The sequence below is a fragment of the Mesoplodon densirostris genome, chromosome 14, assembly GCF_025265405.1.
Source record: "Mesoplodon densirostris isolate mMesDen1 chromosome 14, mMesDen1 primary haplotype, whole genome shotgun sequence".
Taxonomy (NCBI): Eukaryota; Metazoa; Chordata; class Mammalia; order Artiodactyla; family Ziphiidae; genus Mesoplodon; species Mesoplodon densirostris.
In genome coordinates this window covers 21,896,473-22,981,802 of record NC_082674.1, presented here as the reverse complement: position 1 = coordinate 22,981,802, position 1,085,330 = coordinate 21,896,473, and the positions used below count along the sequence as shown (strand labels likewise).

General features: G+C 43.6%; 11 protein-coding genes and 2 pseudogenes across 23 annotated transcripts; 4 read left to right on the top strand and 9 right to left on the bottom strand.

Moving 5' to 3' along the window:
• Nucleotides 1-73,223: 73,223 nt before the first annotated feature.
• On the bottom strand, nt 73,224-74,522 carry LOC132501714 (transcription factor E2F4-like; annotated as a pseudogene).
• Nucleotides 74,523-88,533: 14,011 nt separating this feature from the next.
• On the bottom strand, nt 88,534-213,852 carry PLB1 (phospholipase B1). The gene is made up of 58 exons (XM_060116931.1): nt 213,786-213,852; nt 192,141-192,202; nt 190,824-190,896; nt 189,566-189,624; nt 186,035-186,075; nt 185,409-185,452; nt 183,554-183,644; nt 182,941-182,992; nt 181,148-181,234; nt 174,098-174,160; nt 173,247-173,320; nt 172,312-172,387; nt 171,266-171,370; nt 170,143-170,199; nt 165,446-165,517; nt 164,572-164,646; nt 162,475-162,538; nt 153,123-153,181; nt 151,177-151,250; nt 149,609-149,652; nt 146,461-146,569; nt 143,196-143,247; nt 142,547-142,627; nt 141,271-141,336; nt 140,818-140,918; nt 138,736-138,817; nt 136,034-136,138; nt 135,827-135,922; nt 135,522-135,593; nt 134,394-134,432; nt 133,760-133,820; nt 132,860-132,918; nt 131,835-131,908; nt 127,626-127,669; nt 127,028-127,136; nt 125,612-125,663; nt 124,810-124,890; nt 124,188-124,253; nt 122,984-123,084; nt 121,908-121,989; nt 121,120-121,224; nt 119,973-120,068; nt 119,349-119,420; nt 113,170-113,235; nt 110,073-110,133; nt 109,215-109,273; nt 107,181-107,248; nt 106,956-106,999; nt 106,639-106,738; nt 102,939-102,990; nt 101,916-101,996; nt 100,443-100,508; nt 99,800-99,894; nt 98,532-98,613; nt 97,610-97,708; nt 97,011-97,106; nt 90,248-90,322; nt 88,534-88,737 (listed from the first exon to the last, which is right to left on the bottom strand). The coding sequence occupies exons 1-58, from the start codon at nt 213,850-213,852 to the stop codon at nt 88,534-88,536; spliced, it is 4,392 nt and encodes a 1,463-aa protein (XP_059972914.1).
• An 81,821-nt stretch (nt 213,853-295,673) lies between these two features.
• Nucleotides 295,674-318,642, bottom strand: FOSL2 (FOS like 2, AP-1 transcription factor subunit). Of its 3 annotated transcripts, none has more exons than XM_060117474.1 (4): nt 317,726-318,640; nt 307,420-307,671; nt 302,851-302,958; nt 295,674-300,396 (listed from the first exon to the last, which is right to left on the bottom strand). In XM_060117474.1, exons 1-4 carry the CDS (start codon nt 317,825-317,827, stop codon nt 299,875-299,877), a joined length of 984 nt encoding a protein of 327 aa, XP_059973457.1. In that variant the 5' UTR covers nt 317,828-318,640; the 3' UTR covers nt 295,674-299,874. The 3 variants fall into 3 exon arrangements, with proteins under 3 accessions (XP_059973457.1, XP_059973458.1, XP_059973459.1); XM_060117475.1 differs by lacking the exon at nt 317,726-318,640 and adding an exon at nt 315,774-315,968; XM_060117476.1 differs by lacking the exon at nt 307,420-307,671 and having other exon boundaries at nt 317,726-318,642.
• Nucleotides 318,643-370,221: 51,579 nt separating this feature from the next.
• On the bottom strand, nt 370,222-824,681 carry BABAM2 (BRISC and BRCA1 A complex member 2). Its single transcript, XM_060117521.1, has 12 exons — nt 824,575-824,681; nt 820,398-820,549; nt 782,034-782,110; nt 743,198-743,292; nt 689,211-689,405; nt 670,444-670,518; nt 579,727-579,836; nt 478,128-478,227; nt 474,814-474,884; nt 471,955-472,037; nt 409,599-409,752; nt 370,222-370,543 (listed from the first exon to the last, which is right to left on the bottom strand). Exons 2-12 carry the CDS (start codon nt 820,523-820,525, stop codon nt 370,480-370,482), a joined length of 1,152 nt encoding a protein of 383 aa, XP_059973504.1. The 5' UTR covers nt 820,526-820,549; nt 824,575-824,681; the 3' UTR covers nt 370,222-370,479.
• Nucleotides 809,914-810,138, bottom strand: LOC132502127 (mitochondrial import receptor subunit TOM6 homolog). Its single transcript, XM_060117932.1, has one exon. The coding sequence runs from the start codon at nt 810,136-810,138 to the stop codon at nt 809,914-809,916; it is 225 nt and encodes a 74-aa protein (XP_059973915.1).
• A 272-nt stretch (nt 824,682-824,953) lies between the features above and the next one.
• On the top strand, nt 824,954-905,029 carry RBKS (ribokinase). 2 transcript variants are annotated; one of them, XM_060117523.1, is made up of 8 exons: nt 824,954-825,174; nt 847,261-847,393; nt 853,670-853,733; nt 854,882-854,944; nt 858,507-858,671; nt 866,612-866,703; nt 871,869-872,057; nt 904,799-905,029. In XM_060117523.1, the coding sequence occupies exons 1-8, from the start codon at nt 825,077-825,079 to the stop codon at nt 904,970-904,972; spliced, it is 978 nt and encodes a 325-aa protein (XP_059973506.1). In that variant the 5' UTR covers nt 824,954-825,076; the 3' UTR covers nt 904,973-905,029. The 2 variants fall into 2 exon arrangements, with proteins under 2 accessions (XP_059973506.1, XP_059973507.1); XM_060117524.1 differs by lacking the exon at nt 904,799-905,029 and adding an exon at nt 897,184-897,457.
• A 1,852-nt stretch (nt 905,030-906,881) lies between these two features.
• MRPL33 (mitochondrial ribosomal protein L33) lies at nt 906,882-916,245 on the bottom strand. Its single transcript, XM_060117525.1, has 4 exons — nt 916,138-916,245; nt 915,242-915,260; nt 913,092-913,198; nt 906,882-907,188 (listed from the first exon to the last, which is right to left on the bottom strand). Exons 1-4 carry the CDS (start codon nt 916,157-916,159, stop codon nt 907,139-907,141), a joined length of 198 nt encoding a protein of 65 aa, XP_059973508.1. The 5' UTR covers nt 916,160-916,245; the 3' UTR covers nt 906,882-907,138.
• Nucleotides 916,246-918,109: 1,864 nt separating this feature from the next.
• Nucleotides 918,110-918,536, top strand: LOC132501799 (cAMP-regulated phosphoprotein 19-like; annotated as a pseudogene).
• Nucleotides 918,537-935,802: 17,266 nt separating this feature from the next.
• Nucleotides 935,803-1,010,820, bottom strand: SLC4A1AP (solute carrier family 4 member 1 adaptor protein). Of its 5 annotated transcripts, XR_009534320.1 has the most exons (15): nt 1,009,950-1,010,820; nt 1,009,543-1,009,738; nt 1,007,708-1,007,830; nt 1,006,851-1,006,911; nt 1,006,375-1,006,514; nt 1,001,337-1,001,497; nt 999,552-999,621; nt 998,985-999,171; nt 995,544-995,655; nt 993,082-993,334; nt 991,207-991,293; nt 990,464-990,531; nt 988,555-988,624; nt 937,422-937,529; nt 935,803-935,857 (listed from the first exon to the last, which is right to left on the bottom strand). XR_009534320.1 is itself a non-coding variant. In XM_060117519.1 (14 exons), exons 1-14 carry the CDS (start codon nt 1,010,613-1,010,615, stop codon nt 937,510-937,512), a joined length of 2,214 nt encoding a protein of 737 aa, XP_059973502.1. In that variant the 5' UTR covers nt 1,010,616-1,010,820; the 3' UTR covers nt 937,393-937,509. The 5 variants fall into 5 exon arrangements, 4 of the variants coding, with proteins under 4 accessions (XP_059973502.1, XP_059973501.1, XP_059973500.1 ...); XM_060117519.1 differs by lacking the exon at nt 935,803-935,857 and having other exon boundaries at nt 937,393-937,529; XM_060117518.1 differs by lacking the exons at nt 935,803-935,857; nt 937,422-937,529 and adding an exon at nt 982,481-982,801.
• Nucleotides 1,010,821-1,010,894: 74 nt separating this feature from the next.
• Nucleotides 1,010,895-1,024,408, top strand: SUPT7L (SPT7 like, STAGA complex subunit gamma). The gene is made up of 6 exons (XM_060117927.1): nt 1,010,895-1,011,126; nt 1,011,918-1,012,018; nt 1,012,771-1,013,389; nt 1,016,843-1,017,167; nt 1,018,080-1,018,317; nt 1,020,112-1,024,408. The coding sequence occupies exons 3-6, from the start codon at nt 1,012,977-1,012,979 to the stop codon at nt 1,020,372-1,020,374; spliced, it is 1,239 nt and encodes a 412-aa protein (XP_059973910.1). The 5' UTR covers nt 1,010,895-1,011,126; nt 1,011,918-1,012,018; nt 1,012,771-1,012,976; the 3' UTR covers nt 1,020,375-1,024,408.
• On the bottom strand, nt 1,021,782-1,042,528 carry GPN1 (GPN-loop GTPase 1). Of its 3 annotated transcripts, none has more exons than XM_060117931.1 (14): nt 1,042,388-1,042,528; nt 1,041,588-1,041,681; nt 1,039,454-1,039,493; nt 1,038,620-1,038,686; nt 1,037,856-1,037,893; nt 1,033,472-1,033,550; nt 1,033,171-1,033,265; nt 1,032,070-1,032,115; nt 1,031,274-1,031,420; nt 1,030,466-1,030,548; nt 1,029,117-1,029,156; nt 1,028,380-1,028,470; nt 1,025,205-1,025,312; nt 1,021,782-1,023,457 (listed from the first exon to the last, which is right to left on the bottom strand). In XM_060117931.1, exons 1-14 carry the CDS (start codon nt 1,042,496-1,042,498, stop codon nt 1,023,372-1,023,374), a joined length of 1,125 nt encoding a protein of 374 aa, XP_059973914.1. In that variant the 5' UTR covers nt 1,042,499-1,042,528; the 3' UTR covers nt 1,021,782-1,023,371. The 3 variants fall into 3 exon arrangements, with proteins under 3 accessions (XP_059973914.1, XP_059973912.1, XP_059973913.1); XM_060117929.1 differs by having other exon boundaries at nt 1,042,442-1,042,513; XM_060117930.1 differs by lacking the exon at nt 1,042,388-1,042,528 and adding an exon at nt 1,041,770-1,042,342.
• Nucleotides 1,042,529-1,042,535: 7 nt separating this feature from the next.
• CCDC121 (coiled-coil domain containing 121) lies at nt 1,042,536-1,046,742 on the top strand. The gene is made up of 2 exons (XM_060117926.1): nt 1,042,536-1,043,176; nt 1,043,647-1,046,742. The coding sequence occupies exons 1-2, from the start codon at nt 1,042,680-1,042,682 to the stop codon at nt 1,044,599-1,044,601; spliced, it is 1,452 nt and encodes a 483-aa protein (XP_059973909.1). The 5' UTR covers nt 1,042,536-1,042,679; the 3' UTR covers nt 1,044,602-1,046,742.
• A 3,635-nt stretch (nt 1,046,743-1,050,377) lies between these two features.
• ZNF512 (zinc finger protein 512) lies at nt 1,050,378-1,084,788 on the bottom strand. Of its 4 annotated transcripts, none has more exons than XM_060117575.1 (14): nt 1,084,685-1,084,788; nt 1,084,105-1,084,163; nt 1,074,341-1,074,528; nt 1,073,461-1,073,556; nt 1,072,773-1,072,856; nt 1,071,989-1,072,113; nt 1,071,363-1,071,449; nt 1,070,849-1,070,947; nt 1,070,096-1,070,263; nt 1,066,984-1,067,178; nt 1,056,987-1,057,088; nt 1,055,998-1,056,060; nt 1,054,726-1,054,824; nt 1,050,378-1,052,394 (listed from the first exon to the last, which is right to left on the bottom strand). In XM_060117575.1, exons 1-14 carry the CDS (start codon nt 1,084,712-1,084,714, stop codon nt 1,052,086-1,052,088), a joined length of 1,704 nt encoding a protein of 567 aa, XP_059973558.1. In that variant the 5' UTR covers nt 1,084,715-1,084,788; the 3' UTR covers nt 1,050,378-1,052,085. The 4 variants fall into 4 exon arrangements, with proteins under 4 accessions (XP_059973558.1, XP_059973559.1, XP_059973560.1 ...); XM_060117576.1 differs by having other exon boundaries at nt 1,074,341-1,074,525; XM_060117577.1 differs by lacking the exon at nt 1,072,773-1,072,856.
• Between the last annotated feature and the right edge of the window lie 542 nt (nt 1,084,789-1,085,330).

The window sequence follows — 1,085,330 nt, the reverse complement described above, 5'->3', positions numbered from 1 at the left end:
TAGAGAAAGCTAAGGAGAAAATGCCTTTAGCCAGGAATGAGATGAGCTCAGGTAACCGGTGGGAAGTACCAAATCCAAGGGCTCTCTGAGACATCTCATATAGGTCTCCAAGCTACATACTTACCCCCGGTGGGTCTGTAACTGCCTGGCTCTGCTGGGTCCTGTCAGCGCTCTATCATTCATCTAGATAAAGGGATCTGCCCCTGGAGTTTGGATTATACACCTCAATTGCATCCCAGGGAATGAACGGGCATCATTTTGAAACTGGATCCTTTAGCTACAATTGAATATCTGTTTCATTGAGGGGTAAACAAGACTTACTGAAAGAACCCAGTTCAACCAACTTTGCTGTTTTGGGGGTAAGTATAGTAGGCAGTCTAAATATATTTTTTTCTATGATAGCTTTTTCATTATATATTTCATTCTTTGGGATTTAAATCACTTTACATTTTTATGTATTTAAATTCAAAGTATACAGATGAACAGATTAGTGTATTGACTAGAAGGTGAACCAGGATCACAGAACAGCTGGGGAGCTGGTGACAGAAATGTAAATGAAGCTTGGTCTCCAGGTTCTAATCTCCTATTGAGACTCCCTACAGCAGTGATTCTCAAATGCTGCGATGGATAGGGATGGGCAGAGGGGTACTGTGTAGTTTGAAAAAGCTCTTATCCCTCCCGCTTGAAATTCACTGATCTACAATTCATCCCATTTTGCCTTGGGTCTTCTTGAAACCTCTTCAAAAAAGCAAAACAAAACATGAGTTTTACAACTCAAGCTGGAAGATGGTTCTCCTTATTTAGAAGTGGCCAGCAGAAGAGCTATAAAGAACAGAATGATTCCTGAATCAGCAAACCCTGTGAGCTTGGATGATACAAACCAAGAGCCTGTGCCTGGAATCAGCCTTGTACACTGGCAATAAATCACAAGATACAACCATTTTAAGGCCTCTCTTTTCCAAAACAGAAGAGAGGAGTATGTCTCAGACTTGTATTTGCTTCAAAAGGATCAAAGACAAATTCTTTTAGAATTTAAATCTGTGGAAAGTAACTTGAGTAAGATGACAAAACCATTCTCCACCAAATGAGGGTGAATTGAAGGGGTACTGCCCTTTCAAAACACACCCATACCAACCCCCCAGCCCCCATGGATAAAATGTAACTGTGGGACTTTAGGTAGGTTAATAGCATAAGGAAAACATTAAGAGAAGCCTGGAAGAGACAGACTGATCCTGGCATCAGCATTGGAGAAAGTCTATAGCTGCATCAGTGTAGCTGTTAAACACTTCATCTGAAATAATGTGAAACCTAGAGTCATCAGACAGATGTAGAAAACAAATGTATGGTTATCGGGCAGGGGGTGGGTAGTAAAGGGGCAGCGGAGGAGGGATAATTTGAGAGATTGGGATTGACATGTACACACTACTATATATAAAATAGATAACTAATAAGGACCTACTGTGTAGCACAGGGAACTCTACTCAATACTCTGTCATGGGCTATATGGGAAAGAAAATCTAAAAAAGAGTGGACATATGTATACGTATAACTGATTCACTTTGCTGTATACCTGAAACTAACACAACATTGTAAGTCAACTATACTCCAACAACAACAAAAAAAACTAGAATCATGTACATTTTACAGTTTGAATGGACCATAGAGAAGTTATCCAGATGAAGAAACTGAATCCCTCCTCTGGACTCAAAATCTGTGGGCTGGGCTGGAACAGGAACCTCATGCATGCCTCTAGCAGAGAGCATATATCACACGGTATTCCCATTGTCTGAATTCTCTAGACTGGGCTTCTTGACCCCAAAGACTGTATTCTTCATCTTTGAATTCCTAACATCAAGCACAGTGTCTGACAGTAAGTGTCCACTGATACTTGCTAAACCAATCAGAATAAACAAGAGTATAAGTCCTAGGGCAACAGAGGGAAGAAAAAAAATTGAAAGGAAAAATCTTTCTCTGATCTCCCAGGGCATGGCAGGGCAAAATTACCCAAAAAAACAAAAGTGAGCTTGACCTCAGTGTGTCTTTTTTTAGGTGAACACCCAAAGTCACAGGTAAGCATTTGCTAGACTGCCCAGAGCTATCACTTCCGTCATTGCCATTAACAACATGGCTTGCTTATTTTGTCTTATTAGAGTATTAGAATGAGTTCACTGACAATTAAGTTCCCTGCTTTAATTATGGCAGAAATAAAAATTAGGCAGACAATTGCCTTTGATTCAAGTATCTCAGAAATGTTTTAGTTTTGAAGTCTGAAGTATTAAGGGTAGAAAAAAACAGCCTCTTGTTTGAAGTTAAAAGTACAGGTTATCTCCTCATGGAAAAAGATTAAATGTAATTCTATGTACCTTATGATTATAATGGTTCATCAGATTTAGTAACTGTTGGGAAACAATCATATCTTTTCTGTATCTTAATTATTTGGTTCTTTTCTCTGAAAAGACTAAAAATACATGAACCCTTAATTTCAATGGCACAAAGTATTGTGCACTGCATATTTGTAAGCTAGCCCCAGGACAAAGGGAAGCCATAAAGAATTAAACATTACATTCTCTTAAGAAAGATTTTCTTTCAGTATTACATAAATATCTTTGTGCTTTTCCATTTTCTTTTTGAAACCAAGTAACCCTTTGACATTTCAAAGTGAAATAATCATACACACAGTTTTTATATAGAGGCTAAGATGATTTTCTTTTTTTAAAGAACTAAGTGTAATTAACCACACATGGCATATTATTCATTGTCCTATGACCTTTGTAATTTAATTTCATATTCTGAAAATATCTGCTTCTAAATTTAGTCAGGAAAATGAGGGAATGTCATGGTTGCTTTGCTGGCTGTACATTACAAGGGATTATACCTAGAAGAATTTTCAAATGTGGGTGTTTAAAAAATGTATGTTGTTTGTCTGCTTTGGCATGTAAAAAGTTTAATAAAGCCTAGTAATTTGGATTTATAGAGAGACTACCCACCCAAAGTCCTGAAATATTCTAAGTAACTGTAAAGGCTAGTGCCTGGTAGGGTCAAGGAAAGGAAGTAGACTGGGCAAGGGCACCAGTGGAAACCCACGTACCCTATGTCCACATATTTAAAAGCTGTAAAAAAAAAAAAGGCTAAAAACTGTTAAATAAGATTATCCTATCCTTCTATCTTGACAAATCAATGACAAAATCCCAAAACACTGATAAAGCTATAGTCTCAATATGATGAAAGGTAGCAAAATATCCAAGCTGGCTGAATTTAATTGTTGCACGTGTTTGGATGAGCTAATGACATTTTGTATGAGTGACAAAAGACTTAAATAATTCACAAATCATTCATTCCACATTTTCTTCATTTCAGCAAAATCACTGATTATGTTCTTAAAGATTTTCATGTAATGTATTCAATTGACAGTAATAACAAAGTAAATATAAAGTGTAATTATATTCAAAATGTTTAAAATTTGAGTATATTTTTATCAAAATGTAAGTTAAGTGAATGTACATTTTAAATTATAATTACTTTGAATATTTTCAAAAAGTTATTGCTTTAAAATATTTGTATTATCTATTAAAATTAAAGGCAAAATAAAAACAAATACATGAATATATCAACATTTTAAATAAAGATTATTTAAATATAGCTGAACTTTAAATTTAACTCTGAATTTTTTTTTTTTTTTTTTTTTTTTTGCGGTATGCGGGCCTCTCACTGTTGTGGCCTCCCCCGTTGCGGAGCACAGGCTCCGGACGCGCAGGCTCCGGACGCGCAGGCCCAGCGGCCATGGCTCACGGGCCCAGCCGCTCCGCGGCATATGGGATCCTCCCAGACCGGGGCACGAACCCGTATCCCCTGCATCGGCAGGCGGACTCTCAACCACTTGCGCCACCAGGGAGGCCCTAACTCTGAATATTTGATTAAATCTTATTAAGTATATTTATAAAATTAAATTATTGCAATTCTCGTGTTTAATATCTATCTAGTCATCAATAGAGAATCAGTATTATGTTTCATGCATGCTACATACACATATTTACATTTTAAAAGTAATATGAATGGTTTGCTATTGTGAAATATCCTCAGTCACCTGTGCAATTATTGCAAATGCGTCTAATTCTCAAGTACCTCCAGGACTATGAGATGAACACAAAGAGAAGAAAAGGGATGCTCAGCACTCCTGGCTAATGATACTTCGTTAGGCAAGAACCTATTGCGTTCATACTCTTTGAAAAGAAAGATTTGACAACTTAATTCATTTGTCTTTTCTTATCTAAGAGCTTCTGTCACTCAAATCTTTCCAAAGTAGTTTTTATTTCTAATATGGGCAGCAACACAACCCACAAACCTTTTGTTTTGAAGACATAGGGCAAAAGAGGTACAGAACTGCTCCCATGAGTTCAGGATGGTGTTATCTCAGGAAGAAATATTTAGGGTAATGGGTCACGTTTGAACCAGCATGAAGTGCTGCACCTCTGGGGCCAGAGGCCTTTAATCAAGTTAGTGTGTGTGTGTGTGTGTGTGTGTGTGTGTGTGTGTGTGTGTTAAATACTGGGTGCAGGTCAGGGGGCTCTGCTGTCTGGGTATCGGGGAAATTCAGGAGCAATCATCCTAAAAAACACCTCTGGTGTCAGAATTCAGAAGCACATATTTACGTGATAGAGATCCTTCTTTAATTAGCAAATTACAAATAACATTTATGCCAAAAATCTACTTCCCGTTTTGCTGTGAGAATAGTTATTTTTTCTTTTTCTTTTTCTTTTCTTCCTCCCTGCTCCCCCTTCTTTCTTTCCTTCTCTCTTTCTTTCTCTCCCACTGCCCCCTATGTATTGACAGCACAAATCTAAACTGGTCTGGGATACATAAGTCAATTTGCATTCTGAACTTGGTGCCAGAGTTCTGGGTTTTTTAGCAGTCTTACTGAGATATAGTTCACATACCGTACATTTTTATCCGTTTTAAGGGTACATGTCAATCTTTAAAAATTTATCAATTTCTTTCTTTAATGGCATGTGATTTTTTAATTGAAGTATAGTTAATTTACAATGTTGTGTTAGATGTCAATGTTTTTTGTTTATTTGCAGAGTTGCTCAACCATCACCACAATCAACTTTAGTACATTTTCATTATCCCAGAAAGAAACTGTGTAGCCATTAGCAGTCACTTCCTATTTGCCCCCAGACTCCTCTCCCATCCTTCTCCCTTCCATCACCTCCCCAGCCCTAGATAACCACAAATCTACTTTCTGTCTCTATAGATGTGCCTATTCTGGACATTTCATATAGTTGGCATCCCACAATATGTGGTCTTTTGTGACTGACTTCTTTCACTTACAGGGTTTTCAAGGTTCACCCGTGTTGTAACATGTCTTAGGACTTCATTCCCTTTTGCTGCTGAATAACATCTCATTGTACGTATATATCACTTTTTTTTTTTTAGGCCACACCACGAGGCATGCAGGATCTTAGTTCCCTGACCAGGGATCGAACATGCACCCCCTGCAGTGGAAGCATGGAGTCTTAACCACTGGACCGCAAGGGAAGTCCCACTACATTTTATTTAGCCATTCATCAGTTGATGGACATTTGAATTGTTTCCAATGAACATTTGAGTTGTTGGTTATTATGAATAATGCTGCTATGAACATTCATGTACAAGTTTTTGTGTGGACATAGGTTTTCATTTCTCTTGGGTATATACCTAGGAGTGAAATTGCTGAGTCATATGGTAACTCTATGTTTAACATATTGAGGAATTGCCAGACTGCTTTCCAAAGAGGCTATACCATCTTAAATTCCCACCAGCAATATATGAAGGTTCTGATTTCTCCACATCCTTGTCAACACTCATTAGTGTCTATCTTTTTTTTTTTTTTTTTTTTGGCGGTACGCGGGCCTCTCACTGTTGCAGCCTGTCCCGTTGCGGAGCACAGGCTCCGGACGCGCAGGCTCAGCAGCCATGGCTCACGGGCCCAGCCGCTCTGCGGCATGTGGGATCTTCCCAGGCCGGGGCACGAACCCGTGTCCCCTGCATCGGCAGGCGGACGGACTCTCAACCACTGCGCCACCAGGGAACCCCGTGTCTATCTTTTTTGTTATAGCCATCCTAGTGAGTGGGAAGCGGTACCTCATTGTGATTTTGCTTTGTATTTCTCTAATGGCTAATGATGTTGATATTTCTTTTTAATTGGCTATTTCTGAAGAGAGAGAAAACAAAAATCTTTGTAAACAGCCTCCTCAGTGCCACGCTCATGGTGTTTAGATATAAACCAAATCATAGAATGAAAGTATTAGAAGGGACCTTAGACCCAGGGCAGGCTCCTGCTTTGCAACCCAGCTCACCTATGGTTCTTCCACTGTCAGAAAGTTCTGATCTTTAGCATCTTTAGTGAGATCTTTTTTTTAATCTGAAACTTTTTTTTTTTCTTAAAATTTTAGTTTCTGGGCCTAGCTTTGCTCTCTGAAGCAAGGTAAGCTCTGTCTTCACCCCAGGATCCATCTCCTTCCTTTGACTAAACCCATCTACATATTTTTAAAGACAGGCTTTGGCAGTCCACAAAGTTGTTGCCTTTTCCTTTTCCCTTTTGGGTTAATGAACGCAGCCTGAGGCTGGTGCTGCAGATGTGGCCACCCTTTCAGGCTTAGACAACTCATCAGGGATCCTCATGGAGAGCCCTTAGGTCAGAAGGGTACAGACCAAAGTCTGGGCAGGGGGGCATATGTAACTTGAAGAAACATTCTGAAATCACCTTGCTTTGTTTTTAGTTACTATTTTTATTTTGAAGTTTCAAATAACTTTAAGAGGGAGTATGTGATTTTTATGTTTACTGAGAGGGAACAAAGGTTAAAAGGTGTTGAGGATGCAGTCTATACAAACAGACTGGTCCTCCTGCCTTCTGTATAAAAGAAGATACTTTGAGCTCATTTCCCTCAACATGGTGCACAATGAAAATGCAGCTGTGATTGCTGCATGAGTGTGTGACTGTAAGTGTGTGTATCTGTCCGTGTGTCCGTGTGTTAGCTCTAGGTCTGCTGGGAACCTGGTCTTCCCTCTCTGATTCATCAAGTCTTTAATTCTCTCTCTTTAGACCTCTCAAGGATTCTCTCTCCTGCGTTTGCTCAGACTCTGGAACTCTGTGGGCAAAATGTCCTGAGCTAATTTCTCTTATTTCATATTCCTAATCCCCCATTCTTCCTCATCCAAACTGATGATTTTTCTCTGGAAGACACTGTGCCCCATTCTCCCTTTCTTAGAGAGACCTCATCTTTCTCTTGCTCTCTGCCACCACCTCTGGAGCCTGGACTGTTGCACTGGCCTGCCTCCTCTCTCTAGTCTTTCTACTCTGCCATTGCCAACAGCTGCCACACTGATTTCTGGAAGCACAGGATCCCCACCCTCCACTCCATAGCTTGGAATGGAATTAGAGGCCCTTCAAAATCTGAACTTCTCACCTTCAGCAGGGGGCACGTCTTCCTCTCTTGGCATGGCTCCAGCCCAGTGACCTAGCAGCTACAAGTGGCCTTCATGGGTGGGTGACTGGATCCCAGGAATAGTTCACTGAATTCCTTTCTTTTCCTGGGATGCACAGAGCTCATGCTCCTCCCAAAGGCTTTGCTTTGGGCTGGTCCCTCTGGTAGGAGCACTCTTCCAAGTGTTCTCCCCTGGGCTCACTCCTTTTCATGATTCTGATGTCAGCTCAGATAACACTTCCTCTGAGCCATCTTCTCTGGCAGGCCTCAAAGGGAACTCGGTGACAGAAAGGATTTCTTCTGATTTGTTCACTGCAGTATTCCCAGCACCCAGAACAGTGCTGGCAGACAGCAGGCACTTGATAAATATTTGCTGAGTTATTAGAATAAAGTAGCTTCTACATAAAGTACTAGGTTGCATAAATTCTGCCATTCTGTGTTGGGCAAGAAAGAAACTGAGGACTGAACAATGAAAGGAGGAACCAACAAGAGAAGAGGGGAAAATAGCTCCTTATAGGGCAGAGGACAAACCTGGATAGCTGGAGAGAAAATAGGGCACAGGGTTCAAGGCCTGTTCTTTACTTTCTCTGATGTGGAGAATGCTTTCTGCTATGATTAAAGCAAAAGCCAGGCTTAACTTGCAGAAAAGGACATTTTTGAAGAAACCAGGAAAGGAAACAATCCCTCCCCACATCCCTCTTGCCTCTCCTGATTTTCCAGTTTTCATCACCAAAATTAAAAATGGGTATATAAGTGTCAATTCTCACCACATATTAGATAATTCTTTAGTTAAAAATATCAGCAAAAAATGGGGTCCAAATTCAAAGGACACAAATCCTCTGAATCATATGAAATTTTAAAAAGCAGTTCCTGGGCTTCCCTGGTGGCGCAGTGGTTGAGAGTCCGCCTGCCGACGCAGGGGACATGGGTTTGTGCCCCGGTCTGGGAAGATCCCACATGCCACGGAGCGGCTGGGCCCGTGAGCCATGGCCGCTGAGCCTGCACGTCCGGAGCCTGTGCTCTGCAACGGGAGAGGCCACAACAGTGAGAGGCCCGCGTACCCCAAAAAATAATAATAATAATTAAAAAAAAAAAAGCAGCTCCTTCTAAAGTGCACATCATTTCCTGAAACTTTTTGGCTATTCTTTAAGGTGTTTTGCTCATGATTGGCTGACAATATATAAAGAAACTGACAATATATAAAGGACGTTCCTAACTCAGAACCCCATTGTGCAACGATTCTGGATTTTTTTGTCAAACTGGATCTTCTGCTTCCTTTGCCAACTGAGATCAAATGGATGCATTAGGTCATGACATTAATATGAAGTCGTTTCCACCCTTGTTTTTTTCTTTCTCCATTCTTGCTCTCTTTTTATTATGTGTAACAAGTCAGATTGTGATTTTGAAAGTGAGGAACTAAGGCAGCCTGCTAGCACTCTGAGGCTGAGCAATGCTGCTGATCTTGTTTAGACCATTCAGTCACAGCTGAAGGGTGTTATCCACATGATTGTTTAGGATGTGCCATCATCCAAGGCTAAAATGACATCACCAGAGTGAATTACTCTGGGACTTTGCAAATCTGCAGTGCAGGATTTGCCAGGGAAAATGAAACCATTAGTTCTTTTTACTCCTTCCATCCCCCATGTAAGTAAGTATTCTTTTTCTAGTGGCTTCGGTTTTATGCTGAAGAGGAACTTGGTCTAGTTCTTTCTGGTACATGAAAGTGTCAAAGAAACAAAGGCTTCATCAATGTAATTATGCAGTGCTTTAGACCTCTGTACATGCTATGTTTTCTCACCTCTGGATTTGGTGCATTATGTTTCCTCTGTCTGGCATGTTCTTCTCCCTGGCCCTCTCCCCTTGTCTTTCTGGTAAACTCCTATTTATCCTTTAAGACCATTTCAAATGACTCCTTCTAGGTAAATTTTAAGTACATACACATTTAGAGTTGTTACATCTACCTGATGAATTAACAGTTTTATCAAAATGTAGTGACTCACTTTATCCCTAATAATACTTTTTGTCTTAAACTCATTTGTATGATATAATAGCCATATTAGCTTTTATTTATTTATTTATTTTGGTGACTATTTGACAGCTTTATATTTTTTCATACTTTTTTCTGTCCTTCTGAATCCTTACAGTTTAACAAGTCTTTTATAAAAATATATTTGGATTCATAATATTTTTCAATCTAATATTTTCTCTATTTTTAATAGGTCAGTTTAATCCATTTACATTTATTGCAATTACTGATATATTTGGATTTATTTCTATAATCTGATTTTGTGCTTCCTACTTGTACTGCTTTTTCACTGCTTTCTTCTCTCCTACTTTTCCAAATGTTAAACTTTGTGATTCTTCCTTTTTCACAAACACATTTGATGGGCTACCCATACATGATTGAACCAGTAGGTTTCTGTCTTGTTTCTTCGAGTTTCTTTTTTTTTTTAACATCTTTATTGGAGTATAATTGCTTTACAATGGTGTGTTAGTTTCTGCTTTATAACAAAGTGAGTCAGCTATATGTATACATATATCCCCATATTTCCTCCCTCTTGCGTCTCCCTCCCACCCTCCCTATCCCACCCCTCTAGGTGGTCACAAAGCACCCAGCTGATCTCCCCATGTGATGCAGCTGCTTCCCACTAGCTATCTGAGTTTCTTCTAAGAAGGCAAATGAGAAGATTCTAGTGGATGTTTATAACTGCTCATTGCATCATCAGGAAAGAAGAATAGCTATGAGGAGACTTGGTGAAAATCTTTAGTCCTTAACAATTCGCAATGGGGACTAAAACAGTTTAGCAGCCAAGTAGCTAGTTTTCGAAACGATGAGTCAACAGTGTGCAATATTGGATAGAGAAAGGTGGAATCTGTGTAAAGTATTGTGAGGGTGGTACCTAAGGGGCAAATCCTTGTGTGTCTGGCATACCTATACTGCTGTGTGCTGAGACTGCGTGAGGAGGCGAGCCTCCTGTGATTTGTCTCTGTTCAATCACTTGTAAAACCCTCATTCACTTGGTGTGTCATTATCATACTTGGCCTCTCTTGGCTAGAAATAAATCACAAACAAAACATAGTGAGCGGGCTTCCCTGGTGGCGCAGCGGTTGAGAGTCCGCCTGCCGATGCAGGGGACATGGGTTCGTGCCCTGGTCTGGGAAGATCCCACATGCCGCGGAGCGGCTAGGCCCATGGGCCATGGCCGATGGGCCTGCGCTCCACAATGGGAGAGGCCACAACAGTGAGAGGCCCGCGTACTGCAAAAAAAAAAAAAAGAAAAGAAAACATAGTGAGCCATTAAATTGCAACAGGACTCAGTTATAATTGGACTGCCTGACAATCCAGAATATGCTTATATCTATTTTTAAGATTATCATTTAAATAAAAATACATATATTTTTTAACATACTTGAAGCAAGTTTTACTTTGTGGTGTCTTTTCTGGAAATTTTTTATTTGGAAGTATAGCAAAGCAGTTAATAGTCTGGAATTTGGGGTTTGATACAGACTGGGATTTGAATCCTGATTCTTCCATGTACTAGCCATGTGATCTAAGGCAAATTACTTAAGCAGGCTAAACCTCAGTCTCCTCATATTCTAAGTGAGGTTAATGATAAGTCTATACATAGAGTTGTGAGAACTTAATAAATTAAAACACAATAAATTATAAGGTCTTTGGCATAAAATGGTACTAAAAAAAGTAGTAGCTATTATAATGATTATTATTTTTTAAAAATAAGGAGCTTCTTGGAGGCATTTCTTCTTCAACTCTTTGTCCCTCAACTCGGAATAATAGGTGGAGGATAGGAGCTGAAACTAGATGGTCTCTTTGCCTCTCGGATTTAACAGGCTGACTATGGTGGAAATCCCTTTGAACTTTAAAATGCCCCGAAGGATGTCAGGAGTATGACTTATACCCTCATGTGTGCCATCCTGAGTTAACAGACATCAGGGGTGTTGATAAACTCTTTGTTTCAGCAAATGTGACCTCCTTAAATAAGGCTAGCCTGATTTCATACCCTCAAATCCTGATCTCCCCTCCAAATCCAGTTAGAAAGCTATTAGGCACCACACAGTTGCCAATTCTCTCATTTTCAGGAATCCTTACTCCAAGGGCTAGGGGGAATCCTGTCCTGAAATGCTGATATAGAATTGAGATTGCATTTTCCTATACAAACATGATTATTTGTAGCTGATATGTACCACTGAGCTCAGTACTATTAACAATGGATAAAATAAGACCTTTAGGACCTACCTGAGATCCTAACCTCTTTAAATAATATGTTTCCCTATGGGAAATGTGTTCTCAGTTCCAAATAATTGATTTGCAAATAAAATATTGAAATATAAACCATTAGGAAAATGGGGCTGCAATCCTTCACATCTTTCTTTTTCTTTTTCTTTTTTTTTTTTTTTTGACCATGCTGCACAGCTTGCAGGACGTTAGTTCCCCGACCAGGGAAGTGTGGAGTCCTAACAGCTGGACTGACAGGGAATTCCCCCTTCACATCTTTAGTGTAGGAAAAGGAACAAAAATTCTGCAGACCACCCAAAGTGTAGGAACAGTTGAGCACTGTACCTTTCTCTAAACTGGATGTCAGCCAGGACAACAGATGAGCAGTTTCTTGCAAAGAGCAACACTGGCTCCTTAGTGACCACCAATGATGGGGACAGTGAATTAGGTTTGGTCGAATAGCCACCCCAGTTCCCTTGCTGTATCTGGATGCCTTATTATTCCTTGGAGAGTCTTTCTCAGAGGAGAGAAGACCATCTTTTTTCTCAGGGCTTTCTGGAAGTTTCTGAGTATTGCCTAGAAGGGATCTCTGTGGCTACACTACCTTACCCTAAATTGGTCTGGCTTTAAGCAGCTCTCCAAACTCTCTGCAGGATCCCTCTCCATCCTTTTGTCACTCTTGTGTATGGCATTTGACCATCCTGGGCAAGGGTCTTCCATCAATCAGTCAGTTAACAGGCAGATGCCAAGAGTCTACTATTTATTGCTCAGAATTCTCTAGGCTCTGTGACAGTCCAGAAAAGAAAAAGATAGAATCTCTTCTCTTAAGGCATATAAAAACTTGTTCAAGAAGCAGTATAGGGCCTCCCTGGTGGCGCAAGTGGTTGAGAGTCCGCCTGCCGATGCAGGGGATACGGGTTCGTGCCCCGGTCTGGGAGGATCCCATATGCCGCGGAGCGGCTGGGCCCGTGAGCCATGGCCGCTGAGCCTGCGCGTCCGGAGCCTGCGCGTCCGGAGCCTGTGCTCCGCAACGGGGGAGGCCACAACAGTGAGAGGCCCGCATACCGCAAAAAAAAAAAAAAAAAAAAAAAAGAAGCAGTATATCTGAGATGTTAAAACACAGGATTCAAGTTAGCCAGCCCTGATCTATATCCCAGGTGTGTACCTTGGGTCTCAGTTTTTTCATCTGCAAAATGGGGATGATAAAGTAGCTATCTCATAAGGTTGTTATCAATTGTGTTGCAAAATAAAGCAGTTAGCACGTAGTAAGTACTCAGTAAATGTTAGCAGTTATTATTATTATTTTTAATCATTATTCAGAAAGTCCCAGATATGGTATAGACTAGTCTGGGCTGTGTAGGAACCTAATAACACTTTCCTCAATGCACTCCTTAGTCTTCTCAGACCTGGGGGAGGAAGTAGTACTTTGTGGGTCACAGAAATGGATGGGGATGAACTGGTGGGAGAAGGGCTTTTGGGCACATTAAAGAGCTGCTGTTGACTTCCTGGCGAAGGGAGTCTGCCTGTCTTGGCTCAGTTCTGCACTGGGCTCCTTGTTGGGCTTAGAAACCAAACAACTGGAACTTCCTTTGCCCTTGAACAATTTGCTACCTAGGTGGGGATTCAAAACATAACACAAGATGCAGCTTTAATGTAATGGAGCAGAATCTTAATTAACAAAAACAAAATGATGTGGTAAAAACTCAGTATAAAGAAATGCTTATTAATAAGTCTAAATTCTGGACTCTGGGTAAAATGTTCTGAGTGTGTTAATACCACCCATAGCTCTGTGGCATCACAGCAGAGAGGCCCTGTTCTTACCCCCAGCCCCAGAGCCCTGCCTCTCTGTCCCCTCTGTTGATTTCTCTTCCCTGACAAAGTGTGATCTGGACCAGCCACTGAAACATAATTCCGAGTCCTACCCACAGCCTTCAGTGATTTTGGATGAAAGGCAAGGGTGCTTTCCTAGGGTGCTTTCCATGTTTGTTTTCATGTTTTAAAGCAGGGACTGGTGGGTGATGAATGGTGAAAGCTCTCTTTTTAAAAGAGAGAGGTTGACTCTAGGTGACTCTGACTGGGCTTTTGCCGAGGATGGTGTTTACTTTGCAGGCTAATGACAAGGCTGGCTTTCTGGGAGTGTTTCAATGAAAGAGATTCAGAGGGCTCCATGGACCTCCTCTCTAGCAAGGCTGCTCCGTCTGGCATCTCGAGGGCAGTTCCACTGAGCTTGGGATTTGGATGTGAGGCACAGCTTTTGTCTGAAGATTTTTAATCAAACATCTGTGTGGTTTTGCCCTCTGGATAAATGTGTATGTTTGGCAGCAACAACATCTCATTCTTTTACTTGATTATACAACTCTGAGAAGAAAAGCAAAACAAAACAAAAAACATCGTTGTGATTCTATATTACTTAAAAATATTGTTACAGAATTTGAAGGCACCATAGAAATCATCTGCAGACGTGAAAAGCTGAAGCCCAGAGAAGGCAAGTGCTTTGTCTAAGGTCGCACAGCAAATGAGTGGCAGAGCTAAGAATGAAATTAGGTTTTCAGCTCTGATTCTGTTCTCTTTTCGTTATTCTACTTCTGTTGACAAACATGGACGGTTTTTTTCTCCCTTTCGTTCAACTCTTCTTTTTTTCCCAAACCCCCCAAAGAGCCAAAATGATCAAGGAAATCATAATTCACTTCCAAAGCCAGTTTGTTGTCTGTTGGCCACGTTGTGTGGCTTGCTGGTTCAATTAAGTTGTTCAACATTTCGTATAAGAGCGTACAAATTACCACTGATTGTAAATAAATCAATTTAGATATTCAGGGTTTATAAATATAAAGAATTTTGCTTTCTGTCTCATCCTATCCCTTCCCTGGCTTTCTTCCCTCTGCCTGCCTCTGTTAAGATACTTTTTTTTTGCAGTACGCGGGCCTCTCACTGTTGTGGCCTCTCCCGCTGCGGAGCACAGGCTCCAGACGCACAGGCTCAGCGGCCATGGCTCACGGGCCCAGCCGCTCTGTGGCATGCGGGATCCTCCCGGACCAGGGCACGAACCCATGTCCCCTGCATCGGCAGGCGGACTCTCAACCACTGCGCCACCAGGGAAGCCCAAGATACCTTTTTTTTTTAAAGACTTCTCTTGGGATACAAATTCTGGTGAAATCCTTCACATTTTCCTTCTTTCCTATTTTTTTATATGATCATTGTTATAATGACCAATGTTGTAACAATTTATATTTTGCAGATTTTTTAGTATATTAATTTTGCCCTGTAACTTTCTCAAGTTTTCTAATGAGAAGGGGGAGGAGGGTGCAGATAGGACTAAGTAGAGAGACTTTTGAAAATGTGGGCAGGGTGTTTCTGAATGTCTGGGCAGTGGAATATTTTGTGGCATGGTGGGTGTTTTGAACTCTCTGGAAACTAATAAGCAAGCTCCACACATACACTTGATGGAAGTCCTCCAGACTGTGGACAACACAGAAGCCTTTGAGAAGTCTGAACTGCATCCAAGTCAAATTACAGCCTAGTGTGCTAGTGCAAGTGAGAAGCAGAGAGAATCAGAGGAAATGACCCTGGTTCAGGACCCCTAGGAGACCCAGGGCTCAGTGCTGGCTCTACCGCTAGTGGTAGCTTTCTTGTCTGTGTAAAAGGTTCCTAATAGCTCCTACCTCATGGAGTTGCTTCAATGATAAAAATAAAATGATGTATGGAAAGTGCTGAGCACAATGCCTGGCACATAATAAGCTCTTGTTATTTGTATGAGATCCTGATAGGCTTCTGAAGAACTGACAGTCAACTAGACAAGGTCCCCACTCGGGCAGTGAGGCACCAGGGCTATGGCCACAAGATTTGAAGTCAGACACGGCTGGGTTTAGATCCCAGCTCCAGCATTTTCTAGCTGAGTGATCCTGGGTGAGTCACCTAACTTCTTTTGGCCTCAATACCCATCTCATAGGGTTATTGCATGGATTAGGGATGCAGCTCATGTGAAGGCCCTGGCTCACTGCATGCAGTAGTGCTCAATAAATGGTGGTTATTGTTCTAGGTTCTTAGAGAAAGTGGCCGCAAGAAACTGGAGTGAGGCAGCTAAGACAGCTGATAAACTCTGGGGGTTGAAAGAACCTAGAAAAGCAAAGTTAAACCCTTTGGGGCCCACGTTAGTTTCCTGTGGTTGCCATAACAATTACCATCAACTTGGCAGCTTAAAACAGCAGGAATGTATTCTCTCACAGTTCTGGAGGCCAGAGTCCAAAATCAGTATCAATGGGCTGAACCAAGGTGTCAGCAGGACCACACTCCCTCCAGAGGCTCTAAGGGAGAATCCGTGCCTTCCTTCTTCCAGCTTCTGGTGACTGTTGACAACGCTTGGTTCATGGCTGCATGACTGCAATCTTTGCCTCTGGTTTCACATGGCCTTCTCCTGTGTGTGTGTGTGTGTGTGTGTGTGTGTGTGTGTGTGTATGAGAGAGAGAGAGAGAGAGAGAGAAATCTCCCTCTTTCTCTCATATAGGGACACTTGCAGTGCCATTAGGGTCCACTTAGATAATCCAGGATAATCTCTCCATCTCAAGATCCTTCATTAAATCACATCTGAAAAGACCCTTTTTTCTTATAAGGTAACACTCATAGGTTCTAGGAATTAGGACCTGAGGTCTTTGGGGAGCCATGATTCTGCCTACACAGGGTTTAAGGCATCAGTGGTTGGGACAGGATTCCAGTCTGCCTTTCCCTGGAGTGATGTGGCAGGGCCAGGAGGGGAGGAGAGCTGTCACCAGGACAGAGGCAAGACAAAGCAGGGCAGAGCAGGGATGTGGGCGAGGCTGGTTGCAGACCACATGGCAACAGGCAGGGTGACATCAGTGAGGCCGTGGGGCAGAGTGGAGCTCAGCACCAGCGTCTGGGCAGGGACATGTTAAGGCGTCCAGGAAAAGGCGTGAGTCACTTGAACACCTGGTCGGGGGAAGGAAGAGACCAAGGTGTGGCTGATTGCACTGCTTGGGTTCAGAGCCTTGGTGGGCTGTATTGGGAGCCTCAGACCCGAGAGCCTGTGCCTGACCTCCCTAAACTGGGCCCAGCTGGGCCACAGTGAACAGGACCCAATCCCTGTCCTTGGCGAGATCACATCCTAGTTGGGGAGGCAGGCATATTCAAAGTGCTCTATTAGTAATGCACATATCTCTATGGGTCTGAGAATAGTTATTCTACCTGGAGCCAGAGGGTGGTGGATCTAGAAGCTTTCCAAGAGACATTTGAGGTGAGTCTTCAAGTTCAAGAAGTTTTCTAGGCAGAGGTAGGCAAAGTCTGCTTGAGAGATAAGGAGACACGTGGGGCTGGGGACACCAGCTGTGACTCTGCAGGTTTCCAGATTCCACCTTCCTGAGACACATGGATCCTTTTTCAAATCTAAACAGGCAACGGAGCATCACCAGGATTTATCTTCAACTCGGAGCTGCAATATAAAACAGAACTCCAAAACTGGAGTTAGAACATGTAAGCTCAAGTCATGGCTTTTTCTTGCTCAGCTGAGTGACCTTGGGCAAAACACAAAGGCCTTCTGAGCTCCGGTGCCCTATCTGTAAAGTGAGGGTAGTAACATCTTCCTCAGAGGATTGTTTTTAGGATTAAGTAAAATAATGCGAGAGAAATGGTCTAAAAATCTACATGCTGAAATAAATGTTAGTTTCCCTTCTTCCTGAGAGGTAAGGCAGCTTAGTCTGACAGACCATCACTGGGGCAAAGGCTCTTCCTGCTGGGGATGGGACAGTAGTGTTACCGAATACCTTTATGGGTGTTAAAGGCATCCCACCTTAGCAGAAATTAGACTTGTTTGTTTTCTCAATTGTATTTTCATCCTCATTCTTTCCTCCCCCTATGCTCACAGGTAAACACGCAGAAGGATTCTGTCTGGTCCTTTTGCACGTTTGTGTCTCTCAATATCGCCACTTTGAGACTCCATACTCCTAAAAAGAAGGGAGTCTCTCAGTCATGGTGAAACTGTGCAACTCAGATTGGGACTTGAACCCATGCACTGGGACTCGAACCTGGCCAAAACCCAGATTGGGGCTTGAATTCACGGTCTTTTAATTAGAATCACTCACCTGGTCTCAGGACTTAATAAAGCTCAGGTTCTTGATGTCTCATTGCAGAAAGAATTCAGCAAGAGACAAAGTGATATGTAAGAAGTGGATTTATTTAGAGAGAAGCACACTCCACAGAGTGTGGGCCATCTCAGAAGGTGAGAAGCCCCAAAATATGGAGTGATTAGTTTTTATGAGCTGGGTAATTTCATAGGCTAATGAGTGGGAGGATTATTCCAACTATCTTGGGGAAGGGGTGGAGATTTCCAGGAATTGAGCCACCACCCACTTTTTTGCACTTTGATGGTCAGCCTGGGAACTCTCATGGCACTGGTGGGTGTGTCACTTAGCTTATGCTTATGTTATTACAGTGAGCTTATAATGAGGCTCAAGGTCTACTGGAGGTCAAATCTTCTGCCATCTTGGACCTAGTTGGTTGTAACCAGTTTTTGTCATGTCCTATGGCTATGTCATTCTTTTAAAGGTTGTGCCCTGCCCCCTTCCCTCCTGTTTCAGTGGTGGCACTAATAAATACACATAGTATGAGATAGTTCCCATCTCATAGAAATGTTCCAAGGATGAAACAAGTACTTGTAAATTACTTAGCACAGTGCAGGGTTACTATTAATTGGTCTGAAAGGGAAGGATTAGGAATAAAAAGAAGCAAAAGTTATTTAGGGGGGCTTCCCTGGTGGCGCAGTGGTTGGGAGTCCGCCTGCCGATGCAGGGGACGCGGGTTCGTGCCCTGGTCCGGGAAGATCCTGCGTGCCGCGGAGCGGCTGGGCCCGTGGGCCATGGCCGCTGAGCCTGCGCTCTGCAGCGGGAGAGGCCACGGCAGTGAGAGGCCCGCATACCGCCAAAAAAAAAAAAAAGTTATTTAGAAAGCCAGGAGATGAAATGGTGAAATCAGCATTTTCAAACTCTCCCATGATTTCCAGTGGTTGGGTCACCGAGCAAATCCACAGCAAATTGTGATCTGATAGGAGGGCTGCTGATAAAAGAGCCTTTCCCCAAAGCTATCTTTTTTCAGAGAGCCTGAAATTCCTAGAGAGCCTTTGTCTCTTGACAAAGACATTAAGTCTCTAGGAGTTCTCTGATAAAACAGAGAGGTAACACATTAAATCATTAACAGTTTTGCTGAAAATATTTAACATCAGCATTGGGACCTGAAGGAATCAAGCACGGGACAGGTAAATTTTGACAGGGGAGGTGGAGTGGGTTGAATGGTGGCTTCCAAAAGACACGCCCACATCCTGGAACCTGTGGGTGTGACTTTATTTGGAAAAAGAGTCCGTACAAATGTAATCAAGTTAAGGATTTAGAGATGAGATCATCAGGATTATCCAGGTGGGTCCTCAATCCAAGGAGAAGTGTCCTTATAAGAGACACAGAGGAAGACAGCCCTGTGAAGAGGGAGCTATGCCTGCCTCTCCTACTAGGATGTGAACTCACCAAGGACAGGGACCGGGTCCTGTTCATTGTGGCCCAGCTGGGCTCACTTTAGGGAGGCCGGGCACAGGCTCTGAGGTCTGAGGCTCACCAAGGCTCTGAACCCAAGCAGTGCAATCAGCTAGGCCTTGGACTCTTGGTCTCTTCCTTCCCCTGACCAGGTGTTCAAGTGACTCACGCCTTTTCCTGGACGCCGTTAACATGTCCCTGCCCAGATGCTAGTGCTGAGCTCCACTCTGCCCCACGGCCTCACTGATGTCACCCTGCCTGTTGCCATGTGGTCTGCAACCAGCCTCGCCCACATCCCTGCTCTGCCCTGCTTTGTCTTGCCTCTGTCCTGGTGACAGCTCTCCTCCCCTCCTGGCCCTGCCACATCACTCCAGGGAAAGGCAGACTGGAATCCTGTCCCAACCACTGATGCCTTAAACCCTGTGTAGGCAGAATCATGGCTCCCCAGTGACCTCAGGTCTTAATTCCTAGAACCTGCAAGTGTTACCTTATAATTAAAAAAGACTCTTTTCAGATGTGATTTAATGAAGGATCTTGAGATGGAGAGATTATCCTGGATTATCTAAGTGGACCCTAATGGCACTGCAAGTGTACCTGTAAGAGAGAAACAGAGGGAGATTTCCCTCTCTCTATTTCTCCCTCTCTCCCTCTCTCTCTGTCTCTCTGTCTCTGTCTCTGTCTCTCTCTCTCTCACACACACACACACACACACACACACACACACACACGAGAAGGCCATGTGAAACCAGAGGCAAAGATTGGAGTCATGCAGCCATAAACCAAGGAATGTCAACAGCCACCAGAAGCTGGAAGGGGCAAGGAGCAGATTTTCCCCGAGAGCCTCTGGAGGGAGTGTGGTCCTGCTGATGCCTTGGTTCAGCCCGTTGATACTGATTTTGGACTCTGGCCTCCAGAACTGTGAGAGAATACATTCCTGCTGTTTTAAGCCACCAAATTTGTCATAATTCCTTATGGTAACCACAGGAAATTAAGGCAGAACTTAGGAAAGTGAGGGGAAGGTCTGAGGTGTGTACCACTGAAGGTGTTGGCTACCAGCGCTTTGAGGCAGGGAGAGGCACTCACTGAGAAAAGCCCACTTTCGGGTGTTGTGTCCTCCATTTGGTTGAACCCCTGGTTTCCGTCACCTTGCTCACTCATTGGCTTCTGCTGATTTTGACAATGGCCAGTATTTATGCTGTTCTTATTGTGGGTTTGGCCAAACTCTGCTCCAGGTTCTGAGCACAAGGCAGTGAATGAGGCTGGGGGATCCCTGCCACCACAGCGTTCCGGTCCTGCTCTGGTGGAAATGCACCGGCCCTCAGGCTGTGTCTTAGCCTCTGTTCTTGCTGTAACTCACACTTGGATTTAGCAGTGGGATTGCAGAGTTCTGACCTTAACCTGTTCTACTTGTTTTCAGCTTTGGCTATTTCCTGGTCCCCGCTCCTCTTCCATCTACTCCTTTCATTTTCCAGGGTTGGCACTCGGCTCCTGCTGTATGCCTGGCCCAGCCTGGCACTTTTGGATCAGCTGATGCCGACTGCTCCATTATCCAGCACCTCATCGTGGACCCATCCACAGTGTGTGATTCAATTTTCTGGCCTGGTCTCTTAATATCCTGCTTTGCCTCCTGAGTATAACTTCACATTCGTTCTTGGATTTTTACCACTGCTTTTGATCTCCTGGCTCTGATCCCAAATCAAAAAGGTGTTAGCAATTTGCAGTTATCGACCTGCCCCACCTACCTGGATCTAGCACAGTGAGGGCACCCAGACTAGGTTAAAGAAGGCCATGATGAACTGGACAAGATTTCTGTTATTGTGATCTTGAGATGAATGCCAGCCACACCAGCTGACAGTTTTAATTGTCACGGTGCTTCCAAAGGAGGGAACACTTGGCTGGCTTCTTTCTTATACATTGCAGCTTGGACCAGGTTCATAATTCTACTTTGTAGACTGTAAATAATCTCTTTGTTCAAAGCAATCTGTTTATTTTGGTGTGTCTAACCCAATGATCAGCATACACAGCTCTCCACAACTTTCTCTTCAGTTCCTCTTTTACTCTTTCTTCTCTTTCCTAGGATAGGGTAGAAAAGGTGAAAGAGAATATTTGAAGTCTTTAAAATTTTTTATCGAAATATAGTTGATTTACAATGTTTTAGTTTCAGGTGTACAGCAAAGGGATTCAGTTATACCTATATACATATATATATTCTTTTTTAGAGTCTCTTCAATTATAGGTTATTACAAGATATTGAGTATATCTTGTATGCTGTATACCTGTGCTGTACAGTAGGTCCTTGTTGGTTATCTATTTTATATATAGTAGTGTGTATATTTTAATCCCAAACTCCTAATTAATCCCTCCCTTAAAAGTCTTTAAACAAAAGCAATGTGTGTCTGAAGTTTTTAATAATCAAATATATATCCTTTTAGAACACATGGTTCTGGATGAACCTTGAATGTATCTTTCTGTTTATTTCTCTACAGTGTTGTGTAGCAAAGGAGTGAGAATGTGGGGGAAGAAGAGAGAAAGGAACTGACTTTCACCGAGTGCCTCTAAGTACCAGGCACTGGGGTGGGTACTTTGCAGATATTATCTCATTTAAGACTCACAACAATCTCCAGAGTTAGGTACTATTATCTCATTTTATAGATGAGGAAATTGAGATAGAAGGCTCAAAAGACTTGCCCAAGGTCACGAAGTTGGGATTCAGAGGTAGAACTTGAACCTGTACACTGATGTCCATACCTGATACAAATGGAATAATAATAATGAAATACTTTTTAGAAATCAGCTAGGAACGGAACTAAAATATGTCGAAAACACTGGAGGCATATATTACCTCTTTGCTAGAACAAGGGCTGACATGGGCTTTAGAAACCTTGAATTTCTTTCTTAATGGAGACTTATAAGTGTAAAAGGAACTGCAGTTGTAGCTGGAAGTTGCCGCCTGCAAGTCTGCTTTTTTAGACTCTGTCTTGCATTAATTAACATTCCCAGAGCTCTTTAAGATACAAAGATAAGAGCTGTCATAAGCGTGACATACTGCTCCCAAAGCAAGGAAACAGTCCAGAGACGTCTCCTGGGCCTGGCTGATGCATAGGTGTGTTCCAACAGCTTGCATGGTATAGGGAAGGCCCTATACTTTGGAGATGCACCAAAGTGAAATTCTCTGTAGGGAGATTTCAGTGCTTGGGCAGAAGGTTCTCACTCTCATGAAAAGAGAAATGCTCTTTGGAGGTATTAGTGATTATCTGTTACTTTCACCTGCGTGGGAGGGAATTTCCAATTCTGTCCAGAGATCAGTTTTGGTTAGAGGAAGAGAAAACCGAAGGACCTCAGGTGCCAGGGGCCGGGAAGGTGGGGGGGCATACAAAAGCAGTGACGTCCAAGACCAGCTCTACCCAATCCAATGTTTTGCTTGGGGTTGGTCCTTGGAATGAAACAGTATTTTAATTCTCCAGCTAGGCCCAGGTACAGGCACTCACTGCAAACAGGGACTGGAGACTTGGAAGTAGATGGAAACTTCTAGGGAAAGAAAAGATAAGCACCAAGAGTGAGCAAAGGGCAGAAAGGTATTTCAGAAATCGAGGTCAAGAGGATTTCCTAGGGCAGGGGGTAAAGATAGGGAGCCAGGAACAACAGTAAGAGATCCACGTGTGGTGGGAAGAAGATATAGAACCATCTCATGGTTTTTGATTGTTGGTGACAAGACACAGAAAATGCCATGTGTCGTCCTTTTCACCGTGATAGCCTTTACTTTCCTCACAACACCCCTGCAAAGTGGCGTTACTCATGTCACATGGGGAAGTTGAAGTCTGGAGAGTAGGAGTGCCATATCCGAGTTTGAATCCTGGCTCCAGCACTCATTTGCTGTGTGACCTCGGAAAGTGTTTGACCTCTCAGCCTTCTTTCCCCCTAGTTACAGAACGGGGGTGAGAGTTCCCCCCACTTCCGTGTTTTAGAAGCTATTCATTTCACACGTAAATGCAGATGATGACAATAATGATGCATATTATAACAGGTTACATTTATTGAGTAATCACTTTGTGCTGCACACTGTTCTAGGCACCTCCCATATATTAACATATGTAATCCTTACAACAACTCTGTTAGGTAGAGATGATTTGATTCCCGTTTCACAGATGAGGAAACCGATGCACTGTGAAGTTAAGTAAGTTGCCCAAGGCCCTCTAGGTCGTAAGTGGGAAAGAGAGGCACAGATAAACCCCTGGGGCCTGGGTAGTGTAGATTTGCAAGGATTGGGGGAAGAGCTGGCCTCGTGCCACCACTGGGCCCTGCACAGTCTTTGCTCAACAGGTGGGAGCTCAACAGGTAATGTTGACAATGATCAGTTTCTTCTTCTAGGTCCTCCCTGTCCTGGTCGTCTCCTCCAGAAGCTTCTCTCTCTGTCTCCAGCCTTGATTTCCTTCTTGCTGGTTTTCAGCTGCAGGCCTTGTGATCCAGTTCACCTCTTCTGCCAGGCTTTCTCTCCTCAGTCAGGTCTTGATTCCATCATCTGTCACCAGTCCCCACCGCCACATGTTGACAGACTCCCAGTTTCCTGTCTCTTGCTCCTCTGGTTTCTCTATTTCCAGTCACCCCATCACTGTGCTCACTTCTCGGGGTCTGATCCTGGGAGGCAGCTTACACTGGCTTCAGCTCCCTAAACAGTTACCTCCAGGAGCACTTGGTCCAGGGGGATGTGGTCCAGGGGGATGTTCTCTGATCTGAAGGAGGGAGGTGGGACATGATCGACCTTGAAGAGTATTATACTTTGTCTCCGAGCAACCATTATAAACGCAAAGCTGGTGTGTGCTGGGCCTGGATAGGGCAACAGAGTCCCAGGAATGTGCACCTGGAGCTCCTGGCCACAAACAGTGTGACCAGACCTGATGATGAGCCCCCTACAAGATCCCAGGCCTTGTTGCTTCAAGTTTGAGATCCAGGGGCAAATCCGTCAATTTAAGACGCTGGAAAGTAAATTGAGCCTCCACTGCGGTGCAACTCTCTCCACCCCCGTTCTCTGAATTTTGTTTAAGTAGCTACAGGTGATAGTAGTTAAGTCACTGGATGATGAAACTGACTTTAAAAAAAGAGCCTCTTTGGTTACACAGGGCAAACCTGGAAGAGTAGAGATGCAGAAAAACCCACACCTCCATGGCCTAAAAACAAATTAAAAGACTGATGGGAGCTTGTGACCCTACATAGTGGAACCACCCTGTGCTCACTGGCCTGGGAGCATTGTGCACAGCAGCCATGGTGAGTAGCTAATGAGATGCACACCCAGCTCGCATCTCAGACACAGCCAAGGCCCTGAAGCCTCCTCTCACTGCTGTGCTGCTGCCATTTGCACCCTGTGGGTCCTTCCTGGAGAACCCACCCTCCCCTCCTCTGGGCCTGGAGGAGAGAGCAACCTGACTGATTATACCCACCTCCCCCAAAGCTCCTTTTAGAGCGGGCTGTTCCATTTTCCCTGTAGCTTAGCAACCCGAGCCCCTGACAACTGATTTACTGGAAAAAAGCTTGACTTTGTCCCAGCAGGTTTTCTTTTTCTTTTCCTTCTCTTTTCTTTTCCTTCTTTTTAAATAATCAAACCTTGACTAAGACCAGGTCCTTGTGGATTTCTCCCAGAGATGCTGTTTTCACCTTGCCTGGCTTGCCTGGACTCCTGCACAGACACCAGTTTCCTCCCTGGTCTTCCAGTGTCAGGTCTCACCCCAGTCTGCCTCCATGCTGTAGCCAGATTGATCTTTCTAAAGTTCAGTTCTGATAAGCTTCCTCTCTTGTTTAAAACCCTGTGATAGCTCCCAGGAGAAATATTCCCACATGGCTCTCCAGCAATGAGCCCTGCCTGCCTATTAGATGTTACCATTGTCTGTCACACCTTCACACCCTCTGCCCCATTGGATTATAACTCTTTCTTGCCTCCAGATCTTTGAATATGCTGTTAGAGTCCTGCTTCTTCTTACTTAGCTGTGAAATGTTCTTCAAGATTCAACTTAAACATTGGCGCCTCTGTGAGCCTTCCCTGACCACTCCCCTGACCACTCCCCAGGCAGAAGTGACCACCCCTGCCTTTACTTCTGAGGGTTATATATGGAATTGTCACTAGACTGTGAGCTCCTGGAGGGCAGGGAGTATTTCTCATCCTCCAAAATGTGGCCAGTGCCCAACACAGTGCCTGATGCATAGAGGGTGATCCACACATAATCAGATGTGTGAATGAGGGATACTGGAAGGAAGGAAGAAAAGGAAGGGAAGAGGAAGGAAGGAAGGAAGGGAGGAGGAAGGAAGGAAGGTGTCATGGAAACAAGCGAGTTTGAACATCCAGAAGGCAAGATCCAAGGGGGTAGGGAAATGGAGCCCAGAGTGACACCTGGCCACCAGGATGAAAGTGGCTTCTCTTTGATTCCCAGGACTAAAACTTGTGGATCAAAGGCAAAGCAAGGTGGGCTTCTGGAGGCCTGGCACAGGTACATGGTAAGAGAAAAGGCAAAGCCACACCAGTTGAGCCCATTTGCTTCCGGATCTCTTGCTCTGCTCTGAATCACAGGGAGGATGACCACTAGAGGCTGTGTCAGTGGCTTCTGGCTGGGTTTGACCAATCGGAGGTGTTGGTGGGAAGCTAGGGCATTTTGGGCAGTGACTCTTTTTGGGTCTCTGGTACTGGCCAGATAGGCCTGCTACTATTCCAGCTTTAGGCAGGTGACCCTCGCCCCTGGGCTCAGGTAACGCTGCCTCTTCTCTCTCTCTCTCCTCGTCCCTCTAGTCCTTGGGAGTGATAGTTGCTTCCAGCCGCTCAGGATTGCCTCATCATCCCCTGATAGATATACCAGCTCCTCTGTCACGCAGGTAACTAATTCCATGCATTAAATCCCCCTCGTTGTGAGTATTCAGTGCTTTCTGTTTTTTGGTTGGACCCTAACTAATATACCAGCTGAGTTTAGTGACCCCACTAAACTGATAGTGAGTTCACTGATGCGTACCTTGGAGGGGGTGGTATATTTCTGTCTTTTTTCTGGTTTATGATGGGGTAAGGGTGTGCGGTGTGTATGTTTAAACTGGATGAGTGGGGGGGTTGGATGCATTTGTTTGGTCTCCGGAGCACATTGCTGCTCACTTTGAGCTCTGAGAGCTCCCTGTGCACGGTCTCCATCCAGTGGTTCCACCCAGCCCCCTGCCCCTGGGGAGGAGATGGGGGTTGGGCCTCTGCCCCTGAATTCCAGTTGGAAAAGTAGCGTAAAGGAGGATGTCGGGGAAGCAAGGAGCTGGTGAAAGGAAAGAGACTGTGAGGCGTGAAGAAGGAAGGAGAGGAAAGGGAAAAGATGGGGAAGAGAGAGAATGGAACAGGGGTATCCGTGTTTATCACAGTGTCTGCACATAGTAGGGCTCAGCTGATATTTGTTGAACAAATGAAAGATGAGAGGAAGTAGAAGGAACAGGTGGGGTGCACGGGTAGTACTAGCAAAGAACAAGGGGAGCTCAGTCCCCATGCCCACTGCGTCGTCACCCTACTTCAGGGCCTCTGAACAGTTCGCCTACGATAGCAGCTTCCTAACTGGTTTCCTCCACTCTCCCTGACCACTGCTTCAGGGATTTTTCCAAAATCACAATCTCAGTTGCTTGAGCCAATGCTTTAGTGGCTCCTAGAAGTGTAGATATTAAATTCTGTTGTGTACTTCCAAGCGTCATCTTCTACTACCTGCTTTCAGCCCGGACTCTTCACGTTGTTCCCCACTCCTGGAACGTCTGGGAGGACCATTTACTTATAAATGACCTGCTTCCTCTCTCTCTCTCTCTCTCTCTGTCCTTTTAAGGCCTGGGATTCTAAGGGATTTGAGACAGGCCTGGGGAACAGAAAGTGAGATAATGAAACTCAGATCTGGCCCTCAGCCCCACCTCCTGCTCTCCCTCCTCCCATAAATTCCCTTTGTCTCTTGAAGAGCCTGGGATGACGGTCCCACTCCAGCAGCCAGGAGGTCACCGCGATGGTTCTCACACCCTGGGCTCCTGAGAGAGAATGTGGAGGATGGGGTGCGGCAGGCTCTTGGTGCACAGAGGGGCCCAGCCCCACAAGGCAGGCTCTGCTCACGCTCACAGAGGTCTCATGGTGCCCGCTGCTGAGCTGTGTGCCCAGGCAGATGTGGGGACTAGCGCTGGGCAAGCGAGGAGGAGACAGATGAGCATGTCAGGTGGTGCTTCCCCACAGCCCGGTGGGGCAGCCCGTGACTGCGTGGGAAGCCAAGCTGGGCCGTAAAGAATCTTCTGCTGACTTTGCTAGGAAAACTAGAGGACACACCTAGTTTGACCACACCACTCAAATGCATTCCAGTTAACATTTGCAAACACACGTGGCATGGCACGGTGGGTTTGATTTGCACAGACCTGGGTGTGACTCTGCTACGTATCAGCTCTGCAGGCAAAGTCCTTAATCTCTCATTTTCCTCATCTGTAAAATGAAATAATAAATACCTTTGTTACAGAGTTCCAAGTATTTTGCACCTGATAAGGCTTCAGTAAAAGCACACTATTATTATTACTGCTATTTATTAATTTATAAATTATTTGAGACCTCTGGGGGCTAAACTCTGTGCTTGGCCTTGAGGCTACACGTGAAACCACAGAGAAGAATAAAAGCTTGTCAGTACTTTAGGGAACTGACAGTCTAGAGCAGGGTGAGCAAAATATGGCCCTTGGGTCAGTTCTGGTCTAGTGCCTGTTTTTGCGAAGAAAGCTTAATTAGAACACAGCCAAGTCCATTCAGTTACACAGTGTCTATGACTGCTTTCATGCTACAGTAGTGGAATCAGGTTGTTGCAACCATATAACCTACAAAGTCCAAAATATTTATCATCTCGACCTTCATAGAAAAAGTTTCCTGACCCTTGGTCTAGAGAGGAAGACGGATATATAATCAGGATGAAGCCAGTTGCAGGAGAGTGTAAATTATCTAAACTGGTGGCCCAGAAAATGAGAGAATCAATTCTGACTTGAGTGGGCATTAGGGTTTTAATCCAGGCCTTGAAGGCGGAGAAGGAAATTGATCGCCAGAGCCTGGGAGTGGGGAGGGGTGAGAATAGGCAGGTCAAGATGACCACAGGGATTTTAAAGGGAGATCGTGGATATGAGGATGGAAGAGACTAGAAATTAAATGGCTAGTCCAAATTAAATAGCTAGTTCACTTTGGAGTCAGAACTTAAACCTAGTTCAGTGCCTTGTAGGATTTATTGTACATTACTTCATATTTAGATAGCATTTCATAAAATGCATCAACATGCGTCAACACATACTGTCTGATTTAATCCTCACAGTCACATTAGGAAGTAGGTATGACTAGTCTGATTTTACAGATAAGGGACACTAAAAAGAATAAGGATCACTCAGCCAAGAAGTAGCAGTGCGGTGCCTTGAATGCAAGGAAGGGGCCTATGACAAGGGTACAACAGCAGCACAGGTGGGAACTCTGTCATAGGAGTATGTCCCGGTTACCTGGTGCACGACGTAAATGACGCCCTAAAAACACAGGCAAGGTAACCTCGGGCCTGCACAGCTGGGGGTTATTCAAAATTCAGGATATCTTTAAGATCTGTGGTGTTTGTGCACAGAGTCAGATGCTGAGAGAAAAGCCCAGGAAAGTATAAGATGACCTGTGCTGACCTCCAAGAGCTGTGGGTTCAGTTGAGGACAACCCTCAGAGGCCCCGAATGGTTTGAGGCTGTTCACGTCAAGTGGCCAATGTGTGGTGCTGACAAGGAGGGCCCGCGAGTCAGAGGCTGTATCAGGAAGGTTCCATAAAGAGTGTGGGGCTGGAGGTGAGGCCTGGCTGATTCTACGCCATGGATGAATTCATGCGGCCATGTCCTCATATCACAAAATCCTCAGAAAACCATAGAACCTCAGAGCCGGAAGGGACCCCAGTCCTTCCTATCAAGTTACAGATGGGAAAACTGAGTCCCCAAGCAAGGACCAAGGTGCCTAATAAGTAGTGATGTGCTCTCAAACCCAGAGCACCGTTTTGTCCCTTTCCTCTGAATCAACCCTGCAGACTTCAGGTTTTCCATTTCCGACCCACCCTAAAGAGTGCTCATAGATGAATATTCCCCAAGCCCCGGTGGTTTCATGACACTCTTCTCCCTCTCCTCTCCCTGACCCCCACCCCCCATTTTTAATATCTCCTTGCTTCCTTCAGGATAAAGACCAAGCCTTAGACTGAGAGGCTGCTGCGGAGAGTGGATAGGAGTGTGAGACCTGGCATCAAACTTTCTGGGTTTGAGCCCTGCTCTATCACTTGATCACTGTGTGGCCCTGGACAAGTAATATAACCATCCTGTGCCTTAGTTTCCTCATCTATAAAATGGCTGTAACCACAGTAATTACCTCAGAAGTTTGTAAGGAATAAGCAAGATGAGTCACAAATGAAACATAGATTAGTGTCTGGTATCTAGTAGGTGCTCAGTAAAAGTTAGCTAAATTATTGCCATTAGACTGGTATTTTTCTGACCCTGCAATTGGACTCCAACCCAGTTTTTCAGCCTGGCCTCCCCAAACAGGTCTACTTACTGCCTCTTATAAGCCAAGCGCCATCTTGACTCTTGAACCCTCCTCTCTGTTCCCCTTCTCTTCCCTGCATTAACCTCACACTCTTTCTACTTATCTAAGTCTGCCTGTTTTACTGGATGCCTTTGAAGCCCTAGCCTCTGGTCACCTCTTCTTTCTTAGAAGTCTTGCAGCACTCAGTCTGGACCTCTCCCTTGGTGTCCTGCTGCCGTTATCCATCTTGTATGTCCATATCCAACCATTCCCAAGGGGCAAATTCAGGGTCCACCTAGCACTTCACATCAGATTTTGCACTTGGCAGGCAGGCACTCATTCAGTTCTTCATTTATTGAGCACCTATGATATAAAGAGGACTTTGCTCAACACTAGGGGTACAGGCTTGATGGGCCCCAACTCCAGGCTCACAGTGTGGTAGGAGACAGACTCATGGCCAAATGCTCAGCACTGGAATGGAAGTGGGACCACAGCTCAGGGGAGCCCGTGGAGGGAGGGAGTAATTGGTATGTTTGAGGGTGATGACAAACAAGGGTAAAGGAACTAAAGAGAGAGATTCCAGAGTCATTATACCAGAAGAGTGAGTAGATCTGGGCACTGAAGGACAAGGAGTTAAAGCCGATTCTGGGCGTTCTAGCCTGGACAACTGATGGCATCTGTCCGAAAGGTACACAAGCCGGGTACCTGGGGGCTGCCATGAGCAGAGAACGTGTGGACACAGGACCTGGCTGGAGGGGGTGTCTGTTACTCCATCTTGGTAAAGGAGGGAACCCAAGTCTGAGGCTGGGAAATAGCAAGAAGCTTCCCAGCCAGGGAAGGTCCATCTGTGCCTGGTGCTGGAGGGGCAGCCTGAAAAAGAGGGACGGGCGGCAGCAGCAAGGCGGGGGGAAACAGGCATGGGTGGGGGAAAGGGCCGTTCAGGAATGAATTCTGAGAGTGCCCATTTCTGAGAGTGAGTCTGAGCGTTTCGGCGCCAGAGTGGGGTTTTGAAGGCCCCACTTGCACTGCATGGTGGTGTTGGCAGAAACAGCGAAGTCCAGGAGGAGGACAAAGTTTGCACTTGGGGATTTAAATTTGCAAACCCTAACTGCATGTACTGTACAAGCACCAGTGCCCAGAGGGCTGCTGGGAGATAGGAACCTGAGGACTGGAGTTTTCAGGTCAACAACTTTGAAGAGGTAGCAGGAGCTATAGCAGTGGGCCCATCCTCTGAGGGAGGGACCATAAGGAGGGAAGAGGGCTGGGGACCAACGGGACTGAGGGGCTGGAGAAAGAGAAGTCAGAATAATCAGAGAGGTAGGACGAGAACCGGAGGCAGTGCCTCGCAAGAAAAGCCAGGCAAGGCGAAGCTTCCTCAGTTCAGGAGTGGGCCTCTTTGCTGTGGAAAGTTCTGAGTAAAAAGTCAGGGTCGAAGGAATGTGCACGGAGGCTCTCTTGTCAATTCTGTTTTGGTACATAAATACAATGGAATATTAGCCATAAAAAGAACGAAATATTGCCATTTGCAGCAACGTGGATGGACCTAGAGATTATCATACTAAGTGAAGTTAAGTCAGACAAACAAATACCATATGATATCGCTTATATGCGGAATCTAAAAAAAAAAGATACAGATGAACGTATTTACAAAACAAATAGAGTCACAGATGTAGAAAACAAACTTATGGTTACTGGGGGGGCAGGGATAAATTGGGAGATTGAGATTGACATACCCACACTACTGTATATAAAATAGATAACTAATAAGGACCTACTGTATAGCACAGGGAACTCTACTCAATACTCTGCAATGACCTATCTGGGAAAAGAATCTTAAAAAGGGTGGATATATGTGTATGTATAACTGATTCACTTTGCTGTTCACCTGAAACTAACACAACATTGTAAATCAACTATATTCCAATACAATTTTTTTTTTAAATGTTGGAGCAAGTGTTTCAAGGAAAGGAGAGATGGGAGAGTTCCATTAGGACTTCATAGCAGTTTAATTCTATGTGAATGAATGCCGAAGCTGAACAACAAAGGATCTCCCCAGCGGGCTTCTAGTGGCCCTGACCATCCCCTCTTGAGAGGGAGCAGGTGTGACGCGTGCAGGGGAGTGGGGACAGTGGGCGACATGGAGGGGATAGAAGCACAGAGAGCTCCTTTACTGTGTGGGACTCTGGTGAAGGGGGACAGAGGGGACAGGACGGGGACTGATTTCAGGGAGCTGCCAAGTTAATGGAGTGAGAGAGGCCCGTCCTGGGTGGAGTGTGGCAAGTGACACCTGTCAGGTATGAAATGCAACGTTGTTTCAGGAGTCGGGGGTCGGGGGGCTGGCAGGAACAGGGGGTTGGGGGAACAGGGAAGCCTCGGTGAGGGAAAGGGCATTTGAGGCTGCCCTGAGAGAGAGGGGACAGGATTTCAACAGATGAAGCCAGGGGAGAGAGTTCTAGGTGGGTGACCAGCATGAGTACCGGGGTGACGCTGGAAGGGTACCTGCCGTCCGATGACGGGAGTTAGGGTACAGGATGCTGGGCTGAGGAGCTGACATAGGAGCTTGGCAGCAGAAAGCAGCCCCTGGAGGGAGGAACAGACGACAGAGATATGATTCAGACTGGCTTTCAGAGAGTTCGGAATGGAAGTCCCACCTGCCATGGGTTGATATAGGGAGTACCTGGTGCCAAGGGGACCTGCTAGAAGGCTGTTCTACAGCCTAGTGGAACTTCTGGCAGGAGCTTGAGCTTCATTTTCCGCATGGGGACCTGGAACCACCTTGCCGCCCTCCTTGCTCTGCTGACCCTCTGGCCGTTTGAGGCAGGGCTCCTGATAAGGCGACCGGGTTACATAGGCCAGCTCGGTGGGTGTGTCGCAGATAAGCGGGGATCCTCTCTCACAGCCTGACCTTATCCGGTCACTTGGGGTGGGGCTGGGGGAGGATCAAATGGCTGCTCTGGCTCTTCCCTTTCCCGTGAGACCTCTGCGTCGAAACTCAGGGTTTTGATCCTGAGTTTCGAGCCGCTGATGGTCTTGGGGGTCACCCTCCTTTCAGATTACTTGTTCCTGTTTTTCACCACAATTTATTTACTCTCTTGTATCAGGGACTATCCTGAAAACAAAGAGTTACTTCTTTTCTACCTTTGTAGATCTCCCACCATGCTTTGCAGGTAGTGGGCATGCCACGGTCTTGCCAACCTCAAACCCAACTAAACAAACACTTCCCACTCCCCCAAGAATTTTTCAGTCCAGTCCCTGAGGTGCTCAGACAGATCCCTGCCCTGGTTAACTGGCACTATAGGATCTCATCAAGAGGAGACAGGATAATAACCAAATAAAAACATTCCCTTGGCATCAGCATTTTCTGTGGAGAGAGGAGACATTGTTCTCCCTGCTGAGTTTTGCAAAGGCATGTAAAGAGTTAATTAAATCCCTGCCCACGGGACTTGGCCAAATAAAGGCAGTCCACCCAGAAGGAATGAGGGAGTCATGCTGGGAAGCAGGTTTCTCTCTAGGCTTGGGGGCCTGGCGGGCTTGTACCAAAGCTAATGTCTGGGGCTGTGTTTCCAACACTGGGAGACACAGGTCCCTGGGGCCATGGAACGTGATGTAGATTTCCTGGCTTCCTCTGCCTGCAGTGGAGATGCCCATGGGAGTCCAAACAGTGATGTGGCTCCTGGCTGGGGAAGACTCACACTGATAATCGGTACAGCAGCTGCCTTTGCTGGGTGACCACCGTGATCAAGCCCTCTGCCAAGAGCTGTCGTCTGTGACCTTGTGTCCACCCCTCACCCTGGGAGCCCGTGGCCCTTAAGGACGCGTGCCCGTGGCATCCACCTGGAATGCTGGACTTCGTGGCCTCTCAGTGGCCCTGGACCTGCTGCACATCTTCTGTGTCAGTTTTGTTCTCAGCTGAATCCCCAGTACCAGGTGCTGGTACCAGGTACCCGTACCAGGCACATAACAGGTGCTCAAGAATGAATGGAGTTAATTGTCTCACCTTTACTCTAATTCAAGCATGAAGGAAACAACTCGCAATCTTCTCCCCTCGGTTTCTCTGGCGTTGTGAAGGCTGGTGTAATTATCCCTGGGTTGGCTGGATAGGAATACTTGCCTTTTCTCTCCTCTTGGTTGATCAGTGTTTACTTGCTGTACGATCTCCCTCAAATACAGGTATTCTGTGAAGCCTTACTAACTCCGCTCTCAAATCCCCCTAAATATGTATGTAGATAGTTATCTATTATTGTCCTAATCAAAGTATCTTGTTTTCTTTCTCTCCAAGTATTTCGCTTCCCTGCCATAACCGACCTCTCCTCCACAAGCAGCCAGGCCTTTCTAAACCTGTCACCTCAGGGGAGGGATGTGACAGGGCAGAGGAAGAAACAAAGGCATCTTCCCATGTTTGGGGCCCCAGAAATTTATCTTTAGGAGGCCAGAGGGGACTATGGGCGTAGACAGAAAGTTTGGGGGAAACACAAGAGAACTGAAACTGGGGGGCAAGAGAGGGGCTGAGATGCTGTTGGCTTCCTGCAGTGGAGCCCTGGGGAGGTAGCCAGACCACAGAGGCGTTGGCCGCATGGTAAACCGTGGCCTATCAGGCCTTGGCCAGCCTCACAGAACTTCCTAGGGCCAGCATGGCACACAGGAGGGGAGTGAGTACCCTGCCCTGAGCATGGCACCCCACTGGAGGACAGGAACAGGGGACAGTGAGGGCCACCCACGTGGGACATGATTACTGAGGCCCAGATGGGTCAGTGAAGCCCGGACCACCTCTGGATGAGATGCCCCTTTGGCATTTTTCAAATCCCACCCTCACCCCACCCCCGCCACTGGAACTTGTACACACTTCAGAGAAAAGGGAAGAAGAATCACAAAATCACAGAACTTAGCTTCCTGCTTCCCCAGTGGATGGGGAACTCGGTGTAGAAATTAAGTTGCTACAGAGGAAGGTGTAATGGTTAAGTACCAGACTCTGGAGCCAGGCTGCTTAGGTTCAGATCCCGGCTAGCTGTGTGAGCTGAGGCAAACCATTCCACTTTACTTCTCTCTGTTTTGCCCCAGTTTTTGTTTGTTTTGTTTATTTATTTATCTGTTTGGCTGTGTCGGGTCTTAGCTGTGGCAGGCTGGCTCCTTAGTTGTGGCATGCAAACTCTTAGTTGCGGCATGCATGTGGGATCTAGTTCCCCGACCAGGGATCGAACCTGGGCCCTCTGCACTGGGAGCGTGGAGTCTTATCCACTGCACCACCATGGAAGTCCCTGTTTGTTTGTTTTTGTTTGTTTGTTTGTAATCTATAAAATGGCTCGCTCTACAATGGCAGTTCGTATCATTTATAAGACAGACCCGGGTTCCAGTCCTGGCTCAGCATTAACTAGCTCTGTGACTCTGGGACAGTCATTGAACACTTTGCAACCAAGTTTTCTCAAAATAGTCCCTACTGACCTCACCAGGTTGTCATGAAGATCCCAGGAGACATATGGTCTTCCTTTGGTGGTGCCCTAATATGGAGTTAATTTCTGAATTCTCATGCATTTTATAAATACCATTGATTATTAGGATGATCCTTATGACTTATAAGTAGATTACAAATAACTTGAGGGCAAATACTGATTTAAGCTATGCTAAGAAATGGATGTGCCACACCTTTGTCCCATCCTGCCCCGACGTAGTGCAGGGCCCAATCACAGGGACATCTCGATAAATATCTATATTATTGGGGATTCTGAAGGAATAGATGCAATTTTATTTACAAAGAATCTGAAAACAAGGTTTGGTTCAGAGGGTCAGGAGATGTGAGCTGGTCAGGATTTGCTTGGCAGTGGCCCATAGAACTTAGAATTGTTTGTTTATTTTTTTAACTGAAGTATAGTTGCTGCACAACATTACATAAGTTACAGGTGTGCAATATAGTGAGTCACAATTTTGTTTTTAAAGGAACGTACTTTTCCTTTTTTAAAATTTATTTATTTTTTAAATTTATTTTTGGCTGCTTTGGGTCTTCATTGCTGCACACGGGCTTTCTCTAGTTGTGGTGAAGGGGGGCTACTCTTTGTTGCGGTGCGTGGGCTTCTTGTTGCGGTGGCTTCTCTTGTTGCAGAGCACCGGCTCTAAGCGCGGTCTTCAGTAGTTGTGGCACATGGGCTCAGTAGTTGTGGTGCATGGGCTTAGTTGCTCCGCAGCATGTGGGATCTTCTGGGACCAGGGCTCGAACCCATGTCCCCTGCATTGGCAGGCGGATTCTTAACCACTGCGTCACCAGGAAAGTCCAGTGATTCACAATTTTTAAAGGTTATAGTTATCATAAGATATTGGCTATATTTCCTGTGTTGTACAATATATCCTTGTAGTTTATTTATTTATTTTTGGCCTCACCGCACAGCATGTGAGATCTAAGTTCCCCAACCAGGGATCGAACCCGTGCCCCCTGCAGTGGAAACACGGAGTCTTAACCACTGGACCACCAGGGAAGTCCTTGCAGTTTATTTTATACCTAATAGTTTGTACCTCTTACTCTTCCACCCCTGTGATGTGCCTCCCCACTTCCTTCTCCCCACTGGTAAGCACTAGGTTGTAGAACTACAGTTTTGACTTTGTTTCATTCTGTGATTAGCCTTTGAGAAAGGCAGCACAGGTAAATGTGCCTGAGCTCAGGCAGTGGTCCCAGGAATAGATCTATCTGGGTGGTGGGGTTTTTCCATCTTTCTCCGTTCTCATTTCCTATGTACTGTCAGCAGAAGCATGCTGATTTAGACATAGGTCTACATCTCAACTCCACCCTGGACGAATGTTGTGATCTTGTTTGAGTTACCTAATGAATTGCCTTGTGTCTCAGTGCCCTCATCCATAAACTCTAGCCAGTACCACCCATGTTATTGGGTTCCTGTTGGGGTTAAATCGGATCATGCATGCACAGCCCTCTGTCCAACGCTTGGCACAGAAGATGTGCTTCCAACATTTGTTTTCATCTCCATCCTTTCCCTTCTTGAGGAACTGGCTTAGAAGGTAAAACCTAAAAGCAGGCAGTGGGAGCTTTCATCCTGCCATGAAAAGGATGGCATGCCCTGTGATGTTTGCCCCTAGATGTGCAGCCACTTAAGGGATGTGGAAGCCCTCACCCTGCTCTGGGGTCAGAGAAGGTCAGGCTCATGTTTGAGAAGTGGTGTATTGTGTTCGGAAGACATTATACACTCTATCAATATTTGATGAGGCCCGGGGGTGCGGTGTGGTTGGCTGATCAACTCTGCAGTGTGACTACAAGCTGTCCTGTCTGACTGTGACAGGTCAAAGACCGATGTCCTCAGGGAAGAAGTGGCACATTGTTCTTTAGGGAGGACTGCAGGGCTGATCTGGCTCCAAACTGGCTTCTCCCTTTTTCTTGCTCTCCCACTGGAAAGCACAATGATACTCATATCTAGCGATTGCTGACTGCTTATCCTTCATATCTAGCAATTGCTGACTGCTTATCCTGTGCCAGGCACGTAACAGGTGTTATCTCTTGTAGTCCTCAGAAGGCTCATTTTACAGTTAAGAACACTGAGGCCTAGAGAATGAAGATACTCCCTCAAGGTCAAATAGTAAGTTGTGACCTGAGGAGGGCCAGCTAACCAAGGCAAAGAGGTACATGAGTCAACTTGACCTTAAGAACGGGGGCCTTTAGGAGAGATGTTTTCACCAACTGGGGGCTGTGAAGCTCTAGAGAATCTTAGGGAAACAGAAAAAGGATGGGAAGCCATGTTCCCAAACACCCGCAGACCCACTTCAAGTCTTAGCACAAGAATCGTGGAATTGACCTTAATGCCTCCTTCGATTTTAGCTTCCCTTCTCCCACTACTGTTCTCTTTGCCTGGCTCAGACCTGTCCCTTTAAGAGCAAAGAGAATGACCCAGGAGCTTTATTGCTTTTTGTGAGTAGGAAGTAGTGTCTGCACTGCAGCCCTAAACAGCTCCCTCCCCACCCATAGGCTAGGCAGGAGGCACCCATTCCCCCCGGGTCTGTTTCATAGTGCCCACCTCTCTGCCAGCCCCTCACGGTTGCTGCTGTAGGTGGACTGTGGGTTTGTTTGGATGCCGGATGTTCGCTCCTGGATGCTCTTAGCATTGTATCATCTTTAGTGTCCATCCCTGGATGTCTTTGGGATGTCTAGTCTGAGCACAGCTCCATAAACCTGTCTGGCTGGGAAGTGAGTGTGCAGTGAGGGAATCATGGATTAAATAAGACTGTGCATGCAAAAGCACTCATCCTGGTGCCTGGCCCATGGTAGGTACTCCATGTGTGTTATTGGAACTTAATTTGGAGTGGAAGCATTGGATTTCAGTTCTGTAAAGGCACTTAAAAATTCTTGGCTCAAACCCCACATTTTATAAATGAAGAAGTTTGCCCAGAGAGTTGAAGTGGATTGCCCAAAGTCATGGGGAATGATGTGGGTGAGCACTGAGTTTCTGGATTCAGATTTTACATAATAGTAATGCCCTTAGATGCCCTCTCTTACTCTGGACCCTGGGCTTTACAGGACCCCCACTATGAACCTCCTTCAGCTATGCCTCTCTCTATGGGTAAGGAGTCTGCAGGGCCAAGGAGATGTGACTACCTGGAGCCCACGTACCTCCTCTAGAACATTATCTGGGTACCTAGAGAATTCTAGAATATTCTCTGCATACCTAGAGACTCTCTATGGTACCTTGAATTCCCTGCCTGAATGATCCCAAGCCTGTTTCCAGCCTTCTTCAGGCCTCTTTTCCAGGTTCATCCTACGAAAGGCAGAGGTCACAGCCAGTAGGGCCAGTCTGTACAAAGGGTGGCAAACGGGAGGCTCTTAGTGGGGTGTATAGTGGGAGCTCGGGGATATGGGCTGGGATGTGGGCAGGCGGTGGCAGATGGGAAGAAAAGTCCATGAGCCCAGGCCCAAGCATTGGGGCAGGCTCTCCCTGTGCAGCAGAATTCTGAGGAGGGTGAGAGTTCTAAATTTGAAACTGGCCTAAGTCATTGAGAATATGTATTTATTAGGATAGGATGGTATAACATTTTATTTATTTGGTAGCTTGATCTATAACCTTTAAATATTAGACCCTACCTAAATGGGGCTCTATTTGTACTCTTGTGCTGGGCCCTGCAGATGTTAGGGGTGGCCTGCTTTATAGTGATCTGTTATGAGAGCCCCAAGGGGAATCCTGATGAAATAGAGAATCCATCACTCACTGAGATGACTGGGAGAGCATGGCTGAGTGCTTTTCCTAATGCTCTGTGGATGTTCAAACATATGAAAAACACGGACAACAGTATGAGAAATGTGAATGGGCTGTAAATGAGGGCAAGAAGAATCAGTTGCATTATTGTATTAACATAATATCCATTCTTGAAAAAAGGTGACTCTTTGGCCTTCAGATTAGTTTTGCATTAAAACTGAAGGAACCTTTGAAAATGCCTTGAAGGGTTTATGTCTAGGCCGTCATCCACACCAGCAAGGCCTTTGATAATAACTAGCCCTTTATTCCCCATTCCTCAAAACCAGAGGTTCAGGGTAGGATGTGCAATTTGCCCTAGATATGTCTTCTTCCTTTTCCTTCTCTCCACAGTTAAGTTTCTCAGACTCCAAAGTGAGGGGATGGACTCCACGGGGAAGGGTTAGGTTAGAGCCTTCATTCCACTGGAAGGAAAGCCCTTTTCTGTGGCCCTTCTGTTTTGCTAGAAAGCTGGTGGAGATGCCTGGCTCCAGACCCCCCTCTTGCTGTGAGGTGAGCATGCCCTTGGCTGCGAGGCTGCCCTGCCAAGGTTTATAGGGAGCTACGTCCTGGGCTATTATGCTGCCCTCCCTGAAGGAAGACCTCCTTCCCTTCCCATGATGGCACGATCCACAGTCTCTGTTTACTGTCTTGCGCAGAATCCAGTTCCCAGAACTCCCTGGAGGATTTGCAAGGCTCAGGCAATAAGGTGTCTCATCTGGAGAGAAGAGAGGGGCACGGGAGTCACCAGAGTCCATGTGGATGAGGTGACCTCGGAGTGGCCTTGACTGCTTGTTCTTGTTGACTTGAAGCCACCTAGCAGTGCTCAGGGTCTGACCGTGTTGCCAAATGAAGAGGGGTTAGAAGTGCTCTAGTGAGCACTTTGGTGGAAGGCTAAGGGCTCATCCGAGAGGTCAGAGGGGTGAGACCCCTCACGTAATATCACACACTGTAGGTATTCCCCTACAGCCTAAGCTGGAAGGACCGATCTTTCATGAGATTCTGAGGCCAGCCAAGTTGGTGTTGGTCAAAGTACCCTCCATTAACTCGTCCCCTGGAACCCAGGTGGGTGCCATGCTGCTCTGCTGTCGCTTCCAGCATTGGCCCACGTCTCGCAGCTCCCACGGCCTACACTGGGCTTCCTGGGTGGGTCCCATCATACTACCCTCTCCTGCCACACCCTTGAGGACTAAGGTTTACACACACACACACACACACACACACGGAATTTACTGGTTGGCATTTTATTTCTCTAGAGTTCTGTTTACTAATGGGAGGCAGTGGAAGAGTGACCCTCACATTTCAGGGAACATTTGTTCATTTAAACCCTGATCACTTGTTTCCTAACTTCCAGGTGAGGGATGTGCTGGTCCATATGGCAGGCCGCCCGTGAGAATTAGAGAAAAGCGCCCCTCCCTGTGGGCAGGCACAGGCCCTGCTAGGTGGAATTGAGGTTGGATTCTAGTCCCTACTTGCCCTTTGCCTGGATACCCTTGGGCTCTGAGCTCTCTCTCAACTGAACGTGCTCCATGGGAGTGATTCGAATGGGAAGGGTTCTAGGCTAGGGAGGAGGGGAAAGTTTTGGAGGCAGATGAAGACTTGTAGTTGCCCACAAATCGTCTCATTAGTGTCTGTCTCTTTCACCTACTCTGATGCTGGAGCTGGTGCTATAGGCTGCATGTGCCTCGCTGGCTCAGCCAGGTTAATTACTAGGAGTCCCTTCTAAGTGCCGGACACTCCCAGGAGTACTGATGCCCAGTGTGTGATGGGCTTTATAGTGGACCACATTTTTAGAAACAATGATCTTATTTGACCCAGTGATGACTTTGGGAAATAAGCAGGTCCAAAGATTATATCCATTTTATAGATAAGAAAACTGAGACTCAGGAAAGGTGAAGTGGGGACTTCCCTGGTGGTCTAGTGGCTAAGACTCTGCGCTCCCAATGCAGTGGGCCCGGATTCGATTCCCTGGTCAGGGAATTAGATCCCACATGCACGCTGCAACTAAGAGTTCTCATGCCACAACTAAAGATCCCATGTGCTGCAACTAAGACCTGGTGGAGCCTAAATAAATAAATAAATAAATACTAAAAAAAAAAAAGAAAGAAAGGAAGGTGAAGTGGTGCGCCCGCAGTCACCCAGCTAGTAAATGGCAACGTTGGAATCATGATCCTCCAGTTCTCCTGGATCGACAGCTATGCCACATCGCCTCTTACCAGACAGACTCACAAAGTCCAGCTTTCATCTTAATTTTCCAGAATGTACAAATCTTTAAGGAGTCCTTTGTGCCTCCAAACTATGGACTGTTTGCCCCACACATTCACTAATGTCCTACCAGCCATTTGACAGGATTCTGCTAACAATATGACACATCTGTTTAGCACTTAATGTTTTGGGGAGGCCTTTCCCAACAGTCTTGTACGGCAGGCAGGGTGGGCATTCTGTCCGTTAGAGATGAGCAAATGGAGACCCAAAGAGGATGAGTGAATTGCTGACTCACACGCCTGGTTCAGAACCAGCATCCAGGTCTCTTCATTTTTAAGGCTACAAGCTTTCAGCTTTGTCATGCTCCCTCTTCCCCAGAGAGCTTAGGAAGCATAAGAAACTGCCTACAGGAAATATGCTTCACCTTCCTAACAGACACGGCGTTCCAGAACCAAACCCCATGGAAACGGAACGCAGAGGGTATGTACATGCATCTCCTCTAGACCCACTCCAGTTCTCATTAGAAGCTGCTGAGCCACCCCATGTTTTCATGGCAGGTCAATCCTAATCCATATACTCTTCAAAGCCAGAAAAATTGAGTCACAGAATATCAGAAAAGAAAGGGAACCGGAGAGTCTTCCTTCTAGTCCAATGCCTTAATTTTACAGATGAGGAAATAGTTTTTTGTTTTGTTTTGTTTTTCAGATTTATTGAGGTATAATTTATAAAATGGTAAGACATGAATTACGAGATGATTTGAAACACTTATGCATTGTGAAAGGATTCCCCCATCAAGTTAAAGGATTCCCCCATCAACATCCATCACCTCACATATTCACCTTCTTTGGTGTGTGTTTGAGGACATTGAAGTTCTACTCTCTTAGCAAATTTCAATTATACAAATATAGTGTTATCAACTATAGTCACCATGTTATACAGTAGATCCTCAGGCTGTATTCATCTTGTAAGTAAAAGTTTGTAGAATTTTACCAACTTCTACCTATTTCTCCCACTCCCAGCTCCTAGCAACCACTTTCCTACTCTCCATTTCTATGAGTTTGACCTTTTTAAAGAGTGCGTTTTTTTTTTTTTTTTTTTAAGATTCTACAAATAAGTGATACCAAGCAGTATTTGTCTTTCTCTGTCTGGCTTATTTCACTTACCATAATTCCCTCTAGTTTCATCCATGTTGTTGCAAGTGATAGGATTTCCTTCTTTTTAAGACTGAATAATATTCCATTGTATTTTTATACCACATTTTCTTGATCCATTCATGCCTCAGTGGACATTTATGTTGTTTCAATACCTTGACTATTGTGAATATTGCTGGCATGAACATGGACGTACAGATATCTCTTGGAGGTAACAGTTTCATTTCCCTGGGGTATATACTCAGAAGTGGGATTGCTGGTTCATATGGTAGTTCTATTTTTAATTTCTTGAGGAATATTCATACTGTTTTCCGTAGTGGCTATACCAGTTCACATTCCCACCAACAGTGTACAAGCGTTTCCTTTTCTCCACATCCTAGCCAGCATTTATTGTCTTTTTGATAACAGCCATCCTAACAGGTGTGAAGTGATTGTGGTTTTTTGATTTGCATTTTCCTGATAATTAGTGATGTTGAGCACTCTTTCATATACCTGTTGACCATTTATATGTCTTCTTCAGGAAAATGTCTAATCAGATTCTTTGCCCATTTTTAATTGGGTTATTTGGTTTTTTGCTGAGTTATATGTGTTCCTTATGTATTTTGGATATTAATGCCTTCCCAGATATGTGGTTTGCAAATATTTTCTCCCATTCCATAGGTTGCCTTTTTATTTTTTGATGGTTTCCTTTAGATATTCTGTGCTCATGGATTGAAAGAATTAATAGTGTTAAAATGTCCATACTACCCAAAGCAATCTACAGATTCAATGCAATCTCTATAAAAATTCCAATGCACCTTTCACACAAACAGAAAAAATAATCCTAAAACCTATGGAAACACAAAAGACCCCAAATAGTCAAAGCAGTTTTGAGAAAAGCAAAGCAAAGCTGGAAGCATCACATTTCCTGATTTCAAGCTATATTACAAAGCAATAGTAATCGAAACAGTGTGGTACTGGCATAAAAACAGATACATAGACCAGTGGAACAGTATAGAGAGCCTAGAAGTAAAACCATGTATGTATGGTCAGTTAATTTTCAACAATGGAGCCAAGAATATACAATGGGGAAAGGATAGTCTCTTAAATAAATGGGGAAGCATGTACAGCCACATGCAAAAGAATGAAATTGGACCCCCATCTCACACCATACATAAAAGTCAACTCAAAATGGATGAAAGATTTGAATGTAATAACTGAAACTGTAAAACTCTTGGAAGAAAACTCAGAGAAATGAAGCTCCTTGACATTGGTCTTGGCAGTGATTTTTTTGAATTTGACACCAAAAGCAAAGGCAACAAAAGCAAAAATAAACAAGTGGGACTGCATCAGATTAAAAAGCTTCTTAGTACGGATAAGGAAAGAGTTTGTGGCTACAATAGAGACAGGTTAAATGACTTGCTCAAAGCCACCCACTTAGTTATGGGTATAGGGAATATTTCACAGTCTCATGTTGAAGTTGTTCGCTTGGCTTCCACCTACACAGATCCATCGTTTGGAGACCGGGCCCTGGGAAAGGTGAATGGCTGCTGTCCTTGGAGTCCTCTGCTCTGTTCTGAAGGAGACCCAGGAGGGTGACAGGGGGAGGAACATGAAATAGAAGGTTGGCATCTTACTGCTTGCTCTCAGCCCGAAATCTGGGCTCTGTTGGCTTCACCTGATTCCTTATAACTGGAAGAAAAACCCTTCTACCTCTGCACTGACCTGTGAGGACTCTCTGGGCCCTGGACCTGGGACCCACCCTCTGCAGATCCCCACTTTTCTCTGGGAGAGGTTGCTCCCTCCACACACTTACTGAGCATGTATTTCATGCCAGGCTCTGGGCCAGGCTGGCGATACCCAATAAAAGACAGACATGGCTTCAGTCCTCAGTCCAGCAGAAGCAGAAGGCTGCTTAAAATATTTAATCCTGGAATTAATTCTACAATTAATCCTGAGAATTCCCTGGAATCAGCATTCACACCTTGGTTGGGCTGTTACGTGACCCCACTCACCTATTCTGGATCCTGAGCCACCTTTCCTAGCCTCTGGGTCTGGATGCTTTTCCCTGATTGTTTTCTGATGCCCACCTTAGACCCCAAACCTTGACTTATGGGTATCTATAGAGATGACCACACCTCTGTGTTCTCCTGCCTGGCCTGAGCACCTGAATTGATCACTATGCCAGGTACTGAGGATAGGGTGCTGAACATGTCAGAAGCAAGCCCTATTTTCAGGAAAGGATGCTGGCTCCTGGCCTCTACTCTCTGGCCAGGGATATGTATGCTTTCCCTGTTCACTTGGAACTGCTGAGCATTAGCCTTGGCTCTCTTACGCAGATTCAGTATTATGTGTGTCTTGCCTTTGATCTCCTGTCAGTCTCTGCCCTTGACTTTGAAGTTTGGGTTCATGGTTACTGCACATCTCCTTGCCCAATGAACTGACCCTGAACTGTAACCTCTGACGCAACAACTTCCTGACACCATGCCCACCAGCTTGGCCCACCTCCTAGTGCCTGGCCCAGTTCATGTGTGGCAGCCGATGGCCTGGAGCTCACCCATCATTATAACAGGCCCTCAATAAATATTTATTAATTGAATCAACTCCAGAGTGGTTCAGAAATTACAGGCATATCTAAAAGAATCCAGAAGAGCTGGCTGTCATCTAATGGTATTGAAACCTCGCGCCTCAGACTGAGACTCAAACCCACATGGCCGGGACTCGAACCTGGTCAAAACTCAGATTGGGATTTGAATCCATGTGACGGGGACTCGAACCTGGCCAAAACCCACGGTCTTCCAACTGAGATCACACACCTGGTTTCAGGACTTAATGAAGCTCAGATTCTTGATGTCTTATCACAGAAAGAATTCAGTGAGAGACAAAGTGATAGGTAAGAAGTGGATTTATTTGGAGAGAAACACACTCCACAGACAAGGTGCAGACCATCTCAGAAGGTGAGAAAGGCACCAGGGTATGGGATTGTCAGTTTTTATAGGGGTGGGTAATTTCATAGGCTAATGAGTGGAAGGAGTATTCCAGCTAATTCAGGAAGGGGTGGGGATTTCCAGGAATTGGGCCACCACCCACTTTTTGATCCCCATGGTCAGCCTTGGAACTGTCATGGTGCCTGTGGGTGTGTCATTTAGCTTGCTGATGTGTTACAGGGAGCTCAAGGCTCAAGGTCTAGTGGAAGTCAACTTGTCCGCCATCTTGGACCCATTTGGTTCTAATCAGTTTATGTCATGTCCTCAGGCTATGTCATCCCTTTAAAGTTTCTGCCCTGCCCCCTTCCCTCCTGTTTCAGTATGTTCCAAGTTGAGAATATCTCTCTTTTATCCCTGTGCTTCTCTCTGTCTCCATAGAGTCCCATGGGGGGTGTAAGTCAGGATGAGACAAGAGGCTACTCTCCATACAGGACTTTATTTTTTTGGCTGCGTTGGGTCTTCGTTGCTTCGCGTGGGCTTTCTCTAGTTGTGGCAAGCAGGGGCCACTCTTTGTCGCGGTGCACGGGCTTCTCATTGCAGTGGCTTCTCTTGTTGCGGGGCACAGGATCTAGGTGCACGGGCTTCAGTAGTTGCAGCATGAAGGCTCAATAGTTGCAGCATGTGGGCCCTAGAGTGTGCGGGCTTCAGTAGTTGCGGTGCAGGCTCTGGGGCATGCGGGCTTCAGTAGTTGTGGCTCATGGGCTCTAGAACGCAGGCTCAGTAGCTGTGGCGCATGGGCTTAGCTGCTCCATGACATGTGGGATCTTCCTGGACCAGGGATTGAACCCGTGTCCCCTCCATTGGCAGGCGGATTCTTAACCACTGCGCCACCAGGGAAGTCCCTCCACACAGGACTTTTATTCTAGGGTATAGTTGGCAGTCTCAAGCCCAGCCTTCTAGGGGGCCTGACCAGCCCTGGATATTGGAGGTGCGGGAAACAGGTGCTGCCTGTTACTGGCTGATCTGGTGAGCCTTTTCTTCCCTCCATACTTCTCCATAACAGGTCTGCCTACTCAGAAAGCAGAATCAAAGCCGGCCTGTGAGGTGCTTTGTTTTCCTTGAATGCCTCTTTCGATTTTTGCTTGGGCTGTTCCTCCAAATTAAAAACCTTTGTTGGCATTCATGAACTTTCTTCATACCCACATGAGGTAGATGCAGGCAACTTGCTTGGGCACCAAAGCTTAAATCCCTGTAAAGCAAATGACCAGGTCCCTGCTGAGGGGCAGCCAGTGGCAATGATTTCTGCAGTCAGGCTCAACTCAGGCGCTGTGTCACTAACTGGGGCACACTCTGGTTTCTGCTGAAAGTGAGCTTAGAACTTTTCCCAAATTCTGTTGTCTCTTAAATGATCTCTCCCCCAGGATGAGAGAAAGATTTTGCTTTCCCTCTCCAGTAAAGATCTCACTGGAAGAGTGGTTGAAACTTGATACCCTGACAGGGATGGCTCCAATGATCCCCATCTCCCAGTATTCACAATCTAGGGTACTCCTCTCCCTTTGAATGAGGGCTGGACTTACTGACCTATTCTAAGAACAGAAGAGAGCAAAAAGGACGGGATGTCACTTGTGAGATTAGGTTATAAAATGACTGGTTTCTGTATTGGAAATGTATCCACATTTTTCTTTTCCGCTCCTCTCCCCCCTTCCCTCTCCTCCCCTCCCCTCCTCCCATCTTGTTTTCCCCTGGAAATGTAACCATGCTTCCCTCTCCTCTCCCTTTCTCCCATCTTCCTGTCCTCTCTCCTCCTCTCCCTCTCTCTCACCCCATCCCTTCTCTCCATCATCTCTCTCTTGCATCATTCACATTGGGGGAAGCAAACTGCCATGCTGTGGGCAACTCTATGGAAACGCCCGCGTGGTGTGGTGAGGAACTGAGACCCTCAGCCCAACGACGGGGAGGAACGGAAGTCTGCCAGCTTCCCCATGAGAAAGCTCCGAAGTGGATCCTTCGGCCCCAGTTGCGTTGAAATCACTGCAGCCCCAGCCGACAGCTTTACTGCAGGTTTATGAGATACCCTGAGCCAGAATCACTCAGCTGAACTGCTCCTGGATTCCTGACTTACAGAACTGTGAGATAATAAATGTTTGTTGTTTTAAGCTGTTGAATTTTGGAGTAATTTGTTATGCAGCTGTAGATAAATAGCATATATACCCGTGTCGGAGCTCCAAATGCATGGCTTTCATTTCTTCACTAGCGATTTGTTTATAACCTTCGTGCCGTCTGCCTTCTGTCTCCACCAAGGCTGCTGCTGGCCCATCACATTGTGCCAATTAAGAAAAGGGACCCATTCCTCAAGATAGTTTTCTCCCTTTGGCTGGAAAATTGTCATGCATATCCACTCTGTGATGACCGGGGAGGGAGGATGCCTTGCAGATGGGCTGCCTTTGTGCAGTGCACAATCCACACCGTTGCATGTAGCACCCCTGACCTTACTCCTGCTGAAAAATTCCTTTCCACTGTCATCAAATCGGATGACCTTTCCTTAGTTCTCCTCCTCTTTGATCTCTCAGTTTCATGTGACATTATGAGCCGCCCCCTCCTCTTTGCAACTTGTTATGTTGGATTGAAGGAGACAGGACGGAGCCAGATTAAGGATACAAGTGGTATATTGCTAAAAAGATTGATTGGCTATTCCAACAGCCGCAAGCCCCAGCACGGCTCTTCAAGAAGCCAGACCTTCACGGTAATCTACCCAAGACGTTCGTTGCCTGGGGGCTTCCTGCTCTCATTCTCAAGGTCACCTCTGGTTCCAGCTTCCTGTCTCCGACGAGTTCTTGTTCTCTGCTCTGGCCTTGGGCCTTTCCCTTTATTGCTACCCTGGTGTTTGTGCCAACAGGGAATTCATCCTCTGTTCTTTACTTTTTACCCAAACCTCCGTCCTCCAATAAAGGTTGAGGAGACAGGAGGAGTGCGTTTTCATTACAGAGTTGCAAACAGTGGACCGTGAGAGCCCTCTACTTTTAGTTTTTATTTATTTATTTATTTTAAAATTTATTTTTGGCTGTGTTGGGTCTTCGTTTCTGTGCGAGGGCTTTCTCTAGTTGCGGAGAGCGGGGGCCACTCTTCATCGCAGTGCGCGGGCCTCTCACTGTCGCGGCCTCTCTTGTTGCGGAGCACAGGCTACAGACGCGCAGGCTCAGTAGTTGTGGCTCACGGGCCTAGTTGCTCTGCGGCATGTGGGATCTTCCCGGACCAGGGCTCGAACCCGTGTCTCCTGCATTGGCAGGTGGATTCTCAACCACTGAGCCACCAGGGAAGCCCGAGCCCTCTACTTTTAGAATTCCTTTAGGGACTCTGTACTCCTACTGGTCCCCCACTCTGTTCTCCCATCCCTTCGCCGATGCAGCCCTATTTAACCTTGTCCTTCATAAGCTTGTCTCCTGCTAGCCTTATGCCTCCAGTCACACCCGCCATCTGAAGGCTGGTAAAGGTACTATCCTGTGGGAAGACAGTTTCCTCTCTAAGAGGAATTCTGTTACCAGACATTGAGCCAAGGTTTTTTTCCACAGGCCTCAGTTCTTAAAGTGATCCCAGATGGATCAAGTGTTAAAGGTCACCTCTCCAGACCGACTCAAAGTGGAGGGAGCAGTTTTAAGACAGTGAAGATTCTTTTCTAGAATTCTCTTCTCTCTGGGACCATTTTTTTTCCCTCTTCCTGGGCATTTCTCCCAAATGTGCTGCTGACACATTTTACTCTGCATTTATGGGTTCCTACCATAGCTCAGAAACTGACTTCTGATTGCATCGATTCTCCATTGCACTTCATGCAGGCAGCCCTTTTACCTTGAAAATAATTACAATGGGATGGGTGCCTGGGTTGCTCTTCACGCAGGCGCAGTCTTGCTGTACATGACATTTTCTTTGACCAGCTTTGAAAAATCCAATTTAGATGATCACCACCTGCAGTTTCAGTGTTGCATGCAATGCTAACTCACAGACTCTTTTCTTACCAAAACAATTTGGTTAGACTTTGCTGAACAATCTCTCTCTCTCTCTCTCTGGCATTGCTACTTTCCAAAAGTTTCTGAATCATGTCACAAATTCTCTCCCTCTTTGCCTTTAGTGACATAAAGCCTTTCCTCCCTCTCCTTCCATCTCTCAGACCAACTGTCGCTCTTTCTTTAGACCAGCTTCCTTCTTCTGTTTCCTAAAGGTGAGCCCTTCTGGGTCACTTTTCCCTCTTTCCAGGAAACCTTATCTACTGTTGAGGTTGGGCTATTACTTTTAAAAGTTAATAGATATTTCCTTTATTTATTTATTCAAACACACACACACACACACATACACATATGTATATGTTTTTACAATCCTAGCCATTTTGTGTGTGTGTGTGTGGTACGCGGGCCTCTCACTGTTGTGGCCTCTCCCATTGCGGAGCACAGGCTCCGGACGCACAGGCTCAGCGGCCATGGCTCACGGGCCCAGCCGCTCCACAGCATGTAGGATCCTCCCGGACGGGGGCACGAACCCGCGTCCCCTGCATCGGCAGGTGGACTCTCAACCACTGTGCCACCAGGGAAGCCCCCGAGCCATTTTTAAGTGTACAGTTCAGTGGTATTAAGTATATTCTAAGTATATTCATACTGTACAGACTTCACCACCATCCATCTCCAGAGATCCTTTCACCTCGTAAAACTGAAGCTCTGTCTCCATTAAACATTGACTCCCCATTCTCACCTTCCCAACCCCTGGCAACCATCATGCTACTTTCTGTCTCTTTGAATTTGACTACTCTAGGTACCGCATAGAAGTGGAATCATACAGTATTTGTCGTTTTGTGACTGGCTTATCTCAGCATAATGTCCTCAAAATTCATCCATGTTGTAGTATGTCAGCTGTTGCTTTTTTTTTTTTTTTTTTGCGGTATGCGGGCCTCTCACTGTTGTGGCCTCCCCCGTTGCGGAGCACAGGCTCCGGACGCGCAGGCTCCGGACGCGCAGGCTCAGCGGCCATGGCTCACGGGCCCAGCCGCTCTGCGGCATATGGGATCCTCCCAGACCGGGGCACGAACCCGTATCCCCTGCATCGGCAGGCGGACTCTCAACCACTTGCGCCACCAGGGAGGCCCAGCTGTTGCTTTTATACAAGTAATTCCTATAGATCCAGTCCTTACCCCTCTTTTATGATTCACTTCTAACCCCCCAGTTACCTTTTGGATTCTTTAACATTGAATCACTGCAGTCACCTCAAAGACCACAAGTCTAAAATCATGTTCACCTACCTTCCCTTCAAATCAGAGGTTCCTCATTTCTATCAACAGAAGTAAATTTCCACAGTCTCTTTACATCTTGGGTCTTTTTTTTTCCTTCTCCCTTTATCTTTCCACCTCAAGTTACTCCACAGTTTATAAGCTGTCTGTAGCTCCTTATTGCCTCTATAATGAAGTCCAAAGTCGTCAAGCCACTCACAACCTGGCTTTGAATTAGTTGGGATTAGGCTCAGTTGCACGTGTCAGAAAACCCAAAATAATAGTGGCTTAAAAATGAGATAAAAGTTTATTTACTTTCTCTCATGCAAATGAATTCTGGATATAGGCAACCCAGGTGTGGTACACAAAGCTGTTAGGGACCCAGACTCCTTTCTAGTTCACTGCTCTATCATTTCAAGAACATCTCTATCCTCATGGTTTAAGATGCAGCTGGAGCTCCAGCCATCACATCTGCATTCCAGGCAACAGGATGGAGGAAGGGGTAAGGAGAAAGGGCACATGCTAATTGTTGTCTGAGGACATTTCTTAGAAATATCCCCATACCATTTGCAATTATATCTCATTGGCCAGAACTTAGTCACATAATCACATCTAGCTACCTGGGAGGATGGAAACTATAATCTTTATTTGGGTGGCCCCATATCAAACTAAAAACTGGGAGTTCTGTTACTAAGGAAGATGGAAGACTGAATATTAGGTAGGAATATGGGGCCTCTCTTCTGCTTCAGAGTGCCCTCTGCACACCCTGGTATCAACACATCCCATTGGAACGGGATTATTTGACACTTGCTATCACTCCTACTAGGCTGAGAGCTCTTTGAGGCTGAGAATCTTGTCTGCTTCATTTTTGTGCTCTGGTATTTGGTGCAGTGCTTGGCAAGGAGCAGGGGCTCAACAAGTGTTTGATGAAACACTGGCAAAAATTATACAGGAGGGAGGGGCCAGGAAAGTGTCCCAGAACAAGGAAGAAGCTTCTTTGGGGTAAATAATCCTCTCCTAGAAAAAATAACAATAATACTAATGAAATTAAATAATGTCCTAGAACATCATTATGCATTTGTGATCAGGACAGATATTTTTTTCCCCCTAACAGAAGAAATAAGGTATTCAGTAATGTTGAGACGATGCTTGAAGTCACATATCCATTTAGTGCTGAGGAGGCCTGGAGCCTGCATTCCTTCACTGCAAGCCCAGTGATCTCTTCCCTAGAATGGGGAGGCCAGAGCAGACTGCTGAATCACCTACCTCCAGTGCACCAGCTCCAAATTCCTTTTGCTTTGTAAATAAATGAAGTCCTGGAGGCCTGCTTCAGAGCGAAGCAGCAACTCCAGGGAAGGCCCAGAGAGGAGCTTCAGAATGTGCCTTCTCCAGATGGGGACACCCCACCAGGCTGTCTGGCCTCTGTCAATCACCAGCCTTGTAAATTCATGGGAGGCCCAGGACCTGTAATCTGTAGCTGCCTGCACTTCAGTAAAAGTCTATCTTGGGGTCCATCCCACACAGTGTGTTCTTAAAGTGCCATAAAGGTCTCATTTAATTGTTGATTGCCCCCAACCAGGAACTCAAGAACAATATCAGAGCCAGGCCGCGCTCGGGGAACCATGTCTTATACTGGACACGAGAGTAGGGCTGTTGACGGGCTTTCCTGTCTAGTTCCATCTTGGGCTCAGGACAAGTTTTGCAAGAGAGTGAAGCACTAGCTGTGCCTTACACTGATTCAGAGCACTCTCAGGCTTTCATTAACACAGTGCTTGGCTCTCCAAAGGTGGTCCTGGGACCAGCAGCATCAGGATCACCTGGGAATTGTTAGAAAGGCAAATTCTTGGACTCCCTCCAGGGTAACTAAATTAGCAGCAATCTGAATTTTAAGCTCTCCAGGTGATTCTGAGAAACACTGCTCTAGTAGGCACCCAGGTGAAAGTTGTAAGTGTTGGAAGAAAGAGCTGGCGGGCTCCTTGGGCCGCAGTGAGCGTCTCGGCGGCTGGTCAGGTATATCCTGGCCTGTTTGGGGCGTTGGCTTTGAAGAGGCACTAAGGTGTCTGTCCAGTGCGTGCTGCTTCCTGAGAGGAGAAGGTGCATCCCAAAGGAGGAACCGTGGCCAGCCGGGGGCAACAAGTAAGGGAACTGGTGGGACCCTGCCGTGGAGGAGGGTGGGCAGCCAGCGGGGACAGGCAGGTCCGGTTAGGCACACCAGGGCCTAACGTGCAGGCCGCGCCAGAGTGGATGATGGTCTCTCGGACAGCTTTCTCTTGTGCTCTTGGGTACGGGCCAAAGATTCTAGGCTGCCTGGTTGTCAGTGAGTTATCGATTTCTACCCTATTGCTTGGTAATACCCTTCCTAGGTGCCTTGCATGAGCAAACACTGTCAATGAGCACCTTGCGTTCCCCACATTTCACAACACGCCCGGCACCTCCCGTACTTCTCATTACCCGTCTCCCTCCAGCTCCTGCCATGGTGACGGGTGGCCGCACCTCCCTTGGAAGGGGTGCACTTGGATGTTGTGCCATGAGTACTGTCGGCTTGATTGGGCTTTCAGGCTTTCGTTTCACATCTCTACCTGCCAGTGCTTTGTCATTCCAGGGACAGGAAGATGGATGAGATATCAGTATTCCATGCAGTCAGGAACTGGTGTGCCTGAGTTGGTTGTGTCATGTTAAAATCAGTAAATCATCTTATGAAAAGTTATTGGTGGGCTTCCCTGGTGGCACAGTGGTTGAGAGTCCGCCTGCCGATGCAGGGGACATGGGTTCGTGCCCCAGTCTGGGAGGATCCCACATGCCGCGGAGTGGCTAGGCCCATGAGCCATGGCCACTGGGCCTGCACGTCCGGAGCCTGTGCTCTGTAACGGGAGAGGCCACAGTAGTGGGAGGCCCACGTACTGTAAAAAAAAAAAAAAAAAGTTATTGGTAAAAATCAATTGTCCCAGTGCTGTAATTAAATCCTGTAACTCCATGTTTACTAGCAGGCAGTCAAAGTTCTAGCCTACGTGTTTTACACATTGTTGCTAAATAATGCACCAGTCCTCACAGTCACATCACCATCATTGTGTCTGCACCTGTGAAGGTGGTTGCTCAGGTGTGCGGGGTTGGAAGGAACGCCAGGATCTTAGCACTGGGGGTGAGGAAGAGGTAGGCACACATTTGTGGAGTTAGATTCTGAGGGAGGTGACCAAAAACTTACTGTGTCCACATCAGTAATTGGGCTTGACACATGATAAGGGTTTGCTGGTGTGCAAGTGTGGGGCACGGAAAGGGGAGTCTCTTGGTCTTGGGGAGAAGCAAGAGTAGACAGGTAGTCACTTGAAAGTCCATCGGGCTTAGAGCTGGGTGAGCCAAGGGCAAGGCTTCATAGCAGGGACCAGTCAAAAGGGCAGGGACGCCAGGCCCAGAAACAGGAGCTACCCAAGAACTCGGTGGTGACTGGACGGTTTAGAGAAGGTAAGTGGACATATGAGTGTCTGTTGCAACAGCTGTGTGCCTGGAAAGGTGACTCCAGTACACACGGCTGGTGGGTGAGAGGCTGTACACCTGCCAGGATTGGCTCCAGACCAGAAAAGGTGTCGGGGGCGCTGAGGGATGTGGGACTGTTGATGCCTGAGCCCCAATCCACTGCTGGGAAACACGTGGGGTGAATGATTAGTTAGTTTCCAAGGAGATCATGGATTTTCCCAGCTTTAATTACAAGTCTACCTTCCACATGTGCACCCCGCCCCTGCCCTCCCTGGGAGAGGTTTCTGGAGCGAATGCAGAGGGTTGTACAGGAAAGCACTTTGGAATCGGGCCAAGCAGGCTCTGAAGCCTCGTTTTCTGTGAATCTGGGTATTTTGAGGGAATTGCTCTTCATCCTGCTGAGTTTCAGTTTTCTCATCTCTGAAATGGAATCCCTCATGCCTACTTCACAAATAGTGCAGTTGTGAGGGTGAAGGAGGTTAAGCACCTACTTCATCACGAAGGCTCCTTCTCCCGCCTCCCAGCCCACATCCTGTACAGGGGACTCGAGCCCTCTGTATTTTGCAAACCCGAGTGACTGCCTCGAATAAACACACATTAGCCCTCTGCGTCAGCTTTGCTGTAAACAGGGGCTTGGGGAGAGGGAATCTATTTCTTTCACTTGGAAAGCCAGAGGCAATTTTCTTTCCTTTTCTTTCCTTTTCGTAAGAGAGAATCTATGCTGGATATTCTACCCGAATCATACAGTATTTGTCCTTTTGTGACTGGCTTATCTCAGCATAATGTCCTCAAAATTCATCCATGTTGTAGTATGTCAGCTATTACTTTTATACAAGTAATTCCTATAGATCCAGTCCTTACCCCTCTTTTATGATTCACTTCTAACCCCCCAGTTACCTTTTGGATTCTTTAACATTGAATCACTGCAGTCACCTCAAAGACCACAAGTCTAAAATCATGTTCACCTACCTTCCCTTCAAATCAGAGGTTCCTCATTTCTATCAACAGAAGTAAATTTCCACAGTCTCTTTACATCTTGGGTCTTTTTTTTTCCTTCTCCCTTTATCTTTCCACCTCAAGTTACTCCACAGTTTATAAGCTGTCTGTAGCTCCTTATTGCCTCTATAATGAAGTCCAAAGTCATCAAGCCACTCACAACCTGGCTTTGAATTAGTTGGGATTAGGCTCAGTTGCATGTGTCAGAAAACCCAAAATAATAGTGGCTTAAAAATGAGATAAAAGTTTATTTACTTTCTCTCATGCAAATGAATTCTGGATATAGGCAACCCAGGTGTGGTACACAAAGCTGTTAGGGACCCAGACTCCTTTCTAGTTCACTGCTCTATCATTTCAAGAACATCTCTATCCTCATGGTTTAAGATGCAGCTGGAGCTCCAGCCATCACATCTGCATTCCAGGCAACAGGATGGAGGAAGGGGTAAGGAGAAAGGGCACATGCTAATTGTTGTCTGAGGACATTTCTTAGAAATATCCCCATACCATTTGCAATTATATCTCATTGGCCAGAACTTAGTCACATAATCACATCTAGCTACCTGGGAGGATGGAAACTATAATCTTTATTTGGGTGGCCCCATATCAAACTAAAAACTGGGAGTTCTGTTACTAAGGAAGATGGAAGACTGAATATTAGGTAGGAATATGGGGCCTCTCTTCTGCTTCAGAGTGCCCTCTGCACACCCTGGTATCAACACATCCCATTGGAACGGGATTATTTGACACTTGCTATCACTCCTACTAGGCTGAGAGCTCTTTGAGGCTGAGAATCTTGTCTGCTTCATTTTTGTGCTCTGGTATTTGGTGCAGTGCTTGGCAAGGAGCAGGGGCTCAACAAGTGTTTGATGAAACACTGGCAAAAATTATACAGGAGGGAGGGGCCAGGAAAGTGTCCCAGAACAAGGAAGAAGCTTCTTTGGGGTAAATAATCCTCTCCTAGAAAAAATAACAATAATACTAATGAAATTAAATAATGTCCTAGAACATCATTATGCATTTGTGATCAGGACAGATATTTTTTTCCCCCTAACAGAAGAAATAAGGTATTCAGTAATGTTGAGACGATGCTTGAAGTCACATATCCATTTAGTGCTGAGGAGGCCTGGAGCCTGCATTCCTTCACTGCAAGCCCAGTGATCTCTTCCCTAGAATGGGGAGGCCAGAGCAGACTGCTGAATCACCTACCTCCAGTGCACCAGCTCCAAATTCCTTTTGCTTTGTAAATAAATGAAGTCCTGGAGGCCTGCTTCAGAGCGAAGCAGCAACTCCAGGGAAGGCCCAGAGAGGAGCTTCAGAATGTGCCTTCTCCAGATGGGGACACCCCACCAGGCTGTCTGGCCTCTGTCAATCACCAGCCTTGTAAATTCATGGGAGGCCCAGGACCTGTAATCTGTAGCTGCCTGCACTTCAGTAAAAGTCTATCTTGGGGTCCATCCCACACAGTGTGTTCTTAAAGTGCCATAAAGGTCTCATTTAATTGTTGATTGCCCCCAACCAGGAACTCAAGAACAATATCAGAGCCAGGCCGCGCTCGGGGAACCATGTCTTATACTGGACACGAGAGTAGGGCTGTTGACGGGCTTTCCTGTCTAGTTCCATCTTGGGCTCAGGACAAGTTTTGCAAGAGAGTGAAGCACTAGCTGTGCCTTACACTGATTCAGAGCACTCTCAGGCTTTCATTAACACAGTGCTTGGCTCTCCAAAGGTGGTCCTGGGACCAGCAGCATCAGGATCACCTGGGAATTGTTAGAAAGGCAAATTCTTGGACTCCCTCCAGGGTAACTAAATTAGCAGCAATCTGAATTTTAAGCTCTCCAGGTGATTCTGAGAAACACTGCTCTAGTAGGCACCCAGGTGAAAGTTGTAAGTGTTGGAAGAAAGAGCTGGCGGGCTCCTTGGGCCGCAGTGAGCGTCTCGGCGGCTGGTCAGGTATATCCTGGCCTGTTTGGGGGGTTGGGCTTTGAAGAGGCACTAAGGTGTCTGTCCAGTGCGTGCTGCTTCCTGAGAGGAGAAGGTGCATCCCAAAGGAGGAACCGTGGCCAGCCGGGGGCAACAAGTAAGGGAACTGGTGGGACCCTGCCGTGGAGGAGGGTGGGCAGCCAGCGGGGACAGGCAGGTCCGGTTAGGCACACCAGGGCCTAAAGTGCAGGCCGCGCCAGAGTGGATGATGGTCTCTCGGACAGCTTTCTCTTGTGCTCTTGGGTACGGGCCAAAGATTCTAGGCTGCCTGGTTGTCAGTGAGTTATCGATTTCTGCCCTATTGCTTGGTAATACCCTTCCTAGGTGCCTTGCATGAGCAAACACTGTCAATGAGCACCTTGCGTTCCCCACATTTCACAACACGCCCGGCACCTCCCGTACTTCTCATTACCCGTCTCCCTCCAGCTCCTGCCATGGTGACGGGTGGCCGCACCTCCCTTGGAAGGGGTGCACTTGGATGTTGTGCCATGAGTACTGTCGGCTTGATTGGGCTTTCAGGCTTTCGTTTCACATCTCTACCTGCCAGTGCTTTGTCATTCCAGGGACAGGAAGATGGATGAGATATCAGTATTCCATGCAGTCAGGAACTGGTGTGCCTGAGTTGGTTGTGTCATGTTAAAATCAGTAAATCATCTTATGAAAAGTTATTGGTGGGCTTCCCTGGTGGCACAGTGGTTGAGAGTCCGCCTGCCGATGCAGGGGACATGGGTTCGTGCCCCAGTCTGGGAGGATCCCACATGCCGCGGAGTGGCTAGGCCCATGAGCCATGGCCACTGGGCCTGCACGTCCGGAGCCTGTGCTCTGTAACGGGAGAGGCCACAGTAGTGGGAGACCCACGTACTGTAAAAAAAAAAAAAAAAAGTTATTGGTAAAAATCAATTGTCCCAGTGCTGTAATTAAATCCTGTAACTCCATGTTTACTAGCAGGCAGTCAAAGTTCTAGCCTACGTGTTTTACACATTGTTGCTAAATAATGCACCAGTCCTCACAGTCACATCACCATCATTGTGTCTGCACCTGTGAAGGTGGTTGCTCAGGTGTGCGGGGTTGGAAGGAACGCCAGGATCTTAGCACTGGGGGTGAGGAAGAGGTAGGCACACATTTGTGGAGTTAGATTCTGAGGGAGGTGACCAAAAACTTACTGTGTCCACATCAGTAATTGGGCTTGACACATGATAAGGGTTTGCTGGTGTGCAAGTGTGGGGCACGGAAAGGGGAGTCTCTTGGTCTTGGGGAGAAGCAAGAGTAGACAGGTAGTCACTTGAAAGTCCATCGGGCTTAGAGCTGGGTGAGCCAAGGGCAAGGCTTCATAGCAGGGACCAGTCAAAAGGGCAGGGACGCCAGGCCCAGAAACAGGAGCTACCCAAGAACTCGGTGGTGACTGGACGGTTTAGAGAAGGTAAGTGGACATATGAGTGTCTGTTGCAACAGCTGTGTGCCTGGAAAGGTGACTCCAGTACACACGGCTGGTGGGTGAGAGGCTGTACACCTGCCAGGATTGGCTCCAGACCAGAAAAGGTGTCGGGGGCGCTGAGGGATGTGGGACTGTTGATGCCTGAGCCCCAATCCACTGCTGGGAAACACGTGGGGTGAATGATTAGTTAGTTTCCAAGGAGATCATGGATTTTCCCAGCTTTAATTACAAGTCTACCTTCCACATGTGCACCCCGCCCCTGCCCTCCCTGGGAGAGGTTTCTGGAGCGAATGCAGAGGGTTGTACAGGAAAGCACTTTGGAATCGGGCCAAGCAGGCTCTGAAGCCTCGTTTTCTGTGAATCTGGGTATTTTGAGGGAATTGCTCTTCATCCTGCTGAGTTTCAGTTTTCTCATCTCTGAAATGGAATCCCTCATGCCTACTTCACAAATAGTGCAGTTGTGAGGGTGAAGGAGGTTAAGCACCTACTTCATCACGAAGGCTCCTTCTCCCGCCTCCCAGCCCACATCCTGTACAGGGGACTCGAGCCCTCTGTATTTTGCAAACCCGAGTGACTGCCTCGAATAAACACACATTAGCCCTCTGCGTCAGCTTTGCTGTAAACAGGGGCTTGGGGAGAGGGAATCTATTTCTTTCACTTGGAAAGCCAGAGGCAATTTTCTTTCCTTTTCTTTCCTTTTCGTAAGAGAGAATCTATGCTGGATATTCCATCCGAGAGATCAAGTTTAGTCCTCTGGGCAAGGAGTCACACAATATCCATCAAAATTACAGGGAAGGCTGAGGTCTGGGCCTCACTCACAATGCTGATTGTGGATGTGGAGTCTAGCTCTGGTTGCATGTTGGTGAGAACCAGGATGGGCTGTGGGCTCAGGCACTTAGGCCGTCTACTCTGTGCTACCACTTTGGAACAACCCAATACTTCATTCCCCTCTGGAGGAATGAATTTCTAAATTCCTGCCTCATAGTCAGGGTGTGAATTTGGATTATACTACTTCAAACAGCCCTGTTTGCTCTGTGCCCGCCCTGTGCCCCATTCCCCCTTGGGTTTGAGCTGTGTTTGCTGCTATTAGCCAAAAAGGGGAGGTCCCTTGGCCCTTCAAAATATCATCCAGTGGCAGGGCCGCCTGGCATATCAGAGCCTTACAGCTGCATCTAATCTTCCTGCAGTGGGCATCTGAGGCACCCCAGCGTCCAGGCACCTGTGGGCGGGTGATTGGCTTGCCCCAACTATGCATTTGAACTGAAGAACCTTCAAAAGGAAGAGTCACGTTACAAAGCTATAGATGTTCCTAAGTGCTGTGCGTCAGGGGTACGTGATATGTGTATGTCATCCTGGCTTAAAACAAACTCTTGAGAACCATTGGATCCCCAGCTGTTTTTGCTACACAGATTGGTAAAATGCACATGGCGATTTTTGGGAGATGTAGGGGGAAATGGTAGGAAAGAATAAAGGAGGGCTTTTGGGGGACAAATCTGGAGGAGGAGGAAGGAAGGGGACGGAGGGGATAAAGAGAAGGGGAGAAGAGAGAAGGCTGGGGGAGGAGAGGCAGTCAGCCGTAATTGAGTGTTACAGTTCTGTGTGCATACAGTATGTCCCTACTGTATGCCAGGTACGAATGCCAGCACCTGCAGCCATAAACACTCACTGTGCTCTGCTGTCAACAGCAAGGTGAGGTTTCCACAGGGGAATGTGTGACAGTAAATGTCCAGCACTCTGGCCATCTCCCTGAATGCAGCCAGGGAAGCATCTGCCCTGGAGGACTGGCTATGGCCATGGCCTTGGTTTCCATTCCTTTGGAAGACATCACCATAAGCTCTTCAGGCCCTAGACTGGCGTTGTTTCCTGCCCTGTCCCCAGGGTCTGGTGCAATGCTTGGCACAAGATAGATGCACAGTAAATATCTATTGAATGAACAGAAATGAATATTTGATAGAATACTGTGAAAAATGACACCAGAGACTGAGGAAGGACTTCAGTCCAGACATGGCTCACTATATGAGTGCTTCTTAAATTTTTTTTGAACATTGTATTGCTGTCTTTGAAGATGGAGTAAGGGGTCTTACAGCAAAGGAATACGGGTGGCCTCTACAAGCTGGAAAATGAAAAGAAATGGATTCTCCCCCTAGAGCCTCCAGGAGGAATACAGTCTTGCTCACACACACACACACACACACACACACACACACACACACACACACACACACACAATTACTCTCCCAAGAATCTTGTTTAAATGTTGATTAAGTAGGTCTGGAGCAGGGCCTGAGCCTCTGCATTTCTAACAAGCTCCCAAATGATGCCGATACTGCTGGTCTGTGGGCCACTCTTTGAGCAGAGATCTTCATCTTTCCTAAAAGCTGGCCAGTCATCTACTGATTGGATCTAGCATCCCCCTGACCTCAGAAGTGAGGCCCACATGGGCCTCACTGAGAAGTGGTTAGAAAGGCTGAAGTCTCCTTCACCAGAAAGTAGAAGATTATAGTTGGGAATCCAAACAGAACTTAGTTCCCAGCCTTGTCTGCAACTTGCTGAAATCTGTGGTCCAGTGACCCAGGACCAGACGGAAAGAGAAGGCAAGCCTTTCCCCTCTTCCCGCGGCTGGCCCCCTGGGACCTCCCTGCGGTGCAGAGGTGTGTGTCCTGCAGCCTCGCCATGCACCCCTTGTGACCAAAGCCTTCCTAACTCCAGGGGGGTGGTTGTTAGGGTCCCATGGGTATGTTAGGGGTCTTTTCTCTGTTCTGGGATTTTTTTTTAACATCTTTATTGGAGTATAATTACTTTACAATGGTGTGTTAGTTTCTGCTTTATAACAAAGTGACTCAGCTGTGCATATACATATATCCCCATATCTCCTCCCTCTTGCATCTCCCTCCCATCCTCCCTATCCCACCCCTCTAGGTGGTCACAAAGCACCGAGCTGATCTCCCTGTGCTATGGGGCTGCTTCCCACTAGCTATCTATTTTACATTTAGTAGTGTATATATGTCCATGCCACTCTCTCACTTTGTCTGTTCTGGGATCTCTGAGGCTCTCTTTCTAGGATGGACATTACTCCCGGGGATTTTGGACGGACCCATGTCTCCTCTGGAATCCGATCCAGCTATACACAACCACCATCACTTCTGTTTCCACCAACGTTTTCCTTCCGCCACTGCCTCTGCCGCTTCTGCTGCTGCCTCTCCATCACTGGCACCACGACACCAGCTCCATCATCTCCACCTCCACTGCCTCTAGCTTCCACTCAGAGAGATTTTAAAGTTTTTTAAATTTATTTTTGGCTGCATTGGGTCTTCGTTGCTGCACACAGGCTTTCTCTAGTTGAGGCGAGCGGGGGCTTCTCATTGTCGTGGCTTCTCTTGTTGCAGAGCACGGGCTCTAGGTGTGCGGGCTTCAGTAGCTGTGGCATATGGGCTCAGTAGTTGTGGCTTGCGGGCTCTAGAGTGCAGGCTCAGTAGTTGTAGAGCACGGGCTTAGTTGCTCCACGGCATGTGGGATGCTCCCGGACCAGGGCTCGAACCCGTGTCCCTTGCATTGGCAGGTGGATTCTCCACCACTGCGCTACCAGGGAAGCCCTCACATAGAGCTTTGGTAGTTTCCACAGTGTTGTCATATCGACCTGTGTGGTAGGCACTGTTACCTCCATTTGAAAGTATAAGGGCAAAAGAAACTGAATTCTGTGTCTGAGGTCTCAGAGCTAGTAAGTGGCAGGGTTGGAACACAAATCAGTGTCATCTGATTCCAGAGCAAGTGTCATCACCCACTGTTCCAGTGTCTCCTCGAAGGGGCCGTACAGTCTACTCCAGTCTCATCAGTGGTTTTACCCTGGCAGGGAGGGCCTGCTCCGTGGAGAGGGGCAGATTCATCCTCCCCTGGGCATGGTGCTTATCCAGCCAGAGAGGGAACTCAAATCTCCCTGAGTCCAGTGGCCAACCCCATTCATTTATGGCCATGTTTCTGTGCCAAAGCGGCAGGCTGAATGGCCACTTGATTGAAACTTTTAATTCAATGGGGGTGGATAGGGGGAAGTGGTCAGCAATGTCACTGTCACTTCATGACTGCTTGTAGAGCCAACCTTTGAAAGACATTTATTTGTATCTAAAAAAAAAAAAAAAAAAAAGCAACAACCCCCTTCCCCCTGCTCCCATCCTGAGCCTGTGATGTGGGCAGAAGATGCTAAATTGTAAAACACTGATAATAACGCCTTACGTTGTTACGGCAACGTACACCTTCTAATTAGCCCATAACACTTTGCTTCATCTTACTCCTCCTGATGCCTCCTTTTAAGCTAGGCAGGACAGGTATTACTAACCTCATTTTATAGATGGGAAAACTGAGGCTCAGAGAGGTTAACAGACTTGCTCAAGGTCACAGGTCTAGGTCCATAATGCAAATGGTCTGCCCCCAGTTCTGGTGCTCTTCGGTCACATGCACATGCTGTGGTGGTCACCTGCCTTGAATGCAGAGTGTCACCAACCAGCAGAGAACCTTCAGAGGGGGCATTCCATCCAAGCCCACGCAGATGTATTACCAGTAGCTGTCATGCCTTATTTTATTACCCCCAAGTGCAACTCTTTAGAAAAACACCTGAAAATTAACCAAAGTGCTCTGGGAGCTGAGTTGGCATCTGAATGAGAACAGGACATGGAACACCCAAGGGAGGGGCAGGAATGCTTCTAGAGGGAGGGGCATAGGTACTAGAAAAGAGCAGGTCCAAGGTCATGCCCAGAGACAGCTGATGTACGGAGCAGCAGGCAGGGGTGTGCCACCCAGCAGACCAGGCTCAGGTCTGGAAGATCCGGGGCAGGAGGCACGTCAGGCCCAGAGTCTGGGTTTTCAGAACCCAGGCCCAGAATTCTGAAGAATTGTCAAGGACTCATGTCTGGCAACAAACAGCCTGGGCAAAAAATATATATATATATGTGTCTAGGCAAGAGACCAAGAATACCAAGCATGGAGACCGACACTAACTAGGGTTGCATAAAGCAGAGGCCGTTTTTAGACTTCCTGTCCAAGACGAAACTAGGTTTAAGTGTTTAGGTTGGTCTAAATCCACGGCGGAAGGCAAGCAGGCCGGTAGACTGCAGTAAGAGAAGCAGGAGGTGGAGTGCAAAGAATATCTCTGACAATTTTTGTAGATCTGTGTTTCCCAAGCTGACAGTCTGCAGAGAACTGCTCCATAGGATGCTTCTGAGTGTGTCAAGACAGAAGGGTCTGTGCTCAATAAAGATGGGAAATACTGGATTAAATGAAGCTATACAGGTTCCTTTATTACAGGAGTCCTCAGCACCTTTAATATGCAAATATGCAATGTGAATTTCCAGATGAGAACTATTAAAAGCAGAATTTTCCGAACTTTTTCTTGACCCCTCCCCCTCTTATTTTTGCCTTGACACACTTGTTAACATCTCCTAGAACACTGTTTGGGAAACTCAGTCCCACCCTCGCTCATCTGGGCCAATGGCAACACCTGCAGTGATTCCTGCTTCCATACTGGGACCCTGGCCTTCTCCCTCCTCATGAGTGTGCTGGAGGAAGGGGTGGTTAGCTTTAGAAACCTGAACAAAACAGAATCGCGATTTTAAGATTAGTCCACCCTTTCATCTCTAATTTGGCACGTTTCCTTCCAGTCTTTTCTTAAATGCCCTTTTAAAGTTCGGTTATCACAGTCTAACACATTTTAAACTCGTGTTTGGGGTCTTGTATCTGGGGGTTGGCAGCCTGTCTCAATCAATGTGCCAAACTATACTGAAATTCAGAATAGAAGATCAACAAAGCCGGGGGACCCCAGCCTTTCTCTGCTTACCAGGACATAAGCTGCCCACCTTGTTCAACCAGCGAGCAGGACCCAGAGGGACAGAGTGGAGTAGGGGGCAGTCAGTCCTTATTGTCTTTTTGGATCAAGCATAGTCCTATGTGTGACCATAGCCATCTGGGCTGGAACTAGCAACACTCCCTGATTTTTCTTTACAGATCTGTTCCCTTGCTGTTCCTCCTACTCTGGCCTCAGCCCCTCTGTTGGGAAGTCCTTAATGGTCATTGACTACTACAGTGGTTCTCAAACTTGGATATTGATCAGAATTACCTGGAGGGCTTTTTAAAACACAGATTGCTGGGTCCCACCCCCAGAACTTCTGATGGGATAGATCTGGGGTGGAAACTGAGAGTTTGCATTTCTGTTATGTTCCCTTGTGATGCTGATGCTAGTGGTCAGAGGACCACATTTTTAGAACTATTAGTCTGTAGTTCCCAGGCTGAGTATTAGAATCAGCTCGGGAGATTGGTTACTTGGAGATTCCTGGAGCTCACCTCAGCCCTGTGGAACAGGAATCGCCAAGGGTCGATATTTTGTGTGCCTGGCCTGGCCTCTGGTGGCCTGTTTCCCTGTCTCCTGTGCCAAATAGGAATACTGGGATACTGGCCCCTCCTGTAGTGAACTTCCTCAATTGCCCATTGGCACAGAAACCCATCATCTCCAATGTGGCTAGGAAAGTTGACAAGGAGGATTTGTATTTGCCATTTGATTAGTTTTAAGAAGGTCCCTATCTGGATGTAATCTTTTTTATCTCTCTCTAGTGGCAGTAAAACTGTCATTTGTGTAGCACTTACAGTTTGTCAAATGTTGGTCTTTGACAGTAATACTATGTCATAAGAATCATAAACCCCATTTTACACATGAAAAGTCTGTGGCTCAGAAGGTTTAAGAAATTGGCTAATGACTCCAAGTCCCGTTATTTTTCTGTTATCCACTGCTGGAGAGAAAGCTCTAGGAGAGTGTGTTTACACCTGATTTGGAGGGTAAGCTCCTCCCCTGTCTACCTTGGGGCAGGTGTGAAGGCAGACCTAATAGCTCTGCCTGATCCCTGTGGTGAGCCCATCAGGCTGCACTTTATTTCAGGTAATTTTTTTTTTTTTTTTTTTTTTTTTTTTTTTTTTGCGGTTCGCGGGCCTCTCACTGTTGTGGCCTCTCCCGTTGTGGAGCACAAGGCTCCGGACGTGCAGGCTCAGCGGCCATGGCTCACGGGCCCAGCCACTCCGTGGCATGTGGGATCTTCCCGGACCGCAGCACGAACCCATGTCCCCTGCATCGGCAGGCGGACTCTCAATCACTGTGCCACCAGGGAAGCCCTATTTCAGGTAATTTTTATACAAAGACATCTTGATAGGGCTCTTAAATTTGAACCTCAGACAAACTAGTCTTCAGAATTGAGACTAACTGAATAACTACAATGTGGAAGTAATTAGATGTGCTAAACAATTGAACACGTAGTTTTCATGTTCACTTGCCACATAAAATTTCATTGTATGAATAATATTCTTATTTTAGAAATGAGGAAACTAGATTCAGTAAAACCAGATGACTTATCCAAAGTTATGGGGGTAGCAAGTGGCAGAACTAGAATTTGAAGTCTGTTTGACTTCAAAACCTGTGCTCTTGAAATTAAAATGATCAATAATAACACGTGTTGGTGAGGATGTGGAAAAAATGGAACACTTGTACAGTGCTGATGGGCATGCAAAATGGTACCACCACTTTGGAAAGAAGCTTGGCAGTTCCTTCTAGAGTTAAATGGACCCTTATCATATGACCCAGCAGTCTCACTGCTAGATATTTACCCAATAGAAATGAAACATACATGTACGCAAAGACTTGTATTTGATAGTTTTGTTCACAGTAATCCCAAATCGTAAACTACCAAAATATCCAACAAGAGGTAAATGGGATAAATAAATTGTGGTATATCCATATAGGGGAATACTACTCAGCAATGAAAGAATAACAACATGGATGAATTTTTAAAAATTGAAGAAGCCAGACAGCAAAGAGCATATTCTCTATAATTACATTTATACAAAATTCTGGAAAAGGTAAAACAAATCTATAGTGGTACATGTGCAAGAGTTAGGGTATAAAACCCTGTTTTTTAATCTCCATTTTACAGCTGAGAAAATGAGGCTCAGCAAGGTTAAGTAGCTTGTCCAGGATACACAGCCAGCAAGCTACCCTTCTCTTCTTGATCTCAGGCTGTCTTGCTTGACCACACTCTTTTTGCTGGCTCCCTCTTCCATTCGAAAGAGTGTTAGCTTATTTTGCTCAGAGCTGAAGCCTGGGCTTACTGCTTCCCTCTGCAAGTGACTCAATACCCTGTAAGGCTGGCATCACTTGGACTTTTCTGCCCCTGTTTTACATCTTTAATCTCACGTTATTATTTTCTTTCTTTTCCTGCCTCTTCTGTTCTCTCTCCAATCTCTTAATACTCCTGCTTGCTCCCTTCAAATCCTCTTTCCTTTGCTTCCTTCTATTTTCACTGTGTCTACACCCATATCTCACTGTTGGGGTGGGAGCTTTCTGCCAAGGTGTGATTCTGAAACAAACATTTTCTTTGGTGAGAAACTAATTATCTGCCCCTCCTAAGGTTAACAGGTTTAGGATGGCAGAATGCCCAGTTAAATTTGAATTTCAGCTAAGTGATGAATATTTTTTCAATATAAGTATGTCCCAAATATTGCATAGCACACACTTATACTAAAGCATTATTTGTTGCTTATCTGAAATTCAGATTTAACTGAGTGTCCTGTATGTTACCTGGCAATTCTAACCCCTCTTGATAGCCCATCATTTTGTTAAGAAAGGACAGGTTTTTGGCAGAACCTCTAAGAACACAGTCTCCCTGGGGAGCAAAATAAGACTGGCCCTTCAGGGTTTCTCCACCTGTGTATCTACCACCCAAGCTCATCTTGTTTAAGCCTCCATCCCCAAGAGGCTGCTGGGATTTCCCTCACTCCCTGCTCTGTCCTTCACCTCTTTAGCTCTGGATGCCTTGCCTGTCTCCAACTTACCCACTCACTGTTTTCCTTGCCCTGTTGTGGATCCACGTTCTCTAGCCTTGTCTCTCTCTCTCTCTCTCTCTCTCTCTCTCTCTCTCTCTCTCTCTCTCTCTCTCTCTCTTTCTTCGTCTTCGTCTTCGTCTTCTTCTTCGTCTTCTTCTTCTTCTTCTTCTTCTGCCATGCAGCATGCAGGATCTTAGTTCCCCGACCAGGAATTGAACCCATGCCTCTAGAGTGGAAACGTGGAGTCTTAACCACTGGACTGCCAGGGAAGTCCCCCTTGTCTCTTTTCATTACCAACTTGCCCTTGCCCTGCCCAATCTGGCCAGGCTCAGGACTCTATATGCCAAGGTCAAAGCCACAGTACATTGAAGATATCAGTGCATTCCAGACCCCAACTGGGGTCACAGCAAAAACCACTAACTAGGAGCTTTGGCTCTTCCATCCATCTCTACCCATTATGTGTAAGTTACACCAGCAGACTCATTCATTGCCAGGGTTGAAACTGGGCAGGGCTCTGATTCACTAGGCTGTTTTCAAGTGGTTGCTGGGTAAAAGGACTTAGAAATATATCCTCAGTTGACAAAGGGCAAAAAGGGCCTATATTTAGTTTATGTCAATAAAATTCAGGTGATTGTTCCCGGAAAGAAACAAGGAAATCTTATATTAAGCTACCTGTTGAGATTATTTTGCAATTCTTTCTATTCCCTTTGAGATTTTGCAGGCACAAAACACATGTAAACTCTTTGGTCTGTGGGAAACTAAATGAGAAGCTGTCTGTGGGAGCGGTTGGTTGGCTTATGGTTATAGTAGTTTTTTAAATTTATTTTTTCAGACTTATTGAGGTATAATTGACAGAAATTGCAAAATATTTAAAGTGTACAATGTGGTGATTTGATATACATGCTCATTTTTAAAGGATTCCCCTCATGGAATTAATTAACACATCCATCACCTCACATATCCACCTTTTTTAGTGTGAGAACATTTAAGTTCTACTCGCTTAGCAAATTTCAATTATGCAATAATGCAATACAGTCTTATCAACTATAGTCACCATCCTACACATTAGATCATCAGCCCTTTTTCATTTTGTAGCTGAAAGTTTGTAACCTTTTTCCAGCTTCTCCCGATTTCCCCCACCCTCAGCAGCTGGCAACCACTTTTCTACTCCCTATTGCTATAGTTTGACCTTAATTTTTAAAATTTTTTTCTAGGTTCTCTATATAAGTGATACCATGCAGTATTTGTCTTTCTCTGTCTGGCTTATTTTACTTAGCATAATGCCGTCCCGTTTCATCCATGTTGTTGCAAATGACAGGATACTCTTCTTTTTTTTAAGGCTGAATAATATTCAGTGTGTATATAAACCACATTTTCTTGACCCATTCATCCATCAGTGGGCACTTAAGTTGCTTCCATACCTTGGCTATTGTGAGTAATGTTGCAGTGAACCCAGGAGTATAGATAGATACCTCTTCGAGATAATGGTTTCATTTCCTTTGGATATATATCCAGAAGAGGGATTGTTGGATCATATGGTAGTTCTATTTCTAATTTCTTAAAGAACCTCCATACTTTTTTCCTTAGTGGCTGTACTTTAGTTTACATTTCCACCAGCAGTGTACAAGTGTTCCCTTTTCTCCATATTCTAGCCAGCTCCTGTTATCGGTTGTCTTTTTTTTTGCGGTACGCGGGCCTCTCACTGTTGTGGCCTCTCCCGTTGCGGAGCACAGGCTCCGGACGCGCAGGCTCAGCAGCCATGGCTTACGGGCCTCGCTGCTCCGGGCATGTGGGATCTTCCCGGACTGGGGCACGAACCCGTGTGCCCTGCATTGGCAGGCGGACTCTCAACCACTGCGCCACCAGGGAAGCCCCGGTTGTCTTTTTGATAACAGCTGTCCTAACAGATGTGAAGTGACATCTTACATTTTGTTAAAATTTATTTTAAATTTTTCTTGGAGTATAGTTGATTTACAATGTGTGAATTTCAGGTGTACAACAAAGTGATTCAGTTATACATATTCATATATTCATTCTTTTTCAGATTCTTTACCCATATAGGTTATTACAGAATATTGATTAGAGTTCCCTGTGCTATACAGTAGGTCCTTCTTGGTTATCTATTTTTTAAAAAAAAATATTTATTTATTTATCTTTGGCGCATTGGGTCTTTTTTTAAATTTATTTATTTATTTATTTATTTTTGGCTGCGTTGGGACTTCATTGCTGCACGTGGGTTTTCTCTGGTTTCCTCGAGCAGGGGATACTCTTTGTTGCGGTGCGCGGGCTTCTCATTGCAGTGGCTTCTCTTGTTGCAGAGCACAGGCTCTAGGTCCACGGGCTTCAGTAGTTGCAGCATGCGGGCTCAGTAGTTGTAGCTCGCAGGCTCTAGAGCATAGGCTCTGTAGTGGTGGCTCACGGGCTCTAGAGCACAGGCTCAGTAGTTGTAGTGCACGGGCTTAGTTGCTCCACGGCATGTGGGGTCTTCCTGGACCAGGGCTCAACCTGTGTCCCCTGCATTGGCAGGCGGATTCTTAACCACTGCGCCACCAGGGAAGCCCCCTTGATATGTATATTCTTAGTGCCATTTTGCTAATTGTTTTGGTTAAATTCTTTCCTAAGTATTTTTTGATGCTATTGTAAATAAAAATTTTTTTCTTAATTTCTCTTTCTGATAGTTCATTGCTGGCATATAGAAATGCAAATGATGGGGCTTCCATGGTGGCGCAGTGGTTGGGAGTCCGCCTGCCGATGCAGGGGACACGGGTTCGTGCCCCGATCCCGGAGGATCCCACATGCCGCGGAGCGGCTGGGCCCGCGAGCCATGGCCGCGGAGCCTGTGTGTCCGGAGCCTGTGCTCCGCGACGGGAGGGGCCACAGCAGTGAGAGGCCCGCGTACAGCAAAAAAAAAAAAAAAAAAAAAATGCAAATGATTTTTTAATATTGATTTTGTATCCTACAGCTGTACTAGATTCCAACAGGTTTTTGGTGGAGTCTTTAGGGTTTTGTACATATAATATCATATCATTTGCAAAAGAGGACAATCTTATTTCTTCCTTCTCCATTTGGAGGATTTTATTTCTTTTATTCTTGCCTGATTGTTCTGGCTAGGACTTCCAATATTATGTTGAATAAAAGTGGTGAGAGTGGGCATCCTTGTCTTGTTTCTTATCTTAGAGCAAAAGCCTTCAGCTTTTCACCATTGAGTCTGATGTTAGCTGTGGGCTTGTTGTATGTGGCATTTACTATTTTGATGTATGTTCCATCTAAACCCAGTTTGAGAGTTTTTAACATGAAATGATTAATTTTGTCAAATACTTTTTCCACATCTATTGAAATGATCATATGATCTATTTTTTAATTTTTTAAAAATATTAAGGTATGAGGTTTTTTGGTTTTTTTGGGGGGCTGCCTTGGGCTTTCGTTGCTGTGCACGGGTTTTCTCTAGTTGCTGTGAGCAGGGGCTACTCTTCGTGGTGGTGTGTGGGCTTCTCATTGTGGTGGCTTCTCTGGTTGCAGAGCATGGGCTCTAGGTACGCAGGCTTCAGTAGTTGCAGCATGCAGGCCCTAGGGTGCGTGGGCCTTCAGTAGTTGTGGTGCACGGGCTCGGTAGTTGTGGCTCACGGGCTCTAGAATGTAGGCTCAGTAGTTGTGGCGCATGGGCTTAGTTGTTCCACAGCATGTGGGATCTTCTGGATCAGGGATCAAACCCATGTCCCCAGCATTGGCAGATGGATTCTTAACCACTGTGCCACCAGGGAGTCCGATCATGTGATTTTTATCCTTCATTTTATTAATGTGGTTTGTCACATTGCTTTTGTGGTTGTTTGCATCCCTGGAATAAATTCCACTTGATCATGGTATATGATCATTTCAATTTATTCTTGGACTCAGCTTGCTAATATTTTGTTGAGGATTTTTGCATCTATGGTAATCAGGGATGTTGGCCTGTAATTTTTCCTATAGTGTCCTTGTCTGGCTTTGGTATTGTGATGCTGGCCTCATGAGTTTGGAAGTATCCCCTCTTCTTTTGTTTTTTTAGAAGAGTTTCAAAAGGATTGGTAGTAGTTTGTTTTTTTTTTTTTTTTTTTTTTTAATGTTTGTTGAATTCCCCAGTGAAGTCATCTGGTGTTGGACTTTTGTTCACTGGAAGATTTTTGATTACTGATTCAATCTCTTCTACACTAGTAATCGGTCTATTCAGATTTTCTATTTCTTTGTATTCAGCCTTGGTAAGTTTTATATTTCTAGAAATTTATCCCTTCTAGATTGTATAATTTGTTGGCAGGTAATTGTTCATAGTAGTCTCTTATGGTCCTTTATATTTCTGTGGTATAGCTACAGCATTTTAGAGGGGGCAAAGCATGGGATTTATTTTTGGCATCGATCGAGAAGTAAAGATGGAATCAATCAGTCCATCAATACATCACCACTGCCTTGTGAGAACAGTTGTAAAAAACTGTTTTCTCAGAGACATTAAGGAAGACACACAAAGCAATTAGCATACAGGACAGTATCATACACAGTATAATTAAGCTGTTCCTGAGGAGGCAAGGTAATAAGTGAACTCAGAGGCTAGAATGGGAGTAGTGGTCCTGGCAGGGAGAAGTTGGAGAAGGAGTCAAGGAGAAGGTGCTACATGCAGTTGCATCTAGATGGCTGAAAATGTTGAGTTCCAGGGAATGGAGGAGATGCCCTCCTTCTTCTTCCAGAAGCCCCTTCTCAGTGTGGGAGGCACTTGGAAGGAGGCCAGGGTAGGTGACAGCTTTGCCATTGTTCCTGGCTTGGGCTCCCACTAGGTTTCTTGGTGGTGCCTAGGGAGGGGCATGGAAGTACTTCTCTCCATGGTGGTGCCTTTCTAGCTCAGTGTGGAGAAGTTTCCAGGGGTCCCTGCCTTTTGGTTCCCTAGCACAGATAACAAGGAAAACAAAAGCTGCCCCCTACTGGATGGGGGCTCAGGCTAAACTACACTTAGAGCTCAGTAAAGGAATAAACTAGGGCATGATATTGCACCAAAATCACACTCAGTCACCAGGGGCAGCTGTGCAGCCTCCCAGGCCTCCATTGTAGACACCACAGCACATTACACCATTCACTTGGTCTGTGGGCAGAGTGTGTGATTTAGGGTAGAGCCAGGGAAAAAGGCAGTGTGGTTTAGTGGGAAGAGCGCAAGTTGTTTTGTTTTGTTTTGTTTTGAATATTGAGCCTTCTTTTAATTTATTTATTTTTATTTTTGGCTGTGTTGGGTCTTCATTTCTTTTCTTTTTTTTTTTTTTTTTGCCTTAGGCATGGTCTTTATTCATTTGGACACTGTACAAATATTACAATTTCCTTTTGTTGCAAAAAGTATAAAAATAATCTTTATATAGGAATCCATTTGTTACTGCAAATCTTTCTAAATCTCTGCAAATGGCTCTAAATGAGGATAAATGAATAAACAAAAGGGGGACTGTGGGGCAGGAGGAGGCCGGGCCAATCCTCAGGGACTCTCCCGACCAGATTCCTAGCTAGAGATCTCCATTCCTCCTGTTAGCAACCTGCCCGCCCCAACAGGTTCTCAGGGCCAAGGGTCCAGCAGAAAGGGGGCACACGAGCGCGGTACAGAAGGAGCTGTGTGATCCGCGTGGGGAGAAGTGAAGGAGACTAGGCTAGGTGCTGGCAAGTGCCCAGCCCCACCCCATGCTTCCTCCTGGAGGGGGAGGGGCTGGCAGGAACAGGGCAGTGGGGCTGGATGCACTGCCCTAGGAGGGTGATGGAGGGTCCTTGGATCTGTGCCACTGGGTGGCAGCTGAAACTGAACTCTGGGAGGGCCGGGGGAGGCTACCAGGTAGGGGAAGGCCCCCAAAAAGGAGTGGCAAACACTTTGGCTCCACAGTGGAGAGGGCTAAGCCCCTTTCCCGTGCTCTCCCAGCACAGAACAGGTGTTGGTGCAGGAGTGGGACTTGTGGCCAGAACTGTGCAGTGAGGGAAGGCTGAGGAAGCCAGGAGTCTACGGCTCTCAAGTTGTGTAGGGGTGGGGTGGGGGGAGGTCCCCAGGCAGCCCCCAGGTTAGACAGTCTGTGTCCCAGCCACAAAGGGCATGCCCCTGTCAGTCAGAGGTTGAGAACAGGCACATCAAAGAGGTCACAGACGCCTTCACTCTCATCCAGGTTGTAGATGTAATTGTGGTCTCCAGGGGGTGGAGAAAGGCGGAGGAGGGGTGCAAACACTGCAGAGAGCAACAGACTTCTGAGGACATCAGCTCCTCCAAGAGCTCTGAGCTCATGCACTCTCGAGTTGGATCAAAGATTTCTGACAGCTCTTTGGGGAGCTCCAGAACACCTGTGGGGTCTGCCTTGATGGGCTCAAAGGAGGTAGAAGGGTTGGGTCCGGATGAACTGCTATTGCTGCTGCTGCTGCTGCTGCTGCTGCTGTCCAACAGGGCAGAGGACTGCAGCGGCCGGGTGTCCAGTGCTGTCAGGCCTGTGAGCTCAGCGGCTGGACCGGCCACCCCCTGGGCTTCGGGGGTGCCGGGAACAGGGTTGGGGGTGGTCACCTGGGGACTGCTTGGGCGTGAGGCATCCTGGGGCGGGACCAGAGCAGGCTTGGGCAGAGGCGGAGGGGTAGAGACAGCAGGTGGGCTCTGGAGCAGATCTTCGGCTGGCGGCACAGGCACCGCCACAGGTGGTGAGCGCCATGCCTCCTTGTTCACCAGCAGCACCTCGATGGGGCCACTTACGCTCTTCAGGTGAATCTGGTACTTCTTCTGCCCATTGAGGCCCTCTGGGATGGGCACCTCCAGGCTGGTGCCCGACGGGCCCGGATGGCAAGGAGGGTGTCTCCAGCAAAGCATCTGCAGATGTCCTCATGAGTCACGTAGGCCAAGCAGCTGTTCTGCACGTCCTCTGTGACGTTCCGGATGCTCTGCTGCACCCACCCCTTGTGCTGGTCTAGTTCTTGCTCTCGCTGCTGCAGCTCCTCGATCTCTGCCTTGAGCTCAATCAGCTTGTCGGCGATCTCCCGGGTATTGCAGCCAGGCCCCACGCCCTTCTACTGGATGCTATTCTTGGATTTTTTTCTCGATCAGCCCGATACCTTCCAGCACATTAGTAATGTCATAAATCCGCCGCTTCTGGCGAACAGCTAGGGTGTCAGCTGCCAGCTTGAGGTCAAGCACGCCGTCCTTTGCCTCCTGCAGAAGCGACACGAACTTGGTAGTGAGAAGCCCCAAACTCTTCTCGTGCCGGCTTGGGGTGCCCGGGGGCGGCGGCGCCTGTGGCCCGGCCTCCGCCATAGCGCCCTCCCGCCACCTCCCCTCAGCCAGGCCAGGCCAGGCCGGCGCCGCCGCCACTTCCGCTTCCGTTCCTGGGGGTCTTCGTTTCTGTGCGAGGGCTTTCTCTAGTTGTGGCAACAGGGGGCCACTCTTCGTCGCGGTGCGCGGGCCTCTCACTGTGGCAGCCTCTCTTGTTGCGGAGCACAGGCTCCAGACGCGCAGGCTCAGTAGTTGTGGCTCACGGGCCTAGTTGCTCCGCAGCATGTGGGATCTGCCCAGACCAGGGCTTGAACTCGTGTCCCCTGCATTAGCAGGCAGATTCTCAATCACTGTGCCACCAGGGAAGCCTGCAAGTTGTTTTTTTAAAAATCTACTTTATTGAGCTATAACATATATGGTATAATCACCCATTTTCAGTGTACAGTTTAATGAGTTGTGACAAATGTAACCCTACCACAGTCAAGATATAAAGCAGTCGCATCACCAAGAATTCCCTCCCTCACCCCCTTTTGCACTCACTGCCCCTGCCCCAGCCTAGGGAGCCTACTTATCTGCTTTCTGTCATTATAGATCTGTTTTAACCTCTTCTAGAATTTCATATAAATGGAATCACAGAGTATGTACTCCTACATATTTGGCTTCTTTTTGTTTTTGAGGTCCATCCATGTTGTGAGGATTGGTAGTTCATTCTTTTTAATTGCTGAGTAGTATTCCATTGTATGGATATACGGAAATTTGTTTATCCCATTCTCCTGTTGCTGGGCAGTTTGACAGTTTCCAGTGTTGGACTATTATGAACAAAACTGCTATCAACATTTTTGTACAACTTTTTGTATAGATGTATGTTTCTTTTCTTTGGGGGCAAATATAGGAATATATTACTGGGTCATGTGATAAGGGTACATTTAACCTTAGGAGAAACTGTCAAACTGTTTTCCAAGGTGGTTGAACGATTTTCCATGCCCATCAGCACTGTATGGGGAATTCCAGTTCTTCCACATCCTCACCAACACTTGTTAGTGTTTAAAATTTCAACAGCACAGGTTTTGAAGTCAGACAGATTTCAGATTCTAGTTCTGTTACTTGCTAACCCTGTAACTGTGGATGAGTTATCTGTTCTTATAGAGTCCAGCTTCCAGTCTCATTTTAAAAAGGAGAATCCTAATACCTTCTTCATGAAGTTGTTGTAAGGATAAAATGTTTAAAGGTAAAGCACCTGGCCTTGGCTACATGATTTATGTAAAACTTGGGAACCAGGAAAAGGAGAGGGATACAAGTTTGGGAGGGGGGAAGAGTTAGACACTTTAATAACAACAGACTTAAAGTTGAAAAGGAATGAACATAGAATTTCAAGTTTGAACCTAAGAGTAGCTTAGGTAACTATCAGATAGAAGCATAATAACTTGCTGACATATTCTAGCTCAGAAACCAACCACACAGTTATCTCCTAAAACCAGTAATATATTTGTTCTCAATTTTTTTAATTCTTAAAAAAAATTTTTTTTCTATTAGTTTTTGGTCTCAATTGTTAATGTGCACCTGAACCGTTCTAGGTGGAGGTGAAGCAGTAGGGTGATAGATTAATGCAAGAAAAAAAATTTAGCTAGAGAGTTTTGAAATACAACTTGCTGTCTGTATGCCTCCCTGGAAATTCTGATTCTCGTGATTTGGGGCAGGGCCCAGTAATCTGCATTTTTTTTACAAGCTCTCCAGGTGATTCCGATATCAGTGGAACTTGTACTGTATTTAAGCATGTTCTCGAGTGCTGTGGAAGGTATCTAATCATGCCATGCCTCTACTTAAAACAAATCCTTCCCTTCTGCCTCTAACATACTGTCAAATGCATCCTGGACAAAGTCCAACTCCTTAGCATGGCTTCCAAGTTTCTTCACAATTTCCCAGGCTCAAGTACTAAGGAGGATAACACTAGGAGAAGCTGTTTCTCATCAGGGAAGAAAACAAATCTCCCATTCTCTTTTAAGAAAACACTGCACAGCGTTAATGTGAGGAGGGCACATCTTAGGTCCTTAACAGAAACCAGTTTCGCTACCTGTTTCTTCTGATCAGCTATGAATATTTCCACGTTCCCCAAACATTTTGCCACTCATCCCATAACTCAGATGCTTTTTCTTCCTCCCACTGAAATCCTACCCTTCTTTCATAACTTATTCAAAGGTTCCATTACTTCTAGTCTGAAATCTTCCTGAATTTCTCCTCATTCTGTCTCATGAGGGTCCTTATATTGTATGCAACTTTACTCAACATTCACTACATGTGTTTACTTGTCTGTTTCTCCATCTAGCACAGTAGTTCTTAATTGTTCACACCCACTACCCAGGACAGATAACACAACCCCCACCCCTCAGGGATCACTCCATGCTCAGGTCCTATTAGGCAGGAGTCCAGAGACCAGCTTTATCTTCAGACCATTCTCTCTCTCTCTCTTAGGAAAGCACGTTGGGTTGCAAGAGTGTTAGAATGATGGGTTGTAGTGATAACTGTGATTTCAGTTGAGGACTTGTCCCCAAAGAGAATTATATAGGTTGACCCATTAGGATGTGGAAGAAAATATTACATTTTCTACTTATTTGCCATTTTAATCTAAAAATAAAGAAGAAGCTGGCCTTCCTAATATTTTCTGTGTGGATTGACCCCGGCATTGTCATGCAAGTGTAACATGTATGGGTGGTTTCCTGGGTGTGGCAGTGTGAACCCAGCACAGAGGGGTTGAAAGTGGTCCTTTGCTCAATTGTCTACTTTTAACATGGTGTGATGACTGTCCTCCCAGGTCATAGAGTTAGAGAGTAATAGAACCAGAGTTGAAATCTGTCTGACAACAAGCTGTCAGACAAATTAAAGCAACAAGAAAACTGGCAGAGCTGACAGCCATGAGAGTAAGGGCTCATTCAAAGCCACACTGAGAAAGAAAAACAACGATGATCTAAGCCGACCTGACAAGGAGACCAAAAAAAAAAAAAAAAAAAAAAAAACCCAAAACAAACAAAAACCCTGCAACCAAAACCCCAAAACATTGACATTGATGTTATCAAGAAGTCAAAAAAGGGCCTCCCTGGTGGCGCAAGTGGTTGAGAGTCTGCCTGCCGATGCAGGGGATACGGGTTCGTGCCCCGGTTTGGGAGGATCCCATATGCCGCGGAGCGGCTGGGCCCGTGGGCCATGGCCGCTGAGCCTGCGCGTCCGGAGCCTGCGCGTCCGGAGCCTGTGCTCCGCAACGGGGGAGGCCACAACAGTGAGAGGCCCGCATACCGCAAAAAAAAAAAAAAAAAAAAAAAAAAGAAGTCAAAAAGTCTATATGAAATATGAATTTATAAGCACCTCTTCCTAGTACTAATAAACCCCTGCCTAAGTGCATTATTGTACATTCAGATTTAAGCTAATGAAATAAAACCACATGGATTCGCAAAACATTTAAAAACTAAGCATTTGGTAACATGTCAGCAAACCACTATATTTTTTAAAAGCAATGTTTGAAATCATAGGGTTTTGAATTCAACACCTCACAAAATTCACTAAACTTACTGATAAATGTTTAGAGGTAATTTTTTTCCTTTTTTTTTTTTTTTTTTAGTTTTCTTACTAGCAGAGGCAAAGAGCCACATGCCATAATGACTAAAATAAAACAAGGGAAACCACACAGTGAAAAAAGAATAGGTACGTGGTTGTCTGTGTCCATTGTTGGAAGATGCATAGAAAATATTGCCAAGTGTTAGAACAGATTATGAAGCTTTGGGCATCTGGATAAAATATAGATAAAAAAACCAATATAACTTAGCCTATGGTGTTTGTTGAAATGTTTCAGTTATGAAACATACATACAGTTGCTCTTTCTGTGTGTACCATTAAAAAAAGGAATATAGCTAGTGGGAAGCAGCCGCATAGCACAGGGAGATCAGCTCGGTGCTTTGTGACCGCCTGGAGGGGTGGGATAGGGAGGGTGGGAGGGAGACGCAAAAGGGAGGGGATATGGGAACATATGTATATGTATAACTGATTAAATTTGTTATAAAGCAGAAAAAAAAAGGAATATGTACCAGTGAAGACATATACTCAAGAGAAAATTACTTCTTAAAAAAAAAAAAAACCCTGGGGCTTCCCTGGTGGCGCAGTGGTTGAGAGTCCACCTGCCGATGCAGGGGACACGGGCTCGTGCCACGGTCTGGGAAGGTCCCACATGCCGCGGAGCAGGAGAGGCCTGCGTACCGGGGGGGGGGGGAAAAAAAAAAAACACAACCCTGGAAGCGTCTTCACTAATAGAGTTACTCCATTGACTAGAATAAAAAGATTCCCAGGTAAGAGTACAAACACAGCACCGTCAATGAAATTCTTTTACTGTATCATTTATTGGCAAGCTATTGCAGCAAAGCCAAAAGCGTACAGAATGAGATAGGATATCATCAATGTGGTTATTGTTACTGGAGCAAGAATTTTAAGTGTAATAGAATCTTTGTAACATTTTGTAATGAGATGGGGAGTCACCGTGAAAATATTTTGGCAATGTGCTTGTAAAAGCCATCAAGCCTGAAGATGAATTATGCATTTTTAAAATCAATAGACAACTGTTTCAAACTTGCTGACCTTTTCTCTGATGACAGCTGGTTGTTGGTAATATGTCACCTAGCAAATATTAAAAACAAACAAACAAAAAAACCCCACCTCACTTCATGGAAAAGGAGAGGAAGTAATTGTTTTCTGAAAGTAAGTTGTAGAGTGTGGTGTGTGAAAATACTCTTTAAAAACAGAGGTAGGGGAGTGGGAGAGGGATGAACTGGGAATTTGGGATTAGAAGATGCAAACTATTATATAGATAATGGATAAACAAGGTCCTACTGTATAGCACAGAGAACTATATTCAATATCCTGTGATAAATCATAATGGAAAAGAACATGAAAAAGAATGTATATATATGTATAACGGAATCACTGCTGTACAACAGCAATTAACACAACATTTTAAATCAACTATAATTCAGTAAAATAAATTAAAAAAATAAAATTCAACAAAATGACAACAACAAAACAAACAAAAAAACAAAGGTGGTGTTGGGAGCTGGCTTTGAAAACACATGTTTGGAAATGTTGCTACTATTATGTGATTCTGCTGCTGACAATGATGAGCTTCCGCCATAAACTCTCATATCTGTGTACATTAAAAATACCTGGAGGGCTTCCCTGGTGGCGCAGTGGTTGAGAGTCCACCTGCCGATGCAGGGGACATGGGTTCGTGCCCCGGTCCGGGAGGATCCCACATGCCGCGGAGCGGCTGGGCCCGTGAGCCGTGGCCGCTGAGCCTGCGCGTCTGGAGCCTGTGCTCCGCGACGGGAGAGGCCACAACAGTGAGAGGCCTGCATACTGCAAAAGAGAAAAAACAAAAAATCTGGGAAGTAAACTTTTTAAAACTGCTTTTAAAATTTCAAAATGACTTCATCAGTGGGGTGTGAACCCATTTGTGACAAATCGGATAACTTCCAGTTAGTTTGCTAAAAAATAAAGATTAACATCAGGAAGAAGGGTATTTCATGAGTGACATTCAACAAAAATCTGTATAATTGAATGAGAATCATGACTTAGCACAACCAACCACGTACATCTTCTGTTTGGAATTATCCATCTTTGTGAGGAATCTTTTTTCAGCCATGATTTTTTTTTTTTTTTTTTTTTTTGGCCGTGCCATGTGGCTTGTGGGAACCTAGTTCCCTGACCAGGGATTGAACCTGGGCCCCAGCAGTGAAAGCACTAAGTCCTAACCACTGGACCGCCAGGGAATTCCCAAGCCATGACTATCTTTGAAAGCAAGTTCAGAAAGAAAATTAACCTGAAACAAGGCCTTTTAATAGTCATATCACAAAGCTCTAAATCAAGAGTCTAAAAATAGTGAAACATATTCAATCAAAACGCTGTCCTCCCCCCCAAATATTACTATTTTAGCAAGAGCAAAACCTTTATTTCACCTTTATCTTGTTCTTTATAAATGTCTATTTTTGTGAGTTTTGTGATTGATATATTAGTATAGTTATATACCTATATAGTTTGTAAATAAACATCACTATATTGTGGTTCACGTGCTGACATTTTTTGCAGGTACATAATCGAAATAGTGTGGCAATCCCTAGAGCAGAATGTAAATCCTTTGGAGGTGACCCGGAGTCTTCCTCATTCAAGTTTACTTCTCGCCCACACAGAGCACGTGATAAGGAGCCTCAGTTCCATAGGATGCCTGGCGGACTGGCTGAATGAAGACATCAATCGGTAAAAATGTTTCCATCATAGGAACAACATAAGCATCAACTCGCAGAGCGGGGCTGGGGTACTGAATACATAAGTAAGCATTTGGCAGAGGAACAAAAAACATCAAATGTGAATCCTGAGGTGCGTCTATAAATAACACTAATAGGAGCTAAATTCATTGAGTGTTCACTCTGTGCCAGGTGTGTTCCATACTCAACCCTCGGACCCTCCCCGAACTTTCACAACAGCCTTGTGAGATATGCCAGCAGCAGGCTGGTGTCACAGGTACTTGTGCCGCCTTCTAGAAGGAGGGCTGCCCTGGGGACAATTCTGGAAACTGTTTCCTTGTCTCCTCAGGGGATTTCAGACCCAAAGAGATCCCGATCATGTGCCCTCCTGTGTAAAATGAGTTACAGAAAGAGAACTGGAAAAGAAAGGTCGATATGGAGCCTCCATATATAATGATGTCATCATCAATCTGCAGGGCACAGGAGATAAGTTCTGAGCTATTTTTCCAGCAAGTGGAAAACACCAAGCTGCCCTGTAGGCCTCGCTGTGGGTAGGGCATCCTCAGCTCTGCCGCAGGGCCCGGTCCTTCCTCTCTAGGGGGTTGATACCCCTTGGCCACCTCCTTCCTCTCCCCACAGACAGGGGACAGGGGTGCAGGGAGGTCCTGTCTCCCTCTGGCTTTTGAGAGCACAGAGCACTGAATGGTCTAAGGCAGGCCTAGCTTTTTTATTTCTAAGCCTAGACAGGTTTAGAAATCAACGAAAACCAGACTTTGTAACATTATAGAGTCCCCTGGCCCAGTGAGCAGAGGAAACGGCTGCCTCCCAGGTGATTTGGGGACTGGGAGGTGAGAGCCTGACCTCCTTTGTATCCTGGACCCTGAGATATTCCCCAAGTTAGAGGAACCAAGATGATAACACTTGGAAGGCTGTACTGTCAACTTCTTTCATAGTCCTTTTGGGATATCAGCAATTCAGACGATTCCGAATTGAATTCATTGATGCTCAGAAAGGAACCGTCAGAGGCACCTGAGGCCACCCTGTTCACCTCTGAGTGTGGGACCCAGGGCTGCTGCTTCAACTGTTCTATCCAAGGGAGAGACCTCTTCTTAGATTACCGGGGGGGAGGCTGAGCTTCTGCTGGAAGGCCAATCACTTTATTCTAGGCTTAGGTTGAAAGTGTTTGGAGAACCAGAGTGGACAACGCACTGCCGATGGGGGGAGAGCAGGATTCATGGACACGCTTTCAGCCCAGTTTGCACACAGGAGAGGAGAATAACTACAGCTGCCATTTTATCAAGCTCCTCCTCTACCAGCCCCTTTTCATACATTTTTTTCTCGTTTAATCTGCTGACAGCCTTTTAAGGTAGACATTATCCCTGCTTTATTACAGCTGAAGAAATAAGGTCACTCCTAATCATTCAGGACTGGAGTCCCTTTTTGCTCCCATCTGATGCCCAGCTCCCCTATTCCCGGAGCCTGCTTGTGCTTGAGACTTTATTTGATCATAAAGAATGAAGTTCAACTGACTGAAACGCCATCAGGGTGAATGTGTTTAGGAGAAGCCTCTGTTTCCTCCCCTCCTTCTCTCATCGTCCTCACTTCCTGCTCACCCAGCACTGTGTGACAGTGTCCTGATGGCAGCAGTCTTGTTACTGGATGGGGTAGCCAGGGCCCAGGAGGGATGGACTCTGGGCCTCCGGGAAGGCACATGTTCCCTTGGCCCTTGGTGTATCACAGTGCCAGCTGCCAGAACAGTGGGACAAGCTTATAGTGACAAGTCTTCTGGCCTTTGCCTGGAATACAGGGGGGACACACCTGAGTGGCCTCCTGTTGCTGAAAACTGGCGAGCCCTGGCTACCACCCAACATCGCCATGCTGCTCAGGAGCTGGGCCCAAACTGGCCTGTTGCAGGGAGGCTGATTCCTCACCAGCTGGATGTGGGATCTCTTTTTCTTTGCCCAGATCAACTTTGACTTATGTTTACTTCACTTTAGTGACTTTGAACACTCACCAAATTTCTGTAGGTGGCCCTTGGGTAAAGAAACTCCTCCAACTGGTCACTGAATGAATAAGCAGCTTAATTTAGCTTGGTTCTTTTATAAAACATCTTCCTCCTTCATTCTTTTAACTTAAAAAATATGAAATACACATACAGAAAAAGCCTGAAATATATATACATTCAATTATAAGAATAGTTATCAAGCAAGATCTTGTGAAACTACCACCCACGTTTAGAAATTGCCATTCCAGTATCTGAGAAGCTTTCTGTATATCCCTCCTCAATCACCAACCCCCTTCTCCTCTCAAAAGTAACATTATGGTTTTTCTGATAATGGTTACACTGATTTCCCTTTCTATGTTTACCGCCTGTCTCCATGTTTAAATGGAGTCGTCTTACATGTGTTCTTTGTAATACTTTCTTCTTTTCGCTCAACGTTATATGTCAGTCACCCAAGCTGATGAATGCAGCTGTAGTTATTTTCACTGATGCATAATTACTCCATTATATTAATACACCATGAGCTGTTTTCCCAGTCCATTATTGATGGACATTGACCTCATTGTTTCCGGCTTTATTGTTTTTATGAACAACACTGCCATAAATATTCTCGTACACATCTCCCAAGAGAGACACATTTTTAAATGTTTCTTTGAGAGCCATCACCTAGGGATGGAATTACTGGGTTGTCGGTTTCCACTTGTTCAAATTTACTAGGTTTTTATAATATATCCTGTGGTTTTATATACTTTCATATAATTTTTAAAAATTATTTTTCCCCTTAGGTATTTTTAAAAAGTCATTTCTTTCTAAAAAGTTTAAAATATGATTCTCATACGAATATAGGATGAACATATGTTAAGACTTTAACTCAGTGATTAATGAGGGAATTATTAAGATGGTCAAGTCTGATTCAAAGAATTTGAGGAATGGAGATTTATGTTGTTAGCTGGTCAAAGGAATACTGAAATGATGTTGCTAATAGAAAACTAGTTAATGTTCTATAGGGTGATAAAATCATAACCTTGATTTTATCTTTTCTACCAGTCAGAAATCCATTAGTCAACATAACTTCATAATATCTGGGCTCTAATCAAAAGTAAATAGCAAAGTCAAACACAAGTGTATTCTAGATAACTAAATATTTCTTAGATGAGCTTTGTTCAACAGTGACATTAATAGGACATGTGGTCACTCTCCTGCCTTCTTTCCAAGTTTGGGATATTTTTTCTTAATAATACTGCACTTTGCTTCCAAGTTTGTGGTGAGGATCAAATGAGAACATATAAAAGTGCTTTGTAAACTGTAAGGTACCAAATATATTTTCATTATTATGGTTGTTTCACAAAGCCCTCCTAAATAATCTATTGGATTTAATATGGGATATGGGAATTATTGAACACCTATTTTTTAAACTATTGTTTTTATCTAATTTAATTCTTACAAAAAGACTGAAAAGACACCGAATCTGCTTTAGTTTCTCTGTCTGTAAGATTGGGATAATAGTAGTACCTATCTCATTGGGCTGTTGTGAGAATTAATGAGTAATATAGACTTACTGTTAAAAACAGTGCCTGATACACAGTAAATACACAAGACATGTTGGTTCATTGAGTGTCAAATCTGTTATTTGAACAAATCTACTGAAGATTCTTTTTTTTTTTTTTTTTTTTGCGGTATGCGGGCCTCTCACTGTTGTGGCCTCCCCCGTTGCGGAGCACAGGCTCCGGACGCGCAGGCTCCGGACGCGCAGGCTCAGCGGCCATGGCTCACGGGCCCAGCCGCTCCGCGGCATATGGGATCCTCCCAGACCGGGGCACGAACCCGTATCCCCTGCATCGGCAGGCGGACTCTCAACCACTTGCGCCACCAGGGAGGCCCTGAAGATTCTTTTTAATAATATATTTTTAGAATTTCCATTTGGTTCTTAGTTCTTTTATAAATCTGCCTTCATTAAAAAATTACCTTAGTCTTATCTCTGTTTTTTGTTTTTTTTTTTTTTCGGTACCTGGGCCTCTCACTGTTGTGGCATTTCCCGTTGCGGAGCACAGGCTCCAGACGCGCAGGCCCAGCAGCCATGGCTCACGGGCCCAGGCGCTCCGTGGCACGTGGGATCCTCCCGGACCGGGGCACGAGCCCATGTCCCCTGCATCGGCAGGCGGACTCCCAACCACTTGCGCCACCAGGGAAGCCCTTATCTCATGTTTTAAGTTCCTTTTTTTTTTACTAATATACTTTATTTTTAGAGCAGTTTTAAGTTTACAGAAAAATTGTACAGAAAATAGAGTTCCCAAATACCCCCTCTCTACCCCTGTACAGTTTCTCCTATTATCAACATCTTGCATTAGTGGAGTACATTGTTACAATTGATGAACCAATATTGATGCACTATTAAAGTCCATGGTTTCCTTTAGGGTTCATTCTTTATGTTGTACAGTTTTTTTTGGTTTTGAAGGATGCATAGTGTCATGTATCCAGCACTACAGCATCATACAGAATAGTTCCTTTTGTCTTTAATCTTTGAAAATCTGCTTACATATAGTCTGTCTTCAATACTATTATGCAAAATGTGGGTCTAATCCTGTCATGTGTTGTGTCTACTAATTCTCACTGGGATTGTTTCTTCATTTTTTTTCCCTAATTAAAAGATTTGCTAGCTGCTATAACTCCACATATACTCTAGCAAAATAAATCTTAGTCCCTATAGTTAATTTTTAAAATCATAGCTTACTAACTAGAGATGGCTGAGTTCTTCAGACCAGTTGGAGGCACAGGAACTCGTGATGCCATCACAGCCTTGTGAGGATAATGTGTATCCCTCTTTTCTAGATTTTTATTTTATATCACATTTATTTGCAGTTCAGCCCAATTTACTGCTAGGATCATCTGATTTGTATTTTTGGGTTATTCCCCTACCCTGGAAACCAGTATTCATTTTGATGAATGTCCCATTATGTAATGAAAGTATAACTCTGGGCCAATTAACTCTTCTGAGTCTTGGTTTTCTCTTCTGTAAAAAGGGGATGATAACAGGGATGTGGAAGTTTAATTATTCTGCACCATGTTGCCTGTCATAGTGTAAGCACTCTAAGTCAACTCTTATTGATATTATTTTTCTTTGTACCAATCTTTTCCCAATAGCATTTTAGTCCCAAATCAAATGCAGCCTGGTATTACAACCACTGTAACAATATAATCACTATTAATTCCTGGTCCTTTCCATAGTGTCCCCATAATCTGACTGTATTTGGCTCATCCATCCTCATTGTTTCTGGACATCTTTCTTGTTGTCCCTATATACACACCATGCTCATTCACCTCTCCACTTAGATGGAGTTTTCCCAGTCTCCATGACCCCCTTCTTTTCAGCCTCTAAACAAATCACCTCTCCATTCTTCAGAGCTCAGTTAAAGTTCTATGTCCTCTGTGAAGTCTTTTGACCAAGTTTAATCCACACTAATCTTTCTTGAACTCGAAAGCCTCTATGGAGAGTATCTCAGAGTGTAGCTTTCTCAGGATTTGGTGGTTTTGTTCCTGGTGTGGCTGTGATTGTCTTCCTAACTAGACTGAACATTTTCCTATAGGAAGAGGATATGTTTTCATGTATATATAATACCACCAGGTTCAAGTAAGTGCTCTCATGTATTTTTAAATTTTGGCTTTTTAGTGTGTATTTGGTGGGAAATTGGGGCCTGGTTTGTGGTTGTGTCCCTCCAAAGAGGAGTTCTCTTTATTTCTGCAAAGTGTTCCTTGGTGACCAGTCTGGGAACCACACCTTTCATTAACTTTTCAGACTGGGGGCTCCTGGATTACTCAGGTAGTGTAAATTGCAACCCCCAACCCAAGTGAGGGGAGACTTGTGGTTATGAATTCCATGGTTCTTTGAAGTAGGAGCTACTGGAAGGGAAACTTAAGGAATTAAAAAAAAAAAAAAAAGAAGTCGAACTCTTCGACTTAATGAGTTATCTTGGTTGTCACACTGTGTTAAGCCAGGAACACAAGCTGGGATGGGTGGTTCTTTAGGGTATGTGATATTGTTTTTCATCCATGGGAAGAAGTGGGACAGGTATGCTGTTCCCTTTGTACAGAAGCAGAAATCGAAACCAGCAGAAAGCTGGGACTGGGTAGGTCCTCTGCAGACTCTATTTTTGCCAAAGAGAAACAATATGATGACCCTTCATGAGAGGAAGGCAGGCAGTCTTCACCCGTACATTACCTCCCAGTTCCCAAACCCATCTCTGGACCCCTCCACATCCCCAGAAGCCTAGACCCTAGCTCAACTCTTCATAGAGGAGAAGACAACCCACTTTCGTGGGTGCAGTATTTTAGAGTTACAGAGTACTTTTCTACAGCGTCTTGTTTTTTTCGCAGTGCTGGGAGACAGGCAAAATGGGTACTCTCATTCGAATTGTATAGATGAGGTGTCTGAGAAACTGAGACAGGCTGGTGATGGGGTTTGCTGTGAAAGCCACACATTCAAATGGTACATCTGGGATTCTAACTCATATTCTTTGTCATCTCAGGCTTTGGGGTCAGAGAGGTACTTAGATCCTGATGATAATGGATTTTTGTTTGTTTTTTATTGAGGTGAAATTCCCATGACATACAATTAGCCATTTGAAAGTGAACAAGTCAGTGGCATTTAGTACATTCACAGTGTTGTGCAACCACTATTTCTGTCTTCAAAAATATTCATCAACCCCTCCCTGGGTTTTTTTTTTGTGTGTGTGGTATGTGGGCCTCTAACTGTTGTGGCCTCTCCCATTGCGGAGCTCAGGCTCCGGACGCGCAGGCTCAACGGCCATGGCTCTTGGGCCTAGCTGCTCTGCGGCATATGGGATCTTCCCAGACTGGGGCACGAACCCATGTCCCCTGCATCGGCAAGCGGACTCTCAACCACTGCACCACCAGGGAAGCCCCCTCCCTGGGTTTTTGTGCTGAATAAAAGAGCTTATCTGTGTAAGACATCCAGCTCAGGGCCTTGCCCCTGCCAGGGGCTGAATGAAGGGAGCCTGTGTTATCAGACTCTCTCTAGCTCTCTCAAAACCCTGGTAATGTAGAAAGAGGAATTCTTTCCTAAATTTAGCACCTGGAGAAAATCAGGTTGAGGATATGTGAAGTATTCATGTCCCAATCCTTTTGTAAAATGACATTTCAAAATTGCTCTCTTCCAGGAAACCTTTCCCAAGGAACTCCTATTCTTGAAAGCAGACATATTTACCTGCCACTGCCCCAGGACTGAATCACACGCTGTCACAGAGCATCTTGTATTTCTGAAAGAGTTCGTCTCTTGGCCAGGCCGTGACATGCACAACCTTGGAGGTATTACAATGCTCTATCTACCTTGTCCTGGGTACAGAAGAGATGTGGGATGGTACTGAGTGATGACAGGCAAGCTCCCAAATTCCAGCCAAACCCTGGTGACCAGGGTTTTCCCCACATTTGAAATAGTGGTTTTGGTGACTGAGGATATGCTTGCTGGGTGCCGGTCTGGGCTCAGGTTGGCCATCCCTGGCTGAGACAAGGCATGAAAGGTCCCAGCTCCCACATCTGCGCCACACAACAGGTTGGAAGGCGAGAGCTTCAAGCAGGCAAACCCAAGAATAGAACGGCTTTGGCCTTTATTTAAATGAGTCAATTCCAGGATCATAGGTCCCAGGTCCCAAGAAGTTATGACTGTCCCTTTGGCTTCCTACGTTACCAGGTGTTGAAGCGAGTGGCCTCCGTAGTGGCCAGGGGTGGCCAAGGTAGAGACCTGGTGAGGAACGTGGCTGGGGAATTCAGGATGGGAGCCCGCACGGGGCTGGCGGGCCTAGAAGCTCATGGTGTTCAGACTTAGGGGAGGATTTTCCCTCTGGCGACCTCTTAGGGCTCTCCAGGCCATCACTGTGCCGACACCAACCACAAGGCCGCCTCCTGCTGCCACTGGCACGGCCCAGATGAGCACTGGGGGGTCTGCTTTAGCCTGGTCTTGGAGCAGCCGACTGTTCCTCAGGGTGCAGAGGTAGGGGCGCCCCTGTGGAGGAGGAGAGGGTCATGGCTCAGGGCCTGAAAACCACCCATCTGAGGCTTGCGTAGTCCCCGTCCCAGAGATGGTGCAATCACCTTGTTTCCACGGCTCATCCCTGTTTGTAGAGCTCCTTCATCCACACTGTGCCCCAACCCCCTGAATAAGGAGGGGTATCCAGAGTGGTCAACACCCAGCTATAAACTCCTTTCCTGTCAACTCAGTTTTGAAAGATCGGGAACTGAGAGGTGACCCCTGGAAGAGAGTCCTGGGGAGCTTGCAGAGTCCCCACCTCTGTTTCCTCTAGGCCGCCCTGGACAGCTATTCCCATTCTCCCATCCCAGGAGTGCCCGCGAGGGGGGAAGGTCAGTGTGGAAGGACAGCTGGTTCTGTAGTAGGTTAAGAACCCAAATGTGAAGGGCCTACCTCCCTGGATCCTTTCCTTCCCCCCGGTGAATGCTGGTAGCATGGTGGCTGTGGGGAGACCTGTGCTAGGAACTGGGAGAGGGTCTGAGGGCTCAGGTGTGACATCGCTTGCTCGAGGTCCAGTGGGAGATAAGACATGTTCAGAAACAATCACGTCACAAAGGAGCCTGGGTCAGTGCTTGTGAGAGGTGCGCACAGAAAAGAGAGACCAATGCTGATGTGTGTCTGGGGCGGGAGTGGTAGGGTGAGATAAGGTGGACAGTAGCCCAGAGAGGGCAACATCTGGGCCTTGCAGGATGTGAAAATTTCCCACAGGCGGAGATGGGGGATGAGCCTCCAGAAGGAGCAGACGGCAGAAGCAGATGCACAGACAGGGGCTGTCGTGGGGCTTCTCTGGGAAGCTGCTCTGTTTTCCAGGAGCGGAGTGTGTGCCTAAGGTGATAGAAGAAGGTGGGCCTCTTGTCTGGACTCTCCTCCGTGGGTGCGGGAACCAGGAAAGGGTTTTGACAGCCTTGACAAGACTGGAACCCCTTCCAGGCGGGCCACTCTGGGTCTGGCAGTGATTACAGGACGGACAGAGAAGGGAGAAAGGAGAGCTGGGGAGACAAGGTTGGGGCTTCGTCCCTGGTGTGGGCGAGGGTGCTGCGGGCCTGGACACTGGTGGTGCTGGAAAGCCAGGAAGACGATGCGGGCACCCAGAACTGACACGGCCTCTTATTTCTCTTTTCCTCCCAACCCCCAGCTCCCAGGAGCGTGGCTGGCATGGGAGGGCTCCTCGACGCACGTTTAAGACGGAGGATGCCACAGACCCTCCAGGGTCATGGGGGTAATGAGGTTCTGGCCAGTGCTCGCTCGTCTGCCTCCCCGGGCCTCTTCCTGCTTCGGTGAACCCATTCCTTTGTCCCTCCCCTCACTCCTTGAGGACCTGAGAAGTGTCGGGGCGGCCAGGAGAGGTGAGATTTGAGAATGGTGGTCATGAATGAACGTGCATGATGGTAAAGCCTCCCAGGGGACCTTTGTGCCTCCAGATGGCCAGGACCTCCCCCCTCCCCCAAGCACCTGTTCCACTCTAGACAGGCAGGACCTTACTCACAGGGGAGGGGCACTTGAGTTTGGTTCGGCTATAGGTGAAGTTGTTGGAGGTTGTCTTTTGACCCACGGGTTCCAGCTGAAAAGAGAAAAGGAAACCTTGGTTCCCTCCAAAGCTGGGAGAGACCTCCCTGTCCAAGGGAGGAGAATCTCACACCAGATTCCCTCCCTTTGCAAGGCTGAAACCAGCCAAAGGGGCAAGACCCATGGCAGACACTAGCGGCCCTGGGGCCAGAGCTGGACCTGACTTCTGACTCACAGACTGACAGGTCAGAGTCCGTCAGGGGAGGGGGCAACCCTGAGTCTGTGTCCTGGATTTACTGAGGAGGACACTGAGGCCCAGGAGAGACTGACCGGTCCAGAGGCTGCAGTGAGAGAGTGGAAGGGCCGGGCCCAGGACCTCCACCTCCTGCTTTCCTTGTGGGTGGTTGTGACTGCAGACACTCTGCATTTTCAACTTTATAAAATGGTGATAATCATATTTACCAACTTCTTGAAGTGTTTGGGGATAGCCAATTTCAGGAAAATTTTGAAAACGTACTGGTTACCATGACATCTTTACTATGCTGGGCTTGTCAACCTTAAGAAATTGGCATTTTCTCACTTGAGCTACTTTCATGTGTTTTCCGCATAGATGAAAAGATTTCCTTGAAATGTCCCGGGGAGCAGCTGTGGTTCAGGGAGGTTCTGCTTCATGCTTTTGATCCTGGGACCCTCTGAGAATGAGCTGGAAGCTGCTGTGACTCCCTCCCCAGCATCTCAAGCCAGTAGCCTGCCCCCTGGCAGCATGTGGCCAGCACCGAGGAGAATGGATCCCTGGCACTCACTTACCCAGACTCTGTCCTGAATGTCTGGTGTCCACCCATCCTATGATCTGCTTCCCTGCCTGTTCCTGACCTCATCAGCTCCTGACCCCCAGGTACTGCCCAGGAGGGAAGGGAAAGTCCACTATGCTGGCTAATGACCACACCTGGCCCGTGACCTTGCTTTCTGTTGTCTTAACGCCTTTTCCACCTGTCTGTTAGTAACAATTAGAGGAGGAAGGGCTGCTCTGGTCTGGGGAGAGTCACCACGGTGACTGGACAGAGCACGGTGGGCACATCCACTGGGGTCCTGGCTCTGCCGATAACGAGCTGTGTGGTGCTAGGTGGGCTCCTGAACTGCCCCAGGGCTAGGGGTGGGGCATTAAACCATGACCAGACCACTCCACATCTGGTGTTGTGAGCGTCAGATGAGAAGATGAAACTCGTGTGAGCGGGAGGACGCTTATGGAGGTGAGGTAGCGTTTTTCCTGCTGTAGCAGAACCACTAAGCGACAGAACAAATGCTACGGATCAGGTTGGCTGAGTCCCAGGGATACTCCAGGAACCCAGGAACTAACTGGCGTCGAGGAAGGTAATGATCATGTGGGTTTGATGACTGTGTCAGTTTCTCCCTTTCTACTGGTTCCTCGGCATCAGTGCACGGCCTAGTCTATTTCCCAGCCTCGAAGCCCCCTCCCCCTCCCCCCCTCCCCCCAGCTGCCTTCACCATTACTCCTCATAACTCTAGAAGAGTTGTGTGTAGCCCCTGGTTGCACTTCCCAACCTCCCGTTCTCTCTAACACCCATTCAGTAGGTCTTCAGTCTCTACCACTTGACTCAGCTCTGGTCAAGGTCACCAAGGACCTTGCCAGATTCAGTGGTCACTTATTTTGGCTTCATCTTGCTTGACTTTTCAGCAGAATTTGTCAAAGTTGATGCACCCCTTTCACAACACTTCTCGTTTCCCTCCCACCTCCCCCTTCTCTCCTCATCAGTCGTTGGGTCAAAAGTTGGAAGAAAGCCCTAGGCCTGGTGGTTGGTCCTTTGCTCTTTTCCACCTCTTCTTTCTCTAGGAGATCTCAGAAAACCCCATGGTCTTGAATACCACTTCTACGCTAATAACCCGCACATTTTTTCCCCTAAATCTCCACTTCTGACTCTCTCTGAGCTCCAGAATCATACATTTAACACCGTACCTGATACCTCTAGGTGGATTTCTGGAAGGCAGCTTACACTGACCATGTCCAAAATAAGAACTTTTGATTTTCCCCTCCCAACCCTATTTCTCTCTACACACCTCAGCTGTCCACCCAGTTTCCTTGACCTCAAACTGAAGAATCACCCCTGTTCCTCTTCTACCTCATCCCAAATCTGACCACTTCCCTCCTCCCCCACTGCCATCCCCTGGTCCCGGCCACCTTCACCTCTCACCTGGACTTCCAGCAGCTTCCTAATGGTCTTTCCAACTCCCCTCTTGCTTCCTTCTAGTCTGTCTCTACGCAGCAGCCGGAGGGCAAACCAGATCACATGGCTCCCCCGAAGAAAGCCATCCAAGGACCCGGCCCCTGCTCTTGCCCACCTCTGACCTTGCTCCCCTCCCTCCAGGCACACTGGCCTTTACGCTCCTCACACACTTCAAGCTCCTTCCTGACTCTGGCCCGCACAGGTCCAGTTTCCTCTTCCTGCAACACTGTGGCCCCAGACCTCTGAGTGCCCGGCAGCCTCTCGACATTCGGTTCTCAGTTCACACATCACTCTCCGGTGAGGCCTCCCTCTCTCCACTGTTACTCTCTGTCACATGACCCTGCCTTATTTTTTTTTTTAAGCCATGAATGTGGTCAGAAATTACCTCATTGGTTTATTTACTTTTTATCTCTTTTCCCCATTAGACTGGCAGCTCACCAAGAGCAGGGACGCTCTGTTCCCCAGCACCTGGGGCAGTCCCCACCACATAGTGGTGCTCAGGAAATAGTAGTTGAGGGGATGGATGGAAGAACTGGACTCATAAAGGCCTGAGGCTGGCCCCAAGAAAGGCAGTTGTTTTTCCTAGAACCTACCTTACCTAAGACAGACACTGTGGATACCAACGATGTGGCAAATGACGGGACTGAGACAAGGTAGGGTGCCATGGGGCCAGCTCTGGGGACTCGGAGAAGGCTTCTTGTAGAAGCTGGCACCTGAGTTGAGTGTTGAGGTGGGTCAGAGTTAGCCGGGGAAGGAGGCTGAAAGGGCAGCCTGAGATAAGGGGAGGAGCGAGGGCAAACGCACAGAGGCAGGAGACAGCATGGGTGGTGCAGGAAACTTCACTCCCTGCTGGACTGCTAAATGCAAATCAGGGAGATGGGAGCGGCCGCTGGGAGGTTAATTGGGGCCAAGTCCCGGAAGGCCTGGTGTGCTGCGCTAAGGGGCCTGGCCTTTCTTCCTCAGGGAGGGGCCAGCCTTGGAAGTTTGAGAGCAGGGGCATGACTTAGTCAGATTTCATTTATGCAGACTATGCGGTTGTCCTGGGGTGAGGAGATCTAAGGCAGTGGTTTGCAAGCCCTATGCAATAATATCACCTGGGGAGTGTCTAAAATGTATTGAACCCAGGTGCGACCTCAGACAAAGTCAGAACTTCTGGGGATGAGGCCCAGGCACTGGGTTTTTGTTTTGTTTTGGGGCTATTTTCTCTGTTTTTTCTTTTAAATAATTTTTTTATTGAAGCTAACATACATCTAGAAACAAGTACAAATCATAAGTGAGCTGCTGATACATTATGACAAAATGAGCATACCCACAGAGCATCCAGATAAGGAACAGAATATAATCAACACTCAGAAGCTCCCTCCTACCCTCTTCCAGTACTATCCACTCCCCAATAAGACCATGTATTTATTTGCTTGTTTTTGAAATCTATATGGCTGCATGTTGTTGAAGTGTTATTCTCATTGCTGTGAGGTATTCTGTTTTATGTGCTGTTTGTTTATCCCTTCTGCTTTTGGTAGACATTTGGGGAGTTTCCTGTTTGGGGGTTATGAATAGTGCCGCTATGAAAATTCTTGTTGTATCCACCTTTTGGAGAACCTTGTGTATACCTTTCTGTTGGGGAGATATACGTAGGAGTAGAATTTTGGGGCCATAGGGAATACATGTGTTCAGCTTTAGTAGATATACCAAGGTTTCCCAAAGTGGTTGTAGGTATTAATTGTTTTTAAGAGTCCCCAGATAAGTGTAATACACAGCCAGAGCTATTCTAATGGCTGTAAGCCTGGAGACAGGGAAACCAGTTAGGAGGCTAGCGTTGTTACTCAGCGCCCAGGGAGATGCTAATGTTAGCTGAGAGTAAGATTTCCACAGAAGGAGGAGTGGGCAGCGGTAGAGGAACAGGCATCAGGAAAGAGGAGAAAAAACTGTTCATAAGAAGACAAAAGAAAAAGGAAGAGTGGACTTCCCTGGTGCTCCAGTGGCTAAGACTCTGAGCTCCCAATGCAGGGGGCCCGGGTTCAATCCCTGGTCAGGGAACTAGATCCCGCGTGCCGCAACTAAGGCCCGGCACAGCCAGATAGATAGATAGGTAAATCCATATTTGAAAAAAAGAAAAGAAAAAAAGGAAGAGAAAAAATTCCCTAGTGCCGTTGGTATTTCTGGCTTTGCGGAAGTCTCTGGATAAGGATGCATAAACTGTCCAGAGAGGAGGGGCAGGAGATGCAACAGTTTCAAGTGTGTTTGTTGCCACAGGGGGGTACTCAGGGTGTCAGCCAAAGCCTGCAGACATTATATCATAGGACTCTAATTACGAGACATGAATTCACTGGTTACACATGTGCTTATCAGGCTGGGAGCAGGGAGGCAGGGTGGTGCTGTGGCCAGGATGCTTGGCAATTAGACCCGTGTTCTAATCCTTGTTCTGCCACTAGCTGGCTGTGTGATCTTGGGCAAATTGTTCCATGTCTCTGTATTTTAGTTACAGAGCATTCTGGCTAGATGACCTCTAAGAGCCTTTCCAGGTCTATCGGGTCATCATTTATTTTATGTCACTTTAGGGGTGAAATTCCAGGAAGAAGACAACCTGAAAAGTTGGCATGATGCTATAGCTTTATATCTGAGATGGTTTTGGAGGAAAACACTGGACCCTGTAATTATTTCCACAAATCATATAGCACAGGATAACATACTCATAGATGATTTTAGGTTTGTTTTGCTTTGCGTTGCTTTGTTTTTGTTTTTTAAATTTGGGTTATGGCTGGGACAGAGGTGGTTGGGGGGCCATGGACAGTCTTGTAGTATCAATAATATGGCTCCATGACAGTGTTCACCTTTTGTCTGTTTTCAGATCTAAATCCCTTCTACTTGCTTTTATGAAATATTAATAATATGGCTCCATGACAGTGTTCACCTTTTGTTTGTTTTCAGATCTAAATCCCTTCTACTTGCTTTTGTGAAACAGAAGCCTCTCACCTGTGTGAATGGGAAGACCTACCGAGCTGTTTTGGAAGAGAAAGGCCAGAACTACATTAAATCATGCAGAATGTGACAAATGGGCCCTGTAATGTTCAAGTCATCAATACGGCCATCGACCCCCCAGGAGACTTGTGGAGGGTCCTGGCACTGAGCAGGCTCAGAATGCCCTGAGGTAGGAAGACATGCCCTGATGGGGATGCTGGGAGGGAAAAGCTAGGGCTTAGCATTCCTGCCCCTCCTTGGAGTCTGTGGATTCCCCCGAGGTCACAGGGGGAGAAATGGACCAGGCAGAGGGATCCAGTCTTTGGGGGGGTGTGGGGAGGGGATTTTAAAAGGAATGAAATTGAGTGACACCTGGACTTCAAAGCAAAAAAGTCTTCAAAAGACACATAACTGCTCTCAGGAATTGTTTTAACTTTGATTTAAAAAACTACCGTGGCGGTAGGGTTGGGAGGGAACTCAAAGGTATTCTGATTGCAATTCTGAGTCCTGGACTGACAGGAGATGACGAAAGTTCCAGGAGGGGGCAGAATGTGGTGTCAACAGGAGGACAACAAAAGCAGAGGAAGGCTGAGTCTGCAATTAAGTACGCCAAGGAGAAAACCTCCTTACGTGCTGTTCTGAGAAGAGGAGGAGGTGGTGTAGCTAAGGAGAAAGACAGTATTGTGAGTCAGCCCCAGTAAGATACTGGCCACGCTGGCGGAGCTGACAGGTGTGGGAATATTTGCACAGTGGTGCCTGGCAGAGCCCCAGCAGGCCTGAAACTGCAATGAAAGGAGCAGGCGTGTGGATTGTTTAGTCACCATGGGAGAAATGAGGGAGCAGGCAGGTTGGGGTGGGGATTGGGTTACCCGCAGAGCCTAGATCAAAAGAAGCCAGTGGGTTGGAAAGGCATTCACTCGCTCCGTGCAAGAGGATACAGCGCTCAGGGTTACTGGTCGAGCTCTGTGCAAACATAGCTGACTGTCCAGTCATGAGTGGCCAGCCGTAAAGGGCAGAGCAAGGCACAAGGCCGGGTTGTCCCTGTGGCCTCTGGGCTATATGTTCATTTCGTAAGGTCCCCTTTTTCCCCATTAGGGCTAGAAGGGTGGCAGCCTGGGAAAACAGGCTGAGTGGCTCTGTTCTTTTTGATGTTTAAAGAAATAATAGTTGGGACTGTGTGGATTATTGTGCTGGGTGCGGTACACACATTATCTCAATCTTCTAAGACCTGTGCCATTTTTGTTGTTTTTGTAGGTGTTGATACAAATGGCCAGAGAGAGATCATTGGCCCAAGGTCACACAGTAAGGGGTTCATGCTGATATGTTCATCCAGTCTATCTGATGACAAAGTTATCCCCCCACAGCACTGGGGCATTACCGAAAGAATAGAATTTGTCTATTCTAGGACAAATACGTGAGCTGCTATTTGGAGCTTTGGGGGGAAGGGAGCCACATCAGCCAGTAGGTTTTTCATTGTGGGAAAGAGTCAGTATCCTCGGGTTGTCCCCTTGACCCAAGCCCACTCGACCCTCAGGCACTGACCATGTTATTCCAGAGAGCGGTGGCCATCTCAGCATGCCCGCGTTCTGAGAAGTGGAAACAGTCCTCGGAGAAGAAGGTGAGGTCAGCGCCCCCTCTCTGTGACCAAAGGCAAGGGGATTATCTTCCTGGGACAAGGGCACTGCTACCCCCCATCCCGTGGCATCCTGGGCATTTCAACTTTCATCCTTTCAACTCTGCGGCCAGTTGGCTCAGATGTTGATGGAGAAATTCCCTGGTTTTGGAATTTTTTTTAAAAAAAATTATAGCCACCTATAGCCCACATCCCTTTTCCTTCAGCATCCCTGCTCCAATGGTTGAAAAAGAATACATCAGGAAGCTTTCCATTTTATCCCAACCCAGCAAATAGCAGGGCCATGTCTGGGGAGCTTGGTCACTGTTAATTTTCACCTTTTCTTTCCAAGTACATCTAAGTTCAAGTTATACTCAGAAAAGGTGGGTGCAGAGGAAAAGCAGAAACAGCAACGCTTTGGGAGCGCTCTTGGAGAGAGATGGTCCAAAAAACCCATGTAGAAAAGGAAGTACATTGCCTAAGATACGGCCTCTGCACATTGCACCTCCCAGACACGCCCTCAACTTACGTCGTTCAGGGGGACAAGAGTGTTTTGGAAGAAAGGCTGCACAACCACGGCGAAGTCCTCACGCTGCACGTACTGGTAGGAGAGCCTGGAGAGGCCACTCTGGGGATGGGGAGAGAGGCTGCTTAACCGCCTGCAAGGCTGGGCAGACGGTCTGTTCCTGTGGCCTTGGGTGGGTCACGTCAGGGGCAAGGGACTCCAAGGAGCCGCTCTAGTGCCTGAGCATCCATTTAGTCTGCACCAGGTGGGGGCGCCACCCGGCTCTGCCTTGACGTCTGCTTGGACCCAAGGCCTCCCCTGCTCTCACTCCATGAAAAGGTGAATTAGAACACGGGGCCTCAGTTCAAACGGGGAGCGTTTCAACACTAGCTCCTCAAAATGCCTGTGACATTGGGGAATGAGCATCCATGGTCTTTGCATTTCTTAAGTGCCAAAAGGTGGACTGTAAAAGGGATAGACTAGCTGTGCTCATCCTCCAGAAGCTTATCATTCATCTGGGAGATGGAAAAATCAAAACCATGTAGGGCTTTAGGGGCAGTGAAGTGCTGACTGAAATTGCCCGGGGGGTGCTTCGTCGGGGGAAGCTTCTCAGAAGAGGTAAGAAGACAAGCCCTGTGCATGAGATGGATACACTGCGGCAAGGGCCAGGGCACGGGCAGGTCAAGGGAGGCACGGCAAGCACAGAGACAGACGTGAGAAGGCAAAGGAGGGAGGAGCCCGAGGGCAGTGAACACAGCCCCTCTCCCCTCCGGGAGCTGAGACGTGGGCGTTCTCCCCAGCTTCCCTTCTGAGCTTCTCACGCCCCACCCCTGCCTTGGTGTCTGATTCACCTGGACACATATTTCAGGGGCTGTGATCTCAGTAGAGCCCTCACTCCAGGAGTAAAGATGGGGGGGGTAGGGAGAAGACGGGGGGACAGGGTCACCTGGAAGTCCCAGTTCACTGTCTTCAGTTCTTGCATCTCCAGGGAGTTCTCCTGGGAGCCTCGGAGGCAGGTGCAGTTGCTCCTGTGAGACAAGGAGTCCTGAGGCTCGGTGCCCCCAGGAGGCTGCCCCCCCCATGGAGGTGTCCCCAAAACACAGCCTTGCTTCCTCTTGGGCCCGGATCACAGACCCATAACTCAGGGGCAGGAGGTCCAGAAGGTGCTTGTTGGGAGAGAAGGTGGAAGGGCTGGTACCAGTGCCCGGGTCTCCTGTGGACAGGCTGCCTGTTCCCCTGGCCGCCTGACTGCTCCTTCCCAGGCATGCAGCTCCTGGGGTTTCTCCAGGAGGGCTGGGGTTTGGGGAAGACTGCCAAGGTGGCCCAGCCTTTCTTCCTCATGTTCCTGAGGCCTCCCTTCTCTACCTTTGGCTGCTTAAGACTCTCCCACAGGGCTCCAGAGTGAGGGGTCTCTTGGGCAGCACTGGCCACTCCATTCGAGAATAGGAACCAGCTGGTCACCTTCCCAGCGAATCCATTTGACCCCAGATAGGACAGGACTCCTCAGCTCCCTGTAGAATCTGCTCCCCCGCTAACAATGGTCACAGGAACTCTGGGCGAACCTCTGGCCTCAGAAGATGGCAACTTCCTGCAGGGTCACAGCTGAGCTTTAATAAATCCCAGCCCCAGCAGAAACTCTTGCACATTGTACCTTAGCTCCAAGCCTGGCTCTCATGGACAGTCCTGTCAAGCACGTTCAAAAAGCTACTATTTCCTGAGCACCTGCCCCACAGCGACCATGTACTTTATTTGCACTTCCGCTAGACCTCACCTCTACCTCCCAAGTGAGGAGTAAGAGGCCCAGAGAGGTTGCGTAGTTCGTACAAGGTCCCACAGCTCCTAAAAGGGCAGAGCCAGGACTTGAGGCCTGATTTGAAAGCGCATTGCCTTGTGCTGCCTCTCAAACGGGAACAAACAACTTGCTGAAGTTGGGGATTGGCATCACAGACAATGTCAGGGGCCCTCACGGGTCATTTGTCTGCCTCACTTTCCAGACAAGCAAACTAGGGTCCAGGGAAATAAAGCGACTTGTGTACAGTAGGCATCCAATAAGGTAGCAGCATTTCTGAATGGTTTTCCAAGCCCCTGGCTAATTGCTGTCGTCTGCTCCCCAGACAAGAAGGTCTGGCTCCGCCTATATCAGTCTCAACCACTGACATCTAAGCCCTGCTCTCCCCAGGTGCCCTCCCCCTGGGGCCACGTACGTCTACTTACTGGGCTGCCAGTGGCATGACACATTTCCCACCTTGGCCCTGGTGCAGGCCAGCCAGCTCCATGACCTCCACCACGTTGACGAAAGCCCTTGGAAGCTGTGGGAAGAAAGGTGGGCTTCAGTAGTCCCCAGGCACTTGGGGGGGGGGCACTGGTTACTGCTGGAAAGAGCTTGGGGGATCATCTACAATCTACTTCCTCCTCCCCAACTCTACCAATAAACTGAGGCCCAGAGAGGGAACGTGCCTTAGATTATCCCGTGGAATCTCCTTTATTGGCCCCACTTCATAGATTGGGAAACCGAGACACAAGGCACTTGCCCAAAGCCACATCGCTAGTAAGCCACAGTACCTGGCTACAGATCAGGCCGATTGGCTCCAGAAGCAAGCTCTTTCTTTGCCACCAAACAGAGGCAGTCGGATCCAGTTAGAATCTTCCCCACAGAGGAAGCTGCTAGGCAGCTGCCTCCCCCACACCATCCCATCCAGGGACCTGCTCACGGGGTGGGGTGGGGGTGGGGTCTGCTTGGCGTGCATCTCACTGAACACAACTCATCTAGATGCACGCAGGGAACAGCCCCTGGGGAGCAGCCTGGTTGCCGCCAGGAAATAGGACCCAGGAGCGTGCTCCCCCTGTGCTGTCTTACCTCCTCATAGAGGACGTCCAGGGCCTGCTGGATGTGCCACACATACTCCCTGGCTGAGTGGGACTCCTGTGAAGAAGCAAGGGGCTCTCCTCAGCTCCTGGGAGGAGGAGAGTGGCCTGAGGCCAGTACAGGAGGGCACTGCATGGGCTGGGAAGCCCAGCCCTTACTGCTGGTGGACACAGTCTCTTGTAAGAAGTCACCCCTTGACCCCTACTAGGTACCATGAACAATCCCCACCCTGCTCCCAGCTCCTCTAACCCAGACCTGTCAGTGCTGGACCCCACTGCCGCTCCAGTCCCATCCGTTCCCCCGCCTCTCCTTCTCCAACCAGGACAGGGCCCCGGGTGGCCATGCTGTCTCTTTCCTCTGGGCTTTGGTCCCTCTGGGCTTTGGTCCGTGCTGGCCCCACTGCCTGGGACCCTTTGCACTGCCTCCCCCTCACTCCCATCCCTGTAACTCAGCTCAAGGGTCTCCTCCTCTGGCCCATCTCCCAACTGGAGGCTGACTTAGCCCCTTCCTAAAACGTAGCTGGAGTTCATCCTGATGGAGGCCCCAGGTCTTTCCACAAAAAGCTGCTCTCAGGATCATAAACCTGACTGCACGAGGACAGGTATTCTGGGGGTCACTTCTGGCTCCCTGGACCCCAATGAGTTCAGGACACAATGGCATTTAAAACCCCATGGGATTGGGTCGCTTCTGCCTCTGGAGTCTGGGCAGGGAGGGAGAAAGGCCCTGGGTGGGGAGAGGCCGGTTCTCAACCAGAATTTGGTCACTGTCTCTGAGCCAAAGGAATGATAAATGCCTTCTCCCCGCCGCCTGTGACTGTCAAATATTCTACCACAACCTCTGAATTATGGAAGCTGCTTTTTTTTTTCTTCTGGCCAAATAAAATATAGCACATCCTCAACTTAGAACAAGATGTATTCCAAAAGTTATTACTTCCCACAGTTTGTAAGTCTGGACATACTTCCCCTTAGAAACACCATTAGGAGCGGGTTGGGGTCCCGGGCCGGCAGAGGTTGGTTAACGCGTGTTGTCCTTGAAGGGGCAGTAAGCCATCGACCAGGACCAGTTCAACTGACTCAACCCTGTTTATGACATTGTTTGATCCTCCCCCTGCACCTCCCCACCACCAAGAGACGCCAAGAAAAGTGGGCAGGGACTCCAAGCAGGTGAGGGTGGGGTTCCCTAGTTATCCACTGGATACCAGAGAACAGTATTTGTGTGCCTAAGAGGGGCCGCCTTGGCAGTGCCTGAAGAGTGGGGACGTCCAGACACTTCTGGAATCAGGGAACCAATGCAGCGGCCACTCAGCAGTGGGAAAGGCAGGCCTCTCCTGGCATGTGTGAGCTGGGGCTTCCCGGGCAGACTCAGGTGCCCAGGAGAGCCGGCCCGTGTGCCTCCCATGAGGGAGGTCCCGGCCCTGGGCCTGGATGGTGACCTTGGCCAGCAGCTCCCCCTCAGGGCCCCTACCTTGTTCTCGCAGTAATGGCACAAATCGTTGGTCCCAATGAAGATGGTGATGAGCTTCCAGTCTTTCTGTAGGTTGATTTCCTGAGGGGACAGAAGATCCCATTAGGCCTTGGTGGGGGGCACGTGCATGTGCCAGACGGCCCCCCAAGTGCCTTTTCCTCTCTTTGTATCACAGTGGAGAGAAGATGCCGAGTGCAGGCTCTCCCGCCCTCACCTTGGTGCTGGGGCAAAGACTCTGCCAGAGAACTGTGTGTGTGTGTGTGTGTGTGTGTGCGTGCGTGCATGCATGCACATGTGTGTGCTCACTCAGTACAGAGGACCTTTTTCCCTTTGAGATCCTCTTAAGAAACTTGCAGTCCAGGAGGAGGTGGTGTGTATTAACCCACCCCTAAAATGGGATCAAAAGGCCTTCAAAGGAGCCGAGGGCACAAGACACATCTAGAAGCAAAAGCCCAGAGCTGGCCTCTCTTCAGGCCTGGGTCCAGGGAGGGGGGTGGAGGAGGAGCCCCGCGTGGACTGAGAGGTGGGAGGGGGACGGGGCGGCCCCCTGAGGAGCCTGCTTTCCACTCAGCGCCGCCATAATAGGAGTCCTCCCAGACGCTGAGTTCCAAGGCATAAACACAGAGTGTTTAAAAAAGTGCTGGTGGGGAGGTTTAGAGGGGCCGGGTTAGCGGGAAGGAGGAAGGATTGGAATGAGCAGCCTATTTTTAGAAGCCAAAGTTTACATAATAGGGCTCTGGAAGCCAGCTCCTGGGTAAAGTGGAAAGCTGCCAGAGGCCGAGGCCCCGCTCACCTCCTGCAGCCGGCCCTGGGGGGTGGGGGGAGGGCCTGGGGAGGGGGGCGGCAGAGACCGGCTGCGTCTTGGTGGCAAGGCCTGCTACTTGTGGCTCGTTTGGCCCCTCTTAAAGAGCAGCCAAGAGCCTGAGCTGCAGTGATACAGAGGGGACTCTTTTAGGGTGGCTGGCACCCACCCCAGCTACAGACAGAGCGCCTTCCAGGGCTGGCCCAGGGTCCTGTACTCACCGGGCTGTTCTTCATTCGCTCCATGAGGTCCTGGGCCTGGGCCGGCATGTCCCTGGAGGGGAGGGAAGAGAAGAGGACATTAGGGCTGGCTCCCGAGGGAGGGCCTGGCAAGTAGATGTTTCAGGAAGAAAAATGTTATATAAAGTTCACTCCTTCAGAATGCATTGAAAGGCTTTCAATTCTCAAGAAATCTCAACCTGTTTAAAAATCAAAGATCTGCCATGGACCTTGGAGCCATAATTGATCCTGACACCCTGCCAAGGGCTAATCTGCATCTCACCACCCCCTTCTGCAGGCCTGGTCCTCTGAAGCCACTTCAGGGGGGATCTGCTCGACCTTCCCACCAGGGACATTCCCTTATATTTCATCCAGCTCTTTCGTTGCAGGATGAAACCGAACTGAGCCTGTTCAGTTCTTATTTGGCTGCCTGTTTTAAAAATAACCTTTTGTATATTTGAAAAAATTCATCGTCCCCAATGATCCCTCCGCTTTCTCCTTTCCAGGCTTCACGACTCCTTTAACCTTTACCTCTAAGTCCCACTCTCTGTTCCTTTAATCCTTTTGTTATTCTTCTCTGTAGTTCCTTTGGATTTCCACACCATTCCCCATCTCCTCACTTCTCCCGCTTGCAACAAAGCAGGATGGGGGAGACGAATATGGACAGGGCTACTTCTTCCTTCACCTCCTGGATACCTGCCATGAACGAGGAAGTGAATGCTTCTGGATAAGAGACAGGTATGTCAATGGAACCTTGCCCAGCAATAAAGGGGAATGAACTAGTGATACACAAAGCAATGGGGATGTACCTCAAAATAATTTTGCTGGGTGGAAGAAGTTAGACAAGAAAAGAGTACATAGCCTGTGGTTCTGTTTCTGTAAAGTTCTAGAAAATTAGAACTAATCTATAGTGATAAGAAAGCAGGTCAGTGGTTACCTGGGGCCCAGGGAGTGGGGAAGAGACAGGAAGGGGCAAAAGGGAGAGATTGATTACAAAGAAATACAGGGAAACTTTTGGAGGTGATGGATATATTTATCATCTTGATTGTGGTAATGGTTTCACAGGTATATGCATATAACAAACTGATCAAATTGTACACTTTTAATATGTACAGTGTACTCACCAATTATGCCTCAATAAACTGTTACTTAAAAAAAGATATGTATGTGAGAAGGGATACAGCCAGTGGAGGCTTCCATGAAACAAATCATAAAAGCAGTAACTGGTACAGAATGGGCATTTTAAATCTTTGCATGTCCACAATGAGCTGGGCATGTGGCCAAGCGTACATGGTACCATCCCTGCCATGTTTCTCATTAATACATTCAGGACCGTATCTCATATGCTACTGCTATTGATGCGTGTGTCAGAAAGCTATAAAGAAAGCCTGTCCTGGTTAAAGGTGACCACAGAAATCCCTGTAACCTTTTAAGAGGTTCAAGATATGAATAGGGGAATCCATGGGCGATAAGCCCTCCAGAGCACTAGGGGAAGTCAGGAATGCCCTCTTCTCCCCTCTTCCCAGCCATGTTCTTCCCATGCTTCAGGCTCAGCGCAAGCCCTACCTCCCCCATGGGCCTTCTCTAGGGGCTTGTTTATCCACACCTCCTCTGTTTCCTTTTTCAGTCTTGATGTGAAGAGCCGTGCTCTGGGAGTTACAGGACCAGGAGTCCCCTTCCAGCTCTGCTACCAATGTGCTGTGGAGCTCACCCAAGTTACTGGATCCTACTAGCCTTGAATTTTTTCATCTTTTAAACAAAGAGCCAAGACTACATGACTTCTGGGGTCCCTTCTGGGTCTACAGCTGTTTGTATTTAGCCTGCCCGGTTCACATTTTATACCTTTCTATTCTCTTAGTTGTGCTCCAAAGAACAAAATCATTTCAGTCTGCAACATTGCCATTACACAACATTGTTTTGTTTTCAAAAAATTATATCCTGTTGGTTCAGGCTTCTTAACTAGAAAGCAAGCTCTTTATAGGAAGGCAGTTCACTTTTTGATTCTTTTGTATCTTTTAGTAACCATCTGGGGCTCAGTCCTTCCCAGCTGTTCAGTGAATTCTTGCTTATTGATGGATGGAAAGGAAGTTCGATCTTGAATAAAACTTTGAAACAAAATACTCTAATAATGACAAACTTTTTTTGCATACATATTATATACTGTACTAAGTGCCTTCCATGGGTGATTGGTCTCATTTAATCCTTGTGACAACTCTGAGAAATAGGTACTATTATTATTCTCATTTATAGATGGGAAAACTCAGAGATACTAAGTGACTTGCCCAAGGTCACACAGCCAGCAAGTCTGGGAGCTGGGATATGGACATAGATGGTCTGACCTCAGGTCTCATTATCCTGGCTGCTCTGCTGTGGTATTTATCTTTCTCTGTAGGTGAACTCATCCTTACCCACACCGTGCTAAATGGCACAGTGCAGATAAGGGAGATGCACAGAACAGTTCTCCAAACTTGCTTACTTCAGCTGACTAATGGCTCGCTCCCCTTTCCCCTAACACGGGACCGCAGAGATACGAACAAGAAGCTGCATATCTCGGCTACTTCCCCTGACACGCTTCCCCAGGCACTCTAGGTGCCTGATGGAGACACCAAGCAGCAGTGAAATAGAAAAAGCAGTTTAAGAGAAGTGAAGCAGGAAAGGGGAAAGGGGCTTGAATGTCAACAGACTAAGGAATCAATTCCTGGTTAATGAAGCCTGGGCTCTAAAAAAATAATAATAAAAAGATAATAATAATGGTAATACCAGCAACTAGAGGTTGATATTATGGCCCCATGAAGCCCAATTTTTTGCAGAAAATAATTCTTCCTGCTTATGATGTTGAGGACCTGACATCGCTTCCTGTGGCTCAGAGGCTCAAAGCGAGCGTGGGGCCCTCCTTACCACGTCTGAAAGGAACTTGCCCTGTAAACAGGGTGAGTCAAGCCGGTTCTGTTTCCCTGGTGATCTGAGTGCAGCAAACCTTCTACAAAGCAAAGATCCAGCACACTCTGTGCAGAAAATCAATGAACTCCGTCAGGCGTTTCAACTTTAATTATCTGGGTTGTTGTCAACCACAGAAATCCAAGTGAAAACAAACAACTGCCATGTTGTTTTGAGGGCCCTACCATCTAACTCCCTAGTGTCAAAATACGGCTTTTTCAGAGTCAAGGGCTGGAGGTTCAGAGGCAAGGGAGAAGGGAAGGGCGGCCGGCCGTGAGGTCCTGCTCTGTGTCCCCAAGGTGAGAGTCGTCACCTGCACATTCGACCCCAGCCTCCTCTGGGCTGGGAGGTCAGCTGGAATCAGCAGGAGGGCACCCTGCGCCCTGGCCGCATGCCTCCTGTCCAGCCACCCTCAAGGGCTTCTCCCCACTGCCCTGAGAGGTGCTAACAGCGCAGTGGGCAGAGCAAAGGCTCTGATTCAGCCTGGTCTGATCCTGGCTCCTCTGGTCACTCGCTCTGATAACCTTGGGCCACTCAGGAAACGGTCTAAGCCTCTGTGTCCTCACGCTAGTACCCATCTTGAAGGGTGTAAGGATTACAGGAGATAATCCACGTGAGGGGGCAGCTAAGGGCCGGGCAGCAGAGGTGCTCCGTGCACCACGGCTTACTGTCCGTCTGTGGGCCCCGGTCCCAGACACTACCCTTCTCTGTCCCCGATCTCTCAGCCTTGCCCTCCTCTGTCCCTCCAGTACCCACGTCCACTCACCGAGCTCTGGCCCCTTCCACTGCTGCATTCAGCCCGGCCGTCTCCTCCTGGGTGCCGGTGGAGAAGCCGAAGATTTTGGGGTTGAACTTCTTCAGAATGTCTTTGAAGAGGGAAGGAGCAGAGAGCACAGGTGAGAGGGAGATGGACGTGCAGTGTTGGGGCACAGGTGTGGGCAGGACGCTTCTGGGTCTTTTCAGGGCAGGCTGACTTCTCTCCTTACAGACAACCTTCTCTTCCCTCCCTCAGGGGAAGGGCCCTGGCCTCAGGGAGGGGTTGTTACGGCCACAGTGATGGTGCCTCTCTGTGTTGCTACTTACTGGGCAGTGTGGTGTGGGTCCCCAAGTCGCCGTCCCCTCCAATGCTGGGGAAGAGAAAGCACATTTGTTAAAATCACAGGTCATCATATTTCTGAGTCAGAACCAGACAGTCTGCCCTGGGGCAGGATTCTCGAGTACCCGGCCTCATCTCTCGAGGGGTGACAGGGAAACACACCACCCACACTTCTGTGGGGAGCGTCAGAGATGAGTGGAGAACACCCTCACCTCCAGGAGAGTCCCCTCCAGGATGTGGGGAGGTCACTGGAGTTGCTGGGTCGGGCTCCCACCGCTGTCTGAAAGGCAAAGAGAAGGCTCTAGAGCTGGGCTGGGTCGGGTGCCGGCTGGGGGCACAGGGGAGGGGCCCTCTTGCCCTGGTGTAGCAGCTGGGGCCTGGATTTACCTTTTCTGAAAATGGTACCAGCTTTTCCCCAGGCCACTTAATCTCGGAGTCGTCCTGACTTCCCGATCTTCCACACACGACCGGTAACCAAGTTGTGGAAGAAGCAAGATTCTTCCTCCCTACCCTCTCTAGCTTGCAGCCCTTTCTTCGTGTTCCCTTTGCCATATTTCCAGTTGAGACTCTCATCTCCTCACCGCGGACAGCTCTGGCCTCCACCTGACCCCACGGTCTCCAGCGTCTCTTCCCATCTCACGGGGCTGCCCACCTGCTCTGCCAAGCACACCTGTTCCTTCACGCCTCTCCCCGACTCTGACCTTTCAGTGGGTCTCTCTTACTCACAGGGTCAGAGCCAAACCCCTTCACCAACATTCGGAGCTCACCATGACCTGGTGTCCACTTTCCTTTCCTTGTTCACCGCCTCCTTCCCTGTCCACACAACCTTCAGGTCTAAATAAGTTGATCTGAAGCATGAGGGCCTTGGACCAGCCTACTACCAGCCACTCCATCCTTTCTGGGAATGCTCAAGTGCCTCCTTTCCAGCCATTAAGTCTCCAGTTCATTCTCTAACACCTTTGTCAATTTCTGCCTCCTCCATAACGCTTTTTCTAAAGGCCTTATTTTTTAAATAAATGTTTATTGGAGTATAGTTGCTTTCTAAAGGCCCTATCTTAAAAAAAGAGAGTATTCCTCTTTAAAAATTACAAAAGTAATATGCATTCACTATAACCAGTGAAATGATACAAAGATGTTTTAATTAATAATTTACCCCTACTTTAATCACCCTGCCTCCTGCTCCGGGTTCTACATCCCCTCCCTCCTCACCCCTTACCCTCACATACACACTACCAGAATCAACTAATGGTTAAGAGCCTGGTGTGTATCCTTCCTTCCACAGCTTTCCTCACGTTCATTCCAAAATTAAAACACACTCACACACATCTGGAGAAGTTGTTCTTTACTGAAATGTATACCTGATTTCACAAATCCTGTTTGTCCCCTATATGATTACATACCTCCTTCTGTGTAAGTTTTTTTTTATTTCCCCAGCTGGACAAGTTTCTAGAAGGTTAAGACTACATCTCATACTTATTTTCCCTCTGAATTGCTAGCAGAGTGTCTCATACACAGACAATAGCTAAATAGTTGGCCAATCCAATTCCTTTAGTGAAACTGTGCTATGTGCAGGTATTGGGCCCCCTCTGCCCCCATGAACACATCTTTAAATGGGGTGAGCGGGTGCTGGGCAGTGTGTGGGTAAGACCCACCACCCTAGGAGTCTGGGTGAAGGAAGGAAGGAAGGAGCCTGCCCTGGTAAAGGCAGGCAGACTTGGATAAGTACCTTAACACAGGGGTCCCCAACCCCTGGGCCTCGGACCAGTACTGGTCCGAAGCCTGTTAGGAGCTGGGCCGCACTGCAGGAGTTGAGGGGCGGGCAAGCGAGCGAAGCTTCATCTGCGATTCTCCACCACTACTCATCGCACACGTTACCCCCGAACCCATCCCCTGCCCCCCTCCCCCACCCGTGGAAAAACTGTCTTCCACGACACCTGTCCCTGGTGCCAGAAAGGTTGGGGACCGCTGCCTTAACACACGCAGATGAAATGCTTGGGAACAGTGGGGAAGGGGGGTGGACGGCTTCTATCAGGGGATGGAGGGGATGCCCCGTGGAAGAGGTGGTATTGAGCCAGGCTGTGGAAGGGCGGAGGGGAGGGCATTCTCGATTGCCTGGTGGTGTTTTGTGGCTGCCTGGCTATGTTTCATTGCCGGACACAGGTATGTTCTCAGCTAAATGCTGAACACAGAGCTGATGTGGAGGAAGAGTTGATTCCGCACAGGGCCTGGCCCAGCTCAGTACTCACAGTCAGCGAGTCACCCAGGGCAGCCACCACTTTGATATCCGCTGGTCGGAGCTCATGGACTAGGGAGACAGGAAGAAAGACGGATGGTCAGTGGAGGTCTTCCTTTGAAACTATTAACTTGGCGGAGTCTGAGATTCTGTTCTTATCCCACAGGTTCCCATTAAACTTATTTCCAGGGCTTCCCTGGTGGCGCAGTGGTTGAGAGTCCGCCTGCCGATGCAGGGGACACGGGTTCGTGCCCCGGTCTGGGAAGATCCCACATGCCGCGGAGCGGCTAGGACCGTGAGCCATGGCCGCTGAGCCTGCGTGTCCGGAGCCTGTGCTCCGCAACGGGAGAGGCCACAACAGTGAGAGGCCCGCGTACCACAAAAAAAACCAAAACCAAAACCAAAACAAAAAACTTATTTCCAGCCTAAGGCTTTAGAAAATTTGTATTTTCCATCTATTCAGAGCAACTAAGGCACTGAAGGTAATGGGCTTGACGGCTCTTATCCATCCTGAGAGGAGCCCAATTCTCACTGGAGTGGTCCAGGAAAGTTCCAGCTGGGTGGGGGGTGGGTGGGTCATGAGCACAGGTAGAGAGGACCCCAATCCCTGACTATACCTACCTCACTGGGCAGGGAGGTCTGAAAGGCTGCCATTGGGACTAAGCTGAGAGGAGAAGTGTGGTTTGTGGAGAGCCTGGGAGCCCAGCAGTGCTGCAGCCTAGCTTGTCATGGGCTACCCGGGATCAAGGTCTGCACTGCATGGGAATCAGCAAGACCTGCTCAAGGCTCCCAGGTGTGTTTGTAGGTTCTCCCAACAACCTGACACTTAGCCAGGCCCTTGACTGAAGGGGGTGATGATGTGTATACTCACCTGACGTGGGGACACTGTTGGAAGGATTCCACTCCTCACACAGGAAGTCACTGCCCCAGTTCTAAATCAATAGGCGGAAAGACACAACGCCCGACACTCACTGTGCAGGAAGGTTAGCTTCAGCCCAGGAAGAACTAGCTAAGGAATTCTTGGTGGAGGCTGGAATTATGTTACTGTAGGGGATCGTGTGAGGCTAGAGCTGTGAGTTGTGGATGGAGTGAGAGGGGAATCAGAGGGGAGAAAATAGGTCTCTCCCCACCCACCATGCACAAAACACATGATGTGTGGACACACTCATGCACACCCAGTCTTTCCCACCTCAACTTATCTACACCCTTAAATGGAGCCCACAGTCATCCAAAGCAGGGGAGAAAACAGTGAAGGTGTGCAACAGGTGGTCTCCCAAAGGAACACAGACTTGGATGCCTAATAAGAGGCTCCATGTGGGTTTTGGTGGTGTCGTTTAACATGAAACTAATGGACACTAATTACAATGCTAGGACCAAAACAATAACTACAATATATTTAGGACAGTAATGTGAAATTTTTACCACTGCAAAGTTTCTGCTTTCTGCATATCATTTCTGAATACGTGCATATCATTTCTTTTGGCGTATTTAACTTAATAGCCAACCAATTCCTTGAATGTATATAAATTAATGTCTATAACCTGGATACCTTCAGTCCAATTCTCTTGTCTCTGGAATATAGGGCACACTTGCCAGGCGCTGGAGGAGGGGATGGGGAGGGAAGCAGAGGGCGCAGAAGTTGGGGGAAAGATAGAGTCCCTTCCCTAGTGCAGACACTTGCACGTGCCCAGAGGGGCCTGAGGGACAAGCCCAGGAGGACTGAGTGCACAGTAGGGCTCCACACACAGGTGTTGTCCAGTTGACTGATTCTCTAGGCGTGTGGTTGCCAAAGGCTTTGGAAGCTTGTCTCTTTCATTTGGTCAGATGATGAGGAAGACATGCCTTGTTAAAACACTCCTCTCACAGGGAGCAAGAATGAAACTTCCTTTAAATATTAGTTGCTTAATCTGATGTAATTTAGTTTATTCCAAGGAACTGCTCAGTTCACACGGATGGAGTCCTTCTGTGTGGGAGTTCTACTGAAATCAAGAACACATTTGTGCGCAGATGACAAATATCCGGGGAAGATGCAATTTAAAAAAATTCTATAGCCGTGAGCACTTTAGAAACATCTCAGAGAACTGGTGAGCCAGAGACAAGCCCACCCCATGCAGATGGACAGACCCAGGTTGGAAATGGAGCACTCTCATCTGTCCCAAGGGAAGAACTGTACTTGGCACCCTACGCCAGGGCACCCGGATCCCCTGCGGGTCTTGTTCAATGCAGATCCTGAGACAGCAGGGCTGGGGTGCTGCCTAAGACTCTGCATTTCTAACAAGTTCTCAAGTAATGTTGCTGTTGCCTGTCTGTGGCTAATTTAAATAGCAAGGTATTTAAAAAAAAAGAAACAAATCCCACCCCTTTCTAGGCCTGGGTTTTTAACTCTTCCAGGAACAGAAGCAAAGACACATGAGACTAAGATCCAAGAGGACAAAACCAGAACCACTGTATTCACCAGTGTATACCCAGCACTTTGCACAGTGCCTATGCCATCTAGGCATCCAATAAATATACGCATGTTAGATAAATCAATCAATGCCCAACTGACAAGATGTAGCTGACATTTAAACTCTAATGGATTTTGTCAGTGGTTGGCCTGGGACACGCCTCTGTTGGGCTAACGTGAGCCTGAGCTTCAGCTGGCTTATAAAAGGTCTTTCCTCAATCACTCCTGCTGCTCCAGAATCCATTTTCCACACTAGTCAGGGAGTCTTTAAAAAGGTGAAATAGATTACATCACCTTCTCCTAGAACCTCCGACAGTTTCCCACAGCGCTCCACCTGAAGTCCAACCTTCTTTCTTAGGGATTCAAATTCTGTGTGATCGGTCCCTCAATAAACCCTCTGGTCTCATGACCTACTCTCTACCTCATTCACACGCCCACAGCCACACTGACTTCTTTCTCTCATCAAATACACCCAACTCAGCCCCACTTCTGAGCCTTTGCACTTCCTGGTCCTGCCTGGGACTCTGGCTCTGGCTCTCCAGATAGCCGGTGTCTTTTCATCATACACATCCCAGCTCAAATCTCTCCTCCTCAGAGAGGCCTGATGTGGTCTGCACAGCTCATCAGAACATGCCACCCTCCCTGCCCCATCTCACTTTCCTGCATCAACTTCCTCAGAGCTGTCTTCACTATCTGAAATGATTGTGCTTAGCTGTCTACTGGATGCCTCCTCCGGTAGACTGTAAGCTCCATGAGGGGTGGGACCCATCTGTCTGGTCCACTGCTCTTCCTGAATCAGTGTCTGATACATAGTAGGTGCCCAGTCTGGAATGACCTCTAACTCCTGAGGGCAGGACCACGTGGACACTTCTCTGAACGCCCTCCGGCCCCTCACACAAGACTGGACAAACCATAGGTGCTCATCCAACACTGGTGGTTGACCCCTCGATCTGGTGGCCAACACAAGTAAGTGGCCTGGACCAGGCCGGTCCTGCAAGGCCTGGTGTGGTTCAGGATCCTTCAGGCCATCTTTGCAGTAGCTGTCCCTAAAGCCATGGGCCCTGAATCCTCAGAGCTAGAATGATCGACTTGAACCAAACAAGCCCTGGAGACCCACCTGCATATGTGTCAGCTTCCTGTTGGGCCCAGCCCCCAGAACTGAGGTTCTTCCCACTCAACTACAGGAAATTGACAGTGCATCATACCCACCACCTCCCCCTCATCTCTTCTTGAAAGGCTGAGCTGCCTGATCAGAAATGATGTTTGTGCAAAGGTCAAAGAAAACTGATCCATAGGCGCTTCCTCTAGTTGGTTGCTGACATCACGTAAACACTTGAGAACATGTTAGGACAATCCTGGGACTTTGTGGTTCAGGAGCCTTTTCTTCACATTCCAATTTCCAGTATGTAAGAGGGGTACGTTTCTGATTAAGCTAACTTTCCGAAACCCACACCATGCCCTGAGTCGCCGGGAGGTGGAAATGGTTTGTCCCTGAGAGAGACAGACGTGCGTCAGGGGTTACCTCAATGGATGGCTTGGTGGGGTATGTGTAGTTACTGTTCCGGGGGGTTCTCAGGAAGGGTTCATTCTAAGAGAGAAAGAAACCACAGGGAGAGGTTATATGACAGCCTGGAATATTGCTTAGGAAACATTAAGTACTAACAGTCCTGTCCTGTAGATTTGTTTAACATGATCTTCTGCATTTAAATAGAAAGAACCGTACAAACATAATTTCATTCATTCCCTAGAGGGTTTTACATAACAGCTTTGACAAAGGATGCATAATAAACGGCCTAAAAAGGGTTCCATACATGTTCTATTCAGGGTTCTGCGCTTTTGTTTTCACCCTGACAATTGAACATCTCCCTAATCCTCAGAATGATTTTCTTTCCTTTGTCATTTCTCTGGCAAGAGATTCACATTATAGCACTTTTTTCTTCACCAAAAAGTGTTATGATCATCAATGTATTTTAATATCTGTTGCTATTGTTATTATTTTGCCTCCTTTGAATTATGTATCTTACCCCCTTCGGGTTGGCTTCACATACTCTGGTTGTGTTTTTTTCTCGTGAAACAGCCTCTTCATTCCCTGCTCGCCTATTTATTTTACAGTCAGTTTCAAACAAGCCCAGTCAAGAATCCAGGTCTATTCAGTTGTGGGTGATAAGTTAGTCGAAGAAGGAAGTAGACAAAGGAGAAACGGGGGAAAGCAGGTAATGAGAAAATGTGAAAATGACAGTGAAGCAAGAAGAAGTTCATAAGCCAGAGATCAGGCCAAACAGCCCAGGGCTGTCAGCACCTTCACAAGACGTGCTGAGTGGCGTAGAAGGGCCATGGTCTGAAAATTGGGGAATAACATGGGATTAAGTAGGAAGGACCGGAATGCTGGAGACGAGGTCCTTGCAGATCCGAACCAGGGGTTGAAAGCTGAGGCCCATCTGCTCTATTTTGGCCTGAAAGCTGCTTAAAAAGGAAGAGGAGGAAAGGAAGGGAGAGGAGAGAAGACCACGACTCTGAATGCTTCCAGAAGAGGTGCGTGCCCTTCACTACCGGCCCTACCACCTCCTCTTGTCCCAGACCTGATCCCGTCCACACAATTGTGTTCCTGCCTGGCACTGCCTCTGAGTTTGCAACGCCTGGATGCCCCCACCTTACAGATGAGGAACGACTGAGGGGCAGAGTGGAGGCGGGACCTGCTCCACGTGGAGAGCAGGCAGTGAGTGCAGAGCCGGGCCCGACCCGTCAAGCCTCCTGACCAGCAGCGGCCTCCTTCCATTCCTCACGGGGAATTCCTCCTGATCACGGGGATCAGGTCCGAGAAAGACCCTGCTGGTCAGACAGAAGGATGAGGAAGAGAAGGTCTCAGCAGTCACCTTGGAGGATGAAATCTATGTACATAAAAGCCCTCAGCACAGACCTTGGCTCCCTGGGCAGTGCACGTCTCTCCTAACCTCTGAGTCTCGGCATTCCTAGCTGAAACACGATTCAGAGGGGCACTCAGGGCCAAGGGCAAGAAGTGTGCCCTGGACCATCTGCAACACTGCAAGGAGAGAGAGCTGACAATGGCACGTCGCCCCGGCTAACAAGGCTTGTCTCTGACCAATGCTATTCAGTGTCCCCCGAGCTTCACCATCACACGAGGGCACTCTGGGAGCATCCTATAAATAAATGACCCACCTTTGTAGAGCCCCATGTGTTCAGAGCTCTGTTCTAGGTGCCAGAATGAGGGGAGGATACAGAGGCTTACAACCCAGTCAGGCAGAGAACATGAGAAGCATCAGGCAGCAAAGCGTCAGAGGATAGTGTGTCAAGTGCAGTAGCTGCTGAGGAACGGTTGCAAGATCTGGGAATGTGTGGTCCTCAAAGACGAGACTCACTGGGAGGGGGGTCACTCATTATCGTTCTCTCCCCACTTCACGGGAGCCCCGATTGGGCACAGGGCCTGGGGGCTGAAGCTAGTCTCAGAGGGCAAAGACGCCCCCTGCCCTTCCAGACATGCTTCAAATCAAAGTGGAGCGTCTATTTCATCACATGATCCAACGGTAGAGGGAGGGGTCAGAGAGGGGAGACTGAACTAAGGCATCAGGGAGACACTGGAATGCAGTGGGGGGTGAGGCCAGAACAGGAACAATGAGAACAGGTCCAGGACAGGGGCGGACAGGCGGCCTGGGTGCCTTGGGCCTGTTTTACTGCCCGTTGACCGCACTGTGTCTGCATGAGTCAGACTGGGTTAAAGGCCTGGCGCTGAGCAGAGGGAAGAGGGAGCCCATTAGTCCACTGGCTCTCCTAGGCTAGGTTGATACCACCAGTAAGTAGAAAGCTAAGCCTGTTGAAGGCCAGCACAAGGAAATGTTCTCCTAGTCAGAGCTGTGCAAAGATGGTGTGGCCTGCCGGTGGGCACAGCCCGGACAGCCACCTGATGTGAGTCAGCCACGTGAGTCAGTGGCTTCGGGAAAAGGTCATGTTTATCTTGGCAGCGTTACTAGGTGTAAAGTTCCGTGAAGGAGAGCTGGTTTTCTTCTGTTCTGTGCTGCTCGGACCAAACCAGGTGTGTACTGTCAGGGACGGGCACCAACTTCAGGGGGGGGCCACGTTCCAAGGAGACATACCTACTACGTGAGGCAGGGTTTGGGACACTCGCCTGCGATAAATAATTGAGGAAACTGAGGAGAAGACCAAGGGGAGGGTGGTAGTGGTAGAAGAGAGGAGGACTTAACAGCAGCACATGGAACACCCTCTGACACTTCTGGCCCACCCCATCCCATCCTCCCATATTATTATCCCATCCCCCCATATTATTATCCCATCCCCCCACCCCATCCCGTCCTCCCATATTATTATCCCATCCCCCCACCCCATCCCATCCTCCCATCCTATCCCAGACCATCATCCCATCCCAACGCGACCTACTAGGCTGATTTTACAACCTGTCAACAGGTAGCCACTTGGCTCTTAGAAAGCACTGCCTTGAGAGTGTAGAAGTTTAAGTGGAGGCCATAGCCTCTAGTTGCCTTGGGAGGGATGCGGGAGAATAATTCAATTATTATATGAGAGATTGGAGTCCACAGGACTCCAAGGCCCTCTGCACTGAGATCCTAAGGTTATAAAATTCTCTGTTGCTCTATGATGGGAAGCATCAGGTGACCTTTAACCCACAAAGTGATGAGGACCTGAACTGGGGTGGTGGCAGTGGGAACGGAAAGGGTGCCAGCGGGAAAAGCACTAGGCAGAATCCTATCAGAGAGCGTGCCTGACGTTTCACACCTGCAGAACTGTGACAGCCACAACAATATGGACAGAAATAGGAAGTCCTATGGATCAGAGAGTTTGGGAAGACAACTATTTCGTTCCTATTTGTACGTTGTTACTCAAACATTATTTTTTGAACGAATATGTTGAGTTTGAGATGATGAGGAGGTCAGGGCAGGAATGGGAGATTTAGAAGTCCAAAGCCTTCAAAAGATCATAGACCCCATATGTAATTCAAACTAGAAACACTGCTAAACAATAAAGTAAGTATAAGGGAATCCAACAAACCTCAGCTTTTTCTCAAGATGAAAGACTAGATGAAATATCACTGGAAATTATTTCAGTTTGTCTCTCCGTGTTTCCCCCTGGTTCCCCCATTTTGTGGGTACCCTGATCATATGTTTAATCTGCCTTCTGGGTAAGTTTACACCATAGAGGGCAACCAAGGGGAAAGATCTCTTAAGGGTTAGAAATAGAGCTCAAGTTTGGGGAAAAAAGTAAGAAATGACGACGCAGGTTGGGGGATCCTAGGCAAAGAAATTTAATGGGAAACCCTGGAAATGGACAGATCTCAGAGTGCGGGGACCTAAAGAAAGAGAAAAGAGAATAGGGCTGAGACATGGAAGTTGGAGAATGTCCACATTTTCCATGCCGGGAGAAAGGAAGGAGGGTCATTAAAAGAGATGGCGGGGGCGGGGGGGGGGGGGTAGACACTAGAAAAACAGAACAATCCAGGTGGTTTTACATCTACAAATGCAAGGAGGAATAAATTCACGGAGGAGGTGGCTAACTCTGACAAACGCTTCTAGAGAGGGCAAGAAAAATAAGACCTGAAAAAGGACCCTGCTCATCTTTGGCTGATTTCTTCAAAGCTTGAGGAGGAGCCACAGCCAGCTGCCCTGGGTTAGGGAAGGAGCGGGCAGAGGCCATGAAGGCAGGACGGGGACAACACAGTCCACAGAGCAACTGGTCAAAAGTTGGCCGTAAAATCCTGTGCGCAACCTTCAAGTCTAACAGAAATCCATGGAACACTGTTAAGTGCCTGGCCTGGCTGGGCAGAATGCACTTGCAGTTGATTGGGGCTGGGGGAGGAGCAGGCAGGAAGCTGAGAGAGCTCCCCATGCTTGCGTCCATCCCTGCCCCCTCCTCCCTGCTGGGTCCTGCCTGTTGCCTCTATGTTTAGACTCAGCTGGGATTAAAATATGTGCTGCCTGGCCCCTGTCAGCTCACACTGAGTTGCTGGTGGACTTTTATATAGCTCCAAGGCACATGGGAGGGAGCAGATGGGACCTGAGGAATGCAGAATTCTACGTTGCCTGGTGTGGTGAAGTTGGGCTGGCCAACAGATGGATCCTTTTTGGAATGTGCTCTGGGGTTGCCTGGCAACCGCTTCCCCCAGGCTGGGCTTCTACGGTTCCAGGAGGCTGGATTTGCTCTCCTCTGCTCACCAGTGGCTCAGTCAGGTTCTGTCCAGGAGGAGAAGTGGAGCCCAATGTGGCTTGAGATTCTGGGTGAAGCAGCAGCCTTTTGGGGCTCCTTGCCTGGTCTGGGACTTTGAAGCCTATGGTGACAGGGCTCTACCTGCCCCAGTGCCTAGGCTCCAACCTGGTACTTAACAGATATTTGTGAGGAGGAGAGCAAATGACGGCTCCCTGGAATGGGTTGTTATTACTTTTACTGTTTAATGGAAGGGGAATTGGCAGATTGGAGAGGGTTTTCCATGGCTGATGTTCAGTATGGCCATATGGGTTGTTAAAATATTGAAATACTTACCCCCGTATGGCTTACAGCCACTGCTCTGAGTCCCTGAATGCCCCCACTACCCAGGTTGCCTGGCCCCTCCCCCAGAACCCACTGTACATGGATCTAGCAATTACACGGTTTACACCTGGCACAGAAGGGCCCTCTCGGACCTTGCCCACTTTGCACTGATTATTACACCTTTTGACCATCTCCTTTGCTCCAAGCCCTGGACCCAGCATCTGAGCCCTCTGCTACCACTGCCTTCACTCCTGAATCCCTTCTCCTCACCCTCCCGATGAAGCTGATGGTACACAAGGCTGAGCCTGGGCCTGAGACTGGGGTGGGGAAGGCAGCAGACAGGGAGGGGTATACCAGGCAGGGCTGCCCACTGTCTCTGGAGCCCTGGCAGACACACGGGGGAGCTGCAGGTCCTCTCCCTGCTCAGCTGGGAGGGTGGGAGAGGGCGAAGCAGCCCGACCCAGGTGGGAAACCCAGCCTCCCAGACTGGGCCAGGCTCTCCTGCTTTTGTTGCCTCTGAGGGCTCTCTGGCCTCAGCCTTATTTGGTTAAAGAGCCATAAGACAGGGGCTCGAAGAGGGGGTTGAAGGCAATGGGCACATGTACCTGCCCCACCCCTGGGCCTGAAATCAGGTTTAACAACCACTTATATCTTCCTCCTTAAAAGGAGCCCAGCCAGCCTCACCCCAGTCACGGCAAGGCCGGGCCTGCTTGCCCCTCCCCCACCCAGCTCCAGGGCTCTCCTCTCTGACCCTCTCCCTGCCGGACATTCCCGATCCAGGGTCGAGGACCACTAACCACAGCTTCTGAGCCCAGCTGGCTTCTTGCTAGGCCTCCAACCTGCAGCCAGACCTTCCCAATTGCCCCACGTACCGCTGCTGAAATGAGTGGTCTTGCCACCTTCTGGCTTATTAATGCCACTTCTCAAGAATCCACATCCGTCACCCTGCTCGTCTCCCTCTGCTGGGCCCAGGCCTCCTCTCCCACCTGCCTCTCCCACAGACACAGGTGCTTCTGTACCCTCTTCTACCCTCTGTGTTCCCCTCCACTTCCCTCCATCCTCCGAAGTCCATCCTCTCCCAGTCAGGGGGCAAGATGGGCAAAGGGGAAGCTGCGGTGCGGGGTGAAGGGGATAGGTGGGGTCTGAGCTCTGGGTTTCTGGCGAGCAGCACAGCAGGCCCTCCCTCATTACCTGAGCAGGGCAGGGGAGGGGTATATCTGTCGTCAGGTCCAGGGTATCCGTTTTCTTTCCTAGTGGTTCAAGCTGATTGAGGAAGAAAAGAGAGACATGCGTGTACTAATTTGTTTCCACTGAAGTGAACATTCCCTGGCAGGGCATCCTGCAGTGGGGGAAGCTCAGAATTTGATTTCAGGGGGTCTGGCTTCTACTCCTGGCACTGCCAGTTGCCAGCTGTGGGACATTGGGCAAGTTTCTTAGCTTCTGTAGGATTCAGCTTCCTCATAAACTCCTAAGACTTTTCTTGCAGGGCTGTTGAGAAGCTTAAATGAGATAACATGGCTTAAACTGCCTAGAACAGCTGCTGACACATAGAAAATATTGAATAAACGTGAGGGTTCTGCCTTGCATTCATGTAAAGAGTCCCGCACCGCAGTTCAAAGCCCATAAGAGGGGAGGCAGTTGATCCTGGAACCGTAAGGACTCCGTATTTTCAGTTCTATACAGACTTCCACAGATGCGCTGGCCACGGCTCCTCTGTATCTTGCTTGCAAAGGGAGGCCAGGAACAAGCTCCATTCTAGGGGGCTTTGCTCTAGACTAGAACCCCAGAGAACCAGGGACATCCCACTTATTTTACCATGTTGACCCAAAGGGCTCTGGAGAGCTGGGAGTGGAATTTCTGATTTGGATGGAGGCAGTCTGGGGCGAAGAAGGACACATCTGGGCGCCCATCCTGAAGGAGAGAAACAGACGTCCTTAAGATCCCGTTGGTGCAGAGGGTGGATAGTGGGCCACAGCTGGTGGGCCTGACCCCTGGGGTTGACCTCTCAAGGCCCTCCTCCCCTGAGGGTGCTCCCAGCCTGTGGCTTCCTAAGGCCTTGCTCACCTCGAGAGGGAGATCAGAGCAGTCCCACAGATCAACAGCCTTGAGTGACCCCAAACTCCTAATCTGCTTTCTGGTCCCACAATTCCCCTTATTTAATTAAAAAAGTGCTGTATGTATTTTTAGGCACATGTATGTAACCCATGCCATGGTTGAGGGAATGAGATCCTAGCCCCTGAGGAAGTCTTGGTCAGCCAGCTGGGAAAAGCTACTTCTCAGCCCTTGGCCAGCTGGTCCCAGTGACCTTGGTGGGGAGAAGAGGCCAAGCCTTGGGGCAGGCCTGGGCAAAGCCTAGGTGCTCAGAGCTTCATCCGGCTTCCCTCCAGGTAGGCCAGGCCCTTGGAATGGAGGCCCAGGTAGAGAGAACTGAGTCCCCACCCTGGTCCATTCACAGAGCTCTTCTGCTCAGAGTGGAGGTGTCAAGTGGAGAGCAGAGCCAGGGGCGGAAACGGTACCCTCCGTCATAACTGCAGTGTTGGCTGTGGGGCAGAAAGTAACTAGTCTGGAATTGGACATGTTCAAGTCTCACCTCTGTCCCTTATTTTCCTGTATGATTTTAGGGAAGATACTTCAAGTCTCTGAGCCTCTGTTATGTGGGGATGATAAAACTCACCTCAAAAGGCAGTTGTGAAGATTTGATGCATGGTGCGCACAGTGCCTGGCACATAGTAGGTGCTCAGTAAAATGGAGGCTGTGGTGAGTAGTAATGAGAACATCTCACGTGGGGCTGCCTCTGGGGATGCAGCTCTGATGTTCGGGGAAGCTGTACCCACCAGACCAGCAGCTGGAGAGCTGCCCGGGTCCGCCCCGTTTATTCTCACTCTCACGGCAGCACTTGGCATTTCTGCCTTGAATTTTCTCCTCCCTTTGGCAGCCCTGTCAGGGAGGGCAGGGAGCCTACCGCCAGGATGGGGAGCTGGATGTTGTAGAAGAAGGGCTGCAGCACCACGGAGAAGTCCTCCCGCGTGTCGTAGCGACCTGACTCCACCAGCTCACGCATGCTGCTCTGGGGACACACACATGGGTGCCTTCCGCACGGGCCCTGGGGCTCCAGGTGCCCATTAGGGCAGGGGTGGGGGTGGGTGGGTAGTGTCTCTGTCCCCGTCTCCCTCAACAGGTGGGCTGACTCAGTTCTTCCCTTGAGAACACAGACACACCTGATGGTAAATCTCTTTCCAGAGTATTGGATATGGGTTGTGCCACCTTGTGGTTTTGGTTTTAAGTGGACCGCAAGTTCTGAAGGGCCAGGCAGGAAGTCCCACAAGGAACAGAAAAACCTAGGGAGAGTCTCCAGAGGGCCCCCAGGCTTGGGACTTGCAACCTCCCATTCGTGCGTGGCCTGCCTGTTGGGGAGGTGGGAGGTTGGGGGGACAGTTGGGCCGACAGTTGGGCCTCCATGGTGCAGTGGAGGGAAAGGTAGTCCGATGGGGCACCTAGGGCTGCCACCCTCTTCAGGCCAAGTGTCAGGGCTGAGCCACCAAGGACAGCTCAGCCATGAGGACTCTGCCACCTGGGTTCCTTTGGGATGACTCCAACTGGGTTGCCTGAGACACCTCAGCCAGGAAGTGGCCTGGAGGGCGATGTTACCCCTCAAAGCCTGAACAGCTCTTCCCTTCCCCGTGTGCCTCCCCCAGGGGGCTCTGGACTGGCGTGTTCATCGGGGGGGAGGAGAGACTTTCTTGGTCTTACCTGGTAGGCTCGGGTGACGGCCTCCAGCCTGGCCAGCTCTTGGGAGCTCTCCCGTGGGGTCAGAACGCAGTTACACAAAATGCTGCACAGAGAGGGGGAGGCAGGGGGACCCAGAGCAGAAGCTTAGGTCAGAGACTGACTCTGCTGCGTGGGGTGGGGTGAGGCGCTCACTGGAGCCCTGGCTTAGGAGGCTCTGCCGCGCGTGCCCAGGGCAGGTTTCAGGCCTGACAGGGGAATGGACAAAGTCCCAAGGGTGTATGGATGGGCACCCTCTCACGTTAATAGAGTACAAGTGTTGGACCACAGGCCCTGGGCCTGCAGCAAATTACGCTGAACACGTGAATTTAGACAATGAAAAGCCAATGTTCAGCGTTTAGAAATAAAGTACAAGTGCATATGCTCTGGCACTGGAGCTGGTATTTCGGGGCCTCTGATGCTCATGCCTCAGACACCTCCTGAGTTCACACTAGTGCCCCACTGTGTCCCTTTTTGTTTTGTTATGGATTATTTCACACCCATAAAATACACTTAATGTTAAAAAAGATATCTCTAGAGCACTCAGAGTAGTGCCTGGTGCACAGCAAAATTTTAAAAAGTATTTGTTAAATGACTATATGGATATATAACGTAGGAAGAATAATAAAACATACACCTTGCACCTCTCACGCAGCTTAAGAAACAAAACACTCCCAGCTGGAAGTTCCCGGTGTCCTTCCCCCATTTGCTTCTTCCCCACAAAGGTAAGTGAATCTTGGGGACCATTCCCTTGCTTTCCGTTACACTTCCACCACCTGTGGACACATCCCTATATCTTGCTCCTTCTCACAGGCTGGGCTGCACCGTCTCTGAGAACTAGTGTTTGCCCCAGCCCTAACCTCTTCCCTGTGGCTTCCCCGTATCACAGAGGTTCTCGCTGGCACCCTGAGGCTGGTAAGCGGGGGCCCTGGCTCCAGCTTCCCAGAAGGAGGTGGTCCTAGCACAGACCCCTTTACAGACTTGCACACATGGACGGACCAAGTCACAGAGACCCCGAGGAGTCCCCACCACATGAGCCAGACCAGCAAGCACCCGCCTACCTGGCCTGCTGCACCGGGCACTTGTCGGGGTTCCCCAGGAACACGTGCCGCATGATGCGGGGGCTCATGAAGTCCACGAGGTTGACCAGCGCCCGGGGTACCTACGGGAGAGGCTTCAGATGAGAAAGGGGCTGAGGGGCTTCTTTCACAAGCTGCCTTAGGGCCCCAAGAAGTGGGACCTGGCTCCGGAGTCCCTGAGTTGGGTTCTGGGAGGTGTCGACACTAGGTGACCACCTAGGGCCCTGCAGGCTGTGCCACCCACGTTGGCAGCAGCGTGAATGGGCCTCCTGGAGTGGGTCTAAATGCTGAGGGCTCAGCTCATTCAGCCATCGGTTAGTGAACCCAAATCCGTTAGCTTTCTTTTTTAAAATTTGTTATTATTATTTTTTAATCTTTTAAAAAATTATTTATTTTTGGCTGAGTTGGGTCTTCATTGCTGCGTGTGGGCTTTCTCTAGTTGCGGCAAGCGGGGGTTACTCTTTGTTGCGGTGCGCAGGCTTCTCATTGTGGTGGCTTCTCTTGTTGCGGAGCACGGGCTCTAGGTGCGCGGGCTTCAGTAGTTGTGGCACGTGGGCTCAGTAGTTGTGGCGCATGGGCTTAGCTGCTCCGCGGCATGTGGGATCTTCCCAGCCCAGGGCTTGAACCTGTGTCTCCCACACTGGCAGGTGGATTCTTAACCATTGCACCACCAGGAAAGCCCCAAATCCGTTAGCTTTCAATTTGGTGAGGTAGGTGCCCGTTTGCCAGGACATTAGCCCTTGACTGTCTCCTTCCAGCCCGACCTGGGCTAACTCTGCTGAATAGGCCCAGAGTCTTGGCAACCCATAGAAGCATCTGGTAGTCAGAGCGCCCCCTCCTGGGCAGCTGGAAAGGCTTGTCCATGCCAGGGGGTGGGGAGACCAGAGAGGGGCCTACTGTAGACACCGCCTGCCACTCAGAGAGCCGTGCCCAGCCTGGGAGCCGCCCAGCTGCCTCCACCAGGGAATGTCCCAGGTAGAGGTGGGGGGACTGCCTTCCCTTCTTCAAGCCTGAGACCCTCGGGGCTGATTCCAAATAGAATGAGGCTTCCTTGGGGGGAAGCCCCAAACTCTGGAAAGGGCAGGAGCCCACGTCCTTGTCTGTCTCCTTCAGGGGAGGGGGCATTTCACCCTCTTCCCCCCAACACGCTTGAGCTGTGTCCAGCTTGTGGGAGCCCGCCACTCACCTCTCTGTGCAGGATGTCCAGGGCATTTCGGAGATGGTCAAAAAAGTTGGCTGCAGAATACAGATTCTGGGAAGAGACAGGATGGAGAGAGGAGCTGGTTAGGGGGAGAGGGCAGTCTCCCCACCCGGCGCCAGCCCCAAGGCTTCGTTCTCCCTTGGCATCCAACTGTGACCAGTTCGTCATGTCAGAATCTGAGATGAACAGTTGGCTACTCGCTGTTGCCAAAGATGGGCCAGACAGAAGACTGGAACCTTCAGCCAGAGCTTCAGGTCAGGAGCAGAATGTGTCTAGTACCTCTTTCATGGGCTTGGGCTTTACTGCTTCTTCTTTTTCTGAATTCTCAGGAGTTGTAAGCAACGGGAATAGAAGCACTGTATATCTGTCACTTGCTGCCTCACGCCAGCTGGGACATGGGGGTGGAGCCAGAAACGCGAGGGTTTGGGGGGCAAGAAGTGTGTGTGTGCACGTGTGTGAATTGCATGGTGTGCGCACACACACACACACACACACAGGTGTAGGTGGACAATCCTAGGGTTGATTCTAGGGACTGTTCTCAGATAGGATCTCCAAGGCTTACAGGTCAAATCAAGGGCAATGAGTAGGCCTGGCCCGCCCCCATTACCGAATCCGTGCAGTAGTCACATAAGTCACTGCCTCCAATCAACACCGTGATGACCTTCCAGTCCTCATAGAAATTTACTCTCTATACAGAGGGAGGAAAATGCCTGATGATTTCCAACAAACAAAAACACCACAGCCCTAGGCAATCCATTCAACCCTCTAAAACTTCCTTGCCCTCTTGAAAGAACAGCATCAGAATCTCAGAGCTTACAGAACTTCAGAGGTTTGTTTAGAGACCACAGATTCTCAGCATCAGGAGAGATTTTCAAGGTCATTGTGATCAGCAACAAACCTCCCCCCAGCTGACGTAATCTCCAGAGGGCCTTCTACAGGGGCTGCCCTACTGCTGCTTGAATGCCTCTAGTGACAGGGGGCTCACTGGTTTCGTGGCAGACAATTCCATTTGGGGACTTTAGTGGGTCAGAAAGTTAGTGTTTAAAAATAACCATAGGGCTTCGTTGGTGACACAGTGGTTAAGAATCCGCCTGCCAGTGCAGGGGACACAGGTTCGAGCCCTGGTCCAGGAAGATCCCACATGCTGCGGAGCAATGAAGCCCTCGCGCCACAACTACTGAGCCTGCACTCTATAGAGCCCGCGAGCCACAACTACTGAAGCCCACATGCCTAGAGCCTGTGCTCTGCAACAAGAGAAGCCACCGCCATGAGAATCCCATGCACCGCGGAAAGAGTAGCCCCCGCTCACCCCAACTAGAGAAAGTAGGCGCGCAGCAACGAAGACCCGAAGCAGCCAAAAAGAAAAAAGAAGAAAAAGCAATGGAAAAGTAACCATAAATCTGACTCACATGGTCATCTTTCATCTTCTGTATCAGAGTCTGGACTTGGCTTGCAAGTTCCCTGAGGAGGAGAGGAAATCAGTCCTGTTGAGGAACAGCGCCCAGACCTTTCATCCTAAAGGGCCTGAACTGGAGGTTTCTATGGCATTAACCCCTCCTCGCCCCACCATGAGCTGGCAGAGACCCTGAGGCTCAGGACAAGAAGCTACTGGCCTCTCTGGAGAGTTCTTACAACAAATAAGCATTCGCAAAGCCAGTCGTGTGTTTGTCCTAAAGCAAAAGTCAAGGGTACTGACAATTATATTTGTTACACATGGTCTCCTTTCTAGGACTCCACATGCAAAGGGTCTTTAAGGATTCCATGCTAGGAAACCGTTCATCTCCTTTGAAGGACTGGTGTAGATTCTGAAATGAGATCTAGGAAAGTTTTGGCATGCTTCCTCTTTTTACCCTGGCTGCCAGGAAGCTGAGAGTTTGATGCTTAGGCACAAGAATCGTAAAAAGGCTCATATACTGACACAGTCGCTTCTTCCCCTCCTCCCCCCACCAGAGGCTGTGATTTTTCTCTCTTATGTATATGCTGTGTCATTTTTGGTAAACTTAGCTAAATGTTTCTTTTAGAAGAGGTGGGGGAATAAATATACACCATACAAACACCTGGGTTTAGAATTCATGGAAAGACTAGACCTCAGGCATCCCCAGCTCCTCACTAGTTTAGGTCCCTGTTACAGTGTGAGATGGATCCACAGAATGGCGATCTCCTGGCACCTGGTGGTGGGTCCATCTGTCCCCAGCCATTTCTACTACTAAGAAGGGTCTTCCCAGGCTGGGCCAGGAGCAAGGAGACCCAGGTGGCTGAGGCTTCTGGGAGCAGGGTGAGGGGCCTCCTTGGACGATCAGCCTGGGAGGCTGAGCAGTTGGCTCCAGCTGCCTCTGGCTTCTCAGCTGCACTTCCTGTAGCTCCATAGCAGGAGCAGGGACAGGACATGACTTATTGCCCCGCTAAGTAGCCTCTAAGGCTGGAGATTCTGGCTTGCCCATCCATTTGGTTGGTACTCCCTGATCTTTTGGGGGAACTGCCACTTGTGAGGTGCTGTAGAGAGTACCATTATGCCATGGTAAGTTTTAAAAATTGGCTAAGGTGGGTCAGTTAGTTGAATGATTAGAACGTGCTGCACAGGAAAGCAAGGCCAGGAGTTCAGGCTGTAGGAGCATGGCCTCTGTCCAAGATCCAGCCCTCCAGCCTCCCTGCGGCCTTGGTCACGGGGCAGCCACAGAAGAGAGTGGCCAAGAGCTTCTCAAATCATTGTTGCAAATGGATAAATGTCCCCTTGGCACTCAGAGGTCAGAATTACAACCTTAAAGGGGACTACATGCCTCCCACTCCCTACCCGACAGGCCCCCTCCCCTCCCCAAATGCCATACTTAGCCTTTGTTCCAGGAACAGCCTGATTGAGGAAGGCATTTGTGTCACTGGCGTTGCCTGTGCCTACAGCATAGCCTGTGAGATTTCCGTTAAACTTCCGAAGGATATCTGGAAGGGGAAGGGTGCACAGGACACAGAGGGATTAGGATGGAAGGCAGAGTGTGCTCCTGAGAGGAGTTGGGGCCTCAGACGACTTGATGACAGGCTGGGCCAAGACAACAAGAGCCTCTCAGCTTTTCTTTTCTTTCTTTCTTTTTTTATAGTTTACAGTGCAGCAAATACTCACTGTCCCATTTGACTATCTCCACACCCTCTGGGCCAGTTGAGGAGATCTGAGGCTCAGAATGTTTAGTAACTTGGCCCAGGTCACCTGGCCAGCACACAGAAGGGTCAGGGCTCGAACCCAGGTCTCCAGAATCCAAACACAGAGTTTATTCCATCCCCTTCAGCCACCTGTCCACAGGCCTCTCCTCTCATTTCAATGACAGTCCATAAGGAAGATGTTATTCCCTCCTTTCTTAGCTGAGAGGCACTTTCAGGAAGCCTGGGGGTCAGATGGACCCAGAGGACAACCTCAAGCCACTGGTGGTTACTTACTCGGTAAGGTGGTCACCTTCTCCAGGTAGCTGTCCCCTCCTGAGCTGTAGAGAGTGAACAAAGCCAATGAGAGAGATTGAATCAATACACAGGCTTTACAAAAAAGTGCCCCCAGCTTCTAACACTGCCCATGCCATCAGTACCTGTCAGATGTGCCAGAGACATCTCTTTGTGTTTGAGGGATTCTGAGAATATTTGAATTCCCCGAAGAGTTGGTTCCCCCAAATTCAGGATTTGAAGTTGAAAGAGGGCTGCTTCTTTTCTTCAGCAAATCAGGAGGGAGCGCACTTAGCTGAGTATATACTATGAGCTCAGCCATGAACCAGATGCACTACGTTATCTCACATCTCCAAACAAGCTTGTGATGAAGATGAACTATCTCCATTTTACAGAGTAGGAAGCTGAGGCACACAGGGGTTAATCAACTTTCTAAAGGAAACTAAAAACCATAAAGGTAACTAAAAACCAGCTTGTGCTGGAAACCTTTAGAAAATGGATAAGCTCTTCTTTGCCCAGTGGTCAGGTAAATTCCACTGGAAGGTTTGGGGGATGGCCTCTCACTGCCTTCCAATGCCGGATCTAATTTCATCTCATCTCATCTAGTTTTATGGCCCTCAATCTAACTTCAAGAGACACAACGTTTCATTGCTTTTCATGCATTTAAATTGAATACATGGGGGAGGCAAGGAGAAAAGTATTTCTATTTGAAAAAAGTCCAATGTTCAGATGTATTGTATTTACTGTTATTTTTCTTCTGTGCCTCCTTCTTTCTTCCCTCCTCAGTCCCAGCATATTATCCCAGGCCAAGGGATTTTGAGAACACAGTGTTAGCATTCAGCCCACCAGTATAACCTTCCAAAGGACAGGCCATGAATCAAAGTCTTGGTTGTTCTTCATTCAAGGGAAGGCTTGGAATGAAGTTGACTGTTTCACACTATGGTGGTCAGGGGCTTAAGTCAAAGGTTCAAGAACCTCAAGTGGTGGAGAGAAAAAGAAGCCAGGTAGGCCCTACCTTTCTATCTCACTCAGGAATCTCCCTCCTACCTCCATCCAATGTCTGAACTTAACTTGGCCTTTGGTTGGGCATTTTTTTTTAAGCTTCTGATCCTTTCCCAACTCTGTATGAAGCTACTACTTTAGCTGCTTCCTGATCCTTCCTTCCTTTGGACTAAAAGCACTTAATCAGAACACGTTTCACTTGGCAGGAAACTACAAAGCCATATACCTCCTCCAATCACTGTGTTCTAACTCTGCCCCCTTTTCTCCTTCAGTCAACATATAAACACAGAGATATATGTAAACGCACACACATCAAGTACATTCTATTGTAATTTCTTGTCTAAAACTATCTTTGTTCTAAAACAAGTGAGGTAGCTGATCAAGACCCATAGGCCACAGAAATCTCTCTGAGCCCGTTTCCAGGAGAAAAGAGAGAATTATACAAATAAATATGGAGGAACAAAAATATGAAAGCCCTCGTTCTGATCAGAACTGTGTGAAACATGAAAGAAAACAGACCCATATGAAACAGCTAGTTTACACGAGACCCTTCAGATTAATGTAATTTGTATGACACCATGAGCTCAAAGGCTGGGCTTTGTTCCCTAGTCACCCATAGTGTGCAGAGAGATGCAGAGAAGATGCTTGATAACATCTATTGGAGGAGTTTCAATAACATGAGACTGATCTCCTAATTAATAAGACAAAGAAATGCATTTTTTGATCAATATTATTTTGGTCCTTTGAATGAGTCCAATCGAGCAAACATTTCAGTTGGAAAGGCAATTTTCTAAAGACCTCTGGGCCTACCACACTGTTAAGCTACCCAGAGCTGGGGCCTTTCACTGCTGTGTGATTCTTACAGGTCAAGGGGCCTTGGAAATATTCACAGCCAAACCTCTTCTTGCAGGCCCTGCTCACAGCCGCCCACCTACCAAAAATTCTTCTCCCCCGTCTGACTCCGTGAGGTCCACTCTCTCCACTTTGTTTCCTTGCAGGAAGAGGATCGATTTGCATTCTTAATTTACCTATAATCAATTAATTGCCTTATATTTCCTATCCAGAAATTTTAATGGCTTCAGAAAATTGCTTTTTCTCAGATCAGTCTACTACATGGACATTTCCCAGGGGACGCTAATAGGTATTTACAAAGAAAGAGTTATGAACAAAGAAAGAGTTCTGGGGTTAAGGGAAACACTGGATTCAACAGACACAATTTAAACAGAGTTCTTCAACGTAGGGCGGCTTCTCAGAGCCTTTAGTATGCTAACATGCATGTGAATTCCCCCGAGGAAGGATATAGTAGGAAATATTTTCCCCAAAATAAAAGACTGGGGCTAGTGTTCTGTGGAACACACTTTGAGAAACCCTAGTCTACACACTTTATCAAGCGTCAAACTGTCTCTCAGACTCTGACCAAGCGCTCCTATCTTTAACGCACATGGGTCTTGGGGCAGGTCTTTGAAACATTTAGAATAAAGGGTTTAAAGGGACAGCAGCCATTGAGCACACAAGGCCTTGGAACTGGAACCAGAAGATTGAAACATCAGGGCTTACTGGACCTCACTCATAGGAAGAAAAAAGAGCAATGGCTGGATTTTTCCACAGCTGCAGAGAGAACCTTTAGCAGAAGATTGTCTCTGTCTGAATCCCAGGAATCCGTGCAGTTGAACCGTTTGTGAAGTTGGGCAGATCACCCCACTCCCCTGACTACACCAGGTGTAGCTTGCCTGTCATCTGCGGGCTGGCTTGTCTGCTTTATTTTCTGTTTTCCCACACTAGGATGTGAGGCCACTGCCTTCTCTAGCTCAGACTAAGTAAAGCTGCCACCACCTCATGCTTTTTCGACTGTAATAAGCTCTGCTTTCCTGCTCTCCCTCTGGCTTTTCTTTCTGCTGCGGCCTCAGTAAAGCCTGGGGCCCAGTGGTCAGGAGGCAACCTCCACTCTGTCCCTCGGCAGCCCGGTAGAGAACCCCCACCTGGCAGGGGGTGTGTGGGACCTCGGGAGCTGCGAGGTCTTTAGCGCAGCTCTAGGCGGGGTGATGTCCTCATGCTACGACGCCCTGGATCCTGTCTGTGGGTAGCTCCTGGCTGAGTGAGGGTGCCTTTCTCTCACCCGGGAAAAACTCTCTCTGGCGCTGTCCTCAGGGCTGGCCAGAGAACTGTCACGGTCCTCGTCGTCCCCACTCCGTTCCCTCTCGCTTTCTCAGAAGAAACCCTTCATCTGAACCTCTCGGAAGGAAAGGGAGGGGGCCCGGCGCTGGGCTGTCCTGCCTCTCATCAGCGCTCTGCCCTCTTGTGGCAGGCCGTGTTCTAGTGGTTTTGAATCCTGAGCTAATCGCCAATGACTGTGAAGGGTTCATAAACAAGAACTTTATTAGGAAAGAAAGAAACTCTCGAATACCTACATCCAACCACTTTTCTGACTCGTCTTAAGCTTTCTTACTTGCTGCCTGGAATGCCCTTTCTCGCCTACCAAATTGCTAATCTGTCAAGGCATAACTGGCTACCACCTTCTCTGGGAAGCCCTCCTATCCCAACTGGCAGGGTTGGGTATTCCCTCTTCTATAGTCCTGTGGCACTCAGGCATCTTTTATTTTTAAATAACACTTGTCAACTGAGCATAAGCATTTGCTTGTGCTTCCCATATATTCCTCCCACCCACCCGCCTCCATCATACAGGCACACGGGAGGGGCTCAGCAACGCCTATTGGTTGTGATTTTTGTCTCGTTGTTTCTGCCTGAAGTGGGTGCTGCGTTTTGGAGTTTTCTGTACAGATGTGTGCATATACATAAAGGCAGAGGTGTGGCTACAGAAGATGAATAAGCAACATGAATTGATACATACGGACAGTAAACAAGAGACATGGGAGAATCTATGTGTGCACATATACATGCAAATGGGCAGGTGAAGACTCAGAGATTTGGTGGTTTCTGGTGCATTTCATGTTGGATTTGTTGACCCAGAAGTCTGATACGTACCCTGATTTCCTCTTTCTGCACAATTAAAAGAAAAGGGTTATTAGCAGTAAAATATCCTCTCTACTCACCAAATTGTTACATTTGGCAGAAATATATAGGTTTTCCTTCTGAAAGCCCCCTCCAGACCTGGTCCTTGCTCTTTGGTATTTATGCATTTACAGGAGACAAATCCCCGGCCGATCTCTGCGGGTGAGCATGGGGTGGGAGGGGGTCATGGGTTAACATTACCTGTATGACAGCCCCCGGTACTGAGTAGTGACATCAGATAGGTCATTCGGTTTGGAGCCAATCCCATTGCCAGCCTTTGAAAACATATCGAAATCCACAGGAAAATCAGCAACTCAGAGAAAAGGGAGGCTGTGTATATGCAGGGCTTCCCAAGGTGTTCTCCGCGCACGCAACATAGCGTGAGCAGAACGCTGCCCTGGGAGCCAGAACGCCCGGGCTTGCTGCTTCCCCGGCTGCGTGCCTTCCTCGAATCTCAGCTGCCTCCTTACGGAGCTGAGGCCATGCCCTGCTTGTCTCACAGGATTGTTTTGATGACCAAATTGGATCATAGCTGCAAAAACAGTTCTGAAGCCTCTAAAGTGCTTTACAAATGTGAGACAGTTATAATATTATTAGCAGCATTCTGCTCCTAAGTTCTTTACATATGTGAAGAAAGAGCCCATGGATTGAGTGGGCCCCAGTGGACAGATTTCTCATACACTTCACATTTCTCCTCTTTTCCTCTGGGACATTCTGTAAGACAATCTCATGGCCTTAGCTGTGCTGCCAGAAAGTGCTGTTTGGGGATGGTACAATGGCCCTATTTCTTGGAACTTAAGAGCAGAGCTTTTGCCACAGCTATGGAGCCTTTTCTGCTTTGGGGCAGAGGCAAAGAGGAAACGGATGTGAAGGTTGGAGCTGCTCATAAAGTATAATCCAAAGGGAAAAGAGCACCCACATTAGGTTTAGGAGATTTTTTGAGTCAAAATGACATATTTTTGCAGTGGTTCAAAAGGTGACGTTAGTTGTTCAAAACCTCTACTGCCTGAGACAATTCAGTTCGCTCCTGAAAAAGAGTCCCCCTCGCACACCTGATTGAGAAAGTGGCTGCAAAATCAAACCACTGTCCTGCGCTCAGACTGACAGAGTCAGGAAGGAGGGGTGGGATAATGCAGAGGCCAGGAGCACAGGCCCTGGGGTCAGGAGGACAGGGACCTGGAGCTGACACAGCCACCCCCAGCCACGTGGGGCCCACGTGTCCTTACGGTCAGAGAATCCCCCAGAGCGGCCACAACTTGGATGTCTGCAGGTCTCAGGGTGTGCACTGGAAAGACAAACAGACACACCTGAGTCTGTGCGAAGGAAGCTGCAGTCAGAGTCCAGTGCTTCCTGCTTTAAGCAAGACCAGAAACATGACCGCGCATGTGTGTTCGGCTGTGCAGGACTGAGCGTCCATGGCGCCATAGAGGCGGAGCTTAGATGAAAACAGTTTCCCCATCAGAGGCACAATAAACGATTCTGGGCCTATGGGAAGGGAGAGGTGCCGAGAGACAGGGGGAGGAGGAAAGGGGATGCTAGGGCAGTGGGATCCCAGCGCTTTGGTGCCAGCAGTCACGTGGGACACCAGCTGTGACCTGAGTGCACGACCAAATGGGCGCTGGCCCATCCGAGATGCGGTGCAGAGCCCGACGCACGGCCCATTTAGAGCTGGGTTCTGGATTTCCACCAAGAATCTGAGGAATAATCATGTTGGGTCTTTCCCTGCCCCCAAGTCTCTTCCGAAGACTCCAGAGAACTTTCCAGCCCTATGGCAGGCAGCAGCAGTGACGGCAGAGCCTGGGGCCGCAGGGCAACCCACAGAGCTGGCTCCCTCTGGGGCCTTCCTGGGCACCACACGCCCCGCCTCCGGGCCCGGGCGAGGTCACGCCCCAGGCTGGGCCACTGAGGGCAGCGCTCCTGTGGCTACTCCACACGTGCTTCTGATGGCGGGCTGAATCAGGAGGACCCTGGCCGCCTTGGGTCCTGCTGGGTCAGACTTCACTACAGAAGAGAGGGACAAAGCAGGGACTCATCCCAGGTGACCGGCCAGACAGGAAGCAAGCCCCGGCCATAAGTGAGTTCTCGTGGAGGGGCCCTGGGTTCTGCCGTGCCACAGGGGGCCTTACCTGAGGTGGGCGGCGAGGCAGAAGGGGCTCTGTCACTGCACAGCAGCTGGCTCCCGTGATCCTAGGGGTGTAGAATGAATCCCAGAATCTCAGGGTTGCCAGGGGCCAGAGAGGCTGGCTTGGCATCAGATTCACCAGAGAGCTTTAACAAACACAGATCCCTGGGCCCTACCCTGGGGACCGCCTAGCAGGACATCTGAAGAAGGCTCCCTGGGTGATTCTGAGAATCTGGCTGGGCTCCATCTGCTAACCTAGTTCAGAACCCCCCCACACACACACGGCCCCCACCATCCAGTGCAAAAATCAGGGCATCAACGAAACGAGCCAGCCCACCGCATGCCAGCCCTGCTTCTGCAGCAGCTTTATGAGGGGGATGGTTCTCTTGACTTATGTCTGGAGAGGCTGAGAGTTGACTGGCCGGCCCCCTATCTGTGCTGTTATCAACGGCTCCTGCTCTGCCCTCCCCGCTGTCTGAAGGTGTAGGTGGATGGACTTCACAGAAGAATGTGAATCCCCCCCGATGGCCCATCGGGAACCCCTACCCACATTCCCACCCCGCCTTGCAGGGCTGGTCCCAGCTCAGGGGCCACCCACCGCATTGGCGGCTGAGCTGAAAGGAAGCAACAGCGGATACCTGCACAGCGTTCTTGTAGGTGCTCAGAAATGGCCAAACCTGTGAGGGGAAGGGGGTTGGTGAGCCACCGCAGCAAGCTGACTTGCTTCTTGCTCTGCTCTGGTGTGCAGAAGCCCTTTCCACATTCCCAAGCCCCCTGCCACCAGGCTGACCGCTGGGCTCCCTCCCAGGATGTACCCGGCCGTCTCTGCAAACCTCTTGAACAACCGGAATAAACCCTGCACGGCTCCCAGGAATGAGCACCTCTGCTCTTTGCCTCCCGCCCAGCTGGCTGAGGTGGCTGGGTCACCTCTCTTTCCCCACGCTGCCCCTTCCCAGCAGAGCCCCACTTTCTGCTAATACAAGCACAAGTCCCCTACTCGCAGGCCCCCTTCCCACCCCGTGCCACTTCCGCCCTGCAGCAGCCTAGGCACCTCCCGCCCAGACAAGAAAAGCCAGGCGCTTTGAGGTCCTGCCCCCTGCAAGCCCCAGCACAGTGGGTTCCCGTCCCGGGCCTGGGACCCCTCTGGGAACCTAGGGGAACTGACAGAGGTGAGGGAGCAGCCGCAAAGGTCCAAGAATCTTTCTGATCATTTGTGAATGAACGCGGAGATCTGCTTTGCCTTTCTGGTGAATGTCTGCTTTCTTAGCTCTGGCTTCCAATGGACCTCCCACCCCCGAACCCCACCTCCATCCTAGAAGATACTCTTCTAGGTCTCAGCCCCTCACCCTTTCCATCCCACCATGGGGACAGGGGCTCTGTGGAGATGCGGTATCCTCTATCCCTTTCTGCCCTTGAGGTCCTCCCCACCCCTGGCCTTCAGAATGAGATCTGGATGGTGCTGCCATGTCCCTCTGCCCAGCTGGAAAGAGCCGTGTGCAGACTTAGGCCAGGGCTCGCTGGGACATGGAGAGACAGAGGCGAGCTCCAGGGTCTCCCGGCCACTGGCTGTCACCCTTCACGGTCCAATCAGATGGGGCACTGTGGATGGCTAACTGGAGTCTGGAATGGGTGGGTGGGTGAACAGAGCTGGGGGTGGGGGTGAGAACCTGGGATGGAAGGAACTGAGAAACGTTAATGAGAGACTTTGCAAGGCTGGGAAACAGGCTTTGGGTAGACCCCTGGCAAGGCTGCGCTCTTCACTGTACCTGGTCTGGACATGGGATATTGATCTTGTCTTCAAACTTATGCCTTCTTGTCTTCTGGCCGACAGGTTCCAGCTAAACCAAGAAGCAGGAGGATGCAGAGTGAGAAAGAGGTGGCGAGAATGGAAAAGTCAGGATGCAGGTGAGGCCGGAGAAGGGCGGGAGGGACGGAGGACATGGGGTTTATCGTCGTCGCCGTGCAGGGGATCACACAGCCTGAGTGATGGGCCTCTGAAGTCCTCCGACAGTTTCCTGGAATCTTTTTCCTATCAGAAGGAGAATAATTTTTCCTACCTCGGTCATCTTACCATGTTGTTCCACAGGGCCCGGGCTGCGCAGGCATGAGCCTTGCTGCTGAAGTGGAAACAGTCAGGAGCGAAGAAAGAGCTGTCAGGCAACCCCTCCTGGTCACAGGACAGAATAGAGGGGCTGGGTTACAGGGACGTCGGATAACACAAATGATGCTCAGAAACAGCTGGCACACCTGTGGCTCCCACTCATCCATGAGGCTTTACCGGGGTCTTTGGCATCTCCACTTCTTCAAAGAACGGCTGCACGACCACTGTAAAATCTTCCCTTGTGTCATATTGCCCACTCTCGACCAGCTGGTGAGTCCCCTCCTGCAGGTGGAAGGGGGGCAGGGGTCAGGAGACGCTCTCTGCGTCTGCCCGGTCTTTTGTGTGAACTCTTTCTCCACTACAGAAGTAAACAGAGTCTGACTTTTGAGTGAAATCAATCTGCAGCAAAATCCCAACTGATCGGGCAGGAGCCAGTTAGTTACTTTTCAGATCAGGCTTTATCTCAACCCCTGCCCCTAACCTCTGCTGCCTTTGCATCTATGTGACCCAGGCTGGGAGAAAAGAAAAATCCAAGTCCATCAGTTTGATCCTCTTTTAAAGCTTCTGATTAAAGACTAGGGTGGAAGTGGGGTGAGTACAAATTTGATTAAATGACTTTTTTGGATAACCCTGACACTTATCTCTGCCCTACCTGTGTTCAGAAAATCAAAGGTGAATCAACAATGACGTTTAATGCCTATTTATATCACTCATGCATGAAGTGAGTGTGAGCACGTGTGCTCCTGTGTGTGCACACTTGAGATTCTCAGATCTGTCTAGGAGGTAACAGAGCTGTTACTTTCATAGCTTCCACCTGGGCTCACTTCCAGAAGGACGAGTCACCCCAGTTCTGGCTCCCACTTCTCCCAGACTCTGCCCTTTCACTGTTTGCCGGGTTTCCATCATTTGGACCAGGACCTTAGCTGGAGGGGGAAGTCAGGCTTCCACACAAAGAACATTACAGCAGTCGCTTCAGAAGACATCATGATATCAAGAACACCTTCTTTTTCCAGGGTCAGCCAGAAAAAGAGTCCCCATGCTGGGGATACCTCACCTCTGACCTCCTGGGGGGAGTCTCTTCCAGTTACAATCAGAGCCTTGAGGAAGGCAGAAGGTGCAATACCGCTAACTGGTTGTGTGACTTTCAGCAAGATGCTTTCCCTCTCCGGACCTCTATTTCCTCATCTGTAAGTAGAGAATGTTCACCGAGGCCTGGACCATCCCTAAGTCCCTTTCAGGGCTGCTAGTGCCCCCGTGGATCAGCCATAATGGCTCACAGTGGAGCCTTGCACCTCTTGAGAAGTAAAGGAAATAGTGTGGAGAATGCCTAGCACATGGTGGTTATTGACAGCAATGATCATCTCCAAGGAGAAGGATGGAGTGAGAGCTTTAGCCGGAAGTAGAGAGTCAGAGGATTCAGAGAGAGGGCATGATGGCCTCATGTGGCTGAGCTGTAAGCTTGTCCAGGATGCTAGATCAGGGTCTCCGTGGTAACCAAGATCAGACCTGGGAACAACAGCTGGCCAATCTAGAGAGGTCAGTGAAGGCCATTTTTGTGAATAGTTCTCCTTCTCTTTAGCTGCCCAGCATCTGGACCCACTTCCTATATTTAAAAAAAAAAAAAAAAAAAAACTCCACTGTATGAAGACCATCCTGCAGAAGGTGAGACACCCAGATGCTGGTTTTCCCAATGCCCCTCACACATGCCCACGGGTCACCCAGTAGATGCTCCCGCTTCAGGCTTTGGTTTGGAAGCTAGTTGTAGAAAGATGGAGGGACAGCACAGAATCCATTCTGCTGGGAGTGGCAGCTGCATCCAGTCCCTAAAGAGCAGTGACAGGGGTGTCCATGGTGTCTCCACTGGACTAGTTCCTTGGCCTGATTTTTATTCTTATGGCTTGGCTCCTAGAATTCCAAGACTCGCAATTTCTCATGGCTTGGCCTCTGACCTTAGCTCTTCCAGGTATTCTGCTTAAGTCATACATCTGGATTAATCATAAATAATACATTAACCGGAATTGCATAAGCGCTTGTTGCTTGCACCCAAACCCCACCTGGAAAAGGTTTGCTTTCATGGCCATAACCTCGGCTGCCTTCCCTCTCCTGGTGAGGCATGGACTTCCTCACCTGAGACAGAGGCACCTGCTCACGGCAGAAGGAGGTGCAGCTGGGGAGTCACCCAGAGGGCTGGGGGATGGCCTTGAAAGAGGCTGCAGGGAAGGGTTCTGCTCCAAGGAGTCCGTGGACTCGAAGGATGGATCCACCCTGGAAGCCGCCTGCAGCCCACTCCAGAAGAGCTGGAAGACTACCATTGTTCTCTCGAGTGACTGCATGATTATTGGGGGAAAAACTCAAGAGACTCAAGGGAGTCAGCTGCTCTGGTCAAAGATTTGATGGAGAAAGGCCTAAAAGGAACAACCCACAGGATATTGGGAGAGCATCTGCTGACTTTCTTTCTCCCTGTGCACCCCAATAACACCTGTTCCCCCCGGAGGGGAGGGCAGAGGGAAGGCATGTTCTCTCACTGAATCCTCCAGACTCTCTCGGGCGGCAAGAGTTCCCCCAACCCCGTCCCCAGGAGTCAGAATCTCACACTCATTCTCCATGGACAATTGGAAATACTCATTTTCGTGTAAGGCCGGGAACTGAGATTTGGTGACGTGTGTTCAGTGACTCAGCTCCATAACTTGATTCAAATACATTGAACCTGCTGCCTTGTGGCGTGGGGCAGGGGGGAGTATTAAAATCTGCAAACTGGTCAGTGGTAACATCACACACAGTCGGGGTCAACATAATCTAAGTGTCTGTTCGTTTTCTAAGCAGAGTGATGAAACCACACAGCAGTTGCTGTGCAGTCTTGGAACCCTTTCCCGGCTTACCTGATACTTCTTATTCACTTCGATGAGGGAGGCAAGTTCTGCTGAGTTATCATCAAACTTCAAGACACAGGGACACAGATTCCTGCAGGCCAAACCAAAGAGATGCCCCATCCACCAGGACCCCTGGCTGAGTGCATGATGCAGAAGCGTTGGCTTGAGATTCAGAATATATTTAACTCGGAGGTACCAGAAACCTGTGCTAACAGGGCCCTAGATGGCTAACCTGTCAACTGTACCAGATGGAAGTGAAGAAAACTTCCCAGACCTGGATTTGCCCATGAAAATGAAGTAGTTACGTCTTCTGACATCTGCAGGAGTGACTTTTACGGAGCTGCGTTACCTTATGAATGTCTGAGAACCGTGTGGTACAGGTGAGGCATGCCTTCTTTTAAATAATAGTGACAACAATAATAATAATGCTAACACACATTGAATGTTTACTGTGCCAAGAGCTTTATGGGTATTAACTTGGTTAATCCTCTTAGCAATTCCAGAAGATGTATTTTCATTATCCCCATTTTATAGATGAGAAAACTGAGGTTCAGCATGGTTAAGTAGTTTCTCAAGATCACATGGATGCTGAGTGTGGGAGCCAGGACCTGAACTCAAGTCTGCCTGGTCTGAACCTGAGCTCTTAATCCCTAGTTAAGCTGCTTCTGCCCAGTCCGTACCTCTGCCCTGACTAGCCAACTTGCAAATCTGGGCTTTTGGTCCAGGGGGAGGAGGTGATAACAGTGAGGATGGCTTAGTGTAGACTCAGTGCCACCAAGGAAAGCACAGCCACTGAGACAGGACAGCTGAGAGACAGGGAGTGCAGGGCACTGGAGAGGTGGCAGGACAAGGTGACCCTGAGTCTTCCTAACCCCACAGCCAGTGACTTGGCCATTCCAGGTCGGACTCTGAACCTTTAGCTTTAATTGTCTAAAGACCTTGCAGTGATGGGCAGCTAGAGACTTTTGGGTGAGCTGCTCTGAAATGGAATGAACAAGCTGAACCCCCCGTGGGGCCCAGTGACTGGAGAGAGTGGGAGCAGGGGATGAGTCAGCAGCCGAAAATAGCATGCCTGACACCAGCTGTGCTAACAGGCATGTGTCACCCTGCAGCCATCCTCCCGCTGTCCACAGCATCCTCAGGCCTTCCGCAGGGGACCTGTGCAGTCAAGGCCCCCAGGGGCGGTTTGGCATGGATCTCCAGGGAACAGCCAAGATACCATTTCACTTCCCAGAGCAAATCTAGCCCTTGTGAATTATTCATTCAGTCATTCAGCAAACAGCCACAGAGCCCCTACACCGTGCTGGCAGTGACTCGGACACAGAGTTCAGGGCTTGCGGGGAGAGGCACACGGGCCATTATCACGTGATGCGCTCAGGGCAGTGGTGGAGGCCTCTACAGAGCTGGGGAGGGGAGAAGGGGGTGGGGGGCACAGCCACTGTGATCTGGGCTAATGGTCCGGAGGAGACCTTGCAGGAAGGAATGGTTCACGCTTGGGGTAGGAGGACATCTTGTTCCTGAGGGTCACGTGTAACACGAGCAGGGGAGCCATCTTTGGCTCTGGAGGCTGGGGATGAAGCGGCCTCTCAGGGCCAGGGCTCTTGCTCTTGCTGGCGGGGGATGAGACTGTCCTCTAGACCATGCTGATTCTGACTTGACCACCCTCTCTTTTAGAAAGTGACAATAGCCCCACCTTTGTGAATGCCCAGCCTGGAGCACCCACGCTGAACAGAGGCCCCTTCTGTCCTGGAGCTGGGCCTCTGGGAGGGGGCGGGGCACACTTAGAAGGAGCCCTAGCAGTGGCCAGTGAGACTGGCCCACAGAGGCTTGTTCCATCTGTCATGTTTTATTCTTCCCTCCCTGGGGGACCGAAGGGTGTCCCGAGCTGTCTGGCAATAGAAGCACGTTGGGTTGCAAACGCATGAACTCCAAGGGTACAGGAAGCCTGTCCTGGGGTGTCTCCTCCAGGCTAGACCACGGGGGCTTAGCACTCCTCACACTCCTGCCCTTGGTTTTTCTAACTAACCAGAGTCACTCTCTGCTGAGGGTCCCATGGCTTTTTCAGGAATAGGTGGAGAACTTCCAACTCACCGGAGGATCAGCTTCGGGCAGCTGACATTCTTCTCTTGGTACAGCTCCCTCAGGCTGATGATCTCCAGGATCTTTACCAGGTTCACAAACGCCCGAGGCACCTGAGCAAAGGCAAGGTCCGTCCCCAAGAGGATCGAGGCCAGGCTGCTCCAGCCTCTAACCGGGGGCTGGGGCCGGTGTCTCCTGCTGGGTGTCAGGTCTGTGGCCTTTCATCTGGCCCCAGCCACAGCCTTCACCCCTGCCCCCTCTCTCCCCTCTGCTCCCTGTTGACGCACATGTGTTCAGGCTGCTGGGGCCAGGACTGACAGCATGGTCTGTGCTGGTCTCCAGGGGAAGGGGACCGGGCAGGGAGGTCTCAGCAGGAAGCCAGAGCTGCCTTCAGGCTAAGACCGAGGCCCAAGGAGGAGGCCTGCGGCTGAGCTGCCCAGAGGCCGTGTGGCCTGGCCTTTGTACCTCGGCATGGAGGATATCCAGAGCCTTCCCGATGTTGTCCGTGAAGTTCTGCGGAGAATAGCGGACCTGCAGGAAGAGGAAATGTCTCTAACCCCATTCATCACCCCACCCCTCGGTAGACCAGGACCACTTCCTCTCCTGGGTCCCCTCCTCCTGCATTTCAGCCAGAATGGGCAACACTGAAACACAGGCTATCTTTTGGGGCCTAGCCTCCACCCTCACCCCACGGTCCTCAGGCTTGAGGTGAAGGCTGTGACCCTCAGGGAAACACTTTTTCTTCTGCATGGAGCTATGGAAATCTCTGGATCCACTTCACGTCAACAAGATGTAGGGCCTTCGCCAAAGCACATCACACCTCTGGGCCCCCCTAAACTGGGGTGTTGGAGCAGGGGACCTCTAAGATCTCCTACAGCTTGAACATTGTTTGGTCCTAGGGGCTGATCACTTCTGATGGAACCTCAAATGCCTGGGAAGCCAAAGCTCAATCAAATCACTTAAGATTATGAGAGGGGAAGAGGGTCCTGCAAACCCCCTCCCCAACCATAAATACATTTTAATGGTGATTTCCCCTGATCTCGATACTTGTGGTTTTCAAACTTTTTAAAAAAGCAGTGGAACCCTGTCTCTGAATGAAATTTAGCCAAGAGCCCTGCTCTACCAAATGAATCAAAGCCTCAAGGGAAGTGGGGGAGGGACCCATGGTCCCACCTCCCGCCCCGCCCCACCCTGGCAGCCAGCAGCCCCCAGGCCCCACTGTGGGCCCTTCGCATTGCAGCTTGAAACCCCCAGACCCTGGTGACACTGATGCCAGGAAAACAGGTCTTGAGGGGTCTGGCGGGCAGGGTCACCCCTTGGGACAGGGGATCCCAGGCCACAGCTAGACCCACCACTTTGCTCTGCTGGTCTCCTTTCTTCCTGACAAAGCTTCTCATGTTTCTGGCCCAGTTGGAAAGTCTCCTGCTCTCTGTAAACCTCTGACACCACCCCTCCCTCCCCCCCCCCCCAAATCCCATGGCAGTCCTGACCCCAGACCTCTCTTCTATGTGCAGCTCTAGAAACACATCAGGATGGTGAGTTGTCTGTATCTCCCGGCCCTGGCTGTGTGAGTTCATCACAAACAGAGCCTGTGTTTCGGTGTCTGCGTGGCCCCGGATACATTGCCCAGGCTGGATCCATGCCCGACTACCAGCCAAGTCCCAACCCAACTGCACTGCTCCAGCGACCTGGGGTGGAAATCCTTCCCAGGGGAGTCTTGGGTGAGGGCCTGGAGACCTACCGGGTCATTGCAGACATTACAGAGGTCATTGCCTCCTATAAACAGGGTTATTAGCTTCCAATCTTCCTGAAAATTTATATTCTGAAATGAATAGGAAACAAACAAGTAAAAGCCTTGCCCCAGAGTCAAGTCCAGGAAAATACAAAGTGCTGAATGCTGTAGGGATGGGTCCTCACACACAGGAGGGTTTAGTGGGGACATGAATAATTTCTGTTCTTTGGTTTGTGGGTCCTAAGGTCAGAGGTCACAGGTGTTAAATCATTTGTTGTTTTTTTAAAGGTGGCCTCTCTGGATTCCCATGTGGCCTTGTCCCTCCCACCCCCACCTCAGAGCTGACCCTCTCTGTCTCTATGATCCTCCCACCCACTTCCTCCTCTGGGCATCCTACCTCAAGTGGTCCCAGGTGCCACCTCCCCTAGACTTACCGTGTAATTCTTTTTTTTTTTTTTTTTTGCGGTACGCGGGCCTCTCACTGTTGTGGCCTCCCCCGTTGCGGAGCACAGGCTCCGGACGCGCAGCCTCCGCGGCCATGGCTCACGGGCCCAGCCGCTCTGCGGCATATGGGATCTTCCCAGACCGGGTTACGAACCCATGTCCCCTGCATCAGCAGGCGGACTCTCAACCACTGCGCCACCAGGGAAGCCCTTACCGTGTAATTCTTCATCAGATCCACCAGCCTCCTGGCCTGAACAGGTAAATCCCTGCAGGCACACACAGGAAGAAGTCATGTGACCAGCGGGGGCTGTGAAGCCGGGGTTGGGAGGGGACTTAGCAGAGAAATCGGGAATAAGATATGGAGCAGGAAAACTGGACTGAAGGCCATGCCCTGTCACACAGCTCCTTCCCCACTCGGTCTCTGCTGGGGGTGGGAGTCAGGAGTGCGCCTTGGGAAGGGCAAAGCACTCTACATATGAGGGGGTGACTGTTAGCGGCGTTGTCTTCTGATTGGCGTATTTGATTTCATAGTTTTCTTTCTCTTCCAAGCCAGGCTCATTCAAGACAAACAGAGAGCTGCATATGAGTGTTTCATGTCACACGTGGCTATTTCTGCAGGTGCCAAGATCTCAGCTGCAAGGGTGCCCTCACTTTCAATGTGACATGGTTGAGTCAGACACACCTGGGTGTGCCATTTAGTTGCCTCTTGCTAACTGTGGGAATGTGACTTAAATTCTCATCCAAAAGATAGGCGATAACCCCCCCTATCTTAATGGGTCTTAGTAGAGATGAGCAAAGCAGCCCCATGGGGTAAGAGCCACTCTCGGTGCCAGGAAGCATATGGGTTTGAATCCTGCTTCCACCCCTGACCCACTGTGAGACCTCGGCAAAGTACTTAACCTTGCAAACCCTCAGCTTCTTCCTTTGGAAGATGGGGATGGCAAGCATACCTTCTTCACAGAGATGTTGGGTGAATTAAATAAGGTGCCCGTAAAGAACTTAAAAGAGCACATGGTAAACATCCATATTAGGAACAATCCATTGAATTATTTCTACCATCATCACCACCACCAGCATCACCATCACCATCAATAAAGTCCCTGGCACAGGACTTAGCAGGAAACATTAGTTGTCACCCTCTTCCTCTCTTAATCATTAGCCCAGCTGGCCTGCTCTTCATCATAATAGGCTAGGTATCAGATCACCTGGGTGGAGACTTTGGGTAAACCACTTCACCTCTTTGAGCCTCAGTTTCCTCATCTATTGCTCTGAAGTTAGCAGGGCTGCTGTTCTTCCTATGGACCAGAGTTTTGGATGATTATTTGGCCACTCTGAGCCTCAAGATCATCATTAAGAAAACATGGGCATCTGACCCTCTGCTCTGTCCATCTCACAGTTACAGTTCAGAGCACAAGAGATAACAAACGTGAGGGTACTATGTAATTGCACACTGCTCTATACACATAAAGGGTCATTATTGGACCTGTGGTAAAGCCTGGGGGCACAAAGATGACAGACCACGTGGTCGATATAATGCATTTGTTCAGGCCACTGCATCTCTCTGGGCTACAGTTTCTTCATCTGTAATGGTAATAGTAATAATAATCTGGAATAATAATCCCCAACTCTTCCCTACAACACAGGACATGGTTGGACAAATAAATGACTCACACAAACGAGCCCCAAGGCCTTGGGGAAATCAGGGGAGAAACCCAGGGCCATATGAATCACACTCCAATTTTCATTACATTTATGCTTTCAGCTAAGCTTTCATTCTTGGATGCCTTCCTGACCTAATCATGCTTAGAACTGCCTCTCCTCTTACACCACCAGCTGAAATATGCTTGGAAAAAAGCAAGATTAAGGTAATATTAACGTAAGCCTAAAATTTTAAGCAGTAAATCGGTAGCCTTTCACCCCCTCCCCACCAAAAGGAAAATGAAGCCACCGAATTCGTTATAAAACCTAATAGGTTTTGTATGATCTCTGCTTCAGATAATCTGTCACCTTTCCTGTCCTGAATAAATAAGAGTTACTCTAGTTGGGAACTCGTAGATTCAGGATGGTGTTGAGAGCTGGGAGAATGATGTCAGGGGATCTAGGAACCTAAACATAGGAATCCCTAGGAACTACATAGTAAAGTTCATGATTATTCTGGAAGAAATAGAGGACTAAGAAACAAAAAGGATCTTCCCATTTCTTTTTCCTACATTGGATGTGGCCCTCACTGGTTCTCTGACTGGCAGCAAACCCAAAGAAATACTCAGGGTTCTGGGATGGTGGGGAGAAATGGAGCTGTAGGACCCAGGAAAGCTGGCCCCGCTCTCTGGAACCCTCCATCCAGTGCCCCTGGACCACGACTCAGTGGTCCTGTTGCTCGCTAACAGTTTACCCCAGGTGGGTCCTGCAGCCCTGCTGCACTGTTGCTGGGACCACCATCCTGTCTGTGCTATTTACAGCTCACCAGAACTTTCACTTTCAACATGGCACCGAGGGCTTCCCTGGTGGCGCAGTGGTTAAGAATCCGCCTGCCAATGCAGGGGACACAGGTTCGAGCCCTGGTCCGGGAGGATCCCACATGCCGCGGAGCAACTAAGCCCATGCGCCACCACTACGCCACCACTACTGAGCCTGCGCGCTAGAGCCTGTGTGCCACAACTACTGAGCCCTTGTGCCACAACTACTGAAGCCTGCGGGCCTACAGCCCGTGCTCCACGACAAGAGAAGCCATCGCAATGAGAAGCCCGCACAGCGCCAACCAAGAGTAGCTCCCGCTCGCCGCAACTAGAGAAAGCCTGCGCACAGCAACGAAGACCCAACGCAGCCAATAAATAAATAGATGGATACAACATTAAAGAAATAAAAGATGTTTAAAAAAACACACCAAAAAACATGGCATTGAGCCTCCCAGCCAGCCCATGGGAGAGGTTCAGCCCCATCTCTTAGAGGCTAAGGCTTAGAGAGGCCAGGGGAGAAACCAGGGCTCAGACTCAGACACCCCCCACTCCCGCCGGCCCCAAGACTGGTGCTCTTCCCGTGAACCAGGAAGGATGCAAAGCATGGAGCCTGAAAAAGCCTCCTGAAAAGCAAGTCTGAGGAAGAGAAGGAGAAGGTGGCAAGAAAGACGGAGCATTAACAGAGTGGTGAGACTTGGGGGTCAGTGAGTCCTCCTATGGCTGCTGTCTTACGTGAACATAAGGTTTATAGACGAGGCAAAGTAATTTGCTCAAAGCATGTACCTGGCATCAGAATCAACTGTGACTAGCTCCTGGGGGCGCAGTTGGTGGGTGAGCCAGCAGGCTTCCGCGTCCCACAGCACAGGACACCCCCAAGAGAGCCCGCCCAGTCCAGCCTTTGACCCTCAGATCCTCCCCCTGGACCAAACCCCGAGCCTTTAGCCATACACCCTGGTCTAGGCTAAGCCCCCGACCAGGTTCCCGGGGACCCGTGTGGTTCACCCGCAAGGCTCCACTGCTCACTCAGCTCGGGCTCCTGCCACGGCCTGGTTTAGGAAGGCCCCAGGACTGTTTTCTCTTCCGGTGCCAACAGAGAAGCCCTTCAGGGAAGGGTTGAATTCCCGGAGGATGTCTGAAAATACAAGGAAAAGATGTTCGTCGTCACTGCCCCAAGGCAATCTTCAGATTCCTTTGGTAAGTGCCAGGGGGTGCTGGCAACAAAGCAGAACGCCCACCCCACAGCCCTCACCCTTACTGTTCGCTTGGCCCCCAAAATAAAATGTCCAGCAGGCTGATGCCAAACCACATGTGCAGCACACAAGGGTGCTCAATGAATTAGTGTTGAATAAATGCCAGTCTGGTTCAGGGGCTGCTGTCAGGCACTTTGCTTTTTTCTCTAAATATGTAATCACTTTATTGAGATATAATTCACATAACATAGAATTCACCAATTTAAAGTACAATTCAATAGCTTTTAGTACATTCATACAGCTGTGCCACCATCACCCCTATAAACTTTAGAACATTTTCATCACCCCCAGAAGAAACTCCGTAGCCACTAGCAGTCCCTCCCCATTTCTTCCAGCCCCACGGCAACCACTAAACTACCTTCTATCTCTATAGGTTTGCTTATTCTGGACATTCATATAAATGGAACCATACAATACAACATGTCCTTTGTGACTGGCTTCCTTCACTTAGCAAGTTATCGATGTTCATCCATGTTTAGCATGTATCAATACTTCATTCTTTTTTACTGGCAAATAATATTCTATTGTATGGATACAACTGTTCAAAGTATTCTCTCATAATCCTTTTTATTTCTATACTTATGTCTCCTCTTTCATTTCTGATTTTTAGGCTCTCTTCCCACCATCTACCTTGGTCAGTCTAATTCCTTGCTGATTTTGTTCATCTTTTCAATCTCCTACATTCTAATGCCTTTACCATGCTGGATCTATTCTTTTCACTCTGCATCCCCCCCAGCTTGGCTGAGAACTCATGAGAGCAGGGTCTGTATACACCCCTGAGCCTCGCATGGGCTCAATAAATGTTTATGGACTGAATTAAGAATAACTCAAAGTTCAGAAAGGTTAGGAGAACTGTTAAAAGTCATACGTTATTAAGAATAGAATCCTAGGCTAGAGCCTGATCTGTCAGCTCGTGTTAGCGGGTACTTTCCCCAGACCTACAATCTACTAGGATGGGGGAAAGGAACGGGCTAGGTATCAGTCAGGACTTTCAGGCATCATGCTGTCCAGCAGAGGACTCTCTCCAACCAAGCACTGCTACAGGGCCTACACAACACAGATGCACTGAACTCATTCCTTGTGGCTCTGGGGACATTGTACCGATGGATGGCAATTACTCTGATCTACTCAATAGAAGGAAGAGCTGCGAGATCACTAGAGCTATCTGAAAACGGAAGGGATTGTCCTAGACTCCCCATTACTGGAAGCATCCAGCATTGGCTAGCTAGGTACTTATCAGGAATGTCACAGAAGGCACTACTCATTGGACAGGACAAGAACTTGCTGGTGCATACAATTACCTCTGCCAGGAACATTCAATCCCCTTTTCTTATCTGATGAATTCCAGTTCTTAAAGCCCTCTTTCAAAAGGCAGGGTAACAGCCTTCTTATTTATTTTCCCCTAAACTTTGTACATGGCTATAATTATTGGTACACATGTCTGTCTTTAGGGAGACATGTCCCTAAAGAGACTTCAGTGATGTCATCAGGGCAGGGACCTCACCTCATTCTCCTGTTTCCGAAGCACCCAGCACAGGTGTATTTGCTGGATTACATTGAATAGGGAGTTGAACTGAGGTTCTGTTCTGACCCTATGTTCTCATAAGTTTTCCAACACATTACCACGTGATTATTTCTCCATGGATTATCCCGTCCCTACAGTCAATCTGTCTTCACAACTCTAGTAAGGAAGTCTGAACAGGCAATGTTCCACTGCTGGGCTAAGCGTGTCGGGCGTCCACCCAGATGATGCTGTCTTAATATTTTATAAATCATTTTAGTGAAAGATCTTGAGTCAGATGATTTCCAATCATGTTATCAACCACAATAGTGTGGGAATCAGAGAGCCTAGCAAGTTGTTATGTGTGCTGGCCCAGCTCATAGCCCAATTACATTCACAAAAGCAACCCAAATCATCTCCTAGAGATGGTGGAGCTTATTTATAGCTCTTGTGTGTGGACCTAGAAATAAGGAAGATGGGAAGTACTTGTGCCACAGAACTGTACTTACTTAAAATCAACAGGATTTGCAAATAGCAAGAACAGATAACACACATGAAGTCCAACCAGTTCTGCCCATGTGGTGATCAAACCCCCTTTATCATCAAAGTCTTGGTGACTTAAAGCTCAAATAATTTTTTAGCTGCTAAAGATATATTACAGAGGGATAATTATGAGAAAAGTAAATGAGAATGGGACCGATTAAATTCCTCTCAGGCAAAATCGTTAGCCAGAAGATTTTAAGGGAAAATAATTCAATTGTAACATTTTTTGTACCCGTACTTTAAGAACAAGCACTGTGCCTGCACTAAGGAGAATAAGAAGATGAATAAGACCATTCAAAGAATGTAGTCAGGCTTAAAAAAAAATCATTCCGAACAGGTTGTTGAAGTAATTTAAAGAAAAGGTTGCACCCCAAATATGGCTGTGTTTGCACAGCCCGAACAAGGTAATTTCATCATCACTGCTGCAATAGCAGCGTTTCCTAAACCAACACCAGGAACTCAACGTCTTTGTATGCAGTGGTGCCTAATACAGCCCAAGCCTAGATCAACGCCTCCCAGAAAGGTGCTCTGCTCTGGATGACAGGCAAAGCAAACATGGGTTTCCTTTATTTCCTTCTTCAATCATTTCTTAATAATAACTTGCACTAAGAGTTGGCCTGAGCATTCTTTCCCTCTTACTCTCTTCCTTCCTCGGACAAATGCAATTTCTCTTAAAAAAAAAAAAAAAAAAAGGCTTTAATCTCTCTCGAGCAACAGAGCAGGGCGACCGCCTCGGGGAAGCAGCGCCCCCTGCCGAATGCGGCTGTCTCCTGCCGCCCGGTTCCCTGCCAAGCCCGCGGCCGCCGCCAGGGGGAGCTGCAGAAACGCGCAGGGCTGCGGCGAGCCCGCCCCGGACCCCCGGGGATTGCGTACTCACTGGGCAAGGTGGTGACGCTGCTGAGGTTCTGATCGCCGCCCGCACTGCGATGTCGTGGGGACAAAAAAGAAAATGAAGGTTAAAACTGCCAGCGACGCTGAAACACCTCAGACACCACCAAGACAGAACTTGCTCCTTCTGAGAAACACCCTGGGGGCTTGGGGCTTGCCCTTTCCTCATTATTTTTGTATAAAAACTGAAAAACCAGAATACAGCAACTTCTCTCTCCTTTGCCCCACAAACCAGAACGTCCAAACAAAAAACTGGCTTAAACCATCATGGCTGACTTTTGTTTTTTAACTTTGAGCTTTGACCTTGAGGCAGGGGAATTAAGTGGGCCTCTTCAGCCCCATCTTCCAAAGGGGAAATGGCCCTTCCTTGGATGCAGAGCCCAGACCAGCGCCGACTAGCCACTGCAGCTGTGCATTATTATTATTATTAAAAAAAAATAGTTTGCCTTCATGTTTCTCGTCCTGTTTGGCGTGGGGAAAACCTGGTTTTTAAAGGGTATCTTCTAGAGAGCAACCCATCTTTTGAGCCGCTTCTAAAATTCCAAGGAAATCAAAGTTGGATGGGTTTCTAGGCATGAAAATAAGCAGCATTCCAGAGTTGATTGGATTCCCTACTTTTCCATATCCCCTCATTCTCTGCCAAGTACGTCTGGGAACATTTCAAAGGTTCTCAAAATGTCTGGGGTTTAACTCTGTGTATCATCGACAGGGAGGATGCCAGGGATTCAACGCTCAGGTTCAAGCTGGTGCCAGAGATGCTGGATTCCAGGTTGAGGGAACAGCGAACCTGCCCTCTCCCACTTGGCATGAGCTGGGCTTTCATAGCAGAGGTGAAGCAGGAGCTCACCACAGCCTGTGGCGGCCTGGGTTTGATTACAGGCAGAGCAGGAACAAGCCTGCACGAAATATACATGATGGGGGATGTGCTGGATTAGGGGTCAGGGGTCATCTACTCTACTTTTTGCTCTCTTACCATCTGACTGTGTGATCTTGGACAGGTTACTTGCCCTCTCTGAGCCGTGCTTCATCATCTGTAAAATGAAGGCCCTTTAATAATGATCCCAGCTACCATTTATACCTACCTTTGTGTCAGGCACTGTGCTGGGCATTTAAATTCTCTGTAAGCCTTGCAACAATGCTAAGGCAGTATTATCGTCTCTGCGTCAAAGATGAGACCAGCTCAGAGAGGTTGAATAACTTACCCAAGGTCACACAGAGCGGGCAGCTGGGGCTCCTACACAACCCGGGTTCTGAAGGCTGCTGCCTCCTGCTGAGGTGACTGCCCAGAGGGAGAAATGCAAGCCCAAACTTTTCCAACCCAAACGTCTGAGTAGTTTTTCCCCTAAACTCCTCCTGCTCAAGTCCTGGCTTGTTTTGGGGGAATGCCTGGTTTGGGGAAGCTGATAAATACCTTCCTTAAATTAAACCTAGAAATTTCTCATGGAAAAGCACTAGGTTGACTCATCCTTCTGCTAGAGAACTTGTTTTCTACATGCTCAGGGGTCCTCCCCTTCCCTGCGACGGGGCGTCTCTGGGCGTTGCCACGCCTGCACTCACCTCCAGGACAGACCTCGATACTGAGTTAAGACATCCAGGACGTCCCCAGGCTTGGACCCGGCTCCATTACCTGCCTGAAAGGGAACCACAAGGGGGTGATTTCCTTGCCTGCTCGCCAGAGGGTCTGTGTTCTTGTCGTGGCCGGGCTGGAATGTCCGGCACTTTAGAATCTAGCGTCTTGATAGCACCATGTCTTGACCTGCATCCTGCCTCATCAGAAACGAGTGCTAGTTCCCACTGGGAATTCTGGGGCCCTCCAAGGGCGGCCTCACTCTAAGAAACCCTGCCCGGACCCTAGGCTGGCAGAAGCGCTCTGAAAATTATACTGCAGTGTACAGTTTTCCAGAGGACACATTTCAGGGCCCCATTTTCCTCATTTTTGAAAAGCTGTGAACTGTATCAGAAAGGGAAGTATCCTGTAATCCTTTGATATGAATAGGTCTCACATATGTACAATTGGAAAAATTAAAATGAAACGCCATGTACCTCCTCCTCAGCTAAAGAAAGAGCAGGGTCTTTTAAAACCACACCCTGACACACTCTGCAGGTGCACATCCCTTGTCTAAAGCATGTTATTTCCCAGCAGAGCCATTCCAAAGGTCATGCCAAGGGCTAGCCTCCCAGGCAGCCTGTGAGGAAGGCTGGCCTCGGGGGGAGGAGCCTTGCTGCCCGCCCAGGTAGTCCTGAACAGCTGGGATGATTCTGGGTTTTTTTTGTTCGTTTGTTTGGCCACGCCGCAGCTCCTGGGATCTTAGTTCCCGGACCAGGGATAGAACCTGGGCCACAGTGGTGAAAGCGCTGAGTCCTAACCACTGGATGGCCAGGGCATTTCCAGCTGTGTGGATTCTTGATGACTCCGTATCCCCCAAGAGCATCTTCAAAGAGACCGGGGGTGGGGGTGGGGTGGGGGAGGCCATATCAGGCCACACCCAGCAGGAAGTGGTTGGGATGAGCCGTGCTGAGGATCAGCCTGCCTGTCCTTCCCAGAAGGTTAGGAGCCACAGGGCCTTCGGGGTGAAGAGTACCTGAGGGGTCATGGAGGAGATGGCTACAGGGCAGGCACAGAATTCTGGCCTCAGAGTCAGGACCTGGGAGTCCTGTCCTCACCCAGCAGTTACAAGCTATTGGCTGCGGTACTCACCTCGCTTCAACCAGCTTCACCTCCTTTGTTGGTTTCAGTTTGAGGACAGTCATATGGCCCAGGATTTCGTTGAGGATATTGAGTGAGATCATATCAATGTGAAGAGGCCACAGACATGAAAGGTGTCAGCTGGTATTTGGGGGAAAATTCAGCTGGAGGCCCTCGATTCTACTGATCCAGAGAACAGCAGCCGGACTCCTCTGTAATGAGTCGCTGTGGACCTGAAGTTCGTGAGCTTCAGAGCCCCCCTACCCTGGCTCTCTAAGGACCTGATTCTGCTTTTTCTGGATAGCTTTTTGCTGGGCCTGGGAGGTCACCACAGGCCACCTGCAGACACGGGCTGGGTCATCGTTAGTACCTCCGTCTCTTCCACTGACCCCGGTTTTCTCACCCCTCCCCCATTAGCACTCGTTCCTGTCCCATCATCCCATTGCCCTTGGGACCTTCCCTTCGCTTTCCTACACGGACAAAACAAAGCACCGGGTCTTTGAAGGGGCCCTACACCCCACCACCGACAGGCTGTGCGGTTTGGGCTGGGTTACTTTCATTTCAGGGGCTCCTTCTGGGGTCCCCCCACTTCCTGCTCTCTCCTTCATTCCCATGTTAGGAGAGGAAGGATGAGGTTAGAAAGGAGGTGGGGAAACACGATGGGCAGGGAATGCTGGATTCCAGGGTGGGCATGGAGGTGGGGAGGGACTGAGGTTGGGACCAGAGATGGCAATGCTTCAGGTCCAGGAGTGAAATTCTCCTATTAACCAAGGTCTTCTCCTCTCCTGCCCCTTCCTTCCCCCCGTCAGTAACTCACCGTGAGCGAGTCACCCAGGGCTCCGATGACCTTGATGTCAGCCAGCTTCAGCCTATGAACTGAAAGCAAAGATAAACAGAAGGTGAGCTTCTTGTCTCCTCTGAAAACAAAGGAGCATCTTCCAGGAAAACTGAGACAAAATAGAACAGTTCAGCTTGGACAAAGATATTAAAAGGCCATCCTTGTCCTAAAGCTCTGCAGTAGCAGCCGTGGAGCCTGACTGCCAGTCTCCTCCTTGGGGCGCCTGGACACAGGGCTCGGGAGCTGGAAGGTGGCCCCACTTTCGGAGAGGTGTCTGCTGATGTTGGGTGAACCTGATGCCGCAGGTGGGCAGTTACTCTCAGGGCGTGAAACAGCCCCTGGCAACATGATCTGGGAGTAAGGAGGGGACTGTGGTGGAGGTGAAATGCATACTTCATCCATTCTAGGATCTGTTGATAGTTGGGATAAAATATTATACCATCTTATTAGAAAAAAATCAGCTCGGTTTTTATGAAGTGAAAAGGGAAATGCCTTTATACTACTGTTTTTTAAAAACACTCTGACAACCACTATCAAGGTGACATTCACATAACATAAAATTAACCATTTTAAAGTCAACAATTCAGTGCCACTTCATACATTCTCAATGTTGTGCAACCATGACCTCTATCTAGTTCCAAAACATTTTCATCACCCCCAGAAGAGACCTGTACCCACTAAGCAATCATTCCTCACTCCTGCCAGCCCATGACAATCACTATCTGCTTTCTCTCTATGGATTTACCTATTCTGGATATTTCATGTAAATGGAATCATAAAATGTGACCTGTGTGTCTGGCTTCCCCCACTTTGCCTAATATTTTCAAGGTTCACCCACGTTGTAGCAGGTGCCAGTACTTCACTTTTTCTTATGACTAATATTCCATTGTGTGGATATGCCACATTTTTCTATTCCTTCATCTGTTGATGGACATTTGGGTTGGTCCCATCTTTTGGGTATTGTATATAGTGCTGCTATGAACATTCATATACAAGTCTTTATTTGAATGCCTGTTTTGAATTATTTTGGGTATATACCAAGGAGTGGAACTTGGTGGGCCATAGGGTAATCCTATGTTTAGCTTTTTGATGAAACCCCAAACTGTTTTCCATAGCCTGCTACTATTTTATCTCTTGAGTTTAGGCATGTGCTATGATGTGGCTAAGCAGCTACTTACTTGTATGACAAACATATTGGCCACTGAGCAGTGGCTGGGAGCCCTGGAGACAAAACAGTGGTCAGAAATGGAGAATGTGCTCAGGAAGCTCGCAGGATAAGCAGGGAATGAGAAACATCCATAGCTATAATAATTTATAGGCTGATGAATACTATGAGAGGCAATAAAGTGATAAGAGGTTCAGGAGCTGGAGGGATGATTTACCCTCAGAGGTGTGTGTGTGGTGGGGGAGGAGAGTTTAGAGCAGGCTACATGGAGAAGGTCATGTCTGAACTCAGGATATGATGAGATAAGGATGCGGTGTGGTAAATCATGTGACGTCCATAAAGAACAGATGGTGGTACAGTTTGACTTAAGTGAAGGGCATGGGAAGGAGACTAACAAGAAATAACACTGGAAGCATAAACAAAATGAAAAAACAACCTACAGAATGGGAGAAAATATTTGCAAACGACGCATCCAACAAGGACTTAATTTCCAAAATATACAATATACAAACAGTTCATACAACTCAACAACAAAAAACAAACAACCCAGTCAAAAAAATGGGCATAAGACCTAAATACACATTTCTCCAAAGAAGAAATACAAATGGCCAATAGGCACATGAAAAGATGCTCAATATCGCTAATTATTAGAGAAATACAAAATCAAATGGTACAATGAGGTACCAACCCACACCAGTCAGAACGGCCACCATTAAAAAGTCTACAAATAACAAATGCTGGAGAGGATGTGGAGAAAAGGGAACCCTCCTATACATATGGTGGGAATGTAAGTTGGTGCATCCACTGTGGAAAACAGTATGGAGGTTCCTCAGAAAACAAAAAATACAATTACCATATGATCCAGCAATCCCACTTCTGGGCAAATATCCAGACAAAACTCTAATTTGAAAAGATACATGCACCCCCATGTTCATAGCAGCACTATTCACAATAGCCAAGACATGGAAACAAACTAAATGTCCATCGATAGATGAATGGATAAAGAAGATGTGGTACATATATACAATGGAATACTACTCAGCCATAAAAAAGAATGAACTAATGCCATTTGCAGCAACATGGATACAACCAGAGATTATCATACTAAGTGAAGTAAGTCAGAAAGAGAAAGACAAATACCATATGACATCACTTATATGTGGAATCTAGAACATGACACAAATGAACCTATCTACGAAACAGAAACAGACTCAGGGACATAGAGGACAGACTTGTGGTTGCGAAGAGGGCAGGCGTTGGTGGAGGGATGGAGTGGGAGGTTGGGGGTTAGCAGATGTAAGCTATTATACAATATATGGAATGGATAAACAACAAGGTCCTACTGTATAGCACAGAGGACCATTCAATAACTTATGATAAACCATAATGGAAAAGAATATTAAAAAAGAATGTATCGATCTATATCTATATATATATATATATATATATATATGTATAACTGAATCACTTTGCTGTATAGCAGAAATTAACACAACACTGTAAATCAACTATACTTCAATTTAAAAAATATAAATTGGAAATGTATGTTAGGGCCAAAGACCTTTTATGCCTGGCTAACAAGTTAGGAGCTTAACATGAATATTACACATATATACACACACGTACACACATACATATACATATATATATTTACTTGCATATATATGCCTGTCCTATGTCTATCTACCCCTTTACCTTATATACATACGGACATGAATCCAAGTGCATTTTGGGAATCACACTTAAATTCCTTCTGCCATATGTGGCTCTGTCCCCTCAAATCACAAGTTCACCTCCCACTCCCCCGGGGCACCTCCTCCCATAGTCACTCCGACTTTGACACAGCTCCATCTTTCCTCAGACGTGCCTTTCATGGTCTCTAGAGGCACGATGTTGCAGTACCTTGTCAATTAGCTTTCAGCCTTGGAAGAAGTCTAATATAGCATTTGTACCACGGGGTGACCCACTACTTCAGTGGGGAAAGAAACCCATCATTTCAGTGGGCCACTGCTTAAGATGGATAAACTGAAATCTGTCTGCCAGGAGGCTCTCTCGACAGCCCTTCTTTACCAAGTCACTCTATAACGAGGGCAGTAAAACACAGAGAACAAGATGCTTTCGACACCAGCGGGCTACATATAGCCTGCTTCATTCATCAACATCCAAATCATGGTGTATGATCACCCCTGCATGGGAAGCTGTGTTAACAGTCAGTGGGAACAATGTTCAAAGAGATCTCTAGGTCTTGTCTCCTTCCATGGAGACATCTTGTCTACCTGACTTCCATGCAGTCTGCAGATGTGGGACTGCTGCTCCCACTGAGGATTTCCTCTCATTGGAAAAGTAAAAGTCCCTGCCTCTTCCCCATGACAGCATGCAAACTAACACATGCATAGCTGTGAATGTGTGCATGCAAAATATAGAGATTAGTGGTCTTCAAATTCGAGCATGCATCAGAATCATCTGGAGAGCTTGTTAAAACACAGATGGTTGGTTGCCACCCTCAGAGTTCCTGATTTAGTAGGTCTGGGGTGGGCCCAAGGCTATGTGGTTAGAAGAATATTATCAAATTACAAAGCCAGCTGCACACATTAGCACACATCGGTGGGGCCAAGCCTGAGAACTTTCAAATGACCTCTTCTCAAAGAAATGAGGCTCTGGGTAAAAAAGGCAACAAAATGGAAAATAAGACCTCCTCCCCTCAACTCTAGACGGTTTATTTTAGCTCTTGATGGCAACAGTCAATCACCGTATTCTTGTTGCCATAATGTGTAATACAGTGAATTCCGTGAACACTAACTGGTGTGTCAAGGTTAGGGGAAATCTTTAGGGCTGGTAAAATGTGGAAGAGATGGATAGATTTGCTTTGAAAGCACATTGCAGTTTGCTAAAGGGGAAGCTGAAACTGGCCATTCCTGTCTCCTAAATTTGTAGCAGGCAGAAAGGAAACACACATATATGCGTGCGCTCATGTATGTCCACATCTACGTGTGTGTGTGTGTGTGTGTGTGTATACGTGTAGATAGATGGGTAGGTATGTTGGGAGGGGTGGTTTCCTGTTGGTCATTCTGTAAGGAATGACCTGTTAAGAGATAATAAACCAAATGAACCAAGTCTAGAGGGGAGGAGTTTGACTCATCTGGGATCTTATTCAAATAGAACCCAACACACATTTCATTGGTTTGACATTCTGGAGACCTTGATTTGAGCTTTGTTAATATTATCATATATGATAAAGACACAGCCTGGAACCACAGCAAAGCACTTTAGCAATTGCTCTCCTTGGGGAAAGAACTCTTTAGAGATAAGATTAAATTTGTGTGGGCTGATTAGCTAAACATTTTCTGGTACAAACTGTCCACCACCTTGAAAGCAGTTGATAAACACATCATTCACTCATCAAGATTTTTACAGAAGGGGCCTCTTATCAGAAGGCCATCCAAACTATGATAAAAGATCATGGATAGACAGAAAATGGTTGACTAGAGTATAGAATGGGGAAACTGCCCACTGGACATGAAAAGGAACAGCAGGAAAAAGACTTGACACTTGGGAGTTTTGTCTTGTGTAACCCAACAACTTAAACCTGGGGCCATAATCTGAAAAACCAACTTTCTCTCTACTGTCAGCTAGGGCTGCCCAACCCTTTTGCTCTCAGATTTTAGGGACTTATATAAGGACTTCTGCAATGGTGGTAAACTGCTGGCACAGGTTGGGCCTTGTTTCTGTCTTTGAAGTGCTTTGGCATAAGTTTATGTGAAGAAATATGTGCCTGGCACACAGTAGGAGCTCAGTTGAATTAAAGGCTAAGGAAGTGGCTCTGTGTCGGAGACTACAGCTCTCAAAGCTTTAAATGGTGGAAACTGCAGGGAAGAGAAATACATTCATCTGAGTGTCTTGAGGGTGAGTTTGAACTTGTTCAGTAGGCTGGTCACGCTGAGGGGACAGACAGGCTGTTATTCCCTGTGGGGCGTGACTACTTCCTAGTCACAGGCTAGGTTAGGCCACAAGACTCATGAGCAGGTGGTGACTATAGAAACGGCTTCAGGACGTACACTGGACAGTACACAGCTGATTCACAATGAAGTGAAACCCCTAGTGGTCACCCAGTGCCTGTAACCTGGGCATTTTTCATATCAGCGCTTGAATAGCTCATTTTAGCCAAATGGGTAAAATAAATGACATCAGGGACTTAGAAAGGAATCAATAGCTTAAAATAAATGAACTGTTCTAATTGATACTACTGGTGACAGTGGCATAGCATTAGCTTTGTGGACTCCTATTTTCAAATACTATGAATTTTCCCCTCTGCAAGGAATTAGCAGCTTGACTTCAAGACAGCCAGCTTCAATGGATAGCCAGTGAGCCATGTGCCCTCTGGCTCTTTATTGCCACTCTTCTGTTTACAAAATGCTACTCCTTTTCTCACTGGGAGAACCTTAAGTCATCTACCAGGCCCAGCATATTTTTCTTAGTTATCCCAACTATGTTAGGGACAGGGCCATGAAATAATATAAAATGATGTAAGTACTTATGAAGTTATAAAGTCCACAGGAGGTAGCACTCAGTAAATTGCATGTATGCACTGATCAGAAGGGAAAAATTGGAAGCACGCATGTGTGCATTCATTTATTCATGCTACCAAATAGCGATTGGTAATAAAAATTACTTACATCAGCTCTGTATATCTCATCCCAAGCCCCATGGATCAGTAGAAGAGGTTCATCACCTGTGGGCTCTGAATGGAGTGAGCGTGAGGCACCCGGGCTGCCAGGGGCCATGACCTGTTGATGAAGGCAGTATCTTATTTTGAAATTATCACTTTTCATTAGCTAGGTGTATCTGTGGGTTGGTTTGAGAGAGACACTAGAAAAGGGGACTACAAGGAAGATTTTTGAAAATAACTCTGAAGATAAAACAGTTATTTTATAAGAGAGTCTTAGTGAAAAGTTGTCTTAACAGAAGGCACTTTGGTCCAGTTGGTTTTTAAGATCGTTATCAACTCTGGGAATTTTTGATTTGCTGAAGTAGAAATACTCCATAATTAAGATGCACCGTTCATCAGGCTCCTACCATGTGCTGAGTCACTGCGGTTGTAAAGATAAGATGATGTGCCCTTACAAGTATGGGTCAGATGCCTTCATCTCAATTAGAAATTGCCAACATGATCTCCAGAAGAGTGAACGACCTCACCAGTATGACGATCATCAAGGGTAATAATAACGTGACCCTGTGCTAAGTCTTTTTCCCACCCTGACAGCCACAAGTATGATTAAAATGTCCAATCATAGATCAAGCGCAGTAATGAAATGTGTTTTTTGTTTTTGTCCCGTTAGTTGTTGCCATTTTTCTGAAGACACTTTTCAGGGGACTCAGAGGTGCAGGCCCAACATTAGCCCAGCTGCCACCCAGTTGGCCAGTGCTCCCAGGCCCACTTGGTTAGATCAAGGAGGCATAAATCTATCCATCTGCTTATCCAAACAGCTTCTATCAGCAGAGTATCTAAGATCTCAAGGTCTCGAGATTTCTTGTGCTTACATCTTCAAGTGCCAATAAACAAGATAATCTTCAGGGTCAAGGAATAAAGAAGAGATTCACATTTTATTGGCTTTCAGATGTTCAGATATGCTCTAATGGATTGGTTGGTTATCACTGTCATGAAGGGAACATAATCTAGACAGATTGCAAAATCTTTACACACCATCCTTTCAGAATGATAAGATTAAAGGAGGATGGTATCATTTCACTGTAAAGAGTATGTGGCTGTTAAACCATTCAAATTCCCCCCTCCCTCTCTCTATACATACATACTTCTTTGAGGTTTTGCTGTTGGAGGGCCTACATATGAAGCTAACAATTTGTTTCTGCTACTGAAGTTCTGCTAGTAAACTAACCAATAGGAAGGGGCTGTCACTAAGTACGGGGGGGAAAGTCTCAAGACTCTGTGTGTCTGTGTGTGTGTGTGTGTAAGACTTTTTAAAAAAAGACTTTTGGCCTCTTGCCTTCCAAGATGGCCCACACTCCGTCTATGGAGTGTGTATCTCCCTGAATAAACCTTCTTTCACTTTACTATGTCTTGCTCTTGAATTCTTGCCTGCACAAAGCCAAGATCCCACACTTGGCGGCCATCCCAGGGACTCAGACATGACTTGGGATGTGACCATCCTCTCACACCCCACTCTCTTTCCTGCAACATCTTTTCTGGCACCCAATGCGGGGCCTCAAAGGCCATAATCTCAATCCGCCTATTGGGCTATGGCTCCCCTCTGAAGGGTGGCTGGGACTTATCCTGAGCCATGTAGATTCAAGTAGCCTGTTAAGTGCCAGCTGACATCGCCTGCAGGATCTGGCAGAGACCAGTTCTCTGGCCATGAAGAAGCGCACTGAGGCCAAAGCTTTTCCCCCTCAGTCTTTCTCATTCTCCTATTGCTCTATCTCTTTGGACTTGAAAAGATCCACCCAGACGACCACCAAACATCCAAATTAAGACTGCGTGGCAAGTAATTGACAACTTGGTTGGGTCTAAAGAACTCCTGCCAGGGGCTTACCTGGTGGCGCAGTGGTTGAGAATCTGCCTGCTAATGCAGGGGACACGGGTTCGAGCCCTGGTCTGGGAGGATCCCACATGCCGTGGAGCAACTAGGCCCGTGAGCCACAACTACTGAGCCTGCGCGTCTGGAGCCTGTGCTCCGCAACAGGAAAGGCCGTGATAGTGAGAGGCCCACGCACCGCGATGAAGAGTGGCCCCCGCTTGCCGCAACTAGAGATAGCCCTCGCAGAGAAATGAAGAACCAGTACAGCCAAAAAAAAAAAAGACTTTTATTTATTTATTTTTTGGCTGCGTTGGGTCTTTGTTGCTACGTGCGGGCCTTCTCTAGTTGAGGTGTGCGGGCTTCTCATTGCAGTGGCTTCTCTTGTTGCGGAGCACAGGCTCTAGGCACGCGGGCTTCAGTAGCTGTGGCACACAGGCTCAGTAGTTGTGGTTCACGGGCTCTTGAGCACAGGCTCAGTAGTTGTGGCACATGGGCTTAGTTGCTCTGTGGCATGTGGGATCTTCCCGGACCAGGACTCGAACCCATGTCCCCTGCATTGGCAGGGGGATTCTTAACCACTGCGCCACTGGGGAAGCACTGTAAGACTTTTTCATCACCTATTCCATTATTCTGCAACTTAGTCAAGAACCAGTTACACACCGAAGTTTTGGTGAGAAGATTTTTAACTTACTTGCACATCATTTGGCTAGATTTGAGCGTGTAGAGCTAAGACAGGGATGAAGGGCGGGCTGACACTTAAACTTGTTCTACTAATACTCAGCAAAAGGAGACAATGTGACTACAAAGATTTGCACACTGCAACATCTTCAAACTTCACTTTCCATCCTGGCAGGCACATAAGAGGCATTCAACAATCATCTAATAGATGCGTGAACAAGTGAACGAATCAATGAACAAATGAGTCACCCTCCAGGACCAAGCATGAGAACCTATCGCACTGTTGCAGAAATGCTCCTGGGCTGAGGTTGTGAGTCACGTGGGCCACCACACGGCTCTCCCGTGACCTCCCATGATCATGTGCACAGAGCCATTACTCAGAGGTTGGCTCACCTGGAGGAAAAGTTTCAGCCCTTAGGCAGCCCCTCTTTGGGAAGGTCTCTGCCTAGAATGTTCCATGAGCCTCATTTTCATGGCCCAGCACCAGTCATCTTGGAAACACAGAGAAGCAGTGAAAATGGCACGTCTGTAAGATGGCACGCTTTCCAGCGTTTGAGTGCACTCTGCATATGGCTCTAACCCGGAGTTTGGACTGGTTACTTTTGCTTCCTGCTTAAAGGTAGTTTTATTTTTCAGAGGATAAGTTCACCTCATCAAGGCTTCCCAGCGGGGACAATGACATCAGCTCACTTACCTGACACTGGGCCCTTTGCAGAGCATGGCCTGGCACAGAGTCAATGCTCAATAAATGCTTTCTGATAATGTTATCATATTTTAAAGAATAATCAAACACAGGCATGAACTTACAAGTATACATACAGAGCTGTATGGCCTTGAAAACTTCTCAGGTGTATCTCAGATTGTGTGGAAAGCCCCTGTCATCTTAAGGCTGCTCGTACATTGATGGTTTTAGACCTCAAATGAGTTTAAAAATCACTTGACTCGAGCCGCGTACCTGATGTGGGGATCGTGTCAGAGGGATCCTTGTCAGGACACCTGATTTCCGTTCCTTCTCTCACCTAAAATGAGACACACGGAGAAATAAGAAGAAATGGATCTTGCAACCTAAGAAACTGGGTGAGAAGTGGGCCTCTATTTTGGAAGATATCACTTAGTACAGAAACCTAAGCATCATGTAGGATTTCTCCCTCTCCTTCAACACTCACATCTGAGTGTCCACAACACCCTTTCCCAGATGTTCCCAAGCCAGCCCCCCTTCCCCAGTCCCTCAGCCTCAGGCTAAGTTCAGGCCTCGTCCCTTCTTCCTGGAACATGGCCCTGTTCACCATCGTCACTGCTGCCGGCCTGTGGGCTTCCTCCCCAGCCTTCTGAATCCATTCAGAGGACTCTTTCTCTCTCAATATAAAAATCACTCCCTTGCCCAAATTCTCAGTGAAAGCAGGAATTTTCATCCATTTTGCTTCTTGTATGTCCAGAGCCTAGAACGCTTCACAGTAGATGCTCAATAAACACTTGTTGGTTGAATAAGCATATTTCTACTCTGTACTACCATCAGCATAAAGTCCATCCTCCTCAGCACGGTTAGGAAGCCCCCGACATTCCAAACCATCCACCTGACTCTCTGTCCCTCCACACCTACCTCTGCTCTTTCTTTCCCTTTCCCTCCCTCCGTTTCCCTCATTCCCACCCACCTGGCTTGACTTTTGTCACCCTCAGGCTGAGGTCATGGGTACTCTTGGGGAAGCCTTCTCAACTCTCTCCTGCCTGTCATTTGTTCTTCCGCTGTGTTCCCAGAATACCCCGTGGAAATCTTACAGCACTTTTTACATTGTGCTGTCACTGCTGGGTGACTCCACTAGACTGAGTTCTTTGGGACAAGCAACATATTTGTGTTTTTATCTCCTATGCCTGGTCCCCATCCACCCACCCACCTGCCCACCCATTTAGTTATGCGGCTAATAGTGACTAGGTCCCTGCTCTGAGTCCCCGCCCTCATGGAGCTTGCATCCTAATGGTACACAGCTGGTATTCAGTAAATATATCCTGAAGATATGCATTGCTCCCTCTACTATAAAACTCATGGCATGCCAGATACTGTTATATGTGCCTTATACTTAATAACTTATTACAACTTAATAACTCTACTAGGTAGTACTATGACTATCACCATTTCCCAGATTTGAAAAACTAAGGCACAGAGAGGTGTTAAGTCCCCCTGACACAGAGCCAGTAAGTGCAAGAGTCTGGATTTGAACCCCGAGCCAGCTCTCTCAAATCACGGCACCATGTTGCCTCTCAGATGTATCCTTACTGCTGTGATATTAGTTAGAAAGCACGGGACAAGCTGATAAATCAAGCCTTTTACGCTGTATCTCTTGGGCTTTGTGGTGCAGGCCCAGGCCATCAGCTTTGCCTATACCCCTGGGAGTAAATCGCACCCTCTTTTATCCAATAGGGAGGCAGGGGTGATGCTGGAACCACCACCAAATTCGTCTCAACCCATATTGGTCCCCAGTCCTCTGAGAAGGAGGACAACCTTCAAGTGTTTCCTGCATCCTCAGAGGAGTGCGGAGTGCCCTATCTAAACTTGACAGGAAGTATCAGAAAAAGACTCATACGTCATAAGCAAGACGTGTGTGAGGCAGCCCCTAAGGTGTGGCCGACAGCTGAGGCTTTCCGGTCTCCATGCTGACAGCTTTCAGACTTCACCCCATTTCCCTGCCTTTTCTGGACTTTCTCTTCAGATTAAGGGCTCAGATGAGTTTTAAAGGACTTGTCAAGAGATTTGGGGAGGGCCTGAAATTCTTGTCTCGCATCAAAATAGACGGGGAACAGGCAGTGCTGAGCCCCCCAACACACCCCGTGAAGCCATGGGATGCTGGTTGCTGAGGCCATTTTAAAGACAGAGCTGGAGGGCAGCCCTGCTTCAAGCACCAAGAGGACAGCCACACATGTGCTCCTTCACTCTTCTCCAACCTACCCATGGGGGTCCAGAACACAAAGAACTGCCCTGGAAGCTTCAAAAGACTGAGCAAGGTATGGCCCCGGGTTCATTTGCATGTTTGTCAATCACAGAAAAACCTCTCCATACCTCAAACTTCGCATGGGATTTTAGCAAACTGGGCAGATAGTTGCTGTTCCTGTAGGTGAACAGATAGGGATTCTCCTGCAGAGAAAGGTAATGCGTTGTAACCATGATCCAGAAATCTGTATCCTATAATCACCAACTTTTATCACCCAGCAATGCCTTTGGCCAATCTGAAACATTCATACCATCCTTTAAAGGATGAGAGAAACATTCTCTGGCTTTTCTTCTCTGTACTGCCCATTAGTTCCCTGAAGGAGCTCATTAACAATTTGAAATTTCCCATTTGCAGCAGTCAGCATCTTTTGCTCTCTACCCGAGGTTCATGCCAACAGGTAAAGTAGGTATATTTCCATGAAAAGAGAACCTAATCTTAAGTTTCCTGAGAGCCAAGGCAAAGAGGAAAAGAGGGTGAATTATACAGTTCTTACCGCCTGGTAACAAAAACTTACCAATTCATCAATAAAGCCAAAAATTTGACTAGCATTAAGTGATAAAAAAGAATTCTATTCATTTACATTCAGTTATTTTTTCATTAATTTATTCAGCAACATTAACTCTATACCTACTATATATTACGCACATATTTAAGATACGCATCTTAGCATTTGGGGCCAAGCGAGCTGTGGCTTTGTTCCTATGGCCTCTGCAAGCACGGAAGGGGCCTCAGTTCTGTTAAAACAGCTCTCCTGGCCCACAGGTATAAACCTTAGGGGTGCCCAGGCCCAGAAGAACAGACCCGAGACTCTAACGGGCTAATGTCTCAACCAGGTAAGACCCACTTCACAGCAAAGCCCCCTGCTTTGTGACCCCACCTTTCTCCCCAACTCAGCAGGAGATGCCGCCCCCCGCCCCCCCGCCCCTTCCAGTCCGTGCTTACCTGAGAGGGACATTTCACTGGCCTTCTCTCTTTTGCACTGAATGGCTCATCTTTCTGTCCTGCTGGCTCCATCTAGAAAAGAAGGTGATGTTTAGAACCGAAAAGTCTTACACGGGTGGCAGCATCCTAGGGTACCACTGAGAAAGGCTCATTAGCTCAGTGTTTCTCAGAGTGTGACCCTGGGCGGGCAGCATCAGCATCACCTGGGAACACGTTAGAAATGGCAAATTCCCAGCCCGCAACTCTGGGGTGGGGTCCAGCTCCCTGTGCTTTATCAAGCCCTCCAGGGATTCTGATGCATGCTCAAGTTGAGGCCCACTGCGGGAGAGGAACCACTGATTCCCAGCCCACCCCTCCTGTTACAGGGGAAACTGAACACCAGGGAGGCTGAGCAGACACAAGGACATGGATGTCCAGATTCCACCAAATCGCTCTCATAGGGTCACCGGCTACCTGATCACCCAGGAGCCAGTTATTCAGCTTGATGTCACATCCCCCTCCTTGCTGCCCTGCCACTGGTCGGCTCCCTGATTAAATTTCCCAGAGAGGAGAGTAGGAATGCGAAGGAACGGCAAATAAATGTCTCTCATGTAAACCAGCAGGGAATGAATGAAACCCTCTGTCACCTGGCAAGCCTCATGTCTTTACCTGGGACACAGAGGTACAGTGACATGGGACATAGCACGGCGCCACGCTGACAACTAGAGTGTCTAGCAATTCAGGAACAGTGATAGTGGTACCAGCGGTTGATAGAGGCAGCTACTTAAATGATAACTGAAGCCTATCTAACAACATGGACAAAAAGTGTATGGGGTACCCGCCAGAGAAAGCGGCAGAGGATCGGCTCAGGTAAAAGCATTGGAGGGAAGATCGAAAAATGAAGGCACTTGGAGAATTCAACGGAGCAAGGATTTTAAGTTCCTTCTGTTATTTTTAAATGTTCATTATACATTTGTAAACACTTAACAGAAAAATACAGTGGCTTTGAGAGATCACAGGTTTTCTCTTGCACGCGCCGTCTTCTACTGTTTGGGGACCTCATGTTTGCTGCCAGCCCTGCTGCCCAGAGGACCTGGGCTCCTAGGTCACCGAGTCCCTCCTCTCCCCTCTGCTCCCCTCCCACAGACCTTGATGGGGGACAAAAGAGGCAGGAGGCTACAGGATGGAGCCCCCCATCTGGCTCCGTCACGGGTCTGCCATCTTCCACGAGCCGTTTAGATTCCTCAGCAATGTCTCATCCCGGCATCCGTGCCCAGCAAACAAGAAGCAGGGAAAGAACTTTACCTTCTCAGGTAAACTTCCTTCACCCAAAGGGACAGGGTCAGATAAGAGGGTGTAATTAACCTTCTGTAAAAGGAGTGGCAACCTTCTGCTCAGGGGGTGGAGGAGGAACTGCACTCCCCATCTCCTTTCAGTTTTATTCTGATGGTGGACACTCCTAAGTATGGGATTCCAACCCAGAACTTTCAGGGCCGCTCTGAAAGGGAGTGTTCAGTGGGCCTGAGTTGGTGGCCCAGTGTTGAAGTGGCCTGACTTCTCTTCTCCAATCTTTCAAGAACTTAATCAATAATAGAATCTGGAAAGAAATGTTGAGAAAGCCACGTTGTGATCATTTTAGTCGAATGGATATAACAGAACCTAATTTTTTAAGGACTCCAAAGGAAAATTCATAGGTTTTCCCAATAAACACATTTGCACTAAGAACCTTGTCCTAAATGTCTCTTTATCCGTCACCTCCATCCTTCCTGCTGTCATTCATCCCCTTTACACACGCTCTGATCCTCCATCCTCAGGATGGAAAATGACTCGGCTATATCAAATGACCCTTTGCATGTCCCCCCATCCACCATCTTGCACCGCACACGCCCGCACACACCCTGGGGACGCTGGTCTTGTCCTCTTGCTCCACTCTTCAGCCCTTTAATTGCTCGCATCTCTTCTGCACAGCCTCCCTGCCCCCGAGATGAACTGGAGTGCGGCAGGGGTCGGGGGATGACCTTAGACATGCTCGCAAGAGTCCCGCTTGACTGTGAACCCTCCTCACCTCGCCCTGCGGCTCTGGCACTAGCACAGGTCTAGGAATAAGGTGGGGGGCCGTGACCGCTGGACCTGGCAATTGAGTCCCCACAGGTGGGTCTCATCAACACTACGGTTACATAAGAATTATCAGAAGTCACTGAGGAGGCAGGAAGGGGCCAGGGAATGAATTACGTCCCAAACACAAAATCCTCCTCTGCTTCGTGCCAGGAGCTCAGCTTCCGTCTGGGTGGCTCGTGCAGCCAGGTGTGTTTCCGAAGCAGGGCTGCTCACGATGTCTGCGTGCGTGTGTGTGTGGTTTTCCTTCACTGGCCCTCAGAGCTTACGCGCACCTCGGGACTTGGCCCGGGGAGCAGACACTGTGTGGCCCTGCACGGTCGCCACCATCGCTGTGTCCTAGGTCGAGGCCAAGCAGAGAAGCGGTAGAAGCTGGGCCCCTCTGGTCACAGCGATTCTGCTGGCCCCTCTCTGCTCCCCATGTAAGAGGGTGGCCCTCACTCGGGGCTCTTGTGTGTCTGCAAATGTGGGCATGACGGACATAGCTGGCTTTTACCTCTGTAGTCGCAGTTAAGCCCAACAACACAGAGGCACACAGAGGTGGAGGCAGGGGGGCTCCTGGCCTCCCCATGTCCCTGGGAGGACACAGGAGGGAACCCAAGGGTGAACGGCTCCTATATTTTCCAAGGTCCTCTGAGGCCGGCAAATAGAGAAAATGGGGCCCAGAAAGACCACAGAACTCACCTCAAGAGACAACCAAAAGCACAGCTGGACTCAGAACCCAGGTTTTCTGGCTCCTTACCCAGTGCCCTTTCCCCTAACCTGTTACCTTCGCAATTTCTTATAAATTAACCTGCAGGAGCTGTCCATGTGTTCTGGCAGCTGTGCTCACTCGGGAGCCGTGGGATGGTCTGGCATTTTGCCCGAGAGGAAGCCAGGGGACACGCTTCCCTCCTCACTGGCTCGGCTACAGGGACCTCGAGGCCTCTCCCTGGGAAATGACTGCTGGTTCGTTGGGCAGGTAACTGCCCACCTAGGAAAGCCGCCTCCTCCCCAAAGCCCCTGGGACACCTACTGGGTCCCAGTCCTTTGGCCTTGAGTGTGAGACTTTCTGTTGCCCTCTGGGCACCTGCCCATCCTCACCCTCGAGTGGGTTTCAGGACGCTGTGCGTGCCGTGTGCCTGTCTGATTGCACAGGGCACTTCATTCATTCGTGGGGCCTCCTTATCCCGTTCCTCTCCCACCACCCCTTGCTAGTGCATTTTATTCTGTTCACACAGCTCCTCTTGCCTGGGAATGCCAGCCCCACATCCTCTGCCATATTTCCCCCCAGCCCAGGCCGACAAAGCCAATTCCAGTCCCACCCTCGTGGGGCTGTCCTGGCCTCTTGCCCAGATCCCTTCTGGGTGCTTTGTCCAGGGCATGACCTTGTTCCTGCCGTGCCCTTCCGGCTATTCGCTAGGCCATCTGGTGTGTCTCCTGTATCTTCCTCGGACCCAGCGTAGGGTAGGCACCCTCTAGGCTTTCTTTTGTTGCTTGGGAGAAAGGTAACACAGGAGGAGAGAGGTTTGGCTGAGCTGGAAGAATCAGCCCTCCTCCCCCAGAGAGAGGGTGGAGGGAGATGAACAGCAAAGTGGTTTTCTGGTCAGGCCCACCAACAAGGGTCTGCTCAGGGGTCAGGCCCACCAACAAGGGTCCTTGTTCAAAGAAATCAAATGCCTTCTCCGAAGGCTAGTGTGACTCCATCAATCCGGGCTGCCTGGGCTGGCCCCTGCCCTCCCTGCTGTCTTACTGGCCACCGCACACCCAACTACAGCTGCTCATAGGACTCAGCACAGCACCTCAGTTTGAGGAGATGGAGAGAAATTTTTCTAATGCAAGGAAGAAGAAAACCAAGTTGCTGTCACTGGAATTCTAGGACAGTTTGGATGGGAAAAAAATAAATGGCAAAATCAGGTCTCTGTCTGGTGCTCTGAAGAGGTTCAAAGTTTTGACGGAACATTCCATCCACGGACTAATCCCAGACAGCCCTGGGGGACCTTCAGAGTCTGGGGGAAGCCCGTCACAGTCAGAGTAAGAAGGGCCACCCAGGGTGAATACTCGCTGTGGGCCGGGAGGGAGCTCTACACTCTCCACGTGTTGGCTCGGGGGTTTCACAGGAAGGGAGCTGAGACCCTAAGTTCACACAGCTTGTGAGAGCTTTGAACCCAGGTCTTCATCACTCCACACTCACCCCAGGCACCACCCTGGGCATTGGAAACTTAAGTGTAAAATGAGGGAGAGCTGGACCAGGTTGCTACGCAAGCCTTCTCCCTAGTGCCCCGCTCCAAGTGAGGTCTCCCAGACAGATGCCAAGGAAACGTTCCTGCGTCCGGAAAGAGCAGGACTGAGGCTGCCCACGGAGCCGTGCTCACTGTCAGGGCTGCAGCCCAGCTTCCGGGAAGAGGAGGTGAAACTCCCAGGTGGTCCCAGATGGGCTGTCACTGGATGTGGGAGGGACCCCTAATAGCCCAGAATCATCATCCTGGGGTCCTGCTGGGGTCCTTCAACCCCTCCATCAGAGCCGTGAGCAGACGGGGCACGACGGCCGAGGCCCTGCTTCTCCTCCCATAGACTAAACCCCAGGCTGGCAGGGCAGCGCCCCGGGACCCCCAGCCACTCACCATGCTGTTCCAGAGAGTCAAGGCGAGGACGGTGGGATCCAGGAGTGGTCGCTCCCCCTGAAAGAGAACCAGATGAGAAGTCCCATGTGCCCCCAGGGATGGGACAGACCTGCCGCACACTCTGAAGCTCTCCCGGCAGAGATGGGGGTCCTGATGCACCCAGATTCCATCTCTCAGTCCCTCCCCATCAATAATGGCAGGGACTTATAGGCTAGGAGGTGAGGGCCTATAGGGGCACATCACACTTCTGGCCGCCCCTCATCATTGTGGCGTTGTACATACCGAACTAAACAGCAGAAGGAGGTGACAGGGAAGTGATTCAGGTATGGTCTGAGTAGGAGAGGGGGACGGCAACTAATATTCCTCCTCCTATTAAACATCACTGAAGTCCTGGAGGGACACAATGACTCCAATAGCAGGAGCCAGGAGCCTGGAGGGAGGGGCTGTCCCAGATGTACAGTGCTGAAGCCCCAGAGGCGTCAGAGACCTTGCTGAGCTGAGCACGTGTGCACCCACCACAGCGCTTGTGGTCTGCACGGCCCCCCAGGGGTAAGGGGCGTTTGCCCAGTGACCTGGGTGAGGAAACAACTCAAAGTACCCTCCCTTGCAGGGATAGATGTGGAGGTGCCTGCAGGGGGAGGAGTGCAGTGTGGTGCCTGGAAATTCCACCCTGAAGAGTCACCATAGCTGAGAGATACTGCAGGCTGCCAAGAACCAGGCGCCGCTCTAAGGTCCTCACATGTATTTAATCATCCTGACAACCACTCTAGCAGGCGGAATGTTAATAACGGCCCTGATTTCACAGATGAGGAACCAAAGCACAGAGAGTTCAAACAACTTGCCCAAGGTCACACAGCCGGCCCATCCCAAAGCCAAAGCCAGAAGCCGTCTGGCTGGAGTCCATGCTCTTTACCTCTGGGCGGCTCTGCGTCTCGGAACCTTCCTCACGGGGCTATCCAACCCCACGGGGAAGTTGTCCAAAAAGTATAAGAGAACACTGCAGCATTTCCCCCTGAGACTACACATCCTGGGCTCGGTGAAGCTCAACTGAGTTGGGAGGAGAGGGCAGGGGAGGGGGAGGGGGGAGGGGGAGGGAGAGGGTGTGGGCCAGGCCCTCACTCACCGAGGGTGGCGGCAGGGCTGTCTCGTAGAAGAAAGGCTGGAAAACCACTGCGAAGGACTTCTGCTCGTTGTACTTGCTGGAGGCCAGGAGCTGTTCCCAGGTTTCCTGAAGAAAGGAGCACCAGCGAGGCTCAGCCTGCCCCATCCTCACACCAGGGAGTTCCCAGCAGCCCCCCGGTCAGAATCACCCACCCATGCTCTTCTGAATCACATGCTACTGGGAAGCTCCCTCTCATCTCACACTTCAGGGCCCTTTGATGAACTAAATCAGGTTTTCATTTTCCTCTGAAGTCCAGCATCAGGTAAGACCTGAGAACTATTCTCTGGGAGCTCAAGAAGTATACGCCAGCCCAGTATGTAGCTAGGGTCCCCACTCTCTCTTCAAGGGCTGAGTTCTGTAGAGGGATGTGCTATTAACCACTCAAAAAATGTCATGTCCAAAGCAACAGAAATGACATACAGCTTCATATAGAAAACTTCTCATACAAAACTGCTTCTTAAATAAAAATCATCATGTAAACACATGTCCATGGGAACCGTGCTTTGCACTGTTTGCTGGCGGGGGGATGGAGGCTTCCGCTGAGCCACCCACACTGTCTTGGGGTCTCTCCTGTAAACTAGACGCACATCTTCAGCAGCCAGACCGTAGTCCGGGCTGCAGTCTGGGCATAAGCCTAGTCCAGGCAAACCCGTCCACCAGCCACAGATGCAGCGGCAGAAGGGGTGATGACGACCGAAAGCATCTCGGAACGATCTGCAGAATTCTTCAGAATCTTTTACCGTAGGTACCACCACCACCCTCCACTTCCACCCACTCCCCCCGCATTCCACCAGTACGGCAGTTCCCACTTTACATGCAGGAAAATCAAGTCAGCACCTGGAAGTGACGCAAGAGTAGCTGCTGTCTTTCGCTCCTGACTTTCAGTTCTGACTTCAGCTGGTGGGGTCCTACATCAGCAAACATGCACCCTAACTGCTCCCACCACCCCTGTTCTCATGACCACCTGCCCCCGTGAGCCAACAGGCAGTGTCCCAGAGTGCGCTCACCTGATAGGCCCACTGGGTCACAACCTTGGACAGCCACGAGGTCTCCCCTGAGCACCTGCAGGGTTCGGCCGTGGGACTGCAGGTTAAAACAAGCGGGAGGTGAGCGTGGATGCCGCGTGGGGCCGTTTAGACTCCCTCTTGGAGGAAGGTGGGGCTGGGGGCACTGGGAGTTGCTCTGGGAGCCGGGGAAGGGGAAGTCGGAAGTCTTAGACGGCCCAGGAGAAGGAAGGAAGGAAGCACACGTTGGGGAGGAAAAAGGGTGCGTTATGGAGACGCTCCCTCTCACTTCATCTCCTGATGCACTGCCTCCCTCACTGCTCCTTCCCCAGAAACCCACCTCCTGTTCTCCCCTCCCCTGCTCTGAGCCCTTCCTTCGCCTTCCTTCCTCTTCAACCCCCCCATCCTCTCCGCACTGTCCTCTCCTTTCCGTTGCCACCACCTACGACGCCCCTGCCCTGACTTTATCCACGTGAACTCCTTTTCCACATTCCAAGTCAGAAATCTCAGGATCTGGGTTCAGAAAGTTTAAATTCTCTGAAAAATCTCAGAAATACGTGGGAATCAAGTTGTGTGAAAATAAAATACAATTAGACCAAATTGTCTTTCCAATTTCTGGAAATAATACTTCTTGGCTTACAGCTGTTTTGCCCAAGCTGGTTTTTAAACTCTCAAGTCACTCTGGTGGGGGTAGGGCACCTGTCACTACGTCAACCAGGCTGCATATTTCATCCTTTAACTCAGTCCCCAAAACAGTGCGGCAGAGGGCCCCTTCCGCAGCCTGACTGGCCCCGCTGGCTGTGTGATCTCACACACGGCGCTTTGTCTCTCTCCGACTCCACGCCTTGGATCAGTTGATGCACGTGAGGTGCCCCACGCAGTGCCTGGTGTGTGGCACCAGTTGACAAATGCTGGTCCCTTTCCACTTCCCTTCTTACCTGAGCGGAGTCCCCTGGTGCGAGCCCCTCAGAGCCTCGGAGAGATCCACCAGGTTCACAAATGCTTTGGGGACCTGGGGGGATACGAGGGGCAAGATGAGCATCTGCAAAATCCCTGCCCTGCGGCCTCTCTGGAACCCCTGGTTTGAGCCTAGTTTGGGGTCTGGTTGAACATGACAGGACTCTCCTTGGTTAAACAGGCAGGCCCTTTGGGACATGGTTGGTTGGGGTCAGTTCGAAGCTGTCAGCTCTGTTGGCTGCGCCATCCAGAAATGTGTCATTCACCGCCCCTCATGGTGGGCAGGGCACCTCCCCAACACAGGGCAGCAAGACCCAGTGGTAATGGGACTGTGGGCCCTCTTCCTCCCTAGGGCAAGACGGGGAAGGTGAGAACCCTGAGCTTCCCCGGGATTTCCAGGACCTGCAGTGCTCACACTAGTCACTTAGGGAAGCCTTGAGAGTTCTCAAGGTCCCTGCAGGCTCCAGGCCATCACTGCCCCAGACACAGAGCCGGGCCTCAGGAAAGAGAGGGTCACAGAGACCCCAGGGAGGAACAGGGCTGTTTCCTCCCTCCTCCCCAGGGGCCTCTCTTAGTAATATCCTTTGCACGAGTGAAGAGCTCTATCTGTGACCCGTGTTTTCATCAAAAGCACTCCAGAGCCTTCCCTTTCCCTGGGGTCTTGGTCTCCCTCCTGGGAGTCCATTTCCCCGTCCTGGTGGCAGCCATTCGGAAGAAACCAGAACCGGTCCCACCAACCCACGGAAGCGCAGCTTCTCCCGGGTGCTGCAGGTGCCCGTGAGGGAGCTCCGGGTGCCTGGTCCCACCAAGCTGAGGGGGCTGCCAACCTCACCTCCTGATGCAGGTAGTCCAGCATTCTCGTCAGCTGGTCCATGCTGCTCGTCACGTGTCTTTGCTGTGGAAGGAGAAATGTTCTGAGTGTGGGTGGGGACGGGGGACACGGGACAAAGATGCCCAGGCTCACACTGGCCTGTGCCTTCCCCTCTCCAACCCCCATGCCCCCTCGACAGAGATGATCGTAACAAAAGCCCCATCTAGACCCTAGTTTCCCACACACAAGTGTAGAGTTTCCAGAGCTTCCTGGGAATTTTTTTGTCCATTCTCTGACTTCCCCAACACATCACCCACCAGGAAAAAAGTAAACTCTCCCAAATGAGAAGTTCTGTGTCAGGGAAGGGCAAACCCAAGGTCAAGGCAATTCTAAAGCTCACACGAGGGATATGAGACCAGATTTATTCCCAAAGATTGATGGAATCACTTTGATCTGAAGAAAATCAGGTCCAAAGGGGGAACGCTTGGATTTAAGGACCCAGATGAACCTCAAAACTTCCACATGGCACTCTTACCAGACCTTTCCCTGCCACATCTGCCCTAAGAAAAGGGCTCCTGTCACTGAGCATTTAAAGACACCTCCTTTCCACCCAATTCCTTGCAGGTAATGAAAATAAACAAATGAGAGCCCTTCAAAAAACGACCCTGGTTTACCTTTTCAGTGTAAAAACAAAACAAAACAAAAATAAACTTTGCAACAAGACATATACCTAAGCTGCCTGCAAACCTGCTGTCCCCTGAGGCGACTTGGCTCAGACAGGAAGACAAAGCAGGCCTAGTAGCCGTTCTGTTTCCTGCGGGGGGGACACAGGCGGTGACTTTGGAGACAGCTGCCCATCAGTCGGGCTGGGACTGCGTGGAGGGCAGCCTCCCGCCCCTGTGTCCCCTCTTTGGTGCGAGGCTGTCCTCTGGAAGCCAGTCCAGCCCAACCTGCTGCCATAGCCAGCAACAAAGCCTTCTGTCTCATTGTTTCTCTCCCTAAGCGTGACATTAAGCATGACTTTCCCTTCTTAGGAGTCATAGGAACTTTGGTCTAGAAAGGTCCTCACTGCCTGTATCATATTCAGGGCATCCCTCTTCCCTCAGGGAATCCCTGAAGGGGCCCCCCCAGACTGCAAACCCTGATTTAGAAACCTCTTAGTCAAGGTGCTGATTCACTGCTACAGAGTGAATCAGGGCCCACCTAGGCTTTCCAGGTATTGAATGGTTGTCCTTGGGGCACCAACTGTTCCTGTTCCTTAGTGGGAGACATGATGCTCCTATAAAATGTCCCTTGCCTATAAGGTCACACATGATAAACTCCTCCATAACTCGAAGTCAGGAAAAAGCTTATTTCTTCAAAAGAACTTACACATTTCCATATTTTGCCCCCAGAATCAGAAGAATGCTCTGTTATCAAACATGTGCCTGCAACCATGCTTAACTTTTTCTACCAAGTTATTTATCTGGGATTTATTCCACGAAGTAAGATTATTCAGTCAAAAGACACAAACACTTTTAGGTTTCTTGAGTCATACTGCCAGCGTGTCCTCCAAAATGTTGACACCTGTTTCTAAAGGCATCTGCAACGAATAAATGGGTATATTTTTGAAACCAAGTGTTGTCATCCATTAGATACCTTAAACTACAACTTGCTTAACAAATAATGAACTGTAACCTGCCTTCACTGATCAAGCTCCCTTTAATTGTTTTTAAAAAAACTTGCATGTCCTCCAAGCATTCCATGGCCTAAACAATAAGATGTTTGCCCAAGTTGTGTTTCAGGAACTTGGAGTCAGCTGTTCACTGGCTCGAGCTCCAACTGGACAAGACTGGTTGAGACCTCCAACTGGGCGTGTGTTGAGTGTCCCATCAGTGACCTTCTGACGTCAGAGGGCCCAGAACATGTTAACACTACCATTTTCTGAACATGCATCCCATGAAGAAGCATGTGTCCCCTGAAGAAGCATGGAGGTTAGTTGCACCTGCTCAGAGTGATTACCTCACCTGTTTTTTCTCTCCAGTCATCTATCCCCCACATCCCCCACATTCCCCATGCCTCGGACTGCCCTGAGTCTTTATCCCATAAATATCCCGAGGTGGATTTGAGATTTGTTCTCACATCTCCTCACTTGGCTGCCTGTTGAATAAATCTTTTCTTTCTGCAAACCTCGGTGTCCCAGCATTTGGCCTGTCATGCATGGGGCAAACAAACTTGATTCAGTAACAGAGTTTTGCAGTGTCAGGCTTTGTTTTTCTTTTCCTTTATTTTTTCTCTTCTTGCAATTTTGTTCTTACTCCATATAACTAGACTTTAACTGGAGAACAGTAAGCAAGAGTCCAGACCCTAGGGGCTTCCCTGGTGGCGCAGTGGTTGAGAGTCTGCCTGCCGATGCGGGGGACACGGGTTCGTGCCCCAGTCCAGGATGATCCCGCATGCCGCGGAGCGGCTGGGCCCGTGAGCCATGGCCGCTGAGCCTGCGCGTCCGGAGCCTGTGCTCTGCGGCGGGAGAGGCCGCAGCAGTGAGAGGCCTGCGTACCGCAAAAAAAAAACAAAACAAAAAGAGTCCAGACCCTAAAAGCATCCCTGTGTCACTGCTATGAGCCAGGTTACTAGTCACCTCTGAAGCACCTGCCTTTGAATTGCTGCATCCACCATAGCAGCCCTGAGGAAGCACCATCACTGCCTAATGAATGGTTCCTGGTCTCACTCTCTTATGACTTTGGTCTTAAGAAATCCCTAAAGAACACATGTGGACACAAGCCCTTGTCTATTCCCCATGAAAGGAGCCCAAAGGTCTCTTAGGGGAGGAAAATTCCAGGTGCTAAGTAGGGCAGGACAGGAGTTTAACATTTCTTCTTGACAATAAAATACCTTTTTCTCACATGAACTCTTTCAGGAAACCTGCCACATGTATGCCACAGTTAAAGGCAGAGCTGCTCTGTGAGGTCGGGTGGAAGCCTGCAGCCCCTGGGACTCTGCAGGACAACCCCTGAGGGAGAGGCCATGCCTGGGATGTGCTTTGGGGATGCAGAAGTGCTGTGTAAGAGCTTCTCAGATGGGGGATCCTGGTTAGCTGTGTCCAGAAGCGCCACCAGGAAGACTAGGAGGTGAGGGCTGGGTCTGGGCTGCAGAAGCAAGAGTGCAGGAGTGAAGGGAGGAACCAGCCCACCCGGGCCAAGGAGGCTGAGAGCCAGAACCATGAGCCACAGTGTCCTTCGGGGGAAATGGAAGTGCAGGTGGGATTTATTCTAGGCTCCAAAGCCTTGGTGGTCTTTGTGCAAAAGGAAAATCAAGACGGGAAGAAAAATGCAATACAGTGGGAATTTGAGTGGATGATAGTAAACATCGCTTCAGTGAGTTCAGTTTACAGAGATTAAGTCACTGGTAGGTAGCCATTTAGAAATCAGGAGTGGAGCATAACTACTTTTGTCAGATGTTTACAACCAATTAAAAGTGTGAGGTTCTAAGTGTGAATAAACCTAATCCATATGTATCAACATGACTAGATCCTGAGGGAATTTCACATACTGATAAAAAATCACTGGCTTTGATAACAACAAGTGTTGGAAAGGTTGTAGGGAACGGTTGCGCTCAGACACTGGTGAGAATATGTGATATTGTCATTTGTAATACGAGGTATATATTTGGTCTTTGTCCCCTTTTACGGCACAGAGCTCATAAACCTTTGGAATTTCGTAAGTGATGAGAGTATAAAAGTGTATTTTGCTATGTTAATGAGGTGACTTTGGGACTATGCCTAAGGATGGGGGCTGGTTGCCAGGAGAACCAACCCTGGGATCAGAGAGTTGGAATTTTCAGTCCCCCAGCCCACGACCACCACCCAACCTGGGGCTGGAAGTTGAATCAGTTGCCGTTGGCCAATTTTAGTCAATCCTGACTATGTAACGAAGCTCCATAAAAGCACAAAAGGATGGGTTCAGAGAGCTTCCCTGTTGGTGACCACCTGCAGGTGCTGGAGAGTAGCCCACCTGGAGAGAGCATGGAAGCTTCTCGCTCTTTCCCCATACGTTGCACTATGCATTTCTTCCATCTGGCTGTTCCTGAATTATATCCTTTTATAATAAACCAAGAACCTAGTAAGTAAAATGTCTCCCTGGGTTCTATGAGCCACTCTAGAAAATTAATTGAACTCAAGGAGGGGCTTGTTGGAACCTCCAATCTATAGCCAGTTGGGCAGAAGCTCAGGTGACAACCCGGAATTGGGATTGGCATCTGAAATGGGGGGTGGGGACAGTCTTGCAGGACTGAGCCCCTAACCTGTGGGCTCTGATGCTGTCTCCAGGTAGATCGTGTCAGAAGTGAGCTGAATTGTAGGACACCCAGCTGGTGTCTGAGAATTGCTTGGTGGTGTGGAAAAGCCCCTTATATGTAGGGATTGGTCCCAGGATATTAGAATATAAAGGTGTTTAGCTCCTTTGGAGGGCAATTAGGCAGTCCTTTAAGACTTAAAGTGTATGTATCTGATGACCAGCAATTCTATGTTTACGAATCTACTCAAGGCACTTTCTTCAAACTGCTTTGATCATGACCCACAGTGTGAGATATGTTTCACATCACAACCTGGTACAAACATATCTATATATAAATGAAGCAAAAATAATCACGAACCAACACTTATCTTACTACATGCAATGAACTCTAATATTTTATAGTTGATTCTAGTCTATTTCTTTTTTTATAATTTTTGGTTGTAATCTTTTAAACTGATTTTTGACCCACTAATATACTTCCATCTATAATCTGAAATATAATAAATTACATTGTAATTGAATACAATGAAACATAATCACTGTATTTTGAAAACCACCATGTTAAGTAAATGAACAAGATTGTTTATATTAGTGGAAAACTAGAAACACCTAAATGGCCATCAATACAGAAATAGTGAAATAAAATGTAGTAAATGTACACAGTGGGATACTATTTAGGAAGTAACAGGAATAAACTCAATCCATATGTGTCAACATGACGATCTCAAAAACACTTGATTAGTGAAAAAATATTGTTCAGTAGTACATATGATATAATACGATTTATGTTAAATCCCTCTCTTATATACACACACATAAAGGAATACTAGGATTTACAGATATGCAAAAAGTTTGGAAATAAAAAGAGAGAGGATTGGAGGTGGTGGCTAAAGGGGATTTTAGCTTTAACTATAATGTTTCATTTTTTAAAAGAAGAAAGCATCTGTGCATTGTGTAACTAAAATTTAATAAAAATAAATAATGCATAAACGGACACATGCACACAGGAATACATCGTGTACGTATTCAAGAATGCATGTAATGTATTGAAGGAACAAACACACGAAAGAATGCAAGAATTCACATAGGAATGCTTGAACACAAGATAAAATATATGGAAGAAATCATGAATGAGTGTAAGTATCAATGAATACATTCAAATATTAAAAAATCAAACAAATGCCAGCATGAACAAACTCATCATAAATACAATAATGTGTGCCTGCATGTAAGAAGAGAGAATGAATTGATGCATGAATAGATAATTTATGGATGGATGAATGGATGCATGGATGGATGGATGCGTGGATATATACAGGAATGCAGCAATGCCTAAATGCTTGTTTGAGCATTTCAGTGCATGAATGTGTAAATTCATGAGTAAATGTTGGTGTGCGTAATGGCCAAAGTGCAGGGGGTGGTGCAGAGAATAAACAGGGCATGGAAATTTCGCTTGGTATGGGAGAAAACAGAGGTGAAGTAGAATAAGCTTCAAGATCTATATGCCACAAACCCAGGAGACCTGCAGGACTATTGTTTAACAAGAGCTGATGAGGGAAGGTGGGCTTCTGTCAGCGTTCTCCCAGGGCCTAACATCACCAAAGGGAGGGGATTTGGGTGGTGGAGCAGGGGTCATGGGGCGTTTGGAGGAAGGCAAGAGTACGTATTTGGGAGAGGGGCACAGAAAGGAAGAGGACAGCATCTCAAGAAACTTCACCCTTGTCTGTGCCATGGCCTGGTGGAGGCCCTGGAAGGCTGCTGAAAGGACAGTGGGCAGGTAATTGAGCTGCCGTTAAGTGGCAGGGCCAGCTTGGTGGCAGTCAGGCTTCAGGCTCCAGAAGAGTCATCTGTGTGCCATTTATGTCCCCATAGCCTAGGCCTCTAAGCCACCCTCTCACTTTCAATTGATCCTAACCTGGACACTTGTCAATAAAGACTTAAGTCATAGTCAGTCACCCACATAAACATTTTAAAAGTCACATGTTTCATATCTCATTCCTGGCAACGCCAAAGAGCCTGGAAGATATAGTCTACCTAATAAACAACTAGACAACTTCCCACTAAAACTAGAGATCACGGTGAACTAGAGTTCAAGAGGTGTTATTGAAAGTACTGCTTTGGGGCTTCCCTGGTGGCGCAGTGGTTGAGAGTCCGCCTGCCCATGCAGGGGACACGGGTTCGTGCCCCGGTCCGGGAAGATCCCACATGCCGCGGAGCAGCTGGGCCCGTGAGCCATGGCCGCTGAGCCTGCGCGTCTGGAGCCTGTGCTCCGCAACGGGAGAGGCCACAACAGTGAGAGGCCCGCGTACCGCAAAAAAAAAAGTACTGCTTTATTTCCTAAGTTCAGCATTCAAATGAAATCAGAGTTAAAAGAGGCAAAATGATTTTTTAACTAGGAAGCGGATTTTCCTCAGTTGCAGAATGATCATTGACTCAGCTTATCTATACCATGGTTTCCTTTTTTCCTCAGTTGCAGAATGATCATTGACTCAGCTTATCTATACCATGGTTTCCTTTTTTCCTCAGTTGCAGAATGATCATTGACTCAGCTTATCTATACCATGGTTTCCTTTTCCTGAATGGTAGGGATGGTAAGTTAAAAACACCTCTCCCTCAATATGTTTCCTTGAGCCCTTAGATATCTGTCTGTCTCTCTACCTGCCTGCCTGCCTGCCTGCCCTAACTCTGAAACAGGTGCTATCAGGCCCAGCCTGCCAGTTGTAGATCAGGCAGGTTTAGTTCCTTCTGCACCCACCCCAGCATCTGCAATCCCTCTGCCTCCCAGCCTGTGGTTTACCTGTTGGGCGGAGGGACACAGGTGACACTGGCTAGTGTTACTGAAGAACACACTGATGAGCTTCCAGTCATTCTGAAAGTCAAGTTGCTGGAAGAAAGGACAAGAGCATCAAAAAGAGATGGTGGTGAAACCTGAAGCCAAAACAACTGCTTGCTTTGCCTGTCTTTCCATTTCATACACCCACCCCCATAAAACCATATGTATGGGTTTTTTTTCTCCAAAAGGAGATGTATATGGTGGGAATTTAAAGTGGTATAAACTGCTCTACAAGGCAGTTTGGCAAAACTTATCAAAACCTTTTTTTTTTTTAAAGGGCTTACCATTCGATCCAAGCCTTGTTCATAAGAGTCAAAAATTGGAAACAATATAAATGTCTAAAACAGAGGACTGCTGTGTAAGTTGTGGAATGCTCATAAGACAAAACACCATGTAGTTGTTAAAATGATGCTGGAAAACATAAGTATTGTCATGGGAAATATGATACCGAGAAAAGCAGATTATAAAAAGCTTCTACATCTAGTAACGTCCCTATTTTATAAAATATATACAGATAAACATGCTTGGAAAAACTGTGGAAGGGAATGTACACCAAGTTGGGAACAGTAATTCTCTCTGGGTATCATGTTTAAGGATGATTTTAATATTCTTCTGTTTGTGTTTTCTGATCTTTCTCTAATGAACATGTGTTATGTGGAACAAAAAATAAACTTCTGTTTTGTAAGAGGCAGCATGGTGTACTTGAGGAGCATTGGATATGAATGAGGCACTTTTAGATTTTAGCTCTTAACTTGCTGAGTGAACTCGGACGGGTCACAGGACTTTTGGGGACTTCAGTTTCCTCATCTGTAAAATTACAGGATTGGATTCAAGTCCTCCCAGCCATTTTCCAGAATGTTACGACCATTCCAGAAATTCAGGAAGTCTCTTGTGAGGAGGAAACCAACGTTTTATGGCATCACTCCTGTAATTGTCCCTGTCCTTGTATAACCTGGAATGACCTGGCTTGAACACCTGAACTCTTTAATGAATGCGTGACTGGCCTTAACAGTGGTTTCCCTTGGTTCCAGTGGTCCAGGCTGAGACCCTGGTTAGAGCCAGCTTGGTAGCAAGGCTTGCCTTGACTTGATACTTGTTCATAAGGAGAGCACAAAGGATTAGAGGTGGCTAATTACAAGCCCATATGTGAGTTTCTGAGTAAAGAGTGTCTGAAGTGCTAGAAGAGTGGAGACCAGGGCCCCAGCATGTATGTTACGGAAGCCTCCACCCAAGAACTAAAATGGGTATCGTAATTAATAACGACAGCAGTGGCCACTTCAGTGACCATGACAGCTGCAGCCTTGCACTGAGCACTGCCTCTGTGCCCGGCACATCCAACACCTCATTGAATCCACCCTAAGCCCTGTGCTGCAGGTCCTTTTATTACTCGCATTTCATAAGTGGGAGAACTGAGGCTCAGAGAGGTTAAGCGCCTTACCCAACATCACACAGCTAATAGGTGGAAATTCAGGATTCACACTCAGACTGGTCTCCCTCTGGAACCCAAGCTGTCAACCACCTTGCTGAGCAAGAAGTTATTTAGCCCCCCTGCTGACTTTCGGCAGGACCATATTGTGAACATGAGAAGTGGCCCTGGATTTTACTGGCCTCCAGAGAATCACCAGGGGAAAGGCAGTCTTAGAGGGCCCAGGCCACACTGGTTGCCTAGTTCAGGGCATGATGGCCCCGGGGGTCAGCTGCCTGATTGCCTCTCGGCAAACACAGATGGCCCCCAACAGAGTCGGATGGATTCTTACCTGGTTCTCTTTCATGTTCCTCACCAGCTCTTTTGCCTGAATCCACAAGTCTCTGCACGGAGGGAGGGAAGCAGAGAGAAAAACCAGTTAAATACAACTTCGCTGAGGGCCGGAAGCTTGCCCCTCGCCTCGGCCCACGTGCCAGTCTCTGAGCGGAGGCTGCACTACACCAGTCCTGGGTTCTGGAGGGCAGACGGTGACCTGATTTTTTTTTTTTTTTTTTTTTTTTTTTTGTGGTACGCGGGCCTCTCACCGTTGTGGCCTCTCCTGTTGCGGAGCACAGGCTCCGGACGCGCAGGCTCAGCGGCCATGGCTCACGGGCCCAGCCGCTCCGCGGCATGTGGGATCTTCCCAGACCGGGGCACGAACCCGTGTCCCCTGCATCGGCAGGCGGACTCTCAACCACTGCGCCACCAGGGAAGCCCAACCTGATTTTTAAAGTTAGGCCCATCAAGCAGACTAAAATCAGTGCAGGAGAAAAGCTTCGGCTTTAACACAGATCTCTAGTTTTAAGCCTCTGACTCTTCCAGCCCACCACCCCAAATCCTCCCATCTAGAAACCCAGGACTAACAGGAGTGCACAACCCTGCAAAGTGCCAGAAAAAGAGCTTACTCAGCACCATTACGGGGTACCACTCCCTTCCCAGGGCTGCAGACAGGCCTCAGGACAGATGGATTGAAGTGTCTGATGACATCTGAAAGAACTAAAGAGAGAGCTGGTTTGAGGCTGTGGTCTCGGCATGCGGAGGTCACCTGTAAAGACGGACCCCCTTGGGGGTGAGGTACCAGGGTCGTTGTCCCTGTTCCGAAGCATGAGCTGCCTCGGGCTGTGAGGTCAACCTCGTAGCAGGCCCCTAGAAGTAAACGGAGCTGAAAAACATGAGCATTCGTCAGGTGCTAGGCCAGGCCGAGTGCTAAGCACTTAGGTGTGTGTGAAGGAAACCTGAGGCTGGGGGAAGCCAAGCTAGCTCCCCGAGGTCTCAGGGCTGCCTGAGGCGGCTGGGATCGGAGCCTGAGCTCTCGGACACTGAAGCTCTTCACTGCCCTGTGCTACGGACTCGTTCGGGAAAGTGTGCTGGGACAGGGACCCGGGCAGGCTGCCTTCCCGCCACCCTCCCTCCTCCCGAGAGCGACAGCAGGGCGGGAGATCTCCGGGGAACGCGCAGAAAACTCATCCCAGAGCTGACAGCCAGAGGACCGCTAAAAATAGTGCTGTCAGGAGCAGCTAGGCTGCGTCTTCTCCCCAGAGAGGAGAGGGCAGACTGGGGAGAGTGTCACGGCAGGGAGGTTTGCACTGCCCCACCCCAGTCCCCCTTGCTCTGTGTCCCCGTCCGCGAGTGCCTGGGGCTTCGTGGGAGCGGAATCCAGGAGGCGGCTTTAGAGGGGCCGCCTTTGAAGGGAGCTGACAGTGTGCAGGCAGCAGATGGGGACCCTCCCACCACTTGGGCCATCAGTATCCTCTCACCTGTCAATCAGATCCTGGAGGGCTGCATACCGGGCCTCAGCCTCTCCTGCTGGATGGTGAGGGCTGAAGGCAGGACCAGTTCCTTATTTATCCTTAGCCTTGCAGGGAGCCTCATAATTCCAGGCCCTTGGTGCAATTCACCGGCTGAACTGACAGGATACCAGCTACCTCACTCGTCCTCACGCTCTGCCCGGTGTCAGCTCAGTAGAGCGTCTGCATTGTCGCCCGAGTCTCCTCACTCTAATTATGGAGTGAAAAGTGGTGTCCCTGCTCTCGACTTGTGAGCACCAAGCATAGGTGACTCTATCCACCAGGCTAATTCAGCCGGCATTAAGGGACTCAGGGGTGCCGGGATGACTTAATCTACTTGCAAGGGACCTCTGATATGAAGTGAAAAATAACCAGGTTAGAGATAGCATATTCCTAAGCACATTCCTATATAACAAGGCCAAAATGTTAACAATGATTACGTCTAGATAACAGGATTACAGTTGGTTTTCATTCTTCTCATTTCATTTTCCTGAATCCAACTGAGATATTTATTTTGTAAGTAAGGGAGTTACTACAAAATGAAATAAACTGAAAATTAGAGCTGGGTCTTCTCCTTGGTGTGATGGGGGGTTAGGGGGTGGAGGCAGTGAATGGTGGACAGGTTCCCAGATGAAGTGCTGTAAGTCCAGCCCTGGGGTCCCGGGGGAGAAGGAGCCTCAGGACTCTGGTCCAGCCACCCCCTGACCCCTTTCCCATGTCTCCGAAGCTTAACCCAATGTCTCCTTGAGTCTCTTTGCTCAGGGACTCTCAGATATGTTTCTCATGTCCTCCTTTCAGGGAATGTGTCTTTTCATACCCTGGCTCCCTATCTGTCCTCTCAGAATGCCTGCCCCTTTCCTCAGGCTCTGCCCCGAGGTGGCAATAGGGTACATCCTCTTCACTAACCGAAATGCTGCTGTGTCGGGAGGGACAGGGACAATCTGGATTCTGGCCATGAAAACACAGAACTCACCAGTCACAACGCCCATGCACGCCTGTGGTTCCTCGCCTTCAGTCCTGCAAGTAGAAGCCAGCATATAAGCCTCAGACTGCATTTGTCGCCTTCCAACCCTTGCCCCCAACTGCTGTGGTCTCTTTCATAACAAGCATTGGCTTAGCGCTGCTCAGGTTCTGGTTTATCCTTCCTGGAGACAGAGACACACCTCAGATGGCAATGGAGTCACCAAAAGGGGGTGAGCAGGTCTGGACCCTTCTCCCTGCCCCCGTTAGTCTGGTCCAAAGTTGGAAGAGGATGCAGACCCCGTGTTGAACGAGCCTGACCCTGGTCCAACCCTGCTAGCTTCCTCCAGAGCAGAGCAAGGAGACTGGAGGAAGGAAGCAAGAATCCCACATTCGGCCTTTCCCACTTTTCCTCCCTTATTCCCCTTATTCGGGGGATTCTTGGGCACGGGGAGTGTTGGCCACAGAGGCAGGAGGCTGCATTCTGGTCCCCACTCTGCCGCCTGATCCTAAGCGAGCCTGGAGCAGGTGTCTCCTCCCTGGCCCTCAGGTTTCCCTGCCAATGAAGCAGGGAGATGAGAGCGGATCAGCTCTGAGGCTCCTCTCAACTCTGTTGCTCTGTGGTTCCAGGACAATTACCATTCTTGCTTCTCCAGGTCATCCGTCCCTGAGTCTGGAGGCTGGAAAAGATGCAAGGTGTGAGCAGCCCAGCCAGGGATGGCTGCAGATCCTGTCCTGGGGAGACCTCAGCTGCCTGCCAGACACCCCCTCCCACCAACAAAAGGGAACCCGTGGATCCAGAAAAAGGCCAAACCCACCCATGTTCGTTTTTCAGGGAGGGAAGAAAGAAGGTTAGGTTTTCTCCAAAGCTTGTTGGTTCAAACTCAGAGCAATAACAGGTATAAACATTTTCTTCAGAATAGAAAACTGGGTGGGAGAGCCTAGACTTAAATGCATCTCTGTAGAATATTAACATCCCACATAGAAACAAGATAGATTGTTTTATTGTGATTTTCCATAATCTAGAACGTACTTGTGTATTGTTTGTCTCCCTTGCCTAGAACGTAAGTGCCATGAGGGCAGGAATTTGTGTCTGTTTTGTCCTTGATTATATTCCTTGGACCTAGAACGGTGTCTGACACATCATAAGTACTCAATATATACTTGCTCGATACTAATTTTTGATGCTTGGGATGTGCCCAGTACCTAGGGATGCTTGGAATTGTGCCCAGTACATAGGGATGCTTGGAATTGCTTGGAATTGTGCCCAGGACATAGCAAGTGCCCAGGACATATTAGCTGTTGTCAGTAGCATTATTTTCACAGGTTCTGACACCAATTTTCTCCCTCAGAACTCCTGGAAGACAGCGTCTGTGGTGCTGACAGGTGATGCTGTACCCACACTACCTACACCCAGCCTGCTGTTGCTTCCCTTCAAAGGACCTGCCTGCCCTTAACAACCCAGCTCCAATGACAGCCATTCAGTCTGTAGAACTGGGCCACACTTCTGGAGCCCTCTTGGGAGGGCAGGCTGACCATGACCTTCCTCTAACTGGGATGGAGTCCTCTCTACTTCTCAATAAGAGGGAGCTTATTGGAAAGGGAGGGAAAGGAAAATTTCCAGGGAAAGGTAACACATTAAACAGAAAATCACACACAGATGCAAGTCAGGGAGCATAAGGATGCCAGACAGGAGAAGTCCTGAGGGAGGCCAGCCTCCGGGGCCGAGGCAAGGGGGATAGGCTGTGCCCAAGCAAACGGGACCTGATTGACAGCAGAGGTTTCCCTCGGGAAAGCTGGATGGGGGTGGTGAGGGGAAGGAAAGGAGAGAACAAGAGGAACAAGGTGGAGAGAGTGGGGGAGAGCTCAGGGAGAGGTCACAGAGGGAAGGCTCGGACAAACCCAGCAAACTTCCATGCCACCATTTTGCCTGCTGCCGCCATTTTCTCCCCACACTCTTCATTGGCTGCCTGTACTGGAGACACACAAGTAAGTGAGACACAAGCCCTGGCTTCATGGAATTTGATAGAGTGGATTATAACCTCTCTGACGTGGAAAATGTCTGTGACTCTTAGTTAAGGGAAAAAAAAAGTCACAGCTAGTATATTGCAGTATAACCCTATTTAGGTTATACACACACACACACACTTGCTCGCTCTCTCTCTCTCTCACCCTATATGTTGGAGAGTATGTGTGTGTGTGTGTTGAGGCAAGAGAAAAGGAGATGTGAATGAGATCTTCCATATTTTATACTATCTACATGTGCCTTGATTTTTTTCTTATACTGAACATGTATCACAAGTGTTAGCTTGAAAATAATTTTGATGAATCTGATCTTTAACGTTCTGTGAGGAAAAGGAAGTCCAGAGCAATGAGACAAACAAGTGCTAGTAATGGACACAAGTAAGCGATCGGCCTTGGCGACAGAAAGCCTCAGGAACTCAAAGCAAAAGCATCAGCCTTACAGACTTCCGTCTTTTTCATTTCACTGTCTTCCATTATTTTTCCCGGGTCTGATGTCTTTTATAAGCCAGGCTAAGCTCATTACAGCTGACTTTCAGGGCAGACAGAGGAAGGTAGCCTCCTAAGAACTGTGTATTCAGGGCTTACCCTGAAGGTTGAGGTGCCCATCAGTGTGATGATAATGATTCTGGGGCTAGGAGACCGTCATGGACTGAAACCGTCTCCCAGCGCCCTGGGCCTCGGGCTCCCAGGAGGAGAAAGGGTGAGATGAGTGACAGCAGGAGATGTGGGGCTGAATAATTCATGAGCGAAAGAACTCTCTCAGAGCTGGGACCAGAGAGTGGAAACTGTTGATTGGTTTAACTTTAGAAACCTGACTTGGGGTGGAGATTTCCCCGCAGTGAATTTCCCTGCCCAAGGAAGGAGAATTTGAGTCCTCCAGCTGGTGTCACACATTCCTGGCTCTACGATGTAGCAATCAGCATGCAGGGACACACAGGCTCGGCGGAGTCAGTGTGCTCTGCGTGACATGAAACCTCTCTTCTCATTATTCCAATCCCCCCCTTCACATCCCTCCTACTGGGAAACCTCTGCCTTCACCCTCATACACACACACACACACACACACACGCACGCACACGCAGTCACGTGTGCAGTTTTAACACCACCATCACAGGTAGACACCCTCATACACACACACACACACACACACACACACACGCACACGCACGCACACGCAGTCACGTGTGCAGTTTTAACACCACCATCACAGGTAGAACAGCACAAGGGCGGGAGCCCTGGCTGCAGATTTCACTGGGCCCTGGTCAGTTTTCTAATGTGAAGTCCCATCCTTTACACACGGCTGGCGCTGTGCGTGGGGTAGCAGGATGGGCCTTGCAGGGAGGAGGCCGGCTGGGCCCAGAGGCAGGGGCTGAGGCTGCAGGGGGTACAGAGTGCAGCAGGGACATGGGAGGACATGGGGAAGGACATGTGGTAGGTAGAGGCAGGAGGAAGGCACAGGAGGTGAGAGGCAGGGGCATCCTGGTTCTGGTGCAGGAGGTAGAGCCGGGCCCCAGGGCAGAGCTGAGAACACCTGATTAGTTGTCTGTTCGGCTGGGGGCTGCTAGGACTTGGGGGGCAGCAGTGCTGAGACCAGAGCAGGTGGGACTGTGGGAAGCCAGGACTGACTGGGGAATCACACTGGCAATTCCGCTCTGCTCTCCAACCCTCTTCTCTTTCTGCTCACCTCCTCTCTCCTCTCTCTTTCCATCCTTCCCTTCTTATTGCTTTCTTTCTCTGTTACCTGACCATATAGAACAATACCACTTACAACCTATTAGCAAAGAAGAGTGTATTTTTAAACATTTACCATGCAGGTAAGGACAGTTTTGTTCTTTATCTTATAAAGAGAAAGTTTAAGAGATTACTTTTAAAATTCTGTGTGACCTTTGACTTAATTTATCATTAGGTTTGATTTTTTAAATGAAACTCCAAAAGTTTCTTCATCCTAATGTAAAGGGAGGCATTCATTTCATTTAAGACAACAACAACATCAACTCAGAACCCTAGAGTTTAGGATGTTTTCCAACTCAGAGAATGCTCTTCTCTCCCCAAACGAAGCGTTCTGCCTGGTTACTAGGCGCTCATTCAGAAGGTCACCAGTCCCAAACCCTATACCTCCCACCTCCACCTCCTTGACAAACTCACAGTTTCCACATTGCCAATGGCTGCCACAAGTTTAATATCAGAAGGGCTCAGAGAGTGGACTGCAAAGACAAGAACGCATGTAAGAAGGTCAGATCTATATTCCCCACGATGCGGGCCAAGGGCGCCAAATGGGAGAAGCAGACCCACGTCCCCCACCCCAAGGACAGCTGCTGAGGCTGTGTCTGTTGGCTATGGGAGTCGGAAGCTGAAGATCAGGCAGTTGCTGGGAGCCCTGGAAACCTGCTCCAAAGAGGCTCACTCCTCTCTGGAGGCCACACTACTAACTGGACTCAGTATCTCCAAACAGGTGTCCCATGGAAGGTCACTCACAGCCCTCATTTCCCTCTCACCTGGCCCTCTTTCTGCCTCTTACTTCCCTCTATCCCTTGGCTCTGCATTTCTGGGCCACCATTAATGAGTGAGATAGCAACAAATTAAAATGAAAACCATCTGGGTTCAAAAGGGCTCATGTTAGCTTGAAGGACTCAAAGCCTGTGAACACACATAAACACCAGATGCAAGCTGTATGCAAATGGTACACCAGGAAGCCTCCATGACCTACCTGGGCCCCCAGCATCCTTAGAATTAAGTTTCTTTAGAAACCACTGATATATTCCTTGGTCATGTTATGGGGGCATTCAAGGTAAGCCTCCTAAAGAAGCCACTTCCTAAGAAGTACATCAATTTCTTTTTCTACCCACATTCCTTACATGACAGAATAGTAAGAAGAGCACGCTTAACTGGAAACCCTGGTAAGTCAGTACAATGCAAACATAAACAAATCCATTAAACGCAGTTTATAATGCAGCCACATAATAGGATAAAGCTGGAGAAGAGGACCAGCTCAAGAGCAACATTCACAGCATCCAGGTATTAGATCAATGTAGCCCATTATAGGGATAATATGTCTAGAGCTGCCACTGTGGCTACATTACAGGACTGGGGAAGGCACGTGAGTGACCAAGCTCCAAGCCACAGCTCCTGTGACACGGTCGGCCCACCTGGAGGTGAGCTCCCAGAGGGTGCCCTCACCCAGGCAAACCACTGTAGGGTCATGTCAGTTTTATCTCTGCGTGGTGTGTTGGGCTGTATCCCTCCACAGAAATGACTGAGGGGGCCAAAAGAGGAAGGACTAAGGATGGGGAAGAGGGAAGGCTTGAACAGCCAAAAAGTGCAAGAGGAGCAGTGTTGGAGCCTCTGCTGGCCACACCAGAGAGAAGACACTGGCCTTCCTGGCTCGTGGCTCAGCGGCACATACCTGAGTTAGAAGGCACATCAGATCCTGACTTCTTCGAGTTGCATGAGAATGGAAAACTCTTCAGGCTCTGCCACTGAAACCGAACGTCAGAAACATCAACTGCCTTGTATGGAAGTATTACAGGTCCTGAAAACTTGGTGTAGAAATGACCATGCACTTGTACTAGGCTCAAAATCCAGAAGCAACAATTTTCCAGTCATGTTCCTCTAACCCCTTACCCAGTTCACCTAGTAAAAGGGGACACGTGCCTATTGACAATGATTTTAGCAGATGGCAGTTAAGGATACCCCAGAACAGTGGGGTGGAGAGGGAGGGAGGAAAAAGAATAAGAATAATTCTTGGAATAGCGAGAAAGTTCTGGAGATGGATAGTGGCGACAGGTGCACAACAATGTGAATATACTTAATGCCACTGAACTGTATACTCAAAAATGGTAAATTTTATGTATATTTTACAATAAAAAGGAAATCCTTAAGAAGAGACCCAGTATATCTAGACTGAAAAATTTTTAAATCTATTCTATCCTATTTTTTTTGTATTACCTGCTTTCTTTCTTTAAATTTCATTATTTACACAAAAGTAGGTATATGAGGCATTACACTATTTGCTGCTGGTAACTGGATAAAGTGGAAACTGGGAGACTCTCACATTCCCACTGGAACGGAATGTGTCCTAAGCCCAGAGGGGCTGCTGAGAGCACCGGAGGGACTCGGTGACCAGTGCTGGGGTCCTCAAGACCACTTGGCCTCCTCAGATGCCCGTGAAAATCCAGAGCAGCCTCTGCTTCTGTGAATCACATGGAGGGCTTTGGGAAGGGAGATTATATGTTTTCTCCCCAGAATTGAGAGTGGAAGGAGAAATACTCCAATGGGGGAAAAATGTGCAAGAAATGAGTTGCTTGACCACATCTCTCTGTCACAAGGAGACACAAGTTAATTTCTCGTGAATTACCAATTTCAGTAAGAGATAAAGCATTTTCTCTCAACACTTATCTTGTAGATGTTCTGGGAAGATCTCACCCAGATGCCTTCAGATAACTCACAGCATCTGCTTCAAGGTTCACAGAGATAACCAGCCCATCTATAATCTTTCCAGACACTTCTGGGAACCACCTGCTCACTCTGCAGGGATGATGAGCCCCAAATTCCAGGGGATACAGTTATGCTCTGCCAGGCAGCCCGGCTATCCCTGGAGAAGCAACTCATCTAGCCCATTCCCTCAAGGCCTCGGGGAGGGAACCTGCCAACTTGCATCAAGACTTAGATTCACCCTCTAGAAGGGAACTCACTCCCCCTCCCGTGAGGACAAAGCACTGACCTCTGGCCATAGCTGCTCTTCCAGTGTGTTCTCTCCAGGGGAGGTACGGGCCTGGGTAGTTCCTAAAAGAAAGCAAAAACAGTTCAGGTTATTTAGCTGGAAATTAACTCCCACCCAGATTTGCAGCTTTCGTGCCCTTCCTCCCTGCCCAACCTACGTGCCATGCTCAGTAACGTCCTTTGTGTTAGGAAAGTCTAGGTTCCATTCCTCCAACTATCACCTCCATTGTTTGGGACACTGTGCTTCCATTAATGCAGCCTATTAATCAGAATCCCCAGGACGAAAAGCAAAAGTGCTACCTGGGAGGGGTCAGCAATAACCCAGTATCATTCATGGGCACATCACCACAGATGCCTTTACTGGTTCCTTAACAAAGGGCAGAACTCTCCGGGAGAGCAATGTTGGACAAATAGCTGCTGTTGTTTGGGGATCCAGGACCAATGAGGGAAGGCAGAGGACATCCGGGAACAGTCTGAAGGTGACGTGAGCTTAGGAGCTTAGCCATAACTATACACAGTAGCTGGACAGGAGCTGTCTCCAGTGGGCTTACTGATGGTGAGGCAAAGAGGAAGAAAAGGCAGGTGGAGAGCTGCTAAGACACTGTCCTTATCCCAGCTTACTTTGGGCCAGTCTTTTAAAACATTTTTTTTTTTTACTTTTTAAAAATATATGTACAATGAGACACTCATTTTATAAGCTAATGAGTTTTCCCATCAAACCTACCATCAAACTTTTAGCTACAGAAATAATAGTATAGTGTACAATAACAGCACTCATTTTTAAATAAAGGAAACAAGACAATCACCCACGGTGCCACTATCCCTCTAGCCCAAGAGTGGTTTCATGTGCTTACACCCTCCTGTCCACCATCAGGCTCCTGATCAGTCACACTTCTTATTCAGTTGTAATCAATGTGGATGCAATGTTGTATCCTACAAGCTCCCTCTAATGTTGTATCATGAGCTTTTTTTCACACTGCTACATAATCTTGATGCTTACTCCAACACCTTCAAGAAACATTTATGATACTGATATGTAATCAGAGGTCTGGCTCCCTCGCTCCCTCTGGCTTCTCCCCACCCAGTTCTCTGCCCAGAGCGCACGCTCCTTGTAAGAGCATATCATGCAAGAACCCCCAGACAGCATCAGACAAGGCTGAAGGGAGGCCTGACTTGGGGGAGAGAGCTTGATTTCTTTACCCCACCCTTCTTTTGCAGCTTTACTTTTTGACCCTGAAAAGAATTTATCTGGAGTTTCATGAGGAACAAGAGTATATTTCCATTTCACGCCCACGGTGAGATCAGGCACTGATTTCCACTTCGGAGCTCGTAACAGGAATGTTGGCTGTATCCTGCCCCCAGATCTCAGTGACCCTTTTGAAATGCCCAGAAGAAATGCTTCTGTGCAGAAAGAACCGCATGATGGGAAGGTGTTGAGGTGTGGACAAACATGGAGTGCTTGGAAGGGCTGGAGCAAAGGGTTCATGGCTGGAGGGGAGGGCAGAGCAGGGCAGGGCAGGGTAGATGAGGCTGCACAGACAGATGGCAGCTGGGCTGTGGAGCTGTGAATGCCAGGCTGCTCCACAGGCAACAGGAAGCCATGACCAGTCTTTGAAGAGATGACTGTTAGGGTGTGTTTTAAGATGGTCATCACTCTGGGAGTAGTGGGGTAGGTGAATTCACAGGGCAGAGATTTGAGACCATTTTGGTAACATTGTTTTTAAGCCAGGATAAAAATGTATATGGTAGTCAACACTTATATGCAGCTTCTAGGTGCCAGGCACTGTTCTAAGCACTTACGTGAAATAATTCATTTATTCCTCACAACAACTCTATGAGATAAATGCTATCATCCCCACTTTACAGTTAAGAAACAGGCCCAGAAAGGGTAAGTGACATTTTAAAGGTGACACAGTGAACACTTGGTGATGGAAGGACTTGAAAATGGGCAGTCCAGTCCCATGGGCCATGCTCAGAACCAGACTAAGTGTAAGTCACAGCCTAAGATTTAGACCAGGGCTCAGCAAACTTCTTCAACATAGTTAATATGTTAGATTTTTTCAGACTATACAGTCTCTGTCACAAATACTCAGCCCTGCTGTTGTACTGTGAAAGCCACCATAGATAACATGTAGACAAATTATAGAGACATTTGAATTTCATATAATTTTCATGTGCCGTTAAATACCTTTCTTTTTATTTTCCTCAACCATTTAAAAATGTAAAAACCTTTCTGGATATCAACAAATGGATTTTAAAGTGTATATGGAGAGGCAAAAGACCCAGAATAGCTAACAGAATATCAAAGGAGAAGAACAAAGTCGGAGGACTGACACTGCCCAAATTCAAAAGTTACTATAAAGCTACAGGATGATACTGGCAGAAGAATAGACAAACAGACCCATGGAACAAGAGCGAGGGCCCAGACACAGACCCACACAAATAGAGCCAACTGCTCTTTGACAAGAGTGCAAAGGCAGCACAATGGAGAAGAGACAGTCTTTTCAACAAATGATGCTGTAATAACTTGATGTCCACGTGAAAAAAAAATCGATCTAAAAATGTAAAAATCCTTCTTAGCTCACAGGTCATACAGAAAGCGGCAGAAGGCTGGATTTGGCCCATGGGCCGTTGTTTGTGAACCAATGTCTGATCTAGACACTATTTTTGTTTATAATTAATTTTTTTTTTTTTTTTTTGCATTACACGGCCGTCTCACTGTTGTGGCCTCTCCCGTTGCGGAGCACAGGCTCAGGACGCGCAGGCTCAGCGGCCATGGCTCACAGGCCCAGCCACTCCACGGCATGTGGGATCTTCCCGGACCGGGGCACGAACCCGTGTCTCCTGCATTGGCAGGCGGACTCTCAACCACTGCGCCACCACGGAAGCCCTATAATTAATTTTTATTGGAGTATAGTTGCTTTACAATGTTGTGTTAGTTTCTACTGTACAGCAAAGTGAATCAGCTATACGTATACATATATCCCCTCTTTTTTGGATTTCCTTCCCATTTAGGTCACCACAGAGCACTGAGTAGAGTTCCCTGAGCTACACAGTAGGTTCTCATTAGTTATCTATTTTATACATAGTATCAATAGTGTACATTTGTCATTCCCAATCTCCCAATTCATCCCACTCCCCTGATCTAGACACGATTGAAAAGAAGTCATCAAGGTGAAATGGGAAGATAACATCTCTGGTGATCAGCAATATCCCTTAGCCCTGGGCATCCCCGATGGGAGCCTGGGATCCATCTCTAGATTACCATGCTGGTTGCTGCTGCCACAGCTCCTCATTGGGCTTTGCCAGCACCTTCACAAGTAGAGGAACACAGGTGCTAGAGCGACTCTCCCCTGGTCTTTGAGAAATGTCCCACTCAGCACATCTCCTGGTCCTCCAGGCTTCATGCCTGAGAAATAAAAAATCGCTCCTCAAAGAAAGCCTTTGGTCTCTGCTGAAAATAGCAGTTTTCTTAAAAAAATTTTTTTAAAGATTTTTATGGTCATGGATATGCTTGTACTCTATAATTTATAAATTTTTAAAAATTGAATAATATAAGCAGAAGATCTAGCCCAGTGCCTGCACAAAGTATATATTGAAATCTGTTAATTTTGATGAAAGAAGTTGTTTCATTATCAATCCAGAGACACAATCTTACAAAATCTATGGGATACAGCAAAAGCAGCTCTTGGAAGTTCATAGCAGTACAGGCCTTCCTCAAAAAACAAGAAAAATCTCAAATAAACAACCTAAACTACAACTTAAAAGAACTACAGAAAGAAGAACGAAATAATGTCATTTGCAGCAACATGGATACAACTAGAGATTATCATACTAAGTGAAGTAAGTCAGAAAGAGAAAGACAAATACTATATGATATCACTTATATGTGGAATCTAGAATAGTCAGGGGAGGGATGGACTGGGAGGTTGGGGTTAGCAGATGCAAGCTATTATATATGGAATGGATAAACAACAAGGGCATTTAAAAAAGAAAAAAAAAAGAAAAAAAGAATCCAGAGACAGATGTCATTATTAGTATACTTTTATAGCAATGAAAGTTAAAATTTTTCTTTAGAGAGGTGGGGCTGGGTTGAGAGACCCTATCTGCTGACTCTAAATCTAAAAGGTTTTAAAGAGGCTCAGAAGAGCTTGTTTTCGAAGAGATGGATCCCTACATCTTTCCCTGAAAGCATCATGGAATCTTCTGGGCTGATTTTTTTCCTCTGCAGACATTAAATCATGCATTTCTCCATTTTGTGTGTGTGTGTGTGTGCACGCGCGCATGCATGCGTATGTGTGCCCATCTGTTGAGAGTCATAAAGGCAGCAAGAACTTGAGGAGTAAAGAGCCAGAGAAAAGGACAGTAGAGAGAGTGAGTCCAACATTTGATGCTGTTTTTACCCTTGAAACACTTGCCAAATCATGGGCAACAGAAATCAGCAGGTAAGTGGCTAATATGCTGGGCAGAGCTTCAGACTGTCCACGGAGCTGGGGGGAAACACTGGAGTCCAGTGCCCATCAAGGAGCAGGTGCCCTGGTGAATGTCCCAGTCTTTTATTTGGGACTTCAAAGAGCTAGACCCTTGGAAGATGGATAAAGTGGAAATAGACCAGCCTCCAAAAAGACTGAAGCGCAGCTCTGAGTCAGTTCGATTCCCAGTATTAGATTAGGGTGATCTGCCCCTACCTAACTGCTTGCCCAAAGTAAAGCCTTTATGGAAGAAGACAGCACCATCTGGAACATACAGTTATTTAATTTTTCATACACAATGCCTGGCTTTCAATTAAAAAAAATTCCCAGGAGATAATACCAAATAAACAGAAACCAAGAGAGAGAAAAAAATCCCAACAGACAATAGACAGTGAAAAGTGGTGGAATAATGTGGAAATAAAGGGATAATATCTGCAGCTTTGTTAGCCTGATGTTTTGTTCCCAGTTGGGGTGAGGAGTAAACCGATGGGATATGCAATGGGGCGATCCAGGAATGAGAAGGAGGAAAAGGGAAGGGCAGAGATACACCTCACACATTCCCGGTTGGCCGGGAGTCTGTGTGCTGGGAAGACCTGAAAGACCCCCACGTAAAATTTAAGTGAAGAAACACCTGAGAATTATCTGCAACTTTGTGTTCATTCCCCACCCTACCCACAGACCAATAAACAGAGCCTTACAAATTCTAGGTCTTTGGACACCACCTCGGTCCAAATCACTGATCACTAAACCATGCAGACTCAGGGGTGACTCCTAGGATGCCAGGTTAAAAAAAAAAAAGCAATAAAAAACTGAGCAAAGACATCAGTGGCTGTCCACTGTAGGGAAACAGATTCCACAGTTTAATTCCAGGCAGGTTACTAAAAAATGAACCAAAAACCCTCAGAAATGGAATGCAAAATTGTTAAGTTTTATTAGACATGTCCAGTTTTCAACCAAAAGTTACTAGATGTGCCATGAAATTGAAAAGTGAGACCCATACTCCAGAAAAAAAAGAAGCCAATGAAAACGTGGCCCAATTGTTGGGTTTTCCAGGCAAGGTCTTCAAAGTAGCTATTACATATATGTTCAAAGAATTAATGAAACTATGTTCAAGGAATTAAAGAAAAATGTGAAGGTTTAAAGACTCAACAAATAGAAGCTATAAAAAGAAAATTCCAGAGATGAAAAATAAAATAACTGAAAGATTTACTAGATGGGCTCAGTAACAGACTTGAGATGGCAGAAAAAAGAATCTGTAAACTTAAAGACAGATCAATAGAAAGTACATTTCTGAAAAATACAGAGGAAAAGAGATTAAAGAAAAACAAATAGAGCCTCAGAGGTCTGTGGGTACCGTCAAGCATAGAAAGCACACAGGTAATGAGTCCCAGAAGAAGCAGAGAGAGAAAGAGGCAGAAAAAGATTTGAAGAGATAATGACTGAAAATTTCCCACATTTAGTGAAAAATATTGAGTCACAGATCCAAGAAGCAGGGATAAAAACAAAAGCAAACAAACAAAACAACCACTTTAAGTAAGAAAAACACAATTTTACCTAGACACATCAACTGTAATAATTGATGTGTCCAGGTGTAGTTTAAAGCCAAGGTAAAGAAAAAAAAAAACAGCAGAAGAAAAACAGCTTTTCATGCATAGGAGACCAACATTACAATTAACAGTCAACTGATCGGAAACGGTGGAGGCCAGAAGGCAGTGGAGTGACATGTTCAAAATGCTACAAGGAAGATGACCCCACATGCAAGCATGGGAATGTAAGAAGAAATGAAGTACAGAAAGTAAACATGTAGGCAAATCCAAAATAAGATCGTCTGTATAAAACAGAAGCTAGCAAAGTATAGCTCATAGGTTAAATCTGCCCACAGCCTATTTTTGTATGGCTCATTAGATAGGAATGATATTTATATTTTTAAAGGGTTATAAAACAAAGAAGAATATGTGGTAGAGACCATACATGATCCACAAAACCAAATACTTACTGTTTGGTCCTTTACAGAAAAAATGTTTGCCCACCCCAATACAAAAAATAAAAAATGATAGTGTGGAGTTTAAAATATATGTAACGTATTGCTGTGGGCAGATGTGAATGGAGTAAATGGAGTTACACTGTTGTAAGGTTTTTCTTTATCTGGGGAGTGATTAATACTCATTTATATTAGACTTTAACATAACAAGGCTGCATGTTGTAATCAAATACCAAAATGACAAAAATGTATAATCAGCAAGCTAATATTGGGCAGGATACTGAGGGGGAACTGAAACAATAGAAATGTTTGATCCAAAGAAGACAAGAGAGGAGGAGAAAAGATCATAGAACAGGTACGACACATTGAAGCACAGAGAGTCAGATATCATTTTTAAACACACTTGGGAAGAACAGAAAAAAGAAGCTTAGGGGGCTGCATGAGAGCTTCCTTCAGTGTCTGAAAGGTTTGGATACCAAGGGGGATGGCCTTGTTCCACGTAGCCCCCAAACCAGGACTGGACCAGTGGAGACAGGTTGTCCCTTGGTAGAATAGCTAGAGCTACCTGAATAAGAATGGAGCTAGTGGGAAGCAGCCACATAGCACAGGGAGATCAGCTTGGTGCCCTGTGACCACCTAGAGGGGTGGGATAGGGAGGATGGGAGGCAGGGAGATACAAGAAGGAAGAGATATGGGGATATATGTATACGTATTGCTGATTCACTTTGTGATAAAGCAGAAACTAACACACCATCGTAAAGCAATTATACGCCAATAAAGATGTTAAAAAATAAAAAAGAGAGAGAAAAAGAATGGGGCCACCCAGGGCACTTGGTCCAGGCAGCAGCTGGGGACCATGGGGGGCATGTGGTACATACACCAGGCAGGTGTTAGGAGCTTGGACACCCTTGGTCTAGTCAATCTCTCCGTGCCTCCGTTTCCTCACCTATAAGGTGAGGTTGATAACACCTGCCTTGTGGAGTTGCTGTAAGGATTAATCACATGTAACACGAAGCATGGTATCTGACATGTGCTAAAGGTTCAGTAACTCGTAGTTATGATTATTATAATCAGTATAAGAGAGATGATTAAGCACAGACCATTTTTCAGATACTTCCAGTCTCAATATTCTGGGATTTCTTTACATAACTAGAGAGTTCGTGTTTACCCTGATGATCTAAATCATCCCTGATAACTGCCCTGGGGCGTCACAGAGAGGCTGTACCTGGAATCTAAGTGTCTAGACCTGAAGACCCAGATGGAAACTTAGGACCCCTGGGTCCTATCCCCACTGACTCCTGGGCCCTCACTCCAGTGCTTCCCACTCTGCTTCCCATTCTGCTTCCCACCAGTAAATGGAAGAAAAATTCTTGCCTTTCCCATAGCACCCCGAGGTATTGTGGGAGAAATTGTCAAAGCACTTGTGGCCTGACTGGACCCCAATCATGGAATCCCAAGGGAATTTTCCCATTTGGAAGGTTGTTTTAGCCTCAAGCTCATGGATCTATGAAGGGCTTAGAGCTCCCTGAAAAACTACCACCTCAGTATGGTCAGTAAGGGAAAAAGACAAGTACTTTTCCACCCTGCTAGGCAGGAAACAGAATGTGTGTGCACACTCTTAAGAACAGGCTTGGCTGAGATCAATCATCCAAGCTGGACAGACCTGTGACCACTGGGGTCCTGGAGCCGACAAAGGGCCATCATAATATTAGGCCTTGGCAAGGCAAAGTCACACATGGTTCTCCTCCGGGAGGCCCCTCTGAACGAGTGGTTCTCAACCCACTGCCTGCTGCCCAGCCCCCAACACTGAGATTCAGATTGGATTGGCCTGGGGGTGGGGGCCCTTGGTGTGCTAGACCCCAGCAGATTTTCAAAGCCCTTTGATTGATGTTCGTGTGCTTCTGAGGTTAACAGCCCTGACTCTTCATGGAAACCCAAAGCTTGTCAGCCCAACAGCTGGCCAGCGGTAGGGAGTGTGATTTCAAAAGCAAAACTAAAACAACTCATGTGCTCTTAATTAGTAGATTTCCTCTATGTTTTTGTTATTATTTTTTACTTATACTGTGTCTAGAGCACAATTTTCTACCACAGTCCCTGCCTCGAAGAAAGATGGTCATGTTGTAACCTTGGTCAAGCATCAATCTCTCTGGACCTTGACTTCCCCATCTATAAAATGGGGATGAGACTGGCTTCCCTGTGAGAACAGGAAAGCACTGTGTGAATAGGAGAGGCCACACACTTGCAAGGGAGGACTTGTCTCCCTGGATGAATGGGAGGCACATGTCCTGGGAAGTGGGAAGGATGGTCAAGGCCAACACATGTGGAATTAGGGCCACTCCTCAGTGTACATTAAATCTGGGGGCTCTTTGAAAAAGTATAATGTCCTCACAGCAACCCTAAAGGGTAAGTAGAGGCAGGATTGACAGGTTCTAGAGAGGTTAGGTAACTTTCACCAGCTCACACAAACCACACCAGCAAGGGCAGGGTCAGGCCTTGCAGCAGCACTGCCATCCACTAACCAGTGAGCTATCTGGGTAAGCTGGGAAGGGGAGGGTCCAAGTCAGCCAGGGTTTGTCTTCTGTGCTGTCCTGGGCTGTAAGCAGGTCTTCTGGGCTTTGTCGGTCACCCTGTGCAGCAACTTATCCCCATTCACACTTAGGGCCTGTGGGATGCTGTTGTCGACCTGCCAGCAGGCACCGCACAGGTCACGCACGGCTGCTGCTCCTATACCAACAGTGCTCTGAGGAGCACAGGATGTTATCAGGGTGCTTGGGCCGTCACGTGCCGCAGTCAGTGAGGGCGACCCAAGGGCCAGAGAACCTTTCTGGGGTAGCTAGACTGACCTCTGTCTTAGAATTCTAGAATGGCTGCGGTGGGCTGAACTTTGAGATCATCCCGTTTAATACCTCAGCAAACTGAGACCCAGAGAGGTTAGCAAACTTGCCAAAGACCACTCAGCAAGTTATCGAAGGCTGTGTATGGAGCTCAGTTCTCCTTAACCTAGTCTGGCCAGCTTTCCTTGGGACCAAAGTCTGTTAAACTTACGGTTACCAAAGGGGAAAGGTGGGGAATGGGGAGGCTGGGATTAACATATATACACGGCTACATATAAGACAGATAACCAACAAGGACCTACTGTATAGCACAGGGAACTCTGCTCAATATTCTGTAATAACCTAAATGGGAAAAGAATCTGAAAAAGAATAAATACATGTATATGTATAACTGCATCACTTTGCTGTACGCCTGAAACTAACAACATCATAAATTGACTATAGTCCAATATAAAATAAAAATGTTTTAAAAGGCAATTATACAAAGGTTTTTTTTGTGTGTTGTTCTATAGCCTGAGTTGCCAACATATGGAAATTTGTTCCTTTGCCGTGTCTACAAGAAAGGTATTTTCAGCTGCCCTTACCTTACCCAGCAGTCAATCTAAATAGATTTAACAGCAGGATGCCAAAAAATGATTTAGAATTAACACTGTTACAATTTTTGGGTAGACACAACCTTAAGTCTGATGAGATTATTAAAAAATTAGAGATAATTTGGGAAGTCCCAAACCACCGTTCTTTAAATACCCATGTCCTGTGCTGATGACCCCGAGGAGACACCCATTACAAATTCCATCCTGAACAGAGACCAACGCACCCTCCAGTCTCCACCTCTGATGCCCACCCAACACTCAACCTCAAACATCTTGTGCCCCAGGAGAGGGAACATGGCTCTAAGAGCAGTCCTAACAGGAGAGAGCACATTCAAAGCTGACTTGACGTTTGGCCCTTGGCTCATTATATGACCTCAGACAAGGACTGCTTCCCTTTTAGATTGTATTTTCCTTAATCTGCTCATGGGGACACTTGAGGCAGGGCCACAGCCAGGAAGGAACAACCCAAAGAAGAGAGTCCCATGGTACAGATGAACAAGTGGTCCTGGGCAGTGGCAGGTCAGAGCCCTGACCCCTCCACCATCACTCTGCTCCAGCTTTGCCTCAGCCCCAAGGGGCCAGAATTTAAAGGGACCAGGGACCCCCAAAGCCAGATGGAGGCAGAAGCAAGGATTAGTGAGCTCCAACAGGAGGGGGATCCCAGGAAACTGTGGGGGGGCCTCATGTCTCCCCCCAGAGACAACTGGGAGGTTCTGGTCTGAAGAAGGGAGCATTGCCCGAGGACCACTGCTTCTCCCTGAGATGCAAGAGTGCAAGAGGAAATGGCTGCCTAACTCAGGAGGAAAGCACTTGGTCTTCCCAGAGCCCAGCAAGCTCCCTGCTGGGCCTCTCTCTAAGAGCCAGGTGAGCCTCTGACTCACCAGTGTGTTGCCTCTTTCAATGCATGACCTTTTATGTCTGACCAGCAGACTCATCCTGCCCAAAATACAACTTCCATTAGGCCACTCCTCTGCTGAAGAACCTTTAACAGTTTCCCCTTCCCAATACAGCAAATCCAAATTCCAGACTTGCTGCATGACCTTGAACTGGTCACTTAACCTCTGTAAGGCTTAGTTTTTTGGGGTTAAAAAAATTTTTTTTTAATTGAAGTATAGTTGATTTACAATGTTATGTTAGTTTCTGGTGTACAGCAAAATGATTCAGTTATACATATATATTTTCTATTTCATATTCTTTCCCATTATGGTTTATTACAAAATGTTGAATATAGTTCCCTGTGCTATATAGTAGGAACTTGTTTATCTGTTTTATATATAGGATTTAGGTTTTTAAAATGTAAAAATAACAGACTTGGATTAAATCACTTTAGAAGTCTCTTTAAGCAAAAAGACACTGTAATAACCTCTACTGTTCTTATCTAAGGATTTCAGAACCTCACTTTACCTAACCCATCCTCTCCCCCAACACCAGCCCTGCCCTTCAGCCCAATAGGCCCACTCTCTGCTCCTCAAACCCATCACGTTGAGTCCTGACCTTGCCTTTGGGTATGTTGTTTCCCCCACTTGCATGCCCTCCCTGTTCCTCTGCCTTTATCTTAAGCCCACTCATCCTCCAGCGCTCAATCGAGTTTCACCTCCCACGTGAAAATTCTCCAGCCCACATTCATCTCTCAGTTCTCTGAATCCTGTTGCTTTTATTACAGCTACTTACACCTATTTTGGTACTTAATTCTTCTCCAGTGATTCTTATGCAGATCAGTTCTCTCTCCCCAGAGGGTTCCTTACATTTGGTTTATTATCTCCCAGGCAGGCTCAGCCCTACTTGGGTTCTTAGAAGGGTGCTCAGACAGTTAACTGACAGTAGCAAAAATGCAACTTGATGAAAATGATGATTGACAATAAAGTCCTCAAAATCTACAAGGTGCAGATGACATCCCAGGAAAGTAGGACTTCTGAGCCCCCAGAGAAAATCCCATACCTGTGCCTGCTACTCAGGGCAGGAATTTGGAGGCATGTGTGTGAGCTGAAGTGGGGGCTGGGAATGGGGATTCAGGCATCTGATGTAGAGGAGAGAGTCTGACACCAGAGTTCCACCGTCTGCCACCAACTAGATAGGTGACTTGAGCAAGTCCCCCCGACCCCTCATCAATAACTGGAAGGATGTGGGCCACCAGAAGTCCTCCAAGATTGCTTTCTACTCTTATTTGGAAAGAGTATTTCTAGAAGGCTGGGCTGACATCCTCCAGGAAGGACTCCAGGCCCTTGTGAAACAAACGTTGACTAACTTTACTTGTTCTCATAATGAAAGAGGCATTCCTTTCCTCACACCGTGAGTTCACCCAGTTCCCACCTTTGGCTTCCCAGCGACAGGCCTGGCATGGGTGTGTTACCAAGGCAAGAGTTTTCATTCACAAGCATGACAGTCTCCTGGGGAACTTCTGACCCATGCCAGGAAAATGAAATTCTAGTGAAAATGGTATTTTACTAGGCACAGGGATTTCCTTGCCAGCTTGTTTTGGCCAATTGTAGTTTTGAGATAATGATGTTTCAGTTTTCTAAACCAAAACTTTCAGAGCAGGAATCTGTTTTAATATGGGTTTTGGTGAGCCCATTTTAAAGCTTAAACAAAAGCCCTGGTTTGGTTTGGTTCTTTCCTCCCTTGGGCTCTATTGTAATACAGGGAGATGGTGAAAGGCCCTGTCTCTGGACTCAGTCTCAGGACTAAATTCAGGCTCCTGTGCTTATTAGCTGAACGAACTTGGGCAAGTATTTAACTTCTGAGTCTCAGTTTTCTCATCTATAAAGTGGGGAGGATAGTACATCCCACTTAAAGGGAATATGTTATATATGTACAGTGTTTAGCATGGGGCTTGGCTATTCTAGGCAACCTCATACCACAAATTTAGTTTGAAGTGATCCTTCATGGTAATGTCCCAAGTGCCTGACAGATGATGTTCATATAGTCTCTGAAGACAGCCATCTTCATCCTAGGCCTCAAAGAATCTCACAAATAACTTTTCAAGGAGTCAAAGCATCACACACTAAAAATAACCAAGCACATAAACAAACACAGTATCCAGGAGCAAGTATCAGCAGAAAAAAACAAAGCAGAAATAGATCAAAAACTTTGGAGACTGAAATGATCAGACAAAAATTATAAAAATACTATGTTTTAAAAAATAAAAGACAAACTAGGGCTTCCCTGGTGACACAGTGGTTAAGAATCTGCCTGCCACTGCAGGGGACATGGGCTTGAGCACTGGTCTGGGAAGATTCCACATGCCGCAGAGCAACTAAGTCCGTGCACCACAACTACGGAGCCTGCACTCTAGAGCCCATGAGCCACAACTACTGAAGCCCGCTCACCTAGAGCCCATGCTCTGCAACAAGAGAAGCCACCGCAATGAGAAGCCTGTGCACCACAACGAAAGAGTAGCCCCCACTCGCCGCAACTAGAGAAATCCTGCACACAGCAACAAAGACCAAACGCAGCCAAAAAAATAAATAAATTTTAAAAATAAATAAATAAAAGACAAACTTGAGGATATTTATAGGAACACAAAATTATTTTAAAAAGTAACATTGCAAATTTGGTAAAGAACTAAATGTAAATTAAATTTGAAAAATAAAACCAATTTTCCAAATCTTCTATGATCAGGTTTAACAGCAAATTAGACACAATAGAAAGAATGAATAAACTAGGATATATGTTATAATAAATTACTTAGAATGCAGTATAGAAAGACAACAAGATGGTAAAATTGGAAGACAGGCTAAGAGACATGGCACATAAAGTGAGAAAAGCAAACAAACATTTAATTAGCACTGCAGAAAGAAAAGATAGAAATAGTGGAGTAAAAGCAATATTTCAAGAGATACAAGCTGGGAAATTTTCAAAACTGATGAAAGATATTAAGCCACAGATTCAAGATACACTACAAATGTTGAGCAAGATTAACACAAAAATGAATGAACTAGGAAACACATATACAACATAGACTGTATATCTTTCCAAAGATGGCCATGGCATTTCCTTCCATCTTGCATGCCCTTTTGCAATATGACTTTTTTCACTCTTCCCCCCTTAAGAAATGAAGTCTATTTCCTTCGCCTTGAATCTACGCTGGCCTTGAAACTTGCATTTATCAACAGAAGCAGCCGAAATTATTCTTGAGTCTAGGCATTAAAAGGCCTTGTGGCTTCCAATTTTGCTCTTTTTGGACCCTGAGTCACAAGGTAAGGGATCCCAGGCTTTTCATGTAGAGATAAAGGCTGTGTGGAGGAGCACAAAGGCACTCCAGTACCAAGTCCCCTGATATGGCATTTTAGACTCTCCAAGTCAATCCCAGACAACACTATGTAGAACAGAGACAAGATCCCTGAACTCATCCCAAACTGCAGACCCACTGAATTGTGTGTATGTAAATGTGAAACATAAAACTTTCCAAAACTTACTTAAGAAGAAATAAATATGAATAATTCTATAACCATTAAAAAATTTGAGTCAGTAGTCAAAAGTCCACCAAAAAATAATATTTCAGGCCTAAATGGTCTTATGGGTGAGTTCTACTACCAATTAAAGGAAAACAAATAATTCCATTATTAAAAACTATTCTAGGGCCTCCCTGGTGGCGCAGTGGTTGGGAGTCCGCCTGCCGGTGCAGGGGATACGGGTTCGTGCCCCGGTCTGGGAGGATCCCATGTGCCGCGGAGCGGCTGGGCCCGTGAGCCATGGCCGCTGGGCCTGCACGTCCGGAGCCTGTGCTCCGCAACGGGGGAGGCCACAGCAGTGAGAGGCCCGCATGCCGCGGAGGGAAAAAAAAAAAAAAAAAAAACTATCTAGAAAAGAGAAAAATAGGAACACTCCCAAATTTATTTTATGAGAATGTATAACATTGGTATCAAAATCCAACAGTAGTGAGAGAAAGGAAAGTTATAGTTCAATCTCATTCATGAACATATAAGGGAAAAAAATCCTAAGCAAATGTTAGCAAACCAAATCCAGCAGTATATAAAAACAAAATACACTGTGACCAACTTGATTTTATTCCAGGCATGTATGGATGATTAAACATTAGCAAACCATTCAACATAATAATAAATCTAAAAGGAAAAAATAATACACTTATTTCCATAGATGCCAAAAAGACCTTCAACAAACTTTAACGTTCATTCCTGATAAAAATAAAAACACTCAAGAAAACACAAATTTGTGGATACTTCTTTAATGTGAACACACAAAACACACATATATGTGTATGTACGTATGTATGATTCCCAAAGTCCATCTTCTAACTGAACACGGAAAATTTGTTCCTACTAAGATCAGGAACAAGGTGAGAATCCCCACTATCACCCTTGCTATTTAACATTGTATTGGAGTATTAGACAATGCAATCAGAAAAGAAGTAAAGGCAGAAAAAGGAAAAATATCTCTATTCATTGATAATGTGGGACTAACCATGAAAACTCTAGAGAATCAATGGTAAAACTAATTCAAACAATGAAATAATTTAGCAAGATAGAAAGTATAAAATTAACATAGCAAAAAGTAAAAGCCTTCATATACATCAATATATGGCCTGGCTTGGTTAGAAGACACAGTGGCCTATTTCTCTCTATTTTGCAAATTTACAGCAATTCCAATAAAAATACCAATACCTTTTTTTTCCCTAAAGCTAGGAGAGTTGTTTCTAAAATTCATATAGAAAAATAAACATGCAAAAATAGCTATGAAATCCTGGAAAACAAGAGCAATGAAGGTAGGTGAAGTACATTGCAAAATGGCCACAAATCTCTCCTGTCCTTGAATGTATGTCACTTTGCAGTATAACATTGCTGTTCCTCCCAACAAGAGGAGAAGACTATTTCTCTACCCCTTAAACCTGCAGTTGGCCATATGAATTGCTTTGGTCAATGGGACATTATCAAAGATGATGCAAGCATGAGACTTGAAAAGTGTTGATGCTTTTGGAATTTACCCTTTTTCATTGCAGTTTGGAACCTGAGACCACATGGTCTTTAAAACAAACAAACAAACAAAAAGACAACTTCCTTTGCAATCAGAGAATTTAAAACTAAAATACTACTTCTCAGGGCCTCCCTGGTGGCGCAAGTGGTTGAGAGTCCGCCTGCCGATGCAGGGGATACGGGTTCGTGCCCCGGTCTGGGAGGATCCCATATGCCGCGGAGCGGCTGGGCCCGTGAGCCATGGCCGCTGAGCCTGCGCGTCCGGAGCCTGCGCGTCCGGAGCCTGTGCTCCGCAACGGGGGAGGCCACAACAGTGAGAGGCCCGCATACCGCAAAAAAAAAAAAATAATAAAAAAATAAAAATAAATAAAATACTACTTCTCATCTGTGACATTTGCAAAAATTCTAAGGCCTGACAATACACTCTATTGTCAAGCTGTGGAGAAGTAGGCATTTTCATATATATTGCCAATGGGAATGTAAAATGGTATAATCCCTATGGTTGGGGGGACATTTGGTAATATCTAACAAAACTATATGTGTATTCATCCTTTGACCCAGAAATCCCAGTTCTAGGAACTTATCCTAAGCTCTCCCTCCAACATGAATAAGACATATGTACACGATTGTTCATGACAGCATTACTTAAAGTAGCAAAATACTGGAAACAATCTAATGTGCATATTGGAAGACTGGTTGAATATATATGGTACATAATGGAATATCCTACAGCTGGGAAAAAATAAAAATGATTTCTGAACAGATATAATGTAATTTCAGGATATATTATTAAGTGAAAAAAATCAAGATGAAAAAGAAGTTTATAGCAGATTACCTTTGTGCAAGAAGGAAGAAAATATAAGAATATATATTTGCAAAAAGAAACATAGAAAGGATATGACAATAATGAAATTGGTTACGGACAGGGATAGGTGGAAATGGGATAGATGGGATAGGGATGGGAATGACACTTCTCCGGGTATATCTTTTCACACAGTTTTGACTTTTGAACCATGTTAATGCTTTATATATTCAAAAACTAAAGTAAAATCAAGAATGGGAGAAACTTTATAAGTGAATAGAAACAGAGACAAATTTAACTATATGTCAAATACATAACATAACCACACAGAGAGAACAAAAGAAAAAGAGTTAATACCAGTGATTTTGATCAAAGTATTTTGATTATATACCCTGCGTGGGACATATTCTAAGGAGAAAAGAACCACAGAGAGATTTCGAACTTTGTTTGTGGTGGTGTTATTGTTGCAGTAATTCCAATATTGTGTTGGATGTATTGTAGGATTCAGCAAATGAATAAATTTATCAACGTTTTTGTAACCTCAGCTTACACTGTGGGATAAGGACAATACAAATCAGGAATAGAGGAAGGAGATAAAAGCCTAATTCTAACTAAAATTAAGACAGGGGCTTCCCTGGTGGCGCAGTGGTTGAGAGTCAGCCTGCCGATGCAGGGGACATGGGTTTGTGCCCCGGTCCGGGAAGATCCCACATGCTGCGGAGCGGCTGGGCCCGTGAGCCATGGCCGCTGAGCCTGCGCGTCTGGAGCCTGTGCTCCGCAACGGCAGAGGCCACAACAGTGAGAGGCCCGCATACCGCAAAAAAAAAAAAAAAAAAAAAAAGATATCTGTATAAATTCATCTCATTAAAAAGAAAACAATATTTCTTGGCTCTGTCCACTGAGAGAACTTAGACATAATGACACTCCAGAAGCAATGAACACCCCTAGCATCTCCATCTTGGTTTCTAAATAAAGTCCCCTATCAATTGGCACCTTAAAGACATTGCTAATTGCATGGTGAGATAGGGGAAATAGAACATTCGCCTGGAATAACTTGTTCCATAAAGCTAAAAAGTGCTTAAAAATTGATGGGGAAACAGGAGTCAGCTTGAAGTGGCTCTCACTGGCCAATAACCTGATCATCAAAATGAGTAATGACAGGACTGGGTTATAATATACTGATTAATAAAAGAATCCATATGTCCATTTTATATTAGAAAGATAAAACCTAAAAAGAGTGGAGCAGAGAAGAGAATTTTATTTTATGGAGGAATGCCAACTAACAATAGTAGGAGGAATGATAGCCATTTTAAAATCACCATCTTACACTCACCATGGTAATAATTCAGCCAAGAATCATCAATGGATGCTAAAAACCACTGGGTATAAGAACAGTCACTCGGTATCACGGTATCTCCCTACAGATGACTTATAAATCACATGGGAGGAGGTACCTTTACAAGGGAGAAATCTGGCAGACACCACCTTAACCAAATTATCAAATTTAACATCACCAATGAAAATATTTGCTAACGTCACATGTATGGTTGAATGTTACACATCAAGGACACATGATCTACATTGTATTTCTACCTGAAGAGTTTAATCTGATTCTAGCAACAAAGAAACAGTTTGGACCAATCCAAATTGCAGTGGGCACAGAAAAAGCCAGCCTCAATTTTTCAAGGACACACACACACAAAAGAAAGAAAGGGAATAAAAAGGCTCAAGAACTACTCTAGTTTAAAAGGGTTTAAAGAGGCAGCACAAATAAATGCAATGTGCAGTCTCTGGTGAATTTAACAAGCAAGGACTGAAAAAAATGAACAAAATAATAAAAAGTCCATTAACTTAATTCACCACATTAGCAGATTAGAGTAAATCATACAATCATCTCAATAAGTGCAGAAAAATTTATTCAGCACCAACTTATGATTTTTTTTAAAACCGCTTAGCAAATTAGGAATAAAATAGAACTTTCTTAGTCTCATAAAGAGCATCTACAGAAAAGCCTGTAGCAAACACCACACTTACTGACGAAACATTAAACACTTTCCTTTTGAACTTGGGAATAAGACAAGAGTGCGTCCAACCGTCACTGCTATGAACAGCTGTAGTGAAGGCACCAGCCAGCACAGTAAGGCAAAAGAAAGAAAAGGCACACAGGCTGAAAGGAGAGCAACCAGACCGTCATCACTGGCAGGACGGTGTATACAGAAAATTCAAAAGAATATACAGATAACTTAATAAAATTTGTAAGAGTTTAATTGGGTACAAAATTAAAAATTTATTTCTATATACCAATAACATTTTCAAAATGACAATTTAACATTCCATTTATCATATACCAAAAGTATTCGATACCTAAGAATAAATTTAACAAAGCATATGCAAGACCTCAGAGAAGACTATAAAGCATTGAGAGGCATTAAAGGTCTAATTAGAAGCTCATGGTTTGGAAGACTCAGTATTGTAAAGATGTCTGTTTTCCCCCTCCTTGATTCACAGAATTAAAAACAATTTCTATCAAAAGCCCAACAGGTTTGTTTTTGGGGGGGTCGAAATTGACAAATAGTAAAATTTATGTGAAAGTTCAAAGCCAAGTCACTTCTAAAGAAGAAGTAAAAACAGAAAGACTTGTTTCTCACAAATAATAAAGCTTACTACAAAACTATAGAATTAAGATAATGTGCTACTGGCACAGGGATAGACAATGGGACAAATAAAGCAAAACAGAGTTTTAAAACAGATGCATGCACATATGAGTCCTTTATATATGAACAGAGGAGGCTCTTCAGAATGGTGAGGAAGCAACTGGCTTTTCAATAAATGGTGCTGAGACAACCAGGTCTCTTCATGAAAAATATATAAAACTGGGTTCTCCTCTTACAGTAGTCACCAAAATCAATCCCAGATGTCTTTAAAAAGACCCAGTGAGAAAAGCAATTTATAAAGTTGTTTTTTTTTTTTTTTTTTTCGGTACGCGGGCCTCTCACTGCTGTGGCCTCTCCCGCTGCGGAGCACAGGCTCCGGACGCGCAGGCCCAGCGGCCACGGCTCACGGGCCCAGCCGCTCCGCGGCATGTGGGATCCTCCCAGACCGGGGCACGAACCCGTGTCCCCTGCATCGGCAGGCGGACTCTCAACCACTGCGCCACCAGGGAAGCCCTATAAATTTTTTAGAAGGAAATATAGGATAATATCTTCATGACCCCGAGGCCAGAGAGAAGTTCTTAAAGACACAAAGAGCACAAACCAGAAAAGATTAAAAAAACTTTAGAAACGGACAGACAGTATACAAACAAACAATGGCCAGACCATAGATGACAATGCAACTGTGACCCACACATCTGCAGTAGACGGGCAAGGAATCAGCCTAGAACAGTCAGGACTTGGCCCATTGTCTGCAGCTCCCCAACTTTTGTCCCTGCTTCCAACTCAGGACCAACCAGAGAAAGCCACGTATGTTTCCCAAACGAATCATTTAAGATGCCTGGTTTCTAGTTAGCCGCCTGCAGCTAGCTTCCCCCTGGCAACAGCCGCTAGTCAGAGCACCCTTGAAGCCTTCCCCTTTTCTGTCATCAAGCTTTCCCACTCCGCTGCCTGCCTCGGAGTCTCTGCCAAACGCAAATGATAGCAGCTTTTACCATAGCAACCTTGGAACACGTGCCTCCGTTTGTTCTCATTTGGCTGGTCTCCCTTTACTTCCCCCCAGATTAAGAAGTTTGTTCACTTAAAGTCTCCATAAAGAGAATGAAAGACAAGCTTCAGAAGATACTTGTTGGTTATACCAACAAATAGCAAGTGCACAGCCCATATGAAAAACTAAAAAAAAAATCAGTGGGAAAAAGGACAACCCATTGAAAAAAACGGGAAACACACTAGAACAGTCACTGCATGAAAGAAGAATTCAAATGGTCCATAAACATAAAGATTCCTAAGCCTCAGGAGTAATCAGGAAAATGCAGTCACCCAGTGCAGGAAGCAGAGCAGGCACTCTCATTCTCTCTGGCCTCGCATCCCACCCAGAGACTCAGAGAGGGCGACCGACATGTCCCAGGTAGGTAGCCGAAGTAGCACTTGGGCCCCAGCCAGGCCCCGGCCTCTGTCCCCGTCTCCTCCTCTCCCTCGGGCTCCAGGGCAAGAGCTTTCTGACTCTGGGCCCAGGCCTCTCATTTGGAGACAGTTAAAAAATCATCTTTGGGCTTCCCTGGTGGCGCAGTGGTTGGGGGTCCGCCTGCCGATGCAGGGGACACAGGTTCGTGCCCTGGTCCGGAAGGATCCCACATGCCGTGGAGCGGCCGGGCCCGTGAGCCATGGCTGCTGAGCCTGCGCGTCCGGAGCCTGTGCTCCGCAGCGGGAGAGGCCACAGCAGTGAGAGGCCCGCGTACCGCAAAAACAACAACAACAAAATCATCTTTAAGGCCCTCTTCAGTTTAAAAGATCCCGCCTTTCTGAACAAAGGGAGGAAGGAAGAGCCAGGGGTTGGGAGGAGAGGGACGGAGGCACTGTCTTCTAACCATCAGCTCAGAAGAAATCCAAAGCCCTGGTTTGGAGCCCACTCGTTTCAGTCAGAGTCAGTAGTACTAAAGAACGCGGTGCAATCCTTTAGGATTCATTATCCTCAAATCTGCCTTCCTCTGCCCTTTCAGCAAAAACAAGCAAAGCCCATGTAATGATCAAAATGTGCTTACCGTTAGTGGTCATAGTGGTATTTTTCCATGTTAAGAATCAAGGTCCAGGGAGGTAGGACTTGCCCAAGGCCACAGAGCACTAGAATCCGGGTCTTCACGACTCCTACACCTACGGCTTCTTCCCCACCACGGGGCTGTTGCTCGCCCACACTTTTCACCTGTCCTAAGAACTGCCTGCCCCCCACAGCTGTGGGCACTTAAGCTCAGCACTGCAGCCTGCTTATTTTCACCTGTGCATTTCGTGCTCATGAAAATTCCTCTCCCAAGCTCTGTGCCGAAGCAACATGGGACACCAGCAGGGTTGACCCATTGGTTGCCCTCTGAGCAAAAGGCAGACTTACCTTGCCCCAGCAGCAGCAGCAGCAGCAGCAGCAGCCCCAGAAGGGAAGTGCGTGGCAGCAGCCCCATGCTGGAACCCTCCAGACGTCTGCAGACCGATGGGCTATCACTCTTCCTTCTGTTTTTATGCTCCTCTGTTGTCTGATAGAGCGTCTGTCATAAAGTTTACTGTCTTCACCTTTGAAAGGGGCAGTGGCCAGCTGTAAATGATAAACATTAACATTTAGGTAGATGACTTCTCAAGGTAGATGGGTCAAAGATGGGTGGCATGTTCTAGACAAAGGCATCAAAAGACCAGGACCACACAGCCCCCTTCGCGTGGCCTTCCAGGATGGTGAGTGCCCAGAAATTGCTAGTGTCGGGCGACTGGAAATTGCTAGCACTGGGCTGGAATCCCAGGTCAGCCACAGCCATCAGAGCTTGGGGGGCATCCCTTAGGTTAGCCCCAGCTTTCCCGCTGTAAGCTATGGAACTAAAAGCCATGAAAGGAGTGAAAGTACTTTGTAACAACTGTAAACCACCCATCTCCGAATGTGAGATCTCTAGTGGGCAATGTGTTCCCACAGTGTCTCAGGAGTGCCGCTGGGCTCCCTAGTCTCCATGGCACAGAGAGGTGTTTTCCGATTCCTGCCCCTAGAGCCAGGGGTGGCCGGGAGTGTTGGGCTGAAGTGTGTGCCACACATTTATTGTCTGCATGTTGAATGGACAGATATTAGCCAGAGAGGTGAGCCATGGAACTCATCTGATAGAACTAGAAGTTTCCTTTGGGCAAACGAAGTCCAAACTGGGCAGATGGCGCTGGAGTTTAAAGCCTGGGTGACAAAATAGCCTTGAGGGGGCAAAGTTGAATTTTTTTTCCACAAGTATCAAGGAACAATGGCCTTTGGTTAATAGAACAAATCTATTTAAACCATCCTTGCATTTTGGTGACCCTTATAGCAGCAAGGCTGAGAGCCTGACTTCTGAGTCTAGCTAGGAGTCTGGAGCTGGTTTCTATCACCCAACCTCAGGTCTTGATCTGCTGACACTTTTCTCAAATGTTTAAAATCATAGTCAGGTTCTCTGAAGTATAACGTGAAGACTAAGTGGGCGGCCCTTTGTTTCTGGCTTCCACATATTAAGATGTTGTTTTCCTTTTTCACCTGCTCAGAAAAGTGCGGCTTGTGGGTGACCACTGGTTTAGCTGTGACTAAGGCTCAGCCTCAGGGCTGCACGGAGGCCTCAGGTCACACCAAGAGTGTGGAGGCACTGATACAACTTGACCAGCTGACGATCGGCTGGTCCTGGAGCCTGGCAGAGGGCGGCACACAAGGCAGAGAAGGAAGAAGAAGTAAACCCAAGGCGTGTCTGCAGGAGCCATTGGGACATAGATGCTTCTGAGCATCTGACAGTTGTTATCTTCACCGAACTGCCCACGAGCTCAATGAGAGACCCAAAGCTGCTGTCCTGCTACAAGGCTGTCAGGAGTCCACTCAGCCCCAGGCCACCAGCAGCTTTGAGGAGCATCCCTGAAGCTACTTGGACTGAATGGGTGTTCATAGGTCCCCACTCATGCTTAAGCCAGTTGGAGGTGGGGTGGGAAGCGTGATGGGAAATGGGCAGAAACAGCCTAGCTCTGCAGTCTGTGTATTCCTTTCTGTCTCTTACTGCTTCTCTGCATGACCATTATGGCCCAGCTGGTCACTGGCACACATACCAACTTCTCACCTCTTTTCCATTTAGAAAAATTGAGAAATGACTTAAACACATATTTAACCTGTGTGAAGCATTTTTATATAGTACAGACTGAATTCTCTCTTAGATAAAAAAAATCTTTGAGTCCTGTCAGTGCATCAAGGAATTCTCATCAACTGTGAGGCAGTGGGGGAATAACATTTTTGGGGCATTCTTGTCATCCTCTGTGGTGTGCTCGTTACATGTGTTAGCTTAATTAGCACTGATGACCTATGTGATCTATTAGCAGCTGTGAAAACAATGGACAAAGGACTTGTCAAAAGCCAGAGGCAAACTCCAAAAGCTTATAAGCTTCTCTGATTTTTGCTACTAAAATGTCCTACGAGGACATGTCCTAGAGAAGGTAAGATGCTTCACTTCAGACTTTAGCAACAATCAGCAGGTGTTCCTTCTGGGAAAGGCACAGGCCCATGAATTCAAATCTTTTAGGGATGGCAGTCCATGCCTTGGTCAGAAGGCATCTTAGTGACTAAAAAAGCTGAGAGTGTGCTGTTGTCCAAGAATCCACAAGGCGGGGCTAGACCAAGCCTTGGCCACAGGGCCTCTGCGGATTAAAGGGGCACTGGCCTTAGAAGAGTATTCTTCAAACTGGGGGGTAACAACCCATTATTATCCTGTGAATTTAATTTGGTGGATGATTAGCCCATTAAAAAATTGAATGCGATATAATATAACCAAGGGCATTGCATATAGTAAGGGTAAGTAATGTTTTGAGAAACTTTCATTTCAGCTACATGTGGTGATACAATATGTATTTCTAAACATGGGTCACAGTAAAAAAAAAAAAAAAGAAAAGAAAAGAAAAGAAAACCACTACCTCAGAGTAGTAGATCAGATCCATAAAGAAATCCTTAGACTTTGAGAAAAAGAAAACAGATTTGCTCTTCCCTCTGGTGAAAGATGCAGCTACACCAAATTCCCGTGTACTGGGAGCTAGAAGTGATGCCTGTGATTCTTTCTAATGCTTGTGAGCAGGAGTAAATAAAATTGTTCTCTTCTTTCAACAAAGGAAAACCTAATCCCTGGCTCCTGGGTGAGCTCTGCCAATGTGGTAGAATGTGTGCCTGTCATTTAGGACAAGTACCCACTGGTGCCTATTTTACAAAAGACCCATGGCTTGAAGAGGAAGGGTACACACCAGGACTGTGGGAGGGGTGGAACCAGGGGTGTCAATTTCAGAATAGTCTGCACGGATGCCAGTCATGCCCTGAGAATTGTCTACCCCAAGTTTCAGCTTCTCTGAAGCACCTACTGGCCCTCACCACGACGGCCTTGTGTCACTCATTCCTGCATGGAACTAGTCGCAGGATCCTGGTGGGCCTCCTGAGGGAGAAGTTAGGCCTTTCTCTTCCTGTCGTCTTGGCACCCTTGGAACCCCTCCCCACCAGAGCACCTAGCTCGGCATCCTGCACATACGAGGCCCTCAACAAATCTTCATTCGTTGGTTAAATGTTCTCCAAAGGCAGAGACAACTGGTTTAACCAAGCCTGTGTTCTCCAAGCCCTTCCCAGCCACAGAAGGGAAAAGAGGCTTGGATTAGGCATCTCCAAACCTGAATGTTACCTAGATGCCAGTGTTCCTGTGGATACAAAACACAAGCCTGGATGTACACACACACACGGGCAAAACACTGTCCAGTGCAAGTAACTGAGCAGATTTAGCTTCCCTGGGGCAGCAGATTTTCTTATAATCAATATACTAAAGATAAGAAGAGTTTAATTAAGGAATGAAAAAGTAAGAGATAAAATGAAGGGACCAGCAATGCATGTCTAGAAAAAATACAATTTTCAAATATCACAGCATTAGTAATAAAAAAAAAAAAAGGACAGGGCAAATCCCAGTAGAACATACACTCCATGAGACCTGTCCTCCTTGTTCTTTGCTATGTCCCCCGCAGCTGGCACATTGCCCGTCATAGCAGGCATTCATTCAATGTTGGATGAATAAATAAATGAATGAAAGTCAGAATAAAAAGGAAAGAGACCAAGACTACTATAAAAAGATCAGCTCAACAGGACAGAACAGAAAAGATGAAAGGGATACACATCATGTTTTAGGACAAAACACTTAGGAGAAAGAGACAGGCACAGTGCTCTAATACCATGAAGCACGATGGGGAAAAATAATGGAGAAGCAACATTGAAGCTCATAGCCCATGGTCTTCCCCAAGGTCACACGATTATTCTCCCAGCTCGTTGGTTCTCAAGCCTGGCTTGCACATTGGAATCACCTGGAGAGCTTTCAAGACAAATACCTGTGCCTGGGCTTTACCCTCGGACCTTCTGAATTAATTGGCCTAGGCTGGGATTTGCGCATCAAGTTCAATGATGGATTCCAGTGGAGCCAGGCCTGCCCAGTGCCCAGCACTGAGGGATGAAGAGGGCTTCATCTCTGCTGTTCTGGACGAGCCAAAGGTCCCTGGGACGTGGCTTGATGCCAGAACAGGCCATGGATGCTGACAAAGTCAGACTGACCTGGCAGCCTCTCCAGAGAGGAAACCCACAGGAACACACTGAGTAAAACGCTGGAGCTTCCCTCTGAGGTCAGGGAGTAGGTGGGGAAAGGGCCAGATTCTGGGGCCTGGAGAGGCCCAGTCATTGAGCACTAGGATGTGTAGGCTACAGTTCCAGACCAACCATGGTGCCCGTTACCACCTGCAGGCATTTCCTCTTCCTTGCATCTTGGTTTCCTGGTCTGTGAGACTGATCGCATGAATTCCATGTTCTCACGTGCAGTGTGAAGAACTGGACAACAGCAGTTGGGGAAGGGGTGAGACGAGCTGCCTACTTCAAGCATATAGGGCACCTCCCTCCCGCACAAACCTTTGTGCAGAGAAGGGCACCGTCACCGACTGGCCACCATTTACAGACGGGGAGCACGAGGCCCCCACGGCACGAGCCCTGACATCCTCCAAATCGCACGCTATTCTGCTTGTTGGTCCCTCTCTCCCGTCTCTCATCCACCATCTCCAGACTCTGAGCCCCCCAGACCCCCCAGTGCTTCCCAACCTTTATGCCTCTCAGCACATGGAAGATGGTGGTATTTGCACAACACAGAGACTGAGCAGATGGGGCAATCTGCAGCCTGAGGTGATCAGCCAGACAGCCCCCAAGCCCCTTCCCACCCTCCCCCGCCCCGAGCAGGGCTTGGGCGGGGGAGTCGTCAATGTGTTTCCCCATCTGTACACCTTAGTGCACCTACACCCAGGTGAAGACTTGAACAGCATTTGCTAAGCGCCTACTAGGTGCCAGGCATCTTCTAATCAAACTCATAAATGAATTATCTCATTTAATACCAGCTACATTCGTGAGGCTTAAAAGCCTTAACTAAGGTCACCCAACCAGTAAGTTGTAAAGAGGAGGTTCTGACCCAAGTCTTCTACCTCCACAGCTGTGAGTTTCTCCCAGGCGTGACTGAGAGATGAGCCTGGTGAAATGGTCTTAAACACCCTTCCTGAGGGAAGCCCGGGAAGGAGCCTGATTGTGCGTTGGTGGAGGGCAGCCTCTGGCTTGTGCACCCAGCTGGGAAGGAGAGTCTGGCAGAACGACCGTTCCCTCCCGGGCGCTGAGTCTGAGTGGGCCACTCAGCCTGACCACCTCACGGCCCGGACTCCGGGTACCCACTAACCTGTGGAGGCCACCTCAGGAGGACCAGAGAACCAAACAGGGATGCTCTGTTCCATCCCAGCTGGTGGACGCCCAGCTGGGACCTCCTTTCCCCTCCTCGGGAGGATCCCACCCAGAGGCAGGAAAGCAGCAGGGATTAGGTCAGAACTGGTCAGAGGGCACCTGAACCTTAGCGGCCATCTAGTCAGTCCCCTCCACCCCCATTGTACAGAGGAGGAGACCGAGGCAGAGAAAGCAGGAGGGCCAGTCTGTGACTAAGGGCCTGAGCTAGGTCTTGGATTCGCTGATTCAAGTCCAGGGCTCTTTCCCCATTCATCATGTAGGGCTGAATCACCCCGACCGCTTGCAGCAATGGAATTTTTAGGCCAGTTTTACTGATAAGAAATGAAAACCCAGAGAGGATTAGTAACTTGCCCAATTGCTCAGCTACTCAGGGTAGAACCCAGAGTGCTTGCCCTCTCTACCACAGCCCAGGAGTGGTCAGGTTCAAGTCAGAGAGACTTGGCACAGACCCTGCACTAGCAGATACCAACATAAAGCCCAGGGCCCGCATCTCCATTCTGGAAAGAGGGTTCCCATGGAGACAGGTCGGCCAGCATGGCCAGTAGGCACTGGAACACAGGAGAAGCTCTTCCCTGGATCTTTCAGAGCTGAGATCCCCCGGGGCAGGGCCGGGGGAGTGCCCTGGGGAGAGAAGTGGTGTGAGAGTACTCTGCCCACTGAGGGGGGTGCTCCTGCGGGAACTGTGCCATGTGGCTAAGCTTTCCCTTATTCCATTTCTTTCTTTTTTTTTTTTTTTTTTTTGTGGTACACGGGCCTCTCACTGTTGTGGCCTCTCCCGTTGCGGAGCACAGGCTCCGGACGCGCAGGCTCAGCGGCCATGGCTCACGGGCCCAGCCGCTCCGCAGCATGTGGGATCTTCCCGCACCGGGGCACGAACCCGCATGCCCTGCATCGGCAGGGAGACTCTCAACCACTGCGCCACCAGGGAAGCCCCCTTATTCCATTTCTTTTGCATCTTTTGAGAGTTATGATCTGTTCTTCAAATCCAAAGGGAATAGCCACAGTCTCCTGGCCTTTCCTGGGAACCTCGCATGCTTAGGACCATGCTGGGAGGATCCTGGTTCCTGCAGCCCCTCGTGGCCTGACCCCAATGCTTCCCTGGCCTGTGTTCAGAGTGGACCACCTGCTCAGAGGGCTTCTCCCGGACCACGGATCCAGAGAAGGAAGAATGCCTCTCTACCACCAAATCGGGGCAGCTTACCGGCTGTCGACATCTCTCCATCTGCACTGCTGATCCAGACTGGGGCCTCTGGGCCTTTGGCTGTGGGGCGGGAGATGGCTGTGGCCCGGCGTCATCAGCTTGCTGTGGGGCTGGGCCGTCAGCCACGCTCACACACACTGCACGCGGTGTTAACAGCCTTAGTAATGATGACGATGCACAAGTGTGTCTGCTTGGCCGGCTCCCTGTTTACCTGTGATGGGCATCACCTGGGGAGAGGGCCGTGCACGTGGGCTGGGAGGGGGAGGGGGCCGGCCTTCTGTCCCAGGGCGCCGATGCCGATGGGCCTGCTGGGCCAGGCGGGGCTGGGCGGGCAGATCTGCGCTGGGCTCCAGTCATCAGCACAGCCAGGCCTGGATTGGGCACAGCCCTGCGGAGCTTTGTCACTTCAGTTTCTGTTTCCCGGGGAGCGCCTGTGTGCCTCTCTTCAGGGCACTGCTGGCTGAGGCAGGCCAGCCTGTAGTCCTTTCTTCTCTCCCTGATTCTGGAAGGACCTTCTTTATAACTGCAGGGTGATAACCTGTTAGAACCCAGAAGAGAAAACCTGAGGAAAAGGAATTTTCAAATTCCTAATTTTCTCCATTCTAATCCCCGTACATTTTCATACTGTAACATTTCTGAAGACAGTCTCTAATAAACCACAGAAATGTTTAGAAGCTTGCCCAAGATCACACGGAGAGCAGGTGGTGAGCCCAGATTTTTAATACTGTTTTTTCTGCCCCAAAGGCCAGTCCTCAACCCAAGACACAATACTTCCTTACTTTTGTTCATTTCCGTTTGTTCCTTGATTGACCCTTGTAGGCCTCTTAGGGGCCAAACACGTGTGACCAGGAACACCCAGGGCTGTAGGCCTTAATCGCAGGCTCTCTAGAGAGCCGCCGGAAGCTCAGTGTGGTCTCCATGGAAACCCTGGATGCCTCCTCCTACGCCCCACTCCCTTTCTTCTTTGCTCTGGGAGCCACCTGGAGCCAAGTTTTCAATTGTTCCTCTCTGCAGACATTGAGATCCAGGTTTCCTTAAGCAGAGTGAGGCTCCAAGCTCTTGACCTGTAGCATCTCTCGCCTGGATTCCTGTACCAGCCCCTGCAGGCTGGCCACCACACCCCCTCGCCCATCCCCGAGGGGGGTGACCTTTTAAAACCCTTTCCCCTCGCTCGTCTCCCCTGCCCTCCACCGTGGCTCCTGCTCCCATCACTACCAGACGTACTCTAAGAGCAACAATTTGCTCAATCCAGTGGACAGTGAGGCCCTCAGACCTCATCCTGCCTGACGTCTCAGCAGCGTTTGACGGCTGACTGCTACCCCTCTTCTCAGAAAATGCTGTCCTGGGCCTGCATGTCTGTAGTTTCCTGCGTTCTTCTCTCCAACTCTTCCTTTTCAGCCTCCTTTGCCAGCTCCCCCCCTGATTCTGGAGCTCCTCAGCACTCTGGCCTGGACCTTCCTCTTCCTCTCTCTGTCTCCCAAGGTGATCTCACCCCCCCAACCACACCCGCCCCCACCACGGCTTCATTTAAAATCTATGCCTCACTGACTCCTACCTTTCCATTTCCAGCCAGCCCTCTCTTTCAACCTTCAAACCCCATAAACTCATTGATTCATTGACTCAGCATCTCCACTTTGATGTTTCATAGGGCCTCAAACTCAAGGAGTTAAGAACGGGACGTATGATCTTCCTGCACTCATTTGCACTCCTACAGGAAATGGCAACAGTGGTTGTAGACAGACCCAAGAATGATTCTTGAAAGCTGCATCTCCTCAGCCCCAACAGATCATTCATTGCTGAGTCTCATCAGTTCTAGACCCTCAGTCACCTCATGAGCTTACTCATCGTTCTCTGTCTTCACCGCCCCACTCCGGGCCCATGTCACCATCTCTGCTCCCCTGAATGGCTGTAATAGCTGCTCCACGTCCTCTCTTGCTTGTTCCAATCTTGTTTTGTTTTTTTTTCACACAACAGCCTGAAGGATCTTTTCAAAGTGCAAATCTGATGTCACACCCTCGTATAAAAGCCTTTGACAGTTTCCCACTGCCCTTTGGACAAAGTCTAACCATCTTGGCATGCTTTCTAAGGCCCTGCATGTCCTCCTCCTCCCTCTAGCCTTAAGCCCTCCTCTACCCTTTTGCTCGGACCCCAGGCTTGCTGGGCTCCTTTCACTTCCTTGAACGTGTCATCTTTTTGGCCGCCTCAGAGCCTTAACACATGCTGTTCCCTCTGCCCGGAACTCTCAGGCCACACCAATCCCCTTCCCACCTCTTGGCCTCACGAACTCTCCTTCCAGACTCAGCATAAATATTTCTTCCTAAAACGCTTTCTCTGGCCCAGCGAGTGTCAGGCCCTGTCTCATGGTTCCCTGGCCTTGCTTCTCCTCCAATATTCAACACACTTGGAATTGCTTGTTCAAGTTCTATCCTGTCTCTCTGATTGCAAACTCCAGTAGGGCAAGGGCCAAATGGTTCTCTGCTGTGTCCTTAGTACTTAGCACAGGGCCTGATGTCAGCAGATGCTCAACAACTGCTACATTGATGAAAATACCCAGCCTGGCTCCAGTCATCCTCCGGAGCCCCTGGTGAACAGAATCCAGTGCTACCTCATGGCAGATTAACTGCTCCTGCCCTCTCTGTAGCTGTGTTACATCACTTACTTAATTTTGTCAGCCATCCAAACATGGGCCTGTTGGAACTGCCTTCACAGTCCCTGCAAAGTTCCATTGCAGCCTTGCACACAGGAGGAAACTGTGTCCCAAGAATTATACTCTTGGGACCAAGAACAGTACATCACCACACAAAGGAAGGGAGCCCTGCTTGGTCTCTGTCTGGCCCAGGTGTCCTCCTATGCTTGAGAAATCTCTCAAAATAATCCTCCTAAAAAAAACCCAGGAAAATCTGAAAATTTCCCAGTCTTATAACTGATGGATAGTGAACCAATCAAGGACTGGCAAATAGATTTGAAGGTCTATCAGAGTCTCCCCTCTTTCCAAAATCCCCCCCGAAGAAAATGCTTGCCAATCAGAGACTGCCAGTATTTCCTTTCTTCCCCTATGAAACTTATTCTCCTTTCAGACACCTTTGAACCCCTGCAGAAACGAAAGTGACTGCAGACGGTTCCCTGTGGCTGCAAGTTTATAAAGAAACAGGCTTGACTAATTTTCTCTTGGGTTTTGTTTGATTTTTCTGACTGGAATCTTGGTGCCATGACTCAGATCCAGCCTGACCTGCCTGTCACTGTGGACCGTGGCTCTTGTCCAGGTGTGGTACCCTTGAGCCTCACTGCCCATGGACCATCGTCCGTATCAACAAGTCAGTTTACGTGGTACCTCAACTCCACTCTCCTTTAGGTTCCTTGGCTGTTTCATTCACTTGTCGAATCCTGGGTGTTTATATTTGGCTAGGGCTCCCCTTCAGGGCTGCGTCCTTGGTGATTTGCTTCTACCCGTCCCTTGGTTCTGTCCTGTGTCCTTGAGTGTTATTTTGTCGTGTGGAGGAGGACCACACAGTGGAACACAGGCATCATTCCTGTAAGCTGGCTGTTTGAACCAGCCTCACAGAACAGGGAGTTGGCAGTTCTCTCCAGATCAGTACCCTCTGAGAGCAAACTTTGCTGTAAGTCACCAATAAAGCCAGAAAAGAATGTCCTCCCATCCTGGCTGTTTGTCCTGAGACCTTGATTTTGATTCGAAGAAAGCATTCTCTCTCTCTGATATACTCTACCTGCCAGGGACTCTGGTAGTTGGGTCTGTGTTCAGAGGCAGCTGACTATTAGGTCAGGGGCCCGAGACAGAAGATTGTAAGAGCAACTTCAGTTGACTGTAACTTTCAGCTGACGGTAGCCAGGAGTCTTCTCAATCCAACCTGTGTCCCCTCTAGCAGAACTTCACCAAGGATGACTTGGGCCTTCAATGGACACTTTGAGGAACACTTAATTTTTTTCTTTAATTGAAGTATAGTCACTGCGCAATATTATATGTTACGGGTATACAATACAGTGATTCACAATTTTTTAAGATTATATTCCATTTATAGTTATTATAAGATATTGGCTATCTTCCCCATGTTGTACAGTTCATCCTTATAGCTTATTTTATACCTAACAGTTTTGTACTTCTTATTCCCCTACCCCTATATTGACCCTCCCCCTTCCCTCTCCCCACTGGTAACCACTAATTTGTTCTCTATATCTGTGAGTCTGCTTCTTTTTTGTTATATTCACTGATTTATTGTATTTTTTAGATTCCACATATAAGTGACATCATACAGTACTTGTCTTTCTCTGTCTGACTTATTTCATTTAGCATAATGCCCTCCAAGTCCATTCATGTTGCTACAAATGGCAAAATTTCATTCTTTTTAATGGTTTAGTGATATTCCATTACGTACACACCACATATTTATTCATTCATCTGTTGGTGAACACTTAAGTCGCTTCCATACCTTGGCAATTGTAAATAATGCTGCTATGAACATTGGAGTGCATGTATCTTTAAAAAAATAAATTTATTTATTTATTTGTTTATTTTTGGCTGTGTTGGGCCTTCGTTGCTGCACACGGGCTTTCTCTGGTTGTGGTGAGCAGGGGCTACTCTTTGTTGTGGTGAGCAGGCTTCTCATTGCGGTGGCTTCTCTTGTTGCGGAGCATGGGCTCTAGGCGTGCGGGCTTCAGTGGTTGTGGCACATGGGCTCAGCAGTTGTGACTCGCGGCTCTAGAGCGCAGGCTCAGTAGTTGTGGTGCACAGGCTTAGTTGCTCCGCGGCATGTAGGATCTTCCTGGACCAAGGCTCGAACCCGTGTCCCCTGCATTGGCAGGCAGATTCTTAACCACTGAGCTGCCAGGGAAGCCCCTGGAGTGCATGTATCTTTCTGAATTAGGGGTTTGTTTTATTTTTCAGATATATATCCAGGAATGAAATTGCTGGGTCATATGGTAATTTTATTTTTAGTTTTTTGGGAAACCTCCATACTGTTTTCCACAGTGACTGCACCAATTTACATTTCTACCAACAATGTACGAGGGGGAAGCACTTGATTTAAGTAGAACTGCTCACTTGAGAGGTACCTTAGAACAAGACCAGAATAAAATTCCTCAGGCCCAATGAGCAGTGTTTATTGATTGGTACCCTGACGCGTCTAAGCAGAATTCCAGTTCTTCAAATTTTTTGGTCAAGGGTAAACAAGGAACTTGATGACTCAAAATGTAAAACCATCTGGGATAAAACCACCTCCCTCACTAAGCCCCACTTCTTACACCCACCTGCTCTTCATCACACACTCTCTACCACTCACACAGATCTGACCCCAGTCCCTCCACCTCTTCCTTCCCCTTGCCTGGATTTCTTGCCTTTTTCTTAACAAGCCCCTTGACACTCCAAAACATCAGTTTCCTTTAAAAATACATCCTGTTTGAGACTCACACATGTCATCTGCCATAGAGTTTAAACCCTGATCTCAGCACACCCAAAAACTATTGCCCAGGATTTCTCCAAGTCTTGACAAGACAGACACCTCCTTTCTGAAGAATTTGGAATCTCCCAGGAGCCTATAAGCCAGGCTTGCCAGATCTCTACCAACAAATTCGCATGTTGGTATGAAGATTAAAGGCTAAATTAGCAATGAAAAAAGCAAAATAGACCAATCCAGGGTAAGACTCAAAGAATCCCAGCATGCACGCTAAACTAGCAGGCATCGAGAGAGCCCAGAAAACAGGTCAGAATTTACTAAAAGTGATTTCTGGGACCTCCCCTGTCAAAATTGATTGGAATCAAGAGAACGAGAATACAAGCCACAGACAGGAGAAAATATGTGCAAAAGACATATCTGATGTAGGACTGTCATCTTAAATACATAAAGAAATTCTTAAAACTCAACCATAAGAATATGAACAATCTAATTAAAACATTGGACAAAAGACCTGAATGGATACCTCACCAGAAGACATACAAATGGAAAATGAGCATATGAAAAGAGGCTTCACATCATATTATTAGGGAAATGCAACCTAAAATCCACCACACACTTATTCTAGCCAAAATACAAACACTGACAACACCAAGAGCTGGTGAGAATGTGGAGCAACAGGAACTCTTATTCATTGCTGGTGGGAGTTCAAGATGGTACAGCTTCCTACAAAACTAAACATACTCTTGCCCTACAATCCAGCAATCACACTCCTTGATATTTACTCAAAAGAATTAAAGATTTCTGTCTACACAAAAAAACAGCACATGGATGTTTATAGCAGCTTTATTCACAATTGCCCAAACTTGGAAGCAAACAAGATGTCCTTCAGTAGGTGGACTGAGAAATAAACTGTGGTACATCCATACCATGGAATATTATTCAGTGCTAAACAGAACTGAATGGCCAAGCCACAAAATGACATGGAGAAACCTTAAATGCATATCACTAAGTGAAAGAAGCCAATATGAAAAGGCTACAAACTGTGTGATTCTAACAATGTGACATCCTGGAGAAGGCAAAACTATGGAGACGGTGAAAAGATCACTGGTTACCAGGGTTGTCGGGGGAGAGAGGAATGAACAGGCAGAGCACAGAGGATTTCTAGGGCAGGGAAACTATTCTGTGTGATATCATGACGGTGGATACATGTTATTCCACATTTGTCTAACCCCCAGATTGTACAACACCAAGGGTGAATCCTAATGTAAACTGTGGACTCTGGATGATCATGCTGTGTCCATGTTGGTTCATGGACTGTACTGGATGTACCACTCTGCGGGGGGTGGGGGGATGCTAATGGTGGCGGAAGCTGTGCATGTGGGGTCCAGGGGATGTATGAGGGAACTCTCTGTACTTACTTTTCAATTTTGCTGTGAACCTCAAACTGCTCTGAAAAATAAAATCTATTTAAAAAGTTAAAGAACATAAAAATTGATTACATCTTGATTCGGTGTAGTAAGCAGAGAAAAGATGAATCAAAAGGGAGATTTTCAGAGACAGACTAGAAATTACTTTCCAACAAGATTCAGGAGTCAGTCTCAATGCTGATATAACAGCAGTCCTCTCAAACCTGAAATCAGAGACCTGGTTTGCAAGCAAAAAGGAGAATGGGAGATAGCCCCACAGTCTAAACTATAACACCTATTGGAATACTTTGAAAGGACTTTGAAACAGAAATGATATAAAATGTAAAATAAATGCATAACTTTGCAGATAAAACAATTAGATGGTCTAATTCTAATTGGCCTCGGATTGATAAAGATGCCCAGAAATACTGTAAACAGAAGGGACACTGGGACGAAAAGACCAAGCTTATGTCTTGATAGGGGAACCCCCTTCCAGGTGTCTAATGCAGTTGCCTAGAGGCAGGCCTCCTAGGTGACACTCCCTGCTCTGAATCCCTTGCAGCTTGGCTCAGGCGGCCTGACTGGAAACAGCTGCCTTCTCTTGGAGGCCCCTAGGCCAACTGTTGCCTAAATTATGGCCAAGACGGAAGCACTGGATCTGGAGCTGGATCTCACAAGCCCTGCCAACCCTCTGCCCACTGTCTTCTGGGCTCAATACACCCACGGCTGGAGTCAAGCCCCTGGGCTTCCCCAGCTGCCATGCATGGTCCTGGGGAACCACTGTGTTTTGCATCCAAGTTTTCAGGCACACTCTCCATACCAGCCTCACTTAGCCCAGCAATAGTTGGCTGAAGGTCAGTGTGTAAATAGGATGGTCGAAAAGGACATTAGGATGGAAAGAGGGCTTAGAGGATCTAGTTTTCCACTCAAAAAAATACAGTCTAGGACCAGCAACCCTGGCAGCATCTGGGAGCCTGTTAGAAATCTGGGCCCTCAGGCTCACCCAGGACCTACTGAATCAGGAAACAGATTTTAAGGAGGTCCCCAGATACTTTGTGTGCACAGTAGAATTTAAGAAGCCCTGGTCTAGAACATGGTTCTCAAAACTTGCTGCATATTAGAGTTGCCTGGCGCACTTTAAAAAATGACTGAGAAAGAGCCCTGTCCTAGGCCAATAGAATCAGAATCTCTAGGAGTGGGGCCCAGGCACTGTTCTTATTGGTGTTATTTCATTGTTTTGTTGTTAGTCATGTTGTTTAGAGTTTCCCAGGTGATTTAGATGAGTAACCCCGAGACTGAGAACCTGGAGCATCCCAACCCTTTTATTTCAGAGGAGGGAAAACAGAGGCCCAGAGAAGGGGAGTGGGCTCAAGCCCAGGGCTCCCGACTGCTGGTGCAGAGCTCCCCTGCCACCCGACTTGTGCGCCTTCTCATTACCATGTGAGCCTTGTCGGAGCCCCTTTTGAGTACTGGGACTTGCCAGCATCGACCCCTGTAGCTTCCCAGCTCTTTTGAACAAAGTATCTGTTGTTTGAAATATTGGAAAGTCTGTAACTGTCCATCACTAGGGAAGTGATTGAATAAGTTGTGGTATGGCCACTCTATGGAATACTATACAGTAATGAAAAAGAATGGGGTGGCCCACACCAACCAACAAAGCTTTTCAGGGTATAACATTGAGTAAAGAAACTAAGAAGATAAAGGTATATATTGTGAGAGCTCTTTTTTTGTGAAAAGAATAAGAAAAAACAAACAAACAAAAAAACAACCAATAAAATACTATATTTTTCCTATAGGACTGGTAGAGCCAGAGGGACCCTGTGTGACCAGGCTGAGGAGGTGTGGCCTGTGGCAGAAAACCACAGGGAAAATAACCTCAGCGCTAGGAGAGGTTCCAAAGTGACCACAGACTCCTCCACCAGAGAATCTGGTACCTGAAGGCAGGGCACCACGGAGATATACAGTTGTAAAAAGTCCAGCAGACCCTTCCCTGCCCTCCCCCGCCTTCCCACCCGTGCCCTCCACCCAAGAGCACCGAGCTCTCCCAGAAGGGGGAAAGGAGATGGAGACAGAAGCGGACTACTTCCCCCACCCCACAACTTCCCCAGGCTGACTGGAAGGAAGCTGGGCATTTTGACATCTCTCCCACAGAGCTAGATATTTTATTACATGAGAGTGACCAGAAAATCAGTGGGAGCTGCCTGGGGTTTCCTGGCAGGGAAGAATGGATCCAAAGAAACATTTGCAGGGGCTGATAAGAGAATAAAGGTGCTTTCTTCATGTGCCATATGTCCAGCCCATGCAGTGCTGGGTCACCTGGGTTTTCATCTGCCCCATAGCTTGGTGACCAGAACTCAGGAGCATCATCCCTGAGAGAGGCCTAAGAGCCAACGCATGCTTCTTGAGCTACTTCTACATGCCCCGTGAGGCCCCTGACCTCACGGAGCTTATATTCTAGGCAGGTAGAGAGGGAAACATGAATTAGTTTTACAAATGCACATAAGATGATAATATGAACACATGCGGCCAGGGGACCTCTCCCAGGCTGATTTCAAGGCTTTGTGATTAGTGGGATCCTGGGAAGAGCCAGGGTGGCGACCATGCCGAGGGAAGGGAGGCTGAGGCAGGGGAGGTAGGAGGGGCTATTCAAACCTTGTAGGCCTTGGTCATATCTGGGTCTTTACCTTGTAGGCCTTGGTCACGTCTTGGCCTTTACCCTAAGAGAAACAAGGAGCTAATAAAGAGTTGCAAATGGGAAAGTGACAGGATCTGCCTAATATTTTAAAAAGGGGACTGATGGCTGTGTGGAGTAGGGATGATAGGGAGATAAGGAGGGGCCCAGACAGGAGGCTGTTACCCTCTGAGCAGGAGGTGGAGGAGGCTTGAAGCTGGCGGATGGTGGTGGGGATGGAGAGAAATGGGTAGAGAGATGTTCAGGAAGTAAAACCAATGGATTGTGCATAAGAGGGGAGAAAAAACAATGCCTCAATTTCTGCCCTGTGCACTGGCATGGACAGTGGTTCACGCACTGAGTAGGGACCACTGGGCAGGGAGGAGGTTTTTGGAGAATGCTGAGGGAGGTCATAAATTCAGGTATGGACACTCGGGAGATGCCAAAGAGGCAGCAGATAAAGGGATCGAAAACTCTGAAGAGAATTCTGGGCCAGAGTTATGCGGAAGTCAGATGGCCATTCCAGGTGTGGTGGGATGAGTCTGCCTAGGGAGAGAGGATGGAAGGGGTGGAAAGAGAAACATCTAATGACTGCATCCTAAGGAATGCTGGTATTTAGTGAGCAGCTAGAGATGGAAAAACCTACAAAGGAGACAAAGAAAAACTGGCCAGAGAAGTAGAAGGTCTATGTCATGGAGAGAAGAGTGTTTCTAACATGGGGACGCTGCTGAGAAGACACGGATCTAAGACCTGGGAAATTGGGTTCTAGCAGAGGGGGCTGTTGCTGGTCTTCATGCTGTACTTTGGAGTCTCGGCTCAGCGCTGTGCCCCTGGGGGCACCTATGCCCCACCTGAGACTTTTGTTTACCAGTCAGTGGAGGAAGAAGTTTGGATCATCACCAAGGTCCCTTCCAGCTAAGCATCATTTCAGAGAAACATCATGGTGGAGGCATGCTTCAGTTCCTGCCTGGTCCTGCTCCCCTCCTGCATCTCACCACATCCTCTGGGTATGTTTTGTGGTCACATTCCTAGAGCCACAGGGCCCATGTGTGGGTGGAAGGGAATTCCCATTCATTTGATATTCTGTGAATGCTGGGCCTTCTATGAGCCAATTTTAGGTATTATGTGGGAGACAGAAAAGATGTAAGATGTAATCCCTACCCTCAAAGATCTCATCATCTCTTTGGGGAGATAAGATGAACATACACAAAAAATGAAGCCTAGAGACTGTATAAGTAAAAGGAAAGAGCATGTAAGGGTACACAGAGACGCCAAGCAGAGAACGAAGGGTGGGACCCTGTGGGAAAGCTACCTAGAGTAGGCAAACCTTGAGCCAGGTCTGGAAGAAGTGATGTGCACTCATCAGAAGAGCTTGGGCAAAGGCATGGAGGTGAGCCATGAGCAGACTGATAATGGGTTGGCCGGCAGGTCTGATGGGATGGGGTGGGGATTCCCAGAGATGGGGAGGCATGGGCATGGCTGCTTGCATCTGGGTCCAGGGCACAGAGCCTGGCCCAGGGCAGAGCCAGCACCGCAGGTCCAATACGCCTCATGGGACCTGTGAAAGCAGATATCATCCCGTGGGGACCAGCTCCCCCAAGGGTGACTTCAGCCCTGAGCAAGATACACGGACTTACAGACTCACAGCACGTCACAGCCAGGGCTGGGACTGAGGAGAATATTTGAGAATTGACTGTGCTTCTCACCAGACCCTCTCCCTTCCTCATCCCCCCAACCCAGCTAACAGAGGGTCCTTTCTCACTTTGACCATTCACAAGCCCCCTCCTCCCTATTCTCATTGGCCTCGCATCCGGCCTCTCGCTCTCCGCCCCAGAGTGGTGGGTACTGCTGGGTTCCTCCCTGGCATCTGCCTGCTGCACCTTCAGCCCAAGACAGTGCTTCTCTGGGCAGCTCTTCTCCAAGAAACTCCACTGGCCACACGAGGAAGGCGACTCCTCCCCGCTTCCCCTCACCTCCAGCTCACGTGTCCCGCTGCCCTCCTTCCTCCTCGGTCTTGGTTTGCTTCTTCCCTTCTCTTCATCATTGGGCCTCCTCTCTCCATCAGGGATTCCCTCTGGGACACAAGCCCCTGGCCCAGGCCCTCAAGCCTTCCACAATGAACCTAAGCCTTCACCTAGGCCCTCAGGCCTTCCACAATGAAGCTAAGCCTTGGCCCAGGCCCTCAAGCCTTCCACAATGAACCTAAGCCTTGACCCAGGCCCTCAAGCCTTCCACAATGAACCTAAGCCTTGGCCCAGGCCCTCAAGCCTTCCACAATGAACCTAAGCCTTGGCCCAGGCCCTCAAGCCTTCCACAATGAACCTAAACCTTCCCTTCCTCCCTTACCCTGAAAGACTCCCTTTGAGCAAACCACACATTTCTGTCTTCTGAGCCTGTTTCCCAATCTATAAAAGGAAGGGCTGATCCATACTTCAGTGAAGTGAGGAAGAAATGAAGCCGGGAGTATGAGGTGCTCAATGCAGCATGTGGTTCCCGGCAGTGATGCAGGAATGCTTACTATTGGAGCTTGTTTCCAGTCACCTCCTACCAGCTGTGATCTCACCCTGCTTTGAAGCTCTAGAATATTTTGCATCTCTCTTTCAGCATCCAAATTGGCTGTCTATTATAGGTGGCAAACTTCCCTAAGGCAGGAACTGCTTTTGTGTCCCTTTGGGTCCTACACAAAAGGTATTTGTTGAATGGAAATGAGGATGGCCCAGTAATGACCCATCCTGGGAAGGACAAACACTTCCCTATGGCTGGAGATGCCCCCAAACCAACAAAGGCCAGCAGCTACCTTCTCACCTCAAAACTACCTCACCACCTGTCTCACACCTCATCCCCAGGCACTGGGCTACTTTTGCCACCTCCCGGTTCCTCCTGTCCCTCCAACACAGCAATCTTGGGCAGGAACAGGCCTGGCTGAGCAGAGAAGACCCCTGACAATGGCCAAAGAAGAAGGTGTGCCCCAGTGGTTCCTGCCTTATCAGCTTGGCCACTCCACATGGCCTCAGGTCTTTGCACTGTGCAAATGGAATGCCACACTCGGGGAGTTTCCTTCCCAAGGCCTCGGGTGTCCTCTCCTACCAGGTGACCTCAGATGGAGCCACTCTATCCAGTAGAGATGTTAGCATTGCTGGTCCCCAGTGATCAGGGAGCAGACCCTTGAGGCAGCTCACAACTGCCCACCTCTTCCCAACAACCTTCAAGCTCTGCCTACAGAGGAATATGTGCAGAGGATGGCCCATGCTGTCCTGTCACACCCTTCCTCACCCCAGGAAAATAGGTGTCAACTTACAGCTGTCCATATAACTCAAGGCAAACAGAATCTGTTCAGGGTGGCAAAGCAGAGTCTTTGCCTATTCAATCCCCTTCCTCTGGGATGAGACCAAAATGATAGGATGGACCACGGGTACCAACCACACAAAGAGACGGGGTGAGCTCTTGGTCACAGGGACTGGACCCTACTGAAAAGTTGAGTGGGGGATAGGTTCATCAGCAAGCCAGCAGCCACCCCAGCCTAGCAGATTCCCTAGAAGCCCAAGATAAATTGCCATTTGTGCCCCTGAAAACTGCCTTGCCATTCCCCCTGCTCTCCTTGGTGTCCCTCCTCTGGCCAGGCCTGGTGGCACCTGGTGTCTCTCCCTAGAACAGCACTTATCCCCTGCCTTTGGCTGTCTCAACACAGATACAGAGCTGCTGGAGGGATCTGCCTCTCTATAGCCCCAACTGCCAACCATGCTGGCACATAGTAGCTGCTCAACAAAAATTTATTGACATGAATGAAGCAAAGAATTAGAATGTAGATTAAGACCTAGAATTTAAGCTTCTCCCATTGGTGCAAGGAGGAAGGAAGATGAAGCGTCCTTCTTCTGACATCCCAAACTGAGAACCTCCGGTCTCCCTGTCTTCCAGTTACCAAACCTCCATATCAGACTCCTTCCTCTTCTTGCCCTTACCACCACGAAGCCTTTCCTGACTCCCCAGTCCCCAGAGACCTTTTCCCTCTCTGAACCCTCAAGCCTTGGTTGCCTCGGCCCTTCACCTGCTATTTGGTTTGTACTATCTTGGTTCTTAATAATTTGCAAGCATGATTTCTTTCCCTATCCAGGACTGCAAACTCCAAAAAGGCAGCAAGGCTGTGTTCTGCTTTTTTGCATCCCCCAAAGAAGCAACACAGGGTGTGGCCCAAAGTCAGCATTTTGTAAATTAGTAAAATGACTGAGTGAATTGATGAATGGCTTAATTTCCAAGGGAAGGAGAGTTTCCACATTATCCCACAACTCCATACATACCTATGGGGCACAGGGAAACTCTCGTGTCCTCTCCAGAGCACACATGCACACGGCACATGCAGGAATATCCCACACACTCCCCTAAGGGTGCACAGGACACTCTGGGTCCCCCGCAACCCCACACCTTCTGAGTGCCCTCTGCTCCCACTCCAAGAACATATGTTTCTTTCACATCTCTAGTGTAGGAGAAATAGCTCAGGGGCTAAGAGAGGCAGCCCAATGTAATCCTGACTTCGTCCTGTCTTGCTGGGAGGTTTGGCCCTATATGCCTCACATTTCTGTGTCTATTCCCTTTTCTTCTTTGTCCCTTTATTGTTACCATAAAACACATGTTTCAGCCTAGCATATAGGTATTGTCTATGATTCTCTTTGCTTTCCCTCGTGGTTACAAAATGGCTGCCACATCTCCAAGCATCCCATGTTTATATAACAATGTCCAAAGGCAGGAAGGACACACGGCTCTTTTGGTGTATGTCTATGTTTTGTCAAGAGAAATCATTCCCAGAGGTCTCTAGCTGACTCTTCCTTGAGTCTCAGCGGGCAGAACTGGGTCAATCACTGGCAAGGGAGATGGGATTACCGTGTCTAGCCTAGAGCAAGCATGACTCATCTCCTAGGGCTGGTACCACCTTCCTTGAGCATACTGTTTGTTGATCAATATCTAAGCAAAATTGGGATTCTACTCACAAGGTAGAAAGCAGGGATGGCTACTGGGAAGGCAGCCAGCAATGTCTCCCACATCACCAAGAACTCTCAGACCAGAGCAGGTTTCATCCAGCTGGGAAAACAATAAAATGTGTTCAGTGGAGTACCAGGCACTTCATTTCATGTGAAAAATGCATTTTGAAAACCTGCACATTTTAAAGCTCATGCAAATTAAAACCAATCCTGACAGTGTCTGGTAGTAGTTTCTGTTTACTAGCTAAATTTGTAGCACCATGTGGTAGTACCATAAACAGTTTATAATTCACTTGGCCTGCCAGGTTTCAAATTATGCAATTTGTGAAGAATTTTTAAAACTTTTGGGGACTTGCGTTGTATCATGTGTTACATATAAATGAAGGCTTCATTAATACTTTTATTAATCTTTTAAAATAAAATCGTATCTTAAAATTTATTAATATTTTATGCAAATTTTCTACTTTGCACAAAATATGATACTATCGCAAAGGTAAGTTGATCAGGCCAGCAGTGGTGTGTGTGAGTGGTAGGATGGGGCAAGGAGCAGCTGGGGTTCATTTTCCCAAAGCACAGGGAGGATGACGGGAAATAAAGGAATTAGTAAACCAGCAGCAAGACTTTAGGCAAATTACTCTCTGCCTCAGTTTACCTCATTTGGCTGGCTCGCTGGTTGAAAGGTCCCTTTTTGCTCTAAAAATCTATGGTTCTGTGGATCCCATAATGAGTGGAAAATTTTAGGATAAGCAACTACGGTTTTTTTTTTTGTTTTTTTTTTTTGTTTTTTTTTGCGGTACGTGGGCCTCTCACTGTTGTGGCCTCTCCCCTTGAGGAGCACAGGCTCCGGACGCGCAGGTTCAGCGGCCATGGCTCACGGGCCCAGCCGCTCCGCGGCATGCGGGATCTTCCCAGACCGGGGCACGAACCCGTGTTCCCTGCACCGGCAGGCGGACTCTCAACCACTGCGCCACCAGGGAAGCCCGCAACTACGTTTTAACACTGTCTTGCATGCTTTACATTTGAACCACACAAAAGTATTTTTATGTTCACTACTTTGCAAATAGTTAAGCAAATAGTCATTGGGAAGGACAGATGAGGTCACTCAGGAAGCCAGAGGCCAAGGAAAGCCTGATTCCCTCCCCCACAGAGCAGGTAATGATGACCAGGTGGTAATGTTCCCACCTCTTGAGGGGGATGGGGTTGGATTCCATTCAAAACCTTCTTCCACCGCATCGCAGCCTCTAAATGCTCTCTCCACCTGCCCAGAAAACACTAGTGTGAGACTCCAGCAAGCTCCCTCTGGCTGCTCAGATAGCAGAGCCCTTTTTCCAAGTTTGGCTCTGGCTGCAGTGTGACTTGAGAACTGTCTGGCGACACTGAAGTAAGAGGAAGTCACCAGACTCCACCCAGCCCCAGCACCCTCCTCCAAGGCCCCCTGCTCTGCAGGTAGAGAACAGAGGTCCAAAAGGAGAACTGAGGGTCACAGGGCTTTGGTCTAGCCTGGACACTGTTGCCTCATACAATATTTTGAATGAAAACGTTGAACTAGTTGACTTTTTAAAGTGGGATGTTTCTATATTTAAAACTTCATATTTCTGGCTTTTTGGAAAATGTGGATGATCTTGAAACATGAGGGCCCACATTCCTGCGTGGTAATAACCGGCCGGAGCAGGGTAAGTGCATCCTCCCTTAGGGGGAGCATGTGCCTCCCAAATGCATTACAGTCCCACCACTCGTTCACCTCCCTGAAGCTATTTGGGTCTGAGACTCCCTGGTGCAGCCACAGGATGTTTAGTTCTTCCTGGGTGGGCTCGCCACACTCCTGCAGGCCTCATTCTTTCCAGGAAGCCAGCTGGTGCATTTCCCCCAAGGGACCGTGCTCTGGAGGGAGGGATGCCACCCCTCCCACTCCTCCATTATTTGTGGGTGCAGGCCTCCCTCTGCTCTGATGTGGGTTATTAATAACCCTGGGCAGCACTATTAGCCACCAAGTGCTCAGGTCACAGGAGGTGAGAGTCTCTGTTCTCTGCCCTGGTACCCTACACGAGGAGTCCGGTGGCCAATTGTGAAGGCTGGTGTTTGCATAGAAGTATCAACGTGTCAGAGACCCGCCCGCATCAGGGGGACAGTAAGCTGGATGCGAAGGGGCAGGAAAGCACAGTACAGCAAGAAGGACTGAAGGAACTGCAGGTGTTTAGCAGAGAAGAGAGAAGACCCAGGCAACGTGATGCCTTCTTCTGAGCACATGAAGGGCCGTCATGTGAGAAGAGGGTTAGATGAGTTACTGCTGTTAATACACTAATACAACCACTGCTAGTCGCCAGTAACAAATATCTATCTAGTGCTTACTGTGTGCCAGGCACTGTTCCAAGAAGACACATTGACTAATTTTGACACAAAAAGTAATAAATGGAAGCATAGGGGCTTCCCTGGTGGTGCAGTGGTTGAGAGTCCGCCTGCCGATGCAGGGGACACGGGTTCATGCCCCGGTCCGGGAAGATCCCACATGCTGTGGAGCGGCTGGGCCCATGAGCCATGGCTGCTGAGCCTGTGCGTCCGGAGCCTGTGCTCCACAACGGGAGAGGCCACAACAGTGAGAGGCCTGCGTACCACAAAACAAACAAACAAACAAACAAAAAACAAATAAATGGAAGCATAAGAAGATAGATTTTGGTTTAGCCGATACTGTCCAAAGAGGGAAGGGGCTGCCCCAGTCAGTAGTGAGCTCACTGTCTCTGGAGGAATGCAAGTAGATACTGGAGACTACTGAGGTGCATCAAAAGGGTGGTTGTATTAAATGATTCTTAAGGTCTCTTTCATCCTCGACATTCTGTAATTCAAATATTTTAACCTCAGGGACCTCCCATGGGGACTGAGTGGGAAAGATGCAGTGCTGGGTTCAAATATCAGAGAAGCAAGGAATGAAGAGGTGCACTCAGCACTGTGGCTCTAATGTCAGGAAAGTGAGTCTGTCTGAGGTCAGGTCAAGGAGGACAGTGTGCATTCACACAAGTGCACTCTGAAGTTCATATATGCAAATCTCTGGGAATGGATAGATATGCCAAGATAATCAGTTGTGCAAGAGACTTCCTGGGATCTTTGTGTGGCTCACCACCCCTGAGAATCAGACAGACCAGAGCTGATTAGCTTATGTGGTTAGGGTGGTGTTTTCCAAACTACTGGTTCGAACCCATTGGTGGGTTATGACATCAATTTGGTGGGTTGTAACTAGCACTAAAAGAAAAAATCAGAGTGCATCACAACTAATTGGTACACACTGTTTCTTTAAAGTGTAGATTCAATAATGCATGAGTGTATGTACCATATGTGTGCACTGAATTATGATGTGAAATTGGTGAATAAAAGCCAACCTCCTAGACCACCCTCTCTGATGGACTCTGTTCTCAGTTGTTCAAGGACAGATGGAACAAAAGGGCCCACAAAACTGAGAAGGCATCTTGAGACCGAAAATTGAGGCCGGCAGCTCCATACAATCCAGGGGTCAGTTTATTGCAGGGTGACTTACTCACAGGGGGTATCTGGACCAGGCAGACAACAATCCAGCTGTACCTGCAGCTACACTCTGTGCCGCCAAGGGGCCATTGGGACAATTTTATAGTTAACCCGGGGTAGGCGGGTAGGTGCTTGGAAACAGGACACGCATTCCTAAGATTTATGATGGGTAACTAGTCTCGTGGGTGCCAGGAATATGTCAGCAAAGGTCTTCATCATTGTTTGGGGGCTAACAGAGCATAGAGGTTACCAGGTCCAAATGATTATTAAGCAATATCTATTAACTACAAGGCTCTTGATGACAGAGAAGTGATTCACTGCATAGTACTTTTCCTGAGTAGTGTCACCAAAAGGACAGGAGAAATTGTATAAGGCCCAAGATGGCATCAGTTATGCTAACAGCCATACACCGGTCAAGGAGCCAGTGGCAGAATGCCCAGGCTGATCCCAGACTTTCATCAGGAAGATGCTGTCAATCTTCTCTTATGAGATTGGTCCCCTGAGTGTCCTGCCACTTGTAGATATACCTCTTCATGACAGCCACCGTTTCAGTGCTTTCATTGATCACACTCCTTACCTCACCTCAGGATTAAGCCAGAGCTTCTGACCCACTGAGCCTCTAGAGTCTGCCCAATAATCAGGTCTGTTCCCTTGACCCTTCCATCTCAGCACTTTGATGCCTCTCACCCAGGATTGCCTAAGTGCCTGAATTATGGCAAGGAATTAGCTGCATAATCCGTATCCCCCCTTCCCAGTTTCCTGAGTTACTTAACCTGCTGAATAGATTTATTTACTATTATCTGCAGACTGAAGGAACTGATCAAAGGTGGGGTGGGGGGAAAGAACAGTGGTGTGGTCTATGGCAAAGCTGTGCTGAGCCGTTCTCCTCACAGTAGCTGCCTACCAGGAACAGCTGTTCCTCAAGGACCCTTCTGGAAGACAACTGGCCATCAGTATTTGTGGAGCAGAAGTACCCTGTTGGCGCTCACCTAAGGCCTGGAGCAGATTGTTTAGACACCATTTCACAAGAACTGGAGTTGGGGCAGAGTTATACAACGCCTTTTGCCTTACATTGGAACTTCTTCTGTCAACAACCCATTTCGACCCACTCTGATTTGTGATGAGTGCCCTGAATGGGCATTAAAAACCAGGATGCTATGACTCATGTAGCTTGAAACTAGGATGGGTTTGTTTTGAAGTTGAATGCCAATAATAAATCAGTGTATGCTTCAAAGACTTAAATTTTCTACAATTTTTGGAACAGGTAATATATGGACATATTACAAAATTCCAAGGAATGACAGAAGGTAGACCCTTCTCACTGCAAGTGAAATGCAAGTCTCCCTCCCTCCTCTTCCCCACTCAACCAATTCCCACCCCCACCCCCAGCCCTGCGCATACCATTGAAACCACTGTCATCAGCTTCTTAAGTATCCCTCCAGAGATAGAACATTCTACATATATTATCTCAAATCACTTAGTAGTTTTCTCAAAGAAGGGTAGCAATGGTCCACAGTAGACCAGACACCTGTGTCTAAAGCCTGAATGACATTGATTGAAATAGGGAGACTCAGACCTTCAGTCTGCTGTGGGAAAACCTGGGTCCATAATACATGCTATTTGTATAAACAGAGTAGATTCTATTCTGGTCCATTATGAATGAATAAACAAATATATTTCAAGCATTAGCTATGTGCTGAAAGTAACAATGGCTGGTGTCTGTTGAGCACTTACTAAGCCCTCATATACATCATTTCACTTCATCCTGGTGATAACTTGGGAGGTGTGTGTGGATTGGCTTCCTCAGCCCCTGTAGCATCCTCCTGTGTACCTTCCTACTGCAGGAGCTAGAAAGCAGCCTGCAGCTGATGCTCTGGTTCCACCAATTAAAAGGACTTGCTTGAATTTTGGAACATGGGAGGAAGGCAGACACTGTTTCTCTGCTGTTTTCTGCCCTAAACTCTGATTGATATAAACATCTATGAGGTGGATACTATTATTATGTCTGTTTAACATAGAAATTGAGGCACAGTATAGCTAAGTAACTTGCCTGGAGCCAGGACTTGAACCTGAGCAAGATGACTCCTTTATTACACATTGCTAGGTGCTTTCACAAACCTTTCCCCTTAATCTTGTTGGGTCAAATATGAATCACTGCTATTTACAGATAGAGAAATTGGGGCTCAAGTGAGTTTCTCATCCAAGGTTGCATGGCTAATAAATGAAAGAGCCAAAAAGCCAGTAGTTTCTGACCCCTATTCTAGTTCTCATTCCACACTTCCAAATACTGCCTGAGTAGTTTCTTTAGGAGGATTCAAAGTTTTCAGGAAAATTGGCAGTCCAAATGTCTGCTAGTGACTTTATCTTAGCTAAAGGTGCAGACTTGAGGGTGTGGTCAAGATGGCAGAATAGGAAGACCCTGAGCTCACCTTCTCCCGCTGGCACACCAAAATCACAACTCTGTACAGAGAAACAGCCGATGGGGATGAACTGAGGACCAGCAGAAAAGATTTTTCACAACTAAAGGTATAATGAAGGAACCACAACAAGACAGGTAGGAAGGGCGAGATGTGGTGTAGTCAAGACCCATACACATGGGTAGGTGACCCACAAATGAAAGATAATCACAGTTGCGGAGGTTCTCCCCAAAGAGTGAGGGGTCTGAGCCACACATTGGGCTCCCCAGCCCTAGGGGTCCTGCACTTGGGAGATGCACCCCCAGAACATCTGGCTTTGAAGGCTGGGGGCTTGCATACAGGAGAGCCAGCCATAGGAAACAGAGACTCTGCTGTTAAAGGGTACACAAAATCTCACCTGCTCTGAGACCCAGCACAGAGGCAGTAACTTGAAAGGAGCCTGGGTCAAACCCACTTGCTGATCTTAGAGGTCCTCCCAGAGAGGCAGGAGGCAAGTGGGACTCCTCCTGAAGACAAAGATGCTGGTGGCACCATTGTGGGGAACTCATTCTACCACAAACACACCAGTGCTGGCAAATGCCATTCTGGAGTCTTCTCTCTAGCCTATTAGCACCAGGGGATTACCACCCACCAGCCAGTCAGTACCAGTCCTGAGACACCCCCCACTCCGGCCACAGGCAGAGCAGCCAGGTTAGTGGTGACCTGGATCCACCCACCAGTGGACCAGCCCCAGCCCCAGGATCTCCTCGGCCCCACAGCCAGCTGTACTAAGATCTGGCCCTACCCACCAGCAAGCAGGCAGCCTCTGCACAAAGTAGGGCCTGGCAGCCGACAGGGCTGGTGGTGAGCCCCATCTACCAGTGTGCCCATGGTAGTCCACCTGCCACAACAGGAGGACACATGCAGCCCATATATGGGGCATCCCTAGAGCATATAGCTCTGGTGACCAAAGGGAAGTAAGTGTGCTGCTGTGTCCCATAGGATGTCTCCTACATAAGGCCACTTCTCCAAGATTGTGAAATGTAACCAACCTACCTAATACATAGAAATAAAAACAGAGAATTAGGCAACATGAGGTAACAGAGGAATATCTGCAAAATGAAGGAACAAGATAAAACCCCAGAAGAAGAACTAAGCTAAGTGGAGATAAGTAATCTACCTGATAAACATTCAAGGTAAGTATCATAAAGATGTTCAATGAACTTGGGAGAAGAATGGATGAACACAGTGGGAAGTTTAACAAAGAGTTAGAAAATATAAAGAAGAAACAAACAGAACTAAAGAATACAATAACTGAAATAAAAACACACTAGAAGGAAGCGACAGATTAGATGATACACAGGAACAGACCAGCAAACTGGAAGACAGAGTAGTGGAACTCACCCAAGCTCATCAGGAAAAAAAAAGAATTTTAAAAAATGAAGGTAGGGCTTCCCTGGTGGCGCAGTGGTTGGGAGTCCGCCTGCCGATGCAGGGGACGCGGGTTCGTGCCCCGATCCCGGAAGATCCCACATGCCGCGGAGCGGCTGGGCCCGCGAGCCATGGCCGCGGAGCCTGTGTGTCCGGAGCCTGTGCTCCGCAACAGGAGAGGCCACAGCAGTGAGAGGCCCGCGTACAGCAAAAAAAAAAAAAAAAATGAAGGTAGTTTAAGAGACATCTGGGACAACACCAAGCATACTAACATTTGCACTGTAGGGGTCCCAGAAGAAGAAGAGAGAGAGGAAGGGGCAGAGACTATATTTGAAGAGATAATAGCTAAAAACTTTCCTAATCTGGGGAAAGAAACATACATCCAGGTCCAGGAAGCACAGAGTCCCAAACAAGATCAACCCAAAGAGATTGAAACCAAGATACATTTGTAATTAAAATGACAAAAATTAAAGATAAAGAGAGAATCTTAAAAGTAGCAAGGGAAAAGCAACTAGTTACATACAAGGGAACTCCCACAAGACTACCAGCTGACTTTTTAGCAGAAGCTTTGCAGGCTAGAAGGAAGTGGCATGATATATTTAAAGTGATGAAAAGAAAAAAATCATATGACCAAGAATATTCTACCAGGCAAGGCTATCATTCAGATTTGAAGGAGAGATAAATAGTTTTATAAACAAGCAAAAGCTAAAATTGTTCAGCAGCACTAAACCAGCTTTACAAGAATTGTTAAAGGAACTTCTCTAAGCAGGAAAGAAAAGACCACAACTAGAAATATGAAAATAAAGAAAGGAAAACATATCACTGGTAAAGGTAAATATACAGTAAAAGTAGTAGATCAGCCACTTATAAAGCTGGTAGGAAGGTCAAAAGACAGAAGGAGTAAAATCATCTGTATCTACAATAAGTAGTTAAGGGATACACAAAACAGAAAGATGTAAAATATGACATCAGAAACATTAAATGTGGCAGGGGGAATAAAAATGCAGGGTTTGTTAGAATGTGTACAAATTTAAGAGATCAACTTAATCATATATGTTATATATTTTATACATTTATATAGTTATAGTTATTATAAACCGCATGGTAACCACAAACCAAAAATCTATAATAGATATACTCATAAAAAAGAGAAAGAAATTTAAAAAATAACACTAAAGATAGTCATCAAATCACAAGGGAAGAGAGCAAAAGAAGAAAGAAAAAAAAGAACTATAAAAACAACCAGAAAACAATTAACAAAATGGCAATAAGTACATAACTATCAATAATTATTTTAAATGTAAATGGACTAAATGTTCCAATCAAAACACATAGAGTGGCTGATCAGATTTAAAAAAACCAACAAGACCCATATATATATGCTGCCTCTAAGAGACTCACTTCAGATCTAAAGGTACACACAGAATGAAAGTAAGAGTATGGAAAAAGGTATTCCATGCAAATGGAAACAGAAAGCTGGGGTAGCAATACAATCAGACAAGATGGAACTTAAAACAAGAGACAAAGAAGGACATTACATAATGATCAAGTGATCAATCCAACAAAAAGATATAACAATTGTAAATATATATGCACCGAATATAGGAGCACCTAAATACATAAAGCAAATATTAACAAACATAAAGGTAGACACTAACAGTAAGACAATAATACTAGGGGACTTTAACACCCCACTGACATCGATAGACAAATCATTCAGGCAGAAAATCAGTAAGGAAACACTGACCTTAAATGATACAGATCAGACAGACTCCATATATATATAAACATTCCATCCAAAAGCAGCAGAATACGTATTCTTTTCAAGCGCACACTGAATATTCTCCAGGATAGATCACATGGTAGGCCACAAAACAAGTCTCAATAAATTAAAAAAAATTTTTTTAAATAAATCTATTTATTTATTTATTTTTGGCTGCATTGGATCTTTGTTACTGCACACAGGCTTTCTCTAGTTGTGGTGAGGGGGGACTACTCTTTGTTGCAGTGCACGGGTTTCTCCTTGCAGTGGCTTCTCTTGTTATGGAGCATGGGCTCCAGGCACACAGGCTTCAGTAGTTGTGGCACTCGGGCTCAGTCGTTGTGGCTCACAGGCTCTAGAGCACAGGCTCAGTAGTTGTGACACATGGGCTTAGTTGCTCCACGGTATGTGAGATCTTCCCGGACCAGGGCTCAAACCCATGTCCCCTGCATTGGCAGGATGATTCTTAACCACTGCACCACCAGGGAAGTCACAAGCCTCAATAAATTTAAGAAGACTGAAATAGTATCAAGCATCTTTTCTGACCACAATGATATGAGACTAGAAATCAACTACAAGAATAAAACTGCAAAAACACAAACACATGTAGGTCAAACAACATGCTACTAAACAACCAATGCATCACTGAAAATATCAAAAAGAAAATTAAAAAAAAATACCTGGAGACAAGTGAAAATGGAAGCACAATGATCCAAAATCTATGGAAAGCAGGAAAAACAATTCTAAGACAGAAGTTTATAGTGATACAGGCCTACCTCAGGAAATGAGAAAAATCTCAAATAAACCATCTCACCTTACACCTAAAGGTACTAGAAAAAGAAGAACAAACAAACCAAAAGTTACTAGAAGGGAAAAAAGCAGAAAGTTTAGAGCAGAAATAAATGAAATAGATACTAAAAAACAATTTAAAAAATCAATGAAACTAAGAGCTGGTTCTTGGAAAAGATTTTTAAAAATTGCTAAAGCTTTTGTCAGCCTCATCAAGAAAAAGAGAGAGGGTCCAAATAAATAAAATCAGAAAAGAAAGAGAAGTTACAACTGATATCACAGAAATACAAAGGATCATAAGAGATTACTACAAACAATTATACACCAGTAAAATGGACAACCTAGATGAAATGGATAATTTCCTAGAAATGTACAATGTCCCAAGACTGAATATAGAAAAAATAGAAACTGTGAACAGATCAATTACCAGTAATGAAGTTGAATCAGTAATAAAATTTTTTTAAAAGCCAACAAACAAAAATCCAGGACAAGATGGCTTCACAGGTGAATTCTACCAAACATTTAAAGAAGAGCTAACACCTATCCTTCTGAAATTCCTTCCAAAAATTGCAGAGGAAGGAATGCTTCCAAACTCATTCCACTAGGCCAGCATCACCCTGACACCAAAACTGGACAAAGACACTATAAAAAAAAAAAAGAGAGAGAGAAAAGTACAGGCCAAATCACTGATGAACATAGATACAAAAATCCTCAATAAAATATTAACAAACTGATTCAACAATACACTAAAAGGCTCATACACCATGATTAAGTGGGATTTATCTCTGGGATGCAAGGATGTTTCAATATCCACAAATCAATCAATGTGATACATCATATTAACAAATTGAAGAATAAAAACCATATGATCATCTTAGTAGATGCAGAAAAAGCTTTTGACAAAATTCAACATCCATCTATGATTTAAAAAAAAACTCTCCAAAAGTGGGCATAAAGGGAACATACCTCAACATAATAAAGGCCATATATGAGAAACCCACAGCTAACATTATACTCAATGGTGAAAAGCTGAAACAATTTCCTCTAAGATCAAGAACAAAACAAGTATGCCAACTCTCACTACTTTTATTCAGCATAGTATTGGTAGTCCAAGCCATAGTCCAGCCACATCAGACAAGAAAAAGATATAAAAAGAATCAAAATTGGAAAGGAAGAAGTAAAACTGTCACTGTTTGCAAATGTTGTGATACTATATATAGAAAATCCTAAAGACACCACCAAAAACTATTAGAATAAATGAATTCAGTAAAATTGTAGGATACAAAATTAATATACATAAATCTGTTGTGTTTCTATACACTAACAATGAACTATCAAAAAGAGAAATTAAGAAAACAATTCCATTTTACAATTCCATCAAAAAGAATAAAACACATAGGAATAAATCTAACCAAGGAGGTAAAAGACCTGTACTCAAAAAAAGCTCTAAGACATTGATGAAAGAAATTGAAGATGATGGAAACAAATGAAAAGATATACCATGCTCACAGATTGGAAGAATTAATATTGTTAAAATGGCCATACTATCCAAGGTAATATACACATTCAATACAATCCCTATCAAAAATCTAATGGCATTTTTCACAGAACTAGAACAAATAATTCTAAAATTTGTATGGAAACACAAAAGACCTTAAATAGCCATAACAGTCTTGAGAAAGAAGAACAAAGTTGGAGGTATCATGCTCTCTGATTTCAAACTATACTATGAAGCTACAGTAATCAAAACAGTATGGTACTGGCACAAAAATAGACACATAGATCAATGGAACAGAATAGAGAGCCCAGAAATAAACCCACACTTATATAGCCAATTAATCTAAGACAGAGGAGACAAGAGTATATAATAGAAAAAAGCTAGGGACTTCCCTGGTGGTCCAGCGGTTAAGAATCCACCTTCCAATGCAGGGGATGCATGTTTGATCCCTGGTCAGGGAATTAAGATCCCACATGCTGTGGGGCAACTAAGCCCATGTGCCACAACCACTGAGTCCGCGTGCTCTGGAGTCCACGCACCACAACTAGAGCCTGCGCACTGCAACTACTGAGCCCGCACGCCAAAACTAGAGAGAAGCCCACGCGCCACAACTACAGAAGATCCTGCATGTTGCAACTAGGACCCGACACAGCCAAATAAATAAATAAATTTTTAGAAAAGAGAGAAAAGATAGCCTCCTTAATAAATGATGTTGGGAAAACTGGATAGCTACATGCAAAAGAATCATACTGGACTACTTTCTCACACCATATACAAAAATAAATTCAAAATGGATTAAAGACTTAAATATACGACCTGAAACTATACAACTCCTAGAAGAAAACACAGGGAGTACACTCTTTGACATCAGTCACAGCAATATTTTTTTGGACCTGTCTCCTCAGGCAAGGCAAACAAAAGCAAAAATAAACAAATGGGACCACATCAAACTAAAAGCTTTTGTACAGCAAAGGAAATTATCAACAAAACAGAAAGGCAATCTACTGAGTGGGAGAAGATATTTGCAAATGATATATCTGATAAGGGGTTAATATCCAAAATATACAAAGAACTCATACAACTCAAAAAAATCCAAACAACCAGATTAAAAAATGGGCAGAGAACCTGAATATTTAGACATTTCTTCAAAGAAATACAGATGGCCAACAGACACATAAAAAGATGTGCAACATCACTAATCACCAGGGAAATGCACGTCAAAACCACAATATCACCTCACATCTGTCAGAATGGCTATCATCAAAAACAAAAATAATAAGTGTTGGCAAAGATGTGGAGAGAAAGGAGCACTTGTGCACTGTTGGTGGGAATGTAAATTGGTACAGCCACTACGGAAAACTGTATGGAGGTTCCTCAAAAAATTAAAAATAAAACTACCATAGGATCCAGCAATTCCACTTCTGGGTATTTTTCCAAAGAAAACACAGACCCTAATTTGAAAAGATATGTGCACCCTAATGTTCATAGCAACATTATTTACAATAGCCAAGATATGGAAGCAACCTAAGTGTCAATTGATAGATGAATGGATGTATATATATGTATATATGTGGTGTATATATATACAATGGAATACTACTCAGCCATAAAAAATAAAATTTTGCCATTTGTGACACCATGGATGGACCTGGAGTCAAATAAATCAGACATAGAAAGATACACACTGTATGAGTTCACTTATATGTAGAATCTAATAACCAAAACAAATGAAGAAACAAAACAGACTCATAGATACAGAAAACAAACAGAGGGTTGCCAGAGCAGGGGGGAAAGGGTGGATAGGTGAAATAGGTGAGGGTGATTAGAAGGTACAAACTCCCAGTTATAAAATAAATGAGTCATATGGATGCAATGAACAGCTCAGGGAATATAGTCAACAATATTGTAATATCTTTGTATGGTGACAAGTGGTAACTGGACTTATTGTGGTGATTATTTTGTAATGTATAGAAATAACAAATCACTATTTTGTGCACCTGGAACTAACATAGTGTTGTAGGCCAATTAGAGTTCAATAAAGAAGGGGAGAAGGGGCAGTGAGCATGAGAAAGGGGGTGAGGGAGAGAGGGAGAAAGAGAAAAAGAAAAAAAGATACAGACTCACTGTGAAAGGTAAGTGAGAAGAGGAGACCCTCCCGTAGCTCTCTTGCCTCACACACATCTGAGGATTATCCTGTCTCAAAGGAGAAAATTTAACTTCCTGCACATCAGAAATGAAGTTCACATTGGCTATTTTCCTTGACATCAGCATATGGTGTCTGTTGAAAATATTCCACAAGGTTGAATGGTCAGGCTAACCAAGAGGGATCCAAAAGATGACTTGTTACTCCAAAAGAACAAACTCTGGACAGTGACTCTTTTCTTTCCCATACTAAGGCTCCAGGTTGCACTGGACTTTCTGCGGAACAGGTTTTGGTCTAAAAAGGTATTTGCCAGGGATTTCCTTGGCAGCCCAGTGGTTAAGACTCTGCACTCCCAATGCAGGGGATGCGGGTTCGATCCCTGGTCAGGGAACTAAGATCCTGCATGTCAGGCAGTGTGGCCAAAAAAATAAAATAAAATAAAATAAAAGATATTTGCCAGACTCAACTCCAACTAGCTTATGTATATTTCCAACACCTAATCCACCAACAAAAGACCATGATTTGTCATCTTTGAGGGTATTCAAAACATGTAACACAGATTTTTAAAGTAATTCAAAACAGAATAGAGTCAAAAGATATTTTAAGGTGTGACAATATTCTTTGGAATTGGCTCCCAGAAGTAAGTGAAAGAATGGCAAATACCCATTTGGACTCAGAACTTCTGGTCTGTCTATTATATGAAAGTTCATTACTTTGTAGTCATTTCTTATAAATAATAATGTTCTGGTCTATGAAAATTCATTTTTGAAAGATTCATAACAACCATATTGATCAGTTAGGATGATTTTGGTCCTAAGCAACACAAAATCCAACACAAACTGGTTTAAGAAATAAAGGGGATTTCTTTTTGGCCCGCTGCCTCTTTTGACTTCCCCCTATTCTGGGTCCTCTCATAATAGTCTTTCCCACCCCCATCACATCCAATACCCAACAGCTTCTCTTCTTGCCTCAGTTGCTATGAATGAGCTGCTCATGACTTTATCTAAGACCATCTCTCCACATGTGCACAGGATCCTGTCCCCTCTCTCTCAACACACCAATGATCCCCTCTCAATTACTTCCTACTTTAGCAAACCAACATGGTATAATTTTTCCTGATGTCAAAAATCAAAACAAAACTTCTTGACTTCATAACCCCCTCCAGCTTCAATCACATTTTTCTTCCTTCTTTGATGGTAAAAGTCCCTGATAGATTTCTCCATTCTCCTGGACTTCAGTTCCTCACTTCATTTCAGTGAGTTCTGATTCCACTAGTTGAACAACACAGTTATTCTTAGGTTTACCAATGACTTTCTTGTTGCTAAATCCAGCAGTCAGTTTTTCATCTTCATGGTAATCTACCAGCAGCATTTGATACAGTTGACTACCCTGCCTTTTTTGGAAATCCTTTCTTTTCTTGGATTTCAGGATAACCCTTTCTTGGTTCTTCTCTTTGTTGTCCACTCTTTCCTGATCTGCTTTGCTAATTTCTTCCTCATCATGCTGATCTTTAAACCCTGGAGTACACCTGGGTTTGGTTCTGGGCCTGTTCCTCTTCTACAGGTATATTCACATCTTGGTTGATTTTACCCACACCCATAACTTCATACACCATCTATATCCTTTCAAATGTTGAATGATTTCTCTCCAGAACTCTAGGTGCATATCTAACTGGCTAGTGAACATTTCCACTTGCATATCTAATGGACATCTGCAACTTAATGTGTCCAAACCAAAACTACTGACAGTTCTGTTTCCAGGATAGCTCAGTAAGCTCCTATGAGACAGACTCCTGTAGATAATAACTGTGAACTCTTAAAAACTACCAGTTACCTGAAGGCCCTAGAGAGTGAACAGAAGCAAGCAGTTTCTGGAGAGGAATCAACACTTGGAAAAAGCAAATGCACAGGGTGTGTTTCCTGTTTTGTTTTTGTTTTTGTTTTTGTTTTGCCTGAAGCAGGCTACAGTAGAGTCACAACGGGCAGATAAAATGATAGAAAACCTGCAGTCCTTCTGCCTGAAGAATAAAAGGAGAGAGTTTAAGGCAGCCACAGCCTTTAGAACGTGAGGGGAGGAATCCAGGAAAAGAGAGACCCAGAGAAGAAGAACCACACATTTTATGTATAAACTCTGTCCAGTTCTCTGGCCAATTCCTGAAATGTAGTACATGAGGCAGGCTTAAGAGGCCCAGACAAGAATAAAAGAACTTAACTGATTTTTGAACTGTGGCCCAAGAGACAGTTTATAGTTTGATACAATCAAGTTGACTGCCTGCTAAAGCAAACAAACAGTCCAGCATTTTTGGGGAGCTGTAGAACAGAATCCAGAGTCTGCACAAATTAATCACAATGTCCAGCATATCCCAAAATTTCTCAACACATGAAACAAGTGGAAAATGTGACCTATACTCAAAAGACAATCAACAGAAACTGAGATGACCCAGATGTTAGAATTAGCAGATCATAATTTTAAAGTAAGCTGTTATAACTATGCTTCATGAGGTTAGCCGTCATATGTTTGTAAACAATGAAAAGATAGAAAACAGCAGAGAAATAAACTCTATTTTAAAAAAACTAAATGGAAATTCTAGAGCTGAAAAAGATAATATTTGAAATAAAAAATTTACTGACTAGGCTTAACAACAAAATGGGGATAACAGAGGAAAGAGTCAATGACCTTGATATTAGACCAGTAGAAAGCAACCAATCTGAAGAACAAAGAGGAAAAAAGATTGGAAAAAAAAATGAACAGAGCCTCAGAGGCTTAAGAAACACTATCAAAATGTTTAACATATGTAACTGGAATCCCAGAAGGAAAGAGGAGAGACTACTGGACAGAAAAAAAAATAAGAAATAGCCCAAATTTCCCCCAAATTTGGTGAAAAATATACATTTACAGATTCAAGAAGTCCAGTATACCCCAAGCAAGATAAATACAAAGAAAACTTCCTCAAGGCATGCTGTAGTTAAACTGCTAAAAACCAAAGATGAAGAGAAAATTTTGAAAGTAGCCAGAGAAAAAGAGGGGGAAAAAAACCCAACTCAAATGACCCTGACTTCTCACCAGAAATAATGGAGGCCAATATCCAATGAGGGGTTAACATCCAAAATATACACAAAATTTGTATAGATACCAAGGGGGGTGGGGGCATGGGATGAATTGGGTGATTGGGATTGACATATATACACTATTATGTATAAAATAGATAACTAATGAGAACCTACTCTATAGCACAGGGAACTCTACTCAGTGCTCTGTGGTGACCTGAATGGGAAGGAAATCCAAAAAAGGGGGGTATATGTATATGTATAGCTGATTCACTTTGCTATACAGCAGAAATTAACACAACATTGTAATGCAACTATACTCCAATAAAAAATATATATACACAAAATTTTATACAACTCAATAGCAAAAAAAACATATAACCCAATTTAAAATGAGCAAATGACCTGAATAGGCATGTTTCCAAAGAAGGTATACAGATGGTCAACAGGTACATGAAAAGGTGCTCAACACCACTAATCATCAGAGAAATTATCAAAAAAAAAAAAAAAAGAGAGAGAGAGAGAGAAATGCCAATGAGGATGTGGAGAAAAGGGAACCCTGTGCACTGCTGGTGGGAATGTAAAGTGGTACAGTCGCTACAGTATGGAGGTTCCTCAAGAAATTAAAAATAGAACTACCATATGATCCAGCAATCCCACTTCTGGATATATATCCAAAGGAAATGAGACCATTATCTCAAAGAAATATCTGTACCCCCATGTTCATTGCAGCATTATTTACAATAGCCAAGGTATAGAAACAACCTAAATGTCTGTCAAAAGATGAATGGATAAAGGAAGTGTGGTATATGTGTACAATAGTAAATTGCTCAGCCTTAAAAAAGAAGGAAATCCTGTCATTTGCAACAAAAGTGAAATAAGTCAGACAGAGAATGACAAATACTTGATGGTATCACTTATATGTGGAATCTTAAAGAAAGGCGGGGTGGGGGAGGGAATCAAAATCATAGAAACAGAGAGCAGAAGAGTGGGCTATAGGTCAGAGAAATAGTCAGAGGTTGGTAAAAGGGTACAAACTTTCAGGTATAAGATAAATAAAGTCTGAGGATCTAATGTGTAACATGGTGACTAAAGTTGATAACACTGTATTGTATAATTGGAATTTTCTAAGAGGAAAATTTAAATGTTCTCACCCCACCCCCAGAAAAGGTAAATATGGGAGGTGATGGATGTACTAATCAACTTAGATGGGGGCAATCCTTTCACCATGGATCCTATATCAAATCATTATGTTGTCTACTTTAGATATCTTACAGTTTTATCAGTTATACCTTAATAAAGCTGAAAAAGGTGGGGGGCCCGGGGAGAAAAGAAACAATGAAGAAACCAGTGGACCTACATCTCTAAAGTACTGAAAGTAAAAACTTTCAACCCAGAATTCTGCACTCGGCAAAACTATTCTTCAAAAATGAAGGTAAAATAAAGATATTTCCAGATAAAGAAAAACTAAAAAATGTCACCATTAGCAGATCTTCAGTACAGAAAATGCTAAAGTTCTCAGGCTGAAGGAAAGTAATATAAGAAGGAAATTTGGATTATTAGAAACAAATGAAGACCATGGTAAATAATAATAACCAGATAAATACAAAGCCAAATTTGTAATTCCCACTTCGTCCCACCCAAACCTGCTTTTCCTTGTAGGTTCCTTATCTTGGTGATGAAAACACATTTCCCCAGGCAAACACCTTGGCATTAGATCCTTCTCTTACTGTCCAGCAAGTAGTCTTGGCTCTACTTTCAAATCAATATATATTCAGAATCTGACCATTTTTTCTACTTCCATTTGCCTTCCTGGCCCAAGCCACTAGTATCTCTTGCTTGGATTACTGCAATAGCCGGCTAACCAATCTCCCTATTTCTACCCTTGCTACCGTGCAGTCAACGGCATAGACCACAGCAGACAAAGGGCTCCTTTTAAAGCCTATGTCAGTTCTTCCACTCTTCTGCTCAACAGGCTCCAACGGCTTCCCATCTCACCAGGGAACAAAAAGAGTCCTTGCCACAGTCTACAAAGGCCCCATGTGATGTGGTCCCTGCTACTTCTCTGTTCTTCCTCCCTCCCTCTCTTGCTCATTCTGATCTGGCCACCTTGGCTGTTCCTTCCTTGCTGCTCCTCAAACCCACCGGCATGTTCCTGCCTCAGGGACTCTGCTCTTGCCCCAAAGTCCTTCTCTGATATTTATAGGACTCACTCCTTCAAGTTTCTCCCTAAATAATGCCTTATCAGTGAAATCTTTCCTAACCATCCTCCTTCATCTTTAGTTTTAGTCATAACACTTCTTGCCTTCATATTCAGTTAAATGTTTGTTGAATGAATGAATGAATGACACAGATACCTGTAACACAAGGCTGAAAGCTCAGATAATGGGCTATGAAAGTTCAGAGGAAGGAAACTTATTTCTTGAGCATCCTTCATATTCTAGCACTGTTGTTTATACCAGTTAATCTTCATTACTGTCCTGTTAAGTAACTTATTGCCACTAATTTATAGAGAAATGTTGAGGCTCAGAGAGGTTGTTTGCCAAGGTCACGTGCATAGTAAGTCATGGCAGCAGAATTCAACCTAGGTCTTTATAATTTCATTTGTACATTCATTGCATCACACAGCTCCCAAAACCCCATCTGGCTCAGATGAGGGAGAGAGAGGAAGCATCTGGAAAGACTTTCTGGAGGAGGTGGCATCCTGAATCCTGTGAGATTAGAGAAAAAATATTTATATCTATTTCCCAGTTCCTGGCACAGAGTCTTAAAACCCTTATAATTCCCTAAGTGATGAGAGCACTAGGAGCATCTTTTGTTCTCATATTTGGTCTTTGACCCAGTTTTTGACACAGAATTCCTAAATCCCTTGCAATTTCCTGAGTGATAGCAGTGTCTTTTGATGTAATGAGGTGGCCCTTGGTGGGTTCTTGGATGGGGGCTGGTCACTGGAAAGACCAAGCCACCATTAGAAACTTGGAAATTTTCAGCCCCACCTCGGATTCTCCAGAGAAAGGAGAGGGAAAATGGAGTTAATGATCGATCATTATGTGATGAAGCCACCATAAATAGCCCAAAAGTATGGGGCTCAGAGAGCTTCCAGGTTGGTGGACACGTGGGGAGAACAGCGTGCGCAGAGAGGGCAGGAAGTTCCTCACCTCCCCCCAACCCCACACACCCTGCCCATGCATCTCTTCCATCTGGCTGTCCCTAATTATATCCTTTTATAATAAACCGGTAAACAGTAAATAAAGTGTTCCTGAGGTCTGTGAGCCACTGCAGCAAATTAGTCAAACCTCCGATTTACAGCCAGTCAGTCAACAGCACAGGTGGCAACCTGGACTTGCAATTGGCATCTGAAGTGTGCAGGGGGCACTCTTGTGGGACTAAGCCCTTAACCTGTGGCATCGGATGCTATCTCCAGGTAGACAGCATCAGAATTGGATTCAATTCCAAATTAAATTGTAGGACACTCAGCTGGCGTCACAGAATTGCTTGGTGTCGGGAGGTGGGGACAAATCCCACACATCTGGCGTCAGGAGGGTTGTGAGTGTGATAGAAGTGCAAGAACAAAGGAGACACACAGGAGAAGTGGGTTTTCCTAACACACGTTCCCAAGGGAAAAGATATAGGCAGGAGGTGAGCATCACTCACGATGTTAAGGGGTTGGGATGGAAGATGAAACTGCTACATGGAGAGGCACATCCTAAGACATATGTAAGAGGAGAGGTGATACCAAGAGCAACCTTTGCTACTTCACAATTCTGCCTGAACTTTCCAGCAATTAGAGTTGTCCCCAGATGGAGCCAATGACCTAGGGAAGCAATAAGGATGCTATTGTTTATGATTCCTTATCTGTACTGAGTGCTTCAGAATTGACAAGTACTTTCACATCCATAACCTCACTGATCCTGTGACAGTTCTGTGACATTGGAAAGGTCAAGTATTCTTTCCCGGTTTTATATCTGAGGAAGATGAGGCTCAGCGATTAGGCTCAACTCAAATCCTTTCATTTGAGGTTCAAAGCTCGTTTGAGGTAGTGAGAGCTCCGTTCTTGAGCCGTAGGGTTCCATGGGTGGGAGCCGTAGGGTTCCATGGGTGGGAGCCGTAGGGTTCCATGTTGGATTGTCATAGCGGGGGGTAGTGTGAACAATGGTGAAAGAACATGATGGGCTCTGTGGACTTTATGATCCTGGTTCAGTCTTTCTTTTTTTTTTTTTTTAAGGTTTCTTATGGTAGTAAAATATATCTAACATAAAATTTACCCTTTTAATCATTTTTAAGTGTACAGTTCAGTGGCATTAAGTACCTTCACAGAGTTGTGCAACCATCGCCACCATCCACCTCTGGAACTTTTTCTTCATCCCAAACTGAAGCTCTGACCCCATTAAACACTAACTCTCCTTCCCCCCACCCAGCCCCTGGCAACCACCATCCTACTTTCTGTCTCTATGAATTTAGCTATTCCAGATACATAATATAAGTGAAATGACACAATATTTGTCCTTTGGTGTCTGGCTTATTTCACTTGGCAAAATGTTTTCAAGGTTCATTTGTACTGTAGCATTTATCAGAATTTCATTCCTTTAGAAGGCTGAATAATATTTCATTGTATGGTATATATATATACATTTTCTGTATCCATTCCCAGGCGTTGTGGTTCAATCTTGCTAACAAAAGGAGCAGCCTCTTTCTCCAGAAATATTTCCCCCTTTACGCTACCAGCTCCAAGAGCAGAATATACCAGCACCCTTTCTCCTTACCCCAGGGAGGCTCTCCCCATGCAAATGGGGTCATTTGCCCAGAGAACTACCTACTTGGGGGATCAGATCCCATTGTGAACACAATGGAAGTTTCTAGTCTTCTAGAAGACAGTATCGTGTGAGGGCAAGGCACCAGACTTCTTTCCCTGAAGAACACGAATGGCAAAATGCTCCAGGTCTCCCCCTCCCCCAAATCAAGAAATATAGCTCGGCTGCCTGAGTTGCCTGGGAAGAGGGAGAGAGAAAGAGAGGTGGCCAATGGGGGACAGCCACCACTTCTACCTTGTTCCCTCACACAGTCTCCCAAGATGCCCCTGTCCCTCTCAGTCATTACCAACTAGAGGCGGGCCAGAGCTGGGTGGTGTGGCCACCTGTTGGGGACCAGGGGTGGTGCAGCCTTGGGGCCCAGAGAGGCCCCATCCTTTCCAGCTGGACCTGCTGCAAGCACCAAGCAGCAACATCCCTGCTCCACCTCCACCACTGGGGAATGAGAGGCTGGTGGGCTGAGACTGCTGCAGGAAAAGCTAGATAGAAGCCCAGCTGACAAACAAAAACTGAAACAAAAGTAGCCCCTATATGCAGACCGAACTTTACTCAGCATTAAGAAGAAATGAGGGGCTTCCCTAGTGGCACAGTGGTTAAGAATCTGCCTGCCAATGCAGGAGACACGGGTTCGAGCCCTGGTCCAGGAGGATCCCACATGCCGTGGAGCAACTACGCCCGTGTGCCACAACTACTGAGCCTGCACTCTAGAGCCCACGAGCCACAACTACTGAAGCCCGTGTGCCTAGAGCCCGTGCTCCGCAACAAGAGAAGCCACCGCAATGAGAAGCCCGCGCACTGCAACGAAGTGTAGCCCCTGCTCGCTGCAACTAGAGAAAGCCCGCGCGCAGCAACGAAGACCCAACGCAGCCAAAAATAAAATAAATAAATAAATCAAATTAAAACAAACAAAAAAAAGAAGAAATGAGCTATCAAGCCATGAAAAGACATGGAGGAAACCTAGGTGCAAATTACTAAGGGAAAGAAGCCAATCTCAAAAGGCTCCCTACCGTACAATTCCAACCCTATGACATCCTGGAAAAGGCAAAACGATGGAGACAGTAAAACGATCAGTGGTTGCCAGGGGTTCGGAGGGAGGGAGGAGTGAATAAGTGGAGCACAGGGCATTTTTAAGGCACTGAAACTATTCTGTGTGATGTTATTATGATGGATACAGGTGTCAAAACCCATTGAGTGTACAACACTGAGCGTAAAGCCTAAGGTAATCCGTGGACTCTGGGTGATAACCACATGTCAGTGTAGGTTCATGGATTGTAACAGATGTACCACGCTGGTGGCAAACGTGGATGGTGGGGAGGCTGTGCATGTGTGGGGCGGGGGTACATGGGGGACCATGGGTAAATGGGAACTCTCTGTACTTCCTGCTCAGCTTTGCTGTGAACCTCAAACTCCTCTAAAAACTAGTCTCTATTAAAAAAACCAAAGTAGCCCCAGGTACCCTGAGCTCTGGCTAACAGAGAGGGCCACCTCACTCTTCACGCCAGGAGTCACTCAGCGTTAGGCTCAGAGAGACTTGCTTGCCCCCAGGAGGGGGCAAGCCCCATTTTTCTCTTCTGATGCCATTTCTTTTTCCCAGGGGGCGGGGATGGAGAGGGATTCCTTTGCCTTTTAAGTATAGGGAGGGGATTGCTGGAGTCCTTCAAGGCCTCTGCTTGATTCCTCAGCTCAAATCTGACACCTCACGAGGCCTCCCCTGACCTCCGTAACCCCTAGTCACTCCCCCTCCCTATCTGGAGGCCTAGTTTCCTGTCCAGCACTCTTCACCACCTGAAATTCACCTACTTGCTTTCTTATGCCAAAACTAAGACAGAGCCTTGTCCCTGGTGTCCAGTGGGAGGCACAGAGGAGGAGCTCAATAAATGTTTGTTGACCAAATGAATAACTGTGTGACCAGCTGCATAACCGAGGGTAAGGCAGCTAAACCTTTCTGGACCCCAATTTCCTCATCTGTAAAATGGGCGATTAGACTTAATGACCGCGCTCTCTTCTTGCTACAATGCTCTGAGTGTTCCAGCAAGTATCAGAATGACCTTGTTTTCCCACCCAAGGGCTTCTGCCAGGCCATCAGGTGACTGCGAGGTACTTAGGAAGAGAACTCCTAGCAGTCTGATCGATGTTGTCTGACTTCTCAGGCAAGGTCTGCAGATGCAGGAGAAAGGCCAGAGGGTGAGCTGAGCAGATTGGGGTGTGGGGGAGCTCCCCGCCTAGAATGTAAGCTTTAGGTTGGCGGGGGCTCATATTTGTTTGTATAGCCCATGTCCCTAGAACAGTGCCTGGCACACAGTGAGCTCACCAGACAGTGACCATATGGGTAAAGCACCAGCCCTCAGCACGTTTCCAGTCTTGGGTGAGTGTTCTGTTTGGGTTGAGTGTGGTATGAAAACAACGATAATAATCCCTCCCATTGGTGGAGCCCTTTGCAAAGTGTTCGCACGTGCATGATGCATTTGATTCTCATGACAGCCCCATGAGATAAGGACCATCAAGTATTATTATCCCCAGTTTACAGATGAGATAACTGAGTTTCCAAGAGTTTAGCTTGCCCAAGGCCACATAGCTGGTAAATGGCAGAGCCTGATCTCAAACCCAGGGTTTTTGTTTTTTTGGGTTTTTTGAATTTTTGAATTTTATTTTAGTTATTTTTTTATACAGCGTGTTCTTATTAGTTATCCATTTTATACATATTAGTGTATATATGTCAATCCCAATCTCCCAAAAACCCAGGGTTTTTTGCTCCAGACCCAATGCTTGTGTGTTGCTGGCTGTGCAAAGCCCTGCAGGTGGGCTGGAGAAGAAAGCCTTATGTTAGAGCCAGGGCCCCGAGGACAGAAAAGGCGCAGAGAGAAGAGCTGCTGCGACTGAGCCTGTGCTGCTGCTAGCTGGGCCCTCTGGCTGGGGGATAGGGGTTGGGGGAGGGGGAGGAGTGAGTGAGGAGGGGATGGGGTGGGGGAGGGGGAGGACTGGGGGAGGAGTGAGTGGGGAGGGGATGGGTGGGGGAGGGGGAGGACTGGGGGGAGGATGAGTGAGGAGGGGATGGGTGGGGGGAGGGGGAGGACTGGGGGAGGAGTGAGTGAGGAGCAGGAGGACAGCGGGCAGAGCCAGACGCTCCTCCACTCCAGCAGTGGCTGGGACCGCTGGGCGAGAGGCTGGAGAGACCACTGGCCTCACACAGGCACTCTGCCCCTCAGGTCCAGACATGCCCAGCTGCAAACAGGTCCTTCATGGGGCACAGATGCCAAGGATGTGGGCAAACTGGTTTGAGGAATACAAAAACCAACTTAAAGCTTTCTTCCCTTTCCCACACAAGGCACCAGACCTGCCCCATCATCCCTATGCCAAGGAACTCTCCAGAATGGCGTTTGTCCAGCCCCCAAATCCGCCTGACTTCACCAAAGTCACTTATATGTCACTTCAAATCATACACACACACACAGAGTGCCACCCCAGAGCCCTCGCCCTGGAATTCTCCAAGCTGAGCCCGCTCGGGCCCTCCCCCCACCTCCACCTGTGAAAATCCTTTGCTCCCATCCTGCTTCCCTGCGCTGGGTCCCACCTGGTGCAGGGGTCGCAGATGCTGGCCACATTGCATCAGCCCACATCAGGGAGCCCCGGGGAGCCAGCAGTTATCACACGTCCCTGAGGCTTTCCCCAGAAACCACGAGGCAGTGATGAGGAAATGGAGGGGGAGGGGTGGGGCGAGGACACGTGGCGGCCCACCCGCTGGCCTGTGTTTGTCACGGAGGGCACGGAGCGAGCAGCAGAGTAGAGGTCATCGCGAACCCGTGCGCGAAAAGGGACAGGCGGGGAGACTGAGGACCCACCTGAAAACCAGCGGGAAGAGGTGCCGTGTCAAAATGTCGTTTTCTTGCTGGAGGGGTGCTTTTCTTTCCAGACGCCGCAGCAAGACCCAAAATGGCCGGAGGGGGACATCTCAGTTAATCACTGGCCGATGTTTGGGTCCGCTCTGTCAGCCCCAAGGCCCGCGCTCCTGCTGCATGCCAGGCTCCAGAGCCAGAGTCCTCCTTCCTGCTTCACAAGGAGATTTAGATGCAGCTTCCCCGCCGCCCGGCTGGAACAGGGCGCCCAGCGCTAGAGCAAACAGGTGATTACCACCACCACGTGTAGCTGGTAGTTGTTTATTGATTACACGTTTCTTTTTTTTTTTTTTTTTTCGGTACGCAGGCCTCTCACTGCTGTGGCCTCTCCCGTTGTGGAGCACAGGCTCCGGACGCGCAGGCTCAGCGGCCATGGCTCACGGGCCCAGTCGCTCCGCGGCATGTGGGATCTTGCCGGACTGGGGCACGAACCCGCGCCCCCTGCATCGGCAGGCGGACTCTCAACCACTGCGCCACTAGGGAAGCCCGATCACACGTTTCTTGATCACCTACTCTCCCAGGCCTTGTGCGAACGGGGTTCTCATTTCCTTAATGGGACGCCTCCCAGAGATGGTTCTGGGGGCCATGACGGGGAGGGTGTGCTTCTGACCTGGGTGGGGTGATCAGACGCCCCGACTTGCCTGGGACAGTCCCATTTTATGTCTGTTGTCCTAGCCTCATTGTCCACAGAGCCCCGTCTCACTCTCAGAGACGTCCTGGTTTGGAAGATACATGATAGGTTTGTGGGGGGCCTGGCCCGGGGACTGGCTCAGGGGAGTTGTGTGTGATGTGCCTTGTTCCCAAGAGGGGCAACTGGACTGAGAGAGGCAGACACTAGAGGGCGCCAGTTAGCTGTACTTGGCCGGCAAAGTCCCCAGGCTGGGGCCCGACTGGCTGCCAGGGGACAAGGCCTGTCTGAGGAGAATCGCAGGCAGAGGCCGGCAGGTGGGGACCAGTGCTCAGCAGAGCCCTAGCTGAGCCCTTTCTTGGCCTACACCCAGCCTGGCCTGCCTCCTCCCACCCCCCCCACCCCCCACCCGCATCCAGCCAGCAGGGTGCTGAGCAGTGCCTATGAGGGAAGACGGGTCCTGGCACTGCCTCCCCTCCTCCATTTCAGCCTGGACAGGCCCCTGCCAGCCTCTCCCCCCCACCCCCGGGCTCTTGGGTGTGCCATGGTCCACCCTTGCTGGAGACCTCAGGCCCCTGGGCCTGCTCTCCCAGTGGTTTGTGGCTGGGCCTCAGATGGCCATTCTGGAATAATAGCCAGGCTGGGTCCAAGGAAACCCCACAGCCCCGGAAGGGTGAAGGTGGGATGGGGTGGGGAGGGCAGGAGGTAGGATGTAGAAGGGACCCACTTTCTCTTCCTTAACCCACCCTCCCTGGCCATGTGGACTCAGATGCAACACTGGAGTCTGGGCATCCTCTCCTGTGGAGAGCCCGAAGGGCTTGCTGCCCATGAAGAACCCTCTGCCCACTGTCCTGACCTGGCCACTGCCCTGTCCACCCCACAACTGGACACAGGATTGGCCTCCAGGGAGGCATACTCTCTGTTCCCATTCTATTCCCCAGCCCCCAGCCCCCGTGACTCCTCTCCAGCAGATGAACCTGATATTACTGGACACCAAGCAGGAGAGAACAGGCCGCACAAAAGGTGGGTTGAGGACTTTTAGGACCACAGGCTTCGGCATCCAACAGACTTGGACCTGGGTTGTGGCTCTGATAACGCTAGCTGTGTGACTTTGGGCACATTGTTTAACTTCACTAAGCCTCGGTTGACTCACCTAGAAAAGGTTAGAAGAGCGTCTATTTAGCAAGGGTGGTGGGAGGAGTAAAGGCAGTAAGAACACAGAGCACCTAGCTCAGTGCCTGGCACCCAAGCAAGCAGTGCCCATGGTGGAGGAGTCTCTGAGCAGCGCCGGCAGGGCCTTTCAGTCCCAGCCCAGCTTTGCTCTCTGCAACAGGAGTCCTCGTCTGCAAGAGAAGAACAAAGATGGACCATAAAACGTGTTATGGTACACATGGTACATGAACTTTCTATTTGACAGTGACATCATGGCTGCCTTAGTGCCAACAGCCTCAACCTTTTAAAGAATCATTCACTCATTCGTTCATTTGTTCATTCATGCATTAGTCCCAGATTATAACTGTTGTCCTGACATCATGAGTAATAGCCTCCTTTCACTCTTGAAGTGTCCCAGTTTGGATGATAAATGATATGATCACCCTACCTACTGTGCCAGGTTCTGTGCCTGGCACTAGGGATTGAGAGAGAGATGCTATATAAAGACACTGGGCCTATAAAGCCTTGTATAGGGCTCACCAGCCAGTGAGGAAACAGACGAGATGACTGGAGAAGTGTGAGAAGTGTGGGGCTAGAGATGTGTGGCCAGCTGGTGTCCCTCTGCCCCGTAAAACCCTCCCAAGAAGTACCCTTTGATTTATCTCTTCTTGGGTTAATTTACTTTTACTTATTTACAAACCAACTTTTTGAGGTCAGTTCATGCCATACATTTCCCACCAGATACATGAAGTCGCAGTCCTCTTATTCATTATAATATTATTTTTCTCCAGCCTCAGAAGCTGCCTTCTATTCAGATATTTGTGGTATTCTGTTTTAAGAGTCACAAATATCCCAACTGCTCCTTCATGATCCTATAAACATCAGTTTTCCAGAAGCAGGTACTAATTTATTTTTTCATTCTCATGGAAAAGTACACAACTGGAAAATGGCAGTGATCTCGAGGCACACTCTGAAAGGCTAGTCCTCATAACTTAGGCCAGAAACACCTCCATGACATTTAATGAAGTTGAGGGGAGTCTTGGGGAAAAGGAGGGAAAATGAGAGAAAAGGAGCAGGGGTGTACCCTGGGGTTGGCTGGGGGTCAGGGCTGGAGCGGTCACCTCTGGGCTCCTGCCTAATCATCTGAGTTGGGTTGGGGAAGGACAACTGCCCTCCCCAAGGGACCACAGGCAGCCAGGCATGAGTGTATGCGTGAGGGTGGTGCCCCCTCGCCACCCACACCAGAATCAGTGTTGAATATGGAGGCTTTCAGGGTCCCAAACCTGCCAGGTTCCCACACACCGTGCCCATTCTCCTTGGCCCAGGTCCCATCAAACACTTTCCTCCTTCCCCCACCCACACCTTTCAGGTTCCTACTCAGTTATCTCAAGAACACCAGGGTCCCACATTTGCTGCAGGGTCTCTGTGTCCAACGCTAGGTGCACCACAGGAATCATATCTGTCCCTCTTTCTCACCTGGGGATGGATCTCAGGATTCTATCTCACCATTATCCAAGAGTGTAACTGGGTGAAAATCATGGCTGTACCCGGCCGGCCGCAGGGGAAGCATCACCTTATTTAGACGTGCTGCCCCCAGGGGCGGAAGGAAAGGAAGGAGGAGGAGGGAGATGAAAAGCAAATAGAACCAAAAGGAGAAGAAAGAAGAAGGCATGGGTGATACTGAGAATCAAGGGCAACTAGTGATGTCATCACAAGGAGTGTTTCACCTGGGTCAGTGGGAGGGGGCAAGGCACGGTGACTCATTTATGAGACTGGCCCCCATATCCAGGAGAAGCCATTCATTTAGCAAGTCATCAAGTCTTTCAGCACACGTTTATTGAACTGTTACCGTGTTTCAAACACTGGACTAGGCACAGGGGAGGGAGAGAGAACTGACAAGACACTGGGAGCTCGTGGCCTAGAAGGGAAAGACAGTTCCACTGCAGAGTGTAGGTGTGCCGGGGGCAGAAGGAGATGAGGCCAGAGGACAGGGGGCTCGGTGCCATTCAGAGGGAGTGGCAGGAAAGACTGCCCCCCAGGAAGGAAGGAGAGGGTGGGGAGGGGACTCTGTGATACGTGCTGCGGGAGGAGTAGGCAGACGCCAGATGGAGGGAGGGGAAGGGAGTTTCAGGCAGAGGAAGGAGAGTTGTGCTAGAAGGCACGGAGGTCGCAGGGTGGAGGGAGATTTGGGGAACTGTAAGAAGATCCTGAGAACCATATGACCCAGCAATCCCACTACTGGGCATATACCCTGAGAAAACCATAATTCAAAAAGAGTCATGTACCAAAATGTTCATTGCAGCTCTATTCACAATAGCCAGGACATGGAAACAACCTAAGTGTCCATCATCGGATGAATGGATAAAGAAGATGTGGCACATATATACAATGGTATATTACTCAGCCATAAAAAGAAACGAAATTGAGCTATTTTTAACGAGGTGGATGGACCTAGAGTCTGTCATACAGAGTGAAGAAAGTCAGAAAGAGAAAAACAAATACTGTATGCTAACACATATATGTGGAATTTAAGAAAAAAAATGTCATGAAGAACCTAGGGGTAAGACAGGAATAAAGACACAGACCTACTAGAGAATAGACTTGAGGATATGGGGAGGGGGAAGGGTAAGCTGTGACAAAGCAAAAGAGAGGCATGGACATATATACACTACCAAACGTAAGGTAGATAGCTAGTGGGAAGCAGCCGCATAGCACAGGGAGATCAGCTCGGTGCTTTGTGACCACCTAGAGGGGTGGGATAGGGAGGGTGGGAGGGAGACACAAGAGGGAGGAGATATGGGGATATATGTATATGTATATGTATAGCTGATTCACTTTGTTATAAAGCAGAAACTAACACCATTGTAAAGTAATTATACTCCAATAAAGATGTAAAAAAAAAAAAAAGATCCTGAGAGGGTGCAGGGGAAGGTGGCGAGAACTGAGGTTGAAGAGCGAAGGAGAACCGATCCCGAAGGAGCCGAGATGCTCTTTCCAGGCACTGAGGCCCCCTGACGGTATAAACCCAGGAGAGCGTGGTCAGATCCCCTCTTGGGAGAGGACACCCTTCGTCTAATGTGGGCAAGTGACTCTGATAGCTGGGTGACCAGCTCACTCAGAGAGAGACTGGCCCCAGTATGGAGCTCTTACGGGGGTCTGGCCTGCGCTGGAGGTTTCATCACACATCACCCCATGCCACCCTCCAGCGATCCTCGGAGGTAGATCGGATTTCCCCAGTGGACGGATATAAAGGCTGAGGTGCCGTAGGCATTGAAGCTTGCCCACATCACACAGCCAGTAAGTGGCAGAGCCAAAATCAGAAGCCAGGATGTCTGAGCTCTTAACTGCTTCCAAACCCTACCATCCCGAGGCCTCCCTAGGACCTCCTGCTTGAACTCACTTTCCATGATGTTTCACAGCTCCTCCTCAGCCACGGCCAGTTTCGTGGGATTCTCTTAAAAACAGCCAGGCTTCACCAAGATGTGTGGCCCACCCTGCCTCGACCTTCTCACCCATGCCCCATCTTGTCCCATCATAGGACCTGGAGCCCTGGTTCCCCGAGTCAGGGGCTGAGGGGTCCTAGCTGTGTGGACCCCATACTCTCTCCCTGTCCCAAACCTCTACATCTCTGGGGAAGCTACCAGGACTCCCTCCTGGGGGAGTTGGAGCCAGGTCATCCTGTAGACCACAGCCCACCAAGATGACTAGGGCTCCCAAGAAGGACCCTCACTGCAGAATTTCCTTTTTCAAATAGGAGACTTGGGTGAGAACCACGAGGACAGGCCCCGGCATGAGCAATAGCAACATCAGACCTCGCCTAAGCCCATGGTGGCTCCTGTTCTGCACAGAAGGAAGGAAAGACCTTTTCCACCTGGCCTAGGGTCCCAACACTGTCCATCTTTCCTGGCTGGTGATAAATTCCCAAACATATTTTTGCTTTTCCCTCTAAAATGTAATCTTGGGTATATTTCAAGGGAAACACTACTCTGTCTGTTTCTGATTCATACTCACTGAGCTCATCAAAACCAGAGTTATTTGGTAATCCCTGCTGGGTTTACTGGATGCCCTCTGGGATCTGTAAAAATCTCTGTTCCTCAGAAACAGGAAGTTTCAACAGAAGGACAGATGCTGGTTGCAAAAGTCAAAATTTGAATCCTCTCTGTCTACTGGAGAGGCATTTCCTTCTTTCTGCCCATCAACAAACGTGGATTCTGTGCCTACTGTGTGCGGAACACAGAGATGATTTTTAAAAGGGGCTCTGAATTAATTTGTTAGAGCTGCCATAACAAAGTACAGATGGGGTGGCTTAAACAGAAATTTATTTTCTCACAATTCTGGAGGCAGGAAGTCCAAGATCAAGGGGTCTTCAGGCTAGTTTCTTCTGAACCTTCTCGCCTTGGCTTGCAGACAGCCGCTTTCTCCCTGTGTCTTCACATGGTCTTCCCTCTGTGTGTGTCTGTGTCCCGATCTCCTCTTCTTAGAAGGACACTGGTCACATTGGACTACAGCCCACCCATATGACCTCATTTTAACTTAATTACCTATTTAAAGACCCTGTCTCCAAATTCAATCATGTTAGGAATTCAACGTATGAATTTGGGGGGACACAATTCCGCTGATAAGAGGCTCTGATCTCAAGAAGTCATTATCCTGTGACAACGGTTTTTTCTTTGATCTTGATCTGAGGTTAGCCCCTGAGATGAGGTGGTTTAGAATATATTTCCTGAGCTGTTGTAGACTTTCTAAGGCAGGATGATTCCATGGACTAGGCACTGAGCTATCAGATCTGGATTCAAATTTTGCCTCTTTCGCTTACTAGTTGGGTGATGTAGCCCAAGTTACATAAACTCTGAAACGTCAGTTTCTGAACCGTCAGTTTCTCACCTGTATAATGAGGATCATACTGCCTGCCTCACAGGGAGTTTTTGTGAAGATCCAAAAAGATAATACATGTAAAACATAGCACAATGTCTGGGAACATAGTAGGTGCTCACCTACTATGTGGGAGTTCCCCTTCCAAGTGTATTTCCTGCAGGGTTTCCTCTTCCAGGGAATTAAGGATGTATTCCATCCATTCTCTGGGGAGGAGCGTGCCAGGAAACATAAGAAACTCAGGTACAGTATTAAGATGTCAGCTTCCTCAGCCAATCCATAGCCAAAATGCCTGACCGCTATTTGGGCCAGAAGGATACTTCCTTGGTCACCTCTTATAGTCTGGGCTGACTGGCTCACCACCTCTCCATCCTACATGTGGTCTCCTGGCTTTTCCACCTGTTACTACCTCAGAAAATGTTCTACCCTGAAGGCAGCCAAGCCCCAGAGCAGGAAGAGGGAAAAATAATCTGGACTTGAACTTCACCAGGAACACCCACTGCCGGGACCTCTGTGAGAATGTGATGTAGGAAAAGGTGGGGATGGCTGTTGGGTCCAGGCTGAGCCCAGCTGTGGAGAGCTGGTCTGGCAGAGAAAACAAGTCCAGAGGCTGGCAAAGACCAGACCTCACAGTCCAGAGACGTAGGTGCTGGACTAGTCTAGGGACCTGGGTTCTAATACCAGCTCTGATAGTTCCCAGTGGTGGGCAATTCACATGACCTCTCTGAGCTTCAGTTCCCCTCAGAGAGACAAATGGGATAATGTGTTAGAAAAAAATCGAGTTCATATTTTATCAACAAGTCTAAAAGGTACCCTATTGGCATCTCTCCTCTGGGCTACCACACTTTCCCAGCTGCCTAGGAGTGAAGGGAGAAGTCCTTGTTGCTTTGGTTTCTAGTTTCCTTAAACTGCCAGCATTCTACACACACACACACACACACACACACACACACACACACACACACACACACCACACTTTGCAGCAGATTAAGGATGCATAACTTCTCAAAAAGAGTAGCATTTCCAGCTCTGGAATAAGAAAGATGAGGGCTCATTCTGGGCCACAATGCCTCTTCAACATCATCCCCCCACAACAAGTGTGAGTCCTCTCCCCTTCCCCCTCCCTCCCTGAATTACTCATACTCCTGGAAACATGACTGATGACTTCGGGATGAGTAAGAGGCCCATGAGCGTCAACTGCTGGGAGGGTGAATGAGTTCAACACTCCCTCGAGCAGGGCCACTTAGACATGTGGCAGGAGTCCTGCTGGGGAAAGGGGCCACAGGACCCTGGACAGGAGCTCACTTTACTCAGCAATGAGCTAGAAGTCCTTTTACCCTTTCTCCCTTCTGCCAACCCCTGGGTGTCGATGGCCTTCTCAGCAGGAGGTGACAGCCCACACCCCTTTCTGGGCAGTGGGTGCAGGGCCTCTCAGTGAGCTCCAGGACACTGCATTTCTCTGACCCAAGCACCCCTGTCCTCACCCCAGCACAGCCAGGCCCAGGGCAACCCTGAACTTGGCAGCCTAGCTTTGGCTGCTTTGAAAGGGCCCTAATCCAGGGCTCAACCTGCAGGGTGCATATGTGGAGTGGGTGTGTGTGTTTATACTCTCCTGTACACCCTAATCCACAGTGCCAGTCAAGCAAATATTTTTGGTCTGTTTTCCATTTTCCACGTGTCCCATTTCTGAACATTTGGTGGAAATGAGATCCCAGCAGAGGGAGGTATTAATTCAATGTGTTTTGAAGTGTTTATTTTACATGCTTGGAGTTAAGGCACAAGCTGAACATGCTACTATAAGCAAAACAACATGCAACCTAGATTGTCCTGCACTTAATACATAGAGCTGAAGCATCAGTTTCTCCATACCTAAAATGGGTGTAGTCAGGACACAGAAGGCATGGAAAATCACACCAGGGCTGGGAAGCATGAGGCAGCCCTACCTCAATGTTCTCTGCAACCAGGAGAAGACAGTGTCCTCACTCTGAGTCTCAGTTCCCCAGACAGTCCCTCCATGTAGGAAACGGGGCTCACCTCCAAGCTTCCCTCCATGAGGATCTTGAGGTGTCACTTGGGACCCAGCATGATGTCCTTTGAATTGCTAAAGACAAGAGCGATGCATTAAGCAGAAGGACTTTATTAAGGTGCTTCGGGACAGAGGCACTAGATCTCAGAGGAACATGTTAGGAGGATGAATTGTTTGATGGCATTTTGAGATCCAAAACACAGGGGCTGAAACAACTAGTGAGGCAGGCAAATGGCCTGGCCAGGGAGCCCCCTGATTCCTCCCCACCAGCCCTTCTCCCAGCAGAAAGGAGGGCTCCTCTCCCCCATCTTCACTGTTTATTATCATTAGCCTCAGTCATTTAAAGGTAGTTTGTTAGAAGTTCCATATAAAGCAGAATAAATCTTAGGCAATAAACTCAGGTGTTTTAGGATCTTTCTTTCCTTCCCTATAACTCAGCTGAAACCCCTTGCTACCAGAGTAGCAGGACATTAATCACAGTCCATTCATGATCCTTTCCCCCTTTTCTTAGGGTCAGGACAGATCTTCTGGGAGGTATACAGGGAACCCAGGCACCGGGGTAAATTTCCATCCCTCTGTCGGGATGGCTGCTCTTCTGATCCACAGCCTATTCAGGACACAGCTCTTCCCAGGGCCACAGTGAGGGTCCAGGATTCGTTCTGCTGCCCTGGACCAGCAGAGACAGGGGAGGTTCTGCAAGGGTTCCCCTGCCTTCCTGAGATCCTAACCCCGATGTAGGGGTGCACGGTTGCTCTAATTCCTTCCACCCATCCTAGGGTGGGTTATCTTGTCTTAAAAGTGTTGTTGACGAGAAGCTGAGGGGCAGGCTGCTCTCTATCACGCTGTGCTCCCCAAATGTTATGTCTCTATTCCTCTGACGACTTGGGCTTTCAAAACCAAAGCCAGGAAATCTCTCTTTTGTGTCTGCCCTGCATCTTGGGATTGTGCTTATGCTTACTTCCCCTTGGCAAACAGAACTGCCCGAGTGGTGAAAAGGGCAGAGAATAAATACTGGAGGGGATTGTTGGTATTTCAAAACTGTGCTACCCCATGGAGGATTCTCACTACCTGGTTTAGGACTTGCTATAAAGCTCTAGTAATCAAGACAGTGGGTATTCACATAAGAATAGACAATGGGATCAAGGGAACAGAGTCTAGAAGTATTGAGTTGGCCAAGAAGATCGTTCGGATTTTTGTAACATCTTACGGAAAAACCCGAACGAACATTTGGCCAACCCAATGTATCCACACACATGTGGCCAACTGATGATTAGCAAATCAGCAAAGACACCAAGGTAATTCAATGGGGAAGGAAAGTCTTTAATTTTACACGGTGCTAGAACAACCGGATATTCATATATTAAAAAATGAGCATTGACCCTTACCTCACATCATACTCAAAAATTATTTTGAGATGGATTATAGACCTAAACAGATAAGCTAAAACTATAAAGCTTCTAAAAGAAAACAGAGGAGAAAATTTTCATGATCTTGCAGAAGGCAGTTTTCTTAAACAGGTCACAAAAAGCACAAAACATTTTTTGAAAGAAAGATTTATAAATTGGACCTCATCAAAATTTTTTAAAAATCAAAAGACATTGTTACAAAAATTGGCAAGCCAGTCTACAAAGAAATATTCACCAAACATATATCTGACAAAGTTCTGGTATCAAGAATATATAGAGAATATCAACAGATCAATAATAAAAAGGACTCCCCCAAATAAAGAAATAGCTAAATAAATAAAAGAGAGCAAAAGACTTGACCAGACATGTCACAAAAGAAGATTGGCCAATAAACAAATAAAGATTGCTCAACATCACTGAGTTAATCAGGAGACGCAAATAAAACCTCTGTGCGACCACATTTTACACCTACTGAAAGAGCTAAACTTAAAAAGACCAGCAATACCAAATGCTGGCGAGGACAGGGAGCAGCTGGGACTCAGACATTGTTAGCTGGGGTGTAAAATGGTCTGACCATTTTGGAAAACTGTTTGACAGTTACTTATAAATTTAAACATACACCTGCCCTATGATTCACCAGTTCCATTCCCAAGCATTTACCAGAGAGAAATGAAAACATATAGTCACCAAAACACTTGTCCAAAAATGTTCACAGCAGTTTTACTCATAACAACAAGAAATGGAAACAAGCAAACATCCATCCATATGTGGATAAATGAACAAATTGTGATATTTTTGTACACTGGAATACTACTCAGCAATAGAAATGAACAAGCTACAGGCATGCCTTGTTTTACTGTGCTTCACTTTATTGTGCTTTGAAGATGTGTTTTTTACAAATTGAAGGTTTATGACAACCCTGTGTTGTCAGATGATAGGTAGCATTTTTTAGCAATAAAGTATTCTCTCATTAAGGTATGTACATTTTTTTAGACATAATGCTATTGCACACCTAATAAACTACAGTATAGTATAAACATAACTTTTATATGCACCGAGAAACCAAAAAATTTATGTGACTTGCTTTATTGCAATATTCGCTTTATTGCAGCGGTCTGCAACTGAAACTGCAAGATCTCTGAGGTGTGCCTGTATTGATAGATGCTACATGGATGAATCTCAACAATATTGTGTTAAAAGAAATAAGCCAGCACAAGAGAGTACGTATAGTATGATGTCATTTATATGAAGTTCTAGAACAAGCAAAAGTAATCTATAATGATAGGAATTAGAACATTGGTTTCCTCGGAGAAGGAGGTGGGGATTGACAGAAAAGTTCTGGGGATCTAATGTACAACATGGTGATTGTGATTATAGTTAATAAAACTTGTTTTAAAAAAAAGAAAAAGGAAAGGAGAATAAGGCCAGTCTGTGAGGTGATGGAAAGATGGAAAGATCTTGTTTGGAGACGTGGTTACACATATATGCATCTGTCAAAACTCATCAGAGAGCTTCCCTGGTGGTGCAGCGGTTGAGAATCTGCCTGCTAATGCAGGGTACACGGGTTCGCGCCCTGGTCTGGGAGGATCCCACATGCCGCGGAGCAACTAGGCCCATGAGCCACAACTACTGAGCCTGCGCGTCTGGAGCCTGTGCTCCGCAACAAGAGAGGCTGTGATAGTGAGAGGCCTGCGCACCACGATGAAGAGTGGCCCCCGCTTGCCACAACTAGAGAAAGCCCTCACACAAAAACGAAGACCCAACGCAGCAAAAATAAATAAATTAATTAATAAACTCCTACCCCCAACATCTTAAAAAATAAATAAATAAAATAATAAAATAAAAAGGAGTATTCAGAAACTAAAAAAAAAAAACCCATTGGGTTTTACACTTGAGATCTATGCATCTCACTCTATGCAGAGTATACCTCAATAAAAGACAAAAACAACAGTTTCCAGAGGCTCGGGAGATGGAGAAATGCGGAGCTGGGTTTAATGGGTCTAGAGTTTCAGTTTTGCAAGATGAAAAATTCTGGAGACTGGTTGCACAACAATGTGAATTTACTTAATGTTACTGAACTGTATACCTAAAACGGTTAAGACGGTAAATTTTATGTAATGTGTATTTTACCACAATTTAAAAACACAAACAAAATATGCTACCACATACAACCTAACAAACCTTACTCATGAGGAGTCAAACACAAACAAGTTAATTTCATAATATTTACGTAGTTCTTGAACTAAAAGAAGCAAGGTAAATCGGTGGGCATGGAAGGTGGTACGGGTGGCCGTGGACAAGTAAGTGGGCACCGCCGTAGGGCTGAGGAACACGGTGGACCCTTCAAACTTCCTAGGTCTCTGCCCTCTTCGGCTCCTCAGAGGACAGAGAGGGATGGAGCTGGAAGCTTCAGGAGACCTCTTCCATGAACCCATTTGCTGAGAACTTGGCGCAGCCAGTCCCCTAGAGGTCTGTACGGACAAGAAGGACAAGACCCTGCTTCAGTTGTGTGTGGCAGGGCCAAAGGAAGGGGGTAGGTGAGCGGAGCGTGTTGAGTCCCTGCACCAGAGGCCTCAGCGCACTAGCCCGAGCTCCACCCCTAACACACTATGTGGCCCTGGCCAAGTCCGTCATCTGTCACCCCTGTTGGGAGGCTAACTCAGGGCTTCCTACACAGAGCTCCTCAGCACCCGCTGGGACTTCCCTTGGGCTCAGCCGGTCCAAGAACCAGACAGGGGCAGGGCTGGGGGCCCAGGGGGTCAAGGAGGACCCCCTCCTCCTGCATGTGGCTGACATCTAGGCCTGCTGCGTGATGCGGACAGTGGGATGGGGGTGGCAACCGTCGGGCCAAGTGGGAGGAAGGCAAGCAGAAAGGGCATAGTTGAGAAGCAGCAAATCATGAGTCATGCTGTTCATCAACTCGGGCTAATTAAGAGACCAGCATGATGGCCATAGTGCCGGCAATTTCTTAAAGCCCGGTTGTCACAGTCCCTGCTGATTAGTCCCTCCACCTCCTCATTGTCCCAGAAGTGCCCTGGGGGATGTAAATGCTTTGGGGGTACCTCTAGACTCTCCTGGCCTTTGCAGTGGATTGATGCCTTAAGAGAAGGGGAAAAAGAGCTGGCATTTATTAAGCATCTCCTATGGGTCAGGTCTGTGCTAAAAACTCTCATAAGGGGTATATATCGTCTGGTCCTCATAACACCCTGAGAGGTGGGACTCATCATTCCCATTTTGTCGATGGGAACATGGAGGCTCAGAATGGGGAGTGGACTTGCCCAAGGTCTCCTGCTAAATTAGACATAGTCCCTGCCCCCCTTACCTCACTCCATCACAATGTAGAACTGTCTCATCTGTAAGACTGAACATACTTCTAGATGTTCTACTCTGACCACCCCCCCCCCACCCATGGCAGTCATCTGCTCTAACAATTAACCTCCAGGTCTTTCCAACGACCCTCTTCCCTTGCTTTCTGGTGATGGAAACTCCCTCCACCGAGACAGATTTTAAGGGCTTGACTGAAGAATGTTCCCCAGAAGAGGGAAGGTGAGATCTTAATTTTTCTGAAATAAATTGGAAAAATAGAGGGATGGATAGCAGTGTGCTACAGAGGTGGATGGAAGAATGAGCTTGGCTTGTCCCAGAGCCTGAAGGAGCTGTTGTGTCTGGAGTACAGGGACTGGGGGGATGGGAGTGGGCAGAGACGAGGTCTGCATTCTCTTTTATCCCTCCGGTGTTGCTAGCAGAGGCAGTGGTGTTCACCCTGCAGCCCTGTGAAGACTGGATGAGTGGTGTCAGATGGGCAGCTCGACAGGGTCTGGGGCTCAGCAGAGAGATCTGGGCTAGAGTGAGACCTGAAGCTGTGCTGACCAGAGGTGGCTAATCTCTGGGTATCCTCAGAGCCTGCCGCGGTGCACGGCGAAGCTGCTCGATGATGGAGATGGCCGACTGGCTGAATTTCAGCAGATGCCCTCGCTGTGGCCCCAGTGCTTACGATACTGGAAAGAGATTCTAGAGGAACAGCCTATATTCTGGGCCCCACCCCACTGGAAGTCTGGTGTCCCCAAGTTCCCCCTATGTTGCTAGACCCAGCAGCATCCATCCAGCTTCCGGAACACATTGCTACCATCGCAGTGTTCTTCTCAGGCTCACCTGCCCTTGCCTTCCCCATAGCTCACCCACTGAGCCCTCTGATTCCACAGTCCCATTTCTAAGCTGGAAGCCTTCCAGCTGACAGCAGGACCCGGGATGCAAGACTCCCGGTGTGCACACACACATACACACACTTACACACTCACACGTACTTCAGCATCCTTCTCGACAGGCCCCATGTGTCCATCAGACTAACTCCTGCTACCGGGCAGGAGACCTGCTTCTGGAAGACAGAGAAGACACACAGAAACACACAGCATCTTGAGTCCACTTGGTCGTTACTTGGAGGACTGATTTGGTCCCGAACTCCATGAGCTGCTGAAGATCTTAGGTGACAGCCCTATCGTGAAAACCAGCCAGGCGCAGGAATCCACCCTCCTGCCAGCATTTTTCAACCCAGGAAGGGACAACAGGCAGTTATGTTTGCCGGCAGAGAGCAGAGAGTAGGAAGCCCCTCCTGACCGAGGTGTGGAGGATGGCCGCGGTGTGAGGCCCACCTGCCCACAATCGCCCAGTGATTGCAGAAATCTTTTCCTTTTAAAATCATGGGGAAGGGGCTTCCCTGGTGGCTCAGTGGTTGAGAGTCCACCTGCCGATGCAAGGGACACGGGTTCGTGCCCCGGTCCGGGAAGATCCCACATGCCGCGGAGCGGCTGGGCCCGTGAGCCATGGCCACTGAGCCTGCGCGTCCGGAGCCTGTGCTCCGCAACGGGAGAGGCCACAACAGTGAGAGGCCCGCGTACCGCCAAAAAAAAAAAAAAAAAAAAAAAAAAAGACATAAAATCATGGGGAAGGGGCGAGCTGAGGGAGACAAGAACCTAGGTATGGGTGTGGCGTTCTACCCTGTTTGTAACTGGGAGCAATTTTACAAACTTGCATCATCTTTCCCAATACAATAGATTTGGGGGTTCAAAGTGCTGGCATGATGTCTTTTAAATATTTAGAAACCGTCTCCGCCCCTACCACCAAAGCTGAGTATTTGTTTTTTAAAAATAAACCCTTGGCAAGGATGCCACGTGGTGTCCGCAGCACAGGTGACTGTTGTGCAAGCCGGCCCGCCCGACGGCCAAGGGTGGGGACCTGCCCACAGCTGTCACCCTGTTCCTAACAACTCCTCAGGTCACACCCTGCTCATTAGGCCCTGGCCGCACCTGGCCGCCCAGACTCTTGGTGGAACCAGATTGCCAGGAGTGGGCAGCTCCTTGAACCCTGAACAATGGGCTGTGAGGAGTTAATCCAGACCAAGGGCCGGGGGGCCCAGAAAGCTAGGTGCTGGGAGCTCCCTCTCCCATGCCTAGGACGGGCCTGGGCAGCCTGCACACTGGCCCAGCTTCCGGGTCTCCAGGTGGCCAGGAAGCAGCAGGGGCCCCAGAGGGAGCCAAGCAGAGCTCTAGGCAGTAGAAGTAGACTTGTGTTTAGAGGCTGCCTCTCTCAGTGGAGAGCTGAGCCACGCCGACATTACCTCACTCCGGCTCAGTGTCCCCCCAGACAGGTAAGGGATGGGACTTGTTTCTGCGTTATAGCTGGGGAGCCCGAGCAGAGTGGATGGGCAGGCAGAGAGGGGAGGCCACCGTCACAGCCCGGCACCTGCCCCGTCTCTGCCACCAGCTGGGCGAACGGCCCTGCCGGAAGCGCCGCTGCCCCCTGGAATGGATGCTACCATCTTGGGGTGGGGATGTGCCTCCACTGAAACAAGCTGCCTGCTCCCCACCTCATCTCACCCCCCACCCAGGTAATCCAGACCTGTCTCCCCTTCCCCCAGCCCCCCGCCCGCATTTGCGGCCTGTGGCATGAGGAAGGACGGGGCTGCGCAGCCTGGCTCCGCCTGGGAAGTACGTCCCACTGGTGCATCTGCCAACTCAGGATAAACCGGATTGGGGTTAGGCAGGTGGCAACACGCTGCTCTTTGTGGAGGCTCCTGGCCTCTTGCTCCTGTGACACCAGGAGGGTGAGGGCGGCAGCCATCTCTGTCCAGTCACGGGGCTCAGGCCAGCCAGAAGACAGGCCGGAGTCACGGGCCACAGGCTGGAAGCACAGAGTCTGCAGAGACCCAAGGAAGCTGCCGGGAAAGAGCCCTGGCTTGGGACACAGGAGTCCCCAGCACAGCAAATCTAGCCCCCCACTACTGGGCTGGGACCGCCCTCCCCTCCAGGGGCCCATCTGTCCAATGATGGGTTGGTTTAGATGAGATGCCCTTACTCCACACTCCTCCACTGTCATCAGGCTGGGCCCCGACTCCCAAGCCTCCATTGCTTCTCTCAATAAACCCATTCTACTGGGGAATTAGAATTAGCCTCTGTCTAAATTGAAGGCCATGCATGTGCAGCTCTGGGCAGGCAGCCCTGGGGTCTCCTGAGAAGAGAGGAGAACCAACCGAAAGACAGGGGGCCCTACCTTGTACCTCCCACCTGGCCCCCATCCCAAACCCTGACCTCGTGAGGCTTACCTGCCCTCTCCAGGTCTCCAAAGCAGGGCTGAGGTACTTGGGCCAGAACCCACTCCTGGAGACACAGGCACAGAGGCCCTGCAGGTGTCATACAGGACGGGGGGCTGTGAGCCCTGCAGTGGGGAGCGCCCCAGGGTGCCAAGGACCAGCCACAGGGCTTGAGTAGGAGTCCTAAGCCCCCTTTAAACCAACTCTGCTTCAACACTCACCCCCTAGGAAGGCCCAGAACAAAGAAACTCCAAGCCCCACACCCCCTTTGCTAACCACTAGAATTGGTTACTCATTTGCAGAGCGTGTTTTGGTCGACAAAGCTTTTTCCCATATGTGATGTCATTTGATCCTCACAACAACATGACATTTCCCCATTTTACAGAGGAGGAAACTAAAGCCCAGAAACTAAAGCTTCCGAAGTGGTGAAACCAGAACAGGGAGCCGGGCGGTCAAATTCCAAGGTCAGTGCTCTCTGTGGGGCGTTGTGTCCCTATCTCCAGGCCCTAGGGACCCAGAAACACTCCACCAGGACTCAGACAGTGGGCTGAGGCCTTCCCAGCCAGCAAGGCTATGTGTCTGCAGTCCAAAGGGCCTAGAGACCCACCACACTGTTGCCCTGGGCCCACATGCAGGTTCACAGAGAAGATCGGTAAAGCAAAGCCATTCTGTAGTGGGCCTGAAACTCAGGGCAGACCTTCCCTGAGGACTGACAGGGCTGGATCTCTTTCCTCCTGCTAAAACCCCATAACTTTTCTCTTAAAGGAAGAGACCCATTTGCCACCTTCAAATCTCTGAAGAGCCAGGAGGAATGGGGAATGACCATCTTCTCTGGGGATGACGGGTGGAAGAAGCAGCAAGCAGATGGGTTACAGTGCAATGCAAGGAAGAACCCTCCAGCCGTGAGACCTGCCTGGGGATGTTACCAGCTGCTTTGTAAAGAGGTAAGCTCCCCACCACTGGAGGAGTTCAAGCAAAGGCGGGTAATCGTTCTGCCCTGGGAATGTTATATAGGAAGTTCAACTCCTGTAATGCTGAGTGGGAAGAGTGGGGCTACGTGATAGTTACACTTTTTCACACCAAGAGCCTATGATGAAATGGGAACTCTCTTAGCTTCTATTTGGCCCTTGAATTCCCCTCTATGAGTACCATAGTGGATCAAGATAAAGTTGTTGCTGAGTGTCTCTACCTCCTGCTGTTACAGACTGGGATGGAGTGGAGAGAAGAGGTCAAGAAACAGGCATGGTGGGCTGTGTGGTGGCCCCTGGACCACAGCCAGCTGAGAGTCTGATGTGGGAAGGGTCTGCTGGAGCTCCACGCTCTGAGGGCCGAGTGCTCTGAGGCCATCTTTATCTGCTGTCCCCGAGAGGTAACTGGGGCATTCCCATTGATTTGGGCGGCCAGCCAAAGACCTTCCTGGGCCTCATGGGCAACTGTCTCCTTTGCCACAGTGACCAGAATGAGTCGTTAGGCCAGGTCAAGGCAAGCCCGGCCTTGGCCATGGGTGTTGGTCAGCCACCTGTGTCCAAGAGACAGCTGGCCAGGTCACTGGCCATCCCTCCTCTGCAGCTGGCCTGGATTGCCCATATTGGAGAGGAGCTCTCTTAGGACCTCTGAGTGACTGAAATCTGGAATCTGGAGCTGCAGGTGGAGTGATTTGACACTAGCATCCCAACACTGTCCGTGGAACACCTCAAGCTACAAAATTGTCTGCAGCAGTTCCTTGAGGGTTAAGAGAAACCAGACCATCCCCCTTATCCAGAAAGCCTCCCAGGAGTGTGCTCAGTTGGTGAACAGAGGGTGGCACCATCCCTCTCCCACCACCCCTCCTGGCCACCCACCTCCTGCTTGGTTCTTGGTTTTCCCCTGGAGGCATTCCCTGCCATCCTGGGGAGGTGTGGGTACGAGCAGCCTTCAGGCTCAGCCCAGCCTCGCCCACGTTCTTCTAGGAGTCCTGGGAGCTATTCCGACTCATTCATTTGTTACTCAGTGCTTCTGGAGCACCCATGCACCTGCAAACCTAAAACAGCAGATAATTCCCTCATAGAAAAATGGGCAAAGGATAGGAACAGGTGATTCCCAGACCTGGCCTTGCTACTTATTTGCTGTGTAAATTTGGGGAAGTAACTTAACCACTCCGTGCCTGTTTTCTTATCTGTAAAATTGTGATCATAATGCTTCTAATTCACTGGGTTACTGTGGAAACTGAATGAGATAATCCACATGTTATGAGTAGAATTTTGTCCCCCACCAAATTCACGTGTTGAAGCCCTAACCTCCCGGTACCTCAGGATTTATTTGGAGACAGGGACTGTAACGGGTGATGACGTTAAAATGAGGCCATTGGCCCTAATCCAATATGACTGGTGTCCTTGTAAGAACAGGAAAAGACAAAGAAATGGGCACACAGAGGAAAGACCACGTGAAGAGGTAGCAAAAGGGTGGCCAAGGAAAGAGGCTGAAGGAGAAATGAACCCTGTGGGCACCTGATGTTGGCCGTCTAGCCTCCAGGACCCTGGGAAAATAAATGTCTGTGGTATTTTGTTATGGCAGCCCTAGCACACTAATATACCACCCAAAGCACTAGAACAGCATCTGGCATATGGTATCTACTCAATAAATACTAATTACTGCCGTAAGTACTATTGTTCATCTCAGCTGTATACCCACCATATTAGTTTCCTACTGCTGCTGTAGAAAATTACCCCCAAACGAACTGGCTTAAGATAACACATATTTATTTTCTTACAGTTCTGTAGGTCAGAAATCCCACTGGACTAAAATCAAGATGTCTGCCCGGCTGTATTCCTTCTGGAGGCTCTGGGGAAGAATCCATTTCCTTGTCTCTTCCAGTTTCTAAAGGCCACCTCATTTCTTGGCTGTGGCCCCTTCCTTCATCTTTAAAGCCAACAGTGTAAGATGTTCCAATCGATCTTTCTCTGACCCTCCTGCCTCCCTCTTATAAAGACCCTGTGATTACATGGGGACCACCCCGATGATTCAGGAGAACCTTCTCATCTCAAGATCCCTAACTTAATCGCACCTGCAAAGTCCCTTTTGCCATGGAAGGTCACATATTCACAGATGTGGGGGATTAGGACATGTGCATCTTTGGGAGAAGGGCCATTATTCTGCCTACCACACACATAATCTATGATTAAGTGAAAAAAGCGAGCCATAGAACAACACCTATAGGTTAATCTCATTTATGGAAAAAGATACTAAATCAATTTATAGAGAGAGAAAGAAACTCACACAACTATTAACCATGGGGAGGGAGTCGGGGCTTATGCTTTCTGTCTATTGTTCTAACTTTTTTTTTTTTTTACAGTATGCACATATTCACAGATTACTTGTGTAATTTGAATTTTTTTAAAGTAATCCAAAGGAAAAAAGAAGAGATGGGTACCCATCCTTGGGGAGCTCAGTCTAGGGACACCAAACAAATCAACAGCCCCAGGTCCTCTCGGTTCATGGTCTGAGAAGTGGCAGCTGGCGTGGAGGCTCCCCCCTGCCTGGGTGACACTACCTGAGGTGACAGTTCTGCTGGGCTCTGAAGGATAAGAAAAAGTTTCCCAGGTAGAGAGGAGGCAGAAGAGTGTTGCCAGTGGCAGCGGGCCTGAAGGGGCCGCCCCTTACCGGGCGGTGTAGGAGCCATGGAGCAGAGGCCAGAGGCAGGACTGGGCTGCTTGGCTGTGGGCAGGCCCTGTGCTGAGTGGTGGTGGAGGCATTTCCTCATTAGATGTGAGTGAACTGAGGCTGAGTGACGAGACGAGAGAAGGTCTGACTGGATGAGAAAGGGCGTGAAAGCAGGTGGCAGGGGCTTGGGGCAGCTGGTGCAGACAGGGAGAGCTGGGGAAGGGGGCAGGTAGGGCAGAGCCAGAGGCAGTGCCTTCCCTCAGTCCCCACCCACCTCCCACGGCCCCATCTGCAAGCTCAGCCCCAAGGCAAGCAGCAGGCCCAGGACAAGGTCTCGGGCAGCCCCTCCCAGGGTTGCGGGAGCTTCTAGGCCTCACCTAGGACCTGCTGCCATGGGGCTGACTGCCAGGTCTTCATGGGGTGTGCAAGGCAGCTGGCCACAGACCCGGCCAGGTCATCCTGGCTGTGAGGTGACGGCACAAAACCACTTCTCTTAGTCCACTGGGGCTGCTATAACAAAATACCACCGACTGGGTGGCTTATAAACATCAGGAATGGGCTTCCCTGGTGGCACAGTGGTTAAGAATCAGCCTGCCAATGCAGGGGACACAGGTTCGAGCCCTGGTCCCGGAAGATCCCACATGCCGCGGAACAACTAAGCCCGTGCGCCACAACTACTGAGCCTGCGCTCTAGAGCCCGCGAGCCACAACTACTGAGCCCACGTGCCACAACCACTAAAGCCTGTACGCCTAGAGCACATGCTCCGCAACAAGAGAAGCCACCGCAATGAGAAGCCCACGCACCTCAACGAAGAGTAGCTCCCGCTCGCTGCAAGTAGAGAAAGCCCGCTCGCAGCAATGAAAATCAAACGCGGCCAAAAAATAAATAATTAAATAAACACATTTATAAACAAACAAACAGGAATTATTTCTCACAGTTCTGCAGGCTGGAAGTCCAAGATCAGGGTGCCAGCATGGTTAGGTGAGGGCCCTCCCAGGGTCTCAGGCAGCTGACTTCTTGCTGTGTCTTCACCTGGTGGAAAGGAAGCAAGGGGTGTCTATGGGGCTGGTTTTACAAGGGTGCTCATTCCACTCATGACCTAATCACCTCCCAAAGGTCCCACTTCCTAATACCATCACCTTGGGGGTTAGGCATCAACATTTGAATTTGGGGGGACACAAACATTCAGATCATAGGAACCCTCGGAGGGTTCCCAAGCTGGAGTGAGGCTGGGTCTGTGGGTGGGGAAAGCAGGCAGAGGGCCTTCAGCCTGTGGCCAGCCACCCTGTGTGCTTGTCCTGACTTGCAGAGAGAACCCAGCCGTGTCTCGAAGCTGTAACTGCAGATAACACAGAAGGCACCTGTCAGTGGCAGAGGGGAGAGGTGATTGGGTGGGTGGGATTAGCTTAGGAGGTAGCCAGTTCCCGTGTTCCAATGGCACCCTGGCCCAAATGATGGGCCCACATCTCTGCTCTGCCAGTTTCAAGCTGTGTGGCATTGGACAAGTTACTTAGCCTCTCTGGGCCTCAATTTACCCATCTCTAAAGTAGGGGTAATAATAGTATCTGCTTCATAGGTTACTGTCTGGTAAGTGTTTGGAATAGCTGGAGGCCAGCTGAAGTGCTAGTGGTCATTCCTGGGGACCTCCATGGATCTCCCAGCTCAGCCTGGCAGGCGAGGACCCCTTCAGGGTCTCCACAGAGCCGTATCCCTACCCTCAACCAGTCACCTGCTCACACCTGCTCCTTGGGCCCATGGGGTGGCCCCGTCAGCAGGGCCTGTGGCTCAGGGAAGGGGGAGGAGGGGTGGCTTGGGTGCGAGGGCGCTGAAATGGTGGGCGGTGGGGACGGGAGGAAGCAGGGGGTTCAGGGTAGCAGAGACTCCCTTGGGGAGATCTGTCCAGGGCAGAGACTGCTGGTCACCGAATGCCTGGCTTTGGGGTATCAGAGCCAGCTTTGACGGGAGCCAGAGCTCCCGGCTCCGCTTCACAATGCCGAGGTGTCTGTCGTTATCTGCAGGGCTGTTGTGAAATGTTCCAAACAGAATTACATACTTTTAATTCACTTTAATTGTATAAAAGACCTGTATGTCAGACAGCACTTTTGAGAAGGGGATAAGGTGTCACCAAGTCAGAGAAATACTGATGATCTGGGTCCACTCAGGAGAATTGGGGGTGTGGGTGTCTGGATACTGATTCCGGCTGCAGGATGAGCAGGCCAGGGGCCCTGGAGAGGGAGAGGTGTGCTGATCTGTTGGAGCCCCCAGGGAGGCCCGTCTCAGATGAAGGGGGCGGAGCTCAGCACTGAGGAACTCAAGGAAATCATCCCCGTTTGCAAACTAGTGGCATAGCCGGGAAAAAGTAACAGCCTGTGGTTTTCTAATTCCATGGCCAAATGGGGGCAGGGGGCTACTGACCGGGGTGTGAGATGCAGGCTATCGATTTGTTTGATCTGTGAGGGATTCTCAGAAAAGGCCCGACCAAGGCAGGGGTGGAAATGATTGCAGAGGAAGCCCAGGCCTGCCGCAAACCGGCTGTGTAGCCTGGAACGAGCTGCTTGCACTCTCTGGGTCCCACCTCAGTCGTGTCGTAATAAGGAAGGGTGGCTGCATAACCACGACATAATTATCAGGCAGGGCTTACTAGGTCTGAGTCACCTTCAGTACATTATCTCACATAATCCTTCCCATAACCCTATGGACTTATCCTCATTTTGCAGATGAGAAAATGGAAGATCAGGGAGGTTGAGTAACTCATCCAAGTTCACTCAGCTAATGAGTGACCCAACAGGGACTTAAAGGCTTGACTGGCTTTAAATGGTTGCTAGCGCCGTGCTCGATCCCTCGGGGTCAGCTCTGTGCTCCATCCTGAGCGTGAAAAATAGGGAGGGGTCGCCCCAGTTCCTTTGCGCTCTACCTCACTGCTGCTGGAGGGCCGGGTCCTGGGCTCCATGTGCAGGCAGTGGGTTGGGATGGCCCCGGCCGCCACCAGGACCCCCGAGCACGTGGAGAGGAGGTGGGAACCCTGGCACCTCCACAACCTATACACCTCCTGTCCCCACAGGTCTGAGAAAGGCCACACCCTTGCTTTAAACTGAACTCTTCTCTCCAAGAGCTTATTACACATACCCTTTACACAGCAACTTAATCAAATAATAACTTCTGTGCCAACCTCTACAAAGGACCTTTTCACCCAGGGTTCATTTAATGCTCACAACCTCCCAGGCGGGGATGTCATCATCATTACCATCTGGACTGAGTCAACTGAGGCAGAAAGGCAGCCAAGGATAGGTGCTACAGCTGGGTGCTCTTGGACAAGTCACCCATCCTTCAGAGCCTGAGCGTCCTGGTCTGTAACCTGGGGATGGTTGTGAGGACTAAACGCAGAGTGGGTGTGCAGTGTTCAGTACTCTGTTGGTGCAGAGTAAGCACTCAACAGTGATAGCCTGTATTTTTTTTAGGTCCCTTTTTAAAAATGGACTTCATTTTTTAGAGCAGTTTTAGGTTCACAGCAAAACTGAAAGTACAGAGACTTCCCATACACCCTCTGCCCCCCGCCAACACACACACACACAGCCTCCCCACCACCAGCATCCCCCACCAGCGTGGTTACAGTCCCTGAACCCACACTGACACATCATGACCACGCAGAGTGCCCAGTTCACGTTAGGCTTCTTTCTCAGTGTTGTACGCTCTATGGACAAATGTATAATGCCGTTCACCCACCATCATAATATCCTGAGGACTTTCACTGCCTGAGAAGTCCTCTGTGCTCTGCCTTTTCATCCCTCCCTCCCCCTGAACGCTCGGCAACCACTGATCTTTTTACTATCTTCATAGTTTTGCCTTTTCCAGAATGTCATATAGTTGGGATCGCACAGTATGTAGCCTTTTTAGACTGACTTCTTTCACTTAGCAGTATGCTTTCAAGTTTCCTCCGTGTCTTTTTGTGGTTTGATCGCTCATTTCTTTTTATCGCTGAAGAATATTCCATTGTCTGGATGTGCCACAGTTTCTTTCTTCATCCACCCACTGAAGGACATCTTGGTTGCTTCCAAGTTTTGGCAATTATAAATAAAGCTGCTGTAAACATCCATGCACAGGGTTTTGTGTGGACATAACTTTTCAACTTGCTTGGATAAATACCTAGGAGCACCATTGTGGGTTCATAAAGAGTATGTTTAATGTAGGCTCTTGTGTTTTTATCCAGTCTGACACTATGTCTTTTGATTGGAGTATTTAGTCCATCAACGTTTAAGGTAGTTATTGGTAGATACATATGTATTGGAAACAACCTAAATGTCCATGGACATATGAATGGATAAAGAAGATGTGGTGTGTGTGTGTGTGTGTGTGAGTATGTGTGTGTGTATGTATGTATATATATATATATATATATATATATAACTCAGCCATAAAAAGAATGAAGTAATGCCATTTGCAGCAACATGGATGGACCTCTAGATTATCATACTAAGTGAAGTAAGTCAGAAAAAGACAAATACCATATGATATCACTTAACATGTGGAATCTAAAATATGACACAAATGAACTTATCTACAAAACAGAAACAGACTCACAGACATAGAGAACAGACTGGTAGTTGCCAAGGGGGAAAGGGGAGGGGGGAGGGAAGGAGTGTGAGTTTGGTATTAGCAAATGCAAGCTATATTTTTTTAATTTTTTTGGGCTGCATTGGGTCATCATGGCTGCACACAGGTTTACTCTAGTTGCAGCGAGCAGGGGCTACTCTTTGTTGTGGTGCGCGGGCTTATTGCAGTGGCTTCTCTTGTTGCGGAGCGTGGGCTCTAGGTGTGCGGGCTTCAGTAGTTGCAGCACGCAGGCTCAGTAGTTGTAGTACATGGGCTTAGTTGCCCCATGGCATGTGGGATCTTCCTGGACCAGGACTCGAACCCATGTCCCCTGCATTGGCAGGCGGATTCTTAACCTCTGTGCCACCAGGGAAGTCCACAAACTATTATATACATGTATAACTGAGTCACTTTGCTGTATACCAGAAACTAACACAACATTGTAAATCAACTATACTTCAATAAAACAAAATTTTTTTTAAAAAAGAGTATATTTAGTTTTGTAAGAAACGGCCAAACTGTCTTCCAGAGTGGCTGTACCATTTCTCTTTCCCACCAGCAATGGCTGTAGCTTTTATTTTTATTGAGAAACAAGAAGTGACTAGCTTAAGATTATACAGCCATTTGTTGGCAGAAGAAGGACCTGAGGACAGTACCACTTCGGGTGGTTTCCCTTCGACCACATTGCCCCTCAGCTAGACACACCAATCTCAGGCCCTGACAAACACTCACACTTATTCACTATGGCTTTCAAGACCCACTTCTCGGTGCAGATGTGTGTGGAGCACTCCTCGTCTGCCCCATCCAGGAAAGCCTGCCATCCAGTCCCTGCATCTGAGAAGATTGTGATGCTCTTGTCCCACGCCCGTGTGCATAGGGGCCAGTGTCCAGGTGTTCCAAGCTTACCTGTACCTGGAGAAGAACCAGATGTCCTGGAAGACTCTTTCTTCTGTCAAAGTAGACCCAGCCAGCCCCACAGTCCCAGGAGTCACTGTGACTTCACCAGGGACTGGCAGAGGGAAAGAAACGGCCCCTACGCTCCCCCCTTACTCCAGCTGAGTCCTTCCTTCCTCCCTCCCTTCTTTAGGTGAAATTCACATAATAAAATTAACCATTTGGGGGCTTCCCTGGTGGTGCAGTGGTTGAGAGTCTGCCTGCCGATGCAGGGAACACGGGTTCATGCCCCAGTCCGGGAAGATCCCACATGCCGCGGAGCGGCTGGGCCCGTGAGCCATGGCCGCTGAGCCTGCACGTCCGGAGCCTGTGCTCCGCAACGGGAGAGGTTGCAACAGTGAGAGGCCTGCGTACCGCAAAAAAAAAAAAAAAAAAAAAAAGTAACCATTTTTAAAGTGTACAATTCAGCGGCCTTTATTACATTTCACAATGTTGTGCAACCACCACCTCTACCTGTTTCTAAAACATTTTTATCACCTCAAAAGAAAAACCCTGTACCCGTTGATCTATCACTCCCCATCCTCTCTCTCCCCAGCCCCTGGCAACCACCAACCCACATTCTACCTCTTTGGGTGTACCTATTCTGGTAACAGAATAAACGGAATCATAGAGCCAGACCTTTTGTGTCTGGCTCCAAACACGTTTCTCGGACCACACTTTCTGTAACTTCCTGAGGAAGGAGGAGAAGCAGGGGCTTCTGCTGTTTCCTTTGCTTCCGTCCCTGCCCCCGGTCTACACTGCCCTGCACCCCCTGCCCACAGCGCCTGTGGCCCACGTCGTCCGTTCCATGCCATTTCCTAGTTGTTGTAACTACCCCCCAGCTGAGGACCTTGATGCTTCCTAGATTCAGTCAACAAATAGCTTCTGGGCTAGCCGGGGAGACAGACAGGTAAACAATCATTGCAGCGGTATGATGAGGCACTGCTAGGGGGGTTTCAGAGCGTCAGGGGAGCCCAGAGGAGAGACATGGAACCCAGCCTTGGGCTGAGGGTGGTCAGGGAAGATAGCATGGAGACTGGGGGCTCCGTCTGTCTTGTTCATGCTGTTTGTTTCCTCAGCACTTAGCACAGTTCCTGGCACCTAGAACAGGATGAATGACAAGTCCATCCATCAATCAAAGCAGCTCTTGGCTAAGAGCTGAAGGATGAAGTTGTTTATACCATAAATTGGGCATAAGTTATCCGAAGACTTGTAGGCAAAGGTTCAGCCCCTATAATACCCTGAAAGACGTTTCAATCTAGATCAGCATGGAAGGGGACGGGAGTCAAGTGGGAAGACATGGGGCCAGATCACACAAGGCCTTGGAAGCTGCACAAAGGAGACTGACTTTAACCTGCATGAAAAGAGGAAGGACTTCAAGAAGATTTGCATTTTAGCAACTCATCATTCTAATCTAGGTTAGAGGTGATGATGACCTACGGACGTGTCAGGAGGACAGAAGAGAGCTCATTCTTGCCCTCCTGCAGCTGATGTTCCAGTGGGAACAGAGATACTTAATATGCCGTTTAAAATAATTAAATAGTCCCAAAGGTGCAAGGTGATCTGAGGGATGCCATGGCAGGGAAATCTTTAAATTTCAGTGACCTTTAAATTGAGACCTGAGAAATGAACAGCAGATGGTCAGAAAGAGAGAGGCAAAGAGATTTCCAGGCTACACTAAAGCTGTTATGAAGGTCCTGAGCAAAATGTGTTGAAGGAACTGAGAAAAGTCCAGTGTGGTTTTTGAGAAAATGTGAGGCTGGGAGTTTGACCAGATGAGGCCGGGGAGGAAGAAGGAATCAAACCCCAAAGAACCCGCTTACACATTTTGAAATTACCCTCAGCAAAACAGGAAGTTTTTAATGATGTAAGCAGGATCCTATTTTTCAAAATAGGATCACTTGCATTTCTCTTTTGCATTTCTGTGCATGTGACCTGCTTCCTGATCAGTGCATTCGTCTGCTTGCCTTGAAAGTGGGGTCAGAATTATCAAAGAAAAAAAATTCAGAGAAGGAGATAAGTAGTATTTAGCTTCTGACATTGAAAATAAGATTTTTCAGCCAGGCAATAGTCTTGAAAGACAGTCTCTATCAAGAAAAAGGATGTTCTGGATGTCTTTAACTTTCTCTTTAAGATTTCAAGAAGCTAACCTGACAGAATTGATCTTAGGGCTTTATCTAAAGAAGAGAACAGGGACTTCCCTGGCGGCCCAGTGGTTAGGACTCCACACTTCCACTGCAGGGGGCACAGGTTCGATCTCTGGTCGGGGAACTAAGATACCGCGTGCCACATGATGCGGCCAAATAAATAAATAAGCGTGCAAGCTACAAAAAAGAAAAAAATGAAGAGGAGAACAGAGGAGAGAGCCTTGATCTCTAGTCTGGAAGATGTTGGGGAGGAGGTAAGAGAGGAAGCAAGTGCGGAAGGAAGTCAGGTGTGCACCCTAGTGGTCCATCCTCCAGCTGAAGTCCCAGATAGCACAGGTGTGTTAGATGAGGGAGGGAGGGGAGCCTGGGAGGAGATTTCCCTAAATATCTCTCTAGAGGTCTTCACATCAAAGTAAATTGCAGGGTGGTTAGGCACAGGGAAGGTTTGAATTTAACCTTCTGAAGCCACCCTGGGTTCCCATGCAGTGTTAAAATGATGGCTGCATTAGATCTGTAGCTGTGGGTTTTATATAAGAAACAGACAAGAAGCAGATGGATTGAAATCCTGCTAAGCATTTTTTTAATGCATTGAACAAACAACAACAAAAAGTATTGACTATGGCCTGTCATTTAATAGTTACTTCCTTATACAATCCCTGGGTCCCAGAACCTGCAGTAGCAGGAAGTAGACGGTGAACACTCTGAAGCTCCCAGGGGCCTGCTCACCAATGCCTGTTTCAGGCGTAGCCATGGGGGATAATGCACCAAGAAGGGCCTCCCAGAAGGAGAAGCCCAGAGACACAGACAGTTGACAAAGCTCCACTGCCGGGGAGGGGGGTTCCCTCCTCCAGTCTATCAGTATCTGATCATTGCCATGAACCAGTGTTGGATGTGTTCCCTTGACTCCCTTTTCTGAATGGGAGTCTTCACTGCAGTTATCCTATTCCTATTCCACCTGGCAAGTAAGTATGGGGTGGAGTGTTTTCACTTAGATGTGTTCAGACCATACAGAGCTTCATCTGAAGCCCATGGAGAGGGCTGCACATTGCCTGATGATCCTGGGCCCTTGATCTGCCTGAGGCTTTGGAGTTGTCTCCCCGGGGGAGGAAAGGAAATAATTCATTGTATGAGAAGAGGGAGGCATATAAATTTTGGGGTGGCCAAAGGGCAGACTATGGCAGAAACTGCCTGTTGGTTACTCCAGTACCCATTCTTCCCTTCTTCCTCAATAACACAACCCCCAATTTTATGACTAAGGCTGTATTTAAGATTACATTTCTCAGACTCCCTTGCAGCTAGCTCTGACCATGGGTGTAACTTCTAGCTAATAACATATAAATAGAAGTGTCATAAGGTTTTTCAGGAAACTCTCTGTAAGAGGGAAGGAGTTGAAATAAAAGAAGGGGAGGGGAAGCCTGTCTCCCATTCCACCATACTGCTTCTTGGAAAGCAAATATGATGGCTAGAGTTTGGTAGAACATGGATCATGGAAATTAGGGCCATATCTTGGGAATGGACAGGAAAGAAAAGCTAGAGGATTTTGGCCCCTGACAACTTCATGAAACCACCAGACTAGCCCTCAAGCTCTGGCTCCAGACTTTTATAGGAGAGACTAAAGCTCTGTGTGTTCAAGGTTCTGTTTATTTGGGTTTTCTGTCACTGGCAGCTGAATGTAATACTAATGGATATATCTCTACCACAGGCTTTGAGTGGGAGACTTACATAATCAATTTAGTGGTTGGGCCCCAGAACCTGCAGACTGTGAGCACACAAAATGTTGGCGCTATGGCTGCAGAATGAGGATTGGAGGTGACATCCCAGGTGCGGGATGACAGGGGTTTGTACGAGGATGGTGATGGTAGGGTTGGATAGCACATTCAGATCTGAAGCATATTTAGGAAGTGAGACAGGAGTTGGTGGTGGTGAGGGAGAGATGAGAAGTCAAGGGCAGGAAGAGGGAAGCCAAAGAAAATGGCATTGCAAGGAAGGAGCGGTGAGCAGAGCCAGCTGCTGTGCCGTGGTCAAGGAAGATGGCGGGCTGAGATATATCTGTAGGATTTGGTCACAAGGAAGTAGTCTCAGGGCAGTGGAGGTGGAAGCACACTTGAGTGGGTTGAGGAAAGAGTGGGAGGTGAGGAAGGGGGCCCAGAGAGTAAAGATAACTCCTCCGAGGCTGAAATAGGGATGGAGTCAAGGGAGGGCTCTTATCTCTTTTAAGATGGGCAAGACTGGACCTCATTTAATGGGAAGAGCCCTTAGAGAGGCAGGGGTCAACGACGGAATAAGAAGAGGTATAAGCTGCTTGATGAAGGTCCCTGAGAAGAAGGTGGGAGGAATGAGCCTTGGGGAGCAGGAGGGACCCTTCTCTGTTAAAGCAGGCAAAGGAGGGCAGGCAGGGGACACGTTGTCTCTCTCCCGGGCTGTGGGCAGAGCCCCTGGCCACCCTGCTCCCCGCTCCCACCTCCCCAGCCTGCACATCTGCTGCCTCAATATTCCTAGTGTGTGACGGAAGCCATGTCCATACCCGCCGCCCCCCTGCCTACAGCTCCCAATACCTCAAAACAAAATTCTCATTTCTGCTTACATTTGGGGTCTCAGCTTAAATGCCAGTAGTTCTGGGAAGCCCCACAGATTAGGGAAAGTCCCAGTGATAACTGCACCCATGACAGCTTATGTGTCTTCTTGGAGATGCCCGGTGAACTTGTAATTACTTGATCGTACTCCCATTAGACGATGGCAGGGGTGTGCGTGTATGTGTGTGTGTGTGTGTGTGCACGCACGCATGTGTGTGCTTCCTTATCACCTGTATCTCCCCAGCACGGAGGACAGGACCTGGCACAAAGAGGCTCTACATTGGGCTGAATGACTGACTGATGAGAAGATTCAAGCCTGTCACTGAGGCTCTCGAGATCTCAGGTTCAATTTCCAGCATCCCTTAAACCTGCCCATGCTCCAGACGTTGGGGACTACTTCCTGGTCCCCAAAGCTGTCCCACGCTTTCCTCCTGCACTGGGTCTTTGCTCAGACTGTTCCCTGTGCCAGGAATGCTTGCTCTCCACTCTGTCCTGTACAGACTCCACTTCTCCTCCCAGCCCAGGGCCTCTTCCACTGCAGAATCTTCTCTGAAACCCTCACCTGCCACAGGCTTAGCCACTTAACATCTTCCACTGTGAATGTCTGTTTTCCGCGCCCCTTCACTCCCATCAGATTGTAACCTCCTTGAGGGAAGCTTCTAGTTCATAATTAATTGTTATTTCAAATGAAAAATTTGACTGTGAGGCAAAGAGACACCTTATATAACACTTGGGTAAATAGTCTTATACAACTGTGTCCCCAGTGGTGGCTTTTTAGAGTGTCATGCATTTAGTAGGGACACAAAAATATATTTGAATGAATATTTTCTTCCTCATACCTGCAAGACTATGATGGTGATAGTCTCCATCTGCACATTAATGTTTTTAAAATTAATTTAAATGTGGTTCTCCTATGTTTACAACACAGAAAAGGTACCTGTTTTCATCCGTGAACAAAGTCTGTCTTTTCAGATTTATTCCGTCTTTACTTGAGAAACAAAGGCAGGTCTTATGTAGCAGATCACGGTGGTGACTGTCTTTGCCAGTGTACCAGATCTACCACTGCGTAAGGGAAAAGGAATTTCTCCTGGAGCTGATAATTTCCAACATGTACAGCAACATTTGTCTCTTGGGCTTCTGAACAAGACCACGAATGTAAAGGATATGAAATCTACAAAGCACTAAAATAAGGAGGAAACTACATCACTATTCATAGCTATTATTTTCCATGTTAATGTTTCATGATTGTTTTTTAGTTCAGAAAATAGTCATTGGGATTCTCAAAAATACTATGTAAATTTAAATCCATAGAGACAGAAAGCATACTGAGGCAGGGGGGATGGGGAGTGACTGCGTATCGGGTCAGGGTTTCCTTTAGGAGTGATGAAAACGTTTGGGAACTAGATAGAAATGATAGTTGCACAACATTGTAAAGGTACCAAATGCCACTGAATTGTTCACTTTAACATGGTTACTTTTTTTTTTTTTTTTTTGGCGGTACGCGGGCCTCTCACTGTTGTGGCCTCTCCCATTGCGGAGCACAGGCTCAGCGGCCATGGCTCACGGGCCCAGCCGCTCTGCGGCATGTGCGATCTTCCCGGATCGGGGCACAAATCCGTGTCCCCTGCATCGGCAGGCAGACTCTCAACCACTGCGCCACCAGGTGGAAGCCCCTAACATGGTTACTTTTATGTTATGTGAGTTTCACCTCAATTTAAAAAATTGCGTTTCACCTTTGGATCATGACTGGGGTCCTCCAAAGTGTCCTCAGAGACATTCAGCTGAGCACCGCTACAAACCAGTTGAACGTTTGTATTTTGGTTTGTTACTCCGTTGGCTGAGTCCTTAACAAGGACTTGTTAAGGTGTTTCGTTTGATTAAGGACTTTCTAGTTCCAGAGGTGGAGCCTGAAGCAGGTTTTATTTTTTCCTTTAAACCAGGGGAACCTCCCAGAGACAACAACTCGCAGACTGTGGATGGCGCCCCAGACGCTTCGCTGGGCCGTCTGTCCATCAGGGCCCAGTGGGGAGGAAGGAGGACGATCCTGCCCCAAAGAGCAGAGTCACAGGCTACAGTTTCTCTCCGCTCCAGGCAGGTCCCGCAAAGGTGAAGGCTGGCTGTAAAGAATGGTGGTGGACTTGTCCTAACAGCTCACAGCTTCTCAGGAAACCGTCCTTTTGTCGTCTTGTCACGTGGGGGGAACAGACTCCGTCAGAGAGAGCAAGGGCAGGTGCTAAAGCAGCATCCGGGATCAAGTGCCAGGCTGGTGGGGACGGGAGGCTGTCAGCCCTCCTCACTGAGGCCTGCTGTGTGCAGGCCTGGCAGGGCCCTGGACCAGCGGGGGGGCTGGGCTGACCACATACCAGTACCCGTCCATCTTTTAAAGACACAGGACCCAAAGGGAAATCACACCCTTTCATTTCAAACATGGCCCGGGAGCCCAGAGCCCAGTGGCTGTGCTCTAATCAAGTTGCATCAGTCAACTTTATAACCAAGTCTCCTCCTTTTTTTTTTTTCAGCATCTCATACCTTCTCCTATGCCTTCACATACGTGTCTCACTCAGTAACCCAAGAGACAAACACTGCCGACGGCCTTGGAAAATAGCAGCTCCAGGAGAAATTCCTTTTCCCTTATTCAGCGGCAGTCCAGTGAACAAAGAAAGCCCAGTGACAAAGTTGTGTTCACTCAGAAAACTCTAGGTCCAGCAAAAGGGGATAGTCCCAGGAGCCGCTCACCAAGTCGTCTTTCCCGAGGCAGAGAACCCCCGCTTAATCTTTAGAACTCCAACTTTGTTGGAAATGTAATCAATAGAGTTTACCATCAACCCAGGTCACTGAACCAGTTTGGTTCAAGACAGCCTAGACTCAGCAGGAATTGCAAATTCCCCAACAGACCCTGTTAGAGCCCAGTGGAGGTGGCCCCTTATTGTTTTTCTCAGTAAAAGACTAAAAAGCTGTCTGCATGCTCAGAAGGCATTGACAGCCACCCAGAGAAACAGGACTGCGTATGACTCCATCTAATAAGCGCCTGGCAACCATCAACCTCTCTAATTGCCACGTGAGTGAAGAGGTGGGAATTTTAACAAACGAAGTCGATTTCGAAGTGTTGCTGGAAGATGAAAAATGTCACAGAAGCACCTAGCCACGAGAGGCGAGCAGGGACGCCTGCTTCTCTCAGGACAGCATAATCCCGAAAGCCGACAGAAGCCGACGTGAACATTCCCAGCACCTGCCTCCTTAACACTCACAAAGAGACACATCAGCTGCTCAGGAAAATACAGGTACCACTGAGACACCCCAGACCCTTTCCTTGTTGTCTACTCAGGCAGAAGAGGTGGCTTGGAGGCCCGGTGCTGAGAGTTCTGAGTGCCCCGTTCCCTTATATTCCAGGCCGTCTCGAAAGGGAAAGGAGTTATGGGAATCCTTCCCATGCGGGTGCTCTCATAGTATTATTGTTACCCTCCCCCTCTACAGAGAGGAAACTAAGGCTCAGAAAGGAAACTAAGGCTCAGAGAGGTTACGAGTAGTGGGGGCAGGCCTAGGATTCAGGGCCCCTGTGACTCACAGTTCAGTGCTCTTGGGTCCTCCAGGAAACGAGGCCTACACTCTGGGCTCATCTTATGCAGATTAGGAGCAAGCGGCGTCTTCTCAGGGCCTGACTCTCAGCAGCTGCCAACCATCGCGAGAGCTAACTAATGACAGGTGTGCCTCCTTACCGTTTATACTGCAGGGAAAGAGCACCCAGAACAGATGCTCCCGCATTTACCCTGGGGTTTCCTGGTCTACAGGGCAAGGGGATCTGGCTGACACTTCTCAGTGTTCCACACCCAACAAACTGGGTCTATTCAAAAAGGAAGCCCAGAGATGTGATCACCCCACTTATTTGCACACCTTGGTTGTTTCCAGAGGCCTTTCCTGCGCGTGAACTCACGTGACCACCTGGACCATCCGAGCGATACCTTAAATTGGCTTTTTGAAGATTCTTGAGTTTCCAGAGTCAACCTTGTTGAAATACAATCCAAAGTACCCCCAGGAAGGGACAGCACTGTGAACCATTAGTGGCTTGCACTTGGCAGCCAGCTGAGAATCAGGCCCTGAGAAGTGGGAAACAGGACTGGGAGGGTTTGGAGAGGGTCAAGAAGAGAAAGAAGCAAGAGTGAGGAGGCGGGGAAGGTCTAAGCCCCTCCCAGCAGCTCACCTCCCAGTTTTGCAGAAAGAGGCTCCCGGGGAGCCATTCCTTGCTTCCCCACTCCCACCAGAGAGACCAACTCTGCCCACAGGGCCAAAGGTAGAAAAGTCTAGAAGAAAAAAGGAGATGTGACAGGAGAGATGGGAAGAAAACACAGAATAAACCAACCATCAGAGGCTCTTCAATCTTAATTCATTTTATTCTACAAAATGCTACTCAATTGAAAGTGGAGAAGCTAACCAAAAAAAAAAAGGAAAAAAAGTTGTAATATGTTCTCTCTTCCATAGCAGCAAGCTTTTTCTAACAAGCTTTCTTTAGTGCAAATACTGTAGGCTTGTATTACAGTAAAATAACAAAACAGAACAACAACAACAAAACACCACCAGAGATGCTTTAGAGCAGAGCTACTCCTCAATTTTCAAAAGTTTACAAAGATTTTTGAGCTCACAGCCCTGCCTGGAGAGGCCTATTTAGAAGCCTTTCCAATGGGACCATTTCACCAATACTTAAAAAAAGAAAGAAAACAAGGTGCTCAGAAAGATAATTAAATTCCCCATCAAGCTGTAGGAATCTTGTACAACTTTTTTTTTGCCTCCAGGATCTTATAGCAGTCTTTACTCCACATCATTGACATACCTCAAATACAGATGCACAAAGCTTATGATTGTCCACTATATCCAAAATACTATATATACATCTCTCACTGCAGAAAAGACACCCTGATACCTATTCTTTATACAAAAGTGAAGATTTTCTTCCTCAATATCAAGTAACCACAAACTAAAATAAATGGAATAAACTTTTAATCATACAGAGAAAATAATTTTTTGAGGAACAGGGCAGGGATCTTTCCTTGTGTTCTCTTACAACGTAGACTTCTTGGTGACCACTGTCCCTAGAGGAATGACAGTCCATCTTTAAAAACAGACCTTTTTTTATACAGTTTATACAGCACAAGTCACAAATCATTTTAGAAACAAAAAAAGTATCATTAGCCTAAATTTTTAAAAAAATTATAAAGAAGAAAGAGAGGGAGAGAGGAACTGAGCATTTTAATGCTATCTGTTTCTATTCAGGCTTGGTACAACACAAAGATGTAAACATTTAAAATAAATAATAAAATAAATGTCAATTTCTTCTCCCCCTCCCCTTCCCATGCCCCGCTCAAAATCTGACCCAGCTCCTCCTGAACATGTCAGCATTAAAAGATTAAAACCCTTTTTGATGTATGACCAAAATACTAGAAGCATGAAAAGATGTCAAGTAGGTAGTGGGGTGACTGGGTTTCCTTTTTAAAAGGTGCAGGAGGACATGGGCACACTTAGAAATGTACACACGAACACACACACACACACACACACACACACACACACACACGACCTGTCAATAAATAGTGAGATGCTGGCTTTTAAGATGAATGCCAAGAAGACTCAACAAGCAGAAAATAGCAAGACCCCTTTACTTAAGTTTTTAAAAGAAAGTTACACACACCACGTATCCTATTGGTCCACAAATTCTATAAAACTCAGGTCAACCATCTGAAGAGTGCAAAGGAGCACATCACAGGGAAAACAAGTTTAGAGGTGGAAGGATATTGTACGGGGTGGGTCTTTGAGAACAAACCTCGGACTGAAGGCAATCTTGCCTTGGATCTTTGGAGAAAGACCTTCTCACCTCCAAGTGTTTTTGTTTGTTCATTACTTGTGGGCTTTTAATAAGGGAAGTCCTCATGGCTCAGTCTCATCCTAAAGAAGGTATATATATATAAAAGTGCCTAACACAGTGTCTGGCACATAGTAGGTGTTATTCTTTTCCTTCTTAAAGAGGCCATGTGGATGTCTCATCAGAGGAGGAAATCAACCTGAAAGTTACAAGAAGCACTGGTGGTCCATCAAGGAAATGGGAGAAAAGTCCCAATGCCTATAAGTTGAGCTCATCCTTAAAATGGAGCCATGGGGGAGCGGAGAGGAGACTCCTTTCCCCAAAGCCCGAGCAAGGGAACCAGTAGCCTCTGATGGTTCTTGGCATGGAGATGCTTGTGTTACTGGGTGCCTGTCTCACAGGCAGAACAATGATTTCTTTCTGAAAACTTCCTCAGTGAACTCTCTGCTTTGAGTTGGCTCTGGCAATTGCCTAAACTTCGCCTGGGATCTCCTCTCTTTCCTGTGTCAGCAGCTGTCCCCATCCACCCAGCCAGGAAGAGGACTATTCCCAGAGAGGCCAGCCAGGTGGCCAAGGGGACGGTGTGCTTCACACCAGCCTGTCAAGGGGTGCCTGCCCTATGCCAACCCAGAGCTGCCTGCAGCCCAACTGGAGTCCACACCAGCTGCCTCACGGCTGGGGACACAGGGGGAGCACAGGGTTCCCTGCCTGAGCACAAAGGCCTCCCCCCTGCGGCTGCTCCCTGAGGAGGAGGAGGGGGGAGGGAGGAAGGGAGGAGGAAGAGGAGGAGGCAGGCCTGGGTCTGGTGTGAACTTGGAGAACAGCCAGGAGGAAGTGACTGAGGATACACTAGTGCGTTACGTGTGAATATTCAGCTTTCTCCGAATAACCTCTGGCTTTGGGGAAGCCAGACTACCTCCCAGAACAAAGCCAGAGGGTCCTGAATAGAAACACAGCTCGGAGGCCTCAAGACCCTGAGGGGCAGCTGGGGTTTTGCTTTGTGCTGGTCCCAAAGCCAACGCAGCTTGAAATCGGAACGAAAGCCAGACGCTGTCTCAGGCATGTCCAGCCCGGCCCCAAGTCACATACCGGGACCTGCCTTGGGATCAGGGCTGTGCAAAGTGGGGCACAAAGGGACTTTTAGAAATAAAACACCAGAAAGCAGCTTCATTTAAGAAATATATATATATATATATATATATATATATATATATATATATATATATATATATATGCAAAAAGAAGCAAATAGCTCCCAATCGGCCACAAACACCACTTGAGATGATTAAGCCTTTCAGAGCTGAGCGCACCCCAGCTCTCTTTGCCCGTCTCCTGCTACTCCTTGCTGACTGCCGCGTCCTTGATTAATCTGAAGCCAGAGAAACCCAGTGGCCCAATCTTATTAGGAGCGCCCCTCCCAGAACCTCTGGGGAACTGGGAGGGCAGCGTCACAGCCAAGGAATGTGGGAAATAACATTTTTAAAGCATTTGGGGACAAAATACTTTTTCTCTTAATCTCCTCTCTCTTCATGCCCTATCTCGCTACACGTCACTCCCAGTCATAGCGGTCTGTGTATTTTAGGCATTCGGCTGTTCCATTCTGTGTGTCTAGTGCATGGCAAGTGGATAATGGACATTAAATACCAGCCAGCGTGCCAGGCCTGGGTACGTGAAGGGAATAGGGAACAGGGAACCATGTCACTGCTCTCTTTCTCTCCCCGGAGTCCAACTTTGAGTTCTAACCCCCACTGGGTTGATTTAAATAATATCTATGTAGTTTTAAATTATCATCCAATGATCTCTAGAGCTGAATCACAATAGCGGGGTCTCCCTCAGAGCACTAGCCCAGCAGAAGCTCATTCTGGAAGATCAACCCTGGGGAGGAAAAGGCTTTGAGGGGTGGGAGGTGGGGACCACGCTGAGCTCTGCTGAGTTGTGCTCTTGGCGAGGCTGGAGGACCCCTCCCCTGCCCCCCACCCCATGGGAAGGGAGCAGCTAGCTTGCAGCGGGAAGCAACACATCTCATCTCTGATTTCAGCAGCCCCCAAGCATGGCATGTACGCTGCAAGCCACAGTGACAGCTCTGGGCCGGCTGCTCACAACTGGCTGATGGATCTGAGGAGCACGCTGGGGTGAGGGGCAGGGGAGTGTAAAAGCAAAAGCGCTATAGCTCCATTAGGTAGCACATGACCACAGGGGGTTGAACAGGCACCTGGGTGAGAGGTGAGAAGCGGGTGCTGGGGCTGCTGCGAGGCGAACCCCACTCCGACTGCCTCCCTCCTTCCTCCCCCTGCATTTCTGTCCACAGCAGAGGTGCTTTTGAGGCTTGGGGAGGGGCCAGGCCCACGCTCATTAAACCTCCGTGGGTGGCGTCACCCTGAGAGGCAGGGTGGGAGAGGGCAGAGCCGGCAGGGACTTGGAGTGACCTGTGGCTCCTAGGGAGGGATGCCTCCCTGGTCTGGAGAGAAGGGTCCGGAGCAGAACGGCGAGGCAGTAATTACAGGAGACGTCCTGCTCAGGACACCCGTGTGGCTTGCTGGCACTACTCCTGGCCCGGTAATTAGGCATCCCGGCTGTCTCACTCACACCCTGTCTTTTGGCCAAGCCGCTCCTCCAAAAGCCGTCTCCGAGCATGGGGAGGAAGGGTCCTCCAAGCCTCCCAGCGACGGCGGCATCTCCGTGAGAGCTCAGGGAGCCCTGCTGGTGGTTCTGGAGATGGTGGTGGACCGGGAGTGTCAGGGGAGGAAAGGTTCTGTATTGCACATTGACTGTCCCCTTCTGGACAAGTCAGCCCCAGCAGAAGAGTCACCTGCTGCCCCATCTCCAGAAATGAAGAGCTTTAATATTCAGACCACGCAGATGAAATGTCATGGCAAATTGGATAAAAACCAAGAGGAAGTGAAATTGACACTGGGGGAAGGAAGGGGCAAATAGTGGGAAGGTGAAACCAAAAGGCACTGAGCATGCGTGGTGGGGCAGAGAAAGACACCATCACTCCAGAGACATATCATGACAAAGGGACGGGGACGGTCCACACCAGCTTCAGGCTCTTCAGAAGCCAGAGAGATGCCCGGGTCCACCAAACCAAGTTCTCCAACGTTTTTCAAGAAACAGGATTTGCTTTGCAAGATGAACGAGGGAGGTCCCGTGACTTCCAAGAGATCATCCAAGTCCTCCAACGCCTCACTGCCAAATCCCACCTGGGTCTCCCCAGAACCAGGAAGCTCTCTGGCAGGGTCCCCTTCTTACCCTCAAGGCCCTGGAGTGCTGAAAGGTGCTGGTCCCTGGGAAGGAGGCAGTGCCGAGGACGCCCCTGGGAGCTGGGTTACAGAGCCAGCAGAGTCGGGGAGTTCAAGGAGTCTGACGACTGGTCCCCACTGCTACTGCTTCTGCGGTGAGCCTTGGAGCAGGACTCAGAGGGCGACGCAGGCGACTCCTGCTCCAGGACGCTGGGGTAGGTGAAGACGAGGTTCGAGGTGCCTGGGGTGATGGCAGGAGTGGAGGTCACCACGATGGGGGTGTGCAGGGGCTCCTCCCCATAGAAGCCCCCAGCAATGCTGATGGGCTTGATCACGGAGCGCTGGGCCTTGTCCAGCCCCGCCGACGAGGACGAGGGGCTGTCCTCTTCCAGGGGCTCCTGCTTCACCACCACGGCGCCTACCCCTCCACTGCCCCCACTGCGCAGGGCCTGCAGCCCGGAGGCCGGGGGTGACCGGCGCTCCTCGGGGCTGATCTTGCACACAGGCCCGTGGGCCACCAGCATGAACTCCAGCTTCTCCTTCTCCTTCTGCAGCTCGGCGATCTCCTTCTGCAGGCCCGACTTCTCCTCCTCCAGCTCCTCCGTCTCCTGCGGGGGAAGAGGGGTACGTGAGGGACGGCAGGGGCTGCGCCGGGGGGTTGTCAAATCCGGGTGAGAAAGGGAAAGCGAGCCATGTGCTCAGAGGACCATGAAGGCAGCAAGCTCACAGCCCACTGCTCCTGAGCCACCTGCACAGTTAAGGTTTCCTTTTGTTTCCAAAGCTCCAGACTGAGAAGAGGAAAGTCAGCTTGGAGGAAGGGTGAGTTAACAACGGTAGCTGTCATGATCGAGCATTCACTTAGTGCCAGGCACTGTGTTAAGCATGTCACAGGCATTATCTCATTCAACCTAGCAGTTTCTTGAAGCAGGTATCAGCAACCCATTTTGCAGATGAAACTGAGTTTCCAAGAGGTTTAATCATTTGCCCAATGCCACAGCGCAAGCAGGTAGGGTAGCCCAGATTTGACCCTAATGTAGCTGACTCCAGAGTCCATATGCTACTATGCTCTTCTGCCTTGGTGCCAGGACCGGCCCCCGGTACCCCTGAGGGGTGAGTAATAGTGAGACCCGGTGGGGGAAGGGAGCACAGCATGCAGCTCCACCCCTCTCTCCTCGTGCCTCCTCAACCCCATCCAGCTCGCCGTGGACACCTCGACACTAAATTCTAAGCTGCGTGACGGTGCAGATTTCTGTCTGCACACACAAGCCTAGGACAGTGCCTGGCTTATAGGAAGCGCTCAATCCATCCCGTCTGGATCTTCACCGTCCCTTTTCCCTTTCTTGCTCTAAGTAGAAAGCATATGTTTCAGGACTCACAGAACCCTGGGAGAACATTCAGTTCAGCCCCCGTGCTTTAACAGATGAGACCCCTGCCAGCCTGAGCGGGCATGTGAGGCTGGCATGGACCTCAGCCCTTCCTTTCACACAAAGCCAGAGAAGCAACAGATGCACGTGCAGGGGGTCGTTATGGAATACGGAAAGGCACGTGTCACCAGCCTCTTCCCCACTTTTCCCGAACACAGATTCCTGCTTGAGAACGAGATGACATGGGCCAGAGCTTTGCTAAGCAGCCGAGTACAGCACATTCCGAAGTGAAAAAAGTTTCCATCTGTCTCAAGGGTCTGATGAACGTCATGAGCTTAAGAGAGGCTTCCTGTGGAGGATGTGGCTCAGGGCCTGGGTGGCTGGGTCGTAGGTGGGGAGGCACGGGGGAGTAGGGTGTGAGGCTTCTAGGGATGTGGGGGGAAAGCTGAGGGGCCTCAGGGGGCAGGCTCTTCTGGGGCTGGTGGCAGAAGCACCTGGGGTAGACCCAGGGGGCATGGCTCCTTGAAAGGTCAGTGGTGGGGAGGGCTCTGCTGGGGGAGTCTCCCCGGGGAGAGCTGGTCACTAATGGATCCGCCTCGCGTGACATCAGAGCACTCCCACTCCCCCTCCCCGACTCTAACACCTCCACAGGGCACCACTACAGGCATCACGGGGCTCATGCCGTGCACATTCAAGACCCGCGAGCGAGGGCTCCAGGATGGACAAAGGGGAGCAGAAGCAGGTGAATGGTAACTGGGAGGATTCAATAAAGTAACAGGATGTACGAGGCAATGATTTCCAAAGCACCACCCTGGCTGGCCGGTGCAAGGACTGCTAACAGAGTCACGCTCATCTCCTCACTCTGAACACATTCCACCCAGGAGAGTTAGTCCTGGCTTTGGGTTTCCTCCACGTGGCATACGGCCCACCCTGGAGGGCGGGGCTCTGGAGGGAGTTATGTGACGTCGGTCAGGTCAAGCTTCTGAGAGGGAGGGGTAGGGCCACGGGCCCCCAGGTGTGGGCAATTAGGCAGCAGGGGAGAATGACTCACAAGGGCAGAAGGAGGTACCAAGGTGACAGCTTCAGGCTCAGGGCAGAGGCAGGGAACCCTCCCAGCCACGAAGGATATGAGAAAACCCCAAGACAGTACAACTCAGCTGCACGTGACCCATCTCCATGAGACCTAGAGAGCGTCACGACCCCTGCCGAGGTGAAGGAGCCCAGAGAGCAGTTCCCCACAATGCTTGCCCGCCCAGACTAGACGGCTGAAGCTAGGCCGGGCCACTCCTGCTGGTGGCAGGCGCCCTGGGATAGAGGAGCCCCAGAGGAGGCAGGTCTGGGCTTGCCTTGGCTCCCAGGCCCGGCAATGCCAACGCCCTCTGCCATCCCTCACCCAGGAGCCCCAGCAGGTCTCAGTGCAGGGATTGCTCAGGTGCTGAAAGAGAAAGGGTACCAGGCCCAAGAAGCCTGTCCAATTCTCTCTGGGCCCAGGCTGGTGCTAAAGGCCAGCTCCCTCTCCCCAGCCCCCTCCTTTAATCAGGGCAGTGCTGACCCATGTGCTAAAAGGAAGGAATGTTTCTGTCTGCACTGACTCACACATCAGCCACTAGGGGCAAGGGGGAGGCAGAGGGCCGGGAGCCCTGGGGTCGCTGCTCCAGCCTGCCCAGAAGTGATTCCGCCTCACGCAGAGCTCCTTACCGCCTGCAGCTTCTCTGTCAGCTCCCGGCGGCGGTTCCGGCACTTGGCCGCGGCCAGCTTGTTCCTCTCCCTCCGGATTCGACGCTTTTCCTCCTCTTCGGGGGACAGCTAGAGCCAAGGTCAAGGATCACGGTTAGGCTCGGATAAATGGCTCAGCATCTTTTTGGCTTTTAACTGCCTTTGAAGTAGGGCAAGAAGCCCTTCTGGAACTGGGGAGGGGAGGGCCGAAGGCAAGAGGAGCGCGGCTCAGAGGCCCAGAACATGCGGCTCGCTGCTGTGTGGACGCCTGGGAGGGCGCTTAGAGCTGAACCCGCCCTGGAAGGTGATGTCGCGTGTTTGAAGGGAGAACAGGGTAGCCATGGGTCAGGGACTCACCAGCCCAAGCCTGATGGCAGCACGTGTCAGGCCAGCCCCGATTCAGTGCCAAGGCCCGAGAGAACGGGCTGGGCCTGCTTCCCGCAGAGGCCCCTCGTGCCAGGCCTTCCCCAGCCACTTACGCAGCTTCCTCCACTCTGCCTAATTACTCCTCCCCATCACCCTGCCTGCTCTGCGAGCCTCATTACCTCCACGTGATTAAGTAGCTGGGCCCAGAGTAAGAAGCACCCGGGGTGGGGGGGGGGGGCACGTTCTGTTGCCAGAGGGAGGGCCACCCCACTCCCAAGCCCCTCTGCCAGCCCTCGAGTGCTGGCTGCTCACACTTCAACCCCGAGGGCCTACCCGTGTGCCTGGCACAGTGCCGGGCTGGACAGGACCAGCAAAAGGAGGAGGGGCCCTTAGGCAGGTTAAACCCTGCTGCCCACCACAGCCACTCATTCAACCAACGAGCCCTTCTGCATGCCAGGCACAGTTTGAGGGGTTAGAGGTTTGTCAACAGACCAAATGAACACAAATCTCCCTGCAGCTCCTTACACTGAGGTTGGTTAGAGGCCTGTGGCTCAGGCCAGAGGACAAGAACACTGCTTCCCGCCCCCATCAGGGCTGACACTCTGTTTACATAGAGCCCCCCTTCCAGAGAAGGGCCACTAGCCCCTTGCAGAGGTGATGTGAGGAGATGGCTGGGGGCCAAGGCAGAAAGCAGTTTGAAAGGACAGACCACCCCTTCAGTCATCAGACTGACGGCACACCTACAAGATGCCAAGTACAGTACTTGGGGCTTAGAAGATTCTGGGGGAATAAGACCTGAGTCCTACCCTCAAGGGACACATGGGGAAAGGGCCAAAGCCACTTTTGGAGGGGCTAAGAGAGAAGCCGCCCCACTGACGGATGCTGCCTGGACCACCAGCCATCCTGTGAGGGAGGGAGCCACTGCCCGGGCTGGGCCCAGGCCAGAGTCCCCAGGACGCTCCCTGCAGCCTTGAAGGTGTGTGGCTGTGATGTCCTGAACAGGGCACAGCATCACTGTGTCCCTCACCCCCTGCAGCAGCCTCCAGGTGATGCACACTGACCTGAGCCCATCCAGCCGGTAGCATCTCTGTTAGTCTTCAGGCCCCTTCCAGACACCCGGTCTTGGAGTCTACACTGGAGTCCTGGCTCCACTTCCCTCCTTAAGCCCCTTCCTCTGCCTAGGAACCAAGAGCCGTTGGCTCCACGGTCTCTCTTCTGAGAGGCATCAGGCAGCTGGGAGCCAAACACAGATGTGGCACTTCTGGGTGGACTTGGACAGATTACTGACCCTTCTGAGCCTCAGAGCCCCATTTGTAAAATGGGGTTAATAGGACCTGCCCTGCCTTCCACAAAGTTTCTGCAATGATCAGATGAGATGCAGTGTGAGAGTCCTCTCTAAGCTAGAAAGTGCTAGAAAGAAGAAGATGCAATTCAGAGGTCTCCTCTCTGATGCCTTTTCTGCGCTCACTGAGCAGCAAATCAACTGGAGACCCAGAGTCCACAGATTCAGGCACCCTGTTCTCTGTGGGGATCGGCTGAGGTCACAAGGCCACTCGGCCAAGGCCCTGAATACTTGCTACTCCTAACCCTGTCTCAACCTGAGTCCAAGAGGGTAACCCTGCTGCAGTCGTGGGTTCAGGGCTCAGCAATGAAAGGCTGCCAGGGCTCCCCTTGAGGCCCAGCTAGCCCCCCTCCTCCTTCACTGATGAGGGGCAGAAAAGATGGAGAGCTGGTCCTGGTCCACTTTGGCCTCCGTTCCCCCTTGGCTGCTTCTGGACAAATTTTGGCCTCCCAATTGCCCTAGAAGTCTCGCCCCTATCTGGTGAGGTGTGGGGCGACTTGTCTTGGCTTAGGAAGTGTTCAGGGGTGGTGACAACATGGGTACAACTTGAGTGTGGCAGCACCACCACGTACCCATCCACAAGCCACACACACCCGCCCCTCCCCGCCACTGCTGGCCTCAGAGGGAGCCTCTGGGGCAGGTTACGGAGGGCAGTGAGGCACCAGGCCAGCCCCTGGTAACAGGTTCCTCCCCCTGGGGGAGGCTGGGAAGGCGGAAGTGAGCCTCTGAGAAGAGACCCTAGGGCTAGGAACCCAAAGAGCCAAGGTTCTAGGATGCCACCACCTAGGCTTCCTCCAAGCTGCCAGATGATTATCTGAACTCCTAACTGACATGCGATAAAACACTTCTGGCTCTCTCCTTCCCTCTCAAAAAAGGAAGGAAATTCTCCAAATCGTCTTAGGGCACGCCTAGGTGGTGTGGTAGGAAAACCACAGGGCTGAAGGTCAAAAGAGGTGGATTCCAGTCCTGGCTCTGCCACTAACTCACTGTGTGAGCCTGGACAAGGCCCTTCTTTCTGGGCCTCAGTTTCCTCATCTGTAAAATAGGTACAGAGGGAAAATTATTGAATTTTCTATAATTATTGAAAATTATAGAAAAGCTGGTCTCCAAAGTCTCTTCCAGATATAAACTTCTAAATTTGGTGTGAGCTAGGTCCAGGAAAGGATGAAGAGCATTCAGCACATCTTGCTTTGTTGTCCTGCTAACCCAAGAGTCCCTCACAAGCCTGGCTCTCACTCAGGGGTCCCTTACATACAGGGAGAATCCAAATCATCAGTGACTATAAACCTTAGCACCCTGGGCTCCCTGAAGGAAGCACATTTATAGAGGACCTTAGGATCACTGCTACTGCAATATTTATAACTACAGGTATGGAAAGCAGCAGTGAGGGGGGATATTGGCCACTTGCCCCAGCAGCAGAAGCCCGACAGCACCTGGGAGCTGTGTCTGTTACTGTCTGTTACACATACCCCTCCATGTTGCCCCTGCACAGAGCCCTGCCACTAATAGAACAAACCAACATGTAATGGATACAAGGCCCAGCTTTGTCCTCAGAGGAACGGGGCTCCTGTGAAAGCTTCTGGTTCCTCAGAGCAGTGACCCTTGTGATTCTAAGTGTCCTGGGGACTCGTGGCACTGGATCTGCAATTATCCACTGGGCACCACGTTTGAAAGGTCCTTGTACTGGAACAAGTAGTGGAGGCGGATAGTGGTTGAAATGGGGAGGGGTTCCAAAGCTGTAACTGAAGTAATTCTTCAAGCTAATGTTTCATTTGAAAACGGGATGCTACTGCCAAAGTATCTCCCTTCCCTGGACTTGTGGTGGCATGGTGTTGTAGAAAGAGCACCGCACGCGGGTCCAGGGGCCTGGTTCTAGGCCACGCTTCCCCACTCACTTGCCAAGTAGCCCCAGGTAGCTGTGTCCAGGCCTTGGCCGTGTCATCTGTGAAGGGGGACAGCTGGGGCTCTTGGAAGGCTCACTCCCTCCTTTCTGGAATTATGCATGACTCTGATTTCTCTTTTGGGAAGCAGGGGGCCATCGCTGCCCTGGTAATCTGTTAATACAGACAATGGGCCTTTTGAGAGTTGGGTAGATGCTACCTAGAGAGCAGAGGCCCCACCCTTTTCTGGCGTCTCTCTCAGCCAGGTTGACTCCTGCTCAAAGCTGAGCCCCTTGAGGAAAAAAAAGGCTGATGATATCTGACCACCTCCACCCCCAGCCCCGGGAGCTCAAGCAGCTGAGCAGACTCCAAAGACCCCAGGGTCCCTCCACTTCCGGAATGCACATCCCAGGCACTTGAAATGGTCTCCTGCCTTGAGTTGCAGGCCTGAGACATGGAGGGAGAATGGAAGTAGTGTGGGCAGTACTGGTCTAGAAGCGGGGGGGCCTTTAGGACTGCTGGGTATCTACCAGATACTGGGAGACAGTTAAGGACTCCCCCAAAAGCTCCCAGCCAGGGTTCACTGGCTGCTTGTCCTGTGGCCCCTGTACCAAGTATCAGAGAATGATACTGCTATAGGCAGGGCCTAAGTCCTGCCCATGTGCTGACGCCTCACCACTCACTATGTGCTTTCCCACCATGATCTCACTCGGGTGGCAGCAAGTCCTGGCCAGCAAGACCCTATCTCCATTTTGCAGCTGAGGAAACTAAGACCCAGAGATTCTAAGGGACACAGGCGAAATGCCTGACTCTCAGGTCTCTAGCTCCGCCTCCACTGGTCCTGAGCTCCTTCATCTCCCCAGGGCTCCCAGGACATCGACCCTGCTCCCTGCCAGTCTTCAGAAAAACACTGTGTTATACGGCCTGGAAAGCCACCGATGCGGCTCCTGATCGGAACGGTACCTGCTCATCTCTCCTTCTGCGGCCCACAGTGGTGCCAATGGTCTTGATCACGCCGGGTCTTGGGAGGGCCATGTGCCCGGGGACAGAGGCCAGGCCCGGCAGGGGGCTATAGGGGTGCGAACGGGGGTACGGGTTGGACATGGAGGTGATCACCGTGGGCTGCACCATCCACTGCAGGTCCTGGCTGGTCGTGATGGCGTTGATGGTGGGGATGAAGGCGCTGCCTGAACCAGGCATATCTACCCGGAATTTCTGAAATGAGGAGAAAAGTAGGATTGAGCCAATAAATACTGTAGAACAGGACAAGCAGAGCCAGGAGGCCAAAACTGGCAGAAAGTAGAGTCAGAGCCTGGGAAGCCAAGGTCAAAACACTGGGTGAACTTCCTGCACATCCAAGAATCAAGGGGATCTTAACTATTCCTGGCACCCCCATGTCAGATCTGCTCCCTGACTGAGGTCCTGGAAACTCCATCCCCAACTGGCTCAGCGAGGATGTGGTCATATCTCCAATGGCTTCTAGGATAGATGTGGTCCCTTGCAGCTCACACTCAGCAGGTCCTCTCTGAAGCCCTCCAGGCCAGCTAGGCCCCCATCTGCAGGAGAGCAGGCCTTCCACCCGGGCCTCCTGAGCTTCTGGGTCACTTGCCATTATTCCCCAGGGTACCAGCTTAGGATCCCTAGAGGAGATTTGCCGACCAACTGCTTTGCAGCAACGAAGATCACCAGGAAGGTTATTATGTCTGCTTTTGTTACTTTCCAGACAGGTTCATGATGGGGTTGTGACCCCATCAGGGTGAGACCAGGTCCATGAAAAGATGTCCTCTGACCCATGAGACTGAAAGTGGTAGCGTCTGCTGCCAGATTTCCCCTTGCTGTCCTTGTCCTCCTTGCCCTTCACCCCCATCTTGCTTGGGGCAGACACACTGTGTCTCTCTGTATCTATCTACATATCTATCTATCTGTGCTCACAGGTGTGTCTGTGCGAAACTTGGCTGCTAGCTCTGAGTTTTCTCCCTGTCACTTAATTTATGCCCAGACCACGTTGCAGAGCTCTGTGGAACATGCTGCAGGAAGCATTCTATTTAAAATATAAGAGGATGACAGAGTACAAAAGCTAAAATGGGCCACGCTCCTCAGCAGCTGGGCTTGACCTTCCTTCAGGGCAGCTACTAGAAAGCGAGAAGGAGGGAGAAAGGGAAGATTCCCTACTTCCAGATTTTCGGGAGAAAGCTCCCCTCCTGAAACGCTCAGCCTCGGATGATTCCTGTTTCCACAAAAGGGTTCTGCACATCCTTTCTCCCCTAACTTGGTGGATGAAATGATGACAATAACAGCTAACACTTACTGAGCACTCATTAAATGACAGGCACCATGGTAGTGTTTAACTTAGATTATCCCATTAATTTTCCCTCTGAGGTAAGAACTACCATTATCTCCATTTGAGAGGCAGAAATTCAGGCTTAGAGAGATTAAGTAACTTATCCAAGGCCACGTTCTAATAAGCAGTGGGGTCAGGATTCAAACCCAGTTCAGCCTGACGAAGAGGCTAGGTCTCTCAAATACAGTGCAACACAAGCTTCTGTAGCATTGTTTTTTCCTGCCTCAAAATCCAGCCCCAAGTGCTGGTATCCATCCTCACTGCCCTCGGACAGAGCATCAGGGTCATCCCCACCAAGGGTCCCTACAGACCTTCCCTCACCCAGGACTCCCCACAGGTCTGGTTGATCCCAGATGAAATCCCATGGCCATTAGCATGGATGCTATAGCATCTCCCCTATATTGGCCCAATCAGACCAACCAGGATTAGAAGCACCAACGGCAGCTGCCACCACCATGGTCTTTGCCCCTGGTGACGACGGCCGGGTTCCTTTGTGTAAATAAAGTGAAGCTTAGAGTACTTCACTGCAGCTGAGGGAGCTGTGGACCCTTCGCTGTGGATCCTTCCTTGCTCACTCCCCTGCCAGCTGCCTGACCCCAGTCTGGGTGGTGGAATGTGGCTGTCTCACCTCCCAGACCGCCCTGGGGCTCCAGGTCAGGGGCATTCAGTGAAGAGAGTGACCCAGTGCAATGAATTCTGGGTTTCTGTATAGTTACCAGTGCAATGGATTCTGGGAGTCCGTGAGTAGAGCTGCCCAGTGCAGTGGATTCTGGGATTCTGTGAAGTTACCAGCACAATGGATTCTGGGAGTCCGTGAGGAGAGCTGCCCAGTGCAGTGGATTCTGGGATTCTGTGAAGTTACCAGCGCAGTGGATTCTGGGAGTCCGTGAGGAGGGCTGCCCAGTGCAGTGGATTCTGGGATTCTGTGAAGTTACCAGCGCAATGGATTCTGGGAGTCCGTGAGGAGGGCTGCCCAGTGCAATGAATGGATTCTGAGTCACCTCCCAAGGCAAAGACAACTGGACTTTTTATCCGGAGCTCACTGAAAAGTAACAGGTGTATCTGGGTATGTGTGTGTGAAGGAGGGCAGGGTGCAGTGAACACGGAAGGATACAAGTGGGAAATGGTCTTCAAGGAGGAAAAACAGACAACCAGGGCTGGCTGTGAGGAGGCAGGGCTGTGAGAACACGTGAGCGGCTGAGTATGTGCAGAAGCACTAAAGCCCAGGCAGCTATGTTTCTCTTGGGCTGCTGGATTGGGAGGGAGAATGGGGAGTCGTCTGAGTCAGGAGGCCTGGATTTGAGGCCTTGGTGGATCACTGAGGACCCAGTTTCCCTGTCCCCTGGAAAGGGGAGTAGTAACACCAAACTTACTGCACTATCATGAGGATTAAATAAGTAGCTACTTGTAGTCACAGGCTATGAAAGCACACCAGCGGCTCTCAGCCCTGGCTGCACATTAGAACATTCTGAGGAGCTTTTTAAAAACACCAATGCCGGAGCCAGCCTCACCATTACAGTTCTAAATTCATTGCTTCGGGGTGGGGTTCTGATAAGGTGTTTTAAAAAAAATGCCTGAGGAGGTTCTAATGTGCAGCCAGGGTTGAGAAATGCTGCTCCAAATAAGTGGAAGGTGGCATCATCATCATCACGACCACCATCACCATCATCACCATCATCATCATGCATCATCATTGTAAGTGTCTGTGCACTTACAGTGCAAAAGGGGTGGCTCCAGGGAGAATTGCCAGCTTCTCATTCCTGGGAAGCACCCAACATTTTTATTGTTTCTCTCCCCAAGTCCGGTTCTGGGTTTGAAAGACACCCGAGGCATCCAGCAGGATGGTTTAATGTGACCTTCCACTTCTGTGGGGGAACTGTCAGCTTTCCTTTCAGGAAAGCACCCAAGAAATTCATTCCTCATTCCAAAAAAACAAACAAAAGAGCTCCCATTTCAGGCTGGGAGAGGGAAGCCAAAAACCTGAAGCAAAGCTGAGAGACTAAGATCCCTTAGGACTAAGTGGCTGACTCTCAGCCCCTCTCGGGGCCCTCCAGTCCACTCACTCTGTGATGGCAGGTCTACAGAAGGCCGTGCCCAGCCATCAGCCAGATTCCTTGCAGCAATAGCTTGGTCTAGACAAAACAAGACAGCAATAAAAACAAGGCAGTAGGTAATGACTGCCTCTAAATGCATGTACAACTTGTTTCAGAGGGAGGTAAAGCCATCTGGATAACACACTGGCTCTAAGCTGCAAGGAAAACACGTCCTAGCCCCTGAGGGGACTGGGGCTCTCATAAAGAAGGCTTTTGTCTGCAGGTGGAGGCTCTCTGAGACACACACAAAAGTTTAAGTGAGATCTGGCAGATGTGTCTTGTCTCAACTCCAAAGGTATTTTTCAGAAAGCGACACTGGGGTCTGAGAGGAGAGGTGGGCCTAGGAGTCTGTGATCCCAGAAGTTAGCCTGGCGTTCTTCTCTGACAACAGACCCAAGAATCAGTCAAATGTCCTGCTGGGGAGAAATCATGGTTTTCTACGAACGGGTTAACACTGAACAGAAGCCAAGATGGGGTTTCCCAGCCGCAGGCATTAGGGTGGTTTGATCCCTGATGCAGCACCAGGTGTGTGCTGGGGGTGGGGGGCTACAGGAGGTAACCCAGGACCCTCACTTGACTCCCCTGGGGCTCTCCAGCCCCCCTGGAAGCTCCTCCTATAGGGACAGAATCGAAGATGCTGGATGGCTGTGTGGTATTCCAGCCTGGCAGAGCCTCCAAATGCTTTCTTTCACTGTGTCATTCTGTTGACTTCTGGGTGGGCAAGAATGCCTATAAAAGGACAAACTGCCCGCCACCCCCACCGACCTCCTAGAGCATTTTGGCAAACTTTCGCTGTAAAAGGCCAGATAGTAAATATTTTAGACTTTGAGGGCCATAAGGTCTCTGTTGCAACTACTCAGCTCAGCCATACTAGCGTGAGTGCAGCCACAGACAAGATGTAAACAAATAGGCGTGCCTGTGCTCTCTTAAGCCCTATTTACAAAAATACTTGGGCCATAGTTTGGCAACCTCTGTCTTAGAGGGTCATTCTCATCTCTCATGCTCAGGTTGGTGGAAAAAGAATAAAGAGAGGAAGTGAGAAAGCAAAAAATCACAACTATTCTTCTAACCCAGGGAGTCAAGGGATGGACTCTCACTAGACAGCTTGAATCTCCAGAACCTGAAGCCAAAGTTCGAGCCCTTACAAGCCTTGCTGCAGGTCTTTGGGCAGCAGAACCTCCTTATCCTGAAGCATCCTGAATTTAAGGTAGCTGTGGGGCCGCTCAGTAAGTACGTGTGTCCTCCCACTGACTATGAGAAAGACAGCTCAGAACACAGGGTCCCTAGGGCCACCCAACTTCAGGTCAGAGAGGTCCCTGTAGCCCAGCAGTTGCTAATTTGGGAAAATGACCTTTCTGAACTCTGCAGGGCCTTGGATTCAGAAATAAGGGTCGCAACCACGGCCTTCTGCAGAAAGGTCCAGGAAGTAGGGTTTGGGTTCCTATTTCCTGCAGACGTGGATGGGGCAGGGCTTATCCAAGAAACTCCTGGGCTGGGCAGAAATGACATTTGAGACGGAAGTCAGAGTTGGTGTTTTGGGTCCATCCCCTCAGCCAGGCATTTCTCCATCAGATTGATTCTTGACTGGGCCACAAAGCACTCGAGCCATGAACCCCATGAATACCTGTGACCTGCCTCGGCAGGCAGAAATGATTATGCAAATCTGGGAAGAGACTGGGTTCTTTCTCTTAAGAACCCCTTTTTTTAGTTTCCCAGCACAGGAAAAGGAAAATTCCAACATCCCAGGAGACTGGCTTGGGGAAGAGGAGAGGGCAGGGCAAATGCCGCCTCAAATGCCCCAGAATAACCCTGTTGAGGTCCAGTTTGACTCAAATGCTCTGTATTTTTACCAAACGTGGGGTGTTCTCCAAAGCCTTCTATATGGAATTCAACCAATTTTCACAGATTCTGAAGTGGACATCACTTTGACCTTTGACCTTTTGTTCCTTTCTGAGGAAAGCCACTTAGCTCACCATGGAAATGGTCCTAGTAACTCGTGATTTCCCCAAATTTTACAGTATACAAACACTATCTCAGGTGATTTGCCTCCTGTCAGGTTCACTTGAAAGAATCATGCTATCTTTCTTCACCTAACTGCCAGGGTGAAGAACAGCAAAGAAGAAAAGAAAAAAGCAAGGAAAATAAGGTGACCAACACAGGGTTTCCACCAGGTTCCCCAGTGTCTTTCCTCCCAGGGCCCTTCTGGACAGAAATTCCACTCCAAAGCACGAGAGGATTCTCTCCACCATTCTGTGGATCCCTTTCGTACCTCCACCAATCCTGGGACAGCTCTGCACTCCACGGGAAGGGGACGCCATCTCATCTTCTCTACAACCACAGCAGGTGAGCATGGCCAAGTCACTGCCACGTGACAGGGTGCAAGACAGCAGTGGGCAAGAGGAGCCTTACATCTTCCCTCTCCAGCCCAGTGAGTCCAAGAGGGACAGAGTTACCGAATGGGGTTTGGAACAGATATATTTGCCTCAATCAGGGCAGCTGCCGTCATTTTGAAATGCTGTGGCCATCAAAAGATACCACATACAACACAGAGGAGACATATCCTTAAAACACTAATTCTTTTTCTTTCTTTCAACAAATAGACCAGAAAGTTAGCCTCCCAAATTCTCAAAATCAGTACCTTTATTCCTGTACAACAGAGTGGGGAAATCTAAGGTAGAGGTGGCAAAGGTGCCTGCTTTGGGTGTGCCTTGTCTTGGTGCCTGCTGTCCCAGGAAGACTCCTGAGATGGAGACCAACAGGATTCGCGGTCACACCCTGCTTTGGACCCAGACAGATCACCCAGACCTCATACATCACACTTGGTTCTTTATATGTCAGATCTTTTGATAACTTCCAAATATCAAATTCACCCTCAAAAGACAAAGATATGTTAGGAGGGAGGGTTTTCAAAAGAATTTGCTGAAGGCAATCCCAAAGAGGGATGTTGTAAAACCTTTCTGAATCTAATAGCCACAGCATTCAAATAAGTATTTAGTCTTCTCAAGGAACAACAGTGAAGGGGACAACAGTGATTTGGATGCATAAGTTCAGGTGTGTTTGTAATAAGACAGAAAAGAAAAAAACAGCCTCCTAACTTTACACTCACCTTGCATAATGAGGCAGGCAGAAATAAAGTAATGGAAATGCACTCAGGAGTTTGGATAGGAAAATACAACTGCCACTCAGACAATACATGACTGCTGTTTCACCCCATTCACTTTGATGAAACAGTGACACTGACTTCCACCATCAAGAATCAGCGGAACAGACAAATTCCTGGGATAACACTTCGTTTGATCCTAATCTACAACATCTGTGAGATCAAGGCAAAAAAAAAAAAAAGAAGCACCAGAGCCTTAATATACACCTCCCACCTTCCCACCAATTCTGAAGACCACCTCCCCAAATAAAATTCCCGATGTCCTAATGCAAACAATATCAAGAAAACAAGCCTTGGGAATTTGAAGACATTGTGCTCACAGATATCAAAATAGGGAAAGAAAAAAAGCACTCCCTTTTCAACTACGTTTTATTCAGAACAAAACAAAATCAGAAAAGAAACTGCATTTCGAAGTCAAGCAGCTCCTAGTTAACCACTGTTAAATATATGGCATTTATTTGTCCTGGATTAAAAAGAAAAAAATCCTAAGAATTCCGAAAACTCACCAAGTTAACACTCTCTGGGGCTGGAAAAATACATTCCCCAGATAGTTCTTCTAAGAATGTCCCGTAGGGGGCACTAGAGAGGTATGATTGGGGCTGACTTGGGAATCACAGTCATTTCTGGTAAAAGTTCTTTGATGTGAGGAATGTCCCAGCCTGGGTACAGTTGGCAAAAGTTCACTCTGGGGAATTTTGTGTGTGTGTGTCTGTGTGTATGTGTGTGTCTTGGAAAAGGATGGTTGCCAAAGAAGAGAGCTAGTCTGGTATTCCTTGAACTGTCCCCCTTGATTTATTTTCACAAGTTATCTGAGGAACAGACAAATGGCAGCCTTGGAAAAGTTCTGGGTCTTGTTTTTGTTTTGTTTTTCATTAAAAGGGGGCCCAGCTGATGAAAACAAGTTATGAAATGACCTATGTTTGTGTAACTGGCTGAATTGCGTAATGCTCAGGGCCTGAAACCGTTTAAGAGTCGCGCAGCCAGGCAGGGCATATATCTGGGAGGTGTTTTCCTAGGAAAGTTAGGAGAGAGAGAGAAAACAACAACAACAACAATAAAAAGAAAAAGCCAGGAGGGGTAGGTGTGCGCAACCATTAGTGACAAATCAAATCACCAATGACCAACCTCTGAGATTAAAACTATAACTGGAACAGGAAATATTTTTCATGCTTCCAGTTCCTGCCATATACAAGAACAGAGGTTTCAACGGAGTTATCTGCCCCCCACCACCTTCCCCAAGTCACTGAAACTCATGGCCATGTGTTAAGATCAAGCTTTATGAAGTGAGAGAGGAGAGGAATGTTCTAGGTTGAGTAAACAGCAACAAACTTCTCAGGAATATCAGACCCCACAAACAAAGACAGCAGAAAAAAATGATATTCCCTCGCCCAGGGTGAAACCAGAGAATGCTCTTACACTGATTGGTCCGCTGAGATGCCACAAAAGGAAGAAGGCCCATCACTAACTGCCAGGAAAGTCTCCCCGTAAAGGAAGCTAAGAGAAATAAAGTGATTACAGGTTTTATCTGGTATGCAATAAAGTTACCTTGCACCAGAGTGGGGTCACAGACTTGAGAAGTAACAAAAGCTTCTCACGTCAGTCCTTAGGACCACAGAACAGCTCTGCTCAAAGTCACAGAGATGATAGAAAAAAACCCTGCCTCCCTCCCCCCGCCGCCCCCAAGGAGTGGATAGGCTGAGAAACTTGTCCAAAGCTACGTTACCTTGCCAATCCCTCTGGTTTGAAAGGCGCCTCACTCAAGCTGCTGGGCCGAATGGGCAGGCGTATAAGCAAGAACTCTGTGCACCAGTTATTACTAATTGCAAAATCCTCATGTGTTACAGCATGCTAGGAATTAGCCAACAGCTGCTTTTTGCTTCGGTAATGAGGCCCCATTACACTCTGCTGGACTGAGTTCTCTTCCTTCTTCCTAGCACTGGTTTCCTGTCTGATTTTCTTCCAAAACGGGGAATTGCCTCCGCTCACATCCTGGGCTCAAAGCCCTAGTGACACAGATTATTCAGTTGGGGCACTGATGTCCGGTCTGACTTCCCATCTAGGCCCCAGGGTCTGAGAAAAGCCAGGCGGCGAGGTTGTAACATTTCAATGATGAGTGCCACAGAAACGGCAGCCAAAGGGGCAGGTGAGAAATCAAAAGCTCCCTTCCTGGTTCGGAGAGGCAGAGAGGGACTTTTTGGGGGCTGTTGAATCAGAGAATGAGGGAATGGGTTATAAATGACCCTAACCCATTGCCTGACGATAGCTGGATTCAATACAAACCACCAATGGGGCTGGAAAGCAAACAAAATCAAACACTTTGGAACAAGATTTGAAACTCATCACCTTGGTATTCGTCATTAGGGGTGCACTGACTGCACCCTCAGTGCACAGACTAGGCTCTCTACAGTGGTGCTTATGGGGACACCAGGGCAGGTAGCGGGAAGACACAGAAAAGCCGTTTTGAGGACTCACCAGGTACGGGGAGCCACTCTGGAATAACATACCTCTCTTCAGTTACCAAAGAGAACTGTGTTCCCAGTTTATTCTCCATCAGGGTCCCTCCTCCCTGGAAGCCCACCCCAAGCCCTTCTGGTTGGCTGGCGTATAGAGGCCAAGGCCACCGCCTTACCAGAGCAACTCTTGCTGCAGCCAATTTGGCTACAGACTCTGCAGATCCTGACTGAGGCGGGTTTCAGGTTCTAGCGGCCTTGTTTATTAAGCCAGCTCCCTCACAAGCATCGGGGTGGGGGGGTGGCTGCTGCCGAGGACAGGCATCCCACCAGCACCACCAACCCGGCAGCACCCTTCTGGTATTTATTTATTCTGGAATTTATAGACAGACCGCACGCACAATCCCTCCAGTGCAAACCAGTCCGCCTGCTTTAGAAACAAGTTGTTTTTCGGCTTCCAGAACCACTCAGGAGCCCAAGCGAGGTCTCTCCTCCCTCCCCCCACCCCTTCTCTCTGCAGGGTACTCCCAGACCCACAAGGCGCCCCTTCTGGTGGCAGTGCAGACTCCTTCTCCGACCCTAACAGGAGATGGATGGGCGCCGGGCACCTGGGCGCAGCCGAGCCAATCAAGGCTGACCTCCTCCTTCCTGACCTTCGCACCTGATTCCCAGAGCGCCAACCCGCGCCCACTCCGGATTACTTGAAGGAGCCCAACCATGTTTCCGTGTCCCCAACATTTTTCAGAAATTAAGACCGATGGGGGCCGGGGAAGAGAAGGAGAGGGTTTTTCGCAAGAATAGGGTCCCGAGATGTAGGGAGGGGCCCGTGGGTGCAAAGATTTTTTTTTTTTTTTGGTCCACCACGGAAAGAGAGGAGAACGGAGGTGGATTCCTGGGAGAGGAGGTACAGGCTCCTGGGAAGGGGACCTGCAATTCCAGGAGCTGGTCTGGATAAGATGTAGTGTGAAGGATAGGGTTTGCTGGCTGTTCCAGCTCGCTCGCCGCTCCAGTTTAAAAAAAAAAAAAAAAAAAGTGTTGGCGTTGGGTAGAGGGGATGAAAGGAGGTGTGGGCAGGACAAGACGAAAATCCAGAACTTACAATGGTGGCCCATAGGAATTTTCTCGCCAAACCAAGAAATGGAAAAGAAAGCAAGAGAGGCAGCGGCGGCGAGAGGAAGGCGGGGATCCGCCCGCGCCGCCAGGTGCACCCGGGCCCCGCACCTACCTGCTGGCCGCCGCCGCCACTGGAGTAGGACTCGGCGTGCGCAGGAGAGCCGCTGCTGCCCCGGGATGAGGTATCAAAGTTCCCGGGATAATCTTGGTACATGATCCGCGGTGGGGGCCCGAGAGGAAACAGGGTGTTTTTCTTCCCCCGCCCTCGCCGAGGCCGCGCACCGGCTGCTGAGCGCTGGCTCCCTGAGGGCCGCGCCTCGGGCTCTAGTCTTCGCTCCCGGGCTTCTGCCCCTCGGCGGCGACACCCCGGGAACAGTGCCCCCCGAGCGCCGAGCGCTGCACTTCTTTCCTGCTCTACGAGCGCTGCGGGTCCGGCTGTCCACCCGGTCCCTCCCACTAAAAAGTCCGCGCGTCCCTCTGTCCCTCCCCTGCGCGCGCCCTCCCGCCCCCGCGCGCAACCAGAGCTCAGCCCGGACCGCCGGCTCAATCAAAAATTGGAAAGTAAAAAAGAATAGGAGCCCGGCGAGTCAAGCCTGCCAGGTCTGGGGACCCCCGATTTCAGGCAGGGCAAAAAAAAAGGCGAAAAGAAAGGCTGCCCGCTTGGAGAAACTTCTATTTCCTCCTTTTAGAAAAGGAGCTGAGAATAAACTTCCTGTGGCCGACTCGCCGCCGGAGTTTAGAGCGGTTCGGACACTTGACTAGAAGAAGGAAGCCTGCGCCCGGCCCGCGGCCGGTGGGGTTCCAGTTGAGCCGGCGCGGAGAGGGACGCGGCCCCGCTCCCCGTGCCACAGCTGCGGCGCCCGGACCTGCACCCCTTCCCCGGCGCCCGCTCCCGGACGGGCCCGCGTCGCCCGTCCGCGCCTCTCTCACTCCCTCTCTCTGTCCCCGCCGAACGCCGTTCGCTTGCTCGCTGGTTTGCTCGGAGCCCCAGCGCTCTGCCCGAGATGAGTCACTACAATGGCACGAGTTCAACTCCACACTCTTTATTCTCCAGCCCCTGTACCTCACGTCAACCCCAGACTCCACCTTGCAGGGAGGAGCGCGCGGGGAGGCGGAGGGAGAAGGCCGAGGAGGAGGAGGAGGAGGAAGAGGAGCGGGAGGAGGCGGGCGCAGCGCCACCCTCCCTGCCCCGGCTCCCGGCCGCGCTGACGCCAGCCGCACACCCAGCGCGAGGAAGGAAGGGGGTGGCGGGTGTGGGAGCGGACCGCTGGCGCGGTTTGGGGGAGCCGAGGCTCCTGGCCCTTCCCCCCCCCGCCCACCCCCGGCCCCGCGCCCTTGGTCTGCTCCACTGGCGCATGTTGCCAAAGATGGTCATTTGCGTTAGAGGACGCTAGTGCGGGTTCCCTCGCTTTCGCGTGACGTGGAGGGAGAGGGATTCCCTCGCCGGCTCCCTAGCACGCCACGGCCTCCCCCCCTTCCACCACCCTGGGAAGGGGCGCGGGGCGGGGCCCCCGAGAGCGGCCGCAGGGGCCTCGGCGCCGGGTTTTAGAAAATAATCACAGTCCCGAAGAGCGAGACGGGCGGCTCAGTGCGGCGCCACCGCGAGGCTGGGAGCCGGGCGCGCAGAGCCGCTCGCAGGGAGGGCGCGGCCGCGCATGGTCGTCGGCGTCCTCCGCGGCGCCGCCTGAAGCAGCGAGCGCCCTGGGCGCGCTGGGTATCCGCACCTCCCTGAGGCCGGGCTTTGCCGGGGCGAGGCGCCGCCGGGCGGGGCAGGCCTGCCTATTTTCCCCTCCGTGGCTGGCTGCCCACTGCTTCCCGCCCCTTCCCCCCCCCCCCGCCCCGTTTTTTCGGCCCTGAAATTAATTTGTTAGGAGTAGCCTTGAAGACGAAATTAAACAGTCAAGACATTCCGGCCGCCCTCTTCGCTGGGCAATTAGGACGCATCTAATAGGAGTAATCGGGCATTATAAGCAACCTTGACTGTTACGAATTTGGAAGAAAAAGAAAAATAGGGAAGAGGGAGGCCCGGGAGAGGGTGTGCCCCCAACGTTGTCTTCAGCTGTTTTGGAGCGAAGTTCAGGCAGTAGGTAGTGCGGATTCCTAGGTTCTCCCGCCTCGCTGGGCGGGGTGCGGGGTAAAGAGCACAGGCCCTGGAGTATGAACGCCAGGCTGTGCTGTTTAAGAGCTGTGAGACTTTGGGCGACTCCCTTAACCTCTCTGGGCTTCAGTTTCTTCCTATCAAACGAAGGGGTTGAGACATGACCTTCTAAGGCCCTTGTCAGCTCTGGAACTGATGATCCTGAGGAGCACTGTACTAGGAGTCAAGGAAATTGGGTTCTGGTCCAGGCTCTGCCTTAGTCTCGGTTTGCCCAACTCTTACGTGTACCACCTGTACCCCCACAGGGTCCTTGTGAGGACCCAACGGGAAGATGTGTGAAGCGTTATGCATTGTAACACATCACGGTTTCGGTCCTCAGTTTCCTTATCTGTAAAGTGGGGGTGTTGCTAGGAAAGAAAAATAGAGCCGGGAACTCAAAGCTTTCCCGGGGCTCTATATAAAGCGCTGGCGTTTCCGGGACGGCTGGCGGCATCTGGCCGCCCCAATGGCCCCAAGATACGGTAATCCCAAACAATACTCGGGGTCATTGTTTACAACTATAAAACACATTCTGTCCTGAGCTCCATCCCCAAGGACGCGCGCGAAGAGACGAGGCTGGCCGGGCTCCTCGCACCTCCGCCGCCGCCTGCTTGGCAGAGTCCCCAACTCCCCCGGTCAGGGAGAGAAGTGTCGGGCAGACGGATGCGCGCACCCAGCGCGGGGGCTTGGCGTTTTTGTTTTTGACTTTTAAATCCTGCGTCCTGCCTGCCTGGGTGTGTTTACGCTCCTCTCTCAGCAGGACTGTGTAAATGCAGTCCTTTGACGCAAAACCGTTCAGCCCTTTCCCCAGCGGCAGCGGCAAAACCCAGAAAACTGGGGGTGGGGACGGTGGGGGGGGGGTGGAGCGCAGGAGAAGAAATCGTGACACTTTCTTCCTCGCCTCTCCGTCCCCCCGCCCCGCGCCACACGGCCCCCGGCCGCCTTGGCGAGCTCTTGGGGGGCTACAAAGGGAATCGCGGTCTGGGCGTCCAGGGCCCTCCCGGGAGCAGCCGCGTGTCGAAGCGGCGCGAACAGACACACTTTTAGTTTTCCTTTGAGCAGCAACGGCTGCCCGGGCCTCCCCCACCCCGCGCTTGAAAATCCGGATGCTTCTGGGTCTCTCCCACACAGTACTTCCAGTAATTCGGGGGGAAAGAAGGAGGGGGAAAGGGAGCGGGTTCTTCCTCGGTGGCCTCCGCCGTCCCGGGCGCGTCCAGGCCCGGGCAGGCGCCGCCGGGAGCGCGCGGGCAGGCGAGCGCACCCTCGCGCCCTCACCCGCCCCCGCCCTGCCTGCTCCCCAGCCCTTTCCTTTCTTGTGGGTTCCCGTAAAGCCCAGCAGCCCCGAGACGTCTGCAGAGCATCACGGAATCTGTGCTGATGCAAGTCGCTAGCCTCCCTTTGGTGCGCCCCGGCCTGCCTCGGAGCTCTTTGATCCCGGCCTTCCCCGACTCCAGAACTTGTGTCGGCTCCCTCTGCCCGCCGGGAGGCCTGCGTTCTGCAGCCTGCCTTCGAGCCTCAGTCCTGGAGCACCAGACACAGAGCTGCGCCCTGGTGCTATGGGCACCGACCGGCTGGTGCAGCTGGTGCCTCGGACTAACCGTGAATGCCAAACCGAGAATTTAGCTTCCAAGCCCAGTTCATTGCCCACTCCGGGGGGAATCATTCCAGGATCACCCAGTTAGAAGGGATACTCTGACTCCCAGGAATAGGAGACTAAGAAGAATAGGGGCCAATCTTTACTGAGCACTTACCAATAGTCAGGCACCAGGCTGAATGCTTTACGGGGATTGTCTCATGCAAGCCTCCGAACAAACGTTTGAGGTGGGTATTCTTCCCTGGTTGCAGATCAAGAAAGAGAGATTAAGTAACTTGACCAGGAGAATTAGTTAGAGGGTTAGTGACCCAGTTGGAAGTGCAGCTGGGCCTCTATGACTCCAGGCTCTTCCTCTTACCTAGGACATGTGTGACCTGCCTCCTACTGGAATGTCTTTGTTTCTCTCTTACTGGTCTCCAGAAAGCGTGGACTTCCTCTGGTGCATGACTTTTCCTCACTTAGAGGTTCTCTTTAATTCTCTGCCCAGCACTATCACTCAGGGTAAGGAAAGGTCATGTCATGTGAGGGAAGAGGAGGCGGTAAGCTGGGATGGGAGAAAAAGGTAGCTTGTGCCGCCTTCTCATTGCCTCTCTGGGTCTTGGGACCTCCCTGCACTGAAGTTAGGTGTTTCCTCTGCTGTCCCTCCTGTCCAATGTTTGGCCCTGAAATGGTTGCCTGCTCTGGGCTGCACTGGCCCGCACATCTGAGTGCTGGACAGTTCATGAAGCCCTTCGACATACATGGCCTCGTTTTCCCTCACATTAACATCTGCGCCAGGGATGTAACAACAGTCAGGGTGACTCTGGAGTGCCGAAGTGGAGGCTGAGGAGCAGAGTGGCAAGGCAGCCTCCTCAGGATTTCCCAACCCGTGGCTGCCAGAGCCTGAGCTCAAACCCATCTCACCTGCCTTTACCCCCAGTGCTCTGCCTGTTATCCATGCTCCCAGGCTTGACGGGTCAGAAGCAGAGTCCGTAGCTTAATAATACATGGTCCTTTATCCACCATGCCTGAGAGAATGCCATCATTTCTCTACTGTAAACCATACATGTTGATGCTGTTTGAACATTTCTGAAAGCCAGGTACATGTTATCATCAGTGACTACTTAATACGGAAGCGTTTCTGTTTGTCCCAAGATCTCTGGATCACTCAGGAGTCCATCAGGAAACAGACCTCAACCCGGATGGTTCAAAGGAAGAGGCTTTAAAAATGAAGCATCTCCATAGCGAAGTGTGAGCAGGGCTAAGTGAGCAACAAGGGATCTTGCTGCACCCAGGGCCTAGTAACAGCTGGAAACTGTGACCATGCCCAGGGTTCAAAAGGGAAGAAAATAGTGTTATTAGAACCTCCTGCACACTGGGACCATGGAAGAAAGGCCATCCATCAGGATAAAGAGAAGCAACCCATGTCAGAAAGACACTGAAGAGGATGGAGGAAAGGATCCCAGACCATCCCTCCCATCCCCTGTCAGCCTCCCAGGCACAGCAGAGGGCAAGGAAGGGTGAGCAGTGGATCTGGTGGGGGTGGGAAAGGCACACTCAGCAAATGAGGAATAACCAGCAAAGATGCTGTGAAACCCAGATGTATCTTCTCATGGGTGACATTTCAGGATGGGGGAAATACAGTCAATCAGTAAGTCTCACATCTCACCCCGAGTCGGGGTAAACATGAGAATAACGCGCACAGCTTTTCAAGCTGCACCTCCCCTCCCTTTAAACGTCACTGATACATTCAGCCACTAATCCAGAGGGAATGTGTTGTATCGTTCAGGTGTGGGGCAGAAAGAAAGGCTGGGAACCACGGATCAGAAGAGATCAGCATCTGCAGGAAAGAGCTGGATGAATAAGCAATGCTGACGCCTCCCTGTGGCCTTACACAACCTCCGTTACATTCCAAGAGGGGCCCACCGGCTTCAGTGTTCTGAAGCATGACATGGGCCCTCACCCACCATGATTCCCATCTCATGTATGGGATTCACACCAAGGAGGAGATGTGAAAGCAAGGAAGTCCAGAAACTAGTGCTCTAGAGGCCGACCTAATAATAATATTAAAACTGAATGTTCTGCATCTGGGTGGTGGTTACATCTGTACATATGTGAAAAACTCATCAAGTTCTACCCTCGGATTAGGGCATCTATTTACTTTACTGTATGTTACCTTCAATTTAAAGAATACAAGCAGACAACAACAAGCCCTTTTGATTGCCTTAGACCACATTTAGCATTATATTGAAGTCTGTGCAAGACTTCTCAGAAAGCATATGCAAATGAGGCCTTTCTGGTCCCCACTTATGGCCCCTAGGAGACTCTGAGTAGTGACTGCCCTAGAAAGACTCAGGCAGAAAGAAGGTACTTCCCCAGTTGCCCACATGTGTGCGCGTGTGTGTATGCATGTGTGTGTGTGTGTGTTTAAGCCGGATACGTTTCAGAGATAAGTTGACCAGTGCTATTATTCAGAAATATCTTTATGAGTCAGAACAGAAGTTACCTCTGGTAGGAATGTTAGTTGGGTCTGGAAAGGAGGAACAGGACAGCTTTGCTCGCTTCCTCTTCTGGGTCTAAGATCTGCATGAGGAGAGGCAGCTCAGATTGGGCTTTGAGTTGAGAAACAGAGGTCCAAGGATGGCCCTGCTATGGCCAGCTCTGTGACCTGGGCCAAGTCCCTTGATATCTCCTGGCCCCTGCTTTCTTATCTGCCACCAAGAGGCTGGACTGAACATAGGCCCTGTCATAGGGCAAGGGATGCACAGAACTCTCTCCCCACCACTCCTCTATCCGGCATGAGTCTCCTGCCAGGCATCTTCAAGTCCCACATGAAAACACATCTCTCCCACCCTCCTATCCTGAGGACCCAGAAACCCAGCATGAGCTTCCCCACTCCTGCCCCACCCCAGGCCAGAGGCTCTAGGCAGGCTTCCTCCACTTCTAATCTGGTCAGAACGTGGGACCCATCAGCCTGGCCCCAGGATTTGCCCAGCATGTAGAGGAAGGGGGAGGAAAAGCCTGAAGCCTGGATGGACCCTGCCTTCAGGCAGTTCACAGTCTAGCTGAGAAAAATAAAGAGAACACACACAATAGTGGGGGCATGAAGCAACAACAATGGTGACACCTATAAAAACCTTGAATAGGGCTTCCCCTGTACCAGACAGTGTTTTTTTTTTTTTTTTTTTTTTTCTTTCTTTTTGCGGTATGTGGGCCTCTCACTGTTGTGGCCTCTCCCGTTGCGGAGCACAGGCTCCGGATGCGCAGGCCCAGCGGCCATGGCTCACGGGCCCAGCTGCTCCGCGGCATATGGGATCCTCCCAGACCGGGGCACGAACCCGTATCCCCTGCATCGGCAGGCGGACTCTTAACCACTTGCGCCACCAGGGAGGCCCCAGACAGTGTTTTAATTGTCGTATATATTAACTCGGTTAATATAAGTCTATGAGGTAGTTACAATCATCCCCATTCAACAGATGAGGAAAACTGAAGTCAAGAGAGGTGAATTCACCCAAGATTCCAGAGCAAAAGAGAAACAAAGTTGGAATTTGAACATGTGAATTCAGGCCCCAGACTCTTGGTATAGAAGGCGCTAATGAATCTTCCCCCAGCTCTGCATGGAATCATGACAAACCATCTCTACACACTTAGACACCCCACCCACCAGGGTGTCATCTGATCCTCTCAACAGCCTATGCAGTAGCCAGGACCCACATTATTGGCCCTATTTTCCAGATAAAGAAACTGAGGTTCAGGAAAGGTAAGCCATGGGCTGAAGGTCACACCCACCTTGCATGCAGAGCAGGGTGTACCCAAGTCTTCAGACTCCCATGTGCCAGGCCTTTGCTTTTCTCCTTCACACGCTGGGTCTGTAGTGGATACAAGAGGAGCTCAGAGAATGACCAAGAGCAGGAGGCCTCGTTGCTTGATCCAGGTCTCCTTCCAGCACTGTTGAATCTCTGTCATTTGGCAGGCCTAGCACCCACTCCCCGTTCTGGTAGGAGCACCCTGGTTTTCCTTTGGGGGAACCTCCACTTCCCCATTGATCCTAACCTTTGAGCTCTAGGGATAGACTCAGGATACATGATCCAGTCCTGGCCAAACCAAACACCCACTTCCCTGGCCACAGTTACTGACTGTTTCAGGGTGTGCTGATGACCCAAGACTGGCCTTTGAGAGTCAGACCTGAGGCTTTGGCTGAAACCCTTGGGAAAGACATCCTCTCTTTCCAACTGGGAGACCATGCTCCTCACAGGGGAGAGACTGTGGGGCATAAAGCCAACCCAGAGGGCAGCAGGGCCAAGCGACAGAGAACAACAGGTTTCTGATGACTTTGTTGGGTCTCCTGGACCCCAGCTTGCCTAAAGTGGTTGTGTTCCTGGACTTCCCATCCTATGGCAAGAGATTCCCTTTTCTATTGGAGCCAATTTGAGTTGGGTATCTGTCAATTGCAAATAAAAGAGTCCACCAGTGAGCCCGTAAAGAGCACCTACTGTTAGCACTTACCATTTGCTAGACATTTCAAAACTAAACGATGCCGAGTAAGAAAGTGGCTGGCCTCAAAGAATTTGGAATCTGGTGAGGGATGAGAAAGATTCTCAAACAACTTTAAAACAAGTCAGAGCACAAGGCACCCCTAAACGCCACACGGCAGCCACCAGGGTTCTCTGGCTAATGCGGAGCGTGAGCACATATCAGGTGGAACACCTGAGAAAAGGCCTCACGAAGGTGGTGGCAGTGACATTGGCCTCAGGAGTCTGAGGAGATGCTGACACGTGAAGGCGGGGGAGGTTGCAGAGCAGACAGCATTAGGAAGAGCCCAGGTTCAGGGAAGTCGGCGTATGTAGGGGCAAGAATCAAGCGATGGGGTTGACTGAGTCCAGGGGGATGGCCTAGATTTTACAGTCTGGGTGGGTGGGGGTGAGGAGAGAACGGTCCTGAGCTATTTCAAATGCCTGAAGGCATTCCCTGTGGAAAAAGAGCTAAGCCTACTTGGTAGGGCCCCAAAGGACGAGGCTAGGGCTAAAGGGGGGATACTGGCCCTGGGGGCAGGCAGAGTTGACCTCAGCCTAGGGAAGGCAATGTCATGTCAATTTCATGGGACGTTTGGGGAAAATGTTCAAAAAGAGGCCAGAACCTGGTAGGTGTTATAAAGGGGATTCAGAAACCAGAGGGGAGTCTGAATCAGCTGACACTGACCATTCTGTGAGTGCTGAGCCAGACTTGGAAATCTGTGCCTAACATTGGAGGGGTTTCGATTTCATTCCAAAGGCAACCCTAATACACACCAACTTGAGGAGTGAGAAAAGGATACAGGTGCGTTGATGGGGTCAGAGCTACACCTGTATCTATGAATTTCTTTTATAAACATACAATTTGGGAAATGTTAGTATGGATGGGATTGTAGGTGATGCCCAGGATTTTTTATTTTTTTTTTTGGTTAGGTAAGATACTGGCATTCACTCATGTAAGATAATAGTCATATTTTTTTAGATGCATACTGAAAAACATGGGGATTAAATGACATAACATTTGCATTTTGATTTAGAATATTTAAGCAAGAAAAGGGGGGAAGCATATGTATTTTTTCACACACATATATGTATATGTGTGTCTCTCTATATCAGACACATATACAAAGTTAGCAAATATAATGAACAAAAGATGCCAGACACAAAGCAATACTGATTGTGTTGTTCCATTATATAATTTTTAGAAGGCAAAACGAGTCTATGATGTTAGAAGTCATTGCAGGTCAGGCAGAGTGGAGGGCGTGAGGGCTGAGTTCTGTTTCTTGGCTGGGTCAGGCTTACAGGTGTGTTCACGTTGTGAAAACTCAGTGAGTTGTGCACACAAATTTGTATACTTGACTGTATGTATGTTTTAAATGTCAGTAAATTTACCCTAAAAGGCCACCCCTACACACATGCGCACGCACACGCACGTGTGCCTGAGCAGGAGAGAGATCTGAATTGTGATATATATGTGAGAGGGAGAATGATCTGAAGCACATATGATCCTCCACCGATAATTTCTTAGAAGAAGACGCAATGTGAGCTACAGCCTCAAGCCTGAGTTTTCCAAACAAGTTTGAATGCTACCCTCAGGGGGAAGTTGTTTTGTTTGTATTTGCCTTACTCAGGAGACACAAATCATGGGCTACAGCCAGAGAATAGAAATCTAGCTTTAAGCTGATCGCCCTGGTAGAGGACGGAAGGGAGAGGGAAGAGCCCAGCGTGGAGACTGAGAGGAGAGAGGTGGGGGGAGCGCAGTGGGCGAGGGCCTGGGAGGGCAGCGGCCACGTTCAATGCTCCCACCCCCGCCCCCGCCGGGCAGTCCCCAGCACACCAACCGTCTGGGGCGTGCTCATGTGGAGAGGGCAGATGTGCACAGACTCACAGACACCCCAAGTACGACACACACAAAGGGGGCAGGGGCTGCCAGCACCCCTACTGAGCACCCCCTGGGTGTCAGCACACCCCACCACGGCACCCCTGTGGATCAGCTACTGTGGGTCACTGAGCGCATGGGCTGCCGCGGGGACCCGCACCCCTAAAGACACACAGAGCCCAAGGAGTGGTGGCCCTGTTATCTGCACAATGGGCACATCATGCGATTGCCTGCCTCGGACAAGGAAGCACTTGAGAGGTAGGGGATGTTCCTGGAAGGGAGGGAGGGAGGGAGGGAAAGAGGGAGGAAAGAAGGAAGGAAGAAAGGAAGGAGGCAGGGAAGAAGGGACGCCACTGGCTTTTCTTTTGAGGCAACTGAGATGTTTCAACAGCCCTACGTGTGTAGGCGAAAGACAAGGTTTGAGTTCCGGCTCTGCTACTCAGAGCTGCAAACCCTTGACAAAATCATTTCATCTCTATACACCTCGTTCACTCATCTGCAAAGTGGGGCAGTGAATGCTGATTTGTGCACAGCTCAGTGCTCAGAAAGGGCCATGGGCTTAGATGAGAGAGGCCTGGGTTCCAATCCTGGCTCTGCTGCCTGAGAGCCAGGGGACCTTGGGCAGTTATTGAACCCCTCCAAGCCTCACTTTCCTCCCTTGTGATGTGGTGACGATAATAACACCAAGACCTCAGGGCCATGGTGAGGATTACGCATGTATGCATTCATCTAAATATCCGTCCACTGTCTATTTATTTATAGTCTGCTTATTCCCCAAAGGATTTCTGTAGCTATGAGGAAGATTCAGTGAAACAACACAGGAAGGGCCTGACACATGGCTGGCTGAGAGCACTGCATCCCTTTCTCTGCCTATCTCACAGGGTTGGGTTGAGGCTCCAGTGGGATAATGTTTCTGAAAATGACTTGCAAACTAGGGAATTCGATACACATGACAGCTAGAGAAAATGAAAAAGAAAGGAAGGATTTGGGGAAGCTGAGGCAGGAATGGACATCCAGCCACCTCACAGAGGAAGAGCTTGGGTTCTTGGAGCACTGAGGGTGACCACCCACCAGCTAGGGGCCCATGTGCTGAATACATAAAGCAACTCTAGGAGGAGCCGTGGCTACAGGGTCCTGTAATGTCAGAGCTAGAAGGAACATGAGAGATCATAGGGTACAACCCCACCTCCCTACCCCAGCGTACACATGTGGGAACCGAGGCTCCGAGAGGGGAACGGGCTTGCCTCAGGTCATCCAGAGCGGCAGAGGCAGAGCTGGGACCAGACTCATGTCCTGATGCACAGTGCAGAGCACCGTTCCCACTGCCCCGTGAACCTGGTACGTTTCTCCTCACTCTGGTCTGGGGCACTCGGAAGCAGGTCTGCAGGAGCCTCACTTCCTGGGGTGAATTCTGGTAGCTTAAGGCAGGAAGGTTTGCTCCCTCCCCTCGTTAAGTGTGCCTGGGGCCCAACCCGGATGACACACCCAGGGGCTCCTGAGCAGTGACTATAGCCAATGAATATAACCCACAGCCAAGAGCAAACATAGAGCCTTATTGTTAGGGAAATCGATTGCTGCACTGGGTTGGGCATTTATTTACTATCACATCTATTTCTTTTCATCAACAGAAGGCAAACATTCCCCACCCCAGTAACTGGAAGGCTACTACGTGTACCAGAGGATGGCTGATGTCTCTTGAGGCTGGGTTGGGAGCAGAACGAACCTACTTACATGGTCCTTCCATCCGATCCAATTCAGGCAGGGGTAGGAGGGACTCAGGCCCGACCTGCGGGAGAACTGCCCACACCATCAGGATCCAGAGGCTGCATCACTAAATACCGTCAAAAGCTGTGGGGTGGGATTGGGAGCCGGAGCTTGTTCTATTCCTCACTTTGCCTCTCAACTTTGGCAAGATACCAAACCTCCGCCTTGGTGTGCTCACCTGTAAAATATTAGGGGCTGTAAGGATTAAACAGAATACATGTGAAAGCAGCTAGCATAGTGCCCGCTACATGGGTGCTCAATAAACAGTCCTGGATCTGTGTCTGAGAGCATGGTGAACCCGTGTCCGCAGACGAAACTGTCAGGCCACAGCGGCTCCATACATTACAAGGTGGATCTGAGCTGGGTTGCCCCTGCTGGGGGAGGATAGTAGCCTGGCCGTAATCTCGCTTGGCGCCAGGGAAATAAACCTGGTGGCCTTCTCAGTCTATGCCAGTCTCCTTATTTAGCTTTCGTGTCAATGTTCCCATCTTTCTTTTGGGCCCAGAGTTGGAGCCCTGCACCTCCACCCATCCCGTCCTCAGGCGCTCTCTCTCCTCTCCCCTTGGGACACACCTTCAGGCCCTTCTCTTCCCCCACCAGCCCTGTCTTTCCCTTGGGAGGCCCAGGTTTCTTCTTGCTCCCATTTCAGAAGATCCAACTTCTCTGGGATTTTTTTCCCCCAGCAAAGGTAGGAGGGATTTCGTTGGGACCTTCAGCAGAAAGCTTCGGGAGAGGCAAGTTCCGAGGTAGCTTTATCTAAGGAGGGAGGGCCAAGCAGCTGGAGTCTGCGGTGGAGGTGAAGTTTGGATCCGAGGAGTGTGGTGAGCAGGTCCCGTGGGGCAGAGCAGCGGAAATGCTCTTTCCTCCCGTGGCTTCCTCCCAAGGGCCCCCAGCAGGCCCGGGGCCCTTGGGAGGAGACCTTCACCCGCAGCCTCGCCCAGGCTGTCTGCGGCTCGGGGGAAGGGCTTCTCATTTTCCAGATTCTTGACTCTCATCTTGTAATGGATCATTTGTTACTTCCAGCAAAATGCCTGGCAACAACTCTGGGGATGGGAACCAAAGACTCGAACTCAACTGTTTGGTTTGACCTCAACAGACTGTGAAAGCTGGAAAGGATGCCCAGGCATCACAGAGACCGGTCCCTCCTTCCAAAACAGCACAGAAGTTCTGCGGGGTGATAAAAGAAAATGGTTGTCGATAAAACGACTCTATTTTCTAGTAAGTTTGGAAAAGACTGACTTCAGTGGGTTTCTCTACTCAGGATTTCTCACAGGCTTTTGTAGGCTAGTGCAAATTATGAATATCCAGGATGCATTTTCCAAAAGCGTCCCTTGGAAATAGTGATTCAGCCAGCCCTTTGGCATTATGGTAAGGAAACCGAGGCACAAGGTTCTAGGGACAGAGCCACCAGTGAGTCAAGGTCTCCTGACCTCAGGGTCTAGGCACTGTCTCTGACACCAGGATTAAGCTGGCTCATCCTTTTCTGATTTTGGTTTTGCACTGTAATCGGGGGCAGGAGGTAGTGGGAATAGAGTTTATTTATTTAGGTGTATTTTATGTGCTCTGAAGGACAGAACCAAGGCCAGTGGGTAGAGGTTCCTGTTGAGTGGAATTTCAACTCCACCCAAGTTAAGAACTTTAAAATAATTAGACCTGTCTGGACGCGAACTGAGCCAACCCATGAGGTAACGCGTTTCCCATCACTGGAGGGGTCCAACCCACGGCTGACTGACCACTGGGTGGGGTAACAGATGGCTCCCAAAAGATATGTCCAGGTCCACATCCCCGGATCCTAGGAATGTGGTCTTATTTGGAAAAAGGGTCTCTGCAGATGTGATGAAATTAAGGATTTCCACACGAGGAGGTCATCCTAGATTATCTGGATGGACCCTAAATCCAGTGACAAGTGTCCTTATAAGAGTGAGGCAGAGGGAGATCACACACACACAGGAGAAGCTGATGTGAAGACAGAGCGGAGACGGATGCGCTAAGGCTACAGAACACCGCAGCCACCAGGGCCTGGAAGAGGCCCTGCCCACACCTTGATTTTGGACTTCAGGGCTCCAGAACTGTGAGAGAATAAATTTCTGTCATTTAGGCCAGCAAGTTTGCGGTAATTTGTTACAGTAGCCACAGGATAAGGGTTAGGGATGCTGGCAAGGGCAGATAAGCACAGATGGGCGAAGGAGGCTTCCCCAAATGACCCTCGGGCCTCTCCTGACCCTCTGCCCAGCGGTCATCATGCCTCCAGGACATCTGTGATTCGGGGACTGGAAAGCTGTGCCAGGATTTCCCATCTGTCCTGGGAAGGGGAAGCCATCAGGGTCTAAGGCCTGAGTTAGGAAAAGCCAGCGGGGACAGCTTAGTGGCCGAACCCTGGCTGGTGCTCCCCACGGCCCCCAGCAAAGGCCCCCACTTTGGTGTCTTTAGCAGAGTGTCCCTTAAATTCAAAGAACCTACAACATCTCTACTAAGTGATGAGATGGCCTGTCAGATGGGGGCCCACGGGAGCTTCTGTGTCAACCAAGCAGGGTCTGCCCTTGGGTCCCCTGCCTCAGTGACAGAAATCAGTTCCCCCCAACACACACACACACACACACACACACACACACACACGCACGCACGGAAGGAGGGCCAGGCACGCACCCCGAGGACAGCCTGTTCCCTCACTGCTCCACGCATGCATGTCTACACGCACGCAGGGGCCCTGTGGCAACCGCCTCTCTGCTCCCGAGACAAGTGATAACACGCTTGCCGGCCCATCTCTTCTTGCTTCAGTCCCTGGCAGAGTAAGACCCAACCCAAGTTGCAGGGCACAGCAGGATTAGTTGCCAGGTAAAGGAGGAGGCTGCGGTTTGACTGTCTCAGCAACAATCTGGGGAGACCTGGGGACAGGAGAGAGGGGGACTGAGGCCAGTGCCCCCCCTCAAAGCACATGACTGTCCCCAAGACCTGCAGCCATCTGCAAAGCCAGTGTCAGCTGCTTTGTCTCTACAGCCGGGATCCCAGCCCGCCGGGCACCTCCTGGCTGGCTGCTGCCTGCCTCCTTGGGGGGCAGGATGAGCTCTGCCCACCTGGGCGAGCCAGGCTGGGTGCTGGGCAGGAGCCCCAAGCCTGGCACACCTGTGCGTGTGGCGGCCTGGCTCACGCAGAGCCCAGCTGGCCTTGGGGGTGAGGAGGGTTCCCCCCTGCCCAGCTGCAGTCACAACAGGATGCCCAGCCCCCGCCCCTAGCTCCCACCCCACACACCCAGGGACCCGGGGGATCTGGTCTCGGAGGCGGCCTCGCTTTACTTCCGGGTTCCCTCTTTCCACTTTCCAAGTCCTCTACAGACTTACCCCAAACACGAGAGGGAACATGGCATTCTCCCCTCTCTAGGTCAGAGCCGTTTTGGCAACTGCGCCCGCGGGCTCTGTAAATGTTTGCTTGCAGGCTTGTTTTGCTCAGCTGGGCCAGGGATGGGCTGAAGCCACCCCCCAGCACCCCACCCCGCCCCCGCCCTTCTAGCCCTCCTGTCACCACCCTAATTTCAGGCTCAACTGTGCGCGTTTAGGGCTTAATTAAACTCTTGTCTTGCTTTCAGAAGAGACATTTTCTGCCCCAGGGAGTTGCTACCGAGCTTTGTGAGGAAGGCAGGTCTGAGCAGGCTCTCAGGTGAAGATCTGCCTGGTGGGAGAAAGAACATCGCCTCCTAGAAGCTGCGGAGCTGTGGCCAAAGGGGAACCAGCAGGGCAGGAGGTGGGAGGCAGGGAGGCCCCAGCCTCGGCAGTGAGGCCACCCCCAGGCACGGGGGGCCTCGCTGCCTCTGCAGCAGCCATTGCGTGCAGCACTCAATTATCGCAGGTCACGCTGTCCAGGTCACACTGTTCCCGTGCCCGCCCTGCCCTGCCCAGCCAGCAGCAGCCTCCAGCGCCACCCGCCCACTGCTGGCCACACCCTGGACTCACCATCCGAGATTCCTCCCTCGGGGCCAACACCCCACCCCCAATCCAAGGGGCCTCGGGAAGAGGAAAAGGGCCCAGCGAGTGGGCTCTGTGATCCAGGCCCTCAACCCAGGTCGGGCCTGCCCAACACTGGTTCCAGGAGGGACTCTGTGGTATGGAACTTTCTAGAGAAGTGTGTCTCAGGGAGAGGCCTGGGTCTGCCCATTACTACTTAGGTGTCCTTGAGATTACTTCCTCTTTCTGAGCCTCAGTTTCCTCATCTGTAGATTGGGAGTGCTCATATACCTCTCCCACAGGTGGGGAGGGGGATTGAAAGAGACAACACAGGAGAGAAAGCATTTTGTTAACTTGGGTAAAAGGCTGGGGCTTCCCTAGTGGCGCAGTGGTTGAGAGTCCACCTGCCGATGCAGGGGACACAGGTTCGGGCTCCGGTCCGGGAAGATCCCACATGCCGCGGAGCGGCTGGGCCCGTGAGCCATGGCCGCTGAGCCTGCGCGTCCGGAGCCTGTGCTCCGCAACGGGAGAGGCCACAACATTGAGAGGCCCGCGTACCACAAAAAAAAAAAGGCTGTACAAATATTAGGTAGTATTTCTATCAACATTAAGCAGGCAGTGAGCAAAACCACTGCTGGAGCTGCATGCCCGCCTCCACCCCCAGCCCCACTGAATATCACTCCACGGTCCTCTCCCCACCCCGCGCCCTGCCCCCGACCCGTTCTACCCTGTGTCCCCTGCATGGCCCCCCACCCCTGCCCCCATCTCCTCCATTTCTTTCCTCCAGCCTTCAAAGCCCCCTCAGGCGTTCCCCACAGACGTTACCAACAGGGAAACTGAGGCACGGAGCAGGAAGGCCCTTGTCCAGACCACACAGCTTGTTTGTGGGGGCCAGGGGTCGGAGCCTGGTCTCCAGACACCCTGCTCGGGCCCAAAGCTCCCACCGCTGTCACTGGGATGAATCTGCTTTCTAACAAATTCTTTGAGTTCCTGTGAGGCAATCATTAAAAACAGACAAGATTCTGGGGAGTGTGGCTCTGAGACAGGGTCTCGGGGACTGTCAGAGGTGGAAGGGACCTCAGAGGTCTCCTAGGTCAACCTGCTTGGAGAACTGGGCCCCAGAGAGGGGCCCTAGCTGCCCAGTCACATGCCCTGGCCTCAAACTCTCCCTGGCCTGTTCCCGTGGGAAGGGATACCCTCAGCCCTCTGTCCCAGGAAGCCTGGTCCTCCCCAGAGGGTCCCCCAGGCAGGACATGGGAGGCCACCCTAGAGGCCTGGAGGGAAGCCCGTGGGCCACCGTCCCCAGGTGATCCCAGGTGACCATGCTATTTCCGTCTTCTGAGAGCTTCCCTGTGGCATGACTGAGCCCAGGCCAGGCGGCTTTTCCTCGTCCCCTGGGAGGACCTGGGTGCTGCCTCAGAGCACTTCAAAGCCCTTCCCGCCACGGTCTCATTCAGCCTCGCCTGAGCACTGGGGTTGGGAGGGAGTCAGGGCTGGGGGACTCTGAGGACTTAAGGGTGGTGGGGGAAGGGAGAGGTTGTCGAAGAACATGACTTGTCCAAGGTCACACCATTGAGCGAGTCACTTTTCCTCTGCGTACCTCAGCTTCCCCATCTCTAAAATGATGCCTAATAATGCCTCATGCTCCCCAGATGACTTGTGGCCCATATTGTTGACAATGAAGGCACAAGCATATTGCTTGGTCCATGGTAGGTGAGCATAAATGGTGGCTTCTTCAACAAGCCAGTTTTCTCACTTGTGAAATGGGAGCAATATGCCTACCTCACAGGTGGGGTGTGATCAAATAACACAAGTGCCTTGTACAGGGCCTTGGCACACACCAGGCGCCCTGTCAATGTTACTTCTCTTCCCAAATTGCTGGACCAAGCTACCAAAACCCATGCCTATGGGCCTCCTCCTATGTTCCCAAGTGTCCCCAGAACTCAGTGGTCCAGACTGCCCTGGCAGCCACTCCAGGGCCCTGGCAGGTGAGAGGCTCTGCCGCTGTCCCATCAGCCTCGTTGCAGGGCTGGGCTGGAGCCCACGTTTTCTGAGCCTTTCCCAGGGGCCGGGGGCTGTGAGTTCTAGCCCTCATGGTGCTGCCGACTTACTGTGTGGCCTCAAGCCAACCTCCTGGATTCTCTCAGTTTCCCCATCAGTAAAATCAGGCTAATGACCATCAGCCTCCTGCACTGGGGTGTAGTGAGAATTAATTAAGGTTTGTAAGAGGCTTTGAGATCCATGGATGAAAGGCCCTGGAGAAGGGCAGAGTGTTATTATCCATTATGAGTACTGTTATATTCCATCCAAAGATCTCACAGTCTCTTACAGATGGTAATTAGTACCTTGCAGGGGTGTTTTGAGGGTGATTAGTCCCATTTCACATTTGGGAAAACCAAGGCACAGAGAGAAGTTAAGTCAGAGCAGGATGGAAAAGGGAAGAGCTGGCCCAGCATTCCTAGAATCTATTGCCACCCTGGCTCTTGTAACCTCAGCCCCCAGGGTACACTTGAGCATCTTCCTTAGGACCAATCAGCCAGGGTCCACGAGAGGCTGGTGAGGTGCCTCCTCACCTGTTCCCCTGATTCTTCCCTCGGGGAAGCCCATCCCCAGTCTGGCTGGGCGGCAGAAGCTGGCGCTGAGGGGCCTGGAAGAAAAGCCGTAGCAGGATATGAAAGCAGAGGGCACGACAGGACGGGGAGAGTGGAGACCCAGGGCCGCCCACTGCTTTGGGGTGCTGGGCACAGATGCTCCCTTTCACGCTTAGCTCCCCAAACTCCTCTTGTCGCCTTGAGGGTGGGATCATATCAAGTTCCGGCGAACCAACGCCAGTCCAGCCTTCCAAGCTCTCTCTCCAAGGGCATTCAAGAAGGTGAAGCATGAGGCTCTAAGACTGACGAGGTGGGTGCTTCTGGGCTGTCAGTCCACTGAGGACTCGTTGGACTAGAGAGCCCCCGCCTGCCTTTTCTGGGGGAGGCCCGTTTGTTTCCTGGAGACAATCAGGAGGCCCCAGTGCTTGGGGTTGGCTCCCTCGTGCCCTGCTATGTGGATATGGTAAAATTTTTTTTTAAGTGTTAGTTTGCAGAATAAGCCATGATTTTAAGTACATAAAGTAAACTCAGTGCTTTAATGTAGCGAGCTACAGAGGTATTCCACAGCAAACCCACACTGAGAGCATGAATCCCCATCAGGGCTGCCATATTGCACAACTGCAGGCACTTGTCCTGTTCTTCAACCCCACTCCCTAGGAACCAGAGCACCGAATAAGGGACACTGATATTCAGGGACGTGCTGTAAATGTTTAATAACAAGCTCTCAGAAAACAAAACAAAACCAAAAAACTTGACATGTAGTGTTTGCCAATTTCAGCGGTATAAATACTACGGCTGGCTTCAAGCTACTGATGTGACATCGACCAGCTTACCCAATTCTCGAAACTCTTGACAGTCGGCTCTCTTAAGCTGGTTCACACCAGCTTAAGATGCACACTGCCATCCCTTGAGACCATTTCCCCAAGGAGAGAGGGAGCTAATGGGTACCATAGGGAAGGAACTGGGAGGTCCCTCTCACCCAGAGTAGTTCCTTCATTGATTGTTTTGTCACCAGAAATTCCTATGAAACCTTCAGTTCCAGTAGAGCCCTGACATAGATGGAGAGGAGGAGGACTGAGGTGCTTGCTCCGGGGATTGTATCTGTAGGACTCGTTCCCTGGGTGTTCCCTTGAGAAGTGGCAGCAAGCCGCTAAGGAAATGGGCATAAGATGGGCAGGTTTTGTGAAGGGATGGACTTATAAGGGGTTCAGGTAATTGTCAAAGTGAGAGGCCTCAGGATAGAGGCTCTGGCTGGGAACCTGAAGCACAGCAATTTTGAGACTCCCCTGCCTCCAACTAAACAATAAGGGGCACAAGAAGCCGTTTGAAATGACCTATACTATTCAAAGAAATGAGAGAAGCTACTGCATCCATGAAATAAGAACAAGATGATATTTTAAAAGGTGACATTGGAAAATAAAAGAGCTCTTTGAAATTAATCTGATAGAAAACCTTAAAAAAATCTAACAGAAAAGTCAGAAGATAAAGTCGAGAAACTCTCCCAGAAAACTGAGTAAAAAGGCAGAAAATTAGGAAAGAGGCAAAGTAAAAGATAAAGAGAATTAGAGAGTGGATCCAAGAGTTCCAACATTTGCTTGTAAATAATCTCAGAAAAAGATAATGGAGAAATTTAAGAGGAGAAATAATCAAAGAAATAACAATACAAAAAAATTTCCCAGCACTGATAAAATGTGTGACCAATATGAAAGGACCTACCAAATGCCTAACATGATAGTTGAGAAAAGACCTACACCAAGCAAGGACCATCGTTGTCAAATTTCAGAATGGAGAGAAATAAAAGAACCTAAAAACTTCCAGGGTGGAAAAAAAAGCAGGTCACATGCAGAGGATCAGGAACTCAAATGAAACCAGACTTCTCAACAAAGCAAAACGACAAGGGAGCTATGTTTTTCAAATTATGAAGGAAAACAATCTTTAACCAATACATGGTTAAACTAAAAACTAAGTGTGAGGATAGAAAAATATATACAAAAACTAGAGATGCAAAATCTTCAGACGTGCAAAATCTCAAAAAAAGTTTACCTCCTATGAATCCTTTCACTGGAAGCTGTTATTTGAGGTACATTCCCCCAAAACAAGGTGAAAAGGGGAAGAGCTAGGAAACCAGGAATGGAAACAGGTGAGTGGTGAAGAGACACCTCAGATGATAGCTGTGTCACAGGCGTGGAGAACAATCTATCCAGACCAGAGCCTAAGGCCTCTAGGAGGGGTGTCCGTCCCATGGGTGATAAATCACAGACCTGACCTGTTACCCACTGCACTGTAGTGAGGGGGGTTTTACTCTCTGTCTCAAGGTTAGATGAACCATATTGCAGTGTGTTAAGAATAAACGCTAAGGATGGATGAAAAGATGTTAGGGGAATTAAGAGAGACCCTTCACGATGTCCTATAGTTTCTCTGAAAAACCGGAGTTAGGTCATCTGACAAAAGGGGAGGGAGAGAGAGACAGATGGGGGCCTGAGCCAATGGCGAAAGTTTAGAGACTGTGTGTCAGGAATGCAGGGGGCAGTTAACCAGGGGCAAAAGTGCTCCTGAGCATCGGGAACCGCACGTTTGCACCTGTCAGTAGAGCCGTGTGGGAGCTGTCTGCACCAGGACTGGGTGTGAGGTTTATTCACTGATCATTTATTTTGAAAAAACTTCAAACCTGTAGAAACTTTCCAAGAACAATACAAAAAACATCTATACCTCCTTCATCCAGATTCTCTGATAAACATTTTACCACATTTGTGCTCTCTCTATTTGTGCCTCTGTCTCTCTCTCCCTCTCTCTCTCTCTTTTTTTTTTTCCTTGCGGTACGCGGGCCTCTCACTGTTGTGGCCTCTCCCGTCGCGGAGCACAGGCTCCGGACGCGCAGGCTCAGCGGCCATGGCTCACGGGCCCAGCCGCTCCGTGGCATGTGGGATCCTCCCGGACCGGGGCACGAACCCGTGTCCCCTGCATCGGCAGGCAGACTCTCAACCACTGCACCACCAGGGAAGCCCTCTCCCTCTCTCTTCATACATATATATATAGATCTGCCTTTTTCCCCCTGAACCACTTGATAAGAACTTGTAGAGAGGGTGCCCCATGACCCCAAAATACTCCAGTTTGTACTTCCCCCAGACAACACCCTCTCCTCATTACTATCATTCAACCCTCCAAATTAGGAAATCAAAATTAGTTTAAAGCTATCCTTTAATGCATGGACCCCATCCAAGTTTCTCCCACTGTCCCAACAATGCCTCATTTGCCTTTCTGGTCCAGGATCCAAGTCAGGATTCTGAGCGGCATTTCGTTGTCGTGCCTCATTAGTTTCCTTCAATCTGGAACAGGTCCATCCTTCCCTGTCTTTCACGACCTTGACAGTCTTAAAGAGTACAGGCCATTCAGTCTGAGGATGTCCCCCCATGTGAATCTTTCCAGTGTTTCCTTGTGTTCGCTCTCAGGATGTGCACTCTTGGCAAGAATGCCACAGAAATGATGCTGTGCTCATGTCAGGACATCACATCTGGGCATGTGTTACTGACCTGTCCCACCAACAGTGACGTTAACCTGGATCACCAGGTCAGGTTGGTGGCTGCCAGGTCTCTCCACCATCAACTCACCAACTTTTTCTTTGTCTTTGGTAAGTATGTGGTGGGGGGATACTCCAAGACTACACCAATATCTTGTTCCTCATCAAATCTCCGCCCACCAGCCTTAGCATCCTTTGATGACTCCAGCCTTATTCAACAACTAGGAAGGTTGCCAAATGGTGAATATCTATTTCCATCACTTGTTCTATACATATAGTTGGCATTCCACTGTAAGGAAGAGTTTTCTGTTCTCCATCATTTATTCATTTATTCCCTTATATCAGTACAGACTCACGGATTCTTATTTTAATCAAAAGGTTGTAATCTGTTACCATCACTATTTCTTTTGGTGCTCAAATTGTCCCAGATTTAGCCTTCAGGCAGATTCCTGGGTCATTTTGACATGTCCCCATTATTCTTTGACTGTCTCCTTAGTTTCTGGCACAAAAAGATGTTTTAAACTCATCTTGTATTTTTCCTGTTCTAGCCCTGGGATCAGCTATTAACTCTGGTTCCTTTTAGTGGAGAATGATATTTGTTTAAAACTAAGAAGTGGGCTCTTCGTGGCTTATTGCTACTGGGTTATCACTGCCTCTAGGCAATTGCCTCTAACCAATAGCATTGATTGTCTGTTCCAGAATAATGTTAAAGAACAGTGGCAAATCCTGGCACCCTCTTCTTATGCCTGACTTTAATAGCAATATCCCTGATGTTTCAGCATCACGCATGGCACTGTCTTTTGGTTTGACACAGATATTTTAAAACCACATTAAAGAAGGATCCTTCTATTTCAATTTTACTAGGAGTTTATTTTTTTTTAAGCAGGTATGGATATTGAATTTTATAAAATATATTTTTTGGCATCCATCTAAATGGCCAAGTTGTTTTTCCTCTTTTGATATATTAATATGAGTTATTGTATAAAATTTAGCAGTATTAAACCACACCTCTTTCTCTGAATAAAGTCTATTTGGTCAGGATGTACTTTTTAGAATATAATGCTTGATTCAATGTGTTAATATTTTATTTCAGAATTATGTATAAATATTCATTAGTGAGAAGAGCCTGGCATTCCCTTTTTTTCTTGTCTTGGTTGGATGTCTTGGTGGGGTGGAAACAGGATGCAGGTGAATGTGCAACAGAAATGAGGGCTCCTGGAGTTAGGGAAGAAAGGCAGGTGGGTAAGTGGGAGAAAAGAAGGTAGAGGGGGTCCCTGGAAGGCATACAGGAGACATAGATTCACAGCAAGTTGAAGTGCACTCTGAATGGGAATTTGAAAGAACGGAGCCCTTTCCAGTGAGGTCAAGTCTCAGATTTTGGCCAGGGGGTGGCTTGCTAAAGAAAAGCTATAAGTCATGGGGCTTGGAAAAGTCAAGAAACTGTGAGGCAAGGATCTGAATGGACGGCGCACCTGGCTGTCGAAATCTCCCCAAGTGGAAGCCAAGAAGCTGGCAGAGTCAGTGACAAGGCCAGTGGAGTCATGACCTGGAGGCTGATGGAGATTGCCACAGTGGGGAGGGCAGGTGGCCTGGCAGGCTGAGAAGACCCCAAGGGGGAGGTGACTTCTTTTTCTTTTTAATAAGAGTGAAATAGCTTGACACATGACCAGCAGTTCAGAGCTGGGGGAGTGCTGTCCTGTCCTCTCCTGGGCTCAGGTAAGGAGGTGAGAGAGGGGAGTTGACAGCCTGGGAGGCCAGGCGTCAGGGCAAGCAGAAGTCGGTTGGCCAGAACTGCTGTTGAGGGAGGGGCGGCTTTTCTAATCTCAACTTGAGGACCAATTCAATTGAATGAGTTAGTGGATGTGCCTAGCACAAAGGAAGCCCAACAGAATCACTATCATTATTATTATTTGTATTAAGTAATTCAATGTCTTTAAGTGATGCTAAAAGGCATTTGCAGACATTGCCCAAGAAATGTGATTGACACATTCTACTTACAGGCAGAACTGGTTATCTTCCCCACACCCCCGCCCCATCCTCCCTTTCCCCTTCTCATTTCCAGACAGCCTTTGGCATCAGCCAGTCCCCTGACTCAAATCCCAGTGGCCCAATGGCAAGTTGCATGGACCTGAGGAAACTCGGGCCTCATCTGGAAAATGGGTGATGACACTCCCTGAAGTTGAGACAGGGCACCAGTGCCACAGGGACCACTGAGCCTTGCAGCACCCTGAGCCCGGGACTGCCTAGCACTGCAGGTTTGGTGGCTGCTCAGAGGCTGAGCAGATCCCGGGGTAGAAGGGGGACGAGAGAGGGAGCCCCGGCCAGGGCCTGGGTTCCTGCAGCTCAGACTGAGGAGAGAAAGGTGGGGGGGGGGATGTCAAGAACAGGTTTTCCGGTCCAGACAGGCACTCATCTGTCAAGCCTGAGATCCAGGAACAGGATCCAGGAACTCTGGGAACTCTGCAGCAGGAGAGCATGGAAAGGCAAGGGAAGGGTGCCGGTCCTTGGCCTGTGGTTCGGTGGGTAGTCTCTGCAGTTCCGCATTTAAGCTGGGAACCAAGCAACCAGCCTCTACCACGCGCCTCCATCCCGCCCATTTCCAGCCACGCTCCTGGTCCCGAAGTCCCCTCCTGGAGCCTGTGTGGTCACAGGCCCTTCCCAGGGTCACTGTTAGGGCTGCCTCTTTCCTGGGTAGAACCCTCGCTCCTCAAGGGACAGGGCAGGCTGGAAAAGCCTGGGTGAACTTGGACGCTTGTCCTAAAAGCACCTTATCACAGAGCCAGCCAGGGAGAGGGAGGGAGGGCAGGAAGGACGCGACTCCCTCAGCAGGACGAGTCTCTCCCGGGGGAGGGCTTCCATCCAGGGCTCTGGTTGCTGAGTAATAATGAGGACATTAATACTCATTCAGCATGTAACACGTCCCTGAATCAGAACCCGCACTTTACAGATGAGGAAACTGAAACTCAGAAGAGAGTTTGACTTACCTAAGGTAACAGAGCTGGTCAGTGTCAGGGCAGAATTCGCACCACATCTCCGAGCGCCAGGGCCTGTGCTTCTCCACGTGCAGCGCATGAGTAATTAGAGAGGTGGGAGGGGCTCAGCAATCAGCCAGGAGTGGGGTCAGGTGTGAGTTATTTAACCTCTCTGGGCCCCAGGTGCCTCTTGTGGAAAATGGGCATAACAATAGCTCCCACAGAGAGGCCTGGGAAAGAGCAAATCAGAAGATGTAGTTGTAACCCAGTCGGCTGGGGTCTCACGGGATCAGTGTGAAACCCCACACCAGGCTCGGAGGAACCCAGGGCCCTCCCCAGGATTTTTGCAGATCACCCAGAGTGGGGGTGAGATGGGGGGGCTTAGGTTCAGGGTCCCTTAGCCTCTGGGCCCCGCCTCTGCGTTTCTCTCTCCATCAAAAGCCAGGTCTCCCACACCCAGAGGTAGAGGCCTTCACCGGCCAGCGGACAGGGAGGGCAGAGAAGCAAAGAGCTTCCGAATGAACACAGCGCGCTCGGGTCCTTCAAATGCCCTTCAGCCTCGAGACTTCCATCTGCCCTCTCCCTGCAGGGCCCCAAAGTCCCAGGCCTCAGCTTCTCATGGGCTCCGGCCCCCCCTGCTCTCTCCCCCCACCCTCCCCTCCCTGTGTGCCCTCTCCAGTTTTCTCCCTCTGTCAGGCAGTCCACTCAGCTTCCCCATTCCCTCCTGTCTGACTCCTTCTAGACCCTTCTCTGCACGTCCAAGCCAGCCAGGTGCTCACAGAGCAAAATGACCTTCATCTAATGGAGCCTCCTTCTTAGACAGCAGACTAGGTTACTTAAGCAGGGCAGGGGCACACAGGTGAAGTGGTTTGCCTTTCCCATCACCAGCATCCTTCCCTGCTGGCAACCCGCCCTTAAGAGGTGTATGGTCTAGTCGGTGTAAAAAAACAATTCTCGTGTTCTCCCATAAGACCGTTTGGAAATAAGATAGAGTTAAGTGTTCTAAGTAAACTCAGGGAGGGGAGTAACTGTAGGGCAAACAGGACGACTCACTGTGTGGCCTCAGGAAGGTCTCACCTCCAGACTTTCCATTCACCTGTGACAGGGGAAGGGGACAGGGCAGGACAAGGTGGCCCCGGAGGGCCTTCTGGCTGCTCCCTGCGTCCTGGAGAAGCTTTGGGAGGCGTGACACCCGCTTGACCCTCAGCCAAGGCACCGGGCTAACCCCTGTGGCAGGTGCAGCCTGGCAGCCCCTGTCCCTAAACACTGTGCCGAGGAGGCAGCCCTGTGCATGAAGCAGCTGCAGGCAGAGGGGCTGGACGCTCCACGGACAGAGGACTGTGGCTTGAGCTGCGGTTTGCGCCGCACACCAGGAAGGCTGAGCAGGGAGAAGTGGGTCCTGCTTCCTGTCTCAACCACTGACTGTTACTTTGAACAGCTAGTTTCCTCTCTCTGAGTCTTGGTTTCTCATCTGATAAGGAGGGCCTGGCCCTGCCAGCACAGATCACTAGGCCCTGGGCCTGTGGAGCCTGTGCAGGAGGCCACTCTTTGGGGCTGGGATTGGGGGACACCCCAGCTATAGGAAGAGCTGCCTGTGGAGGCAAGAGGGAGACACAAGAAAGGAAACTTTAAAGACTTAGCCAGCCTCCAGACTCTACCCTAACACACAGAAATCAACGCAAGAAAGGAAGAGGTATTGTATAGCCCCAGGAGCCTAAAGTGCTAAAGAGAAGTACTTGAAACGTTGCCTCAGCGCCCTGATCCTTCAGCACTCCCTTGACCTACTTTGTGCCAGGCAAGGCCGAACCACCAATCCTGGTCACATCCACCCTGACCACATCCTCGCCGGCCCCGTCATGGTGTTTCCTTCAGGTCCAACCACCACCGGGGTCCCTCTCCTGAAGGACTCCGTCTCAGACCACCAGGACACCTGATTTTGCCCCATCAACCTTGGGTTTGGATGAATGAAGGAATGTTTTCAACAACGACTAATCACTGGGTGCCAGGCTCTGAGTTGTGCCCCGAGTGCGCTGGGCATCATGATGGCCCAGCCCAGTCCCCTTTGGGGGGGACTTGTTGCCCCAGTTCCTGGGAGGAACAGCCAGTCATCTTCCCCTTCAGGCATGGCCTCAGCTATAGGCAGCTGCCTCTCCCAAGATCTCGCCTTTCCCAGGGCAGCACAGAGTGATGCCGGATGGATTCAAGGGTATAAAGGGCCCATCTGGAATGACCCTGGAGAGCAGGTCTAGTTCCAGAACTCCCGTGGGGCTGGCTGAGACTGTCACTGGGCATCTCTGCTCGGCTTCCCTCTGCCCAGCCCTGCTTCCTTGTCCCCTTGACCCCAGGGGTTGATCCCAAGTCCACTCCCTAAGAAACATCCTGCACACTGTCTGAGAGCCTGCTTCCAGGGAACTCAGCCAGCAACACAGACAAGAGATGTGGCCCTTGCTCTGGAGAGAGCTCAGTCTAGCTGGGAATAGAAGCAACAACCACAGCGGTAATAGTAACCACACAGAGCTTCCTAATGGCCGGTCACTGTGCTGTGCATTTTATATCCACTGTACATCAGCCAGGCCTCTCTCAGTTGAAAGAGATAGAAACTCAGCTGAAGCAACTTAAGTAAAATAGGGAATAAATTGACTCATGCAACTGAAAAGTCCCCTAAACTTCTTGATTCAGCTCCTGTCGGATCCGGTGTTGCCATGGTGCCAAGAGTGTGGGTCCGAGGCCCTGTTTCCAGGGTTGGCTTCAGTCTCAGGCACAGCCTCTCGTTTGGTGGCTGTATTAGTTTCCTATGGCTGCTGTTGCGAACTTGGGTGGCTTAACACACAGGTAGTTACTCTCTTCCAGTTGCGGAGGTCAGAAGTCTGAAATCACAGTGTTGGCGAGGTCTGTCTCTTCTGGAGGTGCTGAGCGGAAAACTGTCCCAGGCCTCTCTCCCAGCTGCGGGTGGTTACTGGCAGTCCTTGTGTTCCTTGGCTTGTAGCTGCATCACTCCCATCTCTGCCTCTGTTGCCATGTGGCCTTTTCCCTGTGTGTCTCCAGGTCTAAATTTCCCTCTTCTTATAAAGATACAGGTCATTGGATTAGGGTCCACCCTCATCCAGAATGGCTTTATCTCAACTTGCTTACATTTGCAAAGACCCTTTGTCCAAATAGGATCACCTCCGGAGGCAGTTAGGACTTGAACATATCTTTTTGGGAGACACCATTCAACCCTTAACAATGGCTAAAGGCTCCAGCTTTCCTTCTATAAGCCTAGTAACTTCAATGGAAATGAAGTCTCAGTAACTCCAGCTAAAGGCCCAAGTATGATTCCCACTGGCCTGGTGTGAGTCACATGTCCATCCCTGGGAACCCATCTCTGTGGCCAGGACAAAGGAATATTCTTATGGGCTGGGCCTGGATCATGTGCTCACGCTGGAACAAGGAAGTAAGATCAGCCCCACCTGGACCACATAGCCAAGTACAAGTCCCCGATATCACCCAAAGAAAGAGGAATGGACCCTGGAAAGGCCAAAATAACAGATGCTTCTCAGTCTCCGTATTCCCAAGTACCCTGCAGGGTGGGACTTATTCCAATTTACCGAGTGGGAGATGGAAGCTCGGAAAAGCCAAGTGACTTGCAACGAGTGAATGGGATTAGAACCGAGCCCAGGCTCTAACCAGGTCTATCTGGCTCCCAAACTGGGTTCTTTCCCCAAGCGGTGAATGCCAAGAGTTCCTAGGATGTTCTCCTCAGATGGGACAGTCAGGCATAAGCCCCTTGGAGGAGGTGGAGCTTGGGCTGTGCCTTGAGGGGAGGGAGAGGAGAAGCAGAGGCCTGGAGCCGGAGAGCGCAAGGCCTTTGCTTGGGGCAGAGGGTTCTCTTAGAGCCGTGGGGAAGGGGCTGGAGGTGTGGCTGAGGCCTGCTGCGAGGCCCTGACACTCTTCTGTTTCCCATGGGCAGTGGGGAGCCACTGAGGTTTTCGGAACCGGGAAGAGACGAGGCCCTTGACCAGCTCACAAGGTGAGGTCTCAGCGCAGCATCAGGTAGGGGGGCAAGGCTTGGGCCAGGACCATCAGCAGGCTGTCGCCACAGTCCAGGTGGCAGGCCATAAGCACCAAGTGGGGCTGGAGACGAGGCAACTCTACCCGCGGCCACCTCACTGGCCCCAAAAGCCGAAATGCAACCCTGTCCCAGCCCAGACCCCCACCCGCCTCTGTTGCTTTCTGCCTCTTGACACCAGCTGTAAATTATAGGAGACAACCAAGGACCGGCTGGGACTTCCCTCACACTCATGTCTAGTGTCGGCCCTCAAAAACCCCTCCGGACAAACCATGCTAGTGCAGACCTCGATGTGGGCGAATCATTTCGTCCTGGATGGTTATGTTCTGGCACCAAAGGCATTTCCCCAACCAAGAGGGAGGGCAGCGAGGCCAGCTGCTGGGCCAGCTCCCCAGCTTCCTCCCCGCCGGCTCAGGGGAACGGGGATGGGGGATGGGGGTCAGCTGCCCCCTGGAGCCCCAGGAGCCGGTGCCCTTTGTGATGGGCTCCCCTGCGGGCTCTCTGCAGGGAGGAATGCGAGCAGGGGGATTTCTCCTGCTGCAGAGAGGCCAGCAGCTGAGGATGGAAGCCCACGGGCTGCTGGCAAGCCACCCCCGGGGCCTGGCTTAGGCAGGGGAGTTGGGGGGCCGCTCAGGTGGACTCCTTGAGAGCTGAGGGCTCCGTGAATCTTTCACCTCACAGGACAGGAGAGAGGTTCCCCTTGTCCCCAGCGCCCTCTCTTGAAGAGTGTGTGTGTGTGTGTGTGTGTGTGTGTGTGTGTGTGTGTGTGTGTGTGTGTGTGTGTGTGTGTGTGTGTGTGTGTGTGTGTGTGTGTGTACAACATGCGTAGAGTGGGGGTGGCAGGGGAGAGGGAGGCTTCGCAGTCTCCATTCTTCCCTGGTGCTAAGTCTGTGGAGACGGTCTCAGGCCTCACCTATGACTGCACTTCTTCTCAGGAATCCTGGAGGAGATGGAATGAGACCCTTCCCCAGTGGGTCCCCCAGTCTTTCCAGTGACTCAGTATGGAGCGCCTTGCTCACCTTCCCCTCACCTCCTGGCATTTGAGAGAAGGGGAAGTGTGTGGGCAGCTCTGGGATTTCTCGGTGACCGTGCCCAGTCCCCCTGCCAGGGGCACTTACTGCTCCGGCTGCTGGGAAGCAGCCCACGGGAGGGGGCTCGCTCTGCATCAGAGGGAAGGCCCTGCATGTCTCACTGACTTGGCTTTTCCCAGAGCTCCCCCTGGCATCAGAAGCCGCCAGCCCCGCTCCCCGAGCATCTTGTCCTGGGGCGGTTGAGGCCTTTGCTTTAGGGCCGCGGTCCTGGGCTCCCAGTTCCCCAGCTTCTAGAGGCCGGAGCGGAATGGCATGAGAAGAAGCCCCGAGTTTCTCAAGGGTGGATTCAAAAAGGTGGGGTGGGGGAGACCCGGGGGAGGCTCTGCCTAACACATTGTCATTTATAACGATGAACCAGAAAAATCTATTCTCCTGAAAAGCTGGTACACTTCTTTTTATCAGAAAAGGAGAGCTCGGCACAACAGCACTACCTTTTGGACGAGTCTGCCTGGAAGCTGTGCTCAGATGCGACAGAAGCTCAGCCCACGGTTCTGGGACAGCTCTCTCCTCCTCTACCCCAGCCTTGTATTCTTTTAACCTGACTTTAAAGGCCTCTTATACCTGTGTTTTCCACTGCGAGTCATCTCTAACCTATTTGGAAACAGTCAGGACAAAATGAGTGAATGCATGCATGCATGAACGGATGGTAATCTTTACTGAGTAAATGTGCCAGGCTCTGTTCTAAGCACTTTATGGTATCGACTTATTTAAGCCTCCCAACAACCCTCTGAGAAGATACCTTTAGCATGCCCATTTCACAGCCAGGGGACTCAAGTACAGTGAGAATAAAAGCTTTCCTCAGGTCAAGGCTGCCTGGCTCTGCATCCTGCTTCCTACTGGCCCTATCCTGCCTCTGAGAATGAGTGAGTGAGAAGAGCCCATAAGTGCTGGTGAAGGACGGGGAAGGGGCAGGCGGAGGGCAAGTGCTGGGGCTGGTGCTGGAGGGTCAGAGCCGATGCTGGAAATGCTGGGGGTGGGAGCGACGGAGGTGGGGCTGCTGAGGAATCCTTCTCACCTGGCTGCTCCCAGCTCTCCCATGAGAGGGTTCCTTCAGCTGCAAACACCAGGCAGCTGACACTGTGGGAAGCTGGTCCCTGGCTTCCCTGTGGCCTTGGATAAGTTTCTTTACCCTCTCTTGGCCTCACTCTATCCATTTGGGAGACAGTGGGATTCAGGGATCTCGGAGGCCTTTTAGCCAAGACACACCACGGCTCTTCCCATGGATGGAGCCAGGGCAGGGGGTGAGCTCTGACGGTCAGGCAGCCTGGCCCCAGTGGGACCTGGAGGGCATGGGAACAGGGTGGGAGGGCTCCAAGCTCTGGCAGCTCTTGGGGGCCACAGTCCTCGAGCCCAAACCACCCTGTCCGCCCTGAAAACTGCTGGGTTTTCAGAGCTGGGAAGAAACCCAGAGACCATCTAATCTGACCTTTCATTTTACAGACAAGGAAACTGATCCTGGGGAAGGGAACTCCCTGGGCCCCCCACCACTAAGCCGAGGCAGATGCAGGGCTAGACCCCAGCTACCTGTCTCTCTGCCCACCTTCCACTGCCCACGGCTCTCTTTCCTTAAAGCTCCAGTCACCAGGCAAGAGGGCTGCAGGTAGGAGAGACCCCAGAGCATCTGGCTGGGCCAGTGGGATCTCCGGCGGTTCCTCCAGCCTTCGTGTCATCCTGGGCCATGAGTCAGGGAAGCATCATTGTGACACCAACCCAGTGAACTACGACTTTTGAGGTCAAGCAGTTGCTTATGACTAACCCTCACACCTAAGGTGCTGAGTTGGCCCTGGGAAAGTGGCAAGGGAGGCTCTCTCTCTTTCTGGCAGCCTCCCCTAGCCCCTGGATCCCCCGGACCCTTCCTCAGCTCCACATCTACATGCCAGGCCTCCTCAACTCCAAGCTTGCTGTCTGCTCGCAGCTGGCGGTGCCTTGGAAAGAATACGATGGATAATTTATAGTAGGATGATAACAGCTGTGACAGGGAGGGAAAGCCCCACAGCAAGAGAGAGGGAAAGAGAGGGAGAGAGAGAGCTGGGTTCTGGCTCCTGCGCCGCTGACAGCTAATCGTGTGCTTGTGGACAAGTCCTGTCCCCTCTCTGGTCTCAGTTTTCTCCTCTATAAAACGAGAGCTTGTGCTGGGTGTCGGTATATCTCTCTGCACGCTGACCTTGAGGATGATGGGGTGCTGTCCCTCTCACGAGGTATCTGCATTATAAGGAAAAGAACTGAAAAGGGTGAGCTTCAGCCCAAATAGCTGCGACCCCAGTGAAAAAATGTTCGCCACCTCCCCTCACTGAGCCCGCCCGTCCCCTGCCTGACACAGTGGCCCCTGAAGCCCTCAGAGCGGGTCTAAGCGGGCGCAGGGGCCCCTCCCCGGAGCAGAGGGACTGGGCCTGGGGCCTGGGGCAGGTCAGTGCACTTGGGCAGTCTTGGCCGTAGAAGTAGGGATCTCACCCACCCCTGTGGGCATCACACCTACCCTTACACTCCCACCCAGACCCACCCAGGGCTACAGAAAACTCCCTTAGGCACTGCCCACACCCAACTCATGCAGCCCTGGAGAGGGGGTGTGCAGGCCCCTCCTGGTCTCCCTGTACAGCTTTCTGTCCTCAGGCAAGCTGTCCACTGGACCCGCCTCCACCTCCGCTCACCAGCCCATCAGGACCAGGGCCGGGCCCACTCTTCAGAGACAGTTTCTGCAGAGAAACCTGCTCAAAGCACTGAGAAAGGAATGGAATGAGACTGAAGAGTAGCCTTTGTTTTAGGAAATCTCGTAGCTTATGAGGCAGGACGTGGAACAAATGAAGAAACTGAGGATCGCGGAGGGTAACTCAGTAAGTAGGTGGGGACTGTGGGGCTTGAACTCAGGAAGCCTCCACACCGGCCTCGGTGTCATTTTAAGGTTGAAAGCACAGAGCAGAGGCCCACCAGCCTCTTCTCCCTCATCTCTGCGTGGGGATCGCACCGACCTCATGGGGTGTGATCTCATGGGGTGCTGTTGAGGAGGTAACAGGGCGATGGACCCACATACGTGACATTTATTGCCAACATTATTATGATTATTGTTACTCATTAAGCCCACCACGGTGGGCACGACCCTCAGTGCCTCAGGTGCCAAGGAGCCACGCCGCCCACGGTGCCCCTCCCCGCAGCGCCCCAGGAAGCCGCCCTGCCTGGCCTCTGACGTCTGTCCTGTCTGGGAGCCCTCTCCTTTCTTGTGGTTCCATGATTGAAAATCTCCCTCTGTTTTCCCAGCTCCCCTCTAACCAGAATGGCCCAGGCTCTCTGTCCCTCTGTGCACATGAGTGACTTTTGCTGAAAAGCAAACATCATTGGGGCACCCAGCCTCGTGGTTTCAGGCTGTGCGGTTTACCTCATGACGTCATCTTCCTTCCTCCAGATAAACCAGAAGAGACTTAACAGCTCAAAGTCTCGGCTGCTCCTGGAAAATGGGGCCTGCACTGACTCGGCCTTTGAAGATTCAGAGAGGGTAGAGGAAGGCGTCCCCAGGCCTGGCCCAGGGTCAGGCTGACCTGGGATGGCCGAAGGGGGTTTTCTAGCACCGAGAACCTGGGTTCCTACTGGCTTGGACAGGGCTCTCTAAATGTAGGAATCAGGCTCAGGGCAGGAGCTGGGGCCCCTGAGGCTGGTAAGGAAGGGCTGGGACCTCCTGGGCCCCAGCTGACAGAGCTCCGGGCCCTGGGCCGCCATCCACAGAAGGCGGGAAGACAGTAGCAGCCTGAGCCCAGGGACCCCTCACCTTCCTCAGACCAGGGCACAACCCCCCTCCCTGCCCCCTGCCAACCACACAAAGGGTGGGGTATACCGGGGCCGGGGGACGGGGAAGGGACCGCTTACATCTGATGAATACCCAGCTTATCCCAGGCTCTGTGCTTTATTATCTCATTTAATGTTCTAACAGCCCTTTGAAGTAGGTAATATGTGGAGTGCTCAGTGACAGATGACAGACCCAAAGCTCAGAGGGGTTTGCCCAAGGCCCCAGTTAGCAATGGGCCTGGCACACAGTCAGTGTTCAGGAACGTTTGCTGCATAGAAAGGAGCCCAGATGCTACCTTCCCTCAGCGAAGCAGAGGTCTCCAGGGCTTCCAGGACAAGACCATTTCCCTTCTGAGGGCACTCGTACCCATGGCCAGAGGGGTCCTGGCTGAGTGGGGCCTCCTCAGAAGGAGCTTGGACCTCAGGCTGGGGCTGGGGGTGGCCAGAGCAACCCAGAGTCATCTCATTTCAGACCTGTCCACTGCTGGGGAGCATGATGGCCCCTCTGTCTTCCCAGTGGGGCCCCATCTCCTTCTACTCAATCCAAATTCTTACTGAGCCTCCACCCTGTGCCAGTCCCACTCACTCCACAGGGTGTGACAGGGGGAATGTAGGGAGGGGAGAGAATACAGAAACAAAAAGACGTGGTTCCGGTCCTCAGGGAACCTACACTCTTGGCAGGGATCGTGACAGGGACAAGGGCCAGCACCACCGCCGCACTGTTCATGGTCACCGCGTTACTATGTGCCTCGCCCCACACTTAGCAGGTCACACACTTGTCTCATTGAATCCCTGTTAAAAAACAACCTGTGAAGTGGCCATTTTTCCCATTATATAGATGAGGCAACTGAGCCTCGGTCTCTCACCCAAGGTCACCCAGGTAGGAAGTGGCAGAGTTGGGATTTGAATGTGGGACTGTCAGACCGTGGGGCTGTGGTCCTGATCACGACGCTCCAATAACTGACCCGAGGCAGGACCCATGTTCCAGAAGGACATACTGAGTGTGCAGAGGAAGGGACGCAGGGGAGCCAGGGCCCCGTGCAGGGAACAGAGGAGGCAAAGGGCACTCTCGAGAGCAGACCAGCATGAGTCAAGTTTCATGGTGCACATGGGAGCAGCAAAGAGTTCCATTAGGGCAGAGCCCCGGGCCTGGGAAGCGGGGTGCCTTTGGGAAGAGAGATCAAGGACATCTGCAGGGCAGAGTAGATGCTGGGTGATAGCCTCCACCCTGGTGCAGCCTGGGCTCCTCTCAGAAGGTTGTGTCCTTGGGGTCAATGGCCAATCCGGGAGGGAGCTTCTCCAGGGCTGGGCCACCCCCCTCTGCTCTACGTCAACCTGGTGCCTCACTCCCTGTGGCCCAGATGCCTTCCCGGGTCAGCTGTTGGGACTAAGCAGTCCCCAAGAGGAAAGCCTGAGCAGCTCCGAGATTGCTGGGTTTGTGGGCTGAGCTGGAGGTCTGGACAATAATGAGAGCTGATAGAGCCCACGTGGGTGGTCTCCGGGAGAGCCTGGGAGGAAAGCAGGCAGGGCGCCTCTGTCCTTGGCCTGGGCTCCCAGAGCTCATTTGGAACAGGCGTGGCCATGCTGCAGGCTGGGCTGGCTGCAGGGCCTCCGGACTCCTCGGATTCTATCCCCCACATCATGGCTGGTCATCACGAGTCACTGCTAGGTGGTCACAGCTGCCTGCCTGCCCACTCTGCCTGCAGGCCCTGATGGGGGTGGGGAGATCTTTCCTGCACTCGGGGGGTTCATTCCACAGCTGGAGCCCTGGCAGCTCCTCTCTGCCCTCTGCCCTTGGCCACCCCCTTCTCTCGTCAGCCCGTCCTCTGCTCATCAACAGGAGTCACTCTTTGGGGCCCCAGAGCAGGCAGGACCCTGGGGAGGTGGACTTGGGGGGTGGGGGAGGGGCAGGGCCAAGGGCAGCAAGCCCCGAGCGATCGAAGGCCCGGGACAGCGTCTGAGCTCAGCTCCCCGTGGCTCACGCTCCTGGAAGGAGGCCCAGGCTCAGAGCCAGCCTCACAGGCTGATTCGTGACTGAGAAGCTGCCTCCTGGGCCCTGCTCCGGGTGGGAGGAGCCTGGGAAAGTCAAGTTGTCGGGCTGCACAGCACCATGGCGCTGGCCCAGGCTGAGTGCGGCGGCTCGAGAAGCATGGAAAAACCGTTGTCTTCATTAAGCATCTGGGTGGAGATTGAAGGAATCAGCAGGAAGGCTTTTCAAATTATCCAGACTTGGGCTGGCAGCCGGGCCCCCGGGGGAAGCAGGTTTGCCTCTTTTGGGCCTTAGAAGGCTCCTTGCTCCCCTTCCTGCCATGGTAATTCATTGGGGCCTCCTGAGAGGTGAGCAGCATTTTCCCGTACTGCTCTGCCATCCAGCTGCCCAGCCGAGGCCTCTGGCTCTGGAACCCGGGAGGAGCAAGGTCCCCAGGATGTAGTTTCCATCCCCACAGTGGGCCTGGTGAGGCCCACTTAAAGGCCAAGCTTGGGTGAAACAGGGAGCAGAAATGTGGCCACCCCAGGCCCTCAGGCAACCTTGTGCACAGTGGCGTCTGGGGCCCGATGTCACTGAGCTGAGGTGATCCAAGGGCCATGATGTGACCTGTGTGCTGTATGACAATCTCTAGGTCATCCTCCTGTGACAGTCTCTAGGTCTAATTTCTATGACCTAGAAATCATGGCCCTTGGGTCACCTCGGCTCAGTAATCTCTCCCTAAAGAACCATGCCAGGAACTGGGTTACAGAGGTGACAGGGGCAGGCCCTGCCCCAAAGGAGACTGACGTGGAAACTGCTCCGGTCACTTCCACGTGGCCACTGCCAGGAGACGAGTCTTCCTAGACCAGCCTGGATCCAGGAAGATGTGGAATCCTCTCCTGCCTCCCCAGCATCCTCAGGATCAACTCAGTGGGGTTGGAAAGCCCCTTAATGGGGCCTACACCTACCTGCGGCCCCTTTCTCACCCTTTGTCCTCTCTATGCACCTGTGCTGGAGTGACCAGGCCTGTCTCCTGGCCCAGAACACCCCTTCCCCCTGCCTCCAGGCCGCTGCTCATCATCTCCTCTGAGAAGCCCTCCCTGACCAGCCTAGGGTTGCTCCTGTGCCCGCAGCCTAAGCCCCCAGCCCTGTTGTGATGACAGTTCAGCATGTCCGGGGCTTTCTGAGAGGCAGGACTGTGCCCTGAATGTCTCACACGCAGCCAGGCCTCCTCACCAGGGATGCTCTGTATGTTTGCTGCATGACTGTTGGTGTGCAAATAAAGGAGTGAATTTGCAGGAGAACAAGTCAGTGGAGTCGAGAAACGACTGGAAGCATGTGGCAATGGGGAAATGCTCTTCCAGATTCTCTGTCCATCTTCAGAAACTGGAAAACAGATGGAGCCAGTGAAAGTGTGGGGATGCTTCTCTGCCGGCTGGAAAGAGGGTCTCCTGCCCCTACCCGTCAGCCAAGGCCTGGCCGTCCTGTCCGGTGTCCTGTGTCACTGGATTCTCGGAAGCCCCCAGGCAGGTTCTCTCCCTGGGGCGGCCTGGGAACCGGCGTGGGGCTCAGCGCGCACCCAGACCCTGCGCCTGCTGGTGGGGTCTGTTTGCACAGGGTCATCTGGTTTCAATCCAGTGAAATCTTCAAACTTTCCATGGGAACATGTTCTATTTTAAACTCTCCCGGATGGGCTGGACAAACTCAGCCCAAGCAGGCTGTGAGCCCTTGGGCAACTGCTGGGGGACTTGCCACCGCCGGCTGCCCCCACCTCAGCAGGATCAGGCGTGGCTGGGGGGCTCTAGGATCGAGGCCCAGCTCCACTCTGGACTCCCTGGATGACCTCAAGCAAGTCCCTCTGCCTTCTGGACCGCAGTCTCCTCATCTTTACAGCATAGGGTTAATAGCAGGGAGCCCGACTGCCTGGGTTCAAATCCTGGCACCACCCTTAGTTAACTGTGTGAATGGCAAAGTTACAGAAGCTCCTGGGCTTCAGTTTCTTCATCCATAAAGTGGAAATAAGTTGAGCTGGTGGGATTACATGAGAGAAGTGCTCAGCCCCGTGTCTGGGATATGGCAAGGCCTATACTAAGTGCTGCTTATTACAGATCTGGAATTTCTTATCTGGAACCTTTGGTCACTTGTGTTTCAGAGTTCATATGTTTTTGCATTTTTAGGAAGGTAAAATAGTGCATAGTCCAATACCTCACATAATCCAGTGAGGTCTGGGCAGTACCCCACGATCAAACACATTCATATTTCCTCATTAACACCCATGAATAGTCACCCTAAGTGGGAAAACTATAGGTAGGCTCATGTTTGATCAGGCCAGGTTTTGCTGCCATATAGGTTATGCAAAAAACTTTGGGTTTTCAGAGATTTGCGGAGTTTGGAATTTCAAACAAGGGATTGGGGAAGGTGTATTGTTATTATACTGGTCTGTTTCGGAGGAAATGCTGAAATGCTTTCCACTGATCTGGGGTGGCTCCAGGGCCACGGACGGGGAGGGCAAGGTGAGCCCGCTGTCAAGCAGGGTGGCGGGCCACCCCCTCCTGCCCAACTGGGCTGCCCACCGTGGCCTGCCCACCGTGGCCTGCCCTGGACTGGGCCCAGTCATGCAGGGCCTCCACCAGAAACTGGGCACCTTTGTGTCAATTAGAATAAAGCACCCCTCCGTGCAGGCTCAGCACTCATGGGGGTGAGACTCAGTCAGCAGACAGCGACCTTGTATGCAGAGAACTCATCCCTTCCTCTGGGCAGGCCAGCACCACGTCAGCAAACCACACAGACCAACAGGGTGGCCCTGTACCGACGGGCGCTGGAGGGGCTGGTATCACCCTCACCTCATGTGGCCGCAGTGTGACGGCTCACCTTTTTCTGAGAGTCACGAATTACAGAAGCTTCCCATGGCATAGAGCAGTGGAAGGAGCCCCTTCAGGTCGGGACATCTATCTGGGGGCACCTGAGGCTGATTTCTGACCCACCTCCCTCCCCTGCCCTCTGCTGTGGCCACTTGGGCCCAGGAGCGCAGGCTCAGGGCTATGTGGGGAGAAGGGAACAAGCTCCTTTCATCCTAGAATCCAAGTGGGAACTAGGGCTGACATCCCCACGGGGGTCATGGCAACTGACGTATGTATGACGGTGGCGTGCACTGTCCTGGATGTTTGCCCAGAGTGGAAGCATTTACAGATCACTGTCACAGACTCTGATTTGATAGCCACAAGGGTCTCATTACCCCTGTCCTATATCTCAATAAAACCAGGTTCAGAGGCGAAGTGACTGGCCCAAGGTCATACAGCAGCGGTTGGCGGAACCTAGGCTTCCCGCCTCCCCTTCTAGCGCTCTCTTTCCCACAACTCGTGGCCTCTGGGGCCACCACCTCACAGCTCATCCGGCAGTGGCCTCACAGGGACACCTTCCCTGCTGCCTGGGCGGATGCTGCGGACAGATACCCAATCAAAGGCAGGTACCGGAGAAGGGGCTGGGCAGTAGCCGGGTGGGACCTGGCCCCCGGGCTCTAGTCATGCTGGCCAGGAGGCGTCCAGTGACGGCTCCACCTTGGGCTTGAGGAATTACGCCTTGCTGGGTGCCCAAGGGTTAAACGCAAAACCTCAGCTAACAATAAAATACAAAGAGCAAACAAAACAACAGCCGGGGTGGATAAAGGAGATAAATGCTTATAGAAGTGCTTTGAGCCTCTGGAAGAAAGGAGACACCAAACACAAAGCTCCCTTCCCCAGGCTTGGGTCGCTGTCGGGCAGCTCTGAGCCTCACGATGGAGAGGGAAGGCGTGGGTAACGGGTGGGAGTCCACGGCTCAGGGCATCCTGTGAGGAAGGGGGACAGACACCCGCACCCGGACTCAGCGGGACAGTCTTGCTGAGATCACGCAGCCCACAAGGCAGAGGGAGGTCAGCTCTGGCCCACGCGTGGGAGGCCTCGCGAGCCTCGGGGGCCCCGGACAGGATTGACAGTCAGCACAGGTGGGGAGGCTGCCAGGCCCCTAGGGGCTTGAAGCCGGGCCAGGGGCCCTGAGGACTGAGCGCTGGCCTACTGCAGCTGGACAGGTGTGGCAGCCCCCCACGCGGGGTAAGGGCAGCTCCAGTGGGGCTCTGCGGGGGCCAGGGGCTGAGGCCAGGGGCCGGGGTGGGAAGAGGCAGGAGCCCAAAGCAGTTGCCTGTGGGCCTGACAGGAATCGGCGCAATGCGAGCAAACAGTACCTGGAAACAGAGGCAGAATCCTGGCTCCCAGACAGGGCAGGAGAAAAGAGGCAACCAGCCCAGGGCCGGGCCAGCGCTCCACGCGCCACTGCCCCCTCCTGCCCTCCCTCAAGCCAAGGGGCTCTCCAACAGGGAGTTGCGGCCACCACCTCAGCTGGCCAGGGATCCTTTCCAGAATGGGCCAGGTGACACTAATCCGGGCTGTGGGCGGTCTCTACAGGGCCTGAGGGTAAATTGGAAAAAGCTGTGCCTGCTGGGCTGCTGCAGCCCCAGGCCCAGCTCCAGGGTTTGCTGAGTAGCTAGGAGGCGCTGGGGCTGCACTTTCACCTCCTACCCCACTCCCTGTACAAGGTGGGCCTGAGCTGGAAGGCTCCCTGCAAATCAGGACCTGCCTGCCTTCCACAGGGCCTCTGAAGTCTTCCTTCCCACCTTATCCCTGCACCGGCCCCGTGATGCTGGGGACCAGCCTGCTTGGTCCCTGACTCAGCTGAGTCAAAGAGGCAGGTGAAAAAGCACTGAACTGGGAGTCAGATTGGGTTTTAGCCTCATGCTGGGTCCCTGCCCCTCTCTGGGCCTCAGTTTGCCCATCTGTGTTAGTGTTGGCCCAGATGGTCTTGATGATCTTCAGAAGCCTGGACATTGGCGATGCATTGATAAGTGCCTGAGTAAAGGTCACCCATTGCCTGGGTAAGGCCCCCTGCCCCCTGCCTTTCCCACAGAGTGGCAGAGGTAGAGGCAGAGATGGGGGTTGACGGTGCGGGCAGCGTGGGAAGGGCTGGATTCCAGGTCTTTCCCCACTGCCTGGGTCTCCCGTGTTCCAGGGAGATGCCTCAGAGAGGGCTCATGCTGGGGGGACTCGTGGCTTTTCCTAGAGTGGATGACACCCTGGCTCGTGTGGGTGTGGTCACGTGCCTCCCTGCTCGGCTCCCCTCCGCCTCCACTCAGACCCCACGGCCTGCAGCCTGGGAGAGGGAGCCCGGAGACCTGCGTTCTCCTCCTAGCGATGCCTATTATGAGCCATGTGGTCACGCTATGGGGACTCCACCTTCTTGTCTGTAAAATGGGGATAAAAACTTTTACCTCTTAGGGTCGTTGTGAGGGTGAGAGATGATGTGGCGAAGGGTCTGACCCCGGGGCCGGCACGGGGTAGACAGATGGGAATTGTCATCCATCCCACCTTTGGCCCAGCCGACTCCCCTGCAGCTCCCTCCTTCTGGGCTGTTCTTTCCCAGCTCCCATCCATCAGAGCCCATGGGACAGACAAGTGCCACCTCTCCCAAGTTACATTTTATGATCCCCTAGCTGGAATCTATCTCGAGCCCTTTTTCGCCTCCACCATAGACTCTTCCTCTTTCTGATCTCCTTGGAATGTAGCTGCTTCTCTGTGGGAGGCCTTGGGGGCAGGCCAGATCTGATGTCTCTTGGAGCTGATCTCTCAGTGCCCAGCAGAGGCTGGCACACAGTAGGTGTCCTAGCAGAGTGTGTGCAGTGCCCCAACACTGAGGCTGCCGGCCGGGGCCTTCAGGGAAACCTCTGCGATGTGCTGGCCTGTGAATGGTGCCAGGCGGGTGCTGAGGGCTTAGGCCGTCCCCTCCGCAGCTGCTGCCCCCAGAGCCTCCTAGGCTGGCCAGGTGTGGCTGGGGTAGAGCTGGGCGTGGGCTGAGGGCTCCTCATAACGGTCATGGTAGCAGCAGCTCCCACCCACTGTGTGCTTGTTACATCCCAGGTGTGTCATGTCCATTATCTTGCCCAATCAGCACAACCAGCCTGTTAGGTAGGTGCTATTATCATCCCACTTGATCGGCAAAGAAGCTGAGGTTCAGAGACGTGAAGGTCAGGTGGCCAGTGAGTGGCTCAGTGAGGACTTTGGTCTCTTTGGTTCCAGGCTGTTTGCTGCCTTCCCTCCAGCCTGGGGGTTCTGGGCTGTGTTCAGGTCAAGCCCCTGGGCCTCCCATAGGCCCTGGCTGGCAGAGGAGGGCACAGGAGGGCATTCCCACTTTTCTCGGAGGCTCTGAGGCCGTCCCCTTGGTGTCAGAGCTCCTTCCGCATTGATGCCCACAGGTCTGCACAGGCCAGGTTTCAGGGACTCCCTGGGGCCTCCGTCTGGGCCTGCCCCCCAGGCGGGCTCCCCTGCTCCGGCTGCTTCCACGCCCAGGCCCTGAAGGCAGAGGACTCAGGCTCCCGCTGCCCCTGCCGGGTCCTCCAGCAGTGCGGCCTGGCCACCAGCAGGTTGCCTTGCTCGCGCTCTGTGCCCTCTGGTCTCAAAGCCCAGGCGCTGTCCTCGCATGCCGTCTCATTCCCATCTCTTCCTGTCCGCCCCTTCCCAGGACCTCCCCTGCTCCAGGGACCCCGCCCCGGCCTCACCTCAAGGTGAGATTCCTTCTGCAGCTGCTGGCCCTGGCCGCCTCTGCCCCTTGCTGGCTGACTTCCAGTCACCACACGGATGAACCTGCCTTAAGTATCACTTTGATTCTGTCCCTCCTCTGCTCACAAGCCTTCAGGGCTCTCTGTGTCCACCTGCAGCAGCTGGACACCTCAGCCTTCGTGGGAAGGCCTTCAGAAGCCAAGCATTTTAGTGACTGACTGCCTCCGTTCTCCTCACCGCCCCCCTCAGCTCAGCCTGGAGACACAACACCCTCCTCGGGATCTCACCCAAGGCACCACCTCAGTGCTTCCTCCTCTACCCTACCAGAATATTCCAGCACCTTCCCCCATCCCCCCTGCTCTGGAGTCTCTGAGGCATGAGCTGGTCCACCACCACACTCATTCCCCTACTGCTTGTTAATTGAATCGCCCCAGATTAGTGTTGCCCTAGTGCCTTACCTACAGTAGATTTTGTTTTTTCTTGTTTTTTTTTGCGGTACGCGGGCCTCTCACTGTTGTGGCCTCTCCCGTTGCGGAGCACAGGCTCTGGAAGTGCAGGCCCAGCGGCCATGGCTCACGGGCCCAGCCGCTCCGCGGCATGTGGGATCCTCCCGGACCGGGGCACAAACCCGTGTCCCCTGCATCGGCAGGCGGACTCCCAACCACTGCGCCACCAGGGAAGCCCCCTACAGTAGATTTAAGTAATTATTTATGGAATATATTTATAATAGGGAAAATCAAGCAATAATTTAAATGACCCCAAATAAAGGATGTGGTGTAGGAACTATGGAGAAATATGAGGTAGATCTTTCAAAGATGGTTGTGCTGACTGTAGCGAGATGGCAAACCCTTATGAAATCACGTTAAGTAGAAAGAAAAACAGGATACAAAATTGTTTTGTATTGTTTTTAAATGCGTTAAAAAAGAATAGAAAGAAAGACTGGAAGGAAATGCCTTTATTCCTCAGGCCTCAGCTGGGCTATCATTTCCCTCCATGGAATAGGTACAAGGAATTTGCTGCACACTGTTTAACACCCCCGCCCCCCACCAAACACGGTCATGTTAGGAGGACAGGTCACGAGTGGCTTCTGCCCTCTGCTCCTTTCATACTGAGAAAAAGACTAGGATACTGACAGCGTTGATGGGGATGACGGGGAGGGTTGGGAGCTGGTTGCTGGCTGTGACACCTGCCCAGGTGCCCACCTTCCAGGTCACACCCACCTCGGGCTGATCCAGGACCCAATAAGCAGAGCTTTCAGGCAGGACTCCTTGTGGTCCCTCCTCAGCACCCCAGGAGACCCTGTTCACCCACATCGGGTTCTCTAGAGCTGAGTGGGGGGAAAGGCGGGCCGCTGCCGGCACAGCTGTCCCCCGATCTCCCCTCCACCCTCCGCTGGGCCAGCAGGGGAGTGCAGGCGGGATGGGCATCAGCACATGTCTTGTGCAGTTGGTGGTACCTTCACCGTGTCCTCAGGCACCTCTACCAGGCCCCGGCTGGGCAGCGGGAGGGCCTCTATCTTAAGTGGTGGCAGAGGCAAACTGCTTACATAGCTGCTACATCTCGTGGTTCTCAAGGGTTCCCCAGGCCCGGTCAGCCTTATTTTCATAATCAGCCTGTGAAAAGGGCTCATTATTTTATAGATGAGGGACCTGAGGCTCAGAGAGCGCCAGCCAGGACTCATCCCAGGCTTCTTGCTTCGCTGCTCTTTGCCTGCCACCTCTGGATGTTCTGGGTCCCAGAACTGACTTTCTGGGTGGGTTCCTTGGGGACCCGAGTCAAGCCCATACTGGGCCCTGGGAATGGGGCAGGTCCCAGGAGAGGAAGGCGGAGGGCAGTGCCCTGCCCCTTCCACTTTCCTACTTTAGGTCTCGGCTCAAATGTCACCTCCTCAGTGAGGCCTTCCCTGACCACCCCGGTTAAAAGCGCACTCCCACTGTCCCTGCTTTATTTTTCTTCCCCTCTCTTATCTTCTACCATGTGCACAATTTCCTACTTATCTTGTTCATGCTCCCTCACCCCTGATGGGGCTGGAAGCTCCACGAGGGCAAGGATTGTTATGCTCTATTCACTGCTGTTATTGCCAGTGTCTAGAACAGTGCTGGGCACCAAGTAGATGCTCAAGAAATAATTGAATGCATCCGAACTAGGCATCACGTGCTCCTCAGACCAGTTGCGGAACTCGCCAGGAAGTTGAAACATCATGGTGAGGTAAAGGGATAAAATATTGGTGCGAGGGCCTCCCTGGTGGCGCAAGTGGTTGAGAGTCCGCCTGCCGATGCAGGGGATACGGGTTCGTGCCCCGGTCTGGGAGGATCCCATATGCCGCGGAGCGGCTGGGCCCGTGAGCCATGGCCGCTGAGCCTGCGCGTCTGGAGCCTGCGCGTCCGGAGCCTGTGCTCCGCAACGGGGGAGGCCACAACAGTGAGAGGCCCGCATACCACCAAAAAAAAAAAAAAAAAATTGGTGCGGCCAAGAGGCTGAATCTGTGCTTAGCTGGCCCCTCTTCCAGGAAGCCCTCCCTGATTTGCATGGCCTGGACGTAAGGAGTGTGCATCTGCTGCTCTCACCACACAGCTTATCACTGCCTCCATAGCTTATCAGCAGCAGGGGAGGGGGTACTTGCCTTATCTCCCTGGCTCTTTGTGGGCAGGGCTGGTCTTATCATCAGTACAGCCTCAGTGCCAGGATCAGTGGGGATGCTGACAGATGTCTGTCTAATGTATCAATGGGATTCAATTCTTACTTCTGCCCGGAAGCAACTCCTGCCTCTGGGCACATAGAAAGTGCTCAGCAAACAAGTGTGGAGCAGATGGAGGGCTGCCTGGCTGGGCACCGATTTCTGTTCTAATTTACATTTGTTCATCCTAAACTGTCAGCCTGGGCTCACCTGTGTCCTCCTTGAACTCCGCCCATCTTTGGGCTCCAGGATGGCCCTGGTGCCTCTTCCTACAGCCTCTGCAGGCCTGCCCACCCTTCCCTGGGTGTGGGACTCTCCTCAAGGTTTCTGGATGACGCTACCCTCTCCAGACCTGGAAACCTGCTTCTCACTCTCTGGGTGCCCTGTCGAGACCAGGGAGGCTCACATGTGAATGAGTGGGGGACGGGGTGCTGGAGAGGGAGCTGTGATATTTACACTGGGAGCTCCTCCTGTTTCTCCAGTTAGCCTGTGGGCCTGGCCCAGGCAGACCAGACTTTCTAACAGGGGCTCCGAAAGGCAGGAAAGGTGTTTGTCATCGACAGTCAAGATTTTAAGGAAGGCTAATGTTTATTGCATGTTTACCAGCAAGAAGGAACCCCAGCTAGTAGAGGGTTCTAGTTTTGACTGGAAACGTGCCCACTCAGTGAGGTAACTTCCAGTCTCCGGCGCTCACCGGAATGTAAGCAAGTATGTAAGTCCTTGGTTTTCAAAGGGGAAATAAATGATTACTTAAGAAATGCAGTTTAATAAGCAAACATTTTGAAACAAGGGGGTCTTAGAAGCTCGATGGAAGTGACGAGTTGGGGACCTCAGGTCAAGCTGCCCACTCAGCACAGGCTCCCTGAGGACCCCGGGAGCGGGGAGGGGCCGCGGGCCTGCTGGGGCTGGTGGAGGAGGGACAGCTGGCAGCAGGGGTGTCGCAGATGCTCTAGGAGGGGGTAGCATCTACAGGACTGGAAGCCAGGGGCAGAAAAGGGTTCTTTTTCTTTTTTGGTCAGGTGAAGCTTAAGGGTAGGGATATGAAAGGAAAGGAAGCAGTAAAAAGAAGGCAAGGAGCAGCCTGCATCAGCCCTAAAAGGCACTAGCATCAAAGACAGCCTTGCGGGGCTTCCCTGGTGGCGCAGTGGTTGAGAGTCCGCCTGCCGATGCAGGGGACGGTGGGTTTGTGCCCTGGTCTGGGAAGACCACACATGCCGCGGAGCGGCTGGGCCCGTGAGCCATGGCCGCTGAGCCTGCGCGTCCGGAGCCTGTGCTCCGCAACGGGAGAGGCCACAGCAGTGAGAGGCCCGCTCTCTGTGGTGTGGAGTTGCGGTGAGGCGTCCTCCCCCAACCTGTGCCTGTGCTGACTCCCGGGAGCAGGCACCGAGGCAGGCTAAGCAGCATCAGGTCATCTAAACCCCCCCTGTGTGCGTGTGTGGGTGCGCATGTGCTTCGAGGTGGAATGCGTCTCCCCTCCGGGCAAGCTGGCCGTGTCAGTGACCCCTGCCCCAGATCTTGTGTCCCCAGGCATGACACCAGCCTTCATTCAGCTGGGCTATAAAATGAACCCAAGGTAAAACCCCCTCCATGAACCTACTCCAACTTACGCACCCGAATGACTCGAAATCCCTTCAAAATTTCCCCTGGGGAGGTGGACGACATTGCCTTCCTCAAATGATTTTGTACTTCTCAGGAACTCCCATCAGAGCGCTGAGGCCTCCCTTTGGCTCTCTGCAGCGGTGGCCTGTCCTAGTTCTCTGAAGGGTCAGAGGACCAGGAAGGGAATGGATGCAAAGGACCCAGAACAGGGCCTGGAATATCACTCACGGTGCTCAAGAGGGCAGCCGTCACTATTAACACCCACCCACCACCTAATTTCTAGAGGCGCCTGGTACCCTCCTAGCTTCTACTCTTTCAGCACCTGCCCAAACAGCCACAGGTCTCCAGGAGCTGGGAGTCCCATTCTGTGGCAGAAATGTGATCATGGAGTCGAAAGGGATGAATTTTTATGAGTGGCTCCTAAACCAGCTCAAAGGGCAGATTCCAAAGAGGACCTGGAATGAGGAGACTTCTGTAGAGGGACTCTGCTCTCTGGGGGCTTCAAAGAAGGGGACGGTGGGCTCTGCTTTGGAGGAGCAAGTGTCTGTCCCATGCCATTTGGCTCATTCCAAAATGGTACCAAGGCAGCTGGCCCAGAGCAGGGAGGGCCATGCTGGTCATTCCTGGGTTGCTTGTGGGGCTACTTTTACTGCCATCATTAGTCATAATTTTTTTTGTGTGTGGTACTCGGGCCTCTCACTGTTGTGGCCTCTCCCACTGCGGAGCACAGGCTCCGGAAGTGCAGGCCCAGTGGCCATGGCTCACGGGCCCAGCCACTCCGTGGCATGTGGGATCCTCCCGGACCGGGGCACGAACCCGTGTCTCCTGCATCGGCAGGTGGACTCTCAACCACTGCGCCACCAGGGAAGCCCAGTCATAATTTATCATGACCCCAAGCATGACCTTGCAGGCTTGTAAAGTGTGGCTCTCTGAAGAGGATCAGAGAATGAAGGAGCCAACGTGGGAACTCTGGAGAAGGAAAACATGAGTTACGTTAGGAAATAACCTTTGGAGTTACTGCATATTTAACCTGGAGTCAGTCGTGGATCCCGCTGTCTTTGGTAATACCTTCCTTTGGTAATTTTCCCTCATGATCAGAACAACTATTTTTGTCTTGTTTTTCCCAGATGTTAGGCCATTATTTTAACCAAGCATGTGTTGGACTTTAACCTGAGAATATGGCACAAGCTTTGAAGTCAGATTTTTTTTAAAACTGTGGGCTGGCCCTGGCTCGACCATCTGAAAATCAACTGGTATTTATGTATATTTAAGACAGCCACATAGCTAGACCTATCCGCATCTACAAAGACTGCTTCAAAATATCTTAGCTGGGGACACAGACACACAGAACTGCTGTGTGAAGCCTGGCCTTGGAACCAGCATCTGACCTTGGCCAGTCCCAACCACCCCAAGCCCCTCTCCTCCTGGGGAAAATAGCAAAAACAAGTCTATGAATGTCTTATACAGGGCTCCGTATACAGTAGATGCTCAATAAATATCTCTTTATTTGGAGAAGCTGGGAAAAGGGAGTAGAAAGAAACAGAGAGACCTGAGTTCACTTCCTTTGTGTAATAAGGAAGGGGATGGAAAGGGAGAGATAGAGGGGAAGGGAGGGAAAGTAGATATGATGGATGAATAAGGAAATATACCCATTCCCTGTCTGTGGGTAAGTTATTTAACTTCTTTGAGGCTTAGTTTCTTTATCTATAAGATGCGGATAATGACACCTACCTCACTTAGTTGTTACAAGGATTAGCAAAGTAGCTAGTATGGAATGTCATTCATAGCTCACTGAGGGCAGGGATCACTGTTACCACCACTCAGTACCCTGCGTCTATTACATGTCTGGGCTACTCTCCTGACTTTTACTCTCCTAGCAGTGCCGTGAGCACCAAAGATGCATAAACGTAAAGGTGATGTTTCTTCTCTTGTTTTCATTTTAAAAAGCACCAATGAATTAATCACGATGCCATTAACAGAACTCGATGTCACGTTACCATTAGCCACTGTTCTTAACATTCACGTTAAGAACTGCGGCACAGGCCAGTCCCCATGAACTGGGGCAGGTTCTGGGCTTGTTCTATTTATAGGCCCAAGCAAGAGGCAGACCGAATGTGGTCATTTCTCTGGCTAGGCTGTGACTCCAAAACAAGGGTCTGTAGCTGTCAGGAACTGAAACTGAGTCAGAAGCAAAAGTGGCTTGTGCGGCTCTAGATTTTCCTGCCTATGGGGAGGCGGGAGGCCAAAGAAGCAGGTCACTGTGAGAGGCTGAGGACCTGCCGAGAGTTCAAGCAAGATGAGCGTGGGGCAGAGGTGGAGGGAACCCTCACGGATACACTTAACCCCTCATTCGTTAAAATCAAGATGACATCATTCTGTCTTCCTAGTCACACAGACAGCGTCACTCTTCCAAAGGGGGCATATTCTTTGGCAGGACTTTTTAACAGGGGCATTCGGAAAAGGCCAAAGTCAACATCAGAAAGTCCTTTTTCTGGTCTGCAATAATAACAGCCACTGTTTAGCAAACGTTTCTATGCGCCAAGCTCTGTGCTTTGTGCTTTATATACTTTTCTTATTTAATTCTCACAACCCTGGGAGGCAGATGGTATTTATTCCCATTTTACAGATGAGGAGAACAAAACTCAGTGAGATTAAGTAAAGATCCACACTGGAGCCCACTCACCCCAACAGAGGCTCCCACCACTCGACTCTCCCTACTCTTCCCAAGCCTGCGTCCAGTGACCTCATGTTGGGAGCTTGGAATCAGTCATGGTGGGAGCATTTACACCATGGAAATCGGCAAACAATACAAACCAGCCCCCTCCTTTTATTTCTCTTCTTTTTTAAACTGCTGAAGAACTGCTCATTAAATATTTACCAGCCACTAAGTGGGCAAAACCAGGATTCAAATACAAGTCTCTCTCCTCCTCAAGCCCACCCTCTTTCCAGTTCATCCCCAGGAGAAAACGAGCTCTCTCTCTCTCTCTCTCTCTCTCTAACAAAGCACCATCTCCCTATTGTCGGTGGGTCCTCAGGAAACTGAGAGGCTGGGAGAAGGCTGAACACTGGCTGCCCCGGTTTCTTATGCCTCCTCCCCGACCCCCCAGGATATGCCCTGATGCAGCCATTAGTAGTAAACACTCATAACATCTGAGTCCTTTTCCTTGTCTGTGCTGAGCTAAAGATTCAACTGAAATTACAAGGGCCGAGTAAGCTGGAGACAGCATTTACAAGGTAATAATAATGTGCTGTCGTATATGGCACTTTTGATCTTCAAAGCATTTTATAGCCATTTACTAATTAGTCCTGGGCTGCACTCTGTGCGCGGGTACAATGCTCAGCAATGGGCCGAACTAGCAAGAAGTGTTTAAAAAATACGCAGGTGACTGTCGCCCATTTACAAGTGCCGCTTGCTTCCGTTGCTGTTGTGGGTAGAGATAAAAATCTCACAAACACTGGTTCTGAGTCCCTGGCATTTGAAATATGAACTGGCTATTGTCACCTTCTGTTCTTTGGTTCCACATAAGAAAATCAGCCCAAATCTTCCCCTCATGCTAAAGGGGTTGAAAGTCTTTTTTTTTGCGGTACGCGGGCCTCTCACTGTTGTGGCCTCTCCCGCTGTGAAGCACAGGCTCCGGACGCGCAGGCTCAGTGGCCATGGCTCACAGGCCCAGCCGCTCCACGGCATGTGGGATCCTCCCGGACTGGAGCACGAACCCGTGTCCCCTGCATCGGCAGGCGGACTCTCAACCACTGTGCCACCAGGGAAGCTCTGAAAGTCTTTTTAAAAATCATATAATCTCCATGCTCACAAACCTACACAGAGTACATCATCCTTCGCTGGGGAAGAAAGAAGTCTCAGTTTGTTTACTAGAGTCATGGATGAACATGAGAAGCGGTACTGGATCTGGAGCTGGGAGCCCGGGCTGAGTCCTGACTCTGGCACTGACTGGCTGGTGATCATGGGTAACTCACTTAACCTCTCTGATCTTGCTTCCTCATCTGTGGAACAGGGGCGACCCTCCTCACTTGCTTACTTCACAGGTCTGCTGCAGACGTGCTGAGATAAAAGTGCAGGACAGCACTTCTGGTTGGATTGGGCCTGCTTCCCAGACGTGTGGGCTGCTGTCGACAATCTGGCCAGCCTGAGCCATCTGGACCCCAAGAGACTGGCAGGGGCAGGAGGGCCACTCCCAGGTCACACTGCCCAACACTGGCCGCTGTCACTACGGACTGGCGATTTGAAATGCCAGGGTTCCAGGCCACGTGACCTCACCCCACCCCACAGCTGCCAACCACCCCCAGCTAGAACTGGAGCTGGAAACCCTTACTGGGTCTGAAGCAAACCCTGAGTCTGTCTACTCTAGGCTCTGTGGGCAGCGAGGCCAATCCATGCCCCTCCATCCTAAGTGACCGTGTCACGGTGCAGGAGAGTGGAAACTGGCACACAGCTGCCCCGAGGCAGAGGAGGGAGGCAGCTGGCCAGGGTCAGAAGAGACTCCAGCGTGGTTGCGACCACGTGCTCAACAGAATCACCTTGGGAGTTTTATCAAAATCCGGACGCCCAAGCCCCAGCTAATGAGATATATGATTCAGCGGGCCTGCAGCGGGGCCCTGAGCAGCAGCTCTTTAGAAAGCTCGCCGGGTGGTTCTGACTACACGGAGAAGTGACTTACTCAGGGTCACACCGCCGGCTGACGGCAAAGCTACGGCGCCGACACACGACACTGGACTGCTCTCTGTCACGGGAATTCCCAAGGTTTCAAGGCAAAGTACTCAAGTGGTGAAAGATCCCAGAGTTGGGCAGCCCTTCGGCCGGAAGCCAAGCTGGGAGGTCTATTCTACCTGTTCTCCCACCTCCTGAGAACATTCCTGGGTGCTGGAGAATACAGGATGGAGGGGTACCCTCACTGGCCCCCAAAAGGGCCCCGAGCTGGCTCCCTTTCAGGCTGACGTGGTGAAACTGAGCTCCACCAACCACAAGAGGAGCTGAGGGAAGAGTGAGAGGCTGGCTTCCACCTGTGCGGGCCCTACAGTGGGAGAGAGGCAGGTGGGCTGAAGTAAGAGCACAGGCCACTCAGCCTGCTGGTTTCTCTCGCCTCCGCACCAAGGTCCCACTTCCTCGTGTTGAAAGCCCTCAGGGTGGAACGCCGCTAAACTAAACTAGACCTTGTCAAGCAGGCAAGTTGGCTGTGGCCAGCCTGGGTGTAAGTTGAGGGAAGTCGTGTGATGGCTCCCGACTCCCAGGTTTGCCCCAATTTGCTGGGAGAGTTTCTTTAGCTCGTGGGCCTTAGTTCTCGCCTCTTGACACTGAAGGGAGTAGCAGGGGAGAGGGGTTTGGGGTGGAAACAAGATGACTTCTGAAACCCTGCCTGGCTCTGATAATCCATAAATTTAGGGAAGATGGAGCTTGCTCAGGGTACCTTCCCCTGCTCCGTTCCCGGACGGCTGCAGAGCTGGCAGGTCTGAGCCCAGGGATCACCCACGGGACCCAACCTGTGTCTTACAGGTATAATTCGCACAGTGCTTCGTCAGCCCAAACAACTCTCCCATCAGCCTCGGGAGGAGGGATGGAGAGAGGGATGGATTCCTTGATGCATTCAGTAACCTTTAACGACTGCCTCCTGGGTCAGGACGGGCTTTGTACACGGCACACACACAGGGGCCTGGAGATGGATGGGGGAGCGGCGTTTGACGCTGGCACCCAATTGTTCCCGAGCGCTGGCCTTGGGCCCAGTTGGGTAGGTGGCTGAAACCTTGCCAGTTGGTCAGACTCATTCAGGCAGCACCTTTCCAGTGAGGGACTGTCCAAATGGGAAAGGTTGGGTGTGAAACACACACGCACAAGGTGCTAGTTCCAGGGGGAGAGAAAAGAGCAAAAGGGTATTTTATCTGAAAACTTAAAAGAGGTCTCAGAGACAAAGGCTTTGGAATCAGGGTGTGTGCATTTATGATGTCTTACATTCCCTGGAAAAACAACAGCATCCTGATTTGTGACTTTATTTCTTCCAACTAAGAAGTATACCGAAGGAAACAAAGAGGGAGCAACCAGAGGTGGGGGGCTCTGGGACCCAGGTTCCTGCCAGCCAGCTCAAGTTTGGGTTCCAGTCGGGGCGCAAAGCTGCTGTGTGAGCGAAATGCTGCCGTGAAGACATTCCAATGGCTTCCAGGAAGCGGCCATATGTGCTGACACGCATGTGGACAGAGCAGTCTGGCTGGCCACCTCTCAAGACTGGTGTTTCCTAGAGCTTTCCATTGGCAAATGCTGCCTCCTGGAACTGAGGGACAAAGGTTTTGAAATAAGCCCTGGTGGGAAAGGGGGAGAAAAAAAATTGTGGTTAGCGCAAACATCTTGAAAAAAAAAAAAAAAGTGCAACTCAGAGCTTTCAACCTAACTCGGAACAGTTGTTATTTATTGTTCATGCATCTTGGATTAGATTTTCCTTCCCTGCTGATGCAAAGCCCTCTGGATTTTTCCAAGGGAGATCCATACAGTTCACTGCTGTGCTATCTCTCATGGATATTTAAAGGGCCTGTACTCAGACCTTCCTGGCTGCCAATTCCTATTAGACAGCAGGACTCGGGTTCCATCTGCCCTTCCCCAGGTCAAAGCCAAGGGTCCAAGCTTCAAGCCAGAGAGTGATCAAGCCAACCATCCAGTCGTTTTCGTGATGTGAAATATCAACAACGTTGCACTTTTACTTAGGTGGATCTTTGACTTCATATAGACAGAGAGGGTCTCATAAGAGGGATTTCTAAGTGATCCACGGCCTCCATTCGTTGGCAGACGTATTTGTAGTTCGATCTACTGGAAAGAAAGCCAGGCTGGGTATCAGGAGAACGTTCCCTGGTCAGCCACAGACTAGTGACAGGGTCTGGGGCAGACCGTTTGGCTTTTCCGGCAACCGGGTTCGAATCTGGAGAAGCAGGCTCTCTGTCCAACAGCAGGAGAGGGGCACATGCCACACTGACTGTGCCAGGCACTGCCTGAGGTGCCAAGGGTTGTGAGATGACCCACATGTGGCACCTACCATGCAGGTGATCTCAGTTTAGAGAAGGAGCAGACACATAAGAAATACCAACTGCGGTGGTGAGGGCATTTATGGCAATGCCATGAGGCACCAGCCTCAGGCAACCAGTGAAGGAGGCGGTGAAGTAGCCATTTTACAGGTGTTCCAGGCAAAAGGCACAGCAGGAGCGGAGGCCTGGGGGCATGGGAGGGCTTGTCAGGAGCTGGGAACTAAACACCCTTCCGGAAGAGGAAGGGTGAGGTAGAAAGCAGAGTGAGAGGAAGCCGCAGAGGTTGCGGCGGGCACCGCGTGTGCCTGCCAGCCCTCCCGCCTGTGAGATCAGAGCAGTCACACCGGACTTATCCAGAAGTGGCTCACCTGGACCTGTGACTTGAGCTAGGAAGGGCCACCAAGACACCTGTCACCATCAGTACCACAAAGGCCTCTGTCTATGTTATTTAGGAGATGGTTCTAATAAGCTTGGCGCTCCAGGCTCCCAGGAGGTCAGAAGCCCCACATTAGGAGTCAGGGAGCTAACTTAAAGGCAGAGGGCACACCTGCTGAAGCTGAGAGAGGCAACGAGGCGAAACCCATCTGTGAGAAGAGAGCAGAGAACTGCTCAGCAGTCATGAAACGCAAACGGGTGGTTCAGTGTCGGCGGTGCAGCGTCAAACGGGTGGTTCAGCGTCGGGCGAAGAGCCCCGCACAACTCAGCAGCCCCGGGGTCGCCACTAAATCGCCTCTAAGAGCAGCCATTGATGACACCTGCCTGATCCCCTCCCCTAATGCCAAGTCACCGGAAACCCTCTTTCAAATTTCCGTGCTTTGCTGAATTTTTTCAGTCCCAGTCTCTGCAGCCTCTCTGTCACATTCATGCGTGGGCCCCTGTGTCTGGAAGCTCTCTTTCCCTGGGACATTTCACACCTAGACCCCCTCCGTCCCTCCTCCTCTCCCTCCCGCCGTCCCCTCTCCCGTACGAAGTCTCTCCTTGGCTACTCTTCCCGTCCTGCTCGCCACTCCCCTCGCTTCCTCTCAGGCTCGAAACACCCTCAGCAGAGAACCTGCCCCCCCCACCCCAAATCTGGGTCTCCAGCCCTTATTTCACTCCCAAACTTCCGGGCCCACATTTCCAACCACCTGCAGGACATTGTGGCCTGGACGTCTCTCTATAGCTCAAGTCCACACGCACTTTTTCATCAATATTACGCATGTGAAAGTGCTTCGGCCTCCTGGTACTTCTGTAACAGAACCCTCAGTTTCCACTTCTCCCTAAACCCCTGCGGTGAAGTCGTCCTGAAGTTTCTTCCTCTTCCTCCCCGGTGTCCCAACACCTGGGCTCCCTGTCCTGTTACCTTTCGCAAAACTGCTGTTTCTCCCCGGGACAAAAGGCTTACTTCGCTTTTCTGTTGCAACTAAATCAGTTCTCCTTGAATGTGGGTCTCCCTCACTACCCCGACCAAGACCCTTCATCTGCCCAAACTCGCAGCCTGGCATGCCACGATATTTACTATTTGCACTTTTCCTCGGTTACATTTTTGGGATCGTGCCTCCCCCCACCTTTGAGAAGCTAAGAAAGCTAAGGATCCTCTCCCAGAAAAACTGCAGGTAAGTCTCCTCACTGTGATGTCACATGCAGTCGGGGGACGCTGCAAGCCCCTTGAAGCCCACACACGGTCCAGGACGCTGGCCTGCACCCCCGCCCCCTCCGGCGTGGCCACCTGCTCTTCCTCACACATGCCATTTCCACCTCGGGGCTTTAGTCACGCTCAGGCCAAACGCCCTTGCCCCCATCAAGGCTTCCCTGGTCGCCAGAAGGTTCTCTCCCTGCTTGCAGATGCTCTCTGTGCTTCTGCTGGGGCACGTGTCATGTGTGCACACGGCTTGCTGGCCAGGCTGCACTGCCAGGCCTAGAAAGCAGGGGGCATGTCCCCTTCTCTGTGACCCCACAGGCCTGCCCGTACAGAGGGCCCAGTGTGGACTTCATGGCTGCAATTAAGGTAACTACCGATGGCCACCAGGTTTGCAAGAGCACGTCCCTTGCACGCTGTCGAGGAAAGTGAGAGACAGAAACCCCACAAAGCAGGCAAACGCAACGTTCAGGTTCTGAGGAAGAAAGCTATAAACCTGCCGTCCATTCTCAAACGTCTACCTATACGGACAGTTAGTGAGAAGGATAAACACCTTCCTCCATCCGCATCTTCATCCAGCCAGACCACCACCTCCTCTGAGACTCAGGACCTCAAATCCCTTTTCCACGATCATCCTTATGGGAAGGGGGACTGTGAGGAGGCAGAACAAGCCCCCGAGCTAGGGGGAGGCTGGCCGGGCGAGAGCAGCCCTGAGCTTTGTTTCCCCACAGTGAGGAGGGGCAACAAGCCCACCCTGATGCGACGCTCACACACAAGACGTGTGGGAAGGAACCTTGTCAACTGGCTGCCGCCACTCGGACGTGAGGGCCGTTCGTTCCTTCCCTGTGTTTCACCTGCTGCTATTTCCCCAGAGATATCTGCGTTTGCTGGAGGGGAGCCTGGTGGCCCTTCTTCAGAGGGTCCGATCTCGACAGGCTGCTGCCTGTCTCCGCTGCATCTGCTTTACTGCCTGAAGGACACCGTGGAGTGTGACGTACCCCAGCACCACTGGGCAGGGTGGCGTCCCTGTCCCAAGTCACAGGGGAGGACACCAGGGGCACAGGCTGTTGGTTCCAAGATAGGTACCCGATGAGGGAGTGGTGCTGGCTGCTGCTGGAACGGGCCCTGGGCACCGGGGCAGGGGCATCTCTCCCCGGCTCTCCGTCCTCAGGCCCGGCCTCACACCGGGCAAATCTCATCAGCTCAGATTTTCCTTGGAAACTTCTGGGGGAGGGGCCACACCAGTGCAAGCTCCTTAGACCGAAAGGTCTTGGCAAGAGGGAGCAAGCTTTACAGCAAGCTCTGTCCTTCTTCAGAAAGTTCTGAAGTTTCCTGTTGTGTCCTGGGCTTTCCCAGGGCAAACGGTGTGACGCCCAGGGGAAGCAGTGTGGAGAAGGGCTATTTAAAGGCATGATGCTACCAGCTGTTGTCAGTGAGTGCTGCTCAGCGCGGATCCTCACCAAGTCAGCTCAGGGAGGCGAGGAGGAAGGGGAGAATGACAACTGGCTCCCATCCATTTATAGGTTTTCTTTTGAAGTGCTGTTTTCATTTGTTTCAGTTTTTATCAGGGAAGATGGAGAGCTGCCCAGAGTATATTGCCTGCCAATGGCACTAGTTGTCTGTCACCTTTTAAAAAACGCTTTCACCCAAAGACAAAGTGTATGGTAAGCTTTAAAAGTGTAAGTGCGTTACAGGGGGGTGGGGGGAAGGTCTTCTCACGTCCCCGTTAACTGGCCAAAAGGGCCCTCGGGGAGGGAGGCCTTGAGTCAGTCAAGCTTCTCCTTCTACTCCCACTGGGAGAGACATTATCTTTAGACCAAATTAGAGCTAAATGTGCCTTAGGACAGCATAAGGCTCTGACCCTCTTCATTGATCTCAGTCCCTCTGCCCTGGGTTTTATTTATTTTTTTGGCTGCCCTGTGTGGCATGCAGGATCTTAGTTCCCCGACCAGGGACTGAACCCGTGCCCCCTGCTCTGGGAGCACAGAGTCTTAACCACTTGACCGCCAGGGAAGTCCCTTCACTCCGGGTTTTATAAGATCACAACTCCATCCAATCCCAGAGTCTCAGGCTAGCAGAATAAAACTTAAAGAACTGACCCCAGGCTGAGGCCAGGTAGGTTGTCCATGAATTGGAAGCAGGACTGGCTCCTGGCCTCAGCTCACAGGCACAGCAGGGGTGGAGTAGACAGACCGCTGAGGCCAGGAATCAGGGTGCTGGGCTGCTCAGCAGGTCTACTTTACTGGGCCTTGGGTCCAGGAGTAAGTCTCTTCCCTTCTCTGGGCACCAGATCCCTCATCTTCGAGGCAGGGAGCTGTGCCTGATGATCTCCAAGGCCCTGCAGGCTGGAGGCTGTGAAGGACAGGCAGTGTGGGCTCGAGGCCTGGCCCTGCTCTTTACTGGCTGTACCACCTGGGCAAGTGAGTCACCGGTTTAGCTTTACTTTCTTCAACTATAAGAGGTGAGCCATGACGCCTACCTTAAAGGATAGTCCTCATGAGGATTAAATGAGATGTTCCATGTAAGCACTTGGCCTGGCACCTGGCAAACTAGTTGATCAATAGGTGTCAACTGTTACCGTGGGGACCCAGCTGGGTCTGAGGGGGAGAGGCGGACAGCCAGGGCATGTGTGGCTGCAGAAGAGGAAACCCTTATGTGGATGGAGAGGTCCTATGGTCCTTGCTCCTGGTTCATCCTTTCCCCTGGGCCTTCTTGGATCGTTTTTCACGTATCGTATTGAGCTGGCAGCTGGAGGCACAGAGGTGGTCAGCCTCAGGATCGGACACCCAGCCAAAGTCATTGGGACACTGCGCACCTCTTGAAATGCAGCCCGGAGCTGCGGGAGACGTGCTTGTGGTACCAGCGGGAGACACCCGCGCCCCGGCCGGCTTCTGCTTGAGCTGCTGCGTGTGCTCCTGTGCGTGGCTCTGGTCAAAAGCTTGGTCGGTGGGAGGTCGCAGCCTTGGACTAGATGGATGTTTAAGAATCATGTGGCTCTGGCTACCCCAGATGGGGGTATTGAAGTGGGCCCAGTCCTCAGACAGACCTTCTTCTGTCCAGGTCAACAAGTATTATAAAGGGCAGGCAGTGGGGCAAGTGAAAGAGCACTGAGCCATGAGGCAGAAGACATGGGCTCTAGTGCAGGCCCTGGCTCGTTGGGTCATCGGGAGCTGGGCCTCAGTTTCCTCACCTCTAACAGGAAGATGGATACTGGGCAATCTCTAAGTGCCACCCAGTGATGGTTCTGAGATACCCACGTGACCTTGAGCAAGCCACTTAACCTCTTTGTGTCTTGACTCTTCACCTGTTCAATGAAGGCACCAGCCAAGCCCAGGCCCCAATGCACCGCAGGTGATGGTGGTGAGGGGAGACGGTGGTTGCCTTAGCTGGGATGCTTTTTCACAAACATGGCAGAGCTCCGAGCAGATGTTCAGGGAACCACAGGCAGTTGGTGAGAGGGAAGGAAGGCCTGTTCCTCTAAGCCATGTCTGCCCTCCAACTGAGAGGTCCAGACTCAGGGAGCTCAAACTAAGTTGTCAGGGGAAACAATGCCTGGAAAATCCAATCATCTATGTGTGTTCTGGGGAAGGGGCTCTGGGGGCACTAAAGAGAGTGGTGACAGGGAGCTGTCAGGAAGATCCTCAGAGGCCTTGAGATGAAGGCAGTTAGGAAACTTTCTTCAACAAGTCTCATCAAAAGGGATTTTCCCCACTGGAATTATAGGTCTTGATTTATTCAATGGACCTTTTCAAAAGAACAAAAATCCATGCAGTCAACATCTGAACAATTGAATCAGTAGGGTTTTAAGAAAATGAAAACAAAAACAGAATAAAAAGCCCTAAGAGGTTGGAGACTCCGGGGAAAGAGGAAGGAAGCCCATAAACCAGATTAAACATTGCACAGGTGGCACTTGCAACACTGTCGCCTGGGGCAGGAGTCAAGGTCCCATTTTGCAGGTGAGAAAACAGACGCTGAGCGAGTTTAGTTAAGATACACCCTGAGGGCTTCCCTGGTGGCGCAGTGGTTGAGAGTCCGCCTGCCGATGCAGGGGACACGGGTTCGTGCCCCGATCCCGGAAGATCCCACATGCCGCGGAGCGGCTGGGCCCGCGAGCCATGGCCGCGGAGCCTGTGTGTCCGGAGCCTGTGCTCCGCAACGGGAGAGGCCACAGCAGTGAGAGGCCCACGTACAGCAAAAAAAAAAAAAAAAAAAAAGATACACCCTGAGCCCAGTGCCAGCGGAGCCCATCTTGCTGCGGGAGCACCACCTCAAGGAAGAGACCCTGTGATCTTGCCGCCTTTAGCCTCACATACTTGGGGCCTTTTATTTGGCAGGAGCCTAAACAATTGCTCTCTTCCCAAACTGCACTCAGTAGGCTCTTTCTGGAATTCCCAAATGCTTTTCTCTGGGCAACGTAAGATGAGCCTTACGATGCTTGCGGAGTCAGGCGGGGGTGGCGGTGGATAGGGCAGGCTGGGAGGAGAGGTTCGGGGACACGGACCTCCTCGTCAGGAAATCAAGGACACACAAATCAAGTCAGAATTCATTTTTGCAAATAGAGGCAAGTTCCCAAACGTCTAAGGCTCCTTTCTTTTTCCAATTTTCTTCTGCAGCTGTGACTTCAACTGGCACATGTTTTTAATCAGTCATAAGCAAGCCGACTGTGGTCTGAAAATCAAAGCAGTCCTGTAAATAGTGTAAGACAAGTCCCACTAATCAGCCTTGTGGTCTTGCCTTGTCCTCATTGTCCCGAACGGCCACTGTAAATACTGACTCATGTGGGGTTACTGTCCCCGTGGCAAAGGGGTCATCCTTATAATAGAATCTCTATAGAGAGACCCAGTTCTGCCTCAATGCCTGTCACCCCAAACCCTCCAAAGGCCACTGTGAAGACGGCCCATCCAACTCTGGGCGCCTTGGTAAGCAAGTGCCTGGCACGATGGGAGCTTATTTTGTAGCTGTGCCCTGAGCGATGTCAGCCTGGCTGCTGGTATGGGCTTTAGGAACAAACAAGTGGTTGTAACTGGTTCATGTACACAGTCTTCCTAAATGTGCCAACCCTTGAGCAGGCCTGGTTCATTTTTAAGGGGTCCAAGATCGCAAAACAAGGAAATGAACATGCTTGAGATGCAAAGGCTTGATATCATACCGAGAACACAGTATCACACGCTCACAGCTTCGGGCAGAGGCCCTCGCCCTCGGCTGGAATCAATCTCCCCTCTGCTGGGTTCCATGGCACAGTGGCCTCCAACCTCAGGCCCAGCCATGGTCCGCCTTGAGTTTGAGATGTTAGACTGGTGTCTAGGCTCTGTCTTACACAGCTCGGGCTCCTTGCCCGTGAGAAGGCTGAGACCGTAGTCTCAGTATGTGTTGAATTAAATAAAATGCTGTTTTAGGAGGACTTCAACAAACAATCAACTGGGATCCATTTCTAGACATCAAAGTATTGGGATGAAATCTGGCTCCTTCTAAATCATAGGGTATTTGTCAATGCACACTGAAATGATCACAATTACCTAGTGGTTCTTTCTCCTTCTGAGACTCTCCGAGGAGGCCTCCTGGAGCCGGGCCAGTTCCTCTGGCGCTTGAGCAGCGTGCAGCCAGCTTCTGCAACTGCAGGGCCAGGCCTTGCTCAGGAGTTGGGGTGGGGGGTTGTAGTTGCCTCTGCTCCCCGGGCACCCCCTGCTGCAGTGTCTGAGGGGAGGAGGCCACGTGGGCCAACTGGCCAAATGAGAGGGAGAGGCAGGGTAGTCTTCGTGGGCTTCCCCAGCCGCAGGGCTGCCTTCCTCCCCTGGGCTCCCAGCTCTGTCTGCAAGCCTCTGTCACAGTCCAGCCATCCCCCGACATCCCACTAGAAGCTCCTTCATGGCAAGCCCCGCTGCTCATATTCAGGCATCTCTGCAGCCCAGCTTCAAGTCTAGAGCCCGACGCACAGCAATTCAACAAACATTTCTCAAACGACTGTGAAAGCTTGGCTTATTTAAAGATGTACTTTAGAATTATAAAATTTTATAACAGAAAGAAATCTTAGCGGCCATATAGTCCGATCATTACAGGGAAGGGAAAACTAAGGGCTGGAGAAGTTGATGGTCCCTCTCATATGGCCTAGCTTTTCTCTGGAAGCCCCTTGAGGGCAAAATTCGGTGGTGGTTCACCCTTAGTGCCCTATGGTGCTCACCTTCCTTAGGGCCTGACAGTAGGAATGAATGAATGAATGAATGAATGAATGCATGGCTGGCCCAAGGGGCTGCCTTAAGGCCCCAGAGCTGGTCGGCAGAATCTGAGCCCATCCTCCCTGTCTCCTTACTCTCAGGCTGATGCTCTTTCCGTCATGAACCTGCTTGATGCGAAGCTGGGAGGAGGGGGCAGCAGCGTGGCCACTAGGAAAGGCCGGCCCCCCTCTCCCCCCCGGCGGGGGGTGTCAGCTGAGATGATGCAGTGCACCTGGCTGGGCTAAGGCTAGGGCGGAGAGTGGGTAGGTGGGGCTAAGGAATATGGTGCTGCCTGAGGCCTGGGACCCCAGAGCACAGCCACCACCCTCTGTCCACCTTGTCTCACCATCTGCGCCTGCCTGGTGTGCCTCGGATGGCAGGTGCCTTGGCAACGGGCATCTCATGTTCTCTGCTGGCTCTGCCCAGGGCCGCACAGGTGGGAGCTCAGCCCCGGCTCTGCTGGTGGCCCTGCAGATGCCTGTGGAGGGTGCTGGGATCTCCTACTCACGCAGCTCACCTGCGCTGGACTGCTGGGGGGAAGCCGCCGCCTGTCTGAGGGCGGTGAGTCACTGTCAAAATCACAGATTACCCTCCCCCCCTTAATCAGCAACAGGGGAAAAACCAAAGCATGGCCCTCAAAGAGGAAGTGCTTGGGGTCCCAGGCGAGCTGACCGTGCATAGTGTGGGGCCTGGTCATGCCCCAGCGGGGATGGTGCCTCCAGGCTTCCGCTCAGCATCGCCAGGCATCGGCCTGCACACGACAGTGCCGGACCCCCAAAGGGCTTAGAGAACGCTTAGGAGATCAACTCTCTGGAGCATGAAACAATCTTCTCCCCCCCAGAGAGTTTCTCTGGGGCTTTTAAGTACTGCTTGCCTGGTTGTAAACTGGGTTTCTCCCAACAGACTCTCAGCATCTAGAGGCTGAAGCTCTGTCTCCCAGCGCAGCTCAGGCCCCTGCCTGCTGCCTTTTAAGTGCAGCCCCTGGTCACGCCCACACTCTGGGTGTTTGCCCTCCTAGCTGGGTGCTCACAGATACCCCTTGAAGATCTGGGGGAGGGGCAGCAAGGACGGCCATGGTCCCTCTTCAGTCTAATCCCCCCGCCCAGCAGCTGAAACGATACTCCCAGACGCCTGGCTCTCTGGGCTCACAGATGGAAAAGCAGCAATTCCAAAAGAAGAAACTACTGGATGGGAGAGGACATCTGAGGCCTACCCTCCCTGCTGCAGTGCAATGGCCTTAATGGGAACTTCAGGTGGGCTCCTGGGCTGGGAGTGTGGGCAAGTTCCACAGCAGGCTGGCAGGAGGCAGAACTTCTGCAGGTGGAGGGTCCTATGGGTCCTCTCAACCATGCTGAGGTTCACGGCAAAGATGGGGAGGGGCGCAGAAGCAGAGCTCACCTGCCCTGCAGGCCCGCAGGGCTCACTCCACCCTGCACGAGCACAGGGCCCGGCACGTGCTGGCGACAGCTAGCTGTGTGGCCATGTGCCAGTTACAGAGAGGGAGGGAGGGGGGAAAGGCCTGGAAGGAAAGGAAGGACATACATACAACGTGGATAAATGATATCCACACATGGTATGAAACAGGCTTGTTCAAACAATAGGTGGAATCCATTAGTGGGTTGTGAAATCAACCTAGTGGGTCCTGACCAGCATTAAAATAAAACGAAATCAAAATCAGAGTACATCACATGTGGCAAGTAGAATTTTTTTGTGTGAAACTTTTGTGGATGTAAAATAAATGTCTTCCTGTGGATTGTGGTAAAAAAAAGTCTGGAAGCCAGGAGTATAAAGGAAGGGAGGTGCCTACTACATGCTCGACTTCACGCTGTTTGTTTTCATCTATACTAGTTTACGTTTACTCCTCCTAATGGGACTACTACCACGCAGGTATTAGTACAGGTTCCCCCACCATCTGAAAGTAGAGCATTCCTATGAAACCTTTCGAAATGGCATAAAGCGAAGAAGCAATTAACTTAGGACACATATTGCTAACAGATGCAAAAATAAAATGAGACAAAGCAAGATGCTCACAGACACAGTTCAAAGCTATGGTGGCCTGATGCTGAGATGCCGAGTGTGGTTCCTGGGGAAGGAGCTTGGCGGCGCCACTCTGGCTGCTCGGGGTGCACTCTGCCTCAACAAGGGCTTGCCACAAAACAAACGCTGAATGCTATTTTTGCTTTTTGCCTTTTTTGATAAAAGTGAAAATCCTCTTTGGATGTCTTTTAGTTACTGAAAACAGGTACTAATGTAGGTCTTTAGTAAAAGCAAAGTGGGGCTTCCCTGGTGGCGCAGTGGTTCAGAGTCCGCCTGCCGATGCAGGGGACACGGGTTCGTGCCCCGGTCCGGGAAGATCCCACATGCCACGGAGCGGCTGGGCCCGTGAGCCATGGCCGCTGAGCCTGCGCGTCTGGAGCCTGTGCTCCGCAACGGGAGAGGCCACAATAGTGAGAGGCCCGCGTACCGCAAAAAAAAAAAAAAAAAAAAGCAAAGTGGCATAAAGCGAACTTTCAAAAAGTGGGGGACACCTATATCTTTATTTTTGCCAATGAGAAATCTACAATTCAGAGATGCAAAGTAACTTTTCTAAGATCACACAGCTAATAGGTGGCAATGCTATTTATGATTCCAGAGCTGCTTGACTCCAAAGAGCACATTCTTTCCACAATGCCATGATTTCCAGTGGAAAAGGTGCTGGCAGCTGAGTGCAGAGACTAGGCCTCCCCCTCGGGATCTGCTGTGTGACACTGAATCACTCCTCCATTTCCTCATCCACACAACGAAGGCACGGGAGAGGTGATTTCTAAATTTCTTTGATTTGGTGATCCTCCCCCTCCCAAACATCATTTTAGGCATATCTCATTCTCCTTCATTAAAACTCCGTAAAATTGGACTTCCCTGGTAGTGCACTGGTTAAGAATCTGCCTGCCAATGCAGGGGACACGGGTTCGATCCCTGGTCTGGGAGGATCCCACATGCCACAGAGCAACTAAGCCCATGTGCCACAACTACTGAGCCTGCGCTCTAGAGCCCGTGAGCCACAACTACTGAAGCCCGCTCACCTAGAGCCCGTGCTCTGCAACAAGCGAAGCCACTGCAATGAGAAGCCCGTGCACCGCAAAGAAGAGTAGCCCCTGCTCGCCGCAACTAGAGAAAGCCCGTGCATAGCATTGAAGACCCAATGTAGCCAAAAATAAAAATAAATTATTAATTAATTTTTAAAAGGAAGGTGCTTATGTTTTTAAAAAACAAAAACAAAAAAACTCCATAAAACTGGAATTGCCAATGGCCCAGTAATGAATGTTGAGGGCTCCTTACTGCCAACTCCCATTACACCTAAGTTTGTTCTTACAAACCCCCCTAAATGGCCCTCCCTCTTGTAGGTCTGTGTGTCCAGAGGTGGTGACTGGTATCTTTAGCTCTCATTTAGGGACCTGCATTGGGTGACTTTTCAGTAGAATTATGACTGTGATAACAAGGGATGAAAGGGATGAACTTGACCTCCCTCTCACTTGTCCACCTGGGTCCTGGAAGTATTAATGCACCCTACAGAAGAACAAGGCCTAGTCTGAATGTCTGGGAGAAGGAAAAGAAGGGCACGTGCAATTCACACAAGTGCACATGGGAGGCACCATAAATGTTCTCTAAATAACGAGCCCCAGAAGAGCAAAGCATACCCGGAAGGTTCCTTTAACAGTAAAGTCATCTGTCATCTTAAAACTCTCCAGGGTTGTTGAGAAGTACCATGTCTGTAAAGTACTATAAAATGGGAGGTATTATTACCCTGACATAATCAAGCTTGAGTTGTGATCCTGGCTGTGCTTCTCACTTGCTATGTGACCTTGGATGAGCCACTTCACCTCTCCGTACCCCAAATACCTCATCTGTAAAGTGAGGGGATGGCTTCTGAGCTTACTTCCAAGTCTAACATACAGTCATCCCCTGGTATTCGCAGGAGACTGGTTCCAGGACCCTTGCGGATACCAAAATTCAAGGATGCTCAAGTCGTTATATAAAATGGCATAGTAGGGCTTCCCTGGTGGCACAGTGGCTAAGAATCCACCTGCCAATGCAGGGGACACGGGTTCAAGCCCTGGTCCAGGAAGATCCCACATGCCATGGGGCAACTAAACCTGTGCTGAACCTGCGCTCTAGAGCCTGCGAGCCACAACTACTGCGCCTGCGCTCTACAGCCCACAAGCCACAACTACTGAGCCCGCGTGCCACAACTACTGAGGCCCGTGCGCCTAGAGCCCGTGCTCCACAACAAAGAGAAGCCACCGCAATGAGAAGCCCCCGCACCACAACAAAGAGTAGCCCCTCTTTGCTGCAACTAGAGAAAGTCCATGCATGGCAACGAAGACCCAACGCAGCCAAAAATAAATAAATAAAATAAATAAATTCATATTAAAAAGAAACGGCATAGTAGTTGACCCTCCATATCTTTGGATTCTGCAGCCTTGTATTCAAACAACTCTGGTTTTTGATTCTCCGCTGGTTGAATCCGCGGATATGGAACATGCAGATACGGAGATCCGACTGTATTTGCATATGACCTATGCACATCTCCCGTATACTTTAAATCATCTCTAGATTACTTAAATACCTAATACAATGTAAATACTATGTAAATAGTTGTAAATACAATGTAAATGCTCCGTACATAGCTGCTGTGTCTAGCAAATTCAAACTTTGCTTTTTGGAACTTTTTGGAATTTTTTCTTTGAATATTTTTTTTCTTTGAATATTTTTGAAATATTTTCCGGATGTGGAACTCACGAGACATGGAGAGCCAGAAACAGCTTCTTTAGCGGAAGCAGTAATTTAATAAATGACCTCTCCCTGTGCTTTGCTAAAGGAGTTCGCTCCTTAATAAGCACTATCAAAGGCATGGCAAGAGGTTTCTATCTATCTCCCTTTTGTCTCCGGATCTGACTTAGGACCCCAAGAACGGAGGCCAGCATCCATCCTTCAGACCAGCAGACAACCAGACATTCACTCACTCATGCCGACCCAGCTCCTGAGCTAGACAAGGGCTGGTTTCTGCAGGGCGCAAGGGATGAATCTGAGTAAGGCCTGGCCCTCAGGGGACACACAGGCCCTGGACTCCCAGACAGACTGCTGCCGGCTCACCCTGGGTGGGAGTTGGATGGCTTCACTTCACAGTCGGGGGCCGAGCCCTCCTCCGCTGGCTCCTTCTTCCTGCTATTGCTCTGGAACAACCAGAACAAACTTTCTGCCTGGAGTTGGCTTTCGTTTCTGCTCAGAGCTCTGCCAGGCCATTAGCCAGCAGGCCAGACGTCTAGCACTTTTAATGACAATAATAATAATTTGCATTTATACAAGGTCTTTCATCGGGGAATCTTAAAGTGTTTTACAAACAATAATTAATTTTCCTTGGCAATTCTGGGAGCCAGCTCTGTAGGAGCCCCTTTGCTTTGCAGGTAAAGGGTACTTTCCTGAACCATGCAACATTTGGGGGGCCTCCCTATCTACCCACAACCTACCCACACTCAAGGCCTGGCATAAGCCTCAGGCCCTCCGCAGAGCCTGCAGCACCTGTAAGAGTTATAATGTTTTTCCTTCTCCTGAACTGGAATTTGTCCCCTGGGAACCCCTACCCATGGGGCCTCCTTTTGCCTTCTGGAACAAAACAATCCTACCTAAACTGCCTGGGGTTGCTGTCCCTTGTATACACGTTGTTTACCTCTGCGGTCACCCTTGGGCGGAGCTTTGTGGCTCAGTCTCGCCGAGGTTCCGTGAGGCCTTGTGAACTGAATGGTGGGAGCAGCTGAGGCCTCCACCGTGTGCTCTGAGCTCCAGGGCCAGGCTGACTTCCTGGGCAGGAGCTCCCCGGGTGTTACTGGCTCTGGAGCCGTGGGTCTGTCCATCTTTAAATGCAGCTCTTTAGATGTTTCCCCCTCTGTGTAGACACAGGAGGCTTCCTGCATTCATTTCTGGGGGCTGCACCTCAGGGACCCAGAAATACCCTAAATTTCTGTTGAATGGCTGAATGACAATGAATGAATAGCCTTCTTTCCTAAATCGATCATCTTAAGTCTAGGCAATAACTGTCAATTGTTAAGGACGGGTTTTTGGAGACCAAGCCAGACAACAACCTCTTTAGTTCTTCTTTTTTCTTAAAAAAAATTTTTTTTATCCCTTATCAGAATAAATACTTGGTGCTACACTTGAGAAAAGGATTCATTGACTGCTGAGCTGGAAACCCACACAAGGACAGGAGCTCCATGCCCCTCCTCCTCTCCCAGGGGTTAGAGACACGGGAGGACTCGGCACTGGGGGGCAGGGGGGCGGGGGCAGAGGGGCGAATGGAATCCTTTGCTAAGGTGATTTCAAAAAGCTAGACCTTCTGGGGAAACCAACAACTCCCTTGAGTGACTTCTGGGTCCTTGCTGGTAGCTTTATGCCTGAAAAGACACCGGCCCTCCCTCAGCCAAGAGTACATTGTTTGGGTGAGATTTTTCTCACAGTGGCTTGCCATGGAAGGAATTCCGAGCATGCATCAAAGGCCGTTGTTCTCCTAAAACCCTTGTGAACATGAGGTTTGGCTTGTGGTGATAGAGCCTCATTTTGCTCTGATTTCACATGATTCCCACTTACTGGTCTAGAATCAGGGGTGATCATTTTTGGCTTGGATTTGGCCTGGCTTATGGACCTGGGGGAGGCTTGGGAGGAGAAAAGTGGGCTAGAGAGGAAATCTGCTAGTGTCATTCTGTGGCAAGGGAACATTTGGAATCAGAGGGAACTGAACTCAAACATGGGTCTGTCAGTTGGTGGCTGTGTGTCTCGGGGAAGTCACACTTACCCTCCCCGAGTCTCCATGTATTTCTCTCTGATGGGCCCAAAGGACCCGTGCTACGGTTGTCAGGCAACAGTGCCAGCACACAGTAGGAACTCAAACCAGAGTAGCTTCCTTTCCTCCCAACCTCCCCTCCTATCGCCTAGCTGTGGAACTCCTGTTTCACTTTAATTTAACACACATTTATAGAATAGCTCCTCTTTACAGGAGGGCCTGGAGCACCGGGGACACTGCCTGAAAGTACCTGCACCGAGTAGGCATTTAACAGTTGTTGGATAAGTAAATGAACTAACTTGATCCTTGGTATTTTACAGTTTATAATATGTTTTTAAAAATAACCTCATTTTGAAAAGGGAACCCTCCTGCACTTTGGTGGGAATGTAAATTGATACAGCCACTATGGAGAACAGTCTGGAGGTTCCTTAGAAAACTAAAAATAGAACTACCATACAACCCAGCAATACCACTACTGGGCATATACCCTGAGAAAACCATAATTCAAGAAGACACATGCACCCCAATGTTCATTGCAGCTCTATTTACAATAGCCAGGACATGGAAGCAACCTAAGTGTCCATCAACAGATGAATGGATAAAGAAGATGTGGCACATATATACAATGGAATATTACTCAGCCATAAAAAGAAATGAAATTGAGTTATTTGTACTGAGGTGGATGGACCTAGAGTCTGTCATACAGAGTGAAGTAAGTTAGAAAGAGAAAAACAAATACCGTATGCTAATGCATATATATGGAATCTAAAAAAAAAAAAAAGGTTCTGAAGAACCTAGGGGTAGGACAGGAATAAAGATACAGACATAGAGAATGGACTTGAGGACACAGGGAGGGGGAAGGGTAACCTGGGACGAAATGAGAGAGTGGCATGGACATATATACACTGCCAAATGTAAAATAGGTAGCTAGTGGGAAGCAGCCACATAGCACAGGGAGATCAGCTCAGTGCTTTGTGACCACCTAGAGGGGTGGGATAGGGAGGGTGGGAGGGAAACGCAAAAGGGAGGGGATATGAGGATATATACATATGTATAGCTGATTCACTTTGTTATAAAGCAGAAACTAACACACCATTGTAAAGCAATTATACTCCGATAAAGATGTTCAAAAAAAAACTTCATTTTAATGCAAGCAACAGTCATGTGTGAAATAGATAGCATTACTCTACTTCCACTGTACACATGAAGAAACAGGCTTGGAGAGAGTAGGTAACCTACCCAAGGTCAGGTGCATGGTAAAGGCAGAGTGGGGTTCAGATATGAGCCAGTGCCCTGCGACAGCACACTGCCAGCCCCGGAGGGCCTTCTGTGGCCACAGGCTTGGAGCAGGAAAGGCATGGCTCTGGTGCACCCACGTTCCACTAGAAGGGTCCTTCTGAGCGCTGCTCCCCACCCCATATCTGGCCATAACCTCTGCAGCTAAAGGTGTGGGGCATCATCATGCATCTGGTGACTTGGAACAGTAAAATTTTTAAATTGGGAACATTTGCTAACTGGGAGATTTCTTTCTCTTAGGCCCTGGGGCTCTGGTCCAAAACTAGTGTACAGGGCTATTCCCCAATGTCAACTTCATGGGCTCCCACCACCCTTCCCTACGGGGTGCCGCCACACTGATGCCCACACTCCACCCACTCTCCTCCTGGTCGCATCTTTCTAGGGCACAGAGAGAAGTGCTCTAGTCCACAGGACTCTAACTGCTTCTTAGCACAGCGCTCTGCACGGTTAAGGGGCTCAGAACAGTGACTAAGTACATTCCTTCTTATTCCCAGGAACCTTTTAAGATCCAAGAAAGGGAACAGGAAGTAGATACTGAATCCTAGGCTACTCCGGGCTCCCAACCTCTTTTTCTTCCCAATCCTCTGGCCTCTGGACTGCTGGGAACCGCTGATAGATGCAGAATGAAAAGGGTAGGTTAGGAATCTTTCAAAATTTGCCCACATGGCCGGCCGGCCCCAGTACAATTTCCAATGTGAGTTGAGAGGTGGAAACCAGATCTGACCACAAAGCTGTCTCACCCACAGAGAGTTCATAACAGCCTTCTGAAAACCATGCTGACAACACGCCCTGCAGAGGAGGGTGTCCTGGCGGAATGTCGTCACCGCGCACACTGGGCGACGTGTAACCCAGCGCCTGGGGAGTGAGGTCAGTCCCCACCGTCATGAGCTCGTCTGCTCTGGCCCTCTTAGCACATTTCTTTGTGCTGCTAGCATATTACCTCTGAGATCTAACTCTGTGGAAAATTATGTGCATTCCTTAAGCGGAGCCAGTTTTAGGTCAGAAGTTGGCAAAGAAGAGCCAGGACTTGGGCTCTCCAAAATAAGCACCTCAACTAGATCAGGGCCCTTGGTGCAGCTGGGGGAGGACCATGTTTTTGTGCTCCCAGCCCCAGGGCTCTGAGCCACCCCGCACTGTGGCACTGCTGAGGGGATGGGTATTACTGGGCGTGCGGGGGACCAGCCCAGGCTGCTGTAGTCTCAAAAACCAAGGCCAAGCAGAGTTAACCTGTTGTTGGTCAGCAAGGCCCTGTGAGAGGAGCCCCCCCACCCCAGACTTCTAAGATGCCAGGTAGCAGGAGTGGCTGCTCCACTGGGTAGGGCAGCATCTGCTCCGCACCAAGGAGTCTGGCCAAACGAGCAAGTGGGGGCTGAAATCCAGTCCCTGCCCATTTACTCAGCTGTGTGTTCGCCCAGGGCTAGATGCCTAGAGAAAGCGGGAAGTTTTTCTTACCCAAAGCTATTAGCCAAGTCTGCACCAACCCAAAGGGGCACCTTTTTCTAGTCTGCACAAAAGTTCTTTATAGGCCAGGGTGGCCTTGACTGGAGGACCATGCAGTTCTGTGCTTTGGATCCCCTATTATGCCCTGGGAACGTGGGTATGGGATGCATGTCACTGGGATGCAAATTTTATGTTAGAATCTTGTTTGGACTGGCACCAGGGGAAGAAGATTAAAACGATTAGTTCTTCCCTTGTCTCTGCATTTTTCAAGGCTTCTTCCTGTTTTTCTCACCATGGCCACCAACCTACCTTGCCACTTTGAGCTTTCCTGCCCCATCTCACTGCTCAGACTCAGAGACAGGCAAACACAAACAGCGGGTGGGATGGGTCCAGGCAGCCACACAGGTTCTCAAGGCAGCATTTGGCTCCCTTTCCTACCATAGTTATCAAGCAGATGAATCAGTGTTCTCCTCCACGTGGGTACAGACGGGTGTCCCACCTTGAACCATGCCACTGAATTCAGTCAGACCTATACAGCTGGGGTGTCTTTTTACCAAAATTGGTGGACACCAAGGACGCCAGAGCCCTCAGACCAATAAACGAATACAGACATACAGCAAACTAAACTATAAAAACACAGCAGAATAAGCCCCCTCCTTTTGTAGATTTCAGCAACCTCAAGGCGTGCTTTGCATTGTATCTACTGCAGGGAAGAGAGAGGCCCCCTTCTAGTTAGCCCCTTATTAGGTGCTTCAGGGGCTTGTGCTGTAAAAGAACTGCATGAGTTCAAAAGTCATAGAAAGTTGGATTTGAAAACCCTAAAGGTCATCTAATCCACAGGGGTTGGCAATGTTTTCCTGTAAAGGGCCAGACAGCAAGTATTTTCAGCTTTGCAGGCCATATACCCTGTCTCTGCAATTCAACTCTGCCCTTGGAGTGACAGCAGCCATGTGCGATATGTAAATGAATGGGTGGGGCTGTGTTCCAATAAAATTTTATTTATAAACACAAGCAGCTGGCTAAACTTGCCCTGGGGCTATAGTTTGTCAATTCTTTACCTGTCCAACCCCTCTATTTGCAGAAAAGAAGTGAAGTGGCTCCTTCCCAGTCACAGGACCCACCTGAGACCATCCAAGACCAAGACCCTGGGGGAGGAACAGAGATGCTGCTGCAGGCCTCAGAGCCACCAGTGCGGAAGGCCAAAGTAGCCACTGGGATAATTGGAGATTTTGACTCACACATTCAAGTTCTCCAGAGAGGACCAAACTACAAGTGGAAAATCACAGGTTGAAATCTAATGGGACTGGGAAAGACAACCCACGTATAGAGCTCGGCTTGCAGAGACGTAACCATCGGTTATATCCTCATAAGTATATGTTGCTAACGTTCATTCATCAGTTAAATTCAGGCACTGTCTTAAAATGTCTCTGGTGAAGGGCTGGAAAAAACGGGAAACAAGGACCTGGCAAGCCACTGGCACTTGCCTGTGAACAATATGAGGAGAAAACAGCAACTTCATTTTTTCCAGTCAGCAGCTAGTCAAACATCAAACAGTACAGAAATGGTCAGAAAGGACAGACCCTCTCGTCCAGAGCCGAGAACAGGTTGTTTCAGCTGTCAAGCATTTTCAAAACAAGTTTTCTTGGTCTCATGACGGCCTGTGGCAAGAACAAGCAAATAAAAAAAGTGCAAGACCCCCTGATGGCCGCTCCGGGCTTCCACGTGGGCCGGCTCTGCCCGCACGGCCAGGTTTGCTTTCCGAGAGTGGTCTTAGGGCTAATGCCACCTCGCCAGTGACACCACTGAGTAAAGGGCTCCTCTAAGAACTCTCTGGCATCCAGATAATCATTCTAGTCTGACGGGAATAGGTCAAAGGCACTCTTAAACCCAAGGGTGCTATACTGCTCCAACCTACGCCCTGCTTTGTTTTAATTTTCACCTCCTGTTACGTGGACAAATTAGTCCTCTGAAAGCGAGGTTAAAAGCCCTCTGCTTTGGGGCCTCCCTGGTGGCGCAGTGGTTGAGAGTCCGCCTGCCGATGCAGGGGATACGGGTTCGTGCCCCGGTCTGGGAGGATCCCATATGCCGCGGAGCGGCTGGGCCCGTGAGCCATGGCCGCTGGGCCTGCGCGTCCGGAGCCTGTGCTCCGCAACGGGAGAGGCCACAACAGGGAGAGGCCCGCATACCGCAAAAAGAAAAAAAAAGCCCTCTGCTTTGAGATGGATTTTTCCATCTCAACCGCGGAACACTTGGTCAGGGTGGGGCAAAGGGATCAGCAAGAAGGCACTGCTGGGGAGAAGGGCTGAGATCAAGCTGGTCTAGAAAGTGCCATGAACCCCGCACCAGTAGTGATCTTGCTCTTAGGGGCAGCAAGCATGAAGCTGAGAGTGGCAGCGCTGAAGGACGTGCAGCCGAGTGGAGATCTGGAGATGACAGTTGTCAAGTAGTCCAGAGAAAATGTTCACAAGTCAACCAAACAAGTGTGTTGGGAATTCTCAGACCCCCCGAATTATTACAGAAGAACTCAAGGTAGTAGACCCAGGCTGAAGTTCAGACTCAAATTCTGGATAGCTGTGTGACCTTGGGCAAAGCACTTATTTAAATTATTACAGAAGAACTCAAGGTAGTAGACCCAGGCTGAAGTTCAGACTCAAATTCTGGATAGCTGTGTGACCTTGGGCAAAGCACTGCCCTTCTCTGGGTCTTCTTTGTTTCACTTGCATAGTGAGGCAGCTGGACTGTCCTCCCAGCTCCAGTACTGAGGTCCCCAGACTCCCCAGAGCATGGAGCATGTGGTCAGTTACCATCACGCCTGCTCCGGTAGTCTCAAGTCATTCACGCCACAGGGACAGCTAAAGTCGCCACTTTTAGCAATGTTCCTGGAGGAAGCTCTGTGAAAGGGGGCTTGCACTTATTCCGTGAGACAAGTTATCAGACCACAAAGGCTGCCTTCATTCTGCCAATTGTCTGGGAGAATGTGCTGAAGAAAGATGGCTGGGGAGATGTGAAGGCTGGTACAAGACATCCTGCCCCACTTGACCTCTGCTCCCACCCCAGACACACACAGCGGGACCCATCGGCATTTACTGTCTCTACCCAGGAAGTGATTTGAAGGCACTGTCAAAGTCTGCTGAGCAGAGCCTTTATTACCTGAGGGACAAGACTAGAAGATGGGTGGGTCCCCCTCCTCAGGAAGGCAGACTGATTGTTCCGACCGATTCCTGAGCTGTCCCTCCACAAAGGATGCCCATATCAATTTAAATTTCAAATAAACTTCAAATAACATTTCAGTATAAGTATGTCCTAAATTTTGCATGGGATATACTTATACTAAAATTATTTGTTGTTTAAATGGAATTCAAATTTAACGGGGCAACTTGTATTTTTAATTGCTAAAACTGGAAACCCTAACTCTGGAGAATAAGAGTCGGTCTCTTGAGTATTGAGGTGGCAAAGAAAAGGTGAAAGGGCCCAAGACAAGCATTCCTTTACAGTGGTGCACAAGTGTGACCACAGATCTCAGTTTTTACTGCCTTCCTTAATATTTCCAAGGCAAGAAGGCTCTATTATGCTTTATATATCTATGCCAAGGCAGGTCACTGTATCAATATGTAATCTGCTAATTGAAGAAAAACCTTATTGCCTACAGAAAAGAAGATCAAGTTCTTAGCACAGCAGTTAATAACAAGTCACCATTAATTGAACACCAACAATAACCCAGACATTTTACAATCATTTCCCCACTTAACATTCACAGTCCACTGTGAGAGAGGACTGTTATCCTCATGTACAGATGAGAAAACCAACATCCACAGAGGTAACAAACTACTGCTAGAAAGTGGTAGAACCAGGATTTGAATTCTGGCTGGTCTGATCCCAGAGCATCATTCCTCCTACCGTGCAGAACTCTGTTACCTGCCTCTTTTCTTTCCTTCTCTCCTGCCTCATCTACTGCTGCCCTCTTCAAAGGAGACTGGCCTACCTGGAACCCCACGGTTCCTGGCCTCGGAGCCTCTGTTCCCTCTGGCAGGAGCGTCCTCCCTCCATCTCTGCACATCAGCTCCTACCCACCCTCTAGAGTCAGCCACCTCAAGCTCAGGAAACAGACATCATCTCTCCTCGGGACTCTGACTGCATTTCACCTGCATGTTGCACATGCTGCTGCCTGATAAGTTATTTATGTAGGATTTTCATCTCACCTCTGGTCCAGTGAAGGCAGACTGTGTCCCACGCATCACTTAACATGGTGCCTGATACCTACTTTGAATTCAATAAATATTTGCTGAATGAATGAATAAAAGAATGGGAAAAATGCTGGTGATCTGGGCAGGACCTAATCAAAATGACTGCCACTACAAATCCACACTGGGGCTCGCCAAACCTGAGTGCTGACCGAGGCAGAGAACCCAGAGACTCTGCAGTTACAGACAGACAGCTGAGCTCAGTTGCCTGGCAATTTTGGGATAACTCAGGCAATCAGTCTGAGGAAGAGTGGCAGGGCATTATAAGAGTAGAATGCCAGTCTAAAAGTTGGGAAACCCAAGGTATATCCTCAGTTTCTACACTAAGTTACGCTGTGACCTTGAACAAGTCACTTCACTTTGTGGGGCCTCAGCTTCATCATCTGTAAAATAGGTGTAATGGCAGTACCTGTCTCATAGGGTTGTTACAAGAATCACAGGAATTAAAATATATAAAGCATTTATAGCTGTGCTGGTGCAGTGAAAGCCCTCAATGCATATTTATTATTATTACTGTCTATAAGATGATCAGGAGAGACTGGTTGATCCATTATCACTTATTCTCAGAAAGAAGCAACATAGTCTTGCCTTTACATATACGTTCCCATAAATTTCACTTTTTTGGGCAACTGAAAGAATGACAATTTAAAGACTATCCAATCCCCAAAATGATCAATAATGGAAAATTTTGGTCTTCTAAATCTGATTTTTAGAAGAGCTACAGAGCTTCCCACTTTGCAATTTTGACTTGTACTCAGTGTACTGAGTGGTTAATGTCATGGATGCCCTATCATTGGAACAGAATCTCAACCAGTGATAGACGGTTCCAAAAATCAATCAGTGGGCTTTGTAGTTGGGACTCTTCACAACAGGTGGATGAGTTTTAGCACCTGGAGGGCAGCAACCCTGTGTGTGTGTGTGTGTGTGTGTGTGTGTGTGTGTGTGTGTTGTGGTCCCCAGTGCTTTGCACATACTCTGTATATACAGTTGACCCTTGAACTACATGGGTTTGAACTGCACGGGTTCACTTAACCACGGGTATTTTTCAATTGTAAATACTACAGTACTACACAGTCCATGATTGGTTGAATCCACAGATGTGGAGAAACTCTGGATACAGAGGGTCGACTGAATGTTATATGTGGATTAACTCTCGCATTGTTTGAGGGTCAACTATAGTGTATATAGCTCTTAAATGTTTGCTGAATGAATTACTAGCAATAACTCCACTGCAGAAGCCATTGTTACACTTGATTCTTATAATCACGGCTGCTCTAAAGCCTGTTCTCCCCCTGGCCATGGCACTTCTACCTGGCAACTCAGCCTGACCATCCAGGGCACTTTTTCTTCTCAGAAGTGACTCTGGTTAAGAACTACCCTAGATCACTCCAGCCTCACTTCTGCTTTCTTGGCTTCCATTTTCCATTAGGCATGACTAAGTGCCAGAAGTTCTGTCTGGGAAGATAGGAGTCACTGGAATTTTTTGTCCTCTTCTTGATGTGCAGCCTTCCTGCTGGTTTGGAGGCAGCTGTGAAGCAGTGTCTTTCCTTTGGCCTGCTCCATTATCACACCCCTTTTCTTCTTTTGCCCACTGATTATAGTAGTAAGTCCGGCCACAGGAATGTTCACCTTCCCTTAAAGGTACTCAGTGTCAGGTCTCCATACTCTTAGGAGAGCTATTTCTGCTCAAGAACACGGGGCCACAGTGTCCCTCAGCCTGCTGGGTGAGCCACTAGGAAGAAGGTTCGATGCCCGGCCACCCCAAGGGAAGGTGGTGGGTACATGGATGCAGGCATGCTGCCCTCCAGCCCTTGACTCCACTGTGCTCTCCTGTGAGCAAGGGAGCAGGAAATAGGCAGAGTGAAGGGGAGAGGCCAGAGGCGGCTCGGGCCGGCCCTGGACCAGTGATCAGGTAAAAGGGTTCTCATCTTTGTACTGTATGGCCTTGAACAAGTTCTTCCAGGAAATGAAAATGATGAAGTGAATGTCAAGTCTATGCCAATCACTGTGCTGAGGGTTTTAAGTATACCAATCACTCCATTTAATTTCCACCACAATGGTTAATGCTGACCATACTCAATTTTGGTGGCACTAGATGATGCCTAAGGTTCCTTCCATGTTCCACGTCCTGAGACTGGCCCCTACTGCCACACTTACCTTCCTAAATGCACCCCTGCTTGGTCACCCAACCTAGCTCTGCTATTGGCTGTGGATTTTGGAGGTCACTGGCATAGTGGTTACTACCCCAATATCTGCTCCCTGTTTTTGCTCACCTCTATAAAGCTGTGATTTTAACAAGTCATGAATCTATTTCATTTTCACAGGTGGTCCCTGTGCTGAAGGATCTGACCACAGACAAGACAGAATCCCATTTCTGCAGAAGCAAGGCTTCTGCTTGTCACTAATGATGTGCACAGATTGGATGGTCGTTCTTTGATGCTTCCCCTATTTCTAGAATGCATGCCTTAATGAGAAATGATAGAACCATGCGGCTTGGCCCTCCTGCCTTGGCTGGACTCCACATCATAAGCCCTGAGCAGCCCCGGCGGCACCTGTCAGAAACCAACACGCACATCTGAACAGTCAAGCCTAATTCCCGAGAAGCTGTTTTAACTTGACATCTGAAAAAGTATTACATCTAGAAGTATTTTACTGGGTGTGTGTGTTCAGGGCATATGTGTGCATGTCCCACAGCTGAAGTGTTCTATAAATATTAGATACGGGTTGTACAAAAAAAACATCACGTACGGAGTGTACTTAATTCCATTTAGCAATGTTTTCAATTTGTGTCTGACCTCTGGCAACAGAGATGGAATTTTGTCAACACGAACAAAAAAGTATGCTAAACTACCTTAAACACAATTTTCACTTAAAATCCCAGAAATATGTTAGAGCTTAGCGATCATCAGCTACTAGCCCAGTACTTTCAGATGAGGGTACTGAGGCCCCGAAAGGTGAAGTGTCTTTTCCAAGTTCACACAGGAAATTAATAATGGTCCAAATGAGACCCAGGTCTCCTAACTCCCAGGCTGGTATTCTTTGCATTTTCTTTACTTACTGTACGTTTTTCCTTCCAACTGTTCAAAGGCCACTCCGATTTCATGAATAAGCGTGTGTTTCTACTTTCGTATACTATACAAATCCAAAACCAACTCCTCCCCTATTTCTTTCTGACTTTATAGGACATCTGTCTATTTTTCCAAGAAAATGTAGGGTTGTCACTCACAAACAAGGAAGTAGGTGTACTTGGTTATCATGAACATTTTCCCACCCTGGGAGGGATGATCAGAACCCAAGCCTGAGCTGATCAGTAGCCTCTCACAACAGCACAACTAAGTGAATTCCCCCAACTAAGATGTGCTCATCGCCCAGTTACTCTTCTGTGTGCAGCTCCTTCCGGCTTGCATGACTGAGACCAGAGAGTAAAGCCTCACCCTGTTTCCCACTGAGAAAGCAGCATGGACAGGGGGTTCAGTCCTGAAAACAGCCCTCAGAGCGGCCAAAGAGTGGAATCAAAGGAAGCCAGGAACCCAGCTGGAGGGCCTGGGGGAGGTGGCCTGAGAGGTCCTGTGGAAGGAGCGGGGAGGCTGCACGGGGCTGCGAAGGCTCCGTGCCTGGTACAGCCTTGGCTACACAGGCTGGAAGTGTGGTGAGCAGCCCACTCCAGGATGAGGGCTGTATTAGAAGTAATTGATGGCCGGGCTTTTTAATGGAGCTTATCATTTCACAGCAACAGATGTGAGGTTCTAATAAATAACATGTTCTCTCTGACCTACGCAATTTGGAGAGGATGCCTGGATGCCAGGCAGATCTGGATTCCTCCCCGTCTCTGTTGCTCTCTCTTCTGAAAGAAAAAACAAACCAAGTCCCTTGAAGATACTTTTCAAAATGATTCTCTGTGAGAGTTCAAAGATCCAAGAATTTTATGGTATTTAATTGCTTTATTTTTCTCCTCACAACTTCTCTCTCTTTAAACCCTAGCTTGCGAACACAGGAACCCGGGGCACATGGGGGAGAGGAAGGCTTGGCGCCCTTAGCCCTCCCCAGTTCCTCGGGAGGCACCATCACTGGTTCCTCTCCTGTCTTCTACGGGTGCTCTCATCCCCCAAGCGAGGCTGGCCTGGGCCTGGAAAATTCCCTCTTCTCTCTTGAGGGGAGTTCAGCTGAGATGAGGTTGGGAGTTTTTAAAGGGAACTACTCCTAGGAAACTCAAGGCAAAAAAAAAAAAAAGAAAGAAAACCCATGAATCATAGCAGCAGCTGGGCTTGCAGGCTCTGCCACTGAGGTCTGAGCCCTGATGGGCCCCCTGTGGCCGAGCTTGCTGGGAGCCCCAGCCTGGTTGCTCTGCCTAGCTCGGGGCTCTCCCTTCCATTCCCAGGACGCTTCCTGCCCAGAATGGCTCAGTTCTGCAGCTGCTCCCCTCGCAGAAAGGCTGTGAGGGTGAGCAGTCACAGTGGCCACAAGTCTTACCTTCCTGGTCAACCCCTACCCCTGGGTGCCAGATGGGAGTTCCAAAAATACAGCTATAAAGGGGAGGGATGGGGGGGGCGGTTAGTGGTCCTGGGAGAGGGAGAGGGCTGCAAAGTCCCCGTCAGGGTTTTCCCTAACACAGAGCGATGACTGGACACCTGGGCCCCAAAGCTGGTTCAGTCAGGGTTCCCTCTGGCCAGCTTACCAAGCACAGGGACTGCAGAGAGAGGCCTGATGCCACAATTAAATCTTACCAGGAGATGCGAGTAGGCTCACATTATAACCACTTATGCTTCAAGATCACCCCTCCCCCCGCCAGCCCTACCCTGGTCTCTAAAGAATTCTCAGGCCTCAGGGCTCCTGCAACCTCCTGTGAAGTGCCCTCTTAGGACTGGGATTTCCACGCTGTGCTCCATGGCATCCCAGAGGGGCCCTGGAGGCCAGAGTAAGGGAAGAGATGAGGAGCACATCAGGTGGGGACATCTAACCCCCTTCTCTTGAGGACAGAAGATCTGTTTTTACCTGTTTTACTTAGAGGGCTAATGCGTAAGACTGGATTGAAGCGTTTAGCAGCTAATGAGAAGTCTGAAGGAAACAGTGTCTTTGGGAATACTAAGGTATTAACGACGAAAAATAACTGAAATAGCCCCAAATGTACAATTTTTAAAAATTATTGAAAGAGAAAGTTATTCTGCAAAGACAACAGAATGACAAATAATAGAAGTATGCATGGTGAAGACCCACATATGGGAAATTAGGGGTTGCTTTGGGAGTATCTCAATAAGTTTCTAAATAAGAAAATAACATCTCTTTCTGACATGGAGTCAAGAGGGGAAACAACAAAATGTTTTAGAAGGTTCATGATGAATTGCCCACATGTGTTGACCGAGAAGCTATTTTTTGAAATATTCCATTTATATAATGGATTTCATGTGTGACAAGCCATTGCAGTAGGTGGTTTTAGGGTTCAATGCTGTTCTGAGAACGTACTCAGGCCTCTAGGATCAACCTAATGCTTTATACAATGAAACTCAGGGAAAACTCACTCCACCTATTCATAGATTTGTCAAACTAGAAAGGATTATAAAAAATTATCTGATTCATTCATTTAGACAGAGCTAAAGCTATGTATAAGATACCAAGGTAGGTAACTAGCGGGTTCAGTTTTTTTTTTTTTAAGTGATAGTTGGTTTTATGTAGATTATACAGTTGAAGGATGGAGTTTTTCTGCTTTTCAAACTGGCTGTACTGGCACCAAGAAGACACACCCACAGGGGACAGCAGCCATGGATGGAGCAGCCTAGAACTTAAGAATCTCTGGCCAAGTCACTGAAGTTTGAGGGGCTGTTTACTTGGTTGCATGTGTAGCTAGCAATGCCGACTCCGCTATCTTTTACTTAAAAATCTCGGGCTTCCCTGGTGGCGCAGTGGTTGAGAGTCCGCCTGCCAATGCAGGGGACATGGGTTCGTGCCCTGGTCCGGGAAGATCCCACATGCCGTGGAGCGGCTAAGCCCGTGAGCCATGGCCAATGGGCCTGCGCGTCCGGAGCCTGTGCTCCGCAACAGGAGAGACCACAACAGTGAGAGGCCCGCGTACCACAAAAAAAAAAAAAAAAAAAAAAAAAAAAAATCTCTGTTTTTCCTCCAGGTATGATGATGCTGAATTCTAACATTTACTGAATGCTTATGACATGCCAGATCCTATGCTGGACAATTCACCTACATTGTGTAGTAGGCAGAATTCTAAGACAGCTCCTAAGATTCCTCACCCCCTGGTGTACACTCCCTGTATAATCCCCAGGACTGTGAAAATGATGAATTTCATTCCTGTAAGTGGGTTATGTTACATGGAACCAATGGATGACTTTAAGGAAGGGAGATTAACTGGTAGGCCTGACCTAATCAAATGAACCCTTTAAATCAGAGATGATCTAGATGTCAGTGACACAGAAGTCAGAAATTGGAAACATAAGTGTTTGATGTACTACTGCAAGCTTGATGATGGAGGGGCCCACGTGGCAGGGAATGGCCTCCACCTGACAGCCAGCAAGGAAGCAGAGACCTCAGTCTTATAACCACAAGGATCTGAACTCTGCCAACAACATGAATGAGCTTGGAAGAGGCCCTGGGCCTCAGATGTGGTAACGGCCCCAGCCAACACTTTGATTTTAGTCTTTTGGGACCCTAAACAAAGAAGCCAGGAAAGTTGTGTTGGATCCACAGAGAGTGTGAGATAATAATTTGTGCTGTTTTAAGAAATAAAATTTGCGGAATCAACAATAGAAAATCACACATCCCATTTGATATTCTAAACTAGCTTCACTATTTTATAGATAAGGAGACAGACTCAGACTATGAATTTGCCTAAAGTCACACAGCTAGTGATAGCAGAGACAGGTTTAAACCCAACTCTCTCTTGACTTTAGGGTCAGTGCTCTTAACTGCCACATGCATTTCCTCTCTGTATTTATGTTACTCAAATGCCAGGCCTCTGAGGAGGGAGGCTCAGACAAGTGGTAAAGAGAATGGGAAACTTTATCTATCTGCCTGGGTGTGGATGTGCAGAAAGCCAGAATAAAATGGAGATATAATTTTTCTTTCTTTTCTAAAATTCTTTAGAAGTCAACTGACTATTAAAAGCCAAAGTAATAACAATGTATTGTGGGATTCATAATATATGAAGAAGTGAAACATCTGAATATAATAGCAGAAGAGAATTACATTGTTTTAGGCTTCTACATTATACTTGAACTGTTGTAATATTAATTCATGGTAGACTGAGATAAATTAAGAATATATTTTAGTGTGTTAATAACTAAAATACGATACACAGAGCTATAACTAAAAGACCAATAGAAGAGAGAATGGTATACTAAAAAATACTCAAATAAATCAAATGGAAGATTTGGAAGGGAAGAACAAAGGGATAAAGAACAGGGGAGGGCTTCCCTGGTGGCGCAGTGGTTGAGAGTCCGCCTGCCGATGCAGGGGACACGGGTTCGTGCCCCGGTTTGGGAAGATCCCACATGCCGCGGAGCAGCTGGGTCCGTGCGCCGTGGCCGCTGAGCCTGCGCATCCGGAGCCTGTGCTCTGCAACGGGAGAGGCCACAACAGTGAGAAGCCCGCGTACCACAAAAAAAAAAAAAAAAAAAAGAACAGGGGAAATTAAACAACAAATAGTAAGAAGATAGACTTATACCCAACCAGCTCATTAATTATATGAAATGTAAATGAATGAAATACTCCAATTAAAAGGCAGAGATTATCAGACTAGATTTTAAAAACCAAGTTACAAAAGGCTTCCTTGACATATAAAGGCACACATAGGATGAAAGCAAAAGGATGAAAAAAGATATACCAAGCAAAAAATAGGCACAAGAAAGCAGGAATAAAGACGCAGATGTAGAGAATGGACTTGAGGACACGGGGAGGGGGAAGGGTAAGCTGGGACGAAGTGACAGAGTGGCATGGACTTCTATATACTACCAAAATAGATAGCTAGTGGGAAGCAGCTGCAGAGCACAGGGAGATCAGATCGGTGCTTTGTGACCACCCAGAGGGGTGGGATAGGGAGGGTGGGCGGGAGACGCAAGAGGGAGGAGCTATGGGGATATATGTATATGTATAGCTGATTCACTTTGTTATACAGCAGAAACTAACACACCACTGTAAAGCAATTATACTCCAATAAAGATGTTAAAAAATTAAAATTAAAAAAGAAAAAGAAAGCTGGTGTAACTATATTAATATCAGACAAAGCAGAATTCAAGTGAAGTAGTATTATCAGAAATAGTGAGAATCATTTCATAATGATAGAATGGCCAATTTATCAAGAAGATATAACAATTCCAAATATGTATGTACTTAAATAACAGAACTTCAAAATACAAAAAGCAAAAAATGACAGAACTAAAAGGAGAAATAGACAAATCCAAAATCATAGGTGGAAATTTTACCACCTCCTTTCAGTAACTGTTAAAATAATAAACACAAAAAATAATAGTAAGGATATAGAAGATTTGAATAACACTAACAAGTAATTTGACTTAATATGTATATAGAACACTATACCTCAGAACTGCAGGACACACATTCTTTTCAAGTTCACATGAACTATTTATTAAGATAGACTATACGTTGGGCCATAAAACAAGTCTCAACAAATTTCAAAGGATTAAAATCATACAGATTATGATCTCTGACCAAAACAGAAATTAAACATCAGTAACAATAAAACATCTAGAAAAATCCCCAAACACTTGAAATTCAAGCAGCACAATTATAAATAACTCATGGTTCAAAAAAGAAATCACAAAGGGAATTAAAATTTTTTTCTAACAAAATGATAATGGAAAAGACATACAGATGGCCAAGAAGCACATGAATAGCTGCTCAACATCACTAATTATTAGAGAAATGCAAATCAAAACTACAATGAGGTACCACCTCACACCAGTTAGAATGGGCATCATCAGAAAATCTACAAACAACAAATGCTGGAGAGGGTGTGGAGAAAAGGGAACCCTCTTGCACTGTTGGTGGGAATGTAAATTGATACAGCCACTATGGAGAACAGTATGGAGGTTCCTTAAAAATCTAAAAATAGAATTACCATACGATCCAGCAATCCCACTACTGGGCATATACCCAGAGAAAACCATAATTCAAAAAGACACATGCACCCCAATGTTCACTGTAGCACTATTTACAACAGCCAGGTCATGGAAGCAACCTAAATGCCCATCAACGGACGAATGGATAAAGAAGATGTGGTACATATATACAATGGAATATTACTCAGCCATAAAAAGGAACGAAATTGGGTCATTTGCTGAGACGTGGATAGATCTAGAGACTGTCATACAGAGTGAAGTAAGTCAGAAAGAGAAAAACAAATATCATATATTAACGCATATATGTGGAACCTAGAAAAATGGTACAGATGAACTGTTTTGCAGGGCAGAAATAGAGACACAGATGTAGAGAACAAATGTATGGACACCAAGGGGGGAAAGCGGCCGTGGGTGGTGGTGGTGGTGGGATGAATTGGGAGATTGGGATTGACATGTATACACTGATGTGTATAAAATGGATGGCTTATAAGAACCTGCTGTATAAAAACAAAAAACAAAAAACAACATATCAAATTTTGCAGGATACAACTAAAGCAAACTTTAGAGAGAAATTTATACCTTTAAAGGCTTATATTAAAAAAGAAGAAAGGATTAAAATCAATGATCTAAGCTTCTATTTTGAAAAAATTGAAGAAGAAGAGGAAATTAAACTGAAAATAAATTGAAGGAAATAATAAAGATAAAAGCATAGATTAATAAAATGGAAAACAAACCATGGATAAGATCAACAAAGTAAAAGCTTGTTTCTTTGAGAAGATTAGAAAAATTGATAAACACCTAGGTAGACTGTTTAAAAAAAAAAAGGGAGAGGAAAAAGATACAAATTTTCACTCTAAGGAATTAAAGAAGTTATATCACTATAGCTCCCCTAGATATTAAAAGGAAAATAAGACAATACTATAAACAATTCTATGCCAATCCATTCAACAACTTAAATATGATGGATAAATTTCTTAAAAAAACCCGCACAACTTGCTACAACTAACACAAGAAGAAATTTTAAAAAATCTGAATATCCCTATATTTAGTATAGACATTGAATTTTTCCCCCACAAATAAACTCTACCAAACATTTAGAAAAAAATAATGCCAAACCTACATAAACTCTTTCAGAAAACAGATAAGGAAGGATAACTTGCCAATTCATTTTATGAAGCCAGTGTGGTGCTATTATCAAAGTCTAACAAGGACAACACAAGAAAGGAAATTTCAGACTACTATCACCCATGAACACAGATGTAAGACTTTTAAGATAATTTTAGCAAATAAAATCTAATAATATAAAAAAGGATAAAATATCATGACTCAGAAGGGTTTATTTATCCCTGGAATGCAAGGTTGGTCTAACAGTCAAAACTTAATTAATGTAATCCACCACTTTAATAGAAAAAGAAAAGCCACAGGATCATGTCAATAGAGGCAGAAAAAGCATTCTACAGAATTCAACACTCACTCATGATAAAAACTCTTAGCAAAGTAGGAATATAAGGGAATTTCTTCAATCTGCTGAAGACATCTATGTAAAACCTACTGCTAACATCAATTTTAATGTGGAAATATAAGGCCAGATGTCTGCTCACAGCACTTGTGTACAACACTGGACTAGAGGTCCCAGTCAGTGCAAGTAGGTTAAAAAAAAAAAAAAAAGAAACTAAAAAAGGTAAAGATTTAAACACTAGAAAGAAAGAAGTAAAGCTGTTAACAGATGATATGACTATTTATGTAAAAAATTCTAAGAAATCTACAAAAAAGCTACTAGAACTTAGGATTGTAAAGTTAGCAGTGTCACAGTACACAAGGTCAATATAGAAAAATCATTTCTATTTCCATATACTAGCAACAACTGGAAAATAAAATCTGAAAAGCTATCATTCACAATAAAAGCAAAAACATTTAAAAATATCCAAGACTTCTACACTGAAATCTTAAGACATTTCTGAGGTAAATTACAGAAGATCTAAATAAAACCATGTTTACTGATAGGAAGAATTCAGTATTGTTAAAATGTCGATTCTTCCCTTGTTGACCTACAGATTCAATGCCATCCCAATCAAAATCTCAGCAGGCTTTTCTTTTGCAGGTTGGGGTTGGAAGTGGCAAACTGATTCTAAAATGTATACAGAAAAAAAAAGGACCTAGGACAGCCAAAACAATCTTTAAAAAGAATAAAGTTGGAGAATTTACATTTCCTGATTTTAAGAACCATTGGTATTGGTATATAAACAGAAAAATAGATAGATGAAATAGAATATCCAGAAATAGACCCACTCATATATGGTCTATTTATTTTGACAAAGGCATGAAGGTAATTCAACGGGGAAAGAAAGGTTTTTTCAACAAATGTTGCTTAAATACCTGGAGATATATAAACAAAAAAATTAACTTTAGCATCTACCTCATACCATACCCCCAAATTAATTTGAGATGGATCATAGACTTAAATGTCAAACCAAAACCAAAGCTTCTAGAGAAAGACATAGGAGAATCTCTTCATGACCCTGTGGAAGGTAAATAATTATGAGGATACAAAAATATTAACATAAAAATAAAACACTGATAGGGCTTCCCTGGTGGCCCAGTGGTTAAAAATCCACCTGCCAATGCAGGGGACACGGGTTCAAGCCCTGGTCCGGGACGATCCCACATGCAGCGGAGCAACTAAGCCCGTGCACCACAACTAGTGAGCCTGATCTCTAGAGCCAGCAAGCCACAACTCCTGAAGCCTGGGCGCCTAGAGCCTGTGCTCTGCAATAAGAGAAGCCACTGCAATGAGAAGCCCACGCACTGCAATGAAGAGTAGCCCCCGCTCACCACAACTACAGAAAGCCCACGCGCAGCAACAAAGACCCAATGCAGCCAAAAATAAATAAATTAAATAAATATATTTAAAAAAACCCCAAACACTGATAAAATAGATTTAATTAAAAATAAAAAATTTCTGCTCATCAAAAGATACTGTTAAGAATATGAAAAGGCAAGCCATAGATTAGGAGAAAATATCTCTAATACATATTTCTGACAAATATATAAAGAACTTTTAAAACTATTAAAACTTTTAATAAATAGACCAACAACCTGATTAAAAATAGGCAAAATTTGAACAGACCCTTCACAAAAGAAAACATACAAATAAGCACATGAAAATATGCTCATCATTAATCACCAGGAAATCAAAATTAAAAACACAATGCTATGTCACTTCATCCCCTATAGAATAGCTAAAATTAAAAAGACTGATAATACCAAGTATTGGAGAGGATACGGAACAACTGGAACCCAGCATATTGCCGGTGGGAGTATAAACTGGTACTACTTCAAAAAAGGTTGCCAGTTTCTTATAAAGTTAATCATACACATTCTCCCAGGTATCTACCCACAGAATTGAAAACATATGTCTATTACAAAGCTTATATAAGAAAGTTCATACCAGCTCTATTCATAAAAATCCCCAAATTGGAAACAACCTAAATATAATATGCAGATGAATGGATTAGTACATTATAGTATATTCATATAATGAAATATTGCTCAGCAGTAAAAAAAGGAATGCCATAACAGATAACTCTAAAATAATTATGTTGAATACAAAAGACATAAAAGAGTACAATCTGTATCATTCCATTTATTAGAAGTATCTAGAAGGGGAAAAACTGAGACATGGTGATAGAAATCAGACAGCATTGTCTTGGGGGTGAGAAGACTAATTGGAAAGGCGTAGAAGGTAACTTTGTCAAAACTCCATCAAAAGATACACTTAGGGACTTCCCTGGTGGTCCAGTGGGTAAGACTCTGCATTCCCAATGCAGGGGCCCGAGTTTGATTCCTGGTTGGGGAACTAAATCCCACATGCATGCTGCAACTAACAGTCCGCATACCGCAACTGTGAGCCCACCTGCTGCAACTAAAAAACAAAGATCCCGCATGCCGCAATGAAGATCCCGCATGCTGCAACTAAGACCCAGTGCAGCCAAAAATAAATAAATAAATAAATAATTTTTAAAAAAGATACACTTAAATCTGTCCACTTCATTGTATGTAAATTATAAGTGTATGTAAATTACACGACAATAAATATCTTTAAAAGATATATGCAAGGGCTTCCCTGGTGGCGCAGTGGTTGAGAGTCCACCTGCCGATGCAGGGGACACGGGTTCATGCCCCGGTCCGGGAAGATCCCACATGCCGCGGAGCGGCTGGGCCCGTGAGCCATGGCCACTGAGCCTGCACGTCCGGAGCCTGTGCTCCGCAACGGGAGAGGCCACAACAGTGAGGGGCCCGCATACCGCAAAAAAATAAATAAATAAATCAAAGAATAATACAAAAGAGATTTCGAAGCAGTATATGACCAACAGTCAACCAAAACTGGGAAGAGGGGAAAGAGCTGCCTGCAAGTTAGCATGGATGGGAAAACCATAAGGAAGAATGCAGAAGGAAGGGTACACCTGCAGGAGCAGAAAGACAGCAGGAGGAAAGTCGTGGGCACAGGCACCGTGGGACAAAGCAGAAGCTAAACCCAAGGGTCTTCCACATGTCCACCCACTGACTGACCCTGCATATCAAGCCCATCAGTAGGGAGGAGTACAGTCTTGTTTTACACGATGAAGTTCGGGAAGGTTAATAGCCCTGCCCAAGGCCACAGAGCTTATAGATTAGAACTTGTGATAGGAACTGGGGCACACATGACCCTGAAGCCTGTGCTCACCCAGCAGAGGGTAATTTACTTGTGAGGACAGAATCTGCTGAACAGCCACGAGCAAGAAGTACATGTCATAGGAAGAGGCCTGGCCAGAAAGTGTCCTTTCTGAATTCACATGCTTAGAATTTTGCTCTGCAGGAGGGAATAAACAGCTGACTCCACTCAAAGGGCTCTAGCGCTGTTCATAAACCGTGAGAGTGTTTATGTCCTGGGCAGAGCTCTCCAAGTGAATTATAGCCTTTTACGCACTGTGTACATACAATATTTTCAGCAGGGGGTGTAAGGAATGCTGCAGCTGACCTTTCTCTCTTTCTGTCCTGTCTCTCCACCTTCTCCACCAAACTCTGGTCTGTACCACAGGACAGTTCTCTGGTTGTGCTTATCCATTACCTGGCCTTCTGACACAGCTCAGGGAAGTTACTCAGGTCAATTTAAGAAGGAGCTTTTAAACTATTTCTTCTTCCTAGCATGAGCTGCTGGCTTTCTCTTTTATTACATTTAAAATGGATCCATCTTCACTACAGTAGAAAGCAGACTTTTTTAACATTACTTCGGATGTTTTCTTTAGGCTGGTAAAGTAAAGCAAATGTCTCTTGCAACTCTGAACCAATCTGTTAAGATAAACAGGCTTCACTTACGATATTCCTATACTGAAATCATAGGCTTGCAACTCCTTAAAGACTCAATTCATACATTCTAAAATATCTACTTAAGAAGCACACGTGTGCGTATATGGATGCACGGACACAGACACACACACCGAGATAGCTTTGCCATGGAAACCACAAAAACACATCTGGTTCAGACTCCACAGCACATACCACAAATAACAGCCCATCTTCTAAGGGCAGATCCTATGTATACACAGGGAAAGACCGGAGAATTAAACAACTGCAATCCCTCAAATGTAAAACTTACATCATAATCCCCCTTTTCAAGTTTATTTCAAGATAAGTCAGTCTTACTCATTGTTATTAGTTACATTTGCATATGTTTGTTATTTTCCTTAAATAGAACTTCAGACTTGGGCATCACAGACAAAAAGGAATACAGGGAGGAAGGGCACACTAAAGATTCAGGTAACAACAGCTCTGGATTCCACATGTGAATCTGGGGAGGTCTGGATTTCTAGAGAAAGCTACCCTGTCATTATTTAAAAGAGCCCCAACCCTGCTATGAGTGAAGGCCTTGTACTACAGAAAGTATAGATGCCAGTGGGTACCTGGGGATGAAAATAGAACCCAAGGAGGGGAAGGAAAGAGCAAGAAGTCTTACCAATCAAGAGCATTCTAGGTCTGGAAGGCCAGGTTTTACTAGTAGGTACTTTAAAACCGTCACATGTTTGATATGATAAAGGCTTTGATCTCTCCTGCTGGGCTATAAATTCCATGAAGACACGGACAATTTCTAATTTATTTATCATTGTATCCCCAGCAAGGGGCACACTGCCTGGATCATGGTAGATGCTCAGTAAATACTGGATGAGCAATAAAGAGGATGCTGAACTGATATTCTTCATTTCTGTGATTCTTTGGATCTGATCGTCCTTCAGCTGGGATCACAGGTGTGAGCATATGGCTGTACGGAGTGATAAAGTAATAACCACCTGCCACTCTTTTGATTTACTTTTGGAAACTATGGTGTTGATCCACTGTTGCTTCAATCTAGGAAGGCCATGGTTCGTGAAGACTGGTGCTCCAGATACTAAAGTCTTACCTATAAAATCTCTCTGAATTTACATTTACATATACATATTCCATATGACTGGTGAAAGCTTTCTACAGAGAGATTCATGTGCAACAGTTGTATCTCTAAATTCTAAGCTCCAGCTAACTTCAACCTTTATCAAATTCCCAACTTATTTCCATAAGGATTTTAACAGTCCTAAGCTATTTGTGTAGCAATTTATTCAATCAAAGAAGACACAGGCCGTACTTTAGGTAATGGCTGCAGAGATGCAATGGGATATATAATTCACTCTGTTCCTTCAAAGACTTTATAGTTCCATATGAAAAACTAGGTACTGGATCCATGTATTGACTACTAGGCAAAAATTCTATTTGTTTACTGTCAGCTGAAGTTTTCCATTAAAAAAAATGAAAGTAGCTGTCAATATTTACTTCATTGACACCAGTTATTCCTCAACTCCAATTTCTACCTAGTACTTATTCTCTAATCTAAATAGAAAGGTAGAGGGACTTCCCCGGTGGTCCACTGGTGAAGAATCTGCCTTACAATGCAGGGGACGTGGGTTGAATCCCTGGTCAGGGAGCTAAGATCCCACATGCCACGGGGCAGCTAAACCCGTGTGCCACAACTACTGAACTCGCGCTTCTCAACTAGAGAGACTGCGTGCCACAAACTACAGAGCCCAAGTGCTCTGGAACCTGCTTGCCACAGCTACAGAGGCCACATGCCCTGGAGCCTGCGTGCCACAACTAGAGAAGATAAAACCCTCGCGTCACAACTCTAGAGAAGCCCGCGTACCACAACGAAGAGCCTGTGCGCCACAACTAAGACCCAACTCAGCCAAAAATGAATAAATCTTAAAAAAAGAAATAAAATAAATAGAAAGGTAGATTTCAGAAAAATCATATAACCCATTTAAAAAGAAAAAAAGGCAATCTACCTGATGAGGCTAGATGAGGAGTTGGCTAACTTTTTCTGTAAAGGGCCAAATAGCAAGTATTTTTTGCTTTCCAGGCCATATGTGGTCTGTTTCAACTACTCATTCTGCTATGGTTGCATGAAAGCAGCCATAGAAAATAAGTTTAAAAATGGGTGTGGCTGTTTCAGTAAAACTTTATTTACAAAAACAGGCACAGGGCAGGATTTAGCCTCCAGGCTGTAGCTTGCCCAGCTCCTGGACTAGATAAACAAAATGTTTCTATTTGCAAGAAATAACAATTGATTCACTTACTTTGCTCTTTTGGCCATTTCATTTCCATCCCATCTGGGGCTGTATGGATAATTTTTCTGGGACTGGGAATAAAGCTGTCCACTGTTGGTAAAGTGATAGACGGACTGGAATGTGAGAGTCGGCTGGTCTCGAGGAAAAAAGAGGGGCAGGTCAACTGCAAAGACAGAAGAAAGGAAAAGAAAGTTAGGGCTTAAATGCCTTTTAATACACTTTTTTGGCTAAACCTGAATGTTGGGTACAAGACTATTTGAACTACAAATACTGGTTGAGGCTTAGGTAAAAGGTATGGAGAGAGAGACCAAGAAATACAAGGTGCCTTCCCTGTCTTCATGGAGTTTACAATCTAGGTAGAGAGGCAAATCACCCATAAATAAAAATTCAACCAATATGAGGCCTGATGTGCAGGTGCTGAAGGAATACTAGGAAATGGTTACAGAAGCTGGCCACGCCCAGCCACCTGACCTGCTGTGGCACTTACCTTGTCCACTATTCCATAAAGGAGTTAGTTATATATCTGCTTTAAGTCTCCATTATATCAGAAACTCCTCAAAGGTTAGGCACTGTCTTCCTCATCTAGAATTCGATGGAGGAGGTGGGATGGAGACCATCTTTAAAGAATGGATTTGGAAAGGGGATCAAGAGGGCAAGTGATAATCTTTCTTTTTTATAGGATATGGCAACTGGGTCACCAGAAAAAAAAAAATCACTTACTTCCAATCAAGCAGTGAATTTTGATACTCAGCAGTTTTACATTTTTCCATATGTGTTACCATATATATCTCCTAAACCAGTAGGAGCTCCTTAATGGAATGCAACAGGGACTACATATGTCTACTGTTGTAGTATAGACTGATTCTAATATTTGCTGTTAACAAGTATTATGTACTTTATTTGTTTATTCTGGGATCCTTTAACTCAATTTTTAAAAATAAAATGACTTCCTTTAGTTGTGGCATGCATGCGGGATCTAGTTCCCCAACCAGGGATCGAACCCGGGCACCCTGCATTGGGAGTGTGGAGTCTTAACCACTGGACCACCAGGGATCCTGCATGCTGCAACTAAAGATCCTACACGTAGCAATGAAGATCCCGTGTGCTGCAACTAAGACCTGGCGCAGCCAAATAAATAAATAAATAAATTTTAAAAAATGACTTCCTGCTTTCAGTTGAGGCAAACCATCATTAAAAATGCAGACTAGGGCCTCCCTGGTGGCGCAGTGGTTGAGAGTCCGCCTGCCGATGCAGGGGACACGGGTTCGTGCCCCGATCCCGGAGGATCCCACATGCCGCGGAGCGGCTGGGCCCGCGAGCCATGGCCGCGGGGCCTGTGTGTCCGGAGCCTGTGCTCCGCAACGGGAGAGGCCACAGCAGTGAGAGGCCCGCGTACAGCAAAAAAAAAAAAAAAAAAAAAAAAATGCAGACTGGGGGCCTCCCTGGTGGCGCAAGTGGTTGAGAGTCCGCCTGCCGATGCAGGGGATACGGGTTCGTGCCCCGGTCTGGGAGGATCCCATATGCCGCGGAGCGGCTGGGCCTGTGAGCCGTGGCCGCTGAGCCTGCGCGTCCGGAGCCTGCGCGTCCGGAGCCTGTGCTCCGCAGCGGGGGAGGCCACAACAGTGAGAGGCCCGCATACCGCAAAAAAAAAAAAAAAAAAAAATGCAGACTGTTTCAATGGCACATTCCTCAAAGCATATAATGTGTATTTCTGTAAATGTTACCTACTTGAAGGACACAGAACAGGCACATTAATTTATAAAAAATAATAAGAAAAATGTGTATAGACTTTTATAGCTTTGCAGAGTACCTTTATATACTTTATCTGATTCAATACTTATAGCTCCTTGAAGCAGACATTATTTTTACCAGCTGCATTTAACAGATGAACAGACTCCGAGAGGTTTATTAACTTGCTCAGGCCATAGCTACGCAGACACAGGACTCAAATCTAGTCCTATGATTTAAATCATAGGCTCCTTCTACTGGTCACATTGCCACCTGCTCTTGGGTTGACTGGTATCACCTGCTCACAACATACTCACTATGTTAAAATTACAATTTAGTAAGCTAAAGTCTCCGCTGTGAACGATGTATCGGGTTCAACTTTCCGGCTCCATGAGGCAAATACATGACAGAAAAATACATACTAGATAGTTATACATGTATCACCATGTCAGTTAGGGTGACATTTGACTTGGATTAGGCCCACTAAGTACCCAAAATGACTTCTTGAAGGAAGTTAGGCTTGCAGCAAACTTAAAAAACTGTCCAGTTGGTAAGGCCTCTTAGACGTCTAAGTATATCTGACTCTGACTCAGTGCTGCAGGGGGTTTCTGACAAATGAATCACACCACGACCAAAGAAAAGTGGCAAGATTTTGAATGTCCACTCTTTAATCACATTTTCCAAGTGCCTCAATGTAGTTTCAATACATGTCTGTTTGTGCCAAAGCAAAGATTTGGTAACATATAGGAATAATACAAAACATGAAAAACAGACCAATTCAAATGATAAGTAATTGGATTCAGAAAACCCTTTGGAATCCCTTTGTCTTACAGAGCTTCATCTGTAATGTCTTCAGTCTTTTGGGGGGTTTTTCTGTTTTTTCTTTTTTTTTTTTACATTGTCTTGGCTGCGTCACGTGGCATGTGGGATCTTAGTTCCCCGACCAGGGATCAAACCTGCACCCCTTGGATTGGAAGCGCGGAGTCTTAGCCACTGGACCACCAGGGAAGTCCCGTCTTCAGTCACTTTGAATAAATATCGTTTTCTAAAATTGTTTATCTCTTTTCTGATTACTCATTTCATTTCCTCTGATTAATTTTAGAAAAATGCCTATTCACATATTCTTTCCTTTGATTTCAACTACGTTTATAGTATATATAAGTTTCCACACATTAAAATGAGATTCAGATTAACCCCCAAAGCAACAGTAATAGCACTGGTGAAAAGTATTTAACATGCAAGCTTCCCTTCAAAACAGCAATAATTTCAAATAATAAAATTCAATGGCAATAATTTACAAATTCAAAGTTAAGTACAGTCACCATTCAGTATCCCAGTAATACAGATAATACCATAGGCTTCATGATTCTCAAGCTACCAGCTTTTTAGAGCTTTGAAATGCATTATATTTTTTGTTCCTGTTATTTTGTTTTCTAGAAAATGAGTTGCTGGAAGCTTTTTTAAAGCCAATATTAAAATTCAAACACAGTGGCTACATTATTAGGGGAGCAGTACTGGTCAGAGTCTTTCAAAGGTAAAATCAGTAATCCACATATTAATTCACATATGAGAAAATAAAATTAGAAAAATATAAATATCTTGCTCAGCTTAACTAGGGTGTATCCTGCCTGGATCAGTCAGCAGTCACTAAAAGGATGGCTTCTTTAAAAATGTTCTATGCATAAGAAGGAGTGAATAAACTACTTATGAGAAATACTCTGCATTTTCCTTAGAAGAATGATTTGAATGGTACAAATTAGTCAAAATTAAAAAAAAACTAAAACTTGTTCTCCTTATCCCCAAATGTTTCTGACACTTCACATTTTGCCTATAGGCTAAGTCATGATTTTCTGATGCATAGTAAAATAATGACTGGTGGGCCTTCAAACAGCTAACTTGCTTTATGGAACTCCCAAGGTTCTAAGCAGTTTGGGCTCATCATCTCAGCCATGTCAAATCTGAACATTTTAACATTTGCTTCCTTAGAATCCAACCTGTCTACTAGCTCGGGTTTGATTCCCAGAGTAGAATCATTCCATTTGGTTCAGTTACTCGCTGTCAGTATAATGTTCACAACTGCTTCCTATTTCCTTCTTTCTGTATACAGAGACTGAATTTTGGTCAGCTCTCGAGTCACAGAAGGCATGGTCCCCACTTGTTCAGTATAATTTCAATAACCATTTCTGAAGCATTACTTTCTTCAAGAACTTGTTGAAACAAGTCACATCCAAACACTGCTAATTCTGCTCAACCTGGGCATTTCACAGGAGTCACTCACAGGGCTCTGACGCCCTGGCAGAAGGCAGGAATAATTAAGTTCTGCACCAGCTTGCCTCATACTGGACAGTGGCCGCAGTAACAGGTTCCACTGGTCACGGTCCCAGAGCTGGTGGTGCTGTCCAAGCAAGCACCCTCCGTGCAGCTTTGAGAGGGAGCTGGATGCACTGATAAACTTTGCTGCCTCTCTCTAAACCATGCTGAGGTTCCGACAGTTTTACCGTCTCTAGTAAATAAGCGTAACTGCCCCTATGTGCTCATCCTTGCACCAGAAGAAGACGTCATTAGTCTTATCTAAGTTCATAAGACTCTCTAAAAACTGTTCACTTCCCCCAAAACCTCAACAATGGAAAAGTGACACTGAATAGCCAAAAGAAATGCCACACTATGTATCCAATCCACAGGACAGCTGCCAGATACTCACTCAACATTTCAGGCATAGTTCTAACAAGTTTGATCATATGGTTTTTCCAGAAAAAAAAATCTAATTATGGCAGGATTAGGGCAAGGGACATTAACAGCAAGTAGTGATAATTAGCAGTCTGGCATAACGCAAGGAGAAAGAATACTAAATAAAAGCAGATTTAGGAAATCAAAAAGCAGCTGAGTCTGGGGTGATTTCAGAGTAGGAGCCAAAAGGTCGACCATCCCTCAAGCTAAAACCATACATAGAGACGTTCACTCCCAATCTTGGTAATATGGCCAACACTCTTGGTTGCCTACCCAACAGCCATTCTCCATCCTTCTTTTTTACGGGCAGAGCCCTCCTCCCACCCCATAGTCGGAGAGTGCTGGGTATTCACTCCCTCAGACTTCCCATAAAACCAAGGTATAGAAATGTGACTCAGTCCTGCCAATGGGACCTGAGGGGAAGTTGGCCAGGGGTCTTCTGAGAAATAGTTTCCTCTCTAATTAAAGACACATGTACGGAGAAGCCCCCATTTCATTCTTGCCTAGATCTTATCATGTGAGATCTCGGGACTTGGAGCTGTGCACCCATCTCGTGACCATGAGCGGAAAGTCAGCCTGACATCACTGAGCTGAGAATTCATCATTCTCTGGTACTGCCCAGCTCTGGATTTCTTGTTATGTGAGGCGATTACAAGCCCTAACTATTTAAACCTATTTAATCAGGTTTTCTCAGACCTGCAGTCAAAGGCAACTAAAGGAAATGTTATTTCTTGCAGCTTCTGTTCAAGGAGGCAGGATAATTGTATAATCTCTTTCAGAAACATTTCCACCAAGCATGGTTAAAAACATTCAAGGCGCATAAATAGGAAAGTTTTAGTTGTCTGGAAAATTCAGTTATGTGGGACAGTTCAATCCTTGAAAATGCCAAACAAACGAGGGGTTAACCATAATTGCTTCCCTGGGAGTCACATCATCAAATATTTTCGTCATTATTCACAAGTCAGCCATTATTTCATTTCTCCAAACCTTCCAAACTCTATATTCTTGTGTTCTTGGGTTAGCAGGGAAGATGCTCATGGAGTCACTCTGTGGTGGTGATGGTCCCATTCCCACTTCCGGTCCTCTCAGGCCCCTCTGGTTCCTTGAAGCCTCATTAGGAGATAGTTTTAACCCCACGCTGAATGGCTGTAAACTTCCCTTCCAAACATGATTCCCACTGAGGTCAATTCTTCCTAAAGGCAGTTTGTACACGTCTCATTCCCAGGCTGCCCCCACAGTGGGCACACAACCAATTAGGGAAGCTGCCATTTATTTACTGACCACCCCGATCTTACTAACCACACGCTAAACCTCTGAGACACACAGATTCTAACCACTAGAAAGTTAAATACCATACATTACCTACAAGAAATATAAAAGTCAAGTTTTCCAATTCAGAAGTGTCCCTACTCAAGGCATTAAAAATCAAATGGTGTCTCCTTTTACTATCACTGCCTTACATTTAAGTGACCAAGGAGACTAAATATTAACCACATTTTATTAAACTGGTTTCAATTTTTCACTACCTTTTTGTGATTTGATCATGTAAACAGATTACCTTTGGGGTTTTACTAGTATTACCAAACTAAAGCCTGAAGTTTCTTGAATTTTGCTGTAAACGCTAAAAATCCTAATATGGGAGGTGACAGCATGGTATGATGGAAGAAGGTCCCTACAGTCTTTGGAGTCAGATAAAAATGGGTTCAATTCCTAGCCTCATTCATTTATTAGCGGTGAGACCATAGGCAAAATACTTCATCTCTTTGAATCTTTTTTTTTTTTTTTTTTTTTTTTTTTGCTGTACGCGGGCCTCTCACTGTTGTGGCCTCTCCCGTTGTGGAGCACAGGCTCCGGACGCGCAGGCTCCGCGGCCATGGCTCACGGGCCCAGCCGCTCCGCGGCATGTGGGATCCCCCCGGACCGGGGCACGAACCCGTATCCCCTGCATCGGCAGGCAGACTTTCAACCACTGCACCACCAGGGAAGCCCATCTCTTTGAATCTTGATTTTCTCATCTGCAAAATGAGGATAATAATTCTTATGGCACTGTTGAAAGAACTGAACAAAAAAAGAGCAGGTACTAAATAAACATTCCTTCTCTCCCCCATGCGTCCTTTTCCTTAGTTTGTATTTTTTTTTTAAATCCGGCTTTATACACTCTTCCATATATGTGAAATTTCTAACTACAGCATAAATTTTCACAGTGTTTAATTTTAACTATTTTGATGGATATCTTTCTAAACTTTGTACAGACTTTCACATCTCAGTAAATATAACATACTGAAAATAATTTAGCCTTTTCTTGATGACAGAGAACACATGAAAAGACCATTATACACAAGAGTCTCAAGTGTTAAGAAGACTTCACTTGCTCTTTCACAAATACTTCCTACCAGACCCCCCCAAACCATCCTCTGTTAAAGAGTCGATGTGCCTTTAGTGTGGTACTGAGGCCCCCAGGGCTACTGGGATGTGCATGCTGTTTGCCCCTGACCACGAACTTTCTCTATTTATTTCTGTTGCCTTTTCCTAGCCAGCTCTTTTTCCTTTGCCACTTCTCACCAAGGCCAACTCGGTCTCAATATGGTCTCTCTTTCTGTTGTTTTTTTTTTTAATCAATCAATTAATTAATTAATTAATTTTAGTTTAATTTTTTATTTATGGCTGTGTTGGGTCTTCGTTTCTGTGCGAGGGCTTTCTCTAGTTGCGGCAAGTGGGGGCCACTCTTCATCGCGGTGAGCGGGCCTCTCACTGCCGCGGCCTCTCTTGTTGCGGAGCATAAGCTCCAGGTGCGCAGGCTCAGTAGTCGTGGCTCACGGGCCTAGCTGCTCCGCAGCATGTGGGATCTTCCCAGACCAGGGCTCGAACCTGTGTCCCCTGCACTGGCAGGCAGATTCTCAACCACTGAGCCACCAGGGAAGCCCCTTGGTCTCTCTTTCTTGCCTCTTCTTTTTGCCTTTTGTCTACTTCATCCTGCATGTATCTCAGCTTCTGAAGAGTCAGGTATGGCTGACTATCCATCCCTAGGACCAGGACCCGGCGTGGATCAGGGGCTGCACGATATGAAGTGATGCTGTGTGAGCTCGGGGTCGCTTTCCTCAGGCACTGTTCTGAGTTCAGAGACTGTCTCCTCCTCTTCCTTCTCTTGCTGTTGTTTGTTTCCTTCCGAGTTTACAGCTGCCCCAGATAGGTGAAGTTATAGGAAATCCGGCCTCTGCTTACATTGTGTTTAGCATTTGCTTTTGAGGTACTTTCTATCAATGGATACAAATTAATCATTCCAACACCCAATGAACCAATCAAATAAAACTGTAAGAAGAATCTCAAGATGAAAGGGATGCCATAGCATTGGCCCAGGAAGAGCCAGGTTCTCCCACCTGCCCACACAAACAAACCCAGGCTGAATCAGCTAGGCTTCTCCCGCCACGAGCTCAGAGGTTCTCAACTGGAAGTGGGCATCGGCATCACCCTGGAATTAACGTTGCAGATGCCTGGGCCCCACCTCAGACCCCTGGTTCCTGAAAATGCACCTTACGTGGCTCTGATATGCCTCGCCAGGTAGGAATCACTGCGAAGAATGAGCACTCCGAAGGATCAGGGCCATGAATTAGCACTTAGCACACAGCATGACACATTGCTAAATGCTTGTTGAACTAAAGGAGAGGAGCATTTAAGGGAAATGTAAAATTAAAGCCTCAAGGAGATTCCACTTCATACCCATTAGACTGGCAAAGATTTTAAAACCCAACAATCCTCAAGTGTTGTCAAGGAAGTGGAACATTGGGATTTCTCATCACTGATGATGCAAATGTAAATTTCTATAACCTCTTGTACAGTAAAGGCGAAGATGTACATACTTCGTAACTCAGCATTTCCACTCCTAAAATACTGCCACATGTGCATAAGAAGGTAGTTAGGAGAAGGTTTGCTGTAGCAGTGTTTGTGATAACAAAAATTGGAAACACCTTAAAATGTCCATCAACTGGAGACTGTGGTACATTCCTCAATGGAACACCTTATAGCAGTTTAAACGAATGAGCTAGGGCTACATGTATCAACATAGATAAATCTCAAGAACATAATGTTCAGTGAAAAAAGCAAGTTATAGATGAACATTGTTAAGTATATGCTTACAAAGTCCAAAAACATGCATACATTATTACACACTGTTTATGAATGTCTATGTAGTAAAAAGCATAAAAACGTGCACAGGAATGGTAAACACCAAATTAAGGATAGTAGTTCCCTCTGGGGGTAATGGGGAAGGAGGGACAGGAATGCATCAGGGAGGGGTACTCAGGGGGCTGCAACCAATTTGATAATGTGCTCTTTCTTTAAAAACAAAACAAAACAAAACCAGAAGCACTTATAGCAAAATACTGAGATTTGGCTAAGGTGGATACATCGTATTTGTTTTTGTACTTTTTATATACTTGAGTAGGCTTTAAATATTTATAATTTTTAAAAGTTTTTCAAAAAGCAAAGACACATATTCATAGCAGCAGAAAACAGTCAACATGATTCCATTCATATAAAGTTCAAAAACAGGAAAAATTCATGATATATTGTTTATGGACATATGTAAGGTGACAGAACTATTAAGAAAATCAAGGGCACAGTTGACATAAAATTCAGGGTAGTGGTTACTTCTGAGAAGGACACGCTTAGGGCTTCTAGGATACTGGCGTTATGTTCCATTTCTGAAGTCAGTGGTGTTTTTTTTTTTAAGATTTAATTTTATTTATTTTTGGCTGCATTGGGTCTTTGTTGCTGCGCGCGGGCTTTCTCTAGTTGCGGCGAGCGGGGGCTACTCTTCGTTGCAGTGCACGGGCTTCTCATTGCGGTGGCTTCTCTTGTTGCAGAGCATGGGCTCTAGGCACTCGGGCTTCAGTAATTGTGGCACACAAGCTCTAGAGCGCAGGTGCAGTAGTTGTGGCGCACAGGCTTAGTTGCTGCGTGGCATGTGGGATCTTCCCGGACCAGGGATCGAACCCGTGTCCCCTGCATTGGCAGGCGGCTTCTTAACCACTGTGTCACTGGGGAAGTCCTGGTGGTGTTTTATTAGTCTCTAAAGTACATAGGTATGTTTTATATGTTCCATATATATATATATTCAAATAAATACTATTTTAAAAAATGAGAGCATTTATAAAACTAAGAGGGTCAGGAAAGCTGAATAGTCTTCATGGGAAAAAAAACACCACAGTTGTAAAGAAAAATAAAAAGCATAGAAGAAAACGGTGCCTAAAAACTGGACTACAGCTTATACAGGCACTAAGAAGATGTACATTCTCTCATGAGAACACTGTCAGGTTGGCAAAATCAGCTGGTCAGCTGGGTCCCTTCTTTTCTCCCAGATTTACTGAGTGGAAGGTAGGGTGCCAGGGAGAACGAAGGCGTCCATGCCCTGAGCATGGGCGGGAACAGGAGGCCCAAGAAAGGGGGAGAAGCTCCCACAGTGAAGCACATCGGACAACGGCTGAGGCGTGAACATGGTGTCCATGCAGAGGAAGGGGGACCCTGCTTGAGGTGGAAGCTCTGCAGGTGACATGCACTTTGAGTTGGTTCTAGAAGGTTAAAAGCTGAATCAGAATGGGAGTCTGGGGGATGCTCCGTAGAGAGGAAAGAAGTCGATAAAGCTTTGATACTGTGTAGACATAACAATTTTCCTTTTTTATTTGGCTCTTTTGGTATTGTATATATTCAATTTAGAAAAGCCATAACCTTCCCTCTTTTATCATCATGCTTTCTTTTCCACCACTGCCCTCACCTTGGTACATGCGGAGAGCAACGGGTGATGCAAAGATGAAGGGAGCTGATGCTGGCCTTGGAAGCTCGTGGCCAAGCTGCTCTCCCTTCCTGGAGGGCCCTCCTCCCTTTTCTGGGTTTATCTGGGTTTCTTCTCATCAAGACTCAACTTGTAGGAAATGCCTCTGTCCTAGAACTCTGCATGCGTCCAACTCGTACTCCTGAACAAGGCCCACTCGGGGCTGTCCTCACCAGGAGCAAAGGAGAAAACCAGTGGCTGAGGCCAGGACCGAGGGGTCCCCAGCATGAGAAACCTTCCCTACCCCAGTGCTTCTCTGTCTGCTTTCCCTGGTTCGTCCATTCCCTCACCCATCACACGTTTTGTGAGCACATCCCATGTTGCAGGCCCCATGCTACACCTGAGGACCCATGCTTCCTGGAAATGGATGGTGGGCTACACTTTGTGCTTCCTGCAATGCCACCTGGTCTCTGTGTCCCCTGCGGTTGCATCCCGTTTGGATCCTGTGCATCCTGGTATTTCCTCAGTCCTGGCTTCTTGTTCAGTCCCTTCAACCTGCTCTTGCTTCTGTGACCTTCTTCCAGGACAGCTCTCCTGCCTGCTCTGTCACTCACTGAGTTCTCCATCCTCCACATCCCCATAATCCAGCCTCGGCTGAACTGTTAACAGTGAAGTGTTCTTGTTATTTTATATCCTCCACATGTGAACACTGGGCTAGACACACAGCAAGTAGTTGCTACGTATCTAGGGACTGACTGGCAGAGATCATAAAAGTGAGGAGATGCTGACTGCACTAGACATGTAAAAAAGGAAACATGTTTCTATGAGATGCAGAAAAAAATCTAGCAAGAGAGAACACCATAAACAGCATTTAATACTGTTTAAACTTCTACCTTTAAAAGAATGCAGTCACAATAAATAAAGTCCTGGCCTGGGAGGATTAAAACAGAAATCTGGCTAAATTAAGGAAGAATTTGATTAAAATAATCCTTAAATAAATTAAAATATATTCAAATGCAAAATCCTTGGTATTTAAAAGCTGGGCAAAGTCTTTAAAGAGTCATCAGCTTTTAATTTCAAAACTTCATGGATGATGTACCAAATGCAAATGATTAGAACGAAAGGACAAAAGTTTTAAATGTAGCAGAAGCGACACTGGTCAGTTTAAATTCCAGTCTTTAAAAATTAGAACATCCTACCAGGCACAAATTTGCAAATACTGAGGCTACTCCAAAGTGAAGGCCGACTAACTTGGCTTTATGAAGGAAAAAAAAATTGAAATGAATCTAGCTATTTTAATTTTTGAAAGGGTTTGGTTATGAGCTTTATATCCTAGAGAAAACAGCAACAAGTACCTAATTTGACGAGCATTCGTGGAGCATCTACTTTGAGCCGGCTCTAGGGTGGCCAAGCTGACCAAAGCCCAGTCCTCCCCCTGACAGGACAACGCCAGCATGAACTTGACCGTCACTGTTCTCAGGCAGGGAAGCTATGGTGAGGGTTATAATAGAGGTAGTAACTGCCTAAGGGCTTCTAGAAGGCTTGTTAGATAAGCAGGGCCTTGAAAGACCAGGATTCGGACAGGCAGTTGCAGTGGGAGGGTTATGACGGGGAAGGGAGACAGAAAGGTGAGGGAATTCCAGGCAGAGGGGACAGTGTCGAGCAGTCAGAGCAAAGGAGAGTGAGGGAATGCAGGTGATCAGGGTAGAGGGAATACCGGCCCAGAGGACAGGATGCCGGCGCAGAGAGGCTCTGGATAAAGACGCCAAACTGTGGAAAGTCGTGAGCACAAAGCAAAGGAGTGTGGATTTTCTTCTGTGGGCACTGTTACCCTTGAACATTTCTAGGGGAGATATCTCATACCACCCACTCTGGTGGGTCAGAAATTTTCCTGTAATTTAAATACCCCCAACATGGTAGAAATCTTCTAAATGGAGAATGTTTTGGAAGGTATAACACATAAATCAAAAATGTTATTATTATTAGAGGAGCGCAGTCATTCACGTCTCAGTTTGGGAACCGATTCCTCTTTACAAAACATCCCCTAAGACTTACTAGTGAGTCCCTTACAGTCAAAGGGAGGCCCTGTGTGGCAAGCCTGAGGATGGCCTGTAACCAGTTTACAGGAGTCTTCCGTTTTCTCTCAAACAACTCTACCTTCCTAGGCGGACAATCCTTACCACAGGGCCTGAGACTTGGGATTGGGTGTAAGATTGGGGAGGGACATAGTTTAGGTTAAATACGTGGCAGTGCTTGGAAACCAGGCCCCTCAAGAGTGATTTTGTGTTTCCTCATAAGACAGGGTTAAAATCCTGGTCACCATGTCATTCCCCTATGCAGAAACCTGCATGAACTTATTTTTTATTTGTGTATTACACATGCCAAACATCCTCCACTCCAGATTTATACTGTGCTGGGGTATCAAAATTACAGGAAAATGTCTGACCCGCTAGATTAGGTGGTTATGGAAACATTCAAAGATAAGCCATTCCATTCTTTGGTTGCTTTAGGTTCAGTTCCATCTGGTGAGATGGACAGGAAAGAGCTTATCTCGGTGAGGCTGAATTGTCACGTGAAGAACATGTGCTCTGGAGGTGGCAACCTAGGTTCCACTTAGAGGTTGTATCACGTTGATAGATTAACTGAGCTTCTTTCCTCATCCATAAAACTGGAAAAACTCCAACCTCCAGGTTGAAAGTAAAGCAGGTGGTACAATATCTGGCACATAGAAAGTGTTCAATAAATAAAGGTTGGAGCCTAAAGGAATGTAAGAACAGGATGGTACAGTGGAAAGAATACGATCTTTGGAATTGGACAGATCTGGGCTTGATTCCTACTCTACTGGTTATGACCTGAGTGACCTCAGGCAATTTATTAAACTCTCTGAGTCTAGGTTTTCTCATCTTTAAAATGGGATAATATCTACCTTGCAAGACTGCTGGGTGGTTTACATAACATAATGAATATATGTAGAACACTTGGCACATAGAAGATATTCATAAATAGTATTTATTATTACTCACTTTTCTCTTAGAAGCAATTAAAACAAACAAACCTGAGTCTATATAATTTTTTTCTAACCTGACTTCCAGCTGAGAAAATACAACTCATAGATTAAAGGTAGCCAGGTTCTTTCAATTAAGCTTCCAAATTCAGGAGTCTTTAGGAATCCTTCATTTTTAATTCTATAATCTTCTTCCTTCAAATTAAAAAAAAATCATAGCTCTGGAGAATGTAAGGTCAAATGGGTTTTGCAGCAAAAGTTGACCAGAGACCAGAAAACATTTGAACAGAGGCGAAGCCTGATGAAAATTTGGTCAGTTTTCCTTTGTGCTTGGATAAAAAAGGCCAGAAATGTAATCAATCTTTGTATATTTCAAGATTCCTATTTGGTCCGTGAATTATCCAAGTTTTTGTTTAGTTATTTTCTGGCCATCTCCGTAGTCATTATTTCTTCTGTGAGAAGGGCTCAGGGATACAGTAGGAGAATGGAAATTAATTCATGTTCTTCCTTGATAGCAACTCCACTTAGAAATTTCACTTCAGATGAAAGTATGATCGCTGTCTAAAATGATGTTTTTAAACTGTCATATTCTCCTAACTTGAATTAAAGAGAATACATTGTGAAACACAAGGTGAGCGTGTTGAGGCAAACCCTTGACTTGAGTTGCTTGACTTGTACATCCAAATGTAAAGGAGTAAGGTCATTTTCAAGCAAAGGTATTGGATCACCATTCTCCTAAGAGAAGCATATTTGCACTCAATAACTGGAAGCTCCAAAACTTTTTTCTTCCTTTTTATTGTTTTTGCTTGAAATCTTTCTAAAGCAGCCTGCACATTTACTTCTTCCATATCCCCCTTTATTTTTTAAAAATAAATTTATTTATTTATTTACCTTTGGCTGAGTTGGGTCTTTGTTGCTGCGCATGGGCTTTTTCTAGTTGCGGTGAGCAGGCTTCTCATTGCGGTGGCTTCTCTTGTTGTGGAGCGCGGGCTCTAGGTGCGCAGGTTTAGTTGCTCCACGGCATGTGGGATCTTACCGGACCAGGGCTCAAACCCATGTCCCCTGCATTGGCAGGAGGGTTCTTAACCACTGTGCCTCCAGGGAAGCCCCATATCCCCCTTTAAATGACTCAAAGTCGCAATTATGAATATTAGCTCTCAGAGTGGGCCATACAGCCATGACATCAGGCTGAACGAGGCAAGTGTGTCTAAGTGTCTAGCGTCTGCTGTCTATAGTTTCTTGGTTCCCTCCACCCACATCTCCCGGCTCAGGCTATAGGTTAGGCTATACCTATATACCACAGACCTTCTCTGGACAGTTAAGATGCTAGGAACTACGGAACTAGTGCACCAAACTTATTAGCAGGTGTAGGAGTCAGGCCTGAGGTCCCTGTGAGTGAAACACACGGACTAAGTGACACCTCTCTTTGGTCTATTCCCTTCCTTTTGGCTGTGTTTTTTTTAAATATATATATATGTTTGTTTGTTTGTTCGTTTATTTATTTGTGGCTGCATTGGGTCTTCGTTGCTGTGTGTGGGCTTTCTCTAGTTGCAGCGAGCAGGGGCTAGGCTTCTCTTGTTGCTGAGCACGGGCTCTAGGTGTGTGGGCTTCGGTAGTTGTGGCACGTGGGCTCAGTAGCTATGCCTTGTGGGCTGTAGAGCGCAGGCTCAGTAGTTGTGGCGCACGGGCTTTGTTGCTCCACGTCATGTAGGATCTTCCCGGACCAGGGATTGAACCCGTGTCCCCTGCATTGGCAGGCGGATTCTTTACCACTGCGCCACCAGGGAAGTCCTTGGCTGTGTTTTTGACAGATATGCTTTCAGGGCAGAGCTGAGCTAGGCAGGTGAGATACTTAAAAATCTCCATGTCTTATCACAACAGAGGACATACTTGTTAAATCACAGTTCAGAAAGGGGCCTTGGAAATCATCTATCCATCTGGTAACTGAGGAGCCTGTGGTACAGAGTGGTGAGCTGCTTGGGAAGCTGACAGAGAACCCCAGGTCTTGACCCCGCATCCAGCGAGCCTCACTGTCTGATGCCCCTTGTGACTTGGCAAATCTCCCTGTAGGAGGAAAGTAACCGCAGCTACCAAAGCTGCTTTTACAGTATGACTTTGGGTTCTCTCTTAACCCAACTCTGAAAAATCTCTTGCTAAAAATTAGGCATGGTGGTTTTTATTTTTGTGTTCCATTCCTTGGTTTCTTTCTTTCTTTCTTTCTTTTTCTTTTTAAATGCTAAGAAAAAGGAAGGAAATCAACATTTACTGAATACCTGCAGTGTGCTGGGTGCTTCCTGCCACATGGTCCTCTCTTGCCCCTTTTTACTAGGGAGTAAGGCCATGCGCTTGGCAAGCCCAAGCGCTTTCTGGCAGCCATGAAGAAGAGATGGGGCCAGGCTTAGCCCTGGGCCGTCTGGGTCTGAAGCCCGTGTTCTTTCTACCACACGTGCCACAAATTAGATTTACTGCTTGTTTCTGACATTCTGGAAGGAGTTTCTACTCAGGGGCATTTTGGCTCATCTGCCATCTCAGCCAGGGGTTGCTACGGGCAAGCAACGTTCTCTGGCCATGAATCAGAAAGTGCACAGAGGTCTGAGACTGACCTGCACAGCCATGATAGACCAAGAGGAGGGATAGGATGTGTTGTTTGTCCAGAACGTACGAATTATTCCCCTGGGTACAATGAGCTCAGACTTTTAAGAATTTTTATTTTTGATGCTTTGATTTCCTTGTTTTCTTCCTTTTGATTGGGAAAATATTTTATGGTCATATCTATGGGGTTTTAATGGCATTTGACGCTGTTGCTCACTTCTGTTCTTCTCCCATGATTTCCAAGACACCGTATTGATCTGTACTTCCCTTCCTTTTAAAATGTTTACTGTCTTCTTTTCTCCATCTGAGTGACAGCCCCTCACAAAGCTCAGGTGAGGGACTATTAACCCTGGAGTCTTGGCCCTCAGCCTTCCTCCTTTAGAAAGTTCCAGAAAGCCCAGTCTCTCAATACCCTCTGATGCCTTCAAAATCTCCACATCCTTCTCTGACTGCTCACCTTTGCAGTCTGATAATTCCAGAGGCCTGGTGAATGTCATAATACAAGCTTTTTGGCTTAAATGTTTTCATATATATCGTCTCATCTGTGATGTTCAAGGGGGCGTATTACCCCATTCACAGGTAAGAACACTGAAACTCAGGAACAGAAAGAAGCTCATTTAGAATTACAGTTACGTGACAGAGCTGGACCTTGAATTCAAGCCTTTCTTTAGATTTTAAACCCCTGGTTCTGACAGCATCAGGATGTTCTGCTATCGGCAGGGGAAGAATCACGCCACATGTCTGAAATAAAAGCCATAAGCTTGTTCCTCGCTCACTCTCACAGACTGGGCCTAATATTCGACCAAGCTCAGGACCTTTGAGTCAACTCTGACTCTTCATCCTGCTGTTTCCATTTCTGGAAAGGCTCACTGTTGGCAGCTCATCCTGGAGAGGACTGCGCACAAGGCACTGTCCCACCGGGAGGGGACTGGTGGGGCTGGAGGCACATCTACTTCCATCGTGGACAAACAGAAGTGGGAATGTATATTTTTAAAAATATCAGTCCACTTTACACAGCTGAATATACTTTTGGTTAAGCCTAAGAACAACTGCATTAGGCCTCCCATGCCAACCCTTTTAGGTCAGCTCCAAATACTAATCAATTCACACCTGAACTAATTCAGTAAGCTTTCTCAGCATTGAGGAATTGCTTCTCTACCTGTCCTACATATTGGTGCCAGCTTAATTACCTTAATTCTACCCCCTGTTCTAGCCTATAGGGACTAACCAAGGTCTCCTGGATAAAAATACAATTCTTACGTGCTGGTGTGGGCAGCTCAGGGAAGGCCTACATAGCTTTTCCTTCTTAAGATGCTGGGTGTGGTACAGCCCATCAGGCTCCAGTTAAGACTAAGGTTATGAACACGGAAGCTGAAGTTCATATACACAGAGCATTGAAAGACAGATGAAAAGAATCAGATTAGGAATAAAAAAAAAAAAGGGAAGATCCAAAGGGCTTTAACACAAAGCACCTTAAATCTGGTCACACCTTAGCAGAGCCTGATGTGGACTCAACAGCTAATCCCTTCTCATTCAGCCTGCCTGCGGCTCTTACTGTTAAAGGGCCATTCTCACCCGCCCCACCTTATTCTTGACTCTTTACCAGTACTCTCTATGATGGAATTATCTTTGTTTCTATAAGCCAAAGGGTTCACTTTAGGTATATTATTAATTGGTTGAATGGAGAAATAGGTTTGATTCTTTAAATGTTCAACTTGCTAAGTCATCACTTACCCCTAGCTCATGGAAAAATTAAACTAGAATCTGCAAAGGGGTGCCCTGAGTAGGCACCGATATGGATCCAGAGGAAAGGTGTGGGAACCTCAGGTCTAGAGGAATGCTTTACCAAGAGGTGCCATTTTTTATGTGTACACACACACACCTCTATTTAAATATATGTATGTACATGTGTATGTATTTGGTTTAAAGTGCAGGGAAGTTTTAAGACTTGTACAAAAGAGAAGAGAGAGCTGTCTGTCTGAAACTCAGAGATGGTGGCCATGAGCATTCCCGACCATGGGACTCTTGACCGGTGAGAGTTAAGCCATATTTTAGCACAGCACAGAATGACCTATGGGGTTTTTAACTATTCAAAAATCAGTTATGATTTGGTATGAGTAGGACCACATGCATTATTACAAGTCAAATAAGAAGAGTATGCGAGTTTCTACATTTAGTTATAAAGGCTCCGAGTTGCCCTACCTGCACTAACCCTGTGCAAAGGGCAGGGGATTTCGAGATGAAGCAAAAATGTACTCTGCCCCGAAGAGCTCATCACTGGGGAAAGTCAGTAAACAAGATAATCACACTATAGAATGAGAAGTCCTGAAGTGGGAAGGTGCATTAAACGCACTGGGGTTCAGAGGAAGAGAGGCTGCCTAGCTACTACTCAGACTTTATTTTCTTCCTCTGTGTTTCATAATATGCCATTTTTCTTTGGATAATAAAAAGCAGATAGTGAGATCAATGGCCTTGCTTTGCTGATGTGCATCACTGCTGAACTGTCCCGAGGTTTCTGGCTAACTCTCATGTCCAGGGACACCTACTTTGCTGCCACATTCACCTGTGTGTGACAGAGAAAGCAGCGTGCAGACACCACGTGGTTCACGAGGGGCCGCTTGGGCAGGCCAGTTAGTGGCGCCAGCTGATGTTTCACCCTCTTCCATGTTTTGCTCACGAGAGGCTGAGCTCTACAGCCAAGAAATACTGTGGTTGGACAGGCCGTACTGGCCCCTGGAACTGCAGGACCAGAGCAGGGTGACAGGCCGCTGGGTGCCGTTGGAGGAGCGGGGTTCCTGTGTCAAGGCCTCAGGCAGAAGTGGACATACTGCAGAGGGGGTCGCAAATGCTCTGAGGTGAAGGGCTGCTTCTGTTGTGTTTTATTTTAACTTCCAATCTGTCACAGACTGATAAAATAAAACTGAGTGACCAGAAAAACAATCATGCTCGGATGCCAGAGCAATGTCAAATTGCTGTAAAAGTTTCTAAGTGTTTACTCTCAGTGCCTCCGTGCCTCTTCACGGTCAGGTAATCAGCTGCAGCCTGCACTTTGAGCCTCTGGTCAGGGGAGCCGCAAGATGTGCCTGATGCAGATTTTTTTTTCCCCTTTTTTTTAACATCTTTATTGGAGGATAATTGCTTTACAATGGTGTGTTAGTTTGTGCTTTATAACAAAGTGAATCAGTTATACATATACATATGTCCCCATATCCCCTCCCTCTTGCGTCTCGCTCCCACCCTCCCTATCCCACCCCTCTAGGTGGTCACGAAGCACCAAGTTGATCTCCCTGTGCTATGTGGCTGCTTCCCACTAGCTATCTATTTTACATTTGGTAGTGTATATATGTCCATGCCACTCCCTCACTTCGTCCCAGCTTACCCTTCCCCCTCCCTGTGTCCTCAAGTCCATTCTCTACGTCTGCATCTTTATTCCTGTCCTGCCCCTAGGTTCTTCAGAACCGTTTTTTTTTTTTTTTTTTTTTTTTTTTTAGATTCCATACATATGCGTTAGAATATGGTATTTGTTTTTCTCTTTCTGACTTACTTCACTCTGTATGACATTCTCTAGGTACATTCACCTCACAACAAATAACTCAATTTCGTTTCTTTTTTAGGCTAATATTCCACTGTATATATGTGCCATATCTTCTTTATCCATTCATCTGTCGATGGACACTTAGGTTGCTTCCATGTCCTGGCTATTGTAAATAGAGCTGCAATGGACATTGTGGTACATGACTCCTTTTGAATTATGGTTTTCTCAGGGTATATGCCCAGTAGTGGGATTGCTGGATCATATGGTAGTCCTATTTTTAGTTTTTTAAGGAACCTCCAGACTGTTCTCCATAGTGGCTGTATCAATTTACATTCCCACCAACAGTGCAAGAGGGTTCCCTCTTCTCCACACCCTCTCCAGCATTTATTGTGTATAGATTTTTTGATGATGGCCATTCTGACTGGTGTGAGGTGATACCTCATTGTAGTTTTGATTTACATTTCTCTAATGATTAGTGATGCTGAGCATCCATTCATGTGTTTGTTGACAATCCATATATCTTCCTTGGAGAAATGTCTATTTAGGTCTTCTGCCCATTTTTGGACTGGGTTGTTTGTTTTTTTGATATTGAGCTGCATGAGCTGCTTATATATTTTGGAGATTAATCCTTTGTCAGTTGCTTTGTTTGCAAATATTTTCTCCCATTCTGAGGGTTGTCTTTTCGTCTTGTTTATGGTTTCCTTTGCTGTGCAAAAGCTTTGAAGTTTCATTAGGTCCCATGTGTTTATTTTTGTTTTTATTTCCATTTCTCTAGGAGGTGGGTCAAAAAGGAGCTTGCTGTGATTTATGTCATAGAGTGTTCTGCCTATGTTTTCCTCTAGGAGTTTGATAGTGTCTGGCCTTACATTTAGGTCTTTAATCCATTTTGAGTTTATTTTTGTGTATGGTGTTAGGGAGTGTTCTGATTTCATTCTTTTAGATGTAGCTGTCCAGTTTTCCCAGCACCACTTATTGAAGAGGCTGTCTTTTCTCCATTGTATACTCTTGCCTCCTTTATCAAAGATAAGGTAACCATATGTGTGTGAGTTTATCTCTGGGCTTTCTATCCTGTTCCATTGATCTATATTTCTGTTTTTGTGCCAGTACCATACTGTCTTGATTACTGTAGCTTTGTAGTACAGTCTTAAGTCCGGGAGTCTGACTCCTCTGGCTCCGTTTTTTTTTTTTTTTTTCTTTCTCAAGATTGCTTTGGCTATTTGGGGTCTTTTGTGTTTCCATACAAATTGTGCAATTTTTTGTTCTAGTTCTCTGAAAAATGCCACTGGTAGTTTGATAGGGGTTGCACTGAATCTGTAGATTGCTTTGACTAGTACAGTCATTTTCACAATGCTGATTCTTCCAATCCAAGAACATGGTATATCTCTCCATCTGTGTGTATAATGTTTAATTTCTTTCATCAGTGTCTTATAGTTTTCTGCATACAGGTCTTTTGTCTCCTTAGGTAGGTTTTTTCCTAGGTATTTTATTCTTTTTGTTGTAACGGTAAATGGGAGTGTTTCCTTAATTTCTCTTTCAGATTTTTCATCATTAGTGTATAGGAATGCAAGAGATTTCTGTGCACTAATTTTGTATCCTGCTACTTTACCAAATTTATTGATTAGCTCTAGTAGTTTTCTGGTAGCATCTTTAGGGTTCTCTATGTAGAGTATCATGTCATCTGCAAAGAGTGACAGCTTTACTTCTTCTTTTCTGATTTAGATTCCTTTTATTTCTTTTTCTTCTCTGATTGCTGTGGCTAAAACTTCCAAAACTATATTGAATAATAGTGGTGAGAGTGGGCATCCTTGTCTTGTTCCTGACCGTACTGGAAATGGTTTCAGTTTTTCACCATTGAGAATGATGTTGGCTGTGGGTTTGTCATATATGGCCTTTATTATGTTGAGGTAAGTTCCCTTTATGCCTACTTTCTGGAGGGTTTTTATCATAAATGAGTGTTGAATTCTGTTGAAAGCTTTTTCTGCATCTACTGAAATGGTTTTTCTCCTTCAATATGTTATTGTGGTTTATCACATTGATTCATTTGTGTATACTGAAGAATCCTTGCATTCCCAGGATAAATCCCACTTGATCATAGTGCATCATCCTTTTAATGTGCTGTTGGATTCTGTTTGCTAGTATTTTGTTGAGGATTTTTGCATCTATGTTCATCAGTGATATTGGCCTGTAGTTTTCTTTCTTTGTGACATCCTTGTCTGGTTTTGGTATCAAGGTGATGGTGGCCTCGTAGAATGAGTTTGGGAGTGCTCCTCCCTCTGCTATATTTTGGAAGAGTTTGAGAAGGATAGGTGTTAGCTCTTCTCTAAATGTTTGATAGAATTCACCTGTGAAGCTATCTGGTCCTGGGCTTTTGCTTGTTGGAAGATTTTTTTTTTTTTTTTATTTTACAAATTTAATCAGTTATACATATACATATGTTCCCATATCCCCTCCCTTTTGCGTCTCCCTCCCACCCTCCCTATCCCACCCCTCCAGGCGGTCACAAAGCACCGAGCTGATCTCCCTGTGCTATGCAGCTGCTTCCCACTAGCTATCTACCTTACATTTGGTAGTGTATATATGTCCATGCCGCTCTTTCACTTTGTCACAGCTTACCCTTCCCCCTTCCCATATACTCAAGTCCATGCTCTAGTAGGTCTGTGTCTTTATTCCTGTCTTACCCCTATGTTCTTGATGACATTTTTTTCTTAAATTCCATATATATGTGTCAGCATACAGTATTTGTCTTTCTCTTTCTGACTTACTTCACTCTGTATGACAGACTCTAGGTCCATCCACCTCATTACAAATAGCTCAATTTCATTTCTTTTTATGGCTGAGTAATATTCCATTGTATATATGTGCCACATCTTCTTTATCCATTCATCCGATGATGGACACTTAGGTTGTTTCCATCTCCGGGCTATTGTAAATAGGGCTGCTATGAACATTTTGGTACATGTCTCTTTTTGAATTATGGTTTTCTCAGGGTATATGCCCAGTAGTGGGATTGCTGGGTCATATGGTAGTTCTATTTGTAGTTTTTTAAGGAACCTCCATACTGTTCTCCATAGTGGCTGTACCAATTCACATTCCCACCAGCAGTGCAAGAGTGTTCCCTTTTTTCCACACCCTCTCCAGCATTTATTGTTTGTAGATTTTTTGATGATGGCCATTCTGACTGGTGTGAGATGATATCTCATTGTAGTTTTGATTTGCATTTCTCTAATGAGTAAAGATGTTGAGCATCCTTTCATGTGTTTGTTGGCTGTCTGTATATCTTCTGTGGAGAAATGTCTATTTAGGTCTTCTGCCCATTTTTGGATTGGGTTGTTTGTTTTTTTGCTATTGAGCTGCATGAGCTGCTTATAAATTTTGGAGATTAATCCTTTGTCAGTTGCTTCATTTGCAAATATTTTCTCCCATTCTGAGGGTTGTCTTTTGGTCTTGTTTATGGTTTCCTTTGCTGTGCAAAAGCTTTGAAGTTTCATTAGGTCCCATGTGTTTATTTTTGTCTTTATTTCCATTTCTCTAGGAGGTGGGTCAAAAAGGATCTTGCTGTGATTTATGTCATAGAGTGTTCTGCCTATGTTTTCCTCTAGGAGTTTGATAGTGTCTGGCCTTACATTTAGGTCTTTAATCCATTTTGAGCTAATTTTTGTGTATGGTGTTAGGGAGTGATCTAATCTCATACTTTTACATGTCCCTGTCCAGTTTTCCCAGCACCACTTATTGAAGAGACTGTCCTTTCTCCACTGTACATTCCTGCCTCCTTTATCAAAGATAAGGTGACCATATGTCCGTGGGTTTATCTCTGGGCTTTCTATCCTGTTCCATTGATCTATCTTTCTGTTTTTGTGCCAGTACCATACTGTCTTGATTACTGTAGCTTTGTAGTATAGTCTGAAGTCAGGGAGCCTGATTCCTCCAGCTCCATTTTTCGTTCTCAAGATTGCTTTGGCTATTCGGGGTCTTTTGTGTTTCCATACAAATTGTGAAATTTTTTGTTCTAGTTCTGTGAAAAATGCCATTGGTAGTTTGATAGGTATTGCATTGAATCTGTAGATTGCTTTGGGTAGTAGAGTCATTTTCACAATGTTGATTCTTCCAATCCAAGAACATGGTACATCTCTCCATCTATTTGTATCATCTTTAATTTCTTTCATCAGTGTCTTATAATTTTCTGCATACAGGTCTTTTGTCTCCTTAGGTAGGTTTATTCCTAGATATTTTATTCTTTTTGTTGCAATGGTAAATGGGAGTGTTTCCTTGATTTCACTTTCAGATTTTTCATCATTAGTATATAGGAATGCCAGAGATTTCTGTGCATTAATTTTGTATCCTGCAACTTTACCAAATTCATTGATTAGCTCTAGTAGTTTTCTGGTAGCATCTTTAGGATTCTCTATGTATAGTATCATGTCATCTGCAAACAGTGACAGCTTTACTTCTTCTTTTCCCATTTGGATTCCTTTTATTTCCTTTTCTTCTCTGATTGCTGTGGCTAAAACTTCCAAAACTATGTTGAATAAGAGTGGTGAGAGTGGGCAACCTTGTCTTGTTCCTGATCTTAGTGGAAATGGTTTCAGTTTTTCACCATTGAGGACGATGCTGGCTGTGGGTTTGTCATATATGGCCTTTATTATGTTGAGGAAAGTTCCCTCTATGCCTACTTTCTGCAGGGTTTTTATCATAAATGGGTGTTGAATTTTGTCAAAAGCTTTCTCTGCATCTATTGAGATGATCATATGGTTTTTCTCCTTCAACTTGTTAATATGGTGTATCACATTGATTGATTTGCGTATATTGAAGAATCCTTGCATTCCTGGAATAAACCCCACTTGATCATGGTGTATGATCCTTTTAATGTGCTGTTGGATTCTGTTTGCTAGTATTTTGTTGAGGATTTTTGCATCTATGTTCATCAGTGATATTGGCCTGTAGTTTTCTTTCTTTGTGACATCCTTGTCTGGTTTTGGTATCAAGGTGATGGTGGCCTCGTAGAATGAGTTTGGGAGTGTTCCTCCCTCTGCTATATTTTGGAAGAGTTTGAGAAGGATAGGTGTTAGCTCTTCTCTAAATGCTTGATAGAATTCGCCTGTGAAGCCATCTGGTCCTGGGCTTTTGTTTGTTGGAAGATTTTTAATCACAGTTTCAATTTCAGTGCTTGTGATTGGTCTATTCATATTTTCTATTTCTTCCTGATTCAGTCTTGGCAGGTTGTGCATTTCTAAGAATTTGTCCATTTCTTCCAGGTTGTCCATTTTATTGGCATAGAGTTGCTTATAGTAATCTCTCATGATCTTTTGTATTTCTGCAGTGTCAGTTGTTACTTCTCCTTTTTCATTTCTAATTCTATTGATTTGAGTCTTCTCCCTTTTTTTCTTGATGAGTCTGGCTAATGGTTTATCAATTTTGTTTATCTTCTCAAAGAACCAGCTTTTAGTTTTATTGATCTTTGCTATCGTTTCCTTCATTTCTTTTTCATTTATTTCTGATCTGATTTTTATGATTTCTTTCCTTCTGCTAACTTTGGGATGTTTTTGTTCTTCTTTCTCTAATTGCTTTAGGTGCAAGGTTAGGTTGTTTATTCGAGATATTTCCTGTTTCTTAAGGTGGGATTGTATTGCCATAAACTTCCCTCTTAGAACTGCTTTTGCTGCATCCCATAGGTTTTGGGTCGTCGTGTCTCCATTGTCATTTGTTTCTAGGTATTTTTTAATTTCCTCTTTGATTTCTTCAGTGATCACTTCGTTATTAAGTAGTGTATTGTTTAGCCTCCATGTGTTTGTATGTTTTACAGCTCTTTTCCTGTAATTGATATCTAGTCTCATAGCATTGTGGTCGGAAAAGATACTTGATACAATTTCAATTTTCTTAAATTTACCAAGGCTTGATTTGTGACCCAAGATATGATCTATCCTGGAGAATGTTCCATGAGCACTTGAGAAAAATGTGTATTCTGTTGTTTTTGGATGGAATGTCCTATAAATATCAATTAAGTCCATCTTGTTTAATGTATCATTTAAAGCTTGTGTTTCCTTATTTATTTTCATTTTGGATGACCTGTCCATTGGTGAAAGTGGGGTGTTAAAGTCCCCTACTATGATTGTGTTACTGTCGATTTCTCCTTTTATGGCTGTTAATAATTCCCTTATGTATTGAGGTGCTCCTATGTTTGGTGCATAAATATTTACAATTGTTATATCTTCTTCTTGGATTGATCCCTTGATCATTATGTAGTGTCCTTTTTTGTCTCTTCTAGTAGTCTTTATTTTAAAGTCTATTTTGTCTGATATGAGAATTGCTACTCCAGCTTTCTTTTGGTTTCCATTTGCATGGAATATCTTTTTCCATCCCCTTACTTTCAGTCTGTATGTATCTCTAGGTCTGAAGTGGGTCTCTTGTAGACAGCATATATATGGGTCTTGTTTTTGTATCCATTCAGCCAGTCTGTGTCTTTTGGTGGGAGCATTTAGTCCATTTACATTTAAGGTAATTATTGATATGTATGTTCCTATTCCCATTTTCTTAATTGTTTTGGGTTCGTTATTGTAGTTCTTTTCCTTCTGTTGTGTTTCTTGCCTAGAGAAGTTCCTTTAGCATTTGTTGTAAAGCTGGTTTGGTGGTGCTGAACTCTCTCAGGTTTTGCTTGTCTGTAAAGGTTTTAATTTCTCCATCAAATCTGAATGAGATCCTTGCTGGGTAGAGTAATCTTGGTTGCAGGTTTTTCTCCTTCATCACTTTAAGTATGTCCTGCCACTCCCTTCTGGCTTGTAGAGTTTCTGCTGAGAGATCAGCTGTTAACCTGATTGGGATTCCCTTGTGTGTTATTTGTTGTTTTTGCCTTGCTGCTTTTAATATGATTTCTTTGTGTTTAATTTTTGACAGTTTGATTAATATGTGTCTTGGTGTATTTCTCCTTGGATTTATTCTGTATGGGACTCTCTGTGCCTCCTGGACTTGATTAACTATTTCCTTTCCCATATTAGGGAAGTTTTCAGCTATAATCTCTTCAAATATTTTCTCAGTCCCTTTCTTTTTCTCTTCTTCTTCTGGAACCCCTATAATTCGAATGTTGGTGCGTTTAATGTTGTCCCAGAGGTCTCTGAGACTGTCCTCTGTTCTTTTCATTCTTTTTTCTTTATTTTGCTGTACAGCAGTTATTTCCACTATTTTATCTTCCACCTCACTTATCCGTTCTTCTGCCTCAGTTATTCTGCTATTGATCCCATCTAGAGTATTTTTTATTTCATTTATTGTGTGTTTAATCGATGCTTGATTCGTCTTTAGTTCTTCTAGGTCCTTGTTAACTGTTTCTTGCATTTTGTCTATTCTATTTCCAAGATTTTGGATCATCTTTACCATCATTATTCTGAATTCTTTTTCAGATAGACTGCCTATTACCTCTTCATTTGTTAGGTCTGGTGGGTTTTTATCTTGCTCCTTCTCCTGCTGTGTGTTTTTCTGTCTTCTCATTTTGCTTATGTTACTGTGTTTGGGGTCTCCTCTTTGCAGGCTGCAGGTTCGTAGTTCCCTTTGTTTTTGGTGTCTGTCCCCAGTGGCTAAGGTTGGTTTAGTGGGTTGTGTAGGCTTCTTGGTGGAGGGGACTACTGCCTGTGTTCTGGTGGATGAGGCTGGATCTTGTCTTTCTGGTGGGCAGGTCCACGTCTGGTGGTGTGTTTTGGGGTGTTTGCGGACTTTTTATGATTTGAGGCAGCCTCTCTGTTAATGGGTGGTGTTGTGTTCCTGTCTTGCTAGTTGTTTGGCATAGGGTGTCCAGCACTGTAGCTTGCTGGTCGTTGAGTGAAGCTGGGTGCTGGTGTTGAGATGGAGATCTCTGGAAGATTTTCGCTGTTTGATATTATGTGGAGCTGGGAGGTCTCTTGTGGACCAGTGTCCTGAAGTTCGCTCTCCCACCTCAGAGGCACAGCACTGACTCCTGGCTCCTCAATTTGGGATGATTTGTTGTCTATTCATGTATTCCACAGATGCAGGGTACATGAAGTTGATTGTGGAGCTTTAATCCGCTGCTTCTGAGGCTGCTGGGAGAGGTTTCCCTTTCTCTTCTTTGTTCTCACAGCTCCTGGGTCTCAGCTTTGGATTTGGCCCCGCCTCTGCGTGTAGGTCGCCGGAGGGCGTCTGTTCTTCGCTCAGACAGGACAGGGTTAAAGGAGCAGCCTCTTCGGGGACTCTGGCTCACTCAGGCCGGGCGGGAGGGAGGGGCACGGAGTGCGGGGCGAGCCTTTTGGGAGGTCTGGGGTCTTCTGCCAGCGTTCAGTAGGTGTTCTGTAGGAGTTGTTGCACGTGTAGCTGTATTTCTGGTGTATCTGTGGGGAGGAAGGTGATCTCCGCGTCTTACTCTTCCGCCATCTTACCCGGAAGTCCCTTGTTGGAAGATTTTTAATCACAGTTTCAATTTCAGTGCTTGTGATTGGTCTGTTTATATTTTCTATTTCTTCTTGGTTCAGTCTCGGAAGATTGTGCTTTTCTAAGAATTTGTCCATTTCTTCCAGGTTGTCCATTTTATTGGCATCTAGTTGCTTGTAGTAATCTCTCATGATCCTTTGTATTTCTGCAGTGTCAGTTTTTACTTCTCCTCTTTCATTTCTAATTCTATTGATTTGAGTCTTCTCCCTCTTTTTCTTGATGAGTCTGGCTAATGGTTTATCAATTTTTTTATCTTCTCAAAGAACCAGCTTTCAGTTTTATTGATCTCTGCTATCGTTTCTTTCATTTCTTTTTCATTTATTTCTGTTCTGATCTTTATGATTTCTTTCCCTTTGCTAACTTTGGGGGTTTTTTGTTCTTCTTTCTCTAATTGCTTTAGGTGTAAGGTTAGATTGTTTATTTGAGGTGCTTCTTGTTTCTTGAGGTAGGATTGTATTGCTATAAACTTCCCTCTTAGAAGGGAAGCTTTTGCTGCATCCCATAGGTTTTGGGTAGTCGGGTTTTCATTGTCATTTGTTTCTAGGTATTTTTTGATTTCCTCTTTGATTTCTTCAGTGATCTCTTGGTTATTTAGTAGTGTATGTTTAGCCTCCATGTGTTTGTATTTTTTACAGACTTTTTCCTGTAATTGATATCTCATCTCACAGTGTTGTGGCCGGAAAAGATACTTGATAAAATTTCAATTTTCTTAAATTTACCAAGGCTTGATTTGTGACCCAAGATATGATCTATCCTGATTGGGTTTTGGAGCTGGAATGGTCCAGGCCTCCAGAGTAGCTCTCCTGGAATACATGTGGTAGTGGAGGTGGCGTCCTGGACAGTCCGACCACCACTTAACTGAGGCTCTCTGAGGGTTTGCAGAATTGAAGACAGTGTCAAGTTCTCACCATGGCTTTCTCTGCTGCTGGGGCTGCCTTCTTACTCACTGTCCCTGTGCAGACCCCTAGATATCTCTTTTCTCAGCCACCTTCTTCCTAGCTAGTTAGTCTCTCACTTTCAGTGAGGCTTATCTTTTATTTTATTTATTTATTTATTTATTTTTGGTTGCATTGGGTCTTTGTTGCTGCGCACGGGCTTTCTCTAGTTGCAGTGAGTGGGGGCTACTCTTGTTGAAGTGCACAGGCCTCTCATTGCGGGGGCTTCTCTTGTTGCGGAACACGGGCTCTAGGTGCACGGGCTTCAGTAGTTGTGGCTTGCAGGCTCTAGAGTGCAGGTTCAGTAGTTGTGGCACACGGGCTTAGTTGCTCCACGGCATGTGGGATCTTCCCGGACCAGGGCTCGAACCTGTGTCCCCTGCATTGGCAGGCAGATTCTTAATGACTGTGCCACCAGGGAAGCCCGAGGCTCATTTTTTTTTTTTTTTTCTTTTTGCGGTATGCGGGCCTCTCACTGTTGTGGCCTCTCCCGTTTCAGAGCACAGGCTCCGGATGCGCAGGCCCAGCGGCCATGGCTCACGGGCCCAGCCGCTCCGCAGCATATGGGATCCTCCCAGACCGGGGCACGAACCCGTATCCCCTGCATCGGCAGGCGGACTCTTAACCACTGCGCCACCAGGGAGGCCCCCGAGGCTCATTTTTGTAAAAAAAAAAAAAGAAAACAAAAACAGAAAAGAAAATTCGTCCTCCTGTCTCTTCCTGATGTCCTCTGTCACTCCGGATCTTCTCAGGATAAACACCCAGTCTGTAATGCACTGTGGTTACCTCTGCTCCTACTTCGAGAGATGCCTTCTTGTTTCTTCTCAGAATGTTCCTGCTACCTCCTTGTCTCACATGAAACCTGGCTTTCTCCCTTGGCCACTCCCTTGAGTAGAAGCCACCTGTTTTCCCAGACTCGCCTACACACTCAGCCTTGCCCCCAAGAAAAGCATCCCCATTTGAAGCCTCTACCATTTGGCTAGATCACTTGTGTTGATCCTCTTTGCTGTTATCTACTCTGTCTCCTGGTTACACACTAACTTCTTGAGAACGTCTACACTGGCCTCAAGTCCTCCTCTCCACTCTGGTTTCTGTAACCATCCAGGGTAACTTCAGCATCTACAAGGGCAACCTATCCAGCACCCACTTTCCCAGGGCCACACCCCAAACCTTATCATCTATTCATGATCAGCTACAAAGTAATAACTTCTAAAATACTACCCTGTGACCACAATTTAAAAATTCACTGATTCAGAGACATTTTTGAGTGCTGGCTATACTCCAGGCAATGTTAGGTGCTGGTAGTATAGAAATGAAGTAAACTGCTCTTAGTTTGCTGTGCCAGCTCTGATGACTATGCCAAAACTTTCTGTCTCTTTAAAAAGCCGAATCTTATCCCTGACATTTTCACTCAGGAGATAATCGAGCTTCCAAACTTCTCAGAGAAAATGGACACTTGAGGGCAAATTATCTTCCTTTCCTGGCACTTCCCCCCTCCCCACCTCTCATATATGCATCCTTTCCTTCTGTCTCAGAGGAGGTGGGGTTCCTTCTTGTCCAAAGCTCTTTCCCCGACCCATGTTCCAGGTTCCATACTCTTAAGCCATTTTCCATACTTCTAGGATTTTGCTCTTTCAATGATCTCTCTCTCTCTTTTCCCTCTAAATTGTAACTTCTCCTCCACTGGTTCCTTCTCATCCTGCTGAAGAATCTCTTCTCCCCATAAGGACCCCTCTTGACCACCACCCCTACTAGCTATTTCCCATTAGCTCTTCCTTTAATTCCCTAAACCCCATAAAGAGGTCTGGCTCACCTTCTTCATTGTCAATTAATTCCATAACCCACTCACACCTGGCTTCCCCCAACTCTAATGCATGGATGTTTCTTTCACTGCTTTTCCCACTCTAACATGGCGCATGTTAACTACCAAAGCAAATGCTTTTCACTGTCACCTCACTTGCCACTCCTGCCTTCCTGGTGTCCCTCTCTCCTGGTTCTCATCTTTCCTCGCTGCTGCTTCTTCATCTCCATCTGTCTCCTGACTGCCACCAGCTGCCGCCATCCCCAGAGTTGTTTTCAGTCCTCTCATGTTACAGGCTCGTCCTGTGGCCATTCCCCCAGTCCCATGCTACATGGATCACAGATCTGCATCAACTAGGATGGCTCTCCCTAAGCTTCAGCCTCACATTTTTGGCTATTTATTGACTATCTCCACCTACTTATCACCTAAACACCTCAGACTCAATATATTCAAACTCATTGTCTTTCCCCTCAACTCTGGTCCCCCCACTTTTTAAAAAAAAATTTTTTTATACAGCAGGCTCTCATTAGTTATCTATTTTATACATATTAGTGTATGTATGTCAATCCCAATCCCCCAATTCATTGTCCCCTGCCTCCCGCTTTCCCCCCAGGTCCCTTCTTAAGTTTCCACTCTCTACTCAACTATCCCAGCCATGAATTACACAGCAATCTGCAACTCTCCCTTACTTCCTAAATCTGAGTGTTCACAAAGGCCTGCTGGTGAAGTAGTTCCACCGCGTCTGAAGTAGTTCTAGAATGTGTCCTTTCCTCCCCCTCCCTAGTTCCACTGTTTCAGTGCCTTATATTATCTTGCCCGGACTAGTTATCCCAAGCGGTTTTCCTACCCCTGGCTTCTTCCCACTTGAATTCATCCTCCACTCTGCCATCAGACCTATGGCATAAGTGAGATAATGTCACCGCTCTGTTTAGCATCCTTCCAAGGCTCTCCATGAGTAATAGGACATACTCTGAACTCCTTACATGCAAGGCTCTTCATCCTCAGGTACATTTTTTTCCCGCCTCATCTCCCATTACTCCCTTAACTCACATACCCTAAACATGCAACTTTATGAATTATTCCCAATCTTCTGAATGCACCTCATCAGTCCACAAGCACTCTGCTCTCTCTGGGACATCCTCTCCTGGTTATCTCCAAGGCATAGTTCTGTTAGCACTTGAAGACACAGCTCTAGGGCGTTTCTGTAAAACCCCACAGAAGGGGTTTTATACCCCTGTATTTTATGCCTCTCCACACAGGCTTGTATTACTGTATCTGCATATCCGCCTCCCGCACCGGAAGGCAAACTCCTAGTGCACCTCCCCATTTCTGTGGCCACCGCTCCCAACAGAGGGCTGCGTCTGTAGAAGGTCTGCAAATGTCTGAGTTGAATGGACACAAGGTTTTTCTCTTTGACAACAGGACCAAGTTTTTAACCTCTGCATGCCCTGACAGTTCTTAATAATAGTGCTACAGAGGCACAGCAGGTGAGGAATGCAATGGTTTCACAGGTAACTGCCCGGTGACAGAGTGGTTACAAGTGATGGTCTGTGAGTGGTGTGGGGCAGAGTACTTTTGCTTTTCACTGAATTTCTTGGTGGAGTATTTGTTTTTGTAGCCATGTTCATGTTTCTTTGATAAAAGTAAAAAAAAAAAAATTCTTTGGGTACTTCCTTGGTGGTCCAGAGATAAAGAATTTGCCTTCCAATGCAGGGAATGAATGCAGGTTTGATCCCTGGTTGGGGAACTAAGATTCCACATGCCACGGGGCAACTAAGCCCACGCGTCACAACTACTGAGCCCGGACGTCTCCACGAAGATCCCGCCTGCTGCAACTAAGACCCGACGCAGCCAATAAATAAATAAATAAATAAATAAATAAAAAGAAACAAAGAAAGAAAGAAGTCAAACGCTAAAAAAAAAAAAAAAAAAAGAAAAAATTCTTTGTTTGTTATGAATAATCTATCGATATGTCTACAAACTGCAAAGGACCATTTTCTGTGTGTTTGAAAGGACGGTCAAGTTCTGAGGGCTTAACTCCAAAGGGGCTGCATAATGAGCGTGTGCCGACGACCAGGGAGCAATCCTAGCGGGAGGCTGTACCTCCGGGGTCACTTGGCCAGCAGAGCCCTGCGCCTGAGAACAAAGCAGCAGCCCCGCAGAGAGAATAATGCATTTGCTTCGACAAGTCTGCTTATATATACAGATCATTCTTACCAATGCGTGTTCACACACGTGAGTATGTAGGTTTGTGTATATGACTTTTAAAAAAACATACAAAAAGACTTTAAGAAAATATCCTTTGGTTTCTTCTTTTTTTTAATTTTTTAATTTAATTTTATTTATTTATTTATGGCTGTGTTGGGTCTTCGTTTCTGTGCGAGGGCTTTCCCTAGTTGCGGCAAGTGGGGGCTACTCCTCATCGCGGTGCGCGGACCTCTCACTATCGCAGCCTCTCTTGTTGCGGAGCACAGGCTCCAGACGCACAGGCTCAGTAATTGCGGCTCATGGGGCTAGCTGCTCCATGGCATGTGGGATCTTCCCAGACCAGGGCTCGAACCCGTGTCCCCTGCATTGGCAGGCAGATTCTCAACCACTGCGCCACCAGGGAAGCCCCCTTTGGTTTCTTCTACTCCCCGACCTGGGCACAGTGTGGGGGGAGCAAGCCTTTGAAAGCTATTTCTCCCAGCTTAAGAAAACTAGAATTTTAATGTTAGGTTGAAGATTTTCACACACACACGCACACACATTTGGTTAAAGGAAGTGGGCCTGAATGCTGGGCAGCTTAGTGCAGAAAGGGTGCATCTGAGATTTCCACTGAGGACAGCTGTACCCTAGGGTCAGGTGGCACTGCCATGGACAGCAGCAGACCAAATGGTCATATCAGCCAGCACGAATCACAAGTAGAGTCTTTCAAAGGCCAGAGATGAAGATAAATCAATCCTTGCTAAAAACATCCGATGGCTTTGGGGCAGAAAGGCATATTTTGCTTTGCTATGTAATTTCCTCAGTCCTTAACTACAAAAGTATCAGAATTGAATTCTAGTGCTCATCCTAAATGGGAGCTGAGTCACAGGTACCTCAGTGCTGTGTCTGCAATCTCAAGTGGGTGACTCACGTCTGTAAAATTCTGAGAGAAAGTACCAACCGACCCGTTGCTTAGTCATCTTTCGCATGGATGCTGGGTTCATGAGCTCTGTAAACTATAATGAGCGATCTAGCCTTTTACCATCTCTTTATTCTTTTCTAAACAGTACAAATTACATCTCTAAAAATAACTTCATCTATGCAAGTGAGTCACTGCGACCTGACAAGCTTCCACAAGCTACCCAGCTAAACTGTAATATTTACTTGTGAAGGTACAAATCTTACTGTCATATTAGCCCCAAGATTTTTTTTTTTTTTAAGATCAAAATTTGGTAGACTTGGGGAAGGGAGGAGGGTTTCATCAAATGTTTTAAGGAAAACATGGTTTACTCCTAACCTTTGATATGGGCAGGGCTTTGGGGTGGAGGTGGGGGAAGAAATCCTCTGAAAGCTGTTTCTAACAGCTTATGAAAACCAGAATTTTAATATTTCAAGTTGAAGATTAATCAAAGACTCTGAACTTTTAGTAAGGGGTGCTTATTGGCTGTTGAAGGAGAAATATCAGTAATCTTATTTACTCTAAAATCCTGAACTGTGAATTTATGACATTTTTGACAAAAGACCCAGCCACACTAATAAATGCATATGTATTAGACATTAATCTTTATTGTCCCAGTAGCCGATTCCCTCACCGCGCCCTGGATTCTCCAGCCACTCAACTAAGCTTTGGTACTCCACCTGTTTGCTGGGTAGCTGTCCAACCCTCAGGCCTGCCTGGTGGTCTTTAGCTTGCTTGCCTTTCTGGGCCTGGCATTGGCAGCTCTCAGCAGCCCCACCCCAGGCCTGTTCCAGTTAGTCAATAAGTACAATGAATGTAACCTGAGGCAGGAGCAGGTTACCTGCAAGGAGCTTATACCTTCATAAATTAGGTAGCAATACTGAAATATCAAAGCACTGTTAATCTACGCTCTGGCTGAAGCCAGAAGACTGGAAGGGTTTCTTTCTCATCAGTGTTCGGTCAGGAATGAAATTACTGATACCTCTAAACCTAGGAAGTTTCCACTGCTGTTTCAGCTTCTCCTTTAAGAGATCAGACCACTTGGCCATAATTGGATGGCCACATGATCAGCCTCCCCCAGGGCACAGGGGTGTTTTAGAATAGAAAGATGATATCACTGGTCCATCTGAAAATTCCCCAGGAAATGGCCTACAAAGCCCACTGCATGGTTTTGACCTGGGCAGGGGCTGAGTCACATTAAATCCTTCCCATCTCCCGCTCACTTGACTTGTCCCAAGGAGGAGGCCAGCTGGAGTCACCTGGCCTCTGCCCCTCACCCTGGGGAGCAGCTGCCCCCTAAAGGGGTACCAACTGCAGCCTGTTGGGTCTGGTCCTTTCTGCTCGGACTTCACTAATTCAGCCTCAGTCCCAGGCACCTGCCGTGGCCTGAGCACAACCTGCAGGAGCTGTCGCTCACGTCTACGCCCCACGGTGGGCTCTGCCGCGCTCTGGTTTCCCTCAGGACGCAGTGTCCCGTTGTCTCCCTGTCATTCTCGAAAGTTTGATGCTACTCAACCTCCCCAAGCCTCTTTCCTCACTTGCAAACTGGGGAGAATAACTATCTACCTCTCAGGGTTGAGATGACGAAAAGACACTTGTAAAGGAAAGTGCTTTATAGGCTGCAAGTGTGCTCTGAGCACCGCACCCTCCCAGCTCAGTGCGGGGCGGGGGGGGGTGTCCCTGGGCTCCTGCCAAGTGCCTAACGCCGTGGGGGGCACTGCACATAAGAATAACATAATTGAAAAGATCAATTAGCCCTAGCAATCCTGGACCTTGGCAAGCAAATTAACGGGAATACTGAAGCAAATACGCACGACAGTTAAAGAACCATTCAATATAATACACGTTAAAGTCTCACAATTACGTTAATCCGATTGAGATGGAGGTGATCAGGTTAGAAAACTGGAGATAGGTTTTAAGAAATGGTGCAAGAAGGGCCTCCCTGGTGGCGCAGTGGTTGAGAGTCCGCCTGCCGATGCAGGGGATACGGGTTCGTGCCCCGGTCTGGGAGGATCCCATATGCCGCGGAGCGGCTGGGCCCGTGAGCCATGGCCGCTGGGCCTGCGCGTCCGGAGCCTGTGCTCCGCAACGGGGGAGGCCACAACAGTGAGAGGCCCGCGTACCGAAAAAGAAAAAAAAAAAAAAAAAAAAAAAAGAAATGGTGCAAGAAATATGTGGAGGTCAAGGAGAGACAGCAAAGAGGCCAAAGTTGAGTGAGAGAGAAAGCCCGGTGGGCAAGAGGAGCCTTGTCCTGAGAGAGGCCGCCGGGCACTTCCGAGCAGAGGAGAAACACAATGGAAGTGGTGTTTCAAGACGACTAACTTGGTGGCAGGGCACAGGAGCAACAAGCCAACCAGCTGCCAAGAAACAATCCAGGAGTGAGGTGATTGGCTCTAAACTGGGGTGGAGGCAGGGGAGCGGCAAACAGGGATAAGTAGCACCTGCATTTCCAGAGCACGTGAGGGTTTCCAGTTGGCTTTCATGTTATTTAATCTCCACAAAACCCTGTGAAGTCGGCAGAATAAACAACCATACCATTTCACAGGTGAGGAGACAGTCTCAGGGCCAGTGTATGGTGAGGCTGGAAACTCAACCCAGGTTTTCTGACTGTGAGCGCGTGTTCCTTCTACTATGTGCGTGGTTCTCAAGACTAGCTACGCATCAGGCTTACCCAGGAAGCTGGTTTTAAAATATGCAAGTTCAGCAACGCCCGCCCCCTGTCCCACCCATTCTGGATTCTGATTCAGTAATAGAGGGGGGTGGGGAGAGGAGAGAGGCAGGGAGGTAGGTGTCCAGGTGTCGGGCTTTTTCAAGGCTTTGAGGAGTCCTGATGTAGGATCGGGGCTGGAACCTTGTGGGACCCAAGTGGACAAAGGGGGTACAAGAAGAGGAGCAATTACCCTCCATTCCAAGATCTGGAGCCTCAGTTCGTGGAGTCTGGTCCTACCATTAAATGCTGGGTGAAGCAGAAGCTGTTCAATCCAGGGAATATGGTAAAAACTGTCTCCTAGCCTGGGATGCTGTTTCAGCTCCATGTGTCTGTCTTAGCTCTTATCTTTTATCTCCACCAGCCAGAGTAAAAAGAGTTCTGTGGATTCCAGGAAACTGGCGGAGAGCAGTGGCTGTGAAGACCACCTCCTGTGTTGGAGGGCTCCGCACTCTCCTAGGTCTGAGTGAGCACGGGTGCTGCTGGGCCCCAGCCTCCCCATCTCCTATCGCTCTTCACTCCACCTGCTACTTCAGCCCTGTCAGTTCCCAGTTACATGGGGTCTTAGGGAAGCCTTCTCCAGCTTCCTCAGAACCTTCTCCAGTTCCACAGGACTCTGGAAATCCCTACCCTGCTGTGGGCTTTCTTGGTCTCACAGACTTCCCTGCTAGACACTGAGCAACTTGCTGGCAGGCACTGTCTGGCACCAGCTTGTTTTTCTGACACGGCAGAGGCTCAGTGACTATTGGTTTATCTTGTGTGGTAACCTCTGAATCTGAGACTAACTGAATAAACTTCTGTCCAGTTCTCAGCTTTCTGTTCCACCCCACCACGCTTTGGAGCAAATATGAACTTCTATGAAGGCACACGTTCACTAGACTGTTCTGACTTACACTGAGGTTAGAATCCCAGAGTTGGGCCATGTCGGCCTTCCCCTTATTTTGTGCCTTTGTCCAAGCAATAGGTTGCCCCTTTTATTATATGGGGTTCATCCTCCACTCTATTTCCCTCCCGGAAGCTACAGGCTTTAAGAGATTTTGCCTTAATAATCATTTCCCCATGAAATAGCCACATTACTAAACCAAATTGACACAATTTCAAACCAAAGCAAAAAACTTAGTATTTCATTTATCCATGATACAACTTTATCACGGATAAGTGTTTGACTTCTATTAGGCTTTTTGAATTACAGCTCTGAACATAGTTCGGTCATGGACCGCCATTGCTGCTTTTGTGAATAGTTAAACTGGAATAAATACTAGAAAGAACCTCTTATCTCCTGTTTATCATACCCCACCTTCAAAGTAGAATCTTAAAACCTTTTGGATGCTTTCCCAAAAGAATTCTCCCAATTCTCTACCAGCTAATATTAACTCTCCCTTCTCCTCTCCTCTTAAAAGGTATTTGTACCCACTGTATCTGTACTTTCTACAAACATGCCAACCAAAAGTTAATGCCCTTAACAGTAGAAACCACCTCTAAAATCTACCATGTGCCTAGAACTAAATGAGCAATCATTTGAAATTATTAAATGTTACTAATTAGCATAAATTTCATAAGCTGAGGGTAATTACCAAGCTTAAGCACACATCTATGAAACTTCAAAATCCATGTTAAACTTGCCAATTTCAAATTGATAGGCAGAGTCTTCCAATGTTACATTGTACAGTTAACCTTCCTGGTTGGCCCTTTCCCTTTTAACTAATGGCTCTATAAAGGATGAATGTGGGGGTGATACCTGCTTTCTGTATGTATCTAAAATCTTTCCCAGTATTATGGTATTGCTTGAGTTTCTATATGTTAATGGAACCCTTACTGTAAAGAGCATGGACATTTACCATACTGCCAAAAGCAATGTATGGATTCAATGTAATTCCTATCAAAATCCCAATGGCATCCTTTACAGAAATTTTAAAATCCTAAAATTCATATGACACCACAAAAGACCCCAAATAGCCAAAGCAATCTTGAGCCAGAAGGACAGACCTAGAGGCATCATACTTCTTGATTACAAAATATATCACACAGCTACAGTAATCAAAACAGTATGGTACTGGCATAAAAACAGACACATAGACCAATGGAGCAGAATAGAGAGCCCAGAAATAAATCTACACATTTACAGTCAACTGATCTTTGACAAGATTACCAAGAACACACAATGGAGAAAGGATAGTCTCGTCAATAAATGATGTTCAGAAAACTGGATATCCACATGCAGAGGAATGAAACTGGACACTTATCTCACAATAAAAAATCAACTCAAAATGGACTGAAGACTTGAACATAAGACCCCAAACTATAAAACTACTAGAGGAAAATATAGAGAAAAAGCTTCTTGACATTGGTCTGGGTAAAGATTTCTTGGATATAATACCGAAAGCACAGGTAACAAAAGCAAAAATTGACAAATGGGATTGTATCAAACTAAAAAGTTACTGCACAGCACAGGAAACAATCAACGGAGTGAAAAGACAACCTATGCGATGGAAGAAAATATTTGCAAACCATATATCCGATAAGGGGTTAATATCCAAAATATTTACGAAACTCATACTCAATAGCAAAAAACCAAGTAACCCAATTAAAAATCAGGCAAAGGACCTGAATAGACATTTCTCAAAAGTAGAAACACAAAGGGCCAACAGGTGCTCAACATCACTAATCATCAGAACCACAATGAGATATCACCTCACGCTGTTAGAATGGCTCTTAGCAGAAAGACAAAAGATAACAAATGTTACCAAGGATATGGAGAAAAGGAAACAACTGATGGGAATGTAAACTGGTTCACTAATTATGAAAAATAGTATAGACATTCCTCAATAAATTAAAAATAGAACTACCATATAATCCAGCAATCTCACTTCTGGGTATACATCCATGGAAATGAAATCAGTATCTTGAAGAGATATCTGCATTCCCATATTCACTGTAGCATTATTCACAAGAGCCAAGATACGAAAACAACCTACATGTCCATTGACGGATGAATGGATCAAGGTAATGTGGTTTACATAGACAATGGAGTATTAATCAGCCTTAAAAAAGAAGGAAATTGGGCTTCCCTGGTGGTGCAGTGGTTGATAATCTGCCTGCTAATGCAGGGGACACGGGTTCGAGCTCTGGTCTGGGAGGATCCCACATGCTGCGGAGCAACTAGGCCCATGAGCCACAACTACTGAGCCTGCGCGTCTGGAGCCTGTGCTCCGCAAAAAGAGAGGCCGCGATAGTGAGAGGCCCGTGCACCACGATGAAGAGTGGCCCCCTCCTGCCACAACTAGAGAAAGCCCTTGCACAGAAACGAAGACCCAACACAGCAAAAATAAATTAATAAACTCCTACCCCCAACATCTTCTTTAAAAAAAAGGAAATCTTACTATTTGTGACCAAAATGGATAAACCTGGAGGGTACTGTGCTGTGTGAAATAAGTCAGACACAGAAAGACAAATATTGCATGATCTCACTTTTATGTGGAATCTTATAGTCAAACTCTTGGAAACAGAGAGTAGGACGGTGGTTGCCAGAGTTGTGGGGGAGGAAGAAATGGGGAGATGTTGGTCCAAGGGTACCAAGTTTCAGTTATGCCAGATGGATAAGTTCTGGAAATCTAATGTACAGCATGGTGACTGCAGTTAACAACACTGCATTGTATACTTGAAATCTGCTAAGAGAGTAGATCTTAAATGTTGTTACCACACACAAAAATAAGAAAAGGAAAAAAACCAGGTGAATATGTGAAGTGATACATATGTGAATTTGCTTGATGGTGTTGACCATTTCACAGTATATAATATATCATAACATCTAGCTGTACACCTTAAATATATACCATTTTTATTTGTCAATTATACCTCAAAAAAGCTGAAAAAAAGAGTGGCGTGGATATTTAAGAGCCTTTTTTCCTTCACAATACGTTGACAGGTTGATCTCTCAGAATTTCTTTCTTTGAACAAGAACACCAGGAACTATTTGAAGACTGGCTGAGTCACGTCCCTGCAGCTGGAGGCACAGTGGTGCCCGTGAGGGCCCATGTTGTGAGGAGAGGAGGTTATGTTGGTTCACTCCCTGGGCGGGCGAGACCTTGAAGGAACAATGTCCCTGATGCAGCAGGAAGTAGCCCTAGTGGCAGGTGGTGGCTCTGGTCCAGCTTGAGGCCCAACCAAATCAAACACACCCAACCACGCTGCATTTACAAAAACCTCTTCTATTTGAATGAGAGGTGAAAACTCTAAGACTCTGGTCTGCGTTCTTCTGAAGAATTCCATACATGTGAAGCAGCTGCCTCCCTTTATCTCCGACACTGTCAAACAAGTAAAGCATTCCACAGAGCTTTAGCTGTGTGTTCATGGACGGCTATCATCTTCTAAATCGGGAAAACCAAATGAGACGCTCTACATCCTCTTTGTCTCCAAGGCTCTGGCACATAATCTGTATATGTCAACTTGGTGTTCACGTACCCCCTGCATAACTGACGCCCGCATCCCAGGCAAACAGGGCAAGATCATATCATTGTAAGAATCAAGAAATAATAGCATTACATCATTGTGTGAGTAAGATGAGGCAAGGCAGAGCTGAAAGGGCTCAGCGTTTGAATTTAAACATTTGGGACCTGATTTAATCATTCTGCATTTACCACCTGTGGGGTCTTAGGCACGTTACTAAACCTCTCTGCTTTCTACCTTTCCATTTGGAGAATGGCAATCGTGATTTTTATCTGGCAGGATCGTTGTAAGGATTATGACACAATGCACATAAAGTATCTAACACAGTGATAGTCTCACAGTGAGTGGTCTTTAAATGACAACTATTAGTGTGATGTGGATTGAGGGCCCAGATACTTTCTCTTCCAAAGAAACAGCAGAAGATATCAACAGACTGAAGGAAGAATCTTGCCATCGGGGTGAACAGGACTCCTGGTTCAGGAGTGAGAAGATGAAGGTGGTTTCCAGTTTAGGTTCAATCAAATCCATGACCAATAGCAGCAGTGGCCAAAACCCTCTCCAAAGCATAAAGCCCACGAAGTGGCAACACGGGTACCAGACATCAGCATTAAATGGGCTTGTTCTTAGATCTGGTCCTTTCTGAAGAGACAATTTTAATATAGTTTTCTGGAGCAGTGGGCTATACTGATGATTTTCTAATTTTAAGTTCCTTGAGGGAAGGACCATATCTTATCTGTGTACCTGATATACTGCCTGGCTCAAGATGGGGCTTCAAAAAATAATTTTTAATTGAATTAAAGTAGTGGCCTTAACCCTGTTTTCCAGGCCAGAGTAGAGAAAAATAGCGCATGTACTATAAACAATGCCAAGGCAATATTCCTTCCAGCATCTTCATAATATGTATGTTAGCCAAGTACTGCTAAGTACTATTAGTCAAGTACTGTTAGAGCCTCTGATGTGCTCTTCAGTGTAAAAAAAACAAGAACAAAATCCAAAATATCTTCAGATTACTTTTATTGAACAGTCTGGGTTTGTTTTTACTCTTTCTACAGCCCATGTTCATATCTGTAGCCTCCCTTTTATGGGCTCTGAAGCTATAAATCTTAAAGAAGACAGATAAGGTAGGCACCTTGTTAAACAAAATCCCCACCAATATGACAAACATTCAAACAGGAGTGGCCTGCCTTTATCTCGTCGCCACCCAGTTTTGACGGAGTCTGTTTCCCTTTTACAAAGGGTTTGCTGTCTGAGAAGTGAACATTTTACCCAGGAGACCAAAAGTCACTCCCCAGCAAGGTATTTCCCAAAGGAGTTGTACTGTCTGTTCCAGAGTGCGTGCTGCGGCTGCTGAACTAACTCTCCAGGCTGCCCTGAATGCCTTGATTTTTATCTATGGTTAGAGGGATTGCGTTTTCTGATAACCTCAGTCCACTCCCCTGAAAACGTGGGTATGTATCCATATGCTGACTCATTCTGGGTGCAGAGAGCACAGAATCCCCTACAGAGGGTGGAGACTGCAGAGGCTGAAACTTCGGAGGAGGAGGAGAAGGCGGAAGGGGGTGGGATGGAGAGAACAGCAACCCAGAGGGCTGGATTGATTATTTACAAGCTAGTTTGCCAGCAGCCAGATAAGGGATGGATCCTGGCTGGTGACTGTTACCGTGCTGCTTCTTTTAGGTCTTTCACTTAATGATAAAGAAGATTTGATGTGTTTATTAAGTCATTTGGTTGCCCTGGAAGTTGGACCTGTGCCTGTGGTGATAACTGTCTAGCAATGACTCCTGTTTGTTAACAAGCCTCAGCTTTTGTTTGCCGAAATGTGGGATTTAGTTGCATCTTTGTAGGTAGGAGATACTTTTAAAGGGACGGTTTTTAGGAAATTTAGATACATAGAGCTTGCCTTTCACTGGGAAGGATCACAGTATAGCTTTGCGGGATTTCTCTGCAAGGAATAATCCCCTCGGCACACATCAAGTCACACTACACACTGAGAGTATGAAGACCACTGATCTGTACAGGAGAACCAGACAGGATTCTGATCAGGGCACTGGGGCTGATCAAAACCATGGCGGCCAACAACGTTTGTGATCTCAGGGGGACTCAGCCCCAAAGTGAGTCACTTTCACAGCATGAGGAACACCAACTGATAGTCACCTTTTCAAGTGATGGGTCTGCTCCTTGTCACATTCTTAGAACTAATAAAGATTTACTTGTATTACTACTAATGACAGTGTTCCAGTTCTTTTTAAAAATTACTATGCAATGTTTGATACATGTCAAAGAATACGTGTAATGCACATTTAACAGTGAAAAAATAGAATGTGAATGAATCCACACTCCCCTCTCTGAACAAAGACACTACCCACAGGTCGAAGCCCCTTGTGTGCTCCCTCTTCCACTCGATCCCCCTGCCTCTCTCCCCAGAGATAACCACTATCCTCAAATATCTCTTTGCCATTCTTTTGTTTTTTAAAAACATGGTTTTAATGCCTATTTCTGTATCCCTAAATAATATTTTATCTGGTTCTGCTTGTTTTTGAGCTTTTTATATATAAATTCTATCACATACTATGTCTCCTGTGACTTGCTTCTTTCAGTCAACACTGGGTTTCTAAGATTTCATCTTTATTGTGTGCAGATATGGTTTTGTCATTTCCACAACGGTGTAATGTTCCATGGGGTGAGTTTAACACTTCATTTATCTACTCCCCCATTAGTTTGTACCACGACTAACAATGCCACCGTGACTATTCTTGTACACTTGCTCCTCAAACACTCTTCCTCCTGGGCAAAGTCAAACAAATTTCTCAGCCTTCCTGCAGTGAGGTAGAGTCACATGACTGAATTCTGACCCATGGACTGTGTACGGGAGGGATAAATGCCACTTCTAGACCTGGCCCCTACAACTCTGGACGTGCTGGTCTGAGGCAGAAGATGCAGTGGAGGATGCCAAGGCCCCAGGGAATGGTGCAGCCACTGAAGAGAAGCAGCCAGGTCCCAGGATGCCTGCATGAAGCAGAGCCCTTCCTCCCCAACTCCCTACCTAATGACCGTTGGTGAAGTGATAGCACAAAAAAAATAAACCTTTACTGTTGGCCACAGAGATGGGGGTTGCTTTGCTGTATGTTAGGCTTTCCTGACTACTACAACCTCCATTAAAATAGATTAGAGTGTGGGTATGTATGTAAGAAGGGGTCAGGTCAGGGCTCCGGGTGAGGAGAGAAGGAGGGAGGTGTGCCTATAAAATGGCACCTGGGATCCTTGGGGTGATGGAGACGTTGTGCGTCTTGGTTGTGTCACTTTCAATATCCTGGTTGTTGATAACGTACCACAGTTGTTCAAGATGTTACTGCCGCTGGAGGAAACTGGGTAAAGGGCACACGGGATTCCTCTGTGTTATCTGTTACGCTCCCATGTAAATGTACAATTATCTCAAAGGAAAAAGTTTTAAAAAAACTACGAAAGACGGTATGGTAAATACGGAGAAGTATTAACAAAAGGAGGAAGGCAATTTCTCCCTTGTTTTTGGAAAACAGATAAGTAAAGTGGCATTAGGTACAGAGGATGGCCCTGAGACCCAGGTGTGTGCCCCAATGCACCTGACTTTGCCCTTGGTTTCTTCACCTTAAAACAAGGACAATACCTGCCCTAAAACTTCATGGGGCTTGGGGAGATACAAATTACATGAGATGATAAATAGGAAAGTATTTGAAATATTGAAAAGTTTTATACAGGATGTTGAAGACACATTTCTAGTAACAACCTGGGAATGACAGAGCATAATGCAAATCCCACCTAAATTTTTAAGAGCTGGAAAGCTGAGGGCTCTGAGTCTTTGTGTTCACTCAGCAACCATGATTGAGGGGATGTTAGGGATTGCACATCCGTGGTAACAAGATAAAAGTACTTGTTCCAGGTGCAGACAGAGTGTGAAATATGCTACTTCTAATGTAAGAAAGAAAAGAATCAAGAATATGTATTTATATTTATTTTATACACATAAAGAAACTCTGCAAGCCGGAATTGAAAAACTAATAAAAGTGACAAGAAGAGGAACAGGGTGGTTTGAGCAGGGGTGAGGGTGAGACTTTTCATAGTGTGCATTTTTTTAAACTAGGTGAATATATTGCCTATTCAAACAATAAAATGCAAAATTTACGGGACATTCTTAGGGACGGTTCCTATATTGTGTGTGTGTGTGTGTGTGTGTGTGTGTGTGAGAGAGAGAGAGAGAGAGAGAGAGACAGACAGTTACTTTTGTTTTTCTCATGGCCTTACTTAGTCCCAGGAGGATGAAGTTTGCTGAGTGTTATCACTGCGGTGTGTATTTGTGTGTTCCCGTGTGTGTGTGTGTTAGTACAAGTCTGCATATGCCAGAGAATTTTGGACAAGGTCTTACCTCCTTCATGTCTCCCCACATGGGAAATACCCAGCAGTGATGGAGTGAGGACCACTAGTGCAGCAACCCCTGCTCTTCAATTTTCTGCCCCTTACCTTATTACTATGTTTAAGAACACCAACTGACTTAATTATATTATCACTTTACATGGGGAAACTGAGGCTGACCTAACTCACTTTACCAGACAAAATGAGATTAGAAATAGCAGCTGAGGTCTTTACTCCCACTTCTGCACTATAAGCACTAGTCAGTAACTCCTTGGCTCTTACATGGCTTAAAACGCAAATGCTCTCAGGGTACCGAAGTTAAACCCAGGTTGTTTCAAAGGACTTTCTAGTTGTTACAAGAATTAAATTTGAAAAGCTGAAATCAAGAAGCAGTTCTTTCTGATTGTGTTGGTTTTCTGCAGCCTCCACGATCTTGGCCATAATGGAAACAATGAACCATGTTGGAGTAAACCGTCTTTGAACCTTTGAGTGTAGAGTCTCTTTCTGTCTACTCTCTGCAGAGTCCACTAAGCCTGCAATCTTTGGCTGTTCACCTCCCAGAAGAATGGGTCTTTTGATGTATGCTGTCGTCTTGGTTGGAGGCCAACTGCGCATGCTTTCATCTTCTTGTAAACACAGTGTTCAAGCACTGTCCCATCGAAATGGGTTCTACCTTCTCATTGACTGACTGTGGTGGAATGATTTGAACTGAAGGTTTGGCCCACTCCATTCTTCCAACATAAAACAAAGGTTATGCCACTGGGAGATGCTTTGCTGAGACCACGATTCATTTCTGAGGTCTCAACCAAACACGAGCTGAAGGATTAACTTTGCAAATTCTTTTAATTTGCCTGACACAGGAGACAGTTTACAAAACATATGAGGTTTCCAGGCTACAGCCAAATGGAAAAATAAGAAATATTAGCATAGCCAAAGAGGTTTTAAAAGAAGACTGTTCATTGGGAGAAGCCTCGGGGAATCTGAGTACAGCAGACTGTGAGTTCCTTTAGAAAACGAACATGTCCCATTCAGCCCTATATCTTTAGTATTCAGTATGGTGCCTGTCACAAAGAATATGCTTAAACATTCATGGAGTTAGTTAAATGCAGCTGCCACCTGGGAGGACATAAAAAGACAAACCCCATTTCTACAAATGTTAGGGCCTAAAAAGCTAAATGAGACCCTATGTCTAACCTGACAGACTAACTGGAAAAATGCACAGAACTAAATTTGTATCTTTATTGGGAAACAAACTGAGGGGTGACAGTAGTTTAGGTCAGAGATTGCTGGGTGCCTGGCATTTAAAACGTGAATGTAGTCTGCTAATTCCCTCGCCTCATGGATAGATTGGTTTTGTAATTATCTTCACTAGACTCACCTGCATGCAAAGTTTGCTGATCACTGGCAGGTACTATGGTTTCCCTGGAGACAGGGAATCCTTAATCCACCTTTTCAACACTTGGGAGAGTTCAAAAGACTCACAGTACAGAGAGACAGATTCATAGTTCGGAGCATCAGAAGTAGCACTGGGAGAAGTAACTCATTTACAGAAAAGAACTAAGACTTAGGATTTGTACCCACCATGTACACTGGGGTAGGGACTCTCCTGATGATGTACATACCTAGAGTCTTTTAAGTGTTACACAAGTGGCAATACATATATACTATATTACGTATATAGTGTTATATAGTGTATGTACTGTGCTCCCCAGCCTCTTTCAAATCATAGCATGTACTCAGAAAGTGCTATGATTTTATGGCACTATGGGAAAAATTTATGAGGCTGGCAGAGGTCACTGACCATAGGGTCCAGCTTCTCCAAGGACTGAAAGGATCAGTAGCCTATCTGTAGCCTGTCCGCAACCCAGCAGTATGTCCTAGCACGTGGGCTGGGAAGCTTTAGTGAACTGAGGAGAACAAGAGTTCTGGAAAGGTCTTAGTTCAAATGCTGTTCCCTTCTACTACTAGCTGTGCAACTTCTGGCAAGTTACTTCATTTCTAGGTGCTTTAGTTTCCTCTACTGTAGAATGGGGATAAGTAGCCATCTTACAGGGCTGTTGAGAGAATTATATGGAATTAGGAATGTAAAGTACTTAGTATAGTACTTTGCACATAATCAGCATTCAGTAATAAGTGACACTATTTATACAAAACAATGGCATTATCATCTTCATCATCACCACCTATCATTAGAGGTCACTTCTTATCATTTTGGTAACCTCTGATTGAGAATGAATTAGATAAAGAAAAAATACCAGGTTGACTGAGACTGATGAAATGTGAATAAGATGCCTGCCTACTAATGAACTTTTTATTTGTTCATTTTTTAAATTGTGGTAAAACACACAGAACATAAACTTGCCATTTTTAAGTGTACAGTTCAGTAGCATTAAGTAGACTCACATTGTTGGGCAAACATCACCACCATCTATCTCCAGGACTTTTCTCATCTTCCCAAACTGAAACTCTACCTATGAAACAACAGCTCCCCACTCCCTGTCTTCCCGTTCTCCTGTAACCTCTATTCTGCTTTCCATCTCTGTGAAATTGACTACTCTAGGTACCTCATTTAAGTGCAATCACACAGTATTTGTCCTTTTGTGTTTTGACATTCCCTTCACCCTCACCTATCTGAATACAAGGGTTTAAATCTACCCAAGGGTCATTCTCAGTCCAGAAGTCACTCCCCAAAGCCTCTTTCAGTACATTCAGGCCAGGCCATGTCAAGAATTTGGACCACCTCTATGGGAGGAAAAGTTACCAACAAGGTTTCAAGTCCAAACCAGAACCCCATTCAGTGTGGAGTATGACTGAATCCTTTTGTTAAGGGTTCAGTCAGGCCAAATAGTTCTGAATCATCCAAACTGGGGATGACCAGGGGTTTCTAGCTTGGGATAGATCCCAGGTGAAGCTGGTGAGAGCCTCCACCATGCATTTGTTTCATGTAAATGTTCACTCGTTGACCCTTCACCTGGATATCCAGTGGCTCATAAAATTCAACATATCCCAAACTGGGCTCAACATTTCCAAATCTGCTCCTCCTAACATAATCCTTGCTTCAAATGATGGCATCATCGGCTGTCCAGATGCCTATGGAAGAAATCTGGGAATCATCCTACTTCTTCTTAGTCCTTGACTGGGATCAACTACTAAGTTTTGCCAGTTTTACTTCCATTCTTTTTTTTTTTTTTGCGGTACGCGGGCCTCTCACTGTTGTGGCCTCTCCTGTCGTGGAGCACAGGCTCCGGACACGCAGGCTCAGCGGCCACGGCTCACAGGCCCAGCTGCTCCGCGACGCGTGGGATCTTCCCGGTCCAGGGCACGAACCCACATCCCCTGCATCGGCAGGCAGACTCTCAACCACTGCGCCACCAGGGAAGCCCTACTTCCATTCTTGAAATATTTTCTTTCCCTTCATCTCTATCATGACTGCTCTAGTTCAGGTCTAATTATCTTTTCCCTAAACTACCTTTTTAGGTTTCCAGGTTCACATTTCAAATCACCTTCTACATAATATCAGAATAATCTCTTTTTATAAAAAGCAAATATATGCCCCTTCTCTACTGAGCATTCTTCAGTACCTTCTTGCTATCCTCAGGATAAAGTCCATATCCGTCAGACTGGTATACGATGCTCTCTGAGTTCTGGGCTCTTACCGACTCGCTAGCTCAATCTGACACTCTTCAGGCTCTATTATATTGATACATTAGAAGAATTCTAAGACACTTACAGTTCCTCACATATTCTCTGTGTCTTCCCACAGTGCTTTTGTTTATGCTAGCCTCTCTGTCTGAAATGTTCTTACAGCCCTCCTGTCCTACCGGGTTGGGTGCCCCTTCTCTGCATTCCCCAAACATCTGGTGTACGCCTAGCATTGCACTTTAAATGTTTCACTGTTGTTTTTATATGTTTATCTTCCTCACTAGACTGAGCCATTCCAGAACAGGCAGCATTCATCCGGTATCCCTAGAGTCTTGAAAGTGCCTGAACCAAAGCAAATGTTCAATATGTGGTGAATAAAGGACTAAATCAACAAACAAATGAGAATAACTATGGCATAGGTCAGGTCTGGATGCCACTGGAAGGAAGGAAGGAAGGAAGGAAGGAAGGAAGGAAGGAAGGAAGGGAGGGAGGGAGGGAGGGAGGGAGGTCAACATACAGAAGTCAATTGTATCACTATATATTAACAATGAACAATTAGACTATGAAAATTTAAAAAATACTCCATTCACATTAGCTTAAAAGACTTAAGAATTAATTTAACAAAAGATGTACAAGACCTGTATACTGAAAACTATAAAACACTGCTAATGGAAATTAAAGAAGATGTAAATAAATGAAAACATGCACCATGTTCATGAATCAGAAGATTCAGTATTTCTAAGATGGCAGTTCTCCCCAAATTGAGCTACATATTCAGTGCAATCCCAATCATTCTTTTTGTGAAGAAACTGACAAGCTAATTCTAAAATGTGTAGGAAAAGGTAAAAGATCTAAACAGCCTAAACAATTTGAAAAAAGAAACACAAGGTTAAAGACTTATCCTACCTGATTTCAAGGCTTACTATAAAATGAAAGTATAGATACATAGATCAATGGAACAGACTAGAGATTACAGAAATAGATATACACTTATTTGGTCAATTGATTTTTGGCAAAAGTGCCAAGGTAATTCAATGAGGAATGGATAGTTTTTTCAACAAATGGTGCTGGAACAAATGGTTATTAGTTTAGAAAAAAAAAAAAAAAAAAAAGAACCATGCCCCTTACCTCACACTATACACAAAAATTAACTTGAAATGGATCACAGACTTATATTTAAGAGCTAAAACTATAATCTTTTTAGAATAGACAAGGCAGAAATTCTTGCTGAACTAGATTAGGCAAGAATTTCTTAAGCAGAACACAAAAAGCATGGCCCTTAAAATCAAAAAGTAATAAAATGGACTTAATCAAAATTTATTTTTTTTGCTCTTTGAAAGACATAGTTAAGAAAATGAAAAGGCAAGCCAGAGATTGGGAAAAAAGATCTGCAGAAGATATAACTGAAAAGGGGCTTGTATCCAAAATATATAAAGAATTCATAACTCAAAAATAAGACAACAATCCAATTAAAAACTGAAAAAAGATTTGAACAGACACTTCACAAAATAACATACTTGGCAAATAAGCACATGAAAAGATGCTCAACTAGCCATTAGGGAATTGTAAGTTAAAACCACAACGAGACACTACTACACATCCTATAACAACTGAAATTAAAAGGACTGATAATAGTGAGTGTTGGAGAGGATGTGAAAGAACTGAAGACCCATACACTGTTAGTGAGAACGTAACAACTTACAGCCTTCTGGAAAACAGTATGGCAGTACGCTACTGAGTTAAACATATATTTACTATATGATCCAGCATCCCCACTCCTAGGTTTTTACTGAAGAGAAATAAAAACATATGTCCACACAAAGACTTGTGAAAGAAAGAAAATATAAAAGACTATACTCTTTATGATTCCATTTTTGTGAAATTCTACAACAGAATAAACTATAGTAATGGAAAATATGGTCAGTGGCTCCCTGGGGCTGGAGGTCAAGGGAGGGGATTAACTGCAAAGCCACAAGAGAAACTTTTTAGGGCGATGAAAATGTTCCATGTCTTGATTGCAGTGCTATTTCTATGACCGTATGTGGTTGCCAACATTCATTTAAGTGTTCACTTAAAATGGGTGAACTTTACTACATGGAAATTACACCTCAAAAAAGATGGGAAAAAATATGCTTCGTGGACTTATGAAAGTTGAGTTTGTACAATTAGGAAGCATACAATATGCAAATGGAAAAGTCATTAAACCTTAAATCTGAGCATTATTTTCCGGCTTTTTCCTTATGCTGAACATTACTCAGTTCTTCAAGCTAGCGTTAAGATGTCAGCAGTACAATACTGAACACATACTGTTGTAGAAGTACTCATCTGTCTTAGTATCTTAGAACTGAGCCATTCCAACATAGGAAAAGTAATTGGATTTAAGAAACCTGGTTTCTAGTCCTATTCTTCCCCTAACATCATGCATGGCCTTGGTCCAGGCATTCAGCCACATCCTATCCCTGTAATACAGAGAGTTTTCAGAGATTCTTAATCTGAGGTCCATGCATCCCCCTTCACCTCCTCCCCCTCCACAAGGGTCCTTGGATAAAATTCAGGGAACTTGCATGGGAAAAATGTATGTCTTTATATTCACTACTTTTAACTGAAATTTAGCATTTCCTCTAATTATGAATGCAGGCAACCAACTGTAGCAGTGTTAGCAGTACCTTGACTTTGTTATCAAGAGAAATCACAGATATTTTTATATCACATTGTGGTTGTTGCTCATATCTTCAAATATTCTTTATGCTCATCACTATTTCAAAATTGCAGTAGTTATTAGATTTGCCATGGATATTGTTATTTAAGGTATTTACAAAGAAGCTCTTATATATCTGTTATTACTTTTTAAAGATTTGATAATAGTATTTTAATATAATTGGCTTCCTTGTAGTACTATATAATTTATTTTATGCATTTTAAAACACTGAAGAAAGGATCCATAGGGTTCACCAAAGGGGTCTTTGGCACAAAAAAATGTTAAAAACCCCTGGGCAAGATGACCTCTAACCATTCAATTAACTGCTAAGAATTCTATTCAAAACTGGCATAGAGGGCTTCCCTGGTGGCGCAGTGGTTGAGAGTCTGCCTGCCGATTCAGGGGACACGGGTTCGTGCCCCGGTCCGGGAAGATCCCACATACTGAGGAGCAGCGGGGCCTGTGAGCCATGGCTGCTGAGCCTGCGCGTCCAGAGCCTGTGCTCCACAACGGGAGAGGCCACAACAGTGAGAGGCCCGCGTACCGCAAAAAAAAAAAAAAAAAACTGGCATAGAGATAGATAGCTCATATTGTAAATGAGATAATTAAAAGCACTTTATAACTGTAAGGTGGTATACTAACGTAAGAGGTTGTCTTCTATAGGCCCATGGGTGAAGCGATGTTTTCAACGATTTCACCCCTTACTTTTTTTTTTTTTTTGGCAAGTGGTGCAGCTTGCCACCACTCCCACTTGTCTTAGAACCTGGGCTACCCCACATCTATGTTGCCTCTTTGGCTGTAGGTTTGCATGGACTTTGTATAAGGAACCATTATAACTGATCACATTACTATGTCTAAACAGGTTAAATCTAGTTTTTGATAATCAGGAAGTGGTAATTCTATTGTTTGTTTCGTTATTTTTATTTTATTTTTTTTGTGGTACGCGGGCCTCTCACTGCTGTGACCTCTCCTGTTGCGGAGCACAGGCTCCGGACGTGCAGGCCCAGTGGCCATGGCTCATGGGCCCAGCCGCTCCACGGCATGTGGGATCCTCGCGGACTGGGGCATGAACCCGTGTCCCCTGCATTGGCAGGCGGACTCTCAACCACTGCGCCACCAGGGAAGCCCTCGTTATTGTTTTTTGTTTTTATCCCCAATCTTCATTTTAAAAAAATTGAACTATAGTTGATTTACAATATTGTGTTAGTTTCAGGTTTATAGCAAAGTGATTCAGATATATATATATTCTTTTTTACATTCTTTTCCATTATAGGTTATTACAAGATATTGAATATAGTTCCCTGTGCTATACAGTAAAAATCCTTGTTCATCTATTTTATATATAATGGTGTGTATCTGTTAATCCCATACTCCTAATTTCTCCCTCCCCCCCTTTCCCCTTTGGTAACCATAAGTTTGTATTCTATGTCTGTGAGTCTGTTTGTAAATATGTTCATTTATATTATTTTTTAGATTCCACATATAAGTGATATCATATAATATTTGTCTTTCTCTGTCTGACTTACTTCACTTAGTATGATAATCTCTAGGTCCATCCATGTTGCTGCAAATAGCAATATTTCATTCTTTTTTATGGCTGAGTAATATTCCATTGTATATGTATACCATATCTTCTTTATCCATGAATCTGCTGATGGCCACCTAGGTTCCTTCCCTGTCTTGGCTATTGTAAATAGCACTGTTGTGAACACTGGGGTGCATGTATCTTTTGGAAATAAGAGTTTCCGTCTTTTCTGGATATATGCCCAGTAATGGGATGGCTGGATCATATGGTAACTCTATTTTGAGTTTTTTAAGGAACTTCCATGCTGTCTTCTATAGTGGCTGCAGGAGCTGATAATTCCTTAATTAAGCCACTTATTTTTCTCTTTCTATGGCCACAGAGTGAAACCCTACTTGAGCCAATATATTTGTGCCACTGGACAGGGGATCACAGCTAGACAAACTGTCACCATCACTGAGGAGTGACGCTAGCTTCATGCCTCACTGCCTTCAGATCAGTAATGTCTTTGGTGAGATGTCCACTTGCATTCCTGGGAGATGAGAGAGTATATGCATATCTCCCAGTGCATGGATGGTCACTGACCCTCTACGTTTGTTCCTGGGACTTACAGTTCTCTGTGAAACTCCAAAGGCTTTTGACATTCATCACATACGTGGGGATACTGCCAACCAATGACCTGAAGCATTATAGTAATATCGTTTACTAGCTCATAGGCTCTGGAGTCAGTTCCTGGATTTAAATCCTTCCTCTGTCACAGTGAATACATTTACTCTTTCTGTGCCACAGTTTTGTCATTTGTAAAATGGGGCACTACTAGTAATTATCCTCAGAAGGATGTTGTGAGGAAGAATAACAATATATATACGCAAGGTACTGAGAACAACTTCTAGAGCATGGTATACACTTAATATCTGTTAACTATTGTTACTGTAACTATTATCTTCAACAACAGCAAAAGTTTTACAGCCAAAATAATGCACATGTTTCAATAATACTTTAAAATTGATTTTAAGAAAAGGTTATACTGAATGAGATTGATATTATAAAAGTTACTCTTTGTAAACAGCTTCCTTTCTTTTATTGAGTGAGGTGCCTTCTTGGGTTACAATCTGTTAATTTCAAAGCCACTGCATATGTTTTTAAGTCAAAATCACTGAGTATTCATGACCTTTCTTTAATCAGATAAACTCACTTTAGCAACTACTTTACTCCAACAATTACAGTTGAAAAGAATAATATAACATATATAAGAGGGCATCTGGTATTGTGTATCTGATTTACAACCTCTTTCCTTACAAGAACTCCTTTGAGGTCACTGAAAAGGTCTCACAAGGTATTAGAATGAAGAGAATATTCCCAATGAAAATTAATGAAATGAATTCTCAAACCAGGGTCAGAAATTACAAAAAAAAGACTTTCTGGAAGTAGACTCTAAACATGAAACAGAAGTCTCAATTTGAATCAAAATAGTGACAGTGGTTGCTAAAGGACTGGAGCTATTTGAGCTGTAAACCTTGAAGAGGGTGTGTTTGTGTGTGTAATCAAAAGACGAAAACCACTTTGCCCAGCAGAGCTAACCACTTTCAAGGAAGTCTAGGATAAAAATTAACCCAAATGTTTAAAGTATCTAAAATACCCATAGTTCTCTTAATCAAAGCAAAAAGGCATTTTGCATTAGAAAGTAGATTTTCTTTTATCTTTTTCTATATTTTTAAATCATTTTGAACAGTACAGAGAACCGACTGGTTTCACTTTTTGTTCATAATCAATTTTAGTTCCTGTTGCTTTGATAGTTATTATTACTACTAAAATGATAAAATTAAATCACAAAGATTTACATATTCCTGATCTGAGGTAAATATATTAATTCTAAAATAATATCACACTTTTTATAAATCTGGCTTGAAATGAATTCTAATGCATATCATTGTGGTTCCTAATTTTAATCACTTTGTTGATTCTGATTTACTCTTCAAATCTATTTATTTATATAAAAATGAGATCTGTATCCAAAAAGCAAGCAGGTTTGGGAAACCACACAGTTTTGGTTTTACTGAATTATCTAGTAGCCATCTTGTTTGTTGCTGCTAAATATTCTACAAGACATTGTTTCCGTGGCAAAGAGATGAGTTCACACCACTTTGCTCAGGAGCTGAGTGGCTGTCAATTTCACAGCTTTGCTTTGAGTGGTGAAACGACAGTGACACATCAATGCAAATAATTTCCTTGGTTATACTAGCAATCACACAGCCTGACACAATCAGAGCTTGGAAGGGGCATTTGCAACAATAAACAGAAGGCTCTGATTTTTACTTAAAATTTCAAAAGCTGTCCTGATTTCTAGCTTATTGGCCTTGATTACAGGCCTATGAGGAAAGAATTATTTAAATGACTAGCGGAATTAGTCTGCAGTTGTCAATTTCCTCTAGCTTTCAAAAAAAAAAAAAAAAAAAAAGTCTTACCAGAAACTGAGCTCTCTGTAAAGCAAAATTACTGTTTTCTGGACTAATGTAAGCTTAAAACTAATGAATGACCAAATGAGTGGAAAGAGAGACAGATAAGGACAAATACCAAAAGAAGTATATTAGGGAATCTGTGTGAACTTTAATTATTGAAAATAAAGAAAAAAAAATCAGAGTAAGAAACTCATCATCTGCTAGAACAAATAAACCCTGCCACCTCCTTCTGCCTCTACTATAACAACTGTGAAATGGAGTAACAGAGCATTCAAAGTCCTACTAAGACCTACCTGAAATAACGGACAGAGCAAAATACAATGAAAATTATTTTCTTCTTTAATTTCTTTTGAAAATATAAGATTGTCTATAACTAACAGAAAAAGCTGTGTTGTTGTATTTACATGATGACATATATAGATATAACATATATGAAAATAATAGCACAAACAAGGGGGAGAAGGAGGAGCAAAGCTGTTATATTTTACCAGAATTAAGTCACTATTAAACTGAAGTAGACTGTGTTAAGTTAAAGACAGATACTGCAATCTCTAGAACAAACTACTAAGAAAAAAAAAAGATAGCTAAAATATCAACAAAGAAAATAAGATGGTACACTAAAAACATTTGTTTGACACAAAATGAGGCAGTAAAAGAGAAACAAAAAAGGAATGAGACAAACAGCAAACAATATCAAAATGGCAGGCCCCAATCCAACTATACCAATAATTACATTAAATGTCAATGGATTAAACTCTCTAATAAAACAGCAGAGTTTGTTTAAATGTACACAAAAGCAAAACCCAACCATATGCTGTCTACAAGAGACACACTTTAGATTTAAAGGCATTAAAAAATAAAGGTTGAAAGCAGTGGGCTGGAAAAGGTATACCAAGCAGACAATAAACAAAATAGAGCTGGGATGGGTTATTAATATCAGATGAAATAGACTTTAAGACAAGAAATATCTAGAGACAAAAAGGAACATTCCATAACAATAAAGGGGTCAATACGTCAGAAGATATAACAATTATAAACGTACGTGTACCTAAGAACAAAACTGACAGAACTGGAAGGAGAAATAATCCTTCCTGCATTTGTTAGTAGTAGCTACCTTCCTCAACCAAAGGCTTTCCCCAGTTCCTGCCAGGAAACCCTTTCCTACAGCTACAGCTATAGCTCCTTCCAGCTTCTGGTAACCACACTCCCCTCTTGCCCATGCAGTCCTAGGAAAGGTAAAGACTCGCTGCGGCTGCTACCATCCTTTCTGGTTTTCTTTAACACAGTCCTTCCATTGAATTCTCCCTAGTTACCTGTATGATGTGCCATCTGTTTTCTGATGGAATCTTGACCTATATCTAAACTCCTCTCCTTGATTTGAAAGAGACTAGTAGTTTCTTACTAAATAGGATTCTCTCTTTCTCACTCAAGTTAAAAGAACTCTGATTTTTAGTTGGGCATTTGCTGCCCCAGAAAAAGAACTACATTTCCCAGTCTGCCCTAGCACACCTGCTGAGGCCTTATGAACTAAGTTCTAGAACGATGACATGTAATTGGAAGTGGTGCATGAGACTTCTTCAAAGTCTCATTAAATGAGAAGGTTTGTACCTTCCTTCCATCTTTTCTCTATTCTCTTACTTGGATTGTGACAGCTGGAGCTCCAACAGCTTTTTTGGCCTATACGCAAGAAAGTCACACCCAAGGGATGATGCAGTATAAAGCTTCAAGGAACCTGGGTCCCATGTGACCTTTGGATATGTCATTCCAGCCCTGGACTGCTTCCTTATACACAAGAAAGAAATACACTTCTATCTTGCTTAAACCATTGTTTTTCAAGTGTTTTATTACCACTCCATCCTGACATACATGGCCTGGGAGGCACTATCTTATCTGGTCCTGACTCTCTTTCTAACCTCTCTCATGTGACTCTCTTTGCTCACTGTGCTCCAGTCACACTGGCTCATGCAAAGCCCTTTGCTAACTTTTGTAGCTCTTTGTACAAGAGGACTTTCTTTCCCCTGAAATCTCTTCACTGAATCTGAATGGCTGCTCATTAAGGTCTCAGCTGAAATGTCAGCTCCTATGAGAAGGCTTCCCTGACCATCCTAACAACAGCTCCCCTCTTAGCCTCTTTCAAAGCCCTCTGTTTTGTTCCATTATGGTATTTGTCACCATCTGTAACATATATTTGTTAGTTTACTTCTTTATTGTCTGTCTCTCTCATTAGACTCCATTAGGGACAGTGTCTCTCTTTCTAATTCTCTCTTATATATATAACATATGAAGTTTTCTCTGTGTCACATATTACTTTATGCCTTGCATACATTAAGCAAGCTTCGAGAATATTTGTTTGTAAAAATGTGTATCAGTGTACCACACCTTTATCTGATCTCTTTTCTCATTAACTAGATCAGGGGTTGGCAAACTTCTTTGTAAAGAGTCAAAGGGGAAATATTTTAGGCTACACCATTTTTGTTGCATATTCTTTTCTTTCTCCTAACAATTTTTTTTTTTTTTTTTTTTTTTTTTGGCGGTACGCGGGCCTCTCACTGCTGTGGCCTCTCCCGTTGCGGAGCACAGGTTCTGGATGCGCAGGCTCAGCGGCCATGGCTCATGGGCCCAGCCGATGTGGGATCCTCCCAGACCGGGGCACGAACCTGTGTCCCCTGCAACGGCAGGCAGACGCTCAACCACTGCGCCACCAGGGAACCCCCCCCAACAACTCTTTAAAAACATAAAAACCATTCTTAGCTCAAGGGCCATATAAGAATAGACTCAGGGTGGAGTTTGGCCCATAGGCTGTGGCCAACCAACCCTTGCTCGAGACTCTAAGTGTCTTAAGGTCAAGCCTGAGTTATTTACTTATAACCCCTGGGACCTAGCACAACACTGAGCACACAGCAGGTTCTCAATCAACTCAGAACTCAGGTGAATTGGATTAAATTGATTGGGTTAGGGGTCAAGAAGAGAAGAAATGAGATGGAATATCTAAAATGGTCAGATTTGGTCTAATATGTATTTTGCCAGGGAGATAAGGCCTATGGTCCAGGCTGGATGACTCAAAGGGTCATTTACCAAGGAGTTACAGGTAACTGGAAAAGATCTCAATACCCTCTCCTTCCAAGCAGCAACCCTGTGACCTTAGGCAGCTGCATTCCTTATAGTGCAGCTGACAGGGGCCCATGAAAAACAGCCAATTTTCCCCAGTGGTTGCTTTTGTTCTGTGTTACTGCGCCTTGCTTTCTGGTTCTCTTGTCATCCAGTATTCTGAAAAGCTGCTGCCTTAAAGATAGCATCTACCTCCAGAGGTAAATACAGCTTGGCAAATACAGAATTACCTACATAACCACTACAGATAATTCTTAGATGATGGCCAGGAAACCTTTCTGAAAACAGTTTCTGAATGAAAGCAAGTCCCTGATCCTGCTGTGGTTCCAACTCTTGCGATACGTTGATATGGATGACGGAAAGAAAGAAGGAATAAATGGATGAAAATTCTCCATGGCCAGAGCTCCCACTCCTGCAACTGCCAGAATGCCAGGAAGTTGCAGTGTCTCCTGAGAGATCCCAGAATACGTACAATGTTCTTTCTCCCCTAGGGCATTCTTACTTCCGAACACTCTGGCAAGGTCTGAGGTCACAGCCATCAGCCTCAAGAGAGGAGTGCCTCTTTCCTCTAGCATCCAGAATGCTCAGAATTATTGCCAGCACCCGCCCTCTCGACAAACCTCTTCCCGGGCCTGGGCAGAAGAGAGGGTGGGGGAGAGCAGAGACGTTATCGGGTGTCCTGCCAGGTCTTCGATCTGCACGGAGCAGTGAACCAGCCACACAAGACTGGCTCCATCTCCAGGCGCTTCCTTCTTCCTTTTTCTTGTTCTTGAGATCTCAGAATAATTCAAGGCAATGTTCTATCATTAAGTCTCTGCCACCCCATGTTCAACTCCCATCTTCATGACAAGAAAAAAGGGAATAAGTGGTCCCATGGGGGTTGTAACCAAGCAAGCAGATGCTTCCAAAAGAAGGTAAGTTTCAGATGCTTAACTGTATGACTGAATAAAATGCATTACTTGACCAAGCTTCACTATGATGTTACAAGTCCTACATTTTAGATATAAGAAAGAAGCAAAAGGGTGGAAATAATTTATTTAAAGACAGGCTGTGAGTGAATGATGGAGCAGGAAACAGCATCAGAGTCCCTTGATTCACAGACAAGGTCTTATCTGCCAAAGAGCCGAGAACGTGGGTCATGTCGCTTAGAGCGGAGAGCAAACGGCCTGGGGAGGAAAGGAGTAAGAGCCTAAGGAAACACTTTGGAAAAAGTAAATTAAACAGATCTCGAGGTCCCCGTACCTGTTCTAATGAGTGTCTGGGGGTTCTATGTTTCTGAAGAAGGTAATCAAAACTAAGTGAAGATATGGCTTTAGGACTTAATTTTGCATGTGACAGAGGAAGGTAGAGAAGGGGCTGTAAGAAATAGTGGATACACGGTACTGTGGGGAAAACAGTCTTTGGGGAATAGACCTTCCAAAGGAACAAGAACTGCCGTGACACTGAACGCACTGAGAGGAGGCCCGGCAGGAGCTGAGAGGTGGACGCTCTTTTATCCCTGAACAGCTCTCCGGCCAGGCCCCGCCAGAACAGGCAGCCTTGAGATGCACGTGGAAAACACAGGTGAGAAAGATCAGTGCCAAGGATATCTTTTTTCCCCTTATATCTGATATGATCTGACATCATCTTTTTTGAAAATGGAATCATGGCTAGGAGACCAAAGTAAGTTTCGGGACAAACCGTTGAGATTTCATGCCACTGTGGGATGAAGAAATTAGTTGAAGCAGTCATCTAATTGAGTGTTTGTAACTGTCCTTCTGTGTGTCCTCCCTTCTGCGTCCTTCTCTCACAGCTACTCTGGGAGGCCTCAGACCATAGTCACCACCATTCGTGGCAGGGTACAGCTCCCTATTGCTGAGCTGGGCTAGAGGAAACACACCAGACTAATCCCCCAGGCAGCTGTCCAGGGTCATGAGACACAAACCAAGCATACAGTCAGGATCTGGGGTCAGGTTACCAGGCTAGAAACAGAATCACTGGGATCAAGATGGTGGGGCAAAGTGGACAGAGCAAATAGGAAGTGAGATCTCAGAAAGCAGTTAACACTCAGAACAGAAAACCAAAGCCGTGATAAGGTCAGAATTAAAAGTGAGAGCTGGAAGCAGCAGTAAGAAGTTCAGCTCAGTAGAGCCACAGAAGATGGTGAGCAAAGAGGAGAGTGCCAGGAGGCCTTGACTGTGGGACTTCCTCTTCCACCTGGCCCTGTATTGTAGGTTAAGCTCCATCTGCTGATATCTCCACAGGACTTACCAACCAAATCCCCAGTGACATAAGAGGGAACTAAAACAGAGGGAGGCTTGTCCTAGTGATTTGAACAAGGTCATATAATTAGTTGGAGGCACACCCAAGATGAAAATCTTCACCTCTCCACTCTCTGCTTATCTGTACACATAATTAATATAGAGCAACATGCTTGCATTTTTCAGATGCATTTGAAAAGATGGTCCCAGTGTAAGGCTAGTTATCGAGTAGGAGCTCCGTATGAAGCACTGCATGACAGGTGGTTATCATTGGGAAATACCTTAAACGAGAGGGATAACCAACTTCTTAGAAGTACGTATGGCCAACTCTCAATTACCTCTATGCAGATTATACCGTGGTAAGGTTTTCATTAGAGCTTTCTTCCCTCTACCACTATGGACATTTTTGGGTTTCTTCCCCTACTATCTGTAGATGTGACGTCAGGTAAGACAAATTAAGAACTATTTTAGCCTAAGCAAATCATAACCAAGAAAGTAAAACCGCTGGGAAAGAAAAATCCCCCCAAGTCATTATCTTTACACAGACAGCTTGGCTAAACAGGGCCAAAGCTGTGCATCCTGAAATAGTTTATTAAAGTCTAGGGTAGTTCCATATACTGAGTGAAGTCAACCCAAACCCACTGCTTTTCTGTAACTGGACTCAGGAGGGCTGAAACTTCTGTGCCTTTGGCTTGAAGTCTGGGCATGCTGCATATCAAATTACTAAAGACTAAAGCTCGTAGCTGACTTGCAACTCAAACCTGGCACCATGGGTCACTGGTTCTTATATAACAAAGAAATATACAAAAGAGACTCTAAATGATCCATTAAGCGAAAGCCGGAGCAATGTTTACTGACTGATTAATATAATACAGCAGGAATTTAAATATGCCTACTGTGTGGAAAACACTGAGAAGTCATGTCAGGAATTCATTAAAACACAGTCCCACCTTTAAGATATATATTATATATTACCAACGTTACAGATTTTTTTCACTTAATAAGAATGATAACCAAATGATCAAAGCAATATGTTTTGCGTAATCTTGAAAGTTTTGAGGCCTGAATCTGGAAAGATACTTCAAAAATAGAAATCTCTCTAGGGTAGGGTTTCTTAAATTCAGCGCTACTGACATTGTGGTCTCAATAACTTTTTGTTTTAGGGACCTGTCCTACGCATTGTAGGATGTTTAGCTGCATCTCTGACCTCTACCCACTAATGCCAGTAACAACAACCGCCAGCCCTGGTCCCCTACCCGTCGTGACAAACAAAAATGTTGCCAGACGTTACCAAATGTCCCCAGAGCAGCAAATGATACCTGGTTGAGAACCACTGATCTAGAGATATTTCCTCTTGAAGACCATGCAGTAAATACACTTATGCTAAAGTAAAAGGAACCAAGTCAGGACACTAAGGTTTGTCATATTCATTAGTACATGTGGTTTAGTACATTTTTAAATGTAGGCTGAAAGGCTAATAGCAAAAGTATACTCACTGTGTACAAGAAAACAAAAATCTTTCCACATCAGCAACAGAGTGAGTTTTGTAAAGCCTTCTGCATCATATTCCACGACACCCCTAAGTAATAAAAACATACACACAAACAAAAAACCCTCATAAAAACAAGGTATAAAGGAGATGGAAACAAGTAAAGAATATATTCATAAAGTCAGGGTTATTGAATCCGAGATGCATTTAAGACAAGTGAGTGTTGCCACAGGAAGGATGTGGGATTTGGAATGAAAGCAGCTAGGTTTAAGTTACAGCTTTGCCATTTTACCATCTGTTACAACCCCGGGCAAATCATTTAACCTTTGGAGCCTCAGTTCCCTCATCTGTAAAACAAATCTAATCATATTTGTAAACTTCATCATGGAGTTGTGAAAAACAAGTAAAGTAAACCATAAAATGTTATGCAAATGTTAGTTACTAGTGATGGGCAAAAGGACAAATGAAGAAATCAGGGCAACAATGACCCTATGTCTGTACAGTGATAGTGAAGTCTCACTTTCACTTAGGCACTGAACAGTAACAAGCAGTGACAATATTACTAACTATAGGATTATATACTACTTTCTTCCAAAGTATTTGGAATCCTTTCTCTTGTGGCCCCCTATCCTCCCCACCAGGCTCAAGACGAAGTAGCAATGTTAGCTGGGTGGACACTGGGTTCAGATGGGAGATGCACGCTTCATGTGTCAATGGAGAATAGCCTCTGAGCACGGAAGGGCCTGGAGAGAATTCTGATAGGCTCACCTCCCCCATTTCCCTCAAGAGCTAAGTGCTTAGGGGGTGTTACCATAACGTGCCAGTACTAACCACACAGCGAGGACAAGGATGATGTTCTCTCTTGTCCATACAAGGAGGCCTTTGTTGTCCTTAGAGATGCCTTCATCCTGGCTGAGTCAGGCCAATCAGACCATTAATACTGATGGCCTCCAGGTTTAAGTAGGAAGGAACAGTTGAACTCATTGGGAAGGTAAGGGAACTAAGGCACTGAAGGCTTAGTGATTTGCTCAAAGACTGTTGATACATCACTAAGATCTGCTGACTTAAGTCAACAACTCTGTTCACCAGTCTGTATTTCTTTTAAGGATATGTAATTTACTCAACATTATAACACTGATATCTAAACTTTTTAGATCCTGCATCCCGTAAGCAAAAACAAGCACAGAATCCTTTTGATTACGCATATAGTACAGTATATGGTAGTACTTGTATATCATTTTGTAATTGTATACAAGTACTACTATATTATATGTATAAAAAAACATCAAAATGTACATAAACCGAATGAGATTTAAAAACAAGTGTAAATTCGATTTTCACCCTTCTCGTGAATGCCAATGGAGTGAGGTGGGGCACACACCCCTGAGGTATGTGCACCCTGCTTTGGAGGTCATTGTATTAACGTCTGCATTTTCGATTATATATAAGAAAGATAATCTGACTCAAAAATGAGACTAACGGTGTCATTTATTAACCACTGTTTGTATCATAAGCACTTTCTCAAAATGCTCATAAATAAAGCTGAAAAAAATCTTAAGTATTAGAGACTCACGTGAGAGACAGTCATACTGTTTAGATATTGATACTTCTATTTTGAGGATATGCAAATTTCACTGTGGATAATGAGAAAATTTCTTGAAATTGTTTTGATGAGTCAGAAGTTTTGCTTATAATTATGCCACATTTGTAAAATTATACCCCAGCTTTATTTTTTTTAAGATTTTTTTTGATGCGGACCATTTTTAAAGTCTTTCTTAAAATTGTTTCTGTTTTGTTTTTTTTGGCCTCGAGGCATGTGGGATCCTAGCTCCCCGACAAGGGATCGAACCCACACCCTCTGCACTGGAAAGCAAAGTCCTAACCACTGGGCGGCCAGGGAAGTCCCCCCAACCTTATTCTTGACCTCATCTTCTCTTTCTTATTCCTTTTGCCCTAATTTCTTCATTTACTTATTTAAAATTTTAATACACACACACACACACACACACACACATCCCACTTCTCTGGAATAAGGTGGGAGATAACTAGACCACTAAAACCCTTAGGGCTTAGTCCCCCCAGGTAGGTAGAGTGATCCACCTTTTAAAGAAGACTGTGAGGAAAGTCCATTCCCCAACTAAGCCCTGAGGGGAAGGTTGATAAGGGCTCTCCCATCATTAAGGAAACAGCTGCAGAGCAGCCCACCACAGGCAAAGGAAAGGGCCAGAGCACAGGGAGGGCTGGGAGGAGACGGCCACCCTGGAACTGCAGCTACACACTTCCCTCCTCCCTTGTGGGGCCTTCTTCCAACTCCTAATCCCAAGTGTGAGTCATCGCGATGGTGCCAGACTTCCTTCCTGAATCTCTGTGGCCCTGGGGGGAGTGGCGGTCCTATCAGGAGACCTGAGTCCTGGGAACAGGATCCCAGCCTGGCTTTCTCTCTCTGAGGTGTGTGACTTCCGCTGGGTGCCTGAACTGGCCAAGGTTTCGGGGCTTTCTTCAGTAGAATGTGCCAGCCACTCCTGCCTGCTTCACCTCATGACAGCTCTGTGATGACAGAGGTGAAAGTGCTGTGCAGACGATAAAGAGCCCGAGAAGAAGCAGGCCTTACGCCCACTGTCACTGCAGTGTTTGGGGCTAGTCATGCTGCTGCTCCAGGGAAGATATTTGATTCTACTATTTGCTAAAGAATGCTAAAGAAAAAAGTCTTCCTGGGAGCTTCAGGGTAAGCAACACACCAAGAAGAATCAAAATGGCATTCAGAGGTATCATAGGGAGGAACTGCTATTTTCTTAATCAAGCCCTTATATTAGGGTCATCAGGACGGGAGTGCGTCATTGATTCGTGGTTTAAACAAAGAACTTACGTGCCAAAATGACTGAGAAAAGCAGCAATATACTCTCTTCTTTTGTGATATCCTTGAATCACATACTGCACCTGGAATAGGAACCCAAGCTGAGAAGTGGAGTAGGAAATCATTAAACATTTTATTATGTAGAATTTCAAAGATTCAGAGAGGTAGAAAGAATAGCAAACTGAACACCCATATTCCCACACCTATATTCAACAACTGTGAATATTTTGTCTAGTTGCTTTATCCAGCCATCTACCTACCTATCAACCTGTCAATCAATCTTGCTGAAATGTTTCAAAGGAAATTAGAGACATCATGACAGTTTGCCCCTAAACACGTCAGCATGCATCTCCAAAAAACAAGACATTTTCCTGCATAACCACACTACTGTCATCATACCAAATTTAGTAATCATTCTCTGAATTCATTTAGTATGCTGTCCATTTTCAAAACTTCCCAATTGTCCCCAAAACATTTTTGAAAAAAGCAGGGTGTAAACAGGGATCAGGCATTTAATTTAGAAAGTCTTTTACTATAGTAAAAGTAGTACTTCCTGGGGTGTGGATGTGTGTATATAATATTGACTTTCCAAAGAGACTGGGCTAGTTGTCTTTTTTTTTTTTTTTTTTTTTTTTCTTTTTGCAGTATGCGGGCCTCTCACTGTCGTGGCCTCTCCCGTTGCGGAGCACAGGCTCCGGATGCGCAGGCCCAGCGGCCATGGCTCACGGGCCCAGCCGCTCCGCGGCATATGGGATCCTCCCGGATTGGGGCACGAACCCGTATCCCCTGCATCGGCAGGCGGACTCTCAACCACTGCGCCACCAGGGAGGCCCTGGGCTAGTTGTCTTATTCTGTATTCTCGATTCTCTGATTGTTTCCTTCCGTTTTTCTCTACCTTCTGTATTTCCTAAAATTGGAAGTTAGAGCTAAAGGTGTGACTAGATTCAGGTTAAATATTTTGGGCAAGAAAACTTCCTAGGTGATACTGAGTTTGATCATTGGTTAAGGTGACACCAGCCAGACCACTCTACTGTAAGGGGATGTTTCCCCTCTGCCATAGTGAGTAATCCAGGGGTACACCCCTCAAAGCATGGGAAGATCTAGTTCCCATGAACCTTTTACTTAATGGTTTTAGTATCTGTTGGAGATCCTTGTCTGAATCAATTACTTCACTAGGGCCTGAAAAAAATGGTGATTTTTGTATTCTCTCATTCCGTCTGCATTTATCAGCTGGAATTCTCTATAAAGAAGAGCTTCCTCTCAGCAAATGGGTCTATTTGGTTATCTTGAACACAACGCCTATTGAAAAGGCACAGTAATGCTCCATCCTTTCTTTTTAAGCTCATAACATTCAGAATAAGGAGTGTTACAACAGGAGATTTTATTTTGCCTTTTTATATTTCCTTGCTATCACCAAATGACAGTTTCTATAAAAAATTTGTGAACTCATTAAGCTAGGCATCTGAAAGTTAGTCATTTACCCATCAGCTTCTAACACAAAAATACATTCCTTATGAAATGTCTTCATAATGGGTGAAAGAAACAGGGGGAGAAAAAGACCCCCCAAATTGTTTATACTGGCTGTAGTCACACTGAGTTTCCATGGATAACAAAAGCTCGAGATAAAGTGCTTGAAATAACCTTGACACAATTGGTACTGATAGCCATTTGTACCCTTTAAAAGTAAAACAATTCTATTTATATAACAGGGGTTTTATGTCAATTTATAAAAACAGTGCTTGCTTTGCAGGCTTAATGCAGGATCAGAAATGTTATTTTGGGAAAAGAAAAACAGATGATAAGTTTGCTTAAGTGGCTTTGTTTAAAAAGGGGATGAAAACAGTTCTGTATACTTGATTTTAAAAACAGAAAACCATTCTAACAGAAACCCACAACAAAACTGGCTATAAAGATAGATTCCAATGTAATTATGGAAATTCATTTGAAGAGATTGTTTCTAAAAGCAGCCCATACTGTCCTCGTTTGTGGCAAGGAGAAGAACATCAATTTTAAAAGACAAGCAAAATTAATGAAAGGGAACCAGATAAGAAAAACTGACTAAGTCTTGTATTTCTGGGAAAATGGTATTATAATTTTTTTGAGGAAAATGTATGACTAGAAATTAATCTCAATTGGAGAGCTTTAAAAAGGCTTTTCTTCTTGGTTCTGGAAGACCAAATTTGCATTTTTCTCTATAATACTGGGATATCTAGATTTGAAGGCAGTGCAAAGTCTCCCAGTGTAAATAAGAAATCTGTCCTCTGATCGGTTTTGTAGGAGGGCAGTGGCTGGGGGAATTTGGTCCAATGAGCAGCAACCACTCTGTGAGAGTTAAATACCCTGGAATCTGTGCCGAGCCCACAGACTGTGGAGTTGCCAGATTTTAGTTTCTCTGACATTTAAAAAATAATACTGAAGCCTTTGAAATATTATTATATTTCTAAAATATTTTCTATATAGAGATGAGCTATCTTTTGAATGAAAGAGACAAACAAAAGATTTATTTTCCAAGCCATTGTGAACAAGTCAACAGGAGCAAAGAAAATAGGATTTTGGGAATTAAGCAAACTGAGTCCACGTGGGAGAAGAAACAAAGTCAGTATTGCTGGCGGATTAATATCTCTGGTTTTTAGCTACATACACTGGCTGGACATTAACAAGCATATTCTATACTTGGTAGAAATAGCTGACAACAACCATTAGTGGAAACTCAGCTACTTGCCAATGTAAGGGCTCATTAACACAGCTAAGAGATGGCTTTAGATAATCTGATGTGCCTGACTGTAAGACAAGCTGACCTGGAAATCCTGCCCCTAGAAGCAGGACTCTGGCAAACTGCTCCTAGACATGACAGGGAGAATCAAGAACCAACTATTAAGAAGTGCAGTACAGAAAAGCAGGAAGAGATAAAAGCAGCTCTACAGAATTACTGTGATATTAACAAGTGGCAAACACACACACACACACACACACACACACACACACATGCATGCAACAGATAATTGGGAAATGAAAGAGTTCAAAAATTTTAAACTGTAAGAAGGTGTAAGATCTAGCAAAAACTTAGGGCATGAAGGAAATTCCAGAAAGAGGAGATGAAGATAAGACTGGAACAGGAGGTCAGAATCCTCAGAAAAGGAAGGAGGGCAAAGAAATCAGGAGAGAAACTGATGAGATGTAATTCAAAGTAGGAAAGGTCGATGTCAGACGGAGGTTGAAACTAAGAGGATGGGGTGGAGAGGACGGTGTGTGCACCATGATGCTGGGTAGATGACACTGGAGGAAGGAGCCTCACAAGGTGGGGGAGGCAGAGGACTTGCTTTTACCTTGTTGGTGAGCAGGTGGCACACTTGAGGAACATAATCAATGAGACATCCTCCTCCTGGAAAAGCTGGGATATGAAGAGCCGAGGAGCCGCCAAGTGCACTGAAAGGACAAGAGTACAATGGACACTTCTCTCAGGGCTCAGGCAGTTTAAGTGACACCCCAAACAGACCTGGCTTCTCGTGTCCACCTCTGCCCACCAACTGCCTGAGATAATGATGATGGTTAAAGGGGCTTCCCTTTATGACTACATTTCCACATATATTTTATCCATTTTGTTAAAACAACATGTTCATGTTACACATGACTAAAAACTAACGATTAACGACAACTCCTGATCCTATCACACAACAGTACAAATTAGCAAATTTTGATTGGCACGGGTAAATGTCTTACCAACATTAATGGATTGTACCTGTTACTGAAACACAGACTTTTATACTCTTGATTATGCCCAGTTCATAATTGCGCTGAGCAAAGGTAAGTCATTCATTAAACTGAACAAAACTGAACTGACACAACGGTGTAATAGTGTACCAAAGGGACTAGTTCTGCAGCTCACCGGCTTTGTTGCCTTGGGCAGCCTCCTTGGGCCTTAGTTTCCTCATTACTAGTGTGAGGCAGGTGGTCTAGGACAGGGGATGCAAAAGCCTGGGGTCTACCCAGCCCAGGCAGAGGTTTTGTAAATGAGTGGAGAGAACGAGGTGGGGACTCTCGAAGGAACTGGGGATTTTGTGCACAGTGGGAAGGGCTCTCACTGATCCGCACCAGCTATCTCTGACATGTAGGAATACAAGCCTGGTCTTACCAGATCCTAATTTTTCAAGTGAAGCCAGAAATCCAGATGATTTAATCTCTCAATTTTTAACTGGTGGCAATTAATTAAACATTTTCTGAAACACCGGGGTCCCGTGTCTGTGGGTCAATATGGGTAGGAAGTGTGTAACTAATCCCAGTAAACACTGATATTCAATTCATCTAAACAAGAAGGTACAGTCAAAAATCATCAATCCAAACACTAAGACACTGTTGATTCAAAAACATTTTCCAGAACTTTCCTGGAGATTCTCTTTTCAGTTTAATTAACCAGCGTAAGATTATTAAAAAAAATTGTTCAGAACCGTATAGCATGCATTTTGTATATCATCCTTAATCTTGATTTCATCTTCTTTCCTACTCTCACTTTCCTTCGGTCTTGATTTGTTTTTCTTATTTGAATTTTACTTTAACGTATATATTTCTGTAAGCCTCTTAAAGCCTCTCTGTAAGACAACGGGATATAAAAAGACCCCTAAAATCTCTTAATGTTGTGATTATTCATTATCCAAGTCCCCATAGTAACGAGGTTGTAAGTGGAAGCAAAACATTTCACAACAGTAACAGTCTAGAAAATCATTCTCAAATAGTGTAGAGCAGATTGACTCAGTCTAGAGTTTGTGGTACAAGGAACAATATATGTAACTACTCGAAGGACTCCAGATCCAGCCTGTCTCCCTACTGACTACAGATTTCTGAAATTAATTTTTCTGGTAAAAATGAATATTATGTTTATTTATTTACAGGAATGAGAAATCCCAAGAAACAAATAAAATTCCAGGTGGTGTGAGCAACTCAGTATGGAGTGGAAGTATTCGCTGTTGACTTATCCTACTCAGATGGTAATTAAAAAGCACAATAACTGACAACTGAGAAAATTCTGTGACAGCGTTTGACTAAGTATGACATTAATATGTCATGTACACCCTGCAACTGCACAGAATCAGCAAGAACATAATTTCCATTTGCTACTCTCAGAGTAGACACTGGATGAGATTTAGCCTCAACTCTGAAGAAGGCTAGGAAAATTCCTCCGACTTTCTGTGAATGAGGGGAAGGCTTTCTGTCCCCTCTTTTCATGCAAAAGTACACAGAGGGCACACTTCTCACTGGAAGTGTCTAATGGTTCCATTAGGATGGAGAACGGATTAAGAAGAAAATTCTATAGTACAAGAAAAATAAATCCAGTATTTACAGCCTGTGGTTCTTGGAATATCTGCATAACAGAGAATACCAAGATCCAGGCTTCTCATAGGTTGCTTAGAGGAACAATCCTTAACATAATAAAATTAAAAAAAAATTCGGACAGTTCTCTAGAATTGATAGTAATGGCCTTCGACCTGTAAATAGTATTACAGGATAAGTTCTTAATCATTCACTAAATTGAATACAAGGAGTGAAAACAGCAGTGTGGGTAATCCTCTCAACTTGAAACTCTCTCTCTGCCTCTGAAATACAGCCATTAAACAAGAATTACCTATAATAATAGAAAGAAGCAGAGGTATGGAGAAATCCAAAGACCAGCTGCTCTGCTGCCAGGCCCATCTCTCTGCACTCTGCTTCTGTGACTATCAAGAACTAACCCTTGTTGCTAGGTGCCTTCTCATTATCTAATTTAATCCTCTCCACAATTCAACGAGGTGGGAATTATCACTGAGATTTTACAAGTGAAGGAATTGAGGCTCAGAGGGCAGAAGAAATTTCCCTGGGTTCACACAACTAGGAAGTGGTAAAGCCAGGATCTGAACTCAGGGAAGCCTGTTGCCAGAGTCCAGGCTGTTGTTACTGCTGAATTATGTGCCTCCCTGAGAGCAGGGGGGATTTTAATCTTGAAAGGGCTACAAGGGGACTTCCTGGTGGCGCAGTGGATAAGAATCCACCTGCCAATGCAGGGGACATGGGTTTGATCCCTAGTTTGGGAAGACCCCACATGCCACAAAGCAACTAAGCCCGTGCGCCACAACTACCGAGCCTGCACTCTAGAGCCCACAAGCCACAACTACTGAGCCTGCGTGCCACAACTACTGAAGCTTGTGCACCTAGAGCCCATGCTCTGCAACAAGAGAAGCCACCGCAATGAGAAGCCCGTGCACTGCAACGAAGAGAGCAACCAAGCCCATGCGCCACAACTACTGAAGCCCGCGCACCTAGAGCCTGTGCTCCGCAACAAGAGAAGCCACCGCAGTGAGAAGCCCGCGCACCACAACGAAGAGTAGCCCCAGCTCACCACAACTAGAGAAAGCCTGCACACAGCAGTGAAGACCCAATGCAGCCAAAAATAAATAAAAAATTAAATCTTAGGGAAAAAAAAAGGGCTACAGGGATGGAAAGACGCAGTGGGTATGGCTGGTAAGTGAGCAGGGTCAGGATTCCAGTGAGGCTAAAGGGCTTCTAGAAGCACTCAGACCACCACCGAAGCAGGCACTGTGCTGTACAGCCCATCTCCCCTTACAACTTTCCACAAGGCAGCAGGACAAGCATTCCTCCAGATTTTGTTCACACCTCAGTACTCTCCCACCCCAACCATCAAACAACCGGATTCACTGCCTCTTGGATGTGAGGGACCGACCACTCTGTCATGTCCAGTTGTGAATGACTTAGCTGTGCAGGGGAAGCCTCAGTGTGTGAAGCACTTCGGATACCAACAAGGATAGTTTTAAATGAGAGTTGATTTTTTAAAGGACACTCGCTGCACGCTTTATTTAACTCAGCAGTTTCTCTGCCTGTGAGGGTTCTGAACCTGACTTCCAGCATCACACACTGATAAGTGCCGCTGATTCATGTATAAATATCCGCCTCATTGGTAAATATTTAACAGGCTTGCTATAGCCTGAATGCTGCCCTGATCGTGCTGAATAAACAAAGTCAAGTGCCTTGAAATAAAAGAGCTATTATGTTTTCAAAGTGTGCAAGATGGAGGAGGTAAGGCCTTGTGATCTCGAATCCTTTAATATTCATGAATCAAAAAATACTGGGCTGAGCATGTACAACAGAGAACTCACCCTGTGCAGGGATGCCCGGCCTCACTGAGCCATTCCCAGGAATGCAGGGCTGGCTGGTGAGAAGCAGGGCCTCACTAACTCACTAAGTGGCTGAGTTGGGGCTGGGGAAGGGGTGAGGAGGAGATGAAAGGGACCAATGGCTGTAGACTCTTCTGATCTCTGGAGCGGTGCAGGGAGAAAGCAGGGCTAAAAGGTGGGGAACCAAAATTGGTGTGGCAGGGTCTCAGGCTGAACTTGGGAGAAGAAACAGGTGAAAAGGGCTGCTTTGATGAGAAAGCACCGTCTATCTCTTTATGGACTGTAATGAAACATGAAACTGCCTGATAATTCTTAGAACTGAAACTGAATCTGTGGATAGAAATTAGAAGGACAAGGCCAGAGCTCGAGAAACCTTTCCAACAGTGGAGTTGAACAGACCGAAAGTTAGCCAGAAAAACATTTCCAGGTCTGTCGCCTTGGCTCTAAAAGTCAAATATAAGAACTGTCTATGTACTAACACTATTGTTTCCATGCAAATACAGCTAACTGAGCCCTTGTGGACCTTGCTCTGTCAGCAAATATTCAGAGCGTCTCTAATATTGAAGACTTGGATTGGCTACAGTCAACAGCGTAAAGGAAATATTTTTGAGCATTTTGACATGGAAAAATGCAGGCAGTCAGCCTGTCTGCAAGCTTGACTTGGGACAATAGGGTTTTAACTCATTATGGAATAATAACTCCCTTCTCCCCATGTTGGGCTTTACCTTACTGGCCAAATAAAATGAAGAAAACATGATCTGGCCCTGGAGAAATCGAGAAGGGCCAGTGATTTTCAACTGTAGTTCTTGCTGCTGCCAAGTTCGCTCTCTTTGGTCTTACTCAACTTTCCCATGAGTGCAGCGGGGATAACACTACTCTCAAAAGGACCCATCTTTCTCAAGGGTTAAAGTAACAATTAGAGTTACACTAATATTAAAATAGCACCACGCACTCCAAGAGAGACGTTATTCAAGAATGCCTCTTGTGTGGGTGTTCTATGTCCAGGGTTAGGTCAGAGATGCTTGAATCGGCCTTAGTGTCCCCTTCCACCTTTGAACCGGGTGCTGAGGGAGAGGAAGTTGCCCTGGTTGCCTCCTCCATAGTGTGATTCAGGGGAGTGTTGGAGGGTGAAGCATGGAAATGGGGAACTTCAAGGATGATAGATGGACACCAGCGGCCACTAGGCCCCAAGCTAAGAGACATCTAAAGAAAGGTGAGCCTTCAATTCAATCCAACAAACACGAACTGTATGCCTAAATCTGTTTAAGGACTTGAGTTTTCCATTCTGAATATGTGACTAGGGCACCACTGTTAATTCCTTTCAAGGTAGAGAAATGCCAGGGACCTCAAGAATCTAGGGCACTCTATAATGTTTCCTGGTGGCTTGCCAGGAACGCCATTACAATAAAACAAAAGTCACTGTTATTTATTGAGTATCCACTTTTGCCAGGCACTCTTATAGGCATTTCGTTATCTCTAAACCTCCCAAGGACTCTGCCAGATAGACCTAATTAGCCCAAGTTACAGATGAGGAAACTGAGGTTCTAAGAGTCTAAGTATCTTTTCCAAGATTACTCAGCAAGTAAGTTGCAGAGATAGGCTTGAATCCTAGTCTTTCTGGTTCCAAAGCCTGTGTCCTTCTTCTTTAGAAATTCTTTCATAAGAAGGATGGTGTGGAATTTCTAAAACTCTTACCCCTACTAATCTCTACCTACATACTGAAACAGTAGTATAAGTGGCTGAAATTATCCTCAAAAAGCCTTCATACATGAAATTCATCACCTTCTCATCTCACTTTTTCTTAAGATATCATCTGTCACAAGAAGTTAACTGGGTAGGATAAAAAAAAAATCATACGTAGGTTCTGAAAACCCAAAAGTACATAAACACTACACCATGGAAAGAGTCTGCTTTTTGTTTTTCTTTTTTCCTAACTGGATTTTCTTTTTCCTAGTAAAGCATTTTCTAGAGCTGCTGTTAGCCCTTGTCTCATTTTATAGATTCAACTTGGAGCCATCTTAAGAGTCTCTCCACCACTCAGTTAAACAAAATCAGGGTGTAATTCAAAATGGAAAAAAACTCAATGAATATAACAGGAGAAGAAAATAAAAGATCAGAATGACAAGTTAAGTTTACAAGTAGGAGAAAATTTGGGGAGTCACACTGGATGAGAGGTTCACTGAAGCATCAGTGTGGTCCTGGATGTATTACATTTATGTATCTGATCTAATATTTCCACTAAACATACTTCACAGCATAAAATCAGGTCTTCTTAGAGCACTGTATTCCATTTCTTGCTTCCCATTTTTAGAGGGACATATAAAAATGGAAATGTTCTAAGACAATGATAAGTATGATTAAACACTCAGAAAACGTTCCTATTTGGAGCAAAGTCTAAAGAAGTTGAAATTGTTAAGTTAAATTACTTAGAAGGGTATGGAATTATGAAATAGAGTAATTTAAAAATGTGAAGGCATACTGTATGGATAATTTGAATCAGGTATTCTTTGCTTAGTCACAGTATAAAGAGAGTTTAAAAGGCAATATGAGGGATTTAGTTGGTAAAATGAATTCTCCACAGAATGGAGTAGTGAATAATACCTCCATTTATGAAGTACTATGTATTAGGCACTATACCAAGTGCTTTTCCTATATGATATCCTCTCCTCTTCACATCAATCTCTGAGAGAGGTGCTATCCCATTGTACAGATGAGAAGGCTAGAGCTTACAGAAGCTACATAACCATCTCTGAAGTCATGTAGGTGGTAAAATGGCAGAAGGGCATCTAAATCCAGGTCTCTCTGACCTAAATCTACCCCATGCTCAGGTCTTCAATGATCACTTTTGTGACATCTGGTTCCACATGTGTCAGATCCACCAGGCTCCTCCTGGTTTGGGTGTTTCAGGCAGATACCTGGGCTGACTGAGCCCGTAAGGCTGTTTCCAGGAATATTAATTAAACTTACTTAGGTACCTGAACTGAAGTGGTTAGGGACGTTTTCATTCTAGGCAAATGAAACCCTGGAAGCTCTGAGGGCCAGAGGACTTGATGGACACTATCCAGGAGAGAGGAGGCGAAATGCAAGCAAGGAAACTTTATACTTAAATACAAAAGATGAGAATATTGTAATTACAAACAGAGTCTGTCTAATGACATGAACACTAAGCAAGTTTTTGTTCAGAAATGTGTTTAAGTTTGTTAACATCTCAGAAAAGCCTTTGAGGGACAATCTTAACAGATGTCTACCATCAGGATTCTGTTAGCATATGGAAAAGCTTTTAAAGCCCTGAAAAACAACAAATGAACTTAGCAGATGTTCTATTAGGATTTGGTATGAATCAGGCTCCTGGACTTCAGACTATACTACAAAGCTACAGTAATCAAGACAGTATGGTACTGGCACAAAAACAGAAATATAGATCAATGGAACAGGATAGAAAGCCCAGAGATAAACCCACGCACATGTGGTCACCTTATCTTTGATAAAGGAGGCAAGAGTACACAATGGAGAAAAGACAGCCTCTTCAATAAGTGGTGCTGGGAAAATTGGACAGCTACATGTAAAAGAATGAAATTAGAACACTCCCTAACACCATACACAAAAATAAACTCAAAATGGATTAAAGACCTAAATGTAAGGCCAGACACCATCAAACTCTTAGAGGAAAACATAGGCAGAACACTCTATGACATAAATCACAGAAAGATCCTTTTTGACCCACCTCCTAGAGAAATGGAAATACAAACAAAAGTAAACAAATGGGACCTAACGAAACTTCAAAGCTTTTGCACAGCAAAGGAAACCATAAACAAGACGAAAAGACAACCCTCAGAATGGGAGAAAATATTTGCAAATGAAGCAACTGACAAAGGATTAATCTCCAAGATATACAAGCAGCTCATGCAGCTCAATATCAAAAAAACAAACAACACAATCCAAAAATGGGCAGAAGACTTAAATAGACATTTCTCCAAAAAAGATATACAGATTGTCAACAAACACATGGAAAGATGCTCAATATCACTAATCATTAGAGAAATCCAAATCAGAACTACAATGAGGTATCACCTCACACCAGTCAGAAGGGCCATCATCAAAAAATCTACAAACAATAAGTGCTGGAGAGGGTGTGGAGAAGAGGGAACCCTCTTGCGCTGTTGGTGGGAATGTAGATTGACACAGCCACTATGGAGAACAGTACAGAGGTTCCTTAAAAAACTAAAAATAGAACTACCATATGACCCAGCAATCCCACTACTGGGCATATACCCTGAGAAAACCAAACTTCAAAATGAGTCATGTACCACAATGTTCACTGCAGCACTATTTACAATAGCCAGGACATGGAAGCAACCTAAGTGTCCATCGACAGATGAATGGATACAGAATGAATGGCACATATATATAGTGGAATATTTCTCAGCCACAAAAAGAAACGAAATTGAGTTATTTGTTGTGAGGTGAATGTACCTAGAGAATGTCATACAGAGTGAAGTAAGTCAGAAAGAGAAAAAAAAATACCGGGGCTTCCCTGGTGGCGCAGTGGTTGAGAGTCTGCCTGCCAATGCAGGGGACGCGGGTTCGTGCCCCGGTCCGGGAAGATCCCACATGCCACAGAGCGGCATGGCCATGGCCACTGAGCCTGTGCGTCCGGAGCCTGTGCTCAGCAACGGGAGAGGCCACAACAGTGAGAGGCCCTCGTATGGCAAAAAAAAAAAAAAAAAAAGTATGCTAACACATATATATGGAATCTAAAAAAAAAAAAAAGGTTCTGATGAACCCAGGGGCAGGACAGGGATAAAGACACAGATGTAGAGAATGTACTTGAGGACACGAGGAGGGGGAAGGGTAAGCTGGGAGGAAGTGAGAGAGTGGCATGGACATATATACACTACCAAATGTAAAATAGATAGCTAGTGGGAAGCAGCTGCATGGCACAGGGAGATCAGCTCAGTGCTTTGCAACCACCTAGAGGGGTGGGATAAGGAGGGCGGGAGGGAGACGCAAGAGGGAGGGAATATGGGGATATACATATGCATATAGCTGATTCACTTTGTTATACAGCAGAAACTAACACAATACTGTAAAGCTATTATATTCCAATAAAGATGTTTAAAAAAAAAAACAACATGTGGTATGAACTACTTATAATGATGCCCGGCCACGCAAGACATGAACAGGCAAAGGGAAAGAAAAGCTGTTTTCCTCTTGTTGTATCTTGATCCCTGGCCTGTTACCTGCAGTACGATTCCACCACAATTTCTTTAAGAAGAGAAACTATTTTCAAATACTAGTCTTTAGGAATGAGTGAATTTATTTTGAGTTTGTTACAACTCTGAGGCTCCAGTGAATGGCTTTACTGCTCTGCTACTGCACAGGTAGAGGTTATTTTTCCTATGAATTACTTTTGAAACATACTTACTGAAAAAAAACCCAATACATGCATATATCAAATCATTACATTGTACACTGTAAATATCTTACATTTTAATTTGTCGATTATACTTCAATAAAGCTGGGGGGGAAAATGAATGCATACAATAGTTACCCTAGACTAAACCCACAAGCATTTTTATAACTCCCTCCTCCTCATTGCACATAGGTTTTAATGATGGTCAAAAGAAGAGGCAGAGAAAAAACTCCCTCTGCCTGACCGGGTAGAGAAGTGTACCCACCTGATTCCTGTTTGCTGGCATTTACTAAAAGCTCAGGCCTATGAACAGCATGAGGCAACTTCACACACACATCACTGGTCTCTGTGCTCAAAGAACTAATCTATAGGTAGCTGGAGCCTGGCTTGCACACACAAAGAAATGAAAAGATACCAGATGCGGTTAGCCAGGCTACTGGTACACAGCGCTTTACAATTTGTTTCCAAAGTGCTCCTCATTTGGATTTTTACAACAGACTTACACAGTAGGTAACAAGTATTAAAATACTCACTATAGAGATGAGAAGACTGAGGCTTGAAATGGATGCCTTGTCCAAGGTTTAAGGCTGGCAACAGTCAAAGTGGGATTGGAATCTTTCCTCTGCGCTATTTTCATGACTGCGTAAGAATGATCTAGGGAGCCTGTTAAAAGCTCAGATACCCAGGCCCCACCCCAGAGAAGCTGATTAATGAAGTTCAGCGGGTCTGAGGTGGCCTGCTTCCCTAGCAGATGCAGGTGCAGGTGGTCCTCACACCCTGCTCTGTACCTCACCCTGAGGATGCACAACAGGGACTGAGGACCGGAAGGTGTGTGGTAAAAGCAAATTTGCCTCCCATCCCCGAGGCATTAGGTCACTGACTATTTGAAAGGCACTGTGGACAAAAATGGGAAGATGAAGAAAGCAGAGATATGCTCTTAAGGAGCTCAAGGCCTAGTACGGGAGATGAGACATTCATGGAAACAACTAGAAAAAAGATGATAACTGCTAAGTGTGTACATGGGCAAAATGAAGTCTAGTCACATGCAGGTAACCAGAAGGCAAGGCAAAGAGCAGTAAAACAAGACTGGGGCTGGAAGGGAGGACACAGAGACTACTCAACAAGGCAAGGCAAATAATCACAGGCTAGGAACTCTGCAGACAGCAGACCGTGGGTCCTGGACCACAGTGAGCAGCTTTTTGCCCCAGTATGAGAAAAGCCTACTTCATACTTCGGGCTGCCTGGGATACCTGCTGGTAAAAGGGCATCTGCCTGGAGAGGGAATAAGAAGCTATGATGGTCCATCCTGATGCATGCCAATGGTGAAGGGGGCAGGAAAGAAAACTCAAGGTTAAAAAAGAAGTTCTGTTTAGTCATAGAGTGAGAGATGTCCTGGAGAGAAGGAAAGGTCTGGAGTTTGAGCCTGAATCTCAGCCAGTTTCCTTGCTTAACATACCTCTTTTATACTGACAACTTCTAAATTTATATTCTCGCTCAGACCTTTCCTGAACTCAGGACTCATATGGCCAACTGCCTACTGAACGCCTCCACTTGGATGTCTAAAATGCACATCAAACTTAACCTGCTCACCAGCAAACTCTGCCTGCAAAACCTACTGCTCCTGCTCTCATCCTGTTTCAGCCCACAGCAGCTCCAACCGATTGGTTCCTTAGGCCCAGTCCAATCTAACATAACTTCTCCTCTGGATTCTTGCCTCCAAGGATAAGCTGGGGCTGCTCCATCTCAGCGCACTGGCTCAGTTCTTCTGCTGTTCCTCTGCCTGCAACTCTCTTCCCAGCCATCTACTGGGCTTCCTCCCCTGCTTCAGGTCTTACTCAAATACCACCTTCTCAATAAGGCTTCCTCAACAACCTATTTAAAATAACTCACCTTTTCCAGTAACCTCTCTTCCTTGTCTTTCTTTTTTTAATGGCATATAAATGGTGTATATCTCCATAAAACATTCTACATATTGTATTTGTTTATTGTCTCCCCCATCACCCTTCACTAGAATGTAAACTCCCCCAGAACGAGGATCTCTGTTCTGTTTACTGCTAAAACACCAGAAATAAGAATAAGGCCAAGTTCATTGTAGGCACTCAATAAATATTTGCAGTATTCAAGCTGAAAGAATAAGTAAGGAAATATATGAGAGTTAAATTTCCAAAATGGACATTAGAAGTCAGTAAATGTATATTATCTTTTCTGAAGCAGTCACTGTGAAAAAGAAGGTTTTAAGGGTCTAGGACAGGGGTTGGCAAACTTTTTCAGTAACGGGCCAGGTAGTAAGTATTGTTGGCTTTGCAGCCCTAAGGTTTCTGTAGGAACTACTAATCTCTGATGCTGTAACAGGAAGGCAGCCATACACAATATGTAAACGAGTGTGCACGGCCGTGTTCCCATAAAATTCTATGTATGAAAGCTGAAATGTGAATTTTACAAGATTTTTACAAGTCACAAAATATTATTCTTTAAATGTTTTTCTAACCATTTAAAAAATGTAAAAATCATTCTGAGCTCGCAGGCCATACAAAACAGGCTGCAGGACAGATCCAACCAGCGGGCTGTAGTTTTCTGACTCTTGATCTAGGATTAAAGGATCACTTGAAAGTTCTACAGATGCTGAAGGTAGGAAAAATATCCAGGAAGAAATATAGACCAAAAGACGTAGATTAGATTAGCCAAAATGAAAAGTGGGCCCGTGGGTCAAACCTCTTAGAAACTGTATTTGATCAGCAGGTAAACCACACGCATTAGCCTTTTACAGGCAAGGGTGAGGTGAACATTAGGCAACTCGTGGACTGTGGGAGTTCTCATAATGATACTGGATTAGAACCGTGCAAGAGAGAGCTATTTATATGATCTCAAATGACGTTTGAGGCATGTTCTGGTGCTTTTACTTCTATGCTAGGTGAAAAAGCTGCCTACAAAAGCCTTCCTCCCACCCGAAATACTAGCTGTTCGCTGGCGACTGATGCTCAGAAATATTAAGATGAATCATATATGCTCTTTTCACAGCGCAAAAAGAGATAATTTTAAAATTCAGAAAATGTCACTTTGGGTAGTCACAAACCACACAGTAGAAAAGCTGCCCAGCCTGAAAATTGTAAATAAATAAAATCCTGTTCCTGCACGGAAATCTTTTTTCCTCATTTAGGTTCCAGTGCTGCCCTGGGACTTGCCTCCAAGGTTGGCTGCTGTTAAAACGTGTTGGTTCCCATAAGCTGCTGATGGGAGGCGGCCTTTGTTCCCCAGCCCTCTTCCCCCGGGCCCTCCCAGGCTAACCCCCCACTGTTCTTGGTAATGCACAGCGCTCAGCCTTGACCTTCTCAAGCTGTTCTTTTCGCCTGCAGGCAGCTCTCGGGCCGCTCTGTCTACTGTGCTCGGCTGGGTTGGCCTGAAAGGTGCGGCTGACAGTGGCTCAGTCTTTACCTGGGCACGGGGAAAGGACTCCTATGTTTCTTTCTGCTTCCTGCTTGGAGAGACAGGTATTTTTGTCTTTGATCCCTAAGCTCTGTCTTCTTTCGCCTGTCACTAAACAGTTCACTCCCTATTTCCTCCTGTGCCCCTACCCCCCGCCTGCCCTTTTTTGCAACTTCATCATTTTCCCCACATTGCACCGTTTGGCACAGGAGGAGGGAACCACATCAAATAAAGGAATGCAACCACAAAAGCTGCCTTGAGAAGCAAGGCCCCAGATTCTTTTTTTTTTTTTTTTGCCAATTTACCGTTTTTGGATTTGTTCTCCCGTAATCAAATCCTCCCTATCGTGTTAACAATGTGGTGTTGTGTCAATACACTGGAATTCTGCTTCAATCAGCGACCCAGAGCTTAATAGGAAAATGAAGCAATAAAATGTTGGTCTTACTGTTAACCTTAAGCTAGGCCTGTACTTAGGATGGGGATGTTGGCTTCTTGATGGTATGTGGGCCAAACCTTCAAAGTTTTGTGAGAGCTCGGGGTTGTCAGCTGAGGCCTAACGCATTATTCAGGCGTACTTCTGCGGTCGAGAGGTGCAATCACTCCAAGTACCACTGACTGGAGCACGAAGCACCCCAAAGTTTAACAAGCCAGAGAAAGCAAGCCAAATTCAGACTGAATTTGCGTGCAGACGTTGAAAAGACATATTCAGCTTACAGGCGACAGCAACTCTCGGGTCTGGCTCTGATGATGTCTGTACTTATCACAAAAGGGTTTGTGTAAAGTTTAAGTGTTTTTTTTTTTTTTTAAATTAAAAACACGTGCCCAACATCCAAACCATTCAGAGACAACTATAAGGTGCCGCAACCCCCAAACGCTGGGAAGTCACTCTTCCCTGTCCTCAGGATATATGTGTTATCGTTACTGTTTAACAACAGCTGGCCAATAGTCATCGTAAATGAAAATACCAGTTAGAGGTTGAGCACTTTTGATGTAGTGATTTTATCTTTTGTGACTAACTTGGTCAACCCAGCTGTTCAGGGCATGAAGGGAAGTCCTTTTGTTGTCGTTTTGGTTTGGTTCACACGGCGGAGTCACATGCGATTCTGGTTAATGTTGGAAGTCAGTCTGCTCTTGAACATCATCTCTAGCAGATACAAGCAGACAGGAGCGGGCCACAGACAAGTCACTAGGCAGTGACTGGCCACCTTCAGCTGTCCCAGAACACCCAAGTGATGTGATATCCTCCAGAGATTCTCCTGGGGAGAGGAGAAGGAAGAGAAGAAGAAATCTCTCTCCTCCCATCCCTGTTTTAGGGTAAAATATTAGAATCTTACGATGGAAAAATGTGTGATTAAAAAAAAAAAAAATCCTGGGCCTCCCTGGTGGCGCAGTGGTTGGGAGTCCGCCTGCCGATGCAGGGGATACGGGTTCGTGCCCCGGTCTGGGGGGATCCCATATGCCGCGGAGCGGCTGGGCCCGTGAGCCATGGCCGGTGGGCCTGCGCGTCCGGAGCCTGTGCTCCGCAGCGGGAGAGGCCACGGCAGTGAGAGGCCCACATACCGCAAAAAGGAAAAAAAAAAAAAAAAAATCCTGTAGCCGGTCCTGATGTGAACTAACAGGGCAGGTTTTCAACTGCCCCGGCACCAGCAGAAGAATTACCATGTCAAACATACAGAAGGAGGAGTCTTTGATCCTTAGGAGTTAACGACCTTCTCGGCTAACAGGCAAGACTGCTGGTCTGCCGACTTTAGCAACATTCAGTCTGGCCCCAGCTCCATCTTTTTTTTTTTTTTTTTTGCGGTACGCGGGCCTCTCACTGTTGTGGCCTCTCCCGTTGCGGAGCACAGGCTCCGGATGCTCAGGGTCCAGACGCTCAGGCTCAGCGGCCATGGCTCACGGGCCCAGCCGCTCCGCGGCATGTGGGATCTTCCCGGACGGGGACACGAACCCGTGTCCCCTGCATCGGCAGGCAGACTCTCAACCACTGCACCACCAGGGAAGCCCCCAGCTCCACCTTTAAAAGCCAAGTCACCCATGTCATTCCAGCTGCCCATCTTTCTGCCCCTCCTCCCCACCACATCCCCATGCTGCCCAACCGGACAGAGAGTAGGGCCAAGGCAAGGCAGTGAAGGGAAGCGGGGACTGCAGGCTAGCGCCTGCGCAGAGGCCCCGCCTCTGCTCCACATTCTGCTGCCGCAGCTGAGGTGCCTGGTCCCTGTCCCAGCTACCGCTCCAGGAAAGGACCACAAATGTCAGTACAGAAGTTATCATTCTACCAAAACACCACACGTCTGCTGGATGGGGGCGCTGCTCCCCTCCACAGAAGCCCCAGCCCTCCACACGGCATGCTCCAAAACCCACCCGCAAAGCGGGAGGACCCATTTTCTGGAGACACTGGGGAGAAGGAATTGAGGAAAAAGGTGATGAAAAAGGACATCTGGGAATCTGCAGAGGTGAGGGACTGAAGAGGCTATCAGCGTAGTCAGAATTTTAACAAAAACAACATGTATTGAGTAGATTCCTGTCATTTAAAAAACATTTTATTTTACTAAGTAAATTGTTTACTTACTAATGAAGGAAGTAGGAGTTCAGTTCTGTTAATACCCATCTGTGCAAAACTGGAGACTGCTTCTGAATATCATAATTTATTTACCTGTATCTCTTACTTTAAAAATACCTCCATCGGTTTAAATGCTATTTCCATCCAGTTCTCTAAAATAGATGATTCAAAACAGCCACAGCAGTAAACACAGGTCTACATACTCCCAGACAAAGACTGCAGGGCAGGCCTGGTGAGATGCAGCAGGAGGCCCAGCAGAGCACATTGGTCCCGGCAGCTCAGGGAAATCTGGGTTTGCGGGGAACGTGACAACCCCAGAAGGTAGGTGTGTTTTCTTTCTTTAACCCAGTGACACAAGATGCAACAGAAGGAGAAAGTTTGAGTCAGGAAGGAAACGAGTTCTGGTAAATGTAGACAAGGATGATGCCGATTTAATTGGTCAGATATAAATGAAATTGGCTTAATTACTTCTTTGCAACTCACTTTCTTGGTTGCTTCAGAATTTTGACTACTATTATTTTCTTAAGCTTTTAAAACCAAAACACTCAAAATTTACTAACAGAGCAATACTAATAGCACAGAGGGAGCTGTCAACATGACTTATTTTAAAAGTATGACTGGGACTTCCCTGGTGGTCCAGTGGTTAAGAATCCGCCTTCCAATGCAAGGGACACGGGTTCGATCCCTGGTCGGGGAACTAAGATCCCACATGCCGCGGGGCAACTAAGACAGCATGCTGCAACTAAAGAGCCTGCACCTCAATGAAAGATCCCGCATGCTGCAATGAAGATCCTGCATGCTGCAACTAAGACCAGACACAGCCAAATAAATAAATAAATAAATAAATATTTTAAAAGTAAATAAATAAAAAGTATGACTGAACCATAGCTACTGAATCCTGACCCTGCAGTAGTGAGTGTGTCAATGTGGCCTCAGTGGCATCAATTTCACCCATTCACACAAAAGAACACACGGAATGGACCCCTTGACGTAAGGGTTCAGTTTAAGACACTCCATAACTCTCAGGGTCCTGAGTACTCTCCAAAAATAACAATCCCATAGAAGCCCCTGTGGATAATCTTCGAGGAGAAAGGCAGAGGAGGGATCCACAATTTCGGGGCCACCTGGCAAATTCTGAGCATCAAAGTATGCAGAGCTCAGTGGTCCAACTCAGAGCTTACAGTCCCCTCAGGAGGGGGCTGGGCTCACATCAACACCTCTCTTTCCCAGTCAGACCGAGACTGCTTCTCAATACAGGCGATGGCAAACTCAGGACAACTGTCTCTTCTGAGTACTTTCTCATTTTCCTGGCCACTAACATGGGATCAGGGTCTCTTCAGAGCCCGAGGAGCCCTCACACTCACTCACATTATATCCTCAAACTATAAAGCTGCAGCCATGCTCGTTGCCTGAGCAGCAAACACACCAACTGTCCTCCAGACTCAGCATATGCTATCGGGCATATTCTGAGAGACTGGAGCCTCCTCAGTAGGGTGAGGACTGAAAGCCAATTCCTAGAGAATAAATAACAGGTTCGTATGGGTAGGACCAAATCACAAACGTAAACAACAAATTTCAAACAACTGAAGTACCTGTCAATTGCAGAGTTGAATCCATTAGAGTAAAATCTTCTGATGCAGCCACAAGAAAGAATGACAGTGACTTACAGGTCCTGAGTTAGAAAACTGGCCGTGATGTATTGTTAAAGGAGAAAAAAGCAAGTTGCAGACCGGTATGCAATGTATCATACCATTTCTGTGACTAAACTAAAGCAACAACAGTAACTACAAAAACCCAAAAAGAGCTAGCAGGAACGACATTGTGAAAACACAAAGTCTACCTACTTTGCATTTCCCAGTAAATCATATTTCCCGTCTTTTCACTGAGGTGAAGACTTGAGGCTTACTGATGGTCCTAAGGAAGAGGGTGGTACCACCCAGGCCAGAGAAGCCCCGAGTATAGGGAAGAAGATAGCTATAGCGCAGCCCCCAGACGGGAATGGAAAGAAACAGAGGCAGAAAAGGGAGAGAATCAGAGAAAACAGGGTCTGCCTGGGTGTCTTAGAGACCTTCCTTGGGCCTCAGAGAGAGAGAGAGAGAGAGAGAGAGAGAGAGAGAGAGAGAGTGTGTGTGTGTGTGTGTGTGTGTGTGTGTGTGTAGAGACAGACAGACTGACAGGGTAAAAGAAATGTGGGCAGTGATGGTGAGAGGACAATAGTTCTAGATCACCTGAGGGAAATCCAAGTGCAGAGGGGTTTTTATTCCACTTTCCACTTAGGGCTGAGGAGATCATGCTGCAGAGTAACCTTCAGACTAAGGGGGAGCTACAGTCGCACACAACTATGACATTTTACCCTGTATACTCTGTTCTTTGGTACCACTGGAAAGTTACAGCTGCCATTTATTACCTGTGTGTGGAGGAGGGGGACCAGGGTATAAACAGAAGTGAATGTAAAGAATAGAAGGTCCTGGGCTTCCCTGGTGGCGCAGTGGTTGAGAGTCCGCCTGCTGATGAAGGGGACGTGGGTTTGTGCCCCGGTCCGGGAAGATCCCACGTGCTGTGGAGCAGCTGGGCCCGTGAGCCATGGCCGCTGAGCCTGCGTGTCCGGAGCCTGTGCTCCGCAACGGGAGGGGCCACGACAGTGAGAGGCCCGCGTACCACACACACAAAAAAAATAATAAATAAAAAGAATAGAAGGTCCTGAACTTGGCAGGCAAGGACCAAGAAAGGGAAGGGCAAGGACCCAATGAATGAAGCACCTGAGTGGTGAGCAGAGTAGTACAGTTTGCTTCTGGGGCTGGGAACCTAAAATTCCCGAGGACGTGGGGACTCCATATTATTGATCTGATTCCCACCCTTATTTGGAAGAACAGTCGTAACAGCTAACACATATTGAACACTTTCTGGGAGCCATGCATTGCACTGAGAACTCTCATTTATTATGTTTATTTAATCCGTACGAAAGCCCTGTAAGGTTGACATATTTCATAGATAAACAGTAAGGCTTGGCAGGTTAAGTAACTGACTCAATTAACTCATCTGGTAAATCATGGACACTGGATTGAGCCAGGACATTTAATTCTTAAAGCCACACATTTCACCACCACTCAACCCCTGGCCTCCCACCACAGACCATCTAGCAGTGGGGCCTTAGCAATCACTTAGCTTTTCTGTTGTCCAGTTTCCTTATATGCACAATGAGGATGGGGCCAACTAACTCTCAGATCTCTTCGGTTCCATCATTCCAGTCTGGTCTAATGCAGTGGTGTAGACAGATAGGTAGCTATTTGGATTCAGAAAGCTGGGAGTATCTCTTATTAAAGAAGCTTTACGAGAAATCCTATAACACCTGAAAGATCCAATCTTAATGTACAAACTTCTCTGGCACAAAATTAAGAAATAGTGACTAGTTGATGAAAGCACATTATTCAGAGGCAGAAGGTCTAGATGCTGTAAAGAGGGCAGGTACTACGTTCAGGAAACAGGAACACTGAGCCATTACTGTCCAACATGATTCTGCTCACCAGCCTGGGTCCAGTGAAGCCCCTGCAGACAGTAGCACCACCGTTTTATTTTGCAACAGGGACACTTGGACATGAAGCCCTACATGCTCGCTTGACTCCTCAATGGTTTGTCCAACCTTTCAAGCACAGTTGTAGAGGCCCTGTTACTACTACATATTTTTCTCAGCTCCCACTTGCGACTACAAGCCTATTCCTTTCAACTAAACATGAAATAATCTCTCACTGAACAGTTTCTTTGCTTGTAATCCTCTGCCTGACGTTTTGTCTGATTAAATAGAAGTAAGCTCCTAGCACAAGCCTTGAACAAGGATAAGCATTTGTGGTGGGCAGAATAATGGCTCCCCAAAGATGTCCAAGCTCTATCGCCAGAACCTGTGGACATGTTACCTTACATGGCAAAAGAGACCTTGCAATGCGAGAAAGGTTAAGGACCTTGACACAATTATCCTGGATTACCTGAGTGGGCCCAATCTGTTCATAGAGTCCTTAAAAGTGGAAGAGGCAACAGAAGAGTAGGTAAGAGAGATATGACAACAGAAGAACAGACAGAAAAGATTTGAAGTGTGAGAGGGACTGGATCTGCTGTTTTTGAAGATGGAGGAAGAGGGCCATGAGCCAATGAATGCAGGCAGCCCCTAAAAGCTAGGAAAGGCCCTCAGCTGACCTCCAGCAAGGACATGGATGTCACTTCTATGACTGCAAGGCACTGGATTCTTCCAGCATCCCAAGGGAGCAAGGGAACAGATTCTCCACTAGAGCCTCCAAAAAGGAATACAGCCTGCTAACACCTTGATTTTAGGCCAGTGAGAACTGCACTGTACTTGTGACCTATAGAACTGTAAGATAATAAATTTATGTTGTTTTAATCTGCTAAAGTTGTGGCAATTTGTTACAGCAGCCATAGAAATCTACACAGCACTCAAAATACAACTGTTTTTTTAAAGCAAATACAATGAGATGAATTTATCTTTCTTTATGCAACAGGATAAATAATGATAGTAGTGGCGTATATTCTATGGAATAAAACAGAATCATTAAGCCCTTTATTGACAGATGAATGGATAAATAAATAAATGAGGAAAGCTCTTTTTTACAGTAGAAAGCCAACTAATAAATGTAGAAGGAAAGATGAAGCTAGAAAATCATCAGTGGATGTTAAAGCTAGTGGGTTAAAGTCTGATGAGGATACATAGTCTCAACACTTGTCTCCATGAATTTCTTATTAATCACAGAGAGAAAAGTAGTAACATTACAGTGAAGAAACCCTGTGGACATCGCCTTAACCAAGTGATCAAAGCTGACATCACCAATCCCGGGACAACCTGACTTCACGTGCATCTCGGTGTGATGCACTCAGGACACAGGCCATGTCTGCAGCACTGCTGCCAAATTTCATAATCTGAATCTAATCATGAGGAAGTACCAAATGAACCCAAATTGAGGAACAAAATAACTGGCCTGTACTCTTCAAAACTGTCAAGGTCAAGAAAGATAAAGACAGACGGTGAAACCATTCCAGACGAAAGAAAAACAAAGAGACACGACAACTAAAGGCAACATGTGATCCTGGACTGGATCCTGGACCAGAGTAAAAAATAGCTAACAGGGATATTATGGGAAGAATTGACAAAATTAGAATATGGACTGTGGATTAGATAATAGCGCTGTCGGTGATACATTTCCTGACTTGATAACTGCACTGTGGCTGTGTAAGAGAAGGCCCATGTTCTTAGGAAATACAATTTGAAGCATTTAGGGTAACGTCCATGTCCCCAACTTACACTCAATTGGCTGAATTAAAAATAATCATAATATATAAACACAGATACACAGAATACTAAGGCAAATGGGGCAAAATATAAATGATTGGTGAAACTAGGTAAAAGATGTAAGGCAGTTCCTCATTCTACTAACTTTTTTCTCTTTTTAAATATCAACATAAAAAACCCTATTCCCAAACCATATAAACTATGCTTTCAATTCTTATGTTTATATTAGATCTACTGTTATATGACACACAAAGAGAATTTTAGGGAAAGGAAATATGAGTTCAATGAACTTAATTTTCTATAGTGTAATACGATATATAAGTGGCTAGGTGATTTTTCAATTAATATACTATTTAATACCTTGAATACAGTAGGCAAGCAATATGTACCTGTGGGCTAAAAAGAAGTAATTTATTTTTAGTAGGAAAGTCAGCATCCCAAATAAAAGCATGGAGATACATACATGATAGGAAATACAAACTTTTTAAAAATTAGCTTAAAGTGTGAATGAGCCAGAAATATGAGGAGGTTAAGAGCTCTTGCTCTGGAATTGATGGGCTCAAGGATTTGAAATCCAATACCCACTTAGTATACTGACCTCAGGGCAAGTTGTTTAAAACTTCCCTAAGCCTCAGTTTTGCTCATCTGTAAAATGGAGATAATAATAAAGCTCACAGGGTTACTGTGAAAAGTGAATTAAAGAATCCTGTGCCTCAGACATAGTTTAAAATGTTATTTATTATTACTATCTAATGAGTTCTAATGCTTCTGTACTTGATTGTTTCTTTCACAGGAAAGAGAATCAACATTCAAACCAAACTAAAAAATAAATTCGTTTAGTGGGTATCCATTGTCAAATGTTTGAAAAAAATCACACTTTCAATGAACTTCAAAACCCAACTTATCCTGGAGGAAAGCGTGGTTAAAGGTTCTTTTTAAACTTTCTAGGTCACTAGTCTCACTGGCCCCTCTTTCTCTCCTCTCCCCTGAGACTCTACAACTTTAGACATGTTTCTTCAAATAGAGAAATGCTTAAGCGTGTTAGGCCTTCTGCTTTTTCTACTGTAGGCCCACTGTTTATTTTCTTGAATCTGGAATGAGTCCCTGTATCTCTCAGGTCAAACCTGAACTACTTTCTTAACATTCTGAAATCCATTGATCCAGCTTCCTTCACGTTCACCTTCCAAGTGGTCCCTTCACTGCAGTTCATCTGGATACTCAAAAATGCTCTTACTGAACAAATGATTTTTGACCTCCACACAGCATTTATTAGTATAGATCATTCCTCACACATAAAATGCCTTCTGGCCATTATGTCTGTCCAATCATATCCATCACCTTTTCCAAAATAAATAAGCAGCAATCCATGGAGCCTTTCTTGACCATCATGAAATTCTTCTTCATTCACTCACTCAATGCATTCATTCAACAAATATTTATAGACTTGGCAAGGAACAGGACAATTGTTCTTTCTCTTACAGAGTTTACATTCTACTAAGGGACAAGCAATATAATAATAAATGATAATAAAATAATTGAGGAGAACAGAAAGCACAAAGGAGGAAATAAAATATAATGTTAAAGAGCATGACTGTTTATGTGGGAGGCAACTTCAGTGCAATCAAGGAAAGCCTTTCTGAGGAAATAAATTTAAACTGACACCCATATGGTAAAGTGGAGCCAAGCAAGTGAACATCTGGGGGAAAAGAGTCCTTCTGGCAGAGGGAAGAGCAAGTGCAAAAGCTCAAATGGCAGGTAAAGAACCTGGAGTGCTAGAAGCACAGAAAGAGGTCAACGAATGAGGCCAAAGTGCAGGGCACAGGGGAGGGTGGGCGAAGGTCAAATGTGCTGGCAGGGGCTGGATTATGAAGGTGATGGTAAGGTATTTGGATTTTATTCTATGCCCACGAGAGGGTTTTACATTGTTTCTTTCTTCTTACGGTAGATATTTCATGGGCTTATATAAGCTTTCCACACAATAGGTGCTTAATACATGCTTGTTAGGGGCATAAATTAGAAAAGCATCTAGGAGAGAAATGGAGCCAATACTCTAAGATCATGGATGATGGTTTCTGCCACCAACTTGTACCTGTGCTCCAACAGCCTAGACTTTAGGTCATAAGTCTGTTACATGGCATGAAAACAGAATTGTCATGGCAACTCTAATTAGATGGGTTTCTTTCCAAGGAGGATGAAGCAAGTACTACACTTACAGGCTGGTTTGGTTCCTCTAAAATACCTGAAAGAATTACAATGCTCTACAAGTTGGAACATATAGTACAGGGAGGGCCCAATTTACCAACAGAGTGGGTTCCTGAAGTTGGCTTGTTTGTGAGGCATTTGGGGAATGCATTTTCCTTTAGAAAGAATGTTATAAAGGAGGTTAGACTCAGGCCAATCCACTAAAGCTTTTTAAAATTCATAAAAGTGGCAGAAATACCGTATATTTGCATTGAGAAAATAATAGAAGTGAATTCTTTTGAAATGTAGCAATTAACCAAAAATTAAGTTGGAGCTTTTAATTTTTCTTCATACTGTCATTTGAGGAAAAGAAGTTTTAATTAAAGAAAATGAGACGAGAAGTAGAAATTTTAGTAGAGATTCTATTAAGGAATTCTAGGCACCATCAGGCTTTTAGACATTAATGTCACTAATTTATTATTATTATTACTTTGGATTCAGGTGTCTCTCAGATAGCTTAGTCATGATCATGGTCGTTTTTGGCTCAGAAATAGAAGAGAGCAAACCATGAGGAGTGGCTGTCCTGAGGTTGCTGGGCCGTCTTGAGGTTCTCCAAGGAAATGGAAGAGACTAAAGAGAAAGATAGCCTAAAATACAATTATAGGAACTATGAGAAACTGAAAAAGTAAAATGAAGGAAAAAGGGAAAGAGGAAATTCCCATGAGAGTAGGCAAGAGTGTAGGGGTAGAAATTGGCTCACCTAGGACAGCTTGATTGTTACCAAAAAAACAGGGAAATGAAGAGGAAGGAGAAAGGAAGAAAAAGAGGACAGGTGCAAAGGGAAGGAGTGGGAGGGTAAGGACCAAACACTGACTGGTCTTCGCTGGATGGAAGAGAAGAAAGTTTTTATTCTTTTATTCAAATATATGGGATATTTGAAAATTAAATGGTACATTCTTCTAAGATTGAATTTGCACTTAATATAACTCTGTTGCATATTAAAGAGAGTTTAATAAATTACTGTTAAATATACAAACACTTGTATTATTTTTGTATACAAAAAATATATTGTGTTTTGTTGTAACAACAAAATAACAACAACAGCAAGCACTTATTAAATGTCTATTACCTGTTAAGCATTTTATATATATATATATATATATATATATATATATATATATATATATAAAATCTCATTTAATCCTCACAACATGAAATAGTTATTAGCCCCACTTATTACAGATTAGGAAACTGAGGCTTAGACAAGTTAAGTAGTCTGCCTAAGGTCACACAAGCTAGTAAATGATGAAGTCCATATTAGAACAAAATCTGATTCCAAAGTGCATTTTCTTAACTTCTCTGCTCTACACCTGCCTCAGTAAGTATTACAACAATGCTAAGGAACAAACCTCAAAGGTCAGACCTTCAACAAGTATTTGACCAATTCTTCTTAACATTCATAGATGTAGAATTAACAGTAACATGAATTCATACGCCAAACTGCTTTCTCTAGAATCTTCCTCTTCTTTAGATTAACATATTTTACCACTGGCAATATGAGACCTGCAATGAGTACTTGGGGAAGGCAGCAGTTACAGGATAGATGGCATTTGCCAAATCATATAAGCATATCAATAGACGCAGAAAAAATATGATAAAATCCAACAGCCATTCATGACAAAAACTCTCAGCAAATTAGGAATAAAGGAGAGCGTTCTCATTTTGATCAAGAACCTCTATAAAAATCCTACAGCAAACATCATACTTAATAGTAAAAGACTGAAAGCTTCCCCACCTAGGATCAGGAACAAGGCATGAATGTCTGCTCTCACCACCCTGATTCAATAGTACTGGAGGTCCTAGCCAGTGCAAAAAGGTGAGAAAATAAAATAAAAGGCAAACGGATCAGAAAGGAAAGATAAAACTGTCCTTATTTGCAGATGACATGATTGCCTATGTAGAAAATCCCAAGGAATCTACTAAAAGCTCATAGAACTAATAAACAAAATCAGCAAGGTTGTAGAATATAAGATTATCATATAAAAAGTAATCATATTACTATATATACTAGTAATGAACATATGGAAACCAAAATTAAAAGCATAGTACCTTTTATAATTGTGCTCCAAAAATAGATAGATAGATAGATAAATCTCTAAGTATAATGCAAATGTAAAATAGCACAAAGGAGTTCTCCTGTGGTGATGTAACAGTTCTAGATCACGATTGTGGAGATGGTTACATGAAACTATACATCAGATAAAATTGCACAGAGCTACACACACATGTGCATACATACACACAAATGAATGCAGGTTTAAAAAGTGACGAAAAGGGCTTCCCTGGTGGCGCAGTGGTTGAGAGTTGCTGATGCAAGGGACGCGGGTTCGTGCCCCGGTCCAGGAAGACCCCACATGCCGCGGAGCGGCTGGGCCTGTGAGCCATGGCCGCTGGGCCTGTGAGCCATGGCCGCTGAGCCTGTGCTCTGCAACGGGAGAGGCCACAACAGTGAGAGGCCCACATACCGCAAAAAAAAAAAAAAAAGTGACGAAGAGAGGACAGATGAAGTATGACAAAATGTTAAACATGGAGGATGACTATCTGGAGTCCACTATACTATATTCTCTGGTTTTGTGGATGTTCGAAAACTTTCTTAAAAAAATATTTTTAAGTCCCAACCTAACTCAACGTAAAGACAACAGTTAATCAGTTTCCAAAACCAACCTGACTATTCTCTTTTGTGGTGACTAATAGGAAATTCAGACAACATTAGAATGAAATTCTGTGGCACCCTCTGAAGGTTTTGGCTACTATATGCTCAGGGAATGCAAACTCACTTTATTATTGAGCCAAGAAAAATATCATGATAAACCTGGAGAACCAAATCATATATAGATCTCATTCCGAAACCAGATTTAAAATATTTGAATTGTCTTTACCTCTGTCTTCATTTGCATAAGGAATTAAGAGTTAACCCTGATATGAAATCACTTTATATCTCTGTTCCAAAATCTCTGTTAAGTATTTTGCTTAAATGTTTTGTGTGAAAGAAATATAATCATTTCAAGGAATCTTCTCCAAGGAACTACTTTTTTTCTACCTTTTTGGAGATTCATTTCTAAGGGACTGGCCAAAAGTATTTAATGACTAAGCTTTAATGACTACTGTACTTCACTTTCAAGGAACACCTAATCCAGGAGTTTCTACTGGCACTGCTAGGAGGAGGAAGGCTTGATTGCCCTTGCTTTTCCTGTCTCTTGAATTTTATAGCTCTCTCTCAAGGGGAAAAACAGAAAATAATTCCTTTCTCATTGGGAAAAAAGTCGCTGGAGCACATGCTTTTGACATCTTTCTCTTTCCTTGAGATGTGAAGTTGAAATACTATCTCCTGCTACCACCTTTGCCACTGGGCACATTCCAAGGCCTTCTTTAATATCCAGCCTAACCATTATCAAACCTTGGTGAAACACTTACTCCTTAGTCTTTCAGGAAGTTACCAGCACTCTCTCCTATTCTAGTATACGTCATTCATAATGCAAACACAGCACTTTCTACTAGGGAAATGGGATAAAGACTGGATTTGATCAGTCAGTGCACCACAGTCATAGTTTGTGTGTGCCAGGCATCACAGATATTCAGCCTGTACACACCAGAGCAACAGCACCAGCTGGCTCCATTCTGATGATGGAGTTCCATAAATTCTGATTGATCATTGCCAGAGCTATACTGATTGTTAAATATTTTGAATAGCACCATAGTGCCAAGTGTTATGGTAATTCTTTACATGCGTTAAAAGTGCTATAAAATTAGGAGTTTGGCATTAAAATATATACACTGCTATATATAAAATAGATAACCAACAAGGACCTACTGTATAGCACAGGGAACTATACTCAGTATCTTGCAATAACCTATAATGGAAAAGAATCTAAAAAAGAACAGACATATACATATATGTATATAACTGAATCACTTTGCTGTGCACCTGAAACCAATACAACATTGTAAATCAGCTATATTTTAATAAAAATTTTTAAAAGACGACAAAAAGAACAATTTTAACAATACAAAATTTTAAAACTTTTAAATTTAAAAACAATTAAAAAATTTTTTTAAACCCAGTACTTTCTATATTGTAGCATAATTTACTATTTCCTGTGTTGTTCCTCCTCGTAGACTGTGAGCAGCTCAAGGGTGGAAACACATCTTTCTTCTTTATCTTTGTAGCTACAGGACCTGGCTCTATCCCAGACGTGTGAGAGGTACCAGATATCTTATAAATTAATACAAGGCAGGAAAGCAGGGGAGGAGAGCCACAGAAGAAAGCCTGGCCCCTACCCCTGCTCCCCCTGCAGGCTTTTCTTTTTCAAGAGGCTAACGTGTTGAAGAGATGGAACGACATTACTCAAAGCCATGGAGCCAATGAGCCCAGGGATTTCTACATTGAAGGAAGGAGGTGTAAGAAAAGAATGGAAAGTTCCTCTTTTAGACACTAGGAAATGGAACCACAGGGTTAACAATTAGAACAGTTAAAGGTATGTGAACAAGGTACATAATTGTACCTAGACTTCTGCTTTCTCTCTAAACCAATTACTTTAAATTATAGACATCTAGCTTTAGGGTTTAAGGTTACCTATTTTATGGAATAATTTTGTTTCTAAAAAGGAAAATCATACAAGAATCTCTATCTCAAGTAAACCATGCCTATATCTCAATCACTAAGATTGGATTTGCAGCATGATCAAAAAAATCACTGCCTCCTAATGGCAGGAAACGCTAACTGCAGGCCAAATGTCTAAGTAAAAACAGTCCTCAGTACTGGCCCTGAGGAATAAAGAACCCTCAGTGGCTGGACGAGTATCTGACACATGGCTGTTCAGTGAATGTATGCTGAATGAATGAATGAGTAATGTGACAACAATAACACCACGATTACAGCACATACATCATCTTCTACTAACCCGGCGGCAATGCTTATAAGTCAGTGTCTAGAAACTTAAAAAATTTTTTTCTGTTCCTTATCAAGGTAACCCTTTTCCCCCAGGCCACACCTTCTACAGGGAATCTGAAGATCAGGCTAAAGTCCAAAGTTTCTATTATTGGCCAAGTCTCCACCCCCAATTTGTGGGATGCCAATCCTAACAGATCTTGAATAGGTAATCAGAACCTTCTCCACCCAATGCAGCCATGACAGAAAACACTGCCTCAGAGATAAACAAAGCAATCATCACCCCAACTCCACCTCCACTGTGAGGAAGAATCAGGAGAGAGAGCTATTGACTTCTTGCTATGGACACACACAGCCCGGGGGCCCACATTTAGCCAGTAAAGGATCTCTGAGCTGTGGGAATGGGGTGTGACAGCAACTATGACTGACTCAGCTGGCCGTGAATATCCAAACTTATTACTGCAAATAACTTATGAGGGACCCTCAGACCTAATTTAGCCTCACTGTACATTTCAGGAAACTGAGACTCAGACATGTTAAAAGATCGCCTGAGAACACAGAGCTGGTAGACGCAGAGTTGTGACTAGAAGCACCTGCCCGTGCTTCTGGCCTCCCAGCGGAGAAAGGGGAGCAAGGATCAAAGAAGAAAGAGGGTGAAACCTATCATCAATCAGTTCATCTGACACTCTTAGAGGTTGCTTACCCCATCACCCCCTTTGTCAACTCCAGAGCCCTTGCTCACCTGGTAGGTTTATCAAATCCTATCTAAACAGGTAGAGGAGAAAATTGTTAGTAGGAACATAAGTTCCTTTATGTAAGGAACTTACATAAAGGTCTGAAGAGTAGGAGAAGAGGGTGGACACTCAAGCACGTATGCAAGAAAAAAAGAAAAGGAAACCGAAATTGTGGGAAAGGTACAATAAGAGAAGAATTTGTCTAGAAGGCAGTGCCTCAGGGGCCCGTTTTGGACATCGGAAAGACTGAGTAAGCAGAGTCCCACGAGGGTGCATCTTGATTCTAAGTTGTAAATATTGGGGTTGGAAAAGGGGGTATTTCTGCTAACTTAAAAAAACTGTTAAAGTTCTCAAAAACCACTGTCCTACAGTACTTATAAACCAAACTCAACAATTCAGCTTTTTTTTAAAAATAGCAATACCCAGTTAAGAAATGTTCCATAAACATGCATGGCCTGCTACAGACACAACATCTTGGGCTGGGCTCTCTCTGTCTCACCCTGAATCTGTTCTGATCGCAGCCGGGCTGTTCTGGACCAGCATGAACTCCGGAGAGCGGTACCCAGAGCTAACTACCTGCACAAGAATCTTCTAGCACAGCTCAGTGAAATCTGCTGCAGGTGGGCAATCCCATTCTCACAGGTGTGTACACACACACACACACACACTTTAACACCTCCCCCTCTCACTCACAATTCTTTATGAATTGCTCAGGAAAAATGTATTCTCTCTCTTTGTTCCTTTTATGAAGCAAAGAAACAAAACACAAATGAAAACAATAACAGCAGAAACCAGGGACCTAAATCACAAGAGGAGGAGCTACCAGGACTTAGCAGTGAACTAGACATATACTCATATTATGGAAAAGGAAATGAAATTAGACCTGATTAACAGTCAGCCTACACCACCAAATTTAAACTCTCTTTGAAATATCCCCAAATCACCATCATTGTTTTCACAACAATCTTTATCTATTTTTACAGTGTCCTCTAATTTAACCTTATATTTTTTCCTCAAGTGCCAGCATTCAAGATGGTTGTGTATACAGATCATGTGAAACATTTATTGACAGAATACTGAACTAATGCTATCCCCTGGTCAAGTTTGTTGCTTTAAAAATTTGTTATTGTTTTTTATTTGATTTCTAATAGTGCAGCAATTCTGTTTTCTGAGATACTTCATCCTTAAGTATTCAGGGGAGCTACTACTATAGTGGGTAAGCCCTCAGATTTGGAGTGAGAAAGATTGGCTTCAATCCCCATTCTGCCACTTAGACAGCTAGTATCAGTACTCACCTCACAAGGAGACCGTGAAGATCATATGAAATAATGCGTGTACATCACTGAATGCTGTGCTTGGCGTAGGGCAAGCACTCAAGAAATATCAGATGCTATCCTCTCCCTCTCCTCCCTCTTGTAGCAGTAGTAGTAATTGTAGTAGCAGTAGTAATAGGGGTAGTTGTCGTAATAGTGGTAAATAGTGGCAAAATCACACAGAGTTTGTAGTTAGGTAGGGCTGCAGTCGAATCCTAGCACTGCCACTTAATCAGGGCTGCTGTAGGCATATAAGGAATCTTTATAAAAAGATACACCCCTCCCCCAAAGATAAATGACAAAAAGATGCCCCTTCTTCTGGATTGAGGCACATGACAAAGGGCACTGGCTTGCTAACAAGAGCAGCTGTGCAAGTGGAACACAGGTGGGATTTCAGGCCCCAATCACCATCTCGTGGATCAGTATCATCATCATCATCATCATCATCATCATCATCAAGAACCCAGAAGAAAAATGAAGACTCAGAAAAGATGTCAACAGTTCTGGTTACTCTTCATTCCTGATCTTTCTAATATTCCTGAATTCCACTTGTCTAATGGAGTCTTGGTCTATAGCTCTGATCAGGTCAACCTGATGGGAGACTCTTGGCCCTCTCTCCGTCTGGCTGAATTACATACACATTCCTAAGGCTGGCATTCAAGGTTCCCTATCTACCTCTGAGCTAATTATAACCTGGAAGATTTGTGAATACCTGCCTTATACTTTCCTACCTTTTGCTAGAATATAAGCACCACGAGGACATAGATTTTTGCCTATATTGCTCAAATATGTAGCACCCAGAAGAGTGGGTGCTCAACAAATATTGGAAAATAAATACATTTGCTCATTTCAGACTCTTTCACCTGGAAACCCTTCCAGCCTTCAAAATTTTATCTTCCCCCCCATCTCTGTTCTACACGAAAGCTTCCCTGAGTCCTAATACATTTTCCATGGAATAATCAGAAAAAACTGCCCAATTTGAAAAGAAAGTCAGCAATGTAATTTTTATAATTTTAAAAGTTGAAGTAGGGCCTCCCTGGTGGCGCAGTGGTTAAGAGTCCGCCTGCCGATGCAGGGGATACGGGTTCGTGCCCCGGTCTGGGAGGATCCCATATGCCGCGGAGCGGCTGGGCCCGTGAGCCATGGCCGCTGGGCCTGCGCATCCGGAGCCTGTGCTCCGCAACGGGAGAGGCCACAACAGTGAGAGGCCCGCATACCGCAAAAAGAAAAAAAAAAAAAAAGTTGAAGTATTGGTAAAATTATATACTCCTCTAGAAGTAGCCAAACTAGTCTAGTGCCCTTTGGGAGGAATAAATTTATATTCATCCATTATAGCTATAAGTCAGGTACATATAAATGCCACAGATTGGTAATGTCTATTTAATTAAAACAAGCAAAGTAAGTTACTTAGCTTCAATCCACACTCAACAAAAGAGCTGGGACCTAAGCCAGCTGAAATTTTAGATCTCATTAATTTCACAGGAAAAACTGCATTGAAGCTCAAATGGTGGACTCTGGAGTCAGAAAGTCAGAAACCTGGGCAAGTTAATCTCTCCGTGCCTTCTTCATCTGTAAAGTGGGGGATGATAACAGTACCTCCTTTATTAGTTAGGATAGGTTAGGCAGTGCTGCAGTAACAAATAATTCCCCACACATCAGTGTCTTATCACAGCAAAAGCTCACGGAAAGTCGGCTGCATGCACAAGCGACTGTCCTGGGCAGCTGTCCTCAATTCAATGGTTCAGGGATCCAGGTTGGCTGACGAAGACAGTGACCAGAGAATCTAGTAAAAGAGGCTTTTTACCAACCCAGCATGGAAGTGGCACTGTCGCAGTGACCCTATTCCTTTAGAGACTGAGACAAGATATTCCAGAGAGCCAGTACAAGCCCCACAGGTGACTCAAGCACTGGTTCACACTGCAGGTAACTGTAGGGCCTCTGTGCTTATGCGTCCCTAAAAGTTCCTAGGTAACATTCTGCACGCTGCTTCTGTCTCAGAGACCAGGCTGCTTCTTAAATTCTCTAAGGTCATGGCCTAATAACAATCATAATTTTCATACCATCTACTGCCAATCTCTAGTTCAATGCAAATACAAAATTATACTTCTGGACTTCCCTGGTGGTGCAGTAATTACGAATCCGCCTGCCAGTGCAGGGGACATGGGTTCGATCCCTGGTCCAGGAAGATCCCACATGCCGAGAAGCAACTAAGCCCGTGTGCCACAACTACTGAGCCTGCACTCTAGAGCCTGCGAGCCACAACTACTGAGCCTGTGTGCCACAATTACTGAGCTTGCGTGCCACAATTACTGAAGCCCTCGCACCACAACTACTGAAGCCCACACGCCTAGAGCCTATGTCCCGCAACAAGAGAAGCCACCGCAAAGAGAAGCCCGCACAGCGCAATGAAGAATAGCCCCTGCTCACCGCAACTAGAGAAAGCCTGCGTGAGCAATGAAGACCCAATACAGCCAAAAATAAATAAATAAAATAAATTTATTTAAAAAGTTATATTTTTCCTGGAAAGCTACAAAAATTTAAATAGGATAAATAATGATATCTGTTCAAAGATGGACGTTAACAGACAAAATGAACAGATAGGTAACATACAAGAAGATAACAGCAAAGACTGAAACAAGGGATTAATAACTAAAATATGTAAGGAACTCCAGGGAATCAACATGAAATAATGTAAAAATGGGCAAAGAATATGAATAGGCAATTCACAGAAGGGGAAACTTAAATGGGTAAAAGCAAAGGGATGATCAGTCTCCTAGTAATCAGAGAAATAAAAATTAAAGCAAGATGCCATAAAGATCGGCAAAAATTATAAATCCACAGAATACAAAGTGTTGGCGAGGATGTGGGAGCACGAGCATGCTCCAGGATTGCTGATGAGACTGTAAATCGGCACAGCCCTTCTGGAAGGGCAATCTGGCCCTGCTGTAAGAATGTTCACTGCAGCACGCTGAGACAACTTAGCTGTTTGTCACTACGAGGATGAAAAGCAAAATGTGGTGGATGCCTGGTATGGAACCTGGCAATCAGGTTCAACAACCTACATATAAAAGGAAAGATCTTAAAAGCATAAAGCCTAGCGAATGTAAGAAACAGAATGAGAACTTTAGTATATCACCTATGTAAATGAAAAGCATCACTTACGTAAAGTCCACAAAACTACACTATACCTATTTTAAGGGCATATCAGAAACATTATTAATGGGAATGGGAATCGAATGCAGATGAGGGTTAAGAAGTAATAAAAGAAAATAAACAGCCCTTGAACAGACTGGTCGTCATGACTGTGCTATATTAACTAACCAGCAGGACAAATTCAACTCTCCACCCTGAGGTTCCATAGATACTCATACCCACACAAAAAAAGTAGAAAATCATGGGCAGGAATTAGTTGATACTCATCCATGAAGTTCTCCCTAAAATTACTGACTGAGGTATGCAGATAGTTTTTGAAGCACTAAAGGCACATATTTGTATTGTGTTTTACAGGCTTCATTTTGTACTACCTGTTGAAAATTTTTATTATATTTAAGTCTCTTCCTTTTTGCTTTTATTTTCTCTCTCTTTTTTTCAGTACATCTAAAGAAAAGATGAGAGTTCTGATTATTTGTACTCATAGGTTCAATTTTTTCTTTTGGATATTTAAAGATAATGTTATGGACAAGTTAAATAATGCCATGACCTACTCTTTCCCCAGCTGCATGTGTTAAATTAACAAAAGCCCCAGCTAACATGTTCCCAACACATAAACTACAGCAATAATACTAAGTTGACCTTTGTCAAGTGCAATTCACCCTGCTGTTTCTGAAACAACTAGATGCTGGAATTAAAGTAGAATTTTCTATCCTTTGAGGAACTGGTTTTTTTTTTTTTTTTGGCTGCGTTGGGTCTTCATAGCTGCACGTGGGCTTTCTCTCTAGTTGCGGCGAGCGGGGGCTACTCTTCATTGTGGTGCGCGGGCTTTTCATTGTGGTGGCTTCTCTTGTTGCGGAGCACGGGCTCTAGGCGGGCAGGCTCAGTAGTCGTGGCACACGGGCTTAGTTGCTCTGTGGCATGTGGGATCTTCCCGGACCAGGACTTGAACCCGTGTTCCCTGCACTGGCAAGCGGATTCCCAACCACTGTGCCACCGGGGAAGTCCTGAGGAGCTTCTTAACACGGTAAGAATATAAGCAGTCCTTGATAAAGCTACTGAGAGAAAAGTCACTTCTTAAACCTGAGGGGGAGAAGGGAAGGGGGATAAGGACGGAGAAAGAAAGGGAGGGAAAGGGCACCAAAGGAGAAGGGAAGGAAGGAGGGAGGGAGGGGAGGCAACAGGAAGCAGGGGACAGGTGGGGTGGGGGAGGAGCCAGGGAGGGGGAGAGGAAGGTCAAAGTTGAGGACAACTAACAGAGCAGGGCTAAAGTAATCCAATATTGGGAACCCAGTAAGCACCCCGGTCACGAGGTGTCCTCCATTAAGCAGTACTTAACCAAATCTTTCTGGTATCTTCCCTAGGGTTTATTTTCCTTCTCTGACCCAGCAGTGCTTTTCCAGCTGGTCGCACACTCCTTATCAGAGTGGAGGAGTGAACTGCATCCAGAGATCGTTCTGAGACCTTGGAGCACTCTCAGTTCTAAAGCTTTTAACTTCCTCTGGTAAAGGATGCCCCTGGCCTGCTGTTCCCAATTGCTCCCCTGGCCAACCATCCCAGTGGCTCACCCCACATGACTCCCCTGAGGGAGGAACATCCCGTCTTTGCATCTGTACTGTGACCATGGTGATCTTTCACCATCCGGAGCTTCAGCTCTGCTTTGTGGCCAGGCCTCTACCAGTCCTTGCCTCTTGCCAGAGGCTTTGTCTTCATTTTGCAACCTGTTCCTGCTGATGCACTGCAGTTTCTTGCCAGCATCTTTGTTAAGTCTCAAGACTTAAGAAATCCCTGGCAAGAAGCTGTGGAGGATTAGAGGAGGCTACAAAACGGAGATGAAACTCCTGATCGAGCCAAATCTTAAGAGTCTGGCCACGCTTGTTATTGGTTTTTTTCTTCCCTTCCCTTCATATTAAAAACCCACCTAAACACAACAGAAGAGCTTTTAAGCAAAATTAACAATGGTCTGTCTCTTGGTGTCAACTAAAGCCACAGCCAAAGGGTGCTCCTTATGCACAGAGAGATTTAGAGCACCACGTGGCACCTCGGCCAACATCACAGCCTGAGTGGGCACTGGCTTCCTCAAAAATATCATCTCTCTTGGCATCCTACTCGAAGCCCCATATATAAAAAATAAATATAAATGAAAATGTGTGCGTAAAGCAGCAAACAAATGTTGAGGAGATTGAGGGTCCACATTAGCCATATGGTATTTTTGGGTAAAAACAATCATTATGTGATATTAGGACCAAAGAATATGAAATTCAGATTCATCTCTAAAATCTGGCATCTTGTTTATTTCTGCTATCCTCGTTGTATAATACTAGGATTCCTTCTTTCCTTATAGTTAAATCCTTAAAAACAACAACAAAAAAGACATTTTAATATAGAATAGCATACTGGGTTTTTTAAATGAAACATAGGACATCACTTTTTTTTCTACATTTTTTTCCCTACTTAAAAAAAAACTGAACTGTAGTTGATTTACAATATTGTGTTAGTTTCAGGTGTACAGCAAAGTGATTCAGTTACATATATATATTCTTTTTCATATTCTTTTCCATTATGGTTTATTATAGGATATTGAATATAGTTCCCTGTGCTATACAGTAGGTCCTTGTTGTTTGTCTGTTTTATATACAGTGGTGTGTCTCTGTTAATCCCATGCTCCTAATTTATCCCTCTCTCCTCCGCCCTCACCCCCTTTCCCCTTTGGTAATCATAAGTTTGTTTTCTACACAGGTTATAACTCTTTGGTTATTAGTGAAATTTACCGCCCCCCACCCCATAAAAAAAAAACCAAAAAACTTGGTAAACTGGTAAATGGCCTAGAGTTTTTCATTACAAAAGCCAAACCTTGTAGTTCTAGTCTATTTTTGTAAAGGTCAATGATGCTACCTATTGTTTGAATTTGATTGGCTGTTTCAGTCAAGTAAGCAAGAGGAGGAAGTTACTTAAACTATTATTTCTAGATGACGAGGCCAATTAATTGCTTCGGCAAACTCCCAGCTGCCTACTAATATGCGCTTGACCCCTGTGGCTAATTGAGTGTGTGCACAGGATGGTTACAGATGGATGGTTCGTGGTCCTTTTTTCCATCTGAAATGATACACTCCTTTTATTAACAGGAAGTGAAGAAGAGGGTTAGCATCTATAGATAACATTATATTTCATTCACTTCTCTAACAAATTATCAGCCTTTGCAGCCTTCCATTAGTAGATGGTAATAATGTACAAAAATATTCAGCAGAGAGACACTTGGACCTAGTGAGAGGCAAATGGTGAATGATGATCCGTGAAAAATGCACACAGAAGACTCAACAGTGACTGATGAGGGAAAGGAATTTAGTGCAAAGGCTCAACCTTTCGTCCTGCCTTCTCCTTTTAGTGTTGGGCGCTGTCAATAGCCTAATAGATAGGAAGTGTTGTTCAGAAAGTAGGTTCTAAATCAACCGCGAAGAAGGTAAACAAGAGTAAAATGCGTTATTTCCCTAAAAGGCACATTTCATACATCGACTGGAGAAGACAGCAGTGCTAACTGTGATCAGCAGTTCACTTTTATTAACACGTACAGGATGAGGAGGGGTTTCCGAACATTTACTTCACAAAATAACAGGGTGTTGGGGACTGCCCAGCTCTACCCACGCCCTGCTTTACTGTCAGTTACAGAGCACTGACTTTGTCTTACTGTCCAGGCTATTGCGTTCTATACCTGACTGTGGTTCCCAGATTTTGGCCAGAAACTCAAGGGTTATAGGCTCTTGAAACTTCAGTTGCTGCATGCTGCTACCTTCCTAGAACCCAGTCTGCCAACCTTGACCCAGCACGCTAGCTGGTTCTCTACTCCTCACCTGCTTTACTGCCAGATTAAGGGAGAACACAACTCCTGAGCTCTTCTCCAGTCTTGCCTTAGGACACTAGTTCCTCATCTCCTTAGCTAATACCTACTCTAAGTTTTATCCACTGGACTTTAACTGCAGTCTATACAAAATAAGAATTCATTCAGAGAATTTATTGAGCACTCACTATTTGCCAAGCACAATTCTAGGAGCTGGGTGTATGGTAGGGAACAAAGTCACATGTGAAAATTTTACATTGAGAAACAAAGACTGTAATCTGCTAGAAAAACCCACAGCCGGGGCTTCCCTGGTGGCGCAGTGGTTGAGGATCTGCCTGCCAATGCAGGGGACACGGGTTCGAGCCCTGGTCTGGGAAGATCCCACATGCCGCGGAGCAACTAGGCCTGTGAGCCACAACTATTGAGCCTGCGCGTCTGGAGCCTGTGCTCCGCAACAAGAGAGGCCACGACAGTGAGAGGCCCGCGCACCGCGATGAAGAGTGGCCCCCGCTCGCCACAACTAGAGAAAGCCCTTGCACAGAAACAAAGACCCAACACAGTCCAAAAAAACCCAAAAAAACAAAAAACCCACAGCCGCCTGAGCAGCATATGCAGGCTAGGAACAGGAAGAGCTGGATGGCACTAACCTGTGCCAGCCTAGCCAAGAATATGCACGTAAAACATGCAACTTGCTACACTCAGGTAATGAAAGAGCAGACAGAGGCTGTGAGTCGGCCAAGAAGTCAATTCAGCATGCAACATAACAAATGCCACCTTGCTTCTGGGATTACACCAACTGGCACGATGCTTCCAAAACCAATTGTCAGTCCTCAGTGCTGACCCAGCAAAGGGATTAGCACTGCATTATAAAAACGAGTCCAAGAACTGCAAAGACAAGGAAGGCACTAAAGGTATGCTGGGACAGAACCATGGGAACAGGTACACAAATTCGAGCCAAGAAACCCCAAATTCTAGCTTTTAATAATCGCACCTAAACAGTGGGCACTCCTGATCCTGCCTTCCCAGGCTGCTTAGTGGGAGCGGCCCTATGGGCCCTATGGTCCCTAAGGCCCAGTCACCCACTTTCTCCTTCTTTGGCTGCCCTAGGGGGTCTTGCTCTGGTCAGAATGCTCCCCTCTCTGTCCTGCTGCCAAAATGACCACACTCTTAATCCACACTCCCCTGGCCTCCATCCCTAAAGTGCACAAAGAGCCTGCTTTAGGGTTGTTTATTTGGGGAGGGTTATTAAGATCAGAATTGACTTTTAATATAGTTAGGGCATAGTTAAAAAGCTCTCTTCTTTTCTCTCTTTTTTCTCCCTCCCACTTGCATCGTGCAGGTCAAGGCCCAAGATTATGGATATCACAGGGGGTCTCTGCTTACCTCAAGGCCTGAGATAAGACTGATATTAACGAAGAATACTGCAGCCAACTAAAAGCTCTAATATCTGAAGATTGGAAGAAGACCCAGTCTCCTGGTATTTAGTCACTGGAGCTAAAGACAAGGAAGGTAAGGAGGGGGCGGGTGCTTTGAATGTAAAGCAGGAAGGCAGCTTGGGTACCAACAACCCAAAACTATGTTAAAGGAAAGTCTTTGGTTAAAGACTTGACATAGGTTTTCAGGCCCTCTGACAGTATAAACGCAGGCTGCAAACTTGCTTGAAGGCCGCCTGTAGTTGTGAATCCCCAGGAAAGAGCTTTTGCTCCCTTCTATCTAATACCAAGGTCATGGCAGGCATGTTTCCTTGCTGTCCCCTTCTGTATTACAGATTCCTTTTCTCATTTATCTTTACATGGAGGGTATTGCACTTTGGGGCCCCAATTTTATATGGGTCCCTCTTATTGGACTCCTCACCTTGGGCAAAACCTTGGATTTGGCTCCTGTCCCCTACATCCAACAAGTTATCAGAACCCATGTCCAAGGGCATCATGGTTAGGTAGATGTCTCTGGGTGAAAGCTGACTTGAGTGCTAACGTACTCTGCTGGATTCCTGCTTAAACATTATTTCTGGCTTTTGAGGTTATGTTACTTTCTTTCAGTTTTTATTTTATGTTATTTCATTTCCAGAGCTTCTAGTCAGAGAGTTGTTCAGGTACTTAATCTTACTTACGGGGAGAAACAGAAGCTGGGACGTATATTTTGTCAGAAAGTTCCCCAGATGATTCCGATGATTCAGGTGTGGTTACTAGGGCTCAAAAGCATAGCTGTAGTAGATATAATTTCCTGATTCCTTCGAACAAAAATAGCCGTTATCTAGCTAATCTCTTTTACCGTCTTCATCTTCCATCTAGGTGTAAGGGTAGGACATGTAGATAATTGTAAAGAGGAAACGCTCTAAGCTAATACGCCATGCCCATTTTCCATAGTGAGTATTTGTGGTACTTGTAAACGGGAGAAAAGCACATTCTCAGCACTCACAAAGCATAGAAGTCCTCTGTTTTGTGATTTCGCATACACTATTTCTTTTTACTTCTTCTTTCAGCCTAGTAAGTTAAGTATTATGAGCTGCCTCTTTACAGAGAGAGGAGTAAGCTCAGAGAGGCTAAATAAATTGGTCAAGGACACATATGTGCTGAAGCTTTGAACCAAGAGTCAGTGTGACTCAAAAGAACGTATTTTTCCTCTACCCATAATGTTGTTCCTCAGTAGAAAATAAAGGCTCATGTTCTCCTGGAGCTGACATTTTCATTGGTAAACTGGTGTGTCAATTCAGAGATGAAGAAACTGAGGTTAAAAAAAAGATCAGTGACAAGCGCACAGACACAGGCCAAGTGAATGGCAGAGTGGACACTGCTTGCTGAGTCCCTGGTTCCAAACACCAAGCTTAGCTTAAAAAAACATTAAAAAAAATTCTGAAAAAAGTCTTTAACTTTGGATTAATTATGCACTATTGTGAGAGGCACGATGCTCACCATGGTGGAAGCTGGCACTTCTAAAGTATGGCGGCTCACAGTGCAATACCTTCTAACTTGTTGGCACTAGTCACAGCCCCAGTGCCTCTGGGATGGGATTCTGTCTTTGCTTGCTCAAATTAATACTTTATGTGTGTGTTAGACTTGCCCAAAGCTACTTCTGTATTAGACAGACTTTAATTTTTAACTATTTTGTGTGAAAAATGTGTTATGTTCAAACTGGCACACTCATTTCTGCTGGTAAGTTGACTAATGGCCTGTGTCAAATACCCTGACTGAGACCTTATGTCCGATGAGAGCCACTTTTTACATACACAGGTTGTTCACACACACATATGTAATGTGAACAGACAACACATTTTTTTTGTTCAATAATGATTCACTAGTGTACCTAGAGACTCTGGCCTTCTAAGACACACCCCACTTAAAAGGAAGGAAACTGTGTTCCCTCGGTTGCTGAAGTATGAATCCAGGAGTTTGCTCCATGGGGTCCATGCCCTCTGCCCTTTGGAATTTTCATGTCATAGGAATTTTTTTTCCCAGACAGAAATCTGGATATAAAAACAAATAAACAATAAACTATCCTGACACCTGGGGGAAATTCTGTAAAGGTTATATCGTATTACTATCTATAAGAGACTAAGAAATCTGAAAAGTATAGAAGAAACCCTGTCCAAACACATCTAAAGCTATAAAATAGAAAGAAAAAGGGGAGACCAACACAAGTACAAATAAGCAAAAATTGCAGATGTGCTCTTAACAGCATTCTTGCAACTTGCAGAAGTTAGCATACCTTCCCCAAGGTGTTTAAAAACACCAATGCGACATTTGGGAAAAGGGGAAACAGAAATTAATTAACCTGCTATTTAAAAAAAACTCATTTCATTTAACCTCAGAGAACTTCCCCTGTACTCAAATCTTTCTGGTCTTCCCTGCTAGAGCACAATTTTTCTCTCTGGTACAGGATTCCCATTTAAAATGCCTATGTTGCAATTATACAACAAGTTGTGAGGGAAACACTGAAAAGTATGGTTTTACTAACCAGCATAAGTGACAGTCAGTTTATTTGGAGAGGTTTCTGTTTTCTTGGCAGAAAAACAATGTAAACAAAGTCAGTTTGGTCACCATAAGCTTAGTTCCATCCAAGAAAATCTTGCCTAGCAACCTTCTTAATCTTGAGGACCACCAACAGGACTTCACAAAGAACTTTGGGAGCCGTGAGCAGAAAACCTGCTGCAGAGACAGGGAGCCGACAAACTGACCCATGGTTTCCTCTGCTCTTACCACGAGCCCCAACACGATCTGTCCCCAGAAAACATCCTCATCTGTCTCTCACCCACCTGCCTTCCACTGTAACCTCTGGTCATACTAAGCTCTCCTCTCTGCCTTTGCATAGGCTGTTTCTTTTGAGTGGAACGCTCACTCCCATGCTTTGCGCGGCTAACCCTTCCTTATCCTCAGATCTCAGTCTAAATGTCTCCTTCCCCCGACTCCCCACATCTGGGGTAGGGGGTCCAAGTGCTCCAGAGCACCTCCTCCTTTCTCCCTCATAACGCTTATCAAACTGTACCACACCCCACCTTACCCCCGCCCCCTTCCCCCACTTTAAGGGCAGCTTCTCAAAGGCAGTGACTCATCTGTTTTCTTCCTTGTTTTATTTCTATTGCCTACAGGACCTGACACCTGGCAGGTGCTCAGGGAATATCTGCTGACTAAGTGAATGAAGCAAAATGAGGAAGCAGAGAAGGGAAGAGAAAAAAGGGAAGAGAGAACTGCTTTTGAAGGAGCAGCAGGGGGTGTCCATGGCAATAATGTCATAAGTTTTAGTGACATCATCTGTTTCTACATAGAAGTTTCATGACATAGCCTTCTTTTCCTTCTTGTAAGCTGCGAAGATTACCTACCTTGGGTTTTCTTGAGCAACGAACAAGCAGGCAATGAAATCCCAGGCAAGATAACAATAGAAGTGTCAATAACCCCTTGCATTTTTATGACATTTTACAGTTTTTTTTTGTTTTTTGTTTTTTTTCGGTATGTGGGCCTCTCACTGTTGTGGCCTCTCCCGTTGCGGAGCACAGGCTCCGGATGCGCATGCCCAGCGGCCATGGCTCACGGGCCCAGCCGCTCCGCGGCATATGGGATCCTCCCAGACCGGGGCACGAACCCGTATCCCCTGCATCGGCAGGCGGACTCTTAACCACTGCGCCACCAGGGAGGCCCTACAGTTTTTAAAGAATGGTCATATGACTCTCATATCAATTCTGAGAGGCAGGCAGGACGGGTATTATTATTACTCTCATTTTACACATGAGGAAACTGGGACTGTGTGACATGACTTGCCGATGTCAAGTGTTTACCGAGTGGCACAGACACAGCCAGCGACCAGGCCTTCAGACTCCTCGCTGAGGGCTGACTTGGGTTCACTCAGTGCAGTGCAAAAATCTAGCGTCTTGCCTAATACCTGAGGAGGAAGGGCTCAGGAGTGCAGAATTATCAGCCTCTAACTCGAACAAATTAAAATCTAACCAAAATGTAATTTTATAATGTGCCTGATTTATTCTTCATAGGTACAGAACTACTGCTCAAGAACAGTTTCTTTGAAACAAATGCAAATACAAGCTAAGAACAGGTGCTAGAAACCCAGTCCAGTTGACAAAGACCCACAAATTGTGATTGCTTTAGCTTTTCTACCCGGCTTCACGTATAATCTCCTGCCAACATCAGTAGGACACTGAGTTCCTGTCGGAAACATCTCTCTGATTGATGTCATCAGTTAAATGAAAATGATCATATTAAGCAATCAATATTTTTTTCCTACAGTTTTAAGGAAAAACTGACATAAAATAAACTGCACATTTTTAAAGCATACATGTTAGTGACTTTTGACATATGCATATATACTACACCCGAGAAACTATCATCACTATCAAGATAATGAACAGATTCATCATCCCTCAGAGTTTCTTGCATTTTATAAACTCTCCCTCCTGCAACTACATCACTACTACCCCCAGGCAACCACTAATCAGCTTTCTGTCATTGTAGACTTGTTTGCATTCTCTAGAATTTTATATAAATGGAATCATACAGTATGTACTCTTCTTTGTCTAGTTTTTTTCCCCATTCAGAATGATTATTTTGAGATTTATCCGTTGTTGGATGTTCTGATAGTACATTCATTTTTACTGCTGAGTAATATTCCACTGTATAGGTATACCACAATGTATTTATCCAATCACCTGTTGATGGACATTTGAGTTGTTTCCACCTTTTAGCTATTATAAATAAAGCTGCTATGAAAATTCATATGCAAATATTTGTGTGGACAATGCTTTTATTTCTTCTGCTAAATACCTGGGGGTAGAATGAGTGGGTCATTTGGCAGGTGTATGTTTAACTTTGTAAGAAACTGCCAAACTGCTTTTCAAAGTAGATGTACTATTTTATATTCCCATGAAAGTTCCAGTTTCTCTATATCCTTGCCAACACTTGGTTTGGTCGCTGTTTTTAATTTTAGCCATTACAATGGGTGTATACTGTTGTGTTCTTTATTGTTTCTTGTATATGTCTTCTCTGCCCAACTAAATTGCAAGCCCCTTGGGAGTAAAACTATACTTTATACTTAATTATAAATCTACAATGCTTGGAATATTGATAGGCAACAGGAAATAAATATTTTTTTTTTAATGAAGGGACTCATAAATTCAGCAAACCTTGCCTAAAACTCTAGTCTACCTGTATTCAGTACTAACTTACAATTAAGCAGATAAAAAACCAAATATTAATTATGTGTTTGCTATATGCAACTGTAGCCTAGAGACTAAGGGGTTCAAGGAAGCGTGGATTTGCCTTCCTGTCCTTAGGGAGCTCACAAGGAAGGAAAGCATCCCACTGCACACCTAGACGGCAGAGACCATCCCACTACAGACCTAGACAGCAGTTCTAAAAGGGCCCCAAGGCCTGTTGTTGGGGGAAACCTAGTTTCATGATGGCTTCTTTCCACTTTTCCATTTCAGTCTCTGGTATATGCAGTTCTGACAAATACCTGTTACTATTTGATTGAGTCCATTTACAAGATACAGGCAGTTGTTTATAAGACACAGGCCAAATTCTACCCTTTGATATCCAAGAATTATTTTCAGTTGATTTCAGGCCCATTATTGGATTCTGGATTCTAGCCCTAACTATTTCTCAGCATAGTTCAAGACTGTAACCAACTTGTTTTCAAGCCCTTGAACTGTAGGGTCCCCCTGACCCACATAATAAATCAGTTTCAAGCTTATTCACCACAAAGTTTAAGGAAGTCATCAACAGAGTTTTTTAAGTGGCAAGCGAGTTAGATGGTTGGGATGTTATGCCATTGTCACATAGGTGAATGCGTAGGTAGGATGAAGAAAGTGATATATGCCCAGAAAGGAGAGCATGAGAGGCATCAGGAGCAAATATATGACGCTGGCACTGTGTTGCAGATCATATGGCGGCAATGTCTCAGGGTTTACCTAGTCTAGAGCTTAAACCATCAAACTTGCAAATAAGATACTTAGGATCTAGCCTATGTTTGCAATTTATCATCTTATGCAAGTCTCAACTTTTCTGAGTTCCTCCATGTCAACCATCTCAATCCACATTGCCGGCTATAGATAACAGAGACTGTGTAAGCGAATGGCTATAAGAGTCATGTGTAATGCTGTGTTTAACAGGTAGCTGCTCAGCCCAAACTCACTACAGAGAGTGCTAAGGGCACCCCACCCAGTATTCTCTTAAAAACAAAAACAGGAATAATTTGCAAGGGACAGGTGTATTTGGGGAAAATAAGCAGTGCCATCATAGCACAGTTAATTAAGAAACATTAGTTCAAAATCCACCATGCCGCATATAAAATTTGCTGATATTTATGGACCCAAAGACATGAACAATCAATGGTGGATTTGTGTTGTATTTCTGATGCCCAGCAACCCTCAGGTTCAATCCCAGAGAATTCCTTCATATCTAGTGCCTGGACTGGGGGTGGGATAAGGGGAAGCATGCCCTTGTAAATTACATAAGTGGTAAAGAAGCATCTTTAAAAAGTAATCCCAATGGTCCTCTTACAGAAGAACAGTAATAACAATATTATGTGTGTATATGTGTGTGTGTTTGTTTCAATTCTGTTAGTAAAAGCCAGAAGCCATTATCAAGATTTTTCTTTAGATTTCAAATATACAGATAAGTTGACAGAATAGATAAAATTTTACATTAAAAGACTCAAAGTACAAAGAATCCCCTGAACTGTTCCTATGACTCTGCTTTGTCTTTAAAGCACTGTAGAGCAGAACTGTAGGCAAAAAGGCCTCCGCAATTCCTCCTCCACTTACTCAAGTGAGAGCTTTAGAGATGGAAGAATACACTTATTCAACAAATATTTGCCAGCCACTGTGGAAGCCACAACAAGACAGACACAAAACAGACATGACTCCTGCCCTCAAGATGCTCAGTCTAGTGGCTTTTCTCTACAGGTCTCTAGGAGCTCAATATCTTGCTACTGTCACTTTCCTAGGCAAGACCTGGGCTGAGTTACAGAGGTGCTCAGGAGAGAGAGGCGACTGCATGCGACAGAAAAAAGTCAGCAACCAAGGTTCACGTACCACAGAGCCAGTAACGGGTTCAATCAAAAACCTATTTCTCCATTATTAAAAATGTTGAATTCCTTATGATCCACAGTGTTATAATAAATAGTACAGAATAATGAGCTAGGCTACAGCCCTTCCTCAGTATTGTCCAATTTGACTTGCCTCTCTTCTCCTCTGTTTTCTCCTTTAGACTACACTTCTCACCTCCCTTTTGACAGTAATGTCCTCTAAAATTTCCCCGTAAGGGTGAAAATTCTTACCACGCATTTTTGGATTTGTTTCAAAAACAATCCAGTGTATGTGTGTGTGTGGGGGGGGCAGCTGGGACTGGGAAGTGAGTGGGGTACAACACTGACCACAGATAAAGGAAGGACGGTGATGGCTACCTGAGGTTCATTATACTATTCTACTTTTGTATATTTTTGGAATGGCCCATAAAAAGTTAAAATTAAATAATTTTTTAAAAACTTACCAACATCAACATTTTGCCCTGAAAATATAGTGGTAGGTTAAGGTAGGACTTAACCATGGATTTGCAGACATAACAGAAATGCATTAATTTGCATTCATGAGTCATTCTCTTTTAAATAAGGAAGCCGTGTTTTCAGCTCTCTCTCTTTCACTCTTCTTTACCATTTCCCACACTAAATCCTAACTTTGGGTATTCACCAGCTTTTACAGAAAGAAATCAGTGATATTCCACATAAGACCAATTCTTTTAGGAAGTGCTTTGTCACATTTAAAAATAACTTTTAGCCCACACACCACAATGAAGAGGAGCCCCCGCTCGCCGCAACTAGAGAAAGCCGGCGTGCAGCAACAAAGACCCAACGCAGCCATAAATAAATAAATAAATAAATAATAACTTTTATGAAAAAGATGTATTTAAAAGGACAAAAAAATACCTTAAGTATTTAAGATAAATAATGAAAATAAAAGAAAGGTGGTGATCAAGGTAATCTGCTTTACTTTCTAGGTAGTTTGTCCCCACTCTTCTTTTTTTTTTTTTTTTTTTGTGGTACGCGGGCCTCTCACTGTTGTGGCCTCTCCCGTTGCGGAGCACAGGCTCCGGACGTGCAGGCTCAGCGGCCATGGCTCACAGGCCCAGCCGCTCCGCGGCATGTGGGATCTTCCTGGACCGGGGCACGAACCCGTGTCCCCTGTATCAGCAGGCGGACTCTCAACCACTGCGCCACCAGGGAAGCCCCCCACTCTTCTTTAATAGTAAACTGGAGAGCTTTCACGCACTGACCCCTGCCCTGGGGATCACCTGTGGACCAATATGTATTCAGACAAGAGTCTCAGGCTGAAGACTGGAACTTGAGACCTAATTTATTTTCAATATAACTGGAGTTTAACATTACAGGAGTCCAAGCCAGTTCCAAAACTGTGCCCAGTGATGTTTCTGGCAGGTGTGCATTCTGGATCATCCATGAAGGTTTTTTTAAATTGCTTGATATGTAACCACGATAGATTTTAAAGATCAAAACACAGGTGTGTGTCAGTGTTGCACAATTCTGCGGTAAGGGCAGAACATGAGATCATTCTACCTAGAAACACACCCAAACACAAACACCCACCAGGGGTTCAGGTGTATGGCTCTGTCTGCAGGCAGATGAATTTATCTCTGGAGTTTGTTCTAATATAATTGTGTTCTGATAAGAAATGAGGTTTTGATACATTAATACAACTCCAAACTGGGTGGGTCTTTTCAGCTGACGAGCATCTTCTACACCTGCCTTTATGTTCTTTTTAACCTATTCAAAGACCCAGTTTCTCAACATAAATGGGTTACAGTCACCCATGATTTAAATAGCCTTATTCTTTTCAGCCTCAGTAAACATGAGAGAGGAGCACAAAATCTCAGAACAGTGGAGGCAGAACTCTTTTCCATCTTATTATGAACCAAGAGAGAAAATTATCAAGATAAAGTCTTAAGAAAATAAGTGACTTAATTAAAGCCACCTCACAAAATAGTGGGTGCATGTCATCCAATGATGCATTTAATATGAAATATCTCCTATATGTAAGGCAGTATACAGTAACTGTTTCATGAGTTGTAAAACTACTTGGAGAGAGAGAGAGAGAGAATTGAATAGAAGACAGTGCAAATAATCTTCTCAAGTCACAGCCCTGGATCTTTGGTTAAGTTTCACAGAAAGCCCGAGATTTATTTCACTTACAAAAGAAAGCTAACAATAGTAAAGGAATTGCTGACACAACTGAGCAAGTATACACTTATCTCCTGTGCCCAAATGCAAACTTTATTGCTCAACAGACTAGGAGTTAAGTTTTGTGTGAATAAGAGCCCAAAGGAAAGAGTTATGTATGTATCTTTGTGAGCAAATAACTACCTTGTGACTCTCTGATATGAAGATTTCCCAAGAGAAATAAATCCTTTCTTTAAAAAAAAAAACTATACTAATAAAAAAAAACTATAAAAAAGAAAAACACACACAAACATAAACAGAAGATGCATTTTGTACACCATCGCCATTTGGTTACCAGATGTTGGTGTCTGCCCTCAGCTCTCACAAACAGCTCAACGCACTTTATTTTTGTGTAGCATCTTCTATCCAAAAGCAAAGTGCAAAGCTGTGTGGCTGGTTTGACAGTGTGTCTGCAGAATCTGCGTAAGAATGGTAACGGAGTGAACAGCTGCCAGGCTTGTTTAGATGTTGTCTGCACTGGTGACTGGCTCCACGGTAAGGTGGCTGCTGGGCTGGAGAAATGTTCCGCCTTTCCTCAAGTGAACCCAGGTACTATCACGTGTCACACTGTGTTGCTGTGGCTTGCTTACTTCATGCCTTATTATTATATGGCCTTCACTTATATTGAGGGAAGAAGTGTATTTTTGTGAATTTTCCTGATTCAAACGGATGCTGTGGACTAATGGGAACCATAAATGACATACCTAAAAAAAACCCTCACTTTTGGATCCAAAAGAACTAGGGTCTAGTCCCTACTTTATTACCTACAGTCTCCACCACCCCAAGGCTGTCAGGTAACTCCTCTGGATTTCAGTGTCCTGGCCTGTAAAGTAAGTTGGGCAGTTGGACTAGATACGCATTTCCCAAACTTTTCAGGGATGAGGGACATTTTAACACATCAAAACCCCTCTTGGGGGCTTCCCTGGTGGCGCGCGCAGTGGTTGAGAGTCTGCCTGACGATGCAGGGGACGCGGGTTCGTGCCCCGGTCCGGGAAGATCCCACATGCCGCGGAGCGGCTGGGCCCATGAGCCATGGCCGCTGGGCTTGCGCGTCCGGAGCCTGTGCTCCGCAACGGGAGAGGCCACAACAGTGAGAGGCCCGCGTACCGCAAAAAAAACCCCCAAAAAACAACAAAAAAAACCCTCCTGGCCTAATCGAATGGCAGCAGTTATACTTCAAGAATCTGTGCAATTAGAAAATAAATAATGATAAAAAGAGACTTTCAATGCAGTGACAGTTGAAAATACAATTCCAAGTTATTAATCACAGCAGAGTCTGTATTCATTTGTAAAGGAATGGTATACAGATGTTAGACATTATTTATTTAGTCTGCAAACAACAGTTGGTGTACATATGAATTTGCAGTCTTTGCAATAATTCCACAGCAGATTCCCCCCACCCCAACTTGGTCTTCTGTTTAAAGGCTGAGAACCCTGAACTACAGCACAAACACTCCAAATCCTTTCTGACGCTGACTCTTCATAGTCCTAGTTTCTTTAGATGGTTATAAGGACCGTTTACATGTCAGTGACAATTCTTTGGCAGTACACTTTTAATTCCGCCCCCTCAGCCAGCCAACCAATCAATAAGACCCATGAATGGATAATTACACAAACAGCTAAAATAAAAAATGGGCCCAAGACCTTAACAGACACCACACCAAAGAAGATATGCAGATGGAAAATAAGCATCTGAAAAGATGTTCCACGTCACATGTCATCAGGGAAAGAGATACCACTATACACCTATTAGAATGCCCCAAATCTAGAACACTGACAGCATCAAGTGCTGGTGAGGAATGTGGAGCAACAGGGACTCTCATTCATTGCTGGTAGGAATGCAAAATGGTACAGCCACTTTGGGAGAGAGTTTGGCAGTTTCTTACAAAACTAAACATACTATTACCATGTAATTCAGCCATTGTCCTCCTTAGTATTTACCCAAAAGAGTTGAAAACTTAGGTCTACACGAAAACCTGCACATGGATGTTTATAGTAGCTTTATTCATAATGTCCAAAACTTGGAAGCAACCCAGATGTCATTCAGTAGATGAGTGGATAAATAAACTGTGGTAAATCCAGACAGTGGAATATTATTCAGCACTAAAAAGAAATGATCTATCATGCCATAAAAAGACATGAAGGAACCCTAAACACACATTACTAACTGAACAGATAATTACTACCAATGGTCAAAAAGAAAACTCAATGCCATGCATTTACACCTTTGTCCTCAGGCTATGAAATGTACACAGATTACTCTAAATTGTAGAAATAACATTAAAAAACAAAATCAAAAGAAAACTAACACCTTTTAAGACAGTTATCCCATAAACTGTATTGGGTAAAATATTTAAAAACCTTTACCATCAAAAAGTTTTTACTTATATACAGCCTAAATCTTTCCTGCTGCAAATTTGCCTCCTTCTCTGTAACTGACCTCTATTGATTATCGCATCATCAGTTATTTTTATGTAATTCTCCTCATATAAGTGAATTAAAAAATAATAAGGCACAGAACTTAAAGTAAAATCTTGAATTTAGGACTTCTCTTGGCTCTATTACACACTATGGCTATCTAATCAAAAGGGACTCCTGGAATAAAAGAAAGTCCCAGAGTCTAAGAAAGAAAGAAGAAGGGAAACTTCTGGCATAGAGACAAGTGCGGGGATGTACAAATTATGGTACAAATTATGGTCCATGGGCCAAATCCAGGCTGCTGCCTGTTTTTGTAAAGTTTTATTGAACATAGCCTTGTTCCTTACTTTACATATTGTCTATGGTTGCTTTTGTAATACGTTGGCAGAGATGAATTGTTCGCCCACAAAGCATAAACTCTTTACTCTATGGCCCTTCCCAGGAAAAGTTTGCTGACATGGACTTAGACTTTCACCTTTGCCCTGGGCTGGTTTATGCTGGAGCTGCAGGGCTCAGATTCGGTCTTCTCTCCTCCATCTTACCCTTGCCTATTACATGAGTTCATCCAGTTTCAAGACTTTAAATACCACCTATCTATCAACAACTCTCAAATACGTATCTCCAGGCCAGACTTCTCCCCTGAGCTCCAGATTCACATACCCAGCTGTCTAACCGACACATCCACTTAGAGATCTAATAGACATCTCAAGCTTAATGCATCCAAACCTAACTCCTGATCTTCTCCCGAAAACCTGCTTTACCCACAGTGTTTCTGATTTCAGTAAAGGGCAATTCAATTCTTCAGGATAAACCAATAAAAACTAACCAACCAAACAAAAACCCTGGAATTACCCCTAATTCCACTCTCACTCCACATCCGGTCTATCAGCAAATCCTCGACTGTCTTAGTATATTCAGAAACCTGCCACTCATCATCGCTTCTGCTGCTATCATTCTACTCAAGGCTAGAGTCACCTCTCTCCTGGATTCTTGCAGAAGCCTCTTAATTGGTCTCCTGACTTCTACGCTTGTCCCTTTCATCCATTCACATGACAGCAGTCAGAGTGATCTTGATAAAACGACAGATCACATCATTCATCTTCCCCACTGCCACGCTGTGCTCCAGCCACACTGGGATCCTTGCTGATCCTTGATCACTGTCGGGTAACCTCCCATCTCAGGCCTTTGTGCTGATTCTCCTTCCCACAGTGCTCCTCCCCCCGGATCTACGCATGGCTCGCTCCTGTACTTCCTTCTGCTCAAATGTCGCTTTCCCAGGGAGGCTTTCCCCCCTAACAACTTCATCTCTCACCCCTACCCCTACCCCCACCCACACACCCTACCCCCTTTCCCTGCCTTATTTTTCTGCATATTTCTTGTTTATTTTATTGTCTGCCTCTACCAGCTACAGCATAATCTTCACGAGGGCAGGAATTTTTGTCCGTTCTGCTCACTGCTGTACCCCCAAGTGCCTGGAACACTGCCGGGTACATAGTAAGTACCCAATAAATACTGGTTTAATGAGTGAATGAATGGGCAAATAGGCCATCCCAAGGGTTTACAGCACAGTCCTACTAAAAACTACATTTCTGATTTTACTACGAAGATTAATGGGAAAATTAAAACTCCTCAGTGAAAGATGCTTCACAGGTAAAGTGGCTGGAAAGTACCATTCTACTCTAAAGCAAGGGATCTTGCCCCTTAATAATTTGGTTTTTTACTCAAATACCTGTACACTAAAGGAGTTTTCGGTTAATCTTTATTTTCTCTTCATCCTCCTAATTCTCTTAAACTTTGTAAATCCGATTTCTCAATCTCATCTTCATTTTTCATTTTCTCCTGGATTATATCCAAGGCTTGCAAACCCAAAGGTCATGTATCAACCTGTACCACAGAATGCTTTCAGTTGCCAGAAACGTTCATTGGCAATACAGAGCTGTCACTGATTTCTTGGCAGTACATCATTAAGTGATGCACTGATAAATCAAAAAGAAATGACAACATAACGTTAATCCAACAACTGGACTTGACTGAGTTAAAAATCTAAAAACAGCAAGGAAAAATCAGGGACACTGTGATCCTGGCATGAAGGCAGTAGGCACACATTAAAGCCACACTCAGTGTGATCCAAAGTCTCGCCCTTGCTGCACTCCGAAACCCGGGAGCCAGATCACTGGAGCTGGCTTGGGTCACTGTAGCTGCTTTTAATGACTTCAAGTACACCCTCCTGGTGCTCTGAACCCTAGGACATCCCAGATAGCTAATTAAAAAAGAAAACCCTCCTCACCCCTTCCTGGGCCTGTGTGGGTCTGAGGGATCTGGCAGCCTACTTGGTCCTTGCCTGAAGTCTTATGAGGCCTAGAGGCTTGGGCTGCACTGTGAACTGTACACACTAAAGGGGGAAAAAGTAAATAGAGTCACTTATTTATATATCATTAGCCAGTTTTTGCTCAATTAGGGTCTTTTCAAAAGTAGATGGTAACCTGTACCAGGGCACCCCCCACAAGACTAACTCAGGCAAGGACTGAATGTCTGTGCCCTCCTCAAATTCATATATTGAAGCTCTAACTCTCAATGTGATGGTATTTCAAGATGGGGCTTTTGGGAGGTAATTAGGTGAGATGAAGTCATGAGGGTAAGGCCCTGGTTCAATGGGATTAGTGCCCTTATAAGAGGAGACCTGGAGAGCTTGCTCTCTCTGCCATGTGAAGAAGACAGTGAGAAGGCAGCTCTCTGCAAGCCAGGAATAGAGCTCACACCAGAAACTGACCAGACTGGCAACTTGAACTTGGACTTCCCAGCCTCCAGAACTGTGAGAAATAAAATTCTGTTGTTTAAGTCACCCAGTCTATGGTGTTTTGTTATGGTAGCCTGAGCTGACTAATACACGAGGTTTTAGATTTTAAAAGTTGCTTTAAATTGCCAAGTCCCAGAAAGCATATTCGGAATGCTCTGTTGACCATACTCTAAATTTGATTTCTTTTTCTATTCAACAAGAGAATACAGGAATACTTTTGTCCTTACTTATCTCACACACACACTACTCTGAGATCAGTCACATCTTGCTGAGACAAGTCTTCTGTGCAGGGAGCTATAAGCTGATAGAAAGAACATTTCCAGAATGTCCAGGGGAAAAAAAGATATGTCAAGGCAGAGTCCCACAGCCCTGGACTTCTGGCCCCCTCCCCTTTCAGTGCTCTTCTTGTCCAAAGGAGCCAGAAGCAGAACAGGGAAGCAAATGCATGCAGGGTAGGTGTACTGGGGCTAAATGTGGGGGGGCATGAAACACAGGTGCATCTTCCCTGCTCTGTAACCATTCAGCGGAGGTTCTCCAAAGGCCTACAAGAACCCGTTCTTGCCTTTTTGATAGGAAAAATTAACACAATGAATGTCCAACAATTAGAAATAGGGAGACAAACCCATGCATATTATTGTAGATGTGGTTCTTCAAAGCCCTGAACAAATGCACTCATCTGATCATGCTATCAGACGCCAGAAAAAAAGGACAGGTCATTTCTATTAAGGATGGTATGTTGAATAATGTAAACACACACATGCACCCCTCAGAAGAAAACAAAACACAACAGAGGTAGGTAATCTTCAGCACAGTTACATTTCCTGAGTTCCTCTGACTTTTTTGGTCCCTTTCAATCATATCTCTGAACTAAACTCTGAAGAACATATACCCTGCTAAGCAAGTCCTTTGTTCTAAAATGTATACACAAAGAAATCAAGTAGCCATTGTTTCTAAGTTAGCTGAACAGAAGGAAATGACATTAATTTTCAAATCTGAAGAAAATAAGGTCCAAATCTATAACCTTCTTTGACATGTCTCTTACAAGTCACTAAACATTCCAGGTGTTACACATACCCTGGAAGAGCCGGCCCTGGTATCAATGACATAATTTATTAAGTAATACTGAATTAAGCGGTACCTCAAGCAAGGGGTAAATGAAATTCTCACCCACAGCAGTCCAATTAAAAATAAGCACAGGGCACTAAACATGAAAAACAATTAAAGCACAACGAGATCGCCCTCCTTCTTTCCCGTCTTCAGTTGGTATTAGTAAGAAAACACCAACTGCTAAAAAAAAAAAAAGCCTTTATTTTGGGAAGACCTATTGGACAGGAAAACAAGAATGGATTGCCTCATTTCTTGACTCCCTAACCAGAGGGCACCCCCCAACCATTAAATGAATGATCCGCTCTCCATAGCAACCTTGGAAATGCACCTGATGGTAGCCCACTTCCAGCAGTGGAGAGCTAACCATTTCAGAAGGCAAACAAATGAGGTAAATAAGGAGATATAGGGGAAAAGCCTTCAAAACTATCAAGTGCTATAGGGATATGAGAATATCACCACCATCTCTCATCATTTGATAGATGTGACTGTTATAACAGTACTCCACAGGGTATATATAAAGATATTCATTTTAGAGATAGTAGCAAAAGACTAAAAAATGAAAACAAAAACTCATATGCCCATCAACGAGGATTTGATTAAATGAATTATGTTAAAAACATCCAATGGACCCACCTGGCTTAATATAGAACAATCTCCGTGATATACTTTGAAGTTAAAAAAAAAAGAAGAAAAAAGGCTGCAGCATACTTTGTATAGTTCAATATCATACGAGTGACAGAAAAGGTACATTCATAAACACTTTTATACTCATGAAGAATGCACAGACTTGTAACTGGCTATCCTGGGGGAGAGGAACTGGAAGCCTAGGGGATCTGGGAATGGAGGAAATGTACTTTGCATTGTATATCCTTTTATATCGTTTCTTCACTTAAAATTTTTAAAAATTTGTATATCCTTTTATGGATATACTGTTTGATTTTTCTTTTAAAAATGTTTTAAAATGTGTGAGAGAAATTAATTTCTTGCAAAGTTATATTCTTTTCCTTTATTGCTTCTACCCATTTATCTTTGTCTAATCTCTTAGAACCATAAAATACAAAACAATAATAACCAAAACGCCCTCTAATCTCCCTCTTACAGTTGTATGATTCTGTTGTAGTTCACAAACATCCAAAAATAACTTTTAAAAATATGATACTTTCAAACATAAAGATATGTAACATAGCTTTTAGCTATTTTAGGGAGGAATCTTTCTTATACTTTATAATTGTTCTTTATTTTCACAGTTAATAGCTAAGTTAATTACTTTAATGGCAATTGGTGGATGGAGTTAATATTCCTAGCTTTTTACACACACTACTTGTGATCTTTGGGTTTCAGAGAAGTCAAAATATTAGTTCTATTCCTTAAAGTATTTAAATAACATTTTTCTGAATAAAAAAAGTAGTGTATGTTCATTGTAGAAAACTTCAAAAATAGAGAAAAGCACAGAGGAAAATTAAAACAATTCATTATCCTATTACCCCAGGGAAATAGCCTTCCCTTTTAATTTCCAATGCATGCAAGAATATATTTTTTACATAATTGGAATCAAGCTGCACATATTGTTTAAAAAGTCTACTTTAATACATGATCACCTCTACTTATCTTTTGTTTTATAGTTTTAGTGCTTAAGATTATAAAATATGCATTACTTGTAAAATTTCAAACAGATAAATTTTTGATTTTAATTTTTTGTTTTAGTCTCTCTGACAAATGTTACCTGAAACAAAAAACTTTAAATGACTCAAAATTCACAAAGTGAAATAAGTGGAAAATAAATTTAAATAATTAAACTTTCAAAGAATGCTTTTTGAGAATTTGAAGCATTTATACTTCTGAAGTTACTAAAACTTAAAACTGCACTTAAGGCTTTTGGAATGCCCTGTATTATAAATATAAGAGGTCACAGAGAACATAAAGATGTCAGCTAAAAAGGCCTCAGGTTAGGTTAGGTTAGGTTAGAGCCAGGTTAGAATTATATCAACATACTAAAATCCTGGAAAAATTGATATGAACCTTTTAAAAGTTTTTAACACATATTGTCAAATTATCATCCAGAATGGGTAATAAGCAACCATGTCATCAATATTGGACATACTTAGGGTAAAATAAAAATGTTTTTAAAATATAAGTGATTTTTTTCCCCCTTAACCAAAGACACCTACAACAATAATTAAAGTAATATGTTTCAAGCTTTGTTACCACAGCTTGAAATAAAATTCCAATACAGGGCTCAAAACGGCTGTTAAAAATTGACCCATAGTCCTTTACTGGGGTTTAAAAAGAAGTAAAGGTCTACATAAACCCGTAATAAAATTCAGTTATCGGGTCTTCAGTGTGAGCAGGAAGATAATCAGAAGCCCACATACTGGAGGTAAGCTACATCTTTCATCAGTTTGCTCAGAAGCCCTACCACACCATGAGGAAGAAAAAAGGGGTATTAGTGTCAAACCAATAATTGACTGAGTAATAAGACAGAACCCTTACCTATAGTGTCTCTGTCTTTCTGAAAGTTTGGTTGAATTAACTGATTTGGGGAGAAGTGAGACTAAACTATCTTGCACCACAGGGGAAGTTACCAGATCTGTGCCCAGATAGGACACAAAGGAAAAAAATGTGAAGATACTAATATCTTCTTATCTGCATTTCAAGTCTGACTTGAAGCCATTCAACTTTCAGGCAGGTCCTTCAAATTCATTTAAGAGACAAGTTTCAGAGATTAGAACCTTGCTCAGAACTAATCTTCCTGTCCTCCGAGAATTATAAACACACTGATAACTTTCAACAATGCATTGGACAGAAAAGGTTCAAAGGACCTTGGGTCATAAAACCAACCCATTTCATTTTTTGCATGCCCCCACCTTCCAAAACCTCCAAATGGGGGGAGAATTTGGAATAAAGGAAAGGAGAAGATTCATAGCCACTAGGAGTGATTACTGCCCATACAAAGCAGACTGGCGAACCCCCATGATACCACACCAGGCCACAAGGAGACTTCCAGAAGTAGCAGGCCATGGCTTACAAAAGTCACACACATACTCTGATTATAGTAGGCAAGGCTATATGAGTGACGACCTTCCGAGAAAATCAGATTCTGGCGAAATTTTAAAATTTGGTACAAAGGGGGGCTTCCCTGGTGGCACAGTGGTTGAGAATCTGCCTGCTAATGCAGGGGACACGGGTTTGAGCTCTGGTCTGGGAGGATCCCACATGCCACGGAGCAACTAGGCCCGTGAGCCACAACTACTGAGCCTGCGCATCTGGAGCTTGTGCTCCGCAGTAAGAGAGGCCGCGATAGTGAGAGGCCCGCGCACCGCGATGAAGAGTGGCCCCCGCTTGCCCCAACTAGAGAGAGCCCTTGCGCAGAAACGAAGACCCAACACAGCAAAAATAAATTAATTAATTTAAAAAAAATTTGGTACAAAGGATAAAACTTTTATAATAGCCAAATATAGAAAAGATTTTTTTTTTTTTTTTTTTTTTGCGGTACGCGGGCCTGTCACTGTTGTGGCCTCTCCCGTTGTGGAGCACAGGCTCCGGACGCGCAGGCTCAGTGGCCATGGCTCACGGGCCCAGCCGCTCCGCAGCATGTGGGATCTTCCCAGACCGGGGCACGAACCTGCGTCCCCTGCATCGGCAGGCGGACTCTCAACCACTGCGCCACCAGGGAAGCCCCAGAAAAGATGTATTTTTTAATCCATCCAACACAGGAAATTCTGGCCCTTTACAATAAAATGGTTCATCTCTGTGCTGGACCTTCTTTAAAAGTATTTTCCAAGTCTAGCCCACAGGAACACCTTTTATGTGAAAGTGCGTTACACTGGGTTCCTTGAGTTCTTCTGTAACAAAAAGCACTTGGATGGGGTCCAAGAAAGTCTTTCCAAGTATTACTGAAAACCCTCATTTAGTCAGATAAATAGAAGAATTTGGTTCTGACATTTACTAGTGGTGTGGTCTTGGGAAAATTACTAACTTCTCTACGACTTTGTTTCATCATCAGTAATAAGAAAGATATTAATGGTATCCACCTCATGGGGTAGAAATGCAGATGAAATAAGACAGCATGGGAAAAACAATAGGCATCTGAACATTATTATCTTCTCGATTTTATAGGTACCATAGATTAAGTACTTTGGAATATATAGAGTAACTAAATCTCAGCCAACAAAATGTTGTCTACTAAATGGACTTACACTGCTTTAACAAATAGATAAAAATGACCTGTCATTAAATACACGGATTATAGTTGTCCCTCAGTAATCATCAGAGATTGGTTCCAGGACCCCAGCAGATACCCAAATCCATGGATGCTCAAGTCCCTTATATAAAATGGTGTAGTATTTGCATATAACCTATGCACATCCTCCCAAATACTTTAAATCATCTCTAGATTACTTATAATACCTAATATAATGTAAATGCTATGTAAATAGTTTAAATACAATGTAAATAGTTGCCTGAGCACAGGAGATTCAAGTTTTGCTTTTCGGAACTTACTGGAATTTTTTCCCTGAATATTCCAATCCCTGGTTGGTTGAATCCACAGATGCAGAACCTGTGGATATGGAGGACCAACTGTACTTACAAATAAATATATTTCTGAAATCCTTAAGGATTTTCAAAAATGTTTTCCTTTGTTAAGCTACTTAAATATTCTCTTTGAAAGTGTTTCAAATAGTCATTGTCTTAAACGGCAGAACTTTATTTTCTCACAGTTCTAGAGACTAGAGGTCCAAGATTAAGATGTTGGCAGGGTTGGGTTTTTTTCTGAGGCTTCTTTCCCTGACTTGTAGAGGGTCTTCTCCCTGGGTCTTCACATGGTCTTCCCTCTGTATGTGTCTGTGCCCTACTCTCCTCTTTTTATAAAGACACCAGCCATATGGATTAGGGCCCACACTAATGACCTCGTTTTAACTTAATTACCTCTTTAAAAACCCTATTTCCAAATATAGTCACATTTTGACATACTCGGTGGTAGTGTTTAGGGCTTCGACATATGAATTTGGGGGGAACACAATTCGCCGCATAACACTGAGTCTGTATTTTCTCTGCTTAAGAGCCTTTACTGTCTCCCCCACCACCACCGCCGCATTTTCTATACAACATACCCTAGATTTTTTAACTTGGCATGTAAAATGACCTTACCAACCTGGCTGCCTATCTTACTTTTCCAGCTTCATCTCCTGTATCTCTTGGTTTTGTACCCTAGATATTGACCCCACTGAACCAATTATCATTTTCCAAATGTACTCTTTCATACCTCCTTGTCTCTGGATAGACTGTTCTCTCTGTCTAGAATACTCTCCCATGTTAGGTACTCTGTGAAGTTATTTTTGATGCTTGAGGCAGAGCCCATTACATTCTTCCCACTCCTCAAAGGATCTTGAACACCCTGCTATTATAGCATGTACCACCCTGAACTAATTAATTCTTTCCATGTCTTTTTCCACCACTATACTGGGAATTCCTTGAAGGCAAGGACCACGTCTGGTTTTGCTCATTACTAATCCTTCTGCACCCAGTGCAGACCTAGTGGACACTAGAAGCTAAAAGAGTGCTTCTTGAATGAAGGAAATGAGTAAGTAAATGAAAATATGAACAACCAATGATTGAGAAAAGGGCTGAATTTCTCTTTTGATACCTAGTATAGTGGTATGGTAGTCACCAGACTTAGTACGTGCTTAATACGTGATTGCTGACTAAAATACTGACTGAACCATAGAAGAAAGCCTGCAACAATGAAGGACTCTGGATTAATTCACTTTAAGAAAAGTTATGAAAGCTGATCGTCTTTGGGGTAAAAAGGAAATGGATTTTAAAAAGCTTATAAACTTCAGGGAAGAAGCGCCAAGATACATGCGACAAGGCAATCTGAGCTCCACTCCGATCCAAGAACAAAGGGTTCCTGGTTTAAGCTATGGGAAGGGTCTGTTCCAGAAAGCAGCTGGGCAGAATTTCCTCACACAATAGTTCTTAATGTATGGGAAAAGAAAAGAGCAAAACAAAACAAGCAAAGGCAGCAAAAGGGAATAATTAAACAGTTTCTTTTTGTTGTTGTTGTTGTTGTTTTAATGCATTGGACAAACCCCAAGAAGAATGCTGTGGGATAAACATCTGTCCATTGGGAACATGACAGAGCCCTTCACAGGCTCAGCCTGTGTGTGTCCTTATGTGCCCGAGGTTTATATTTGCGCTCCCTCTGCTCAGACAGCCTAGCAAGAGGCCTATTCCAGGCCGGGACACACTCCACTAACTCCAGCTAGGGCTGGGGGGTGGGGGGAGCTCCCACTCAGTTGTGTCTGACACGACAAAAACCACATAGAAGGGAAGAGCAAATACCAATCATATGTACGTGCAGAACTGCCTTGCTCTATTTGTACCAGTTTCCACCAACACTATATTTTTACTGCTTGCATTAAAGTGACCAGACATGTCACATTTAGAGGGATAAGCATTTGTTTTCCATCCCTATGGTCCCTGGTATCAAGATATTAAGTACAATAAGTTGAAAGAGTGTTTCCTTGTGCCCCTCGCAATCAGTCACCGAGGCTGGGAGTGTTTGTTAAGAAGAAAGGTCCACAGGAAAATTCTTCTCCAGTCTCCAGGATCACCTGTTAGTTTCTGCCTCCCCAACTGAGTAGAGGTGAGTAGCTGTGGGCCTAGAGGTGAACCCAGACGGGAACACTCTAGCAGTTTTCAGCGGGCGGCACCCTCAGGGAAACATCCCACCAAGGGTGGGTGGCCTTAATTCCCATTCTCATGATGCTAGATGACCTCACCTTAGAGTCTTGGGCCACGTGGGTCCACTTCTGTGCCCTCTGACCCAGTGCCATCAGCCCAGCCCATCTTACACAAGTTTCACTCTTAGGAGTACGCAGTGTCAAGACGGGGACAGGCTTTGCCTCACCCTTCATCTTTCTTTCTGGCTGTAGTCAAAACTTCTCTTGCTTTCTATTTATTTCCCTTTTCTCTTTCTAAGGCCTGGTAGGCACAGTTTTTTCATGATTCTCTTACATTATGGCATTCATGTCTAAATCTGGCATTTTATTAAGTACCAGGCAGTGGTGACTGCCTTATGCTTCTTTCCTAGACCTTTGTTCCTAGCTCTATGTTATTTACATAAGGAGTTTAAGTTGTGATAACCGTGGTGCCCTGATCATCTAAGTCATATGGGATTTTTTTTCAGATATCCATTTTTTGTGACCTGCCTCAAGTCCAGAAAAGAACGTTTTTTTTTCCCATAGGCATATAGCTCTCTACATCTCTAAAGCCTCCCAGTAGAGCCAGCTACTGACTTACCCCCATATAACGCAAGAGGCCACATTTAACGGAAATACTTTGAAAGTAGCCAGTTGGGGCTGTTAAGAAAACTAATTATAAAACTTACCAGAGTCCACCTACTGAGTTGGCTGGAACAAGTACCAGCACTCAGAGCTTCACATTCAGAAGAAGGTCATGGAGAAAGCAGAGTAGCTGCAGGCTGGAAAGGCGTGTGGGAAGAGCAAGGCTCTCACGGGGGGGAAATGCCAGAAGCCAGCCCCCAGACACAACTCCAGCATCTTTGCTTCGGGGTACCCCATTCTATCTGTCCATATACAATAAAAAATGCTTACACGTAAAGATGTTTGGTACCAGTGTTGATTTTCTATAGAATTATGATTGAAAAACCAATTTATTCTTATGGGTTGGATGGTTACTCCACAGTTTAATTTTATCTGAAGGGGAAAAAAAAAAAAAGCTGACATCTAGCAGTTCAACAAGTCTTTGTCACCAGAGGCCTGTGACACAAATCTCGATATTTTATGGGAACATGTATAGCTTTTCTTCATTTGTGGCTATAATTGCTGCTGGAGACGCCCCAACATGTAAAGGTTGATGCTTCTGAATGTGCTGAAAGATGTTGGAACTAAACCATGCAGTGACAACTATCAAAATGTCACCAATGCAGTGTCATATTCAGTCAAGATGCTTCAAAATGCAAATGTTCAACTAACACTGCTCTAGCTGTGGAAGGAAGAGGATTACCTGGGTGGCTGATGTGGAAAATGAAATGAGTTAATGAGCATAACAGCACTTAGTAAGGAGCCTGACACAAAGGAGGCCACACGGTAAGAGCTCTCCTGCGTGGTGCTTCCTGGGTGTGGCTGTGTGCGCCAGACGCCACTCTCAGTGCTTTACACGTTTTACTCAATCCCCACAACCGTCCTTATGCCCAGTTCACAGGCGACAAAACTGACTCATAAGAAACTAGTCCACTATTACCCAGCTAGTATAAGTACTGAAGGTGGGATTCAAACCCTGGTCTGACTCCGGAGTCCGTACTTTAACCATTAGGCAAGTTGTAGCTTCTCACAGTGTCCTTCTGCAGAAGGTGGTATACGTTTCAAGTGCCCTTTATCTTTACTGCCCAGGTGTGAGCCCTGCATGTAGAGTTCAAAGATGGTACCTTTTTCAGCTTGCCCTAAACACCTACTGGAAGCAGCATGTAAACGATAAAAGTACAACATTTCAAATTTCTAAATTTTCTGTCTAAACAACTGCCAACCCCTAGTCACCTGAGCATAAATTCAAAAGGCTTCATGTGAAACCACGGTATTCATTTTACGAATGAGTATTTGATGTGAAGAGATGGTTACCATAGTTAAACTTTAAACTTACACTAATTAAGGCATAGCAAACAGTATAGTCTAGTGAATGATGTCTGAAATTGAAAGCAACAAAAGGATGTCCAAATGTTTGGTCCTAGATCCACCAGAGATCTCTGGCTTTAAATTAAACAATTAACTATCTCATCCCTCAGTTTACCCCAACTACAAAATGGAAATAGCACCTAACCCAACAGATGAGTGGTTAAATTAGCTGCAGCTGTGCCAGCCTGGCATTGAGTAACTGCTGTGCAAGATTTTTTGACCGCAAAAGAACAAACTGGAGGGGGACAAGTGCCAGAAAGGACACACCCACTTGTGTTTCCTTTTACATTATGAATGCAGGGCTCAGCATTGCTCAAGGGGTTTCAGGATAATATCCGGGACAGGTCTGCCACAGAGCTCTGGCTGCCCCTTGTTTGAAAAGTGGAAGGAGAGTTTGGGTTCTGAGTAGTTCCAGAATAAAAGGAAGAAAGAGCTATAGCTCTGAGACATTAAGAGGTTGGACCAAAACAGACACTCTTTGAAAACGGGGTAAATAAATCAGCATACCCTCATCTGATCTGTATCTAATTTCCGCTTTCCACCTACTCCGGGCCCAACTCTTGTCCCCATGCCCACGACAAGCTCTGGGGTCATTTGCACTACTGAGACCTGCTCAAGCCCTGGGCGGATCGTCGGCTTCCTCCAACGCCAACCCCAAGCTCTGGAGCCACCCGCAAGAGCCCTAGGGGTCACAAAGTAGCCCTGGGGTTCAGGCAACTCAAGACGAGATCGCACCAACTAGTGTTCCTCTCCCAAAAAGGGCAATGGTTGGACATGTGCTGTTTGCCCCACAATGCCATTTTTCAAATGCTTTATAAGCCACTTGAAAAGAAAACTGCTTGCCCGTAATTCCCTGAAGATGTCTGACAGGTTCAAATAATTCCTCAGTTATGAGCCTTTCCTCTAATGGGAATCTGTTGGAAAGCTGACTCTTCACAATTGAAAAATGGGATCACCACGATTATAAACCACCACTAATAAATTCACAGAAAACCACACCTAATAGTTTTAACCTTGTAGTAATCTCCAGAAATTTGACTAAATAGCATTGAGTTAAAAGAAAAGAAAAACATGAATAGTAGAAATCTTTCGTGTACCAGATTCTGACAACGCTTAGACCACAAGTGTCTGTACTTTCCAAACTCTCCTATTCACTACTGTCACTAACACCCACCAAATCACACCCTTTGCTCATTTGCCCACACTCACTATTCATTATAAAGTCCCACCTACCACTGTTTGGTTTTTTTTAAACAATTTATTGTGTCCCTTTCCAGTTCACTTAATTCAGTTCTCCGGATAAATCTGTATGTGATATTTGCATGTGCAAGATGCTAGTGCTTGTGCACACACCCCCCCCCCAAAAAAAAGCCACGAAATATTTAGAAAGCACCTCCTGGGAACTCAGTTTTTTATTAGGAATAATGGGAGGGAATACAAAAGAGAATATTTGTGTGACTGTGTGTGTGGTGCTTATGCGTAGGGGCAGGCGTGTGGCCTCCTTTAAACTGTTGGTTCTCCAGCCCAGCACTGTGGCCGAGTGAATGAGGGAAATGCTGTCAACATGATGTGTGAAGAGAGACACTAACCCAGCAGGCTAGGTGGCTGAGGGACCTGAAGGGACATCGGCTCCAGCCTGAACACATCGGTAAGCTATGTGCAAAGGGCCCAGCCAAAAAGAACATTCTAAACAACAATAATTTGGTGTTTTTTTTTTTTTGAGGATGTGGAACCCTACTGGATCATTACCTCTTAGTTAGGTACCTGCATTACCTAACTAAATTCTGGCACATGACTGAGCTACAGCTAGGATGACACATGATTAAACACTTGTACTGGTCCCCTCACAGTGCCCCAAAATGCCAGGCACACTCTCAGCTCTGGGCCTAGTTCACAAGTCCCTTCTGTCTGGAATGCTCTTCCTCTCCTTCCCCTCCTGGAAAGATGTTATTCTTCCTCCAGTGTCCTAGTCAGGAGCCACCCCTTCTGGAGTCCTGGGGCCTCCGGCAGACCGAGCTCAATGCTCTCTTGGCTAGGCTCCTGCGGTTCTGTGTGTCCACCTCCAGTACAGGATTGCTACAGTGTACCAGCTGGTTACTGCTGTGCTCCCCTCCACCAGTAGGCTGCTACTCTTGAGGCTGTGACATCTTCATCTTTTTTCCACAACTCCCTACCCCCACCCAAACAGCGTTAGTAGAGTGCCTGGCATGTGACAGGCACTTCAAAAAATTGGTTGAATGAATAGAGGACTATACTTCTTGTTTCTACAAACAAACAAACTCCTGAAATGCTTTGACATAAATCAATTCACTCAGAACATAGGAATTTCAGATCCAATGTTTTCTCCCTCACCCACTCAAACGAAAAGAGAATTTTGTTGATGCTACTAAAGCTCCAAAATATGCTTTCCATACCAGTAAAATTTCCAGGCATGAACTAAAGCAGAATTGAGGCTGCCAGATAGCTTAAACCACAGGTGAGAACTTGAAACAGAGAAAGAAAGGACAAAGGCCTTAATGAGAATAAACAAAAATTTCCTACTCTGCCAACTTTAACTTCTTTTCTATTTAAAAAACCTCCCACAATCCCTATCTAAAAAGTCAAAGTGTCAGTCATGCAATAATAAATAAAAATAATGCAGGAAAAAGCTGCATTAGGCAAGTAGGATCAAGAAGTAAGGTAGAAGTCTCAAGCTGTGTTACACTGCCTTTTTATACTGTTGAAAGGTTAAGAATTTGGCTTCCAAATAACGAAGAAGACAGAGCAGGAAGGTCTAAGGAATGGAAAATGCAAATGTAAGTGTGAATATTGCCGGTCCTAAGAGATGAACCCTCTTAGTGGGGTCAAACAGTAATAGCACAGAGATCCAGAGTGGGGACAGGGAGTCCCTTACCAAAACTACCTTTGCTACTGATAGTTTTAGGGCCACATAGTGAGGCATAAAGTGGGAGCTACCTTATTAAGAGAACAGTGTGCATATCAGCATTTTTTAACTTGTCTGTTGTGAAGAACGTTATATAAGCAGACACTGCTGTTTTTCCTTTGAATATCTATCTTTTCTCCCTATGTTAGCTTCTTCATTTTGAGTTTATTTGTATAGTTTTACTGTCCTGCTGACTTAAACCTGCTGCAAGTATTGTGCTGTTTTTATTTTGAATTTTTGGATTACTAGGTGCCAGTGAATATGGTTCCATATTTGTTAGTTGTCTTATTCTTTTGTAAACTGAAGGACATTATTCTTTTACAAAGACATCTTAAGTGTTCTGATCAATTTATACAGAAATGATGTTAACTTTTGTTATATTTGTGATAGATAACTTTCTGGTTTGTTTTTAAATTGTTTTCATCATATTCCTGACATAGAAGAAAAGTTCAGCTTGAATCGTTCGGTAAATCACTCATGATTTTATCATTAGTAGGTAGTGTATGTGAGATTAGAACCCAGGCCTATCTGATCCCCCAGTTCACGTCCTTAAATAATTTGCTGAACAGAATTAATGAATTTTACTCTATTAAACTTTATCGATGATATGGAGCCAACACTGGAGATGTCAGTTAATATACTGTTGTTTGAGGTGGGTTTTTTTGCTGCTTTTTAAAGCTGTATTTTCTCCTGCTACCAAAAGTATACTCAGAGCAGCTGACCTACCTTCTTATATGTTGCTTCATATATGCTATGGGTGTAAAAATAGGCTAAGCAAGTTTGCCGTGTCAGTATAAAACAAAATCAGAGTGTGTCTTTAAAATAGTCTCTTCAGGGGCTTCCCTGGTGGCGCAGTGGTTGAGAGTCCACCTGCCGATGCAGGGGATATGGGTTCGTGCCCTGGTCCGGGAAGATCCCACATGCCGCAGAGCAGCTGGGCCCGTGAGCCATGGCCGCTGAGCCTGCGTGTCCGGAGCCTGTGCTCCGCAACGGGAGAGGCCATAACAGTGAGAGGCCCGCGTACCACAAAAAAAAAAAAAAAAAAGGCTCTTCAGTACTCAAACTCCCCTTCTCTGAGTCCAGGGATCAAGGCTCTTTTCCAGGGGGTTGCCAGGAGTCTCACCTTTGGATAAGTGGGTTTTTCCAAGGGACTGTAATATGACCTTCCCATAGCAATCACCTGATAAATATTCATTGAAGATGATGAAATACTTTTCTTTAGAGTCCTAATTGCCCAGGAGAAACTTTTCCAGTCAAGATTAGAGAAACAGAAATTTTCCATACACAGGGAAATAATTGGGATGTCATTTTTATAAGAAAAAAAAAGTCTTACAATTTTCTTTAAGTTAAAGAGCTTACTATTTTCATCCTCACAGAAGTCTAAAAATTATAGACAAATGCGTTTGTTTTCTCAACAGAAACACATAATTCACTTTAAAGAAAAGTTGGCTATAAAAAGATTTCTATCAATTGAATTGAATGGAGTGAATCACATTTTCTTTTCTTATTAAGTTCCACTTAAAAATTCATAATAGTGAATCAATTTTGGCCTACTACTCAAAGATGTCCCTAGACTACTTAAACTCATTTAAAGAAAATATTTATTTCTCTTCAATCAAAGTCATAAAAAATGCATTCCAAATAAGTCACAAAATGAAAATTCCAAATAAGTCTTAAGATCCCATAAGTCGGCTTCATGGGAGCAAACTATAGTAAGAAAAGTTAAGCCATATATATGGCATGGTCCTTGGAACTAATCCTATAACCCTTCTCCTTTTAAGATAAATGCTTCTTTCTAAAAGTCTTCTAAAATCAGTTATTTTGTAAGATGACTCCTGATAGCTTATTTATAATCCTGGGAAAGTCTCCATACCATAACTACTAATAACATAATATTCTTTAAATAGTCTATGAAGAACTATAATTCACAAATATTTAAAACTTACTTATTCTGTGATGGATACTCACCAGGTTTTGTATTTGGTTTTGTACTCAGCAGTGGGTATAGAAATATAAATACTATATGGTCTCTAGAATCTTCCAATTAGTGACAAAGATAGATAAATAGAAAAAAATTTAATTCAATGAGATAAAAGCTATTATACAGCATAAACAGTCATGTAGGAGTATGAAAGAGAGCACTCTTAACTCTGGTAGAATAGTGCCAAGAAAGGTTCTGGCGAGGAGGTGACATTTGATCTGAATCTTGAAGGAAGAGTAAAAACTAACTAGGAAAGTAAGACTACAGGCAGAAGAAGTAGGAAATAAGTTTTCTCATGCTGTCTCTTAAGTGTGGGTACATATATTTAGAAAAAGCTATCTGTACTTGCACCCAAAATAAATTTGTAAACATCAGAAAAGGAAGAGCTAATAATAGCTAGCATTATTTCATAAACAAATCAAATCAGATTACTCTAATTTTCTTCTTAGAGAGAGGAGGTTAAAACAGTAAACTGATCTAGAGAATTCAGGTAAATACTGTGCCTGATATACAGGTATCTCATGCTATGAATTATCCACATATACCACAACTAGTTCCACACTTCTTCCACCTCCTTGCTATCCAATTGGAAGCCTGATGGAACAGCAACTGAGCTGCCCATGGTTGACAGCCCCATCTGGTGGTCAGGATCGGGAACTATGTGGTTAGTATTTCTGTCCCTCTCTTTTTCTTCCCCAGAGGGAAGAATAAACACTATGTTCCCTCACTGTTCCTCCTTTTCTCCCTATAGCTCAGTATCTCCAGCACCTGGCCTTTAGTACACTAATATTTATTTTTTAGATTCCCAATAAATATTTACAGAGCTGAACAGTTTCAAATAAGAAGTCCCTAATTCAAGGCTTTTGTATGGCCCTTTCCATTTTTTCCCAAGTACTTTTACTGTGTATGTTTAGTTCAGTTATCCTGGTATGAAGATGAAGAACCCTGTTGCATAAATCACCAGGATTCTCATCGGCTTGCATTAAAATACAATGTACTCTATAAGGAGATGATCCCTATCAATCAATTATTTGATGAGCAAATGAATAAATTTCCTATCTTCTTCTCTTCAAGTTCTTAATCTGTTATCTTAGGAACTGTTCTTCATTTTATTTCTAAGGCAAAAGTCACAAGAAATCACCCATAAGATCAGTCCTAGTTGTGTATACACTTGCAGCTGAGCTAATGGAGGCTGAAGATTGAGATAATAAAGAATGATTTATTTCCACAGCTGTTGAAGTGCTTAAAAAAAAAACTCAAATATTCCAGAAGTCTCCAAGTACTTTTTATTTTTTCTTTAAGTCTTCTTTTTCTAAATCCTAAAGATCTTCAGAATTTTAAAAAACGTATTCAATCTTATTTTTCTGGGATATTTAATTACTTAGGGTGCAATAGTATTAGTTCATAAAAGCAGAAGAGAGAGAAGGGAGATGATAGGAAGAATACAGGAAAAGCAAATGGGAGAAAATTTAAAAGGTAGTAATAGCAAGTAAATACTGTAGGCTCAAAAGTTAAAGTTAAAAAAAGAATATTAAAGAAAGAAAAAGGGGAAGAAAATATGGTAATAACTACACAGGGTCTCTGAAGGACCTGAACTGATTCTCAGCATTAAACTGTATTCATTTAATATATATTCTAGCTCATTTGAGAAAAGATATATAATAAAACACTAGATGGGTGGGATAGGGAGGGTGAGAGGGAGGCTCAAGAGGGAGGGGATATGGGGACATGTGTATGCATATGGCTGATTCGCTTGGTTGTGCAACTGAAACTAACACAGCATTGTGAAGCAATTATACTCCAAAAAAGATCTATTAAAACAAAACAAACAAACAAAAAAAACAACTCTGGAAACAGAGCAGAAAAGCGGTTGCCAGGGTCTGGAGGTAGGGGGATTAGGGAGAGGCTGGTAAAAGGATACAAACTTTCAGCTGTAAGAGAATAAGCTCTAAGGGTCTAATGTAAAACATGGTGACTACAGCTGATAACACTGTAGTGTAGAATTGAAATTTGCTAAGACTACAATTTAAACGTTCAAATCTCTCATACCCAAACTTTGTGGGCCATTTTGGGTGAGTCTTTTACTTAATCTTTCTAGTCCCAAGTACCTTGTCCTGTAAAACAAAGGGGCCTGATGATATGATCTTTAAGGTTTTATTTTTATTTTTAATATTCTCTGACTCTATAAATGATTGAAAAATAAAGAAGGCCCAGTAAAGCAAAGGCAGATGAAGGAGCCTGAGGTAATATGAGATTTATAAAATGCACAGAAATTCTAATAAAATGATGGTGTTTCCCAGGTGAACACCTCTAGTTACTAAAGGCATTAATTAAAGTAACCAAAAATGGTTGTTTTCACTCAGGATATACTCTGGAATTCCAAATACCCTACCACTACCACTCTCCCAACTCCCCACAAATCACAAATGTTTCCTTTGAAATAATCCCGTTTCTCCAAGTTGAATGTGTCATTTATCCCAGAAAAGTGTTGAAGCTTAATTTTCTTATTCAGCTTCAGGTTCTAAATCTATAAAATGAGAAACTTAACACTGATCTCTCTTGCCAGGGCGTTGCATACCATGTTTAATGTGGCACTTGAAGGCCTTGGCTTAAAGACACTTGAGAAATACAAAGTATCATTATGTTAATTACTATTATTATAAGGCTCCAGAGCTTAGACTAGCTATATTCTGATGTCTAATGTACTATGTAGTCCTCTGTGACCCAGGAAGGTGATTTCCAAGCATCACGTGTAGGTCTGCTGCCCTTGTATATTTCTAAAGTGCCACACAAACAAGAGGCCCAAGAGGGTCCAGTGACGGGTTTAGATAAGACTGTTGGAGCTTAATTTTCTCTGTAACACTATTGAATACCAGGGAAAGTATGGCCCTACTCTTTCACATAATTCAAATCAAAGAGAGTCCACAGAAAGAAAGACCAAAACTCACTCATGCATGTCCTGGAGAAAATTAGGTAATAAATCCCAAATAAATAAATGCTCAAGGCAGAACTTCCCAAACTTTATGTGCATACTACCACTTATGAAGCTTTTAAAAATCCAGATTTCTGAGCCCTCAAAATTCTTATTTGGTAGGTCTGGGATGGATTCAAGTAATCTATACTATAAACAAGTGGTCTCCTGATCACACTTTTGAGAAGCACTGCTTTGGGGTTCCAGAAAGCCATCTAATAAAACAGCAAAATTCTGATTCAACACGTTCAGCAAAGACATAGAGATCTCAAAGACAGTAAAACCAAGTGAAATGAATTAATTACTTTTTTTTTTTTTTTTTTTTTTTTTTTGCGGTATGTGGGCCTCTCACTGTTGTGGCCTCTCCCGTTGCGGAGCACAGGCTCCGGACGCGCAGGCTCAGCGGCCATGGCTCACGGGCCCAGCCGCTCCGCGGCATATGGGATCCTCCCAGACCGGGGCACGAACCCGTATCCCCTGCATCGGCAGGCGGACTCTCAACCACTGCGCCACCAGGGAGGCCCGAATTAATTACTTTTTAACATAGTTTCAATTAAACAGCAACTTAAGTGGCTAAGATTTGCACTAGTATTTCCAAAGTCTTGACCAAAAAGAAGCTGAATTCCAAAAATGCAGTATCAAGAAATCCACATGTATACGAACAGAATAAAGAAGAAAAAAGCCTTTTAGATAGAAAAAGTGATTGTTACATGGTTTGCATTTTCAAATACATCAACTAGCAGCTCAGAGAACAGGTGTGACAAACAATGGTCCAATTTAATGCCCATTAAAGAAAAAGTATGTTCAAAAAAAAAAAAAAAAGCCATTTGTGAATAAGCCTCTGAAAAGAGGCGCATCCAAGAAACAGGATCCAAAATCCTAATGTGTCTTTACATTCTTAAATGCTAAAGTCATGGGGGAGAAAAAAAACAACTCTATGTGAAATGTTATGAGGTGTTAATGTATCAAAGTGTTACCCACTAAGAATAACACACAAAACTGCTCAAGTGATTACTGGAGGCTTTTATTACAAAGACGAGAAGAGGTAGAAGAGACGCGGCTGAATGAAGCAGAGGATGGCTTTGAACAACAGGAGAACTGTCTACACATGCCCCCACCCCCACCCAACTGAACTGCAGACTGAACTACTGGCAAGGAACGGCATTGTGTAACTCTACATGAAACTCTTGGTATAGTCACCAGCCAAATCAACTGATCTGTAATTAGGGCTCAATGCCTAGTAGCTGGAGACTGTCCTTTAAGACTCAGCTCAAATCACACCTCTTCTGTGAAGCCTTCCCTTCCTTACCCCAGCAAGAGAAATTTACTAGTGATTACCATGCTGTTTTTCCATATTCTGGTATCACACTATTTTTACAAACCAAAATACTGGTATTTCTGTTGGTGTTAGAGCATGAATTCATAATGGGTAGGCAGCTTCGTTTGTCCTGGGCTCTTTCCAGTTGCTGGTTCTCTCCAATTCTTCCCGTCCCCAGTCCTTCCCGGCCAACCACTCACCCCAGACACCTTCACAGTAAAGCCGGGAAACCTCCCAGCTTCTCCTTACCACTCAGCTCCTGCAAGGTCCCTTCTCCTCGCCAAAACAAAACAAACAAACAAACAAAAGGCCCACACTAGACTTGGGGAAGGGGAAAGATCTAGTGAAGTTGAGGCACCTCTTCCCTGGGGAAGGGCTGGCCTAGAGAGAAATCAAAGCTGTATTGAGGCCATTGGCCAGAGCTGAGAAGCTGCCCAATGTCCTGAAAGCCTGACCTGGGAAAGCATCTGAAACGTGGCAAGAAAGTTCCAAAGCCCTGTTGCAATTCTAGGATGCCAGGGCAGAGGGCTGAGGTCCAGCCCCTTAGGGGTCTGTGGATCTTCATTCTAAATTTTTTTAAAGCAAGAGTTTTAAACCTTTAAAAAGAGACGTGTTGCTAAACATAAGCGTGGCTTTTTGAGCATGCGGAAGAGTGATGCTGTGGGCCATTTACTGTAGCCAAAACGCCTCAGGAAAACATAACTACCCAGTAAGTTTTCTCTTACATATTCCATGATATATTCATTTGGATTACTCCTTGAAAAATCATTCCTTTAAAATAAAAACAGCGCCTGGAAGGATTAGGTTATCTCTCATGGTGCAGTGGCAGTCAGTAATCTGGTTGTCTTACCATGCAAACCCGCCCACCCTCTGGTGAGTATTCATGCTGTGAGAAGTGAGGAAGACCACTGACACCAAAAGGGGTCTGATGACCCAAGAAAGCTCTGGAAATTGTCCTCTCCAAGAAAGGATTTGAACTGAATTTCCTAATTAGGGAAAGCCAGAGGTAGTTTAAACAGCAAATGTTAAAATGTTTAGTTTATTAAGGAAGGGACCAAATTGTACGAAAGTATTTTTAACTATCTTGCTCTAAATTATAGTTTTCTTCATATTTATTATATAAGTATTAGTAATTAGCTATTAGTTTTAGCTCACTATTTAAGAATTATTGTAGAAAAATCTGACTGTCCAGTGAACAAGTATGCCATTATCCTCCTTTCTTAGTTATTCCACACCTCAAGAGCAGCCTATCTGCCTGGAGCATGTACGCATAAACAAGGCATCACAAGTCATCTGAAGTCAGGGAGAAGAGTTGCAAACACAGTGTCCAAGAGAAATTTTAAAACCTCAGATATGTTTTCTTTAAAACCTACAAAGCAAACCCCCAAATCACAGGTATCTTTAAAGACCCTAAACACTATTCTCCAGTCATTCACTAATCAATAACTATCTTACCCACAAGTTTGATAGGAGCACTACCTCCTGTGGCCCCCTATTTTCTTTAGAAAAGTCAGACCCCTGGGAGCTACTAACACTACAAAGCACTGTAATTGGCAAGGACTTGAGTAGCAAGAAAACTGCAGTTGCTGGGAGGGCCGTCCAGTTCAGTTCCCATGTTTTACAGGTAAGGGAACTGGAACCCAGCCAGGTGAGGTGACTTACTAACCTAGGGTCACACGGCTACAGCACGGTACTCCTGCCTTCCGGGCTGGTCGTCTTTCCCCAGGTCTCACTGCCTTTCTGAGAGAGAAAAAGCGCTCTTCCCAAGCAGCTTTCTAACTGCTCAGCATGGGTAGTGTCTTTGATTGGGCCTGCCTTGAACAGCTACTAAAACACTGACACATCGCTCTTGGTTAGTTTACCTTAGTTCAACTAAGCGACAAGCTCATACATGGGAGCATTTATCAATAGGTCTATGATCTTTAGAGGAAAGAGAAAGGAATGAGTTCGCTCCTTTCTGGGGGTTGTCAGGAAAAAGAAATAGCTGTCCTCCAGCTTCCCTCCTTCCCTGCTGTGTCACCCTGTGTCCAGGGCATTCTTTTGTTTGTTACTATAAGCCCTATAAATGGCGCCCTTTGCCCAAGACGAAGGTACATGGGAGAGTAGACAGAACATGAGCCTCAGAACAGAGAAGTCTAGGTTTCAATATTCCCTCTACTTTTTCCTTGCAGTGTAAGTTACTTAGCTTGTCTGACCTACAGTTTCTTCACCTGTAAAATATAAAACATCATAGGGCTTTTGCAAGGACGAAATGAGATCCCATACTTGAAGCTCCTAGTTAGGTGTCTGGTTCACATGAGCTCCTCAAAGAAATGAGTTCCCTTCTCCCCTCTTCTGCTCTTATTATTAAGATTTTAGACAAGTAATTTAACTAGTTAACCTCCCCTACATAATGGAAGATAATATATGCTTCTGATGAAAAGACTATATAAAACAAAATATGATTATTAACCATCAAGATGAATATCTGAAGGCATTAATTAACTTTATAAAATGCGCAAAGGTACCAATTCACTAATAAATATGCTATGGCAGGAGCTTGTCCTAGGGTGCCAATTTGCTGAAGTAAGAGGATGCCAGGGCCAAAGTGCCCAGAACACTGACTAGAGCAGCTAGAGAAAGAAGCTTGGTTTTCTAGGAGGAATGGTTAGTGCCAAAGGAAAGATCCAAAGAAGGAAAACAGCAAGGAATAAGCAGAGCTACAGGAAACAGCAACAGCACAGGCACACAGTGTCGTAGTGGGAAGAGCATGAGAAGCCTGGGCCCCAGAAGCCCTGAGTTCTGGCTCCAGACCTGCCGGGAGAGGGTGTGAGAGTTGGGCAAGTCCTTTAAGGTATCTGAGTATTGATTTTCACTTTGGAAAATGGAGATGGCCATACCTGTCCTATCTAGCCTGCAAAGATAACAATGGAGAATACACTTCTAAAGTCGGAAGTGCAATATACATGTAAAGTGAAAATACTGTTACTAAGCCAGCATACAAAGATAGGAAATAAAAGACTAAAATAAGGAAGCCCTGAAGGGTGATGACAAGACAGTAGGATGGTACCCATCGCCTTGACTAGAGGACACCAAGTGAAGATGCTAAGGAATTAACACAGAAGGGCTGAGCACTATGTGCCCAGTACTTGGCAGGTCGACTGTAACCCACCATGCCAGGGGACAGGGCAGGTGACAAATAGGCACTATAAACCTTTAAGCCCAAATTCAGCTTAATTTCGAAAAAGGCAATAAAAACACAACAACAATAATACTCTTACCATTCCTGTCTTTAGAACAGTACAATATGGGTCTAGAGGTTGTTCAATTCCTATCTTTACTGTAATAAGTGACAAATGACAGGGAAATGTGATTCATACTCAAGAACCTAGACTAGGGGTGATAAGCTTTTGTGGAGAGGCCCCCCTGTCTGATTTGAGCTGGTTGGCTTTCTCTGGGTGACACAGGGTCCACATGGACGACTTACAGAGACAGTCATTTATTGCAAGGACATAAGGAAGAAAAGAAAGTACTCCATCCGCTCTGCGTTCTTTCTGGCTCCAGTTCCCCTGGCTCTGGGATGTGGAGGGGTTTCACAAGCAATAAAGGAAAGTCACTTACTACTATTCCCGATAACAATCCAGAATGGAGTGACAGCTCAACTGCTGTTTGCCCTGCATTTATATTTTGTAGAGAGAAGATATGACTGAGCTTTGGAGGCCTCTTGGTGTATGGACTTCTATTGGCTGAACTGAGCCTGCACAATCTGCTGTGACTGGATCACTGCTGGCTCCCTGCCATCGCCCAGCAAGGCAAGCTGTACAAGTGATGGCCACGGAAGAGAAAGAAAAAGGATTGGGTTCTATCTCTCAAAACGTGGCACTATACATGGCAGGCACTATGGCTTGAGTACATCCAGTTTCCTTGGTAACCTAACTATGTATTGAATGGTTTCTATGGCAAAACATGTCCCAGAGTCCAAATAATCAACATATGCATACAATTTGAAATATAACTTATAACTGGGGGGCTTCCCACACTTGAAAAATTAGTAAGCTTAAAAACCAGTCATGATGACCTTACTGTGGCACCAAAGCAGACGTCTCTGTGCAGCTTGATTTGAAGGGCACCGTATCAGGGAAGAGGAAAGCCAAACTAGAATGTGCCAGCCTGAGCTATGTGACACTGTCTCTGTGGATGCTACGTCCCAAGAGATGAGATCCTGATCTGAAAGTAACAGGCTAGACAACCACAGAATGAGAGTAAAGTACTTCTGGGACTCCTGGAAATCTCTGCTAAGAACAGGAATGAGTCTCAAATAAGCAATCTAACAAAGTGTTCATTTTATAATCTGGAACTCAAAGGAAAAAGGTTCTTACTTTCCTTCTCAACTGGGATGATAGCACCCCCTTAGGGGGCATATGGAAATATATGGGGACAGATTAAGTGGTCTCAATATCTGAGGGGTTATTCATGCAGCAGGCAGGGCTAAGGATGCTAAATGTCTTGCCCTGCACAGGACAGGACCATAAAACAAAACGAGTATAACATCCACATTAGAAAATGTGTCCTGTTACCAAAAGAATTTCCTGATGGGAAAAACGATCAATTTCTTACCACTTGTCTTTTCTCCTTTAAAAACAAAAGATAAAAAGGGAGGGGGCAAATCTAAATAATATCTTTGAAGTTCTTAATCTGTTTGATGAGGGTGTTATATATCACAGAGATGTGAACTTAAGCAAATGATGTAAAAGAAAGGTAAAAATGACTCGTTAAAATGAAGAAGTAAGCAACTTCAATTTCTAAGAAAGGACAGGGCTCCAAAAAGCTGGTGGGAATAGAGGTTCCATGCCAGGCTTGGTAGGGTAAAGCTGCCCTGGGGCCTATTGTAATCTTTGAATTCAGAACCCTTCAGCCCAAGGTCAGGGTCTATATAGGCCTTCTCTTCACTCTGCAACTAACTGAAAATCTCTAGTTGTCTGGTATGCAAGCAATAGTGATTATGTAGAAGAACAGTGATTAAGTGCAAAATCCTCCTTTCAGATCTCCAGAAAGGCTTCAAATGATGGGCAGATCCTCCAGATCCTACTTCATTCTGCAACTAGTCCAGTTTCAGGGCCAAGACAATCTGCTGAAATCAGAAGACTCCCTTAGTTCCAGGACTCCCTTTGGGAATCCTGGACACTTTAAGTCTGGACTGAACTGAAAAGCCCGTATTGGCTTTTCTTAAAATTCCTAGAAGTTCTGGGAATCTGATCCATATAAGAGTTCTTAAGATTAAGACCCAAGCTAGGATCAGAATGAATTCACTAGAGGGCTGAAGACTTCCCAGCCTAGTTCCAATCAAAAAGCCCAGTTCAGCCTTAAGATCTCAGAGGCCGAGCAGCATCCAGAGTCACTCAATAGTTCTAGCCTGTCAAGAGTCTAAGGTGGTCCACTGATGGTAATGGCTGTCATAGTTATCATGACATTCTCATGTCTATTCTTATATTTCCCCCACTGGCTTACTCTAAATGAATTCAGGAGACTGATATTACCTATGGTTCTGGTGGACAGTATCTGGAGTGGAATTTTCAAAAACTGGGGTCTCCAAACATTTCAAGAGGAGGAGGCACATGATGATGCTGACTGGGATGACAGTAATAATAAAACAGGAATTTACTATGTATCTAGTGTGCACTATGCTAAACCCTTTATATACAATCCCTCATTCAACCCTGACAAAAATTCTATGAGGATTCAGATGAAGAAACCGAGTTACAGAGAAATAATTTACACTAGTTCACATAACCAGAGAGTCGCAGTCAGGCAGCAAATCCAAGTCTGTCTTATTGTGAAGCAGTGCTCTTAACCAGTGCCTGCCTTTATATTTCACTAGAGACTTAATCCCTATGGGAGAGGTAGGTGGGCCAGAAGAGAGGTAAAGTAGCTATGGAGAGCAGAGGGGAAGATTCTGTTTTTGACTCAACTACATTTATCTCCCGAGAATTGAGAGGTGGGGCAAAAGGCAGAATCAGACCTTGGGCCCTGTTGGTTTTTGAGCTATGTTAGTCCTTGGAACTAAACTGCTGGGGGACCCTTGCAAAAAAGGCTATAAAAATCAGCCCAGAAATGTAAACATGCAAACCTGCCCTGCTCAACAAAGTCTGTGAGGAGACTGAAGACTGACTAGGAACTATGTGTCTGTGGAATGGAAAGTAGGAAAAAGATCAAAGCTACAAATGGAGAAACACAATTTAAATACAGCACCAAATACGTGGCCTTTCTTCCTGAGAGTACGGGAGGATAGGAAGTAGACAGACAGTGAACTGGAGAGACTCTAAAAGCGAGCTGGCTATACAGCACCCATGGCATGTAAATACTAGAGGTGGTGAATAAGACATAAAAAGGGTAATAACTGGAGAGTACTATAGGGTCCAAGAGTTTATTTCAGTTTCTAACTGCTGTGCATGACCTAGGCGTCACAACCTTCATATCAATATATAATAAAGGAAAACAGTTCAGTACTGTGAATGAAAGATATTTCTAAGGCTTAGCACAGGTACAAATAGACTCTTGGAAGGTTCCTGAAGGATGATAATAGTAGACTGGTGGTTCTCAACTGGGAGTGATTTTGCATCTCCTGCCATCCCTCACCCAGGGGACACTATAGACATTATTGATGTCATGACTGGGGGATTGGTGGGAGCTAATGACATCGACTGTGTAGAGGTCAGGGATGCTGTTAAACATCTTCCATTGAACAGGAAAGTCCCTCACAGAAAAGAATTACCCAGCTCCAAATGTCAACAGTGCTAAGGTTGGTAAACTCTAGAAGATGAGAGGGATTAAGCAAAGTACTTCAGACAATTACCAGATGTTCAGAGCCCAGCAAAAATAGCACTTATTATATGCAGAACACAGGCTCCACCAAAAAGTACATAAATCATCAAATATATGGTAGATTTCTTCTAATATGATTCTTTTCCACTTTTTTAAAAATTAATTTTAATTTCATAATTGAAATGCTTAGATTCACCCTGAAGAAAATTAAAGCATTACCAACAGTCTGAAGTTCCCTTTGATCTGTACCCTCAGTCCTGTTAGAGTCAAACTGCCTAGTCTCAAACCACAGTCCCACCACTTGCTAGGCAGGTGACTCAGCAAGGTTCTGACCCTCTCTGAATTCCAGTTTCATCATCTAGAAGATGGGGACAACAGTAGTAGCCAACTTTATAGGGATGTTGTAAAGACCGAATGAGTTAATGGGTATAGCATACTAAAAACTTGTGACATAAGTACTCATTAAGCGTCAGCTATCATTAGTATTCAGGACACACACACATCCACATACACACACTTACTTGTAGAGAACATACACTATGATTTTCATGTTTAGCTTTTTTTTAACATAAAAATGTACGATTCTGCTCATCTTTCTGATATTTGCTCTTTTTTTTCAACTCAGATAACTTTCCATGTGAGTACATAGAAATCTACCTAGTTCTTTACTGCTTCATACTATGCCGAAGTATTTTAAGTCATTTCCCTACTGTTGACCATTTCAGCTGTTTCTATCGTTTGGACCCTTAATGTTAAATTCTCCACTGAGCGAGAACAACAGGGCCAAGTTTATCTGCACCCTTAAGAAAGAGTGTGCAAAAAGCAAATGAACAGTCACTAACAGAGTAGAAATAACAAAAGCCAATCACCATAACAAATGATACCTACCAACAAATATTTTGAAGGGTTTCCTTATTATATGAACAGAAAAATCTAAGATTAAAAAATAATAATATACTCTACCATTTGTTTTTTTCCCAAAGAATCCTACATGATAGTATAATAAATAAATCCTCAAAAGCTTTCAAAATAATTTTCTTTGGCTTTAGCACACATATCACACTGGTCATGTCAAACTCTGACAAAATCGAAGTTAGGAAAAAAGCACTAGGTGAGACGAGGAAATGGAAACGTGGAAGTATTATCACCATTTTGTTATAAACTTTTCTCAGAGAAACACGGCTATAAAAATGTGTTCCAGGATGAAAACTTGGCACAAAACAACCCAATCTTACATCATCCTTTTTAAAGATTGGGGTGGAGTAGGGAAAGGAAGGATTAAAAAGTGGGAGGGGAAAGCTCTTTTCATGTAGGAAAGAAAAGGATTGTTGGTAAAATAAACTTTCCACTGATGTACAACTTCTTTAAATGAATGGTTTGGTTTAGCTGAAATTTAGCAAGGGAACAGATTTTAGTCTTTTTCAGGAATAGGGAGGCGCCTTCAAGGTGGCGGAGGAAAAAAACATGGAGATCACCTTCCTCCCCACAAATACATCAAAACTACATCTACATGTGGAACAACTCCTACAGAACACCTACGGAACGCTGGCAGAAGACCTCAGACTTCCCAAAAGCCAAGTGGCTGACAGGGTCTTGGTGCTCTGGCCAGGTGTCAGGCTTGAGCCTCTGAGGTGGGAGAGCCGAGTTCAGGACATTGGACGAGCAGAGACCTCCCAGCCCCAAGTAATATGAAATGGGGAAAGCTGTCCCAGAGATCTCAATCTCAAAGCTAAGAACCAGCTCCACTCAATGACCAGCAAGCTACAGTGCTGGACACCCTATGCCAAACAACTAGCAAGACAGGAACACCATCCCACTGATTAGCAGACAGTCTGCCTAAAATCATAATAAGGTCACAGACACCCCAAAACATACCATCGGACGTGTTCCTGCCCACCAGAAAGACAAGATCTAGCTTCTTCAACCAGAACACAGGCACCAGTCCCCTCCACCAGGAAGCCTACACAACCCACTGAACCAACCTTATCCACTGGGAGCAGACACCAAAAACAATGGGAACTATGAACCTACAGCCTGTGAAAAGGAGACCCCAAACACAGTCACTTAAGCAAAATGAGAAGACAGAGAAATATGCAGCGGATGAAGGAGCAAGGTAAAAACCCACCAGACCAAAAAAGGAAGAGGAAATAGGCAGTCTACCTGAAAAAGAATTCAGAGTAATGATACTAAAGATGATCCATACAGTGGAGAAAAGACAGCCTCTTCAATAAGTGGTGCTGGGAAAACTGGACAGCTACATGTAAAAGAATGAAATTGGAACACTCCCTAAAACCATACACAAAAATAAACTCAAAATGGATTAGAAACCTAAATGTAAGGTCAGACACCATCAAACTCTTAGAGGAAAACACAGGCAGAACACTCCATGACATAAATCACAGCAAGATCCTTTTTGACCCACCTCCTAGAGAAATGGAAATAAAAACAAAAATAAACAAATGGGACCTAATGAAACTTAAAAGCTTTTGCACAGCAAAGGAAACCATAAACAAGGAGAAAAGACAACCCTCAGAATGGGAGAAAATATTTGCAAATGAAGCAACTGACAGAGGATTAATGTCCAAAACATACAAGCAACTCATGCAGCTCAATATCAAAAAAAACAAACAACCCAATCGAAAAATAGGCAGAAGACATAAACAGACATTTCTCCAAAGAAGATATTCAGATTGCCAACAAACACATGAAAGAATGCTCAACATCATTAATCATTAGAGAAATGTGAATCAAAACTACAATGAGATATCATCTCACACCAGTCAGAATGGCCATCATCAAGAAATCTAGAAACAATAAATGCTGGAGAGGGTGTGGAGAAAAGGGAACCTTCTTGCACTGTTGTTGGGAATGTAAATTGACACAGCTACTATGGAGAACAGTACGGAGGTTCCTTAAAAAACTAAAAATAGAACTACCATATGACCCAGCAATCCCACTACTGGGCATATACCCTGAGCAAACCATAATTCAAAGAGTCATGTACCACAATGTCCATTGCAGCTCTCTTTACAATAGCCAGGACATGGAAGCAACCTAAGTGTCCATTGACAGATGTATGGATAAAGAAGATGTGGCACATACATACAATGGAATATTACTCAGCCATAAAAAGAAACGAAATTGAGTTATTTGTAGTGAGGTGGATGGACCTACAGTCTGTCCTACAGATTGAAGTAAGTCAGAAAGAGAAGAACAAATACTGTATGCTAACACATATATATGGAATCTAGAAAAAAAATGGTTCTGAAGAACCTAGGGGCAGGACAGGAATAAAAACACAGAAGTAGTGAATGGACTTGAGGACACGGGGAAGAGGAAGGGTAAGCTGGGATGAAGTGAGAGAGTGGCATGGACATATATACACTACCCAATGTAAAACAGATACCTAGTGGGAAGCAGCCACATAACATAGGGAGATCAGCTCGGTGCTTTGTGACCACCTAGAGGTGTGGGATAGGGAGGATGGGAGGGAGACGCAAGAGGGAGGAGGTATGGGGATATATGTATATGTATAGCTGATTCACTTTGTTATAAAGCAGAAAGTAACTCACCACTGTAAAGCAATTATACTCCAATAAAACTGTTAAAAAAAAAAAGAATGACCTCTATTTTGTTGAAGCCCTCTCTAAAAGATAATGTTCACAGAGAAGATGTCCATTCCCTGTTACAGTCCTATTTACAATATTATGTTAACTCATCATTTGTTTTGTTTAAAACTAAAGGCTTCTCCCTTCATTAAAGTCATTAGTGCTGCTAGTGAAAGACAGCATGTCTGAATTTTAATAAGTCCAGAAAAAATCCAATAAAATTATTAGCCCTGTATTATGAGATTCAAAATCAGACATACCAGGATCAAATCACATGCTCTTTAATAAAAGGTCACAAAGTAAAACCTGAAACATGGTGTTAGACCTTTCTTCCAACAACAGTATAAGGGGTTCCACTTTATATATAAATTTTATACACTAAGAACCTTAGTCATTACCTACTCACGCCAAACACTTGTAATCAAGAACCATGCCATTACTTTTTGGTACTAAATAATTACCCTTTGAAATCATGTTGTGGATATAACAAACCATACACATTTTCAGGGAGAAGACGAGATAGAATGACTTTATTTTTAAAACCCAACTGACTTATCCCCCTATCGACATCCACACTCTGCTCTGTAAACTAAGTAAAAGATATATTAATGTAATAGACCAATTCACAGATCATGGAGATAGAAACATATTGAGAAACATGAGAACCAGTGGAACGTCTGAGAGCGAGAAGCACTGGGACAGAAGTGCTATGAACCACATGAGCTTCATGGAAGTCAAGGCCCAAACACAAGAGGAAAGCTCCCAAGTGTCAGGGCTCAGTACTCTGGATCCTTGCTCCTGGAGTACCTCTGTCCCTACCGTGAGCTAAATTAAGAAACCTAGATGTTTGTGTTGGGCAGAGAGGAGTGCAAGTGGCAGGGTCTTCATGAATCAGTCATTCCACTGTGAGCCAAAATAATAAGGTTAAAAGGTGTGTCCTAACATAGTGATTATGTTAGCTATTTTGAGAGCAAGACAGCAGTTAAAGTGTGCTCTTACTGAAGCAAATATCAATCAACAAGAACAACAGAATTCTTAGAAAAATGGTCATTCATTATATACCCCTTATAGCAAACGTTCCCAATCTGTTGTCCTCATGACACTATAGGGCCTTAGACTTACAGGTTTACTAATTTATTGGACACCAAGCATCTGAGGACCAAATAAATGCTGTGTGTGTGTGTGTGTGTGTGTGTGTGTGTATGAGAGAGAGATATCACATACATAAAAATATGTATGTGTATATACATATATGTATACACACACCTACATGCATATATATACATATATATCCACAAATATACAGCATATACAAGTGTATATATGTATCCATTGTTCAAATATATATACAACCTGTTGTGATTTAAAAAATATAAGTTCATTTAAAAGGCATTTAATTCATCACTTATTAACATGAAATGCTAAAAGTATTACTTCTATCTGCTTAGGTCTGTGAAATGTTTTTTTAGTTTATCTTCTACTCACAGTAAAGTTCAGTCTTTGTGATGCACAGTTCTATGAGTTTTGACAAATGCATAGAGTTGTATATCCACCACCACAATCATGACACAGAACAATTCCATCATCCTAAAAAATTCTCCTGTGCTGACTCCTTGTAGTCAAGCCTTCCTTCCACCCTCATGTAAAAGGTTTTGACATTAAAGATCATTCTTCATACTTGGAAGGAATGGGGATAAGTGCCTCATAGCACTGGTGACCGTCTTTTTCATAACTTCATTTTTTACACACTAGTTTCTACTTCCACCCAGTTATTGACAAAAAGGATTAAAAAGGAAGTTAACTGAAACAACAAGTTAGGAAGAAATAGACTTGGAGGAGTTCAGACTTCAAGACGGTATGAAGAAAAAAATGCTAGAACTTGAGGATATACTAGATTAGGTAGTTTAAAAAAAAAAGGAATACGCCTGGGAGATATGGGGAAAAGCAACAAGTTGGATAAAGCTGGTGAGTGATCATTTATGAGGGAAGGGGATGAACTTGGCTTTTAAGCAAGAGAATGATGAGAGCAGATTTGTTCTCGGAAGTCCACTCCGCCTGCAGCGTGGCAACTAGATGGAAACGGGGAAGGAGTGGGTGCAGGAGACCACTTAGAACAGTATTCCAATAGTCTGATGGAGAGATGACAATGGCTCAGCTAAGTTATCTGAAAGGATAGAGGTTTACTAAAAAACACAAGAAGTAAAGAAAAACAGGAAAGAGTTTCCACAGCTGCACAGCAGAATATCAGTGGAATATCATTCAGAGCACATCTACAATCATAGTCGACCCTGTGGAAACTAGAACAATCAAGACACAAGGCAGAAGAACATCTTGGCAATATGGCCACCTAGATAACCTAAAGAGTCCCCTTGCTACAACACACCTAAAAATGTTGGATAAAAAGTTTTAAACAGGTCTCCCCTGGTGGCGCAGTGGTTGAGAGTCCGCCTGCCAATGCAGGGAACACGGGTTCGTGCCCCGGTCCGGGAAGATCCCACATGCCACGGAGCGGCTGGGCCCGTGAGTCATGGCCGCTGAGCCTGCGCGTCCGGAGCCTGTGCTCCGCAACGGGAGAGGCCACAACAGTGAGAGAACTGCGTACCGCAAAAAAAAAAAAAAAAAAAAAAAAAAAAAGTTGTAAACAAATACAGCTACACTTATAAAACAAATTAAGGAGAATCCCCAGAAGTACCTGTCCCTGGTTACATCGCCTGTGGTTCACGTGTCTGGGACATGTGGTCCACAGGGGCTGGGAGCATGGGGGCTGCTGAGCTCCTCACACAGGACAATGTAGCAGGCAGTTTTCTCGCCTGTTCAGTAAAGAGATACTAAGAGTGTTTAAGCAAGGCAGTGACATGGATGGAGTTCTGCTTTTGAAAGATTAATCTGCAAAGAGTTAGGAACATAGAGGCTTGAAACAGGGCTGGGGGGAAGGGTGAGGAGATAAATGTGAGAGACATCATCGAGGCAACATCAAGTGGCAGTTGTTTAGATACAGGAAACAATGGCGGGAGGAAGGTCAAAAATAGGATGCCTAGGTTTCATGGCTGTGGTCAGTAGAAGGACAGTTAAGTCATTAATGAAAATAAGAACATAGGAGAAGAGTAGATTTTGAGGAAGGGGAGATGGGCAATGTTAGATGATAATTTGCACTTTAGATGTTAAATTTGAAGCTTCCATGATTGTTTCAGCATGAGATAGTATAGAAGGCAATTAACAATGAAGAAATGAAATCTAGAACAAGGATCCTTAAATGAAGTTTATGAATTGGCTTCAGGGGCAGGTGTGTTACTTTCAGACCTTTATTTGAACTTTCTGTGTCTGTATATTTTTGGGGGGTAAAGTCCACGACTCTCCAAGATTGTCAACGAGGTTGGTGTCAATCTGCTATTCCTTTACACATAATGTGTCAATTTCAGATATTTTCCTCTTTGCTGTTCAGATGATGTATCTAGGTGTCAATTTCTTTTTATTTAGCCTGTTTGAGATTCCTTGTACTTCTTCTATTTGGTGCCTTCCATCAGTTCTGGAACATTCTAGACTATTTTCTCTTCCGCTTTCTTATTTCTCTGTTCCCGCCTATAACACAGCTTAATGTTTTCATGAACTACCCACTCTTTATCTCAGACCTTTCACTGAGGAATATTTTCCTACTTGTGAATAAATATAAATGAACACTGACTGCATGTAATGATCAGTGCTCAGAGCTTCGCTGTTGAGATGTACTGTTAAATTGAAAATCATAAGGTTCTCGTCTTCATTACAGAAAAAAACTCTGCACAAAATCCTTGAGATGTTTAGTAGAAAGGTGCTAGGCCTCAGCTTTTAAATGAGGACACATTATATCTTACAGCTTTAAGCTAATCATTATGCTGTAGAGAGAACAGCATTTGAAAGAAACAAGACACAGAACTTCCCAAAGACACAAAATAAATCTAAGACAGAGCTTAAGGGTCCAACAAGTTTAAGAAACATGTACCAGTGAGATTTAAGGTATCACAGACTTATATACGTCTTCTTTCTAAATGTCTACTGTCTGCCTAAAAAGAAAGCTAGATAAAAACATTAATCTATCACTAACTTAGGCGGCTGGGGGGACAGGAGTTCTGAACCAGAATGTTTCCAAAAATATGGTATTTGGGGACTGATCGATTTTTTTCCCTGAACTAAATTCCATTCTGGTCTTTTTTATAATGTTTCCAAGTGCAGGCTGAGCTCTTGATCTTTTGGGAGGCACAGGCAAGACAAAAGGCCAAACTCACTAATGAAAACTTGCTGAGCTTACTCTTCAGAATTCCATTCTAAGTCACGAAGAACCCTTCTGGCCCTGCTCCCGGACTAGTAAAATGAACATCTCAAGTCCCTAGAGACTAAGATAGCTCACTCCAATAAAACCAAATACACATCTCTCCTGACAGCTGGTTGTCTTAGCATACTCTGGACTATATATTTATCAAAGAGAAAAAAAAAAAAACCACTCCAGGAGCACAATATTTATTATAGGATTATCCCAGTGACTCAAGCAAACATAAGTAAGGCTAAATTAAACCATGTTTACTATGATGTTCTATTACTTAAATCCTGACACAAAATCATCCCAAGAGATCTGGGGTCACATTTCTTGAGACAGTTGATACAGCTTTAAAAATAAAAGGCAAGTTTACTTTTATTTTAAATCTACCTGTGTTTAGTTGCACAGTTTCTTTATTATTCTAAAAAATCTTCTGAGCATCTAAAATGAAAATTCCCCATCCTGTTAAGATGTTGCATTCAGTATCAGATTTAAATAAAATCACAAAATATTGAATTTGCTCATTGCTTTTAAAAAACTTATTTTATCTGATTTATCTGAATTTAATATCCATAATCTCATGAAATCTCACCCATAATTCTAAGTATTACTTTAACATTCAGTTCTCCCCACCCCCTTTCTCTAGGCCCTTTAGTCAAATTTCCACTTATCCCAGTCTTTGTGGATTACAGGCTATCCAAATGTTCCAAGTGACCATGTCTGTGGCCAGGCACACTGTGGGGGTAAAGGCAGGGAAAGAGAAGCTGGAAAGGCCACAGTAGGAGTAGATGACAGGTCACATGAGATCAGAAGCATATGTACCACTTCCAGGATTCAGCTGATAAGCCACTCCTACAAAATAAAGCTCCACCTCTCAGAAACAAGGCCAGGGTTCACAGGGAAACAAGCCTGCTGGCTAGCCACAAAGCACAGCAACAAGAAACAACAATGGAAACCACTTGCCTTTGCAGGCACAGCGATCCAACAGGTCCAAAGCTTTCTGCCCCACCAGGGAGTCCAATATGTGGCGACTGCGACTGAGATCACGTGGGACCCAAGGGCAGGGCCAGCTTGGCAGGAGGTGGGCTGTGGCTCACCAACCCTCAACTGTTGGAAAAAGAAGCCCGCCCTTATAGAGTTTATAGTCCAGGGAAACAGTATGATAATAGAGGCACAAACACAGGAGGGGAGACTGCAGTCATGCTGGAGAGGCAGGTGGTGGTGGGCAGAAAAGTTCCACAGAGAAGGTGGTGATGGAGAAGAATAAAGAGGACAGACCCTATAGGAGAGGAAAATAAATTCAATGTTCTAGTATAAGAAGCCGTCCAAGCAAAGATACAACAATGAAAAAAGTACAAAGGGTGTTCACAGGAAATCACACACAAAAAAACAGTTTGGCTGAACAACAGGAAATATATAGAAGCCAGATCAGGGTGGAAAGGCAAGCTGGGATTAAAACAGAGAATACTTTGGATGATGAGAGAGCTGTGCTTAATTCAGTTGGTGACAGGGAGGCACTGGTGGTGTGGAGCAAGGAAAGGACACTACCTGACCGGAACTTACTTCAAGAAGACAGTGAGAGTGTTGTGCAAAATAAACTGAAATAGGAGGAAAAGTTACAAGGCCATCAGGAGACATGGCAATTGAAGGACTGAAGAGAAATGACAGGAGGAATGACAAAAATAGAGATATTGTGGAGACAGGGTTTCTAGTATAAAACAGTGGGCTGGCTATTGCCCTTGAGACGCAGCACCTGGGCACCAAAGACCATGAGAGTGCTGTGAACAGAAAGAAGACCGTGAAGCAGAAAACACTCATCTACTGGAGGAATGATGAGTTTGGTTTCAGACACTTTGAATTTGAGGTGTCAACTGAACACACAAAAGGATGTATCTATCAAGTGGCTAGAAAAGCAGATCTGTAAACAGGGAGAAAAGCTGGGATTAGAAATAGGGATTTGAGGGTCATCCACAAAGAGGTGAGGCCATGAAAGAGGCATAAGGGTGGAATCACGGGAAACATAATTTATCATAAGTTAATGGGTTGGAAAAGGAAGTAAAGGCAGTGAAGGATGCTAGGAAGGGTCTCAGAATTCCAGGTTTTAGAGGGAAAAAGATGTATTATAAAACTCATGCTAGACTATTCACAACAGCCAAGACATGGAAACAACCTAAATGTTTATCGACAGATGAATGGATAAAGAAATTGTCGCACATATATACAATGGAATACTACTCAGCAATTAAAAGGAATGAAATAAGGCCATTTGTGGCAACATGGATGGACTTAGAGATTATCCTACTAAGTGAAGTAAGTCAGAAGGAGAAAGACAAATACCATATGACATCACTTATATGTGGAATCTAGAGTATGACACAAATGAACCTATCTACAAAACAGAAACAGACTCACGGACATAGAGGACAGACTTGTGGTTGCCAAGGGGGAGGGGGCTGGGGGAGGGATGGAGTGGGAGGTTGGGGGTTAGCAGATGTGAGCTTTTATATACAGAATGGATAAACAACAAGGACCTACTGTATAACACAGGAAACTATATTCAATATCCTATGATAAACCATAATGGAAAATAATATAAAAAAAGAATGTATATATATGTATAACTCAGTCACTTTGCTGTACAGCAGAAATTAACAAAACATTGTAAATCAACTATACTTCAATTTAAAAAAAACTCATGCTAGGAATATTATCATGAAGATCAGATGGGATGCTAAATCTTAAAGCAATTTGAACATTTCAAAGCACAAAACAAATACATTTTTATTGTTACAGTATTACACATTTAATCTCTAGAAAAGCCACACTGCATTGGAAGTGCCACACTTCCAAAGTTTTCCAAAGTCCCCTCCTCACAAATTGATTGGAAATGTGATCTCCTCCTCTTCCCTTGAAGTCTTTCAGTAGTTAATGTCTTTTCTTAGGTGTTTATACAACTCAAGAAGCACTAACTGAACATCAACCATGAGTCAAACACTACAGTAGGCACTTTCATATATATCCCATCTTGGAGTGGATGAAACTGAAGCCTAAGATTTATCCCCCTTTACAGAAGATGAAATGAGGCTCAAAAAGGTTAAGTATCTTGAGCAAGACTGCCAGCTCGCAAGTGGAGGAACAGAGGGCTTCTAATGCCAAATCTAATCGTGCTTTTTCTACATACAAGTTGGAACGTGTCATATTTGTTCTTACCTCCCTTACTGATTATAAGCAAACTAAGGGCATAAGCCAAATCTCATTTTGAAGCATCTAGCAAAGGGCCTTACACTTGGTCACTTTTCACTGCCTTTTTTTGCCTGAAAGAATGAATGCATGGATATTTGCAGGCACACAGGCCTCACTAATGGTGTCTGTGGGCTGGTAAGCTTTGAGTATTTATTTCCAAGGCGGGGCTGGAACTCAACAACACAAAGTTCTAAAAACAAATTCTGTACTTGTGAAAGATGCCACCTGGTCCGCCTCAGGGGCTGAAGTCCTCTTTTTATGCACAGAGTGGGAACAGCACAGGGAGTGACGAGTTGGTTTTCTTCAAACTACTCCCACAAACCAGCTCAAGCCAAGGAAAGGGCCCACACCTTTTGGGGAAGAGAACTGTGCATTCTGTGCTGCCCATTTAACCTCTGGTGTCACCACCAGAACTGCCAGCAGTCTGGGGAGGAGGGGAAGGTAGATCAGGTTTAGTGCCAGCTCTGATGACGTTATCCTATGATTCCAGCTTTTTTTTTTTTTTTTTTTTCTTTTCTTTTTGCGGTATGCGGGCCTCTCACTGTTGTGGCCTCTCCCGTTGCGGAGCACAGGCTCCGGATGCGCAGGCCCAGCGGCCATGGCTCACGGGCCCAGCCGCTCCGCGGCATATGGGATCCTCCCAGACCAGGGCACGAACCCGTATCCCCTGCATCGGCAGGTGGACTCTCAACCACTGCGCCACCAGGGAGGCCGATTCCAGCTTTTATGCCAGGAAAAAAAGGCAACTGGTTTGGAATCTAGTCCCCCCCCCCACTCCTATTATTCAACCAAAATTTAATTTTCATAACTTACCACTAGCTTTTTTTGCATACTTTACCACTAACTTTTTAAAATTTAATGAACAGTCCTTTGTGTCTAATTCAACTGACTGGTTTTGGTTCCTTGGAAAACAAATGTATGGACCTTGAAATATGTGCATTTCATAAATGTCCCTTGTTGGAGAAGAACACAAAGTTCTCAGAAGCGTTTACTTTGCAAGCCATATACGCACACAGTGGGAGACCAGGAAACAACATGCATCTAAACACTATAAAGGCGGCCAGTCAGTCATGCTTTCCAGAGCTGCCAGAAACACCAGACAACAATTCCAGGACAGACTTCTGAAGTGAGACTGCATTGCAGAGCTTCATAAATTATAATACACTTGGGAGTTTTCTACCCAATGTCTCTGACAGATGTTCCCTTTTGTGGCAGTCTCTAATTTGGGGGCAGCTGGTATCCATGTCCCTAGAAATCTTTAGGGTACAGTAAATGATCCCTTTCCTTACATCTGATGACAAGACCCCAAAGTAGCCTTCTCCTATTTCTCAGACTAGTTAACGTGAGCACAGTACCCTTGCCTACTGCACAGACAAGCTGGGGCAGAGGTACATCAGCCAGACTAAAATGGGGTATCTCCCAAGCTCAAGATATCCTACCATGCCCATGGAGAGTCTTTTCTTGACCATTTTTACCTAATGTGGATCAGGTTATTGGTCTCCTGGGCCTCTGCCTGTCAAATACACTGCATGGGACTTGGAACTTCCTAGAAAGAGCCACAGCAGAAGCCAAAAAGAGTACAAGCTTCGGCTAGGGCAAGCTTCTGGCATCAGCTTCGGGCGGGCCCACATGGGATGCTTTTCCCATGACTCCTGAAAGAACTCTCCAAGTCTGACTCTATAATCAATGCCTCGATAGTTAAAAGTTGACAGGATAGCATGAAACGCAGAAAACAAATGAGAGCTTAACACAATATCAAAGATCATACCAACTTCTCTTCACTCAGTTCCTATAATCTATCCTATGACCTTGGCCTTGATGAAATGACATTACTTCTTTTCTGTGCTCTGAACTCTGCAAGAGTTAACCAAAGATATTAATAACTTTAGCAACTATGTAAGTCCTTAGAAGGTCATACCACAATTTGGCCACTTTCCATTTTAACCTTTCTCTAAAACCTCATTTTTACAACCTCTACTGAAGGGCATACGAACTTTTGTTCGTTTTTCTTTGGTATTACAAACGCAGTTCTACTAAGTGAACTTGTATCAACCAGGAAAACTGTAAAGCTTCTCAGTGCAGCATCTTCACATTTTCTTGTGAGAATTACTTACTGACCTAGAATACTGACAATTATTTACTATTACTTGCTATTATTTACTGTGTACTGCATTCGTAAAAGCATTAAAGGAATGAAAAGACGTGTTCCTTGCCCTTGAATTGCTTCATAGTTAAAAGATGAAAAACAAAACACACAAAAGAAACGCACACCACTAACTAAATCTAGGGTGGGCAAGAGTATAAGAGTGATATAAATTCAGTGTTACAAGAACTCAGGGGAAGGCTAGATTAATTGTGCTCAGGGAAAATGGGTGGTAGATGGCATTTGATTAAGGCCTTAGAAAATGTGTAATATTTCAATGCAAAGAGGGCATTAGAGAAGGGATTTTACATGGAGGCAACAGCTTTAGCAAAGGCATGGAGGCAAGAGAGTACATGTGAATTAAGAAAACTTCAAGTGAAGGACAGGCTACAGAAGGGGAAATGACTGGAAACTGATCTGGAAAAGTAAGCTGTGGCCAGTTCGTAACATAAAAAGAGGGGGGTAAATGTAGAAAGTTAGATTTTAGAAATAGGAAATCGCTTTTAAAATATTCCCTTCACCAATAATTCTTCCCTTCATATCTTTGACTTTTAGAGTGAGAAATATTTTATTAGCAAGTTTACTTGCAAAGTAGGTGCAATCACTTCAAAGAAAATTAATGTGGATGCTGGCAACATCGCTTTTCTGAGCTGGCAAATTCTTGGCTGCAGCTTAACTGATACATTCTTATTACCCACATCTTGTGATGTTTTATTGATAACTCTTTTTTGTCATCACCAAAATACCTTCTTAATTTCACTCATTACGTATGTACTGAGTGGCTACTCCAGAACTAGTATTCACTCACTTGTTTACTCATCCTCTTCTTTTCTGCCCCAACTTGTCCTACTAACCACTAACCCACTCACTCAGTCTTCTCCTGTAAACTGTATCAGTGATAATAACATTAATAGCTACTACTTGCTATAGTGCCAGGCACTGCAGTTAATGCTTTATGAACAGTATTTAATAGAATGCTCAAAACAACACTAAGAAATAGGTATTATTACCCCTGTTTTACAGATGAGGAAACAAGTTCAAAGATGTTACCTATTTTGCCAGCTGCTAAGTGACAGAACCCAGGTTTAAACCAGATATGCTTAAGCCTGGAACCCTTGCCTGTTACCACTTCACTGTACTGCCTTCAACACCCTTTGGCCTCTTACTGCTATGGGTCAGTATTTTCAGTTATAAATGAAAACATTCATTGAGTGCCTGTTACTGTTAAGGTCCTGTTCTAGGTGCTGTCATGTATATAAATAGATGAGAGAACGCCTGTGGGTTATTAATGCTCATAATCTTCCATATTTGAGGATAAACAGCCATGTCTTTTATCAGTGTGTAAGACGGTATGTCCATGATTCATAAATTAAAGCAACTAAGGACAGAGGGGGTGAAAATAGCTTAGTACGTGAATGTGGATGGTGACCACAACTCAGACAGAAATCAGCCAACCCTGACTAAATGACTTACAGAGAATTTTAATAATAACATTTCAATTGGTCTGTAAAAACTCTCTCTGCTGATGAAAAATCTGTCCTGTCAGAAGTTCCCAACCAAACCTGCTTACAATCCATTTTCGATGAACCTCAACTTCCTTTGAAGTAGAATAAGCTAGTAAAGCATTTTAGCCAACAATAAGCACGTTGCGAGGCTAGTCCTTATAAGATTCATTACTGATGAATAAAGTTATTGAGCTAAAACACAAACGTGATATTAAACTACTTGTACCACAGGGCCTTCAAGATGGCAGAGGAGTAAGACATGGAGATCACCTTCCTCCCCACAAATAGATCAAAAATACATGTACATGTGGAACAGCTCCTACAGAACACCTACTGAACGCTGGCAGAAGACCTCAGTCCTCCCAAAAGGCAAGAAACTCCCCCACGTACCTGGGTAGGGCAAAAGAAAAACGAAAAATCAGAGACAAAAGCATAGGGACGGGACCTGCCCCTCTGGGAGGGAGCTGTGAAGGGGAAAAGGTTTCCACACACTAGGAAGGTCCTCCGTGGGAGGAGACTGCGGGTGGCAGAGGGGGGAGCATCGGAGCCACGGAGGAGAGCACAGCAACAGGGGTGCGGAGGGCAAAGCGGAGAGATTCCCGCACATAGGAGCGGTGCCAACCAGCACTCACCAGCCCGAGAGGCTTGTCTGCTCACCCGCTGGGGTGGGTGGGGACTGAGAGCTGAGGCTCGGGCTTCAGAGGTCAGATCCCAGGGAGAAGACTGGGGTTGGCGGCGTGAACATAGCCTGAAGGGGGCTGGTGCACCACAGCCAGCGGGAGGGAGTCCAGGAAAAAGTTTGGTACTACCTAACAGGCAAGAGACCATTGTTTCGGGGTGCGCGAGGAGAGAAGATTCCGAGCACAGCCTAAACGAGCTGCAGCGACGGGTGTGAGCCGTGACTATCAGCGTGGACACCAGAGACGGGCATGAAACACTAAGGCTGCTGCTGCAGCCACCAAGAATCCTGTGTGCAAACACGGGTCACTATCCACACCTCCCTTCCTGGGATCCTGTGCAGCCTGCCACTGCCAGGGTCCTGTGATCTAGGGACAACTTCCCCAGGAGAACACACGGCGTGCCTCAGGCTGGTGCAACGTCACACTGGCCTCTGCCGCCACATTCCCTACCCCTCCCTCCCCCCGGCCTGAGTGAGCCAGAGCCCCCTATTCAGCCGCCCCTTTAACCTCCTACTGTCTGGGTGAAGAACAGATGCCAGAGGGTGACCTACATGCAGAGGCGGGGCCATATCCAAGGGTGAACCCCAGGAGCTGTGCAAACAAAGAAGAGAAAGGGAAATTTCTCCCAGCAGCCTCAGAAGCAGGGGATTAAATCTCCACAATCAGCTCGACGTACCCTGCAACTGTAGAATACCTGAATAGACAACAAATGATCCCAAAACTGAGGCGGTGAACTTTGGGAACAACTGTAGACTTGGGGTTTGCTGTGTGCAACTGACTAGTTTCTGATTTTTATGTTTATCTCAGTATAGTTCTTAGCACTTGTTATCATTGGTGGATTTGTTTATTGGTTTGGTTGCTCTCTTCCTTTTTTTCTTCCTTACTTAAAAAGTTTTTTTTAATTAAAAAAATTTTATAATATTTCTTTTTTTTCTAAGATTTTTCTTTTTAATTAATTTATTTATTTTTGGCTGTGTTGGGGCTTCGTTTCTGTGCGAGGGCTTTCTCCAGTTGCGGCAAGCGGGGACCACTCTTCATTGCGGTGCACGGGCCTCTCACTGTGGCGGCCTCTCTTGTTGCGGAGCACAGGCTCCAGACGCGCAGGCTCAGTAGCTGTGGTGCATGGGCTTAGTTGCTCCCAGCATGTGGGATCTTCCCAGACCAGGGCTCGAACCCGTGTCCCCTGCATTGGCAGGCAGATTCTCAACCACTGCGCCACCAGGGAAGCCCCTATTTCTTTATTTTAATTATTTTATTTTATTTTATTTTATTTATTTACTTCTCTTTCTCTCTTTTTTTTCTCCCTTTTCTTCTCAGCCGTGTGGCTGACAGGGTCTCGGCACTCCGGCTGGGTGTCAGGCCTGAGACCCTGAGGTGGGAAAGCCGAGTTAAGGACATTGGACCACCAGAGACCTCCCGGCCCCATGTAATATCAGTCAGCGAGAACTCTCTCAGAGACCTCCGTCTCAACACTAAGAACCAGCTCCACTCAACGACCAGCAAGCTCCAGTGCTGGTCACCCCATGCCAAACAACTAGCAAGACAGGAATACAACCCCACCCATTAGAAGAGAGGTTGCCTAAAATCATAATAAGGTCACAGACACCCCAAAACACACTGCCAGGCTCAGTCCTGCCTACCAGAAAGACAAGATCCAGCCTCATCCACCAGAACACAGGCACCAGTCCCCTCCACCAGGAAGCCTACACAACCCACTGAACCAACCTCACCCACTGGGGGCCGACACAAAAACAACGGGAACTTCGAACCTGCAGCCTGTGAAAAGAAGACCCTAAACACAGTAAGTTAAGCAAAATGAGAGACAGAGAAACACGCAGCAGATGAAGAAGCAAAGTAAACACCCACCAGACCAAACAAATGAAGAGGAAATAGGCAGTCTACCTGAAAAAATATTCAGAGTAATGATAGTAAAGATGATACAGAATCTTGGAAATAGAATGGAGAAATTACAAAAAACATTTAACAAGGACCTAGAAGAACTAAAGAGCAAACAAACAATGATGAACAACAAAATAAATGAAATTAAAAATTCTCTAGAAGGAATCAACAGCAGAATAACTGAGGCAAAGAACGGATAAGTGACCAGGAGGATAAACTAGTGGAAATAACTACCACATAGCAGAATAAAGAAAATAGAATGAAAAGAATTCAGGACAGTCTCACAGACCTCTGGGACAACATTAAACGCACCAAGAGTCGAATTATAGGGGTCCCAGAAGAAGAAGAAGAGAAAAAGAGAGGGACTGAGAAAGTATTTGAAGAGATTATAGTTGAAGACTTCCCTAATATGGGAAAGGAAATAGTCAATCAAGTACGGAAGCGCAGAGAGTCCCATACAGGATAAATCCAAGGAGAAACACGCCAAGATTCATATTAATCAAAATATCAAAAATTAAATGCAAAGAAAAAATATTAAAAGCAGCAAGGGAAAAGCAACAATTAACATACAAGGGAATCCCCATAAGGTTAAAAGCTGATCTTTCAGCAGGAACTCTGCAAGCCAGAAGGGAGTAGCAGGACCTATTGAAAGTGATGAAAGGGAAAAACCTACTACCAAAATGACTCTACCCAGCAAGGATCTCATCCAGATTAGACAGAGAAATTAAAACCTTTACAGACAAGCAAAAGCGAAGAGAATTCAGCACCACCAGACCAGCTTTACAACAAATGCTAAAGGAACTTCTCTACGCAGGAAACACAATAGAAGGAACAGACTTACAATAACAACCTCAAAACAATTAAGAAAATGGTAATAGGAATATACATATTGATAATTACCTTAAATGTAAATGGATTAAATGCTCCCACCAAAAGACACAGACTAGCTGAATGGATACAAAAACAAGACCCGTATATATGCTGTCCACAGGAGACCCACTTCAGACCTAGGGACACGTACAGACTGAAAGTGAGGGGATGGAAAATGATATTCCATGTAAATGGAAACCAAAAGAAAGCTGGAGTAGCAATTCTCATATCAGACTAAATAGACTTTAAAATAAAGACTATTACAAGAGACAAAGAAGGACACTACATAATGATGAAGGGATCAATCCAAGAAGAAGACATAAAAATTGTAAATATTTATACACCCAACATAGGGGCACCTCAATACATAAGGCAAATGCTAACAGCCATAAAAGGGGAAATGGACAGTAACACAATAATAGTAGGGGATTTTAACACCCCACTTTCACCAATGGACTGATCATCCAAAATGAAAATAAATAAGGAAACACAAGCTTTAAATGATACATTAAACAATAGGAATTAATTGATATTGATAGGACATTCCATCCAAAAAAACCAGAATACACTTGCTTCTCAAGTGCTCATGGAACATTCACCAGGATAGACCATATCTTGGGTCACAAATCAAGCCTTGGTAAATTTAAGGAAATTGAAATTGTATCAAGTATCTTCTCCTACCACAACACTATGAGACTAAATATCAATTACAGGAAAAAAACTGTAAAAAATACAAACACATGGAGGCTAAACAATACACTATTAAATAACCAAGAGGTCACTTAAGAAATCAAAGAGCAAATCAAAAAATACCTAGAAACAAATGATGATGAAAACACAACGACCAAAACCTATTGGATGCAGCAAAAGCAGTTCTAAGAGGGAAGTGTATAGCAACACAATCCTACCTCAAGAAACAAGAAAAATCTCAAACAACCCAACCCTACAACTAAAGCAATTAGAGAAAGAAGAACAAAAAAAACCCAAAGTTAGCAGAAGGAAAGAAATCATAAAGATCGGATCAGAAATAAATGAAAAAGAAATGAAGGAAATGATAGCAAAGATCAGTAAAACTGAACGCTGGTTCTTTGAGAAGATAAACAAAATTGATAAAACATTAGCCAGACTCACCAAGAAAAAAAGGGAGAAGACTCATATCAACAGAATGAGAAGTGAAAAAGAAGTAACAACTGACACTGCAGAAATACAAAGAATCATGAGCGATTACCACAAGCAACTATACGCCAATAAAACGGACAACTTGAAAGAAATGGACAAATTCTTAGAAAAGCACAATCTTCCAAGACTGAACCAGGAAGAAACAGAAAATATGAACTGACCAATCACAAGCACTGAAATTGACACTGTGATTAAAAATCTTCCAACCAACAAAAGCCCAGGGCCAGATGGCTTCACAGGTGAATTCTATCAAACATTTAGAGAAGAACTAACACCAATCCTTCTCAAACTCTTCCAAAATATAGCAGACGGAGGAAAAATCCCAAACTCATTCTACCTGGCCACGATCACCCTGATACCAAAACCAGACAAAATGTCACAGAAAAAGAAAACTACAGGCCAATATCACTGATGAACATAGATGCAAAAATCCTCAACAGTATACTAGCAAATGGAATCCAACAGCACATTAAAAGAAACATACACAATGATCAAGTGGGGTTTATCCCAGGAATGCAAGGATTCTTCAATATATGCAAATCAATCAATGTGATACACCATATTAACAAACTGAAGGATAAAAACCATAAGATAATCTCAATAGATGCAAAAAAAGCTTTCGAAAAAATTCAACACCCATTTATGATAAAAATCCTCCTGAAAGTAGGCATAGAGGGAACTTACCTCAACATAATAAAGGCCATATATGACAAACTCACAGCCAACGTCGTTCTCAACGGTGAATAACTGAAACAATTTCCGCTAAGATCAGGAACAAGAAAAGGTTGCCCACTCTCACCACTATTATTCAACATATTTTTGGAAGTTTTAGCCACAGCAATCAGAGAAGAAAAAGAAATAAAAGGAATCCAAATGAGAAAAGAAGAAGTAAAACTGTCACTGTTTGCAGATGACATGATACTATACATAGAGAATCCTAAAGATGCTACCAGAAAACTACTAGAGCTAATCAATGCTTTTGGTAAAGTAGCAGGATCCATAATTAATGCACAGAAATCTCTTGCACTCCTATATACTAATGATGAAAAATCTGAAAGAGAAATTAAGGAAACACTCCCATTTACCACTGCAACAAAAAGAATAAAATACCTAGGAATAAACTTACCTAAGGAGACAAAAGACCTGTATGCAAAAAACTATAAGACACTGATGAAAGAAATGAAACATAATACAAACATATGGAGAGATATACCATGTTCTTGGACTGGAGGAATCAACACTGTGAAAATGACTACACTACCCAAAGCAATCTACAGATTCAATGCAACCCCTATCAAACTACCAGTGGCATTTTTCAGAGAACTAGAACAAAAAATTGCACAATTTGTATGGAAACACAAAAGACCCCAAATAGCCAAAGCAATCTTCAGAAAGAAAAACGGAGCTGGAACAATCAGGCTCCCTGACTTCAGACTATACTACAAAGCTACAGTAGTCAAAACCGTATGGTACTGGCACAAAAACAGAAACACAGATCAATGGAACAGGATAGAAAGCCCAGAGTTAAACCCACACACATATGGTCACCTTATCTTTGATAAAGGAGGTAAGAATATACAATGGAGAAAAGACAGCCTCTTCAATAAGTGGTGCTGGGAAAACTGGACAGCTACATGAAAAGAATGAAATTAGAACAGTCTGTAACACCATACACAAAAATAAACTCAAAATGCATTAAAGACCCACATGTAAGGCCAGACACCATCAAACTCTTAGAAGAAAACATAGGCAGAACACTCTTTGATGTAAATCACAGCACGATCCTTTTTGACCCACCTCCTAGAGAAATGGAAATAAAAACAAAAATAAACAAATGGGACCTAATGAAGCTTCAAAGCTTTTGCACAGCAAAAGAAGCCATGAACAAGACAAAAACAAAACCCTCAGAATGGGAGAAAATATTTGCAAACGAAGCAACTGACAAAGGATTAATCTCCAAAATATACAAGCAGCTCATGCAGCTCAATATCAAAAAAACAAACAACCCAATCCAAAAATGGGCAGAAGACCTAAATAGACATTTCTCCAAGGAAGATATACAGATTGCCAACAAACACATGAAAGGATGCTCAGCATCACTAATCATTAGAGAAATGCAAATCAAAACTACAGTGAGGTATCACCTCACACCGGTCAGAATGGCCAGCATCAAAAAATCTACAAACAATATGCTAGAGAGGGTGTGGAGAAGAGGGAACCCTCTTGCACTGTTGGTGGGAATGTAAATTGGTACAGCCACTACGGAGAACAGTATGGAGGTTCCTTAAAAAACTAAAAATAGGGCTTCCCTGGTGGCGCAGTGGTTGGGAGTCCGCCTGCTGATGCAGGGGACATGGGTTCGTGCCCCAGTCTGGGAAGATCCCACATGCCACGCAGCAGCTAGGCCCGTGAGCCATGGCTGCTGGGCCTGCGTGTCCGGAGCCTGTGCTCCGCAACGGGAAAGGCCACAACAGGGAGAGGCCACAACAGTGACAGGCCCGCGTACCACAGAAAAAAAAAAAAAAACCTCAAAATAGAACTACCATACGACCCAGCAATCCCACTACTGGTCATATACCCTGAGAAAACCATAATTCAAAAAGAGTCATGTACCACAATGTTCACTGCAGCTCTATTTACAGTAGCCAGGACATGGAAGTAACCTAAGTGTCCATCGACAGATGAATGAATAAAGAAGATGTGGCACATATATACAATGGAATATTACTCAGCCATAAAAAGAAACGAAATTGAGTTATTTGTAGTGAGGTGGATGGACCTAGGGTCTGTCATACAGAGTGAAGTAAGTCAGAAAGAGAAAAACAAATACTGTATGCTAACACATATATATGGAATCTAAAAAAAAAGGTTCTGAAGAACCTAGGAGCAGGACAGGAATAAAGATGCAGATGGAGAGAATGGACTTGAGGACACGGGGAGGGGGAAGGGTTAGTTGGGACGAAGTGAGAGAGTGGCATGGACTTATATACACTATCAAATGTAAAACAGATAGCTAGTGGGAAGCAGCCACATAGCACAGGGAGATCAGCTCGGTGCTTTGTGACCACTGAGAGGGGTGGGATAGGGAGGGTGGGAGGGAGACGCAAGAGGGAGGGGATATGGGGATATATGTATACATATAGCTGATTCACTTTGTTACACAGCAGAAACTAACACAACATAATTCTAAATCAATTATACTCCAATAAAGATGTTAAAAAAATAAAATAAAATAAACTACTTGTACCATGTAGCCTGAATGTTGTGTAAAGTTATATAGAACTATTTCAACACAGAAAAATAATTCGAACATATCATCGTTTTAAGCTATCTGCTTATTCTATTCCTTCACTAATCTGAATAAGTTAATACTGTCAGGATACTGGTTACATTTTTGCAAACAACGGGAAGCATTACAAATACACAAGAAATTGTGTAGGATGTTGTTCAGCAGTCTTCTTTTGGGTAACCATACATACTCAGGGGCATTTGGAAGGAGTCACAATTGTGAATCCACTCCACCAGGCACAGTATTCACATCACAAACTGCACAAGTCTCATCCAAAGATCACAGTGGCAAATACTAACTGCACTTACTCTGAAATCTAAACTCTGAATATAATTCATTTTTAAGAAATCAAAAGTCAATAAAGAGAAGTCATTTTAAGGGTTTAAGAGTGGCAAAAGAAGTAACAAGCATGTTTGATTAACAAGGAGAAGCATCAGGCTACATAACATAAATGACACAGATACTTACTGTTCAATTCGGGGTGACAAGTACAGCTTAGGATACACCTGAGTGGCTTCAGTGTCCTCAAAACTGACAGAAAGGAGGGCCACATCTTCTCCCGGGTCTTCATTCACATCCTTAAACAGTTAGTGAAAAACACAATGCCATCAGTTCCTTCTCTCATGACATCTTTCTGGTGACCAGCTTACAGCCCACTAGCAATGAGACCAGAGGTGTGAGTTACCTGGATTCAGGACGCCACACATCCTTTGCCACCTACCTAGTCACTCTTTTAGAGTGATAGCTTTCAACCTTTCTGACCAAAGCCTACCACAGTTAGAAAAAGACTGCCACCAATTTCACTTGTTCCCACATTCCAAGAGGGGAAAAGTGAATCTGGTGATAACAAAGAATTAGACAAAAACATAGTTAACAAATTACAGTAATCATGTTGCTAGCAAGATATATAATGGCTTATAATTTACATAATACATACAAATGGCTTAAAATTTACTTTTCCTAGGATGAAGATGCATTATAAACATGATTTATATCACTAGACAACAACAAAATCTTAAAATACCCAGTAATTTTATTATATCTACCTTGATAATATAAGTTATTTAAATGGCAAACATTACCAAGAAGCATATCACTATGAAGTATTCCACTGTACATGCAAATGGCAGGGTGTTAATGTACATATCTGCTTTTGCAAAATGATTATGGATGATTCATATGTGAACCACAAGACATACGTATCTTAAAAGGCTAGTTATAAGAATATTATGACAAAAACATTGTTGATCCAAATATGTGTCAAGAAACATTGAGAGGTTACCAAACAACCCACAATAAACTAGACTGATAATGATAAAGCTAAACTTACTGTAATTTATAATTAAAAAGCAAGAATAGCAACAATCGAATGTCATAACCAACCCAAACCAACACGGATGATAACACTGAATTGTCCTGAATTAAAATTGTGGGATTTACAACTATCTACATGTGCTTTATGATTACTGCCAAGCACTGAGTACTTGCCAGACTGCCAGAAGAAAATACCAAATTAGAATAAATTCTCGTTGCATGTTGACTTCAATTTGTGAATAGCAAATTTTAATAACCCTTAATAATTTATTTCTGGTTGATAGTGGCTCCAAGTCAAATGTAGGTTTTTTAAAAAACTTAATAGCATTGCGCATCTTTCACCCCGAGGGACCGGTAAGAACTGACCCACATTTCCGAATCAGTTCACAGGTCCTCAGGAGGGCTCAGCAGCCATCCTAGGAGGGTCCCAACCCAGACTTTAAGAATCACTGCCCATGAGCTGTGAGAATCTCAGATATGAAGTCCTTCCTTTGATCTAAAACTAACCTCAGCCCTGTTTCTCCTGCATCCTAGGAAGCTGGACATCATGCTCACCTGCTCACCTCTAGCATCTTCAGCGTCCTTGCTCTGCCTTCTATTGTGTCTATAGGATGCACAAGTGTGGCAAGTATACATAGGGACAAGGACTGGAAGTCTCTCCCATCTTAAAATATAAAAATTTTAAAAAGAAAGAAAAGAATCATGCTGCTCTCTACCTAGTTCCTTGGGTTCTGTCTCTCCTCCCCTGCACAGACGGCTGAAAGAGTGGTCCACGCTCCCTGCCTCACTCCCTGCCCTCCTCTTAGCCTCCCCTTAGCCCACTAGAGTAGCCTTCTGACCCTACTTCTTCCCACAGGCAGCCACTAAACACAGCAAATGCCTCTCGGTCCTTACCTTACTTGATCTCTAAACAGTATTTGACATGGAAATCTCTCTCCTTGGGAAATTCTCTTTCTTGCTTCTAAGAAACTATACTCTCCTGGTCTTCTTCTGTCTCTTGGCCACTTACCCTTCCCTTTTCATTCCCTCTTTTCTAACTTCTCAACTGTCTTTTCATTTTACATTACAAAATTTAGCCTTGTTGTAACTAGTCAAATGATACAGAAGTTTTTAAAAGAAAAAGCATTTCCACCCTCACTTTTCAAGGTAGCCAATAGTAACCGTGTATGTGGCCTTAAACACATTTTTCTATGATCATAAAAACACACACACACTTGCATATAAATAACTCTTTAACCCTGTGTCTTGTTTTCCCTAATGGAGTCATATTATACACAGGACTCTACCAACTGCTTTCTAAAGAGCCACATAATATTCCACGGCATGGATTTATTTTTTATTTAACCATTCCCCTAGCAACAGACATTCAGGTTGTTTGTAGTTCTTAGCTACTTGATTGTGCTACAATAAATATCCTTGTATATATACCCTTTACTAGTGGGGTTCATATTTCTTAGGAGATAACTAAAACTCAGCTGTTGGGTCAAAGGTTATAAATATTTTACATTTTAATAGAGTTTAATAGACTGTTTTTCTAAAAATTTTACAGCAGTTCACATTTGGACCCATGAATTTGCATCAGTATGAGAGAGAGCCTCTTTCCGTTCATCCTGAGTCACTGGATAACACTGGCTGTTGTCACTCTTCAATTTAATGTTGGCAATCTGATAGCTGGAAAATGGTATCTCAATTTAGACTCAATGAATGAAGCTGGGCAATTTTTTTCACTTGTTTACTGGTCATTTATGTTTCTCCTGTAAATTTTCCCAACAAATGCTTTACCCATTTTGCTTAAAGGTTCTTAGATTTTTTTTGTTATTGTTGTTTATTAGATTTACTAACCCTTGTCTATCAGGTGCATTATAAATATTTTCTCTTTTTGACTTCTGACTTTGTCTAGGGGCTCTTCTGACATCAGAAGAAAATTTACATTTCTATAGAGTTAAATCTGGTTAATAACTCAGGGGTTGTTTAACCATTTTCCTAGTTTTTCATCTAACATTGTTACAATTTTATTTTTACATGTAGATTTGCAATACACATGTATATCTGGAATATATTTTTAGGTGGTATGACACAGGAAGTATGTACAAGGATGATCTTAGTACAGTGCCTGGAACACAGAAACCACTCAATGTTTGCTGAATGGATAAATCAATAAACAATTTAATGTTAATTCCTAACTGTTTTTCTCCACTCCTAGTAATTTTCAGCAACCTGCTTTACAAAAGTTGCTGTCACCAGTGATGTCTGGAAACTAAGTACTGGCTCCTTGCTCCTGTCCTCCCCCCCCGACACACAACCCCCTCCGCACCAGATACACCAAGGTCCCTAGAACTAGTGGTTTTAAAAGGAAAGCCAAGATTGGGAGTCTGAGTTTATCTATCACTTTTTGCTCTTTTATAGATGATAAAGAATCCAACCTTGAATATTCCTTTCTGCAAAGAAGGATGGAAATTTTTAAAAATACTTATAGTCTCAACAAATAGAAACTATGTAATTATATGACGCTAAAACTCATAAAATATCTAAAATAAGGTTGAAGCTGAGCTTGAAAAAATTCACATTCAGAGGGACAAATTCATTTTATTATTTTTTTATAAATTTATTTACTTTACTTATTTATTTTTGTCTGCGTTGGGTCTTCGTTGCTGCGCGTGGGCTTTCTCTAGCTAGAGCGAGAGGGGGCTACTCTTCGTTGCAGTGTGTGGGCTTCTTACTGCGGTGGCTTCTCTCATTGCAGAGCACAGGCCCTAGAGCACGCAGGCTTCAGTAGTTGTGGTGCGCAGGCTCAGTAGTTGTGGCTCACAGGCTTAGCTGCTCCATGGCACGTGGGATTTTCCCGGATCAGGGCTTGAACCGGTGTCCCCTGCATTGGCAGGCAGATTCTTAACCACTGTGCCATCAGGGAAGTCCCAGGACAAATTCATTTTATGATCTAAGTGTAGAAGTAGTCCCTCTTTTGAGTTAGGCTGGTCATCTTAAGAGAGACAATAAAAAAAGAACTAACATTGAATTGACTTTCAGATACCTTTCCCCAATGACTAAGTTTCCTTGTTAAAGGTCAAGGCTCTGACCTCAAGTCACAAAACTCTGTAAAAACAAAAAAAACCAGGGCTTCCCTGGTGGCGCAGTGGTTGAGAGTCCGCCTGCCAATGCAGGGGACACGGGTTCGTGCCCTGGTCCAGGAAGATCCCACATGCCGCGGAGCGGCTAGGCCCGTGAGCCATGGCTGCTGAGCCTGCGCGTCCAGAGCCTGTGCTCCGCAACGGGAGAGGTCACAACAGTGAGAGGCCCGCGTACCACAAACAAACAAACAAAAAAAAACACTGCAAAACTTGGGGCCACTAAAAACTCTTTTAATTAACAGCTTCATTCCATATGCCTATGGATAATTTATCATTATTTTCCTTTCCTGCTTTTTAACTTCTCATTTCACTACTATTTAAGCAAAGAACAGAAATGCTCAGAGACAGTCCTCCAAACAATCGGAATGACCCTGGTTTATATAATCAACATTTATTACCTGGCATCCTGCAAAAAGTACACGAAACGTTACTCTGAATATGAAAATAGCTGTTTCCAGGAGTTCCTTTTATGAACTACTTTAATATGATTTATTCCCCTTGGTGTGGCACGTGAGTTTTCCCCGAGTTGGTATTTGATTCCTAATGGATACGTAAGTTTGACTTTGAGAGCTTAAATAAGCCCAAAGAGATCCAAAAATACAAATCCACACAGAGCTGTTTCCAGTTTCTGTAACTCTAACAGGCTTGTACATGTGTTCCTTTCCATCTGGGAAATTATAAAAGAAGCTCTTGTACCATGGCTCTTAGAAGCTAACATTACAGATGATTATTGTAACCACTAATGGCAGCATTTGGAAAACAGGGGGTGGTTACTGTGTAGTAGGGGACATTTAAAAATGTTTAAGTATACATTTTCAGGGCTTTCTATCTGCGCCATTTGAAACTGCAACAAGCTAAAATGGGGGAAAGACGCCGAATCTGCTGAAGCTAAAAAAAAAAAAAAATACTGACTCCTACCTTTATAAAAGCATGTCAGGCACTGATATACATAGGGTGAAGCAATAATGGCCATGATATTTTGCTGAAAACTAACTATGGATTTGGCTCGGCACTTGGCTGTAGCACAAAGGGGTTCCTACAGCTTGCAGTGAATAGTCACTAGATGGTGAGTTCCTTGCAGGCTGGGAGTTTTTCCTGTTCATTTTTGTATCCCCAGTGTCTGGAACATAGTAAATATATAGCAAATTGGTTGAAAAAAACTGAATTAATGCAGGAATGACTGTAAGAATGAGGAAATAATGAAGTAAAACAGAAAATGCTTTTTGCTAGAAAGATTCTCAATATTTATATCTTTAGTTCCTTAAATCTATGACTACTTAAGATTTTATCAAAGAAAACTCAAAGCTGAATCATAGGTAAGCGAAGGATATACCAACTAATAAAAGTTAACATTCTGCTTAGTTCATAATGGTTTATCTATACACCTATTCTCAATCACTGCTCATTGCAAATATCAAAAGGGTGTAGAAAAGACAACAATTAGCCTTGGAAATGAAAGCAAACACAAGTACAATTTATCATTATGTTGTACCTTTTTGATATGCTAATTTTCCAAGTGAGGAAAGCAGCCATTAAACAAGTCCCTATATGTTGAGTGTCAATACAGGAACAAACTATCAATTAACTAATTGCTGATAGACATTAGCTGGACAATATATATTACAAACCACATGTCACATAGGAAGACTGTAAAAAAGCCATTGTATTTCTCAATTCAAAAAGGCTTACAACAAAGCTATAAGCATTACTAGCAAAACCAGTTTGTGGACATAAAGACTATAAGGAAGCTATTATACTGTCTGTCAAAAATAGAGTTCTAAGAACCATTTTGAGTTACATTTAAAATGATATTAAACAAGACCCAGGATTAATCATGATTCCTAGGGCGAAAAAACTAGGTCTGAGTAAGCACCTCATTATACAAAAGCTATGAGCTTTTGAAAAGATGTAAGCAAATTAAAAATTCCCCAAACAGAACCTTATTTTAAAATATACTAAGTGAGGTTTGTACTTTACAGGCCCAGTATTTTGATATTACAGATTCGTCATCAAATTACATAAATTTAGATTTTTCAAAGTCAAGTTTTTTCAAGTAAGAGAATAAGACTCTCATGATGCTACTGTTCATTTAACAAACATTTAACAAAGTAAGGAAAATAGATAATATGTTACAAATATTATGGAGAAAAAGGAAAGCAGGGGAAGGGGGCAAGGAGTGAGGAGGGAATGGAAATTTCAAGAGAGTGTTCAAAGACAGCTTATGGAGACTCAGCAGTGGCCTCTCATTACTTGAGATGGGAGATTTAGGATAAAAAGTCCTCTTGACTCACTGTGTTATACATCAGCTATACATCAGCATAAGCAGTCCCAGTCAAAATTTGAATTTGTATTCTACTAGCATTAAGACATGACAGTGAACATGCTAGGGAACTGAATTAAATCTAAGCAAAAGAAGTATGGAAGAACAAGGAAAACGATGTACCTAACAGAAGACCTTTGTCTCACTGCTAAGGGGTCTCTGTCCAATAAAGACACTGGTCATTTTTTTTGAAATCAGGTCATTTACTCTTCATCAAAGTGCTGGGAAATATACAAGTGCAAGGAAAGGCAGTGTAGTCGGAAAGCAAAATGGATACAAGAGTAAGGAATCAATGGGCCATTGCATCCTGTCGGGCCCTTTTGCCTGCTGGTGTGGCTCCTGGCCCTGGGCCCCTCCTTTCCATGCAGCAGGGGTTGCAGCACTGGGGTTGGGGTTCTGAAGGCCTAGTTACTGCTTATCTCACCACATACTGAGTTCTTGCCTAAAAATTACTTTGATATATCTTGTGAAGGTAGCCTTTAAGATAGTTACATCTGATTTGGTTTCTCCAAATAGAAATGGGAGTAAAAATATTCCCTCTGCTTAGTCCAGACGAACCGGGCCCCTCCCCATATATTTTACTAGATCTTGACTAACACTTCTACACTTGCCATTTCCCTTATCAAAAAGCTCTTTCTCTTGAGGGGGTTGGGAAGGGCAGAATAGGTGAAGGGGATTAAGAGGTACAAACCTCCAGTTGTGAAATAAATAAGCCACAGGGATATAATATACAGAATAAGGAATATGGTCAATAATATTGTGGTGATCATTTCATAATGTATGCAGATGTCAAGTCACTATGTAGTACACTTGAAGGTAACATAATATTGTACAGCAACTATATTTCAATTAAAAAATAAAGCACAATTTAAAAATGCTCTTTCTCTCCTTTTCTTAATTGGTGTGACTTTAATTTCTTTTTTCTTTTTAAAGATTTTTTTTCAATGTGGTCCATTTTTTAAAGGCTTTATTGAATTTGTTACAATATTGCTTCTGTTTTATGTTTTGGTTTTTTGGCCGTGAGGCATGAGGGATCTTAGCTCCCCGACCAGGGATCGAACCCGCACCCCCTGCATTGGAAGGTGATGTCTTAACCACTGGACCGCCAGGGAAGTCCCAGTGACTTTAATTTCTTTAACTCTGATTGTAAATTCACTTGCTCCATTAAGATTCCTTTCAACTGCAGTGTGATCTACGTCTACCCTTGGTAGTTTTTACATGTTGCTTCATGAATTCCCCATGCTGTTTAAGCAGTGTATATTTTAAATTCCAAACAGACTGTGAATTTCTTGAGGGCAGGGTAGAGATCTCCTACTTCCTATTATGTCTAATAACAACAGCTGACATTTATTCAGTGTTTATTCAATAGTCACTTTGCTTAGTGCTTTCTATGCATTATCTCATACAATTGCCGTAACAGCCTTATAAGGTAGGTACTATTATTGTACATTTGCAGATGAAGAAACTGAGGCTTGAAAGTGATTAAATGGTGAAAATGAATTCTGAACCCATGTATGTTGACTCAGAACCTGGACTCTTAGCCACGATGCTATACCCACTGGCATGCTGCTGGGCACAAAGAAAAGACTATCAGTGCTCAAAGAAAGATATAAAAAACTTGGAAACCCACATGCAGAAAAGATAGCAGAGATTTACTATACACGTACTTGTCCTCCATTTAGTGTCTAAATCCTGTGTGCTCCAAACGACCATGAGCAACTTAAGCAGCCCTTTCTTATTCCCTTTTTATCCCAAATAGACTATTCTGCCTGCACCAATGGGTATTCAAAACTAGTTGAGGAGTATATGCTTTATGTGTTTTAATGTTTACTTTTAGAAACTGTGGAGCAAGACATTTAAAATTTTAAGAGTATGAAGACTAAAAGCTATAAAGGTCACCATGCCAAATAAAATGTATTTGTTTGACATCTTCACACAGACTCAATGAAGGAAAGAGGATGGCTTCCCCAAGAACACTGATGAAGGTTGCAGAGTTCTAAGCCATAACATCAATCTTCCTTCAATTCTGTACGATTAGGCCACACTCTGTGATTAACTAACTGTACTCAGTGGAATTAAGAAGAGCTGATTGTTGGGTCGGGAGGGGAGAACTAGAATGTTCTTGAAACAGCCAGCTCTTAGAAGGGGAGTCAGGATACCAGGAGAGAGCTTCTGTCACCTACCCATGTTTTCTAAAAGTGACATTTTGAGTTCATTACTATGAGATGTCACGATATCATATGGGGCTAGGGTTTTTTTTTTTTAATCTTGCTTATTAGTTTCATAAACAAAAACCATTTCACTGCTCTCATTTATGCAGGAATCTGCTTGTGAAGCTGTACTTAACCTTAATATGTTGGTTATAGCTTCTGTTTATAAAACTAAATTGAAACACATGTGCAAACAACTTTGGGGAAAAAAATTCCTGGCTCTTTTAAAATAATGATGATCAAGATTTCATTGGTCAACTACTGTCCCAACGGTTATTATACCTAACAGACATAGCCTTGAGAACCACCAACTTTCTTTGAATAATCACAGCATTGACTAAAAGGTGTATAAAATGGAGCCTTCTCTCCAGAGGGTTAGAGGTTGGCGGGGGGTTGCAGTACAGCCAGGGTCCTCATTGGAAGCACAGGATGTTTCCTGGCTTCCGCCACCTTCTCTACTTACCAATGTTTCTAGAGAAAGAATCTGGAGTGTGGGGTTTCCCCTATTACCCTAACAATGTGTCCTTAATGAGTCTGATAAGAAGCTAGGCTTATTTATATAAGCATCAGTTTTTGTAACTGTTTTACAAATCAAACTAAACCACATCCTCAGGCATCTGAGTTGTGATTTTATGCACACCTACAGATACAAACCTTGTGCCAGACTGTCATCCAGGAGCCCAACAAAACAAGTTAAAACAATAGTGAGTTTTCTTTAAGCGCATATGGAACAAATACGACACCATTTACCACATCCCCAGGATGGTTCCATAACTTAAGGAAAAGGAAGATAAAGCTTTTATGTAAGTAGTTCATACAGCTCTTTGTAAGGGATAGATAAAGACATCTGAAAGGGTAGCTGATACAGTGGACATCTGTGACACTACCTGCCTGACACCTTCTCTTTTCCTGGGAAGCCCCTCTCTCTTCTAGTCCCCACCCGCAAGCCCCGATCCTTACAGAGATGCCAGTTCCAACCCCCTGAGAACAGCTGATGGGTCCCGGAAGAGTCCAGTCCTTTTGCACAGGGAAAAGAAACTGTCAGTAGCCATATTTCCCATTCATGGAAGAGACCAGGCTGTAGGGTGAGAGAATAAAGCCTGCACCCTAGAGAAGCAGAGCTGAGAGAGAAGAGAGTCCTGGGCAGCACTCACACCCTGGGTTCCCATGGTGCCTGGTCCGGCTGTGTCCTGCTCCTACTGTTGTTTGGCTTTTCAACCTTCTCCCAGCTTTGGAAATCCAATAAATTGCCCTACGTGCTTTATGCTGGTTTGAAGTGGTTTTCCTTCACTTATAACCAGCATTTTCTCTTGTAAATTGTTAAACTGACTAATATAGATGATAACCATGGCAAGTTGAAATGTACAGAACTAAGTGCTAAGAAGAGACTTTTGTTCCTGAGTTATCTGAATACTTGTTACATGCTATGGAGTACCAGGCCCTAATCAGAGCCCAGAAAGGGCTTTTAGGACAAAGGTGAGCGGCATGCCTCCGCACGTGCCAGAAGAAAGCTTTGCTAGAGCAATCTGCCGCAGCATCAGGCTCTGGCTGCAGCTAGGCTACTTTCCTGCACTTACTGCTTCTCATCCTAGTGAACCTGAAACAGCACAGTAACCCATCCCGGGCCTTGGATGGCACAGCCTGCACTCTCCATTCTATAGCCACCCTAAACCTCACCCAGTGAATGAAAAGGTATTGGAGGTACCAACGCTAAAGGCGGACAAGCCACAGCAGCAAGCCGTTTGAACACATACAACGTTTTGCAAGTTCATCATACAATTTAACAACTGCATAGAAATGGTGATCTTTTAGCTACAGAAATAAAAAAATTTTGCTAAGAGTTTGCATGTTTTTATATTTTTTCCATATGACATGCTAAATGTGAGCATTATGGAAAGCAACAGGTTTGCAAGGCTTTGGAAAATGTATACGAAAGTAGCCAAGCACAGAACCAGGCGTGAAGAATGTGCCTGGTAAATGTTAAGTTTCATTTCTCTAACTCCTTCCTCCCTGACTCTTGGTCTGACATCATTTCCATTACCATGCTATTCTTTCTACTATTAAAGCTCCACCCTATCCTTTCCATGCTAGGTAGCTTTGAGTTATGGGGTTTAGAGATTCTTCCTGGGTGGTTGTGTTTGTGAGGACAGAAGGGAACGGCACCCTAGAAGTGCATAACACCTTTGCACCTACCCACCCACCCAGCTAATCATTTGGCTCAAACAGTCTGGTGCCCATGGCAACTAGGCAATTGGTTACTTCCACGCTGTTTCAGCCACCTGGTACCACACCCTCATTAATTGGCGATAATTACAAGCCACAGGTGTTAAAACAGAGAATGGAGCCTACTAGACACTCTCTCCTTGAAGTAATCAGAGATCTTTTGATTTGCATATTGATGTTATCTGCAGAACCTAAAGGGCAGATAGGAGCTCTGAAAAGAACTAGAGGCTTAGAGCCATATCCCTCTGGAACTGGCTGGAGGAATGCTTCCAGAGCAGAAAATGAGCTCTGAGAAGTAAATACTGCATTTCTCTCAGATTCAAAAGTGCACCCTGGCCCTACAGTGGCCTGGCATTCCAGCCCCTCCAAGGTATCCTTCCAACCTCATTTTCCCACTCTGCCGCTGACACACCCTAACTGCAGCAGCTGCCGGAACTCCATCCTGCCACTCAATCCTAAATGCCTTCTTCCCCAAATCTCCCAATTCTATCTGTTCTTTCAAGTGCCACTCAGATGCCATGTCCTCTCACAAGACTTCCTGATCCCGCCCTCTGAGGTAATGGTTTCTCCTCTGAAATTCTACAGGTATTTAGCTACACCCTTCATATGGTAACATTTCATTGTTTCATCTGCATTTTAAAGTTACTTAGATATGTGCTCTTATCATGTATCTGGTTGAGTTCCTCCGTAAGAGCAGTGTTTCATTCATTGTTGTGCTCCCACTGCCCAGAATGGTGCCTACTACAAAAATAGGCATCCAATATGTATTTGATGAACAAATGTATGAATATGTGGATGAAAGAATGACCACATATGCTTGCCAGTAAACTGCTGATCCAAAAATGGGTTCCACAAGCAGACTTCCCTAGCAGAAACAGCAGAGGTCTATGTACCTTATTAACTTGCCTTTCTAATATAAATCAGTAGGTGTAATTTGGTGCAGAATGAGCCATTATCCCTTGGGTTCGGGTCATCTCCTAGAATAAGAGGAAAATTCAAGTTCAAACACTTGACTGAGAGAGCAAACCCTATAAGACAAAAAGGCAAGAGCAATCTTTTTGCCATTTCTAATCAACTTCCAAACAACACACCATGTGCTATCACTAAGTCAATACTTATTTATGATTTACCTACCATGGGCAAGACATTTTGATGGAAACAACAAGGAAAAAAAGAATTGCAAGAATCTATCTCCCAACTCAAAGAGGCAAATGTAAACACATGAAGATGAGAAATGTTCTTTTTTTCTTCTTCAATAAGAGATCCGATAAGATAGGACGTGATTAATCCTTAAAAGGTAAGGCTGAAAACTCATCAGTTTCTTCTATGTATTGAGAGTGAATTCATCAGACTCTTTCCTGGCATTAGACTTTTATAAGAGAGGAGATAAAGCAGGACAGTAATGGGCATCCTAAGAGGAAAAAAGCAAAACTTCTAGAGGTGGTAGAAGGCAGCGAAAGGAAGCTCTGACTTTCCCAGCCTGCATGACATTCAATAGCAAGCTTTGGATGTTTTTCAGTGAAGACAGTCCTACCACTTCCTTACTCCAGACTATCTAGTTCAAAATGTGTAGAGACAGGGGCCCAGTAACAGACCCCAAATGCAGATGTGGCATTATATTTGTGAACAGCTGGCAATTGAATGTGTGGATGGAGCCTCGCCAATCAGACCAACAGCACCAGCTTCACCTGGGGGATACCTAACAAATGCCTAGATGGTCTGTAGAACATTAAAGTTTGAAAAGCACCGGCTTAGAGAACTGACACTTAAGGGAGAGAAAATAGGTCCAAAAATAAAGAGAGAACTGAAAAGCAATGGACTAAGATATCCATCCTGTGATTAAACAGGAGGAGAACACAGATGAACTGTGATGTTGAACGGGGCTGTGGAAGACTGTGGAAGGTATCTGAGACAAAGTTTAGGATTTAAAAATAAGTATCTGTGGTATATTCCAAAACCTCAGAGTTAAATGGAGGAAAGAATCGTGGTAGAAGCTGAAAAGTACAATAAGGTACTCTTCAAATATCCTTCTAACCAGCCACATCCATAAGCTATGGAGGAGCCAGAGAAAGGGGCCAGGTCAGGAGAGCTGGCATTGTGTACACTATCCCCTTCGGGTCAAAGATGTTGGAAATGTGCCAAAGGTCAAATGACAGAAGCGAAGGGTAAATAAAATCAGAGAACATTAAAAGTAAAAAAGAGGGCTTCCCTGGTGGCGCAGTGGTTGAGAGTCCGCCTGCCAATGCAGGGGACGCGGGTTCGTGCCCCGGTCCGGGAAGATCCCACATGCCGCGGAACGGCTGAGCCCGTGAGCCATGGCCTCTGAGCCTGCGCGTCCAGAGTCTGTGCTCCACAATGGGAGAGGCCACAACAGTGAGAGAGGCCTGCGTACCACAAAAACAAACAAACAAACAAACAAACAAAAAAACGTAAAAAAGATCCCTTCGAGATCTGGGCCAGGGGTTGTTACCCTGTGTTCTGGGGAAAACTTGGGATCATGTGTACCTGAGAGTATATGTCTTAAGACATATACCGGGCATTTTGTATACCAGGCACTGGGAGAAAGTTTTCATTTGTAAAAAGGTTTCTATTATATTAAAAGTAAAGTTTGTAGTCATTGATTCAATACCCACACTTCATAGATTTACAGATGGAGAAACCGAGATAACGGAAGTGATTTGTCTAATGTGCAGAGTTGATCAGTCACAGGGCTGAAACCAAAACCCATGACTGCTGACTCCTGCATCAGTGCTTTTTTTCACTACATCAATCTACTGTATACAAATCTGTTTTGAAAACTCTATGTCGCTTACTAAATGAGGTCTGTGTGAATCAAAAAGGAAATGTAAGACCCCCCCAAACAGGAGGACATTATTAAGAGTAGACATTTTCATATGAAGAACATATTATACTAAAAAGTTCCCAAAATGAAAAACTCTAAATGTTGGACTTAGCATACATTAACTGTTGAGTAGGTGGCTTTGTTATTTAGAACTTTACTAATTATAGAGGTGCTGATGACCAGATTTAGAAGAACTATAAATTGAGTTAGACTTTATCCTTGGCTTGGGTTGGTAAAGAATATTTCTTTAATTTCTAAGCTAATAACAGGTTTAAGATAGACCAATTGACGAACATTTGCAGTTCTGTGCTTATGAACAGAAATTGTGACATTTCACGATATATAAATGATGACGAAAGTACTGAAGCGTCCTAGCAAGTTGCAATTCTCCAGGGAAGCTACTAACAGCTTAACATTTCTTGTTCACATTAGAATGTGGATTCAACTTACTGAAAAAAGTTTATATCAAATAAGCATGAAAGAATGCAATTAAGATAGCAGACTAGGTTGAACCCTTTAGCTCTTGGGTCTCTTGGGTCTGTTACTTACTGAATCAAATGTTGGTAAGTGTACATGAAAATCTGCACAACAATCCAAAACAGGTTTCACAGACTATGTCAAAAAACAAACAAGCAAACCACGTTTAAAAATAATACACAGGCAGAAAACCTTCCCAATGTCTCAGCAAACTAAATAGGGCTTTTCCCCCAGATAAACCATGGCTGGACCTACTAAGCCTATGCATCCTGGGCAAAATATATTGCAGATTTCTTTTATTTTCTTCTGTCTTCAATTATTTCCATTCTCCTTCTATACTGAGTATACCTTTGGGACTGACCTCAGGATTCATTCATTCATTCGTTCTACGAACATGTATTAATACCCTATTCTGTGTTAGGCACTACCTAGAAGGTGCTAGGGACACATGCCCTCAAAGCCTTAACAGACAAGTAGGAAAACTAAATAAACAAAATAAATAAATAAAATTATTAAAATAAATTAAAAAATAATAACTGACCACCTGATTAAAACTGTTAGAATAAAGATGTATTATAAGAGAGGTGTGAATCTATGGCAGGAAGAAGGAGAGGTGTTAAAGAAAGGGCAAAACTGGCTGTCACATACGGCTTTTCAAGGAGATAACGTTTTTAGTTGGAAGGAATCTCAGTGCTCTAAAGGAATAAAAAGTATAAGGGAGTGAAACAAAGAGAGAACAGTGCATAGAAAGACACGGGGGTACAGAGGTACATGGCACATTCAAGGCAGTGTTCAGGAAGGCTGAAACAGAGGACACTAGTAAGGAGGGGTGACAGATGAAGCTGGACAAGGTTAAGGGACCGACCGTAAACAACCTTGATGCATTTCAGCCAGGAGTTTGTTTTTTTAAGGGCAACACAAAAAGGGATTACAAACAAGGTAATGAAATGATCCGATTGCTTTAGAAAGAGTATTCTAACAGCTTGGGAAAGATGGACTGGAGAGCAAGGCTGAATGTGGGGTGGGGGTGGGAGCTCTACAGTGGTCCAGAGCAGAACGAGAAGGATGTCTCCATAGAAAGGCAGCTTGGTGTAGGGTGTTGGAGCCCAAGCAGAGTGCGGAGGGTGCCCACACGAGGGAGAGACAGCAGCAACAATGGGAGGCTGGTCACATGTGGGGGTGGGGGTGGGGGTGGGGGCTGTGTAACTAATGGAATATATCCATAATATATTATAGAGAACGGGAACGGGATTTATCGCTGGGTAATATATCCACAATATATTACGGAGAACGGGTATGGGATTTATCGCTGGGTAATATATCCACAATATATTACGGAGAACGGGGACGGGATTTATTGCTGGGTAATATATCCATAATATATTATGGAGAATGGGAACAGGATTTATTGCTGGGTAATATATCCAAATTATATTATGGAGAATGGGAACTGGATTTATCACTTTGAAAGAAGAAAGTTACAAATACGTACAAAGAGGAAGAAAACAGAACGAATCCAGCATATTAAATTGGTATTGGAGGTATCCGTATGAACATAGTTGTTTAATATACACAGATAGATATAAAAATAATATTGAGCATCAAAATAAACAATGATGTAAGTCAGAAAGAGGAAAACAAATACCGTATGCTAACAGATATATATGGAATCTAAAAAAGAAAAAAAAGTGGTCAGAAGAACCTAGGGGCAAGACGGGAATAAAGATGCAGACCTACTAGAGAATGGACTTGAGGATACAGGGAGGGGGAAGGGTAAGCTGGGACAAAGTGAGAGAGTGGCATGGACATATATATACTACCAAACGTAAAATAGATAGCTAGTGGGAAGCAGCCACATAGCACAGGGAGATCAGCTGGGTGCTTTGTGACCACCTAGAGGGGTGGGATAGGGAGGGTGGGAGGGAGGGAGATGCAAGAGGGAAGAGATATGGGGATATATGTATATGTATAACTGATTCACTTTGTTATAAAGCAGAAACTAACACACCATTGTAAAGCAATTATCCTCCAATAAAGATGTTAAAAAAATAAAAATAAATAAATAAATAAACAATGATGGTAACTGACTATAATCCATTAAATCAAATGGGAAATCATGAGTCCACACTGCTATAAATAAAGTTTCATGAAAAATGAGACATCTGTATGGTTTCGAAGGCCCTCCCCACAAAATACTTACCAATTACAAAAGAGAAAAAGTAACTTTGCAGTGGAGAGCCTTACAGACACCACTTTAAACAAAAAAGTCATGAAGGTGAACACAACACTGGTAATGAGTCAAACAGATAGGGAGTGCCACGTGAGAGAGGGCAGTGAGAAGAACACAGCATCACTTCTGTGATATTCCTGCTACAGACGCATAAATAGAATCCAATCATGATGGAACATCAGACACCCAAATTGAGAGACATTTTAAAAACTGGTCTATAATCTTCAGAAAGGTTGTGAATGTCAAGGAAAAACTGAGGAACTATTACAGATGGAAGAGACATGTCAACTTAATATAATCCATGATTCTAAACGGAATTCTTCTGCTATTAGGAAATCATTGGGATAATTGGTGAAATTTGAATGAAGTCAGATTTGGATGGTTGTATTGCATCAGTGTTAATTTCCTGATTTTTATGATTATACTGTGATTGTGTAGGAGACTGTACTTATTTATAAGAAATGGCTAAAGTACATGAAAGTAAAAAGGGCATCACATAGCAACTTACTCTCAAATGGTTAAACAAAAACAAATGCTCTGTACTGTTCTTCCATTTCTATTATAAATTTGAGATTCTTCCAAATATAAAAAAAGAAAAGAATTAAAAGATGATAAAATCCAGACCAAGCCATACAAAGACACTGTTCTCTTAGGAACAAAGGAAGAGAAAGTGGAAAGAGCCATAAAACAACAACAACAACAACAACAAAAAACAAACAAAAAGGAAGAGAGAAGTTGAAATCTTAAATCAGAAACCCATTACATACACATGCTTCAAAGTTTTATGGTACATATTTATGCTTAATTGTGTAATAAAATATGTATAATTCTCAAATCATAACACAGGTTAAGTAATCTCCCCAAATATTGCCATTTTCCCCAAATTAAGGAAACTTGCCAGGTTTGGTTATAGCTATCTATGTGGAATGGCTGACCTCCACCTGATCCTGGAGTCAAGATTTGATGCCTAAAGTAGTCAAACCTGGGTTAGCTGTGCTTCTTATAGAAAATCACTTAATAAGGTTGATTTCTGTCTGGGTGCCATACATCACACCTAAACTTACATCACCAACAACCCTGTAAGATAGATACAGTCATCTCTATTTTGCAGATTTAAAAATTTCTCAAAGAGATTAAGCAAAATATCCCAAATCTTCTACTAGTAAGTGGAGCATCAGGAAATAAATTCAGTCTTCTCTAACTCAGAGCACATGCTTTTCCCACTACAATCCAGTAGGCTTGTTACGTGCAAGGCATCACATGCTATTCACCACAGGAGAGACAAGATGAATAAGACATGTTCTCATGGAACTGACCACTTCTGCTTTCTCCCCTTTATGCTGTAGTCAGAATCGTCTGCCTCTTACCTCTTGCCAGGTATGACTCACCCACATACCAGTTTTTATCAGTGGGTGAATGCAGGGACACAGTTTTATCTACCTTTTCCATCACTGAAGAGATGCAACAGCAATTCTGGAGATGTACAAACGTGCCTTAGAATATAAAGGCCAAAAAATGCTCTCTAAATGTACTGTGTTAACTGAGTTTTTCTGAGTATATAATGACCACTTAATCTGCTAAAACTGGAAAGAGCAAAATGATACAGAAGGAGTGTAAAGAAAATAGTATTACTTCTGAATAATTTGATGCTGGATAAGAAAGCCAAAGACCAACCCAGGAAATGTCAGGAGTTCTGGACAAATGAACTGCTTACTCCCAAATTTTAATGTTTCATTTAGTAGAAGAGGTCACCTAAGAAGCTCTCAGAAGTCAAAGCCAGGCCTCTGACTAGAGCAATGGGACTGTCGCTCTGTGAAGAAGCAATGGGACCTTGAATTCTTCAATTATCTCTGTGAAGATTATGGTATTCTTCTCACTTCAGTGATGGTTAAAAAGAAACTGACTGCTCGATAAAAGCAGAGGGAGGACAATGAGATGGCATGTTACTACGTCAATAATGAATTCCCTCCACCGAGCTCATAATACAAAATCTGATATGTTTAATATTATTTATCTAATCCTGATTTATCCATATGAAACACTGGATATAGGCCTTGGTAGAATTTTGAGAAGCTTATATGTATTGAGCAGATTTCCCCATAAAACAAATTCTCTAAAATTCAAGCTATCATGTAAGGAACCATATAATTACTTTCAAAGTTTTATGGAGAAAAAAGGAAGGAAACCATAAAACAGAAAACAACAGAAAACTATAAGCTTGTTTTAGATTATTCAAATTAACATAATTTAGAAATGATTTTAATAGGGGAACATGTAAGAAAACTCAATGCTGTTACACTTCTCATCATGAGTACTATGTCAGGCAAGTCAGTGGCTTTGGTTCAACTCCAGTGGTCTCCCTTACAAACACCAACTGACTGAGTCTATTCCCGGAATTGCTCTAACCTCCCCTAGTATTTCGTCCTTTCACACACAGTAACGCACAGGGAGCGGTGCTAATATGTGAAACAAGTTCAAAGATCCCAAAGTGGAAGACATTGTTTTCTTGCATCCTACCTACTGTAACTGAAAACTGGGAATTTACTGGAATTGAGGATTTATTATGAGTCAGATGGTTGACAGCTTTTCCAACCAAAACATCTGCTCTACAAAGGCACAACTGCTACAATCCATTTCCTCTTGGATCTGGAGAATGACCAAGCTGTAGCTTAGCCCTTTCCTTAAAGACACAGGGATCTGAAATGAGAAATGAAATAAAAGCAGACCTCTACGCCACCTTCCAACCTCCACTATTTTCTTTGGTGGCATTAAAAATACAATAAAATATGAGAATTAACATAATTTTGACCATTAAAAAATGGCAATCAGCTCAGTGGAATAACCAAGGACTTTACCAAATCATTCAAATTGACAGCAGCCCAGCTGAAACCAATTCTTTCTTTGGTATTTGAAGAAAGAAGGGACACGTATTACCGAAACGCACTGGGGAAAGGGTTTCATTATTTATTCATTCATTCAACGAATATTTACTGAACACTTCTATGTGTCAGGCACTATTCTAGGAACAAGAGGGGAATAGGCTGGATAATGGCCCACCTCTTGGAGCTTACCTTTCAACAGGGGTTAACAAATAATAAACAAGTAGGCCGATTCATAAACGGTCTTGAAAGCACTACAGGTTTCCAATAGCCTATTCGTTACAATTGGCACTAAGATTTTTTTCCAGCAACTGTAAGCAGTAAGATCATTTTTAGGGACCATACCCTAGAGCAGTGGTTCCAATTCTGGTCCTTGTGTAAAAACACATTCCTGGACCCTACCCCTGGCGAATATGATTCAGTAAGTGTGTTTGGGCCAAGGAAATCTGGACTTTTTTTTTTCGATTTACCAAGGGACTGAACTGCACATCCAGGTTTGGGGTCTATTGCCCTAGAGTACTGACCTCCAAACATTTAAAATCATCAGCTGTCAGTAAAAAATGTTTGGGCTCCACATCAATATGTCTTATATGTATTTACTTGTAAGCTATATACATGAACCATTGTGCCAATACATTGTGAACATCATAAAACATGCACAAACAGTAGAAATTCTAGGAAGGTGAGATAAAAATAAATATGAACAAATATTTTCCCCCAACCTGGGTGGCTGCCTGCACAGGCTTTAGCTTACAAGGTGGGGCACCCCACGAGGCCTGCAGGTTCCTCTCGCAGACTGGGGAGCGGGGCAACCAGAGGTGAAGCCCTTTGATTCATAGCCTGGGAAGACAGACTCTACCTCAGCCCTCACTCTACTCCATAAACTTACACAAATATCACTTCTGGCACAGGTGAGAGAAGTAGGTAGAGGAGCATTAGAACTATAATCTCAGTGGCAGGAATTTAGGAGACCTTGCTTCATTCTACCTGCCAACACATAACCTGCCAGCTCTTGTTGACATAAACTAAGTATGGAAAAGCCAGACTTGAAAAATATATAACCTCCATCCTAGGTTCAGCAGCTGTAACCCTGTTGTGTCAGCCGTCTGAATCATGTGTGAATGCTTCTGTGCATGCTAGATGCCAGGCCATGTGATACAGTAGAGAGGACAGGCTTCGGGATTAGACAGGCTAGTGAGAATCATGGCTCCACAGCTTACTCGCTATGTCAACTTGGCTGGATAAGTTATTTAAAACCTGGATGAGCCTCTGTTTCCTCAACTGTAAAATGGGAAGAGTTATAAAACTATTATATCAATAACAACATCTGTAAAGGGTAGCCAGCACTACAGCCACCATCATTGTCACTGTTACCCCAGATCACCTTGGAATACCTGACCCACCTGTTCCTTGCTATCCATGCACACTGAGCCTGGCCCATGTCCCTGGAAACGATACCTGTCGGTTGCCTTCAGTGTGTGTAAACTCTTTGTTGGCAAACCCTGGCCTGTCTGTGCAGGATCAGTTTCTTGTTTGGTCCCTCCTGACCATAATAAATGAGTGACACCACAACTGATCATACTAAAGCCACTTGCTTGGCTTGGCCTACAGGCAGCCCCCTGACTTTGAATTCAGGGTTATACCTCATGGACCAGCAGCTTTCACCTGCCTTTTCATTTGGCAGCTCACTTCCTGGCTGTTTTCTCTCTGTTGACACACAAAAAACCCTCACACAAAAAACAGCCAATAACTTGTCTCTTTCAGTCACAGCCTCCTTTCCAGTGTTGTCTTCTTTGTGCTTCCTATCACTATCCAAATAAAATGTAATAAAATCACTTGAGCGTGAAGATTAGAAGACAGTTCTCAAATGAGCTACTCATGGCTATACACATATATCCATAAAGAGAGTATTTCAACTAATAGGACTTTTACAAGTCAGGCAGCCATCTTAAGGAAGATTGGGCCTCTTAAACAAAAGATTTTCCAACTGTCTAGATTACTAAGGAAAGAAATAAAAACAATTAAGAATCTATCCAAAAGAATTTAGGAAAAGAGAAAAGAAGTGATATCAAAAGCAGAAAAGGGGCTTCCCTGATGGCGCAGTGGTTGAACGTCCGCCTGCCGATGCAGGGGACACGGGTTCGTGCCCCGGTCCGGGAAGATCCCACGTGCCGCGGAGCGGCTGGGCCCGTGAGTCATGGCCGCTGGGCCTGCGCGTCCGGAGCCTGTGCTCCGCAACGGGAGAGGCCCCAACAGTGAGAGGCCCGCATACCGCAAAAAAAAAAAAAAAAAAAAAGCAGAAAAAACATAACAAACAAAGCATAACATTAATCCAGAGAAAAATTCATATTATCAAATCAAGATTACTAGTTAGAAAGTACTTAAAAAAAAAATTAGGGCATGGGACTTCCCTGGCAGTCCAGTGGTTGAGACTTTGTCTTCCAGTGTAGGGGATGCAGGTTTGATCCCTGGTCAGGAGTCAGGGAGCTGGGATCCCACATGCCTTGGGGCCAAAAAAAAAAAAAAAAAAAAAACCACACCAAGGCATGGAAGAGAAGCAATGTTGTAGCAAATTCAATGAAGACTTTGGAAATGGTCCATGTCCAAAAAAAAAAAAATCTTAAAAAAAATAATAATAAATAAAAATAAAAATTAGGGCAATATAAAATTTTAGTTACCTGATACTAAATTTAGTAATTAAATGAGAATGGATAAAAATGCAAAATAACAAGAAAACAAAAAGGAGATATCCAGAAATAGCAAACTGGAACGCACAATTTAAAACAACAAAAAAAGTTATTAGAAATTGCCATTTTAAAAATGCCTATGGCCAATGAGTTTGGTAAGAATGTTTCTAAATTTTCCAAAAAATAGATAAGAATGTTATGCTTTTCAATCTACTTCACAAGGCAAATATAGTTTTTTTTAACTGACATACATTAGTTTCACAACATAGTGATTCAACATTTATATACATTATGAGATGAAGACAAAAATAGTTTTATTCTCCATAAACAGACAAGATATTCACAATGGTTTTTTATGAGTATGGCTCTAATAACTAAATAAAAATCTTAATAAATAAAATACAAGACCACATTAAAATAACTTTCCATTATGAACAAGCAAAGTTTATACTTGGACTGCATGACTGGACACAAGGAAAATAATGTAATTTGTCACATGAAGAGAGGAAAGTAGTAAGAATCATAGCATCATTGCAGTAAGTGCCCGTAGAAAACTAAAATACCCATTCTCAGCCTTTTGCCAATGCAAACACAACAACCAGGTTGTCAGGCTCTCTTCAAGAGGCCTCAGGAGCAAATTTATATTCTTAGTGAGCTTTCTGGGCTCAGAAACTCGATTCTGTTTGCACACCAACTGCAGAGCCATCGCGCAGGGGTAGGTGACATACAGCCAGAATGCTAACTTGTTAGTTTACCATGGGAAATCAGGTACTAAAATAATTCTAAGTTCATATGGTTAGTGCGTTCTTTCCCCATTATGTCAGTCCATTGTTTTGTAATGATAAATCACAGTCACAGGGAATGGAATATTTCAAGCCCCTGTATCAGTGCATTCTCTTCCTATGAGGAAGACCCATGTGGGTTGCTAGGTGAGCCAGGTGAGATAGAGGAACTGTATTTTAATAAAGCCTGATACATCAATCTCACCCTAGGAATAACCTTGTCAGTGGGACCAATGGGACACTAGGAGTGCTTAGTCTGTGAGTTATATCCTACTGCATCCAACTCTACTTTCAGATTATTCAAAATTCACCCATCCTTTATTCTGGATAACACTGGAGCAGTTATTGTCAAACTGACTCTATAACAATCTTTTTTTCGTGTTCTTTCCTTAGTTTTTTGTTTGATACGTTCTTCCTCCAGATACATGATCACATTCAAACAGGTCTAATATTGTTCACCTGGGATCCATTTCATCTCCCAGAGAGAATATCACATGTTAATATCTTTATCCATTTATGTTCTGGCTGCAACTTTCACAGGGTAATTTGATTCCCCTACTTCCTAGTTCTTAGGGAAGCAAAAAGGTAGTTACTTCACTGAATGGGCCATTAGGTATTAGAGAAGAAAAGGATTTAAAAGTATAAACACAGAAAGGTAAGAAAAAATATGTTTTATATATGACATAATTCAGTATCATCAAGTTATAAAGTTATATGATTATATAACTCAATGAAGTCAATTTTAAATAACCAGTCATTTAAAATAACTAAGTCATTATTTAAAATAACGACTTCAGCAAAGTTGCAGGATAAAAAGCCATTTGAAACTACTACAGGCCTATGTATCATGGGCCACAGCTAGAAAATGCAATGGAAGAGACTCCATTTATAATGCTGACAAAAAAATTCAATAAGTGTGTATTAATTTAAATCAGAAAATCAGAGACATCTTAATCAAAGATGGCATGAAGTCTGACGGGAGAAATAAAGATGGATAAATAGAGAAATATAATTTGCTCCATGCTGGGAAAACTAAATATAGTAAAGATGACAACATTCCCTAAATTATTATGTAGATTAAATAAAATACTGATTTTACAGAACTTGATATTAGTACTAAAACACATGTGTTTGAAAAGTAGGAAAAATACCAAAGGAAAAACACTGAAGTTATGATAGTGGTTTCAAACTATCAAATTTTAAACTGTTACAAAAGAAAAACTATTATCTTTTTAAGAAAGACAGGGTATTAGCTGAAGTAGAAAAAACTCAAAATAGTATTCATAAATAAATATAAAGGGTTAGTACATGATCAGCCAGAAGCAATCCTATTAGAGGAAAAGGTGCTAGTGAGCAACTAAGAAGTGAAGAGAAATGCAAAGAACTAACTCAGAGCCTTAAGCTCATACCACACATGCAGGCTAAAGAGTGAAATTATATATAGAAGATACCAGAACAGCATTATTTACTCCAACTATGGAAGAGACAGAACTTTAAAACTGCTCCCCAAAAGTAAAATATTATCACAGACAAGATATTTTCAATTATAAAAAAATTTCTATTCCCCCAAATATATCAAATGTCAAACATACCAATGTAATATAGTATTAGATAGCTAAAGGACAGAGAGAGCAGAATAGTGAAATGTGAAAAACGTGATATAAGGTTACTATCCATAGCACATAAAAAAAAAAAGAGTCAATAACCAGACTTTAATTGAAAAAGCAGTCCAAGAAACATGAACCCTGGAAAGATGTACAGCTTAATAAGGCAATGAAAGACCACTTTAAGGTATCATAACTATAACTATTAACTTAGCAAAATAAATTAAAATGACAAAAATCCAATTAGGCCAGGGTTGGAGTACACAAAGCTCTGCCTCGGGCTCCCACCTCCCCAGCCATCTCCCCAGCTAGTCCCAGATTTTCTGGTTATGTTTTATGGGTCTAGCCTGATTACATATGGCCAAAACCTTACTTTCTATGCATTCCAATAAAAAAATCTGGGTCTTATTTTCCTGTTCCTAGGTGCTTGGCTGCCCGGCATCACAGATCTCCTACAACTATATCCCACCTTGCTCCTGTTCATGCTCTTAGAGACTGAAATAAAATATCAGTTACTGTAACCGGTCTCTCCTTCTGCCAGCTTGGATGCCTTGCCTTTATCTAGTTACCTTCCGAGAGTGACCATCCTCGCCAATGGATGGGTTTAGTTTCCAAGGCAAGGTTCTGGGTCTGATGCATCCCACAGAAAACAGAGCTTTAATTAATCACGGAGATAATTTTCACATTGTTGGGAATAAACTGGTGTAATCTTTCCTGAACACAACCTGGAAATGTGTAATAAACTGTGCTTATCCTTTGACCCAATAATTGTATTTGGGGGAATTATTCCAAGGAAATAATCCAAGAGTACATAGCAGGAATTAGTACAAGATGTTCATGGCAGTGTTATTAGAAATAGGAAAGAGGAAGGAAGGAAGGAAGGGAGGGAGGAAGGGAGGGAGGGAGGGAGGGGAAGGAGAGAGAATTTAAATATCTAATGGTATGAGGAGAATGGCTGATAATACTCTGAAATATTAACATAATGGAATATTCTATAACTACTGAAAAATGGTAACTATGTAAACCATATATACATGGAAATAGCTGGGGCATGGTTCAGTGACACTGGAAATGAAAGGACTGGGAAATTGTTGGCCTGAACCCCCGTGCTCACCCCAAAGCCTAGACTATCTAGTATTCTTTCTGTACCTTCCCCCACCCCCCACCCCCACTGAGGAAAAAAAAGTTTTCCTTTAGTTTTTCCACCATAGCTTGATTTTTTTTCAGATCAATAATACTCCCAAATTGTTGCAACCTCTCTTTTTCTAAATGAGTGTCTAAACATATGTCAATAGGTTTCCAAGCTTTGCACAACTCATGTACATTTCAATTTTTAGAACAACACTTCTGACAGATATCAGCCATTCAACCTTTGTTTTGCCTAAATTCCTTCCTGTTAGGCCCCACTTACCCTGCTCACCCAGCTGTAAGGACTACTACTAGGTTCAAGCCAGTGTGCAATATGGATGTGGCCCTTGAACTATCCACATGGGCGTCAGACTGCACTCGCTCTAGGGAGCCTTTAGCATATGTGGCTAAGAGCAAGACTGGTTCTCATGCTGGTTACCTACTGAAACTAAAACTTAGTTCTGAACCTCAGGTCACTTGACGAGGGAGCTGAATTCCTCACTCTCAGGACCTGACCCTATTTCCGATGTCTCTCGCGTTTCCTCAGATACTCCTTCCTGACATTGCAACCCCTTGGAATGGACTCCACAGAAATCAACTTCTCTAGTGGTCTCTCCCTGGAAAAGAGGTCTCTCCTGGGGTGGGGGGGGTACTTGTGTTAGGTGGGCTAGTTCCTACTCCGCACAAGTCTTGACTTGCTTTGTTTTCCTCATGAAGAGAACCCAAAAAGCCAAACCATTTATGACATTTCACGAGGCCATGCATTCACTTCTGGATTCAATTACATTGAGTTAAAATCTGTAAATCTGACTTAAGAGTTCCAGTTGGCCCCTCTGAAACTACAGAGAAAAATCTTCTACTCTATGTAAAGCCCTTCAAAATATCTAAAAGCAGAACATCTTCCTTAAATTGTCTCTTCTCCTACACAAATAGCCCTAGTTCTTTTAACATACTTGGTAGAAATCCAGATCCTCACTCCCCTAATCACCTTCCGCTGTTGGTCCTCTTCTTCACCTACACGCCTCTTAGGATGCAGCACCCAGAATTATACTACTACTTAAAACCCCAGAGGCAGCTTCGGGAACTATCACCTCCTTTGTTCTGGAAATGGCACTTCCATTAATGAAGTCTTATATTATATGAGAATTTTAACAGCTGATTCCCAATTCTTTTCATATGACTCCTGAATACCCTATATCTTTTTCACATGAACAATTCTAAATACATCTCCCTATATCTTGCATTTATTTGTGTAGCTAACATGTTTTTAAGCTGAGTATTAGAGGGAGAAATGGAATACAATGATCTCTGGACTATGAATGAGAAGACTTAACTTGTTTCCATTCATCCGTTCAACAAATATTTATCGAGCACCCACTCTGCATCAGGCCCTGTGTTGTGCTAGGTATCAGAACTATAGTGATGAACATGTAGTCAGGAAGACAGGAAAGTAAATCAACAATTACAGTACATGTGATAAAGGCTTTGTTAGGGGAGGCAAAGGGTATTATGGAAACATGGAGGACATGCACCTGACCCAAATCTGGTCTAGAAAGGCCTCCTGGTGAAATGTCCTCACTCCATCACTCCTAATGGGTGATTTAACTCCCAAAGCCTCAGTTTCCTCACCTATAAAATAAGAGGACTGCTATGGAGGAAACTTGCCAATCCACATCAAAATTACAAATGCATTACCCTCTGACCTGGCAATCCTACTTCTGGGAATTTGGCCTACAAATATACCAGCAAACACAGGAAATAATGCATATACAAGGTTACTCACCTGCAGCTTTATTTATAATAGACAAAGTTTGGAAACAACCCAGGCGTCTGTAGAGGATGATTAAAGAAGCCATGATACATCCACATAATAGACTACTAGGCATTTGTGAAAAAAATAAAAACAAAAGAGGGAGCTATATAGCAGCATGAGAAGATTGCCAAGATACATTTGTTAAGTAAAAAAACCCAAATGCAGAGTGGTGTATGTAGTATGCCACCTTCTGTATAAGGAGGAGGATAAATAAGAATATATATATACACACACACACATGTACTTGCACAAAGAAACCCTGGAAGAATATATAAGAATAAGTAATAAAAGTGATTACCTACAGGGGACTGGAAGCAGAATGGAGCACATGAAAATGGGATGGGAGTGAGTTTTTTCAATGTATACCTGTTTATGTATTTCAATTTCTGAGCCATATAAATGACTGAAAACCTACTTACTTACATTAATTTTAAGACTGAACTAGATGATTTCTAAAGCTCTTCTACTCTTAACGTCCTATAATTATATGACTTAACCTACATTTAACTTGTAATAATATAGCCAAATATTCATCAGATTCTTTATTAGTAAGGATGCTGAAGTTTATAATTTTAAAAAATTGAATACTTAGGTCAGACCAAGAGGAGTATCTTCAAACTGTGTATCCTGTGACTAACACAATCTTCTCTTTCTACCTATATTTAGATTTTTTTAAATGCCTCTAAATTTATTGAAATTTAATAAAGACTTATTGAGTACCTACCCTGGGCCAGGCACAGCCATGAACAAGACTAAAATGGTCTCTGAATTAATAAAGCATTTATTATACTGACCAGAAGTCATCCTCATTACAGATGTTAACACTGAATTTAAACAGAATTTTGTCATCTCTTTCTCCACATATAGATATTTGTGTTTTTTTAATCTTTTTATGGAAAACTTTCTCAAATCTAATTTAAAACTTTTAAATTAAATTTGAGGAGGGGCCAGTTCATTGTTCTGATAATCTAACCTGGCCCTGCCCTGAACAGGCTAGAAAATACTCCTGGCTATTTCAATGTGTTCCTCAACCTGGCTCAGGACAGATAAGAATTTGGTTATCATTTCATAAATTAGCCCCCTCCAGACCCCTGGTTTCCCATACATTCATGCCACCAATCTCTCACAACAGTTTTAGTGTTTGATTCTCATACTGGGTTCAAATATTTCACAAGATAATCTGTACTTCTCTCTTAATTATTATAATAATTAATTTCTTATCTGCTCCCCCACTAACTGTGAGCATTTTGAGGGCTCAGCCCCAGTCTTATTCAGTGCCTGAAATACCTAGTAGATGGTCAATAAACATTTGCTGGATGGATAAAAGAATGAACAAGTAAACAAACAAAGGAATGGTTAAATAACAACAAAACTAAATTAAGGATAAGTTAAAAATGGAAAAGGAGCCAAAAAACCACAAGGAAATTAATGTCCTATATTTATTCTCATTACAAGTAAACATAGTAGCTGGCTCTAGGCCCCAAAGGCAAGGTATGGCTACGCAGAGAATAAAGGTAGCAGAGTGCTGACGCTATGCAGATGACATGCTGTCTTCTGCAAAAGAGAGGCAAATGTCTCAGCCCAGATGGTTGTGAGTGGTGTGGTGCAGTAAAGAAAATAAAAAGACATGGGTTCAGGCCCCAGCATTACTACTTACTAGCTAGGAAACCCTGTGCAAGTTGCTTAACCTTTCTGACTCAATTTCCTCCTCTGAGAATGGAAAAAAAATAGTATCTGTCCTGTCTACCACATGGAATTGTTGGCATGAGCACATAAAACACTCTTCACGAGAGTTTTGTGATGGTAAAGTGGTATACAAACTTAAAGGACAGAATGAATACTCTTCCACTCTGGGTCAAAATAACTCAAAGACTTGTTAATGACTGAAACTCAATAAGACTAAATATAATAGGGACAAATTGCATCTTAACTAAACTGTAAGCTCCTCAAAAGCTGCCATTTTATACTTCAGTGGAAACCACAGAGAATGGCCTGAAGATAATACCAGCAAAAGGTATTTTGCACAGCTCACTCAGTGCACGTGTGCCAGAGAGAGACTAAGCCAGATGTTGAGAATCTGAAGACAAAGAAGATATGATCCTGAATCTATAAGGGCTCACAGTCCACTGAGAGTGGCAGAAATAAGTACAAGTGATCAGGGTACTATGGGTGTGTGTGTGTGTGTGTGTGTGTGTCTGAAAAGGAAGAAAGGAAGGAGGGAGGGAGGCAAAGGGAAATTGGATATAATGATTAAGATTGGCTGGTTAGGTACAAAGTACTATGGGAGATTTACGAACCCATTCTAACCTATTATTTACCCAGGCCCCTGTTTCCAGGCATCCCAGGGTATTTTGAAGATTCCCGGGCTCCACCCATGGTTTATCTTTCCATTTTTTTAGGTCTATATTTTACCTCAGTAATATTCTGTAGATTTCAGTGTAGATATCTTCCAAATCTTTAAATTTATTCCTAAGTATTTTATGTTTTTGATGTTACTTTAAATGTTACTGTTTGTAATTACATTTTCTAGTTTTTCTCTTAGTATATATAATAAACTATTTATAATATTAACCTGGTATCCTGTGCTCTTGCTAAATTCATCCTTTGTTCTAGCAGCCTTTTTGTAGATTTTATTGGATTTTCTACACACACAATTGTAACGTCTGCAAAGACAGTTTTGCTTCTTCCTTTCCCATCATTATGTATTTTATTTATTTTTCTTGCCTTGTTGCACAGATTAGCACATCCAGTACAATGCTGAATACAAGTAGTGAGAGCAGACATCCCTGCCTTTTTCCTGACCTTAGGGAGAACACATTCAATGTTTCATCATTAAGTATGATGTTAGTTACAGGTTCACTACAGATGCCCTTAATCAGATTGAAGACATTCCCTTCTACTCATAGTTTGCTGAGAGTTTTTCTTTTCTTTCATTATGAATGGGTGTTGAATTTTGTCAAATGTTTTTCCAGTTTCTACTGAGGTGATCATGTGATTTTTCTTCTTTATTTTATTAATACAGTTAATTACATTGATTTTTGAAAGTTAAACCAACCTTGTATTCCAGGGGGAACTCCATTTGGTTGTGATGTATTATTACCATTTTAAATATAATACTAAATTCTATCTGCTAATATTTTGTTAAAGCTTTCTGTATCTGTGTTCACACATGAAGGATAATGGTTCATAATTTACTATTCTTGCAGTAACCTAGATAGTTTTTGGTATTAGAGTTACTCTGACCTCATAATAACCAGTTCTACTGAACTACACTGATGGGCTGAAATTTACAGCTGATTTTAGCAATGCATAGACTGAAAATGGCAAACCCAGAGAATGGTTGCTAAATTTTATGTGTAAGACAATTAGAGAAATTATCATATAAGCATATTATACACAATTTATTGACAAAATTATTTCCCCAAGTTAGCATAAGGAGAAAACTAAGCCATATTTCACTGTAACTCCATATTCCCTGGTTCTAACAATTTACCTTTCAGAGACAAGGAGGTTATTTTGGATGAGGTTAAACATCAGAGATTTGTATTTATTTACTGTTTATATCTTTATACTTACACTTCCTTGACTCTGAGAAAGAAAACTGCTCCACTCACACCATAGGTAGAGATGGAACGCTACTCACCCCTACTTTCCCATGCAAGTTCAACAGAAAACACTGCAACTCTGAGCAAATAACACCCAAGTATCATGTATCCATTTGGTTAAAAAACTCTCAAAGGAGCTAGTATTTTTCTGTCGCACCGTTTTTAATCAAAACAAGGTCCTAATTGACATTAGGATGCATTTTAATTGTTTTAGGGCTGGAAAACAAGAGGTTCTGATGGAGATCAGAGCTAATGTGAAAACAAATTGACTACTTTCCTACCTTTATATGAAATGTGAAATTGAAAAATTAAATTTACAAGGCTAGTATTACAAGGGGAAAATATATTATTAAGGCTAAGGAGTAAGGAAAATAACATTATCACCACAGTAGATTTTTTTTAAATGATATCTATTACATAGCACTTGGTAGCTAAGAATGTGTTTTACACATCTCATTTGATTCTTCCAAAACCCAGGAAAATAGAAACCTAAATAGTACTATCCTAATTTTCATGGTGAGAAAACAGGTTTAGAAAGCTAAGCAACTTGCTCAAGGCTACACTCACAGCAAATGGCAAGTCTGGGCTTTAACACTTGTCCTCTAATTCCAGAAACAAAATCACTCTACTTGGCCACAGGCCCTTTGTTTGGCTACATGTGTAATTTACATATGAATATCTTCCAGAGGTAAACCAGAAGATAAATGAGATCTTAAATAAGCATAACCGTCTTGGAGTGACCCTGGGCTAGAAGCATTTCTATCTATTTCAAGTCCAAAATAGGACTGATAGGTGATACCTCCAGGAAAGACAATGAGGACATGAAACAACAGCTAGAATAGAAACTACAAGAGGTAATTTACTTTTCTCAATGACCTAAGTTCTTTGTGCCAGATACAAGCTCTCTGTCATTTGGTCATCTCTTGATTACTACCTTTTACTCATGTATTAGGAGTTAAGAAGTTATAAATATAATCCCTGTTAATGAAGACAGGTAAAAATTGTTCCAAGATTATCTGAACACTGGCGACTGAAAAACCCTGCCTAAGTGTAATGAGTGGCTCTGCCAACTCATCTGAGGGCACCTTCAAATGCCCACATCTTTCTGTAAAATCATGCTAACTCATTAAACACATGCATGCACGCACGCGCACACACACACACACACACACGTACAAACATGTATGCACGCACACAAGCCAAAACACCACCACAGAGCTTAACAGTGATAGCTACTAGGTAATTTCAAAACAAATATCAATGGCATTGAAACTTATTTATGGTGACTAAATTTTTTAACCGTATTTAATTTCATTGCACCAAGTACAAAGTCAATCCAATCTGCCATAATGTAACAAGTAGAATATTAAGCCTCTTACTCTTAAGATTTGAAGATAAAGGACCTAGACTGAAGTCCCAAATGAGCTACTACTTGTTATGAACCTGGGCAAGTACTCAAAGTGCATGAAAAGTATTTCCTCTTCTGTAAAATAAGGACAATAAAAATAACTATTAATTTTTTTCTCATCAGGTTGTTTACTGTTTCAAATGTAATTATGAATTTCATCATCTATTATAATACCCAGAAATCTATCATTTGAGCTCTGGCCCAAAATCTGACTGTGAAAAGAATGAAAATCAGGCCTTAAAGGTGTATTTTTAAATTACTTACCAATATCAGGAAATTTGTTAAACTCACCTCAGGGCCTCCTGCATTTAGAACAATGACTAGAAGATAGAGATGGCCAAGACATAGTTGCTAAATGGAAAAATGAATCTGGTTCACAGTGATTTTTACTCTTGTATTGAGATGTTTGTTATTTCTCCAAAGGTTTGGCTCTCCGAGCTGTAGTTCTTCCTAGGCACAATGTCAGAGGTGTGTGTTTGATCATAGCCATCATAGCCCTGCGCAAACCATGGGTATTCAATACACACATTACAGGAAAAGGAGGTCTTTCCTCACTGAATCCCACACACTCCGGGCTGGTAGAGCCTTTGAAAATTAAGAATGTGTAACGATGTTTTGACCATTTAAACAGTCTTTGCCCCCTTTTAGATAAAAATTCAAAAAAAGCTGAAATCATTAATTTTGCAAATATCTTTGATAACCTATTAGCACAGGGACTGTTCTAGACACTCAGGATACAATAAAAAACAGAAGAGACTGCCTTTCCTTTTACTGCTAAAGATTTGTCACATCAAGGCAGATACACACACGCACACACACACAATGAGCACGGCCTGTTAGTCAAAGGGTATGAAATGGCTACAGAATCCTGCCAGGTGCGTACTGAGATACAGTGAGTCCAGGGATTGTTTTTCCAGATTGTCCCTGAAGATCCAGAGGGCTACTTAGAAATGAAAACATTTAATTTGTCTGTTAGAGCAGTGACTCTGAAATCATCTAGAGAGTTTTAAAAACTATAGATGCCTGGGTCCCCTCCCCAGAGATTCTGATTTAATTGGTCTGGGATGAGACCTAAGCACTGGGAGTTGTGAAAGCTCTCCAGGTATAGCCAAGGTTGAGCACAACTGGCATCGAGCAGCTCAGAATTTCCTGGGAATTAAATAGCCACCCTGTCCTATAAAAGTTCCCTCACCTGGGAGAAAAGAATAATTGCAGAAGTCCATGGGCCATCTTCCACGCCTGCAGCTCCAGAGCAGTTCAACTTAAAGCTCTCGGGTCAGGGAGGGGATCCTAACAGTGAGCTTTAAGGCAATCACTGGGCTCCAGCTATAAAGAACTATGCTAGTCACCACCTTATGCACCCAAATGGCAAGTTTCAGTAGAATACTAGTCATTTATTATCCTAAACATCTAGATGAGAACAAGCTGAAAGAAAACAAAGAGAATCTTCTAAGTAGTAGTGAATAATTACAGGTATATTTCTGCTTTCTGAAAATTCTGTTAAACATTTTTTATTTGTAACGTTATAGAGAAAATACAAATAGAAGAAAAATATCACCCACAAAAGAGGTTTATACTGTACACTCTTTTTTTGTAACAGGCTATTTTCAGTCAACAATATATTGTGAAGAAGACTTCCAGTTAAGATGACAGATTAAACTGCAGAAGGCCATGGTGATGAGAAGTAAATTCCCATTTGTTTCTTCACACTGAGAAAGTCCCAAAGGGCAGGACAGAGGTACTAGGTTCTGTGGGACCTGAGGTCAGAGGCAGGGCTGAAAAGAGCGGTATTGATTCAGGGTGTGTATAAGATTGCAAAAAAGGAAGATAACCCGTTCTATGACTGCAGGCCCCAGAAACTTCAGGTTCTCAACAGCCTTGGCTTCCAGCACTTCATCAAAATTTCTAGTTTCGTCATCCTACAAGCATCCAGTGACTTCTCCCTCAGGTAAGGGAATGCTTATGTCCTGCATCTACTGAAGGCCCCAGTCTCTTTCCAGGTTTGGGGATGGTCACTTGTTCTGTGACCTTAGTTCTGTGATGGTTTCACGAAAATCTGTCTGTCCAGCTTTTTTTCTTGTGGTAAGGATGGGACTTAGGTTGTTCTAGCTCTTTACATCACAGAGCTGAAAGTGGAAATTCACTCCTAGAATGTCAACAGCCAGGCCTCTACGTTCTCACACCTCTCCTCCATCTCCAGGCAAGAGGCAAAAAATGCACTCTCTGGAGAAGTTAAAAATTCCCCCAGAAATACCTACTGATACTGGCATTTGAGGATCTCCCAATGAAAAAGATAGCTTACTGCCTGAATCTTTTCCATAGCTGAGCCCTCAATCAACCAGCACTCCCTATACACCCACAAATACACATCAATCTCTCTTCTTCCTCTCTGTCTCTCTCACATACACACACAGCTTCTATTTAGACTTTTAGTATCTCATTCTTTTTTTTAAGTATATGTACTCTTTATTCCATTTAAGTATCTCATTCTTAAATACAAAAGAACCACCAGGCATTCAAGGAAAACTTCCAACATAAAAAAGAAGGAATTCAGAGAAAAAGTGAAATTAAAAAACCCCACAGAATTAATATCCTAAAAATATGATAGCAAAATTTTAAATTCAATGGAAAAACTTAAGATAAAGACAAAAAAATCTCCCAGAAAGTAGAATGAAAAAAGCACAGAGAACCAGGGGAGGCATAATAAAACAAAAGGAAAGAAATCTAATCCAGAAGTCTAATTTCCAACAAACTGGAGTTCGAGAGAAAGAGAACAAAGAAAACGAAATGGAGTAAACTTTCAAAGGAAAAATATAAGATAATTTCCTAGAACTGAAAGGTAAGAGTCTCCACACTGAAAGGGTCCAAACTGCCTACACAGTCACCTTTTGTTTATCTACATTAAAGAAGGAAAAAAATGAACAGGCAGGTATACTATAACGAATTACATGAGTAGATTTTTTTTGATTTGTTTAAAGAGCAGGGTTGCTTCTCTGCTAATTAAGATTTGCTTAAACTGATTTTAAAATTAATTTTGCATTCTTTAAACAAAAATATATCAAGAGGCTGCTAGAGTATAGTGGCACAGCAGAGGAAAACCAAGTCAAGGTAAACATTTGTTTTCTCCCAGTTTGGAAGGTAGGTTGACTATGTAGATATTTTGAAATATATGAAGCCATTAGAGACAATTTAAGAAACCATGTTGGAATCAAGGAAGATACACTTATTGGAGACTTACAGGAGCACTTTTGCGCTTACCATTAGAACTTTTTTGAAATTATTAATCTGAAGAGGGGAAAAGTACACCTTAAATAAGTTCTTGTATTGCTGTTTCTAAGTGAAGTTTTACAGTAGTTAAATTATAAAATAATAGGACTAGAAAAATAGATAAGGCCCTTGAAAGCATATTTCAACATTTGCCTTCCTGAGGCAAAAAAACACCTCAATCAATCACAAAAGGAACTATATGCCATGCTAAACTTAAAAAAAAAATTAACCCTGGGCCTCCCTGGTGGCGCAAGTGGTTGAGAGTCCGCCTGCCGATGCAGGGGATACGGGTTCGTGCCCCGGTCTGGGAGGATCCCATATGCCGCGGAGCGGCTGGGCCCGTGAGCCATGGCCGCTGAGCCTGCGCGTCCGGAGCCTGCGCGTCCGGAGCCTGTGCTCCGCAACGGGGGAGGCCACAACAGTGAGAGGCCCGCATACCGCAAAAAAAAAAAAAAAAAAAAAAAAAAAAAAAAAAAATTAACCCTGAAACAGGTATCCACATGCATTAAACAAGTATTCACTGATAAACCTGTTCATCTGTAAAGTGAAAATGTAAGCTTCTCCAAGATGGAGGCATGTTTACTTTGGGGTCTAAATTAACTCACTGTGGTTAATAAGTAATTAAATTAACTTAATTTAGTTAGAAAGAAAAAAAAAACTGTTTTATGAACTCAAAGGGTATTTGTGTTTTAAAGCCCAAGTCAAGTTTTTCCCTGTACTGGGGACTGTGTCAATGTGTTAGTACACTGGATCATATACAAACCAGCCTATTCTTGGATATGAGCTTTACACAGATATATTGATAATTCTTTCTTCTATTTGTCTAAGCTCTAATCAAATCTTTTTCTGCACTATGGCATATCCTATCTACAATTTACAGATGGACAAGCTCATTTGAAAATTGACTAATTAAAATATATTGATCATAAAATACGTACTGTTATCTTTTTTCCTTAACACATCCTAAAGCCAATCTTAGCTGAAAATGTATACTTACTTATCCTTGTACAGCATAAGACAAGAATATAATTCAATGAAACCTTTACAAAATGTCAGATTAATTACATTTTTTCAGTGCAGATGGATTTAAGGAAATCATCTCTGAAAACAGTACTTCATTTAAAGTAAAATAAAGACATAATTTTCCCTGATAAGTCAATGTGTAGGAGATGCCAAAATATTAAAACTGCCATATATTAAAGATGCTATGATACGAAGTTTTAAAGTACATACAAGTAGTTTGTGATGATCCTGAGGCAACATCCCAGAAGCACTAAGATTCTCTTTGGGTTGCCCAACAGGAAGGAATGATAACATGATACACAAGAAATAAACTTTCAGTTATTGGGGCTAAAAATCTCAAATTTTAGAGGGATCATTAATACACAACTCAAGTAATTCAGTCATTTAACAAATATTTATTGAATATCTGCAATATGCAGTTTTTCAACTACATCTGTAATTCTGAAAATGAAGTTGGTATGAAGTTGATCACATAGGCAAATCTTACCTCTCCCTCAACACAGGTCAGCATGACATTGCTCTAAAATGATTTCTTTATGAGGTTTTGAAATTCAGTGCCATAAAAGTCAGATGCATAAATCACTTCTGAAGAATACATTTATAATGTACAATGTATTGTGCAATGGCTTCATGTTTTGGTAGACTTGAGAGATTTACTGTTACTTGAGTTACACATTAACAGAGACAAAATATATTTATCTCTTTGCCCAATAAAGCTTAATATGCACCTTAAAACAACGTATGTTAACACAAGTAATGTTCTATTCATCCCCAACTGAAATGTGATATGTAAAACATTCCTTATGTTATATCTGATTATAAATGACATTTAAGAGCAGTATTCAACTTAGGAAATGCACAAAGTAGAGAGGTTGAAAGTGTTGTTTCTTGTAAAAATGGATTGGTAATGCCTTCCTTTTATTAGTCCTAGTACTATTTATTACTCTTCATTCTGTAAGAGCAGTCTTCTTTTTATTTTTTTAAACAAAAATAAAGAAGATATTAGTTTGGTTTGCTTCTAACACTACACTAAGTAAAATGAGAGTGCCTGAATACACATTCTATCGTTTAAAATAAATTACACAGGACTGGGAAAGTGTCAAAAATGGGGACACTTAAGGTTACCTTGGGTTTCTTTCTTTACCATGGTTTCCTAACAGACTATGAGAAGAAAGAAGGGCCTCTCAGGCCTCGTTTTCATGGACCATAGACCATAGCCCCTAAACTACTGTCCTAGACCAGTTGTCAGAGTCCACAGCTTAGGCTCCTTGGATTCCTCCAATGGATCAAATCTCTAGGATTACTCTCCCCAGCAACAGACTAAAATGTCAATAGCACATGAAAAGGCATTGATACTATCTCTTCAGGAAACCATCCAAAATGAAGACACCCAAGGGCACTTGCAAAATAAACATCTTTCCTTCCACATACCCCTTGGCTCCCTCAAGACCTATAACTCTAGAAAGGAGAAAAGGAACTGCCTGGGTTATACAGCTCACCCAAGTTCTGCTTTCAAATATAATTCAACACACACACACACACACACACACAAAATGATGGGCAGATTCCATGTATAAGTTTCTACAATGGTTTATGTATACATCGTCTAGAGAAATGCCCTATCTGTGCACATCTCTCAACAGAGTCGAGGCCTGCTCTCAGGCTGTTCCGGCCAAGATTGCCACTCACATCCCTGAGATGTCCTCTGCACACCACCTCATCAAACGACACATCTCCTCTCCAAGCCCAGCTCTAATTTCCCTCTTAAAACACCCTATAGGTGTGGAGAAAAGGGAACCCTCCTATACTGTTGGTGGGAATGTAAATTGGTAGAGACACTATGGAGAACAGTATGGAGGTTCCTTAAAAAACTAAAAATAGAGCTACCATATGAACCAGCAATCCCACTCTTAGGCATATATCCAGAGAAAACCACAATTGAAAGGATGCATGCACCCCGATGTTCACTGCAGCACTATTTACAATAGCCAGGACATGGAAGCAACCTAAATGTCCATAGACAGAGGAATGGATAAAGAAGACGTGCTACATATATACAATGGAATATTACTCAGCCATAAAAAGGAATTAAATAGTGCCATTTGCAAAGACGTGGATGGACCTAGAGATTGTCATACAGAGTGAAGTAGGTCAGAAAGAGAAAAGTATCATATAATATCGCTTATATGTGGAATCTAGAAAAATGGTACAGATGAACTTATTTGCAAAGCAGAAACAGAGTCACAGATGTAGAGAACAAACTTATGGTTACCAAGGGGGGAAGGGGAGATGGGACAAATTGGGAGATTGAGATTGACATATATACACTACTATGTATAAAATAGATAACTAATGAGAACCTACTGTATAGCACAGGGAACTCTACTCAGTGATCTGTGGTGACCTAAATGGGAACGAAATCTAAAAAAGAGTGGATATATGTATATGTATAACTGATTCACTTTTCTGTACAGCAGAAACTAACACAACATTGTAAAGCAACTATACTCCAATAAAAATTAAATAAATAAAAAATTTAAAAAGCCAACACACACCCTATAGAGAGGCCGTTTCAGACCCACTATTCTAATCAATTTGGTAGTGACTACTACTTTAGACCCTCTCCAAGTGTTTAGCGCAACTGTAAAAATTCTGTATGGTTGCTGCTATGTCCCCATCGCTCATGTGTATAATAACAGCTGCCGCAGCCCTGGAGTCAGAAGGAAAGACAGCCATGCTACCCATCAAGTGGCATCTTGCTCCACCCTGCACCACAAGAAAGGGCAGGACACTTTTTAGGTAACCAAATTCATGGTTAGAACCAAGTGCATAATAATGAAATTTTACTTAAATTAGGTGGGTATGTCTCCCTCATTATCAATTCAGAGAAACGGAGGGCGGGCTACGTGTTTTACTCTCTTTCTAATTTTCCTTACTACCTACCTAACACAGGACACTATACTCAATAAATACAGATCACTGAATAAACTGAACACACACATACAAGTAAAGAAACAACATCGGGGGCTTCCCTGGTGGCGCAGTGGTTGAGAATCCGCCTGCCAATGAAGGGTACACAGGTTCGATCCCTGGTCTGGGAAGATCCCACATGCTGTGGAGCAACTAAGCCCGTGCGCCACAACTACTGAGCCTGCGCTCTAGAGCCCGTGAGCCACAACTACTGAGCCCATGTGTCAAAACTACTGAAGCCCATGCACCTAGAGCCCGTGATCCACAACAAAGAGAAGCCACTGCAATGAGAAGCCCGCGCAGTGCAACAAAGTGTAGCCCCTGCTCGCTGCAACTAGAGAAAGCCCGCGCGCAACAACGAAGACCCAACACAGCCCTAAATAAATAAATAAATACATACATACATACATAAATAAATAAATAAAAGAAACATCATCTGTTTCAAAGATGGCCACTTTCTAAAGCTGGGACAAAAGCGAGAGTTAGATACCTGCTTACTTAAAGGCTCAATCAGACCTCAGAGATACAATGCTGCCAGGTAACATTTTGTCATCAGTCTCCCAGGGACAATGAGTGTACATGCACAGTAGCAAGAAACATGAATAATCTCAGTAAAGTAAGAGGCAAGATCATCTCCCAAGAGGAAGGGTGGGCTAGTTTAGAACTGGAAGCACAGGGAGAATGGAATATATATTTTTAGTCACTGAAGAGAATGTGCTACAGAATTGATAAGAAATTACTGTCGAGCCACAATAAGGGCCTAAAATGAAATCAGAATCACAAATTTGTAGTGGACCAAATCAGCATGGTCCTGGGAATTTCTTCTGTAATGTTTTACCATCAGATTGCAAAAAGGGGGAACGCACACAGCGACTAACGCAGTGGACTAAGCGCATGGCTAGGAGGGCCACAGCGGTGTTACTGAAGCAGCAGGTCTCTGGGACAAGGGTGGGCAGGGAATCAGCAGCGTCTAGGAGTGAATGGATCAAGGCAAGGATACAGCTCCACAGACCTGGATGGAAGAGGCAGCAGCTCGGGACTCGGCAAACAGAGGAGAGAACTGAGATCTTAGAAGTGGAGCAGTGGTGTTGGAGTACGAGGTACAGCAGAAAGGGGAGGTGGAGAGCAGAGATGGAGGCGTAAAGAGTCTAGCAGGCTGAAGAACGCTGAATGCACCACCACCTCACATACCAAAGTTGGTAAGGAGGATGGCAGAGGATGGAACAGAGACATGAGCCGGGTACTGAGGTTGCCTGAAAAGGTGGGAATGAGTCCTAGATGGACAAAGTCAGCATGATTACTTGAGGTGAATGGTACAGGTGGACAAATGATTACATTTTAATACTTTCTCAACAAATCAGGATAAGTGGGAAAACATGAGGCCTCCACAAAAGAGGGAAGAATCCATTTTCACTTAGAGCAGGAGGGAAGGTACATAAAGGAGAGGAGAAATGACTAAAGAATGAAGGGGTATGTCTCCAGGTGAAAGAACATTTCTCGTCACTGTAATGTTGACTGGATTAATCAAGCTTAGAGTCTCTTAGTAAAATACTCTGAAAGCCTTTGAAGTAAGGTACCACAAAAATAACAACTACCTCAACTACTATCATTTTCTGAGCATTTATATGCAAGAGACTATATGAGGTGGACATGCATTATTTACTTTCATCCTTACAATGAGACTAGGAGACAGGTATTACACTCATTTTAGAGAAGAGGATACAAAGGCATAAATAAGCTAAGTAACTCGCCCATGGTCAGAGTCAGTGATAAGGCTGGGACTGGAACGCAGGGGTAACTGAGCCTTTGCTGTTTTTTACCACTAACAGAATTCAGATGGTATAAAGTATTCCCTCGTCCCATATTTCTGGTCCTCATTCTTTCATCTTTAAAATATGTCTTTTAAAGCTATGCAATGCCAATTCTCAACCACATCAGAGAACTAACACCACATATTTGCACTGCACTGAGAATGCACTGTAGTGTCTTCCCGGGAATGCAACACTTCTAACCTAAAACAGAAAAATGCATTATGCTTAAGAACAATTGCTCTTCACTTTCAAATTACTGGTATCAGAGTGAATGGCTTGTTTTTTTTTTTCTCCCCCACGACAATGTCCCACAATCACATCACAGTCACACCAAAGAAATGTTAGGCAGCTCTCCGGTTGTTTAGTCTAAGGATTTATTTCCTCACCTCCAAGGAAATAAACAACTGTAGGTTGTCTTCACTTTGTTACTATTAACTCATTACTAAAAAGTTACAGAACATATTATTATTATATAATAATCTAGAAGAATATATATTAATATAATATATATTAATATATTAATAATACCTCAATTCTTATATATAGTACAGAATTGTTTAAAAAATAAACTGCATGTAAACACATCTTTAGAAGAGCATCTGATAGAACTTATTCCTGTGCCTTTTCGGTAGCTGTCTCATTTCCACACCAAGAGAACGAAGCAGGTTTGGTCTACTGAAAGGCAATGGGTCTGAAGCAAACTAAGGAAACCGTGGGTCTCTTCTAATTTGGTGTAAAAAGAGATTGTCATTTCTGCTCAGCAACCTAAATTCTTTTAGTGATGAAATGAAGGAAATGGTAGTAAAAGAAGTGAGAGCAGCATGGCTTAAAAATGTGAGAGGGGCCCAGTGTAAATCAGGCTGGTGGAAGATGTGCACTCTTAAGATGTGTTGAAGTGTGACGACCACTTTAAGCTCCTCTCCAACCTGCAGTTCAGGTGGGCTGATGGTATTCAGTGGTGATGGTCTACAATGGTTAAGCTGCCACCAGATAAACTAAAAGTGACATTTTCTGCACTGAGTAATTTGCCTCATGGAAAACAACTTAACACCAGGATACTTCCCTGGTCTTAGCCATAGACCAGCAATTAGGGAAGTGTGGTTCTAGCCTGTCTTCACCAGTTATCTGTACCACAGACTTTGACAAGTTCCTCTTCTAGAGAGAGGAAGCTACAACTTGTCCAGCCTGTCTTGGAGGGCTGTGGGAAGATCCACGTTAAAGTAAAGAGCTGTGCAGGAAGGGAGAAGGGACTCTGGCTGGAATCAGCAGCTTCATGACCAGCCCTCAAGTCTGTGTGGCTGCACTGTGTTTCTCTGCCTTCCTCTCCCCCTACTATATAAGATTGTTTTTTAGGCTCATTATTGCTTCACACACTGCTTGCTAGGAAGGAAATATTTCTATGCAATAAAAATTCTTTTGGTGTTTTTTACTCCCTTCTCATCCATGCAAAACAGGAAAGCATGACACATTGCCTTTTATGGTTATAAAGATCCAGACTAAGGTTCTTAATGTTCTTAGACAATTGTACTCATAATATTACCACAATACTTTCCTAACTTAACACTGTTTGAAGAGGAAAAGATGCCTTACATACTCCAAGCTTAATATATCTCCAGGGGAGACATACCCTTACAAATGTATACTAAATCAAGTCACCAGTTAATCAAACAGGGAGTTCAATGAAATAATAAAACTAATATGCTCGTAGAGGGCTGCTAAAAATGAGAATGCCAAGGTAATTTTACGTGGTTTTAAAAGCAATTTTCTTCTATTTGAACCATGCTCTGAACAGTGTGGTCTACAGGGCACTGAAAACCAAGGGCACAATTGGTCTCTCATAACAGGATCGCTTGTTTTTGTTCACTGTTATTCAACAACCATCACCACAGAAGGTGCTGGAAAGATTGAATATCCACATGAAAAGGAATGAAGTTGAACCCTTACCTAACACCATATACAAAAATTAACTCAAAATGAAAAATTAACCTAAATGTAAGAACTAAAATAATAAAACTCTTAGAAGAAAACACAGGACAAAAGCTCCACCCTAGATTTGGCAATGATTTCTTGGATATGATACCAAAGGCACAGGTAACAAAAGAAATAACATAAATTTGACTTCATGAAAATTTAAAAACTTTGTGCATCAAAAGATAGTATCAACTGAATAACAACGCAACCCACAGAATGGGAGAAACTGTTTACAAAGCATACATCTGATAAGGGATTAGTGTCTAGAATATATAGAGAACACTCAACAACAAAAAAAAACCCAATTTGGGCCTCCCTGGTGGCGCAGTGGTTGAGAGTCCGCCTGCCGATGCAGGGGATACGGGTTCGTGCCCCGGTCTGGGAGGATCCCATATGCCGCGGAGCGGCTGGGTCCGTGAGCCATGGCCGCTGGGCCTGCGCATCCGGAGCCTGTGCTCCACAACGGGAGAGGCCACAACAGTGAGAGGCCCGCATACCGCAAAAAAAAAAAAAAAAAAAAAACAAAAAAACAACCCAATTCAAAAATGGGCAAAGGACTTAAACATTTCTCCAAAGGAGATATATGAATGAACAATAAGCACATGAAAAGATGCTCAACATCACTCATTATTATGGAAATGTAAATCAAACCAATGAGATACCACCTCACACTCATTAGGACAGCTAGTCTCAAAAAAACAGAAAACAACAAGTGTTGGCAAGGATGTGGAGAAATTGAAATTCTGTGCACCATTGGTAGGAATGTAAAATGGTAAAGCTGCTGTGGAAAACAGTACGATGGTTCCTCAAAAAATTAAACATAGAAATACCAAATGATCCAGCAATTTCACTTCTCAGTATATACCCAAAAGAACTGAAAGCAGGGTCTTGAAGAGATATTTGTACACCAATTTTAATATTCACAATAGCGAAAATGTGGAAGCAACCCAAGTGTCCACTGAAAAATGAATGGATAAGCAAAATGTGGTATATATATATATATATATATATATATATATATATATATATATAGCAATATTATTCAGCCTTAAAAAGGAAGGAAATTCTGCAATATGCTATAAGATAGATGAACTTTAAGGATATTATGCTCAGTAAAATAAGCTAGTTACAAAAAGACAAATATTATATGATTCCACTTATACAAGGTACTTGGAGTAGTCAAAATCATGCAGACAGAAAGTGTGATCGTGATTTCCAGGAGCTGAAGGGAGGGGAGAATGGGAAGTTATTGTTCAGCTGACACACAGTTTGAGTTTTACAAGTTGAAAAGAGTTATGATGATGGATAGTGGTGATAGTTGCAAAACAATATGAATGTATTTAAACCACTGGACTGTATACTACTTAAAATAATTAAGATGGTAAATTTTTTTACATATATTTTACCACAGTAAAAAAAAAAAGCCATCAGCTGATAGATAGCTCATCTAAAGCAGTCCCATCTCTTCCGTTATTTCTGGAGATTTTTTTCCCTCTTAGATGAGGCAGGTAGTTTAAGGAGTCTTCTGCCTCTTCCAAGTAGTCTGCCCAACAGACAAATCTACGTTACTGAGATCAAACTCACTTTTTTTTTTTTTTTCAGTGTTCTAATACTGCTTTCATTTAAGAATACACAGGTTCGAAAAGTAGAAAGAGACTTCCGGGTAAGATGGCGGAAGAGTAAGACGCGGAGATCACCGTCCTCCCCACGGATACACCAGAAATACAGCTACACGTGGAACAACTCCTACAGAACACCTACTGAACGCTGGCAGAAGACCCCAGACCTCCCAAAAGGCAAGAAACCCCCCACATACCTGGGTAGGGCAAAGCGGAGAGATTCCCGCACAGAGGATCGGTGCCGAGCGGCACTCACCAGGCCGAGAGGCTTGTCTGCTCGCCCCGGCGTCGCTGGAAGCTGAGGCTCGGGCTTCGGTCAGAGCGCAGGGAGAGGACTGGGGCTGGCGGCGAGAACTCAGCCGGAAGGGGGCTAATGAGCCACAGCTAGCCGGCAGGGAGTCCGGGAAAACTCTGGAGCTGCCGAGGAGGCAAGAGACTTTTTCTTCCCTCTTGGTTTCCTGGTGCGCGAGGAGAGGGGATTAAGAGCGCTGCTTGGGGGGGCTCCACAGACGGGCGCGAGTCGCGACTGAAAGCGCGGAGCCCAGTGACGGGCGTGGGACGCTGGGGCTGCTGCTGCCGCCGCCAAGAAGCCTGTGTGCGAGCGCAGGTCACTGTCCACACCGCCCTTCCGGGAGCCTGTGCAGCCCGCCACTGCCGGGGTCCCGGGATCCAGGGGCGGCTTCCCTGGGAGAATGCACGGCGCGCCTCGGGCTGGTGCAACGTCACGCCGACCTCTGCCGCTGTAGGCTCGCCCCGCACTCCGTGCCCCTCCCTCCCGCCTGGCCTGAGTGAGCCAGAGTCCCCGAAGAGGCTGCTCCTTTAACCCTGTCCTGTCTGAGCGAAGAACAGACGCCCTCCGGCGACCTACACGCAGAGGCGGGGCCAAATCCAAAGCTGAGACCCAGGAGCTGTGAGAACAAAGAAGAGAAAGGGAAACCTCTCCCAGCAGCCTCAGAAGCAGCGGATTAAAGCTCCACAATCAACTTGATGTACCCTGCATCTGTGGAATACATGAATGGACAACAAATCATCCCAAATTGATGAGCCAGGAGTCACTGCTGTGCCTCTGAGGTGGGAGAGCCAACTTCAGGACACTGGTCCACAAGAGACCTCCCAGCTCCACATAATATCAAACGGCGAAAATCTTCCAGAGATCTCCATCTCAACACCAGCACCCAGCTTCACTCAACGACCAGCAAGCTACAGTGCTGGACACCCTATGCCAAACAACTAGCAAGACAGGAACACAACGCCACCCATTAGCAGAGAGGTGGCCTAAAATCATAAAAAGTCCGCAGACACCCCAAAACACACCACCAGACGTGGACCTGCCCACCAGAAAGACAAGATCCAGCCTCACCCACCAGAACACAGGCACTAGTCCCCTCCACCAGGAAGCCTACACAACCCACTAAACCAACCTTAGCCACTGGGGACAGACACCAAAAACAACGGGAACTACGAACCTGCAGCCTGCAAAAAAGGAGACCCCAAACACAGTAACATAAGCAAAATGAGAAGACAGAAAAACACACAGCAGGAGAAGGAGCAAGATAAAAACCCACCAGACCTAACAAATGAAGAGGTAATAGGCAGTCTACCTGAAAAAGAATTCAGAATAATGATGGTAAAGATGATCCAAGATTCTATTTCCCAGATCCAAAATCTTGGAAATAGAATAGACAAAATGCAAGAAACAGTTAACAAGGACCTAGAAGAACTAAAGATGAATCAAGCATCGATTAAAAACACAATAAATGAAATAAAAAATACCCTAGATGGGATCAATAGCAGAATAACTGAGGCAGAAGAATGGATAAGTGAGGTGGAAGATAAAATAGTGGAAATAACTGATGCAGAGCAAAATAAAGAAAAAAGAATGAAAAGAACAGAGGACAGTCTCAGAGACCTCTGGGACAACATTAAACGCACCAACGTTCGAATGATAGGGGTTCCAGAAGAAGAAGAGAAAAAGAAAGGGACTGAGAAAATATTTGAAGAGATTATAGTTGAAAACTTCCCTAATATGGGAAAGGAAATAGTTAATCAAGTCCAGGAGGCACAGAGTCCCATACAGAATAAATCCAAGGAGAAATACGCCAAGACACATATTAATCAAACTGTCAAAAATTAAACACAAAGAAATCATATTAAAAGCAGCAAGGCAAAAACAACAAATCACACACAAGGGAATCCCCATCAGGATAACAGCTGATCTCTCAGCAGAAACTCTACAAGCCAGAAGGGAGTGGCAGGACATAATTAAAGTGATGAAGGAGGAAAAACCTGCAACCAAGATTACTCTACCCAGCAAGGATCTCATTCAGATTTGATGGAGAAATTAAAACGTTTACAGACAAGCAAAAGCTGAGAGAGTTCAGCACCACCAAACCAGCTTTACAACAAATGCTAAAGGAACTTCTCTAGGCAAGAAACACAACAGAAGTAAAAGACCTACAATAACGAACCCAAAACAATTAAGAAAATGGGAATAGGAACATACATATCGATAATCACCTTAAATGTAAATGGACTAAATGCTCCCACCAAAAGACACAGATTGGCTGAATGGATACAAAAACAAGACCCATATATATGCTGTCTACAAGAGACCCACTTCAGACCTAGAGACACATACAGACTGAAAGTAAGGGGATGGAAAAAGATATTCCATGCAAATGGAAACCAAAAGAAAGCTGGAGTAGCAATTCTCATATCAGACAAAATAGACTTTAAAATAAAGACTACTAGAAGAGACAAAGAAGGACACTACATAATGATCAAGGGATCGATCCAAGAAGAAGATATAACAATTGTAAATATTTATGCACCAAACATAGGAGCACCTCAATACATAAGGCAAATACTAACAGCCATAAAAGGAGAAATCGACAGTAACACACTCATAGTAGGGGACTTTAACACCCCACTTTCACCAATGGACAGATCATCCAAAATGAAAATAAATAAGGAAACACAAGCTTTAAATGATACATTAAACAAGATGGACTTAATTGATATTTATAGGACATTCCATCCAAAAACAACAGAATACACATTTTTCTCAAGTGTTCATGGAACATTCTCCAGGATAGATCATATCGTGGGTCACAAATCAAGCCTTGATAAATTTAAGAAAATTGAAATTGTATCAAGTACCTTTTCCGACCACAATGCTATGAGACTAGATATCAATTACAGGAAAAGAGCTGTAAAAAATACAAACACATGGAGGCTAAACAATACACTACTTAATAACGAAGTGATCACTGAAGAAATCAAAGAGGAAATTAAAAAATACCTAGAAACAAATGACAATGGAGACACGACGACCCAAAACCTATGGGATGCAGCAAAAGCAGTTCTAAGAGGGAAGTTTATAGCAATACAATCCCACCTTAAGAAACAGGAAACATCTCGAATAAACAACCTAACCTTGCACCTAAAGCAATTAGAGAAAGAAGAACAAAAACATCCCAAAGTCAGCAGAAGGAAAGAAATCATAAAAATCAGATCAGAAATAAATGAAAAAGAAATGAAACGATAGCAAAGATCAATAAAACTAAAAGCTGGTTCTTTGAGAAGATAAAAAAAATTGATAAACCATTAGCCAGACTCATCAAGAAAAAAAGGGAGAAGACTCAAATCAATAGAATTAGAAACGAAAAAGGAGAAGTAACAACTGACACTGCAGAAATACAAAAGATCATGAGAGATTACTACAAGCAACTCTATGCCAATAAAATGGACAACCTGGAAGAAATGGACAAATTCTTAGAAATGCACAACCTGCCAAGACTGAATCAGGAAGAAATAGAAAATATGAAGAGACCAATCACAAGCACTGAAATTGAAACTGTGATAAAAAAATCTTCCAACAAACAAAAGCCCAGGACCAGATGCCTTCACAGGTGAATTCTATCAAGCATTTAGAGAAGAGCTAACACCTATCCTTCTCAAACTTCCAAAATATAGCAGAGGGAGGAACACTCCCAAACTCATTCTACGAGGCCACCATCACCTTGATACCAAAACCAGACAAGGATGTCACAAAGAAAGAAAACTACAGGCCAATATCACTGATGAACATAGATGCAAAAATCCTCAACAAAATACTAGCAAACAGAATCCAACAGCACACTAAAAGGATCATACACCATGATCAAGTGGGGTTTATTCCAGGAATGCAGGGATTCTTCAATATATGCAAATCAATCAACGTGATACACCATATTAACAAATTGAAGGAGAAAAACCATATGATCATCTCAATAGATGCAGAGAAAGCTTTTGACAAAATACAACACCCATTTATGATAAAAACCCTACAGAAAGTAGGCATAGAGGGAACTTTCCTCAACATAATAAAGGCCATATATGACAAACCCACAGCCAGCATCGTCCTCAATGGTGAAAAACTGAAACCATTTCCACTAGGATCAGGAACAAGACAAGGTTGCCCACTCTCACCACTCTTATTCAACATAGTTTTGGAAGTTTTAGCCACAGCAATCAGAGAAGAAAAGGAAATAAAAGGAATCCAAATCGGAAAAGAAGAAGTAAAGCTGTCACTGTTTGCAGATGACATGATACTATACATAGAGAATCCTAAAGATGCTACCAGAAAACTACTAGAGCTAATCAATGAATTTGGTAAAGTTGCAGGATACAAAATTAATGCACAGAAATCTCTGGCATTCCTATATACTAATGATGAAAAATCTGAAAGTGAAATCAAGGAAACACTCCCATTTACCATTGCAACAAAAAGAATAAAATATCTAGGAATAAACCTACCTAAGGAGACAAAAGACCTGTATGCAGAAAATTATAAGACACTGATGAAAGAAATTAAAGATGATACAAATAGATGGAGAGATGTACCATGTTCTTGGATTGGAAGAATCAACATTGTGAAAATGACTCTACTACCCAAAGCAATCTACAGATTCAATGCAATCCCTATCAAACTACCACTGGCATTTTTCACAGAAGTAGAGCAAAAAATTTCACAATTTGTATGGAAACACAAAAGACCCCGAATAGCCAAAGCAATCTTGAGAACGAAAAATGGAGCTGGAGGAATCAGGCTCCCTGACTTCAGACTATACTACAAAGCTACAGTAATCAAGACAGTATGGTACTGGCACAAAAACAGAAAGATAGATCAATGGAACAGGATAGAAAGCCCAGAGATAAACCCACGGACATATGGTCACCTTATCTTTGATAAAGGAGGCAGGAATGTACAGTGGAGAAAGGACAATCCCTTCAATAAGTGGTGCTGGGAAAACTGGATAGGGACATGTAAAAGTATGAGATTAGATCACTCCCTAACACCATGCACAAAAATAAGCTCAAAATGGATTAAAGACCTAAATGTAAGGCCAGACACTATCAAACTCCTAGAGGAAAACATAGGCAGAACACTCTATGACATAAATCACAGCAAGATCCTTTTTGACCCACCTCCTAGAGAAATGGAAATAAAGACAAAAATAAACACATGGGACCTAATGAAACTTCAAAGCTTTTGCACAGCAAAGGAAACCATAAACAAGACCAAAAGACAACCCTCAGAATGGGAGAAAATATTTGTAAATGAAGCAACTGACAAAGGATTAATCTCCAAAATTTACAAGCAGCTCATGCAGCTCAATAACAAAAAAACAAACAACCCAATCCAAAAATGGGCAGAAGACCTAAATAGACATTTCTCCACAGAAGATATACAGACTGCCAACAAACACATGAAAGGATGCTCAACATCTTTGCTCATTAGAGAAATGCAAATCAAAACTACAATGAGATATCATCTCACACCAGTCAGAATGGCCATCATCAAAAAATCTAGAAACAATAAATGCTGGAGAGGGTGTGGAAAAAAAGGAACACTCTTGCACTGCTGGTGGGAATGTGAATTGGTACAGCCACTATGGAGAACGGTATGGAGGTTCCTTAAAAAACTACAAATAGAGCTACCATATGACCCAGCAATCCCACTACTGGGCATATACCCTGAGAAAACCATAATTCAAAAAGAGACATGTACCAAAATGTTCATAGCAGCCCTATTTACAATAGCCCGGAGATGGAAACAACCTAAGTGTCCATCATCAGATGAATGGGTAAAGAAGATGTGGCACATATATACAATGGAATATTACTCAGCCATAAAAAGAAATGAAATTGAGCTATTTGTAATGAGGTGGATGGACCTAGAGTCTGTCATACAGAGTGAAGTAAATCAGAAAGAGAAAGACAAATACTGTATGCTGACACATATATATGGAATTTAAGAAAAAAAAATGTCATGAAGAACATAGGGGTAAGACAGGAATAAAGACCCAGACCTACTAGAGAATGGACTTGAGGATATGGGGAGGGGGAAGGGTAAGCTGTGACAAAGTGAAAGAGCGGCATGGACATATATACACTACCAAACGTAAGGTAGATAGCTAGTGGGAAGCAGCCGCATAGCACAGGGAGATCAGCTCGGTGCTTTGTGACCGCCTGGAGGGGTGGGATAGGGAGGGTGGGAGGGAGACGCAAAAGGGAGGGGATATGGGAACATATGTATATGTATAACTGATTAAATTTGTTATAAAGCAAAAAATAAAAAATAAATTTAAAAAAAAAGTAAAAAAAAAAAAGAATACACAGGTTCTTAACAATTTTTTAAATGCTGTATGGTACAGTTGTTTTTAAAATGAGCATCACAGAATTTTAAGGCTGAACCTCAGAGATTATCTAGTCTAATTCTGGAATTAGAGATAAGAAGGCTGAAACTCAGAGAGGTTTCTTAACTACCCCAGAGTCACACCATTAATTAAGGACAAATAAGATAAAGGGTACCCAATGTTAACTACTTTGAAAAATCTAATCTAAAAATTTGAACTTACAAAAAGTTATTCATTTTATAAAAGGATTGGCTGAAGGGTTCCTTAAACAATGAGCTCCTGTAGTTCCTTTTTAAGAATTCACTATGCAAAATAAATGTACACTAAATCTGTAGAAATATATCTATAGTAGAAAGTTAACTATGAGCCAAGATTCATGACTGATTTTTGGGTAACATATTTGTAAAACAGTATAAAGTAACTTTCACTGTTTATGCTATCAATAAAACATTGGGATAATTCTGCCTTCTTCAAAAATGGTCCATTTGAGAACAAAAAAAGTAAATCTTCTAATGTCTTTGACACTGTTTCAATCAATAAAACGAAATCCACCCCCGTTTACTTCAAGTTAAAGGTGGTGCATTTATTTACAGAGGATCATATTCCTTAATAAGCACTGTAAATCCAAATAATGCAATTAAACTCTGAATTTCCCATGAAAAGAATTATGAAGGAAGGATACCTGACCAAGGGCCTAGAGCTCAAAATTTTGTCTAAAAACATATACAATGGGAGTTACTCAGTTTTCCTGGGTCTCTCCCATGTACACATATTGAATTTTTTGTGATTTTATCCTGTTAAAATAACAAACAAATACAATGGTCATACTGTATCAACAGTGAAATAATGTACTTACCATACATAAACAAAATAATACTGCAATTCAATAATTAATTATAAAACTTTTCTTTAGTCAGCTCTATTTCCTAATGAAGCAAAGAGCTTTTATTTACCTTTTTTCTAATTCCTATTTACCTTTTTTTCTAATTCCTACCTTATTTGTATGACAACAAAAAGAAAATGAAGAAACACTGTCACTGGAGTCATCAAATTCTGAAGACTTTCTCTAGATATATGTGCAAGAGCTTTTTTTCCTTTAATGAAATAGTCCAGACAGGTATAATTAATGCCAATCTACCCATCATGCCGGTAAAGAAACACATGAAATCCAAAGAAGTGCCTGTGTATTCCCTACCTTTTTACACAGACTTCCCTGTCATCTTTCCCAATTATCCACCACCCTGAAATTTTTTGAGACTACTTTGGCACACCTGATGGCTTTCTGAGAAATGGTTTTTATTGTCATTTTTCCCTTTGTAAATTTCCCTTACTTAGGAAGTAATTTGCTAGAGAAGTTGAGATCAATAGTCCCCAATTTATTTGAGAGTATATGTTAATTTGTATGTTCAATTAACACAAAAATAAGAGATGAAAAACTGGTTCAAGTTGCAAATATGAATAACTTTAAGATCTGAGTTGAGAATCACTTCTTTAATGAATAACAAGTGAACAAATGAATGAATGAATAAATGAAGAACAAACAATCTAGCCAACATATTTTAACACTGTCTTCCTCTCAGTCAGTGCTCAGCAGCATTAGACACAGGTGACCAAGTTTTCTTCAGGAACATCTCCTCTCTTGGCTTCTGCAATGCCACTCTCCCCTTGTTTTTCTACCATTTCAGTAACCACCCTTGTCAGTCTCCTTTATTGACTGCTTCTCCTCTACAAGACCTCTAGATAATCCCAGGGCTTGGGTTCTTCTGTCTCTACACTTTCTCTTCAGGTGACCAGAGGCATTCCAATGCGTCTAAACAATGTCTCCATGCTAAATACTTCCAAGTTTCTATCTCCACCTCAACCTCTCTTCCAAACTCCAGATTTACAGATCCTATCTACTGGACATCTCCGCCTATACGTCTACCAGGCAACTCCAAATTAACACGTCAAAACTGGAATTCTTAATCAACCCTTCAACCTCTTCACCCCACCCCAAACTCGTACTCTCTCCTATCTCTATCTTCCCCATCTAAATAAATGCCACCATTATCTACCCAGTTACCCAAGCCAGAAACCTAGTGGTCATCTTTGCTTCCTCTCTGCTAGTATTTAATAGTCTTGACATAATGGATTTAATGAAAACTACAATTAACATTGTCCTACCTTCCCAAGACACTGAAGCTCTAGTGAACTAAAGAAAGGAAGTCTGATAACATGATCTGGTGCCATTTTCTTTAGGGTGGGATTGAGAGAGGGGGAGGGAGGTTAGGAAAAGAATTGAAGCGATATGATCAAACTAGGTATTGGGAACATTCTGGGTGTTCACAACAATCCATGCTAAAGAATATTTGTTCTTCAAAACCAAAGACAGTTGTCTCTTTAAAAAAAAAACAAAAACCTTCATCTTTCTCTGAAATAACATTTATTTGGGTTTAAATTACCTCAAAAAGAAGAGCCTTTGTTCTTAGAATGTAAGTTTTAGAATCTTATGTGAAATTTTTTGTGAGATGAACAGCTCTTCCATACACTACCTCTTCTGAAGTCTGTAATCAAGGATAATTATACTACAGCATAAAAGCCAAAAGTTACTACAATTTTAATAGCATCTTATACACTCTACAAAAATATTTTAAATTCATAAAACATATAGGAACGAAGAGCTGCAGTCTTCTCTTAAGACTTTAGTCCTTAAAGAGCAAAAAGTTTACTTATATCTGCTGTAAGAAGATATTTAAATAGAGAAAGTTGTGCTTTGTTGTTACAAACATTTATGTACTTTTAAAACTAACTAGTCTCTCCACTCCCATTAATTATATTTAATTCTATTGTCAGTAAGTAGACAAAGCTTTGGGCAATGTTAGTGTTTGTCTCCAAAACCTAAAGGCTAAAAGGTTTGCTCAGCTTCTGAAAATGAAAGACGATAGTATTTGAGAAAATTCTTATATATTTTCCAAGTCATTTACTCCCCCTGCCAATTTACAATTAATGAAAGAATATGTTGAGCTGGAAAACACTGCTGATCACCTAAATTAGGTACTGATGATACACAATGAATAAGGCACTGAGTCTGCCTTTTAAAAGCTCATGGTACAGAAATACAGAAATACAGTATAAAAAAAATGAAATCATAAGATTCTTTATTAAAATTGTTAAGTGGTCATCTAGGATTTAAACAACCTCAGTTAAACTGTATGTTAAATTACTAAAACAGGAGTTACTTCCATAAACGTTTTAAATGTAAAATTTCATAAAAACAGGGATGAAATTTGCTACCTCGAGATTTTAATTAAATCTAAAAATCTATAATATATAATTTATACAATATAAAATATAAAATGTATACAATAAATGAGGAAAAATCCATGAGACAATGAGGAAGTAGAGAGTCTTATTCAAATGAAGTGAAAATAATGAGTGTATTATAGTTATAGGAATCACACGCCAAAGAACACTCAATTTGAGTTAGCTGCCTACTGCAGTAACTTCTGAAGTATACAATAGCAAATACTGTATACTGCATTTGAACAATTAATTAAAATGACTTTCCATATCTGTCAAAAACTGTAGAACACAAAGACTTATATGGTAGACAAAAGCAGGTGATGACCCTGAAAAAAGATACCCTGGGCTTGTACGTGCACACACACACACACACACACACACACGCACACACTTTGTTTTTATGGTAACCCTAATTTGAAATGGTAATAGGAAGGTGTTAATGCTTTTTCAAACTTAACTTTAGAGTTGGTCCTTGTATCCAAGGGTTCTGCATCCATAGATTCAACCAACCACGGATCAAAAATATTTGAGGAAAAGCAATTCCAGAAAGTTCCAAAAAGCAAAACTTGAATTTGCTGAGCGTCAGCAACTAATTTCATAGTGTTTACATTGTATTTACAACAATTTGCATAACATTTACATTGAATTAGGTATTATAAGTACTCTAGAGATGATTTAAAGTATACTAGAGGAGGTGCATAGGTTATATGCAAATACTGTGCTATTTCATATAAGGGATTTGAGCACCTCAGGGGTCCTGGAACCAATTCCCCACAGATTCTGAGGGATGACTGCACTTTCATCCTTTCTCTTTTTTTTTTTTTAAAGAAGATGTTGGGGGTAGGAGTTTATTAATTAATTTATTTTTGCTGTGTTGGGTCTTCGTTTCTGTGCGAGGGCTTTCTCTAGTTGTGGCAAGTGGGGGCCACTCCTCATCGCGGTGCGTGGGCTCTCACTATCGCGGCCTCTCTTGTTGCGGAGCACAGGCTCCAGACGCGCAGGCTCAGTAGTTGTGGCTCATGGGCCTAGTTGCTCCACGGCATGTGGGATCCTCCCAGACCAGGGCTCGAACCCGTGTCCCCTGCATTAACAGGCAGATTCTCAACCACTGCGCCACCAGGGAAGCCCCATTCTTTCTTAAATAAGGACAAATTTTCCTTGCCTAGAAGGGAGTGCCAATATGAACTCAGAAGCCCCTGTTTACTGCAGAGGTGGGGTCCCACAGCTGTAGAGCTCCCTCACTAACTTGTTAGGAGCCTGAAGGCCAAGTTAATCTGCATTTAAAAAAAAATTTTTTTTAAAGCAGCCCTCTCAGCTTTTAACAGAGGTGTGGTCCAATCCAGACAATTGTGTGTCCCAGCATATTCTGCTAGATCCAAATAGTTTCCATTGTGATCAAGAAAAAAGCTTGCTTGTCAGAACTTGTATTAGCTGTACTGGGTGTACTTTGTATTAAAACTGGAAGCAGGCAAAGGCAACAGCTGACTTCTTAACTAAGTAGCATGGAAAATCAAGGTTCGATACAGATGTGGTCCTGAGGGTCCATGAACTGGGAAAATCTGTGACTATCTTAGGCATGCCCTAGGGGAACCTCTTAAAAAACTGCCCTCCTTTTCCTGGTCTATACCAAACCTCCCTTCCTCAAAAATTTTTGGCAGAAGCATGATCTCAAATACTTATTTAGTTAAACGTACACTAAAAGTATAAAGTTCACTATTCTCAAGGAAATTTTACATCTTAAACAAGAGCTTGAAAATCCAAATTTATCCAAATCAATGGGCTGTCTATGGATGGTAAACAAGTGCCATCCACTGGCCCTTGTCTGCTTGGGTGACCATTCTCTCCAATAAATACTCCACACTTTTCATCTTTCCTCACCCCTACTGAAGCCATGGAGGGCAGAAAAGAAGAGTGAATGTGAAAGTCCACAGAAAGGGAAATCGGTCCACTGGAAATTTACCAGTAGTATAATGACACTTAGGAAGGGTTAGGGAAGTAAAAATCATGTTTTATTTATAGACACACACACTAATCTACAAAGGGCTAAATTTGGATTTTGTCCCATAAGTGTTGGTCCTAGACTCTACTCTCAGAAATAAGGCACTCTGCATCTGCTGAATAAAGAAATATAAATGGAGGGCTTCCCTGGTGGCGCAGTGGTTGAGAGTCTGCCTGCCAATGCAGAGGACACGGGTTCGTGCCCCGGTCCGGGAAGATCCCATATACCGCGGAGCGACTGGGCCCGTGAGCCATGGCCGCTGAGCCTGCGCGTCCAGAGCCTGTGATCCGCAATGGGAGAGGCCACAACAGTGAGAGGCCCGCGTACCGCAAAAAAAAAAAAAAAGAAATATAAACGGTACCAGTGGCATCTGATATTTGACTAGAGATTAGAGAGAACTCCATATGGCCCTAAGAGATGTTAATCTGAACAACCAAGGAAAGTTCTAAACTTGAGCTTACATGTGAATAAATAGAGACAAAGGGAGACTTCAAAGCACAGCAGACTATCAACTTTTCCTAAATGAGTACAATGAAGAAATCTGAAGGTCAAGTGGCACCCACTTCAAGCATCTCCCTAAGCATATGACTGACTCTTTGTTAGATAATGCTTCTGTAATCCTAAATCTTAGGTAGGAACTGAGTTCAGGGTCAGAGAAGGACTCTTGGTTGTCATGGCTCTTGTCACAAGAGTAAAGCTGTGGTAACAGATAATTCTTAATTCTTTACATACCACTTCAAACATTTCTGAAAAGTAAAACTGACGAAATGCAGTCTGCTCTCTACAACATTCAAGGTCTGGTCTCTATCAGCTTCACCAGCTTCAGCTCCAATGGAAACACCACATACGCAACTGTCTAGCTGAAATAAAATTCCAGGATTACACTCTTTGAATTCATTTGTGGTTTAGTGGATGGGGGAGTGTTAAAGTCCTAAGTGAAATCATGGCCAGATAGGAAGCAGCAAAGGGCCATCACCACTAAGTAAAACTGGGTGGGGGGGGTCCTCAGATGCACTGAAGACAAAGGGAGGGTGACCAGCGCTGCCGCCAGCTGCACAGAGAGAGTGTGGGCGCAACACAGCACCGCCCAGGTTACAGACATGTCAGGTTGAGACTGAGCAAAACTGAACACTGTAAATCACTGTGTTGCATCAACAAGTTTTCAACATAGTCTGTTTCCCACAAATTTTCTTTATTGTTTAAAGAATAAGGCAAGAACACCTATAGTTTTACCAAAGGAACTAAACCCAAGCTGTTTTCCCCCTCAAACCACTGTAACACAACATGAGAAAATCTTAACTACTTCTCAGGAATTTAATCATTATGTAAATTGGTATGAAGAGACTAAGAATTAAATTTAAACAAACAGAGCTGCATTATAGAAACAAAATTGGGGGGGGGGGTTGGAATTCAGTGATTTTGAACGTGCCTTTCCCATATGAACTGTTATTTGGATAACCAAATAGTAGATGAGAGGAAGCATCTCCTTATTCAATTATTCCAGCTAATACATAGAATGATAAAATTACAGCATTACCATTTGCAACCCCCAATGAATTGATGGATCTAAGCATTAAGCACCAATGGCTGCTACCTTCACAAAAAGAGTGACAACCAGACATTTATGTGCCTCTTGATAAAAGAACACACTACCACCTGTAGTCTTGCCAAAGGAATTAAACCCAGATCTGATTAAGCCTTTCGATTCAGCTGCCGATTTGCAGGAAATACATAGGAACATGCTTCACAGTACAATGAGTCTGCAATCAGCAAAATCTAGACTGTGGGAAACTCTACAAGTAAGTGACCTGGGTTCTGACAACAACAACAACAAAAGTAAAGAACCTGTAGACAAAAAAAGACTTAAAAGACACATCAAATTTAAAACAACAGGTAAGACACAACTATAGTTGAGGGATACACACTTGGGTTATGAAACCATAAGGAATCTCAAGGGTTTCTTCCGAAAAAGTCAGGGCAGTGCTTACTTTTGAAGTGAGGAAGAAGGTGTGATTGGGATGGGGCACAGGAAGTCACGGGAGAGTGCCCTAATAGGTGGCAGTTCTGACAGATACTACTACTTTATAATTAAGGAAACTGAAGCTTAATGGGTCTGAGTAATTCACCAAGGTTCCACAGTAAGTGGTGGGCGTGTAGCTGTAGTTCCCACACAGGCTATCTGACTACAAGCTTGAACTCTTGCCTAGGGCCTACCTGGATTTAGCACCTTTTTTTTTTAATTTTAGAGGTATAATTTACAAAAACTAAAGTGCACCCATACTGAGTGTAACTTTTACTTGAGAGTAAAGTCCAATGAACTTTACATTTGAAAACACTACTTGCTTCTTAATATCTACAAAAATAGAGGAATGCATAATCTCTTTAAGCAAATATCTTTGCCAGTGCAAAGCTAAATTGTTGACAATTTAAGATTAATAAGGAAGGTACTTCAGAGACTACAGTAGTAAGTGAGTTTTTCCTGGAACTGGGGATAAAACAGGATGATGCTTCATATGTGATCTAATGTTTTAGTTTTCTTCTTTTACTGGTCAAAATTAATAATTCCCTGGGGATTTCTGAAGACAGCCAAGGTGTGGGCATTGGAAGTAAGAGATAACAAAGTCTTTTCTCTCCATAGGAGAAAAGAGACATGAGTGGGGCATCAGAATAGGAGCTACCATAAATACAAACTTTCAGGTTAGCTAACAAAGGGGTAAGCTTTCATAGCACCCCGGAGCAAGCAGAAAAAGACACGAGAAAGCTTTGTGCGAATTAAAAGATTTTCTTAAAGAAAGATTTTCCTAAAGAAAACAGAGTGAAAAGTACTTTGACTATGGTTAGGTTTAATGAAGCTATTTGAAACTGTGCCTTAAAGTAAGTCTAACTCTTTTGAGTTTATTTATTGTAACATCTAGGCTTGGATTTGTTTGTAAATCATAGTAGTTAGTAAATATTTGTCCTGTTATTTTAAGAATTCTTTTCTGTAACAATCATAGTAATAGGAATGATAATAAGTAACATGCCTAGACTGCTCTGTGGTGGTCCCTGAACTAACCAGTTACAGGTATCAACTCATTTAATCTTCAGAGCCACTCTCTGAAGTAGGTTGTAACTGTGGATGTACCAAGGCAAACAACTAGTAAGCAGCAGAGCTGGAACACTGACACTTTTGTGTGTTTGCATTTATCCACTGCTTTGCAGTTACTTGGCAGTTAATCTTGTTGGGCCAATCCTGCTCTAAATTAGCACCACAATCCCCATGCTAGTGGGCAACCTTAATGGAACTTAGGAGAAACTAAGAGCTCTCTAGAGGGAATGACTATCTGAGTTTGTTCCATTTCAGGGAAGGAAATATTGGAGGTAGACTTGACCTATACTTTTAACTTTCTGTAACTAACTCTTTGATCCATTATATTCCAAAGATATCTGGAAATATCAATACATCAGACAGGATTTATCCTATAAACTAAGGGTTTCTCTACTACAGAGGTCGGCACACAGTAGGTACTCAATATTGAATGAAAGTGAAAACGAATACATGAGCTAACAATCACAGAACTTTTAGACATATTGTATAATCTGTAGAGTACCAAGGAAGTAAACCGATCATCTCAAGTGGCCCCTTTCTTTTTAAGCAGTGTCGAAAGGTTGAACTAAAGAAAGGGATAAAAAGCGAGATCCCTGGAAAGAAGAGAGGGGAAGAAAAGGACCAATGCAGGGAGTATGTAGCTGAGAGAACCAATAAAGAGGATAGTAGGCAATGATTCAAGTCTTCTCACAAATGCATAAATTTATATGGATATTTGTCTTTATTTTCAGTTTGCTAGGTGTCTCTATTATCCTGAAAGGTGAAAATATAATGAAGATGTACCCCTTCATCACCGTCATACACAGACACATACATACTTACTCCATTAAAAACATCCTCTGACTTAGAGAAAAAACTTATGATCACCAGGGGGGAAGGGTGGGGGAAGGGATAGATTGGGAGTTTGGGATTGACACGTACACATCGCTATACTTACTTATTTAAAGCATTAGGCCTATTGATTTTTAAAATTTATTTATTTATTTATTTGGCTGCTTCGGGTCTTAGTTGCAGCACGCAGGCTCAGTTGTCCTGCGGCACGTGGGATCTTAGTTCTCCAAACCCACATCCACTGCATTGGAAGGCGGATTCTTAACCATTGGACCACCAGGGAAGTCCCCACACTGCTACATTTAAAACAGATAACCAACAAGGACCTTCTGTATAGCACAGGAAACTCTGCTCAATACCCTTTAATAACCTAAATGGGAAAGGAATTTGAAAAAGAATAGATACATATATATATATATGACTCACTCTTCTGTACACCTGAAACCACTGCAACATTGTTAATCAACTATACTCCAATATAAAAGATTTTTTTAAAGTCCTCTGAAATAAAAGAAAAAAAAAATCAGAGCAGAGTTGTTGGGTTTTTTTTTCATGCATTCATTTTTTTGGTTTTTATCAACCCAGTTATTTTGGGTTGCTATAAACTAAAAGCTATAAGAATGTCAGTGTCGAGGCCATATGTTGAAAGTCAACAGGATTCTTTTTCTTCTAGCATTCTCTCTTTTATTGGCAGGTTTTCCTAGTAAGATCTGTCATCTGGAAGAGCTCATTCTGCACAGTTGATGATTTTCCATAGGTTATGTTTTCAGGCTGAATCATAATCTTTTGTAGCCATAATCTGCTGAAATTCTCATCACATGCATACAATATTTAAAACATTTCATTTTTTTCCAAAATGTAATATACGAGTTTTCCCCCATCTTCACAATTAAACCAATATCAAAATGTCTTGGCAGAATTAATTATAGGGTGGGAAGGGTAATTAAATTTTAGAACTTAAAACCTCAAATCTACCACAGAGTTGTAAACTTAGAATTTTATGCATTCTTAACAGAGGTTGTCTGCCTCAGCCAAGTAAGTTCACAAATGTTACATTGCGTGACTTGATTCTGATTTATGGTTAAGATTGTTAGAACTTGTATTTTGTGCCCTTGCCACACATGTACATTGTAAATATTGCATAAGAAGACTGGAATGCAATAGTCATAAAAATAAGTGCAGGCTATTACATAATCAGAAGTCTGTTTCTATCCTTTATTAGGCTAGTCTCATCACACCAAGTAAACTATATATACCAAATAAAAATAGAATGAGTTCTAGAATTATATTTCCTTTTTCATGTTTTCTTTAGATTTAAGATTTTAATTGCTGTAATGTGGATCATAATGTTTCTTTTTTAAAAAATCAGTAGAAAAGGGAGAGTTCATTTGAATAATATACAAATGAATATTCATCTACATTGCCATGAAATCATTCTACAGATACTGTATACCTACACCTATGTGTTTTTTTCTTTAAAAGCAAATTCTTCCTGAGTATATACTGTGTTCAGGATGGTACACCAGAATGCAGGGAAATACAAAGGTGAATTAGACTAAGTCTGCCATAAGGAGCTTAAACTCACAAACATCATCCTCTCCTTCCTATGTACCACTGCCAGTGCATCACTTCCCTTCTAGACTGTTGCTGTCTCCTCTAACCTATGCTCCTTGCCTCCATGTGCCACCCGCAGTGAAATCTTAAGGCACCACCTTGACTGTACCTTGCCACTGACTTTTGAGCACGTACTAAATGAAGTTCAAACCCTTTAGTGTGGCATTCCACACTCAACAATCTTGTTTTTCCTTGAACAGAATTCAAACTTGTCTACCTTTAGGCCTTTCCTCAAACTTTCACTCCTCCTAGAAGTAACAGTGGTATAAGGCCACATCTGATGGGTAAGATTTCAACACGTAGAAACTGCAACATAGAGGATTCCAGATTGAAGAAGACACAAAACCAAAGAAGAGTGACAAACAATCAAGCTAATTGTTTGGTATGGTTGGAATGTAAGATGGATGTAAGTAAGTAGAGGGATACAGGGATAACATAATGCTCATAAGCTTTCAGGTCCTAGCATTTATCTGTCTTTCTATCTCCCAATTTACCTACTTACTTCCTGTGGTGGTTTTAAAATATGTTCACAAATTCCTTGAAACTCCTGCCTTCAAGAATTAGAGCCTAATTTTCTTTTTCTTAATTATGGGCTGGACTTAAGCCACTACTAACGAAGTGAATGAAAGGAAGTGACACTGTGTGACTTCAGACGCTAGGTCCGAAGCTTCTTCCTTACTCTCTCAGACTGCTTACCCTGGAGAAAGTCAGGTGCCATGTTGTGAGGACACTCAAGCAGCCTATAGAGAGGCCCACGTGCTAAGGAATCAAGCCCTCCCGCCAACAGCCCTGAGAGTGAGCTATCTTGGAAGCGGATGCTCCAGGCCCAGATAAACCTTCAGATGACTACATCACTGCCAACATCCTGACAGCAACCACATGAAAGACTCTGAGCTGGAAACTCACAGCTAAGTGACTCCCAAATTCCTAACCCAGAGAAGCTATGACATAATGAATGTTCACTGGTTTAAGGCACTAAGTTTTGGAATAATTTATTATGCAGTAGTAAATAACTGCTATGCTACCTATGGGATAAATGTCTACCAAGAAGAATGACTTCAGATATAAATATAAATCTTTATGACAATACTCCCAAACAGTATACTAAAGAATAACTAGCCTTTTAACCTGTGGTATCACTCATGTGATTAGAAAGCACAGTGAGGACACAGATCACATATATCATGTTTTCCACCATGTATATCCTCAGCATCAAGTACAGTGCCTAACACAGTAACAATTTATTGAATGGATGTACCCCTTCCCAAGGATGGCTCTGAAGGAGATTCCCTTACAATATAATAGATTTCACAGCCCTGAGTTTCTTAGCAAAAGACAAGACTAGGCAGGATAAATAGAGATAAAATATAATTCCTTAAAACTGTCTACGTTCACCTCTGACCAAAGTGTTCCTCTTTGGCTTACCATTTTAGAGACCTTGAGAAACTGATTTAATCTTCCTGAAAATATTTGACTCTGACATTAATAGTACTACTTAGCACATAGACCTGATATGTTATTTAAATGAAATATTTAAATCATCTGGAACAGTTCAAGGCATAGCAGGCACCCAATAATTAAATACTAATGTTAGTATTATCATTCTCTAAATATCAAGTCTAGAAAAATACAATTTACTTACAGTAGACACTGACATATATGTAAATTGTATCATTCTTATTTCTCACTAGCTATTTAAAAGGCAATGTTGGTTAATTTAAAAGTTAATCAAATGCTCTTATATGACTCAGATAATTGTTTTTTTAATGCCCTCCAGAAAATTGTCTATGTTATAAGCAGAAACTCATTTTAAGTGAAAATTACATCATAGCTGATCTTTCCTTGTGCACTTTGCAATAGTCTTTGTGCCAAAGCAATAAAATACAACATGGATATGTAAATGAAAAAAAAAACCTGTCTACATTCAATATATTGTTTTTATTTTTATTATTTTACCTTCTTATTGAAAAATACAACTACAAATACTGAAACTGACACAAAAAAGTATCTATAGCTTAGTGAATTACTAAAAGGCAAACACCCTCGAAAGAACCAACCACATCAAGAAATAGAGCTTTGCCAGCTACCCCAGGAGCCCCTCCAAACTGAGTGTGTGTGCAGATGTAGTTTCCTTTCTTACATCCTACACCTAAGAAAGGAAAGAACCAGACTACTTAGGCTTAGAAAATAGAGAGGAGATGAAAGAAGAACCAGATCCAAGAGGTGACTCTCATCATGGCCAGGATCTCATGAGCAGAGTTCCCACAGCACTAAGAACTGGCTGCCAACTGTAGAAACTGTGGGCGTGAAGCAAGAGCTGTATGACAGGATCATGAATGGGAAGACCCTTAATATGAACGTATTACCTTTTTTTCTTAAAATTTTAATACATGGCATAAAAGAGGCATGGATGGAATTTCTGAAGGAGAGATGTGATGGTGGTAGCAGGTTCAGACGTCACACTTATAAATATGACAGCACTCTTGCTTTGTAGATTTTAATTTGGGGGAGCTTTATGTCACATTATCCACTAAAGTTAAACTGCCTTGAACTGTTATGTTATTGTCTAATAATGAAACATCTGATAGTGTGCTAACAAGGTAAATAAATTAAGTTGAATTTCTAGCTCTGTGCCATCAAATATAAATTTTTTTTACTCAGTTTATGGATTGCCTGAGTGTTCTAGCATAAAACCCCAGCTCTGTGCATGTTAATTATCAACACATGGGATTATGACAATTTCCTAAAATGGACCAACTATCAACTGAACAGCAGAGTATTGGACTGAAAAACAAAAAAGAATAGCCTTGTGTTGATTTCCAGTTTTTTGCAACATCAGTTATGGCACCGAGAAAAGACTGAATCATTCTAGAATTATTGTGAGACCTTGCTTAACTATATTCAGGGTGGAAAACAGACCTTATGCAGCCTTAACAGGGCTCATAAGTCTTGCTCTTTAATGATGTAATTGTTTAGAGGTGCTAATAAAGCTGCCTGGAGAGGCTGTAATAGCTTTCAAATGAAACAAGGTTGGATGACTCCACCAGTATACAAGGCAGCACATGTGACCACAAGATATGGAGGACTGAAGCAGGTTCCATTCACGGCCAAGTGACTTGCTGAAGTAACTTTTTAGAGAGGGGTGGAGGTGGAATACGTTCCCACCAAAAAGGTCCTGTCAAAAAAAGAAGTATTTTCATAATTCCACTATAAGAGGCTAGAAAGAACTTGTTGACCTTTGAATATGTAAGAATAAAGTTCCACCCCTTTATGTGAAGAAACAGGTCTGCTCTACCGCTAGCTTCCATGGTAATTTCTTGTGGTGGAAGGAGCCTGGGCTTTCAAGTGAGACAAACCTGAACTGAAACCCTGTGCCCTGCCACATACAGATAAGGTAACCCACAAAACCCAGTTAACTTCTCTCAGCTTTAGTTTCCTCATCTAAGAAAAATGCAGACAATAATGCCTTCATGTACAAGTCAAGATTTTTCTGATCATAAATGACAGAAACCCAAATGATACTCACTTAAGCAAAAAAGATTATTTATTGGAAAACTATTGGAAAGGCTCAAAAACCCCAAACAACAGCTGGTCATAAGAGTTAGAGCCAAGACAGGTCCTCAGACCTCAAGGATGAAACCAAAAACCTCACCACTGACAGTACTGTTTCTCTCTCTCTCCTCTGTACTTCTTTTTCCATACTGGCTTTCTTCATTCCCACTGTGTAGAGGTGTACTGTCCAATATAGTAGCCATTAACCAAATGTGACTATTGAGCATTTGGAATATGACTAGTGTGAACTAAGAGGTGGTAAAGAGTAACATACATACCAGGCTTAAAAGCCTTAGTACAAAAAATATATATAATATGTCTCATTAATAATTTTCATTTTGATTATATATTTAAATAATATTTTGAATAATGATGGATTAAATAAAATATATTATTAAAACTATTTCCACCTGTTTCTTCTTAGTTCTTTATGTGGCAACTAGAAATTACATACATAGCTCATATATGTGACTTGCATTATATTTCTACTGGGCAGTGCTACCAAAAAACTACAAAAACAACCAGAAAACAATTAACAAAATGACAGTAAGTACACACCTATCAATAATTACATTAAATGTTAACAAACTAAATGCACCAAATGGCTGAATTGTTAAAAAAAAAAAAAAGACCTCTATATAAGCTGCATATAATAGACCCACTTAAGATCTAAAGGCACACACACACTGAAAGTGAGGGAATGGAAAAAGGTCTTCCATGCAAATGGAAACAAACAAACAAAAAAGCTGGGGTACCAATATTTATATCAAAATAGACTTTAAAATAAAGACTGTTACAAGAGACAAAGGACATTACATAACATTCAAGGGATCAATCCGACAAGAAGATGTAACAATTGTAAATCTAAATGCACTCAACATAGAAGCATCTAAATACAAAAAGTTAATACAAAAATAAAGGGAGAAATTGACAATAACACAGTAATAGCAGGGGACTTTAAACCCCACTTACATCAGTGACAGATCATCCGACAGAAAATCAATAAGGAAATACTGGCTTTAAATGACACATTAGATCAAATGGACTTATATGTATATTCATTCCATCCAAAAGCAGCAGAATACACATTCTTTTCAAGTGCATATGGAATATTCCCCAGAATAGATAACATGCTAGACCACAAAACAAACCTTAATAAATTTGAAAAGAATGAAATCAAATCAAGCATCTTTTCTGATCATAACAGTATGAGACTAGAAATCGATTACAAGGAAAAAAAACTGCAAAAAACACAAACACATGGAGGCTTACAATATGCTGCTAAAGAACCACTGGGTCACTGAAGAAATCAAAGAGTAAATAAAAATATATCTGCAGACAAATGAGAATGGAAACACAATGATTCAAAATCTATGGAATACAGGGTGGAGTAAAGATGGAGTATTAGAAGGACGTGGGATTCACATCTCCTCACAACTAGGGCACCTACCAGGCACCGGTGGGGGACCAAGGACACCTATGGGGATGGGAGGAACCCCCAGTGACTGGGTAGGACATGGGGTGTGAGAAGAGTGAAGGGGGAGGAGAAGGGGAGGCGGGACGAGACTGGCACCCCAGAGGGGCGGCTGGGGAAGGGGAAGGGATCCAACACCTGAAGGGGGAGATTGGGGAACCACTGAGAGGGCAGAGAATCAAAATGGAGCGTGGCCAGGTTTCCCCTGCCCACTTGGGCCACCAGGACCCTGCTGAGATCCTGGGCCTGGTCTTCTGCCCACCTAGGCCTCCTCCAGCTGCGCGAGTCCTGAGGGAGTGGGAGGGAGGGAAGGGGGAGCAAAAGTAAAGGCCAGACCTATGGGACTGGCACCCCTGAGGGGTGGCTGGGGGAGGGGAAGAGTTCCAACACCCAATGGGACCCACCCAAGGTCAGGGGTCTGGTGGCGACACCAGAGACCCTGGGGGAGACAGTGGGGGAGGGGAGCGAAGGAACGGACGGGAATGCAGCCAGTGCTTTCCCAGTCCACTTAGGCACTGGGGAGCCTATTGGGCTCCTGGGTCTAATCCTTTGCCCTCGTAGCCTCCCTTCTGCCCTGCAGAACCCAAGGCCTGCCCCTACACCCCCACCCAGAGCCTCATCTCTACATACTGAGACCCCACCCACACACCATCACTCAGGGCCCAAACTCCAAATTCCGGAACCCCACACTCTAGAGGACCTCCTTTCAATGTGTTGCACCTCCCCTTCTGCTCTGGTCCAAAGCAGAGGCCCCGCCAACTCTTGAACCATTGCCCCACCTAGGCCCCGCCCCTGCCCCGCCGCACAAACATCACCCTTCCACACCCACCTAGGTCCCGCCCCACCCTAAACCCCGGCTCCTGCCTAGGTTCCACCCCCGCCTAAACTCCACCCCCATAGCCAAGGATTTATTTTTTATTTATTTATTTTTTCTTTTTTTCTCTTTTTACATTGGGGTTCTGTTTTACCTTCTTGATTCATTGTTGTTGATTCTTTTATATTTTTATTTTTCCTAATAAGGCTTTTGTTTTTCTAATTTTATTTTATTCTTTATACTTTGTTATTGTTCCCTCCTTTTAGCTTGTTTCCCCCCACCTGTTCTTTTTTCATTGTGGTTTTAATTTACCTTGCTGCAGTTGTCTCAATTATACTTTTATTTTTCCTAATATATATTATATCTTTCTAATTTTATTTTGTTTTTTATTCTTTGATATTGTACTCCTATTTTTCTTTCTTTCTTTCACTTTTTTTTTTTTTTTTTTTTTTTTTTTTTACCATGCCACAAACCTTGCGGGATCTTGATTCCCAGGCCAGAGGTCAGGCCTGAGCTCCTGTGGTGGGAGCTGCAAGTCTAAACCACTGGAATAATAGAGAACCTCGGACCCCATGGAATATCAATTGGAGTGAGGCCTCAAAGAGGTCCTCATCTCAGCACCAAGACCTGGATCTATCCAACTGCCTGCAAACTCCAGTGCTGGACGTCTCAGCCAAACAACCAGTAAGACAGGAATAGCGCATCACCCATCAAAAAATTAAAAGAAAAAAAGAAATGACAAAAAAATATGTTACAGACGAAGGAGCAAGGTAAAATCCTACAACACCAAATAAATGAAGATGAAATAGGCAACCTACCGCAAAATGAATTCAGAGTAATGATAGTAAAGATGAGCCAAAATCTCAGAAACAGAATGGAGAAAATAAAAGAAATATTCAACAAGGTTCTAGAAGAACTAAAGAGCAAACAGTGATGAACAACACACTTACTGAAATTAACAATACTCTAGAAGGAATCAATAGCAGAATAACTGAGGCAGAAGAACGGATAAGTGAGCTGGAAGATAAAATGGTGGAACTAACTGCCAGGGAGCAGAATAAAGAAAAAACAATGAAAAGAATTGAGGACAGTCTCAGAGACCTCTGGGACAACATTAAACACACCAACATCCGAATTGGAGGGGTCAGAGAAGAAGAAGAGAAAAAGAAAGGGTCTGAGAAAATACTTGAAGAGATTATACTCTAAAACTTCCCTAACATGAAAAAGGAAATAGTCAATCAAGTCCAGGAAGCACAGAGAGTACCATACAGGATAAACCTAAAGAGAAACACACTGAGACACATACTAATCAAGCTATCAAAAATTAAATACAAAGAAAAAATATTAAAAGCGGTAAGGAAAAAGCAAAAAATAACATACAAGGGAATTCCCGTAAGGTTAACAGCTGATTTTTCAGCAGAAACTCTGCAAGCCAGAAGGGAGTGGCAGGACATATTTAAAGCGATGAAAGGGAAAAACCTACAACCAAGATTACTCTATCTAACAGGGATCTCATTCAGATTCGATGGAGAAATCAAAAGCTTTACAGACAGGCAAAAGCTAAGAGGATTCAGCACCACCAAACCAGCTCTACAACAAATGCTAAAGGAACTTTTCTAAGTAGGAAACACAAGAGAAGAAAAGGACCTACAAAAACAAACCCAACACAATTAAGAAAAAGGTCACAGGAACATACAAATCGATAATTACCTTAAACATAAAGGGATTAAATGATCCAACCAAAAGACACAGGCTTGCTGAATGGATACAAAAACATGACCCATATATATGCTGTCTACAAGAGACCCACTTCAGACCTAGGGACACATACAGACTGAAAGTGATGGAGTGGAAAAAGATATTCCATGCAAATGGAAATCAAAAGAACGCTGGAGTAGCAATATTCATATCAGATAAAATAGACTTTAAAATAAAGAATGTCACAAGAGACAAGGAAGGACACTACATAATGATCAAGGGATCAACCCAAGAAGACATAACAATTAAAAATATATATGCACCCAACATAGGAGCACCTCAATACATAAGGCAACTGCTAACAGCTATAAAAGAGGAAATTGACAGTAACACAATAATAGTGCGGTACTTTAACACCTCACTTACACCAATAGACAGATCATTGAAAATGAAAATAAATAAGGAAACAGAAGCTTTAAATGACACAACAGACCAGATAGATTTAATTGATATTTATAGGACATTCCATCCAAAAACAGCAGACTACATTTTCTTCTCAAGTGCGCACAGAACGTTCTCCAGGATAGATCACATCTTGGGTCACAAATCAAACCTCAGTAAATTTAAGAAAACTGAAATCATATCAAGCACCTTTTCTGACCACAACGCTATGAGATTAGAAATGAATTACAGGGGAAAAAATGTAAAAAACACAAACACATGGAGGCTAAACAATACGTTACTAAATAACCAAGAGATCACTGAAGAAATCAAAGAGGAAATCAAAAAATGCCTAGAGGTAAATGACAATGAAAACACGATGATCCAAAACCTATGGGATGCAGCAAAAGCAGTTCTAAGAGGGAAGTTTATAGCTATACAAGCCTACGTCAAGAAACAAGAAAAATCTCAAATAAACAATCTAACCTTACACCTAAAGGAATCAGAGAAAGAACAAACAAAACCAAAGTTAGTAGAAATCATAAAGATTAGAGCAGAAATAAATGAAATAGAAACAAAGGAAACAATAGCAAAGATCAATAAAACTAAAAGCTAGTTCTTTGACAAGATAAACAAAATTGATAAACCATTAGCCAGACTAATCAAGAAAAAGAGGGAAAGGACTCAAATCAATAAAATTAAAAATGAAAAAGGAGAAGTTATAAAAGACACGACAGAAATAGAAAGCATCCTAAGAGACTACTACAAACAACTCTATGCCAATAAAATGGACAACCTGGAAGAAATGGACAAATTCTTAGAAAGGTATAACCTTCCAAGAATGAACCAGGAAGAAACAGAAAATATGAACAGACCAATCACAGGTAATCAAATTGAAACCGTGATTAAAAATCTTCCAACGAAAAAAGTCCAGGACCAGAGAGCTTCACAGGTGAATTCTATCAAACATTTAGAGAAGAGCTAACACCCACCCTTCTCAAACTCTTCCAAAAAATTGCAGAGGAAGGAACACTCCCAAACTCATTCTATGAGGCCACCATCACCCTGATACCAAAACCAGACAAAGGTACTACAAAAAAAGAAAATTACAGATGAATATTACTGATGAATATAGATGCAAAAATCCTCAACAAAGTACTACCAAACAGAATCCAACAACACATTAAAACGATCATACAACATGATCAAGTGGGATTTATCCCAGGCATTCACAGATTCCTCAATATATGCAAATCAATCAATGTGATACACCATATTAACAAATTGAAGAATAAAAACCATATGATCATCTCAATAGATGCAGAAAAAGCTTTTGACAAAATTCAACACCCATTTATGATAAAAGCTCTCCAGAAAGTGGGCATAGAGGGAACCTACTTCAACATAATAAAGGCCATATATGACAGACCCACAGCAAACATCATTTTCAATGGTGAAAAACTGAAAGCATTTCCTCTAACATCAGGAACAAGACAAGGATGTCCACTCTCACCACTATTATTCAACATAGTTTTGGAAGCCCTACCCATGGCAATCAGAGAAGAAAAAGAAATAAAAGGAATACAAATTGGAAAAGAAGAAGTAAAACTGCCACTGTTTGCAGATGACATGATACTATACATAGAGAATCCTAAAGATGCCACCAGAAAACTACTAGAGCTAATCAATGAATTTGGTAAAGTTGCAGGATACAAAATTAATGCCCAGAAATCTCTTGCATTCCTATACACTAATGATGAAAAATCTGAAAGAGAAATTAAGGAAACACTCCCATTTACCACTGCAACAAAAAGAATAAAATACCTAGGAATAAACCTACCTAGGGAGACAAAAGACCTGTATGCAGAAAACTATAAGACACTGATGAAAGAAATTAAAGATGATACCAACAGATGGAGAGATATACCATGTTCTTGAATTGGAAGAATCAATATTGTGAAAATGATTATACTACCCAAAGCAATCTACAGATTCAATGTAATCCCTAGCAAATTACCAATGGCATTTTTTGCAAAACTAGAACAAAAAAATCTTAAAATTTGTATGGAGACACAAAAGACCCTGAATAGCCAAAGCAGTCTTGAGGGAAAAAAGCAGAGCTGGAGGTATCAGACTCCCTGACTTCAGACTATACTACAAAGTTACAGTAATCAAGACAATATGCTACTGGCACAAAAAAAGAAATATAGATTAATGGAATAGGAGAGAAAGCCCAGAGATAAACCCACACACTTGTGGTGAGCTAATCTATGACAAAGGAGGCAAGGATGTACAATGAAGAAAACACAGTCTCTTCAATAAGTGGTGCTGGGAAAACTGGACAGTTACATGTAAAAGAATGAAATTAGAACACTCCCTAACACCATACACAAAAATAAACTCAAAAATGGATTAGAGACCGAAATGTAAGACCGGACACCATAAAACTCTTAGAGGAAAACATAGGGAGAACACTCTTTGACATAAATCATAGCAAGGTATTTTTTGATCCACCTCCTAGAGTAATGGAAATAAAAACAAAAATAAACAAATGGGACGTAATGAAACTTCAAAGCTTTTGCACAGCAAAGGAAGCCATAAACAAGACAAAAAGACAACCCTCAGAATGGGAGAAAATATTTGCAAACAAATCAACAGACAAAGGATTAATCTCCAAGATATACAAGCAGCTCATGCAGCTCAATATTAAAAAAACAAACAATGCAATCAAAAAATGGGCAGAAGACCTAAATAGACATTTCCCCAAAGGAGACATATAGATGGCCAAGAGGCTCAACATCACTAATTATTAGAGAAATGAAAATCAAAACTACAATGAGGTATCATCTCACACCAGTTAGAATGGGCATCATCAGAAAATCTACAAACAATAAATGCTGGAGAGGGTGTGGAGAAAAGGGAACCTTCTTGCACTATTGGTGGGAATGCAAATTGATACAGCCACTATGGAGAACAGTATGGAGGTTCCTTAAAAAACTAAAAATAGAATTACCATATGACCCAGCAATCCCACTACTGGGCATATACCCAGAGAAAAGCATAATTCAAAAAGACACATGCACCCCAGTGTTCATTGCAGCACTATTTACAATAGCCAGGACACGGAAGCAATCTAAATGCCATCGACAGTTGAATGGATAAAGAAGATGTGGTACATATATACAATGGAATATTACTCAGCCATCAAAAGGAACGAAAGTGAGTCATTTGTTGAGACGTGGATGGATCTAGAGATTGTCATACAGAGTGAAGCAAGTCAAAAAGAGAAAAACAAATATCGTATGTTAACGCATATATGTGGAACCTAGAAAAATGGTACAGATGAACTGGTTTGCAGGGCAGAAATTGAGACACAGATGTAGAGAACAAACGTATGGACACCAAGGGAGGAAGGTGGCGGGTGGGGTAGGGGTATGGTGAACTGGGAGATCGGGACTGACATGTATACACTGATGTGTATAATATTGATGACTAGTAAGAACCTGCTATATAAAAAAATAAATAAAATAAAATTCAAAAATTCAAAACAACAAAAAAAACAAAAGTCAACATCCATTTATGATAAAAACTGTCAACAAACTGGGTATATAGGGCATGCCTCAACATATTAAAGATGATATATGACAAATCTAGAGCCATAATTATACTCAACAGTGAAAAACTGAAAGCATTTCCTGTAAGAGCAGGAACAAGACAAGGATGCCCCTCTTGCCACTTTCATTCAACATAGTGCTGGAAATTCTAGCCACAGCAATTAGACAACAAAAGGAAATAAAAAGAATCCTAACTAGAAAGGAAGAAGTTAAACTACTGCTGTTTGTAGATAAAATGATACTATACATAGAAAATCCTAAAGATGCCACCAGAGCCTATTAGAACTAATAAAATGAATTCAGTAAAGTTGCAGATACAAAATTCATATACAGAACTCTGTTGCATTTCTATACACTAACAAAGAACTATCAGAAAGAGAAACTAATGAAACAATCCCCTTTACAATTGCAACAAAAAGAATAAAATTTCTAGGAATAAATCTAACCAAGGAGGTTAAAAGAAAAAAACCTGTACTTGTAAAACTATAAGACACTGAGGAAAGAAATTAAAGACAAAAGAAACAAATGGAATGATATACCACAATCATGGATTGGAAGAATTATTATTGTTGAAATGACCATACTACCCAAGGTAATCTGCAGAGTCAATGCAATCCCTATCAAAATACCAATGGTATTTTTCACAGAACCAGAAAAAATAGTTCTAAAATTTGTAGGGAAACACAAAAGTCCCTGAATAGCCAAAACAACCCTGAGAAAGAGGAACAAACCTGGAGGTATTACACACCCTGATTTCAAACTATACTACAAAGCTACAGTAATCAAAACAGTATGGTACTGGCACAAAAAGAGACACATAGATCAATGGAACAGAACAGAGAGCTCAGAAGTAAACCCATGCTTACTTGTACGGTCAATTAATCTATGATAAAAGAGGCAAGAACATACAATGGGGAAAAGACAGCCTCTTCACTAAATGGTCTTGTGAAAACTGGACAGCCATAGGCAAAAGAATCAAACTAGATTACTTGCTCACATCCTATGCAAAAAATAAAGTCAAAATTAACTGAAGACTTAAATGTAAACCCTGAAACTATAAAACTCCTAGAAGAAACAAAGGGAGTACGTTCTTTGACATTAGGCTTAGCAATATTTTTTGGATATATCACCTCGGGCAAGGGAAACAAAATCAAAATAAACAAATGAGATTACATCAAAGTAGGGACTTCCCTGGCAGGCCAGTGGTTAAGACTCCACACTTCCACTGCAAGGGGCACAGGTTTGATCCCTGCTCGGGGAACTAAGATCCCACATGCCACGTGGCATGGCCAAAAATTTTTTAAAATAAAAATAAAAAGGTTTTGCACAGCAAAACAAAATATCAACAAAACAAAAATCAGCCTATTGAATAGGTGACGATATTTGCAAATGATATATTTGATAAGAGGTTAATATCCAAAATATACAAACAAGTTATACCATCAACATCAAAAAATAAACAACCTGATTAAGAAATGGCAGAAAACCTGAACAGACATTTTTCCAAAGAAGACAGGCAGATGTCTAACAGACACATGGAAAGATGTTTGACATCACTAATCATCAGAGAAATGCAAATCAAAACTACAATGAGATATCACCTCACATCCGTCAGAATGGCTATAATCAAAAACACAAACACAACAAAAAACAAGTGCTGGTGAGGATATGTAGAAAATGGAACCCTCATGCACTGTTGGCGGGAATGTAAATTAGTGCCGCCACTATGGAAAACAGTATGGAGGTTCCACAAAAAGTTAAAAATAGAACTATCATACCATCCAGCAATTCCACTTCTGGGTATTTTTCCAAAGAAAACAAAAACACTACTTTGAAAAGATACATGCACCCCTATGTTTGGTGCAGCATCATTTACAATAGCTAGGATATGGAAGCAACCTAATGTCCTTCCATAGATGAATGGATAAAGAAGATGTGATATACACAATGGAATATTTACACAGCCATACAAAAAAATGAATGAAATCTTGCTGTTTGGGACAACATGGATGGACCTAGAGAGTACTATGCTAAGTGAAATAAGTCAGAGAGAGACAAATATTGTACAATTTCACCTATATTTGGAATCTAAAAATCAAAACAAATAAACAAACATAAAACAGAAACATACTCACGGAGAACAACTGGTGGTTGCCAAAGGGGAGGAGGGTGAAGAAATAGGTGAGGGAGATTAAGGGGTACAAACTTCTAGTTCATAATCCATTTGAGTTAAATCATGGATTTAAAGGTATGGATTAACGTTTCTTTTTTCTTTTTTTATGGGGGGGGGGTATAGACATCCAGTTGTTCTAGCAACATTTGTAGAAAAGATCATACTTTCTCTTCTGAATTGTCTTTCCACATTTGTCAAAAATCAGTTGTCTCTGTATGTATGGGTCTATATCTGGATACTCTTCTGTTCCATTTATCTATATTGATCTATCTGCCTTTTTAAAACCATCACCATACTTTCTTAATTACTGTAGCTTTATAATAAGTCCTTAAATCAGGGAGTCTAAGTCTTCCAATTTTGTTCTTTTCAGGATATTTTTTTGGCTATTCTAGGCCTTTGGTATTTCAAAATAAATTTTAGAATCAGATTGATGATCTCTACAAAAAAGCCACTGGGTTTTGACCTGATAGGATTGAGACAGATCTATATATTCACTTGGGAAAAACTGACATCTCACAATATTGAGTCTTCCAATATATGAACATGGTATATATTTTAGCTTAGGTCTTCTTTAGTTTCCCTTAGCAGTGTTTCATACTTTTTAACATACAGGTATTTCATATCTTTTGTTATATTTATCCCTAAATATTTCATATTTTTATATTATAAATTATATATTCTTTAATTTAATATCAGATTATTTCTGGTTAGTATATAGAAATATGATTGATTTTTATATATTGATCCTGTATCTTGCAATATGACAAAATTCACTTATTAGTTACAGAAGCTTTTTTGTAGATTCCTTAGGTTCTTCTACATAATAATCTTAGCATCTGTGCATAAAGACAGTTGCTTCTTTCTTTCTACTCTTGAGTGCCTTTTATTCCTTTTTCTTGCCTTATTGCACTGGCTAGAAACTCCAGTATTGAACAGTATTGGTGAAAGTAAACATCATTGCCTTGCTATTAACCTTAGGTAGAAAACAGTGGTCTTTCACCATTAAGTATAATATTAGCTATAGACTTTTCATAGATGCAAGTTATCAGGTGAGGAAGTCCCTTTCTGATCCTAGTTTGCTGAGAGTTTTTATCAGGAATGGATGTTTGGTTCTGTCAAATGTTCTTTCTGTGCCTATTAAGATGATGATACAGTCTTTCTTTTTTAGTTTGTTAATATGGTTAATCATACTGTTGACTTTTTAAATATGCAGCCTACTTTGCATCCCTAGGACAAACTCCACTTTGTCATGATATATCATCTTTTTTATATATTATTGTATTGAATTTCAGTACAATACAAAATTTCATTTTGAATTTTACATCTATATTCATGAGAGAGATTCATTTGTAGTTTACTTTTCTTGTAATATCTTTGTCTGGTTTTTGATATCAGGTAATGCTGTCCTCACAGAATCAGTCAGAAAGCATTCCCTCCTTTCCAACTTTCCAAACGAATGTGTGGAATTTGTGTATTATTTTTCCTTAAATGATTGATAAACCTTACCAGTAAAGTCATCTGTGTGTGCAGTTTCCTTTATGGGAAGGTATTTAACTATTTAACTATGATAGACATAAGACTATTCAAGTTATCTATTTCTTCTTGAATATGTTTTGGTAAACACTAAGAAATTTTTAAAATACAAGAAAACATGAGCAGACACACCACTAGCCATCAGAGTGATGATTACAGACTAACTAACACACCATGTAGCCTCTGGGAAATTCCACTACTCATTCATGAGGTAAATGAATTCTTAATTTTATTTTGAACACAGTTTTTAATTTGTGGACCCTCTGAAATGGTCTTGGTGATACCAGGAGTCCCAGGACCACACTTTATGAAGTGCTGGTCTATGGAATAGAGACTAAGAATACTATCACCATCAGTATTCCAGGATTTTATGTTAAAGACTATTTTCATGAAGTACCCACACAATGAACAGACATTCAGGATGTATAGACTACTCTGTAGAGTTAGCACAGAGCTTGAAAAACCTAAACCATTGTCTATCCTGCTTCAAGAGAGTCAAAGCTTTTCATAAGCACTCTTGGAACAAATAATGACACCAACCTTGTTTCTGGGTGTCACCCATTCCAACAATATGGTCATCTTGTAAAAACAAAGCTGCAGTAAATGGATTCAAGAAAGGAAAGGGATCTTCAGAAAAATGGTAGAAAGAGGGCAGGTATCACTGTGACATTATTTTGTCATGAAACGAGATCAAAATATAAGTGTGCTGGTTAAAATTTGTTTTAAAATATTTTATAAAGAAAAAAATCCCTCTCTTCCAGTTCTATATTAGATGCCATCCTAATCAAGGGCTGCACTTTCCTTCTCCTACTCCAAATCCTGGTGGTGCATTTATAAAGAAAAAAAGGAGAGTGGAACATTGTGTAACAGTGAATACAAAACCTAGCTAAGCAAAAAGAACAAAACTGAAAACCCCCAAGGACACTTAAAAAGACTGCTGTGTCTCAGGATAAGAGAGGCAATGGCAGCCAGGGGCCCTAGAACGCAAGGTGTGAGCTAGAATAGGGCTCCTCAAAATAACTACAGTGAAGCACCTGTTACTGTTCATTTTGTTTTGTTCTTCCTAATCCTTCACAGATTGACAGCTTCATAAAATACATTAAAAATTAGTTCTTATAAAAAGAAAAAAATTTGGGCCTCCCTGGTGGCGCAGTGGTTGAGAGTCCGCCTGCCGATGCAGGGGATACGGGTTCGTGCCCCGGTCTGGGAGGATCCCATATGCCGCGGAGCGGCTGGGCCCGTGAGCCATGGCCGCTGAGCCATGGCCGCTGAGCCTGCGCGTCCGGAGCCTGCGCGTCCGGAGCCTGTGCTCCGCAACGGGAGGGGCCACAACAGTGAGAGGCCCGCATACCGGAAAAAAAAAAAAAAAGAAAAAAATTTTAAACATCAAAATGCAAACCCAATATTTTTATCATTACAGTCAACAGACATGATTATTCTGTCAAAATGCTTTAAATGCTTCTAAAGACTATCAATTCTGTACTTATCTCACCATGAACCAAAACATACACTCTGGGTAGCACTGACTAGAACGTTCTGACTGCACCCTTTCCTCTCCTTCATTTTCTCAGGTTGACCATTGAGTTAGGTGAGTAAGCACATCAGCTAACAGGTATGAAAACTTCAGCAAGTCTGAAACGTGGTCACCTAGAGCCTTAATATTCAGTTTTACATCCCTTGAACCCTGACTATCAGCCTCATTTCCCTCTTTCTTCTCCCCAATCATTTTATATATGTCTCCTGGCAGACTTCTCTTCCTAAATACAATCCCAATCATAGTACTACTCAAAGCAATCACTCAAAACAATCTCTAAACTCCCTAGTTGAATATTTAAGGCTCTGTCTATATCATTATATCTTTTAAATGCCTTTCTTTTCTTATCTCCCACTAGTCTGTATACATGTTCTGTGATTTAGGCAAACTAGACATTTCTGCTGTTCTCCAAATGTTCTTTCATTGCCACCTAAAACCATGCTCATATTTTCCCTAGCTTCTCTCTATCAGTACAAGTCTTTCAGGCCCATTTCAAATGTCACCTCCTTTATAAAGGTCTTTTCTAACTAGATGTAATCTCTCACCAACCCATTAAAGAACTTTGTACTTCTCTTATGGTACTGAAATTATTACGACTTGCATTACTATTGACTATGCAATCATCTTATGCCCCAAACCAGATTTTACTTTTATTTGAATTGCAGGTCCGCTGATTGATGAAAATGGATTAATGGTAACAGATGACACTGATAAACTGACACTAGCCCTGTCATGTGCCAGGTGGTAACCTTACAATGTGGGGAGAGGAAATGTCACCATTGAGAAAACAGCTCTGAATAAAAAATGGTAAACCTGTAATGATCACAGCCCATAACTCCTGTTACCCTCACTGTGCTACTTGTGCTACTCCATACTTCCCTCTGAATTATAGGTGGCAATACCTCCCCCATAAACGGGCTGAACAAAAAGGGCAAATTCAAAAAGACAGTATGAAGGGATTAGTCTATACTTTGCCTTAAAAAACCAACTGCAGGGCCTCCCTGGTGGCGCAGTGGTTAAGAGTCCGCCTGCCGATGCAGGGGATACAGGTTCGTGCCCCGGTCTGGGAGGATCCCATATGCCGCGGAGCGGCTGGGCCCGTGAGCCATGGCCGCTGGGCCTGCGCGTCCGGAGCCTGTGCTCCGCAACGGGAGAGGCCACAACAGTGAGAGGCCCACATACCGCAAAAAGAAAAAAAAAAAAAAAAAAAAAAACCAACTGCATAAAACAGGATTATAAAAACAAGGAAGTTTGGGTTTTTTTACAAACTCAATAAATACTCAATAAATGGTGAAGTTCAAAGCTCTAATGAACACTGACCTGATCAATCCTATCTGAAATTTTGTGCTTATTTCTGGACACCAAAGTTTAAGAGAGATGCTGGCAATCTGGAATACCTCCTGAAGAGAAGTACGAGGACGGAGAAGATTTTTTAAATCTTATGACATGTGGGCTTCCCTGGTGGCACAGTGGTTGAGAGTCCGCCTGCCAATGCAGGGGACACGGGTTCGTGTCCCGGTCCGGGAAGATCCCACATGCCGCGGAGCAGCTGGGACCGTGAGCCATGGCCGCTGAGCCTGTGTGTCCGGAGCCTGTGCTCCGCAACGGGAGAGGCCACAGCGGTGAGAGGCCCACGTACCGCAAAAAAAAAATAAAAATAAAAAAATAAAATATTATCACATGTAAGTATAAAGGACTAAAGCTGCCTAGCCTATAAAAGAAGAATCTCTGGTTGTTTGAATACAATTGTTTTTGCTGTAATGTGAAAATGCATTCCTTTAAAAAATTGCATTTTAGTAAACTACACATTAAGAATAAGAGGCTTATGAGAAAAATATGGCAAGGCTAGACCTTACTTTACAGTTAGTCGCTTGTACAACTTTGTAACCATAGCATTAACAAAAACCAAAGTAAATCCAATAAAACTCTAATATACTTAAAATGACATGCTATATTTGTAATAAACAAAGAATTATTATACTAAATATAGGACTTTAAAAAAGCTGAAGATAACTTAATGAAAGGGGCTACAAGGAAAGGTTGAAACTGCTGAGTTATGGGAAAGAGTAGAGGGACATCATCATTAGAAGTTACAGCGGAGAAGCAGGTTTTGGACAAAATGTAATGATGCCAGAGAGGGAAAGCTCTGGCTTATTGCCTTGTGTTTGTTTCTTTTCCACAAAGATGGGGAGAAACCATGCGATAAATACTTAAATATAGAGTGTATAGCAAAACTGAGCCACGTGAAAGGAATGGAGTGAATGGACATTGTGTGCCATACAAAAACCCTCCACAGCTTGTTAGTTCATCTGCATTAGTGTACTTTCATTCAGCTGCTGTTATTCAGTGGTCAAACTATTAACTAAACCACGGCAACTTCTGCCTTATACTGACATACTTCCACTGTTTATCAATCGTGTGTGAACTAATCCATGTTACTAAAGCACTGTATATAACAGAATACACTGTACTTGAAGAACTATCAAGATATATGGGGACAGGGTAGCAAAGCAGGTCAACTGATAGTGATTTGAGACACAGCTCCATTCTAAAATTATAACTTAGAAGATAAAAACACAAGTACACCATAAAAAAATAAAAGCAAAAGAAAACAATAAAAGAAAACTGAAAGGAGGAAGTTCACAGAGCTGCCTGTGACTATTCTTCATTTTCAGTAGGGAAAAATACTACTACTGTCAGAATTACCATAAATTATATCTGAAAATTTGGGGCAAGTGAAAATTTGCATTTTGAATTCTAGATGGGGGAAAAACAGGAGAGAAGAAAAAAGAAGTAGTAAACATAACTCTATCTTAATTTCAATGAAATGCTTACTTTCTTCCTAGACCACAATAAATTCAATACTTTGAAATATAAATTAATGACTAAATAAAATCAAAACCATTTCTATTCTGCATTTACTCCAAGCTCAGAAATGTATTAAGTACCATAATATTCATCATCTCATTGATATTCCCAACAACCCAATGTGTTGTGCTATAGCCTAACCACATTTTAACAGTTAGGGAAACTAAGACTTGGAAGAAAATTTAGTAAACTGTATGCTGCTAACAGATTATTTATAAATAAGAGAGAAGATGGAATAAAGGAAGGAAGAAAATAAGGAAGGAAAGGAAGAGAGGAGGGAAGAAAAGAGGGAGGGAGACTTCAACCAAGCTGAAGGTGCTAGTAAAATAAAAACGAAGAGACCATGGTATTAAAATCCACTTAAACTCACTGAACCAAATCCTTTTTCTCATCTTTCTATGATGCCCCAGGTGCCTTTGTGAAGAATTTCCCTCAACCTCCATCCCATAATTTAGGAAAGGGATCAGCAAACAATTAATTGCCTGCAGTCCAAAGCCAACTGGACTAACCAATGTCTATTTTTTTAAATAAAGTTTTACTGGGATTCAGACACAATCATTGATTTAGATATTGTCCGTAGCTGCTTTCATGCTGTGACAGCAAAGTTAAGTAGTTGTGATGGCGACCATATGGCCTACAAGCCTAAAATTTTACTATCTTGTGATTATACTTCAAATGCAGATTTTGGCTCAATTTTAGCAATGATAAAGCAGACATTACTGGAATTAAAAGCACTCTACTTTTATGGCACGTTCTTCCAGGTACATATCCTACTTTTATAAAAGTATGTCTACTCCTATTTGATTAGACAGAAACTATTTCCTTTCAGATAAGATGAGGGTTTCCTGTGAATTCTTTATGGTCTTTCAAGCACCAGACAACTGTTTTCTTTAAAACCAGATTTCACAAGAGTGAGTTAAAGCAGTCTTTATTTCTAAAAGCTGCTTATTAAGTGTGACTTTATTGGATCCAAAAAATTCCCTAAACTAAAAGGTATCAAATTCTTTTTTTCTTTCTTTTTAACATCTTTATTGGAGTATAACTGCTTTACAATGGTGTGTTAGTTTCTGCTTTATAACAAAGTGAATCAGCTATACATATGTATATATATCCCCATATCTCCTCCCTCTTGCGTCTCCCTCCCACCTTCCTTCCCTATCCCACCCCTCTAGGTGATCACAAAGCACCGAGCTGATCTCCCTGTGCTACGCAGCTGCTTCCCACTAGCTATCTATTTTACAGCTGGTAGTGTACATATGTCCATACCACTCTCTCACTTCATCCCAGCTTGCCCTTCCCACTCCCCGTGTCCTCAAGTCCATTCTCTTCATATGCATCTTTATTCCTGTCCTGCCCTTAGGTTCTTCAGAACCATTTTTTTTTAGATTCCATATATATGTGTTAGCATATGGTATTTGTTTTTCTCTTTCTGACTTACTTCACTCTGTATGACAGCCTCTAGGTCCATCCACCTCACTACAAATAACTCAATTTCGTTTCTTTTTATGGCTGAGTAATATTGCATTGTATATATGTGCCACATCTTCTTTATCTATTCACCTGTCGATGGATACTTAGGTTGCTTCCATGTCCTGGCTATTGTAAATAGTTCGGCAGTGAACACTGTGGTACAAGACTCTTTTTGAATTATGGTTTTCTCAGGGTACATGTCCAGTAGTGGGATTGCTGGGTCATATGGTAGTGTTATTTTTAGTTTTTTAAGGAACCTCCATACTGTTCTCCATAGTGGCCGTATCAATTTACATTCCCACCAACAGTGCAAGAGTGTTCCCTTTTCTCCTCACCCTCTCCAGCATTTAGTGTTTGTATGATGGCCATTCTGACTGGTGTGATATCTCATTGCAGTTTTGATTTGCATTTCTCTAATGATTAGTGATGTTGAGCATCCTTTCATGTGTTTGTTGGCAATCTGAATATCTTCTTTGGAGAAATGTCTATTTAGGTCTTCTGCCCATTTTTGGACTGGGTTGTTTTTTTTTTTTTTTGTGGTATGCGGGCCTCCCACTGTTGTGGCCTCCCCCGTCACGGAGCACAGGCTCCGGACGCGCAGGCTCCGGACGCGCAGGCTCAGCGGCCATGGCTCACGGGCCCAGCCGCTCCGCGGCATATGGGATCCTCCCAGACCGGGGCACGAACCCGTATCCCCTGCATCGGCAGGCGGACTCTCAACCACTTGCGCCACCAGGGAGGCCCTGTTTGTTTTTTTGATATTGAGCTGCATGAGCTGCTTGTATATCTTGGAGATTAATCCTTTGTCAGTTGCTTCATTTGCAAATATTTTCTCCCATTATCAGGGTTGTCTTTTCGTCTTGTTTATGGTTTCCTTTGCTGTGCAAAAGCTTTTAAGTTTCATTAGGTCCCATTTGTTTATTTTTGTTTTTATTTCCATTTCTCTAGGAGATGGGTCAAAAAGGATCGTGCTGTGATTTATGTCATAGAGTGTTCTGCCTATGTTTTCCTCTAAGAATTTTATAGTGTCTGGCCTTACATTTAGGTCTTTAATCCATTTTGAGCTTATTTTTGGGTATGGTGTTAGAGAGTGTCTAATTTCATTCTTTTACATGTAGCTGTCCAGTTTTCCCAGCACCACTTATTGAAGAGACTGTCTTTTCTCCATTGTATATTCTTGCTTCTAAAAGGTATCAAATTCTGAAGCATCTTTTAAAATGTGTGGTTTAGAGAAAAAAATTTGTAATGAATGGTCTTTGAATTTATATTCATTTATCAGAATCAGAGGGCTTTTTAATGTTTGCTACCTTATGCTTGCTGAGAAACAACTATAATCAATACATATCACTCTAACAAGCTTGCTATATTTTAAAAAAGAGAATATTTGGGGGAAGCTATCAGTTTCCTTCCTAGCAAATATGTAAAAATTAATGGACTTTCAAACAATTCCAAATAATAAAGAACAATGCAAGAATTCATTAAAAAAAAAAATCCAGGGAGATTAATCAGCCTAATTCTCTTCTTCCGGCTGCACAGAATGCAAAATCCTCCCCTGTTCCTAAGGAAAGGTGAGGAGAGTGAGGAATTTTAAAACTGCAAATTTACTAAAACTCAGTCTTTGATGAAAAGTCACATTTTGTGACTGTCATACATGCACTTTTTAAACAGTCATGCTATTACCTATTTTCCCCTACTATATGAAAGAATGATAGCACCCCACTCTCACCACTTTTATTCAACATAGTACTGGAAGTCCCAGCCACAGCAATCAGACAAGAAAAAGAAACAAAAAGAATCCAAGTTGGAAAGGAAGAAATAAAACTGTCACTGTTTGCAGATGACATGATACTATACATAGAAAATCCTAAAGATGCCACCAAAAAACTACTAGAGCTCATCAATAAATTCAGTTAAGTTGCAGGATACAAAACTCATATACAGAAATCTGTTGCATCTCTATACATTAACAAAGAACTATTAGAAAGAGAAATTAAGGAAACAATCCCATTTACAATCACATCTAAAAAAATAAAATAAAATAGCTAGGTATAAACTTACCTAAGGAAGTAAAATACCTGTATTCAGAAAACTATAAGACACTGATGAAAGAAACTGAAGATGACACAACAGATGGAAAGATATAACGTGTTCACAGATTGGAAGAATTAATATTGTTAAAATGAGCACACAACACAAGGCAAGCTACAGATTCAGTACACCCCTAACAAAATATCAATGGCATTTTTTCACTGAAGTAGAACAAACAATTCTAAAATTCATATGGAAACACAAAAGACCCCTAATAGCCAAAAGAATTTTGAGAAAGAAGAACAAAGCTGGAGGTATCACATGCCCTGACATCAGACTATGCCACAAAGCTACTGTAATCAAAACAGTATGGTACTGGCACAAAAACAGACACATAGATCCATGGAACAGAATAGAGAGCCCAGAAATAAACCCACATACCTATGGTCAAATAATCTATGACAAAGGAGGCAAGAATATACAATGGAGAAAAGACAATCTCTTCAATAAGCGGTGCTGGGAAAACTTGACAGCTACATGTAAAAGAATGAAATATGAACATTTTCTCACACCATACACAAAAATAAGCTCAAAATGAATTAAAGACCTGAATGTAAGTTCTGAAACCATAAAACTCCTAGAAGAAAACAGGCAGAACACTCTTTTACATAAATCACAGCAATATTTTTTGGATCTGTCTCCTAAGGCAGAGAAAACAAAAGGAAAAATAAACAAACAGGACCTAATTAAACTTAAAAGCTTTTGCACAGCAAAGAAAATCATCAACAAAATGAAAAGGCAACCTACCAAATGGGAAAAAATATTTGCAAATGATATGACCAATAAGGGGTTACTATCCAAAATATAAAAACAGCTCATACAACTCAATATCAAAAAAATAAACAACCCATACAAACAGCTCATACAGCTCAATATCAAAAAAACAAACAACTCAATCAAAAAGTGGGCAGAAGACCTAAATAGACATTTCTCCAAAGAAGACATACAGATGGCCAATAGGCACATGAAAAGATAGATGCTCAACATTGCTAACTATTAGAGAAATAAATCAAAACTACAATGAGGTTATCACCTCACACCAGTCAGAATGGCCATCATCAAAAAGTCTACAAAAAATAAATGCTGGAGAGGGTGTGAAGAAAAAAGAACCTGCCTACACTGTTGGTGGGAATGTAAATTGGTGTAGCCACTATGGAGAACGTTATGGAGGTTCCTTAAAAAATTAAAAGTAGAGTTACCATATGATTCAGCAATCCCACTGCTGGCCATATATCTGGAAAAGATGAAAACTCTAATTCGAAATTACTCAGCCATAAAAAAGAATGAAATAATGCCATCTGTAGCAACATGGATGGACCTAGAGATTATCATACCAAATGAAGTAAGTCAGACAAAGACAAATATCATATGATATCACTTATATGTGGAATCTAAAAAAAATGATAAAAATGAACTTATTTACAAAAGAGATATAGACTCACAGACATAGAAAACAAACTTATGGTTACCAAAGGGGAATGGGGGCAGGGTGGGAATAAATTAGGAGTTTGGGATTAACAGATACACACTACTATACATAAAATAGATAAACAATAAGGACCTACTGTATAGTACAGGAAACTATATTCAGTATCTTGTAATAACCTACAATGCAAAAGAATCTGAAGAAGAATATATGTATGTATAACTGAATCACTTTGCTGTACACACAATATTGTAAATCAACTATACTTCAATGAAAAATTTTTTTAAAAAATAAAATAATAAATAAACAACTGATTTAAAAATGGGCAGAACTAAAATAAACATTTTCCAAAAAACAAAACAAAACAAAACATACCTATGGCCAACAGGCACATGAAAATATGTTCAACATCAATAATATTGATCAGAGAAATGCAAATCAAAACCACAATGAGATATCACCTCACACCTGTCAGAATGGCTATCATCAAAAAGGTCACAAACAACAAATGTTGGCAAAGCTGCAGAGAAAAGTGAACCCTGGTACACTGTTGGTGGGAATGTAAATTGGTGCAGCCACTGTGGAAAACAGCATGGAGGTGCCTCAAAAAACTAAAAATAGAACTACCACATGATCCAGCAATTTCACTCCTGGGTATTTACCCAAAGAAAACAAAAACACTAATTCAAAAAGATACATGCACCCCCATGTTCATAGCAGCACTATTTATAATACCCAAGATATGGAAGCAACCTAAATGTCCATCAACAGATGAATGGATAAATAAGATGTACTTATATACAATGGAATATTACTCAGTCATATAAAAGAATGAAATTTTGCTATTTGCAACAACATGGATGGAGCGTATTCTCTTCAGTTGAGAAGTTCAGGGGTGCACACCTGGGCCCAAGTAGGACAGACATGGGAAAGTCAGTCTATGCCTACCTGTAATTTATTTCCTGCTACAGAAGTTTTGTTTTTTTTTGTTACTGACTGAGTTTTTATGTAAATGATTTATCTAACCCTTTGACTTACCACAGCTAAAAATAAAACCCAGACACTAAAGTCAGGACTCATTTTCAGAATAAATTCATTCTATCCCATGTAACAACCATATATGTGGACTTCCATGGTGGCACAGTGGTTAAGAATCTGCCCGCCAATGCAGGGGACATGGGTTCGAGCCCTGGTCTGGGAAGATCCCACATGCTGCGGAGCAACTAAGCCCGTGTGCCACAACTACTGAGCCTGTGCTCTAGAGCCCGCGAGCCACAACTAGTGAGCCCACGTGCCACAACTACTGAAGCCAGCACGTCTAGAGCCCGTGCTCCGCAACAAGAGAAGCCACCGAAACAAGAAGCCCATGCACCACAATGAAGAGCAGTCCCCGTTCACCACAACTAGAGAAAGCCCACACGCAGCAACAAAGACCCAATGCAGCCAAAAAAAAAAGAAGAACCATATATGCTTGGAGTATAGTATAAGGCAAAATCATATCACTGAATACTTAATGGCTTTTTCATTCTAACATCAAAAAATTTCATTAGTGGATAAAACATGTACACTTGGAAATATAAACTTATGAGTGAATGATGGCTTCATCACAGGGTGATAAAATTTCACGGTAGCAAATTGGTAGGATATGTAGTCAAACTCCATGATACCTCAATATTTAAAAGTTCTACTTTACCTTTCATTTCTTTGAGATGGTGAGGCAAAACTACATTGATGCTGTGAAGAATATCCTAACCCTAGGAATTTGAGGAAGTTACTTTTGGACTTAGACTATCAGACAGCAGGCAGGTAATTAGATTAGGAGCATCCAAATGCAAATAACATGTAGAACAGTTCCTAATGCAAACTTAGTTTTAAGCATATAGCCAAATGTCCCAAGATTATGATACAACAACTTTAGGAACTTAGATCTTAAAACCCTCAATAGGTATTCTGGATTACTTCTGGTATGCAGGTAGGTATTTTTTTGCCATTGTTTGTGTTATATAAGAGTTTCTCTTTTTTTAATTCTTGTTGTATTTTTTACTCTCTGCAGGAACTAAAGATCCAGAAAGACATTAGTGCTGCAAGGTAGGCATTTAATCTATAGTAGAAAAATCACTTCATTGTACTTTGGGAAGGTAAAAATGCTTTCCAATTCTGCCAAATAGGTTCCACCTTTTTCCTATCTGACTGGCAAGGAAAGTTAGGGCAAAACAATATAAAGTTAGAAGTCTTAGAATAGAAAATATGGAAATTTGGTTTTGAAGAGGAAAAAATACATAGATTATGATCCAAGAAGTATGTTTTTTCCTTTGACCTTCAAGAACATGAGCAGAGACAACACTAAGTTCAAACAAACAGGACAACCATTCAAACTGAAAAGGCCCAACAGATCAAAACAAAGGAACTATAACTGTAAATTATGGATTAAAGTGATTATATGAATAATATACTCTCATATACTACTGAATTTTGTTTTAAATGAGCAGAAATAGAGTTTTAACTGGATATATAAAGGTCAATGAGTCTGTGATCTAAGAGTTTCCAAGGAGACTGCTTGCTATTCTAATAGAGCAAAGTAACTGCTAAAACCAAATTAATTATGCTTGGTAATCACAGGTCACAACTCTTGGATACACGGTGGGAAAACAGTCAACTAGAAACTAAAAATGAAAGTTTAATGAGGCACAAAAATCCCATGTTTTACTTAGGGGAAAAGAAACTAATAAGTCCCTTGGGTAGAATGTTTTTTTAAAAAAAAGTGTTCCCTAATCTTTCCTACGGTCTATAGTTTATATTCCAGACTATACTGTATTTTCAGTCATTATCAAGATTAAGATCTAATGTTATTTATGACTATTATAATATGCAGGAACACTTGCACAAGGATTTTTGTCTTCTCGCTACACTGTAATAAACACCATTAACTCTCTGAACAACATCAAATTTGGAAGGCAGAAATTTTTCTTACATTAGAGCAAAGCTATATCACCATAGGCTGAAGATGGCTGAGGCAATACCTTAAATCACGACCCAAATCTATATCTATGATAAACTTAGGCCTTTGTCTTAAGGCTTCCTGTTCAGAACTTGCTGGTTCCCTGGTCCATTTAGTTTTTTTTTCACACTAACCACAGCCTAGTGTGGATCTGGATTTCCTCTACAAAGCATTTTGCAGACCCCTTCCCAAAGTAGCTGCTCCCAAGCCACAAGTTGCCTGCATCATATTTTAAAGAATGCCATATACACTGGCCTAACTCAATTCTAGGTCTCTCCAGGACAGTCTAACTTTCAAGGTGCCAGGGATCAACTGCGACATAAATAAAGAAAATGAAACATCCTTTAGCACAGCATAGTTAATATGCAATCCTACTTAAAGATAGAATGCATATTAAGATAATTTCTAAGAGAGTCTTTCATCCCCAAAAGATTATTAACCAAAGGCAGGTTTTTTCCCAATGTTTAATTTGCTTTTACTAATTTTGTCTTATAAGGAAAAATCCATTTTGAAATGATTTTTAGGGCTACTATTTTAGCTTTTAGGTAACAATAACTCAGTGGATCTTCATGTAATATATTTTTAAATAGAATTCATCATCTGAGCAAAATGCTGGCAAACCATGCAAATATTCAGAGTTAAATAATGACTTAAAAAGCTCATTTACATTCTCACACTGATAATCATATACTTTTACCTTGAGCAGGTATGTGGGAATATTGCTGAAATCCACTGGCAACTTCAAAAGGAAACGAGCTGAAAATTCACCAGTCTGCAGGGAACAAAAAGGTTTAATAATAAGATTAAAATAAAAAATAGATTGTGAAGTGACAATTACAGCCAAGGCCACAAGTTCAACCTGTTTGAACTGCAGGTATCTTCAATTTGGGTTTCCTAACATCAAGCAAGAAAAGAAGGCTGAAAAAGTAGGGGAGGATCAAAAGCACTATTAAATTATTAGTTACTAAAAAGCACAATTAGAATTTTTAAATCTGCATTTTAAATGTGCAATAGAATTATAATACAGTAGTATTACCTTTTTGTCTTTTAACAGGATGAAAAGAATACATGAATGTGTGATTTTTTTTTAATCCAAACAATAGGCACAGACCTGCCCATTCGATTCATCTGACTTTACTAAAGCATTCAGACCACTTCACTAATATTTATAACCCATAAGCTAATGACATAAATCACCATCCTTTATAGTATGTCTGGAAGTAAAAACAAAGGTCAAACTTCGACCCATGCATATAAAGCAGTACATCAGTGGGTACCCCAAATAAGACTCTAATCACTTGACAATCTGTTAATATCATTATCATCCACTAAAATTTTTCAGTAATTCTTTCCATGAACTAGTCTCTATAGGAAAGATGTGCAGAGGTTTGGTGATTTAAAACATTTAACTAAGCTTAAATAATAGCTTCTATTTTTTTCTAAAAGAGAAAACTCATGTAAAAGAAAAAAGTTTCCCTCTCAATTTATGATGATGGGAAATCATAATAATATTTTTTCTTTTTTATGATGGGAAAGGCTAAGGAATCACATGTTTTTAAAAAAAAAACTTTGGCGTAGTCTAGAGGAGGGGTTTTTCCCACTGGGCTATGCAGACACCTAGGGGTTCTAAGAAACCTCTGTAAAGGCAACAAAGAGGGGTGCTGAGCTGGTGGGGTCCTGGGTCTTCCAGGGATTTTGCAGCTTGGGATTTTGACATCTTGGGTTTCATTATGAAATTCTGTTTGAATAAAGAACTCTGGGGATGATCTAGAGCTACTCTAAAGAGTACTACTCTAAAGAGCTACTCTAAAGAGCTAATCCACCTTTTTCATATTATGACCACTAGACAGCTCCCTGAATCTCCACTGTCTACCCCCCTTAAAAATATGAGCACCGTAAACTCCCTAACACATCTTTAAACATAGCAGGCATTTACAAATATTTTTGATGGATGGGTGGATGAACGCACATAAGGAGGCATGCACACCTCTTACAGAAGATTTCACAAGAGCCACCACTCCTTTCTACAAACACCCAAGCAACTGGCTTCAAGGTCCTGGCCCTAATTTTAAAACTCTGACCTAAAACCTTGAAAATGCAAACAGAAATATAAACCTTGAGCTCAAAAGATAAAAATGGTAGCTACAATCTGCATTGTGTGCTGTTTTACTGCTTACAACATCTTTTAACTTACGTCAACCTCTGGCTAAGGACAGAGCACTTCTTCATCACCACAAGCCTAACCCCATGACAGAAAGGGCAGAAAAGAGAGAACCAAATGGACAGAATCAAAGCTGAGGTCCCAGAAGTCACTGCGTCACCAGGAATGCCAACGGTGAGAAACAGCGGTACTCCTTAGAGCTGAGCAGCTGTGCTCTTCCTTTGATATTTATTCCTCATTTCAGTAAGTGGTAATTCCATTCTTTTAGACTCTCAGACCAGAAACCTCAAATCATTCTTGACACAGTATGGAAGCCCAGTCGTGCAGGCTACTTGCAACTCAACACTTAAGAGAATAGTTAAGAGCTACTTAAGGATCTATAAACAGCTCATCATCGTGGACGGGAGGGGAAGGTTTGTGAAAGATCCTAATAAAATTCTTACCTTCTGTTATAGTCCAAAATTGCTAGAAAGATGTGGTTTTAGTGTAATGTTAAGCTCCTAGAGGACTAACATATCCTGTGAAGTGTGATTCTTTGGCCCTAAGTACAGGAAGTCATACTTTGAAAGGGTTAAGTATAGGAGCAACAGAGTTATATGGGAACTTATAAGAGGAGCATCTAGCTCAGTAGGAGTTTGGGAAGAACAGAAACGTCTTCCTTTAGTGCTGCATACAGTACTATAGAGGGAGGAACACTCATAAAAGAATACATGTTCCCGAACAATTGTCCCCATTCTTTCTCCTATATTCTCTATTGTTTCCTGTTTACCCACTCACTCCCATCAGCATGCAAACATCATTAAAAAGGTCTTTCTTGACTTCATATCCCTCTTCAGGTCCCATCTCATTTCTCTGTTCTACTTTACAAAATAATCTCCTTTAAAGAATTAGTCTATATTCGAGGTCTACATTTCCTCTTTTATTATTCTCTCCAGAACCCTCTACCAGTCAGCCTTTCCTCCACACCTCTCTACCAAAACAGCTCATCAAGGTCACCAATGACCACACCACTGCCAAATCCAATGGTCATTTCTCAGTCCTCATCTTATTACTGTTCTATCAGCAGCATTCCGACATAGCTGATCACTTTTTTCCTGGAACATTCTTTACTTGACTTCCAGGATCCCAGTCTCTCTTGGCTCTTCTCTGCTTCTCCACTGGCCCTCCCTCTGGTCTCCCCAACCTCTAAACGCTGAAGTGTACCAGCACTTAACCCCAAGACCTCTTTTCTTTATCTACACTCCCCCAGGTGAGCTCATCCAGGTTCTTGACTTTAAATACCATTTATATGCTGATGATTCCCAACTATTTTATCTCCATCCCAGACCTCTTCCTAACCTGAGTTTCATTTATCCAACTACCACAATGAAAACCAAAATCCTGATTTTGTGTTTTTCCTTTGATATTTATTCCTCATTTCAGTGAATGGCAATTTCATTCTTTCTGTCTCTCAGGCCAAAAACTTCAGCGTCATCCTTGATTCCTATCTTTCTCTTGCTTCCACATTCCAAATGGCAGCAAATCCTACTGACTCCACTGTCAATTTCTATCCTCAGTCCAGCCACTTCTCACCCCCTCCACAACCACCTTGTCTGAGCCATTATTATCTCCAGCCTGGATGACTGCAACTACCCCTAACTGCTTCTGCCCTTGCTCACTTGCAGTTGATTGCCATCACCACAGGCAGAGAGGTCTTTTCAACACACTCATCAGATTACGTTCCTCCTTTGCTCAAAAGTCTCAAATGGTAGGGATTTAGCTCCTTCACAGAGGAGTCTGACAAGGTAACAAACAATTGAGCAAAGATGTGAAAAAGGTGTGGAAAATACACACAAAAAAGTGTATTTTTGAAAACAACAACAAAAGGAGTGAAATGTGAGATTTAAAAAATTAAAACAGCTCTTGTACATATAAGGTAGTCAGAAAGATAATTACATATTTAGCACTTGGACTCATTTGAACTGCTAGTTATTTTAGTCCATGCACTGCACTGTAGCTCTTTTGCCCTATTTTAGTTTGTACAATGTATTTTTATTCTACTGGCTATTTTAGACCAACATTCTTTTAAAAATGCTCAGACAATCCCTACTTTATCCCTTCTCAAAATGTTGATCCTAGAACTAATAAATTTATGTTTATTGGCAAAAGACTGATTTATACAGCTAAATTTATAATAAGAGAAATGCTGATCTCAGGACTAATATTAATTTGTGTTTATCAGCAATGGGCTGATTTACACAACTAAATTCAAAATAAAAGAAACTTAAGACTGTGAAAAGAATTTGGTCTACTGGAAACCATAAAAAGTGCTTTATGATCTCCAACTTTCAAGCCTACTATACATTCTTTATTTTGCCTTTGAGAGAATAAAGAAAACTTAGTACTTGTTTCTAACAGCGTTGGAAATGTTGGAGACTAACGTTCTAGAATTCAGTTTTCACTTCTGCCACTGATTTTCCTTGTGACCTATAAGTTAATCTTTTTTTGTGAAACTGAGTAAATGATGATTTAAAACATGTCTTAATGTAAAATTTGAGCCATAAACATTATATGAGGAGCAAAACACAAGTGAAAATCCTCCTGGAGTTCTACCTCAGACAGTGACCATTCCTGTGTTTTTATATCTGAAGTTCCAACAGTTATTCAAGCAATTTACTGCCACTCTGTTGCAACGTCAAAGATTGCTCCCATAGCAATCTTTCTTGTAAGCCGAAAATGAGACATTTAGATGTAGCCAAGTCAACATAATCATTTGATTTTCTTTTTGTCAGTCTTTGGTCAAATCTTCTCTTGGACAGACGTAGAAGATTATCTGACCTATGACTGTTAAAATGTCAGCCGTTCTGCCAACTGCCTTAACGGCAATTTTCCCAGCATTAGCAATAAATATGTGCATCCTTCCTTTTTCAAGTTATAGTACCTTGGCAAGTAACTTAAACTAACAACATGGAGTTTTGGCAATTTATTAGGTCTAAGCTTTTCTTCTGGTAATAGCAGCTGTGTCATAGTTCTCTTTTCCTTTCAGAAGTGACAGGTAGACATCTTGAGCAGAATGGATCCCAAACCCAGGTTGCTCTGCAAAGGGAAATTTTATTTCCTTTCTTAGAGACTGTTTGCTGTCAACAAACAAGCTGTCGTCTGAAATTGACTGCTCTTACTGCTTAGGTAGCTAAAAGCTAAGAAATACTCAACAGTGGCTATAACTTTAGCTGGTGACAGCCTGGTAAGGATGATTCTTTAAATAGACTCTGACAACCAATAGCCTAAGCCTGGAGGTTGTTCCTTGTTAAACGCATAATTATCTACCACATGTGAGAAGGAAAGCCAAAGTTAGTCTGATTAGAACATCTCACACTTCACAAAAATGTTTTCTAAGATATATCATTTAATTATTCCCACATCCTGTTCAGCAGATATAATTCATTTATACCTATTTTAGAAATCAGAAAACTGAGGCTTAGTCAAGAAACCTGCCTGCAGTCATTGAGAGAGTAATAAAGAGTCAGAACTCAACCTTAAGACTTAAAATTTATTCATCCATTCATTACTGTAGATTAAGAGCCTAAAATCTGCCAGGCCCTATATGAGGCACTGCAAACATAGTGAGTAAAAGAGACATGATTCCTGCCCTCCTGGAGCTTATGGTCTAGTGAGTGAGTCAGACATTAATCCAAAATAACACTCCTATAAGTTACAACCTGTGAAAAATACTATCCATGAAAGGGCAGAGGGCTCTGAGAGCATTTTCAGGAAGACCTGGCCTGTTCAGGCTTTGGGGCTCATTACTTGAGGGAACTTTAAAAAGCTGAGTCAAAAGACCATGTGGAAAAATAAACAATCAATACCAGCCAGGAAAACTGTGAAGAAGAAAAGCAATGAGAGGAGGCTAGTTACACCAGGTAACAAAGCATCATATAATCACACAGTAATTACAGCAGCATAGTACTGGTGTTAAATCAACAGACAGACTAATAGAACAGGAAGTAAGTCCAGAAATAAGCCCAAAAAGATTCAGTGCGTGATTGATAGTGTGGGACAACTGGAGCCATAAAGGAATAAGTAAAACTTAGATCCATATTTTACAACATATATAAGGAAAAAGTCCAAGTGGATTAAGAATTTCAGTGTAAAAACTAAAACTGTAAAGAAGCAAACATTGACGAATGTCTTTATAAAACCTTGCAGCGGAGAATGACTTTCTAATTCAGAAGCCACAAAGGAAAAGATAGATAAACTTGACTACCTGAACATAAAAATTTTCTGGATGGCAAGAAAACACCATCAACAATGTTAAAAGACAACTGGCAAACTGAGGAAAGTATATTTTCAACTCCATCACAAAGAGCTAATGCTCTTAATGAAAAAGAGATTTAAAACCCAAGAGAATAACAGGAAAGGATAAACAGAAAAGAAATACAAATAACTCTTAAACATATGAAAATATTCTAAACCCCATTCATATCAAAAAATATACAGGGCCTCCCTGGTGGCGCAAGTGGTTGAGAGTCCGCCTGCCGATGCAGGGGATACGGGTTCGTGCCCCGGTCTGGGAGGATCCCATATGCCGCGGAGCGGCTGGGCCCGTGAGCCATGGCCGCTGGGCCTGCGCGTCCGGAGCCTGTGCTCCGCAACGGGAGAGGCCACAACAGTGAGAGGCCCACATACCGCAAAAAAAGAAAAAAAAAAAAATACAAATTAAAACTAAATTGAACATCATTTTCCACCAAACTGATTGGCAGAAATCTATCAGCATTTTAAAGATACCACTGCACTGTCTTCTCACCTCCACTGTTTTTGATGAACAGTTAGTGGTGACACAAATAATTTTCACCTACATATAAAGTGTTATTTTCTGTGGTCACTTAAAATTTTCTCTTTATGTTTGGTTTTCAGTATTTTGACTATGATGTGTCTTGTTTTTTCCTTGCATTTGTCTTGGTTGGGGTTTGTTGAGATTCTTGAATCTGTAAATGTATATCTTCCACCATATTTAGAAATATCTGGGCATTATTTAATCAAATATTTTCCTGTTTTCTTTCATGCATATTAAACATTTGGATTTTGTACCATAAGCTCTGCTTTCCCTTCTAAGTATCAACCCCCATCTAGTATCTGCTGCTTTTGATCACTCTCCAGTGCCCTGAGGCACATGGCTTTATATCTGCGGATGGGTTAGTCTAATAGGAGCTACCCGGTAATTATGCAAAGTGGAATCTGACAGAAACCTGCAAATACGTTTGATTTATGATTGGCACTGCTGTGGAGAAACAACCACTCTCATATATTGCTGCTGGGTTAATAAATTGGTATAAACATTATGAGGGCATTCTGGTGATAAAATTATAAACACACATAATCTTTGATCCAGCAATTCCACTTCTAGTTATTTATCTTACAGACATACTGGAACACATGCAAAGTGACATGTACAAGATTATTTATTCCAGTCTTATTTGTAACATTGAAAGATTCAAAACAACTTTAATGCCCAACAACAGAATTCAGATTAAATAAATTATGGTTCAATTATTCAGTGTAATAATATACAATTATTTTTTAAAGGAATGCTTATATGGAAAAAATCTCTGAGCTATATTAAGTCAAAAGTAAGGTGCAAAACAGAGTATATATGTTACCATTTGCATAAAAAGTATGTACTATATGTTACCATTTGCTTATATGTGCATAAAGAAACTCTGAAAAACTACAATAGGTAAAAGCTACACCAGTGCTTATTTGGGGGGGAGAAGCAAAGGAAGGTGGTTTGATTTGGGTGGACACAAGACAATGATGGGAGGGAGACTTTTCACTATATATCTTTTAATACATTTTGATTTTTGAACACTATGAACATATTACCCACTCAAAGAAATTTTAAGGGATTTGAAAAGTAAAATTAAAAGTGTGTATAATGAGATGCTCATAATTCATGCACTCATTCATTTATTCAACAAACATTTATTGAGCACCTACCCATGCCAAGTCCCAGGCTGGGTAATGGAGATCTTAAGACCAAGAAAATACAGTCTGTCTATCTTGACTAGACAAACAAAATATTACAGTGTGATGTTTGGAGAGAGATATTTACAGGATGTGGAGGTAACTAAGTTAAGACTCTTAGTTTCAGGTGACAGAATTCTAATTCAAACTAACTTGAGCAAATAAAAGAGAATTTATTTAAAAGATATGCGGTATCTCAGGGAATATAAGATTAAAAAAGCAGCCCACACCTAGAGGGGTGGGATAGGGAGGGTGGGAGAGAGATGCAAGAGGGAGGAGATGTGGGGATGTATGTATACATACAGCTGATTCACTTTGTTATACAACAGAAACTAACACACCAGTGTAAAGCAATTATACTCTAATAAAGATGTTAAAAAAAATAAAGCAGCCCAGCCTCAGTTCAAAGGACTCTAATGCCCCCAGAATTTTCTCTCTGTCTCTTATCTCTGCTCTCTCTGTGCTTCGTCTTACTTTCTATTTACCACTTTCTGATTCTTTTGACTAAATAATATGAGAAAAAAAAGGTCCTAGAGTTACATGTTACAGACCAGCTACCCATAACAAGACCAATCTCACTCTCAGAACTAACTCCAAAATCCCAAGCAAGAACTCTGTTTGGCTTAGGTGCCTCCTGATCTAATCAACACTATTTCCACAGTTTTTACAGTGAAAAAGTTAATGTTACCATAAATTCATTGAAATAACTGAAAAACTAGGAAACTTTTCGGGGGAGGCAGGGTTGAGTTATATGTACATTTCCCAAAAGTCCTAAAAAAGTATGAGGGGCTTTCTTACAGAACACATCAAATACAAGATTCTTCATCTTTTTCCTTTTACTACGTGGAGAGAAGGCTTTAAAAAGTAGACTCAGCCGGTCCTTTGGAGATACCCATAGGTTCTCCTCATGCTGAGAAAATTGTGCAAAGGGTGCTCCCAATATCTAAATACCATCGAAAATGGGGCACCCAAGACTCAGAACAAACAATTGGCTTCACAAATGCAAGTAAGCAGCACCATTCCAGCCCTCCCTCACACACTGCTGTGCGAGGTGCAGGCAAAGGATTCCCTCTGTGTTTCATAATGTTTCCGTAAAACCAGGTCTTTTCCACTTGACTGGCCCTGCTGCTAAAGGAAACTTGAATTTTCTACTGATGCTTGCATTATATTTAAAAAAAAAACAAACAGTAATAAAGGTCCTTTTAAAAGTCAGTGAGATTGGAAAAGCTATCATGTTTACTTTAAATGTCTGGAGATATAAAGCAATTTAGGTATACACACACACACACACACACACACACACACACAACTTTTAGTGAATAAACTAAAAAACTGAGGTATAAACTACTGTGACCAAGATCCTAAGTACTCCTACTGACATACAGGTCAAAATCCAATATAACAAATTCCATTATGCAAACAATAAAATTGTGAGAGCCTCTGCCATGGGATCATTTATTTTAAATAATGCTCAACTCATACTAGTTCCATGTGGTTAAAAACAAAAACAAACAAACAAATCTGGACAGTTCCAGGAAGTGACTATTATAGATTTGACTACCATGCTACACTCCTTCCAAAGGAGAGCCACAAGTTTATCCCCGCCACAGGTCAAATGCCATCAGAGCATAACTCCCAAGTAGCATAAATTAAAGGGGGATGATGAGAAGCCCCCTGTATCCCCTGCTCCCTGTGGCTGACTGGCGTCACTGAATACCTACTCCATCCTCGTGGCCAGTGGTGAAAAGGCTGTCCACTTCCAGAGCCCCTCCAGCTATTCTGATCCCTCTCTGAGCACTCTCTCCCTCCTCTTCCACCATTCTAGACCAGTGCTGCCCAAGAGACAGAGAGACAGAGAGAAGGAATGCAATACACAAATGTGAGCCATATATACATATGCCATTGGAGATTATTTAACATTTTCTAACAGCCACATGTAAAAAGATAAAGAGGGACTTCCCTGGTGGCCCAGGGGTAAAGGATCTGCCTTCCAGTGCAGCAGTGGCCTGGGCTCGATCCCTGGTCAGGGAAATAAGATCCCAACTAAGTCTGCACGCCACAACTACTGAGCTCATGTGCCACAACTAGAGAGCCTATGTGCTGCAAACTACAGAGCCCACGTACCCTGGAGCCTGCACACCACAACTAGATGAGAGAAAACCCACGTGCCATGAAGAAAGATCCCGCACGCCTGAATGAAGATCCCGCATGCCACAACTAAGACCCGACGTAGCCAGAAGTAAAAATTAAATAAATAAACAATAAATAAATCTTTAAAAAAAATAAAATAAAAAGATAAAGAAAAGCAGGTGAAATTAATTTTAATAATGTCCCAATATATCCAGAATATTATCATTTCCACGTTATCAACATTAAAAAATTATTAACAAGATCATTTTTTGGTGCCAATTCTTTGAACTCTGCTGTGTATTTCACACTTGCATACATCTCAATTCAGACCAGCCACATTTCAAGTGCTCAACAGTCACTTACGTATAGTCAGGGGTTCCTGTTTTGGACAGCACACTTCAAGATATTTTTCCATTAACATTAATTCCTATGTTAAGTTAGTTACTCCCTGTCACAAATACCTGAAGAGCTACCTGAGCTACCAAATGCTATGAACCTGGAACACTCCTGACAGGAAGGTTGGTAAATGTCACCTGGTTAGTGGGAATGAACATGGGACCCATGCCTCTTGCAGCTAATATATTTTTTCCTTCTTCCTCCAAATACTATCTGAACTTACTGCCTTTATTTTGTCTTCACCACTTCCCTTGCTGATACCCTGAAATCTGTTCCCCCAACCTCAGAACCCCACCAAAACTACTCCTGGAAAGATAAGCAACACTCTCCTTCTTAAAAAGTAACTCTCCCTTTCCCCTTGTTTTCCATACTTAATCTGCACCTTGGTGATATCAACTTCTACTGGTCCACATATGGTACTTTATGATTAACAGCATTTTCAGAGATAAGACAGAAACAATCACTGAACTACAATTTACTGAGCAACTACTATAATAAGTTACTTCAAATATATACAAAAGAAGGCTAATAATAATAACAATAATATTTTGTGTTACACAACTCCACCGTTTGCTTAATTTTGCTTGCTTCGCACACAGGGGATCTAATTTAATCTTTGTGTCAAGGTTGGGGTGACAGAGTAGTTATCTCCGGCAAAGTGACACAGGGAAAAGCTTTAGTCACACACACACAAAAACTAATGACAGGGGCTTCCCTGGTGGTCCAGTGGGTAAGACTCCGCACTCCCAATGCAAGGGGCCCAGGTTCGATCCCTGGTTGGGGAACTAGATCCCACATGCATGCCGCAACTAAGACCCAAAATAAATAAATAAATATTTTAAAAATACAACTAATGACAGAATTAGAATCCAAAGCTCCCACCTCCCAGATCACTTCTCTCTCCAACACATTTCTACATGGCCTCTGCCTTAGAGGAGCTTACACTCTAAGCACACTGCTTTAAAAGTAATCAAGCTGGCTTCCCTGGTGGCGCAGTGGTTGAGAGTCCGCCTGCCGATGCAGGGGAAACGGGTTCATGGCCCAGTCCGGGAAGATCCCACATGCCACGGAGCAGCTAGGCCCGTGAGCCATGGCTGCTGAGCCTGCGCGTCCGGAGCCTGTGCTCCGCAATGGGAGAGGCCACAACAGTGAGAGGCCCACGTACTGCAAAAAAAAAAAAGTAATCAAGCAACGAGGCCGTAAGAATGAGGAGGCTCTAATGCCTTGGTAGCCAACTTAAGCCGGAATCAATTCCTGTAAATGGCTCAAGATTAAGAAGAACAGCCAATCCCAAACAGCCAACTAGTCTTTCCCAAAAAATGCAACCGCTTCAGCTCTAGCCAATCAATTTCCTTGCTTTGCGTTCAACTCCTCTCTGTAAAAACCTTGCCTGTAACTCTGATCAGAACACTCCTAACCACCTTGCATCAGTGTTTGCCCAAATAAACTCTTAAAAATTTTAATATGTCTCAGTTTACCTTTTAACAGTGCTCATATACTTTCCCTTCAAATGTAATATCACAGCAAGATGGGGTGACAGAAGCATCAAGTCATTAATTCAAATGAGGAGCTATCATGAAATGGCTCCTTTCATATTTTTAAATGTTGCCAGAGTTTAATTTATAAACCATAAATTTTGAAAATCTTACTGGGATTTGTGGTCAGGTACAACAAGAAAGGGTAATTGTTTCACATTCTCCAACATATATCATTATCAAGAAAATGCCCACAAAAGGAAAAATCGGTTGCTAAGAAAATGTTTTATCTCACAGAGCACCCACTGGTGATCTTTAATATGTAAAATATGTGGTTTTAGAACATCTCAAAACCTTTGTTTCACGGCAGGAAAGACAAATGCCTTTAATCAAAATATTAGGGATGATAAACTAAATTTGAGTTCTGGGAATTAAAACAAAAGCCAGGGTCTTCCCTGGTGGCGCAGTGGTTGAGAGTCCGCCTGCCGATGCAGGGGACACGGGTTCGTGCCCCGGTCCGGGAAGGTCCCACATGCCGCGGAGTGGCTGGGCCCGTGAGCCATGGCCGCTGAGCCTGTGCATCCGGAGCCTGTGCTCCGCAACGGGAGAGGCCACAACAGTGAGAGGCCCGCGTACAGAAAAAAAAAAAAAAAAAAAAAGCCAAAGAAAAATTCACAAATTTGCTTACTGCACTCTGTTACCATTAACAGACTCTGGTTCTTTAGCTATAGCAGACACATGCAGGAAATGCTGACAAGGCAATTGACAGATACAATACAAAGTGAGACCTTAGGTTCTACCCATTGAGAAAACTTATAATGTACCTTTATTTTGATATGTTGTAGCAAAACAGTATATACAATTTTAACACCTATAGCTTACATTGTGACATTCATTGAAATTAAAATTCTAATCTTTTTTTTTTTTTACATACATTGTACCAATGTCAATCTCTTGGTTATGTAAAAAATAACCACCGGGGGAAACCATGTTAGGGTATACAAGACCTCTCTGTACTATTTTGCAACTTCTTGTGAATCTATAACTATTTAATATATCTTTCAAAATTAAATATTTTAATATATCTTTTAAAAATGATTCTGATCATGCAGGAACATTAGAATTGTTCATTCTGAACAGGTAAGCTTGCATCCCAATGTATCACTGTTTTCTCCCAATTAAAAAAAAATTGGTGTTTACTAAAAATTATAAAACCAGCATAGACTAAGAATACAGTCTTCAAAACTCTACTTACTAAAGGAGATGGACAAAGCAATAAGAGAGATGACTTCATAAAAAGACCATGGTAAAGAATTAATAAAGAGTTTGTGTTGGTTTTTTGTTTGTTTGTTTTTTTAATGTTTCCTTTCAAATGTGCACTTGCTGAAATCCTCTAACTGGAAATTGAGGAGGAAAAAGAAGAGTGTCTGCAGTGGTGTGCAGGGAGCACTGTATTTCAAATTAATATGCTTGTCAGAAGGCTGACAAGAGATCAGAGCCCTCTCCCTCTTTCTACTACATGGTTTTTAAATTTTTCCTTTTGCCAGCTGACAGTAAAATGGAAGAGGCATCTCAGGTTCTTAAAAGCCTCTTACTTTCAGAGCAGAAATGGAAGGTTAAGAATGTAAACACATGTTCCAGAAAGAAAAACTCCGTGATGCAAAGGCAAAAACAAAAAGTCACCATCTTCTCAAATGAACACAGGATGTTGTAATCCAAAGGTATTCAATAATTATGCACAGTCTTGGATTCATTACAGAAAATATTTATCAGATGGACTAGTAGAATCAGGAGAACCAAAATACATGGATTCACATTTAGCCCAGGAAGAACAAATTGACTCATAATAATTTTATTTAGAGACTATATTAATTTTCATATTTTATTTCCTATATCAATTTCTTTCATATTAAAATGTCCTCTTGCTTCAATATTCCAAAAAGACATAATAGATATGATTTACTAATCAGTAAAACAGTCATATGTATGCTTATAATTCTTGTCCCCCGCATATGCTATGCCTCTAAGTTTTTCTGCAACCATATAACCCCCTGACCTCCTCTTCCTATAGTGCTGTCTATGTCCACCTTCCTTTAGGACCTAGGTCAGTTCTGGTTCATCAGTGAAGACTTTCCTTAGTCACTCCGTTTCTCAGTGATTGGCTCTTCTGAATTCATGTACAGGCTGTCCATTCCATCTGAGATAATCTGTTCAGCATTGCTATTTCATTTTTTACAAATATGTGTTGAAACTTAACTTGATTCTAACACCTTCAAGAGCAAAAGCCAGGACTGCTTTTTTTCACTCAAACTAGCATAGCAGACTTTCCATATCAGTCCTATACCGACCGGCTTAGCCCTACTAAATTATATCTTATAGGTATGGTGCAGCATTCCAGTGCATATAACTATAAAAATAATTTTAAATATTGATTCTGTAGTTCTTCAGAATAATTATCTTTTCAAGCTCTGTGTTACCAGAAAAACTGAAAAGCATGCCTTTCAATAACCTAATAAAACAATGAAACGGGGTCAAAGGAGAAGCCCTGTGACATTCCACAAACACCTGATGGCTGACAAAAGGTATAGCCAATCTTTTATGTGGAGCTCTTCCATGGATTCAGACAACTAAGAAAGGAGCCCACAGTCAGTAGAATACTAAGGGAGAACAACTGAATGTTTACTGAAAATTAGATAATCTAAGTCAATAATATTCACCTTCCTTAAAAGGATAAATTAAGTTTGCCATGACTGTTTCTTAGTTACCCAACTGTTGTTCCAATTGACTATTGCATTCTTATTTAAATGTCTGCAAATCATCCACCTAAAGACCTGAGTGTAATTTCTTTCAAAAATCTCCAGAATGTTTTTGCTTTCTACAATCCCTAGGACCTTTCTGCTTCCCCATAATTTCTCAAAGATAATATCTCTGAAGCACATCAGCCAGTTTCTTCAGTGCCCTGAAACAGTCCCCGCTAGAGCCTCCAAAAGGAACGCAGCCTTGACGATAATTTTGATTTTAGTCCAGGGAGACCCATTTCGGACTTCTGACCACCAGAACTGTAAGATAATAAATTTGTGTTGTTTTAAGCTACCAAGTTTGTGGCAATTTGTTACAGCAGCAATAGGAAACTATTACAGTCCCTGATTCAAAAAATCTTGGCTCAAAATCAAACTGCTTTCTTTCTGCTAGGGTCCCGTGTTTGTCACCGAAATTCTTTGTCTGGATTTGTATTCCATTAGCAAGCTGTCCTTTAACATATTCCTGAACCAGCATGCCATGCTCAAATGTGTTTCATCCTGCAAGACTACCTTTATGCCCTGTTTTAGACCAGAAACTAACTCACATGCCTATATTTTTACTTCTAGAGTCTCGGCTCCTACTTCCACTGGGCCCTCCCTAGGGCTGGTCAGCTGCAAGCTTAACCTCTAATTGTCCACCTTGCCTTGTTACAGGATTCTCAGTTTCTTTACTTCCCCTAAGTCCATAATCATTGCCCTAATGCTTACAAATTACTCAATAGTATATCAAAATAAACTGGGGCAAATGTAGCAGCAGTAGGTTTAAAGAATGGAGAATCAATAACATTAAATGAGAAGTTTTAAATATACTATAAATTCAAACTACCTAGCTATTTTAAATGAATTTAAACTTCTACACTCAGAAGAACTGTATCTCAAGTATTAGCTGAGCCAATGAACATAATTTTAAAAATTCTTAGATCAGAAATGGTACCGTAAAACTGGATATACTTTAATTCAGCCTTAATATTAAAAGGGGGAATTAGGAGGGAAGGAAAATCCTAAAAACTAAAGACCAATTAGTTTGACAGTGATTCCAATCATGTCTTTAAAGGAATCTCTCGGCACTAAAGACAACACAGACAGGTTCACCAAGAAGTCATGTCAAATTAACCTAACACCTCTTTTGAGAGGACAGCTAAGTTGATTTTTTAATAAGAAAAATGTTGAGATTAGAGGATACACTAAGTTTAATAAAGTTTTCCTTACTATCCATACGAACAGATTAAAGTTTCAAAACAATAGTTTAAACCTTGAACTCTGCACTACTGGTAGAAATGTAAAATGGTGCAGCCATTATGGAAAACAGTTCAGAGATCCCACAAAAAAATATAAAAATAGAATTAGCAATATGATCCAGCAATCCTACTTTGGGGGATATATTCAAAAGAATTCAAAGCAAGGTCTTTGTACATACCCATGTGTAGTCAGCATTATTCACAATAGCCAAGAGGTGAAGGCAATGCAAATGTCCACTGATGGATGAATGGATAAACAAAATGTGGCATATGCATGCAATGGAATACCAGGCAGTCTTAAAAAGGACAGAAATCCTGTCACATGCTACGACATGGATGAACCTCAAAGACATTATGCTACGTGAAATAAGCCAATCACAAAAAGACAAATGCTGTTCGATTGCACTTATGTGAGGTCTCCAAAGGAGTCAAAAATCATAGAAACAGGAAGTAGAAAGGTAGCTGCCAAGGGCTGGAGGGAAGAGGAATTAGTATTTAAATTGGTAGAGTTTCAGTTTTACAAGATGCAAGAGCTCTAGAGATCTATTGCACAACAATGGGAACATACTTAACACTACTAAACTGTGTACTTACAGATGGTTGACGGTAAATTTCATTTTGTCTTTTACCACAGTAAAATAAGCAAAATAAATTTACAAAATAACAAAAAAACCTTGAACTGAACACAAGATGATTTGTAACAAGGACGAATTTTAGTCCTACTGATTCAAAGGCATTAATCATGTATAAAACCTTGGAAAACATGTCCTTTGAGAAAGAGCTGAAGGACAAAAGGGGAAAGGCATATTTAACCTAAGAAAAGAAAGACTAAGTGAAATCTGAAAGAATTAACACAGAGAAGGGAACCTAAACTTATTCTGTGCTTAAATAAACTAGAGTTTATTAATTAATTCATTCAACAAATGTTTACGGAATGTAAACAATATGGCAGGCACTGTTCTAGGTGTTTACTATATTTCCAGTGAACGGAACAAAGATCTTGGCCTTGGTGGAATTTTACATTCCGCTGGGGAGAGACAAACAATAAACATAATAAGTAAGTGTGGTAGGCTCCCAGTGGTCTCTGGTATTCACACTCTTATGTAACGCCTCCCCTGCATGTAGACTGGACTTAACAAGCAGAATACATCAAAATTGATGAGATGTCACGTCTGAGATTAGGTTATGAAGACTGTGACTTCTGTCTTGCTCACATACTCACTCCTGCTTACTTGCTCTGGTGAAGCCAGCTGCCATTTTATGAACTGCCCTGTGGAGAGGCCCTAAGAAGAGGCAAGGAACTGAGGGCAGCCTCCAGCCAACAGGCAGCACTATACTGAGACCCTCAGGTCAACAGCCCACAAGGAATTGAACGGTACCAAGAAATACATGAATGAACTTAGAAGGGATCCCTCTCCAGTTGAGCCTTGAGTGACTAGAGCCCTGGCCAGTACCTTGAGTGCAGCCTGGGAGAGACCCTCAAACAGAGGGTCTACACAGATTCCTGGCAAACAAAAATTATGATAATAAATGCTATTGCTTTAAACCACCAAATTCTGGTATGATTATTTTATGCGGCAACATATAACTAATACAATATGTTAGCTATATAGTTTGTTAAAAAGAGATGCAAAAAAAAAAATGTAGAGCAGGGTCAGGGTCGGGGGAGGGTGTACAAGTTACAATTTTAAAAAGAGATGTTAGAAAGACCTGCACATGAATGTTTATACAGCATTATTCCTAACAGTCAAAAAGCAGAAACAACCCAAATGCCCATCAAGTGGTGAATGGATATGTGGTATGCCCATCAAATGGACTATTACTTAGCCACAAAAAGAAATGAAGTCCTGACACATGCTACAACATGGATGAACCTCACACATATTATGAAAGGTAAAAGAGTCCAGTCACAAAAGACCACATATTGTATGATTCCACCACAGGTACACCTCATTTTATTGTGCTTCGTTTTACCGCCCTTCTCAGATATTGCATTTTTTATAAATTGGAGGTTTGTAAACCTTCTGTGTTGTTAGACGATAGTTTGCATTTTTTAGCAATAAAGTACTTTTTAATTAAAGTATGTACATTGTTTTTTATAGAAATAATGCTATTGCACACTTAATAGACTACACTGTAGTGTAAACATAACTTTTATATGCATTAGGAAACCAAAAAATTTGTGTAACTCACTTTATTGTGATAGTTGCTTATTTGCAGTGGTCTGGAACCAAACCCGCATACTTCCCAAGTATGCCTGTGCATGAATGTTCAGAAAAGAAAATCTATACAGACAGAAACTAGTTTAGTGGTTGCCTGAGGCTGGGGGTGGGAATAGGATTAACTATAAATGGGCATGAGGGATATAATTGGGGTGATGAAACCACTTGAAAACTGGATTGATGGTGGTTGCTCAACTTGGCAAATCTACTGAAAACCATTAAACTTTACACTTAAAACAGGTGAATTTGTGGTATCAAAATTATACCCAAAAAAAGTTGTTTAAAAAGAATGGGGGTATTAATATAGGCATTGCTGAGAACAGAACACATGCGTAAAAACGTTAAGGAGGAAGGATATTAGCCTTGCAAATATCCAGGGGAAATATGCCAGACAACGGGAAAGCTATGCAAAGACCCTAGGGCAGGAGCATATCTTGTGTGTCTGCAGCACAGCAAGGGTGCTAGAGAGGCTGGAGCTGATGATTTTTAGACAGGAAAGTGGGAGACGAAGAGAGAGAAGGAATGATGGATGGAGGATGGTGGTGACAGGAATCACGTAGAGCTTTTTTACACCTCTGGAAAGACTGCGGCTTTTACTATGAGAGAAGAAGAGAGGGATATGAAAGTGCTGGGCAAAGGAGTGATACACTCTGACTTGCATTTTTAAAGCATCATACAATGTAAAGAAATTATAAAAGGATCCATATAAGCTGGCTACCTCCAGAGTTGCTGACCCCTCTCATCTGACTGGGATACTATATACTTTCTCATAATTCAGAGTTTTGAAAAGACATTAATGTTTATCTGGTTTCTCAAGGATATCATCTGGGAAGTTTGTAAAATTTGGAATCTCACATCCGCAGCCGCAGATATTCAGAAGTCAGGGGCTGCGGATGTGAGACTGAGAAAATACACGGGCAACCTAAATCATGTTTATCTAAGGAAATGGCCAGGATTTATTATAAATGAATGTCTGAATTGATTGTTTTATTCTATTACAGATAAAGTGACCTTTTTTCTCCCATTCTCAAAAAACCTTACCCAGCTGTTTTTTTTCCCGGCATAAATTTCCATGTTCTCTCCATACTGTGGCTCTTCCAGTAACGTCTGGTATTCAAACATGAGGCGGGAACTCTCACGGAGGCGGCTGCACTGAAATTGGTGATATTGTTGCACAAGTTCCTTCACCACAAGTAAGAGACATTCAGGATTTGATGGATTCCAGGAGGCAAGGTTCTGCAGAAGCCAAAAATAAAAGACCAGTAACAAATGGATTTTCACACAAATCCAGTATCATATTAGCACATCAATATAGAGAAAAAGAATAATGAAAATCTAAGAGAAACAGACTACTCTTTTTTTTTAATTGAAGTATAGTTGATTTACAATGTTGCGTTAGTTTCTGCTGTACAGCAAAGGAATTCAGCTAAACATATATGTATATATAATCTTTTTTATATTCTTTTCCATATGGTTTATTACAGGATGTTGAATATAGTTCCCTGTGCTATACAGTAGGACTGTTGTTTATCTATTTTATATATATATATATATATATATATATATATATAAAATATATCTGCTAATCCCAAACTTCTATTTTATCCCTCCCCCACCCCCTTCTCCCTTTGTTAACCATAAGTTTGTTTTCTATGTTTGTGAGTCTGTTTCTGTTTTGTAAATAAGTTTCTTTGTATCACATTTTAGATTCCACATGTAAGTGATATCACATGGTATTTGTCTTTCTCTTTCTGATTTACTTCACTTCGTATGATAACCTCTAAGTCCATCCATGTAGCTGCAAATGGCATTATTTCATTCTTCTTTATGGCTGAGTAGTATTCCATTGTATACATGTACCACACCTTCTTTAGCCATTCATCTGCCAACAGACACTTAGGCTGCTTCCATGTCTCGGCTATTGTAAATAGTGCTGCTATGAACACTGGGGTGCATTTATCTTTTCAAATTAGAGTTTTCTCTGGATATATGCCCAGGTGTGGGATTGCTGAATCATATGGCAACTCTGTTTTTAGTGTTTTTAAGGAACCTCCATACTGTTTTCCATAGTGGCTGAACCAATTTACATTCCCACCAACAATCTAATAGGGAAACAGACTACTCTTAATTTATGATAAACTCAGAGCTGAAGTTAGAAGGGTCTTTTGAGCTTGGTGAGTTTTCCTGCCTTCTAAAAATTCTTGCAGAAAATCAAGGAGAATTCCACCGTGGGTAGGCAGAAACAGTGAAGTGTAAAGTAGGGTAGTAACAAAACAAGAAACCTAAACATCCTAGAAGACCGTAATTTTAGCCCTGGAAGACTGAATTTGTTTCACAGTCTTTCATAATTTTAATTTTTTTCCCTCTGCACCTAAATTCAACATTAAAAGCTAATGTCAATTCAACTCAGATCCACAGACCATCTGCATCTGTAATACTAGACATAAATAAATGCTCTGTAAACATTAGCACCCCACAGAAATATAAGCACAATGGTGGTGGTTCAGTCTGAAAAAGATAGGAATGGAGTAGAGATGAGGGAAAATACAATTAGGAAATGCAAAGTTCAAAGAAAAAGAGGAAGGGAATGGCTCTGATAGCTTATGACCAGGAAAGGAGCTGGGAAAGATCTGGTAAGTATATAGTAGCTGTTAAGCTCTCATTCATTCAACAAATACTTATCAAGTACCTATTCTGTATCAGCCACTGTTCTAGGCAGTGACAGGAACAAGCCAAGTCCTTGCTAAAGGAGCTTACATTTTTGTGGGCCAAAATAAATAATAAACAATATCAGATGGTAATAAATGCTACTGAGAAAAATAAAGCATTCATCCCTGAAAAGTGATGAAGGAAGGGCTTCAAAAGAGAAGTGATCAGCTGGGTCAAATGGTGTTGAGAGTAACATGAGGCTTGGCAATTGACTGCTGGGTCTATTGACACAGGTCAATAGTTTGCTCAGCAAGTGCTGCTTTCGTGAAATAGAAGCTTGACTGTGGAGGTTTAAAGACAGGATGAGTAGAAAGAAACTGCAGACAGCTAATACAGACAAGAGGCAGATGCGGGGTCAAGAAAAAGTTGTGCTCAGATGTTTACAGCTTGATGGAATATCCCCACAGAGCGGGGAACGTACTGATGTAAAGGGAGGTGGGGCAAGGTTCCACCAGAGAAGATAACGATTAGGGAGGTAGGGATGGGATCTCCAAGAGGGTTGCCCTAGCAATGAGCACAGGGAGTCCATCCGTAGGTACAGAAGAGGCCAGCTTAGGAGTACAAATGCAGGCAGACTGCCCTAAGTGCTGATAAGAGCTCGTGGCGGTTCTCTACTGGGAGCTTACGTTTTCTCCTTAAAATAAGGTCATCAGCTGAGAGTGAGGAAGAAGGAGGGGATATGGGAAGTTTAAGAAGAAGGTGTGAAATAGTCATTTAGAGCAATAAACAATAAATGAACTGGGGAAATGGGGGAGCAATAAATGGACTGGGGAAATGGAGGAGGCATTCCAATTAGCACCAAAAGTCCCACTGAGCTTGAGGTATGATTTTTTTTTTCTTTTTTTTTTTTTGCGGTACGCGGGCCTCTCACTGCTGTGGCCTCTCCCGTTGCGGAGCACAGGCTCCGGACGCGCAGGCTCAGTGGCCATGGCTCACGGGCCCAGCCGCTCCGCGGCATGTGGGACCTTCCCAGACCGGGGCATGAACCCGTGTCCCCTGCATCGGCAGGTGGACTCCCAACCACTGTGCCATCAGGGAAGCCCTTGAGGTATGATTTTTAAGTGAGACCAATTAGCATAAATTCCCTTGCCTGGGTGCAATGTGGAGTGGGAGGAATCTGGATTTAACAAAGGTTGGGATTTTGCCAGGTAGGTACAAAAGAAAGAGGGGCAAGAGATCTTAGAGGGTTTGCAAAAGAATGATCATAATTATGGACCACTGACGTTAAGCCAGGAAAAAGCAAAGTAAGTTCATAAGGGAAGTGAGAGTTAGTGAAAAGGTGGTAGGACCCATGGTCCTGGTGAGCTGGAAGAATTGTTGGAGTTGAGATGCTAAAAAGAGGAAATCGGAAAGACAGGAGGCGTGGTCAGAGAATGGGATGTTTGCAACTGAGATGATGGACGTGATCTATAGCGGTATTGATGAGGCCTGGCTGAGCATGTGCCTGGCTGAGGAGGTGAAGGAAGGACGAGACCACTAGAGGAAAGGAACTCAGGGACTGAGAGGCCTGCGTGTTGGAAGGAGCATTTGTATGAATATTAAATCACCTGGAATCACAGCAAGAGCAATAGTGCTGAGAAAATGACAGTGAGCCATGTGCTAAAATCTTCAAAGAATGTCTCTAGGGGGTGGTGGGTCCCACTGCCTGAGGGCCTGAGTTTCAAGGCTGGGGGTGGGGTCAGGGAAAAGGGAATGACCTTTCCTTGGCAGCAGCACTGAGGAGCAAGAACACCTACCACCCCTCCAAATACAGTGATACAAGAGGTGAGCAAGAAATCAGCTACAATTCGCTTGAGAACATGCAGGGAAAGACAGAATCTCAGGGTAGAGGGTCTGAATACTCAGGCTTTAGAGTGGTGGTCATCAATCTTCGAACTGGAATCACCTAGAAATACTAATGCTTGGGCCCTACGCCCACCTCCAGACTCTGGTTTAACTGAGTTAATCTGGAGTATGTCTTCGGTAATGGGGTTTGTTTGTTTGTTTTTTAAAGCTCCCCAGGTGATTCAACCTGTAGCAAAGGTTGAGAACCACTGACTTAGAAGAAAAAGGGGTAGAGAAGTTAAGAATATCAGGGACTTTATTGATAACAGACCAGGTCAGTACCCCAAAACACCCAATCTCTAGAAATCTAGAAATTTAGCACCTATAAAGGAAAACATCAATACATTACAAATGTTCAACAGGCAGTAATTATAGAGCTTGCTGAGTACCATAGAAGTTCTAAGAACTTTTCGTATATTCAAGTTAATCCTTATGACAACCTATGTTATATTATTATACCATTTTATAGGTGAGGAAACTGAGGCCAAAAGTAGTTTGGTATCCCATCCAAGGTCACAGAGCTATTAAACAATAAAACTAGGTTTCAAACTTAAGCAATTTGACTCCAAGTTCCTGCTTAAGCACCACAGCAGAGGTTCTTACACATTTTGGTCTCAGGAACCTTTCACACTCTTAACAAGTATTGAGGACTCCAAGGAGCTTCTATATATATGAATTATATGGGTTAAATTTACTATATTAAAAATGAAAGCTGAGAAATTTTTTTAATATTTATTAATTCATTTTAAAATAACAATCCTACTACATGTTAACATAAAAACATTTTTTAATGAAAAAACTGTATTTTCCCAAAAACTCATGAGACGCATAGCATTGTTTCATATTCTTGCAAATCTCTTTAATGTCTGGTTTAATTAAAGAGCTGGATTCTCATATGTGCTTTTACATTCAGTGTTGCAATATGCTGTTTTGGCTGAAGTATATGAAGAAAATCCAACCTCATTCAAATATGTACTTTGAAAAAAGATGAGTATTTTAATAGCCTTTTCAAATAATTCTGGATCTTCTTCTTTGATACTACACCAAAACTCAACAAGTGGCAGTTTCTTAAAGGTTAGTTGCAATGTGGAATCTAAAACTACTTTTTTTTCTTTTCCATTATGGTTTATTACAGGATATTGAATATAGTTCCCTGTGTTATACAGTAGGATAAAACTATATTAATAAACACTTCATACTCTTACCCTAAATTCCATTTGTCTATCCTACACTTTAAATGAAGCTTTTACTTGTGTATGACTTTGTATCATACATTGATCATTTAGAAAATACCGATTCACTGAGTTATACAGATCTTCCAAATGTTGATATATTGCATTTATATCATTTCAAAAAGCCACACTCATTAATATCATGACCAATCTCACCAGAAAAGTCTTCTATCAAAAGAAAACAAACAAAAGGTAAAGAAATGCATCCTTTAAAAGGATGGTAATTACTTTGCTCCACTGCGTGGGTTGATTTAGGGACTAAATGACAATGGAGACACCACTAAACTTATAGGAACGATGGGTCTTAAGGGATATATCCAAATGAAGACCTGATGAACACAGGAAAAAGTAAGAGCTTCAGCATCCTACACTGAAGGACAGAGGGCCCTTGCTATGAAGCGATTTGACAGAAAGAGTACAAAGTCCTCACAGGCAAACCTCTGGACCTCAAGAGCCTGAGGTCCTTTGGGGCTACTCAAGACCACAGAAGGATATAACAACACAGTATAGAAGAACTTAGAGTGATCATTATATAGCTGGCTATGCATTTCCTTCAGAGATCATCATTAAACACTGATAAATAGGAAAAATATACATCTTCCATTTCCTGGTCAAGTATTCCTTTCAAGTCCTTGTTCCAGTACAAAAAGAAAAAGCTTTAGCTGCCTCAATTTAAACTCTTAATTCTATCATTTCTCTTTAGCTATTTGGCAAGTTACAAGCTTACATCCACAAATTTTTTTAAAATTATGAAAGCATATAAGCTGGCAAACACCTCTTACCAATTTGAATTCATTTCAAGTGATTCAATCTAATTGTTAAATGCATAGTAAAGACATGCCAAGCAGTCCCTTTCCATTAAATACAACCTCCCAATACATGGAAATGCATTTGACCTCTTTGGCCATTCAATGCAGACTTCACTGGGAAATGATTTAGCTGAAAAACATTCCCATCAAGGGAAGCAGAGACATGCTCACAGTGATAAAAATTCCTCTACTACTGCTACTTGACCACTTTTACATATTAAGTAATTTGTGCTTTGAACTACTTGGCCTAAAAGGCGAGAACCCTGAAGATATACAAGATTTTTTTGGTCACTTCCTAAGACTAAAGCATATTTTAAAAACAAGTCTAACAATGCAGGACACTGGGGTTTTCCACTCTCTTGAGTAGGAGATAGAGAAAAATACCCAAAGCTTCCTCAAGGAAAGGGTGAGAGAGCATAAATTAAGAGGGCTCTTTATGAAAAAGAGAAAAATAAGTTTCTCTTTCTATGCACAAAGTTCTTATTCTGCTTATTTTTGGTAATACATGAAAGAGGAAATCTGAAATGTGGATGGTCAAGAAGAATAGGCACAGGACACATAATATACTAACATAGAAAAGAGTAATGAAAATGCATTAGGAGAAAGTGATATAATATGATAAAAGAGACAAAAGCAAAAGAATTAACTACTATTATGAAACTTTATTCATTCTCACCAGACACCTATGAAGCAGTTCAGGGAAGGTATCACAGCAGTGCTTTTTCCAAGACTGCTTAACTAGAGAGGTTGAATAACTCTGAGGATACTCAAGTGTAGAACTGAGAGTGTAGAATGTAAACCTGACAACCTTCCCCCATTCAGGTCACTAAAATATCCATTTCTAACCAAAGAATTGGCATCTGCCTCTTTGTAGTCACAACCTGTCTCCCATCTAGCAATAATTCTTGATTCCTCACTTTGGCTCCCTGTCCAGGCTGCCTGACTTGAGGGATGCTCCTGTTCATGTGACCCTCAACCTTCCCACATCTCTCTCATCAATACGCTCCATCACGCACATTATACTCCCAAATCAATGGCCCCGCAGACTTGAAAAAGCACAACCAATCCTCAGCTCCTTATGTGAGCTTCCTTATGTGAGAAACATAGCGAAGGATAACTTTTTCAGATGCTTAACTCACTTCACCCGCAAATCACATCTCACTTATTCAAAACAAGGCTTCTCAGCCATACGGAAGCAAATTCATTCACAATGACAGCAGTATATGAAAAAAGCTGGGAAACAATGTACTAGGTTCACAGCACTGCGAAGATGAAGAAGGGAAACAAGCAAATTAGCAAATGAGCCCTGGGACCATCACCGCCTAATAATGAAGGGGAAAAAAATCTTCTAAGGGAAAAAGTTTTTCTTTTAAAAAATAAAGCTTATAATAAAAATTTTCAGTCAATAAAAGGATAAAGTACAGGCATAAATTAGAAATACTTCTTTAAAGTTGTCTGAAACTTCTAACTATAAAATTTCACACAACTCTCTAGCATTGTATACAACATAGAATACTGTACTATATAGCACTAAGTAGGCCTTCTACCTATACCACTCCAAGAGTTAAGACAGCAGAAGGATTTAGAAAGAACATTTTTTTACAGTTAATTTACCATGTAAAATTGAAAGTTGCTAAGATAGTAAATCTTAAAAGTTCTCATCACAAGAAAAAGAAATCTGTAACTATGTGTGGTGATGAAAGTTAAATTTATTGTGGTATTCATTTCATAATTCATACACATATCAAATCAAAATGTACACCTAAAACTAACACAATATTATATGTCAATTACATCTCAATAAAAAGTTAAAAAACAATATATGAAAAGTATGTAACCTTATTAATAAGCAAAGAAATGTGATTTTCCTGATTTCTTCTTTTTCATAAACTAATATTTCATTGAAATAGTAATATATACATGGTAAAAGTAATAGCATTTTTTCCAATAGCATAAAACAGTATAAAGAATAAAGGTAAATCTCCCTCCCAACCTATACTATCAGATCTCCCTCTGCCACTCTCCAAGAAGACTACTCTTTTTTTTTTTTTTAATTTTATATTTATTTATGGCTGTGTCGGCTCTTTGTTTCTGTACGAGGGCCCTCTCTAGTTGTGGCAAGTGGGGGTCACTCCCCATCGCGGTGCATGGGCCTCTCACTATCGCGGCCTCTCTCGCTGCGGAGCACAGGCTCCAGATGCACAGGCTCAGTAATTGTGGCTCACGGGGTTAGCCGCTCCGCGGCATGTGGGATCCTCCCAGACCAGGGCTCAAACCCATGTCCCCTGCACCGGCAGGCAGACTCTCAACCACTGTGCCACCAGGGAAGCCCAAGAAAACTACTCTTATCCCCCAGAAGGAGCGACACTGGGACTTCGTAAAGTACCAATGTTTGGCCCTTGTTGGGTGTTCCTACATATGACCTCTGGCTGTGCTCACTCGGAGCTTCCTCCTCTCCTCTTTGAAGCTCCATGACCTGCTTCCTATGGTTCAACTGGCTCCCTTGGATCAGGTCTTAGTTTGAACTCATTAGCCTGACTCTTACTCCAAGACAGGGCCTCAGTCCCACAAGTTGTTTCTTGTTCCCCTGGGACTTACTAATATGGCCTGCCCCTCACCCAGCATTCCCCACAACAGAAGAAAATCAAGCAATAATTATTAGAAACAAAATTTACATCTTAAATTAGCCAAGTTCTTTCTGTAAACAAATAACTAATGTTGGTGAGGATGTAGTTTAACAGACACTTTACACATAAGAGCACAGACTGGTACAAGCATTTTATATATATGATTTTTTTAGGAAGATTTTTTTCCCATATATATACACACACACACATACACACACTACCATGTGTAAAACTGATAACTAGTGGGAACCTGCTGTATAGCACAGACAGCTCAGCTCAGTGTTCTGTGATGACCTAAATGGGTGGGATGGGGTCAGGGGAGGCCCAAGAGGGAGGGGATAGATGTATACATATAGCTGATTCACTTCATTGTACAGCAGAAACTAACATAACACTGCAAAGCAACTACACTCCAATTTAAAAAAAGAAAAAGGATTCTTAAATATGTTCATTCTCAAAACCTCAATTACCCCTAGAAATCCTATTTATCAAGAGTCTTAAAAATGTTCATTCTCAAAATCTCAATACCCTTAGAAATCCTATTTCTGGGAATCTATCTAAGAAAACAACAAAAATAAGGGGGAAAAAAATCTTCATAGACAAAAAATATACTTTGAGTCATTTATAATATCATAAAATTGCAAATTGCAAATAACCTAAAAAGCCTGACAATAAGAAACAGTTGAAAAACTGTTACAGTCATTCAAAGGAATAATATGCAGCCAATATGTTCAAAAATACTATGTAACAGCATAGGAAGTACTTTCATTAAAATATTAAATGATGACAGATATAAAACTATATATACATTATGATCACAACTTTTGACTACCCCTACCCCTCCAACCCTCCACAGCAAAAACCATCTATCCACAGAAGAATTACTATAAAAAATGTTAACAACTGATGTCTATAGTTGGGAGCTCTTTAGAAGAGTTTTTCTTTTTCCTTCTTCCTAATTTTCTATGTTTTCCAAATTTTCTGAGTATGTGTCTACAGATATGTATGTATATGTGTATATGTGCACATGTAAAACACATGCATATACCATAATGAAAAAAGATAAATTTTCAATAAAATAGCATACTTCAGACATTTCATTTCAACCTGCTTCTCAATCTCAAAGTTTAAAAAATTTCACTTGCCATCTACATATTTTATGAGACTTCAATCATCTCTTCTGATCAACTAAAAGTTAGTTCCACAGCCTTCTGGAGAATAAATCTTTCTAAATAAATACGCTTCAAGTAACCTTGAACCTGGTGTTTCTTAAGTTCCAAGCCTCACAGAACATTTCCAGAAAGCTAATGCAATATGCTATAATGTAACAGCCACAGTTGTAGGAATGTATTCTTCTCTCAACCGAAACTCTTTTGTATTACACTTCTCCAGTGGAAAGTCTCAGGAAATGACCAATTGACATCTTACATTTCTAACAGAACTGTAACTGAACAGCATGAATCTTTAAGATGTCACTTCACCCAGAGAATACAAAAGATAACAAAAATAAATTTTCTATTTGATCTGTTTTTAAGAGGACCAAGTATTATCAGAAATGAATGTCTATACTATACATTAGAACAGGGTTGAGTATTTATAACTCTTCTAATATAGCATCTGAAATAACTTAAGTGAAATTACTTTAAACATTTTTTCATACTTTCTTAAAATATACCAACTTCTTAACTTCTTAAAGTAGAGTTGACATAACATAAATTTGGGAGTGGGTGAGAGGACAGTTGGATTAAGAGAAACTAACTTTGGGACTATACAGAGCAAGTCTATTTCCTTTTCCATATAACTTCCCTTCATATATTTATAGTCATGTAGCTAACAAAAAAGACAACACAGCACTCCCAATCATATCCCTTACAGTTATAATTAACTTGTAGTTAATGTTTTGGCATTTTATATTTGAGAAGAGTCAACTATTAAAAACAAAATGGGGCATGTGGAAGGGGAAAGAACATCCTAGTTGTATTCTCTGCTCTAATACAATTTGTAGAGTGCTCACAGAAATAACTATTGGTGCAGCAAAAATTTAATCAGGGTAGTTTTATAATCCTCAGTGGCTTTATTTTCAAATATTCTAATAATTCTCTTCATTCTTGTAAGCAGAGCTGATTGAGTCTGAGATGTGAGAATGTTGCCATGTTCTTTGAAGTTGTTAATTACAGTCTTGAAAACTCAGTGGCTTCTTGGAAGCACAGAAGCTAATTAGAAAGAGATGCAAATCTGTGACATCCAAATGAATAGCTAAGAAGACAACCAATATAAGGCCACTTCTGGGATTAATACGGGCTAGTAAAAGCATTCCTAAAAGTACAGCTAAGTTAAATTCTCACACTTACTTAAGAACTATGTCTGACCAGTAAACTGAATGTATTCTGGTAAAATGTGGCAATTTGCAGCCTGTGTTCAGTGGCTGCTACTAAAGTAATGTGAGTAGAAGGTACTCCGACCTCTTAACCTGTTTTAACCAGGATGCCTCTGCCATTCTGCTTTTGGTTTTGGTTTGGTTTGGTTGGGTTGGGTTGGGTTTGGGTTTGGGTTTTGTTGAAGTTTTGCCTAAGATGTCATTTGAAAAAAAAAATTATTTTTTGGAAAAATGGGGCTAGTCTAATAAGTAGTGAATACTTCTCTGAAATCTTAGGCTTCTTTCACCCTTCCTATTTGTGACCATCTTCATCTTGACCCTGGAGGCCCTCCTAGGAGGAATCCAGAACAATAAAATGGCCTGGAGGACCTACAAGATGTGCTGAAGAAAAGCATTTTCTCTAGTTTTTAAGACTATAGTCCCAAGTCACCAAATTAGTCTATGTATACAGCTCATGCTTGGAATAAAAGGGATTTATCTCCTTAAATCATACATATCTTGACAGTAAGCAAACTGGAACTGCCATCTTCTCAAAAAACCCAGTCTGTTTGGGGCCAGTCATGGCAGCTTTTGCCGTGGTTCTGCCCCTGCTTCCTCTAGCGCTCTCCAAGGTTCTGACCTCCCTCTCAATCAACAACCAACTTCCCGGGATTTTTTTTTTCTTTTTTTTTTAACCTTTTTGTGATCTAGGCTTTTCTAAAAAGTCTTTTTTATTGTCTTGCAGGAAAAAAAAAAAATACAGCAGTCCATTCCCTGGCTTACAATCAATCAAAATACACAAATAGCTCAGTTTATGAAAAATCACTTTCCCACATGATTTTATGATAGAACCAACAGGCTCATAAGGAAGAAAAAGCAAAATAAAGAATTCTAAATGTGAATTTTTTGAAATGCCATTCAGTAGGCAGCCTCACCGACAGTTGCTAGGTAAGCGAAACTTCCAATTAACAGAGGAGTTCTGGGGAATCTTCAAATATCTACCAAGAGATGACCTACTGGTGCATCACACCAGAATTTCTCTACCATCCCAATTTTGTGCTAGGGTGACAGACTCATTGGAACTGACATACTTGTTTGCTTTCTTCCACAGTCAACCATGCTTTTAATCTAAAATGTACAAAAGTATCTAAAAATTGTAGCTTTGGCTCCATTTAAAAAACTCAAAAAATTGTAATATCCCTTCTTGTCCATCAGAACTTGCTCTACAGATTACCTGTCAGCTCCTCTAAAAAGAAAGTGATCAGCATGCAACCTCACGACATCCTGAACTACCACTTCAAATAGGTCTCTAGGATCACCCAGCACATTTTCTAAGTTCTGTTTCTTTCTCTGCAATTGGGAGTGGAGAGATGGAAGCAAGGAGGGAGGTGGGAGGGAGCAGAGGAAGAAAGGAATCTCAAACCACATCTCTTGATCCAGCCTTCCTTGTTTATTAAGAGGAAGAGAGTAAAGAGCAGATTCTTTTCTATCTTGAAACCCACCTCCCCAGGTGAAACATACTTGAAAGAGTACCCTTCCCAGAACCTTTACTAGCCTTTCTTCTCTTAACAGTAGAACCACTTAGAGAATAGGAATGTTATCTTTTCCAAAATGTGTATAAAAGAACTAAGACTGGAAACACTAAAATCACTGAATGCTGAATTTAATAACAACTAAATCCACTCTATTTCTTCCCTAAGATGTTGTCTTTGTCCACACAACTTTAAGGTGCTATCTTTCACATACAAAATCAAATCTATTTGGGGCCAAAATGCTCAAGTTTTACACCTACTCTTTCTCAAAAAAAGTACGAATAAATAATATTATTAAGCTCAATTTTGGAGAAAATGCCAGTGTAGACTAAAATTTGATTAATGAACCCTAAACATTAGAAATCCTTCTGTCTGGCCAACAAAGTGTTTTAAAGAAATTTAAATTCCTTTAAGTTGTGCATGCATCCAGTTTACCAAGACCCCAACAATTACAAAAAAAAAAAAAAAAAAAATCCTTCTGTGACCTAAGATTGGCTGTGGCTCTGAAATGAAAGTTACTATTTACCTGAGACACTGATGCCACACACCTTCTCAATCAAGGCTACTCAGACTCTGAGAGTAAAAGGCAACATTGCAATGGCAGAAAGGAAATTAGCAAATATGATTTCCAACTTAATTCAAATTGTTTTTCCTGGGGATGCATTTAAATTGTCCAGGTTGCTCGAATATCATCCAGGGATGTGATTTTGAAGGAAACAGCTTGTTACTGGTTTTCCTGGCTGTACTACAAGAAACAACAATGTGAGCTTATTTTAAGTTAAAGTGTGTTTCTGTGTTTCTTTACAAGAAATTAACTGCAATCATTTAGTTAAAGCAAACACTTTGCTGGGGTTTCACTTTTCATTAGAAAATGTCTTCAGGAGTCTTTTAAACCTAGAAAATTAAGAATCCCATCTGCACAGAGATTTTAAGCTTGGAGCAAATTATTTAAATCATGGCAAAAGATGATTGAAGTGATACTCTGTTGGCACTGAGTGTTTTATAGCCATAGGTGAGTCACAACATCACAGGAGTCCTATCCATTCTCCCCTATCAAGACAACTTTTTTTCTGCCTCAGTCAGGACCGACCTCAGGGTAGATTCTCATTTCTTTCCAACTAATCACAAAGATAATCACAAAAAGACCTATAGGAAGGAGCAGTATGGAACAGGACAGAGAACAAACAGCTTCAACCAAGTTGTTATTTTTTAACCAAACACCTGCAAGCTCTGACCCCTGGTTTCTGACCCCTGCCCTAGATGATTTCCCTAGATAGACCTGGCCCCTGGGCTACAATGATTTACACTGTACAACTGCCTCTCCTCACCTTAGCTGAGCTCCCTGGACTTAATTCTAGGCCTGCAGTATTTGCCAGACCGTCTTCCTCTTAGCCAAAATCCCAGTCCTGGGCCTTCCTGGCCAGTGGGCTTAGAGCAACCAGTGTCCTAGTAATACAGTCTGTGTGTGAATGATCAGGGGAAACTCCAACTGGAAAGGAGGCTGCCTCAAGCTCTTCTTGTTGCCCCAGCCACAGGCAGCTATAAGAGCAAGGAAGGAAAAGTCATGTAAACTAAAGGAACTAAAGGGGAACTAAAGGAAAAGACATCTGCTAAATGCAATACACAAGGTAGTAAGAGCTTTCAATGTCTTTATCCTTCCCCCTAAAAACTCTACCTCACCCTAGGTCCATATAATGTCTTTGGTCTAAACCCACATTTGTAGACATCTATTGTTTTATTTCCAACACCCATTTCCCTTCTGGTAACACAATCCCAAATGTCCTTTGGGAAGCCACCCCTCCCCATTCTCAGGCATGGGTTTTGAGTAAGAACCTCCACAGGTCCTGACTGCCTAACCCCATCAACATTTCCTACGCACCTAGGAAATTCAGCTATGTGCACATATCCAATCAAACCCAATGAGAAAAATGAAAGACATCAGCTGGGACTTCTGAGAAATAAGTATTCCTTCCTCCCATGATAGGAGAATACAAAGTCTGAATTGGAGTAACAATTTTATATTCACAAAGGAAGAGACTTGAGCCGCTGGGTGGATATGAAGACTGAGAATAAAGTCAACACAGTGGAAGGTAGAGCAGAGAAGAAAAGAAATAGAAACTAGGTCCTTAAATGACATGATTGTAGCCACTGGACCAAGCCTTATCTGAAGCCCACCTCTGGTCTTTTAAGTTCTGTAAGCCAATGAACTCCCTCTATTGTTTAAGCCAGTTTGAATCAGGTTTTCTGTCAGAAGAAGAAGAGTAAGGAGGAGAAGGAGAAGAAAGAAAGAAGAAATAAAAGAGTACTAGGGCTTCCCTGGTGGCGCAGTGGTTGAGAGTCCGCCTGCTGATGCAGGGGACACGGGTTCATGCCCCGGTCCAGGAGGATCCCACATGCCGCGGAGCGGCTGGGCCTGTGAGCCATGGCCGCTGAGCCTGCGCGTCCGGAGCCTGTGCTCCGCAATGGGAGAGGCCACAACAGTGAGAGGCCCGCGTACAGCAAAAAAAAAAAAAAAAAGAGTACTGATACACCATATCACTATTTTACCTCCTCTAAGACACAGAATAGAGGGAGACATGCATAAACTCAAAACTATTTAAAAGCCCTTTAATCTAAAGTATAGATTTGACGTGGGTCCTTATGTTTTCTGCTAGAGAAAATAGTTAGCTTCTTACATTATCTGCAGGAAAATCTACACAGAGGATTAATCTATTTCCACTAACCCAACAATGATTAAAATCATCTCTTTTAAGGAAAAAGTAAATTAAAAGGAAGGAAGGGAGGGAGGAGGAAGGAAGGAAGAGTCCAGCCCTATATGTTAATATTACAACTCATTCAATACACTTTTAGTTAAAATGGATCTGAAATAGGTATCTGAGATGTTCCCCATCCCAGAGCTTTTCAAACACCAGTAAGGTAATTGATTCAGTGGGTAATAAAGCGAGACTTCTGAAAAAGCCAATAGTCCTGTTGAAGGATGCAAAGGAGAAAAGTGAACAACCGTTCCAGTCCAGATAAGGACACTTTGATTACTGCCATGTGTCTTGGGAAGGCACAACAAGCCGCAGCCCAGCCCTTCATTAGCACTGAGCTTAGAGAGGAGGTCTTTACTGGCTTCATGGTCCTGTAAACAGGAGATATTTTTACCTTTCCTCCACTTGAGTGAAACAATCAGCAAGGACAAACTGTACTGTGGTGTCTTATCAATGCTGGCTCCATGCCGAGCTTGAGGTGTGTAGCTTTGACTAGTAAACCTTTATATCTTTTGCACAAATTCTCTCTCCAGAGAGAGTGAAAATAGGCCCCCACAAAGCAGCCACAGTGATGGCCTCAAACCATTTGTCGACTTAGCAATACACAGTGATTACTCGGTTTCATGAATTTTCACTTCCTTTTTTTTTTTTTTTTTTTTTGTGGTACGCGGGCCTCTCTCTGCTGTGGCCTCTCCCGTTGTGGAGCACAGGCTCCGGACGCGCAGGCCCAGCGGCCATGGCTCAAGGGCCTAGCCGCTCCGCGGCATGTGGGATCTTCCCGGATCGGGGCACGAACCCGTGTGCCCTGCATCGGCAGGAGGACTCTCAACCACTGCACCACCAGGGAAGCCCAATTTTCACTTCCTTAAACTCACCATCCCTCTCTAGCCCCCAAAGCCACTCCTCTCATCAGTTGTTTCAAAGCTGTGGTGCTCCACACAGTCAACTAAACAAAAGCATCTATTTCAAATTGTGCCACCCACACAATCTTCCCTGGGTCTCAGGGTGAATAATCACAGATACAAACCCCTCTAGTGAAATGCCTCAAGAACCTTAACAATGCCCTTACATCCTAAGCCACCAATATCTATTACCATCAACACACTTTTATCAAACAGAATGGGGTTCTATCAATAAACACCACTTTTTAAAAAATTCTTCAATAGAGGGCTGTCAATATGCAACCTTCATTGACCAAAGAAACCTGATATCTTCCAGCAAGTATATGAAACCTTGTCTACCTACAGCTGTAGTTCCCATCCTGTCTATTATCAGAATAACTGTAAAAGTATCTTTCAAAAAGACAGATTCTCAGATCTTATACTCTGAGACACTGATTCAGTAAGCCTGGAGTGATACCCACTCCCTGGCCATAGAGAATCTGTTTCGTGATTTTTGGAGTCATGTTCAGACATTCTGATAGCAAGGTAGAAACCCAGAAGTTTGATCATCTTTCCGACAAATTTTCTTATCGTGATCAAAGACCCAAATAATTTCACATAAACTCATTAGGCTTTCACATAAGATCCACTGTTTCAATGATGGCTAAAGACTCCATCCACTAGAACTTTCCATTCAAGTTGCCCTGCATATTTCCCAGGAAGTAACAGAATGTGTCTCCAGACCTGTGACCTGCTTCTAACAATAATTAACACCTGAAATCCAGGGCTATCCATACCCTGAAAGAAAAAAATCTTCAACGATGGAGAGCCAAGATCATTCTTGTGAATTCCTATTTCTCCTACAGTAGTAGAATCTACTAAACTTGATCCCCTCATCTGCCTAGGTCTATATCTTCCAGGCGGCTCCTCCTGGGATCCCATCATTCCTAATCCAATGTCATCTATGCCCCAGAAAAAAAACACCAAATAGCATACCAAATGGTGTCATCATTCTTAAATTGGGAGTATTTATTTGTGTTTAATTTTAAATCACATCTTTCCTCTCAAATGCTTTTATGCTGGTTCCATTTATATTAAGGAATTACAGAGGGGTTGCAAACTGGCAGCCTCAGCCTGCAGACATGCTTTCTCTGACCCACACAAAATTTTTATTTGAAAATCTTTAGACAAAACATACACACTTCAGCAGGTCACAATCACCACCAATTGTGGTGATTGTGACCTGCTATACACTGGGCTATACACTGATCTTTTTCACTCATTTGTATTACCGTGCTGGCTCCTTTAGGCATCTGAGTTTGCAACACCTGAATTAAGACTTTAGGGAATTTACCAAGATATTTTTTAGTTCCTTCCTTGCTTCCTTCACTTGTGGTAGATACATAAGGTGTTTATTGGCGTCACATAAGCAAAATGCAAAACGAATGGCTAAAGTTCCTCAGGCATTGAAAATTAAAGATAAAAAGAAAATTCTCCTATTCAATGCACCCACTAATGTTCGAGAAGAATGACTGTCTGGGTGATACAGTTCTTTCATATTATCTTCCCTCTATTAGACTATAAACTATCTGAGAACAGGGACAATATCTTATTGATCTCTGCACAAGGGATGTACTACTAGACATCATAGGCTATTCAATGTGGGCACTCAAGTTATTTGTCAAATGAATGATCACTACTATTCAATTCATCATAAACTAAGTTAAATATATTAAAGGATCTGAAAATTTTCCAGGATCAATAAAGATACTGGCTCTTGGGAGCCAAGCTAATCCTCGGTTAAGAGCAGAAGTAGACAAAAGAAAACGGGACAGCAATTCTGAAAATACAATATTGCAATATGACTAATTACAGTCATCAATCATTAAAAGTTTGAACAGTCTGACAAATATTATCTTAAAAGCGTTTTAAGATATATCTTTCCAAAAGCTAGCACACTTAAAATAAGAATTTAAAAATTATTAAAAACAAAATCAAATTATCATGGCTGAACAGGCAAGGTCCAAGGGGTACAAAACAGCACATTAAATCAGTTCCCCGTTCAAAAAACCTGCATGAGCTGTTGATCTTCCTGTTTTTCATAAACCTTATAATTGTGCTTCCAGAAAACTACCAAGCATCTGCCTCTACGTAGCTAATTCTTGTCATCTTGGAGCCCTCACAAGGAAATAGAGAGTGTACTGTGCCAGGATCACTATCTTCTCCAGCCAAAATCATTATGCTTCAGAGCCAATTTCCTCTTGGTAAATTCTGATCAAATTCCTCCAATTTGCAATTTCCTCAGTACTGGTAATGGCTGCACATGTCACAAGTCAGTATATATGTGTTATGTGTTTAACAATATTCATTATAAATTTAACAGTAATATGTGCACATGTGCACACATGTAAACATATATCCATGTCTGCAGCCACACACATAGATGCACGCATACTGGTTCCTGTAAGTCTCTTTGCTTGGCTCTCTATGAACACCAGTCACAAAGCCCATTTGGGCTTTCCTAATCCAGTGATAATTCTCTGGGAGTTAATATTACTTTGGAAATCTGCATTAATCAACTCTACTATGCAGCTACAACATCATGACAATCAAGCTTAATAATAATTCTGATGCTATAAACAGCCCCTTAAAAGCTTCTGAATCATCAAAAAAAAGATCAAATTATGTTCTAGTTTTAGTGTAAAGGGTATTTTATCAAAAATCAATTATTTTAAAAGAACTGGTGATCTATATATAACTTGCACAGTAAATTTTTATGAGTCTGAATATTTGATTAACCAGTATACCTTATTTCCCAATTATTGATAAAGCAGAATTTCTATAATTTTTATATATGACTCCTATCTTTAAAATGTACATATTTACATATATTATTAACAAGAATTGCAGATTAATCACAACACCATATTTTACAGCTATGATATATAATTCTTCAATCCTTTAAGTGCCAAACAGTTGACTCTCTAGTTGTTGTTATTCTTTCAAAATAAGCCATATTAAATATAATTCACCTTTCCTGATGAATCAAGGTCATTTTTATGAGAGCATATTACACTGCCAGTATGTTTTTAAAAACCAGTGATATCATTAGAGGTGTTTTTTTAAGAGAAAAATGAATATTTTAAATTAATTTTTATTGGAGTATAGTTGCTTTACAATGTTGTGTTATTTTCTACTGTACAGCAAAATGAATCAGCTATACACATACATATATCCCCTCTTTTTTGGATTTCCTTCCCATTTAGGTCACCACAGTGCATCAAATACAGTTTCCCTGTGGTATACAGTATATTCTCATTAGTTATGTATTTTATACATAGTATCAATTGTGTACATGCGTCAATCCCAATCTCCCAATTCCTCCCACCCCTGCCTTCCCCCTTGGCATCTATACATTTGTTCTCTACATCTGTGCCTCTATTTCTGCTTTGCAAATAAGATCTATACCATTTTTCTAGATTCCACATATATGCATTAATATACAATATTTGTTTTTCTCTTTCTGACTTACTTCACTCTGTATGACAGTCTAGGTCCATCCACATCTCTACAAATGACCCAATTTTGTTCCTTGTTATGGCTGACTATGGAGGTTCCTTAAAAAACTAAAAACAGAACTACCATATGACCTAGCAATCGCACTACTAGGCATATACCCAGAGAAAATCATAATTCAAAAAGACACATGCACGCCAATGTTCACTAGAGCTCTATTTACAACAGCCAGGACATGGAAACAACCTAAATGTCCATCAACAGAGGAATGGATAAAGATGTGGTACATATACACAGTGGATCATTAGAGGTTTTTAAGTGAATAGGCTATCCTTAAAGTGAATGAGTCCAGGATACTTTACCTTAATAATCCTTCTGTTGCTTTTGATAGTTCTTTTCTATCTACTATACAAACATTTGTCTCATTTTGCTATAACCAGTATCACTGTAAATTTTAATCTTCAGTCATGCATTATTTACAATTATCTAAATAAAAACTAAAGATGCCTCTATAGCTCATGTATACAATACAGCATGTAGTCCCTACCACAAAATTCAGAACCTCTTTTTTTGGGAGGGTGGGGGTTATTTTTGGTTTGTGACTACATACCAGGTGGTTGAAGGTGCACAAAATCTGGGACATATTTCCACCTACCAATTCATAGGAAATGCAGAGGAACATGTTAAACTGTGCCGTGGGAATACAATCAACAGAATCTAGTCTGTGGTAATTTTATAAGACAAATAGCTCTGCTTCTTCAATCATAAATTGCAAATGGGGGAAAAAAGACAGAGAGAACTTACAAGTTAAAAGATATTTAAAAAACAAAACAATTAATCATAATGCATAGATTTTGATTCAGACAATTTGAAATTTGAACACTGGTTATTTCATGATGCTACAGAATTACTGTTAATTTTTTTAGACAAGATAATGGTATTTTGGTTATGCTTTTTAAAAGATTCCTTATCTTTTTTAGTAACATACCAAAATGTTCACAGATGAAATGACAAAATGTACAGGATTTGTCCACCTAGAGGGGTGGCATAGGGAGGGTGCGAGGGAGACGCAAGAGGGAGGAGAAATGGAGATAAATGTATCTGTATAGCTGATTCACTTTGTTATACAGCAGAAACTAACACACCATTGTGAAGCAATTATACTCCAATAAAGATGTTAAAAAAAATAACAGTATGCTAGGGAGTAAGTGGATGAGGGTACAGATAAAACAAGGTTGATTATGAGCTGACAATTATTATGGGTGACAGACACATGAGGATTCACTATATAATACTTTCTACTTTTTTATATGTTTGAAATTTTCCATAATACAAAATTTTTTTAAATGAGGCAATTCTACAGTTATAAAGAATTTTGCTTTTATTTCTAAAAATTGTATCTAAGATTATGCTTTGATTTCTAAAAATCGCTAGTTAAATTTATGCTAAAAGTTAAAAAAGCTATATCATTAAACTAATCGTAATTTTTTAATCTAGCTAAAAGAATTTCTCAATTTTCAAAATCTCCATTTATACTTTATCTTAAATGTTATTAACGTCTTACACTGCATTATTTTCTTAGGAAAAAAATTCTCACAGGGCATGTTACAGAATAGCGCAAAAATTTAGATCACAATTTTAATAGTTATAAATAAAAAGGTATAAAAAAGTACTAACAAAAAAACTGAGAAATGGCTCCTAGGCTCTCTTCAGGAAGTGGAAGTCATTAGGTTCATGGATAGTATTTCAGCTGTTAATTTTTAGTCTTAAAAGTTTGATAGGGCTTCCCTGGTGGTGCAGTGGTTGAGAGTCCGCCTGCCGATGCAGGGGACACGGGTTCATGTCCCGGTCCGGGAGGATCCCACATGCCGCGGAGTGGCTGGGCCCGTGAGCCGTGGCCGCTGAGCCTGCACATCCGGAGCCTGTGCTCCGCAACGGGAGAGGCCCCAACAGTGAGAGGCCCGCGTACCACAAAAAAAAAAAAAAAAAAAAAGTTTGCTAATTACTAATACGGATTTTCTGATTTGGTAAAAATATAATTAAGGGTGCCTATGATTTATTCACTATGAGTTACAAAAGATACATTTATAACATAAGTCTATAACTAATACCAAAATTATTTCTAGTCAGTTCTATTCATATATCAAGACGAACATACAAACTCAAATGTTGGAAACAGTTATTTCATCTTTTCCTGACCCTAAAATGCTTTTAAATTTAATGTGGGTGGAATTAGTGAATTTGGGTTTAGTAGTATTACCTAGGTAGGGGTTGAAAGTAAAACAAATGGTTAACTTACACTTTTAATATAATAAACTAATTTTTAAATTAAATCGAGTTTCATTGAGACAAGCTTTACATTTTTAAAATAATTCCCCTGGAAGCTGACTGTGCTAAAAGTTCATGTTAACCCTGCAAACATCTCCAAAGTAATAAAAGAAATAAATCCTTTTAAAATGTACCTTTAAACATACAAATTATCTACAATTGTCTTTTTTTTTTTTTTTTTTTTTTTTTTTTTTTTTCTTTTTGCGGTATGCGGGCCTCTCACTGTTGTGGCCTCTCCCGTTGCGGAGCACAGGCTCCGGATGCGCAGGCCCAGCGGCCATGGCTCACGGGCCCAGCCGCTCCGCGGCATATGGGATCCTCCCAGACCGGGACACGAACCCGTATCCCCTGCATCGGCAGGCGGACTCTCAACCACTGCGCCACCAGGGAGGCCCTACAATTGTCATATTAATTACTATTCTTACCAATTAATTTTTTCAAATCTTCTAAAGGACTCCTTTGATTTAAAAATGTGACTGATCATTTCTGGTACACTATATTTTAGATACTGTAAGTAATTAGCTGTCCTTCTTTTAAAAATCTATAATAATCCAGACTTCTTACTTTTCAATCTGGCTTCTTCACAAATGTTCTTGAAACATATTCAAGAAACTGCATTAAATATGCTGAATGTTTTGCTTATAATAATATTGTGCTTCTATGGTATTTGCATAATCCCAACAACTTAAAAACATTTTAAAAATGTATACAGGGTCTACTAAGTCATTGTCAATTCAAGGCTACAAACCATTCTGTGGTTAAGTGATTACATCAGACCATTGTAAGGGCTGAGCTGGCACTTTACTTAGCAGGTTTAACTATCTTGGCTCTCCAATGCTTGTGAGGGGGCCGCAGTTTGGCATAAAATTCTCAGCCGGATACAGATAATTTATCTGAAAAACTGTTTTAAATGGCTACGGTTTTTTTTTTTTTTTTTTTTTTTTTTTTTTGCTTTTTAAAAATGTTGGAGAAAGCATACGTTAGAATCAGTTTCAAATTTTATAATATTCTTTTCCTTTTTAACATTCCCATCCCCGTCGATAATCCAAGTATAGCAAAATAATCCCAACCCTAAAGACTTTCAATAAGTACAAAACCTCACTTCTATATGAGTTGAAATGCAAACACAAAGATCAGAATAAATTGCTTTGAGTTATAAAGGGAAACCAGAGGACTTCTCAGAAAATACAAACATCTGTTAAACCTTCTATAGTTAAGATTATACACTGCCCTTGGTCATTTTGGCTTCTACACCTCTAGTTTTATTTCCGTTTTTCCATTCAAATGTTACTTTCTTTATTCTTCACAACAGCCTTGTGAGATAAAGGTACTAATATTAGCAGTTTTATTAATAAATAAATAAATGTATAGATGCTGAGTACCTTGGCCAGCATAACCCACACAGTAATCAACAGAGCTAAAACTAGAATTCAGGTCTATCTCAACCATATTTGTTTTCAGTACCCTTAGGTCTCAGCCCTGGTTGTACACTAGAATTGGCTTTCTAAAACCACCGGTGGGGCTTCCCTGGTGGCACAGTGGTTAAGAATCCACCTGCCAATGCAGGGGACACAGGTTTGAGCCCTGGTCCAGGAAGATCCCACATGTCCCAGAGCAACTAAACCCGTGCGCCACAACTACTGAGCCTGTGCTCTAGAGCCCACGAGCCACAACCACTGAGCCTGCGAGCCACAACTACTGAAGCCCACGGGCCTAGAGCCCATGCTCTGCAACAAGAGAAGCCACCACAATGAGAAGCCTGCGCACCACAACAAAGAGTAGACCCCACTTGCTGCAACTAGAGAAAGCCTGCGCACAGCAACGAAGACCCAACACAGCCAAAAATAAATAAATAAAATAAAAATTTTATTTAAAAAAAAAATAATAAAACCACTGGTGCCCAGGCTCTAACCTAGACTAAATACCTAAATTAGAATCTTCAGGAGATAGGAGGATCAGTATATTTCCAGTGGTCCACACGAAAGAATCACAGTATTACACAAAGCAATACAAGAACAGAAGAGTAGAAGGAAGGATGGCAGACATGGTCAATATTAAGTCGACCACGTGTAAAGCCAAGCTTTAATGCTATTTTTTTCCTCACCCTATAGACACCCATATCCTCACTCCCAAGTAAACACCAAGAAAAAGTCACTTAATTTTAATATTTGCCTACATAAATTTTATTGGGAGCATAAGTGCTAACATCCACCAAAATGTATAAGATAGGTGTAGTTGAAATACCTTCTGGATGATTTATAATTTTATCCCCTCTTTACCGCTATCTCCCTTCACTGATTTTGTTGTTCTTCATTCCTTTCTGCATCTCTAATCTTCCAACTGAAATCTTTTCTTCTCCCTGAAGAATTAGTAAAGGTTTGCTGATGATGAACTCTGCTTTTGTTACCTAAAAATGTAATTATTTCACTTAAATTCTTAAAGAATATTTTTGCTAGATACAAATTTTAAATGGTTGTGGTTTTCTTTCATTACATTAAAGATATCATTAAACTGTCTTCTATCTTCCATGTTGCCATAAGAAGTCAACTAACAGTCCAACATTTGCTCTTTTGTTTTCTCTGGCTATTTTTAGATTTTTCTTATTGTCTGGTTTTCTGTAATTTTGCCATGATGTATCTAGAAGTGCTTTTCTTTATATTACCTTCTTAGGATTAACTGGACTTCCTGAATCTAAGCAATTATATTAACTTTTGAATGCTAAATGTATTCAATTATTTTTAAATGTTTTATTGTAAAATATAACAAATATTTAGACAACGTCACAAAACAAAAATGTATAGCTCAATTAATAATCATAAAACTAACACCTGTGAAAGGAATGGAGCACATGTACAAAGCTAGGCTGACCATCACCTTCTATCCCCCAGGCAACAATGTTCATGGATATGATGACCCAAGTGAGGCTAATCAAGACTAACAAGTCTCAATTCTAAGACTTTTGGTCATGATGTCAGATTTGCTCTTCTTCTGGTACTGTGATGTTGACTTAGAGGTATTAGGAGATGCTATGAAGTGTGTGAGAACAATGTCAGCAAAGCAGGAAGCAGAGCAAAGCCCTGATGCCACTGTTTGATCCTAAAACCAGTCATGCCCCAAGCTAGCTTTATCCCTGGTCTTTTCAGTTATGTGGACCAATAAATCCTCTTTTTACTTAAGCCAGTTAGGTGACATTTTCTGGCACTTGAATGCTACCAGGTTCTAATTGATACAATTCATTGTGTGATTTCCCTTCTTGAAGCATTTCTCCATCTGAATTTTGTTATTACCTTTCTTTTTTACCTTATATCATAATTATCTGCAGCCACATTTTCTCTACTATTGAACTATGAGCATGGAGCACCAGGGCTGACACAGAGGTATTGATAAACATGTACTGAAGAAACAGTAACTACATCAGTCACTCATCTTTGTATTCCTAACACCTAGTACAAAGGCTTAAATATAGTACAGATTCAATACATGCTTGTAGAAGGAATTAGCTAACAAATAAGCAGCTGGAAATAGTATTACAATAGAGCAGAGATCAGGACACACAAACGATATCTTAAAATAACCCTTTCCAGAGGCTAGAATGATCCATGTGGTCATGGATTAGAGTTGGAGACATCACTATAAAATCATGTTTCACTTAATATAGACACAAATGCTTAATATATACAAACATTTATAGATATGTGTGTTTCCTTGCTCTGTTAGCTCAGAGGACCCAAAAGGAATGACACCCCTGTAGCAACAAGCACATTTAGCACTCAGATCTTGGTTTCTAATACCTTTCTCCAATAAAATTAAAAGAACTAGGGCTTCTTGGGGAAATGGCTGATTCTAAGACTAGAGCAGGAAAGAGATAAGATGGGCCTCAGCATCTTGTCATGCTATAAAGTAAGAAAGTGATCCAACAAACAAACCTATAATAATGGGGGGATGTTAAAAAGATACAGAAGCCAACTGAATAGCTTCCAGTGGCCAAAGCTGGAATAATTTCAGCAGCAAAATAAATAATGTAGCATTGGATTGTAACCCAAAGTATAAAATAAATAAGTCCATACTGATATAAATAAGTGAGGTGGGAGAACACACAAATCTCCCATGCAGAAGAACTCCAAATAAATTATGTAGATATTCTGCCATTAAAGAGGTATATCATACCTCCCAATCCTTAAGTGTGGCCTGCACACAGTGACTCCCTTCTAGGGAGGACAGTATGGAACGGAGGAGAAAAGAGTAACTTTACAGTAAAGAACTGACAAACACTCTCTCAAGCCAAGTAATTAAGGTTAATATCAACAGTGATAAGTCATACTGACAGTATGCACCCTAGATATGATGTGATGAAAATGGCACATTACCTCTGAGGTCCTCCTACCAAAAGCCCATAACCACAGTCTAACCATAAGGAAAATATTAGACAAATCCCAGTTGAGAGACATTCTATAAAATACCTTACCAGTACTCCACAAAACTGTCAAGGTCATCATAAACAAGGAAAGTCTTAGAAACTGTCACAACTACAGGAACCTAAACAGACAAAAGAACTAAATGTAATGTGGTATCTTGGATGGGATCCTAGATAGAAAAAGGACATTAGGAGAAAACAGAGGAAATCTGAATAAAGTGTGGACTTTAGTTAATAACAATGAATCAACATTGGTTCATTAATTGTACAAATGTATCATAGTAATGTAAGATGTTAGTGATAGGCAAAACCATGTGGTGTACACAGGAACTCTCTGCACTATCTTTGCAATTATTCTGTAAATCTAAAGCTAAAAGTTCTAAAACTAAAAGTTCTAAAAATTATAAGTTTATTACAAAATAAATAGCCCTTCACTCATAAGGCCCTGCATACCAAAAGCACACAAGGTAAGCTAGCTGTAAGACTAGCCTTTGAAACAAGTAGAGAGTGGGAAATAATCAATTTAGACATTCTGAGGGAACATAATCAACAATCAAGTACACATTTTTCTTTAAAAATGTAGAATAAAATTTGACTCCTCTGAAAAACTAATGTACACACATGAAGTTCATAACTATTTCCAGAAGTGTACTCACCAACAGGTGGCTAAAAATAAAGGCAACAAAAATTTCTGGAATCCTTAATACCACAGGGGAAAAAATATCTTCAGATCATGAATATCTCACAAAAGCATGTCTTGTTAAACCATATTTTTTAAAAAAGGAAAACAAAGTAAAACAAAACCTAAGACTGCAGCACTTTCTTAAAATCACAGCCTAAATCTGTAATGAATAATCTTTTGTATCCTAAACCCCTAACAATTTTGCTTCCATCTACTTCTATAACTATACTTTCTATTCTTTACCTATGCAAACTCTACTCCAAGAAAACTGGTTTGCATAAACAAAACAAAAAGACAACCTACAGACTGGGAGAAAAATTTGCAAATGATGTGACTGACAAGGCATTAATCTCCAAAATATACAAACAGCTCATAAAGCTTAATATCAAAAAAACAACAACAACATCCCAATCAAAAAAGGGCTAGAAGAACTAAATAGACATTTCTCCAAAGAAGACAAACAGATGGCCAACAGGTACATGAAAAGATGCTCAATATCATCAATTATTAGAGAAATGCAAACCAAAACTACAATGTGGTATCACCTCACACCAGTCAGAATGGCCACCATTTAAAAAGTCTACAAATAATAAATGCTGGAGAGGGTATGGAGAAAAAGGAACCCTCCTACACTGTTGGTGGGAATGTAAATTGGTACAGCCATGGTAGAGAACAGTATGGAGGTTTCTTAAAAAACTAAAAATAGAGTTACCATATAATCCCGCAATCCCACTCCTGAGCATATAACCAGAGAAAACTCTAATTTGAAAAGATACATGCACCCCAATATTCATTGCAGCACTATTTGCAATAGCCAAGACATGGAAGCAACCTAAGAGTCCATCAACAGATAAATGGGTAAAGAAGAAGTGGTAAATACATACAATGGAATACTACTTGGCTATAAAAAAAGAACAAAATAATGCCATTTGCAGCAACATGGATGTGCCTAGAAATTATCATACTAAGTAAGTCAGGCAGAGAAAGAAAATATATGATATCACTTATATGTGGAAGCTAAAAAAGTGATAGAAATGAACTTATTTACAAAACAGAAATAGACTCACAGACAAACTTATGGTAACCAAAAAGGACAGCGCTGTGGGGGAGATAAATTAGGAGTTTGGGATTAACATACACACACTACTATATATAAAGCAGATAAATGACAAGGACCTACTGTATAGCATAGGGAACTATATTGAATATCATACACACACACAACTGAATGATTTTGATGCACATCTGAAACTAACACAACACTGTAAATTAACTGTACTTCAATTTAAAAAAGAAAAGAAAAGAAAAGAAAACCTGTTTGCTCAATGCTCCCAGCATGCCATACTTGGTTTGTGATACTTCGCAGTAGCTTTGTTTTCCTGACTACAGTGCCATTACCTCTGTCATTTTCTAAATCCTACCGCTGATTAAAGACCCAGCTAAAACTCTTCCTACCTCATAAAGCCTCAGATGACCATAAAGGCGCAATAGTCAACACTTCATCAGAACTCCTGTACCATTAATGTGGTACTTAGCATATTCATTCATTTAAAAACAAAACAAAACAAACCTTAGTAGTGTGTACTTACTAAATGCCTATACCACAATTAAGTATTAGGGAAATTAAAGATGAGTAAGATATGGTCTCTGGCCACCATCACCCTGATACCAAAACCAGACAAAGATGTCACAAAGAAAGAAAACTACAGGCCAATATCACTGATGAACATAGATGCAAAAATCCTCAACAAGGGGCTTCCCTGGTGGCGCAGTGGTTGAGAGTCCGCCTGCCGATGCAGGTGACACGGGTTCGTGCCCCGGTCCGGGAAGATCCCACATGCCATGGAGCGGCTGGGCCCATGAGCCATGGCCACTGAGCCTGCGCGTCCGGAGGCTGTGCTCTGCAACGGGAGAGGCCACAACAGTGAGAGGCCCGCGTGCCGCAAAAAAAAAAAAAAAAAAAAAAAACCTCAACAAAATACAAGCAAACAGAATCCAATAGCACATTAAAAGGATCATACACCACGATTAAGTGGGGTTTATCCCAGGAATGCAAGGATTCTTCAATATATGCAAATCAATCAATGTCATAAACCATATTAACAAATTGAAGGAGAAAAACCATATGATTATCTCAATAGATGCAGAAAGAGCTTTCGACAAAATTCAACATCCATTTATGATAAAAACCCTCCAGAAAGTAGGCGTAGAGGGAACTTTCCACAACATAATAGTCATATATGACAAACCCACAACCAACATTGTTCTCAATGGTAAAAAACTGAAACCATTTCCGCTAAGATCAGGAACAAGACAAGGTTGTCCACTCTCACCACCATTATTCAACATAGTTTTGGAAGTTTTAGCCACAGCAATTAGAGAACAAACAGAAATAAAAGGAATCCAAATCGGAAAAGAAGAAGTACAGCTGTCACTGTTTGCAGATGACATGATACTATACATAGAGAATCCTAAAGATGCTACCAGAAAACTACTAGAGCTAATCAATGAATTTGGTAAAGTAGCAGGATACAAAATTAATGCACAGAAATCTCTTGCATTCCTACACACTAATGATGAAAAATCCAAAAGAGAAATTAAGGAAACACTCCCACTTACCATTGCAATGAAAAGAATAAAATACCTAGGAATAAACCTACCAAGGAGACAAAAGACCTGTAGGCAGAAAACTATAAGACACTGATGAAAGAAATTAAACATGATACAAACAGATGGAGAGATATACCATGTTCTTGGATTGGAAGAATCAACATTGTGAAAATGACTATACTACCCAAAGCAATCTACAGATTCAATGCAATCCCTATCAAACTATCAATGGCATTTTTCATAGTACTAGAACAAAAAATTTTACAATTTTTATGGAAACACAAAAGACCCCAGCCAAAGCAATCTTGAGAAAGAAAAACGGAGCTGGAGGAATCAGGCTCCCAGACTTCAGATGGTACTACAAAGCTATAGTAATCAAGACAGTATGGTACTGGCACAAAAACAGAAATATAGATCAATGGAACAGGATAGAAAGCCCAGAGATAAACCCATACACATATGGTCATTTTATGTTTGATAAAGGAGGAAAGAATATACAATGGAGAAAAGACAGCCTCTTCAGTAAGTGGTGCTGGGAAAACTGGACAGCTACATGTAAAAGAACGAAATTAGAACATTCCCTAAGACCACACACACAAAAAAACTCAAAATGGATTAGAGACCTAAATGTAAGGCCAGACACTATTAAACTCTTAGAGGAAAACATAGGCAAAACACTCTATGACATAAATCACAGCAAAATCATTTTTGACCCATCTCCTACAGAAATGGAAACAAAAACAAAAGTAAACAAATGGGACCTAATGAAACTTAAAAGCTTTTGCACAGCAAAGGAAACCATAAACAAGGAGAAAAGACAACCCTCAGAATGGGAGAAGATATTTGCAAATGAAGCAACTGACAAAGGATTAATCTCCAAAATATACAAGCAGCTCATGCAGCTCAATATCAAAAAAACAAACAACCCAATCCAAAAATGGGCAGAAGACCTAAATAGACATTTCTCCAAAAAAGATATACAGATTGCCAACAAACACATGAAAAGATGCTCAACATCACTAATCCTTAGAGAAATGTAAATCAAAACTACAATGAGGTATCACCTCACACCAGTCAGAATGGCCATCATCAAAAAATCTACACACAATAAATGCAGGAAAGGGTGTGGAGAAAAGGGGACCCTCTTGCACTGTTGGTGGGAACATAAATTGATACAGCCACTATGGAGAACAGTATGGTGGTCCCTTAAAAAACTAAAAATAGAACTACCATATGACCCAGCAATCCCACTACTGGGCGTATATCCTGTGAAAACGATAATTCAAAAAGAGTCATGTACCACAATGTTCATTGCAGCTCTATTTTCAATAGACAGGACATGGAAGCAACCTAAGTATCCATCGACAGATGAATGGATAAAGAAGATGTGGCACACATATACAATGCAATATTACTCAGCCATAAAAAGAAACGAAATTGAGTTTTTTGTAGTGAGGTGGATGGACCTAGAGTCTGTCATACAGAGTGAAGTAAGTCAGAAATAGAAAAACAAATACCATATGCTAACACATATATATGGCATCTAAAGAAAAAAAAAGGTTCTGAAGAACCTAGGGGTAGGACAGGAATAAAGACGCAGACGAAGAGAATGGACTTGAGAACACGGGGAGGGGGAAGGATAAGCTGGGAGGAAGTGAGAGAGTGTCATGGACATATATACACTACCAGCTGTAAAATAGCTAGTGGGAAGCAGCCCCATAGCACAGGGAGATCAGCTTGGTGCTTTGTGACCACCTAGAGGGGTGGGATAGGGAGGGTGGGAGGGAGATGCAAGAGGGAGGAGATATGGAGATATATGTGTATGTATAGCTGATTCACTTTGTTATAAAGCAGAAACTAACACACCACTGTCAAGCAATTATACTCCAATAAAGATGTTAAGCACCTCTGCCTGCAAGGTGCTCTCGGAATGGCAGAGGAGACAAAAATATAAACAAACAACTACTGGACAAAATAGTAGTGCTATAGAGGTATATATAATGTGTTATGACAATACACAATATTGTAGCAATATGCTACAATATTTCTCTATTATGTTTAAGTTCTGTTTCTCCAATTAAATCAAAGTCCTCTTGGGCTTCCCTGGTGGCGCAGTGGTTGGGAGTCCGCCTGCCGATGCAGGGGACGCGGGTTTGTGCCCCAGTCCGGGAGGATCCCACGTGCCGCGGAGCGGCTGGGCCTGTGAGCCATGGCCGCTGGGCCTGCACTTCCGGAGCCTGTGCTCCGCAGTGGGAGAGGCCACAGCTGTGAGAGGCCCGTGTGCGCCCCCCCCCAAAAAAAAAGTCCCTTTGAAAGGTAGAGTTCTTTATCTCTACTCAATACTGTATACACGTTAGTCAGAAACAACTTGGATGTTGTTTTACTGAAACCTTAATTTCACCTCTATTTTCTTAAGAGAAGTGCGGGTAGAATCCCTGTTCACAGAAATTAGACTTACAATGATGAATTAATATACTTTTTTAAGCAAGTTACTGTAATATTAAGTAATATTATAATCACCAACTATTAGGTATTAAGAATTCACAAATTATTTCCATTTCACTTAAGTGAAGTTCATTGTTTTCGATGAAAAACAAACTTGAAAGTAAAGAAAAAGGACTGGTTTGAGATACACTTTTTATGTTCCTGGGGAGGCACTAACCATCAGGGACAGGGCAAAAGAATAGAAGCCAATTTTAAAAGATTCTTCAGACGAATTCATCATGTCAAAGGAAAAATGCTTATAATAATATGTAAGGTAAAAAAATATATATTGAAAACTGTAAAGGAAATGTACGCGTGTGACAAAGACATAGAAAAATACTGAGAGTAAATCCACTAAAATGTTAATAATACTCATCTCTAAACTGTGGGATTAAGGATTTCTTTTTCTTGGTACTTATCTGTATTTTATATGTTGTTAACAATAAAAATACACTGTTATAATTTAAAAATTCAACTCTTTGAGAAGAGTGCTGGAGAGGAAAAAAGGTGATAGAGAGGATGACAGAGACTTCCGGGTAAGATGGCGGAAGAGTAAGACGCGGAGATCACCTTCCTCCCCACGGATACACCAGAAATACAGCTACACGTGGAACAACTCCTACAGAACACCTACTGAATGCTGGCAGAAGACCCCAGACCTCCCAAAAGGCAAGAAACCCCCCACATACCTGGGTAGGGCAAAGCGGAGAGATTCCCGCACAGAGGATCGGTGCCGAGCAGCACTCACCAGGCCGAGAGGCTTGTCTGCTCGCCCCGGCGTCGCTGGAAGCTGAGGCTCGGGCTTCGGTCAGAGCGCAGGGAGAGGACTGGGGCTGGCGGCGAGAACTCAGCCGGAAGGGGGCTAATGAGCCACAGCTAGCCGGCAGGGAGTCCGGGAAAACTCTGGAGCTGCCGAGGAGGCAAGAGACTTTTTCTTCCCTCTTGGTTTCCTGGTGCGCGAGGAGAGGGGATTAAGAGCGCTGCTTGGGGGGGCTCCACAGACGGGCGCAAGTCGCGACTGAAAGCGCGGAGCCCAGTGACGGGCATGGGACGCTGGGGCTGCTGCTGCCGCCGCCAAGAAGCCTGTGTGCAAGCGCAGGTCACTGCCCACACCGCCCTTCCGGGAACCTGTGCAGCCTGCCACTGCCGGGGTCCCGGGATCCAGGGGCGGCTTCCCTGGGAGAACCCACGGCGCGCCTCGGGCTGGTGCAACGTCACGCCGACCTCTGCCGCTGCAGGCTCGCCCCGCACTCCGTGCCCCTCCCTCCCGCCCGGCCTGAGTGAGCCAGAGTCCCCAAAGAGGCTGCTCCTTTAACCCTGTCCTGTCTGAGGCTCCTTTAACCCTGTCCTGTCTGAGCGAAGAACAGACGCCCTCCGGCGACCTACACGCAGAGGCAGGGCCAAATCCAAAGCTGAGACCCAGGAGCTGTGAGAACAAAGAAGAGAAAGGGAAACCTCTCCCAGCAGCCTCAGAAGCAGCGGATTAAAGCTCCACAATCAACTTGATGTACCCTGCATCTGTGGAATACATGAATAAACAACACATCATCCCAAATTGAGGAGCCCGAAGTCAGTGCTGTGCCTCTGAGGTGGGAGAGCCAACTTCAGGACACTGGTCCACAAGAGACCTCCCAGCTCCACATAATATCAAACGGCGAAAATCTTCCAGAGATCTCCATCTCAACACCAGCACCCAGCTTCACTCAACGACCAGCAAGCTACAGTGCTGGACACCCTAAGCCAAACAACTAGCAAGACAGGAACACAACGCCACCCATTAGCAGAGAGGTGGCTTAAAATCATAAAAAGTCCGCAGACACCCCAAAACACACCACCAGACGCGGACCTGCCCACCAGAAAGACAAGATCCAGCCTCATCCACCAGAACACAGGCATTAGTCCCCTCCACCAGGAAGCCTACACAACCCACTAAACCAACCTTAGCCACTGGGGACAGACACCAAAAACAACGGGAACCACGAACCTGCAGCCTGCAAAAAGGAGACCCCAAACACAGTAACATAAGCAAAATGAGAAGACAGAAAAACACACAGCAGGAGAAGGAGCAAGATAAAAACCCACCAGATCTAACAAATGAAGAGGTAATAGGCAGTCTACCTGAAAAAGAATTCAGAATAATGATGGTAAAGATGATCCAAGATTCTATTTCCCAGATCCAAAATCTTGGAAATAGAATAGACAAAATGCAAGAAACAGTTAACAAGGACCTAGAAGAACTAAAGATGAATCAAGCATCGATTAAAAACACAATACATGAAATAAAAAATACTCTAGATGGGATCAATAGCAGAATAACTGAGGCAGAAGAACGGATAAGTGAGGTGGAAGATAAAATAGTGGAAATAACTGCTGCAGAGCAAAATAAAGAAAAAAGAATGAAAAGAACAGAGGACAGTCTCAGAGACCTCTGGGACAACATTAAACGCACCAACGTTCGAATTATAGGGGTTCCAGAAGAAGAAGAGAAAAAGAAAGGGACTGAGAAAATATTTGAAGAGATTATAGTTGAAAACTTCCCTAATATGGGAAAGGAAATAGTTAATCAAGTGCAGGAGGCACAGAGAGTCCCATACAGAATAAATCCAAGGAGAAATACACCAAGACACATATTAATCAAACTGTCAAAAATTAAACACAAAGAAATCATATTAAAAGCAGCAAGGCAAAAACAACAAATAACACACAAGGGAATCCCCATCAGGATAACAGCTGATCTCTCAGCAGAAACTCTACAAGCCAGAAGGGAGTGGCAGGACATAATTAAAGTGATGAAGGAGAAAAACCTGCAACCAAGATTACTCTAACCAGCAAGGATCTCATTCAGATTTGATGGAGAAATTAAAACGTTTACAGACAAGCAAAAGCTGAGAGAGTTCAGCACCACCAAACCAGCTTTACAACAAATGCTAAAGGAACTTCTCTAGGCAAGAAACACAACAGAAGTAAAAGACCTACAATAACGAACCCAAAACAATTAAGAAAATGGGAACAGGAACATACATATCGATAATTACCTTAAATGTAAATGGACTAAATGCTCCCACCAAAAGATACAGATTGGCTGAATGGATACAAAAACAAGACCCATATATATGCTGTCTACAAGAGACCCACTTCAGACCTAGAGACACATACAGACTGAAAGTAAGGGGATGGAAAAAGATATTCCATGCAAATGGAAACCAAAAGAAAGCTGGAGTAGCAATTCTCATATCAGACAAAATAGACTTTAAAATAAAGACTACTAGAAGAGACAAAGAAGGACACTACATAATGATCAAGGGATCGATCCAAGAAGAAGATATAACAATTGTAAATATTTATGCACCAAACATAGGAGCACCTCAATACATAAGGCAAATACTAACAGCCATAAAAGGAGAAATCAACAGTAACACAATCATAGTAGGGGACTTTAACACCCCACTTTCACCAATGGACAGATCATCCAAAATGAAAATAAATAAGGAAACACAAGCTTTAAATGATACATTAAACAAGATGGACTTAATTGATATTTATAGGACATTCCATCCAAAAACAACAGAATACACATTTTTCTCAAGTGTTCATGGAACATTCTCCAGGATAGATCATATCGTGGGTCACAAATCAAGCCTTGATAAATTTAAGAAAATTGAAATTGTATCAAGTACCTTTTCCGACCACAATGCTATGAGACTAGATATCAATTACAGGAAAAGAGCTGTAAAACATACAAACACATGGAGGCTAAACAATACACTACTTAATAACGAAGTGATCACTGAAGAAATCAAAGAGGAAATTAAAAAATACCTAGAAACAAATGACAATGGAGACACGACGACCCAAAACCTATGGGATGCAGCAAAAGCAGTTCTAAGAGGGAAGTTTATAGCAATACAATCCCACATTAAGAAACAGGAAACATCTCGAATAAACAACCTAACCTTGCACCTAAAGCAATTAGAGAAAGAAGAACAAAAACATCCCAAAGTTAGCAGAAGGAAAGAAATCATAAAAATCAGATCAGAAATAAATGAAAAAGAAATGAAGGAAACGATAGCAAAGATCAATAAAACTAAAAGCTGGTTCTTTGAGAAGATAAACAAAATTGATAAACCATTAGCCAGACTCATCAAGAAAAAAAGGGAGAAGACTCAAATCAATAGAATTAGAAATGAAAAAGGAGAAGTAACAACTGACACTGCAGAAATACAAAAGATCATGAGAGATTACTATAAGCAACTCTATGCCAATAAAATGGACAACCTGGAAGAAATGGACAAATTCTTAGAAATGCACAACCTGCCAAGACTGAATCAGGAAGAAATAGAAAATATGAACAGACCAATCACAAGCACTGAAATTGAAACTGTGATAAAAAAATCTTCCAACAAACAAAAGCCCAGGACCAGATGGCTTCACAGGCGAATTCTATCAAGCATTTAGAGAAGAGCTAACACCTATCCTTCTGAAACTCTTCCAAAATATAGCAGAGGGAGGAACACTCCCAAACTCATTCTACGAGGCCACCATCACCTTGATACCAAAACCAGACAAGGATGTCACAAAGAAAGAAAACTACAGGCCAATATCACTGATGAACATAGATGCAAAAATCCTCAACAAAATACTAGCAAACAGAATCCAACAGCACATTAAAAGGATCATACACCATGATCAAGTGGGGTTTATTCCAGGAATGCAAGGATTCTTCAATATACGCAAATCAATCAACGTGATACACCATATTAACAAATTGAAGGAGAAAAACCATATGATCATCTCAATAGATTCAGAGAAAGCTTTCGACAAAATTCAACACCCATTTATGATAAAAACCCTGCAGAAAGTAGGCATAGAGGGAACTTTCCTCAACATAATAAAGGCCATATATGACAAACCCACAGCCAGCATCGTCCTCAATGGTGAAAAACTGAAACCATTTCCACTAAGATCAGGAACAAGACAAGGTTGCCCACTCTCACCACTCTTATTCAACATAGTTTTGGAAGTTTTAGCCACAGCAATCAGAGAAGAAAAGGAAATAAAAGGAATCCAAATTGGAAAAGAAGAAGTAAAGCTGTCACTGTTTGCAGATGACATGATACTATACATAGAGAATCCTAAAGATGCTACCAGAAAACTACTGGAGTTAATCAATGAATTTGGTAAAGTTGCAGGATACAAAATTAATGCACAGAAATCTCGGGCATTCCTATATACTAATGATGAAAAATCTGAAAGTGAAATCAAGGAAACACTCCCATTTACCATTGCAACAAAAAGAATAAAATATCTAGGAATAAACCTACCTAAGGAGACAAAAGACCTGTATGCAGAAAATTATAAGACACTGATGAAAGAAATTAAAGATGATACAAATAGATGGAGAGATGTACCATGTTCTTGGATTGGAAGAATCAACATTGTGAAAATGACTCTACTACCCAAAGCAATCTACAGATTCAATGCAATCCCTATCAAACTACCACTGGCATTTTTCACAGAACTAGAACAAAAAATTTCACAATTTGTATGGAAACACATAAGACCCCAAATAGCCAAAGCAATCTTGAGAACGAAAAATGGAGCTGGAGGAATCAGGCTCCCTGACTTCAGACTATACTACAAAGCTACAGTAATCAAGACAGTATGGTACTGGCACAAAAACAGAACGATAGATCAATGGAACAGGATAGAAAGCCCAGAGTTAAACCCACGGACATATGGTCACTTTATCTTTGATAAAGGAGGCAGGAATGTACAGTGGAGAAAGGACAGTCTCTTCAATAAGTGGTGCTGGGAAAACTGGATAGGGACATGTAAAAGTATGAGATTAGATCACTCCCTAACACCATACACAAAAATAAGCTCAAAATGGATTAAAGACCTAAATGTATGGCCAGACACTATCAAACTCTTAGAGGAAAACATAGGCAGAACACTCTATGACATAAGTCACAGCAAGATCCTTTTTGACCCACCTCCTAGAGAAATGGAAATAAAGACAAAAATAAACACATGGGACCTAATGAAACTTAAAAGCTTTTGCACAACAAAGGAAACCATAAACAAGACCAAAAGACAACCCTCAGAATGGGAGAAAATATTTGCAAATGAAGCAACTGACAAAGGATTAATCTCCAAAATTTATAAGCAGCTCATGCAGCTCAATAACAAAAAAACAAACAACCCCATCCAAAAATGGGCAGAAGACCTAAATAGACATTTCTCCACAGAAGATATACAGACTGCCAACAAACACATTAAAGGATGCTCAACATCTTTACTCATTAGAGAAATGCAAATCAATACTACAATGAGATATCATCTCACACCAGTCAGAATGGCCATCATCAAAAAATCTACAAACAATAAATGCTGGAGAGACTGTGGAAAAAAGGGAACACTCTTGCACTGCTGGTGGGAATGTGAATTGGTACAGCCGCTATGGAGAACGGTATGGAGGTTCCTTAAAAAACTACAAATAGAACTACCATATGACCCAGCAATCCCACTACTGGGCATATACCCTGAGAAAACCATAATTCAAAAAGAGACATGTACCAAAATGTTCATAGCAGCCCTATTTACAATAGCCCGGAGATGGAAACAACCTAAGTGTCCATCATCGGATGAATGGGTAAAGAAGATGTGGCACATATATACAATGGAATATTACTCAGCCATAAAAAGAAATGAAATTGAGCTATTTGTAATGAGGTGGATAGACCTAGAGTCTGTCATACAGAGTGAAGTAAGTCAGAAAGAGAAAGACAAATACTGTATGCTAACACATATATATGGAATTTAAGAAAAAAAATATCATGAAGAACATAGGGGTAAGACAGGAATAAAGAGACAGACCTACTAGAGAATGGACTTGAGGATATGGGGAGGGGGAAGGGTAAGCTGTGACAAAGTGAAAGAGCAGCATGGACATATATACACTACCAAACGTAAGGTAGATAGCTAGTGGGAAGCAGCCGCATAGCACAGGGAGATCAGCTCGGTGCTTTGTGACCGCCTGGAGGGGTGGGATAGGGAGGGTGGGATGGAGACGCAAAAGGGAGGGGATATGGAAACATATGTATATGTATAACTGATTAAATTTGTTATAAAGCAAAAAATTAAAAAAAAAAAGAGAGGATGACAGAGATAACCAACCAAAGACAATGAAAATCTTCAAAACTGATCATCAAATAACTCTTCTGAATAAGCAGTTTTTGAACTGAAATGCTTCACACACACTTCAGTATCTTATTTTCCCAGAAGCGTTTTTACAAATTCAATTGAGTAAATCAAAACTGGCAATATATGCTAAATGTTATATTTGCCATTAGATTTCAAAAAATAACTTGGTTTGCCTTTTTTTCAATTGTCTTATAAGAGTGAACATTTTTTTTGGTATTTATTTTTGTTTAACATCTTTATTGGAGTATAATTGCTTGACAGTGGTGTGTTAGTTTCTGCTTTATAACAAAGTGAATCAGCTATACATATACATATACATATATCTCCATATCTCCTCCCTCTTGCATCTCCCTCCCACACTCCCTATCCCACCCCCCCATCCCACCCCTCTAGGTGGTCACAAAGCACCGAGCTGATCTCCCTGTGCTATGGGGCTGCTTCCCACTAGCTATCTATTTTACATTTGGTAGTGTATATAAGTCCATGCCACTCTCTCACTTCGTCCCAGCTTACCCTTCCCCCTCCCCGTGTCCTCAAGTCCATTCTGTATGTCTGTTTCTTTATTCCTGTCCTGCCCCTAGGTTCTTCAGAACCATTTTTTTTTAATATTCCACATATATATGTGTTAGCATACGGTATTTGTTTTTCTCTTTCTGACTTACTTCAAGAGTGAACATTTTAAATGTACCTTGTTTGTACTTACAAGATGTTCTGTTTTTCTACAACTGTGCTTTTAAAAGCCTTGTTTGTAACACATGCCTTCAAAATTATATGTGTGTATGCATATGTGTATACATTAATAGTCATCTTAATCGACAGTTGGTTATGGTAGCAACACCTTCGAAAAAATAGATGAACTCATAAATCGTCATTCCTAGACCAGGGGCCTTCCACTGTCTCCCCTAAGGAGGTACATTTTACAAAGAATAAAAATATCAGCATATTTCCTACCTCATAAAATATTTCCATGGCTAATAAGTAAAAATAGATAATGGTGGAAATACAGAGTTTTTAACTCATCAGCACATAAACCAAGTTTGCATCGAAATTTCTCGTAATTTTCTCATATTCACTTGGATCATACGTTGATGCATCCTTTGAATCCAAGCTGCATTCAGATCAAGAGAACCAGAGATGCCATCTCTAAATAACGTTTACCCTTATTTCTTTCCACCTTAGGAAAATCTATTGGAGCTTAAAATCTAGGTTTTCATGAGAAAGGAAGAAGTACACTGTTTTTTGGCATTTTAATAATTTTTATTAATGTTATTGAAATTTTATTAACATTAAGTATTTTTATTATTAATAATGATTTTTCTTAATCCTGTTTTCTTGCCAACATAGGAAGTGGTATTTATGGTCCACTAAGGTTTTGTACTTTTGCTTTGTTTGTTTTGTTTTGTTTTTTAATTGGACTATAGTTGCTTTATAATATTGTGTTAGTTTATACTGTACAGCAAAGTGAATCAGCTATAGGTATACATATACCCCCTCTTTTTTGGATTTCCTTCTCATTTAGGTCACCACAGAGCACTGAGTAGAGCTCTCTGTGCTATACAGTAGGTTCTCATTAGTTATCTATTTTATACATAGTATCAATAGTGTATCTATGTCAGTAAGGGGCAAAACTATATGTAGGATAGCTGACTTATGCTTCCAGATAGGATGCAGTGGCTTTGTATAAACCAGCAGTCTCAGTAAGAACAACCAGAAAGCCAGATAGTTGAAGGTATTCGACGTCTGCTGAAGCAATGAGAACTGGAGGGGCTGAGAATTCAGAAAGGAGAGAGCATCAGGGACAGGTATCCCTGGGACATTTGCAAATTCTGGGCACAGGAAGGAGGCTGAGAAACCAGGCTTTGCACAGCACAAAGTTGCTGTTGGACTCAGAAAAACATCAGAACAGAGTCTTGAGAGACCTCAAAAAACATGCAGCCAGTTCCCCTTAAGACATCTGATAAATTCTGGGGCAGCCCAAGGGCAAGAAGCTGAAAATTAAGCAACCACTTCTGAAAAGCAGAGCAGAGTTACCAGCAGGCTTAACAAGACAATATTTAGAATATGAGATCTCTCAGGGCAAAGATCCATGCTGTGCGGGTGTTCAAATAATTTGATAAATAACATGGTGTCTATTTTAAAATATTTTATTGGCCAAAGCACTTAAAAAGGTCTAAGAACAGTGGCCACTCCAGACTCTTGGTTAAAAACCCTGAAGAGCTCTACTTCAGGAACAGTAGTAAAGCAGAGGTAGACCCACCCTTACCAAAGCCATAAACCAGCCTCAACCCAGCAGAGTCCCTGTCTGGATTAAGGTGATCGGTCAACGTGTATCTGCCTATGAGAGGGGACAAGGAACTTTCTCTCTAGAAGAAAAGAGCATCACCTGGAGCCTCTATTGTTTTTGAACTGGAATGTCTGACATCCACTCAAAACAACTAGAAACACCAAATACAGAATCATATCATTGATAAAGAAAAAAAGCAGGCAAAACAAATAGACCCAAGAATATTCCAGATATTGGAATCGGTTCATAAGGACTTGAAAATAAATACAATTAGTATGTACAAGAAAATGGAGAAAACTATAGATGAAAAGATAAATTCACTAAAGAACTTATAGCAAAGAGCCAAATGGAATTGTAATTGAAGGATATATTACCTAAAATTAAGAGCTCATTAGATGGGTTTAATAGCAAATTAGACACAGCAGAAAAAATAAACTGGAAGGTAAGTTTGGTGTTACACAGTTGTGCTGGTTATTCCCTTATTGCCTCTCATCTCCCAAATCTACTCTTCTTTGTCCTGCTTATGAAACTGGAACTGGGCCCTGTAAATATGTTTCCTCTGTCAGCTGGTGCAATGTTTAGCCTGTCAACAGAAAGTGATGGAGGGACGGTGCAAGGCATGACAGAAAGGGAACTTCTTACCCTGGCTCTAGTGCACTTTTTAGAGTTGCACCTATGGTGCAGCTGCTAGAGGTACACAGGAGACCCAGCAGGGCTCACCCTCCAGCCCGTTAACTGGCACCTAGCCCAGTTCTACTTGCCAGCCTTGGCCTACCAGCACCCCCATGTGAGGGTCTCCATCATCCAGGGGGCTGTAGCTACACCCTCTCCAACAAGGAGGTCAGAGTCTCAGCCTTGGGGGGTTGCAGGGAGCCATGAGAAAAGGGTCTTCCCAGTTTGCTCCTTTTGGGGTATTCTTCCTCTACCCTCCTCAAATTACTGATATGGTTTCTGTCTCCTGACTGAATGCTGACTGACAAAATGGTCAAGTTTCTTTTTTTTTTTTTTTTTGCGGTATGCGGGCCTCTCACCGTTGTGGCCCCTCCCGTTGCGGAGCACAGGCTCAGCGGCCATGGCTCACGGGCCCAGCCACCCCGCGGCATGTGGGATCCTCCCGGATCGGGGCATGAACCCGTGTCCCCTGCATCGGCAGGCGGACTCTCAACCACTGCGCCACCAAGGAAGCCCGGTCAAGTTTCATTTTAAGTGTACCCTGTTTATACTTTCAAGATGTTCTGTTTTTCTACAACTGTATTTTTAAAGACTTATTTATAACACATACCATCAAAATTATGTGTGTATGCATATGTATGTATATTAACAGTCCTCTCCTTAACCCTCTACACAACGCGAGCCAGTGAGCCCGCCCTTCAGTATACACCCATCAGAAATGCACACATATGTCCACTGAGACATGCAGAATATTCATAATAGCACTATTCACAAGAGCAAAAAAAAATGTAAATAATCCAAACGTTGATCAACACTAGAATGGATAAATGAACCGTGATACGCTCACACAGTGAAACACTATGAGCAATGAGCACGCAACAACAACTACTACACGGGTAAAGCTCCCAAATAAATGTTGAGTGAAAGAAGTCAGGCACACAAGTACATGCTGTCTGATTCCATTTGCAGAAAGATCAAAAAGAGGCAAATTAATAACGGTGAGAAAGTCAGCACAGTGTTTACTCTTGGGCAAGGTGGTCACAGTGATGGGAGAGGGCATGAGTGGGGCTTCTGGAAGCTGGATATGTTCTGTTTCTTGATCTGGGTGCCGATTACATAATGTCTTTACTTTCTGGAAATTGGCCATGCTAGGTAGTTACGATTTGTACACTCTTCTGTAGGCATGTTATTCTTCAATAAGTTACATAAAATGTGTATTATTTATAAACAACCAAATAATATGTTTCTAAGTCCTTGACACTTACTATCCATGGATCTGATAAACTGCTCCTCCTACATGTCCCCCAGCACCCTGTGCACATACCTCTATTTCCTGCTTATATCACCCGAGGCTGCAATTCTGTTCACTTATTTGTCTTGAGCATTATGTCCAGCTGGAGGGGTGAAGGATGAGTCTTTTACAGGCCTCAATTGAGGCATTAAACAGATATTTGAAAAATGCAGAGCATTCTATCTTATAATATGTTAATGGCCATGGCAATGGACGTGTCGAGGAGCAGGGGCACCACACATCTGGATGGCATTTTTGAATAGTGGGCCATGCAGTCTATCTCAGCTTAGTGCGTTCTTCACATATATTTCAAATATCTTTTATGTACACAGGATACGGACACTACTTTCCATGGACACATTCAAAAGATGTCTTTCTTCAGGTAGCACAGAGACGAGCAGGGAAGGAGAAGCAACAAGGTGTGAGCACACTACTCTTTCTACACTTACTTACATTCCACAAGCAGAACAGAGTCAGTGAAATAATTACACAACCAGTGGGTAGTACCTGCAGTAGCGTTAGGTTCCCTACCCTGAAGATGCTTGTCGCAAACAAAAAACCGTCATCACCTTCTTCAAACTAGGAAGTCAGATATCAGTGGTTTCTAACCATGCTATAATTGCAACATGTTCTTCTCATTTAAATATATGATCCACCCTTCCTCCTTTATGCAATTTTATTTTAAATTAAAGTGAATTATCACTAATACTTTGGGGGGAAAGAATTTCACAATACCCTCTGAGGCAGCTGAACACACCACACGGTGTTGCAAAAGCGAGGCTGAAAAATCACAGCTTCAGAGTTTCTGTTAACTGATTTTTATCCCACAAATTTCTCAAAAATTGAATCTCTTTCTTCTAGTTTGAAATTTTTATTTAAAACATTTTCTAGTCTTGGAAACCAACAAGTCCCTTAAGGATGCAGAACCTTAAAGGCAAACTGTTCATCTAACAGATACACACTGAACACCTCTATGCACCAGGTACCCTTCTAGACACTAGGATACAGCAGTGAAGAAAACAAATTCCATTCTCTCAAGAAGCTTCCAATCCGGTGAATAAACAAAGGTGATCATGTATCCCAGTTTGCCTGGGACTGTCCCGTCTTAGCAGTGAACATACTAAATCCCAGAAAATCCCTCACTCCGGGACAAACAGGGCAGTTGGTCACCTTAGCAGAAACAGATACCTAATAAATAAGCAGCCCCAGATTTATCAAATGGTGATAAAGTGCAGTGAAGTAAATAAAGCAGGATAATGATGAGAAAGTAATGGGGAGAGCGTTACTACTATTTTGTATAGTGATGTCAGGGCAGGCCTCTCTTATGTAATGACATTTGAAGACAGGAGGAGAGCAAGCCATTCAGATAACTGGGAGAAGAAAGTTCCAGGCAGAAGGGAATGAAACTGGTAAATAGCAAATAAAAAGCTTCTAAGGAGGTCCTCAGACTTTTGGAGGAATAGCAAGGAGGCCTGTATGGCTGGAAAAGAGTGAGCACGGAATAGAATGGAAGGAGAAGCAATTATAACTGCTAGAGCAGACCCATCACTTACAGTTCAGCACAAGTTCCAACTTCTTTCTGATGATTTTAATCCTGCAGTTCCAACCCATGATAATTTTCCCTTTTTCATTTTAATGGAGCCTCTGTCTTAATTTAGTGATCATCCTCTCTTCTCATATTATATAATATATGTGAAAACACTATGTAATTATCCCACAGCACTTCTTGGTATCAAGTATTCCAGCACTGAAGTATATACCACCTATGGCCATTTGTTTTCATGTATCTATGTCTCCCTAAAATTTAGCCTCCTTGAGGTCAAATTCCATATAACACAGTGTTGGACACACAGTGTGTAATCAATAAGATAGGATTTTCCTCAATTTGTCTTTTGTTGATTTTTATGCTTTTTCATTAGTAAAGGAGGGCATCAATCAGTCAGCCTCGTAGTTACAATATGACAGATGAAACAGTATGGCAAACACATAAGACAGAACAGAGGGAAGCAAAGCCAGTGACAAATTAACTTATGTGGCAGGGACAGCTCTTTAATCAGCATATGCTTCGGACTGGAGGCTCAAAGCAAAAGTGCAAACAGCAAAAAGCTCTACAAATAACCTCTCTAACCAAGAATCAACTCTTCTTAAGTGTCCCTGAAAAATACTTCTAAGCACAGATTAACTGGATGATTATCATGTTATTGTTGTATTAAAAACTTTCCACCACCAGCCCCAAACCAAATTAACTGCTCCCTCTGCCATGTACTATGTTGTATTCACATGATTTCCTCATATTGTCTATTAAATAAAGTAGTGTGCTAACCCTGCTAACCAGAGAACACATCTAGAGTATAGTTCAGGCTTTTTTTTTTTAATTGAAGTACGGTGATTTACAAGTTGTGTTAATTTCTGCTGTATAGTGAAGTGACTCAGTTATACATATATAATATATTCTTTTCAATATTCTTTTTCATTATGATTTATCACAGGATATTGAGTACAGTTCTTTGTGTTATACAGTAGGATGTTATTGTTTTTCCATCCTATATATAATAGTTTGCATCTGCTAATCCCAAATTCCTAATTCTTCCCTTCCCCCCATACTCTCCTTGGCAACCACAAGTCGGTTCTCTATGTCTATGAGTCTGTTTCTGTTTCATAGATATGTTCATTTGTGTCATAGTTTAGACTCCACATGTAAGTGATATCATATGGTATTTGTCTTTCTCTTTCTGACTTACTTTACTTAGTATGATAATCTCTAGGTCCATCCATGTTGCTGCAAATGACATTATTTCATTCTTTTTAATGCCTGAGCAATATTCCTATATATATATTCCACATCTTCTTTATCCATTCATCTGTTGACTGATATTTAGGTTGTTTCCATGTCTTGGTTATTGTAAATAGTGTTGCTATGAACATAGAGGTACATGTATCTTTTCAAATTATAGTTTTGTCTGGATATGTGCCCAGGAATGGGATTGCTGGTTCATATGGCATAGAGTTCAGGCTTTATCTCCATTGCTTAGGCCTTAGGTCATAACTTTCAATTAATACTACCTTACATGGTTTGGTGAATAAATTATTAGCATATATAATGTAGAGCAATGAGGCAAATTTTTAAGAAATCTACTACAATTTATGAATGTTGATCTTAAGAGAAGCTCCCAGACATACTGTAAGCTAATTGCAATGCTGCTTCCATTTCTATCTTATGAAATGCTTTAAGTTGAGTTTAAGAGATCAAAGGAAAAGCAATATTGGTATTTTATGACCACATCTCAATATCAAAATATGTAATCACCCAGCTTGCACAACAAGCTGATTTACATCAAAAAAGTAGAAAAAGAAAAGATAAGTCTGTAAAGAGATTTCTGCTCAATAGAAAGAAAAACTTTATGTTAAAAGTTAGAGCTGTAAGGTTGCTGCATACAAGATCAACATACAAAAATCAATTGTTTCTGTATAGTATCAATGTGAAACTGAAAATGAAATTAAAAACAAGTTTATTTACAAAAAGAATAAAGTTCATAGGAATAAATTTAACAAAACAAGTGTAAAACCTGTACTCTGAAAATTACAAAAATTATTAAAAGATATTAACAAAAGACTTAAAAATGTTAAGGCATTTCATGTTCCTGGATTAGAAGACAATGTTGTTAAAATGGAAATAATCTCTAGCTGGCTATACAGATTAAATGCAATCTCTTCCAAAATCCCAGCTGGATTCCTTGCAGAAATTGACAAGCTGATCCTAAAATTAATATGGAAATGAGAGCAACCCACTAGTCAAAGCAATCTTGGAAAAGAAGAACAAAATTCAAAAACTCATACTTCCCAATTTCAAAACTTATTACAAAGTTACAGAAAGCAAGACAGTGTGGTACGGGTGTACAAATTGAGAGTTCAGAAACAAACCCACACATTTATAATCAACTGAGTTTCAGAATGCCAAGAATGCCAAAACAATTCAATAAGGAAAAAATAGTCTTTCCAATAAACTGTGCTTGGGGCATCTGGATCTCCACTTGTAAAACAACACAACAAGGCCCCTACCTCACAGTAAGAGCAAAAATTATTAAACTTGGACTAGGCAACGGTTTCTTAGATATGAAACCAGAAGCACAAACAACAAAAGAAAAAAGACAAGTTGGACTTCCTAAAAATTAAAAATTTTTGCTCTTCAAACAATACTATCTACAAAGTGAAAAAATAATCCACAGAATGGGAGAAAGTTTTGTAAGTCATATATCTTGATAAAGAACTTGTACCCAGAATATATAAAGAAGACTTACACCTCAATAATAAAAAGACAAATAGGGGCTCCCCTGGTGGCTCAGTGGTTGAGAATCTGCCTGCTAATGCAGGGGACATGGGTTCGAGCCCTGGTCTGGGAGGATCCCACATGCCGCAGAGGAATTAGGCCCGTGAGCCACAACTACTGAGCCTGCACGTCTGGAGCCTGTGCTCTGAAACAAGAGAGGCCGCGATAGTGAGAGGCCCGCGCACCGCGATGAAGAGTGGCCCCCGCTTGCCACAACTAGAGAAAGCCCTCGCACAGAAACGAAGACCCAACACAGCAAAAATAAATAAATAAAATTACTAAAAAGACAAATAACCCAATTTAAAAATGGGCAAAGGATTTGAATAGACATTTTTACAAAGAAGATAACTAAATGGCCAATTAACACAGAAAAAGATGAAAAACATCATTAGCCATCAGGGAAATGCAAACCAAAAACCACAATGAGATAACCACTTTACACCCACTAGGATGGGTCTAATCATAAAGATAGATAACAATAAGTGTTAGTGAGAATGTGAAGAAACTGTAACACTTATACACCACTGATGGGGATGTAAAATGGTACAGACACTTTAGAAAACAGTCAGGGAGTTCCTCAAAAAGTTAAACATGGTGTTACCATTTGACCCTGTAATTCCACTCCTATATATCCAAAAGGACTAAAAATATGTCCACACAACAGCAGTATTTATAATAGCCAAAATGTGTAAACAGCCCAAATGTTCATCAACTGACAAAAGTACAAATAAAATGTGGTACATGTATACAATAGAATATTACTTGGCAATAAAAAATGATGTAGTGATACATGTTACACTGAAAACAGTATGCTAAGTGAAAGAAGTCAGTCACAAAGTACCATATATTATATGATTCCATTTATATGAAATATCCAGAATAGGCAAATCCACAGACAGAAATATACATTAGTTATTGCTGAGAGTGAACACAGGTGGGGGTGGGGAGGATAGGGAAGTGACTGCTAATGGGTTTGGAATTTCTTTTAGAGGTGATGACAATGCTCTAAATTTAACTGTGGTGATAGTTGCACAACTAAAAACCACTGAAATTAATCAAAACAGTATGGTACTGGCACAAAAACAGAAATATAGATCAATGGAACAGGATAGAAAGCCCAGAGATAAACCCATACACATATGGTCACCTTATATTCGATAAAGGAGGCAAGAATATACAATGGAGAAAAGACAACCTCTTCAACAAGTGGTGCTGGGAAAACTGGACAGCTACATGTAAAAGAATATTAGAACACTCCCTAACACCATACACAAAAATAAACTCAAAATGGATTAAAGACCTAAATGTAAGGTCAGACACTATAAAACTCCTAGAGGAAAACAGGCAAAACACTCTATGACATAAATCACAGCAAAATCATTTTTGACCCATCTCCTACAGAAATGGAAATAAAAACAAAAATAAACAAATGGGACCTAATGAAACTTAAAAGCTTTTGCACAGCAAAGGAAACCATAAACAAGGAGAAAAGACAACCCTCAGAATGGGAGAAGATATTTGCAAATGAAGCAACTGACAAAGGATTAATCTCCAAAATATACAAGCAGCTCATGCAGCTCAATATCAAAAAAACAAACAACCCAATCCAAAAATGGGCAGAAGACCTAAATAGACATTTCTCCAAAAAAGGTATACAGATTGCCAACAAACACATGAAAAGATGCTCAACATCACTAATCCTTAGAGAAATGTAAATCAAAACTACAATGAGGTATCACCTCACACCAGTCAGAATGGCCATCATCAAAAAATCTACACACAATAAATGCTGGAGAGGGTGTGGAGAAAAGGGAACCTTCTTGCACTGTTGGTGGGAATGGAAATTGATACAGCTACTATGGAGAACAGTACGGAGGTCACTTAAAAAACTAAAAATAGAACTACCATATGACCCAGCAATCCCACTACTGGGCCTATACCCTGAGAAAACCATAATTCAAAAAGAGTCATGTACCACAATGTCCATTGCAGCTCTATTTACAATAGCCAGGACATGGAAGCAACCTAAGTGTTCATCAACAGATGAATGGATAAAGAAGATGTGGCACATATATACAATGGAATGTTACTCAGCCATAAAAAGAAACGAACTTGAGTTAATTGTAGTGAGGTGGATGGACCTAGAGTCTGTCATACAGAGTGAAGTAAGTCAGAAAGAGAAGAACAAATACCGTATGCTAACACATATATATGGAATCTAGAAAAAAAATGGTTCTGAAGAACCCAGGGGCAGGACAGGAATAAAGACGCAGACGTAGAGAATGGACTTGAGGACACGGGGAGGGGGAATGGTAAGCTGGGACGAAGTGAGAGAGTGGCATGGACTTATATACACTACCAAATGTAAAATAGATAGCTAGTGGGAAGCAGCCCCATAGCACAGGGAGATCAGCTCGGTGCTTTGTGACCGACTGGAGGGGTGGGATAGGGAGGGTGGGAGGGAGACGCAAGAGGGAGGAGATACGGGGATATATGTATGTGTATAGCTGATTCACTTTGTTATAAAGCAGAAACTAACACACCGTTGTAAAGCAATTATACTCCAATAAAGATATTTTTTTAAAACCCACTGAATTATATACTTTAAATAGGTGAACTGTATGGCATATAAATTATGTCTCAATAAAGAAGTTATTTTTAAAAAATCAGAGCTATTCCCAAAATGGAAAATGATACCTCACTGGAAATAATGTCAAGCAAAGGCAAATGGCCTTCTGTTGGAGATATTACTGTAAGAGATGGATTCAATTAGTGGTTCCCAATAGCAGTTCACAGACTAACACATAAAAATCACCCAGGGAACTAAATGACTCTGTGGTTCCCTAAAGCATCTATCTAATTCAGTATGTCCAGTGAGGTTCAAAAATTTGTATTTTTAACAGGCTTCCTAAATTATTCTAGCATATCGCCAGAAGTGGGACCAACTGTACCATTATGATCCTAACAGTAATTTTATGATTCCCTGATATCTATGAGATACCTATCTCTAGATCTGGTATCTATCTAGTACTTTCCATTCAGCTGAGAATCTCGAAGTCCATAATGAAATTCACCTTCCTGAATGAAGAGTCTGTGTTTAGAAAAAAGTGGCTTCATCAGATGGATTAGGGCACCTCATATATTTTTATTAACCTTATGTGTATCCTTTAAGCTACTTCAAACCGTTTTTTGCAAAGATACAGGGCACCCTCCAGAGCTGTGTAGATCTCACCCAGCTAGTGCAGGGTGTATCCTGGTTGCTTCTCTAGACTTGTCCAGCTGACAGGTCCATAAAGAAGCACTGGGTAACCTGCCTGAGGCCTTAGATAAACTATAGCTAAAGAGAGGTGATCCCCTAGATTTGTAATCTTTCTTTTAGATATAGTGCTTTATTTTTTTGGCTGTTCTTTTTCAGCTAATTTCTCAAAAACATTTATGATAACTTCACTCAAAACTAAACATCAGGGGACTTCCCTGGTGGCACAGTGGTTAAGATTCTGCGCTCCCAATGCAGGGGGCCCAGGTTCAATCCCCGGTCAGGGAACTAGATCCTGCATGCCGCAACTAAGAGCTCACATGCCACAGCTAGGGAGCCTGTGTGCAGCAACTAAGGGGTCGGTGAGCCACAACTAAGAAGCCCACAAGCTGCAAGTGGGGAGCCCACCTGCCGCAACTAAGACCTGGAGCAATCAAATAAATAAATAAATAAAAATAAAATAAAATATACAACATTAAATAAATAATTAATTAATTTAAAGGTTACACTTTTTAAAAAAAAGAAAAAAAAACCCTAAACATCAGAAGAGTGAAGTTATAATATCAACTCCAACACAACAATATGGTCGATTTCCCAGATGAATGGATAAAGAAGATGTGACACATATATACAATGGAATATTACTCCACCATAAAAAGAAACGAAATTGAATTATTTGTAATGAGGTGGATGGACCTAGAGACTGTCATACAGAGTGAAGTAAGTCAGAAAGAGAAAAACAAATACCATATGCTAACACGTATATATGGAATCTTTAAAAAAAAATGGTTCTGAAGAACCTAGGGGCAGGACAGGTATAAAGACACGGATGTAGAGAATGGACTTGAGGACATGGGGAGGGGGAAGGGTAAGCTGGGACGAAGTGAGAGAGTGGCATGGACATATATACATTACCAAATGTAAAATAGATAGCTAGTGGGAAGCAGCCCCATAGCACAGGGAGATCACCTCGGTGCTTTGTGTCCACCTAGAGGGGTGGGATAGGGAGGGTAGGAGGGAGACGCAAGAGGGAGGAGATATGGGGATATATGTATACGTATAGCTGATTCACTTTGTCACACAGCAGAAACTAACACACCATTGTAAAGCAATTATACTCCAATAAAGATGTTTAAAAAATAAAATAAAATAAATCTAGGTCGATTTCCTGAATATTAAAACAGAAAAGTGGAATAAGATAAAACTTAAGGTCCTTTCTAGCTTTTAAAGTCTATACTCTCACCAAAATAAATAGATAGATAGACAGATAGATAGAAAGATAACGTCTATACTCACAGTCCTTGCCAATATTGAAGATGTGCTTTGTAAATTTTACAGGCAATTCGTAAAAGAGAAATTGTAAACATGTATTTCTTATCCTTTCCGTCATAGTGTTCCCTCTTGCATCATCCTAGCTCAAAGCCCCTTCCCCCCCACAGATTTTTACAACAGTCCTCAATCTCTCTTAATCCATTATACTGACCACACTGCTGTTAGATAATTCTCCAAGTATCATTTCCTTCAGTGGCTCTTAATCTAGCATTCAGTGCATTCCACAATCTTATCAATCTTATCCCAAGTTATCTTTCTAAACTTTTCTAGCCCTTCCTTATATTAACTTACTCTTCAGCACACCTGTCAAGTACCTTCTTCTACAATATATTATACATATCATTTGTTTATGTCATTCCCCTTACTCGAAATACTCTCTGCCACACTCCTCACTTTTGTTCCATTCTTCAAGTATTATTATAAGTTTCACCTCCACAACAAAGCCTTTTCTGACAAGCTTTTTTAAACTTCTGGAGCTCTTCGCCTGTAATATATCTTTGACATTTAGCATATGCTACCTTCCACTGGGCGGATTTAATACAGGACAGATCTGTAGGGGGTACGTCTGCCTTATTTTCTCCAGGTAAGGCCTTCAGCTTCAATATGGGGTGACTTTGTAACACAAAGCATCTAAAGGGACCATACTTAAACTACAATTTTTTAAAAAAATCAACTAAAGTAACAGTTTATGTGTAATTATTAGCTATTTTGCAACAAACCCATCCTACTCTTGCCAACTGTATTTTTACAGCTGTGTTCCAAAATTTAAGATAATTCTTTAGGTTTGGGTTAGTACTTCCTGTTTAATACTTCCCTTTTAAAAAAGGGAGGGGGTACAAGATTTCAAAGCAAGTCCTCAAACTTTTAATGACAAAACTTCAATGAGAGAAAAAAAAAATTCCAAAAAACAAAACTAAGGGCCTCCCTGGTGGCGCAGTGGTTGAGAGTCCGCCTGCCGATGCAGGGGATACGGGTTCGTGCCCCGGTCTGGGAGGATCCCATATGCCGCGGAGCGGCTGGGCCCGTGAGCCATGGCCGCTGGGCCTGCACATCCGGAGCCTGTGCTCCGCAACGGGAGAGGCCACAACAGTGAGAGGCCCGCATACCGCAAAAAGAAAAAAACAAAAAACAAAAAACAAAAAACAAAAAACAAAACTAAGAACATAGTTTTTGAACAATAATAGAACCACTTACGGTATAGGCATCATAGCAAAATCAAACTTAAGAAGGGAAAGAGAGAGACATTTTGTCTGGCCAGACCTTTTAAACAAAATGGCACATGCTTTTCTCCACTAGCCATGAAAAAAACACTTTTTATACAAACCACATGTGCTCTGACAAGTACTACCACCCTTATCTCTGCTTTAAATCCAGAAACATTTTACTTCAACTACAAAGTTTTTGGTCTTGCTTAATAAAGAACACTTAATCTGGTCTTTACCCTTCTGATAATAATACTGAGAAAATGCAGATGTAAGTCCAAATTTGCCACTTTCACTTCTATACAAAAAAAGGCCTCCTGAAGAGCCAAGAAACACTCCCCTAACAAGCCCCGTGATGAAGTGTTAGTAAACATTAGAAAACTGATTGCAGGCATGAAATATTAAGTTAAAACAAAGAAAATGTTTTCAACATGTCTCCTTCAGCTGAAGTAAATATATTTTAACCAATATGCTAGAGGTTTTCATTAATTCAAAATAGTCTGAAAATAAAACTGCAATGAAAAAAAATCTCTTATTATACTATTTTGGCACATAACGAGTTACACTTATTTCACAGGACAGAGAAAAAAGGGGTGGAAAAAATCCATATGTTCAGCAAATGTATCTGTTAAAGAATTGTCAAAAGCTAACTGTATTCTCCTTTCAGCAAACAGAGATCCTCCAAACAGGCCTGCAGTACTCACATGTAGAGCAGAGGGGTCTGGCAGGAACTCAGCATCTTCTCCAAAGATAAAGTCGGGAGGCAGCTCTGGGTACTGGGCATTGAAGATGATATCCCCTGGAATAAAAGAAAATGCCAGGCCCTTCTTATTTCCTTGCAAATGTATGGATGATCTGAGGAGTGCATCAGGAAAACTTCTAAAAGAAGTTTATATTAGTTTAACAAAAATACTGAAAAGCACCTTCAGAAACAACAGAACTGGTATCTTCTTTTAAATTAACATCCACAGCATGCAGTCAGAAAGTGTTACCTCCTAATACACTATAAATATAAATACCCATGTAGAAAAGTAGAAGCAACGACATCCAAAGTACATGCAGATTTTGTTAATAGGAAACATTACTGTCCAATCACTGCCTGCTAATTAATAAGCCTTTATCAAGGACTGATTTTCTAAAGATAAAGTCCTTGCCTTGAAGAAATTAAACACACAAACCTTTGGTATAATGGAAAGAACATTGGGCTTGGAGTCCAAAAAGTCAGATTTAAAACCACAGGATCTCCTAATTATTTATTAGTTCAAGTCATCTTGGGCAAGTTTTAACTTCTTTCCAGTTCAGTTTCCTCATCAGTAAAAAGGGGATATAATAGTACTGACATCACAGATTTGTTGTGAGGGTAAAAAGAGACAGCATGTCTAGCTAGGTGTCTGGCATATGGTAAGCACTCAACAAGTCATACAGGAGTACTAATATTGTTAGTAATAGTGTTATTACTATCAAAAGTATTATATTGAAGCATAAGATAAATTACAAAAGCTCCTTGGCAAATTTGTACTATAAGTTCTTCTACCTCTCTGTTCCTCTCCTTTCTCCTTCTTTAGCTTCCTTTTTTTCCCCTCTGCTCACCCCAAGAATCAGCCCTCATCATTCCACTAACACCAACGAGCAGATTAGTATACCCACGATCTAACACACACACTGGGTTGTAGTGTATAAGAGTGTGTATACTTGTATACATGCACACCTCTGTACCCACGCACACACATAGTGTTGTATCAGTCCAGTCATTTTTACTGCTCAAACAATAATATCTTCATAGTGACATCTAAATTCAAACATTCAGAATTCAGTTTTCATTTGAGCCTTTCTAACCCTGTGTACTATGTATTTCAACTTCAAAGTCAACAAGTCTAAAAACATGCTCATGACTATCCCTTTTCTCACTCCTTTCTTCCCCTAACTGACTTCCCCATTTCTAGGGATGGCCCTGCTACTCCTTAATCATCCATGCTGAAACTTTAATGTCATCTTTGAACTGACCCACACCCTTTATACTCTTAGAAAACAAGTCATCTCAGTTTTTTCCCCAAAATGTTTCTCATGTGCATATTTCCTACTGCTAACAGCTCAACCCAGGCCCAGATGACTTAGTCCGTACAGTTACGCATCCAAAGAACAAAAATTTGAACTCTCCTCTAGGCACTATGCTGGGCATGAAAGATCAAACAAAAAACTCTGTTTTTAAGGACTCAACAGACTAGAAGAATTATTACCATACCCTCTTAAATGGTCTCCCAATACATCCAGCCCATAATACATACTATCATGAAGTAAATCTTAAAGTACTGCTTTGCCCCAAAACATCCTAGCTCAAAAACTTTCAATGGTTCTCTAATGTCAAATGGAGTAAGAGCAAACTTCTCAAACTGGCATTTAAGGCCTTATTTGTCCACCCTTTTCTCTATCTACAAGCCAATACCAGTATTCTATTCCAATCAACATGATCCACTCGCTGACCTCCAAACTATGACACCTAGTTGAAATGCTCTTTCCCCTTGCTCAGTTCTTACTCATCCTGTATGAGCCCTCTTAATTACCTTCTCTTGCATGAAGCCTTCCCTAATAAATCCAGTACACACTGATCATCGTTACTTCTGAAATTCAACAATACTGATTGGTTACATCATTCAGTGAGTATTTAACTGTAGTCTTATATTGGTTTCGTAGCTCCATTAATTTTAAAAATTCATAATAAACACATGGTACATGTGAGGCACTATGATACATACCATGTCAATACAAAGATGGTTATCCTCAAGGAGCTTACATTTAGTGAGGGGGACAGAACATATACACTGCAGCACAAATACACAGCAGTACAAAGTAAGTACATATACTTGATCTTCCTAAATATCTTGTAAGCATTCAGAGAATAAATATGCTCTTATACTTATTTCATGTCTTCTCCGACAGGGCAAAGTACAATAGATACAGAATATATTCAAGAAATGCTCAACATATGAAAGAAATTCTGTTCTCTGAATTGGTAAAGAATAGGGCTTCCCTGGTGGTGCAGTGGTTAAGAATCTGCTTGCCAATGCAGGGGACACAGGTTCAAGTTCTGGTCCAGGAAGATCCCACATGCCGCAGAGCAACTAAGCCTGTGTGCCACAACTACTGAGCCTGCGTTCTAGAGCCCGCGAGCCACAACTACTGAGCCTGCGTGTCACAACTACTGAAGCCCGTGAGCCTACAGCCCATGCTCCATAACGAGAGAAGCCACCGCAATGAGAAGCCCGCGCACCGCAATGAAGAGTAGCCCCTGTTCACCACAAATAGAGAAAACCTGCGCGCAGCAACGAACACCCAACACAGCCAAAAATAAATAAATAAATTTATTTTTTTTAAAAAAGAATAAAGTATGGAAGAGTTACTTCCACCACTTTCTGTAGGGAATAAATCTAAACAAGAAAATATACTCTTCAGAAGTTGGCTGTGGAATTAAATGATCAAAAGTAGTACAATCACTATCTCTCCTTCACCCTACCACAATCATTATCCCTGGTTTTTAACTATATCTATTACAAATTATAAACCTCCTTCAAGTGTTCTAACTATAAAGCATTACCCCAAGCCAAGACTAAGAGGCAAAGACAATATAAATGTACTGATTACTCATTCTTACTCAACTATACCCATAAGTTAATAGAACAGAGGCATTAAAGCTTTGGAAAAAGCCAAGCTAGAATCTATTGTGCCTTGATGTTCAAAAAATAAATAGCACGCTAAATTCCAATCGGAGAAATTTTATTACTTTTGTTACTACAGGAGGACACAAAGCTGGATTTTCAAGTTCTCAAAGGAGCACTGTCAGTAATACATATTTCCAAACCACTAAACATTAGAAATCTGATCCAAGGATATCTACTCTTGCCAATTCTATTCAACATTGTACTGGAGGTTCTAGCCAGGGCAATTAGGCAAGAAAAAGAAATGAATGGCATCTAGATTGGAAAGAAAAACTAAACTTATCTCTATCCACAGATGACATGATCTTGCATATAGAAAACCCTAAAGAATTCACACACACACACACAAAACTATGAGAACTAATAAACAAGTTTCACAAGGTTGCAAGATACAAGATAGATGTATAAAATCAACTGCTTTTCTATACACTACTAACAAACAATCCAAACATAAAGTTAAGAATATAATTCCATTTACAACATCAAAAAGAATGAAATACTTAGGAATAAACTTAACGAAAGAAGTGTTAAGACTTGTACTCTAAAAACTACAAAACATTGTTGAAAGACTTTAAAGAAAGCCTACATATATGGGAGATGAACAACTCATGTTCATGGATCAGGAGACTTAATATTGTTAAGATGGCAATACTACATAAATTAATCTACAGATTTCATGCAATTCTGCTGGCTTTTTTTTTTTTTTTTTTTTTGCAGAAATTGACAAACCAATCCTAAAAGTCATATGGAAATGCAAGGGATCCACCATGGCCAAAAAGTAATCCTGAAAAAGAGCAAAGTTGAAAGACTCACACTTCCCAATTTCGAAATTTATTACAAAGCCACAGTAATCAAGACAGTGTGGTAACAACATAAGGACAGACATACAGATCAATGGAACAGAATTCAGACTCTGGAAATAAACTTTCATATTTATAGTCAACTGATTTTTGCCAAGGGTGCCAAGACAATTCAGTGGGGCAAAAAGAGTTTTTCATCATTTGACACCCATAAGGATGACTATTAAAGAAACAAGAGAGAGAGAATATAACAAGTGTTGGCGAGGTTGTGGAGAAACTGGAACCCCTGTGCACCACTGGTGGGAATGTAAAATGATGCAGCTGCTATGAAAAACAATACGGCAGTACCTCAAAAATTTAAAAATACAATTACCATATGATCCAGCAATTCCACTCTGGGTATATATTCAAAAGAAGTGAAATCAGTGTTAGTGTCTCAAACAAATATTTTTATACTCAGGTTCACAGCAGCATTATTCACGATAGACTAATGAAAACAACACAAGTGTCCATCGACAGATGAATGGATAAACAAAATGCAGTGTACAAATACAATGGAATATTAATCAGCTTTAAAAAAGGACATTCTGGGACTTCCCTGGCAGAGCAGTGGTTAAGACTTCGCCTTCCAATGCAGGGGGTGCGGGTTCAATTCCTGGTTGGGGAGCTAAGATCCCACATGCCTTGCGGCCAAAAAACCAAAACATAAAACAGAAGCAATATTGTAACAAATTCAATAAAGACTTTAAAAATGGTCCACACACACACACACGCACACGCACACACACACACAAACAAAGACATTTTGACACATGGTATAATATGGATGAAACTTGAGGACATTATGGAAAGTGAAATAAGCCCATCATAAAAAACACAAATACTGTACAAGTTCACTTGTATGAGGTACCCAGAGTAGTCAAATTCATAGAGGCAAAAAGGAGAATGGTGGTTAGCGGGAGCTGGGAGAACAGGAGAATGGGAAGTTGTTGTTTAAAGGGTATAGAGTTTCAGTTTTGTAAGATGAAAAGAGTTATGGAGATTGCACAACAATGTGAATGTACTTTATACTACTGAGATGTTTGTTATATATATATTGTACACAATTTTAAAAAAATTTTTAAATAAAAGAGTCTGTTATAGACTGAATGTTTGTGCCCCTTTAAAATTCATACGTTGAAACCTAATCCCCAGTATGTCAGTACTTGTAGGTGGGCCTTTGTGGGTGATTAAGTCATAAGGGCAGTGCCCTCATGAATGGGATTAGTGCCCTTATAAAAGAGACCCAAGAGAAGGCCCCTCCTGCTTCTGACATGTGAGGTTGTAACAAAAAGACAGATTGTTGGGCCTCCCTGGTGGCGCAGTGGTTGGGAGTCCGCCTGCCGATGCGGGGGATACGGGTTCGTGCCCCGGTCTGGGAGGATCCCATATGCCGCGGAGCGGCTGGGCCCGTGAGCCATGGCTGCTGGGCCTGCGTGTCCGGAGCCTGTGCTCCGCAACGGGAGAGGCCACAGCAGTGAGAGGCCCGCATACCGCAAAAAAAAAAAAAAAAAAAAAGTAAAAAAAGACAGACTGTTTATGAACCAGGAAGAAGACCCTCACCACTGACTCTGCCAGCACCTTCATCTCAGACTTCCCAGCCTTCAGAACTGTGAGAAATAAACATCTGTTGTTTAAGCCACCCAGTGTATGGTAATCTGTTATAGCAGCCTGAACAGACTAAGACAGAGTCTTTTCAACAAATGGTGTTGGTACAACTGGATAGCCACATGCAAAAGAATGAACTTGAGTCCCAACTCATACCATATACAAAAATTAACTCAAAATGGATCTAAGACCTAAGTGTATGAGCAGAAACTATAAAAATCTTCAAAGAAAACATACGAGTAAATGTTCATAACTAGGCAATGTTTTCTTAGATGATAAATCAAAAGTACAAGCAACAAAAGTAGGTAAACTGGACTTCATAAAAATTTAAAACTTCTGTCCTTCAAAGAACAATATCTAGAAAGTGAAAAGAGCACCCACAGAATGGGAAAAAATTTGGATTTAGGATTTGGCAAATCACATATCTGATAAAGGACTCGTACCCAGAATATAAAGAACCCTTTTACTTCAACAATAAAAGGCAAACAACCCAATTTAAAAACGAGCAAAGGATTTGAATAGACATTTCTCCAAAGAAGATACAGAAATGGTCAATAAACGTATGAAAAGATGCTCAACATCATTTGTCATTAAGGAAATGAAAATCAAAACCACAATAAGATACCACTTCAGACCCACTATGATTGCTACAATCAAAAAGACAAATAATGACAAGTGTTGGTGAGGCTGTGGAGAAACTGGAACCCTCATACAGTGTTGGTGAGAATATAAAACAGTGCCATCACTTTGGAAAATAATTTGGCAATCCTCAGAATGCTAAACATAGAGTTACTTCAGGACCTACCAATTCCATTCCTAGGTATATATCCAAGAAAAATGGAAACGTATGTCCACACAAAGACTTGCACATGAATGTTTGTAGCAGCATTATTCACAATAGCCAAAAAGAAACAACTCAGTGTTCATCAACTGATAAATGGATAAATAAAATGTGGTATATACATATAATAGAATATTATTCAACTGTTAAAAAAAAAAGAAGGGGCTTCCCTGGTGGCACAGTGGTTGAGAGTCCACCTGCCGATGCAGGGGACACGGGTTTGTGCCCCGGTCCGGGAAGATCCCACATGCCACGGAGCGGCTAGGCCCGTGAGCCGTGGCCGCTGAGCCTGCGCATCCGGAGCCTGTGCTCCACAACTGGAGAGGCCACAACAGTGAGAGGCCCGCGTACCGCAAAAAAAAAAAAAAAGAAGTACTGATATATGTTACAATGTGGATAAACCTTGAAAACTTTATGCTAAGTGAAAACAGCTGGACACAAAAGGCCACATATTGTATGATTGTTGTGTAATTCCACTTCTATGAAATGTCCAGAATATGTAAACCCATAGCAACATAAAGTAGATTAATGGTTGCCAGGGGCCTGGAAAGGGGGGAGTGGGGAGTTACTGCTAACAAGCCCAAAGTTTCTTTTTGTGGAGATGAAAATGTTCTGGAATTTGTGTTGATGGTTGCACAACTTCGTGAATGTATTAAAAACCACTAAATTGTACATTTCAAAGAGTGAATTGCATGGTATGTGAATTATATCTCAATAAAGCCATTGTTTTTTTAATCTGATGCAAAAATTCATCCCATTTTAATCCAAACTTAAACACAAATAAATTAGAAAGTGTTTACTCAATGGTTATGAGTAAATTATTTTTATAAATAAAATCATCTTGAAAATGCAATTGGAGAGTTCTCCATTTAAAGAAACTCTGCAATGAGTCCTTTTTAAAAGCAAAGAATGTTTTTATAAGATGAATATTTACAAAGACCTTTATTTTTCAAGAAGTTCCCCAAATGGGTCCTTTTAAAGGAGAGTACTGGGGAGTGTTAATTTTTTTTTTTGAATTTTCATTGATTTAAAAAAAATTTTTTAAGCTGCCAAAATTATTTAAATATGAAATAAATTTTTAAAGGAAACAATGTATACCTATTATTACACCCTCAACTGAAAGGATCCTTTTAGAGAGAAAGAAAAGAGAGAGATTACCATATTACACATAGTAAAAATATTATACAAATAATTTTCAAAACAAAGAAATAAATATCTTTCAGAATTTCACACTCTTACATTTCAGAATTTCTCAAAATCTTACTTTCAATCTCAAAGAGCTCCTAAAGCACTCTACCTTAAAACTCTATAGCCTCTTGGGAATAAAATGCAGCAATGTTTTCTTGCTAGGGAGAATGGTTAGTAAATCAGACAAGAACATTTATTAAAAACCCACCATGCACAGATGCACATATTAGACACCTGGGGAGTTATCTAGGAAGTAGAAAACATAGTCCCTGACCTCAAGGCAGAGATGGTGGAAAAAGACCAACACAAATCATGGAGAAGAGCAATAACATCGCATTTCCTTTATTTCACCCTGGAGAAGATGATACAAACACAGAGTACAGATCACTTGGATACTGCTTACTCCAAGTTTTCATAAAAAGGAAGAGCAGGCAAAAGAACAAAGAAATAAAAATAGGATCAGAGGTGATATAAGGTGAGGTTAAGAAAGAAACAAAGAAAAGAAAGTAAAGAAACAAAACACCTAGAATGGCTAGAAGTATAACAAACACCTAACAACAAAATGGCAGTTTCAAGTCTTATTTTTCATGATTTCCTGAAAATTGACAGACTACCACTGTAGGACCAATGGGGCAGGAAAACTTCTCTTTGAAAATACACATCTACAATTCTTCATAGAAATCACAATCAGTGCTAGAAAGTTTTTATTTACATGCTGTGCCTTGGCAGCTGACACTCTTCAGAGCATATCAGCACCATCTCAGGAAGGCCCAATCACCAGATCCACAGAGCGGGCCACATGTCCTGCTCCCCGGTTACAGAAGGAACACAGCTTGTCCGCAAGCTCCTTTCCTTATTCTTATAGTATAGTGCTATTTTGTCTATCTTAAGCTTAAATAACTGCCAGGAAAACACAGCTTCAAAGAAGCAATTCAAATGGTAAATAACTGGTATTTTGCCAATGATGGAAGAATTATTCCTATCAGTGGCTACATAAAATGATTATTTACTGAAACTCCCAATTATGGGAAGTAAGGGTCAGACAAGAGTCTTGTGGAAATGCTAGGCTGAAAGAGATTTTCAACAGAAAGACAGGTTTAAGCAACAGTTTTACAAAAGATTTTGAAGAGATTAACTTATTTCCAAAAGTTAGTTATAACTCTTGATAGTGTTTCCTTACACTGAAATGCAACCTATCTTTCTCTGAAATTTTCATCTACTGGTTCTTAGGAATTTATGGAACAAGTGTAGTTTCACTTTAATATCAGAGCCCGTCAATTATTTGCAGGCAGTTCCTGTGACCTCTCTTTCAACCCTACCATGAGTCACCTCTTGACCAGGTTAAATAGCTCAGTTTCTTTCACTATTCCTCTTATGACTTGCTCTCCATTTCCTTTATCACTGTCTCCTCTCTCTTCTCTGCATGTGTACCAGTTTGTCAACAGTCCTCTTAGAGGGTAATACCCAGAACCAAACACAAGATTCCAGGTGTGCTCTAAGGAACACAGAATCAAGTAAAAAAAGAATCCATGCCTTCATTTTAGATACTAAACTTCTATTAATAAATACCACTGCAAATTGAAGTAGCTTTTTTGGCAGCCATATCAATGTTAACTCATATTATGCATCCTATCAACTAAAAGCCCCAAAATTTTACATATACACTAATAATAAGCCATATATCCCTCATTCTTAACTTGGATACCTGAATTTCGGGAGCCATTTCAGGAGTTTAAATTTATACCTATTACATCTCAATCTTGTTAGATTCACCTCTCTATTTGCAACCCATCAGAATATTCTTAGGTTCTATTCCAATTTAGGGTTGGCACCCTCACTTTCAAGTTATACACAGACTGGCTAACCATGCTTCTGGGAAACTCCTTCTCTGACAGCCACAGTTCAATTATCAGTACCTCTTGGGTGCAATCATTCAAACAATAATATTTAATCATAAACAAAACAATTAACTAAAATTAATTAATCTTAATTATTTATTTAGCCAATAGATACAAAACAGTATCATTTCAAAACACAATGAATATAAAGGTAATTAATGAGATATTTTGCATTATTTTTAGTACAAAGATTTCAGAATCTGTTGTGTCACATTTACAGCGCATCTCAAATTCAGATTACCCATATTTTAAATATTCCATTGCCACTTGTCGCTAGCAGTGACCACGCTGGGCAGCACAGAGCTAGAGGAACAAATAAAAGGAAAGAAGAGAACAAAGGGAATGAAGGGAAAGGAAGAAGGTCACCCAACCTTCCATGACCACTTCCAGGTAAAATGTGCTCACTATTTCATAGGCAGCAGATTCTGCTGCTGGGCAGTCATCAGTCGATGGATAAAGTACTATCTTGTACAGAAAAAATATGTATGCCTACAGATCACTTCTACCTATTCAAGGAAGTCCTACCCTAAGCATTATCCTACATGGCAGTACCTAAAGCATCTGCAAATGACTTCTTCTTTTAGTCTTCTTTTCTCCAGATAAAACACGTCAGTTGTTTCAGTGGTTTATAAAAAGAGACAGTTGTCAGGAAATTAAGCTACATAATTCTTAGGTATGTCAAAGGGAATGTGCTATGTTGCTGATTCTTAGAAACTTAGGCTAATTAGGAAAGGGGTATAATGTCCCATCTTCAGATGCTATGCTTTAAATGAACCTTTAACCTTGAATTTTTGTATCCTTATTTCAGCACATAAAATAACAATATCTTAAGTCAAATGCTATGAATTAGCATTACTTTATTGAGTAATAAATATTCTATTGTAGACAATTTTAATCTTAATAATTTTCTGATGCATATTCACAAAATGTTTCATTAATACAATTTGTTACCAACTTTTTTTTAATGACTAAAATGCATCTGAAACCATAAAAAGAAAGTAAGCTTTCTCAACCTTTCTATGATTGTTTTTTGTTGTTTTAAAAAGTAGCATGGACATATATACAGTACCAAACGTAAGGTAGATAGATAGTGGGAAGCAGCCGCAGAGCACAGGGAGATCAGCTCGGTGCTTTGTGACCGCCTGGAGGGGTGGAATGGGGAGGGTGGGAGGGAGGGAGATGCATGAGGGAAGGGATGTGGGAACAGATGTATACGTATGACTGATTCACTTTGTTATAAAGCAGAAACTAATAAAATAAATAAATAAATAAATAAATTCTTAAAATGTAAAAAATAAAAATAAATAAATAAAGACAAATTTAATAACCCTAAAAAAATAAATAAATAAAAAGTAGTTAGGTATCAAATATAATTTTTAAACAAATCAGTAATAATGACTGTCATGACATAGTGAAACTGATGTTAATTAATTAATTTAGGTATATAGCCTCTACACTACTATGTACTTACATTTCATTTCCTGTGAACTAAATATCATAGTGAAATGGATAAAAAAAGTTGATTTAAATGTACAGAGTAAGTAACTTTGCATTTACAGAGAAGAGACATTGTCATTTGGAGGATACTATGGAAAAAATCATAGTATTGTATGTGAAGCAATACACACACACACAAAAAAGGTAACTGATTATTCTATACTTGAAGAAGCTTAAGAAAAAAGAGTATGTAACTGTAAAGATTTAGGTTGAAATGGCAGGATAAAAGAAGGCTTTTTTTCTCATTTTTAGAGAGATAATCCTTACTTGTTAATTCACTCAATACCTCAAAAAATATTGAGCATAGGGCTTCCCTGGTGGCGCAGTGGTTGAGAGTCTGCCTGCTGATGCAGGGGACACGGGTTCGTGCCCCGGTCCGGGAAGATCCCACATGCTGCGGAGCGGCTGGGCCCGTGAGCCATGGCTGCTGAGCCTGCACGTCCAGAGCCTGTGCTCCACAATGGGAGAGGCCACAGCGGTGAGAGGCCCACGTACCGCAAAAAAAAAAGAAAAAAAATACTGAGCATATATAATACTCTACGTCATGTCAGTAACAGAATAAGAATTAAGAGATTCTACTCCAATTAAGCTTGCAATCTAGGAGGTATGATCTCAGAGGTAAGACATTTATGAAAATAGCTATAAACACTACTAAATTATTGATTCAGAACAGCATCAACCAATGGATACTAAAATCATTGGACAAAAACTTGTTGGGGAACAGGATAGTCTCAAATATCAGCCCACAGATAACTAATAAATTACAATATTAAAAAAGGTATCTTTATAATGGAGAAATCTGGCAGATACTACCTTAATTTAACCATGTGGTCAAACTTAGCAACACTAACAATGGAACAAACGGGCATCATGGACCTTACGATGACTGCACTGAGAAGGATATAACACCACCTGTTTAGAAAGCTTGGCAAACATGTTTAAGCTAAATCCAATCATGAAGAGATAATCAGACAAACCAAACTGTGGGACATTCTACAAAACAACAGGCCTGGAGTCTTCAGAACCATAGATACCATGGGTGAAAGAAAAAAAAAATGGTAAGAGAACTATTCTAGATTAAGGAAAATAAAAGAGGTATGAGCAGTAAATACAGTGATGATCCTTCCCTGGACCACAGATCAGGCGGAAAAAGCTAAAAGGACATTAATGGACAACTAGAAATATAAATATGAGCCACATATTAGATAATATTATAGTATCAATGTTAAATTTCTTGAGCATGATAACGGCATTGAGATTCTATAGAAGAAAAATGTCCTTTTAATGAGAGAGATATATACTGAAGTACTAGAGGTGAAGTATCAAAATGTTTGCAACTTACTTTAAAATGGCTATGCAAAAAGATTTAGATATAAATATAATCTATATCTGCATACGTATGCACACGTGTGTGAGTAAAGAGAGAAATAAATATGATAAAATGTTAACAACTGACAAATTAAAGAGTTTACAGATGTTCATCATACATTTCTTTCAAAATTTTTATATAGGATAGATGTTATTTTTAAGAATAACAATTTGAAAGAAAGAAACAGTATAAGGTTAAAACTGATTAGTGTCACATTAAATGGACAAAATAACATGCCATGGAAATTCTGAAAATGGAGGTATTAGTAAGGAATACAAGAGATGGCTATGTCATCAAAGAAGTGGCACTTGAGCTGGGTGTTAGATAACAAAAACAACTCTAAAAGAAAAAAAATTTACAAAACACAGTAATACATTCTTTCATAAAAAGTGAAACAATACAGAACATATGCAAAGAAGTTAAAGAATGAAAAGGATTTAGAAATGAAGTTATGAAGGGAACATCATCAGCAAAAGCAGAGTTGTAGGAAACCCAAAGCATATCTAGAGCAGTGTAGCAGATGCCGCCGTTGCCCAACCCATATCCCCCTGGTCCACCCACCTCAGCACTCACTGCAGCTCTGGATTCCTGTACACTGAAGCTTCTCAACCTCAGTCCCACTGACATTTGGGGCTGGATAATTCTTTGTTGTAGGGGGCCACTCTATGAGTAGGATGTTTAGCAATATCCCTGGCCTCTACCCACTAGATGCCAGCCAGTAACACTCTCCTCCTCCCTCAGTTGTGACAACCAAAAGTATCTCCAGATATGGCCAAGTGGTCTCTGGGGAGCAAAACAACTTCCCCACCCCAAACCCCACTCCCCATTTCCCTACCTCCCCTCCTTATCCTGCTACCCCCTACATACACTATAAACCAGTGGCCACCCAGCTCAAGTAATTTCACCTGTCTGCCTGAGGGCATTCTCTAGCCTAAAAGAGATCTTGGGGAAAAAAAAAAAAAAAAGGCTACAAGTGCCTGAAAGTGAAGGACACTAAGACCAAAGGATGAGAATGGATGTCTAAAGAACTTCTTTGCCCTTCCTTGGGACAATATGGAGGAGTTCTACATGGTTAGGAGGCTGGAAGTAGGCTTTAATCCCATCTACCCACAACAATAACCTACTCATTTATGCACCCTTTTTTGGCTTTTCCCTCTCCCTTGTCTCTCTTCCCCACTCCCTCACTGTGTTTCCAGGGATCACCTTCCAAATAAACTATATGTACCCAAATCCTTGTCTCAGGCTCTGCTGTTCTAAGTATCCAAACTTAAGGCAGAAAATTTGGCTGTTCAGAGAAGAAATGTACGTTCCTCCTGGAGAAGTGAAATGTTTAATATCTAACCATGACTAGGTGGGAGTTTCCAAAATCACCCCTCTGACAGTTTTGCTCAGCACTTGGTCTGAGCCACTAAAGTTCAGCGTCATGAGACAAGGCTTTGGTCCTTCCACTTCTATTTCACAAGCAGAAAAGGAACGCAGCATGCCTGTACTCAAAAGGCAAAGAAAGGAATAAAGACTGAACAAACAAACCAATTTACTTCAAAGAGAGGAGAATCATTCAAACTATTAAAGCTGCCTGATTTACCAACTTAATCAAACCAAGGGGTAACTTGAGACCTGAGAGAATCTGGCTCAGCAACTCACTAGAGACAGACATGCAACTTTGCAAAGTGCAACAATTTCTTACAAGAAATTGCTTCCCTGCAGTTGTTCCCTGGAGGGAGAGGAAGAGTGAAAACGCTGGCCTGAGGCCTGGAGTGAAAAAAGTACAATATGAGCCTGGAATATCTGGTCATGCCAGAAAGCAAGAAAGCCATCAAAGGCTTTTGTGTTCATACTGACAAGACTCAGGAACATCACGAACAGCCTCTCACTGGCCAAAGATGGGTCACTTCAAGCATCAACAACAATAAGTACAATGGGCTAAAACACATCAATAACCAATTAACCATGAGTTAATCATGATACACTAAAAAAAAAATCAAGGTATCTTTGGAAGATGTGAAGGAAACTACTCATTATTTTGAAAATTGATTCATACAGGAAACACAGGAGCAAATGACATGGCTGAGATCATCAAAATTCAGATGGGGGAAAACTCTATAGGACAAATGCCCCAGTTTCTTCACAAATAAATTGAAAATGAAAAAAAAAAGAAGAGAGAAAAAAGACTGAAGGAGGAGGAAGAGGAGGAAAGAGAATAGGAAAGAAAAACAACATGAAGAGGAAAAAGAAAAACAGGAGAAAGAAGGAGGGACCAGGGATGAGATGACTGTAAATAATACATCAGTCTATTGCAATATATACACTCTCAGTATCCAAACAAACTGTAAAACACACACACGGGGCTTTCCTGATGGCTCAGTGGTTGAATGTCCGCCTGCAGATGGAGGGGACACGGGTTCGTGCCCCAGTCCGGGAAGATCCCACATGCCGCGGAGCGGCTGGGCCCGTGAGTCATGGCCGCTGAGCCTGCGAGTCTGGAGCCTGTGTTCCACAACGGGAGAGGCCCCAACAGTGAGAGGCCCGCATACCGCAAAAAAAAAAAAAAAAAAAACCACACACACACATTTTGTTTACATATGTGTGTAACACACACACACATTTTGTTTATGTGTGTGCGTGTGTGTATGTATACATTGACCCAGGGAAATCTGAATACTACCTGGTAATGAAAGATTTTAGAATTAGTATCAACTTTTTAAAGTGCTACAATGATAGTAAAGTTATGTTTTAAAAAAGAGTCATTATCTCGTAGCAATACATACTGAAATATTTATAGATGATGTGATATGACACTCTGGATTTACTTCAAAATAATCTGGGAAAAAGTTGACGGAGGACTCATCAAACATGATGGACCATGAACTGATAATTGTGAAGCTAGGTGATAGGTACCTAGGAATTCATTATACCACTCTCCCTACTTTTGCATTTGAAATTTTCCAAAAAAAAAGTTAAGTGACTTTTTCAAAGCTTCCACATATTGACACCAGAGTTGATCTCTGATGACAAACAATATAATTTATGTTGAAATAATCTTCATTCAGCAGACAGAGTTGGAAGGGACCTTATAATGAAGGCAATCATACAATTTATCATCCAAACTGGGACACCCTAGAGTGGGAAAGAGGGCGTTATTAATAATTAACCAGGACAAGAGATGTAAAAAGGAATACAGTTGATTGCCCTCCACATATGATAACCAGCTCAGTTTCTGATAGCTCACAATTATCCCTTAAAATACACAATGTCTCTAATAAACAAGTTATATGGAATCTATTTTAATTCTTCCAGTAACAAAGAACTCAGTATATTAGTGGACAACACCAATCACTAAAAGCTCTTTTGCAGAGCCCAAATCCTCTTCCTAATAACCTGTCCCTGGTAGTATTGGTTTTAGTACTTTCTAGGAGAACAGACTGTGATGAGTAGAAAGAACCCTGAACTAAGAGTAGAGAATGGGATCCGCCATTAACTAATGATACCATCTTGGACAATTTACTTAACCTCTCTCAGCCTCCACTTCCAGTCCTTTTTATCTTTAAAAACTAGCACTCCTGGTTTCTTCAAGCATTGCCTATGTGTCGTGATTTCTGTCATACACACACTAGTTTGATAATGTTCCTCCTACACTGTGGTGCCCAACTGTCAATACCATACTCATGTATAGTCCACTATGTCACAGACACAGCAGAAGAACCTCATTCCAAGCTGGGGACCCAATGTTTCTGTTAATACAGCAAAAGATTGCGTTAGCTTTTTCAGTAGTCACATCACGTTATTGGTTCATACTATATATCCCAGATTCTTTTTCATGTAACTGATTTCCTCTACCTACACAACTAATTTCTGAAATCTAAATAAGGGACTTTACACAGTTAAATTTCATCCTGTTGTTTTTGAACCAACATACCAGCCTACTGGGATATGTCTGTCATGCATCATTGTATCAGTCTCTTTAAACTTGTGTTCTCCACAAGTTGAGCAAATATATCCATATCACTCACAAAAATCTTGAACAAAACATAGTCAAAAATACAACCTTAGAGTACTTCATTCAGAGACCTTCCAATGATTGTACAATTTACTGCGAATCTACTTAACCATTTTTTGATTTAATAGCATACATATCCAGAAAGACATCACAGGAAAGTGGTCAAACTTTCTGCTGAGGGACTTCCCTGGTGGTGCAGTGGTTAAGATTCCACGCTCCCAGTGCAGGGGACCCGGGTTTGATCCCTGATCAGGGAACTAGATCCCACATGCATGCTGCAACTAAGAGTTCTCATGCCACAACTAAGGAGCCCATGCGCTGCAACTAGGGAGCCCACCTGCCGCAACGAAGACCCTGGCGCAACCAAATAAATAAATAAATATTTTTTTAAAAACAGCAACAAAAAAAGCTTTCTGCTGAAATGATTTGCTATGTCAGCTGATCTACCATCAAAAAAGAAATAAGGTTAGTTTGGCATAACTTGCTTCTAAGTAAACCTATGTTGGCTACTAAAGATATAACATGTTTTAAATGCTCTCAAACCATTCGTTTAATAACCAGCTCTTGAAGCTTACCCAACATCAATATAAAAATTAAACTGTCACTTTAAGAATATATCGCTCCTTCCTTTTCTTTAAATATTAGGACCATGTTTTTTCTTCATTGTAGTCTGCTACCATTATCCACAATTTCTCAACCCCGATAATTACTTGGTAATTCTAATAATTCCAGTAATTCCATTTTTTCAAAAAGATCACTACTATAAAAGGAATATTGGCTTGGCTAATTAATTCAAACAGGAATTCCACTGAGTGCTCCTTTCAATACCATAAAACTGTCGTGCAGATGACAAAATAAAGCTGTTTTGTCTCTGGGACAAAAATATTTTTTGAAGAGCACTGCAATGCTGTCTCATGAATAATAAGATTCCTATTAATGACAGTAGCTATATATCCACTTACCAAGGAAACTACTAAAGAAATTGCTACAATCAGTAGTGGATTAGATGACATCAAAGAGTCTGTAGCTCTAAAAATAAAATTCTTTCACTTCAGTTAATTATTAGAATGACATAAATTCTAACAAATTCATGTCTCTTAAGAGGAATTGTAGCAAGACTAATAGGTTGAAGGCAGAATATTCTATTTTAATTAAATTTGCTTTTGATCATGTCTACTTTCTTTCAGATTCCTTTTGTTTCATAAAATAAAACTGAGTATTTGATATTTAAAGCTTATGCTAAGGTCAAAATCTTTTCATAATTTCATTTCTAAATAAATGTTAAGTACATTTTTTAATGAAAAGCCAATTTTTTCAACTCAAAAATGCCCAATAAGTTTAGCTCTACATACCTGGTCCACCTTATTATCTTGACCTTTAAGTTATCTTGACCTTTAAGTTTTCTTCCCTCATCTTTCCCACATTAAACCAAAACCATCCAAGTGATTTTAGAAAGTTGCTAGAAACTGTTGTCTAATTTGTGATCCGATTGCAAATTAAACAACAGATTTTACTATATCACAAAGATATAATTAAGACAATGAAAGATGTATTAGGCCAGATAATAGATCTGAATCATAAAGCTATGTTGCTAAGTTAGGGTCTATAAGATAATGGAAGATCACGGGCTTAAAGACACACACAGTAAAATCAGCATTTCAGACTATTCTCTACATCTCAAAAGCTGAAACTAGGGCTTCTCTGGTGGCGCAGTGGTTGAGAATCTGCCTGCTAATGCAGGGGACATGGGTTCGAGCCCTGGTCCAGGAAGATCCCACATGCCGCGGAGCAACTGGGCCCGCGAGCCACAACTACTGAGCCTGCGCGTCTGGAGCCTGTGCTCCGCAACAAGAGAGGCCGCGATAGTGAGAGGCCCGTGCACCACGATGAAGAGTGGCCCCCGCTTGCCACAACTAGAGAAAGCCCTCGCACAGAAACGAAGACCCAACACAGCCAAAAATAAATAAAATTTTAAAAAATTTAAAAATTAAAAAAAAATTAAAAAATAAAAAAAGCTGAAACTAAGCCTTTATCTCTCATAAACCTGATTAACTTCTCATCCTATTTTCAGCAACTTCTGCTTGTGATTTTTGCCCTCACAAACAAAACAAAAATAACCAGCCATGAGTTGTTACTCTTCAAGTGTCCAAGAGAGATCCACACAAAAGTGGAAGTTTGTCAGTTCGTTTCCCAGTCAGGTACTAATCAGACTGACCACCACCTTTCCCAGCTGATGTATGACTGAAGCATTAACATTTGATGTTGTGTTTACTTCCTTTTCAGCAATTCCACTGCTTGTTCTTATTCCCTGCATAACTTTCTCACCACGTTGATTTGCTCTTATCTGCTTCTACTAAGAAGCCAATTGTGAGTGTATGGTAATAAAGACAATAATTCTTTCCCAGCATGTTACAGTGGGAAAAGCATCGGGCTTGTACTCAAAAGTCTTGGATTTGGCTCCCTGACTTCCCAGTTATGTGACCTAGTCACTTGGACTTTGTGAGTCCTCCCTTGTATGTAAAACAGGGCAACTGGCCCTCTTGAAAGTTGTTGGGCAATTACAGTGAGATCATTTAAGTAAAAATACTTTGGAAAATATGGAATGCTATATGGTTGCAAATACTTCTTTCTAATTCCTAGCTGAACTATACAAAGCAAAAATTTAAAGCTGCTGTGGCCACAGCTTGACACAGACGAGCAACACTTGCCAAAAAATCAGGAGAAATAACCACAGAATGCTAGATGGGGTAAAAAAAAAAAAAAAAAAAAAAAAAAAAAAAAAAAAACACACCAATCTTTCTTTCAATTCTGAGTTCATTGTTTAGCAATGTGTCTTTTGCTGACTGCCTCCACTGGCACAAACCAGAACACCAGCAGCAGAATCAAATGAGCACACAAAGAACAATCTCAGCCTGGGCCTTTTACTTCAGCTCCCACAAAACAAGGCTTGGAAGATTGTGCAAAAGCCCACTCATAAACTTTCAGAAACTTTGTGAAAACCAAGCACTAGCCTGTGGAATTCATGAAAAAAAAAAAAAAACTGAATAATACTTCCTACTGTCAAATAACTCTGAAATGCCCAGCAGCTGAACCAAGAAAGATTAAAAAAAAAAAAAAAAAATAGTATGAAAGATCCTTTGAGTTCACACACGACAGAGTCAAACAAGTCTAACAATGAACAAAAGCAAGTCCCGTAATCCACAGAAGCTAAAGTGGGGGGAAAATCTACTGAAATGAATGAAAATTTAGGATGCTGAAAAATAAGGATGAATAGATTAAAATTCTTCAAAAGTAGATAAAAGAAAATGCTTTACAGAAACAAGGAATGATAAAATTTTAAAAAATAAAACCACTACCAAAGTAAAAACAGTTAAAGCTCTAGCCAACATTCAAAAAAAAAAAAAGAAAAGAAAAAAAGAAAAAGAAAGCAACATAAAATGAACAGTTTTTTAAAAGCAATGGTATCACGATGACAGTTTTTCTGTTTGATAACTTAAGTTGATGATAACAAAGGACAGAGACGGTCAAGCTCCAGCCAGGAAAATTACGCAAGTCAGAAAGAAACAAATCAAGCAGGGTCTGTGAGAGCAAGTTATCTACATGTATCACAATTTTCAGGGAAAGGGTGGAGAAATAAGCAAAACAAGTCACAACATCTCAGAAGTGCCAAGGTCATTCCAACAGACTGGGGAAAAAAAAAAAAAAACATTAAGAAATGGTATAATCTAAAAGCATGTAACAGAGACCAAGTGCAATATAGTAGAATTCCTTATAACACAGTGGCAAATTCTATCTTGACCACAATACGTGAAGTAAAGGGTTGATACATCATGGTTACCCTGTCATGAAATTAGCGCTCTTTTATCCAGTAATAGTATTTCAATGAGGCTACAGCATCTCTCTTCTTACAACATTAATTAAAAGATTTCAACAAATTAAATATTTTACTGAATGGAAAACTATCTAAAACTACAGGATTCCCAGACTCTTAAGAGTACACTTAGACATGGAGCTTGTAATCCTTCACAGAAACAAATTGACTTGCATGTGGCTGGTGGCCAGACTGCTGGATGGCTACAGAAAACAATTATTTTATAGAAGTAATTCCACCACTCAATCACAACACGTGCTGAGTCCTCAACGTGGACAAAAGCCCTCTTAAGCTCCATAACTAAAACGGTAGATTTGTTCCCCTCTTCTCTCAAGAAAGCTGCTACTAAAAATCAATGCCCCACTCCAAAGGTAGGATCCCTTCCCTTCCCCAAAACCACAAGCATCTTTGGGTTATTCGAAATCCTGAAGAGCCATGTTGAGGTTCAGAACTCACACAGAGTCGTGGTGGTCCAAGGCACTCCTCTGGAGAGAGTCTCCTGTACTTCTTCCAAGGGTTCCCAGTACTTCACACTGCCAGTATACACTACGCACAAGGCTCACTCAAGAAAGGCACACCGTAATGACTAAACACCAAGCCTCTCTCTTTCCTCACAAGAGTATATGTCAAAGGCAAGGACCTGATGGTGAGTTATCTGCACTGTCTTGAATACTCTCCACCAGGCAGCCAAGCCCTCTCCAGACCTTCCACCTCTTGGAAGGAGACTTCAACTCCAACCTCATCCAAATATGAAAATAAATAACATATATTCAAATATATGTATATATATATATACACACACATATATATATATACACACACATACATAATTAATGTAATAGATCATCAGTGTGAATTCACCACCCTTCCTCCTCAAAATTTACCCATTTCTTTCCTAATCCTTTTGTCTTTTCCTCCTCCCTCTGGAGACTTCACCTCTGGTCTCTGCTCTTGATCCCACCTCTGCCATCCTCCTACAGGCTCTTGTTCCACAGCTATTCTTCAGGGTCTGTATTCTGATTACTAATGCTACTGAACAAACTACCCCAAAACTCAGAGGCTTAAAATAACAACCATTTTATTATGGTCACAGATTCTGTGGGTTAGAAATCCGGGTAGAATGTAGGTGGGTGATTCTTTTGCTCTTCACAGCATTGCCTGAGATCACTCAGTGGAATTCAGCTGGTGGACAGACTAGTTTGAAGGGTCCAACATGGTTCCACTCACATGTTTGGTGCCTGGGCTGGGATAACCCCAAGGCAAGAACTGCCAACTGCAGTGCCTACATGTGAACTCTTCATGTGACTTGGCTACTTGACAGCATGACAATCTCAAAACAGTCAGACTTCTCATGTGTTGGCTCAAAGCTCCAAACCCAAGTGTTCCTGCTAATAAGACAAACACTGAATTGCCTTTGATGACCCAGCCTCAGAGGTCAAGCAGCATTACTTGCATCATACTCTATTGGTCAAAATAATCACAAGCCCACACAGATTCAAGGGGAGGAAAATTATACTCCAACTCTTGAAGGAGGAATGGCAAGGTCACACTCAGTACAGAAGAGCATGCAGGATAGGAGATATTGTTGTGACCATCTTTGGACAGTCTGCCACAGTCTCCTACCTCACTACTTTGTTTCAGTTTAAAATCATGCTCAGTCTAATCAATTCTCTCTTAAAATGTCTACTCTTAGTGCTGTCCATAGTAGGCTTAGATAAACAAAGAAATTTCAGAAGGTAATTGTAGGCAAGGGTAAGAGAATTAGCAAAAGTTGGGGGGTAGAAAGCAAATTATGTGTCCAGGGGATGATGAGTCAACTACACTGGTAAGAACAAGATGTTCAGAAGGGAGAGGGCAGATAGAATTGAAAATGAAGGCTAGGGACAGATTATCCAAGTTGTCTGGTTTAGAGTAAAGAAGGGGGTAAAGAGAAGAGAGAGTGCTGGCAAGGTTATGATAGTGACAAACAATGGAGGCCCTCAAATACTGGGCTTCAGAATTCGGACTGAGGAGGTGCTGAGTAATGACTGGATGAGTGGATGGGAGAAAGTGCTTTGAGATTCGTGAATTCTTTCCTTTCTATAGGAAATGGCCAACCCTGAGAAAGCAAGTAAACAATCTGATGTTTGAGGGTGATTGCCTGGAACTTGTCTTACCCAAGAGTAATGAAATTACACTTAGAAAAACAGAAAAGAAGAAACAGGAAGATAAGAACAATAAAAAAAAATTAACTGGAGAAGAAAACATTTTGCAATTTTCTCTACATTAGGATGACCAAATTGTCTGATTTCAACATGAGGTAGCATTCATTCTTCAATCATGACAGTCTTTAGGCATACTGTCAAGCAACATATTTCATGTCTAACTAATCATTTCATGATCTGCTTATTGGACGCATCCTGAAGACAGAATCAAAAGCGCTGCTACTCTCAGGATAAATTCAACTCACTCTTTTCTTCCCAATGTATTATACTCATCATTTTAAAATAAGAGATTCATCAATTAAGAGTTGTTGTTTACAAAGTAAAGTCATTTAGTCCTATTGTAGCCAAGTGTTGGCACAACTACTTTTGTGAGTCTTTTCCCTGGTTCTTTCTAAATATGCATATCAACCTGGTAGATTTATATAAACTTTCAGAGCTCTATTTCCCTGTCTTCAGTGCAAAAACCATGATGCTCTTTCTCAAATCTTTAGATACACCCTTGTCCCACTGAAAGTCCCACTGAAAATTAGTATCCTTCCAATTGAAACTTTCCACATAAGATATGATCTTTTAGTGCTCTGGTCTCACTCATTTAATAAATAAGCATTTCCTGATCAGCTACTATGTGGGGCATATAGACCTTAGAGGTTCCAGAGATTCTGCCCCTAGAGTTTAGCAATATGTTAATTCAGGAACCACAGATTTGATTGGATATAAATAATCTGGATAACAAATTCTCCCATGTCTTGGAAACCAAATTTCTTCCTTCATGTTCTCCTTAGTGCATTATCAGGATTCAGTCTGTTTCTATGATGATACTGCCTGATGTCCATAAATCTGACATAAAATCCACCTTCAGAAAGTTCACTTTTTTCGTAAAGCAGCACAATTTCTCTTTCCCTTCGTCTCATCTTAAGAACCAGAACACAAAAGAAACCGAGAGCTACGCTAATGATGTTGAACCTTACAGAAGATGGGGTTTTCATAAATATGAAAAGAAGAGTCAGAAGTAGAAATGATGTGTGCCAGGACAGACTGTTAAGGATGCCACTTAAAATAACTCATGCATGGGTCTGTATTCTCTTTATAAACAGGTTCTTCTCTCAGACGAACCAGGCTAAAGGTAACTCCTATTCTACATGAATAAAATCAAGTTGTCAAAATGTGACCTCCAAGTCATAAGAAGGTAAGAAAATTGCTCTTTCTAAGTCCCACAACATAGTTCACCCACTATGGCATGACAAATTAGAACTAAGATGACATTTATCTTCACATTAAGTAGTAAAGACATGTGCTTTAAATTATCTCTGCTTTCCAAAGAGTGAAAATCCAATGCAAATACTGAAGTCATATCCAAGGTGAACAGTCTTAATGGATGCTGGTAACAGGAATTGAAAATTCCCACTGTTAAGAGGAAGACACACAGAGAAGAAATAACTGGGCAACAGCATGGCCTAAGTCATTAGAATATCCTTGAAAATCAAAGCCCGAAATAAAACGAAGCACCCCATGTGACTCTGAAGACTTAAGCATGACTCATTTGCAATGGGGGGAAAACTTCCACTAATGCATATACATGTGTTAGGAAAAAAACAGACAAGCTTTACAAATGATGTCAAAGATTACTCAAGTTTTTGCCCCAGACCAACAAAATGGAAAGGGTAATTTCAAACTGCTACACAACACTTTTAGAAGTTGCCAAAGTTTGAAGATTTTTGTTCTTTCAAAGGAAGAAAGCAACGATGAATAACAATAGGGCACTTCCTGGCCTGAGGAAGAGGGAGACAGGAGCTCTCCAGCTGCACTTCCTAGAGAAGTATGCCAGCTGCCTTCTGCAAACTGAGATCAAATTTCCAAGAATTTACAGGATAGCAGTTATGATAGATGACCTAAAATACTGATCTGTTGCAAGGAGGATGCAGTGCAGACCACACAGGAACTGACAGGAAATCAGCCCTCGGGCTGGCACTTACACATTTAAGAAGGCTAGGAATCCTGGACCTTTGACAGCCAAATTTCATCATTTTCCTTTGTAGGAAGAGTGATCCTTCAGAGACAGTAGTCAGAAACATCTTGTACGAAGCTTCTTGGTGCCTATTTCTACTTAATAACACTGCCCCCTGCCTGAACCAGTGGTTTCCTCACATGTTAGAAGTCCATCTAAGGTCCTACAGCACTTACGTGACCAAAAATCACATGTTTGCTGGCACACACCTTCCTTTTCTCAGCCACAAGCCCACTGAATGCCATAAATGATTCACAGACTGTGATGATGGTAAGAAGAAAAACTAATATTTGGAGTTCACCAAATAATGAGTCATACTCCTGGAAGAAAAGAAATCCTTAGAACTGGCAGCCCTATAGGACAAAATTTTAAAAATTGTTTTTAACGTTAACATTAATTCCATAAAAGTTGGCAAAATGAAAACGATTGAGAAACATGTGACATTTGGTTTGCTTATGCCTTATGAAAGTCCAGTTCACGCTCCAAGAAAAAGAAGGAGTAGGATATCTATTACCTATTCCTAGACCTGCCTTCTGGACTCGCTGCTGCCAAGTTACTCATTCTCCCACACAACACTTTCCATACTAATTCTGACCCTTAAAAATCAAAAAGAAGCCTTGCCTTCTTTGCACCCAAATGCCAAAATGGAATCTTTTAGTATTTCACCTTTATAAAGGGAATGTTTGAAAACAGGCCTCTTTGGCTGTGACATCAGGGAGTTGCTGAGGCCTCCAAGGGCCGGAGGAAACATTCCCAGCCCCTCACAGTGCTGCCTACTCCTACGGTGCAATCTGGCAATGGCCAGGGACCAAGTCTTTAAAGCTGTTTTATGGTATTTAACATATGGTCATAAATTGCTCAGTGCTCTGAAGAGGGGCTAAATTTGCCACCCCTATTGATGAGAAATGTTCTTATTTATTTAAATTTAGTGGCAAATTGGCACTTCTCCAGATGGAGAGGTTTAGGCATAAGTACAAAGGAAGAACTAACTAGAGATGGAGTTGGAACTTTTCTATACGCTGAATGCAACCACATCAATTTAGGTTTACAGCACCACGATCAAACGGGGTTTCCCACATAGAGCGACAATAATAGGAAAAGAGTCTAATTTCTAAAGCCCAAGGAGGGGGGAAATATAAATTTTATTCAGACTGCATGAAAACTTTTTTGAAAATTTATTTCTCTTTCTCCTCAAGTTAACTCTCCCTCTTCCTTTGTCCCTTCACCTCCCCCACAAGTTAGATGTATGTGGACTTCATCTGAAGTCTATAGACCTCCTTGGAAGTTCCTAAATCCCTTCGCATCCACCTTCCTATTTTGCCACAATTTTTAACTTGCTTATTTTTTTTAATGGCTCTAATTCCCCACCACTAAAGACATGATCCTACTAAAACACTTTGTTCTCTTCCTTTTACAACCAAGCCCTGTAGCCAAAGGCAGAAGAAAAACAAGAATCTTATTTATAGATTGATTTGTTTTTTTGGTGGGGTTGTTACTAATGGTATTAATGTGAATGGCATCAAAGGGAAATGGGAAGGGTAAAGCCACTGCTGGCTTTGTTTTTTATATGCTGATATAGGACCAGCAGAAGAATCAAAAGATCTCTCGCCTAACTCTGGAAACGTGAAGAAGGATTTCAATAAATTGGAGGTTTGACAGCAGCCTGGGAAAAGTATTAAAAGAACTGTTCTATGAAGAGTTAGGCTGCTTATATCACATAGAAGTCTCATTTTTTATTATGATAGAAACAGAAGAGCCATATCTGCCACACAAATAAATATAAAGAGAGATTGATTTATTAAGAATCAACATATACAAGTTAATATGAATGATGCCACATACTAGGAAATTTAGACATGGTTCATATCCTTTGGGAGAATGGAAATATGCAATCTCAGTTATTTCCCCTAAAGCAGACTAATGATCCAGTGAAAATCAATGGAGATCAGCAATCAGAAAATGCCACTTAAAGCCTGCCGTGCAACCAGAAGTGATCGGGAGTGCCTGTGCCATATGGAATGCCCATCAAATGTCCCAAAAGGTCTTATGCTAACTTCTGTTGAAATATCCTGGAGGTGAGAGCAGCTCAGTGTCCTTAAGAGCCAAAATAATAAAGAAAAAGGACTAGTTCAAAAGAAACAGAAGCACATCTGGGCCCTCCATACACTTCCATTAAGAACCTGGTTTCCGGGCTTCCCTGGTGGCACAGTGGTTGAGAGTCCGCCTGCTGATGCAGGAGACACGGGTTCGTGTCCCAGTCCAGGAAGATCCCACATGCTGCGGAGCGGCTGGGCCCGTGAGCCATGGCCGCTGGGCCTGTGCGTCTGGAGCCTGTGCTCCGCAACGGGAGAGGCCACAGCGGTGAGAGGCCCACGTAATGCAAAAAAAAAAAAAAAAAAAGAACCTGGTTTCCTAAATACCTTTAATTCTTAGGTCAGACCAGAATTTTAAAGTCTCTGCTTTACCTATTCCGAAAAACTGTTAGTCCCTCTTTTCTGATATGAAGTCACTATTGCCAGTACCATAATCTTGCAAAAAAAGGGAATCATCCTAAGATACAAAGTTAATTAACAGAAATGTAGGCATGTACTGACACCAACTTTGTAAAATTTGACTTCATCAAAGTTAAAAAGTTGTGCTGTTGGAAAGACACCATTAAGAAAATGAAAAGAGAAGCCATAGACTATGAGAAAATATTGACAAACTGACAAACAACTTCTTTCCAGACTATATAAAGAACACTTATAACTCAACAAAAAAACCAACAATCCAATCAAAACATTGAGCAAAAACATTTGAACACTTAACAAAAGATATATGAATAGCCAATAAGCACATGAGAATGCAAATCAAAACTACAATGAGGGGCTTCCCTGGTGGTGCAGTGGTTGAGAGTCCGCCTGCCGATGCAGGAGACACAGGTTCGTGCCCCGGTCCGGGAAGATCCCACATGCTGCGGAGAGGCTGGGCCCGTGAGCCACGGCCGCTGAGCCTGCACGTCCGGAGCCTGTGCTCCGCAACGGGAGAGGCCACAACAGTGAGAGGCCCGCGTACCGCAAAAAAAAAAAAAACACTACAATGAGATACCACTACACATCCACTAGAATAAATATAATTTAAAAGACCAACAATATCAAATGTTTGTAAGAATATGGAATAACTAGAGAGCCCATAAATTGCTAGTAGGAATGTAAAATAGTACAACCACTTTGGAAAACAGTTTAATAATTAACATACAATTAGCTTACAACACAGCAGTACCATTCCTAGGTATTTACCCAAGAAAATGAGAACATATCTCCACAAAAACACATGTACAAAAATTTAACAGCAGCTTTATTCATACAAGCCAAAACCTGGAAATAACTCAGATGCCCTTCAACAGATGAATGAATTTTATTTTTAACTGTGATATATCCATACAATGTTCTACTATTGGCAATAAAAGGAACAAAGCATTGATATAAGGAATAGTATAGATGAATCTCAAAAACATTAAGCTGAATGAAAGAAGCCATATACCCAAAACTACATAGTATATGATTCCATTTATATGAAATTCTAGAACAGACAAAACCATTTACAATTTCAGAGAGAAGATAAGGATCAAAGGTTGGGGGATGGTGGTGGAAGGAACTGACTTGTGGAAGAAAGAAAATGTTCTATATCTTTGGAGGATGAAAATGTTCTACGTCTTGACTGTGGTGTAGTTAAATAGCTATTTATAGCTGCCAAAATGTATGGAATTGTTCATTAAAATGGGTACATTTTATTTTATGTAAATTATACCTCCATAAAGTTAATATAAAAAAGTGGGATATAAATTTCTATCTCAAAGTTACTGTGTGATTAAATGAAAACATGTATATAAATAAGCCTAACTCTCTATAAAACATATGCTCAATAAGTTAGTCATAGCAATTTTATCAGTCATCTTTTAATAAACTATAATCAGCATCAAAGCCAGATTTTATACATATATAGTTAGCCTGTAACTAAGCTGACTTCTGACTTTACAAATTTTTAATAATGTTAGTTGCTATTATTAAAAATTCTTCCAACATTCTATGAATTCCAAGAAGAAATATTCTGAAATACCAGGACAAAGGAATCCTCAAAATCTAAGGGAGAGTTAATGGCTAATCCACAAAATTAGCACTTCTTACTTGACTTTCAATGATCATTTTTTAGAACATTCACTAAATCAAAGGTGACCTGCCTCCCTAATAAGCCTCTAAAAATACCTTGAACACTAGATAATAATAATCTTTAAGTAAATGAATCTTTTAAAAAGATAAAAATAAAGTAAAATGAAATATACTACCAAGAAAAATTATAATGCCTCTTGGCATGATGCCAAACTAAATCCCTGGACTTCTGTGTCCAAATTTTTACTTAGCGCAACTGTTACAAGTCCTAGTAAAATTGGTTCAATCCTCCTCTCCTTGCAGGTGATCCTGGAGTCCCAGCCAAGGAGCCTCACAGAGAGCATAGCCATCAGAGCAGCAGGTTGGCAGGTGCCAATGAAGAACCAAATATGTCACAGAACAGTCCGGCCATTTTACTATTGCCTTGGTCCGTCCTACTGAAGACTAAACAGTGTGAACAAAAGTAGAAAGAGGAAAGACAGGATATTTGAGAAGTACAACAAGCAAATCACTTGTATATAGGCTTTTTTTTTTTTAGAGAGAGAGACAGAGTAGTTTAATATGATTGTTTCCAAACCTGGCAGCAGCACCTAAGTTGTTGTTGTTGTTGTTGTTGTTTTTTAATGCAGATACCTAGGAAACATCACAGGAAATTCAGATTCTGTAGGTCCAGACTGGGGTATGGGAATAAAATAAGGTTGTTGGACTCTCCTTAAGGCCCGCCCCCTCCAATTTTCCAATGTTATAACCCTGAAAGGCAGACTAATAATTAAACCCACTTTTTCCTTCACCCTCATTCTCTATGGGTTGCCGTCTGCTGTCACAGGAAACCAAGAAAGGTCACAGAACCAACTGAAAACAAATCAAAGATAAACCACTGGTACAGGGGATTCATACAAGAGAGGAATTTAGGGAAACTGATTGGAGGGATGAAAAAGCCCTAGAAAAGGCAGGTGTTAGAGAATGGCAGAAAATAAATGAACTGAACTTCATTATATTACATGTTACATTTCCTGTCTCAGGGATTGTGAGCATCTAACACTTGGCTATTTCTTTTCCCCTCCTGTTTTAAAGTGAAAGTCTTAAAGAAAAGAAGAAAATTATGAGAGTATTTTTGTTTGTACTTTATACTATTGAAGAAGGACATTAAGGGAGTTAATATAAGGCTAAATACTGAATGCATAAATATTGCTCTATAATGCTATTCACTTTAGTAATTCAGTGAAAGATGAATCCATCCATCCTCTAGATCTTATCCAAGGAGTTGTGTTTCAGTTCCTCAAAAGCAAAGGTAGGGCTTCCCTGGTGGCGCAGTGGTTGAGAGTCCACCTGCCGATGTAGGGGACACGGAATCGTGCCCCAGTCCGGGAGAATCCCACATGCCGCGGAGCGGCTGGGCCCGTGAGCCATGGCCGCTGAGCCTGTGCGTCCGGAGCCTGTGCTCCGCAACGGGAAGAGGCCACAACAGTGAGAGGCCTGTGTAGTGCAAAAAAAAAAGAAAGCAAAGGTAGAGTCATATGGCTCCTTCAGGATGTAGGCCTCTAACGTAAGTTGCAAATACAAATATTTTGAGGGTATGTTTGCTCTTTGCTAAAAGCTCTAAATTTTTTGCATAAAGATTCTAAAATTCCAAAATTTTTACTTTTTAATGAAATTCACTGTTTTAAGGGAGAAATCTTTGAGGTCCCAGAAATTTTTCCATTTTGCCTGACTCATAATATGGTTAATGGAATAGGTCCTACGGAAACAGGTCTTTTTCGAAGAGCTTTTTCGAATGAGGCTGATGCGAGATCAGAGAGAACCTTTAATGAGGTAATCATCTATATTTTGTAAACAATTTAATAGTAACTTTGAATGTGATTATTGGTTTCTAGATTGTTTTCTTTACATAGAAGCTACTTTGCTGAGCCTGCGAGCCACAACTACTGAAGCCCGCGCGCCTAGAGCCCGTGCTCCGCAACAAGAGAAGTCACCGCAGTGAGAAGCCCGTGCCCCGCAACCAAGAGTAGCCCCCGCTCGCCGCAACTAGAGAAAGCCCGCGCGCAGCAATGAAGACCCAATGCAGCCAAAAATAAATAAAAATTTTTAAAAGACCTAATTTTATGGTATGTATAATATATCTTAATAAAAGCTACTACTAAAAAAAATCTACTTCAACCAATAGAATGTATATAGGCTTTTGACTTGGACTGTCATCAGCTGAGCTCCACCGAGAGGGCCCAAGGAGAGGCTGGAAGGGCAGGCTGTGACAGCCTCGAATGCTAGGCTGTGGGATTCGGTTGCTAAAATACTGAAGGGAAGGGTGAAAAGGTTAAAGCAGAAAGATTACTTGGTTAACATTTTCCAAATAGATTATTTATTTTAAACAATACAAGAAATTTTTCATAAAATAACACTGTCATCCCAACAAAACTGCCAACAGCTACAGCCACAGCAGACAACCTTTGGATCTACTGACCAAACTTCAGAATATAAGGTATAAGAACAAACCAAGCAAAGTGCAAAATTCTTACAGATAAGATTAAATCAACAGAAGCTTAATATCTCTTTCAGCTGATGCAACAAACTTCTCCAAAACACCACTGGGACCTTCTGGTGCCACCAGTTTGGGGTTTAGTTTACGTTTGACAGCCATCAGGCAAAGCCCTTGAATGTCTCTACACACTGCTACATAAGTGAAGTCTTTAAAGGACAAAGAGCAGAAAAAAAGAGCTTTCTGAGTTTACTATGCTGATTGGCTAAGACAAAGTAATATATAATAGACCTGAGATGCAAGAAGCACTGTGTCAATGCATACACACACACACACACATGCACACACACACACGCACACACACACACACACACGCACACACACAAAGCAGCCAAACCACTTGAGATAGGATAAAAATGAAGTCGAATTTCAAGAGTCAGTAAAGCAGAAGTTCTGGAACACTATTTACAATTTGTCTATAAAAATCTTTGTGTATATTTGACCACTGTTTAATTAAATGATACACTCCATTTAAATAGCAGTTCTGAGATTGGCTTCCTTTTGTTGTAATCATTCTCCAAAAAATACACATTTAAATTTAGTGACATAGTATCGAAGCCTTGGAAATGCTTTGATTTTATACTGCTCCTCTGAAGACAAGGAGACATAACATATTATTCAAATCATAATCTTTTTTTTTTTTCACTTTTTCCTCTGAAAAAAAGGCTTTTTCTCTGGGAAAGTCTTTCAACTTCAAAACCATTGGAGATAATTTTTTGGCATGACTTCTTGACTCTGTCACAAATGGCTTTGAAATATTCATCATTCCTCTTAGATGATAAACAATGGCACTGCTTCTATTGCTAAAGACAAAGGGAAAATGCCTCTAGTTTCACGTGGAATCTCTTTAGAAAGAACTCCTGAAACATTGTAATAGATACCTCTCTGGGTACCTGCCCAGCCCATGCTCACTTTGTGTTAAACTGGCCTCTAGTAACCATGATAATACATGAACCAGAGCTCTTGGCTATATGACTGGATCCCAAGTAGACACCCAGCCCAAGATGCCAACAGACCCTCTCACTCGAAGACCACAGACTGTCTCTCGTGGCCTTGAACTTAGTCACCATGTCCTAGGGGGCTCAGGAAGCCATTTCTGCTCTACATGAGGAGAAACAGAAATCTGAGGGAAAAAGAATAAAGTGAATATGGTGACAAGAAAATATGTTTCAGGAGAAAGACAAAGACATACAAGAACACAGATGCTGACCAGCTACTATTGTGTCTGCCATCCTTCCAGTCCCTATGAGGCCTGGCTATACTTCCTGCCCTTTGGCACCATGGAGTTCACTTAATTCCTTATAAAGACAAACAAACTCTTTAGTTTACGTTTGTTCCAATGGGTTTCTTATAACCAAACAGTCCCTGATTAAAATAAATTGTTAGTATGAAAAATAGAAATTTTAAACAAAAGATAATTTCAAATTTGAAACCAGTGTTAGGAAACCATTTGATTTCGGCCACAGATTTGCTTGATATAACTTAAAATATTTCAATTATCTCTCTTTATAGTTACATAATAGCGTTACTCAAAAAACTTGTAAAATTGAGAACATTCCAGAGTTCTGTCACTTCCTCATCAAACCTCTTCATTATCATATCCAAAGAATGAACATGGTCCATTCATTCCACAAACACAAATTCCCCTCTAAATACCAGGCAATAAGGTACAGGTTAGAAATAAAATATGAGCAAAACAGCTTCACACCTGCCCTATTTAAATAGGACACAAAAAAAACACAAACAATAATTTCTTCAAGAGTTAAGTGCTATAGCGCGTGACTATTTTTACAAATATGCATTTATAAAAATCTCGCTGATCTTCCTCTTTGAATTTTGTGGTAATGGGCATATTTTCAGTCATTTTAGTGGCACCATCCTAGACCTTAACATTTGTTTTATTTAAATCAATTTGATCACTGATGATTCCAGTGATTTTCCAATCCTCTTTAAGTAAGTACCAGTTGTCTCTTCTACAATCATGAAATTCAAGGACTTTTTTTTTTTTAATTTCTACTGGAGTATGGTTGCTTTACAATGTTGTGTTAGAAGGACTTCTCTTTATCAGATATCCTTTGATATTTTCCATGAGAATCTTACACAAATTGGCAATGCTTTCAATGCCCAACAGTTTTCTCTTCACATTGAAAAGAGCTGAGGAGACAATAACGTCATTCCTAATGTACTGTAATCTTCTGGTCTTTTTTACTTCAATTATTTCATTTTACATGTGGGTAATTCTGTAGGAATAAATTCATGAATTCATGAGTAGAAATGTGCCCTCTCCTTTGTCTTTTATTCTCACTATCATTAACTGCAAAATTTATAGAAGGACTGTTTCCTAGTATATAAAATATCTCAAAATATAAAATTTGGTTACATAATATTGTCATGAATCTGCTTTGAGAAGGCAGAGTAAAATATATACAGACAAAATAGAAACAGGCTCCAAATCTGCAAAGTACTGTATGTCCTTCCTGTTTTCTGAGTTGTTAAAAGCAATGTTCCAATTACAAATTCCTTGTACAATAAATAACTTCTAAAGATTGAATTTCTGTTGGCAAAAGACTGATACAAGTAACAGAATGTCACATTTTTATTTTTCCAATTCAATAAACTTTTGTAAATACAGTTTCCATAATCAACTGTCTTTTCCTTTTATTTGGCTATGCACTGCTTAAGGTTAGGAGTCTGACTCACCTTAATGTGCAAGAATCTCAGTATATAAAGTTCATTTATTACTCAATTATTATAGAGCATTCTACAGGCTAAATTAAGTCTCTAGCATATAATGATGATATCAAGCAATAACTTAATAGGACATAACTACAAGATATGGTAAATACCAGTCCCAATACCCTTATCACCAATGTTATAAAAGCTTACAGTAGTGAGAGGATACAGGATACTAGTAAATGCTTCCTAACATAAACTCATACAGCTAGAAAGATCTTTGTGAAGTCAATTATTTCTGGCTTAAGACTGTGGACTGACCACAAACATTTATTTCCTCTCTCTCCTAAGACCCACCCTCTCATTAAATGATAGTGGAGGAACAGAAAGATAAAAATCAAAAACAACAGGAGAGTGAAGAGGAAGGGAAAACAGTAGCAACATTTCCACAAATTCCTAGAAGGCAGAATGCAGATGGAAGAGTAGTACTTGAAGAGATAGGGCAGAGAAAGCTTTGGCTGCAATAATGAGAGGAAGAGGCTACTGATGAGGAGGAAGCCATCTGTCCTGGTAAAGCCATAAAAACTTGTAGTCATCCGGTGTAAGGAGAGGCAAGAATGAGACAAGGGGCTAAGAACAGGGAGACTGACTAAAAGCTCCTCAGGCAATAATCTATATACCCATCTCCCAAAAATGGCATGGTGGCCAGATATGTATCCCCAGGAAAAAAATACAGAAGACTTTCTTAAAAAACAGAATAAACTATTTGGGGGAGAGCTAGAACAGCTGAACTCCAAATATGACACATAGGGGTGCTCATATTAACAGCCTGCCCACCATTAACCCACATACTCAATTAAGTCCTGCCTATACTGAAGTCCCAATCAGAGTTTTATCATGTTTTAAATATAAATGGACAACCAAAACCCATCTTTTATTTGAGGAAAGGCTATAGAATAACAGAGGTAAAAAAAAAAGATGATAAAAATATAATCCCTGGGGAAAATCAAAATAATTCAGAAAACAGAAAAAAAACTATATCCTTCGAAAACTTTTAAGATACTATATTCATAAAATAAGAACAAGATGTTGCAAAAGAGGAACAGAGCTCTTAGAGCTCTTAAAAATTAAGATACCTGGGCTTCCCTGGTGGTGCAGTGGTTAAGAATCTGCTTGCCGGGCTTCCCTGGTGGCGCAGTGGTTGAGAATCTGCCTGCTAATGCAGGGGACACGGGTTCGAGCCCTGGTCTGGGGGGATCCCACATGCCACGGAGCAACTAGGCCCGTGAGCCACAACTACTGAGCCTGCGCATCTGGAGCCTGTGCTCTGCAACAAGAGAGGCCGCCATAGTGAGAGGCCCATGCACCGCGATGAAGAGTGGCCCCTGCTTGCCACAACTGGAGAAAGCCCTCGCACAGAAGCGAAGACACAACACAGCAAAAATAAATAAATTAATTAATTAATAAACTCCTACCCCCAACATCTAAAAAAAAAAAAAAAGAATCCGCTTGCCAATGCAGGGGACACGGGTTCGAGCCCTGGTCCGGGAAGATCCCATGTGCCGTGGAGCAACTAAGCCTGTGTGCCACAACTACTGAGCCTGCGCTCTAAAGCCTACAAGCCATAACTACTGAGCCCATGTGCCACAACTACTGAAGCCCATGCGCCCAGAGCCTGTGCTCAGCAACAAGAGAAGCCACCGCAATGAGAAGCCCGCACACTGCAACGAAGAGTAGCCCCCACTCGCCACAACTAGAGAAAGCTCGAGCACAGCAACGAAGACCCAATGCAGCCAAATATAAATAAATAAATAAATTAAAAAAAAAAAATTAAGATACCTAACTATGACTGTGGTAATAAAAAGTTATCAGAGGAGCTACAGGAAAGGTGAAAGGATGGAGGGAGGAGTGGAATCTGAGCAAGTTGTTTGAGACTGTGGTCCAGCAAAATAACAAGGTAACCTGTTTACCAAGACATAATTCTAAAAACACAGAATTTTCAATACACAGATTCTACACAAGGTCAAATCCAAGAGAATAATAAAGGTAAATCCCATAGTGATAACTGCAGGAGCAGGCCTGCAGAGTAATCATTCAAGCAATTTGTAGACAAAGCACAGATGGCAACTGTAGATTTAGAACAGACAGTAAGTTAACACCCTTGACAATGCAAAAGGAAAATAACAGAAGACAGAAGTTGGGAGGTGAGGAAGAGGAATGGAAGGAAGGTCAGGGGCTAATATCTTCATCTTATAACGTGGGGAGCCAAAAGACATTGTCTATGGTTAACGGGAAACTAAATAAAAGCATACTAAGTGGTCATGATTACTGCACAGAGATTTTGCTTAAGTAATAACGGTGATAACTGTGTGCCAGGCACCTACTAAGAACTTTTAGGAGCTGTTCATTTAACTACACAATACAATGCTTTAAATGATCCTTTAAAAGAAAAGAAAAGAAAAAATTTGAAGCTACAGGGTAACCAACACAGGAACCAATAGTGGTGGTAAAATTACACTACAGAGGAGAAGAGAGAGATAAAGGGTGCAGTGAAAATAGGCTGATACCTTATGCATCAGAGCAGGAAATCAAAAGATAGTAATATCTAAAATTGATAAGCCAAGAAATAGAGGCATAAGCATATTACTTAGATATGTGGTGATCATCCCCAGGAGAACTAAACACTGAAACAATTTTTAAAAAATATTTTACATGGTTCTCTTGAGAAAGAGGACTAGGGTTGGGGAGAAATGGAACAGAGGACTACTGTTTTCATGTATTAAAAAATGTTTGAATTATTTACATTTTTAGTAAATGCGAATGATTTACTTTGATCATTTTCTTCAAATTTAGTCAAAAATATTTTTCCCCCAAAAAAGTAGCAATCTAGTCTGTCCTACTACCTCAGACAGGTAAAATTCTTTTGTATTTTAATGGTTTCCAGAGAATCATCTAACAGTGAAAGGTTAGCAAGTCAGCATGTCACAAATTTTTTGGTTCACATTGCATTTGGTAAATTAATATAAAGTGATTCTACAAATACTATGATGTGGCCTTTCCACAGTGGTCTGAAAGACACTGCTTACCCATCTGTCCCACCTTCAACATCTTTGCTCTTTATTCCTCTGTATAAGAATTGAGAGACTTTCATACCCCATTCACTAGTACAGTTTCAAGAAAGAAAATTCCTGATTAGATTATTGATACTAACCAACCAAAGCTATCATCATTTCCAGACAAGGCTAGAGCTTCAGTACTGGTATTATGGCAGAGAAGGGCTGATGCAACCTAGGCAGATGCTGAAGATGGTGGACTAAATCCTACAGTAGGTCTTGCATACTATTCGTGGAGGTCACAAACCAGTGGTCCAAGAGCTCAAGCCAGCCCACACACACATCGGTTTGGCCTGCATAATGCTGGCCCACATTGTAATTTTGAAGAAGTGGCCTACATCTAAAACTGAGAATTCAAATAAAAATTGAGATTTCTGCCTTTTCTCAATAAATCAGTAAGGGCAACCCCTCGCAACTGGGTAGGAGTGCCCCAATTTGCCACACCTAGCCTGCTTCCCTCATGCATGTTACCAGTCTGGCCTTGTAGCCATTTGTATTTCTGATCTTTGCTATAAAAGATAAAACGTGTGCACGCCCACTTGACCACAACTTACTCCCTGCCAACTGCCTTACTTTGTTTTTGTTTTTGTTTTTTTTTTGTTAACATCTTTTTTGGAGTATAATTGCTTTACAATGATGTGTTAGTTTCTGCTTTACAATGGTGTGTTAGTTTCTGCTTTATAACAAAGCGAATCAGCTATACATATACATATATCCCCATATCTCCTCCCTCTTGTGTCTCCCTCCCGCCCTCCCTATCCCACCCCTCTAGGTGGTCACAAAGCACCGAGCTAATCTCCCTGTGCTATGCGGCTGCTTCCCACTAGCTATCTATTTTATATTTGGTAGTCTATAGATGTCCATGCCACTCTCTCACTTTGTCCCAGCTTACCCTTCCCCCTCCCCCTATCCTCAAGTCCATTCTCTAGTAGGTCTGCGTCTTTATTCCCGTCTTGCCCCTAGGTTCTTCATCACCATTTTTTTTTTAAGATTCCATATGTATGTGTTAGCATACGGTATTTGTTTTTCTCTTTCTGACTTACTTCACTCTGTATGACAGTCTCTAGGTCCATCTACCTCACTACAAATAACTCAGTTTCGTTTCTTTTTATGGCTGAGTAATATTGCATTGTATTTATGTGCCACATCTTCTTTATCCATTCATCTGTCGATGGACACTTAGGCTGTTTCCATCTCCTGGCTATTGTAAATAGAGCTGCAATGAACATTGTGGTACATGACTCTTTTTGAATTATGGTCTTCTCTGGGTATATGCCCAGTAGTGGGAGTGCTGGGTTGTATGGTAGTTCTATTTTAAGTTTTTTAAGGAACCTCCATACTGTTCTCCATAGTGGCTGCATCAATTTACATTCCCACCAACAGTGAAAGAAGGTTCCCTTTTCTCCACACCCTCTCCAGAATTTATTGTTTGTAGATTTTTTTTTTTTTTTTTTTTTTTTTTTTAGCGGTACACGGGCCTCTCACTGTTGTGGCCTCTCCCATTGCGGAGCACAGGCTCTGGGCGCGCAGGCTCAGCGGCCATGGCTCACGGGCCCAGCCGCTCCGCAGCATGTCGGATCTTCCCGGACCAGGGCATGAATCCGTGTCCCCTGCATCGGCAGGCGGACTCTCAACCACTGCGCCACCAGGGAAGCCCTGTTTGTAGATTTTTTGATGATGGCCATTCTGACCGGTGTGAGATGATATCTCAATGTAGTTTTGATTTGCATTTCTCTAATGATTAATGATGTTGAGCATTCTTTCATGTGTTTGTTGGCAATCTGTGTATCTTCTTTGGAGAAATGTCTATTTAGGTCTTCTGCCCATTTTGGGATTGAGTTGTTTGTTTTTTTGATATTGAGCTGCATGCCTTACTTTGACTAGAACTAGGACTGAAAGACAAATTTTCAAAAAGTGGTAAATCCTTCTGATCAGTATCTTAGGAGATAACACCTAAAAGCCAGAAATAAAAACTAAAGCACAAAACCCAATAGCTAGCACTGTAATCTACATTTTTCAGTAAAAGAGTCATCATTTACTTACATTTTAATGTCTCTCCAGCATATGGTATGTGCAATTTAAATCGGTCACAGTTGGGTCCAGGAGTCAATGATGTGCAGCTTTAAAGAAAAGAAAGAGAAGAAAAGAGTTTCTTAAAATCCCGCATATTTACAATATTTAATAAGTTAATAAAAAGTGATCCTTAAAGACAAACGATTAAAACACTGGCTTATAGAACAAAATAAAAGCCCTTAATGGTCATGGAGGCCAAGACACAGCAAGACTTGCACTCAAACAACTAATTCATTTATCCCACAATAAAACCTATATGCCTTCTAACAATAAATACCAACACTGCTTCAACTACTTCTCTCAGAGAAGTGTATCTCGACTTTGAAAACAGGTATATGATCCAAAACAGGTCTGTAGTCTTTGATGCCAAGAGCTGTAAAAGAAGAGTAGTTTTATGGTCCTATTTTAAATATAGACTCTTAGTTTTCACTCTGTTAGTACTAAAAAGAGCCCACTTGTGGTCTTTTTCTGGTACCAGATGGTTTTCTCTCTTTTCCCGAAAATAAGGCGCTTCCTCTAGATTTGGCACCCCATAACTTACATCTGTAGCAGAGCACAATGCACTGCACTCAGTTTCAGATAAAATGCAAATCTAAAAGGGGGGTGAGTTAGTCACCCAGGTCTCAACAGCTTGTTTTTTTTTTAATCTATTACTTCACAAAGTTATACAATACTCTTTGTTCTTTACAGAGGTTTACTTTGTAAGATATTTCTCATAATCTTCTGAGTCATAACTTCAACTGCATAACAGCAGTATTGGCTTCATAAATTTATAAAATATTAATATGAAGTCAGTTAAGGAAGTTGTAAGTCTTCATTTAGTCAAAAAAAAAGCAAGGTTTTTAATTTGTAAAGAAGGCTAATTTTCATTCATAATTCCAAAACTGCCTATGAAACATTTCTGAAAAAGAACCTATAAAAGTAGTTTAAGGAATGGAAGCATTGTTAGAACAAATGTACAACTTTCCGAGATGGCCACTTTGAAAGGCAACAGTCATTTGAAACTAAATTTGAGAAGTGCTGGCTCGAAGAAAAACTAACTCAGACCTCAGATTAACTATTACTTTTTCCCAAAACTATTTGAATGTGAAAGAGAAAAGAAGCAGACAGAAACTTTAATGTATTTAACATAAATCACTAGATTGATTATTCCTCTTTATCTTTAGGGGCCAATAAAAATATTAGTTTATAGGGCTTCCCTGGTGGCACAGTGGTTGAGAGTCTGCCTGCCCATGCAGGGGACATGGGTTCGTGCCCCGGTCCGGGAGGATCCCACATGCCGCGGAGCGGCTGGGCCCGTGAGCCATGGCTGCTGAGCCTGTGCGTCCGGAACCTGTGCTCTGCAACGGGAGAGGCCACAACAGTGAGAGGCTCACGTATCACAAAAAAAAAAAAAAAAAAAAAAATTAGTTTATAAACTAAACAAAATTGCAGTAGTCATTGCAGAGTAATCTACTTTAATTTTTTACAGGTTTTAAGAACACAGTCTCCTTTACCTTTCAATATAAAAAATTCTTCAGGGCACATTTTATTAAAGGTACTAAAATATTTCTCTTATAATATAATCTTTTCTAGCCCACAACACAGTAGTTCTTTGAAAACACTTATGGAAAACACATAAATTTTCGCATTATAAAATACAAAGGGACAGAAATGACCCTATAAGCAACACTAAGAATTTTTTCTCTTATATTCAACCAGCAATGTTTTTAAATGATTTTTTTTAAAATATTCAATCAAGTGTCTTTTGGGGTCTTGAAGATCATCAAATTACCTACACCTCTTAATGACTGAAGTTATTAATAGTACAGGAAATCCTCAGGATTAATCTGATTCTGGTTTGTTTGAATCACTCATCCTTTCTCAATGTGAATTAAGTTTCTAAATTCTTCCATTCACGGTGGGGCCACACTTCATATTGTTCACTTTATGCCTTAACCACAGCCAGGAGAGTGTTTCTGTACTCTGCTTCTTCACCTTCCTCCCTTCCTACTTGAAGGGCTGGTTCCAGCCACCTCAGGGTGTAAAAAAATACATTTCTCCACCTGCGTGATTCACTCACTGATTCTTTTCACTTAGATAAGATTTACTGAACATTGTTCTATGAGTTAGGAATACAGGGTGGACAAGACAGACAAGAGCTACAGTCTCACGATAATTAAATTCTAGCGAGGGACGGAGATCTAGCAAGGGATGGAGAAATTATTTTAAAAAAAAAAAGAGACAAACACACAAAGATGGTTTAAGATTGCTAAATGTGATGAAGAAAATAAAACAGCGAGCTGCAATAAAACAGGAGCCACATTACATTGGAAGACTGGGGAAGACCCCTGGAGGAGGTGAAATCCGAAACCTGAATAACGCGAAGGGGTCAACCATGAAAGCTCTGGGGAAGAGCGTTCCAGCTAGAGGAAACAGCTGGTGCAAAGGCGTGAAGGCAGGAACAAGTTTGATATTTCTGGGGGAAGGAATCTTGCTAAGTCTGGGCAATGCGGCTAGAGCAGAGTGACTGAGAGAGAAAACAGCAAAAGATTAGGACAAGAGATTAAGCAAGGGACAGACCACGCAGAGCCTTGGAAGTGGTGGCAGTTGACTCAGGTTTTACTCTAAGCACAAAGAAAGGTTTTAGGAAGAGTAATATTATCTGATTCTAAGCTTTTAAAAGATTATCCAGTATACTGTATGGAAAACGGAACTGTAAAGAGGCAAAACGGAAACGAGGAGACCAGAAATGAGTCCATTTCAGGCCAAGAATGACGCTAGGTACCTGGATGAGGGAAACAGCAGTGGCAAGGGAGACAAGAAGATTTATTCAACAGGGACAACTAGCAGAGAAGCTCACGTTCAGGGAGAAGGGAAGTCAAGAGCTGGTAGTGTGAGATGACAGCCAAATCTCACATGGACACAGAGGCAGATACATGGGTGGGCCAGCCAATCTATACAGGCCACTAACACAGCACGAAAAAGAAGAAAAGATAGAAGAAAAATTCACCTTAGAAGAGTCCTGTTGTTGGAAAGATCACTTACTTGAAGTGGGGATGGTGTCAGGGGTAATACTCCTCAAACAGGAGTATAAACAGGTTATGTCACTAACCTCCAGTGAACTGTAGATCTGTTTTGCTGAGAGGTATACACAAATTTGGGGCCAAGAACTGAACTGTTCAAGGGAACAAAGGCAAGAAAGGCTAAGCTGGTCTCTCTCTCCTAAAAAGTAGTCAGCTTCTCCTCCAATTAAATACTGAGAAAATTATTTAAAATATCTTGTTATGCTCTGTCTTTCATATTACTTAGGATAAATAGCTTTACGGGAAACAAACCAATGTCATGTTACCTAAAGGTTCTTTTAAGATTAAACTAAAATGTTTCCCCTTTTTAAATTACCTCTGTCTAAAACTGGTTTTGGATGGACTTCCCTGGTGGCACAGTGGTTAAGAATCCACCTGCCAATGTAGGAGACACGGGTTCGAGCCCTGGTCTGGGAAGATCCCACATGCCGCGGAGCAACAAAGCCCGTGTGTCACAACTACTGAGCCTGTGCTCTAGAGCCTGTGAGCCACAACTACTGACCCCGTGTGCCACAACTACTGAAGCCCAAGAGCCTAGAGCCCGTGCTCCGTGACAAGAGAAGCCACCACAATGAGAAGCCCGCGCACCGCAGAGCAAAGTAGCCCCCGCTCACCGCAAGTAGAGAAAGCCCATGAGCAGCAACGAAGACCCAATGCAGCTAAAAGTAAATAAATAAAATAAACAAATTTATTTAAAAAACATAAAAAAATAAAAGTGGTTTTGATCATGCTACTTAATATACCATGAAATTTCAAATCACACTCAAAGAGTGTTTTTCTGTTAATCAAAAAAGGGCATGGGTTAAAAAATACTGAAAACCACATATGGATAGTATGGCTCCATGTACAGAAAAGATAGATCCATGTGTGTGTATGTCTATGTACATAACAGATTTCAAAAGGACCGTCACCAAAATGTAGCAGGATTTGGGGTGATTTTTAGAATGTTCTTCAACTACCTTTCTGCATTGTTTTGATTAATAATGAACATGAACTATTCTACAATTATATAAATATTTTAAAGCCAAATACGTTCTTGTTATATTTGTCTCAGGAAACTTGGCTATGATGGCTTGATTTACCTTTTTCTTCTAAAGTGCTTCACTCCTTTTCAAAAAGAAAGAAGGCAGGATGATCTACCTATAAAGAGTCTTCAGGTAAAGTATATGAAAGTCTTTATATTGTGATATCACAAAATTTCACATTTCTAATATTTATTATCTCTCACAGTTTCTTATGTGGCAGGGTTTAGGAATGGCTTGGCAGGGCAGTTCTGGTGTAAGGCCTCCCATGAAGCTGCAGTCAAATGCAGTTACAGAGAACTAATACAGTGGGAAAGTTCATTCTCCTAGAAAGGCATTTCCTTACACAAGTATGAAAATGCTAGTAAATAAAAAGCTATCAACTTCATTAAAATTATATTTGTATAATGGCAACTTGTCCTAACACACAGTTAGATCTAAGGTTTAAAAAACCAATATTCCAAACTGAGTATCTTTTAATAGTAAAATAATTTTTAAATGACTTAGAAATTGCAGACAATTTAAATGTAATTTCAAATTTGTCTCTCAACTGTATTTTTTGTTTGTTTATTTTTTTTTTTTTAATTTTATTTTTTTGCCACACCAAGCAGAGGCTTGTGGGATCTTAGTTCCCTGATCAGGGATTGAACCCACGCCCTCAGCAATGAAAGCACAGAGTCCTAACCACTAGACCGCCAGGGAATTCCCTCTCAACTATACTTCTTGAGTGCTTACTATAGGTCAGGCAGTGTGCTGGGCGCTGGGAATACAGCAGGGACAAGAACAAAACACATATCTTGGCATTATAACATAAAAAGGATTTTTGGATGAACTATGCTCTAAAAATATATCTTTCACTAAATTCTAATTATCTCAATATACTGGGGACTCAAGATTTTAAAGTTTAACGTGTGGGAGAACAAAGTGGGTCGAGTTCCCTTTTAAAAAGATTATGCAAGTGGGAATTCTCAAGTGGGGATTCAGGTTAACAACAAATCAGGCAGTTTACTCTGGTTCTTTATTACAGAAATTGCAGCTAACCATTGGCACGTTGAAATGCTAAGCATAATAACCTTCTTATACTCTTATTCCTATGATCTCTTATTTTACATCTAATCACAACTCTCAATATTATTATTGATCTATTTTCTAATTGTGGTTTGTTTTTCCTACCAGATCTAAGATTCTTGGTGCCAAGAACTGCTTTACAGTTTTAAAAATGTCTTAGTACAGCATCTAGCACAGTGCTAAGCAGCCAGCACTGATGAAATTTTACTGTATGATTGTAATCAACAGCTAAACTCAAAAACTGTCATTTTACAGATGACAACAGATTAGAAACCACTTCCACTTCTGGCCATATCTTAGTCTCCTGGGCCTAAGCATCTTTCCTTTTTTTCTTTTTTTTTTAATTTTTATTTATTTATTTTTGGCTGCATCGGGTCTTCATTGCTGCGCGCAGGCTTTCTCTAGTTGTGGCGAGCGGGGGCTAATAATCTTCATTGCAGTGCACGGGCTTCTCATTTCAGTGGCTTCTCTTGTTGCGGAGAACAGGCGCGTGGGCTTCAGTAGTTGCAGCTCACAGGCTCTAGAGCGCAGGCTCAGTAGTTGTGGTGCATGGGCTTAGTGGCTCCATGGCACGTGGGATCTTCCCGGACGAGGGATCAAACCTGTGTCCCCTGCACTGGCAGGAAGATTTTTATCCACTGCGCCCCCAGGGAAGCACAAGCCTAAGCATCTTTAAATCATCTTTAAATCTCTAGACTCCAGCAGCACTGGTGTCCAGAACGTGGCTACTCCACCGACTATGTATGGAGATAAAGGTTTGCTGAATGAAAGGTTTGCATAAGACTTGATTCCCGGTCTAGTGCTCTTTTCCTGACAAAAACTGATGATTTAACTGGAATTGGGAAGGCGCTCTCATCCTCACCTCTGAGAAAGCTAAAAGTGTCACTAATTGTGGAAGGTCCTCCCTTTGAAGAGTTGTACATGTAACTCAGAATTTAAACTTAAAGTCATTACCTAAAATTACTCTATTTTCACAATAAATAATAATAACAACAACAGCTAACATTTGTTGGGCATTTACTATGTGGCGAGCACTGTTCTAAGATCTTTAATTAGATTAAACTATTTAAGCCCACGGCAACCTTCAGAAATAGATGTTATTATCATCTCCATTTTACAGATGAGGAAACTGAGGCATACAGAAAACATGCAACTTGCTAGTAAGTGACAGAGCTGGGATCCAAGCCCAGGATGTCCAGCTCCAGGGCCCATTTTCTTAATCACCAAACTAAATCATCTCTCAATAATTAAAGGGGAAACCATCAGACTTACTGGAAAATGTGAATTATAACTCTTTTCAACAAATGTGTTTTTATTAAGTACTTATAATAATGGAAAGTAAAAGCTGACAATAAGTTGCCAAAAAGTGTTCAACCACATGTGCTTTAATGAAAAGAAAATGATTTCTCAGTAATAAGAACTGTATACACGTAAATCAATGATGCAAAAGAGGGAACAAGGCCCTTATAACTTGATTAAATAGGCGCTACAGTGTTAACACTTGATTTATTCAGCAAACTCTTTAAATAAATAGTGAAACATAAATTTGGATTTGAATCCTCTTTAAATTATTACTTGTTCCTAATTACTGAGATCGAACTCAAATTAGTAGAGTTTCACTCTAAAGAGGAAAAGGTAGGCAATTTCACAACACTTTATATGTGAGTGACAACCAAGAATTAATCTTGATTAACAAAGTTATATGAAGATATTCTACAACATTTAAGACATCAGCATTTTTTAAGACAATGCAAAATATATGCTTTCTAGTTTAATGCTAAAGCTATTATTTGACATACTTTCTGGAAAAAATAATGACAAACCATTTCTATTCTTCAAGCCACCTAAAAAGAACAAAGTAGATGAGTCTAGGGTTCCTTCCCTGAGTCTACGTCAGTTTCCTTTACCCTGACTATTAATTCACCATTTGGCATGTTCTCCTACAGAGCTTCCTGTTTTCTTGATAATGACGTTTGTGCTTAACCAACAATATTTAACAGCAGCTAAGAAGGAAGTCTTCAGCTTTGGCAACCTAAAATAACAGGTGAGTATAAAGAAAAAACAGGCTCAAAGACCAATAACTGCATTTTAAATAACTATTAAGTTATAAATTAGAGTGAATTATTGTTAGTTGATATTCAGCATATTTCCATTTTACAGAATTAATTTATTTTCTCTGAACTAAATCTAACATCAATAATTCCACTCAGACTAAATCAGTTTCAAAATTATCACGGTTTCTAGACTGAAACTCAGCAGTAAAGAAGCTAGAAGACGGAAGTAGGATATCTTAACAGCTATCTAAATAATCTATAAAATGGGCATTTTATCTGTGAAGGCATCTGAACCTCTGATTCACAGAATCTTTCACCCTGTCTTGGAAGGGAATTATGGTCCATCTAAGTTGACTATATCAAAACCCACTAGGTCAAGTCTTAGCCCTTTCTACAAGAAGACTCATGAATTAAAACTGGTAAAAGAAGGCAGGAAAATCACACTGAAGTAGATGTTTTTTTAGATCAGGGGTTCCCAACCCCCAGGCTGTGGACCAGTACTGGCCTCACAGCAGGAGGTGAGCAGTGGGTGAGCGAGAGAAGCTTTATTTGCTGCTCCCCATAGCTTGCATTACCACCTGAACCATCCCCCCTCCCCCGTCAGTGGAAAAACTGTCTTCCATGAATCTGGTCCCTGGTGCCAAAAAGGTTGGGGACCGCTGTTTTAGATCATTATCCCGGAGAATGGAACTACCTACTTGATGACATATGATGTTCCTGATATACCAAATACGTCCTCTACATCTCTAAAGCCTAAAATCTATTTCTGGGCCCTACTAGAAAGTGATAGATTTAATTCTTAGCATAGGAATCCAAAATGCCATTACCAGAAAAAGTGAGTCAGCCCAGAATGTTTTAAAAATTATAAAATTAAAATATTCAAAAATATGTGTTTGCCAGTTCATGTGGCATCAACTGTTATTCTCAGTTTCCATGCTATATCTCCATTTATAAATGAGAGATTTCAACTCTACTTTAGAGTAGGGAGTATTTTTAAATCTTAGTAGGTGTTCTTATAGCAAAAATGTGGTTTAAATTGCAATATGATTTCAGTAGGAATGATGGGCTCAAATACTATTTTTAGCAGTTAACTAGGAGGGGGGAATCCTTTAACTTTCTGAGATAGATGCTTAGCTCATTACTGTCCAACCTTTCTTCTTTTCTAATATGTGCATTTAATTCACTCTGCTAACAGAATAAAAAAGAAAATTAAGAGGATTATCTCAATAAGTGAAGGATAAGTGTTTGATAAAACTAAATATCCATTTATGATTTTTAAAACTCTTTGAAAACAAGGACCAAAAAAAGAAACTTCTGGGGCTTCCCTGGTGGCACAGTGGTTAAGAATACACCTGCCAATGCAGGGGACACAGGTTCAAGCCCTGGCCCGGGAAGATCCCACATGCTGTGGAGCAACTAAGCCCGTGCGCCACAACTATTGAGCCTACGCTCTAGAGCCTAAGAGCCACAACTACTGAGCCTGTGTGCCACAATTACTGAAGCCCGCGTGCCTAGAGCCCATGCTCTGCAGCAAAAGAAGCCACTGCAATGAGGAGCCTGTGCACCGCAATGAAGAGTAGCTCCTGCTCGCTGCAACTAAAGAAAGCCCACGTGCAGCAACGAAGACCCAATGCAGACAAAAATAAAAATAAATAAAATAAATAAATTTTTAAAAAAAGAAACTTCCTTAATATGATAAAGGCCATCTACCAAAAACCTACAGCAACATCATACTTAGTAACAAAACGTTAAATTTTTCCCTTTGAGATAGAGAATGAGACAAGGATATCCCTTCTTACTACTTTTACTTAACATTGTACTGGAGATCCTGGCTAGTACACAGTATGTAGCATGGGGAAATAAGGGTATAAATATTGGAAAGGAAGAAATAAAACTATACTTATTTGCAGATAATATGACTGCATGTAGAAAGCTTTTAAAATCTTCATCTGCATCATTGGAAATAATGTGAGTTTAGTAAAGTTGCTAGACAAAGAACATACAACAAAAATCAACTGTATACTGTATATGTACATCTATATACCATCAACAATCAGTTAAAAAATAAATACTTTTAGAAAGATGCCATCGAAAATAACATCAGGGCTTCCCTGGTGGCGCAGTGGTTGGGAGTCCGCCTGCCGATGCAGGGGACACGGGTTCGTGCCCCGATCCCGGAAGATCCCACATGCCGCGGAGCGGCCGGGCCCGCGAGCCATGGCCGCGGAGCCTGTGTGTCCGGAGCCTGTGCTCCGCAACGGGAGAGGCCACAGCGGTGAGAGGCCCGCGTACAGCAAAAAAAAAAAAAAAAAAAAAAAAAAAAAAAAAAAAAAAAAAAAGAAAATAACATCAATCAAATACATAGAAACAAATGTCACAAAAGATGCACAAGAACACTATTTAGAAAGCTATTATTAAGAAGAAAATAAACAAAAAATGAACACAGATATCGTGTTAACAGATTAAAAGAAACATAATGACAAGATGATAGTTCTCCTTAGGTTGATCTGAAACCTGAAAGGCATATTCTAAATGGAATGTTAAGAACCAAGAATAGACCAGATTCTCTTGAAGAAGAAAAATTGAGAGAATTATTTACAATAACCAAAAGGTGGAAGCAACCCAAGTATCCACTGACTGATGAATGGATAAACAAAATGTAGTATATACATATAATGGAATGTTATTCAATAGCCTTAAAAGAAAGGAAATTTTGGTACTTCCCTGGTGGTCTAGTGGTTAAGAATCTGCCTTCCAATGCAGAGGGTTTCAAACCCTGGTCAGGGAACTAAGATCTCACATGCCACGGGGCAACTGAGCCCTCGTGCCACAACTAGAGAGTCTGCGTGCCACAACTACTGAGCCCACATGCTCTGAATCCCACACACCACAACTAGAGAGAAGCCTGTGCGCCACAACAAAGAGCCTGCCCACCGCAACGAAAGATCCCGCGTGCCACAACTAAGACCTGATGCAGCCAAAATCAATCAATCAATAAAAAGGAAGGAAATTTTGACATATGCTACAACATGGATAAACCTTGAAGATATTACACTAAGTGAAATAAGCCAGTCACAAAAGGACAAATACTGTATGATTCCATTTATATGAGGTACCTAGAGTAGTCAAATTCAAAAAGACAGAAAATAGAATGATGGGTGCCAGGGGCAGAGGGGAAAGGAGAAATAGTGTTTACTGGGTACAGAGTTTGTTTTGCAAGATGAAAGAGTTCTAGAGATGGATGGTGATAATGACTGCACAACAATCTGAATATACTTAATGCCACTGAACTGTAAACTTAGAAATGGATAAATAGTAAATTTTATGTTATATTTTACCACAATAAGGAAAAAAACTCAGTAGGAGAACTTGCTCTATTGGATATCAAAAATTACTATAAATCATTAAAATAATGACATTGGTACAAAGAGAGACAAATAGAACAGTGGAACAGAATAGAGAGTCCAGAGAAAGATCCTCACATATCTGGACAGTTGATTTATGACAAAGGCATCTTTACACAGAAGTAAGGAAAGGAAACTGTTTTCAATAAATGGTGCTGGGTCAACTGGATATACTTACAGTGAAAAATATGAAACCTGATCCCTATCCTTGTAATATTCCACAAAAATCAAGTCTAAGTGGATTGACGCTCTGAATGTAAACAGTGAAGAAAAATATTTTTAGAAGATAATTTGGGATGGAGAGAGATAATGTAAGAATATCTTCAAGAACTTGGGGTGAACAAAAATTCCCCAAAAGCACTAACTATAGGGGAAAAGATGGGTAAATAGGATCACCTTAATATTAGATCTCCTGTTCATCAAAAAACACCATTAAGGGAGTGAAAGACAAGCCACAGAGTGAGAGATGATATCTGAAACATATAAAATTGATTAAGGGCTCATATCCAGACCATATAAAGAACTCCTGTAGTGTTAATAAGAAAAAGATAACTAAGTTAGCAGACTCAAAGGAGCACTTCATAAAAGGAGATCCTGGTGGCGCAGTGGTTGAGAGTCCGCCTGCCGATGCAGGGGACACGGGTTCGTGCCCTGGTCCAGGAAGATCCCACATGCCGTGGAGCGGCTAGGCCCATGAGCCATGGCCGCTGAGTCTGCGCGTCTGGAGCCTGTGCTCCGCAACGGGAGAGGCCACAACAGTGAGAGGCCCGCATACCACCAAAAAAAAAAAAAAAAAAAAAGGAGATCCAAATGGTCAATAAACATGAAAAAGTGCTTATGCAAGTTAACATTTTCCTTTCCCATAATACTAAATCATTTTGAAACAGCTGTTTTCATGATCTTCATCTCTTTTTTAATTGAATTTTTCTTAACTCTTATGGAAACATTTCCAAAAATTTGTGATTGAGGATACACATTTCTTTACTCCAAATCAATTTATAAGTATTTGTTGAACATTATTACTAAGATGACTATATAAAGTGTTACACCTAACAGGTCAATGGTCCATAGTCTGTCTTCAAGTGAGTATGTAAGACAATGCACTAGGATGCAGGAAGAAAAACTTAGAGGAAAAGAGTGTGTGTGTGTGTGTGTGTGTGTGTGTATGCATATATATGTATATGTGTGTATGCATATATATGTATATGTATGTGTGTGTGTATATATATATGGACAGAGAGAGAGAAATTAATCCTTACCAATATATAATATACAGATTGACCCTGGCACTCTCTTTCAGTTCCCATGTAGTTGTTCACATGCCCTGAGTTTAAAAAGATTACTTTTTCAGGTATGACAAGTGAAAATACCATATTAAAATTATGTAAATTATGTTTACAGTAGTGCTTATTTCATTTTATATCATTTTTTAAATTTTTATTTTATATTGGAGTATAGTTGATTAACAATGTTGTGCTAGTTTCAGGTGTACAGCAAAGTGATTCAGTTATACATATATATATATCTTTTTTCAGATTCTTTCCCATATAGGTTATTACAGAATACTGAGTAGAGTTGCCTGTGCTATACAGTAGGTCCTTGTTGATTATCTACTTTATATACAGTAATAGTGTGTATATCATTCTTTTTAATATATGTCATATATGTTTTATAATATACTAGTATGTTTTATAATTAAATAAATATGCATGTATTAGGGGTTCATAATCAAATTATTTGAGGTACATAATCAAAAAAGATCACTGCTATAAGAGTTACAGAAAGGAGTCTCTATTCTCAAGAACCTTGAACTGTAATCAGAAGACAAAAATCAAACCTGTGAAAGTCAAACAAGGCACAATTTAAATAACAATTCAAGGCAACAATAGATACAAGTCACGAAGCAATTAACATGATTAATTGCCAAATTAGTGGTTAAAGAAAATAAGCACAATAGGAGTTGAGAGAGCAGAGAAACCACTTTCAGCAGGTAGTCAAGGAAGGTTCACTGGAATGCGGGCTCTAAGAATTAATTGGATCTGATCAAGAGAGAGGAAGGAAAAATAAGTACCTGCAAGTGTCCTTAAATAGGGCAAAACCAAGGAGACAGATGCTCTGCTAAAACAAAAGCTCTATAATAAACTAGAGTACATTAAACCTTGGATCCCTTAGTGCTCAGCAGCCTACCTGGTGGCACACAGGAGGCACCTGAAAACTACTGCATATATAGTACAGGTGAGCAAGTGGAGCTGGAGAGGACAAGTGTACCCCAAGGTCATATCAAAGTTGAAACAAATTACATAAATGTCCTGGACGGATTCCTATTCCAACTGTGGGAATGCTGGTGATTCTTACATTAAAAAATATTATAGAAATCCCCAGGGACAAGGCCAACTTACGTACTATTTTTTACAATTAATGTACAACATAATTTTAGAAAAAGCAATTTTTATATCAAATAATTTGTTCAATAAAAATATTCCTGTAACAGTTTTAGGCCACCATTTTCATTCCTTGACCCCAAACATGACCTAAATGGATGTATTCCCTATTCTCTGAACTCTGCTTTATATTTTATACCATTTATAACCTATATGCTAAATCCCAATCTCAATTCCTGCTCCTTACAGGAAAGGACTGGAGAGTATTTATCTTGGCATGCTCCAGTGGCTCACGTTCTCAAGGGAATGAACTAGCAGAGCTCTGATCTTTCTCTTACTGATTTTCATGATATATGTTTTATTTGTTTGTATCTCCACAGTGCCTCACACTTACTAGGTGTTCAGTATATTACTTCTTATAAAAAATAAATTTGAACACTTCTATATTTAAAATAGATAACCAACAAGAACCTACTGTATAGCACAGGGAACTCTGCTCAATATTCTGTAATAATCCAAATGGGAAAAGAATTTGAAAAAGAATACATACATGTATATGTATAACTGAATCACTCTGCTGTACAACTGAAACTAACACAACATTGTTAATCAACTATACTCCAGTATAAAATAAAAATTTAAATAAATAAATAAATTTGAGTGAACATGAACAGTGCAAAGGCAGGGTACAGAAAAGAATAAATGGAAAACTGGTAGGGGACAGGGGAGGACAGAGAGAAGAAAAAAAAACAAGAAAAAGTAGAAGAGTGAACTGCAGTGGAAACAGACAACAAGGTGGAGGTAAAAATGGAGAAGGGGAGAGAGAATGGGAGAGCGGAGGGAAGAGGGAGAGTTAATAGATTCTGAAGCGTCATTAAAGGATTCCCTTTCCTGTTGGTGAGAGGTGCTTTCCAAAGATGAAAGAAGTTTTTTAAATTCTCAAATTCTTCTCTTTAAGTGATTATGAAAAAACTTAGCATCTGCTATATGAGCATATCTGGAACTACAAGATAATGGGACAGATGTGCCATCCCCGGATTTTAGGTGTAGGTGGTTTTAGAGGATTTTTTTCTTAGATTGCCATTTGAGATACAATTGTTATACACTATGAATTTTAAAGCCTCATGCAGGTTAAATAATCGGTCTCTTCCTTGGTTTCCTCATCTGTAAAATGGGGATGATAATCACACTCCATGGAGCTGTTATGAGGATCCACTGACTTGATACATATAAAGTGCTTAGAACAGGGCCTGGCACAGAGTATGTAATTACTGTTAGGAGTATTCAAAAGCACAAATTGCAAAACCAGATATATGGAGAAGGAAAGTCTATCTCAAACACTGTATTCATTAAAGACTTAATTTTGCTTGGGTAATAATTTTCAGAATTTAAAGCAAACAAACAAAAATCTTCAATTGACCCCCTCACCTCATTACTATGCCTTCTTTATTCCACAGACAAAAATTATCAGAGGGGGTCCCATCGTGCAGAGATTGAATCAGAGCAGTAAAATGATTTTCCCAGGTCCCAAGTCAAATCTAATGGAGCCCAGGATGCCCCTCATGTTGCACAGCAGGACCCACAGGGGAACAAAGAGAAGAATATCAGCTGGAGGATCTAAGTGGTGGCAGAGCCAGAAGAGAACAGAAGGAGCCATCAGAGAAAAGCAAGGAGGGGAAGCCTCTAGTCTAGACCAGTAAGAAACTTATATATCACCACTTTATACCACCACTCACTACACACACATGCGCTGAGTATATACGTACATATATGGGTACGTGTGTATACACGAGTGTCTATGTGTCTATATATACAAATTGAAACATTTTTCTGTAATACTTAGCTCTACTACATGAGATGCACTGATACTTTTTATTCAATTCTATCCTATTTCATATTTTTTTAATGTGGATCGAGACCCACTAAAATGATTTTATAACACACCAATGGGTTACAACCTGCCAGTGGTTTGCAACACAAAGCTCTGTCCAACACAACCTCAGAGAATATAACTTCCAGAAAAATGAAGATAACAGTACTGTACTCCACACTGGTTAAAACCATCCCTCAAACACGTCATTCAGCTCTAGGTATTACACTTTGAGAAGGAGAGAGACTAACTGGATCACATTCAGAAAAGCCAACAAGAATGGTAAAAGGACACAAATCACATGGTATAAGCAAAGGCTACGTGTCAGGCTGCAGAAGAGAAAAAGACAAAACAGGGCAGCTACCTTCATTTAGGTGAAGTGCTGTCGCATCAAGGACTGATTGTTTGTTCCATACTGTGTCAAGATGTAGAAGTGACACAAAAGCACTTCCTAACAGCACAGCTGCCCGATAAGTGGCCTTGGGACTCATGGAGTTTCCCGGTGACTGGAGATATTAAGGCACAGCCTAGACAGGCGCTTAGCACGGAAGCATTAGAAGGGGCTAATATATCACATGGTGGTTGTTAGGGTTTAATGCCTTCCGATCCTGAAATTCTACTAACTCTAGACTAGATTAAGACAATATTATACTATAACACGACTTAAAAAGCCAACACCAGTTCTTTATTAAGTTTTTATAAAGAAATGAATTCTACCATGAACTACATTAAGCAATCTGAAATGGCAAATGTTGACATTTTAACAAAAAACAATATAATAAAAATTGACTTAATGTGCCCAGCCCAGTCAATAAAAATCATCAGTTTCGACAGAAAAACTGAAATGCCACCCAAGTCACTGGCATAGTGTTAAGATGTTTATCAACTTAGAAAATATAAATCCATATATAGCTTTAACAAGCAAATAGCAAAAAATGTTTGATTTTTTTTTTTGGTGGGGGTGGGGTGCCGTGCTGCACAGCATACAGGATCTTAGTTCCCCCACAAGGGCTCAAACCCGCGCCCCCTGCAGTGGAAGCGCAGAGTCCTAACCACTGGGCCGCCAGGGAAGTCCTAAAATATTTGATCTTTAAAATGCGCAGGAATAAAGGAAGAAGGTTTCCCCAAAAAAGATGATATTGTAAACATTCTCTCCTTACTCAACAGTCATGCTTCTTTGGCCTATATGTAGAATACATAAACAAAGTAATGATGCTCTGTCTGAATTTTTACTGAACAAACTAACTCAAAGTTTTGAGAGAAGTCTTCATTCTTATAACCTTCTACCATATTTGTTCTACTGTATTTGTTTCAAAAGAAAAAGAAACCAGTATCTCAGATTATCCAATGTGTAGCTAGGAATTACTTTAGCTAGGAATTACTTATCACTAATGTACTACACTGTCCCACCCCTCAGATAGAATTCTCAAAAAGGCCAACTCCGGGACTGTCAGAATGTAGAAATCCTCCGAATAGTGACACTCAAAGTGGGGCCCATGGACCAGTACTAGACTATAAACTATTACTAATCCATGATGAGACGAGCACAGATACTGAGAGTAAGAATTTAGAAACTTCTAGAGCAATTTATAAGAGTAGTTTTAATTTTGATGAATCTAATATAAAGAAGAATCTAATATAAATATTTCATTTTTCTAGTAATTCTTTCTTATTATATTTTAGAAAAGTATCAGTTGGTGACAGACTGGGCGTTTTTTAAAACACTAGTCCTTCACCAAGGACAGTTTGAGAAACATTTATCTAAATATCCTTTAAATGCTGAAGGTCCTTGACCATAAAGATAAACTGCTTTACTGTGATGTCCCCCAATCTCTCTATTCATTTTGGTTTTCCCACTACAGTAACAAACACTATTTACTCCTTGCCAAGTGTTCTTTTGATATCCCTGCTAAGCTGACAGTAATATCAATATAGCTCACTGCTTAAAATTTATCATTGGATTATCTATCTGCCTGCTACTTCATTTGCATTCAGATGTAGCTCCAACATGTTCTTGGATTCATTCCTTTTAAGAAGATATTAACTAGGGCTTCCCTGGTGGCGCAGTGGTTGAGAGTCCGCCTGCCGGGTTCGTGCCCCGGTCCGGGAAGATCCCACATGCCGCGGAGCGGCTGGGCCCGTGAGCCATGGCCGCTGAGCCTGTGCGTCCAGAGCCTGTGCTCCGCAACAGGAGAGGCCACAACAGTGAGAGGCCCGCGTACCGCAAAAAAAAAAAAAAAAATTAACTAATTTGATGATCCAGTTTGGAGGGGTCACCCAATCTTATAATATGACTGCTGGCATAATCTGTGGCAGTAAGTCATAATTTTTTAGAAAGTCTAAAGATAGTATAGCTCAGTTCTAAATCCTAGGCCTCCACACCTAAAATAGTGGCCTGCTGCGTCCTGAACTCATGATTAAAGACCTGATATCTCTGCAATTCTGCCAATCTACCTGGACTCTCAATTCTCCATTTGAACTATTTGGTCCCCAGAATCCCTTCTGATTACACATTCTTTTATTTCTTACACAAATATGTACAAAGACGGATATAATAAATATATAGTAGTCCCCCCTTAAATGCAGTTTTCCTTTCCAAGATTTCAGTTACCAACGGTCAAAGTCTGAAAATATTACATGGGAAATTCCAGAAATAAACAGCTCATAAGTTTTAAGTTTCATGCCCTTTCTGAGACCTCGGGCTGTCCCGTCAGGAATCCCCAACCATGTCACAGTCTGTTCCTGACATCCAACTGCTGACATCATCAGGGCTCAGTGATCCAGGATCACCTGAAGCAGATGATCCTCCTCCTGACCAACCGTCAGGTCATTAGTAGCCTAACACTAAGTCACAATTCCTGTACCATTTACCTCACTTCACCTAATCATGTAGGCATTTGATCATCTCCCATCATCTTAAGAAGAAAAAGAGTACTTACAGTACAAGATATTTTGAAAGAGAGACCACAGTCACATAACTTTTTTACCATATATTGTTATAACTGTTCTATTTTATTACTGTTGCTGTTAATCTCTTACTGTGCTTAATTTATAAATTAAACTTTATCATAAGTAGATATGGAGCTCAGTACTACCTGTGGTTTCAAGCATCACTGGAGGTTCTTGGAACATATCTCCCATGGATAAAGGGGGACTAGTGTATTTATAAAAACCTGCCAATAACAAACAACTCCTAAAGACATTTTTATTATCCAAAAATATAATCAATACTACTCTCAGGAAAAATTAAATAAATACACAGGGCCGTGCTATAAGAAATTATTCCAGAATGCCAATAGTTACATACTTTTAGTTAAAATTTGCAACATCACTTAATCTTCCAACTGTCCAACAACTTGAATAATGGAAAAAAGCAAACAAAATATGAAGGAGTCGGAGAATTTAGGTCAAAGAATGAATCAATGACAGACAATAAAATAACTACATGTGTTTAACTTCTGCCCCAGTTCCAACTATGAAATTGTTTGGTCTTTAATTTGTAGACATCTACAAACTCTTGTCAAATTATCTACAACACTGAGAGCCAGCTCATTTGTAGTAACTTATTGCCTAGAAAATATTGTTATTTTAGACAGCTACTTTTTCTGAATGACTTCTAATACTGACCTCTTCCTGATGTTTAAGTTTTAGTCTCAACTGCCTAAGAAATTTCTGAAATCTATCCAGTAAATGGGTTTTCTTACTACCATATCTAAAGATATTTCACAAATGTAGATGGCCAAAACACCTGCTTCACAGTATACTATATTAATAAGTGATTCCTATCTTTTTCTGGCCAATGATTTCTTGAAAAATAAATAAATAATATCTGGTAGAGAAGACCTGGGATCCAGTCCTGTTCTCCACCACTTATCAGCTAAGTAACCCTGAATGAGTTGCTTAATCTCTCTGAGACACATGTCCTCACATGTTTTAAAAAAAAATTAAAGGGATGATTATAAAAACATTCCTCACAGATTTACTGAGGGCAAAAAAGAGCCAATGAAAAAGAGCTTTATACTATTCACAAATGCTAAATACATTTATTGCCCATTTCTTTATGGTAAAAAGATGATAGATAGATAGATAGGGAGACAGATAGGGAGACAGAAAGAGAGATACTGTCTATTTAGAGCTCTGAATCCACTGTTGGCCATGGTCAGTATGCACTATCCAATTCACAGTAAAATAAATTTTATATTCTTTCCCAGGAATGCTATTGAAAGTTCTGTCATTCCTACAATATAAAGTATATACTCACACAAAGAGTCCTGATGATAAACCTACGCCGTGAAGAGCACAAAGTGACAAAGATGCTCTCTTTTGAACTTCATTCTTCCTCAAGTCCGTTTCTTCAGTCTTCTATCCCAATGTCTGTGTTTTCTCCTAAAACTAATAAAAAGTTCCCCTGATGCTGTCTCATCCCACTGGGCTCCTACAGCAGAAACTGGTTTTAAGCCAGATCTACCTTTTTAAAATGAATTACACAAGTAAAAACCTTTCACTATAAAAAAAAATTATAATAATGTAGAAATCAAAGTACCAAGTATCCCTTCACGGCTCATACTCCTTCGCTCTCCCAAGTTAACCACTGAATTGAGGTTTTTAAATATCCTTCCAAACCTTCCTCCATACATTTAGATATACATATGTATACACGTATAGAAGACTTGTGTACACAGATACAGTCATACAACACCTGTTATACTGTAGATTGACACTTAACCTACTTGCCATTCAGTCCTGATCAACACTCCTCTAGTGGCACTTTGGCAATACAGACAATACTTCCCAGTGGTGGGTCACTGAGATCATTCCACTCACAGCACAGTTTCTTAGAGCTTCAACAAGTATTTACTGAGTGCCTACTTTGTGCCACATACAGGGTGTAAGGTCCTGAACAAAACAGGCATGGTGCCTGCCTTCATGGAGCTAAAAGTTTGGCGTAAGACACAGAACTAAGTAAATAATCGGCTGTGAACATAATTTCAAATGGCAGAAGTGCTAAAATAAGATGTTACAGGAGCAACCTAAATGGGAAAAGAATTTGAAAAAGAATAGATACATGTGTATGTATCACTGAATCACTTTGCTGTACACCTGAAACTAACACAACATTGTTGATCAGCTATACTCCAATATAAAATTAAAAGTTAAAAAAAAAATAAGATGTTACAGGAGAACACAACCAGGAAATCTAATTTAGATGGGGGCTAGGAGAGCCCTCTGAAACTCTGAAAAAATTACATTCAAGCTAAATCTGAAGCATTGTAGAAATCAGACAATTCATAACAGGAGGAGAAAGAATGATCCAGGAAAAGGAAGAAGGTGAGCAAAAGCCCCCACTGGAAAAGGGCTTGGGGCCTTCTGGTAACAAAGAGAAAGTCAGTGAAGCTTTAGGGAAGTAAACGACGGGGAAAGCAACACAATATAAGGCTGAACAGGGGAGAGGTGCCCAATCACATGGCAAATCATTGAGCATTTGGAGATTTTATTCTAAGAGCAAAGGGAAGCCATTCAATAGCTCTGAATGAGTCACAAGATCTACTTTTGATTTTTAACTTACATTTATTAGATTTCCTGAAAATAATATAAGTGGCTGCTAGGTAGAAAACAGATTAGAGAAGAGCTAGAACACTTATGAAGAGACTAGTTAGACAACAGTTGGTGGTGCTGACAGTGCAGATGGAGGGAAATGGCTGCACTGGAGGCCAAAGAGCCTCTGAGAGGAGCTGATGAAGCTAAAGAGACATGTGCATTTCAAGAAGTAATGATATCTTCAAGTCCACACTCATGACGGGAACAGGATTCCGTTTCAGTAGCTCACTTTACTGAGGAGTCCCTCTCAATGGCTGCATGCTTGCCTCTGGGTTTCTTCACCCTTTCTTATCTACCACCTTTTCCTGTCCCAACTTTATCTCCCCATATTGTCCCTCTGCCTCCCTCCATCGCTTCTTTTTTCCCTCCATAACCTTCTCCCTTACTTAGATACAATATGAAACTGAAATAATTTTTAAACGTTTACTCTACTTAATGAATAGTTCTTAATTTAAAATCCAAAGGATTCAAACATGTATATATACATTCACCGAAAGATATGTACTAGAATGTTCACATCAGCACTATTCATAAAAGACAAAAACTAGGAGCTACCCAAATACCCTCCAACAGCTGAAGAGATAAACTGCTATGTTCAAATAATGGAATACTCCTTACTCAAGCAGGAGAATCAATATATCCACAACAATATAAAACCTCACAAACGTAATGTTGAAAAAAAGAAGACAGACACCAAACGGCATTTTGTGGAATATAAATTCTACTTACATTAAGTTTTTGTTTAAAAAAAGGCAAAACTAACCTATGCTTTCAGAAGGCAGGACAGTAGTTATCCTTGCATGTGTGATGGGGGAGAAAGAGCACCAGGAGAATGTGTGCGGAGCTGGTGACGTGTTTTCCGGGGTGCTCATTACACAAACATGTTCAGTTTGCGAAAATTCACAGAGATATATAACATACGATTAGGTGTACTTTTCTGAATATATTCTGTACTTCAAAAAAAGTTTTTCAAAATCAATGAGTTTAGACCTTTAATGTCCTGGGGAAGGGAACAGTAGCAACAACTAACCACTTTTTTGATCCACGATGCCCTCTAATGACCTTTTTTGTCCCAGGAGACAACTGTGATATAGCCCTGAACTTGGAACCACGAAATCTGCTCTCAGATTCCCAGCTTTATACTTATGGTTCTTCTACTGTGCCGTGTCCTACTCTAGGCACTGAGAACACAGCTGTGATGCCAGATGAGACCTCTGCCTTCTTTGAGGCAATATATGCTTGAAATGGGCAAGAAGCTGGATCCCGTAATGGAGAAAAACAGGGGAGACCTGCTTTTGATGGAATGGTCTAGCTAGACAGCCCTGAACAAGTCACTTAACTTACTTGAGTCTCAGTTACCTCATCTGCCTTAAGGGATTATTATAAGGATCAAATGTGATAGGATCTTTCAAAGCACTCATAATCATAGCATTATTAATGATAACAGCTCTTATTACATTATTGTCCTTACTGCTCAATACAGAGTTGCTTGAGTTAACCAATGTCAGCCTGGTCTACACACTAATACAGTAACAATAACAAGGAATAATATTTTGGGGGCTGTGAATTCTCAGTTAAGAGGTTTCTACTCTGAGTAGAAGCAGGTGTATTGATAAGCAGCTCTCCACTCCCTCTAGAGGGGTGCTAAGGACACAAAGACCTGACTCAATTTCAGCACAGCCTTCTCCAGCCTTTAAAGAGAAGCAAGCACAGAAAGACGGAGCTAAGAGAGGGGCAGGCTAGAGAAATGATATCAGCTTCTCAGGGATCAAATTAACCAACCAAAGAACATATATGCAGTACCTTCATTTATTATCTGACCAGCACTTTCTTGGTACCACAATGAATCAAGGTCCATACTTAAAGGAGCTTAAGATATGGTATCAGAACTAAAATCAAACAAAGACAACAAATTTAGGGGAAAGCAAAAGGACTGAGCAATCAGAGACTTAGTATCAAATCCTGGTTCTGCCATGTAGCAGCTTGGGACCCTCACCTTGACCTCTCAAGACTGCTTCCTTCCTTGTAACAAGAGGATGCCAACACCTACACCTTGTGCAGTGATGTTGCAGAAGGCAGTGTAGCTAATGTGCCTAGGACACGATGTGGTGTAGCAGCTACTATTACTGCTACCATCATCGTGATTATTTTATAGGGAGAATTCCACTAAAAGCCACTAGTATGTAGCCCAAAGTGTCTACATGTTGGTTCCCTCTATTCTTTCTGACTGCATTCCCTAAGTCCTACACGGAGCAGTATGTACTCAGACACATTTATGCTATAAGGCTAAAAATACAGTATGAACATAAATCTATGTGCTTGCACAGACTGAAAAGGTAAAAAAGCCTCTTTGAGTTTTCAGAACCTCAGCTGCTTCTAAAACTATGAGGATGCTCTCCCTGCTACTTACTCTGGCTTAAATCTTGGGGCAGCCTCCTTTACAGAAGCTATTTTCATAAGAATTTACAGTTCAAGAATAAGTTCACAATTTCAGCACTGTTTTAGCTTTCCTCACAGTACTTAATTTAGTTTGCCTTCTCAGCCAAAGGCTTGAATCAAAGCATAAATTGAAGGGAAAAAAAATAAACAATGGTGAAAGACTGATAGCCTTTTCTGTAAGGTCAGGAATAAGACAAGGATGCCTGCTTTCACCACTTCTATTCAAAATAGTACTGGAAGTCCTAACAAGAGAAATTAGGCAAGAAAGAGATATAAAAGGCATCCATATCGAAAAAGAAGAAGTAGAACTACCTCTGTTTACAGATGACATGAACTTACATGGAGAAAACGCTAAAGATTCCACCATAAAAAAACTCTTAGAACTAATAAACAAATTGACCAAAGTTGCAGGATACATAATTAACACACAAAATTCAGTGGCAGTTCCATATACTAACAATAAACAATTTGGAAAGGAAATTACAAAAACAGTCCCACTTACAACAGAATCAAAAAGAATAAAATACTTAGGAATAACCTTAACCGAGGAGGCAAAAGACTTGGAAACTCAAAACTACAGAACATTGCTGAAAGAGATTAAAGAAGGCACAGACAAATGGAAAGACATTCTGTGCTCACTGAAGACTGTTAAAATGTTGATATTACCCGAAGCGATCTACAGAGTCAATGCAATCTCTATCAAAAGCTCAATGACATTTTTTTCAGAAATAGAAAAAGCCATCCTAAAATTCAAATGAAAGCTCAAGGGATTCCCTAATATCCAACACAATCCTGAAAGAGAAGAACAAAGTTGGAGGTCTCATACTTCCCAACTTCAAAACTTAATACAAAGCTACGGTATTCAAAAGAGTGTGGTACTGGCATAAAGACAGACATATAGACCAACTGAATAGAATAGAGAGCCCAGAAATAAGCCCTCACATATATGATCAAATGATTTTCAACAATACCAAAAGCATGTAATGGCAAAAAGATTGTCTTTTCAACAAATAGGGTTGGGAAAACTGGATATCCATGTGCAAAAAAAAAAATGAAGTTGAACACTTATCTTACATCATACCCCAAAATTTTTAATTAAAAACTGAAAATGGATCAAAGACCTAACCGTAAGAGCTAAAATGATAAAGCTCTTAGAAGAAAACATAGGGGGAAAGCTTTATGACATTGGATTCAGCGCTAATTTCTTGGACATGACACCAAAAGGAGAGGCAACAAAAGAAAAAACAGATAAGCTAGATCTCATCAAAAGTAAAAACTCTGTGCATCAAAGGATACTGTGAACCGAGTGAAAAGGCAACCCATGGAATGGGAGAAGGTATTCACAAATCATATATCTGATAAGGAATTTGATATCCAGAATATATAAAGAACTCCTACAACCAGAAAACATCAACAAAAAAATTTAAATAGGCAAAGGACTTGAATAGACATGTCTCCAAAGAAGATACACAAAGGACCAATAAGCACATGAAAAGATGCTCAACAACTTTAGGGAGATGCAAATCAACACCATAATGAGATACCACTTCATATTCATTAGGATGACTTTTTTTTTTTTAATTAAAAACCGACATGTGTTGGTGAGGATATGAAAAAATTAGAACCCTTGTGCATTGCTGGTGGCAATGTAAAATGGGGCAGCCACTGTGGAAAACAGTATGGTGATATCTAAAAAGATTAAATGTAAAATTACCATATGATCCAGCAATTCCACTTCTGAGTATGTTCCTAAAAGAACTGAAAACGGACTCAGAAAGATGTTTCTGAGTGTTTACAGCAGCATTACTCACAATAGCCAAACGGTGGAAGCAAACTAAGTGTCCATCAATGGGTGAATGGATAAACAAAATGTGGCATATACATGCAATGGAATATTATTCAGCCTTAAAAATGAAGACAATTTTGACACATGCTACAACGTGGATAAAACTTGAAGATAGTATGCTAAGCGAAATAAGCCAGTTACAAAAAGACAAATTCTGCATAATTCCACTTATACGAGGTACTTAAGGTAGTAAGATTCATAGACAAAAAATAAAATGGTGATTGCCAAGGGCTGAGGGAAGGGAGGAATGGGGGGTTATTGTTTAATGTACAAGGAGTTTCAGTTTTGCAAGATTAAAAATGTTCTGGAGGGCTTCCCTGGTGGCACAGTGGTTGAGAGTCTGCCTGCCGATGCAGGGGACACGGGTTCGTGCCCCGGTCCGGGAAGATCCCACATGCCGCAGAGCAGCTGGGCCCATGAGCCATGGCCGCTGGGCCTGCGTGTCCGGAGCCTGTGCTCTGTGGTGGAAGAGGCCACAACAGTAAGAGGCCCGTGTACCGCAAAAAAAAAAAAAAAAAAAAAAAAATGTTCTGGAGATGGATGGTGGTGACGGCTGCACAACACTGTGAATGTACTTAATGACACTGTACACTTAAAAATGGTGATAATGGTAAATTTGTGTTACGTATATTTTACCACATTAAAAACTAAGTATGTGCTAAGCCCGAAATTGAACCTCCATGTTAATAATTTACCGAACCACAAAAATTTTTAAATGATGCTTTTTAACTGAAAAAGTCTTAGGAGTCTCCAGATGAAAAAAGCAATTGTTCTGAGGGCATTATACCTACTTAACAGTAGAATATCAAGATGTTTCCCAAAACTTCCACTTGATTCCAGATCTCTTATCAATAAGTTGGCAAGAGCAAAGGCTGAGATAAAAACCTTTTCAGAAAACAAAAAGGATACGTTTTTCAAAAAGTCAGGAGAAGCAAGGTCAATGGGAAAAACAGCTTTCATAACATGCCATTAGAAAGATAACCAAATGACTCAGGAAATGTGGCCCTGGAAAGGAAAATTACGAAATTATTTCTCAAGACCATGGCACCAAAAAGCAAGATTATTCAAGCAACATGGAAGCTAAAAAGGGGGCTGTGTTACATGCGCATAAGGAGTCCTTTAACATATGACTGATGGCACAGGACAGTTAATTTGGAGCCCTGAATCAGATTTATGTACCTATCAACATGTATTAAAAGAGCCCCGCTTTAATCTTAAAGAATTTTGCAAATTTGTCATTCTAATTAAACAAAAACTAGTCAAAAAGTACTACCTTAAAATTGCACAGAATAGAGAGGACAAAAGATAACAGTAGGAATGATTTTTTTTGTTCTCTTTAATAATGCAAAGTAGAGCTAGGAACAGACTAGATTAATCTAATACCCCTTTCCTTTACACGTTAGACTGGCTACTTCCCTTCACCTCTTCCCCTTCCCCAACTTCCATACCAAGTGAAGTCACCCTGAAATTAAGTCACTGCAGGGCATGAAAAGCCCAAGACTGACAAACATCTAAAACTCCGGACTCAGATTTATCCTAGCATTCACCACCCCAGGCTCTGTGTGAACACTGTGGAATCCTAGCAAAAGTTCTCAAGGCCAGTAACTGCAGGGTTCACTGAGTCAAGGCCAATACCACCACGCTGACTTTTCCCCAAAAATCCTAAGTACGAAATACCCACAACCCGACCCACCACTGCCCTCACTAGCTCTCCACCTTCCAACAGGGCTCCCTAATCTAGCCTGCACACCATCTTACCAGGCCTTGCCAGGCAGGCTTCTTCAACCCTCTGCTAAGAACTGCTGCATGTCTCTGCCCAAGACAAACAATGTTCAATCTCTAATAGCTGTTGAAAACTGTTAGGTTCTATCTGCTGGAAAAAAAAAAAAAGTTGATATCTCCATGCCCATTCATTCTTCAACCTAATCAAATATTCCAAATTATATCCACCTGCAGGGTCTAAGTTAGCCACATTAACTTTTTCCTGTCTCCATAGATCTCCAAAAAGCAATGAACAAGATAGAAAGTTACCCTGGAAACAAAAGTCTCTGACTCTCCTGTCCTTTTCTGCTCTATGATTTCTGACCTTTGTAATATATGTGTGAGCTCCTTTTTTTTTCTTTTTAAAGATTTAATTTTATTTCTTTTTGGCTGCGTTCGGTCTTCGTTACTGCGAGGGCTTTCTCTAGTTGCGGTGAGCAGGGGCTACTCTTCGTTGCGGTGCACAGGCTTCTCATTGCGGTGGCTTCTCTTATTGAGGAGCACGGGCTCTAGGTGCGCGGGCTTTAGTAGTTGTGGCACATAGGCTCAGTAGTTGTGGCTTGCGGGATGTAGAGCGCAGGTTCAGTGGTTGTGGCACACAGGCTTAGTTGCTCGACAGCATGTGGGATCTTCCCGGACCAGGGCTTGAACCTGTGTCCCCTGCATTGGCAGGAGGATTCTTAACCACCGCACCACCAGAGAAGCCCCCATGTGTGAGCTCTTACCTTGCTCTGCTCTCCTGGGTCTTATTAGACAGCTCCTTTATATCACTTGCATAGACACTCATTCTTTATAGAGTCCCTGATTCTGGAATGCCAATGTGATTCTACCAGCTAACAACAATAATACAGTGAAATAATAAATATATATAATATACATATAAACTATGAAAATATATTATATATACATTATACATAATGTTATAACAATAATATAATAGTAGCTACCACTTATTGAGCACTATGACCAAGCTATTCTAAGTGCTTTATATAAGCTATTTCATTTCATCTCCATAACTACTTTTTATTTTGTCTTTATGTGCAGTCTTTATTTCAAGTATTTGTTAAAATACCATTAGGTTATTCCTCAGGACAAGAGCAAAGAGCATCCCCTGCAGAAACTTAGGAACTATGTACAGAACTTTACAGAACAGAAAACAACACTTTAGCTGAAGCCTGACTGCTCACCAGTGATTGGTGTTCTGAGTGGACTCAGCGAAGAAAGGAAATCAGGCAGAGAAGGAAAGGTGCCCCTCTGGGCAAGTCTTATGATGGTCACAGACTGGAGGCTCTGTTTCTGGAAGGTCCAAGTACAGCACAGGGATTCTATGTGTCTTTTGTGGCTACACGCCAGGCTGAGGGGCCATTAGTTTAATGTCACTCAAATTCCTGGCCAGCCAAACTCCCGCAGCAAAAAGTCCCAAACTGAGGATCAAGTTCTTCCAGAAATCATTCCTATCAGTGGCAAAGTGGTAGACACCCTGAAGCCAATATCCCACGTCGTCCGGAATTTCAGGAGCTTCATTTGCCGAGCCGGCAGTGTTCATGTCAACCCTACTCGAAGCCATAGCAGCACTTTTGGGCTCCACAAGGCCTCTCACCCCCATAACTACTTAATAAGATAATTATTAATATCATCCCCATTTAAGAGAAAGCACAGAAAGGGTATGTAACTTGCCAAAGGTCATAAGCTACTAAGTAGTAAAATCAGGATTCAAACTCAGACCTCATTGGCTGAAAAACCTACATGCTCACCATGCTGTGATCCAACACCTCTAAAGATGGCTCACTGGGCTCCAGCCCCATCCACCTTGACTTCTGGCTTGTGCCTATCCAGCCCCTCTCCCCAGCCTTGCTTGAGCTCTTCTGGTCCTGGCTATGTTCCTTTTCTCCAAATTCTTAAGTATTCTTAAGTATTCTGATAAGAGATTACTGAATTATTAAATTTTCCAATATGTCTCCTGATTCTACTTTAAATCTATAATGGCTTTCATATATGCCAATAAACCACTAAGAATTTCTATATGATAGCAGCCAAAGAATAAACATCTAGGAAGTTAACAGTAAATGTGCAGGAACAAAATGAAGAAAACACAAACCTTTATTCACATACACAAAAATGGATGTGAATAAGAGAAATTGACCATATTCCTAAAGATGTATGCTCAATATTATAAAGCAGGAATACTCAATATTTAAGACTATGATCCAAGGGCCGCTTACCTATTTTTTTAAATAAAATTTTGTTAGAACACATTTATTTATTTTTGTATCATCATAGATTTTGTGCTACAATGGCAAAGCTAAGTAGTTGCAACACAAACAGTAAGGCTCAGCTAAGGAGCCGCAGCACAAACAGTAAGATGGTAAATATTTTATTACCTAAAATATTTACTATCTGATCCTTTACAGAAAGTTTGCTGACCCTTGTTGTAAAGATGTCCATTCTCTCCAAATAAATAAAGGAGTTTTATGCAATGTCAAACTCCCAGCAGGTGAGACCACAAGTACTCAAACATGTTATAAAGCTATAATAATTAAAAAGCTATATATTTGTACAAGGCAAATACAGACCATCGAAAAGAAATAGAAGGTCAGAAATAAATATAAGAATTTAGCATATAAGATGGCATTTCAAAATAGTGACTGAGTAAAGGATTTATTTTATAAACAGTGCTGGAATAACTAGATAATTATTTAGAAAAGTAATAAAATCCCATTCCTACAGTGTATTACACACCAAAATAAATTCCATATTAATTGACTACTTTTCAATAAAAATGAAACTATTACAGAAGAAAATACAGGTGGTCTCAAAGTAGAAAAGGCATTAATTGTGCAAAATGTTAAAAGAATCCATGAAGGAAATAGATTTGATGACAACTTACAAAGTAAAAGTTTTGGCATATCAAAGATAAATACAGGGCTTCCCCGGTGGCGCAGTGGTTGAGAGTCCGCCTGCCGATGCAGGGGACACGGGTTCGTGCCCCGATCCCGGAAGATCCCACATGCCGCGGAGCGGCTGGGCCCGCGAGCCATGGCCGCGGAGCCTGTGTGTCCGGAGCCTGTGCTCCGCAACGGGAGAGGCCACAGCAGTGAGAGGCCCGCGTACAGCAAAAAAAAAAAAAAAAAAGATAAATACAAAAGGAGATTCTTTGCAACCCCATGTTATAGCAATAGATAGATACAAACTGAACAACTATCAATAATAACTGATTAAATTATAGTACAATCACACACTGGAATATATGCAGAGATTAAAAAGGAGTCAGCAGCTCTATAAGTATTAATATGAAATAATCTTCAAAATATCAAGTTAATATGAACGTTTAATATGTTACTATATCAGTTATCTATTACTACATAACAAGCCATCCCAAAACTTAGTGGCTTAAGAAAACAATTTTTATTTCTCATCAATCTGTGGGTTGGCCAGTCAGTTCTGCTGGTCTCTCCCTGGCTCACCCACTCAGCGGCACTCAGCTGATGGGTTGGCTGTGGAGCTGAGCACAGCTGGGACAGCTGGGATACCTGAGCCATTCTTTCTAAAGGAAACTGGACTAGGAGACTCCTGAACATGGTTGTGGGGCTCTTCCATGAAAGTGAAACAGAACACAGGCCTCTTAGGGCCTAGACTAAGAAGCCACACAACATCATTTTCACCACACTCTACTGGTAAAAGCAAGTCACAAAGCCAGCCCAGATTCAAGGGGTGAGGAAGTAGACTCTACCTGCTGATGAAAGGAAGGACAAAATCATATTCAAAGAAGAAGAGATAAATAAAGATAGGCAGGCTTTATCAGGAGCCATTACTGTAATAATTCACCACAGTTATTGCTTATATAGAAATTTAAAAAAAGGAGGGCTTCCATCTACAAAGAACACCTCTAAAAAGAAGAAAAAGAAGCTGGTAAGCAGTAATTTCCTCCAGAGAAGAAAATTTGGGGAAAGGAATAGAAAGGAGACTTATCTTCTGCTTAATACCCTTTTGTATCTTTTATTTTTTTTATCTTTTATTTTTTGTATGCTGTACATTTATTACTGCCTCAAAAATGAATGCTATTTAAGATATTCTGCATATTGAATAAATTAATTTAATTGAATGACACTGAAAACTTCGGGAAAAACCATCTGTAATACCTGTGACAAAAGGTTAATCTTCATAATATATAAAAAGTTTACAAATCAGTAAGAAAAAGACAAATACCCCACCAAAAAAATGGACAAATGTCATGAATTCGTAATTTTCACACACACACACACACACAGACATGCAAACACATGCCAATAAATGAAGCAAAATAAAAGAGCAAATACCATTTCCATCTATTGAATTAGCAAGTAATATTACAAAATTTTTAATACTGATATTATCAAAACTAGAGGAACTAGCATCTTCATATACTACTAGTGGGAGTATAAATTGATAATACATTTCTGAAAACAAGTATGTGTATATTTACATATCCTTACATATAAATACAATAAACCAATATATTAGATACATCAAAAGCCTTAAAATTTACATACTCTTTGGTCTAATAACTGAAATTTTGCTGACACATAGGAATATATACATCCATATAGGCACTTTAACTTTTTATAGCCCCAGAGAAAAGACCTCCAGATAATGAAACTGACAATCACCTAACAAAAAGGCCAGGTTTTTTACTGCCTGAAAAACAGTTCCTGGACCCAATTCCAATGTATGTGTGGAGGCTTCCCCATACCAACAGCAATTCTCACCCTACTGGTTTCCAACAATTCAACTCATTTCTGACACTATCTATCCAGAGATAAAATCAGATTCCACAGTTAAAGGGCTCAGTCCCATAAGACCACCTCCACTTCAGATGCCAGGGACCCACTGGCTATAAATCAGAGGTTCCCACCACCCCCTCCTCAGGTTCTACTAATTTGCAAGGACAGCTCACAGAACTCAGGAAAACCCATTTACTCACTAGATTACTGACTCACTATAAAGGGACATTAAAGGATCGAATCAACAGCCAGAACTTCTGGGTTTTTATGGCAGCTGCATTATTACATAGGCATGATCGATTAAATCATTGGCCATTAGTGATTGATTCAACCTCTAGCCCCTCTTCCCTCCCCAAAGGTCAAGGGGTGGGACTGAAAGTTCCAACCCTCCAAGCACAGGGTTTGTTCTCCCGGCAACCAGCTCCCACCCTTGGGTGGGATCCATAAGTCACCTTCCCTCAAGCATTTCCAGGAACTGAGGACAAGAGACCAAATATTACTTCACAGCTGTTGCCATTCAGGAAATTTCAAGGGTTTGGGGAGCTATGAGCCTAGAACTGTGGCTGAAGACCAAATATATATGAGATAAATATAAATCACAACACCACACTGCTTGATCACAATGCAGTGAGGCTCAGTAGTTGACAAGCCCACCTATGCTCAAAGAGCTTCAGATTCACATTTTAGAACCTCAGCCTTTAATAGACATGGACAGCCAAGAATCATCCGTTTAAGGAAAGCCACCAACATGAAAGACAGACAGCAAAACAGAGATAATGCAAGGTATAGAAGAAATATTTAAACATTTAGTCAATTATACCTCAACTGAAAATAAAAAACTACAGTTAATATCCTACAGAAAAGAAAATACTGCATCCATAAAACAACAATATGTGTTGCGGGTCCCCAGATCAAGGCCTCCAAAATGCAAAAGGAAGATAATTTGCAACCTACACTTTTGCACCTGCCCAAATTATCAACCAAGCTTAAAGTAGAATTAAAGATATTTTCAGACTTTCAGGAACTCAAAAATGAACCTCCTCATCTACGTTTCTTAGGATGCTATTGGAGTACATGCTCCAACAAAGCTAGAGGGTAAAACAAGAAAGTAAGATATGAGATTCAACACAGGAAAGAGGCAAAGGGAATGATACAGTGATACAATGAGAGCTGCCTGGCAGACCTAGACAACAATCAGTGCAGATTAAAGCAGTTCCTCCATCAATCTTCTCACCTTCCCATGTCAGCAGATGGCATGACCATCTACCTACCCACTCACTCAAGCTAACAAAGAAGTCATTCTTGATTCTCTCTCAAAACCCAAATTTAACATACTCATCACTTTACCTCTAAACAGCTTATAAATACATTCACTTCCTTCCATCTCCATTGCCACCACCATATTCCAAGACTCCACCATCTCTCACCTGGTCTATTGTAATGGACAGCTAACTAGTCTACCTTATCCTGCACAAGCCATTTTCCAAATAACAACCAGTGATTTTTTTTTAATATAAATAAGATCATGTCACTCTGCTTAAAATCCTTCAATAGCTTCTCATTCCACCCAGAATAAAATCCAAGTTCCCAAATATGGCCCACTGGGCTCTGTATAATCTGGCCCCTGACTATCTTTAAAATCTCATTTCCCTCTCACACTCCCTCCCTATAGTCCAACCACAGTGGCCTTGCAGATCCTTGAACATGGGAAGCTTTCTCCTGCCTTTGAACATGGTATTCCCTTTTTACAGCAAATTCCCCAGCTCTTTGTTGAATTATCCTCATCTTTCATGATTCACCTTTAAATGTCATTTCCTCATAGAGAGCTTTTCTAACCATCAGTTCTCAACTAGCCCCTCACCAGGTCAGTTTCCCTTCATTTCCTTTCCTCCATGAGTTAAAAAGAGGGGGTTTTGTTCAGTGAATTACAGTACATTATAATAGAACAGTATGCAACCATTTAAATGAAGTTATTGAGACTTCCCTGGTGGTCCAGTGGTTAGGACTCAGCACTTTCACTGCCATGGCCCAGGGTTCAATCCCTGGTAAGGTTACTAAGATCCCACATGCCACGTGGCATGGCCAAAAATATATATAATAAAATAAATGAGGTTATCAAAAAATATTTAGGATATATGGTTAAGCAAGACAAGTTTTAAGTATTAGAATAAAATGGATGAGGAGAAATTTTTCTACCAGCTATCATGACATACTATAAAGTTGTAATGGTTAATACAGTGGGAACTGGCACAGGACAAGGAGGCTGACTGATCAGGACAGAAAGCCTAGAAACAGATCCATGAGTGATGTAAACTTGACTTAATAAGAGAGGTAGCATTGCAGAGCCACAGGCAAAGGATGACCTTTCCAATAAATGATGCTGGGACAACCAATTATCCATTGGGGGAAAAAACTATACTCCTATCTCACAATATATTTTACAGAAAAAATAAATTCCTATTTAAAGACCAAAAAAGGAAAACTTTAAAATTCTTAGAGAAAGATATATTACTTTTGTGTAGGACAGAATTTCCTGAAGTGGTCCCTTTCTCTCTCTTACAAATACACAAACACACACACACACACACACACACACGGGCACAAATCTAAAAAGGAAAATATTGATGAATCTGACTTCATTAAATTAAAACTTCTGGACATCAGTAGCACCAAATTAAGAACATAAGCCACAGACTAAATGCAGATATTTGTAATACATGTAACTGGTGAAAGATTAGTATCCAAAATACATAAATAATATTTTAAGATCAATAAAAATATATATAAACAATCCACTTAAAAGATGGGCAGGGCTTCCCTGCTGGCGCAGTAGTTAAGAATCCACCTGCCAATGCAGGGGACACAGGTTCGCACCCTGGTCCGGGAAGATCCCACATGCCACGGAGCAACTAAGCCCGCGTGCCACAACTACTGAAGCCCGTGCTCCTAGAGCCTGTGCTCCGCAACAAGAGAAGCCACCACAATGAGAAGCCCACACACCACAACGAAGAGTAGCTCCCCATCTCTGCAACTAGAGAAAGCCCGTGTGCAGCAATGAAGACCCAACACAGCCAAAAACAAATAAAATTTTTTTTAAAAAGAGTATTAAAAAATTAATTAATTAAACAAGAATCCTGGCCTTAATACTGACAGCCTAGCAACGGAGTTTAGAAACACACATAATCTTAGATAAGGTAGAAAGATTTAGATGCCATACAAGAAATAAAGATGAATTGTGATTAAAAAAACAACAAACAAAACTTACTTTGCATAGATTCTTGCCTATCTATTCCTTCTGTGAGTCAGACCTAGAATATAGATACTCTGGTACCTCATCTCTTCAAGGGCAAGTAGCTATATATAGTAACAAGACTGGTTCTTATGACCTCTAAAAATCAGTCTCCTCATTTTATACCTTCCGTGTACACTGTGTCCTACAGGGTATGCGCCATTTGAGTTAATAGAAATTCCAAATGTTAATCCCAATTCTCATAACTGAGTGCTGCTGATCTAAAAGAAAGGGAAATGCCAAAAGTGACACACCAAAAGAAAAAAATTCTCTTCTCTAACTCTGCCATTGTTTTGCTATAGAAACTTGAGGAATTCACACTTTGGTTGATGGAAGGACTGAGGAAAGAATTGTTAATGAGCTTCGAAAGAACTTTCATGAATCTTTCAGCCAAGTACTACATAAAAGGCATCAATAATGCTCTAGATTAATAAGGCTTTTCACATCATTTTATATGTAGCAGCTTCGTTAATGTAGGTAGAGGTATTTTTATTCTTTTTTTAAATCTAAAGAAAGTAAATTTCATAAATACTACACGTCATTAAACACTGTTTCAAATATTTTTCACAGAGCTAGTCCAGACAGAGCCAGGTTTAGTGGATTCATTTCAAATTGATCATCAGATCCACTATTTGCATTTAAACATTCAACTGAACATTCAGGATTTGGGAAGCCCCGAAAAGGGAGTCTACAAAAAAGTAAAGTGACCTTATGTTGATGAATCCAACTGTTCTCTCAGAATACCAATAAAAGAGTAGGAAGTTCAGGTTTACATGTTTATATCATCCTACATAAACCAGTCCTCTGGCCATCAATCCCCTCTCATGTCTTCAATACCTCTGAAAAGAATGTTTGTGACAAACTAAAGAAAAAAGACCTTTTTGAGCGTCCTAGCCATTCAAGCCAGTAAACATCCCTGGTACACAGATGTGGTTTTTTTGGTTTTGGGGGTTTTTTTGCGGTACGCGGGCCTCTCACTGTTGTGGCCTCTCCCGTTGTGGAGCACAGGCTCCAGACGCGCAGGCTCAGCGGCCATGGCTCACGGGCCCAGCCGCTCCGCGGCATGAACCCGTGTCCCCTGCATCGGCAGGCGGACTCTCAACCACTGTGCCACCAGGGAAGCCCCCAGATGTGTTTTTTTAATGACAACTTTAATGAGATATAATTCATAAACTATAAAATTCACCCTTATAGATGCATAAATCCGTCATTTTTGGTATATTTACAGAGTTGTGTAACCATCACCACTAACTAATTTTAGAACATTTCATCACCCCAAAAGGAAACCCCAGGGCTGCTGATTAATTAAATTGAAGGTAATACCAGATCTTTTAAAAAGCAGCCTACCATTCCAATAAAATGTCCAACTAACCTAGTCTTCTCTAACTTACTACCTTATATCCAGGTCTTCAGCTTAGTCTGAAAATAGCAAGATTTGCAGAAGGCAAAAACAAGAGAGCTTAAAAAACAAAAGCTAAAAGAGAATCAAGAATGTAATGTTGGGGCTTCCCTGGTGGCGCAGTGGTTGAGAATCTGCCTGCTAATGCAGGGGACACGGGTTCGAGCCCTGGTCTGGGAGGATCCCACATGCCGCGGAGCAACTAAGCCCGTGAGCCACAACTACTGAGCCTGCACGTCTGGAGCCTGTGCTCCGCAACAAGAGAGGCCACAATAGTGAGAGGCCCGTGCACTGCGATGAAGAGTGGCCCCCACTTGCCACAACTAGAGAAAGCCCTCGCACAGAAACGAAGACCCAACACAGCCATAAATAAATTTAAAAAAAAAAAAAAGAATGCAATGTTTATAGTAAGAAAATGCTCAAAAAATGATGGGGATATGCTCAAAAGCCAACTTGACAGGGCTCTCAATGACAAAGGCTGGAACAATTGAGCCAAAAAAATAAATGAATATAGTATTTGGATTATAACCAAAAGAATAAAATAAATACCTAAAAATTCATACTGACATAAATAAATAACAGAATAAATAAATAATTGGGGGGGGGGGTGGGAAGGAATAGTGCTTCTTTACAGAATTCAAATTACTAAATGTGGGAGGAATAGGGACATTAAAAATCACCCTTGGGCCTCCCTGGTGGCGCAGTAGTTGAGAGTCCGCCTGCCGATGCAGGGGACGCGGGTTCGTGCCCCGGTCTGGGAGGATCCCACATGCCGCGGAGTGGCTGGGCCCGTGAGCCATGGCCACTGGGCCTGAGTGTCCGGAGCCTGTGCTCCACAACGGGAGAGGCCACAACAGTGAGAGGCCCACGTACAGCAAAAAAAAAAAAAAAAAAAAAAAAAAAATCACCCTTATACAAGAACCACAGTAACAATTATTGCAGGCAAGAACAATTAATGGATGCTGAAATTAATGGACAAAAGTATGATGAGAAACAGAACATTTGCACAGTCTCAAAATGTCATTCCACAAGACACTTACGAATTACAAAGGGAAAGTCAGTTAACTTTACAGTAGAGAAACCTGGTACACACAATCTTAACCAAGTGGTCAAAGTTAATATACCAATAACTAGACTTATGAGCATCATGTACTCCCTGATTTGATGCACTGAAAATGGTACAACATCTCTTCTGTAGTATTCTTGGGTGGAAAAATAATGTGTTTCTCACTCTAATAAAGGGAAGACATTAGGCAAACCTGTACTGAGCAACATTTTACAAAGTAACTAACCAGTGCTACCTTTAAAAGCTTCAAAATCATGAAAGACAAAGAAAGACAGGAACTGTCACAGGTTGGGAAGACTAGGAAGACATGACAACTAAGTGCAATTTGTATCCTGGATTGGATCCTGGACCAAAAAAGGACATTAATGGGAAAACTGGCAAAATTCAAATAAGGCTTACAGAGTAATTATCATCACGTAAGGATGCTAATTTTCTGTAGCATTTTTTGTTACTTTTCTTTAAGTAAATGTATTTCAAAATAAAAAGTTGGGTTTGTTTTTTTTTAATTGGGGTATAGTTGTTTTACAATGTTGTGTTAGTTTCTACTGTACAGAGAAGTGGAGTTCCCCGTGCTATACAGCAGGTTCTTAGTAGTTATCTATTTTATACATATTAGTATATATATGTCAATCCCAATCTCCCAATTCATCCCACTCCCCACCCCCCACTTTCCCCCCTTGGAAAAAGTTGGGATTTTAATGCAACACTTCTGGCCTGAGATATTACTCTTTCAACTCAGTTGTGAAAAATGACTCATTTTTGGCTAGCTATTATAATTTTCCTATTAGGAGAGACTATCAGATAATGTCAGATTCACAATCTCAAATCCCAGCTCTTACAGTGCATACTGAATTGCAGAAGACACAGCAAGAAAACAAGTCAATGATGAAAAACACACTTGCTAAAAACCACACGGCACACTGTTAACAAAGAGATATGCCTTTTTAAAAAAAGAAAAAGAACATCCTGATCATAAAGCGATGGCCCACAGCACAGCTAAAACAACTTGAAACATAAAATGTCAAGAACTGGACAAAACCAGTCAACACGTGATAAGGTCATGACTTGATGAATTTCTGTGGTGTTCAATTTTTATAAAAATTTAAAAAAAAGAAAAAGAACATTCTGATCATAAAGCAATGGCCCACAGCACAGCTAAAACAACTTGAAACATAAAATGTCAAGAACTGGACAAAACCAGTCAACACGTGATAAGGTCATAACTTGATGAATTTCTGTGGTGTTCAATTTTTACAAGCCTGGTGAGAAAGGTTTGCTATTAGGTAAAGCTTGGATTGGTTCTGGTACATACCCTGATTTCAAGTCAGTTATCCTCAAACAGTTTGTAGCATCCAGTCCCACTTTCCCATTGCGGACCACGCTAGATATGAATGGGGAGAGCATTGGAGAAATTCGGTTCAAGGCCACTTCCGGAGACATTTTAACTTGACTTGCAAATCACCACTGAAAGAAGAAGGAAAGAATGATGATCAGAATATCCAAAGGAACAAGATATAACAAGCTTCCTGGAAACCAGCACAGCACACAGAAGTATCTCTTACATGATGCCTCACTTCCTGTCTTAGAGCAGCCTCTTCCAATGACCCCCTGGAAGAACCTATCTCCCTACTGCTCACCTACTCGGGACGCAGACTTTTCAGGAGCAGCAGCAACCCCTGAAATCCAATTTCCTCCCCCTTTCCAAAGCCAGTTTCTACGTTGCCTCACTGTACTTAAAAGCTGTTCCACTCTATCTTACAACTGGCAGGTCCTACTTTAGTTGAAGCCTCAAGAAGTCTTCACTGAAAATTCTCTTCCTCATCACACAAAACACACACACCACTAGGTTAGGAATCCCTCCCTCTGTGTCCCCACAAAGAGTAAGAACTTGATTGATAAAACTATGTAAAATTCTAGAAGAAGCATATCCTACTTGCAATTGTTACTTACTAGAAATTATTTACTTCTGCTATACCTCTCTTAATTACTTCCCCTCCACAGTGTGTTATAATTACCTGCTTAGTGATCTCTCCCCTGCAGAACTGTCTTTTTTTTTTTAAATATATTTATTTATTTATTTAGGCTGCATTGGGTCTTGGTTGCTGCGTATGGACTTTCTCTAGTTGCAGCAAGAGGGGGCTATCCTTTGTTGCGGTGCGCGGGATTCTCATTGCAGTGGCTTCGCTTATTGCGGAGCACGGGCCCTAGAGTGAAGGCTCAGTAGTTGTGGCGCACGGGCTTAGTTGCTCCGCAGCATGTGGGATCTTCCTGGACCAGGACTTGAATCCACGTCCCCTGCATTGGCAGGAGGATTCTTAACCACTGCGCCACTAGGGAAATCCCCTGCAGAACTATCTTGAATCCCTAGTGTTTAACAAAAGTACCTGGCACACACTAAGCACCCAATAAACATCTTTTAATAACTATGTGAATAAGGAGACAAAAGCTAGGGAAATATTTAGGTATGAAGAGAAGACATTATGCCCTGAAAAAATTTGGTAGAAGATAGCATATCTGAGATGTGGCAAAAATCTACTTAACAATTAAATCATGAAAGCACACACATATCCAGATATTAAACAACACAAACTAATATGCATCTAAAAGTTTTTGACTTTAAGGCACTAAGAAGTTCTTAGACTTGAAAATACAAAAGTAAAACCAATAAATCATCTCTAAATTACTTGGAAACCCACGGGGCTGGAGGAGGGAGTACCTGAATTCCTCTTAATAGATTTCTAAATGAAAGCCTCCACTTTCAGAGGTGAATAAGTCAATTTAAATGATCATTTTCTTCCTCGATCTGAAAGGATAATGCCACATCAAAAGCAAATTAATTTCCTGCAAGTTACAATTACAAGTAAATGATGTTCTCGTTCTAGTTTTCATTTATTATGCCATATGAGGATTTACAGCTCCCTGCTAAACGTTGAAAACTAGTACCTGTTTTAATCACTTCAGAGTAGTAATAAAGGGCAGGACTGCAGTGATCTTTCAAAAAATAATAACACTGTGACCCTACATAGTGATGACACCCAGAAGTACCTCTGAAGCAGAAAAAGCTTTATACTTTAGTACTCAATCATCCTTTCTGCAAATATAAAACGACCTCCTCTTCCGACCACTTAACAGATTATCTTCCTCCACCATTCCAATATTTCATCACAAAATATGAATAAACATCTAATGCACTGTATTCAGTCATTAAAATCATGTACATTTTCGTAACACTTTATCACTTATAAAGAGCTTCCATATACATTAGAGCAGTGGACCTTCACAACTCTGGACAGTAAGGCATATATTAGAATTCCCATTTTACAGATGATATGGATAACTTTTATAATTTGTCTTTGAATAGTATACTAGACCATATTATCACTTTCAAGTCTATTTTTTTCCTATTCTGCAACATTTCCACTTTTATTTCTACCCACTGATGTCACAGTTCTTGAAAGGATACTTATCTAGATCATATGCAAAACAGAAATACTCATCTTGGAAAAAGCAAAAGGACCTTACCTACTTTACAAAATTATTCTTCCATGTATTTCCCCACAATACCTATTATTATTTTATCTCTCATTTCTATGAAAAAGGGAAACAGAACGAACACATTCTGAAAATCTACTGAGTATCAAGCACTATATTATACATCTCTATCTGTAATTTCATTTACTTCCCAATAACTACCTTGTTCTCTGATTAGTATTATTGTTCCCATTTCACAGATAAGAAAACTAACGCTCAGCAAGACTAAGTCACTTGTTCAAAGTCACAAACCTAGCAAGCAGAAGGATCAGAATTCAAATTCAGATCTCTCTCAAAGTCCACTATACTCATCTTCTTCTCAAATAAACAACTTCAATCACCAAAGAGAAAAGCATCACAGTGAATTTATGTTTCTTTTAACGCATACATCTAGTAAAATGAACAAAAAGTCATGAATTTAAACTAATGGTCGCTTGACAACTAGAAACAAATTAGACTACTCTTGGCCTACTGCTGAAGCTGGCCTGAGTGATTCACTAGGCAAATGCTAAAGGGAACAAACCTGCTCCAGAAACCAAACTATACTTCAGGTGACAACACCCTATCCAATTCAGCAACTGTCATGACCTTAGAATGACACCTGAAGGAATGAATTTGTCTTTGTTTCCAGAACAGCCATAATACTATCTTTTGACAGTGCAAGATTTCATGCAGCATTAAAATGTTTCAACCGTAGCTGTCGTGACTTCTCTGAGGAAAAAAAAAAAACCTGAATCCAAAATCAGAGGTCACCAAACAGCCAAAAATGATGGCTCTTTGGCTTTTGGGCCAGGGACACGGATGAGAGATCACCCCCCAGTAGTAGCTTTTACACATCAAAGCACAATAATACACCCCAGATAGTCAAAATTTTACAGTGGCCAGCCTCCCTTGAATGCTAGTTGTGCATTTTCTATTTCCTGGTTTTGACGTATAACATACAGAAGGAAAATGCAGAAATACAATTTTTACAGGGGTCTGCTGCCTCAGGATAGGGTCCCATGAGGTCCTTTGATGGGTAGTCTGGGGAATACAAAGACGTCTAAAGCATTGCCTAGTTTCTTGCAATTAAGATGGGATGACAGGGCTTCCCTGGTGGCGCAGTGGTTGAGAATCTGCCTGCTAATGCAGGGGACACGGGTTCGCGCCCTGGTCTGGGAGGATCCCACATGCCGCGGAGCAACTAGGCCCGTGAGCCACGACTACTGAGCCTGTGCGTCTGGAGCCTGTGCTCCGCAACAAGAGGCCGCGATAGTGAGAGGCCCGCGCACCGCGATGAAGAGTGGCCCCCGCTTGCCACAACTAGAGAAAACCCTCGCACAGAAATGAAGACGCAACACAGCAAAAATTAATTAATTAATTAATAAAAACTCCTACCCCCAACATCTTCTTTAAAAAAAAAAAAAGCGCTCGTAAGCCTTTATAGGAATGCTGCTTTCAAAAAAAAAAAAAAAAAAGATGGGATGACAAACACGGAAACGCGTGACCAGCTTACGTCATGGAACGGAAAGGGGGGGTGGCGTCCTGCTGCGTCACGCCGACGTCATACAGCGCACGAGGGAAGTTACACTGGGGAAGCAATTTCTCCAAGGGGCAACATTCAAGAAAAACAAGTCGGCTCGAACCCAAAGAATGACCACCCCGCTCTAAAAGGGGACATCTAAAAGGGGACGCTTTTCCTTCCCCCAAATTGTATGAGTCCTTCATCAGGCGGGAAGGAGGGAGCCTGAGCTTATTCAGGGACCAGGGGGCGGGCTAAGTGTGGAGAGAGCAGCCTCTGGCCTTGGGGGCTCGTTCTTGAGGAGACCAGCGTGATGGGGATGAGCAGGGCATCTTTGGAAGAGCGGCCTTCTCTATAGGAAGAGAAGGCGAGCCCTGGGCATATTTAAACCACGGTCCTCAGCGCCACCTGTGCGACTCGGGATCCAACCTCCCCGCACCAGCCCCAGTCCAGGTACCTGGAACTTAGTCCGATCGGTAACCGGCGACTACGTGGGGGTACAGGTTACCCGAGCGCGCCCCCGACCGACGCACCAACCTGCGCGCGCACCGCGAGCCAGATGCGTGCGCGTCCCCGGACGTCCCGCCCCGCCCCGCCCCCTCTGCGGCCTAGGAGCCGGGCGGCGTGCGCGTCCCCGGCCGCGCCAGGCCGGGCGCTCGGAAGGGCGTCCCTGCAGTGCCTGAAAGTTCCTTCCGCGGCGCCTGCCTCGTGCGCGGCGAGCTGCGCGGAGCGTGGAACGATTAGGAGGGCTGTGTAACGGGAGGCTGTGCAGGGAGACAATTGCTGGGAGAACTGGGGGCAGTAGGTGGGCGGGGTTATTTCGGGCATCCAGGTGGGCGACCCGCGTGGGCGTCCGGAAGGCCCGCGTCGTTATGGAGCGTGGGAGCGGAATCTCTGGTTATGGGGTCGGGCAAAGGTTAAAGGGCAACCTCCAGGTGGGAGAGCGCCGACTTTAAGCAATGGCCGCGTATGGGGAACCCGGGAGGCAGTGGCAGGAGAAGGTGGCGGCGGCGGCGGCGGTGGTGGTGGTGGGCTCCTGCATGACCGACCTGGTCAGGTTAGTCCGGGGCCCTCACGCAGTCTGCGGCTGGAGCGAAGGGCGGACTGCGCTCTCTCTTCTCGCTGCCTTGGCACTGGGGCTTTGGGGATGGAGAGTGTTGACTTGTGGTGTGAGCTCCAGGTTTCCCCAGCCCGCAGCGTGCCTCGATAGGGTAGAAGAGGCAGGGTTTGAGTTTGTAAACGTAACTGTCAGATTAGGGAACATAAAGGCTGGGGTGTAGCGAAAGCTCTAGTGTAACTAGCAGCGCCTCCAAACACCTGCTCCTGTTTTCTTGACCAGGCTGCTGAACTCTCCTCTGGCTAGCCGAGTGACTTTGGTCACGTCATTTTACCCCCGAGAATATGCCCACCTCACAGCGTTGTTTTGAAGACTAAATGAACTAAAGTGTTTTGAGCTATAATACTATCCAGATTGGGTATTATTCGTGTGAACGTGTATAAAATGAGTGGAGCAGAGGTCAAAATTTTAGGCGGTCATCTTTCACCATATTGATTGTTGGCTTTCCCGCATTTCATCTTTACCGCATTTCATCTTTACCGCTTATTTTTCAGTATTAGAGTAACCATAGGCAAACCTATGGTTTACCTATGGCAAGCCAAGTGTGAGTCAAAATAAAAACCCGTAAGCACAATATTTACAACCATTAAAAAAAAGTGATCCAATAAACAATATGTTAGATGAAAATAGTTGAGTTAGGTCAGTGAGATTGGATGAAGAGATCTTCCCAATTTACTTTTTTTTTTAATGAAAATGGCTTTTTTTGATTGTAAAAGCAATGTTTATTTATTATAAAGGAAAAAAAAACATATCCCAAGAAATCCTACCATTCAGGTTGCTTCAGTTTAATTTTTTGGTGAGTGGCATTTTAGATATAATGCTATTTTTTTATTATAATAAATGATCATACTACAGTAAGACTTTTATCTGTCCTGCAACCTTACTTTTCCAAAGGATAGCCGAGAACCTGGAAATATTAAATAAAAAGGCCTTGGGACAATCAGAATAAGTCACCAAATCCCTGCACTAAACCACCTGTGTTTTACTTAGAAAATAGTTTTAGGGCCTTCACATAACCAACTTAATCTTACATTGTTTAAAATGTTTATAAACTAGGTTATCACATTTCCAGACCGAGATTAGAAAGGTGGAAATTAGAAAGGGGGAGAGACTGCAAGGGGCAGGTATAGTGATCACCAAAAACTTGGAAGTGAGGAGAGTGTATCAACAAACAACAAAAGAGTTTTAAATGCCAAGAGCCTGGGGAATTCCCTGGCGGTCCAGTGTTTAGGACTCTGTGCTTCCACTGATGCGGGCCCAGGTTCAGTCCTTGATCAGGGAACTAAGATCCTACAGGTGTGCAAGTGTGGCCAAAAAAACAAACAAACACCAGGAGACTTTTTTTTTCCCACAAATATTTGAGCTACATTGTGCCAAGATAGATGTGTTTCCTTTAGTGACAGAACATAAAGTCCAATCTAGTTCTGGACATTCGGTGAAGAGGCCTACACATCTTTCTCTAGAGCTAGAGTCAGCAAACCTTTCTTCAAAGGGCCAGATAGTAATTATTTTAGGCTTTCTGGGCCACATTTGGTCTAGGTCACATATTTTTTATTTTATTTTTTAAACAGGTACAGAATGTGAAAACTATGCCTTACAAAATCAGCCTGCAGGCCATAGTTTGCTGACTGCTGTCTAGAGCATCACCGTCTGACAGCTCACTATAGTAATTGATGTTACTAGCGCTGACTCTTTTCAAGAAAAGGGAATATGGTAATCGTTAAATTTTATATACAAATGGGGCACGTGTTTTATCTTAGAAATAGTTCCATCAAATATACTTAAAGTTTAGTTACATAAAGGAATAAACCTCAAGATATCTAAAATAATTCATTCCTTAGAAAATCCATCTAGCTAAAATTTTACCATAATTCTATACGTGAAGTACAGAAGAGAAAGAAAGCTAAATAATTTTCCCATGCACCCTACCTGAATAAGAATGCCAGGGTTAGGGGCTTCCCTGGTGGCGCAGCGGTTGAGAGTCCACCTGCCGATGCAGGGGACACAGGTTCGTGCCCCGGTCGGGGAAGATCCCACATGCCGCGGAGCGGCTGGGCCCGTGAGCCATGGCCACTGAGCCTGTGCGTCCGGAGCCTGTGCTCCGCAACGGGAGAGGCCATAGCGGTGAGAGGCCCATGTACTGCAAAAAAAACAAACAAAAAAAAAACACAAAAATTTGCTGTGCAGGCTTTCTCTAGTTGGGGTGAGTGGAGGCTGCTCTTCGTAGTGGTGCACGGGCTTCTCATTGCAGTGGCTTCTCTTGTTGTGGAGCACAGGCTCTAGGCATGTGGGCTTCATTAGTTGTGGGTCACAGGCTCTAGAGCACAGGCTCAGTAGTTGTGGCTCACGGGCTTAGTTGCTCCGCGGCATGTGGGGTCTTCCCGGACCAGGGCTCAAACCTGTGTCCCCTGCATTGGCAGGTGGATTCCTAACCACTGCACCACCAGGGAAGTCCCTAGATAACCTTTCTAAGGTCTCTTCTCTTGCCATTTTCTTTCCTTTATAAGATATCCAGGTTTCTATTCTTCACATGAGTCACTATTAAAACTTTTATTAGTTTCTGCTTTATAACAAAGTCAATCAGTCATACATATACTATTAAAACTTTTATTCCCCTATAATTCTCTCCCACGACTTTGCTAACAAACTTTTCATGATTTCTTTTCTGATTACTTCTGCCTCTGAAGATCTTTACAAAATACCTGAGTATAGGATTTTTATTTAAAAGCCTGCTTCTGTGATAAACTTGAGTCCAACTTCACTGGTTATGGTACATATCATGATTGTATTATTTTTCTATTGCTTCTGTAACAAATTACCACAAACTTAATGGCTTAAACAATACAAATTTACTACTTATAATTCTGCAAGTCACAAGTCTGACACAAGTCTCACTGGGCTAAAATCAAGTTGTAGGACTGCGTTCCTTTCTGGAGGCTCTAAGGGAAATCTTTTTCTTGCCTTTTCTACCTTCTAGAGGCTGCTCACACTCTAGGCTCATGGCCTCTTCCTCCATGTTCAAAGCCAGCAATGGCATCACCCTGACACTCACTCTTCTGCCTCCGTCTTCTACATTTGAAGAACCCTTGTGATTTCATTGGGCCCAAATGGATAATTCAGGATAATCTCGTTATTTTAAGGTAGCTTATTAGCAGCCTTTATTTCCCCCCTTGCCATGTAACATTACGTATTCACAAGTTCCGGGGATTAGGATGTGGACATCTTTGAGGCAGGGTTGGTCTCGGGGTAGGGCGTAATTCTGCATACCACAGTGATTAAAGTCAAAAAATCTTATAATACTTAGAGCTTGGAGAATCATTGAAGCCTATCAGTCCATCCTCCACATTTTACAGATGAGGTAATTAAGAGAGGTTAAGTGACTCACCCCAAATCATACAGCCAGTTAGTGGGAACCCAGTTTTCTCAACCTTTATCTTTCCATTATATAATTGTACCTCTAACTCTGGCTCATATTTATTGCCCTTTTCATGTACAGTTCATTTAAGGGCTTATAGTCTGTGCATTCATTAAGTGTTTACTTTGTAAGCTGGCAAGGAATAACTTTATAATGTTCAGGTCTAAAGATAGTTTCGTCATTACTCTTCCTTACTTCCTATCTAAGTTTAACCATAACCAGCCTGGACACCCATGCCTATACTGTAAAATCACTTTAGAAATAAAACTACTTCAGTAACTTAGCCCTCTTGGATGGCATCCAAGTCCAACTCACTTTATATATTACATTACTGTGTGCCAGACACTGCTAATTCAATCAGTGAGCAACTTTTTTCATTTCTAATTTCAGTCCACTATGAATAGTAAGCTCTATATACTAATAATTTTTAAAAATTATTAGCTCATCCAACATGACAATGAACATTATTTAATACCCACCTGTATTTATCATTATTCTCTTCCTCCTTGAACAATCATCTCTGAAGTTCCACATTGCAAAGGTAAGAGAAATCAAGTCTGTTCTTGTGGAAAATTAAGTCAAATTTCCTCCAAAGACAGATTCCCATGAGAACCCAACAACAGATGAAACTTTTTAGATGTTAGGCTCATAGACCTTGGTTAATCATGCTTTCACTAATCTTTATTTCTTATGACATGTGTCACCCATTTTTAAAATTATTCATTCAGCAAATATTTATTGATTTTATACCATGTGCCTCTGGACTTACCAAGGTGCAGAGGATACAGCAATGAAAAACCCAGCAAAAAATCCTTGCCTCATGGAGCTTACATTCTAGTGGAAGAGACAGACAGTATCAGTTAAAAATAAGTAAAATACATACTCTATTAGATAAATGCTGAGGAGGAGAATAAAGCATGAAAGGGGGATGAAAGTAGTAATTTTAGATCATTGGCCACAGAAAGCCTCACTGAGAAGGTGACTTGAGTAAAGACCTAAAGGAAGAAAGGAAGCAAGCCATACAGAGAACCAGAAGAAGAGCATATGCAAAGGCCCTGAGGCAGGAGCAGACCTCTTATTATCTGTGAACTACAAGGAGTCCAGTGTAGCTGAAGAAGAAAATAAGGGAGAGGGGAGGGCAATTGATGGTTAAAGGACATTGGGTCCTACCCTGGATGAAATGAAAGGCCAGTGGAGGGTTTGAGCAGACAAGTGACATAATATGACCCACAAGAGCAGAAACAGGGAGACCAGGTCAGAGTTAATTACAATAATCCAGGCAAGAAATGATGGTAGCTTGAAAACAGTGCAAGTGGGGACAAGTGGACATCTTCTGATTATATTTTGAGGGTAGAGCTGACAGGATTTGCTGAGGAGTACGACATAGGTCAAGGATTACCCCAAGTTCTATGCCCTCTGCAAGTGGAAGGGGAAATTGATGTGTGCTGAGATGTAGAAGATTGTGACAGAGCAAGTTGCATAGGGAGAGGGCAGTATCAGGAGCTCAGGCTGGACGTGTGAGATTTGAGATGCCTGTTAGACATCCAGCTGAAGGGGTCAAGAAGACAGTTAGATATATGAGTTTGGAGTTCAGAGGAGAGATCTAGCTGGAGATATGAATTTGAGAGTCATCAGTGTATAGATGGTACTTAAAGCCATGAGACAGGATGAGATCACTGAGGTCTGTGCTCCGAGGGCACTCCAACATTGAGAGGATCCATTTTACATAATTTATCTCTTGTCTCCCATCTCTCTCTACCCCTAAAACTTGCTTTGAGACAAGCTTAATACAAACCCATGTTTACATTTCCATGGCAATAGACTATGATGTCAACTAAAACCCTGTGTTATCCTTTTACATGCTCCAATTAAAAGTGATGGCTGGAGAGGTAAGGCTCATGTTCAACCAAGCATCTAAATTTAATCCTTGGCAAGTCAGGAAATGATTGCTTAATTCTCAAAAGATTTTAATTGCAAGGTGGCATAAGTGAATTTAGAAGCTTTTCGATCCAAAGTGGATGAAATGTTGGACCTAGATTACTTAAAAAATTAAAAAAGGCCAAAATTTTATACTGTACCTAGAAAAGGTTACGTGTTTGACATATTACGGTACCCTCTAACCTGCCTTGCACCAGAAGCTTCTTGACTTGTCAAATTTAGAACAGAAAAATCTCTTTGGCAGTCACTTTTTCAGGAAAGTGAAAGCCAGAGGAATGTTGGTCCAAGAAGTATCATGCATTCCCAGTAGTAGAGGAATATAATATCATCCTTCAGTATTCTTTCTGCTCCTTAAATTGGTCTTCAAAGTTGCTTATCAGTTACCAATCAGTCTTTAAATTAATGTTTCATTAAGCATGTTTCTGTCAACTGAATTCCCTAAATTCAAATGAAGTCATTCATGGGAAATTCGCTAATTTTGGTCCCTTCAAAAAAAATATGTGTTAAAAGGTAAATTACGTATGACAAAGAAAGAGCACCTATTGTTTGGTATTACTAAGCAGTCCCTTTTACAATCCATTACTTGGCCAGCTCTTCCTACCCTAGTACCTGCATTCTAGGGAGAGCAAGGTGAAGTGGGCTTTGTGATGAACGTTGCTCCAGTATTTTGATTACTTGTACGTAATACTGAAATACTGAGAGCGTGCTAAGTGCGAGGGATCCTGCAATTAGTATAACGTGGTCATTGCTCTTGAGGAATTTATAGTCCAAAGAAGGCAGACACAAAGATAGATCATGGTAGTATGGTGTGCTAAGTACCTGCAGGTTCTGTGGGAGAACAGGGGAAAGTTCCTGGATAAGATGGCTCCTGAGCCAAGTCTTGAAAAATAAGCAGGTGCTAATCCAGGAAAAAAAAAAAGAAGAAGAGGAATCATTCTGGCCAGTTGGGTAGAACACGTGGAGCGAAGTTATGGATGTGGGTATGCCAGGGTGTGCCAGGGACAGCAACCCCTGGGTCTGCACACTGATCATCAGATGGAAGGTGTCCATGAAAGACCTCATCGGCATCGGCAGGCAGACTCTCAACCACTGCGCCACCAGGGAAGCCCCCTCCCATAGATTTTAATGTGCCACCAGGGTGGGGAACAAGCAATTTATCAGTAAAAGCAGGAGCTATGAAGTAGTGTGAATGTGGCAAAATGCTGTAGTAATTTGGAGAAATTACCCTTTGAGAGAATGGGGATAGGGTTATTCCTGACCCCAGGAAGGCATACTTGGCACAGATGAGCACGTCAATTTTTAAGTGGCACCATACCTGGTTATACAGTCTGTCAGCTGTTATAATACCAAGTGTTAACTCCTGACACATTGTATCACATGACACTGTCCAATGGATATCAGTTCTTGAATTACGTTGAGTTCTGCTCAGGATAGTTACCTCCTAGTTAAGTGGCTGGATCTTCCTCCATTTTGACAGTGAGCATACAGTGTTAACACTTGACTGTAAGCTCAGTGAGGACAGGGTCTGGATGTCCTCAGAACCTCAGAACAAAGCCTGGAATATAGTAATGCAATAAATGTGTGCTGATAGTGGACTGGTTATCCCAAAACGGGTCTGAGATGATTCCAGTATATTTCTTCCATAGTTATACTAAGTCAAAATTTGCCTCATTGGACATAAGTTTAATCACTTGTTAGTAGTATCCACATAGCGATGCATTACCCTTTTGTTGTATGATCTTTAAGGAACATACAACAAAAATCATGAAGATTTCTTGGAATTGTGTAAAGTTCTTATGACAACTGATTGTGGTCTTAAAATTTTCATATGAACATTTTAAATAATCTCCATCTATCTTTCTTTAATTTCTTCACAATTTTTATACTAGCTTGACTTGGGGCATTTCTTGTATATCTGCAGAAGGCAGATATAAATTATCTTTGTATGTATATGGTTGACTTGTTTTCTAAATGAAACTTGGGGGTTTTGTTTGGAGTTTGGGTTTTTTTGTTTGGAGGTGTTTTGTTTTGTTCTTAGTTTGTTTCCCAGATATATCACATATTAGATACTGGCTTTTCCTCTGTGGTCAAAAATGTTTTCTAATGCAGTTGTTCCATAATATTGCAGAAACTAACTTGTGCAACAGTTCTTAAGTGCCTTTTACATATTATATTTTACATCTGGATTTTTACCACTGGTTTAAAATGTTATAATCCATAGACTATGGTAGCAATAATATTGATTTTTTTTTCTAAATTAGAAGTCTTCATTTCCAAGTGAGAAATAACAAATCTAAATTTTCAGTTACCTGTTTTCAAACAAATATAGTTGACCCTTGAATAATGCAGGGGTTGGGGGGTGCCAACCCCCACACCGTCAAAAATTCACGAAGAACTTTACAGTCGCCCTTCATATCCACGGTTCCACATCCGTGGATTCAACCCACCATGGGTCTTGTAGCACTATAGTACGTATTTAGTGAAAAAAATCTGGCTATACACACAGTTCAAGACAGTTGTTCGAGGGTCAACTGTACTCTGCCAAAAATCTTAAAGAAACTCAACTCCCAAGTCTTTTAGGCTGTCTTGATAAAAATTATAAGCAGTTCTTTGGTACAGGTGTACCTCACTTTATTGCGCTTCACAGATACGTTTTTCACAAATGGAAGGTTTGTGTCAACCCTGCATTGAGAAAGTCTATCGGCGCCACTTTTTCAACAGCACTTGCTCACTTCATGTCTCTGTGTCACATTTTGGTAATTCTTGCAATATTTCAAACTTTTTCATTATTATTGTATTTGTTATGGTGATCTGTGATCAGTGATCTTTGATGTTACTGTTGTAATTGTTTGGGGGCACCATGAATGGCACGCATATAAGACTTCAAACTTAATGTTTTGTGTGTTCTGATTGCTCCACTGACTGGCCGTTCCCCCATCTCTCTCCCTCTCCTCGGGCCTCCCTATTTCCTGAGACACAACAATATTGACATTAGGCCAATTAATAACCCTACAGTGGCCTCTGAGCATTCAAGTGAATGAAAGAGTCACACATCTCTCTGTTTAAATCAAAAGCTAGAAATGATTAGGCTTAGTGAGGAAGGCATGTCGAAAGCAGAGACAGGTGGAAAGCCGGTCCTCTTGCGTCAGTTACCCAAGCTGTGAATGCAAAGGAAAAGTTCTTGAAGGAAATTAAAAGTTCACTCCAGTGAACACATGAATGGTAAAAAAGAAAACAGTCTTATTGCTGATATGGAGAAAGTTTTAGTGGTCTGGATGGAAGATCAAACCAGTTACAATATTCCCTTAAACCAAAGCCTAATCCAGAGCAAGGCCCTAACTCTTTTCAAATTTGTGAAGGCTGAGAGAGGTGAGGAAGCTGCAGAAGCAATGTTTGAAGCTAGCAGAGGTTGGTTCATGAGGTTTAAGGAAAGAAGCCGTCTCCATAACATCAGAGTGCAAGGTGAAGTAGCAAGTGCTTATGTAGAAGCTGCAGCAAGTTATCCAGAAGGTCTAGCTAAAATCATTAATGAAGGTGGCTCCACTAAACAAAAGGTTATCAAATGCAGACAAAACAGCCTCATATTAGAAGATACTATCTAGGACTTGCATAGCTCGAGAGGAGAAGTCAATGCCTGGCTTCAAAGCTTCAAAGGACAGGCTGACTCTTGTTAGGGGCTAATGCAGCTGGCAACTTAAAGTTGAAGCCAGTGCTCATTTACCATTCTGAAAATCCTAGGGCCCTTAAGGATTAGGCTAAATCTGTTCTGCCTGTGCTCTGTAAATGGAACAACAAAACCTGGATGACAGCACTTCTGTTTACAACATGGTTTACTGAATATTTTAAGCTCATTGTTGAGACCTGCTCAGAAAAAAAAAGAAAAAATCCTTTCAAAATATTACTGTTCATTGACAATGTACCTGGTCACCCAAGAGCTCTAGTGGAGATGTACAATGAGATTAATGTTGTTTACATGCCTGCTAACACAACATCCATTCTGTGGTCCATGAATCAAGGAGTAATTTCAACTTTCACATCTTATTATTTTAGAAATACATTCCATAAGGCTCAACGTGCCACAGAGTGATTCCTCCGATGGATTTGGGCAAAGTTAATTGAAAACCTTCTGGAAAGGATTCACCATTCTAGATGCTATTAAGAACATTTGTGATTCATGGGAAGAGGTCAAAATATTAACATTAACAGGAGCTTGGAAGACGTTGATTCCAACCCTCATGGATGACTCTGAGGGGTTCAAGACTTCGGTGGAGGAATTACCTGCAGATGTGGTAGAAATAGCAAGACAGCTAGAATTAGAAATGGAGCCTGAAGGTGTGACTGAAGTGCTGTAGTCTCATGACAAAACTTGAACAGATGAGGAGCTGCTTCTTAGGGATGAGCAAAGAAAGTGGTTTCTTGAGATGGAATCTACTCCTGGTGAAGGTGCTGTGAAGACTGTGGAAATGATAACAAAGGATTTAGAGCATTACATAAACTTAGTTAAAGCAGCAGCAGGGTTTGAAAGGATTGACTCAAATTTTGAAAGATGTTCTACTGTGGGTAAAATGCTATCAAACAGCATCGCACACTACATAGAGAAACCATTCATGAAAGGAAGAGTCAATTGATGTGGCAAACTTCACTGTCCTATTTTAAGAAATTGCCACAGACACCTTACCCTGATCAGTCAGCAGCTGTCAACATTGAGACAAGACACTCCACCAGCTAAATGATTATGACTTGCTGAAGGCTCAGATGATGGTTAGCATTTTTTAGCAATAAAGTATTTTTTAAATAAGGCAGGTACATTGTTCTTTTTGATGTAATGCTATTGCACATTCATAGACTACAGTATAGTATAAACATAACTTACATACACTGGGAAACCAAAAAATTCATGTGACTCACTTTATTGCGATATTCGCTTTATTGTGCTGGTCTGGAACTGAACCAGCAATATCTCTGAGGTATACTTGTACTTTTTGTTGTTGTTGTTATAATTTAGTTTTCATTACTTTCTAAATACCATTATTATGTCTTCTTTGATCCATCAACTTAATGCCTCCTGAACTCTAAGGAAAGGAACACTATTTGGTCTTTCCACCTTACCATCTTGGTTCAGCTTGCAAAGCTCCAATATTCTTCAAAAGTACAGCTACCAGAAATTACATGAGAAATTATAAAAACATGAAATATAAATAATTCCAAGGGACATTAAGTACATTTGTACGGAATATCTTATAATGGGTTTTGTAGTCAGCCCAGCCTTGGTTTGAATCCTGGCTCTGCCATCTTTTACTGGGTGAGCTTGGGTAAGTTTTTTAATCTAATTCTCATTCTTCTTATCTGTGAAATGGAGATGAAAATAATAACCTTGTCTTGGGGTTATTGTAAGGATTAAGTGCTTTAGTGGTCATAGGTGTTTAGTGCAGTATTTGTCTTATGATAAGCACTCAAGAAATGGTATCTGGCACTATTAATGTATGTATATTTTAACAACTGTTTGTTGGACACTTGATGTGTATAGGCACAGTCTTAGGCCATAGTGATACAGAAGCGAATGTGATACAGGCTATGAGACAAACATGCATAGATTGCTAGGGAGTAGAGGCAGGGCAACTAACCCACACGGTTACATTTGGAGTCCTAGAGGAAGTAATATCTGAGTTGAATTTTAAAGGACGCATACAGATTAGCTCCAAAAAGAAGAAGGGGAAAGAAATTTCCAATCATAGGGAATAGGTTATGCAAAGAGATTTGAAATACAAATAAGATTTTAAGAATGAACACGTAACTATTATGACAGTGTAGTGGAGGCCACCACTCTCCCCTTTAACATCACTTAGTGTCATCAAAAGAAGTAGAGGGATGCAATGAACTATAAGTCTTTTTCAATAAATACAGAATTTGCTATTTTTTATGCTCATAAAATGTTAAACAAATATTTCTGTTATATCTACTGAATGTCCAATATTATAGTCAAAATTGAGAAAAAATATCTAAAATATATAAAGAACTCCTGCAACTCAAGAGCAAAAAAAAAAAAAAACAAATCCAATTAAGAAATGGGCAGAAGTTCTGAATAGACATTTTTCCTAAGAAGACATATAGATGCCCAAGAGGTACATGAAGAGATGCTCAACATCACTAATCATCAGGGAAATGCAAATGAAAACCACAATGTATTATCATCTCACACCTGTTTAGAGTGGCTATTATCAAAAAGACAAGAAATAAGTATTAGAGAAAAGGGAACCATTGTGTACTGTTGGTGGGAATGTAAATTGGTACAGCCACTATGAAAAATAGAATGGAGGTTCCTCAAAAACTTAAAAATAGAACTAACAATCTAAGGGTCCACTGATGCATGAATGGATAAAGAAAATGTGATGTATGTATATACACAATGGGATATTATTCAGCCATAAGAAAAAAAGAAAAATTTGCAACAATATAGATAGACCTGGAGGGCATTATGCTAAGTGGAATAAGTCAGACAAATATCGTTTGAGATCACTTATATGTGGGATCTTAAAAAAAAATTAATTTAAAAACTAAGCTCATAGATACAAAGAACAGATGGGTGGTTGCCAGAGGTGGGGTGGGGGTGAGTGAAACGGGTAGGGGCTCAAAAGGAACAAACTCCCAGTTATAAAATAAATAGGTCACAGGGATGTAATGTACAACAGCATGACTATAGTTAATAATACAATATTGCTAAGAGAGTAGATTTTTAAAGTTTTCATTTAAAAAAATTGAGAGAAAGTTGATTGTCAAAGAAAGTAGCATAGAATGATTTAAAGACCATGGCAGTGGAATCCTAAGTCCAGAATTAAGATTTAGGCTCATCTACCTAACAGCTATGTACATTTTGATAAGCCATTACTTTTTTGAGTTCTCACTTCCTTCCTAAGACAGAAATGATGATAATGCCTATCCTGACCCATCTTACAAATGTATTGTGAAGCTCAAATACAATATAATCAGTTCTTGATTTTTCGTGATGATGGGAATGTGAAAGAAGCATGAACACTAAAAACCAAACATAGTAGGTAAATTAACGTTTTTAATAACTGATTCCAGAATACATTATTTTTGTGTGCTGATTTAGCCTTCTAATCATATTTTGCTTACAGTAAAATTAATTCCATTTATATTTCTTTTACCTACAGCAGCAGATGGCAGGAAGAACTAGCCTAGAGATAATTACAATGTGGTGACAGGAGTCATTTTGAAATTTAAAATTTACTATAATTAATTGGTAAAATAGAAAATAAAATATTGGTTTATAGTTATTTGACACTATCATACTTTGCTTGTCTTCTTCAATGAATTAAAACATCTTTCATCAGGAACTTTGATAAATGTCTCAACAATTCTTTCTGCTCCTTTTTTTCTGCATCCTGATTGTCCCACATACCTTTATGCCATCCTATAGTTGTCCAATCCCCACTTGCTGATCCCCCATACACATACATATATGTATTTCTCCTGCCCTCTCCTCTTGCACCTTGTAATTCCAAAATTAGCTCATTCAGCACCTCCCTATCCAAGCTTTTATTCTTTCTCCAGGACTTTTCTCAGCTGGGAGTAAGGAGGTATATATATATATATATAATATATAAGGAGGTATATATATTATATATATATATATATATAAAATTATTCAAAAAGATTAGTTGACATTAGACGGTGTTTTAGTTTTTAGATATATTTTTCATACTTTGACCTGTATGCCTCTGGTACCTTCTGTACTCAGTCCTCTATCCCACATTGGAAGACTGAAGAAGGATGTGAGCCTGTTTTGTCCCTGTTATTCTGACCACATTTGTTTAACAACCGTTCTACTTGGGCTACAGCCATACATAGCACTTTTGCCCTGCTCTCTCATTGTATGATTTTTTTTTTTTAATGCAGAGCCATATGCTTTTTTGCTTTTTTTTTTTTTTTTTTTTTTTTTGGTTGTGCTGGGTCTTAGTTGCAGCAGCCAGGCTCCTTAGTTGCGGCAGGTGGGCACCTTAGTTGCAGCTCGCATGTGGGATCTAGTTCCCTGACCAGGGATAGAACCCGGGCCCCCTTCATTGGGAGCACGGAGTCTTAACCACTGCGCCACCAAGGAAGTCCCTGTATGATTTATTACGTATGTGGGATTCTGTCATCCCAACTAAGTGTCTTTTAAGGTAGAACATTCATTCAAAAATATTTACTTCTGACCATATTAGAATAACTAGTGTAAGACTTACCTTCCCACCATAAACAACTAGAAAATGGGACAAAACATATGAAGCAACTGTTTCTGATATTGGACAACAGGAGTGTTATCCAGAAGAGAAAGGAAGCAAACAAGTTAAGTCCTGGAGGCACATTACTGACCATCACACAGAGAAGAGGAACTCAAGGGAAGCATGGCAGCATCAGTGAGTTGAGAAAACTGAGTTCATAACTTAGGAAGACTACGGTGGCTAGGATTTATGGGAACATATACTGGAAGAGAAGGAGCTAATCAGGGGAAGGTCCAGAAATCTGCAAAGGAGTCCCCTTGACTCTGTTGCTAAATGCTAAATGGACATACATAGAAACTCCACAAAGCTGGGCAACGACTGGAGAGCTCTAAGCTGAACATGTCCCAGAAATTGTACAGGAATGGGAGGTGTTGAGTTCTATCCAGCCAGAGACATTGTTGAACCCCTGGAGCATTCAGTGGAGATTCAAGAAGGATCACAATTTAGTTAGAAGGGGTAAACTTGCCCTAAAGTAAAGGTACTCTAAACTCACTGTAACAACCCTCAAAAACATTCCTCAAAGGATCAAACAGATCCACAAATTAACTGCCTGAAAAAGTTCAACCCTTTGGAAAAATACAATAGAATTGACACCCAGTGTAACATTTGCAATGTTCCGCATTAAATCAAAAGTCATTAGACATGCAAAGAATCAAGAAAATGTTATCCATAACCAAGAAAAAAAAATGTCAAAACCAACACAAATGACAGGGATGATGGAATTCACAGAAAGGGATTTTAGAAGAGCCCTTGTAAATATGCTCAGTGATTTAAAGAAGAACTTGAACATAATGAGGAGATAAGTGGAAGACATATAAGAGAACCAAATAGAGATTTAAGAAATGAAAGGTGCAGTATTTGAAATGAAAAATTCATTTGATGGGCTTATCAGCAGAGTAGACATTAGAGAAGAAAGGATCACTGTACTTGAAGACAGTGAATAGAGATTATCTAAATTGAAGTGTAGAGGGAAAAAATGACTGAGCAAAATGCAGAGAGCCTCTGTGATATGAGACAAGCAGTCTATCGTGTGTAAATGGAATCTAAGAAGAAGAGTGGGAGAGGCACAAAAACTATTTGAAGAAACAATGGCTGAATTTTTTTCAAATGTTATGAAAAATATAAACACATAGATCTAAGAATTTCAATGAACCCCAAGTAGGATAAACATAATGTAAACCATAGCAAAGCACACTGTAATCAAATTCCTGCAAACCAATTATAAACAGAAACTCTTAAAAGCAACCAGAGGGAAAAATACACATTACATAAGGGGAAAAAAGATTGGCTGCAGACTTCTTATTAGAAACGATGCAAGCCAGAAAATATGAAATCTTTAAAGTACTGGAAAAATAAACCATCAACATAAAATTCTATATCCTTCAAATATGATGGGGAAATAAAGACAGGAAAACAATAGCCAAGAGAATTCATTACTAGAAACTTGCACTACAATAAATATTGAAGGAAGTTCTTTAGGTGAAACCAAAATAGTACTAGATGGAAACTCAGATCCACTCAAAGGCATGAAAAGTCCCAGAAATGGTAAATCTATGGATAAATGCAAAGCGTTCTTTTCTTCACTTCTTAATTTCTTTAAAAGGCAATTGACAATTTAAATAAAAATAATAATACAGTGTTGTATGGTTTATATTATGTAGAAGTAAAATGTATGCCAATAATAACACAAAGGTTAGGAAGGGGTAATGGAAGAATACTACCATAAAGTAGATTTCATTTATAAGTAAAGTGGTTTAGTAATATTTGGAAATAAACTAAACTACAGTGCTTATTGTAAACCCTAGATCAGTCACTTATAAGAAATAGAAAAAAAGAGGTGGAGTTAATAACACATCAATAGTGAAGAAGAAATGGAATACAATTAATCCAAAAGAAGCTAGGGCAAGAGGAAAGAAATAAGTGAGTGTTGTAACGTTGGGCAATGATATTGCTATGAAGAAAATTGTTGGGATGCGATGCTCCACGAATGTTTTCACGTTTGTGCATGATCATGACTCTCTGAGAAAGACTGTTGGCACTTGGATTAAAGAATGTTTGAACGGCAAGCAAACTGTACAAGTCAGAGACCTCTGGAGAGATTTAGAGACTTTTTCCTTGGATACATTTATTTACAGTCTAGGGATTGTAAACCTAAAGACCTCCCCCTCCTTTCCCCTAAGTGGATTTGTTTACATTACAGAGCAAAAGTCAGTAAGTCATATTCTTCTCCCCCCTCCCTCCCTCCCTCCCTCTCTCTGCCCCACCCCACCCTAGAGGGGAGGAGGAGCAGCAGCTGTGTCAACTGTCCTACATCAACTCCCAAAATTCATGATTTAAAGGTTTCTCTCATCATGTCACCCCGCAGGGGATTGGGACATGGAGAACTAACACAATTAAGAGTAATTAAAAGGCTGGATCTGATCCAAGATCTTAGTGTTATTTGTCAGAATGAATGTATGAATATTTTACAAAAATTCAATGAGGAAGGGGGTATCTCACCTGTAAGGTGGTCTGGGAATGCCTCTCCAAGGAGGTAACATTTGAACAGAGATGTGAATGAAAAGCCATGTAAGACCATAACGTGGGAGAAAACCATAACATGCTTGGCTTTACTGGCTCTCCCAATGCCTAGCACACTTTCTCACACATAAGCAAAATTTAAATAAATAAGGGTCAAGTATATGACACTCTGAAAGGCTGGCCACTTCTGACTAGAGTATTGTTTATCTATTCTATAAATTCAAGACTAGCTGCATCTTCAGACAAAATGACTTTTTAGCCACAGGCTTGTTAGCTAGGCAAAGATATGAGTTAGAAATCAAAATCAGTTAAGAACCATCTAAAGCATAATTCATGTTTCATTCCCTTAAATAAATCATATGGGTATATATGCAAATTTAGGGCTAGGCACCACAAAATGAAGTTTTAGCTGCAAGGCTAAGTTCTTTTTACAGAGGTAGAAATAGGTATCACTAGCTTGGTTTGGGAATTACCCCATGCTTGTAAATGTGACATACACAAATGCTGGGAAGAATAGACATGGTTGAAAAATACAGGCAGTAGGAATAATAAATGAGCATAATGAATGTTAACTGGGTGATAACTAATGGTACAGTCCCCTGTTAACAGGGGTGTACAGTGTCAGAAGCTTACAGCCAGAAGAGGAAAGGATGGAATTCAAAAGCCAAAAAGCAGCATATTCCTTGACTTTTGGCTGGAGCCACTATCAGTGTAACCTCTTTGGTCAAAACGCTTCTTATCCCTGTTTCACCAGGTCATTCCTTCCTTTGATATGAATCATCTCTGAGAATCTAACAGGCACATCATTGTCAAGAAGTTAAAAGCAATTGATAAGTTGTTCTGGTAACACCTGTCAGTGAAATAACGCAGAGTACAAAACCCAGGCATTTAAGGAGTTGACAAGTATTATTAAACCTGTTTTGCAAGAGAAGAAGCTGGTTCAAAGAGGGAAAAGCTGTCAAAGGTAATGCAGTCTGTAAGTGGCTCAGGCCTCCTTCCTCATACAACCAAACTGTAACTGCATGACCTCTCATGGCCCAGAAGACTGGGAGGCCACCTGAACATTTATCGGTGCTTCCTTCTGTCCAACTTTAAAATATCATGACATTTAAAAAAAATGTTTTTTAAATAAATATGACATTTTAAAGTTATGAATTTGTTTTAAATTCAAATATATTTCTTATGACTGGTTTTCTCCATTCAGAAATTTACACTATTTAAAAATTTTAAATGGTAGCAACAGTATATTTCTACCAGTACTGCTTCCCTTTTTCTTTTTTTTTCCTTTGAGCACTTAATTGGTCTGTCTTTGACACCCTACTAAGAGCTCATGTTTGAATTGGGAAGAATTATGGTGATGCTTTCATACAGCGGATGGTGGCTTTGTGCAGGTCCTTTCCTCAACCTGACCTTAATTTCATGATTTTAATAAAGAAAAAAAGATAGAAAAGCCTAATTCAAAGTAAATTAGGATCTATAATTCAGAAATGCTTCTGCCCGTTTGTAACTAATGTTCCAGTTGCTCTCCAGTTCACTTTCCACTCTTTAATTCATTCACTTTAAAAAAAATAATAAATCAGCAATAAACAAATAATAAATCAGCAATAAACTATCTTTCAACAGAAAGCAGGGCAGCAATAAGACAAAGGCTTGAGTGCACATCCTCTGTGCTGGACTGTAATCCAGGGAGCAAGAGTGAGGGCCAGGGAAAGTGAAGCCGGGAAGCAGAAGAGCTTATACCAAGATACTTGATGTGTTTAACAGGTTGCTCTGTCCTGCAGAAGAGCCAGGAACAGAAACAGAAATCCTGGAGTGGGGAGAGGATGGCCCTGGGCAAGGCTCTGTTAGGCTGCACCTGCAAGAAGCCAGCCGGAGGCAACTGGCGGCTAGAAAAAGATGCGGCGAGGCCAGATGAATCTGAAGTAGTAACAAGTGGCTTCCCATAAAACACAAAGATATTCTTGTTGAATATAGTAGGTCCCCTACATATGAAACTTCAAGTTGTGAACTTTCCAAGATGCAAACGTGCATTCCATCAACGTCAGGCATGAGTGAAATTGCAGCTTACCCTCCATCTCCTATTGCTGATGACCCTACCATCTCCTACCTCCTCTCCCTCCTCCAGTCAGCAACTCTTCTTACCTGGTCACTCAATGCCAGCCCCTTTATGCCAGCTGTTGTACTGTACTACCACACTTTTCAAGGTACTGTACTGTAAGATTAAAATGTTTTCTTTTTTGTGTTAGCTTGTTTTTTATGTATTATTTGTATGAAAAGTATTGTAAACCTATTATTACAGTACAGTACTATATAGCCAATTGTGTTAGTTGGGTACCTAAGCTAACTTTGTTGGACTTAACAAACAAATTGGACTTAAGAATGCGTTCTCGGAACGGAACTCGTTCGTAAGTAGGGGACTTACTGTACATCCGTGCACTTTTGCCCCCCCTCCCATCTTTCTCATGGGTATCTGTCATTAACATTTCATTTCCTATGCATTTATATATCATATGAGAACATGTATCTTTTTCCTTTTAAGAAACATGAATCAGATCATACTAATCTTATTCTGTGACTTGTTTTTTTCACTCATGTGTTATTAGCATCACGGTTAGGTTTTATCTCATTGTCAGCAAGCTTATTTTGCCCTTAGGAGGTTCACTGGAAAACACTGATTTAACATTTGTTGAATTTATGTGTGAATGAAGGAATGATAGTATGAGTTCTAGTTACAGTTCTTGCTTATAGAAAGGAATGCTGCCAGTATTGGGAATGCAGTGGGCAAGGTCTTGTAAACATGGAATTTTTATTGCCAGACAATTGAACAGTCATCCCAGCCTCTCCTTCCTCATTCGTCAACACCTCCACATCTTCAATTCAGAGGAAAGAATGGATGCCATACAGGGGAGACATGGAAAAGAGATGTAGGGGTGGAAAAATAATCTTCCCTCTACCTTTCTAAGTTCTTGGCTGAGACCCCTGTAATGAAAAGCAGATTAATAAGAGAAAAACAAACAAATTTATTAATGTATGCCTCAGGTGTACACGGGAGATACCCAGGGAAAAAATGAATCCCCAAGGTGACTTAGAATTCGGGATTAAATAACATCTTAATAGGGAAGGGGGAGGGGAGTGGTAGGTCTCTTAGAGGAGAGTGAATGATTTTTAGGACAGATGAATGGCCCCTTAGAAGAATAGATGGGAGTTGTGACAGTCTGTGACAATGTCTGTCTAGGCATGATATTGACTTCTAGTCTCTCCTGTGACAAGAGTCAATCCTCTCTGGTTGATGAAACTCCCAGGAAGGGGATTTATGGCAGTTGAGTTCCTTTGGGAGGATCTGTCCGTAGGCAGATAAGAGGAGTTCAGAGAAAGCCTCTCCCTGCATTTGCTGTTTTTCACGTGCCTACAGTCAAGATAATCAGTATACCAAAGCAGCATATTTTGCAGTAGCACGTCCTTCTCCAGTCATATTTTGGAGCAGCATATTCTGCTACCCTTCAGAGATAACAGGAGACTCTTACAGAGGTTCATTCAGTCAGCAAATGGGGATAAGATGGTGCAGACATTGGTCCCTATCCTCATGCAGGGCAAGGCGACAACTGAGGGAGGAAGGAAATAAGAATAGGACGAAGATGTAGAAGGAAAAGAAAATAGTAGCGTTCCAAAGGAGTGAGGAATTTCAGTGATGGCTAAATTAGTGCAGTGCTTGTGTTAATAAAGTCGTTTAGAAATGAGTTTAAATCCCAGCCATCTGCTCCCACATACACGCAGTGCCCCTGATTTCACTCCTCCCCCACACACACGTACATCCCAGGAATAATCTGGTGATATATTTTTCATGGTTTCCCACAGTTGATAATAAAAAATACACTTAATTCAAACCAGTGAGTTATGACCCAGATCTAAGTATAAATATCGTGGAAGTCATAAGTTTCTTTAGTGACAGTCTTACTAATTATTTTGGCCTGTTTTTAGCCACATTGGATATTTTTTCTTTTTAAGGTTGCTATGAATGTTGTTCGCGGCAGCATCAATAAGCCAAGAATTCATATAGTTACTCAATCACACAGATTACTCATCATTGCCTGTTCATAACAGAATCCTAAAATGTTTAAGATTTCTGATGCAAATCAAAATCTCATCATCACTTGTCATTGCTAAATTAAATGACAGGATAATAACATTACATTAAAACCATTTTTCTCTTGATTGAGTACCTTTTTCAGAAGTGAACCTTGTAGATGTATATTTTTTCCATCAGTACTATAAATGCATTTAGAATCCAAGATAAAAATAGAATTGAAAAGGGGAGGAGTAGAGTGGGATGTTTTCAAATTATTGATGAGTCTCTTTTGAATCTCAAATAACCATATTTGACAGGGCACTGCTAGGGAGCGGAGTAGTTTTGGCCCAATTTATTGAGACTTTGAGAAATACATAAAGGAGGTTCATAGGTCAAACTTCATTTTTATTGACATGATCATGTGTTCTTGGCATCAGTCATATGTCATTCCATTGCAGACAGGCTGTTTTCAGTTAGATCACAGCCTAGGTGGGAAATGAATGTAAATTTCTAATCTGCTAAAACAGAGTAGGTTCTCAGTTGAGTTATTGTGAACTTCTCTCTTGGTCTTTCTTTCCTGTCTAAAGCTAATTAACCTTTGGGGCACACCTGCCATCTCTCCATTGGCTCCATCTGGCCCTTGGCCCTCTTTGTGGCCAACCAGTCCTCATGCCACTTGAGTCGATCGTCTCCACTTGCCCCTATACCCAGAACTCCTTTTCCATTTAAAGTCATCTGTTCTTCAAAGATTTTGTTTCCTCGCATCTTCCACCTTCAGTGTTATGAAAATCATATCCTGGAGCAAGTCTTTTACGCTTTTTGCCTCGTTTAATATTACCTTCATTAGACAGTAATGTCAGTAAAAATCCTTAGCACTTGGAGAAGTCAGTGAAGGTATAGACTGAAACAGGGTTGGCTATGAGTTGACAATAGTTGAATCTGGGTGATGGGTACATGGGGATAGGGGAAGTCAATATAGCATTTCCTCTAGTTTTATATGTTTGGAATTTTCCATAGTAAAAATTTTAAACTAAACTTAGATCTTTAGAAGGCTTTTATATATATATATATATATATATATATATATATATATATATATATTTATATTTATATTTATATTTATACATATATATATATATATATATGCTCTTTTTGAGTCAGTGCATGAAATGGGTGGTATACAGGATGGACTAGGACTAAAACCTAGTCCTGCCATCTAAATACCCCACTCCCACCCCACCCCCAAGGAAACAAGTAAGATTCTTTAGTGCCCGAAATTGCAACTTCCCTTTTCTCCTTAGGTCCTGAACAAGACTACCAGAATCCTGGCACACTCCCTGCTTCTTGTAAATGACCAGATAAACCTGTACAGAAATGCACAATAACTTGGTCCCATTTATTAAGTCCCACTGTGAATAAAGTTCTGTGCTGGGCATTGAGAAGGGGGAATATGAAGTTACTTCCCTCCAAGAGTTCCCCAAGATGGAAAACAGAGGCACCCATGAACAACCCTGATGCAGTACAGACTCTAAGAGCCGTCATCTGAAGTAGAGCTACAGCAGTATGGCTATGGGGCAGTGGGGGAGAGAAGAGTTTTGTCAGGCAGATGCGTTCTTGACAGTGATGCAAACTACTGAATGTTATCTTCAAGGAAAAGGTAATCTTTCCTGCTTCTGCTTGCAGTTCTGGCTGCTAAGACTAGAGCTCCATCAGTAAACTTCCCTCTGTCTTCTGAAGAGCTTAAATTGATTGCAGTTTCCAATGTGCTTTTTTTTTTTTCTCCTTCTCTTTTAAAATTATGATAGCCTTACTTCTCGTCTGCCAAAACCTGGTGAAACCATCCATGGTCATAAGTTTTTTATTGGATTTGGAGGGAAAGGTGCCAACCAGTGTGTCCAAGCTGCTAGGCTTGGAGCAAAGACATCCATGGTGTGCAAGGTAAGTGTAAAGTATGGTGGAGAGGGTTCTAGAGGCAAGAACCCGGTTTAAGACATGAGCTCATTTTTTTAAACTATTTTAAAGTGAACAATTCAGTGGCATTTAGTACATTCACAGTGTTGTACAACCACCATTTCTATCTAGTTCCAGAACATTTCCATCATTCCAAAGTAAAAACTCCTTGCCCATTAAGCAGTTTCTCCCCATTCCCCCCTCCCCTCAGCCCCTGGCAACCACCAATCTGCCTTCTGTCTCTATGGATTTATCTATTCTGGATATTTCCTATAAATGGAATTATATGATATGTGACATTTTGTGTCTGGCTTCTTTCACTTAGCATAATGTTTTCAAGGTTCATCTACCTTATAGCATGTATTAGTACTTTATTCCTTTTGTGGCTGAATAATATTCTATCGTATATACCACAATTTGTTTATCCATTTATGTGCTGATGGGCTGTTCCCACCTCTTGGCTATTGTGAACAGTGCTGCTATAAACAAGTACATGTACATGCATGTTTAAGTATCTGTATGAGTCTTTGAGAGGTTCATGTTTTTTTTAATTTATTTATTTTTATTTTTATTTATTTTTGGCTGTATTGGGTCTTCATCGCTGCACGCAGGCTTTCTCTAGTTGCAGTGAGCGGGGGCTACTCTTCGTTGCGGTGCACAGGCTCTAGGCACGCGGGCTGCAGTAGTTGTGGCTCGCGGGCTCTAGAGCGCAGGCTCAGTAGTTGTGGTGCATGGGCTTAGTTGCTCCGCGGCATGTAGGATCTTCCCAGACTAGGGATCGAACCCGTGTTCCCTGCATTGGCAGGCAGATCCTTAACCACTGTGCCACCAGGGAAGCCCAGGTTCGTTGTTTTTAAAGATTTAAATAGGAGAGAGTAATCTTCCTTGTCCTTCATATTAGTTTCTACCTCACTGAATCCTCTGGGAAGTAGCAGTCCTCAAATAACTTAATGCTGCATTCCCTGAATTTAATGAGTTTATAACTGGAGTGTAAGAAGTGAGGGGAATTAGCCTACTCCAGTGGGTTTCTGTGGTCCAGCTTCTAAACAACAGCATAAATCATCCTGTTTTTAGCAGGTTTCACTCCAGCAACACAGCTCTTGGAAACTTGGTCTAATAACTGATGATTTACTCATCTCTAAGCTGTTCTCTTCTAATGCTGTATATTGGATCAAAAAGGAATCTGGGGGACTTCCCTGGTGGTGCAGTGGTTAAGAATCCACCTGCCAATGCAGGGGACACAGGTTCCGTCCCTGGTCTGGGAAGATCCCACATGCCGTGGAGCAACAAAGCCCGTGCACCACAACTGCTGAGCCCACACACCGTAGAGCCCATGAGCCGCAACTACTGAGCCCACGCACCACAACTACTGAGACCTCATGCCTTCTGTTCCTCTCACATCCACTCCTATGGTTTCGTGATTCATTTCCCAAGTTCAGTTTCACAATTCAAATATTTCTATTTTGCATTTTGGGAAATGTTCGAGTAAGGAGGCTGATTAAACAGAGGTGCTATTTGTTTTATTCTGGTCTGTGTATGATGGTTATGTGAGCACCTGTACAATTTTGAAAGTTTTTTATATCTACTGGGACTGATTTAGTCGTCTGTTGTTTAGCCCCACAGTGGAATTTAGCCTGGGTGTCTATACAGAAGGGACATGGAAACATGGCTTCAGCTAAAACCTATACAAGGTTACTTTGCTTAGATACCCTGGGACCTTTAGACATGGATTTATTTAAGCTTAAACAGATTGTATCGTATTCTTAGACTTCTTAAAAAGAAAAATATCTTTTATAATAAGAGTTATTGTTATCCATTAATCATAATATTTCATTCAATTATGAAGTATATTTTTATTTAGCAAATTAGCCAAACTGCCTTATAGCAGGTTTCTTAAAGATAACAAATTGCAAGTAGAAAACCAAAATCATGAAATTACTCAAGATAAAAATGAACAGATGGAGCAAAAGAAAAACAGGTAGAAGATTTTCTTAGCAACCTTAACTTACTACTGCCCTGCAACAAGCTCAGATTCAAGCTCTGATGGAGGAGCACTGGCACAGGCACAACATCTGATACTGAGCTAAGGGGAAATATTTGTCAGGACATTGTGATGAGGGCTATTAAGCAAGAATCCATCGAGATGCGTACAGTGACACGTGTAATGAAACACTTCAAGTAGTTAAGAGTTGTGTAGTCAGTACTCAACTGAGTCACGGGCCAAGGCCACAGTCCGAGGATCATAGGGAGCCCCACCCTCCCTATCCCACCCCACTAGGTGGTCACAAAGCACCGAGCTGACCTCCCTGTGCGATGCAGCTGCTTCCCACTAGCTATCTATTTTACATTTGGTAGTGTGTATATGTCAGTGCTACTCTCTCACTTCGTAAAGGACTTTTTAAATAGGACTCAGATCTCCATTGCTTTTTGTCCCCGTTTCAATACAATAAATACTGTAACCCTGGGCATAGATATGCTCCCAGTTGGCTATATTGTTCTTATGAAAGGAATAAGATACATGGTTATATGCATATATATATATATTTTTTTTTTTGCCACACCAGGCAGCTTGTGGGATCTTAGTTCCCCAACCGGGGATCGAACCCACACCCTCAGCAGTGAAAGCGTGGAGTCCTAACCAGTGTACCACCAGGGAATTCCCAAGATACGTGGTTATATTAAACAGCATTATTTGCACCAAACCATTAATGGAGCTGTCATGTTTTTACTAAAATAATAATAGTAATACAGTCTCATATTTAAAATAATGCACCCACCTGCTTGCTTCCATGATCAGTTGCTTTTCTGTTGAAGACAGGCGGCAACAGGAAGAATCAGAAGTGTCTGGGAGAACTAGATGGGCAGGAAAGTAGTTTATAAGATTGACTCCAAGCAGCAGTAGCCCTGCCCCTACCCCAAGAGAAGCAGCCATAGCAGCAGCGGTACAGCCATGATGATGATGATGATGATGATAACACCAAGTCATATTACTTAATCCTTTAAAGTTTTAAATGTCCTGTCATGCATATTATTTTATTTTACCCTCGCAGCAAACTGGCTGGGTCTTCCCAGATAAGGAAACTGAAGCCTATAGACGGTTAAAGTGGCTTGCCCCAGGTCACACAGCTAATGTGAAGGGGCTTCTGACTTCCATGACACAAATGAAAATATTGTCTTCCTATTCTTAGGCTTTTTTCACTACTTTTACTTTGTAATGCATCACTACAACCTCTATGTGAAGTTAATGGAGCTACAGTCGACTTCTTCTAATCCCCAACAGTGTTGCTATTTTTCCATTTATTTTTGACAAGAGAATACCAAAGAAGGCAAAAACAAAGGATTTTATTCCACTTCTCATGTAGAACTTAGAAGGCCAGCCAACAGATTTGCCAGGAAATCACTATTAGAATAAATCTGGAACCATAACAATCACTGAGGGATGTAGCCAATCAGGTAATTCTCTGGGCAGGAAGAAGACAGGCAGCTACTGCAGCCTCTAAAATACAGCTGCAGCAAGCCTGCAAAAGCTTTCACACCCTGAGCATGAAACCTCTTCCTAATTAGGCCTCTGATGCACATGATGTTCCACCTGGTGTTATAGTTGTGTCTCCATGTCTTATTTTCCCCCCAATATTATCAGTTTCTTGAGGGCAAAACTCCATGTTTTGGTTTCTTCCTCCCCTCCAACAATTCTTCCAAACCCTGGCACTTCCTAATATTTGTAATATCAGCACCATTTATCAAGCCTGCCCTTGGTATTCACCTTAAACAGATTTCGCCTGTATAAAACTGATAGGGAAGGGTAGAGAAGTTCCTTTGCTCTAATTTGTATCAGGCTCCACATGCCTAGGGATGGCCTTTCTTAATTCCTACAGCATTCTTATAATGATATTTTCCCAACTATACAACACTTTTGATTACCCATGGGAGAGAGTTAAATAATGTAAATAGGGCCTCCCTGGTGGCGCAGTGGTTAAGAGTCCGCCTGCCGATGCAGGGGATACGGGTTCGTGCCCCGGTCTGGGAGGATCCCATATGCCGCGGAGCGGCTGGGCCCGTGAGCCATGGCCGCTGGGCCTGCGCATCCGGAGCCTGTGCTCCGCAACGGGAGAGGCCACAACAGTGAGAGGCCCACATACCGCAAAAAGAAAAAAAAAAAAATAATAATGTAAATAAATTTTTTTTTTAAAGATGAGATAACAAAGGTTTTGTTTTCTGGTATGAGTCTTTGACCTAAGAAACAGGATGCCTTGGCTCTTACCTGGTAGAAAATGGCCAGCCTTCCATAAAGGAAACCTTTAGTCAATGACCTCCTTCTACCAGGGGGCTCTCCCCACAGCAACCCCTCTGTACTTCACTGTAGAGATAGAAATTCTACTAATAACAACTTACATAGTATTTGAGATTATTGCCTAATCAGCATTTCCACCAGAAAAGGAGCACAGGGAAAAGTGTTCCTTAAGGAAGAAGGCATCAGAGGTGACATTTAAATCAGAGGTCAGCAAACTACGTCCCATGGGGCAAATCTTGGTCACCATGTACTTTTGTAAGTAAAGTTTTATTGGAACACAGCCATACCCATTTGTTTACAGATTGTCTTTGGCTGTTTTCACACTACAATAGCAGAGCTGAATAGGTGCAGGAGAGACCATCTGGCCTGCAATGTCTAAATCATTACTACCTCTCTGGCCCTTGACAGAAAAAATTTTCTGACCCTTAACCTAGACAGGCTAAAAGCTTACCAGGAAATGTTACCATCACTCATTGAGGTTCTTGATCAAGTAAACCTCTAGGTTTCTTTCTGTTGTTACGTCCAAAGAGGAGCAGAATACACCAGAAGTGCTGACACCTAGATAGAGACGTTATCCACTGAGCAAGTGCTCATCTGCAGGACAGAAAAATAGAAGTATAGTTCAGGTGTGGCACGCCTAAAAGCCTATGGGGCCAAACAGGTAAGATACATTGCAGTAGGCCAGGTGGGGGCTATGGGGAACTAGAGAGCATGTGCTCACTAATGAGATAGGTTCAGCTCTGTTGTCTTGCAAGAATGTAGGCCTGGTGTTTACCAGGACCTCTAAATTTTCAGGACTTCCCAGAAACGTGTTTGTTTTTGTGGAGTCTCCTGATATTTAAATGGTGACAAGCTGGTTAAAAGTAAAAATAGGAGGAGATCCACACAAAAACCTGCACATGGATGTTTATAGCAGCTTAATTCACAATTGCCAAAACTTGGAAGCAACCAAGATGTCCTTCAGTGGGTGAATGGGGAAATAAACGGTACATCCATGCCATGGAACATCATTCAGCGCTAAAAAGAAATGAGTAATCAGGCCACGAAAAGACATGGCGGAACCTTAGATGCATATTACTAAGTGAAAGAAGCCATTCTGAAAAGGCTACATGGTGTGTGATTCCAATTATATGGCATTCTGGAAAAGAAAAACTATGGAGACAGTGAAAAGATCAGTAGTTTCCAGGGGCTAAGAGGAGGGAGGGATGAATAGGCAGAGCACAGAGGATTTTTAGGGCAGTGAAACTATTCTGTATGAGACTATAATGGTGGATACATGTCTATACGTTTGTCAAAACCCAAAGAATGTACCATCCCAGAATGGACCCAGATGTAAGTATGGAGTTTGTGTGATAATGATGTGTCAATATAGATTCATTGATTGTAAAAAATGTGCAACCCTAATCATGTTGTCTGTGAATGGAAGAGTCCAAAGGAAAAATCGAAGTATCATTACCAGAATGGATGCTAGGATGCAAAACTACAGAATTCCACTACACCAACTTACCCAAGTTAGCTAGGACTTTTTAAACTCCCTCCCCTTTGCCCCATGTCAGGGTCAGTGGAGAAGATAAGATTCTAAAACACCAGGCAGGTCATTACAAAGATGCCTTCATTTATACTGAAGTATGAACAGCTGAGATTCTTCATAAATATTGAGGATTGTTGATGGTGGACAGCTCTGTCTCAATGGCAATTTCCATATGAAAAGATCAAAATGAGAGTGAAGCTACAGAACTTGTGACAGTCATTAAATGTTTCACGTTTTAGGCAGGATACAAATGGAACATTAATATATAACAATTCTTTGGGCTGAAATCAAGTACAGCATCTTACATTAAGAAGATTAATTAGTTAATGTTTACAAAGTACCATGCAGATATGCCCTTTTAAAATGCTAAGTATTCTAAAAACTACATTGTAGCATTTTACTAAATGTAAAAGATCTAATGTTCATCATTTCTTTGGTACAGGTTGGCAAAGATTCCTTTGGCAATGATTATATAGAAAACTTGAAACAGAATGATATTTCTACAGGTAAAATTTCATCTTTCTTTTTTTTTGCGGTACGCGGGCCTCTCACTGTTGTGGCCTCTCCCATTGCGGAGCACAGGCTCCGGACGCGCAGGCTCAGCAGCCGTGGCTGAGGGGCCCAGCCGCTCCGCGGCATGTGGGATCCTCCCGGACCGGGGCACAAACCCGTGTCCCCTGCATCGGCAGGCGGACTCTCAACCACTGCGCCACCAGGGAAGCCCCCATCTTTCTTAAAGTTAGTTTTTATAACTTTCTTCTGGAATCTGGTTACAAGTTGAAAATACAGTAGAATTATTAGATCCTCCCCTGGTGGCCAGAGAATTTTTATGCACAGCTTTGTCTAGTCTTGCTTAAATATCCTTTGGTTAATTCTTTCATGTACGTTTCTCCAGACAGGAATAAAATGATAGGAGGTTACAAGCACTCATCTCATAGAAATGTTTCAAAAGTAGGTGACAAGAGAAAACAGGTGCTGCATTCACAAAAGATATCTTAAGAAAAGTCATTGAATGTCATAGCTGGAAATGATCTTAGAAACCACTGATGCTGATACCATCATTTCACAAAAGAGAAAACTGAAGGCCAGATTGGTTCTGAATTTGTCCAAGAGCACATAGTTAGCTGGAGCCAGAGCCAGGACTGGAGTGCAGGTCTTTGGCTCCAGTTCAAGGCTCTTTGCTGCTGCCAAAGGCTGCCTGATCAACATTTCCATTTACACGCCAGACCATAGTTCTTGATGAGATGCGAAGCTTATGAAAATGAAGAAAATCAAACAATCTCATTTTATGAGTTTGACCTTTAGTCTTTCATCTCAAGTCTGTCATTTCTTTCACTGAAGAAAAGAAATATGGTGGTCTAGAAAAATGCATATGTGTACAACTGTGAATAATCTGAAGGCACTGGAAGCGGGGGTGGTTTGCTGGGTTGCCACTAATGTAGAAAAAAGGCACAGCTAAGTGTGAAGGCTTGTATTTTCCTCATTGTATAGGTGATGGGTATAAATTAGCACTAATTACTTATTTCTTTTTTATCATTCCAGATGGTTAAAGGTTAAAAAGTTTTTCCAAGGATTAGTGGTGCATTGAAATTGTTAAAACAGATTATCCTTGCCAGGCTGTACATACGTGACTGTGATTTCCTTTTTCTTTTAGAATTTACATATCAGACTAAAGATGCTGCGACAGGAACTGCTTCTATAATTGTCAGTAATGAAGGTATGTGTTTCACATATTGGAGTATCATTTCCAGAACTAGAGCAGAAGCATCAATTTTTACCCTATTCCTATGGATCTCTTACCATAACCACCACTCCAAGTTCTAATGTGTGGTCTTTCCAATCTAAATATATATGTTGCCCTTTACTTATACTTCCCTAGTTGATCATTCAAATACAGAATTGTCCATCCAATACATATGAAGTAGTATAGTTGCCTCAAAATTATACTTATATTCTGTAGAATTCCATTACCCTTCACGTGAACCCAGAATTGATATTTCTCTCTAAAGTAGTTAAGTATTCATCTGTCATTTCAGTTATACTAAGTAAATAAATGTAAATAGATAGATGCAAAAGAAAGTTGATGAATCATATTTATAGAATATTTACTGAGCAAATGGCAGCAACCAATTACTTCTAACTTATTGTTAGTGTTCAATTTTGTCTGCTCTTTAAACAGCAAACAAATCTCAAAAGTCTATATATACAGCTATGCCTGTCACAAGGCCTTGCAATAGTTGAAACATTTGTCTTTTAAAAACAGTAACTTCCAGGACTTCACTGGTGGCACAGTGGTTAAGAATCCGCCTGCCAATGCAGGGGACACAGGTTCGTTCCCTGGTCCGGGAAGATCCCACATGCCGCAGAGCAACTAAGCCCATGCGCCACAACTACTGAGCCCGTGTGCCACAACTACTAAATCCTGCGCACCTAGAGCCCATGCTCTGCAACGAGAAGCCACCGCGATGAGAAGCCCATGTACAACAACGAAGAGTAGCCCCCACTCACTGCAGCTAGAGAAACCCTGCGCACAGCAACAAAGACCCAACACAGCCAAAAATAAATAAATAAATAAATTTATGGGGGGGGAACAGTAACTTCCCTTTACCCTCAGGTAAACTTTTCATAATTGCTGCCAACTATTTTAAGTATAAAAACACGTACATAAGATTTTTTTTTTTTTTTGGCGGTACGCGGGCCTCTCACTGCTGTGGCCTCTCCCGCCGCGGAGCACAGGCTCCGGATGCGCAAGCTCAGCGGCCATGGCTCACGGGCCCAGCCGCTCCGCAGCACGTGGGATCTTCCTGGACCGGGGCACAAACTCGTGTCCCCTGCATCGGCAGGCGGACTCTCAACCACTGCGCCACCAGGGAAGCCCTATATAAGATATTTTAAAATTAGAATTAACATTCAGAAGGACCAAGCATTTCATGGAGCACCTAGGACAGAAGAACCTACTGCATTGTGAGAAGTCAGAGTGCATTGTTTTAAATTAGGATTTGTCACAATATGTCTTTTATTTATAATGCAGTTTCACAAAATCATTTATAATGAAGTTACGGTATTTTTAGTTCTACTTTAGTGATCTCAAAGTTGCAATAACAACCCCCCAAAAAATATATTCCACTTAAAGACAGTAGATAAAAGATTTCATTCTAACAGCAGTCTGTGTCCATTATTTTAAGCTACATTTAAGTAATTATTGCTGCTAACAGCAGCTCATTCCCTGTCTTAAACCTCTTTTTTGTGTTCTAGGGATATCAAGTTCTGTTTCTTTCTTACCTGTGTAACAAAATACTGCATTTTCCGTGCAAAGATATTTAATATTGTGTATGGGGTGCCTGTTATGGTAGACTCTGTCTGGTTTATAGTGTATGGTAATGCCCTCAAGAGTATAGATTGTAGTAGAAGAGCTAACACAAATACCCAGAGAGGCAACAATCAGCATCTTTAAATGAAGGGATGAGTAGCAGTTTTGACAAGTTTAATTTGAGGCATGAACGAGCTCGCCATATGGCAGTGTCCCCCAGACAGCTTTCGTCTTGGGCTTTGTCACTCATCAGCCAAGGCCAGGCCAGAAATGTCTATTCAGGAGTCAGCAACACAGAGCAGCAGTTGACTGTAGCAGAGAGAATGAGGTCACTGAAGGAGAAAGGCGAGGAGGTATGCTGTCTTTCAGTGTGCGGGTACTTTGAATTTTTCCAGTACTGAGATAGGGTTTATGCTGAACCATCCCCACTTTATTAAGTCCTCCTTGGCCAACAGACACATCTGTGGTAAGATGATAGGCCAGCATGTGTTCTGCGGTCAGAGGTAATTTTAGGTCACGCCTATACAAGATCAGCACAAGCAGCCTAGAGCACAGAAAAGACTGATGCAACTCATCCCCCTAGGTCAGGCTGTCCTATAGAATATAATGCAAGCCACGTCCGTAATTTTACATTTTCCATGAGCCACATTTTAAAAAGTAAAAAGGAACTGGTAAAATTAATCTTAATATATTCACTTAATATATTCACTTAACTCAGTATATCCAAAATATTGTCCTTTCAACGTGTAATCAAAATGTTATTTAAAATTAATGAGGGACTTCCCTGGTGGTGCAGTGGTTAAGAATCCGCCCGCCAACGTAGGGGACACGGGTTCAGGCCCTGGTCCAGGAAGATCCCACATGCCGCAGAGCAACTGAGCCTGTGTGCTACAACTACTGAGCCTGCGCTCTAGAGCCCGTGAGCCATAACTACTGAAGCCTGCATGCCACAACTGCTGAAGCCCGTGCACCTAGAGCCTGTGCTCCACAGCAAGAGAAGCCACTGCAATGAGAAGCCCACACACCGCAACAAAGAGTAGCCCGCACGCAGCAACAAAGACCCAATGCAACCAAAACTAACTTAATTAATAAATTTAAATAAATAAATAAATAAAATTAATGAGATGTTTTACCTTCTTACAACTCAGTCTTGGAAATCTGCTATGTATTGTACGATTGAAGCACATTGCACTCTAGACAAGCCACATTTCAAGTGCCTGGTCGCCACATGTGGCTTGTGCTCATGACTACCGTACTGGACAGCACAGCTCCTGAGAGTTCACCTGGCAGAGAAAATGCACCACCACGCCTCCCTCACTTGCGTAGGATTGTAGAGAGTGGGTCCAAGTGATAAGCATACAAGATTCCTTAGTCCTGCTTCTGTTTGATCTAGTACAGTATAGGCCAAATATCACTCTCTCCCTACCTTAAGTTATCTCGTATAGTTTTTCATGTTTGATATCATAAAATGTGTTTTGATTTACAAAATCACTTTTCTGAATACCCTGGGGTACACACATGAACTGACTGCATGCTAAAGAGCATTAGTTTTTAGCATTAAGCAAGCTGATTCCTATTTATACTCATCATTATGACCTCTGTCATTTAGGATTCAGAATCTTTACCACATATATTGTACCAGCCACTTCCCATAAGAGAAAATTTTTAAGTATGTTATATATAATTCATCAGCTAATATTCTTTGTAAATATATAAGAATATTGATAAGGGAAATCTTTTTTTTTTAGATTTTTTCTCAAGATGATCAGAATAATGTGATTCCTACAGAGATGTAAAGGAAGATCCATTAGGAATACGAAATTTAACCTGAATGGCTTAGAAATGCTAGAATTAATACTTACAACACAATTTATATATAATGACTTTCTAAGGGTGATTGTAACATTGCAGGATGTCGTTGCTTCGTTTTGCTTGATTTTTAATATAAACATGTAGAAATTCTTTATAGGCCAGAATATCATCGTTATAGTGGCTGGAGCAAATTTACTTTTGAATACTGAAGACCTGAGGGAAGCAGCCAGTGCCATTAGCAGAGCCAAAGTAATGATCTGCCAGCTAGAAGTAACTCCAGCAGCTTCTCTGGAAGCCCTGAGAATAGCCCACAGCAGTGGAGGTAATTCTACACATTTGTCCTTCTTTCTGTAAAAGCTTTTATCACTGTTAACCTTTCAAGTTAAGCAAAGCCATACTTTTTCTGCAGTAAAATATTCTTTCTCCCATCTGTGAGATTCACTGTCTTCCTGTAGTTTTCGATAATGTTAGAAAACCTTAAAAATAGTGAAAAAATAACATGAGTAGCATTTCTGATATTCTGAAATACAAATCTCCAATCTAGTTAGCAGAAATAATTCAAGTAGTAACTAGAATCTTTGAAGCAGCCCATTGTCCAAGATACACTCTAAGTAGTAGAATGAGTTCCATTCTGACAAGCAGAGGTTAAGCTGCAGGTCATGTATAATCACTGCCCAGGTACATTTGGATAAACATCTCAAGGAACTGAAGATTTGTTCTTTCTCCTTTTTGTAAAATTTTATTGTCTTTTCTATAAACAACAAAAGATTATTTATATGTAATATTTTCTATGTTGTCAATGTCCTTTAAGCAGCTCTTTTTGTTTTGTTTGATCTTTGACTTTGGAAATTTTCAAGCACACAAAAGCAGGCGGAATTGTATAAGGAAACCTATCACCCAGCTTCAACAGTCATCGACTCGTGGCTAATCTTGATTCATCTGTTCTCCCACCCACTCCCCTTCTCTCAACCCCAGCACATAACCAACTTTTTAAAACTACAGATAGTTTCTTTCTGTTTGCTTCTTTTTTACCACTGACTAGTGGGGAAAGCGTCTTCTGAGTTAGAATCCCATTTATGTTCCTTGTTAGCTTTGTGGTCTTAGCAGAATTATCTGATTTTTCTGAGCCTTGTCTGTTAAATGCATACAGAAATACTCCCCTACAGAATTGGTCTAAGAATGAAATAAAATATGATGCCAAGTATGGTGTAGTACTTCTCAGTAAACACCAATTTTCTTTTCTCTTTCACTTCTCTCTTTAAATTAAAATTAGGATAATATCCTGATCTCAGCACCCTTTGGTCAAAAAAATCAAAATAAAAAGTAGCCACTGTAAGACAGTGGCTTCTCCTTGATATTGTGGCCATAGTTCTGTGAATTATACTAAGAAGAAAATAGGGAGAGAACCACATTGACTTTTCCAGATAAAACTTTCTCATCAAGATACAAAACCAAAAAAAAGAAGAAGAAAAAGAACAGTAAGTGTGTGTATGTATCTGTGTGTTTATATAAGTGATCCTCTCAAAGTGTATAGTGCTCTACATAGCAATAAATGGAAAATAAGTTACTGAAATGATTTTGTGGAGAATTTTAAAATGTATGTCCTGATTTAACAAATTTCCTCTTGGCAAAACAACATGCTGTGGCAAATTCTCACTGACATTTAATGTATTTTTAATGGACTTGAAGCTGTCAGAAAGAATTTTAAGCCAAAACCCATTTGGTTACATTTTCTCAGGGTGTCACAGATAAAGTCTAAGGCTTATGGTGAGCATTCTCTGCACTGACTGCACTCATCGTAATCAGGTGATGTGAGTACACCGTGCCACTTCATTCATGCTCCTGTCTTTCCTTGTACAGGTCAAAGTATATTCTCATGTAACTTCTCTTTTCCTACTGTCCCTTGCTTCTCAGAGATGACTGTTCCCTCTGTCCTAGTCTAATGGCCTGTTACCTACCCAGCTTGTGGCAGAGAGAAAGGTACAGGAACCACAGTTGAGGAGCTAACCTCTCACAGGTGAGGCTAGAGTTACCCGGATGGACAGGCAGCCTGACTCGGGCTGTCATCTGTGTCGGGGGGGGGGGGGGGGGCGTCCAGCAATGCCTCCTCCATCACCTGCCAGGCAGTTCTTCTAGTCGAGGAGCTGGAGGATCTGAGGCATCAGGAATGGGTGGGGGTAGGTGATGGAGGGCCAAAGATCACCTAGCCTACTTCACATTTTTACTGAGAGCCAGCATGCCTAAGTAGTGATTCTGCATGATCTTTCTTATATAGTAATATTGGAAGTAGTAATTCCTGCACTTAATGTACTTTACAGTTTATAAAGCACTTTCATGTATATTTGATCCTCAGAAAAACCTTAGGACAAAAATATGGCAGGCATTATTCTCCCAGACTGAAGGGGAGAAGGCAGACTCGGAGAGGTTAAGTAATTAGCTCAACCAAGGTCACTGTAGAAACCAGGATTCCAGACTCCAAGACCCAAGTTCTGTGTCCTAGAGCACACTTTAAATAAAGAAACTGCCACATCCCGTTGATATCAAGGAACTGAGCCTTTATGAAGAGTATCTCTAGAAAAGTGAAATCCATGAATTGTAACAATGTCCAACATGTAGCCTAAGCTTTGAGTGTTATTACTACTCGAGTCATAGAGACAAGACCCTAGAGTGTTCTCAGCAAGGTGTCCCCTCTCTGCCTCATAAAACACACACGCAAGTGCCCATGCACACAGGAGCCTCTGTCTAGAACTCAACTGGTCCCCATTTGGTAGTTACCAGTCAGACACAGCTTAGATTTTATACTATGAGTGGTGTGTGTGTGTGTGTGTTTGAATTTAATGCGTCTTCATTCTCACCTGAGAGAAGAGTGGTACAATGAAAGGAGCACTGGTTTGGGAGTCACGAAGTATGGCTTTGAATTCAGAATCAATCACTTACCAAATGGGGGACCTCATGCAAGTCAGTTCCTTGCACTGAGCCTCATTTTCTTCTGTGAAACGAGGGAATTGGACTGAGAGCTCTCACAGTTCTTCAGTGTCACAATGTGAGAATGGGCTGATCACAGAGCAGGCCCGGCAGAGCATAAAGATCTGTTGAGCGCTGAGTGTCCTGTCCATTACCCAACAAGGCTGCATATGTGCTAATCAGCATTATTCCATCTACAAGAAAGATGGTAAAATCCTTGTCATCATCATCATCTATGGGTTTATTATCACAACTCCCTTATCTGTATACTTATCTGTATACTTACAAGCAGTGACGTTTGAATTAAACACATTGTATAATTGGATTATATATCAGTTGTTAAAATACAGAGGGAAAAAGACCCCCCACCTTCATCTTTGGTTATACTATCTCAGAAATCGCTCTCTTTACCAAAATGAAAGCATTGGTTTTAAACAGCACCTGCGACACCAAAAATGACGTGGGAGCCTTCTACAGCCCCCTCCTCTCTAGGTCACAGTGGTGTGAGGTACGCCCACGGCAGAGCTGGTGGTACAGCTGCTTGTGATGAAATTATGCCTGTTGGTTCTGGTCTTTATATCCATTTCAAAGCAAATGGGACATTACAGGAACAATTATAAATAATTGAGATTGTAAGATCGCCAAGATTAAACTCTAGGTAGGATACAAAATATCTTTTAATGCCACTTTAGTCCTTTTCCATTTGGCAAACAAAATTTCTTGGCTGGCCACCTTGACTTTCACAATAACATGGTCCAGCACATAGCCCAAGCTTTGGGTGTTTTTCCTGCTCAAGTCACAGAGAAGAACCTCTAGAGTGGGAGACTGCTAAGCCAGTGTTTTGGGTAGCCCAACCTTCCTGCGGTTTCTTTACTTAGGGTGATTTTCTTCCCCTGTTTCTCTGAGCTCGTTATTAGGGCCTTCTTAGCTGTCCAGCCCCCTGCCCTCCATGGTGACATCATTAAGAGCTTCCACCTCATTTTCCTGTCTTTGCGCCTGTACAGCTGCCTCCCTGGGCCTCACCAGTTCCTCACTGACATTATTGCACCAGCCGTTGACATGCTGTTAAGACGACTGGGAGTTTAGTCCGTCATATGTTGTAATGAATAATAATTACAGTTGGGTGCTGTCAGTCACCTCTGCAACTCCAAGTTACTCCATGGTACATCCTGTGTTCTCTAGTTTTGCATGGTTCCAGGATGACATCAGTTTTTTTTTCATCTTGACTATTACAAATTTGCATTCTTCTTTGATGAACTACATCTACTAATTCTTCACTTTTTTTTCATCATGGTAAAGTATTCATGCTTATTTATGGTAGCATGAGCCAAAGAGACTCCTTTCTTTATGGTATTTTCACTTTTCCCCTAAATTTAGTTATTAGACTCAAAGCCTATGTATCCAGTTTCTTTTGATAAGAGTGCTTTCCCTTGGTAAGATACAGGCAAATAAGACTTGCTTGATTTTTATACAGTATTTACAGTCAAATTAAATTGTAGAATTTCTCAATCCAGCAATTGTTGCTTAAAATTCAATGTCATTGTTTCTTTAAAATTTGTTTTTGGGACTTCCCTGGTTGTGCAGTGGTTAAGAATCCTCCTGCCAATTCAGGGGATACAGGTTCGAGCCCTGGTCCGGGAAGATACCACATGCTATGGAGCAACTAAGCCCATGGGCCACAACTACTGAGCCTGCGCTCTAGAGCCGGCGAGCCACAACTACTGAGCCCATGTGCCACAACTACTGAAGCCCACGCACCTAGAGCCTGGGCTTCTCAACAAGAGAAGCCACTGCAATGAGAAGCCTGTGCACCACAATGAAGAGCAGCCCCCACTTGCCACAACTAGAGAAAGCCTGCGCGCAGCAACTAAGACCCAGCACAGCCAAAAATAAATAAATAAAATAAATTTTTTTAAAAAATTTGTTTTTATTGTGAAAAATTTCAAGTATGGTAAACTCATATATACTGTAATTTAGCTTCAACAATTATCAACATTTGGCCAATCTTATTTCATCTATACCCCAACTTATTACTCCCATCCCCCACTGCAACCTTGGATTATTTTGAAGCAAAACCCAGACATTACATCATTTCACTCACAGTGTACTCATTTTTTCCATTACATCATTTCACTCACAGTGTACTCATTTTTTCTTTTTTTTAATCTGTTGTGTATCTACACACTAGCAATTCTTTCTTTCTTTCTTTCTTTCTTTCTTTCTTTCTTTCTTTATTTTTGGCTGCGTTGGGTCTTTGTTGCTGCACGCCGGCTTTCTCTCGTTGCGGCGAACGGGGGCTACTCTTTGTTGTGGTGCACAGGCTTCTCATTGAGGTGGCTTCTCTTGTTGCGGAGCACAGGCTCTAAGCACGCGAGCTTCAGTAGTTGTGGCACACGGGCTTAGTTGCTCCGCGGCATATGAGATCTTCCCGGACCAGGGATTGAACCCGTGCCCCCTGCATTGGCAGGCAGATTCTTAACCACTGTGCCAACAGGGAAGCCCATGTACTCGTTTTTTGATGTGAGATATTATATATATTTTAAGAATTATGTCTTTGCATGATGTATAGCAGTTAATCTGTGGTCAGATTTATTCTCAGCCTTTTGTAACTAATCACTTATTAGTTTAGTGAGTAATCTCTCAGACTTTTTTCTCTTCTATGTAAGTGTATAAATGTAAATACACATATAGCTATGTTTTATTTGTTTTGTTCAAAAAAGAGGGAGATCCTACCATAGACTTTATTATAAAACTGCCTTTTTCACTTATAAATATAGAAGTCTTTCTGTGACAAAACAGAGATCTGCCTCTTTCTTTTGAACAGCAGCAGGGCATTCCATTGGACGTATGTGTCATAATTTTTTATCCACTCTGATAGATACTTAGGTTTCTTTTGGTTTTTTTCTGTTACAAGCAGAGCTGAATGAACGTCACTGTACCTCATCTTTGCAGGCCTGTGTATGTCTGTAGGGCAGGGTTAGAAAAGGAATTGCTGGATCAAGGATCTTTTAGGATAAAATGGAACTTTTATAAGAATGGCTCTACCCTATTGTTGCATACTGATAGCTTGCTCTAACTTGTGCTCAGAGCTGCTGAGTGCAGCTTTGAGGATCAGATTAGGTGAGCAATGGTGTTTCAATTTAATGCTTGAGGAAAATAGGGAACAACATATTTATTTTGAAAACCTAAAAAGTAAATGGGTGTGTTAGAATGCTGGGCAATGATGGCTTTTATGCATAATTGACATCTCTGAGACCTTGCAAAAGCAGGAAAATCAATGAGAGAGACTTTTGCCAGGCTAAAAACTCCATTAGAAGGCAGAAGAGATGGGTGGACAGGTGGGGGTGTTGGGCTATGGGTGAAGGACAATATAATAACAGTAATAATCCTTTACTTTTATATAACACTTCACAGTTTACACAGGGCTCTTACATCCGTTTTCTAATTTAAGCCTCACAATAACCCTGTGCAAAAATATGAGCAGCCAAAAATATACCATAGAATTTCTGTGGGTGGACATTCTGGATTCTAAAATAATAAAAATATGGGAATAGTGTTAGCCTATAAACCACTGGACGAGATCCACTGACTGAACCAAAATGTTAAGTAAGACCAAAGAAGGTGCAGCAGTAGATTAGCTAGCCTCCCCAGGCAGAAGTAGTGGACAGCTTCCACTAGCCACGTGCTGATACACATCTCCCTAGGAACGTGGAATGCATCAGCGCCAAACTAGCCATGGAAGAGCCACGTGGAGAACTTGTCAATGTGCACACTCACTGACCTTACACCCCCAGATTCTGATTCAGTGGGTTTGAGGTGGAGCCCAGAAGTCAGGCATTTTAATAAGCTGTCCTAGTGAGACTGATATGCAGCCAAGTTTGTGAACCACTGTTCTAGAAGAGTCTCTGGGGACTGCAGCTAGAGAGTTTTACTCTATGAGTCTATAGTAATTAAGGTTACTAAACACACATAAGTCAATGGACCTGGGTAGAAGAAAGAAGACCAACCAATCTAGGTGGCTACGCTGGTGGTTAAGTGTTTTGACAGAGGGAGAGCTTCCTATGAATATAATTTCTAAATACTTAAAAAAACAATTTACAAAGTTCCAGAACAAAGGCTGTTTTTAAATATTGTGAATTGGCATGGGGGGCTTGTGTTGCTATGGACAAAGTCCTGGCCTAGAGAGGCAACCACTTTAGAAACAACCAAACCCTGGACTTCAAGCTGGAGGACCCTGGGTAGGGACCCACCTTAACTATCTCCCAGTGTTAGGACCTTAGACTGACCTCATCTCTCTGAGGTTCACTTTCCTCCTCTGAAAAATGTACTTCCAACACTGTGATGGCCGTGACATTCTCATTTTTCCCTTCTGCTGTCCCCATGCTCCTCCTCTTGTAGTCTGAGGTAGCTCTTAGCCTCTGACTGAATTTCTCCTCCTTTATCAACCTTTCCTTTACGTTCCCAGATTGCCCACAGAAGCCAAGACTATAAGCTTTTGTGTGAATGTGTATGTTTGCATGAGTAAGTGCAACATATTTGGAAGACATACATAGGTGTTCAAAACGTGGATATGTACATGAACTTCCTACTTACCATTCTTACCAGGAAATTTTTAAGCTCTTCATTGTTTCCTTTCTATCATCTCTTTTTTACTTTCCTGGAAAATGGATTTATGAACTAGCTTTGCATCTAAGCACTCACAGTAACCCACAAAAATGTTCACCAGCCTGCATGTTCACATTTATACATGTCCTTTCATGCCACAACATTCAAATTTTTCTTTAATGTTGTTGTTGTCCTTTGCCATAACTTTGTAATCACCTTAGTTGTAAACATTGATGCTTGCCCTTGAAGCTGAAATGTTGTAAAGTAAAAAGTAGAGCAAATGGACATAACAAGGAATTGATACTAGGCTATCACGGAGATTGAGATTCCATACTTTTCTACATCTGTAAATAAGTTGATTTTTTTTTTTTTTTTTTTTTTTTTTTGCGGTACGCAGGCCTCTCACTGTTGTGGTCTCTCCCATTGCGGAGCACAGGCTCCAGACGCGCAGGCTCAGTGGCCACGGCTCATGGGCCCAGCCGCTCTGCAGCATGTGGGATCTTCCCAGACGAGGGCATGAACCCGTGTCCCCTGCTTGGCAGGTGGACTCTCAACCACTGCGCCACCAGGGAAGCCCTGATTTTTAATCTAATGGGGAAAATGGTTGTACTTGGGGATTTCCCTTACTCAATGTCCATAAATGCACCATGTTAAAAACGATAACCACTGAACCCCTTTTTCACTCCTTTGTAGTAAAAACACTGTTCAACCCAGCGCCTGCCATTGCTGACCTAGACCCCCAGTTCTACACTCTCTCAGATGTGTTATGCTGCAATGAAAGTGAGGTAAGGATGGAAGGTTTTGCTCATTCCTTGAGAAACCAAAAGACTTTCATGTACATGAATAAAGCAGAGAATCAGGACTTACCTCATCAGCTTGACTGCATGTGAATTCTTGGGCATAATGAAAACAGATTTTTTTGGATGACTGGGATGTAGAGAAAAGGAAACTAGTGAGTCCTAGAAGAAAAAGGATTCCCTGAGTCATACCCATAATTGGGCATTTATCAAACCTCAGCTAATTTTAGTCCCCACCCTGCCCTCATACTATTAGTTTCTGTTTTCTTTTTTAATCATTCCATATTCTATGGACTAACTACTGTTAGTATTAGAGTTGCCAGAGATAGCAAACAAAAATACAGGATGCCCAGTTAAACTTGAATTTCAGGTAAATAAGGAATAATATACTAAACATACCATTAAATTATTTGTTGTTTATCTGAAAGTCAAGTTTAACTGAGAGTCCTATATTTTATCAAGCAATGCAAACTAATGTACAACCCTGGAGCATTTGCATTCTGTTGTGAAGACCCTGTGATTGCACTGGTGGACAGACAAGAGGTTCTCCATTGATGCCATGGGAAGCCCTGGTGGCCACTCTGTTAGGGGAGCACCGTCTCAGTCCACCTGAGGGTCATAATGTATATATCTGCATAAAATCTCTATCAATATATTCATATCATGCCATTCTAAAGCGTTTTAGGAAGAAAATTTCAATATTTTCCCTCTTACAGGCCAAACAGTATTAGACCAGCACTCTCCTCCAACATTGGGAGGCAAGACATATTATACAATGCAACATACAGAGAAAGAAAGTTTATAATTAACGAACTATTAGTTTTTCATTTGGTGCAAAGGCTGAATGAAGGTTTCTAGGATTTCCTGACCTGCCTTTTTATTAACTTCATCTCTCAGAACATAAAGGAAATAAGAAAGAAGACTGCAACAAGGAAGCTAATTTTAAGAAGCCACAATAGGTTATGCAATATTTTTGAGCAACCACCATGGCCAGGCATTGTGCTAGGAAAAAGGAATTGTGGGAGAGAGTGACCATTTCACAATAAGAAGTTAGATTACCCTCAACTGCCAAACTGGCTTAGATTTTCCTGCTAGATACTTACAGAGCATCTCTAATGATTCGTCAAACACTCATCACAGCTAGGACTGCTTGTTCAATACCTCTGTCTTCTCCTGGGAGAGAATAGACATCTCTTATTCACTATTGTATCCCAATGGCTATCTACTGCTGCATAATAAATTACCCCCAAAACTAGTAGCTTACAACAACAGGAATTATTTATTGTCTGTCATGGTATCTGTGCATCAGGAATTGAGACAGGACACAGCATGGCTTGTTTCTCCTCTACGATATCTGGGCTCTCAGCTGGAAGACTCAAAGACTGGAATCATCTGAACCTTCTTTCACTCACATGCTTGCTCGTTGATGCTGGCCATTGGCCAGAACACTTACACATGGCTTCTCCTTGTGGCCTGGGCTTCCTCACAATATGGAAGCTGGGTTCCAACAAGATACAGTCTCCTGAGAAGGGGTGAGGGAGAGAGAGCGCAAGAGCCTGGCAGAAGACATGGTGGCTTTTATGACTTAGCTTTGGAAGTCACACAGCATCTCTTCTGGCCCATTCTGTTGATTGTGGTAGGAAAGTCCACCCTGGTACCCCACCTCTCAATAGAAGGTTGTCATTGTCACAGTGTGAAAAGAGCATGTATGATGTGATATATATTGATAGTTATCTTTAGAAATTATCATCTGTTATATTGTACTCGGCACAGAGTTGGCACCTAGTAAACGCTTATTGAATGAATGAATAAATGAATGAACTCTGGTCTTTAAGGAAATTGCTCTCAAAGGGAACTCTATTCAATACTCTGTGATGACCTATATGGGAACAGAATCTAAAAAATAGTGGATATATGTATATGTGTGGCTGATTCACAATGCTGTACAGCAGAAACTAACACAGCATTGTGAATCAACTATACTCCAATAAAAATTAATTTTAAAAAACTTAATAAAGAAAAATTTTTAAAGCTTAACATTCTCATAGATGACTTCTAACCATGATAACAATGTAAATTCATGCTTTAAGATATTCCCTCTGTGCCACACACAAACCATTGATACATAAATACAAAAAGAGACAATGAAAATATACTCACAAGCTCAAAAACAAGATAAATAACTCCACAGATCAGAAATGGAACAGAATGACAGAGATTCAGCCTTGGGTGTGCTGTACTCCAGTCCCAGAAGCTGGCATAGGTGTGTGGAAGTTTGCCTCCCATGGGTAATGGGCACTGAAAGTGTGCCACTCATGGGAGACTGGAGCAGTGCCCAGGCTAGAAACCAGAGATGCTGGGCTAAGGCTTCCCTGCTAAGGAAAAAGAATGGAGGAAGCTGCTATGCCTGCTGCTTGAGGCTACAACATATAGAAAGCTCCCAACCTGCAGAGACAGGAGGACAGAGAGACTGCCTCTGATGAGGAAGAAAACCGAGCCAACTGATGACTTAGTGACTGGATTGGCAGTTAGTGCCAATACCCCCCAGAACAGGAACTCTCTGTTGCCGACCTAACACCTGGCTCTGGTTTAGAGACCCTTGGGGACCTAGTGGATGCAGCTGTAAAACCACTAGAAAGGCAGGGATAAACCTGATGGGAGTGAAATGTGCAGACTCTCCAACTCACTGCGAGCAGAGTGAGCCTGCAGATGAAGAAATATACTGCTGCTAGAGATCCAGCAAAATCAACAATCTGAAGAGAAATTTGCCCAAGATGAAATTCAAATAATAAAACAATGCAAAAAGACTTTAAAATAAGTATGATTAAGATTCTCATTCTTTAAAAAAGGAGAAGAAATTGTGAAAGGAAAACAGAATCAAAGCAACAGTCTGTGAATATGAAAACCAACCAATTAGAAGTCCTGAAAATGAAAAACAGTCATTGAAAAATTTTTAAAGCACTCATTAGAAAGATAAACATCAGACTGGAATGAAGAATTCGTGAACTGAAAGAGAATCTTGATCAATTCACCTGGAGGTAGAAAACTCAATTCACCTAGAAAATAGCATGGAAAGAAAAATAGTTTTAACTGTTAAAGAGGAAGTTAGCAGCTTGAGAGGCTTCAACATGTGTCAAATTGGAATGAAGGAAGAAGAGAATGGAGGGAACTGAAGAGAAGCTATGTTAGAGGAAAAACTGCAAGGTGTTTTCTAGAACTGAGAAAAGGCACGAACTCTCAAAAGATCAGAAGTGTGTTAAAAGTACCGCATAAGATAAATAAATATAACTTTCTACTAACATACATTTTAGTGGAACTGCATAAAATCAAGGAGCTTAATAAAGATAAAAATATTTTTAAATAGCCAGAGGAAAAAGGATTACATGCTTGTAAAAGGGGAAAATGGAAAAAACCAAAGTGTCCATGAAAAAGAGAACTGATTTTGTTTAAACTGTTGCATATATCTGCAGTATGGAATACAGTGCAGTTTTTTTTAGAAAGCTACATATATCAACACAAATTTTAAAATGTTAAGGTGAAAAGTACAATGCTAAATAATATATGGAAGATATCATTTAACTTCTTTAAAGAAAAATATTGGAAGCAAATAAAGTAAAATTTAATAAAGTAAAATGTATTAAAGATGGGTGGTAGGTACATGAGTGTTTGTGCATTATTTTTCATGTTCAAGATTTTTCATTAAAAAATAGCTGTTTAAAACATTTTTAAAAACCACAAGAAATCGATATTTCTGAAAATAAACTATCCAACTCAACACAAATATCCCAGTAATGAAGATCAATGCAAAACTTATAAAAAGAAAAAGGAAAGTGGCCTCACAGTATAACCCACACAGACTGAAAGAAAGGGTCTATGGAAAAGACGGTAAGGGGGGCGCTGGGGGGTACATGGTCAAATTAATGAAACACATGCTCCTGGGAAGACTGACACCAAGAATGAGCAGACACTGTGGGATGATTTACAGGCACCAAGAAGGGTTAGTCTGGGCACATTCAGAGCAAGCACAGGAAGGGATATCCCATTCTTAGGAAGAGATAGTATATGATTAAACTGTAATAGAGAAAAGACAAAATTTGGTTATAAACTTTCTAAGTCAAAAAGTATCATATAATTCATCTAGTCCAGTGAATTTTCAGCTGCCAATCCCAGAACCATAAAGGTTCCCTGGAGATGCTGGGTGGGTACCTGGGGGATGAGGAAGCAGGGCTGCAGCCCCTCACCCCTACTTCATCCAGAGGATTTTTTATATTCTAGGAGGAAACTACTGATCCTGTCCAAGCCCTACATTTTACAGACTTTATGTGACTTGGGGACGTTTCCAGAGTTAGTGAGTAGTGGAGGTCTCTGTGAACATCAGCACATTGCTTTTTCTGCTGTATATCAGAGCCTCTCCTACTCTGCTTCCATTTGCTCAAGCAAAACAAACAAAAGAAATGAGTGGTCTGCAAACTAGTAATATGCAAAAGGCATTATGGCCCAAGAGAAGCCTAAAAGAATTTAGGTGTGAAATTTATGGGTATGATTTATACCAAAAGTCATTGGCAGTGGCCCCTTCCTTGCTTCTTGTCCTCCCTCCCCACTTCCCTTATTTCTTTTGTAAAACTCTCTTTGTTCCTCCTAACTCTTTACTATGAAAATCATCACAAATAAGGAAAAGCTGAATGGGCAATACAGTGAATACTCATATCCTCTCCACCAAAAAAGTTGTTAACATTTTGCTGCACTGGCTTCCCCTCTCCCCTGTGTGTATTTATTTTTTGGTTGAATTATTTGAAAGTTGCAGGCATGATCCCTCACCCCTAAATACTTCAGCTTGCATCTCCTAAGAGGAACCACAATACCATTATCACACCTAGGAAAATTATCAGTAATTCTATACTGTCATCTGATATTCAGGCCACATTCAAATTTCCCCAGTTGTCCCAAGAATGTCTTTTATAGCTTTTTTCTTGTCATTGTTATTATTGTTTTATTTTATTTATTATCCTGAGCCAGTATCTACCAAAGTTCCCCACTGCATTGGTTGTTATGAAAAAGAAGGGAGACATCGCCTAGAAAAACAGATCTAATCTAGGAGCAGACCCAGTTACTTATTCTCACCACAGTTTCTTTTCTTTTTGTATGTATTTCAGGCTGAGATTCTGACCGGCCTTGAGGTCAGTAGCCCCTCGGATGCTGGGAAGGCTACGCTGGTGCTCATGCAAAGGGGCTGCCAGGTTGTAATCATCACCTTAGGTGCTGAAGGATGTGTGATGCTGTCACAGAAAGAACCTGTCCCAAAGCACATTCCCACAGAGAATGTCAAGGCTGTGGATACTACGGTAGGTTTTTCAATTTCAGAATCCTTTTTGGCCCTTGAAAATCGTCATTTAGTAACTAAGATACTGCACCTGAATTTTTGGATCACGCGGTAGAGGCCCTTAGAGGACCTATGGGGGAAGAGGACAATCAGGCAGGAGAACTGTATCTTAACCTTTTCTAAACCACTGTAGGACTTTATACAAGTCACTTAACCTCTCTGAGTCAGTTTTCTCATCCATAAAATTGGAATATCAGTAAAGTTATACCCATATTACCTATATTCATTCATTCATTCATTAAATAAGTATTTATTAAATACCTATTATATGCCAGTCATATATTAGGTGCATATATATAGTGATGAACAAGACAAAGTCTCTGCCCTCATGGGGCCTAGATTTTAAACAATAAACACATCGCCGGGTCTTACAAGCCTCTTGTGTGGAACGAAACTGGTTATTATATTGTAGTAATAATAGCATTACTACGTGCTTACTGTGTCTCTTTCACATTACTGTGTCTTACTGTGTCTCATTTTAATCTTTACAACAACCATATGAGGCAGGTACTATTATTATCCTCATTTTACAGATTTAGAAACTTGCTCTAGATCCCAATGCAAGGAAGTAACAAAGCAGGAGGTTCAAAACTAAGACACTTGTGTGAGGTGCTATGTTAAGGACAAGCAGGTTAAGTGGACAAGTCACGGCTACAGAGCAGGGATGAAAAGGAAACAAGTTAGAAAAAGGCTCAGGGTTCCTCTAAAGCTGGGGAAATAAAAATTATTTGCTTATGGGCTAGACTAGAAAAGTAAGTAAACGTCAAGGACAAGAAATTAGAGTTGAGGAAGAATAAAAATTTTAGGGTTTTTATCTATAAGAAACTGACATATTATTATTTATAAAATATGTTTATTTCTTTGCTTAGAAAAGACTTTAAAATTTGGGTCATTTATCAAAAAAAGAAGCCTAAGGGCATCTGATGAAGTTTTAGTTAAGAATATGCATTGAAATAGATAAGTGCAAGGAATGCTTCTATTACACAAAATTACATCCTGATTGCCTGTGTGTGTGTGTGTGTGTGTGTGTGTGTGTGTGTGTTTTTAAGTTACTTACTTACTTACTTATTTATTTTGGCTGTGTTGGGTCTCCGTTGCTGCATGCAGGCTTACGCTAGTTGAGGCGAGCGGGGGCTACTCTTCGTTGCAGTGCGTGGGCTTCTCGCTGCGGTGGCTTCTTGTTGCGAAGCACGTGCTCTAGGTGCGTGGGCTTCAGTACTTGTGGCACACAGGTTTAGTTGCTCCATGGCATGTGGGATCTTCCAGGCCCAGGGCTCGAACCCGTGTTCCCTGCATTGGCAGGCAGATTCTTAACCACTGCACCACCAGGGAAGCCCCTGATTGCCTTTTAAAATGTGTTTTATCAGGAATTTGATAAGCTATACTTGGCGATGTTATTCTCATCATATTTACTTATTTCTGAAACCGTTAGTTTTTCTGTTTTGTCAAGGACAGTAACCTGAATTTGAAAGATTCCTTATTAGTTCTGAAGTCAATCCTGCATTAGACTAAAACTATTCCAGGTCCGAAGAGTTTGTTCTTCTTTTGCTAAAAATTAAACGAAGGGTCCTCATGAAGCTACTGGACCTCTGTGACTGCCCAGAAGTGGCTCAGCCCCTGCTTTCAAAGTCTGTATCAGTCACGACTCCTTTTGCTCATAAGCACCAGGAACACAACTCAAACGGCTTACACAGAACAAGGGATTTATTTGGTGCACATAAGTGGAAGGTTCGAAGGTACGGTAGAACGCAGAAGCTAAACCACGTCATCAAGACTCACTTGCTCACCCTCTCCCTGTCAGCTCTGCTTGCCTTTTGGTGGGCGTTGAGCTCAGACAGGTGCCCTCCAGGTGGTGGTCCCTGGCAGCACCCTACTCACACTGTGCCTCACATCATGTCCCCATCCCCAGTGTCAAATAAAAATCAAAGAACTCTTATAAGAGGATGGGAAATGGATACTGATCAGAGTAAAACCACCCATGCCCACCATAGAACACTCATGTAGAAATGCACTGCTTCGGCATAGGATTAAATGATGGAGAAACTAGCCTTGGAACTGTTCAAATTTGAATCAGTAGTAATAATCCTCAATAATTTCATGTTGAAGGATTGGATTTCACAGATCATGACAGATTATAACTTTGAGCATCTTAATGTACAGCGATGTGCACCAAGGAGGTTTTCACACTTTGTTGATACAGTTTTTTGCTCTTTCATTTGGTTCCTTAGCACTTGCAGTTAATTTCTAGGTTTCAGGAAAGGTGAAACACAGTGAGAGTTCAGAGAGAACAGATTGCTTAATGCTTGGAGGCAGGAGAGAGAAAATGGGATCGGGATGATCAGGACGCTGGATCAGGATCAGCAGGTTTTTTCTGTAAAGGGCCAGATGGTAAAGTTTTAGGCTTTACAGGCCATATGCATACATGCTCTGCTACAACTACTCAGCTCTACCATGGTAGCATGAAAGCATCCATAAACAACTTGGTACGCTATTGAAATTAAGTTAGTATTAATCTAAACTAGATTAAGGTGTTAATTGGAATCACCAGTGCAATCACTAAGAAAAGAACCAAAAAAAAAAAAAAACACCTAAAAGAAACAAGACAATTAAAATGGTACACTAGAAAATATTTAACAAAAACAAGACGGTAATGGAGGAATAGAGGAATAAAGAAGCTACTGGAAGATATGCTATTGTAAACTGGGATAAAATTAAGACAGGAAGATATGAGATCCAGGAAACAGGTGATGCAACTTAAGAGAGAAGTCAGTGACAATGAAGGAACGTTCCAGGACAATAGCTATGCAGGAAGCCCGTGCCCAGTCAGTTCAGATTAGAGCAGGAGCATGGCGGGCTCTGGAAGGAACGTCTCCCAGAAACAAAAAAGAAAAAAGGAAAAAGAAAGAAATAGTGGAATATCCAGATATCCAGTGTGTTTGAATATGCACAAAGATTTTTAGCTCTTGTAGAATTTGAGGATGAAGTAGTAATTAATACGTAGAAAACTGAGGAAATGAAAAAAAAAAGCAAATTTTTTCCTCTAGGTCATCTGGAATCTAAGGGGAAAAGGTATGATTAAGTAAATATAAATTTTGTACACCACATGGCTATGAATGCATAGTCATAACAATGTAAGTGCCAATTACTGATTTAACCAAAAATAGAGATTATAATCATACTGTGAAAATGGAAAGATAAAGTGAGTGTGTATTTGTGTGCACATAGGGGAAGATAAGAGAATTAAATGCTCATCTTCCATTGTTGGAATTCAAGAGATAATATCTAAAACAGATTTTTTTAAAAGAGAACAGTATAAGCATACTACCAGAAATAGAAGATAAAATCAGAAGAAACCAGTAAAAGAATTTAAAGTATTTGCCTCATAGAAATAGGAGTGGAGAGGGATGGGGCATTTACACTTTAAGCTTTGTTTTTTTAAACTATGAAATCAGATGGCTTGGATTTTTTTTTAAGGCAAAACAATGCGATACCATTTCACACCCACTAGAATGGCTATAATCAAAAACAGATACTGTTGACTAGGATGTGGAGAAATCAGAACCCTCAAACACTGCTGATAGGAATGTAAGATGGTGTAGCCACTTTGGAAAATGCTCTGGAAGTGCTTCAAAAAGTTAAATTTAGAGTTACAACAGACTCAGCACTTCTACTTCCAGGTATATAGCCAAGAGAAATTTAAAAAAATATATGTTACACAAAACCTTATATATAAATGTTCACACAGCATTATTCATAATAGCCCCAAATTGAAAACAAACCAAATTTTCATCAACAGATAAATGGAGAAACAAATAGTGGTATATACATATGATAGAACATTATTCAGCCATAAAAAGGAATACTGATACATGATACGGCATGGATGAACATCCAAAACATTATACTAGGTGAAAGAAGTCGGACATAAAAGGCCACATATTGTATGCTTCCATTTGTATGAAATATCCAGAGTAGGTAAATCTATCGAAACAGAAAGTAAATTGACAGCAGAGGCTGGAGAGAGGGTAGAATGAGGAGTGACTGCTAATGTACACAGGGTTCCTCTTCGGGGTGATGAAAATGTCCTAGAATTAGATAGTGGTGATGGTTGTACAACCTTGCACATATACTCAGAACCACTGATTTGTGCACTTTTTTAAGGGTGAATTTTAGGGTATGTGTATGATATCTCAATTGAGAAAACAAAGGACAAACAAAAACAACAAAAAGGCACTTCACTAATGAGTGGATACTCATTCATAAAGAATCTTCCACTTAATTGCTGTACTGAATCTACTGACTGGGCGCTTAACATCCCCCCAGTGGAACCAAGGTGACACAGGAAACGAGGGTAGTTATTTTCTGGGTGTAGGGTCTCCCTCAGCTTTTTCATGCTGTCTTTCTCCTCTCATCCAGCACTCATTATTAAAATTCTTGCCTGTCCTGCACACAACTGTTCAGCTTCTTCATAAGTCTGGTAAAGAGGAGCTAATTCACCTGGTGACGTGAGGAAACTCCCAGGGAGGCATTTTCTTCTGAACAGATGGGCTCCTTCCCCTTCCTGTCAGGAGGGTATCACTTGCTCTCAGGTAGTTTGTAACCTTCTCCCTTTTCTCCTCCTCCTCATCCCTTATGATGTTACACCTTAACAAAAAAATCCTGCTGTGCAACCTAAATATAGCCAGTTTTTATTTGCCAATCACACTGGCATGGATGGTGGAAACCTCTTTAGTTAGTTGGCACGTTGTCCACTGGAGACAGCCTGCCCTAGCAGGAGCCATCGCCTGCTCTACGCTGTGCCTCTGCAGACTGCTATATCCAGTTTTGCCTCAGTGTTAATAGTTGGATATATCGCCTCTATTTTTACATCTGTTTTTCCCCTTGTACTAAAGTGAGATGGTGGCAGTAGCTGCAGATGTCCTCAGCTCAGTATGGAAGACATGACAGATGTGTCTCTTTTCCCATCTCTGGCGCTCATGTCCTCACTCAAGTCCTTCCAACCTGAAGGTCAGGGGCTTTGCCTTCTTGTGTCCATGACTGCACTGAATATTCGCTCCATAGTCAGAGTTACACACATATAAGCATGGTGACACTTTAGGATTACTGTGATAGTGTGATATATTGTAACCTCAATTATCCTTGGCCTATAAGCTCTGTAAAATTCCTGATTTATAAATTTCCTCATGTAAATGGTTAAGTCCTAAAGTCTACACTGACACTCTTAATTTCAAGAATTCAGCCCCTAAGCTAAATCTGTCTTCTCAAGAATCACTTACTTTGTAATAAATCATAATTCAGGATACGTAAGTAAGCCAGAGTAATCAAAGGCGAGGGGCAGGGGGGACTCATCTTCCCTATGTTTTATTCCTCTTTCTTTCTATCCATTGCATTTGAGTCCTGTAGTATTCACAGTTATTGGTGAGGCATGAGGCAGCGTCAGCCCAGCTGCATGGATGCCCCCAAGGGACAACTCGGGGCTGGAGAAGCAGCTCCAAACTAGAGACGGCACCAGTAGGAAGTGGAATCATTTCTGTCACAGTTGGCGTGGAAGCACTCGTGAGGGCGGGGTGAGTGCTGGGGCTGGTGGATTACCCACAGTTTTCCAAGGTAACTCCTCCTTGGTGTATTCCCCCCATCCTGGGGTCTGGCCTTCTGCCATCCAGGCTGCTCACAAGCATAGGCTCCCATTAATCCACTTCTGAGGTACCACCCAGAATGACAGTTCAGTCATCCAACATCTGAAGGGCCGTTATTTCCATCTTGGTGTGACCTTCCCCCCAGCCTACACCCTCTTCCCATCCCCAGCCACCTGGCCACTAGAAAGCCAAACTAATTTTGTCAGATTAAGCAGAATGATTGAATTTAGGTGCTCTCAAGAGATGTTTCTCAACTCCGGCAAACTCAGACACTGTTTCCTGCTGAGCCACAGTCTTGCTGAGAGGACTGAGTATTCACCAGGTCTCCCATGGCACTGCCAGTGGTAGTCTTTGTGACGCTCCTTAAACTGTGGTTCCCCAGCAAACCATTCTTTCTTTCTCCCACCTCCTTCTTTCTGATTAACATGTACATTCCTTGCATTTGTTAATAATTGGTGGAGTTGCTGAGGGGACTTTGTAGCTCAGTAGCCATTTTGTCCTTGAATAGAGACTTTGCACATTTCTGTCCAGAAGCTTCTGTTATAGCCAAAATGTTTGAGTGCCCCTCACTGTTGATTGCCAATACTTCAGAAAGGGTTGGGCCATAAAATACAGTGGGTAAAGAATGATAGAATCTTGGGTGCTAAAGAGGTAACTATAAAATAGTAAGACTAACTGTATCTCCATATCAATTTATTATCCAAGAAGTGACTGTTGTTTCCTTCAAATTTTGACCTTAGAAGAATTAAGTATATACTGATACTGCCAATATTCAAAGTACCTTGGGAAATGCTCTTTTAGAATTGCTTTGAGAGCCTTCATCACCTTTACCCCACCAGTCACTCTATTATTTTTTTTACTTTCTACTCATGAAATTAATACATGCTTAGTGTTCAAGAGGAGAAAAGAGCAGACAACACAGAAAGGTATAAAAAAGTCAGATATTCATGATCCTATCACTTAGATGTAACCACTGTTAACATTTTAGTGTAAATCCGCCTAGATTTTTCTATGCATAATTTTGAATATCTGTACTTTTGAATATCTGTTAACAGCAAACTTGAATATTTGCAACAGCAGAGGATTAATGTGTGTCATTATGGGAAGGCTCTACATCCCCAAAAATAAATGAAACATTTCTTTAGAATAAAGTAAGTAGGCAATTCACTGAAGAAGAAATACGAAAGGTAAAGAAATGAGACACTGTTCAACTCTACAAGAAATCAGGAATATGCAAATCAAAATAACAGTGAGATTCCCTTCATTGCCCATCAGGTCAACAAAAAAATAAAGATTGATAATGTCAAAGTGCAAATAAATTGGAAAAACACATGCTCTCATATAGTTCTGGTAGGAGTATAAATTCATAGAATGTTTTTGTAAGGCAATTTGACAATACCAATTTTTTTTTATTTATTTATTTATTTATTTATTTTTTTTTTTTTTTTTTTTTTTTTTTTTTTTTTTTTTTTTTTTTTTTTTTTGCGGTATGCGGGCCTCTCACTGTTGTGGCCTCCCCCGTTGCGGAGCACAGGCTCCGGACGCGCAGGCTCAGCGGCCATGGCTCACGGGCCCAGCCGCTCCGCGGCATATGGGATCCTCCCAGACCGGGGCACGAACCCGTATCCCCTGCATCGGCAGGCGGACTCTCAACCACTTGCGCCACCAGGGAGGCCCGACAATACCAATTTTTAAAATATGTTTTCCCTTTGACCCAGTATATCTCTTTCTAAGAATCTGTCCTACAGAAGTGTTCACATATATAAATATTTGTACAAGAGTGTTTATTTCAACTTTGTAATAACCAAAAAATCGATTAGACAGGTCTACATAATCATCAGTAGGAGAAGGTCAAATGATAATAGTATGGTGCCATTGATTTAAAAATAACTCTACTTTGTTATAAAGCAGAAACTAACACAGCATTGTAAAGCAATTATACTCCAATAAAGATGTTAAAAAAAACTCTAAAAAAAAATAAAATAACTCTAGCTATCTGTAAGTAAAAGTATAATTTAAAATCTAAAACAAACAAACAAAACCACCAAACTTTCCCATTACTCATGGGGAGGGGAACAGGATGGGGGATAGGAAAGTGTTGAAAAGGACGACCTCTACGTTCTGCTCCATATTCTTCTGAATTGTTTGCATTTTTCCATAAACCTGTATTTTTCATGTATTACTTTGCAATTTGGAGTAAAGATGATTTGGGGACATAGCAAAAAACTATTTGGAGCCACATCTAGCAAGTAAGATAGGTGATATCCTTTCTCAAAGGGCAAACTGGGCATTATTTTCACAAAGGAGCTGAATTAGCCACTGTTCACTCTTGATCTCATAAAGAACCTCTCAAGCTTTCCCAAATCTCTATGTGTGGAGGCTGAGTAGCCCTTTGACTTAGGATGACCTCTGAATGGGTAGCGTCCTGATGCCAAAGAAATAGATCCACGTGCCTTTCAGATCCACAGCACTTCGGCCTCTGTAAATCTGGATATTTCACTACACACTTCTGACAGTTTTTTTCTTAATCATTCTAAAGAAAAAATTTCCCTCAAAAACATGTTATTTTATACAGTTTCCTTTGGAAATATCAGAATAAATGTCAAAGCTGCACTGTTTCTGTTCATCACTCAAATGCAGGCAGGTCTTCAGAGAAACTTCACTCATGTTCAAGTTTTCTTTCTGAATGAGTCTGTTTATATATCTCGGTTTAACTCTTCAACCCTCATTCTCTCAACTGGTAACAGAATGAATGATCTAGACTTTGGCTTTGCCACATTTCTTGGTCTTTGGCTAATGAATGACCTGGAGGAGCTATAAAAGGGGCCGGGCCGTAGGAGATGCCTCATGTTGAGGTACTTAATAGTTCATGTACTTCATCGTACATATACCTCTGATTTGAAACAGACCTGAATGGAAGGGCTCATGAGGGATGGAGGAACATATGTAACACAAGCCCTTGGACTGAATTGTGCTCCCCCTAAAAGTTGTATGTTGAAGCCCTAACCCCCAAAGTTACTGTATTTGGAGATAGGACCTATAAGGAGGTAATTAAGATTAAATGAGGTTATAAGGGTGAAGCCCTGATCCCAACAGGATTAGCATCCTTATAAGAAGAGACAGCAGAGTTCAGTCTCTCTGTGCGTTCAGAAAGTTCATGGGAGCACACAGCAAGGCGGTGGCCTCCTGCAAGCCAGGAGAAGAGGCCTCAGAATGAAACTTATCTTGCCAGCACCTCGATCTTGGACTTCTAGCCTCCAGAACTGTGAGGAATACATTTCTGTTGTTTAAGCCACCTAGTCTGTGGTATTTTGTTATGGTGGCCCAAGTAGACTAACACATGCAAGAAAGCAAATCAGCATGCTTCCGAAGTGACCTGAAGTGAATGCTGAAAAATCAGCTGTTCTGTGAGAAAATAAGCTGAGGCAAACTAACAGGATCAGCCTAAATCACCTTTTTAGTGAAATATCTCAAGAGTTTTTCGTATGGTTCAACTGTAATCATTGGTTCTGGTGGCTAAGAGCAGATGATGTCCTGGGTTCTAATCCTGATTTAACTAATAACTAGCAGACAGTTTTGGGCAAATGACTCATTATGTTTGGGGCTTAGGTTGTGCATCCAAACATGATGTATCTGGAGTGGGTGATCTCTGAGTCGTCTTCAACCTCTGAAATTCCTTGATTCTTACAGATTCTTGGGGACATAAGGATCCTTTGGCTAATTATGAAAAGTAGGGCACTACTCTAGGCCAGGCATTGTGCTGGACTCTTTATGCATTTTCTCACACACTCAGAACAACCCTGCAAGACAGGCTAATGCCCACTTTAGAGAGGAGGAAGTTATACCCCCAAAGGTAAACAACCTGCCCAGAGTCATCCAGCTGGTGAATCGGCAGAGCCAGGAATTGATCCTAGGTCTGTCTGCCTGTCTGCCTGACCCTGACATCCATGTCCTCCTTCCCACGCCTCTTGACTTGGTGGCAGTCTGCCTAGCATCCAGTCTCTTCTATTTGGCATTCCAGCACCGACTCCTTGCCACTTGTCAAGCTCTAGGCTTCTGTAAGTTGCTCCATTTCCCTAGATTTTCAGAAGCTTCCACTCTTGCTTTGTGCAGTACGGCGCAGCCTCACTTAAATGCAGTAACTCATGTATAGTCTAAGAACAGTGCCTGGCTCGTGTAAGCACTCAGCACATCTTAGTGCTCATTAGTAGGTCCCTATGTGCCTAAATGTTCACTTTACCTGGATATCTGTGGGGCGGGGGGGGGGGGGAGGGGGGCGGTGGCATAACCAGGTAGCACGTACCAGGAGCTTGCACTACTCACCATCACACAGGGTGGGTATGACGTTACTGGAGAGAAACCCAGGTCCCACTGCCATTCAACTCCAGCATCTTCCTGTACAGGGCAAGGAGCAGGATTGCATGGGTGGCAATGTTGCGGGATGGTGCCAGGCCAGATACCAAAGGTTCAGGCACAGATCACTTCATTCATTCTTGTCTTTGAATGATCAAGGAGGAGAGGTGCACCACTCCTAGAGTCTGTAACCAAAATATCTTTTCATTAAACTTCTTTAAGGGTCTAACCGCTAACTAGAGAGGCTAAGGAAAATGTAATTCTTCTTTTTTAATCTTCCCAAACTAGTTCTCCAGTTTAAGGGAAGAAAAAACACTACTCTTTCCCTGCCTAGCAAACTCCTACCCATCCTCAAGGTCCAGTTCAGAGAGTTCTTTTTGGGCAACCCCAATGCTTAATACAGTGCTTGGCATGTAATAACAGGTCCTCCTGAAATAACGAAAGAGTTCCAGTTCCTTCTGGGAAAATGACTAGTATGTGTGTTACAGTCACTTAGCCTCACTGAGCTCCAGTGTTCTCAGGGCACTAGAAGATCTACAGGATTCCTTATAGTCCTTCAGTGCCACGCTGAATGTGCCAAGGGAAACAATCAATCTCAGATACAAATGCTCTTTTTTAATGATTTGCAAACAAAATAATTACCCAGTTTCCCATTTTTTTTAGTTGTTCATAGTATCTTTATTTGTAATATTTACAAATAATTAATTTGTAAAACAAAAAATAACCTAAATGTCCATCCAAGTGAATGGATAAAACAATTGTGCTATGTCCGTAAAATGGAACACTACTCAACAGTAAAAAGGAATTAACTATTTATACGGCAATAAAATAGATGAATTCAAAATAATTACACTGAGCAGAAGGAGCCAGACAATAAAGAGTACGTATATCATGATTCCATTTATATAAAAGTCTAGGAAACACAAATTTATCTATAATGAACAGAAGCAAGCCAGTGACTGCCTAGGGACAGAGCAGGATTGGGGGAGGAAGTTTTGGATTACAAAGGGTCACATAGGCACTTTTACCCAGTTTCCCATTTTAAAACATATCCTAGTATTGTTTTCCCTGGAGTCATAGAAAGGCGAGGCCAGAAGAAAAAAAAAAGAAAAGTTACAGAGGGTAAATGACACCTCTGAAATTGGCATCATAGAATAAAGAAAATCCATATCCAAATGAGGCTCTGAAATAGCCATCTTTTTTTTTTTTTTTTTTTTTTTTTTTGGCTGCATTGGGTCTTCGTTCCTGCACACGGGCTTTCTCTAGTTGTGGCAAGCGGGGGTACTCTTTATTGCGGTGCATGGGCCTCTCATTGCAGTGGCTTCTCTTGTTGCGGAGCACAGGCTCTAGGCGCACAGGCTTCAGTAGTTGTGGCACGCGGGCTCAGTAGTTGTGGCTCGTGGGCTCTAGAACGCAGCCTCAATAGTTGTGGTGCACAGGCTTAGTTGCTCCGTGGCATGTGGGATCTTCCCGGACCAGGGCTCGAACCCATGTCCCCTGCATTGGCAGGCAGATTCTTAACCACTGCACCACCAGGGAAGCCCTGAAATAGCCATCTAAAACTTAGGAATGATACCAATAAATGAGCATGATGTCTGTGCAAAGTCTGCTGACTCTGGCTGCCAGAAAGGATGACGATGACAAAAAGAAGTTCACTGACTATTAAAAAAAAAAAAAAAAAAAAAAAGGACAGAGGACAAGGTAATTGCTGAAGAGACTGATCGACAAGGCACAAGACATCTGTCAGGCCGAGGGGCATATTAACTCTATTACATTACTTCCACATCAGCAGATCACCTCAATTACCAGCTAATCAGGCAGAATTAAACATTTTAAATTATCTTTCTTAATCCTGCATGTGATCATTTGAAAACCCAGGGCTCTAAAAATCTAATTGTAACTGCTTACCAGAAATGTCATCTTCACTTTGAGGAACTGAAGCAGGGCCAGATACAAGACTGTTTTTTTTCCGTTTTCCTAAAGTACCGTCCCATGGCCACAACTGTACTTGCATGTACATCTGCCTAGGGCTGGGCATATTAGGGGCTCCCAAGGGGACCTGGCCCTGCTTCAGAACTCATAATGGCCAGAGACTAAAAGAAGAGCAATAATGGTACGGGAGAGGGGGGGCATGGGGGTGGAGGGAGTATGGAGAGGAAAAAACAACTGTTAGAACCTTAGCAAGGGACTTCCCTTGTGGCACAGTAGTTAAGAATCCGCCTGCCAATGCAGGGGACTCTGGTTCGAGCCCTGGTCCGGGAAGATCCTACTTGCCACGGAGCAGCTAAGTCCGTGTGCCACAACTACTGAGCCTGCGCTCTAGAGCCCACAAGCCACAACTACTGAGCCTGCATGCTGCAACTACTGAAGCCCACATGCCTAGAGCCCATGCTCCATGGCAAGAGAAGGCACTGCAATGAGAAGCCCACACACTGCAATGAAGAGTACCCCCCGCTTGCTGCAACTAGAGGAACCCCACGCGCAGCAACGAAGACCCAATGCAGCCAAAAAAAGCCTTAGCAAAAGTCAGGAGAGCACTAGATTTAGAGCACTCTAGATTTAGTGTTCTGTGGGCCTAGAAGGCACCTAATTGAAGGGACAGGAAACAGTCCCTCTCCCAGTAAGAAGGGATGGGATGAGGTTGTGGGAGATTGCTGACCCATCTACAGCTAAGACTCCTGAGCTTCCTACGCCTAAGCTCCTCTTCTTCCCACTCCTCAGTGTCCCGGACATCAGTGTGAGGACATGGCAGTGAGCTGGTAGTCCACTCCTTGCCCATCCTCCTAGGATGCTGCAACAGTGTCCTCAGGAGCAGAGCTGCCAGGACTGGACTGGAGGTCTCCCAAGTGGTTTCCATTGCATGAAGATGATTCTTGGGTAGGCCTAGAATTATATGGAGGTGAAAAAACGTCTGGAGCCAAAGGGTAGAGCCCCGTTGAGTTAGAGCCTTGCCCGTTGCCCTCAGTGGACAAGGAAGTGAGAAAACAGCTGTGTGGGTCATAGCTTGCTGAACATCTGCCTGCCCTTTGCGTGAAAGTATGAGTATGTGTGTGTTAGGTTAGTAGTGTGTGTACTTTGTGTATTTTCAATGTGGATAATGTGTGCTCCATGTGAATGATCTATGAGTGGCATGAATGCCATGTGTTTGTGTGTGCATATGTGGGTGAGTAAGTGTACTACAGGGGGACAGAGTTTAAAGGGCTAACTAGTCACTCTCACTTTCCTCCTCCTACTTCCATTCCTTTAAAATCTATAGGAGGGTGCCATACAATGGGACAACCCCTGAAAAAGCTATGTGATTTGGGACCAGAAGTTAGGTGAAGTACATCTTCCCGAAAGATTCTCTAAAAACAGGAGGTTTGGGGCTTCCCTGGTGGCACAGTGGTTGAGAGTCCGCCTGCCGATGCAGGGGACACTGGTTCGTGCCCTGGTCCGGGAGGATCCCACCTGCTGCGGAGTGGCTGGGCCCGTGAGCCATGGCCGCTGAGCCTGCGCGTCCGGAGCCTGTGCTGCGCAACGGGAGAGGCCACAGCAGTGAGAGACCCGTGTACCGCCAAAAAAAAAAAAAAAACAGGAAGTTTTATATCCTTTTCCATCCTTGGTCAAAACAAACCAAAATTGGGAAAAGAAAGATCATGGTTACATTTGCTAGATGACCTCCCTGTGACTGTCCTGTTCCCAGTTAGGAAAATCCTCTTTACTGAGACGTCAACTTTTAGGTTGAGCACGTGGGAATCTAATTAGAAACACATTTGGACAGAAGAATAGTAATATTTTGTAAGAATTTCTCTTGATCTTTGCCATTCTGCAGTTTTACTGCAGTGAATTCAGCTCTGAATTTATTCTTGTTTATACTGCTTATGACTCTTTGTTCCTCTTGAATCTCAGTATTTGTGTTTTTCATCAATTCTGAAAAATCCTCAACCATTCTCTCTTTTATTACTGCCTCTCCTCTATTTTCTCAATCCTCTCCTTCTGGAACCCCTATAAGGTATATCTTAGACCTTCTGTTTTCCATATCTTACATCTTTTAAAATTACTAGAGGGGCTTCCCTGGTGGCGCAATGGTTAAGAATCCACCTGCCAGTGCAGGAGACAAGGGTTCGAGCCCTGGTCTGGGAAGATCCCACATGCCATGGAGCAACTAAGCCCATGCACCACAACTACTGAGCCTGTGCTCTAGAGCCCGTGAGCCGCAACTACTGAGCCCGTGAGCCACAACTACTGAGCCCACGTGCCGCAACTACTGATGCCCACGCACCTAAGAGCCTGTGCTCTGCAACAAGAGAAGCCACCACAATGAGAAGCCTGCACACTGCAACAAAGAGTAGCTCCCACTCGCAACCAGAGAAAGTCCGTGCACAGCAATGAAGACCCAATGCAGCCAAAAATAAATAAATGTATAAATGTATTTAAAAAAAAAAAAAACTACTAGAGAGAGAAGCCTAAATAGGGTTTCTTCATAGTCAGGATCCTGGGGCTGCCTGGTACTTTGTTCTTGTACTTCCAGGGCTGATGAAGCAAAAGTGCCCTCTAGAACTGAAAACAGTTCTTTAAGAAATGGAAAAGACTCCTGTGGAAAATTATGGCAAAAGGCATGAGGAGCACCCCACTGTGCACTCATTTCTTCACACCTGACCTGAATTTTCTGCGTGGTAGGGACATACTGGTGTGATAAGACAGACCCTGGCCACAAAGAGCTTCCGTCTAGAAGGGTATGTAGCCCACACAGAGTGAGAAGTGCCGTGATAGGGATGTTCCCAAGGTGCCATGGGAGTGCGGTTGAGGGGTCCACCTGGCCCGAGGAGCCCAGTGAACCTGCTTCGAGGGCCAGGGAAGGAGATGAGCTGAAGGCTGTCTTCCCCTTAGTGAAGAGTAACCCAGGCAGAGGCAGGAGCTCATGAAAAGGCCCAAAGGCAAGACAGCAGGTCATGTTTGTGCCTTTTCAGTTAGTTCTGATTGGAAAGAGCTTAGAGTACAGGAAGAGTGGGAAAGGATGAGGTACAGCTGGAACAGGGATGGGTCGTGAAGGGCTTCGTTTGCCACTCCTGGGAATTTGCACTTTCTCCTGCGGGCAGTGGGGAGCCACTGATAAGAGGTTAAGCAAGGGACAGATTTGATCAGATCTGTACTTTATAAAAGATTAACACGGCTGCTGTGTGAAGAATAAATTGGAGATCATAATACTGGAGGCAGGAAGAACCATCCAGAGACTGTGACATTGAAACAGATAGCTAGTGGGAAGCAGCCACATAGCACAGGGAGATCAGCTCCGTGTTCTGTGACCACCTAGAGGGGTGGGATAGGGAGACGCAAGAGGGAGGGGATATGGGGATATATGTATATGTATAGCTGATTCACTTTGTTATACAGCAGAAACTAACACACCAATACTCCAATAAAGATGTTAAAAAAAAATGTTACATTGATCTGAGAGATATGGCAGCCTGGACTAGGAACGTGGCAACAGGGATGTGGAGAAGTGGCTTTAAGAATTCAGAAGACACCCCACCCCACCCCCACCAAAATAAAAGAATTCAGAGGACATAATGGTAGTCCATTTCCTTTTTTAAAAACTTGGGGGGGGAGCCTAAGTTAGATGCTTATATCATAGTCAAAACAAACAGCTCATTCTATCAGTCTCCATAGTTTTCAGCATTTTTTTGAGTCCTTACTCACCTAAGAGCTAAGACCTACTCCCATTAGAAACAGTTCACATCATCAGTTATTCTCTGCAGGTGGAACAGGAAGATGCCTGTGTAATTTATAAAAAAGAAAATGAAATGAAATATCCTCATGATTCCTATGTGCCCTTCTATTGGGCATGCCAGGCTGCCTGCCACCATTTGGGGGAAGCACTGATCTATGCAACAGAGAAACATCTGGAGCAGAAACTTATCCTTCATGTAAAGTAAATAACATTTGAAGGAAACTCTTTTGCAACATAGCGCTAGTTCAGGTATCTCGCCCTACCACCTGTGCCCTAGACACTAGCTTACTCCTGATAGAGACACAGCCTTCACGAAACTACACACTCTCCCCCTGATGAAGTGACAAATCAGCCAGTATGTGATGAATTTGGGTTGTGTAGACAAAAATACCAGGTATTCCAGCCAAGGCACACACAGTGTGCTGTGAATCATCCCCACCAGCTTTCAGCAGTTAGATTAGCAGAACAATTGCTCAGTTCCTTCCTTCGTCTTCACAGTGTAGACCTGGCCCAAGACCCAAGAGTGAAGCAGCAACTGTAAGAAGCAGAAACATTATAAATAACCTAGAGAACCCTTTTATAACAGCAACTGCCTGCTGATTTTGTGGCCTAACAGCTCAAGCAAAAAGGATATAAATATAATATTGTGCAATGACTGATTACTCAAAATGTTGTGCATCAGCAGAAGTGGGACCTGTGGTTGGTGCTAATATTATCAGATGCCTTTGCTGTTTAATAATCTGGTAGCTCTGTATTATTTAGTGTGCACTTTTCACAGAGAACAATGATTTTATTTCAAGTACCTCTCACTGAAATAAAAAAGCAGCTGTTAGAAGAGGAACATTTGGCAGAAAATGTTTTAGTGGAATCTTTCATGAGATACTAAATCATATTGGATTAACTGTTTTCTGTCTAGAATAGTGGAGTCACAAAGAAAAAAGATCACTGACCACAGAAGGCAAGGGCAGTCTTTAGAACCAAGTGAATCACTAACAGACATTTTAGTTTTAAGTGCCATTTATTCACCAATATATAGTTATTTATATACAAAGCTTCCATTAATAGCGCCTGAAGAATGGGCCTTTTTTATCCCAGTTTTAGCTCATACTCAGGATTCTACTTCTCTTTCATTAATAATGGAATTCTTTAAGTTGTAGAATAAATTAATACACCACAGACATTTTGGGCAGAATGGGGTTTTTAACCAGTCTTAAGTCTCCACAGGCCATTCTGTGTGGCTAGCATGCTGAGCGCATGCCAGCCCTGCCCCTGAAGAGGCACCGAGGCAGCCCCCTGGGCTCCTGGCCTCCTGGCCCACCCACTCCCAGGTTGCTAGAGCAGGGCCAAACCGCAGGTTGACAATAGACCCTCACAGGTTCTTCAGGCTGGCCGGCCACTGTCAAACTAGGGCTCTGCTGGAGAGGAAGTGACATCATGACATAGCTACTGGGCATAGCCATTTTCAGCCAGAGAACATGATCGACCTGCTTTCATGAGGCCATATTGACTCAAGAACATTTTTCACATGAAATTATTATCACTAAAACATAAAATTCTCTTTTCTAAACTGTCAAGCAATGTATAGAGCAAAGACTTTCACTTTACTCCCAATTCCCACTCTTGGGATGGAGTGGGTGATGGGTAAAGATTAAAAATGGAGGGTTTTCAGAAATGGCTGAGGATTGCTTATAGGATAAAACTAGCTCAAAACAGCTTCATCAGAATGTCCATTTCAATACTGGTGTGACTGGCCAACCCAGAACCCATCAAAAACCAGAAGGTGAGAATGGACTCTGAGACTGAGTTGGGCCCCAGATGGAGCCAGCAAATGACCTGTCAGAATGGACCACTGGCTGACTTAGACCAGGAATTTGTCACCAATAATGGAGCCAGACCAGTTCATGGTGCTAAGCTCGGAGGTAGAATACCTCAACCATGTACATTCAGGTGGCGAGGCTGGGATAGGTGAAACGTAGCATCAGGCTGGCAACTTCTTTTGCGTTTGATTCAATTTTAGATCAAATCAAGGTGATGCAGTTATTATGATCACTGTACTCTTGCAAATTGTTATTAAATACTAGTAGGGTACCAATAAATACAAAATCTAGCAGTTCTGGGATGAAGGTTGGTAGAGTTTTTCTTGTTCTTTAGTAGTTGAATTTTAATCAATATGTTGAAAATTGGAAGACCAGAGTCATTTTTTAATACCCCTTACAATCTTTTGGGGCAGTAATATGCTGCTTTGAACATATATCTCCCAACCTTACTTTGACTTTGCACTCGGCTCCCCATTGATCCCTCTCTGTTTTCATCCATCTAAATGAAAGGCTTTGGCCCCATAAACCTCATTCCAGATGGAAATGCATAATTCAAAAGAAATACTGATGTCAAAGAAGAGAAGGCACACCGATTTGTGTCAGCAGTTGCTATAAATTAAAGGAGTACACGGAGAGTTTAATGTAATGTAGAATTGAAAATAAAATTAGAACCAATATTTAGGCAGTTCTCCACCTCTTTTTTCCCTACTGTGACATGAAGGATTGACTCCCAGCTTAAGTACCTAATGTAGTTCATTTTTCTTTTCTGATAGAATTTTTTTCCCCATAAAATGTTGCATGTTTATCTTTGGCATCTAAAATTAGATCTCTTCACTTTTTCCATTCTAATCTCAACAGAAAAGTCAGGGTAGGAAGAGTCAAAATTTTCCCCTCATCTTCCACACCCATCATGTTTTGCAGCATAGAAAGGACCCCAATCTACCAGTCTGACTAGTTCAGCTGCTGTAAATAGCTATTAATCCTTCCTTAATATTGATTCTCTGTAATGTGGATGTCACCTACATGGTTTCTTTTGTCTTTCTAAAGCTGGAAAACAAAAGGTCGATAATGAACATCTCAGACATTTACGACTGCACAAGGTGTTCTAAACACTTAGGAGAAGCATTCTTGAGCATGCATCCAAAGGGATTAGTCTGATCAACTGCCATTATTCAGAACCTTTTTGGAGCTCTTTATGCAGATTTCCCCCAGAGCCAGTGTTTTTCTTGATAGTCACCCATTGTTTTGGCCACTGGTGGAATTTCCTAGCTTGATCCCCCCACCTTAATCACTAGATGGTTTTAAATGATTCACTCTTTCCAGAAATAAACTTCTTAGGATAGTGGTTCTCAAAGTGTGGCCAGGGACCAGTAACATCAAGATCACCTGGGAACTCTTTAGAAACAAATCCTGGGCCCCACCCCAGATTTAATGGATCAGAAACTTTGGGAGTGGAGCCCAGCAATGTGCATTTAACAAGCCCTCCAGGCAATTCTGAGGTACAATCTAGTTTGAGAACCACTGACTTAGAAGATGAAATATTGCCTTCATTGAGGATATTCAAAGATGTGCTACTGATTTTTAAGGCATTCCAAAGAACAAGTTTCCAAAAGTTTTTGAGCAAAGTTGGAGTACATGTATGGCCTCTCCGGGGGACCGCTTTAAGAGAGACTGGCCTTCCACTAAGACATCCCGGTTCTGCCACCTAGACATTTGACCTCGAGCAAGTTCTTATACTTGGTTTCTCATCTGGAAAATGAAAGACCCACCCTTACCTACCTCACAGAATTGTAATGAGATTCAAAGTGAGTCACATCTACAAATATGCTCTGTAAACCAGAAAGTACTAAAAAAAAAAAAAGTGAAAAGTGAAAGTCACGTCATTCTGCAGACAGGATTCTGGTAGTTTGAGCATTATGTCAGGGCAGAGAGTTGGAGAAAGGCCTGTATTTATCATTCCTTTGGCCAGACCCACCTTTTTGTCTATATAATGACCAATTCATCACCTTGGTGGATGTGTCTAAGATTCTGCCATTTCAGCCCACCAATTTATTTGGTGCTAAGAGAGGAAAACCATTGCCTGACTGGTGGCTACAAGGGGCTAGGAAGATGTATTCATTTGCAGACATGCTGTTTTCTATGGAAAGCTTAGTGATGGTGAGTCAGGATGGACTGTGTATGTGGGCATTGTACTCTCGTGCCCAGAACTTGTCACACACTAGCAGTGAAAGGGTCTGTACTGAAACCACCCATTTCAGCCCTGTGCAAGGGAGTCATGATGTTCAGCAAGGAAGCGAGTGTTCATTGCCACATACTAGTCATTGCAGAGAGGCCCAAAAAGAAAATCCCTCGAGCAAACCAAATCTATAGAAACTGAGATTTTAAAACAGACCAGTTAATATGTCTATGCTTGAGAAGAATGTGGGTGGATTTTCCCTCAGAGGTTAGGCTTTACAGACAACTTCACCATAGGAATTCTTAAAACACCAAGCTCCTGGTGCATTTGTAACTTAACTTTAAAGCTTTACAGACTGTTGAGTGAACATATCTGGGCAGGAAGGAAGCTAAATCTGTTGCCTTAGTGCTTATTGGGAATGCAGTTTTAGTAACACAGAAAACAGTTCCCACTAGGCCAACATCAACTTCACTTTTCACACAAAGTGGCAGCTAAAATCAAGAGATTCAATAAGAATCTAATTGGTTAATTATGATTAAATTATTGCTTAATTATGGGAAAATAAGCTGTTGGTTAATTATGGAATTAGAATAGGAAATGATTTTGCTCAAAATGTGTGCCTATTTAACAAATCTGTAGAGACAGAAAGTAGATTAGTGGTTCCTAGGCCTGGGGGGAGTGGGGAGGAATGAGGAGTAACTGTTAATGGGTCCGAGGTTTCTTTTAGGGGGGATGAAATTTCCTAAAATTGGACTGTGGTGATGGTTGCTCAACCCTGTGAATATACTAAAGAACACTGAACTGTATACTTTAAATGGGCGGATTATTTGGCATATGAATTATATCTCAATCAAGCTGTTTTTCTAAAAAGTCAAATTGCTAATAAATTGTAGAGCCAAGGAAAACATTATGCCTGTTTAAAAGACAAAAATCACATCAAAACTTTGCTACATGTGGTTTCGGATCAATATGAAATAGTGATCATTTGAAATATATTAAGGCAGAAAATATTTGCTTTCTTTTAGTCAGAGTATTTTAAAAGCAGACTATCTCAGCCAAATAATTGAAATTTAAATGTAATAAATTAAGGTGGCTAATAGTTGAAGCCAAAGTCATGGACATTTATGACATAATGAGTAGTCTATGTTCCCTACAGATTTATTTAGAATAAAAATCAGCAGCACTTACACAATAATGATTAGAAAACTGGATTCTCACTGTCCATCGTGTTGCCCTAAACTGATCTGGTTAGGGAAGGCTGGAAGGTTGAAGTTGGAAAGGATATGATCTCATCCTTATGATGTGAATATGCGCTGGTAAGAGAAGATAGAAATATTCAGATTCAAGCTGTGAAATGGGGCTCTTGTATAAGCAGCATCGTATTTGTGGTATGTTTATCAGATGGACTACTCAGTTTTGTCTGCCCAGGAGAGAACCTTTGCCCTTTCCTGCCTCGGCAAGATAGGCCAGGCCACGCTAGCTCTAATCTCCTGGTTAAAGTCCTGGCTCCAGGGCTTGGGGCTTGCCTATGGCTCACTGGTGGCCATGGAGACTGTAGATTGAAGTAAACAGGAAGGGAACTGGCTGGGAGATGTAGGAATTTCTGGCTCAGTGGAAAGAACGCAGGGAGCTACCAACACCTGCCTAGCGAGCCTTGCAATTTGGAGGCTGCTGGTTAGGGCTTCTTAATGCACCGGAAGACCCTGACTGGGCCACTGGCAGTTCTTTGTGGCAAGAGGCCCTACTTTGGTGGTGTTTCTCAAACACCGTGTTTTCATTAATCACCACCCACCCACCCAGCTCAAGGAGCCTTTTAAGAGATTTTTTTCCTAAATGTCCTCTTCTTCCATGAAATTTAATACCACAGATATTCATTCATGTTCTCTGTGTGTGTGTGTGTGTGTGTGTGTGTATCTGTCTGTTTACATACTGCGGTACTCCCACACACAGAAGAATGAATTTTCACCCCGGAGAATGCATGCCCTGGATGGAATGAAGGCTCTAGGCCAGGCCTTTCTCTTTCTGCTCACATTTGGAGTAAGTGGTGAGGTCAGTCACACGGAGAAGGTGGACAGGGTGGCCCATGCCCATCACTAACCATGAGAAGCCCTGACTTCAGGTTCCAGCATGGCTAGAGTGTCCTCTCAAGTCACATTGTCCCTGCACCATCTGTTCAGCCTGCCTGCCATCCTCCGGGCTCTGCCACCTCCTCCTCTCCCTGGCAGGAGCCCTCTGCCCAGTGGCTGGCTGACTTGTGATGGAAGGCAGGGTCCTCCGTCAAAGCAGCAGCACAGGTAGAGGTGCATAGCTTTCCCCGCCAGCAGGTCACTTCCTTCCCATGCTGTCCTCCAGCCCTTCTCAGCTCTAGGCCTCTCCCCAAACCCTCTCACTGTTCTCCCTCTGTTCCCTCACCCAAATGAAAGCGTGAGATTTATCAGGTTCCCCAGTCTTGCACTGACCTTTATACTCTTCACATTTCTTTAATACCCTGCTCACAGAGTTCTTTAAGTTCTCAGAAAGTATCTCCCCTGCCCTCACAGAGAAATGGATTTCAGAGACCCCAGCACATACAGATGGCCACTGCTAGAACTCTCTAGAACCTGGCTTCCTTGTAATTAAGAGCTACAGGACATACTTCTGCCTCCTCTGCCTTTCCAGACTATGAGAGCATTCCTAATGCCCTCTTCTACTTGGAGCTGGGAGCATGAAGCCAGGCACAGCATAAGCCCCTGGGATCCGCAGGGTCATGACTCTCTTTGTTCCTTAGAACCCTCTGACTTAGATCATGGGCTTTTGTTTCCAAAAACGTTAGCAAGTTAAGGGGCCTCTAAGATGGCACCATCGAGTCTCCCCCACCTCTGCTGAACACCTGCTCTGCTCCAGGCACTGTGCTAGGCCTTTTCACATACCTTATCCAATTCAGTATTTACCCCTATGAGGTAGGTTCCCGTATTACAGATAAATAGTCACAAGAGAGGTCACACAAGAGGCTGAGTCACTTGCCTAAGTGGTGAAAACAGGGCTTAAAGTCAGGCCCGTTTAACTCCACACCACTTACTGTATTGTCCCAGGGGAGAAAACATGTTCCCACTTGAGAAAAACATTTTTCCCAGCTGTGTACAGAGGGGCTTCACTGTAGTTTACCATTCTCAAAAGATGACGCAGTTAAAAGGGAAGAAGGTGGGATTTCATTCCAGGTGTGTGTTCCCTCGGTGCTTCTTCCCCAAGATCCATGTCTCCGGCCCATCCATGATTAGCCCTTTAAGGACAAAGAATGACTTTTCCTCTCCCAGGCCCCACCAGGTGTTCATGCCTCAACCTCCTGCAAACGGGAAAGGGGCAGAAGCCCCATTCTTAGAACTTGGAAGCAGGAGCAAAGCAGAAATTGCCACCAAGTTAGCCTGAGGTCAAGCCACGTCAGCGCCCCTGCCTGCACGGGGGTGGCAGGTAGCAGGGAGCCTGGTGGGTTTACACTGATCGCTGCCCCTTTCCTGAGCCCCTTGCAATACTCTTTTTTATGAAGAAGAAATAGCACATTGACTTGGGATTTAGTCATATTTCATTCATCCCATTTGCCTTTTCCCTGGCCCCTAAAACCACGAGCCTGGCTGAGGAATTCAGGTCCACAGTATAGGCTTTGAACAGCTTTGTGTAGGGAGAGGTTTTGAAAAGAAAGGAAAGTGGTATCTACTTGTCAGATGGAATGTGTTAACAAATCAGGGAGGAATGCAAGGACTTTAACTGTTAGGGTCCCTTGGCAGTTTGGGTGATGAATCATCCAGCGTGGGTACGGATTCCTAACAAATGAAGCCTCACGATGACATCATTCTTGCAAAATCATCTGGGTTTCTGTTGTAGGCGCCTGACAAGTCCTTACCTTGGGGATTTTCACCACATGGCATTTGTTGTTTTTTTTTTTTTTCCCCAGCCACAATTAATACCTATCATGCCTTACAATTCACCCACTTTTCTATCAACTGGAGTTTGGCAAACTAGGACTTTCACAAGTCTGTCTCACTGTCATCCCTCCTACAGGGCATTCTTGGGACACCTGTGCTTCTCACCTGATCACTCAGCACCCAGCCTCCTGATAGTCCTGGATTCAGTCAGCCTGTATTTCAGCGGCGAGCCTGGCCTTGCACTAGTCTGAGGGCGTGGACGTGATGAAGACCACAGAGGAGAGCAGGGCCATCTAGGAGGGTACCTAATCCAGACTCATGGGATCAGGGAAAACACAGTGCTTTGAATATGGTGCCAGTCAGCAAATATATGATGACTAAGTTAATAACTGAGTTGAGTCTTAGGAGAGGAGTAGGAGTTAGTCTAAGGATGAGTTCAAGGGGAGGTATCTCAATGAATGAAGACCTGTGGTTACATGCATGAGTAGGAAAAAGTAAGAGATGAAACTGGGTAGGTGGGTGGGAGCGCCTCATGTGCCATGCTAAGGAGCTAAAATGTTATCCTAAGAAAGATGAGAAATGATCAAAGGGCTTTGGGCATGGAAGTAAGGTGGCCTGATTGACAGCAGTATGGAGGACGGGGTGGAAGGGGCCAGACTGGAGACAGAGAGACTAGTTAGGAAGTTAACGTGGTCCTTTAGAGGTGATGTGAGCATGAAGTAGGGCAGTGAGGTAGGGATGAAATGAAAGGACAGATTAGCTAAATATTTAGAATTTACACTTGGCAACTGGTGATCATCCAGAAGACCCCCCAGATTTTCAGGGTGGAGTTGCCACAAACTGAAAAGATAAGAAGAGGCCCATGTTCAGCCAGAGTTATGAGTTCGATTCGGGTATGTTGAGTTAGAACTGCCTGCAAGAGACCTGCGGCTGGTCGAGCTGACTCACAGGTAGTTAAGATGCATGAATCCCAAGACAGAGAGTGTGGGCTAAAGATAATGACTTAGGACTCCTCATATTCATAGCAGTCAAAACCCTAACAGCACAGTATTTGACACCCAGGAAATGAGGGGAAATGAGAAGGGCAGGGGGTGAAGAACAGAACCTGAGGGAATACCAGTGTGGATGGTACGGGAGAAGGACGAGAACGTGGCAGAGACAAAGAAGGAGGGCCAGAGAGACACAGGGACCCAGGAGGGTGCCTTGCTGCTCTGTGCTTCTCTCCCCTCTAAACCTTATGGTTGTCCTGTTCCTCCTAAGTAAGCTCTTTTACATCCTTACCTCCCCATACAGCCCTTAGAGGTGAAAGCGGCTCCTGATCCCAAAGCACATTCTTGCAGCTTCCAGCCATCCCTCCTCTACCCTCCTGAAGAGATTCCTGCGTCTTCGTGGCTCATACAATTCAGTTATAAAGCCTCAACCTCCTTTCCTGGTCATTCTCTGTTTATCTAAGCCTGGTATCTACATCACCATTTCTCTCTCCACACCTCCCCCCAGTGCTACCATCATAGGACGACTTCAGTACCGTGAGGATGAACCATCACCAAGGCTCACAGTTCCTAGATGCCCCCACCTCCAGGGACTCTTCACCTCCACTCCAGCCTCCTGTTCCCATGACGACTCGCAGGAAATGGTTAATACCTGGCACGGCTTCAGTCCTGTGGGAATAAACCTCACATCCCACTCTGACCACAACCAGCTCTCTCACCTCTTCTCCTACACTTTTGTTCTCACTTTCCTTAGTTCCCTCCATTTTCTTCTGACCTGTTGACCCCCTCCTGACCTCTCTTCCTTCTTTACCCGGGTCAGACTCTCCAGTTATTCATCTGGTTATTCTTTTTTTTATATAAATTTATTATTTTTTTTAAATTTTCAGCTGTGTTGGGTCTTTGCTGTGCGCAGGCTTTCTCTAGTTGCTGCGAGTGGGGGCTGCTCTTCGTTTTGCAGTGCACAGGCTCTAGGCACGCAGGCTCAGTAGTTGTGGCACACGGGCTTAGTTGTTCCGCGGCATGTGGGATCTTCCCGGACCAGGGATTGAACCCACGTCCCCTGCATTGGCAGGCAGATTCTTATCCACTGCGCCACCAGGGAAGCCCCATCTGGTTATTCTTTCCTGAAATCTTTACTCCCTTTGTACCTTCCCTCTTCCCCCACACCTGCCCAGGGCAACTCTGGTTCCCATTCTCTTCTCTGCTTCTGCCCCAAGCACACAGAGGGAAACGGGATCCCATACAGAGGGACATCATTAAAGATTCACAGTCTTCACTCTCATCCCTGTAATTCTTCATCGCTATAGAAAACATAAGCCCTTCCCATGGGGAAATAGGAAAAATTGAGCAGTAGCCAGAAGCCCAATCTCTCTCCCAAAATAGCTTCTCCACCTGCTCTACTGCTAGATTTCCACACAGATGTCCTTGGTACAATCCTGACTGCCATTTACCACCTTTAGTCTTACCTTGGGCAAGTTACTTAACCTCCTTAAATCCTAGTTTCCTCAGTTTTAAAATAAGGATCCCCCAGGTTTGCTGCCAGCCTCCATGGCACTTCGTGCAAATGAGAAGGCGCCTCTCTGAATAGGCACAGCTTGGGGAGTTGAGCACGGCCTGCAGACCCACAGTCATCCCGTCACCAGGGCACGCTCGTGCAGAGCCACCTTGTATGACCAGACACTGCAGCCCCAGCTACGCCCACCTCCATAGGGTTCTTAGGGAACAAAGGCGATAACCTGAACAGTGCCCAGCAGAGAGGATGACCCTGAGCAGAACCTCAGCCAGAAGAGCCCTTGCGGACCACCTGGACTTGGCTCAGCATGTAGGTATGCTCTGCTGGGGTGGCACCTGCAGCCATTTCAGGCATTGCCTGCCAGCTCCAAGAGGTTTATCACTGTGCTCCCCTCTCTCGTCAGAGAGCAGACCCCTGAGAGACTGGGACATGAGCTGCCAAGTTCAGTGAGAGAGCAGACCAGGGTCATAGTCAAGGGCTCAGGCAGGCAAGGGGCAGTGGGAGGGAGCAGGGAGTGCGGGCAGCTGGACAGAGGATGGTCTGCAAGGGAGGAGAAGGGAAATGAGCAGCCAGCCTCCCCAGGGCCACACTGCCTCCCCCCAACCCCACACCCCAGCTCTAGGTGCTGTCCTTAGGAGCACCCACCTCTCAGATTCTCCCCTTGGTGTCCTCGCACCAGCTGCTGATGAGTGTCATCCCTATGCCACCAGCCCTGCCGGGTGCCTCGCCCTCCCCCAGACCCCCACCAGAGGGCTCAGGTATTCCATAGGGTGTGTTTTGCTCCTTCCACTTCACTGTTAATCCATCTGCCTCCCGGGTCCCACAGGCCAGAACCCCTCAGGACCCAGGAGTGTGCAGGCCCTCAGGAGAGCAGGAATTTCAGAATGCTACATCCATTCTCTAAGAGCGGCTCTTCCTTAAGAGGCAATTATTGTGAGAAGGCAATGAATAGTAGCCACGTGGGTATTTTTATTGAAGAAAGATGAATTATGTCATCACCCCTTTTGGCACAAAAATAATTTTTAGTAAAAGGTTAAAGCCATCATGTTGTATCAATGAGAACTATTCCATTATTCCAAGAATGATTGATTGGAAAGTACTTTACTTACAGGAAAATCACAGTGATACAATACAGCTTCTACTTCTAAAGCACCTTCCATTAAAAAAAAATTATAACCAGTGTATAAAAATAGTTATACTGAAGATGTGAATCAACAGCCGAGTAATTTATTGGCATTTGAAAGCCCTGTGCTATAAATAGATTCAACAATGAGACTATCAAGTAACTCGGCTGTGGCAACCTAACCTCCATTTTTACTGACACAAAAGAAAGTCACTTGTAGTTCAACAAGGGACATCTGGCCCCCTTGGAAGAGATCACTGGAAGAGAAAAACACGATGGAACTAGGACCATGAGTCAGGCCAACTCAAAGCGCTGGGTGACGCAGTGGAAGGGACACAGGGGACAGAGGTATGGTCTCTGCCCTCAGAGAGTTTTCAGGTTGCCCCAGACTGTAGGCCTGTACACACAATCGTCAGTACAATGTTTTAAAGGCCTAAGAGAAGTGCAAATGAATATATCACTGCCCTTCTTTCCCTTACACTCTTTGGTGAAAGTTAAGTAGTACTTTTCTACCTTTTCACTCTTAAATTTCAAAGAGCTTTTCCACTGTTGGATGTAATATGACTTTTAAAATAGTATTCACTGGCCTTCACATCTTTGAGCTGATGGCCCAGGAGTCTCCCTACTTCCTTGTGTTTTTGGAATGAGGCGAGACTGCTGCCCTCTTTGCGAAGAAGAATGTGGACCACCACCCCTACCCCCACCATCTCATTTCTGGTGAGAAGGTGGAGACTGGGGCAGCTAAGAGTTGGCCCATCAGCAGTCATTAACTGAGCATATACTACTTTTAAGGACTGTATAACTCTGGGGAGTCATCAGATAGGAAAGAACTAGACACGATTTCTGGCCTCTCAGAGGAGTTTAATACACAGGATTGCCTCAATCAAGGTTCTTGGTTGAAAAATCGACCAGCTGTGTTACTGACATGGGGCACTGGACACCATCACAATGCTGCCACTAACATCCCAGAATTCAGTTTTTCTGCAATCACTGTCACAGCCAGAAAATGTTCCTCCCAGTCCCCTGGACTTTCAGGAGGGTGTCACTGCCTAGTCCTTAGTTGCAAAGGAAATTGCCTCAATGACATGGGGTATTTCCAAATGCAGGAAAGACGTTCTCTCAATTCAGTTCACCCCGACTTGTAGTAGATGTCCACTTAACTAAGAAAAAGAGGGAAATCATTCAGAGGCTGAAATTGGCCCGTTTGCAAATTCACACAGTGACGGATCCTGATTTTTTTAACTTCTTTAGTAAGATTTCATTTGTTAAAAACTTCTTGGGACTTCCCTGGTGGTCCAGTGGTAAAGAATCCATCCGCCTTACAATGCAGGAGACGCGGGTTCGATCCCTGGTCAGGGAACTAAGATCCCACATGCCGCTGGGCGACTAAGCCCGTGCGACATAACTACTGAGCTCACGCGCCTCAACGAGACAGCCTGCGTGCCACAAACTACAGGGCCCACGCCTTCTGGAACCCGCGCACCAAAACTACAGAGACCACACACCCTGGAGCCTGTGCGCCACAGCTAGAGAAGAGAAAACCCGCACACCACAACTAGAGAGAAGCCCGCGCGCCACAACGAAGAGACCGTGCGCCGCAACTAAGACCCGACGCAGCCAAATTAATTAATTAAAAAAAATTTTTGATACAAATCCTTCTTCATTTTTCTCTGTATTCTTAAGAAAAATACACACATACTCATAGACACAGGTGTTTTCTTTCCTCTCTCTTCCATTCCCCCCACCACCCCCACAACCTCCTATCGATCATGATGCTGAAATCTTTTTTGGCTTAACTAATGGACATTTCTCTAGGTATGTGCATGTATTGCTAACCTTTTCGTATTAATAGCTGCATATTTTTCCATAATACAAATGTACGAGATTATTCATCCATTCTCCTATTTGATAGAAAATCACATTATTTCCAGTGTTTTGCCTTTGGAAACAATGCAACAATAAGCATCTTTGAACACATATCCCAATATTATAGGAGTTTTCACTTCTGTAGATTTCCAGAAGCAGGACTGCTAAATCAAAGGACACACATTTTTTAACAAATACTGTATTACTCTTCCACATTCCTACCAACAATATGTGAGAGTATCATTGTCCTCTCCATCTTCATCTTGCTGCTCTTGCTATCAATCTTACTATTTTATCAATCTGATGGGTCAAAAATATTATTTTAATTTGCATTTTACTTAACAGCTGATAACTTAGTATCTTTTTTTTTTTTTTTTTTTTTTTTTTTTGCGGTAAGTGGGCCTCTCACTGTCGTGGCCTCTCCCGTTGTGGAGCACAGGCTCCGGACGCGCAGGCTCAGCGGCCATGGCTCACAGGCCCAGCCGCTCCGCAGCATGTGGGATCTTCCCAGACGGGGGCACGAACCCGTGTCCCCTGCATCGGCAGGCGGACTCTCAACCACTGCGCCACCAGGGAAGCCCCATAACTTAGTATCTTTCATGTTTGTTTACTGGCCATTTACATTTCCTTTTCTGAAATTGCAGACCTATATCTTTGTCCATTTTTATCCTGCATTTGTCTTTTTCCCAGCAATTTGAAGGTGTTCTTTGAGTATGAGGAATATGTCATATGTATTACAAGAATTTTCACCAAATTTGTGCTTTTTAACTTGGATCTTTTTTTTTTTTTTTTTTTTTTTGCCGCACAGCACGGCACGCGGGATATTGGTTCCCCGACCAGGGCTTGTACACGCACCCACTGCAGCAGAAGCAGAGTCGTAACCACTGGACCGCCAGGGAAGTCCATTTGGCTTTATTTATTTTTTTATTTTATTATTATTTTTTTTTCTTTTTGCGGTATGTGGGCCTCTCACTGTTGTGGCCTCTCCCGTTGCGGAGCACAGGCTCCGGATGCGCAGGCCCAGCGGCCATGGCTCACGGGCCCAGCTGCTCCGCGGCATATGGGATCCTCCCAGACCGGGGCACGAACCCGTATCCCCTGCATCGGCAGGCGGACTCTTAACCACTTGCGCCACCAGGGAGGCCCCATTTGGCTTTATTTACAGTGTCTTTGGACATATTTTTTTTAATTTTTTAAATTAAAATCTAATTTTTTTTTCATTATGGCTTTTGGGTTTACTGACTGGCTCGTGGTTTCCCTGCTTACAATTATTCAAATATTTATCTAAATTTTCATACTATGTTACTGTTTTATTTTTTACATTCAAGCCTTTAACCTACCTGGAATTTAATTTTGTGTATGATGTAAGGAGGAATCAAGACTTGAAATCTTAGAGTCTGCCATAACTCTTCATATGTTATAGTATTTAACATGTTTTCATAATACACCCTCCACCCAGCTAATAATTTCTCTGGTTTCAGACCTTTCTTATGTCACATTGCTGTGTTGTAAACTGAGGGAGGGCATGTCTGTCTGTCTCTTTCTTTCTCCATTGTTTCCCTCAGGAAACACTTAATAAACAATTGCAAGGCACCTGGCATAGAGCTTGACATATTTTAGGTACTCAGAAAACATTTATGGGAGGAAGGAAAGTGTTGAATTCACACCTGAGTTACTATGACTCCTTGGCAAGTTGAATATTGACTGCTTATCTATGTAAACAAGGGGAAATGTCATTCTCCTTAAAGCCATTCACTGTCTCATGAGCTCACTCTGTTCCTTCCTCCTCCTATATCTTTGTTCTTTGAGGCCTTCCTTCTCTCTATAAATCTGTCTCATTTCATAAGGATTCCCCTTAGGCAGGCTTTCTTCAACCATTCCTTAAAATTCAACAGTATTTATAAACTCTGCCATACTATTTAGCATTTAATCCACAATTGATTTTTCAAGTACCCATCACTGTGCTAGGCACACAGCTTAGTAAATACTTAAACTGCAACTGAAACAACCATGCATACCAAGGTATAGCCTCAAGATTTGTTATGAAAGCTCCTGGGACTAAGGAAGCAACAAACTGGGAAAAACTGGAAAATGACCCTGAAAGCTGTTAAATACCAGAATGATTTTTCAAGTGAAATTGTATCATCACATTTATTTTAAATACATTTGTTGGATGAACACATGACTAGGTACTGCCCTACCTGAAGGCAGAGGTCAACAGATGTTCTTTGGTATTTTCTATTTCCATGGGTCCCTATATGGCCTTCACCAACTGGGCCTTTGGAGATTCAGAGGAGATGGAACTAAGCCTTATATGACCCTACATTTAGTTTGAAAATAACATCTGAATGGCTCTCACCACGTTCTGCATGAATTTTTAATGGAGAAACTGCTAATTCTAGGGCTAGGGCAGAGAATACACAAGATGAGCCTGGAGCATCTTATAATGTCAGAAAATAAGAAAGTGCTCAAAAAAATAAAATGATGGGGGCTTCCCTGGTGGCGCAGTGGTTGAGAGTCCGCCTGCCGATGCAGGGGACACGGGTTCGTGCCCTGGTCCAGGAGGATTCTGCACGCCACGGAGCAGCTGGGCCCGTGAGCCATGGCCGCTGAACCTGTGCGTCCAGAGCCTGTGCTCCGCAATGGGAGAGGCCACAGCAGTGAGAGAGAGGCCCGCGTACAGCAAAATAAATAAATAAATAAATAAATAAAATAAAATGATGGAAGTATGTCAAAGGGACACAAGTACCAACTGAAAGAGCTCCCAACTGCCAAAACAATTTGAGCAAAAAAATAAACAATGTAGTGCTGGATTATAGCCTAAGGAATAAAATAAATATCCCTGAGTTCATACTTATATAAATGAGCAGCTGAATAAATAAATGAGGGAGAAGAAACAAATCTCCCACAGAGAAGAATTCCAAATAATTTATGGAGATACTCCACCCTCAGGGAGGTAGAGCATAACTCCCCACCCCTTAAGTGTGGACTATACTCAGTGATTTGCTTCCAGAGAGCAAGTATAAAAAGAGAAGGTAACTTTACAATGGTGAAGCCTGGCAAGGACTACCTTAGCCAAGTGCTCAAGATTAACATCATCCGTGTAAGTCATGTTGACAGTATGTACCCTTGATATGACATGATGAGAATGACACTTCACCTTTGTGGTCTTCCTCCCCAAAACCGTAAACACAGTTTAATCATGAGAAAAACAGACAAATCCCAATTGAGGTACATTCTACAAAATACTCAACCAGTCCTCAAAACTATCAAGGTCATCAAAAACAGAAACAAAAAATGTCTAAAAAACTGCCACAGCCTACAGCAGTCGAAGGAGATATGAACAGAAAAAAACACATTAAGCAAAACTAGTGAAATCTGAATAAAGTATATAATTCAGTTAATATGATAATGCCATTATTTCATTAGTGGTGACAAATGTACCATAATAATGTTTACAGAACTAGATGTGGGGTATATGGAAATTCTCTACTATCCTTGTACCTTTTCTGTACATCTAAAACTATTTTAAAATAAAACGTGTACTTAAATATTTTGAAAATACAGTTTGGGCAACAGATGGCTACATGCTTATCTCTACAACTGTGCTTTTAATTACAGGGCGCTGGTGACAGTTTTGTGGGAGCGTTGGCCTTCTACCTGGCTTACTACCCTAATCTGTCCTTGGAAGAAATGCTCAAGAGATCCAATTTCATCGCAGCACTCAGTGTCCAGGCTATAGGAACACAGTCATCTTATCCATACAAAAAAGACCTGCCCCTTGATCTGTTTTGATTGCTATTAACTCCAAAATAAATATACCTGGAAATAAAGTATACTTGGGGATGGTCACTCTTAACTAGCAACTTACTATGTCATCTTCTTCTTTCTTTGCAAATACTATATTCATTTACTAAGTATCCTCAAGCCTTCATTTATTTCTTTATAATGATTTCTTTGCTTTTCATGAAAAAGTCAACTAGACAGCATTAAGGATTCCACAACGAAGACTTGTACCAACAATACCACTATTCAGGAACCAGGAACCAGCAAACTCGACTGCCAACACATCACGATACTGTAATGTAACACCATACAGCACAGGTTGCATACAACGGTGTCTAGAGTCAGAACAGAGAATGTTAAACAAGGGAAGGAGGCATATGAATTGGGCCACTCAAGCCGTTCTAAGAGGGGCGGCTGACATTCAGCTTTGCCTTTGGTGTTGTCAAAGCTTCTGGTTTTGCAAGGGAAGCCAGAAGTTTGGATGTTTATTGAAATCTTTCAACATTTAGGTATCAGCAACTGATTTTTTTAAATTGTAAATACCACCTGTGGGCTACTTTCAGCCCATGTGCTGAATAGACAAGTCATTTGCTAAGCCAGATTCTAAGTTTTTTGAAAAAAAGGTGATTCATGCATGTCACAGACCCTTAACACTGGGCTTAGGCAGGATCAGGTGAAGGATTTTTCTTGTAACCCAAGACCACAATGTAGAGTTTCAATCTAAAAACAGCCAAGATCTCACCTAGTATTGCTTTGAATTAGAGCTTTAACAAAAGATGCCAGAAAAATAGCTGATTGACTATAATGCCACAAGCCTCTAAGATTCAACAACTGTCTAATTTCATTTCCACAGAGCTGCGCTCACATTTCCTCAGGAGACAGATTGGGCCACAGGGAGGAACACCTGTTATTTTGGAACAACATTGGTTTCTTAATGCTTGTGGTCATGGTGAACACTCTATCCTTCTCCCCTATAAATGCAGTAGGATACATACCAGCAGAGCTCAAAATGTGAGCTGATCCTTACCTTCAACCAGAAATTTGACAAGTAAAGGAGATAATGGAAGCGAGAGAGAGAGGCATGGACATACATACACTACCAAACGTAAGGTAGATAGCTAGTGGGAAGCAGCCGCATAGCACAGGGAGATCAGCTCGGTGCTTTGTGACCACCTAGAGGGGTGGGATAGGGAGGGTGGGAGGGAGGGAGACGCAAGAGGGAGGAGATATGGGAACAGATGTATAACTGATTCACTTTGTTATAAAGCAGAAACTAATACACCATTGTGAAGCAATTATACTCCAATAAAGTAAAAAAAAAAAAAAAAGAAAATGGGCAATTTTGAAAATCTGTAGTAAACAATAGCTCGAGTGGGAAAGTGTACAAATCTGGGTAGGGCAGGAGTCCTTATCTGATAGGGATTTCCAAGCTGATTAGCTGTGTGGTACCAGTGCCCCAGAAGCCCTAGCCATTAGCTTTATGGAAATACACTATAGCGCCTCTTATTTTTAAAAAAAAAAAAATCTAGGAGTTAAAGCAGTCCAAAGCTGTCCTAGAAAATCCTAGATACTACTTTGGAGACATGAGTTTGAGAATATGGACCAATGGCATTTTTCTAATTATATAAGCACAAATCAAAATTAGCAGTTCTCTTGGTTTCTTCTGTGTTACAGCTGGCTCCCTTCTTACCATTCCTGCTCACCGCTGCCATCTCTTATTGCATGGGAGTTCTTTCAAGATCACGCTGGACTGTGACTCTGCCTTTTCTGTGAAGTACAAGAAAGAACAGACTGGAAACTCTTGCACAAATCTCACTATGGAAAATTTTCTTTTCTTATATGAAACAATGGTTATTTTTTAGGAATGTAGTTTTTAAAATTTCAAATAGTGGGGGAAAACACCACTAAGAGACAATAATACAGGCTATTTTAATATTTTTATTAAGGGCTATAAAAATATCCAGAAAGATAAATAAATGTGATGCAATGATATATGTCCTAATATGAAGAACTTTCTTTCACTGCATTGTTTTCCTTCACAATGGCCTTCAAATCACAGGAGGCAGTGATTCCATGCCATTTCCTCTTCTTTCATTACACGCTGCAGAATTTCTGAATCAGTATCCCGCCCTCAGTCTTCTCACTTATAAATCAAATTCATTTTCAATCCATTGTTTAGAGGGAGCGTATTTTTTTCTGTTCCACAAAGAGGACTTTTTTTTTCACTGTAGGAGGAGAAAAAAGGATTGTAGCAGAAAACTAAAAAGTATCGTCACCATTCTTTAATAAAAATACAAATCAGACCATGAGCCTTCTCTTCTTTTACTTTCCTTTGTCATGAGGATGGAGCTGACTTGCTAACTCAGTTTCTCAATCCCAGAGATCAGAGAAGACTGGAGAAAATGGTAAGGAAAACAAGGGAAGGTGCACCAGCCAAGCAGTGGCATCCTTGGTACCCCACAAGGTCACATTTCAACCAATGTGAAATAATCAAATTTAAAAAAGGAAAATTACAAGCAAAAAAATGAAAAACAACATCTTCAACCAGCTAATGTCCACTCTTGTAGGAGGTAAAGCAAGACCTAGACTCCAGAAAAAGAGCAGTAAAAACTGAGCAGACCACAGAAGAAAAGGAAGCCTGGCTGAAAGAGTAAATACACTAAACCTTGCACTTTCCAGAAATGGTTTCACATACCCAAATATAAATTTTCAAGTTTGGTAATAGATTTAACATCATAACCCAAATCTTATTTATTTTTTATTTTTATTTTTTTTTTATTTTTGGCTGTGTTGGGTCTTCGTTTCTCTGCGAGGGCTTTCTCTAGTTGTGGCAAGCGGGGGCCACTCTTCATCGCGGTGCGCGGGCCTCTCACTGTCGCGGCCTCTCTTGTTGTGGAGCACAGGCTCCAGACGCACAGGCTCAGTAGTTGTGGCCCACGGGCTTAGTTGCTCCATGGCATGTGGGATCGTCCCAAACCAGGGCTCGAACCCGTGTCCCCAAATCTTATCATTTTAAACATCATAACAGAGTACAGTTCTCTGAAACACCCAAAACAAAAATGCTAACTGCCTGGATGAAAGATAAGAGACTAGATGCTAGGCAATAAGGTTTTCATAGTTCCTGTAATGCCCTATTATAGCACTCCATTAACATCACACATCTCTTCCTCTCTCTCTCTCTCTCTCTCACACACACTCTCACTCTCACTCTCACACACTCACACACACACACACACAAAAACCACCTGAATTCTTCTTTGCCAAAAAACCAAAAACAGTGCATCCAGGAAGATCCAGGAACTCAAAAGACTAAGACACAACAGCAACTCACTTGTCCCTACTACATAAAGAGATTTTAGCTTTGTTTTTTTCTTATTCTTCTGTATCAATATGGATACCCTGTATATGAGATTCCCAAACTGTCTATGATTAAGAATTAGCTAGAGAGCTTATTTAAATGTACTCCTACTTCTTACCTCCACCTCTACCCTAATTCTGGTTCTATAGAACTAGAGGGGGACTGGAAGTCTGTATTTTTTCAAAACCCTCAGATGATTCTGATGGGCAGCTGAAATTAATAACCATTAACCAGTCAACAGAATTTTATCTATAAAGTTAATTTAAAATACATATTTTATTACTTTGTATATAGGGATATTTTTAATATACTTCAAATCATCTAATATTAAACATAAGTAGGACTGATGCTGCTTCAAAGTCCAAGGAAGACTACAAAGCATTATAAGACAGTAGTAAAGAACCCAAACAGCTTCCCACCAGACTATGTTATTCATTGCAAGAAATATTTCCCCCATGTTTTTCTACATGGAACTAAAAAATGGATAAAAAAAATAATTTGTCCCATGGATAACCAGTCAGGAGATTATTTAAATGACCTTGAACAGAAGTAACTGATGACTATTAGTAAAGCAAGGCTTTATTCATAAAAATTTTGATTTACTTGCTGCATTCCTTCCCTTAATTCAAAGAATAAATATTTAAGTTCACAGAACTGTGCTACGCAAAGTGGAATTTATGAAAGCGTAAAAGTCCCTGATTTAATAGCAGTGTATCATGAGGTGCCTGCATGGATGTCCAGTAAGCCCCACAGGAACCTAAAGATCAAAGGGGACTGGAATGGTAAGGGAAACGCCTCACAGAGAGGGTCAAGTTTAGCCTCTGAAGCAGCAGCAGCATCTGGATGAGCTAAAACAGGAAAGGGCATATAGTGTAGAGAAATGGTGATAGGAGGTAAGAATGACAGTGTTGACCGCAGGGGAAGGTCCTGATTTTAAAAAAAAAGAAAGAAAGAAAACAGACTAATTTGGCTCCATGTAATAGAAAAAAATATGGGGGCCTGGAGTGAAAAAGATTGGGTTCAAACCTTGGCTCCACCATTTATCTACTGTGAGTCCTTGGGCAAATTTCTCAAAATACTCTTCCTTCAGTTTTCTTCCCTATGAGAGGGATAACTCCATCTCCCTCACAGGTTGCCAGACAGCAAACACTCAGTATGTGTTAGATGAGTTGAAATGCCACACTGCTATCCACAATCATAAACATAAACTAATTTTCTGTCAAAATATTTGCTGCTTAATTCACAGAAGAATGAATCTGTCAAGTTCTTTCCCTACATCTAACCTAAATCTATTCTGCTTCAATTAAAGTCTATATTGTCTTGTTCAGTCATCCAAGGAATTAAAACTGACAAGTTTTCATTTTCTTTATAATAAACCTTCATATATTTAACAAAGTTTAATAAGCTTATGCCTCAACCTTTAATCCTTCCTCCTTGGAAATTTGCATCTAGTTTCATATGAGGAAAAGGAGTTTGAAAGGACTTAGGCTGGTTCTAGCCATAGAGTATACCATAAAGTACTCAAATAATTGGAAATTTTTCCATGTTTCCTTGCCTGATTTCCTTCATAAAGCAGACAAGCAAAACATTACCCTTAAACTAACCATTTATTCACTGCAGTAAAATATGCTGGGAGAACTGCCAAGCTATTTGGTACCCTGGGCAATGGGGCAGGCCGCAAGGCAAATATCACGTAAGCCTCCACGGCATTCAGTAAGTGGGCAGAAAGCCAAGCGCTCTGCTATCCCAGAACATTCTCTTCTTCAGAAGAGACAAAGTTGTGCTGTCATGGCTCCGACCATTCCTTATCAGAAAAGCTCTAATCGTCTGTTTGAAATTTATATATGAATCTTTTCTTCCACTTTCAACATACAGTCAGAACTGTTTATGGCTGTATCCTTTCCCAATCTCAAAACTTAAAAATCAGTCTGACAAATAATAAGTTCCTAACACCTCCATACTAACAGTGAAAATTCCAATCCATTTTCACACTTAAAATATCAGAGAAGGTTATTCAATCAACATTTATTAATGTTGTACAGGTTCCTAAAAAAACTCTAAAATGGAGCTAAAATGGTAGAAAAACAACTACTTTATTGTAAAGTTCATCACTTTGGGTTTTCACCAGCTGACAAAGAAATCAGAGGGAGAAAACCACACCAATCCAATATCACACTGCTATGGTCTGAATGTTTGTGTTCCCCCCAATTTACATCGAAATCCTAACCTCCAAAGATGATGGTATTAGGAGTTAGGGCCTTGGGGAGGTGCTTTGGTCATGAGGGTGGAACCTTCATGAATGCGATTCATTCTCTGATAAAAGAGACTCCAGAGCTTGCCTGCCCCTCCACCATGTGAGAACACAGCAAGAAGAACCCCTTCCTATGAACTAGAAGAGGACCCTCGCCAGAAAGCAACCATGCTGGCACCTTGATCTCGGACGTCCCAGGTCCCAGGACTCTGAGGAAGAAAGATCTGTTGTTTATATGAGTCACCCAGTCTGTGGTACTTTGTTGTATCAACCCAGACTAAAACACATACCTTATCATTCTAATAATTTTTCCACCATATGAGATATCATCCTGAAATTCAGACTCCTAATTATCAGGTACAAACCTAGAATCTCCTTTTTATTATAATAAAGAATGACCAGAAATTTTAACACCAAAAAAAAAGCAGGAAATTTTATTTCTGTTAAAGAATGGAATTTACACCAATTTTAGGCTGACAACTGGGCTTCTCAGAGCCTTTTTTAAATGCCTCCTTACATTGGTACAGTTCTCATTTTTTTTTAAGGTGGTATTATTTTTGTTTTTCTTAGACATTGACGAATGCAGCATAATGAACAGTGGTTGTGAGACCTTCCATACAAACTCTGAAAGCAGCTAGTAAGGTGACTAGCTGTCAGCCAGATTCGCATTAATGCCCAACCACAGTTCATACACCAGTAAATGAGTTTTAGCCTCCTATGAAATCTCTCAATAACAGGTCCATACATAGAGTGATTCAGGGCCTAGACTTGGGGAGTCAGACAGTCCTGAGTTCAAATTTGTATTTTGTCACATATTTTAGCTGTGTGTCCTTGATTAAGATCCTTGGTACCAGATTCCTAACCTATAAAATGGGGTTCAGATTGCCTGGAGAGTATGGGTGCTTATGTTACTATGCATTCACATATCTGAAGACCTGAAGACTTGTGTAGGTAAACAAAGAAGACAGAATTTTCCATTTGGTCTGGTTATTCACAAGCACTCGTTTGTTTCTTTTCTCTCAAGGATCACTGTCTTTTGTTGCCTATATTGTCCTTTTGTTGTTGTTGAGTTTCAAGTGGGAAAGTAAATTTGGTCCCATTGCTCCATCTTGGCCACAAGTGAGTCTATCAGGTCTTGTTCTTAGTTAAAGAAAAAGTTGATTATGACATTAAGCACCTATCTTTCATTATATAATGGATTAATTTGGAGAAATAAGATTCTAGCACCAGTTTCAACTCTGATCACCAACAGGTGTCTCACAATTCAACTCAACTCTGACACTATCCGCCTGGAGATAGTAACTCAGGAACAGCCAGATGGAAGTGACACAGAGGGCAAGGTACGGGGAAGGGGAGTGAAGCTTCGTGCCCTCTCTGAGCATGCCGGTCTCCCAGAATCCCCACGTGATTACCAACCCAGAAGCTCCGGCACAGCCATTATTAAGAAGCAATTATAAAGGGGCTGTTTAGGGCTTCCCTGGTGGCGCAGTGGTTGAGAGTCCGCCTGCCGATGCAGGGGACACGGGTTCGTGCCCCGGTCCAGGAAGATCCCACATGCCGCGGAGCGGCTGGGCCTGTGAGCCATGGCCGCTGAGCCTGTGCATCCGGAGCCTGTGCTCCGCAACGGGAGAGGCCACAACAGTGAGAGGCCCATGTACCACAAAAAAAAAAAGGGGGGGGGGCTGTTTAGAAGCAAAGGCACAAAAATGAGATGAATGGCCTGCAGTTTTGTTTGCTAGTTAATTTTGTATAAATTGGCTCATGAAATCCAAAAACAGGATAGGCTACCACCAACAATAATCGGGGTGCTGACCCTTTTTATCTGGACTTTGGAACATTTGTCTCTTTCAGACAATGTTTGTATCCACTAAGGCCATTTAAAGTTATCACTTACTATGGCATTTTGGCAGATGGTACAAAACAGAAAATGAAATTTCCTACCCTCCTGCTCTAATATATAGACAGCATACTCCTTTAACTCGAACCTGGACCTAATTACTTGCCACTGTTGGGCAGATGACCCCAGCAGAACATTCCCTCCCTTTTTCAAGACACTCTTCTCTGTTTCCAGAACAATATCCCCTATTCTATTTACACGGCTGCTTTCTCACCTTCAGATCTTTGGTTAACTATCTCCTACTGGATAGACTTTCCCTGAACTATCCTATCTAAAGGATAAAGGTAGGATCCACCTCCCCGCAACTTCATCCTGTATATCAGCATCCTGCTTGTTTCTCGCATAGCACTTAACGTAATTTGTCATTTTTCCTTTCTCTCCCTTCCAAAACCAGACTGTAAGTGCCAAAACCACAGGTACTGACTCTATCTTGTGTCTTCATATATCCCAGCACCTGGGATACTAACTAGCACCACAGTAAACTTTCAATATGTACCTGGAATGAATGCTATAGTGACAAAGGGGCCACAAAACTGCCAAAGATGTTCAGCATCAATCTGAAAAGGGCATCAGGCCTTGAAAGCATGTGAATTTATTATGGAGTAACTTCTCTGAATCTTACCTACTGGATCATAATGCAAGAGAGTCAGTTTCTCCCGCAGTCGGCTTCTCTTGGTGTTGAAGGAAAAACCTGTTCCAGCTTGGCTCAACATTTTCACCAGAATTGTTCTAAGATTTAAAAGCAAGTTGTTACAAGCTGAGGAAACAGAATAAAATCAGTCATGGGGGGATGGCACATTTTGAGAACCCTATACAGCAATATTACTTGTGAGACATCACTTAAGCCTTAAATTCAGTTCTAAGACAGCCTATTTTTCCATAAATCACAGCTTGAATGGTTCTGATTCCCAAGGTTTGTTCCATTACACAGGGTGCCTTGGTAATGACCTAACCAAAGCAACAGGAACAATCAAACCACACTGTGGGAACAGACTCAGACACCCACCTTTTAGAAAGAGCAGAAGTCAGGAGTGGGAAAAATATGCAAGTACTGGTAACCCTAGCTGGCCAGTCAGGAAGATGGCTGTCTCAGAAGAGCCCTATCTTCCACGGATGAGTAATAAGAGTAAAATCAGGAAAGGACAGAATAAAGGTATTGGAACTTTTACATTGACAATGTGCAAAACCTTGTTCCCCTTCATATTTTGTTTAAGTTGTTTAAGTTCTAGTCACCCAAAGCATTAAAGTTCATGTTTTGCCACACTGGACCTTTTAATACCTCATACTATTTGTTACTCTTGCACATGTCTTATCTCCCTATGTAGATCATGCTATTTGATTTCTCATCTAATTCCAAAAAATAATCTGAAGCATTCAAATATACAATATATCTAAGATATATTACACATCTTTGTATCCCTTTCAATGTACAGCACAGTGCCTCATACTAAGAGGGATATAATATCTGTTGATTAAGATAGACAATAATTAGTCATTCATCCAAAAAGATTCAACAAATATTAAGTGCTTACTCTGTGGAAAGCACTATAGGAAATGCAAAGCCCTGTAAGTCCACATCTGCACCTTGGAGAACTAACAGTAATAGTATGGAAGGTAAGTTGTGTACACTAGGTCTGTAAGGCAAGACATATATGACAAATGGCACAAGGATTCAAAAAACATGACAGGCAGGGAGCATCTCTAAAGAAACTGAAGGCATGGGAGATTCCTACAGAACCTGAAGGTGGGAAATAAATAACTGGATTGTGGGAAAAGCTATATTAATCAATAAAAAATACTGAGGGTAAAACACGAACATACATGTGTTTCATTACCTTTAATCCAAAAAACCTAGTTTTAAGGATTTGTGATGTGTCTTGGGTTGTAAACAAAGGCTGCTTTAGAATTTTTCTATTTTTAACACAGAAAATCTTACTTCGGTTATTTTCTACAAAATTTATTTTGAAATACCAGTTTGGTAATTATAGTCTCTCTGGTACAGCATGAAATCTTTAGCCTTTTCTATTTTTGAAATGCTTATACCATGAAGGCAAAGGATTACAAAACTCAATAAAACAGGCTCTGTCGATTAATCAAATCACAGCTTGTTCTGCTAGATTCCTGTAGTGGGCTCCAGACAAACGTCTCTTGGTCCTCAATTTGAGGAAACAGAATTGCAGCGGTAGTCCAAAGAGAGCACGGGGACCCTGATGATTTCTTTAGGAACAAGACAGCAAGAGCAACTTTTTTTTTTTTTTTTTTTAATTTTGCTGTGTTGGGTCTTCGTTTCTGCGCGAGGGCTTTCTCTAGTTGTGGCAAGCGGGGGCCACTCTTCATCGCGGTGCGCGGGCCTCTCACTATCGCGGCCTCTCTTGTTGCGGAGCACAGGCTCCAGACGCGCAGGCTCAGTAGTTGTGGCTCACGGGCTTAGTTGCTCCGCGGCATGTGGGACACTCCCAGACCAGGGCTCGAACCCGTGTCCCCTGCATTAGCAGGCAGATTCTCAACCACTGCGCCACCAGAGAAGCCCGAGAGCAACTTTTAGTAAATTATTTGAATGTTCACTTAAGTAGGTCAGTTGGGAAAGAGGGAAAATATTTTTTGAAATAGTTCATAGGGCCAAAATAATTCATCAAGTAACTAATCCTCAAATCAACTTCTAGAAATTTGAAGCCAAATGCTTAATTTAACATAAGGATTGATTGGCAGCAGTGGGACTAATGAATCTAACATAAACAGGTGAAGTTTAAAGAGAGAAAAACTTTTACTTACTTTGACTTGGTCTTGGCAACTTTTTTGTAGAGAGGAAAGAAAAAAGAAAAATAACGATTTATTATCTTGCTTATGCAAAGCTCATATAATGTCAGGATAATCAAAATTATTTAAATCATGAAGTAGGCCATAAATTGTCACTCAAGTAACTTACTCCCTAGCTATTAGGGATCCCGTTAGGATTTTACAGGTTTTAAAAAATCCAATCAGACCACCACAGTTCTGGATGTAATGCTATGCAGTCTTTTCAGTTGGACTGGTTACCTTTTAAATCTTCCTAAACTAAGATCTGCTCCACTTGCTCCTCTTCTCAGGTGCAAACACTTGCACTAGAACAAGCGTCTTGTTTGATAAGTTAACCTGTACAAACTCCAACAACCATCACATCAGGTGAAACTAACTCTAACCGGGAAGTCAGCCTGGTTCATGGAAGAACACTGTCTTGGGAGCCAGAGGGCTTCTTTCCCAGCCCAGCTGTATGACCTAGAGTCAATCACTGCTTCTCATCTTTAGAGTTCGAAACGACTGAACTAGAGGTTTTCCCCAGTTAGCACGTCCGGAGATTCTGCTAACACACCGCTACAGAGGGCGGGGGAAAGCGCCCCACTCCTGACGGGCTGACTCTACAGTCCGAACGAACCGCAACTGATCCAGAACCAGCGCCGCAGACCCCCGAGACCCACTAGCCCCGCAGTGAGCGCGGGGCGGGGCATGCCGGGCGCTGTAGTCCTGAAGGCCTGGGAAGCCGCAGCGGCAGCTTCCCGACAGGCGCGCGCACCCCAACACGCAACGTCCCGGGGCCCGCCTGTCACGGCCTCCCGCCCCCGCTGCAGGCCCGCCTGTCACGGCCTCCCGCCCCCGCTGCAGGCCCTGCCACCGCCTCCAGCCCCACTTACAGGTGACCGCGGACAGGAACATGGTGACAGCAGCCGCAGCCTCGGAAACAGGTCGAAATTCCCTCAACAAATAACTGCTTCCGGGGCACAGGCCTGTTCCGGAAGAGGATGTTCCGATCCGGAAGAGGATGCCGGGAGTGCGCCGAAGCCACGCCCCTTTGTAAATTTCAGGGCTGAACCTGCCTCTTTCCTGTGTGTGTGTTTTGTTTTTTTTTTTCTGGCGGTACGCGGGCCTCTCACTGCTGTGGCCTCTCCCGTTGCGGAGCACAGGCTCCGGGCGCGCAGGCTCAGCGGCCATGGCTCACGGGCCCAGCCGCTCCGCGGCACGTGGGATCCTCCCGGACCGGGGCACGAACCCGTGTCCCCTGCATCAGCAGGCGGACTCTCAACCACTGCGCCACCAGGGAAGCCCTATCCTGTGTTCTTTACACTCCAGGTGTCTCTTTTGCGGTGCTGGAGTGTGTGGAGTCCCCTCCCCTTTTGGAGAGGGACTTTGTTATCGCTCGGGGTTCGCACCTACTTCTGGGTCAGAGTTAGGTGCTTTCCATACATGTTTCATAAATAATCGCAGCCGCCTACATTAAAGCCACAGGAACTCCCTATGTTCCTCAGCCGCTTCAGGCTATCGGGCTCCCGCGTTATTTCCTTAAATTTGTTGCCTTTTTTTGCCTCCTCTGGCCCATCTCCATCTCCACCTAGTTAACATCTACTCTCAGTCCCTCCAGAATAGAGAACTCCACCTGAATATCCCTATTCCTTAATTAAATGTTGGATTTCTAGGAGGGCAAGGGCCCTGTGCATCTTGTTAACTGCTGTATCTAAGCACCTGCGTGGCAATAGGGACCGAATAGCTGAGATTGGGAGCGCTGACATAACTTGCTTAATGTCACAAAACTAGTAAACGGCAGAGTCAGAATTTGAACCCAGATTTTGTCTGAGTGCAAAGACTCATGCCTTTCCCTCTAGACACTGGGACCTAACCACTAAGTCATCTTCAATCTTCACCTCTCCGCAAGGAACCTGGGCTCCTTCAACACCAGGTACTTCAGCCGAAACCTCATTTCCCAATAAGCAGGACTTAAGGATTTTTTTCTAATCTGTGATTTTACCTACATATTAAATTTTACAAACATGTGAAAGATTTATTCTCATGGATCATCCTCACTGCAAGTAATAAAATTATTAAAAAGAGAAAATGTAGCTCTCCAATACAATACAACACAATTTTTAAAATTAGGACTGTCCTTGCGCTTAGTACCTCTAATGTTTTTTGTTTTCCCCATAACTTAATTCCAGCAACTGAGCACCATCTAGGTGCCCAAACCCTTCCTTACCTTGTGCAGTTCAGCTGCTGACAAACAAGAGCTTCAGGTGTTCAAGAAGGTAAGGTTTCTTATTTAGGAAATTCCTTTTGGGGATCTATAAGAAAGGAACACAGGACTGGAAGCCAAGGAACGTGAATTCTAGTCTTTGTTCTGTCCCTTAGAAAGTCATTTCAACTCTTCAGACCTCAGTTTCAGGCTCAGTGTGGGCACTGGATCAATGATTCTCATTCCTGAAGGTATATCAGTCATCTAGGGTCCTTTAAAAGACCTGGATGCCAGAGGAGAGGCCCAGAGTCTGTACAGTATTTCTTCCCCCTCCCCAATTTTCTATGAAGAAGCATTTCGAATATATCAAAAAGTAGAAAGGATAGTATAATGAACAAACTATATACCCAATTCAACAAATGTTAAGATTCTGCTATGTATATTGATGTATATGGAATTTTTTAAATATGCATATGTATATGCATATATATATGGTTAGGGTTTTTGGCTAAGCTGTGTAAATGCAAATTGGAGACATAAACTTTCACTCCTAAATATTTAAGTACGTATCTCTCAAGAATAAGATCATTATAACTACAATAGTGTTTTTATTCCTTAAAAAATTAATAGTTTGGGGGAGAAGCTGGGTAAGAGGGAGCAGTATGTTCGCGGAAGTCCCCGAGGACTTCCAGCCTCTGCGGAGGAGCAGAAGGAAATGGAAGACAAAGTGACTAGTGCAGAGAAAGCTGAAGAAGCAAAATTAAAAGCAAGATACCCTCATCTGGGACAAAAGCCTGGAGGTTCCGATTTTTTAAGGAAAGATTGCAGAAAGGGCAAAAATATTTTGATTCTGGGGATTACAACATGGCTAAAGCAAAAATGAAGAACAAGCAACTTCCTACTGCAGCCCCGGATCAGACAGAGGTCACTGGTGACCACATTCCCACTCCACAGGACCTTCCTCAATGGAAACCATCTCTTGTTGCTAGCAAGCTGGCTGGCTAATTAAAAGAGCTGAACTGCATGAATCTTCTAATTCCCATTATTTCTCCTTAATATGTTACTTCTCCGCTTTTTATTTCCTTTCACTCACTAAGTCATTTGAGAATTATGGCTTTGCAGGTAGTGGAGTGTGTATGTAAGGGAATATACATGTGTGGAGTTTTGATTAGTTTAACAATGCACTGATAAAAAGAACATGTTAGAGCAACATAAAGTAATCTACTTGACAATAATTGTATATATTACCTAACTCCTAGTACAGAGCTGGTTCCAAAAAGTAACAAGCAAGTTTTACAATTTTAATGTTTTGGCTTTCTTTAATTCATCTTAATTATAGCTTTGTATGTTACTCTTATTTAATATAACCTCTATTGTATGGATTTCCTCTGTATTTTCCTTTTGGATTTTGTAAAACAGAAGTTCAAGACCACAAATTAGAAGAAAGGTCACATATTTCAAACACAAATAGATTGGGTTTCAAAAGATTTGTATCCTGTGCTTGAACTTGAATGGCCTTAAATCTGTTTCAGCTTTAACAATAGAATTTTACTTGGGCAATATTTGCCCATTCTGACTCTAGTGCTTAACAGCTGCTGTTGAAGCTAGTATTCCTATTCAGTTTTATAGTGTTAGAATACCTTTTGTTGTTGAAGATGTGAATGAAGTGTGCATGTGCATCGACTATTGAATTCACTTTTGTGCCATTTTTGTAAATACAGTAGTTTTGCACAACCTCTCAAAAAAATTAATAGTTTCCTAATCTCTAAGCCATAGGCAAATTGTCTTTTATGGCTGGTTTCTTCAAAAACAGTGTCCAGTCTGGGACTTCCCTGGCCATCCAGTGGTTAAGACTCCATGCTTCCAATGCAGGGGGTGCAGGTTCAATCCCTGGTTGGGGAATTAAGATCCTGCATGCCATGTGGCACGGCCAAAAAATTTTTAAAAATAAAATTGCAGGGCTTCCCTGGTGGCGCAGTGGTTGAGAGTCCGCCTGCTGATGCAGGGGACACGGGTTCGTGCCCTGGTCCGGGAAGATCCCACATGCTGCGGAGCGGCTAGGCCTGTGAGCCATGGTCGCTGAGCCTGTGTGTCCAGAGCCTGTGCTCCGCAACGGGAGAGGCCACAACAGTGAGAGCCCCGCGTACCGCAAAAAAAATAAAAATAAAAAAAATAAAATAAAATAAAATAAAATTGCAAAAAAAAATGTCCAGTCAAGGTTCATACATTACCTTTAGTTGTCATAAATCTTTAATCTCCTTCAAATCTAAAACAAAACCCCTCACTTTTTCTTTTTCGTGATACTGAATTTTTAAAGAGACTGAGCTAGTTTCTTGTGGAGTGTCTCGTATACTGAATTTGTCTGATTGTTTTCTTATGTGGTCATTTTATTTATTCTTCTATCCCCTGTATTTCCTGTAAATTGGAAGGTAAATCTAAAGGCTTGAGTAGATTTCACTTAAAACACTTTTGACAAGAGGACATGATGCTCTCAGCTTCATATCCCAACATATCAGGAGGTCCAGAATGTCAGGTTGTCCCACTGCTAGTGCTAGGTTGGCTGATCTCTGGATCTCTCCGTTGTAAAAGCAGATTTTGTTTCTCTTTGCAGTTTTCTGTAGGGTGGTACTTTGGCATATGAGAATATCCTGCTCCCCAAGAACCTTTCCTCATGGTTTTAGCATCCATTGATGATCTTTTTTTTTTTTTTTGACTCAGAGATTACATTTGAGGGTACACAATGGTAATTTTTCTAACATTTCACTTCTTATTCATTTGCTAGTTTTCTTCTGTAAAGAAGAGTTTTCTAGGGCCTCCCTGGTGGCGCAGTGGTTGAGAGTCCACCTGCCGATGCAGGGGACACGGGTTCGTGCCCCGATCCCGGAGGATCCCACGTGCCGCGGAGCGGCTGGGCCCGCGAGCCATGGCCGCGGAGCCTGTGTGTCCGGAGCCTGTGCTCCGCAACGGGAGAGGCCACAGCAGTGAGAGGCCCGCGTACAGCAAAAAAAAAAGAAGAGTTTTCTAGGGACTTCCCTGGTGGTCCAGTGGTTAAAACTCTGTGCTTCCACTGCAGGGGATTCTGGTTTGATCCCTGGTTGGGGAGCTAAGATCCTGCATTTTGCATGCCTGTGCAGCACGACCAAAAATTTTTTTTAATTAATTAATTAAATAAATAAAAGCAGAGCTTTCTATAACCAGTTGAGGCTGAATTATAGTTCCTCCTAAAAAGTCAGGGTAAATGCTAATTATCTTCTCTTTAATTACTAACATTCAGAGTAAGAACTTAGCATGAGTCACTTCCAGTGGTGACAAAGAGGTTTTCCCCTTTCTGTAATTTTCTTTAACTTTTTAGTATCACTTTAATGGATTTTTATTCATTGTTTTATAATCAAACATGGTCATTATTATTTTTGATGTTTGAATTTTCCCAAAGTAGGTCATTAGGCTTCCCTTCAAGTTGGTCCAATGATTTGTTTTGTTTTTTTAATAAATTTATTAATTAATTTATTATTTTCTGTGTTGGGTCTTCATTGCTGCGCGCGGGCTTTCTCTAGTTGCAGCAAGCAGGGCATACTCTTCATTGTGGTTGCACAGCCCAGGCTCTAGGCGCATGGGCTTCAGTAGTTGTGGCACGTGGGCTCAGTACTTGTGGTTCATGGGCTCTAGAGTGCAGGCTCAGTATTTGTGGCGCACGGGCTCTAGAGTGCAGGCTCAGTATTTGTGGCTCACGGGCTTAGTTGCTCCGTGGCATGTGGGATCTTCCCGGACCAGGGCTCGAACCCACGTCCCCTGCCTTGGCAGGAGGATTCTTAACCACTGCGTCACCAGGGAAGTCTCCAATGTTCTTTTGACACACTTCTTTCCTTGCTTTCTGTCACCAGCTGTCTCAGGTTAACCTTGTACTTTCCCTAGCCCAAACCTGGAATCAGCCATTTCTCCAAGGTACTCTGATTCCTTTTTGTAAAAGCCACAATCTGATGCACAGCCACTGGACTAGATTTTAGTGGACTTCAAGCTTTATTTTAAACCATAGAATCTTCATTCAAATGAAATCTGTCTCCGGAGCTCACAGTGTAAAATAAAGCTTCATCTCTTGAGGGATGTCCTCAGAACCTTAGACTCCACAGGTCACAGAAACTCTGGACTACGGAATGGCCACATTCTCTTCCAGAGCTGTTGCCCTGGATTCCAGCTTGAGGTTTCAAACCCCACCCACAGGCCCTGCAGCCTTTTGTCACACTTCCCATTACTCCCTTCTCACACTGTCTGACCATGCAGAGGACTGGTGCAGCTAGGAGAGAGCCCTTGGCAGCAGCAGGGACAGCCTGGAGCAGAAGACCACGTAAGACCTCTGCTGCTTCAGAGACAGGAGACAGCACTTCAGAAACAATTGGGGACCACAGTTACGGACTTTCTGCTGTAGACTGGATGTTTGTGTACACCCACCCGCCAGCCCCACACTAAATTCACGTGCTGAAACCTAATCCCCAGTGTGATGGTGTTTGCAAGTGGGGCCTTTGGGAGGTGATGAGGTCATGAAGGCAGATCCAGTCCTTGGATCTCATCTCTGTCTACACTCATTCCCTTGATGGTCACATCTGGTTTGTTTTTAAAAATCTGCAAGCTGAAGACTTTCAAATTTATGTCTCCAGTCCCAACCTTTCCTCCGAACTTCAGATTAGTGTATTTAACTGCCTACTTGACATCACAGGTCCAAAATCAAATTCCCAAGCTTCTGCTGCACCTCACAGCCTTCCTCTAAATCAGTATGTGACAACTCCATTTTTCCAGTTGCTCAAATAGAAACCCCGGCAGCCAACTTGACACCTCTTTCTCCTACACCCTATATCTAATCCATCAACAAATCCTGTCACTCAAATGTCACCTAATCAGTGAGGCCACTCTATGTAAAAAAGCAACACACACACACAGTCCCTATTCTCCTTACTCCACTTTATATTTTTCTACAGCACTTATCACCATTTAATATTAGTGGTGTACTTGTTGATTTCCTTATTGTCTATCTTCATTCACCAGAATGTAAACATCTTAAGATCAGGAATTTTGTCTTATTCACTCACTGCTGTATTCTGGTGCCTGGAACAATGCCTGCTGCCTCTATTAAATATCTGTTGAATAAATGAATGAATAAATCTGAGAAGAGAGGCACCATACAAATGCTAAATTACTGGGAATTCCCTGGCTGTCTAATGGTTAGGACTCCGCAATTTCACTGCCAAGGGCCCAGGTTCAATCCCTGATGGGGGAACTAAGATCCCACAGGCCATGAGGCATAGCCAAAGGCAAAACAAACAAACAAAAAAACAAATGTTAGGGCTTCCCTGGTGGTGCAGTGGTTGAGAGTCCACCTGCTGATGCAGGGGACACGGGTTCGTGCCCCGGTCTCGGAAGATCCCACATGCTGCAGAGTGGCTGGGCCCGTGAGCCATGGCCGCTGAGACTGCGCGTCTGCAGCTCCCAATGGGAGAGGCCACAACAGTGAGAGGCCCGCGTAACGCAAAAAAAACCCAAAAAACAAATGTTAAATTAGTAATAAATATTTACATGTAAATGGCAAACAATGGTAAGTATTTGTGTATTGTTGATTGTTTCAGGCTTCAGAACTTATGATTACTTTTTTAAAGAGATAGCATGTACACTGTTTCTTGAAATTCTTGAATGGAGCAGAAAGGAAGCAGTGGCTTTCTAGTCTCATTTCTTCAACCTCCATCCACGTGTTATTTACACCTCACACTTCGTGGGCAGTTGGTAAGTGTTAATTAAAATGTTTATTAATACAGATGTAATTCATGATCTGGGGTGTGTATGTTTGCCTGAATTTACATAATGAGCCCTCTGTGCCTTACTAAAGTGAGGAACAATTAGATCATCCTGGAAGCCCAAATGGAAAGGGTATAGTCCTTATGGGAGGGGCACTCATCCTCTTTCTGCAGCTGGGAGAAGGTACAGCCGTTTAACCTAGATTCTTAACCCAGGGAAGGAGATGGAGGAAAAGAACAAATCTATTGAATACTCTCGCAGGGCTTTAGCCACGGTGTCTATGTTGCATTGGTCAACACCACATTCCCAGCTCTTAGCACTGGGATTCAACCCCGAGGATCTGGAGGCTGTTCTCCTCCTCCTCTGTTGTGTTAAGAGGTCCCTGACTGCCCATTGTCCAGCCCACTGTCCTACCTACGTCCTGCCTGACTTACAGTTGGGAAGTATAGCCACCGTTCTTGTCTACAGTGTCGGTGATTCTGGCTCCCTGACGTGTCCCAGGGGCCTGGGAACATTGGCATTTGAGGGAGGGAGACTCTGCTGGAGAAGGCTGCAAAAAGCTGGTACCTTCACAAGCTCAGACACCTCCAGGCAGATGGGACAGCTTCAAAATTGGGTCCTCTGCTTCAACAGCTTAGTATTACAGCAAAAACTTCCTGAGGGAGCAAGACTAAAAGCTGGCAAGACCTGGGGGCACCAACCAGATTCAATCTGTGAGCAGTGGGCATCCTCGGGTTGGCATTCAGTGCCTTCCATAGTCTGGCCTCGCTCTCCTAATTCAGCCCCATCTCTCTTCACTGGGGCCTGCCCTTTCTGGAAGAGTATCAGTTACTTTTTGGATAAAGTCTCTCCTGACCCTACACTCCCCATCTTACCCCACCTCTCCCTTCCACAGATTCCCTTAAGAGCACCTATTATGTTTCCTGCAGCCAGATCACTGGTCTGCCTCCCTGCTGGCATCTAAGTCCCCTGAGGGCCAGAGCTTCTGAATCTCTGTATATTTCCCCCCACCACCCCCACCACCCCCACCCCCACCCCCACCAGCAGGAGCTCCTAACACAAAGCAGCTGCCCCACTCACTGACAAATATGAACTGAGCACCTTCTGTACTAGGGAGCCCTGCTCCAGCCATTCTCCGTCTCTTCAATCCTACTTCCCCTCCCATGTCTACTTGAGACAGGGAAAGTGGGAGGAACCAGGAGAAGAATAGAAGCAAAGGCAGAGAGGTGTCGAAAAAAATGAGCAGTGAGCATCCTTCTGGGGCTAGAGTGTGTGAAGAAATGAGCGCAGTGACTAGAAAGGATGCCTGGGGCTAGGTAACCAGGAAGGAAGGAACCAGGATGTTATCATCGGGGGTTGGGCCTTGGTTCTGTGGGCAGCAGGGGAGTTAAGTGATGTGATCAGATCTCTGTAGTGGCAGCATCTGAAATCACACCGTTTTCCTGGCTAATTGGGAGAGAGGCAGGGACTCTCCAGTCCCACCAAACACAGCATTCCCAAGTCCCCTTCACTTGTGAAGCAACAATAGGCACTTTTGCTGCTCTACATGTTAGTGCCTGTTTATTTAGTTAACACATGTATTTGGTGTTTCTGTAATAACCGGTAAGTTCTTCTTGTTTGTTGTCTTAGACAAGTCACTGCGCCTTTTTTGAGGGGGAGAAAGGTAAGGAGAAAAGTATCACTGAAGACTTTGAGAACCTGCTAAAGGCTATGGCTTAGCTTTTCCACCAAATGCACATATGCCCATCCAGAAACAATTTTACCTGGACTTTCCAGTGGTTCTCAACCTTGGCTGCACATCAGAATCACCTGGGGAGAGCTGTCCACCCCTGCCTCCCACCACCAGAGGTTTTCATTTAATTGATCTGAGTACAGACTGGATTTCTAAACTCCCTAGGAGATTCTAGTGTACACTCAGGATTTTACGTTATTGGGCTAGGGATCTGTGGACTCCGAAAGAAGGCCCCTACCTTAGACCATAAGTTCCAGGTGTGTCCATTTAACTTTGACGGTGAGTAGCACCTACCTGTGTAGGCAGGGGAGGGGAGAACGTAGCCAGTTTGAAAGAACGAGGAAGTCTTGAAGCTGTAAGCAGAGCGGAGGTGCTCATATACATTCCAGAAGGCTGCAGGACACTTAGCAAAAGAGGGGCTGAAACAGAAGACAAAGAGCAGGAAACTTAATTGCCTTCCTGAAAGATGGATGGAAGGCCAGCAGACAACACCCTTCCCACCCACGCACTGCACCTCCCCCAAAGAGCTGAAAACATTATCGAGGGGCTGGCAGAATCAGTCTTTGGGGAAAGTCAACCAGTTAAACGTGTGGTCTGGTTGATGGGTGACATGGGTGGGGAGAGGGTGGCAACTGTGGGTGTTGAAATAAAGCGGCTGTGAGGGTGCGGAGGTTTGGCGGTAAGGGGCTGGAGGAGAGGAAGACTGGGGGCGTGGTCAAGGAGAGGCAGTCCTGGGGTGGGCGGGGCTGCGGTGGAAGGAGAATTTGGAGCAAGGCCCGGCCGGCCCCACCGTGTACTAGCCACGGACCCTGCACAAGGACCTGGCCTCAGTTTCTTACCTGGGACTTGTGTGACAATCACTTCAGAGGAGCCCGCAATCTCAGATGATTATCGTCAGATCAACTCTAAGGCTTTTTTCACTGTGAGGTCCCATGAGCCTAGGAAAGTGCCCTCTGAAAATGCTCTTTGAAGGTCTTCAAACCTGGTATCCATCAGAATCACCTGGGGTGCTCACCACCCAATAATACAACTCGGTGAGGGATGGGGGGGCGGTCCCCAGGTAGTTTATAATTCTCACCTGGTGCTTCTGATGCTTGTGCTTTGGGAATCACTGTTCTGGATCATGGTTTCTCAACTCCTGGGGATCTTGTCAAGGGGCAGATTCTCCGCCGGAAGGTCTGAAGTGAGGCCCGAGATTCTGTGTTTCTAACAGACTCACCGATGGTGCTACTGGCTGTACATCCTTGCCACTCAAAGCGTAATCCAGGCAACATCCCCAGCAGCTGCAGCAGTAACATTTGGGAGCTTGTTAGTAATTCAGAATCTCAGGCCCCACCCTAGACCCACTGAATCAGAATCTGCAGCTCCAAGTGATTCGTATGCATACTGAAGTTTGAGAAAGATTGTTCTAGAAGTGACTTCCTGATCAGGGAACCAAGGTTGAAACTTGGGAATGGTAAGACAAGACTCGGTTCCTTAAAACAGAGTATAAGTTAGAGAAAGGTGAGTATTTTATTCTGTTTTAGTTACTGCCATATGTGTGGGCCAGGCACATAGTAGGTGCTCAATAAATATTTGTCAAGTGAATGGATGAGGTAAGAGTCCAGTTTCTAGGGCCAGGGTATGAGGCTAGAGTGGGGCCAGTAACCATCATGACTAGACGCCAACTTCTGGGATCAAGGTCTTTCTAGCCCTCTGCCCAGGACAGGATTGGTCCTGATGCTGGCCCAGAGTAGAACCCATGGTCATGTGAGGTAGGAGTGTATTAAATTGTCTCATCTGTGAAGATTAAAAGGCTATATGGAAATGTAGCCAATAAATATACAGGTGTTCTCAAGCAGGTCTGCTACAAGAAGCAGGGGCTGAACCAGCCAGTGGGGTATGGGTGGCCAAAGGAGCCCCAGCTCCAGAAATAACTCATCTGGTCTGGAGGAGGGATTCCATGAAGCTGCCTCAAGCATGTACATAAGGGGTAGAATTTAATACAGTCAGCATCAATTCTAATACTCCCCTCTTTCCTCTGTTTAAAACAGATGTCAGGGGCTTCCCTGGTGGCACAGTGGTTAAGAATCCACTTGCCAGTGCAGGGAACACAGGTTCGAGCCCTGGTCTGGGAAGATCCCACATGCCACAGAACAACTAAGCCCGTGTGCCGCAACTACTGAGCCTGTGCTCTAGAGCCCACGAGCCACAACTACTGAGCCCGCGTGCCACAACTACTGAAGCCCGTGCACCTAGAGCCTGTGCTCTGCACACAAGAGAAGCCACTGCAATGAGAAGCCCGAGCACCGCAACAAAGAGTAGCCCCCGCTCACCGCAACTAGAGAAAGCCCGCGCACAGCAACAAAGACCCAATGCAGCCAAAAATAAATAAATTAATTAAAAAAAAAAAAAAACAGATGTCAGTAAGACCTAGCCCAGGATCATAGGCAACCAGTATGGCTCTTGTGAGTTGGGGAAATATTAAATCCTCCAAAGGATAAACAGTGTTCGTTATTAACTAGCCTTAGAGGAACAGATCAGTAATTCATAGTTGAAGTGATTTTATTCCTAGTCTTCAGGGGTGCCAGTCTAGAAGAGAAAGTGTTCCTCTTTGTTTTTCCTACGTGTAGCATTATCCAGACTTTCTGCATAATCCTGACAATAGAAGTTAGGATTTCAACTGAAGTAAATCCATTCTCCTCCTGTCCTACGAACAAATTGGGCTGAAGATTTCTGACAGACTCTTCAAAACACCAGGCCCTTTTTCCTAATGATTATTTTAAATATACTGTGAACATGAGAGAATGCCTTCTAAAGCAGGTGCATTTTTATCATCAATTTCATTTGCTTAATTCCTACAAGCGAACCAAGTAGTAATTGTGCATTCCCAAGGGCTTATCTACCTCCGAACCAAGTAGTAATTGTGCATTCCCAAGGGCTTATCTACCTCCGCCTTGGACTGGGGTCCACATATAAGTAAAATGATATGACCACGGTAATGGCCATACCAGTCATAGCAAAGTTTCCATGAATAACTACTTTCAAAGGAACAATAATTTTCCATCATGGCTTCCTCCCCCCTAACCTGATCCTCAATGTAATTTCTAACTGTCCCAGAGAGGCGGGTCCCACAGAGGGACAATCCTGTGAATGTCTGCAATATCTCCCAGAAGGATGGTTCCTGCCCAGCATGCAGTCCCCCAAGTTGCTAGGTGCATGTGAGGAGGGAACATGAACTCAAACACTGTACTCATTGCCTGCCAGAAAAGTGATTTAAACTCCTGTACTTGACTGTCCTGCTACAGACGGGTGTGAATGTATCATTGCACCTTTCTTGGCTTGTGAAAAGAAAGGCTAATTAACTTTCTCAGTTGCTTTGGAATAGCATTCAATGTCAAGCTGCCATAGTTATGCATATTCTCAGTCTTTTAGAACCATTTTTGAATGGGTCTGTGTTTCTTTTTGTTGACCAAGAGAGACAGTGAATTGTCATGTTCACAAAGATGACCTAACTTGAGCTTCTGTGGTTTGGGATCCTGCCTGCCTGTGTTTCACCCTGTTTTGCCTCCAAGGCAGAAGCCTATGTCTCTAGCCAGGATATTGTGGTTAGTTTCCTGGCCTCTGACCCAGGTGGGGACACACCTGCACCCTTGAGGGAGGGAGAGCCTGTGGAGGGTTCATGAGGCCAGGGCTGAGTCACTCAGCTGGGAGACATGTGAAGCGGCATTAGAACATCAGTTTGGCACTTAAGGAGCAAGTCCCCACACAAAAATGTGTCTGTATGTTAACAATCTAGTCCATTTTCGAACTAAACCAAGGAAAAAGATTAAAGTTTTGTATCACCTATTCCAGCATTGGAGTCTGGTCATGTGAAATCACCCCAAAGGAAACCTCAGCTTCACCCACAAATCCAAGGATTCGCCCCTGATAATATTTCATCACAGGCCGCTCTCTACTACTCCTACACTTCACAGTCCTGTTCAAGGACCATGCAAATTCAAAAAACCTCACTGCAAGTCATCAGCTTGAATTTTTCTACCCAAATCGCTTTCCTTTCTCAGAAAATTATTTGACATGTAACTTGAATAAAATGAGCCTTCTTAAAAAAAAGGGGGGGGGGGCGGAATTCCCTGGCAGTCCAATGGTTAGGACTCCATGCTTTCACTCCCCAACCAGGGACTGCCAGGTTCAGTCCCTGGCTGGGGAACGAAGATCCCACAAGCTGCCTGTGGCCAAAAAAAAAAAAACAAAGCAAAACAAAAAAACAAACAAACTGAGCCTTCTTTCTCCCTTATGAAGTTCCATTCAAAAGAAAAGTTAAACTCCAAATGCCTTAAAAATCATGTAAATCTTTGAGAAATTTCTTGAAAAAATGGTCATTTTTCTCACCCAATGTCCCACTCAACAGCATACCCAGCCCATTCTCTCTCCAGAGAGTAGCTTCCCCCTTTTTCTTATGTAGATTAATTTAGCCTCTTTGATGTCTATCATCCTTGAATCCTAGCCACCATCTAATTCAGCCATAAGAAATGGGGGTGTGGGGGGCGGGGGGCGCATGGGGGAGGGTCGGGGAAGGCAAGCAGCTCAGAATCCTCCCACAGAAAGCTAGAAGGGAAGAAAGGCTCTAACAACTTCTGCCTCAGTGTCTTGGTCCCAGAAGTAAGAAGAGGAAAAGGGAAGGAAAAGGATGCCCATAGCACTGTTGGTACCTAAGAGACATTCTCCATCCTCAAGACAGCAGCCTCCTGAACAGGGCTGGGTCCCAACGTGTTGCCCTGATGCTCACCTGCAGGCAGAACACAGGCAGTGAGATCCTCTGGACCCTCCACAGGGTCCTGGGACGACTCTACCCAAACAGGGGCAATTACTGCAATGTGCATATGCCTGTCTCTCTGTGAAGCAAGAGCTTTTGAAGGATTCGGACTGTTTTGATGTAACATGGTGTGCGGCCAAAAGGAAAATCAGGATCCACATCAAGCTTGATTTTCATTCCAGTAAGCCATTCCAAATGAAGGAGGCAAAGCCTTTCAAAAGATGTCTTCTGTGATTGGGAATAATTGGGTCCAGTTTAATCTGGCGCACGGTGAAGTTAAAGAGCTACGGGACTGCTTCTAGTGTGTTTTGCAGTTTCCAGAGTTACTAATTAGCTCCATGACATTAAGGTTAATGAGATAAAACATCTATAAATCAAGCTGACGGCCAATTCAAGAAAAAGCCCCCAACTCCTGCACCGGGATGAAAACACTACAATTTCACTCTTTCAGGCTGTCCATTTGATTAAATTTGATTATGTGTGAATATATACAAACGTATAATTATAAAATTCATACTTAAAGTATAACTACCTTGCCCAAACCTCCTTTCTAAATGTATTCAGTACCAATAAGACAGTAAGTCAGTTGTTAACTATTAACAGAATGAACTGATTTGATGAACGTTCTAGGAGTGACCCTTCCCAAAGAACAAAAGTCTCTCTGTTATGTTAAAAAACTATGTTCCTTAAAATTTGGACATACACTCCAGAAAATAAAATTATGGATTTTATTGACTGAAGCTATAGAGGAATTTGGGGTGTAGAGAACATTCTGATGAATCCTTTTGTGATTTGAAGGATTCTATCCCTCTTGAACTCTCTATTTATAAATGTGGGTTTTTCAGATGGTTATGAGCCTAGGCTCCAGACTCAGGAGAACCAGGTTAACACCTTGGCTTTACCACTTACTAGCCCTCTGTCCTTGGGCAAGTTACTTAAACTTCTGTGCCTCAGTTTCTGCATCTGTAAAATGGGGATTATAAGAGACTCCCTCATAGGGTTTTCGTGAGAATGAAATGTGAAAATTCATGTAAATCATTTAGCACAGGACCTGGAACATAGTAAGTACAAAGTAAATCATGATGATTATGAGTGACGTAGGGCCTAATTGTACTTTGACTTTCCTTCTTGAGCCTTTTGCAGGGAATGTAGAGCTTTGAAACATAGGTTTAGTCAGACAAAGTTCTTTGCAATTTATGATGGATGTACAGTTGCTCATCATCAAGCTAGTTTGAGTGCAATATTTAGCAATTTTCCTTTGTCAGAGACTTGATGCACCTTCTCTTTTTTCCCTCTCAGACTCTATTTTTTTTTTAACTTAAAAGATTATAAGAGTTATTGTGTTCTGGGCGTCCAGGTCCCTGGGATATGAAAAGTAGCCTAAAGTCTCATTTATATTTGATAGATGGGTCCTTGAATAGAAATGGCATTCCCAAGGGCATGTTTTGAGGCTTTGGCTATACAGAGGAAATTTCCAGACCTTCTGACACTCTCTGATCCTTCTGACTGGATCCACTTCCTCCTGGAAGAGCTCGTGGGAAGCACGGTCTGGTGGGAGCAGATTCTCAAAACAACTATCTTACCTCTGGATGACCCCACTGTGTGTGGCGGGGGCGTGGTATGTGTGTGGTGTGTGTATATACTCATGCATGTCCACATTCCTAGCGCTCAAGGATATTCTCTTCAGCTACAGGTTAAAGAGCACCAGGAGTAAATGGACAAAGTATCAATTACTGGCTCTGATGACCAGTCAGTGAACCCCATTTCAGCTATAAGGAGAGAAGAGGAAGCTGAAGCTCTGCAAAGAGCAGGGCCTTGCAACTGCAGCCCAGGTTGGCCCGGCCCAGCCCAGCCAACTTTTGCTTAGTCTTCGAAGAATACAGGCTTGTGCCTGCCTATTGCATCAGCTGCTCCCTAGCAGCCCTTCCCTGCCCCACCCTGGAAAGTGGTAAGGAGAGCTACGTAACAGCCTGTGAGGCAACCACTCAGGCAGGGGGAGGTCTGGGGGAGATTGTCTCACTCCTTCCAGCCAGGCCCCACCCAACATGCACTCCTCTAATCCAAGTCCATGAAGGGAAAGCACTCACTGGGCCCAGAGTCCTCCCTGCTGTCCTGACACTGCACGCATCCCTTTCTACCTCCACCTGGGCATTGTGGGGTGACGGACAGGACCTCTGAGCCTCCTCTTTTGGCCAAAGCGGGCTCCAGAATCTCAGAATGTTAGGGCTGGAGGACTTCAGAGGGCATCTGAAACAGCATTCCCATTTTACAGATGATAAAATTGAGGCCCAGAGAAGCGAAGTGACTTGCCAAAGAGCCCACAGCTGGATTGCATCCGCTTGTTTAGACTATAGCTCACATCTCCTCTCTCCTGCGCAACCTCGGCAACAAAGGACAAAAGTGTTTGGACTTGTCCACTCTTTGAATGGAAGACAACACCGGAAATGAGTGCCCTGCCGTCTGTGAAGTCACATGAGCTGGAGAGTAGGATGTTCAGGAGACTCTAAGGAGTGAGGTTGAAATCCATTCTGAACATATGCAGAAGACTCCTTTAATCGAAGTCTTCCAGGAGAGCAGGCCAATTTCAGGCTGAGCTGGGACAGGAGCAGACTGGGGAGACGGGAGAGGGGAGGGACTCAGCCTGGAGCAGTGCCAGAAAGCTTCACTGATGCCTGGCTCTTCCCCAGGCCTTCAAGCCCCCTGGATCCTGGGAAGTCCCAGGGCCACTGAGGCAGGTCATCAGGTTCCAGGTTAAACTCAACTACCAGGCCCACTGTTGGGGGCTCAGGATGGACAAAGAGAGCAGTCATCAACCAAAGGTGTTAACATGGGAATCCAGGGTACTGGGTTGAAATCAATAACCACTAACAATGTATGTTGATTTAAAGGGTATATTAGAAGCTATAGCTACACACAAATCCACGTACATATTCTTTTTTTTAAATCATTTTCTTGAGGTATGATTGACATACAAAAAGCTGAAGATATTTAATGTACACAATTTGATGAGTTTGGAATATACACATATTCTTTATTAACGTGTAGTTCCACCGATGCTCAGTCCAAGAGGCATCCAGCTTCCCTGGGTCACTTGCAGCTGACACGTGCAGCCTCACTGAGTTTAAGCTGATGAAGAATCAGCATTGACTCCTGCTCTTCCTGGGACCTTGTTTAAGAACCACCTTCTTTGGCTTTTAACGCAAGGGCTGCCGGCAACATGTGATGTCCTGCACTTTTTAGGCTTTTCCTGGACTCTGGAAACCTCATGCTGAAAGTCTCTCTCTGAGGATGATGCTGATTTGACAGATACTCTGGCTGTTTATCTGGCATGTGTGGTTTTCCTGAAGGCGATATCTCCCTTGACTGACTTCTAGAACTACCCACATTCTCACAGCCTCTCAGGACTTGAGCACTCAGCCATGTTCTCCTGCTGACACCCAGGTCCTGAGTGATTAAAATTCTTCAACCCACCTTTCTGATTCAGGGCTCTACTTTTACAATGCAATTGCTTGTCTTGAATCTCCATCATCATCTCAAAGGGGCAGGAGGCATTCTTCCTTCTTTTCAGCCTGCTGTACACAGGAGGTTATCCAGCTGCCAGTTAAATGCTGGGCCCCACCAGGTACACAGGAGGCACAGCCCCACCCACTAGTAGGTACACTCCTGGGAGAGCCCTCAGGTCCACATGAAAACAGTAGGATAGGGCTTCATGGTGTCCATGGGCTCCCTCATTCGGCCACTGAGCCCCTGGTGCACCTAGGAAGTCACCCTGACACATCATCCCTCCCCCTTCCTCAGAAGGATGGTGAGTAAGCAAGGCCTGTGAATTGGGCAACCCCATGTTGAGGGGCAGGGAACGCACGTGAGCTCACAGGGAGGACAGGGAGATGGTCCTGTGAGCAAGAGGGTCTGGCATAGTCACAGTGGGGAAGCAGGAGATAGGAGAGGAATCAGGGAAAAGGCCCGGGGGAGGAGCCTCGGGCAACAGAAGGGGGTCCAAAGCAGTGTCATCAAACGGTTTTCTATTTTTTGCCTAATAAAGTTTCATGAGTCAACTCAAATGTTTGCTCCCACTTCCTGCCCTTAAGGAAGAAGATGGTAGAGGATAGCTCGTCCAAGGATTTGGAATTTGGAAATGATCAATTTCCAAGTATGGGAAAAATTCATGTAAAATGAGCACTCATACCCCGTCTTCATTCCACTCCTGGCATGGACAACACATTCCAAAGGAGAGTTGAATAACACAGCATAAAGGGAAATTAGAGGTGAGATCATTTCGTCAACATCCTCATTTTACAGATGAGAAAACTGAGGCCCGGAGAGGTGCTCAAAATCACCATCAATAATTGCAGAACGGTGAGACTAGAACTCTGGCTCCTAACTCCCAGTCCACGGGTTTTCTTCCCTTCTACCTGGGGCTAGGTTTCCATTCCAGCTGCCATGACTATTCAGGGATAAAGGTTTGCCTTGGAGCGCCCTCCTCTGGCTCTGTGCAGCCACTGGAGTAGCTATGATAATGTAGGCCTGGGTTCTTGGACTTGAGCATGCAACAGAATCACCTGCAGGTGGTCAAAACAGGCATTGCTGAGCCCACCCTAGAAGTTTCTGATTCAGTAGGCCTGGGGTGGGCCCAATAATTTGCATGTCTAACAAGTTCCCAGGTGAGGCTGATCTGCTGATTCAAAGACTCATTATTGAGAATCTCTGGTTTAGGCAGAGATCTCGTGGCTCTTGCAGCAAGAATACCTGGGTTCAAGTTCCAGCTTTGCCATGCATGTACTATAACATTGAACATGATGTTGCTTAATCTCTTGGCATCTCAGTCTCTTCATCTTATGATGGTAACTGTTATAACCACCCATCAGGTAAATGTGTAAAATAAATAAAACACATGTAAAACTATCTGAGGAGTACCATACTGATGCTGTGTGACTATGTAGACTCACAGATATATGACCCTTGTCTGGAGACATAGTGCTGTGGGCCAGGAAATGTCCATGGTAACTGAAGCATTCTCTTAATACTACTCAGAAATACCACAAATCCAGCAGAAATGGTGTTCATTCTTACACAAATATTGCCTGAGGAATTATTAGGGCCCAGCACTGGTTTACAAAGGTGAATGACACAGTCTCTGCCCTAGAGGAGCAACTAGGAGGAATTTAAACATGCAAATCCTAATAATTACCCTACTGGGTGGTGAGCCAGGGAAGGAACCCTATGCCTTGGAGCACAGAGCAACCAACCCTGAGGAGTCAAGTAAGTCAAGGAGTCAAGTCAAGGCTTTGAAGAGGCAGATGACTTTTGAGTAGGCTCTTGAAGGATGAATAGGAGTTCTTTAAGAAAAGAAGTGGCAGTGGGCACTCCAGACAGAGGAAACAAATATGCAAAGTAGCCACAGAGGCATGAACAGGTATAACATGTCCAGGGGGATAGTGTAGTTCTATGTAGCTACAGCTCAGTGGGTCTGGGAAGAATAGCAGAAGAAGGGGTTGGCAAGGAAGGCCAAGGCAAGATTCTGCAGAATCCAGGATGCCAGGCTGAGAAGTTTGGACCTGATCATGAGTCTGATGAGAAGCCATTAGAAGACACCCACCTCCTCCTTGGTGGAGTCCTTGGGAAAAAATCCCTAATGAATCCCCAAGATGAGGATTTATGAGCCAAGGGCCTTCACCACCCTCCTGAGCACCCCCAGTGCCTACGAGCCTCGCCTGCCAGGAAGCCAAGCCCAGAAATGCCTCCTGAATTGGGCGGGGGCCCTCGGGAACCTGGAAGTCGTGTGGAGTAATGGGGCAGTCTCCTACCTCTTACCCTCATCAGACAGGCCGAACTTTCCCGAAGGTTTCCTCATTCCCTCTCCCCATGGGTGTGGAGTCAGCAAGAGAACAAAAGCGTGTTATCTCAACCTAAGAAGTTTTGGGAGGGGAGGAGGGAGGTGTAGGCGCCCTTGGAGGTGGAAGAATGAGCGCTGATGCAATCCCGGAAAAAGGTCTGTGGAGACCTACACCTGGGGAGGTGGCGCCTTACCTCACTGACCTGGCTGAGGTATGGAGAGTTCTGGAGCTGGAAGGGTCCTGAGAGGTTGGCTCTCCCAGGTGCCTCCTTTGAAGATGAAATAACAAACACTCAGTGGTTAGGCAAACTGCCTGTGATTGCTGTCTGTCCCTCTCTCCCCATATCTGACTCCAAGATGTGAAGTGCCAGCCTCTGGGAACCTGGTGCTTTCTGTGTCCACTGACCTCCCACCCTCCTCCTGAGTCTCTCCCACACCCCACACCCCATCCCCCCACTCCCCACCCCCCAATCCCCCGCAGCCAAGCCCCTGGCCCTTTGTCAGACTCAGGCTTTTGTTTCCAAATAGGTAGATAGGAAAATGTGTAGAAAGTGGTCTCTCCTGTTTTTGAAAACTGCAATGGTGAGAAAAGAGGACAAATTGCTATGCTAAACTGTGTGGGTTTGGGTTTTTAATCCCAGTTCCTCTATCTTCTGTGGAGGTGGAAGCAAATTGCTCTTGTGGGAATAATCCCTTTTGTTTTTAGGAAAATATTTTAATAGGACTTCGCATACAGCAGGGATAAAACTTAAACCTGTTCTGGAAAAGAGACAATGCAATTCAGAACAATGTGAAACTACAGGCTCTGCGTCGTTATTATAAAAGGTGGTTTTCTTCTGGAATGAGTGGCATCTCTTCAGGGGTTATGGGGAGTTTTGTTAATGCTGCAGCCTGGCCTTGGCTGTGCTTTGGGGAGTTGAGGGTGGGGCCTGTGTCCACAGTGGGAGAGAGCAGGATTGAGCGGGCGACTGGCAGGGAGGGCAGCCCAGTCTGGAGAATTCCCAGGAGTTCTCGTAAACGCTGGAGGAGGGAGCCCAGGAAGAACGGGGCTGCCACTGGAGCTGTTTCTCTTTCGTTGGGGGGTGGGAGCTGTTCCGCTCTCTGGCAGGGCTATGGAAAAAACCTACTGAGCTCCTTCTAAAATGACTACAAAGTCAAGTAAAACTGGTCCCTCTATCCCTGGTCCTCCTGCCACTGCCAGCCAAGAACACAGCCTGTTCTTTGATGAGGCCTAGCATCTGATGGGATGTGGACAAAACCAATAGAACCTCTCAGTTCCTAAATATTGTATTTTATTTGGAAAAATTCCTTTTTCATAAATAGTTTACTTTGAAAAGGTAAAAACCTTTATTTTGAAAAAAGTTGTTCTAGGACACTGGATCATCCTGCAATTAAAGATGCATGTCCTATACCAGGCATAGGGAACTGGGTTTGAGTCAGTAACCAAGGGAAAGAATAAATGGACCTTAGGGGGTAAAGGACTTCTGTCTTATATTAGTGTAAAAATTACACTAATCTATTATTTAGATAACAATATATTATAAACATATTTCTATGTACTTATATTTTGTAACAAGTATATTATAAAATAATTAAAAACAATAATTTATAACAGGAAAAAATCTATTTAATATAAATGTAATATATGACTTTATAGAAAATATAAATAATACATACATGTGTAAAAACCATAAATATCACCAATTACCCTATCACCAAAAATTAATTCATGTTAACATTTTGGGATACTGCCTTCAGATCTTCTTCTATGCATATAAACAAATAAATAAGCAAACAAATAACTAGATATATTGACCATCCATTCACACTTACTGTATAATTCCAATGGAAAGAGAACATGCTTCTTTTCCAACAGTTCTAGCAATAGTCCCAGAGTCAACTCTCATTGGCCCAGCTTGGATCATGTACCTATCCCTAAATCTAGAACACACAAAAGCCAATAACCTATAAGATATAGGTTAAAACTAAATATATACTTTTATGAGTCATTATACTTAATGAAATAAATGAAACCATGCATGTGCAAGTTTTTTGCAAATGTAATTATTAAAATCATTAATTATATACGTTATTAGTATCATCACTGCCCTTTCTCCATTGTCCTTTTTCCTCTCCTCTTCTTGCTTTATCTGTTTTTCTGCTTTTTCCTCTTCCCACCAAGTCTCCATCATGTCTGGGTTAACTCGGCTGTGGTGGACTAGTAAGGAGACCAAGTGCTATTTATAGCGGTGTTTCCTCAGGCAGTGTGGTGTGTGGTGATATGGGAACACACCATTAAGGGATACTTCTATCTCTCATTACAGCCAAAGTGGCTTCTGAGAACTTTGCCCATGGTGAGGAAGAATGTAGAGAATGCACTCCTCTCTCCCAGCAGAGATAAGCTCTACCTTTTACACCACCTGCTCAACCATTTAGGCATAGATTTGATAGAATAAGAGTTTGTTACTCAGGTAATATCTGGGATGATGCATTCTTGTCAGTAGACCTACAGAAGGACATTTCAGCTGGAGAGAGACCAGAAAAAAACAATCAACCCAAATCCTGGAGAGAACATCGATGTGAGAATTGGCATTTTAGTTGGGCAAACTGAAGGTTGGCACAGGTCGGGGACTGTAAGGACAGAGTATCATAAAGTCCTTTACGGAATCTTGGATATGTGAAATAAGTAGTTTGGGAATAATTAAATTCCTACTTTAAAAAGAGGGTGGTTGACAACACATGTACATTGGAATTGAATAATTAAGTAAATGAATGGCAGATGGTGGGAGCCAGATTTCTTATGGTTGGAGTAGATGTTTACAGACAAATAAGAGAAGGCTAGAATGATCCATGTGGTAATGAATTAGAATTGAAGACATAAGTGGGAAATCATGCTTAACTTAATATTGATACAGATGGTTACATATGGAAATATTGATAGATATACGTACATACACGGGTTAGTATACACATCTATTTCCTTGCTATGTCAGCTGAGAAGATGTAGAAGCAATGACATCCCAGTAGCAATGAGCACACCTAGCACCCAGATCTTGGTTTCTAATACCATTCTCCAATAAAAGGACTAGGTCACTTTGGAGAAATGGTTGATTCTAGAACTGGGGCAGGAAATATACAGGATGCTCCAGGAGCATCTTATAATGCCAGAAAGTAAGGAAGTACTCAAAACTCCACAATGATGGGGGGAGGTGGTGCGGTAGAGAACACAAAGGAACACAGGAACCAACTGAAAGAGCTCCTAATGGCTAAAGCTGTAACAATTTGAAAAAGAAAACAAGATATTATCATATTATAACCCAAAGTATAAAATGAATGTTCATGAGTACATACTAATATGAATAAATAATTGAATAATTAGATAAATGAGGGATAATAGATAAATCTCCCATATAGAAGAATTCCGAATAACATGTGTAGATACTCTCTGCCTTCAAGGAGGTGGTGCATAACTCCTCAATCCTTAAGTTGTAGATTGCCCATAGTGACTTCCTTCCAAAGAGAACAGTATGGAAAGGAGTAGGGGGAGTAACTTTACAGTGCAGAAACCTGTCAAATGCTACCTTAGCCAGGTCATCAGGTCAACATCAACAGTAACAAGTCATGTCGATATACATACTCTTGATATGATGTGATGAGAATAGTGCTTCACCTCTGTGGTCTTCCTCCCCCAAAAATCCATACTCCAAGTCAGACCATGAGAAAAACATCACACAAATCCCAGCTGAAGGTCAGTCTACAAAATATCTGGCCAGTACTGCCCCACACTATTAAAGTCATCAAAAACAAGAAAATTTTGAGAAACTATCACAGTCAAGAGGAGCCTAAAGAAGCATGACAACTAGATAACGTAGTATCCTGGATGTGATCCTGCAACAGAAAAAGGAAATGAAAAAAACTGAGGAAAACTGAATAAAGATTGGACTTAACTAATAATGGTGTACCAATATTGGTACATTAATCATGACAAATGTGCCATACTAATGTCAGATGTTAATAATAGAAAGAATTGAGTGTGGGGTACATGAGAACTCTGTACCATCATTGTAATTTTTCTGTAATCTAAAACTATTCTAAAATAAAAAGGTTATTTTTTTAAAAGCATCATACACAAAAATGTTAATATTGATTATTTTTGGATGGTAGGATCATACGAGTTTGCTTTAAAGAACTGCTCAAATTTTCTACAAGGTACTATTTATATAATCTGGAAACATTTTTTTAAGTAGATATGAACTTCCAGTTGGAGATAACAAACTGATCATGTATCTTTATCTCCTCTTCCTCCACAGACCCCACAAAATTCTTTTTAAAGTATAGACCCATGAGAATACAGAGGGTGGAAGTGAGGACATCAGTGGACAAGATTGAGTTCAGTAATTTTTGGACGATTGAAAGTGGCTGGAAGAACGGTAACAGAGTTAGCAGAGCAGAGGAAACCAAGACTTGAAGGACCTGGAGAGGAAACTGATGGTGAGGAGTGAGCAGTTTCTCCCCATAGAGCCCAGAGAGGCAGGGGACTTGGAGGCAGCAGGTTCTGCAAGAAGCGAGTTTGAAGCATGGGATTAAACTCTAGGGAACTGGTTGAAAGAGATATATGGAAAAATTACAACTCTAGATCCCCTTCCAATCGCACACAGTCAGGCAACCATGTCCCCACCAGAGAGTGGCGATTTTTTCTTTAGAGAAATTGAATCACAGCATCCCTGAATTCAGGGATTCCAGCAAGATTAGAGGGCAGATGCCTGATTAAGTGTAAGTACACATGATAACAGTAGGGCCCTCTGCAGGTATCTTCCCTTACCGAACTCCCAGAAAGGAACTTTCAGGCATATGTTCCCTGGATAGAAGATTCACTGGAAAAAAATTTACTAGCCCCCGAGAGAAGTCCTCTAAGTGTTGGCTTTTCATGGTTTCCCAATGAAATGGCCTGAGAGTGAGGCCTGCCAGTTAAATCCCTGCCCACACACACAGCTGCCAATCATGTTGATGCTCACTGTTACATAGGACTGGATAGCCCAGAATCACCAGGAATTTGCAGAAAGTATCCTACATGAAAGAGAGAGACCAAAGCAAACAAACATTAAAAAAAAAGGAACTCAGAGGAAGCAGAGATAATGTAAGAAGAAGAAAAACATTTTTAAAATTTTATGTATATATTTAATAGTCTCAGAGAGCTAAAAGAAGATGCATATCCATGAAAAAGAATAGGATGGTGTAAAAAAGGAATAATCAGAGAATGAGCAAGAGCAATTAGAAATTTTAAATGTGACAGCTAAAATAAAAGATTCAACAAAAGAGTAGGAAAATAAACTTGAAGATATCTCCCAGAAAGTAGAATAGAAAGATAGATGAAAATTAAGAGAGAAAAGAGTGTTAGAGGATTATTCAAGTTCCAACATCTGTATGCAGTTTCAGAAAACAGAGAAAGCAAAGGATAGAAAACTATTTTTAAAATAATAACAATGTAAGAAAATTTCCCAGAAATGAAGGACATAAATATCAAAATTGAAAGTACCCACTAAATGTCCAGTAGAATGGAGGGAAAATACCAAGGCAATAATTTTGAATTTCAGAATAACCAGATAAAAGAAATAACAGCATAGCTTCTAGAGAGAAAAATCACATAATATGTGAAGGAGTAAGAAGCTGTGGCATCAGACATCTCAACAGCAATATAGGATACTGGAGGATAGTGTTGGGAACCCAAAGTTCTGAGTGAAAATTATTTTAATCCTAGAATTCTGCACTTATCCAAATAAAGGGTAAGTGTAAGTGTTTAATAAAGACGTTTTCAGATAGGTAAGAACTCAAAAATGTTACCTCCCACATACCTTTTCTTAGGAAGATAGTGAAGGGTGTGATTCAGTGAAATGAAAGAACTAAGCCAAGAAGGAGGAACAAAGAAATTCCAGAAAACAGAGGATCAGTTCAAAGGAGAAGACTGATAAAAGGAAGTCCTAAAACGACACCTGAGCTCCAGGTGTAGAGAGCAACTCATTCAAAATGAAGCAAGAAGACAGAGGGTATGGGGGGTGGGGAGTGGTAGAGAGAGGACAGTGACAGATTATTGGATACATTTGAATATTTGGAAAAAAACTTTGTCAGATATTTAACAGATAGGTAGAGAACATTTTGAATATTAGCAATAGTTATTAAAAAGAAATAAGCAGGCTTCCCTGGTGTCGCAGTGGTTGAGAGTCCACCTGCCAATGCAGGGGACATGGGCTCGTGCCCCGGTCCAGGAAGATCCCACATGCCGCAGAGCGGCTAGGCCCATGAGCTATGGCCGCTGAGCCTGCACGTCCGGAGCCTGTGGTCCGCAACGGGAGAGGCCACAACAGTGAGAGGCCTGCGTACCGCAAAAAAAAAAAAAAAAGAAAGAAAAAGGAAAAGAAAGAAGCAAAAGAAAAATTATGGCAACTGTTAACTGCAAGAAAATCACAAAGTCAGAGGGAATATAACTATGCAATACCGTTGTTCAGCAGTAAACAATATTTACAGAGTCATAATAAAATAAGCATTGACTATTTTTTTTTAATTTATTTATTTATTTTATTTTTGGCTGCATTGGGTTTTCACTGTTGCGTGTGGGCTTTCTCTAGCTGCAGCGAGTAGGGGCTGCTCTTCGTTGCAGTGCATGGGCTTCTCATTGCAGTGGCTTCTCTTGTTGCAGAGCGCGGGCTCTAGGCACGCGGGCTTTGGTAGCTGTGGCTTGCAGCTCAGTAGTTGTGGCTCACGGGCTCTAGAGTGCAGGCTCAGAGCTGTGGCACACGGGCTTAGTTGCTCCGTGGCATGTGGGATCTTCCCAGACCAGGGCTCGAACCTGTGTCCCCTGCATTGGCAGGCAGATTCTTAACCACCGCGCCACCAGGGAAGTCCCAGCATTGACTATTGATTTAATTTTTTAAATCATGCTACACTTACATGGTAACATGAGGAAAGGGGAAATGTTAAGAAAACTAAAACCTCAATTACCATGGAGGAAATCAACAGAAAATATCTGTCAAGCTCATGCATACAAGGCAAAGCAAAGTCAAGGTCTAACTGATTTAACCAGTAAAGATACAATTAGCCACCTTTAAACTTAGACAACTTTTTACAAACATAGGTAGCAAAAGGAAGAAGCCAAAGATGCCAGCTCTCTGTGATCCTGGTCCCATACACCAAAAAACAAACAAATACATTGAAACAAAAGGGGCTGGATGACTGAAACATGAGTTGTGGGATACATGTTACTGCGGAGCCAGTTCTAGACCGTGGCTAAGCAGTTTTATATTCTGCAGCACTATTCTGAGGTATGGGGCTTTAATGATTTGGAAAACAGAAGTAAGGAAGTCTCCTAGGTCATAACCAGAAAGCTCAAAGAGATGGAAAGATGGGATAAGAATGAAGTGGCAAGAGTCCTATAATAAGAATTCTGGGAGAAAGTGAAAAGGGTGACAAAAAGTAATTTTTTTCAAAGAATATGTGAGAATTTTCCAGAAATGAGGTAATATTAAAAACATTATAGTGAAACTAGAGAACATCAAGAATAAATTTTAAAGTTTTAAAGCCAAGAGAGAAAAAGAACTGATTACCTAAAGCCCGGGGGTATGAGGGCAGGGTAGAAAACCCTATATCTCATCAAAGCCCAAAAGGCAATGAGAACCTGTCTCGTGACAGCCTTCGAGGGAAGATAGGGAGGTGAGTGGAGATAGCTTCTTAGTAACTCCTTACAAGTCTCCCATCGTCTCATCTTCTGGGAGGATCACAAGGCATTCCACCAAGACTTACACTAGATGTGGTTCAACCTTTTGCCTTTGTGGCCTATTTGGATATGTGCAAGGTCACAAGGGTGCCATGGCAGAGTTGGTCCATGCAGTATCAAGAAATATCAGTACACGCTTATTTTTTTTTTTAAAAAAAAAGCAGAAATCATCAGAAGAAAACAGCTAAAAGAGTTGGAAATAACTATCTCTTCGGAGGCAGACTACACACAGGGAGGGAGGGGCAGAGGGCTGATGCTTTTATATAAAAGATTTTAATATAGAAGGTTCTATTTGATTCTTTTCTACATACTTTGATAAAAATAGAAGTTAGAGTTTTTTTTGTTTTTTGGTTGTTGTTGTTGTTGTTTTCCCTTTTGCAATACGCGGGCCTCTCACTGTTGTGGCCTCTCCCATTGCGGAACACAGGCTCCGGACGCGCAGGCTCAGCAGCCATGGCTCACGGGCCCAGCCGCTCCGCGGCATGTGGGATCCTCGCAGACCGGGGCACGAACCCGTGTCCCCTGCATCGGCAGGCAGACTCTCAACCACTGCGCCACCAGGGAAGCCCCTATCTTAACTGTTTTTAAGCATACAGTTCAGTAGTGTTATTTTCACATTGTTATAAACAGATCTCCAGAACTTTTTCACCTTGCAAAACTGAAATTCTATACCCATTAAACAACACCTCATCCCTGGTAACACCAGTCTATTTTCTGTCTCTATGAATTTGACTATTTTAGATACTGCCACACTCATCTTGTACATTATCCTATCTTGTAATCAGTTATTTCCCCTAAGGAGCCCTGGTCCTTTTAGTGGGACATGGTAGTTAGAAATCAGGGTCTAGGTCTAGAGGTGCTCATTGTCACCAGGCTGGCTATGGTTTCTACACCTTCTCAGTTGACCTCATTAGAAAGCAGATTATTTTACTGATTGTAAGTCCATACTTATATTTTCAATTCAAATTCAGGATTTTACTTAATTTAGTTGATTTTTATATTTGTATCTCTTTTCTCATTCACTGGAAACGTTGGATCCTAATGATGTTAACATAATTTCTTATTTGCATCACTCTACCTATATATAATAATTTCAGAATAGTAATATTCATAATATTACTAACAATATGATTACAAAAAGAAGTTTCATATTTTTAGAGGGTTTTTTGTAATCATTTCATAAGGTATGTTCCTCTATGGTCACATACTCAAATTACTGTGTTTTTAAGTCTCTTGAAATAATTCATTGAGTTTTGCCACCAATTTGACACGTAGTTAGTATCATTTCTTTTCCTTTTTAAGAATTGTTTTTTTCTATGTTAATTATTTTATAATTGTGTTATATGGCTCAAAAGTCAAGTCTATAAAATTGTTTACTCAGAGAAGTCTAGCTTCTGTCAATGACCTCTCCGCTTGGTCTCTCTCCCAGACAGAAGCTTTTTTTTTTTTTTTAATGTTATGGTTTATTCTTCTCCTTTTTAAAATATAAGCAAACACACACATGTAGATGAATGTTTTTCCCAAATAAACAGTAGTATACAATACTTGTTTTCTCCACCCTGCTTTTTTCATCTTATATTTCATATGTGCTAGAAATCACTCAACAGGAACGTACAGAGATGCCCCTCATTCTTTCTCACAACTTCATAGTACTCCTTTGTATAGATATACCATGATCAAGTCGACTAGTCCCTTGTTGATGGACAAAATAAAATAGAATTTAAGGTAAAAACATTATAAGGGTCAAAGTGGGACATTTCATACTGATAAAAGGAACAATTCACCAAGAAGATGTAATAACTGGGAATTTGAATGTTTTCAACAACACAGCCTTGACATATGTAAAGCAAAATCCAAAAGAGTTACAGAGAGAATTTTACAAATCCATAAAGATATTTTCTTGACTTGTATCATAAAAAATGGTTAGCAGTATCTCACCCAGGGTCTCAGAATGCTTTTGAGATGCAGCCATTGCATACCTGACCTTCCTACTTCCAGTCTTACCCCATGCAATCCATTCTCCACACTGCAGCCAGAGTGATTTCTCCAGAGCACACGTTGGACCATGCTTAAAACACCAAAGTGATTCCATTAGGTGCTAAAAGGCCTTTGCTGCTCTAGCTCCGCATTTGTCTCCAGCCACCCTTCTCACCACTCCTGCTCTCCCTGTCTTCCTGCCAGTCATGCTGCACTGGTTTGCAAATCCTCAGTGTGAACCGTTCTCCTGCCTTGGGCTTTTGCATATGCTATTTCCTCTACCTGGACACTGCTCATCTTTCCTCTTCTCCTCCTCCTCTTTCTTTTTCTTCTTCTTCAAGATAACACCTTCTAATCACTTAGGGCTCAGTTCAGGCATGACCTCCTCCAGGGAGCCTTTCCTAGCTCCACAAGATGGGGTGCTCCCTTAGCCCCCGATGTTCCCTCACAGAGAATATATCAGCCTGCTGGCCACGGGCCTTTACTTTCTCCACTCTAGACTGCAAGTTGAGTTCTGGAAGGGCCAGGATTGTGGAGCTTTTTTTGCTACTTGTACCCTCAATCCCTAGCACATGCCTGATATACAGAGAGACTCAGTAACTATTTATTAAATAAATGAACAGTGGACAGAGGTAGGGATTATATCACCTTTATGTTACTGGGGAAGAACAGAAGCCTAAAGATGGTCAAGAAACAATACAGACTCGGATGGGGGTAAACTCCTTAAAATCTGGCCTCTTAGCCAGGGATCTGGTCCCAAGGTCTCATGGACCCATAAAGAGCTGTCTAAAACAAACAAAGCTGACCATGTCCCTCACATGTAAAAACCAGATGATCTTTAGGAGTTTTATAAGCAAAGCAGTGTGAACAGGAGCTCCTTGGAGTTCTTCGTCTAGGAGTGTCAGTGGGTTGGGTGGCCAAAACCATGTAGGATGGTGAGAGATAAGTGTGTCCCTGACATCAGCCCTTCCCTCCTAGGCTTCTTCCCAAAAAGTCCACACTAAGTGTGTGCTCAGGTGACCCTGGAAAGGGGTCTGTGCTCCCCAACCTTCTCCACTATGCCTAGCAGAGTGAAAGCTGGCTTTCTGGAGCAGAAAGCTCCATCCTGGGACAGGGGAGGATATTGAGGGGGAGGGGACAGTGCAGAAGGGCAGGGGGATAACAGATGAGGCTAAATTAATTTTGGAAACCATTAAATCTTTGAAAAGAGAGCGTGTTTTCAGCAGGGACAGTGAATCACTGTGATTTGCAGAAACAGGCACAAAGCAATTAGCCATCTGGATGCTGTGGCTTCCAGCCCCCCAGCGGAAACTTCAAGTGAGCGGAAGGCTGGTCATTACCCAGCCCAGGCCCAACTCTCCAGTCCCCACAGATAAGTCTGTGCCTCCAGCCGGCTGGGAGCCCAGAGGCCTAGGACAAAGGGCAAATTGGCAAGAGTCACAGAAGAATGGGCAGGAAATGCAACACCAGCCACAGGGAGCCAGTACTACTTCCTTCTTCCTGTGAGAGCCCCTCAAAATCCATCGTGACTGAGTGAGCAGTTCATTCACTTGGCAAGCATTTGTTAATCACCTACTATCTCCCAGACTGTGTGCTAGCACATAAATTATGTCATTTAATCCTCATGACATGCACATGAGGAGTTCCACCTGTGGCACAATTTCAAGGGGACCCATCACATGGTATTCCATGTAAATAGCACCCCCTGGAGTTATAAAGCAGAGTAGCCTTGCCGGGAGAGATTATTATCTTTTAAAATTAAATTTATTTAAACTAAAAAAAACCCCCACAGTTCACCCATTATAAAAAAATTTGTTATCTTTTTTAGTGAATGAGGAAATAAAAGCTAAAAAAGAGGGCATGAACTTGCTCAAGGTAAGTGGCAGGATTGAGAATGGAACTCAGAATTCCATGCCCTTTCCTAGATGATCTATATTTGCCAGTTACTGCTCTATCTGGCTCATCAAGTTTTGAGAACCAAATAATACACATAATAATGGATGTCAAAGGATTTATAAACTGTAAGGTGCCATACACAGCTGAGCTATTTTTATAAAGCAGTTACCCTGCTTCCCCTGGCACCCTGTAATCCTCAGGCACTGCTCCTCCATTCATTCCTAGAAACTGCTGGGGAATACTGGACAAGCCCTTCCAGGAAAAGGGTCAGCCAGCTTCTCCAGGAAGAGAATGTACCACTGACCAGAAAGAGTGCTTTGCTCGAGGAAGCCTGACTGGTCTGGACTGCGCTGTGATTTGCAGACTGCGATGGTTTTGGCCCTTTTGCGCCATCACTTTGCACCATGTGTGGCAGAAAGGCCAAATGGAGCAAGATGCTGCCAGAGGGAGCCTGCTCCCAGCAAAGGGGAGAGAAGCCAGGAAGCGAGACACCACCTAGACTGACCGGAGGTGCCCGGGTCCTCTCGCTGCCTGAGTGGTGGTGGGACCATTGACCAGTCACTTCCCGCTCCATGCGTGGGTAAGGAATTGCCTCTCCAGAGCCTCCGCTGAGAGCTGATTCGCCCAGCTTAGGACTCTGCTGAGGCCTACGAAACCCCAGACCTGGGCAGCCAGAGGGTTTTCATTTGCTGTCTGCATCTGCAGTCCATCCAGCTGTTGCTGGGAGTACCAGCTCTCTGACCAGGAAAAAGTTGAGGGGAATGCAGAGCGCATGGACCGGGAAGCAGATTACCTGGGTGAGAAGCCCAGCTCTGCCTCTCCCTGGCCAGGACCTTAGGCAAGGCTACTGACCTCTCCCCTTGTTTTCTTCATGTATAAAATGGGGTTAATGTCTCTGGCCTCACAAGGTGAAGGTGAAGCCTGAAAGAGATCACAGGTACCCTTGGGGAACAGGCAGGTAATAGAAGGAGTGAAGAGAACTTCAACAATAAGGTTTCCTGACTTACCACGGCTGCCACACAGAACGCAGGCTCAGGGTTGCCAGATCTTTTCATTTGTCAAGAAAAATCAGAAGTCTGGATTTTTACATGCACTTGTCCAACTGTCAACAGCCTGTGAGGACAGAACAGAGCTTGACTGCTGGTGGTCAGAGCGTGAACTCAGGTGATGACCACGTGCCTGCTGGTCTCTGGGCTCACACTGTGCTCAAAGTATTAGTGTCCTTCCTCCTCTCCCTGCTTTACTCCTTTCTGGTTGGCTCCCTAAGGCTCATGGGGTCGGCTCAGCCCTGGCGTGGCTTGAACCTAAGGCCCTGGAGCTGAGGGAGGGCAGGTCCTCTGGGGCTCTGAGGACAGGTGTTCTCAACAGAAGCAAGCTGTGTACAGGATGGCCACCTGGGAGCCCCACCGAGCCTCTTCCCCAAGAGGGAGAGAGAAGGTTGAGGAGCAGGGATCTCCAGCCACAAAATGAATGAATGAATGAACAAATGGACAAGCCACTGCTGCCTCAGGCAGGACTTTGCTTGGCAGCTGGGGATCAGGATTGAAGATTCTGTTCCTCTCCATCACGTTGACGGAACTCCTAGAAGGCCTCTTGCAAAGGTTGGCGGGGCCTTGGGCTGGGAGTCCATGCGGAACAAACAGGCTCAGGGCCAAGTGAAGCAAGATGCTTTCCAGCTCCCCATCTCCATCTCCTGCCTCTGATTAGAATCGGCGGCAGCCTTCTCCCCCCAGTGCCTTCCAGAGAACTGAGCTGGGGCTGCCGGAAGCTGGAGGGCAGGGCACGGGGGAGGGAGGGTTATAGGGGTGGGCTCTTGCATCAAAGTCCTTCCCAGAAAGGGGCAGCTCCTTCCTAGCACTGGGCCTGCTGGTCTCCCCGACCCGCCCTTTCCCGGACATCCCCACGTCTCTCTTTGCAGCCTTTCCCAGGCGGGGCCCAGGCTGGTCGAGGCCTCAGGAGTCCTCTGTGAAGCCACAACAGGAAGCACTTGGACCCGAGACACACCCTCTCGTTCCCTCTTAGCAGTTCCCAGGAAAGGGTGAGGGAGAAGTCCCCACAGAGCCAGTCTTTCTCGGGGCACTTCCCAGGAAATCCTCCAGGTGGGGAATCTTCCACCACGGTGTCCCCTCCCTGGTTCCTTCAGCTTCCCCTAAGCTCCTCCCCTGAGGTTGTGTGCTGGCCGGGCTCCTCTGGTCTGCAGCTGCCTGACCTGACCTCAGCGCCCACCAAATGGACACTGGAAGCTCAGCCAGCCAGACATCAGATAAACCTAAACTGAGGGGCATTTTACAAAGCCACAGAAGGATAAAGAAGGGCTGAGGAACTGTTCCAAACTGGAAGAGACAAAGACAACTAAATGCAATGCGTGATCCTGGGTTGCATCTTGGATCAGGAAAAAAAATTGCCACTTTTAAAGGACATAACTGGCAAAATTTAAATATAGACCATATAATAGGTGGTAATATTATACCCATGTTAAATTTCCTAAATTTGATCATTGAAATGTAGTTATGAAAAAGAATGTCCTTGGTCTGTTTTCTCTGAAGTATTTAGGGATAAAGGGGCATGTCTGCAACTTAACTCTCAAATGGTCCAGAAGTAATAATATGCACATTAATATTCCTCAAAGAGTTAAGCATACAATTATCATGTGACCCAGCAATTCCATTCCTAGATATATACCCAAGAGAAATGAAAACTTATGTCCACACACTTGTACACAAATGTTCATAGCAGCATTATTCATAATAGCCAAAGTGTAGAAAAAACCCAAATGTCCATCAACTGATGAATGAATAATAAAATGTAGCATATATCTATATACTGGAATGTTACTTGGCTATAAAAAGGAATGCAGTATGAAAGGATAAATCTTGAAAACATTATGCTAAGTGAAAGAGCGAGTCACAAAAATGACATATATAATTCCATGTCCAAAATGTGTTGACCAGAATAGGCAAATCTATAGAAATAGCAGATTCATGGATTCTTAGGGCTGTTGGGAGTGGGGTTTATGGGGGAGATATCTAAAGGATATAGGATTTCTTTTTTGAGGTGACAAAAATGTTCTAAAGTTGACTGTGGTGATAGTTGCACATATCTGTGGATACACTAAAAACCACTGAACTGTACACATTAAAGGGGTGAATTGTATGGGATGTAATACTTCAATAAAGCTGTTATTAAAAATAATAATACATATATATGAAGAGAGAGAGAGAAAGTGAGTGATAAAGCAAATGTGGCAAAACATTAATGACTCCTAAATCTTGGAGAAGGATATTCAGAAGTTCATTATACTACTCTGAGTTTGAAATTATTTCAAAATAAAAGGTCGATTTTTTAAAAGAAGAAATTTTCCTTTTACCCATCTCCCATCTAAAGGGTGGTTGCAGAGAGGCTGTAGTACAGGCCCTTGAGCCTGACAAGGTGGGCTCCAAGTTCAACCCCACTATGTACTAATTGTGTCACCTTGAGTGAGTTACTTGATCTCTCTGGACCTCAGTTTCCTCATCTATAAAATGGTAATCATGCCAATATTACTTACCAAAGAGAACTGTTGTGAGCATTAGAGACAGTACATATAAAGTCCTTAACTTTTTTATGTGGTAAGTGCTCAAAAATTATTAGCATTATTACTCATTCCAAAACAATTTAAAAATAATTTAAATTTAGTTTGCTTTTGGTATTACAAAAGTAATACCTGTTCATTATGGAAGTTTTGGAAAATGCAGATATACAAACAAAGAAATAAAAATCACCTGTAAAGCCCAAATTCTGTGAAAATCATTGTTAACATTTTGGGATATAACTGGATTGTGATACATTTACAGTGTACATAATACAATATTTAACAAATTGTACATATTATTTTGCAACATGCTTTGTTCACTGTACATAACAGATATCTGCTGAGTATTTACCAAGTACTGGGTTTAATGTTGAGGAGTCTGAAATGAATAAAACAGATATCAGCCCTTAGGAGCAAAATCTAGAAGTAAGAAAGACTCATTAGCCAATAATTAGAGGACAATTTGATGAGAGTCACTCACATTGAAAAAAAAGAAAGAAAGGGCCTGCCTGACTTGGCCTACAGATGGAAGGGCTTTTCAGAGGTTCTCAGTGGATGTGAAATAGGAGGGAAGGGGGCAGGGCACAACCTTTAAAAGAATGACATAGCCATAGGACACGACATAAATGGTTAGAACCAACTAGGTCCAAGATGGTGGACAAGACTCCCACTGGAGAAATTGAGTTATTTGTAGTGAGGTGGATGGACCTAGAGTCTGTCATACAGAGTGAAGTAAGTCAGAAAGAGAAAAACAAATACCATATGCTAACACATATATATGGAATCTTAAAAAAAAAATGGTGATGAAGAACCTAGGGGCAAGACGGGAATAAAGACGCAGACGTAGAGAATGGACTTGAGGACACGGGGAGGGGGAAGGGTAAGCTGGGACAAAGTAAGAGAGTGGCATGGACATATATACACTACCAAATATAAAATAGATAGCTAGTGGGAAGCAGCCGCATAGCACAGGGAGATCAGCTCGGTGCTTTGTGACCACCTAGGGGGGTGGGATAGGGAGGGTGGGAGGGAGACGCAAGAGGGAGGAGATATGGGGATATATGTTTATGCATAGCTGATTCACTTTGTTATAAAGCAGAAACTAACACCATTGTAAAGCAATTATACTCCAATAAAGATGTTAAAAATAAATTAATAAAATAATAAAATAAAATGTAAAAAAAAAAAACAATCTTCCACTAGACCTTGAGCCTCAGTACACACTCACTGTAACGCATCAGCAAGGTAAATGACACACCCACAGGCGCCATGACAGTTCCAAGGCCAACCATAAAAGGTCAACAAGTGGGTGGTGGCCCAATTCCTGGAAATCCCGCCCCTTCCCTAAAATAGCTGGAGTACTCCTCCCACTCATTAGCCTATGAAATTACCCACCCCTATAAAAACTGACAACCCCATGCCCTGGTACCACTCTCACCTTCTGAGATGGCCCACACTCTGTCTGTGGAGTGTGTTTCCCTCTAAATAAATCCACTTCTTACCTATCACTTTGTCTCTCACTGAATTCTTTCTGTGATAAGACATCAAGAATCTGAGTTTCATTAAGTCCTGAGACCAGGTGTGTGATCTCAGTTCAAAGACTGTGGGTTCAAGTCCCATCTAAGTTGCACAGTTTCAGATAGACATTTCAGACAGAGAAATGGGGAAGTGCTGTCTGGACAGGGGAAACAGTAAGTGCAGACCAGCTGGGGCAGGTTCATGGAGTATTTTGTAATGGATCACAGTAGGAGCAGTGTAGCTGGAACCAGATCATAAGGGGCCTTGAATGCCATGCCCATGTTTCTGGACTATAGCACAGCCCTCAAGGGTTAGAATAATCCTTCAGCCTTCTAACTCTCCCTCTTATAACACAGTGTTTAGAGTCCCTAGTTAGGAAGCAGATTGGCTGAGTTCATATCCTGGCTGTGTAGCTTACCAGCTGTGTGACCTTGGGCAAGGTACTTAACCTCTCTGAACTTTGATTTCTCATGTAGACAATAGGAAAAATAACAGACCCAAGTTCACTGGATTGTTGTGAGCATTAAATGAATTTACAATACATGTAACAAGCTTAGAGTAATGCCTGGCACAGAGTAAGCACTAAGTATGTGTTATTATTTTTCACCTATCATCACCTCAACCCTCTCTTCTAGCAGCTGACTCTCCAGTAATTTAACTCCAATAATACAGAGCAAGGTGGGATGCCCAGGGCTCCAGGGATCACAGAAGCAGCCTGTTTGCCAGAGCTGGAGCCAAGAGCCCCTTCCTGCCAAGCCCTGGAAGTGGGAAGAGGTCAAATAAAGGAGCCTCCTTACTTCCAGGAGCCCTCACTAACATCTGATTCCCCTCTATCGGGAAGTTGTCCCCTGGGGCTGGGACTGGGCCCACATAGCTGTCTCCTCCCTTGAAGGGAAAGCTATGATGGGAACACTTTTCTCTAGGGAGGAAATGGGCAGGGAATGACATTTGTGTCCCCACCAGTATGCAAATCATCTTGTGAGACAAATGACTTTGCAGGAAAACACATCCTGTTCCCTCCACAACATTTCCCTTGACATCTAGGGGGAACCTGTTGGGGTGATCAGGGTCAGAGCAACTGTTCAGGGAGCTCCTGACTACCAGCCCGTATCCCCCAGGAGCCAGAGGGCTGGTGAAGACGAGAACCTATAGGCTGGGCACCCATGGGCTTGGCCCATGTCCCCTCTCCAGCCAGTTTCCTCCAGCCAACAGGGAAGAGAGAGGAGGTCTGGTGGAGCAGTGTCTGAGGAGCCAGTAATCCTGGCTTCTAGGGCTGACTCAGCCCCTAATCCACTATGGAGAAGTCATTTCTCTCTCTAGGTCTTAGTTTCCTGATCTATAAAATAAGTTGGTTAAATCAGATCAAGTGTTTGCTTGAACATAGACCCTTAAATCATAAATGGGTCAAGAAAGTTGGTGCTGCCCTCAATTGTATGCAAATCTCTTTGCATGTGTGTATTTTTCTGGGGAAGCGTGCAAAGCTGTCATCAGTTCACCGTGGCAGGGGCAGGGGTGGTTCCTGTTAGTCAGACAAAAGGTTGGGTGATCTTTGTGGTCCCTTGATCTGACTGCTGGATAGATGGAAGCTTCTTGAGGACAAGAATGTGTCTTATAACAACAGCATAACCTGGTATCTGACAGACAGGAGCTGCTCAATAAATATTTTGAATGAATGAATGACACTCATCAAATGCTGGGTAATGATGACAGCAAAGGATGGATGGACACTTATCAGTGCAGACTGTCAGCTGTGGGAGTTGAGGTGGCCAGCAGTGACAAGGCTGGGGAGGGGATAAGCTGGTGGGAAGTGAAGGAAAGTTATCTGAAAACCCATCCTGGAATCTGCACAGTTCGTGGGCTACCTGGCTTGGGTTTCTCATCTCCACCAGACACGCACACCTCTAGTTCCTCTTGGTTTCTTACAGAAGACTCAGCCAAGCCAGACTCAGCCCAGCATTCTGCAAGTAAATCGGTTTGGTTGCCACAATTAAAATTCTCAAGTTTCTCCAACCAGAAAATCCATCGAACTTAAAGATAGGCTCACTGCCTGGTCTCTTGAGGGTCACTGGAGCAGGAGTGAAAGTAAAGCAGGGGACAATCTGTCTCCTCGACCAGGATACCTCCAGCCCTGCCACCTCAGCACCCTCCCTCATGGCCCCACTTGGACTCTTGGCTGAACTCCTTCACCCTGCAGCATCGTTGTGTTTCCTCCCTCCACTCCTTTGCCTAGAAATATACACTGGTTTCTACACTGGCCTCTCCCAGCCTTAATTAAAATGCCTTCACAAGTTTTTTATGACCTGGAAAAATGCTTGTGATTTGGTGTTATGTGAAAAAAAAAAAGAGAGAGAGATAGAGATACAAAATTGTATATCTACAGTAAAGTCTCAACCCCCAAAAATAAACTATATAGAAATATGGATGCTATATACATTATAATATTACAGTATCAATATATATTTATGTATATGTTTGTATAATATTATAATATTCAATGCTCTGTCTTAAGACAATATTATTTTTCCCCTATTTCTCCATTCAGAAAGCATGCTCAAGTGAGAGGCATTCTGGGAACTCAACAGCAAAGGAGGCATAGGGGCTGGGATGTTTGCATGGCAGTGGAGATCATGAACAGGTTAAGTGCATGGTTCGGAACACAGAGGTCCTGGACAGGCACGCTCTGGACCTGGCTAAAGGAAGCTCATCCCACCATCATGCTCTTGGGAGGGCTGGCCCGAGAAGAAAGGTTCCAGCTGGTTAGGCCCTTCCAGGGAAGACCTCAGCCCATAGGAAGTAGGGAGGTGGGTTGGGTGCAGGACCCAGCAGGATCAAGTTCTCTTGTAGAGGGGGTGACAGGGCCTGGGGTCAGGCCTGGGGCTCAGGCCTGGGGTTCCCACATCTAGTCCAGGTCATTGTCAAACTGTCCCAGCCTTTGTCATGGCAACTCCCTGGCCTTGGGAGGAGTCCTGAGCTGGTGGTTTGTCTTCCTCTTCCTTTCTCCCTCTGCCCTTGCTGAGAGAATTGGGAGGAGTTGCCTTTGCAGCGATCCATTTGTAGATTACTATTAAAGTAATCAGAGACTTGTAGTGTAGTGTTGTCCCCATTCAACCAACACCTATTATTATACCGAGTACCTACTATACACCCAGAACTTCCATGGGTTCTGGGTATATAGCAGTGAGCAGAACAAATCCTTATCCTATATCGTAATAGAAATATATTGAACAAATTTTTTCAGCCTTGGATGACACCTACATAAACCCACAACGACAATGCTGGCTCAAAAGCTTTCACTATAGGGACTTACCATTTTGTCTGCCTAGAACAGCACCTCCCTTTTTTGGGGGAACAGCCCTTTCACCACTCCAGCATGTAATTATGGAAAGAGCTGCCAATCAAGTGTGTTGCTCCCCTGTTCACAGGGCTGAATGTATAACCCACGTGGGGCCAGTTGTAAAACCCTAGGGGCGCCTTGGCCACAGTGCATTGGTCTAGGGATAGTCACATGACCCAAGCTGAACCAATCAGAATGCTTCCATAGCTTTTTCTTTTTAAGTTTTAAAAATTAAGTCTAAATACATAAATGTGTTATCGTTGAAAAAATTCAAACCTGACAGTCTCCTACGATCTCCACCCCTAATCTTAGTCGCTCACCAGGACTTTTTCTATGCATTTGGATACAATTAGAAATATATGTTATAAACATACACACAGGTATATCTATTATTACTTCAAGATTTTGTTTTTGGTTATGCTTAAGTTACACCATATTATGTGTCATTCTGCAAATTACTTTTTTCATTTACCAAGATATCTTAGGGGTTTATGTCAGTACATATTTCATTCTTTTTAACAGTTTCCATATTTTCAGAGTAGAAAATGTACCATGGTTTAAATATGGACATTTAAGTTATTCCTAATTTTGTGCTACAAATAACATTCCAAATAACCCTTGCCAATATTTCTTTATGCACATGTTTGAGAGTTACTGGTCAGGATTTTGAGAAGTGGCATCATCAGAGCAATAGTATCCACATTTAAAATCAGAATAGAAGGAATTCCATGGCCATCCAGTGGTTAGGACTCTGCACTTTCATTGCCAAGGGAACAAGTTCAATCCCTGGTCGGGGAACTAAGATCCCGCAAGCCACACAGCGTGGCCAAAAAATAAATTAAAAAAATATAAAATCAGAAAAAAAAATGTATATATATATATATATATATATATATATATATATATATATAAAATCAGAATAGACAGTGCTAACTGTCCCTCCAAAATGGCTGGGACAATTTACAACCCCCCAGCAGTGTATCAGAGCATTAGTGTCTCCATTTTCCCATTCCTTCACTGATAGCTGAGAGTATCAGAGTTCAACATTTTTGAAATCTGACGACTGAAAAATGGTATGTTGCTGTTTGCCAAGATGTCTCAGGGGTTTATGTCAGTAGTGGAGCTGGTGGGAGGAGCTCTCTGTGCTCCGGCATAGCCCAGAGAGCTACAGTGGAACCAACACCCAAGAGGGGAGGGAGGGCGAGTCCCGAGGGTGTCCATGAACCCAGTTGTTCCCTCTCTGCTGTCTCCACAGTCAGCTCATGTGAGCCAGCACCTCCTTTGGGGCCCAAACTAACCACAGCTGTGTTTCTGTTACTTTCAGCCAAAAGATCGAACTCCTAATTAAAAGGTACAAATGACCATTGTGTCTGTGATCCTTATCACTGAGTTCACAACACTTACACTGATTCTCTAGCCTCTCTCATTGTTCCTTTTTTCTTTTCTTTTCTTTTCTTTTTCTTCTCTTCTCTTCTCTTTTCTTTTCCTTTCCTTTCCTCTCTCCTTGCTCTCCTCATTCACACATCTCTTGCCCTAGGCAACATATTCATGTGTCCAGATCTCCCCGGAAGGTCCTTTTCAGGAAGGGTAGGGCAGAGCAGCAAATAAAGCCCCTGGGAACAGTGGACGGAAAGAGCATTTGCCTGACTCCCAACTGGAGTCTTCGCAGAGTGAACACAGACATCCTTAGAACCCAATTTCTCTGCTTTGGCCTTGTCAGAGATGGCCAAAGTCAATGTTAATGGAAGGGTCAATATCTCTGCTTTAAGGGGAGAAAAAAAGAAAAAGAAAAGGAAGAGAAAGAGCAAGAATGAAAGACACAGTAAAATAATCAGCCCTCCCTCTTTGTTTTAATTATCATACCCCCCAACACTGAGTGAAAACTCATTTTGTTAAAAATCTACAAAGCAGTTGCAATAGAGACAGACACAACATAAACACATAAACACAGGCTGTCAATGTTCTTTTGATGATAGTATGTGTTTATTGTTTTATTTTATTAACAAAAGAGTGAGGACAAGGTGCTAAATTACATCCAATTCAAAATAAAGGGGAGCAGCTCAACCCTTCCTCCTGTAAACACATTGTGCTTGGTCTTCCACTGGCTGACCTAACGTTGAGAGCAAGTCACTGTCAAGTGTGTTTCTGGTTGACATGACCTACAGTGCTGGAGAGTTCTGAGTATAGTTCTTTTCAGATATGAGGTCATTTCACCCTGGAATAATTCTGAGAAGTAGAAATGGGAGAGGGACAACAACCCCATGTCAGAATGTAGGGGCCTCCCAGTAACAGACTGTGTCCTTCAAGACCAAAGAGTGACAGTGGAATGACACAAAAGCCTTCCCTCCCAAGATTGGATGTCTGTGAGAAAACTGCTGGAGAAAGGCTGGCTGGGCTGGGAGCTCATGGTGGGAGATGAAGGGAGGGAAGTGCACCCCCAGGATGGCTGCAGGGCCAAAGGGGGACTTAGGAGAAGGGTCATGTACACTGAGGATTGACTCACAGAGCGAGAGGGGTGATGGCCTCTCATCATGGCCCCATAAATCTTTAGCAAAATACCCCCTGCCCCATACACACATGCCCTACCCCACCCCATGTTTGGAGGGAAAAGTTTTTTTCTAGAAACTGGTAAAGGGGCTGAATTTTACATTCCATTTGCTGGGCTCAAGGTAGTCAGCTCACTAGCAAGAGAAGACAATCTGAGGCATCTGTGTGTGCATATTTGTTCTTTCCTGTGGTATCCCCAGTACCTAGAACGGTGACTGGCATGTAGTGGATGCTCAGAAAATACTTGTGGAATAAATACACAACTCTTCATGTGTGCAGTTTTGGCCACACACATCGCTGTGTCTTCCTCCTTCAAAGTCTGTTCAGCATTCACCAAGACTCTGCTGTGATTGACCCAGATCCTCACTCACAGCACTCAGCACCCTGCCCTGCTGCTCCAGGGAGGTCCTCACCAAGATCTCTGCCCCCCACCCATGTCTAGGAAGGATGGAGATAAGATGCATCCCGAGGAAGCTCTTCAAGCTCCGCCAGTGAGAGAGACTGGCCTCTTTTTTGTCTATGGCCAGGGTGGGGTGGCAGACTTGTCCACCTGGTTCTCAAAGCAAGGCCTCAGGTCTGCCCCCTACTGTGAGAATGGAGGAACTTCGCCAGAGCTTCAACTCCGAGGCTCCTTGGAGCTGCAGCACATTTTATCACTTTGCTCTGTGTAAGGGTGAAGCCACCACTCTCACATGTGTTAGGACTGGTCACTCCGAGCAAAGACCTAACCTCTCTCAGCCCCAGGTGGCTCATCCATAAAGGAGGAGGCAGCTCCCGCCCTGCTCACCTGACTGCGACCTGGTGAGGGTCAAACGAGCTCAGACACTCGAAAGTGCCTTGAACTGTATGAAGCCCAGGCCAGGTGTGGCGCTGCCATTTTCTAACATAGGCCTCTGAACAAATACACACTCCACTACCCTATGTGCAGAGCTTACACCTCCCTTCTCCTGCAGTCCTCAGCCTGGGTGCCACAGTGCAAGCTGCTGGCTGGCCGAGGGCTGCAGGCTCCTGGGCCACCTACTGGGCCTGGATGCAACACCCTGGTAGATGCTGCTGGCTGGAGCAGGAGAGCTCTGGCGCCCTTACTTGTTAGGCCTCACGACCAGGGGCAGAGGGCTATCCATCCAGGTGGGGAACCACAGGCATGTGGAAGGCCACAGTAGCTTGGGTTAGACTCCAGCTAACCAGAAGCTGGAAGGCCATCAGGGACAGGGCATGTCTCCCCATGTGACCCTGAGCCCCACATGCTGAGGGCTGCAGAGGCTAGGTCTTAACATGGCCTCAGACAAAGGAAAATCCCACAGGCCCTGGTATGCAGGGGGCAGTGAGGTACCCCATGGGTGTCTGTCCTGTATTTAGCAAATAAAAATACAGGACAGACACCCAGTTGGACTTGAATTGCAGATAAGCATCAAATACTTTATAAAAATATAAGTATATCCCATGGAATGTTTGGGATATACTTATACTAAAAAGTATTTGTTGTTGATCTGAAATGCAAATTTAACTGGACATCCTATACTTTATCTGGAAACCCTACCCCCTCCAGCATGTCCCAAGGCTAAAAGGGCTCAAGGAGCCCAGAGCCTGAAGCCACACCTCACTGGAGGTTCTGGGAACTCTCCCAAGAGGCCACTTCCTGGCAGCCTGCCAAGGCTATGTTCTCAGTTGGTGACCCGTGCAGCCCCGCATTGGGTGGAAGAAGGAGAGGGACCATGACAGAGGGAGAACTAGGGGTCCCCTCAGGTCATTTCACCCTTGAGCCTCTGTGAGGTGAGAGTAACCCATCTCCTTCACAGGGCCTTGTCCACATGGAAGGCAGTCACGGCGGGCAGGTGCTTTAACTTATGACGTGCCCTCCTCCTGTGAGGGTATTGTCGCAGGGGCCACCTGCCTTTGCTCAGCTCTTAAGTGTTGGTGTCCCCAGTGCCCCTCCCTCTTCCCCTAGCTGTCTCACCCACCGCCTGGCTCCAGTCACCATCTCCAGAGAAATCCACCCCCCTTTACAGGAATAAACATATACAATGTTCTCAGGGTTGACACCGTCCCAGGAGCCACCGCACACAGGCATTCCATCCACTCTCATCTGCACCATGGAAACAGCCTCCTGGTGTGCCTGGCTCTGGTTCCCTGCCATGCCACCCCCAGGTCCCCTGCTTAAAACTCCTCAATGGGTTCACACTGGTCTTAGGATAAAGTCAAAACACCTCATCTGTCTTCTGCCCTCAGGCAGGCATATTTCTCGTCATGTCACAAACTGGCCAGCACTGCCCCTCTTCGCCAGCCCATTGTCCAACCAAAAGCCTTGAAGTTCCCCTGACAGCCGTGCCCTTCCTCGGCAAGCCTCTGTCCATCCTGGCCCTCAATACCCTTCATGAATCTCTTTAACAGTTCCTTCACTTCTTTGACCTTCCACATCCTTCCCTGTCAAATGGTGATATTTGCTGCCCTGCCAGGCTTCTTACGGTCTCAGAGAGAATCAAATGAGAAAAGAGATGTAAAAGTATTTCCTAAGCTGTAAAGTTTTGTGAGAGGTGAAGAACAGAATGACAGGAAATCCAGGAGAGCCTTAACAAGTCTCATTATAAGCTGACCTCAAATGCCCACAAGAAGCACAGGGGACAATCAAGTGAAGGGACCAAGGAAATTATGGCATTTGAGCAGGGAGGTGTGGGTGGGTGGGTAGCACTGGGGTGGGAGCCTCTAGTGGAGCAGCCATAACCTCAGCATGGGGTCCGGGGCTGCACGGGAACCCCTGGGGAGGCAGGGTGGTGATGAGGTGTGCAGGAGAGGGGGCTTTGGCCCCTTCCTTCCAGCTCAGCATGGTGAGTCATCCAGTAGTACGGGCCCAAATCTCGCCTTCCTCCGCTGGAGGCTGAGCTGAAATGGTCCAGAGGATGTGCCCAGAGCATGGAGACGGCAGTACTGAGAGTGAGTCACAGAGCTGAGTCAGAGCCCACTCAGCCCTTTTCAGAGCTCTGACGAAGGCTGTGCCAGCAGAGTGGCATTCTTCCAGCCTTGCCCCTTCATACACACACACACACACACACACACATTTTCCAGATCAGTGGACTCACAACATGCTTCCCCTGACTGCTAGCCTCACTTGTATCCCAGGGTCAGTGAAATCCTACTGGGTCTCCAATGTAGCTCATAGCAGGGAGAATGAGGGAGCAGGTCCAAGACACAGCCCCTCAACACTGGGATGAGTTGGGAAGTCACTGCTCAAACACCCAGCACCAGGACCCCAAGTCCTGGTGGGAACATTGAGCCTAAAGGTGTGTGTCTATGCAGATTCAAACAACATTCTGTTTTCTTCTTCTTCAAGTTAATATGGAGGCTTTGATACAAGTAAGCATAACCTGAGCTCATGGTCACAAAACAGGTTCTAGTCTGATTTGTCCATTTTCAGCATGAATACTGAATTCTGGCTTTGAATCTATAACAGAAAGAGCCACTTGCTTGTATCAGAGAATATACAATATCAGAACCGGGATGACTTAGAAGTCATCAACTTCTAGTCTAACTGCTTCATTCATAGAGGTAGAAACTCAAATCCAGAGAGGAGAAAGGAAGCAGAGGTTTTTGATAATTTCCAACGATTTTGCAGTTCTTAAAGAAATATAACATTTACTACAAAAATAAACCATATTACAGAAAGAATAAAAAAGAAAAACCACATTAATCCCAACACTCTAACATAACCATCGATATCATTTTGCTACTATTTCTTTATGGTTTCTTTTTGTACAATTGTAATCCTACATGCATATAATTGTGTTTTTTGTTTCTGGCCGCACCACACGGCATGCAGGATCTTAGTTCCCCGACCAGAGATCGAACCCATGCCCCCTGCGGCAGAAGTGCAGAGTCTTAACCACTGGACCGCCAGGGAAATCCCATGCATATAATTTTGTACATTACTTTTTTCATTCTACTTTAACTTCTCAGCATTTCCACCATGTTATGAGAGTCTTTATAAACATCATTTTTAATGACTATATAGTATTCCAGCATGGAGAAGGTCATAATTTTTTTCATGACTTATTTAACCATTCCCTTATTGAAAGACATTTAAGTCATGCCCAAATTTTGCCTATCATAATGTTAAATATTACTTTTTCATTTATTTCCTTGGGTTAGACTACCATAAGTGGAATTGCTCTAAGGTAGAAAGTGTGAACATTTTTCTGTCTCTTGACATATGTTAACAAACTGCTTTCTTTATGACTGTACTAATTAAACTGTTGCTAGCAGTACAAAGGCCTATATTCACTTCATCTTTACTCTCCACTGCATACCGTGGCTTAAAATAAAATAACTTGGATAGTCTCATCCACCAGAGGGCAGACAGCAGAAGCAAGAAGAACTACAATCCTGCAGCCTGTGGAACAAAAACCACATTCACAGAAAGATAGACAAAATGAAAAGGCAGAGGACTATGTACCAAATGAAGAAACAAGATGAAACCCTAGAAAAACAACTAAATGAAGTGGAGATAGGCAACCTTCCAGAAAAAGAATTCAGAATAATGATAGTGAAGATGATCCAGGACCTCGGAAAAAGAATGGAGGCAAAGATCGAGAAGATGCAAAAAGTGTTTAACAAAGACCTAGAAGAATTAAAGAACAAACACCTAGAAGAATTAAAGAACAAACAAACAGAGATGAATAATAAAATGACTGAAATGAAAAATACACCAGAAGGAAACAATAGTAGAATAACTGAGGCAGAAGAATGGATAAGTGACCTGGAAGACAGAATCATGGAATTCACTGCCACGGAACAGAATAAAGAGAAAAGAATGAAAAGAAATTAAGATAGCCTAAGAGACTTCTGGGACAACATTAAACACACAGAATTCACATTATAGGGGCCCCAGAAGGAGAAGAGAGAGAGAAAGGACCCAAGAAAATATTTGAAGAGATTATAGTCGAAAACTTCCATAACATGGGAAAGGAAATAGCCACCCAAGTCCAGGAAGTGCAGAGAGTCCCAAGCAGGATAAACCCAAGGAGAAACACACTGAGACACATAGTAATCAAACTGACAAAAATTAAAGACAAAGAAAAGTTATTGAAAGCAACAAGGGAAATATGACAAATAACATACAAGGGAACTCCCATAAGGTTAACAGAGCTGATTTCTCAGCAGAAACTCTACAAGCCAGAAGGGAGTGGCACGATATATTTAAAGTGATGAAAGGGAAGAAACTACAACCAAGATAACTCTACCTGGCAAGGATCTCACTCAGATTCGATGGAGAAATCAAAAGCTTTACAGACAAGCAAAAGCTAAGAGAATTCAGCACCATCAAACCAGTTCTACAACAAATGCTAAAGGAACTTCTCTAAGTGGGAAACACAGAGAAGAAAAAGACCTACAAAAACAAACCCAAAACAATTAAGAAAATGGTAATAGGAGCATACATATCAATGATTACCTTAAATATAAATGGATTGAATGCTCCAACCAAAAGACATAGACTGGCTAAATTGATACAAAAACTAGACCCATATATATGCTGTCTACAAGAAATCCACTTCAGACCAGGGGACACATACAGACTGAAAGTGAGGGGATGGAAAAAGATATTCCATGGGCCTCCCTGGTGGCGCAGTGGTTAAGAGTCCGCCTGCCGATGCAGGGGATACGGGTTTGTGCCCCGGTCTGGGAGGATCCCATATGCCGCGGAGCGGCTGGGCCCGTGAGCCATGGCCGCTGGGCCTGCGCGTCCGGAGCCTGTGCTCCGCAACGGGAGAGGCCACAACAGTGAGAGGCCCGCATACCGCAAAAAGAAAAAAAAAAAAAAAAAAAAAAGATATTCCATGCAAAAGGAAATCAAAAGAAAGCTGGAGTAGCAATACTCATATCAGACAAAATAGACTTTAAAATAAAGAATGTTACAAGAGACAAGGAAGGACACTACATAATGATCAAGGGATCAATCCAAGAAGAAGATATAACAACTATAAATATATATGCACCCAACAAAGGAGCACCTCAATGCATAAGGCAATTGCTAACAGCTATAAAAGAAGAAGTCGACAGTAACATAATGATAGTGGGGGACTTCAACACCTCACTTACACCAAATGACAGATCATCCAGACATAAAATTAATAAGGAAACACAAGCTTTAAGTGACACAATAGGCCAGATAGATTTAATTGATATTTATAGGACATTCCATCCAAAACCAGATTACACTTTCTTCTCAAGTGCACACAGAACACACTCCAGGAAAGATGACATCTTGGGTCACAAATCAAGCCTTGGTAAATTTAAGAAAACTAAATCATATCAAGCATCTTTTCTAACTACAACACTATGAGATTAGAAATAAATTACAGGGAAAAAAACGTAAAAAACACAAACACATGGAGGCTAAACAATATGTTACTAAATAACCAAGAGATCACTGAAGAAATCAAAGAGGAAATCAAAAAATACCTAGAGAGAAATGACAATGAAAACAAGATGATCCAAAACCTATTGGATGCAGCAAAAGCTGTTCTAAGAGGGAAGTTTATAGCAATACAATCCTACCTTAAGAAACAAGAAAAATCTCAAATAAACAATCTAACCTTACACCTAAAGGAACTCGAGAAAGAAGAACAAACAAAACCCAAAGTTAGTAGAAGGAAAGAAATCATAAAGATCAGAGCAGAAATAAATGAAATAGAAACAAAGAAAACAACAGCAAAGATCAATAAAACTAAAAGCTGGTTCTTTGAGAAGATTAAAAAAATTGATAAACCTTTAGCCAAACTCATCAAGAAAAAGAGGGAGAGAACTCAAATCAATAAAATTAGAAATGAAAAAGGAGAAGTTACAATGGACACCACAAAAATACAAAGCATCATAAGAGACTACTACAAGCAACTCTATGTCAATAAAATGGAAAACCTGGAAGAAATGGACAAATTCTTAGAAAGGTATAACCTTCCAAGACTGAACCAGGAAGAAACAGAAAATATGAATAGACCAATCCCAAGGAATGAAATTGAAACTGTGATATTAAAAATCTTCCAACAAACAGAAGTCCAGGACCGGATGGCTTCACAGGTGAATTCTATCAAGAATTTAGATAAAAGCTAACACCCATCCTTCTCAAACGCTTCCAAAAAATTGCAGAGGAAGGAACACTCCCAAACTCATTCTACGAGGCCACTATCACACTGATACCAAAACCAGACAAAGATACTACTAAAAAAGAAAATTACAGACGAATATCACTGATGAATATAGATGCAAAAATCCTCAACAAAATACTAGCAAACAGAATCCAACAACACATTAAAACGATCAAACACCATGATCCAGTGGGATTTATCCCAGGGATGCAAGGAGTCTTCAGTATACACAAATCAATCAATGTGATACACCATATTAACAAATTGAAGAATAAAAACCATAAGATCATCTCAATAGATGCAGAAAAAGCTTTTGACAAAATTCAAAACCCATTTATGATAAAAACCTTCCAGAAAGTGGGCATAGAGGGAACCTACCTCAACAAAATAAAGGCCATATATGACAAACCCACAGCAAACATCATTCTCAATGGTGAAAAACTGAAAGCATTTCCTCTAAGATCAGGAACAAGACAAGGATATCCACTCTCGCCACTCTTATTCGATGTCATTTTGGAAGTCCTAGCCACAGCAATCAGGGAAGAAAAAGAAATAAAAGGAATACAAATTGGAAAAGAAAGTAAAACTGTCACTGTTTGCAGATGACATGATACAGTACATAGAGGATCCTAAAGATGCCACCAGGAAACTACTAGAGCTAATCGATGAATTTAGTATAGTTGCAGGATACAAAATTAATGCACAGAAATCTCTTGCATTCCCATACACTAACAACGAAAGATCAGAGAGAGAAATTAAGGAAACAATTCCATTCACCACTGCAAAAAAAAGAATAAAATACCTAGGAATAAACCTACCTAAGGAGGTAAAAGACCTGTACTCAGAAAACTATAAGACACTGATGAAAGAAATCAAAGATGACACAAACAGATGGAGAGGTATACCATGTTCTTGGATTGGAAGAATCAATACTGTGAAAATGACTATTCTACCCAAAGCAAACTACAGATTCAATGCAATCCCTATCAAATTACTACTGGCATTTTTTAACAAAGTAGAACAAAAAGTCTTAAAATTTGTATGGAGACACAAAAGACCCCGAATAGCCAAAGCAGTCTTGAGGGAAAAAAACGGAGCTGGAGGAATCAGACTCTCTGACTTCAGACTATACTACAAAGTTACAGTAATCAAGACAATATGGTACTGGCACAAAAAAAGAAATAGAGATCAATGGAACAGGATAGAAAGCCCAGAGATAAACCCACACACCTATGGTCAACTACTCTATTACAAAGGAGGCAAGGATATACAATGAAGAAAAGACAGTCTCTTCAATAAGTGGTGCTGGGAAAACTGGACAGCTACATGTAAAAGAATGAAATTAGAACACTCCCTAACACCATACACAAAAATAAACTCAAAATGGATTAGAGACCTAAATGTAAGACCAGACACTATAAAACTCTTAGAGGAAAACATAGGAAGAACACTCTTTGACATAAATCACAGCAAGATCTTTTTTGATACATCTCCTAGAGTAATGGAAATAAAAACAAAAATAAACAAATGGAACCTAATGAAACGTAAAAGCTTTTGCACAGCAAAGGAAACTATAAACAAGACGAAAAGACAACGCTCAGAATGGGAGAAAATATTTGCAAACGAATCAACGGACAAAGGATTAATCTCCAAGATATACAAGCAGCTCATGCAGCTCAGTATTAAAAAAACAAACAACCCAATCAAAAAATGGGCAGAAGACCTACATAGACATTTCCCCAAAGGTGACATATAGATGGCCAAGAGGCACATGGAAAGCTGCTCAACATCACTAATTATTAGAGAAATGCAAATCAAAACTACAATGAGGTATCATCTCACACCAGTTAGAATGGGCATCATCAGAAAATCTACAAACAATAAATGCTGGAGAGGGTGTGGAGAAAGGGAACACTCTTGCACTGTTGGTGGGAATGGAAATTGATACAGCCACTATGGAGAACAGTATGGAGTTTCCTTAAACACTAAAAATAGAATTGCCATATGACCCAGCAATCCCACTACTGGGCATATACCCAGAGAAAACCATAATTCAAAAAGACACATGCACCCCAATGTTCATTGCAGTACTATTTACAATAGCCAGGCCATGGAGGCAACCTAAATGCCCATTGACAGATGAATGGATAAAGAAGATGTGGTACATATATACAATGGAATATTACTCAGCCATAAAAAGGAATGAAATTGGGTCATTTGTAGAGACATGGATGGACATAGAGAGTGTCATACAGAGTGAAGTAAGTCAGAAAGAGAAGAACAAATATCATATATTAATGCATGTATGTGGAATCTAGAAAATGCTACAGATGAACCGGTTTGCAAGGCAGAAATAGAGACACAGACGTAGAGAACAAACGTATGGACACCAAGGGCGGAAAGGGTGGTGGGGGGTGGTGGGGGTGGTGGTGGTGGTATGAATGGGGAGATTGGGATTGACATATATATACTAATAAGTATAAAATAGATAACTAGGGCTTCCATGGTGGCGCAGTGGTTAAGAATCTGCCTGCCAGTGCAGGGGACACGGGTTTGGGCCCTCATCCAGGAAGATCCCACATGCCGCAGAGCAAGTAAGCCTGTGCGCCACAACTACTGAACCTGCACTCTAGAGCCCGCGAGACACAACTACTGAAGCAAGCCTGCGTGCTGAGAGGCCATGCTCTGCAACAAGAGAAGCTACCACAATGAGAAGCCTGTGCACCACAACGAAGAGCAGCCCCTGCTCCCTGCAACTAGAGAAAAAGCCCGCACGCAGCAACAAAGACCCAGCACAGCCTAAATAAATAAATAAATAAATGTATAAAAATAAAATAAAATAGATAACTAATAAGAACCTGCTATAGGGCTTCCCTGGTGGCACAGTGGTTAAGAATCCACCTGCCAATGCAGGGGACACGGGTTTGAGCCCTGGTCTGGGAAGATCCCACATGCCGCAGAGCAACTAAGCCCGTGCACCACAACTACTAAGCCTGTGCTCTAGAGTCCATAAGCCACAGCTACTGAGCCCATGTGCCACAAGTACAGAAGCCTGTGCACCTAGAGCCTGTGCTCCACAACAAGAGAAGCCACTGCAATGAGAAGCCCGCGTACTGCAACAAAGAGTAGCCCCCACTCACTGCAACTAGAGAAAGGCCACGTGCAGCAACGAAGGCCCAATGCAACCAAAAATAAATAATAAATTAATAAATAAACAAACAAATAAAAAAGAACCTGTATAAAAAAATAAAATTCAATAAATAAATAAATAAATAACTCATCCATTTCAAAAAGTGACCAAAATGTAAATGTTTATACCTTCTGACTCACCAATTCCCGTGTTAGAATTATAGAAATAATCTAGTGTGTACTGACACATGCAAGTTGTCCACTGAAGAGTATGACAGTGGGATATCAGGTATCTTAAAATGGAGAGGCGTGCTAAAGTCTGTGCAGAGGGGTATTATGGGGAAAGACGTCAATATTTTACTTTATACGCTTCTGTGTCATTTTAATTCTTCCATGAGCATGTAATACTTTTATAATTAGCAAAATGACAGAGATATTTCCATATTGGAGAAAAAAAAGCCTTGCAGAAACCAGCAAGTTTTCATTTGCAGTTAGTGCTGCTTCGATGCATCAGAACCCCTGCCCCTAAGCCTTACATGACCTTGAATTTTCTGTCAAATGGTAATGATACGACTAATGTCATAGGGTTATTGTGTCACTTAAATGAGATCATTCCTGTAAAATGTTTAGCACAAAGCCTTCCATTTAGTAAGTACTAATAAATGTTAACTACATAATTATTTCATTCTGACATTTGTTTTAGTCCCCTACCCACAATCTTAGCCACTATTTCTTACCACGAATCCACTAACTCCCAGCTTCCAGGGAACAAAGCTTGTGTGAAGCCACATTAGCCACATACCTTTCCTGAGAATTCTGTTTGACAAATCATAATCCATTAACCCCAGAGCGACACAAAGGCGTGATTCAGGAGGGAGCTAGTGGCACAGGTATGTATGTGGGCAGTGCACTTGAGCACCAGTGAATACCCTTTCCTTTCCACATAGTGGCAAGGATGCACAGCATTTGAGACTGGCAAAAATGAGAGAGCTTGTTTTCGGCAACAGCTGGGGGAAAAACACCCAGAGAAGTAAAAATAAGAATATCTGATTTTTTAAAAATTGAAATCTCCAAGCACCCGTAACTGCTTAGAATCTCAAATACCTTAGGCTTATTTTCAGAAAAGAGAAAACAAAATAAAACAAAAATCACTCTTTAGAAAGAAAAGCTGAGTAGAAGCACACTAGGCTGAGAGGCAATGGTGTGTGAAATTCAGTAGGACCTACAGTCAGACAGCCTGGGCCCAAATCCTGGCCCTTCCCCTTGACTAGCTCTGTGAATATGGCCAAGTTAATTCATCTTTTTGTGTCTCAGTTTCATCATCTGTAAAACGGGGATAATAAAAGTTCCTACTTTATGGGGTTGTGAGAATTGAGTTAGTTAATATGCAGGTATAAGTGCTCTGTGAGTACTGGCCGTTACTATTTTTGTATGTGGCTGTTTGCTTTCAGCAGGTATGTGCTGGGCGACCCTCACAGCCAGTCAGGGAACCTTGCTGAAGGTCCCCCCTACAGACATAGCCTTGGAAGGAGAGCCAGCCCAGGTCTGCAGGCAAAGGTTTTGCTTCCTCTCAATCCCTCCTGAGGCAAGGGCCGGGGTGAAGGAACCCCTGCCTGCTGGTCTTTCTGCAGGCACCAGGCCGAGGCAGTCTCACAGAGGTGGGGATGGTGCCAGGGTCAGGGGTGGTGGCGGGGTCACTGCAGTCAGCCAGAGGGAGGCTGACCTTGAGGGCAGCTGCTCCTAGAATGACCTTTGATTACCTCGCCTGGGAAGGCAGCAAGGGCCTCCAGGCAGCTTCCTATCTGGAGACCAAGGCCTTGCAGTCAGAGGCTTGGAGCAGAGGGGCAGGGCCTGATGGGAGGGGGTGGAAGTGGAGGTGACAACGCACGAGGGGACTTTGGGGGAGGGAGAGGAATTGGGAAGGTAGGGGGCGGATGGTGAGGCAGAGGCAATGGGGAAGGTGAGAGACCAAAAGTGGAGGAAGGAGGAGGAAGAGGAGAGGGGGCTTTGGGGGAGGAGTGGGGGGGCGTATAAAAAGGAAGGGGGAGGGGAGGTTAGGGGCGACAAGGGCGGCAGGGCCCCTCCTCCCCTCAGAGTGTGGCTGTTTTCCGAGCATCCCTCCTTCCGCAGCAGAAATGCAGCCTCGGCCTTTCTGGCCTTTTCTGGCCCCGTTGCTCATCCGAACGCCTCCGACGCACTTGTCAGGCAGCCACTGGGGAGGACGCGGCGGGAGCCTCAAATGCCACCTACTCCCCGGCCTCTCTCCCAGTTGATGCTTCTATTTTAGGCACCACATTATTTCCTGCTGTGATTTTTTCAGCCTTCTAATTCGGGCTCTGAGGTAAGCCGTGACATCCGCTCCGGCTCGGCTCCCGCAGCCTCCCCCTCCCGCCCCCTGGAAGCTGCGCCTCGACCCTTGCCGGCTGCACTCCTGGGACTTCAGGGATTCACTCAGTCACGCCCATCCTAAAAAGAGGCTTTTAGGAGGAGGGACATTCCCCCTGTGCAGGGTGAAAGAGCCCAGCTAGAATATATTTCTAGGCAAGGATTTAGAAAAAAGACAGGGACTGGGTATAAATTATACCAGTGTGTCCCAGATCCACCAAGGGGACAGCTGATGCTTCCGTATCAGTGGTTTTCAGTTTTGGGGGGGAGAAGTCCCCTTTGAGAATCTGATGAAAGTTATGCACCCTCTCCCCAGAAAGCGTCCACAGGCAACCCCCCACCCCTCCACCACAACACACTTTGATTCTGCTTCTAATGTCAGGGTTGTGCATGAGACCAGAGGTGTCCCAAGACCCCAGGATAAAAGCTCCAGCTCAAAGGCCCTGAGTATCCATAGATCAGCCTCCTCTTGCCAGTCTCCTCCCAACCAGACTCACTACTCCCTTTTTCTTTTCCCCTCCCCCAGGATAGGCCTCATTATATTTAATCAATGTGTCTGTATGTGCAAGGATTTCACCCTCAAATGGGCAAAGGGAGGTCAGATGGTAATGTACTTACTGGGGGTTGGGAACATGCCCCTGGGTCTCCATTCTGATTCCTTACCTGGGCCTGCATGACCCTGGCAGTGGAAAGGACACTGCACTTGGATTCGGGGAGACGGGTTCAGATTCAACTCTCAGTAGCTTTGGTACATTGACCTTCCTGAGCCTCCGTTTCACTCGCACAAAAGGAACTCTGATAAAGCTTCCCTCACAGGGGTAAACGAGGTGGTGCAAGCAGAGGCACCTTTTTTTTTTTTTTTTTTTTGCGTTACACGGGCCTCTCACTGTTGTGGCCTCTCCCGTTGTGGAGCACAGGCTCCGGACGCACAGGCTCAGCGGCCACGGCTCACGGGCCCAGCCGCTCCACGGCATGTGGGATTTCCCGGACCGGGGCACGAACCCGCGTCCCCTGCATCGGCAGGTGGACTCTCAACCACTGCGCCACCAGGGAAGCCCAGAGGCACCTTTTAAAGACCTTCTCAGTCAAGGGAAGGGGCTAGTTTATTTCTTTTGAATCACTTAAACCTTGTCTGTTGCCCCTAAGAGTGGGAAGCACCCAATAAAGTTTTGTGGTGGTTGTTTTCTAAATCCAAATAGGTAAAATGAGTCCCAAATAAGAAAGTGATGTGAGCTGAGATACCTCCAGAAAGATGAGTGAGAAGTCAAGAGCCCATCGCCAGACAAATACAGAGCAGCTGACATGGGAATCTGCCTTTGAAGTCTGGCAGATCTTGATTCAGAATCTCCACCTTTTCCACAGGTGCTACAAGGGGACCCTCCATCCCTTCCTCTCCACTGACGCCTCCCCTCCCACCTCCAGATACACCTCCCTCCCACCCTCCATGCTCTCTCTAGGGTGCCCTCTGGTTATGTCTTAGTTCTTTCTCCCAGCCCTGTGAGATGTCTCTAGAGTGCTGAGTGCATTCTCAGCATGATGCCCTAATGGTCCAGCTCAGGGGCCTTTTCTCAGTCTCCACTCCCTTGAATTTGGACGCACTTTCTGACACTGTAGAGGGCTCTTCTAAGCCTCTCCTGAGCTCCTACAGTGATACTCTATCCTGGTTCTCTTCCTGCCTCTCTGACTGATCTCTTTTGTTGCCTCCTCTCCCTCCTCTGTTATCTTTTTAAGGGTGGCTGTTACCCAGGGTTCATCACATTGCCCTTGGTTCCCTGTCCTCTGCCCTTTGGGAGGGAGTCTCATCCATGTTGGTGGTTTCAACTATCTCCTCCAGGCTACCAGCTCTGACCTCTCTTTGAGTTCCACTCCCAATTTCAACTGACCCTGTTATCGTCTCAAAATCAACATATCTAGAAATAAATTCTTCATTTTCCCCCACCCAGCTTTCCCTCCTGGCTTCCCTTCTCTGTTTGGGGCATGACATTCTCCTGGTCACCCAGGGTCAAAGGCTCCATCAGCTTTGACTCTTCTTTTTCCCTCTCCTCCCACCTCTGTGCAGACACTAAATCCTGTCCATCCCCCCTTTGGGATGTCTCTCTGGCATCCATCTCTTCCTTCCCTTTCCCACCTCCATTCACCTAACCCTAGCTCTTAACTCTGATGGCTGAAATCGCTTCCTGGCTGGTTTTTCTGCCCACAGTCTTGCCATTCTTTGGAATAAGTTAACTTCTGAGTCAGGACCCACCTCCACTATAACTTCCTTGACCATCTGAACTACTTTAGCACATCTTGCCTGCTCCATTCACTTTGTCAGTACATCTTATCTTGCCAAGTGCTATCTCTCCTACTGCTGTTTAGCTTTTCACATTTTTCACCTAAATGAGAAGCTCTTGGAGCTCTTTCTAGCCCCTGATCTGAGCTTGCCCAGGACCAGCTAGCATCCCTGGCGCTGCACCCTGGCATGTAATACAAGTACTTCTGATTCCTCATTGTCGCCCCTGTTTTTCAGTCTGGCCACTTCAGCCCCCTTTTTAATTAACCAAGGAGTGCCCTCCACCAGAAAGCAGAGAACCCAAGTTCTAATGCCTAGAAGGACCAGCCGATCATGAAGTGGGCGAGGCGGGCCAGGTGTGTGCTGACAGGGAGTGGTGGGATGTAGATCCCATGTCCCCAGTCCAGAGGGCTTGCTGCTACTCAGTCCCCCTTCGTTGCCATTTGGCCCAGTGTGGACAGATTTCCCAGGTTTTCAAAAGAAACACCAAATTTGAATTTTTACAGGAAACTTCCCAACTTTTAAAACACTGTGCAGGCTAAACAGAAAACACGCTACAAGCTAAATTCAGCCTGCAGGTAACCCTGGACATAAAGGTTTCTAGCCTTGTAATTATTCTTGATGTGGCAAAAAGAACTTTGGATGGGAGGTTCCTAGTTAATCGTTATGTCAGTAATGAGCTGTGTGATCTTGGGTAAGTTACATCCCTCTCTGGGCCTCAGATTCCTCATCTGAACAATAAACCATCCTACTAAGTGATCCCTAATGCCTTTTAACATGGTTATTCTCTGGTTCTGTGGCTTATACCAAATGGTAATTTTAGGATTTCCCTAAAGAGGGAAATCCTGTTTAATTGAATCGTCTGGTAAATGAGATTTACTCTAAATACACAATGAACATAGATAACCACATTTCAAAGAACTAGAATACAATAAGTCATTGGTTAACTGAAATTCTCCAGGGTTAACTGGAAAATCCCCTTTTAATCAAGCTTATTGTTGAAAGACTTTCTAAAATACCAGAGTTCAGTTTCCTGCCTTTCTAAGCACAGGAGATGCAGCAGTGCCGGGCAGGCAAGGGGAACTGGTGAGTCAATGTCTGGATGGCCCTGCCACCTGGGCTGAAGGGGCGGCAGCAGAGCCGCGGGAGGTCCTCTCAGACCACTCCCAGCCAGGGGGGCTGCTAGGGATCAAGGACCAGCTGGCTGGGGACAGAAGATCACTGCACTGGGACCTCATCAGCCTCTTTGCAGGACTCCCGCCCCAGGGCTTAACATCCACGCTGGGAGTGGGAATTACCTCACTCAGTAAGCTGGGAATTCATTGAAAACTGGCACTGGCGGGAGATGTGTGTTGAGGCTGAAGGTCATAAAACAACCCAGAGCTCCTTCCCTCTGAAAAGAGTAAGAGTTTGGAGCCCAACAGATCTTAGTCGGAATCTAGACTCTTCCACTTCCTAGATGTATGACTTTAGGCAAATGCCTCAAGCTTTCTGAGTCTTAGTTTCCTCATCTATAAATTGGAGATAACAATACTCTTTCAAAGAGTGGTTATGAGGACTAAATGAAATCATGTCTGCTAAATGGCTGTGTTAGGGATTTACTAAGTGCTAGATAAGAGGAAATTCTTCTTCTGTTAGGAAGTAACAGCTTTTATTGCTTAAAATCCAGTCTGATTTTCCAGTCTTTTTTCTTAATAGGGTTAGAAAGTCAATACCAGTCACCTTCTATGATAGACTTCCACTTTCAATGATAGACATTTGAGGAACTGTTTACAGAATCGGAAGTTGTCTCTTGTTCCCTCCTCCCTTCCATCCTACGCTATCATTCTGAAATACAGACACCAGCCTTAAAATCAGAACCAAGATCTTGATTTTGCAACCATTTTGCTAATCACTGAATCAGTCAAGCATCATCAATGGATGGTAAAGTTTGATGAAGGCAGAGTATTCACAGGCTTAAAGTATCTCCTCTTAAATTATTTATTAATTACAAAGGGAGAAAACAGTAAGTTTACCATGGAGAAACCTGGCAGACACCTTCACCTCCATTGGTGAAGTTAACATCACCAATCCTGGGACAAACAGACATCATGTTGGCTCCTGATATGATGCACGGAGATGCACAGCATCACTTCTGTGAGATTCCTGCCAGCAAGTGCCTAACTTTAATCTGATCACGAACAAACATCAGACTAACCCAAGCTGAGGGACAGTTTACAAAATGACTGGCCTAGATTCTTGAGAAATATCAGCACCATGAAAGAGGAAGAAAAGCTGAGGAACTGTTTTACATTAAAAACTAAAGAGATATAACAATTAAAAGGAGTTAAAATTAAAAAGAATGTATGCTGTGGATTGGATCCTGGACTAGAAAAAATATCATGATAAAGAACATTATTGGAATAATTAGGTAAGTTTTAATATGGATTGTACATTAAATAATAGTATTATATAGATTTTAAATTCCCTGATTTCAATTTTATGGAAAAGAACATCCTTGTTCTTGAGAAATTCACACTGAAGTATTTAAGGACAAAGAGGTATAATGTCTGCAATTTACTCTAAATAGTCAAAAAAAAGAAAAGTATAACCATGTAAAAACATGTACAAGGAGAAAGAGAATATTTAGACAAATGCAGCAAAATGTTCACATCTGGTGAACTTGAGTGAAGAGTACAGAGGAATTCTTTGTACTTTGTACTAGTCTTGCAACCCTTTGGTAAGCTGAAATTATTTCAAAAGAAAAAGGAAAAAAAGAAGAAAAAGTCTGAGCCAGGGGTTAGTTAGAGCCGGGCACAAAGCCTCACATCATTTGGCCTGCAGCACGGTGAAGTAGAAAGAGCCCTGACTTGAGGCGAGGTTCAAGCCCAGCCCTGCCAACTGCAAGATACTTAACATCTCTGGATGTCTGTCTCTTCACTCCAAAATGTAGAGAATAATAGTAATGCCTCTCCCTTAGGGTTGTCAAGAGGACTAAATTAGGGAGTCGATGTAGAAAAATCCGGCACATGCCAAAATATTATTCATGTATTCTACAAGTATATGCTGCTAAGTGTCCAGAAGTGAAAAATACAAACAGAATTCTTGCCCTCAGGTAGCTTATACTCAAGTCAAAAAGGTGCAAAATAAATGACTAAATGAAGGGCAGACATATAATCACAAACTGCCATAAACTCTATGAGGGTGACGGAGTGTGGCCGGAGAGATGGGGAGAGATGGGGAAGCCTACCACTTACAGGGTGGTCAGAGGAAATGTCATTTAAGTGGAGCCTGCAGAAGGAGGAAGAGGGAAGGGCTGGCAGTCTAGGTGGTGGGAACAGCAGGAGCAAAGGCCCTGAGGTAGGTGAGAACTTGGTATATACGAGAAATGTGACCCTCTCTCCTCAGCTAGAGCATTTATAACTCCTGTATGTTCTGTGAGGGAAGGGGCAGCATAGCACCGAGCACAGATTGGACACTCAGTGTTTGATGAGTGAATGAGCGAATGGGTGTTCTTTGGTTTCAATATTTGCCATGAGGAGATCTCCTCTCTCTCTGCTCTTAGCTGCACTATGTGGTGAAAAGAAAGGAGGCTTCTTCTGAACTGGCAGCTCTGGAGTTTTCCCCTCTGTGGGCAACTTGCTTAGATCACAGAGCTGGGAGGGACCCCAAAAGTTCCACGCTCCCACCTCTCATGATAGAGGGAAGAAGCCAAGGCCCAGGCTTGGGACAGACTTGCCAGAACCCATGGATCTGGTTGGGGGCCCACGTCTGGTGCTTTCCCAGCCCCACAGCCTGCCTTGTTTATTTGTTCAACAGGTTTGTTCAACCATGGCACAGCCTGATTTGACTCTGGAACGTTTAAGAGATGAGCCCAAAAAATCACAGAAAAATGGTTTGCTCTTGGAGCTAAGGGGTGGGGCAGCCAAGGTGGGAGACAGGGTTCTGGCCAGCTCTGGGGCAGAGTTTTGGCTTGTCCTCGGCTGTCTTTTTCCCTCCTGCCCTTGAGAACCAAAGGGACTCCAGTGGGATTGCCTGTCTCTCTGTCCTGTTTCTCCAGGACCGTGATGTGGCCAGCCTAGAACTTTCAACTGTTAAGATCCCTGGTTCTCATCTCCACCCTCATTAGCTCCATCCCACACCCAGCTTCCAGCCACCAAGTTCAAGCCACAGCCTGATCCACTTGACCAGCCCTGGGATGGAGGTGTTGGGCCCAGCACCTGGATCGTTCTGCCCCGCTCTGCCTGCATCGACCTCTTTCTCCCTGCTTGTGAACTCTTGCTTATCCTTCAAAACCTAGCTGTTAGGTAAAACCTTGAACTGACCCCCCAGGTAGTCTGCCAGCTACTTTTTAAATTTTAAAAAGCCCAACCAGGATAAACAGGATAGCTAAAATGCTGGATTTCTTTGCTTTTGTGTAACTAGATACTAACTCAGTGTCATAATGTTATTATCGCGTGTTGATCAGAAGCACTTATTTGCAGTTACATAAATGTTTGATTACAAAAAAAAACTTGAACACCTTAAAAATGCAATCTGTGGGACTTCCCTGGCGGTCTGGTGGCTAATACTCTGTGCTTCCGCTGCAGGGGGCATGGGTTCGATCTCTGGTCAGGGAACAAAGATCCCACATGCCGCTCGGCTCCCTCCCCCAAAAAAAACAAAGAAGGTAAAAAAATGCAATTTGTATGGCTGACAAAATAATTTATTTAAATATTAATTAAGGCCAGGTGGTAGAGGGAATGAAGTAAGGATGACAAAAGGAATCCTGGTGGTAAAAAGTGACTCTAAGGTCTTCTGCAGCCTTTTGATACACATGGCTGCCTCATTTCCCCAAAGGCTTGGTACATAGTAGGTGCTCAGAAAGTATTCATTGAATACCGTATGTGAAAGTGTAGGAGTATGCAAGGATGATGACTAGAGTCACTGAAGCCTCTGTCAACCCTAGTGGCTGTCCCTTGGGGACCAGACTAATAACCAATGCAGGAGCTGTCCTAGCCTCAGGCCCTTTTCCCCTAACTGCCAATCCTTAGTGTTCACCCAAGTAGCACTGAGATTAGTCAGAACCTGGGGACGAGGCTGTGTATTCTGGAGCCCCGCCAGGAAGCAGGGGCAACAGCCTGGATTCTGATGCCCATTGCAGCCCCCTCTGCCCCTTTGCTCTAGGCAGCTCCCCAAGAAGCTTGAGTCTGACCAGTTGTGGGAGGTGCTGCTCTTCCTTCACTTCCAAGATTAGCTCAGACCTTAAAAAGCACAGCCTGGCGCCTGCCCTTCTCACGACAAGGAGAACAGGAGATGTCAGAAGCCTCCTTAGGTATCGGCAAGAGAACAGCTCCTTTGCTCCCTCCCTTCCTTGTATGAGGTCATTGAATCAGGATGACAAAGCAAACAGTGACATGTTGGGACTTGTTCCTGGACTGATTCCAGGGTTGCCCCAGCCCCTCCCTCCTCCTCCTCCTCCTCAGAATGGCAGACCCAGGTGTGGACAACAAACAGAACTGGACTCGGTCCTTGGGATCTGGGAAATGGACACTAGTTGGGAGGCACCCTCCGTGGTGGAAAAGAGGAGGTCCTGGATAGACCTTGGTGGAACTGGGAATCATGATATTGGCACCACCGGACACTTGCACAGTTTGCCAGGCTTCAGTGTACTTTCATTTATTCTCATTTGAGTTAAGGACAAGAATTCTTTTCTGACTTTACAGATGAGAAAACTGAGACTTCTTTAAGGTCAGCAACTTAATCAGGGTAACATGGCTTAAGGGTCACAGAGCCAGACATGAAAGAGTTTTGTGACTCGAGTTACAACCATCTTCCCACCTCACCACAGTTCCTTGAACTTCACTCATTGGTATACCTGTCTCATGCTTTGTAACTTGTTGCAGCCCACCATACTGTTACTTACTTAATGTTCTTCTTTAAATAAACTCACTTTAAAAACTGACTTCATTCTATGCAACACTATATATGTGTGTGTGCATGTGTATAAATAATAATGTATTTATATGCGTAACTGCTAAAATTAAACATTTTCATCCTCCTCTCCTAAAGTAAACTCTCATAATGCCAGGGATACTACTGCACACTTTCAGAAACTGTCCAACTGTCCTCCGCCCTCCCTGCATTACTAATGATGGATCGTCACAGGCTGGCAGCCAAGCGGCTGCCCTTGTTCAAATGCTCAGCCAGTAGGATCACTCAGGGCCACCACTGTTGTTGTTAGCGCTGTGCCTCCAAATCACAGAATTACTGAATCAGGGGGGATAAGAGAGAGCTCATGGAATCCAGCTCCTGGCGGGGAGAGCCTTATACAGCATACCCACTCACAGTCCTAAAGGTTAAGGGAGCACCATTCAGAGACAAAAAGAGGAATGAGATGTAGTCTTTGCTCTTGAAACTCACAAACCTTACAAACATAAACAACTGAAAACCAGAAGGAATAAGCAAAGGATCTGGAATTATGGTTCCACCATGAACTTGGCATGCCTTTTGAACAAGTCACTTCATTTTCTGAGCCTCAGTTTCCTTAAACAGAGGTGATAACATCTCCTCTTTTTACTTATTTTTTTTTTTTTTTTTTTTTTTTTGCGGTACGCGGGCCTCTCACTGTTGTGGCCTCTCCTGTTGCGGAGCACAGGCTCTGGACGCGCAGGCTCAGCGGCCATGGCTCACGGGCCCAGCCGCTCCGTGGCACGTGGGATCCTCCCGGACCGGGGCACGAACCCGTGTCCCCCGCAATGGCAGGCGGACTCTCAACCACTGCGCCACCAGGGAAGCTCTCTCTTTCTACATTTTAAGACATCTCCTCTTTTTACATTTTAAGACAGATAGGAGATTCAGATTTTTGAAATGAGTGTGATATATCAAAATATCAAGTTGTACACCTTAATTATATATAATTTTTGTCAATTATTCCTCAATAAAGACAGCGGGGCGGGGGGGGGGGGGGTTGGCGTGAAAAAATGCTCTGTAATACAGTGTGTAAATAATAAACAGGCAATGCCTAAACTCCTCCATAGCATATGTGCATTATGACTGGAGAATGACTTTCTCCAGGTGAAACTAAGCACCAGAAACAACAGGCTGGGAAGAGATTCAGGGAACACTGTTTGGACCTTGTCAGTGTCCCTAATTTGCTGCTTTCAGGTCTTGGATCTGGGAAGACATTGGTGACCTGAACCAGCTTGCTACCCTGAGGTCTTTCAGAACCCTGATTCTGAAAGAGTACAGGATGTGCTTCTTACTCTTTCTTCTGCTTTGAAACATTTGTCTTCTGGCTTTCAGCTCCAAGTGCAAGTTGCTGTACAGTGATGGGTCTTTACTGCCCTCTTGTGATCACTCCCTGTCATAGTTGCATTGACTTTTGAAGGGGTGTGCGTGACAGCCTGAGGAAACCAGAGCCAAGCCTCAAGATCAAGATTTTCCAGGGCCAGCAAAGGACTTAAAGCCCAAATTAAAGCCAGCTGCTGTAATCCGGAGCTCCTTGACGGGAAGGGGTAGTTCCGCCTGATTTTGCCCCAAATAGTTCAGGAATCCAGGCCTGTGCCTGCATTAACCCTGCTAAAATGGTTAGTGCTTAGATTGTCCAGCTTGTCTGGAACAAGTTCTGGAAATGAAGGCAGCTCTAAGGTCCCTTCTCTGCCTGGAAAACCCAAGGGCAGGAAGGGCCAGGACTAGAACTTGCCCTGCAACCCTCACACCTATAAAGCAACAGTTAACTGAGCATGTATTTTGTGAACTGGTAGATGCCATGAGGTGCAGTTGGGGTACAAAATAAGATAGTTCCCAACTCAGAAAGTTTACAAACATAAATGACCCAAGCACACATATAATTAGCAGAAGTCAGGTCATCCGACCAAGGGGTATCACAGAAGTAGAAATAAAGTGCTGTAGGGCTGGTGGGAAAAGGGAGATTAGTGACAACCAGGGGGATCACAGTTTCCTGAAGATAGTGAAACTCAAGCTGAACTTTTAAAAAACAAGTAGGACCTTACCTAGTAGACATGAGCAAGGAAGACCACAATAATGCTAATAACTACATTTTGGGGAGCCAATTACTTGTCAAGCATGGCTAAAGGTTTTATAGATAGCTCAGTTATTTAATCTCCACAACAGTACCATGAGGTAGCTATTAGTTTCTCCATTTAACAGACAAGGAAACCGAGGCTCAAGGCCATGTATGGCAAGACGTGATGGAAAATATATGAAGAAGTAAAAGCAAAAGTTGTGTTTGGGGCAAATAACCTATTATTACTAGAGTATGGGTTATACTTGGTGGGTAGCAGAAAGGGACAAGAGCATATGGGGATGAGTTATGATGATCAAAAAGTACAGGAACCCTATGATACGGGATTTAAAAGCCTCAAATGAATTTGGACCTCACCCTTTGGATAATGGAGAACGTTTTGAGGTTTCAGAGCCAAGGATTCTGCTCAGTGATGTACTTTATTTATTTAATTAATTATTATTTTTTTTGCGGTACATGGGCCTCTCACTGTTGTGGCCTCTCCCGTTGTGGAGCACAGGCTCCGGACGCGCAGGCTCAGCGGCCATGGCTCACGGGCCCAGCCGCTCCACGGCATGTGGGATCTTCCCGGAGCGGGGCACGAACCCATGTCCCCTGCATAGGCAGGCAGACTCTCAACCACTGCACCACCAGGGAAACCCCTCAGTGATGTACTTTAGGATAACTCCTAAAGTGTGGAGGAAAGCTTGATGAGGCAGAGACAAAAGGGAGGGAGATCTGCGAGGAGTCATGAGGCGAAGGGAGCTTGGGTCAGGGCAGTGGGCAATGCAGAGGAATGAATTCTAAAACCTCTACATGGAGAAACTGTTGAGATTGACTTGGGGTACTTCGATTTTTAAAAAGTGGTTAACAAAAAAAAAAAGAATGCACTTTAAATGGCTGAGCAAAACAAAGTTACAGTGTTTGGCGGCTTCAAAGACCTCCAGAGATTTAAGTTATGCTTCATGTTATACAACCCTCAACTACAAACATTTACACACAATGGTTATAGAATCCTCTTCCAGTAAAGGTCTTATGAAGCCTGCAGAAATGCTTCCTCAAGAGATATAAGATACGCATTGATTTATAAGATGTTCTTTCATGGGTTAGGTGGCAAGAAAAGTTGTCCTCTATAGGAGATAAACAGACTTTTACTTTTAAGGATAAAAGAAGACTCTAAATACTACACTTAAAATTCCATATGAAATTGGCCATCAGTATGGTCAGAACCAAGAATGTGGACTAAGTTCAGATAGAGAGTTATTATTAAGTCTATAAAAATTTCACACCACATATTTCTCCCACTTTCCAAATGAAATAGAAATCTGTTCAGTCATATCATCAATTTTATTGGTACTTCATTAAAATGTGTTACAAATAAATTCTATGAAGACTTGAAATTAAAAAAACAAACAGCTTGATTTGGAGGATGAAGAAGGTGGAGCTACATTCAGTGGGAACCACTGTCCCCTCGCATGCTGAGCCCTCAAACCTGTCGTCAGCGCCCGCTCCTCTTGGGGAGAGGAGGACTTCTTGTCTCCCGTGGAATAGAGGTCTCAGTCCCACCCTGGACCGTCGCAGTGCCAAACCTCTAACACCAAAGCAGGGCACAGTCCTCTCAGATTGCTGAGAAGAAATCTTGAAAATGGTTCTCAATGCCCACATCAAATGAGGAATCTCAGGATCAAAGAGCAGCCTGTCACAAGAAGACATGATACCAGTTTGATGCCGTGACCCACCCTCCACAAAGGTCAAGGAGAGTTTTACGTCATTTCTCAGCAGTTTGTCAAACCTGGTTTGGTCCAAACAGGGATGGACCAAACCTTGTATGGGAACTCAGCCGTGCCAGGGGTTTGCATTCCTGCTTTTGATTGCCACAGGGCTGGCAGGCTTCCTTCCCTCTGGCTCCCACTCTCAGGAAGCCATCCACAGCTGCTGGTCACTTGTCACACCCTATCCGGGAGGTGGCAGCATTTCAATGGTAAAGCAACAGATCCCCAGGCTGTGGCTAACGACTTCAAAGTTTGATAGGAATTGTGTCATTATTTCCCAAAGAGTTAACTCCATCCAGCTACAGTGAAGTAGTAATGGGTAAAGGCTTGTAATGGGTTATAAGGAAATATTGGGACTTCATACTTCCTATGCTAGATTGGGACAATTCCAGGGAAAATATTTATAGCAAGCACTCAACAAAAATTTACTGCATATACCAGGCACTATGCAAAATCCTTAGAAATGTCCTAAAGCAGACAAAGAGATTTGTTTTAAAGTTACACACACACCCCTGACCTTTCTTTCCAGAATGTTGTTCACTGTACCACTTACTTTACTTTTTCCCCAAATAAATGAGGACCCATAGCCAAGAAAAACTGGTCCCAATACCAAAGATATGGAGACCAGTTGTCCAAGACTGGGGTCTGCCTGCAAAATTCGTGCCTGCCACCTGGTCTTCAAAATCACCTGAATCTTAGGCTCGTCTGGTAGAAGACTGACTGTTCTCTAGCCCTCTCTTGAGGTCCAGACCTCTACATTCAACTGCTTTCTGGACACCTTTACTTAGATGGTCTTAAAGGGTCATCAAGTTCAACTTGTCCAAATGGAATTCACAATCTCCACCTCCACCTGGTCCTCCTCCAGTGTCCCCTCATCTCAGCAAATGACGCCATCTGCCATTCAGATGTATAAGCCAGTGATCTAGGAATTACCCTCCAGCCTCCTTCCCTTCACTCCCAGACAATCCATCACTCAGTCTCAGCCATTCTACTTGTTAGAATATTGCAGGGACCCCTTTCTATCTTTGTATCTCGATCTCCACTTAGTTCAAGCTGCCAGCATCTTTCACCTGGATCTCTGCAGCAGACTTCTGACTGGTCTTCCTGCAACCTCTTGCCCTCTTCCATCCTTCCTCCAACCTGTAGCTTAAGTGTTCTTTTAAAGACCCAAATCTGGGCCTCCCTGGTGGCGCAAGTGGTTGAGAGTCCGCCTGCCGATGCAGGGGATACGGGTTCGTGCCCCGGTCTGGGAGGATCCCATATGCCGCGGAGCGGCTGGGCCCGTGAGCCATGGCCGCTGAGCCTGCGCGTCCGGAGCCTGCGCGTCCGGAGCCTGTGCTCCGCGACGGGGGAGGCCACAACAGTGAGAGGCCCGCATACCGCAAAAAAAAAAAAAAAAAAAAAGACCCAAATCTGACCATTTCACTATCACTAACATCCCAGTGGCTTCCCGTTGCTCTTTAAATACAGAGGCAGATATGATACAGAATTCCTGGGGAGGCCAGGAGAGACCAGGGACACCCTGCTTACAGATAACCTGTTGCGTTCTTGCTGTGACAATATTTTTTGTAATGACTAATAACCTTGCTTTCGTTTCCGTGAAAAGGAGACTAGATCACTTTGATTTCTGGTAACCAAAAAACTGCAACCCATACAGTTCAGGAGGGGGTAATTAGCCTTCTGAATAGAAACTTTTCAAATATCCTAAAGACACTGTAACAAACATCTTGAGTCAGGTGAGACCCCAAAGATGAATTTGCCTAGAGCTGAGTGGGCCAAACCTGGCCTGCCACCTGTTTTTGTTTTTAAAATATTTATTTATTTATTTGACTGTGCTGGGTCTTAGTTGCGGCGTGCCGGATCTTTAGTTGTGGCATGTGGGATCTAGCTCCCTGACCAGGGATGGAACCCGGGCCCCCTGCATTGAGAGCAAGGAGTCTTAGCCACTGGACCACCAGGGAAGTCCTGTCACCTGTTTTTATAAGTAAATATTTATTGGAACACAGTCACACTCATTCATTTGTATACTGCCTATGCCATTTGCACTCCAATGGCAGAGCTGAGTGGTTGAGACAGACTATATGGCTTGCAAAGCCTCAAATACCTGGCCATTAATAAAAATGCTTTGCTGACTCTGCTCTAGAGGTTCTCCATTATGGGCCGCACATTAAAATCACCTGGAGTGCTTTTAAAAGGGATCAACTCAGAGATTCTGATTAAACTGATCTGACATGGGATCCTAGTATTAGAATCAAAAACTTCAAAAATTTCCCTAAGTAATTCTAATATGCAGCTACAGTGGAGAATCACTGACATAATCCAGTCTCCTCTCACACGTAAGTTGGCCCAGATGTCAGGATATGTCTCCTTCTTGTAATGAATCATCAACGACTAATATCTACAAATCCCTGTAAAGCACATCCATCTACATGGTCTCATTTGATCCTAGAACAAATCCGAGGTCCAAAGAGCAAAAAGTGTTACTGTCCCTGCTTCACACATGACAGAATTCAGGCTCAGGGAAAAGTCATGTCCCCAAAGTCTCCTATTTAGTAAAGAGAAGCTAACACTCACGTGCAGGTCTTTTGAAACAAGTCCACTGACCACTGATATTAATTGTACAAGTTACATATTTGTATTTTATTTTGGCCAATGGAGTCCTACTTGCTTTCATGCTCTCAAGGCATAGGACCATAGCTACCCTTCCCAGAACATTTAGATATCTGCCTTCCTAAAGGAGACGATGCTCTGTGTAGTCCCTAGAATTCCTCAAGGTCACTGTGAGGGTAGAGTGAGGAGGAGAGGATTGTATGCACGTAGGTATGTGCGTGTACGTCCAATCCCCATCCATTCCCACCTCAATTCAACCAGAGCAGGCATATTTTTTACCTGTTCAAGTATTAGGGTTCCACATACAATTCTGTTTGAATCAGAAGTTTCCCCTTTGAAGACCACTGATCTGGCTTAGACCTTAGTCCGCAGTTTTGATCAAGGTGGCACAGACACTCTGCCCCCGGATTCCTGTCACTTCTTACATCATCAACAAGTTCTTCCCTGTTGGTCTAAATGAAGTCCAAAATAATAGTTTCTCATAACGCCAATATTGGTATTGTTTTTTGAGAAATCAGACTTATTTTTAGTAGAACAGACATCTGTTAGGGTAACTGAAGTTTCTTGTTACTGCTTCCTGCCCACCTCATGCATCCCATATAATCCATATTGGAAAAGCATCATCCTCATCCACTCCCTCTCACTGGGCCACAGCCGTTCTCCTGCCTGCTCACTATGTCTGCCTCCAGCATAATCCACTGGTTTTCCACCTTGCTTCCACTCTTAGGCTTTCCTTTCCTGTGGAAGTGAGGCACCGATGATGGGAAGTGGGGGGCGGGGTGGGAATAAGACATATTCTTGCATTTCTTCATGTTTCCAGAGAGGAAGGAACTTTTATTACCCTCTCTACAGAGGTGAGAAACCCTACAGTGGGCAGAACACATCCAGCTTTTAATTTTGTGACATTATTTGCACCTTTCCACAAGAGGAGGAGTGACTAACCTAATTGGTCAGAGTCCAGGATATTCAAAGGGCTGAGTTTTTATCAGCATCAGTGCCTGAGTGCACGAGGCGTGCTGTGGTCCTGAACTGTGTCCTCATAAGTCAGGGTCTGTTCTCAAACCTGGCAGGAGGATTATAGAGAGAGGGAGTAGGAAGCCCCCACTGTGTAGATATATTTTTAGTTCCAAGAATGACAGAGACACTCAGGGTTACACCCTGGCATGACCTCATATTTCAACACTTATTTGAGGAGGCAATTACCAGTGAATCCTAAAGCCTAACTGCCAGAAGCACCCTATTGCTCAGTAAAAGCATAGTCCCTAAAGCTTAAGACAGACACTGTAGCCTTAAATAAACATGAGACATCTTCACCTTCTTATTTAACAGAGTCATGTCTCTCACTTTACTAATTCTCAAAATATACGGTTCCTTTTTACATACATACACAAACACTTTTAAACATAAATACCAAATTCAAGAGAATCAGATGGGTAGATAAATTTAGGAAGCCAAGAGCACAGAAGAAAAGGCCAGTCACCAGATTTTACAAATGATCATCTGAACTCCTTCTCTGGACATTCAACTTGATATATTATCCTAAATATCCCATGTCACATGGTCCACAAGGTCTTCCTTTAGGATTCGGAAGCAATCAATAGCCATACTTATCATTAAGATGGGTCCTGCCATCTCCACTTTGGCCTAGATCAGAGTAAAAAGCAGACAAAAAGCAAGCATTTTAGTGCCTGAATTTCTATGAATTATTAGTATATTAGAAACCCAATCCATAGAAAAAGCAACCTGTGATAAGCATATGGGAAAACAAGCAACTCATATATTGCCTTAAGGGTGTAGTAGGAACATAAACTAGTATAATCCCTATAGAATGCAATTTCAGGTCTCTTAAAAATGTTCGTAGCCTCTGATCCAACATGTTGATGTTTAAGAATTTTTTCCTACAAGTACACCTTTACACTTGCAAAATTACACATATTAGAGGTTACTTATTGCAGACTTGTTTGTAATGGCAAAAGACTGGAAACACAGCAAATATTCATTGAGGAAACTGGTTAAATAAATAAAGGTATATCCATACTATAAAAAAGAACTATGCGGGCTTCCCTGGTGGCGCAGTGGTTGAGAGTCTGCCTGCCGATGCAGGGGACACGGGTTCGTGCCCCAGTCCGGGAAGATCCCACATGCCGCGGAGCGGCTGGGCCCGTGAGCCATGGCCGCTGAGCCTGCGCGTCCGGAGCCTGTGCTCCGCAACGGGAGAGGCCACAACAGTGAGAGGCCCGCGTACCGCAACTATGCTACCATTACAAAAAAAAAAAAAAGAAAGAAATCTATAAGTAGCTATGCAAGGATGTCCATATATTATTAAGTGCAAAACAGTAAGGTATAGAATATGCTTCCATTTGTGTAAAAAAAGTGATGAAATATTATGTATTTTATTGCTTACGTAGGTATTTTACATTATATATATAAGAAGTCATAAGAAACTGATATTTGGTTGTCTTTAGGAAAAAACTGAGTAGCTAAAGCACAGCTAGAAGATTTTTTTTTCCCACTTTAGAGAAAATTTAAAATACATGCAAAAGTAAAGAGAAAAATATAATGAACCTCCGTGTACCCAGCACCCAGTGTTAACCATGATCGACATGTGGCAAATCCTGCTTTATCTCTTGCCCCTCCTCTATCTTCCCTCATCCTCCACCACTGGACTATTTTAAGGGAAATCCCAGGTATCATTCCATCTGTGAACACTTCTGTACATATTCCTGGAAGACAAGGACTTTTTCTAAAAAACATAACTCAATATCACTCACACTTTAAAAACATTAACAATAATTTCCTAGTATCATCACATATCTAGCTAGTGTTCAAAATTATCTGACTGGCTTATAACTTTTTTTAATAAGTGTTTGTTTGAATAAAGATCCAAACAGAATACACAAATTATATTTGGTTGATATGTCTTTTAGATCCTTTAATCTACCCAGAAGGGAGACTTTTCCACTACATACTCTTGTAATGTTCTTATACTGAACCTTAAATATATATTACCTATTCAGAAACCTAAATAAATAAATATTAGAGGAAAAGAAAAATAAAAACCATCTACCTTCAGGTGGGACCCACACACAGTAATCTGGATCATCTTCTGGATAGTTGGAGGAAAGTGTCAGTGGAAGCTGCAAAAACAGATAGGTTATTTTATTCAAAAGAATTTTAACTCTAAGAATTATTGTCCCTATCCCCGTGAGCAAACAAAAATTAAGAGAGAACAGCTTCCACTAATGATCTTGACATAAGTAACCAAAAATGGGGGAGCATTCTCTCTCTGAATCTTGATTTTTTTTCCCCAAAGCCTCAACAAGCTGATTTTCAGCCAGTGAGAGTGATGTTTTTTCTAAAAGAGGCAGTCAAGACAGGTGTGACTCTAAATGATATAACCTCCACAGAGGAAAATTTGACATTTGCCTTTTGATTCAGGTGCAGAAAAGTTAACAAAGCAAGCCTGGGGCCTCCCTGGTGGCGCAAGTGGTTGAGAGTCCGCCTGCCGATGCAGGGGATACGGGTTCGTGCCCCGGTCTGGGAGGATCCCATATGCCGCGGAGCGGCTGGGCCCGTGAGCCATGGCCGCTGAGCCTGCGCGTCCGGAGCCTGCGCGTCCGGAGCCTGCGCGTCCGGAGCCTGTGCTCCGCGACGGGGGAGGCCACGACAGTGAGAGGTCCGCGTACCGCAAAAAAAAAAAAAAAAAAAAAAAGCAAGCCTGACTGCTATCCTTTGAAAGGCCTGTTTGAAAGGCTTATTGGTGGCCATCTGGGAACTTGGATTTCAAGAGGGTTCCCACTACCCTAACTGACAAAGAGTGGCCCACTGGGCCAAAACTGTTCGTAAAAACAACGTGGTTTATGCTGAACACCTGCTTTCCTTCTAGGACAATGGAATTGGGGTAGATGCCAGGCAGGGGATACCTATGTGATCAGTACCCAATATAAATCCTGGGTACTAAGTCTCTAATGAGCTTTCCTGGTTTCACAAGTTGTCACTCTTTGTGAGAGGAATTAAGCACATCCTATGTGACTTCACGGGAAAAGGACCCTTGGAAACTTGTACCTGGTTCCCCGGACTTCACTCCATGTTCCTTTTCCCTTTGCTGGTTTTGCTTACTATTCTTGTGATGTAATAAATCACAACTGTAAGTTGCACCACATGCTGAGTGCTGTGAGGCTGCTTGTGAATTACCTAGCCTAAGGGTGGTCTTAGGGACCTCCCGACACCAATTCCATTTCTGGGAACTTACAGTATCCATACAAATTATATACACATAAGGTTATTCATTATAGCACTGTTATAATAAAAGACTAGAAAGAACCCAAGTGTCCATCGATAGAGCACACCCACACAGTGGGAAGCTCCCAGTGCACTGATATACAATGATTTCCACCACAGGTTAAAAAAAAAAAAATCGGGCCTCCCTGGTGGCGCAGTGGTTGAGAGTCCGCCTGCCGATGCAGGGGATACGGGTTCGTGCCCTGGTCTGGGAGGATCCCACATGCCGCGGAGCGGCTGGGCCCGTGAGCCATGGCCGCTGAGCCTGTGCGTCCGGAGCCTGTGCTCCGCAACGGGAGAGGCCACAACGGTGAGAGGCCCGTGTACCGCAAAAAAAAAAAAAAAAAAAAAATCACAGTGTACTATGCAGTACGTTACATTCTACGTTTTGTGTAATAAAAGGAGGAAAATAATATATTATTCAAATGTCTTTGTGCATATTAGGATATGGAAAGATTCACAAATTAATAAAAGAGGTATGTGAGCAATTATAAAGAAAAGAGTACAGACAAGAATAGAGAATCCAAAAAATAAAAATTCAAAAATAAAAGAGCCCAGATTTCTAGAAGAGCGGGTAGAAGGCAACTGGGAATTCTGCTAAGATAATCCCTGGATTCACTCTTCTGGACATGGCCCATGGCAAAGGGGGTCATTTTTACTTCCAGAGAAATGAAGATTATGACTAAAGTACTTACTTTGCCTAGACCAGGAGCTTTCTTTTTCTTCAATTCATCTCTGCTTTTCTCATATTCATTCTTTGATGCTAATTTATGAAAAAGAAAAAAAAAGAGGCAATAGCTATTTCAGAAAAATAAAATGGAAAAGAAAAATTCCTCCCTAAAGAGATTATTATTGAAGAAAACATCACAATCTAATTCTTAAAAATTCCTCCTACTACTGTAAAGACTAGAGAGAGAGAACTGTCCCTTCGTTAACAACCTTAGTTTTCAAATCCTAAGCTTAAATTTAATCACACCTTTCGAAAAGGTAAAGGAAAATGGGGCTGACTTTACTATTTTACAATTTAATCATTACAGTTAAAAGCAGTAGAAAACTGGGAAAAAAAACAGTCCTTTTAATAGCCCAAGCTTTCAACCAATTTATTTTAATAATGTTGGAATCACCCCCATGACAGGCATGTATTCAACTCTGGGAGATGTAAAATTGTAGAGAGTTTTGCATGGCCAGAGGGAAACATGAAGGCATTAGGTGCTTTGGGGATCGGGGGTGGGGGGAAACCCAGGAGACAGAGGAGGAAAAGAAAGGCCAACAGGATGGCACCAAACATGAACCTCTCATGTATTCCAACTCTGTCCATAGCCCTGGCAGCAGCATCTACCCAGTGTCTGCACCCCTCGGGTCAGCTGCCACCCCCTCCTCTCTGACACCAGTTGGCTGCCTGTGTGTGGAGCAGCAGTGGAGTCGCTGTGCTACTTGCCTGAGGGTTCCTCACACAATGCAGCTGTCTCACTAATCTCTTGAGAACCTTTATTCTGTTCCACTTGGCCGAGTTGAGACATGTTTTCTATAAAATGCACAACCAAAGCATATCGTATTACTTAATTCGTGGTGGGGAACCAAGAAAACAAATCAAAAGCAAGAAAAGCTAAGTACCTACATAATCATCCAGTTTTACTATCATTAGCTTCAACTAACCTTAATTAGGTTTTCAATAAATGTGTCTCCAGAGGTCTAACAGAGAACCACCAATTTTCCACTTCAAAAACTGGCCAACTCTGAGGTAAAACTTTTTAGCAATACTTACCAAACCCTTAAAAATGTACATATTCCTCGGCCTAGAAATTCTACTTCAAGGAACATATTCGAAGAAAATAATCAGAGATGAGCACCAAGATTTATTATACACAAGTATGTTTATAATAGCAAAAATTAACAAATAACTTACATGTATAATAATGTGGAGTTAAGTAAATTATGGCACATTCATGTGATGGACCACTTTGCCCCTTATTAAAACCACATTTCAAATGACTATTTTAAGACATAGAAAAAACTAGGCTATAAAATAGCATGTACAATACAATCCCAATGTTATTTTATAAATAAATAAATAAATGCCTGGAGTAATCCCTAATCAGCTGCAGATTTACTAATTAATGTATCTTATAAACCAGATTTTTAAATCTGCTATCTTTAGACACACATATTTACTTCGGTCCCTCAAACAAAACAATACAGTACTTACTGCTCGCCTCCCCACTGACCTGTTTATGTAACACCCTTACAATGGGTGGATCAAAGATTAGACTCTGCAAAAAGGATGTGTACTACCTTTTTTGAAAGGCCAAGCATTGTGTCAATAACAAAGGAAAATGCAAAAACAAAAGATTTACTTCTCACAGATGAGAAAACAATAACTTTTCTGTGTCTAAAACAGCTGAAGGTAACTCAGGAGAAGGTCTACATACCAGGCCTGGTGTTTTTACATGGACTTGCCTGGTTTGTTTTGGAAGTCCATATGCACACATTCCCACACACGTTTAATGCCAGTGTTTTTTGCTTTTCCTCATGCTCCCTATTTTCTGTACAGCCTTAATCTTGCTAAGCAGTTTGGCCAACCTGCAGGAAAATAACCCCTGCAGCTGACAAGGGCTAAGAGGATACTAAAAAGATAAATAATAATCTCTGGGCGTGGGAGATTCCCCTTTTCTTCTTTGGACTTTTATGTATGATCCAAAGTTTCCAAAATGAACATATATGCCTTTTATAATCAGAAGAAAACATATTTAAAAACTAATCAATTCCCTCTTTTATATTTTTCATCAGCCCTTTGTTGAGGTGGGTGAATACGACATGTCAGGTTCTCTGCTAGGTACCATGGGCAAAAGGATGAATAAGGCATGATGCTTCCTGAGAAGTACATCCAGTGGGTACAATTATGTTTAGCCTCTGTTTCGGGGATGGGGGAAAAATGAATAAGGGGAGGCTTACCCCGAGACCACCTAATCAGGCCCCATCATCCGCCCTGTCCCACTGCCCTCCAACCACAGAGCGGCAGCAGCTCAGGACTGTTCCACAGCTCCCGTGGTTTCAGATTCCACAGCTTTCGACGTTCCATAATTCTGGAATACACTGGAAATACTTGCCCTTATTTTACAATGAGGATAAATAATGACTGGCAATCAAAGAAAGACCAGGAAAGTATGTTTCCACACAGTCAGCTGTATCACATATCACAAAGTGTCACAAAGCCAAAATGCACAGGCAAGAAACTGGCTTTGCTTTTTCAAACCTATCCATGATGAATGCATATGCCCACTGAATAGCACAGGAAGGAGAAAGAAGACATTACCATGATTTTTTGTTTCTTTAGAACATGTGAAATCTGTGGGTGGACCTGTTTCCTGCACTGCTCCTTCTGGCTCTATCTCCTGCTGTTCCCTACTGCTCCCCGCCTCCATTTTCTTCTTTTCATGCTCCTCCTTTTCTTTCTCCTCTTGCTCTTCCTCCTCCTCCTCCTCCTCCTCCTCCTCCTCTTCTACTTCAGGCTCATCCTTCATTCTCATTAGAGTTGGAGGGAGTTCTGGACGCTTGGGGGGTAACTTCTATGAGGGAAAAAAACCCATGAACAAGCAGTTCTACAATATGACAGAGACACATCTTTTCAAGGGGGTTAAGCTAAATGAGCAGAATGTCTAACTTCTCTAGGCGGATCAACCCTGCCGAAGTTTGTTGGAAGGAGGACTTTCACGTGAAATATTATCCATCTACGAATCCTTAACATGTATGTTTGCTAATTTCTAGGGTCAAAAGAACATGAAGTATGAAACACTTGAAACATCTTGTAGGGAACAAAAACATTTATTCCAGGTACGATTTACTGAGTACCAGCTGTAGGAATTCTGTCCTGTTAACCCCTCATGATGTTAAATTCATTACAAATCTTAATTCATTACAAAATCTCCTAGGGAGGAAATCAGACACACATTTCTAAAAAATAAATCATTTGTGCAGCTTTTTCATTTCAGATTTAACACAATTTCAAGGAAACAAGATACGTAAATCAGTAAAACAGATCCTGAAGAAAAAGAAATTTCTTGAATAAGGTCAAATATTCTAATCAAGACCTTTCAATAAAATTAATTATTAGAGGGCTTCCCTGGTGGCGCAGTGGTTGAAAATCTGCCTGCTAATGCAGGGGACACGGGTTCGAGCCCTGGTCTGGGAGGATCCCACATGCCGTGGAGCAACTAGGCCCGTGAGCCACAACTACTGAGCCTGCGCGTCTGGAGCCTGTGCTACGCAACAAGAGAGGCCGCAATAGTGAGAGGTCCGCGCACCGCGATGAAGAGTGGCCCCCGCTTGCCACAACTAGAGAAAGCCCTCGAGCAGAAATGAAGACCCAATACAGCAAAAATAAATAAATTAATTAATAAACTCCTACCCCCAACATCTTAAAAAAAAAGTAATTATTAGAAAAAGTTGATCACAGCTTAAAGAATAGGAAGAAGGTACCAAAGTATATGTTACGTATATCATTTTTTAAATATAGGATTTAGCTCAGTAATCCTAAGGACAGCTTTTCAGTAAAGAGTTTTTCTGCTAACTAAAATACCCTCTCCCCACCTCACAGAAAAGCCTCCATCACAGGTAAACCACATGGTACTCACTCAGGACACATGGTTGGGACTTCAGACCTCTGCCAACAGAGGACAGTTTACCCTAATACAAGGTGTTATGGACTGAACTGTGTCCCCCCAAAATCCATGTTGAAGTCCTAACCGCCAGTACCTCAGAATGTTACTTATTTAGAGATAAGGTCTTTAAAGAGTTAAGTTAAAATAAGGCTGTTAGGGTGGGGCCCTAATCCAATATGACTGGTGTCCTTATAAGAAGAAGGAAAGCCGCCAGAGTTGCAAGTGCACAGAGGGATGACCATGTTAAGAGGTCATCAAGGCAACAAGAGGGCAGCCATCTGCAAGCCAAGGAGATAGCCCTCAGAGGAAACTAACCCTGCTGGCATGTTAATCATGGACTCCTAGCCTCCAGAACTGTGAGAGAATTTAGATTTCTTTTGTTTAAGCCCCACCTAGTGTGTGGTATTATGGCAGCCCTAGCACATTAATACATAAGGTTATGCTCTTTGGGGTGATGAAAACCTTTTAAAAACTGAATCTATAGATAAGGATGTACAAAGAGCAAAAACATATATCAGCGAAGTATTAGAGGATAGTAGAAAGATCACAACTCAAGAGGTATAAGACCTGGATTTGATTGCATCTAGTTACTTAATGATGGTGTGATCTTGAATTTAACCTCTCTGACCCTGCTCCTCAACTGTGGGCGGTAATAATTCCTACACATCATAAGGTGTTGGAAGGATTAAACAAAGTAAGAAAAACCATATGGCAGAACCAGGTGTAGAGATTATGTTACTACCAAGTGTTAGCTGACTCTGAATATTACAACATCTAACCACCAGGAAAAAAGCAAAAAAACCCAAACAAACCCAGAAACCACAGGAGACCCTTTCTTAAACGCAACATTGATCACAAATTAATAAACTGGTATTCTAATTCACAAATCGGTTACATGCAAATTGATTCACATGAATCGATTCATCAATTCTTGATAAGCCTAGGTTGAAGAGAAAAATCCAAGAACCATGTCTTGGGAAAGATGTGATCATACCAAGCCCACAGCCCCTTTTTACATGACTGTGGGATGAGTCATCTGAGTTTTGAAAAGAAAAGATATAAATTAGCTCAGGATAACTCAAGAGCTAAAAGTTTAACACCCTGACCCACAACTTACCCCTATTGTTCCAGTTTTTAATTTGAACTTGCTTCCTCCTTTCATGGCACCAAAGAGAGGCAGTGTAAGCTTTTTAGCTTTGTTTTCTCCATCTGTAGCCTGACTTTCAGTTCTAGGAAGAAAGAATAATTATCTATTCCAGTGAGGCCAAGGTTTTATCTAAAAATACCATGGTAAACAAACTTTTGGTACCACAAAACTTTCCACAAAGTGAACATTTATGCCTACACGAATAAGAAAGAGGTATTCAGGCCAGCAAAGTTTGAATGGACAACACTGCTGATTGTCACTGACACAGAGGTATTAAGGGCAAGATAAGGATACTACCTTAGTCTAGCAATTTACAACATGCTACATGACTTCACATTCATAAAATGATGCCTACAGTACACAGGTCACTGGCAAAGGAGAATACACAGGCATGCCCCATACCCACTAAATGGCAGGAGATGGATCCGTGATGTAAAGCCCTATTTGCCATCAACCTCTGAAGAGGACTCAGTGCTTTACTTACTTACCTGGAGGCCACACTTATCATAACCACACACAACAGCTCTGAGCACAGAAGTTAAAAAAAAAAAAAACGTATGTGTAAAGGGTACGGGAGGCAGGATATCCTGTGTAGTGAGTAACAACAAAGACTTAATGAGAGACCCCACAACTGGTGAGCTTGTCAATGTTCTCAGTGGCTGAATATAGTTATAAAAGCTAAGCACATGACGGTAAAGCTGAGGAAGAGCAAAGAGAAGAGACTGTAGAAATTAGAAAAGAGCAGGGGAAAAAAGAACAAAGCAAAACAAAAGGGATGGCAGTTGAGTTGACAAGACACTCAGAGAGTAGTCAGAGGTGACAATGACAAGAGAGCATGAGGAGAAAGAGGGGAGAAAGCCCTCTGCTTTCTTCCCATTGACTACAGGACAATCCTGCCTTCTGGAATATAAGGACGGCACTGGCCCTCCTGGCTCACAGGGGCCCAAACAAGAAACTGACTACGCTGCTCAACCCTAAAGCTCCATGTCCACTCCTGCCTTCCTTTACCTAAGTCTTACCCCCTCGGTGGTGCTCTTGAGCCTAGCCTCACCCCCGTTCTGTACCAGAGACAGACCCACTGCCTTGCTGAGGCCACCAGAGGAAATCCTGCCTGCCTGGCCTTAAAGACGCTCTGTCAAACATCCCTCACATCCCTTCCCCACAAGCATCAGGAAGCATGGAAAGGCAAAGGCAAGAGCAACACAGATATTTTTCAGCTCCATTAAATAGCTTGGCTGGCCTGGAGGACATGCAAAGACTCCCAAAGGAGAAGAAACAGTAGAAGATGGGATCACAATCAAGAGTTGCTTGTGGGTGGAGCAGGGGTGGGCTTAGGTAGGAAGTTTAGAAGTTCAACCTCAAGTGAGAAGAGGAGGGAGAAGATACACAGCACCTGAAGGCCAGTATCCAAAGTAAGAAAGGGAGCAGGAACAAGGCAGACACACAGACAGGAGGAGGGGAGGCTCTGGAGGAAGCTGATGTATGTCTTCTAGCTCAGAACATCTCTCAGGGCTGACTTAGCAAATTAAAGGATTACAGAGTTGGAATTAAAATTCACTGTTAATTTGTCTAACCTGGGCTATGGCTCCTGAGTTTTTACCTTTTCTCCACAAAAACGATGTCACAAATTGTTGCCAAGTATATCAATGATAGTAAAAATTACGACAATGATAATACCTATGCCAGCACTTTATTAAGCGCTATTCAGTTAATCTTTGCAACATCATTATTCTAATTTACAGATGAGGAAAGTGAAGATCAAAGAAGTTACATAACTTGCCTTAAAATTCCCAAAGACTAATTGACAGAGCTGAGAATGAAACCCAGGAAGTGTAACTCTAGTGCTAATCTCCCTCCTCACTGTCAGTAAGGTAACTCAAACATCATTTGCGGCAAATAGACTTCTGTAGACTGATCTATGCATCACTGTATTAAATATCCAAACTACATATAAATCTTTGAACAAACCTGCTAGTAATTTGGGGATACATCTTCTGTGCAGATGATCAAGAGCTCCAGAAACGGTTGGCCATTACATTTTTGTAAACAGAGGTGCCTCTCAATTGATAGATACTCATGTATGCAATGCCCCCAGCATCAAGTTACAGGTTTTGTACACAGGGGTGAGGGGCTGAATAGATGCTTACTGACAACCTAAAGCAGCACTGTCCAGCAGAACTTTCTGGAATGATGGAAATGTTCTCTGTCTGCGCTGTCCAATACAGTAGCCACTAGCCACATGTGGCTATTGATCACTTGAAATGTGGCTAACGTGACTGGAGAACTGAACTTTTAATTTTGTTTAATTTTAATGTCACATGTGACTCTCAGGTGCTGTCCTGAACAGCACGGACCTCAAGAAAACAAGATACCTTCTATATTTAACTACCGTCATAAGTGAGTGAATGTACCTAGGTAGTACCAGTTTTTGAGATGCCCATCTGGATTGTGTTTATTGAGGATTGCTTACTTCTACAACCACCTACTCAACATTTTCAAAATTTGTTGACACCACATAGAAGACAATTTTAAAATATTGTCAAGTTGAAAGACTGGACCTCTCTCTCTCTCTCTCACTCACTCACACACTCACACTCACACACACACACACACACACACACACACTCACTCATAAATACTAGCCACATCTGGGAAAAATTATTCTTAAAATCTTGTTTACAAATTACTCAAAAATCTTCTGGATGTCTGCAAATGGATTTGGGTTAATCTCTTCCAATAATTTCCCCAAAATCAAAGTTAACAATAAGATCAACTTCAGGGGATTATGCTTTTTCCCCCTTTTAAGGAAGAGATTCCACTTTAAAAAAGTATTTAAATATAGTGAAGAGTTATCAACTGGTTCTTAAGAATGACAGATATAGGCATTAAAATGACTATCTGTACTCACATCTTTTCATCTGTGGTTTTAAAATCATAGATAAAAACGGTATTACATTGTACTATTTGTATTTCTCTTATTATGAGTGAGGTTGAGTTTATATAGTTAAGAGTTATTTGTATTTCGTTTTCAGTGGCCTTTCAGTTGACATCCTTTGCCCATTTGTCTCTGGTGAATAGGTCTTTATATATTAGGGAAATTAACCTTTTGAGCATGTTGCTCTTTAAAGAAGTTTACTCTGCACTAAAAGTATTAAGTAAAAATTTAGAACCCTCCAATGAAACAGGAATCAATACCGTTTTCCTTAAAAATCCTGTAGTGCTCTAAATTTCACAAATAAACTGGGTTTTTAGTTACTCCGTGAAACCACTGCCTTCTGTGCTTTAAAGAGTTCCTTATAGTCTATTTCTATTTCTAGTCCATAGTGATTACCTAAAAAAATAAAGATATAATTCAAAATGTTATCTTTGTGAACATGCTTATTTAAAATTCCAAGTATAACTAAGACTTACTTTTTTAGTTCTGGAATCTCTGCTGGCTTTACAATTTTTATCAACCCTTTAAGTCTCTGCTGTTCTTTTCTCAGTTCAAAAGTTCTCAGGTGAAGTTTCTTCCGGGACACACCATCTAATGCATTCCCTGATTTCATTTCTGACATGAATGCATCTAAAGAGTCCTGAGATGGTGACTCTGATAGAGCTGTCCAAGAAAGGGATAATACATGTTTAGAAAGACGGCACCAAATATTTTATAATTCAGCCCAAGTTTCCATAGAAAAGTCACTACCTTAAAGCTGGACAGAAGACATTACTGATATTAGGAATAAGGAAACTGGTTATACCTGGGAGATCTTAGAAAGTCACTTTGCCTCAATGGGCTTCATTCCCCTCATCTATTAAATAAAGAGGTTGAACCAAATAATTTATAATGTTCTTTCTAGTTCTAAAATGCTATGCTGCTCCTTAGAAAGGCTCCATATCCTGTAAATCTTACTAATCAATGTAGCCTTAGTACCTAGCAAAGTGCACTACACACAGTAGGTGCTCAATAAATATTTGTTTAATGAGTCATTACCTTACCTGTGCCGGAGGCTTTCAGTCTCTCAGAAATTTCAGAGAGTTCCTTTTCAGCATCATTTAACTTTGCAACCTGTAACACCCAAATTAACAGGGTTAGCAAATGTTTTTCTTCTTTCAAAATGTGGTAGCTTTCCTTTTCTTCCTCCTCTTATTTTAATTATTGTGACAAGTTTTAAGAGGATTAATTCAGAAGTCCATTTAAATCTGCTCCTCATGGAGTTAACATTTTTCATTTGTTTATTTAAATCTAATTGAATAAATATCTGAATTAAAGAATCAAGAATTAAACAGAAGGAATGTACAGAACACAGACCTTATTTTACTCAAAAGAAAGAACTCAAGGGACTTCCCTGGTGGTCCAATGGTTAAGAATCGATCTTGCAATGCAGGGGACGCCAGTTCGACCCCTGGTAGGGTAACTAAGATCCCACATGCCTCGGGGCAACTGAGCCCGCAAGCCACAACTAGAGAGCCCACATGCCACAACTAAGACCCAACGCAGCCAAAAAATAAATAAATAAATATTTTAAAAAAAGAAAGAACTCAAGGCATTTGTTTTCATTGATGAATCAAAACAATAGATGTTAGATAATGTTTTAAGCTCTGAATACTACTTAATATAGTGAAAATACAGGTCATCTTATGATAATTTCATGAAGGATACACTGTTTAAAACTACAGGCAGGGCTTCCCTGGTGGCGCAGTGGTTGAGAGTCCGCCTGCCTATGCAGGGGACACGGGTTCGTGCCCTGGTCCGGGAAGATCCCATGTGCCGTGGAGCGGCTGGGCCCGCGCGTCCAGAGCCTGTGCTCCACAACGGGAGAGGCCACAACGGTGAGAGGCCCGCGTACCACAGAAACAAACAAACAAACAAACAAAACTACAGGCATAGCTCATTTTATGGAGCTTTACTTTACTTGCACCTTGCAGATATTGCATTTTTACAAATTGGAGATTTGTGACAACCCTGCATTGACAGAATGATGGTTAACATTTTTTAGCAACAAAGTATATTTAAAGTATACATTGTCTTTTTAGAGATAGTGCTATTGCACACTTAATAGACTATAGCATACCTTTTATATGCACTGGGAAACCAAAAAGTTCGTGTGACTCACTTTATTACAATTTTCATTTTATTGCAGTGGTCTGGAATTGAACCTGCAGTATCTCTGAGGTGTGCCTGTATTACCAAACTACACTCCTCAAAATTTCTTTCACGATTCTTGGCTGCCGAAAGCCTAGAGTCAATTTCACCTCAGAATGTCCCAACTTGGAACTTTTTCCTTTCTTTTTTGGGGGGTAAGATCATATCCAAAGAATGCTCGTTAATGGATCACTACCCACCTAGAGATAGATATAGTCTCTAGCAACAAGCCAAACTTTTTTCCAGCTTGGATAAGACTAGTTGTTTGTTACCATCAAATTTACAGATCATAAAAATTATACTTCAGTACTAGATTTCAATGCTACTGCTTTAAAAATTATAATTATAAAAAAATTTAGGGCCTCCCTGGTGGCGCAGTGGTTAAGAGTCCGCCTGCCGATGCAGGGGATGCGGGTTCGTGCCCCGGTCTGGGAGGGTCCCATATGCCGAGGAGCGGCTGGGCCCGTGAGCCATGGCCGCTGGGCCTGCGCATCCGGAGCCTGTGCTCCGCAACGGGAGAGGCCACAACAGTGAGAGGCCCGCATACCGCAAAAAGAAAAAAAAAAAAAAATTTAAATAATACATTATTTTATTTAAAAAATTAAACTACCACAGCTATTTCTATAAATAAAACTTGCCAATGATTCAAAGGTCTCTGGCTTCTCATCAAACTTCCCAGCCTTCTTCATTCGGTTCAGACGCTTCTTTTCAACCAGGCCAGTCCGATCAAGAAACGTGTCATCATCACTATCATAAAAGTCTTCATCTTCCCAGTTCTTGGCTTTCCTTTTCCGAGATACTAGAGGTAGATAAAATAAATGATAATGAATCAGGTTAAAAAAAAGAAAAAGAAAGAAGGCAAGTAGACAAGCAGCTTAAAATATCACCATCAGTTATTAAAAGAGAGGATTCAACAAGCTGCCAAACTACATATAAAAACAAAGGGCTAAACCTTGAAGACATTATTACAAGTGAAATGAGCCAGACACAAAAGGACACATATTGCATGATTCCACTTACATGAGGTACCTAAAATAGTCAAATTCAGAGAGACAGAAAGTAGAACACTGGTTACCAGGGGCTGGGGGGAGGAAGAGTAGGAAGTTACTGTGTAATAGGTACAAGGCTTCAGAATGGGATGACAAAAAAGTTCTGAGATGGAAAGTAGTGATGGTTGCACAACATGAACATATTTAATGCCACTGAACTATATACTTAAAAATGCTTAGGAGATGTATATGTATGACTGATTCACTTTGTTATAAAGCAGAAACTAATAAAAAAAATGGAAAAAGAAAAAAAAAAAAAAAAAAGATGGAAAAAAGCTAAAAAAAAAAAAAAAAAAAAAAAAAATGCTTAGGAACTTCCCTGGTGGTCCAGTGGTTAAGATTCCATGCTTCCACTGCAGGGGGCATGGGTTCGCTCCCTGGTTAGGGAACTTAGACCCTACACGCCGCGTGGTGTGGCCAAAAAATACATTTAAAAAAAAAATTTTTTTTTAATGCTTAGAATGGTAAATGTTACGTTATGTATATTTTACCACAATAAAAAAAAAAGTTAAAAAAAAAGTTAAAACAAAGGGCTAATTTATTTAATGAGCAAAAGCCCTCAAAAATCAATTAGCAGGGCCTCCCTGGTGGCGCAAGTGGTTGAGAGTCCGCCTGCCGATGCAGGGGATACGGGTTCGTGCCCCGGTCTGGGAGGATCCCATATGCCGCGGAGCGGCTGGGCCCGTGAGCCATGGCCGCTGGGCCTGCGCATCCGGAGCCTGTGCTCCGCAACGGGAGAGGCCACAACAGTGAGAGGCCCACATACCGCAAAAAGAAAAAAAAAAAATAAAAATAAAAAAAATAAAAAAAATCAATTAGCAAAAAAGGAAAAAGATAAATGAGGAAAGGGCCAATAATCCAAAAGAAAATTTTTAAAATAATAAAAACAATTCACAAAAAATGAAATACAAACGCCCAACCAACATTTGAAAAGATGTTAAACTTTTTTTTAATAATTAAAGAACACAAAATAGAATAATGAGATACCACTTCTTACCTATTAGACTAGAAAAAACATAAAAAGATTAATAATGCCTAATTTGGTAAGGATATGGGGAAATGGACTCTCAAACAGTTGGCTGGAATGCATATTTACACCATCTTTCTGATGGTCAATCTTACAACAGCTGTCAACATTAAAGACGCAATTAATCCAGCAATTCTACTTAAAGAAATTTATCCTATACACATCAATGAAACATTGTAACCATGAAAATCTAGAAAGCCCATCAACAGGGGACTATGGTAGCTATTACTTTTTTGTCTACCCTATGTCATCTTACTCCCCTTGTTCTGGTAAAAGTACCCCCTTTCCTCTAGAAAATTCCTCCCCCATTCCATCTGGATTAGGGGTAGTCATGTGACCAAAGCCAGATCAATAAGAATCTTTCCCTCATAGTTACACTTAGATACAGGGAAAAAGAGGCTCTCTTTCCAATGAGGTTAATAAAGAGAGAAGATATAAATCCAGGGCTGTAAGCATCCCTCTTTTCCGCGTGGGTTAAGAATCTGTCTGCAAAATAAAACCATGAATTCATGAGACAGACTCACTCACAGATACACATATATAAGTTGTATGTGTCCTGGTGATACTGAGTTCTGGTTTTGTAGCACTAAGTTCTGCTTCCAGAACTTGACGTCCTGGTTCATGCAGTTCTTCCTTCAGTCCTGTGAGGTACTCTTTCCAGCTTCTGCAGCCAATAACCTTTCCCCCTAAGCTAGTTTGAATTAGGTTTCTGTTATTTGCAACCAAAACAGTCCTTATTAATATAAACCTGATAATTTCCAGGTTAAGACGGTACACTGAACACACGTATCTAATTTTGTTCTCTCCCCATACCCCACTAAAACTGCAGCAAAGAGATCTTTTTTTAAAGACACTAATCTACAAAGACAGGGAGAATAGTAGTGGGGACAGCAACACCAAATTTTTGTAAATCAAAAAGCAGACAGATAAGTGGAAACTAACTTAGCAGAAATAAAAAATAAAAAATGGATCCTAAACCAACAATGGGGAAAGCTGAGAACCAAACTGATTATACTACAGAATCTTCAAAAGGATCTGGAACTGGGGCTGGATAGTAGTGCTAAAATATAGAGGACTGAGTAAAAGCTGATTGAGAAACAGATTCTTCTCCCTGGCTACTCACCTCCTTCCCACCCCCAGGAAAAACACAGAGTTTAAGACAGAAAGTCTTTGAACTATGGGTTGACTAGTACAATTGAGGGCATGGGTACTACATTCAAAACACAGTACTCTCCTGAAAACAGCTGAATGCTGAGAACACGCTCAGCCATCTCCACCATGCAGCACTAGGAATGCTGGCAGCCAGTCCTCTCCCTTCATGCAGGAGACTGGAAGAGTACTCTCTGGGGAATCTTGCCAGCAGAAGAAGGAAAATATAAGGATACTTACGAGGAGAGTTCCCCAGCAAAAGGCCCACCCACATCATTGTATAGTGTTCCTCAAACTTAACAAGCCCCACCTATATATTCCAAGCTACCAACCACATTTTTTGTCCCTATATAAGTATCTACAACCAAGAAATACATGACATCTGAGAAAAACCTCTACCATGCATGATAGATACCAAATAAACAAAAAGAAAAAACAACCTGGAGAAAACAGATTAGCAGAGAGATGAGACATTAATAATCCATGAACAACAACAGGATATTCTGTTTTAAAAATGAATATTCAAAGAACAAAAATGAGCTTTGGAAATTAAAATCTTGATAGCAAAATGAAGACAGAAAGATAAAGCTGCAGAAATATCCCAGAAAGAACAAAAAATACAAATAGAAAAGAGATGGGAAAAAAAGATAAGAAACTTAGATGATCGGTCTAAGAGGTTCAATATCTAAAATAACAAAATTCCAGAGAAAAGAGAAAACAGAGGGATGAAATGATGGAATGGCACAATTCCAGAAATGTTCCTAAACTGATTTCCAGATCAAATGGACCCAACAAGTACCCAAGGGAAATGGATGAAATATACCCTCAGAAAGGTACATCATAGTTAAGTTTCAGAGCCTTGAGAACAAAGGGAAACATACAAACTTCTAGTGAGAGGGGAAAAAAAGATGACATACTAGAGATCAGGAATCTGAATAGTTTAGGACTTTGATAGCAACACTGGATGTCAGGTAAGAGCAATGCCCTCAAAGTTGTGAAGGAAAATTACTTCCAATATAGAATTCTATTCCCAGCCAAACTATTAACCAAAAGTAAAGCTAGAACAATTATATTTTCAGAGTGGAGAGTTTAATAAAGTTGACTTGCTATATATCCTTTCTTAGGAATCCACTAGAGGATGTCTACCAAATCAACAGTAGACCAAGAAAAATGGAAGATGTGAACTCCATTGAAGATTGTATCTGTGCCCCCTATTGTTGTACCAGCTTTCTATCCTGCCAAAACTACAGAAAGATGTGCTCCACTAAAACAAGGGAGTAAACCAAGAAATATGAGAATCACAAAACAGAAAATCCACCCCTGGAGAATGAGAAAGGAAATCTCAAGGAAGACAGCAAATGAAGTCCCAAATGACTGTTCTGCAGCAGGCCTAGAGAGTGGTCATCCTTAGAAGAATGAGAAGAGTCCTCTTCAGGAGAAATGTCTCCAAAAGAGTCAGAACTGATAAATTACTTAATGTGATTGACCATATGGAAAAACATACTGAAAGGCTACTGAAAGGTGTGGGAAGAATGAGTAAGAGGTACCAAAAAAATCAAACACATGAAACACATACACAATTATTAACTTTAGAAAAACAACAACAACAAAAAAAACTGCTCAGTTGTGACTAATATTTGCATAAACGTAACCATGTAAATATCAAATACTAATTTAAGTCAATAGATAATGTTTAAGTGAATCAAAATATAATAGCATATTCATGTTTTTTAGAAATATGATTTTTTTTAACATTTATTCTTTTTTTATTGAAGTATAGTTGATTTATAATACTGCATTAGTTTCAGGTGTACAGCACAGTGATTCCATTTTTGTTTTGTTTTGTTTTTTTGCAGGTTATGTTCCATTACACGTTATTATAAGATACTGGATTAGAAATATGGATATTTTTAAAGGCCAGAAGAAATAACTGAAAGAGTTAAAAGCCTTCTAGGGATGAAGATTGGGGAGGGGCAGGACAAAGAACAGGTATATTTAGTTATAAGCCTTTGGTAGTTTTAAATTATATGTAAGTTACTTTGCAATAAAATTAATTTTAAAATAAATAAAAAATAATTATATACCCCAATAGATTTTTTAAAAATAAGGTAAATTTAATGCAATGACATGGGTAATGCCCATGATACATTCTTATGTTAAAATGTCACAAAAGAATACTATAAGTAACATAAATGTATTTGTGTATGCGTAGTTTTTTTTGTTAAAGGATCTACTTCTGAACACACATCTATAGAAAATGTCTGGGAGAATACAAATAAACAACGGTTACTTTTGGATATGGAGATAGGGAATTTTTTTCTTTTCACTTCATAGAATTCTGTACGATTCACATTTTCCCCCTAAAAAGAAGTTTTGTAACCTTATGTTAAATTTCCCTTCCTTCTTTCCTTTTGTTGTTTTTTTTAAAGAAAAGTGTTCTCACGTACTCACCTGCCTCCTGACGCAGCAATCCCAAAGTATCAAGGATTCGACAAGCTTCCAGTGAGCACTGGATCATTGCCTCTTTTTTCTTTCCTGAGTGAATAGCCTCAGCCACTAGCTGTTTTCCAGTTGAATCATCCACAGGTAATCTGCATTGGTTTGGGGGGAATTATAGCACAGCACTAAGCTCCAATTCTCATGAAAAAAATTAATATTTTATGATAATAGTCATATTTTTTGAGATGGCTTTTTAATCTCTCAGTTCATTTTGTTCTATCTTGCCAAGGTTGGACTTCAAATCTTTTCCTTCCACCTTTTACTCATCCCACCCTAACCGCAATGTGTTACTAAACTATCAAGGTCCAAATTCAGGAATAGGCTAAAATTAAGATTAAAGTTGCTCTTTGGGTTGTTGTCTGTAACCATAAATTAAACCTGAAATTGACCACTTCCCATAAATGGATGTGAATGAGAAAAGAACATACCTCACCCTGCAAAGCCAAGTGCTATGACCCTGTTCATCAAACTCATATTCTAATTCTTCTCCTGTGGGAGGAAGAAAGACAAAACAATTTTAATAGCATCTGAAAGTTACTAGTTGATATAAAGGGAAAAGACAACAAAGGTTAAGTAAGAATATAAAGTTCTCATACCACACTGAATACTAAATTTCAAAGCATTTCACTTCCTATTCCTAGGAATTATTATCTGATAATAAAATTAGAATGAGCTTGAGGCAGAGAAAAGCCCAAACTCAAATCAAAACAACTCTCCATACACAGGTTTGTCCCCTATATAGGAGCTTTCACACTTATAAGTTGTAGACTTAGTGTTAATTTATCATGGTTGCCTAGTTTTTAGAAGCATAAATATTAAGTGCAGAATGCAAGCAGTTCATATATATATTTACACTCATACACACGTGCACACATACACATAGATGTTCTCTCAAAGCATTTCTACTGAAACTATTCTCTGTGGAAACATTCTTTAAATCATACGAAGTGAAAATCCATGTTAAGAATTACTGGGGCTTCCCTGGTGGCGCAGTGGTTGAAAGTCCGCCTGCCGATGCAGGGGACACGGGTTCGTGCCCCGGTCCGGGAGGATCCCACATGCCGTGGAGCGGCTGGGCCCGTGAGCCATGGCCGCTGGGCCTGCGCGTCCGGAGCCTGTGCTCCACAACGGGAGAGGCCACAACAGTGAAGCAACTGACCACACAGGCAAGAACTGAACGAGGAGGAGAGGAGATAAATTACAGCATTTCTAAGTACCTGAAGATCTGGAAAACCACCCTGTTGTGGATACATTATACTGGCAGTGTCAGAATCTGTTTACATACCTTCTCGGTCAAAAAAACCTTGGAGAGCCTTTTTTGGATCCTTTATATAAAAGGCCTCTCTTTCCTGCTGAAACTCTAAGACAATGGGGTTCTCTTCAGCCTCATCCTCTACAGCATCTTCTCCTACAGGATATGGGAAAGAAAGAAAAGACAATCAGACATAAGAGACTATCTGAATGACACCCATTATCCCTTCAGGCTGAATAAAGATACAGTTATCAGTGATGAAAAGAAAGGTGGGGGTGGGGGGGAGGAGGACAACCACAAGACCATCAGTATGAACATCTTCAGGTTTTCTAAATTGTGTGACAAGTTAAAACTTTTCATGGCACCTTATTTTTGTTCTCCATCACTATATGTATTGATATTTTAAAAGCAAAATTACCTACCACATTCTCTATGTAAAAAAAAAAAAAAAAAAAAAATGAAGTTCCTCAGCCCAGCATTCTCACTCTCTCACACCCAGGTCTAATACTTTGTCTTCAGTATAATTTCCCAATACTTATCATATCCACCAACAGACTGGTCTACTTAGTACTCCATTACAATCATCAATCCCTGCCCCAAATACCACCCCAATGCTCAGCTTCTTAAGGGCTTCTTTTCCTTTCCTCCAAGTCCCAGCTCAAAACCCTTCTGTTTATAAACTTATAAACTGTCCCAAAGATCTGTTAGTGCTGCCCAACAGAAACATAATGAAAGCCATATATGCAATTTACATTTTCTAGTAGCCACATCAAAAAAGAGAAACAGGTGAAATTATTATCAAGGAATCTACATAAAAATATTATGAATATTTTACATTCTTTTTTTACACTAAGTCTAAAACCCAGTGTGTATTTTACATTTACAGCACATGTCAATTTGGACTAGCCACACTGTAAGTTCCCAACGTGGCTGATGACTACCATATTGGATAGTGCAGGTCTAGGTCCTCAGTGACTGCTCCCTTCTCTGAACCCTTACCCTAGCATACTAATGGTTTCTAGCTTTTGTTTGGCACTTACCACAAGTAATTTCATAAGATTTATCTGTCTTCCCAACAACATAGTATGGTCATCTTCTAGCTTTTCAAAATCCTAGCTCCTGAATACCCATCCTCTAAAATGTCTGGTGTTATGGAAAATTCAATTTATTCCTCTGATTAGATATTTTCACATTTCAGGGTATTTACACAAAGTATGAAAAATTCAAGAGAACTCCTATACTGAATAACATTCTGTTTTATTTGATTGAATGTAGTTTCACCCCCTTTAGCAATAATCAGTACTTAATTAAATTTTAATGGTTAAAAATAATAAACTATACGCTGAGGAACTTTTGAACAAAGGAGTGCACTGTAAAACACATGAAAAGAAATCAATAGTGCCCATAATTCAATTTTTTGGCATCAGAAAAGTTAATAAATCTGAGTTTGGGTAACCTAATGTGCAAACTGTATTTGTCCTATCTATCTCAAAGAGTCATGAAAGCTGTATGATAAAAAGAAAAACAAAAAACCCCAAACAAAAAAACACCAAAGGGCCTCCCTGGTGGCGCAAGTGGTTGAGAGTCCGCCTGCCGATGCAGGGGATACGGGTTCGTGCCCCGGTCTGGGAGGATCCCATGTGCCGCGGAGCGGCTGGGCCCGTGAGCCATGGCCGCTGAGCCTGCGCGTCCGGAGCCTGCGCGTCCGGAGCCTGTGCTCCGCGACGGGGGAGGCCACAACAGTGAGAGGCCCGCATACCGCAAAAGGAAAAAAAAAAAAAAAAAAAAAAAACACCAAAAAACATTTAAGCGTACTAGTAGAAATGAATTTAAAATATTAACCTCTGGCAGCAATTTTGATTCCTTACCCATTCCCCAGGTGCAGCCCATTTCATCATCTTGACTACCAGTATTTCTCTTTCTTTCAGCTGTATCCGTTTCCTCTTCTTCATCTGAGTCTTCTCCCAGCATCTTCTTCTCCAACATCATTTGTTGCTGCTTGCGCAATTCCTTCAATTGCGTTACTGTCAACTCAGATTCTGCCTCTCGGTCTTCCTCTGGTCCCTGATGGATGAAGCAAAAGAATTTTTTACAGTTGATTGTTAAAGTCACTTTCAGAAATATGGCAATGTGTACAGAGGTCTGGAGATGAGGGGCCAGATTCCTCCACTTTTGTAATCGCTAAGACAATCTCCTTCCTTAGTGAAAACTTAACGAGCTCAGGAACGCAGCCGGGTGCACTCCAGAGACTGCAATTCTAGGTTTTTCTACTTACCTGAAAAACAAAGAGCCGGGTGCTGCCTCCAAAGCGAAGAACATGCCCGACGTGGACCCGACAATAGGTGCGGGGCGGGATGCGGGTTTTGTTAAGAAAAGTGCCGTGGGTGCTTCCCAAATCGAAGAGGTAGAAGCCAGGCCCGTGGCCGTCGCATTCTGCCTCGGGACCGGACACCCTGTGCTGCAGCACAGCGTGGTAGCGAGACACCGAAGGATGCTCCAGGCACACGTCGCAGCTAGCGAGCCTCCCGAAAAGACAGCAACTCATCCCTTTCAAACTCCGGGTGCCAAGGATGGTGCCGCCCTTCAGTGTCTCTAGGCTGTAGGGGGCCGTGGCGGGGCCGCCCCACGGAGGCTCTCGGTAAGGGGGAGCCCGGGCCGGGCCGCCAGGGGAAGGAGCAGCTGTGGGGGGCCGTGGCTGCTCCTCCGCTGGACCCCTAGTCTCCCCGCTGTCCAGCAGGGCTGGCGGGACTTCAGGCTCCGCGGAATGGGAGTCCGGCAGCGCCGTGGGCCTTTCCTTCTTTACCTCCTCAGGGTTTGAAGGATTGGTGGCCGGGGCTTTGCCCCGCACCGCCGGGGGCAAGGGCAGGCCTGGCTTCTTGAAGTCGCCATTGAGTTCCTGCGAGGCCAGCGGCTCTGACTGAGAGGGACTAGCAGCCATCATCAAGCGCGTGCAACCTCGAAATCTGTTCCTGGGAAACCTCACCCACTCGGTCTCTACATTCCTCTCCACGCCTCCCTCTCCCCAGCCCCCAGCGGCTTCTCTGGCAGCGACGGTTGAGTTGCTCCTTCACGACCTAGAGCGTTGTGAAGAAGTGAGTATCCTGGGAAGTTATAAGAAGAGGAAAGCAAAAAGGCGGTCAAGGTACTGTCGGAATGGGGACATCTTTAGAGGTTGCAACTGGGTTACAACGACTTCCTGTGGCAGCGCCTGATTGAGAAGAAGCGCTTCCGGCAGCCTTGAATCACTAATCAACACACCAGCCTTCCGGGCCTGACGCGACCCTTGTCTCAGGCCTCTCGGAGTCGTACAGCCGCCCAACCCCGCACCTGCGACGTGGCAGTCCATAGTGGAGCCTCCTTGCCTCGGTCCAGGTCCAGATGTCCCTGTGTCCGGGCTGCCCCAGCATTAGGCGACCCCAGGACCCTGTGATTGGCGCCTGCGCCTGCTGACGGTGACGGAGGAGCCCCCCTAGGGACTTGGGCATTGCTTGTGCTTGGTGTCTGTCCTTCGTGCTCCTTTCGGTGAAGCTAGGGGAGAGGGCGATTTTTGTTGTCACTTGGTTCATTCATTTATTCGTTCGTTCTTTTATTCTTTCCGAAACCAATTAATGAGGCAGCATAGTGTAGTTGTTAAGAGTGCAGGCCCTGGAGCCTGGCCGTGTTGATTTTCCCTCTCAGCCATTTCTGACATTAGGCAAGACAGTAGGCCTCAGCTTCCACATCTGAAAAGTGGGGTAATAATAGTATCTAATTCATAGAGAGGTTGGGAGAATTGAATTAACAGTAAAGGCAAAGTCCGGCATGTAGTAGGCACTCACTGTACTAAGATCACAGTTGTGAGAGCCAGATGGAAGAATAAAATTGAGATTAAGTACTAGTTTAAATATAGGGATAAATGCTGTGATGGAGACATGCAAAGTGCTCTGAGAATATGATGAAGGGAGTTGTACTGGGGAGGTGATAGAGGGTGGTGACTTAAGCCATACTTAAGAATGAATACAAGTCGGCCAGGGATGTGGTGGGTGTCAGGGCATTTCTGGCAGAGATCACATCTTTAAGCTGTGAAAATGCATGGCATTCTCAGCCTGAGTAGTCTGATACTGGTAGATCTAAAGTGGTCATTTTCTCCAGGAAGTTCCTCCTTTGTGTTTTCTCACTGCACCAGGTCTGTGTCTCTAGAACAGCTCTTACCACACACTTTAATATTGAAATGTCCTTTTTATGTTTTTCTCCCCCACTTCAGGGCAAGGATCTTGCATTAGTCTTTATCTCTTCACATGACACCTGGCGTTCGGTAAATGTTTGTTGAATTTGAAGAGACACATGGGCAATGAATCTGGAAGGGTGAGTTGAAGCCAGACTGTAAACGTTGTTGAATGATAAACCAAAAAAATTTTGACTGACTTTTTTCCAATAGGCAATGAGTTTAAAATATTAAGTCTAGCATTACTGTACAGAGTAGATTAGATATAAGGAGAGACTGAAGGAAGGGATATTCGTTAGGAGACAGCAGATATCTCAGATTCTTCCCTGTATACGTCAGAAGTTGAATGCATAAGACCGTTTAGGTTAGTGGTTCATAAATTTTTCCACCAGGACCAGTTAAAGGTTCCCATGCCTGGCATTCACAAATTAAGAACCACCTCGGGAATTCCCTGGTGGCCCAATGGTTAGGACTCGGCACTTTCACTGCCCAGGCCTGGGTTCTATCCCTGGTCGGGGGAACTAAGATCCTACAAGCTGCATGGCACAGCCAAAAAAAAAAAAAAAAAGAGCCACCTTTTCCTATCTTTAACTCTATTCCCTTTTCTCCTACTGATCCAGGACAGATGTGTCAAGATACTCTGAGAAGTATTCCAGGTCTCATTTAAGCATCTTGCCTTGCAAATCGTTCAGGACTGGGTATGATGGCAGTTCTGGTAATGAGTTAGTAGGGTGAGATGGAAAATATGGACACTATAGCCCCAGATACTCTTGCAGCTATTAATTTACTGATGACCCAAACTCTACCTTGTGGTTCAGTCCAGTAGGAATTGTCCTAGTTTGTGATTGTGATGACTGGCATCTAACAGTTATATTTCTCTTAATTTCTTCAGGGAGAACATCCTTGGTCCTACAGTGTTGCTGACACTGACATTTTTCTAAGTGGTCTTGAACTGCCTACTTTTTATGTAAATAACTGGCTAGACTTCATATTTTTCACTATAGAAGCCCATAACCTGCAGTTGCTAGAGATTTTAAAACACTACTTTTAGGATATCATCTACATTTAACTTGAAAGCTCTTCCTTTCTTATTCCAAAATGTTGAGATACTGGGGAGAGATACCAATCTCATCAAACCAGACCAACAGAAGTTCCTTTGACTTGCTCCCTCGGGAGTTCCGACTGGTAGAAGTCCATGACCCACCCCTGCACCAGCCCTCAGCCAACAAGCCCAAGCCCCCCACTATGTTGGACATCCCCTCAGAGCCATGCAGCCTCACCATCCATACCATTCAGCTGATCCAGCACAACCGCCGTCTGCGTAACCTCATTGCCACAGCTCAGGCCCAGAATCAGCAACAGACAGAAGGTGTAAAGACTGAAGAGAGTGAGCCTCTTCCGTCCTGCCCTGGGTCACCTCCTCTTCCTGATGACCTCCTTCCTTTAGATTGTAAGAATCCCAGCGCCCCATTCCACATCCGGCACAGTGACCCAGAGAGTGACTTTTATCGGTAAGGCAAGACTTTGCTATATCTTACTTTTCTCAAAAAATCTTCTCAACAACCGTGTTAAGCAGGTAATCACATTTCCATGAGGAAACTGAGGATGAGAGTAATTGCCTTGGCCAAAGTTGCTCAGGTAATTAGTGGGAAGTCTAGGACTTGAACCCTGATCTTCCGAATCCAGAGTCTGTTATTTTTTTATTTTCTGATGCAACAAATATTTATTGAGTGCCTCATATGTGCCAAGCACTTTACTAGGAGCAAGGTACTACACTAGTTTGTAAAATAGGCCATGGCCTCATAGTCCTCAGAGTCTAGTCCTTCTGTTTAATTAAAAGGTATAATATGGGTTTAGCTCAGTGTCCTCAAAATGAGATTCATGGACTTATTCTCATACTATTAGGAATCTCCAAGTTCTATACAAGAATTTTTAATTGTGTATTTTCATTTTGATAACATAGTTTAAGAAATAATAATAGAAAAATGTTCTTGATCCTTGCTACTCAAAATCTGGTCCAAGATCAGCAACATCAATACCACCTGGGAGCTTGTTAGAAATGCAGAGTCTCAGACCCACCCAGACCTGCTGAGTCAGAATTTTCATTTTAACAAGACCTCCAGAATGTTCATAAGTATATTTCAATTTGAGGAGCCCTGCTCCAGATCATCTGAATGACTGCCTTATAACCTAGTGCTACTACTAGGTTTCAGTGTGAAAGTTTGCATTTGGTGCCAAATAATTACTTTTTCCTTTTCATTTTGAACTTTGTCAGACCTATAGAAAAGTTTAAATAATAGTATGACACACACCCAAATACCCTTCACCTGGATTCACCAATTGTTAACATTTTGCCACATTTACTTTCTCTCTCTCATGTATGTGTAAGTGTGTATACACACATTTACACACAAATATACAAACATGTATATACGTATACACATACACGTAAGACTTTTTTTGCCAAATATTTTAAAGTTGCAGACATTGCAATATATCACCCCTAAATTCTTCATTCTTTCACCCCTAAATTCTTCACCTTATCCCAAGAATAAGGAAATTTCCTACACAATCCCAATAACCATTATCACATCAAAGTAAATGAACACTAATTAAATACTATCATTTAATATGTCTGTATTCAGATTTCTCCAGTTGTCTCCAAAATATCTTTTGAAGGTATGTTTGTCCCCAATCCTGGACCTAACAAAGATTCACGCATTGCATTTGGTTGTTATACCTCTTTAGTGTCTATTTTTTTTTTTGAGGTATAGTTGATTTACAATACTATATTAGTTTCAGGTGTACAACATCATGATTCAATACTTTTATAGATTATACTCCTTTTAAAGTTATTACAAAATATTGGCTATATTCTCTGTGCTGTACAATATATCCTTGTAGCTTATTTATTTGATACATAGTAGTTTGTACCTCTTCATCCCCTTCTCCTATCTTGCCCCGCCCCTCTTCCCTCTCCCCCCTGGTAACCACTAGTTTGTTCTCTATATCTGTGAGTCTATTTCTTTTTTGTTATATTCACTAGTTTGTTTTAGATTCCACGTAAAAATGATATCATACAGTATTTGTCTTTCTCTGCCTCTTTAGTGTCTTTTAAGCCAGCATAGCTTCCCCCTTTTATAATACATGATATTAATCTTGTTTAAGAGTTTAGGTCACTTGTCTTGTAGGCAGTCCCAAATCAGACTGGATTTGCTGATTATTTCCTCAAGATTAGATTCAAATGAAATGTTTGGCAAAAATACTACATAAGTAATATTGTATATCACTTAGTGCATCTGCCTATTGATGATAATAGTTGCTACTATTTTAATTGTCCCAAACTAATGAGAAAAGAACAGAAATAGACTTATTAAGTAAGGCTTGCAGTTGGGCCAGATGAAGGCCAGAAAATGTCATGGTGTATTGTCTAATCGAAGGCTCTGAAGACATTGGAATAGCGAAAAAGGGAGGGAGAACTGTGTCGTTACATGCTTGCCCCGCGTTAGTGTAGATGTGCCCAACTTCGACACACTTACTCTGTGGGAATCAGTACCAAGTTTACATTTTGAGAGCAATTTACCTTTAACGAAATAATATTGTCCTTCATATTAAATTGATGCTATTATTTAGAATTTGTAGTTTCGTGTCAATTTTCTAATTTTAATTGTTAGGAAGAGTCTGTGAACATCAGAAGTTTAAACGTAGTTTGTTTTATACATATTTAAGAAACTGTGTACAAAAATAATTTGCATCAGCTATGGGGGTATGGGAAGAATTATTTTCCTTTGAAATGGGTCCACATATTAAGCAAAGCAATACTGATTTAGCTCTGTTTATTAGGCACTTCTGAAGCCTTTAGCTTTTGGTCCAGAGAGACTGGCCATGGGAAATGATGATGCAAACAGTGAATGAAAAGTTATTAGGCAGTTGGTTTTCTTAGGTTCCAATTATTACGTGAATTACAGTAGTTGCTACTGAGCAGATAACAGCAGCATGGGTGTGCAGCTCCTCAGGCACTCTGTACAGCAAGCACAGGGCGACGCATGCCAAGTATGGACCAGGGAAAAGTAATTTTCTGTACCCTGTCTTATCTTTATCTATTTACTTTGTCAGAGGGAGGCAGAAGATAGGAAATTTCAGGAGAGCAGGTAAATTAGTAGCTCATTAAAAGTTATTTTTAGGAGACCAGACAGTTTTTTGAGGTTTTTTGTTTTGTTTTGGAAAGATTGGGATCTTTGTCGTAGTGATTAGGTGCAAAACAGTGTATTATTAAGAACATGGGATCTAAAGGCAGAAGCTCTATCACTTAATAATACCAAAAATCTTTTGGCAAGTCAGCCTCTCTGAACTTCAGTTTCTTCACCTGCGGGATAGGGATGTGAAGAAATATGGACCCCTACCCACTTCACAGCATAAAACAGGATAAAAATGCTTTGTAAGCTATATATGTTTTAGATTGCTTTTATAAAATTGAGTTCCTTTCCCAGCTTTACAAATGGTCTGTTGTAGTTAAATAAGAATCTCCTAATTGGGACTGTGAATTTCTAGAAGTCCATATATTGCCCAGCATGTGAGGAACCTATGTTCTGGTGAAATAGAGCACCACTGAGCATTATCTGAGCTATACTCTTAAAATTAATCAGATCCTAAAAGTGATCAAAATCCAGCGGTTGATATAAGGAGAAGGAAACTTCCTTTTCACTAGATACCCTTTTATACTGTTCACTACAGGCATCTATTGCCTGTTCAAATTTTATGTAATTGGAGCAGCTCAGGGATATGACTGGGTTGTTGAGATGTGCCCTGACAGCAACAAGATGACACTGGGCTATGTAACCTGCCTAGAATTCCCCTGGAAAGCTGAGCTGGTGGTTTGATTGGGATTGTAAACCTCCTAGGGAGACAGGACAGGTCACCCCTTTGCAAGAGCACTAATAACACTAGCATGTCTCCGCTTTCAGTGGGAAAGGGGAACCTGTGACTGAACTCAGCTGGCACTCCTGCCGGCAGCTCCTCTACCAGGCAGTGGCCACAATCCTAGCCCACGCAGGCTTTGAGTGTGCTAACGAAAGTGTCCTGGAGACCCTAACTGATGTGGCACACGAGTATTGTCTTAAGTTCACCAAGTTGCTGCGCTTTGCTGTGGATCAGGAGGCCCGGATGGGGCAGACTCCCTTCCCCGACGTGATGGAGCAGGTTTTCCATGAAGTGGGCATTGGCAGCGTGCTCTCCCTCCAGAAGTTCTGGCAGCACCGCATCAAGGACTATCACAGTTACATGCTGCAGGTGAGAGGACCCTGAGGAGAAGTGGGTAAAGATGTGTACTCTAGGGGTGCCCAGCAGGATCCCTAACACTTGCTCTAGGGTGCAGAGCACAGGGTCTTGGAACAGAGTGGACTTACCCTGCTTTCCTCTCGGCCCTGGCTGTGTTCCACTGGCCTCATCACTGACCTGGCCAGACTCAGGGTTCTCCTTTAGTCAGTGAAATTATAGCATGTGGTTAGCATGCTTTTATTCAACGAATATTTATTGAGTGCCTATTGTGAGTCAGGCACTATGAGATTCAGCAGTTAACAAGTTCCTTGAGCTTGCACTCTTGTTGAGAGGGAAACAAAAACAAGTAAACAAATAATGATCAAAATAATTTCAGATGGCGTTAAGTGCTATGAGAAAGAAACAAAACAGAGTGAGGTGATGCTGCCCAAGGGTGGAGTGTGGTGGGGGAGACACCATTTTGGGTTAGAAACAGAAATATCTGAGCTCTTCAACCCTTGTGGCCTGAGGCATTTTGTTCACTGTTTCGGTTTCCCCAAATCTAAAATATGGTAAGGAATTCTTAACACCCAGTCGTCTTTGCTAAGCAATCCAGGTTTCCTACAGTGTTCATTATCCACCTGTGGTACCTATGTCAAATGTTAGTTTTTATAGCTAAAAATGTGATCTTTTGTCCCAGTTCTGATATAATAATACAGTCTAAATATTTTTCACCTTTATGTACCTTTTAATTAATGACATGCACATTCTCTGCTAAACAGATATTCTTTACATGTCTCTGTCATTTACGAATTTCAAACTCACATTCCTTCCTTTGGTAGTGATGCTTTATGCATATTCATATTCTGTTGGCTTTTCCATGGATGCCACAAGCTGACTATCCAACTTGCTTTTAACTTGGAAAATTGACTTACTTGCCAACAGATTAGTAAGCAGCTCTCTGAAGAGTATGAAAGGATTGTCAATCCTGAGAAGGCCACAGAGGACACTAAACCTGTAAAGATCAAGGAGGAACCTGTGAGCGACATCACCTTCCCTGTCAGTGAGGAACTGGAGGCTGACCTTGCTTCTGGAGACCAGTCACTGCCCATGGGAGTCCTTGGGACTCAGAGTGAACGCTTCCCATCTAACCTGGAGGTCGAGGCTTCACCACAGGCTTCAAGTAAGAGAAAACAACTTACCCATTTTGATTCTGGGAGATCTGCCAATCTCAGTACTTCTTGCGTTTTGGACTCAAACTCTGGAGATGGAAGAACAAAAGTGGGGATGGGCAGGAGAATGGAAAGTCTGAAAACAAATATAGCTTCACTGATCTACAGATACCAACATTCTCTTTGTAATTAAGGAAGAAAGGACTAGCAGAGCTTTACAGACATTCTTTAAAATTATTTCTAGTTAGGGGGGCTTCCCTGGTGGCGCAGTGGTTGAGAGTCCGCCTGCCGATGCAGGGGACATGGGTTCGTGCCCCGGTCCGGGAAGATCCCACATGCCGTGGAGCAGCTGGGCCCGTGAGCCATGGCCACTGAGCCTGCGCGCCGGAGCCTGTGCTCCGCAACGGGAGAGGCCACAACAGTGAGGGGCCCGCATACCGCAAAAAAAAAAAAAAAAAATATTTCTAGTTAGGATGTAGATGCAATAAGTGATTACCAGAGTTAATTCAGCTGACCCAGCTGGGTGGGCAGATGGCCTCCTGCCCTCTGTATTCTGGTCTTTCCTGATGCTTGTACTGAATTGATTAAGGCAACTTCCAGATAGATGGAGTAATGTTAGTTGCTCAGGGATGTTTGAATAGTTGGGGTTCCTTGCTAAAGTACGCCCCAACAAGTTGGAACTGAAAGGAATTGAAATAGGGCAACCCAGTTACAGGCAGCTGGCCTCTTCTTCCAGATAGACCCTGTGATTACCTTCAGAACCAGATGACTTGATCCCTAAGTCAGTTAGATTGCAAATTAGTCTAGACACTCATTTCTTTACAAATATAAATTGTCATGTCATCAATGCACAAATGATGCAAAATAGCCAGTCCTCCAGTGTAGCCTAAACAGAATTAGGCCGCATTTTTTAAAGTATTGGGCAGAGAGCCTTTCAACATGGAAGACGTAATAACCACAGAACAGTGTTGCTAGAAGACACGGAGGCAGGAGAGCCAAAAAAATTGTTGCAGATGTAGAGGTCACGTCTCTTTTCAGCAGTCTGGGAACAGCTGCCAGCATTTCATACTGGTCATTAACTTTTCATAATGTGAGAGAGGACCAGGGACCCAAACACAAGGCAGGAAAACAAGACAGCCCCATGAAAGGACAGGCCAATGTAACACCTGACCAAGAGCCCATGGTTGTGCCTGCCTTTGAACCATGAATCTTTCCACAAGCATAGTTTTACTTCCCTAGTTTAGGGAAAATGGAGGTGGATGAGGTGGGGTAAAGGAGGGTGAGGAAGTGGAAAAGAAGATATTTAGAGTTGGTAACTGTTTGAGCAGAGAATAACCACCATATTCTCCAGCCAAGTAGAGAATCAGAGTGAAAACTGATCTCAAAGATCATCTGTTGGCCCTGGGTGGTGCATGTCTCCTACTTTGTTCCAGCCTTTTTTTTTTTAATAGATATTTTAAAACAAAATTTATTTATTTATTTATTTATTTTTGGCTGCGTTGGGTCTTCGTTGCTGCACGCAGGCTTTCTCTAGTTGTGGCGAGCAGGGGGCTACTCTTCGTTGTGGTGTGCGGGCTTCTCATTGCGGTGGCTTCTCGTTGCAGAGTGTGGGCTCTAGAGCACAGGCTCAGTAGTTGTGGTGCACGGGCTCAGTTGCTCCACGGCATGTGGGGTCTTCCCGGACCATGGCTCGAACCCATGTCCCCTGCCCTCGCAGGTGGATTCTTAACCACTGTGCCACCAGGGAAGCCCTGTTCCAGCCTTTCTTACTGCTAGTTAGTTCTATGTTCTTCTTCCATTCCCAGGTACAGAAGTAAATGCTTCCCCACTTTGGAACTTGCCCCACGTGAAAATGGAGCCACAAGAGAGTGAAGAAGGCAACGTCTCTGGGCATGGCGTGCTGGGCAGCGATGTCTTCGAGGAGCCCATGTCAGGCATGAGTGAAGCTGGGATCCCCCAGAGCCCTGATGACTCAGACAGCAGCTACGGCTCCCACTCCACTGACAGCCTCATGGGGTCCTCCCCTGTTTTCAACCAGCGCTGTAAAAAGAGGATGAGGAAAATATAAGGCAAAGAGGGAGAGTTTCTCTCCAGACCTACAAGACCCAACAGAAAACCTTGATGTATTCTAATTCGTTTCCATAAACAGTGATTTGACTTTTATTCTTAAACAGTGGATTTTCCTGATATCAGTGGAACTGGATTTAACCAAATAAGTCTGCTTTTTCCTTTTGCATCCAGTTTTTGTAGTTTTCCACAACAACCAAGCTACCTTTCACAGACATGACACTGGGATGGTAATCCAGAGACCAAAGCACTGTCCCTGACATCTACTGTGTGACTAGACAAGTGACTTAGCTTCTCTAGAGCTGCTTCTCTTGCACAACTGAGAAGAATCATACTGCTTTGACCTACCTTGCAGAGATATTATGAAGATGGAGATGTTGTTAAGCCTCAAAGCTGTGCTTGAATAGACTCACACGTAAATATATGCTGGTATCAGATGTCAATTTTTTTTTAACTTGCTTCATTTTTGGTCGAAGTCCTTGGGAATCCAGTGCTAATACCTAATAGGAAATAGCTAAACATTGCATAGCTTATCTATCAGTAGTCTTTTTTTTTCAAACTGTTTTTGCTGCCCATAAGGTCGCCTATAAAGTCAGAGCTGTCTGTGGTAAACAGCCTTTCTACTTATTCAGACAGCCCTCTACTATCTCAGCCACATATTTTCTTCTTCCTTCTCTAGACTTATTCCATGTATTTCCACCATCTTTATTTTCTTATTTCCATTCAGATTTTTTAAAATATTTTCACCATGTACACTTTTTGATTGCTCCTTTCATTTTTCTCCTTTGTGAATGAAGCAAACAGGACCTGTCCAAGGACAGGCTTTTGCCTATTTCATTTGTTCCATCTGCTTGGCCATCAGAGAACAGCCCATTCCTTTGCCAGAATTCTCTGTCAGCATATTGTGTTTCTACTGGATGGGCAGCCTCTAAAAGGATAACAGTATGCACCCTTCTGCTTTACATCATGTCTTGAACAACTTTACTTCTGTTACTCATCCACAGCAGTATCTGCCCTGCTTGGCATCTGATAGTCTCAATCAGTATTTATTAAATAAATGACGTAGCACTGGAATAATCAGGAGTAATTAGCAAATGTGTGCATGTTAAATACTGCTGAAGTTTGGTTTGGGGGTGCAGAATACAAGTCTTGTGAAAGTTAGAGCACTCCTTTTGTGGAGACCAGAAATCAAGGCCCACATCACTGAGTGCCTTAAATGTCCAGCACTGAGAATAAATATGAATGCAATAGCAACAAAATGAGGTTATAATTTAAACTGTTACCAGATCATTTATAAGTTTGCTAATTGTACATCCTTGGCACATTTATCTAAACCCTTGCTGTTCCAGGCTTAGCTTCATTTTCGCTTACTTATTGATGAAAGTACACATCAGGTCAACAGTTTCCATAAAGTAGCCACCTAGTATTTAATTCATTCACTTAGCAAACATTTATTGAGTACCTATTATGTACTGGGTCCTCTGCAAGAGATACACAGATGAGTAAGACTCTCTCTGCCCTTATGGAGCTTATAGCATAGGCTGGACAAGTTCCTCTTTAAGTAAAAAGTATACAAAGGCACTAAGGGAAAAAATCAGGTCACTAAGGGAAAAAATCAGGTATGTTCAGAGTTTTGCTGTGCAAATGGTTTCCTCTTAAAGAACAGGTTCAAGTTTTTAGACCAGTGGTTCCCATTAGTTATAGAATACTGAAATTAATACTTCATGTAAAACAAAACACTTTTATTTTTAGAATGTTAGATTGGAGAATAGGCACCAGATGGTCAAGGTTGGGGTACTCTGATAAAGCAGGTCATAAGCACATTGATATCTGAGATTCACCTGACCTAGAATTATGTCATAGGTTGTTTGCGTTAGAATATTGTTCTGAACTTAGCATGCATCAGAATCCCCTGGGGGCCTTAGTAAAATGGACCACTAGGCCCCACCCCCTCCACCCCCCAGTTTCTGATATAGGGCTTGAATGTCCCATTTTTAGTAACTTCCCAGATGATGCTGCTGCTTCTGGTCCAGAAACCACACTTTGAGAACCACTCATCTGGAATACAGGTTAGGCAGGGATAAAATTCCTTAAGAGAAATGTATAATGTTTTAAGATACTGTGAAGAATGTGGAGGCAAAGCAAACCCTTACCAGGGCTGTTACATATGGAATGTGCAACTGACCCAAATCCGTGGCCTTTTGAGTAAATCACTAAGGATACACTGCATTAAGTTAAAGTACAATACAAACAGGGCCTGGCTTTGTACCTGGTTACTAGGTGTAGTACGTACATGGAACTTTAGTAAAGAACATGTGGCTTTAAACCTCTCTTCTGAACTGCAGTGACTATTTGTGATAATTTTCTTATTTGAAATTATGACAAGCAGGCTTCCAACAAAGTTAAAATTAAAAACTATTTATCCAAGTCACCATCTAAAGTAGAATTCTTATTCGTTAACAATGTTTTGCCCACTTTCTTCAATGAACCCTGGTGTTCTACAATGAGCTACCCAGTGTGAGGCACATTTCATACCAAGATTGATTGGTTGCCAAGGAGACTCCACTGCCACTCTGGACAAGCTCCTGTTTCCCCCCTCTCTTTCTGCTAAAAGGAGGGGAGCCCGTGGTGCAGGTTCAAAAGCAAGATGCTGGAGAAGTAGAGGCTACAGATCCAGCCTACTAAGTTCTCTCTCTGTTCTGTCCATCAGCAGCAAAAGTATGTGCGTTCAAATGAAAAACTTGCAGTTTTAGGCTTGAAGGGATATCAGCATCCAAAAACAATATCCTTCCTTGCATAAATCCAAGGAAAATGCCAAGGGGAATCAGCATCTACCTGCCAGGTCCAAATGTATTCTATCCCTGGCTTCATCTGAGTCAGGAGATTTCACTAATAAGAGAAACTACTATCCTGAACAAAATTGTCCTTTATAGTAGCCCCCAATCAGAGATAAGGATAGTCCCTTCACACAGAGTTCCAAAATTTTGGACTTTAGAAACTATTTGTTGTTTCTCTTCCAGTACTGTGCCATTGATTCTTGCATAAAATTCTGGAATGCTGGCTCTTCACGGCTTTCCTCTGTAACTGCAAGGAAAAAAGAAGGTTAATTCTTTTTAAACTCTCCCATTAGACAGGTGGATTAGAGCTGCTGTCACCCATGCATCAGAAATAGTACCTTTGACCCTTGCACAACACGGGTTTGAACTGCGTAGGTCCACGTATACACGAATTTTTTTCAATCGTAAATACTACAGTACCACACGATCCACAGGTGGTGAAATCCACGAATGTGGAACCACAGATACGGAGGGCCAACTATAAGTTAATTATACAGGGATTTTAAACTGCGAGGAGGGTGGGTACCCCTAGTCTCCAAGTTGTTGAAGAGTCAACTATATTTCTAAGACACTGTATGTTCACTTCTCCCAATAAGGAAGTATCTCCTAGAAGCAGGCTCTATTTATCATGTTGCCCCAAATGTACAATTTCTTTGACCTGTAAGTGGGGAGAATACCTCCTTCATAAAGTAACTAAAATGAGGTCCCACTCCTACATATTTTTAACTGAGAGAAATGAAAACCTCTGTCCACAAAGACCTGTTAATGAATGTTTAGAGCAGCTTTATTCATGACAGCTAAAACCTGGCAACAACCCCAATGTCAATCAGCTGGTGAATGGATAAACAAAGGTACATCCACATAATAGAACTATTACTCAGCAATAAAAAAGAACATATTACTGATACATGCAATAACATGGATGGATCACAAAAGCATTACACTGAATGAAAAAAGTCAAATGCAAGTTAAATACTGTGATTCCACTTACACAACATTCTGGAAAAAGCAAAATTATAGGAACAAAAATCAGATAAGCGGTTGCCAGGAACTGGTGTGGGGGAAGGGACTGAATAAAAACGAGCATGAGCGAACTTTTAGGGTGACAGAATTGTTCTGTTTCTTGATTATAATGGTTAATTACAAAACTATATATATATGTATTAAAATCCATCAAGCTATACACTTTAATAAAAGGGTGGGATTTATTGTTTGTAAATTATACCTCAATAAATCTTATTAAATGATGCAATTTACATGTTAGTATCCAGCACACTGGAATAAGGAGAAGTTTGCTCTTGGGCACAGCTAGGACCTAAAAGGGTTGTTTCAAGAAATAGATTCTGTCCACAGTCCATAAAACTATGCAAAGTGGAACACTTTTGGATTTCCAGAGGCATTCTATCTTCAATGCTACAGTCCCTTCTGACTGGTTTAGGTCTGCTGAGGCCTCCTTCTGTATTCTTAAAACAACGATTACGGGCCTCCCTGGTGGCGCAAGTGGTTAAGAGTCCGCCTGCCGATGCAGGGGATACGGGTTCGTGCCCTGGTCTGGGAGGATCCCATATGCCGCGGAGCGGCTGGGCCCGTGAGCCATGGCCGCTGGGCCTGCGCATCCGGAGCCTGTGCTCCGCAACGGGAGAGGCCACAACAGTGAGAGGCCCACATACCGCAAAAAGAAAAAAAAAAAAAAAACAACAACGATTACAATAAATAATCCTGGATTCCTCAAAATTGAGTTAGGACCTAAAGATGAGAAGACACAAGACTAATAAAAGGTCGTAATCAAGCTCAATATTAACCATTCAGTAAGAAGGCCAGGAACTTTGAATATATGGAACTCCTTCCTGGTGCTGCATCCTTTAGCATGTCCTCTCTCCCCTGTTACTGGCTTCATGCTCAAGGTCTTCTCTCAGTAGCAGGAAGCTCCCGGGCAAACAATGAAAGAATAAGCGGCTATTCTGTTCTCATGAGCCACCTCAGCCACCTCTCACCTCTGTGGTCAATATCTTCAGTATCACTGTCTGCTTCCTCATCCTCTTCATCCAAGGTTCCCCGAGTCAGGATCAAGTCAGAAGGGTCCAGCACAGGCGGTAAGCTGCCTACATAGAAAACATCTATCAGTAGCATGTCATGAACATAGGCCTCCTCAAAAAAGTGATTTTGAATCAATAAGTAACTATGATTAAAAACTGGCAGGATGAAAGTGATCATGATAAAATGCAGGATCTTATCTCTTCTAAATGTACAGTTAATACCACTTAACATTTCTACACTAGTTTATTTCACAAAGTGCTTTCATGAGGCCAGTAACCCAAGAGGTCTCATTTTTAAGTTGAGGAAAATAACTCTGAAGTAGCTTGTCTTCATAGTAATAGTAATGTCATTTGTTTGTACTAGCTCTCAGCTTGGAAGAGGCTATGGTTTTTCCTATGAAGGCTAAAGACATTTGAGCAGATCCAGTGTGCTGATAAGTCAAGAGTAAAAGTGTGGAGCGTGGAACTCACTTAACTGGTAAACCCAGCCAGGTTCCAGCACCTAATCCACCAAGTGGCTTTGCTGTTCTCTACTAGACCTATAGCAATAGCTGTCGTGAACAGAACTTTACTCCTTTAAAGGCCAGTCCACCAATGAGTGTGGGTGAGTGAGTGTGTATATATTTAAATTTGAGCACCAACCTAGGAACCCCTAGAGAATTAAGGACAAAACTAACTCAAACAATAAAAAATGTCAGTAAAGTAGCAGAATAAAAAGACTAAAATACAGAAATGAAAAGTCTTCATAAACACAAACATAACCAGTTAGAAGAAAAATCCCATTTTCAACACTAACGGAGATACAATCCTTGGGAAAAATTTAACAAATTTAACAAAACCTACATGAGGAAAACACTCCTGGAAGACACAAAAGCAGACTTGACAAATATAAGCACATTCCTTGTTCTTAGACAGGAAGAGCAACATCAAAGAGATGTCAATTAATTAATTAATATAACACAATCCCAATAAAAATATCAAAGAGTTTTTTTAGTGAGCTACATTAAGTTGATACTAAAGGTCATTTTGGAAAATAAACGAGCAAGAATAGTCAGGGAAACACTAAAAAAGAAAACTTTGAGGAGGACTAGCCCTAGCAGATATTAAAACATACTATAAAGCCTCTATATGTAATTAAAGCCACACAGTACAGGCACACAGTCTAGAGGAATAAAATAGGTAATCCAGAAATACATCCAAGTACATACGAAACTTTAGTATATGATACAGGTAGCATCTCATCACTGGGACAAAGGTAGACTTTTTAATAAATCATGTGGGTACAACTATTTATGAAAAAGGTAACACAGACCTATACCTCACACCATACCCAGGAATAAACCCTAAATGGATCAGGGTTCCAAATGCAGAAAATAAAACCATACAAGTACTACAGTAAAACATGAGTGAATGCCTCTTTAACACAGGTGTAGGTAAAGGATTCCCAACTATGACTCAAAACCAGGTGCAATAAAAGATAAATAAATTTGACTACATCAAATTTATACAAAACAGAAACTTTTGCATGGCAAAATAACACCATGAACAAAGTCAAAGGGCAACTGACAAACAGGGAGAAAATATCTGCAACATGTATCACAGGAAAATGAAGACTATCCCTACCTAGATTAATGTATATTAAAACTAGTGGGGCTTCCCTGGTGGCACAGTGGTTGAGAGTCCGCCTGACGATGCAGGGGACACGGGTTCATGCCCCGGTCCAGGAGGATCCCACATGCCACAGAGCGGCCGGGCCTGTGAGCCATGGCCGCTGGGCCTGCACGTCCGGGGTCTGTGCTCCGCAACAGGAGAGGCCACAACGGTGAGAGACCCGCGTACCGCAAAAAACAAACAAACAAACAACTAGTGGGTGAACATTTGAAAATTAAAAGTACATTTATCTAATCAAAGCATCACCCCACAAAATACTTATTATGAAGGGAAAAATAACTTTATGATGAAAAAACCTGGCAGACACCACTTTAAGTAAGTGATCAAAGACAACTCATCATCATGTACCTTGTGATATGATACATGGAAAAAACACTTCACATCTGTTAACTTCTGCTAAAAAGGAGCCACCTGAATTGAACCATGAGGAAACATCAGTCACACCCAAATTGAAGAAAATTCTACAAAAATATGAGTACCATACACTTCAAAAATATCAATGTCATGAAACGCAAAGAAAGACTAAGGAGCCATTCCAGATTAAAGGAAAATAAGAGACGTGACAACTAAATGCAACAGAGATCCAGAATCTTCTCCTGCTATAAAGGGCAAATGGCTACATCTAAATAAGGTCTATACATTAGATAATAGGAATGCGTCAATGTTAATTTCCTAGTTTTTGATAACTACAATGAGGGTATATAAAATAATGCCCTTATTTTTAAGAAAACCTCAAGGGTAAAGGTGCATCATGTCTGCAACTTACTCTTAAATGATTCAGAAAAAAGTTATATATAATATACAAATATTTTATAAGTATACTTATATATTTATATAAAATGTAAAGCCAAACATATATAACAGAAAGAATAAAGTAAATGTGGTAAAATGTTAACATTTGGCGAATCTAGCTGAAGGGTATATGGCAATTCTTTGCAGTTCATGAAACTCTTCTGTAAGTCTAAAATTAGGTCAAAATAAACAGTAAAAGAGGGGGAGGATTAAAAAGTAATTAAAAAAAAAAGTAGACATCAAGTATCTTGCCAAAGTAAACCAAAAACTACCTGAAGAGAAAGAATCATCATATACATATGTATAAAAATATAAACAGAGATAAGATAAATGTGGTATGAGAGACATAGACATTGGATTCCTCTTTAACATAGATGTTAGATATAGGTATGTCCGTAGATATATATCTACATCTGTACACTTCAAAAATGTCAATGTCATGAAATACAAAAACAAAGGATCCATTCACGATTAAAGGAGATTAAAAGAGACAGCTAAACACAACGCAGATCTAGGATTTATCTAAATTGACTGAGGAACAGATAGATAGATACACTATACAACATTTACTTTATCCTTTTCTCTTTCTCTCCCTTAAACATAAATACCTACTAAGTGGAGGCAAGTGTCCCGCGCTCTTAGTTCCTAACACCAGAAGACCCTCCAGTACCTGTGGCAGTCCCGGTGTCCAAGGCTATAGAGCCCATATCTTTCCGAAGTCGTTCCAGTTGTTCTTTCTGCTGCTGGCTCTGTGCACTGGCCTATATACACAGAGGAAAATGTTGTCATATTAAAAAAGGAGGCCCAAGTTAGATGCCAGACTTCTAACTGGAGATGACAAATTTTACAAATACTAGAGGCAGATAAGGGATGGCTGATGACAGAAACATTGAGCAGTGTGGGCCCAGATTAGCAGAAGTTCATTCCGGAGGGCTCTGCAGACTGTATTAGAGGTTTCAGAAATTAGACACAAAATCATTAAAAGAACCCTCAAACAGACACAGCAGGAAGGCTCAGTGATAAGATGTCCAATGTAGCCGATGGGGACAGGTTACTTGATCATTTGGGGTAAGAGCTGTGAACTACCTCTCTGTTCTTAAACAAAATTCTACAAGTAGCCTTTAAATGGACCTTGGAGTAGGGGTGGAGGTATGGCACAAGAAGGGCTCAGCATATATAAAAGGAAAAATTACTGATTTTTATTACTTCAAGTAAAGAAAAGAAAAATAATTAAGGGGACTTTCTGTATCCAGACAGCATACATACAAATTTACAGGTTTAAATTAACAAGTATCTAAAGGATACATTGAGAACCAAAACAAAAGCGTTTATGGCAGAAGGATTAGTACATAGTTTGAGATAGTTTATTCAGTGGCCCTAAAATACACAAACAGCCTCTTTTCTTACCAGCGATTTCTTCAGACGTTCATATTCAGGACGATACTCTCTGGAAAGAGAAACACTTTCTAAATCCCTTTGATTAATAATCTATCCTGTCACTCCCCTCCACATCACTTCTATTTTCCTAGTACTTTGATAATAACAAAAGATCTCATGTCACCATACATCAGATGTAACAAGTCTTAGTCACTGAGATTCTATCCCTAAGGAATTAAAAGCCAAGGTGCCTGCCCCCTCCCTGAAATCAGCAACAAGACAAAAGACTGACTGCTGATCTGGGAAGATCAACTCTGGGGAGACCATGACCGATGAGTTCGCCATTCACTTGGATAAACATGAGTAAAAGATGTTTAAATGATGAGTAAAAGAAGCTAGGCTTACTGGGCTCAGGAAGCCCAATATATAATTATGTCGTTTATCTGGGCAACCATGAAAGGATACAGAAAAGAGTCTATCCTGAGGCTTTGATAACACATGCAAAAAAAACAAAACAAAACAAACAAAAAAACAAACCTCGTCTGATGAATAAAAATCAAAATAATGTTTCTGAAAACCACAATGTGGCTATTAGGCTCTTGCTAAGTATGAAGCTTGCTAGAAAGCAGCCAATTATCAGGCCTAAGGAAAGTGTATAGGTGCTATGACTCCACTTTCCTTTAGATAAATGGAACTCCAGTATTAACCAAGAAAATAGTTATAACAATCATTTATTAAGAAATATGCTTACTACATGTCAGCAATTGTGTTAGGTGCTTTAGATATATTATCTCAAATAATCCCCACAACGACCTTAACAATAAATGCTATTATCCCTCATCTATAAATGAGGAAAACTTGCTAAGGTTACACACTTATTAATTGGAGGAAAAAGAAATCTAAACCATGTCTATCTGACTCCAAAGTCTATGTTCTTCATCAGGGGTCCACCAATGTGGCAAACAGGACAAATCCAGCCCACTGCCTATTTTTATAAATAAAGTTTTATTGGAACACAGCCACACCCATTTGTTTAGGAATTGTCTATAGCTGCTTTTGCACCACAATGAGAGTTGAGGAGTTTCAACAGATAATACGACCCACAAAGCCTAAAATATTTAACATCTGGCTTTTTACAATGTCTGATGACACCTGTTCTTCATCATTCAATACAGTGAAGATTTTATACTCCTATTTTTTTTAAAAAAAGTTAACAGCTACTTGTTAACCCTAAGTGTGGTCAGATCCAGTACACATCTGCATGGCAAATATAATACAAACACTATGAAAACCAAAATGTTTTGCCTGGCAAAGCAGCTATCATATCAGACTTGTGGGTAACTAAGAGTGCCATCAATAGAATGTTCCTTTATCCTCACCTTTCATATTCTTCTGTGGCACTGGCAACTTGCACGAAGAGTTCATCTAAGCCTGTACCCAGAACAGCAGACACACCCACCACCTGCCAAAAGCATCATTAATGCCACTGAGGAAACAACTGTATATTTTTAAATGGCATACATTATTTGGCTCAAATTTCATAAAATCTTCATAGAAGAGGTTTGGTTACTTTAAGAAGTCTCTGGCAAAGAATGAAGCTAAAACAAGACAAAATGGCATACCTACTCAAAAGTGATGGAAATAAGTCCATGGAAAATAGAGAACTGAGAAAGATAGTTAGGATCAAACAAGCAGCAGTTCATCTATTCCCTATCAAATCAAACCACAGTCTGTTCTCTATAAAAATTAGTACCTCAATGTCTTCACTTGGGCAATTAACATACTTGCTGCTACCCACACCCACTTTTGCTTACACAAATCTTACCCATCCTTCAAAGCACACCTATATTGGCTATATCCTCAAAAAATCTCTCATTTCAAAAGTGATCTACCCACTCACCACTATCAGGTCCAACTTTTAATCTTTCTTAAGATATCACAATATAAGTTACAACAATACATCATGTTTCAACTCTGCGTTTAGCCTCTCTCCTAACTAGACCATAAACTCTCTGAGGGTAGGGTCCGTATCATATTTATCTTTTAAGTCTCTAGCTTTTAATAAGCTATGCCTTAAAAATTACTTTTCAGAGGGTAATGAACTTCCTTTCCAAAATAGGTTCAAAGCCAGCCCTTTGGGTTATAAGGTTATCTGGAAAGACCAACAGCATAAGCAAGAAAGTTTACCCTGAGGGAGCTGTAAAATTCATCTAACACGAGGCTCATTGAACGAGTCAGGTTACTGACGTATGTAGTCTCTTGATTCAAGGCATCTTGGAAAGCCTCAAAATCCTGCATCCATTCCACTGCAAAGCTGTGATCAATGATGTCAGTCTGTACCAGAGAGAAGTCAACTATCAGCAACCAGAGATGAGGTCAGACATCAAACAATGGCAAAAAAAATTTTTTTAATTATGTGATGACAGCAAAGAGCAATAATTATGTATTTTCTTTCTCTGCTTCCCCCATTTCCTCCTCCACTGCAACAAGTCACAAAGAGCCAAGACTGCTGTGCAGTATAAATAATTAAATGAAGATCTGTATATTCCACGTTAGAGCAGACCCTTCACTGTCCACTGCCAAGTGACCACGGCCACAGTGGAGGCCAGCACCCTCCAGGCTCTGAAGTCAAATACATAGTCTCTTGCATTCTAGTCAACAACAGAGAAGTTTTGGTTTTGTTTAACTGCCACTTCCAATAGACTAGCTGTCCCTCCCCCATTTACACAGTCCCGATCCTGAGGGGTAACCTATACGCTCTGGACCAGGGGCTACTCTATCTAGCCTAAAAAAACTTTGGAAAAGAATCAGCGATATATATTCATTCAATTTGATTGAATCCATTTCCTAGAAGTGCTCATGACTTTGCTTCAGGTTAGCTTAAATCTGCTCTCCAGCATCTGAAATAATCCTTCTCACCTACCCAAACACAAGGTTCTGATGAAAAAGAAATATTCAGTCACAACAGGAAGAATCCACTTACTTTATTCATGACCACAATAAAAGGCAGCTTGGTTTTGTACAAGATGCTGAAAATCAAACATTGAGGCATTATTAGTAAAAGCACTTAAGCGCCTGCTTGCCTGTTATCTGATGTAACTGAGTAATAAAAAGGGAGATGGGTTCAGACTCTAAATACAGGTATCCATTCTTACACAGCACTCACATATTCTCCCCTCCCAAGCAGGAAACCACCACTTCCATCAAGCAAACAACACACATACACACCCTCTCCTTTTCTTAGAGTAATAATGCTTTGGTACTGATCCTGGTTGTGTGTGTGTGTGTGTGTGTGTGTGTGTGTGTGTGTGTGTGTGTGTGTGTGTGTGTGTGTGTGTGTGTGTGTGTGTGTGTGTGTGTGTGTGTGTGTGTGTGTGTGTGTGTGTGTGTGTGTGTGTGTGTTTCACCAAATTAACTGTCTCTTAAACAATTAATATGAAGACAAAATCATGCTATCAAACATCAGATTTCTATTTCGACTAGGATTTCTTGTGTTTAACAGGAAGAGACATCCCTAGTCATAATAGAAGAGACAAATCGGGGTGATTGTTTTTGCATACCCCCAAAATAAAATGCAGCATTAATCATGGTCCGCCTTGCTCCTAGGTCTAATGCACTAATATAGCCTAGTGAGGCATGTCCTTCCTCTCCTAATTGCACCACACTTGGGAAAACACGTGCATTTAGAATCATGGATGAATCTTTTTATTCAGTCTCTCCTCATGTTATAATTTCACTCTTCCTATCACAACACAGAAGAAAGGCATTTAGACCAGGGGCTCTATTCTATTCAGAATTGGATTTCATTCAACTTGGGGCAACTGCCAGAAGGTTCATAGTCATTCAACACCTATTCTGTAACAAGCAAGGGAGGAAGATGAGAAGTGGCTGATAGAGAATGCCAACAGTGTATGTGCTTCTTCTCCCGCCCTAACCCAGAGCCCCTCCCTAACCCAGAGCCACTAAAGCGAGTGGCAAGCCTGAATGAAAACCTAGGGGTAAGCACTCAGGACTCAAAAATGATGGAAAAGAAGTGGAGACTTCATACCTTGACATAATACTATGCCCAACAATAACGCGTTACCTGCAGGCATAGAGCATATTGGACATGAAGGTCACTGGGTTGATACTTCGAGATGTGTCCATTACGTAAATGACAATCGTTGGAAACGAGGATGCCTAAAGCCACAAAATAGTCAAAGCTTTAGTCAGAGGGTTCTTGACCTGTCCCCAAACTCTTCTCCTACCTTCCGTGGCAAGGAAGAACCACTTTAGGCAGGTGTGCAGAGCTCTATGACTCTATCCCACGTAAGATCCCAAGCAATAAGAAGCTTTTCTTGTCTGGCTCTCTATTTACCCTGAGTAACAAGTCCTAGAATACTCACCAGGGCCTCAGTGATGATTGTCCCAGAAGCTGACCAGGTGAATACCTCAATCTGTCCAGGTGTGTCAATCAAGACATACCTGTGTCAAAAAAGACCATTAAAGAAGTTTTTATTTATGCATTCTGAAAGATATTCCATCCCACAGAACATTAACATCTGGTTACTCAAGACTGAAATAACCTCTTCACACTGCCAAGTCTCACTTCTTCCCGTTGCCCTTAAAGTGCATACCACATTCCCCTGGGTTTTATTCAATGTCCAGTATTCAGGCTCCTTGGCAGGAGCACCAATACATCACTGCTGCAAATGGTCACAGAGAAAACTGACAGTTTTAGAAACACACTGCATTAAAAATGAGAGATATTCGTGCCCCGGTCCGGGAAGATCCCACATGCCGTGCAGCGGCTGGGCCCGTGAGCCATGGCTGCTGAGCCTGCGCGTCCGGAGCCTGTGCTTCGCAACGGGAGAGGCCACAACAGTGAGAGGCCTGCATACCGCCAAAAAAAAAAAAAAAAATGAGAGATAAGCAAAACCAGAGTGTAAATCTCTTGGGAAACCATCTGGTTACTTGTTGGGGGGGGTTGGAGGAAAATGGAGGGAGGGAGAATAAGAAAGTGATAACTAAAGAAGAGGGTCTCTTCTTGAGGGGATGAAACGTTCTAAAATTGATTGTGATGATGCTGTACAATTCTGTAACTACACTAAAAGCCACAGAATTGTACAGTTTAAATGGGTAAATTGTATGGCCTATGAACTATATCTCAATAAAGCTGTTTTTAAAAAAGCAAAGATCCACACATACATGGACAATTAATTGACAAAAGGAGCCAAGAACATACAACAGAGAAAGGAAAGTCTCTTCAAGAAATGGTGTTGGAGGCTTCCCTGGTGGTGCAGTGGTTGAGAGTCCGCCTGCCGATGCAGGGGACACGAGTTCGTGCCCCGGTCCGGGAGGATCCCACATGCCGCGGAGTGGCTGGGCCCGTGAGCCATGGCCGCTGAGCCTGCACGTCCAGAGCCTGTGCTCCGCAACGGGAGAGGCCACAACAGTGAGAGGCCCGCGTACCGCAAAAAAAAAAAAAGAAAGAAATGGTGTTGGGAAAAACAGACAGTCACATGCAAGAGAATGAAACTAGACCACTCCATACACAAAAATTAACTCAAAATTGATGAAAGACTTGAATGTAACACCTGAAAACATTAAATAAATTCCTGGAGGAAAACATAGGCCATAACCTCACTGATATCTGTCTTAGTGAAGTTTCTGTGGATCTGACTCCAAAGGCAAGGAAATCAAAAGCAATAATAAACAAATGAGACTACATCAAACTAAAAAGCTTCTGCACAGCAAAGGAAAACATCATCAAAACTAAAAGGTGGGAATTCCCTGGTGGTCCAGTGGTTAGGACTCAGCGCTTTCACCACAGTGGCCCAGCTTCAATCCCTGGTCGGGGAACTAAGATCCTGCAAGCTGCTGGGCATTGACAAAAACAAAAAACTAAAAGGCAAGCTACTGAACAGCAGAAATTGCAAATCATATCTCTGATTAGGAATTAGTATCCAAAATATATAAAGAACACATACAACCCAAAAACAAATAAACAACCCGATTCAAAAATGGGCAGAGGATCCGATTATGTAGACATTTCTCCAAAGACACACAGATGGCCAAAAGGCACATGAAAAGATGTTCAACATCACTAATTATTAGGGAAATGCAAATCAAAACCACAATGAAGTAGCACCTCACACCTGTTTGAATGGCTCTTACCAAATAGATAACAAGTGCTGAAAAGGATGTACAGAAGAGGAAACCCTCGTAAACTGTTGGTGGGAATATAAACTGGTGCAGTTACTATGAAAAACAGTAGCAAGATTCCTCAAAACATGAAGGATAGAGCTAACCATATGATCCAGTGATTCCACTTCTGGGTATTTATCCAAAGAGTATAAAAACACTAATTAGAAAAAATATATGCACCCTTATGTTCATTGCAGCATTATGTACAATAGCCAAGATATGAAAGCAACCTAAGTGTCCACCAATGGATGAATGGATAAAGAAGATGTGGTATATACACAGTGGAATACTATTCAGCCATAAAAGAAGAATGAAATCTTGCCATTTGTGACAACATGGATGAACAACACGAGGGTATTATGCTAAGTAAAATAAGTCAGAAGGAAAGACAACTACCATATGATTTCACTCACATGTGGAATAACCCGGAGGAAGGAAGGAAGGAAGGAAGGAAGGGAGGGAGGGAGGGAGGGAGGGGAAGGGAAAGGGAAGAGAAAGGGAAGGGAAAGGGAAGGGGAAGGGAAGGAAACCAACCAACCAAAAGCAAGCTCACAGATACAGAGAACAAATCAGTGGTTACCAGAGGAAAAAGGGGTTGTGGGTGGGCAAAAGGGGTGAAGGGGATCGATTGTATGGTGACAGATGGTAACTGGACTTTTGGGGGGTGATCACTTTGCAGTGTATGCATGTTAAATTATAATGCGTACCTGAAACATTTAAAAATAGCAAAAATTTTGAATAGACATTTCTCCAAATACATACCAATGGCCAAGAAGTACACTAAAAGATGCTCAACATCTGGACTTCCTGGTGGCGCAGTGGTTAAGAATCCGCCTGCCAATGCAGGGGACACGGGTTCGAGCCCTGGTCTGGGAAGATCCCACATGCTGCGGAGCAACTAAGCCCGTGCACCACAACTACCGGGCCTGAGCTCCAGAGCTCGCAAGCCACAACTACTGAGCCTACATGCCACAACTACTGCAGCCCACGTGCCTAGAGCCTGTGCTCTGCAACAAAGAGAAGCAACCGCAATGAGAAGCCCACGCACTGCAACTAGAGAAAGCCCGTACACAGCAACAAAGACCCAAAGCAGCCAATAAATAAATTAATTAATTAATTAATTAATTAATTAATTAAAACAAAAACAAAAACAATTACAAGTAGTGACCAGGATGTACAGAAAATGGAACCCTCCATACATTGCTGGTGAAAATGTAAAATGGTACGTGAAGCCAGCAGGAGCTTGGAGGAATGGGGAATAGAGTGACTGCTAATGAGTTTGGGGTTTCTTTTGGAGATGAAAATGTTCTGAAATTAGGTAGTTTTTTTTTTTTTTAAGATTTATTTTTTATTTATTTACTTTTGGCTGCGCCAGGTCTTAGTTGCAGCACCGCAGGATCTTCGTTGAGGCATGAGGGATCTTTCGTTGTGGCACGCGGGATTCTCTCTAGCTGTGGCAAACGGGTTTTCTCTTCTCTAGTTGTGGCGCGGGCTCTGTAGTTTGCAGCACGCGGGCTCTCTAGTTGAGGTGCAAGAGCTCAGTAGTTGTGGCTCGCGAGCTTAGTTGCCCCGTGGCATGTGGGATCTTAGTTCCCTGACCAGGGATCGAACCTGTGTCCCCTGAATTGTAAGGTGGATTCTTTACCACTGGACCACCAGGGAAGTCCCTGAAATCAGGTACTTCTGGTCAATGCACAACTTTGTGAATATACTAAAAACCACTAAACTGTATACTTTAAAAGAGTGCACTTTATGGTCTGTGAATTCATATTGCAATAAAGCTGTTACTTTAAAAAACTACTCTAGTATGATCCTATTTTTGTAAAAACACCTTATCCATCCATCCTTCTATCTATGTACATGTGAATAGAAACGCTTGGGATGACAGTCACTGATAGCAATAATGATAATAATGATAGCTATTTCTAGTGACAAGAAGGGTGATAGTTTCATCTTTTAAATACTACATATGGTAGGAATTATTTATAGTAATAAGACTATATCCTTTTTACAAAAATAATAAATTGTCTTCCTTTCTTTTAAAAAAGCAAACCTATTAAAAATTTAACAACAGTTCATTGTGGGTAATGATAATAAGAATCTCCTGTTTTATATTTTGATACTTTTTAAATTAAAAAATATTCCCCCTGAATCATGTAAATTATATTAATTTAAACAAGGATTAGAAAGGTATTTCATAGACTTTAATGCCAACAAGCAAGAGAAGGCAAGTGGACAAGTGAATGTGGACTCAAATTTTCGAAATACCTCCTAAGAAGCTGGGAACATATACCAAAGTGATTGGGGGTGGGATACTATTAAATTGAGCTCTACACTGTAGAGCGTCTTGTCGCTCTTATTTATTTATTTATTTTTGGCCGCGCCATGGCTTGTGGGATCTTAGTTCCCCAACCATGTAGAGCATCTTAATGACTGTCTTCTTGCCAACAATTTTTTCACCTATCATGGTTTCATCTCTAACTACACCCTCTCAGAACTTGATAGTAACCCAAAATCCTTCAAAAACCCTAGAAACATGTCAACTACAGAGTAATAAATAGGCATTAGACTGAAATCACTTACTTAGACATGTTCTGGGCCTTCTCAATAAATTTCATCACCTAAAAGAAAAAGACGCCAATTACAACAGAATCCAAGTTCAACAAAAAAAATCACAGGGCCCTCTCAAGAGTGGTCCACCTGCAGGCACCATTAACGATTGAATCTCTATGTTCTCTGTCTGAGGACACCAACTAACGTGCTCATGGAACCAAAGAAACATAGCCACACCTGCCGTACCACAACACCCTGGAGCACAGGGCAAGGCCTAAGGAGCTGAAGACTTGATCTGTCCCTGCCAAGTCTCTCTCTTGGTGCTTCAGTAAAGCGTTAACAGCTTGAATCACTGAGTGAAATCGGGGTAAAAAATCAGTGATTGCCAAACACTCTTAAGGAAGTGGAATGTGACAGAGAAAACATAACAGATGACAACAATTTGTCACAAGTGAAAAGCCCCATAATTGTTCCATTCCCTGCCTGGTAGCCCATCCCACTCCCCATCCCTCCACCCCATCCTCAGGGTAACACTGCAAGCCAATAACAGATCAAGAAGAGAACCCAGGTCTCTTAGGTCTTTGTTTTATTGGCTGCCACAACGTTCAATGTGAAGTCTCTCACCATGTTGATCATCCTCTCATAGCCTACTTCTTTGTCCACCAAAATGCCTCCTTATATTCTGTATTGACATTGAGGTTGATTGTCCTTCTTTCTCAGTGTGATCAAGCTAAGCCATTTAAGAGTCACAGGTTTTGACACAGCCATGTCTATGTAAATAGAGACAGACATACCTGATCAAATCTGGTAGCAAAGAGATTGAGTGAGGTCACTATGCCACCATTGGGTCCAAGTCCATACCTAGACACTAAGTTGAGGATTTAAATTGCTTATAGATCAATTTAGATGATAAAGTTTATTATCTAGACAATCCCTCACAAAAACAGCATAACATTAGTGTTCAACTGACTAGTATGTATCACACAATCTTAACCTCATAGGGAAACATTCACTATCGATGTCTACCTCATTCATCGTTTAGAAATGGCCAGGCGAAATGGGGCCAAAATGGAACAGACAGGTGTATCAGGCATTGACAGCCTGATGGCATTAGCCATGAAGATCATTTATATACCACTCTTTGCTCTGATCCTCACTCATCAAGCCACCTGAGGATTAGAATTAGTCTTCCTATCTAGACTTACCTATAGGGAAAGTACACATTTCACACAGCAATGTCCTAAGAGTTGATCTTACTAATCTTTGAGCTTCCCAGTCTAAGGGGATGGTGATCAATGGACACATCCACCAAGGCAATACTCCCTTGTGGGACCCAGGCACGCCCCCAGCTAGCCTCTCCTTCTCTGTGCTAATTACAACAGCCTGCAGTTCGGGACAAAGGCAGAAAACGGAACTCACAAGCTGAAGTAGGATTTCTAATCACCTACAATGCTTCTCCCCACATTCACCTTCCCTCCTCTTCATAAAATTACCTGAAAGCAATCGAATGCTTTTACTAGTGTATTTCACAAGGGAAGGCACAAACACTTTTTTCAAAGCTACACAATACACAGACAGTAAGTAGCCAGGGATGAGCCAACAACCAAAGTAGATGTGAAAAAGGATACTGTTTCATGACTTCTTTATACTTCACAGTGTCACGAATATCTGGAGGGAAAAAAAGAGAGAATGAAATGGAATTTAACACGTAAGAAACAATACAGTTTGAGACTCTCCACCTATAATATCTAAGCCAACAGACCTCTCAAGTCATCTCTGCTTCCTCTGAGCAAACAAATCAGTTTCTCTCTTAGCATCCAAGGTACTTTTCCAATCTGTTTTCTAAATTTTCAAGCTAAGATCACTGAATTGCAACAGCAAAAGAAGCAAGCTCAGGAAGAGACTAGGAGGACAAAAGGTACCCTGCAAGTACCTTCCCTCCCAGCAAGAAACTGAAATTAGCTTTTGAGGCTTCTATTGTCAGCACTGTCTTCTAGTAATTTATCCAGCTTCACACTGGCCAAGGACAACTGCCAAGTAACCCAAGAAGAGTGTTAGGCTAGGAGCTCTCAAGGTATGGTAGGGATGTCTGAGACAAAGAGAAAAGTTTTATACAACTTAAATACCTTCTCAGTGACCATATACATAGAAAAAGGGAGCTAAATCAAGAAAAAAGGTTTATTTCTTACTCCTTGCTTACTGGTAACAAAGGTAATGCAGATAACATTTTTATAAAGGCATTAACTTGGGAAGTGGATGGGTGGGGAGAGAAATAGGTAATGGAGATTAAGAGGTACAAATTTTCAGTTACAAAATAAATGAGTCGTGGAGTGAGATGTACAGTGTGGGGAATACAGTCAAAAATTATATAATACCGTTGTATGGTGACAGATATTAACTAGACTCATCATAATGGTCATTTTGAAATGTACACATATTTCAAATTACTATGTTGCATACCAGGAACTAAATACTGTGGCAGGTCAATTACATTGCAAGACAGACAAACCCACAGAAAAAGAGATTGGATTTGTAGTTACCGATCTACAAATCAGGTAGAGGGTGTGGAGGGAGGGACAATTGGATGAAGGTAGTCAAAAGGTACTAACTTCCAGTGAATAAATACTAGGGATGTAATATACAACATTATAAATGTAATGAGCACTGCTACACGTTATATGTGAAAGTTGAGAGTTCTCATAACAAGGAAAAAAAATTTTTTTCTATTTCTTTAATTTTGTATCTATATGAGATGATAGATGTTCACTGAACTTACTCATGGTAATCATTTCATGCGTTTGTAAATCAAATCATTATGCTATACAACTTAATCATATACAATGCTGTATGTCAACTATATCTCAATAAAACTAGAAAAAAAATTATTTGGATGGAATTTTAAATAAAAAGGAAATTGGTCTGTCCAGTAATATCTAACTAAACCTATGGAGCAGTCAGTAGACCTATATCCCATCAACTATTAGAGTTCCAGCCTTTAAGTGAAAAGATGGAATTTTTTTGTTTTTTCAAAATTCTTCCCATAATGATTTCTGCTTCTTAATACAAGGTCTTCCTTAATTAGTATGTTTGGAGTACAAGCTTAATAGGATTAAAAAGAGACCAGGAGGGAAAAGACTAACATCAAGGAATAGTCTGAAAATCAGGAAACCTACATCCTATCAAGAATCAGGACACTGGATCCCATCCATTCTTAATCTTTTTTATTCAGTAGTCAGGGACTCCTCTACAAGTCTGATGATAAGAGGGAAGGAACCCCTCACCAAGACAATGCACACAGGCATATAAATACATATTTTCCCACGTAACTTTGCAAGATTCCTACAGATCAGTAAGCAAACTCTGCACAAAACCCACATGCCCTTAACTTGAAGGAAAAAAAACTATATAAACAAAGTTTATGTAACAGAGCCTGCTGAAGGGTTTACGGCTTAAAATCCAGAGGACTGACTTTCTGTCACTTCATTTTCCCAAAGAACCATAGTCTGACACCCTTGGGTCAAAAGAGGTAGAGAGAATGGTAGTGGTAAGGAAAAAAAGGAAATTTAGAAAGAGGGAAGGAGTAAACAAAGAGAAAAAGGGAATCAGGAAGAAGCCTGTTTCAGGATGCTAGCAAATCCAAGGGAAACAAAATTAGGTAGTTTAGAAAACATTAAAAATGGAAGCATTGAAGACTCATAGAATAGGCTGACAGCTTTCCATCCTCTGAGAAACTTCACACAAGTTCTGGTACAGTTTACTCACCAATATTGGCAGGAAAGGGAACTTCATGCACAGCTGGGTCCAGGTTGATCACATAAGGTGGGCACCCTTGACTATGCAGATATCCTGTGAGCCTCTGCAGACATATGGGGAGAAGGATGGACTGAGACCAAGAGGCATGATAAAGGAAAAAGAGAGAACTTCCACCCCTTAATCCAACTTACCAGAATTCTGCACTTCCATTTCCCTCTACCTTAAATATTCGTTTCTGATCTCCACCTCCAACATTCAGTCTCAGTTGAAACGCTACCTTTCTTCATCACACATCCAACAGAGACTCCTCTACTCTCCGTCACTTATTGACTTGGGGGGTGGGGGGGAGCGGGGGTTTCTATCTCCCCCACAAAAAAAACATTAGCTCCATTTAAGCGGGAACCTTGTCATTTCCGCTATATCCCCAGTGCCTGAAACATGGTAGGCACCCCAGAAGGAATTCTTTAGGAAGCTACACGGAAAGCCTGTGTGCAAGCACTCTATTAACAGCCAGAATTACTTGTTAAGCCTCTGCCTTCGAGGAGCTGGCACTAGCGAGGCAATTCCAATACCAAGTACTGTCGTCACAAATAGGCACTGAGGGTACGCAGAAGAGAGGCTGAATGAACTCAGGCTAGGATCTGAGACGGCTTCGGGGAGGAAGAAACAGGGGTTGCTGGCAAGTCCCTGAAAGCCAGGCGCCGGTACCCTCCAAACTCCCCAGAGAGACCTCCCTTTCTCCCCTGGCCTTACGCCTGCCACAGACAACTTCTCGCGCGCTCCTACTACGCCCACGCCGTGCAGGTCACCTGTACAAAGGTGGTTTTCCCAGACCCCGCCATTCCCAACACCAACAGACACACTGGAGGCCGGGGACCCCCGGAAGCTTGCGGCTCCGTAGCAGCTGCGAGCGCGGCCATCTTGCTCCTGGCTCCGCCCACTCAACCATAGAGACGCTCGTAGCTAGAGAGCCTCCCGTGACGTTCGGAACTCTGAATGAGACTATTACAGAACAAACGAAACCGAATCGAACCAAACCGGCCAGAGAGGGCAGGGCCAAGGGCCTAGGCGTGCGCCTTAGCTCTGTCCGTACTGACCCGGATGGGGGTCCAACTAAGGACAGAGGCGGGGAAGTGGAGACACTGCGAGGACGACTGGAGTAGGCCACCTGAAGAGCCGCTCACCGTCGTCGGGCAGGGCCTGGGGAGGGCAAAGCTCTGGACCCCGGGCGGGCAGGACGACAAGGGACCTCCGGGCTCCCACACTACGAAAGTGAAGAGAGTGCCTTTTCCTGTCGGTCCCCCGAGAGCGGGGAACCGAGCCGCCGGAGAACCGGCCGCTAGGGCTCGTCCGGCGGCCGAAGAGGTTAAGCGGCTCAGGGCTGGACGTGCCGGGACCCGGGCGGGATGCGAGCGCCGGAGTTGCTGGGTCCCGCCAAGAGCCGCAGAGACCAGCCCGGAGAAACTGGAAAAACCCTCCGCACTGGGACGCCGTTTCCGCGTGTCGCCAGCCCCAGACCGTAGGGCTCTCTCCCTGGCGGTCTCCGCAAAGGTGCACCGTGACTTTGGGGAGGAACGTTTGGATGCCGAGTTTGTCAAGTAGGTACTGAGGGGGCGCTTCTCTCCACCCAGGCGCCCTTGGCACCCGGAAAGGTGGTGAAAGAGCCGAGCCATGTATACACTTCTACTCCCGACCGCCCAGTTGGCTGCGGTGGCCCTTTGGAGCAGCTGTCGTGTTCAGTAAGCCGTGAGATCTGGGGTTTACACCCAGGCTCTGCCGCCCGCTGGCGGTGTACATCGTGACCAAGTCACTTCAGTTCTCTGAACCTGTTTTCTCCTCTTTACCCTCGAGATACTACCTCGCAGGGTTGTAGAGACGGCATATTGTCAGTTGTAAACTACACTCCCTCGTCTTTACGCCTAGCTCTGTCCCCCGTGCCTTGTGTGAGGAACATCGTAGGTGCTCCCAAATAGTTGGGATATGACTTAAAGTACGTGTGCATTTTTAAAATTATTTCCTAATTTTTCGTGAAAAACATGGGGGGATGTCTCTCTTGTTCTTCCTTCAGGTTGGCTGAGGACTCCAGTAATTCCCTTCAACCTGATCTTAGTTTCATAAATAATTTTCGCAAGCCAGAGAAGCTAGCAAAGGCAGAGAAGAGGTTTAAAGAAGAGGCAGTAGTGGAAATGATGAAGCTAGACAAGCAAATCAAAAAACCTCAAATCCGACTAGAACCGTTAGCGGAGGAAACCAGGCAGCTGCTGGGGAAAAACGTACGTGTCGAGGAGGAAAACCAGTTCTTTCTGGAATACCTGACCAAGCAAACAAAGGAGTCTAGACAGCGAACCGAGAAGCTGTGGAACTACTATTCACAACAAAGTGGGCAGATTGAACAAAGGAGACGAGAATTAACCTCCAAACATGCAGGAAAAAATTCAGCGCTTAAAACAGAGCTCTTGCAGAAAGAAAAGATCGTATGCAATTTGAATAAGCAGTTGGAGGCAATGAGGGACGTTTCGATAGTAAAGGAGAAACAGGAGAGAGAAATTCAGACACTACAGCAGGAGATAAAGAAAACCCTCGCTGAGACAGCTGCAAAGAAACGGGCCATGCTGGTCCAGTTCGTCCAGGGAAAAGCACTACTGGAGGCACAACTGAGTGAGCTAGATGCAAGGCAGCTGGGAAAGAGACCAACAAAGCAGCTGAAGAGCAAGAACGAGGCATTGGAGAGGGCAGCAAAGCAGTACACTTCCTTGTTCCACAGTAGCATTGACAGACAACACCAGCAGTTACAGAACAAACTACCACAGCTAATTCAGAAAGGCCAGAAGTTGGAGGCTACTCACAGCCGTTTAAAGAAGCAGCAGCAGCAGCTGCAGCAAGATCAGTGGTACCTAGAGTGCTTAAGCTGGGGGAGGCAACGGCTGCATGAAAGGCGTAATCCGTGCCCAAAAGGACAAGGTGCTCCAAAGACCATACTGAACCCTGCCCTAGGCACCAAATCAAGGACGCACCCAAAGTAATTCCTAGAATAACACGAAGTCAGGAATGGAGCAAGGGTTCTTAGGTGCTACGTAACATAAACCAGGTTAGGAAGGCTTGGGGATCTCAGGGTGCTGTGGTTAAGTATCCATCGTGATGTGTTAGTGTGAAGGATTAGGTGTTCTTCTCCAGCAGTACTGCTAGATTATTTGTGGGACTGGCTTCTCTTAAAGTTAGGTTTTTCTTTAATTAGCTCTTGGTAATAAATGGGCTGTTCCTCACACCTCCAGATAACCCAGTACCATTTGTCAAAAACCCAGAAACTACCTCAAGAAAACCACCTTGAGGGCTTCCCTGGTGGCGCAGTGGTTGAGAGTCCTCCTGCCGATGCAGGGGACACGGGTTCGTGCCCCGGTCCGGGAGGTTCCCACATGCCGCGGAGCGGCTGGGCCCGTGAGCCATGGCCGCCGAGCCTGCGCTTGCGGAGCACAGGGTTGCATCAGACCGAAACTCTCCGGACCACCCAGTTCCAGAAACTGACCTGGAGACTTTCCGGACCACCCAGTTCTAGGAACTGACCTGGGGACCCTTCACCCGGCCCAGCCTTCCCGCCTTTTGAGGGGCGGGACTAGCGGTCCCAAGACTGATGTAACCGGCACCAGATATTGCCACGATACCCGAAGAGACCACCAAATAAGGAATACCCTGCACCCTCCCAGATTCACCACACCCCTTTCCCTTCTTACCCTATAAAATCTTGCCCAACCCTCGCCCGGGTGCGACTTCTCTGGCCCCTTTCTCTCGGACCAGTGAACCTCGCCAGGGAGCGCCCCCTAACAAAGCTCACTTGAAGCTTTCCTCTGTTTCGCGATGCCGTTTGTTAAGATCCGACCTTACAAAAACCACCTTGGGGCTTCCCTGGTGGCGCAGTGGTTGAGGGTCCGCCTGCCGATGCAGGGTACGTGGGTTCGTGCCCCGGTCCAGGAAGATCCCACATGCCGCGGAGCGGCTGGGCCCGTGAGCCATGGCCGCTGAGCCTGCGCGTCCGGAGCCTGTGCTCCGCAACGGGAGAGGCCACGACAGTGAGAGGCCCGCGTACTGCAAAAGAAAAAAAAAAAAAAAAGAAAAAAAAAAACCACCTTGAGGAAATGACAGGAAAATAGTTGTGTGGTGTGTTTCACCTAGCTAAGTTAGGTTTCTTTATAGAAAAAGCCCCCTGAAGAATAGCATTTCAGATTGTTATATTCTGCTTTCTGCTCTGTAAACAACCAATGTCCATGTATCCTCACTTCTTTGGCCACCTTAGCACACAGTGTTTTTAAGCTCTTTGTAAAGTTTGTGCTGGTGATCAGGTAGCTGCTTCTACAGTTTTCTCATGATTGAAAAACTCTTAACAGCAAGTGTAATAAGCCTTAGGCAGAGTAACCTTCTGTCTGATGCTCAGCCCATACCATTTTTGCTTTGTGTAAACTGTGTGAAGGGAAGAGAAGATAGAGGTATGTATACCTGGTCAGTTTTCTGTGGAGAAATACCTCTAGCCTGAATGAGGTGACTGAGTGCTTCTGCCTGTTTTAGGAAAATGTATCAAAAGAAAGTTTTCATATATTTGGAGAACTTTCTAAAGAGTCTTTTGCCATCTCTTTCCCAGGCAACATCCTCAATTTCTAAGATGACAAAGATGACTGAAGTTTCGATAGAGTGAGCACTTTAGCTTTAGGTCACTTATTACGTTTTTACTGCATAAGCACTTCCTAGTCCTTGAAATGCGTTTTGTTATTCATGTGTACCCTCTTTATGCCCCTTCAGTAGAACTAGGAGTAGTATTTTAAATTAATATAGACTTTTAGGGTAGTTATATTTTTGGCACTTAGGACATACTGATGGTTAGATCGGGGATTTCTTTGAATGCTGAATCCTGGTACAGAAATACAGCCTGATATTTTAATGTTGCTCCTTTATGGTAAAACAGAATCAACTTAATATTTTCAAGAAATTGTCAGTGATGAAAAAGTTCATAATGGTTTTCCCAGATTTCAGTTTTATTCATATGTAAAATGAATTCTTGTACAATTAGATTCAGAAAAGGATTCTGCCTCAATGTGCCTTAACTTCTAGCTTTAACAACTTTTCTGTTAAATGTGTAATGTCTCGGTTCTTAAAATTTTGTTGTTATTGAAAATAAACTCAGGTTATAATATACCCACTGATTTCATTATTGTTCCAATGTAATGTACCTTCTACTTACCTCTTCTCACGTCTTACCAACTCTGCATGTCTTCTTCATACTAGTGTGCACATAATAAAAATGCAGTTTTAGTGCACAAAGTAGAATGTTAGGTAGCACATAGTTGCCTTAACCTGAATAGTTCTATTCAGTGGAGCTGAAAATACAGAGAGCCTGTTTAAAAACATGGTATCCAAGACACATTCGAAACCGTTATTCTCTGTCGATGCAAAAACCATAGGAAGATATAAAACTAAGGATAAGGAGCTGGAAAGAGGGATGGGTAATCTTATTATTCTGCTGTTAATTCCCCCTCCTGCCAGTGCTGTCCAGATGAATTAATTCAGGAGTGAATAACTTCCACCCTGTCTCAGTTTATTTTGAATTCCTCATCCCAGATAATGGATCTGATCTGGTGTACTGCTTCTGGCTGTCCCTTTGTGAAGCCTCTGAGGGCTTGAAAACTTTAAAAGGGTGAGTCATCTGATAAAGCAGCAGTCACCAGCCTTTTTGGCACAAGGGACCGGTTTCGTGGAAGACAATTTTTCCACGGACGGGGGTGGGATTGGGGGGGGAGAGGAGGGCTCAGGCGGTAATGCAAGCGATGGGCAGCAGATGAAGCTTCGCTCGCTCGCCCGTCCGCTGCTCACCTCCTGCTGTGCGGCCCAGTTCCTAACAGGCCGTGGACCGGTCTGCAGCCCAGGGGCTGGGGACTCCCGTTGGTAAAGGCCCTTAGAAATTCCCGTCAGCAGGCCAGCAGTAGGTTGGCCAACTAGGATCTCAGTCTACTTTCTGTCTGCTTTCCTATGCTGGAAAGAGGGTGATGTTACAGAAAGTGCATTTAGATGGAAAAGACCTCTGAGGTGAAATTTAGGTTAAGACTTGAACAATGACATGAAGCCTGATGTACAAAAATTGGGGAAGACGACATTCCGGACAGAGGGAACAGTGAATGCAAAGGCCCTAAGATGGGAAGGAGTTTAGTAGGATTAAAGAGTTAGTGTGGCTAAGTGTAGTTGGGGAATGGCAGCGAACACAGACAGAGCAGAGGCGGATGAGGCTAAAAAGGTTAATAGAGTAGGCAGGCCTTGTAGGACAAGGTAAAGGGGATGACTTTTATTCTAAGTGCATTGGGAAATCACTAGGCTTTAAGCAAGTGAACGAGTTTACAGTATAAAAACTCACTACAGCAGTATGCGGCGTGTACCAAGCCAGTGAAAAGCAGAAGGAGTCCAGTTAGGAAGCTCTTGAAAAGGCAAGAGGTGATGACTGTTCGGAATAGAATGGCAAACATGGAAGTGAACAGAAGACATGGGGGGGAGCTGATCCTTAGTGTGAGGGGAAGAGGAAGCAGAAGTAAAATCCCTAAACTGTTCCTTCTGAAGAAGGAGGTGGGCAGAGTATTTTTTCTTTCTTGTTTGTGTAAACTTTTTCTTTTTGGCCACAACATGCGGCTTGCAGGATCTTTCTTCCCAGACCAGGGATTGAACCTATGCCCCCTGCAGTGGAAGCATGGAGTCTTAACCACTGGACCACCAGGGAAGTGCCTGAACTGATTTTTTAAATGAAGCATTTCAGACATAGCAAAAAATATAGAAGAGTATAACAAATTCACTATCCATTTGAAAAAATAAGAACTTACCATTCACTTGTCCCTCTGGATCCCAGAACCATTATCTAAAGTTGATGTTTATCACGCCTGTGCATGTTTTCCTGCTATCTTTTCTATATTTTATTAAAATATATTTATAGGTACTATATTTATAGTCTATATACTTTTATTTCTATATATCCATAAACGATAGAGCATTGTTTTTCCATGTTTTTAAACCTTCCACAGATGGGACTCTTGATGTATTCTATAACTTGCTTTTCCCAGACTTTATTTTGGAGCTGTATTCATGATGATACAAGAAGACCTGGTTCTTGGGATAGTGTTAAAGGGGTAAGGTTACCTGACTGAAATGGAAAATCCAGCCCATCCTGCATGGTGCTGCAGAGGGGCAGCCCCATCCATCATCTCAGTTCACATCTGGTGGTATCACCCCCCAACCTGACACTCCCCTAGCTGTCCCCGTTGCCTTAGGAAGAAATCCACTACCTCGAGTGGCATGCAGAGACCCAGATCCTCTCCCCCAATGACTTACCCACTGAGTCACGTAAAGGTTTTGTGTCTCTTGGTTGAATGAATCAGTTGTTTTAAAGAGATGTGAGGGAAAAAGTGCTTTAAAACCTGCTATTAAACAAATGCTAAGTTTTTTTTTAAAGACCTGGTTCTTTTGACAGCTGTATAGTATTCCTCAGGATGACTACCACAACTTACCCATTTTCTCCGGATAATGGACAAGTAGGTTATATAAGAGACTAGGCTCAGGAAGAGACCCAAGATTATATCATGACTCAAAGAAAAGACATTTATTTTTTGCTCATACAGTAGTCTCAGATAGATCATCCTGATTGGCAAATAGTCTTTCTTGGGGTCATTCAGGGAATCGATATCTTCCATGTTATGGTCTACCATGCCCTAGAGCTGCCTTATCAACTGCATCTAGCCAGAAGAAGGGGAAAGAAAGCATGGAGGTACACTCGCTCTCTTAAAAGTCCTGGCATGGAATTGACACATATCACTTGCACTCACATTCCACCAGAGAGAAGTTAGTTAGCTACCCCATCACTACAGGGGAATTGGCTGGAGGGCTGGAAGTGTAGTCTAGCCATTTCTCCTATAATCCTATAACTCTGCAAGGTAAAGCCAATTTTGCTGGACAGCCAGTAGTCTCTGGTACAGGATGTTTCCAGTACACATTGGCAGTTAGACTGCAACATCATTCTTGTAGATGTCTAGTAGAACACCTGACCAGTAGTTTGTATAGCCGTAGGAGTGAAATTACTGAGTCTCAGGGCATATCTTCAATTTTAAGAGATCCTGCCAATTAGTTTTTAAATTGATTGTACCAATGTCCATTCCAAAGTGCAGGGAGTTCACATTGCTCCAAAATCTAGCTAGACCTGATACCGTTCAACTTCAATAAATATTATTCTAATGAATTTGGTTAAAAAACTTAAAGATTCAATTAATATATTTAGGATCATCTCTAGTGAGTCCTGCTGATCCCTGGCTCAGACAGGAAAAATAAAAGGATCACCTGCAAGGGCCCTGGATGAGACTGGACAAGTTTAATCTCAAACCAATTACAGGCACACATCTGTTATTGGGGGTTTGGGTGTAGACCACCACAATAAAGTAAATTTCACAATAAAGCAAGTCACATGAATTTTTCAGTTTCCCATTGCATATAAAAGGTATGTTTATATTATATTGTAGTCTATTTAAAGTGTGCAATACCATTATGTCTAAAACAACAATGTACATACTTTAATTAAAATCGGTATCTGTAAGGGGAAGAGCAATAAAGCAAGGTATGAGTGGATTCATTTGAACCAGCATATTTCAGAACCTAAAGAACTACTGACACAACTGTACGTGTTACTTCTTCCAAACTCATTCCCATCTCTAGTCGTTATCTTCCCCAGACACACTGTGTCAGCAAGGAGACAGGTAGCACGCTGGAGTCAATGAACAATGGAAAACATCATTCTAACACAGAGTCATTTATTTTTCTTGCCATTGCCAAACATTCCCCAAGTCTTACTCACCAGAAATTAACAGAGCTTCTCCATTTTCCTCCCTGACAATCCTCATGTACGGAAAGGGCTTTAAGGGAGCAACTGCCAATGACAATGTTGAGTGGACAGACCATGTCCTTCCCTTGTTGCAAAACTACCCGTTCTGGCAGTATCCCAATCAGGTTTCAACGCTCCCATGTTTGAAAGTGGTCTTCACAAAAGCCCACATTTTAAGGCTATATGGAGGAGCACAGAGAACAGAGTTAAAAGTGGTAACAGCCTTTCAGAATTTGAAAAGGCATTATTGGTCCATATTAGGGTTAAGGGTCCCTGGCTTTTTATGTGGCGTAAGCCACAAAAACTGGCAAGAATACAGAAGACCAATATTTATGGAAAAGGGGAAGAGAAACCAGGAATACAACAACAGAGCTGCTCTAACCAATGCTCCAGGGAAAGCCAGCCTCAAAGAGAAACAGCCTAACAGATACTTTCAGGTAGGCATGAGGTTCAGAAAAAGAACTTTTCTTTCCAACTCCAGATAAATATCTACACCTGGTGTCAAAGTCTCAGGTCATAAAAGGGACAGAACACAACATCTAAAAAAGAAGGTAGAGGACAATATTCTCAGAAAATTCAAAGAGACAGACTTTGGCTAAAGGGAGATACGAGGACTTAGAGTGCAGACTAACAAGTCAGGTCAAGTCCAGGGGAGAAGGGATGTGCACCTTGGCTACCAATCTTCACAGGAGTACCAGCAATATTAGGGTTCTGTGTCAAACATCAGGAGCAAAAGGGTTTATTTCTCTCTCAATCCTCAAAACTTCAGGAGCAAGACAAGCTGTAGGAGGGCACTGGTCATAGCAACAGATGAGGCCTCACACCCAGGGAAGTTGAGGCGGTATTTATTTTTGCTGCTACTTTCTTCCTTCCAGTCATTTTAAGTGTGGGACACATTCCTCCTAGGGCTGCATTTCATGTGTGTGGGTCTAGTTACTTACTGCCACCTGGGACAAACAAAACATTTCCTAGGAAAACCTGTGTCCGGAGGGTCTAGCTTTTTTATTCTAAATCTATTTTCTCACTTTCAATCCTAAAACCATATTGAGACAACAAACAGCCTCCATAAATTCTGTCACCCAGACGGGGGAACCTTATTAAAGGAGTGACAACAGTTCTAGGTTCTAGGCTTGTTATATCACAAATACAAAATGATCCATCAGTATGGTTTTAAAAAGTTAGTTTGGAATTGTTTTATAAGATGATGGAGTGACTACGAAATCAATGGAGCTTCCAAGAACGTTCTACACCCCAGTATGGAAAGGATAATCAAACAGGTTTCTTAGTCTTGTACGGGGCAAGAAGGGCCTATAGTGGGCCTTAAGGAGGAGCTCTTTGGGCAAGATAAGAGAAAAACAGGAGGACTCCAATGAGAATAGCAGGAAAATCTACCAAAAAGGAGATGGGGGTGGGGGTGGTGGAGGGTCCACGTGAATCAATAGGGAAAACACTGAAATTTACACAGGAGGAAGGAGCTGAGAGTGCCACAGCCTTACACAAACAGCTGAAAGAGTAAATTTCTCTTCACTTGGCCCCCGTGACTCAGGCCTCTCCACACAGGTCCCTGTGACCACAGCATCCCATCCACTCTCCCAGGAGTGCTTTCACACTGACTGCCTATTTCTTTCCTCGTTTGTGATTCGTCTTTGGGGGCTTGACTTTCTGGAACTGTGTTGGCACTGGCTCCTGCTCTGGTTCTTTGCAGGACGTTGCCACGAGCAGTTCCTCATGACTCCTCCTCTGATCCTTCCCTACTCTAAGACTCAGCTCTGTCTCAGGAAGCTCCATGCCAGGCTGCTGCCGCCTTCTTAGAGACCTTCGGCTCCTGTGCTGCTGCCTCCGCTTTTCTTCTTCTTGCTGTCGCTGTTTTATCTTCATCAGCTTCTCAAAGCTTTTGGTCGTTGTTGGGTTTACAACAAACCAATCCTACAGGGGCAAAACAGAAACATCATCCAGTCAAAATATAGTGCACTAGGAAGTGGTATGGGAAGAGTTTTTTTAAAGGCGTGATTAGGACAGAACACAGTAAAGAAGAAACAGATATGGAACCAGAACTTAGAACTGTGTCTTTTAAACTGGAGAAATTCAGTACAGAGCAGTCATTACAAGCATTTCTTGTGTAAGACATGATTTCGGGTACTACAATAAGTGACCTAGGAAGTCTGATTACTTAGCATGATCCCACCCACTCCTCTCCTTTTAAAAATCTTCTCATGAGATGTAGAGCACTGAGCCATAGGAGATTTTTATTGCATGACAGTGTAGTGGTTAAGAGGATGAATTTTGCAGCCAGACCACCTGGGCGCAAATCCTAGCTCTGTTTCTAGCCATGTGACCATCAGAAAATTACTTAACCTCTCTGAGTCTCAGCTTAAAAAATTAAGGGTTAGGGACTTCCCTGGTGGCGCAGTGGTTAAGAATCCGCCTGCTAAGGCAGGGGACATGGGTTCGAGCCTTGGTCCGGGAAGATCCCACATGCCGCGGAGCAACTAAGCCCGTGCGCCACAACTACTGAGCCTGCAATCTAGAGCCCGTGAGCCACAACTACTGAGCCCGTGTGCCACAACTACTGAGTCCACATGCTGCAACTACTGAACCCCAGGAGCCTAGAGCCCATGCTCCTCAACAAGAGAAGCCACCGCAATGAGAAGCCCGCATACAGCTCTCCGCAACAAGAGAAAGCCTGCGTGCAGCAACGAAGACTGAATGCAGCCAAAAAAATAAATATAATTTTTTTAAAAAGGGAGGCAGAAAGGGAGGAACAAGGTAAACATGTTTAACACCACAGGATTTCATAAATACAGGCATAAATTATTGAACAAATACTTGGGAGCAAGTCTCAAACTAAGTGAAATGTGTTGGTTCCAACTTTTGAAACAGAAACTGGAGAAACAAGTGAACTATACAAAGGCCAGATTTTGTCAGGAGATAATTATCTTTCAAATACTTCCCAAAGCATAAAAAGGTAATATTATTAAAAAAAAAAAAAAACTGCCTTCCTGAAGAAATCTCAGATATGGAAAGGGATTCCCAAAGCTTCAACCAGTAAAGCAACAGGAACCACAATGGATGACACTAACTAAAGCCCACACTGCTAAGAACTATTGCATCTGAGGGCAGAGGACAGCCGCAGGCGCTTGCTATTTTTCCTCACCAGGCAACAACAGTACCTGCAGTAAAATATTCCAAGGGAATGCACACTCTACTCCTTGAGCTTTTGCAATAGGGTATTTAATTATATAGTAGACAATTTCTCTGTTCACCTGGACTCCTAAAAACTTTCCCCAAGAGAAAACTCATGACCTTCTGAACTTAAAGCATTTTTAACAGAATTTTTTAATTTTGAAAATTTACAAACTTTCCAGAAAAGTTACAATAGTTCAATGAATACCTAGACTGACCACTGTTAATCTCTCTTCCCCTCCGTCTCTCCCTTCTTCCCTCCCTCCCTCCCTTCCTCTAAACCATTCACAATTTAGCTACAGACATGATACTTCATCCCTAAAAACATCATCATGTATCTGCCTAAGAACAAGCGCATTCCCCTGCATAACTACAATACAATTATCACATTTTGGAATATTAACATTGACACATTACTATTACTTAGTAGTACAGCTAGTATTCAAATTGCCTCAATTGTCTCAATAACATCTTTTACATTGTTTCTATATAGTATTTCAACAATATTCAAAACAGGTTGCTCTGGAATACCAGAAAACAGGAGCATAGACATTGCTGTGAAACAAGAATTCCAAAGGTGTAAATGCAGCCTGGTTCCCAAATGTCTGATTTAATTGGACTTAAGATAATTAGAAGAGTCAGGGATGCTCACACCCACAGTGATTTTAAATGCTTTCACAGAAAAATACTATTACAGGTCTAATTTTAGGAAGGTTTCTTTCTTTTTTTTTTTTTTGTGGTATGTGGGCCTCTCACTGTTGTGGCCTCTCCCGTTGCGGAGCACAGGCTCCGGACGTGCAGGCTCAGCGGCCATGGCTCACGGGCCCAGCCGCTCCGCGGCATGTGGGATCTTCCCGGACTGGGGCACGAACCCGCATCCCCTGCATCAGCAGGCAGACTCTCAACCACTGCGCCACCAAGGAAGCCCTAGGAAGTTTTTAAACTCTAATGTAGACCCTTTAGTCTCTCTGACAGTCTTAGCCTATAATAACAGGCACAAAATTCACATCCCTTGTGGCATATTCATGGGGTCCACAAGATTATAAAAACACTGTGGGAAAGGAGAAACCTCACCTCAGCATGGACAGAGTTGATGTGATACTTGACACCACTCTCTGACACAAATTCTTTTTGACATAGAAGACACCTGTATTTTCCAGCCACAAAGGTTCCCTATTTTCAAGAAAGAAAGAAAGAAAGAAAGAGAGAGAAGGGTAAATTCAGGAACACATACCTGGGCAACAGGTAGGGACTGTCAGAGATGAAAAGAGGAGATACTACTTCAGCAAAGAGGGAAGAAAATCCGAGACATCACTATATTTAGGAAAACAAGTTTGGGCATACTATCACCATAATACATCTATCCTAACGTAATTCTATACCAAACACTGACCCCACTGACCCTCCCCAACACAACCTGAAGTTCCCCTAATTTTATTATGTAACATGTCACATTTTTCTATCTTCCCTTATGTCTTCCACTTCACTTCCAGGTTCTCTTGGTTTCTCCCCTCAAATGATCAAACTCCTTAACTTCAATGAGGCACCAATGTGCAATTCTTCCCACTAGAATCAATCCACTGCTGCAGTGTCTTAGGAATCCAGAATTAGAAGAGTACCCTCCATAAGATCTAGCTGAATGACTCAGAAACTAGGATCAAGATGACAAACTCCTAAGCATTCCTGGACAGATCTGGTTTGGATGTCTCCAACTCCCTTGTTGCCTTGATTGAGACTTCTCTCCGCTCCTGAAGCTTCGGGTTTCCATGGTGCTTATTTTGTGTGAGGAGATACTTCTGAATGGGAATGGAAAGTGGCAGCAATCCCCATGACTGGTAGGTTGCAGGGCACCGGGGTCAACATGGAGAAGATTCAGTGAGGTGAATGGCTGTTAGCCTAACACCCAGGGATCGCACCTCCCATCCCCAGAAGCCAGAATAGTTCAGATGGGTTTGAGGATCTTCACCAATCTAGATAAGCACAATGTAAGTTGATTCTAGGAAGTTGAAGGCCCAATAAGACAGGGCATGCCCAGTGTGGTAGACGCTCAGGTGGAAGAAGTTAAATCCCTGGTAGGGACTCAGAACTATATATTTCTCTCCAAATTTTTTCACTGATATGACTTATGGCTATTTTGGCCCATTCTGCATCTTGGACATACCCTGCCATCCCACCCAATTAACAGACTGAAGATCTTTGGGACAAAAAAACCCCAAAACTAAACTAAACCAGCCTTTGAAGATAATAGCAAACAGGACAACTAGCTGTTCACCGAATCTGAATTCTCTTCCATGTCAGACTATTTTAGAGGTCATGTTAAGATAAATAGTTCAGAACGTTACAAACCAATGTACAAGAGCCCAGGTGAGCTTTAAGGCCAGATACACTACTGTAGACAGCCTCACAGCCCTGAAAAAAAGAAAAAGAAATCATGTGAAGACTACACCAAACAGCATCCTTTTCTTAGCAATCTGGCCATTTACACTAACCCACTGTACCCTTGCGGTGGGGAGGGAGGGGGGGAAGAAGCCCAATAAATTGCACCACAAACCACACAGAAAAATATGTAAGCCAAAGAACAAAAAGAAAACCAAGGAAAGGTAAAAGAAAAAGAGGTAAAAAAGTTGTTTAAAAAAGCTTAAAACACTCTGTTCCCTAGTACTTTTCTGATACTTACAAAAATACAAAAAATTGTATGCTCAAATTTTTCCAAAAATCAGCTTTCTTTAGTGCAAATGTGTCTCTTACTTCTTATATATCTACTCCTCCCCAAAGTACTGCATATACAGCTGTAGTAGATTAATGATGGCTGGAAATTCTCTGCCACTCTTCCCATCAAGAAGTGAGTCATTTATCCTCCCTTTGAAACTGGATAAGTCCTATGATTTTTTTGACCAACAGAATGCTATGGAAATGAGGCTGAACAAATTCTGAAGCTAGGCCTAAGAGATCTGAGCTGTTGCTTTTATGTTCTTGGAATACTCTGTCTGAGAATTCAGTCACCATGTACCCCACTGGTAACCCAACTACCATGCAAGAGAGAGAGGCCATATGGACAATCAATCTCCCAGCTGAAGTAGCTGCTTAGAAGCCACCTGACATTCAGGCCCCATCAGAGCTTCCAGCAGAATGCAACCCATGAATGATTCCAGCTGGTGCCATATACAACTGCCCTCTGAGCCTTAACAGAATTGTTGATTTACAGAATCGTTAACAAAGTAATTGATGTTTTAAGCCTCTAAAGTTCAGGTGTTTTGTCACAAAGGAATAAATAACTGAAACAACAGCAGATGCTTGATCAACATTTAGTGAATAAATGAATGAGAAAGAACCACCTGGTTAGGACACTGAATGCGATGATACTTCTTGATATCTGACTTCCATTTGTGTAGTACTTCCTGGCTGAAGGTCGGCAGCCCAGGACGAGTATATTTTAACTACAAGACAAGAAACATTTTATTGGAGGAATCCAACTTTCAACCAAAATACCCCAAAAGTAACAGAATTACATAACTCTTCAGGTTCATATAATTCTAGAATTGCAGAAGTATATTTTCATACACAAAAATGATAATATGTAAGATCCTTTAAAGTTCCTGAAACACGTAAGTATAATGGCCTATTGTTCTGTCTTAAAATAGTTTGATTTTTAACAGAGGACAGGAGACTTTCAGATATAACATTTCATCTAAAGTTGAAAAAAAAGGCTAGTGACAGAGCATTATACAGTTAAAATATTTGTTACAAAAGAGAAAGCAATATAAAATTTCCCTCTGTATATATAATATATATATATATAATATGTATATATTATACTCAAGAAACATATATATATTACATATTCAAAGAAATATATGGATATGGGTCAAAGCCTATAAATCAAAATGTTAACAGTGGTATTCTCTGGGTGCTAGAATTTTGAGTGATTTTCATTTTTTTCCTGCTTATCTGCATTTATCATTTTTCTTCAATGACATCATGTTAATTTTTGATATTTTAAAAATTCTAACACAAAAAAATTAAGGTTCAACCTGAAAGAATGTGAGAAAACTCAAGGAATAGAACATCTAATTCTTTGCTTATACTGCGAAAGTAGAATTATTCCTAGCACTTCCTCTCACATGCTTTGACACCAGTTAGTCTCTTCTTACAACTATAACTAGTTTCCAGAAGAGTTAACGCCTGTAGAGACAGTTCTTGCAAAGTTCACCATTGGTAATACACAGTCCTCCTGCTTGAAAAATGGAAGCATCTGAAAGGAAACTGATTCTCTGAGACAGAAGAACAGATCCAAGCCCACAGAGGTTAATGGAGGAAGTAAGAAAGGTAACCTAAAGAACCTTTGGTAAATTACAGTACAAAATTGATTTTATTTATAAGCATTTCCTCTTTCTTAGTCACTTTAATAGTATTAATTCTTCCAGTCCATGAGCATGGTATATCTTTCCATTTGTTTCTGTTGTCTGCAATTTCTTTCATCAGTGTCTTACCGTTTTCTAAGTATAGGTCTTTTACCTCCTTTGTGAGATTTATTCCTAGGTATTTCATTCTTTTTGATGCAACTGTTAATGGGATTGTTTTCTTAATTCTGATTTCTGCTAGCTTGTTTTTAGTGTATAGAAAACACAACAGATTTCTGTGTATTAAGTTTGTACCCTGCAACTTTCCTGAATTCATTGATCAGTTCTAATAGCTTTTTGTGGTATCCTTTGGATTTTCTCTATATTGTATTATGTCATCTGCAGTGACAATTTTACTTCTTTCCAATTTGGATGCCATTGATTTTATCTTCTTGTCTGACTGCTGTTGCTAGGACTTCCAGTACCAGTGGGCATCCTTAACTTCTTGATCTTAGAAGAAATGCTTTTAGCTTTTTACTACTGAGTAGGATGTTACTGGCAGGTTTGTAACAGATGGCCTTTATTATGTTGACGTATGTTCCCTCTATAACCACTTTGTTGAGAATTTTTATCATAGATGGATTGCATTTTGTCAAAAGTTTTTCTTTATCTATTCAGATAACCACATACTTTCCATTCTTTAGTTTGTTAATGTGGTATATCACACTGATTGATTTGTGGATACTGAACCATCATTGCATCCCTGGGATAAATCCCACATGATCATGGTGTATGATCCTTTTCATGTATTGTTGAATTAGATTTGCTAATACTTTGTTGAGGATCTTGCTTTATGTTCATCAGTGATACTGACCTGTAATTTTCTTTTTTTGTGGTGTCTTTGTCAGGTTTTGGTATCAGGGTGATGCTGGCTTCATAGAATGAGTTCAGAAGTGTTCCTTCCTCTTCAATTTTTTGAAACAGTTTGAGAAGCACCAGTGTTCACTCTTCTTTATATGTTTTGTAGAATTGACCTATGAAGCCATCTGGTCCTGAACTCCTGTTTGTAGAGAGCTTTTAAATTACTGATTCAATTTGGTCTGCTCATATTTTCTATTTCTTCCTGATTCAGTCTTGGGAGATTGGATGTTTCTAGGAATTTATCCATTTCTTCTAGGTTGTCCTTTTTATCGGCATATACTGTAATTATTCATAGTAGTCTCTTATGATCATTTGTATTTCTGTGTTGTTAGTGGTAACTTTTCCTTTTTCCTTTTTGATTTTATTTGGTCACTCTCTTTTTTCTTGATGAGTGTGGCTAAAGGTTTATCAATTTTTTTAACTTTTCATAGAACCAGCTTTTAGTTTCATTGATGTTTCCTTTTTATTTATTTATTTTTAGTGTCTATTTCATTTACTTCTGCTCTGATTTTTATTCTTTCTTTCCTTCTACCAACTTTGGGTTTTGTTTGTTCTTCTTTTTCTAGTTCCTTTAGGTATAAGGTTAGGTTGTTTATTTGGGATTTTTCTTGTTTCCTGAGGTAGGCTTGTATCATTAGAATCTAGCAGTTCCCTCTAAGAACTGCTTTTGCTGCACACCATAGATTTTGAATTGTTGTGTTTCCATTTTCATTCATCTCCAGATATTTTTCAGTTTCCTCTGATTTCTTTAGTGACCCACTGGTTGCTGAGTAGCATATTGCTTAGCCTCCATGTGTCATATCCTTTTGGTTTGAAAAGATGCTTGATATGATTTCAATCTTCTTGAGACTTGTTTTGTGGCCTAGCATGTGATCTATCCTGGAGAATGTTCCATGTGCACTTGATAATAATGTGTGTTCTGCTTTTGGATGGAATGTTATATATATAAAACATATAAAGTCCATCTGGTCTAATGTGTCATTTAATACCAGTTTCCTTATTGACTTTCTGTCTGGATGACCTATTGATGTAAATGGGGTGTTAAAGTCCCATACTAATATTGTGTTACTGTCGATTTCTCCCCCTCCCTTTTTTTTTTTTTTTCCATACCATGCGGCATGTCGGATCTTAGTTTCCCAACCAGGGATCGAACCCACATCCCCTGCACTGGGAGTGCGGAGTCTTAACCACTGGACCACCTGGGAAGTCCCTCTCCCTTTTTGTTTGTTAACATTTGCTTTATGTATTTAGGAGCTCCTACGTTGAGTGTATATATATTTACAACTGTTATATCTTCTTTTTGGATTGATCCCTTTATCATTATACAATGTCCTTTGTCTCGTTATGGTCTCTTTGTTTTAAGATCTATTTTATCTGATATAAATATTGCTACCCCACCTCTTTTCGTTTCCATTTGCATGGAATACCTTTCTTCACCCCCTCACTTTCAGTCAGATCTGAAGTGAGTCTCTTTTAGACAGCATGTATACATGTTTTATTTTCGTATCCATTCAGCTACTCTATGTCTTTTGATTGGAGTACTTAGTCCATTTACATCTAATTATTGATATATATGTACTTATGGCCATTTAGGTAACTGTTCTCTGGGTATTTCTTACTCTTTTTTGTTCCTTTTTCTTCTTTTGCTCTCTTTCTTTGTAATTTGGTAACTATCTTTAGTGATAGTTTTGGACTCCTTTCTCTTTTTTCTATTGTAGATTTTTGGTTTGTGGTTACCATGAGGTTTACATACAGCAACCCATATATATTTTTTTTTCTTTTAAGTTGATGTTCTCTTAAGTTTGAAGGCATTCTAACAACCATGAATTTTTACTCTCTCCCTCAAATGTTTTTGACATATTTCACAGCTTTTTGTTTTGTATATCCCTTATGCACATAGATGATTTTACTAGTTTATCTTTTAACCTTCCTTCTAGCTTTATAAGTGGTTGATTTCCTATTTTTACTGTATATTTGCCTTTACCAAAGAGATTTTTTCCTTTTGTAATTTTCATATTTCTAGGTGTGGTCTTCTCTTTTCCAATTAGAGAAGTCACTTTAACATTTCTTATAAAGCTGGTTTAGTGGTGCTGAACTCTTGTAGCTTTTACTTATCTGTCAAACCTTTTAACTCTCCTTCAAATCTGAATGATAGCTTTACTGGGAAGAGTACTTGACTGTAGGTTTTTTCCTTTCATCACTTTAAATATATTATGCCACCCCCTTCTGGCCTGCAGTTTCAGCTGAAAAGTCAGTTGATAGTCTTGTGGGAGTTCTCTTGTACGTATCTAGTTGCTTTGTTGCTTTTAAGATCTTCTGTCTTTAATTTTTTCCACTTTAATTACAATGTGTCTTGGTGCAGACCTCTTTGGGTTCGTCTTGTTTGGAACTCTTTGTGCTTCCTAGACCTGGATATGTGTTTCCTTCCCCAAGTTAGGGAAGTTTTCAGCTATTATTTTTTCAAATAAATTCTCTGCCCCCTTTTCTCTCTCTTCCCCTTCTGGGACCCCTATAATGTGAATGTCAGTTCCCATAAACTATCTTCATTTCTTAAAATTCCTTTTTCTTTTTTCTACTCAGCTTGGGTGATTTCTACTATTTTGTCCTCCAGTTCACTCTTCTGTCCTTCTGTATCATCTAATCTACTATTGATTCCTTCTAGTGTATTTTTTATTTCAGTTACTGTATTCTTCAGTTCTTCAGTTCTTCTTTATATTTTTTAACTCTTTGTTAAACTTCTCACTGTATTCGTCCATTCTTCTCCTGTTTTCATTGAGTATCTTTATGAGCATCACCTTGAACTCTATCAGGTAGAAGCCTTATCTACTCTTTGCTTAGTTCTTCGTCCAGGATTTTGTCTTGTTTCTTTGTCTGGAACATAGTCCTCTTTCTCCTCATTTTGCCTAATTCTCTGTGTTTACTTCCATATATTAAACAGGTCAGTTACAGTTCCCCATCTTGGAGAAGTGGTCTTATGTATGAGACATCCTGTGGCACCCAGTAGCACACTCCCCTCTGGTCACCGGAACAATATGCTCTAGGGATTTCCCCCTATGTGAGCTATGTGAGCCCTTCTTTTGTGGCGGGGCTGGCAACTGCAGGCACACTGGTAGGTGGGGCTGGCACCTGGTCCAGCTGGCTGCTAGGCCCTGACACATGCAGTGGCTGCCAGCCCACTGGTGGGCAAGAATGGGTCCCAGTGCGGCTGACAGCAGATCCCCAGGGGGTCCTGGGACTGGTGGTGACCTGCTGGTGGGCAGAACTGGGTCCTAGGGTGGCTGGCTACCAGGCTTGGGGGCACCCAGGGATGATGCTGGCCTGATGGTGGGTGGGACAAGTCCAGTAAGGCTGGCTGCATAGCCCAGGGGGTCCTGGGGCTGGTGCCAACCCACTGTTGGACAGGTCCAGGTCCCAGAAAAGCTGCCTGTGCAGCCTGGGGCTCTTAGTGCTGGTGCTGGCCCACTGGTGAGCAGGGCCAGGCTCTAGGGGTGTCAGGGCTGGTGCAGGCCTGCTGGTGGGTGGGGCCAGGTCCTGGGCCCAGTGGTGGAGGGAGCTGGGTCCCAGTGTGGTAGCTGCTCAGCCTGAACCGGTCCTGGGACTGGTGATGACTGGCTGGTGGGTGGTAAGCCCCTGGTGCTCATAGGCTAGAGGGAGGACTCCAAAATGGCACTCGCCAGCACCGGTGTCCTCGCAGTCAAACAAGCTCCCCAAAATGGCTGCCACCAGTGACTGTTTTCCCTGGGGGAGTCACAGATGCCTCCTGCCTCTCTGGGAGGCTCTCCAAAACCAGCAAGTGGGTCTGACTCAGGCTTCTTTCCAATTACTGTCTCTGTAATGGGTCTTGGAGTGTGTGAGGTTTTTTGGTGTGCTCTCTAAGAGGACAGTCTCTGTTTCCTACAGCCCTCTGGCTCTCCTGTATGCAAGCGCTGCTGGCCTTCAAAGTCAGACATTCTGGGTGCTCATCTTCCCAGCGCAGGAACCCCAGGCTGGGGAGGAGTCAGATATGGGGCTCAGACCCCTCACAGCTTGGGGAGAACTGCTGCAGTTGTGAATATTCTTCCATTTGTGGGTCACCTATCCAGGGATATGAGCCTTGACTACCATGTCTCTGCCCCTCCTACCCATCTTGTTGTGGTTCCTTCTTTACATCTTTAGTTGTGGTTATAACTGCTATTTTCTGTTAGTCTTCACCTCATTCTCAAAGATAGTTGCTCTGTAAACAGGTCTGTCCATGGGAGGAAGTGAGTTCATAGCTGTACTACTCTACCACTTTGGCTACTCCCCCATGAATGGTTTAAATTAAATAGGATGTAGGGGGAACCCAAAATGTAATAAGAGTAACACATGAACCTTGTTATTACAAACGAGAAATATAATTATTACAAATGAGAAACATAATGAAAGGAGTAGGGGAGGTGGGAACCAACCTAAGAAACTTTGGAAAACAGTACTTTGACTATATATGCTAAGGCTAAAGATTTAAAAAACTATATACAAATATTAGTCTCTAGTTAGTAAATTTGTTTTTTACAGAGGTATGGGTTAACAATTCTGAAACTACTTCATGTTATAGTAGGATTGAGCAAATAAATAAATATACTGTAGACAGTGACAGCCAGGATTCTCATTACTAGAGAAAGGAGTTACAAATAAGGAAAAAAGAAGGTATGAATGAAACTTGTAGTGTTGGACTGGAGATGAATCATGGCTTTAAACAGACAGATATAGAATACTATTATGTGTATGTGTGCATGAATATTCATACATAAATGTCATATTTCTATCCATCAAGAGGGCCCAGAAGCAATGACACCCCAGTGGGAATGAGTACACCTAGCACTCAAATCTTTGTTTCTAAATATACTCTCCAGTAAAAGAAAGCAGGATTCCTTAGAGGAACAGTTTGGTTCCAGAGCTGGGGCAAGAAAAATACAAGATGCACCTACAGTATCTCATGGTGTCAGAAAATTAAAAAGTGCTTAAAAAGTGATAGGGACATGCTGAAAAGACACAGAAGTCCACTTGAAGAGCCCTTGATGGCCAAATCTGGGACAATTAGAGCAGCAAAATAATAATAGCATTGGATTATAACCCTAGAATAAAATAAGTATCCATGACTCCATACTTACATAAATAAATTAATAGAAGAAAAAGATCTTTCTCACAGTAGAATTCCAATTAACAATTGAATAAGAAATGATGGAAACAGAAAATCATCATTAGACTAAAACACAATAGAAATAATTGTTGCAGGCAAGAATCACTGATGGATGATAAAGTAAGTGGGCAGAAGCAATAATAACACAGATTAGTTGAATGTCTCAATCTCCCCACAAAATATTTATTAATTACAAAGGGGAAAATTGTAATTCTGCCATGGAGAAAACTGGACACCTAATCAAGTGACCAAGGTTATTATCATCAGTAAAAAGATACATATACCTCCTAATATGGTACATTGTGAAGGGCCAACATTGTTTTGAAGGCATTTTTGCCAAAAACATAAAACCTTCAATCTAATCTTGAGAAAATACCAGACACACCCACATTAGGGATATTCTACAAAATAACCAGATAGTCTCTTCAAAAGTGTCAAGGACACAAAAGACAAGGAATGCCCAAAGAACTGTAACAGATTGGAGGAGACTAAGGAGACACAGTAAACAAAATTAAATGTGGAATCCTGATGGGATGCTGATGGGATCCTGTCATACTTACATGTAAGATGCTGGCATTAGAGGAAGCTGGGTAAAGAGCACATGGAAACTCTGTACTAATTTTGCAATGATTTTGTAAGTCTAAAATTATTTCAAAATACAAAGGTTTTTTAAAAAAGGAATATGTATTTGTAAAAGAGTAAGAAATATATATTGGTCTCTGCACCCTAGATCCTGCTAATACTTAGTCTTTGACCCTGGTACTTGACACAGAGCTCCTGAATCTCTTGGAATTTCCTGGGTGACAGAAGCATCTTTTGTTCTAATGAGTTGACTCTTGGTGGACTCCTAGAAGGGGGCTGGTCACCAGAAAGACAAAGCAATGATGAGAAGTTTGGAACTTTCAGGCCCACCTCCCACTCTCTGGCAAGCAGAGAGGGTACGAAAATGGAGTTAATAATCAATTATGCCTATGCGATGAACCCTCCATAAAAATCCCCAAATAAAAGGGTTCAGAGATCTTCTGGGTTGGTGAATGTATCTATGTGCCAGGAGAGTGACACACCCCCAACTCCACAGGACAAGAGCTCTGATGCTCAGGACTCTTCCAGACCTCACCTTATGTATCTCTTCATCTGGTTGTTCATCTGTACCCTTCATTATTACATCCTTTATAATAAACCAGTAAACGTGTTTCCCTGAGTTCTGTGAATCATTTGAGCAAATTATCAAACCCAAGCAGGGGGTCATGGGAACCCCAATTTATAGCCAATCCATCAGAGTACAAGTTGACAACCTGGGACTTAAGACTGGAACCTGAAGTTGAAGCAGTCTGGTGGGATTGAGCCCTTAATTTATATGATCTGATATTAACTCCAAGTAGAGAGTGTCAGAACTATATTAAATTGTAGGATACCCAGCTGGCGTTGGAGAATCGGCCAGTGTGGGAAAACCCCACACATCTGGTATCAGAAGTGTTGTGAGTGTGTAGTAGTGTGAGAGTAAAGGAAAACACAGGAGGTTTTCCTAAACAAATTGCTTGTGTTTGCATCAAGAAACACCTGAAGGACACACAAGAAACTAATAAGAATGGTTAATCATAGATACAGGAGAGGAAAAAGACAAATGAGAGTGAGATATCTCAATGTTTGTCATCGTTTTGACTTTTGAACCACAATCCAAAAAATTAAGTTTTTATGTTTAAAAAAAATAATTATGCCTTAAAACCCATACACGGTCAAAATATAAAACTGTTTGATGATTTTGAGAAAGTATCTGCTAGGTAACAATACCAAAACTTATCAGTGAGCTAACAAATTCTCTAACGCATACCATGCAAAATGAAAGCAACTGGACTGCAATATCACAAAATATATGTATCTGTGCAAAATTCACATCTAAACTGAATTTAGATAACCATGTACTTTAGCCTGTGGCATGAAAAAAGTGGCAATAAATCTGAAACAAGAAAGGATGTTCTGATGTTCAAAAACAGGATCCAACTTCTTGGACACCAGTAGGACTGATTTTTAGACCAAATAAGAAAAAGTGTTAACTTCTAGATTTGACCTATTTTCTTATAATACGTAACATTCCTCTCACATGGGTCAAAGCACTAGGCCAAATCTAAACTATTCTTCTTGACACCCTGGAGAGTAACAGACCCTTAACTCTGATCTTAGTCCTTACTGTATAGCCCTCCAACCCCTTCCCATGACTACTCCACTGTCATATACTCCTTGTCTCCTCTTGGCCAAATAGGGCTCCTTCCCTCTATGATCTGTTTATTCTAAACCAAAGGCTTCCAAGCTGGGTCCTGCACCCCTCAGAAGTACATCTGGGGTCATGGAGGGGAATGATAAAAGTATCAAGGAGAAGGCTAAGTAGACAAGCCTTTGGGCTCACTACCCCTAGTTACTCAGAGCAACTCCATTTTTATTTATTTTATATACTGGTGTTTTGCATAAGCTTTTATTATTTGGGAAAAAAAGTAGGTGGGGAAAGGGGTTCTACTGCTATAAAAACAAACTGAAAACACCTACCTAAACTAAATATTAAACTACTACATATAAAAATAAAATAAAATAAAATAAAAAATAAACTACTACATATGAACTAACAAAGTGGAAATATACTGGGCAAAGACCAAACAAAAAAGTGACCTGGGAATTCAGGTTCACCCTGGAAGTAGCCTAAAATTAAGAGGGCTCCTTAAAGAACTTCTGAAAAAGACTGTCACTCTAGGACCTACATGAATCCAAACACTGAAGCTGGATCAGATATACTCCATCTCCAAGGATAAAGGAGCAAAATATTGTCTATCATGTACTCACTCAAGTGTGTTTACTTCTCTGTATGTAGTAAGCCCAGTATCAGACATAATGGTTCAAAATTAATACTCCTTTCTGCCTCACCTTCCGATCATCAGGTACCAGATCCTGAAGCACCTTTCTCTTAGGCCACTCCTTGGCCAGTTCAGCAGAGGCCAGCTCCTGCAGGTGGTATACAGCTATCTTGGCAGAACGCCTCTGAACTCGGCCCCCACTCTTTGGCTCCAAGTTCATGTCCTTCAAGCACTCTGGCTGTCCTGACTCTGGAAAGAAGGATATCTGCAAGAATAAGACACAGTAAAACACAGGCCTGAGAAATGGCTTCCATCAGATCCAGTGATTAAAGGCTGTCCTTCCTGTTCTCAATATTGAAAGAGCTATTTTAAAAAAAAAAAAAGGAAGAAAAGAAAGCTACTTACTAGCTTGCTAACCACTAGTATAAAGTTCTACCATCTTAATGCATATTTTACTGGTAAAAAGCTTCTTAGCAGGATAAAATCTGTTGTGTTGGAATAAGTGAAAGTGGTTAAAAGTCAAGATATACCCATATACAAAGAAATAAACATCAACCCATATACAAAAATTAATTCAAAATGGATCATAGCCATAAATGTAAACCATAAAAGTATAAAAATTCTAGAAGAAACCTAGGGAGAACGTTTTGTGATCCTGGGCATGATGGTTTTTTGATGTGTCAACTTGGCGAGGCTACCGTCATCAGTTAATCAACCAAACATTAATCTAGATGCTGATGTGAAGGTATTCTTATAAATCTAATATATGTCCATAATCAGCTGACTTTAAGTAGGAGAGGTGTGACAGAAAAAAGAGGCAGGAGACATTTCAAGCATGAGAGAGACTCAATACTGTTGCTGACTCGAAGATAAATGGACCGTGAGCCAGGGACTGCAGGTAGCCTTTAGAAGTTGAGCACATCTCCCAGCAAACACGGAAGTGAGGTCCTATGCCTGAATGGAACTGAATTCTTGAACCATCTTAAAGAGCCCGGAAACAGATCCTCTCCTCGAGCCTCCACAAAGGAATAGCCCTACCGACACTTTGATTCCAGTCTTGTGAGGCTCTACACAGGGGAGCCAGCTGAGCCATACTGTAACCTGGACTTCTGGCCTAATCAACTGTGAGATAATACAGTTGTGTTGTTTAAGCCGTTAATTTTATGGTGATTGTTATAATGCAGCAAAAGAAAATTATACACTGGATTGGGCAAAGATATCTTAGATACAACAACAAAAGCATTATCCATAAAAGGAAAAAAAAAGATAAACTGAACTTTATGAAAATTAAGAATTCTGCCCTTTGAAAAACACTATAAAAAAATGCAAAGACAAGCTACAGACTGGGAGAAAATATCTGCAAAACATGTATCTGCTAAAACACTCGTGTCCAGGGACTTCCCTGTTGGCCCAGTGGTTAAGACTCTGCGCTCCCAATGCAAGGGGAACGGGTTTGATCCCCAGTCGGGGAATTCAGATGCTGCATTCCGCACAGCGCAGAAAAAAATAATAATAATAAATAAATAAAAGATATGGGAACATATGTATATGTATAACTGATTAACTTTGTTATAAAGCAGAAACTAACACACCACTGTAAAGCAATTATACTCCAATAAAGATGTAAAAAAAAAAGACTTGTGTCCAGAATATATAAAAAACTCAAAATATATTTAAAACGTTAATAGCAAGACAACAAAAACTGCAACAATAAAATGAACACAGGATTTCAACAGACACTTCACTAAAGAAGAAACTTCATTAAAGACTGACATTGCCAATAAGCAGATGAAAAGATGGTCAATATCATTAGTCATTAGGGAAATGCAAATTTAAACTGCAGTAAAATACTGCTATATACCTATTAGAATGGATTTAAAAAATGAACATGACAAGGGCAAGCTGATAAAGACGCAAAGCTCCTGGAATTCTCATACTTTGCTGGTGAGAATGAAAAATGGCACAGCCACTTAGGAAAACAGTTTGGCAGTTTCTTACCAAGTTAAACATACACTTATCATATGACCTAACAATCCTATTCCTAAGTATTTACCCAAGAGAAATTAAAACTTATTTTCACACAAAAACCTTTATATGTAAATGTTTATAGCAGCTTATTCAAAACTGCCCCAAACTAGAAATGACTCAAATGCTCTTCAACTGGTGAATGGATAAATTGTGCAATATCCATACAGTGGAATCTTAGACAGAAACAAAAAGGAATAAACTAACGATCCATGGAACACATGGATGAATCACAAATGTATTATGCTAAGAGAAAGAAGCCAGAGTCAAGAGGGTATATACTGTATGATTCCATTTATATGACATTCCAAAAAAGGCCAAACTATAGGGACAGGAAATAGATCAGTGGTTGCCAGGGGCTGGGGGTGGGAAGAACAACCGACTACAAAGGGACACAAAAGAATCTGGGGGGCATGATCAAACTGTTCTATATGTTGATCATGGTGGTAATTACATGACTGTATGTTTTTTTTGTTTTTTTGGTTTTTTTTGCGCTATGTGGGCCTCTCACTGTCGTGGCCTCTCCCGTTGCGGAGCACAGGCTCCGGACGCGCAGGCTCAGCGGCCATGGCTCACGGGCCCAGCCGCTCCGCGGCATGGGGGATCTTCCCGGAGCAGGGCACGAACCCGTGTCCCCTGCATCGGCAGGCGGACTCTCAACCACTGCATCACCAGGGAAGCCCATGACTGTATGTTTTTGTCGAAACTCTTATAACTGTATACTAAAAAGAGTGAATATTAATTACCATATGTAAGTTATATCTTGAAACTTAACGCTAAAAAAAAAAAACAACGAGGTGGGGGAGCCTCGAAATGTAATCAGGAAAAAAAAAAGTCAAGACAAACAAATTGGAATAGAGGGATCGGCTGGATAGAATCCTGCAAAATTTCTCACTTAGGGAGAATGCCTTAAGCTTTAAAAATATAGTAATGAGTTTACTTCTGCCCAGACTATACAATGAACTTTGATTTCTTTAACCTAATAATGATCAAACAGCAGACAGGAGAGCACAAAAGAACAAGAAAGAGAGAGAACAAAAACATTCATATTAAAAGGGACTACAAATGAGGAACCAAGGATGCAGGAAAGATGCAGGGGCAAGCAGTCACCGCAGAACAGATCCCCAAACAGGGTCTGGAAAGCAATCAGTACTCACAGGCCCGTGCTCTGACCTCAGGTGATACGCAAGTCCAGCCTTCGATCTATATGGCTTTCCACAGTGGTGACATTTCAGGGTCATCTTCTCCAGCTCTGCAGCCCCTTTGCCACATTTTCTGACATGATACAGATATCCCATGATGCTGGTGAAGCTACTAGAGCAACTCTGAACAAAGGAGAGAGGCCTATATTATAATCTTACCTATTTTTCTATGATTTCTAAACTTCTAAACAGCCACATCATACAAACAGACGCTCTGATATCACCAGACCCTCTCCAGCATTTCCCGTTCGCACAACCCTTCCTTGTCCCTGGCCCAACTGCTGTCCTCTCGACCACCAAGTGTGATAGTCAACCAACTTGGCAATCAGTAAACGAGAACTGTGTATCTCGTCTGTGCCACAGCTTCCTCCTGGTCGATGATCCAGCTCCACCCCAATATCAAACAGCCAGCAACATCAAAGTTCCTCACATGAGGCTCCTACCATCCTCTTTATCACACTAAAGAAAGGATGACAAAGAAACTCCTTCAAACCAAGGGAAAAGGGAGAACAAATCTCTGGAGATGAGAAAGAAAATAAAGAACTGTTAATGAGTTCAGGAGACCCTGAAAAACAGAAGTCACTCTTATGCTGGAAGATGACACAAAACCAGGTCTGCAAGGGAGAAGTAGGAGACGTGGAAGTGAGTAACAGAAAGACATTGACCTGAGACTCCAGGCAGAAGGAGTTGCTGTCTTTGGGCTCTTACCTCACGCATGCACCTCAGCTTTCCCAGTCTCTTGAGAACTGTTCGGAGGCGTTCCCTTTCACTTGGCTCATCTATTTCATCTCCAGCCTTCAAGATGGGCTAGAAAGCAACAGAAGCAAACAGGCAAATGACTCATGGACAAGACAGATACAGAAAAAAAATTCTAACATAGGAGAATCAAGGACTGGACTAGTACCTCAGCTGATGCCCATGAAGTCTAAGTTATCTGACTCCTGGCTTTCTCCATCTTCTCCTCAACAGTGAAGTGAATGTAAAGGAACTAAGAGTTCAAAGCCTCTACCTCCCAGGATATGAACTTTGGGCTAACCTAAACACAAATACCTATGTATTATCCACATTTCATTGTGTGTAACTCTTCTATCTAAAGGGCCTTCTTACTTAACACCCCATGAAGTCCCAGAGCCTTAGCCATCTCCACTGATTTATCTACACTCGTCCAAGTAAAGGCATCCAAATACCACATAGGCTCACACAGCACAGAACACACTCTTACCAAGCTATTATGATTTGCCATGACATGATACTTCATCCCTGCCAGTGAACGAAGTTGTTTCCCACAATGATGACAAGTGAACATTTCCTACAAGGAAAAAACACTGCTCAGGGCCAGGCTGTTCAACAGAGAAAGACAATGTCACAAAGTCCTATTCAACTGCTCTGGTCTGTATCTCCTTTATTTCCCAAATTCTATAATAGTCAATGACTCTCAAAATCCCAAAAGCTCATTGTCATGTCCTCAAGGGCAAAGAGGTAAAGGCTATTCATTTTCAAAATAATAAGAACTACCGTTTACTGAGTGCCAGTATTTGCCAAGTAATGGGGTAGGCACTTAGCATGTAATATTTCTTTTTTATCCTCTCATGGACGACACAAGGTAGGAACTATCTCTACTTTATAAATGAGAAAACTGAGGTCCACACATAAAAAGCTAAATGACACAACTAGTAAGTACCTGAATGAAGATTCAAACCCAAGTCTGTCAGACTCCAGAGTCTATGTTTTCTCTATGACACAATGCTGCCTCTTCTCCACAATAATCAGCATATCCAACACAGTGCCAGAGGTTTAAAGTTTGGGTCAAAAGTCATAACAGTTATGAAATGCCACAAAATATCTAACCTGTTTGCAGTTTTCCATGTGTTTCTTTAAGCCCTCTATGGTCTTTCTCCCCACTGCCTGGCAGGTAGGACAGGAGACACTGCCTTTATCCACAATTTCTAAGTACCACTGCTCCTCTAAACTGCCTACAAAGGAGAGAAAGGAACACTTACAATTTGCAGTATGCTCCAGAAACAAAAAGCACAATCCCAGATTTTAGGAAAAGTATCATAAAGTGGCTTTTCCTCTTCCTGGGGGAAAGACTCTTGCTATATATAACTTCTAGAAATAATTTTTTACAGACAGTGAAGAGTTTCTGAAACTCCTACTCAATTCCCCATGATCAAAACCATCCAACAACCACTCCAAAGCCCAGTGGCTTAAAGAAATGAGCAATAATTTTTTTCCCAGTTTTACTGACGTATAACTGTCAATGGGTAATATTTTTCATAGTAGCATATAAGAATGGGATACTGAGATATATAACCATCAGTTTGCTAAGTGTTTCCTATGTGCCTGAGACTTTGTTAAATGTTTTTATCCCATTTAATTTTTCATAACAGTTCGGACTGCCTTTATTATTCCTATTTAGAGACAAGGAAACTGAAGTTTGCAGAAATTAAGAGGCAGGTCAAAAAATTAATGAAGAGCCAAAACTTGAACAAACATGACTGACCTCCAAAGCCATGCGCTTAATAAGTGCCTCCCTAAAAAAATGCTTTGGTGCATCATTCCTTTACCAACAACAACAAAAAAGACAGAATGAGAGAACTAGATCTCACAAAGCTTCCGACAGAAAGCATACCTGCTGCATAAGCTGGTGGTTCCTTCCGAATACGACGAGCCTGGGCTTTGGGATTAGGCTGAGTTTTAGGCCGTTGCTTCCTCCCTGACGCAAGACAGAAACTTGAAGCCCAACACATCACCTTTGCTGACCCCTCTCTAGCACCAAAATCTCTTTCCTCCTCTTCTCAACACCCTAGGCCCCACTCCCTCAACCAAATGACTCCCTTAAGTCATGACAGAAGAAAATGGTAAAATAAGGCAGGATGGGGGGACTTCCCTGGTGGTCCAGTGGTGAAGACTCCGTGTTCCCAATGCAAGGGGCCCGGGTTCAATTGCTGGTCAGGGAACTAAGATCCCACATACCGCAACTAAGCCTACACGCTGCAACTAGAGAGCCCGCGCACTACAACTACTGAGCCCGCGAGCTCTAGAGCCCGCGAGCCTCAACCAGAGAAGCCCGTGCGCCACAACTAGAGAGCCCACACGCCACAACTAGAGAAGCCCGTGCGCCGCAACAAAGATCCAGCGCAGCCAAAATTTAAAAAAAAAAAAAAAAAAAAAGGCAGGATGGAGGCCATTCCTTGCCAAAAAATTCAAAGGGCTCAAAAGTGCTTAAGGGCCAAAATCTAAGGTCCCTCTCCCTTTCACCTTCAGAGAATAAAGCCCAGGCACGCAGTGAAAAAGAATTAGCAAAGTTACTCCCTTACCATAAAGCTTATGCTTCTTCTGAGGAAATTCTCGATAGTCTTCATCTTCTTCCTGTCTGGGTTTCCTTTTTCCTTTGGCTGATACTCCACCTGACCCTGAAATAACATAGGAAAACAAAACAAAATCTCAGTATGGTTTATATGAGAACATCTACGCCCCCCTTCAAGTCATCGATCACAATACCACCAAAGAGAAAGATTATCAGCAAGCACGGGTCTTACAGAAGTGTTTGGAACATTTTTAGGGAAGTTGGTATAACTTTTCATTAACTGACTCAACCTCCCCTTTTCCTTTTGTGCTGGTCTCCATCCCAAGTGATCAACTGTTCCCTATGAAAAATAAGATCCTTCAGGCAGTGTGATTTGTTTGATCCTGACTTGAGGCTAACTGTTCAAGATAAAGGGCTACTAAGAACCCTTCAGACTATAACCACTAATAAATTCCACTTAGAATAATCCTTACACTAGCCCCTAAACCCTCAACAGAGGATCAAACTAGAAGAACAGGAAAGAAAGTTCAATTCGTATGAAGAGCAAAGGCTATACCGTATCACCTAGAGGAGTAAGATCAGCAGAATTTCACTCAGTGAAACAGAGGGACACTTCATGAAGCTAAGAGTATATGACAGCCTAACTTCCCTGGCGGTCCACTGGTTAGGACTTGGCGCTTTCACTGCCATGGCCCAGGTTCAATCCCTGGTTGGGGAACTAAGATCCCACAAGCCGAGTGGCACGGCCAAAAACAATAAACATAAAAATTCAACCACTAATAAGGAACACATATGTGGTACTTAATATTTTAAGAGCCATTTACAACAGCTACCTCAAATATAACTTGAGAGAGTTCCCTGTCTTTGGAATAAGATACTGATACTGATACCTTCAACACGGGAAGTAGCAGCTGGCTTGATCCTTCTCATCTTCATCCAGTAGGTAGACTTTCGGAAGGAGGCTGGAAAATCACTCACCGGTTCACACGAAGAAGCAGATGACGAGCCGCTTAAGGAGTCATCATGAGGGATAGTGTACTGGAAACTATTATCCTTTATGGAGCACTGGGTCCTGCTACTAACATGACACAAAGATAAATACCACAAAGGAGGGTCTGGAGTAAAGTTTCTATTACTTATATTACATCATAAGAAGATAACCAAGTTGGTTACCTGTGCAAAAACGAAGAAGCCTGATAATAAAAACAATTTAGATTGTAATTTTCTAACAATTAAAATAGTTGACCTAGTACAATACATATAATGATTATTATACTTCACTATAATCAGAAAGCATAAGCAGTCCACATAAATGATCATTCGATAGCCCAAGTAGGCATTCCTTCCTAAATCCATCAATGAAAAGAAAGTAGTGAAATAGGGTGTTCCATGACCCTTCAGAAGATCCCCTGGATCTGTAAGCAGGTATGTCCAGGCCTCCCTATTTCTCTGGCAGAGGGACAGTAACCACTACACCTTGATGTCAGGGCACCCTCTCTTGCTTAGGCTTGATACATAGCTAAAGGAAGGGTGCTATCTTGTCTGAGTTAAGCGGGCCACAAGTCTGGTATATGGCTGGATCCAAATTTCTAAATCTAAGACCAGTCAGTATGTAGTCAACAAACATCACTGAGTAGTGACAAAGTGTCTTCTAGATGGCTCAAAGTGTGGTAGAGCAGCAGTTCTCAAAGTGTAGTCCAAGGATCTCTGAGACATTCCTCTTCCAGCTAACTTAACTGTGTGAGGCCTGCCTTAGATTTATGGTTTAGAAATGTCACTCTGGAGGCTGTATGAAAGATGACCCATGGAGGATGAGTGAAAGAAAGGAGAAGAGTTAGCAGCTTATTGCAATAGTATGGATAAGAGATGATGAAAGCTTGAACTTGAACTAAGGTTTCGTAGTAGAGATGATAAACTGACATATTCAAGACAACACTTTAGAGGTACAGTTGGTAACAATTACACAGAGGCTTGTGGTAGCAGGTAGTTGGAAGTAACAAAGGTGACCATTCTTAGGAATAAATAAAAGTAAAATGTGATAGATGCCTGCTAAGGAATATTATGTAGCTGTTAGAAGCAATAAACCATTTCTACACATCTAGAGATATGAACGTAACTAAAAACCATACTGTTCAATAAAAAAAAAAAACAGAACAAGATGTACAGTACAATGTCAATTCAGTAAATTAAAAACAATTACACAAGTAAACAGCACTAGCTATTTTATAAGGACTCATAAATATTTAAGGACAAATATCAAACTTGTTAGTATGGTTGTCTCTGGGAGGAAGGGGATGGATGTGGGGATAGGGAAAACAAAAAATAACAGGGACTTACAAAGTCAGTATGCTACAAAAAGGGAAAAGTGATTCTCAGCTCTGTACATGAGGTCCAATATTACAAGTTTAATACAGAGATGTCCTGGTTCCGGCACAGTGGCGTACACCCACTACGGCCCGTTCCTCTTGCTGATTACAACTAAAAACTCTGGACCTCAAAAAGTAAACAAAAGCAGGTGGATTGTGGAGAAGAGTTAAAACTGGGAGAAGTGAGCCACATGGGGTATGTTTCCCAGTCTTCTTTTCTCTCACACGCAGCTTTGCAACACGGGTGGCCCCCACTCACAGAACAGCATGGGCAGCCTAAATTCTCATAGAAACTCCATCTTTCTGGCCTTATAAACCAGGAAAAGGGGTCTCTATAGACTAGAGAATGTGGGGGAATCATGGAGAAGAGACAGGCAAAGAAGGTGACCTCATATTTCTGTGTACAAATCCACACAAATCACAGCTTAGCCTGAGCTATGTATGTGTGGAGCATACCCAAACCAGCTTAGCAAAGACTTTGAAAGTGAAATAAGATTTAAACAAACTACACAAGTCTCAGCCTAACCCCTGAGCTACTACTGTGAGACAGATCCAAACCAATGTCTCAAAAGCTTGGAGAACTGAAACAAGCTTCGAAAAACTAACCCCTGAGCTCTAAACCATCATAGAAAAGACTCAAAAGCATGGAACTTCAGTTCCACTGAACCAATGCCTTCAGAAAGTACGACAGAATTTATGATCTGAACCTAAACAGGTTACCTGCTAAAATAAATACAGCAACAATCCCCAGAAGATCCTAAAAAGACCCACGGTCTACACAAATAACATTCACAATCTTGAGAATAAATTCCAAAATTACGCAATTCACAAAGAACCAGGAAAATGTGAGCAATTCTCAAAGGACAGATGATAAACAGATGTTGGAAGATCATGCAGATATTGGAACTATCAAAGCCTTTAAAGCAGCTATTATAACTATGCTCCACGCTAGAAAGGAAAACACTGGAAATGAAGGAAAATGTAGGGATTATCAGCAGAAAAATAGAAATCATAAAAAAGAACAAATTAATTTTAAAACTGAAAAGTAACAAATAAAATAAAAACTCACTGATGGGCTAGTAATAGAATGGAGACGGCAGAGGAAAGAATCTATGAACTTGAAGACAGATCAATAGAAATTATCCAATCTGAAGAACAATGAGGACAAAAGACTGAAAAACAGTCAACAGAGCCCCAACAACCTGTGGTGTCAGTATCAAAAGATCTAACTTAAGCATAGTTGTAATCCAAGAAGAAGAGGAAAGAGAGATTGAGGAAACGTTTTTTGAAAAAAATAATGGTGGAAAAATCCCCCATATTTAATGAAAAACATAAATTTACAGATTTAAGGAGCTCAACGAACACTCAATAGAAAAACACACCTAGATATATCTTAATGAAACTGTTTAAAACTGAAGAGTTTTTAAAAATCCAGAAAGCAGCTAGGGAAAAATCACATATTACATACAGAGAACAGTGATTCAAATGATTGGGAATTTCTCAACAGAAACCAAGACAGCACAACATCTTTAAAATCCTGAGAGAAAAGATTTATCAATCCAAAATTCCATATTCAGTGAAAATAGCCTCTAGGAATATTTCTTCAGATGAAGAAAAACTAAGAAAATGTGTTGTCAGCAGACTGCTCTATGAAAAATGCTAAGGGAAATAATTCCAGCTGAAGGGAAAATGACACCAGAGAGAAATGTGGATTTTTAAGAATGAAGAAAGAGCACGAGAAATGGCAAACAGCCAGGTAAATATTAAAAACTCTTTAAAGCAAAATCTTAGCATTCTCTGGTAAGGTTTTCAATAAATGTAGATGTAATATGTATGACAGCTATAAGTTAATGGTCAGCAGGTAGGGGGTTAAAGGAATCTATATGGTCTAAGGCTTCTATATGTGAGCAACGTGGTAGTATTTTAACTCTAAGTAGATGATGAAAGGGAAGGTATATATTGTAATTCCTAGAGCAACCACTACCAAACCTCCCCCTCAAAGGAAAAAAAAAGGGTGGGGGGGGGAGCAGGAGAGCGAGCCAAAATCAAACAGATAAATTAAAATGGCACACTAAACATTTCAATAATCCAAAAGAACGTACAGAGGAAAAACAGAGTAGAGAGAACAAATAATTACATGGTAGACCTCAATCCAATCATGCAAAAAGTAATGTAAATGTTTATGGTCTACATACTCCAGTTACAAGTCAGAGACTGAGAGAGTAAATAAAAAAGCAATATCCTAGTGTATGCTGCCTACAGAGGCACACTTTAAATATAAAGACATATGTAGACTGGAAGTAAAAAGATGAAAAAATTATACCATGCCATCAGCAAACACAAGAAGCCTGGAGTGGCCATTTCAATATCAGATAAAATAGACTTCAAGACAGAGTATTACCAGAGATCAAAAGGGACACTTCATAATAATTAAAATGACAAATCATCAGGAAGACATAATTACTCATTGCATGTGTCTAACAATAGAGGCTCAAAGCACACAAAGCAGAACTGATAGAAAAAGAAAAGTAGACAATTCCACAATCTTACCAGAAATTTTAAGTCCTCCTCCTCTTAGGAACTGACAGACTAGACAAAAATTGAGTAAACACACAGAAGATCTGAACTACACTATTAGCCACCTTGCTGTAGTTGACATTTATAGAACACTACATCCAACACTACGGGATATACTTTCTTTTCAAGAGCACACTGTGCATTCACAAGATAGATCGTATACTGGGCTATAAACTTTAAACTTAAAAAGATGAAAATCATACATGTGTTCTCTGACCACATCAGAATTAAATTAGAAATCAAGAATAGCAAGGTATCTAAAATAAAAAAAAATAAATCTGGCAATTAAAGAATCCAATTCTAAATAATTCATGGGTCAAAAATGAAATCACAAAGGAAATTCAAAAATTTTTAAGTGAATAACAACAAAAATATACATATCAAAATTGGTGGGATGCAACTAAAGCAGTACTTAGAAGGAAACTTAAAGCTGTAAATGCTTATGTTAGAAAAGAAGATCTAAAATCAATGAGTTAAGATTTCATCTTAAGGTACCTTAAAAAGAAGAGCAAAGCAAGCCCAAAGAAACAGAAGGAACAACATAATAAAAGGGAGAAATTCACAAATTAGGAAACAGACTTTACAGAAAATCTGGTTCTTTGAAAAGATCACAAAATTGACAACACTGTGGCTAGACTGATCAAGAAAAAAAGATACCAAAGATACCACAAATAACCAATGTCAGAAATGAAAGAGGGGTTATTATTATACATCATACAGACATTAAAATAATGAGAATACTTCGAATAACTTTATGCCAAAAAAAATGACAAATTAAGATGAACACATTTCTTAAAAAATACAACTTACCAAACTGACATAAGAAGAAACTGGAGGCATAAAGATCAGAAGGAAAAAAGTAAAACTGCCCCTACTTGCAGATTTTTTTAACAGATTTTATTCAGTTTGTTTACAAAGATCATCTCAGAAAATATATGAAATAATTACTAGAATTAAAAATGAACTGAGGGACTTCCCTGGTGGTGCAGTGGTTAAGAGTCTGCGTGCCAGTGCAGGGGACACAGGTTCAATCCCTGGTGCAGGAAGATCCCACATGCCACGGAGCAACTAAGCCCGTGCGCTACAACTACCGAGCCTGTGCTCTAGAGCCCACAAGCCACAACTACTGAGCTCACGTGCCACAACTACTGAAGCCTCCGTGCCCTAGAGCCGGCGCTCCGCAACAAGAGAAGCCACCACAATGAGAAGCCCACACACCACAATGAAGAGTAGCCCCCGCTCGCCGCAACCAGAGAAAGCCCGAGCGTAGCAACGAGGACCCAACACAGCCCAAAAATGAATTAATTAATTTATTGATTTTTTTAAAAACGAATTTAGCACGTGACAGGATACAAGGCTAAAATACAAAAATCAATTGTGGGACTTCCCTGGTGGCGCAGCGGTCAAGACTCTGCGCTCCCAATGCAGGGGGCCCGGGTTTGACCCCTGGTCAGGGAACTAGATCCCACATGCATGCTGCAACTAAGAGTTCACATGACACAACTAAGGAGCCCACCGGCTGCAACTAAGGAGCCCATGTGCTGCAACTAAGGAGCCTGTGAACCGCAACAAAGGAGCTCGCCTGCAGCAACTAAGACCCAGCACAACCAAATAAATAAATGAAATATTTTTTTTAAAAGTGTATTCTTAGCTACTAGCAACAAGCAACTAGAAGATGAACTTATAAAAATAATAGCATTTACAGTAACAAAAAACACAGGAACCTAGGAACAAATCTAGGAACCTAGAAACAAATCTAACAAAAGCCATTCAAGAATTTTACAATGAAAACTACAACACACTGGTGAGAGAAATTGAAGAAGACCTAAATAAATGGAAAAACATAACATGCTCATAAATCAGAAAATTCAATATTGTTAAAATGGCAATTCTCCCTAAATCCACCTATAGATTCAATACATACACCAATCAATACTCCAGCATGCTTCTTTTTATAGAAATAACAAACTGATTGTAGAATTTATATAAAAAGGCCAAGGAAAAAAAAAAGAGGCCAAGAAAATAAAATAGCTGAAACAATCTTGAAAAAAACAACAAAGTTAGATGACTTACCTTACCTGATTTCAGGACTTACTCTAATGCTACAGTATCAAAACAGTTTAGTACTGGCAAAAAGATAGACATACACATTGATGGAAGAGAATAATGAAAGTCCAGAAACAGACCCACACCTATACATGTTCAACTGATTTTTAACCAAGATGCCAAGGCAACTGAACAGGGAAAGGAGAGTCTTTTCAACAACTGGATATACACATGGAAAGACATTAATATTGACCTTTATAACACACCATACACAAAAATTAACTCTAAATGAGCCATAGACCTGAATGTAAAACCTATAAAACTTCTGGAAGAAAGCAAAGGAAAAAATCTTTGCAATTAGGGATGGCAAAGTTTTCTTAAATAGAATACAAATAGCATGAAACATAAAAGGAAAAAATGATAAGATTTTTATTATTTTTAATGATAAATTTAAAACTTTGGCTCTTCAAAAGACACCATTAAGAAAATGAAATGCAAACCACTGAAGAGGAAATATTCAAGACACATATAACAAAAGAACTGTGTTCAGAAAATATTTTTTTAATTAAATTATACAATTTAATGGTGAGACAAAACACAATTTGGTTTTTTTTTGGGTGGCAAAAGACATCAACACACTTGACAAAAAAAGATACAGGAATGGCCAAGAAGCACACGAACAGATGTTTTACAGCATTATTCATCAGGAAACTGCTCATTAAAACCACAATGAAACACAATTATACACCCATTAAATTAGCTAAAATTAAGAGACTTACTCTCCTACACTGCTGGTAGGAATGTAAAGTAAATCCGCCAATTTGGAAGACTGACAATTTCTTAAAAAGTTAAACATACTCCTGACATAGGACCCAATCAACCTTAGATGGTAAATTCCATCTTAATAAATAAATACTGTGTTAAGTATTTATCAAAAGAAACAAAAATATTTTTCCACACAGAGACTTGCCCATGAATGTTCACAGCAGTTTTACTGTAGTACCTCCACACTGAGAATAACCCAAATGTCCCTCAAGATAGATGGCTAAACAAACTATGTTATATCCATAATGGAATTCTGTTTAGCAACGTTCTTCATTCAAAATCATTATTCTGAGTGAAAGAAATCATGCAAAAAGAGGACACAATGTCTGATTTCATTTATAGAAAATCCTAGAACATGCAAACCACTGTACAGTGACAGAAAACAGGTCAGGGGGTGTCTGGGGACAGGAGTGGAGGGAGGAATGAATTGCAAAGGGACGTGAAAAAACTTCTGGGACAGATGAATATGTTATCTTGATCGTGGTGACAGTTTCATGGGTACTTACATATGTCAAAGATGAAGATACTGTATACATATGGCTATATGTTTATACGATATACTTATTGTATAAATATATGCAGTCTATTGTACTTCAATTATACCTCAGTGAAGGTCTAAAAAAAATTTTAGTGGGAACTGGCAGTCCTCTAGGGCCAAAACCCACCATCCTAAACAATGGGAACAATCTCTACTAGAAAGACTTGATAGTACCCACAGGCCATTAAGAGTCAAGTCCCATCTGACTCCTCTTAGGAAACTGTCCTCAAAGAAATTTCTTTGCTGTCAATGTAGGACTCGGATATACTGACCTCCCTGCTCATGAATAAGCACGAGTATAGTGAAAAAAAATCAACAGTTTTAACATCTTGGGGATTAAGTCAACGTGGATAGGGAATCCCTCCCTCCAGCTCTCTTTTATTTTTAAAGGACTCAACAAAAACAATTCTCAAGTATTTTACACTACCTATCAACTCAGGGTATTTGATTATTTGGTAAAAACCACATTGGGCTTCCCTGGTGGCGCAGTGGTTGAGAGTCCGCCTGCCGGTGCAGGGAACACAGGTTCGTGCCCCGGTCCGGGAAGATCCCACATGCCGCGGAGCGGCTGGGCCCGTGAGCCATGGCCGCTGAGCCTGCGCGTCCGGAGCCTGTGCTCCGCAACGGGAGAAGCCACAGCAGTGAGAGGCCCGCGTACCGCAAAAAACAAAACATAACAAAACAAAAAAACAGATGAATCTCAAACTTCTCTTTCCAGAAATATGACAAGAAAAAGCTTTTGGCTCATACAATAACTATCATAATTGTAGTGACTTTAAAATAACCTGGTGTGTGTGTGGTACTGTCTTTCAGTCTCGGCTTCTGATTACAAAGATGAGAAGTTGAACCTATTTTCAGCTCCTTTCTGATCTACCAAGAATTCTTAAGAGCCCCTAGTTCACTCCCTAGGTGCACATATTTAGATTTCATTAGGAAAGTATTTGACGTTCACCTCAGGACCCTTTGCAGCCTTTTTTTATTCCACCGAACCCTTAAATACTGATGTTTTCCACGGCTTCATCCTCTACTCTCTTCTAGTCTCATTTCTCATGGAGGATTCTCAAACTTCACAATGTTCCTAGGAGTCCAGTTAAAAATAAGGATTCTGGGGCTTCCCTGGTGGCGCTGAGAGTCCGCCTGCCGATGCAGGGAACACGGGTTCGTGCCCCGGTCCGGGAAGATCCCACATGCCGCGGAGCGGCTGGGCCCGTGAGCCATGGCCGCTGAGCCTGCGTGTCCTGAGCCTGTGCTCCGCAACGGGAGAGGCCACAACAGTGAGAGGCCCGCGTGCCGCAAAAAAATAAAATAAAATAAGGATTCTGATGCCCTAACCCCAATGATTCTGATTCTGATTAATAGGTCAGGGCCCATTAATCTTTACATTTCTGAACAATTACCCACTTGCTATTCCATTAAATCCTTTTACCCATTCACATTCTGTTCCTTCTTCTGAAAAACAAAAACAAAAAACAAAACAAACAAACAAAAAAAAACCCTTTTCCTTCTGGCTAACTGTATTATTCCTTGACTTTCAAGTCTGTTTAGGAGTGATTGGCTCTGGCAACCCTTCCCTTCCAAATATCACTCCCCTTCCCCAAAGGCTATACTAAATTCCTGTTTAAAAACATTTCATTACACTGTATTGTGCGAATCTCCTTGCCTACATAGGTTAGGCTGTTAGTTGTGTGTTTTTCATGTCTGTGTATCTAACCTACCACAGAGCTGGCACAAAGCAGATATTTAGTAAATACTGTATACGTGACTTAATCCCTTCCAATGAGTATCTCATTAACCAGAACCTTTTTGTATTAACAGATATGGAAAAGCTTAGCACATTCAGTAAACAATATAATAAACCAGTCTTGAAGCCAAGTAGTTTGAAATATAAGCATTTCTTACAGTCACTTTTATCAGTCCTTACCAAGTTCATCAATGTATTCATGAGTACATATTTGATGTCTAAAGAAATGCAGGGCTATACTGAGTCACACTGTCCATTTTTATTATAATTCGTACTTTTTTTTTTTGCAAGCGAACTTTTCCTCCTCCACACTAGGATTAGACCTGCACTGTCTAATCAGGTGGCCACTAGTCACAGGTGGCTATTTAAGTTAATTAAAATACAATTTAAAATTCAGCTCCTCATTGACGTAAGCCACATTTCAAGCGCTCAGCAGTCATACGTGGCTAGTGGCTACAGTACTGGACAGTGCGGATACACAACATTTTCATCATCACGGGAAGTTCTATTGGACAGCGCTGGCGACACAATTATAAATGGATCGCACAAAACCTCACTTACTTCTTAGCTCCCACGATCCTCGTGCTCCTCTGCTGCTTAAAGGATGTGGGTCCCGGGGTCTAGCAAATTGCAAGCACATGAGTAAATGCTAGGGGCCTCTGAACCTTGACCACAAAAAGACGAATCCCCCTGTGCCAAGCAATGAAGCTCTCCCGGGGCTACTCCCTCAAACGGAAGAAGGCAAGACTTTTTACGAAAAATGTGCCGCCCTATCTTCCTACGGGGTCAAGGCAAGTGACAACACTAGAGCCTTCATCTCCCCCATTCTCAAAGCCCTGTCCTAGAAAGAGGCTCTAAAAGGGAGACAGAAAGCGAGGACAACGGATATGGGAGGCACTGGGGATGTGAAAGGACTAGAGACTAACGGCAATCTGACGAGGAACTGAGTCCAAGGGGGTGGGGATCGGGCAGCAGAAGTGGGGGGAAAAACGAGGGGGCTGGTATATCTGACCTAGAAGGGTGGGGCCTGCGATGGGCTCTGATAAAACCAACTCTGAGCAGGGGACAAAAGCGAGGGACCGCGTGTGGCGGGCTCGACAGCGCTACCCCTAAAGCGTAACGGTCAAACCGAGAAACTCACGGCGGGCACTGCACCGAGTCTGGAAGACATCACTCCCTCTCCACGCCTAACAAATTCACCCAAGGGCTCCGGCCAGATCAACGCCACTTCCGCTCTCCTCTCCGCTCCCGGATGTGGAGTCGGCGCCGCGAGCCCCGTGCCGAACGTCTACTTCCGCCTCTCAGCTTCCGAGGGGGCTGCGGCAGGGCGAGTCACGTGACCAGACCCCCGACACCCCCGCCCCCCCCACTTCCTCTGAGACCCCGCCCCTGGAGTGTGCTTTGGGACCCGGGAAACTGGCGGTTGGGCGTTGGAGCCTGTGCTTGGCCTCGGGGTCCCTCCGTCTCGTTCCCTCCGTTTACACTACCTCTCCTGCCCCTCCACGCCCCCATGCTCCACCGGGCACGACGAGTGGTCTTTTTAGGTGCACAGGAAGGTCAATTATTACCCGTTTATTTACCTTAGGGAAATGACAGAGCCATTCCCGCCTTCCCTCCCTCCCTCCCTCCCCTCAGGTAGAGAGAAGTAGAAACTCTGTCACTGCTGAGGGCGCAGAAAGTGGAAGCCAGTGGCTGAGCAGGAAAGAAGCCAGGAAAAGGCAGCTTCGTGGAGACTTGAGCGAGGCAATGAATAACTGGGGCGGGTCTCTTCCCATCTTCTAGCGTCA

Excerpts from the sequence above, each read along its gene's own strand:
- PLB1 (XM_060116931.1), bottom strand. The coding sequence starts at position 213,852 with ATGGGGCTGCTGCCACGCACTTCCCTTCTGGGGCTGCTGCTGCTGCTG. Across the intron at positions 119,421-119,972 it reads GAGCCCTTTGGGTCAACATG|CTTGAACCACTAGGAAAGAA; the intron begins GTAAAATAAGTG and ends TTCCTCAATCAG. Across the intron at positions 97,709-98,531 it reads CAGTGAACTGGGACTTCCAG|AGTGGCCTCTCCAGGCTCTC; the intron begins GTGACCCTGTCC and ends CCCCATCCCCAG.
- FOSL2 (XM_060117474.1), bottom strand. The coding sequence starts at position 317,827 with ATGTACCAAGATTATCCCGGGAACTTTGATACCTCATCCCGGGGCAGC. Across the intron at positions 307,672-317,725 it reads GTGGCGGCGGCGGCCAGCAG|AAATTCCGGGTAGATATGCC; the intron begins GTAGGTGCGGGG and ends TCCTCATTTCAG. Across the intron at positions 300,397-302,850 it reads TGACAGAGAAGCTGCAGGCG|GAGACGGAGGAGCTGGAGGA; the intron begins GTAAGGAGCTCT and ends CTTCCCCCGCAG.
- LOC132502127 (XM_060117932.1), bottom strand. The coding sequence starts at position 810,138 with ATGGCTTCGAGTAGGGTTGACATGAACACTGCCGGCTCGGCAAATGAA.
- BABAM2 (XM_060117521.1), bottom strand. The coding sequence starts at position 820,525 with ATGTCTCCGGAAGTGGCCTTGAACCGAATTTCTCCAATGCTCTCCCCA. Across the intron at positions 474,885-478,127 it reads GCCACCTGCTCACCAACAAG|GTGCAGTATGTGATTCAAGG; the intron begins GTAAAAGCAAGT and ends TTCCTATTCCAG. Across the intron at positions 370,544-409,598 it reads GAAATGGCCAAAAGAGCAAA|GGCTTATTTCAAAACCTTTG; the intron begins GTAAGTGAATCA and ends CTTTCCCACCAG.
- RBKS (XM_060117523.1), top strand. The coding sequence starts at position 825,077 with ATGGCCGCGTATGGGGAACCCGGGAGGCAGTGGCAGGAGAAGGTGGCG. Across the intron at positions 853,734-854,881 it reads ACAGAATGATATTTCTACAG|AATTTACATATCAGACTAAA; the intron begins GTAAAATTTCAT and ends TTTTTCTTTTAG. Across the intron at positions 854,945-858,506 it reads TATAATTGTCAGTAATGAAG|GCCAGAATATCATCGTTATA; the intron begins GTATGTGTTTCA and ends AATTCTTTATAG.
- MRPL33 (XM_060117525.1), bottom strand. The coding sequence starts at position 916,159 with ATGTTCCTGTCCGCGGTCACCT. Across the intron at positions 907,189-913,091 it reads CTTGCATTATGATCCAGTAG|TGAAAAAAAAAGTCCTCTTT; the intron begins GTAAGATTCAGA and ends CTCCTCCTACAG.
- SLC4A1AP (XM_060117517.1), bottom strand. The coding sequence starts at position 1,010,615 with ATGATGGCTGCTAGTCCCTCTCAGTCAGAGCCGCTGGCCTCGCAGGAA. Across the intron at positions 999,622-1,001,336 it reads CAGAGACCTTTGAATCATTG|GTTGCAAAGTTAAATGATGC; the intron begins GCAAGTTTTATT and ends TGGGTGTTACAG. Across the intron at positions 991,294-993,081 it reads TAAAGAAACAAAAAATCATG|AAAACATGTCTCAACTCGGC; the intron begins GTAATGTCTTCT and ends TGCATTTTATAG.
- SUPT7L (XM_060117927.1), top strand. The coding sequence starts at position 1,012,977 with ATGTTGAGATACTGGGGAGAGATACCAATCTCATCAAACCAGACCAAC. Across the intron at positions 1,013,390-1,016,842 it reads CCAGAGAGTGACTTTTATCG|TGGGAAAGGGGAACCTGTGA; the intron begins GTAAGGCAAGAC and ends CTCCGCTTTCAG. Across the intron at positions 1,018,318-1,020,111 it reads GGCTTCACCACAGGCTTCAA|GTACAGAAGTAAATGCTTCC; the intron begins GTAAGAGAAAAC and ends TTCCATTCCCAG.
- GPN1 (XM_060117931.1), bottom strand. The coding sequence starts at position 1,042,498 with ATGGCCGCGCTCGCAGCTGCTACGGAGCCGCAAGCTTCCGGGGGTCCC. Across the intron at positions 1,041,682-1,042,387 it reads GGAAAACCACCTTTGTACAG|AGGCTCACAGGATATCTGCA; the intron begins GTGACCTGCACG and ends ATATGTCTGCAG. Across the intron at positions 1,028,471-1,029,116 it reads AACGTCTGAAGAAATCGCTG|GCCAGTGCACAGAGCCAGCA; the intron begins GTAAGAAAAGAG and ends CTGTGTATATAG.
- CCDC121 (XM_060117926.1), top strand. The coding sequence starts at position 1,042,680 with ATGGGGGTCCAACTAAGGACAGAGGCGGGGAAGTGGAGACACTGCGAG. Across the intron at positions 1,043,177-1,043,646 it reads TTGGATGCCGAGTTTGTCAA|GTTGGCTGAGGACTCCAGTA; the intron begins GTAGGTACTGAG and ends TTCTTCCTTCAG.
- ZNF512 (XM_060117575.1), bottom strand. The coding sequence starts at position 1,084,714 with ATGTCTTCCAGACTCGGTGCAGTGCCCGCC. Across the intron at positions 1,074,529-1,084,104 it reads AGGATCGTGGGAGCTAAGAA|TAGCAGGACCCAGTGCTCCA; the intron begins GTAAGTGAGGTT and ends GTGTCATGTTAG. Across the intron at positions 1,070,948-1,071,362 it reads TGGCAAATCATAATAGCTTG|CCCATCTTGAAGGCTGGAGA; the intron begins GTAAGAGTGTGT and ends GTTGCTTTCTAG.